This window comes from Triturus cristatus, chromosome 8 (assembly GCF_964204655.1).
Source record: "Triturus cristatus chromosome 8, aTriCri1.1, whole genome shotgun sequence".
In the NCBI taxonomy this organism is placed as follows: Eukaryota; Metazoa; Chordata; class Amphibia; order Caudata; family Salamandridae; genus Triturus; species Triturus cristatus.
In genome coordinates, this window is record NC_140591.1 from 315943037 (window position 1) to 317096469 (window position 1153433).

At 45.6% G+C, this 1153433-nt stretch overlaps 2 protein-coding genes, 1 long non-coding RNA gene and 1 pseudogene across 3 annotated transcripts; 1 reads left to right on the forward strand and 3 right to left on the reverse strand.

The window, feature by feature from the left end:
- Nucleotides 1-225, reverse strand: part of LOC146802038 (uncharacterized) — a 23015-nt pseudogene extending 22790 nt beyond the window's left edge.
- A 132303-nt stretch (nucleotides 226-132528) lies between these two features.
- On the reverse strand, nucleotides 132529-729327 carry MIPEP (mitochondrial intermediate peptidase). The gene is made up of 19 exons (XM_085621596.1): nucleotides 729052-729327; nucleotides 704122-704295; nucleotides 682594-682682; nucleotides 671851-671937; nucleotides 649666-649729; nucleotides 632058-632240; nucleotides 596532-596688; nucleotides 577717-577765; nucleotides 561154-561214; nucleotides 537862-537914; nucleotides 526916-527069; nucleotides 515869-515946; nucleotides 496484-496688; nucleotides 449649-449758; nucleotides 415212-415286; nucleotides 389057-389176; nucleotides 300848-300969; nucleotides 281975-282048; nucleotides 132529-132748 (listed from the first exon to the last, which is right to left on the reverse strand). Exons 1-19 carry the CDS (start codon nucleotides 729196-729198, stop codon nucleotides 132651-132653), a joined length of 2100 nt encoding a protein of 699 aa, XP_085477722.1. The 5' UTR covers nucleotides 729199-729327; the 3' UTR covers nucleotides 132529-132650.
- On the reverse strand, nucleotides 643471-644031 carry LOC146802040 (uncharacterized). Its single transcript, XR_014967354.1, has 4 exons — nucleotides 643989-644031; nucleotides 643845-643904; nucleotides 643676-643722; nucleotides 643471-643583 (listed from the first exon to the last, which is right to left on the reverse strand). It is a non-coding gene; the product is annotated as an uncharacterized LOC146802040 (long non-coding RNA).
- A 233600-nt stretch (nucleotides 729328-962927) lies between the features above and the next one.
- LOC146802041 (protein HP-25 homolog 1-like) lies at nucleotides 962928-1109500 on the forward strand. Its single transcript, XM_085621597.1, has 3 exons — nucleotides 962928-962971; nucleotides 1037845-1038052; nucleotides 1106637-1109500. The coding sequence occupies exons 2-3, from the start codon at nucleotides 1037845-1037847 to the stop codon at nucleotides 1107185-1107187; spliced, it is 759 nt and encodes a 252-aa protein (XP_085477723.1). The 5' UTR covers nucleotides 962928-962971; the 3' UTR covers nucleotides 1107188-1109500.
- Nucleotides 1109501-1153433: the final 43933 nt, after the last annotated feature.

A 1153433-nucleotide genomic window follows, 5' to 3' on the forward strand; every position in this document is an offset into this window, starting at 1 on the left:
ACACTTGCACCTTTGCTAAAGAGGTCCTGGCTGGGTGTGAGTGCTCGCGTTTTGGGATTTCCTTTAACGCCAACTATACTCTGTCTGGGCTATTGGTTTACCATCCACCGGGGCCATCTGAAGAGTTCCAGGGAAGCACTCATCGCTGTAGCTAGCTCCTTGGCTATGAGATCTGCCAATTTTAGTATTATTGGTGACCTGAACCTGCATCTGGAGAGTCCACATGACACAGATATGGGCAGTTTTCTAGCAGATCTTGCTGCTTGTCAGCTTGTTCAACTGGTTTTTGGCCACACCCACTCTGCAGGCCACCTGCTAGATCCAGTCTTTTCTAATCTCTCTGCCCTTACAGTTAAAACCCTAATCCCGATGAGTTGGTCTGATCATTATTTGATATCTATGACACTCTCGCGGGTTGAGCCCTCTCAGAGGGTGGAACAGGAGTCATCTTTCAAACGTCCGTGGCACAAATTGGACATGGATCAATTCCACGCCTTTCTTTCCACGCATACTCTTAGCTTACCCGATGATCTTGATGCAGCCGAAAAGGCTTTATCCGACTGGATTCGATGACCTATGGACGCACTTATCCCGGCTAAGTGGTCTAAGAGTCGCAACAGCAAACCCAGTCCTTAGTACAACAGCAAGCTTGTTACTATGCGGAAAGCCTGTAAAAGGTTGAAACGAGTGTGGAGACGGGATTATGACCCGGTTTTGAAGGGGCACTATCTGGCAGCTATCAAGGACTATCATAGGGCTATTCAGAAGGACAGGGCGGCCTTTTATGCGGATGAAATTAGGAGTAGCAGCAACCCCGCTAAAAGTATTATTTCTATACCTAAAGATCTTAAAGCGGCTGGGGCATCAACAGCATCTCTAAACTCTTCTGACCAACAGTGTGAGGACCTTGCCACCTTCTTTATTAAGAAAGTAGAAAACATCTACAGGACCTTCCCTCCCACTTTGAGGATATCAGGTCCTGTTCAGAGACCCCCCACCACGGGCACTCTCGCTGTCTTCCCTTCAATCACCCAGGAAGAGATGCGTAGGTTGTGTAGTAGGATTAAATCTGGCTCTCCAACAGATCCGCTTAAGCCTGAACAATTTCTTAAATACCTGCCTCTGCTCCTTACACCTTTTTGTCAGTTGATCAATCTGTCCCTGTCGAGGGCAGTCGTCCCTAAGGCCTGGAAACAAGCCAGGGTGGTCCCTCTGCTGAAAAAACCCACTCTGGACACCACCAAACTGGAGAATTTCTGCCCCATCTCTCTCCTGCCGTGAGTAGCTAAGATCACTGAGGCCTATATCAATTCCATTCTGACATGATTTCTGGAAAACAACAGTGTGCTTGATGCCTCTCAGAATGGTTTCCGCCCTGGTCCCAGCACAGAGTCTGCTCTCCTTGCTGTGACCGAACATCTGAGGGCAGCCTTAGATGCCGGACGCACTTCCACACTGATTTTATTAGATCTCGTTCGACACGGTATCACATCAGATCCTGCTACAATGGTTGGAGGAAGCTGGCATTGAGGGTTCAGCCCTGGGTTGGTTCGCTTCTTTTCTTATCCTGTAAAGAACGAGGAGAGCGTTGATCAGGGACTTGAAATCTATCAGGAGTCTTAATTTTCGCACGGTCGCGCAAGTCATAAGCACGCTCTGAAGACTCAGGTGTCGGTGAACCAGCACGCAAACCTTGCTTCTGCTGTTGCTGCCCCTGTTTTTTGTTCTTCAAGTTCTTTTAAGGAAAGAACGGACGCCCATCTTTATCAGTCTGGCCTTTTTGTTGAGTTTGAGATTGAGTTTGCGTTTGAGTAAAAGGCTTAACTCCCAGACTATTGCGGCCTATGGTCTTATAAGCTTTTGCAATAATCTTTGGTCATTTTCATGGTTTGTCTGCATCTAGGACAGCCGCCAAGCTGTTTGCCACTTGAAAGCTCCCCGCATCGCCCTTGTAATTGGCACGGATCATATCAGCAACCACGTCGAACACCCCCACCAGTCTCATCCCCAACTCAACAGCCACTTTGGCCCCGTGTTCATCTTGAACACACTTAATCACAGAGGGGAGCACGGTCATGGAGGGAGTGTGAAACACTTTGAATATACCGCTGCAAACACCTTGCCCCAGGTGTTACAATCAGCTAACTCGGAAAGTAAGTCTTTAGGCAATCTAATAGTAAATATCCTGAGTTTCTCCACAGGACTGGTATTTGGAAAAACAGCCTCTAATAAGCCAATAAGGTAACTCATCCTTATTCTGTGGACGCTTGCCTATCATTGAATTAACCTTAAGGGGACTGATAGTTACACCACCAGTTCCAGCAGGTTGCGCAGCACCTCCAGGTGGTCCCACCTGGAAGTTGCGCGTGATGAACTGTATAACAGCTCTATGTACACGTATCAAAGGCGTATGTAATACGTGAAGGTCTGCAATTGCAACAGTTAAATAACGGGGTGTGGGGTGTACCCAGCCAAAACGGGCCAAGTGGCCCCATCTATAGATAAAGGACCTAATCGTACAGGTGATACTGGGTGAGGAAGGGCGCCATTAAACCAAATTTTGTGTTGCCAAGTTGTAAGTGGAACTTCAAGAGCCCTATATGGCTGATAAGCGTGAGGAAGGGCAGTGGCAGTATATTTTCATGAAACAAATAATCTGTTCCATCCACTGCAAGAAAATTAACCTAAGAATAAAACCCCTCGAAGTGGTAAGCTGGATTCGCTTCCACAACAAATATAAGCTCGGCACCCGCATCAGGCACTCCATATTAAGACAAATACGCCTTGAGCGATGCGCGGCTATGGGGTGGAACATCAACCGCCATCACGAAAAACAAAGAACATCTACCTAGAGCGCAGCAGCACAATAACGGGTCAAGAATAAAGAGAAAAAACCTTTTAAAACTTCAAGCTTGAAAGAACCTATAAAACATCAATATTGGAGGTTACACCGTCACAGCTGTCTCCGGAAACAGAAGTGAGGGTTTTTGTGGACAAGCACAAGCACTACTCAAGAGTCTTGCAGATAAGAACCAGACCAAACGTTGGCGGCGCCTTGTTGCAGGGATTCTGCACATACACAGAACTATGCGCAGGAAACCGGATCTCAGTGTATAGGGGTGTACCAACCTACCACATTAGTATCCAAATTCCCAAAACCGACTAGCTATAGTGTCTCATTCGTTCTCCACCAAATATCACAAAGCTACAAATGATTAGACAACCCAGAACACAACACTCCCGACTCTCTCAGGTTTCGCGGGAGCAAGACATACTCTTTCACCCACTCACTCGTATTTGTCCACAATACCAATATGCAGAGTCACCGAAAATAGTTAAAAATGTTTATTTTAACTATTGTGCTCTACAATACAGTATGCGAGCCACTACCAGCAGCAAAATGCATAAACTCAGCAGTTAGCATGGTTACAATTTCATAGACTACAAAGGGAGAAGTCATTATATAAAGACTGTGGAAGAAGGGCATTTAGGCCTAATCACCCTCCCTTTGACTAGAAGACGTTTATTTTATATAAAGGAAGATCTCTGGGCTTTGACAGCAGACCCCATACCTTAAAGCCTAGATGTAAGGTTTACATCATAGAAACAGCGGAGCTCTTCTCCATGGAACGGCTTTCTCCAAGTGTGTTAAAACAACTTGCCACCCCGTAATATCAAAGCACGAGTCTTCAGTATTGCAGCTGTGTGTAGCATGTTATGTCTAGGTGCTAGGGACTGACCAGAACAGAATAACAAGGGGTATTGTTTATCGACCTTGCACATTGTGTTCAGACTAAACTCCAGGAAAATCAGAGAACGCGAAAAGCAACCTGTTCTCATGTGAAAGGCACTAACAGATTCTTGCAAAAACAAAGTCATGTAGTAACGTGCACAAAAGCAATATCATGGCAGCAAAAGCTCATGCCAACTTAGCAATGTCGAGAATGTCCCTAACGGCCATGTAACACTATAATGTAGCACAATAACTATGATGACTGCAAGAATTGATATGATTTGACCTGGCACCTTTTCTGTTCTTAACCATTCAGGGAAAAACGATTCGATATCTTGGAACTAAAAATTATCTTGGCATACAACAAAGGCTGTTGATATAGAGGAAAGCATGCCTCTTACGTGTTTTCCCGCTCTTCACTTTTTTAATGGAAGTCTGTCTCTTTCTGATTTTCAGAGTAATCCTGAGATTAATAAATCAATGTGTAGGTAAAATCATTAGGCATCCTAACTGGGAACATACAAACATACTCAAGAGATCATTCACATTTGGTTTGACTATAATTATATAGCCTTGATTTTAACCCAGTATGAGGTGTATTTAGGAAACCAGTTTTCCAGGAGAGTTGAGATTTTATTAGCCATTTAATTTGGCTGACTCTGATATATTGTCATTTAACCAAAAACCTAAAAAAATTCAGGAAATTTGAATGCAGTAGAATACTATTGTTTACTAACTCATCCAGGCTACACATAAAGTTCATAAAGTTCAGTGGCTGAAGTTCAGATTTCTCTTTATTAAACGTGCACCCCAGAAGTACAAAAGTAACATTTAAAAAATTGCACGTGAAACGGAAGGTTGTGTGCAAAACCTAGAGCCATGGTGGGGAGCAGGGTGCCTACGTATAAGGAAATCTAGCTAGAAAGACAGAATCTTCAAGGTTGAGGCACAGACTTCAATATGGATAAAGTAAAATTTAAATTAGCACTTTTTCCAGTAGGAGCTATTAACAAAAACATGTATGGGGAAATGGAATTTATGTCAGTGGTACATGCCTTGTCAATGTCATTATGTAAGGTTTTGTCAGTAATGTACAGAACACTATAACCAAAATATTGTCTGGCAGAAACATTGTGTTCTAAATATAATTTACAAAAACATCGCCCCATCGGAGCTATGAATAGAAAATCCACACTCAGTGGGCCGATATTTTTTAAAATTATAATTAGGACATGTTATTTATGTCAGGCAATATTCTTGATAACAACATTTTGAGATGTAATCAGTGCAATATCATTTACCTATAATGATTCATGTTTGTATAGGATATGACAATTTTTTCGATTTTCAGTGTAACTAAGGGCATCGTCCCGATGCCGGTGGGACTGCCACCGACAGGCCATCGGTGGTGGTCCTGCCGACAGACAGCTCTTCAGGCCGACCGCCACATTACGGTACAGGCGGTCAGACCCTTGATTCTCGGGGGACAGACCGGTGCCTCAAAGAGGATTTACTGATCCTGTCGGGACAGCTGTCGGAATAGTGATCCTGAATGGAGGCGGTGTTTGCTCAGGCCTCGCCGTCTGGATCACAAAGTCCCTTTCTGAATGCTTTTTCATGGCGGTCTCACCGCCATGAAAAGGTAGACAGAAACCGACTTTGGGGGCCCCAAGCAGGACCCTGTAGGCCACTGCTAAGTGCCCAGGGGGGCACATGTGGTGCCCCCTCCACACATCCATGCACCATGTGCCAGGGACATGGTGCATGGATATTTGTAAATTGGCCTTTTCTACTGTGGCTTGTATTGCAGTCCTTTTCCGGGCCACAGCAGAAGCCGCAGTAGAAAAAGGCATTTTACGACTCCCTGCACGGTGGTATTATCGTAATAGGGTGGGCAGGACCTGCCAGCAGCCCAATGGCAGTTGGATGCTCATCTGACCGCCATCGTAATGTGCCTCTACGTTTGTTATGACTTACTGTTGATACATTTTGAACTCCAAGTGAACACATCAAACCTTGTGCTTGCTCCGGCGGGGTTTCTGCTGCCAGGTAAAAGATCGCTGGCCTAGTCTAGTCACACTAGGGTGGATTGGTTGGGGACCGTGTTAAACCTCAATTTCATTAGGCAATGTGTCCTGAGACAAGACACAGCACATCATATTAAAATACAGTTAATTTAGTAAGGACAGACTCAGTAAGTGCATTCTAGAGCAGAATTAGAAAATGTAAAACAATTTATTACAAAAATTCAAAAGGTACACCACAGAATTTGCAAAGAGGAGATGCATAAGTCATTGCCATGAAGGCTCTCTGTAATAGGGCAATACAGAATAGCAAGCAAAATCCGAAAAATTCCAAGGCCCAAATTAGCAGAAAAATCAATAACTAAATCGGACATCATCCCTAGTAGCATTGGAAAGTCTCCAGGAAAGTTCTGCCTCACATCCAAAATTGAAGGATTATATAGAGAATCTTCTCATAGAGCATAATTACAACTGAAAATTCAACACGGTGTGAGCAAAAGAGTTATAATTTCAGCAAATCAGAGCACTGGTATATTAAACATCACATTTTCTTACCATCTAAGCACTATCAAATTGCTTGAAGATTGATTTAACCCTTCTCTGCTAATGTCATCTGGAGATGGCAGGACAAACTAGTTACAAAACAAAAGTGTGCTATTGTGAATGAATACAGTACAGTACAGTGAGCTAGCGGCAGCGCCCTTGAATAATGGGAACATTATTGAGCCCATGTTGGAAAAAAGTATTTCAGAATAGCAAAAATAAAGGAAATACCCAAACATGACTTTTCTTAACTGTGTGCTGCAGAAATAATAAACAGTGAAAGTAATAGGTGAGACATCCATTTTGAAAAAGATGGCGTTGAGGCCTAACTGAGGAAAATGCATTTTAACATGGCAGAGTGAATTAGTAACAAAGGTAATGGAATCAAAGAAGTATACACATATAAATTCAAGTGTAAATCCACAATTTGTACAATTTTAATAATGTGCAGTTTTATAAATGCACAATAACTCCCAGAAATTCCCGCCTCTGATTATTCTATAATCACTTAATCGAACAATCAGTTATAAAAATGTCTGCATCACTTTGTACTTCTTGCTATTTGATTCCTCTAACAGCTTCAGTTGATTATACATTTAATTTCTGGCTTCATCCAGTTCAGTCTCATCCCACTTCCTCTTAGATGATCTCCAGTTTTTATTATTACTCCAACAAGTTTGAGATTTAAGTTTAGAAAATGTGATCAAGAGAAACAGAACAATTGCACAAATCTACACCATAATTACAGGGAGTAGTATAGTTCTAAATATACACCCTTCTAAGCAATCAATCCACTCACAATCTTTACTAAATCACTTTCCTGTCTCACTCACCCAAGAACCTACCATTTTCTAAAAGCCATACTCTTCTAAAGCTTTGACTCCATGAGGAATATTAGTAATATTTAAAACATAGGCATTAAGAACCCCACTGTAATCTGGTATTGAAGATGCAAAACCTTCTCACTTTCAATTCCCTGCAAAAACCGCCTTCCTTCTAGTAATTTTGCATGATCATGGCATGCAAAGCAACTAGTTCTGTAGTAATCTGTGTTGATGCACCAGCTGTGTTAGAAGGGAGCCTATCCACAAGCGTAGATAATCTTATAGTTTTCAATTATTCATAGCTACTCAAATAAATGGAATCATAACTCCTAATACATCCAGAACTATGTGCCCAAAATCACGTTTAACTCTCTTTGAACCAACAGCATCATTCAACTCATTCACTTGATAGGAAACACTAAAGCCAAATTGCAGGAACCCACCCAATTACATGGCATGTTGAAATACGCAGTCTTACCACACACATAACAGATTCCTCTAAGTATGGGTTTTTCACCAATCACCATTGACCAAATAAGTCCTTTTGAACTTACTCTTTCCCACAAATTCACTTTCTTTAGAATCGTGATGAACTATACACAGTTCAATCTTTCTCTCATGCTCCATTCCTTGGATGTGAATTTGAAACCCTAAATTCCTCTTCAGCCTTAACCGGTTGTCTAATTTTCTTTTCATCCTTACAGTTTCTCAAAATTTTCACTTTCTTCTAATATTCTTTAACAAATTCACACTCTTCTTTACTCAGCTATGCGCATCCCTACTTTCAGTCTGTTTAGTCTTAAGGTTAGTGTGTGTAAATGTATTCCAATATTTACTCTAAGTTACCCTGTTCCCAGCATCTTTGGAAAAAGGAAGATCTTCAAATGAAACGTTAAAATTTGGCAAGACTGGCGAAAGAAACTTCTGCTCATTACATACACTAACAAAACATTGCAGGACAAACTATAGAAAATATTTAGCCGTTCACTGGCAGAAAAAGGGGCTATAATGCACACCATACAATTTTTAACCCTGATAAAATTTACCTATTCACCCAACATTTTTGTATAGATATTATCTAGGGGTGGGCGGAACTCATAGAGTGTAACTCCGCGGAATTCCGTGGAGTTATATGAAAACTCCACGAGATTCCGCTGAGTTCCGTGAACGGGAGGAAATCAGCACGTTGTGCTGCTTGCGCTGATTATTAGCTCTGGGAGCTAGTTTTGCACTGCAAAATCAGCATAAACTGCACCACGCTGCATGTCAGAGGGAGCTGCTTCTTTGCTGCAGCACACGTAGATTTTATAGTCGAGCGGCAGCTTTCTCACAGTGAATGGTCGCGTTGAGAAAATCTCACCAGGTGCCTTCATAGCGCCCGAAAATCATGCAAGGGGATGCCAATTCTCACTCATGCTCGGCAACTTACTGTTGGCGAGCCGTTCAGGAGAAAAAACACCACACGCCGGTTGGCGGAATTTGGCCGGAACTCCTTGTTACAAGCGAATACAGAGTGGCCAAAACTCAGCAAACTCCACCAGCAGAGCGGAATTTATCGCCCACCCCTAATATTATCATACTAACTAATCTTTCCCAGTATGTTAGTGTATTAGCCTCAATTTCATTATGTATGGTAGTTAGTTCAACCTTTGTGGAGACATATCCAACTGGAAAATTGAGGCACAACAGTTGACCAACTGAGACCATTAATGTCACTACCAGTAAAATCATGCAAACAATTTTAGAGCATCTGCTATATGCCATTTATACTGAGAAAAAAAAACAAGAATTAAAAGAATGTGGAACTTCAAATCTCAGTCATCCAGAAAACTATTTTCCTTTTTTTAAGCAATAAATCTTCTTCTCTTTTTTTTAAATAATAATCAAAATCAAACTTCAAATTCCCTTGATTTACTCAGTTCATAATCTCAAGACTTTATTTCTTCATATTGACTCTTTGAAAAGAGTCATGATTTAATTTCTGAAATTATTTCATCACTATCGGGATTCGCAAAGGTTCAAGGTGGCTCTTCTTCAAGATTTAATAGATTAATTAGACTGTAAATCTCAGTATCTGGCTTTTCTTCTTCATTTCCATATGGAGATGCCAGATATGTCTTTCAGATGAAGCCTACTTTTGGTTTGGAATTCTCTTGCTTGTTGTCTTTTAGCAACAGGTGATTCACTCTCACTATTATCTAAATCAATGTCAACCACTTCTGGTTCTTCTCTGTTCGATTCTAGTCTTTAATTATCCGAATGACTTTCCTTAAAATTTCTCTTGACTGTCTTAGGAGAGATGACTCTGACTCTTGTATCTTCACTTGTGACTACTGCTGAATCGTATTCGCTCACAGACAAACTTGTACTTAGATCAGCATCAGCAACTCAACTCACTGTGAACTGCTTTCTTCCCCTGGAGTTCTTGAGACCCACATTTTCATCTGTAGCTTTTAATTAGTTGGATCAAAGACTATCTCTTCTTTCTGCTGCCCATCATTTTGCATCAGTTCCTCACTCTGATCTCCAAATTGAAACTAGCCACTGGTACCTCCTCAGGTTGTTCACTTTCACTTTAAACAGAAACTTCACAGGTTTCAAAATGTTCTTCACCCCCCTCTTGAGCCACCCTGTGAACTTGAGCTTAACCCTGTGAATTAGTGTTTGTTGTCTCTGTCTCTTCACCAGCCATCTTCACTCTTCTCGTGTGAGTGGTGTGGGTTCAATGTGGAATTCCAGAACACTTCACAGAGGTGTTAGTCACAAGCAAAGCTTGATATGGTCCTTTCTATCATTCCGCAAGGTAGCTCTTGCAATAATGCTTCTTTCCCAAGATCCAATCTCCTGGTTGTAGGGGATGGCACTGAATGTTCTATATCAGTGCTGTTGCCAAGTTCACCTGATGAGAGACAGATTTCACCACATCAGCCAGACCTTTACAGTAGTCCAATACAATGTCATCAATTATTGACACAAGTGTTGCTACCATGGCTCTGTCTATTAACCATTCATAGGGCAAGAGTCCAGTTTTTTGTCTGGGGTAATTCTAATGCTTGTGAGAACACAAGGAAGAACATCAGACTATTTCAAATTGGTGAATGCACACACTTTAGCCAGTGGGTTTTTGATGGCCATGTTCATCTTCTAGAAAATGAAAGATAATTGAGGATGATAAGTATAATGGAATATCTGGCTAATTTGGAGAGTTGTACAAATCCATTTAAGAATCTCATTTTTAAAATGGGTACCACAGTCTGTCGCAATAGGAGTTGCTAGGCCAAACGATGTAATCAATTCCCTTAACAAAAGTTTGCAAAATGTCCCACTGTCTAGGCCTGGGCGGAAATCATGGAATTCCACTCCATGGAACCCCACAGAGTTACAAACAAAACTGCGAGATTCTGTGGAATTCCACGAACAGGCAGAAATAGTCACACTGCTTGCGCTGTGATTTAGCGCCGGGAGCTCATTCCGCGCTGAAAACTCAGCATGAATGGCACCACACCATGCACCAGAGGGCACAGCTTCTTGAGTTGATTTTGCGCCAGCTCAAGTAGATATTCTGCTCGAGCGTCAGCGAACTGACTGCGAATGGTGGCAACTGCCGCTGACAGCCCGCGTTGGGGAAATCTCAATGGGTGTCATTCTAGCGACTAAAAATCACTCTGTGGACTCCAAATTTCGCTTGCCAACTTACCATGTGAAAGCCATGTGGGAGAAAAACCTAGCCATGTGGCTGTTGGAATATTTTGACCAGAACTCTGCTTTCCAAGTGTAATACGGAGTGGCCAAAATTCCACCAATTCCACCGGCGGAGCGGAATATATCGCCCACTCCTAATACTGTCACCTCTCAGAGTAGGATAGTCCTCAACCTATTTAGAAAATAAGCAGACAATCACAAGAACATATTTAAGGCCATACTAAACCGGCATCTCAATGAAGTCTGCTTGAAGTCTTGGAAATGGGCCCTTTGATTTGCCAATATGTTTCACAATGACAATAGTTCTACTTCCCTGTTTATTTTTCTGACAGATGACACACTTTTTGACACACATTTTCTGCAATACTTCTGAATTTGGTATTAAACCAGCACCTTTTAAAAGTCCTGGTCATCGAGTCCCTCGCTGCATCTATTTGGCCATATAACTAACGAGCCACAGAATGTAGCATAATGTCAGGAAGTATCCAAATGTCATTATGATTCTTTTTATAAATCAACATTTCACATTTCTATCTCCCATCTTCAGGTACTTCCTCTTGCAGATCCCTCAATTCACTTAATGAGGTCTGTTTTGGGTTCAATAGGAGACAATTTATTATTATTCTTACTTTTAATAGAACTTTCCCTTGATTCATTTTGCTCTGATTCCTGCACTGTTATTTGCTCATTTCATTTTACAGTTACATTTTCAAGTGGGCATTACCTTGTAACTTGTCAGCATATTTATTTCCTAATGTCACCATGTCAGCCTTACGGATCGCACACTTAACCACCCCAATTTCTTTTGACTGTTCTATTGCTTCCAGAAAATCACGAATATAGCAAACATTCCTGATGGGAGTACCAGAAAATGTCATAAAACCCCTTTGTGACCTTAACCCCCAAAATCATGTATCACTCTAAATCTATACTGCCTGTCTGTATACATTGCGATACCAAAGGGGATGATGGGCGGAGCATTTGAGCAAATCAAACACTCACCCACAGTCAACTGATCTGGGTTTAATCCATCATCATTCTTTAGCTCACTCCACCACCTCACCCTGGTCTGGCAGTTCGGGCTGGACTGTTCCCATTGGGCACAGGGTCAAGACTGATTTGCATATGGCTGGGTCCAAGCTGGAATGGCATGGTGAGCAAAAAACGATGGATTTAGGCCCAGATATCTGTACTGGGGTGAATGTATGACATTGTTCTGCATTCTGTCCATCAATAGTTCTTTTTGCATTTGTCACCCCGAGTGGGACGGGTATGCTCATACGTGAGTCCCGTGCTCTTCATGCCACTGTAATCAAGCTATACTGGCTGAAGAGGGGTGAAACCCCGAAACCGGTCGTAGGATGCTTGTTTCCAGTCCAGGGAGGAACTGGCCTGGCAGTTCGGGCTGGACTGTTCCCATTGGGCACAGGGTCAAGACGGATTTGCATATGGCTGGGTCCAAGCTGGAATGGCATGGTGAGCAAAAAAATGATGGATTTAGGCCCAGATCTCTGTACTGGGGTGAATGTATGACATTGTTCTGCATTCTGTCCATCAATAGTTCTTTTTGCATTTGTCTGTATACATTGTCACATTAAATTAATCTGCAAGACAGAAAGCCCTTGTCAGTGCAAACAACTCTGCCACTTGTGTTGAAGTTAAATCAGGCGGATATGATGCTTGAATAATTTCAATAATGGAATAACTGCATAAGAGTATCAGTGTTCCATGATGGTCTCTCAGACAAGAATTGTTTACAAACAAAATCAGATCAGCAATTTCAAGAGGAACATCTTTTAAGTCTGGTCTTGGCTTGGGACGTAGTTCTGGTTCACCAGCAGAATTGCAGGATTCAAATAATTACACCTTCTGATTGAGATGTTTTCATTTGCCAGAATAATTTGATCATATCTCATGAAGCAACTATTGGTCTTAAGCTGAGTTCTGGTGCAAGTCAACAAAATCTCAACTGAATGTGGAAGAAACACATTGAGAGCATGTCCCACTACAAACCGTTCACTTTGTTCAATTGCGATGCTAACAGACGCAACTACTTTCAGACAGCCAGGAAGAGCCATAGCCACTGGATCTAACACTGCAGAAAGGTATGCAACAGGTCTCATAACCCCTTCCTGTTTTTGGGTGAGGATAGGCAATGAGCACCACTCTTCTCATGGCAAAAAGGAAGAACTCCTTTTCATAATCAGACATTCCAAGGGCAGGTGCACTACACACATTTTCTTCTGATTCCTGAAAGGCCTTCATACATTCATCATCAAATGTCACTGTGAGTTTGTCTAATTAAAGGCTTTGCAGTCACAGAAAAGTTTGAAATCCACTCATGACCTTTCGGTCACAGATGTGATCCCCTTAGCATGGTCAGATCATGCGGCCATTATGTTCGAGCTGACCATCCAGGAAGGTCAGGGTAGGGATTTTTCCTCCAGAAAAAATAAGGAAATCAGAGCCTGGAATAAGGTAGGAGGGAAAGAACTAACAGAGCTGCTACTCTCAACGCAGGGAACTTTGCCCCCGAAGGTGGAGGAAGCTTCCTCCGTGTACACAGCATGGGTAGTGGACGCCTGCTACATTCTAGCTCCTAAGAAAGTAATCGCTCCCAAAAGGACACAGCTCACGGCGCCTAGGTATTCTCAGGAACTAAGGGCACAAAAACTGAAATGCAAACAGTTAGAATGGTCTTGGAGGAAGGAGTATCGTCCAGCTGAAAGAGCAATATATAAACAAGGCCTCCCATGTTATAAACAGATGCTATTCGAAACTAAGCGTGAGTTCTTTGCTGGACAGATTAATCTAGCCAGTAACTCTCCAAAGGAACTATTTAAAGTAGTTACCAGGCTGGCACATCCACAGCCTGCAAATATTATAACCAGTCAGGAATTTTGCGAAGAAATTTATACTTTTTTTCAGGCTAAAGTGGAAGCTATTTTTAGCACCTTTAAGGACCCTGTTGGCAGCGGATCAGGAGATTTAATACATGGCCATAAATCAGGGCCAGTGTTAAAGCTTAGTATGGATAGATTTCCATCAATATCCTACTTAGACACACTCAAGCTTCTCTTATCTGCCAAATCAGGTTCACCCTATGACCCTTGTCCAGTAGCAATAGCGAAATTGGCCTCTGAACCTATAGCCTTGACACTTTCGCCTCTATTCAACGCTGTTTTACGAAGGGCTTTTTCCTAAATTGTGGAAAACTGCATCGGTCATGCCGCTTTTAAAAAAGCCTAGTTTGGATATTAAAGACCCAAGCAGTTTCCGCCTCCCTTTGCCTTCCAAACTGGTTTCGAAATAAATGAACATTAAATTGAGCTCTTATTTATGTGAAGCCAAGGTCTTAGACCCCACCCAATTTGGGTTTAGGGAAGGGCACAGTACCGAAACAGCCCTTCTTAAATCCATGGAAGAGATTAGGAGAGTGTTGGATCAGGGAGGAAAGGCTCTACTGATCCTGCTTGATCTCTCCGCAGCTTCCGAGACGGTCCACCATGGAGTACTGATGGACCGTTTGTTGGCTTGCGGAGTGAAGGATAAAGCCTGGACTCTCATTAAATCCTTCCTCTTGGACAGACGCCAGACAGTCTCGTTGGGTGAGTTTGTCTCCAAGCCTTTTTATCTTCCATGTGGGGTCCCCCAGGGGTCTTCCCTGAGCCCTACGCTCTTTAATGTTTATGTATCCTCTCTGGCTTCTTTAATTGAGTCTTTCGGCTTTTGCTTAACATCCTATGCCGATGATACTCAAATTGTGGTTTCCATCCAACCAGGGCAAGAGAAGGCATCTGGTGAGAGGCTTCATGATTGTATGGGAGCAGTGGGAGGCTGGATGAAGCAAAACTGTTTAAAGCTGAATGCTAGTAAAACAGAAGTAATCCTGTTTGGGAATAATGTCAATTTCTGGACCCCTAGCTGGTGGCCAAAGTCTATGGGGACTCTCCCAAAACCCTCCAGGAAAGTTAAGAACCTGGGTGTGGTATTGGATGAACATCTTGACATGCGTGATCAAGTGAATGCCGTGGTCTCCGCCACTTCTTATATTCTCAGGACCACAAGGAAAATTCTGCCTCTTCTACCGGCAGATTGTAAGCGCGCAGTGGTAACGACCTTGATTATGTCAAGATTAGACTATTGTAACAGTCTTTATTTAAATATGCAGGAGCGCAGCTTACCAAAACTTCAGATGCTCCAGAATTCAGCAGCTAGGCTGCTTACTGGAACCTCGAAATTTGCGTCAATCTAGAGCTCAATCAAAAAATTTCACTGGTTGCCTGTAAAAAAGCGAATCCTTTTTAAAACTCTTTGCTTAGTCTTCCAAGCTCTCCAGGACACAGGCCCATTTCATCTGAAACAACAATTCCAGTGGTATGTGCCCGGAAGATATTTACGCTCGTCAGGAGAAAAATTAAGAGTAGTACCAACCATAAGGAGAGCCAGATGGGGAGGCAGAAGCTTTTCCTCTGGGGCAGCTAAGGCCTGGAATGAGCTCCCTTTTGGTTTGAGAAATTCTAAGGATTTACTTGCATTCAGGAAAGCGCTGAAAACATGGCTGTTTTAAACTTTCCTGGACGGAACCGTGAGTTAGGAGGACTGCAGCAAGCGCCAGGACACCTTAGCGTAACTGTGCGCTATACAAGTTTTACTAACAAAACATAACATGACAGTAGCCAACTATTAACAGGAACATCCTCACCTCCCTCTGGGTGGCTGGAAGATTTATCTTCAGACTTGCAAAAGCCTGTTATTTTGAGACTTTCCTTGCTCCTTTTTCAATATGATTACTAGGATAAATTTGTTCTTTTTTTACAATACTGCATCTTTGCAGGTGAAACCTCATGACCATTGTCAGTCAGTTGATTCAGACCTGCAACAGTCTTCTTTTGTCCTTGATGCTACAAGCAAGTCATCAATGTACTGGAATAAGATTGAGTTACAGGGCAACTGTAAATTCTCCAAATCTTTCTTTGGGACCTGACTACAAATCAAGGGGCTTTCAGTATACCCCTGTGGGATTAAACAGCAAATGAGGACTTTATTTCGGAACTGAAATGCAAAAAGATATTGACTATCCTCATTCAGAAGAATTGAGAAGAACGCTTGGAATAAGTCAATGTCTGTATACCATTCTACATCTGCAGGAATGTGGAACAAAACTACAGCAGGATTCGATACCACCACACAACATAAGATTACAATCTGGTTCATTTTTCTATGGTCCTGCACTATTCTTCACTTAGCACTCGGTTTTTATAATGGCAATCACTACCAAGTGCATCTCATGGAATACCTTATCCTATAATTTTTCCTAATGCAGTCTTGAATCTTTCTTCTGCCTCTTTTGTAAAGCTGTATTGCCTAATTTTAAGAAAAACAGCATTGATTTTAACTTGAGTTCTAATTGGTGTGGCACTTTTTAACAACCATATCTCTTTACCTTTGCAATCCAATACCTCTTCTTTGGCAGTATATCTTAAATCCAAAGGGAGGTCATCTTTAGTAAGAACTGGAACCAATTGTGTGACTTGATTTTAAACACTGAGGGCCTAATTTAGATCTTGGTGGATCGAGTCCCGACGTGGCATTTTTGGTGGTCTTCCAGCCCGACGGCTTGGCAGTCTGCACGCCCTACTTAGATGCTAGCGGGTCCATAGACATAAGACACTGCCACTCCCTATACCTCCCAAACCCAACTCCCTGCTGAACACCTTACTCATTTTCCCATAGAAGATGTCCTTTTTACTCTTGCCCTAACCCCTTCCCAACCCCAACCCACCCATAGCAAACGCCAATCTACAATTTCTACAACCCAACCCATCTATTCCACATCCCCAACCCACCCCTACTAATTGCATGAGCACTCCTCCCAAAACCACCACTCCAAACCCAAGGGCACCCCTCCAAAACCCAAACCCTCCTCCCTTGTAAGATCTTTGAGGTGCCTGCTCTGCCCACTCTATGCCCCTTCCTGAGTAGGTTCCCCTTGGCAGTGTGTTATGAGGCAAACATTGTGCCACTGAACTGCCGTTTGGCTTGATTATTATTTTGTAGAATAAATACATACTTTTGATTTGACCAAGCTAGTCCTGGCATTAATTTTCCTTAGCACTTGTTTGATACCTAGCAATGTTTCTGACTAAAATACAAACGACTTTTTTTTCTTTACCATGATGGCAGGTAATACAATTCATGTTTTAAATGTCCACTTTAAGTACATACACTGGTTAACATAGTATGTGATGGCCATTTGAATTTAGGTGTAGGCAGGGGGTGAGGAGCCTAGAGCGAATTAGACACCATCCCTTCTAGGGGGAAGAGGTTGACCAATGGGTGGGGAAGCAAGAGGGAGGGTGGAGATGGTTATCTGGGTGGCGAACAATTATGCAGGTGTAACAGGAGCAGTAGGTTCTGACACCACTAGAGACTGATCGCTCTGACTCTGGCTTATTCTTCCTTAAGTTTGTTGGCTGATTGAACACAAGTGTTGTATGCGATATCACTCCTTCATGCAGAATTTCCATTCATATCTTAATACTTTTTGGCACATTTCCTTCTTTTCAAAATTATCTGTAATTTGTCACTGCCACATGACTGTAACAGAGCATAATGACATAGTTACACATCTAGAATGTCCTGCATGGATTCTTTGTGAATTCCTATTTCTGTGGAATTTACTCAAAGGCAAGCAAGGCTAATCCATGAGAACATTTGGCCAGTACCCTCTCCTTATATGTACCTCTCACTCTGAGGATATAAGTTGTCCAGCGCCACTTCTGACGTAAAGGTCCTAAGAGAGACAAGGGATAAAAGATTGGGGTGTTTGATATGCCAGAGGTCTATGCTGCAGCCATCACACATGCGCACATTGCATTGTCAAGCACCGAAGCACAAGTGATGGGGCCTAAGATCACAGCCCAAATTTCGCCAGAAAAGTGCTGTACATCAGGGCTCCAAAACGGATGGCAAACCTGAGTCACACAAACAGTGTAATTGGCAGTTCAGGGCTTGTAACAAAGTTAATCATAATGTGGCTAGAACCATGTGGTGATTGGTTGTTTTACAGGCTCTATGCAGTCAATCACGCTGTTAGAGTGAGTACAGGGTTGCTACGAAGCAGTAATTGAAATCTCAAGCTGAGCACGGAATTGCAAGGGCGAGGAGCACAGAATTGCAAGGGCGAGGTGCAGAAAGCATCCAGGGTAATGTGTGTTATAGCTTTGCATTGTAAGTTAGAAATATTAAATGCTGCTATGTTTGCATGACTACATAGGCCTGTGTATTGACTGTGACAAAATGGTAGTAATTTGTGGAATGTTGGCCATCCATAATAAGATTGTGCTCATTCCAGGTATAATACTGGCCTTGTCGTATGGTGCCATTTGATGGAGTATAGAAGGCATCTATGGCATGATGACACCCACTTCTGGTACATTGCTGATCAAGGCATAATACTGTAATAGTTGCCATATTAGAGGCATCTATAAGATGATGGTATCCACCCAGCTATAATTGATGGTTCTACCATATCAGCAACAACTCCTGGAATATTATGATTGCCAGGGCATTGTGGTGCCCACTTTTAGTGTAATGGTTGCCTTGGAATAATCGTGATAGCACGGAGGTCCAGGGCATGGAGATTTCCACCTTTGGTGTAGTGCTGCTCTGGGATAATCATGTTAAATGTTGGTGTGTTGTGGGAATCCATGCATGATGGTGCCCACCACTTATAAAATGGCTTTTATAAAGCTGACAAAATACTGGTAATTTCTTGCATAGTTTGAGCCTCCATGAAGCACTTGTACCTATCTCTGATATAACATTTGTCCAGGCATGATGATGTATGTTCCTGGCATAGTATTTGCATCCATGCATGATGTCAACACCTTATAATGCTGCTCAAGGTCTATTTGTGCAAATGCTTGGTATTATGGGGGCATTAATGACATGATGGTGCCCATCTATGCCACAAAGTTCAAGCTGCAAAATGGTGGCAATTATTGGCACATTTCTAGCACTAATTGCAGGATATGTGTCATATGGCGTAAAGGCAGCATATATCATGTGTGGCATTAGTACATGTAAATCAGTTATAACATAACAAACTGATGGCATGGTATCATTCAACATGTGCAATAGCATTGGTGTGTGACCCTGTAAAATCCACCCGCTCTGTTGTGCATCACCTGAAGTTGTGAGATACGTATTTTTTTTAGGTCACCCATATCCCTTGAAACACATGACTAGGAATCTCCATGGAAGGGCATGATGGAAACATAAAATGAAGTGTAATGCATAAGTGAAGGAAGGTGCTATGAAACATCACAGGATATATGAAATTGAATTGTCTGAACTGCCTTTGTCACCAGGCCTGGAGGAGGCACTTTGCAGAGAAAATCTCTTCCGGTCATTCCATCAATGACAATCACTCTGGAGGAATTTCGTTCACCAAATATGGGTACCGGGAATGTACCGCCAAAATGGGGGTCCATTGTCAAAATCCACACTCCTGGTCTCTGTTCTGGGAAGAGGTGTTCCAGCATCCCTGAGATAAAGCACTTACCTTTTACTATGCCGCGCGCCCTCCACCTACAGATGTGGACAGGCAATCCGCAGTTTTTTCCCCACTGATTCCCCATTAGAGTTCTTCACAAGACCAGCGACACCTTTGCTTCGACCTAAACTTCTCCACGGCCACCACTATACTTCGATCTAGGCTCCTCATTGTGGGGTTGACGGGTAGCAGGCGGCCCGGTAGGTCTATAGCCCCCCCCCCCCACACACACACACACAAACAATAACAACACTTACACCTTGTTACAGTTACGGGCCTGAACCACGAGGCCGTCCCCGGGGTCCCTTTTAGTACCTCCTACGCCTCCCACTCCTGGCATCCACCACTTTCTCCAATTAGTAGGGTCCATGAGGTGTCACACCCCTCAGACCCCTACCACAGGTGGAACAGTCCACCAACATAACACTCATGGCACGCGGCAGACCCCTGGGTCGGCTTTGATCTTCTGTTGGAGGCGCTATGCCTCACCTATGGCAGACAGAGTCAGAACGCCGCTTATATTCGAGAACTTTCAATAAATTCCTAAAACGGGGACTAACAACACTGTAGCCGCAGCTCTCGCTGCTGCTGCTGATAACACCACTGACAGAAGGCTCCGGGCCTTTGCTGCGCCCTGGAAGTCTGCCCAAGCTCCTACCAACAGACACACAAGGTCAATAATCCGATACCAGTCATCTTGGTGTGAGAGTTCAGGTTGGAAGAATTTCCCCTTTGTTGTGGGCTTCGCCGGGGCCTTGGCTCCGCATTCCTGTGAAGTCCCTCCAAGCAACAACCCCCGTGCGTTAAATTAATCCTCGCCCTTCCGCTCTCCGCAGCCCCCGCCCACATCCTACTCTGGCAAACGAAGCTAAGGTTACTTACTACCTGCAGCGCATTCCTCTCCCGACACTGCTTGGTTTTCAGTCAAAACAAAGAGCGCAGTGTGCGCTGCTGTTCGGAGGGCAGCCGGCAGGGCTGTGTACCGCATAATTAAACAGTACAATGCGTGGTCTGTGCCGGCAGCCAGCGATTTAATCCATATTTAGTTAGGGCACGAGTTTTGGCAAATCCCACTTTGCCTGCATGGTGCCCAAAATTCATTTTACACGCGCGCCTGGAGCAGAGCTCTCAATGGGCTGGGGACTTGGGTGTATTTAAAGGGCAGGTGCTGGGTACCTTCCTTAAAATTAAAGGGCGAGTACTTGCACGTCTCAGCAGTGGTGCAGTCCCCACATTGGGATAGCACCGACACTTCTCAATAGCAAACAGCTCCTCTGGGACATTGGATACCTGCACGTCTATATTTTCATTTCAAGAACTGAAACCAATAATGGCGGGTGGGTTTTCTTGTGATCCTGCGGTTTTTCAGACAAGTGGTAAAAAACGGGAGTCAGGGGTTGCTTGATGCCAGTGTGGATTAACAGAGAAGGAAGGGTATGCGATTGAGGGCACCCGAAAACCAAGGCAAAGGCCGCCACTCTCCAGACGAGGACTTTTGTTTGTGTACAAAAAAAAAAAAGAATCCATGAGATTTAGGCTTTCCCTTCATTTGTTTGAAGGATAATTCCTCTATTTTGCTTTTTCAGTGCTAATCCTACAAAGGGAGATTTCAATTGATTGGTAAGATGCTCAATTATGTTCTTAAATTGTGCTCACTGAAGGCAAAGTCAGTCATTTGTCAAGCCCCAAGGCAAGCTGTTGCTTATCTGAGCTTTTTAAGCTCTCTAAAGGAGAGGGAGGGGGAACAGATCTGAAGCATTTTAGTTTTGCAAAGATAGTTACAGGCTGGATTCGGTTTGGCTTAATTAGAAAAAGGAATGTTTTCGACTTTTTCCAGTTGAAATAAACTTTTGTCTCGAGGCAAACAAATGGTAAACATTAAAATGGTCTCCCTTTCATCACTTCACACATCTCCAACGTTGGAGGGTCCTCATGCAAGGTTTTCAAGTTTTCCAGGGCCTCGTGTGAGTAGTCCATCTAGTTCAAGGCTTTAGTTAGCATTCTGGGATTTGTAGTTCTATGTTTCCCATTATAACTCCGGACTATAAATCAATGGATGCCAAGCAAAAACCTCGAATAGATGAATTACTCATGCATGAGCTTCTCGTGTATGGACCTGGGCAACTTGAGTTTGCTCCACATGTTCCTGTCGATGCTATTAGCTCATACGCTACATGGTAAATTCAATAATCACCACACAGTGTAGAATAACCGCTTAATTCCAAGGGTAAACCCAGCCCCCCTGGTTTCAGTACTGTGCGAGTGACTAAACCTGGATTGTGAAAAATCTAGTCATATCTTCTAAATAAGTAGAGCGCTGAAAGCTTTTTCTGCGAAGGGTGGGAAGCAGTGATACGAGATGATAGCTTCCAAGAACATATGGGTCAGTCGATGATTTTCTGATGAAGTGAGTGACCGGGGCATCTTTCCAGTTACCTGGGACAGTAGCCTTGGCTATGGAGAGATCACAGATGTCAGTGATGATGGGGATCACCGTCTCAGGGGTTACGGCAAGTAGATGGGGGAGACATGGTTGAGAAGCTGAACTGGACGTAATGGATGTAAGAATGGTGTGAACTTCTGTGTGGGATAATGCCTGGAAATTGGCAAAGGACCGATGGCTTCTGGGGACTTCGTCTCAGCAGTTGCAAAAACCAAATCCGTGGGGGGATTGTGGAGGGAAGTGTCCATGGTAGCGTAGTCGTGGGAAAGCCAAATAAATATTCCTACATAGAGCTCAATTGTTTGTGGCTCATACTGGAGGTAAGGGATGCAATGTTCCAGTTCTGGGTTTTTATTTAACAACGAAATGCATTCTGGGGATTATCATCCTGGTTCACATCTGTTGCACCAATTGAACTAAAGACCTGAAAATAATGATTTGTAAAAGAAAAGTCCAAGACTGGGATATTGTGTTCCTAGTGACACTGAGTCATCTGATAATCTAGTCGGAGATGCATTTTATTAAGGATTGCCTGTTAAAGAGCAACTTGCATCCAAAGATGTCTATAGAGACCAGCGGCGGCTCCTCCGCAATGGCGGAGGAGCATCACCCCACTGGCTCTATTACCGTTTTATTTTTCAGCTTCTGGCTGAGCCAGTGTATGTGGGGAGGGGCGGGCCAGGTCACAGCAGTTGAGGCGGAGTGATGTGCACTGCTCACTCTGCATGTCTGTTGGGCCGGCCGTCTTAAGCAGTGAAAGTATGCATTCATGTCTACCTCTGTAGTCTGTCGGCTGCAGTGTAAAACCTGCAGGGCGACCTGTTAAAATAAAACTTTTTAACAGGTAAAAACCATTAAAAAAAATTAGTAAGTTAACCTCATGTAAGTTTAGTAGCACACAAGGTAGAGTGCATGGTATTTACAAGTGGGGCATGTAGAACATTAATGGTACCATGTAGCTATGGTGACAAAACCCTAAAAGTTGTTTTCCCTGTAGTGGGCCTAGTTGTCCTATGTAGAAAACCAGACTACTGATTAACGTACTAATACTGTATCTCACAAATGGGACAAAGCTAGAAAGTTACTTAAACCATTATCAATTCAATGTTGAAGTCTGATTTTTAATAAATATTAAGGAAAAGTAAAGCTCTGTCAGCTCTCCACCTGTGCGCAACCTTGAATAGGTGCCAAGGAGATGTGAAATGCCTCCCAGCAGCAATCAAAAGGCTGACCTGAGTAGCTAGAAATGACTCCCCTTAGCTTTCCAGAATATTCAGAGTGGGGTCAATGGGCATGCTGTGACACTACATTGTCCAATCCTGCTTGATAGGTCTGTGGAGCAGCATGTAAGACTAGGAACACACTTGAAAGGGAGAGAACAGGATGTAAATACAGTTCTTGTGTATTCTCTGCATGGTTACTGAAGGACCCTGCTTTTGTCCTAGCAGACATCTGTGTCTGGGTTGTTGTAAGTGCAGTGCCTGCTTCCAACTCGTTTTAGAGTTATATGTGGGTTGACACTAGCATTAAGATAGTACAATCCCCACACATACCCAGCCCTCAGAGCCCATGTTTAGTGTGGTCGAAGACTTTTACCATCTTGAAAATGCCCTGCTACATGGCATTTTGCGCCTGTTTGCTGTAAGATAGACATGAAATACTGAAAAAGTTAGTAGGGTTGGTCTTGCGTACTTTTTCCCTATTGGTAAAGGAAAAAACCAGGAGTCACTCCACGCACTAGCTGGTGCCAGACATAAATGTGGCACCCCTAGTCACCTTTTTCAGAACAATTTCTAGGTCTGTCGGAAGATCAGAAGAGGACTTGATCTGCTGTCTGCAATCTGGGAGAAGCCCAGAAGGACAATGCAGTGGGCTACAAGGGTCGGTTGGCTGACCTCGTGTGCGGCTACAAGGAAACAACAAGCTGCAAGAGGTTTCTTCCCTGGGGTGCCCAGTTGGCTAGTGTCAAATAGACTTGCAGTGGACTTTTACTGCTGGTCTCTGTCTGATACCCTGAGAGTCTTTAAGTGCCTGCCTTGGGCTGCTGGGGGCCTTTGAAGTGTACTGCTGTGGTTGATGGGGACTTAAAAGACTAAGGGCCAGATGTACATAGGTTTAATTTAGGTCTCAGATGGCCCGATTCGCATTTGCGACCACAAAAAAGCTTTTTTTGAATGTACAAAGCCCTATTTTGTGATACTGTAACCTATTACAGAAATGCAAAAACTGGTTCGTGATTTGGTATTAGGAAGGGGCTTGTTAAGGGTGTCCCTTTGTAATAGCGACTCGTAGTGGTATGTGTGAAGGTTTTGTGGATGAAATGCGATAGCAAAACATTCTCATTTTACCGCCTACTTCAAGTAGGGGGTAACCAATTTGCAAACAGGAAGTGGTCCCCAAGGGACCCCTTCCTCTTCGTGAATGGTTGTAAAAAATGTTTTCATTTTTCTTTTTGAAACGCATCCCATTTTCCTTTTAAGGAAAATGGGATGCATTTTTAAAAAAAACATTGCTTTGTTTAAAAGCAATCACAGACATCGTGGTCTGCTGACCCCAGCAGTCCAAAATCCATGTGATTTTAGTAATTCCCAATGGGTCGCAAATTGCGACCTACATGGTGAATATTAATGAGGTCGGTCTATTTGCGACCCACTGGGAATCGCTAAATGTGTAAAACACACATTTGTACGTAGCTGTTTGCGATTACCAAATAGTGAATCACTAGAAATCGCAATTAGGTAACTGCAAACCTGAAGCTATATACATCTGGCCCTCAGTCAAAGTGTAAAATCTTTGACCAGGATGAGCAAGGTTGGTGTATCCGACTCTCGCTCCATCGCGGTTGGCCTCAAATCACGCCTAGGTCCCCGTCTAGCGTGACCATTGCCTATCATTGGCACATTCACTTAAAACATTTTTAATTCATATCTACGTTTCCCCTTATTGAATGTTTGACATTTTAGTGTTCTTCTCTTGATTAAGTTTTGCTGTATTTTTCTTATTCACTTTGGGATTTTTATTGTTTGGTGTTTTGCCTTTATTACTTTTTGGGTACTGCATAAATACTTTACAACTTCACACATTGCCCTTTGTGACTCCTTTCTGCTATGTGCCAAAGCTACCATGGGCTTGAGCTCAGGGTATTTAAGTGATTTAGAAGGTTCAACCTGATAAGGGGTGTGGTTATTTCTTGAAGTGGACTGTGGCCCACCCCAAATATTAATCGAATATTTTACATTGCTGACAGCAGTGAGTTCAAGAGGTTTGTAGTACCATGCAGTGTTTTACGTTGATATTAAAAGTCCATCTCTAAATTGACAGCAACAATTGACTTTTTTGGATTTTTAATTGCCTTTTTGTTTTTAATTGGGTCATATCTGATTTTTGCCATCTTCATTCTTGCACTCAATTTTTGCACCTTAAGTTTTTGGGAACATGGAGGTGGATCTGGGTAATACGGAGATCCATAGCAAGGCAGAGCTGAGGACCATGTGCAAGCAACAAGAGCTGAAGCTGTACAAGCAGTCCAAGGAGAAGGATTACCAAATTGTCCTCAGAGTATGGAGGACGTCTGCCTGATACAGTGCACCTCAAAAGAGAATGGCGATCAACTTGAGGAGGGGAATGAGGATAACACTGAGAAAGACCCACTACCAGGGGAGTGTGTTCTCCAAGAAGCAGCATCACTGACATTGTCAAGGTCAGGGAGCTGTGCGCCCTCCCACAGTTTGTACCCATCGGTGCTGTAGGAGCAATAATTCTATAGGGCCTTGAGATTGCAGCTGCCGACCATTTCCCTTGAAGAGAAAAGGCTGGCCTTGGTTGCAGAGGAGAAAAAGTTGACCGTGGCCTTAGAAGAAAAGAAGGTCCTGCTTTACCATGGGAGGAGCCAGCAATAGATGGAGTGGAAGTCCTGAAGGCGCCTCTGAGGCTAGTGATGATGGTGGCAGTGATTTAGAGGTGTGTAGGAGAGGTGAACAACGAGACCACAATCCAAAAGACCTGGCACCTAGTTATGTGGCGGTGTGTACTCAAAACAATGGTTCACCTGGAATGAATTGACACAAACTTTGTAGATAAGCAAATAAATATATTCTAAGCATACAAGTAATGTAGTAAAAACACGAATACACTAGACTTATGGGTGATTAAACCACAAAAGTATAGCAACTAGATGTATAGTGTAGTAATTTGTAGACGACATAGAAATTGCACAGATGTCACATACACAGTGCAATAAGCAGACAAATCAACAAATATGCACTGTGTCTCATGGTGGGAAAACAAAGTGAACAGGTGGCAATTTTATCTACAGGCAACGACTTTCAATATGTGTTGATAAAAGCACTCGTGTGCCGTGGTAAGTCTGTTTGTTTTCTTCGAGCCAGGTCAGCTTCTTCCTTTACAGTTAATCGATTTGGCTCATAAACAGAGCTTGCCACATCACAGCTATTGCTTAATCCGGTTCCTTTATTTCACAAAATTACACCAAGTGCATCACAACATTAAAAGCCTACGGGTTTTGTCTGTAGCCTTCCACAGGGCCATTGCAATTAGCAGACAAACCAACAAATATGCACTGTGTCTCAGGGTGGAAGTGAACAGGTGGCAATTTTATGTACAGAGAACGACTTTCAATATGTGTTTATAAATGCAAACATATGTGAATAAATTAAAACGGTAAATTGTTTAAAGCCAGTGATAATTAGTATGCTTTGGTGTCGATGGTATTTTTAACTCTTTAGAAATGTCGAGTTCTCTTTAGGACAAAGAGACAACAGGGACATCTATGTGGGGAACTAATGAAATGATGGCTAATGAAGGAAGGATATTCCTATTTTTGGTATGCTAGGGTAATAACAGGAATATTGCCTGCAGATGTAATTAGCAACTGATCATAATAGCAATGTTGCCAGTTCGTAATTATTATGATCAACATTCCCGTTTCAAGATGGTCGCTGCGTTCACTTTCTCCCGGTGTCACAAAACCACATTTCAGCGTCAATTGGGATACCAGAGCTATAGCAGTGCTTATGGCTAGAGATGTCTTCTGATAGGTTAGGGTTTCTGCACCGCCTTCAAAATCTATACCAATAATTTCATCTTTTACAACCATAGAACAGAGGTTTCTAAGCAGAGGTCAGGGTAAGGGGATGATGCAGGAATGGATGCAGGCGTCCAGTGTTTGTTGCTGCATGAGCGTGGCAGCTTGCCTCATAGCTCCAACAATACTAGTAATTAGGCACACTATTTTGATGTTACCCTCCCAAAGCAAACTCATGTAAACAAGTCAGACCTAAAAGTGAATCACACATTGGGCCACCAGCCCAAGCATGGAAGGGAACTATTTTAAGGTGGATGTACTTGATTCCAGTGACCAGCACCTGCAGCTCTTTATTTATTTTAGTCTGTCTGATGTGGCAGCTTCCCTTGTTCCTTTCATTTTCTTAACCTGTCTTTAGATTCTCTTATACACCAAAGCAAAGCCAGATTCAAGCAAAATACTTTTTTTTTTTTAAATTAAAATGTGCCTATCACTAAAGTCAATAACTTAAAACCTTAGGATCTACATGAAATGCCAGTAACATAATACAAGCATAATGTGTGTCACCCATCCCTTTTAAAACATCCCATTACTAATAATTATTTTTAAAGAGTTAAAACCCTATGAGGTGATCATCATCGTAATTAGCGCTCCCGGTTTTATGGTATTTATTTTTTGCCATTTCCGGCTTTATTTATTCATATTTATTTTTGGGGCATTTTATCTGTATTTATCCACATGTATTTTTTTCACAAACAAAAGAAGACTCTGCAGCTAGTATTTTTCCACATTTAGCTGAAAACGTTGCCATTCGCAGAATGTCCCAAATTAAAAGTGCTATCACAAGCCATTTTTCTCAGAACCTTGCTGGTTCTATCATCAGCACAGAGTGCCACATTCTCTCCCCCACTGAACACCCTACTGCCCAGGGGCGTAGCTAGAGCTTCTGGCGCACGGGGCTATCCCTCAGATTGCCGCCCATGGCAGGTAGCGGGAGTTAGGGGGTGCTGGGTAAAAAGAACGGCGAGCACTTGAAAGAGGTCCTAGAGACACGTGATATCGCCGCTAATAGTTACCTCGATCATGCAAGTTACATGCACATACATGACTCACGCCAAGGCTACACAGTTGAATACACCGGCAGTACAAAGACATACAATTGATGGACGGAATGCAGAACAAATCAAAAAATTCACCCCCAGTCAAGAGATCAGGGTTAAATCCATCATTCTTTTGCTCACCATGCAACCCCTGTTTAGACTTGGTCATATGCAAATCAAGACTGATTTGCATATGGCTGGGTTCAAACTGGAATGGCATAGGGAGCAAAAAAACTAAGGCTTTAGGCCCAGATCTCTGTACTGAGATGAATGTGTGACATTGTTCTGCATTCTGTCCATCAATTGTTCTACAGTTCTACAAGTACAGAGGTATCAAGGTTGACTTGTTTGCAACCTCCAGCATATTTAACCAAAAATATGACCAGATTCCTATATGCAGTGGCAATGTGTTGGTCTGAATAGATGTTATTACACCTTCCTAAATTGAGGCTATTAATAACTCATCACAATTTCTTTCTGCTTTTGAGCACTCCTCAGGACTTTAAAAAGTTCATGATTGTGTTGTATGACTGTCAGATGCTTGCTAACCAAAATGATTTCAGATCTGTGCTGTGTTTATTCTCAATTGTGGCTGCGACTCTCTCGGTGATGGCTCACAAATATGACTGGACACTTTCAGTTTCATGCACACTGCGTCCCCTGTCCAACTTGAGTACCTGATTTCCCACAGCTTGGTGTTGGCTTTTTGTTCTTGGGAGATTATTGATGCAGGAGTTGCTCGCTGTAGAGCCATTGTCTCCAGCCTGGGTCAGGCTTGCCCTCACAGCAGCTCACTTGTAGTCAGTGTCCAAGGACAGTCAAAACCTTGTCTTGTTGCAAACCATTGCAAACCTGTAAGAGGAACATGTCCAGGAATCAGATGTCACTTTAAAGTTTTAAGGTCCCACCTTCGTGTGTAAGTGGCCCTAACATCCAGTGTCACACTGAGAAAGCATGAGTGGTTCTTGCTGGCCTTTGGTGAGAGAAAGTAAGAAACCTTTGTAAAGGCAGCTGGTTTCCTTTCCTTTCTTTTGCACCCTGCATTCTGAGGAGTGACTATGGCTACTCTAGAGCCATGCATGTAAAACGTGACTTGCATTAACGTAGAACACATGCTTGTACATGCTGATCTCTTGTGATGAGCCTACACACATACTAGACCCAAAACTTCACTTATAAGGTGGTGGCTATGGAAGATCAAAATAAGGAGAAAAGATACCTATTAGCATGTATTTGATAACACAAGTAAGAAGAGTAATGGTTTCATTCTCAGGAATGTTCTAAGATGAAATTGTTCCTATCACTTGTCGACAACACCAAAGACCGCAATCGCGAATTTCGACGTGAAGCAAACTTCAGTTTCTTTATCTCCTGCTGTTCGGTGCTCAGAAGCATGGCAGGCTGTCTCCTAAACCAAGGCTAGCTTGAAACCTATGGTAATTAATTCTGTATCTGGGACCCCATGCTTCTTTACCCCTTTCAGTTCTGAGTTTTTACTTGGAGATCCATAGATAAATTTAACCATACATAATAAATAAAGCTTCTTAGGGAGTGCCAGTTTTCCTGTTAGAGTGGGAGTCAAAAGCAAACCAGCCGAATCCTGGAATGGCTTAGGTTCCTCTCACAAATTAAGTTACTGAGGGAAAGAATGAAATTTTAAATGTGGCCGACAAATAAGCAAGAAATAATCTTTGTGAGATTTTTAAAAACCGATGGAAACTTCATAGCTTTACTTGATCATCCATAGGGGATAAAGGATGTAACGCACATTTTATAAACCCCTAAAAAACACCAAATAGCTTGTTTTAAGATTCAGAGGTCTTCACAAATAGGGTTAAACCTAATAGTGAAACATAGAATCCTAACAAAACCAGGTGTGAGAACAATTGAGAGCTCCTTTAGGCATACATGACAGTAGACTCACATAGCCCCAACATCAGACTACAAGTGTCCTCTGCAATACCGGTTGTTTTGTGTTCAGAAAGTTACAGCCGGTAACTGTATGCACACAAATAACAGAAGGGAGTAGTCCTTTAAAATCTAAAATATATTGATATATGCAGAAGTCGATCAGTGAGTCAAAGTTGATACAAGCATGAGTGTACATCAGTAAAAGTTGCAAGGATCAGGTGCCTTTAAGCACACTGTTGGGTTCAAAACAGAGATATTAGGATTACATGCATTAAGAAAACGATGAGCCATAGGCGCAAAAATCTGGTCACAAAGTACTTGCTGCATATTGCGAACAGTTAAGATTTTTAAGAAGTGCTGTAGGATTAATCTTAAAAATCTAAATCGTTGTGGGTCAGAATCTGACCATCCTTATGAAAATTAAGGTAGATCACAAATTGCAACACAGTACTACTGGAGAAAATTACAGGGATGGTGGCCTGCTGGGGTCAGCAGACCACCATGTCTGTAATTACTTTTTAGTCAATTACATTTTTTGTGCTAAGTGGTGTAATATGCCAGTGGTCAAACGTTTTGATTTACGATTGCAAATGCAATAGGTCTCGCAATTGTTTGATTTAGAGCTATTGACATTGCAAATGTTATTGTATATCTGTAATAAAAAAAAGGTAAATGAAGCCTTTAAAGCATGCAGTTTAAATACATGTAACAAACAGTTTCCATTAAAATGATTGTGAGGGCCCCTGAGCAGCTGTACTGTACAACTTCCTCCTCCCCCGTCACTAGCAATCACCTCAGCGGCCTGCTCCAAATATAATTACCACTCTCCTCACAGTCAGATTTTGTGCACAAACATTTCTCACATCATGTATAATCACCTGGTTAATTATCAATAGTAGCCCTTTTTCCCTTCTTGGGCCTCTGTCTTCGGGGGGGCTGGTGCTTGTCCGCGCTTCATAAAGATTGTCTGTGCTTCGCCACGTCTTTGTGCTCAGGCGCCACTGCCTCCTCATGCGCCGCTGCCTCCTCATGCTACTATCTCTTACAGTGAGCCCTAGTTCTTAGGCCTCGCAGCAGTGGCTGCACGATGTAACTAACTTGTGTGGTGTGCGGAGCAGGCCCTTTTCTTTTCCTGCTGTTTGGCCCGGGCTCTGATACGATGCTCCCAACCTGCCTTTCAGTTCCATGATTCATGTGGCCACATCCCGACATGGAAGGCGTAATCATCATTGGCACGGAGAGCAGTGGTGTAGCGAAAGTTGAGGGGGCCCCCATGCACAGTACACGGAGGGACCCCGCTCCGGATGTAACATAGTTGCCAAGGTTTCAGATTGCTATGTGTGACATTTTCATAATTTCAGTGTAATTATGAGTGACATTTCAACGACTATGAGTGAGATACTTTCTCGCAAGCAAATCAAGTAATGAAGATAAGGGAAACCTATTAATATCAGAAATTACACCCATTAAAGCACATCTGCTAATGTTTCAGATTGCTTATGTGTGACATTTTCATAGATTCAGTGGATTTATGAGACATTCAGTGACTACATTTGTGACATTTAAAGTGACACTTTCTTGCAACCAAAATCCCACAATGAAGTCCATGGAAACAGACAAATATCAGAAAACACACTCATTTGTGCAACATGAAAGTCACACTCTACAGCAGGTGCTTTTAAAGCTATTTGTTAATTTCTAATTAATTAGCATCCTCCGCCCCAACCGCAGCTCCAGGTGAGGCTGAACCACAAGTAACAAAGGGAACTCTGTGACAAAAGCGGCAACCCACTGAGCTATCCACATACAACACAGGTCTGTAACATGCTGGTAGACTTTCTTTATAGCAGGCATATTAACTGTCTGCGCTACTTTATGGTGAGAGTGAAAACTATCAGTAGAAAACAGTATGACCTCTGTCCAGTGGGATCTTTAATCACCCGATTTATATGTGACTTTCACTTAGCAAGTCTCTTAGTGTTGCGAAAATAAAACCTGCGGCTTCGTACTGTCAAGCAAAGATATTAAACTCTTTGAACTAATAAATCAGTAAATCAACTGCTAGTTTAATTAGACAAAACTACCACCTTAGATGGCTCTGTATTTACAGCACAGACAACTTTAGTGTGGATTTGCACGGCGCTGTGCTGTGCTGGGGCCCCCTCCCCATTCTCGTAACAAATATTTTAAAAGGCAGGAATAAATTATATTAAAATGTGCCTTACTTAGTCTCTTGATAGAATGATGCTGCTGGCGGACCCTGGAGATTGCTTGCCTGTCTCTTCTTCAGTCAGGGCGAGCAGCCTGCGCCGCCTGCTCCCTATGGGACTCATCCTGTGAGTGGTGAGTCCAGGGCACAAGTTAGGCTCTGCCTGGGCACAGCAACAGCCTATGGCGAGTTCAGGAGGAGGTGGTCGGTTCTCGACTCGAACACCGGCTTCCTTCTTTTCTCGGCCTGGCCATGCAGCAGAACAGCAAGTAATTTCCTGGGTGCTTGGGGCCCAGCTGGCGGGCAGGAAATTGAACATCCTGCTACAGGTTGGGCCCACCGGACACGGCTCCTGCCCAACCAACAGTGCGTCCACGTGGGACCTGACAGACTCCGGCTCCTTTGTGCCTCCGCCCGTCTTATTGGGGGCCGCAATTCTCCTTCTCTCAGGCGATGGGCAGCGTGGGTAACGTAACCTCTCTAGTCTTGCCAGGTCCGTCATGTCAGCGCGTGGCGGTGGCTCGCGTTACTGCTGCATTTTAGAGGCACTGCGCAGGGGCTGTCCAAAACATGACGCCCAGGGTCGTCATTCGTAGCGCTTTCGTGCGCTGCGTGATTGACGGCCCTGGGAGCCACATACAAGGTTATGCCGCGCACCGCACCACCGCCACTATGCTAGGTGGTGCGTGCGTGCACTGCAGGAAGCCAGTGCGCTTGCAGGCAGTTATTGCAGTCACATGTGCAGACAGCGTTCCTTCGCGACAGACTCACAGTCGCGTGTGTGGGGTGGGTGCTGGCCGGGTCGGTGACGTGTATGTCAGAGTGTGACAATAAATGCTGCCGCCGTGTGCCACCAGGGTCGCGCAACCCTTGGCCGCCACCGCCCCCAAAATAGTGCCGCCTGGGGCGGACCGCCCCCACCGCCCCCCCCTAGCTACGCCACTGCTACTGCCCCACTGAGAGAAACTCGCACTGCCTTCACCTACAAGCCAATTGTGCCCCGCTATAAACACCTGGAAGCTTTAAGTTGTATTCATAGGGAATACAACTTAAAGCTTTTACACTCGTTATTCAGAAATCAATTCATGTTTTTGCTTGATAAGCTAAGGACATGAAAAGAAAAGTAGAGCTTCCCTGGCAAATTCTGTAAGGTGGCGCTAATGTGTTTTGGTGTGAATAAAACCAATCTGTCCACTTTGTGACTATCTGTCTTGTTTTATTTAGTTATGTATTTATTGTTTGTATTTTAACACCTTTTATCTCTCCTCCTGAGGCTGCATTTTGGAATAGAAACATGTCAGAAAAGGACATTTGCAGCAAAACTATTTCCTCTTTTTTTTAAATCCATTTCTCAGGGAAACGAACGATGGAAAGGAGAGGAAAGAATAGCTACGGTTTTCTGCAAGTGAGAAGGAGCGCGACAGAAAGAGAGGGAATAAGAGGAAGAAAGGGGGGGCAGCAGAAGTGGACAATGTCCTTGTCTTCTCTGGACAAGGAGGAAGAGACAGCAATGGTTATGGGCTATGCAGTTCGGCAACAAACTCTGTGAACACTCCAGTCAGTGGCGTAGCAAGGCTTTGCCGAGTTTGTGGCCGGATTGTTCTTGCAGCCACACCTACACAGTTTACTGCTCTGCAGTCCGGTCACAAACTCGGCAAACACTCCACTGCTTTAGCCGCCCCCAAAACTGCATACGCCACTGACTCCAGCCCCCCTACCCATGGGCACTTACCTTTGAAATGGCTGCCGCAGAGCTCACTCGAGGGGTGGAGCGGAGTCACAGAGATGGCTGGGGCAGCAACAAAAACAGCAACAGGAGCTCAAAAAAGACTCCTCATTGTAAGAAATTTCCAGCAAATCAGGAGGTGGTGATTCTTGTTACTGTAGGCAGGCATAGCCCTAGAATCAGGAAGAGGGCATGGTGAGGCAACTCTCTCCTCCTTGAGCACGGCAGCGCAGCAAAATGTGCTAGTATTTTCCCATTATTAAATATAAATACAGACAAAGGAAAACTTGTTTTCCATCTGTAGTTATATGTAAAAATCAATTTAAACGGAAAACTGGGAGCCCTAATCGAAATCAATATGGGTGTGTGGTTTTGGTGCCAAACAAAAAGGCTCTGCGTTTCGCTTGAGTTTTTGTTGGATTTATATATCAAATTCTGCATAATTTCTACGGTGCAAGCTAAACTTTAGCTTCTTCACTATACCTGTACAGCAAATGGGGGTACTGTTATATAGTTGTTTACTTGAGTGCTCGCAGAGATGAGAACAGCGTGATCTTGTCTGCAATTGTATATACAGTGGGGCAGATTTACAAGCCTCTTGCGCTGCCGGTGCATCACGTTGCCTGACGCACTGGTGGCGCAGCCTGCTAAGTGATATTTACATGAACAGGTAAAGTCACCCTGCGTGACTTAACCTGTGTTTGTAAATATCGCCACTGTTCATGCAACACTTTGCGAGTAAGAGGTGTGACATGGGTGTTGCTGTGGGTGTTCCCACGCAACACCCATGTCCACTGATGCATTTCCAGATTTTGTAAATCTGGAAATGCGTCAGAATGCTGCGCTACCCTAGGGGTGGCGTAGCAAGGTGCCACGAGGAGAAATGTTATCATTTCTCCTCGTTTTTTTCCTCTTTCAATGCGTGCTGCATTCTACAGCACACATCAATTGATTGTTTTTGTGCATGAAGGTGCCCCTTCCTGCACAAAAACAACCTCCACATGATGCAGGCATCCTTGCACCATGGTGCAAGGGTGCCTGTGCCGGCGCATGGCAGCAGTTTGTGCGCCAGCACAGGGGGAAGCACAGAGATGCAACATATTGTTGTAAAAATATCGCATCCCTGTGCTTCGAAACTAACGCAGCGCGGCGCAGCAAAATGACTTGCAGCACCGCGCTGCGTTAGTTTCTTGTAGATCTGCCCCAGTATGTCTTTTGAGGTCCCTGCAACTAACTGAAAACATGCATAAGGTTTGATTTATAACCATACAGGTGCCACCTCCATTTATACTAAATATTTCTCATCACATGATTGCATTTTTAAGAAAGAGTATGTCTGCAATAGCAGTTTTAAATTATTTGGACATAAGTAAGCAGTACTTTTTATGAATACTAAACAACAAAGCGCTCTTCAAGGAATTAATGGATGTTATGACTGATACTGTGTTTTTCTCTGCCATGGCTTGAACATTTATTAAAAGCAGGCAAGATTAATAATCCACACATTGGGGCCATTCACAAGGGCAAACTTACATACGAGTAAATCCACACTTTGTAGTAAATTTACTACTTTTAGCAATTCACTATTTTCAAGTGTTAACTATAAAGTGTAGACTTACATCACTCCAACCCTTGAAACCAGGGGTTGGAGCCTAACTTATGAGTGCAAAGCTACTACTTGTAACTTTCACATGTAGGCAGAGGTCTCACCATTGGGGTGGAGATCTCACTACGGTAAGTATAGAGAAAGGTCAAAAAGTTAACTAAACTTTAATTTAAAAAAGGTACAAATAATTTCATTTTAAATATTGATACATTTAATATATTTATTTTAAATGCAGAAGAAAATATAAAATGCTACATCACAATTTTTTTTACAGCCTTTAATTTTTTTCAGTTTTGTATAACAATGCAAAGAAAACAATCAGCAAGCAGTGGTGAATACGGTAGAAAACAAAGTACACATAGATCAATTATGGCTTACAGTTTACATTACCGGGTATACTAGGCACACCTCACATAAGAACAACTAGACTCACCCTGCTCCCCTCCCGCCTTCAGCTTGTTGCTACATAACTATTAACTTTATTTTAAATTAAATATTAAGTTAGTTAAAATTAAAATTATTTTTAATATATTTTTTAAAAAGCTGACCTGAAGTAAAAATTTTATATTATTTATTAAGCATGAAATATTCATAACATTTATATGTATAATTACTTCAAAATGTAATAATTTTTTTTTTTTAAGGAAAGTTTTTTTTAATTACAAAAAGATGATTACATTATTTTAAATGCAATCTTAATTTTTATATACAGGTAATTTGTTAGCATTGATTTTGTATTTTAAGTTGAAATAAATTAATTTATTTTAACACTATTTCCTGTGGAATTCTATTTTAAGACCCTAGCTTCAATATTTTCTATGAAAATGCGTTGGAGTACCAGTATTTGGCCATATGTGGTGCTAGATTTACTCCAGGTCTGAGCTGGAGTACCTGCATTAACTACCGAAGTGCAGTCTGTGAATAAGAGTGGCTTTACTCTTTTGTGAATGGGTGCATGTCCTTGCTCAAACCCCTCACCAACTCTCCCTTCACCCCTCGTTACTCCTTCCTAAATCTCTACCATTTAGAAGTAAATATTTCCTATTTTCCTGCCACTCCATCTCATCCCTTTCGCATTTACTACAAAAACTATACCCACAAATGTGCAGATCTCTGTAGTTGGGTGGAGCTCTCCGCACAGAAAGCAGAGACAGAGACCTCCATATGTAGGTTTTTAGTACTATTGTAGTACAACTAAATATACTACTAAATACAGTTTGTGAATAGGCACATTGTTTTCTCTCAACTATTCTATCCTAGTCTATCAACTCCTTCATATAAACTCTGACGAGCATGATGTTACTCTAAAGGGAATAATTATTTTTCATCATCCAATTGTTCGACCTTGTGCTCTCTGCAGTCACCCCCAAACGTTTTGCCTTTTACCCTCTACTTTTTGCTGAGTTTGTTTTTGTTGGCCTTAGGACTCTGTGCCATTTACCACTGCTAACCAGTGCTAAAGTACTTGTGCTCTGTCCCCTAAATATGGTTTGGTTGGCTTATACCTAATTGGCTATTTAATTTTAAGCCCCTTGTAGAGTGGTATACCATAAACCCAAGGCCTGTAAATTCAATTCTACTAGTAGGCCTGCAGCATTGATTGTGGCACCCACTTAAGCAGCTCTTTAACCATGTCTCAGGCCTGCCATTGCAGAGCCTGTTTGTTCAGTTTTAAATTGCCCTTTCGACCCGGCAGGCCCAAACCTTCCTTTTTAATACCTAAAAGTCACCCATAGGGTAGGCCATGGACAGCACAGATGGAAGGGTGCAATGTATTTAAAAAGTTGGACATGTACCTTTAAGTTTTACATGTACTGGTAGTGGAAAAACTCTTAGATTATCTCTCCCATAGGATAACATTTGACTTGCCTTATTACATTTTATAAGTGTAATTTTCAAATGGGAAGAGATCATCAATTCATTTTTGGTGTCTTTGAAATTGGGGTGAAATACCCTATTTAGTGGTGAGGTCCGTTTTTTTAATCCCAATTTTTAATATGTCACTTTTAGAAAGTTGGTATTTACCTACCCTTAGCTCTTTAGACTTTGTGAATTCCCCCAGAAGGTAACCCAATAGAGGGATTAGGCGTGCCTGAATTGGCCACCTGCTGGCAGGAGGGGGGCAGACCAGAGCTGAGCACAGTCCCACTTACAACTGAATAGCCTGTGTTCTACATTCACACCAAGGGCCTAAAGACCCTGCATTGTCACTTCAGCCAGCTTGGAGCCAGGGCAGGGGAGGAATGGAATTTCGCACACTTCAAAGCCACTGTCTAAAAGCTTCTCCCATTTCCAGAACAAGGGCACCAGGGTATGAAAGTAGGACTTCAGACACCAACTCTTCAGTAAACTTATGGACCTATGGATACTCTGACAGGAAGAAGGACTGCTGTGCTGCTGAAAGGAATGCCTCTCTGCTGGACTGCTACTCTAAAGTTGCTATGCCCTTCTGCATTGACCTGCTGCCTACTGCCCTCTTGCCTGGGGAAGAACTGGACCTGCAACTTCATCTTGAACCCAGGACCCCAGAGCGACTCAAAGGGCTAGTCTGCTGGACTACTGATCCGCACATCAGGGACAAAAAAGGCTCCCCAATAGCTCTTGGACCCGTGTTCAGCAAGTTCCTGACCCCCAAGTGGTGCCTCTCAGGTCCTGAATCCATGGTGTGGTTCCCGAGCTCTTGAATTCAAGATTTTGGGCTCTTTGTGACAGCAAATTGGCCAATGCATACTGGAACCACGCCGCTCGCAATGAAAATCAACTCTAGCCTGTCTCTTCGCACAACAGCATGGACAGCCAATAAGAGATCGTCAACGTGAATCTCCAGCCCTCCCGACCTGCTCTTTGCACTACACTGAATGCAGGCTGTGGCGCAACCCTTGCTCCTTGCAGCCCTCTCCAACACAAATAGGACTCTTGGCACAAAACTTTAGAAGGTAAAACTTCAGTGGGACAAATATGGGACTGTATCCGACCCATGCTTCATCACAGTCAGCTTGAACTTTTGACTTTGACCTGGACCTGACCAGAGCAACCAGATAGGCGTGGTTGGTGGAGCTACATTGCAGTTTATTATCTAAAAATGTATAACTCCGGTTCTATTGATTGAATGTTTGCTGTTTTGGTGTCAAATAATTGATTACTCTATTTCTCTAAATTGGTTTGTGTTTTTTCGTGCTTGTGTTTTCACTTTATTACTGTTTGTGTGCTGCATACATACTTTACACATTGTCTCTAAGTTAAGCCTGACTGCTTTTTGTGCCAAGCTAACCATGGTTAAGTCCAGGTTAATTTAGTTACTTTTTGTGGCTCAGCCTGCAAGGGATTGTGGCTGTTGCTTGTGCAGGGCTCACACCCCAGTCAACCAACAACCCAATTTCTTACACCCAAATAGAAAAATTACTTTTGACTCTCAATGTGCTGCTCTGTAGGAGTCAGAGAAAATGTGGGGCATATGTACTACGAAGTGGCAGAGCATGGTGTTTGGCTTCTTAGCTCAACGCCATGCTCCGCCACTTCTGAAACGCAGGGCTGCACCATATTTACAACAATATGGTGCAGCCCTTCATTTCCTCCTGCGCTGGCCCTACATTTAGCAGCCTAGCACCAATGCAGGCACCTTTGCACCATAGTGCAAGGGTGTCAGCATTGAGGGAAAGACTGTTTATGTTCAGGAAGGTCTTCCTTCCTGCACACAACCAATCTTTAAATGGGCATTTTGTAACTCCTATGTGTGCTGCTTAATGCACACATAGAAGTAGCAAAATGTAATGTTTTTATTAATTGTTGATGTGCAGGAAGGGTCACCTTCCTGCACATAAACAATCAATGGCCTATTGCTGTTTCTATTTGCGCTGCGCAATGCAGCACACAGAGAAACAGCAAAAACGAGGAGAAATGAAACATTTCTCCACATTGCACCTGTTTAAGACCAGGTTTTCCCTGGTATTAATTTTGGCATTGCCCCATATTTACACTGTCCTTGAAAATATGGGGCAGCACCAAAATCAATGGGTGTTGCGGTGGAACGGCCACCGCAATACCCATTGCCCACCCCTTTCATGCTAAGTATAGCGTGAAAGAGGGCTTTATTCATAAGGCAGCGTTAAGCTGCTTTGTGAATAAGGTGAAGCCCCTATCGCCACTACAACATCCTGAAAAGTGACGTTGTAGTGGCGATAGGGGCTTGTAAATCTGCCCCTGTATTTGGTCACATGCTCAAATTGCTCCCATTTGTATCAAGCTTTTCCTTTCACGGTCCGTTTTATGGCATACCCGTGTTTAAATCAACAGCATAAATGTACGATTATTGTATTTGGATATCACTGATAAACCATATTTATTGTGTACATATGTATGATTATATCATGAACTATAAAATATGTTTTTCTTGACAAAAGTTTAGATGAAATAAAAGCTCTCAACAGTTGATGATCATCACTAGTAGAAGGTTACAGTCTGTAGAAAACAGACTGCTGGCTATGGAAAGCAGATTAATCGAGATGAGCAACAGTTCAGTGACGTACAATATGTTACTAATACATTTTATGGCTTGCAGCGTGACATTTATGTTCTGTAATGTCCTGCTGCAAATTTAGAAAATCGAAATAGATGCAACAAATTTGAGACTTTATGATCTGTCCGAAGGAGCAGAGGGTAATGATAAATTTCCTTAACAAGATTCTTCCTGCGATTGTAGGCTTGCTTATTTCTCAAAACCGAAACATACAAAGAGCTCATACGCTAGTTCCGTCTACATTATCAACTACGCCCTGAGTATCACCATGATCTTTTTGGAATACATAGACCTCCTTAACATTATTAAAGGTGTTAAAGATAAAATGAAACATATCTGGTCTGACCATCAACTGTTTATCTCTGAAGACCCCTCTAATGCCACAACTGCAAGAAACAAGTATGCCTCACTATGAGGACAATGCTCAACAACTCAGTATTCACTCAGGTGCCATACATCCTTGTAGTCTCAAGATTGCGGACAATGGAATCTGTAGATCCTTTGAGCAACTAAATCAGAAACGAAAATATATTAATAAAAACTGTTGCATTACTATTTCATCCCTATGGATATTTCTACTGTGAAACCTATTTAACCACTTTTCTTTATATTTCTTGTTGGTGCATTAACGCTTTTATATCTAATTATCTCTGCGGGTTCCCTTTTGCTTGGTTGCTATGTTCAAATTATGTCTCAAGGGTTTATTGTTTTATGTGTTTTCTAGTTCTGGGTTCTATGCCTCGTACTGCTGGCTCTCTTTTAACAATGGTCTATTTCTCTTTGCTTTTTTACTCATTTCTCGTCACTCTTTTTATCTTGTTTAAATTTTTGAAAGGGCCTTTGTTACATCCCTTATGCTTTCTCCACTTTATTGTAATAGTTCGTATTGTCACATTTATTTGACTCTATTTTTGTTTTGTTTACTACAGGTTTTCATTGGTGTCTATATTCAGCTTTTTTCATTGTTCATGGTTAGTGTTGTCTCAGAGAATGTCTGTGATCTTAGCAACTCCGTCAAAAGATAAAAGGGACTATGTCATTTTTTAAACAGAATGCTAAAATTGCCTTTTTACCAATTGCAACAAATTAGAATCTTTAAAAGACCACGGAAGAAAAATATAGTTTTTTTTCTCTTGCAGCAGACATTGAAGAAGCACTGTCCTTTTTCACAAATCTCTTTATGTAGAAACATTGTCTCAGGAGTGACATTCTGAGGAAAGAGGGGTACCCCTTGATTCATTGATAAAATATGAATTATGGCCCTGTGAAAACTGACCATTCTTTTTGGAATTATACTAATACCAAAATCGCTAGTATTTCTGATGACAATATTGTTACAGGTGGTAACTTCAATGATATCCTTGATCCTTTTATAAATATAATGGTTGCAAATTTGTCCCTAATAAATCTCGTAAAGCTTTTGAGTCTGCACTCTGTTGTAGACATTTAACAGCTGCTTGGAGACTCTTCATGCTTATTTCTTCAGAATTTTCATTTTTTTCCTTAGGTACCTTATCCTGTATTGCATATTTGATAGTAGGTAAATCCCTTTCTAAATGTTTACACCTTGCAAAAATGGGTTCCAGTTTTCTGTCAGACCACATCCTTGTTTTACTACCTTTGATACGCCATATGTTGGGAAGAGGAAGGTTTAATAATCACCTTTTCTCCTACCCAAACTTCCAAATATAGTTTGGTGCTTTTGGAACTGAATTATTTGAATTTGACAAAGCCACAAACACTTATTTTGCAAATAATCGAGATGCTCCTAAAGCTGCTTCCTGTTTTTTTACTATTTTATTTGTAGCCAATAAGAAAAAGAATCGAACTCTCTATGTAATACTTTACTTCAACAAGTTAAATCGATGGGACACGTGAAGTTTACAACCAAGTCCTCAATGGTGCATCTGCTCGTTCTGTTTATGTATCAGCAGCAGCACATGGAGGCAGGTAAAGGTGTGGAAGCCTGGCACACAGCCGTGGTCCATGCAGGTAACAGCGGTGGGGCCAGATAAAAGGGGATTCTGAGGGATGATGCTGAGAAAAAATGAATTATTTAATTTCCCCCCTGCTTCATCCCTCGAAATCTCCCCTTACCCGGCCCACGGCCCCACCGCTGTTAACTGCATGGACTGCGGCTGTTGGCACCCCCCCCCCCTCCCCCAGCATACCCACACCCCCACTCAGTAAGTCTCTCTGCAGTAGCCATCCTGTAGGACACTGTTTAAACTGGAAAGGTCCCCAGTTACACTTTACACAATGGAAATGTCTGTCTTTTGCTGGTGCCAGGCCTAGTCATAGTTCAAGCTGGAATCAGCCATACTTGCTTGTACTGAACACAGACATGGACACATCCCTATAGCCTCATGCTTCTTAATTGGCCGTGGAACTCTGCTGTCACGTGCAATATTAGTATAATGTACTGTAGGGGGGCACTTTACATGAAATATTTTTGCAAAGTTCATGTTTATGCTTATGCAGTGTCAGATGTATGTAGATTACAACTAACCAGTACTCGCTTTTAGATTTAAAAAAAACTGTGCATAATGTTTGAAGTAAAAGGCAGAAGTGTGAAAGCTAGTACTACCTTTCCATCAAGCACGAGGACGAGAAGTGAAGCATGAAACGTGTGAATTCATGAGCACTGCGAAGAAAGATGAGTATCTGGCAAAAAAATAAATAAAGTATAGGATTTTTTGAGCCTGGAAGTCACTTTTGCTCACAGTAAAAGAAAATAGATGGTTAACTTTGGAAATGGTGATTGGAGACCAACGAGTGCCCTATAAGCTCCCACAGGGAAAGATGTTGCCTTGGCTTTCTATCTTTAGATAGCTCCTAACATGCCTCACTGGCTGTGTTCCCTAATTGTTTGTGTCTCAGTTAAAGGTGGGCAGTAAGGGGAAAGCCACTAACAATGGGCTACTTCGGTGTCCTTCCACTGCTCATTTCCAAGTGCGTATTCATTCATTCATTCATTTCCCTGATGCCAGCTCTGCTGTTGGACATCTTTGGGCCGAACTCAACCCTTGGCAGTGTCATGGCAGGGGTCACCCCGCTTAGCCCATCCAACACCATCCCCATTGGCTGTTTTCTTGCCTGGGGCTTCCAATCCCCCACCCTCCAAACAGGAGCACTGTAAATGAATGAAATGAAATGAAAAAGAGATTCATAAAGCGCAGTAGAACTACCGAAGCTTTCAATGCCGACAGAAACATTCGTTTTTCCAAGACAAACCCTTACTTCGGCTGTTAGTAGCCCAAAAATAAAAATAAAAAGTGTGCCAACAGATCCACCATGGCTTTGTGAAACTGCTCTTAATGTTTATTTCAATGAAGCAACTTTCACTAAGGAGACAAAAGGCGCTTATGAGGAAAAAAGAACTGCTGGCCCAGGGTAATACTCTCGACTTGGCAGGCCAGTCCAATTCCAAAGGAAGCCTTCAGGCTTTTGTTAATTGAGATAACACAGTGCCGCATCCAGACAGAAGAATTTGGACTGAATTAAGGTTTTAACTCATGGGAATACATACTCTGTAGCCTCACTGCAGTATTAGAAATGAGCAGGCCAGCCATGATGCCCATCGTTTCTCCAGCGGTCAGAATGCGCTATACCTGGTCGGTTGGCTGCACAGTTTAGGGGCTGGTCACCTGGTGATTTAAGGCTGATTCACAGGTCATTACATGCCTCTTTGCTAGCATCACCAAAGGGAAACATGTTTCTAAAGCTATGTTGTGCATTTGCCTTACACCTGTTCTGCAGTTTCTTCCCCCAGTTCCCACACAGAGAATTCTCTCTTACCTCAGTTCTCATGCCTGGGTTGTGGGAAGAATGCTGCCAGTTCCAGAAGCAACTGCAACCAAGAGCAAACCGAAGATCACAGCACCAAGATTGTGGAAGAAAAATGACTCCATACTCCGCAAATTAGGAAAGAATATGAATGCGTCCTTTTATTAGTGATCACAGAATGTAGGACCCCACAAACAGAGGTTCACAGGCAACTGCCAAAATGTAGAGCTTCCAGAGTCCCGAACTGTCCCACAATTATACAATGCATATAGAGGAAAGAAAACATTTAGGTTAGAGAAATGTGGTAGTAACTTCTGTTCTAAAAGAGTCTATGTTACTGTTACTAATGGCCTTCAAAGCTTTTTCTCTTGCTTTCTCACAACCTTCTTTCCACCAGTTGGCCACTTTTTCTGTCAACCTGCTTCCATATACCAAATTTAGTCCTTTCTCTCTTTTGTCCACAGACTCCTTTTGGGGCAGCCGTGATGGGGCTAGTTGTTTTCTCTGACACGGCTCTCCCTCGTAAATAAATGTTGGCAGCTCACAAGCACTTCTACACAATACATTGATTGTGTGAGGTGCTGCACGAGAGGCTTCTTGCCTGAGTCGCTTGAGGCGTCCAACCTAGGTCACATGAGACATGCCACTACGCACCTGTTAGCGGCAGAGGAGATGCAGACATCTGTGTTAGGGAGGATGCTGAAATCAGTTGTGATTTAGGATGGTGTTAAATGGGAGCCAAGACCATGTGATTTGGTACTACCAATCATACTGCTCAGTCCAATAGTCTATACAAATATTCTTTGTTGTCGAAATCGCGGGTATTCTACAACTGGGACTATGATACAAGGCACTGACCCTAGTGATCATAGTACTTACAACCCTTCCTCCCCATCCTCCAGACTCCTGCGACATCACTTCCAATATGGTTAGAGACTGGAGCACTTTGGTGCCAGGCACAGGGATGTTTTAAGAAATTCAAGCACTGGCAATGCCAATAGGGCTGACTCTGTCAAGCCAGGCCTAAAAATCCATGGGGCAGATTTACAAGAAACTGATGCATGTGTAGAGATGCGTCAGGTCCCCTGCACCAGCATGTGATACCCTTGCACCACCATAGATGCGCCGTATTTGCAATACGGTACAACATGGCTCAAGGATTGACAGATGCATCAGAAATTCTGATGCATCTGTTGGCCCAAAAGTCATGCATTGCTGGAGTCATGTCGCAAGCACGACGCAACTCCAGCAATGTACATTGAGGCCTATACTTATTGTACTGTGTCACTCCTTATGCCTGCTTCAAGCAGGCGTAAGGTTTTGACGCAGTGGCATCCTAGAAGTGGCGCAGTGAAATCTTGTAGATTTCACTGCGTTACTTTTACAAGGCTTTCCTGCGTGGAACGCCACCGTGCATACATTATGCCTGATGCAGGTATAATGTGACGCAGGGCTTTACAACATGGCGCATCTCCCTAGATGGGTCACGTTGTAAATTGGCTGCATTGTTTATGCCACCGCTGCATCACAAAAGTGACGCAAGGGGCTTGTAAATCTGCCCCATGTATGTTGACTGCCCTCCTTCCATTTGTGCTGTTGCCTGAGAGACATACCATAAATTATCTACTTACTTTAATAGCATTGCAATGGCATGAGTGTGCCCCTAAACGTTCAAGCTCAGGTAGCTGGATACATAAACAAAATGATCACAGCAGTGTGAAGGGCAAGCTCTTTTTTGTGGAAACACAAACCATGTACCCAATCAAATCAGGTACTCCTCGCCCCCAACATGCGGGTGAGCCAAAACCTCTCTCCTGGTGATTCTCACATAATTGGATGGCTCCATGCTTTTTCCTTAATTACCTGGAGAACACAGAGGGGCATATTTACAATAAACTGGTGGAGCGCAGTGTAGCTCCAAAATCGCTAATGCTGCACTCTGTCAGATTAAAAATGCAGGGATGTGGAGTATTCACAAGAGTGCGGTGCACCCCTGCATTTCTCCTAGCGCTGGCGCTAAGTCTAACTGCCTTGTAAAAAAGGCGAAGGGCTTATCACCACCAGAATGCCATAAAAAGTGATGTTCTGGTGGCGCCCCTGTAAATATGCCCCATAGTGTTGCTAAAGTTGATATACTGATCTTGGCCTCAGCATCCACTGTTACATCAAGACAATTAGGTCTTCTCTGACCTTGAATTGCCGGGTGACCTTGAACTCTGGCTAGCTGGCAATCTTAAAGACAATTCTGCCAATGGATCCGTTTCCATGGTGATGTATGCTTTTATTGCATCCATTTGCTTAAAGGCTTCGCTTTGACTGAATTGAAACTTGAATTCGAGAAATCTAGTGCTGAAACATTTTTATTATTCCTAAAAGGGATGTAGGTTTTGCAGGTTAGCTTTAGTGAAATATTTATCTAACTTTTTGTTAGTTGACATGCCTAGTTGGCGCAACATCTGAAAGGACTAGAAAATGGCAAGATTCAATGTTCAGCTAAAAACGGGAGTACATTTAAAAAATATATTTTTCCCGAAATAAAAGAATATTTACAGAAAATAAGATAATTATGGGTATCTGTTGCCAATAAGAATTCGATCTAAGCTGTGAGTGGGAGCATGCTTTAACACATACTTAAAAAATACCCAGAGTGACCCTGCCAGTGGGAGCTCTGAGGCAGATCCGGACCCAACAAAAAAAAAGACTGTATTTTTGGAAGAGATCTAAATCGTAATATAAACATTTATTGGAATACTGACAATATCAATGCCTATTACACTATAGTTGCAAAGGATGATCCATGGAGAATAAGCGAAAGGAGGCAGAACAGAAAGGAAAAACAAAAGACATGTATTGATTAATTAATGTATTTATTTACGCGCAACCAGAGGACCAGAGGACCCTACCTGGATCTTTATTATCTTGCCAAACGCTGCCGCCAAGAGGGGAACGGCTTTTGTGGGGGTGCACACGAGCTTGCCAGCAAACACCAAAACGCCGTGAGGGAAACGGCTTGAGAACTACCTCACCCAGCAGCCTCGGCGCTGGACGCTCGCCTGTGACCTCATCAGCCCGCGCCCAGCCTAGATAAAAATCACGCAGGAACAACGCGGCGCGGGACGCGCAACCAGAGGACCAGAGGACCCTACCTGGATCTTTATTATCTTGCCAAACGCTGCCGCCAAGAGGGGAACAGCTTTTGTGGGGGTGCACACGAGCTTGCCAGCAAACACCAAAACGCCGTGAGGGAAACGGCTTGAGAACTACCTCACCCAGCAGCCTCGGCGCTGGACGCTCGCCTGTGACCTCATCAGCCCGCGCCCAGCCTAGATAAAAATCACGCAGGCACAACGCGGCGCGGGACGCGCAACCAGAGGACCAGAGGACCCTACCTGGATCTTTATTATCTTGCCAAACGCTGCCGCCAAGAGGGGAACGGCTTTTGTGGGGGTGCACACGAGCTTGCCAGCAAACACCAAAACGCCGCGAGGGAAACGGCTTGAGAACTACCTCACCCAGCAGCCTCGGCGCTGGACGCTCGCCTGTGACCTCATAAGCCCGCGCCCAGCCTAGATAAAAATCACGCAGGCACAACGCGGCGCGGGACGCGCAACCAGAGGACCAGAGGACCCTACCTGGATCTTTATTATCTTGCCAAACGCTGCCGCCAAGAGGGGAACGGCTTTTGTGGGGGTGCACACGAGCTTGCCAGCAAACACCAAAACGCTGTGAGGGAAACGGCTTGAGAACTACCTCACCCAGCAGCCTCGGCGCTGGACGCTCGCCTGTGACCTCATCAGCCCGCGCCCAGCCTAGATAAAAATCACGCAGGCACATCGCGGCGCGGGACGTGCAACCAGAGGACCAGAGGACCCTACCTGGATCTTTATTATCTTGCCAAACGCTGCCGCCAAGAGGGGAACGGCTTTTGTGGGGGTGCACACGAGCTTGCCAGCAAACACCAAAACGCCGTGAGGGAAACAGCTTGAGAACTACCTCACCCAGCAGCCTCGGCGCTGGACGCTCGCCTGTGACCTCATCAGCCCGCGCCCAGCCTAGATAAAAATCACGCAGGCACAACGCGGCGCGGGACGCGCAACCAGAGGACCAGAGGACCCTACCTGGATCTTTATTATCTTGCCAAACGCTGACGCCAAGAAGGGAACGGCTTTTGTGGGGGTGCACACGAGCTTGCCAGCAAACACCAAAACGCCGTGAGGGAAACGGCTTGAGAACTACCTCACCCAGCAGCCTCGGCGCTGGACGCTCGCCTGTGACCTCATCAGCCCGCGCCCAGCCTAGATAAAAATCACGCAGGCACAACGCGGCGCGGGACGCGCAACCAGAGGACCAGAGGACCCTACCTGGATCTTTATTATCTTGCCAAACGCTGCCACCAAGAGGGGAACGGCTTTTGTGGGGGTGCACACGAGCTTGCCAGCAAACACCAAAACGCCGTGAGGGAAACGGCTTGAGAACTACCTCACCCAGTAGCCTCGGCGCTGGACGCTCGCCTGTGACCTCATCAGCCCGCGCCCAGCCTAGATAAAAATCACGCAGGCACAACGCGGCGCGGGACACGCAACCGGAGGACCAGAGGACCCTACCTGGATCTTTATTATCTTGCCAAACGCTGCCGCCAAGAGGGGAACGGCTTTTGTGGGAGTGCACACGAGCTTGCCAGCAAACACCAAAACGCCGTGAGGGAAACGGCTTGAGAACTACCTCGCCCAGCAGCCTCGGCGCTGGACGCTCGCCTGTGACCTCATCAGCCCGCGCCCAGCCTAGATAAAAATCACGCAGGCACAACGCGGCGCGGGACGCGCAACCAGAGGACCAGAGGACCCTACCTGGATCTTTATTATCTTGCCAAACGCTGCTGCCAAGAGGGGAACAGCTTTTGTGGGGGTGCACACGAGCTTGCCAGCAAACACCAAAACGCCGTGAGGGAAACGGCTTGAGAACTACCTCACCCAGCAGCCTCGGCGCTGGACGCTCGCCTGTGACCTCATCAGCCCGCGCCCAGCCTAGATAAAAATCACGTAGGCACAACGCGGCGCGGAACGCGCGCGGGCGAAGCCCGGGACAAGGGCGGGACCGTCTGTGGCCGTCAGAGGCCGAAGGAGGTCGGGTCGGGCCACCCCCCTTGGATCAGCAATTGGTGACAAAGGACATGTAACGTATTGAGTAACATTTGGGTACTAGTTCAAAATTGTTTATTGTGGTAATTGGTGAAAAAAAAGCATCCTTCCATCCCCATCAATCATGGTTAAGCGGGGAGCTAAAGTATCAGCTGATTCAGCTTGCAACACCATTGATACTTATTTAGTAAAAGCAGTTAGTGCTCTTACCGAAGAGATGGATCGGACAGAAAAAAGACTATCCATGAGTGCAAGTACACTACTGCCAACTAATTTAGGCAATCTCTGTGATAACTCCCTACATCATACCGAAACACCTACTGCTTCAATTACTTTAGAAAGGGAGGACCTAAATGCTAGCAGTCAATCGAAACTTTCGAATACCCCCAGATTGTCTGTCACAGTAGATAGCCCTGCCCCGTTAATATCGCCACTGGTTAATCATAAAGGAGGACGGAACAAAACCACAGGACAGAGCACCATACCAAAGAAAAAGGTTAAAAAACTACCTAACATTGAGCATAAGATTATAACACGCATGAGGGCTAAACAAACTTTAATGGAAACCCCTAGTATGGAAGTAATTCTTGATAAATTAGTTGAACTCATCAGGCCACTACATGAAAAAGTGGACAATTTAGCCAGAGAGATCCACAAATTGCAAGGATCTATTGATAAAATCGGGAAGCGAGACCTACAAACAATAGGCGCAGAAATTCACACTACATCAGAGGGTACCGCTGTTGGGAATACCGTTGTAACTAATGTGCCCACAATTAAACCTCCCATTAGTCAACCTCGGGGTATCTTAACCACAAGTCCGCAGTCACCTTCAGAAAGGAATTTACCAGCAAACACGAAACAGAGAGGGCAGCCTAATATAACAACCTTACCAACAGAACAAACTCGCAAGGTTAAGGAAGCAAATATGTTTTCATCAAATACTAATAATCCCTCTCCCTGTATTAATCTGCCCCCAGAATGCAGCGCGTATGTAGTAGTGCTGGCTAACGTCCCCAAATTAAAAAATGGTCAAGTGGAGAATCATGATCAATTGAAGAATAAAATCCTCCACTGGTTGTCTACTAATTGTAACTTCCCTATGGAAGGGGCCAGCCAGATTAATCTAGTTCAGAGAGTGGGATGGATAGGCCCCCTTAGAAAGAAAAAATTTCGAGGGAGATTGCGTTATAATTAATTTTAAAACGTGTCAGTGGGCCAAAAATACATTTTTAAACGCGTCTCCACCATCAACTCAGGAACTTAGCATCACATTATTACCACTAGGCTATTTTTATAGGCATTTATTGGAACCTATCCACTCATGTAATATTGACCCCGTAAATTCCTTGAGACCTTGTCAGAATTTCCGTATCCCTACGTATAATAGATTTCAGGTTTTTGACTCCTTGGAGGATATCGATTGACATACTCTGCCAAAAACCTCATTACAGGTTAATCATCCATCACACTCTAGATTGTGTATTGGTTCTAATATACGGAAAGGAGTAAGGAGGAACGATGAACAAGTTACTTGCCATTCACCTAGTAAAGCTGTGGCTGTTCAATTGTCCCTCTTACCTGAATTTAACACAGTGGAAGTAGATAGTGTGATTGCTGGGGCACAACGGATTTTGACCACAATTAAGCCTTCTATGGTAGATCCCCTTTTAAATCCAGAATTCTCTCCTGAAGATACACCAAACGATTGTATAGCTGTTAACTGTGACTTAAATACAGGTTACAGTGTCGTCACATGGAATGTCGCAGGTTTGAATAGAAAACTGGGCTCCCCCTTTTGGAGGGATTTTATTAATATAGGGTATGACATAATATGTCTTCAGGAAACCTGGTGCGAAGAGCCTATTTTTATCGAGGGCTATTTAGCACACAGTCTGAACGCGGTGTGCTCAACCGCTGGCAGAGCTAAAGGAGGCCTTTTGCTTCTAATATCCACTAAACTAAACTCTTGTAGAATTAAAAGTTGCGTTTCAGTGGATGTTTATTCTCAGGTATTATGTCTAGAGTTTGACAAAGGCAAAGATTTGCTATTGATTAATTTTTACAATAATGTATTCACTGCTGATAGAGGTAAAATTTTGATTCAGTTAGAAAAGGAAATTGAGAGGACCCAGGCATTATCAGGTTACCAGTCGATTATCCTTTGGTTGGGAGATTTTAATATAAGCTCCTGCCCATTTGCCATGAGTGATTTATGTGGATTAAGAAGGGAATGTGGAAACTCGGAGGATACCGACTGTCTACACTTCCCACATTGCGCTTATGGCACGGCCTTAAATACGATGTTAGCCAAGTTTGATTTGGATATGTTAAGTTGCACGAAAAATAGTGCAAATATTAACTGCCCAACTTTCACTGGAAGAGGTGCTAATTCCTACATTGACCACATTTTACTTTCTAATAATATTGCTTATTCTAATTTGTGTGTTAATGAGCAAACTTTAAGTGATCATAATAGCATTTCTTTATCATTGCATTGTTGGGGCAACAAACATACGGATGTCAATAATCGTATTAATCATGTTAAGGCTGTAAGACCTAATGGGTCAAGGATCAAATGGACAAAGATTGTTCCTCACAAATTGTTGGAGGAGGTATTAAAAAAATGTAACAAGGAGATTAATTATTGTCTTGGTGATGAGGTGCATTTGCATATTGTACTCAATCACTTACTTAACATCAATGATACAATAGATAACCTACTCACGAAAACATATAAAGGGAAAAAAGAAATCAATACGGGCTGGTTTGATAAAAGTTGTACTCAGGCTCTTCATGTCTTAAAACAAGCTTTGAGCTCTAAACCCCGAAACCCTACAAATATTAAAAACTGTCGTGTTGATTACAAAACATCACTTATTAAGAGGAAAAGAGCCCTACAAGAGGAGACCTGGAATAACCTCAACCTTGCGGCAGACACAAACGATAGTAAACTTTATTGGGATACTATAAATAGCCCTTTTTTGAAAAACGATACAGTGCCTGAAATAACCTCTCATGTAGACTGTAATTCATGGATGCATCATTTTTTAAATATTTTTAATCCGGATAGGTTAGTTTTAGATTCCCCCCTGGAAAATGATTATACTTGGCCAAGATTACCCTTGGTTATAAGTCTGGACGAGGTCTACGAGGGTCTAAGTAATAGTAAAGGTGGTAAAGCACCTGGCCCGGATGGGGTCCCGCTGGATTTATATAAATCCGAGTTACATCTGTGGGCCCCCATTCTAACCAGATTTTTTAATGCAACAGTGGAAGGCCAGATACCGATTTCTTGGGGCCAGTCTATAATTATTCCCCTTATTAAGAAAGGCTCCAAGTCTGAGGCATGCAATTATCGCCCCATTTCACTATTGGATGCGTCCATAAAAATCATGAGCAGAATAATTTTAAAAAGACTTGAGACTTGGGCCAAGGATAACTCGATTTTATCAAAGGCACAATATGGATTCAGAAAAGGTCTGGGGACGCTGGAGCAGTGTGTTAATCTTGACCTTCTTATACATAAATATACTGTTGCAAAGGATGGCAATCTGTTCCTTTGTTTCGCAGACCTGAGTAGTGCCTTTGATCTTGTAGATCACAATATTCTATGGGATATCCTGTTAGAACTTGGTGCCCCTAAAGAGTGCATATATTTTTTGGCACGGCTCTATTCCGGACTATCATGTAAAGTTCGTTATGGTGCTTTGGGGGAATGCACACCCTTTTTTAAAGTTGCTAGAGGGATTCGTCAGGGTTGCGTCTTGGCACCGTTTTTATTCTCACTATTTAATAATCAAATTGACTCGATTTTAAGCAAATTGCCCTCAGATGCCCCCAGGATTGACGGAAGTGTCACCCCAATTTTACTATACGCAGACGACGCTGTTCTTTTATCACGAACACAGATTGGTTTACAGCGTCTCATAGATAGATTTCTGCTATTTATTAAAGACAGGAAACTGGTAGTTAACAAAGCCAAGACCTTTGCTATGATTTGTGGAAAGAAGGCGAAATCAAAATCCACCTTCTATATTGACAAAGACAAGATACAATTGGTCAACAGTTTCTGTTATCTGGGGATATCATTCTCAGGAGACGGGAAATGGACTAATGAGGACGAGAACGTGAGATTGAAGATGAACAGAAACACCAGTAGCATTTTTAGATTCGCAGCTAAACTAGGGCAAAAGAGAATAAAAGAAATGTTGGCTATTTATAAAGCTAGGTGCATTTCATCAGCATTGTATGGGGCAGGTGTATGGGGCCACCATCCTGTTAATCTTTTACAGAATGACGAAAATAAGTTTCTGAAAAAATTGTTATGTGCCCCCCCCCAGCTCCAAATCTGCTAACTCATATGGAAGTGGGTATCGACTTCATTATGGACCTAGCTGCATTACGTCCATTACTACTCTGGCGCTCTATCTGGTCTAAAACGGAGACAATATTTACACAAACAATCATTAAAGATTGTTTGAATCTCGATAATTCATCACGCATACCATGGCTGAGCTATATCTACTACTGGTTCAATCTTCTATTTGATTGCAATATCCGTCTGAACCCAGAAGCAGCCGCACTGATACCAAAGAAAGATATAAAAATAAGGTTTCTAGCATATAAGAATGCGGCTAGAGAGAGTCAGTCCAGTAATTTACTAACTGTAGCTTCTTATCTTGGACTGAACTTAAGGAGAGGTTTTCAGACATATCTTACAACTGTGACTTATAACTCTCACCGATTTGTCCTAACCCGCTTAAGGCTGGGGATTGTTCATCACTTAGTCTCATTCCCGCACATGAAGATTAAATCCAATATACTGTGTCCTTGTGATAACATTTCAAAACAAAGCTGCTGTCACTTTTTATTGTTCTGCAAATTTTATTGTCATTTTAGGAAGTTTTATCTTAAACCTATCTTTTTAAAACACAAGGTTCGGTCCACTAAATCAGCAATGAAGCTTTTAACAACTTTGGAAAGCCCTGATACCTGTTTTTTTGTGGCATCATATGTGCTAAAATGTATAAATATAAGGAAGTCTATAGTTTGCTCTGTTTAGTTAACTGCTTTGCGTACTTTGCACATTTATGTACTGCTCGGTCCTTTTATGTCCCCTTAAAGTTCGAGATGTTCCTGGACGCATATTGCATTTTGTTATTGCCCCTTTACTTAGCACTTTTTGCATACTTGTAAACGCACTAGACACTTTATGCGGAATCTACACTTTGTTAAATAATACTGAAGATGTATTGTTAGTTTTTTAATTTTGAGCTGTTTAGGGAAGCACATTGCACTTTAATAATGACCTTTGCACACAGTATTACAATATGTATGTCATTTCGTGTAGATTCTGTATTTGCCAAAATAACTCTAATGGACTTCTAGTTGATGGCATTGGCTGAACAGAATACACAACTGTATAAATGCTCCGCGTACTAGACAATTTAGCGTGCTATGTATTTTATGTGTTTTATGTTGTGTTCTGCTTATATGGTTGTATTTTACATACCGAATAAAGCTTTTGAACTTGAACTTGTATTTATTTACTTATGTATTTATTTATTTTGAGCGCTTCAACCATAGTAGAGGCTTCATTGGAGCTAACAAACCAACAGAAATGAAAACCCCGAAGCAGGCAGCAGAGACGCATAACCACTGTGAAGCCAACCTACAGCCCAGCCCCATTTAGAGTGACTGCGGTTTTACTGTTACCACAGTATTTTATTAAAAAGCTGTGATAAAACCTCCTAGCCCAATTCTGAGTGATTGGGCGGCTTTGGCGCTTGAGATTTAACCACACATGGTATTAGCTTAGGTGGTTAAACTGATTGTGCCCAAACAGCATGCAATGTTTCCCTGGGGATTAAAAGAAGCAATTATAGTTTGCAGGACCAATAACTAGCTGTACGTGAATAAATAAAGGTCTCCACCACCCGGAAGCAGACGTATATTCAACACAAGCACAAAACAAGCCCCAAATAACTTTGTTTAAAAATAGAAGTTAAATTTAAATAAAATAATACACAATAAAAACATCAGTCCAGGGCAGTGCAAAACTGAACAACAAGGACAACTGAATTACACAAGTGTACAAAGCCCACACACAGGTGAGGAAAGTCAAATGTAATTCACAGAAGCACACGCAAACACGAGCCACTGCTAATATAGGCACAGCTGGTATAGGGCATTTTCTCATACTTTGCCAGCTATCAGCCCTTCTACAACATGCCATGCTAATGGAGGAAAATTAGCAGGATGTACAGTATCCAAGAGCAATGCCAGTGATGGAAGGGGGATACTTGAATCTGAATCTCTGATTAAAATCGTCATACAGAATCCCCCACTGGTCACATGGACCTTTGATTGTCCATCTAAAATGCGTAAAAGGAACTGACATTGCCAATACAGTTCAATTAATTGTGAAACCTGTAAGTCTCCACAAAAATGACAAAGGAGATGGACGTCCAAACTATGAAGGTTTATTAACAGATTAGTCAAATCACAAATCAAATTAGTTGACAAAACGTAGGAAATATATCATTACAACATTTATATTGAAATGGTCAAGGAGTCTGAATTTGAGTATTATGAAGAACAAAAGGTTAATCACAACCACAAAGAGAAGGCAAGATTCACTAAATTAAGTGCTTCATAAAGAAAAACCACTCTTCTAAATAAAGAACTGAGAGTAACAGGGGATTTTCTATAGACAGGAGGGAGAAGAGGTCAGGATCACGGCAACTTCATTAAGGTTCAAGGGAAGTGAAAGAGTGATCCGGCATAGAGCCTTTCCACTCTGAGCAAGGAGTCGAGAGAAGGGGTCTTCTCTTTTCGAAGGCAGGACAGGATCTAACTAAACTTACCTATGGAACATGAATTAAAACAACAGGAAGTTTCTAGAAACCTTCCATTATCAGTTCATTCATTTGGGCTCCCTGGTACATGAGATTCTTCTCACCATCCCATCTCCACATTCGCCACCAAGTCTTCTTTACTGCACCTCACTATCAGTCTAATACAAAACAAAGAACCTTTCTCTCGCTAATGAGGAGTCTGATAGCACACCTGCAGGAAAGAGAGAAAACCAACCACTGGGAAGCATTTGGAGAAGTGCAATGCTGGCACCTCGGGCCTTGTCCCAAGCCAGGCTAATATTATGTTCAAAATTGGCTGCTACCAATCATAAAGAAGGGGGCCCCAGATCGGATATGTAGGCAGGGGAAACAGGGGGAAAACAAGGTAATACCAACAAGGAAAACCCCACTGCCTAACAAGTATACTCAAAGTGCCAATCGTCACTGATATGTATACACACTCTGCAAGTACACAACCTCCACGGAGCAGGACATGGGAATATGAAATCAATTACATTAAATTTATTATATTAGATCACAACAACCATGAATATATCAAAATAAATACAAAGTAACAAGTATACAAATTGCCCAGGCACAACTAACACACAACTACACACCCATTCAATCAAATCAAAACGTACTCATTCATTCACATGTATCCTCAAAAACAAACAAATCACAACAAACTTTCAAAATGAACATTCAAATAGTGGTCCCCCACACGTATCCCATTGATGGGATAGTAGTATCAACACAGTGTTACTTCATAAGTTGAACACAACAGTTTGAGTAATTCATTTATACAAAATAGTTTTTTCATGAATGAACAAACTCGGGGGGAGGCAAAAGAAGACAAGAACCCAGCGCCGCTGCATGTTTCGGTGTGTGACCCTCATGATTGGTCTCACCTACTTCAGGGAGCAGAAACTTGAGAAGACAAAGGAAGAGGTGCCTGGGAAGCATAGAAATAATAATTCATATATACATTCCAATTATGATCATAGGATAAGCCTATATGGTACAAAATACACAGAAGTGGAGGTTCTTGGATAAAATGTAAAGAAGACAGGGATAAAAAGTGGAAGATGTGCACAAAGTCAGTGAAGAAACGGTGAATACCAAATCCCAGATTCAGAAACACCTGTGAGGAAAAATGGACACTAAGAGTATCTACATCTTAGACCCATGATAGAATGAAAAAAAGAAAGAGAAAAAGCGGAGAGTGAAGATGCTACTAAGATACGCCACCCTATCACCAATGTGGGAAACGGTCCAAAGGTGGGCAAGACCCTAAACTATACCTGGACTGAACAAGCACAGCTCACATCCACATCGAAGGAAAACAATGGTAGAAATCCAGATGAAGGCCAGGGGGCTGATCTTAAATGGCAAACAGGGTGGGACAGACAAGGATACAAAAAATACATATATGTCAGTCCAAGATATTATTCATTGTCTAAAAAGCCTGATCCTAAAGTCCCAAGTGGGATGAACTTCCACTGCGAATGATTATCTCTTACCCTGGCTAAGAACGAGGACAGAAGGCAGGTCCCAACACAATCACAGATAAATCAGAGAGGATAGAGGTCGCCGACCGGCTGGGGGTCGATGAGGTGGGGGACCAGAGCCTGGGCTGGTGCCCACCCATGGTCCGGAATCGTAACCCAAAACTTCTGTTAAGATGCTTCACAATAAGTAGAGCTTGAAAGACAAGTTCAAGAAGGCTCTAAGGTAGTCAAAGTGGGAGAGAACTGTGGTCCACGCTGAATTATCGGGCTGGAAGCTAAATTGAAAAACTGGGGTAAAAGATGAACGCAGGGGAAATATGAAGCAGGGCAGGAAAGGGAGCTCCCCCTAAACCCGATATTCCCGCAAACCCTGGGAAAAGGAGAAAAACACCATGGGAAGCAAATACAACCAATAATGACAAAATCGTGAGGGTCCCCAATGCTTACCAGAAAAGTGCGCCATGCACATAGTTTGCATCCTCCTAGTTCAGAAAATCTGGGGTCGATAGGAAAAAATTGCGTTTCCTTTGGCAAAGGATGTAACACCGTAGATACCATGGGCCCTAATTAGCACTGCGCCAGGAAGGACACAAGCGGAACCCACAGAATTGCGGCGCATATGGTGAGCGTCATGTTGTTCACGTAGCAGCCGCAAATGATGACTACGGCAGCCCCAACATGGGTGCCATGCTAAAATAGACTAACAATCGCAATGAGAATTGGGGACTTGAAAAAAAGGGGAGAACGGGTCACTACCCCGTACCGATGGAAACATATGACGCCAAAACGTGGGCGCCAGATTGGAATCGATTAAGGGTCTAATAAGGCAACAATGTGAAAGCGCCTTACGGATCATATACTCAGTACCAAAAATAAATAAATATATATATATATATATATATATATATATATATATATATATATATATTTATTTATTTTACTGAAAAACCATATGTTTTACAGACGTTATAGTTAGGAATTAGCGTTTTAAAAAACCTTTGAAATTCACTAAAAAACCATAGGTTTCAGGGACGTTATAGTTAGGTGGACATTTGACTCATATAAAACCAGAGAAATTCGCCCGTTATAGTTAGTTGAGCTAACTATAACTCGCGCGCCCGCAATGCACTGGTGATGACGTCACATATTACATCACTCATGACATGGTCAGTGACATCACCATAAGGTCTAGTGCACTCAGATAGCCACATCAAAAGCATTCAGCATGTGCACAGCCAGCCTTGATGCGTGCTGCGGGCGGGCCGTACTAGGAGCAATGTCTGTTGCCTACAGGACTGCATCATCTGCAATAGCGACTCGATCTGAATTGTAAACACTGATGTCTGCAGTGTAGGCCAGAGAGCGGTCAGCAAGGGCCCACAGCCACGTGGCGTTGACTTGAGCTGCCCAGTTTGTCATACAAGAAGCAACAAAAACCGTGTGCGGACCCTGCGATGATGCGTATGCGTGGTGCGGACAGAGCGCACTGGAGCAATGTCTTTTGCCTACAGGACTGCGACATCTACAATAGCGACTCGATCTGAATTGTGAACACTGCTGTCTGCAGTGTAAATTGAAGGCAGTAGTCAGCGCAGTCATCCATGAATACTTTTTCTCACTTCCTCTTCACAAAATACAACAACATAAATTACAAAAAACTCTGCAATAAATAAATCAAAACAATTCTAATTGCGATCTCTGCTGTCCACAGTGTAGACTGTTATTCACTGTTCTTTTCCACTACCAAGAAGAATTTGGTCATTGTACTAAACCTATAACTCATCTACAAAAAGTTCTTCAAGTAAGTATACTAAAAGGATATTGTGTATATTTCAATAGACGTTGTAGTTAGTTGCCTACTGGATTCTGTAATTAAACAATCACCACTCGATCTAAATTGTGAGCCCTGCTGACCGCAGTGTAGGCCAGAGGCAGTGGTCATAACCGCCTCACAGCCACGTGCCGTTGGATTCGAAAGCACGGATTTGCTTGCACCTGATTGGAGGGGGTGCACACAAATCATCACAGACTTTAACTTCTGAAATCCTCAATCACAGAATCAAGACCCCGTTTCACTGTTCGGACCTGCTGTACCGCGGCGTACTCCAGCGACTGCAGTCAGCCAAGCCTAATGATCATGTGCAGCAATTAGCTACGAAAGCACAGAGTGTGATGCACCTCAACGGAGGGAGTTCTGTAAAAAAACAACAAGCAGTAGGTAATATCGGACATCGTCCATTGTGGGATCAAGACACCATTCCACTGTTGGGACCTAGAGTTGGTTGCACCTGGTCGAAGGGAGTATCTTCAACTCCACTCTCAGTTGCAGTTCTAACACCGTCCATTGTGGGATCAAGACACCGTTCCACTGTTGGTACCTGTTGGACTACTGTGTTAGTAGTATACAGAGCACTCCACGGTGCTGGGCCTCAGGCTGGGCGCTGTGTGCCTGTGTCGCAGTAGTCAGTGTTGATCTCAGGAGCCTTCCGAGCTCGCAGACCTCGCCCCAAAAGCTTTCACATACGGCAGTGTCGAAAGGTGAACTGTGGGGCATATCTCTGTCGTAGCGGCCATGACGGTTTCTGGGTACCAGCAGGCTGAGAGCATTATTCACGCAGCCACCTTCGCTCACGGCGTCAGCCTCATGGCGGTGTAAGCTGCGCAGACCTGGCAGACATGTTCGTCATTCCGGAAGAGAACCACACCCAGAGAAACGTGCCTTTTATTCATACCCCTACGCTAGCTTTGAGTACGTCAAGCCAGCCCACTACGCTAAAGATTTGGGAGGTGGCACGTACATGCTATGTTTTCGTTATCTTCCCTACTGACTGTACTATCATGGTTGCGTCCACTGCCCACTTCACTCAATAGACCATCAGTGTATCTTCACATCTACATGTCTGTGTTTTGAATACTCAAGTCTGTCCGGCACATCTCCTATACACTTTGCATTGTATACTTTTATAATCGAGAATCACTTGCCACCTTCGCACATACTATGCTCCCATCTCTCCCCGCATTTTGCATTGTGTGACAGAGGTGCTATGCCATGTTTGGCTAGCCACGGTTCCCACAGTACGTAGTGTTGTTGTGTCTGCTAGGTGTACATGTTGTTTGTCATGTTGTATGTGATTATATAAGGTAGCGCGTTTATTTACAAACAGTGGTTTCTCCCATTTACATATCGCTGTCTTAAAGAGGATACAGAAGTTTTTCTCACAGGTGAATAGTGCAACCACAATGGCAGTCATTCATTACTATGTCCAACTGCACGACGCTTCTAAGCTTACAGCCTCCAATCCTGCGTGCTTTCTTAAAAGTACGCCAACTCCCACAATCAGCACCTCACCTCAGCACCATCTCACTCTGGGCAAAACAGCACTTTCACACCGCTAGGGGTGAATACTTCGCTTCACACTCCCTGTATGGCACACCCTAACCACCCCACAGACCTCACAGCGCTATAGTCTAAACCCATAGTAACACCACTTGCACAGCTATGCTACAGCGGCCAGTATGCAGGGCACATCAGTTTACAGCAATCAGCTCACAGTTTCGTCCTCATGTGTACCGGCACCTCACCTCAGCATCATCTCACTCTGGGCAAAACAGCACTTTCACACCACTAGGGGTGAATACTTCGCTTCACACTCCCTGTATGGCACACCCTAACCACCCCACAGACCTCACAGCGCTATAGTCTAAACCCATAGTAACACCACTTGCACAGCTATGCTACAGCGGCCAGTATGCAGGGCACATCAGTTTACAGCAACCAGCTCACAGTTTCGTCCTCATGTGTACCGGCACCTCACCTCAGCACCATCTCATTCTGGGCAAAACAGCACTTTCACACCGGTAAGGGTGAATACTTCGCTTCACACTCCCTGTATAGCACACCCTAACCACCCCACAGAGCTCACAGCGCTCCTACCCTCCTCTTTCCTACTTTTTTCACCCTTTTTTCCCTTTACTGGCTTCAACAGAATCACAAAATGGCTGCCAATACTTCCTAGTTGCAACCGTTCGCAGCCAATAACCAGTAAGCTCGTTCTCGTAACGCCTCAGCCAATCAGATGGCAGAATTCCCAAATATCGATATCTCACGCCGCTGAAGAACTTCCGGACTGCAATCTCTAAGACTTGTAAGAAATTCACTTTATTCTTGGATTTATTTTTTCCAACTTTTTTACTTTTTCCTATTTATTTTTTTGATACACTTCAATTAAACTATTTTCATATAATAACTTTCTAAGTATGCTTACGCATTTGAACTCTGTTTTCATTATTGCCCCTCACGTCTCCAGCCTAACCAGCGATGGGTGATCTATGGCGTATGCAAATACGCTGTTTACTTGCTAAATTAGCCTAAACCCGACATCCATTTTCAAACCATGTCTATTCTTTGTGCACACGTCTCTCTGCCTGCCTGTTATCCACGAAGCCCTTTCACACAAATTAGCTCATACTCAGCCTCTGCTCACGAGCTCGCGATCAAGATCAAAAAACACGGCATTGTTTAGGAACTGGTTGGTACAGACATTTCGATATTTCTCCAAAACTACTGAACAGATTCACACCAAATAAACAAAAGCGTGCTTTCTAGACCAAGACCCTTCTCCCTACCAAATATGGGGGTATTTCCGTTCGACCTGTAGCCTTGTCTAAAGCTTCCTATGGAAATTGCATGGAGAAAACACGTTTTGGGACCCCCCTTTTTCCTCACCCCCCTTGACGAATCACCCCCAAGCTTTTAACATAGGAGCTGATATGAACAAAGAATTAGTTTGGAAAATTTCATGAAGATTCATCAAGCGACGCCAAAGTTATAAGCAAAACAAAAAATGCTCTTCCTATGGAAACTTGGTATGTTTAAAAACAAATACAAAAAGTGGGTGAGTACAACTATTTTAACAATGGCAGTTTGGCCAGCCATGGAGAGATGGAACCGATTCCAACGCTCTATTTGGACCGTAAGCCTATCTATGGCGGGCTGTAGTTAAGGTGGATCACTTGTTCTTTGTCCCTATGTAAAATTATGCCCAAATATTTGGTCGGGTCATCATACCATTTACAAGGATATTCACAGGGTGAGGGTTTGGTGGCATCCGTGATGGGGAAATGTTCTGATTTTGCCCAGTTTTTGGCCACCCAATCAAATAATTTGCCGTACCAAGGGGGCCAAATTGTCTGAGAGATGTCGAATAAATAGCAATATGTCATCTACGTACATAGAAAGAAGCAACGGGCCTGGTTTAAAATGGAGACCACGATGTATGTGGTTTGTTTGAAGGTGGCAGACCAAAGGGTCTATGGCTATAATGAATAATAGCGGCGACAGGGGGCACCCCTGCCTAGTGCCTCTTGAGATGACAAAGGATTCAAAAATAGAGCCATTCACTCATATGCAGGCTACGGGGTCAAAGTACAGAAGGGTGATGAGGAAAATGAACACACTAGGGAACCCCAGTCTCTACAACGTTGCATGAAGAAAAGGCCACGACAAAGAATCAAAGGCATTCCCTGCATCGAGAAGGGCGATGGCTGCAGGTACATCTGGAGAAACCCTGGTGACAGTTGAGAATACCGCGTGCAGATTAAGAGAGGTGGACCTTTAAGGGACAAATCCGGTTTGGATGGGAGAGATGATCTGGTCTAACAATAATGACAATCTGTTGGCAACTGCTTTGGCTAGGATCTTATTGTCGAAATTAAGCAAGGAAAGTGACCTATAAGAGGCAGAGTTATGTGGATCTTTATCAGACTTGAGCAAAAGGGTAATTACTGCTTCACACAGTGAGGGAGGGAGGGTCCCAGAGTAAAGGGCCCCGGTGTACATATTTAACAGGCGGGGGACAAGGATGCCCTTTTATGCTTTGTAAAAGGCTCCCGTAAGACCACCAAGGGCAAGGGCCTTAGAGCCATCCAGAGAGTCAATTTCCTGGTTAACCTCCTCATTGGTGAAAGGTTCACTCAAAAATTGCAGTTGCGGAGGAGCCTAGCGCGCAACCAAGATGGCCGCGTAGGTGCGAGGCTCCCGAGGACCTCCGCAACCTCCTACGATTATCCTGAAATTATCCTGCCCTGGATGAGGGGACTATGTTGGTGAACCTGAGCTGAGGTGGCACCCGTTTCCCGCTTCCGAATCGGACCTCGGACACCGGAGTGAGCACCGATTGAGGTTTGCGGCCTTCCCCTCGCCGGACCCCGGATTTGCGCTGTGGGGTGGTCCAGTGACAAAGTGAACAACAGCGGCAGGCAGGGCCTGGCGACTCGCGTACCCCGCACTTTCACTTTCGCATTCACACCCCCCTTGTCGTCTCTGCGAGGTTGGGTCGCGGAGCCCTTGGTGTTGGTGTGGCCTTGCTGGGAGACCCTGCCTGCCTGCAGGCTGTGATCCAACCCGCTGCTCTGAGGGGGCCCCCCCCGGAGCTCGTGGCCCTGCTTTCCTGCCCTACACGACGTGGCTGGTGCGACTGGGAGACTGGTGGCCATGGCCACGAAACAAGATGGAGACCGGGCAAAGACCAAATCGACCCGGCGTGGCGCCGTCCATCAGGCCAACAGTATGGACCGCTATACCCTCCAGAAGGGATCTCCCGATGGACCGCGCAAGTCCCCTGAGAGCCCTCCTGATGCCCCAGACCTGCCCGCAGATCTGACTCTGCGTGATGTCATGGGCGCCATTGCCGAGATGAAGGCCTCGGTGGGCCATCGGTTTGATACACTGGCGCAGAAGATCGACTCGGTCCTCGTGGATGTTGGCCTGGTGAGGGCCGATCTTTCCAAAACCAACGACCGAGTAGATTCTTTGGCCCACACCGCATCGGGCCTAACGACAGATGTGGCGGCCTTGCAAACAGAGGTGCGCCGGCTTAGTCAGGCGAGTGCGCTTATGGATCGACGCCTGGAGGACTCCGAGAGTCGGGCACGGAGGAACAACATCCGCATTATCGGGGTGCCCGAGGGACGCGAGGAGGCGGCGGCGGATCTCTTTGTGGAGGACCTGATTGCTACCCATCTCCAGCCACGGGGGCTGAGCAAACTCTTCGCTGTGGAGAGGGCCCACAGGGTTCCCGGGGGAAGGCCGAAGGTCGGAGCCCCTCCGAGACCTCTCATCGCCCGGATTTTCAATTTTCGGGACAGAGACGCTATCCTGCAAACCTCCAGACTGCATGGACCGGTCAAGCTTGACAATATGGAGGTTAATTTTTATCCTGATTTCACCCCAGCGGTCCAGAAGCAGAGACTGAGCTTCCTAGGCGTCAAACGCCGTCTTCGGGACCTAAACCTCAAATACGCCATGCTCTTCCCAGCCAAGCTGCGAGTGGAGGTGGATGGTCGCACTCACTTCTTTGATCGTCCCGAAGCGGCCGGGGACTGGCTGGATACTCTGCCCGGGGATCGTGATCGGGGGGGCGAGGGGGGGGGCGGCGGGGGGAGACGGCACGCTGGATCGGGACTGAGGGTCTAATATTGGGCCTCACTCTGGACGAAAATGATGCCACTTTCGATTCTGCGTCAATTTTTGTAAGTTCCCCTCCTATGGAGGTTGTGTTGGGTCTATTGGGGGTTCTCCCTCCTCCTCTAGGGGGTCTAGTTAGTCTAACTATATATGGGGCGACAGGCACACTGCACGTTGGGGGGGCTGTTCGGGCTCATGCAGTGGGTGCAGGGAGGGGGGAGTTCTGTTGGGGTGGGTGGGTAGGGATGGGGTGTTGTTCGTTTTTATCACAAGGCAAACGTATTTTTGTGTTAGTTCTAAAGTGCTCTCCGGGGGACGAATGATGGCTTCCGTATATGATGGGGGGTAGGGAATTAACTTTGTTGTCTTGGAATGTGAATGGACTGGGGGACAGGATCAAACGAGGTGTGGTCCTGCAGTTTTTGAAGCGAATCTCGCCCGATGTAGTCTTTCTGCAGGAGACACACCTCATTGGCAACTCCTTCTGCGCCATGAATCGGCGTGGCTATCGCCTAGTGGCTCACTCGGGCTTCACGTCTGGCTCAAGGGGTGTGGGCATCATGGTGAAGAACTCGCTCCCGTTGGAGATTGATGAGGTGCTCCACGATGACAGGGGACGTTACACGGTCTTGGTGGGAAGACTGGAGGGCAAAGTGGTTGTCTTTGTGTCAGTATACATCCCACCGGGGCTGCAGTCGACCACCTTTGCGGACCTTGGGTGCCTTCTCCTTGGCCTTCCGGGGGGGCTTTTAGTTGTGGGGGGGGATTTTAATGCGGTGGTATCTGGGACTGTGGATCGTCACCCCCCTAGGGACCTCCCCCGGGCACAGGCGTGGCTACCCGGCCTCTTGGATACATTTGGATTAGTGGACTGCTGGCGTTTAAAACACCCCACGCAGCTGCAGTACACCTTCCACTCGGGAGCCCATGGTAGTCTCTCATGACTAGACTATGTCCTTGTCCCGGCGGCCTATGTTGGGAGGGTGGGAGAGGTGCGCCATTTGCCACGGGGTATTTCGGACCACTCCCCGCTCCTACTGCACTTTGATGTCTTTCCGAGGGGTGAGGGTAGGGTGGTCCCAATCAATCCTTGGTACCTGCGCGACCCCACCATTCGCGCTGCATTGATTAAATCCCTTCAGCGATATTTTGATGAGAATGTGGGGTCCGTGCCTTCGGCTGTACCGCTATGGGAGGCCTTCAAGACAGTACTCCGAGGGGAGGCCCTATCCCTTATTTCCCACGCCCGGAGGCGCGAGCGGGAGGAGGTGACCCGGATGGAGGCTGAAATAGCCGAGTTGGAGGGTAATTTAGAAGGTGGGGTGACGGATGCCGCATTACATGTCCTCCAACTCAAGCAAGCGGCCTATAGGGCCCTCGTCACGGAGGCGGCCAGGGGCCTCAGTAGAGAGCAACAGGGGCGACTGTATGATGTGGGTGATAAGGCTGGTAAACTTATAGCGTGGTTGGACAAAAAAGAGAGAGTGAATCGTGTGGTCCCGCTGATTGAGAAAACGGATGGTGTGTGTGTAACTGAGCCAGAAGAAATCGTCTCCTGTTTCGCGGATTATTTCCGTGGGGTGTATTCCCCGGTGTCTCCCTGCTCGGAAGAGGATTCCCGTGCCCTGCTCAGTGATATCGCGCTGCCGTCCCTTTCCGGGGATGACAGGGTGTCGTTGGACGCCGCTCCCACCTCCGACGAGATCGCCCTCGCCATACGCTCGGTCGCTTCCGGCAAGGCCATGGGTCCGAATGGTCTCCCTATCGAGTTGTACAAGTTGCGACCGGATACGCTGGCACCCCACCTCCGGGCTATGTTCCTGGCGGCACACTCGGTGGGCTCCCTCCCGCTGGACCAGCGTCTGGCTACAATCGTGGTCATCCACAAGGAGGGGAGACCTCGGGACCGGGTTACATCCTATCGGCCCATTTCGCTACTGAATGCGGAGCCCAAGATTCTCGCCAAGGTACTGGCCAATCGGCTGGTCGGCGTGGTGGGCGATTTGGTTCATCAGGACCAGTCTGGCTTTATTCCCCATCGCAACACAGCCCTTAATCTGCGGCGTTTGCACGGTGTGCTCGCACGTGCCCCGTTCATACGGGAGCCAGCCATTTTGGCGTCCTTAGACGCCACCATGGCGTTTGACACGCTTGAATGGCCATATATCTGGGCGATGCTTGCGAAGTTTGGATTTGGCCCAGGGTTCATCAGTTGGGTCAAATTGCTGTATTCGGGCCCATTGGCGCAGGTGGTGGTGAACGGAAGAGTATCGGCTCCGTTCGAGCTGGGCCGGGGCACACGGCAGAGCTACCCCTTATCGCCGCTCCTCTTTGCACTTGCCTTGGAGCCCCTGGCGGAGTGGCTGCGGTGGGAGCCTTCCATCCGTGGTCTCCGCTGGACCCCTGAGTATGAGGACCGCGTATCCCTATACGCTGATGACATCCTCTTGTACCTAGCTTCCCCACGTAAATCACTCATAGTACTGGTTGATGTTTTGCATTCATTCGGTCGTAACTCCGGTCTGGTCATCAACTGGGCTAAATCGTGTGTGTATGTTCTCTCCGGGGAGGCTCCTATCCTCCCGCGGGGCTGTCCGATCCAGGTCGCCCCGCAGGGATTTAGGTACCTGGGTGTCTTCATTACTCTGGACCCGGAGGCTCGGTATGATCGGAACTTGCTTCCCCCCCTCCAGCGTCTGAAAGAGGATGTCGCGCGCTGGCGGCGTTTGCCGCTTTCGCCGCTTGGCCGGGCGGCATTTTTTAAAATGATGTCGCTGCCGCGTTTCCTGTACGCGTTGCAGAACACTATGGACCTCGTCCCAGCGCGCTACTTCCGCGAAGTGGAGAGTTTGCAGCGTCTCCTGTTCTGGGACGGGAGGCCACGTATTGCCCTGGCTAAGCTTACGCTCCCATGGTATGACGGGGGGATTGCCCTCCCGGATATCAAGCGGTACTATTGGGCCTCCCAGCTAGCTGCGATTAATCAGGGCCTATATGGGCCCGCCTTAAACCCGGCGTTTGAAATGGATAGGATGCTACTTCCAGGTGGTGACCATAATCGAGCGCTCTACTCTAGCGCGCCCGACGCTCGCCTAACGGGCCCCACGCGTGTCATGGTGCGAGTGTGGCACGCGGCCAATGCAGCTATGGGGTGGAAGGACCGTTTGACCCGGGCGTCACCACTATACGCGTCCGAGCGGTTGGGCTCCTTGTGGACCTCGAAGGGCTTTGAGAAGTGGGACTTAATAGGCATTAGCAAAGTGGGGGATCTCTGGACGAGGGGAGGCTTTAAAACGTTCGAGATGCTGCAGACGGAATTTCAGTTGCAGGGCAGCGAGTACTTTCGGTATTTGCAGGTCCGGCATGCGCTGGGCTCCGTCTTTCCGGACGTTGCCTCCATCCCGGAGTGTTCCCCCCTGGAGGATAGAGTGCTGGATGGACACGTCCCTGACAGCACGATCTCACTGATCTACAAAAAACTGATCAACGACCGCTCGGACTTGTTGACGGCCCTTCGTGAGGCTTGGGTAGCCGATGGGCTGGAGCTGGACGACGAGGACTGGATCGCCGCGGTGGCCTCCCCGAAAGAGGTGGCCATACCGGCTCGCCTTCGTTTCGTCCAGCTCAAGATACTCCACAGGGTCTACATGACGGGGCCAAAGCTCCTGCGTATGGGCTATGCTGAGGACGGTTTGTGTAAGCGTGGGTGTGGTGCGCTGGGGACTTTTCTGCATATCTTGTGGGAGTGCCCGGAGGTGGAGGGGTTCTGGCGTGGTGTGCATGAGGTGCTGCGAGTGGTCACGCATGTGGCGCTGTTGCCCGAGGCGAGGAGATGCCTGTTGAATGTGTGGGAGCCTACCGATTACTCGGTGCCGCAGACGTGGTGGGTGACTCTGGGGTATATGGTTGCCAAGCGTGATATTGCCCAGCTGTGGGGATCCCAGAGGCCCCCGACTGTCTCGGCCTGGAAGGAACATATGGATTGGTGCATGTTTCGGGAAAAGGTGGTGTATGTGGCGAGAGGTAAGCCTGCGACATGGGTGAAAGTGTGGGGCCCCTGGAACGCCTACCGCAGGGGAATCTGTGCTCCACCGTTATTGCCTGATCCGTCGCCGGCCCCGTCCCCTTAGCCAACTCATCCCCCCGGTACCTGGGCATTAGGTGTACCCAGCCCTAGTTCTGATCTCTCCCCCCTCTTGAGATTCCTATGGATGGCTAGGATCCCCCCTCTAGGGGAGCACGTGTTGCTATTTCCGATTGAGGATTGCCTTGTGGGTTTGTTTGTATTTGTTGTTCTTTAAGTTTAAAATGGAACCGTATAGTGGGGTCTGGATAGTGTGGCTCGCAACGATGTTACCTCCTGTGCATGCTCAGCCGCAGCACCATGTGTTTTATAAATGTATATCGTATGCTCCTTTCATTGCTAGCGGCCGGCCGGAAGGTTGTAGGCCCATATTTGTATATTTTTGAGTCTTGTAATAAACGGTTTCGAAAAAAAAAAAAAAAAAAAAAAAAAATTGCAGTTGGATGAGCCAGACACAATAATTTCTTCAAAGTATGCCCGTCGTGAAGTTTCGTCAGAGTCCAACTGCGACGTGTAGAGTTGTGTATAGTATGCCAATAATTCACGGATAATATCCTTATTAGCGGTTACTCCAGTTCAGGTGGAGTTCAGTGATGCTCATGGGGTTACAGGTGGGGCGCTGAAGGTGGGCCAGAGTGCTACCAGGGTTTTCCCCCTTCCCATATCTGTGAGCCGCTGAGTATTTACCAAGATTGGTGGTATACCTTTCAGGAAGGTCCTGGAACTCAACGATGATAGTGGAGCATTGGTGGAGGGAAGTAGAGTCAGGACGTTGGGAGTTGGCCCTATCGATATAAGTAAGTTCTGCCTCCACTTGCGCCAGGCTGTTGCGGATATCCTGCAGAACCCCTGCGTGTTTTGAGATACAGATTCCATGGATGTATGCCTTAAATGCATCCCAGAACGTGGCTTGGCTGCGAACGGAACCAGAGTTACGCTCAAAATACTCAAGAATGGAGTTGTGGAGTTCAAAACTGAAAACTGCATCCAGAAGTGCTGTACTGGGGAAGCACCTTCACCACTCCCACCCCCCTCCTTAGCACTATCTTGACTGGGGCATGGTCAGAAAATGTACGTGGTAGAAGCTGTACATCTTTAAGCAACGGACCAACGCTCTCGGATATGTACCAGTACTCTATCTACGTCTGGCCAGACAAAGCACAGTATCCAGGTCCCTGTAATTAAGTAAACAAGCTACAATGGGGCGTGGTGGGGTTCCCGGAGAGGGAGGGGGATGGAGACCTAGCGATGTGTGGGCCCTTTACACCACAAACATAGAAGTGAAGGGTGGCAAACAGGTCGTCAGAGAGCAGTCTCTCCACAAAATAGTCGGGCGCCCCATGTCCGTGGACTCCGCAAGTCCAACTATATGAATATTGTTCCTGTGCAAGTGCTTCAAGGTCTTCATTTTTAATAGCCACCCCCTTCAAGAGTGTCTTTTCAAGTCATCGGTTCAGGGAGATCGCACCATCTTCTAAACCAGAAACAAGTTCCTCCACTGCATCACGGCTGGTTCAATGGCATTCCAAGCGTTCCCCCATGCAGTCCAATTGCGCAGCCAGGGTGTCAAAACGGCATCAATGGCACGGAATCCAACTCGGAGCCCCGCCATTATAGCAGCAGAAACCCCCTGTGGATGAGCAAGCTGGGACGTGCCATGCCCATCCTCCACATCAGAGAGGGAGTCAGACCTCCAGGTCTCCTTAGCGCAGTCAAAGATGAACTTTCACTGTTTGGGGTCCCCACGACCCACGACGAACAATCCATTAGGCGCACAGCGAGGCAGAAGTAGAAGGTGTCATATGCACCACACACGTGGATGAAGTGGTCCTGGCAGAGGATGTAGCAGCCGTCCCAGTAGTCAAAGTAAGGCCCAAACTGATTTCACGTGTCAGCAGGGGGTGTGTATAGGGCTGCTAGCAAAATACAATGGCAGTAGAGTCGTCCGATGTCGAGGAGATCAGGCACAATCCAGCCCCACAAACACAGAGGCAACGCAAACTGGGGAGAGGCCGGTGGACAGTGAGTATGACCTCGGAGAGCAGCAAAGTAACTGGATTGCAGGTTAGGGATCCCACCACATGGGGCTGGCTACCAGTGGAGGACACGAGGCATGGGGCTCAGCTGGATGGTGCAGGAAGGCTCCCTAGCAGCCTGGCAGTAGCACAGAAACAGGTACAGTGGGCCCACGGGCTGAAGGAAGGCCGCGAAGGGCGAGGGGGGATCAGTGTATTTACAGACAGGCTCCTGCTCACGGTAATCACCCATGCAGATAGGCAGGGTTGCCAGCCGCCACGCAGAGCCAAGCATGTCCGGCTCCAAACCAACGAGTTGAAAAGGGCCACAGGGAACTCCGATGGCACCCTAGCGCCGGTCCCAGGAGCATGAGGTGAACACACCGCCTCAATTATGCCCTCAGCACTGCAGCTAGGCAGGAGTGGAAGGGGCCATGGCAACTCCCAGGCGTCAGGCCACGAGGGCTCACATGTGGGCCAAACGAGGTGGTGAACGGGCCAGCACTACTCAGGTCCGAAAGGCACTGTCAGGAGCCATGGCCTACATCCGCAAGGCCCAAGGCATGCTGCAGGATCCCAAGCGGGTGCGGTCGGCAGGATGCAAAGCCAGGAGGCGGAGGTGGCCAACACAGACCCCAGAAGGAGGCAAGAGGAGGGAGGGGTCACGGATGGAGGGCCCCAGCGAGGCTCGGTAGCCTCTTGCCTCAGGTTCACCCACGGCCCCTGTTGCTGGGGGGCCTCCGAGGCATGGCTAGGCCTTCCTCATCCGTCCTTAAACTCTGGCACTATGGCGAGTTGGTGGGCTGCAGCCAGAATAATTCAGCTCCGCTGGTGCGAGGGGATCATCCTCTCAACCCTCTGATGTGAAAGGATCGCATTGGATAGTAGCAACCCGAAGGATGAGGGATATTGGCGCCGGAGGAGCTTCACTGCTCTGCGGCCATTATGGTCAACGGCGTAGCCACGCCCCCAGATTAATATATTTAACACGTTTAATTATAAATTTACATATATGTGATACCTTAATGGTGGTGCTCTAAATTTCACTACTCCACCAGTCAACAGATGAAGGAGAATGCAGAGGGCAACAGGGCAACAATAAACAGGCACTCAGCAACTATTGCTTTGACATGGAGAACTTGCTGCACTTTATGCTTGCCACTAGAGAAGAGCTAGAGCCAAGCATGGTGACTCATACTGACACAGACTCACTCATTAAATTGCTAGCAGTCCTCATTCCATCATAGAGTGAGCCAGGGGCACAGGTTAGCCCAGCCCACATTTTCACAATAAGGCACATATCATGAATGCATTGCTGAACATAATTATCGTTCACATTATCTTTCCTACGAACTCACACAAAGTCAGTGTAGGGAAGGTAAAATGTTATGCCAGTAGTCGGTGTTTCAAATGTGCTATGGGCCATAGACTGTTCGCAGTTTTCACTGACTCCTCGAAGGTCCAGGAAGTAAGTTTTCCGACAGTGAAAATGGAGCACACCATTAATTCCCAGATGCTCTCTGACGTGAAATCTGTTCACAAGTGCTGTGCAGAATCTCTGAGTCCCAGTTGTGACTTAGTGATTTCAGAACAGATGCATATTTTAATTAATCGAATTAATGTTCTCATATATATAGTAAACATCTTTAATGTCTTGATGATGAAATGGAAAAGGCCATGTATCCTCAATGCAGTAACATGTAATTATCAAAGGTAGAGTCTACAATGGTATGAGGGGCTTTTTCGTTGTATAAAGCAATCATTTAGAAGTCCAACAATAAATTTTGTTTTTAAGTATATAACACAACGTGAAGAAATAGTAACATTTAATTAATGTCATACACTTAGCTACTGCAAAACTTGCTATTATCTTGAAACCTCTTCCTTTCCATCATAATTTTAAACAAGGAGAGAGTAAGTGCTATTTGTAGCAGTGTCATGGCATCCTCTCCAACATCATGGCCATTACACTTTTAGTGGTGGTGGTGTCTGGCTCGGATGACAATGTGGCCCACTCCCCAGAATGTTGGACTGCCCGTACCAAAGAGGAAGTTCCAGGCAAAACTAAATACTGGAGCGAAAAGGGGAAAGGGAAGGGGAAGAGGGGAGGGGAGAGGAAGAGAGAGGGAGAGGGAGAGGGGGGGAGAGGGAGAGAGAGAGAGAGAGAGAGAGAGAGAGAGAGAGAGAGAGAGAGACAGGGGGAAAAGAAACCACAAATACCATACAAAGTTCTTCTGTGGCACCACTCTCTCTCTTGTGTCATGTATTGGGCCTCAGCAATGATATAGATCAATATACTCTGGTAAAGGACTGTCTCTATATGCAAGGAAAGAGCATACACACCTTAAGTAACAATAGTTAACATCAGGATCTCGCTGTTTTGATAGAATGCCACAGTCACTCATCGGCTTCAAGTTGGTGGGCCACGGTGTACCTAAGCAGAAATGGAGGAAGCGATAAGACAGCCGGTGGCAAGCCAAGCAATCACTGCAAAGGAAAGAGAACAGGACAAAGGAAAACAAAGCAAAACAACAAAGCCAATCTGTTAGAAATGGGGTCTCTAGTTGGCAGAGGTAGGTACCTCTGATCAAATGGGGACCCTTGCTTCTAGTCAGGGTAAGGGAGAAACACACTGTAGATAACCCCTGCTCACCCCCTTGGTAGCTTGGCACGAGCAGACAGGCGTATCCCCAAGGCAATGTGTAAAGTATTTGCACCAACACTCACAGTAACACAGTGAAACACCACAAATGGACACCACACAGGTTATTTTAAAAATATATTTCTCTTTATCTAAATTTAGGCAAGACCAAAACAACAAAAATTCCAACATAAGCAGGGACTCTTCTCTTAGAATGTTCTTGATAAACCCAAAGTGGTAGATTTGGTATGGGTGCAAGAATGGTTCCAGACGTGTGGAAAGTTACTGTAATAAATGTGTTTTCATCAATATTGGTCACTTGTCCCTGGTGGGTGGGGCCCTTTTCACCCTTCGATCGGATTCAGGCCAATTACTACGTTTGAGGCCAAAAATGCTGCCACCTCTTTGTTGGATTTGAAAGTAATATGCCCCCGCTCCTCTTTGTTGGATTCAATAGTAATATGCCCCGCTGTGTTTACAGCCGAAATGCTGCCCCCGAAATGGTGGAGAAGCGACCAGCTCCTCGGAGTGGGCCCTGGTACCGCAGCACGTCAGCTGTGCCGGTACAGGCCATCAGGGAAGTACCGGTCATGGAGGCACCACTTGGGGAGGCCGACCGGGACACTGCCTCTCTCCCACCCTGTCCAGGTAATGGCACACAGCAGTGCTGGACCGGAGTCTGAGCGGTTACCCGGGGGGTTGCCTCGTCGTTGCTCCTCCCGCCGGATGTCTCACGAGGCGGCTTCGACACCAACAGCTGTTCTCTTGTTGAAGGGAAACTCCTGTTGCTAGGTGATGCGCTGGGGCTGAACGGGTCACAGCTCTCTTTCCCTTCAGGCGCGCAACTCGGGTCCAGAGGCGGTAAGAACCCAGTGCTCTCACAGATCCCGGGCCGGCAGCAGTGACAACAGGCACAGCGATCTCACAGATCCCTGGCTGGCAGCAGTGAAAGCAGGCACGGCGTTCTCGCAGATCCTGGCCCGGCGGTGGTGAAAACAGGCACAGCACTCTTGCAGATCCCGGACCGGCGGCGGTGAAGGCAAGCACGGTGCTTCTTGGATTCCTCACGAGCAGAGGAGATCACGAAGAAGGCTCCTGTCAGCAACACAGGCTCTTTTGCAGGATTCAAGCACACGCACACAGCGATGATAAGACATTCTTTTAGAAACTTTTGTATCCCTGAGTTTCTGAAACAGGAGGCCAGCTCTTCTCGGGCCCTTGGAGACGTTTTCACTTCAGGACACAGCACACAGCATAGGCCTTGGTTGCAAGCAGGGGGACACAGCACACAGCAAAGTCCCTTGTCCTCTCCTCAGTTAAATCAGCAAACTGCAGTCTAGCCCCAGAGCACACAGAAAGGGCAGAAGTTCTCCTCAGTCTCTTCAGCTGATCTTCTTTGACAGAGATTCGTCTCGATCACGAAGTAGTCTAATTTTACAGGGGTTTCAGCTCTTACTTTTATACCCCAAAAGTCTTTGTTCTCTATGTGTTAGGGGTCCTGGACCCAGTTAAAACCAGTTCTGGGTGCACTCAGCCTGTGCACAACTTCTTCCTTTGTGAATGTGGGCCAGGGTCTTCAGACGCACCGCAGGAGGTGGAGCCAGCATTGTGGAAGGCAGGCACAGCCCTATTCAGGCCCATGTGCTACTCCTCCCACCACTCCAAATGCAGATAGGTCTATTCAGCCTAGTGCTGACTCACCCAGACTCCTGGAGCCACCCCAGCCCCTGTCACTCTCAAGCCAGACAGTCAATCCACAAACAGGCAGAGGCATACAGAAAGGTTGAACAAGAAAATAGCCACTTTCTTTATATTTTTTTTTTTTGTGTTCAAAATATTTTATTGAATTTTGTTCAAATACAACTAAAAAAAAATAGACAGGACATAAAATATTATGATTAAGCAATAATACCTAAATAACATTGTATATCATCATAATCAACCTCATAAAGAGAAATAAATAAATAAATAAATTATCTTAGGTAATGAGAAAGTACATAATCAAAAAATACCAAAAGGGAGGGTAGGAGGAGGGGGAGGGAAAGAACAAATATAACAATTGACGTAGAAAATGCAAACAGAGCTACTATAAGCCATAATAACACTAATCATAGTAAGTTCAAATTTGAAATAAAATTAATCATACAACATTAAATGGATAAATATGCATCAACAGGTAACCAAAAAGATTGATAAGAGAAAATATTATGAGTGATCCCCTTCACAGATAATTGAGCACCTCTTCTAGAAAGAATAACCCATGACCACCAAGCATTAACAGATAATACAGAGACATCTTTCCAACAAAAAGTAATGGATTTTAAAGCAGCCGAAATAAGAAAATTAAAAAGCTTACTCTCTAAATCATGTAAATTTTGTAGAAGAATAGCAGATTTACAGATTATTAACTGATAGGAAAGATCAATTTGAAATTTAAAAATCTTCTTAATGACATCCCAAACTTCAGACCAAAATTTAAAAACCAATGGGCAATCAAAAAGCATGTGTTGTAATGAGCCAGGGTGTGATTTACAATGCCAACAATCAGGAGAGGGGAGAAGTTTAGCTTGGAACAAACGTGATGGAGTCCATAAACGATTATAAAGAATATAAGAATTAGTTTGGTAGATCGAAACAGGCAACCACCCAGATATACTATTAAGCCAAATATCTTTCCATGTGTCAGCGGACAAGGAAAGAGAAAGTTCATTATTCCAAAAAGTGGAAATCATCTCTATATTGCTACCTAAAGTATCAGATAATTTTTTATATAAAATAGAAACCTCATGAGATGATTTTGAAACTGTTTGAATATAAATTGCTAAGTCAGCTGTAACATTAGCAGGAATGGCATTAGGAAAGGAGTCTAAAATTGAATTGCACAAATATTGATACTTAACAAGATCAGATTTAAATAAACCAAAACTTGTTTGCAATGTTTCAAAAGAAATAAACGTATTATTGGAATAGACATCTTTAAGGTAAAAAATGCCAGCCTTAATCCATGAGAACCAGAAATTAACTTTCCTGTTCAATTTAATAACATTACTATACCATAATGATAATTCAACAGTGTTATTCATGGGAAAAAGAAAAATTAAATCAAGATCATTAAATAACATTTTAGTGGATTTAATAATAACTGACTTTTGAATAAATGGAGCATTATTATGCATGGATACCAAAGTAGGTAAAGGAAATGGATTCACAATTGATTTCTCAATGCGAAGCCACGTAGGAGAATTATTCAAAAAGGAGCAATTAAACCATAATGAACTTTGTTTTAAAATAAAAGCTTTATGATAAAGAAAAAAGTCTGGGATACCAAATCCAGCATTACGTTTAGGAACTTTTAGTTTTTTATAAGAAATACGAGGAGGTTTGTTGTTCCATAAAAATTTTGACAAAAGTTTATCAACATCTTTATAAAACTTTAATGGAAATTGAGTAGGAACCATGGCAAGGGTATAGAATATTTTAGGGGCTATAGTCATTTTAAGAGAATCCATCCTACCCCACCATGAAAGATGTAATGCAGACCATTTAGACGTTTTGTCCTTAATATAGTTTAGGATAAAATCACAATTTAAATTAATTGTCGATTTGATGGAAGAGGAAAATAAAATTCCAAGATATTTTAACTTATTCTTTTGCCAAATAATTTCCTGCATGGGAAGCATATCAGGAGTGCAATAAACATTTAAGGGAAAGAATTCAGTTTTGTTAGTATTTAAAGTGTATCCAGAAACTGCAGAATACTTTGTTATAATATCCATTAATGAGGGAAAAGAAGATATAGGATCACTAACAAATAAAAGCACATCATCCGCATAGGCAAGGGTCTTAACAGTAACATCCTTAATAGTGATTCCTTTAATATGGTCACAATTTCTGATTAGGTTAAGAAAAGGTTCAATGCCAATTAAAAATAAGAGCGGAGAAAGAGGACAGCCTTGTCTTGTACCTCTAAAAAGCGAAAATTGAGTTGAAATTTGGCCATTAATAAATAGACGAGCAGTAGGGGCAAAATATAAAGCTGAAATCATACGAATAAAGGAATCTCCAAAATTAAATGAGGACAACGTATGGAATAAAAATTGCCAATGGAGTTTATCGAATGCTTTTTCAGCATCTAAGGCTAAAATTCCAGATGGCATTGATAAAGTGGGACTTTGTTCAATAATGTGTAGCAAAGTTCTCGTATTATTAGCAGAGTATCTATTCTTCATAAAACCAGATTGGTCAGGGTGTATAATAGAATCTAATATGGGGCCCAATCTAGTAGCAAGTATTTTAGCATATAATTTACAGTCTTGGTTAATTAAAGATATGGGACGGTAATTAGACACTCTGGTGGGATCTTTATCTGGTTTTGGGAGTACAATAATTAAAGCTTCTGTAAAAGAACCAGAAGTAGTTCCAGTGGATCCAAAAAACGTAAAAAGTTGGTGCAAAAATGGTAAAAGATGTGACTGAAATTCTTTGTAGAATTCCGCAGGGATCCCATCAGGACCCGGAGATTTGTTCTTTTTAAGAGATTTTATAGCTGATAGGATTTCATCTTTGGTAATAGGAGCATCAAGTCTAATTTGATTAGATTGTGAAATCTTGGGTAATTTACATGATTTTAAAAAGGAGTCCAATAAGGAAACTTCCAGAAAATCTGGTTTATTATATAATGCCGAGTAGAAATTCATAAATTCATTAACAATTTCATTGTGAGAGAGAGCAATATTACCATGAGGACCAAGAATTGAGTTGATTTGAGTTTTATCTTTTTTTATGTGCAAATAATTAGCTAATAGTTTACCGGATCTATTGGCATTAAAACTAAATCTAGCTTTAGCATTAGAAATTTGAATACCTGCCCTTTTGCTAAGGATTGAATTAAATTCATAACGTAATTTTTGTAGTTTAAATTTATATTGAGGATTGTTGGAAGTAATAAAAAGTCGTTCAAATTTCGCAATTTGCTTTTGTAAGTTTTTCACAGTAGCATGAAAGGTTTTATTTTCATGAGCCATAATAGATATTGTTACGCCCCTAATATAAGCTTTGAAAGCATCCCATCTATTTATCATAGAAGTAGACCCTTCTGGATTAAGTATGAAATATTCTTGAATAGCAGTTAAAAGTTTGGGCTTGTTATACTCATTCAGAATTATACCAGTGTTCATTCGCCATCTAGATTGTTTAGTATAAGTTGACTCCAAGTTCAAAACCAAAGAAATCATCGCATGGTCTGAGATATCAATGTTACCAATATTAGGAGCAGTTATTGAACCAATTAGGTGCCTGGAAACCAATAAGCAATCAATTCTAGAATGGGAATTATGAGGGTTAGAAAAAAATGTGTAACATTTTTCTGTAGGAAAATGTAACCTCCAAATGTCAACTAATTTAGTAGTTTGAATAAATGATTTGAAAGCAAAATATACCTTAGAAGGGCGAAACTTGGTAAGAGATGATCTATCTAATAAGGGGTCAAAAATGACATTAAAATCACCTCCGACAATTAAAGGAACATTACCAATCTTTAGAACCTCTGTTGTAAGATTAGACCAAAAAATATGATCATCTGCGGTAGGACCATAAACATTTAATAAAAATAGAACTGAGTCGTGAACTTTAATTTTAACGAGTATATATCTACCATCCTTATCAGAAGATTTACTCAAAATTTGACAGTGAAGCTTTTTTGCAAAGAGAATAGCTGCACCGTTTTTTTTACCATTGGCCTGAGAAGAGACAATAGTATCTACCCATTTCTTCTGCATATAATCTAAAATTTTATCATCTATATGAGTCTCTTGTATAAAACAAACATCAGCTTTGCAACTACCAAGGTAATCTAAAATTTTTGTACGTTTAACTGGATGGCACAAACCTTTAACATTTAATGAAATTACTTTAATATCATGGATATTAGCCATAACAGAAGAAAGGAAAAAAGAGTATAAGAAATGAAAGATAAAAGAGGATCAAGAAAATGAGAAACAGGTAGCTCCATAAAAAGAAGAAGGAAAGGAGAAAATAAAAAAACATGGAAAAAAGACAAACAGGAGACATAAATGTGAAATGTGAAACGCACACACGCTGTACAAGCATGACCGAAACCGCTGGAGCCCAATAAAGAGAAATTTCATAACAGTGTCAGAAAGAAAAACACAACCGGCAAAAATCAAGTAGCAGAGTCATTGGTATCCATAGAGTGCAGAGACTGTTGATCCAAAAAATGCTTCAAATCTTCTGGACGTTGAAAAGATTTCGAAAAATTATCCTTCCAAATGCGCATCGTCGATGGATCAAAAAGACCATATTTATAGCCTAAACTGCGAAGTTGCGGGCGAAGAGCAGAGAATTCTTTGCGAATTGAAACAGTTTCTTTGGCATAGTCTTGATGAATAAATATTTTATTCCCATTGACCATCAAAGAAGGGATTTCTCTAGCTGCTTTTCTGATTAGAACCAAATGGTGGTGTCGAAGAACTTTAAAAATCATTTGTCGCGGTTTTGTGTGTTGAGGGTTCCTGTGTGAGGGAGTCCTGTGGGCTTTATCAATTTCAAACCTTTCTGAGAATTTAATTTGTAGAAGACCAGGTAATAAATTCTCCAAATATAATCTGCAGTTATCCCCCTCAACATTTTCAGGAAGATTAAATATGCGTAAATTATATTGTCTGTTACGATTCTCCAAATCCAATAATGTTGAGCACATAGGAGAAATTTTTGCCACCAGTGGAGTAAATGAGTCAAGTTTAACCTTATTATCGTTTATTTTGATGGAATTATCTGATATTTTCATTGAAAGGCTGGCCATATCTTTACGCACATTTTTTACTTCAGAGGCAATGGTATCTGTATTGACTCGAAGCGCCTGAATTTCCTCCAATATTAAAGACAGTGAAGGTTCAGAAGACTCCACTACTTTTGATTTAGCAGGAGGAGGAGAAACTTGCTGCTTCCTTTTATTAACAGAACTCTTATTTTCCATTTTGAAGTAAAAAGAGTCAAAAATATAATTGCAGACACAAAATAATGAAGGAGGAAATGAAAGCTGTGTAAAACACCAAGGAATGACTGGTGCAGCAGCTAAAATGGGCTGGGGGAGTGGTTAGGCCCAAGCCAGGCCCTTTCCTACAAGCTTGCTCCGCCCCCTTGACTGAAAGTCTGGCTGTACCTGAATGCTGAGCAGGGAGCAGGAACCAGGCAGCGAAAAAACCCACTTCCGCCGTGCAGAGATGCTTGAAATTGCTCCACAGTGCAGGTGAGAGCTTTATAATGACAGCGACCTCCTCCAGGACATTTTTCTGACAGGAATCGTCGTTTAAAATGTCAAAAACGGGCCGAAAACGCGCGTAGACTCTTACGCGGCGGCCATCTTGGATCGCGCGTCTCTCCAAAAATAGCCACTTTCTAAAAGAGCTACTTTCAAACACAGAATTTAAAAAAACATCTTTAATAAAAGATATGTTATTAAATTCTGAGCTCAGGGATACCAGACTCCAATTTTCCATCTCACTCCTATGGGAAGATATGCAGGTAAAAATGTTACACAGCATCCCCTATTCTGTCCTATGCGCAAGTTAGCCTTTCAATAGTGAAAAACGAAATTGGCAGTATTTCACTATCAGGACAAGGTACACACACTAGTACATGTCCTACCTTTCACATACACTGTACCCTACCCAGGAGGGTACCTTGTGCCTACCATAGGGGTGTCCTATGTGTAAGAAAAGGGAAGGGCAGGGCTTTAAGTGGGCCGGGTCTCACCGGGTCTGAGCACCGGCAGTTTTTTGAAGGGGGCCTCGAAACGGGTCTCTATCGGGCTCCGTTTTGGGGTCTGACACAGGCGGTCCATTTATTTTTTCCGGACTGCAGTGACAGCAGGCACATGATGTGCGTGTGGTGAGCGTTGTAGAGGAAGGGAAATCCTTTAAAGAGAGTCACTTTCTCTCTGGATTTCCCTTCTCTTTTTGAAACTCAGGAGCAGCAAATTGTCGTGCTGTCACCAGGGATGTAAGTGAAGTTTTTTCAATATTATATAGTTGCTGCTTATTTATGTTACGCAACTAGCAACCATTGACAAAGCCAATAGTCCTGACTTGTAGGTATGATGTGCCTTGTTATATCATATATCTGGACGCAATGACAGGAACAGCAAAATACAAGTCAGGCGGCACACTGTGCTAAACACAAATTTTTAGCTTCCGTGTTTTTAAGCCACGCCCTTAATTACATTGACCACGCCCCTTTGAGAGACCCCCTAGTTGGATCCCACTTAAAGCCCTGGGGAAGGGTAAGGACTGGCAAGTGGGTACACTGGCCAGGTCAAAATGGTAGTTTGCAACTGCGTGCAGGCACTGCGGTGGCAGGCCTGAAGCATCTCTTTGGAGCTACTCATGTGGGTGGCACAATCCTTGCTGCAGGTCCACTAGTAGCATTTGACTTACCAGCTCTTGCACACTTAGTGCACTTTACTAGGGACCTACTGGTAAGACAAATGTGCCAATCAGGGATAACCAATCACCATAACAATTTATACAGGGAGCACTTGCACTTTGACACTGATCAGCAGTGGCAAAGTGCACAAAGCATCTAAACCAGCAAAAACAAAATCCAACATAGCATCAAAAACATCTGAGGTAGAGGCAAAAAGTCAGGGAAAACCATGCCAAGGATGCCAGGTCTAACACAATCGAAGTGCAAGAGCCAAGTCAGAAAAGCAGGCAAAAGTCAGGAATACTGGGGGAACTAATTAGGAGGTGAGGGACGAGATAATGAACAGATTCTACAGCAAGCGGAGAGCCAATGGAACACAGGATATTGCCAGGCAGCTTCCATTTGCCTACATGGTCTTTAATTAGTGCCGCTGCCTGCCTTGACCTGGAAGTTCCACCCCATAACCTTTAGTGTCTTTGTCATTCACTGCACCCCTAGCCTTCAAAAGGCTGGCTCACCAGAGTCTGAAAGAAGAATGCCTCCATGGTCTTCTCATAAAGGTCTCAAACTCCCCATCCTCAGCTGATTCCTGACAGGTGGCAGGGTAGGATGACTTGGTGTACTGTCAGCAGGTGCAGATGGCTGAGCACCAGATTGTCTCTCATGTGCATGTGTGCCCTTTGGAGTTGATGTGCCTGGTGCCAACTTCAGGAGGTATGGTGATTGGCATGTGGTTAATTTACACTTGCCACTCTCCCCTTAGTCCAGTAGGATAGTCACTAATTGAAAATGCTTATTGGAAATGCAGTTAAGCATGAAGGGGATGTTAACTCAGACAGTTTTACATCCCAATTCCGATTGTTATCTGACATTGTGCAGTTTAGGTCTTCCTGACTGACAAACCACCATTATCCTATTTTCCTTACCATTAAGACTACAGCTGTTCATCCTGTTGACACCTGGCAGCCACTTGTTACTAGCAGTTCCACGATGGTGCAGTGCGAACATGATCCTCACATCCAAGAGCAGCAAGTTCAGTTTGGGTGAAGGGCCTCCATCTGTAGTAGGACTGCCCCAGTGATGCTTTCCCTCGATTACTCACATTCGTCGTTTCAGGTCATTCCATCTTTTTTTAGTGTCCTTCACTTTTTAAGGGTCATCTTTGTGACTGACCGCCACAGTCTGGACTGACCTTAGTGAACTTCTTAGACATCCTGCGGCCTAGTCTCCTCCATCAAAGAGCGAGTAAAGATGTTCTAGTTGCATTCATGACTTAAGAGGATGTCATTAGATAGTGATCTTCATTTCTGTTGCAACCCGTGGCTGCTGCCGACGCAGACTTGGCATGACAACACTGCCACACTGTTCTCATACCGATCTCATCTGTTGGATATGTTAAGATGCTTTGCCATTTCTAGATAGTCCTCTCAATTCGCCTTCTCCCTGCCTGATATCTACTCACCCAGAACATGACCTTTGCTTGGTTCCAAGATTTCAACACGTCCATGCTCTATACTAATGTTGTCTGTAGCGTTTTGCATCCTTCTCCTAAATGTGGCCTTCTTGCTCTAGGTCATAGGACAGTAGAAGGTTTTGTTCTTCCCAAACTTACATGGCAGACTATGCACTCTGTCAATGGTCTTTTCCTACACAATAATGGATGTAGTATTTCCTGTATGTCACTTCTTGCTTCTACCTTTCAACTGCCAGTTCTTTGCTATTTAAGGAGACTCAATCTGCCTTTCCTAGTATCCCAAACGCTTCAGTAAGTGTGACAGCGAGATTCTTCCTCCTGGTTACCTTGTGGTAAATAATTTAATTACCGGGACTTAATTTGATGCGGAAAATCTATAACAATAGCTCAGTAAAATAAGAGGCAGAATCCGTGGTATTAGAGGTTCGGAACGGGCTTTATTCCATAATCAATTTAAATCGATGAGCTCCATGTTCCATCACCACGAAGGTTCAGGAAGTGAAGACCCTACTTTATTGATAGGTAATCATTTTTATACAATAGGCATTACAGTGAAACAAATGGAGGAGGCGTAACAATTGATAGTACAGATAAAACATACATGCGTAGCAAAAGTGGGTGTAACTGGGCGTAACTGAAGAACGTCATCAGGTATGATGTCATAATAGGGTGGTTCCATGAAGGAATTTCGCAATGTCAGCAGAAATACTTGGCAGAAATGCGCGCGCAGCAGCATGACGTGTGATTGACGTGCAACTAGGGGGTGAAGGGGACTTGACATTTAGCTCTACATGTGGCGACAGAAGTCTGGAGGGTCAAGTCAACCTAATCCCAAATCATATCTAACATCCTATGTTTAAAGAACTATGTTATCCAAAAGAGAGGTCTCTTAGAGTAGAATCTTATTCTATACTGACTATACTGACTATTAGTGCGTGTACAAGCGTCTAAGTGTCTACACTAGATGCGAGGGCAGGAATCTTCCATAGCAGCAGGGCTATGAATTACTTGCATAAAGACAGAGAAGCCGGGCCCTTTGCTCGGTAGCTGGAAGAATGTTTACTTAAACTACTAGACAGGAATGCATTGGGTAGGGAGCGGAGCAGATAATTTCGAAGGTGAAATACAGTTTTTGGCAGGCAACAGGCTGATGTCAGGCACCGTTAGCTGCGCAGAGAATGAGGACAAAGTTCATGGATACAGATGCGAGCTCAAACTGGAGCTTTCAGAGGCAGAAGGCAGGAAAAGCTTGATGGCAGAATCAGGGCCTACTTGCCTGGACTGTAAAATGGCATAAGTGAACCATATAAAGGCGGTGGCCTTTCATACTTAGGAATGGAGTATCCAGCCCATTCATGGCGGATCTGAAAGAGGACATGTTGGCGGTGGACGCACATGTGTTTGCGTCTTCATAACTGGAACTGGAGGGAACATACATGTACTTGTGATTTATACATGAAACCGTTGGGGTCCAAGATAGGGGACATAACTGACCAGAAAAATCCATATTTCCACATTCCCTCCTTGTCCCCTACTTGCCCGTCAAGAGATATCAATCTTCATTAATCCATCGATCTGTTCATATAGCATCATTTGTTCTTCTTTCTTCTTCCGTGATGAATGAAATCTTGGTGGTGGAATACACGATGTGGCACACAGACCACAGATCGCTGGTCCACATTGTAGACATAGACAGCAACTGAATAATATGAGGAAGCCAATACCTAGGAAGGATAGGACCTTCCATCCAAAGGTAGATAATACACTCCAAAACCAACCGGACCAAGTCCAGGTGCCTGGATTCTGGTGTATCTGGCTTACAATCTTATGAAGGCGAGTTATGGCTTTATATACAGATGGCGAATTTTCTGGTATGAAAATGCAACAACTTGATCCGATGACCCTACAAGCTCCGCCCCTATCGGCCAGGATGACGTCAAGGACAAGACGATTTTGAAGCACAACAATCCGCATAGCAGACTGCTCTTCTGTTAAATTGCCTAAGGCGGAAATAGTTTCGTTCACTACTGCTTCAAGGGTTCTGGTTAATCTACGTATCAGCTTACTATTGGTAACTGTACCTATATAGGGAAAGAGACCTTTATTGAAATCTGTGTATTTTTCCCATGCTGTCTCAGTGTAATCGACTATTGGGAGATCTCTCCTTTCTCTATTGTGTACTAAATGAGTATTTCTGTGATAATCAGGAGGAGCTAGGAAAACAGGTGGCAAAAGGAATCCGATGTAGCAGGTACCATCCCAATCTAGTGGCAAACGTATGTATGCCGTCTGACCACATATGAAGTAGGAATGGCGGGAAGCTCTAAATGTAGACTTGCCTTGATCACTAAATTCTATTACAGTGGTGCATCTACTATGGCCCATATGTATGGAACCATTCTTTCTTACACATAATTCACCTTTTACTGGAAATACTGACATGGCGGGCAAAATTGGAGTAGCTTCGGATTCGACATTTAAGATCATGAGATTAAGCGTAAAATTACCTAATCCATACACTTCATTTTCTAGATCAGTTCCTGTTCTTTTGGGAAGTCCCTCCTTGTTGGGGTGGCAGGCTTTGAGTAAAACTAAGTTCAGATTTCCCCATACCCAGTTATTCTGGTAAACTGCAGAATTCGAATCTAGGGAATTAATTAAACTAAACCATGCTCCACAGGAGCCGTTGTGTGTAAACGGGTATGGAAAGAGAGGTAGAATTCCTTTATAGTTCTGATAGGGAGGGAGTCGGCCACATATCCAACAATTTGTAGCATTGCTAACCTGATGGGAATGATGTAACATACTAATAAAAGTGTTATTGCGCAGCGCAAATCTATAAGACAATTCATGCGGAGGTAATTCACTAAAAGAATGTTCAGCAGTAACATTATAAACATGTCTAGAAATAGGATAATATATGTGCAACAATATACTTGCAGTAATTATTAAAAGACTTAAGGAAAACAGAATTAATAACGTCACTGTGCAATGACTACGCAGTGATTTACAGTACGCATGTCGTTTCAGCTTTATCCTTTTGTTTCTTTCTCTATACAGGTCTAAGGGGTACATGTCAGAGACAAATTCGACCGATTCACCTTGGAGAGGACTTAAACAATCAAATTGCCTGACTGGTTAGACCTAAGTTTTAGTTTATATAGTTCATGGCTATTCAGTTCAACCAAAGGAAGTTTTGAGTCAATCGGGGAAGACACGCAAGGTGTGTCGTTTACGTCTGACGGTAGTCCATGAAATTTCTTGATATGACTTGAATGTATCCAGCCTTTTCGACCTTCGATCTTTACGGCTGTCCTCGTTGTTAGCAGTACGAGCTGAGGCGATCTCCACCTAGGATCCAGCTGGGACTTCCGATCAAAGTTCCTCACTAGAACTAAATCCCCTGGAATTACGTCATGGGGTTTCACCTCGGTGTTGTCGGGAAAGGCTGCAGCTACCTGTGAACGACAAGATTGTAGTGCAGACATCAAGGAAGCCAAGTAATCTGTCAGCATATTACAGTCAATATCAGTTATTTTGCGTGGTATAGGCGTCCCCCACATATTTGGTGGTCTACCGAAGATCACCTCATAAGGGGATAGCCCTGTTCGAGAGTGTGCTACCATTCTCATGTAAAAAAGTGCAACGGGTAAGGCTACTACCCAGTCGACACCTTTCTCTCTGCATATTTTGGACAATCTAATTTTCAGGGTCTGGTTATGTCTTTCCACGAGACCTGCTGCCTCGGGGTGTCGGACACAGTGAAACTTCCACTGATAGCCTAACAAAAGTGAAACGTGTTTCATTAGTTCGGATGAGAACGGCTGGCCGTTATCTGAGTAGACAACACGTGGTAAACCGTACCGTGGGAAGAATTCTCGAACTAACTGTTTGGCAGTAGTCGGGGCAGTGTAATCTGAAACCGGGTATGCCTCTGTCCAACGGGAAAGAGCACAGACAACTACGAGAACATATTTGAATCCTCGACATCGTTCCATCTGGATATAATCCATCTGGAGGACTTCAAAAGGGTGATCAGGAGGCTGAAATCCACCCTGTTCTACGGGAATGCTTTTACCTGGGTTAAACTGACAACAGATCATACAGGTACGAACTTTTTGTTTAGCTGCTGCTCGTAAATGTTTGTTGAACCAAATGTGTTGGATGCTGTCTAGCATAGCTTTTTCTCCTAGATGTGCTGGACTATGTACAGTGTTAATAACGACTTGGACCATTGAATCAGGAAGGAACCACACAGATTTTTCCTTCGTCATCCATCCTTGATCCGTTTGGATCCCTCCTAATTCAGTCCATTTCTTTATTTCGTCTGGTGTAGCATGTGTCTGTATGTCGATTACGTCAAGAGCGGGATCCTTAACCATCATGCAATGTGTTGGTGTCGGGACTATTGTCTTTGTCATGTCGGATGTTTGAGTTTGAGCAGTCTGTTTAGCTGTTCTGTCAGCTAGATCATTGCCTTGAGAAATGATATCAGTAACTTTCGTATGAGCTTTACATTTCATAATTGATATTGCAGTGGGTAGATGTATTGCATCTAATAAGGCATGAATAAGGGGTCCGTGCTGAATGTGGGCACCGTGAGAAGTTAAATAACCTCTCTCTCGCCACAGCACGCCGAAGTCATGTACAACTCCGAATGCATAACGTGAATCAGTGTATATGTTGACTTTTTTATTTACGGCTTGAATACAGGCTTGTGTCAGAGCGATGAGCTCTGCTGCTTGAGCGGACAAGGTATTTATGCAATTTGTTTCAATGATTTCAGTGTCTGTTGTGACTGCGTAAGCGGCCACTAGCTCTCCTGTACCTGTTCTCATACATGAACCATCTACATACAACGTCAGGTCTGGGTCTGACAATGGGACGTCTGTCAAATCTTGTCTGGGTTTCGTCGTGATAGTGATAACTTCAATACAATCATGTGCAAGTGGGTCTGTTCCATTTATAGGTAACAGTGTGGCAGGATTCAATGTACTACAACGTCTGATTTCTATATGTGGCTGAAACAATGTTAATTCGTAACCAGTAAGTCGTGCTATAGTCAAATGTTGTGTTTGTGTGCGGTTCAAGAGAACCTCTACTGCATGTGGTACTTGTACTGTCAATGGATGTCCTAATACTATGGCATCGCTTTGTCTGATTGCTAAAGCTGTTGCTGCCACTGATTTCAGGCACGCAGGCAAAGCCTGAGCTACGGGATCTAATGCACTAGAAAAATAAGCACATGGTTTGTGTGATCCTGCTTGTTCCTGTGTGAGTACTGACAAGGCAGTACCTTCGCGTTCTGTAACGAAGAGTGTAAACTGTTTATTGTAACATGGTGTTGCTAAAACAGGTGCTTGGCATAAGGCTTTCTTTAGGCTTTCAAAAGCTTGTGTATGTTCCTGAGTCCAAGGGAGAACAGTCGATGTGGCTGCCTCCTGTGTTGTCAATTGAATGAGTGGTTTTGCTAGAAATGCATACTGAGGGATCCACTGCCTACAATATGAAGTGAGGCCTATGAAAGCCCGCACCTCCTTTTGTGTCTTGGGTATCGGCATATTTGCAATTAGCTGGATGCGATCTGGTGTAAGCTGCCTTCCCTCCTTGGACAGCGAGTGACCAAGGTAAACAACTCGCTGGACACAGAATTGCAGCTTAGAAGGGGACACCTTGTGCCCTTTTTCGGCCAAAAATTGTAATACCGTCAGTGAGGCTTTCTCACATTCAGGTTCGCTCCTAGCGGTGATCAGCAGATCATCGACATATTGAAGCAGGGCAGTGTTGACTGGCATGTGGATACTGTCGAGTTCTCGTTTCAGTGCTTGGCTATAAATGCTGGGGCTTTCTGTAAATCCTTGAGGTGCGCGTGTGAATTTAAAGCTACGTCCATTTAAACTAAATCCGAACAAGTATTGGCTTTCCGGATCTATTGGGACGCTGAAGAAGGCATTCTTGAGATCAATTACAGTAAAGAATGTTGCTTCGGAATCAATGGCTGTCAGTAATGAAGAAATGTCTGGGACTACGGGGTATTGTGGTACTATGCATTTATTTAATTCGCGCAGATCAATAACCAATCGATATACTGGCGGGGCTGTTGGATCGGTTCGTTTAAGAATCGGAATTATCGGTGAATTACATACATTGGAGTCAGTTTCCACAACCACTCCCTGGGTAATAAGCTCGTCAATTATTTGTAGTAAAGCCACTACAGCATCTGGGGGTAACTTGTATTGTCGCATTCGTGGAAGTACCACTCCTGCCTTTAGTGTGACTCGATATGGTGTAATGTTCATGCAACCAACATCTGTAGGGCCTTGTGCCCATAAATGTGTCGGTAAAGTCTGTAGTCGGTGATCCATGTCTCGGGACACGTAGTGCCCTTTGAAATCACGTAAAAATAATCTTACTCCTTCCGGAGAACAACATATTATAGCTCCTAGAGCTTTCAAAGTTTTTATGCCTAACAAGTTTTCTGGACATGATTTAGTAAGTAATAAATCTGTAGTTCGTGTCAAGGGACCGATCGTAAGTGGAAGAGGCTGTGTTACTTCATTAATGATAGGTTTTCCTGAAAAACCAAGGGAAATGTTCTGTGAGCCTGAGAGGGGTGCCCCTGGAACTTCACTACGTTTTATTGTTGTTCGGCTTGCCCCTGTATCGAGTAAGAATTTTCTATCTTGACCTAACAGTTCACTGTGTACATAAGGTCCTTCTTGATCTACAGGAACCTCAATAAGGGGTAAGCCAACTTCCCTCTCTAGGCTGTTTCATGAGTATCGTTGGTAATCAGGATAGTCATACTGTGCGGTCTGATACATCTGTCGGGTCGTTGTTTGTGTGGCAGCAATAGGCTGCGGTGGTGGAGCTGGCATAGACTGTTGCGGAGCTGGCATGGACTGTGCATGCTGCGGAGTTCCTTGTTGATTCTGATCCTGTCTAGGTGGCCGTGGTCTTTCTTTTGCGTTACCTATGGCAATATTATGTTTTAAAACTGGACAATCGTGTACATAATGACCTGGCTGTTTACAATAGTTGCACGTCCCTTTAACAGGACCTGTTGAAACACCGGACTGTGTTATACCCTTCTTATGACCGTCAACTGGTACTGTCTGGGAAACTAGCATTTTCATTTTTGTGTCTTTCATGCGTCTATGTTCATGTTCTTGTTCTTCTCTAATTCTATTGTGATGATACTGTAGCATTTGTAACATTTGTGACGGAGTGTTACCTTGCCAGGTACTCTCGAACTTTAATACTCTATTCTTAACTTGGGGCAAGGCATTTTCAACTAACTTTGTCACAAACAGATGTGGATACGACTCGCTACTTGCTTTTATGCCACTATTTATACCAAAACATTTCTCAAATCGGGAATAGAAATCACTAGTGTCTTCATCTGATTTTTGTTTACAGGCTGAGATTGCACCCCAGTCTTCCTTTTTCGTAGTTAATAAACGTGGCAGTACCTGTACTAGTAGACCTGGTAGTGCTTTGATCTTGTCCCCGAGCCCTGAACCTGGACCTCGAGCTTTTTCTTCGTTTTCTAATGCTGTCCAATCTATCTTCTGGTCTCCCACCTCCCAATCCTTTTCCTTGAGTTTTTCGTAAATGCCCGCAGGCATTAATACCTTCAATATTGTCATAATGTCGGGGTAGGTATATTCTCCCATGAGTAACATATCTTTAATTTCACGGTGGAAACCCGCTGGGTCTTTGTCATGACTGGGTACCACCTTCTTCATTTCCAATAGTTCTATTTTAGATATGGGTGTGTATACAAACACACGTTTAAACTCATTGTCATCACCCTTTATCGGGTGCACTTCGCGTAAGGGATTCTGTCTATCCATGTAATACGTCGTTCTTTCCTTGATGGGTAGTGAGACATGTTCAGGACATACAAAAAGGATGTACTGCTTTCTGAATTTTAGTATTTCTCTAATTAACTTAGTACCGGAACCTCTCCATTTATTCGTGAGTAATTCAGTCAATATATCAGGTAAGGGACCAGGATCGGAGTGTTGGCTTTTATACAATATAAGGAGTTGTTGAATCATATAGATACCAGCTAAACGCTGTTCATCTGGGGCGAGGTTTAAAAACGTATGTACTAGTGTATCATCACCATATTTTCCAGGACTATCAACCCAGTTAACGGCTGACCTGGCTAATTCTTGTTCGTCCATAGAATCGAGTATATGATAACCCCTTCGTTCTCGGAGTAATTTGTCAGCGGCTTGGAATGAATGTTCGGGGGACCTTATATTTATTATAGGAGTTTGGAATTTTCTGTTATTATCTGGACGTATCGGATCAGTAAAGCATCTAGTATTATTGCAAGATCTTCCTCTACCTACATAGGCCATAGTTTCTAACTGTCCTGTGGGCAGTTCTAATTCTTCCTCGTCCTCGGTTTGTTCTGGTTCGTCTACTGCTAATCTTTCCTCGTGTATTCGTTCTATTTCTTTGCGGATCTTTCGGCTCATAGCTACTATACATGATCGTTTATCGTGTCTCCCCTCTGATATATTCTTACCCCATGTGGTAAGAATTTGCATTTCTTCCGTATTTACCCCTGGTTGATCTTGATTTCTGATCACACAGTTTATGAGGAAACGTAACAGTTCCCCCTGTATTTCCACCTTCTGATACTCCATGGCTCTGTTAATACTCTCAGGGTCTCGCCCTGACTGAACAAAATGATATATATTTTCTAAATGTGCAGTCATTCCTGGTAGCTTCCCTAAATATATTGCAGCTCGTCGGATACGTAATGATGCCAGCATCATTTCGTCCCCTTTTCCGGGCACAGGGTCATATCTACAGTCTATTAGAAGTTCCTTGAGCGTGTTGGGAGTTACTAGTTTGGGCGTACGTTGGTGGGCTATTTCTTGAAAGGAAAGTTTATTTGTTCTGGGTGGCGTAGAAAAAATGCTTGATGTACCTCCGGTAGCACCACCTGGGGTGCTGGATGTGAAAGGATTCGTTGAACGGGATATAGCAACCATAGGTGTGGATGCAGATGTAGAAACAGATGTGCTTGCCGGAACTTGTGTCGGGGTTTGCTGTTGCAGAGGAGGAGGGTCTTGGCGTTGAACCCCCTCGGCAGGCGGTCTATGTGGCGCAGCATTAGCATACTCGGGAGCTGCGTCGTCTAAATAAGAGGAAAGAAAAACATCTTCTGCGGTTCTGGGATGCCCTTTGGGATGTGCTTTTATCGGAAACAATGGGGGTGGCAAGTCTCTTGGTATCTCCGGAGTAGCCTTAGGTAGTCCTTCGGCCAGAAGAGGATACATACCATTCACAAGGGCATTTCTTTGTCTGTCTGTTTGTTCTGACTTTACTCGAGTACCTTCTTCAATTAATACACTTTCTCGAACTTTATTTGAATTCTCTTTACTCTTCTCTTCCTGTCTACGTGCTTTTTCTGTACGTCTATATGATTCTTTACGCCATAATTCAATGGCATCTTTCTGTGACTGTCTAGCTTTCTTTTTCCATAATTCTTCTTCTACTTTCACAATGCAATCTGCATCCCAGGTCCCAGCTGCGGGCCACCTCTGACTTTCTGGTAATTCCTTGGTGTAGTCTACCCATAGATCAAGAAATAATATGGCGTCTAGGCCATGTTTATGATACATGAAGTACCCTGGAGTGTCCCTAGGAGGAATGGGAACAGCTTCTTCGAGTACCCCTTTTCTGGTTGTGATCTGTCTTAATTTCGAAAAGAGCGGCATATTGAGAACTGATCTGATACCTAATTTTGAACACGTTTAATACCATAAAACACAATAATGAACAGTCATTCACACCACAATATACAGAACGTATTTAAAACATTTTAACATTTAACATTTAATGAATAAACAATGATGGTCATTTAGGGAACTAGTCACTAAGCATAATATTCGATACTAACTAGATAAATTCTGAATTATATACTAGACATACTTGATATACTGCTAAACAATACAGATACACTGCTGAAACAGTGCAGACCGGATTTGTGTACCCAAACCCGTCTTGACCGGCACAACCTATGTGCACGTCAGAACGCCTCCCCGATAATGGTACTCACCGGGTAGCTCGGAACGGAAGGCCTCGGAACGGAACTGAACTTGAACCGGACTGGACTCGACTCGGAACTTTGGAAACTTCGGAAACTGGTGGGCCTCTATATACCTCGGATCTTGCTCTCTCAGCTAGGCTCTGGTCGGGATACTTCGCACTTCTCACCGCCTCGTCTGGGTGTTGATCGCAGCCTCAGTTACCCCCGCTCGGCAGGAGGGAGATACAGGAAATCCTGTGGGTACGCGTTGTTGTCCGTCCAGCTGTGACAGGAGACCGGGCCTGCAACGCACCGCCGGCGCGTGAGATGAGAAAGTGTCCCTGTTCGGGCGCCATTCATGTGGTAAATAATTTAATTACCGGGACTTAATTTGATGCGGAAAATCTATAACAATAGCTCAGTAAAATAAGAGGCAGAATCCGTGGTATTAGAGGTTCGGAACGGGCTTTATTCCATAATCAATTTAAATCGATGAGCTCCATGTTCCATCACCACGAAGGTTCAGGAAGTGAAGACCCTACTTTATTGATAGGTAATCATTTTTATACAATAGGCATTACAGTGAAACAAATGGAGGAGGCGTAACAATTGATAGTACAGATAAAACATACATGCGTAGCAAAAGTGGGTGTAACTGGGCGTAACTGAAGAACGTCATCAGGTATGATGTCATAATAGGGTGGTTCCATGAAGGAATTTCGCAATGTCAGCAGAAATACTTGGCAGAAATGCGCGCGCAGCAGCATGACGTGTGATTGACGTGCAACTAGGGGGTGAAGGGGACTTGACATTTAGCTCTACATGTGGCGACAGAAGTCTGGAGGGTCAAGTCAACCTAATCCCAAATCATATCTAACATCCTATGTTTAAAGAACTATGTTATCCAAAAGAGAGGTCTCTTAGAGTAGAATCTTATTCTATACTGACTATACTGACTATTAGTGCGTGTACAAGCGTCTAAGTGTCTACACTAGATGCGAGGGCAGGAATCTTCCATAGCAGCAGGGCTATGAATTACTTGCATAAAGACAGAGAAGCCGGGCCCTTTGCTCGGTAGCTGGAAGAATGTTTACTTAAACTACTAGACAGGAATGCATTGGGTAGGGAGCGGAGCAGATAATTTCGAAGGTGAAATACAGTTTTTGGCAGGCAACAGGCTGATGTCAGGCACCGTTAGCTGCGCAGAGAATGAGGACAAAGTTCATGGATACAGATGCGAGCTCAAACTGGAGCTTTCAGAGGCAGAAGGCAGGAAAAGCTTGATGGCAGAATCAGGGCCTACTTGCCTGGACTGTAAAATGGCATAAGTGAACCATATAAAGGCGGTGGCCTTTCATACTTAGGAATGGAGTATCCAGCCCATTCATGGCGGATCTGAAAGAGGACATGTTGGCGGTGGACGCACATGTGTTTGCGTCTTCATAACTGGAACTGGAGGGAACATACATGTACTTGTGATTTATACATGAAACCGTTGGGGTCCAAGATAGGGGACATAACTGACCAGAAAAATCCATATTTCCACAACCTGCTTCCAGCTTCCTGTGTTTTCCTGCCTGCAGGATTCTGGCTTCATCTCCTGGAATCCCTGCACCATCACCTGTAATCTTTTCCCCATCTCCTGGAATCCTGTTGCATCTCATTCAATCCTGCTGCAGTTGGATCTGGTCTTCATCTATACTCTGGCCCCAGGTTTGTGCGTGCCAGGTTCCTCTACTACTGTCTATCTTGGATTACAAAAAACGGCAATTTTGGCTTCTTCCCCCATATAGTATTCAGTGAGACACCTGTGGCTTCCACGTAACATTCGGAAGTTTTAAGCAACACAGAGGCTACAGGAGGGAGTCGCCCTTACATCTGGCAGCTCGACATGAGAAGAAGGCGAGACCACAGAGTCCAGCACTTCACATATTTGACCAAATGCGGTGCTCTACAATGGCTGTTTGGAAGTATATCCTGATTTGGGGCCCTATCCACAGCGCAGTAGTACCATGAGGTGTCTCATGTCGGCATCCGTTTGTTAAGGAAGCATCCTGTGTGTGCCTGGATACATTTCCATCGCATGGCCATTTTAAAATCGCAATTTCAGGATTTCTCATGCTCAACTAGTGTTATTCTCTGTATTAATTCTGTCCAATTTTACCATGCGGTAAAACGGCACATGGAAGTTTCGCATGAAGCAATCCCGAGACTACGAAACACGTTTCCACATAATTGCACATTTCACATGCATTACTACTGCGCTGAATCGCTATTTGCAGGTGCAGTTATTTAGTGCAGTCTCGATGCTGACCTGGAATACTTTCTTTTCAATCTAGTGACCGATCACAAACTGAACGGTGAAAGGCAAAAACGTCCACAATTAATCTTCCTGGGTAGTAAAAGTACGACGCCCGTACGCACAAGCTTTCAGGTACACAGGAGCATTCGGGATGATTTCGAAGGCAGATAGAAGTGTCCGTATCTATCTAAAATAGAGTATTCAAGAGGGTCGGGTCACACGGGGACAAATGCAGAAAATACTGTAGGGTTTTGTACTTATGGAAGCAGCTATCAGTATCAACAGATGAGAAATGCAGTCTAGCAAAACACCCGGTTTAGATTATCCACTGCAGTGCAAGCTACGAGAGACCCACAAATCTGCCCCAGGCCTCTGGCTCAACCACCAGAAAGTGAGCCCAATTTGCCACGGTGCTTACGGATTTAGTTAGATACCTGCCCTCCAGTGAGGTGTGATGAAACTGCCCGCTAATTGAACCCATGCCATTGGCCAAAACCTGCAACAAGCATGGACCAGATGTGAACTCCTGACCTAGACATAAAAAGCCTACAAACTACGCAAAATATTAGTGTGTTAAGCGTTCCTGAATGACGGACCCCTGTGGTGTCGAACTAATCCACGCCGGATGCCATTGGCATCAAAGATGTAGAGAGATAGGGAATGGTCTTTAAGTGGCCTGCTCAAACAAACCAGGCTGCGCGCAAACATAAAAAAAACATTTCGTAAAATTGAATTTCTTGCCACTCACTTCACCAATACTGAGAAACCCTTTGAATATGGAAGACATTTTAATTAATTGTGAGGTCATTTAGACCCAAGAGGTAACATCAGGTGCTAAATTCGGTTGTATCCCCCTGTTTTGCCGCGTTACTAAATGTCTGCGCCAAAAACAATATAAAGTGCAATTTGCACTCGGCTCCCTGTGAAAGCATTCACAAGGCCAGCAGGTTTGACTTTTATGTTGCGGTTATACATAGAGGTACGAGATAAACATGCAGCGCATCAACACACACACATTTTTTCAGAGTTCAAGAGACGTCCAGGCACCCATCCACACTGACAGAGACATGAGTCCACGCAGACCAAGGGGATCAATTTTCTAACATTTTGCACGTGTGCTCACATGGCGCAAAGCATTACATTGATTTAATGACCATTAGGACGGCATGCGGGTACAGCACATAATTGAGCAGCACCAAGCAAGTGCCCACGCAGATCATAGTAAATCTAGGTCCAATAGTCATATATAACTCTGTGCATCATTTGGGATAAAGTCAAGTACATCATCTGACGATATGGAAAGCAGGGGCGGCTCCTCCATTAGGGCGGAGGAGCATCGCCCACTGCTTTCTCGTAGTGCGGGAAGCAGAAACATAAAATGGTAAAACTACCATTTTATGTTTCTGCTTCTCGCGCTGCGAAAAAGCAGAAGGGTATTGTGGTGTAGCGGTCTAGCGTTCGCAACCCACGTCACCGGCCGTCCGGCGGCGGCCATTTCCCGGCGCATTAGAAGCGCCGAATTCAAGGGAGAGAGAGCCCCGATCCGGCGCTCCCGCATGTATATAATAAACGCAGTGCACCACTGATACAGCGTCAGCGTGGTTCTTGCAGCCGGTACAGACGCAGGCACATCATTACAATGGCGACGAGGTGGTGAAGGGGTGCCACACATGCACATTGGACCCGAGCCACGGTAGTAGCGAGATAACCCAGCAGAGGTCACCACTTGCACGACGCGGGAGCGCGGCAGAGACGCGGAGAAGGCGCCAACTGCCACGGGCGAGAAATTTTGCGTGCCAGGCGCACCAGGCTCCTGCAACAGGCGGGGAGGGCCCGTAGCAACAGTTACCATGCCCCAGGAGGGGGGAAGAAGGTACGGGGTGATCACCAGGCAGGGAAGTGGCCAGCACCCTGGAGAAAGTCAGCGGCAGTCCCATGGCGATTGGAGAATACAGCCAGGAGGAGGACGAGAGGGGCAGAGACGTCCAAGAAGAGGGGACACCGGACAACTCCACACCGAGAGGAAGGCGCGCCGGCGGAAGGGAGAAAATGTCCTCTCAGACATTCTCTTTAACTAATCCAGTGCCCTTCTTGGCTAAAACAGGGGAGCCCGAGATGCCGTGGGAGGACTGGAAAAGGTATTTCTTAAACTACCTCGCAGCCCTGGAAGAAGAGGGCGAAGCCCAGTTCATGAGCTCGCGGCGGAAGAAAATTCTCCTTTATCATCTGGGCCCAGCAGGGCAAAGAGTGTACCAAGACCTAGTGAAGGAAGATAGAACAGCAGCAGGCGATGACGTGTTTCAACATGCGATAGAAGACCTGGACGCCCATTACCGCCCGGTGGTGTGCACAGCAATAGATCGGTATAACTTCTACCATAGGAAACAAAATAAAGGGGAATCCGTCGATGAATACGTGGCGGCCTTACAGAAACTGGCCCTAACGTGTAAGTTTGGTACCCTGCAAGAAGACTTAATAAGGGATCAGATCATCATGCACACGGTGAATACCGCAATCCAAGAAAAGCTGTGGACGAACGGCGACGCACCGCTGAAGACCGTCGTGGCTTTAGTAAAGAAAGCAGAACTGACCAGGAGGTGCGCAGAAGCAGCCAAACGCGAAAGCCACCCGGAGCAAGCGGTATGTAAGGTGGAAGACCGGAAAACACCAGACAGCAAACAACCGGCATGGCAGCAGGGCACACGGACCTATAAAAAGTTCAATGCCAGGACGACAAGACCACAAGGGCAAAGGCAGTGGAGCAGGACGGCCTGCTACAGGTGCGGCAGCGGCACCCACGCCACCAGCGACAAGGGATGCCCGGCATTTGGCGCCAAATGCTCTTATTGTGGACTCATAGGCCACTACGAAAAGGTGTGCAGAAGGAAGACCCCGAGGCAAGAGGTGAAGTACGTAGCGCAAGGGGCACACGAAGAAGATGAAGAAGTGGACAAAGAAGAGGACGACGAGATCCTGATAGTAGAGGAACAAGTACTGGGTATAGAGAGCTCGGCGGACAAAAAGCCAAAGTGCGAAATAACGATAGGCGGCATAAGAGTCACCATGGTAGTGGACTCTGGATCGCCCTACACAATCATACAACAGAAGATATGGGAGGAAGATTTCGCAGCAAGCACGGCGTACCACTTGAGACCCACGGACATTCATCCGGTAACGTTCACGGGTGGACCTATACCCATGGTGGGATATTGTCGGCTGTCCTTTGAGTTCAGAGGCCGAACATGTGAGGGAAAACTGTATGTGGCAGAGAAGGGACCATCGGTATTGGGCTGGAGAGACCAGGGAGCTTTGGGAATGAAGCTTAACCCGGAAGGGCACATGCAAGTCCTCATGACCGAAGACGGACCCGATCTTGACGCCCAGCGATGGAAGGAAGACTACCCGGAGGTGTTCAAAGACTCCATTGGGCGCATGGTGAAGTTTACGCATAAGATACAGCTCAGAGCGGGAGCTCAACCGGTGTCCCACAAAGTGCGCAACATTCCGTTCCGAACAAGGGCTGCAGTGCAAGAAGAGCTACAGAGGTTGGAAGACAACGGCGTGATAGAGGCGATCGACAACGCGGAATGGTTGGCCCCCTTAGTGGTAGCGCAGAAACCCAACGGGAAGGTGAGGCTATGGGTCGATCTAAGGGAACTGAACAAGAACATCGTGGTGGACAAGTTCCCACTTCCCAGGATCAACGAATTGTTAGCAAAAACCCAAGGGGCGCAGTGGTTCTCCACTATAGACTTGACGTCCGCCTATCACCAGATCTCCCTAAACCGATCGTGCAACCACCTGACGTCGTTCATTATGCCGTTCGGGTGCTACAAGTTCCTAAGAATGCCGTTCGGACTTGCCTCGGCGGCAGCAGTCTTTCAGAAGTTGATGCACAGGTTGTTCCACAAGAAAACAGGCATCCAGTACTTCCAGGACGACATCTTGGTGATGGGAACCTCCAGAGCGGATCATAACAGGAAACTAGTGGAAGTCTTGACGGTGCTGAGGCAGAACGGGCTGACCGCCCAATGGGACAAATGCAAGTTCGGTATGAACACAGTCATGTACTTAGGGCACGAGATAAGTCGGCACGGCATAGAGCCCAAAGCGTCCAACGTCGCAGCAATTAAGGAAGCCCCGACCCCATCGAACAAAGAAGATGTCCGAACCTTCCTGGGGATGGCGGAGTTTTATAGCAAGTTTGTACCATACTTCGCTTCCAAGACCCATCAATTGAGATTGCTCCTCAAAGACAAATCCACGTTCCTATGGACGGGGGAGCACCAACGAGAATTCGAGGAGGTGAAAAGAAACATCAGCGAGGCAGTGCCCATTCACGGATTCGACCCAAACGCTCCAACCATGTTAACCACGGACGCCAGCGACCGAGGACTAGGGGCAGTGCTAACGCAAAGGACCTCAGATGGGGCGATAGCCCGATTAGTTTTGCGTCCCGAGCGCTAGCCCCGAACGAGAGTAAGTTCAGCGTCATTGAAAAGGAAATGCTGGCGGCAGTGTGGGCGATGGAAAGATTCCGGCAATTCCTATGGGGCGGACGGTTCCTGCTACGCACAGACCACAAGCCGTTGGTGAAAGTCCTCACGTCATGCGGGCATGAGCATGCCACTCCACGAATTGCGAAGATGACGCTCAGGTTACTGGACTACGTCTACGACGTAGAGTACCTACCAGGGCATAAGAACAAAGTGGCGGACTTCCTGAGTAGAGCAGCATCCAAGGAAGTCTCGCAAGTTCAAGACGAAGGCGGATGGGAAGACTATGCGGTAGCATTCACCGGTGATCATGAAAGAGCAATAAGCGCCCAAGAATGGGAGATGGAATACGGAAAGGACGAGAAGTTGAGCGCCATAAAAGCGTACGTAACGAACGGATGGCCGGAAAAGAGATTGCTGGAAGAAGAGTTGAAACAGTATTGGGAAGTAAGGGAAGAACTGTCCGTAGGAGACAAGCCATGGTTCCTGCTACGCGGCAACAAAGTGGTCCCTCCGTCCTCGTTGAGACAACGCATTAGAGCCATCACACATGAGGGCCATCTAGGTATAGTGAAGACCAAATGGAGGGCTAAGGAGGACTACTGGTGGCCGGGGATGGACATGGCAGTAGAACGCCACGTAAGAGAATGCGAGCAATGTAGCAACGCGGACAAGACTCAGAAAGTGTTGAGGCCGCCCCTGGGCCGATATGAATGTCCGGAAAACCCATGGGAAGAGATTTCCATTGATGTCCTGGGACCCATAACGGACACAAATGACATCCAGAAATATATCACAGTAGTTGTAGATCGCTACTCCAAGTGGCCGGAAGTCCACGTAGCGGACAACGCGGAATCAGAGACAATCCTAGAATTCCTTACGGAAGTCTTTATAAGGGAAGGAATTCCCAAAGGGATCCTGAGTGACAATGGCCCACAATTTACATCTAGCAAGTGGGAAACCTTCATGGACAGGAATGGCATCACAGTTCGGCACACCCCAATATACCAACCCGCCGGGAATGGTGCAGCGGAAAGATTTAACCGAGTGATAATGGGGTCGGTGCAAGCAGCGATCAGCCAAGGAAGCAATTGGGAAAAGGAGTTGAAGCGGCTGATGTGGGCCTATCGGATAACGCCCACTACAACGGGGTACAGTCCGTTCCGAGTGCTGAGAGGAAGAGAGCCCTTCACGAAGGATACCGTGGCCTGGAAACGCCTCACGGTCCAAAGCCATTGGTCCCCAGCCGTAGTGCACAAGAATCTGGAGAAAGCACAGTCAGTAGACACGGAACACTATGATAGGAAGCACAACACTAAAGAAGTCGCACTGGAGAAGGGGGAATGGGAAAGAGTCAAGCTACCTATCCAGAGGAAGAAAGGAGACAGCAAGTTCACCCCCCCTTTCCAAGTGTTGGAACCGTATTCAAGATCAGCCTTTCTCAGTGATGGGAAGATATGGTCGCAAGATCGCATGGCGAGATGCATGCCCACGGATGGGAGGAAGACACAGGAAGTGTCGAACCACACAGGGACACCCAACGTAAGGAGGAGCCTGGTGGCAGATCGGGAGAGCCTCCAGGGAGGAGAAGAAAGAAGTCCCCAGGTGGGAATAGGACACGGAATCTGTGAGGAAAGGAGTGGTCAGGAGGCAGACACCCAAGAGGGGACTGAGAGAGATGAGTGGGAAGAAGCAGGACTGGAGAGCAGTGAAGGGGCACCCAGCCCAGGAGGCGTTGTCACCACTCCGAAAGTTGGGGAAGGCAGTAAGTGGACACGGCGAGGAAGAAGAATCATACTGCCCCGGAGGTTCGGGGAATTCAGCATGGACAACAAGTAAGACTGTATATGTTCCAAGGGGTTGTTAGGTTTTGTGTTGTTATAAGAGGGGGAGATGTGGTGTAGCGGTCTAGCGTTCGCAACGCGCGCTGCGTGACGTCACCGGACATCCGGCGGCGGCCATTTCCCGGCGCATTAGAAGCGCCGAATTCAAGGGAGAGAGAGCTCCGATCCGGCGCTCCCGCATGTATATAATAAACGCAGTGCACCACTGATACAGCGTCAGCGTGGTTCTTGCAGCCGGTACAGACGCAGGCACATCATTACATGTATGCCTGGTTGGGGGCGGGCGGGTGGGCGGGTTGGGGAGGAGTGGCTTGACTAATGTTGCAGGCCTTGACTGTTTGGTAGGCCCTCTGGGGCCGACCAAACCAGTCATACGGTCTCCCCATTGGCGCCCGGCTGGGTGCCGTCCCCACCAATCATAACACTGCCCTTGCAGCATTGTGATTGGCTGGGGGGAGGGGAGGGGAGGGAGGCTGCGTGCTTCCTGTTCAGCAGGAGAGCAGAAAAATGGGACCTGGCCAGGAGCCGCGACGTCGCAGGACATGGGAAGGTAAGTTTCTTTAAAAAAATATATTGTTAAACCCCCACCCCGCGCCATCCCTCCCCCCGCCCCCCACAGGCGAGTCATGCCAGCTGCGATTGAGTATGGGTTTTGAATATCGATTCAAAAATATTATTCAACTATAATATCGTGTCAAAATATCATACTACAAACATATCAAAAGTACTGAGTATCTTTTTACACTAATATTAATACTTAAAAATTGTTAACAAAATATTGGGGTATAGAGCAGTGGCGGTCGGCACAGGTAGGAGTGGTGAACCGGTGCTGGAAGTCGACAGATGGTGGGTTAGTTAAAATATATATATTTTTAAAACACTTACCTTGTGCTCACCACATTGCTGATGCGGCGAGGGCAAGGTAAGTGGTTTTATTTATTTTTGTTTTTAATTTTAACTAACCCGTCATCTGTCGACTCACAAACCCACCGCCACCCCCGCCCCTTCACTCTTACCTTTGCCAGCTGCCACTGTGTGTAGCAAATATCAAAATGGTATATTCTTTCTACCTCCTCTTACTCTTCTATGTGGTTTGCTCTGGAGTATACTGAAATGGAAATGTGGAAAGTTGTGCTTTGAATTGAGAAGCTTGGGATTGTTGGAGAGATCTTGGTGGAGACCTATGCTGTGGTTGGAGTTTTTCTTCTGTGCAATAAACTTCCTTTTTAGGTCTCGCTGAGCCAGCGCATGCGCTGCACTGTGAGAAATTTAGTGTGTGGGTTTTTCAAAGGGCTGCCACAGGCTTTTGGTGGCCTAGCGCTTGCGTTCACGCGAGCGTGCACGCGCGCAGCCGCCATCTGTCTTTGATCGCGATCACTTTGGCCGCGCGCCGTGTCACTTTCACGGCCACGCGGCCAATGCTTATTTAAGGTAGGGGGAGGGGCAGTGGGTGCTAAGCACATTATGACTGACTCAAGAAGCAAGCTATAGATGCATACATTGCTGCGTCGTAATTTAAAATAAAAGCGAGCCCTGAAAAACTGGGGGCCCGACATAATTAAGTGGGTCAAAAACATTCACTTAAAAAACACAATAACCCCAGCCCCATTAACTTGTACAAGGCAGAATGACTTTTGCAACTCCCTGTGAATGGCTAAGAATGCAGCAATGGAGGACGGGGGACAGGGGAGGGGGGAAGCAGACTCCCAACCGTGCACTTGCACCCACCGAAAGCACACTTTTTTGTATTCCTTACACGGATACGAGCTGCTTGTTCAAGTAGAAGCGTCATTCAGTGAATGACATCGGGGAGAGCATGCGGTGACCCACAGGAGCACTGGCTGCTTCCCTGATGGCCGCAGCTCGCTTAACTAAGTTCTTTGCGCACATATTTTAGTTTGAGAATGGCTTCCACCTGCTTTGGCAGCTCCGTATTCACTCAATGGTTTGTGCCTATAATTGAGTTTGCAAATTATTGATACATACCACTTCACTCCAGGAGGAGGGGGACGCCAATTTAAGCCTTCTCTTCAATTCTGATCAGCAATCAGTGGCAAATGGCATTTTGTGAGTCAGTCATCTCGTACTTACAATGTATTCTTTGTAAATTGTTATTTGCCTTTTTTGCGGTTCCAATGGTTTGTAATATCAGGTCACAGATATAAGATCTTGTGTAGACATCCTTTTTCCATTTTAAAATAAATGACATGCTTTAATAAATGACATACTTTAATTCAAATCTGTGCAATGTGTCCAACTTATCTCACCTACAGTTAGTCATTTTCTCTTGCTACCCACCGTTCCATCATTAATATCACATTTAAACCATGAAACAACTTGAGAATAGGCCATTCATCACGTGGTGCAGCTTTTGCCCAACTCATTCTTTGAGTGAATGTGCCACCTCAGATTTTATTTATAACCAGCAAGAGGTCCATTCATGAAGGGCTTTGCATGCAAATGTTCCTGTTGCTCAGGGTGAGAAATCATATCTAAGATACTCCTGGATAAGAATCAACGCTGTGGCGTGTTCTTTTCTTGGGAATACCACCACATTTATTCTTCAAAGCAGTTTGGTCTTAAATCTTGCTATATTAAAACAAATGCATATAAAAACAGAATTGTATCTTGAAATAATCACCCTTCACCCTCTCTCAGGGTCTTATCGGCTGCATAGTTTATCAGTTTTCACTCTGATTCACAAAGTTGCCTTATCCACATTTTCATTGCCCTGCACTCTTCTTTATCCTCTCTCATGTCTAATCATTTTTGCCCTTCATTTACGAAGTAATGCCTCCCTCAATGCTGTTTTCATGCTGTTTTCTTTTCAACTTCAATTAATCTGCTATTGATTTTCCTGTCCTTTCACTATATGTTACACCCCTTTTAATGTTTCTTAGACGTATAACAGGAGAGTATGACTCCTATATGTTCAAAAGAGATGCTCCTTTTAATTAATTTTTTTTACCTTTGGGGGAAAACAAACAAAATGTGCTCTGTTTAAAAAAAAAAATCACAGTCTTCATTTCACAATTGTTTTTGTTTTGGTTATAGCTCTGTGTAGGTGTAACCTCATCCCATGGTACAGTAATTGTTCTGTTTGAAAGTGAAAATTATGGTTGGATTTTGATATATTTGGACATGGAGATAGTATTCACACCTATATTTCCCATATATTTCCGAATTTACCTGCCACGTAGAATGCTTTGAGTTATTTTGAAGTACCTAATTTCTACAGCGATAATAATGACCAAGTACACAGAGTGCAGCCCTTTCCCATACAATAGTAAGTATTCCCATTGTGAAAAAGGACTTTCCTTAATGTTGTAAAAAGGACTAGAAAACAATGGTAGATGGCTACCTCAATGATATACACACAATGTGGATCTTTTGGGCTAAATGAGGGGGTTAACAGGTACCTGCACAGGAGGCAGCTAAAACAACCCTCTCACTTTAATCGATGAGATCGGATGTCCACAGATATCATGCATCTTACTACTAAGCCATCAAGAAATACATATGACGTCTAAAGGTGTCAAAGGTGTGCAATGGTAAAGCCAACAAAAACAAGCATTGGCATAGCCAATAGGTCTCGCCTTTGGGACCTTATAAGTGTTTAGTTATCCAGCACAATATCCTTGGTGCAACAACATCAAGTGTTGCATGGCTAAACACTTATAAGGTCCCACAGGCGAGACCTATTGGCTATGCCAATGCTTGTTCTGGATTGTCATCCCTGCCTATGAGTCTACTTTCACAGATACATAATATTCTTTTCATGTATTTTCTTTTGCATAGTTTTTTGTTATTAATTTATAGAGAAGTATGTGTTAAATTATTATCTAATAATACATTTTTATAGATATTATTTTTATTGGATTGTGGGATTTATTTGGGATTGTGTGTGGATACTTTTTAATTTTGTTTGATTATGATAATATTAATTGTTCATATTTTCTTTTTTGCTTAGTTACTGTTTTATAATGTTATACATTAGTTTTAAAATGTTCTTTTTCCAGGTTGGGCAGATTATTTAGGAACTGAGTGGGTAGTAGTTTATTTAAAAGATATTAATTAATGTCACATTACTAATTGACCAAGCAGAAGGGGGACACCCCATCATTCCTGTAAATATCTCCTCCCCTCCCACTATCCCAAAAAAGGCTGACAGAGGACCATCTCTTGTTTCGTCAGGAAGTGCAGGCTTTTTTTGCCAAAGGAGCGGAAGGTGACTGCACCAGAGGTAGGATGTGGTTGTTATTTCTGCTACTTCTTGGTGCCAAAGAAGCACAAAGCCCTCAGTCCTATACTAGACTTGCAAGACGCTCCCATTGGCTCAGGTCCTGTCTGCCCTGGATCCTGGACACTGGCACTGGACCTACAAAATGCATATTTCCACACCCCTGCCCTGCCGGACCACATGTATTACCGGTGGTCCACAACGCGCCACAGGCTTTTTGAGTTTTGCTGTGCTCCTCTTTGGTCTCACCAGTGTCCCTCATTGTTAATTGACATGGGTTGTGGCATGGCCGCATGGGTGCTGTTTATTATATACACAGAACCACTTCTTAATTTATGGGAGAGGAGCACTTAGCTGACACTGAGGTCACTGCATGCCGGAAGTCCATATCTGCTGATTTCTGTTTACCAACATGAGTGATGTCCAGCTCTACACCAAGACGGACAGTCTGATAAACCTTACCTGCAAATAATGGAGAGTTGGACCACCTGGCAGGGATTTGGCAGATCACTTACCCTAGGAAAGATTAGGTTAGGGAGTGCTAGATAGGAGTTCACTATACACAGTACTAATATGCCTGCATTTATTCATTGTTATAGCACAATGGTGGTATTGTTCATCCTTTTCACTGCTTTCATAATGCTAATTATGCTATTCTGTTCCATTCTAATGATTATCGCAGCACACGTATTTTATACAATATCACAATGCTTAAAAAAATATTGAAACACCTTGCTAAGTATTTCTTGTGTATTTTTTGGGGTAAATCTAAACAACAAAAGAAGGAGTAATTCCAAATTACTGCATTGAACGAAACAAAGGAGTAAACCTTAGTTTTTAAAAGAACCCTTACTCACCAACCTAGTTGGTGACATGCTTCATCATAGGGTCCCCACCCGAGCGGCTGAATGCCTCTCAGGTGTGCTACGACGCCTGATTACAGCCGAGTGGGTTTTGTAGCGCAGGGTGAGTGCTCAGTGACAAGGTGGTTTAAAGTTGCCTTTATTAGTCCCTGAAACTTTATGCTGGAATAATAAGGCAAGATTAAAACCACGGAGGATGTCCCGTCTGGTTTAATTGGCAATTGACATCCATAAGTGTTTTAAGTGACAAGGGCAGGTCTACATGTTTCAGCGTGCAGAATTGCAAGGCTTTCTTCAGGACCAGTGGTGACACAAGGGTGAGCACTCGCTAAGATGCACCCATCCCTGTGTCAAATTAATCGCACACTTAAGGTTAAACTCTCAGCATTATCTGAAAGCAAACACATTTTTATTCTAGAAGAGAAAACAACATATGAAAACATCCAGGTTATTCTTGCAGTTCAAACTAGTGCTCAGCATAGTCGGTGTAACAATCCGAACCTCATGCTCTCATACGTGACGTTCAATGTGTGTGTTAGACTTAACATTTACTGATGCGGAGGTGAATGCCAATTTGGCAGGACCCTCCCTTTTTGCTGACCCTAATATAGCCCAAACTATTTCCCAGTTGACTGACTGGAAAAAGCTGACAGAAGAGAAATAGGATTAGAACAATCCTGCATGGCACGATCCTAACAGAATATTTACGCAACAACACAGCACCAAAAGGCTTAATAGAAAATAATGCACCTCGAATTCTTTTAGAGGATGCAACCTTTATTAAAGATTGGGCCCAGATTGCGTGGCATTGCACACGTGAATGGATAGTCCTAATTATAAAGACAGTCTTAAGACTTTCTGAAGCCATGCTCAAAGAGATACAATTAACGGAGAACCATTTCAAAACTACTATTACAGCATATAAGAAAAAGCTGGATGAATTAAATAAAGAGATTCATGAATACAAAGATAATTTGACCCATGTCAAATATTCAAAAGTTTCAGAAAGATTTGAAACGTTTCTCCTGCACCAAGATTGACCCTGAATTTGTCCCCCCTACTAAAAATGATAAATATTCTGATCTCAATTACCCTACACCAGGGGTGGGAGGATTCCCGGGCCACTTTAATCCACATCAACAATACCAGATCTTTGGATGGAACCCAGCCTTAACACAACCACAATCCCCCTACCTATTAAACACCTACAGGCCACCTTATTTAGGGAGAGGCAGAAGGGGAAGAGGAAGGAGAAATGGAACAAACCAAGTACACTGGGAGGAGGACGACCCAGTAGGGAACAACACTAGGAGCAAGTCACGAGAACCACAAGCAGGGACGAGCAACCACAGAGTTTGATCACTAACCTGTCCTCTCTCACCCTGATGTCCATTGGAGAAAAGGTACTGAATAGAGGTTTAGGTTTCGTACCTACTGCACGACTAGATAAGTTCAACCTACATCGCGAACTTTCAGAGCTCTTCTGAAAGCTCAGACTTAAAGCTGTCTTTGAAAAACAGGGGCCTAGAGAGGATACCCACACCACGTGTGAAACGGGGTTACGTTTAAAATCTACGTTCTGTCCACCGCCCCACACCACACCAGTACAAATTCTGACATTTGAACAGGCTGTGTTCAACAACATTGAAAATATGGAGGAAAGCGGTAATTTCAAAAACATGAGTAAAGAAGAAACTAAGGCCCTTATACAATTACAGAGCAAAGACACTATCATGATCAAACAGGCAGACAAGGGTGCAGGGGTGGTTATACAGGACAAATCAGACTACCAAAAGTAATGGAGATGCCTATTGGATGACAAAACTAACGATATCCTCTTAAGAACTAATCCTACCCAGGAGCTGAAAAACTAAATCAGAGCCCTGATAGATTGTGCTGAGATGAATGGCCATATCTCAAAACAAGAGGCAGGTTTTTTGGAAACGGGGGACGAAAGGATCCCGTACTTCCATACGTTACCAAAAATACATAAAAACAGAACTCCTCCCCCCGGGACGCCCAATAGTTTCGGGTACCTATTGGAACCTCTGTCACGTTTCTGTGATTTCTTTTTAAAACCTCTAGTACAGAACACACAGACATATCTAAAAGATAGCAAGAGTCTTCTGCACCTCTTGAAAGGAATCAATGTGCACAATGACTCCACCACTTTCATGAGTCTCGTCAAAGAGAGCTTATATATGAGCCTCCCACGAGATGACACTATTGAAGTGATCAGTAGAGCACTAGCCAAGGCTGGCTAGGATTTTCGAGCGCCCAAACAATTTATCATTGAGTGTGCCAAACTAGCGCTCAAAGAGAACTGTTTTGAATTTGAAGGGGATTTGTTTCTCCAAACCAACGGTACATCCATAGGCAGCACTTGTGCCCCTAGTGTGGCAGGATTGTATGTCCACAGTTTCAAATAGAAATACATCCTCAATGAAAGCAATCCCTACGGCACCCATATCTCCTTTTGGAGGAGATACATAAATGATGTCCTTGAGGACCTGATGAAATACTTTCTGACTTTCTCATATGGATTAATGGGTGTGATAGGAACCTACAATTCACACATTTCATTGACAAGAAAGAAATGGGTTTCTTGGACATAACCATTATAAAACAACAGGGCAGACTGGAAATGAGAACATTCTATAAACCCACTGCCAGAAATAACATTCTACAATTTGACAGCTTTCACCCTAGGGCACTGAGGGAAATCCTGCCCTATGGACAATACCTCAGCTTGAGGAGCACTTGCAGTAAGCTAGAGTACTACCAGATCCAAGTGGTAGATCTATTAAAAAAATTGATGACCAGTGACAGAATTCTGAAAAAAAATCGAGAAACGGGCCAGGAATCAGCCTCGTGAAGCCCTCCTAGAGGACAATCCCAAATCCATCAATGAAATCCCACTTACCTGTGTGACCACCTACAGCTCGATCTCAAATTTAGTGTGGCCTCCCCGGGGGAAGGGGAGTGCTCTGGGCCTTGGGGGCCTCCCGCCCCCCTCCCCGGAGATTACCTGCGTCTTCGGCCTTCTCTCTCCACGGCGGGGACCTCGCGGCGATCTCCGGCCTCCCGGCGGTATTCGGGACGAAGGCCTCCACCGAGGACCTCTGGAGACCTCCTCGCTGCTTCAGGGGCCGGCGCCCGCAGCCGCCAACGGCAGTGCGGACTGCGGGGCGTGGCCCAATCGACCAATGGGGCTACGGCGGGGGCGGCGTTTGGCAGTCCGCCCCGTCAGGTGACTAGAGTTCCTGGCTTCAGGCCTACGCGGCCGCGGCAAGCTCTCTCGGCCCGATGAGGCTCTCCCCACGTTCCGGCGGCCTCCTCCGCCCTGGGGCTCACGATGCCTTAGCTGCGACGTCAGCGACAGGGGCCTGGAGACGGCAGTGGGGGCAGGCAACACGGCGGTGAGTGGTTCTCGGGGGCCACCCCGACGGGGGTGGCGGCAATTACGGGATGATGGGGATTGCGGCGCCCAGCGCCCGGGACAGGACTGGCTAGGGGGGATCCAGGCAAGGTCGGGGAGCGCAGGGGTCACAGCGCTAGTACCTGGTTGATCCCCCAGCAGTCCAGCAGGAAGTTTCAGCATGAAGTTTCAGCATTAAGTTTCAGCATTCAGTTTCAGCATTAAGTTTCAGCATTCAGTTTCAGCAGTCTTATTGGCACCGTTGGCTCTGGCGCCCTTAGGGGTTCTGTTCCTTGGGAGCGGGGGGTAGGTTGAGTTGGTGACTAGTTCACTCCTACTCAGGCTTGGCAGGTTGCTCCTGGGCTCTCCTCCCGCTCGGCCAGATCAGTGGGCTAGTACAGGATCCCTCACTCACTTAACAGGCAGCACCTAAGCCCTGTCACTTTCAGAGGCATAGGTCCCTGACTAGGCCCTACCGCCTAAAACTCCTGCGTGGGTTCTCCAGGTCTGCGTTACTCCAACTGACTAGAAAATTTTCCCTCCCTCTGTTAAGTAGCCCTAGGTCAGGTGACCACTCTCTAAGGCGGCAAAAGAAAAACCCCACCTCCCTTCTAGAAGGTTCCAGCACATTCCAGGAGCTTCCCCATTCTAACTATAGGACAAAAAAGGCGGGCTGGTGTCGCAACATTGTTGTGGGGTTCCAGCCAGCTCCTGGCAGCTAGGCTGCTACTAGAAAGGTCACTCTGCAGTAGCAGGGGCCTGTGGCAGCCATCTTGGGAGAAGGGAACACCTGCACCTTAACACTGGTTATTTGCATCTAACATGCATTAAAAAACGAAAAAATTCAGGGAAAAGGGCCAAGTCCAACACCATACAACAGCGTATCACATTGTATGCAGAGGATCTCCTAGTGTTCCTTGCAGGTCCCAAGCCTTGTGCCTGAGATGCCTGGAAATCCTACCAGATTTATAGAGAGGCATCAGGTGTACGGGTAATGAAGTAAAATCCCAGCTGGCCACCATTGCTGGCGATGCAAGTACGTGCTTGTGGAAGTACACAATCCCTCTGCACCACTTGTCCTTCAAGTTCCTTGGTATTCACATTTTGCGCCTTCCAGACATTGGCCTGGAGTCTCAATTTGACCCCATTGGTTATCAAAATAAAGCAGGACTTGCAGAGGTGGGTTTGTCTGCGGTTGCACGTCCTAGGGAGAGTAGACCTCTTTAAAATGATGGTCCTGCCCAGGTTTTCAAATGCCTTTTTGAACTTTCCATTTCCAATCTTTCGGTGCTGATTCCCAGTCCTTTGCTGCAACAATTCTTACCTTCTCATGGGTGGGTGGCCACCCCTGTGACCTTTGTGAGCTTTGAAGGTGGGATGGGCATGGCAGATCTCTACTGCTACTACATGGCTTCACAGCTGGTTGTGATTAATGACTGGCTTACCGGTGGGTGGTATGACCTGACTTATCGAGTGGAGTTAGCCTCACTAGGCTTGGATAAGCTGCTGGGCCTGTTGTATGATGCACAATCCCATGCTCTCTCCCTGATTGCACACATGTGACCCTGTTATGCTGGAGAGTAGTGCTTAGTTTTGTGGGTTGGAACTGTCAGCTTACTGGGCTGATCCCCCCCCCATGGACGCAGATGCACCACACTGTGGGGTTAGATGGCTTTGTGCAGTGGGACTGGATTGGAACGACCCACCTTAGGGATGTCTGGGTGGGTGCACATGTGCTGCCATTTCGGGAGCTGCAAGAACATTATCAACTTTCCATCACCCAATTTGACAAGTATCTGCTGCTGTGTCATGCCATCTTGGCCAATGTTCCCCCGGATATGCTACTACCGGAATTCAGTCCCCTTGAAGCTAAACTATCGAAGGAGAGGCTACAATCTGGGGCTGACTTCACGATATACCGCTCTTTGGTTACCAGCACCCTGATCACTTCCGTAGACTGTGTCAGTGGTGGGATGCCTGGGTGGGAGATCTTGAGGATGGGGCCTGGTACAAGACTCAGCTAGCACCTCGAGAACTGGCTATTTCCACAGGCATCCGATTGGTCCAACTGAATTACCTGCATGTGGCCTACATGACCTTATTGAAGCTTCACCAGGAAGGTAGGACCTCCCAAGCCCAGTGTGCAAGATGTTCCTTGCTGGCTGCAGACTTTTATCATGTAGTACGGTCCTGCCCAGGCATTGTTCCCTTCTAGGAGGAAGATTTCAGTCATTTTGGGTTGCAGACTTGTTCTTACTCCCAGAATGGCGCTGTTGGGACTGCTGAAGGATGTGGGTGGCCCTAAGATGGAGCACATCTTTATTGGGGTGGTGATGCTGGTGGCTAAGCAGGACACTGCTCATAAATGAAGGCCCCCAATCCCCTCCACTTGGACGGCGTGGACAGGTGTGTGCAACAAGAGCAGCCCATCTATGAAACCCTGAGCTGTCCCCATAAGCATGAGAAGATTTGGGGTAGATGGTGGTCTCATCACAGGCTTGATGCTGACACTGGCTGATTATCATTGTTATTGTGCATGGCTGACTACTTATTATGTCTTTTTTAATTCATCTGGATTCGTTGCACAACTGTACAAATAAATACAAATTTGGTTATTAAAAAAAATCTGAACCAATGACAAAGTAAGATTTTAAATTGCAATTCTGAAAATGCTACTTTTATAAAGTTGGCATTTTCTTGCCTTAACCATTTGGTGCCTACAGCCTGTCTCTGGTCACTTGACTGGGAGTAGATGGCAGATGGGATTTGTGTATTCCTCCTAGACAGCCACACACAATGGGAGCTTAGGTATAACAGGATGGGCCAACACTGGCAAGTTAGGAGGTAGGAGGTGGACACAGACTCACACCTGAATAGGCTGTGCCCTGTCCCCACACAAAGGATCTAAGAACACTGCATTTTAATTTCAGCCAGCTTGGATCCAGGACAGGGGAGGTAGGGAAATCCTTGAACTTCAAAGTCACTGTCTAGAAGCTTCAGCCACCTTCCAGAACCAGAGCAACAGGGTATAAAAGATAGACCTCAGAAACCAGCACTTCATTACACTTCTGGAACAGTGGACACTCTGCAAGGAAGAAGGACTGCTGTACAGCTCAGGGACTGCAACTCTGCTGGACTGCTAGTTTGCTGTGCTGGCCTGCTGCCCTCTAGCCTGGGTGAGACGGACTGGACCTGCATCTCTTGAACCCAGAGTGACTCCAAGGGATAGTTGGCTGGTCTTCTGATCTGAAGCCTCAAGGACATAACAGACTTCCAACAACCTTGCATCTGCAACTGGACCCTGCCATCTGTGGGTCTACCCTGTCAAGTGGTGCCACCCCAGTCCTGGACACTTGGAAGGGGGCAAAGGTGTTCTGCCAGCCTGTGGATCCTACAGAACTGGCGCATCTCCTCTGGTGCATGGTGCAAACCTGAGCAGAACCTATGCATCGCCGCTGCTGCGTGGAGTGGACCAGTTACAAAGACTTTCATCGCAGCCTGCATCGTCTTCTGAACCGCCTCTGCATGATGCATCCTAGGTGCAGGCCCTCACATCTCATGTCGACGGCAGCTTTGAAGACAACGCCGGACTCCTCATCGCAACCTTGCAGCTCTTCATCGCCCAACTGCGCGCCGTATCACCGATTCCGGACTTCGCATCGCAAGCCCCGTCAACAGGATCCTCTATGTCAATGCAACAGTACCTCTCACCACATCTCGGAACCAACGCATCACCTTGGCTGTGTGATGCATCTTCGATGCAATGCTCCGCAACCCAGGGTTTAAGGTACCATGTTCAACGGGCCTAACTGGGTCCCTGTAGTCGATCCATGCTCTATCGCAGTCAGCCTGAACTGGTGACTTTGACTTGGTCGGGCGCAACCAGATACCCACAGTTGACGCTTTACACCTTTCGGCACTATTTTCTCCCAAAAATGTAAAATTCAATATTGCTGGTTCTAGTATTTGGATTTTTGTCATTTTGTTCTTGTTTTATTTTAAAAAATGTACTCTACTTTTCTAATACTGTTGTAGGATCCTTTTGTGGAGTGTTTTCACAGTTTTACTGTTTGAAGTGTTATACAAATACTTTACACATTGCCTCTAAGTTAAGCCTGACTGCTCTGTGCCAAGCTACCAGGGGGTTGAGTACATGTTATTTTGGGGTTTGCTTGTGTCTTACCCTGTCAAGGATTGTGATTGCTGCTTGACCAAAGCTCATAATCCACTCAACCAACAACTCAATTTCTTACACTGGTGTTAACCGTCTGTGCAAACATATCACACAAAGGGAGTCTGCGAACAGCAGCTGATGGATGCAAGTTCAAAAATACTATTTGCCACTCTTTTACCAGATACAGATCTAAACAACCATGTCTGTATGATGTCCATCCAATCTATTCTGAAGGATTCCAGATGCCCATATTTTTTTGTAAACTTGGCGTTATTAGCCATTACTTCATGACAATAAAACACTTTTATAAAAAGGGTCATTCAAAGCCATACATATTCTGTGCATACAACCTGGGGAGATGTGATAACACTCACTGTGGCTGAGGGTGGACTGCAGAGACAATCAAAAGTAAGGAGAAAAGCAGCCTCAGTCCCAAAGGAACCACAAGCAAAGATTTGCAAGGGAGGGAGAAAGAACCAGCCTGTAATTGTGGTCACATACCGCTATGATGAATCCACTTAAGAGGAAACCATCCTAGCCCTGTAATTAACCAGCATGAAAATGACTGCATGCTCCTTTGGAAACTGTGCCGTCAAAGGCTGGCAGAGAGATCTAAAGGAAGGCTATATGTAAGAGGAGATTCGTCAGAGCACTGCTCACTAAGTTACAAATGCCGAAAACAATCTTGTGCCAATAACACAGCCAGTCGAAGGTGAAACGCACTGTTCTTACTGCTGGAGCTGTGCAGTTGGATGTCAGGAAATTAAAACTAATAACACTCCCCAGAACACACTGCCTGCAGCACTATAGGGACATTTATACAAGATCTCTTTCAACTACCTCCTGCACGCCCTGGTCTGAAATACCGGAATAACTAGAATACATATGATGCGTATGACATACATAATATTTAAGTGGTTATTGTTGGAAAACGAGGCAGCATCTGTGAGGCCTGCACAAATAACATGACTACATTTGTAGTTCACTGGGAACCAAACACCCAATTGTAGCGCCTGACTCTCAGAGGGTAGCGTTGCAGAGCAGTCTGAGGCTTACTCAAGGGAGGCGGTGTGGGCCTGCCATTTGCAGGTGCAGAAAAATAACACTCAATAATTGATTGTCCAGTCTGTACTTTGCTTTATAAAAGTAAGAGTACATTTATTAAACACACACACCACTCAATACTATGCACCAATTTACAAATATACATAAGCTGTTGGAATTACTTTGTGACATTGCATAACATCTCCACCCCTCCCGCAGGGGGGGGGGGGTCTAGTACCACCACTCCCATGTATGCACATCAACATGCCCCCAATGCAGTTAGTTGAACATAACCTGGAGCGAGGGCCCAGTGCACTGGCACCATCCCAGTGGCGACCCACCCCATTACCTCAACAAGCATTAAAAAGGGGTAAACCTGCCTTGGTGACACATGACCCTGACTGAGCATCTCCTACTAACCATAAAGTATGCACCTCTATATCTTAAGGGCTAGCAGTCTGGGGTCTTCACCTAAGCGCAGCAGCAAGAATCCATGTTTACGCACACTTTAGAATGACAGTACTTATCACCTTGGTTGATCATTTGAATGCATTGCAATTACAGCCCCTAAGGGCATCACAGATGAAATCACAGGATTGCGCATATACAGCCAGACACCCTAGCAGGACTGTCTGGCAACATAGCCCCACTTGGCTTATGACATCTCCTTACACATGTGACTTACAGTCCCTTCAAAAGAAGTACTCCTGGCAAATACACTTCTCCTGCAGTGCGCCTCTTCACTTTAAAAGGAATCACAGGTAAAAGCATGGGATTACGTAAATACAGCCAGCCCCCCTAGCAGGAAGGTCCAGCAACATAACTCCATTTAGCTTAACATCACCTTACACAGGTACTTCACTTTACACATGTGACTTTCAGTCCACCTAAAAAGAAATAACCAATAGTAAATGCATTTCGGTGCAATTACACCACTTCACCACCAGGGGATGCCCTTCTCCAGACATCCCCAACTCAGCCCCTCACTCGATGATGCACTTAACAGTACACCCTCAGCTGTAGAACATAAGTTCCAGCCTAGAAGGTGTTAAAGGCTGGCTGAGCCCTTGAGGGGTTATACTTTCAGATGCCCCGTGAAACTTAGGGGTGGACTGTTCTTCTTTATGCTGGGGGAGACTGCGGTGCTCCTGCAGCCCCCCGCACCCCTTTTCACACATGAGGGGGACCCCCTCCTCTGGGGGCCACAAAGCACCAAAACAGCAGATTTCCAAATGCCTGGCGAGGCATTATGGGGCGCTTAATGCTCCTCTTTACCAGCCCCAGCCACTGGGAACACTCTCCTCTGCCCTCTGGGTCTCTGAGAGGGTAGATTCAGCAGTATGCTGTCTTCACTGGCTCCCTGCGCCAGCCTTTCGTTAGACTTTCCTTCTGGGCGTCTCTCCCTGCGCAGAGGCCCCTGCTTCTGTGCACCAGTCCTGGGTTCTTCTTCTGGTGCTGATAGGGTCCTGGGGGCAGTCAGGGGGTCTCTCCTTCCAACTGCCCATGGCGCCAGGCTCCAGCACCTTCACCCTCAGCAGACCACACCCCAGAGAGACCTTCTCTTCCTGTGCAAGCACTTTTTTAAAAGTTGAGTAGGGGGCTGGAAGGAAGTCTCTGTTGGTCCTATCAAACAGCGACACATCACGTCCCTGCCCCTGCTCCCTCCTTCTTGTCCAGCCTCTGAGCTTGTTCAAAATGGCGTCGTCCAGGGTTTCTGCCACATGTCTCGGAAGCACCTTCCCCCCAAGCTGCCTTCCCTCCTTGGTGCAGCCTGGTGCCTGGCACCCAGCGACAGCATCTGATGGATTGGCCTGTAGCCCCACCCATCTTCTCTTCGTGGAGAGGAGGCCCTCGCTTGTGGAAGAAAGGTTATCAATCCATCCAGCTGAGGTCAGCCCTCAGCCTGGGTCTGGTCATGGCTGGCTCAGAGAAATATGACAGTTCTGAATGACCCAAAAGCAGTACAAATATGACTTTGGACTCTGCAGAATACTTATTTTCACATTCGCTACATTGGACTTAAGTGCGTGTCTGGAATCTGTAGGCCTACCGGAAATTAATCTAGCCATGGGCTCCACATTCCCTTAGGGGAATAATAAAGTGAAAACACAGTAAAACACACTGACTTTCCCTGGCATGTTTCTTTCCAGCCGATAAAGCCTATTCCATGTACACACGTGTCTGCATGTAACCAGCCCGGTGTCCCTTACTCCAGCTGCTGCGCAGTGGCCTGGTCAAGCCAGGGGAACACCAGTAAAATCCCCATGCAGTCTCTTACATCCTGAGTTCACTGTGGGTGAGACCCAACTTATGAGGCTCCCCCACAGTAAAAGCTCAACAATTAGGTGCTCAAAAAGCGAAAAATCCGGGCGGCCCATTGTGTCAGAACCACCTTCTAACAGTTATGTTTTCTATGTGACATACAAATGAGAGTACTGTCTTATCAGTCATGTATGCTTTTTTGATTAATGTCCTAGTAGCTAAGGGTCGGTTTTACAGTCTAGTGACATGAGAGCCTGCAGCAATTTTGAGTGGCCTGGATGGCAAGGAGTGCTGATCACCAAATAAAAAAGTTATTTATATCCAGAAATACTATTTCTGGTGGATATTATATCTTACATCAGTTTCCTCATCTTATATGTACTCCCTGTTGCTAGACTAGCTCTGGAAACTTTTTGTCCTCTAGCTATAGCGCTCCAGCGCAGCTAGGTGGCGCCACACACTCAAGCCACGGGTCTGCCGGCTCAGCAGCTTTGCCACTGTCCTCTATACTGCCCTGCCTGATGCGCCAGTGTCAGTTCCTTATATTTTTCTGTGATCAACTGAGGCATATGGGCAAGAAACAAAAGAACTTAATGTCAGCAGACGATACAAAACACAAGTGTAACAGGTTTTGGAATGTTATTATGGACGGCATTATCTCAGAAAATAAGGAGGGGCAGCAGTGAGGAATCTGCATTTAGTATCCACCTAAAAATATTGTTACTAAATGTATGTAACCTTTTCTTCACCAATGCCAATTGGGTGGGGGGGGGGGGGATTTTTTAGGCAGGGTGTAGCCGATCTTAACACAAGCGGTGCAATAGAATGCTTGGTCACCATATTACCTTTCTCGGTGGCTCCAGTGAAGCCCATGAAAAGTTCCTTGTCCCTTGCCCTGATCTCACCCAATCACTGTTGTATGAGACAGCTTGCTTCGGGCAGCAATTGCAGCCACCCCTCCTCCAGGGAGGAGGAGAGGTGGGGCAGAAAGATGGAGAACAGATGGACTGGCTCATGTGGAAGGCAGACATCTTTGGTGGGAAAAAGTTGGAAATAATAAGCAGATAAGATACACTGATTTTATTACGATCTCCTTCGTTTTGTAAAACAAGGAAACTGCTATCGGGTCACAATGTCAGGGTTTGCTCCTGGGGTAGGGTTTTGAATAGAGGCAATATATTAAGTGTGGCAGAAGGCACATAACTATGATTAAACTGAATAGATTGTTTTAATACTATTGACAAACTGATTGCAAAACAGATGTGTTCCACACACTGTACATTTTTACTGCCTATTCCTGTATTATCGTTATAAAACTGGGGCAGATTGCTGTGTTGTCAAACAAAGGGAAAGAGGTCTACATATAAAGCCTGTGTTATAAACTTTGGGTCATATTTATGAAATAGGGGCGCAGCACAGCGAGTCACCTTGCTGAGTTGCATTGCGTCTCTGGGAAAGGGCAGGAATGCACCATATTTAAGACTCTATGGCACATTTCGATCCTTTCCCCTGCACTGGCGTACAATGGGATGCCTAGTGCCAATGCAGGCACCCTTGCACCAAAACAATCCATGGAGGCGTTTTCCTCTTTCTACGTGTGCTGCAGAATGCAGCACACATAGAAAGAGGATAAAAACGAGGAGAAATAAAGATAATACTTCTAATTACACTTCTTCTGGGAGGCCTATCTTTTTGGCGCATTCCCAGGTTTACAAGTTCTAGTAAATCTGGGAATGCATCAATAACCAAACGAGTTGCTTGGGAACTCCCACGCAATGCCCATGGAAAGCCTTCCTGGCAAAGAGTAAGGGAACGCTGCGGTTTTTGCTGCTTTGCTTTACTCAAGATTTATGAAGCCACTCGGGGCCACGCAAGGTGGTGTGCCATGCTTAATAAATCTCGTTTTTTAGTTGCGTCGCTCTCTGGCACCACATTGTGTGGTGCAAGAACACCTCTACGAGGCTCGTAAATATGCCACTTAGTATGCACTACGATCTCCCTAGATCGGTTAGCGTCAAAATGTCCTGCCAAGACAAATGCCATTAGTAAATTAGCAAAGTTCAAATGGAGCACGTGAATAAATGATGGGGAAACAGGAAGATGCGTGAATGTGTTTCTTGGTAGTGATCATTCAGGAGGCTATGCCAGCCTCTGGGAAACAGACAAATAAGATTTCACCAGAACCTAGCAGAGGTGAGGCCAGTCAGAACTAGAGGCATCCATGCTTGTGGCGCACCGTCCACTTGGTCCCCTACATTACAAATTGTGGCTTGCAATAGAATTGAGAAGTTTTGATCCACTTTAGAAGCAATACTTGTGCACCAAATTAAGTTGGTGTTGGGACGGGAAGTCTCCTGCATGTCTCCGGAGAGAGTGCTTCCCCTGCCTTATGCTAATCTCCAGGCAAGTCACTCAAAAGCTACTGTATGGTTTCTAGATCCCAACCTCAGTGAGCATGACAATCATACATGTCCACTGAGGGTCTCCCTCTTTACATGGATTGAGACCCTAGAGCTTGCCTCTGAGGTTGAGGGGGCATACCTAGTGCACCCCTATTTAGTGCCTTTGTCTACCTGACATGTGTTTGAGAGCCAGTTGGTGTACTGGGGAAGAATGGTGAGGTGAGCCAGTGTCCTTGGAGAGGCCTGGTGGGCTGGGGTAGACACTCAGCTCTTGTCTGGGTCAGTGCCTCCTGGTCTAGAGTTAATTAAAATTCCTCTTTAGGGAATTGCACAGGCTGGACCCAGGGAAGACTGTAGGCCATCTGTGCATGCTTTAGCCATGCTTTGAACATGCCATGAATGTTTTGTGATTTGAGGTGTATTGAGGATGCAAAAGTGGCAGACCCTCTGATTGGATGAGCCTATCAATCAGAGGTGATAAAAGTCTGACCTGAGTGGTCAGCTGTTATTCAATGACTGAAGAGGCGGTCACACCAGGTCTGTCCGAAGGTAACCAGCCGCAACCCGCATTGTGAAGGCAAGAGATTAGACATTTGCTCTCTGCGTCTGGAACTTAAGGAAGTTTTCTCTATGACGGATGGAGTCTGCTGCCAAGAGTTCAATGAGAATCCAGGGCATCAGCAGTATGGGAGAAGACCAGCTGTTTCAGTGAGACTTGTGGAGCATGCGCTTTTGTACTTGGAAATTGCAGACAGCTGCCCAAGGTGTCGAAAGGAAGCTTACAGCACATCAAGGGAGTTGGTGCGGAAAGGAAGCTTGCAGCACATCAAGGAAGCTTGCAACACATCAAGGGAGCCAGAGAGGGGGAAGCTTGATTCTAGTCCTTGAAGGTGAGATCAAGTCCCCTCTAAGCTCCTCCTCTGCGCTGGGGGAGCCTGTACAAGCAGTAGCTGGGAATATAGGCTAGTGAAACAGGGCCTCACCTTTCTTTTTGTGATCTCTGGGGTATCAGGGTGAACTGGCACTCTATCCAGCCACTACCCTCCTACAGCTAGCCAGTTGCGACTGGACTAGTGGGACTCCAGTAAACTTTGCCAAGACATCAGGCACCTGTGGTCAGATCCCTGACACCACTGTCAGTGGTTATGGGGCTGATCAAGAACATATGACTTCACATCACATGCTGAAACTATATCCTTTCAATCGAAAGATTGGTATCAAGACTGTAGCGAATGAGAGCAGCCCTGTGAAACATGGTCTGTAATATGCAATGCTAATTGTGTGTTTTCATGTTAACTGTGTTTTTATAGTGCTTGGCGTCTAGGCCCTCTAATACTGTTTGGGGTCAGAACTCTAGCCCAGAGGGTTGTAGAGACATCTGTTTTTCACTGTTTATCCTAGTTTTATGTGCAGTATAATTATCTTGTGTGAACTAAAGTACTTTTCTGTTATAAAAAGTAAAGCACTGCCTGGACATTGAGTTTATCAGCTGGTAGTACGGTGTGCACTGTACTCTGAATGTCAAACCCCACCTCACCTCCTTGAGTAAGCCTTGGACTGCTCTGTCTCGCTACCCTGAGAGAGTCAAGTGCTGGAGAGGAGTACTTTGGTACATAGATCATGCATTCGATATCGGCACATGACTCAGTTACTTACGCTTGTCAGCCAAGTTTACAATAATCTTCAAAATAACTTTTGTAACCTACTCGGAGGTCCTGAGTTGCTAAAAGCCCAGCATTGGTATTGGACCACCATCGACATTAAAAACTGTTCTGTAAAGTTCTTGAGAATCAAACATATTTCTGTTCAACATACCTTATCACCAGGGAATGTACCTGCGATGAAAATTCGTTTTCATGACAGAGAATGTGATGAAAAAAGAACATTCACAACTGGAAGCTCTGAAGGGGATCAGAGGAAGTCCCCATTAGCAAAGTCAGAACCAGGTTTAGATTCCACTAGGGCACAACAATAGGAGTTGGCAGAAACAGAGTAGTCAACCCACTTTAAACAAAACATCAGAAATGGGGATTTGAATAGGGGATGCTTCCTGAGAGGTCAGCCGTCTATGCAGCCAAATCCCCTTTAAGAGTTCTGATTGCACACCCATTTTGTGCTAGGGAAAGTGCAAAATGCAATATCTGGGACAACTTAGCCTGCAAGGGGTCTATGATGCTGTTCACACACCATGCAACAAAGTTGTTCTATCTCCCAGAATAAGCCAATTTAGTGGAGGTGTGACAAGTTGACAAGATGACATTATCACCTCTGGTAGCATCTAGAAGGAGATCAAATGTTACTGCTCAATCTCCAGGCATGAAGGTGGAGTCCTAAGAGATTGAGATGGAGCACCATCCCCTTCGACTGGGAGAGGAGGTGCTGTCTGAATGGCCGCTGAAGCAGGGGACATGGGGAAAAGAGCCAAAGGTCTGCATCCCACACCCTCCTCAGCCAATCCAGGGCAATGAGAATGACTGGGCTTGGGCTTGGTGAATCTGCCTAAAAACGTAATGAACCAAGGGTATGGGAGGCGCAACACGTAATGCTCTTGAAACTTCCTCTTCAACGGAAACACATCCCCTACAGCTACCCTCAAATGATGCTGCACATCACCAAACTGCTGGCATTGAGCATTTTTCAAGGAAGGGAACAAGTCCACTTGAGGAGTGCTCCACTGAGCAAAGATATCCTGGACTATTTTGAGTAGAATTTGCCACTTGTGATGGGCAAGAAAACACTGGCTAAGACTATTGGTTCAGACATTCAGAGACCCTACTAGGTGAATGGCAGTCAACACCCAAGACCACAGTCTCAAAGCTTCCAGGCAAAAGAGTCAAGACTCTACACCGCCTTGCTTATTGATGTTTCACATCGCTGTTGTGTTGACCATCAAGATTTGAATGGACTGACCTTAAACGGAGGGAAGACCTTGCATGTAAGCCAAGCTGCATACAGTTCCAGCTTGTTCCTGTGAAGCACTTGCTCTTCTGCAGACCAGATGCCTCTGATCCCTAGATCTTCCAGATGAGCTAGCTATCCCAAAGTGGAGGTCTCCGTCACTACTATAGCCATGGTCGGAGGGGGAGTGAAGGTCATCCCCCCACTCAGGTTTGCCTCGTCTCCCCTTTCACTGCATTGTGAGGGGGGATTACGATGGAGTCCAACAGATCTCCCGTATTAGAGCAACTACCTGCAGAGGCACAACAAAAGGATCCTCATGTGCCAACGTGCATGCGTGACTTGGAGAATGTGGGAAGCAAGCAGACCTAGCAGTCAGAGGACCTTCAGGACTGGGACTCTCACAACCTCCTGGAAGGAAGAGACCATTTCCTGGATGTCTGTAATCCTCTGATGTGTGGAAAAAGTGCAGAGAAGGGTGGTGTCAAAAACTGACCTCATGAATAGGAGTCGTGGGTGCCCTCGGGTGAGAGGTGGGATCGTTGATTGGTGCAACACCACCACAGTGATCCAGCTTTGATCAGCCAGTCACCCAAGAATCGGAAGATTGGTCTGCCGGACTTTCTAACATGACCTGCGACTACTGCCATCACATTTGTGAAGACTTGAGGTTCCGATGTCAAGCCAAATGGTAGTACCAGAAACTGGTAGTGTGTAGAATCCACCACAAAGTGAAGATACTTCTGATGAGACTGCAGGACTGGGATGTGGACCTCATCCAGTCTCCAGCTTCGAACAGCAGTAACACAAGAGTTAGGGTCAGCATTTTGAACTTCTCCTTTCTGAGGAAGAAATTCAAATCCATAAGGTACAGAATCAGACCCACACCCTCATCCTTCTTGGAAAGAATAAACTAGCTCCATAGCTCTTTCTGTAGGAGTGCTCCCACTTCTTGTTGCAGGAAGGAGAGGTGGTCTGGAGCAGTAAAAGGCCCCACTTGTTTGAAGTAATGGTCTTCCAGGCTGGTAGAAAGGAGGACTCTTGCCTTCCCACAGGTTCCGTGTGGGTTTGGGGGAGGGAACTAGGCCTGCTTACCTGGTGGTGCAACGGGGGAGGAGAAAAAGGGTTTCTGTGTGGACCCACAGACTTTACCTCTAACCCTGCCTCTGTATTGTCTGACCGGCGGATTGTGCTGCTGCTTGGCCTGTTTGCACTAGCAAAAGAAAAATCCCCCTGAGAAGCCACAAAAACACCAAAATGGACAGTAAATCCAAGTTGGAAGCAGAAATTGTGATCCCAAGAAGAGGGCAGTTGCTTTGCTGGTCCTGACCCTTCCCAGGGCTGAATCTGCTTTATCCCCATAAAGGTGTGCTCCATCAAACAGAAGGTGCATGAGATTGGCCTTGATATCTGTGGAAAGGTTGTATTGTGGAGCCAGTTATCTTTAAATGGAGATGGTGGCCCGAGCCACTGAATCAGCAACACCCAGTCCCGATTTTATGATATGGTGTGAGGCGTTCTGGCCATCCCGGACCAACTCTTGGAAGTCTCCTCTCATATCCTTTAGAACGTGCTGCATAGCCATCTGGGCCATGTCCAATAAAGCATGAGACAATCAATCAATCAGGGGTTGGTAAAGCGTAACTACTCACGCGTGAGGGTCTCAAGGTGCTGGGAGGGAAAAGGGGCGGCTTTGTTGAGTGCTGGCGGTCATCCCAAAAGCCAGGTCTTGAGGTCCTTCCTGAACTGGGAGTGTGGGAGATTGCCGGATGTAAATGGGGAAGGTGTTCCAGGCTATGGCTGCGAGGTAGGAGAAGGACTTTTCTCCCATTCTAGAAAAAAAGGGATCTGCCGTTGTTGTGCTGGGGTGAGTGCTATATGGCTTCAGTGACATCCTCTGACATCACCTAGTGTGTTGCGGCTAAACCAGCGCCTGTACTTCTGCACGTGAGAGCTTTGAAGTTTCCAGATTCATCTTGAAACCTGATATTTATCGAACAGGAGAGGAATCTGCAGATAGAAGCATCCATTAGAAATAATTGATTTAGTTTTTCTATTTTTATAAACCAAGAGGTTCTTGTTTTCTCAAGTTTTTTTTATTTAAAACAAAATGTCGAAGTTCAATATCCTGGATGATTTTGATTGGCCCAGGCTCATGTGCCAGTAACAGAACCTTCTTTAGACGTTTTGATTCAATGTCATTCAGTTCAATGAATGACAGAATAACAACTAAATAGGTTGTTCCTGCTGAGGTAGGACCCATTGCCTGGAGTGTAGACTGTAATGTATATGTCTGGAAAGAGAAATCTGGGCTCCACCACCTCCACGGTAAACCCAGCACCCTATCACAAAAGCAATAATCGAATAATACTGTATCAGTCTTTGAATGCTCCCTGAATTTTCTCTTCTCCTTCAGAAAGTGAAAGAAAAATCCTGGGTAACCAGTAATAAAGTAATTACAAGGTTGCGTACCTAATGGCATGCATTATAAGGATGAAAAAAATAACTGGAACCTACAGTGGCAAATTCAGTGAGTAACTTGCTGCCTACTTCCCACAATGCAAAATGTGACACCCCTGGAGGAAATGGCAGATCCTGCTTCGTACAGCATGGCTATGTGCCAGAAAGGATACACTAAAGTGGCTTTAAAGGTCTGGCTGCTGGAGGGGCAGGGGTCTGAGCTGTGCAATTGTCCCTGATGTCCTTAGTGTTGTTTCTGGGAGCCAAAGCCTTGAAAGGGCAGGGTAGTTGACAGTCAGATCTTATATTGATGGTATGCCAAGCCCCTGGCGTAACGCGAAATGGGCACAGTGTGGAGTGACCCAAGGAATGACCTGAGGCACAACTCTCCTTTAATTGTCTTGGACAGAATCTGCGTTCTCACCAAAGAGGCGAGAGCTATCAAATTGCATATTTATTTCCTGAGGAGCCCATAGACCGAATCAAAGTGTGGTACCAAAGAACCACACTGGTACCAATTGCCGGATCCAGACAATTATCTATGTACAGGCCAAATTGGATAACCAATTTTGCTGCATCCCTGTTATACTGATGGGTTTGTGTTAAAGGCCGTAGGTTATCTGGGACTAGCAGTAAGATCTGGCCGACCATATCCCATAGTACATGGAAAAGCGACCAAGGAGACAGCTGGCATTTAATTAAATTGGGGCAAGGCTGGCAGAAGAAAACATGCTTGCCAAAGGATTCTATACGCCTGAAACACCAAGCTTTCTGGAGTTAGATGCTGCATGAGACTCTCCAGGTTGCATGGAGTTGGACTGTAGCTACAAGCGACCTGCCTCTTAACAGGAGGACTAGAACATGGTTTTGTCCACGTGCCTAAGAGTGAATCTGGAAGAGACTCATTAAATGGCAGGTGAGGTTTGGCAGGAGCCTGGCCAGGCTGAAATATCTCTGTTAGAACTTTGGATTTAACCTTCTTAGCGAGGAGTTGCAAGTCAAGGACCTCTGCAGCACTTCTAATCACAACAAAAGGCACACTCTCCTCAGTTGCAGGAGCAGAGGCAAATCCAGTGTCTGGGAATGTGTCTAAACCATTGGCATCCTGTCCAACTGTCCTCACCAAATTGTGAGACAAATTAGTCCTCATCAACACAGTAATTCATGCTTTGATTGGAGTCGGAGTCAAAAGGTTGATGTAGTGTATGTGTGGTAAAGGCAGTGTGTAGGAATAAAGAGGATTGCCAAATTAGTGTGCTCCGGTTGGTTTAGCCGAAATGAGATTGGCTAGGAATTGGAGACCACTATAGGGTGTGGAATCTCCTCCGGAGATGTTGGCATCGATGTCAAAGGAACTGAGCATAGTGTGGCACTGAGACCAAAGTTGGCAAAGAAGTCGATGCAGAACCCAAGGCAGGTCTGAGAGGCACGGATGGTGCCAAGGGTGAACTCACCAGTAGAAGTTCAACTGAAGGCCTCTGTGGATCCTTGGGCTCCAACAGTGCACAAAAGGGAGCCAGAAGGGTGCTATAAATGTGCAGCATGGACTCCTAAATGCCTCGTCTTTCTTCAGTGTCGCTGGTGGACCTGGAAAGTCAAGGTGCTTCAGGACCATACTCGGAATTGGCTCCTCAGGAGTTCAAGAGAGCAGCCAGGTGGCACATTAACACTCTAGCGCCTTCTCTGGAGATCGAAAATAGCTGGAAAGGGCGGATTCCTGATGGGATTTCTTGTGTGTCTTCTTTGACTTACACAAGGACTTCAACTGTAACGAAGATCTACTGCAGGAATGACTTCGGGAGCGGCAACTGGGCCTTCTTTTCGACTTTACGATCCCATATGGCCTTGGTCGGGTAGAGTCGTCACAGGTCCTGGATTCGTGTTCGGACCTAAAGAACAAGAGGCATACCTGGTAGAGACATCTGTCTGCAACAGTCCCTGCAAGGTTCAAACCCTTTTGTTTTAGGAAAGGACATTTTCCTTGCACACTGGTATAATTCGGAGAGATAATTTGAGCAAACCTTGCATAGATGAAAGAGTAGAGCTCCTGATCCACGTCTGAAAGAGCAGAAAGAAAGGAACTAATGTCAACGCGTATTAAGTGGTGCTTAAATGTGACTCTGTTCATCACTTTCAGAGCGGAACGTCATTGAGGCAGAGCCACACAACACCATGTAGTACGGGGAACAGCCACTACAACGCGGTCGTTTCCACGCATACACTTAACCACGCATGCTTTACAACGCATGCGTGGTTACCACGAATAGCCTTTACCATGCATTCCTTTATTCCTTTACTACGAGATACGTAGTAAAGGCATGTGTGTTGAAGGTAAAATCAAAAAAGGGGGCTTGGGGGTCTCCACCCCCAAAAAAAAGCGTGGGTTAAAAAAAGGGGGCTGGGGAGAGGGGGGGGGTCTCCCCCCTAAAAAAAACGCACCTGTTTCCGTCGTTTTAGGATTCTGAAGAAAAAAAATTTGGAGGCAATCGGCGTCGTTAGAGGAAACGGAAAGACATTTCCGCTTCCTCATTACGACGTGCAAATCGGAAGTGTTTGGAGTGGAGAGAGCATGTAGAGGTAAGGAGGATCTTAGTTAAAAAAAAAAAATAATAATAAAGGAATGAGGGGGTAGTGTCGCGCAGGGGTAAATATTTAGGGTTCAGGGGAGGGGTATTTGATAGAAGGGTTTGTGGGTGGGGGAATCGCGCAGGGCAAGATTTTTAGTGTTACGGGCAGGGGTAATTCATAGAAGGAATGGGGGCGGAGGGTCGCACAGGGGTACAGGGAAGGGGTATTATAAAAAAGGAGGGCACAAGGGAACATGTAAGGAATTGGGGCAGGGATCGGAGAAAACCTTTACCATGAAAATGCCATGATCATGCATTGTTTTACAATGAAAATCGTTGTAAAGGTATGCGTGGTAAAGGCATTTTCGTGGTAAAGGATATGCATGGTAATGGCATTCGCGTTGTAACGCATGCTTGGAAAAGGCATGCGTTGCAACGGAATGCGTTGCAACATCATACAACCTGTAGTACTGCTTTTGAGTTTTCCGGATTCAGTCTGACACCTGAGGAACAAGGTGAGGAAACTGCAGTTAGAAGAATCCATCAGAACTGGAGGATTCAAAAGCATGCTTGAACATCTGAGACAAGAAGGGGTTGGAGGCATGAATGTTGAAATCGTTCAATGAACCATTGGATGGTGCTGGGGAATGAAGCTAGCATGGCTTAAATGGAGAAAAGAAGCTGTGAATATGAACGCTGATGACTGTTACCATAGTGAGGCGATTAAATACATACAGCAGAACAGTCTTGGAAACTGCCAGAGGGGGACTGTTGGGACTGAAAAGTCCTCCGTGTGGTACTGGACATGCATCCCTGCCACAACTGTACTGATGTCCGGATCCCTAATGCTGATTTTTGTTGTCATAAGCAAACAAAAACCATGGCTAAGGCCTGTCTCATGGATTGTGGTGTTTATGGAAAGAGCTACCCTCATAGTGGTGAAAAGCTACTTTCTTTACTAGGAGTTAAGCAGCACGAGTACAGTGGTGGCAGCATTCCGTGCAGTGATCAGTAGGAGTGAACAGGTCCTTTTTGCCTGTGTTCCTAGAGTGCCTGCTACATGCTCACTCATTTAAAGTTCTGCTACTGTTTGCTTAATTCATTCTTGGCCTACATCGGTTTGATATGCAGTACTGTGAAGTGCATGTGTGGTGTACATGAGCCGGCTGTATGTGTGCCTCTGAATGGTACAATACAAGGATAATGAGGTACTGTGCAATGTGTGTATGTAACATGCATGTGCTAGGTGTTTATGTTCCTGTGAGTGGTACAGTACATGAAGGATTTAGTGCTGTGCAGTGCATGAATGTTATGTACATATGCTGGGTTTATATGTGCCTGTCACTTCTACAACGATAATACAATGCTGTGTAGTGCGTGCATGTTGTATGCATGTGCGCCTGCGAGTGGCACAATATATGATGGATATAGTGCTGCACAGTGCGTGTGATGGGTGTATATGTGCCTACGAATGGTACAATACATGCAGCATGGTGAAACATGAGGAGAGGAAGTAGAAGAATCCCCACAGACAGATTTGCAAATTGCTGTATTCCTATAAGCTGGGTGGGACACACGGGAGAGAGGGAGAGACGGGCTCCCCCAGAACACTTCAAAGGGTGCTCTTTGATTCAGAGAGAGGTCACAAGGAAGGGGCCTGGGCACATGTCCAGAAGAAGATGGGGCTGATAAGAGAATCATAAAGAGTAGGAATGAGGTCTTGGGGTATCACTGACAGTGACATCCAGGTGTGAACTCCTATTCACTCAAATGGCCTGCGTTATGGGGCTATCAGCTTTGGAGTCGCTCCTGCTGTGACAGACTGCTTTCTGGAGGAAGAGAGGGCAGAGGAGTGGCCACTTCAAAACGAAGCAGGCCCCCAAAATAAACTTCAAAGACTCAGACTCTAAATCACATTTGATATCTGGAAATGGAGTATTAGAAAGGGAGCTTAACAACACAAAAATGTCAACTGACAAGCAGCCATTCGGGCTGTGTGATTAGGAGCAGCTATGCAAGACTTCTGCTTGTGACCAGGACAGGGGGCTAATCCTGCTAGTCTCCCAGCTGGGTGAGGGGATATCACCCACGGAATCCAAGACCACATGCCCCAGAGCATCAGCGACTGTCTGCTTGTCAAGACCAGTGTGCTCTGTGAGGAAATGGAGAGCATTGGAGGGATTGAGGTCCAGTGGTGAATCCTGTCAGGTGGATTCCCTTAGTCTAGTGTGAGTAGACAGCTGCTGCATCGATCAGGTCCTTTCCCATGTGGAAGGGAAAGTCAGCGACCTTTGTTTAGCAGAGGTGGGCCGCCATGAAGTGAGCCGTGATCGTTGCTGGATCTATCGGATTATCATCCATATGCAGTGAGGAACTGGCGGACCCATATGGCTGGAGGGGCTGCCTTGAGTAGATTGCCAGACCGAGTTGGCCTGAGCCCATGTGCGGTGGAAAGTCGGTGACTGCATCTGCCGGGAGGGACTTTCGTGAAGAGACCGATGTGCTGAATGGGCCGTAGCACATGTACAAGGTGAGCTGGTGACCCCATATGCCGCTGAGAAGAAATCAGCTGTTCCTAATGATCCAGAGACCATGTGCAGTGGAGAGAAAGTGATCCTGCATGCCAGAGAGGGCCACTGGAACTAAGCAAGAAGCATGACTTGGTTGGTAATCATCACAGTTGAAGAGACTATGTCATGGTGACCACTGCGGGCCAGCATCGTGACTGAGGATCAGCGCAGGTCTTTTGCATTCCTTAACCATGGGTAGGACCAAATAACTTACCCAACATGAAGGAGCCACAAAGAACCTCCATTTGCTGCGACTGTATGACTGCGTGTGAGGATCCTGAAGTGTGCTGAGCACAGCCAGCCTGGGTTGTGTGCAAAGAACTTACTGTAGATAGCTGCTGCAGCGCCTGCGGATAGGGCGTGCTCAGGGAATCCAGTCACTCCAATCCTCAAGGTGCAGGTAAGACTGATTTTGACCCCGGGGGAACTTGCTTGCCAGATAGCCCTTCGACGCTAGAACACTTAACTTTTATACAGAGTCGGTGTGGGACTCATGAGACTTAGACTAGTGAGGCTTTAACTGAATGTTGCCTTTAGTGAATGAGGAATAACCACTATGGCTAAAGCTAGGAGGGACTGGGACTCAGAGAACCACCTGAGAAACATAGAGCCCTGACCTCAGGGGACTGTGGAAATTGCTTGTGAATGTCATATTTCCCTTTGTGTCAGCAGCTGTAAATGAATACTTTTTTCATAAAAGTAAGTATTTGACTGGAAAATCATTTGCTGCTGCTGTATGTATATTGAGTTGTGAACCTGTGTTCACCGACCTGTATCTATCCCCACCCTCAGAAGCCTTGAGCTACTCGACCCATGCAACTATTAAGAGTCAAGTGCAGAAGGGGTACTTGGACCAGTTGCTCAGGACCCATAGCAGGCCAGGCCCATGACGTCTGCAGTAAAAGGCCTCAGCCCCCACGGCTGAACCCAGTAGCTCCTCCTTGCTCCGTCGCCCTCTGAACAGAGTCTGACTGGGGCAATTATGATAAATTGCTACTAGTGAAGGTAATTCTGGCATGGCAGAAGACAGGGAATCTTCCTGATTTCTGTGTGCTTTTGAAGCCCGTGTATGTGCATCTGGAAAGGATTGCAGGACCTAGAGAGATAGTGAGAGTGGTCCTCATTTGGTACACCACCTCAGATGAAAATGCTGCTGAGCTGGGCACCTCGAAGTACTTATTTTTTGGCACACAAGCAATGCTGAACCTCTCTACTTCTGTGTTTGTCATAGAAACATATCAATGCGACATTTTTAAGCAACCTAACAACAATAATGGAAACCCAAGAGGTTTTTTTTGTCAATCATTTTTTGTCAATCATAGAGTCCTAAAATGTTAACCAAATCGGATCAACCAAAAATAGCTTCAACCAAGCACTGCTGGGAACATGTGGATTTAAGCTTGGCAATGTTTTCACTGGATTCACTTATTGCGACCCCAGCTCAGGGACACTTTTAATGCTCCCGTTTAGGCTTGAGTTTTAACAGTAACACAGTTTCTTCAGTGAATACAATACTGCAGTCACAAACAGTATTTAGCAAATTCGAAATAAGTAATTATTTTACAAATGACACACGATCAAAACTAAAAGAAAAAGTTTATTTAATAAACATAAATTAAAACCTATATTTGTTTTACAATATGAATACAACGAGTTACGAAAAAGCATCACTGCAGAAACAGGCCAGCTAGCTATGTTATCACTCTGAGTCCATAAGGAATGTTTCAAAGTCAAGGTCTAAGTCTGAAACAAGGGCATCCACGAAGTCTTCAATGGAAGGATGCTTCTGCAGCATGCCTAAAAATGGAGAATAAAGCAGAAATGTTAGAAATGCTACATTACTCAAAACTATATGAAACATTTTTCTGCAAGCAATACACCTACATACAACCCCCCCTTCCCCCAAAATAGTATTGATTCTTCTTTAAAATGCCTCCCTTCTCTGCTAACGTAGATGTGTCGTGTTCAGGTTTCGGTTCTGCCCTTTTTCCACAAACATTCATCATTAGAAAATATTCACTATGTACTTTTCAGAGAACATACTAATATTGGCATGGTCTTGGCACAATTCTCAATGAAATATTCACAAACATTCCATATGGACATTCTTACTATTTGCTTTCCCAGGACTGACATTTAGAATCTTTCTATTTGACAAATCCACATAAGGTTGAAGTAAATCAAAGTCCTTCAGCCTTGTATACTTCACTGCTGGAGGCCAGGGCCGGCTTTAGCGCTGGTGGCGCCCGGTGCAACAATCATTTTTGGCGCCCCCACACCCTCGACCGCATCCTCAGATTCTCTCACTACCACCGGGAAAAAGCGAGCTCATCTCTTTAATCATGTTATTGCTAAACACAGCACCCCCCCCTCCCCCTAGGTCAGCGCACCCTCTACAGGTGAGTGCCCAGTGCGGCTGCACCAGTCGCACTACCCTAAAGCCAGCCCTGCTGGAGGCTTTCCACGTTAACTTACATTTATTGAAGCATATCACCTCACTCACACAATGAATTTGATTAGGAGTGCTTTAATGCTTCCATTCCCCTGCTACTTCCCTTTTCAACTGCTGGGTCATTTTGATTTACATGTTCAGATGGAAGTCAGGTGACCAAGCAGGATTCCGAAGCCATATTGGTGTCAGTCCTGCGCGAGTGACCCATAAGAACCTCAGAGTAAATCTAGTAAATGAACCCAGCAGAGGGATTAGGTTAGTGAGGATAGTATATAAAAAGCCCTACACTGGGTGGAAAGGAATAGGAGCCTGTGAGGGGATCATGAGTGGGCTGGATAAAAAGAACTTGAATAAGATCAATCATTTTTAATGCACCATTTTAATTTGTAATTATGTGTAATGGTTTTTACTGACTGTGCACTTTATAAATAATACTGAAGATTAGTAATGGACACACAAGGATTCTAAACAGCACACAGTGCCATTCTATGTACTAGTCTCCTGCCCGGAGGCTCGGTTCTAGTCAAGACCACTTGATCCACCAAGCGGTAAAAAGGAGTGAAATAACACACGGATTAGAAAATGGTTTTCAGAAACCAGGCAAAACAAAATTACAAACGCTGTTGTTGCAGCTACAACCACCATATGGCTGGAGAAAATAATATACAGTTTGGTATGACCCTCTTTGGCTTGAATACAAAAATAACCACATTTGAGAAGAGGGTATTACGCTGAGCTCTGTTCTTAAGAGTTACTAGTGTAGCTCTATGAATCTGAGATCCCACAGTCTAGCATCTCAAAAATATTTTTTGTGTGTTTTATTATATGGAATGTATAAAAATAGGGAATAGAGATATTTAGGCGTAAATCTCAAAACTCGTCTACGCCCACTTATACAAAGAGAAAAGCAGTTTAAGATACTGAGCCCCGTTTATTAGTAGGTTTTCATCTTCAAAAGCGCGGCTCTAAGTAACCTTCTTTGAGAGGATGAAAAAACAAAATGCAATGAATCAAAATAACATTGTGACAAGACATTTGTAACTCGTATTGTCAACATTGTGAGCCCTTGTGATTTGGAATAAAATGGAAGCAGCCAACGACCGCCATATCCCTTGGATTGGTCAGGGAATGTAACAATGCTCTGCACCCCACACTTTTAAAGGTTTGAAAGGTCCCGACTGACCATCCCTGCGTGTCAGTAACTGCTCTTAAAGTGAAAGATACAATTTCAAGTCTTTATTGCGATTTTCATCATTAAAGACAACAATTACAATATAACAATTAATGGGGAAAAAAAGAAAATTAGAAATAAACAATAATAAACAATAATAAGGGACCAGATTTGCAGAGATGACATGCACAGCAGTGGTGATACAATAAATATTGAATTAAAATAGCCATTAATCAATAAAATAACAACATAATAAATAAATATTTCATATTTAAAAATTCATCAGTAATAAAATAGCCATATTATCAAATGAGGCGTAATTTGTATGCACGTATAATCCAAAACCAGTGGAGAAATTTTGCTACAGCAATAATCACAGATTGTGAGGTGTTAGTTTTGAGACACCGCAAAGCCTCAACACCAGTCTTAAGACCTAAAAGTAAATAGATTGGTTTCAACCAGACCCGTCTAGGAGTTCTATACTCCGGGCAGATAAATAGGACATGAGCAATACTTTCCCTTTGAGCAGTACAAAAAGGGCAGTCAGGTTTAAGGCCTAGTCGCCATTTGGCTACAAAGCAGTTGATAGGAAGAGATCCACCCTAAATTGATGATATCGCTTCCCATCTTCTGGAACAGTAATGCAGTCCCAGTAGTTCTCAAAAGAGGGACTATCCTTTTGGTCCAGAAAGTCCGAGGTGAAAGACGGACCAATACTTGAGCCAAATCTACTTTCCGTAACTACTCGCCAATAAGATTCTTTTAGAATTTTCTTGGGGGGATAAATATGTAATGTAGGTTCATCCCATAAGCTTGCTAAGCCCATAGCTCGATATAGTAACCTGACTTCACTCATCCAGGCAATCTTATGCGCCTTATCAACCCCCCTAACATCCAATAATGCACGGCCATATTCACAAAGTTCGGGAGTCACCCAGAGCCGCCTCCAATATGCCACTGGACGATAACGCGCAATATCCTCTAAAAACAAGACCCCCAGATCATAATAAAGGGGTATAAGGGGGGTGGAAGCTGGGAGGCCAGTAATAATACGCAGAAACTTGCTTTGGGCCCGAGTTAATTGGGTAAGATTACTATGACCCCACAGTTCTGCCCCATAAAGAATTGCCGAGCTTATCTTTGCATCACATATTTTGAGGGCTGGTAGGATAGGTCTGGTGTGAGACAGGTGGAGCTCTTTAGTTAAAGCGCCCGTTAGTTGGGCATGCTTAGTTAGTACTTGATCTAAATGCGATTTCCAATTTAGCTTAGACTCTAGAGTGATACCCAGATATGAGAAAACCTCTGTCTGATATAATTTAACTTTGTTCATAGACACGGTCCCTCTGATGTGTTTAGATTTGTGCAGGACCATGAATTTGGTTTTAGATACATTTACAATAAGCCCATGATCCTTGCAGAAAACTTCAAACACATCAATGGCTTTTTGAAGGCCCTGTTGAGTTTTAGAAATTAACAAAGTATCATCTGCAAACATCAACAGGGGGATCAACTTGCCATCCAACTTGGGGGCATCAGTAGGAGTATCCTTAAAATTGTTGATCACCCCGTTGATGTATGGGGAAAATAGGGTTGGGGCTAAAACGCACCCTTGGCGAACACCCCTAGCAATTGGAAAATTATCTGTGACATTACCCGATTCATTCCACCTGACTTGGGCAAAATTGTCCTCATGTAATTTCATTAAAAAGTTTAAAATATCTAGAGGCATGCCTTGATCTATAAAAACTGACCACATTTTTGCTCGGGGGACTAAATCAAAAGCTGATTTAAGATCAACAAAGGCTGCAAAAAGCAAACCATCACCCAATAAGACCACCCGCCAGTAACTTAACAAAAACCTAAGTACCTGGTCTATGGTACTAGTGTGACTGCGAAAACCGGCCTGGAGAGGTGAAAGGACTTCCTCCTCTTCGATCCAACCTTGGATCCTTAGTAAAACAAGCCTAGCTATCACCTTCTGTATGCAGTCAATCAGGCTTATAGGTCTGTAGTTACCTGGATCAGAATGTTCACCCTTCTTAAAGATCGGAATGATCTGAGCTCCCTTCCAGGTATAAGGTATGGGTGTGCCTTTGGATATGCAATTTGTTAGGCACAAGATGTACGGTGCCCATAATTCCTTGTCATGCATAAACAGGTCGGCCGGGACCGGGTCTAAACCAGGCGCTCTGCCTTTGGGGAGGGATTTCAAGACATTATTCACCTCATTTAAAGTAAAAACCAGAGGAACTACATCCTTAGTTAAGACAGTAATTGATGGACAGCAGTCCTCCGGTACTTCATGAGACGCAAACTGAGATGCGTAATGTGAAACCCACAAATTGGGTGGCACAAAGTTAGTGGGTTCTTCTCTCTTTGAACCCCTTCCCCACCTAATCAGGTCCCAGAAGGAACACATGGAACGTTCTTTGCTGGCAGAGTGGAGGTCCCTCCATGATTCCTCATCCCATGCTCGTTTGGCTTCGTATTGTGCTTTTTTATAAAATGCACGAGCATTCCTGATTAAGACAATATCTTTAGTATTTACAGTATCTGACAAGGACCGATATGCACTCCTACAGGATTTCCCATACCACTGGTTCTCCTTTCTGGTTTGTCTGTTGGGTTTAACATGAGTCTGCTTTATAAAGAAGACACTGAGTTGATTAAAGAATTAGGTATGGATAATATTTATATTACCCAAATCTTCCTCCTGAGCGATAGAATTTTGTAGGGCATAAGTAGCCTCGATAGTTAATTTCTTAATAGTTAAAATCAGCTTCTCATTCCCCAAACAATGTACCCATTTAACACGCCTTGAGTCGTTGGTTATAGCTACTTCAACCTTCTTAGAAGGAGGCTCCTGGCATTTGGTTTTGGATAATTGGAAGGAAAGTAGTAGAGGGTCATGATCGCTCTCTACACTTGCCACCACTTCCATATCCTTGATTCTAGACCAATGTTCTTTGTTAGTCAGTATATAGTCAATACGACTTTTACGAAGGCCATTGTTAAATGTAAAGGCCCCTTGCTTATCGGAAACTGATCTGCCATTTATAGCGCGGAGCCCATGGCCAATACAAAGAACCTTAAGCTGTAATGCAGCCTCTGTCCACTTCTTAATTGGCGATAATGTCAAGTGGGGAATAATCCAGGCATTATCCTCATCATGCGTGAGGTCAATGTCATTGGTGTCCAGGGGCTCGAAGAAGCAATTAAAATCATCTCGCTACTATGACATAACCATCTCTGCAATACAAGTCCAGGAGCTGGTCCAACTCCTCCACAACCCTTGATGATTTACCGCCGGGTAGCCCTCTGGCATAAACGTTAAAAACATAAAGATCTTTTTGACCAGGGCACTGGACAAGTACAAGCAAAATGTCATTACTTTTGGAATCCAGCTGGGTCAAATTGTATCCGCTGTCCTGTTTAATCCACATTAAAAGACCCCCCTTAGCCCTTCCATGTAGACTAGGAACAGCAGGGACATGGAAACTAAGATAACCGGGTCTATAATCCAAGTTGGTCGACCATGTTTCCTGCAATAGTATAAAATCCCTATTGTTAAGAAAGTTGGACCAATCAGTGGATGCTACCTTATTCCTGAGCCCTGCCACATTCCAAGAAATTAGGGATGAGAGGCCCTTGGACACATCATAACCTTGAATGGAACTTGGCAAAACTTCCTGTATAGCTCCAATGACTTGAACCCCAGATTGGAGTGTACAAGAATCACAATGTGGGTCAGCTCGCGGCGAGACAATCTCACCGGGAGGATCAACAATATGTGTTCCTCGTGGATCTGAGGCTGGGCTGTGACCAAGTCAATCATTACAGTCTAGTGAGCTCAATACCTCAAATCTATTGCTAATTGGGGTAGGTCTAACATAATTGTCAGGACAAGCGGCTAAATCTCTCCTAGTTATTGGAACCTTGGGACAGGGAGGATAGAAATATCCTAGGGGAAGGATATTAACACAATCATGATGCATAATCAGAGAGCCTGCCTGTCTTAAGATGTGTTCAATCAATATAGGGGATGCAAAATTGACTACTACACAGTCTCCCTCCAGACTCTTTTTGGTATCTCCTATCCATTCCACCCTACGGACCATCTTAAAATGTGTATACAAAGCACCACCCAGCACTGTTCTGGTCTTTAAATGATGTAATGCTTTGTTTTTTAGTGAAGACCAGTGTTCCTCCTTCCCATCTGGTATTTTGGGGACATTGGCGAGAATTATAGAATACGGGCACGCCTCTGGGGGGAGATGAAATTTGGGGTGTTTCATAGTGATACAATTAGTATCTTTTGTAATGGTCCTGGGGATCTCTCTAGCAGAGATAGAATCTCTTTGCTGGGTAGGGTTTGTAGGGAAAATAGTTGTCTGAAGTACAGCCTGTGCTCCAGATGCATGTACACCAATATCCAAACGATTTACTAAAGGCAGTTGCACTGGCACACTATCAAGACATGATGTTGTTTCTTTAGACCCTAGGAGGGAACCCTGTTGGGTTAATATTTGTTTCTCCAAATCTAGTATTCTAGAATCAATTATCTCAAGTTTGGCCCAAACCGGAGTGATCAAACCTTAACCCGCTCCTCCAAGACTACCGCTAATCTAGACATGAAGTCACCCTCACTAGATATATCAACGGAGGGGATAATCTGAAGGCTTTCTGATAGGTTGGTGGTAGGATTATCCTGAGGCAAGTGGCTTCTTATTGGTGGACCTTGAACAGTGGTTGTAGGACTTTTCCTAGCTTGCTTAGCTTTAGGTTTGTTACTCTTGCTAGCACTAACAGCCTTTCGCTTCCTTTGGGGCTGTTTAGCTCTAGTAGCTGGCTCACCACGTGCCTGCCTAGTACGTGTATTAGGAGGGGAAGGTGACTGGCTTATAGTAGGTGGGCATGAAGTGTGAGTGGAAGTAGCTCTCCTAGGGAGAACCTCATTTGACAGGACAGCTGAACCATAAGACAAGTCTGGCAAAGCATTAGGACTACTCATGGAGGAAGTTGGAGGGGCACTATGCAAAGTGGTTGAAATGTTGCACATAGGGTCAAGGAAGAGTCTCCTCTCGACCAGTTCAATCTCTTTGGCCACTGCCGTTTCAGCCCGTTTAAGGAAAGCGTCTAAAGTACCATGACCTCCTTTCGTATTCCTTGTGACTTTAGCCATGTTGCAATAGTAATGCACAAAATGCAAAGAGTCTCAGTGTCCAGATAGACAAAACACAAAATCAGGACAGATAAATCCCACTGTATCACACGTTCACATACACGTCAGGGAGAAATCAAAGGATGACTTATCTGAACACAACCGGAGAGTTAAAGCGTCCAGTGGCACGAGAGTAGTTGTTAATAAGGGGGCCCAGCCCAGCCTCAATCGGCCTCGGACGGCCACAGACGGTCCCGCCCTTGTCCCGGGCTTAACCCGGCACCACCCGCGCGCGGTCCCGCAACGCGGGGGCTCTCCTCAAATTTAAGCTCCTCCTGGCACGAAATGTGCGGTGGCGGCTTCCTGCCGCGAAGGCTCGTGGGACTTGTGGTCCCTCGCTCACTGCGGCCGCGCTGAGGTGAGAAGCTGCGGCGGCGGGGAGAGACCAACGGCTACACCTGGACCAACGGTAAGAAATCCTTGCCAAAAGTGACCCCAAGAGTCAATTCTACACACGAGGGACAGCATCCACTGGAAAAAGAACCACGTGCCAGCTGTTGGCATTGGTACCCGCAGGCTGCAGTCAAAAATGATTTATTCTGTTAAAACTTTCAACCATAAAAGAGACAAACACACACATTTATAAAACACAATTCAAATGTTCAGCATCCTGATAAAAACAAAACATATACTAAGAACCACATTAATTCACGGATGCAAATAATATGGTCCACCTAACCACGGCAGCATCAAGCGTATATCACATAATTCAAGGGCAGGTAATTCTAGATCTCATATCCACCATGCCCATTACAGCCTTTCATCCCTCAGATGTTGGAAAAAAAATGGCTACCAATGAGTTGGATAGCTGATAGTTTACAGGGCCATGAAACACCAATTTTTGGTTATCCAATAGCGAAATAATTAGCAAGTTAAAATACTACTTAAGTTTCACTAAAAAGCACACGGCGTCCAGGCCATTTGCAAATGCATGAAAAATGGAATATTGCAATACAGTGATTTTCAACAGAAATAAAGCACAACAGAATGATACATACCCATATATTTATGCCACTAAATATACAAGCAGTTCCTTGGGGGAAGACGTCCAAGTCTCTAAGTTAAGGTGTCCTATTTCAATAGCTGACAGGTTGACTGTGTTTTTACCTGATTATAATTTCCCTAAAATAAATCATTACTTGAAGCCAACTCATTTTCACTGATGTAACAGCACAATGGGGCTCAAACTGTAGTATTTCCCACTGCTCTGCATTTTCCATAAAAGCCTTCGAAGGAAAGACGTCAACACCCTGCAACATTGCCTTTCTTTCCTGACTAGTTTGCACCTGAATTAGAAGAACACATCCCATGTAAACTTAAAGTTATTTTAAAGCCCGGTGGCGTTTGCACCATTATGACAGGTGATATTAAAAATGTCTGAACTGGGGTGGCAGAGTGAGCTAAAGAATGATGATGGATTAAACCTAGATCATTTGCAATGTTCAACACTACGTCCATCATCCCCTATGGTTTTGCAATATTAAGAATGCCAACAGTTTTCCAAGGAATTCCGTGGTCGGAATTTAAAAACCACAAAATAGACGTCATTAAATCCTGACCCGTTTGAAGCATTCTTGCTGGCCCGGTGTGCAATGACATGCACCAGTTGATAATATATTCCCTGTAGCAAGATGGGACTTGCGCACAATGTTTTTGACCAGGGGCCCATCAAAGATTGTGACAAAACTACTAGGCTTCTTTTCTTTTTAGCCGGGGTGAACCTGCAGGCAGGCGCGCAACACCCATTAGACTCACAGGGCTTCAGCGCCCCCCGTCGTGTGTGGCAGCACGGGATGAGACCGCTTCCCGGCGCACACACAGCCGCACCCGAGCACTTCACAGGTCTTTAAAAGACCATTTGCATGTTAATGAGGCCTCGCTGTTGTTTCACCCCTTCTAAGAGCCCCTGCAGCTCCACTCTGCCTAAGGCTTAAAAGATTCAGCCCCCCCCCGAAATTTTTTCTTAGCCCCCCCCGAAATTTGGCTCTAGTTGGGCGTCTGCCTGCAGGACAGAGCAAACGATGTCTGTTGAAAGACATACTGTGGCTTGCCAACAACAAACAGGGCTTGGAGCCCACTGCTTATCACTGGTTGGGTTTCCTGTCACTCTAATCGGCTGCTTCTTATTCGCGTCCCAGCTCGGTAATCTTGTGCTTGTCAATCCTGTGGAGCAGTGCAGTGAAAACATGAACCTGGTAGCACTGAAAGCCCCTTCTTAAAAAGAGAAATACCGGAGACATCATTTGTCACCTCCTATTGTTAGAAACAAGGATATACAGGGTAATTTTGACCATGGTGGGCTGTCAATGGACGCTATGCTCTCAGCTGCTCTGGTGGAGGAACACTCATTCTGCTGTGAGATTGTTGCAGCCCAATTGGAAACTTTGCTAGAAAAGGGGTTGCTCTGAAGGCATCAAGATTCTCTAAGTAGGAGGCATATTGTTTTGGCTCCGCTTGGTCATTTTTTCTTTTTTCAAATACTCTCAAAGTAGGAGTTTCTGAAAAACAAACTGTTAGATTTGGGGGATCTCTAGTTGGCATAGGTAGGTACCTGTGACAAATAGGGACCCTTGCGTCTAGTCAGGGTAAGGGGGTACACTCCTAAAATAACCCCTGCTCACCCCCATGGTAGCTTGGCACGAGCAGGCAGGCTTATCTCAGAGGCAGTGTGTAAAGCATTTGTGAACACATACAGTAATCAAGTGACAACACTACAGATGGACACCACAAAAGTTTTATATAAAAAAGAAGTATTCTTTATATAGATTTATCACAAGACCATAAACGACCAAAATCCACAAAACTGTTAATTTAAAATGGTAGAATTTAGCTTAGTTCTCTTAAGATGGTAAATGCCACACTCAGAGTCCAATGTACCTTAGATGCGACATGCAGGGCAACGAAAGTGTTGCAAAGACGGTGATGCGTTGAAGATCCGGTGCAAATAAACAAAGATGGCGCTTTCTTCTTGATGCGACACGCTTCTTGGAGATGCGGCGGCACCTGATGCGACATCGATCTTCTTCTCCCGTGATGCGAGATGTTTCCTCACAATGCGAGCCGCAACAGGCCATGCGACACGCTTCCCAGTGATGCGGCGGCATCTGCGGCGACGTCGATCCTCTCCCCAGGCGATGCGAGTTGCTTCCACAAGGATGTGAGTCACGACAGGCCCTGCGACACTCTTCCCGGTGATGCGGCGGCGTCTGCGGTGATGTCGATCCTCTTTTCTGGCGATGAGCCGTGACAGGCCCTGCGACACGCTTCTCGGATATGCGGCGGCATCTGCGGTGACGTCGATCCTCGTCTCCTGCGATGAGCCGCGACAGGCCCTGCTACCCAGTGATGCGGCGGCGTCTGCGGCGATGTCGATCCTCTTCTCCTGGCGATGCGAGACGCTTTGGTGGACCTGCGTTGACTCAATGATTCTTCTGCGACACGCTTCCCGGAGATGCGGCGGCGTCTGCTGCGATGTCGATCCTCTTCTCCGGCGATGCGAGGCGCTTCGCGTTTTGAAGCAGCAGCGGCAGTTCGGCGACACGCTTCTTGTTCTTGAGTCGCGCTTCCAGCCCCTTGCAAGTCCTCAAAAAGTCCAGCCTAGCTGCAGGCACTTCAAGAGAACTCTTGGGGAGCTGGTGGGTGAAGTCTGTTGTCCCTGAGACTTCAGCAGGAGGCAAGCTCTTATCTAAGCCCTTGGAGATCCTTCACAAGTTGAATGAAAATGCACACAAAGTCCTTTCTCCTTTCTTTGGCAGTCAGGCAACTACTGCAGGCCAATCCCCCAAGCAGCACTTCAGCTTAGGGATAGTCTCTCCTCAGTTTCTTCTGGTTCCACTCCTCAGCAAAGGTCTCTTCTTGTTTCCCAAAGTGATCTAAAGTTCTGGGGTCTGGGTCCCCTTTTTAAACCCTGTTTCTCTTTATTCTCTGAAGGCAGAGAGGCCTTTGCCTAGTCCAAACCAGTTCTGGTCAGTCCTGGAGAACCTTGTTGACATGACTCCTTCTTTCCTTTCACAGTGCAGGGCACAGACATGAGACGCACCGCAGGAGGTGGAGCCAGCATTGTGGAGGGAAAGCTCAGCCCTATTCAGGTCCCATGTGCAACTCCTCCCACTCATCTACATGGAGATCTCTCTATTCAGCCCTGTGCTGACTCACCCTGTCTCCGGGAATTCCACAGCCCCCTGGAATTCCCCAGCCCCTGTCACTCAAACTCCAGACAAAGAATACACAGTCTAGCAGAGGCAGGTTTGGATGGTTAGACAAGAAAATACCTACTTTCTAAAAGTGGTATTTTCAAATACAGAATGTTAAAACCAACTAAAAGATGTATTTTATCATTCTGAGTTCAGGCATACTAAATTCGAATTTCCACCATATTCCCTGAGTCAGTTAGGATTATAAGATGTAATAATCAAACTGCCCATTCTGGCCTATGGAGAAAAGGTAGCCTTGTAATAGTGAAAAACGAAAATGGCTGTAATTCACTATTAGAACATGCCACACACACCAGGGCATGTCCTACCTCAGTGATTCCCAAACTTTTGACTCCTGAGGACCCCCATTGACTCACCACTGGAAGCCGGGGACCCCCAGCAATTTGCATGATTTAAATTTCAAACATTAAAAGAGTAATTAAAAAAAAAAAAACACGTGCACACAAAAGAAATACTCAAATTACTAAGGATTTTAGTATTTTATATTGAAAGAGTTTGCAAAAAATGGAAAACTTTAATGGGAAAGTTGGTGCTGCATCTCCGTGATTAACTTAACTTTTCAATGGTAAGTTTTATTTCGCAGTACAAGGCTCCTGCCAGGGTCAGAGTGGAAATCCAAAGCAGCCCTGGCAAATGTTTTAAGACCAGTCCCAATACAGTGCACACCAAGTGCAGTGAGTGAGCCTGACCACTACAAAGGGGGCTTTGGGAGGCTCTGCCCCCCCACAGAAAATTTAGGATACAATGGTGCATTCTACAACACATTTATCATTATATATTAAAATGTATTAGCTTATAAAGAATAGTAAATGATGACCTTACTATGCACCAGGATACAACAATCTGTGTTGGGGTTCTTCAATGGTTCCCTTATTATCACCCTTCAACAGTGCCTCTCATTTCTCCATAGCACATCCGTCACATGTATTTCATTTGTTTTATAGCAACTCTCATACCATTGTAGGATGTCAGAGCACTTTACATCACACACATATAGAGACAATGAATCATACTTGTAAATCAGTGTAGAGAAAATGTTACATAAGGTAAAGGGGACTACAAGGTGTAGGATTCACATGTCTTTCATACTGGTAGGCATTTGTAAAGAGTGCTTGCTCTCGAAAAGCACACAATTAGGATTCAGAGTATAACACAGTGGTTGGCATTGTCTAACAATAAAAACAAATTCCCACCCAAATAAACCCCTTTAGCAGCATCAAGATAATGAGAGACTGGGAAAAAAGATACATTACTAACTTGTACCATGCAGTGTGTAAGCAGCTCCTTAGACAGTTTATAGGTCACTGTGCTAGATTATGATTGTCACTTATGAACTGCAGAGTGACAAAAGAATCGGTGACAAAAGCAGTAACCCACTGACCTATGCACATAAAATACTGTTTTTTAAAATGCATGGCACACGTTCTTTGCAGCAGGCATATTAAGCCTCTGTTCTAAATTAGATAACTCAAAGCTGCCACAGGACAAAACGCTCATCTCTCTCCAGCAGGTACATTAATAACTGGTGTTATCTTGACACTTTTATTGTTGCTGGAAAACTGCTAATTCTACAAGGAACTTTGCAGTGCTTTTAAAACTGCTGACTGTGGACCCCCTGGGAATGTGTCACGGACCCCTGGGGGTCCAGGGACCCCAGTTTGGGAAACACTGTCCTACCTTATACTTGCAATGCACCCTGCCCTTGGGCCTACCATAGGGGTGTCTGATATGAAGAAAAGGGAAGGTTTAGGGACTGCAAGTGGGTGTACTTGCCCAGTCAGCATGACAGTACCAGACTGCACACAGGCTCTGCAATGGCAGGCCTTAGACACACTTTTACAGGCTGCTTCTGTGGGTGGCATAACCAGTAATGCAAGCTCACCAGCAGCATTTAGATTACCAGCCCTGGGCACTCCTGGTGCACTGTACTAGGGTATGACAGGTAAACCAAATCAGGCAATCATGGAATCACTAATCCATACATCAATTTACAATAGGGAGAGCATATGCACTTTAGCACTGGTCAGCAGTGGTAAAGTGCCCAGAGTCATAACACAGCCAACAACAGGTCAGAAAAAATATAGGAGAAAGGCAAAAAGTTCAGGGATGACCCTGCAAAAAGGGCCAAGTCCAACACAAACAAAGGCCCAGATGTGCAGGGAGTGTTCTCGTGGAGAAGTGTGGCTCAATGATTAGAGCGGCAGACCCTGATGCAGAGGGAAATTCCACGGACCTGATAATTCTCGCCTCGGTGCCTATTCCAATCATGGAGTCCCACTCTGCAACTCTCGGCAATAGCTTGCTTAATCTCCACAACGGCTCCCACAACGCTAAGGATGCCTGGCCTCCACCTTGGGGGTGCCGAGGAGTGGACGCCTCACAGGGAAAGCCAGGATGGGTTCCACAGCGGTATTCGTACAAGCGCCTTGAGACCCTTGCGGGTGAGTAGTGCGCTATACAAGTGTCAAATTTACATTTACATTTCTTGTGTGTCTGGGTCATTGTTTGATCTCCTTATTAGGGATTGCCATGTGTTTCATGGAGGTCGCCGGCAGGAAAATCTAGTAATGGTCAGTGTCCAAAATGGATGGCCACTGTCTAAAACAGATGGCGCAGCACCAATAGAAACACTGCGCTTCCTTCACCTCTAAATGAGACAGATGAACCATGAGTTTGGTCAAGTATGTGAGCTGCAAAATTATGGCAACACTAAATGATTCCAGTAATCACTGAAACTAGCTGACAAAGGCGTCACCATCGTGTTGCAGGACTATGGCCATGAAACTTTGAGGCAGCTAAGTAATATGAACCATTAGAAGATATAATTAAAAACCCTCACAGAGTCCTTTCAAACAAAACATCGTTTTTGCAAACTATGGTTGTGGTTCAATATTACAACCCTTAAAATATTAAACTGACTTGTTTCTGAGGTATTTGGTTCTTCTTCTTATTATTATTATTAGGAAGAGGTGTGGCGCAGCGGCCAGGGCGGCTGACTACGAAACACGGGGCTCACAGGTTCGATCTCCATAACAAAATTCCTCAGGAATGTTTTTGAGGATAAAGAGAAACTGTTCAAGGAAAGACCATATTGAATAAAAATGAAACCTAATTTCCAAACTTACACATAAAGTAACACTACAAGGCTCCCGAAAAAGGGTTTAGTTTGCTAAGCGGAGGCACTTTGCTGCTAAAGAGAAGCTGCCCCCACTCAATGGCACAAAATAGTAAGCCTGGGCTAGGAACTCCGCTCCGCTCGCAGAGTTTGAGGAGTTTTCCGTACTCCGCGTTATGCGGAGCTTGAAGAGTTCCGAAAAAAGTCAGCGCAGCAGAGTTTTTTTCCTCGCTCGCCAAAAGCAAGTTGGCGAGTGCGAGGGTGGAAAATAAACCTCCCGGCGAGATTTCTCAACGCGGGCGATCGGATTTTTTAATGCAAGTGGTCACGTATGCTTGCGCTGAGTAACCGTCCGTTCCCGTTGAGAAACCGTCTGTTAGCGTTAAGAAAGCTGCAGCTCGAGTTAAAATATCTATTCGGGCAGCAGAAATGAAGCAGCGCCCGCTTATGCTGTGCATGGTGCCGTTTGCGTTGATTGCACAGTGCGGACAAACACGTGGCGCTGAAAATCACAGTCAATGGCATTTATCTAACGCATGCTGCCTCTTGAGGAGCTCTGCATAGCGCGGATGAGTTTTTTTTTTGCACTTTACAAAATAGTGTCTAACCACATTTGGCAATTCTAGCACTCAAGTTCCAAAATCACAATTGGCACACTCACCGCTGAGGTGGCTTTATGATTGAGCGACCCATTTTTGCTTTAGAAATAATTGAACGGAGAACAACAATACAGCCTACCATAAGTGAGGTTGCTGCACGTTCTTTTAGAAAGTCTAGTGCAGCATTTACATTTTAACATACACTGAAAATTAAGTTCTTTGGATGGTATTATTATTGTGTAAAACTAAGACTAGAGGTATGGAAATAAACAAGATGCTGTTACACAAAGAAACAAAATGGATCCTTAACAGTGAAGCGGCTGAAACTAGGCTCAATGAGTAGCAAAAACACCCCACACTAAGAGCCTGATTTAGAGTTTGGCAGACGGGCACTCTGTCACAATGGAGCAGATATCCAGTAGCCTTATTAGAAGGGCTTTGGGATATAATGCACTTGTAATAAGGTGGACCGGGTATCCATCACATTTGTGATAGAGTAAACCATCTGCCAAACTCTAAATCAGGCCCTATGTTTGTTCTCCGTTAGGCAGATGCCACCACCTGGACAGCATTATTTTGCATGTGGATAATACACTTCATCATCTTGAAGTGCAGTAAGACTACAAACCACTGTTTACCTTATGGACACAGTAAACTACTGGTATCGTTTGCTATTTCACATGAGTTGTTTCTTCCATGTCATCCATTATTGGGCATAAACATTACACCTAGCCAAGCCAACTTCCTCAATTTCAATTACTTTTTCAAACTTTGAAACCCACCGCATGTTTTGCTGCAGTATTCCCTTGGACCACAAAAGACAGTCTACACTTTTCTAATTAGAGGCCTCTCTGTAAGCCCTAGCTGGTAAATCAAGACAACTGGCCTTACAGTAATCTAAACATGCAGCAATATAAGTATTTAGAATCTGAATATAGTGGGAGAATAAGCTTAGGTACATAATCCGTTTGAGCGTAGCGAGTTGAAACAAGTAAGTACTTACTACAGAATTAATTTGCTTAAAAAAGAATTAGAAAAGGTTAACTGAGAATCAAGTACAACTCCCAAATTTTTAACACAATGTACTAGGAGAGGTCTCTCATCCATATAAGACAGTCAGAAAGAGAGTTACCACACTGCTGATGGTCTAAAGGAGAGAAGGATCTCAGTTACACCCCCCCCCCCCCGATGTAACTGAGTAGGTTCATACACATATATGGGTCTACGGTCTAAAAGCAATTGTACAGCTTACTATCACTCTGATTTAGGTCTCCAGAAATCTTAAAAGTAATCTGGGTGCCATTTGGGCACTTAGAGAAGAACCGAAAGTGTGAATAAGCTATACCAAAGGAACCATCTATATGTTAAAGAGCAGTGGTAACAGCACAACGCCACAAACTAAAGATCTAGCTTCTGATAAAACATGTGTAAAAGAAACCTCTACTAAATTTTTGGATAGGAAATTCTGAACCCAGCAAACGACAGTGTCCTCAACTCGAAGAGTTGCGAAGTGGCTAAAAAGAAGCAGATGATCAACAGTATCAAACACTGCAGAAATCCAACAGCATTAATGCACCAGGGATATCTTGATCTGCATACTGACAAAGCTCATCAAAGGCTGCCATCATCACAGTTTCAGTACTGCTGACACGAAAGCCGGACTCTAAAAGATGTGCAAGATTGTGACAAGCCTGAAGAGTTCATTAAAGGCAGCATGTTCTAGGTATAAGCGCAAGTATTACTCAATATGGCAGCTTCAAGATGCATCCACAATTATGTAGATTTTCAGCATCCAATGATGATGTTTCAGAAGCGGTATAAGGTGCACTCTCTCTAATTCAACCTGAATAATACTAAAGGATTAGGAAACATTTATGATGGTCTTTGCAAGTCTCTTTCAATAACAGATCTTTAAAAAGCTCGGCTAGAAGGATATCAGTTGTGGAGTCTTAAGGATTTGTATTCTTTATCAATGTATGGAAATAATCATCATCCAAAAGAGAAAAGTGGGACAGCAATTAGGTGACTGAAGGAAGCAGTGAAACATTAACAGCCAACAAAGAGGAGGATTTACACTTCTCAAGATGCACTCTAATAGACTTAGGGGCTGATTTAGAGTTTGGGACACAGGTTACTCCACCCCAAACGTGACAGATATCCCATCCACTGTATTACAAGATCCACTGGATATAATGCACTTGTAGTATGACCAACGGGATATATGTAACGTTTGTGGCCGAGTAACCCCTTTGCTGAACTCTTAATCCGGCCCTTAATTTGAAACTCAAAATGATATTTGCACTTTATGGCTGAATTTCAACAGCAGGGCCTTTCAGATCTCATTTGGAAGTATTGATTGTGCCTAAAACGTTGCTGAAAACATTTTGTGGGAAAATATACAGCCTTGCATTCTTAATTGTCCTTTTATAGTTATTTACAGCGGTTAAAGTGACGCTATAGTTAATCCTCTTTCACAATGGCAACTGTTAGAATCATTGGCTGATCTTATTAGTAATTTCAACAATATTATTTAAATATAATCAGTGATGTCATCGATGATGTCGTTTAAAATGTCATGAGTGATGTAATATGTGAGGTCATATGCTGTACACGATGGGGGAGCAAGTTATAGTTAGTTCACTAAACTATAACTGGTGTATTTGGGTTTTTTAAAGTTCGCTTACATCTCATTCCAACATGTCATTGAATTTCATTTTAACATCAGTTAAAGTCTTAGCACCTGATCTAGCTATAATGTTTCTCTAACCGGTCTATAAAAATGTTAACATTTCAAAATTAGGGAGCTATTAAGTGACTGAGAAAAAAGATAGGTTGATTAAACATATGTGGAAAGGGGAAGATGTACTTATTCAGATGACTCTTATCTATCTTGAGCCCCTTAAGAATACATAATTCTTCAAATTACTAGAACTCATACCTACACTCGCATTTTTAACCGACTGGTGTCATACCTGCATTAACCTCTAAATGCTCATTTACTTCAGCCTGCACTGCAGAAAAGGCTTTAACTTCAACACCTATCCCCAAAACACGTAAGTCTTGAGACAAAATGTTAGTGCTCTAGTTGTTCATTAGAACTCTGTGGTGACACTGCAGTTGATTACTGGAGTGAATTGACAGACTGCTGCTCATATCGGAAGTACAAGTTTCACTCTACATGTCAGACTGTTTTATGGAAATGCACAAGGAAGTTTTATGACAACCCACAGAAAATGTTTCCACATTTTAGCTTTCGAGAACACTAACCATAATTTCTGTGACAAAAACAAACCCCTCATCTTGTTCATTCACTGCACTATCCCTTGCAGGAAATTGCTTTCATTTTGAAAGATTTGATTCCATCAAGATCGAGTTCAGGTGTGCTAACGAACAAGTTACTTACCTTCGGTAACAATATTTCTGTAAGAAACATTAGTAGTGATAGATTCCTTACCTTAGAATTACCCCCAGGCGTCAGACTGGATCCGGAAAGTGTTCGTCAGCAGTATCCCAGCGCGTCGGTAGGTGTCGTTGTGCGGCTCCGCGTGCGTCGTTAGCGTCGTCGGCATCACGTTGCTGGAGCCACATGCACGGACGTCAGTTCTGTACACGATTTTCCGCGCCAGGAACGCAGAGCCATGCAAGAAACTGACCACTGGTGCCATGAAACAAGGGCCCAGAGAGGGATGACCTTAACCCTAGAAATCAGTTCGCAGAACGGGGAGGATGGAAGGGGCGGTAAGGAATCTATCACTACTAATGTTTCTTACAGATATATCGTTACCGAAGGTAAGTAACTTGTGCATCTGAAAGAAACACGTAGTGATAGATTCCTTACCTTAGAATAGATACCCCAGCAATACCAACCCCGGTGGTGGGTCTGCGAACCAAGATCACACCAGAAAGTCCTGGAGAACAGAACGGCCAAAGAAGCCGTCTCTCCAGACTTGGCTGTCCAGGCAGTAGTGCTTGGTAAACGTGTGCAGCGAGGCCCACGTAGCTGCCTGAAAGATGTCATGCAAGGGAACTCCCCGTCCCAAAGAAGTAGTGGCTGCCGTCCCCCTGGTAGAATGGGCGCGCAGCCCCACCGGAGGCTCCTTTTTAGCCAAAGAATAACAAGCCTTTATGCACAGAACGACCCACTGAGAGATGGTCCGCTTGTGCACGGCCAGACCTTTCTTAGCACCCACGTAGCCAACAAAGAGCTGGTCATCCACCCGGAACTGTTGTGTGCGGTTTAGGTAGAATGAGAGCGCACGTTTTTGGTCCAGACGGTGGAGCCTCTCTTCCTCTTTTGAGGGATGCGGAGGCGGAAAGAAGGTGGGCAAAGTGATGGTTTGCCCGATGTGAAAGGCAGTGACAACCTTCGGCAGAAAAGATGGACGAGTCCTTAGAACCACTTTGTCTGGAAGGACAGAGAGAAAAGGAGGTTTCGAAGAAAGAGCCTGGAGCTCACTCACTCTTCTGGCAGAGATGATGGCCACCAGGAAAGCTGTCTTTAAAGTGAGAAGACAAAGAGGACAGTTATGAAGTGGCTCAAAGGGAGCACACATCAGATATGTCAGAACCAGATTCAAGTCTCACTGAGGCATTATGAAAGGAACAGGAGGGAAAAGATGAGTAATGCCGTTTTAAGATTCTATTTACAACAGGGGACTTGAAAAGGGAAGGCTGATCTGGAAGCCGTAAAAAGGCTGAAATGGCCGAGAGATAGCCCTTGATAGTGCCCAGAGCAGAGCCCTGCTGGGCCAAAGAAAGTAGGAATAAAAGGACCTCTGAAAGAGGGGCAGAAAGGGGATCCACAGCCTTTGCTGTGCACCATGCCACAAACTTATTCCACCTGCAGGCGTATACCGTCTTAGTGGAGGGATGCCTGGCTGCCAAGATTACATCACAAACTTCAGGAGGCAGGTCAAAAGACGTCAACTGCCGCCGCTCAATCTCCACACAAGGAGGTGGAGGCTGGACAGGTTCGGGTGCAAGACAGTCCCTTGTTGCTGCGAAAGAAGATCCTCCCGAACAGGCATTCGGATGGGGGGGATCGATAGCCATGCTGAGTAGCTCGGGATACCATACTCTTCAAGCCTAGTCCGGAGCCACACAAATGACTTGGGCCCGGTCACGCTTGATCTTCATCAGCACTCTGGGTAGAAGTGGTATAGGTGGAAAGGCGTATAATAGACCGCAACTCCACTCGCGACAAAAAGCGTTGCCTAGCGAGTGCCGCCTTGGAAATTCCAACGCGCAGAACTGATGACATTGCGCGTTCTCTTCGGTGCTGTATAGATCTAACCAAGGCTCTCCCCACTGCTGAAAGAGACCTTGCGCCACATCCGAGTGTAAACGCCATTCATGATCCATCATGCACCGGTGGCTGAGTTTGTCTGCCCTGGCATTCAGATAACCTGCCAGGTGTTGAACCACCAGGAAAATGCCCTGATGTTCCAGCCATGTCCAGAGATGCAGAGCCTCCTGACATAGGGTCCACGACCCCACCCCGCCCTGTTTGTTGCAGTACCACATGGCGGTGGTGTTGTCTGTAAACACATGCACTACTCTCCCCTTGACAGAGGGAAGGAATGCTTTCAGTGCAAGCCGGCTCGCCCGAAGCTCCAGAAGGTTGATATGGAGCCGGGACTCCGCCAGAGACCAGAGTGTTCTGATCTCCGCCTCTCCCATGTGGCCACCCCATCCCAGAAGGGAAGCGTCCGTCACCACTGTGTGCTCCGGTTGGGGAAGGGAGAGGGATCTGCCATTGACCCAATCGCGATTCATGAGCCACCACTGCAATTGTTGTGCAGTGCCCTCCGAAATCTGGACGTGATCGGACAGGTTGCCCTGATGCTGTGCTCACTGGAACTTCAGGTCCCACTGCAGAGCCCGCATATGCCATCTGGCATGATCCACCAACAGGATGCAGGAGGCCATCAGGCCCAGTAGTTGGGAGGGTCATCCTGACCGAAACCCGGGATAAAGGCTGAAAGATCGGAATCATAGCCTGAATATCCCAGACTCGCTGCTCAGGAGGATAAACCAGAAACTGCGCCGAATCTAGAACCGCACCGATGAAGACGAGCTTCTGAAAGGGAATCAGGTGCGACTTCGGCACGTTGGTGGAGAAGCCCAGCAAATACAGGAGGTCGGCCGTAGTCTGAAGGTGGGTGACGACAGCCTGGGGCGAGCCCGCCTCCAACAACCAGTCGTCGAGATAGGGGAAGGCTGGGACCCCTGATCTGCGCAGATGAGCTGCGACCACCGCCATCACGTTTGTGAACACCCGCAGGCGCTGGTAAGGCCAAAAGGGAGCACAGTGAACTGACAGTGCTCGTGGCCTACTGTGAACCGCAGGTAAGGCCGGTGGGCCGGCAGGACGGGAATATGAAAGTAAGCGTCCTGCAGGTCCAACGCTACCATCCAATCTTTCGGGTCCAGGGCAGACAAGACCTGAGCAAGTGTGAGCATCTTGAACTTCTCCATCCGGAGGAAGCGATTGGCATTCCGAAGGTCTAAGATAGGACGCAGACCCATTGTCCTTCTTGGGTACCAGAGAGTAGTGGGAAAAACAACCAGGACCTACTTCTGGCCCAGGAACGCGCTCGATGGCCCCCTTGGCCAAGCTGGCCGTGACTTCCTGCTGAAGAAGCACAAGATGGTCCCCCGACATGCAGTGGTATGGAGGTGGCATAGCTGGAGGGGGTGTCTCGAAGGGGAGGAAGTAGTCCCTTCAGACAATTTGCAGCACCTACTTGTCCAATGTGATGTTGCGTCAGTGGGGGAGTAGATGGTGAATTCTGCTACCCACTGTCGTTTGATGGGCCTGAAAGGTCAGACTAGGAGGGCTTTGCAGTGGCTGCTGTGGGGGTGGAGGAGGACTGACCCGCCCGCTGTCCCCCAGAACCACCTCGACGGTTTCCACGTCCACGGCCGCGCTGAGCATGTTGCTGCGTAGGCCTGTGGCTCTGGAACAAACGTGTTGGGGCACCTCTTCCGTGGCCACGAAAGGAGCAAAAAGCGGAAGGCAGAGGAGGGCGAGTGGCCGACAGGCCCAAGGACTTGGCCGTAGCCTGTGAGTCCTTAAACCGCTCCAACGCATGATCCGCCTCATTGCCAAAAAGGCGAATGCCATCAAAGGGCATGTCCATCAAAGTGTTCTGGACATCCCCTGAGAAGCCAGTTGTTCTCAGCCAGGCGTGGCGCCGAAGCGCCACCGTCATGGAAATCGCCCTACCCAGCGAGTCGGCGGTATCAAGCCCACAACGAATAGTGAACCTTGCTGCATCTCTGCCAGCTGCTATAGCTTGGGAGAGTACTGTCCATGCCTCCTCCGGACAGCTGGGCAGCACCTGCACAACCGCATCCCACAGAGAGTGGGAATAACGACCTAAGAGGCATGCAGTGTTCACCGACCGCAGCCCTAAGCTGGTAGATGAAAACAGCTTCTTGCCAAGCTGCTCCAGCTTCTTGGATTCCCTATCCGGAGGTGCGGAAGGTAACGCGCTCTGGGAAGCAGAGGTTTGGACAACCAAGCTCTCGTGAGTAGGGTGTTGGGAGAGGAAGAGGGGGTAGCCCGGACCCGGGCTATGTAGGTGGGCCACGTTCCTGTCCACAGGAGCCCCTGTGTTGGGCCTGGACCGAGTGACCAAAAGGATGTCAGAAAGTGCGTCATTAAAAGGGAGCAAGGGCACCGAAGAGGTTGACGCCGGCTGAAGCACTTCTGTCAGGAGATAAGTCCTGATGGCCACCGTAAGGAGTTCGAGGCGGAGGGCCTCAGCTGCCCTACGTACTACCACTGCGTAACTGGCTCCCTCCTCCGTAGCCACGGTAGGAGGAGACAGCATGCCAAGGTCAGGTGAGGTGTCAAGACCACTGGCATCCCCCAAATCCTCTGCCCAGTCCGGATCATAATCACACTGCTGTGTGAGAGGGTCCTCAGACCCCTCCCAGTCCTCCCCTTCCTCCGAAGTCTGTGAAACAGGCTGAAAATAAGGAGGACGGACATAGGGGAAAAATGGCCCCATCGGCGTCGGGATCGGTCGATCCGGCACCGTGTCGGTTCAGGGCTGAAACTGGGGGCGACGTCTCCCAGAGGATTGGGCGACGTCCGAGGTGGTGCCGGTGGGGTCGACGTCGGTGGAGGTGTTACAAGGTCAACCAGCGTCGACCGGAGTCCGATCCCGGGGGGTCCTGTGGCGCTGCCGGCGATGGACCGACAGGACCCCCAGTCGGCCCCACGGGGCCCGTAGGCACACCGACAGGGCCAGACGGCCCAAAGCGTCGGGCCATGGCAGCAAGAAACTCTTGCATCTGAGCAGGCGTCGCCAACGGACCCGGAAAAGGTGGGTAGGCCGGTGGCGACGTCGCAGGCTCCGCCACAGCCACGGGGGAGGCACCACCCGCACCCTCAGCCGCGTCGGGCGAAGGGAAGTCGAGGAGCGACGACGCTTCTTCGACTTCTTTTTGGAATGCTTTGACTTACCTGACCCCGAGTGCAAAGGCTTAGGGCCTCATGTAGGTAGCCAAATACCGGTCGGTAACGGCCGATTTTCGGTAATTATACCGCTACCGACCGGTATTTTGGCTTTTGAGATGTAGGGGGAGAATTTCTGTATTCGGAATTTACCGAATCGGTAAAATTACCGATTCGGTAAAATTACCGATTCGGTAATTTTACCGATTCGGTAAATTCCGAATACAGAAATGAGATGTAGGGGGACTGTGTGGTGTGTGTGGGGATTCGTTATTTACCACCAACTAATAGTTGGTGGTAAATGACGAATATGTGTGTAAATGCAATATTTTGCCCGTAGATGTGTGCAATGTGGCAGACACACATGCCCTCAGGGCATGTATGTGTGCCACATGTGCACACATGGCAGAATCAGGGGTGCAACAGGGTGTCAATGTGACACCCTGCCACCCTTGCATGTGCTCCCCCATTACCGAATCGGTATTTACCGATTCGGTAATGAGGCATACCTTCCCATCAATGGGAAGGTATGCCTCATTACCGAATCGGTAAATACCGATTCGGTAAATTCCGAATTTTTCCGAATCGGTAATATTTACCGACCAATTACCTACATAGCATTTACCACTTCATAAATACCGAATCGGTATGATTCGGTATTTATGAAGTGGTAAATGTCAGCCCACCTACATAAGGCCCTTAGTGTTAGAAGGGCCAGCCTCAGGGAAGGACAGACTATGTACCTGACCGCCCTGCGACCCACCTTTCCCGGGAGAAGTAACTGAGCACTGGCGGGAGACCCCCTCAGGGCTGGGTCTCGTATCTAGGATCGTACACGCTGATTTAGCACCACGCAACACAGAGACACCACACCGTAGATTCTGAAGCACGTATTCTTTATCTAGAAATATCAGGACCTTTATGATCCGCAGAATCGTCTGTACAATTAGAGCAAGGGCTCACAGAGTCTCGGTTGGGGTAGGGGGAGCGGGACAGTCTTAGGATCAGGGTCAATGCAGGTGCGTATCCGGCGCACGGCTCTCAATCCTCGAGCCGGGGGATATGAGACGATCTTTGGGGTCCAGCCGGACCAGAATGGCTCTTTAGTTGCGACCAAGTCTGCAGGGCTCGAGTAAGGATGTTGGAGGCCTGACAATCTTCAAGGAGCCGCGAGTCGGTCAGCAGGGCTCAGAGTTCTCAAGGTTGCGAGGGGAGCCGCGACCGCGTCAGCAGGGCTCAGACGATTTAGGCAGAAGTCCGTCTCGGCCAGGTGGACCCGCGACGCTGTCTACAGGGCTCACCGAGGTTCCAAGAGTTCCGTCTGACCATGGGAGGATGTTATTTCAGCCGCGACCACGTCAGCAGGGCTTTCTTCGTTCCAGGATTCAATCTCCTGATGGCCCTAGAGCGCCCCTTGTTATAGGTCGACTCCTCTTTGATGTCCGGAGTCCTCACGGGCAGGGGTCTTAGCGCCTGGGGGTCGTTTGTTGGGGGTTCCTGCCACGCGGCCCTTTGATCCTTTCAAGGCGGGGTCGGGAGGGATCCCAGACACGCAGCAGGCGTGGAGCCAGCCCTCAGGGTTGCCGGAGGGGCGATCGAAACCATCTCTTGAGAGGAGGCCAGAGGTGTGAGTGAAACTACTCCTCCCTCTCCTGCTCACCGGGAGCTCTCTCCCCCCCCAGCCGGCATGGCACGACTAGGCCTGGGTTGCACTTGGGTCGAGGGCGGCCATCTGGGGTGCAGGGCCTGGTCACTGGAGGCCGCGAGGCCGGTGGAGTTGGGAGGGTGCCCGGTGTCGGGAAGATGGAGGGAAGGACGGGGGTAGCCCCGGGTTCTGTGGGGGATCAGGTGTGGACTGGGTCGGGTCGGCTGCGTTAGTCAGGGCCGGGTGGGGTGTAGGGGTCAGTATGGTGTTGCTACGGGTCTGGATGGGCCACGCCACGAGGCCGGGTCCAACATGCGTCCCCCCCAGCTGAAGGCCAAAGAGAACTACCCATCTTCTTGGGGGTTCTCTTCGCTGAGGCGGAAGAATCTGGAGAGGCCGTCAGCGTTGGCGTGGTCGGCGCCAGGGCGATGCTCTACTGTGAAGTCCATCCCCTGAAGGGAGATTGACCATCGAAGCAGTTTGGGGTTCTCCCCCCTCATCTGCATGAGCCACCGTAAAGGTCGATGATCTGTCTGGACTCGGAAGTGGGTTCCGAAGAGGTAGGGCCGCAGTTTCTTTAGGGCCCAGACTACAGCGAACGCCTCGCGTTCAATGGTGCTCCATCGTTGCTCTCGGGGCAGTAACCTTCGGCTAATGAAGGCCACAGGCTGATCCAGGCCTTTCTCATTGAGCTGGGATAGGACGGCTCCAATGCCATGCTCGGAAGCATCAGTTTGCACCACAAACTCTTTGGAGTAGTCGGGGGCTTGGAGCACAGGGGCTGTACACATGGCGAGTTTCAGCGCGACGAACGCCTCCTGGCAGGCAGGGGTCCACTGCACCTTCTTAGGCTGTCTTTTGGACGTGAGCTCAGTGAGGGGTCCTACGAGGCTGCCGTAACTTTGGATGAACCTCCGGTAGTAACCAGTGAGGCCCAGAAAGGCGCGGACCTCGGTTTGGGTGGTTGGTGGTTCCCAGGCCAGGATGGCGTCAATCTTAGGTTGGAGGGAGGCGACCTGCCCGCTTCCGACCTGGTGCCCCAGGTAGACCACCGATTCTTGCCCAATCTGGCATTTGCTGGCTTTCACTGTGAGGCCGGCTTAGCGCAGGGCCCTCAAGACCCTCCGGAGGTGCTCACCCCATTCGGAACTGAATACCTCGATATCGTCCAGATAGGCGGCGCTGAACTCTTCCAGCCCGGCCAGGACTCTATTCACCAGTCTCTGAAAGGTGGCTGGGGCATTTTTCATCCCGAAGGGCATCACTCTGAAGCGATAGTGCCCATCCGGGGTGGAGAAGGCGGACCGCTCTTTGGCTCCTTCTGTGAGCGCAATTTGCCAGTATCCGCAGGTCATATCGAAGGTGCTGAGAAAATGAGCAGACCCAAGGCGGTCAATGAGCTCATCTGCGCGGGGGATAGGGTGAGCGTCGGCTTGGGTGACCGCATTGAACCCCCGGTAGTCCACGCAGAACCGTAGTTCGGGGGCAACACCAGGGGCAGCTGCTTTCGGGACTAGTACCACCGGGCTGGCCCAGGGACTGTCTGTGGGTTCGATCACCCCTAGAGATAACATCTTCGAGACCTCAGCCTGGATGCAGGCCCGGACTCGGCCGGGGACGCGGTAGGCTCGGTGCCGTACCGGTGGGCTGTCTCCGGTGTCCACGTCGTGGACACACCAGTCGGTGACCTTGGGGACGAGAAAGAACAGGTTGGAGAACTGCCCCAATAGCTGGCGGCAGTCCTCGTGTTGTTGGGGTGTGAGGGAGGGGGAGAGGTTCACTCCCTCCACGGAGCCATCCTTTTCTTTGGCCCGCAGGAGGTCAGGGAGAGGCTCTGTTTCCTCTTCCGCCCCGTCGTCTGTGGCCAGGAGTAAACTCAACTCTGTCTGCACGAAGTGAGGCTTGAGGCGGTTCACGTGGAGGGCCCGAAGGGGGTACCAAGGGGACTGGACGTCCACCACGTATGTAACCTGACTTTTTCGTTCTACTACTTTGAAGGGCCCGGTCCATTTGTCTTGGAGGGCGCAAGGCTTCACTGGGGCCATCACCCAGACCTGCTGGCTGGGCTGGAACTCGACCAGAGTGGCATTCTGGTCGTACCAGCGCTTCATTTCTTCCTGGCTCGCCTCGAGGTTGGCCTTGGCCAGCTCTCGGAACTTCTGAGTCTGGTTTCGGAGAGTCAAAAGGTACCGGAACACATCCTGAGGTGGGTCCCGGGGTGCCGTCTCCCATCCCTCTTTGACCAAGCTCAGGGGACCTCTGACGGGGTGCCCACACAGTAATTCAAACGGGCTGAATCCCAAGGACTTCTGGGGGACTTCCCGGTAGGCGAACAGGAGGCAGGGGAGAAGGACATCCCACTTGCGCCGCAGGGGCTCCTCGAGACCCATGATCATCCCCTTCAGAGTCTGGTTAAACCGTTCCACTAGGCCATTGCCTTGGGGATGGTAAGGGGTAGTGAATTTATATGATACTCCACATTGTTGCTACAGGGATCTCATATATTTTGAGATAAAATTGGTGCCTCGGTCGCTCACGACCTCTCGGGGGAACCCTACCCGGGAGAAGATCCCCATTAATGCCTGGCCCACCACGGGGGCCGTGACGGTGCGGAGGGGGATGGCCTCTGGGTATCGTGTGGCATGGTCCACTAGGACGAGGATAAACCGGTGACCCTGGGCGGTCCTGGGGTCCAGGGGCCCCACGATGTCAATTCCGACCCGCTCGAAGGGAGTACTGACGACTGGGAAAGGTTGGAGCGGAGCCTTGCGCTTCCCCCCACTTTTACCACTGGCCTGGCATGTGGGGCGGGACTTGCAGTGGGCCTCTACGTGGGCTCGCATTTTTTGCCATTAAAAGTGCGTTACTAAGCGGTGGTAGGTCTTGTCCTGGCCCAAGTGGCCTGCCAGGGGTACATCATGGGCCAAGCCCAGGAGGAAGTCCCGAAAGCGTAGGGGTACCACCAGCACCCGGGCTGACCCTAGCTCGACAGACCGCTGTTCGCTGTACAGGAGGTCATTCTCCCAATATAGTAAGTGGGTTCCCGATTGGTCGCCCGCGGCTTGGGTTTCGGCCAGCTGCTGGGGTCCGACCAGAGAAGGACAGGTCGCTTGTTCCTGGCAGAACTCCTCTCGGGAGGGGCCCCCTTCGTGGCGCCACTGGGCCAACTCGGGCAGATCACCTAACTCCGTGATCTGCGCGGGGTCGGGATGGACGGGTCCGTCGTCGGCGAGGGGCTCTCCTCCTGGGGATAGGTCGTGGAGTTCAACGGGGTCGTCTCCGGCTTTATCAACGGAGGCGGTGCTGGGGGCTTCGTCCTCGACTCCCCCGCGGGGGGTAGTCGGGCCGCCATGGATCGGGTGGCTGCGCACACCCATTCTGGTAGACCCATCATCCTGAGGTGGGTCTTGCGCTCGACCTGTCTCCAGGGGGAACTTTACAGGTAGTTTCCCAGGAGGCAGTCTACAGGTTGTGCGGTTCGAACAGCCGCCCGCAATGTTCCGGTTACTCTCCCCCATTCGAATGGTACCAAGGCCACCTTACACAAACTCTCAGTGTTGTCGGAAGCTATCACAGGGCAAAAGACATTGGGGATGATCTGGTCTGCCTGGACTAAGTGGCTGAGGACACCAGTGATGCTCACCCCGGTGTCACCAAGGGCCTCCACCGGGTGGCCGTTAACCGTTACGAGCTGGCGGTACTTCTTGGTGTTTGCGGGAAGGGGTGCTCCGGGAATCATATCTTGATCTCCTAGAGAGACTAGGGCCATGGCTGCAGGTTCCCATCCCTCGGGGTCCTCAAACTCCTCCCCTAGGGTTACAGTGGCCATGTGTCGGGCTGGGGGAGCTGTCGTGGGGGGTTTCTGGGCCATGGGGCAATGAGGGTCACTGGCGTAATGCCCGAGCCGTTGACAGCGGAAACATGTGAAATTCACCCGGGGCCCTTGTCTACCTGGGGGGCCAGTACTGCCTGGCGGAGGAGCTGGGAAGCCCGGGGGTGGGTTTCTCGGGGGCTACGCGGGGGCCCGGATGGGAACTCCCTCTGTTTCCCTTGATTCCCCCCCCCCCCTCTCTGACGGGGAGGTCCTTGATGGCTGCGGGGGTAGTCTCCTACGGGGCTCCGGGGGACCCGGGGGTTAACCCAGCGATCTGCTTCGACGGCCAGCTTCCCCGGGTCTGCGAGCTTGCTGTCGAGCAGGTGCTGGCGTAGTTCTACAAAACAATTTGTGGACAAGTGTTCCCAGGCAATGAGGTCGGTCAGTTCTTCGAAGGTGGTTACCTTGCTGCCCTTGATCCACCCTTCCAGCGCTTGGCTGTAAAAGTTTACGTATTCCACCCAGGTGGTGCCTGGGATCTTTCGGCAGTCCCGGAACCGCTGGCGATACATTTCGGGGGTGAGGCCGTATTTCGCGAGGAGGGCCTCCTTCATGTGGCTGTAGGAGGTTTGCACAGAGGTCGGTAGGTCGAGGAGGGTGTCCCGTCCTTCGCTCAGGAATCGACCCCACAACCCGTCCCCCCAGTCCTTCTGTAGGACGCGGTGGGAGGTCATGGCTACCTCGTAGGCTTTGAACCACTGCTGGATGTCATCATTTCGATAGTACTCTTTGACCACATCCTTGGGGATGTGGATTTTCGGCTCTACCAGGGGGGCTGGTTCTTGGCCCCCCGGGGGTCGAGCTCCTACGCTCCTTGATCGGAGTTCTATTTCTTTCAAGCTGCGCTCGTGCTCCAGCTGAAGTTTTTTTTCCTCGTGCTCCCGTTGCAGCTTCTTTTCTTCTAGCTCTCCTTGTACTCGGAGTTGTTCCACCGCTAGCTTCTTTTCGGCTAGCCTTATCTCGCCTTCTATTTTCAGTTTGGCCATTTCTAGTTCATGACTTCGGTCCCTTTCCCTGTCTGTGACGTCTTCCGGGGACCGGACCCCATCCGCTGCGTTGCTTTGTGCCTGGGGGTTATTGCTTGTTCTCGGGAAGTTCCTGGGTTCGTCCGGCTGCTCTGTCTCTTCACCGACTTTGTCCAGTCGGGGAAGGGAGGCTCCGGACTCCACCCAGGCTTCCAGGGCTTGTTGCATGTCTTCCTTGGTGTTCAGACCAGTGGTAGCGATCTTCCGTTGTCTGCAAAATTGTTTCAGCTCCTTGTGTGTGTATTCTCCTAACCGCTTTACACAAAACGTAGCACACGCATCGGTTTCAGTGGTGCTCATGGTGGTTTCTTCTCCTGTCTTTGTTCGGTAGTGCGTCAGCCGTTCACTGTACGATCTCTAGATTGCGGGCTCGGATCCCACCGCTGCCACCAATGTTAGAAGGGCCAGCCTCAGGGAAGGACAGACTATGTACCTGACCGCCCTGCGCCCCACCTTTCCCGGGAGAAGTAGCCGAGCACTGGCGGGAGACCCCCTCAGGGCTGGGTCTTGTATCTAGGATCGTACACGCTGATTTAGCACCACGCAACACAGAGACACCACACCGTAAATTCTGAAGCACATATTCTTTACCTAGAAATATCAGGACCTTTATGATCCGCAGAATCGTCTGTACAATTAGAGCAAGGGCTCACAGAGTCTCGGTTGGGGTAGGGGGAGCGGGACAGTCTTAGGATCAGGGTCAATGCAGGTGCGTATCCGGCGCACGGCTCTCAATCCTCGAGCCGGGGGATATGAGACGATCTTTGGGGTCCAGCCGGACCAGAATGGCTCTTTAGTTGCGACCAAGTCTGCAGGGCTCGAGTAAGGATGTTGGAGGCCTGACAATCTTCAAGGACTTTCTTCGTTCCAGGATTCAATCTCTTGATGGCCCCAGAGCGCCCCTTGTCATAGGTCAACTCCTCTTTGATGTCCGGAGTCTTCACGGGCAGGGGTCTTAGCGCCTGGGGGTCATTTGTTGGGGGTTCCTGCCACGCGGCCCTTTGATCCTATCAAGGCGGGGTCGGGAGGGATCCCAGACACGCAGCAGGCGTGGAGCCAGCACTCAGGGTGGCCGGAGGGGCGATCGAAACCATCTCTTGAGAGGAGGCCAGAGGTGTGAGTGAAACTACTCCTCCCTCTCCTGCTCACCGGGAGCTCTCTCCCCCCCCAGCCGGCATGGCGCGACTAGGCCTAGGTTGCGCTTGGGTCGAGGGCGGCCATCTGGGGTGCAGGGCCTGGTCACTGGAGGCCGCAAGGCCGGTGGAATTGGGAGGGTGCCCGGTGTCGGGAAGATGGAGGGAAGGACGGGGGTAGCCCCGGGTTCTGTGGGGGATCAGGTGTGGACTGGGAAAGGGTCAGCTGCATTAGTCAGGGCCGGGTGGGGTGTAGGGGTCAGTATGGTGTCGCTACGGGTCTGGATGGGCCACGCCACGAGTCCGGGTCCAACACTTAGATCCAGAGGAACAATGGTGACGGCTCCGCGACCGGTCCCTCAACCTCCCATGGGACAGGGACCTTGAGCGGCACGGAGTCGACTGCAGGACTTCCAGCAACTTTCGGGACCGCTCCCGCAAAGTCTTCGGCGCCATGGCCCAGCAGTCGGGGCACGACTTGGAGTCGTGGTCGCGCCCCACGCAGTAGAGACACACGCAGTGCGGATCAGTCACTGACATCATGCGGTGACAGTCCCCACAGTTCTTAAAGCCGGGCATCCCTACAACACCAGGAGTCAATCAACTCGAAGAAAATGAGACAAAAGGCCTCGAAAAAGCTCAATCAGAAAGTGACTGGGGTACTTGAGCTTCCCGGATATCCACGTGCTGGCGCAGAAAAAGAAAGAACTGACATCAGCGCGCGTGGGCGCCTCTAAGTAGCTCCAGCGACGTCATCTCGGCGCCGACGACGCCAAAGAGGCACGCGGAGCCGCACGACGACACCTACCGACGCACAGGGGTACTGCTGACGTAAACTTTCCGGATCCAGTCTGACGCCTGGGGTAATTCTAAGGTAAGGAATCTATCACTACGTGTTTCTTTCAGATTTTTGTCATAAATCCAGAATGTTATTGCTGCAGGTGTTCGCTAGAATGCTATGGTGAAGCTTTAGTTGATCTCTAGGGGGCTAGCCAACCAAGTAGTGGGGGCTCCTTTGTGACTTCCACATGCCTCTAGGGGTTAAGGCATGCTTGCACAACCCCCTTACTTGTTTTTTAATTAATTTTCAGGACACAGGGACCCTGAGACACGTAATGGCTGCCACAACATATAGTTCATGTTGTGGCCAACCAATGAGGACTATTCCCCTTTGAATTGGCCAATCAGAGCATATATCGGGACACCAATATTTAAGCTATACCTACATTGTAACTGCCTCATGCCTAACCTGAATCCCTCCTTAAATGCGTTTTGTTTTTTTACAAAAACAGCTGAACGGATTTACACCAAATCACAAAAAGCATGCATTCTGAGCAATGTTCTAACATTTCCCCAAATTTTGTATAATTCCATTCAGCCGTTGTTTCTGCACCTTAGAGGTTCCACCTGAAAACCTACCAGCTACTGGTGTGCAGACTGACTGGTTTCAGCCAGTCTGCCACCAGAGACAAGTTGTTTCTGACCCCCAAGGGCCTTTGCTCGGACGAGGCCAGAATCGAAGCCTGCTCAGGCAGAGGGTGCTTACACCCCCTCCAACTGGATGACTTCCCGATTAGCATTCCAAGGCAGGGGAGCTTCAGAGAGCCCACTGCCTTTTGTATGTGAAGAAACTCCACCTCAACCTGGCATGTGGCTCAAAAAGACTCACCGTCCTCAGGGCGTATGGTGGGTGCCTGTATTGCCCGGTCTTCACTTCACTGGAGATATTTTAATCTATGGTCGGTTTCTATTTTTTTCTCTCTTTCAACCATAACAAGGTGCCATTGCTCGTACAGAGTTGAACCTTGCCTCTTGTGCGTGGACTGGTTTTACTGTTTTAAGTTTGCATTATATGGTTTTTCAGTATATGATGCCTACTAAAGTATAGAGTGTTTCTTATAACAACCTATGATTTACAGGACGGTGAGTCGTCCTGAGCCACTTGCCAGGTTGAGGTGGGGTTTCTTCACCGACATTAGCGTGTAAGCCCTTTTTCTTTAAACCTTTACACCACAATTCGACTTTAACTTTTTATCTAATACACAATTGTTAGAAAGGATTTTGTGTGCACAGCCATGGTATTGCTGTCCTTGATAAGCAGGTTTCATAATGAAGCCACCATTAACGTCTTATGTTTGACCTAGCTTTGCCCAATTTGTCATTAACATCTTTCTTCATGTAAATTCTTCTAGGAACCACCAGTGAATCCACCAAACTTAGACAACTTTACAGTTTCACTGGATGGTTTTGTATATTTGATATATATGTTTTATACACTAAAAACCATACTGATTTATACACATTGAGCAGTAGCACTAAATAAGTTGGGCCTGAAGAAAGCCACTACACCTATACGTGAGGGTAACTAGATTGAAACATGTCGATCATTTTCAGACACTAACTGTGAGTAGAGGTCTTTCCCACTAGTGCCCTGTTTTTAATTCTAAATCAGTGGTCCTAGACCTTCCTTTTCACACAATTATCTACTTTTGAACAATTGTCATTCAATTGAGATTATGAGCATGCGTAAAATCAGCTCACGATTACATAGATCCAGAAACAGTTAGAGTATTCAGATGTGCAACAACCAAGAGATTTCAAAACAGCATGTATTTATTAATCAAAGACAGATCAACAAACAGTAGATATCTTACTTAATCATAACTAATAGAAGAAGAAAGAAGGGTTGCTCCAAAGGAACGTGCGAAAAAGGGGGTGCTCTAATAGAGAGAGAAAAATAAGGAAGGGGAAGAATTCCCAAATGCGGTCATAAAGCAATTAATGTTATAAATCAGGTGGGACTGATAACTAATATCAATCTAAAATGGCCTGGCCAGTGATCATTGGTTAAACAATAATTATGTTCAGAATGTTTCATTCAACAGTAAGAGATGTATCATCTTTTGCACGATAGAGGAAGGGGCTTATGGTCCAGGCCTGCTGAGGGTAGGCGTCTACGTTTTGACCCAACTTGGGGCACAGAGGGAAACTGGGGCATCGGTCTACGGGTCTTTTTCAGGACAGGGGGAAGCAACCTAGTGGGATGAAGGGAGTTTGGGGTGGGGGAGTTGTGGGATAACTATATCTTGCGCCCCCACCCCCTCCATGCACTGCTTATGACATTACTGATGACATCGCAAATGACAATTGTCTTTGGCCTTCAGCCGTGCACAAAAGGGGGTTGGCTACAGCTCCTGCCCTGTGGTCAAACCCTGGGGCCAATCCACCCTGAGGCAGCCAACCCCCGACAGGCAGCCAATTCCATCCTGTGCACGGCACATTTGCGGCTCCAGGGACCCCATCCCCTGGAGCCCAATTTACTTTTTGGGAGGGGAGACTCAGTCCCCCCTCCCCAAGCAATATTTGGACTGGGGGCCCCATCCTTCATGGCACAATTTACTTATTTAGAAGAGGGGGCGTGCGGCACCTCTCTACAAATTTGATGCTGAGGACCCCATCCACCTGGCACAATGTATTTATAAGGGAGTGTGGACCCCTTCCCGAGCCATATTTGTCCCCAGCGACCCCATATCCCAGGGCCCAAAGTATTTCTTAAGGGGAGCAGCATGGCCACCCTAAGGAGCCTTGAAAAGGCCCTGGGACCCCATCCCCCAGGCCCCCTACCTCTATAAAATGGGAGGGGGGGCATGGCCACCCTACCAGAGCCTTGAAAAGGCCCTGGGTACCCCATCCTCAGGGCCCCTACCTCTGCAAAATGGGTGGGGGACCGCATTGCCCTCATTCCCTAGCCATTAATGGTCCCGGAGACCCTCATCTGCTGGGGCTGGCTCACTTGCTGTGTCCCGGGGAGGCCACCTCGGGACACAGCAGTTTCTCTGCCCGCACATACATGGCAGGGAAACTTGCTTTGCTCCCACCTGGCGGAAGCATTTTCAAAACTCTTACCAAACTGGAGCAAAAAGTGAGTCTGCTCCCAGCGGGCAGAAGCTTTGAAAATGCTCCTGCAGCTGGGAACAGACTTTTGATCTGTTTCCTTGCCTGCACTGACGCAAGTAGGGAAACAGATCAACAGATTGCTCCCACCCGGAGGAAGCAGAATAGCTGGTCCCTCTGGGCAGGAACAATGTGTGTTCTCTTTTGGGCAGGGAAAGAGAATACAAGTCTGTCTCCAGCTGACAGGAGTATTTTCAAAGCTCCTACCTGCTGGGAGCAGACTTTGTGTTTGCTCCCGCGTGGCAGGAGTTTTGAAAATGCTCCCACGAGGCGGGAGCAAAGGCAGGTTTCCCTGCCCATGTCGGTGTGGGCAAGAAAACTGCTATGTCCTGGGAATGGGCTCCCAGGACAAAGCAAGTGAGCCTTTCCTGGGGGATGGGTTCCACGGGTCCATTAATGGCTCAGGGAGGGTGGCCATGCGCCCCCTACCTTTTTAAAACCCTGGGTGAGCGGTCCTCTCCCCTTTTGATGATATTTCTTCCCCGGGGTAGGCTCTACAGAGCCTGTAAAGGCTAGGGGAGAGGGGGGCGAGTGCCCCCCCCCTTGCTTTTTTGGGGGTAAATTATGGCCTTGGGGGTGTGCTCCCCAGGGTCTATGATGGCTCAGGAAGGGGGATTGTGTTTACCCTTCGCTAAATTAATGAAACCAGCAACCCCTCGCCCTCAATCTTGCAGGATTGCGGCAGAAACTGACAATTCTTTTTGGGCTGGAGAGGGAGTCCCGCTGGGTCTCTCACCCCCATGGGGCATAGAGGGGCATGGTATCCCTACCCTGCCTCCTTATATTTTTTTCATTTACTATATTAGGACAGGGGGACCAAGTCCCCGAGTCCTGTAATGGCTGCCAGTAACATTTTTCTGATGTTGCTGAGATCCAATCAGATCACTCTCTCCCGCAGGAGTCTGACTCCTGCAGGAGCAAATTGGCTCGTGGGGAAAAAAACTCCCTGGGCCAATCAGAACGCTCCATTTTTAAATTGGCGCTTCTGCAAGTCTCTTGAGCCTCTTGCAGACCCAACCAACCAGATATAAAAATATTTTTCACCCTTAATATATTTTTAAAAACTACGGATTTACACCAAATCACAAAAAGCACAATACGAAGCTCAAGATGTAGCTTCTTGCCAAATTTGCTCAGTGCACACTGAGTTTACATGGGTCTCCCCGGTGGTGGCGAAGAGCTGATATCGCACGTGACTGTGCTTAAAATATTTCAAATTGGACGCCGCAGACGCCCAACCTATTATGAGTGGAGAGGTGTGGCTCACTGGTTAGAGGCGGCAGACCCATAAGCAGAGAATCAGCCAGGGACCAGGGTTCAATTCCCGACGCGGCAGGGTCGTGGACCAGGGTCAAAACGGACTCGATAATTCTCGCCTCGGTACCTACTCTAACCAGGAACACACTCGGCAACTCTGGGCATTAAGCTTGCCTCATCTCTATAACGGCCCCCCACAGACGCCGGGGATGCCTGGTTTCACCTTGGAGATACCCAGAAAGGGACCATCTCACAGGGATAGCCAGGACGGGTTCCCCAGCGGTCTACAGCGCCGGGACGCCCCGTTGCTGGGGCAGCTGTGCGCTTTACAAGTCTACAACATTTACACACACATTACATTTGAGACACACACACTGCTAGAAACTGGCACCTGGGTCCCTGCCTCAGCTTACCGGTCACTACAATCAATCACAGTGGTGCTACCAATGACACCTGGAAAATATGTTATTAGTCCGGCCCCATCGCTCCGTGTCAAATCATCAAGTGCAGGTCCAGAGTTGGACCAATGATCACTGTTTTCGCCCGCAGCCTGCCCCAGTATACTGCGCAGCCTCAGCACGAATCGGCCGCCGAAGACAGAAGATGGAAGCAGCGTGTTGAGCAGCAGGCCTCAGGTAAATTCAAACTGAAAGGCAGTCTCAGTAATGTGCAGTCTGCGATTCTGGTGTCTCGATTCGGTTTGCTAATATGGGGCAGCCCAGTCCCTGCTGCAGTCAGGCAGAAGCCATACTGGTAAGATGCGTGTCGGGGACAGTAACTCCTTCTGCAAAATGTAAGGAATAACCTATTTTCTTAGTATAGTACTTAGCGACTTCGTTGTGGGACTTCATAGTACTTTAGATGCTAACTCGGTGGCGCTCATTTGACTTCAAATTAAGACGTACAACGAAAGAATCTCATGTTGTATTCAAATCTTTGCTACTGGGCACTAACCCACTGAGCTATATTACGGGTAGTCTAGCTTGAAATTTAAGCAGTGTAGAAGTGCAAGCGTCTTAATTATTTCTGGTAGCAGCATTTTACTGTTGTCATTTTTATACTGTGATTGCCATGCGGTAGATAGCATTGTCACGGTCACTATTATGTAAGAATCTGCTTGGAATGTAATTTATTTTCAAAAAAGGGAGAGGAGAGGACTGTGCTTGAAGAAGCATATTTAATGAAAGAAATGATTCCTCTTGAATTGGGAGGAACAGGCTGGTGTTGTGGATGGTGTTGTGTTGTTGTGGATGGAAGTTCGCGGGGCACTCCAGAGGAATGGAGGGACATTCCTGTCACAGGAATGTTAAAGGAAGGGATATAGGCTGCCATCTTTGTACAGCCATGCAAGATGGCAGACCTGAACACTTATACAGACCAACCAACCAACCTTAGGAAAACAATCAAAATATAATGGAAGCTCGCCATCTTTGCTCTCTCTTGCAAGATGGCTGCGTGCTAACACGTAGTGAACCAAACAACGCTACAAAAACAAAGTAATGCAAGCACTACATTTTGATAAGCTCATTAAAACGTTTATGTTCCAAACAGGGGAAATAAGCTGAGTAGTTTTAGGTTGTAACACAGCACATGGAAGGCCCTTCCCCGCCATACCTTATAGTTAATGATAAGTGCATAAAAGTTTACTTTATGTGCACACACAAACTTTTGCATTCCTGAGGGCTTTGAAGGACAAGACTATTACAGCCTAGTTACAAGTGATCCGTAAAACTGTGATCCTGAAATTGCACTGGTAATTACCAGGTGTGTCAAAGATTGAGCCCATCAATAAATGTCTGCAAATCAACCCTGCTAGAATTTAACAAGGGGAAAAGACTGGTATTTACCATGACATGCAGATTTTGGGTCAATTAGCATTACAATCCGGCTGCATTCCCCAACAGTGATAACTATTGCATCAAATAGATTTCAAACACCCCAAAGTAGGATTTTTACTGGATGCAATAATTATCGGCCTATTAGTAATCAAGTCAATGATGTTATCCCCAAAAGGTGAGGGTGGAAGTTTACTGGAAAACTCATGTATGTCTCCTGTATGTCTGACATCCTGAGCAAAGGCATCAGAGGTAATGATGCACTGCCCTCAGCATGTGAGCTGCATTCAGTGCTTCATTTGAGTCGGTGGTTTCCGGTCCCGGGCCCCGGCACCTAACTGCCAGCACCAGGCCTTTTGACAGTCTGCCACTTGGTGGCGCTCCCTGTCTTATTAAGGCATGAGCACAACAACAGCTGTTTATTAGTTTAGTTTACATTTACAATTACTATTACCTGCCTCTCACGCCATTCTTATAGCTTTGGGGGCCCGGAACAGTATGAACTGTCGCCCTTGTAAGAGCGTGATGGTTAGCAGTTGTGTTGTTAATGTCATTGGCAGCACAGCAGGGGCAATGTGTGGTGCAAGCTGCAGTGGCCACCGGACGAGAGCCCCGGCATTTACTATTTTACAAATTAAGCACTGGCTGTACTGCAACCCTACACCATGAACTGCTTCTAGATATCTTCTGGAACAACAGGTTGGCTGCAGCAGCAAATACTTAAAGCGATGAGCCTTGTCCCGAGGGATAGCTGTTGGGGATGCCGCAGGGCAAAAAGAGGAAGCATTCAAATTGGATAGAAGGAGTGGAGGATCAATCCAAGGGATTGGTAGGCTTTTTTTGTTGTTCACAAGATATCTGCGTTGGACCTTTAAAAGGCTCCGGCACTGGCTGGCGTTTGTAAAGACATTATTTATTTATTTATTTATTTCTGTCGCTAGCCACCAATTCAGCAAGCGCTAGAAAGCCAAACTTCCACAAGCGGATAGGGAAGCTATTTCTTCGCCCTTCCTCCAAGAATGTCTTCTTCAACAGCCCGCTGAACAAAACATTTCAAAAGCCCGGGTCAATAAATGACCCAAAAAGCACATATGTTAGATAGTGTTCAGAATGGAAGGATAGACTTTGGGGGTTGTTCCACACGACCTGTTGGTAAAAGTAGTGCCCAAAGGGCATTGTCGGGGCTTTAAGTGGGCCGGGTCTCACCGGTGCTGAGCACCGGCAGTTTTTTAAAGGGGGCCTCGAAACGGGTCTCTATCGGGCTCTGTTTTGTGTCCTGGCACAGACGGTCCGTTTTTTCCAGACTGCAGTGACAGCAGTCACATCGACGCGCACGTGCTCACACTGCTCACTTCTCACTAGTGGAGAAGGTACGGCATGACGTCATGTCAGGTGAGCGTTGATGGGGAAGGGAAATCCTTTAAAGAGAGTCATTTTCGCTCTGGATTTCCCGTCTCTTTTTGAAACTCAGGAGCAGCAACATTGTCGTTGTGTCACCGGGCTTTAAGTGGAAGCTTTTTCAATATTACATACAAGCCATAGTTGCTGCTTATCTATCGTATGAAACCAACAACCATTGCCAAAGCCTATAGTCCTGACTTGTTGCAGGTATGATGTTACCTGTTGTATCATATATCTGGATGCAATGAGAGAAACAGCAAAATACAAGTCGGGCGGCACACTATGCTAAGTACAGATTTGTAGCTTACCTGTTTTTAAGCCACGCCCTTAATTACATTGGCCACGCCCTTTTGAGAGGCCCCTCCCACTCAAAGCCCTGGGCATTGTAAAGATCAAAACACACAAGATGATGGACGGAATGTTGCACAATGGCAAAACATTCACCCCCAGTCACAGATCTGGGTTATATCCATCGTTATTTTGCTCACCACGCCACCCCAGTTCAGACATGGCCATATGCAAATCAGTCTTGACCCTGGGCCTCATGGGAACAGTCCAGTCCGAACTGCCAAGCCATGTCTTCCCTGGACCGGAATCAAGCATCCTAGGACCGGTTTCTGGCTATCAGCCGTCATCAGCCCTTCCCACATAGGGTGAACAGCAAAACACACAAGATGATGGACAGAATGTTGCACAATGGCAAAACATTCACCCCCATTGTAAAGAGCGCCATAGCATTGTTTAGAGGTCACTGGCAAATACCACTTCCAGACAGAGCGGTGCTCGTTATATGGAAAGTGCAATTCAACAACTGATTAAGTGGTAATGTCCCCAACAGGATCTATGACAGAGACCATAACCTGAAAGAGCCTAATGATGCCAGAAGCACACACGAGTGACCTGAGCTCAGTCACTTAAAAATCCTCCCTCCATCACTGATCAAGTTTGTTCGCTAAGCCTTATGGAAACACATTAGCTCCACAAATGATCCTACATTACCGACACAAGACTTTTTTTTTTTTTACAAGCATAAGCCAGTTCTACCAGTAAGCGATAAGCCCGTGTGCTATTTTTTAAGTGGTTTATTTTCACTTGCAGATTTGCCAATGTAAATATGACCCAGGCGTGCCCTGTCCTGCTGACACGCCTAATGCGCCTCGAGGCCTTTAGTGCCTCCTCCCTGCTCCAGATACCGAGGGAATGGCTGGAGTACAAGAACCCTTTGGCGTGTATGTGTATTGTAAATCCTAACTTTCTGAACTCGACTCCCCAGACCAGATTTGCTGAGGCCCTCTGCGTCACAAACTGTCTGTGAATGCGCTCGCTTGATTGGCAATTTAATCAGCAGGAAGACAGAGAACAGGACCTTGGGCGCAGGCCTGGAGTTCTGCCTGACTGTATCCATTCGAACACAAATTAATTTCTGTTCCTCCTGCAAGTGTCAGCACGAAGCCTGACTGACGCACCTGGAAACAATTCTATTTTTGAACGCATATACTCCGTGAAGCATCAGTGGACGCAGGTCAAATAAAGGTTTGTGAACATTTAACAACTTGAAACGGCTTTTAAAAGACAAAAGCATCTGGTTTGATAAAGAAACTCTGTTCGCAGTTTTGTTTGTCTGACTTTAGGCCTCTTCTTGGCTCAAGGCGTGGACGGTCCTAGCGCTTCGGAGGGAACACTGCAGCGCTTTGTTGGTCAGGCTGGAGTGAGCAGGTTCAAGTGCACACATCAAATAAAGGAAGAAGGAAAGGGCCCACTCTGCCCACACAGCTCTTGATAACATGCTCGCAGCTGGAATGCACACAGAGCTTTAGCCTGTAAAATATGAATGGCCACAATTTGTTCTCTGAACGCTTTCTTACCTCATAGGTGAGACAATGTATGGCATAGGAGCGTCTTTCTGCGCCCGTTCCAGTCTCACCCTCGACAAAGAGACCTTTACTTGCAACTGTGAGCCAAAGTAAAACAATCTTAATGTAAAAACAAACACCCAACCCTTAGGTGCTTCGTTACTAGAGAGCTCTACAGTACTGTAAGTACACTTACGTTGAGCTCGTTCCCAAACACTACATAATTATGCCATTATTGATATGATTTATGACTATTGCCCAAAGCGTTCCTTGAGCGGTGCTCGAAAAATGAAAGAAAGTTGTTCAGAACGGTTCTGGGGGTATGTGGGGGAGGGGGGGGGGGCTGCAAAGGGTCAAACTGAGGGCAGAAGAAAGAGAGACACAAATTAGGGATTAATGTTATGTTAAAAGGTATTTGTAAAGCAAATCCTTAGAAAAATGCACCAAATTGCATTTTTCCAAGTGCCACGTGGTGCTGGCATGTGTGTGCACTTACATTTTTGGGGGTGCATCAGGGTGGCCTTCAGGCCCCCTTGCACCCTTGAAGTGCATTCACAATTTGCGATTACCAATTTGGTAATCGTAAATTGCAAATGCCTTCTCATTCATTCCTATGGGCCTCTAGGCCCATAGGAATGAATAGGAAGGCATTATTTAATAGCGAATCGCATATTGCGATTTGCTATTAAGGAACATGTAGGAATCACTATTTATTTTGCAAGACATACATGCATTGCATTTTGCGATTCTATAATAGTGAATCGGTAAAATTTGCTATTATAAAATCGCAAAATGCAATGTTGATACATCTGGCCCTAAGACACTTTAGTCCACTGTATGCTACGCCACTCCACGGCACTCTCCTCTACTGTACAACACTCCTCTCAAAGACCCTGCACTCTATGATTTGAAACACAATTTGCATTAAAAATAAAAAAAAAACATTAAAAGTCACTGGAAAAAACAAAGGTTAAACCTTTTTTTATAGTTAGAAACAATTTATTTATTATTTCTATACAAACCACGATTAAACTACACAAACATTAGAAATCATTAAGTTATAGTTATACCTTAAATGTATAATTTACGCATCACCTTTAAATTACCATAACTTTATTTATTCTTTCTATACAAACCAAAATTAAACAACACAAAATGTAGAAATTCTAAAGTTATACTTCTACAATTAATTTAATTTACGTAACACATTCAAATTATTATAACGTGCACCTCCATACACAGTGTATTCAACTCGGTAGCCAAAATAGATTAACTATAACTCGCCTCTCCACCATGCACAAATAATGTAATTTGCTATGTAACTGGTGTTGTTGTAAAGTATAATTTTAGATGGCATAAACGATATAATATGTAAGGGTATGAGCAGTGCATAGAGAAGGCGTGAGTTAGAGTTAATGTATTTGCATCTAGGCACTTAGAAAAGGTTAGTGTGAGGAATATGCACCCGTCAATGGTGCCAGAGTGACAACAGATTAAGAGCACGTAGGTCTGAAGCTCAGTGGAAACAGTAACACAGTCATGATAGCGGGGTAAAGGAAGTGATCAGAGAGAAGCATTGCAAGACCTATTGGCAATATTTGAAAACATAGACACAATCTCACTTAAGCATTACAGTAATACCTAGATACTAAAAATGTATGATATAGGGTATTCTCATTGACATGTTGAGGTGAGGTTAGGGTACTGTCTTTCTAGAGTGCACATGCACTCAAACTCACACATACACTTTGATAGCAAATAATTATTTCAAGAATATAGAAACTGGGCAAAAAGCCTTTCCTTGTGTGGCTACAAATAGGCCTATAAGTGCTGTGTTCAATAACCACCACAGCCATGAGGAATATGGTTTATGTTGGCTACTGCCAGATCCTGTTCAGGGATCACAGGGAGGACAGAGACTACTGGGCGACTAACATGGTGGTCGAGGTTGTTTGTCCCTGGTGGTCTTCTGTCCTACTATGGCTCTGCAGATTCAGCCAAGTACCCCCTTTCAACACTTGACACTCAGAGTGTCCAGTTGGAGCTGTCAAAGGCTTTTCATGGAGGTAGTGTGGGGAACAGAATCCAACAGTCACACAGCAGACACAACAATGTATTGGTCTGCCCAGAGCCTATCTCAGTAAAAAGAAAGTACTTTAATCTCACAGTAAAACAAAATACTATGTAGTACAATTAGGATACAGTTAGAGGGTTGCTAAGCCCTCGATGATTCTTAGTGAAGTGCTACACCACTTTACAGTGCTCTGCCCCTGTTTTAAGAGTTCTACAGATGTCTATACAGGTTTGCATTAAATACTGGCATAGCCATTTATTAGGCACAGGTACGTTTCACTCTGGGTTACTCTACTGGCTAATCTGTAGATCATTTCAACAGTTCTTGCCACAAAGAAGAAGTCACCCGGGCAAAAGTCTAGGGTTCTTATGACAAATGTATTTCTGTGCATTTAGTCTTTAAATCTTCTCATAGCTAAGGCTGGCTTTACTTCCTCAATGGAGAGATGGTTCTTGCAGCACTGGTGGGGTGTTCGGCTAAACCACACCTGCAGCAGCAGCTTCAATGAGGAGGGACTGCAGTGGTGAATTAACTTGGGATACTGGCCAATGCATGGGGATCAGCGTGGGATATGTATGGCAGGTGCTCATCTTTGAGAATTGCCTCCTCCCATGTCAGATGCAGATTGGTGCTTGACTTTGGAGTTGCAGCCTCTTAGCTGGATTTTCAGCAGGTGTTCGTCTTTGGCATCCGAGACCTCCAGGCCGCAGCAGAGCTTCTGCATCTGCAACGACCACTGCTTTTTTTGGGTGCCATCATCAAAGTTAGGCAATGACAGTAGCAGTCTTCTGGGCACATGGGTGGTGTGCTCCTTTTAGTTGAATGTGCTGGTGCAGTTTGCAACAGAAACTGCTTGGGAAGATCTCTCACAACATGTGTGGGCTTCTGGCTTTGCACCCACATGTAGTCAATTTCTTCTGGGCGTTTCTCGTGCAGGGAACTTGCTGGCCTTCTTGACAATCCCTCCTATTGGAGGGCAAGTCACTCTCTGAAAAGACAGGTGGGTTCTAGGCAGACCCCCGACCACTCCAGCAAGTTGCAGACTTTAGGTGATGTCCTCTCACCTCTGGAAGATTGGCTGTCAGCCCTGGTCACACAGGAGCTATTCACCCACTCTGAAGAGCTATTCATTTCCTGGTCAAGAAGAACTTGGAACTTGAACAAAGTAGAGACGTTCTGGTCTTACTTTTATACTCATTTTCCAGATGGGGATGTGGCCCACTGTCTAAGGCTTTGGAAATGTTTGGGGTGGATCCCTTACAAATGTTATTTTCTGCCTGTCTTGCAGGCATAACCTTTGTGCAAGGTAATGGCTTCCATGGTATGTAGCATTGAATCTGGCTTCAAGCAGGAATATCCAAAACAAGGGCCCAATGAAGTGTGAGATCTGTACACCTTGCTGTCATCAGCCTTCATGAAGCAGTAAATCAGGTGCAGCTACAAGGGCAGTACGTGCCAAGAAACGTATATATTCTTAATAACAGAAACTGCTCACCCATTCCTTAACCCTTCCATCTACCCAATGACAGTACTCAGGAAGAAATAACACCTGCCCTTTGCCCCTCAACGGACATGGGTCGCTTTTAGAAATTATAGCTGGCATTCTTTGAATGACATCAAGGGCCGCATCAGTCTGCTCTCCCCGATTCCCGCAGCTGTCATTCACAAAGAGGAAGCTATCTTTAAGGGACAGTTTACACTCAGTGAAAGCCTAGCTGCTATCTGCTTTTACAAGTCTGTATTCCATCAAGGGCTTGCAACCACAATTGAGGGTACAAGCCATTGTGACTCAGAGGGGTTGGTGGCAGTCCTTTCAAGCCACCTCCTCCTTAAATTTGCAACCAGTCGCAAAGGCATTTCCGATTTCTAATGTACCTTTGTACATTGGGACTTGCCTTTTTGCAGTCACAAGTCTGCTAATTTGTGAATCAAATGCTGTGCGACTGCAAAAAGGCTTGGCACATCGAAGCCATACGTTGTGTGGGACATACACCCTAAAATAACGACATTTGCAAGAGGTACATCTTACTAACCACTAGGACATGTCTGAAGGGAAACTTAGCAAGCCTGAACATTTCTTAAGAACATTTTTATAAAGAACAGTTTGGTTAGCAGAGGATGTTATGTGAAGGTTCACAACAGTATGAAAGATCTTATACCGTTTCAAAAACCAACACATTCAGTTAGAACACCATAATCAACTACCAGATAGTGGAAGAAACCTGGCCTTGAAAATACATTGTAGAAGGCACTGCAAATCATATCTGTGGCCGGCTTGAGATTTAGCTGTTGTGATCTGCAAAGTTGGAGAACAGAATGACGGAACGACAACTTAACAAACAGACACAGGCTGGATAATTGGCGGCATACTTCAAACGCCTGAAGAAATTACTCACCATTAACAATTTTCTGTGGTTGGTGCTACTGAGAAAAACACAAACACTTCACTGCAATTTTTCCCCCATACTTTTTTAATTTTTTTTACATTGAGGGATGAAACTGTTCCTATAAATATTGTTTAAGCTAAGCACCAATGGGGCATCAAGCGTTCTTTCTTGGCCTCAAGCACCTGGAGTCTACAATGTCCTTCCAGCTGCAGTATGTCAGTAGCCCTTATCCCTCAATGGATATATTGCGGCAAAGCACCTGTGTTGCCACAGGCAAAAAACACAGTTGTAGTGTGTGCACTTACAGAAGCTCTGATAAATCATTACAGACCTCCCCAAGATTCAAAACCATGCCGCCATTGGTTCCAAAACAGTACTTTCCTGAATGATCAAACAGAACTACAAAGAATGGTGGCCGTTTCTCAAATGTCGACGGTGTATATTATGAAGTCAGAGTCCATGTCTGATCACAGATCAGTCGCTCCCATGCCTAGGGCAGCTGCGAGGCTCTCCTACTGCTCTTTGAAGTTTCTGCCCTGCTGAAAGGCAACAATTTGGTTTAATTATGTCCTTGACAGTGGCTGGTGGCAACTTCATTTGCGCAGTAAACAGCTGGTGGTTGCTGAAAATTAAAGGGGCAACCGGCCGACCTGACATTTCAAGTGAGAAGCTGTTTGAAAACATTGCCACAAAGTGAATATCATGTAATGACGGAGCAAAATACTGCTGCAACTGCTGAAATTAAAAAGTGTTTAAGAGCGTAAGCTTATGCAGCCTCCCTTACAACACAAAGGCAAGCGACAGGTCACAAAAGTGCCAGTCAGGATCTGCAGACCAAGGACCCACTTCAAGACCCGTAAAAAAAGATTAGCAACCACCGTCTAGAATATCCACAAACGCCCAATGACTGTCTAGAAAATCTACAAACACAGACGCCGAACCACTGTCTATGATATCCACAAACACAGATGCCCAACCACCGCCTAGAATATCCACAAACACAGATGCCAAACCACCACCTAGAATATCCACAGACACCCAACCCCCATCTAGAATATCCACAGACACAGACACCCAACCACCGTCTATAATATTCACAAACACAGACGACCAACCACTGTATAGAAGATCCATAAACACAGGCTACCAACCACTGTCTAGTTCCAGAAGCAACACTGAAAGATGCCGAACGAGCCTATGGCCTGGGACACCATTATGGTGATGCATGGCACATCAACCGGAGTACCAGCCATCAGCAATATGCTGCTTGGCACGTGCCAGTAAATGCACATCATGGTGGCATGGAGTCAGAAATAAAGGAGTGATTGTGCAAACAATGGATCGCAAGCTACTGAAGAACCCACCAAGAGCAAATTTAGGTGGTGTGGATTATGTTCATGACCTAGATGTTGATGGCAATGTTGTGCAAAAATCGAAGAATTTAAAAATATTACAACTAAAATGAAAAATAGGGCAGACTGGCAGGAAAGAATAAGAGAATTTACGCCTTGAATATAGCCCTACATTTTGCATGTGGCCGTTTCTAAGCACTGTCAAATACAGGCAATACAGTTACCAATGAGTTGGAAGTATGGAAAGCGGAGTCAATCTTGCTGTAATTCTGAGGTTTTCAGTCACAGAAAGACCCTGCACCAAGAACGTCCTCAAAACCCGACTTCACCCCAAGTTCCTAGTGAGATTCCTCAGTGAAGCAGGATAAAGTGCTATGAATGTTCCTGATTAACCATGGACCATTCCCTTGTGGGAAATCTGTAACAATGTCCACTGAGTGACAGAGTAACACTACTAAACATTATGTACAGTTGAATTCCACATTCTTCATATCATAAGTCATAGCACTTCTTTCTAATAAAAAGCATTGTTCTCTGATGCCATTTTCTCTTTGGGCATTATAATGTAATCCAGGCACATTACATCCCCCCTTGTTCCTAAATATAAGGAAGCAAATAAGTCTTTTGCAGCCGCAATTCAAAGAAACGGCTGGAAACTTGTATTAAGTATAGCTGACTGTTCCACTGCAGGTACTGATCTGCCGCAAACACAACACATGAACTGCAGAACATGTTTTTCAGCTTTCGCTCTTTCTCACAGGCGGGCCTGGGCTATATGTTCCCACCATCACTGATCTTCCGGTAAGAGCACCAATCACAAGCAAAGCGTTGGAGCCGTCACTCTTTTCACACTCCGCCCCCCCAACACCTTCAGGTTCTCTCGAGTTTAGTTTCCCAGCGATTAGTTAAGACATAGTCACTGTCATATCTACACTAGTATCACTCTGTCCCCATTTCTATGGTTATACGGAGCAGTGATGATTCTGGGTCAAAAAGATCACAAAGGTTTGTGCATCAACTTCCCAAATCCTAACAGTAAATGTCTGAAACGAAAAACAAGTTACAATAGTGGCATTCTCGGATGCCTGCATTGGAAGAAGGGACATACCTGGGGCTAGGTCACTATGGATTTGAAGAAAGACCTCCTCTTAAAAACAGAAGTATCACTCGACTTGAGAACTCTCATGCCATCCTCAGGGCCTATTTTCAGTGTTTGTAACTTCCAAAGATAAGATGTTTACCATACAACTTGGTAGTGATCAACGGAACTCGCTGCGATATTCTATTTTGACCTTCTCTGAAGAACTTTCCAAGAGTATAACCTGGTATCCTACAGATATAATCCAATGCTTGGAGCCTGCGCATGCTGCAGAGAGCACCCCCACTCCAGTGATTAGAGTGGGTGTCGCAGAAGAAAATGGATGCTCATCACTAAAGAGGACAGCATAAGGCTACGGAGAAGAGCAAGGGCGTTTGCTGACAACTTCTCTCTAGGACCTTAAATACTGAAAAAAAAATTCAAAGGAGAGGTGGCTAGTAAGGGTGCATGGAAAGTTTAACAAATCTTGGATTGTTTTTTTGTCTACGTTAAGATCAAGAAAACAAGCGACACGGCGGATGTGGCAGACATCATGCAGAATGAAACTGGCAAAATGCAACCTGCCAGTCAGTGACAATTGATTACCAGACAACTAAATAGCCGGGTACAATATATCTGCATCAGACACTCAAATTGAGCATCAACTTCTGCCTCCTTTTATAACGACAATGGCAAATTTCACAAGTAAAAATTTATGAAAAAATAATGCATGAACATTGACTTCTCTGGCACATCCTATGTCTAAAAGGCCAGCGTATGTGCAAGACGTAAACCACAGTTTTGTGAGCTTCCTTTAAAAGTATGTTATGTGATTATTTGTAAATGCTTAGTTTGAATTGCAGCAGCTCACGTGAATCACATGGTTATAATACTAATGGAAAAATCTTCTTCACTGTTCAAATTTCTCATAACTAAATAGTACTGGCCCCATCCCGATAGCACCCCTTTTTATTCTCCTCTTCCCCTCCTGCCCATTTCTTGTTCCCTCTATAAATTTACGAAGTACGCCCACCTTTTTGCTATCTCCTTTTTTTGACGTCTTGCGATGGGGTGCACCATGATTAACCCCTTATTACCCATTTCTGCTCTTTTTATTACCCCACAACATATCCTCCCCAACCCACCTCTTCCGTACCCTAACCCCCCTTTCTGCTTACCTTTTTGTATTACTGTTTCGTATTTCTTGGAGTATTTTGCTTTCTCACTTTTCATAGACGCTAATTGTGCTTTCTTTTTTTTTTTCCTCATCTCAACAATAAGCGCCTGCAATTCTTGGAAAGGAGCCGCCCATCCGAACTGTGCACCCTGCGGCTACTGCATTCGCTTAGGTCCATTCCAGACCTGCCCCTTTGTTGGAAGCATGGCGCAATCATAGGACTCAGAAGAGCTACACCAATCTCAGACCTCTACCCCACAAAAGTAAGGCCTGCCAGATGTTCACACCATTCTCATTTTCTCCACCCTGGTCCAAGCGGGCCATAGCAAATGCAGTTTTAAGCCAACCTTCAAGCTTTGGGGGCAACAGATCCTTCCAGTTCTTGCAGATTTCCCTCTGAGCAATTTAAGCCAGATATAGCTAATTGTGCTTTCAACCACTTTGCTTTAGCTACTTGTACTTTGAACCAAATAATGCAAACCTAGCTACTGGGTACCCCTGAAAACACCTTTTGGAGGAATCCTGGGCTATAAAGACCAGAACGTTTATAAACCCTCAATGTGCATGTGCATGTGCATAACTTCCCTTCCTCCACTACGGCAGAAGCCCAAAAATAGCAATCTTGGTGACATTTCAACAGAAAGTGGATAACAAGTGAAACAAGATCTTTGCTTACACTAGTATGTAGGGCTTGGAAATTCGTGTTATTCTAGTTTCTGCTTTACTAATTGACAGGCGACTGTTGAGTGGTTAAGACAAAATTGGACACAGTTTTTGTCTGGAATGTCTAGCTCGAGGGTAAACTCGGTTCTGAAAAAACAGTAACTATACCTTTAAAAAACATTTGTTTGCAGAATTCCATAGGCCATTATTATTAAGGCAAGAAGATGTACTCTTTTTTGTCTCCAAGATTACAGACTTGCTTCAAATGATAAGGTCTGAAAATACGTGGAAAAAATATTCATCATGATTATGGTAATTACACTGCAGTTATATAGCGCTTCGTATACCTGACAAAGTGCCGAAGCACATTTGTGGACGATTAGCAAGCAACATCATGGATGTTGTATTGTAGAGTTGCCTACGTGGGAATCGTTTTGGTGTCGTGTGTGACTGACCACTGTGGTGGTCTTATTATGACCTGTGTATATATTGAAAAGGGTTCCCCAAGGTATTGATTATACCTAGAAATATGGCAATCCTGTATTGTATACGTCCTTACTGGGTGACGTAACGCAAGTGTTGGTGAAGGGATGCTTTAGTATTTCTTTTTCAGACCATGGAGAGATTTGAAACTGGTACCAGTATGGAAACGTATGTTGCGTCTCACGGAAGAATCATCACGTGATTTATTATAAAGTACATCTTAATTCATTCTGTAGATCACATATATCTTTCAACATACACAAAACAATCTAAAAGTGCATAACGTATTACACAGTCCTTGTAGTCATTGGCATTAAGGTGTTTACGAACAATTCAAGTGTCCATTTTGCACACTGAGCTAGTTCATTGGAGCCAAGGGCTTGATTTAGATGTTGGCGGGACCGCGACAGAGCGCCCTTTTTTGGCGGTCTTCCCGCTCGACAACCTGGTGGTTCGCCCGTCATATTTAGATGTTGGCTGGCAATGGGAGAGAAGACCACCTCGGTCCCGCCGACTCTGCCGGGAATTTGTTCCCCGCCCACACAGAGGGATGGGCGGCAGAGGGACGGCAGCTAGGATTTCCGCTCTCCAGATTTGGATCTGGGTTGCTTATAGAGGAATTCGGGTGGGAATCTCTCCTACTTCGAGTTGGTGGAAAGGTAAGAAAAGTGGTGAATACTCACCTTTTGTGGGGGAACGGGATGCAGTTTCCTCCTCTTCGCCATTGTCCTGGTCCCTCCTATCCTGCTGCACCCTGACAGCGACAGACCGGCACCCCGTTTTAATGGAATCTAAGGTAGGTGTACGTGGTGTGTGGGTATGGTGTATGTTGGTTGTGTGCACAGCAGTAAGTACATTTTCACATTACTACATATATCCTACACACAAGCATATGTACACATACACTACATATATATGTTTTATGTAAATAATTGTGACCTCCCTGTCTCCCCACCACTTCTGTTGCCCCGTCTGGACTCTGCCAGTAACACACCGCCAGCCCAAAGGTAACGTCTAAATCGGCGGGATCCTGCCATCACAACAGCACTGGAGGCTTGGCAGTCTTCTGAGTATCGCGTGCACATCTCAATACGGCAGTCGGGATGCAGCCACCTTGATGGAGTACTCGGGCCCCATCGCAATGGCAGGCCAGTGGGAAGACCGCCAACAACTAAATCAGGCCCTAAGTCTTCATTTCTCTTTGGTCAGCCTTTGTGTTTTGTAGTAGAAATCAATCCATTCACTTGTCATTGTCCTCAGAGTGACCTCCTCGAAAATATCTTTGATGCCTACATGGTGCCTACAAAGGTAAGGCCTCCTCACGTGCATATATCCGTCAACAGAATAGGCGTGAGCTGTGCATGTCCACTGTGTAAGGCAAGATGCCCTCTAACTGATCGCACTTAGTCTGAGTGATGGTGCTGTAGTTCCCTCATCCCATTCATTTAATTGTATTTATTTATTGAAAGATGGTGGTTAAACATAGCGTTCTGCAGACGGGTCTAATGTCAGCTATAGAGGGCCCACCAAGCACAATCATTTATGTGAGACACTCCATATAATAAAGAGGCGGAACTTGAGACGCTGCGTGCAGTGATAATTAGGATTTAAAGAAACAAAGTACATAAACACAGAAAAGCATACTACGTAGTAGACATAGTACACATACTGTCACACTCTCAAAGCACAAGCAAAAATGTCAAAATGTTTGCAGTTAATCATATCAAAGAAACGATAAACCGGAAATAGATAAAGTTGATATTCAATCAAAATTTTTATATTAATGTCCAGAATATGTGTGGCACATGTTCTGATATAATCCATGGAGCTCCAATGGCACATGCAATGCAAGATATAATCCGAGTATTGCTCTGCTCACGTTTATTTAATACAAGACAACAGTGTTGGAAAAAGAGTGTATCAAATATAAATAGCTGCATTATAAATAAAATTAATATGAGTAAACGTCCTTGGGGGGGGGGGGGGGGTGTCACTGGGACTATTTTTGACTGTGACAAAAATGGCTTGCTGGTTGCTTTACCACTGTTCAATCCCCTAAAATACATCAACAAATTTTCATCCACCTTAAAGGCTTCCATTCAGTATAAATCTTGGCTAGGAGCCCTTCTGGGATTAAGCCTCTTTAATATTTCCTCCTCTTTGGAAGGATGAGAAGGTGGGAAGAAGGAAAGCAAACAATTTTTCGTTGATGTAAGGAATTCTATTGCTTCTTTTGGGAGCTAGTATGGTTTTTTGCCAGAGGACCGCTACCGTTATAAGCGCAGGTAAATGGAAGAAAAGCAATCTATGCTTGGATCTTTTTTTACTCTCCTGGAAGCTGTGATGGCCACCTTCCATGTAAAGCATTTTAGAGGGTAGGAAGTTGAAGGTTCAACTGGATGTCCCAGTAGAAAGGTCAGAAGCACGTTCAGGCCCCAAGAAAAAATGTGAAAAGGTGTTGAGGTATCTTATGGATCACAAGACTAAATGTATGAAATTACTCTTATACACTCCACAAATAATTAGAGGTGGGCCAGCCAACAAAGACGGATTCTTGGCTGAAGCTACTAAAGATAGAAGAAGATGGATTGGTCAATGGCTCTTGGGGCTGGTCAGCTGGGCAGTTGCAGCTAGACCTCTAGAGGCTTGTTGTGTCCCTGAAGCTCACACAGGAAGGTCAGTTAACTGACCCTTGATGTCACTCTAGGTAGCCTGAAATCAAAGCAAGCAGATCCAATCTTCCCTCCTTCAGCAAGCCAGTCCTCCCAGGAGCAGGGCAGTCCTTCTGAATCTTCCACAGGTTCAGGAGTGTTCTGAGTTCAGGTTCTGAGAGTGTCACCTTTACCTTTACACCCCCCCCCCCCTAGTGACTAGCAGTGAGTGGGTGAAACGTTTCAGCACTGTGTCCATCATCTTGTTGTGTTTGCTAGGTTCAACAAAAGACAGACAGGCCTAGAAGTGAGCTGCATTGTCAGTAGTTGGGCAGGAAGCCCCTAGAACCTCCAGAACACCCTGGGAAGAACACCCTGACTCTCACCCATGTCCCTTTTATGACTGTGTCTAGGATGAATACACAAAGCACCACAGGTGAGCCATTCAGTGTCATGTGACACAGAACACTGGCAAAAAGACACAATTGGGTTAGGCAGAAAAATGCCAACTTTCTAAAAGTGGCATTTTCAGAATAGTAACTTAAAATCCGACCGTACCATTAAAGATGATTTAAAATTACAATTCATTTGTGTGTATCCAGAACATCTCTACCTGCTCCCAATGTGAAGTTAGCACTTATTAAATGTAATAAGGTAACCCAGTGTTTGGCCTTCTGACAGTGAAAACGACTTTTGGAGTTTTTCTCAGCTAGGACATGTAAAACATAACCACACACGTCCATGTCCTACTTCTTAAATACTATGCACCGTGCCATAGGGATGGTTAGGGGCTACCTTAGGGGTGACTTATACATTTTAAAAAGGAAGGTTTAGGCCTGGCAAAAGGGTTATTTTGCCAGGTGGGAATGGCAGTTTAAAACTGCACTAAAGGCTGCAGTGGCATTCCTAAGATATGTTTAAAAGGCTACTTCATTGGGTGGCACAATGAGTGCTGTTGGCCCACTAGTAGCAACTAATTTACAGGCCCTGGGTACAGGCAGGACCATTAACTGGGTACTAACAAGTAAATTAAATGTGGCAATTATGGGTAGGTACATTTTATCATGTTTCATGGAGAGAGGACAAGCACTTTAGCAATGGTTAGCAGGGGTAAAGTCCACAGAGTCCTAATGTCAACAAAAACAAATTCAGGAACAGAAGACAAAAAACTGGGGATGACCCCACAAAAAGGGCCAGGTCCAATGAGATCTATCCACAAAGGATCTCCCCACATGTAACTTGACAGCTCATATTAGGTCCAACCAAGATAACCTATATTCTACCTTTAAAGGATGCACAAGTTAAAAATGCTGACAATGTACTTTTTGATAGACATGGAACAGTGGAACACACCGAAGTAGAAACTTGGATCTAACACTCAATACCACTTTGATAAGGTATAAAACGGCTGCCTTAAAGTCATAACCAGCAGACAATATATCTGCTATAGTGCTCAAAGACCGTAACAAGAGCGAATTATAGACTAAAGAGAGCCCCCAAATGAAACATCAGCATTATATTTACATCTCAAATAAGATCCACAAATGGGGTAGTGAGAAATAAATTCTCCACTCCCTTGAGAAATATGAACACAATAGGTCTCGCATTACTGAAAGTTTGAGCTATTCGCGCTGCATTATTATTAGCAACGGCAATAGCTCAAACGTTCAGTAATGCCAGACCTATTGCATTGCAAATGTTTGTTTTAAATTACTAGCTCAATTTGATGTGTGGGCTGTTCACTTATTTGTGAGCAATACTACTGTTAATCAAGCCGACATCAAACATCCACTGTAGGGTAGAGAATAGAAGAAAAGAAACTTTCTGCAGTAAAGGACTGTAAAATACTGTACATCCATCTGCACGTAACTGAAACTCAAAGAACCCCAATAGAATTTTATTGAGCATCAAATGCTCAGTGTAAATACACGGCTTAGAAGAGAGCGAGATCTGTTTATCTAAGAAGTGTTTGGCATTTTTTCAGCTATGGAGAAGCGAGTCTCACGATCCCCCCTGTTAATATCACAATCGACAGTCTGCGTTCCCGCCTGCAGTCTTTTAGGCAGGGCAGCGCCTTTACACCTCCCACCATTTAACACTGCACATCTCTGCCCTTCCAGTAGGCAGCTCAACAAGCAATTGCAAACCACGATATTGGTCCCACGGGCCATCAAGACAGTGCAACTATTGCACTTACATTTACACTTTCAAACCAAAAGATGATCTTGAGGCACCAGTAGGTGTCAAGAATATTTAGTACTAAGGAGGTGTTGGACAGTGTTTAGCAAACAAACATTAATTCTGTTTTTGAGCTACAGAGAACTTTACATGTCTCACAACCATATTTCCGAACAATTAATAATAAAAATCAATACATATACATACAAGCTGTTCTGGTGAGTCCTCATCAGCCAGTGCAGTTTGCCTCTGTACTCTGCTACCCTCGCAGCCCCAACTCCAGTCCCCACGTCTCCCTGCCCCAGAGTGAAGGAGACCATCTTATCCCGCAAAGTTAGGACTCAGGTCTTTGGGACACTTTGTACATTCACACTCACGCAGGCAAGCTGCAGCTGTCCAACCCGCATCCCACTGCAGGAGAGAATTCGAAACAGAGCACGTGCGCACAATATATTCTTATCGAGGACAGAGGTATCCTTGGACAAGGCATGGGGTGCAAACAGTGGGGGGACAGCCAAGGCAGTCTGGGCATTGAAGGATAGGACGGCTGCACTGCTTGCAGTGGGATGGTTCCACAATCTAGGGGTTTGCCATCTTACTCCCACCACAACCAGGGCATGCAGTATGGCAAATGTAAACACGGTAATGTGTGGAAACGAACAAAGGGATGACTCTACTAGAATAAACCTTAATTAATCTCTATCACTCTGTGCCACTATACTGACCAACATTACTTTATAAGTCTGGAATCACAAGCAAGTACCAGTTCAAAGCACTGGAAGTGTTTTATCTGCAAACAAACAATAACTACATTCACAAAACAAAACATTTTATTACACAAATCTTACAGGAAAATAGTATGACATATCAAAAACACATGGCTGTACTTCATTTCTCTTCCAACGGACATATTTTCAATATAGCTGCAAAAGTTGCACAGTGAGTGCAGTCCATAGAAGAGATAGTCCAATGTAGATCCACACAGAAGGGAGCAACGAGCCCCTCATACAACAGCAGTGTGTATTCTCAATATATGTAAGTTATTATGTTTTATTCAGACTCCTCCAATCCAGAAAGTTAACGCATTTCAGCCCATCCATTCGGGCCTCTTCAGAACAGGGGGAGAAGAGGAGATGGGGCCACCGAACGGTAGAGCTCCTGTAGCTTGTCCGGCTTATTGTGCTAACAAAGTCGCCGTAAGGAAGCAGGCACCTGTAATGAGGAGTACGCCGGTAGGTGCGTGTATGCTCTATTGATCACTGGTCTGTCTCTGGAAGAGGGCTCCGGCCATCCACTGAAGTCTGTCAGTTGGCCCTCGACCGCAAATCGGTGTACGACGGCAATTAGTCTCTTTGTCGGCCTGTGATCCTACCTGTCCTAAGATCGGGTAAGGGGAAGCCTGTGGAAGAAGCCTCTCCTCAGATCCACAGATGAGTCGAGGGGGCAGAAGTGCCAGCGAGGTCACATGCACTGGGATGGTGGTAACACTTTTCTCACCTTTTGTGATCTACGTCTGTCTTGCGCCTTGTGGTGTAAATGGGGCATGCTAAGTGAATCATGTCATATTAGGCACCCTTAACTGAATGATACTACAGAAGGCGCCACCCTGTTAATGTGCCTGTAAGCCCGGCACCTGCCCCAAACACAATGAGATGATGCGGAGAGAGATGGCTTGGGAGAAGTTGCTACGGCACTTTTTGTTTTTGAAGTTAGACTATGCCAGAAAAATTCATGCTCACATGGTGAAACCACCCACTGCCGTGACCAATTGCCCCCATCCTTCCTCATGAACAGCCCATAAAAGATACAGCAAATGAAAAGCGGGATGGGCTGGGAGAAGCAGATACGGCACTTATTGTTTTTCGAGTTAGACTATGTCAGAAAAATTCAAGCTCACACAGTGAAACTACTCGCTGCAGTGACCCATTTCCCCTTCTTTTCCCCATGCAGAGCCAATAAAATATAAAGCAAATGAAAAGCAGGACGGGCTAATAAAAGCAAGACAGGCGGAAAACAGCAACTAAAAAAAAAACCATAGGAAGCTGCGAGTGGTGCGCGCGTACTCGCGCCACATCGAGCCATATGGTTTTAATTATCGCACCCATGTCTGGGCACGATAATTGAAACCATATGGCAGCAATGCGCGTAATAGACACCAATAGGCCATGGGCGGAGCAATGCGCCTGCCTTCGGCCTATTGAGTGCTATCTTAAAAACAAACAGGCAGGCAAAGGCCAATAGCAGGACACAAAAGTAAAAATACATGCACGAGCATGTACAATTCCAGGCTCCGTTTCGGAACCCTGGTCAAAAGGACTCTCGCTGCGCGAGTGGAGCTGCGCACTGCATCGCAAGACGCGAGACCTAAAAAACAGGGTTGTCAGATATGCATTTTGTAGTCCATTGAGAAATATGGTCACAATGCAAGCCAGAAGAGAGAACAATGCTTTCAAGAGTGAGAAGGCACATAATTGCACCAGATATTCTTCTCAGCTGCTTATATTAAGGTACTCACTAGTAATGGATACGGTGAATTACAACACAGTGAGCAGGGCAACCACAACAGGATTCTGCTTCTGCAAAACAGAGCAAGCTGGGAAACCCATTCAGTTGTTTGAGGGCACCATTTACAGGTGACTGTCTAGCAGCCATCACCTCCTCTGGCCATGCTAAGCACTCAAGGCCAGCCTTCGAACTGATGTCTGAACGTTCAGATGCAATACCTGTTTGTGAGACAGGATTCTCCCTGAATGGCAGTCTCTGCTTAAGAGTGTTGGCATATCGGATGCTTCTTGCCCAATCTAGAACAATCAGAATCCCGACTGTCCAAATCCTATTTGCTGCCATCATGTTTCTTGGCAGAAAACAAAAAAATGGATAAGAGTGCATATTGGAGACCTACGTTCCAGCTGAGGCACACTGCAGCGTTGAGGGAATGCCCTAGTAGATACTACAGGGTGCAGAAAATGTTCACATCCTGTTTTGTCGAATATGAGGTTCAGTCACAGACAAAGACCGCTTACATGCCTCAGTGTTTAAATCCCAAAGGAGTGAGAAGTAACATTTTTCAAGATGATTGCAAATAACAGACAAAACAATGCAGAAACACTCCAGAAGCCGTGTATCCTGGTATCTGTGGAACACAGAACAAACTCTCTAATAGTTAACATGTTATAGTCACTACACTGCTTCTAGTAGTGGTGTTGCTAACTTAGCAGCCCAAGCCATTCTAACATATCCTTGCTATGGCGAAGAACAAGAATGGAAAAAATTCAAATCCTTCCTCACCCATGGGAACATTTCTCAGTAAAAAAATTATGGGAAAGTGTATTACTTAGAATTGATAGTGCTTAAAAATGAGCAATAGTATCACTGAGATGGAAGAAAGGATGTAGCAAAGGCTATTGTACATAATCTAACATTGAAAGAAAGTCAGTGAAATAAATGACTGAATGACTTAAATCTGCAATTGCCAATCCTGTAACCATAGTTTAATTTTCGTTTAAATTAACTGGAAAGGGTCACATCAGTAATTAAAACAATGAATACTTAAAAACGAAAGACGCAACAATGTTATGTGAAAACCTCGGGTTGTTAAAAGATTTTGAATTTTTATTTAATACATTTATAAAGATGACTGACTGGGGGCAAATCAACACTTCAGAAGTATTAGTGATGAAATCCTCCCTCCACCTGAAACATCGAAAGTAGCCATGAGAAAGTCTCCATTTCATAGCATCAAGGCAAAATGGACCGCTTTCAAGAAATAGTAACGGCACAGGACAAGAATGGAAAATAATGTAATCAATTACGGATTAGTTCTGCAAAAGGAAACATGTTACAGACTCTCATACCCATTCCATCCAGTGTCCTCGGTAACAGATGTGCAGATGCATCGAAGGCTTAAGAAAATGCATATCCATTCCGGAAAGAACTGGGAATATGACCATCAAGAAAACTCACAAACAATACAAGGGAGATAAGACTACTTCACATCTAGAGGGATTAATGCCCAGGTGTTATATATTGTTCTCACTTTCTCATGTTCTGTCATGACATGCACAGACTATATTGGCGAGCATATGGATGATGAAAGACACAAAGTCTTTGATAAAATTAATTACAGACTCAGATCGCTTTAGTAATAACTGATCTTTGTTCGAGATTAGGAGTACATTTCTAGTGTGACCCACTTAACAAAGAACATGCTAAAACGCAAATGGGAGATCAGCTCGTATTTATAGTGGCAAGAACAAGAGTAGGAGGTGGCGAGCTCAAAGTGGTCCTTCAAGGGAAATGAGTCATCATTGCCTTAGCTAAAACTGAGCCTTTTTGAAAACCCAAGCAAGGCAAACGTATTAAGTCAGTCAAAACAGCAACATTAAAATCCTAGATTTCATACAATTATTTGGTACCTTCTCTTGGGAAAGGCTTAAGTAACACTGACGGTCCGTGACTGGAGTCCGTTAATGTTGCATTTAAAATTGGCTGTTGTCACTCCATTTGCAATTTGAAAATCAGAGGTGCATGCAAGAAGAGGATGGTGGTGGATGGCTTTAGAGGACATGTGACTTAGGATACCTGAGCACAGTACCTCAGTGAACAGTAGCACTCTTGCAGTGTTATAGCTGTCAGACACACTTGTCATCCACCCCAATAGCTTCAGCTTCTCCGCCCTCATCTGCATGAGCCATCTGAGAGGCCTGTGGGCAAGAGACTGCAGCAAAGGTTGACTGGGGGGAGAAACAGCCCTAACTATAGGCGGCAAGAGTTCACCCTTTCCTTCCAACCCTAAACTCCTGTCACTATGGACTAGCAGTAGCACGACTACTTTAGTCTAAGAAGTAAAACTGTATTCACATTTCTGAATAAAAATAGCACATAAGAAAAGTATCAGTAATAAAACAGAAACCGTGAAACAGTACAATGAATACACAGATTTAAACAGTTATAATAGGTAACAAAAATAAAGACCCACTAGTTAGTTTAGAAGCTGAGTAAACATGCTCGAGTAGTAAGATTAAAAGTTAAAATAATTGTCCTGGGCAGTAAAATGTGCTGCCGGGTAATAAATAATCATTTCTTAAACCTCTGTAGTTTTGCAGTCTCATATACTATACTGAAGACCATAAACATAGGTGGCCGGTCAAAAGCAACAGAACTGCTACTCAGACGGTAGAACCGCTTCCAGGAATGTAGTTATTTCAGCTCAAAATGCCCAGTCTCTCCAAGCATCTTCGACATCCCTGAAAGCAGTTTTAGTTAACATTTCATAGCGTGATTCCTTTAGACAACATTTTGCCGAGAATACGGTCATAAGACCCGCATACTTTTTGTTCCATGTTATTTTGGCTCAGATAAGCACAGCTAGGGAGTTCATGCATGGCTGTTCGCAGTCCCAGATGTAGTTAAAAAGAGCTTCATCTGCTAATCTAGTGACAGAAGTTTGGCTCAGTTCCAGCCTGAGAAGGCCTTTCTTGTGCAGTCACTGCGCCTATACCAAATAATGCCATATGAATTTAATTTCTGAAGTGTCTACTGCTTTTAAAAATGAATTACCATGAGCTGAATAACCGTAAATGGTGCTCTGTATATAGCATAAAAAACTTTGTTTCAGTAGAAAACGCTTTCAATCGAGGGGCAATTGCATAACCTCCATGGCTAACATGGAAATGACAGTTTTAAGCAAGCTCTACAACATATACAGGCACATGCATCAACGGTTTTTGAGAGCGCAAACGGTGCAATTCACACAAATTGTCCATTTGCGCCAGCAAAAAGGCCTTTTGCGATGCACCAGAGTTAGGCACTTGCAATTTAAGAAATCGCAATTTATTGAATTGCGATTGCATTTAAGGAATCGCAATTTGCAATTCCTTAAATGCAATGCATGTACCCCTTAGAAATAGCGAATTCGCTATTTGGGGCCGCAAGATACCAGAGAAATTACTCTGGTCTGTATTTTGCAAAAACCTTGAAAAATGCACTAAAGTTTCAGGTTAAACACACACATGCCTTTGGGTCATGTGTGTGCGCAACATGGATACACATCACAATTTCAGGGGTGCAACTGGGTGTCATTTTGACACCTTTGCACCCTTGACATTGCAAGCGTAATTTGCAAGTACCTATTGGTACTCGCAAATTGCGCATGCAATTTCCCATCCATTCCTATGGGTCTGTAGGCCCATGGGAATGAATGGGAAGCCATTCCTTAATTGCGTCTTGCAATTTGCGAGTCGTAATTAAGGAATGTTTAGAAATCGCTATTTTAATAGCGATTTCTACATGCATAGGCTTTGGAGAGTCCCTAATTGTGTTTCCTTAATAATCCCAATTAAAGACTCGCAAAAGCATTTCTTGATGCATGTACCCCATAGTTTCAAGAGAAGCTAGGTAATACCACCAGAACATGAAAAACCTAAATGTAAGTTCAAGGTACACGTAATGTGATACCTCTTATTTTTGATCCATGAACGTATCAAGTAAATTTGAGTCCTGCAGACAGAACACTATGGTCCTGAAATAATCATTATTAAGTGATTGGACTCACTGTATTCTACAAGAGAGCCCAGGGGGCGCCGTAGTCCAGTGGCTATCTAGTGAAATAAAAATGAGTTTAGGTTTAGGGATTTGTAAAGTGCATGGCTACCCTTGGGCAGCTCAGCGCTGATGTGAAACAGGACAGGCAGATGTTAGCGCATAAATTTAGGGGAACAGCCATGTTTTAAGTCTCTTTTTGAAGGACAATTTGTTTTCGATCAGTCTGAGCTCTGGATCCATACTGTTCCACAGTTTAGGTACCAGGTGTGTGAATGAGCTTCTACCCCACCTAGATCTCTTGATTCTGGTAGTATTCATCAGATAGTTAGATCCTGACCTGAGATGGCGACGGGGTGAATAGTGTGAGACCAACTTTTGTACCAGAATGGGGCCTCTCCCATACATGCCTCTATGAGCCAGGCAGACGGACTTAAATTTGATCCTGGCCTGGACCGGGAGCCAGTGAAGCTCCCTCAGAGAGGATCTGGCGGATTGGTGACTGGGTATGTTCAGAAGCAGTAGTGCAGCTGCATTCTGTACCACTTGCAGTCTGTCCATGACGTATTTGGGGGAACCCAGATAAAGATCGTTGCCGTAGTCAAGCCTTGATACCACCAAGGCCTACACTACCGTCTTCCTGGACTTTCTGGGAGCAGGGACATTATTTTTCTAATCATACGAAGTATCCCAAAACAGGTACTTGACAGTTTTTTGGCCTGGACCTCCATTGTCGGATTCTGGTCCAGCCACATTCCTAAGTTTTTTATAGATGTTTTAGGAGGGGGGGTGGTGGCCCCCATTTAGCTGGCCACGGTGTCTCCGAGCGTGGACTAAAGTTGCTGCCCAGAATCATTAGCTCGGTTTTGTCCCCATTCAGCTTGAGGCTACAGTCAGCCATCCAAGAACCGATTTTTTCCAGGCAAGGGGCTAGTTGCCTATGGTCCAAGTTAAGGGAATCTGAGATTGAGACCACTAGTTGTGTGTCATTGTCATATGACACAATGGAGAGGCCAAACTCCTGTATTATGTGGGCCAGGGGGCTAAGGTATATGTTAAAGAGTGTCGGGCTTAGGGACTCCCCGAAGTGCTGAGAAGGAGTTTGACATGATTCTGGCCTCCATGCATTGAAAGGATCTCCCACTTAGGAATGATGCCACCCATTGGTTAGCTGTGCCTCTAATTCCAATTTCCTCAAGCCTTTGGATCAATACTGTGTGATCTACCGTATCGAAAGCCGCGCTTAAATCCAATAATACTAGCGCTGCGGCTCTCCCTTGGTCTAGGATGTTTTTTTAGTTTTTCAGTGACCACAAGCAGTGCTGACTCCGTGCTGTGTTTTGGTCGGATTCCCATCTGGGTCTGGTGTATGATGCTGTTGTCTTCCAGGAAGTGTGAGATTGTGCTGTTCACGTGTTTCTCTGCAATCTTGCCTGGGATGGGCAACAGTGAGATTGGGTGATAGTTAGCCAATTGTTTTTTTTTAAGTAGGGGTTTAATGATGGCGTGCTTCCACTCTTTGGGTACCTTGCCATTTTCGAAGGAAAGAGTGATGAGATGAGATAGTTGGTTTAAGACAGCTCTCCCGTCATGGGCAAGAATATGGGGTGGAGCCGGGTCTAGAGGAGAACCGGATTTGATATTCTGTAACAAGGAGCCCACCTGTTCCTCACTCAGTTTGGGAAAGGATAAAAGGGTGGGGAGTAGAGAGTCCTGCTTGTTCTACCTTACTTGGGGATTTCGGGGTACTGTTGAAGTCCTCCGGGGTTGCTAATATCTTGGTGGTGTTAGGGTGGAGGGAATTATAAATATTTTCCACCTTGCTCTTGAAGAATGAGGCTAGCCCATTGCATCTCTCTTTTGAGTGTTGGGAGATGCTCGTTCCTGACTCAATTGTAGTGAGGGACTTGACTATTTTAAACAGCTCCTTTGAGGAGTTGGCAACTTTGCTATTTTTTCATCAAAGAAGGCCGCTTGCGCTTTCCTGATGTTCTTGTGGTAGTGCTGTATAGCTAATTTATAGGCTATTTTGAGCTCTGGATCGTACGTTTTCCTCCAGTTTCGTTCTAGCTTTTTACAGCTCTTCTTTTGAGCGACCAGCGTTGGGCAGAACCAGGACGATCTGTTAGAGTTTTTTAGCATTAGCGGACCCGGCTTCTTGAAGTTCCGGTCTATGGATCCATTTATCCAGGTTAGCCAGTTGTTATGGGCCTCATCTAGATCTTTAGTGTCTGGTGGTGCGGAGGACTCAAGATCTATGATCCAAGCTTCGGGGCTCTTCTGGGCCATTTACGCCCCACGACCGGACATTCATTTTTATGCTCAACTGTGGGAGGTTTAAGGAGGAGCAATGGGATAAGGGAGTGGTCTGTCCAAGGCATCCACATGGGTACTAGCACCTCCAATCTAGGGTAATTTGAGAAGATGGGGTCTAAGATATGGCCTTTTTCGTGAGTGGCGGAATGTACCAGTTGTGTGAGTTGTAGAGTGTCCAGGTCAGCTAGGTATCTCCTTGAGGACGGGTCATTGTGATCGTCCAGATGGATATTGAAGTCACCTAGAACGGTGAGGGCGCTTTTCCCTATTAGCATGCTGCCCAGAGTGTCAGGGGCTGCTTCTAAAAACTGCGTACAGGAGCCTAGGGGCCTGTAGATAAGTCCGCCTGAAAAGGAGCATGACGGGGTGAGGGACAATCTGAAGCCCAAGGCCTCACATTTGGCGAAATTAAGAGGGGTGATGGTACAGGCTAAGTGTGTTTTGCAGATGCTGGCAATGCCCCCTCCAATAGTTCCAGCTCTATCCAGGGGATATTTTTCAAAGCTCTGGGGAAGGGCATCTATGATCTCTAGAATTTAGCTTTCTCTGAGCCAGGTTTCTGTCAGAAACAGGACCTCCAGTTCTTCCTCCTCTATTAGAAGCCTTATCTCTATTGCATGTTTTGGGAGGGATCTGCAGTTAATTAGTCCCATCTTCCAGTATTTGAGGTGATCCGTCTTACCTTCCGATACCTTTCCATATGGCACCATGGTCTCTGCTGTGAACCCACAGACTGAGCAGCTCAAGGGCTGATCTGCTCTCAGGGAGTGCTGGCAGGGCGGGTGGACTACTGTGTTCGGAGCCAAGAGATCTGTGTTAGTGAATTTTATGGGTTTTATAGGGTAAAAGGTGGTTTGTGCAGGGTTCCTGGCCCCTGGTCCCGGATGGGCGCAGACAAGCTTGCCTTACGCGCCTTCGGTGCGCCCGCTGCACACGTTCGCTGCGAGTCAGCACCATCCCGAACTTAAATCTAGCCGCTGGCAGTGCTTCGCGTAAAGACTGCCGACTTCCAGGATGGCCGCCGTCTGGTGGCCCCCCGGAAGTGAGGATGTTCGGCGTGAGTTTCTCCCTCCACACAAACAGCTATAGAAGCTGCGGTGGACCGGGGAGGCTCAAGTGCTGAACAGTGTTGCAGGAGTTACAGGTATTTAATCCAGTTCCTGTTTTTAAAACATTAAAATACAGATTTTAAAAAGTACTCAAAGGTCGCAATGTGCAAAGTGCGCTAGTAGCAGATTTAACTAAATCAGTGACAGTTTAAAACAAATTACGAACAAGGTGGGTCAATTTTGCTAAACCCAGCGCGTGCTTGTGACTGCCTGATCATCTGCGCGTCGGCGCCATCCCGAACTTAAATATAGCCTTGGGCAGTGCTTCGCGTAAAGACTAGACTGCCAACTTCCAAGATGGCCTCCGTCTAGTGGCCCCCCCAGAAGTGAGGATGTTCGGCGTGAGTTTCTTCCTCCACACAAACAGCTATTGAAGCTGCGGTGGACCGGGAGGCTCAAGTGCTGAAAAGTGTTGCAGGAGTTACAGGCATTTACATCCAGTTCCTGTTTTTAAAACATTAAAGAACAAGTTACTTACCTTCGGTAACGATGTATCTGTAGGAAACATTAGTTAGTTAGATTCCTCACCTTAGAATATCCCCAGGCGTCAGGCTGGATCCGGAAAGATTTTTGTAGCAATACACCTTGCGCGTCGCCAGGCGTCGTCTGCGGCTCCGCGTCCGTCGTTGGCGTCGTGCGCCGGAATGACGTCGTCGGAGTACTTAGACGCCGCCCTCGCGCGCTGACGACAGTTCTTGTACATAGCTTTCCGCGCCAGGGACGCTGAGCCATGCAAGAGACCGACACTGGTGCCAAAAAATCTAGGGCCCTGAAAGGGAGAACCTTAACCCTAGATGTCGGTTCGCAGAACGGGGAGGCTGGGTGGGTCGGTGAGGAATCTAACTAACTAATGTTTCCTACAGATACATCGTTACCGAAGGTAAGTAACTTGTTCATCTGAAAGAAACACGTTAGTTAGATTCCTCACCTTAGAATAGATACCCCAGCAATACCAACCCCGGTGGTGGGTCTGCGAACCAAGATCACACCAGAAAGTCCTGGAGAACAGAACGGCCAAAGTGGCCATCCCTCCGGACTTGGCTGTCCAGGCAGTAATGTCTCGCAAACGTGTGCAGCGAAGCCCACGTCGCCGCCTGACAGATGTTTTGCAAGGGGACTCCCCGTCCCAGTGTAGTCGTGGCCGCCGTGGCCCGAGTAGAATGGGCCCGTAGCCCAACAGGAGGAACCTTTTTCGCCAAAGAATAGCAGGTCTTAATACACAACACGACCCACCGAGAGATGGTCCGCTTGTGTACAGCTTTACCCTTCTTAGCTCCAACGTACCCAACAAAAAGTTGGTTGTTCACCCGGAACTGTCTTGTGCGGTCCAAATAAAAGGATAGCGCACGTTTTGGGTCCAGACGGTGGAGCCTCTCTTCATCTTTTGAAGGATGCGGAGGCGGAAAGAAGGTGGGCAGCGTGACAGATTGCCCGATGTGAAAGAGAGTCACGACTTTAGGCAGGAAAGAAGGACGTGTCCGGAGGGCAACTTTGTCCGGATGAACTGAAAGGAAGGGAGGCTTGGATGACAAAGCCTGGAGCTCACCCACCCGCCTAGAGGAGGTGATTGCTACCAAGAAAGCAGCTTACAAAGTCAAAAGATGGATGGGATAGTTCTGAAGGGGCTCAAAGGGAGCGCACATCAGAAAAGTGAGAACAAGGTTCAAGTCCCACTGAGGCATTACGAAAGGAACAGGAGGGTACATATGAGTAATGCCCTTGAGAAAGCGTGAAACAACAGGGGACTTGAAAAGAGAAGGCTGATCAGGAAACCGAAGGAAGGCAGAGATAGCAGCAAGATAACCTTTCAAGGTGCCTAGAGCAGAGCCCTGCTGGGCCAAAGAAAGAAGAAAGAGGAGAACCTCAGAAAGAGGGGCAGAAAGGGGATCCACAGCCTTTGCTGTGCACCATGCCACAAATTTGTTCCACCGGCAGGCGTATACCGTCTTTGTGGAGGGACGCCTGGCTGCCAGAATGACATCACAGACTTCAGGAGGCAAGTCAAATGGCATCGACTGCCGCCGCTCAATCTCCACGCATGTAGGTGGAGGCTGGACAGGTTCGGGTGGAGGACCCTCCCCTGCTGCTGCGACAGAAGATCCTCCTGAAGAGGCAGTCGTATCGGGGGATCGATGGACATACTGAGTAGCTCGGGATACCAGTACCTTTGTGCCCAATCCGGAGCCACCAAGATGACTTGGGCCCGGTCGCGCCTGATCTTTTTCAGCACTCTGGGCAGAAGTGGTAAAGGCGGAAAGGCGTACAACAGACCGCAACTCCACTCGCGACGAAAAGCGTCGCCGAGCGAGTGCCGCCTTGGAAACTCCAACGCGCAGAACTGCTGACATTGCGCGTTCTCTTCGGTGGCGAATAGATCTAACCAAGGCTCTCCCCACTGCAGAAAGAGACCATGCGCCACGTCCAAGTTCAGATGCCATTCGTGATCCATCATGCACCGGCGGCTGAGTTCGTCCGCTCTGGCGTTCAGAGAGCCCGCCAGATGTTGAACCACTAGGGTGATGCCCTGGTGTTCCAGCCATGTCCAGAGGCGCAGGGCGTCCTGACAAAGGGTCCACGACCCCACCCCGCCCTATTTGTTGCAATACCACATGGCGGTGGTGTTGTCTGTGAACACCTGCACGACACTTCCCCGGACAGAGGGAAGGAAGGCTTTCAGTGCAAGTCGGATCGCCCTCAGCGCCAAAAGATTGATATGGAGCCGAGTCTCCGCCGGAGACCAGAGTCCTCTGATCTCCGCCTCTCCCATATGGCCCCCCATCCCAGGAGGGACGCATCCGTCACTACCACGTGCTCCGGTTGGGGAAGGGAGAGGGATCTGCTGCTGACCCAATCGCGATTCGTGAGCCACCACTGCAGCTGTTTCGCAGTGCCCTCCGAGACCAAGATGTGGTCAGACAGGTTGCCTCGATGCTGGGCCCACTGAAACTTCAGGTCCCACTGCAGAGCCCGCATCCGCCAACTGGCGTGAGGTACTAACAGGATGCAGGAGGCCATCAGCCCCAGAAGTCGCAGCACCAACCTGACCGAAATCCAGGACAGAGGCCGGAAGATGGGAATCAGGGCTAGAATGTCCAGGACCCGCTGTTCCGGCGGATAGACCCGGAACTGCGCCGAATCGAGAACCGCCCCTATGAAAAGGAGCTTTTGGGAGGGACTCAGGTGCGACTTCGGCACATTGATGGAGAACCCCAGCGAATGCAGGCGGTCTGCCGTAGTCTGGAGGTGGGAGACGACTTGCTGGGGCGAGCCCGCCTTCAACATCCTGTCGTCGAGATAGGGGAAGACTGGAACCCCTGATCTGCGCAGATGAGCTGCGACCACCGCCATCACTTTCGTGAACACCCGAGGGGCACTGGTGAGGCCGAAGGGGAGCACGGTGAACTGAAAGTGCTCCTGGCCCACCGTGAACCGCAGGTAACGCCGGTGGGCCGGCAGGACGGGGATGTGGAAATAAGCGTCCTGCAAGTCCAACGCTACCATCCAGTCTCCAGGGTCTAGGGCAGCAAGAACCTGAGCATCTTGAACCGTTCCTTCCGGAGGAAGGCGTTCACGCTTCTGAGATCCAAGAACAGGCGTAGGTCCCCTTTGCCCTTCTTGCGAACCAGAAAGTAGTGGGAATAGCAACCACGACCTACTTCTGGACCAGGAACGCGCTCGACGGCCTCTTTGGCCAAGAGGGCCGAAACTTCCTCCCGGAGAAGATGCAAATGATCCCCCGACATACGGTGGTTCTGCGGTGGCATGGCTGGAGGGGTCGTCTCGAAGGGGAGGGAGTAGCCCCTTTGGACGAGTTGCAGCACCCACCTGTCCGAAGTGATGGAGCGCCAGTGGAGCAGGTGATGGCGAACTCTGCCCCCCACTGGCGTTGAAAGCTCAGACTAGGAGGGCTTTGAGGCGGATGCTGCTGGGGTGAATGTGGACTGACCGGCACGTTGTCCTCCAGAACCGCCTCGGCGGAAACCACGTCCGCGTGCAGGTTGGTTCTGCGGCCGGTGGCTGGGCGGACGTGAGGAGGCACCCCTTCCTTGGCCACGAAAGGGGCGAAAGGCGGAAGTTTGCGGCCGCGGGGCCGAAAGACCCAAGGACTTGGCCGTGGCCCGGGAGTCCTTGAACCAGGCCAGCGCACTGTCCGCCTTCTCTCCAAAAAGGCGAGTGCCATCGAAGGGCATGTCCATGAGGGAGGTTTGGACATCCCCTGAAAACGACGTGGACCTCAGCCAGGCGTGACGCCGAAGCGCCACCGTGGTGGAAATTTGCCCGACCCAGCGATGGTGTCTAGTCCACATATAATGGCGTGCCGCGCTGCATCTCGCCCGTTAGCAAGTGCTTGGGTGAGTCTCTCCTGACCTCCGGGACCCTGAAATGGCAGAAACCCAGATTTGCCAATAAAAGGACGAGAAACATAAAAGATATACTAGTACATACACGACCCCCAGTCCCTTCAAAACCAATCAATACCCTGTGGGATACACAACCAGTCACAGGACACTACCCCTGTGGACAATGTTCAGTATGTCACCTGACGTCATCAACCAAAACTATCCAACTTACACCAAATCTAATGTGGACCATCAGACAACATACAAACTGTAATACATCTCATGTTGTCTACATGATTACGTGCCCCTGCAATCTAAGATACATCGGAATGACGTGCAGGAAAGTCAAACTAAGGATCTGCGAGCACAGAAGCAACGTGAAATGCAAACGAGAAACCACAAAAATGAGCAGACATTACATTGAACAAAAACATTCTGTTGACGACCTTAAGTGGATCATAATAGTAGGAACAAAAAACAACGCAGAGAAAATCCTCTTCGAAAGAGAACAAAGATGGGTACACCGTCTCAGTACAGACACCATGGGCCTGAACGATAATATACCCTGGCTTAGTTTTAAGTAATGATGGACACAACCAACATATCTACAACTAGCTATGTTCCTAGCATCTGACATGCTCTTTTTTGACAAACGTGGCCCAATTGCCACATGAGACTCTATACATCCCCCCCCTTTTTTCCCCCGTTCCCCTCCCTTCCCCCCTTCACCCACTTTTTCAACCCCCTTCCTTCCCCCCCCCCCCCCCTGCCCCCCTCTCCCAAAACGGGATGTCAAAGCCCCCGTTATACTTTTCATTAACATATTCCACAGATCGGTATGAAAAACTATCCCATCTCGTTTACCAACTGCTAGTCCTACAACCTTTTCCATTGAATTCCAGGGGAACACTACCCCTTATAGTCCTTCCTCAGTTTTTACTCTCTTTGTATAAATCACCTGACACGAGATCTCGCTCTACACGAGCCCTGGAGATCAGCGTCAGCACAAGTCGTGTTCAGCCCACAAAGGAGGTACGAGCAACGAGGAGCTACTCTTTCTCACGGCAAGAAGTATCAACGGAACAGCTCTACTAACGGTACCTCTACCTTGCCACTTCCTTTCCCCCCGCTTCCCTTTCTTCCGCCCCCCGCCCTTCTCCCGTTCCCTCTTCTCCAACTAGGCGACACGCTCACGGTGGCAACGCAGCAGCCTGAACCAGGAACTGCATTAAGGTAATCCGCTCTTGTTCCTTCTGTATACATCGGCCAGTCAAGATGTTCAGCATGGTATTAAGACAAATGACCACTTATGACAATAGCGGTGCTGAGAGACATCACCTTATTTAGCGCTATACCCCACGTTATGTTTACAATTACCACTAGGGTTTAAACAGAGTGACCTTCTATCTTCAAGCATAAAAGAAATAATTACACACTCCAATATATGTATGATTGAATATCACACATAACTCTCCCCCCTTTTCTCCCCCTTCCCCCTTGACCTAACCTCAGCAGTACAAAAAAGATTTGCCATTTTAAGAGTTCGCTTTACAGTATGATAAAGAATTGCCATTTTTTCTCAAATCTGCTTGAACCAGTACTTAGAAATAGTACTCGTATCTTTGTTTGTCTCTTTTTATACTATATGTCTTTTCGTTCTTAGGTAACACTAACCTTGAGGTACTTTTAGACCTCTTGTTTACGAAGCTAATCGATAAACTCTCCTTAGAACTGGGCATCACCGGTTCTCACAACCACTAGGTCCTGAAGAACGCCCTACGACCCCCTCCTGGGGCACTGGATGGGCAGAAACATGTCGACCTTCTTTTGATTTGGACACTAACAAGTGCATTGGCCACATTATCTGACCTATTGCAAGCACATTTTTTATATTTTTAAAAACAAGTCTCCTCACACACCGGACAGAATAAATATGAACTTTGGGGCAGTGTGAGAAAGACATTTTAACGTAACAATTTCACTTTTTTGCACAACCATTCCTGATCACTACTGAAAAATTAGTGGTTCCCTCCAGGTGGAGGAAGCATAGTACAAAAGAGACCCAATGAAAATGCTGACACGTATAAATAAGGCGGAGAATCAAGATAAACCGCCACACCATCAATGATACGTGATTGAGGGTTCTCATAATACCTTCATTAGGTATTGACGGATAGAAACGGTTTAAGAACCCCCCTTTTTTCAGTTACAAGTGATCCATTCCCTTTGATTTTGAAGACAGGAGGAATGATCGGAGCCGGACGGTGGATGAAGCGGTCACCCATCGGCGCCGGTAACTGCGTCGGACGGCGCCGTATCGGCGCCCGGTCCGAAATAGGGCTAAACTGAGGGTCGACGCCGTGCGGGGACGGCGTCGGGGGCCGAACCGGTGTCGGCGCCAGGCGGAGGAGGCGTTGTGAGGTCGACCGGCACCGGCAGAGATCCAGGCCTGGAACCCTCGGGGACCTGCGGCGTCGGATCGGAGCCCTCGACAGCGCCGGGGCCGCCGGCACGCGAGGTCGCCCAGTCAACCCTGCGGGGTCCAAAGGCGTGCCGGCAGGCGGCGACGGCGGAGCCAGATTCCTCATGGCCGAGAGGAAGGCACTGACCTCCGCCGGAGTCGCGTTAGTCCCAGGGACCGGAGGGTATGGGGACGAGCGCGGCTCCTGCGGCTCCGATGGAGCCGCGAGGGTGGAACCACCCGGACCCTCGGCCGAGGGGAGTCCGAAGAGCGAGGACGCCGCTTGGACTTCTTAGAATGTTTGGAGTGACGGGACTTACCCGAAGATCCCGACGAGCAATGTCGATGGCTGCGGCTCCGCAAACAGTCCTTGGACCTCCTCCTGGACCGGGACCGAGAGCGACGTGGAGCCGAGTGTCGAAACTCGAGTAGCTTACGGGACTGCTCCCGCCTAGTCTTCAACGTCAAGGCCTGACAGTCGGGGCACGACTCCGCGTCATGGTCGGCCCCCAGGCAGTACAGGCACCGGCGATGGTGATCCGTTACTGACATCAGTCGGTGACAGGCATAACAATGCTTGAATCCAGGCATCCTACCGGCACCAGATGTCGAGTCGAGTAACCAAAAGAGGTCAAAAAGTTAGTCAAAAAGTGACTAGGGGTAAGCTCTTCCCGGATAGGCACTTACTGGCGTGGAAAAAAGAAGAACTGACGTCAGCGCGCGAGGGCGCGGTCTAAGTACTCCGACGACGTCATTCCGGCGCACGACGCCAACGACGGACGCGGAGCCGCAGACGACGCCTAGCGACGCGCAAGGGGTATTGCTACAAAAATCTTTCCGGATCCGGCCTGACGCCTGGGGATATTCTAAGGTAAGGAATCTAACTAACGTGTTTCTTTCAAATATGTAGATTTTAAAAGTACCCAAAGGTCGCGATGTGCAAAGTGCGCTAGCAGCAGATTCAACTAAATCAGTGACAGTTTAAAACAAGTTAATAACAACGTGGGTCAATTTCGCTAAACCCAGTGCGTGCTTGTGCTCGTGACAGCCTGTGCCTGATCATCTGCCTGTCGGCGCCATCCCGAACTTAAATTTAGCCTCGGGCAGTGCTTCGCATAAAGACTAGACTGCCGATTTACAAGATAGCCGCCGTCTAGTGGCCCCCCCGGAAGTGAGGATGTTCAGCGCGAGTTTCTCCCTCCACACAAACAGCTATAGAAGCTGCGGTGGACCGGGGAGGCTCAAGTGCTAAAAAGAGTTGCAGGAATTACAGGTATTTACATCAAATTCCTGTTTTTAAAACATTAAAATACAGATTTTAAAAGTACCCAAAGGTTGCGATGTGCAAAGTGCGCAAGCAGCAGAATCAACTAAATCAGTGACAGTTTAAAACAAATTAAGAACAACGTGGGTCAATTTCGCTAAACCCTGCGCGTGCTTGTGCTCGTGACTGCATGTGAAATTACCATGCTTTGTATAAACAAGAGAGTTTGGTAGCGATTCAGCCACGCCTCCCATGTAAAAGTTAACAAGGGCCCCCGCCAGATTGCGTCCTTGCTTGAGACTGTTGCTTCTAGGAATTCTTCCATAAAAAGATCTGCATGGATTAGTAGGCCCCTAGGCCTGTATGAATCTATGTAACGCTTAAATTCCTGTAAACAGCATTAGGTAAGCGACCACCAGTGGTGTAACATAGGGCCTGCAACACGGGTGCCCTGAGCTCCAGGGGGCCACTGAGCATAAAACCCTGGCCTGTGAGCTCCTGACTGACTCCGTAAGGGGGGGGGGGCCTCCATGTACTTTGCAGGGGGGCCCCCTCAAGTTTCGTCACGCCACTGGTGACTATTGGAGCCAACTTCAGGCATAGACGAGCCTTGTCTAAACAGTCAAAGTCTGCAATGGCTATAGACCCCTATGTAGTCCAACTGATTATGCGCTGACTTTACCCTTTTTAAAAACATGGCATGTTCTGAAAGTAACCTGCATGCCTGCTTTGTTGATAGTAATGAAGCATTTGATGTGACAACAAAGAGGCGTCGTTTGTTGTGGAAGCAATGCATGCAGGGCTCTCTGACCTCCCAGGTAAATATGGCAAACTGTAGCCTGAACACAACAGCGACAAATACACTTCTGCTGATGTGCCTACTGCTGAAAAAATCTATTCATATTATAAAACTACCGTCTTCCCAAATGAGCATGTCCAACTGGAGTGTGAATCCTAAGGCAATAAATACATTTTTCTGATGCGCCTATTGCTACAAAATCTACACATATTATAAAACTGTCAAGTAATGACTGGCTCCTTGACCAGAATGTCTATTAAGGCATAGTTTACATTTTTGCGACTTCTTCCCAGATGCCCCTGTAGGTGAAACTTAAACTCTAGGAAGCATAGCAGAGCTATTAAAAGACGAAAGATGGTTACCATGGAGTCCAAGAATGTTGTTTCATGATCGTTTAATGCTGTTGCTCTTGACAGCTTTTAAGCCTGATCTTTGCTTGAAAAGTTTGCACAGTATGGACTTTTAATGCGGATTTCACATGGCCAATAGTGTTACAGAGTCCCACACGACTATTTACGTAACTTAAATCCATACATTTAATGACGAGGAAATGCATTACAGAGCATGAGATTTTTTTTTTCAAGCAGTAACAAGCCGGTCGGGGAACCTCCACGTGGAAACACAGATCGCACATAATCATGACTGGAATCTGAAAAACCCAATATTGGGTCAGTTTACCGAAGAATATGAGAGGTAACTGGATTTACCATCATCCCTTTATCTGGCTTAGGAGACCTACACTCTAGAAAAGAAATTCGAAATTAGGCAGAAATTCGAAATTAGGCAGAAACTCGGTCTAAGAAAACAATCTTTCCCAAAAAACTATTACATGCTGTTGACTCAGCACATTCACCTAGAACCAACAAAATAATACCTTTCGAATCTGAATTGCAGATAATTATTATTCTGAACACAAGTGCACATTCTTCGCCTGGAGAAATCGTTTTCTGAAAAGTGGTCTGTTAGACCTGTCAGCCTTAGGGTGGCCTTCCCCAAAACTTTTTTGCCAGTTTGCATCACATTTTGCTGATCGGTTTTGTTGGCCATAGAAGTGTGGGCACTTTATCACTCCTAACCAGTGCTAAAGTGCATGTGTTCACTCCCCTAAAACATGGTAACATTGATGTATCCACCATTGGCTTATTTAATTTACATACAAGTCCCTAGTAAAGTGCACTATATGTGCCCAGGGCATGTAAATTAAATGCTACCAGTGGCTCTGCAGCACTGATTGTGCCACCCCATTAGGTAGCCTTTTAAACATGTCTCAGGCCATATCAACTTGCCAAGCCTTATGCTCCCCTTTTATTACACACAAGTCACCCCTAAGGTAGGCCCTAGGCAGCCCACAAGGTAGGGTGCTGTGTAAGTAAATGGCGGGACATATACATTTTAGTTTTCCATGTCCTGGTAGATAAAAACTCCCAAATTCGTTTTCACTACTGTGAGCCCTACCCCTCTTATATGACAACATTGGAGATTCCTTAATACATTTATTATGTGTAATTCCTGATTGAGAAGGAGTGGAACTTTCATGTTTGGTACCCATGGCGTGTAATAATAATTCCTCTTTAATGGTAAGGTTGGATTAATGATTACAACTTAAAAAATGCCAGTTTGAGAAAGTTTATGAAAAAATAGAATACCTGCCCACCAATTTTCAAGGCTGCTATTTATTTCAGCAGACTAAGGAACAATGCATTTAGTCACTGTACCTTGCTCCACTACTTTGTAATGTTTAAAACATTTTATACAACCATTTCACTATTCAATGGAGCATTTAAAAGATATATTCTTCATTTTTCAGATGAAATTAAAACATACAAGTGAACAATAATGTGAAGGTTGAACAAAAAATGTAAAAATTGTGTACATAACATTGCAAACAATTACACCCGTCTGTATTGGTTAAACATAAGCTTTCTCTAAACAAGGGGCTTTATACTTTGCTTCTATTTAGAGACAAGCTGCCTATGGGGAAAAGGGGAGATCAGAGTCTCTACGGGGACATATTTCTACTGGGAAACCCTCTCTAGAGTCCTGTATAATTACTGTCCCTCATAGGAAAAAGGAAAATGCTGACGCGTCCCCCTAAAGTTATATGGGGATTGGAAACGTGTCGGCATTTTCCTTTTTCCTATGAGGGACAGTAATTATACAGGACTCTAGAGAGGGTTTGCCAGTACAAATATATCCCCGTAGAGACTCCTATCTCCCCTTTTCCCCATAGGCAGCTCTTCTCTAAATAGAAGCAGAAGAGCCCCTTGTTTTCAGACAGCTTATGTTTAACCAATACAGACTGGTGTCATTGTTTGCAATGTTATGTACACAATTTTTAAAATGAAACATACATATTAAAAAAAATATATATGCATTAACTTAATATTAATAATTATTTTATTTAATTATAAAATGTTAGAAACATAATAAAAATTATATATATATATAAACCTGTCATATAAATATAAAACTAAAATATATATATATAATAAATACAAATATTTAAATTAATAATTATTTGATTTGTAAAAAAAATATTTTACACTACATTAACTATAATAGTAAAGAAAATGTTGGATAGCGTAGGGGATAAAAGTACTATTCCCACTCCAGCAATTGCAACAGTAGGGAAAGTGTTCGATAGCGGAGGGGAATAATTTATTATTCGCAATCCAGAGAGTGCAACAGTAGGGAAATTGTTGGATAGCAAAGGGGTAAAAATTACTATTCCCACACCAGTAATTGAAACAGTAGGGCAAGTGTTGGATAGCGGGTGGGTAAAAATTACTATTCCCACTCCACTGAGTGCACCAGTATGAAAAGTGTTAGATAGCAGAGGGGTAAAAACTACTATTCCCACTCCAGTGAGTGCAACAGTAGGGAAAGTGTTGGATAGCAGAGGGGTAAAAATTACTATTCCCACTCCGGTAATTGCAACAGTAGGGAAAGTGTTGGATAGCAGGTAGGTAAAAATTACTATTCCCACTCCAGCAAGTGCAACAGTAGGGAAAGTGTTGGATAGCGGGTAGGTAAAAATTACTATTCCCACTCCACAGAGTGCAACAGTAGGGAAAGTGTTGGGTAGCGGATGGGTAAAAATTAATATTCTCACTCCAGCGAATGCATCAGTAGGGAAAGTGTTGAATAGCGGGGAGGGGGGGGGGGGAAGAGGTGGATATAAATTACTATTCCCACTACAGTGAGTGCAACAGTAGGGAACGTGTTGGATAGCGGGTGGATACAAATTACTATTCCCACTCCAGTGAGTGTGACAGTAGGAAAAGTGTTGGATAGTGGGTGGGTAAAAATTATAACTCCCACTCCAGTGAGTGCAACAGTAGGGAAAGTCTAGGATAGCGGGTGGGAATAATTTACTATTCCCACTCCAGCAAATACAACAGTAGGGAAAGAGGTGAATAGCGGAGGGGAGTAATATATTAATACCACTCCTGCAAAATAATTGATATAAATTACCAAATAATTTTTTTTTTAAAGTACGTCCCACCATATTCCCCTATAAACGACACCACCAATATTGTTAAATATTACACCAATAACATAATTAATTAACAATTAATTAACTAATAATAATTAACAAGCTATTTAAAAACCATCAAAAATAAATTCGTTCACACAATTAACACTATAAAATAACTTTAAATAAATATTATATTAAAAAAGTATTAAAATGTTATTAAAATTAAATAACTTCCCACCCTACTCCCCTATAAACCCACAACCCGCTCCTAAAAAAATTACACAATTAACATATTACCAATTAATAATTAATAATTAATATCTACTTAACTAATGAATAACATTTTTAAACACAATTAATATAAAATATTAATTACATAAATATGAAATAATAAAAATATTAATTAATTAATTATAATTAAATTACTTCCCACCCTAGTCCCCTATCAACCCACAACCCGCTCCTAAAACAATTACACAATTAACGTATTTACCAATGAATTATTAATAACCAATTAATAATTATTTAACACATTTAACAATATAAATTATTAAATACAAAAATAGTAACAATGTCGTCCGGTGGCACGGGCGACATTGGAGGTGGTGCCGGTGGAGTCGACGTTGGTGGAGGTTTCACAAGGTCAACCGGCGTCGACCAGGATCCAGGCCTGGATCCTTGGGGCCCTGCGGCGCCGGGCTGGAGCCAACAGCGATGCCGGAGCCGTCGACAGTAAAGCCCGACGGCCCAAAGAGGCGAGCCATGGCTGACAGAAATTCCTGCAGCTGGCAGGAGTCGCTGACGGACCCGGGAAGGGCAGATAGGCCGATGGCGACTCCGTAGGCTCCGCCGGGGTCGCGGGGGAAGCACCACTCGCAGCCTCAACCGCGTCGCACAACCGGAAGTCGGAGAGCGATGGCGCTTCTTTGACTTCTTGTGATGCTACGCCTTACCTGACCCCGAGTGCAAAGACTTCGATCCCGACGAACGATGGTGATGGCTCCCGACCGGTCCCTCGACCTCCCACGGGAACGGGACCTTGAACAGCGTGGAGCCGACTGCCAGACTTCAAGCAACTGTCGGGACCGCTCCCGCAAAGTCTTCAGCGCCAAGGCCTGGTAGTCAGGGCATGAATTGGGGTCGTGGTCGCACCCCAGGCAGTAGAGAGCACACGCAGTGCGGGTCCGTCATCGTCATCATGTGATGACAGTCCCCGCAAGACTTGAAGCCGGGCATCCCTACGGCACCAGTAGTCGATCGACTCGAAAAAGAGACAAAAAGGCCTTGAAAAACTCAGTAAAAAAATGACTGGGGGTACCGCTCTCTTCGGATCTGCGCTTGCTGGTGCGGAAAAAGAAAGAACTGACGTCAGCGCATGAGGGCGACGTCTAAGTAGCTGCCGCGACGTCATCTCGGCGACCACGATGCCAACGACGGACGCGGAGCCACACGACGCCACCTTCCGACGCACAGTGTTACTGCTGACGAAACGTTTCCGGATCCAGTCTGACGCCTGGGGGTAATTCTAAGGTAAGGAATCTATCACTACCTGTTTCTTTCAGATTTACTTCCCACTCTATTTCCCTATAAACCCACAACCCGCTACAGAACTAAAATACGTAAAAATTAATTAACATAAAATAAATTATTTCAACAAAATTCAAGCATACATTAAAAAATAAGCTATACTTTTAACACATATACTAACATACAAAACACTAAAAAAAAAAACTATATTTGTACTAACGATATTACTAACTTCGATATTTAGTAAAACAATATTTCTTACCTGAATGTCGATATTTCTGCTGACGATATTCTTGCAGGTCGATATTCTGTCATATCGAGATTTAAACATCGATATTTTGGTATATCGATATTCAAAACTCGATATCATGACTGCATACCATGCTGTGTATTTGACTTACCCGGACTAGGATTGTGGTCCCTACTTGGACAGAGTGCATACCTCTGCAAACTAGATACCCAATTTCTAACACGGTCACACAATATGATTACAGTAATACACGTCTGAAGCTATAGCTGATTTTAAAGAACATTTTGAAAGGTTGCTTTTCATGCTACAATTAAATGGACGCCCTCAGGTGAATAAGGGCAACCACATTTTCAAAACCGAAAACTGATGCACCCCATGGAGAGTGAAGAAAGACTGTAATTGAGCAAAGTTAACTAACAGTCTAAAGACGACAATAGCAAAAAATAAATAAAAGTACTAAAACATCAAATATGCATGAGTGGATCTTTAGGTGAGGTGTCAAACAAACTTAGTAGATACCTTCTGGGGGTGTTGGGGTCTCTGTGTGAGAGAGTGTTTGTGTCACAATTCATCTGGGTTCAATAGTCCTAACGACACCATGGGGAAGAAGAGTAAGATGAGTGATTATGCTATAGGGCCGAGTGGGTAAGTAACAATCTGATACACAGAAAATGTAATCTTAAAATTGTTCTTCTTGAATATCATCTACTGAGAGAAGGCATTTCCACATGTTTACTTTATGATTGGCTACTTGAAGGCTTACAGACACGCAATGTTTAAATATATTTGCTTTAAAGGGGTAAGGCAAAGTGAAATAAAAATTATCCTCTGTTTGGCTGAATCGGTTATGGGAAGGCCTGGGAAGAGTTCTTTTTAAATCCTTGTGTATCACATTGAGAGCAGTACATTGGACCCAGGTTTCTTCAACATAAACTGGGTTGGTATCTGCCTCAAAGAACCCTATGTTTGCCAACTCACTCTTGATTCCCAAGTTCAAGAAATCTAGAGCAGGAGGCTGTGCCTTATCGGTGCTGGCAGCAACGCACTGCAATAGTTTGTCTTGCTGACTGAGAGCTGCTTCAATTTGTTTTTAAAAAGGTCTTGAAGACATGGCATTTCAATGCACAGGGGTCCATCTTCTGGAGTGGAGTTGATCTGTCTTACTGCTGTAAGCGCCAGAATACCTTCAAGATCACAGAGCACTCTACAAATCTGAAAATAAATAAATGTCCATGCAGATGATAGCTAGAAAAAAAAAATATTGAGAAGTACACAGAAGATAGAGAGAAGAGGTTCTAGGAAAGGAGAGGAGGTGAAGGGAAAGAAAGGAGAGTAAAAAGAAAAAACAAGAGAGCGGGAAGGAGAAGATAGATGCCATGGCAAACAGGAAGGCGTAGTGGGGAAAAGGGTGAGATAGGCAGTGGAGACAGAGATTAGGAGATGCAGAGAGAAAGTAAAACAGAGCCTCAAGGAGCAAAATGAGAGCTAGATAAACATGGAGAAAAGGTGATTTAGATTTTAAGTGACATTTTTACTTATCATGTTTTTCCCAATGTGATTACAATGCACAATGCTGCAATTTAATTTTTTTAAAGCGATCTTAGTGTGAGATCCAAAAATTACCTCGAATAATGGTCTTTGAAGTCCTAATACGGTCTAACCATTATTACTTGATCCACATTTCTTTTTACAAACTGCTTAACATTGGTGTTATTTACTATTATATGCTCTTGGTGAGAAGTGCTGATGCCTTGACTTTTAATGCCTATTAGTTATGTCTGAATATGCTGGTATAGTCGTTGGAAAGTACAACATACTTGCTGAGAAGTTCTATTTTGGAAGTGCCTTGGCTTTCCATTGTGTATTTAAATATGACTCTCCTCACTGTTTCATTACATGAAGCTTGACTTTTATATAAGTCTGTAGTAATACTGAGCAATTCATCTGAAAGTAAATACTTTCTATTTCTCATACTCATGACAGGCCAACATGCTTTCTAGATTCGCTACTCAGAAAAGTGTATGCTCGTCCAAGCAATGTTGGGCACATAGAGGATGCCACCTTGAAGATACTATGCAATGAGTGCGAGGAGAATGTCCATATATTTGATGTGGAGGACTCAGTAGAATGCAAATGGAAGGCACCATTCAAGCAGCATCAAAGTGGTATGTTACCACAGAGCAGGATCCTAGATGCAAACAGTGAAACCCCCACTCAAACCCTTAGAGGCTGTGCCGCTGACTGCCCATCCATATCTCCTCTAACTGGAGATGGAACTAGTGTCCTAAGCCAGGCCACAGGCCTCACATGGACCCATTACAGACTCACACAATCACCTATTCTTTACAGTGCCTACCTGTTTAATTTGTCACTGTCTGAGAGAGGTCTCCTTTTGTGTAGCACCTTTTGAATAACCTGCCTATAACTATAAGGTGTGTATGCCAATGTCGGAGCCTGCTTCAAGTCCATCCAGCTTTGACTAGTGCTATTAATCAAATGTAATTAGTGCTATTAATCAAATGTAATTGAACTATCCAGTTTGTCACACATGTATAGAGAAATTGATTCTGGGCCCTACACAACTTACCCTGTAAAATTATATTTAAATTCTGTCTAGTTTTGCTATTGTTGCAGCACTAACATTTTTAGAACACACTGTTTGCCACTAAGTTCCCAAAATGTCCATGATGGCTAAGTCGCACGCTCTCTGTAAAGTTATTTTAAATTAGTGGCAAGTTAAATTAAATCTTCACATGAAGTTGAGCGGAGTTAGGAAACTCCACACCTAACGAAGCAGATGAAGTTTCATAACTTTAGCTGACGTAAGATTTATCTCTTCAGAACTTCCAGGTTTTATGATTTCCTGATGCAGAATGTCCCAAGTAGCAAATACATGTTGAGTTTGGAGGTTGGACATCCACCACCTCGTGTAAAAGGTATGGGAGAGTGGGCTTTGAACTGAGGCCAGATTATTACAGCTTTAAAACAAAAACTTAAGCTTTGCATTTCACAAAGCTTGAACAGTATAGAAAACACTTAGGGGCCCATTAGGATGGTGGGCGGACTTCAGTCCGCCCGCCATCCTCGCGGTGCTGAGACCGGCCGCCAGACGTGCGGCGGTGCCGCACTGCTGATTAGGATGCGACTGCCAACCTGGCAGCGCATTCTGCATATTTGACATTACAGCAGCACCTGCCGCAATGCCAAATTGACATGTTGTGAATTCCCATGCACACCGTGGCAGGTGCCTGCCACCTTGTGCATCGGAATGCAGGGGGGTACCATGGGTACCCCCCGAGAGTACCCTCCACCCCTTCACGCCCCCTAGGGGCCCGCAACGGGCCCCCAAAGCACATCCCTGCCAGCCTTTCCATGGCAGCATCGCCACCATGGAAAGGCCAATTACCCCACCCATCCTAATATGGATGGCAGTGCATGGTAGGTACCGCCACCATATTAGTGGCCAAGTCCGCCTGGCTGGCAATCGTAACGATTACCGACCGGCGGAAAAGCGGCAGATGGACTTTCCATCCGCTGCGATACCCCCCGCCATAATAATATGGTGGGGGGTAAATCAAGGTGGGATGGCGACCGGATCGCCACCGCCGAGCCGGGGTGGCGATCCGACCGCCATTATAATGACCCCAAAAGTTGCTAGCCAACCGACTTTACAACTTTACATCCCTCTACTTTAAATCCCATCTAATTGATAAGACTTAACATTGGGTTGAGGAAAGTTGACTGAGTGTGCTTTAATAGGTACCTAAAAAATCCACATATTCTTTTACATAGAATCACACATTGTGCACCCTGAATATTGATGGCACAGAATATCAAATCCAAAATATCGACAAGTAAGTATGGATACTTTATATCTTACTTCACATATATGTACATACCCGTACCGTGAAGCTATAAATAGATACATATATCTATATATATCTTCAAGGTATCTATATATATTTAAAGTACGTAGATGTGGAATTAGGTATAGTAAATCTATACCCCGCTATATTAAATTACCTTTTGATATTCTGTCCTTGATATTCTTGCACCACAATATTCTGGGGCTGATATTTAGTATTACAACCAATCATGCCAACAATAAAAAAAATCACCAAAAAGCATTGATGACTTTAAAACTTTGCATACCATACCTTTTTCCCCAGAGGTATTTGGGAGTCGAGGGCCATGCCCTCCCTAAAAATATACTTCTCTCAATGGGCCTGAAGGCAATCCAGACTTTCAGAGCAATAGTTGTCTAACCTGAATACATTTGACTTCCTTTTACAAATCCATTTGTGAATTAGGAAAGCACTTTTTTGTTGTTAGAGTGAAGCAGTGAATGGGTGGAGTGTTAACTGACCACAAGGTCTTGCTTCCAAACTCTAAATTTGAGAAAGAGATCTTATTATCATCCTATTTAAATATATTCATGTGATAAAAATCGTATTACTGCGGGAAAATCGTTGCATTTCCCAGCATTCTGAAGTTGCACCATGTGGGTAATGTAAAAATGCATCATGCAAAAATGAGCTGCACAATATGGTACGCCCCATAACATGTTGCTAACCAAAAACTCATCACCTTCTATTATGACAATATGGTATTCATGGGAGCTCAGCACACAAACAGTCGTATAATAAATGAGGGTCCGCAACCATGCCATAAAAATAGTTTCTTTTTACTTTATAAATAGTTATTAAATGTAAAATATAGAGCTATACACTAATACCAACAATAAAACAATGTTTATATATATATATATATACACATAACTAACAACTTAAATGGGCGAAATCACTAGATGCAACTACTGTGCTGTAATATAAATGCATAGGACCTTCATACTCAATATGCATAAAACAAATTCCATACATTTTTTACATTGTGTTTTCATTTTAACCACATTAAAAAAAGAAGTATGAAAGAAGAGGGCTAAATGTAATTGAAAAGTAAACTAAGACATGCTGAACTACACTATTGAAGTCTTAAATAAAACATAATAATATGTATGAATTGTAAATTAAAGTTATTCAGTAAAGAAGAAAAAAGTAAATCATTTACAGCGATTTATGATCTTCCATAGAAATAATATTCTAAGAAATTTAACCTTTAGCTAAGTATGACATCAAGAGGGGACCATAAACAATCTCTTTAAATGGATAAACTAAAGGGAAAAAACATGAACTTTAATCTATAATTGTAACATGCTGTAGAATATCATTTTGTATCATCCTTCAAATTGTAGGAAATACTTTGCAAATGTATTATTAATAAATCAAGTATTTTCCCAGTCTCAACAGACACATTACAATCTTGCAATAAAACTCCCAAGAAAATATTAAAGAAGGTTAGAGGTAAGTGAATAAAAAGAATGTTATTAATGTTACCAAATACCTTCTCCCAAAATGTATATACTGATGGGCATTCAAAAAGCAAACAAACAAATGATGCATTAATAGCTGAACAAGGCAAACAACTGGTAGTATTTAACAATTTTGATTTGAACAACTGCTGAGTTAAAAAGAATCTATAATATGTAAAAATAAATGTTTATGTAGTATTAGCTGATATTGATGTGGATTTTGTTGACCAAATCCTATTCCGTTCTGTAATGCATTTTTACATTTTTTTACCTACATGTTTGTTAAAAGCGGTTTTCCGTTTCCTTACAAATAGTCCAAGGCCATGCTTGATTTCAACAAAATGCTAATTATAAAAATCTGGAAAATTAACTTCTCTTTTAGAATGACTATTTTTAAGTCTGGCCACAGAAATTCTAGACCATTCATTATTCCAGAAGAAATTGAGGAAAATGCTTTTGATTGATTTAGACAATGATTTAGAAATACTGATGTGAAGCACAGGCGGAGCAAAATAAAAAATTGCTACTAACATCATCTTAACAGACTCCAACCTTCCTCGCCACTGTAGTCCTAAAGGAGCTCACTTTTCAATTAGACAGTATATCTTAGATCTGATATAGTCTAGATTAAAAGCTATGCTATACTTAAAGAAAATAGACAGCCATATGCCTGTACTTAATGTTATTTCTTTTAAAATTAAGACCAAACAACTCCCAAAAACGTTTAAGACACCATTTAAGTGAGTGGTAAAAATTCATATTCAATTAGTGGCCTGAAACCCACGAAGAACTGAGACACAGATACTTCAGGATGCAATATGTATAACAAAAAAATAATTTACATATGCGGAAAATTGGATTTCTTTATTTCCCACTTCACATCCCAAGAAAGGATTATTACCTCTAACAAAGAAAAGGTTAAAGTGCCAACACAAAAAGCAAAGAAGACAAAGAATGTCCTTGCTAAGTACTCCTTTTTAAAGTAGAACAAAACAGTGGAATCCTCCCAATAATTATAAAAACTTATTTGTAAAAATGATTACAGTTCAGATGTGACATTGCGGTTGCGATGTCAGATGCGGAGCTGACGTTGGACCAGGTATCTGTGAGGAAGGCGACGTCAGGGGTGTGGTTGTTGAGGAGGTCCCATATTTCTACAGCGAGTCTATGTAGGAAGCATACGTTGAGGAGGATGCAGTCCAGTGGTTTGTGTGCGCTGGCGTCCAGTGGGCTGGAGGCTACTTCTGTGGTGAGGATGTGGGTGAAGGTTCAGTGGCAGTGTCGGCAGGAGATCAGGCCTTGGGTGTTGCTTGGCATTGAGAGCTGGCAGTTGGTGTTGCGTACGGGGTTAAGTGTGTGGAGAGTGCTAGGGTCGTAGCGGAGGGGGCCAGAGTTCCTGGAGCTGGTCGTAGTCGGGTCACAGACGGATGCAGACAGGCTTGTCTAGACCACCGAGGATGAGGTGTAGGCAGGAGCCTGTGGGTGGAGAAGGGCCTCGAACACCTACCTGGAAGGCTCAAGCTGGCGCTAAGGGCAGAGCCTTAAAGGTGGAGCTGTGCGAGGGGAGAGCAGTGACTCAGACCAGGGGTCAGAGGTCTTGCTCTCCTTGCCGTGCAGCGGCGCCATTAGTATGGGTTGGAGGGAGGGCGTCAGCTGGGAGGCGGCAACGGCACACTAGGGGTGGAGAGGCCGCGGGGGCAGCAGTGGCGGGAAAAGGGAGGGAAAGAGAGGCAAAGGGACAGAAATGGAAAGAAGGCGATAGAAAGATATGGAATATGAAAGAGGCAAATCGAAAGAAATGAAACAAGAGGCAAGAGACAAAAGGCACAGAACAGGCAAAGAGACAAAAAGGCACTGAACAGGCAGAGACAAAACGGCACAGAACCGAGCGGGATAGCAGAAGAGCAGAGTGCTCTTCCACTAGACCACCAGGGATGAAGCGCAGGCCGGAGCCTGCAGGTGGAGGAGGGCCTCGAACACCTACCTGGAGGGCTCAAGCTGTCACTAAGGGCAGAGCCTTAACGGTGGAGCTGTGAGAGGGAGAGCAGAGACTCCGACCAGGGGTCAGTGGTCTTGCCGTGCAGCGGACACCATTAGGTAGGGGTCGGGTTGAGTGTGGTCAGCTGGGAGGCGTGAACGGCATGCTGGTGGGGGGCCGCGGGGGCAGCAGCGGCAGGGAGCACTGGAAGCGAGAGCGGGGAGGGAAAGAGAGGCAAAGGGACAGATATGGAAAAGAGGCAATAAAAAGAAATGGAATATGAAAGAGGCAAATCCAAAGAAATGAAACAAGAGGCAAGAGACAAAAGGCACAGAACAGGCAAAGAGACAAAAAAGCACAGAACAGGCAAAGAGATAAAAGGCACAGAACCGAGTGGAATAGCAGAAGAGCAGGGTCCTCTTCAACTAGACCACCACGGATGAGGCGCAGGCAGGAGCCTGCGGGAGGAGGTGGGCCAGGAACACCTGGAGGACTCAATCTGACATTAAGGGCAGCGCCTTAACGGTGGAGCTGTGTGGGAGGAGAGCTGTGACTCCGACCAGGGGTCCGAGGTCTTGCACCATTCTAGCCATTCTAGACAACATGCTTATTTTTTGCAAGGCTATTTTCATAACATGAAACTGGAATCGTTCTGTGTTACCACGCATTATGAACTACAGCAATGTCTTAACATTAAGATGCTTAAAATGTGTTTTTGCAACAATCAGTTGCATACTGATTTGTGTAATTTTGCATGAAAGATTCTGTTTATTTTACAAATTTGCAATTGTACTCGTTCATATGAAAGAGACCAAAAATGTAGGCTTTTCATTATGTATGTTTAAAATCATAACTACAATTTAACTGAGGTTTATTCCAGTGAATTTCTGAAGTGTTTTTGATCATTTACCACATCTAACTGTTTCTTGCACCTAACTTCAGCAGTGCACAGTCTTTGGCCGCACACAATGGGAGTTGGTCACAAGGCCTGGCCTTTGACTAGGCCCTATGCCCAACCAGTTGTGGGTGGCCAAGCCTTGCTGTGTATGGCTTCCAGCAGTGCGCAGTAAGGGTTGGCTGCAGGGCCTTCAGCCAAGTCTTGTGCCCAACCTGCCTTAGGTGGCCAAACTCCACTGTGAATGGCATTTGGGTGTGTACGAAGGAGACTGATTGGCAGCAGTGTCTGGTCTTTGGCCAGTTCCTGTGCCTAGTCATTCTAAGGGTGCCAATCACCTATACACACAGCTGAGGTCCAAACGCAGCAGGGCTTTGCTTTGCACAGCGGTTCTGAGCCAATCTGTTTATATGTCCAGGGTTTAAGAATCCTACGCAGGATTCTCGAATTCACAATAAAAATATTTTTCTTCAATATTACTTTTAAAGTCAGCAGGCCACCTTTTGGGCTCTTCCCACAGGACCTGAAGGTCAGGGTAGGCTCACTCTTCCCCATAATGCCCATTTTTAGGTCTCGCAGACCTGTGTTGCAGGGCGTGCGCGCTGCTCGCTCTGCGAGACCTCTTGGGATGAAGGACATTTCAGAATGGAAGGCGTCATCGTTTATGGTAAACGGTGGCCTTCCATTGAAAATGAGGCTCCTTTGTGGCCTCCCTTTAGCCTTTTGGTCTAGTCCATCCGGACTGGATCGCCTGCTTCACGGCTGTCGTGAAGCAGTATCTTATCTCAAGGAGGCGTGTTGTATAAACAAGCCTGTTGATATCCAGTCCAGATCGGCCGACCCAAAAGGAGACAGGGCGCCGCGTGTTTATTTTTGCATCGCGCTTTCACTTTAAAGTGAAAGCGTGATGCAAAAATAAACAGCGGCTGCCTTCCCGCAATGGCAAGCGCTTGTTTCCTTTCTGTTTCTAGGTCAGCAGCAAAGATGAGGACTTCCTGGACCTTTCGGCTGATGTGGTGCAAAACACTTCCATAACACATTGCCTAAGGTGAACAAACACTTTCTTTTTTTAAGTAGAGGGAGTTTTCTTATTGCCTTTTAATGGAGGCTGGGAATGTCTTCTTTGCATTTGAAGCTGTGATGTTCTGGGCGTCTGCGAGATGTGTGCCTAGCGACCACCACGGCTGCACTCATGGGGGCAATGAAATACAAATGAGAACATAAAAGTGGAAAGACGGAGCATGTGGCTCGGCACGCCGGGATAATGCTCGTAAATTATAGTGTGTTCCACTGAGTACTGACATCATATAATTATCTGCTTAATTCGGAGCTGCGTGCGGGCTTCGTGTGTTTACCTTTTTTCTGGGCTGTAGACTGAAAATCTCCATCTACATTTCACCCAAAGGTAGTGAAGCGCTTTACGTGAGCACAGGTTACATTACACAAGGACACATTCATTTTTGGTAGGCACGGGGGAGATGAAGTGATTGGCCCAGCCCACGCTGAGACTCGAACCTGCTTCTCCAGTTCCAAAGCGCATTATTTGAAGATACTCTGTAATATTGTAGTGTGCTTTGCATGTAAGTGTTTCTTATGCATTAGACGTGCAGACTCTACTTTCCAATGAATATATGAGCGAGAAATGCACAGCCCGCCCACTGTCTCCCCCTCCCTTGGAAGCAAACGTGTGCCGATTTATATAGCGCGAATTCGACCCGAAGGTAGTGGAGCGCTTTACGTGAGCACCGGTTACATTAAACAAGGACACATTCATTTTTGGTAGGCACGGGGAGATAAAGTGATTGACCCAGCCCACGCCGAGACTCGAACCAGCTTCTCCAGTTCCAAAGCCGGCAGTTCTGGCCGTTAGTTTGTTGGCCTGTTATGGCTACCCCTGGCACAGGGCATTCAGCAGCGGCGGTTTATGAATGTGTGCAGACAACACTCTGAAGCCCCTACAGTTGGAGACGGGTCTGAAGACTCAGCCCTGATGCCTTGAACTCATTTCCCGGGGTGAGAGTTTCCTATGTGAAAAAGTACCCCAAACAGAGGCTCTTGAGGCTAGGTAGATCAGTGCTTAATTTGTAACAAAAATCAATGCATGGGTGCAGATTTTTCGCAGGAAGCCAACGTTCCCTTCCCCTCTCTGGCACCAGCCTGTTCTGAGTGATAATGGCTCCTTCCTGAATATAGGAAGCCAAAGCTAGGCTCCAGCGAGCAGCCAAAGCAACCAAGCCAGTTTTCATTTTCCAGTTTCCATTTGCGAGAGTTTGAGTTATTGGCATTGTAAATGACAGTGCTTTTTATTTATTTTGAAAACCTGCAAGCAGTGCCTAAACGCACACTTTTTACTTATAGTTGTTGCTTACAAAAAGCAAGGCTGGCAGTAACTGTGCCTCTTTTACTGCCAGCCTTCTTGTGAGCAACGATTACAAGTACAAAGTGTGTGTTTAGGCACAAAACATATATGAAAGGCACTGTAATTTACAGTGCCAATAGTTCAAACTCTCGCAAATGCGAGACCTATTGCATGGCAAATGCTTGTTTCAAACTGTGTTCCGAGTGTGATGTGCTGGGTAATGACAGCCGCTACAGAAATGTTTCTGCTACGGCCAGCCAATCACAGTGCTGGGTATCTGCAAATCCACAGCCATATCTACGAATCCGCAATGAATGATGGCCAAAAATGCTCCCTACTCCAAAGATGTGCCTTTAATTTTCTTAATTAGGTACACAAACCTGAGGATTAATGGTCTACAAGAACAAGTTATTCACCTTCATTAACCCCTATTTATGGTTGATGCTCTACCTAACAGTAGATTCCTGCGTTCACGTGTGTACCACAGGTGCCAGACTGGATCCCGAGAATTTACTCAGCAATGTGGCTCCGTGTTGACTCCATTCTGACATAGAAGTGACCAAGCGGAGCTGCATACAAGCGTAAACTTTGCATGCCGACTTCAGTTTCCTAATCTTTCTCCTTCTGCATCCTTAGATGCAGAACACTATGAAAAAAACTGCATGTGGCAGTGTACCAAAACCTAACTTGGAACCTTATTATTATGTCCAGAAGTCCACTCCACAGAACGGGAAAGCGGAAAGACAGTGAGGAATCTGAAGTTAGATAGAGTAGTCACAGAAGGTAAGTAGTTTGTTTTAAATGGATACTTCTAATTACATATTCCTCACATTAGGAATAGCTACCATCAATGAGTAAGCCACTATACCTATTGTGTGATGTTCACCAAAAACAATTGTTTGGTGCACAGGAGTGTATAATATCTTATTGAGAAGGTACATTATTAGTTGGAAAAGGAAAGCTATTATTGTTAGGCTGTCTGATACAAATTAGAGAAAGTTTGCTTATGAAGGGCAACAGAGAGTACCTCCCAAAGGTGGAGGATCTGGAAGTGCACCCAGGCCAGGTCTTAAAGGTTTGATCATAAAAATAGCCCTCCCGTTAAACCTGGCTCTAAAGGTAGTAGTGTTTAGTAAGAATGTGTAGAGATGCCAAGGTCACAGCCTGGCAGATGTTCTAATCTGGCACCCTGTTGCCAATTCTATTGCAGCGGCTTTAGCCCTGGTGGAATGAGGTTATAGGCTTTCAGAGGGTACTTCATGGCTAGCACATAACAGACTTTAATGTAGAATACTATCCACCATAACAAGGTCCTTTTCTGCACTGCCTTGCCCTTATTTGCTCCAGAAAATCATACAAAGAAATGGTCATTCACACAATGGTCTCTGGTGTGGTAAAAGTAAAAGCTCAACATCAGTTTAGAGTCAAGGCGGAGGAACAAAGAATGTTGTCAAAGTGAGTTACTAGCCAATGTGGAAAGGGTCACAAATTTGGACAAGCAGCCCGCCTGTATCCCAGGCACTAACTTGTCTCGAAAGAAGGTGGTGTAGTGCGGTTGCACCGAGAATGTCTGCAGTTCACTGATTTGGCATGCACAGGTGATAACAATTAGGAAGACTGTTTTGAGCTTCAGTAGACACAGTGAGCAGCAGTATATTGGCTCAAAACACATGAAGATTGAAAAGACAAAACTACGTTCAAGTCCACTGCGGCATAATGAATGCTACGGAGTAAACAAGTTATGTTAATATGTTATGTTAATAAGAGCTTATAAAGCGCACGGTCACCAAAAGGTTTCATGGCGCTAATTGTTGAAAGTGTCACAGCGGGGAGAGCTATGCGTAGGTTTGCGCAAACAAACAGGTTTTGAGAGCCTTTCTAAACCCCTTCAAGTTTCCTGCATCCTGATGTCCAACGGCAGAGAGTTCCAGAAACTCGGGGCAAGGTAGGAGAACCTGCACCCTCCCTGGCGTTTGAGTTTGATGGCTGGGATGGTTAGTAACCTGAGATGGGCAGACCGTAGGTTATGGCGTGGGACATGTTTTTCAATCAGACAGCTGATAAATTTTGGACTCCTGCAGTGCAAGGCCTTGAAAAGTAAGCATCCGGTCTTGAAAGCTGCATGTTGGGCGATGGGTAACAAGTGAGTCAGACCTTTGGTAAATCATATATCAAATTATGATTTAAATATAGATTGTCGCATAGGTAGCCAAAGAAGGCCAAAAGGCCTGAGATATAGCCTTAACTGTTTCCACTGGTCTTGCTTGTATGATGAGCATCAGACAAGGCAACAAATTCTCCCAGAACCCAGTGTACCTGGACTTTATTGAAGTGGGTTGGGCTGCAAGAATATATCGACTAGTGCAGCAAGGACATTCAATGCATTTAACTGCAACCACTCATTCTCCACATTTGGAGGTGTATGTGGTAGACACTTGGCTACAGGACATTCCCTTGTTGCAGAGTAAGGTGATCCTCTCGAAGTGGTTGTCAGATCACAGGGCAAATGCTCATAGCCAGGAGCTATAGGTACCATACTCTCCTTGACCAGTCTGTGGCTACTGCGATGACTTGGGTCTGGTCTGTACTATTTTGCTCAGAAGTCGAGGAAGAAGAGGCAGTGGTGGGAATGCATACAGAACACCTGTGTTCATCACAGTGGGATGAATCTACTAGTGGCCTTAATGGAGGAACTCCAGTGAGCTGACTCTGTGTGCTTTTGCTGGTGGTGAACAGATCTATGCATTAACACAAGGAGAGGGGAGACCCAGCTATTTGTGACAGTGTCTGTCTTGCCTGTATCCGAGAAAAGTGAGCGTAATGCACCTAGGTAAATCGGTGCTTGCGTCACGATTTCTCAGACAGTAAATATGTATATATATATATATATATATATATATATATATATATATATATATATATATATATATATATATATATTCACTGAAAAAACCATAGGTTTCACACACGTTATAGTTAGGAATTAGCATTTAAAAAACCTTGCAAATTCACTTAAACAACCATAGGTTTCACACAAGTTATAGTTAGCTGTACATTTCACTCGTAAAAAACCAATGAAATTCCACGTTATAGTTAGATCAGGTAACTATAACTTGCGCGCCCACAACAAACTGCTGATGACGTCACATATTACATCACTTATGACATGGTCAGTGACATCACTCATGACATCAATGATGACATCTGAAATGACACATTGTGCATTGCGGTCGCGCAAGTTATAGTTACCTGATCTAACTATAACGTCGAATTTCATTGGTTTTTTACGAGTGAAATGTACAGCTAACTATAACTTGTGTGAAACCTATGGTTTTTTAAGTGAATTTGCAAGGTTTTTTAAATGCTAATTCCTAACTATAACATGTGTGAAACCTATGGTTTTTTCAGTGAATTTGTACGGTTTTTTAAATGCTAAGTTATGTATTTATTTTTAATTTTTGCGCGCACGGTGCCCTTCGCGAGCCGTGCGCGCGCTGTGGGCGCTCGGTGCGCTTCGCGCACCGAGCGCCCACGTTGCGCATTTCGTACCGTGCACGCCTCGCCATTTTTTACAAAATATCAATTGTTTTTTTCTCCCTTGGGGGTCCTTAGATTTATATATTAAATGTGATTGTTAATTCTTTTTTTTTTTTTTTTTTTTACCGTACGCGCACTCCGCGATTTTTTTTAAAAATTATTAAATTTATTTTTCATACTTTTTGGTCCTTCGTGAACCCCCTGACGAACGCTAGGGGGTCTGCAACTCTCTTCGTTGCCCCCTTTTCATGTTATCAACCTTTGTTTTTCAGTGCGAGAGACAGAAAATGGCAGCCGATACTTTCTGATTTCGACCGATTCGAATGTTTACAGTCATGTAACCACCAATCAGAATTGAGCTCGTACGCGTACGGTAAGCTTACCGTAAGCGCACGGAGCGCGCTTACAGATATATATATTGATTTAAATGCTATTTTCTCAGGACCTACTGAACAGATTTACACCAGACCTGCAAAAGGCACATCCCTGACCTGAGGACTACCTCTCTGCCCAATTTCAAGTAATTCTGTTCAGCCGTTCGGGCTGTAGCTCGGACTAAAGGTCCTATGGGAAAATGCATGGGGAAAACGCGTTTTGGGACCCCCCTTTTTTCTCAGCCCCCGCTTGACGAATCCCCCCGAGACTTTCAGGGTAGGAGCGGAGCGTAGCGCCCCATTAGTTTTGAAAAATTCGCGAGGATTCGTCAACCGGCGCCAAAGTTATTCCAAATAGAATGTTGCGGATTTCCTATGGAAACACGGTCCTAACTATAACTATCTACTGGCGACCGCCAGTAGATAATATATATATATATATATATATTACCTACTGGCGGTCGCCAGTAGGTAGTTATAGTTAGGACCACGTTTCCATAGGAAAACCTCAACATTCTATTTTGAATAACTTTGGCGCCGGTCGACGAATCCTCGCGAATTTCTCAAAATAGGTGGGGCGCTACGCTCCGCTCCTACTCTGAAAGTCTCGGGGGGATTCGTCAAGCGGGGGCTGAGATAAAAGGGGGGTCCCAAAAAGCGTTTTTCCCATGCATTTTTCCATAGGACCTTTAGAACGAGCTACAGCCCGAACGGCTGAACAGAATTACTAGAAATTTGGCAGAGAGGTAGTCCCTAGGTCAAGGAAGTGCCTTTTGTAGGTTTGGTGTAAATCTGTTCAGTAGATTCTGAGAAAATAGCCTTTAAATCAATATATATATCTGAGCCCGCTTACGGTACGCTTACCGTACGCTTACCGTACGCTTACCGTAAGCTTACGGTGGCGTGCGCGAGCGCGATTCTGATTGGCTCTTAGATCTTAGTAAACATTCGAATCGGCCGAAACCAGGAAGCGGCGTCCGCCATTTTGTCTCTCGCACTGAGTGTTGTTTATCAAACATGATGGCCAAAAACATGTTACGGGGCTGTTTTGACAACTCCCTCCCACATAGTCATGTTGAGGGAGTCCCCAAACATCCCCCAAGAGCAAAAACGGTTTTATTTTTTTTTCGGCAATTTCGCGGGGTACGCTTACCGTACGCTTACCGTACGCTTACCGTAAGCTTACCGTACGCTTACGGTAAAAAAATAAAAATAAAAAAAACACTATCCACACTTACCCCACCCCCTGTGCTTTTGGTGGCCGCAGGCCACCAAATGTGCAGGGCTTATTAATAGAGAAAAAAAACGTAATTTTGGCAACATGAAATTATAAAATCGAAATAAAAAAAATACTATCCACATTGACCTCACCCCCTGTGCTTTTGGTGGCCGAAGGCCACCAAATGTACAGGGCTTATTAAAGTTGATAAAAACCGTGCACGGAACGAACTGCGTTAAGTGGGCGCGCACGCCACAAATGGCGTAAAGTAACTTAGCATTTAAAAAACCGTACAAATTCACTGAAAAAACCATAGGTTTCACACACGTTATAGTTAGGAAATAGCATTTAAAAAACCTTGCTAATTCACTGAAAAAACCATAGGTTTCACACATGTTATAGTTAGCTGGACATTTTACTGATAAAAAACCAATGAAATTCCCCCGTTATAGTTACTGTAGGCAACTATAACTCACGCGACCGTAATCCTCTGCTGATGACATATGTGTCTTTATGAAAAAAAAATATTTGTAATATATGTATAGCTAAAATTTAATGGAAGAAGATATGGGCAAATAAGTGTCTAAATACAGTATTGGCATCAGCAGAGGATTGCGGTCGCGTGAGTTATAGTTGCCTACAGTAACTATAACGGGGGAATTTCATTGGTTTTTTATCAGTAAAATGTCCAGCTAACTATAACATGTGTGAAACCTATGGTTTTTTCAGTGAATATATATATATATATATATATATACACACATATATATATATATATATATATATATATATATATATATATTCCGCAACTCGGCAGCCTTTCCGCAACCAAAAACGGAGAGCACACGCAGATTGATTCTTTGTTGGTGTTTTATTGTGCAGACTCCCCCTGACAGACGTGTTTCACCTTTCGGTTTCCTCAATGTCAGTTTCTGTAGTTTTCGCGCTAGTATTTAAAATTCTCATACATCACGTGATTTCTTCTAGACATAAAAATAGGACTTACGCAACATTTGTTCTAAAATGCATGGCGGCCATCTTAAAACGTGTTATATACATAAAGTGCTCTCAACCAAAGTGCTTAGTGCTGTGCTTAAAAACATTTTTGTAACAACAAAGACACATTATTTTACTATTTACACATGAAGACCAAAGTTTAGCATTTCTAAAATCACGAAACAATTCTAAACCACCTTGTATCTACGGTTATATCCATGTGCATAATTGGCAAATAAGTTAATATTTATAAATTTATAAATCATTTTCCAATTCTTAAAAAAAACTATACATTTCATAATTTAAGAATGATATCCTAAAAACCAATTAGTAAAATTGTTAATATGCACAAAATTGTGTCATTTTGTTGCTACCACAATTGTGCCCTGAATGGGCTATTCAAAGAATGTTAAGTCTTACTGAGGATGGGATGTATTCAGCTATATCCAGAGTTCAAAGTTTAGATGGAAACAAATTGTTAATTATCTTTCTTTATCTTTTTTACTCTAGATGCACCCACATCTCTTCGTCATTGTTAAATCCTATCGGAGCTTTGGTTTGAAGGTCCATGATGTATTTAGACTCTAAAGCCTGAAGCTTGCGCACCCTATCCCCTCCTCTTTCTTGTTTCTCCATCTGGTCTATGTAGTAGAATTGGAGGAGATCCCTGTTGCTCTGATGGAATTTCTCAAAATGGCGAGCAACAGGGTAAGTCGCATCCTTGTTTGCAATTGCACGCATGTGCTCAAGGATGCGCTTCTTTGTCAGATGTATGGTGCTACCGATATAGCTTTTTTGGCATGGGCATATCAGAGAATACACAGTATATTCTGAATTGCAATTCAAGAATCTTTTAATCGTACGTACAGGCCTAGGATCCCCTGGTCTGCCCTGATAGGTGGTTACTTTACCGCTAGATTTACAGGCTTTGCAGCGTTTGCACGGAAAAAATCCAGCAATATTCAAACGATTTTGAATTCTCAGGGTTACACTGAAATGACTGTGGATGAGATGATCCCCCACTGAGTGACATTGTTTGTATGTTATTAGCGGGCGCTCTGGAAGTTTTGTTTTCAAGATGTTATCCGTTTGCAGAATATGCCAATTATTTCTGAAAATCTGTACAATACTGCTTGATCTCTCATTGTAGCTAGTTATCATTCTTACCGGGCCATTTTCTACTGATTGTTTTGGGCCTTTTGCTACCAGTAGGTCTAATCTATAGAAAATATCTATCTATCTATCTATCTATCTATCTATCTATCTATCTATCTATCTATCTATCTATATATATATCTCACCCACAGGTACCACCTGTGGTATTCTTCATCATTGGACCCAGACACTGAACGTGAATGGGTGGGCTCGACACGTTTGTAAGTGGAGCTCTTTGAGTGGTAGGAGTGAGTGAAGGCAGGGTTGAGTGAGTGTGTTAAAATAGCCTTTAAATCCTTTGTAACAAATGTATTATTCTGGGATCTAGAGCTAGGTTAAAATAGATCAGCGTGATGCTTTTAGGAATTAATATTCCCAGGCATCTGAAAGGTCAACATGTTTCAACCTTGAGGTTTTCCTCAGGACCGCGTTTTTACCCTGCTTTTTGCAAATGCTAATTTTCTGTGCAATTAACAGCCATCCTAGGGTACCAGGGGAGGGCGGACTTTGTAGTCACACATTCATCAAGTGTACGCGTCCGCTTGCACTCGTAGCATCTCCCTGTGTACCTGGTACCCCTATGATGTCTGTTGAAAAAACAAGTCATTTACAACCATAAAAGGAAAAGGTTCTATAAATATGGTCTGTATGGTAATGTGAATGTTTATTACTATTTAATTACACAGAGAATTAGCAATCGCAAAAAGCAGGTTAAAAACGAGGTCCTGAGGAAAGCCTGCTGACACTTCACAGGCTATATAAAGGCTGAAACATGTCGACCTATCAGATGCCTGGGAACATTAATTCCTAAAAGCATCACACTGATCTATTTTAACCTAGCCCTAGAATAATACATTTGTTAAACAGGATTTAAAGGCTATTTTAACACATCCACTCAACCCTGCCTTGACTCACTGCTACCACTCAAAGAGCTCCACTTACAAACTTGTTGAGCCCATCCATTCATGTTTAGTGTCTGGGTGAGGGTCCAATGATGAAGCATACCACAGGTGATACCTGTGGGTGTATGTATGTGTGTGTGTATATATATATATATATATATATATATATATATATATATATATATATATATATATGAATGTAAACTCGTCTGTGATGCTGCCTTTATCAAAAAGACGAAGAACGGACCCAAGGATCAGTGCCAATCACGTTAGTTTATTTAAATATTTTCGAGCCAGTCCAACATGACGCGTTTCAGCCCCCACTCGGGCCTTGATCGCATGACGCGTTGCAAAGGGAAATAGCAGCATTGAAAGGGGAAATACATCCGGATATGACCTAATCATGGACAGTGAAGAGTTACTTGAAATCATACAATTTTCTCTCATCATTGCGGTACGAATACCTGAGGTAATTTGCACAATATAAATATAACATGGTTCGTACAAATATCTATAAACAAATAAATATATAAATATAATATATAAATAAATATTCGTATCAAAAATAAATATTTGAAATTTATAAAAATACCACATATAAACAGCAATATCCATAAAATACCAAAGCTGTAAAAATCAAACCAAACACATCTATCTATGGATAATTAATAGATAATTCATTGTGCAATGTGATGATTTCCGAACAAATTAACCTCCATGTAATAACAGGAGTTAAAGTGCATGCTGTCCTACTGTTCAATAATGAATGCCCAAGTGGGCCAATGCACATTAAAAAAATGGTTATAAAATCACTTTCCAATGTAATCCCAAATTTTCCCGCTAAAACTCACTGGGTGTTAATAAAACAGATTTTGATTGTATATATTAAAAAAACAACCCAGTAACAAATAAGGCAAGGAATGTCTACCCTGTCTCATTGCAAATCCCACACCAAGAATAAATCTAAAAATTATTTCTTAAAACTATACATAAGTTGTTGCATTCGAGATTGGAGTTCTTATTGTTATTTTTCAGTTTTTTGTTATATTTTTTCTCTTTAAATGTTTGTTGATATTCTTCTATTCATAATCTATTGATTTATGGGTTTCATTCAAACGTAGTTATGCCTACTTAAGTTTATGCTGTATCTCTTCTCAATGTTTAACCCAAAAGCAAGCTGAATAAATTCATGCTTGCTTCCTCTAATAACTATAGGAAAAGATGGAAAAAACTCCTATAAAGAAATCTCCAAATTCTTTACGGGATGACAATATGAGCCCACATTGTATCACCTCCAAAGAATGGGTTTAGGTAAAAAGAGCTATAAACATGTGAAAAAATCCACACTTGAGTTCAGGCCAATCGGATTCTTCGTGTCTAGTTCTAAGATATATCTAGTTTCTAATAACCGAAGATTAGCCTCCCGATTGCCACCCCGTTTCATCATGTGTATATATATATATATATATATATATATATATATATATATATATATATATATATATATATATATATTACCTACTGGCGGTCGCCAGTAGGTAGTTATAGTTAGGACCCCTTTTCCATAGGAAATCCGCAACATTCTATTTTGATTAACTTTGGCGCCGGTTGACGAATCCTCGCGAATTTCTCAAAATAGGTGGGGCGCTACGCTCCGCTCCTACCCTGAAAGTCTCGGGGGGATTCGTCAAGCGGGGGCTGAGATAAAAGGGGGTCCCAAAACGCGTTTTCCCCATGCATTTTTCCATAGGACCTTTAGAACGAGCTACAGCCCGAACGGCTGAACAGAATTACTAGAAATTTGGCAGAGAGGTAGTCCTCAGGTCAAGGAAGTGCCTTTTGTAGGTTTGGTGTAAATCTGTTCAGTAGATTCTGAGAAAATAGCCTTTAAATCAATATATATATCTGAGCCCGCTTACGGTACGCTTACGGTAAGCTTACCGTACGCGTACGGTAGCGTGCGCGAGCGCGATTCTGATTGGCTCTTAGATCTTAGTAAACATTCGAATCGGCCGAAACCAGGAAGCGGCGGCCGCCATTTTGTGTATTTCACTCTGAAAAAAAAGAGTGAAAACAAGAAAAGGGGGCAATGAGGAGAGTTACAGACCCCCTAACATTTGTAAGGGGGTCAAAGAAGGACAGAAAAGTACAAAAAAAACATTTATTGATTTTTTTAAAAATCACGGGGTACGCGTACGGTAAGCGTACGGTAAAAAAAATAAAAAAAAAATAAATGAAATGCAGATTTAAGAGTTTAGATATTAGGGAGCTCTAAAAAGAGCTGTTGTGTTTATGAAGTCATTTTTTTAAGTGGTACTTACAAGTAAGTACCGATGCAGAGTCTAAGGTTCAAAAGGAAGACTCTGTTCCCTTCATCATTGAAGTGCACACCATCTCCTCTATAAATGTCTTGCATGTCATAACGCAAGTTGTTGTGGTAAATGGCACCCATACCATAGTCACGGAGGAAAGCAGAAACAGATTTGTTGACGTGCTTTCTTGCTTTGTCAATCTGCGGACAGAAATGATTGGACCAGTTCCATTTTTGCCTTTGGCATATGTTGGAAAACACAAAGGCAGTTTTAGGGAAAAGTGAAAACAGTTGTGCAAAGGTGTCCTTCATAAGCATTTCCAGACCTACCCCAGTCAAAGTGCCTAGGTCATTGCCACCACAGTGCACTATTATGAGGTCAGGGTGTTGGATTTGCATGAAGGATTTCACCAATGGCATCAACTGGTGCCACTTTAACCCTCTCTGACCAATCCATTTAATGTCTACATTTGGCAAAGCAAGGTCTCTCACCATATCTGTTTTCTCTGCAAACTTTTCACTCCAGAAGACATAGCTGTGCCCTACAATCCACACTGTGAACATCTTCAAAGGAGAACTGGATGCACTCAGGAGGTGTCTTTCAGTAGAATGGCAATATGAAAAGAAAGACAGTTTGGAAATGGAGGCATACATATTTTTTTCAAAACAAAAAGAACTGATTGGCTGTTTCATACCATTCTAGAATAAAAACTAGGCTGTATGTGTAAATTAATAGAAGCATGTTTTGTATTGGTACAGAAAAATGTGTTACCAAAGAACAGTACTATGGATTTGCTGTTAGGTTTGAAAAGTCAAGCACTCTTGCTCTGTGGAATTGAAACATTGTGTGGCGAACTTCTGACCTAACTCCACACAGCAGTGTTCCATGAGCTGTTGCTATGGTAGCATGCAGAAGTCAAGTTGGGGGAAGGGTACTAGGCAGAAGTCAAGTTGGGGGCAGGGTACTTTTGGAAAAGGGTTGGTTTTCAACCAATAGAAATGTGTGATTACATTTGAAAAAAAGGGGGAAGCACTGAGATTTGAAACTTACATGTATATGTGTGGAAAAATAGAGGGAAAGTTTGCCATTATCTGGTTCTGCTGAGAGGAGAGAGGTGAACACAACAGAGATCCTGGCTCTGATAATCTGCTGTTTGAGTGCCACATTTCTTTCACAACTAACTAATTTTAAAGGTGAGGATAGAGTTTGAGAGGAGATGTATATGGTAAATTAAGAAATGAATAATAGAAATGGAAATTCTTTTTGTTGAAGTTGCGTTTATCATTTTCTGTTTTGGGAGAAATTTAAATGTGAGGAACATGTAAAATAATATGGACTATGTTTTCACAATAAATTAAGGTGTACTGGAAAAAAAAGAATAGTTTAAGGGTTTGAGGTTGGACTCAGTAATGCAAATACATTCAGCATCACTAAGGCTGGTTGCCCTTGCTGGAATGTAGGCAGCCACCCAGGTTACACATGGTGGTGGTCTGAAAAAGCAGTTTGGACATGTGCATTTAAGAAAATCAAAAAAGTGGTTTCATAATGTGTCAGTCTGTAAAAGTGATTTTCACTTGCCCAAAAAAAAAGAGCAGTAAGTGTGCTTTCAAATTGGCAAAGAAATTTCGTTTTGGGACTAATGTGAAAACATGACTCTGTGTGCAAAGAGGAATTATAGGCAGAGATTTATTGCGTTTTTTTCTGGTGATTTCACAGTTGCATTAGTAGGAAAAAGGGGGAGCGATTTTTTGGGGGAAGAAGCAGACTCTTAGCACACACCCATGTGCTTGCCATGTATAATCATGCACAGTATTTACAAGCGAGTGGGGTTTTCAGGTTTCAGTCTGTAATGCAAATACATTCAGCATCACTAAGGCTGGTTGCCCTTGCTGGAGTGTAGGCAGCCACCCAGGTTACACATGGTGGTAGTCTGAAAAAGAAGTTTGGACATGTGCATTTAAGAAAATCAAAAAAGTGGTTTCATAATGTGTCAGTCTGTAAAAGTGATTTTCACTTGCCAAAAAAAAAGGGCAGTAAGTGTGCTATCAAATTGGCAAAGAAATTTCGTTTTGGGACTAATGTGAAAACATGACTCTGTGCAAAGAGGAATTATAGGCAGAGATTTATTGCGTTTTTATTTGGTGATTTCACAGTTGCATTAGATGGAAAGGGGGAGCGATTTTTTGGGGGAAGAAGCAGACTCTTAGCACACACCCATGTGCTTGCCATGTATAATCATGCACAGTATTTACAAGCGAGTGGGGTTTTCAGGTTTCAGTCTGTAATGCAAATACATTCAGCATCACTAAGGCTGGTTGCCCTTGCTGGAGTGTAGGCAGCCACCCAGGTTACACATGGTGGTAGTCTGAAAAAGAAGTTTGGACATGTGCATTTAAGAAAATCAAAAAAGTGGTTTCATAATGTGTCAGTCTGTAAAAGTGATTTTCACTTGCCAAAAAAAAAGGGCAGTAAGTGTGCTATCAAATTGGCAAAGAAATTTTGTTTTGTGCCTAATGTGAAAACATGACTCTGTGTGCAAAGAGGAATTATAGGCAGAGATTTATTGCGTTTTGCTCTGGTGATTTCACAGTTGCATTAGATGGAAAGGGGGAGCGATTTTTGGGGGGAAGAAGCAGACTCTTAGCACACACCCATGTGCTTGCCATGTATAATCATGCACAGTATTTACAAGCGAGTGGGGTTTTCAGGTTTCAGTCTGTAATGCAAATACATTCAGCATCACTAAGGCTGGTTGCCCTTGCTGGAGTGTAGGCAGCCACCCAGGTTACACATGGTGGTGGTCTGAAAAAGCAGTTTGGACATGTGCATTTAAGAAAATCCAAAAAGTGGTTTCATAATGTGTCAGTCTGTAAAAGTGATTTTCACTTGCCAAAAAAAAAGAGCAGTAAGTGTGCTTTCAAATTGGCAAAGAAATTTCGTTTTGGGACTAATGTGAAAACATGACTCTGTGTGCAAAGAGGAATTATAGGCAGAGATTTATTGCGTTTTGCTCTGGTGATTTCACAGTTGCATTAGATGGAAAGGGGGAGCGATTTTTGGGGGGAAGAAGTAGACTCTTAGCACACACCCATGTGCTTGCCATGTATAATCATGCACAGTATTTACAAGCGAGTGGGGTTTTCAGGTTTCAGTCTGTAATGCAAATACATTCAGCATCACTAAGGCTGGTTGCCCTTGCTGGAGTGTAGGCAGCCACCCAGGTTACACATGGTGGTGGTCTGAAAAAGAAGTTTGGACATGTGCATTTAAGAAAATCAAAAAAGTGGTTTCATAATGTGTCAGTCTGTAAAAGTGATTTTCACTTGCCCAAAAAAAAAGAGCAGTAAGTGTGCTTTCAAATTGGCAAAGAAATTTCGTTTTGGGACTAATGTGAAAACATGACTCTGTGTGCAAAGAGGAATTATAGGCAGAGATTTATTGCGTTTTTTTCTGGTGATTTCACAGTTGCATTAGTAGGAAAAAGGGGGAGCGATTTTTTGGGGGAAGAAGCAGACTCTTAGCACACACCCATGTGCTTGCCATGTATAATCATGCACAGTATTTACAAGCGAGTGGGGTTTTCAGGTTTCAGTCTGTAATGCAAATACATTCAGCATCACTAAGGCTGGTTGCCCTTGCTGGAGTGTAGGCAGCCACCCAGGTTACACATGGTGGTGGTCTGAAAAAGAAGTTTGGGCATGTGCATTTAAGAAAATCAAAAAAGTGGTTTCATAATGTGTCAGTCTGTAAAAGTGATTTTCACTTGCCAAAAAAAAAAGAGCAGTAAGTGTGCATTCAAATTGGCAAAGAAATTTCGTTTTGGGACTAATGTGAAAACATGACTCTGTGTGCAAAGAGGAATTATAGGCAGAGATTTATTGCGTTTTTTTCTGGTGATTTCACAGTTGCATTAGATGGAAAGGGGGAGCGATTTTTTGGGGGAAGAAGCAGACTCTTAGCACACACCCATCTGCTTGCCATGTATAATCATGCACAGTATTTACAAGCGAGTGGGGTTTTCAGGTTTCAGTCTGTAATGCAAAAACATTCAGCATCACTAAGGCTGGTTGCCCTTGCTGGAGTGTAGCAGTCTGGACATGGGCTTTTTAAAAAATCTGAAAAGTGGTTTCATAATGTGTCAGTTTGTAAAAGTGATTTTCACTTGCCCAAAAAAAAGAGCAGTAAGTGTGCATTCAAATTGGCAAAGAAATTTCGTTTTGTGAGTATTGTGAAAAGAAATGTAGTAATATATTTAAATAAAATAAAGGAATTTTTTTTTTAGTTTTTTTCAGGTATTGCTGAAGAGCAGTGAACAAAATTTAAGATGCCTACAAAATCCAGAGTTCAAAAAACGCTAAAAAAAAACTATATTTGAAGACAACTAGAGGATCAAAGTTAGTAGAAGATGCTGATGTTGGGAGGAAGAAAAAATCTTCTGGTAAGCAAAAAAAAGATTTTCGAAGGAATATATTCAAAAAAAGGAAAAATGTACAAAATGTCTGTACAGGAAAGAAGGATTTCAAACAAAAAGGACAAGAAAAAATTGAGCATTTAGTTAATGCAAATATACCTTCTGCAACTAAAAAGTTAAACTTAAACAGAAAAACAGCGTTTAAAGAGATACGTAGAAAAATGTTTCAGAGAAGAGTTATGTCCAATTTGATAAAGGATGTGAAGAAATATAAGCAAAAGGCAAAGTTTTATAAGAGAAAAAAAGAAATTGAAGCCATTGCAGCAAAGGCATTAGAATTAAAAAGGAAACTATTCATATTAATTTTGAATAGGATGCGTACATTAGACAAAATGGTTAATGTACTGAAATCACATAGCAAAAGGAAAAGAGTAGTGAACAGAACAAACTTTTGTAAAGTGTTTTTAGGAAAGTGGATGCATAGTTCAAGTAGTGAACCTTTTTTTAATGAAGAGAGCTATTTTCAAAGTAATAGTTTGCTGCATGCAGTTGACACCAGAGGTCGTTCATACGAAGTAAAAAATGGTTGCATAATGGAGAAGGAGATAATGGTTCCAAGAGATGAGGTACAAGTGATGGCAGATGAGGCAATGGGGAGACGTCCTAAAGCCCCAGTGTACACTTGGAATTGTAGTAGTATTTGCACTGTGCGTCAGGAATCTATTGACAAATTTCGAGAGTTTCTAAGAGAATATAGTAAAAAAAGTATAAAACAGAAGATTAAGGTGCTTCAAAGTCTGGATCCATGCAGAGTGAGAGAGAATACTGGTTTGCAGGGTCATTCTCTGGCTTGTCTATCTAGAAAAGTGTGCAATAGTGTTTTCCATCATTTTAGGATGCTGGCTGTTCATCATACTGAAATGAGAAAGTTTGTGAGACGGTTGTATTTTGCCAAAAGTCCAGCAATAAAGTTAAATGAATTGAATAGGGCTCTGTTCCGAGGAACGGTATCAGATGTAGAGAAGGTTGTTGATGAAATTCAGTTTTGTTACTTTGGTCCTGAACAAAACAGTGCAGAGAAGGACACAGTAAATGAGGAAGAAGTGGAAGAGAATGTAGAACCCTCTGTAAGTAACACATTTAATGATCACATAACAAAATTTGCAATAGTCTCTAATGAAAGACCAAATTTTACTTGTATTTGTTGCCGCAGAACTCATTATAGAAAACAAACTAGGAATGTTGATCTCTACAGAAAGAGTGAAAATGAAGATAATTATAAGTGGAAGGATTTTGCCACATATATATTTCTAGAAAATTGTTTTGAATTGGGTGAAGATCAGCGTATTTGTAAATACTGTTACAACAAGTTAGAGGAAAATAGAATGCCGACCAGAGCTGTACATAATAATTTAGAATTGGATGCTATTCCTGCTGAACTTTCTGAATTAAATACATATGAGTCTATACTCATTCAATGTGTTCATCCGTTCCAGACCATAGTACGTATGGAGCCCAAAACTGGTAAATTACCTCCTTCAGATTTACTGAGAGGTTTAAAAGGTAGAGTGGTGTATTTGCCCTTGGATTTGAAAAAAAATATGGAAACTATTGATGCGGATACTTTGGAAACTGAACCATTAATTATTCTGGTTAATGGTGTACCTACAAAGAATAAGAAGATTTGGCAGGAGCTGGTAGATGTACGGAAAGTACAAAAAGCAAATTTGTATTTGAAAAGGAATAACAAATGGTATGAATCAATTTATATAGAAGAAGAAGAAGAAGAAGAAGATTTACAAGAAGACACAGAAACACCAACTGGACAAATTGAAAAAGTGGACAAGTCAAAGGAAGAAGAAATTTATGAACATTTTAGCATACATCCTCTTCATTCAAAAGAAGTTATGGGAGACAATATTGATCTCTTTCAGATGAAGAAAGCAAAAGGAACTCCCGTGAGTGTATGGGAGGAGAGCTTGGAAGCTCGATGTTTTCCCCAGCTGTTTCCTAAAGGAAAAGGAGGACGATACGATGAACGTCCAGAACAGATTCCAGCTTCTGAGTATCGGACTACAAGACTATATGCTGAAGATCCCAGATTTCGACAAAGTATTCCTTATTTGTTCCATCTTTTATTTGAAAGCGACTTGTCTGCACTGTCTTATGCAGTAAATCACATTTTAAAAAGTGGAGTACATTTACAAAATGTGTCTGCTAAGGATTTTATGGAGAAAGTGCAGCACCGAGATGATCATTTGGAAACACAACTGATCAATCTGATGGCTTGTCAGCGTGGGACAAATGAATATTGGTACCGACGCCATGGTGAACTAAAATGCATGTTACGGAATTTAGGAACACCAACATGGTTCCTTACCCTAAGCTGTGCCGAGTACGCTTGGGATGATTTACTGGATTTTCTACGAGAGGCCAATTCAAACATTAAAAACATCGAATACAAGACAGCAGGAGAACTGTGCTCATTGGATCCGGTTAATGTTTGCAGATATTTCAATCATAGATTTGAGGCTATGATGTCCTTCATCTGCAATAAAAAAAATCCACCTCTTGGAGAAGTAGTGGATTTCTTTTGGAGAAAAGAGTACCAGGCAAGAGGTGCTCCTCATATTCATATGCTGTTGTGGATCAAGGATGCCCCAAAGTTTGGAACAGATACTGATGAAGCAGTGTTATCTTACATTGAAGAATATGCAACATGTGCTATACCAAAAAGCACAGAAGAGAAAAAGTTAAAGGAGCAAGTTTTACGTTTCCAAAGTCATCGGTGTGGAAAATACTGTCGACGGAAATACAAGAGCAAAGAAAAATACTACACTAAATGTCGATTTGGATTTCCTAGACCTGTTCTTTCAAATGGAAGAGTAAACAGTTTTATGTCAGCTGTGAGACATACTATCACAAGAAAATCACCAAAGAATACCTACAACCTTAAAAGAAAAGAAGAATCAAAAAATATAAATGACTACAACCCAGTCATTTTATCCATGTGGAACGCTAACATGGATATACAGTATGTTGCTGACAATTCCATTGCTGTTGCTCGATATGTAACGTCTTACATTACGAAATCAGAAAAAACAGAATTGAAGGAAATGTGGGAAGAGATTTCTCACGAGAAGACTGTCAGTAAGAAGCTGTACAGTTTCAGTTTGAAGATGTTATCGCATCGAGAAATTGGATCCTACGAATGTTCAGATAGGTTATCTTCTGCAAGTCTCTACTCGAAGTCAAGAAGAAGAATTTGGGCAAGTTTAGGCCTTGCAGCAATGAGAAATCGGGTACTGAAATCTGTAGGAGAAATTGAATATTTGGCCGAGAATGACCCAGAAAGTACAGATATTTTGAAATCAAACATGTTGGACACTTATTATCCCAAGAGAAGTCATCATCTGGAGAACATGTGTCTCTATGAAGTGTTGCAGAACTACATTTATTCACGGAAAGCTGCAGAAGACATCAACAATGGAAAATATAAAGTCGTTGGTGAAGAAGGATGTTTGGTGAAGCAAACAAAAGGAAGTTTGATAAATCACCGGAAGCTGAGTTGTGACACTACTGACAAGAAGGAATTTTACTACTTGGCTCTTTTACAGTTGTTTAAACCATGGCGTACAGAGGATGAACTACTGGGAGAATTTCAAAGCTATGAAGATTCTTTTAATGCTTGCAAAGACAGCATACAATGCAGTACATTCTCAACTTATCTGCAAATGTTAAATGAAGAAATTGAACAGGAAACTACAATTGCAGCAGAAATAGCTAGAGACAGTTCTCAGGACAGCCAAAGTTCAGGAACACTCAGTCAAGATCCCCTAGGACAACCAATCGTTGAAAATGAAGCATCAATAGCCATGAATGAAGTGGAAACGGCTATGAATCAAGCTCAAGAAGAATTTATAGACTTAGAAAATTTGGAAAGACAACTGAATCAAGAGCAGCAACAAATTTATGAAGAGATCAAAAACAAAATTGATCACGGATTTCTACATGAAATAAAAGAGTGCTCATGCACATCATTTCATCCAATCAGGATGTATGTAAGCGGACTAGCTGGAACTGGAAAAAGTTTCCTAATAAAAGTCATCAGAAGCTACCTAAAGCAAAAAACGGATTCTACTTTGTCTTGTGTGGTTACTGCTCCAACTGGGTTAGCAGCATATAACATAAAAGGAATCACTTTACATCGTTTGCTAATGTTACCAGTGGAGCATGAGAACAAAATACAATTCAACAAGCTAACTGGAGAAGCATCCTTGGAAGTTTCAAGAGTATTGAAGAAGATGCAAGTTCTCATTATTGATGAGGTGAGCATGGTATCAAACTTAATGCTTGCCTTTGTGCATTTAAGAATGCAGCAAATTTTGAAGACAGACTATGACATGTTATTTGGTGGAAAACACGTCATAGTTTTTGGAGATCTTTTGCAACTTACTCCAGTTAAAGGACAACCAGTGTTTAGTACTGTCACACATGAAGACACAAAGAAGTCATTGGGAAGCATCGGAAATACAAATATTTGGTCCTTCTTTGAGTACAAGGAACTTACTACTAATATGAGGCAAGCAAGCGATGAAGAATATGGAAGTATTCTGAAGGATATCAGAATTGGACTACTCACAGAAGTTGGCAAAAAAGCATTACAGAGTCGGCTGCTACATAATTTATTTCCAAAGGAAGAAATAGTTGCAGAGAAGATATACAAGAACATTGCAGAAAACAAAAGTGTCATCTGCTTAATGCCAACTCTACGTGAATGCTCAATATTCAATGAGGAGCTTTTGAAATTGGAAAAGGAAGAGATCAGGAAATTGGAAGCAGTGGACAAAATTGAGGATGGAAGAATTACTGTCACAGTAACAGGCAAAATGAAAAATAAATTGGACTCACTAGAGAAGAACATCTCCAAAACAGCTGGATTAGAAAAAAATCTATATGTTTGCATGAACTGTAGAGTATTTTTAAGAAGAAATTTGGATGTTGAAAAAGGTTTAGTTAATGGAGCTATGGGAAGAGTTGTGGGTTTTATTAATTATCAGAAAAAAGAAGGAATTGAATGTTTAAAAATAAAATTTGATCAGATAGAAGAAGTTAAAGATATTTGTCGTTGTACAGTTCGTTTCATGCTTGTGAAAGACTTATATGTACGTAGGAAGCAGTTTCCGTTTTCTCTAGCATATGCTGTAACTATTCACAAGTCTCAAGGATTGACTGTAGATTGTGCATTTGTGAACATTGGTTCAACTGTGTTCAAAGAAGGTATGGCATATGTTGCTTTGTCACGAGTGAAAACATTATCAGGTTTATTCATGATAGACTTTGATGACTCAAAAGTTAGTGCTGATACAAACTGTGTAAAGGAGTATAATAGATTAAGAAGAAGCTATGCTCCTCATTTAGGTCAGTATCCTGTGTTAGAGAAACGTGTAGTTTCTCGTAAAAGAAAAAATGACAATATCTGTAATGAAGATGTAGAGAAGAGGAAAAAAAAGAGGAGTGATGTAATTGCAAGCAAAAAGAAAAAGGAAAATGAAGAACAGGTTGTAGGATGTCATTTTGAAAATAGCTCTGGTGTCAACTGCTACGCAAATGTAGTGCTGAATGTTGCATTTTATCTGGAAAGTTTGCAAGAGCAGATAATAGTAAATCAGGGAAAAAGATTCTGTTCAGAGCTGAGTCTCCTTTTTCAAAAGCTGAGTAAAGATAAAACTCAAATAGAAAGTGCTACTGAAATTAGAAAACTTTTAGATGTATGTTCAGGACGAACACAGTTTTCTCAAAATGTACAGCAAGACGTACAGGAATTTTTGATGTATTTTCTTCAGGTAGTGGAAGAAGAAGGAGTTCCCATTGACATTTTTTTTGGTCTCTCTTATAAATGGGAACATAGTTGTGATAATTGTTATAATATATGTGGTTCTAATGTTGATAATGAAAGGTTTATTTATTTGACATTGCCAGAAAGTAAAACAGTTACTTTTGCAAAATTAGTTAAAGATGCTAATCATAGCATGAAATGTGGTGAGTGTAAATCTGACATGTTTTCAACATTAATTTTAAAGGAATACGGACAGTATGTAATTTTAATGATGCAACGATGTAGAGCTGATGGTTCAAAATTGGATACTTTAATAAAGAAGTTTACAGGACAGCAATTATCAATTTCAGGAAAAACTTTTGTAACTGTTGCAATAATTTTCCATGATGGACCTACTGTTACTTCTGGACATTACACAGTTTATCTTAAATGTGAAAAAGGTTGGACACTGTGTAATGATTCCCAATTGATTTTCAAACAACGTTTGCCTTTTGATTTAGCAAATTCCTATCTAATCTTCCTGAAACCTAAATTTTAGACAGATTTGGCAAGATCTGGACAAAATAATTTTACCATTTTACTGCATTACCATTACAATTTTGTAGAAAAATGATTTTTTAAATTATCATTTGGCCTAATGGAAAGATAACCAATTGTAATGTGGACTTTTTTAATTTTTAATGAAACTTTGAAAAACCAATAATTTAGAGATAATCGGTAACATCTGCACAATTTAAATTTTGGAATGTTATTGGACTGCCATTGGAATTTTTTTCAAAAATGATTTAAAAAATTACTATTTGGCCATGCGGAAAAGTAACCAATTCTATTGTGGACTTAATAAATTATTCCAAAAATTTTCGTGAACCAAAATGTAACAGAGAATCAGTGAGATCTGGACAAATTAAACTTTAGAATTTTATTTGATTACTGTTGGAAATTTATTCCAAACAAAATTTTAAAATTACTATTTGCCCTAAAGGAAATGGAATCAGATGTATTGTGGAGTTATTTGAGATATAATATTGTGATTATACTTCTGAAACAAACATATCAGACGGTATTTTAAAGAAATAACTATTGGTATTAGATGATATTTTTTTAGAATATTATGCATTTCTATAATGTTAAGTTTAAGTAAAAAGAGATTCTGGGCTTTTTTATTACAATCTTTGTGATTGTTATTTTTTTTGCCCGCTGTAAAATGATGAATGCAATTGCTTTCACAATTTATAGTGAAATGCAATATATTCTGAAAACAGCAAAAATAAGGCAAAAATATTTTTGGGAAAAAAATTTAAATATGTGTACTGTATTATAAAATGTTTTAAAAATATTAATACTTTTTTCTTTTTTTTCAGATTCATATAGAAAATTTTTGAAAACTAGAACCATTTTTAAAGCTATTTTTAAAAAAAACAAATGAATAAATATTTTTTTGAGTGAGTATGGTAAGTCAATAATAATAATTGTAGTCTCTCAAGGACCTTGTAATGTGATAATTGATTTTTAGTGTTTTTAAAAAAAAAAAAAAAAAATTACGCGTACCGTACGCGTACGGTAAAAAAAAAAAAACAAAGTTTTTAAAAACATATATAAAAAATAGATGAAAGGTAAGGTTGGCTCTTAAAAGAGCCGTTGTGTTCATGCAGGGACAGAGGAAAGAAAGATTGGGAATATTAGACGGTACGACAAGTGTGCTGATCTATTTTACTGTTCACTAGGGAAACACTGGTCTCCCTATAAGTAATTAGATCGTGACAAGTGGCGCACCGTACTTCAACCCTCGCAAACCGAGGGTTAATTTCCAGAGGGCCAGCAAAAGGAGATGCTCCCCCCACAGATGAAGGGCTCACCTGACCTGCAGAAGAAGGAGTCAGCTCTGCAGATGATGGTCCAGGCTGAGCTGCTGTGGATGTACTTGCTTGTCTTTCTGAAGAGTTACCTCCAAAAAGATGACCATGTGTCCTTTTGTGTACATCCTTGCGGTGTCTCTTCATGGTGTGATTCCCAAATGAATACTTCCTGTCAGGATTACCTCTAGAAAGTACACGCTGACACAGCCTGCAAGTTACTAAGGGTGCATTCACCTTTTGCTGGCCTTCAGGAAAAGTAAAATAATCCCATACATAAGAGGGCTTTTGTTTCCTCGATCTCTGCCTCAAGACAGTGCTGCTAGTGCTAGCCTCACTCTCAGAAGAGCTCTGCTGTTCTGCCATCGTATCCCAAAGACAAACCAGCTCCTTCTCCTAAGGGATCACAAGCAGAAATGAGGGGAATGGGTGTGGTGTAGGAGAGTTCTAGAACTGAAAGTAGTTTCAACCAATCAAAAGTTGTGTTTCATGATCACATGACCTACCGTACGCTTACGGTACGCTTACGGTACGCTTACGGCAAAAGTGCGCATGCGCGTAAAAAAGACACGCGCTTGCGCGCATGCGCATAACAGACACTACCCGACACTTCCGCGTAACGTGCGCGTGTAGCGCACACGCGTACGCGTCCCACGCGGAGTACGCGCGGCTACGCAAATTGCGTAACTATACGCAAGCAGCGTGGATAAATTACGGACGTAGCGTAAACCGTACGCTTACCGTGAGCTTACGGTACGCGTACTAAAAAAATAGAAAAAAAGTACTGCAAATAAATTTTACATGTTTATTTTAAAAAAAATATTTAAAAAAAACATATTAAAGAATTTTAAAAATTTAACCATAGTCTTTATAAAAGGTAAGAAAAATACAATAAAAATATGTTAAAAAAAATAGAAGAAAAAAAAAACAATTAGCATTTAAAAAACCTTGCAAATTCACTGAAAAAACCATGGGTTTCACACACGTTATAGTTAGGACTTAGCATTTAAAAAACCATAGAAATTCAGTGAAAAAACCATAGGTTTCACACACGTTATAGTTAGGAATTAGCATTTAAAAAACCTTAGAAATTCAGTGAAAAAACCATAGGTTTCACACATGTTATAGTTAGCTGGACATTTTACTCGTAAAAAACCAATGAAATTCCCCCGTTATAGTTAGTTCAGCTAACTATAACTCGCGCGCCCGCAATGCACTGCTGATGACGTCACATATTACATCACTCATGACATGGTCAGTGACATCACTCATGACATCACTGATGACATCTCAAATGACATCACTGATGACCTCACTGATGACATCATCCTTGTGATAGAGTGGCAGACCTACTCTTCCCCTAATAAAACCTTTGATACACACAATCAAAAATAGAGACTAAAATTTACAAAACAATGGACATACCAATAACAGTTACAACAACCTCTTCAGTAATTCTAAGATCCACATACACATCCACTCATTCACCAACAGTCCAATACAGTCACTCATACATGTACTCACTTATCATATGTACTCATACACCTATACATCCTATTACACAACGCCACTCATCCATAGAGCTACTCACACACATAGTCACTCATGCCAATAAAGAATCAAACATCCATTTACTTGCATATACAGTTAAACACACACCACCACACTTACTTCTACGGAAACTTACACATACTTAGTCTTTTTAACAATCACTTTTAGAAACACATACTTATTCATACAGGAACTCTTTCAATCTCTCACTCTCACATATACTCACATATATAAACCAATAGTCACATATACTAGCTTTAAACATATGTAGTTACTCATAAAGACACTATTGAGACAGTCATTCACTCACTAACACACCCATACACACACTCATCCACCCATGCAGTCCTGCACACATGCTCTGTTCAACACATACAAACAGTGAGTCACTCATTCATGCACCTATGCACTACGTCATACCCCCCACCGAACCATGCAGACACTCATACTGATACTCAAAAAACCAACTAATAACCTATATAGACACCCATGTAGCTACTCTCCAACCCATGCAGCCACTTATACACAAAGTGAGAGACTGATACAGATATTTATATATTTAAACATTACTCACTAAGCCATGTATTCACTATGATACACTTAATCAGTCAGTTACACAATCAATTTTTCAAAAAGAAATCATCCATTTAGACAGTAATATACCCATTTATTCTTCCATCGACCTTGAGATATACATATATAAAACATATTTAATTTTCAGAAAAACACACATTCACTGGATGATGTCATCAGTGAGGTCATCAGTGATGTCATTTGAGATGTCATCAGTGATGTCATGAGTGATGTCACTGACCATGTCATGAGTGATGTAATATGTGACGTCATCAGCAGTGCATTGCGGGCGCGCGAGTTATAGTTAGCTGAACTAACTATAACGGGGGAATTTCATTGGTTTTTTACGAGTAAAATGTCCAGCTAACTATAACATGTGTGAAACCTATGGTTTTTTCACTGAATTTCTAAGGTTTTTTAAATGCTAATTCCTAACTATAACGTGTGTGAAACCTATGGTTTTTTCACTGATATATATATATATATATATATATATATATTTTTTTTTGTCCACCAAATTGCCCCAGCATTGAAAGGGCACTCAACAGCGCCCCTTACCAGAAGGTAGTTAGTGCCTCGCTGCAGCTCGCCTCAAATGCCAATTATTCTCCTCTTGCCGACGCGTTTCGAGGCTTACACGCCTCTTCTTCCTGGGCTTTAAAAACAGGCATTGACGATTCACTTCGTGCAGGTGTGCTTTTATTCACAATACGCCCTTAGTGGGTGCGGCAAAGTGCCGTCATCATTCTCAATGCATTATGGGATTTACAGTCCCTTCGGAGTGACATACATTATATCCTTGGTAGGTTCAATGTCCTGTTCCAAATTGAAAGCATTAGTCCTCCTTGGTAGGTTAGGCAGATTTGAGACGGGCTCTGTATGCATTAGGGACGCTGTGCCACATGGAGAAAAATCGTTTCCCTCCACAGCCTTTCACTTGTTTTGGAAATGGTGCTCCCTTCCACGGCGGGCCGCCGTGCAGAAATTTTGTCCACCAAATTGCCCCAGCATTGAAAGGGCACTCAACAGCGCCCCTTACCAGAAGGTAGTTAGTGCCTCGCTGCAGCTCGCCTCAAATGCCAATTATTCTCCTCTTGCCGACGCGTTTCGAGGCTTACATGCCTCTTCTTCCTGGGCTTTAAAAACAGGCATTGACGATTCACTTCGTGCAGGTGTGCTTTTATTCACAATACGCCCTTAGTGGGTGCGGCAAAGTGCCGTCATCATTCTCAATGCATTATGGGATTTACAGTCCCTTCGGAGTGACATACATTATATCCTTGGTAGGTTCAATGTCCTGATCCAAATTGAAAGCATTAGTCCTCCTTGGTAGGTTAGGCAGATTTGAGACGGGCTCTGTATGCATTAGGGACGCTGTGCCACATGGAGAAAAATCGTTTCCCTCCACAGCCTTTCACTTGTTTTGGAAATGGTGCTCCCTTCCACGGCGGGCCGCCGTGCAGAAATTTTGTCCACCAAATTGCCCCAGCATTGAAAGGGCACTCAACAGCGCCGCTTACCAGAAGGTAGTTAGTGCCTCGCTGCAGCTCGCCTCAAATGCCAATTATTCTCCTCTTGCCGACGCGTTTCGAGGCTTACACGCCTCTTCTTCCTGGGCTTTAAAAACAGGCATTGACGATTCACTTCGTGCAGGTGTGCTTTTATTCACAATACGCCCTTAGTGGGTGCGGCAAAGTGCCGTCATCATTTTCAATGCATTATGGGATTTACAGTCCCTTCGGAGTGACATACATTATATCCTTGGTAGGTTCAATGTCCTGTTCCAAATTGAAAGCATTAGTCCTCCTTGGTAGGTTAGGCAGATTTGAGACGGGCTCTGTATGCATTAGGGACGCTGTGCCACATGGAGAAAAATCGTTTCCCTCCACAGTCTTTCACTTGTTTTGGAAATGGTGCTCCCTTCCACGGCGGGCCGCCGTGCAGAAATTTTGTCCACCAAATTGCCCCAGCATTGAAAGGGCACTCAACAGCGCCCCTTACCAGAAGGTAGTTAGTCCCTCGCTGCAGCTCGCCTCAAATGCCAATTATTCTCCTCTTGCCGACGCGTTTCGAGGCTTACACGCCTCTTCTTCCTGGGCTTTAAAAACAGGCATTGACGATTCACTTCGTGCAGGTGTGCTTTTATTCACAATACGCCCTTAGTGGGTGCAGCAAAGTGCCGTCATCATTCTCAATGCATTATGGGATTTACAGTCCCTTCGGAGTGACATACATTATATCCTTGGTAGGTTCAATGTCCTGTTCCAAATTGAAAGCATTAGTCCTCCTTGGTAGGTTAGGCAGATTTGAGACGGGCTCTGTATGCATTAGGGACGCTGTGCCACATGGAGAAAAATCGTTTCCCTCCACAGCCTTTCACTTGTTTTGGAAATGGTGCTCCCTTCCACGGCGGGCCGCCGTGCAGAAATTTTGTCCACCAAATTGCCCCAGCATTGAAAGGGCACTCAACAGCGCCCCTTACCAGAAGGTAGTTAGTGTGAATAAAAGCACACCTGCACGAAGTGAATCGTCAATGCCTGTTTTTAAAGCCCAGGAAGAAGAGGCGTGTAAGCCTCGAAACGCGTCGGCAAGAGGAGAATAATTGGCATTTGAGGCGAGCTGCAGCGAGGCACTAACTACCTTCTGGTAAGGGGCGCTGGTGAGTGCCCTTTCAATGCTGGGGCAATTTGGTGGACAAAAATATATATATATATATATATATATATATTATTTTTTTCATTTGTCACACCATCTCAGAGAAAATGTACTGTCTGAGAAATTGTGAAGCAGGCACCGATTTACCTGGGTGCATTACTCTCACTTGTCTCGGATACAGGCAAGACAGACAATGTCACAAATAACGGGGTCTCCCCTCTCCTTGTGTTAATGCATAGTAAAATAGGGAAGCCAAGGGTATACCCTTGTCATATACTTCTCACTCCTCTTTGGTGTATAAAAAGGTGAACAGATCTATCCAGAGCATACACCACTGGTCAAAGATGCCACTTGGGGTAGACATGCTCTTTGTGATCCCCTACCCAATGTCTGCTCAGCATATCTGCTCTGGTATCTCTAGACCCTGCAAGATGACTGGCTACCATGAAGATGTTCTGGTGGTCCAGCCACTTTGACAGGAGTAGGTTGCGTGGCAGGGACCCAGGGCTCCAGTATGAAATGCTTATTACAATAAAAAATGGCAGTATGTTGTCCATGTATAACTGCACTAGTCCCCCTTGCCTGAAGTTCCAAAAGGTTGATGTGGAATGGACTCACCATTTGAGACAAGAGGTCGCTGATCCCCCACCTCCCCCAAAAAACCCTCCCATCAAGTAGTGATGCATCTGTCGCAATCCTTTAGTCTGTGTGGAAAATGAAGAGTGACCTGCTGCAGGCCAGGTTGGTGTTTATCTGCCCACCACAGATCATGAGCTGTCTCTGATAAGATCTGGATGGAGCCAGAAAGGCTGCTTTGATGCCGGGCCTAACTGAAACCTGAGGTTCTACTGCAGGGCAGCATATGCCACATGGCATTCAGAACGAGCAAGATGCACAAGACTAAGAGTCTAAGAAGCCTCAGAGCTATCCTTACCACAACCCAGGAATTAGCCTGAATCATCTGGCTCATAACCTGAATGTCCAAGACTCACTGTAGCAGTCAAAAGTCTGTGAAATGCACCATGACTAGGCTAGCCACAATGAAAATAATCCTCTGCTTCGAGCCCAGATTGGACTTTGGCTCGTTGATGGAAAACGCCAAAGGTGCTATGACTATGGCCATAGTCAGGAGATGGTCTATGACAGATTGTGGTAAGTTCTTCTTGAGCAGCCAGTCATTGAGGTACAGGAACACAGCTATCCCAATCTCCATGAACCGCAGATAACGCATGCGGGACTGCAGCATAGGTATAATTAAAATACATGCCCTCAAACTCCAGAGACACTATCCAGTTACCTGGGTCCAGTGCAGGCAGAATCTGAGACAGTATGAACATTTTAAATCTGTCTTTCTGCAGTAAGGCATTCAGTGGGTGGAGGTCCAGCATGGGCCTGAGACCTATTTCGGTTCAATGAAGCAGTGAAAATAGCACCCTGCTCTTCACTTTAAAGCTGGCACTCTTGGCCAGCATTAGGTTGACCTGCAACAAGAAGACGGAATGGTCAACTGACAGTCGCTCTGACAACAGGGTGGGGAGGAAATAAAAGGCAGGGAGCAGAGGTTCTGAAGAATATGCAAAACCATCTGTCCGATAGGACTCTTCTCCAGCCAGGGAGGAAATGTTGTACACCGCCACCTACCAGCTGAGTTTGCGACTGTACAGTTAAGATAAGGTGGTTTTCTGACTGACTTGCAAAGTCTAGCTTGCCATGTTCCATACAACATGGGGCTGCACGCCCAGAAGGCACACTGCATTCTAGGATCTTAAGACTAAACTAGCCATAGAAAACATTCTCTTTCTGAAGGCATCAATAAGTTTTCACTCTCTATCCAGAGGATTGGTCGGAACGGCATTCCCAATGACTTTAGTTGTTGAACCCTAAACACCAGTATTTTAGGCGAAGGATACCTTTTCAGAAGATCGTGATCACCGGAGGCCGGTCTATGGTGCCTGGCCAAGGGTCGACTGATTGGAGGCCCTGTGCACAGCTTGGACCAAGTGGCCATGAGAGTATCTGCAGGATCATTGATGGCCTAGGGAACTTGGTGTGCCGTGACCAATTGCGGGAAAGGGTCTGAGTCAGAAGGCGCTTGTGGGGTGTCATCTTTAGTTTCACAACCTAGCACCTTCTCTCTTGATTTCAAGTGGTGGAATGCGGTATGATCCTACTTGGCTTCCTTGTGCTTCTGACATGTTGTTAACTTATTGGTAGAGTTCGAGCGGGACCAGTACTCAAACGGGATTGTGAGCAGTCCCGATATTTAGAGTGGAAGTTATTTTTCAACTGGGACCTCTTCTTACGTTCAGCTATGTAGAGGTTGCTGCTCCTAGATTGCCTTCAGGTGGATGAGGGCACATTAGTCGCAGCACTTCGAATTATGACTGGCTTTGTCAGTGTGACACCACATTAGTAAAACAGCCATATGTCATAGCGTAATATTGCAATTCCAATTAAACTAATACAGTTTTAATAGTCATAGGCGTTCATTAAAATGGTTAAACATTACACTGTCAGTATCAATGTTGCCAATAAAGTATTTAAATACAAAACATGTGCTCCATTCATGTGGAGTGGACATCTCATGGCCACCGATTTAAGCTACTATGGGTTTCTCCTCAACTCCTGCACGACCTCCTAAAACAGGGTCACCGCCCCAAAATTGGTACACCTAGAGTGCACCCAGCAGCAGTCTACCAGGTAAAGTAATCTGCAGGTTGGCTTTCTGACAGCGACAGTCCCTGAGTGAAGTGGCAAATGAACATTGTCCCCTTCCTTGTGGTTATGCAACTGCAAGCTCATCCACCTCCTACACCACAAGCTGAGGCCCACCTCTACCAGCAAAAACCAATGCCTGGCAAGCCAGGACTTCTCAAGGAGCCTCTGGGCCGCACCCAAAGGCTGATAAACCTAAAGTGAACACGGCAGGATTCTTCCAATGGAAAGTCCTCTGCAGCCTGTCCTTTCGAAAGCTCAGAGCGACAATCCCTAGCAGACGTAGTTTCCTTCCCTTAGACTGATGCTGCAGGTCCCCTTAATCTGCCGTTGGCAACATCTTGCCATCGCGATGGGTCACAGTGGGCTCATTCACCTCCTGCATACCCTCCGTCTACAGGTCCTCAGCCCCTTTTCCATAGGGTCTGACCCCACAGGACCTATCTGTCTGGACACCAGAGAGGAAACTGCCACAGCTGCCACCTGAGGAACTAGGCAACAGTCTCCAATTCAAATCAAATCAAATTTATTGGTTCAGCTTTACATAAAAGCCATACAAAAAAATATACAATACAGAATGCAGATAAACCCCAGGCTTGTGGAATCACTGATTAATTTCCCTGATAATACAAGAGGTTATAAGTAAAAGAACACTGCTGGGCTCAGAACATAGATATGTTAAAACAGGGATGCGAATCTCACACAGGGAGATATGGACATAAGAAATACTATTAAGTGCTTTCATCAGTGTAATACGTGGTATAAAGACTAAATAACAAGCCAATAAAAAATAAATTGAAAGTCATTATAACCACATCAAGTCAGGTTTAAAAAACAGGAGTGAAGGGCCTTGGGAAACTAAAAGCACAAAAAACAATAAAATGCAACCGTACATAAGAAACAGCTGGGGAAGGAGCACCAGATTATACAGTTTGCAAAGTAAAGTGCAGGATAGAATTGCCAAAGTAAAACTTAAGGCTGTTAGCCTTATAGGCTTGAAAGTGCAACTCCCGCAAAAAGTACAACTAAGCAAAAACAGGGTTATTTAAAAAGATCTTATGAATCCGTGCAACAGATGAAATAAAATGCTGAGTGCCGCTGCCAGCATTATATGGGTGTAAGGTTACTACTAATAAGCTCTTCCTAAGAGTAACATGAATGAAGATGGAGACTAGGTAATAGGCTGATAAAAAGTCAATAAAAAGAAGAAAATCTCTTTGGAGCCTAGTAAGACAGCTTAGGTGGGCAGCAGCCAGAGTAGAATAAAATAGGATAAGAAAGTATTTCTTTTTGTGCAACTTGCAAGCTAGAGTGCAACATTCGATTTCTGGCATAAAGAGTTAACTGGCTATTACTATTGTTTGTACGTAAAAAGTGCAATCGTGCAAAAACGAAAATAGTTGGTAGGTCTTACGTATCTGTGCAACAAATTAAGTAAAATAGAACATACAATTGCTGCAAGACATTCCCATCCAGTACAGATAGAATTTAAGTCAATAGCAGCAGTTTATAAACATTAATTCAAACGTCTGACTAGTGCTCCAGATAGTGAAAAAAAGTATATGGGCGCCATGATCACTCTCTTAAGAAGTAGGGTTCTCCATTGCCTGTGTTGTAACCGGTCGTCTTCTTTTCCAGACAATGTATATATATGAGACTACGGTCTGGTAGATCTGCGGATGGACAACTCTATAGCACAATAGGAGAGCATCCTTACAACTCCTCGTATTATATTTTAAAAACAAGGGACAAAGGTAAGTTCTATGAGAGGCTAGAGAGTATCGCAGGGTAACAAAAAGTGCTTCAAAGTTTCTGGGCCACCGAGGGAGCAGCCACATGTCCCATCTCTGCTGCCATAGCCCTTAGACCAGGACTTAGCATCAGAGTGGACCAGCAATGTGCCTAGCCTGTAGCTGAGACAGAGAGCCCTTTTTTGGGATGGAAAAATCAAGTCAATGTAAAGTTCCCATCCAGGTTAGGCCTTTAGGACCAGATATTTACTGAACAAAGCACTGCTTGTATCTTCAAACGTTTGTCACATAAAATCCCAGTATATCCTTTTTACCAGTGGTAGTGTGGGTAATTGTCTCTAGGATGACATTCTTTCTATTTATTTATTTTTTATAGAGTTTTATATCTCGCAAACTCGACCCGAATGGTATCATAGCGCTTTACATGAGCACCAGTTACGTTACAGACGGACACATTCATTTTGGGTAGGCATGGGGAGATTGAAGTGATTTGCCCAGAATAACAGGATGTTGATCATCTCTGCTGAGACTAGGACCCAGTTCCCCATCTTCGAGGTCGAAGCTCTAGCCATTATGCTACACCCTCTCCTCCACTGTACTCGGCCCTCTCCTACCCTACCCTGACTGCCCAGGGTCCAAAACTTACTCATCCACCCCCTCTCAAATCTCCTCAGGGTCAGTAACTAACCAACCGAGGAAGTAGGGAACCCACAAGAATCCTCTACCTCCTCATAGGCTACCACTGTACCTTCTTCCTCGGGAATTATCCCCTTACTGAGTCAACTACTACCATAAGCCACCCTTGGCCTCTTCTCCTTAACAGACAGCCTATGGGGACCTCGGAAACCACAACTTTGTTCTTGTTCCCCCTACTGTGGGAACATTTCTCAGGGACCACTCCACACGGCTGCCTGGCATCTCTACGGGTACCACTAACTTCTGGATACTCTCCTGTCTGAGCCTTTCAGTGATGTTTGCATGCTCCAAGTACGGCAATATCTCTGCAAAAGTAATGATTTCAGGTGGGCTTCCTCAAATGAAATCTGCTTTGCCCAAGGTAACATTTTTCTGGCGTCATTAATGCTGCATCCTTTTTATGGGGATCAAATGCCACCCAATCAACATCCGGCAAACTGTCACACATGCCCTGTTCACTAGCAAGCTGGACTACATGAACTCCCTCTATGCCAGGATGAACAAAAAACTCCCACGAAGGCTGCAAATTATTCAGAAATTAACAGCCAGATTCACTCTCAACCTCCAGTGCTACACTCACATCACACCACACCTGAAGGAGCTCCACTGGCTCCCCATTCACAAACAAGTGCAATTCAAACTCCTCACCCACACTTTCAAGGCACTACATCTCACTGACCTTGCATGCCTCAACAATCGCATCTGCTTTCACAAAACCTTCCAGATACCTAAACTTGTCCGGATTTCTACTAGGGCACATCCACGCATACGGAAAACCAGATTGGAAGTCAAGCCTTCTCTTACATTGTTCCTAAAGCGCGGAATCACTTGCTGCTACACATAAGAGTCCCCTCCTCACTCCTTGAATTCCGCAAGCAGCTGAAGACCTGGCTTTTTCAATAGTGCCACTAGGCCCTAGGTGTGGCTAGACTAACACCTGCTCAGTTCCAGGATACCCTCCCAGGTGACAGTGCGCTCTACAAATCTGCATACCTTAACATACCAGAAAGACCTAGAGGCTGGAACATAGTCAGTCCCATAGGACCTTTCCTAGGGGCAAGTGGGGTGGTAAAGGGTCAGCCATACAGGCCTATCGCCCATTTACACACACAAAAGCATAGCAATTCAGCAGTTATAGTTCGAGTTATCTCAAGAGACTACAACTCGTGCTCTAAGGTAACTATAACTCGCACCCTCGTCATGCACTGCTAATTACCCCACATATTACATCACTGACGACATCTACTTTGAAATAATTAATAATATCACTGCAACATTTGCAGTAAAATTATTGATGAGAAAACTGGTAATGGCTGGGGCGCCAGACATGAACTGAAGTCAGCGACTGCAATTCATGACTATTTCTACGCCAGAAACACTGAGCCATGTCAGAAGGTTTTTGACTCGTGGGCAGATTCTATGGGCCTACAAGGACCTTGTTGGGTGGAAAAGTCCAGTTTGCAGAATGGAGAAGCTGGGGGTGTATGGTATCTGTAGCTAAATAGAGGCATGGGTTCAGAGAACCAGCTTATTTGAAGCTGGTTTATGGTATGGTGAACAGAAGGAGTCTGTAAGTCGCTGGCCCTCCTGACCGATGTGATGGCCACCATGAACACTGTATTGCTCTTTAGAGGTTTTAGAGGGCAGCGACACATAGGTTCAAAAAGGGACCACATCAAATAGGTTCAAACTAAACTAAGATCCTATTGGGACATAATAAACGGTTTGGGTGGAAACGTGCAGGAGGCCTTTCAGAAAACGGGTCACAAGAGGTGACTTAAACAGGGATGGTTGGTCTGGCAACTGCAAAAGACTAGGATGCCCGAAAGATACCCCTTAACTGTGCCCAAGTAAGGTTAAAGAAAAAACAAAACACTTCGAACATGGGTGCACAAAGTGGGTCAATGCGTTGCTCAGCGCACCAGGGCACAAATTTGCCCCAAGAGCAGACATATACTGTTTATGTTGATGGACGCCTGGCTGCCAAGATGACTTCACAGATTTCTGGAGGAAGATCAAAAACCTTTGACTGTTGCCACTCAATCTCCATGAAAAAATGTGGAGAGTGCACAGGTTCGAGTTCAAGACCCTGTCCTGTTGCTGCGATCCTCCCGAGGGAGCAGCCTGATCGGAGGACTGATGCTCATGCTCAAGATGCTAAAGACACACAATTGATGGACAGAATGCAGAACAAATCAAAACATTCACCCCCAGTCAAGAAATCTGGGTTAAATCCATCATTCTTTTGCTCACCATGCCACCCCAGTTTAGACCTGGCCACATGCAAATCAATCTTGACACTGTGCCTCATGGGAACAGTCCAGCCCGAACTGCCAAGCCAGGTCTTCCCTGGACCGGAAACAAGCATCCTAGGACCGGTTTCAGGGTTTCACCCCTCTATAGCCAGGATAGCTTGATTCCAGTGGCAAAGAGAGCCCAGGATCCACGTCTGGGCATACCTGGCGCACTTAGAGCGAGAAAGCAAAAGACACACAATTGATGGACGGGGTCCCGGGCTCACTGTGCCACTGGAATCAAGCTATCCTGGCTGAAGAGGAGTGAAACCCCGAAACTGGTCCCAGGATGCTTGTTTCCGGTCCAGGGAGGACCTGGCTTAGCAGTTTGGGCTGGACAGTTCCCATGAGGCACAGGGTCAAGTGTGATTTGCATATGGCCAGGTCTAAACTGGGGTGGAATGGTGAGCAAAAGAATGATGGATTTAACCCAGATCTCTTGACTGGGGGTGAATGTTATGATTTGTTCTGCATTCCGTCCATCAATTGTGTGTCTTTTGCTTCCTCGCCCTAAGTGCGCCGGGTATGCACAGACGTGGGTCCCGGGCTTACTGTGCCACTGGAATCAAGCTATCCTGGCTGAAGAGGGGTGAATCCCCGAAACTGGTCCTAGGATGCTTGTTTCCGGTCCAGGGAGGACCTGGCTTGACAGCTTGGGCTGGACTGTTCCCATGAGGCACAGGGTCAAGACGGATTTGCATATGGCCAGGTCTAAACTGGGGTGGCATGGTGAGCAAAAGAATGATGGATTTATCCCAGATCTCTTGACTGGGGGTGAATGTTATGATTTGTTCTGCATTCCGTCCATCAATTGTATGTCTTTTGCATGCTCAAGATGCTGGAATATCATCCTCTCCTTACCCAATCCAGAGTCACCAGTAAGACTAGGACCCTGTCGGTCCTGATCATTTTCCGAACTCAGATGAGGACAGGTATCGGTGGGAAGGTGAATATGAGTCTCATACTCCCATCTAGTCAAAATGCATCTCTAAGCGAGAGATGCTTTTTAAACTCCAGCACGCACAAGTGTTGACATTGCGTGTCCTCAGCAGTGGCAAATTAATCTAGTCAAGGTTCTCCAATGTCTTGAAAAAGAACTTGAGCCACCTCTGGGTGCAGACGCCCTTTGTGATCTGTGAAGCATCGATAGCCGAGTTAGTCTGTCCTGGCATTCATAGATCCCGCCAGTTGCTGCATGACAAGGAAAACACCTAGATGTTCCAGCCGTGTGCAAAGGTGCAGAGCCTCCTGACACAGGCTCTAGGACCCCAATCTGCCCTGTTTGCTGCTCTACCACATGGAGGTAATGTTGTCCATGAACACCTGGACCAGCTTCCCTTTGATTGAGGGCAGCAAAGTTTTCAATGCTAAGCGAATTACCCTAAGCTCCAGAAGATTGATTTGGAGCTGAGACTCTGCCGGAAAACAGAGGACTCTGATCTTCACCTCCCACAGATGGCTACCCCAGCCCAGAAGCGATGCATGGATCACTACTCACTTTCAGCTCAGGCTGGGGAAGGGAGAGGGGTCTGAACCAAACACAGTCTGTTAGTCACCACTGTAGGTATTTTTCAGTCTCCTTAGAAATCTGGACCAGGTCAGAGAGATCGACTCGGTGCTGCGCCCCCTGGAAATTCAGATCCTACTGTAGAGCCCAAAAATTACATTGAGCATGTTTCACCAGCAGGATGCAAGAGGTCATCAGACCCAGCAGTCCTCCCAAAATCCAAGACTGAGGTTGAAATATCGGGATCATAGCCCGAATGTCCTGGATTCTCTGCTTTGGAGGATGGGCATAGTATGGCACCATGTCCCGAATGGCTCTGATGGAAAGGAGCATCTGAGAAGGAGTCAGGTGTGATTTTGGCATGTTGTTAGTGAACCCAAGCTAATGCAGGAGGTCCGCTGTAGTCTGAATGTGGGTAATGACTGTGGCGAGTCCGCCTTCAGCAGCCCGTCATCGAGGTAGGGAAAGACTGCCACCATTGACATCCGTAGCAACCACCATCACCTTTGTGACCACCCGAGGGGCACTGGTGAGATCAAAGGGGAGCACAGTGAACTGAAAATTCTCCATCCCACCATGAACAGCAGGTAGCGCTGATTGGCTTGCAGGACAGGAATATGAAAATAGGTCCTGCAGGTCCAAAGCAACCATTTAGTCTCAAGGGTCTAATGCAAACAGGATCTGAGCAAGTATTAGCATTTTTGATTTTTCCTTCCTGAGGAAGGCATTAAAAGCACGCAGATATAGATACTGCGGAGGCATCCGTTCTTCTTTGGCACTATAAATTAGTGAGAATAGCAACCACAACCTACTTCCAACACTGGCACCCCCTCGATGGCTCCTTTGGCTACAAGATCCTGCACTTCCTGGCACAACAAGGAGAGGCTGTCCTCCATCAGCTGATCTCTGGACGGTGGCAGGATTTCTAGGAGTGGAAGGGTGCAAACCTGCAGGACAATTTGCAGCACCCTCCTGTCCAAAATTATAGCTTGTCATTGGGACAGGTGGTGCCTGAACTAGCCTCCAACAGGGTGGCCGTGTTGTTGCAAGGGCATACTAAAGGAGTTTGGATGCTGCAGCTGCCAGAGAGTGGCACATTGGGCAAATCTCCGGTCCTTGGTACTCAGAGGATTTGTGGGAGCTGCTGCCATGAAAAGGCTGGGAAGTCTGTTGACTGTAGTGGCTCTGTTAGAAACCACACAGCTGGTAGACCTAACCATAGCCACTGAAGTAGCGAAAGGAAGAATATGGCTGGTGTGGGATCATGATAAGTTTCAATGACTGGGTGGTGGCTTTACTCTCCTTGAGGCAACTCAGGTGCTGAATCAGCTTTGTCACTGAACAGGGGAGTGCCATTGAAGGGCATGTCAAAAGGGAGTCTGGACATTCCCTGAAAAGCCAGCTGACCTCAGCAAGGCATGGCGCCTGAGTGCCACCAATGAAGCAATGGCCACCTCTGAGACCACAGGTAGCATTTGAGCAACTGACTTTCACACAGTGTGGCTATATTGTCCCAAGAGGCATGCAGCATTCACCAACTGCAGTGCTAGGCAGGCAGAAGAGAAAATCTTCTACCCCAAGGTATCCAACCTCTTGGACTTCCTGTCCAGTGGGATGGTAGGGAACGTGCCAGGATTCACTCTGGATCTTGAATCCTGCACCACCTGGCATAGAGACCAGGCCAGAGTCTGGTGAAGTGTTCATGCCACAGGCATTCGCCAGCCTCTCATACCAGTTTCTGTTACCTGATTGGGCCAAAGAGACTTCATGGGGATCCTAAGATTTAACCCAGACAGTCACTGGGGTCCAGTTGATGCCAGTGTTGACGTTGAAGGATGCTGTTCCAGTTCCATGTTGGGGTTGGGAATGACTATGGGCACCGAACCGTAGAGAAGCAGGAATAGACCATGGGGCCGAACCCTGCCTAAGTTAGTGGACTCATGACCGGAGTCGGTTTGGATCCGGGAACTGATCCAGAGGGCCCCACCGGCTCGGAGGGCAAACCCACTGGCGGAGGTCCAGTCGGGGCACATTCCAGTCACATGGGGCCCGAAGGCACTTCAGAGGGGTCAGACTAACCAAATGTGAGGTGCATAGCCATATAAATCTTTTTGAGTTGGCTGTGGGTTGCTCCAACTACAAGAAACTCAGGGAGACATGGAGTGAACCCAGGCTCAGGCTTTGCGGGAGGGGAGCAGAAGCAGGGCTATAACTTGTGGCATTGTTCAAAAACCTCGTCCGATGACTTGGACCAGCAAAGTGAGATCGAAGAGTGATTCGACTTCTTACACTACTTGCACTTACCAGACAACAACTTCGGCCGGGGCGACGAACAACAAGAAGGACAGTGACAGCAGTCCTGGGTCTTTTCACGCGACCAGGACCTGGAGCGATGTGGAGTCTTCTGATGTTGGGTCACCAGGAGCTTCATCTCCCACACCTAAATCACTTTTGAATTCATGGTGTGGTTGTCAGGGCAGCTCCTGGGGTCGTGGTCTAGCTTTAGGCACCACAGACAAACCAGATAGGTGTCTGTAACAGACAGTTGCCTGTGACAAGCCTCAAATCGTCTAAATGCTACTGGCTTCTCAGAGGACATCCCTAGCATACTGGGAGCAGGATGCTCATAAACACAGACAAAAATGTTGAAAAAGTGGTCAACAATTGACCAGGGTAGCTCTTACAGATCCATACTGTTGGTGCGGAAAGAAAGGAACTGAAGTCAGCGCGCTGGGGTGAAGCCTATGTATAGACACTTCATGTTTAGACGCCACAGAGCCATTCAGTGCCACTCACTGGCACGCAGGGGTACTGCTCAAGACTTTCCGGATCCAGTCTGATGCTTGGGGAATATTGTAAGGTGAGAAATCCGCAGCTAGAAGAAACTAGAGAGTCACAACCCCTGAACCTCACTGACTACTACGCAACTGAAGCCATTATAGATGGGCTTGAGAACACCAAAGCACAACAGACAAGTGTAAGCCAGTGGGTCTGTGCAGCAACTAGACTGTGTGTGTGCGAGAGAGAGAGAGAGAGAGAGAGAGAGAGAGAGAGATACCAAAGCTGATGAACATCCCTCTTGGCCAATGCCTAAAACCAGTTAAACCACAGTAGCCTATGGATGAAAATAGCTGTAAAAAAACCTCTGTAAGTATATGCATGTGTATGTTGTTTGTGCACTTTATCCGTGTTCAATATATTTTGCTATGTTACACCAGCAGTACTTTGCCCACCCACCAGTAAATTTTCACAGCTGGCAGAATTAACTTGACGGAGGGAAATTGAGAGCAATTTTTATCAGAGTACAGTTTTTAGGTCGAGCATAGAGTCAGCGTGTAAGCGCTGCTCTGGGAGACTTGTAGTGGAGTATGGAATAAAAGCCCCTCCCACTCTCCGCCCCTATTTGTCATTGGCTTGTGTCATTTTCCTTTGTTTAAATGCTGGCTTCTGATTCAGTAATAGGCTTGTTAGCCCCTTCTTAGTACCGCTTTGTCTTCATTTGTAACCTCCCATGGCGATTGTCCCCTTTACTTCGGTTGTTACACGGTACATGTTATTTAGTCTTGTAAGCACTATTTTCTTTATTTCGTGTCTCCTACTTCAGGCACGACGACGTGCTTTGCTTACATTCAGCGCGGGACAATTGCAGCCACTTGTTTGCAATGCAATGCGAGACCTATTGCATTGCTATTTTTTTTTTGTAGGAGCAGAAATGGGAGCGAGCGCGCCTGAGGCACGTAGGTAACGCTTCTCCGAATGTTTATGTTTCAAGTGTGAATGGCAGCATTGAGCCAGCTCAGCTGCTTATTTTAAACCCAGTGGCTTCAGTTGAAAGAACTGTCACCGGGTTCCAGAATCCGAGAAGGCGTCACTGGCCATGGCTTAGTTTGGTTGCCTGTCTGTCTCTGCACGCGAGTGCCAGGCCTGAGGCAGAGCCGGGGACCTTGTCCCACGCCTGGACCAACTTACTTTGCAGATTGGAGATAGCCGGTGGTGGTGCCGCCCAGGGATGAGCACTTTCCTTCCTACCTGACTTCCCGCAAAGGGGCACATGCTCCTTGAAGCGGAGTCTTACCCAGGCTCTCGGGGGTCTGATGAGATCCTCATCTCCGTGGGTAGATGCATGCTGCAGACATTGGACAGGTTCCAGTTGTGAAGAGTTGAAGATGGGGGAACTACCAGCAGACGTTGGGGCGTCGTTCGGACCCTACTGTCTATGATAACTGGACAGCGAGGAAGATCGCGGATTGGGCAGAGTTCGGAGGTCTTGCTTTTGCTCTCGGGCAAAGTCTTCCATTTGTTTCACTAAAACATGTTGTAATACAAACATTTGTGAGATAGTTCCTTGTTTGAAGTGGCGTGGGGGGAGGACATCCGCATGTCCGAAAGGGAAAGCAACGTAGGGGCTGAAGACTGCAAGGACAAGTGTGCACCCCAGCACAGCATGGATGGTAAGGAGGAGGACGAGCACTGTAACACGTCCATTGTGCCAAGGGGTAAGCTCCATTCCACAAACTGCGTCTAAAACCTTTGTCTCTAGTCGTAGTTTTGATAAGTAGGATGTAACCTGCCCTGCTCGCCTAGCGCAACATGATAAAAACGTTGATCGCTTACACCCATACCAGTTTTTGGCATCTGACTAGGACAGACTGCCTGTGTAGGGGCATATTGTATGCAGTGACGTATGCTTTGCTCTCAGGTACCCAGGGACCTTGATATTACTGAACACGATTGCGTGGAAGGATGGCTTACCACAGCTGATCTCTCACTCCGTTTTTTGTAACACGGAGAGCAAGTGAGGGAAGGTGGACAGAGGACGGCCCAGTCCATTCTGGAGAGAGGGGGATAGAGTTATCAGAGCAGTGGGGGTTCCATTGTATCTACGTACTTTCCTGCCTAAGTCTTGCACCTACCCCTTAAAACCTTGCTTGATGTTACATTAAAAATGTAAGGTCTGCAAGCCACAGAAAGACTTCAGAGCATACCGTAGTGACTGTCTTTCTGTGCCTGCAATATTTTATTTAAAGTAGTTTAATATATGACTTTTCTGACAGAAATAACTTGGTGTCCATTTAGTGAATGAGGAGTCTTGTAACTGGGACCGTTTTTTGCCTTTAAATCAGTAGGGCGTGTGTATTTGATGTACTAAGGCATCTTAAATCTGCCTATGTCTGCAGGGTGTTTGTTTATGGCATTGACTATGTGCTTTCTTTTCACGGAATAACTTGGTTAACCTAAAGAGCACAAGAGGCCGTGCTCAGTCTCAGGTTTCAATAATGTTTAGGAGTTTTGCTAGAACACAGTAAATCATTTAAGTATCTGGCGTTCCCACTGGTAGTATAATATAAAACTGTATGTGTTTTTTCTAGACTTGACCTCCCATACCCCACACCTATACATAAACGTTTGTCCAAATCGTAGCCCGTTGCATTTAAGGTGAAGAGTGCTTCTCTCCCCGCCTCCCCAGTATATGATGTTGTCCTTTTGGTACAGTGGTATTTTTTTTCACTCAGCAGTCCCAGCTCCCTCAACCTGGAATGAACAGGTGAGAGCCCTAAAATCCCGATACACGCAATCCAAGTGGTCTATCATAAAGAGATCACTCTGCTGGTGCCTTTGAACTGATATCCGGCGTGACATCGTTTTACACCATGAAAGACATCACTAGTAAGTCTGGGTGGTGAACTTCCCTCCGCTCGCGCAGTTTGCAGAGTTTTCCGCACTCTGCATTACGCGGAGCTCGCAGAGTATTTATCCTCGCTTGCGTTCGTCAACGTCAAGTTGGCAAGCGAGGAAAATCCACCTCCTGTTGAGATTTTTCCTCATTCGTGATCGTCAACATCAAGTTGGCTAGCGCGAGCATGGCAAATCAACCTCTCAGCGAGATTTCTCAACACGGGGGGAGGGGGCAGATTTCTCATTGCGAGTGGTCACATAAGCTCGCGACCGCTCGCGTTGAGAAACTGTCCGTTCGCGTTGAGAAAGCGGCCACTCAAGTAAAAATCTACTCGATCGGCAGAAAGGAAGCAGCACCCGCTTGCGCTGTGCATTGTGTTGTACGCGATGATTGCACAGTGCGGACAGGCATCTGATACTGAAAATCACTGCAAACAGCATTTATTTAACACACTCCGCCGCTTGCGGAGCTCTGCGTAGAACGGCGGGGTTCGCGGAACTCCTTGAACTCCGCCAAAATGATTACAGGCAGGTCAAGTACACTGATATGGAGTTTAAGGGCATCGTTCCCCACAAGTAACATCACTTGCTGTGTCTACGAGCTAATATCCAGTGTTACAACATCTTACAACGTTAGAGATATGACAGGTTCCGTAGAATAGTGATCTAGGTGGGGCTGAAAACTCTCTCAAGCTGGCGTGGACATCAGTTTGTGGGTCCGCTGAATGTGTTGCCTGATGCTGTACGTTTGCCAGTCGAGAGTCGTATGATTATGCCTGTACAGCTATGGGAATTGTTCCCTGTCAGAGGGTTAAATAATGGACTGGAAAAGCAGAGTATTTTTTTTAGGGATTGAAAGTGGTGCACAATTCATGGAAATAATGTCCGAATGTAGCCGGGAAACACTCAGAAAAATTCCTTCCTGACCCCCCCATCCCCCACCACGCAAGCCTAACTGATTTGTGCACAGACTTAGAAAATTCATCTAAATTTCCAAATCAGTCTTATGGATGTCAAGACCCTGACCTATCTCTGGGTTTCATTTCAAGGCACTGTACATGTTTGATCCCAGGTGCTCCTATAGAACTGGACAAAATTACTAAAACTGCTGTGATAATTACCTTTTGGCAAGGCTTCACCACCCTATTTCATCATTTGGAGATCAAAATAAAGTATAACATGCAGTCATTTTAAAAGGTGTGGTTTTGCACATATTTAGGTTGAGCATACCAGGCAGTGCAGCTGTCTGGTTTCAAATAACCTACTGTGGACTTACTGAGAGCTAACCTGGAGGCAGAACAAGCCAATTGCTTACCACTGTTTGGTTTTGTCACACTCATTTGTTTACTCCTTATCTAATGTCTTTCTGTGTTGCAGCTTGTCAATCTTGTGTTTGTCCCTCCTCTCGAAAATAGCCTCTTTATTATCTCTCTAATGGGCTGCCTTTATACCTTTCAGTGCTGACTTTCAGCACGCAAATTTTATTTTAATGTGAGCTCTCCGTGTTAATGCATGTGCTTTCTAGCAGTCGCTCCTGTGTGCTTCTCTTCACCAGTCTGTGCTCCATATTGCTCTTTGTTGCCCATATGCTTCTTTACACTGGACTCCATGTTACTTTTGGTTGCCCGCGTGCTTTCTCCCCCAGCCCTTCTACTGTTCAAGGGTAGCTAAGACTCCTATGATAGAGAAGGAAAAGTTATTTTCCTCTAATTCTAATTCTTCATTCGCGGTCTCCCTGAATCCATAAACCTCCTGCCTGCCTCCATATTGCCAAAAAGCACAAAAGGAGATGCTTATCGATCCTAACCTGTATTGCATCAATGGAAGGCTAGAAGCATCTGGAATTCTTAATGGTGTAGTGTAAGTTTGACTTGCTATGTATTTGTTTTCTTATATCCCGTATAAAGTACCCATTTTTTATCCATTTCTCAATCTAAAACCCATGAGAAACCTTCATGTTTTAACCCAAACCTGCCAATACCTGATGGGTTTATTTTTCAAAAAGAAAAAAGGAACGTAAAATGTTTTGTAATGTATCGGAAAAAGTGTCTGGAATCCGCACATGCACAGAAGAAATAATATTCAGTTTCTTTAAAAAAAAATTATTATGTTTTACATTAAAGCACAAGTTACTACTTGTGTAACGATATATCTGTAAGAGACATTAGTTAGTGATAGATTCCTTACCTTAGAATATCCCCTGGATCCGGAAAGTTTTGGTAGCAGTACCCCTGCGCGTCGGTAGGTGGTGCGACTCCGCGTCTGTCGCTGGCGTCGTAAGCGCCCAGATGACGTCACAGAGACTACTTAGGCACCACCCATGCGCGCTGACGTCAGTTCTGTACACGACTTTCCGTGCCAGGAACGCAGAGCCATGCAAGAAATTGACCACTGGTGCAAAGAAACTAGGGTCCTGAAAGGGAAAGGGATGACCTAGAATCAGTTTGCAGAACGGGGAGGATGGGTGGGGCGGTAAGGAATCTATCACTAACTAATGTCTCTTATAGATATATCGTTACACAAGTAGTAACTTGTGCATCTGAAAGAGACACGTTAGTGGTAGATTCCTTACCTTAGAATAGATACCCCAGCAATACCAACCCCGTGGTGGGTCTGCGAATAGATTACACCAGAAAGTCACGGAGAACAGAACTGCCAAAGAAGCTGTCCCTCCGGACCCGACTGTCAAGGCAGTAATGCTTGGTAAATGTGTGCAGCGAGGCCCACGTAGCTGCCTGACAAATGTCCTGCAAGGGGATGCCGCGTCCCAAGGCAGTAGTGGCTGCCGTCGCCCTGGTAGAATGGGCACGCAGCCCCACAGGAGGCTCCTTCTTAGCCAACGAGTAACAGGCCTTGATGCAGAGAACGACCCACCGAGAGATGGTCCGCTTGTGCACAGCCCGACCTTTTTTGGCGCCCACGTAGCCAACACAGAGCTGGTCATCCACCCAGAACTGTTGTGTGCGCTGCAGGTAGAACGAGAGCGCACGTTTTGGGTCCAGACGGTGGAGCCTCTCTTCCTCTGTCGAAGGATGCGGAGGCGGAAAGAAGGTGGGCAAAGTGATGGTCTGCCCGATGTTGCAAGGCGTGACAGCCTTTGGCAAAAAAAGAAAGACGGGTCCTTAAAACCACCTTGTCCGGATGAACAGAAAGGAAGGGAGGTTTGGAAGAAAGAGTCTGGAGCTCATTCACTCTTCTGGCAGAGGTGATAGCTACCAGGAAAGCTGTCTTGAGAGTGAGAAGAAGCAATGGACAGGTATGAAGGGGCACGAAGGGAGCGCTCATCAGATATGTCAAGACAAGATTTAAATCCCATTGAGGCATTATGAACGGCACGGGAGGAAACGTGTGCGTAATGCCTTTTAGGAAACGGTTAACAATCGGGGACTTTAAAAGAGAAGGCTGATCAGGAAGCCGTAAAAAGGCGGAGATGGCCGAAATAATCTTTGATAGTGCCCAGAGCAGAGGGACAGAAAGGGGATCCACAGCCCTAGCTGTGCACCATGCCACAAACTTGTTCCACCTGCAGGTGTATACCGTTTTAGTGGAGGGACGCCTGGATCCCAAGATGACATCACAGACTTCGGGAGGGAGATCAAAAGCTGTCAAGTGTCGCCGCTCAATCTCCACGCATGGAGGTGGATGGTGGACAGGTTCGGGTGGAGGACCGTCCCCGCTGCTCCGACAGAAGATCCTCCCGAAGAGGCAGACGGATCGAGGGATCGATCGCCATGCGGAGTAGCTCGGGATACCAGTATCTTCGTGCCCAATCCGGAGCCACAAGGATGACTTGGGCCCGGTCGCGCCGAATCTTCTTCAGCACTCTGGGCAGATGTGGTATAGGTGGAAAGGCGTACAACAGACCGCAACTCCACTCGCGACGAAAAGCGTCGCCGAGCGAGTGCCGCCTTGGAAATTCCAACACGCAGAACTGATAACAGTGCGCGTTCTCTTCGGTGGCGAATAGATCTAACCAAGGCTCTCCCCACTGCAGAAAGAGACCTTGCGCCACGTCCGAGTGCAGACGCCATTCGTGATCCATCAAGCACCGGCAGCTGAGTTTATCTGCCCTGGCGTTCAGGGAACCTGTCAGGTGTTGAACCACCAAGGTGATGCCTTGATGTTCTAGCCATGTCCAGTGGCTCTGAGCCTCCTGACATAGGATCCAGGACCCCACCCCGCCCTGTTTGTTGCAATACCACATGGCGGTAGTGTTGTCTGTGAACACCTGCACCACACTTCCCCGGACAGAGGGAAGGAATGTCTTCAGTGCAAGTAGGATCGCCCGAAGCTCCAAAAGGTTGATATGGAGTCAGGACTCCGCCGGAGACCAGAGGCCTCTGATCTCCGCCTCTCCCATGTGGCCACCCCCTCCCAGGAGGGACGCATCCATCACCACTGAGTGCTCAGGTTGGGGAAGGGAGAGGGATCTGCAATTGACCCAATCGCGATTCATGAGCCACCACTGCAATTGTCGTGCAGTGCCCTCTGAGATCTGGACATGATCGGACAGGTTGCCATAATGCCGCACCCACTGGAACTTCAGGTCCCACTGCAGAGCCCGCATATGCCATCTGGCATGTGGCACCAGCAGGATGCAGGAGGCCAGCAGGCCCAGGAGCCGGAGGGTCAACCTGACTGAAACCCGGGATAGAGGCTGAAAAATCGGAATCATAGCCTGAATATCCCGGACTCGCTGCTCGGGAGGATAAACCCGAAACAGCGTCGAATCCAGACCGCTCCGATGAAGGAGAGCTTCTGAGAGGAACTCAGGTGCGACTTCGGCATGTTGATGGAGAACCACAGCAAATGCAGGAGGTCGGCTGTAGTCTGAAGGTGGTTGACCACTGCCTGGGGCGAGTCCGCCTTCAGCAACCAGTCGTCGAGGTAAGGGAAGATTGACACCCCTGACCTGCGCAAGTGAGCCGCGACCACCGCCATCACCTTCGTGAACACCTGAGGGGCGCTGGTAAGGCCGAAGGGCAGCACGGCAAACTGAAAATGCTCCTGGCCTACCGTGAACCCCAGGAAACGCCGGTGAGCCGGCAAGACGGGGATGTGAAAATATGCGTCTTGCAAGTCCAACCCTACCATCCAGTCTCCAGGGTCGAGGGCAGCCAAGACCTAAGCCAGAGTCAGCATTTTGAACTTCTCCTTCCGGAGGAAGCGGTTGACGTTGTGGAGATCCAAGATGGGACGCAGACCCCGTTTGTCCTTCTTGGGGACCAGAAAGTAGTGGGAATAACAACCACTCCCTACTTCCGGACCAGGAACGCACTCGATGGCCCCCTTGGCCAAGAGGGACGTAACTTCCTGCTGGAGAGTTGCCAAGTGTTCCCCCGACATGCGGTGGTACCGAGGAGGCATGGCTGGAGGGGTGGACTGAAAGGGAAGGGAGTAACCCTTGCGGATGATTCGCAACACCCACTGCCCCGATGTGATAGCGTGCCAGTGGGGGAGGTGATGGCGGATCCTGCCACCCACTGGTGTGAGGTGCTCCACAAAGCTCGGATTAGGAAGGTTTGGAGGTAGAAGCAGCGGGGGCGGAGGTGGACTGACCCCCATGCTGATTCCCAGACCTGCCCCTGCGGAAGCCGCGTCGGCGCTGAGGCTGGTTCTGCACAGGCTTGCTGAAGGAACGTGCCTGGACGACTCTGCCGTTGCCACAAAAGGAACAAAACCCAGGAGTGGCTGGGCTTTTCATGGAAAGACCCAAGGACTTGGCCGTAGCCCGCGAGTCCTTAAAACGCTCCAGTGCACTCTCTGCCTTATCGCCAAACAGGCGAGTGCCATCAAAGGGCATGTCCATAAGTGAGCTTTGGACATCTGTCGAGAACCCGGTAGATCGCAACCAGGGGTGGCGACGAAGCGCCACAGTCGTAGAAATCGCTCTACCCAGTGAGTCTGCGGTGTCCAAACTACACCGAATGGTGAAATTAGCCGCATCCTTACCCTCGGCAACAGTTTGGGACAGCACAGCTTGGGTCTCTTCAGGACACTGAGGCAACATCTGTGCAACAGTATCCCACACCTCGTGGGAATAGCGGCCCAAAAGGCATGCGGTGTTCACCGACCACAGCCCCAAGCTGGCCGAAGAGAACAACCGCTTACCGAACTGCTCCTGCTTCTTAGAGTCCTTTTCCGGCGAAGCCGTGGGAAAGGTACTCTGTGTCGTCGAGGTTTGGATGACCAGGCTCTCAGGCGTAGGGTGAGTGGTCAGGAAAGCGGAGTCACCAGACGCCGGGCGATGACGCCTGGCGACATTCTTATCCACAAGGACCCTGTGGCTGGCCGCGACCAAGTGCCCAGCAAGACGTCAGTGAGGGCGTTGTTAAATGGTAGCAGGGGCTCCGACGAAGTGCACGCCGTCTGGAGCACTTCAGTGAGGAGATTAGTTTTGAGGGCCACCGTAGGGAGATCAAGGTTGAGGACCTTAGCTGCCCGACGGAGTACCATCGTGTAGGAGGCGCCCTCCTCCATGGTAGGCAGGGGAGAGGCAAACCCCGGGTCAGAGGAGATGTCGAGGTCGCCAGCATCCTCCAAGTTGTCCGCCCAGTCCCGCTCGGAGTCACACTGACGGGCAAGAGGGTCTGAGGACCCCTGCCTGTCATCCTCCGCCTCTGCCGCAGGTGGTATAGACCGCGACGGCAGCGCAAGAGCCGGAGAAGGAACAAACGGCGTCAGAAACAGGGCCAAGAACGGCGCTGGCCGGGGCCGAGTCGGCGCCGTGTCCCAATGCGGATCCCAGGTAGGAACAAAATTGTCCTGGAACCTGGGCAAAGGCGGGACAAATGGCACCCACTGCGACGCACGGGCGGAGTCGATGGGTGGTGCTGGGACCGGAGCCGGCAGCGATGGAACTTGTGGCGCCAGGCCGGAGCCAACGGCGCAGGATCCTGTGGCGGCTTAGCTGGATCCGGAGGCGGCGGTCCACCAAGATCCTGACACGGAATCGCGGGGCCTGAGGGCGCGCCGGTGGGAGCCCGAGGCCTAAAAAGGCGGTCCATGGTAGCAAGAAATTCTTGCACCTGTGCAGGAGTCGCCGACGGACCCAAGTAAGGTGGGTAGGCTGCGGGACTCTCGAGCTCCGAAGGATCTTCGCCCCCTCGTCCACATCCGGGGACCGACGGGGGGACGTCGGAGAGCAAACACGCTTCTTCGACTTCTTTTTGTGTCGTCTCTTACCCAAATCCGAGGGTGAAGACTTGGAGCTGGAGGAGCGACGACTGTGACCCCGCGAGTGTTCCCTGGAATGGCCCCGGGAACGGCATTGGGACGAGCGCCGGACCTTCCTCAAGGCCTTCGGGGCCATGGCCTGACAGGACCGGGAGTCGTGGTCGGTCTCCAGGCAGTAGAGGCAGACATCGTGGGGGTCCGCCACCGACATATTGCGACGGCAAGCCCCACAAGACTTAAATCCAGGCATCCCTACGTGCACCAAGGAAACCAAAATTGTACAGGAGACAAAAGTCTCAAAAAGGGTAGTCAAAAAGTGACTAAGGTACGTGCTCTAACCAGATCTGCGCTTTCCGGCGCGGAAAAAGAAAGAACTGACGTCAGCGCGCATGGGTGGCGGCTAAGTAGTCTCCGTGACGTCATCTCGGCGCTTACGACGCCAGCGACAGACGCGGAGTCGCACAACGCCACCTACCGACTAGCAGGGGTACTGCTAGCAAAACTTTTCGGATCCAGTCTGACGCCTGGGGATATTGTAAGGTAAGGAATTTATCACTAACGTGTCTCTTTCAGATATTCTTTTTAATCACACATCAAAACAGATCAGTAATCCAATTTCACGAATATTACATAGCCTGTAGAACTTCTATACATGGTACTAAGGGCAATGCTTTAACATAATATTTATAATCCCTGAGGTAACCCTTTTCTTTGTTTTTTCCATTCAACCTCACAGCATTTGACTTGTTCATTTGTATACCTGAATTTGTCCTTTAATAGTCACTTTTTCCTCTCTTAAACTATAATAATTTCCACCTGCCCCATATCTTCTTAAATGTTTGCAAGAAACCCCTTCTCTAAAGACCAACTTTTCAGCTCCTGTACCTACTTGCAACTTCCTCTGTGGAGGTAATTTCTGGGAGCCCTACTACATGCAATGTTTTTCTACCTGCAAAAAGACACAGTACACAAAATACAAGTTTACTTCTTGGCAGGTCTACCTCAGTGGGGATGCATAATATTACAAAATGGAGTACTGGCGGAATTCCATATTCCCAAGTTACTTAGAATTTACCTCCATCATTCCTGTAATTTGTTACCTTCCCAAACAGTTTTTCCCACTTTATACAGGTAGGTACATTTTATATGACTGTTAATAATATGCCCTATTTGAAGTTTTCAGCTGAATCAGTCTCAGTCTTTTTATTAGCCACCTCTCTCAGGTGCATTAACGCAGCCTCCCGATCAGTATCTTATATTTCACAGAGATCTTCCCACCTTTTTTAGGCCGAGCCAGGGCAGAGCAAGTGCTGCTCTGCGACGCATGCTATATTGAGGTATGGCATAGAAGCTCCGCCCCATCTTTTCAATTGGTACTTGTTACTGTCCTTTCAAAATTGTTGCTTTTCATTCATAAATAGGCTTAGTAGTCCCTCCTTGTTACCGCCTTGTCTGCATTTGTAACCTCCCATAACGACTGGACTTTTAACTTGTGTTGTTACACAGTTTGCTGTATCTAGTCAGTGAGCACTGTTTTCTTTAATGATCTTCCCCATTCCACCCGCGAACTCGCAGCACGCCGTCACTTTTAATACTGTTATTAGTCATGTATTTTTTCCTTTCCAGCGCGGTCCGCTTTAACAATAGCAGCAGCGCTTATTTAATTTACGGCGCGGTCTGCTTTCACTTTAGCGGCTGCGCTTATTTATTTAATTTACAGTGCGGGCCGCTTTCACTTTAGCGGCCGCGATTATTTATTTAATTTACAGCACGACTGCTCTCACTTTAGCGGCCGCACTACAAAAGCTTTATTTTTTTTTACACTTTGTGTAAAAGCGCCCCCCTAGCTCTTTCACTTAAATGTTGGCCGCGCCCCTTTCTTTAGATGCTGCTAAAAGTGTAACCTGAAGAACAAGTTACTTACCTTCGGTAACGCTTTTTCTGGTGGATACAGTATCTGCCTGTGGATTCCTCACCTTGTGAATATCCCCTGCGCCAGCATTCCACTGAACTTTTTTTCCCCAGCTATCTACACCGACGTGGACGACGTCATAATGCATCGGCCCCGCTCGCGACTCCGTATGACGTCACCGGAGCCATAAGAGAGCCACGTCGGCGTGATGACGTCAGTTCCACCCATTTTTTCCGTGCCCCCGAGGCGCACAGGTGGACCAACGACAGATTCAAAGTATACACAGTATACAATATACCATCAAATATACATAGAACATATACAAAAGGAAAGCTAAATAAAACAAGCATTTCCTATCAATGTACCAGAAAGTATAACAACATCTCAAACAAGACAACTTTTAAGGCATACAAAGGTGGACAACGGGGAGGCGGGTGGGCCAGTGAGGAATCCACAGGCAGATACTGTATCCACCAGAAAAAGCGTTACCGAAGGCAAGTAACTTGTTCTTCTGATGGATACATCTGCCAGTGGATTTCTCACCTTGTGAATAGATTCCCACAGCAGTCCCCACTACCGGAGGAGGGTGTCCACCTTCCTATACCAAAAAATCTTGCAAGACAGAGCGCGCAAAGTGGCCTTCCCTCCTCATCTCAGAGTCCAAGCAATAATGCTTTGCGAAAGTATGGAGGGAGGCCCAGGTCGCGGCTTTACAAAAATCTGCCACAGGAACACCCCTGGCCAAAGCAGATGTAGATGATTTAGCTCTAGTTGAATGAGCCCCAATACCCTCAGGAGGAATCTTACCAGCCAGGGCATAGCAGATCTTGATGGCAAGGATGATCCATCTCGATAAAGTGCGCTTGTGCACCGCTCTTCCTTTAGAATGTCCAACATAACCCACGAAGAGCTGATCGTCCAGACTAAAGTCTTTCGTTCTATCCAAGTAAAAGCTGACAGCTCTCTTTGGGTCCAGGCGATGAAGTCTTTCCTCCTCTTTGGAGGGATGAGGAGGTGGATAAAAAACAGGGAGAGTAATAGACTGCCCCCAAATGAAACGGAGTAACTACTTTAGGCAAGAAAGCAGCCCTGGTCCTGAGAACCATCCTTTCAGCATGTAATGTTAAAAAAGGGGGTTTAGAACTAAGAGCTTGAAGCTCACTCACCCTCCTTGTCGAGGTTATGGCTACAAGAAAGACCGTCTTAAAGGACAACAGCCTCAAAGGACAACTATGAAGAGGCTCAAACGGAGACCCCATCAGAAAAGTTAAGACAAGATTAAGGTCCCACTGTGGCATTACAAAAGGAGTAGGTGAAAACCTGTTTGTAAGGCCTTTGATAAACCTTAGTACAATCGGAGATTTAAATAATGACGGTTGATCAGGAAGACATAGAAAAGCCGATAAGGTCGATAGATAGCCCTTGACCGTGGCCACAGCTCAGCCCTGCTGAGCCAAGGAAAGAGCAAACTGAAGCACATCAGAAAGGTGGGCTTTTAAAGAGTCAATGGATCTCTCTCCAAACCACTTAACAAACTTAGACCACCTATATGAGTAAATGGACTTGGTGGAGTGTCGCCTGGCCGATAAAATAACGTCCACCACATCAGGCGGGAGAGAGAAACAACTCAGGTTGCCCCGTTCAATCTCCAGGCATGAAGGTGTAAGCTCTGGAGGTGGGGGTGTAGAACCTGCCCCTCCGACTGCGAGAGGAGGTCTGCCCTCAGAGGGAGACGGAGCGGAGGGCACGAGGAGAGGTGGAGAAGATCTGTATACCACACCCTTCTTGGCCAATCCGGGGCGAACAATATAACTTGGGCCCGGTCTTGGCGAATCTTCCTCAGAACCCGAGGAATCAAGGGTATGGGAGGAAACGCATAAAGGAGTTGCGAGCCCCAACTCAACTGAAACACGTCCCCCAACGCTCCCCGCATCGGATACTGGAGACTGCAAAATGACGGGCAGTGCGCCTTCTTGCGGGTGGCGAATAGGTCCACCCGAGGTGTCCCCCACGTCCGAAAGACGTGATGAACCACCTCCGGATGGAGCCTCCACTCGTGGTCGGCGGAGAACTGCCGACTGAGATTGTCTGCACGCACGTTCAGAACTCCGGCCAGATGATTTGCCATCAGACAAATCTGATGGTCCTTAGCCCAGGACCATAGACGAAGGGCCTCTCTGCAGAGACAATGCAATCCCACCCCTCCCTGCTTGTTGACATACCCCATCGCGGTAGTGTTGTCCGTCAGGACTTGAACAGACTGACCGCGAAGGGAAGGGAGGAAGGCCTTGAGTGCCAAACGAATCGCCCGCAATTCCAGAAGGTTGATGTGAAGCAACCTTTCCTCTGGAGACCAAAGACCCTTGATCTCCAGATCCCCCAGATGAGCTCCCCACCCTAAGGTGGAGGCATCCGTTATCACTGTGGCCACCGATGGAGGTAGATGGAAGGGCTTTCCTTGAGACAGATTGCCCCCCACGCTCCACCAAGATAGATAGCTGCAGCTTCTCTGGAGATCCTGATCGACTCCCTGAGATCTCCATTGTGCTGATACCACTGCCTGCGGAGGCACCACTGGAGTGCCCTCATGTGCCAGCGTGCATGGTTGACCAACAGAATGCAGGAAGCGAACAGATCGAGCAGACGAAGGACCTTCAGAACTGGAACAACCGCTCCATTGTGGAATAAAGGCCCCATCTCCTGAATGTCGAGAATTCTTTGAGGTGGAGGAAATGCTCGACACACAGTAGTGTCCAGTACCGCCCCTATGAACAGGTTGCGTTGAGAGGGCACCAGGTGAGATTTGGGCACATTGATCGAAAAACCCAAGTCGAATAACAGCTGAGATGTTACCTGCAGATGATGCTGCACCATCTCTGGGGACTCTGCCTTCAGAAGCCAGTCGTCCAGGTAGGGGAAAACCGGAATCCCCGACCTCCTGAGATGAGCAGCCACCACCGCCATCACCTTCGTGAAGACTCGAGGTGCGGTAGTAAGACCAAACGGGAGGACCGCAAACTGGTAGTGCTGCGACCCAACCGTAAAACGGAGATACTTCCTGTGCGACTTCAGGATTGGGACATGGAAGTACGCGTCCTGCAAGTCGATCGACACCATCCAGTCTCCTTGCTGCAACGCTTGAAGAACCTGCGCAAGGGTCAGCATCTTGAATTTCTCCTGTTTCAGGTAAAAGGTCAAGACTCTGAGGTCCAGTATCGGACGCAATCTGCCGTCCTTCTTGGGAATCAGGAAATACCGGGAGTAGCTTCCCTGACCCCTTTCCTGCTCTGGAACCACCTCTATCACACCCTTTTGAAGCAAAGCTAGCACCTCCTTCTGCAGAAGAAGTAGATTGTCTTCTGAGCAGTAACCCTGGCAAGGAGGGTAAGGGGGAGGAAACTCCCGAAAGGGAAGGGCGTACCCAGTCTCCACGAGGTTTAAAACCCAAAGGTCGGTTGTAACAGATTTCCAACCTCGCAGAAAGTGTAACACCCGACCCCCCACAGGTCTTACATGATCTAGGATGGGGGATCTAGGACTGCTTCCCTGAAGCTTCATTGGGAGCAGAGAGGCAGAAGATGAATATGGGTTGCGGCCAGAACCTCTCCGTCCTCTTTGTCTTCCTCTATAGGACCTATAGAGGGGATTCTGCAGCTGCTGTTGCTGCTGCTGCTGAGGCTGCCGGAAGGAGCGAAATGAAGATCTCCCAAAGCCTCTGAACGTCCTAAGACCAAATCCTTTAGCAGGAGCTTGCAAACCTAAAGATTTCGCCGTCACCCTGCACTCTTTAAATCTCTGCAAGGCGGAATCAGCCTTTTCACCAAAAGGTTTCTGTCCGTCAAAGGGCAAATCCACCAAGGTGGCCTGAACATCCGTAGAGAAGCCAGATGAACGAAGCCATGCTTGCCTCCTAGTGGCTATAGATTACCCCATTATCCTTGCCACAGAATCAGCCGTATCAAGCCCCGACTGAATTACCTGCCTTGCAGCAGCCTGAGTGTCAGTGACCACTTCCATAAAAGACGCCTTATCACCTTCTGGCAACTTAGGGGCTAAAGATTTCATTGAGTCCATAAGAGCATGAACGTAGCGCCCTAGTAAGCAGGTGGCATTAGTGGATTTAAGCGCCATGCTCCCTGAAGAAAAGGTCTTTTTAGCCGCCTGATCCGCCTTCTTAAGACTCCCTATCCGCAGGAGTCTGAGGAAAAGCTCCTGCAGCATGCTTCGAGCAGGATGCCTGTACCACCAGACTTTCTGGAGAAGGGTGGGTAGAAAGAAAACCTGGATCTCCAGGAGCCACCCTATATCTTCTTGCCACCTGTCTGGAGCCTGCCGGCGAAGAGAGTGGCTTACGCCAGACGTCCATAACTGGCTCCAAAATAGCCTCATTAAAAGGCAACAAAGGCTCGCTGGTCGAGGTAGGCGAATGTAGCACCTCCGTCAGAAGGTTAGGTTTATACTCAGCAGAGGGCAACTGCAAGTCCAGCAACTCTGCGGCCTTCTTTATTGCAAGATGGTAAGGAGCCAGTTCCTGCGGTGGAGAGGATCTAGTGGAAGAATGCTCCCACTCCGGAGTTTTATCGAGACTGCTAGCCTCTTGAATCCCCTCAAAGTCGTCAGAAGAAGTATCCCCCTCACCTTCTTCCACCTCTTCCCTATAACGCTCCTCTTCCAAGACTCTCAGGGCCTCTCTCCTTGAGCGGATCCGTGGAGCCGGCGCCGGCGGCGCCGTACGCGGAGTCGGTGGAACCGAACGTGGAGCCGGAGGTGTCGGAGTCGGAGGCGCCAGACACGGAGCCGAGGGAGTCGGCAACGGTGTCGAGGAAGGCTCCGAAGAAGGTCGATCCAATCGAAGTCGAGATGGATCCCCAGACGGCGCCGGAAACTGCCACAAAGGCGCCATCGGCAGAAAGGGCATAAACGGGGCCTGAGCATAATGCTGCGTCACTCCCAGGGTGTATGCCATAGGACAATTTGCAAAGTAAGCAGCTCGGTTAAACACGTATGCACTGCCTGGACAAGTCACTTTTCAGTAGTGAGAGTATTGCCCACCTCAAATGGCCAGCTGCTTAAAAGACCATAGACAATAAAGGTAATTACAAAGGTATGAGAGGCAACACAAGAACAAATTAACTAATACAATGTAGTACTGAACAGATTGTGTAATCCACACAGGACTTGTAAGGTTTCAAGTTTTCTTTATTCCATAGTTTGATGCTGTCACATTCACAGCCAACGCGTTTCGCCCAAGCATGGGCTTCTTCAAGGCAAGATACCGGACTGAATGGCGCATAAAAAATGGTCACAACAACGCAGGAGCTCCTACACGACGGTGCTCGTACCTGTGCAGACTACTTTACTACAGGAATTGGATGTACGCTTTTGTCAAAATAACATAGATTGAACTGATCAGGAAATTATTTTCTTTGGAATATTCATCACTTTTCACGATTATATACTGGCCTCTCGCTACTAGTCGATAAGACAACTCTGGCAAGGATTTCTTAAGACAGGAATTTCTTTATGACTACTATGGTAACGCTCGTATATAGATGACACGCTAGCTTTTAACCAGACTTCATCCGTCAAGGACACGCTGCGTTGTTGTGACCATTTTTTATGCGCCATTCAGTCCGGTATCTTGCCTTGAAGAAGCCCATGCTTGGGCGAAACGCGTTGGCTGTGAATGTGACAGCATCAAACTATGGAATAAAGAAAACTTGAAACCTTACAAGTCCTGTGTGGATTACACAATCTGTTCAGTACTACATTGTATTAGTTAATTCGTTCTTGTGTTGCCTCTCATACCTTTGTAATTACCTGTATGCCATAGGACCCACGGGACCAGTAGGTGCGCTGAATGGGAAGGCAGCCCATTGGAAAATCCCATACATAGCATTTAAAAAATGCGTCGAATCCGCACCCGGAGTCGGGAACTGCGGATAAGGGATTGATCCCGGATCCGGCTGAGGCGTACATGGAACCGGAGCCGTAGTGTCCTCAACAGGCGCCGCAGGATCATCCGGCTCTGGAGAAGGCTCTTTTTCCTGTTCTTGCTCGGCCTCAGAAGCAGAAGACTCCACTGGAACCGGTGACTGCTCCGGTGACTGCGCCGGTGACTGCGCCGGTGACTGCGCCGGTGACTGCGCCGGTGACCGCGCCGGGGACCGCGCCGGAGTCCGCTTCGGCGAAGGAGATCTCTCTGGAGACTTAGATGGAGAAGGAGACACATCCTTACTTCGACGTCGAGGCGAAGTCGATCTCGACGCCTTGCTCTTCGAAGACCGGCGCCGAGAGGAATGCTTCCTTTTCTTATGGTGTTTCTTCGACTTCGAAGAATGCGAAGTCGACGACTCCGGTCTCGATCTCTCCTTCTTCCTACCTCTCTTCTCCTTCTTAGCCTTCGCCATGAAGAGCTTTGCCTCTCTCTCCTTCAAGGCCTTGGGATTCATCCTTCTGCAGCTGGAACAATCCTCCACGTCGTGGTCAGAAGAAAGGCACCACAAACAATCTTCATGGGGGTCTGTCATCGACATGTGGCCCCGACATTCCCTACAAGGTTTGAAACCCGACTTCCTAGTCGAAACAGTAACTCACTACACGACTACAAAGTAGCAGGAGAGTGCTGGAAAACCGTTGCGCGTCGACGGCGCGGAAAAAAAGGGAACTGACGTCATCACGCCGACGTGGCTCTCTTATGGCTCCGGTGATGTCATACGGAGTCGCGAGCGGAGCCGATGCATTATGACGTTGTCCACGTCGGCGTAGAGAGCTGGGGAAAAAAAGTTCAGTGGAATGCTGGCGCAGGGGATATTCACAAGGTGAGGAATCCACAGGCAGATGTATCCATCAGAATACGGCAAGCAGCATCTAAAGCAAGGGGCGTGGCCACCTTTAAAGTGGTCTTGCATCTGCGAGAGTTTGAGCTATTGGCATTAGAAATGACAAAGCCTTTTATATATGTGTTTCTTTGAAAAACACATAAATAAAAGGCATTATCATTTACAATGGCAATAGCTTACAATGTCGCAATTGCGAGACTTATTGCATTGAAAATGATTGTTATTATTGTTTGTAGTCTTTACTATTGGCAGGGCAATCCGTAATTCCTGTCATGGCCACCAGCTGTCGGAGAAATAGCTTCAGTGGAGCAGTAATATTCAGCCAGCAGAAATTAAACAATGGCGAGCGGCCATCGTTGCAGCAATAATTTCGTGCACATGAAACCAGTGGACGACACAGTGGTGAACTCGGCTACATTCTTCAACGTGCGCCACACTTGAAGTGGAACATTGTGAAGAAAGAATGGCACAACTACCTAAATACGCATTACTGCCTGAAGATAATCTTAAAGTCTCTTCCAGCCCATGCAAGCAGTTAGCAACTCCAGCACCTTGAAACCCTTACGGGCAAAATATAAGTGCCGGGACACCAGAGTACCTGCTTGTTTCTGAGAAGTGCCAGTACTCTCCAATTAAAAGTATTACATCAATCTTGAGAAGGGCCGGTACTCTCCCTCTCAAAAAAAAAAAGTGCCGGTACTCAGTACCGGCCCATTTAACGCACTGCTTACGGGTGATTAGCCGCGCTTTACAAACCCTTAATTGATTGCTAATTATAATAAAGTGGTACTGCAGACTAAAATCATCATCCTTTTTTACACGCTATCAAACTTGGCCTGGAGAGCCGTCAGGGATACGAAGGGGATATAGGTCACAGATGGCTCATTCAGTAAATCAGGAAAACAAACTGTAACCCTTTTGCATACAGCTTACGAACTTAAGTCAGTTTTATGTGTTGGAAACTATGAGCATAACTCCAAATAGGCAAGGATGCAGAAGTAAACAAAGGGTTAACACACAGACGTGAAAACGCGGGGTTTGTGGAGCGGGGAACTGCGAATGTTTAGAACAAGACATAACACAGATCAAAAAAAAAAGAGAAAAAAAAGAGAAGTCTTTCGTTCTCGTTACCTTGAACCATGAGGATGGGCTCCTTCCCGCCCCCGTGCGCCAGCATCTCCTGGCGGTAGCGCTCTCCCATGGCCCTGCGGGAAGAGACGGATACCGTTACAGCCACCTGCATGCTGGACACGCTCGGCTTTCAGCGCCAGCTGCCGCAGCTGTCTCTGGTTTCTGCGCGAGGCAGATAGCGCTACATGTCTCGTGAACTCCAGGCATCTGCAAACAATGGCGGCCTTCATCGCAGGCCGACTCCCAATCCCAAAAACATACTTGTGATTCTAAATTACAGCACGCTGAAGGACACGAGATGTGCTTGATATCAGAACACCCGCTGCTGCCTTCACTGGAGGGCTCGTCTTACTCTGACCCCCTCTCTCTGCCCTTCAAACAATCAATTGAAAACACTACACACACAGCATTTTTAGCAAAACAAAAACAGGCGGGCTAACAGGATTTGCAAAGAGGGAAACAAGCTGATGCGGTCATTGGGAATACAGCTGCTGATCTTAAATGCTCATCTAAGTTCACAGGCGCAAAATGTACATCACAGACATGAAAGCAAGACTGACCACAAATATGGGCCCAAAATGAGCAAAAGGGTCATATTTTCAGCAATCAGTGACATACTTGCGGGAAAACGTCGCTTAAGTTTGGTATATATTTTTCGGGTCAATGCTCCATCCGTCTGCAGGTTCCCCACTGTTAGAACCGCTTTCAGAAGGCCACGGGGCAAACAGGTATTACTGGGCCCCTCCGAGGGGGCTGGGGCCTTTTACTCCTGATATCCCAGGCCCCGACTTACTATGGATTCCGAGTAACAGAGCCAAGTGCCCCTTCTGCACATGACTCTCAGGGGACTCCAATGCTACCTCGGGTGGGGCTGGGGAGGTGTGGATCAAGGATATTGAACACAGGCTCACATTTCAAAATGCACACAGCAGCAGGAATGAATCACTGTCCAGCTAAATACTCACTTTTATAAAATAATGATAATAAAAAAATAAGTATTTTATTTTCTACTGCTATCAGCATAAAGGAAAAATACAACATTCACAAATAATCACACAGCCTCCTCTGAGGTCGGGGCTCCAGTGTTTCCTTGGTGATTACCTGTGCAACTCCCTCACCTTAGTGATGATGGTTATTCTCCATTCAATATTGGTACCATCCAGGGTATGCCCCACTGGCAGGCAGAGTTTGAAGAGTGAACTTTGACTCTAACTTAAAGTCAATAGTGTTCCAGAGCTGATAGGTCCGAAATCAGTCTTACCAGCACGGCAAGGAGGGGGCAGAGCAAGGATTGACACTTTGCCCGACTGCTGCTCTGAAGGAGCTGCTTTCTGATTTGCTGAGCTGCTGTGCTGGCTGCTGCTCCCTGCCATGCCGAGGACAAGGACTGGAGCCACCTAACTTGAACCTAGAGTGACACCAAGGACTTCCTGGCTTGCCCCCTGTTGTGAAGTCTCAGGGGAATCAAAGACTTCCTGCAACCCTGCTGCTGGTCTCTGCCATCTATGAGTCCTCTCTTGTCTGAGGTGTCAATCCAGTCCTGAGCCTCAGAAGTGGGTTCTGCAGCCGTTTTTGTTTCAGAATCGACGCAGTGACAACTTTGAGCTGACTGGAACCATTGTATTGCCCTTTGAAACCAACGCAGAAGCCGATCGACGACATCACCTCAACGGACTATGCGGCTCAACTCCGACGGACAGCGTGGCTCCACATCGATGTAACACCTGGATCGTAAAGGGGTTCAATGCTACAGCCTTCATCGACTGATCAGATTGGTGCCGACTTGACAATTCCTTGACTCCTCGCATCGAGTCTTCGACGATGACGCTTGCTCCATCCAAGGTACTTTGTCAGCGGAACCTGTCTGAGTCCTGTAGCCGGACTGCCCTCCATCACGGTGGGCCTGAAGAACAAGTTACTTACCTTCGGTAACGATGTATCTGTAAGAGACATACATTACATATAGATTCCTTACCTTAGAATTACCCCCAGGCGTCAGATTGGATCCGGAGAACTTTCCTCTTAGCAGTACCCATGGGCATAGGAAGGTGGCATCCGTCGAATCTGCGTCCATTGTCAGCGTCGTGGTCGCCGGGATGACGTTGCGGTGTCTACTTAGACACCGCCCCTGCGCGCTGACATCAGTTATGACATGACTTTCCACGCCAGAAGCGCAGAGCCATCCAAGACACTGACCACTGGTGCACATAACTAGGGCACTGAAAGTGAGTCCCTATCCCTAAAAGTCAGTTCGCAGAACAGGGAGGATGGGTGGGGCGATAAGGAATCCATAACAAATGTATGTCTCTTACAGATACATCGTTACCGAAGGTAACAAACTTGTTCCTCTGAAAGACACCATTAGTCATAGATTCCTTACCTTAGAATAGATACCCTAGCAATGCCAACCCCAGAGGTGGGTCTGCGAACTAAGTTCACACCAGAAAGTCCTGCAGAACAGAACGGCTGAAGTAGCCATCTCTCCGGACTTGGCTGTCCAGGAAATAATGTTTGGTATACGTGTGCAAAGAGGCTCACGTGGCTGCCTGACAGATGTCAAGGAGTGGAAAGCAGTAGTAGCTGCTGTTGCCCTGGTGGAGTGGGCACGCAGGCCCAATGGGGATTCCTTCTTTGCCAAGGTGTAGCAGATTTTAATGCATAGGGCAACCCATCGAGAGATGGTGCGTTTTTGTACAGCCCGAACTTTCTTAACCCCCACATATCCAACAAAGAGTTGGATACCCAGAAATCTTTAGTGCGGTCTAGCTAGAAAGAGAGCACACGTTTTGCGTCCAGAAAGTAGAGTCTCTCCTCATCCTTGGAAGGGTGCGGAGGGGGGAAGAAGGTGGGCAAAATGATGGTCTGTCCTATATGGAAAGAGGTAACCACTTTGGGAAGAAAAGCGGGCCTTGTGCAAAGAACTACTTTGTCCCGATGAACAGCAAGAAAAGGAGGTTTGGAAGACAGAGCCTGAAGCTCACGCAAAGAGCAGAGGTGATGGCGACAGGGAAAGCGGTTTTCAGAGTAAGGAGTCTGATAGGACAGTTATGTAGCGGCTCAAAGGGAGCACACATAAGTAATGTCAAGACAATATTCAAGTCCCACTGGGACATTATGAAAGGAGGAGGGAAGAGATGAGTAATACCCTTTAGAAATCTATTTACAATAGGGGACTTGAAAAGAGAAGGCTGATCAGGAAGGCAAAGAAAGGCTTATATGGCTGAAAGGTAGCCTTTAAGAGTGCCCAGGGCACAGCCCTGCTGGGCCTAAGAAAGTATATACAAGAGAACCTCCGAAAGAGGGGCAGAAAGGGGATCCACAGCCTTAGCTGTGCACCATGCCACAAACTTGTTCCAACTGCAGGCGTATACCGTCTTAGTGGAGGGACGCCTGGATGCCAAGATGACATTACAGACTTCAGGTGGAAGGTTAAAAGCTGTCAACTGTCGCCGCTCAATCTCCACACAAGGAGGTGGAGGCTGGACAGGTTCGGGTAGAGGGCACTCCCCAGCTGCTGCGACAGAAAATCCTCCCGAAGAGGCAGTCTGATCGGAGGATCGATGGCCATGTTCTAGAGCTCTGGGTACCAGACTCTTCGTGCCCAGTCCAGAGCCATAAGAATGACTTGGGCCCGGTTGTGCTTGATATTCTTCCGCACTCTGGGTAGAAGTGGTACAGGCGGAAAGGTGTACAGGAGGCCGCAGTTCCAATCGCGACAAAAAGAGTCGCAGAGCGAGTGCCGCCTTGCAAATTCCAAAGTGCAGAATGGCTGACATTGCGCGTTCTCTGCTGTGGCGAAAATATCTAACCAAGGCTCTCCCCACTGCTGAAAGAGACCTTGTCCCACCTCCGAGTGAAGACGCCATTCGTGATCCATCATACACCGGCGGCTGAGTTCGTCCACCCTGGCGTTCAGAGAACCGACCAGGTGTTGAACCACCAGGGATGTTCCATCCATGTCCAAAGGCGAAGAGCCTCTTGACATAATGTCCACTACCCCACCCGCCCTGTTTGTTGCAGTACCACATGGCGGTGGTGTCAGAAAGATTACCCTGAAGCTGTGCCCACTGGAACATCAGGTCCCATCTGCAAAGGTTGCAAAGGTTGCATATGCCACCTGGCATGATCCACCAGCAGGATCCACCAGCAGGATGCAGGAAGCCATGAGGCCCAGCAGCCTCAGAGTCAATCTCACTAAAATCCAGGATAGAGGCTGAAACATTGGTATCATAGCCCGAAAATCCGGGACTCGCTGCTCGGGAGGATAAGCCGGAAACTGCGCTGTATCCAAAACTGCTACGATGAAAAGGAGCTTCTGAGAGGGAATCAGGTGTGAATTCGGCATGTTGATAGTGAACTCCAGTGAGTGCAGGAGGTCCGCCGTAGTCTGGAGGTGGAAGACGACAGCCTGGGGCTAGCCCGCCTTTAACAGCCAGTCGTCGAGATAGGGGAAGACTGGAACCCCTGATCTGTGCAGATGAGTTGCAGCCACCGTCATCACTTTCGTGAACACCCAAGGGGCGCTGGTAAGGCCAAAGGAGAGCATGGTAAAATGCTCGTGGCCTACCGTGAACCGTAGGTAACGCCTGTGGGCTGGCAGGATGGGGATATGGAAATATGCGTCCTGCAAGTCCAACGTTATCACTAAGGCACCAGGGTCGAGGGCAGACAGGACCTGAGCCAACGTGAGCATCTTAAACTTCTCCTTCCGGAGGAAGCGGTTGAGGGCCCTGAGGTCTTTCTTGGGGACCAGAAAGTAGTGGGAATAACAACCAAGACCGATTTCTGACACAGGGACCTTTTTGATAGCTCCATTGGCCAAGAGAGCTACAAGTTCCTGGCGGAGATGGGCCAAATGATCCTCCAACATGCCACGAAAGGATGGTGGCATGGAGGGAGGTGTAGTCTCGAAGGGGAGGGAGTAGCCCCTTCGGACTATCAGCAAAACCCACCTGTCCGACATGATGTTTTGCCAGTATCCCACACAGTAAGGGTATAACAGCTTCCCAAGGTAGTCCAGCTTCTTGGATTCCCTATCTGGGGGAGCAGTAGGGAATGCGCCCTTAGAGGACGAGGCTTGGACCACCAATCTCTCGGGGACGGTTGTTGGGAGAGGAAAAGTGAGTCGCCCAAGGCCGGGCGGTGGTGTCAGGCAATCATCCTGTCCACAAGAGCTCCTGTGCTGGGCTTGGACCAAGTGTCCAGAAGGACGTCAGTGAGGGCTTCATTAAAAGGCAGAAGGGGCTCCGAAGTAGCCGCTGCCAGTTGAAGTACCTCCGTTAGGAGGTTAGTCCTTACAGCCACCGTGGGAAGCTCAAGGCCCGAGGCCTCTGCCGCCCTATGCAACACCACTGCATAAGAAGCTCCCTTCTCCGTAGCCACGGTAGGCGGGGGAGCATGCCAAGGTCTGGGGAGGTATCCAAACCACTGGCATCACCCAGGTCTTCTCGCCAGTCCGGCTCTTCAAGCTGTTCAGCCAAAGGTTCCACAGTCCTCCTCACCCTCCCCTGATTGCCACTCAGGGAGGAAAGGAACACCAGGAATGAACATGGTTACAAGAGTACCCTTCGGTGCCAGTACCAACGTCGGTCCTGCGCCCTGTCCAAGTTGGGGTTGAGGCTGGGATCGATGCCGGTCAGCAACATGACTGACGTTGGGGGCGTTGTCACTGGAATCGGTACCGGGGAAGGCACCGTGAGGTAGACCGGCGTCGATCTGAATCCAGGCCTGGGTCCTCTGGGGAACTCTGGCACTGGGACCGGAGCCACTGGCATCGAAGGCCCAGGGCCCGTCACTGAGCCCATGGGGTCCGAAGGCACGCCAGCAGAGTCAGGCTGCCAAAGATGCAAGTGTGGAGCTGTCCCAGAAGCAGGCTCCGAAGATGGAGCCGGAGAGCAACGACGCTCCGGGTCCCGTCGGCTGACAGACGGGGCGAAGCAAAGAGTGACGGTGCTATTTCCCCTTATTGCGGTGCTTCGACTTACCCGAGGAGTGGAAGACGAATGGTGGTGGTGGCTTCGCAATCGGTCCCGAGACCTTCCTCTCGACCGGGACCTTGAGCGACGAGGAGCCGACTGCTGGGCCTCAAAAAGCTTTCAGGACCGCTCCTGCAAAGACTTCGGGTTCATGGCCCGACAGTCAGAGCAAGACTTTGGGTCGTGGTCGTGCTCCAGGCACCAGAGGCACACGAGGTGCGGATCCGTGACGGACACCACTTGTGACAAAAGTCACAAGGCTTGAAGCCAGTCCGACTATGAGATATCCCTTGTGCTACCAGGAGTCAAAGACTCAAAAAAGGCGTCGACAAAAGTCGAAAAAGGTTAGTCAAAAAGTGACTACGGGGCAAGCTCTCAATGGATCTGCGCTAGGCTGGTGTGGAAAAGAAAGAACGGATGTCTGCGCGCAGGGGCGGCGTCTAAGTAGACATAGCGACGTCCTCCCGGCGACCACGACGCCGACGACAGAGTCGATTGACACAACTTACCGACGCGCAGGAGTACTGATAAGAGAAACATTCTCCAGATCCAGCCTGACACCTGGAGGTAATTCTAAGGTAAGGAATCTATAACTAATGGTCTCTTTTAGATCTTTGGATTTGCCACGGTTTAGCGCGATCTTAAGAAACCTTTTAGCGCTATTGACTTCTAAGCACAGTTTTTGGTTTATTCTTTAAAAATTCATATGTCCGGTTCTACTTATAGGATTTTTGTCTTGATTATCTCATAAAATATTCTCTGTTATTCTAAACCTGTATGGAGTATTTTTGTGGTGTTTTCATTGTGCTACTGTAAGTGTGTTGCACAAATACTTTACACATTGCCTCTTTAGGTAAGCCTGACTGTTCTGTGACAAACTACCAGTGGGTGAGCACAAGTTATCTTTTAGTGTGTATCTAGCTTCCTCTGACTAGGACTGGGATCCCTACTTGAACAAGGTGCATATCTCTACCAACTAAAGACCCAATTTCTAACAGCCATCCAGCCAATTATGTTGGTCTAGTTCCCCCACCAAGACACTCGCCCTCCAGTGTTGGGGGAGATCACAACGGAATCCCACAGTGTTTCCACATGCTGGAAACACTGCCTGCGGAGGCACCATTGCAGGGCCGTTAAGTGCAGCCTGTGTGTGACTTGGAAGATGCAGGAAGCCAGCAGACCTAGGAATCTCAGGACTGGAACTTTGGAAGGATGAAACCATCTCCTGAATGTTCTATATCGTCTGTGACAGAGGAAAAGGGTGGTGTCTGGTACTAACTTTATAAACTTGAGTCGTTGGGAGGGCCACAGGTGAGATTTAAGCTAGTTGATCAAAAAAGCCCAGGTAGAATAGCAGAGATTCCAAACAATGCAAGATGCATGACACCATGTCTGGTGAGCTGGCTTTGAGGAGCCACTCGTCCAGGTACGGTAAAACAGGGAACCGTCTAAGATGGGCCAGATCAGCTGCTATTACCCTCATGAATCCTTGAGGTGCTAATGGGGCCATACTGCAATTTGGTAGTGCGTAGAACCCCTCACAAATCATAAATTACGTCCAATGCAACTGCAAGGTCAAGATGTGAAAGCATGTATCCACCAGTTCGAGTAACACCACTCATTCTCCAAGCTCCAACACTAGTTAAACTTGAGCTAGGGTCAACATGTTGAACTTTTTCTTTTTGGAGAAGAAGTTTAGCCTCTTGAGATCCAGAATCGGATACAGACCGCTGTCCTACTTGGGCACCAGGAAGTAACATGCATTACAATCTTAGCCCTTTTCAATCTCTGGCACTAACTCCACTGCTTTTTTTGTAGAGGAGGGCTGCCACCTCCTGCTGAAGAATAGCTAAATGTTCGGAAGAAGTAGGAGAATAGGGAGGAGGTGGGATGAAGGGTGAACCGGAAGGAAGGGAATGGTGTAGCCACTTTCTACAATTTGAAGAACCTACTGGTCCGAAGTAATGGCCTTCCATGCCGGGAAAAAGAGGGAAATTCGTCCTACGACAGGCACTGTGTGGGTTGGGGAAGGAAGGCCTGGTGCTGCAGGAGAAGAGAAAGAGGAGGAGGTTTTCAAGGTGGATCTGTGTTCCTTTCCTCGTTGCCATTCCATGTATGGTCTGATGAACAGGTTAGGCTACTGCTTGAGGGCTAGTTGGTATTGTCGGCAACAAAAGGCAGGTAGTCTACCAAAGACTTGAAAGTGATTAAAAGGCCGATAGTCTGTGTTCAGAGGCAGGAGCTGTAGTCCTAGGGAGTGTGCAGTGGCTCTGCAGCTCTTAAATAGCTCATGCTCCGATTCAGCTTTTATGCCAAACAAGTGTACTCCGTCAAAGGGGATCTCCATTAGATTGGACTGTCTAAGGAAAAGTTGGATGTCCACAACCAAGCATAATGTTGCACTGTGACTGAGGACCCACAGTTTGAGCGATGGGGTCTGCTGTGTCCAACTCAGATCTAATGATATGTTGAGATGCATTCTGGGTGTTGGCTAGGAGTTCCTGGGATTGGTCCTCCATGTCTGCTGGAACATGTGGTAGCATCATCTGGGCCATGTGCCATAACGCATGGTTATAACGTGCAAGGAGACAGTTCGCATGAAGAAACATGAGTGCCTTACTCACAGTAAAAAACTGCCTACTTGCCCCAGGCCTCCAGATTCACAGTCAGTAGGGTTGTAGGGAAGCCACCACCAGACTAGGCTCTTGAACAAGAAGCCCGGATGACTAAATTCTCTGGTGATAGGTATATGGAGAGAAAAGCTGCATTTTAAGGAGTAGGGCAAGAGCAGCAGGCCACGAGCCAGATGACCGCAGGTGTAGAGCAGGGCTTCTCCCAAGCTTCCACGATGGGTTCCAGCAATAAATCATTGAAGGGGCGGAGAGGTTCCGATGAGGCTGAAGAAGGCAGAAGAACTCAGTGAAAATGTTAGTATTCGCTTCAGTGGTAGGTATTTGTAAATCCAAAACCCTTGCAGCCTTAAGCATGATTTTGTGAAGATAGACAACTTCCGGTGTCGGTGGACGTGCAGTAAATTCCATGGCCAGCTCAGGGGAGGTATCTAAGCCCCTGGCTGACGAGAGATTTGAAAATCAAGATATTCCTGATCCTGACTAGTGCAAGGATCATAATATAGAGGATCCTAATCAGTTCCAAAAATCTTGTGGAGATGAGATCTGTAAGCCTCCTCTTTCATCAATCGCTGGGCAAGAGTGGATCTGGGACTCGATGTCGGGTTGTGGAACCAGCAGAGTTGCATCTGGCATCGAGGGAGGCAACGGCGAAGGAGGCGGACGAGGCACCGTCCAAGGCATCTGAGAAGCGAAGTGCAGGATCCAAAAGTGCGGTTCTGAAAGGCGTCACCTGGAATGGCAAGAACAGTAGTGTACGTGTAGAGGTTGCTGGACCCAATGGAAAACCGGATAGCGTTGGTGCCGCCAGATTCGATCCTGAAGAACACCTCAATCCTGGGGAGTCGAAGGGCATGAATTGAAGTTCATCTTCCTGCTTGAAGCCTGAACAACCAGACTCTCTAGAGTAGGATGTTTAGAGAGGAAATTAGGGTCTCCAGGCACTGGTCTGTGATGTCTTGCCAACCGTATATTCACCACTGGACAAGAACAGGGCTTTGACCAGTTGCCCATTAAGATGTCCTCGAGTGCTTCAGTGAACAGGAGGAGGGGCTCAGATGTGGTTGGGCCAGGCTGTAAGATTGCACTAAGAATATTTTTCTTAACCTCAATAGAGGGCAATTGTAAGCTCAGTACCTAGGCTGATTGCCAAATCATCTCAGCAATTTTACACTCTCTTCTGTAAGAGGTCCAAATGGCAAGTTCAGCCGTGTATCAGGTTAAGTATCAAGCCCACTGATCTCTTGTAAGTCCATGTAAAAAGTGTCAATCATAATAAGGGGTAAATCAGCCCCCATCCCCTTCATCATCATCATCTCTGAGTGGTGGCAGGCCCTGGTCAGAATCAGAGTAAGAAATATAATGGAGTCTCTAATCGCATGTACGCTCTAGTAGGGGCACAGGACTAGAATCAAGCTGCGGTGACCAGTTATGTTTTAGTAATTTCATAGCGCGATATCAGATGAGACAGTGCTGAAGTCAGTTCGGGATCATAAATTGGAATTAGCATCAGATCCTTCTCCGGCGACTTAAGTACTGGCACTGACAACGGAGGGACTGATTCAGGTTGTGGAGCCGAAGCCAGTACGGAATCTATAATGAGTCCAAGGGAGCCACAAGGCGCAGAGGAGGGATTCGCCAGCAATAATCGGACTGAGGGCCCAAATCATTGGAGCCCAAAAACCTTCGATCTGCTGCAGCATCGGCAATTGCTGAAGAAATTTGAGGTGCACTGGAGTACCTGCAGAATCGGCTCCACAACTGGACATCTGGAGGGAGACCAATTGATACGGTGACACCTTTGCGCCTTCTATTTAGATAATGTAGTGAGAGGGTGTCAAATCTAATTTATATCTGATCTTTGGCTTACTGGAGGACTTCGACCGTGAAGGAGTGAGCCCATGCCGACCATTTGGCAAGGAAGCAGGGCTTACGCAAGGCCAACAACTTCTTGTGTTCAGCAAAGCACAGCTGCACTTCATGGTCCCTGATCAACATCTGGTGCATGAGGACACTTGTAGCACAACTAAGAGCCGTGCCCCAAACACAAAAGACACCTTATGCAAGTCTGTGACAAACATCTGTTTTCTACAGTTGCAGCATGATTTGAAATCTGTAGTCTTAGGAGGGGACATTGTTCCCTAGCACACTGGATTTTTTCACTTTTAGGAGTCATAAGAAGGCCAATGAATTTGGAAGCAGAGCTCTAGATCCACGTCAGAATGCGCAGAAAGGAAATGTCAGCTAGCAGGTGTGGTTCGTATATGCGCCACCTGGAGCTACGCAGGAGCATTCCTAGAAAAAGCTTGCATAATCCAGTCTTTTATCTGGAGAGCATTCTAAGGTGAGGAATCTGCAGTTAGAAGTATCCATCACAATGTTAAAATACTGTATTAAAAGGAAATATAAACAATCCTAAAGGGGAACTGATTTTTAGTCCACTGGATATTTGGAACCCTAGGAGTGCTGATTGGAGGGCAATAGATCAGGTAGCACAATACATTAAGGAATGGATGAGGAGACCACTTGATAAAGATGAACTGAATACGATTTCCGAGTCAAAGAAAAAAAGTACGTACAACTCCCAACCTAGACCCAGAAATTATTACATTTCTCTTCAAGATGGGAAGATATACAAGAAAATAGTTGAAGCACTCACTGACATAGTGCCACAACAGGTTCTTGGTTATATTGAGTAACTTAGTTCGAATATTTGATAGGGCTTAGGATGCTCATGTTAAAGGAGTAGGAGTGGATTTTGTTTTTTGAAAGGTGAGAAGCAGTATTTATTTTGTATAAGTAGTGGTAATGCAGGACTCATCGTTGTATGCAAGAAAGCGACACTCATGAAAATAAGTCTTGTATGGGAGATTTAGCCAACAAAGATAGAAACCATGGAGCCTAAGTGTTCTTTATTTGGAGAAGTTATGGGGGAGAATATTAGAAAATCTGGATCAATCTTCACAGCCTTTGATCAGATTTGGAGACCTTAAAGAAGAGTTTTTGGAAGGGGCTGTGCTTTTGGATGGGCTGGAAGAAGAGGACTGTCTTCCATCCACGGCTCTTGAAGGCCCCAATTCAGTTATCAACAAAGAGGTAGCTACTGGAGTTTCCAACTGACACCAGGGTTTTCACTTAGAGGGGTAAACGTGGTAGAGGCAGGAGTTGAAGGGGAAGGTTGCAATCATTTACAAACACCCAGGGTGAGTAAGTGACGTTCACTTGTTTTTCCCATGGAAAGGTGGAAGGAAAGTTGAACAATTGGGAGGAAGCAACCCATGAGATTTTGAATTGGTAAGAGGGTCCAGAATAGAGTTTACAGAATGCCTTTGTGTGGTCAGAGGAATAGATACATGTAGTTGATTCAGAGTTGAAGCACATGTTGCAAAAGGGTGCAACTGTAGAGATAGGAGCAGGAAGGAAGGTATTTGTCAATAGTTTATTCCTGGTAAAGTAAAAGACAAAGGCCGGAGGGCGATGATAAATTTAAGGAGTCTAGGTTTGTTTCCTTCCATTAGTTTTCTCCCCAGTTCCGTAGTGTTTCATCAAAGTTTTACGTCCAGTAGTTGCCTTTCTAATGGATGAGAATTTATCTGGGCAAAATTTTGCTTATGTCTCAAAACTCGCAGGAGATTTAAAAGCATTTAGTTTTGGTGGGGGAACTTCTGGAGGATTTAGGTTTTATTGTGAATGTAGAGAAATAACATATGGTTCCGACAAGAGAGTTAGATTTCTTAGGTTTTCAGGTGGACACAGTTGAGGTTTGTTGAGGCTGCCAGCCAAGTAAGTAAAGATGGTGCAGAAAGAATTTCTAGGGACAATAAAGAAGAGACGTTTCATTAGCATCCATAGCTCAGATAACAGACCTCTTATCTTTCTCTGTCCAGGCAATATTCCTTGGATTACCACATTGCAGGGCCTTGCAAAGAGTAAACACAGAGAGTTTGAAGAAAGGCTTATGTAATACGGGCAAGGTAGAGTTCACAGAGGAAGCAAATTTGGAATTATGTTGGCGGTTAGAGATCTTGGATGCCTGACATGGTAGGACAATTTTGGAGTGCCTCTAGATTTTGTTCTAGGGTCAGATCGAGCACATCAGGCTGAAGCGCAAGATTTGGGGACCTGGAGGCACAATGATGATGAAGGCAGGTTGGCTTGCGTTGAGCATTTTCAAGGAAATGTCAAAGAGTCTGTCTGTGTTGCTAAGAACAGACAATGTAACAGCCATGAGTTACGTAAATAGGTCGGAGGGAACTCTTTCAAAGAGGTTAGTGGATCTGGCTTTAGAGCTCTAGGATTGTTGTTTGGAGCACAATATTGTACTAAAAGCAGAGACTCTACCAGGTTTAGAGAACTAGGTGGCATATTGGAATTCAAGCCTTGTGAAGGATTGCAGCAACTGGAAGCTGAAGCCATTAGTTGAAGCCCGTATCAGGGCGTGCTAGCAGTAGATGCATTCTGCAGGACTGAAGAGGGAACACAGGTTCTCGATGATTCAGAGTGTTCTAGTAATAGTCAGGAGACAGAAATGTCATTTAGTTTTGGTGACACTGTTCTGGGTGTCACAGCTATGGCTCCCAGGTGTCTTGGAGTTGATGGTGGAGGAATCACTTATTATTATTAAGATTTTCTAGAAGGTTGAGAAGGAGAAGGGCATCAGCTGGTTTTGTGGGATGCTCAACCTTTGTGACTGGAGAATAGAAAGTAATCTGGAGCATTCAGAGGGGCTTTGTACAGTCTGCAAAACTACTATGGAAATCTTGGATTTCAGGGACAAAGCGCAGATACAGAAATGCATGGAATGCCTGGGTTTACTGGTGCAAGGAGAGGGCTTTGAATCCCATGGAGGCATCTGTGGTAGAGGCAGCAAATTATTTGGCAGATTTATATGAAAATGGTTTGTGATACAGGATGATAAATGGTTACAGATCTGCGATGGAGGCAGGTCACAGGTTGGTGAATGATAAAGTGGGTTTGACGGGAGGCGTTCATTTGCACAATAATGAAAGATATTTATTAAAGAAGCCCGCCACGGTTCACATATATTAGTATGTGAGATTTAATTTTAGACTTTATGAAATGTGTCCTTCAAATAGGTTTATAGGATTAAAAGAGTTGACTCGAAAGTTGGTCATGCTTCTATGTTTGGTGTCTTTTAAGAGGGTTTCAAATGTGAAGGCGCTAGTGAGTCCTAACAGGTATTACATGACTTGAGGTGTACATTTCAAGATTTGGAAAAGGACGAAGACTACTATAGACTCAGTGCTTTATACTAGATGATGAGTATCCAAATTTCTGGTGCATGAGAGAAATTGAGAGTCGTACACAGCAAAAAAGGAATGATTGAGAGCAGCAGCTTCTGATTTATTATTTCAGACCATTTAAAGGGGTGGCTGCGGCTACCAACCCAAAACATTTAAAGGCAGTGATACAGGAGGAAGGCACTGGCTTAGCTAGGTTGAAAGAAAATTCAAGATTTGGCAGTCTAGTCTAAAAGTAGTCGGAAGACGTTTTTAAAGGCAGACAGTTAGTCAAATGAAAGTGTTTTTCAAGATTCAATTTGAAACTGTGGAGCATGTGCCTGAACCCAGGTTGTAGGGCTTTGAACATGCATATTGGTAGCCTCCATGGTTATAATAAACGTGCGATTCTTATAATGTAAAGTCTAGTGAATTTCGATGTTATTAAAGACATGGAAGCTGGAGGACACTATCCCTTCCTCTCATCCTAGTTGTTTGAAAAATAAACGGAAATAAGGAGGGTTGTGTTACAATGTCTTAGTTTGTATCGATTCAAAATTGTGGTTAATCTGATCCATAAATAGAGATTAAGTTGTTTCTGTTAGTTTTGAAATATTTTGAGGGAAATATTGCGCTGATGGTCAACATGCCCGAAAGTGCTGTCAGGCAGTGGAGTTAAAGGTGGTTCATAGTAGTATGAAGTTTGGTTTAAAACGTTCAGCATCATACAAAGCAGAGGATCCTGGAATGTCTGGAGTTTATATAGTGTACTGTCAGCATTCTAAGTTCTGTTTGAATTGCTATATTCAGTAGTGTTCTTTTAAGTGCTGCAAGAGAATGCATAATGTTAGCCTACGTGTCTTTAATAAAAACCTACATTCTCAAGGTATTACATTATGACAATCACAATTTGATCCTATAGAACATGAACCTCAGAATGAATACTCATAAAATATTCGCTAGTCTCCCACTATCAAACCTAACAAACAAACATGTTACTTACCTTAGGCAATGCTGTTTTTGGTGGATACTCTGTCTAACCACAGATTCCTCACCTTGTTAATACCTCCAAAAGTCATACTGGATCTGAAGATTTATCTCAGCGCTGCTCCAGTGCAATTGCAGGTGGAGTTAAGTGGGTGAGCGTCATCATTGTCCCACGCTAGAAGTGACAGTGGAGGGACAACATGCGTGGACTTCAGATTCTTTCATGACTTTGTCTGTGTCATTGGACGTGGACCTTAATAGCTCATCAGACATGACAGTGTGCAGATCTTTAAATTGGGATCTTTTTATGGATGGAAAAAACAGTCCATTGCACAGAGCGGGCAGGTGGGAGGGCAGGAGGAATCTGCAGTTAGGTAGAGTATCCCCCAGAAAGAGTGCTACCAAAGGAAAGTACTTTTTTCTTCTTCTGGATACATCAAACCACAGATTCCTCACCTTGTCAATAGATACTAAAGCAATATGTACCAAAGTGGAGGGTCTGTGGAATATCTCAACCCAGAAAGGCATACAGGATTGAACAGACAAAGTACCCTACCCTCCCAAACCATGGCTATCAAGGTAGTAGTGCTACATGAATGTGTGAATTGACACCTACGACACGGCCTAGCAGATATTCAGAAGAGGCACTCTGCATGCCATTGCAGTAGTAGCTCTTACACTCTCCTCGAGATGCTTCTTAGCCAATGCATAGCAGATTTTTTATAGAGGACTATCTACCTGGATATGGTCTTTTTTCACACAGCCTACCTCTTCTTCATCCCAGCAAACCCCACAAAGAGCTGATCGTCCACCCAATGGTCCTTAGTACGACTGATGTAAAAGCACAGAGTTCTTTTGGGGTGCAATCGATGAAGCTTCTCCTCCGCTTTTAAAGGGTGAGGTAAAGAAAGCTGGAAGGCTGATGGATTGTCTGACATAAAAAGACAGTGCAACCTAAAACAAGAATGCCGCCCTAGTCCACAACACCAGATTGTCTGGGAAAAAGGAAGCTTGCGATGAGATGAGGTTCTCGCTGTGAGGTAGACTGTTTTGAGAGTCAGCGGCAAAGTGAGGACCAAATAAATTAAGGTCCCCTGCAGCATCATAAAAAGCCTGAGTGAAAACATACAGGCCAGTGTTTTAACAAAATGCATCACACAACAGGTGATTTAAAGGACTGTTGGTCTGGTAATGCAAAAAGGCCTTCAGTGCTAACAAATAATATTTCACAGTGCCCACTGCAAGGCCTTGCTGGGCTAAAGGAAACACAAAAAATAAACATCTGGAAACTTTGCCAGTAATGGGCCAGTATGGTGGGAATTACACCAGGCCACAAACTTATCCCAGTGTCTGGCGTAAACTGTTTTGGTAGATGGACACTTCTAGAATGATGTTGACTACTTTGAAAGGGAGGTTGAGAGGAATTAATTGTCGCCGTTCAGTCTCCACACACCCATATAAATGTAGATTGCACATATATGCACAGGTATATGTGCAAGACCCTGCATGGGAGCTGCTACACAAGAGCCTCCAGAAGCAGCAGCCCGAGCGAAGGACAGTTCCTCATGCATAGAATTTCGGGGCACCACACTCTCCTGGCCCAATCTGAATTCACTAAGATGACTTGGGCCGGTCATTCCTAATCGTCTTTAGAAATCTAGGAGAGCAGGCAGAGGAAGCTCTGATATTATAGTTCTTGCCAGCTCTTCTCCTATCAGGTGCTCTTTCTCCGCAAAAGCGCCAAGATACTCCTTGGAGTGAACGTTGCGCTATAAGGAAGGAAGGCAGGCCTACAAAAATCCTGAACTCCACTCTCAGAGAGCGGGTTTTTGGGAACTCCTGCATGCAAAAGTGTTGACAATGCACGACCTCGGGGGTGGCAAAGAGATCGAGCCAGGTTCTCTCCACTCCTGGCAGACACCCTTTGCCACCTTCTGTTGTAGGTGCCATTTGTGATCCGCAAGGTGTTGTTAGCTTGTTGCAATTACACATGGCTGTGGTGTTGTTCCAGAGGTCCTGGGCCAGCTTCCCTTTAATGGATGGCTGGAAAGCCTTCGATGCCTGCAGGCCATTTAACTGGCCCTAGAAACAGTTAAGGGCACTAGCTTCCACCCAGTGTCCAAATGCACTGGAAGAAAGGAACTGAAGTCAGAGTGCAGGGGTGACACATATATGTGGCTGCGGTGTCACATCCGGGGCAGAACAAAGCTGACTGGGAGTCGCCCAATGCCATCTGCTGGGAAGTTGGGGCAATGTTCAGAAAACACGTTGGTTCCACTCTGGCATCTTTGGGTATTCACAAGGTGAAGACTTTGCGGTTAAAAGTATCCATCAGAGAATGGAAATATACAAAGCAAAAGGAAAAATAACACAAACTAAAGGAATTAAAACAATCCGCCACACTCAAACTTACCTTCCACACCAAGAAAATGAATAGTGTACGGGGCACATTATAAAGGATGGTCATTTTATGTAATATGTACATCAATGAACTTTATACAATAATTAATGTACACCCAAGCCAGCTTTTACAGATAGTCATAATAATCACATTTGTATTTTTAAAAGAAGAAGAATAGGCCTGTATGGTTGTAAGGGGGTAAATGAGACACTTAGTGTAACATATTGCTGTGGTTTGCAAGCCAACAGGGTAAACATTTCATCATAGTTTTTGTTTCATGTCTTGCCCAGCAGAATTGAAACCATCACCCTGGGTTATTTACAACCAATACCATCTGTAGGTAATCAGAGTGGACCAAGTTGACCAAGACTACCTGTATATCATCACTAACCACCTAATAACCATTCCTCGTAAACAAGAGGTTTGGATAAAGAGCCAAATATCTTAGTAGTTAAGTTGCTTTATGAAGGCCATGGATTGGACTGAAGGGCACTGCATTAAGCACACAATCAATCGGAATGTGGCAGTGAGCATTAAGTATGCTGTCTTCCCAACATGAGTACCTCCACTATGGAAATTCCAACATAAGTACCTGCACTATGGAAATTCCAACATGAGTATCTGCACTATGGACATTTTAAGTGGGTAGTTATCGAATCCAACCTAGTAACTATTTGGAGGTCTAATAAATATGCACGAGGCAGCAGACATGGCTCCTTCCACAAAGTGCAAAGTGCTCAGTGTAATAGGTCAAGGGTTTAACTGTAAAGTAAAGATAGGGGGCATAGAGGTATCCTATTTATTGTCGTGAGGCCATACCCGTGCACAGAACTCAACTGGAACAGGAGGATGCAGGTGGGGGCCCACAGCACTAATTTTGAGGACTGGCACTTATTTTTCCTCATCAGACTTATTCCTAGAGCAATCAAGGGAAAAACACACAAGAGGGCGGAAAAACGTGACAAACGGAGAAAGCAGGAACCTGCATGAGTGAGATAAAGGGGCATGGAGTGTTTGGTAGTGGATTAAAGGTGCATGAGGCAAAATCAAGACTAAACAGCCTTGAGATTTGGCACCCCAACACTCATTAGTACTGATTGTGGGATTTTAAATCAAACTTTGGGCCCCAGGCCTTCTTTTACAAATTAAGCAAAGCCCATGCCCCTGCTTTTCATAAATCCGAGCAATTAGAGCAACTGCACATGTGTAAATACCACAAACCTCTTCACAACAGCTTTGTGATTTTTATACACATGGGGAAAATGCACTCTACTCACCCCTCAATGTCATGGTCATTTCACAAAAGTAGTGCACAGGAGCACTCATGCACAGGCCCACTTATAGCATGCAACCTTATAAATGAAACCAGCTATTTCCAACTATTTCCACACAGTTATTATTTAAGATGCTACTGATAAATGTTTACGAGTAACAGGAACCAGGGCATGTTTACATAATATAAAAAAAGAATCATATTTAGGAAATAGAAATATTTGTCAAACTCAAATTGGCCTGTTGGGATAAAGTCAGCCAGCAAACCAATTTTCATTTATAAAGGGAGCTGCAGAGAGCCTCCTAATTTTAAAAGAAGAGAAATACAAACAAACCATACACTTGCCATTATTATTTGAATTTTGTACCTGTCAAATGGGTTTTTCACAAAACACTGCTTCCAAACCATGGACGCCACTGCCCTGGACATGAGGTAAGAATAGTATTTAGCACCATAGCCTACAAGATGGCTGAATCGCAGCTGCCAAGCCTAGAAAAGACAAACAGAAAACATATTTTAGCAAAAGAATCTTTGAAAAGTAACTCCTAGGGACATTAGAGAAGAGAAGTGTGATTAGGGGCCATAGCTCAGATAATAGAAATCTTAACTTCGACTGTCCAAGCAATATTCCCTGGAGTGTTACATTACAGAGGTTTACAAAGAGTAAAAGCAAACGGTTTGAAGAAAGGCTTATGGTATAGGGACATGGTAGTGTGACAGAGGAGGCAAATCTGGAATTAGGGTGGTGGTTGGAGATTTTGAAAGCCTGAAATGGTAGGGCAATTTTGGAGTGCCTCTGGATTTTGTCCTAGAGTTAGATGTGAGCATGTCAGGTTGGGACCTGGGGACAGGTGGATGTTGGACTTTGAGGAGAGGCATCAACATATTATTTTTTCCCGATGACCAGGAGGAGTAATATGCTGCAATAAGTTTGATAGCAGGACGAGACCTTTGATGAATGTGTGACTTCAAGGCTCTCCGTCGTTAACACCTCCATATAGTCCACCTGACCTATGGTAAGTATATAGCTCATAGTAGTAAATATGGTTATACTACCACAGACCATCATTTGGACCCTGAAACTTGGAGTAGGCATTTCACTAACTTGTATTCGGAGGTATCGAAGCTTTTGCAAGAATCACTTGGGCTGATCTATGTTATTTTGAATCAACATATACCCTCCACTTTAATCTACACGAGACCAGGAAAGCTATTGTTGCAAATAAAACAGGGAAGGCACTGGTCCCCCACAAAATACCAGGGGACCTTTTGAAACATGATACAGCAGAGTAGGTGCCATATGTAAATCTACTGTGTAATGCAACGGTCACAGTAGCACCAGTTCAGACACATGGAAAAGGGCTGAAATAGAGCCCTTTATAAAAAAAAGGAAAAAGCAAGAACTAGCCAACTATTGGCCAATCAGCCAAATTGACACCGTGCAAAAAGTATATGCAAAACTGATTTTAAATAAGCTTAGCCACTGGATAGACTACAACAATATCCTTTCCCCGTGGCAAGCGGGTTTTAGATAGAGAGTTATTACGATCGATCAGGTTTTTAGGCTCCTTTGCATAGCATGGGATTATACCAAACTGAAGGGGGCGCATTTGCACATAGGTTTCGTTGATCTGAAAGCTGCTTTTGATCTGACACATGCTAACCCAAGCTCCTCATAATGTTTGTCCATCAAGGGCTCCAAAGCTTTCCAATGTGTAACATGGGGACAGGATGTGGCTTTGCGGTCACTTTGGAACTATGAAACCAGGTTAGAGCCTTGCGTCGAATATCATATGACTCCTAGGAAACCACTTAATCTGTATTTGACTAAAGCAAAGAAAACAAGCACTAGCAAACCCAATAGGTCTGGTCTATAAGAGTTTTTGGCTTAGGTAATGATTTGTAGCCATGCTGTACATCAGCATGGATGCTTTGCATTTTGGCTAACACCAATTTAAACAAGCACTGGCAAATCCAATAGGTTTCGACAATGCCCGCGCTACTGATCCTGTCAATGTGAATGTCAATGTTTTTTAGTCATGTTGTCTAGCAGCACATCCGTTGTTCAGCATGGCTGAAAGTTCTAAAAGCCCAGAATCCCAGGGTTGAGCCAATGCCAAGTCTCTTTGTCCACCAAGTTGAGTTTATTGTCCTGCTCCTCTGAAAACAGAAAAGCACTATGATGTGGTCTATCCTGGCCGCATCATAGCAAAAGTGACTTGCAGCCATGCTGAACAGCAGACGTGCTGCTAGACTACATGGCTAAAAGAAATTCACTTTGACAGGGTCAATAACTTGGGCATTGCTGAGATCTATTGATTTTTTTTCAGTGCTTGTTGGGTGTTGATGGGGTCTTGCTGAACAAATGCGGAAATGATAGTGAGAAACAGTTAAGAGGTTTTGAACTGAGGCGAGAATGTGGCATTAAGGCCCGAGCTGCCGACAGGGGGACTAGTTTTGAATCTCAGGGTTGGCTGAACAATTTGTGATTTGAGGCAAATCACTTGTACTTCCTCCTGCCTACTACAATGAATGTGTCATTGTGTAATGTAACTGGTGAGCACTTAAAGCGCTCCACAACATCGGCTAGTGTTAGCACTATGGCAAGATGGAGGACAGAACAAGCGCTCCAATACCATCGGATTATGCAAAAAAAACAAGATGATCAAAAAACGGGAGGGTATAAAACAGTGAGTGGTTAAGTGACTTAAAAATTAATAGATAAAAGATGGATAGATAGATAAATAATAGACAGACGGATAAAAGAGTGATCAAAGTGAAAATTCTCAAAAACAATGACACATGAAACACCCGGTTGCTGTTCAACTATGAAGATAGCAGTTGCCTGTTTAGAACGTATTCAAACTAATGTGTCCTGTGTGTGTTTATTTTTTGGGGAGATTCGAGAACAAACAGTTTCCCTACAGGAGAAAAACTGCAGCGTGAGTAACAGCAGAATGAAAGGCACTTGAAGACCCCTGTGAAAACTAGGTCTGCACTGCTCATTGTCCAACTGCTGGAGAGAGGATGTGGTCTAACGCCCAGAGCTGCTGACTTTGGGACTGGGGAACCAGGTTTGAATCTCAGCATTGGCTCAACATCCTGTGATTCTGGGCAAATTACTTAATCTACCGGGGGCTACCAAGAAATGAATGCATCCTTGTGTAAAGTAACTGGTGCTCATGTAAAGTGCTCCAATCCGTTTGGATTGAGTTAGCGCTATAAAAAACTGCACAACAAAAAAAAAACTAGTGGGAGACAGAGAGAGGATGCTACAACAGACAGTGAAAAAACAGGGAGTGAGAGAGCAACATAAAGAGATTGTGTTAGAAATGCGGTCTCTAGTTGGCAGTGTTTTGTACCCTATCCAAATTGGGACCCTCATTCTAGTCAGGGTGCACAAGTTACTACTTGTTTAACAATATATCTGTAAGAGACATTGGATAGTGATAGATTCCTTACCTTAGAATATTCCCAGGCATCAGACTGGATCCGGAAAGTTTTGTTAGCAGTACCCCTGCGCGTCAGTAGGTGGCGTTGTGTGGCTCCGCGTCTGTCACTGGCATCGTAAGCGCCGAGATGACATCACGGACACTACTTAGGCGCCACCCATGCGTGCTGACGTCAGTTCTGTACACGACTTTCCGCGCCACGAACGCAGAGCCATGCAAGAAACTGACCACTGGTGCCATGAAACTAGGGCCCTGAAAGGGATGACCTTAACCCTAGGAATCAGTTCGCAGAACGGGGAGGATGGGTGGGGCGGTAAGGAATCTATCACTAACTATGCATCTGAAAGAGACACGTTAGTGATAGATTCCTTACCTTAGAATAGATACCTCAGCAATACCAACCCCGGTGGTGGGTCTGCGAATAGATTACACCAGAAAGTCACGGAAAACAGAACGGCCAAAGAAGCCGTCTTTCCGGACCTGACTGTCAAGGCAGTAATGCTTGGTAAACGTGTGCAGCGAGGCCCACGTAGCTGCCTGACAAATGTCCTGCAAGGGGACGCCGCGTCCCTAAGCAGTAGTGGCTGCCATCGCCCTGGTAGAACGGGCACGCAGCCCCGCAGGAGGCTCCTTCTTAGCCAACGAGTAACAGGCCTTGATGCAGAGAACGACCCACCGAGAGATGGTCCGTTTGTGCACAGCCCGACCTCTTTTGGCACCCACGTAGCCAACAAAGAGCTGGTCATCCACCCGGAACTGTTGTGTGCACTTCAGGAAGAACGAGAGTGCACGTTTTGGGTCCAGACGGTAGAGCTTCTCTTCCTCTTTGGAAGGAAGCGGAGGCGGAAAGAAGGTAGGCAAAGTGATGGTCTGCCCGATGTGGAAGGGCGAGACAACCTTTGGCAAGAAAGAAGGATGGGTCCTTAAAACCACCTTGTCCGGATGAACAGAAAGGAAAGGAGGTTTAGAAGAAAGAGCCTGGAGCTCACTCACTCTCCTGGCAGAGGGGATAGCTACCAGGAAAGCCGTCTTGAGAGTGAGAAGACGCAAAGGACAGGTATGAAGGGGCTCAAAGGGGGCGCACATCAGATATGTCAAGACAAGGTTTAAGTCCCATTGAGGCATTATGAACGGCACGGGAGGAAACGTGTGCATAATACCTTTTAGGAAACGGTTAACAACCGGGGACTTAAAGAGAGAAGGCTGATCTGGAATCCGTCAAAGGCGTAGATGGCCGAAAGATAACCTTTGATAGTGCCCAGAGCAGAGCCCTGCTGGACCAAAGAAAGAAGGTAACAGAAAGACTTCGGAAAGAGGGGGAGAAAGGGGATCCACGGCCTTAGCTGTGCACCATGCCACAAACTTGTTCCATCTGCAGGCGTATACCGTTTTAGTGGAGGGACGCCTGGCTGGCAGAATGACATCACAGACTTTGGGAGGAAGATCAAAAGCCGTCAACTGTCGCCGCTCAATCTCCACGCATGGAGGTGGAGGCTGGACAGGTTTGGGTGGAGGACCGTTCCCTGCTGATGCGACAGAAGATCCTCCCAAAGAGGCAGTCGGATCGGGGGAGTAGCTCGGGTTACTAGTATCTTCGTGCCCAATCTGGAGCCACAAGGATGACTTGGGCCCGGTCGCGCCGAATTTTCTTCAGCACTCTGGGCAGATGTGGTATAGGCGGAAAGGCGAACAACAGACCGCAACTCCACTCGCGACGAAAAGCGTCACCTAGCGAGTGTCGCCTTGGAAATTCCAACACGCAGAACTGATGATATTGCGCGTTCTCTTCGGTGGCGAATAGATCTAACGAAGGCTCTCCCCACTGCTGAAAGAGACCTTGCGCCACGTCCGAGTTCAGATGCCATTCGTGATCCATCAAGCCCCGGTGGCTGAGTTCGTCTGCCCTGGCGTTCAGGGAACCTGCCAGGTGTTGAACCACCAAGGTAATGCCTTGATGTTCCAGCAATGTCCAGAGGCGCAGAGCCTCCTGACATAGGGTCCAGGACCCCACCCTGCCCTGTTTGTTGCAATACCACATGGCGGTGGTGTTGTCCGTGAACACCTGCACCACACTTCCCTGGACAGAGGGAAGAAATGCCTACAGTGCAAGTCGGATCACCCGAAGCTCCAAAAGGCTGATATGGAGCCGGGACTCCGCCGGAGACCAGAGGCCTCTGATCTCCGCTTCTCCCAAGTGGCCTCCACATCCCAGGAGGGATGCATCTGTCACAACTGTGTGCTCCGGTTGGGGAAGGGAGAGGGATCTGCCACTGACCCAATTGCGATTCGTGAGCCACCACTGCAAATGTCGTGTAGTGCCCTCCGAGATCTGGACATGATCGGACAGATTGCCCTGATGCTGCGCCCACTGGAACTTCAGATTCCACTGCAGAGCCCGCATATGCACTAGCAGGATGCAGGAGACCAACAGGCCCAGGAGCCAGAGGGTCATCCTGAATGAAACCCGGGACAGAGGCTGAAAGATCGGAATCATAGCCTAAATATCCCGGACTCGCTGCTCGGGAGGATAAACCCGAAACAGCGTTGAATCCAGAACCGCTCCGATGAAGGGGAGCTTCTGAGAGGGACTGAGTTGCGACTTCGGCACGTTGATGGAGAACCCCAGCAAATGCAGGAGGTCGGCCGTAGTCTGAAGGTGGTTGACGATTGCCTGGGGCGAGCCCGCCTTCAACAACCAGTCGTCGAGGTAAGGGAAGACTGACACCGTCGACCTAAGCAGGTGAGCTGCGACCACCGCCATCACCTTCGTGAACACCCGAGGGGCGCCGGTAAGGACGAAGGGGAGCACGGCAAACTGAAAATGCTCCTGGCCTACCGTGAACCACAGGTAACGTCGGTGGGCCGGCAGGACGGGGGATGTGAAAATATGCGTACTGCAAGTCCAACGCTACTTATCCAGTCTCCAGGGTCGAGGGCAGCCAGGACCTGAGCCAGAGTCAGCATTTTGAACTTCTTCTTCTGGAGGAAGCGATTGACGCCCCAGAGGTCCAAGATGGGGCGCAGGCCCCCTTTGTCCTTCTTGGGGACCAGAAAGTAGTGGGAATAACAACCACTCCCTACTTCCAGGAACGCACTCGATGGCCCCCTTGGCCAAGAGGGCCGTGACTTCCTGCTGGAGAAGTACCAAGTGATCCCTCGACATGCGGTGGCACCGAGGTGGCATGGCTGGAGGGGAGGACTGAAAGGGAAGAGAGTAGCCTCTGCGGATGATCTGCAACACCCACATGTCAGATGTGATATTGCGTCACTGGGGGAGGTGGTGGCGGATCCTGCCACCCACCAGCGTGGGGTGCTCCACAAAGCTCGGATTCAGAAGGTTTGGAAGTAGAAGCAGCGGGGGCAGAGGTGGACTGACCCCAACGCTGATTCCCAGACCCACCCCTGCGGAAGCCACGTCCGCGGCCACGCTGAGGCTGGTTCTGCACAGGCTTGCTGAAGGAATGTGCCTGGGCGCCTCTGCCGTGACCACGAAAGGAACAAAACCCTGGAGTGGCCGGGCTTTTTGCGGAAAGACCCAAGAACTTGGCCGTGGCTCGCGAGTCCTTGAAACGCTCCAGTGCACTGTCGCCTTATCGCCAAACAGACGAGTGCCATCAAAGGGCATGTCCATGAGAGAGCTCTGGACATCAGGCGAGAACCCGGTAGATTTCAACCAGGCGTGGCGACAAAGCACCACAGTCGTAGAAATCGCCCTACCCAGTGAGTCAGCGGTGTCCAAACCACACCGGATGGCGAACTTAGCCGCATCCTTACCCTCGGCAATAGCTTGGGACAGCACAGCGTGGGTCTCCTCAGGACACTGAGGCAATACCTGTGCAACTGTATCCCACACCGCGTGGGAATAGCGGCACAATAAGCAGGCGGTGTTCACTGACAGCAGCCCTAAGCTGGCCGAAGAAAACAACCGCTTACTGAACTGTTCCAGCTTCTTAGAGTCTTTATCCGGCGGAGCCGTGGGAAAGGCACTCTGGGATGTTGAGGCCTGGATAACCAGGCTCTCAAGCGTAGGATGAGTGGTCAGAAAAGCGGGGTCGCCGGGCGGTGACGCCTGGCGACATTCTTATCCACAGGGGCCCCTGTGGCTGGCCGCGACCAAGTGCCCAACAAGACATCAGTGAGGGAGGGGGATCCGACGAAGTGGACGCCGTCTGGAGCACCTCAGTGAGGAGATTAGTTTTAAGGGCCACCGTAGGGAGATCAAGATTTAGAACCTCAGCTGCCCGACGGAGCACCATCGTGTAGGAGGCGCCCTCCTCCATGGTAGGCGGGGGAGCCAAGTCGTCCACCCAGTCCTGCTCGGAGTCACACTGACGGGCAAGAGGGTCCTCGGACCCCTTCCAGTCGTCCTCCACCTCTGTCGCATGGGGAACAGACAGCGGCGGCAGAGCTGGGGCCGGAGAAGGAACAAACGGCATCAGAAACGGTGCTGGGAACGGCGCCAGGCGGGGCCGAGCCGGTGCCGCGTCCCAATGCGGATCCCAGGCTGGAACAAAATGGTCCCGGAACCTGGGCAAGGGCGGGACGAATTGCACCCACTGCGGCGCCGGGGGCGAAGCCGAGGGTGGTGCTGGGGCCGGAGTCGGAAGCGCTGGACCTTGTGGCGCCGGGGCCGGAGCCTATGGCGCCGGATCCTGTGGCGCCGAAGCTGGATCCACCGGCGGCGCCCAACAGGATCCGGACATGGGACCGCGGGGCCCGAAGGCGCCCTGGCGCGAGCCCGAGGCCTAAAAAGGTGGTCCATGGTAGCAAGAAATTCTTGTACCTGTTCGGGAGTCGCCGACGGACCTGGGTAAGGTGGGTAGGCCGCGGGACTCCGAGGCTCCAGAGGAGCCACGGGATCAGAAGCCCTGTCCCCCTCGTCCGCATCCGAGGACCAACGGGGGGACGTCGGAGAGCGAATTCGCTTCTTCGACTTCTTTTTGTGTCGTCTCTTACCCAAATCCGAGGGTGAAGACTTGGAGCCCGAGGAGCGACGACTGTGGCCCCGCGAGAGATCCTGGGAAAGGTCCCTGGACCTGGAACGGCGCTGGGACGAGTGCCGGACCTCCAGCAGCTTCTGGCACCGCTCCCTCAAGGCCTTCGGGGCCATGGCTGACAGTCCCGGCAGGACCGGGAGTCGTGGTCGGTCTCCAGGCAGTAGAGGCAGACATCGTGGGGGTCCGCCACCGACATATTGCGACGGCAGGCCCCACAAGACTTCAATCCAGGCATCCCTACGTGCACCAAGGAGTACAGGAGACAAAAGTCTCAAAAAGGGTAGTCAAAAAGTGACCAAGGTACGTGCTCTAACCGGATCTGCGCTCGCTGGTGCGGAAAAAAGAAAAAAGAAAGAACTGATGTCAGCGCGCATGGGTGGTGCCTAAGTAGTCTCCGTGACATCATATCGGCGCTTACGACGCCAGCGGCGGAGGCGCACGACGCCACCTACTGACACGCAGGGGTACTGCTAGCAAAACTTTCAGGATCCAGTCTGACGCCTGGGGATATTCTAAGGTAAGGAATCTATCACTAATGTGTCTCTTTCAGATAAGGGGATTACACAGCTAAGATAACCCTTGCTCACCCCCTTGGTAGCTTGCCACAAGCAGTCAGCCTATCTCAGAGGCAATGTGTAAAGCATTTGTACATAGATACACAATAACAGTGAAAACACTATAAAAGGACATCATACCAGTTTAGAAAAATAGCCAATATTTGTCTGAATAAAACAAGACCAAAATTACAAAACTTCAACACACACAAGTCAAATTATCACTTAAAGGAGTTAAGCAAGTTTAGTCCGTAGAACTCAACGGATGCGTTAGTTTACAACAAAGTTCATTAGATGCGTCAAAAATCAAATACGAGACCAGGCGCAGGTGAGGCGCCGGAAAAAGCACAAGACGCCTCAGTACCTTACAGACAGGGGAGGTGAGGCGTTGGTTCCTTGCTCCTCGGCAGAGGAGGTGATGCGTCATTTCCTTACTGGTAGAAGAGGCGACGCTTTGGCTCCTTACTGCAGGGGAGGTGATGTAGCGAATTCCAGACACGCAGACTTGATTCCTTCCTGCAGTGCCGTGTCATGAAGAGATTGGTGCCCAGGGACAATGTGTCAAAATTCCAGATGCGCTGTGTTGATTCCACAGGGGCGAGGCAGGCGCTGCGTCAATTCCCCAATGATTTAGCAGTCAATGCATCGGAGCTGGAGCAGAACACTTCAGTGGCGCAGTGGTCAAACTCACGCTGCAGCGATTCTTCTGACGTGCTGTGATGCGGGAACCACGCTTCCGTGCAGGCAGCGGTGATACATCAATCTTTTACAGCTGGTATCGAATAAAAGGACGCTGGGAGTCGATGCATGGATTTACTCCTTAAAATTACCAGTTCTCACATGCAAGGGCCCAGGAACTGGATTTGGCACCACTTGGCAAATCAGGACTCTCAGCAGAAGAGCCCAGGCACTAGTACGTTAAGTCTTTGATGGCCTGGAGACTTCTTAACAAGGGACAAGCATGTACAAGCCCTTGGAGAACCTTGGAAGTAGGATGTAGAAAACAAAGCCAAGTCCTTTCACTCCCAGGACAGAAGCAGCAGGCCAGCAGAACAAAGCAACAGGCAGCGTGGCAGTCCCTACTACAGCATCCAGCTTTTCTTCCTGGCAAAATGTCCTCAGTCCAGAAGTGTTCTGATTTTAGACTTCAAAGGAAAATCTTTGTAGTGCACAAGACCCTGCCTTTTCCTGACCTGGCTGCAGTCACAGTACAGTGGGGTGGAACAGCTTTTGAGAGGACAGGCACAGCCCTATTCAGGTGTCAGCAACAACTCCTCCCACCACTCTAGCTCAGAAGGACCCATCAGACTGGTGATGGGCCATCAGGATATGCAGGAAACACCTCAGCTTCCTTCGTGTGACTGTCTAGAGTGAATGCACAAGAGCCCAACTGTCAGCCAACCTGACGTGTACTGTGCAGACAGGCAGAGGCACAGAATGGTTAAGCAAGAAAATGCCCACTTTTTAATGGTGGCATTTTTAGACAAGCAATTTTAAAACCAACTTCACCAAAAGATGTATTTTTAAATTGTGAGTCTACAGACCCCAAACTGCACATCTCCCGCTATTCCCAATTGGAAGAAACACTTCAGGGGTGTGGAATTTAATAAAATATATACTTGTCCATGGGGCAGGTTGCTTCATAAATCTACTTCTCCTGTAACAAAATCCACTTGTCCCTTTGGTGCCATATAGTGCGGCGACAAATTATGGCAGCAATCTTATTATATAAGAACTCTGATATAGCCACTCTGATTATGCCAGGGCTTATACCATAGTAGTGTTTGAATACTTGCAATCCCCTTATGTTGCCACGTTTCCGCAGATCTACATACTGGGGCTGAAGGTAAGTAATAGTTCCAGGGTTAGAATGCCCTTTTGAGTCTGTGCAAACCTACTAACTTGCATGTTTTAAGGGTTTTTAACAACTCTCCTCTAATATTTTCCCATACTGAGAAATGTTGGAAATTTACCCCTGACAATGGCAGATGTAAACCTTCTTCCAGAGTTGGGAAAAAAGGGGTTGGGGGGAAAGTGAACTTGCAAACACTCAGATTTCCCATGAGCAAATCTACACATGCATATTTGCTGAAGCTAAAATGCAGTTCACAAATATTTTCTAGTATTATTTATTGTCCTACTTCTGTAAATTGTTGGGAATTCATGAAAGCCGTATATCTGCACTTAATGCAAGGACATATACCATGGGTGCAATTCTGAGACTTTCTTTAACAATTAGGTCCCTAAATTAGTCTGACATTGACCATGACCTTTTGTGTTTATTAAAATTCTGTCTCCCTCTCTCTCTATCGGCTGGCTTCACTGTGAGGGACAGCATTTTACTCTTTCACAAGAAGCATATCAGCACACAAAGTAGTTTTGTTCAGTGCCAGTAACTACTGAGGCAGTGTGTGCTTTTTGAGACCAAAAAACAATGTTAGCTTTTGCCAATGTTTGTTATAATGATGAGGCCTCAGACGTTCTGACACCAGTAAGTGTTTTACAATAACCCATGCCAAAACAATTCACACATTGCCAAAACTAAAAACCTGACTACCAATTTCAGACCTACTGGCTTTGCCAATGCTTGTTTATTTTTGTTTCTCATAATCTTATTAAAACTTGTTACATCGATTTTCAATTATGAATATTTTTGGGAAATACTGGCATGCATCAACACGTTACTAAATGATGCTGCAAAGAAATAGTACCTAAAATGTTATAGTAGTCATCAATCTTGCTTTCAAGCTTCTGCATCAAATCGGAGAGCATTCTGGGACCATTATACATAACCTCATATTGCAAAACTTTAAAAACGTGTGTACACATTTTTTTTACTGGAACAAATATCAGTAATGCAGTCAGAGCTTACATTTATACTTAGAGCGCTCACCCTAATAATAAAGGCTTTCCTTTAATGAACAATAAATACAAGTTTGAACAGCATTAACATACCGACAAAATTATTACCTTAATTGCAGACAGTGCCCTTCTCTGATCCATAATGTGTTACTGCAAACTAGCAGCCAAAGTGTTTGTGCTGCAGGGGGTTGGGCCTACTTGTCCCATGGACTAAAAACACATGAAAACTTGTTGTCCTTGACCCAAAAAATATGTCCGGGTGTCGAGCTATAGGAATTCTACATCCCTGCACTTGTAAGATATTACAAGGCAGCTTTATTGATAACCTATTAGAGAGTTAGGCCTTGCTGTAGTGAAAAACCAAATTAGCAGTATTTCAATATCACGACATGTAAAACACAACAATACACGTCCTATCTTTTAAATATAGTGCACCCTTCCCAAGGGGCTACCTTGGGCCTACCTTAGAGGTGCCTTACATGTAGTAAAAAGGGAAGGTTTGGGACTGGTAGGTGGGTGCACTTGCTAGGTGGACATGCCAATTTAAAACTGCACACACAGACTCTGCAGTGGGAAGTCTGAGACATGTTTGAAGGGCTAATCATGTTGGTGAACAATCAGTGCTGCAGGACCACTAGTAGCATTTGATTGACAGGCCCCCGGCACACCAAGTGCACTTTCTAGGGACTTACTGGTAAATCAAATATGCCATAATGGATAAACCAATCACCAAAAAATGTAGACAGGGAGCACATGTGCTTTAGCACTGATTAGCAGTGGTAAAGTGGCCAGAGTCCTATAGCCAACAAAAACAGGTCAAAAATACAGGAGGAAGGCAAAACATTTGGGGATAACCCTGCAAAAAGGACCAGGTCCAACAGATTGTGCGAGGCAAAGAGAAATAATGAGGCAGCAGGAGCAGGAAACAATAAACGTTGCGCATAAAATAGCACTTGCGAAAAGCACCCTTAAAGTAATAAAAAAGTAGTCCATAAACAATGCCTTAAACTTACCCCTGTGTATATTTATCAGTAATTGGTTGCCGCTCTTGTGGAGGACTAAAGGTGGGAAGAGGCATGAAGAATGCATGCCATGGGCCAATGGGGAGAACGAATATTGGAGCATCTAGGGAGCCAGCAAATAGCAAGACTATGGGCAGACTGAAGCCCACAGAGTACATACAACAGACCTAAAAAGTGATTTGACGCAGCCAGGGTTAATGCGCTTTTATTTTTACAGTGTATTAACTCTTGATGCATCAGTGTCCTTTATTATTATTTTTGCCATGCCAAAGAGTAGCCGTACTGCCCTACTGCACGGTTACAAATTATTGCTAAAGTCAGCAATGCCCATTCTGTACAGAAGTAACAAAAGGCAATGGCAGAGCCAACAGTCTCAAAGGCAAGACCTATTAGGTTTGCCAATGCTTGTTAGGTCTCGCAAAATAGCTCTGTGATTCTGAACAAATCCGTTAATTGCCCATGTGTGAAAAAGAAAAGAAAAAGGACATTTGGTAAAAGATCCTATGGCATACAGGAAAAGGAAGCAATTGCGCACATGTCTTTGTGAAAATACATTTGAAAATTGATAACACATGTCAGAATAAAAGCAGATTACATTTGTTGTCACAATAAACATTCATTTCAAAAGAGAAAAGGGCTTCTTTGTAGTGTGTGTGGCACAGTAAAATAGAGCTCCAAATGGCAAGATATTTAACAAGGATGACAGGGAGGAAGAAAAAATAAAAGTAGGACCTCAATCACAGCACGATAAGCGGAAGGACAGCAATCAGTACTTGGTCAATACTCCAGCTCAAAAAGAGGAAGTGAAGCCAGCACGTGCTAGCCAATCAGAAGGCAAAAAAAAGAGTATTAATGAAGCCAATCAATGTTGAGCAATGGGCAGGCTGCATGTCCCTTGCTGTATACAAGATATCTTGCAAGAGGGAGTGCATGTGCGCTGTCTCAGGCGAGACCTGCAAATGAACCTGGCCTGGTGTCATGTAACTAGTGCTCATGTAAACCGCTCCAATACCATATAAATCTGCCAATAAATAAATCAATGAATGTAGCATGTAACAAAAACATCCCTAACATAACCGAACTGTGGCCGGGTACCATCTATACCGCTAGGTGGAGAAAGAATAGCTCCCATTTATTTTTCCACTTTAGAATATATATCTGTTTTATAATCGACGTACATTTCTTGTGGCACCAGAAATGTTTTCAAGCATTACTTCCTACCTTTTCCCTTGATTTCCTGGGCAAAATTGTGTCACACTATTTTACAACCTGTCTTTCAAGAACTGAGCTTCTTGGAGCTGGCTTGCCACCAGCGCTATGTGTGCTAAAAATCAAAAAATGGTCAGGCTGTAGATTGCTGTTCGTCAAGTGTCTCTAATTGGCTGCTCTAGTTCTCCAAGTTCAGAAGAATACATTATTTCAATTCTATACGTAATTTCGCTGAAAATAACTGTGTAGACAGACAATCTCACTGTAACTATTACTGGATGCCATTTTTAGGTCGAGCCTAGTGCAGCTCTGCGAGGCTTCTTGTATCTACTTTATCTACTTTGTGTGGGTCTGACTCCTCCCACACATTGGATAGGCTTTTGCGTGTGTCTTTTTATAATCAAAGCCTGCAAATGGCTAAATGTGGGTGCCTGTCCCGCCTCTTCTGAAAGGTTCACTCCCACGGCGTTTGCCTACGGGAGTGAGCAGTGGGGCGACAGCTGCAGTGCCTCCTTGTTTAAATTGCTTTATTGCCAGCCTACCAGCCAAATAGGTTCAAGAATGTGTAATAGAACAGCCTATTTAGTGCTACAGTCCCAACTTTTCCTCTGGCCCGGGGGTCATCCCACTTCAGTTCATTTTTTGGGGTCTCGTCATCTCATTTTTTAGACAATTGCTCTGCGTCCTCTTGGCATTTATATTTTGGGAATGGGTTTTCGGTCTCATTAGAAATGACCCTTAAAACAATGTTGGGCTGAATCAGCTAAAATACAGCAGGCAGCCTGTGAGTGCCTAGAAGCAGGGGCTGTCCAGCTACCTTTTACAGGCTTGGAACTTGAAACCTCCGCTTCGTGTGCATGAACCCACTGGGCAATCCTCAGTGTGAAATAAAGTACTTTCAAGCACATTTACATTTAAACAATGAGCGATGCTGAACATGCTCCTAATGTACAGGTCACTCCGGTTCCAGGGCTTTCCTCCATCCCCAGGTCAGGGCTCTTAGCCAGGGTGCGGCGTGCACACGTGGGCACCCAGTGAACGTGCACGTATGTCAGTACTGCAGGTGACGTAAGGGGGCGGCACTGCATTACAGACAGAGCTGCGGGCTCTGTCACAACTGTGGGGTCGTCTTGGCATGGCCTTCCAGGCGCTGGGTGGCTACATTCTATGGACTGCAGGAGCGCGGTATAGCGCTCCGGTGCCCACATCTGGCTTCTGAGTGTATGAGACAGAAATACAAAAGCAGAGTCAGCCTCATCCTTTTTATTTGTTTTGGATTTTTATCGTTTAAACGTGTTTTGTGGTCAATGTTGTTATTTTCTGGTGGTGTTTCAGTTTAGTTCCGCATCTAGAAACCGTTTTAATTACATTGTTTGTCCTTGATAAGCATCAAACCAATCAATATTCACGATTCCCGTTATTAACAATTCATTCACCAATTAGACGATAGGAGCTGTCTGGAATGCACCAGTACGTTTTCTTAGACGATCTATGTTTAATTCTTTCCTCCCGCCCTCACTGTGCAGCTCTTCGCTCTCACCCTTGTATTTGCCGTTCCCTCCACTCTCTCCCTCACTTCTCTCCTCCTCTTTCTTTTCCAAGCTGTTTCTCCTCAGATGCCTTCAGGGTTACAATATCGAACCTAATGACGAGACCGCAGACTTTGCGACTCTTCCGTCATTCTAGTATACAAATTCTTGTTCTTGACAACTTTTCTCACGGGGACAGGCTTATGGAATGCAACAACTTTCACCATTTTAACTGTTGTATCTTAGTATGCATAAAAATACATTAATAAACAAAAAAAACATAACTCCAGACATCGCCTAAATTGATTCTGATCCCTTTATGTTAAATTGCATCTCTTTCCAAACTTCCAAACACCTCCCATGAGTTAGTCCCGACCACCCCCCCACGAGTTAGGTCTCACCACCTCCCATGAGGTTGTGTGCCATGGCAGAATTCCTCTTTCCCCTCCCCTTCTCCTCCACCCTTTCACCAGACTCAGCACTAGCACAACAACACCTCAAAATATTCACCCACAGCACCAGCGCAGCACCACCTAACTACCAACGCAGCACTAGCTCTGCATCAGTGCAGCACCACCACCTCAGCACTAGTACACCATAACTCAGCGCCACCACAGCATCACTCAGCGCCACCACAGCACCACCTCAGCATCACTCAGCAAACCTGAGCACATCACAGTATCACCTGCGTACCATCAGAACATCACTCAGCCCCACCTCAGCATCACTGAACAACACCTCAGTATTGCTCAGCACCACCTGAGCACCACCTTCGTACAAGCACACTATCACCTGAGCACTACGTTAGTTTAACTCCACATAACCTGAGCATCAGTTCAGCACCAGTGCAGCACCACCTCAGCAATACTTCAGCACCACATCAGTACCAGCACAGCACAACCTCACTACCTCAGCATCAATGCAGCACCATCACTTCAGCACAGCACCATCACTTCAGCGCAGCACCACCACCTCAGCATTATTTAGCACCACCATAGCATCACTCAACACCACCTCAGCACCAGTGCAGAATCTCCTCAGCATCACTCAACATCATCACTGCAACACCTTCGCATCAGTGCACCACCACCAGCCAAGCACCAACTCAGCACCAGCACAGCCCCACCACAGCATCAGCACAGCAGCAACTAAGCATCACTTCAGCATTAGTGCAACACCAGTGCAGCATCACCTTTGCACCAGCACAGCACCACCAATGCATCACTCAGAACCACCTCAGCATCACTGAGCACCACCTCCACCCAAACACACTACAACCTAAGCGCCATGTCAGTATAACTCAGCATCACCTGAGCATCAGCACAGCATTACCTCAGCACTAACACAGACAAACTAGAAGACATTCTATATGTTAATCTTGTTTTTTTTAGGGTCGTTCAGTTGTACATAATGTCTACTTTGTTATATATAAGGTAACACAAATGTTTATAACAATTATAACTTTTCAACATGCTGCACAGCAGCCACACTGCTCTACAACATATCTTAAACACATTGGCAAAGCCAATAGCTCTGGCTAAACACTTTTAAGGTGCCAGAGGCGAGACCTATTGGCTATGTCAATGCTTGTTTTCAATTACAATGCTGCCACACTTCACAAACCAACTGTCCAAAAGCGGTTTTAAAATAGGTAGCATGTTTTACTTAATCCAATGCTAAGCATCTTATCTAACCTCGGAAGAATTAAAGACTAAATCAGACATACTAAAATGTAAATCCATTATCTGCAGTTCTCTGGGTAGGCGCCCACCCACAATGAGATATCTAAACCATTTTGTTTTGCAATGGCGTGCGGTGACCTGGCTTTGCTAATCCTGATGTTCGATATCCCACCAGGTGAATTTAAAATAAACATAAAAGCTAAATTATAAGAAAATCCAATTCTTAAAATCACCAGGAATTACATTAGTAGTAGTGCCACTTATATGGTACTTACTGAGAAAGTTATTTTCCTATGATAAATCTCCAAATGTAGGTTTATTCTCTCATGTAGTTGAGGCTCTTCCCAAAGTTTAATGTCATTCGCGTTGACCCCCTGTATACAGCAGGTTTAATTGCACAATAATCTGTCTGTGAGTCTATCATTTTACAAGTGTTAAAAGACATTTTGGGAATTGCAAAAGTGGTAAGGAAGTCCATTTCCGAGTGCAAGTTCAATTAGAACAGCATACCCAGCATGTGAGCAGCGCTGGGACTGGTCTGAGCGCCTCGGTTCGGCGGTCTGAGCGCCTCGGTTCGGCAGTCTGAGTGCCTCGGTTCGGCGCTCAGACTTGGACTCGGAGCCTGTGGTGGTTTCTCCACCTAGCTGTACAATACAGCAGGTGGAGAAAGGCTAAGTGCGCATGACGGTTTGGTTGGCCCGCTGGGACCGTCCCAACTATCATGCGTATTTAGCAGTGCCCACCACTCCCCCTCCTCCCTGGTGCCGTAGCTGCAGCGTCCCTTGGTTGTGCCTGCCCCTCCCTTGGCTCAGCTGGCAGGACGCAAAATAAAATGACAATAAAACGTTTTATTATCATTTTATTTGTCCTTGCATCTGCAGGCTTCCAGCCGGGGAGACGCTCCTCCGCCATAAGGCAGGAGCCGCCCCTGGACAGAACTCTGCTTTTATATACAACCCCACAAGAACATATCACATTGATGTACAATAATGTGCTGAGGGACAAGGTACTTTATTTCGGTAACACTTTTTCTGGTAGAGACCCTTAACCGCACAGTCCTCAAATCAAAATACTCCTCAGGCATCAGACAGGATTGGCAAACTCTTGAGCAGTACCTCTGCGTGCTGGTTGGTGGTGTCTTTAGGCTCTGAGCCGTGCATGGTGCCTATATAAGAGCCATGCCATATTCATGAAAGAAACCCCCAGTTTCTTTAGTGACTATTTCTGTGCACAAAACGCTGAGTCACGTAAGACTGAGTGCTTGTCCACAGTGCAGAATCTAATAGGATGTTAGGGTGAAGAGCCTGGGCCGCAGAATGGGGAGGATCAGTGAAGAATCTGCGATTAGATAAAGTCTCGAGCAGGAAGAGAATTACAGAAGGTAAGTAACTTGTTCTTCTACTAGAGATTTTTAATCGCAGATTCCTACCTTTAATCGCAGATTCCTTACCACAGAATAGATATCCAAGCAATACCTCCCCAGAGGTGGGTCTGCTAACTAGCTCAAACCTGATAATAATAGATGATGAATGGGCAAAATGCCTGACTAGACGGAACTGACTGCCAAGCAGTAGTGTTTTGTGAATGTGTGGAGGGACGCCCTTGTTACAGCTTGGCAGATGTCCAGGACAGGTACCCCATGTGCTAACGCAGTAGTACTTGCCTTGGACCTAGTGCAATGGGTCCTTAAGCCTCAGGAGGCTGCTTCTTAGCTAGTGAGTAGCAGATCTTAATACAAAGTACAATCCCTCAAGAAATGGTTCTTTTCTGCACTGCCTTGCCTCTTTTTTGCTCCTATGAATTTAAAAGAGTTGATCGTCCGCCCGGTGTTCTTTTGTGTGACGGAGCTCTTTTTGGATCCAAGCGGTGGTCTCTCCTCTTCCTTAGAGGGATGAAGTGGTGTGAAAAATATGGGCAACACAATGTTTTGGCTCAAGTGGAAGGGGTCACCAACTTCAGTAGGTAGGACGCATGGGTCTGAAGACCCAGTTTGTATGGGCAGAAGCTGGTATGGAGCGAGTAAACTGAAAGAGCTTGAAGCTAACTGGCCCTCCTGGCCAATGTAACGCCACCAAGAAGGTACTCTTTAAAAATAGGAGTCTGAGCGGACAGCTATGCAGGGGCTCAAATGGGGAGCCAAAGAGTAACCTTAGGACTAAATTAAGGTCCCACTTTGGCATGATGAAAGGAGTAGGAAGGAACAAATATCTCAAGCCCTTAAGAAAGAATTCTGCTATGGGGGACTTAAACAAAAAAAGGCAGATATGGCAAAGAGATAACTTTTAACGGTGCCCAGGGCAAGGCCTTACTCTGCTAAAGACAGAACAAATATTAACACCTGCTACAAGGCGGCCAAAACTGGGTCAACACGATGGGGAGGAACACTAAGCCGTACATCTGTCTCAACGGCAGGTGTATACAGTCTTTGTTGAGGGACGCCTGGCTGCAAAGGTGGCATCACAAATCTCTGGAGGAAGATCAAAGGTACTCAACAGTTGCCACTCAATCTCAAAGCATGAAGGTGGAGTGTGCGTAGGCTTAGGTGCAGAACCCTGCCCTGCAGCTGAAACAGGAGGTCCTCCCGAAGAGGCAGCCTGATCAGAGGACAGATGCTCAGGAGTTCAGGATACCAAAGCCTCCTTGCCCTGTCCAGGGCCACTAAACTGACTTCGGTCCAGTCTGTTCTCATCTTCTTGAGAACTCGGGGCAGGAGTGCTATCACTAAAAAGGCTTACGGGAGTCCTCAGTTCCACTTTGAACGGAACAAGTCTCAGAGCGAGAGACACCTTGGAAACTCCAACGTGCAGAAGAGATGACATTGCACGCTCTCATTGGTGGCAAATAGATCAAGCCAAGGTTCTCCCCATTCTCAGAAGAGACATTGCACCACTTCCCAGTGTAGATGCTAGTGCTATTCGTGATTCATAAGGCACTGGCAACTGAATTTGTCTGCCCTGGCATTTAGAGATCCCGCCAGATGCTACATTACCAGGAAAATGTCTTGTTGCTCCAGCCAGGTCCAGAAGAGCAGGGCCGCCTAGTACAGATTTCACTACCCCAATCCGCTCTGTTTGTTGAAATACCAAATGGCTGTATTGTTGTCCGTGAACACTTGGGTCATCCTTCCTTTGTGATGTGGATGGATTGAAGGCTTTTAGAGACAAGCGAATGGCCCTCAGCTCCAGAAGATTGAGGTGGAGGTGGGACTCTGCCGGAGACAATAGTACTATGATCTCCACCACTCCCAGGTGGCCCCCCAACCTGTAAGCAATGCACTGGTACCCTTGTCAGGTCTGGGTGGGAAAGGAGAGGGCTCTGCTGCTGGTCCAAATTGCAGTTTGTTAGACACAACTGCAGATATTTTGTACCCTCCTTCGGAATCTGGACAAGGTCAGAGAAGTCCCCTGATACTGAGCGCACAGGGACTTCAGTTCCCACTGCAGAGCCCGCATGTACCATTGGGCGTGCTTCACCAGCAGGATGCAGGTTGCAATCAGATCCAGCAATCTCAGAATCAATCTCAACAAAATCCAGGACAGAGGTTAAAACATTGGGATTATAGCCTGAATGTCCTGACTCTCCACTCCGGAAGGCAGGCACACAACTGCACGATGTCCAGAATAGCCCGATTGAAAGGGAGCATCTGAGACGGAAGCAGGTGTGTCTTTGGCGTGTTGACATTGAACCCCAGCGAAAGCAGATTTGCTGTAGTCTGGAGGTGGATGACGGCTGCCTGGAGCAAGTCCTCCTTCAGCAGACAGTCATAAAGGTAGCTTAAGACTGGGACCCATGACCTCCGAAGGTGGACTGAAATCACCGCCATCACTTTCGTGAACACCCAGGGCCACTGATGAGGCCGAAGGGAGCAAAATGAACTGGAAATGTTTGCGGCCTACTGTGAAGCGCAGATAATGCCTGTAGGTTTGAGGGATGGGGATGTGAAAATAAGCATCCTGCAAGTCCAATGCTAACATCCATTCTCCAAGGCAGACAGAACCTGAACCAATGTGAATTTCTTGAATTTCTATTTTTCAGGAAGACGTTGAGGAGGTGCAGATCTAGTATGGGGTAGACGGCTCCCTCCTTTTTCGACACCAGAAAGTAGCGGGAGTAACAACCATGTTCTACTTCCGGCACGGGCACCCTCTCTATTGCTCCTTTGGCCAACAGAGCCTGCACTTCCTGACAGAGCAAGGGCAGATGGTCTTCTGTTAACCGTTCTAGGGACAGTGGCAAAGGTGGAGGGGCTTCCACAAAGGGATTAGGAATAACCCCTCTGCACAATTTGTTGCACCCACTTGTCATAAGTGATTTTGGTCCATTGGAGCAAGTGGTGCCTGATCCTGCTACCAAGGGGATGGTCATGCTAAGCGGAGGGCTCACTGAAGTGGCTTGGAGACTTAGGCAGCTAGAGGGATGGAGGACTGGACAGTGTGCTGGGACTGTCTCCTGTGCACTCTGAGGTAACTACAACCCTGGACACGAAAAAGCTGGAAAGCCTGCAGGGTGGATGGGTAAGGAGGGTATTGCAGATGACCATAGGAGGTCCCCCGGCCAAACTGCAGAAGGTCCAAAAGAACTGTTGCTGTGGTTGGGAAGCCAGAGAGAGGCCCAGGGATCTGGCAGTGACCGCTTGAGTGCTGCACCATCTTTGTCACCTTATAGGTGGCAACCATCGGCGGGCATGTTGATCAAGGATGCTTGAACAACTCTGAGAACGCAACCAGGTGTGGCATCAAAGGTCCACTATAGAGGCCATGGCCCTGTCTATGAAGTTCGTAGTGTCCAGTCCACACCTGATAGTTAATTTAGCTGCGTCCTAATCATCTACCAATGATTGGTTCAGGATGGCTCGGCCCTCTTTAGGGAGCATGAGCGGCAGGGGTACAACCGAGTCCCAGAAAGCATGAGAATATTGGTCCAAGAGGCATGCGGTGTTCACTGACCTCAAGGCCAAGCTGGTGGAAGAGAAGATTTTCTTCCCAAAAGTGTTCAGCATCTTGGATTCCCTATCTGGTGGGGTGGAAGGGAATGTGTTTGTGTTGACCTTGGCTGTTGAGGCCAGCACTACCAGTCTCTCAGGGAAGGGATGCTTGGAGAGGAATGCTGGGGATCTTGTATGGATACAAGCAAGAAAAGTGGAAATGTGCACAGCAGACCCAGAGACCAGCTGAACCTGAAGGGATTCCCTCAGGGAACTAAGTGATGGGAAGAAGTGTATAGCAAAAAAATGAGTACAATGACTGCTTTGTGTTGTGGCGATGAAATCCATCAATAGAAACCTCAATCTAGAGAAGATAGTCTTCATCTTGGAAAGTAGATCCACTCGTAATCCTCCAGAGAGAGACAACTGAGAGCATCCCTGCTCACATTGAGGGAGCCTGTGAGGTGAGACACCAATGGGAATAATGCCACTCATTGCGACCATTTGCATGAGAAAACCCTGTCCTCAACACAGGGTACAAGACCTAACCCTCCCCTGTCTTAGGGACAAGGGTGGTGCTGTCCAACACAATTTTGACATTGTACCCGGAGATAAAAGGGATGAAGGTCTTCAGGGCCAAACGAACCACAAACAGCTCAAGCACATTTATGTGCAGACGCTGCTTTGACACAGACCAAAGACACCATGTTATTCTTCCATTGAGGTTAGCACCTCAGCTTAGCAAAGAGACATCCATGACCAAGCAATCCTCAACTTGTGGGGATAGAAAGGGGGACCCCCACAGAAGGTTGGATAGGTCCATCACCAGGGCAGATATTGGTGCATGCACTGGAACATCTGTGTTTGAGAAGAGAGCCTTCCTTGATGTTGCAGCCACTTCCTCCTCAAACACCACTGAAGGCCCTCTTCCACTATCTGGTATGAGGCACCAACAGGATGCAAGAGTTCACAAGGCCTAGCAGGCACAAAACCAGCAGGGCCAGTTTGAACTCGAGTCGGACACATCATAATCATCAGCTAAATACCCGCAATACTCTGTGGAAGAAGACATGCACTCATAAGGGCTGTGTCACAGTGCCTGAAATAAAAGTCAACCTTTGTGTGTGAATGAGGTGGGATTGCCTGATGTTGATGGTAAAGCCTGTGTCACTGAGAAGAATCTTCATCTGCTGGAGATGTACCTGAACCAGCACTGAGGATAAACCTTTCACAAGCTAGTCATCCAAGTACGAAAATACATGGATGATTTCCTTTTTTTTTTTTTTTGCATAGTTGTGCTTTGATTCCATCCAACTTTCAGTGAATATATTTAAACATGTTGGCTCCTATGCATGTTCACTTGCATGGAAAGTTAAAACTGACTTACTGAAGACAATTCTTTGAATTGTTTTTCAGGAACCAGGGATCATTCTGGCCTCTTTACTTATACAGATGCAACATCTGCTAAGCAGTTGGCCGCACTCTAAAATACTTTACTTAAGTTATAATATATTTTTTATCCTACTGATGCCCGACTGCACCATCAACGTTATATGCAATTAGACCAGCAAAACTCCTTGCAATACACAGACCAGTTGGATATTCATAATGTCCTCTGTAACAACAGTTCCACATGCTCTATATTCGTCTTTTGCCTTATTTTGTATTTGCACCTTTTATGCACTTTCATCTACACTGCGTAAACACTAGATCACTAAGCACATTTTGGCAAATCATGTTTTACAGCTACGCAAAAACTTTTATTTAACTGCAGGGAATTGTTTTTGTATGGCTCTGTAAAATAGTACCGTTACTATGTGGTTGTAATTTTCACACAACATGAACCTACAATGTTAAATAAGAAAATACAGCAGTTGTCCTTTGTTCTCTTTTTGTATTGACTGCTCCAGGTTCCTGCTGGTTTACAGGGCAGCCACTGTTGGAGGATATACAGCTCTTTTGGCGGCATCGCTTCTATAGTGCAGTTGCCAGTAAGGCAAGGACCTCTGCCTGGAAGATCAAGACATGAGTCTGCAAGAACGCTGTGAAGGGGTGTGGGAGGCATGGAAGGCAGGGTTGTTGAGCCGAAAGGATAACAAAGAAAGGGCTTAGCCCCTGCACATAAGCTGGATGATCCAACGGTTGGTCATGATTGGCTACCAATTGGTGCCAAAATGGGAGACATTCCCCCACCAAAGACAGTAGCCTGAGTGAGGCAGCAAGAGTAGGGTAGAGGCAGCACACCCCACATGGGAACATGGGGACTCAATATGCCGCCGACCCCATCCATCTACATCCAACCCGTCCATATTCACAGACACAGCGTGGACATCCTCGGATATCCAGTGGAATAGATGGGCGCACATCAAAATAGCAGGGCAGCAGCACCCATACACTGGGCCACAAAGTCTGCAAAATCTAAACCACATTTCAGTATATGTTTAGACGCATCCAGTCCATCAATCACCAGGTCTGAGAATGGATTCTTCATGTGCTGTGGCAAAGTTATCACTGAGTTTTGCCAGTTATCGTGAAGTACTGGACAAAAGACTCTAAAATGTGGGTGCCATTAGCCATGTGTGGAGCCAAGTTACTTTAGGCAAAACCTTTAAGATCGAAAGAGACACTTTTCTTGAACTCTGAAGAAAGGGGCCACAGGTATGGCATTTGGAATGTGCTTTGATGAAGCCTTCTGAACCAACAGGCTCTCTGGTGATAGGTTGAAGGACACAAAGTGTGGATCACCAGGTGGCAACCTATGGCACTTGGTGTTCTGCCCAAGTACTGCTGGGTCAAAAATGTTTTCTCCTACTCAACTAGTATACGGTAGGAGAGTCTTGTTAAAAGGAAACTGAGGAGATTTTCAAAATTCCCATCACAATGTTTGACCTCACTTCTGCCTCTTGTACCCTGTGACGCTGAGTCTGGAAATGGAATGGCGGTTGAAACTGCACATGTCACCTGACGTCACTGGAGTCTTGTTACTGGGAGAATAGGTTTTCCTGACCAGTATGGAATAATTATTCATAAGGTGAGGAACATGCTGGATATATATCCATCATGAACCCCAGGAAACAAGTACCACAAAAAACACAAAGGACTTCCGGGAGAATAACTATAGGAAAATGTATTAGGACTTTTGAAAAGCGGTGTTGGCATTTCAGACCTCGGTGGACCCATCAGTGGTATCTGGATATACTTAATAGAGATAGATTTGCCTCTATGAAGCGGACAGGGGGATATAATTCCTCAATAATTCGTAGGAGCTTCCACCTCACAGCCCCGGGTGGACCTGACAGTGCTTGTGAGACCTAGGCAATTCTCAGCTACCATAACATCTTAAATATGGTTGATCGGTCCACACCACAAAAATACATGCTCTACCCTGCCACAAGCGCCAGTCCTCCTTTACTAGCCTCCTTGAGTACTACCTTCCCTTGACTTAATCCAGTAGGAAGCCAAACAGGGCATGAAGGAGTCAAATTCCAGCAGGTCACAGTCATCACTACTAAAAGGACTTATGCATGCGAGGGTATGAATAATGTGTGCAGCCTATAACAGTACCCATCTTTGTGACACATTCAGCAAGTCTGCTGCAACTCCATTAGAGAAAAGCTCCAGCACTTATGCACCAGAGTCCGCCCACATAGGACTTGGTCTACACATGACCTTTCTAACCAAACATGCAGGCTCTAGTTTGCAATCGCTCCCAGGACTGAGGAAAGCAGATGCAGGATATAAAAATATCAAGTAATGAAACATTTTGCGAAATATGCCTAGCTGTTTTTTTTTTAAACGCCAGATAAAAAGTAGGGATGTGCGAAACACGCATAATTTTTTTGTGTGTATGAAAACTATGCGAAATTTCATATTATTACGCACGTTACAAATCATTGATTTTAGAGCAAAACAAAAGGAAAAGGAAATTTCCGAAATGATGCAAATTACACCGTTTAATTGCCCCCTTAATCTGAGCAGGCCCCAACACAACATTTATGCTACAGCAGACATTTTGAGGACTGTAAACCAGGTCCCAGATCTTCATTGAAAGTAATATTTACAAGGATAATGTGGGGGGAAGGGCTGACGTACACTACGCCCGAGAGAAACAAGGGGACATTATTGAAGGGGTGGAAAAGCTTCTCTATTGCGAATAAAGTAAGATTTTAGTGGCGTGGTTCGCAAAGGAAATATGTAGATTTTTCAAAACGATAAAACACAAAATTTATATAATTAAATACAAATTAATTTCATCAACTCTCCTCTTCACAGTCAATCTCTGCATTACTTCTGATGCAAGAAACCCTTTATCCTTACAAACCTGTGACCCAAAAGCAACATTATTAGTCCCACCACTGTCGCCCCAAAGTGATTTTAAAGAAATGAAAAAGTGTGAAATCTCAAGTTTGAAAATCCTGCATGGTAAAAAATGACACAGCAGAAGTCAGTCAAAAAAACACACATCAAAATACTCATTAAAAAAGTCACATTGTTTGAACAGGGTTCATTTTCGTGTCAGGCAAGCAATAATAACATTCATCCTGGTGAATGATGTCTACATTTTAACAAAATATCTGGCACTCCAAATTTACCCTTCAGTGAAAAAACGGCTTGCTGGTTCAAAAGGCGCCCTTCCAAAACATGCCTTCTGGCTAGACGTTTGTGCGTCTGTTAGGGCTCACCGGCTCAGGAGTGTTGATGGAAAGTGGACAAATGTGCGCGACCTTTAGAGCACACATTAAACCAGTCATATTTCAAGACCGCATTCCACGGGTTTATGAAATTAGTGTATTTTGCAGCACAGCCCTGAGGTTACGATTATGTGCCATCTTCAAGTCATGCTGGTGCCTGCTTTGCGTAGACTAATTGGCAGAAACTAAGGCGCGTGACTGATCCTGCTGAAAGTATTAGTTAAAGATGGCTGCCTGCCATCAGCGCGCCATCAATCCTACCTGATTATCTTGTCTGAAAGACGTCCCACATTCCGTCCGCAGCAGCTTTCTTAAATCCTACTGAGATGAAATCAAGACTGCGTCCCCTTGGTATTTAGCAGTCGCGACACTCGTCCGCGCTGGCAAATTAAGCCCTGAAGTGAAATTCTGAGACCTAGGGCCAGATGTACGACCTGCACAATAGCGCCTCGTAAATTGGGTTTTCGCAATTTGCGAGGCACTATTTGGCATGTACAACAGTGGGCCAGATGTATGACCCTAAATTGCATGCGGAAACGGGTTTACGACCCGTTTGCACATGCAAAATGGCCCAGGACCATGTACAATTCCTAAATAGCGAGTCGCAATATAGTTACGTTTCACTAATTAGGAATTGGGAGTCGCTATTAGGAAGGGGCGTTTCCTTCCTAATTGCGTCCGCAGAGCAATGTATGAATGTTTTGTGACCGCAATTGCGGTCGCAAAACACTCGCAAATTACCACCCTCTCCAAGAGGGTTGTAATACAGTTGCAATTTGGAAGGGGACCCCTTCCACTTTGTGATTGTCTCTAAAAATATTTTTTAAGGGCAGGCAGTGGTCCCAGGGACCACTCTGCCTGCCTTAAAAAATGAAACCTAAACGTTTCATTTTTTTTTTTTTTAGATGCATCCATCCCGTTTTCCCGTTAGCAATTCCCAATGGGGTCGCAAATTGCGAGGCTCATGAATATTAATGAGCCTCTCGCAATTTGCCACCCCATTGGGAATGACAGAACCTCCCGGGGATGGTAGCCTGCTGGGCTCAGCAGACCACCATGTCTGGGACAGCTTTTAAATAAAGCAATTTTTTTTTTGAAATGCAGCCCGTTTTCCTTAAAGGAAAACTGGATGCATTTAAAAAAAAAAAAAAATGAAACGTTTTTGTTTAATTTTTTAAGGGCAGGTAGTGGTCCCTGGAACCACTGCCTGCCCTTAAAAAATATTTTTAGAGGTAGTCACAAAATGCGACTGCATTACCACCCACTTGAAGAGGGTGGTAATCTGTGAGTGTTCTGCGACCGCAATTGCGGTCACAAAGCATTCATAGATTGGATTAGAGACGCTATTAGGAAGGGAACGTCCCTTCATAATAGCGACTCGCAATTCCTAAATAGAGAGTAGCAGATAAATTGCGACTCACTATTTAGGAATCGTACATGGCCCTGGGCCATTTTGCATGCGCAAACGGGTCGCAAACCCATTTGCGCATGCAATTTAGGGTCGTAAATCTGGCCCCAAAGGAAGTGTTATGCTATGTTAGGTGCATGTATAGAGCCTTATGCTGCTGCTCAAAGGTCAGGCGTGGCAGGGAAGTAATACAGAGGGAGCAAGAGAGAGGGAATGAGGAAGGACTATGGTGAATTGGAGTGGTAGTTGGTAGATGGTTTTAAACACCTGATTTACAAAGGGGAAGGATAATACGATGCATGAAGGAGAAGGAAAGAGAAAGAGGGAGTTGACAGTGTAAATCAAGGGGTTGGGAAAAGGTAAACAATGTAAAAAGTTGTGGCTTATTCGAGAATAATGAATGGTAGACTGTTAGGAAGGTACCACAGTAAGACAGTAAGAGTCAGTTACCAATGTCTAAACAGAACACACATTTGCAATGCAATAGGTCTCGCATTTACGTGAGTTTGAGCTATTAGCATTGTAAATGACAATTCCTTTTATTTATGTGTTGTTTTTAAAACAGATAAATAGAAGGCATTGTCATTTACAATGTCAATAGCTTAAACTCTCGCAAATGCGAGATCTATTGCATTGTAAATGCGTCGGCGCCCGTGGTATAAATGTTTTTTAAAAAGCATTAGGAGAGAGCATGTCTTGCCTACAACAGTAGGCAGGACAAAGCTATTTGAGAAAATAGTGCTCGGAGGCTGTAATTAAACCCTACAGAGTAACAACACATGTAACAGGAGGTGTCGGCATGGGAGGTTACAAAATGAGACAAGGTGGTACTAAGGAGAGACTACTAAGCCTAGTGACCAATGAACAGCCACAGTTTACAGTGGATAATGACGCAAGCCAATGAAAAATATGGGCGGACAGTGGGCAGAGCTACAAGTCCCTATCTGAATACAGCATGCCTCAGAGCAACGCATGCGCTGCTCAGGTTCAACGTAAAACAAGCATTGGCATAGCCAATAGGTCTCACCTTTGGGACCTTATAAGTGTTTAGCCATGCAACAGTTGCATAAGGGTCATCAAGTACCAGTCCAGTCTTACTAACCTCCACATTTCCCATTTTTTGGGTACTAGTCCACCATTACCAACCTTCATGCATCCCTACCTCACCCAGTACCTGGCATCTTCTATCACGTTTTCTTTTTAGGCTCCATCCTTCAGCACTTTTCTCAACTGTAATTCTCCATTACCACCCTACATATTTCTCTGGCCTACCCCAATAAGGGTGTGTGAAATGCACAGAATTTGCTTTCACATAATTACACAATATTTTGCCAGAATTACTCGAAAGGCAAATCTGCCTTGCCATGCTATTTTTTTGTGCGAAATGAGTCCTCACGTCAATTTTTTGTGCAAGGATGCATTTAAGAAAACACTACGAACCACAGCTGCTTGTGTTGTTGTTCACGTGTGTTCGCAGTGATTTGTTTACCACAAATATCATGTTTAGCTGTAAATTTTTTCAGTGAATGGCCCTTAATTATATGAAGTGGCGTAATTTGGGTAATTTCATGTAACAAGTGTAATGCGAAATATCTCAAATTGCGCAATTTTTGCCTGCATAATTTAAATTTCACCCAATCTACTCACTAACTCCCTGTGTACCAACTTTCATTACCAATCGTTATGCAGCCCCACTTGTCCCAGTAGCAGCTCTGAATTTGCATCTCTATGCAACCCAACTTACTGTGCGATTGATCTTTCTTGCCACTTCTATCTGTCCTTTGCCTAGATCACAATGCCATATAACATGAAATGTCTCTTCTTGAGACATCATTCCAGAAACGCTCCTATGTCCTGTCCACTCCCCTCCTCCGTGAATTTCTCATAGCCAGAGCAACCCCTGCCCAACTTGAGAAATTTTATGAGGCTATGCACCTCAAATTTGGGCGGTCTGACCCGTCTGGTTTGGTTTAGTATTTGGGTCTGGGGACCCCAAGTCGGATCTGCTATGTCTGTGTTTTTTTTCTTCTCGTTCTTATTTCTCTAAGAGGTTTTAACATGTTTATTTTTTGGATCAGGATCTTTAAAAAAAAATGTTTATAAAAATCGTTCAGGGTAGTATTTCAACCCATTGTTTCTTGCCCACTGTGCAACTCTAAACAGAAGCTCCCTAGTACTGATTCTGCTTGTCATTGAAACAGTTCACTAATACATTGGTCGTCTCACCCTCCACCCGGCAGCCCTCTGTTTTTTAGGTCTCGCATAGGCAGCGCTTGCGCTGTCTCTTTGAGATGAATTGTATTCAGAATATGGGCTTGGAGGACCGCCCATATTTTCAATTGGTTCCTCTTTCTGTCCTTTGGAAATGCCAGCTTTTGTTTGGTGGATACGCTTAGAAGTCCCTCTTTTTGGACTTTGTATCCTCACATGAGGACTGCCCCGGTTACTTGTGTTCTAACTCATGATTCTATGAAGAAAGCTTCAAGAGCAGTCTTTTTTCTTTGTTGGCCTGCCTTTGCTGTTAAGTGTTCTGTTTACTTAGCTTGTGGACAGCTTTATATGCTCTGTGTTTACGTAATCTCCCTGTGCCGTCCCCTCCATCCTCTGACCCCTCCCACAACACTGCTTGTTCGCCCCACCGCTCCTCCAACATCGCTTTTTTTGATGTTGTTTAAATTACAATTCTTATACTTTCATCTCCCTGTGCCCTCTCCTCACCCTCTAATCCCTCCCACAACACTACTTGCCTGCTCCCACCACCCCTACAAGATTGCTGCTTTTTTCCCCATATATATTTGTACATTTATATAGCGCGGGCAGGGGAGAGAATAAGTGATTTACCAAACTTTACAAAATATTGGGCCGACGCTGAGGCTCGAACACGGATCACCAGCTCCGGGGTCAGCAGCTGGAAGGGAGGTTACAGTGCCTAAGGCCTCACTGATTGGCTGTGCCTTCTCTCCTCACCCCTTCATCCCTCACACAACACTACTTGCCCGCCCCCACCACCCCATCTAGATTGCTGCGATTGCTGCTTTTTTTCCCATGTAAATTTGTACATTTATATAGCACAGGTAGGGGGCAGAATAAGTGATTTGCCTAAATTTTCAAAATGTAAAAACATATCCATTTCAGCGCCAATAGCTCTAACTCAAAAAACAACAAAAAACGTGAGACCGATTGCATTGAAAAGGCTTGTTTTAGTTGGGAATAACAAGTTACTTACCTTCAGTAACGTCTTATTTGGTAGAGACTCTATCTAGCCACAGATTCCTTACCTTAGAATATTCCCCAAGCGTCGGACTGGAGACAGAAATTATTGAGTAGTACCCCTGTGCAGCAGTAGATGGTTAACGGCTCTGCGTCTGCATCTTTTACACCGGATGTGACGTGCACAGTGCCTATATATGCTCTACACCAGGAAGCACACTGCCTTCAGTTTGTGACTATTTCTGCATCAGAAACACTGAGCCATGTCAAAAGGTTTTTGACCAGTGCGCAGATTCTAACAACCTACCTTGTAGATAGAAAACTCCAGTTCGCAGAACAAAGGGTGGGACTGGGGTGGGTATTGAATCTGCAGCTAGATCGCATCTGTATCAGATAAGGCATTACCGAGGGTAAACAACTTTTTCATCTAATAGAGACTTCTAGCTGCAGATTATTTACCTTGGAATAGATACCAAAGCAATACCTCCTTGGGGGTGAGCCAGCGAACAGGCTTAGACAAAAAAGTCCTGGCGGACCGAATGGGCAAAGTGCCTTGACATGACGAAACAGACTGTCAAGGCAGTAGTGTACGGTAAACATGTGCAAGGATGCCCACGTAGCAGTCCAACAGATGTCCAGGACAGGAACTCCACATGCTCACGCAGTAGACACAGCTTCTGCTCTGGTGGAACAAGGCCGCAATCCCTCAAGGGGTTTCTTCCTGGCTAATGTGTAGCAAATTGTGGTGCAGAGTACAATCCATCTGGAGATGGTCCGTTTCTGTATTGCTTTTTTCTTCTTCATTCAAGGGAACCTTGCATAAAGCTGATGGTCCATTCAGTGTGTTTTTTGGTGCCACCGATGTAGAAGGACAGTGCCCTTTTAGGGTCGAACGGTGGAGTCTGTCTTCCTCCTTAGAGGGGTGAGGCAGAGCAAAGAAAATGGGGAGCGTGATGTTTTGGCCAACTTGGAAAGGTGTCACCAACTTCGTCAGAAAAGAGGCATGTGTTCAGAGAACCAGTTTATCTGGTAAGAAGCTGGAGTATAGAGGGTTAACAAAGTCTGGTGCTCGCTGACCCTCCTGACTGATGCGATGGCCACCAAGAAGACTGTCTTGATTGTCAGAAGTCGAAGAGGGACGCTGTGCATAGATTCAAAGGGGGAAAACATCAAATAGGTTAAAATTATATTAAAATCCCATTGGGGCATAACAAAAGTTTAAGGAGGAAATATGTGCTACAGACCTTTCAGAAACCTTGTCACAATGGGTGACAGTTGGTCCGGCAACCATAAAAAAGCCAAGATGGACGAAAACTACCCCGTAGCTGTCCCCAGAGAAAAGCCCTGCCGGGCTGAAGGATGATCAAGTTACTTACCTTCAATAACGTCTTATCTGGTAGAGACTTTATCTAGCTGCAGAGTCCTTACTTTAGAATTATCCCCAGGCGTCAGACTAGATCCGGAAATTATTTCATGAGCAGTACCCCAGCGCGTAGGTGGCGTTGTTAAGCTCAATGTGGCATAGCCCATGACGGAAGTAACGTGCCTGGTGCCTACATAGGCGCCACCCCAGCACGTTGTCAGTTTCTTTTTGTGACTTTCCAAGCCAGAAGCGCAGAGCCATGAAGAGTACTGACCACTGGTGTGTAACAACTTGGAACCTGAAAGGGGAAATAGCTCTAAGTCTATGAATCCGTTCACAGAGCGAGGCGTATGGGTGGTTCGGTAAGGAATCTGCAGCTAAACAGGGTCTCCACCAGATAAGGTGTAACTTGATCATTTGATAGAGACCTCTAGCGGCAGATTCCTTACCTTAGAATAGATTCCCAAACAATACCTCCCCAGAGGAGGGCCTACAAAAATATTTCATACTATAAAGTCCTGCAGGACCTGACTGCCCAGGTAGTAGTGCTGGGTAAACCAGTGCAGAGATGCCCAAGATGCTGCCAGACAGATGTCCAGGAAGAGGACTCAGTGTGCTAACACAGTGGTCGCAGTCTTGGCTCTGGTGGAATGAGCACGCAAACCCTCAGGGGGTTGTTTCTTGGTCAAATGCATAGCACATTTTGATATGGTGCACGATTCACCGGGAGATGGTCTGTTTATGTACTGCCTTCCCTTTCTGGGCCCCAACATACCCCATAAAGAGTTGGTCGTCCACCCAGAACTCTTTTGGGTGGTCACGGTGGATTGACAATGCTCTTTTTGGTACCAGTCGGTGGAGTCCCACCTCTTCCTTAGAGGGATGAGGTGGAGTGTAAAAGGTAAGCAGGGTGATGGACTGGCCTACATGAAAGGGAGTGACCATCTTCGGTAGCAAAGAAGCTCTAGTGCGAAGGACCAGCTTGTGTTGGTAGATGTTGTGGTACCGAGGCTAAGATGACAAAGTGTCAAGAACGTATTAGCCAGTGTGCAATTAAAGAACTATAGACTACATTCACACAGTAAAAATGAGAATTTTTAAATACCCGCGGTGGAGACATCGTTGTCCTTTTCTGAATCTACTTCTCCATTCACTGGTTAAGTTATTGCAAAGCCCAAAAAATGGGAATTCCAAGATGGCGGCTTCTGAAATTTGAAAACTGAGGTTGCGGTCTAGATCTCGGTTGAACAATAATGCGGATGTGCAGAGAGCGCAATACACACTTCAACTGAATTCCTGATGAAATAAGTGGCGTCTTCTTTTTGCGTTGAAGTTGTTATGATAAAATGAATTGAAAGATAAGAAGTGTCTCGGCAATGCACTTTGCCAAGGCGCGTATGTGTGTTCTTTGGAGAAGAGAGACTATTTTTACCAGTTTGTTAGACGGCGACCTCAGAGGAGCCTGGAAGGGGTCCTGACTACCCTGAGACCCACCCTCAAAGTATCGTAGCCGGGCACTGGCGGGAGACTCCCCAGGGGGGGGAATCTCGTATCTAGGATCGTACTTCTGGCACCACACGACACAGAGTGACCACACCGGGTATTCTGAGAAAACAATCTTTATCAAGTAGGTTATCACGGCAAATATGTACAAGGTGAGCACGGGCTCAAGAGTCTCGGAAGGGGTAGGGGGTAGCGGGACAGTCTCTGGTAAAGGTTCAAAGCAGGGACGTATCCGGCGCACAGCTCACAATCCTTGAGCTGGGGGATACGATGTTGTAGTCGGGGTCCGGCGGGACCGTGAGAGTCTGTTGGAGCCGCGAGTCACTCAGCGGGCTAAGGTACAGGTTCGGAGGTCTTACGAGTTTCAAGGAGCCGCGAGTCACTCAGCAGGCTCAGGTACAAGTTCGGAGGTCTTACGAGTTTCAAGGAGCCGCGAGTCACTCAGCAGGGCTCAGGTACAAGTTCGGAGGTCTTACGAGGTTCAAGGAGCCGCGAGTCACTCAGCAGGGCTCAGGTACAAGTTCGGAGGTCTTACGATCTTCAGGGAGCCGCGAGTCACTCAGCAGGGCTCAGGAGGGTCCAAGTTCCAGGAGCCGCGACCACGTCGGCAGGCTCTCGTTGTTCCAGCGTCGAATCTGCCGGACAGACCCAGAGCACCCCTTGTTATAGGTCGACCCCTCTTTGATGTCCGGAGTCTGTGCAGGCAGGGGTCTTGTCACCTGGGGGTCGCTTGTCGGGATTTCCTGCTATTGTCTTTTGATCCTTTCAGGGCCGGGTCGGGAGGAGTCCCAGACACCCAGCAGGCATGGAGCCAGCCCTCAGGGGGGCTGGAGGGCCGATCAAAACCCATCGTCCCGGGGGAGTTCAGAGGTGCGATAGAAACTGCTCCTCCCTCTCTCATCCCCTGGAAGCGTGATGTCCTCCAGCCGGAGTGGCGCCTCTAGGCCCGGGTCGCGCTGGGGCCGGGCGGCCATCTTGGTGCATGAAGTGGGCACGCGGGCCCGGGGTGGCCGAAAGGAGAGAGGCCAGGGACGGGGATGTCCGGGTCGGTGCGTGTGTCCTGGTGGGGAGGTTCGGCTGGGCCGTGTGCTTGGGCTGCAGGTACCAGGGTTCGGTGGTGCGGGGGCACGGAGGGCCATTCTACGAGGCCGGGTCCAACACGCGTCCCCCCCAGCTGAAAGCCGGAGAGAACTGCCCATCAGCTTGGGGGGTTCTCTTCGCTGAGGCGGAAGAACCGGGAGAGGCCGTCAGCATTGGCGTGGTCCGTACCAGGGCGGTGTTCCACGGTGAAATCCATCCCCTGGAGGGAGATTGACCACCGCAGTAGCTTGGGGTTTTCTCCTCGCATCTGCATGAGCCATCGCAAGGGCCGATGGTCAGTTTGGACTCTGAAATGGGTGCCGAACAGGTAGGGTCGTAGCTTTTTGAGTGCCCAGACCACGGCAAAGGCTTCGCGCTCTATGGTGCTCCATCTCTGTTCTCGGGGCAACAGCCGCCGACCGAGGAAGGCGACGGGCTGGTCTAGGCCTTGGTCATTTACTTGGGACAGAACGGCCCCAATGCCATGCTCGGAGGCATCGGTCTGGACTATGAACTCCTTGGCGTAGTCTGGAGCCTGGAGGACGGGGGCAGTACACATGGCCTTTTTTAGGGCTTCGAAAGCTTCCTGGCAGGCAGCCGTCCACTGCACTTTCTTTGGCTGTCTTTTAGACGTGAGTTCTGTGAGAGGGCCGACAAGGCTGCCATACCCCCGAATGAATCTTCGGTAGTAGCCCGTGAGTTCCAGAAAGGCTCGGACCTCCGTCTGGGTGATGGGTGGTTCCCAGGCCAGGATGGCGTCGATCTTTGGCTGTAGAGGGGCGACCTGGCCACTCCCGACCTGGTGCCCCAAGTAGACCACGGATCCTTGCCCGATCTGGCACTTGCTGGCTTTTACTGTGAGGCCTGCCTGGCGCAGGGCGGTTAGCACCCTCCGGAGGTGCTGGAGGTGCTCACTCCACTCTGAACTGAAGACAGCGATGTCGTCCAGATATGCCGCGCTGAACTGTTCTAGCCCGGCCAGGACCCTATTCACCAGTCGCTGGAAAGTGGCCGGGGCATTTTTCATCCCGAAGGGCATTACGCGGAAGCGGTAGTGCCCATCGGGGGTGGAGAAGGCGGACCGCTCCTTGGCCCCTTCGGTGAGCGCAATCTGCCAGTATCCGCAGGTGAGGTCGAATGTGCTGAGGAACCGGGCTGCCCCTAGTCGGTCAATGAGTTCGTCGGCTCGTGGAATGGGGTGGGCATCGGCTCGGGTAACGTCATTGAGCCCCCGGTAGTCCACGCAGAATCGGAGCTCGGGGGCGACACCGGGGGCCGCTGCCTTCGGGACCAGGACCACGGGGCTGGCCCAGGGACTGTCAGAGGGCTCGATCACCCCCAGGGTCAACATCTTTGAGACTTCCGCTTGAATGCAGGACCGGACCCGGTCAGGAACCCGGTAGGCTCGGTGTCTCACCGGCGGGCTGTCCCCGGTGTCCACGTCATGAACACACCAGTTGGTGACCCGGGGGGTCAGGGAGAAGAGGTCGGAAAATTGTCTTAGGAGCTGGCGGCAGTCCGCTTGTTGCTGGGCAGTGAGGGCTGGGGAGAGGTTCACTCCTTCCACGGAGCCATCCTGCTCCTTGACACACAGGAGGTCCGGGAGGGGATCCGACTCATCTTCGGCCCCGTCATCGGTGGCCAGCAGGAGGCTCAGTTCTGTCCGCTGGAAGTGAGGCTTGAGGCGGTTCACGTGCAGGACCCGGAGGGGATCCCGAGGTGACTGGACGTCCACCAAGTATGTGACTTCGCTCTTCCGCTCAACCACTTTGTAGGGCCCAGTCCATCGGTCCTGGAGGGCGCCAGGCTTCACGGGGGCCATGACCCACACCTGCTGGCCCGGTTGGAACTCGACCAGAGTGGCATTCTGGTCGTACCAGCGCTTCATCTCCTCTTGACTTGCCTCCAGGTTGGCCTCGGCCAGTTCTCGGAACTTCCTGGTCTGGTTCCGGAGGGCCAGGACGTATTGGAACACATCTCGGGGGGTGGTCTGGGGTGCTGCCTCCCACCCTTCCTTAACCAAACTGAGGGGACCTCGGACGGGGTGTCCATAGAGTAATTCAAACGGGCTGAACCCTAAGGACTTCTGGGGGACCTCCCGGTAAGCGAACAAGAGGCAGGGGAGCAGGACGTCCCACTTACGCCGGAGGGGCTCTTCTAGGCCAGCGATCATCCCTTTCAAAGTCCTATTAAACCTTTCTACTAGGCCGTTCCCTTGGGGATGGTACGGGGTGGTGAACTTATAGGACACCCCACATTGTTGCCACAGGGACGTCATATACTTCGAGATGAAATTAGTGCCGCGATCGCTCACGACCTCGCGGGGAAAACCCACCCTGGAAAAGATCCCCATCAGGGCCCGGCCCACCACGGAGGCCGTAATGGTGCGTAGGGGAATAGCCTCAGGATAGCGGGTGGCGTGGTCCACTAGGACCAAGATGAAACGGTGGCCTTGGGAGGTGGGGGGGTCCAGTGGTCCCACGATGTCGATTCCGACTCGTTCAAAAGGGGTACTGACGACCGGGAAGGGTTGGAGGGGAGCCTTGCACTTCCCCCCACTCTTCCCACTAGCCTGGCACGTGGGGCAGGACTTGCAGTGGGCTTCTACCGCTGCTCTCATTCTAGGCCAGTAAAAATGGGTCACGAGACGGCTGTAGGTCTTGTCCTGACCCAGGTGGCCGGCGAGGGGGACGTCGTGGGCTAAGCCCAGGAGGAAATCTCGGAAGCGGAGGGGTACCACCAGTACCCGTCCGGATCCCAGCTCCACCGCCTTCTGCTCACTGTACAAAATGTTATTTTCCCAATAGATTCGGTGTGTCACGGTCTGGTCACCTGCGGCTTGGCCCTCGGCCTGGCGCCGCAGCCCGACCAGGGAAGGACAAGTGGCTTGCTCCCGGCAAAATTCTTCCCGAGTGGGCCCGCCCTCGTGGCGCCAATGGGCCAACTCGGGTAGATCTCCCAACTCGGGGACCGGGGCGGGGTCGGATGGTACGGGTTCGTCGCGGGCGACGGACCCTTCTGATGGGGGGACGGGAGGACCCTCGGCGGGGACTGTACTGGTCTCTTCGATCGGGGTGCTCTCGACTTCTCTCCGGGGAGTGAGTCGGGCTGACATGGATCGGGTGGTGGCGCACACCCACTCGGGGAGTCCCATCATTCCTAGGTGGGCCTTGCGCTCGACGTGCTTCCAGGGAGAACTCTCCAGGTCGTTCCCTAAGAGGCAGTCGACTGGCTGGGAGGTTCTTACGGCCACCTTGAGTTTACCTATCACCCCTCCCCACTCAAACGGCACCAGGGCTACCGGACACATACTTTCTCTATTGTCTGCGGATATTACGGGGCAAAAGACGTTGGGGAGGATCTGCTCCTCGGGGACTAGGTGCCTGAGGAAACCGGTGATACTGGCCCCGGTGTCCCGCAGGGCCTCTACCTGGTGGCCATTGATCTTGACGAGCTGCCCGTATTTCTGTGTGTTGGAGGGTAGGAGGCTACCAGGGATCATCTCCCTATCTCCCAGGGATACTAGGGCCATCGCTGCGGGTTCCCACTCCTCGGCTTCCTCAACCTCCTCCCCCAGGGCTACGTTGGCTATCTGTCTCGCAGGGGTGGCAGGGGAGACTTGGGTGGCCATGGGGCACTCTGGGTCATTGGCGTAGTGCCCGGGTTTCTGGCAACGGAAACATGTGACGGCCACCCGGTGTCCCCGTCTCCCAGGGGGCCCTGTCACCGGTGGGGGGGGCGCCGGGAAAGGTGGAGGTTGTGTCTTCGGGGGGCTAGGCTGGGACTCTCTCGGCCCTCCCTGGTTCCCTCCCCCTCTCTGGCGGGGTGGTCCCTGACTGGCTCGGGGGTACTCTCCTACCATGCCCCGGGAGACCCGGGTGTTGGTCCAGCGGTCGGCCTCCACAGCCAGCTTCCGGGGATCTGTGAGCTTGCTGTCAAGCAGATGCTGCCGTAGTTCTATGAAGCAGTTCGCAGCCAGATGTTCCCACAACATGAGGTCAGTGAGTTCGGCAAGGGTGGTGACTTTGCTGCCCTTGATCCACCCAACGAAGGCCCGACTGAAAAAGTTTACATACTCCACCCAGGTGGTGCCCGGGATCTTCCTGCAGTCCCGGAATCGCTGACGGTACATTTCTGGGGTGAGGGCGTATCTTGTGAGTAGAGCCTCTTTCATGTGGCTGTAGGAGGTCTGCAGGGAGAGGGGTAGGTCGAGCAGGGTGTCCCTTCCTTCGCTCAGAAACCGCCCCCACAACCCCGCCCCCCAGTCCTTCTGCGGGATCCGATGGGAGGTCATGGCGACCTCGTAGGCCCTGAACCATTGCTGAATGTCATCGTTTTTATAATATTCCTTGACCACATCCTTGGGGATGTGGACCTTCTGTTCCGCTGGGGAGGCCGTCTCTCGGTTTCCCGGGGGCCTTCCTTCCTCGCTCCTGGCCTTGAGCTCGATTTCTTTCAAGCTGCGTTCGTGCTCTAGTTGGAGCTTCCTTCCTTCGTGCTCCCGTTGGAGCTTCTTTTCTTCCAGTTCGCATTGTACACGCATTTGCTCTACTGCTAGCTTTTTTTCCGCTAACTTCAATCCGCCCTCGATTTTGAGTTTGGCTAACTCGAGTTCATGATTGCGGCTTCTCTCTCTGTCCGCGAGCTCTTCCGGGGATAGGCCCCCGTCTGGTACGATGCCTCGCACCTGATTGCTACTGCTTTCACTTTGGGGGGGTTCGGCTTCGTCGGGGCGCTCCCCCGTGCCTTCCGGGCGGGAGGCCCCGGTCTCCACCCAAGTTTTCAGTGCTTTCTGCAAATCCTCTTTAGTGTTGAGACCAGTGGTAGCGATTTTAATTCTTTGCAAAATTGCTTTACCTCTTTGTGTGTGTATTCTTCTAGCTGCTCCACCTGGAACACCCTGTTGGCGTTGGTTTCTGCGGGGCTCGCGGCGCTTCCTTCTGCCATCTTTGTCGGTAGTGCTTCCGTTGTTCACGGTACGATCTCTAGGTGATGGGCCCGAATCCCGTCGCTTGCCACCAATGTTAGACGGCGACCTCAGAGGAGCCTGGAAGGGGTCCTGACTACCCTGAGACCCACCCTCAAAGTATCGTAGACGGGCACTGGCGGGAGACTCCCCAGGGGGGGGAATCTCGTATCTAGGATCGTACTTCTGGCACCACACGACACAGAGTGACCACACCGGGTATTCTGAGAAAACAATCTTTATCAAGTAGGTTATCACGGCAAATATGTACAAGGTGAGCACGGGCTCAAGAGTCTCGGAAGGGGTAGGGGGTAGCGGGACAGTCTCTGGTAAAGGTTCAAAGCAGGGACGTATCCGGCGCACAGCTCACAATCCTCGAGCTGGGGGATACGATGTTGTAGTCGGGGTCCGGCGGGACCGTGAGAGTCTGTTGGAGCCGCGAGTCACTCAGCGGGCTCAGGTACAGGTTCGGAGGTCTTACGAGTTTCAAGGAGCCGCGAGTCACTCAGCAGGGCTCAGGTACAAGTTCGGAGGTCTTACGAGGTTCAAGGAGCCGCGAGTCACTCAGCAGGGCTCAGGTACAAGTTCGGAGGTCTTACGATCTTCAGGGAGCCGCGAGTCACTCAGCAGGGCTCAGGAGGGTCCAAGTTCCAGGAGCCGCGACCACGTCGGCAGGCTCTCGTTGTTCCAGCGTCGAATCTGCCGGACAGACCCAGAGCACCCCTTGTTATAGGTCGACCCCTCTTTGATGTCCGGAGTCTGTGCAGGCAGGGGTCTTGTCACCTGGGGGTCGCTTGTCGGGATTTCCTGCTATTGTCTTTTGATCCTTTCAGGGCCGGGTCGGGAGGAGTCCCAGACACCCAGCAGGCATGGAGCCAGCCCTCAGGGGGGCTGGAGGGCCGATCGAAACCCATCGTCCCGGGGGAGTTCAGAGGTGCGATAGAAACTGCTCCTCCCTCTCTCATCCCCTGGAAGCGTGATGTCCTCCAGCCGGAGTGGCGCCTCTAGGCCCGGGTCGCGCTGGGGCCGGGCGGCCATCTTGGTGCATGAAGTGGGCACGCGGGCCCGGGGTGGCCGAAAGGAGAGAGGCCAGGGACGGGGATGTTCGGGTCGGTGCGTGTGTCCTGGTGGGGAGGTTCGGCTGGGCCGTGTGCTTGGGCTGCAGGTACCAGGGTTCGGTGGTGCGGGGGCACGGAGGGCCATTCTACGAGGCCGGGTCCAACACAGTTGAACAGTAACTGAGGTAATTTCAGCTTACAAGATAATTACGAGGAGTGTAAAATAAGAGAGAGAATATTATCATTGGATTTTGGCGAGTTTATTTAGACATTACGGAAAGACTTTGAGAAATAAGAATAATTTAAGAATATTTTTACAGAAAGTTGTCAGTCACCGGTGCATGTCTTCTGCTCCCATGGAAATCAGTGGCACCGGTACGTCTTGACACTAAACCTCGAGCTCACTGACCCTCCAGGGAGATGTTATTGCCACTAGAAAGGCCATCTTGCTAGTAAGGAGCCTAATAGAACAGTTGTATAGGGGCTCGAAGGGAGTGCACAGCAGAAAGGTTAAGACTAAATTTAGGTCCCACTGAGGCATGATGAAGGGTGAAGGTGGGAACAAATGTTGGAGGCCTTTCAGAAACCCATGCAACATAGGGGGCCTGAAAAGGGATGGCTGATCTGGCAACCACAGAAATGCTGAGACGGCAGAAAAAAAAAGTCTTTTATGGTGTCCAAGGCAGAGCCTTGTTGGGCAAGAGATAGAATAAACAAGAGAACACGAGAAAGGGGAGCAGAAAGGGGTACTTATTTTTCTGCACACCATGCCATACACTTGCCCAAACTGCAGGTGTATACCATCTTGGTGGAGGGACGCCCGTCTGCCAAGATGACATTATATACTTTGTGCAGAAGGATAAAAGCTGTCAACTGTCGCCGCTCAATCTCCACGCATGAAGGCGGAGCGTTGACAGGCTCAGGTGAAGAACACCTCCCTGCTGCTGCAACAGAAGATCCTCCCAAAGGGGCAGCATGATCGGAGGACCAATGGCCATGCTCAACAGCTTGAGACACAAGACTCTCTGAGCCCAGTCCAGAGCAACAAGAATGACTTGGACCCAATCATTCATTACCTTCTTGAGAACTCTGGGCAGGAGAGGAATGGGAGGAAAGGTGTACAGGAGGCCTGAGCTTCACTCGAGATGAAAAGTGCCTCTGAGTGAGAGCCATCTTGGAAACCTCAGCGCACAGAGCTGATGACATTGCACGTTCTTGGCAGTGGCGAACAGTTCTAACCAAGGTTCTTCCTACTGCTCAAAGAGACCTTCCACCACCTCCTGATGGAGACACCATTTGTGGTCCACTCTGGTGTTCAGAAATCCCGCCAGGTGTAGATCCACCAGGAAAATGTTCTGACGTTCCAGCCATGTTCAGAGAAGTACAGCCTCTTGACAACAGGCCCAGGGTCCCACACTCGCCTTGTTTGTTGCAGTACCACATGGATGTGGTGTTGCCCCAGAACACCTGCAGTAGCCTTCCCTTGATGGAGGGTAGAAAAGCTTTCAGTGCCAGTCGGATCGCTCAGAGCTCCAATAGGTTGATGTGGATGCAGGATTCCGCTGGAGACCAGAGGCCTCTGATCTCCTCCTCTCCCAGATGGCCACCCCAGTTCAGGAATGACTCAGCTGTCACTACTATCAGATCTAGTTGGGGAAGGGAGAGGAGTCTGCCGCTGACCCAATTGTGCCTTCCGAGATCTGGACCATGTCGGAGAGATTCCCCTGATGCTACGCGCACTGAAACTTCAGGTCCCGTTGCAAAGCCCGCATATGCCAGCAGGCATGTGTCTCAAGCAGGATGCAGTAGGCCATGAGGCCCAGCAGCCTCAGTCAGTCTCACCAAACTCCAGCATAGAGTCTGAAACATCAGTATCATATCCCAAATATCCTGGACTTGCAGCTCGGGGGGAACGGCCTGAAACTGCACCATGTCCAGAACAGCTCAGATGAAAAGGAGCGTCTGAGAAGGGGTCAGGAGTGACTTTGGTACGTTTATAGTGAACTTCGATTGAGAACAGGAGATCTGCCATAGTCGAGAGGTGGGAGACGACCACCTGGGGTGAGCCTGCCTCCAACAGGCAGTTGTCAAAATAGGGGAAGGGTGGCACCCCTAATCTCAGCAGAGGCCAAAGGGGAGCACAATGAACTGAAAGTGCTTGAGGCCTACCGTGAACCACAGGTAATATCTATGGGCAGGCAGGACAGGGATGTGGAAATATGCATCCGGCAAGTCCAACGTTACCATCCAGTCGCCAGGGTCCAGAGCAGACAGGACTTGATCAAGCGTGAGCATTTTGAATATCTCCTTTTTTAGGAAGTAATTGAGAGGGTGCAAGCCTAGGATAGGACAAAGTCCTTCTTGGGCATCAGAAAGTTGCAGAAATAACCATCCTGACCTACTTCTGATGCCGGCACCATCTCTATGACTCGTTGAGCCAAGAGAGCCATCACTTCCTGGCAGAGTAAGGAAATATTTTCCTTTGTCAGCCTGTCACAAGTGGGTGGCTTAGGAGGAGGGGTAGTCATGAAGGGGAGGTAGTAGTCCCTTTGGACAATCTAGAGAGCCCAGCAGTAAGATGTTATCGACTTCTAGTGGTGCAGGTGTATCTTGCCTCCCACTGGGTGCCTGTGATGGTCAGAGGACAAACTAAAGAGGCTAGGAGTCCTGCTGCTGCCAGGTGTGGTGGCTGGCCTGCACTATGGCCCACGAGGTCTGTGGGTACCACGTCCTCGGCCATGCGGGGGCTGGGAAGCTTGCGTGCCGTGGTGGTTGGTCAGGTGGAGATGCAGCTGGAAACCCCTTCAGTGGCCATGAAAGGAGAGAAAGGCAGACTGGGGTTGGTGAAGGGCCATGGAAAGGCTCAAGGACCTGGTCGTAGCTCTACTGTCCTTGAAGCGTTCTAGTGTGGAGTCTGCTTTGTCTCCTTAGAGACGGGAGCCAACAAAGGGCATGTCCATGAGCGAGACCTGGACATCCCCCGAAAAGTCAGGGGTTCTCAACTAGGCGTGGCATCTAAGGGCCACTGACGATGAAACAGTCGCCAAGTGAGTGTCATATCCAGCCTACATCGTATGGCAAACTTGGCTGTGCCCCTCCTGTCAGCAATAGCTTGGGAGAGTATGGCTGCATGGGCAGCACCTGCGCTACCAAATCCCAGAGCAAATGGGAGTATCGGCCCAAAGGCATGCGGTATTCACCAACTACAGTGCCAGGCTGTTGGAAGAAAACATCTTGTCCAAGGTATCCAGCCTTTTGGTTTCCCTGTCCGGTGGATTGGTAGGGAATGTACCAGGATTAACTCTTGAAATGTAGGCTTGGGCCACCAAGCTCTTTGGGGTGGGATGTTGGATGAGGTAGTTGAGGGGTCTCCTGGAGCGAGGCAATGGCGGCAGTCAACTGTCATAGGAGTCCCTGTGAAGGGCTTGGACCAGGCCAGAGTATGGCGTCTGTGACGGCTTCATTAAATGTGAGAAGCGGTTTAGTAGTGGTGACCCTGGCTGAAGCACCTCCTTCAGGACGTTTGTTTTGACAGCCACAGAGGGCAGCTGAAGGTAAATGTAAATGTGTTGTACTTGTATAGCGCACTGCTACCCTAGGGTGTCCTGGCGCTGTACTCATACCGCTGTGGAACCCTTCCTGGCTTTTCCCTGTGAAATATCCACTCCTGGGCACCCCCAAGGTAAAGCAAGGCATCCCAGCGCTGTTGGGGCCGTTGTGGTCCAGATCCCTTGCAGCCCTCCTCACCACCATAGCACATGAGGCTCCCTCCTCCATAGCCATGGCATCGGTGTTGACGTCGAACGATGATGGTCTGGCTCAGAGACGGAGTCAGGAATGACTATGTGCTCGGCGCCACAGGACTGAACCCCATCGAAAGTAGCAGGTTCGCGACCAGAGTAGATCCAGATCTGGGACTGGATCCAGAGGGCCAAGTGGCACCGAGGGGGGTCCTGCCAGCATAAGTTTAATCGGGGCACCTCCCAGACTCATGAAGCCTCAAGCCACTCCAGAGGGATCTACACGCCCAAATATAGGGTGCTTAGCCTTATAAATCTCCCTGAGTTGGGCAGAGGTCACACTAGCTACAAGAAATTTAGGGAGGCGCAGAGAAGAACTAGGCTCAGGCTCGGTGGGTGCAATGCAGGAGCAGGCCCTCAACTTGTGGAGTCGTTCCCGCACCTCGTCCAATGGCTTGGACCAGTGAGGGGAGGTCGAAGAGAGCTTTGACTTCTTAGACTTTTTGTGCTTATGGGACTTACCTGATGATAACTTTGACTGCGACAACGACCAACAGGAAGAACTCAGAGAACGGGCCCAGGACTTTCCACAGGAATAGGACCTGGAGCAGTGCAGAGCCTTCCAATGTTGGGTCCCCAGGAGCTTCGTCTTCCGCCCCCAAATCGCCTTCAGATTCATGAAGCAGCAGTCAGGACAGTTCCTGGAGTTGTAGTCCCGCTCCAGGCACCAAAGACAAACCAGATGGGGGTCTGTGACAGACGTTTGCCTGTGACAGGCCCCACAGGGTTTAAAACCCACTAGCTTATTAGGGGAGATCCTAAGCACACTGGGAGCATCTGAAAGTGGTCAAAAAGTGACCGGGTAGCTCTTCTGGATCCCCCACTGCTGTCATGGAAAGAAAGGAACTGATGTCAGTGCACTGGGTTGGGGCATATATAGGCACACTGATGTCACATCTCGGGTGGATATTGCGAACACAGAACCATTTGATACCACCTACCGGCACGCAGGGGTACTCATTAAGATTTCCCAGATCCAGTTTGAGGCTTGGGGAATATTCTAAGGTAAGGAATCTACAGCTAAAAGTCTTTATCAGATATTGCCTGCAGCAAGCTCAAATCCATTTAGTCTTCCATACCACACAAAACACAGTGTGTGTTTACAAGTTCAAAACTGTCCAAGGTTACAAACATTGGACACATTTTTAGCTTTCCAATTCACTCATAAGCACCACTTTTATTATGGCGCCCCAAGCCTATATTCTCTCCCAGTCTGACCCTGCTAAAGAGGTAAATGATTCACTTTAAAATATGTCATAATTTCAGATGCCAATGGAAAGATGACTATACTTCACAGGCTTTTCTGGTAAAGAAATAATAATTACTTATCTTCTGTAATAATATTTCTGGTGAATGCTATATCTCTTGTAGATGTTTCACTTTAGAAATACCACCCCAGCCACCAGATTTTTATCAGAAACTTCTTCCTTCAGTAATAGTTTTTCAGCACTGCCAGGGGGCCCCAAGCAGCTTTAGTCACAGCATTAACGGCCCTGGATGAGACATCATCATGGTATGTGTGGCGGCATCTGGCACACAGGGTCAGTTCCTAAAACAAGCATTGGCATAGCCAATAGGTCTCGCCTTTGGGACCTTATAAGTGTTTAGTTATCCAGCACAATATCCTTGGTGCAACAACATCAAGTGTTGCATGGCTAAACACTTATAAGGTCCCAAATGCGAGACCTATTGGCTATGCCAATGCTTGTTTTGAGTGAGTGACCCGTGCAGGTATGCCACTGTGAGGTAGAGATGCTGCGAGTGCTTTTACAGGAGCCCCTATGACATTGCGCCTCTTCAAAATGTATCTCGGGTCTGGTGTAATACTTCTAGCCCCTATTCCCGTCTTCTCACACCCAATGCATCCTTAAATGTCCCATGTACAGCCCGGGTTGACACTCCTATTACCCCTGCCCTCCAGTGACACTTTTCCTGTCCCGGGTGGTGGTGGTGGTAGTGGACGTGGTGGTGGACGTGGTGGTGGATGTGGTGGTGGTGGATGTGGTGATGGTGGATGTGGTTGTGGATGTGGTGGTGGACATGGTGGTGGACGTGGTGGTGGACGTGGTGGTGGTGGTGGACGTGGACATGGTGGAGGATGTGGTGGTGTACGTGGTGATGGACGTGGTGGTGGTGGACATGGTGGACGTAGTGGAAGTGCAAGTGGTGGAGGACATGGTGGTGGTGGACGTGGTGGTGGACATGGTGGTGGTGGTGGTGGATGTGGTGGTGGACGTGGTGGTGGTGGATGTGGTGGTGGACATGGTGGTGGACGACATGGTGGTGGTGGACGTGGTGGTGGTGGACGTGGTGTGGGACGTGGTGGTGGACGTGGTGGTGGTGGACGTAGTGGTGGTGGATGTGGACATGGTGGTGGTGGACATGGTGGTGGTGGACATGGTGGTGGTGGACTAGGTGGTGGTGGACATGGTGGTGGTGCTGGTGGTGGACGTGGTGGTGGATGTGGTGGTGGTGGTGGACATGGTGGTGGTGGACGTGGTAGTGGTGGACGTGATGGTGGTGGTGGACGTAGTGGTGGAGGTGGACATGGTGGTGGTGGATGTGGTGGTGGTGGACGTGGTGATGGTGGTGGATGTGGTGGTGGACGTGGTGGTGGACATGGTGGTGGTGGACGTGGTGGTGGTGGATGTGGTGGTGGATGTGGTGGTGGTGGTGGACGTGGCGGTAGACAGGGTGGTGGTGGACGTGGTAGACATGGTGGTTGTGGACGCGATGGACGTGGTGGTGGTGGACGTGGTGGAGGTGGACGTAGTGGTGGACGTGGCGGTAGACAGGGTGGTGGTGGATGTGGTGAACGTGGTGGTGGTGGACGTGGTGGTGGACGTGGTGTGGTGTTGGACGCTGTGGTGGTGTTGGACATGGTGGTGGTGTTGGACATGGTGGTGGTGTTGGACGTGGTGGTGGTGGATGTGGTGGTGGTTGACGTAGTGGTGGTGGACGTGGTGGTGGATGTGGCGGTAGACAGGGTGGTGGTGGACATGGTGGTGGTGGACGTGGTGGTGGACGTGGTGGTGGTGGACGTGGTGGTGGTGGACGTGGTGATAGTGGACGTGGTGGTGGAAGTGGTGGTGGTGTTGGACGTGGTGGTGGTGTTGGACGTGGTGGTGGTGTTGGAGGTGGTGTTGGACGTGGTGGTGGTGGACGTGGTGGTTGTGGACGTGGTGGTTGTGGACGTGGTGGTGGACGTGGTGGTGGACGCGGTGGTGGTGGACATGGTGGTGGTGGAAATGGTGGTGGTGGACATGGTGGTGGACGTGGTGGTGGATTTGGTGGTGGTGGTGGACATGGTGGTTGTGGACGTGGTGGTGGACGTGGTGGTGGTGCGAGTGCAAGCAATAGAGAGTAAGTGAGGGGGGAATAAAAAAAAAGCGCGGCACACGCCAGATAAAGTACTGACACTGCTAGAGTTATTCAATGCACTTTATGCCCCGCAGCTGGTAGTAGGAAAGTAACATGCAAACATAATGCAATGAATGTGATGGGACACATTGGAGAGAGAGCCGTGCCCGAGGGAAAACTTATAATGTGATATTTTAGGGCTCAGTAGTGTCTGTCTGCCTTACATTGAGGCTATTGTTAATTTTCGTTACAAAGAAAATTGTAAGACGAATTGCTGTCTCTGTGAGACCTGCGACAAAAAAGAGAGAGAGCGAGAGACCAAGTGCGAGCAAAAGAGAGAGACTGAAGGGGGAATGATAAAAATAAACACGCACTTTGTTTAATGACTGTGAATGACTAATGTTGAAACTCAAACAAGCAGCAGCTGTTTTCAAGCACACTCGTGATTGTGGTGGCATCCGCCTTGCGCAGCGGCCAATTAGCATGCACGCGCTGCTCGCTCCAGCAAGGTGGATGCCAGCACAAGCGTGCTTGAAAAGGAGCAGACCGATGTCTAAAGGCCCTCCCAGAGCAGCGCCAGCACAAGCACGAGTGTGCTTGAAAAGGAGCAGACCGATGGCTAAAGGCCCTCCTAGTGCAGCGCATGCGCGCTGCCTGGGCGAGACCTAAAAAATGTCAATGCCCTAGGAAGGCTTTTGGAAAGGTACCAACAAAGCACTATAGACCATTATAATCACAGCAGTACATAAATGTTTGCAAACTTTGAGATAATATTAATCATGACACAAATTCCTCATGGGAGGATAGCAAGTGGTGAGGAACCTGTGGATATATGCAGTATCTCACAGAAAAATAATACTGAAGGAAATTTCTTGATACTTCTTCCGACGGTTTCCTTGCCGTATGAAGGAGTACCAAGCAATAACCTAAAGGATTTGGGACTGAGTAGCCCTGGTTAACCAAGGAAGCTGCATTTCAGCCTTTGTAGCAGGAGGTATCTCCCCTCCTGTTCCTGCCTGCTCCCGCGCGCAGAGCACCCGAAGACACCCTCCCACCACCAGAATTTGCAGGCCGGGCAGACCAGACCGGTCCGGACTGCATTAACCAGCAGCCCCGGAGGCAGGGCCAGCTGGCAGGTCCATTTTGCGCCTCCAAGCGAAGGTTGAAGGTTGCTTGAGGCTCCTGCATCACAGGAAGCAGCCTTTGAGCGTTCGTAGCAGGAGGTGTCTCCCCTCTTGTTCCAGCCTGCTCCAGCACATGGAGCACCCAAAGACCCCTACCACCAGACTTTGCCAGTCGGTCGGACCGACTGGTCCGGACTACATTGCCCAGCAGCCCCGGAGACAGGCTAGCTGGCAGTTCCACTTTTGTGCCTCCTGGCGCAGGTTAAGGGTCGCCTGCGGCTCCCCCATCGTTGGACGCACATGGGCGCCGCCCGGGCAAAGCCCGGCCAAGGGCAGGCCCCGTGCCCGTCAGAGCCCGGAGAAGGCTCGGCTGAGCCACCACTCTTTCTCCTGTCCCGCAGCTGAAGGTACTGTAACCCCCTTACCCTGAGCTGCCTTCTGCTCCTGCACTGCCTGCTGTCCCTGCCCGACTGCTGCCCATGCCACGACTGCTGCCCCTGGGCTCCCTGCTGTCCCTGCACCGCCTGTTGTCCCTGCACCGCTTGCTGTCCCTGTGCCATCTGCTGCCCCTGTGCTGTCGGCTGCCCCTGTGCTGCCTGTTGTCCATGCCATTGCGCTGCCTGCTAGCCCTATGCCTCCTACTGTCCCTGCGCTGCTTGCTGTCCTTGCGTGATCTTCACTTGGACCACCTACCTTGGCCACTAATGGAGGCTGCTGCAAGACCAAGCAGTGGACTCATGCAATTGGCACGCCGGTTGGACAACGCCCAGCACCAGGACCCCTGGCCCTCTCACCACCCGAGGCTACAACGGCAAGGAACTCCTGAACTTGGATACAGAAACAGCTGCATCTCCTCCACCCCACGATCCACCAAAGTACCTTTCACCTGCCGACACTGTCACTTCTCCTGCGACACAACCTACGAAAGATCCCACTCCTGCCCACAAGACTAAGAATACCTCGCAACCACTCCATTGTATCCTGCTCAATGCCTGCTCACTCTACAAACATGCCACGGAAATCTGTAACCATCACCACCCTCTCCACGGACGCTGCCTTCATCAACAAAATGTGGCTCAAACCCTCCTCCAACCCCAACATTACCACCACCACTCCAGAAAAGTACAAGATGATACACCGCGACTGCACAAACAAGGCGGAGGCATTGCCATCATCTTCAAGGAAACCATCAGATGCATCATGACCAACGACGACCCCACACCTCTCATGGAACACTTCAACTTCCTACTACAAACTGACAGGAAGACCACGATAAGAGGCACCCACGCCTACAGACTCCCGGGACCCTGGGCAACATTCTGCGACGCCATCCCCAACTTAATTGCACCCCTAGCAATCGATTCTCACCACTACGTCCTACTTGGCGACCTCAACATCCACATCCAATTCCCCAACAAGGCCAACTCCATCAACCTCCTAGGGAACATGAGCAACATCAGCCTCACACAACTGGTTACCGAATCCACGCACAAAGGCAGATACACATTCGGACCCATTTTCCCCTCCAGTGACAGAATCAAATTCAGCCACATCACAGAACTCACCTGGACTGACCACACCATTGTACACTTCTCCATCACCAACACCCAGCGAGCCATCACCAGGCGTCAGACCTCCTACTACCGCAGCTGAAGCAAGGTCACCAAAACTCAGTGGTCACAGGCCCTCACCTCCTCCCAACCCGAGGCCTCAACAGACCTAAACCAGGCCGTCCAGAACTTTGCGGCCTGGATCAACAAAACAGTCGACAGATTTGCCCCACTGAAACCTACAAAATCCAACAAGATCTCCAAACATGCCAACCGGTACACCCCAGAACTCAGGACCACCAAGAGCAACTGCCACCAACTGGAGAAATGATGGCCCACCATGAAAAACCGCGCCCACAGAGCAGCTCACAAAACAGCCCTCAGCATCTATTACCGGCACATCAAAGAAGCCAAGAAAACAGCCATCACCACCAGCATCGAATCCGCAGCCAACCACACAAAGGAACTTTTCAAAATAGTCAAGGAATTTTCCAACCCAAAAGCCATAGAGAACACCATCCACCCCTCCCAAGAACTCTGAGACACCCTCTCAGACTACTTCCACAGCAAGATCATAAACATCTACAACAATTTTAATATCCAATCCACCACCCTCGACCCTGACGACCTCAATCAACCAGCGAACATCAGCCAACAAATCACCACCTGGTCGCCGCTCACAGCCCTGACCACCTCTGGCATCATGTCTTCTATTCACTCCGGGGCGCCCACTGACCCCTGTCCTCATCAAGTCTACAACCTTGCAACAAACCCAATCACCACAAAACTCACCAGCATCCTTAACACCTCAATCTCCACAGCAACCTTCCCGGACAGATGGAAACACGCAGACGTCAGACCCCTCCTAAAGAAAGCCTCCGCTGACCCCAATGATCTCAGAAATTACCGTCCAATCTCCCTGCTTCCCTACCCAGCCACAGTTCTTGAGAAACCCATCAACCAGCAGCTCACCGAAATCCTGGTCCAAAACCACCTACCACCTCTCAATCATGATTACGTGCCAACCACAGAAATCAGACCGCGCTGATTACTGCAACAGATTACATCAGACCACACCTTGACCATGGAGAAACCGTGGCCCTGATCCTCCTCGAACTCTCTACGGCATTCGAACCAGTCTCCCACAACACCCTCATCAACAGACTCCACAACACAGGCATACAGCAAGACGCCCTCAGTGGATCGCCTCTTTCCTCACAGGACGCACACAGAGCATCCAACTGCCTCGCTTCACCTCCGCACCCGAAGACATTATATGCGGCGTACCACAAGGATCATCCCTCAGCCCCATCCTGTTCAACATCTACATGAAATCCCCTCGCAGACGTTGTCAGATCCCATGGACTCAACATAATCTCCTACACAGATGACACAACTGATTCTCTCGATTACCGAGTACTCGTCCTACGCCAAAACCAACTTCTGCAACGCCTTTAACAACGTATCCTAATGGATGAGTGATAACTGCCTCCAACTCAACTTCGACAAAACTGAAGTCCTTATCTTTGGGAAAAACACATCTGCATGGGACCACAGCTGGTGGCCTGCAGAACTCAGACTCACACCCTCAGCGACCGAACACGCATGCAACCTTGGCATCATCCTCGACACACAACTGACCATGAAACGATAATTCAACACAGTAGCCTCCTCCTGCTTCCACACACTTCGCATGCTCAGCAGAATCTTCAGATGGATTCCAACTGTTAGTAATGGGGGTCTCTAGTTGGCAGAGGTAGGTACCTTTGACAAAATAGGGACCCTTGCTTCTAGTCAAGGTGAGGGGGATACACACTTTAGATAACCCCTGCTCCCCCCTTGGTAGCTTGGCATGAGCAGACAGGCTTATCCCAAAGGCAATCTGTAAAGTATTTGTACCAACACTCACAGTAACACACTGAAAACACCACAAATGGGCACCACATCAGTGTAGAAAAATCAAATATCTATAGCTAAACTACACAAGACAAAAATCCAACATACAGATACTCAGTAGAATGTCTTTAAAAAGGTTGCTGCAAAAAAATAAGCTTGTGGATGGTAAATGCGACACTTTACTCTCAAAGTACCTTGGGTGCGTAACGCAGAACAAACAAAAGGGTAGCAGAGAAGGCGATGCGTAGATTCTTCCTGCGCTCTGGTTACGATGCGACAAGATGGCGCCTCGATGCGTTGCGACGATCCGGTGCGATAAAATGGCGTCTTTGATGCAATGCAACAACGTGGAGGTGATGGGTGCACGCCCGACGGCCGTGCGGCAAAATCGGTGGTTTCCTGAGCCACGACAGGCCCTGCGACAAGCTTCACCAGTGTTGCGAGGGCACCCTTTGTGGTGGCGGCACACTTCCTAAGCGATGTGACAGGCCCTGCAACACGCTTCTCCAGTGATGTGACGGCACCCTCTGTGGCGGCGGCACGCTTTCCAGTGATGCGGCGGCGAACAGCAGCGGTACACTTCCTCGGCGATGCGACGGCAGCTGCTGCGGCGGTGACACGCTTCTTCCCCGTTGCGTCGCACTTCCAGCTCCTAACAGCAAAGGCCTCACACACAGTTACAGGCACCTCCTGGCAGGTCAGAACTCCCAGCTAGGAAGTGCAGGGAAGCTGGGGGTGAAGTCCTTTTGTTCCTGGGACTTCAAAAACAGGAGGCCAGCTCTTCTCAGGCCCCTGGAGACTTTTCTTCAGATGGACACAGCACACAGCAAAGTCCTTCTTTAAGGAGGGGACACAGCACACAGCAAAATCCCTTGGTCTTCTCCTCAGTAGAAACAGCAAACTGCAGGCCAACCCCAGACACACAGCAAGGGCAGTACTTCTCCTCAGTCTCTTCAGCTGTCCTATTTGGCAACAGGTTCCTCTTGATCACGAAGTAGTCTGACTTACAGGGGTTTCAGCTCTCATATTTATACCCCAAAATTCTTTGTTCTCTATGTGTGAGGGTCCGGGACCCAGTCCACACCAGTTCTGGGTGCACTCTGCCAGTGCACAACTTCTTCCTTTATCAGTGTGGGCCAGGGTCTTCAGACACACCGCAGGATGTGGAGCCAGCATTGTGGAAGGCAGGCACAGCCCTATTCAGGCCAAGGTGCTACTCCTCCCACCACTCCAAATGCAGATCGGCCTATTCAGCCTAGTGCCGACTCACCCAGACTCCTGGAGCCACCCCAACCCCTGTCACTCTCAAACCAGACAGTCAATCCACAAACAGGCAGAGGAACACAGAAAGGTTGTACAAGAAAATATCCACTTTCTTGAAGGGCTATTTTCAAACAGAATATAAAAACCATCCTTCCTAAAAGATGTGTTATTAAATTCTGAGTTCAGGGATACCACACTCCAAGTTTCCATCTCACTTCTATGGGAATATATGGTGGTAATATGTTACACAGCATTCCCCATTCTGTCCTATGGGCAAGATAGCCTTTGAATAGTGAAAAACGAAATTGGCAGTATTTCACTATCAGGACATGTTACACACACTAGTACATACATGTCCTACCTTTCACATTCACTGCACCCTGCCCAGGGGGGTACCTTGGGCCTACCATAGGGGTGTCCTATGTGTAAGAAAAGGGAAGGGTAAGGACTGGCAAGTGGGTACACTGGCCAGGTCGACATGGCAGTTAACAAACTGCTCACAGGCACTGCAGTGGCAGGCCTGAGACCTCTTTTCAGCGCTACTCATGTGGGTGGCACAATCAGTGTTGCAAGCCTACTGGTAAAACAAATATGCCAATCGTGGATAACCAATCACGATAACAATTTACACGGAGAGCATATGCACTTCAGCACTGATCAGCAGTGGCAAAGTGCCCAGAGTCCTCCAGCCAACAACCACAGGTCAGGAAAAACAAAGGAGGAAGAAGCAAAACATTTGGGGATAACCCTGCAAAAAGGGCCGTTTCCAACACCAACCAACACCAGAAAGACCGTCACTCAGGCCCTCGTCACCAGCCGCCTCGACTACGGCAACTCCCTCTATGTCGGCATCTCCACCCATCATCTCAGAAGACTCAAGACCATACAGAATGCTACAGCCAGATTCATCCTGGACCTCACCAAATGAACCCACATCAACCCCCACCTGAGAGACCTCCACTGGCTTCCCATCCAGGAAAGATGCCAGGTCAAGCTCCTTACGCACCCCTACAAAGCCCCCCATGATCTAGGGCCTACCTGAACCATTGACTGTACTTTCACCAACCCACCAGACACCTGCACTCCTCTTCACTCACCCTCTCACACACCTCTCGCAGCAGTGGCCGCTCCTTTTCCTACAATCGCTGCCAAGACATGGAACAACCGTCCCCTCCAGCTCCGCACAGCCCTATTGCTGGCTGACTTCCGAAAGATACTCAAGACCTGGATCTTCGACGGAGACACAGCACCCAGATACTCCTTGGGGTAACAATGCTGTGCTCTACAAATGCTGTTTGCTTGACTGATTGTAGGAAGAGATGCACACAGCACTAGCAACTCATCTCTTCATAATCATGGTCTGTCACTGCATACCCGAGAGCTAATCACCCACTTAGTCTGTTTTGCATAGTAGATGTAGTAAGTGAGAGAGCACCTCGGGTACAGTGTATACAATATCTCCTTTTCCTTGAAGAGATGGGAAGTGGGAAAGAAGGCTGGAAGAGTGATGGAGTCATGCAGGAGGAGAGCGGCCTGGGCCATACAAGCTGGGCAAGAACAATATAGCAGCTTGTTTGGATAGAAATAGTGAGAGGAAGCTGAAATGACAGGGTTTGCAAGTCATCAATCCTACGGGCCTAAGTGAATACCACCAAGATTACAATCTTTGAGGTAAGCAGACAAACTGTATAACTGTGCATCAGTTTTAAAAGTGAAGCTATAAAAAACGTTAAAACCATGAGTAAATCATACTGAAGAAAAATAAAGAGTGAGGAAGAAAATGAGTATGATAAGACTTTTACAAAATATGCCATGATGAGTCACTTAAACAAGGAAGGTTGATAGGGGAAGCCATAAAGGTATTCAGAGCAGCCAAATATCCTTTCACCGTGAAAATTGCCAAGTCTTGTTGGGTAAGGTAGAGCGTAAAGAGCAGAACATCAAAATGATGAGACTTAAAAGGATTTAAGCCTCCAGACTTGCACGAACCAATGCATTTGGACCAACAGCAGGCTTTCGGAAAGTCAGGATGGCATGCTCTACGTCCGGTGGTAAATAAAAGGACTCTAGGTAATACTGCTCAGCATATGAAGATTGTGTTGAAGAACCTGACCAATCTGCTGCAAAAGCAGATCTATCCTATTTGGAAGACGGGCCTAATGTGTAGTATCAATGATCCGCATATCAAATACTCCTCACGCAGTTTGGGATGATAAAGATCAGTTGTGCTCATTCCTCTAGCACCTTCTGCAGGACCCTGAAAAGGAGAGGGATCAGCGCGAACATTCAGAGAAGACACTGCGAACCTGAAAGTATCTCCTAGAGAACTATTTGTTGCAAAGTGCACAGCACAGAACAGAGCATATTTCATACTCTGAGAAATGGTGAACAGCTCCACATAGGGACATCCCAATCAGAAGAAGATCGTGCCTGTCATGTCAGAATGAAGCTCTCCCTAGTGGTCCTCTACAGAGAGTCGACTCAAGTCATCTACCCTTACATTGAGGGTACCTGCCGGGTGGGCAACCACTGGGAAAATGCCACACTACAGGGCCCACCAGATTAGCTGTAAAGTCTCACAGGACACAGTACAATTCTAGAACCCACACCAAAATGTCTGTTGATAATGGGGGTTGTTGTGTCCTTAGAAAGGATTTGAATCATGCTAACTTAGATGGAAGCCTTCAGGGCAAGGCGGACCACCCACAATTCTAGCATACTGATGTGTATCTGCTTTTCTGGTGTTAATTCAAGGTCTTGCACCATGTCCTCCCCAAATGAATACCCTAGCCCAATGAGGAGGCTTCCACAACACTGGTGGTCTTGGACTGCAGAAGACTGAAAGAACTATCAACTGTCATATGGAGGGGGGGGGGGGGGGGGGGGGACATCAACCAAAGTAAGTCGAGGAGGACAGAATATAAGATTTCCATGCAAGCGAAGAGACCCCCCTGTTGCTGGAGCCATTTTTGTCCCAATCTTCACAGAAGGGCCCTAATGTATCATCTCACATGTGGCACCAAAAAGATGCATGAAGCCATCAAGCTGTGGACATGTGCAGTTGGGGCCAGAGTAACCAGAGTTTACAAACCAGCAGGAACATGTGCACCATTCGAGAGGGGCCCAGAGGGACGTGTGGCTATCCAAAAAAAGTCCAGCATGGCCTCAACTTGGAAATGGTCGACAGAAAAGTCAGAAATCCATGTTTCACATATCTGAGATCATGGATCAAAGTGCAAGTATGAAGAGTGAAACTGCTTCCTCAAAGAAGATGATGATGTCTCCTTCCTGTGGTAGGTTTTATGTTTTTTTGGTGGGGTTTTATGTTTTTTTGGTGGAAGATCCCCTGGGGTTGAAGAGCATGAAAAAATGGGAACTGAAGTCAATGCACTGGGGTGGGCTCTATTTAGCTCCTGTGACGTCACTAAGGCATTGCTTCTGGAGCCAATATGGAACCAGCATCACCTCCTGGCGCAGGAGAGCTTAGGAAAGTTTCCAGATCCAGTTTCCCAATCCAGTTTCACAACTGGAGTTGATCAACAGGTAAGGTTGCCCCCAAATGTTTGCCTGGTATTTGGATGGTTTTTGACTAGTCTGGCTGGGATCCTGCTATCCAGGACCCCAGCCTATCTGCTTCCTCCCTAAAACTGATGTGATTACCCTAGGTACATTCCAATTGGATACTGAGGACACCCTACCAGACCCTTGTAGATGGTACCCTAGGTACCCAGGGCATGGGTCCCTCAGAGGCCTACCAGGGGCTGCAGCACTTATTGTGCCACCCCTGGGACAGCCATGCCAAATGACACCACCAGACCACTACTGTAGTCTGGGTAAGGTGGTGCTTGCACCCCCTTACAGGGATACAGGTACCCTGTATCCCACCTATGTACAACACATGTATTCTCATTGGTCACCCCTCAAGCAGGCCTTGCTAATCCTACAAGGCAGGGTGCTGGGATATGTGTGAGGGGGGACCCCTACCTGAGTAGGGCTCCTCTGCAACCCTCGTGAAAATCATTGCTGGGTTGTTTGTAGTGTAGCCATACCATATACTCTTAACCGCATTATAAGTATATCGCGATAGCGTGATAACTTGAGAATGGCTACACAGAACCATATCGTGTTTGGTATCAAACATGTAGGAATCATACTCCCAGTCCAACCATGGGCATGATTCCCCCCTGCTAGAGGGGCAATATGGGAAAAGCGGCAGAATTTAGACACCAATTTAAAAGTGCATCCGTATCACAAAATGGATGCTACTCGCCACCCACACGACTCTGGCTGCCTGTTGCTGGGCAAAACCCCAGCCTCGGCAGCTGGACAATAGGGATCCTGTTGCAGGGAGGTGCCAGCACCTTCCCAGACTGGCTATGTGGATTGGAACTGGGTGGGTGCACCATAGGATGCCTTTCAGAGTTGCACGTAGGCTGCTATAGCTCCTACATTCTGCATACATCGCCTGAAACCGGTTCAGGGGCATCCTACCCCTCACCCAGGCGGCAAACACACAAAGGCGAGAGGGTGTAGCCACCCTTTCCCGCCTCAACTCCCATTGGTGGACACTGATCTGGACACTCCCCTAATCTTGTGGATAAAGGTGAATAACGTGTCCCCAGAGGATCAGATTAATCTTGGACTTCACAGACTTGACCTTCGACGAGCTGCTGCCCAGCTGACTGAAGAAATCTCCCTTGGGGTAAAGGAGTTACCCCCCTGCTTGGCAGGCACCTGAAACACTGCAAGTGACCCGGTTGGAACTTCGCTGCTCCTTCGGACATCGAGGACTCCTCTCAACCTTGAGGTGGGTTTCCTAGCATCCCAGAGGCCAGTGAGCGTGCCCAGCAAGTCTGAGCACCGTGGACCGCGTGGGTGCCGAGATCCCCGATACCCCAGGACACCGGCCACCTCTTGCGTAGCACACGACCCTGACCAGTGGGGAAGTTGTGCTTTGGCCCAATATTGAGCCAACCTCTAAGCAGCAACTGTGCCAAAGATCAGCGCCCTAGCTCACTCCGGTGGCCCGTGGGCAACCTTTTACGCACTCCAAATTGCTGCCTTCCGCGGTCCCTTGTCTCTCGACTTGTGGGCCCTGGCGGAGGACAATCCTTACTTTTAAGAGTTCCCCTGGTTGCTCCAGGCCAGCTCTATAGTCTCCTCGAAGGAGACCTCTCACAGACCTCGTGGGTCTGCACCAGTAGCTGATTTGTTCATCTTGCGTGGGTTGCAGTTGCCAAGGCTTAGTGGATCCAATCCGGACACTAACACCGCCGCGGCCCTCATCCTTTGTGGGACAGTCGCCCTCCAGAAGCTGGCCTTCCTTGAAGCCTCCCGGAGCCCGTGGCTGCAGATCCAAGCTACGCCTTTTCTACTTGAAGCACCCGACATTGAAGGGCTCTTTTCCCTGAGCTCCCTGGTCACTGTGCCGTGACCCAGACTCTGTCCCCTCTGCTTTCAGGTTCTTCTCTACAAGATCTACAACTTCATCCTTCACGGCATCATCGACGCTTTTGGCTAGCAGCAGTTTTGTACATGTTCCCATTGAAAATCAGCCCGCGACCCGACATCGAAAACGACCTATGCACCCGGCTTCCCTGGGGCAGGTAACAGTGGTACCTCGGTACTCTCGTGGTAGTGGGCTCCTCAAAAGCATAACTCTAAGTTTTTAACTTTGAACTCCTGCTAGAAGTGTCTTTAAACTGTTTAAATCAAACCGCGACATTCTCCATAGGCTTTAATAGAGATCCCGATAGCAGCTATTTCCACTGCACGCGCCTCCCGTGGGTCCCTTTCCTCATCACCTGGGGTGGATTCTCAAGGGGCCAGCGATCCTAAATGCCCTAGGCATTGTCTGTAGAATTGTCGTGGTTCTTATACCATTTTTTTAATATATGGTTTGGTCCCCCCCTGGGGCCCTGTGATTCCAGTGCTATTTATTGTATCTATAAATGCTTGTTTGAATTGTAACTTTAGCTCTAGCCTCATAAAGAGACTTGTGGGATTCTGCTTAGAATAAATACATATATTTTATATATATACCTGTGTGGACTACTCTTTCATTTGGTCATTCAAGAGGTTATCTATGGTAAAACAATAAGCTTAACACTCCTTCAAGACTTAGCCTGAAGGCTGCTCTCCACAGCTACCACTAGGATAGCTTTCTTTAAAGGTTGTCTTTTAAACCTATCACCTTAAGAGTCGAATTGGACTGGTGCAAGGTGGCCACTATAACTAGTTACCAGCATATGCCAGGCCAACTTCTCACAGAGAGATTTCTCAGTGCTAGCCAATTTCCCCTTGTTTCTGATGTAGTGAACCCTCTTGTATACCATTTGTCTCTCTAGGACATTTTTTTAAAATACCAACTGTTTAAAAGTAAGGCAGTCAGGTAGAGATAAACCATACACACATACTAGTCATTGTTTTATGACAATTTAACAACACAGATGGGGACCTATCAAAAAGAGAGGGAATAGTAACTGAGAGAAAGTATGAGGACAGAAGCCGCACCAGAGGGGCATTACCAGTGACTCATATATGGATCACTGGTGGGAATTATAGTGAACACCAAATGGTACTCTAGGTGGCCACCAGTGTATACGTTCAACGCTTAAACACGATAATGAATAGTATTCTCAATATGTACATTTACATAGCACCCCATATGTCAGACCCCCTTTCAGAGGGGCACACCGGGTCCACCGGGCCCAACTGTGGTGTTTGAGGCCTTTTACTCCTGATATCCTGGGCCCCACCTTACTATGAACCCTGCGTAACTGAGCCAAGTATCCCATCTTTGATTTCCGACGCATCCAAGGTACTGCAAGGAGATCTGTGTGATTCCTTTATCCGGCCCACGCTCCATCGCAGTCGGACTGAACTTTTGGATTTGTCCTGGTCAAGTGCAACCACATAACCCCAGCAGGAGCTATAGACTTCTAAACGCTGCATTTGTATTTACTCTTTAAGAATTAATATCTTGACTTGTTTATACTGGAATTTTGTCATTTTGATCTTCTTTAACTCAGATAAATATTGGCTATTTTTCTAAACTGTTTTGGAGTACTTTTGTGTTGTTTTCACTGTGTGTGTGTGTGCATGCACATAAATACTTTCACATCGCTTCTGGGGATAAGCCTGACTCCTCTGAGCCAAGCTACCAAGGGGGTGTGAGCACAGGTTATCTTTAGTGTGTAACTTACTCACCCTGACTAGGATTGTTGGTCCCTACTTGGACAACTGCCAACTAGAGACTCCATTTCTAACATGTACCATTGCAGGCACACTTTCACTCACTGTATTTTCACAGCACACACAATCTCCAGTACTATCACCTCCATGCATTGTGCCACTACAGACACACACACATACATTCAGCACTCACATTCAATCTATACACACTGTTTAGTACTGTAGCCTTTTTGTATTGTACCAGATTGTGTTATTTGCAAACACAATCACTGCAAGCAAGCACACATTCACCATGTGTGCAATGTACAACAATTCACCCTTCATGTATTGTACTTCACGCTAGCACACATGCACCCAGCACAAGCTTCCATTGCGCATGCACTGCACAGCACTACATCGCTCATGTAATGTATTCCCCACAGGCATACATACACTCAGTACATGGCATAAGTACACCATATACTGCACAGTACTGCTCTAACCCTGTACTGTACCCTTTCCAGTGACACATACATTCAGCGCAGTCACAACTACTGCACTGCACAGCACTCCACATCCACCTGATGTAGGCTAAGGGTGAGTTAAGCACATAGCAGTAGAACATTTAAATGAGGCGATGAGTGACACAGTAAAAAGGACTGGTTCACTACTATTGATCACTACACATTATGTTGCCACCTACGCACTCGTGCAGCTTATCTCCTGGTGAAGGTGGTACTCTTCTACCACTATGAGGGTATCGCATTGGGCGCCCTTTCTAGACCAACAATACTGCAATCCATGAGACAGGCCAATGTCATGGCGCACACGCATGACCCATGTTTACCTATGACACAAAATCAGCATTAGGGATCCAGAAAGCAGTACAGTTAGGCACTCGGGGCAGGAGTACACGTCGTTAACCATGCAGAGGATTGTATCTTCCCAACACCATACCATCAGCACTTTTCTGTTGCTAGAGGCATGCTGCCACTAAAATGTTTTTACAGTACGATGCTGCCTTAGGTTGCATGCCATATGCAATCTGAGGGGCAATCAGTCAATACTTCCCTGCCACAATTCCTTACAACTTTGCTTGTGGGATAAACAGCCATGTTAGGTAAATCTTCCCTTTACCAGGGAAAGTGTCAGTCACACTTAGGGCTCTCTCCTTAGCTGGTGCGTCATTAGACCCTCCTCCTTAGGGCTACCGTACCACCTTCAGCGTGGGCTGGAACTGCCCAGGGAAGATCGCCAGCAGGAGGGTGAAATCGCTGCTCCCCGGGCCAGGCTGCAAGGTTTCTCCACTGCTGTGTCTAGTCCAGGTCTGGGCATGTCAGTATTGAATGGGAAGGGGCTCTACTTCTACGGGACACCTGAGATTCTGGCGATGGCATAAGCGCAGAGAGGCTTAAGTGGCAGTTTAGTGAGGCAATCAGGAGTCTGGCGTTAAACGAATGCCTATCTCTGCAACACCCAGCCCCCCATCCCCAAAATCAAGGGCTGCAATGCTTCAGAATTATGCAAATGGAGAGAGCATGCAAACGTTACGTACAAAATCTACAAATTCCCCTGTAAATGGAGCAGTCAAACCGCAAGATGGAAGGAATAGATCAGGGATGTGGTCCTATTTTACAAACATACGTCTTGTAGCTTTTGCTTGACGTAGGAGTTCTAATGTAACGAGTGCTGAAGGAGGCATCAGAAAGACACTGTCATGGGGGCAGGACGAAAGGTTACTCGGTGATGCAAATGTTAGGCGCACTAACAAATAATCTTAGGTGAAACAGACCAGCACACAACTACCACAAGCCGCCAATAAACATTTGGACTTGTTTTATTTAGAATTTGTGGCATCAGATGAGAACAGTGTATTGCCAATGCAGCTTCAGTCGTCTACCCTATGTAAACACATGCTGATGTCAACATTTCCATGGAGTCTTGGAGTCCATTTCATTGATCTTAAAATCCCATAAATTTTCAAGTGTTTCAGCCCTGTCTTGAAAATGTAAACTCCCGGCAGCAATAAACACAGTTTCATTTCCAAAGAACTCTGCATATGTTTTAGAAAAGCTCTCGAGCCTGCGCTCGGTAAGACAGAAAATCTGGCATCGTAACTTGATGCACTTTGTATAGACCAATACAAGCTAGAACCTGTTCTTGATGTCATACAGCCCCCCCTTGCAAAAAAACTGTACCTACAATTTAGGCACGGCGTATTACCACTGCGCGCATTTACAAGTAAATGGGGAAATACTTTGACCCAGGGCTGTCCAGTCTGTGCAAATAGTCTGGAGACGGACCAACATGTCCTATTTGTCTGCCCGGCATACAAGAAGGTTAGATACCGATGGTTACAACAGGTGTGCCGGAATCTTGGCACAAAGTATTGCGCGGAGGCCTATAGGATCCTAAAATATGATACTAGTCTGCCCATAGTGTACTCAGTTACTCGTTATTTATTTTCTATGTGGTGTGTATGTGGTATGGTCATCTATATTAAAAGCTGTGTCTATTGGATAATTTTAGTATTTTTACGCAATCAAAATGTATCCATACTTTTTTATTACCTTTTTTAATGTTTTAAAAATATCAATTCCGAATCAGCACCTTTTAAATTTATATTCAGAACTCCTTTTTTAAATATTGCAATGCGCGCACACTTTATGTCTGCAAGAATCATATGTACATTTTTTTCTTTGTGCTTTTATGGCCATAATGACCGAAATAAATAATTTTTTTAATTGAATTGAACTTTGTATTCGGGACGGGATGCCTAACATTAAGGCCACCATCAGAGCCTCCACAGAACTGATGTGGCAATACCGCACAAGGAAATTCCAGTAAATTCCGGATGCTTTATCGCACCACTACGAGATGTCCTATATGGAAAATGGAATTAGCACAGAAATGGGCGTTACCGCACATTTTTTGCTGGTTACTCTAAACGTGAGGGCATTTTCTCTAGACATATTCGACCAGGTGTTCACACCTGGTACAGCAGATTGTGAAATTTTTATTCAGGCAGATTCTCTAGTTTCCACACAAATTTTAAATTCCGAGATATTTGGAATCTGGTGGACATTTTTTAAGGACATGCATACAGGGAAATGTAATATACTCAAATAAGGTCTCCTGTGAGCGAAACCATGCATGCATAAATAAACTATTAGCGAGACCATGCACGCATCGATAAACTATGAGCGAGACCATGAACGCATCGATAAAATATGAGCGAGACCATGCGCACATCGATAAAATATGAGTAAGACCATGCATTCATCGACAAATTATGAGCGAGACCATTTTCGCATCGATAAACTATGAGCGAGACCATGCATGCATCGACAAACTATGAGCGAGACCATGCAAGCATCGATAAACTATGAGTGAGACCATGCAAGCATCGATAAACTATGAGCGAGACCATGCACGCATCAATAAACTATGAGCGAGACCATGCATGCATCGACAAACTATGAGCAAGACCATGCACACATCGATAAACTATGAGCGAGACCATGCATGCATCGACAAACTATGAGCGAGACCATGCACGAATCGATAAACTATGAGTGAGACCATGCACGAATCGACAAACTATGAGCGAGACCATGCACGCATCGACAAACTATGAGCGAGACCATGCACGATTCGACAAACTATGAGCGAGACCATGCCCGCATCGATAAACTATGAGTGAGACCATGCAAGCATCGATAAACTATGAGCGAGACCATGTACGCATTAATAAACTATGAGCGAGACCATGCACATATCGACAAACTATGAGCGAGACCATGCACGCATCGACAAACTATGAGCGAGACCATGCACAAATCGACAAACTATGAGTGAGACCATGCACGCTTCGATAAACTATGAGCGAGACCATGCACGCATCAATAAACTATGAGCAAGACCATGCACACATCAATAAACTATGAGCGCGACCATGCACGCATCGATAAACAATGAGTGAGACCATGCATGCATCAATAATCTATGAGTGAGACCATGCACGCCATCGATAAACTATGAGCGAGACCATGCACGCATCAATAAACTATGAGCAAGACCATGCACACATCAATAAACTATGAGCGCGACCATGCACGCATCGATAAACAATGAGTGAGACCATGCACGCATCTATAAACTATGAGTGAGACCATGCACGCCATCGATAAACTATGAGCGAGACCATGCACGCATCAATAAACTATGAGCAAGACCATGCACACATCAATAAACTATGAGCGCGACCATGCACGCATCGATAAACAATGAGTGAGACCATGCACGCATCTATAAACTATGAGAGAGACCATGCATGCATCGATAAACTATGCAGTTATCCCTAGTTGTGGAAATCAGGTCTACCACACCTAGTGAGTGAAGCGGGAACCCACTGCAGTCTCCTCTGCAGTATCTCAAGACCACATCTTGCTTTGTTCACAGTGCCTGGGGCTGCTCTGCCGCAGAAAGGCATAGGATCCTAACATGTTGGCTTCTGAACTTGGAGCCCCACAATTAGAGACTTCTATTCAGGTAGTCCCTACAATACCGAAGTCTACCTTCTGAGGAATTAATGAGCGCCGAGAGCTCTTCTCAGATCCGACATGTGCAATGTCTCTTCTATTTTCAAGAGACGAGTAGGTGAAAAATATGTTTATACTATGGAAGATAAGGAATTCTGAGCCTATTTTAGATAGAAACAAGGTCAATACTTATCTTGTAGGAGAAGAGGGTGCTGGGAGGTTTACAGGACAGCGACTGCAATCCTGCCACCATTAGGGTTGATGTAATCACAACCGCATTTTCAATATCCAGAACTCTAACATGACCTAAGGAGCCACAAGTGGAGCTTCATTAGAAATGTGACTACCAAAACCAGAACCCCATATACAAAAGAATGAATGGTGTCAAGAGAGAGGCTTGGGATGACGAAGAGAGACATTCTGTAAGCCTTATACAAATCTGGTAAACACCAAAAATTGGAAAAAGAACCCTGTATGTGTGGAAGAGACACTGACAGAGCCACCCGTTTCTCTGTTTAGGTCTATCCTTGGGTAGTAACAGGTCAGACTGCAAAACAGGAAGCACATCCACCAATTGTGTATATTGCACCAATCTGCAAACTGTTTCCACCCCCCAGGGTATATTGGTTTAATGGATCATCCATCGGTTGCCAAGACGACGTCCATTGTTTATTAGGACTTTGCATCTGCCGCTTAACTTTCAAACTATGAGAATCACAGTCTGTAAATTGAGGTCCAGAGCTTAACCCGCTTCCTGACTCGGAAAATCCTCTATGAGAAGGAGTTTCTAGGAACATAGGGGATCAGCTTGTGGAGATGAGGTAATTCATCATGTCTGGTGCTGTCAAAATGAAAATGAACTCAGCTCCAGGTCTCACTAGCTTTCTAATAATCTTGGGAATCAAGAGAATTAGAGAAAAAACAATGAAGGTTAAAGTTCTAGGGAAAACTAAATGTGGCACCTAGAAAACATTATGCAGGAAATTCTAATGAGTAAGACTTTGCTCTTTGTCTTCTGTGACGCTGCAGTAATTCTACTGGTAGAACACACACCGCACATTAAAGACATCTCAAAAGAGCCTCTGCATTCAGCTCCAATTGGAAACTGAAGTCAATCTCCTCAGGTTATCTACTCTGGTGAAGGCTCTGTCCCTTTGATGAGTTTATGGGAACTGTCACCACTCCCTCTAGGATGCCAAACCACATATTAGACACTTTGCAGGAGAGAACCTTTAACTCTCTTCTCCCCGGCCCTCGCAGTGCAGGCATGCTATCCATGAAGATTTGCAGGTAGATGTCTTGATATGAGGGGAAGATGGTAAGAGCTCTAATTTCAAATCAGTGATGTGGAAACTACAGAATTAATAAGAGTAATACGTGCCTCTATTGCACAATAGCGGCATATGTCGTATCTGTCACTTGGGGCTAATCCAACCTGGCTCAAGGCTCTCCTGCCAGGTTACTGCAACTCTGGGCCTTTGGCAGAGAATCCACTGAGAGTTGCTGAGGTTTCAATGAGAAAGTGAGACTGTGATGCATGCGGATGGTCTGCTGTGCATCCAGAGGATTCGTCTAGACAAGCCAGTCGTTGAGGTATTTACCTGTGATGTGTTCACTGGCTCAGGGTAAGACTTTGGTGAAGACTCGGGACTGGTGCAAGCCTGAAGGGGAACGTCATAACCTGGAGAGCTGTTCTTGCACCACAGAACTCACATGCTTCCAGTGTCAACAGTTTAGTGATATATGCCAAGAATTATCCTAGTTGCTTAACAAATTTAGCAGTTCACGACTTGCATAACTATTATAAATTCGAACTTTTGCTTCTGTAAATAACTGATGAGAAAATAGAAATCTAAGATAGGATGAAGATGTCCACCTTTGGACGGAACCAGAAAATATCTCATGTTAACGCTCTCTGTCCAATCGATGGCACACTGCTCTCTCTGCAGCCTCCCTTTTGCTACAAGGTAAGAACTCATCATGATGTTTGTATGAGCAGAAGGGGTGGATAGCAAAGGTCGGAGGGGCAGGCTAGGGTTTACATGGAAATGAGATGGAGTGTCCCAATCGTATCTGCAAGAGCCATTGATCTGATCAGATGTGATCATTACTCCACTATCTGCAGATACCCTAACTCCCCCCCCCCCCCCAACACCCTCCACTCCCACAGGGTTGCTATGCAGCCGCAACATCAATGGTTTTGTGAGTTGTGACTGGGAGTCAAACACAACAAGCTTTGGTGCTGTCACCCTCTGCCAGATTCTCTCCTCTCGGCTGGCCAGAGGTAGTTAGGCAGATGCTGTTGAGGAAAAGGAAGGAGAGGTCTGCAGTACATGCGGATTCCATGCAAGACTCTTCCAGAGCCCACAGCACATGGACACGGAGGATTTAGAGGTGACAGCATCAATGAGTAAACGAGTCCAAAAAAAAAGTTAAAACAAGAAAAAATTGCGGTCTGTGGTGCAAGGAAAAAGCATCTGACATCAACTAGGGTGGTGGCTATTATGGACCTTTCATCACTTTCGGTGACGCTGGTATCTCATTGGCAGAGCGGCTGGGAAGCCAGGTCAGAACGGTGCTGAAAATCCTCCAGATCCAGTTTGACGACTGTGGAAATACGCATGATGTGGACTCTGCAGGAAGACATATCCATTAGAGGACTGTGCTCACTTTTTAGGACTGGAAATAGGCAGCTTTAGCTTTTTGCTAGAGCTGTCATGAAGAAAAAACTGGAGACCCAGGCTGACTTCTGCTCTTCTCAGAGCCAAGTAGAAGAAAAGATGGGCTGTCTGCCATCTTTGTGTGGAGCATCTCCCTATAGAGGTTTCTTTCCCAGCTGGTGGAGAGCAGAAGGTCAGGGAGGTGGCACTTACGCAGACGCTTTGGAACATGGTTAAAGAGGTGAAGCACGGTCATGGAGGTGAAGCACGGTCATGGAGGTGAAGCACGGTCAAGGAGGTGAAGCACGGTCAAGGAGGTGAAGCACGGTCATGGAGGTGAAACATGGTTAAGGAGGAGGAGAAGCAGGGACAGGAGCAGAAGGGGGTTCTGCATCAGGGGTGACAGGCACTACGACTGGAGCACATGGCATGCCATCATTTTGTGGCCCAACTCCAGCACCAGAAACACCGCCCTTCAAACTGTGCAAGGTGATGCTGGCCATGCACTCGCACTCTCCAATAGCTTCAGAGTGTGGATGTGACAGGATAATTTTCATTTTCAAAAGAAAAGGTCTGAAATATGTGCTAAGAAAACATAGCACAAAAAAAATGTACTCAATTTCCTGCACCTCGAACCATAGAAAGTGCTTTGAATTTTACCTCAGTTGCAGCAAAGCGATTTTCTTCATTCTGACATGCAGATAGAAAGTTGAAACTTGTAATTACAGTGTTTGGTTTCACAAGTACAGTGAGCGTGTAACTGCTTTTCCACACTTTTCCTTCAATTAAATGCCCTCAGTTTGGATCATGGGCCCACGGTGGCAGGCCCGTCGCAAGGCTTCATGCGAGCTCCACCTGAAAGTTGGCAAAGTGGGGCATAAAAAGGCGCAGTCTAGGAAAAGTGGGCTGCTATGTTGGTGCTGAAAGCAAGACTGTGCACACGTTAAATTCACAGTGTCTGAGGCATATTACCATTTGTATCTAAAACAAAACCATACAACAAAACAATTGAGTAATGAGGGACCACAGGACGACCAGGTGAATTCAGTTTTCAGTTTTTATGATGTATTTCAGAATAATCCAGCCAGCCAACACGTGTTTCGTCATGGGGTACACACACCCCCGACTTCTTCAGGGCTTCTCGTAGTACGGCCAATATATCGGACCTTAAACCTGGTGATAATTCCGACCCAGGAGGTCTTATAATTCTGACGGAACCAGTGTGATTCAGCGTTATCAGTATGCAATCACAGTGAAGTCCAAAACAGTCCGTAAGTTTGTGACACCGTTTTTTGACACTCAGGCTCAGAAGACGAGTACATCCATCCGTTAGCGCCCGGTGCTCTCCGCGTGTGTTTGCGAGTTTTCACATCACCCCATGACGAAACACGTGTTGGCTGGCTGGATTATTCTGAAATACATCATAAAAACCGAAAACTGAATTCACCTGGTCGTCCTGTGGTCCCTCATTACTCAATTGTTTTGTTGTATGGTTTTGTTTTAGATACAAATGGTAATATGCCTCAGACACTGTGAATTTAACGTGTGCACAGTCTTGCTTTCTGTTCATATAGTGGGCCGTGGCCCACTTGTAGAGGGTTTAGGGGTTGTTTCTCCCTCTTCTGTGGCACCGTTACTGATATATTCGGATTGTGACAAGAACGTATAAAAGAGAGCGCTCGTAAATAACCTGACATTTTGAAATAATACCCCCATTTTGCTAATGCTATGTTGGTGCTGGCAAAGTTTGTGGAAATAGCGGCTTTCTATGTCACTGACTCCTTGCATATGCTGTAGAGCAGGCAGGGATCTAGTGATCCCAGGGGGGGCGCCAGGCTCTGGCCAAAAGAAGCATCATGCTGATAACAGTGCTATGTTTTCAGCAGAAAAAAAAATGAGTGGCAGTAAACTGCTCTTGAATGGGCCACCACTAACCACTTTTGTCATTTATTTTCTGGCTGGGAGAAGGTGTCAAAAGGAAAGGGACTCCAAATGTTCTTCAAAACCCGCACCCCATTTCTAATAATCACAGTGACTGTGGATACTTTTACATGTTTAAAAGGCCTGTCTGGCCAGAATGGTATGCTTGGCAATCATGTATTTGATTGTACTTGTAAAAACGCAACAGAATTTAACTTAAATGTTCAAATAAGTCTGTGCATATTTAAACATTGCCTGTTTAATAGAATAATTGTGAAAAATTGAGTGGGGGCTAGATTATTTTTTTTGCCACTGAAGGGGCGTGGCATTAAAAAGTTTCAAGACCACTGCTGTAGAGCAATCAGGTCGGGCATTGGCACCAGAGCTGTGGTGCATGTTCTATTTAAAATATAGACATCCAGGGGGTAGATATAAATTGTTTTATGAAAGCCAGACCTACGGGTTTTGACAAGGTTTGCTTTCTATTTCAGTAACATCAGCAAGATGTCCATTCTAAAACGGAAACGCAAACGTTCAGAGAGAAATGTCACAGGCCCCATCCCATAGGAATAACATGCAAAACATCTACGTAGAATGGCTGCTAACGGCGATTGGTGGTCGGAACCAAAACTTCAGGGACCCCCAAGCCTAGGTGGGGAGGGTCAGCCAGCACAAAGCAAATAAATATCTGTGATATATGGGAAATCAGGTGCCCCCTGACATTCTGAGGGGGGGGGGGGTTATCATTTTGCGCCACGCCACTGAACCTCAGAACAGCCAATAACAAAACACAGAATCAAAGCCAGACGGTCACTGAGCATTGAAAAGTTTCCCCCATCGGCAACGTTCACGAACAGTTTCCCTTCCCTGCTGAGTAATCACGCATCACATCTCTAAAATGTCTAGGTCGGAAGATGAAAGTCTCCGTCAGCGCCGCGCCGACCGCACGTTTCGCCAAGTTTGGAGCGCGCGCTGCGCAACGTAAACTGTCAGGGCGAGGGCGCCCTTTTGTACAGTCAGTCAAACAAGAGATTAAAGATCCACTTTACAACACTTCTGTGTTGTTATAACGCAGTCATAAATAAATCCAGCATGACAGCGGAATGTAAACTGTTTCCCAAATGTTTAAACTGGGAAAGAGGGAAGGAATTTAACACGCAATTAACCACTTACATGTCTGCAGACATGCAACACGTGAGCTCTCGGCTGCTTAAATTACCATGCTGGAAAGATGATGAAAGCATGTTTGTTTTTCGGTATTGACGAGGGTAGGGCGTCAGACTCTGTTCGGAGGAATTGGGGACGGGTGGGGGGTCTGCAGGTAGGTGCTATAGGGCCTAAACTGCGGGGCAGTGGGCTGCAAACTTTTTAATGCCGCCCTATTACACTGGCAATGTTTAAATGGGTCTAGACTTATTTAAACATTGTAGTTATTTTCTATTCCCGTTTTAAAAATGCAATTAAATACATGATTTTGAAAGATGCTATTCTGGTCAGGCAGGCCTTACTAAGGTGTACAAGTATCCACAGTGTGGTCATTAGAAATGGGGGTGGAGTTGTTGAAGGATATTTGTAGAATTTTTGGTGTCCCTTTCCTTTTCACAACCTTATTCATGCAGAAGACTGAAGAACAGGAACAGATATTGGCAAACAAGCATAATTAAACCCAGTCAAATTCACCAAATGACCAACATTAAACATTACTACCGCAGTTTCAATTTATATGTGTGTACTAATACAGGTGAAGAAGTGGGGCAAAGGTAGGTTCTAAGACATGGATGTGAAGTAAAGAACACAGCGGGCACTTCTCTTTATATGCTATGAGTCGGTGTACTGCTACAGTGAGGACATACTGTGAGGTAGGAATCAGAAGCGCAACTAGAGCTAAATTTCGGGAGGGGGGGGGGCTGAGCAAAAATTTAGGGGGGGCTGAACTTTAAGCAATAGGCAGAGTGGGGCTCTTAGAAGGGGTCATTAACATGCAAATGGTCTTTTAAAGACCTGTGAAGTGCTTGGGTGCGGCTGCTTTTTTGCCCAGGAAGGTGTCTCATCCCGGGCTGCCACACACGACGGGGGGGGGGGGGGGCTGAAGCCCTTTGAGTCCAATGGGTGTTGCGCGCCTGGTAGGAATAGCTGATGGAGCCATTATTGGCGAGTATAAAGCTATGGTAGGGTGTGGAGCGTGGTCATTCTATCTACTAATTAATAATAGGCAACTGGTTCAGGAGGTTATGGTATCCGGATCTGTTTGCTCTAAAAACAGGGACTAGTTTTCATCCATTTGATTATTCAGTCTATAAATGGTTCTCTCAAACTTTACAATCTGGCACATGTCTGTGCCCTATTCCATATGCGATGGTGTAATACTTTGAAATAGCCAAACTTGAGCCTGGCTCCGTGCAAATGTTTATCATGGTGATCTAACAAGGCGGTTCAGCTTCCTTTGTGTAATCGGCATCGCATGACCAAGTGTGCTGCCAGAAATATCAAAAGTCTTGTTCTAGTAAGCCAGAAAAGAGATGATGGATGATGGCCTGGTAGAGGCCCGACAATACCCCCTTGAGCTGGCCCAATGCCTGGATGCAGTTTAAGATAGGTAATGGGTAAAAATTATACGGACAGGCCAAGAGCATACTGCAAACAATTTTGTGGTTCCGTACATTTCCAGCCTTAATTAATGTAGACGTCATAATCAGTTTGCAGTTCGTGAAATGTTATGAGATATCCGTCAACTATCATAGGGTCTAATGTATGGATGGTTGCTTGTGTCCGGGCACTCTCAGACATTAAGCTATCTGAAGGCCAGCATCATTTCATAGTGGTGCTGATGTATGATGGAGGTGGTTCATTTTAAGGTTTTTGTGAATCATCTTCCGTACAGCTATCGTGGAACAGTAAATTGGGATTGACGATATGGCCTTTTCTGTAGAAGATTGGTAAAGTATGCCTAGATTTGCCAGGAGCCATAGGTAGTGTCTTTCAAGCTGTGTCCAGAAACAAGTGGAATCCGGGTTTGATTTAGTGTTGGTAGGATTTAATCTGCCAGGGCGACAGCGTAAAATACCCCATCAATATGAAAGAATACTCTCCTCCAAATTTAGAGTTGTCCACCAGTTCGAGTTACTGCCATCACAATAGTTCCCATCAATGAGTTAAAAGTTTGATAGAAAGTTCTGTTAAACAAAACGGCCACCTGTCAAACTTTTAAAGTGGGATTTTGTTTTTTGTGAAAAACAAAAACGAATGGCCTTCACACCATGGGAGGTTTCTCAAATGTTGAGAGAGTCATTTATATTTTCAGACTGTCCCGTACCACCAGGTTTTTCACTGCAGTAAGGGACCGTAAAAACTGGCCATTCCATTGTTCAATCTAATTCGGGGGCAGTGGAGTGGTCAAACCTCTGACGGACCTTACTCCATTGGGTCATCAGAAAAGTATGGCAGTGACTGAGACAGAGTAGGCTCTGTCGCTAACATACTTAAGGCCCACCCAAATGTAAATCACACAGGCGGACCTTCAGTTTGTTGCTTCATCCCTGTTGTGACTCAAACTCTAAACCAGCCCCTTTGTGAGTCTTGGTTGAAATAGGGCACTTGCAAAAGATGGTGAGCCAGATAACTGAACTCCAGATATGGTTTTCTCAGACCTCTAGCTTGATTGCCGCCCAACACAAAAGAGAAGATCTCCTTGCCAATTTGGGGGAGTATACACATAGGAATAATAGGAGTGAATATGCTGAATAAATATTTGGGGCAGCTATCATTTTAATGATTTATAACTCTTCCAAGTAGCAGATCTGAAGATGTGACCATCTTTCAAACTCAAGGGCAGATTTCGCGATGAGAGGGTTCAGATTGTCCTCCACCATACTCCTACGTCCTTTGATAATAAAATATATAGTAATTTTTGAGACCCGGTGAAATTTTGCTCCAATTACAGCCCTGGTTGCAACTGTGGACAATGACAGAACCCCACTCTCATCACAATTTACATTACAGCCTGAAATTAAAATTTGGAGAACTCAGTTATCAGTGAAAGTAGCTTGGAGATGGAGGTTGGGGTAATAATGATGAGAAGTATATCATCAGCATCAATTATGGCTTTAGACTCTCCTACTGGGCGCTTATATCCTTAACATACAGAGCCAGGAGGAACAAGAGAGGGGGAGTGGCAGCCCGTATAGTGCCCATTTCAATAGGAAATGGGTCATAAAAAACCCATAGTTCAGTATTAAATGCGCATTCTGGTACACCAAGCGCACTTTCCTGTTAAACTCTTCTCTCTCCAGAAACTGCCCTCTCCAGAGTACTGAACAGGCAGCCCAAACTGACTCAACCAACAGTTTTGTCAACGTCTAATGACCGAGCAATGAATTCTCCAAGTCTTTCAACACAATAGATGGGAAAGTGACAAAGTGATTCCTTGGAGATCTACCCAGGATAAATTCTACCTAGATTTCTGGAGGAAGCTAGGAATAACCGTTCTCATCCTATTGGCCAGGATCTTCGGCAAGACCTTTATCTTCATATTTATCAAGGAAATAGGTGTATAGCTTGCACAGCACAATGTGTCTTTACCTGGTTTCGGGATCAAGGTGATTATGGCTGGTGATGTGCATGTCGTCTCGTTCACTAGAAGTGGCATAAAGCATCTTAGTCAGGCAGGCTTTGTCTAGCTTGTGCAATTCTACTGGGTATCCATCTTCACCCAGTGACTTTGTGTAGGGTACGTCTTTAATGATAGTCACAATTTTCTCCATTGCGCTTTCACCCTCCAGGAGTAGCTAACCTTTGTCTGAGTGCAGGGGGATTTTTATACAAGATAGAAGATGTCATTCCTCGTCTGAGGCTTCTGACTGTTTGGCATTATACAGAGCTTTAAAGTAGATGGAAAAGACTTTGACTATGTTAAGTGTGCACATAGTTCCTTGCTCACTATATACTGCAGTTAAGGTAGATTGGGGCTCTGGCTGTCTAAGTTGGGATGCATGGAACATCTAAGCTTTCTCTCTCTTCTTGAAATGATGCTACTGTAGGAATAAGCGCGCACATTAGGCTTTTGATGATACAAAAAGGCACTAAGGGTATACTTTTCCTTTTCAATGTCGCAGTGTAATTGGGCTGACAGTCAACTGGTGTATTGTTGCTCTGTTAGGTCTCTGATGGCAGTTCCAAACGTGGCCTCTTCAAATTTAGCCTTTCGTTTAAGCAGTGCTGAATCTTGCATCATCATTACTCTTCATATGGCCTTTCCTTCAGCCCTGAGAATTTGCGACAGTGGTAGAGATTATTTATCATCTTCCAAGTAAGTGTAAATGTGAGATTTGAGATTCCTATTCTCAGCAGGTATCTTGTATATGGAGGTGTTCATAAGCTAAAGTTGTGGCAGACACATAATCTGACCTAGGTGCAGATGATAGGGGTCTCAAAATGCATCTTCTTGTATGGAGCAGGCAGAGAGGGATTAGAAAAAAGTCAATTCTAAAGATCGAGTAATGAACACAATATATGAACGTGAACTGCTGGTTTCTGAAGTGCAAGAGTCTCGATATAGCTGTAAGGTTGTAGTCATCAGTGGTAACTTTGAAAAGTGCCCTGTTATTCTCATGGTGTTTATCATAGGAGGCTGTTATGTCTAGGAAGGGGTTGATGGCTAAGTTCCAGCCTCTACCCTGTATAATGAGAGATCTGCTAGAGGAGAAATTTGGAAGCAGATGAAAGAACCTGAAGAAGTTTGGTGTGTATGTTAGACCAAACTACCACCGTTTTACCTGGTACGGAGTTTTTAGCAAAAACATAGCAACCGTTTGGGTTGGTCCATGTTTAGTATGTGCAAGACAAGGATTTCTTCATTAGTATTGCTACACCATATTTCTTAAAAGTAGATAAGGAGGGGGCACCATTTGACGTATCTGAAATGGTGCAGCCACTGCATATAGCTTTGCTTACCCAGTCCCTCCTTAACCTATATGAGTCAGCTGAAGACAAGTTTCTTGCATAAAGGCTATATATATAGTAGGAGAAACCACTAATGCTCATGGACAGAATGTTACATTTTCCTCCGCAGATCAGGAGGGCTAACTGGAAGAATGGAGAGAGGAAGAACTCGAGGATGGACAATGAGACGTAGGGTGTCAGGGGCAGGCTCGTATGTATGTGATGTGTAGCTCAAAAGCTGTATCTACAAGTTTTAGGGCAGGAGGTCCCCAGTGTAGCAGTGGGTGAGAGCATGGTGGGTAATCAGTACTACGGGACGTCAAATCTTGTGGATGTGGGTCACTAATTATGTAGGTAGACACCTACTTTGTGCAACGGGGAAATATGGATCCTAGTTATCAGTCAGCACACAGAGCTGTAAGTGATGGTGTTATGAAGGGGCATCCCCGGGTCATTTAACCGGAAAATTAAGAATCAGATCAAGGTGTCATGTAGCAGCGAGGAAGGAGGAGGAGGGTATAATAGCAGTACGCAGCAAGACTAAGGGTCCTTCAGAGGAAGTCACTTAGACCATGTATTGTCTTCTGAGGACTGCCGACCTAGAATTATTTCGGTCTCTATGTAGAGTGCAAATGACTTGTGCCAGACCGTCATGGTCTGAACTATAATATTGGGTGCCCTGAGTGCAGGGCCGATGAGATCCGGTTCTGTTCTTTGTGATACGACAGCTAACTGGTTGTGGTGGTGACCTGTCCAAGTCCACTTGGTCCAGTGTCTCTAGGAAGTGGTCGAGGTCTTTAGGTTCTGAGTAATCGGTTGTCCTACCATCTATGGTGATGAATACTGTGGCAGGTTTCAACAGTCCGTATTTAATGTTCCTTTTTTGCATTCCAGACTTTGCACCAGTGGTTCATTTCCATTGTGAAGTATGCAAAGATGTGGAGGGTATGACCATCATAGGTAAAGGGGCTATGTTTCTTGGCTAGTCATAATACTGGTCTTCCTGGGTGGCGTCCAAGAAAGCACCCAATGATAGCCCTTCATTTGGATAAATTGGTTGGGATCTGCGGTCTTATTCTGTGGGCCCTATGAAACTGTAGGAGTCCTGTGAAATCTAGTAATTTTGGTAAAAATTACTTAGGGGGCTGGTTACCATGTTGCCTCCCTTACATTTCTCTGGGATTCCATAAAATCTTGAAGTGTCACACCATAAGCGGTCTTCTAAATCAGTTTTCTCTGTACCTGCCAGATAGCCTGACCCCAATCAGGAGTCTAGTTCAGAGAGTCTTCCAGGTCAGTGATGCAATGACTGCGGAATCCATCCGTTGGTGTAATATCAGTGATTTAACCTCTGAATTAAGTTCTGTGATTTTAACTTCAATCATGCCCATGAAGGACCCTAACGTCAATCTCATCTTCAGGATTCTCTCTAAACTAATGTCCGAGTCTGGAACTTTGAGTTTGGTGTTGCTTGTTTCTCCTGGCTGTGTCTCTGAAAAAGAGAGCTTTCCAGTGGCTCAGTGGACAAAATCATGCCTTAGTGGTTTAAAAGTTTGCGTTTTGCTAGTATGACAGTCTATGATGTGAGTAGTATTTGGAGGGTGCAACGCAGAGGATAATGTGTAGAGCTGTTTTGAGATAGTCAATGCTTCTTACTCAGGGATATTGCCAGCATGCAAGGAAGAATTCAGAGCCAATGGAGGTGGGTGAGAGAGCACTGTAGGGTGAGAGGCAGATATAGAGATAATTCCCATGGAGAAAATACACAGGTGTGCCTCACTGCCAGGGCCAAGGGGTCTAAAAGTCACCTATCTTCATTGCACACAGTGCAGAAGTATTGGGTTGTGTTCACTAAAGTCAGACAATTATAAAGGCACCAGCAGTTTATAAACTTTGGGGCAGAAAGGACACAGTATAAGGCATTGCAAGCATGACAGGCCCATGTCAACCTCTGGATGTAAGAGTGGGAGCTTATCGGCACCAGCATCAGGAAACAAACATGCCAGACTGCAGTATCTCTCAGGGGCGACTCCAGAGCCTGGGAGATTGAGAGGGGTTGGGGGTAGAGCAGGGCGGTCACATCCGATTCTGGTTGGTATGTTCTTTGGACAGGATGGTGCTAATGAGGTTGTCTGGCTTCATGCAGTTTGACACATCTCTTGCACTGAGGCAAGCTGGAGTTCACTACAGTAGAGGCATTTCCTGCAGCCACTCTATGAACAGTGGTAGCAGGAAAAGGAACTCTATGGTGGGCCCACTATGCTTGATGCAGTACAGTTCCCAAGTTCCACAGCAAGAACTCTTAGACGCACTTCCCACAATTCAGATGCTTTCAGGCGGGTCCGCCCATATTAGAGGATCAACATTGGGACCTGTGTAATCGTGGTTACATAGAGGACATTAGAAATTGGTTTCACATCAGATTTTGCTACTTCCACAATCAGGGCCGAAAGCGCTCTATTGTCATTGTGCTCCTCTCCACCTCTGAAAGTTACAAGTGGGTCATCAAGGACACTAGGTTCCCGGTGGTAAAGATATGGCTGAATACACAGAGCTCTGCTCACAAGTGGTCATGACATTTGCAGCCAAGCACCACATCCCAAATGGCCACCTCTTGACAGAGGTGCATAATGCCAAAGAAAAAAAGCATTCAAGGTAAGGACATGTTACCAGGAAGACTGAACATCAGATGCTAACCCTGATTCTTTTTTTTAGCACTCTTGGAACGGAAAGAGATGGGGGAGAAAGAAGGTATGAGGCATTGCAGCATTTCCTGCTCAGTCGTACGGCAAAGACATTCAGGTCTCGGTGCTATACCATTTCTTCATGGTTCAGGCATATATGCTGGGTGAGTGGAGATGTGGTTAAAGCTGCCTACTCTGAAGTTGATCATCACTGCAACCATGATGACAGGAATGTGCATGTCATTGGAAGGGTCTAGTATGACTCTGTACATTTGTGGTGACTGGGTACCCCCCAATTATTTGGTACCAACTATCACCACCTTGGATCTAACGAATGGAGGCGAAGGCGTTTAAGTCTAGGAGGATCTATTTCAACAAATGTATATTTAGAGAGGATTCTGACCTGGATGAGAAATCACTTATGGACAGGTTCCTGCATTAGATCCTTATCAGTAATTTTAATAAGCAAGTTTAGGCTTAAAATTTAGGATAATGAAGGCAGCAGCAATACACCAAGTTGTTTAAAACACTAGCCAAAATCATTATTCATGACACCAGGGATAGATGAACCGGTACGGGCCAGGCATGAAGGTCCATCAACAGACAAGAGTATCATACCAGGTGAAGCTGCAAAGATTTCATATGCAGTTGCACATAAGGTTTGCAATTGCAGATTGACCACTAACGAGGCTAGTGTTTTTGTGAATACTCTCACTACTGCATCATTTACTATGAGATTAGTACAGTAAACCACTGGAGCTTTCTGTGACACTGCCAGAAAGACACATGGTCAACTTACCAACAGCAGGCACTGTTCTGAGCTGGCACCTGAAATCGAGTCAGCACTTAGAAGCTTAAAAGTTGGAGGAACTGGTTCAGGTGGCATACGCTTTAAATTTGGCATACCATACCTAATGTCCGTTTTTGAGTGATATGTAATCGTGCGAGTGTTAGGCCTGCCTTTCATACACAGGTTTAATGACCCCTAAGAGGAAGAACCTCACTAGCTCCATCAAAAACATCTCTGAACACGGACACACAGTTGGCCTTCGTGACAGAAGCTGAGAAAGTTGTAGTCACAGCTATTCTTGAAAACCAATAACACCCAGGAGGTGCTTGTGACCTAGATATAATGACGGTAGTGGTAGAGAAAGTGTCTTCAAACAGGGATGTCAAGCCCATCCTTCCCCACTGTCATACTACAAGGGAGTAGAGGAAGTTCTCGAGCCCTGAAAATGTAACTGGGCCTTCTTCAAGGAGAATTTTGGCTGGGTAGTATACAGGATACAGTAGTCCTTCTACCACTTTTATTTTTGGGCCATGAATTCATCCAATTCATAGACTATAGTACATCTCAATTATAACGTACTTTAGTAAAAATAATATGGCTCATGCATTTTAGACATATGGTATAGAAATTAGCCTCTGACAATGTAGAAAGGCCCTGCTAATATTACCAATGTTATAATGAATGAGATTAAGGAGAAATACTAAAATCAAATCATTACACTATCATAGTTTGACAACCAGGTATAATTATATTCAGAGTAGGGAGTGGTTTGTTAACGTAAGTTGACATAAGGAATTTAAGGCAAGCTGTACAAAGTAATTCTTTGGTCGATCGCAAGTCCAGCAATTCGCAAAATCACAAGGTTTGCAATTGCAAAATTGCTTTAAGAGATGTTTTTAACCCAGTTTGTGAGTTGGAAAAGCGACACTGACTCACAAAATAGGTTTAGTAACCCATCTAGGATAACAATTAGGAAGGGGCAGTCCCTTATGATTGTTATTTGACATGGGATGTATCAATGGTTTGCGGTCGCAAACCACAGCTAATCAGTTACCCACACCCCAAAGGAGGCTGTAACAAATTTTTGTTTCTGAATGGGGTCGGGTCCTCCCGAGAACCACTGCCTGCTTCCCCCAATGTTTTCACAAGCAGTAAGGAAAATGCTACTTACCAGTAAGCAACTGTTCTTGGCATGTAGAGCTGCAGAGATTTATACTACTGCATAGATCGCCATCTAGTGTTGGGCTCGGATGCTTGCACCTTGTTGTTGTCTTGGAAGAAGTCTTTTGAAGTCACGAGATAGGAGACTCCTCCCTTGGACGATAGTGCGCATGGGCATCGACTCCATCTTCTGATTGTTTTTCGCCATGAAGGGAAATGATGGAGTCAGTAAGAAATATGAGAGATGTCCATGTGAATGTATCTAATTAAGATAATACTGGAACAGATACTGGTCCCGGGGAGGCGGGTGGGCGAATGAATCTCTGCAGCTCTACATGCCAAGAACAGATGCATACTGGTAAGTAGCATTTTCCGTTCAAGGCATATGTGCTGCCGAATTCAAACTACTGCATAGCTTGTACAGCAGTGTCTCCCCTAGTGGTGGTCACCTGTATCTGTTGCAGTGGTTTGAAAGAGTGTCTTTAGAACAGCCTAGCCTACAGAAGCCTGTTGCTTCGCCTGCACGTCAACACAATAGTGTTTGGTGAAGGTATGTGTTTGCAGACCATGTTGCTGCCTTACAGATGTCATCTAAGGGAATGTTCCCTAAGAATGCCATGGAAGTCCCTAGTTTGCGTTTTGAGTGCACCCTAGGGGGAATTGTTAATGTGCATTTAGCCTTTTGGTAGCATATCTGAATGCATTTGACTATCCACCTAGCAATTCCAGCTTTGGAGATGGGGTTTCCTTTATGAGGTGGTGAGAAAGCTACAAACAGTTGTTTTGTCTTTCTAAAGGGCTTAGTCCTGTGAATATAATAAAGTAGGGCTCTTTTGACATCAAGTGTATGAAGAGCTCTCTCTGCTATAGAGTCTGGGTTTTGGAAAAACACTGGTAACTCTATTGATTGTTTAAGATGAAAGGCAGAGACTACTTTGGGAAGGAATTTTGGATCTGTTCTCAGAACCACCTTGTTACGATGTAGTTGTAAGAATGGTTCTTGTATGGTTAAAGCCTGGATCTTACTCACTCTCCTGAGAGAGGTGATTGCAACTAGGAAAGCTACTTTCCATGTAAGGAACTGCAGTTCACATTCGTGTAGAGGTTCAAATGGGGGACCCATGAGCCTGGTAAGAACAATGTTTAGATTCCACACTGGAGAATGTGGCAGTGTGGGAGGAATTACCCCTTTAAGGCCTTCCATAAAAGCTTTGATTGCAGGTACTCTAAACAGTGACAAGTGTTGTCTGTTTTGTTATCCAGCAAGAGCCGCTAGATGCAATCTTATGGATGAATATGCTAGATTACATCTTTGTAAATGCAGCAAATAGTTCTGCGTTAGTAGCTTTGGGGAGAGACGCAGTTTTTTGGTGTGGAACCACTGAGAGTTAGAGAAGTGTGGTGAACCACGGTTGCCGTGCCCATGTTGGAGAAACCAGGATAATCTTGAGAGACTGTTGCCTGAGCTTGCGTATTACTAGCGGAATGAGTGGGAGAGGCAGAAAAGCGTACGCAAATCTGCCAGACCAGTTCATCCATATCGCATTGCCCTTGGACAATGGGTGTGGAAACCTGACGGCAAAGGTTGGGCCTTTTGCGTTTTCTTGTGTGGCAAACAGATCTATGTCTGGGTGGCCCCACATTTGGAAAAATGGTTGAAGAACCTGTGGATGAAGTTCCCATTCGTGGATCTGCTGTATCTGACGAATGAACAGATCCGCAATCTGATTGTGTACTCCTGGAAGATGTTCTGCTAGGAGATATATGTTTTGCGGAATGGCCCATCTCCATATGTTTTGCACTAGTTGAGAAAGCTGCAACAAGTGTGTTCCTCCTTGTTTTTGTATGTAATACATTGCTGTTATGTTGTCCTTCTGGACCAGGACAGTCTTGTTCAGGAGATGTGGTTGGAATGATTTTTGCGCTAGAAATATTGCTAGTAATTCTAGGTGATTGATGTGGAGCACTTTTTGTTGAGTGGTCCATTTGCCCTGGACTGTGTGATTCAGGAGATGGGCTCCCCAGCCAGTGAGGGATGCGTCTGATGTTAGCACAATCTGTGGAACTGGCTCTAGGAACGGCCGCCCTCTGGATAGGTTTTGTGTGTTCTACCACTGCAGAGAGCGATGTGTGCGGCTGTCCACCAACACTAGATCTGTAAGTTGACCTTGAGCTTGGTTCCACTGACGTGCTAAGCACTCTTGTAAAGGGCGCATCTGGAGTCTTGCATGAGGGACAATGAAAATGCAAGAAGCCATCATTCCTGCTAGCTGCATAAACACTTGAGCTGGAAGGGAGTGTTGGGGTTGAAACCTCTTGACAAGGGTTTGTATACTGGCTATCCTGGCTGGATTGAGGTATGCCAGAGCTGTGTAAGTGTTTATTGTGGCCCCTAGATACTGATGTATGTGGGAGGGCTGTAGGTGGGATTTGGTGTGGTTTATTGTGAACCCCAAATCGTGTAGCAGCTGAATTGTTTGGTATGTGTGCTGTACACACTGCCTGTGTGATTTGGCTTTTGTTAACCAGTCATCCAGGTATGGAAACACATGAATGTGTTGTCTTCTCAAGTGCGCAGCTACTACCGTCAGACACTTTGTGAAGACCCTGGGTGCTGTTGTTACTCCAAATGGCAGGACCTTGAACTGATAGTGTTGGCCGTCCACTGTGAACCGTAGATATTTCCTGTGAGCAGGGTGTATGGGAATATGGAAGTAGGTGTCCTTGAGATCTAATGTTGCAAGGAAGTCGCCTTGTTGAAGCAGGGAAAGGACTTGCTGAAGAGTGATCATGTAAAAATGATCTGACTGAAATGTAAAAGTTTAGGGGTCTGAGGTCCAGGATTGGTCTGATAGAACCGTCCTTTTTGGGGATTAGAAAGTACAGTGAGTACACCCCTGTCCCCTGATGCTCTAGGGAAACTGGTTCTATTGTGTGCTTTTGAAGCATGGAGAGAACCTCTTGTTTGAGAAGCGTTAGATGTTCTATGGACAAGGGACGCATTCTGGGTGGTATGTTGGGTGGAGTAGCGATAAGGTCCAGGCAGTAACCATACTGGATAATTTGTCTTATCCACCTGTCCGTGGTAATGGAATTCCACATAGGTAGGAATTGTGATAGTCTTCCCCCGAGTGGAGTGGTCTGGGGGTAGTGGAAGGAAGTCACTGTTTTGTGGTGGGGGTGTTGCGGGTATTAGACCCGCGTCCTCTCCCTTTGTTGTTATTGCCTCTGTAATTCCCTCTAACGTAACCTCTGTAAGGGGAGGTTTGGGTGGGATTTTTATAAGTGGAAGAGGTGTTGTCTGTGCCAATGGTCTTGGAGGCGCCCCTATAAAAGGAGAGACGAAAAGAACCTCTACTAGTTGTTGCTTGTAGAGCCCCCATTGATTTGGCTGTCTCTGTGTCCTTTTTCATCCTTTCTAAAGATGTATCCACAGTGGGTCCAAACAAGTGTTCCTGATTTAAGGGTTGATTGAGGATGGTAGACTGCACCTCTTGCTTAAAACCAGATATGCGTAACCACGCATGTCTACGCAGTAACACACTTGTGTTTATTGTGCGGGATGCTGTATCTGCTGCATCAAGGGCACACTTTATGGAGGTATTGGTGATTAGCTTTCCCTCTTGCCTGGGAGGTGTTGAATGAGCTTTTCAAACTCATCAAAGTGAGCCCTGTCGTACCTTGCTAGTAAGGCTTGTGAATTGGCGATGCGCCAAAAATTTGCTGCTTGAGACGCAACTCTTTTGCCTGATGCGTCGAGTAACTTAGACTCTTTGTCTGGTGGAAGGGCTCTCCTGTGGTTTGGGAATTTGCCCGTTTGCGGGCATTTGCTACAACCAAAGAATCCAGAGGGAGCTAACCTTTAATTTAAGCTGGATCACTTGGAGCTGGCTTATACTTTTTCTCTAGTCTAGGATTAAGAACCCTAGCCCTAACAGGGTCTTTAAAAACCTCAGGGGCATGTTTAATCATCCCTTTGAGCTTAGGGAGAGTGTCTGTTGTTTTTGAGGCTGAGCAAATGTCTCTAGTAAAAAGTCCTCCTCCTGAGGGTCTGAATGTAGTTGGACCCCATGGTTTTGTGCCGCTCTATTTATTAGTTGCGGAAACCCTATACTATGATCTGGAGGGGTATGAATCTGGCTCGGTTATATCTGGGACATTATAATCGTCCCAAGGGTCCTAAGGTGGGATACTGTGGGTGTCATCATCAGTATCTGTATTATGAGGTGAAAGTATGTCGTCATCATCATTCCCCATATCATCATCATCCTCATCTTGTGGTGAAAAAGCAGGCACTGGAGAGTGTTTGAAGGCTGTGGAAGTGGAGAGAAAGGCCTCATAGGTGAGATGGATGAGTCTTTCTTCTTGAGGTGTCCAGCTTCCTCTTTTTAGGTAGTATAGATGTGACATCTCCAGTAATGGGGTCAATTTAGAGAGTTTTTTGCCTAGGATCCAGGTGATCTGGATGGGAAAGTTCTTTAGATCCACTGTCTTTTGTCGGCGCCGAGGACTTCGGCTCCGAGTGGTGTTTCGGCTTGTCTTTAGGAGGTGTTTTTGTCTCCTTTTGCCGTGGTAGCATTTTCAACCCCGAAGGCTTAGCCTGTTTTTTCGGATCCAAAGGTTTTGCCTGAGTTTGCTTCGGTCGGTTGACTTTGGGTTTCGGTGCCAAAGATTCCGGTGTCGGCGGGACCTTGGGCTTATGCTTCGGTGCCGAGGATTGTTTCTCAGTACCATGATGTGGCTGGCTCGATCCTGAGCTGGTTGAAGGTTTTTGATGCTTCAGAGCTGGGCCCGGAGGTGGGGCTTCTGAAATCTTATCTCGGTGCCGACCCAGACCCGAAGGTGAAGGTGTGACCGGAGCCTTTTGTTTTTTCGGGGCAGGGGGGTCGACGTACGCACTCACGCTCCATTGACCTGGAGTAATCATCCGGTCGTCTGATTCCGATTCCTCTGCTTCGGAGATGTTGGGTTGCTCGTCTCCTGTGTCTGGTTCATCTGAGCCTGCCTCGAAGATGTTCTCCGGTGCTAGAACGGTTGACCTGGACATTTTGTGTCATTTGGCCCGGCGATCACTTATAGTCTTTTTGGACCTGAAAGAGTCACAGGCCTGGCAATGTCGACTCTCGTGTTCTGGCGAGAGACAAAGGTTGCAGACATCGTGGAGATCTGTGTGTGGGAATTTAGCCCCACACTTGCATTTTTTGAATGGAGTCCTTTCCATATGCTGGTTGATGGCGCCGATTGGCCCAACGGCCCACATCGACGACCGGACTCGAGAATGTCTTCGAAACTGGAGAGAGATTCGCTAACGAGACAATACCGTTGAGCGGTGAGAGTTTTTTGCGTGTCAAAGGGGAATCGACCGACGTCGACCCGGAGCGCAGCAAATTACATCCGAACCTGATGGCGGAAAAAAACAATCTGAAGATGGAGTCGATGCCCATGTACACTATCGTCCAAGGGAGGAGTCACCTATCTCGTGACTACAAAAGACTTCTTCCAAGACAACAACAAGGTGCAAGCATCCGCGCCCAACACAAGATGGCGATCTATGCAGTAGTATGAATTCTGCAGCTCATATGCCCCAAACACTTATTTTTGTAATGCAGCATTCGATACATTTAGGAACCCACGCTGCTTTACAAAAAAAGTATCTCATTTTGTAATGCAAAAACATGGATGGTGGTCTTCCGTTCCTTGCAGGTCAGCCTCCCTGTGTTTGCTGCAAATTACACCGAAAACATTCATTCTGACCCACTGCGAATAGACCTTTTGTGATGCAACCTATGGGTCCTATACCAAATCATAGACGGGACACAAAACATTGGTTTACAATTTGCAACCAGTCGCTTAGTACATCTGATTCTTAGGACTCTAAGTTAAGGTGGAATTAGGAATACTGCTTTTAGGTTCATTTGTTAAGAACAATACATCAAAGGCTGACTGCAGTACGTTTCTGATTATATGATAGTCTACTGAAACTGCATGTACAATTATTTTAACCTTCATGATTTGTTCCAAAATATTGCTCATAAATATGTAAGTGATTTTGTATACGGAATCTTCTATTTTCTACACACCACTCTACCCTTTATGCAATACTTTATAAAAAACTTTATTTTAAGATAAAAAGCAAGAAAACACATGAACATTTATAGCCGATTCTGGACCAAGGATTAACTGAGAGCTCTGTCACTCTCTGGAGCAGAGTGTCCCATTCAGGACCAGAACATGTTTCCATCCAACAAAGTAAAAAGCATGGAAGTGTTTAAAGATTCCCCTTGGAAGGGGTAAGATGGCTATTGTCTTAACTGGAAGGCAGAGTGATGTCAGTGTTCATAAAAGCATGCCTTGATCAGGGAGTGTTGTGTCTGGATTCCCTCTGGTCTCCCTATCGCTTTAGGTCTTGTCAGACCTCCTGCATAAGAGAATCTAATGACATGTATCCCGGTGTATCAGCTAAACACAATCCAGAGTTCATGGAACATGCCACAGAAGCAACAGTATCTATCATTTCTAGAGGATGTGCTTGAAAGCTTTCGAAACCAGGGAATGTTTGTTACATAAGACTAGTCAAACATTCTACAGCCGCTGCCTTCTCCTCCGGTCCCACAAATTATTCCTGTATCACGGTCGTAGGAAATCTTGTAGTTGTGCATCTAAGAGCCACACTGCCAAAGTTAAAACCCCCCATCCCAACGAGTATAACTTATGAGCATGCAATTTAGATGCTAATTCTGAAAGGAATTTGTTTACAATTTGGAAGAAGATTCCTGGCCAGTAAGTGAGGAACCACTACAATGGAGCATGGCTTGAGTCATATTCTACCAGACCAGACAAAGTTCACAATATTTATGGACTTAGAAAACTAGAGGATGCTTCGACAGTGTTTCAAATAACTAACGGAACAGATAGCATAAGGTCCAATACCTACATTTAAAATGGAAGAGAGAATCTAGAAAAACGGACCTTTGTAATAATCACAGGCAAAACGTCAAAAGACAAAAAAAGTAGTCATGGTCACTTTAAAACAGGAGCCAAAACAGAAGATCCACTCAGAGCAGGTAAAGAAAGATCGCAGATAAAGTGGTTCAATTGTGCCTAATGCTGTCAAATCCTTTGTTTCATAAACCTATTTGACAGTCTAATGTCATAAAATATTCATATCTTTTTTGTCAAGGGACACACATGTATTTTATATACTTACAGTGTTAGGCACATACGGCAGACCGTAGAATGCCTCTTGTGTTTCCTTCAAAATGTCTGTAGTAGATTTCTTTAAAGGATGTTTCCCATGGTAGATTTGATCCAAAACGGAATAAAAAACCTTAACATAAAAAGAGAAATCTAGCTTACTTTCAAACACAAAGATCTAAGCATGTGGTAAACAAAAAAGGTTAAGGTATAAAAGCAAGTACAAACTCAAAACGTTACTGTATAGCCAAGTATATCGTTACAAGACTTACAGTATGGCTACATTTTATGACAGCTCAATTGTACAATACTATAAAAATATAAAAACAAATCAGTTTTCACAATTTAACTGGTTTTATTTGAAAAAACAAACCGTACTATTTCCATTTCAAAGGGTTTGTAGAGTTGGGGAGGTAAGGGGGAGGGGTATTGGACAGCCACAATAAAGATAGTCCTTGTGATGTATACAAACAATCATGAATCAAACGAATCAGATGGGTATATATCTAAATCAGATGGGTATATAGCTAAATGACATACGTGTGCTCATTGATCGTATGAATGTAAAGAAAACTCCCAGGGGAACAGGGTATGCGATAGGGGATAAGAAAAGGGCAAGATAGTGATAGAAAAAAGGGGGGGGGGGAGGGAGGGGAGAGAAGAGAGATGTTCCTGATGGAAAACTGGCAACAATGTCAGAATGGGTATTTGTATTAAGACATTTAGCAGCATTCAAAGGGTTGGTTTAGACCTTCCTTTGGGGCAAGGGAATGTTATATTTCAAAGAGGTTTGATTTTTTGCGGGTATGAATCTGCGTTGCCCCCCCTGCCAGCAACGTAAAAAAAAGAAAACTATACTAAACTTGGGTTTATCATTTTATTTTGTTTCCCAGCTGAGTCTTCGGTGTGGGGCTAGTGGGATGACAGGCACAGACGGTGAGTGGTGCACACTGCTATCAGTGCGGCTGACTGTTTTGCCAGCGGTCTCAGACTGGCTAAACCATCAGGGGAACTGAAGCTGTCTCCAACTCGAGCTGCGTTGCCGGGTTGGAGACAGAAAGCACAGGCTCCCAGTCTCGCTGGGAGCACAAATCGAGGGCGCTCAGGCCAATCCTGTAGCTGCTCTCATGCATTAGAGCAGCCTCAGGATTAGCCGCTGGGGAGTCTGGGAGCCTGTGCCTGCAGTGGAGCCATGAGAGGAGCAGAAGACTGGGGATGCAATGGGCTGCAGGAAAGTTATTTTTTCCCCCTTCTTTCGTTGTCGTCTCCCACTTCCCCCAATCCCGCCTCCCCACTCTGCTCTGACACCAGCCGCTACTTTTATGAGTCTAGTTTATTGCATAATTTCTGGGAAGTCTGACAGTTGTAGTTGTTGTTAGAAAGTATGTTGACTGCACTTCTCGTAAAGCAATCCCATGGCCACCAGGTATGGTATGAGAGATTGCAATATGATTTCCATTTGTATAACATGTTTTTTATTCACAATGTTAGAAGCAGCTCAATGAGACACATGTCTGAGTGATTTAGTTTCAGGATGCAAAAATGGGGCTAGGGCCTACGGTAACTGTGTAGAAATTCAGGGATAGCTCAATGTTGAATGGTTTTCTGGATCTTGCTACATAAATGGTGGCTTTCGACATTGAAAAAACATGTGAGATGGTGCCTGGGGAGTATTTGCAGTTCCAGCACACGTCTGAGTCTATAAGCCCTAATTTCAAACGTTTTTTAGGCGCCCAGTACACTCTATGTTGTATCCAGTACTTACATTGTGAGAGAGGGGGGATATTTTGTTTTGAGGGTATATGTCTATGTCTTTTTCCATGATTTATCATCTAGGGCAGAGACTGAGAAGCTAGGAGTAGGTTCGGACCATTTAATTTCAATTTCGGAAGTGATTCTTTTGATGGTGTTGGAAGAATTCAGGGATTTATAGATTTTCGAGGGAGCATGAGGTATTTTATATCGTTTATATAGAGAGGGGGAATCAGGTTGGAGTTGTGTGAGGTGGGGATCTTTCTTATTGCGACCTTTAGTTTGAGGAAGTTCTAGAATTCAATGTTCCCACGGTTCTGTGAGATCTGATATTCTGCAAACATTTTAGTATGTGATGGTGGGCCAATGTCTTTGAGGAATAAGATATTATTTGATGACCATGATGTCCATGACGGAGGCTCAATGTCAATTTTTATTTTTGCACTGTTCCACAGGAGCGCAAAATTAGAGTTTTAGATTTTGTGTGGAAACAATTTCTAGTGTCCTTGAGTATAGACTAGGAGTGCTGTGATGGGACAGATTTCAATGTTAACGACGAGATTAGAGCATATAATTTTGATAGGGAGTCTTTGATATGCACCCATTGTGGTGTAGCTAGTGTTTTAGGTTGGAACCACCCAATGGCTTGTTTGATTAGAAAAGCAAGTTGGTATTTGAAGAAATTTGGGATATTAAAGCTTCCAGAACCTTTGTTTAGTTTAAGTTTCTTGACGGCTATTTCAGCCTTCTTCCCTTTCAAGAGGAATTTGGAAATTACAAAGACTATATACTTGAAGAAGCTATTCGATAGTTGTACAGGAAGCATGGAAGTAATAAAAGTTATTTGTGGAGCAATCATCATTTAAATACATTCCACGCGACCCCACCAGGTCATAAATGTTAGCGACCAGGCAGATCTTGCTCTATAAATGGTGGCTTTAGACATTGAAAAAACATGTGAGATTGTGCCTGGGGAGTATTGGCAGTTCCAGCTCACGTCTGAGTCTATAAGCCCTAATTTCGAAAGTTTTTTAGGCACCCGGTACACTCTATGAAGTATCCAGTACTTACATTGTGAGAGAGTGGGGTATATTTTGTTTTTGAGGGTATATGTCCATGTCTTTTTCCATGACGTATCATCTAGGGCAGAGACTGAGAAGCTAGGAGTAGGTTCGGACCATTTAATTTCAATTTCGGAAGTGATTCTTTTGCTTGTGTTTGGGATATTAAAGCTTCCAGAACCTTTGTTTAGTTTTAGTTTCTTGACAGCTATTTCAGCCTTCTTCCCTTTCAAGAGGAATTTGGAAATTACAAAGTCTGTCTACTTGAAGAAACTATTCAATAGCTGTACAGGAAGCATGGAAGTGATAAAAGTTATTTGTGGAGCAATCATCATTTAAATACATTCCACGCGACCCAACCATGTCATGAATTTTAGCGCCCAGGCAGATAAGGTTTTTTTTGATTTTCTTAAGGAGAATCTCCTCATTTAATTTCTTTGTGTCTTCTAGGTTATGTTTAAAGTGTATACCAAAATATTTGACCTGTGAGGATTGCCAACGTAGTTGAGTGTTGTTTACGCATGACTGAAGAGTTAGATTATTTAGGGGGAAGACTTCTGTCTTTTCAAGGTTAATGATGTAACCTGAAACCTGCGTGTAGGAGTTTATTACTGAGAAGACTGCAGAATGGTGTTTTCGGTCTCTTGTGAGAATATGAGAACGTCGTCTGCGTAGGTGGCAACTTTGTAGGGGGTGTTTTTGATATGTATGCCTTTTGAAAGTGTGTTAGTTCTGATGGAGGTGTGAAGAGGCTCAATGGCTAAGAGGCAGGGAAGAGAGGAGACATGCTTGTCTAGTACCTAGGCTAAATTTAGTTTATTGGATAAGAACCCATTAACTCTGACACAGGCCAAAGGTTGGGCATATAGCATGAATGTTTGACGGATAAAGGATTATCCAAGATTAAATCTATGCATGACCGCATAAAGAAAAGACAAAGAGACCTTATCGAAGGCCTTTTCCTTTTCCGAGTCCAAGGCCATAGCTATTGTGCATAATGTTAACGATCTAGCTTGCTCAATAACGTGGCAGAAAAGTCAGACATTGTCCGAGTCATGTCTACCTTTGACGAAGCCAGTCAAAGAATTCTCTCTATTCTGGATGCCGGGATTTTTGCATATATTTTACAGTCCACATTTAGAAGTAAATGAGTCTATATTTGTTGACTTCTAGGGGGTCCCTACCCTCTTTATGGATCACGGTAATAGTGGCTTCAGACATTGCACATGGGAAGGGAGCAATTCGCTTTTGTAATTTCAGAGTTCTTGAAGCCAGATCTCGCAATTACTGTTGTTGTTCTGAAAATAAAAGTGACAATGTGCTGTCCATGACTGAACCAGACACTTTCAGCTCTCCCTCGAGCCTTGGTCACAGGTGTTGGTGATAGCTAGAATACACAACCATCCAATTTAAATGCCGGCCAATGTGTGCCTCCGCAGTCCATGCAAACTGCAACATCCAGCATGCACTGCTCCCGAACATGGAGGATTCGTATGAGTCCAGTGGACATTTATCAGGGTGCAGTGCATGCTGGATGTTGCAGTTTGAATGGGCTACGGAGGCACACACTGGCAGGCATTGAAATTGGGTGGTTGTGTATTCTAGCAATCATCAACGCCTGCGACCAAGGCTCGAGGGAGGCTCCCAAAACTGGAGGGAGGATGGATATATATATATATATATATATATATATATATACACACACACACACACACACACACACACACACACACACATATATATATATTATCTATTGGCGGTCGCCAGTAGATAGTTATAGTTAGGACCTATTTTCCATAGGAAATCCGCAACATTCTATTCCCAATAAGTCTGGCGCCGGTTGATGAATCCTCGCGAAATTTTCCAAACTTTTGGCCAGGTCCGCTCCGCTCCTACCCGGAAAATTTTGCGGTGATCCGTCAAGCGGGGTCCGAGAAAAAAGGGGGGTCCCAAAACGCGTTTTCCCCATGCAATTTTCCATAGGATCTGTTGTCGCAGCTACAACCCGAACCGCTGAACGGAATGACACCAAATTTGGCAAAGAGGTAGTCCTCAGTTCAGACTCGTACCTTTTGCATAAATGGTGTGAATCCGTTCAGTAGTTCCTGAGAAAATTAGAGTTAAAAGTACACATATATCTATGGCCGGGGAGGATCCGCGCACCCTACCCGCACCGTAAGCGCACCCTCCTCGAACCGAGCGCGCACCCTCCCGATCGCGCGCTGAATGCTAATTGGCTGTCGAGTGTCTGTCTACATTCGAAACCAGGAACTGTTGGCTGCCATTTTCTGCCTCGGTAGAAGCGAGGCTGAAGAAGCAAGGGGAATAAGTGTGTAAAACATATAAAGGGGGCAGATTGGAAATACTCTGACCCTCTAGAGGTGCTTAGGGGGTCCCAGAAGGACCCCCTGGGGCCCCCCTATTTAAAAAAAAACAAAAAAAAAAACGTCAAAATGCGCGCACGGTGCGCGCATTCTATCGCGTTGGGTGCATGGATTCTCTCGCGTTAGGTGCGCGGATCCAAGGGAAAATTTTTTGAAAAAAGACAAGAAATCATTGGTTGTATGACAACTTTCTACACTGAAAGGTAGGGTGTATATTTCTGTTTTTTAAAGGCATGATTCTTATTGGTTAACAAAAACTGATTGTACGGAACATTATATATGATAAGCTGATATGTTGAAAAGTTAAGCACACTTGCTGTCTTGTTTAGCAACATTGTGTGCTGAACTTGTGACCTGTGTGCTCAGTGCAGTGTTCCATGACCTGTTTCTATGGTAACAGGCAGAAGGAAGATTGGGGGAAGGGTTGAAATGTATTACATTTGGAAAGGGTTGAAATGTTCAACCAATAGAAATGTGTGTTTGCTTTTGAATATATGTGTGAAGGATTGTGATTTGATGTTTACATGTATATGTGTGGAAAATGAAAGGGAAACTTTTCCATTCTTTGTTTTTGCTGAGAGGTGCACAGTGCAGAGATTCTGTAAAAGAAAATCTGGTGTGTGACTGATATACTTCTTAATCTACAAAACAACTTGAAAGGTGAGTTATTTAATTGTGAGGGGATGTATGTAGTCTATTTTAATTTTAATCAGACTAATGTATTTCTCCTGCTAAAGTATAGGGAGTACTTTTATTCTCTACAATCTTATTGACAGTGTGTGTGCATGTAGAAACCATTCTGTGATAAACATTTGTGTTTTTCATGTGTTTGCAGACAGATAACTGTGCTGTTTTTATATTTTGGTAGAATTAGAAACCAGTCATTGTTTATGAATTTGTGAAATGAGTTATGTTTCTATACTAAAATGTAGTACTCCTTGTAGATGAAGAAATATGTTTTGGTAAGCTGCTAGGGATAGTGTTGCTTGTCTAGAATCACACTGTGAGTCTGTGTGCATTTGGGAACCACTGTGAGAGAAGCATTAGGTAACATTGTGTATTTGCTGACAGATAACTGTTTTAAAACCTGTCTTGTTGTCAAGTTTTACTAGCATTAGAAGGCAGTTTTTGCTTATGCTTTGATTAAATGAGTCAGGCTTTGACACAAAAGAGCAGTCCTGAAATATGTAGATTGTATGCAGTTTCCTTACCACTTCCACAGTAGTGAATATTTTTTTGTAAACTCCTAGGTATAGTGGTTGTTGCCTAGAATCACACTGTGAGTCTGTGTGCATTTGGGAACCAGTGTGAGAGAAGCATTTGGTAACATTGTGTATTTGGTGACAGATATCTGTTTTAAAACCTGTCATGTCAAATTGTAGTAGCATTAGAAGCCAGTCTTTGCTTATGCATTGATAAAATGAATCATGCTTTGACACTAATGTGCTGTACTTTAATATGTAGATTGTGTGCAGTACCCTAACCTCTTCTAGACTAGTGAATGAGTTTTGGTAAACTCCTAGGATAGTGTTGCTTGTCTAAAATCACACCGTGAGTCTGTGTGCATTTGGGTAAGGATTGTGATAGAAGCATTTGGTAACATCGTGTATTTGCTGACAGATAAATGTTTTAAAACCGGTCATGTTGTCAAGTTTTAGTAGCTTTAGAAGCTATTCTTTGCTTATGCATTGATAAAATGAGTCAGGGTTTGACACTAAAGTGCAGTACCATGTACTATTCTCTTCACTGTGCCAGAACTGAACATTTAAAAGTTTTACCCAGGCACTGTCCTAGCAGTAGTCTGATGATTTAGTCAGTTTCCAAGTACTCATGTTGTGAACCATACATTACTATATAGACTGCTTCAAATGTCTATGCAGTATGCATGTAGTCTTCTAACATACTATACACTTGCCTTTCACATCTTCCATTCCCTAGTCAGTATCCATACAGTCCAGCAAACATCCTGTCACTCCCTTTGCACTCCTCTAGTGACCCATTCAGTACCAAGTACTAATCCATTCACTGTGTCAAAAGCCAACCACTTATAAATTCACCCAGGCACTCTCTTTGCTGTACTCTAATCATTCCGTCAGTTCCCAAGTACTCATGCAGTGAGCCAGGCCTTAGCACATAGACTGCTTCAAATGCCTATTCACTATGCATGCAGGCCTCTAACCACCTATACAGTTGTCTTTCACACCTTCAATTCCCCAGTCAGTATTCATACACTTCTAGCAAACACCCTGTTACTCACCCAGTGTGTCTCCTTATAGTAGTGTAATTATTCAGTCATTTAGCATGTAGTCTTTTAGTGAGGTAGGCTTTAGGGCATGAACTGCTTCAAAGTAGTATGCACTATGCATGCAGTGTTTTAACCATCATCACACTTGTGGTTCAGGGTTATAGTTTCTTAGTCAGTTTTTATATAAAATGTGTTTGTACAGTAATGGAATAGTATAAATTTGAAAGTTATTAAAATACATTTATTTGTGATTCTTTTTTACAGATACAGAATAGGAGTGTTTCTCATCCGTTTGCACTCTTCTTGTGCAAGATTGTTTGGATGAAGGGTCCTTCGGTGTTTCATCATACTTGCCGTGCCGTACGAGTATTTCTTGTTAGGATCCCCTCGCAACAGAACTCTTTTGCAAATCTTGCACGTGACCAAGGTGGCATTGGTCTTTTTTTGCTCCTCGGGAAAAGTAAAACATTTCCACAGCACTGACGAAAAACGTGGGCGTGGTGCCTCCTCCAAAACTTCATCCTCAGATGTATGAGGAGATGCAGGTGATGCCTGCTGCCCTGAAGCCATTTTTAGTTGAAAAAAGTTAGAGCTAAGTGTAAACTTAGTCTAAAAAATCTTCTTCTCTGCAAAGAGATGCTCAAATGAAGGTCAAAGAAGAATGATTGAATTGGGTGGGGTATTTCAATAGTTAGAACAGGAAGTGTGATGAACCAATCAAATCTCTTTTTTTGCAGGTCACATGGGATCCGCGCACCCTGCGCTTGCGCAGCACACACTCAGCGCGCATCCGCGAAATTGAATTTAAAAGAATTATAGGATTAGATGTAAAAATATATTAGTTTTAAGACTAGTTTAGAGTTTGTCTTCAATTAATATTCACATGAAATACATATATATATGTTTTTTTAAATGTTAAATATTTTGCGGGATCCGCACACCAACCGCGTCATAGACGCAGATGACGCATCGCGGAAGCGCGTAAACGTCGCGTTACGTACATCGAACGTGTCGCCTATAGGCTGGGAGTTGCGTACCTGTTGTATTGCGATCGCGCACTAAACACGTACCCAACGCATACCGTGCGCGGATGCTTCCGCGTAGGGATCGAGAACAGTGTGCATAGGGTGCGCGGATCCAAAACCATTGAAAAAAAATATGTAAAATAAAGTTTTGAACATATAGTTAAAGAAATATTTTTAAAAATATAAAAAATATGTTTGAAAAACCCAATAAAAACAAATAATACTTTTTATTTTTTAAAGAATTAATTAAATAAATAAATTTAAAAAATGGTGATAAAAAAGAATTTCAAAAAAACATAATTAATGAAATTGACACACTGAAATTGAAAAATATAGGAATCCAATGAAAATCATTAAACATGATATCTTTAGAGATAAGGTATAGGTAGGAATTAGCATTTAAAAAACCTTTGAAATTCACTGAAAAAACCATAGGTTTCATGCACGTTATAGTTAAGAATTGGCATTTTAAAAACCTTTGAAATTCACTGAAAAAAACCAAAGGTTTCAGGGGCGTTATAGTTAGGAATTGGCATTTAAAAAACCTTAGAAATTCACTAAAAAAAAATATAGGTTTCAGGGGCGTTATAGTTAGCTTGACATTTCCCTCGTACAAAACCCTTGAAATTCCCCTGTTATAGTTAGTTCAGCTAACTATAACTCGCGCCCCCGCAATGCACTGCTGATGATGTCACATATTACATCACTCATGACATGGTCAGTGACATCACTGATAACGTCATCCATGTGATAAATTAGTGCATCTTGTCACACCTAAATATAACCTTTGATACACCGACTCAAAATTTCAGACGGCCATTTTGAAAACCATAGATACTCCAATACCAATAACTACATACCCACTCATTGACTCTTAGATCTACTTACACCTCCACTCACTCACCTGTACAGTCACTCATACTTACAGTCACTCAGTACAGGACAATCATATGCATTTATACACCTATATAGACACTCACACACCGCCAATCATCCATTGAGGTACTGACACACCTAGTCAGTCATGCAAATAATTAATTACAGTCCAATTTACTCACCTATAAAGTTAAATACACTCAAGTTTACTTACTCATAAAAATACTAACAAATTCTGACGCTCTTATACTATTACTGATACAATCACACACTCATCCATACAGCCACTCCCAAAATCACACACTCTCACATATAAATAGTTATATACTCTTACACACATATACACTGTGTTTCACATATGTAGTTACTGACACATGCACAACTGAGATATACATTCAATCACTAACACACCCTTACATACAGTCACCCAACCATACAGTCCATCACACATGCACTCTTAAAACCATGCACCCACTGAATCACCCACTCAGACATCTATGCACAGAGTCACACACACCCTACCCACACAAACACTCAGGCACCCATACAGATACTCAGACAACCAATCAATAACCCTATATAGACACTCATATAGCTATTCACAAAACCATGCAGCCACTTATAAACCAACACACAGACACAAAGACATTCACACAGTTTAGTCACTAGTCTGCAGTAAGATACATTTAATGACTCACTTATAGAGTCAGTTACGCACCTAAAAAATCACCCATTCACACACTTATACACCCACTCATTCTTCCATAGTTCTTTCACTATAAATAAATAAAACGTATTTAAACTTTTCAGAAAAACACACATTCACTGGATGATGTCATCAGTGATGTCATCAGTGATGTCATCAGTGATGTCATCAGTGATGTCATGAGTGATGTAATATGTGACGTCATCAGCAGTGCATTGCGGGGGCATGAGTTATAGTTAGCTGAACTAACTATAACAGGGGAATTTCTAGGGTTTTGTACGAGGGAAATGTCCAGCTAACTATAACGCTCCTGAAACCTATGTTTTTTTTAGTGAATTTCTAAGGTTTTTTAAATGCCAATTCCTAACTATAACGCCCCTGAAACCTTTGTTTTTTTCAGTGAATATATATATATATATACACACCTTGATCACGCATATGTGTTTACTACGAAATTCCTTTGTAAAGGCATGCGTTGTAAAAGTTTGCATTGTAATGGTAATGTATTGTAATGGCATATGCATTGTGAAAAACGTGTTGTAATGGCATGCGTTGTAACATCATGCAATCTGCGGAAGCGGGCCCGGCAGGGCCTTACTGCAACTGGCAGTCGCATTCTGGGGGGCCCAGACACACGTGCCAGCTGCTGCTTTGCTGGGGACAGCCCCCCAAGGCTAAGAAGTGTGCACCGGCTCAGGGCCCCTACATTGAGGATTGGAGGCCACGGTTTCGATTTTGGCACTCAGGAGGCCTTCTCTAGAGAGACTGTAGCAGGTGCAGAGGGGCCCTTGGACGCTGGTGCTCGCTGGGGCTCGGCTGGCGCTCCCCTCCCCCTGAGAGACAGCGCAAGTACAGAAGCAGAAGGAAGCAACTCCGCCTGTCTTGCCCTAAGCCCGTGGCTCTGGCGGTTGTCACAAAGAAGTGTCATCGCTGGGCTCAGTGTGACCCCTTAACTATCAACCGGTGTATCCCAGGGGTCCTAAGACCAAGCAATGGCCACAGTGATTCCGGGGAGGGCCTCTCGAATTGACAAGGCACACAGTGCCGAAGGGCAGTGAGAAGCGGATTGGGGATCCTGGGCAACCTCTTGCTTTCCCTGCTGGATGGCCTTCTTCTCAGTGGTCGTCGCTGGCCTGGAGGGAGGCCTCAGTGCTGCAAGTCTGCAAGCCTAACCTGAAACCTGGCGCACCCTTCATTGTGGCAACGACCAAAGATGAGCAGGAGGCATCTATGATCTGCCCAGTGGGGGCCGTAAAAGAGAGTTGAGGGGGACTGTACAACATTTTAAGCACAGGCGGCCCACTCTGGCAGCGACATGGTGCTGAAGCTGGCGCAGTGAGGTGAGTGTGCCTGGAGACCTGGGGGAACCCGCCCCAAATCCTGTCCAAGCGCCCTAGAGGCCCTGCAGAGAAACTGATTTAACCTGACCACATCACGGCGTTTCCCAGGCCTCTCCATGGCCGGTGCCTCAGGACACAAGGCTGCTATCCTCCGAGCTCATTCCCACTCGGGTCCCCTCCCCACATGATCTACAGCATCTCAGGGTGGTCGGTAGTGGCCTACGCACTTCCAACGCAGAATTCAAGGCTAGCATCAGCGCCCTCCTCCCTTGCTATGCTCAGAGGCAAAAGTACCAGGGACAGTTTGGTTGCCTCCCTCTGGGTCAAAACTTCCTCCGCGCACGTAAGTGGCAAAGGCGACTCCTACTCAAAGTCCCCTGGGATTCCCGCTACTCTCCCTATCAGGCAATACTATATTGAGAAATTCTTCAATGACATCCAGCTGGAAATTAGCTCCCTCAAATTGGATTTTAAAAGCTCTATTCAAGACCTTTGCACAAACATCACCTCTGTGGGCGCGAGAGTGGACGATCTATAGCTGGGATCCATAGAGACTCGCACTGTCACTAGGCTGCGACACCAACCTCCGGTAGACCAATGTTAAGCTTTTGTCCCTAAAGGTCAGAGGGCTCAATTCCTTCAGCAAGCAGTAACAAATTTGGCACCACCTCCTCCAGCAGGTCTCTGATATTTTTCTACAAGAAACGCACCTGCTTAGAGAAGACTGTCACTGCATACCCACCCCTTATAGCCTTGCCAACAGTGGGCTTACGCCGATTCTAAAACAGCGGCGGTTGCTATCTCTTTAAGAAATGTTTCTACTCCAAGCTGCTGAGGCTTCCAGGCACCCAGGAGGGCATTCTTAACCCTGATGGTTGAGAGGGGGAAATCTGTCTTGATCCTCCTCAATTTATATGCCCGAATCACGCACAACACACATTCCTATGTGGGGTACTCAAAGACCAACTGGGCTCTGCTAGACGGGACATCATAGTGGGAGGGGACTTTAATCTAGTCTGGGACCCCGAAATATACATGAACCCGTCACACTTTCAGAGCACGGGTGCCATGTCTGGACAGCTATGAAGGGAGCTTGCAGACGCAAGATTGGCGACGCATGGCGATATTCACATCCGGATGTGAGGCATTACTTCTTTTATTCGCATGTACACCTATCCTACTCCTGCATCGACTACATATGCCTCATACACTCCTTCCTAAGGGGCCTTGAGCCGGCTCAGAATTCAGACATTTCTTCCTCAGACCACGCCCACGTCAAGCTCGCATGGACTCCATGTGAGGCTTTCATGTGGGGTCCCCTCCTCCCCACCCCCATTCCCCCTGCTGGCGCTGGCACCCACAGCTCTCCTGCGCGACCCGGTAGATACTGCCTCCATTAAGGAGGCAATAACCGAATACTTTGAGCTCCAGGCCCTCACAGACACTCCCCCCCCCCCCCCCCCATATGCCCCGGGATGGTTTTAATACGACTATCAGGGGTGTCATCTTCTCAATATCGATAGCTATAACGCGGAAGGCTTGGCTGTTTGAAGCCAACCTCACTAAGGAAATCCGTACTTTCGGAGCACTCGAACAAACAGCACCCCGTGGTGCGCGCTAAACGTCAGATGGTGGTGCTGAGAGGCCAGCTGCGGGCACACCGGGTTAACAAGGCTGAATGGTCCCCATTGGCTCTAAAGCAAAAATATTACGAGGTGGGCGACAAGATGGGCACCCTCTTGACCCACAGGCTACGAATGCAATACACCTGTTTCCACATCTCTAAACTGCAGGCGAGTAACTCCACTATGGCCATCAGGGAACCAGAAAAACAGCAGGTATTTTGAGCTTTTCATCAGAGTCTCTATTCCAGCGAAGTGGATGATCCAGTTGCATTGAATCCTACCTTCGCGACTGCCCCAGGCCCCCCTTGGTACCCAGGATTGCTTAAGATCTTGAAGCCCCTTTACAGCGGTGGAGCTGATTTCTGCCCTTAAGGAGCTGCCAGTGGGAAGACTCTGGGCCCGGTCTCATTTTACAATCTTGTTCTCCCCCACTTGAAACAGCACCTGACTGAGCTATACAATTCCTTTACACGTCACTGGCCGCTGAGATAATGCTTATTCCTAAGCAGGGTAAGGACGCCACTCTTTGTGCTTCTTATTGGCCAATCGCATTGCTGAACACAGATGCCAAGATCTACACCAAAATGCTGGCTAACTGTCTGGAGAGCCTGCTGCTGGGGGTGATAGACACCGACCAGGTCGGCTTTTTTAAACATAAACAGGCGCCAACAACATCGAGCGTCTTGCTCACCTGGTTGAGATCGGGCTGGGCCCTAATAGGATTGTTAAAATCATGGCCCCTTATATTGCGCCCACGGCTACCATCTGAGTAAATGGTCAGATCACTCAATTTTTCACTCTCCACGGGTGCAACCGGCTGGTGTGTCCCCTCTACTTTTTGGCCTTTTGGTGGAACCCCAGGCCATCTACCTAAGGCAAAACCAGTCTATAGCCAGCATTCCCTTTAGAGGAAAGCTGCATAAGGCCCTGCTATTTGCTGATGATTCATTGCTGGCGCTGACATAGCCAGAAAATTCCCTCCATGCAGTGGTCCAGAGCCTGTGCACTTTTGAAATGGTCTTTGGCTTTAAGATTAACATGACTGAATCCTGCATACTTAACTTGACCCTCCCACCCCAGCAGGTTCCATGCCTGCCAGAACTCGTTCCCCTCCAGTGGGTGACCTGCTCCATACAATACCTTGGCCTCACTTCTTCCCTGAAGACTTGGATCCGCGTGAACTGGCTGCCGTTTCACAGGGCTATCCTGGAGGACCTTCAGAGATGGAAACCCCTCCATATTTCCTCATTGGGTCGTATAAACGTGGTGAAGATGAATATCCTCCAGCAACTGTTGTATCTCTTCCAGCCCTCCCAACATCTATCCAAGTCGACGACATTGAGTCCATGCAAAGGGAGCTCCAATCCTTTATCTGGAAGGGGGAGGAACCCCGCATTTCGAACAATTTACTGATGCTGCATCGGAACCGCGGAGGCCTCACATGCCCTGATCTACTAGACTACTATTGGGCTGCTCATCAGCGCTACATCTCCAAGTGGGTGGTCAGGGAAAGTGAAAAGCTTTGGCTGCATATGGACTGGGCGGTGGCCTGTAGACCTGGCCTGGCTTCCGAGACAACATCATCCCGCAGTGCATACCTGGCAACACTGACCTGCACAGTCCTTGAGATATGGGACAGATTAGGAGACACCTCACCTCCTTTCCCTTCCTGAACTCCCAGATAGTGCACAGCTCTATTAATCCCCTCCCTCCCCCACCCAATGCAGGAGCCCCTCATCCCCTTACCCAATTCGAAATATTAGTGCAAGGCTTTCTTTGAGGGCTCTAGGGGGCTCATTTCCAAAACATAAAGTTTTCTACAACAGTCTGTACAACTAAATGGGATCATGATAGTACTCTGGGCATTTCCCAGAAACAGTGAAAACGTCAGTGCCGTGAGATTCCCAAGACCCATAGCAGCATCTCCCAGCCAAAATCAGCATATAAACTAATGCTACAATAGTACTACACCCCTGCAAACTTACACACCATGTTCCCTGCGGTAGCAGCTACTTGTTGGCAGTGTGGCACGCAGGTTGGTGATTTCCAGCATATATGGTGGTTGTGTCCTCCACCACTATATTTTAGAAATAAATCCTGGGGCATATTAAGAGCACATTGGGGTTTCCCATACCAGCGGATTACTGCATAATCATCACAGGTGTTTGCCCGGTTGCACTAGAGGCAGCAACTCACGCAGACTGGTACCCAGGCCTCCACATGACTGGAGCAGCAAAGCCACTTATAGCTCTTGCCTAGAAGACCACGTCTGCCCTCTCAGTGGCGGCCTGGTTCACTTGGCTATAGCATACCTTGGCTATGGAGCAAATGTCACACCAGATAACGTTATTTGAAAAGAAATCTACTCGCCTCTTTTCGATTATATGTCTTGAAAGGAATACCTGTGCTTCTGGGCACCTAGGCTTCGAGCCCTTCACTTTTTTGACTAACGGCCTCACTTGGCAATATGGTGGCACCCTGAACACTGATGGGCATTAGTGGGAGAGAGGGCTCTCCTCCCCGTGTGGGCCCCCTCCCCCACTTGCTTCTTCCCCTACAGATTTCTTCAATGCTTACTGGCGCTGCATAGCTGGAGGTTCCCCTTTCCTCTTCTCCTTGGGTTTAGTTAACCCTTCTTTTTTTTCTTCATGGTTGGGCCCATTGGCCCCCTGGTCCCCTTGTCTGAGCATGGTCAGGTAGGGCCTGATCGTTCTTCCTTAGGCGCCGCCTCACAGCTACCAACCATTAGTTGTCTCAGGGAGGGGATGTACTGTCTAGCTGGCCTGGCCCTCCAACTCATAATTTAGCAGACACCGGGGCCAATCCTCATACCTTTATGTACGCTTCATGGTGTTGTCTGGCTTTTCTCCTAGCTGAGTCTCCACCCCATTTGGCCTCCTGGGCCTACACTTGCTTAGGTTGTTACATTTCTGCCCTGGGTAGAGGCTGAAATTACTGTTATGCGCATATATGTTTCGAGCTTGTCTATGCACTCACACCACTACCATCCAATGTTATGCCAAGTTATTGTGCTGTACTGTTTGTCGAAAATCTAATAAACTGATTCTGAGTAAAAAAAAGAGTATGTCTCGCTTACTCTTGGAATTAAGGAGTATTAAGAATAGTAGGAGAATCACACCTACTTGTAGAAAAATCATTGTGAATCAGGTCTCATATAACTGTCGCTCATTCCAGTCTTTACACCAAAAACATTTGTTTTACAAGGAAAACAAGCACTGGCAAAGCACGGTCTCGCCTGAGCCAGCCAGTACGATCCTTTATTTTGTTTATGTATTATGACACGCATGCGCCTCAAATATAAGTATAAAAAAGACAATCTAAGCACGATTGCAATCACAATGTTAAAATTAAAAAGCATTTACTAATGTGCCCGAGTTACTAGAAGATTTTTTTTTAAATAACAAGATTTTCAGTTATGCCATGCACTTTATCAAAGCCCGTCAATTGCAGTCAACTTCAATGTTACAATGTCACTTACATTTAAAAAAGAGGCTTTAAAAAAAGAGATGGCAAACAAATCACCATTGAACAAGGCACTCGCGTACAAGCGAATTTAGGTGGTATTTAAAATTGTCACTGAAGAGAAAGGAACTATTTTAAGATGGAAGTGAACAATGTGCAAGTGTCTTGTGCAGTCGCCCACAGAGGAAGAAGCTAATGGCTGCAGTGAACTGAGCTACTGCCCTGAGCAGTGTACTCAAGATGTGAACAAAACAACAACGAAAAAATGGATGAGGAGGCTGATTAAAACAAATCCCCTCTATCTATGTGTAACAAAAAGGTCTTGGCTAAGGCGAGGTCTAAAAACGAGCCAACCACTAATTTAGTGAGGACAGCTTAGTCGATCACATGGTTACCTGGTCACCAATGTCTCCTTGTCTCAATATATTGATTAGGAAAAGCACCCTTTCCAGTTGTCCATGTTGCCTTTCCCCTACCCTCCTTCCATTTGTGCATGTTGCCTTGCTGCCACCCTCCCTCCTTCCGTTGTTCGTGGTGCCTTGCCCCCACCCTCCCTCTTGTTGTCCATGTTGACTTGCTAGTTCATTCCCTCCCTCCGTCCATGTGGTCTTGCTCCCACCCGTTGTCTGTGTTGTCTTGCTCCCACCCTGCCTACTGTTGTCCATAGTGGATTATTCACACTAGCCCTCCCTCCTTCTGCTTTCCATGATGCCCCCTGCCATAACAAGACAAGCATTGGCATAGCCAATAGGCCTCGCCTTTGGGACCTTATAAGTGTTTAGCCATGCAACAGTTGATGTTGTTGCACCAAGGATATTGTGCTGCATAACTAAATACTTATAAGGTCCCAAAGGCGAGACCTATTGGCTGTGCAAATGCTTGTGTTTGTTGCTGTAGAGTAGAAATGCAGTTTGGAGTATGGCAATCTGGAGACCAGTTTACAAAATGTACTTGTACAATCATGAAGCTGTCTGCCTCTAACCATTTCCTTTTCAATAAAAAATAGTTTCCCACCTTCTCACAAAGCACGGTGGAACAAGCCAGATTAACAACTCAAATAAAATCATGCATCTTAAGGAATGTTTCGGTCGATTAACTTAACCCTATTAAAATATGTATGCACCAGATCCACCAGACCACAGCTATAGATATTTCAGATCTGTAGCCAAGCCACTGCTCTGTGAAGCCAAAAAGTAAATGTTCCGGTGCAATCTGCACATATATTAATGTCAGTGGATCCGTTGTCCTGCCCCAGAGCCAAGAACAGCAGTAGTTCTAGTGGAACACCCAGTGGTAATCCTGCACATCTATCTGGTTTAGGACTTTCCAATAAGTTTGTTATGCGAAATATAGGCAAAAGGACTGTAAAGATACTCTTTGAGGCCAAAGCGCCCATAATTTTCCAGATGATTTAAAGGTTTCAGACACACATTAGAATACATGTACATTTTATGCTGTTGAAAACGTTTAAAAAAAAACACATCTTATTTAGTATACATATGCAGTGCTTAATTTGTGCCTGGGGTTTCCGGTGCTTGAGACAGTCAGCCACATGGTGGCACTGTCTAATTTAGAGATGAGCATCACAATAGTTGTTTATTAATACAATAGACATGAAAAAGGGCTATTATCTGTCGCCCAAGCCATTTTTATAGCTTATGTGGCTTGGTATAGTCAGAACTGTCATTGAGTGATAGTTAGTAGTTGTATTGGTATCATCACTGGCAGAGCTGGCAAGGGGAATGTGTTGTGCAAGCTGCAGTGGCCTCCTGACGAGGGCCATGGCACTTATTATTATATATATATTTTTATAAATTAAGCACTGCATATAAGCACAATGAATACATAATAGAAATGGGCTCAAACCATGCTATGAATAGAGATATTAAAAATTATTTGGCTTTTTTTTTTTTAAGTCAGAAAAAGGAAACACAAATTTTCACCCCAACGGCCAAACCTTTGTGGGTCGAGTTTCCTATTAAGCAATAGCTGTATTTTCCAAAGTTCTATTTGTCACCTTTGTAGTGGCTTCATTGGTCAGTAGAGTAGGCAGGCTGGGGCCTGGGTGAGATAGGGAGAAGGTGCCAGTGACACACAAAAATTCCTAGCTGTCTGCCCATGCCAAGACGGCCGGCCGAGCAGACATGCACACTTGGAGTGTGCAAACCACTCCCCCCTCTGTGCCTCTAGCCCCGCCCTGCCCTAACCCAGCCCCGAACCTTCGAAAAATAAAATAAGAAATACTTTATTATCGTTTTATTTTTCCTGCTCAAAGAGCAGCGGGGCGACGCTCCGAACCGCCCCTTCCTCGCCACTGACCTACTTCAACATTACTTTTTGCGATTAATCTTTAGCTCTTTGGACATCCGTTATTGGCCTTTACGTCAAAAACATAGTAAAGTTTTAAAATCTGTTACCAACTGTTTTTGGGTGTGGGAAACAGCCCAGCACACAGCTCCCATCCGGGTGGTCTTGGCAAAGTAGTTTGTTGCTGCCCTCCAGGCACCAACCAATGCGCGGCCACTCCACTTTCATGCTCTATGAGAAAGAAAACCCAGACTCCGCATCTGCACACCTGGGCCGTGTTAACAAGGCAGACGCATACACCTTTTCATTTTTTGAGGGCTTCAGTAAGTCCTATATAAATAATTAAATTGGGTACATTTAGAGTGGGCATGTCTTGATACCGCAGCTGTGCATTCAAGGGCTCTCTTCCAGCTCCTTCCACAAAACCACCTCCCACCTGTCCCTTCATATGAGCAAGCCAGTTTCAGTCGCGCTTATGAGTGCTTTAGAAATCCAAGACCTCATGTGTTTGGGGTTCGTGATCCCTGCATCCCCATTCAGAATGAAAGGGTTTTCCGTAGGGCCTCATTTCAGTAAGTGGCCCACCAGAGGTCCCTCTTCCTCGATCAATGCATGCAGGGATCTCAAGGTGACCAAGGAGTAGGTAGGCATCACCCACTGTCAGCACCCCTGCTTTGCCCACGGTTCCATTTTGTTAGCCATGAAATACAGATTTTGGTAAACCTATTAGTGGTGGAGCTGAGGCATACACTGGCTTGAGGCATACACTGGCTTGAGGCATACACTGGCTTGAGGCATACACTGGCTTGAGGCATACACTGGCTTGAGGCATACACTGGCTTGAGGCGGGTTTTCTGCAGCAATCTCTTCCAGCCTGACAGGGCAGCCCACAACAACTAGATGATTTTTGCTGATGGGCACTTGGCTCGAGAACAAATTGTTCAAAGTGCTCTCCTGTATCTCAAACCTAGAAATTCCAGTGTTGTTCAAGTTTGTCCAATCAAAGCACCTTTTAACTTATTCAGAGTGACCCTGGTTGGTACATGTCTCTAAAGAAATATCCAGCTATCTGCAGAGGTAAGTTGACCAAAAATGATGTAATAAACATGGGAGCACAACCATTTAGCCCGTGAATTATGGCCCAAGGCTAATTGTGGCAGGGTTTTACAAAACCCTACACATGTACTGAGGCCTACCAGTGTCACACCCACACTTTACGGGGACCTATCCATGAGATTACAGTGGGATTCAGGGAGATATGTTATTAACTCTTCTTTAGACGTCGCTGGAAGACGTGCTACATCCAGGGCCATGTAACAGAGTCCTGCTAATTTGCCTGCCAAGGTTTAGCACCATAGGGTATGTCTTTCAGTGCCTCCCTCACTTCAATTACCATTGCTGATAGATGCAGTGCATCCTGGTGTTCCCACAGTAGGTGGGTTAGGAGAGGTCTGTCCAAATAAGACTCTACCTCAGGGTCACTAAGTGTCACATCTTTATACAAATTTTCCACTGTCATGTTAATCTGAATCCGCATTGTAGGCGGAAACCAGTTGAGATATCCTACCAGCATTGCAGGAAGGAAATAATGGAGCATTTGTGATGTAAGATGATAGAGCCTACACATGACAGTGCAGAACATTTACTTAGATTCATCAAGCTAAACTCATGCTAATTTGTGTGCTTTAAGCTCTGCACTGAACAACTTCAATACATATGCGTGCATTCCAATGCTTGGTGTATATGTGCTAGGTCGTGTTACATACATTTAGGATACAAATGTAGATTAATCACCTAAAAGAGGGAAGATAAACCAGAGAACACCTTTTAGGCACTCCACCTCCTATTAGAGACTCCACCAAAAAGAACAATAGCAAAGTTATGTGACTTGTTCTTCTGATGGATACTTCTAACAACAAAAGTCCCACTAAGTGGAGAGTCAGTGGAGTGGACTTCAGGCCAAAATGTCCTACAGGAACAAACAAGTGCAATGTCCTTCCTGTCGGACCTGGTTTTCAAGGCAGTAAGCTTGGTGAACATTTGCACTGATGCCCACAGCTTTACAGATACGAAGAACAGGTGCATACCAATGCAGCAGTAGCAGCCTTGGCTATGGAGGTATGAGCTCACAGCTATCCCGGAGGCAGCTTCATGGCCAGTGTGTAGCAGATCTTAATGAAGAGGACTGTCTACCTCAATAGCGTCTTCTACTGCACTATCTTCCCCTTCCTCACCCCAGAGAACCGCACCAAAAGCTTATTGTTCACCAACGGTCCTTGGTACGATCAATGTAAAATCTTAAAGCCCTTTTGAGGTATAGCCAATGAAGCCTTTCCTCCCTTTTCATGGGTAAGGAGGGAAAAGAAGAATGGTGGGGTGATGGATTGCCCAACATGGAAGGGAGTCACGACTTTAGGCAAGAAGACACCCAGAGTCCTCAGCACCAATTTGTCAGGGAAAATGTGGTGTAGTGTGGATACTCCGAAGGTGCCTGAAGATCAATCATGCGACAAGTTGATGTGATAGCAATGAGGACGACAGTCTTTACAGCCAGTTGAAGAAACAAGTGGCTGTGCATTGGCACAAAGGGCATACACATGAGACACATTAGGACCAAGTTAATGTCCCACTACGGCATGGCAAGCAGAAGGCCTCATTCTTCTTCAACACAAAGTAATAGCGAGAGTAGCGACCCTCCCCTGGTTCCAGGTCTGGAACCCCTTTGATGGCGCCTTTAGAAAATAAAACTTACATCTCTTTCAACAGAAAGGAGAGGTGCTCCTCTCAGATTAGCTGTGATGTTGGGAGAATATTTAGCAGAGAAGAAATAAAGGGTAAGGCACAGCCATGCTGAACAATTTGAAGGAGCCATCTGTTAGATGTGATGGATTGCCACCCTGGGAGAAAGTGCTAAATCCTGTCTCCCACAGGATTACTGTAAGCCTCTAATGGCAAGCTAAGGCAGCTTGGTGGCTATTGCCACAGGAGAAAAGGACTGGTGCCCTTTGTGGCCTGCACAAAGCCTGCCAGATCACGTCCTTGGGCTAAAAAAACAGACAGACATGATTGCAGCAGAGGCTGGGGAGACTGAAGTTGCCTATACTCCAGCCCCCAAGAGCGGAGATTCGGATCCATGTTGGAAGGCGCAGAAAGAAAGGAACTGATGTCAGCGCACAGGGGTCTCGCTTATATACAGCTCCGCCCTGTCACTTCTGGGTTCTTGGTGATTGGTATTCAGTTAATGAAGGGCTGCATGGTTCCACCTAGTGACATCTTGAATCATTGCTGGAGAAAGCTTTCTGGATCCAGATTGTCACCTGGCGAGTATTTTAAGGCAAGGAATCTGTAGCTAGAAGTGTCCATCAAAAACACTGTGCAGCAGGTCATCGGGCAACACTCAAGATTTTCATGGGAAAGGTTCCCCAGCAAGCTCTTTTAAGCAGGCAGGCTCTTCTCAACTCCTAAGTATCCAGGCCTTTTGGAACAAGTTTCTCTGGTGGACAGCCTTTTCTGAAGAAAAGATTCAATTTTCTTGTGTACCCAAGACAGGAAACCACTTCTACTTCTAGAGATAGGTGCTGGAGGTGGATGATCAAGACAAGAATTCTTCAGGAAAGAAGGGAAGGCTTCGGTCTTCTTCGGAGCCAAGAAATGTCTCTGATTGCATTGGCTCAAAATTGATTTTAAATGGTATATCCAATTTATCATTGTTGGTCTTAATAAAATAGAAAATGTCCACACTTCCTAATCCTACTGTGTGAAATATGTCAGCCTCTGGAAAGGTGCCTTGGTCAAAAATATTTCACAAGGCTGCATTTCACTGGTTCTCCCGGACTCTCATTTCCAGCCATATTCTTAACCAGTTCCGCTTCTTCAACTACAACGAAAACCCCCTCCCACTGCTAAAACGTGGGCCAGCCACACAAAAGGCAGACTCACAGCAGAACCTTTCTTGGCTCGTTGAAAGGAAGAGGGAGTTACGCATACTCTTCAGATACAAAGGCAACAACTATTCAGGTTGGGGAAGAGTTTCCTCACCCAAAAATGGTGCTCTGGAGAGTAGGCCTTACCCTGGTCCCAGTAAGCATTGGGGTTTGTGCCTATGTCACCCCAAGCATGTGCATTCTTCAAGGGTCGGCTCTAGAACAACAACTGAAATATTCCTTTGAGAAAAAACTGGAGACAAGAAGCAGAGAAGGGAAGATGATGCGGGAGATGACGAGTGAAAGTCAACTCTAAAGAAAGGTGAAACAAAGGGGATCATGAGTAGTCTTCAGTCTACCCTCATTCTAACTTTCCCGATCATGAACAGAAGTGCAATCTAGACGCTCTTTAGAAACATTCACATTCATTATATCAAACTGAAAGGGGTGGGTTTAACCAAGAACACAGGAGATAATGAACATAGCAAAGCTAGCAGACTTCCCCCTTGGCTGTAGCTACTGGAACCAACAAAATAAACAATGCTTCACCCAGTGAGGACTTGGGCAAAGGGGTTAGTAGTGGGAGAGGAAACCCCTCAAGACTACACAGCGGGGAGACCATTTTAGAGTCTCCACAGTCTTAGAAAACAACAATGCGGTCACTAAAAAGACCACCAGATCTGCAATTTGAGAGGTCCATCGGGATAAGGGGCCCTTGAAATGAACTAAATATGCAGAGGCACTTTAAGGACAAATACAATAATGGTGGCAATAGAACAGCTGCAGTCCGGGACTGTAGCCAATCACAGGGGCTCACAAATTGTGACCGGGCCTAATAAATATTAATAAGGCAGTTCATTCTGCAGCCCATTGTGAATGGTTATTTTGTGAACTGACCTAACAGTACATAGACCAGCTCGCAAAATCAACTTCCAGACACACAAAAAATCAGTGCACAATTTGCTACCACTTTTCTTTTAAATAGAATCTTAGTACAGCTGGCCCTTGGCCTTGATTACATTTATTTAGATTACGTTTTGGTGCTGGTCTATTTAAAAAGTCTCTCCTACAACACGCTCTAGACTCTGTCAAATGCAAGAAACAGACCACACAAAATCAATCCAGCTGCCTTCCCTTTATCTCAAAATTCCAGCACCTGTTTTCCATAAACAAATAGCAGACATTACATTTAACCTATATCAAAAAGGACGCAGTGTCATCACTGTGCTCATCACATCCAGAAAGGATACCAAATCAAACACAGAGAGAATGGTAGCTGTATGTATTGGTTTATTGAATGCCTCCTGCTCCACTGAACTAATCTCTAGTTTAATATTCTTTTGTATACCATTTTTTTATTGGAACAGTTCTTGAGTAATCACAAGAGTATTGAGAAATTGCCTGCAGGACTTGCAGCATTGTCTTTCACTGAGAAGATTTACCAGGCCAGTTTGTTTGATTCTTATTATGCAGAACCTTAGGTGCATTAATGGCATGCTATACTCAATACATGGTGAGCTGTACAACTGTTAGTTAATACTTCTGCCATTTCCATTTGAGGAGTGAGCCAGAAAACGAATCTAGGAAAGATACAATCCCAAATGTGGTCACTTTTAAACCAGAGGGGTGTTTCTAGGAGCTGAGCTGTATCCAATCAGTGCACCGGATACATGTTTGGTGCGGGAAGAGGAAGGCTTAATGCTAATGTCAGGGCTGTGACCGAGCTGTCTTCACAGCCTCCTTTTCAGTTTCGACGCATCATGGGCCGCAAATGAGCGAGTCAGGTTACACACAGGAGAGCATCTAGGGAAGCAGTCTTTTTCATTCAAACGACTCTGGTCAACACTCATAGAACAATACCTAAAGGTAATACTTGTAAAGGCTCTTGGGAAAATGAGCAGATCTAATGTGGATAGGGTTTCCAACAAGTGGTACTTGCTGCATTTGAACATATTAAAATACACTTCTCAGTGTCAGTGGACAAAGGTATGTACTCAGGAAAACCAGGAACAGGGCAAATGCAGGTGACACAAGTATAATGGATACAATGTATTGGCAAATGATTATTCAAAAAATATTTTTTATAATTATAGTTTGGAGACTTAAGACCACTGAGGTTATGAACGTTAAAGGTCCCCATGTTGGCCTTGTGCCCCATGCTGGGCTATGTAGCCCCCTAAACAGTCATATACATTACTATTGTATGGCGCCACCGATGATAGTTTGGATTTAGGTAAAAACTCCATTTCTCCATTCCTCAGATAGGATAAGAACCCTCTATTCCCGAAAAATGGTCTGTGAATGAGCTATTCAAACCTGAATCTAAATACCCTGGGTGACCGTAATGATACAGTCCATTGGAAAATGGCTGCTAACTGACTATATGAAGAGAAAAGGAATTTGTACGTCTGGGGGAGGAGTAACACTCATGGTCTCTGCTAGCCCAATATATACAACATAGACCCTTAACTCATGGTTAGAGGCCGAGTCAGTGGAGGCTGCCCCTGGGGCTTAGGGGAACTCACTACAAGCCTACAGAGTCTTTGGAAGGATTGAGAGCTCACCCAATAAAAGTGCTTCTTCTGGTACCATTTTGGAGCGGGTTCATGGGACACCAGTCTGTTTTCTCTGCACCACTCTGAACTCTCATCCATTGTGGTTGCTATACTTGGGTTATGTGGTGGCCTTCATGCTGATTGTGGTTTGCAAGTTTAAGCACACTGGATTAAGCTCTTCAGTTGTTTTGAGTTTCTCTTTATATTTGTGCCTTCCCTACTGGCATGGGAGTTTGTCACCTCTGTCACTGTTGTGCAACGGCATGCATGGGTGTACATTTTCCTGGTGTGCTCCTGTGTGCAGCTGCCATTGGTTTGATCCAACTCGTGAGGTGGTGTAAAGCGACTCACTTTGTGATGTTGTAATTGTTTTCTGGTGAGGTACTTGCCCAAGGAGAGGCACGTTCATTTAGTAGGGATTCAGTGCATTGTTGTTTAGTTATGAAAACAGTGAGTGTTGTGTAGTTTATGGTTTCTGTAATTATGCAGAACATCAACCTAACAAACCTACTTACAATATTTCTACAGAGTGATCCCCATCACTAAACAATGATACAGTCATAGATGCATATTTCCTACATTTATCAAATTAGATAAGAGTGGCTTTTTACTCTTTAAAATCAACCTACTCCGCCTCGATTTCTTGATCATTGTCAATTCACTCATTAAGACATTGATGCCAACCATATTATGACACTTCAAATTCACATTTCAACAACCAGGACTACTGTTCATTGCCTTTAGATTGCATTGCAATGTTAGGGTTATGAAAGATGGAAATAACTAAAGAATGGAGGTCTGTGACTCAATGAACCAGCAGGACAGCATCAATTTCAATTCTCCATCAGAACTTCATATAAATGATTACAAAAAACAGTGGACATACCTGAAGTTGTAAATCTGCAGCTGCACAAACCTTTTTAGACTCACAGAGACGAGAGACCATGCTTTTGGGCAGTGCCTATAAGAAAAGGAAATAAAAAAACATAACATATCTGGTCTTAATGGGCTCACTGTCAAGCAAAAATAATGTACAGTTGCAGACTTCTATATTCAATACGAGACTTAACCTTTCTACTGAATTAGCCAGGGTGTGCAGGAATAGCATAGCTTTTTCTGGGAAGGAAGTCCTCTCGCAACTGGGTGACTACTAGAAAGAGATGTTGATCATGCATTTTAGAAATTGGCAAAGAAAGTAGGTCTGGGCTCACTGCAATGGTTATTTTTTTTATTGCAAGCACATGGCACAAAAATAAAACATAGAAGAAAAATGAAAATGGAGAAAAATATAAAACATGCCTAGGTCTATACGTAGCAGTCATATGTTTGCAATAAACATTCCTTTATATTAGTGATATGGGTATGAGACCAGAACCCCAAAATCGTGTAAGTCATTGGCTCAAACCATCCACTAGCCCAAATTGTTCTGACTGTGCACTCTATAGTTGTCCTGCACTTCTGCAACAGTGTGGAGGGCTCTGGAGGAATTCATGTCTCCTAAAGTTTTAACAGCAAAGCGCCTCCATAAGCCCATGTCGGTGGACCGTATGATTCCTGCCAACTATTCAAACATCTCAATGATACGATAAGAAAGCGACTTGAAACGCGTGCAACTACTCCGAGTGGTGTCCTGGCGCCTAGCACAGGTCAAGTGATGGTACGCTCTGAAGTGATGGTACGTCTTGAAAGTTTGAAGATAAATTCTGAAGTTTTAATCCTGCACAAAAAAGTCAGGCTTTCAGCTTTTTTTTTTAAACATTGCCTAAGGCGCGGAGCACGAGAGCAAGTTTATTGCAGACAATTGGTCCAGGATGGGCAAGAGACCTACGTCTCGCTCTGACACGCCGAATTCTGGGAGTCGCTGCTAGCAGTTTATTGGCCGACCTTAGGTGTTTTGATGCGGCATAGAAAATAAACCTTGTTCTGAGGTAGACCGTATCTGTCTGGTAAATTGCCCCATGGACTAGCAGAAGTGCCTTGAACAGGTTTCTTTTCCTGATAGGAAGGCAGTGAAGAGCGTGTAGATGAGGGAACATATGCGCTCTAACTGGCAAATTCAAAAGAAAACGAACAGCTAAATTTTGGACCACCTGTAGGCTCTCCAACACCCCAGCAGACCAAAATAGAGGGCATTACCGTAGTCCAACCTCGAGGTTATCAGGGCCTGGAAAACATTTTTTTTGCAGTGAAGGACAGATAGTGTAGGAGCTTTTTAAGAAAGCGTAGTATACCAAAGCAAGTGCCAACCACTCACATAATTTGTGGCTTAAAAGACAGGTTATCATCAAATTTGACCCCTAGGTTCTTGACTATGCCTCCCTGAGGACTTGGAGGGAGAGGGCATTTTCAGGCCAGAAGGTCTGCCAAATTTCTGAATAAGTATTTCCCCAAAAAGACCTTCTGTTTTGTCAGCATTGCACTTCATCTGGTGTACGGCCATCCAATAGAAGACTGCAGTCCGGCCAGTTTTAATCAGCATCCCATAAAACACTTCTCCCTTGCCGCATGAGAACAGCAGCTGAATATCATCAGCAAAAGATGCAACTTTTGCCCCCAGGGTTTCTGCTATTTGAGCAAGAGGGATGAGATGTATATTAAATAGTGTTTGGGTCAGAGCAGATGCCTGGTTGGACTCCCACTGTCAACTTGCGCAGTTTCGAGGAGAAAGGAGGAATCCAAACCTGTTGAGTTCTGCTTCCAAAAAGGAGGCGAGCCAGTCCAAGGCTTGACCCACTATACTGAAGGCGTGCCAGGAGTCTAGAGTGGGGGACCGTATCGAAGGATGCTGATCAGCACAGCCTTTCCCCGACATCTAAAGTGCCTTTGATGTTATCGGGTCCATTCACTCCTGAGGCTTGAGCCGGGAGTAGAGGATAATCTAGACGCTAGGTATTTGGAGCTCTCTTCGCGCTGACGTGATTGTGAACTCGCTGCTACTAATTTATTCTTTTAACTCGCTACTTGCCAATTTTGCACACTGTTTTTTAGCCTGCACTTGATTTGTTACATTTAGCTGTGGATTGCTGGTTCTCCCACTTACCTGGCGCCAGCCCGGACCCGAGCAGGCGTTGCCTGTGAAGCAGGGTCCCCCGGGCAGTGGCGGCCATCTTGGAGGGGCGGACTGGTTAGCAGTCTAGTTGGGCGGTAGCCTGCCTACTTTAGAAGCGCTGGCGCGATCGCACCGCTGGCGCGCCGAAGGCGCGCCTAAGGCAAGCCCGTCTGCGCCCGGGTCGCGCTCAGCGCCCCAAATCCCTGGCCAATCGCTTTTAGGATCGCATAGACAATACTATTGCTCTAGAGAAGCTTTGATGGAGCTAAATGGGGGGGAAGTCATGCCAATTGTGAGCGCCTGAGGGCTGAGGCTAGTAATAGTCTGCCCCCTGGTTCATGCCCCAATTGTAGAACGCCGTTTCCTACATTATGTTTAGAACCCATCAAAGCTTTGAAGGAGGTTGTACTCCTGGTCAGAGGCTCTTCTGAGAATTTTAGCTGCATTCTTATAAATGCTAGATCGCTGGTGAAACATAGCACGGAATGTGCTAATTTACTGATTGACCAAGGCATTAAAATGGCTTTCATAACAGAAACCTGGACGGACGAGGCGTCCGGGCCTGACCTAGTTAAAGCGACCCCCCCTGGTTTTCAGTGTGAGGTGCTTAATAGACCAGACAAGAGGGGAGGCGGTTTGGCCATTCTCTATCACAGCTCCATTCAGGGAACATGCAAAGCGCTTAACCTGCCCGCTTGCGAGGCACTCGCGTTCAACCTGAGGTTAACTAACCATTTTTCATTTAAGGGCAGCCTAATATATAGACCTCCCGGCGCTAGATCCTCTTTTTCTCCTGCGCTGGGAACCCTCTTAAGAGGGCGCCTTGCTGGGTAATTCCCATACTATACTAGGCGATTTCAATTTCTATTTGGAGCGGGTTGACGACCCGGAAACAGCGCGCCTAATAGACCTTATGGAAGCCGCAGAGCTCTCCCAGCAAGTAACGGGTCCCTCGCATTTGGCGGGACATACCCTCGATGGGGTTTTTTCAAACATTCCTGAGTTATCTTTCTCGGGCCTTCTGCCACTGGCTTGGTCAGACCATGCTGGAGTACTGTTCAATCTTACTGTTAAACCCCACATACCCAATGGGAGGTACCAACGTGAACAGAAGAAAGTTAGAGCATGGAATAGGGTGGAAGCTGAGACCCTATCTATGGTACTAACAGCGTCTCTCACACCCACTTCCAGCGATATGGAGGAGGCTGCCTCTTCGTACACGAGATGGCTTACGCAGGCTTGCAAAGACCTTGCACCTCTCAAATTGGCCGTATTTAAAAGAATGGTTCCCTCAGCCCCCTGGTACTCGAAGGAACTAAAATCGCAAAAATGCATATGCAAGAGACTTGAGCGGAATTGGAGGAAGGGTTATTCGGATAAGGAAAAGGCAATTTATCTGGCAAGCATGGTTACATATAAACATATGTTACGTGCTGCAAAACAAAAGTTTTATGCCGCTCAAATAGAGGCGGCTAAAAACTCGGCAAAAGAGCTTTCTCTCACAATTACCAATCTGTCCTCTGTCAAGTCAGCCCCCGTCCAGTCAAGCACAGAGCTCTGTGAACAAATTGCGTTATTTTTTCAAACCAAAGTCAACAACATCTTCACTAGCCTCTGTGATTTAATTAGGCTTGGTCGCGAGACTGAGTTGGAAGTAGAAGACTTGGTTACACCGGCAGAAACCCTGGAGGCTTTCAGGCCACTAACCCTGCAGGACACATTGGAATTACTTGCCAAAGCAAACTCCTGGTCTCCACTGGATCCCTGCCCAATGAAGATTATTAAATTAGCCCCTGTCCCCATAGCCTCCTATCTTACTCCCATTTTTAAAGGAATGTTCGAAGGAGGGCAATTCCCAAAAATCTGGAAGGAGGCCTCCATTCTTCCGCTATTAAAAAAACCTAGTCTGGACCCTTCGGATTCAAACAATTTCCGGCCCATTTCCCGTCTGCCTCTTCCAGCGAAACTAGTTGAAAAGGCTATGAATAAACAACTTACTGTCTTTATGAAGAATACCCTTCTGCTTGACGCTTCCCAATACGGATTCAGGGAAGGACATAGTACCGAATCCGCTCTGGTCAAAGCCACGGAGGAAATCAGGTCGGCAGTGGATCAGGGAGGCAGAGCGGCTCTGATCCTTCTGGACCCATCGGCCGCGTTCGATACGGTCCATCACGGTTTGTTGATGGATCGTCTAAGGAAAGGAGGGATTCGGCGTAAAGCATGGGATCTGCTAAACTCTTTCCTCTCGGACCGTAGCCAAACAGTGTCCCTGGGAAATATTTCTTCTCAACCCTTCTCCTTACCGTGTGGGGTTCCGCAGGGTCTTCATTAAGCCCCACCTTGTTCAACATTTATGTTACCTCCCTTGCCTCCATCCTCAGACGCTACGGGTTTAGTGTCACATCGAATGCGGATGACACGCAAATCGTAGTGTCTTTACTTCCAGGTCTAGAAAAGGGGATGGATCTCAATTTTCAGTCCTGTATGTCGGAAGTGGGGCACTGGATGGCTAGTAACTGTCTTAGGTTGAATCCTAATAAGACCGATGTCCTGTTGTTTGGGAATAACCCCAATTTCTGGACGCCCTTATGGTGGCCGCCGGAATTGGGGGTCCTTCCCATCCCGGTTGATAAGGTAAAAAATCTCGGTATGGTGGTGGATGCAAAACTTTCTATGACCGCACAGGTTAAAGCAGTAGCCTCGAAAATAGGGTACATTCTGAGAATTGTGAAAAAAATCCTGATTCTGCTCCCCCCTGAATGCCGTAAAACTGTGGTAACGGCCCTTGTAACATCTAGATTGGATTATTGCAACAGTTTGTACCTTAACATACAGGAAAATCTGTTGCACAGATTGCAGTTATTGCAGAATGCTGCTGCTAGATTATTAACTGGCATCCCCAAATTTGCTCCCATTTCAAAGGCCGTCCGAGATCTGCACTGGCTCCCTGTTAAAAGCAGAGTCCAGTTAAAAGCATTGTGCCTGGTTTTTAAGGCTTTACATGAGGTAGGCTCCGATTTTTTAATAAAACAATTCAAATGGTACGCCCCTTCGTGGCGGCTCTGATCATCCGATGCTAATCTGACTACTGTCCCCGTTATAAAAAAGGCCCGCTGGGCTGGACGTAGCTTTTCCTTTGGTGCAGCTAAGTTGTGGAACGGGCTGCCTCTCCACCTTCGTCGTATGGATAGCCTACTCTGTTTTAGAAAATCGCTGAAGACCTGGCTGTTTGCGAATTAGTTGTTGCCTGTCTGGGTTTATGGAGGAGTGGATAGCGCCAGGACACCTTTTTGGTAATCGCACGCTCTATAAATCTCTTAAAATAAATGAATAAATAAATCAGTTACCTCCATAAGTGCGGTCTCAGTGCTAAAGGTGGGTCTAAAGCCGGACTGGCCAGGATGGAGCAGGTTGTTGGATTCCAGATATCCAGAGAGCTGCTGATTCACGTGCTTCTCCAATTTCTTGGATAGTGCTGGTAGCAAGGAGATAGGCCTGTAATTAGACTGCACCTCTGGGTCCGCAGATGGTTTCTTCAACAGGGGGAGAATTTTGGCTAGTTTCCAAGAGCTTGGTTTCATGGCTGTCGCTAATGACGAATTAAGCGCCTTGTTCGCCAGAGGGTTAATTACACAGGCCCATAAAGCTAACAAATTGGGTGGGTGGATGATGGAGAGCTTGATTTAAGGTTATTTAAAACTATCAGGGAACTCTTCAGCGAAATAGGTTCAAAGTTGAATAGAGTCGCATTGTTTGGGGAAGCAGTACTGGCCTGTATATTGCCCATCTCAAGAGCAGGTGCTCTATATATTCCACACAGTGAGATATCTACTCTAGGAGTACTTAGCTGTGGAAATCAATTTGGGAACAGGTTGTCAAACAATAATCCCCACAGCTCCCCTGGGTGTGCCTCTGTAGATAAAAAGTTTTACAGATTCAGGAATGCATTTCGCCACATTTTGAAGTGCATCAAAATAATAGTACTCATAGTATGGAGTGCCCAGCCCACCCTTTGAAACTGGGAGGCGCAACTTCTAGTGCAAACTTCTTTCTTATCTAAGTAAATATCAACAGCGGCAATATTGAATCTAGAGCCCGATGTTCAAAGCCATTTTGAGGTTGCAAAGCCTGCGATTTGAAAAATCACACAGTTTGCGACAGCAAAATGTCTTTTTTAAATCGACTACATCCATTTTGCGACTCGGTAACGTTACTGAATGGCAAAATGGGTTTAGAAAGGCATAACGAATCGCTATTTGTCAGGGAAGTATTTAAGTCGTCTTTTTCAAATAGCAATTCATTATAGTATATAACACTGTTTTGTGAACGTAATCCAGGTGCAAAACATTGAAAAGTTACTGAATCTGGAGTTTCTTTTTAAATGCAGCCCTATTTCATTTAAGGACACGGCCTGCATTTTAAAACTAAAAGTTTATTTTATTTAAATTTGCTCACAGACTGATGGTGGTCTTCTGACACCAAAAGGCCACCATACGTGTGATGGCATCCAATAGTAATGAGTCGCAAGTTGCAACCTACCTCATTATTATTGATGAGGTCGGTCGGATTACGACCCACTATGATTTGGAACTTTGTGAACCCAGGTGCCAGTACATAAGTTGGTTTACACAATTCTCCATTTGTAAAAGGTTGGTGCGCAGTTTGCAACCACTTTTTGCGAATGTAAATTGTGTACATCAAGCCCATAGTTCTTGAAATAGGGAACGGGGGCATGGTTACTGGTGTCAAAGAATAGTAAGGTAAACTGCTGCAGCAGGAGAGGAAGTGTCATTTTGGACAGTACAATCCTATCCATCGTTGACAATGGTGGCTTCTTCCAAAATTGCACATAATATCTAAAGTTTGTGCTATGAAAAGGGGCTAGACTGTAATGGGGATCAGAAGCAGCCCAATGGGGCAAAAACAAGCTGGATTTATGCCAGATGGCATTTAGGCCTGAAAGTGTTCTAAATGTATTTCGCACAAACTTCTAAGAGTTCCATATCTTGAACACAATAAAAGCACCTGGTGTGTGGTCATCACACACGAAATGAAAACACCTTCAACATAGGATCAAAACAAAGATAACTCTATTCATATCACACACCCATGCTACCCATGTAGGAAAGCACTTCACAGCCCCACGGAGGGGTAAGTAAGCACTATATAAATGATAAAATAGAACAGTTCCATTCTACTTCATAGTTGTGCTGATGGGCCTTAAATGTACAGAAGTATGGTAGCTGCATACAAAGATATTGCGTGGTGGATACCCAATGTTTGCAAAGCATTCTGGAGTCCATATCTCCTCAAGTGGCATGCCAAGGGGTTGACCTACTTATGCCTAGGGCAAATAATATAGTGGATATGGGGCAACTTTTTCAACTGCCTCAGTTCAATGTTCCATTCAGGGGAAACATTTTTAGCCAAATTTCACTATAGCTGTAGGGTTTGAATATAGTAACTTAATCCAGTTCAGCATCATAGTAGGATCTAACCCCATATCCTCTGGTGCTTCATACAGATAAGGCCAACCCAAGGAGTCGATGGGTAATGTTAAAAGCAGAAGATGAACTGGTAATACACATGACTGAAGGTTAGTTTGAAACCAGGAGAGTAGGTGACAAGACACAAAAGGTGGTGCAATCAGAGGTTGACATGACCAGAGTTTGGGGAGTGTGTGTTGGATACACACTGTAAAGGTCAGAGATTAATAGGATTTACCGTCGTCTGCACATACACTGAAATAAAGTCTGATGACTAAGAATATAAGAATAAATCAACTTAGATGAGTGCCAATGTGGGGGTTTGCCAACAATACAAAACAAACATTAGAACATCAGACAGATTGTCCTGAAGAAGGTCAACCTGAAACTCTCTGCGCCAGGCCTAAAACGTCATCCAATAACCAGAATAAATAGATTTGATAGACAAGTACCGAGCTGCAAGAATATCTTCCACTACTTCTGCAGGGAGATCAAATCCATCCAGTTGGTGCCGATCAATCTCCACACATTCAGGTGTAAGATCTAGAGATTGGAGTGCAGGACTTTGCCCTGCTGCTGAAGGACAAGGTTCTCCAGAATAGGTAGACGGACCAGAAAATAAATGCTCAGGCTCAGCATGTCAGAGTACCACACTCTTCTGACCCAAACCAAGCTATCAGGATTAGTTAAACTCTGTTCTTCCTGACCTTTTTCAGCATTAAGGGCAGAAGTAGTGGAGGTGAGAAGGCATACAGAAAACCAGAGTCCCACTGTCGGCACAATGTGTCTTCCCAGGGAACCATGAAGCAGAAACTCCAGCGAGTAGTACTGGGGACACTGTGTGTTCATGGGCATGGTGAAATGATCTATCCAAGGCTCAACCCACCAGGCAAAGACTCCTTGTACCACCTCTGGATGCAGAAGCCATTTATTTGTGGTTCGCATATTGTGAGCCAGTCCTAGGATTGGCCATGAAAGAACCTTTGGAGGTCAAGACATCTCCAGGGTCGTTGTGCTTCCTGGAACAGGACTCTCAACTCCACACCAGCTGGCTTATTGCAGTACTACACAATGGTTATGTTATCCATCAAGACCTGAACCAACTTTCCCTTGATGGACAGAAAGAAGGCCTTCGAAGCCAACTACCTGGCATGAAGTTCCTGAAGATTGAGGTGGCCTCACCAAAAATACCCTGATCACCACCTCTAACAAGCCCAGAAAAGATACAAAATTGTGATCTCTGGAGAGCCCGTGAGAACAGACTGCCACTGGTCAGGATGATGTCCAACTTCCATCACTGAAATCCCCAGACTGACTTTTCTGAAATCGAGATGCTGTCCGAGAGGTAACTCCAGCCCTATGCCCACTGCAGGTGGAGGCTCCACTGTACATCCTGCATGTGCCAATGGGCAATGTGCCAATGGGCCAATGGGCACAAGGGACCAGCAGGATACACAGGACAAGATCCATCCAAGCCACAACCCAGGAATGAGTCTGAAACAACAGATTCATAAACTGAATGTCCCGGTCTCATTATGGGTGTGGAAAGGGCTGGACACTAATGTGTCAAGGAGAGCCCCTGTTCTTTTTGTAGGTTGCAGGTGGGATTTGGGTTTGTTGAAGGCACATCCCAGGGATTACAGAGGAAGACAGCTGTCTCCAGGTTGTCCGTGATTGATTGCAGTGAGCCTGCTTTCAACAGACAGCCGCTAAAGTATAGAAATAAGTCTATTCCTGGCATTCAAAGATGGGTGGCAATCATCACCTTTGTACAAACCTGGGGAAGGTGTAAGGCTAAAGAACAGGATGGTAAACTGAAAGTGTTCTGACCCCACCATGAACTGAAGAAAGCATCTGTGGGATTGCAGAATGGACACATCAAAGTATGTACTGTTCAAACCCATGGGCACCATCCAGGGCAGAAAGAACCTGGGCCAAAGTCAACATCTTGAACTTGTCCTTCCAAATTATGGTGTCCATTGGCCTGAGTAATCAGACTTTTTGAGCATATACAAAGTACAGAGGGTAAGACTCTCTGCCTTTCTCCACCTCAGGGACTCTCTATGGCCACTTTGGCCACCAGTGACTGACCTTACTGAGTGAGACAGGTAGGACAGGAAAGGGAGGGTAGAAATGCTGAGAAACCTGCACCAGAGGTCTGAGGTAACTGCATAGCTGCCAGGCAGGTAAAAACACATACAATACAGGAAGCCCCAGAAGAGGGGAGGGGAAATCAAAACAGCTTGGCTCCAGTCACAGTAGGTGAGGAGAAGGAATTCTGTCTGTGTTGGTGGCCACAGCTTCTGCCACCACCACAAACTCTTGAGCCACAAAAGGGTAGTATAGGCTCCTACATGGGTTGCGGGTGTTCGCTCTGGCGAAATGCAAGACCCTAAAAACGTTTGCCATTGTTTATGAAATTGACAGGCCAGAGCTAGCTAAATTAATTCCTGAATTCATCTGGAATGGCCTGCAAGATCTCACTAGCCATATCTCAAAGGGCATGTATGCAGCGTCATAGGTGGACAAAGGCTTTGTGTGGGTCGATGTTGTCTCCAGATATAAAGAAGCATAAGGGTCGCAAAGCCTGCAATTATGAAAAAACACAACGGTTACTGACCTTCGCATTGCAGAGTAACAAATTCGCAAAGTGGACGCTTTACCTGTGAAACAGATTCCTCTTAGGGAAACAAGATGTTAGATGGTTGAGGGCAGGAGATAGCAGGCAGTAGTTCCCTGGCTTGTCAGTAAGTTCCCTGGCTTGTCTCCACAAGTGTTCCCAAACAGGAATCCTTTTTTTTTTGTTTTTTAGCAGCACCTGTCCCTTTAATGGACCCAGTCTGCATAAAAAAAGTTAACCATTTCAGAATGCAAATGCAGGGAATGAGCTCTGCTTTGCCTTGCACGCCCCCATCCCTGCATTACCAGCCAGTCACAGGGAGACGCAAACTGTGACCGGCCTTAATAATATTCATTATGCAGGTAATTTTTGCAAACCCATGGGAAAGGAACATTTGTGATGCAACCTAATAATAGATAAGCCACATAGCAAAATGCAGATCCATTTGCAAACTAGTTGGTGTGCAAACTGCACATCCTTGGTTTCCGAATGGGAAAAGTACATCAGGCACCTTAGCTCCAAACAGGTTAATTTCTTTATCTATCATGATGGATATTGGGATCATTTGAACTGTTATTTGCAGCTCACTGAACATGAGGGCCTGTGCATTAATCACTACATTATTGTTAGATATAGATGCACATAAAAACTTTTAGGCTATAACATCAATACATGCAATGCCAAAGGAGGAAAGTGCAAGCAGCAGAAGCTAAATGTAGACTTGAAATATCAAGGCTCACTGACTTGAGACAAATTATTGTTTGCACAGTTAGCTCTGATATAAGCTTGTATAGGTCAAATTGACTAAATGTGTGGACAGGCTTTCCTCCTTAATGTGTAACTTGGTAGTCCCACTTTTGGATTAAATGCATATGTAGCACATGAGACTGGCGAAACAAACTTTTGTGATGTCCCAGTGCATTGGATTTTTAGAGATGCACTACATCTCTTGCCATATTGGTTATAGTTATTTGCAGTGTATTCAGAAGCAGACGACTATGAACTGCAGTGCAAATGACGGCCTTTAGCTTGCGTATCTGTAACAGATCAACAATTGTGTCTGAAATCAGTATATGCCCCCCACCTACCCACTGGTGGTCGCCAACAGGCAATTATAGGTAGGAACTAGTTTCCATAGGAAAATAATTTTTTGACTTGCCTATATCTTTGGCGCATTTTGAAAACTCTTCACAAAATTCTACCAAAAAAAGTCATGTTTGGTCTTGTTGTGCATGCAAAGTTTCAGGGTGATCTGTCAAGCGGGGGACCAAGAAAAAGGGGGGTGGGAGCGGGGGGTCAAAAAATGTGCATTTCCCAAGTTAGTTCCCATTGGAATTTAAGACATGACCACAGACCGAACCGCTGAATGGAATTACACCAAATGTGGCGCACTACTCACTGGGGGATGAAGTCTTCTTGGATGCTGAGGGTCGTGGGGGGCCAAGAACCCCTCCTTTTACCACCAGTAAGTCCTATACAGTGGGATTGCTGAGAGCTTGTCGGAGGCCCACCCCCTTTGTCCAGCAGTCTGCAAACATGCCTCCTGGCGCACTACTGGTTGGTCCCCTTGGATGCTGAGGATTGTTGGGGGCCAGAACCCCTCCTGTTACCACCATTACTGTGGGATTGCCGAGAGCTCATCGGAGGGCCTGCCCCCTTTCTCCACCCACTGTACAGACCCATACAGTCACTCACACATCCACTCACAGACCCATACAGCCACTCACAAACCCACTCACACAGCTACTGACACACCCACTCACAGACCCATAAAGCCACTCATACCCCCTCACAAACCCATACAGCAACTCACAAACCCACTCACACACCCACACAGCTACTCACACACCCACATAATGACTCACACACCCAGTCACAGACCCATACAGCCACTCGTACACCCACTCACCGACCTATACAGCCACTCAAAGACCCACTCTGAAAGGTTACAGGTTACAGTTAGGAAACAGAATTGAAAAAACCATAGAAATGCACTAAGCAAACAAAGTTTACAGGGACGTTATAGTTATGAAATAGAATTTTTAAAAACTTAGAAATTCGCTGAAAAAAACAAAGGTTAAAGGGACGTTATAGTTAGGCTCACATTTCCCTCGTACAAAACCACTGAAATTCAGCAGTTATAGTTACCTGTGTTTACTATAACTTATGCCCCTGCAATGCACTGTTTATGACCTCACATATTACATCACTCATGACATAGTCAGTGACATCACTTCTGACATCATAGATGACATCTAAAATGACATCACTGGTGATATCATTCACAGAAATACTCACACACCCACTCACATATTCATACAACCTAGCATACGCCCCCTCACACAACTACTCACAAACCCATTCACAGACCCATACAACTACTGCTACACTACCACTTGCTCACTCATAAAGCTACTAACAGAGCTACTCACTCACCCATACAGCCACTCATATATACATTCACTCTTTCACAAAACAACTTACAAACTCATTTACACATCGAAATAAGCACTAACATGCTAAGTCACTCACTTATACAGCCACTGATACAGCCAATGACTGATCAATGCAGCTACTCACTTACCCATACACTCACCAAAACAACCACTCACTCACCCATACACCCACTTACATGCACACTCACCCATAGAGCTACTCACACACACACCCACCCACTCTCCCACCCATACAGCCACTCACACACCCACTCACTCACCAATAACAGCCATTCACATAATCCCTCCCTCAACCATACAGCTACTCACACACCCACTCTCACCCATATGGCCACTCACTCACACAGCCACTCACACACGCACACTCACACAGGCACTCACGAACCAATACAGCCACTTACTCGCACACCCATACACTCACTCATATAGCCACTCCCACACTGATACAGTCAAACACACATCCACTCAGCTGACACGTATTAGAAACAGTATTACTCATTAGTAGTACAAAAAGAATATGAATTTAACTTATGCAGTAGCTTAGTATATAGCTTTAAGTCTCAGAAATGTTTTTGAAACACGCTCAATGGATGATGTCATCAGTAATGTCACTTGAGGTGTCATCAGTGATGTCACTGACCATGTCATGAGTGATGTATTATGTGAGATCATAAGCAGTACATTGGGGGTGTAAGTAAGTTAGTTCAAGTAACTATAACTGCTGAATTTCAATGGTTGTGTACAAGTGAAATCCAAGCCTAAATATAGTAGTACTGTAAATTTAGTTTTTTTCAGTAAATATATACATTCTCACTGAAAAAAAACAAAGGTTAAAGGGATGTTATAGGTAGGTGAAAATGTCAGTTATAACATTCTGTTTTAAATTAACAAAACCACTGAAATGCACCAGTTCTAGTTATCTCAAGAAACTATAACTCGCGCCCGCACCATGCATGGTGGTGATATCAATGATGTCATTTCAGATGTCACAGTGATGTTATCAATGATGTCATAGAATAGGTCATGAGTGATAAAATACGTGAGGAAATTAGCAATGCATGGTGAGGGTGCGAATTATAGTTACTTAGGGCACAGGCCCTGCTCCCAACCCCCGAACGGGTGATAAATGGTGTAATTTTAAGTAAGGCAGACAACTGGCTTTGTCAAAGGGTCAAAACACTAAAATATAAAAAGCAGGAGGCCTATGGGTTTATTCAGTGGTCAGCAGATCAACATTCTTAGAGCAGACCTATTGGCAACTATAATCAAATGTATATTTTACACATTCACACATTACAATGTTTAAAAATAATGATTGTCATATGTTTTCAATAAAGCATTTTTTAAATAAAAAATGTAACATTTGAGTTTTTTTCTTTAGTTTTTTTTTACATTTTTCAGGCCATAAAGTGCAGCCATAGAATCAATCACAAGGAAGCCCTGCACTCCGGCTGAAGACCCTACAGCTCCAGGTTAGAGTGCCTAAAAAAATATGGTAAGCACTCCTGGGGTAATGAATTTAATGAACCAGCAGACTTACTATTTTTTTGTTTTAATGTTGCTGGGAGGAGGGAAGGAGGCTGATGCACTCCCAGCAGCCCTTGAGAACATAAAAAAAAAAACCTTGGTTATGCCTCTGTCCCTTCTAGGGTCACCACAGGGATCTTGAAAATATAACTAAAAAGCCCTTGCATGGCATTATGGGATGCTCCATGCTGAAACAATAAATAATAAATGTGCGGCTATTTATTATTCTTATTTCAGGTTTATTTTGTTTACTTTTTAGGTGTCCCGGTACCCATTCAGTGCACACACACCTTTAACATTTCAAAGTTGGGGGCCACAGGGGGAGCCCCTAGGACCCCACTATCCATGCTGGCTCTCCACTCACCATACATTCTAGGTGATGCTGGGAGCCAAAAATTATATATTTAAAGTGGTTGCCCAGGTGCCCACCTGGGGCACCCACACTTTTTTGTATGCTGGGAACTATGGGGGATCCCTAATGTGCCCATAGCTGGCTCTCCAACTAGCACACATTGTGATGCTGACGGAAGCCAGCTCAATTTGTTTGCTCTCGCCTGGGCGGAAGCAGCTCTATTCTATGCTCCAACCCGGGTGAGAGCAAAGATGCGTTTCCTGCCTGGGAGAATGTAGGCAGGGTATGACCGCACTATCCTGAGCAGTAAACAGTTGTGGTCTGGGGGATGGGGTCTGTGGGACACAGCTGGGGTCCCCAGGGCCAATGAGTGGCTTGGGAGGGGGGCTCCATGCCCTCCCCACCCAAAACTTCACTGTTGACACCAGGGAATGGGGTACCCGGGGCCTTAATTAGACATGCACAGGGAAGCTGCACAACCCTCTCCCCTATATGTTTATATTCGTAATGAGGCATGGGGCTCTCAATGAGACACAGGGAGGGGCACTGCAAGCACCCTCCTCTAAATGTTTATACTCGATCCTGGAGGATGGGCTCCCCAAGGACTCAATGAGGCACAGGGGATGCACACACCCCTCCCTTAAAGTTTATACCCGGCTCGGGGGAACTGGTCCCTAGGGCCTCAGTGAGGCACAGGGGGAACACATGCTCACCCTCGCCTATAAAATATATAAAAACCTTCCCTCCAGGCCCCTGGCTCACTTCAGTGTGCTCAAATTAAAAAAGTGGGGAATTGCAATTTGTTTTGTTTTCTACACCACCGATATGATAAAAGAAATATTTTTTTGGCCCCACTAGGCCTAAGGTGGCGGGGTATCCCAAACCCATTTCTTTGTTTGGTTTTTATTCAGGACAGGGGACTGAGTTTCCAAACCCTAAAATGTCTGCTGCCACATCTTTGTTGATGTAGTAGCAGCCAACCCTCTCTCGTGTGATATTTACAATCATTTTTTTACCTTAATTTCTCCTAAACTTGAGAACGGATTTACACAAAATCACAATTATATATATATATATATATATATATATATATATATATATATATATATATATATATATATATATATATATATATATATATATATATATATATATATATATATATATATATATATATATATATATATATATATATATATATAACGATTCTCCTTTCTCATCTCATCCCGCCATCTGGATGCAAGCACGGACCACGGTATTTGCGCTGAATAATTATTTTATTTTTGTTCCACTAAAAAACAACCATTATATATAAAAACAAAGGCTAAAGTGTCGTTATTGCTAGGCAAAAATGTCATTTTACATTACACAACTTAACATTTGAAACTCATAAAACCACTGAAATTCAGCAGTTATAGTAAATGTAGAAACTATATCTGGCGCCCCACCCATGCACCCATGTTGTCTTTAATTAACAGCGATGTTATTAATGAGACAGAGCACTTCATGCGTGATGTAGTATGTGAGGTCATAGGAAATGCATGGCGAGGAGATGAGTTATAGATTCTTCAGTTAACTATAACTGCTGAATTTCAGTGGTTTTGTTTAGTTTCAAATGTTTACGTTTTAACTGACATTTTCACCTAACAATAACATTACGAACAACTTTGCTGTTTTCAGTGAATGTTTATGTTTTTTTAAACATAAAGTAAGATTTTATTTCCATCTGTAACAATGCGAACCCCCCACTGTGCATATCATTTGGCCATGTGCAGCGTCGCGTTGGCAGCAGAGAGCGGCTTCCGGCCAGGTCCTGCGCCCAACTCCGTGCAGGTGGGCAACACCCTGCTGCACACAGCATTTAGCCTTGCCTGTGCCCAACCCCCCATGAGCAGCTGAACTCCCTACGTGCAGTCTTTTTTATTTTAAATAAAAAACGAATTTCTTGATCAGCTGGACTCTCGCGAAAGTGTCTCTGAAACCAGTGCGTCTACCCGTTTTCTCACAAAACTCTCTTGGGAGCACAGGGGGCTCAACAGGCTCCAGAGAGACTCCAAATGGATCTCAGCGCCTTAAAAAAACATGTCATCAGTGATGTTATCAATGCTGTTATTGAACATGTCATGAGTGATGTAATATATGAGGGTATAAGTAGTGCATGGCAAGGGCACAAGTTATAGTTACTTCAGGTAGCGAGTTATACTTACTTCAGTTAACTATAACTGATGAATGTCTGTGTTTTTATTTTTTTAGTTTAAAATGTTATGTCGAAAGTGACATTTTCACCCAACAATAACGTTACTTTAACCTGTATTTTTTCAGAGGATTTCTATGGGTTCTTTTTTAATATAAGTCACTGTCAATATACCAAAGTCAGACCTATTGGTTTTGACAAGGGGATGACTACATCAATATAGAGAAAAATAGCCCATTGGCTTGCTATGTTATGTTACTATCATTTGTGGAGTGCACGTACACCAAACAGGTTCTTGGCTTTGTCAATTAGTCAGGACATCACTGCAATGTCTGTCAATAAGCATATATAAATGTGGAGAAAGTTGGTTCTGTCGGGTACCAGAAATTATTCTTGGTGTACTCAATAATAACCAATGCATAACAACAGTACTCTAACTTTTCAGTAATAATCAATGAAAAAGGAGACAAAACAAGTAACATGAATCACCGACACACCAAATTTGAATCAATCACAGTCTGTATTTAAGGAAAAATCCATATATTCGTTTACAGTTCATGGTGTCAAACTGACATTACACGGCTGTCAGAGTTCATAAACATACACTTTGTTCAGACGGCGCAAGTGCTATGGTGAAAAAGTGTGAACAAAGGTGCTAAATGTGAACAGGATACATATACAGTGCTGTACGAATTGTTGAAAATGATCATTCAGAGGAAATACATCCCTAGGTACATGAAACTCCGAACCGCTTGGGTTTTAAATTTCCATTTCAAGTGCGGCAGAGAGAATAGGGTCAGGATTATCGCAAGCATGTCGGCGTTTCGACCCCGAAAGGTGGAGGATTTACTAATAAGCACGGCGGGTCTTCCTCAGCACAAGGTGATACAAGGGACTGCCTGTACAATTAAAAAGGTGGATTTTAGCATGGTGTGTCTGGAATATGAAAGGAAGTAATTTAATGTAATCAGTGTGGACCTACCAGAGTTAATGGAGGAAAGGTCTTCAGGGATTGGTCCACCTTTGGTTGGACTCAGAGGCATTGAATGAAGTAAGTTCCTCGATGGTGATAAATCACATCAAAATGGCAGCATGGTTCAGTCGCTGATGGGAAAGGTGACTAGAGGTCAGTGAATAATCGTTTATTCAAAGCAACTGAAATCACCCCCCAAGTGGTGCGCCAACAGTGTAAAAACTGTTGTGCCTGTAGCGCATGCGAGACGTGAAGAATTTACATGCGTGGCCAGTTACGAATGCTTGTGACGGCGTACGATTGAGACTGAGCCAGTGCGGGTCGGTGATCTTAAAGTGCAGACAATGTCAAAGTGTCAGTGAATAATAAATAAGTGGCTCCGGTTGCTCATTTATTATTCTTTCCTGTTCCTTTGTTTTGTATTATTTTGGTGGGTGTCCTGGTCCTACCTAGGATGACAATGGCTTGTTTTATTTGGGTGGGGTGGGTGGGGGGGGGGGGGAGGACAATGGAGGCAGCCCCATGTACCACGCCGGCTTCCTGCTAGCATCCCTACTCTGTGGGGTCGTGCAGAAGCCAACTATACTTTTTTGGTCTTTTTTTTAAAAGTGAGTGCCTTGGTCCCACCCAGGGCACCCAACATTTTTAATGCTGGAGGGTGTGAGGGACCAAAGACCTCCGCGGCCCACCAGCTTACCTGCAAGCACCCATCTTGTGTGCAGGTGGAAGCCAGCTTTGCTCTTGCCCGGCTGGGACTAGCTTTTCTTTATGCTCACACCGGGCAGGAACAATGCTCGGTTTCCTGCTCGACATAGCGTGGGCAGTGATAGACATTTGTACTCCCACCCGGTATATGCCTTTATGATCTTGTCAGGTGGGAGCATTGTAGTCTTCCTTGCTCATGCTCTTGCAGGCAGAGAACAGTGTCTCAGGGGATTGGGATCCAGAGGCACCACATTTTATCAGTCCGAGAGGATTGTGTCCCCTGGGCGAAACCATGGGTTGGGGAAGGGGCTCCCTGCCTTCCTCTCCAAAATATAATATGGCAACTGCGAGGATGAGGTCCCGATGTTGTCCCAAGGCTCAAGGAGGGGGGCCCACACCATTGGCAGCTGCTGCAAATAAAAAGTGGTGTGGCAGAACAGGGGGATATTTAAAAAAAAGATCTTACCTGCCGCTGACACAGTCGGCAACCTTGGTGCTCCTCTGCACCCAGCCGTCCATGGGCCACAAAGCACAGGCTCCTAGAATGCCCACCCAATCTAGACACTGCTCTCATGCCATTATCAAGCATGAGAGAAGCATCAGGATTGGCCTGAGCGGTCTGGTTTGATGCCCGCTCATGGACAGAGGTCTTGTGCCTTTTATCCACCCAGTTGTGCAATACAGCTGGGTTGGAGAAATACAAGTGTGCATGTCAGTTTGGCTGGCCTAAGACACCCGGCCAAATTGACTTGACATGTGCACTTACAAGTGTCCACCACTCCTCCTCCCTGCCACTGTCCAAGAGGATGGCCCAGCCCCGCCCCACCCTAGACTCGCATCGGCTCCGTCAACGAAAATAATAAAATTGTTTCCTTTTTTTTTTTTTTTTTAAACAGGAACGCCAATTTCGGCCCTGGGGACCCCATCCCCCGGGGCATGGCCACATTTTTTTATTTTTGTAAATTATTTTTAAAGGAAGGGGGCTGCGGGGAGCTGCTAACATGCAGCTCCCCTTGTGGAAAAGCAATCTGGTTTGGATTTTGTAAGCGAGTGCAGGAAACCTGCTCTCGCTTACAAAACCCAAACCAATGTTTGCTATGACAGGGCCCAAAAGAGGGAGCACTGCACCTCCTTGTTCAATCGCCAGTTCTCTCAACAGTGAAATCAGCAACAATCAGTGTAACTCCCAGGCAGAAGGGGACACTCAGAATAGAAAGCCGGAACACAGAAGCCTCAATCAAATAACATAGAAAATAGCACAGCCCACCAAAACAAAATGGACACAATACAGAGGGGGTGGTACAGAGAGTCTTTGTTGTAAATTACCCCTGAAAGTCGAGACATGATTCACACAGTATTTTCTGTGAGCAGCTGGATGTTACTCCAGGCTGATCTGAGATTTATTCATGTATTCCATGAAGTAAGCCATGATTATTAACAAAGTAACGCTCTGTGTATTACCAAATGTTGTTTCCATGAGTATGTATTTCCTATCCTAGGATCTGGAAATTCATGAGTAAGACATACTTGGCCTTACCATTCACCATTCTTGCTGTACATTAATATGTCATATACCGGCTCTTCTGCCACTCTTCACACTCTCACCAGGTTACACAGTTTTGGTCAAGCTCGTGGAGGCTGGAGTAGGGTAGGGAAGAAGCACCATGGCATTAGCACAAAAACCTGTGTGCCGCTGGGGACAGTGGAACATCTGTAGATCACGCTCTTACCTAGGGGGAGAATGTGTATGCAGCATTACGGAGTGCGGGTTACACCTGGAGAAATTGAGAGCTGTGAAGAGCCAATTTAAAGCTTTTCTGAAGGCTAGCAAAGGCCCCTCCCAATGCACGGCCAAATGCAGTTTCTTCCATAGTTTGAGTTCACACATTGAAAATCTTTAGTCACTATAGGATTTACATCTCGATTGTGGGACCGTAAGAAGATGGTTGCCTTTCAAAAGCAACACCCTCCCAGGGTGGTAAAAATACATTTTGTGTGTAAGATATGATGGCGCCAATCCATGTAAACACATGAATACTAATATCAGTATTTGAAAGCGGCCTCTGGCCTTCTCTGGAAGCCTTGGAATGAGTTCTGCAGATGGGAGACACTATCCGCCTTAGGGAGTTCAAATATCAGGAAATTTGTATCATTGTGTCCTTGCAAATTAATGAGTAATCCCCCACCCCACTTAAGAGTATGGATCCCTCCTGAGGAAAGAAGGCAAAGGAAGAAGTCTTTCTACTAGACCTTGAAAAGACACAAGGCACATAGACCTTTCAAGGGCCCTGTCAGATCTCTTGCTTCAGTAAGAGCCGTAGATCATTCGATCCCCAGAAGACAGAGGGGGTTTGCCCCATTCTTTCTAAGATGTCACTTTGAAGCACCTTAAACAAAGAGCATGATGATCACTGTCGTAAAGGTTGAAATAGGATATATGGCTCTTGTGAAATGCTTTTAATGGCTGACAGTAAGTAGAAATCCTGGGTAAGAAAATTTGATGTGATGATGTAACAGGAAGAGCTGCTGCCCAAGGGTTCAGTGACGAACAGTGAAGATAGGCGGAGCCCCTTGTACCCAGGCGGGTACTACTTTGAACAGTGGTGCCACCGAAGCAAGGGTATCTGTCAAGCTTAATTGAAACAGTTTCCAAAAGGAATATCATGATATTAGATTTGCCCTGAGACCACATTCTAAGGAGATGCCCAATATAAAAGCTTTGGTACCTGTACATGCCAACGTTTCGTTGGCTCATGTGAACAAGCATAAGGGTTGTGACGAAGTCCATCGTCGCTGACTGCATGTGCAGTTAAGAGGTATTTCATAACTGATGTATGTAGTAGGGATTTTCTTATGACACATGAAAGTTACATCCAAATCAGGCTTAACTGTATGGAAAATAAGAATACTGACTATTTACAGTGTGCATGTGAGAGACTTTTATTGTGTATTGTACATAATGAATAACTTAGAATTATTATAACGCCAACAGCTGCATGTGTCTACAGCTATCAGGAGTCACAGAGTGGGTCCACACATACAGATAACCCTGCAGAGGAAAGCTTCCCTGGCAGGACTGTCGAGATGAACCTAACTCTTTATAGAGAAAGGTAAGAGACGCCTACCCATGAAGGGGGAGGGGCAATGTAAGCAAGATCCCATTGGGACTAATGAAAGGCTTTCAGGTGTGCCCTCGAATGGGGGGGTCGGGGTGGAAGATGTCATGACAGAATATTATTATTACCTCTTCATTGATTTTCTACAGCACACAAGGCCTAACAAAAGGCTGGATTCCACATACTGGGGTGTATCACAATTTAGCACCACAAACGGAAAACTGTCCTGGAGTACCGGGGACTGGCTGGGGAACCATGATGGGCTCAGGGCTCTGAGACATGCTCGCCTTACAGCCCGGCAGACATTAGCTGTGCAAAGCTGCCCAGAGCTGCAGTACAGAAGCTGCTCTATAAAATGTAGCTTTAGAAACACGTTTTGACATTCAGAGGTTATAATAAGGTGAAAGGTGAACATTTACAGTAATGAACCAGCAGAGAAGCATCCTTTAAAAGAAAAGGGGGCAAAGGCGTGTCCCAAAACCCTTCATGCGGCCGGACCCATCCAGTCCATCCTTCTGTCCCTGCTTTACCACCGTACTCCACAATACAACTCTAAAAGCTGGCTCAACAATGCTTATTCATAGCACTGAGATGCATAGTCGAAAAATGCTAGAGTTTATTCAGCTCTGGTGCAGAAACAGAGTTAAATGTAATAAGTCAGAGAAATGCGACTCTCAAAATGCTTTGCCATCAAAAACATTCTGTGGGCAAAACAGCAGTCCCTGTATTCAATTATATGAGAAACTATGTGAAGCAGATCTACCTAGTCAGCAAAGAAGCACTGGCTTTACATTTGCCTGGGAACAGACCAAAATGAGCAGGAAAGCGTCACCTTTCCACTGTAGGCATCAATTACGCAGTCTTTATGGAGCCCAGGAATCCAGAAAATATTCTGCTGTAGCAAAAACATCAATGACAAACGATACCACTGTGGTTTAGAAGCCTCTCTGGAGTAAAATGCAAACAACATGACTGCTGCCCCTGCTAGGTCCCGCCAGCTTATGTGAAATCCATTATCTCTGGTAGCGCTTAATGGCTTCGCTCCCTATCATGTAAAACAGCACACTGCTCCCATACACTCAGCAGTAAGCAGAGTTCAATAAGGCAGGCCAATGGAGTTAAGACCCACAATGGCCATTACATATTTTCTTTGCTGTACAAGACCTTCGCGCTTGGTTTCCCACAAGGACAGAACCTAAGGAATGTTGACATACCAACCTAATACCCAGTCACTTAAACCAATGGTGGCATAACAACCTAATACCCAGTCACTTAAACCAATGCTGGCATATCAACCTAATACCCACTCATTTTATCCCACAGCATACCCTGCAATATGAAACTTGGTCAGGCTGTTCTGACTTTTCAACTTGAAACCTTGCCAAAGGGGGGCTTATAACTGCAAAATTAACTATGTGTATAAGAATGTAATCGCAGAAGGCTGTGACGCCACCGTAGCCCATACAATGTGCATACCATTCACTGCTCTATGAAGGCATGGGACCAGAATATCCTTGTCAGAATGTGGTCTGACCTAATATTGTGTCCGAAATATCGATTACAATAATATTGCCCATTGAAGATAATAATGGAAAATCTACACACAATCGGGCAACATTTTTGTAATTGACACTTAGGACTCGAAATTCATGTCAGAAAATATTTCTCCCACCAATATTCTGACCTAAGGACCTTTATGTACACAGCACAAACTCGATAAAACAGCCACTGAGGAAAATGGCGTTATGACTGTATTTATTCTTACATTTATGAATATAAATCAAATGGACATCCTAGTAATCATGTGTGATTTTCTGTACTGGCCCATATACAGAAGAGTAATACCCTCATTACAAGATGGCCGGCAATTTGTGGGATACTTATCACACCGAAAGAAATTGATGTCCACTGAGTCAGCATTTAACAGGTGGGATTATTACCCCCTCGCCCCAAGCCTTAATTGTGACTTTTTGCAGATAATGGGGAATAACATGCATATTTTGTTGCTTACAGCACCAACATTGCATGCCCTACTATTTACCAGGCACTTTTCAAATGATTAATAGTGGCAGGGTTGACTGCCAAAATTTATCCAGGGGATGCAATATTTATCAAGTGGAAAACTCCTAAGAAATGTGGATGCAGAGGAACATACAATCAAAATTGAAATACATTCATTAACAAAACGATTCAGGAAACTAGACAGCCTAAAAGGTTTGCCCATGTGATGGATTTAAATTGGACATCGAATTAAGCGTAGCAGTGAACTAAGGGACAATCAGGAAATAGAATCCGTGATTTCAAGAAAAAATCCAATCTTCAAATAAAACAAATATTCTAGGCCTTTGAGAACAAAAGTAACATGTACCTGTATCTCCCCAGCTGAGCTGGAATGTGGAACGATGATGAAAAATAATCATGGCTAAGGGAAATTGCGCAATGTAAGTAATGTCTAAAACTGCTTATCACTCATAGTAAGTGAAACAAAACAACAGTTTCTTCCTGGGCCACTTCTAATTCTAACCTACTACCAGACAGTGCAAGCTGCCTGGTTGAAAAAGACCTCCTGTGGGCTTTCCAAGAATTGACAGTGGGCTTTTAGCCCCTCCACTGTTTACTATTGGTTGCCATTATTGCCACTCATATGCTGTTTTCTTATTTGATGCCTTTCCTTTTTAGGTCGAGCCTGCAAGAGCACATGCGGTGCATGTGCTCTTGCTTGTGAGACAGTATTGGTTACGATAAAGGGCTTGGAGTCTGCCCATTGCACAACAGGTCTTAAAAACACACACAAAGCCAACAGATCTCGAATAGGCGGGAAGTAATGGTGTTGCCAATGCTTGTTCATCTCGTTTGTTCATCTGCGGGGGCATGGCCTCTTTGTCATTCTCTCGATTTGGCTGACTTGTGTTCTTCCATTACTGTATTTGGGTTGTGCGTTTTTCTTTTTGATTAAGTCCTTTGTGAGAGTGCAGGTATTATTTTCAGCCGTCTACTGCCCTCATCTCATGTGCTCCTAAAAAATAATCACCATTGAGCACCCCATGCTTCTCGAGTACTTTTTCTCCATCCCCACGCTCTGTCGTAGTTTCTCCCTCGTGTGCGTCTTCCCTGGCTCCCATTGTTGCTGCTACCCTTGTGTGTTGCTTGCCCTTGCATGCTTCCCATGAGTCTACTTTTTCTTCACTTCATCGCATGCTTCTCTTCCTGCCCACATATTGCTTCTCTCTTCCATGTTGCTGAATCTCCCCTTCTCCACGTGTTGCATCCTCCCTCATTTTTTTTTTTTGCACTTTCATACTAAAACTTCTAAAACATTTTTATACTCACTTATCTAAGTGGTGTCCGCCATTTTAGATTATTAAATAAAACACAAAGCAAATACAGCCTGCACAATTCTGCTGGAACACGCGTTCATTTTGACATGTCTGCATGCGAAAGGCATCACACAACGCCACACCAGCAGAATGATGCAATCACCAGCAGCATTTTAATTTATTTTTTACTGATGCTACACAGCCTCGAGAAAAAGCATTTTGCTCCCACTTGTAGTTGCAATCAGTGGATTTTGGTGTTGGAATACTGTCTGGAATTGGAAATTTCGCTCTCTGGTATCCCCCTACCAAATCCGCCAAACTAGTAATGAGAGCCTTAGAAGGCATTTTTAAGAAACGCATGCAGAATGACGCATCCTGTTGTATTTCAATTCCTCCGATCTCACTCATGGTCACTTCTCGGTACTCTTATTGCCCACTTCCTGCTTGTGTTGTTCTCCCTTGTGACCTCTTCTTTGACTCCTTTGATCTCCTCCTTGCTCCTCCACCAATGCTTTCCAAGCATGTTTATTTATGGCCTTCACAGTTTGCCGAGGTCTTGCTAGCAAATGTTCTAAGACTTAACACATTATATTGGTACCGAGATCCAGATTAGTTTTCTCTTAAATAGGAAGTAGAATGATTTGGGTTCTTCTCGAATTTCAGACATATATTATATTCCTGAGCATCCATTTAAGATGTGCACCTTATTATTTACTTTTGCTAAAGTCCTGCTTGTTGAGGAGATTAAATATTTCCCCAGCACAGTAACTTAAAATAGTGCCAAATGTATAGGACACAGTATAAATTAATGGAAACATTAAGCAGCGCATGCATTATCCAGATGCAGCGATGCTGAATGAGCTAGGGTGCATTATCCAGATGCAGCAATGCTGAATGAGCTAGGGTGCATTATCCAGATGCAGCGATGCTGAATGATCTAGGGGGCATTATCCAGATGCAGCAATGCTGAATGAGCTAGGGTCTAATATCCAGATGCAGCGATGCTGAATGAGCTAGGGTGCATTATCCAGATGCAGCGATGCTGAATGATCTAGGGGGCATTATCCAGATGCAGCAATGCTGAATGAGCTAGGGTGCATTATCCAGATGCAGCGATGCTGAATGAGCTAGGGTGCATTATCCAGATGTAGCGATGCTGAATGAGCTAGGGTGCATTATCCAGATGCAGCGATGCCGTATAAGCTAGGGTGCATTATCTAGATGCAGCGATGCTGAATGTGCTAGGGGCATTATCCAGATGCAGCGATGCTGAATGATCTAGGGGGCATTATCCAGATGCAGCAATGCTGAATGAGCTAGGGTGCATTATCCAGATGCAGCGATGCTGAATGAGCTAGGGTGCATTATCCAGATGCAGCGATGCTGAATGATCTAGGTGGCATTATCCAGATGCAGCGATGCTGAATGATCTAGGGGGCATTATCCAGATGCAGCAATGCTGAATGAGCTAGGGTGCATTATCCAGATGCAGCGATGCTGAATGAGCTAGGGTGCATTATCCAGATGTAGCGATGCTGAATGAGCTAGGGTGCATTATCCAGATGCAGCGATGCTGAATGAGCTAGGGTGCATTATCCAGATGCAGCGACGCTGAATAAGCTAGGGTGCATCATCCAGATGCAGCGATGCCGTATAAGCTAGGGTGCATTATCTAGATGCAGCGATGCTGAATGATCTAGGGGGCATTATCCAGATGCAGCGATGCTGAATGTGCTAGGGGCATTATCCAGATGCAGCGATGCTGAATGATCTAGGGGGCATTATCCAGATGCAGCAATGCTGAATGAGCTAGGGTCTATTATCCAGATGCAGCGATGCTGAATGAGCTAGGGTGCATTATCCAGATGTAGCGATGCTGAATGAGCTAGGGTGCATTATCCAGAGGTAGCGATGCTGAATGAGCTAGGGTGCATTATCCAGATGCAGCGATGCTGAATGAGCTAGGGTGCATTATCCAGATGCAGCGATGCTGAATGATCTAGGTGGCATTATCCAGATGCAGCGATGCTGAATGATCTAGGGGGCATTATCCAGATGCAGCAATGCTGAATGAGCTAGGGTGCATTATCCAGATGCAGCGATGCTGAATGAGCTAGGGTGCATTATCCAGATGTAGCGATGCTGAATGAGCTAGGGTGCATTATCCAGATGCAGCGATGCTGAATGAGCTAGGGTGCATTATCCAGATGCAGCGACGCTGAATAAGCTAGGGTGCATCATCCAGATGCAGCGATGCCGTATAAGCTAGGGTGCATTATCTAGATGCAGCGATGCTGAATGTGCTAGGGGCATTATCCAGATGCAGCGATGCTGAATGATCTAGGGGGCATTATCCAGATGCAGCAATGCTGAATGAGCTAGGGTGCATTATCCAGATGCAGCGATGCTGAATGAGCTAGGGTGCATTATCCAGATGTAGCGATGCTGAATGAGCTAGGGTGCATTATCCAGATGTAGCGATGCTGAATGAGCTAGGGTGCATTATCCAGATGCAGTGATGCTGAATGAGCTAGGGTGCATTATCCAGATGCAGCGACGCTGAATAAGCTAGGGTGCATCATCCAGATGCAGCGATGCCGAATGAGCTAGGGTGCATTATCCAGATGGATGAAGATGGCCACCTTTGAGAAGGTAGAAACGGTGAAGTGATGGGGCTGACAATAGAATCCAACTGTCTCCAAAAACATAGACTTTTACAATCGATCATGCTTTCAGATAATTATTTTATTAATAGTGTTATGGGGAATAATTCAACGCACACCAATGAAAAAGAAATAGATATTGTATTCTCTCCAAAAGAGGACAATAAAAGGAGGTTTTAAAAAAATAAGTCAGTTCTCGAGGGCTTCAAAGCTACATAGACAACTGAGACATAACTCGAAACCGGTTGATATCAGAAGTTTCTAGTCAGTGGTTCATCGGCAAAGAAAGAGTAACAAGATTCACCTGACATAAAGCAGCTGCTTTGGACAGAAATTATAAAGTCATATCTCAGTTGTCTCAGTGCAGACTCGGCTTCCCCTATGGAAAACCAACGGATGTAGGCAAAAGTGCCACTTGAGGATACGTGGTTGTGTGTCAAATCAAAGGCAAGGAGGCAAACTAACCAGGGTCCTACTGAAAAGTACAGCACTTCAAGATGCTTGATAACATGACACATTAGGAATACAACTCTCCTATAGTCCTGCCCTCTGTGGAACATTTTATATTTTTTTACATTTTTGTCACAGTTCAGATTCAATAAACTATAGACTCAACAGGTTCAGTAAATCCCAATTATTCAGCAATGACTCATAGCTAGGAGGGCATCAGTTATGGCTTGCTTTCAAACTGCGTTCTGACAGATGACACAAATTCAACAACTTGTCGAACAGGTTATCTACCTTCGGTGCCACCTTATCTTTTAGGGACTCTATCTAGCTGAAGATTCCCAACCTAAGACTATCCCCATGTGTCATACTGGACTGCGTCGATCAGCTCTGCGTCAGCCGCGTTGGAAGTGACATGTGAGGTGCCTATATAAACGCCTTCCCAGCCCTCTGACATCAGTTACTTTGTGCAACATTTCTTCAACAGAAGCACAGAGCCATGAAAGATGCTGATGTACTAGTGTGCAGATACTATGGACCTCATAAAAGTTATCCTATATGGAGACAACAATTCACAGAGCAGGGACGATGAGAGCATCAGTAATGAATCTGCAGCTAGATAGAGTCTCTACCAGATAAGGCGTTACCGAAGGTAAGTAACTTGTTCACCTGATAGAGACTTCTAGTCACAGATTCCTTACCTTAGAATAGATTCCCAAGCAATACCTCTCCGAAGGTGGGTCTAGGAACAGATTTAGACCAGGAAGTCCTGGAGGACCGAACGGGCAAAGAGCCTGTCAGGCATTAGTGCTTTGTGAACGTGTGCAATGATGCCTACGTTGCAATCTGGCAAATGTCCAGGACAGGGACTCGGCTAGCTACTGAAGTGGTCGCAGCCTTGGCTCTGGTGAATGAGCACACAAGATCTCAGGGGGTTGCTTTTTTGGCAGTGAGCAGCAGATTTTAATGCAAAGCATAATCCATGTAGAGTTGGGGATGGTGTGCCAGTGTGCACTGTAGCTTTTGTTCCTGGGGGCCGATATTGCAGCACCACAGCCAAACAGGCTCCCCGTAACAAGACCAACCCCACCACTGAAAAACCAGTTCCCACTCTTCCAGCCTCTTGGGGAAATGCCCGAAGCCCGCTACAGCCCGTCCGGCTCTGGTCAATAGGCATATAAGGCAACTGAGCAAAGGCTCAAAGGGCGAGCACACAATGAGGGTCAAAACCAGGTTCAGGACGCATTGGGGCATGAGGAAGGGTTTTGGAGAGAACATATAGTGTAACTCTATGAGAAAATAAGTCACAAAGGGTGGGTGTCTTGAACAGGGAGGACTGATCCAGCAACCACAAGAATGCAGATATGGTCAGATAGTACCTTTTACTATGTCCAAAGCAAAGCCTTGCCGGGCTAACAAGAGAACAAACAACAAGACCTCAGATAAAGCGGCAGAAAGGGGATCAACATTTTTGGAAGTACCCCAAACCACAAATTTCTCCCAATGGCAGGTGTATACTGTCTTGGTTGAGGGACACCTCACTGGCAGAATGACATCACAGACTTCAGCAGGGAAGTCAAAGACTGTCAACTTCCATTGCTCAATTTCCATGGATGAAGACGGAGTGTGCACTGGTTCAGGGGCAGGGCCCTGCCCTGCCCTGTTGCTGAGACAGAAGATCCTTCCAAAGGGGCCGGCTGATTGGAGGACCAATGCTCATGCTCTGGAGATCTGGATAACATACTCTCAGTGCCCAATCCAGAGTAACAAGAAAGACTTGATGTCCTGATTTTTTGAGAACTCTTGACAAAAGTGGTATTGGCTGAAAGGCATACAGGAGGCCTGAGCTCCACTTGAGGCGAAATGCATTTCAGAGGGAGAGTTGCTTCAGAAACTAACGACGCAGATGTTACAGCCATCTCTAGAATGCTGGACCTCTTGGCACTAGGTCCATGACCCCAACCCAACCTGCTTGTTCCAAAACCACATGGCAGTGATGTTCTCCGTGAAAACCTTAACTAGCCTACCCTTGATGGAAGGAAGAAAGGCAATCAATGTGACTCAATTTGCTCTAAGCTCCAGCAGGTTGATGTGGAGCAGAGACTACAGCGGAGACCACAGGCCTCTGATCACCACCACACCCAGATGGCTAATATTGCCCCCGAGTGTCACTACATGCAGCTTTGGATGGGAAAGAGAAATGGGGTTGGCTGCTGACTCAAGTGCGGTTTGTCAGCCACCACTGCAGATCTTTTGCAGTTCCCTCCAATATGTGAGCCAGGTAAGAGAAATTCCCCTGATGCTGCGTCCACTGGAACGGGAAAGGAAAAAAGAATCAATCTAATAATAATCGAAAACAAAACAAAAACACTGATGTGGGTACGTTCTTCCTCAAAAAACACAGCTCGCCTGTCAAAATAAATTCTCACCATGAACCAACTCGGGAGAGGGTACCCTAAGTGCAGTGATATTGTTTTAGTTTACTATTAGGTTGATTCTTTTCTCCTTTCATCACATTTTTAGTTTTAACGTTGTTTTTTTAATGATTTATGAAACAATGTCGTGAGGTTACCCCAGTGGGGTGCTAGAGGACTGGACTAAGCCACTTGGCAGAACTCCCTCATTTTTATGCAATGTCACATCACATGTATGTGTATGCCTTTTGTGTATGAACATGAATAAATAGGGTGGTTTATTAACTGAGGTGTATCCCCCATAGTGATCTTACATGAATAAGGTACTGGCTGATGTTTATACACTGCACTAGCATTTGATTGAGTGTTGTGTTTTGAACGCAATTGGAAAATATATAAAACATACACATTTTTACAACATTAACTGTAAATAGAATAGCAATCATGTTGAATGTGTTTATACCACCATGAAATATATACTGTTTTTCATCTTTTCATATGTATGAACCAGTCTGTTTTCCCTTGGATTACACCTTCGGCAGAAGGAGCACCCACGGGTCTGTTTTACATGTTTATGTAGGTTTTTCATTTCTGATTTTAGAAAATAGAGCACTTTCATAGTGGGAGCTATGGCTTTGACAAAGATCGGAAAGGTTGAAACACGTCAGCCAGCCAAATAAAATTGGTTCTCAAGATTCCTGGAGTGCGGGCTCTTTCTTCCGCTGCAGAGCAAGTATTGGATATATCTATATCTTTCTATCTATCCATCTATCTATCTATCTAGATCTATTTATATATCTGTATATATCCACTCTAATCCTGCTCCACACTTGTTCCCAAAGCATCCATTCTCTTGTTGGAGCCTTCAAACTTTTAATGGTTATCCATGACAGGGCATTATCAGATACTGTGACCGGGCCAATCTCTGCCTCCCTAATCCTGTGTGCAATTAGACTGGACAGAAGAACTAGGTCTATTCTGGAATATATATGGTGAGCCTTTGAGGAGGAGCAAAAATACCATTTCCTCTGGAATTTTACTCTGCATATATCCACCAATCCCAGCTCATTTAACTTATCCTTAACTTCTATTTAAATGCCCCTAGCAGAGTATCTCTATGTAGTTAATTCTTCCACTTCCCCATTCATCACCAGGTTAAACATTCTAGCCATCAACAGTGTCAGCATAACTTTGGTTAAGCCTATACATTTACATAGAATGTTTTTGAGGAATCTGTTTGAATCCTGGTTGTGGGCATAAAGAGCAACTTCAGTACGGTTTTCAGCCCCAGCTTTACCTTCACCATGGCATTTCGGCCTTCTCTAGCAATTAAAATTCTTAATATCTCGTACTGAAGGAACATGAAATCAGAATGGCCATTCCGCCGATGTTGATGACAAACTGGAGTTGCTTATAAATGGATTTCTTGTATTATAACTATATATGCTTTCTCAGATATTAAATAAATATCAATCCTTGCCCTTTCAGAAGGGAAATTCACCATCTTCACATTAGGAGACAAGGTGGTAAATGTTAATATTTAATCATATGAGCACTTCAGCAATATCCCACAAATCTGAACTTGTCAGTGTCATTCTGTCATCATGATCTTTACTCCCTTCCAAACCCACACCCTAACTCAAACACTATAACAAATAATGCAAAATGAATAAAACATATAAAGTTAAAGATAACAGTTTCAAACCAGCCTGCCATTGGGCTCAATTTCCACAGATTGGGCTCAATTTTCACAGATATGCCTGTGGAGCACTCCAGACTCAAAACACTGAATCCAGCTTGGGACCATCCAGCATCATCGCAACACTGAGTGAGGATCCCCCTCCATCCCTATAACATGCAGAAACTGTGGATAATTAACAGAGAGGATGGGAGGCAAACTTTGGCAGCGCCTCCCATTCAGGCTTAACTATTGATTCTTTTTTCCAGCATATACCCCATGACTTCAGCAAGCATTTACACTTGTCGTCTTTGGCAACTCGTGGGTAGAAAGCAGAAATTGTAATCAATCTTTCACAAGGTAGCATGTAGAAAAAAACCTGGTAAGAGAGGCACTCAATTTGTTTCTCTGTCTCTGGATCATGTAAAGTGATGCATTAGATATTTTGGAAGAAAAAACATGTTCTGTTCTGAGAATCTTTGAACCCTAGTTGTCCAACTGTCTAAAAGGGGCATTTCCAGTCCTTTCCAAAAAGCAAAAAATGTTTGTATATGGTGATCCTTCTGCAAGTAAGACAATGTCTCTGGGGTGCACAGAGAGTCCCCTCTTTTAAGGATCTGCTCTATGCACTCTCTGAATGCCCTTGTCTTCGGATTCATTCCATATTCTGACACTGTCTCTTCGTATCTCGGTCTTGACACTTCTGCTTGAGATCGTGCACTTAAACATATAAGGCACTGAACTGATTGTCTGTTTCAGACATTTTGGTGGAGGTTGCTTACACGGTTTCTTCTGCTTTCACCACTCTTGAGCCCCACCCAGCAGGTCTATGTCTTGTTGTAGTGAGGTCATCACTTTAGTCAGACTTTTCTTAATGTCTTCCATCGCCTGGGGCAAATCTGCATTTCACTCCTTTGCAATTCCTACAGCCAGGACTTAAGATCATCTTTTGTAATACCTAAATCCTTTTTTCTAGGTGCATGCCTCTTCCTCACATAATGACCTGTTCTCTGAAGGCTTGCTTGGTTTACCAGTAAGATTGTATTCCTTTGCCACTTTTCATAGAAGACGCACATTTCTTTCAGTCTATCAGCCACCCATACCATCCTAGGTGTCAGCTAGTGATGTTGAGTGTTGACCGGGCTTCTTGGACCATTCAGCGTAGGTGACTCAACTTTTTTCGTCAGTTGTGCTTTCCACAATGTAGCATATGTTCCATATCTTGTCCCAATGTTAAGGATGTTGGTTGGTAGAAGTATTCTCCCAACCACTCCTAGACGTGTTGGGGGCCCCAAATAGACATATTATGTTCATTGAAACTCCATATCATTGAAGGGCAAACACCTTCCTACGGCACCACTAGCACCGAACACCTCATTTTTTAGTGAGGAGATTTGTGAGACATGAAGAGTGGTGAGCTGCACCCTATCCAAATAGCACCAGTGAACACCCATCAACCACTCATGCCAGTCAGTGGATCATGGCCACCATCATTCCTCAAAGTCTCTCTCTTTTCATGCATGCAGCAAACTGCAGTACAGAAATGAGTGGTGTTTTTGGTGATTATTGTTAAATGGTGAGCAATTCAATGAAACCTTCCAGATCTTTGGCCTCTCTAGGAGTCTTCCTGCCTTGAAAATCACAGTTGACCATAATGCTGATCAGGGATAAGGCCTTTTGTGTTCGCCATAAGTGCAGACCATCCATCAAGCCTTCGGGGTATGGTATGAGATTATCTTTGGCAACGGCTACTTCGTGGCAACAGCTACACCAGCCTGCCGACTTTCAGTGCCTGCCACCATCATTCCAAGGTCATATGTGTGGCAGGAATCGGTGGACAGTCCTCACCAGCTCCCTCCGCTCTGCTGTGAGCAGCTGTGGCCCTAACATCTATTGTACAGAAAAAGGTCTCAGGGCCACAAAAACACTTTCTGTATCCAACTCGGGTAAAGTACGCTCCCCTGATGTTCGCTTTCATCATGCAGTGGGTGCCATCTAGGAAAATGCAGGTTGCCGTCACCTTCGAGCAGGACTGTGGGTATTTATCAGTGGCCGATCTCCTCTTGGAGTTGTCCAATGGTATTTATATTTTCAGGTGCCAAATCAGATTCCCCCAGCCGTAACTATTACTCCCAGAGTTCCAGACAGGCTTGGCCCACATTCAGCTCCCCGGGGCTAATACTGCACCCATATAAGGGTTCGAGACCGCCATATTAGGGGTCCCGCAGCATCCCTCTTTTAAAGGTAACAAGCAGCCTTTGAAGTGGTAAACGCATAGAACAAAATTATAATTTCACACACACTTAAAGCAATTGATCCATACCTGACCAGTTTCATAATGCCTTGCAAACTGGTTAACTACTCGGTAGTCACTGGCAAAGTACTCCATTAATATAGAAGGAACTTCAGCGAAATCTGTAGCACATCTGGTCCCTAAGAAAGAAATACGTACAAAATTAGTTGGACAACTTCAACATATTTTCAATTCAAAGGACGTGTGGTTTTCAAAGAATCTGAATGCTCTGCACTCTAAAATACAATCACATTTTGTTTCGCAACGTACAATCGGGCAAGAAAGTGCTCCCAGAACTGTGGCCGGCTGTTTCACAATAAATCACCATCAAAAAGTATAGAATAATATTTGCACAGCTGGATCAGGCAGCTCATAAAACAGTGTGAAACACCCTTTATAAACAAAGCCAGCTTACCCGCGAAGCAGGAAACAAAATCATTTCATTAAATAACATTCAAATCAATTTGCCTTCATAGCCTTAATTTAGTTAGACATTGTAGGTTTCTGGCATTGTTCCGCTCATTTTTCTTTCAAAAAAGCCAGTTTAATATGAGTTCCACATCCAGCCGGTTTGTAAGTACAGGTGAATCCACCTCACTTCTTTTATCACACTATGCAACTACACACCTGCTGCACCCCAACACTACTTTAGGTATTACACAATTCTGCCATACAGCCCATAGGATGAAATTAAGCAGACTGGGCGTTTGATTTGCTGCTTAATGCCTTCAGTATTGCTTTGAAGTTTATATTAAATTAATGATTGGTTCTAGTCTGAGATTGATGTCGAACCTGCTACAAAGCAACACTAGACATCATGAGACAATATGAAAGGGTATTTTTGAATCTCATACATGTTTAATGAATGGGTGGAGAATTAATCTCTTAATCTATATGCAAAACCAAACCTGCGATATGTGTGAAACTAGCAAAATTGTGACGTTTGTTCAGAACTTGGAATATGTTAAAGACAAATGTGAACTGGTTGAGCAGCGAACAGGGCGCCTCCCGACTCCAGGAATGACAGACACTAGCTCTGCAGACTTCTGGGAGTTGGCAGAAAGCCACACATGTCCCCACATTCAAACGCCACCTGCCTTAAATGGGAGCTCCTACCTCCTCAATCACTCTTAAGGTTTATTATGTCTCGTTCCAATCTTTCAATTCACAGCTGAATGGGCAAAGTTTCCTGCATGGCCGGGGAAGTTGTGCCAATCCCGTCCTTGTTGGCATTTGCCTGTCCTGCGTTACCTCCCAGCCGCAGGCACTCAACAGTCCGAGTACAATGGAACGGATTCACAATATTTCATGAAGTTTGCCAGTAGAGCACCATGCTCTGCTGAGTAAGAGTTGCACCAAATATTTAAGCTCCCACCTACATCCAATGGGTTGCATAATACCTGTTCCTTTTAAAAAACGCCGTGTGGAGACGGCCAGTTGGTAGGCGCCAACTATATGTCCTCGTGCACAGGCATTTTTACTTAAACCCCGGGTTTGGTGGTGGCTCCTGTTCTTTGCACAACTTGGGGTCCTTACGTCCCACCAATGATGGCTATACAGTGTTCTGTGCTGGTGGTATGTCCTCTTAGTTGTGTTTGACCATAAGGAAGGTAGGAGTGTGGTATGGAGGACTCAGGGAGCATTTGCACAGAATGCTGGTTCCACTTCAGGTTAAATCTACTTGGTAGATGTGACAAACTGCATCCTGCTTGTACTGGGACATGAATTCGGGGGGCCCACAGATATTTGGTGGAATGAGGTAATACACATCTGCATCCTGCTAGCATCTCCTCCTCTACATGACCCGATTATTCTCCCCGCCCCATGAGAGTAGAGCTGATAATTCTCTACAAACATGAGATTTATGACAAAAGTATGTAATTTTGGGATAGGAAGCAAACTTTGCTGCTGAGAAGAAGTTGTGTTGCCTGCTGCGGTGTGAACCTGTGCTCCAATGCAAGAAGAAACAAAAGTAAGCCCCAACTCTGCGGTGTTTATCTCAAAAGAAATAACCACACAGACGCCATGAGCTTAAACAGCCAGAATTATCCAAGTACTTTCAGACCACAAAGAGGAAGAGGATTTGCAAAAAACATTTTACGACTGAATGTTAAAAACCTGAACTATTGCTGTCCCACACAATGATTGCCTCCAGCCCAAGAGGAATTAGGAGGATTTACTTCATCCACTAGTGTCCAGGTGAAGGAGGCTGGTCAACCTAAATTCTGCAGTCATTGAAATTTTCCTAAAAGTTCTTGTGGTTGAAAAGTTAATGCAAACTGAAGTCAAGGGTACTCCTTAAATCTTATCCTGTGTTACCCAGTCCGGTACAGTGCATCCCCACTCCTGTGGCTGCCGTGAAAAACTGAAAGTCTTGAGTGAGGACCTAGTTTCCCGATATGCACTGTGAAGTTCTTGTATTGCTAGGAAATTCACTTTGAGTGCTAGCCCAGCTCTAGCCCTAGTGGTCGCCCTGCATTCAATTGAGATTTTGAGACTATATCAAACCACAACGGGTCCACCCTGAACTGTATACCATTTCTGGGCACATTCATTAAACAGCTGATGCTGAATTACACATTTGGCACACTGTTTCGATTTGCACTTTGGACCACCCTGGACTCGTTGCAGGGATTCTGTATAGGAACAGAAATATGCCTGGGATCACAGAATGCGAGTAAGTAGGGGACTGTCACTATACCACATCAGTACTTATGGGCCCAAATCTGACTTTGCTCATAGCGGCTTACCTGCCCTCCTAATCTTCCAAGAGTAACAGGCAAGTTTGCACCTCAGAACACAACACTCTAGCCCCCTCAGGGAACCGTTACTGGATCATCACCTTACGTTCTTTCACTCATGCCCACAATAAACAGAAAAAAGAAATGAGAACAGTTTGCAATATTTATTGGAACTATCTTTGGGATTGGTACTGGGCCCCATAACCTGGCATTTGACGTTAGCTGGTCTGCATCTCATATTGCGCAGAGCTGGTGAGCTCGTCCCGGGACCTTTCCTCTGCTAGAAATTCTCCTCTCCATTTACAAAACAGCAAGTCTCGGCTTATACGTTAAGAAATGCTATGCTCGGGGGCGTGGCCAACTACAGAAGGGAATGGCCACACGGTAGCCGAGTTCCGCTGCGCCACTTCCGATTAATCCGATATAAAACATTGTGCCCCGGCCGGACTTGCCGGTGAGTGTGCCTACCTGGTCCTGACGTTGTGCCCTGCAGCTGGGCGAGAGGCGACCTAGATCGAAGGCGCCCCACAAAGAAATCGCTTCCTGGGTGTTCTGGCTGCTCTGGCGGCTCTGGGAGTGCTCTGCTGATCCCTGGGGAGTGTGCTCAACTCTACGCCGCAGCTGCAGCCTTATTGAAGAGCCAGCCCTTACGCCGAAGTAGCCGTGCCGCAATACCAGCATCAGCGGTGCTGACGGTGAATGCGCCGCCCCCACAACTGCTCTCCTGTGTGGGGGCCAGATTGCTCCAGAGTTGCGGACATTGCTGCTTCCCACGGAGACTTTGCGGCCTACGTGCCCAAGCGCTGTGAGCCCCGGACTGGCGAGGGGCCGGATTGACCTGCGCTTGAGTCGGCGCCTTACACTGCACCAGCTGTGAACCGGGTGGGGCACACAAACTGTTCCTCGGCGGCCCTGGTGGCACGGGAGGCACCCCGCCGGACCCCCAGGCAAAAGCGCTAATCAACGCCGCGGCTGTGGCCTACTGGTGGATGGGACGGCGCCTGAGGTAGGGGAGCCGAGCTGAGGGCTCGGTGTCGACGGCGTTGGTTGTGTGTGCGCCGCCCCGCATCTTGTCTTCTTGCTACCCGCTAGACTGCCTGGGGGCCGGGAGAGTAGCCGTCCGCGCCATGCCCTTTGTCCTCCTTGGGCCTCCCGGAGGATGCTGCGGTGTCTTGGTGAAACTGTGTATCCAGCAGTGAGGCCCCGGGTGTACTTTGGCCCAGCGACGGCACAACAGATCTTGCGGGTGCGGCACCCTATGCATGAACTCTGCGCCTTGGACTGCAGGGGTGGTCTATGACCTGAGCTTGCGGGCCCTTGGCTGCCCCAGTGCTGAGAACGATATGCGGGCCCAGACCGCTCCTGGGCTCCGGTGGTGGTGACAGGGCTTAGCCTGCCCCTTGCGGACCGCGGTTGCATCCTTTCTATCCCTGAAGGTTACACAGGGCCACTGCACTACTTGTGAGGTGCTAGTAGGACATCCTTGTGCTCTGAGGTCTGGGCGCTGCTGGTAAAAGCCGACAAGCTGGTGTGGGCGAGACCCACTGCAGGCGGTGGTGAGTAGCTGGCGTGGCTCAACTTCCTTTGTACACCTCACACCCACCTGCGACATCATGGAAACCGGCCGCAGTGGCTGCAACGCGGTGCAGGCGAAGCTGGACAAATTTGCGTGGCAAAAGGGCCAGGATGGGGAACACACTAACTCCAAATCGCATGGCGAGCAACCGGATCCCACTTTGCAGGACATTTTAACTGCCATAAACTCTGTGTGTACTTCACTTGAAACCTGCATTGATACTGTCGCTATGGAGGTTTCTTTGATCAGGGCGGATATGCGGAAGATGTCTGATCGCGTCAGCGCCGTTGAAAATACAACCAGGGAACAGATGAGTGATATGGATCTTCTGAAGCGTCAAATGACTGCACTTCAAACTACACAGGAGGCACTCGCACTACAGCTGGACGATTACGAAGGCCGCATGAGATGCAATAACATACGAATCTTAGGGGTTCCGGAACAGGCTGAGGGTCAAGCTTCTGACCTCTTTGTCGAGGAATTGGTCCTCCAACAGCTTCAGCCAAGGGGCCTCTCCAAATGCTTCTCAATTGAACGAGCGCATCGTGTACCAGGGAGCAGCCCAAAATCAGGAGCGCCACCCCGACTTCTTCTCGCAAGGGTTTTTAATTTTCGAGATAGAGATGCCATTCTCCAGATGGTGAGGGCGGCCCCTCTGTTGATGATCGACAACAGTAAAGTCACTTTTTTCCCTGACTTCACCCTGAGGGTCCAGAAACAGCAGCGCAGCTTCTAGAACATGAAGCGTGCGCTAAGGGACCAAGTAATCAAATACGTATGCTGTTCCCAGCAAAGCTGCGGATCGAGTCAGAGGGTAAACTATGGTTCTTCACAAGGCCCGAGGACGCTTGGGACTGGCTTGATGGCTGGCGAACAGTTGGTAAGCATCCCCACAAACCTGCGGGCGACGCTGGCAATTCTAGCAACCGACACCAGCGGCAGGGGTCCCCACCCAACAGGGACTTAGTGGCACAGAGCCCGAAGGGATGAACATTGAAGATCGGCAAGTATAAGTGACTAAGTGATTGTCCCCTGAGTCATTGACTTCCTGAGCATGCATCTGGTAACGGCTTTCATATTTAGGGTGCCTCACCTTTTGCATGGATTCCAATGGATCAGGGCTCATGCTGATTCAATTCCGTCTTGTTCTTGGTTTTCAGTGTACTAGATAATGCTATCTCTTAGCTACTGCAACAAGTTATTCATTGTGTTCACATACTAGGTTATGGGATTATCTGCCGGGGCTGATCCTGTCTTCATGAACCGTTGCCCCAGGGAGTGGGGTTGTTCACGTACCAGACACTGTTGAGGGAGCGCAACAGGCACTCTGCAAGTTGGGGGTGGCGGGTGGTTTTTTACCCATTGTGCAGGGAGGCAGGGTGGGGGGTGGATGTTGAGTTTCAGGGGGAGGGGGGATTTGGTTGTCTTTGGTGTTTCGTTTACTGTACTTGTGCAAAGCTATTCTTTGTTTTCCTTTTCATCAATGGGTCCAATTGTCCTATGCACCTATTCACTTTGACTGCGACAAATTATGCTCACCGCCAGAATACCGAGGCATTACAATGGGGAGTGTTGGGGATACTTAGAGATCAGTACATGTGTCCACTCGTTGAAGCGACTGGACCCCGATCCGTCTTATTGACGTACGGCAGGTTCCCCCACCTCAGCTGCGCCGGTGCCACAATCCTGACCTCACCCTCTGAGTTCCGACAATTTGTCATCCAAACATATCACCCATATGGCTCCACACTCAGTTCTTAAACTCCTGACGTGGAATGTTAATGGCCTGGGTGACAAGATTAAGCGGGGAATAGTACTGCAATACCTAAAGCGACAGGCGCCGGATATCGTCCTACTCCAAGAGACGCACTTGGTTGGGAACTCCTGTGGGGCACAGAATAGGTCGGTTCGCGGGGGGCGGTTGGAGGGAGCGGGAGTACCCCTCCGCAGGGGCTGTCCATACATGATCCACAAGACTTGGACGGATGCGCAGGGTAGATATGTAGCATTATCTGGCACCTGGGAGGGACAGATTCTCAATGTCATATCCATGTGTCTCTCCTGGATTACAGCGTCCTGTGTTGCGAGACATAGAAACGCTCATACTTGACTTGCCGTTGGATATACTAGTGCTGGGGGGTGACTCCAATTTGACATTTGATGGCGCTAGGGATCACCTCCCACCCCGCAGGGACCCTTCCCCAGGGATACCAACTGAATGAGTTTTCGCCCGCCATGGGCTTGGTGGATATCTGGAGATGGCTTAACCCGACCACCATACAATTCACATTTCAATCTGGGGTCCACAATAGTCAATCCCGTATTGACCACATGTTCACACGCGCCCAAGATATTCATGTTTTTTCTGAGTCCCGGTGCCTTGCGCGGGAAATCTCTGACCACTCCCCCATTCTCACGACTTTAACCTTGGGGCAGACCAGGTGCTGTACTACCCTCTCTATCAATCCTTGGGCGCTTAAAGTCCCCCACATTAGTAAAACATTGCTTATAGACACTGACTACTATTTCACAAAAAATGTGGGGTCGGTCACTTCCGCCTGTGTATTGTGGGGGGTGTTTGGCACGGTCATTAAGGGTCGAGCCTCATCATTGATGATGGGGCATAGGAGAAAACTCTCCAAACGAGTAGTGGAGTTGGAAGAGGAAATCCTGGTCAAGGAAAAAGCCCTTGCGTGTGCTCCTGATTCGGGCGCACAGCACGCACTAAATATGGTCTGGACTACCGGCAGCTACTGACGGAGGCTGCCAAGACGCGCTATCTTGCTACCTGTCACAAGATTTAAGAGCATGGCGAGCGCACGGGTAAACTCCTGGCCTGGCTAGAAATAAGGGAGCTGGCATCCGTGTGGGTCCACTCAATATCTGGGGCTGACGGTGTGCTTCTCACTGACCCTCAGCAGATTGCCGAAACATTCACCTCTTACTTCCATCAGTATATACTACTGCAGAGACGTCCCAGGCCCTTATGGCTGCAGACCTCCTGTCTACTATCAAAGTTGCTCGCATATACACGCAGGACAGTGACTCCCTAGAGAATGACATTACAGAGACTGAAATTCAAAAAGCTATTCAGGACGTATGATCAGGTAAAGCTATGGGACCCAACGAGCTCTCAATTGAACTCTTTAAACCAATGGCTTCTAAGCTCTCTCCCCACTTATTGCGCATGTACACCGAAAGTTTTGATCTAGGTATCCTTCTAACTGATGTTAGGACAGCCTCAATTGTGGTAATACATAAACCAGGCAAGCCAGCGGATGACTGTAAATCCTATCGCCCTATATCCCTCATGTCCCCAGAAGCGAAAATTATTGGCCAACAGACTTATCCCCCATATCACTGAGTTGGTGCATCCGGATCAATCCGGGTTTATGCCAGGAAGGAACACATCCTTGAACCTGCGGCGGTTGAATGGGGTCCTCGGCAGACTAGGCACTATCAGGGAAGATGCGATCCTGCTGTCATTGGAGGCCACCATGGCGTTTGACACCATTGAGTGGGATTTTCTCTTTGCAGTTCTGGCTCGGATGGGCTTTGGACCCAATTTTATCAGATGGATTCAGCTACTTTACACCCAACCGACTGCGCATGTAACTGTTAATAACCATGTCTCCAGTAGTTTCCCTTTTCAGAGGGGCACGAGACAGGGGTGCCCTCTGTCGCCCCTACTCTTTGCCCTTGTATTGGAGCCGCTGGCTGTCTGGATCAGGGGTGACCCGGAGATAAGCGGACTTAAGTGGACTGAGGATCACGAAGATCGCATTTCGCTCTACACGGATGACATCCTCCTCTACTTGGCCTCGCCCTCACGGTCCCTACATAGAGTGCTCCATATATTCCATATATTTGGTGCCCACTCGGGTATACGATCAATTGGGATAAGTCCCAGTTATATGTGTTGTGGGGGAACCGCCACTCAGCCTCAGTGGCTACAACTTACCTGTGGCATCTCAGGGCTTTAAGTACCTCGGCATCTTCATTACCCTGCACCCGACTTTATTCTATGAATCCAATATGCTGGGGCCCCTGACCCATCTGAAATCGGACCCTAGACATTGGCGATCTCTCCCTCTGACTCTTCTGGGGCGGGCGGGCGGAACTCTTTAAGGTGCTTGCACTACCGCGCTTACTATATGCACTGCAAAATACCCCCAATGTGATCCCGACGCCTATTTTGCCAGTATTGACAGCATAGTATGAGGACTGCTATGGGAGAAACAGGCACCGCTCATAGCCATGAACAAACTTACCATGGGAGGGTATGATGGAGGTATTGCATTGCCTGATATCCGGCTCTATTACCAAGCATCGCAACTAGTTGCGGTTAATAGATGGGTACATGGGGAGTACTACGATCCAAACTTTCGCACAGACCGCTGGCTTTTGGGACGGGGAGGATACTATAGAGCACTCTACACAAACCCCCATAAGCTTCGCCTCACGGGGCCCACCTCACGCACAGTGGAGGTCTGGCACGGAATCACTAAGAAATGGGGATGGCACAACCGACTTACTCAAGCTATGCACTCTGGGAACCAGATATGTTGGGTCAGCTTAGTAAATGCCCTGGCTTTGACAGGTGGGATATGATAGGCATCTCAACGGTGGGGGACATGTGGGTGAAGAGGAAATTGGCCACTTTTGCCAACCTACAGGCCAGGTATCAAATAGTGCCCACCGAGACCTTCAGGTACCACCAGATCAGCCATGCTATCTGAGCTGCCATGCCCAAGGAGCTCCCCCGCCTGCGTCTTCTCCACTGGAGGACAGATCGATACTTGACCCTATGCCCACAAAAGCCGCATCCCTTACCTATAAAAAACTGTTGAATAATCAGCCTGATTCTATGCAACGCCTGCGGCAGGGCTGGGAGTCGGACCTGGGGAGCATGGATGATGAGGACTAGCATGACGCACTGGCTTCTCCTAGAGAAGTGCCTATCCCTATGAGACTGCGCTTAGTCCAACTAAAAATCCTCCATTGTGTGTATTTTGATGCAAAGCTTCTATTTAAGCTGGGTAGGAGGCCCGATTCCTTATGCTTACGAAATTGCAACCAGACAGGCACCTTCTTCCATATCCTATGGGACTGTCCAATAATGGGGCAATACTGGGATAAGGTCACAAAATAGATGGAGAGGGCGTGCAGCAAGACCTTGAAGGCCTCCCCCCAGCTGTGCCTCCTTAATGTGTGGGAGGCCACTGACCTCTCGCAGATTGAGCAAACATGGGCCTCAATGGGATAGGCCATCACAAAACGCAACATTGCGCAGAAATGGGGGGTAGGGACGGCCCCGTGTTTGCGAGATTGGGGTATTGATATGGATAGGGCAATGATTGCCGAAAAGGATGTGTTTAAACATAGAGGGTGCCCCAAGAAATGGGACCATAAGTGGGGAAAGCGGAACAAATACAGAGGTAATATATGTGTATCCCCTTCAATTGAACTGCAATGTGGATGAGCTTGTGAGTGATGTGACGACTATGCCCTAACTCATGTAGTTACTGACCCAATTACAAGAAGCAACCTGATATACTTGCTGTTTGTATGCTTCTATCCCTTAGTACTAGATGCCTACTGAACAGGCAAGACACTGTCACCCTGGTTCATCTTTGGGAAGTATATGGTGCTTACCGATTTATCTCTGTACTGTAATATGTGTCATTGTATTGCAGACCCGACTATTGTTTTATCATTGCCTTGTACCTTTTCTTTTTTTTTCTAATAAAAATTGTTAACAAAAAAAAAAAAGAAATGCTATGCTCGGAAATAGCAGCTGGGTCTCTCTATTATGTCTGGGTGTTAGTGTCCGACCACAGAGAAAAACAAGGCACAATGTTGTTTGGCCTTGTACGAAATGTTCAAACTAAATCCCAGCAGAAGAGCTGAATACAAGACAAGTGCAGCCTATTTCTAAAATAATAGTGTGACAAATACAAACGTGTTACTTCGTATCGTGTGCAAAGTAAAAGCAGCCTACAATATGTGCAGTTAGGCTAACATAGGGGAAAACTACAGTCGGTTCTATAGGGGACTCACGACAAACTGGGTACATCTGAAACAGACAGCTAGCGCGAGTAAAATTACAGTGAAAAGGTGCTTTCGCCAGAGCAGGCTCAAACTCCCATGATTCATGCCTGTATGGGAGAGTGCATCAGTGGCAGAGGGATCGTTTTAAGCTGGAGGGGGACCCAGCCTCATTGGTAAGAAATGGCAGCAAGCCTCCGGACGTGTGTACAGTGAGTGACTGAACCAGTCTGAACGGGATGCCACCGTGGGCCCTGCAACCTTGGTGCCCCCATTTCAGAGTCATTATTAGGTGTGACTGACTTTATGCCACCTACTATGTGATACCCAATCAGTGCGCTTCTCGACAGTTTCTTTGCCACTATGCCTCTGTCTGTAATATAGTGCAGGTGAAAACACATTTTGCGCCCGGGGCACTTTGTGTAATACAGCCCATAACAGCCATGTTTTATGGATGTAGATGATTACTGCTATGCAGGCACAATAAACCATCACCATTGACTTGGCGGGGGAATCTATTGTCATTTTGAGAAGTGAGAATTTTGGTTTTTGGACTACTTTGTTGAACTCCCAGTCATTTTTGATCAACTCACGTAGTCACACAGAATAGAAGCAATGGCTGCTGTACAAGTGGGGCAGCATGCAGAAGTATCATCGCATGTTTCATGAATGATGGAATCCTATCTGCCACATCGACCTACAGATTGACTAGACTGAACATATCCCAAGGCAACTCAACAGTTCATGAACAATTCTAAGGAACCCTGAATCTTTCTCCAACGAGATGAGACTCGCCATGGGGTCTATGTTATATGTTCTAGTGCACTTTCCTGCATATAACAGCCTCAAATATGCTTGATCCTTATTTCTTTGCTTACATGTTTTAACCACCTATTTTCAAACACATGAATAAAAACTATGTATTTTACATATTTCACTCTTGCTGCTATTAGTAAGATTGCATTCACTTGTGTCCGACAGTTTCTGAACTCCAACATTCCTGAAGTAAGTCTTGTCCGCTCGCCCACGCTATCCTTACAGAGTCAAAAATAGAGAGGGAGCAACTTCCTTATCCAAATGGAGTGCAATAATAGCCTAAGAACAAGAAGGTGTTTGCTGGCTGTCGTATGATGGGTCAGATGGATTTATTGAGGAGGAGAAGCGGTTTTTGTCACCTAATGAGCGATGGAGCATGGGTATGTGGCTGATGGTCATTGGTCTCACTATCCGTCCACGGCACCTGTTTCTGGAAACCAAGGGTGTGTTGCAGTGACCGAATGCGATGTCTTTGGCAGCTTCCTAGCACTACTCTGGATTTTAGCTGAGCCCCGGCACCATCTTCAGATGGGAATCTCTCCTGTGCTCCCAAACCTGCAGCTGAAGTATTGCACTGTGTCCACAGTTCCTGCAGAGTGAGTCTATGCAATCAGGTGCAGTTTAGAATTTTCGTTGTGTTGCTCTCCTTAGATGCCTATTTTTGGCAGGGGTTTCTTGGATTTGTGGTGTTTGCTGGTGTGTGTTTCTTCCCTGTGCGTGGTGGGGAGTTTGGAGGAGTCACTTCTGCAGTAACTACTGTTTCCAGCTGTGCGCCTGATTTCCTGTGCTTGTAAAGTTTTTAAATACAACACCATCCCAAGTTGACTATTGCTACCTTCTACACTTTTACTGTGTATTTCCATCTAGACTTCTCCTTCAATTTCCATCTTCTGGCCTAAGTTTCCTGTTTACCTAAACTATTTAGAAATCTGTTATAATTCATTTGAAAGGTATCAGTGCTTTGTGCTTTCTGCTTGCAACAATGATTTTCCCTCTTCATCGTGGGTGTATTTTCTTAATCTAATTTTGATATATATATATATATATATACATACACCTGAGGCACTGGAGCATTAGGATCCACCATGAACAATGTACACTAACCAAAGACTGCCTCTGAAATCGGAGAAAAGGCAGGAGTTCCATATCTTCGCATATTCTAGTAGCAGGAGTACAATTTTCTGCAACATTCCTTAAAACTCATTTAAACAATAATGACAAATATACAAGTACACGTGGGAATCCAAAGGGTCACCCTATTTTGCTCAAGAGAAAATTTGATTCTGTGGCAAGACCAGAGTTTCACATTATGCTTTTTCTTTAGGACAAGTTAGCAGAAAAGTAAAACTTTCACAAAAAATAGATGACAACTTCCATCAAGGCAGGAAAAGGTCCCTTAACACAACATACAAGATAATCTTTACACAATTCGTTCTTGAAGTACAAAATCTTGTTATTCTACTACATCTTTCTTTGCTGCTCTGCTAACATTTAAGTCCATTCTATGTCTGGCAAAACATTTTATCATGAACAAGACGATTACCGAAAGGGGCTTGGGGCGAGACCTGTTCTGCCACTGATTGAATAAATCTCTATTCACAGTTCTGATGAGCCCAATACAGTATTTCTTTCTCCACAGTATTTCACTGATGGATTGGGAGTTATTCGTCCTTCTACCGGGTGGCACTTTTCAGCGCCTCTTTTGTAAACGTCTTGACACCGAATCATTTTTATTTCAAACATTAAAAAGCTTAGTGTCTACACCCTGTAGTTCATACTAAATACTTTTTCTAACTGTGTTTCTCTGTAACCTATTTTTATTATTTTTTTTTAACAATGTCTCTTCTAGCTTTGTCCTTCTTTCCAACAGGTGGTGTGCTCGTTTTGAACTTCTGGTTCGACAAAACTGGAGAGGATCTGCCGGAGAAATGAGTCCACTCAGATACTACAAATCTTGGCTTGGAGCCTGATAGTATTTAAAGAAAGCTTTCAGTATTCCATACAGTGAGCCCTGTAGCTAGAAGGTCACCTAGTTTCCTTTTCTTCTGGACCTCACCCCTGCCTTCTCCCTTCCCCACTCAGGATACTAGTCTAAGTGGGCATCTTTAATGGGTGTGCTTGGATTCCACAAGTGCAGTGGTCGCTCTTTCGTCAGCGTTACTGCTCTTATGACCCCAACATTGTCCAATTAATGGTCAGAATGTGAATTTCATTAGTGAACCATAGGTTACACTATAAAAAGACTCATTGAGATTTCTTCTCAGAGAACATAGGGTTATAATATGGGGAGGTACAAAGAGTCAAGAGTTGTTTCTGCCGTCTTTAAGACTCTGGTATGGCCAAGAAGAGAACACGGGTAAGTAGGTCTGTAACTGGGCACAAGCTTGCAGCATGTCCACGGTTCGAGGCTGTACTTTGGGATGTGCAGCTTCACTGTGGCACATGATGTGCCTATTTCTTCTAACTCCTGTCCTCATAGTTGGTGCCGGAGCCAGCCTTGTTTTTAGGTCTGGTCATAGCAAAGACGTTTTACCATGAGCAAAGATAAAGGTCAGGTAGTGATTTTCTATACTGCTTGCGTAGATCAACAACACTATCAGTGGATATATTTACCCTGATAGAATGCACATGGGCATCACATAAACTAGATGATTTGGTAGGCAGAGAGACAAGTTTTGGTGAAAGATTTTTCTCAGGGAACCAGACCCACCGTTCTAGGTCAAATGGGCAGTTGCAAGCACGTATCATGAACCCAGAGATAGAGGGATGTCCAGAAGCGTCAGTCCGTCGACCATAGCTGGCCACAAATGCAGCAGACGTGATCATGTATAAATGAGAGCGTGATAAACCGATTAAATGCAGTAACTCAAGAGGTAGGCATTATACAATTAGAGACGCACATCTTCAGTGTACCCGACATCAATGCTTATGGGGATAGGTGTCCTGGTGTACTGGGATCATTTAAGCTCTGCTAAGGCTGTATGAAGCAGGAAAATGAATTCCACAAATCTAGTGATTGTTGCTCGTGAATTAGCATTCACTACATTATAAAGCACTGCAGCCTGTACTGACTGTGCGGCTCCAAGAGTTTATAGATGTTGGTAAAGGATTTGTCTAACCCTCCTGCCACCCACCCCCATTTCAAGAGAGGAAGGACAGAGTTAACTGCACTACAACAGAGTATTGGCCTAGAGTGTTAAGAGGGTTCCAGGTCTGTTAGTGGGTGTAATGAGTCAACAAGGAGTTTCAATGGCACATTAAGAGCAGAGTAGAAAGATGTATAGGTGGTACTCAGATTCACAGTGTCCTCGTCCACATACAAAATGCATCGGAGGAAGTGGTAAAGGGATTTGCTGTATTTGTTCCTGAGGTGATCTTGCATTTTTACTTATAAGTAAGGGATTCACTTAAACAGAATAAAGCAATACTTTGCAAACTTAATTAATCCACTCTTCGACTGGGAGATCTTGTAACCATTCAAAACAGAATGTTCTAGGACCAACATATGTGGGGAAAGTAACATCACCCTAGAGATAAATGACTGTATGACTACATTTATGTTCAAATACTCAAAACTGATGTTGGAAATTGGGTTACTGGTTGAGGGGGGTGAAACCCTACTCAAGTAGAAACCACAATCCGTCAGGATGAAACAGAAGCAAACTCCAAATTAATCTGTGCTTAACCCTCTGGTTGCTTGGCACAAAGCAGCAAGGCTTAACTTAGAGGCAATGAGTAAAGTATGTATACAGCACTTCAAAAAGTAATGAAGCAAAAAGAACATTCACCCCAATACAGAGATCTGGGCCTAAATTCATCGTTTTTTATGCTCACCATGCCATTCCAGTTTGAACCCTGCCATATGCAAATCAGTCTTGACTCTGTGCCCAATGGGAACAGTCCAGCCCAAACTGCCAAGCCAGGTCCTCCCTGGACTGGAAACAAGCATCCTAGGACCAGTTTGGGGGTTTCACCCCACATCAGCCAGGATAGCTTGACTCCAGTGGCATGGAGACCACGGGACCCATGTCTGTGCGTACCTGTCCCACAAGGGTGACAAATGTAAAAATAATAATTGATGGACAGAATGCAGAACAATGTCATACATTCACCCCAGTACAGAGATCTGAGCCTAAATCCATTGTTTTTGCTCACCATGCCATTCCAGTTTGAACCCAGCCATATGCAAATCAGTCTTGACCCTGTGCCCAATGGGAACAGTTCAGCCCGAACTGCCAAGCCAGGTCCTCCCTGGACTGAGAAAAAGCATCCTAGGACCGTTTTCAGGGTTTCACCCCTCATCAGCCAGGATAGCTTGACTCCAGTGGAATGGAGAGAATGGGACCCACGTCCGGGCATACCCGTCCCACTCGGGGTGACAAATGCAAAAAGAACAATTGATGGACAGAATGCAGTGAAAACACAACACAAGAAAAATCCCACACCAATTTAGAAAAATAGAGTTAGATTTGGTAAATAATTTGAGAACAAAACAACATAAATCCAATTAGTAGAAGCGGCGATATGCAATGTGAAAGATTTAAGTGAAAACAGTGCCTAGAAGCACAAAGCGGCAACTGTGATTGCCTGGTCGTGCGGGACCGGGACAAAGTCATAAGTTCAGGCCCACTGGGGATGGGGAGAGGAGTTGGCCTAACGGCTAGGGCGGTCGACCTCGAATCTGGGGAGCTGGTTTCGGCAGTGACGCTGAACATCCTGTGATTCTGGGCAAGTCATTTAATCTCCCCGTGCCTAACAAAAATGAATGTGTGTCCTAATGTAACGTAACTGGTGCTATGTAAAGCGCTATGATACCCGTTACGGTTCAAGTTCGCGCTATATAAAACTAGGCTAGATACAGGGACCACGTTAGGCCCGCTGAACACAGTACTATAAATCCCGATTTGAGGAGCGTTGCGAGGCACTGCGTTGGTGATGTGTCACATAATTGGGGTTTTGAGGAACCTACGAAGCTGCAATGCGGATTCCTGTATTGTCTTCAACGATGCCGTTGACGAGGGGCTTGCGAGGACAAGGCCTGCGTCAGAGATGCGTAATGCAGCGGCGGTTCGGAAGCGACTGCGAGGAGATGTGTCACGCTGCATCAGTTCTGCTCATAGGACCAGAGCAAGGCTGGCAGAGCAACTTAAGTACCACTTCCAAGGGTCCAGGACTGGGGTGGCACCACTCACAGGACTCACAGCAAGTAAAGTCCTGGTGCTGGGCTCAAGGTGGTTGGAACCTTTTCATTCTCTGTGGCTTTGATCAAGAGGCCAGCCAACTAGCCTTTGAAGTCAATCTGGTGGTTGTGGGTTCAAGATGCAGGTTCAGGCCTTCTTACTCAGGTAGCAGGTCCACAGAGTATCAGTCCTTCTTGCGCAGCAGCACAGAAATCCTTCTGAGTCTCCTACAGGCCCAGAGGTGTACTGAAGAGTTGAGTCTGAGGCCCCTTTATTAATAACTGGTGCCCACTTTGAAGTAGGAGAAGGTTCTGGAGGTTTCCACCCACAGAGGTGTTTAGAATTTCCTGACTCCCTGCCCTGGCCCCAGCTTTCCTGTGGTCACAAAAGACTAGTGTCAATACCATTGTGAGCCTGGTCAGGCAGAGTCTTTGTGATGTGAAAGTGTGGTAGGTGACAGCTCCTCCCCCTCATCAAGTCGGAGATGGCCCATCCTGCCAACACCTATTCTCCTTTGTCTCACTGTCTGGGAGCAATTAACAAAGATCAACTGCCAGCTGCACCTAGTCATGTGACCCTGGAGCAGGCTGCAGGCACCAAATGGTTAGGACAAGAAAACTCAAATTTTCTAAAAGTGCAGTTTTCAGACCTGTAGTTTAAAATCCAACTTTACAATTGAAGAGGGTTTTAAATTAGAATTCTTTAGACACCACACTCGATATTCCTATCTGCTACCCATTGAAAGTTACCACTTATTACATGTAATAAGGTAACCCAATGTTATCCTATGGGAGAGGTAGGGCTTGCAGTAATGAAGAATGAATGTAATTGTTTTTCACAACCAGGACATGTAAAACATAAAAGTACATGTCCAACTTTCTAAATACACTGCAGCTTGCCCTATGGCCTATTTAGGGCCTCCCTTAGGGGCAACTTATTTGTATTAAAAAGGAAGGTTTAGGTCTGGCAAAAGGTTTATTTTGAAAGGTCTAAATGGCAGTTTGAACTGACTGCACACACAGCCTGCAATGGCATGCCGGAAGCTTGTTTAAAATAGCTACTTAAGTGGATGGCACAATAAGTGCTGCAGGCCCACTAGTAGTATTTAATTTACAGGCCCGAGGTACATGTAGTACCACTTTACTAGGGACTTACAAGTAAATTAAATGTGTCAATTGGGTTTAAGCCAATTTTACCAAGTTTAAAGTAGGGAGCACAAGCACGTAAGCACTAGTTAGAGGTGGCAAAGTGCACAGAGACCTAAAAGCCAATAAAAACTGATGCAGGAAACAGAAGGGTGAAGGCAAAAAGTTTGGGGATGAACCTGTAGAAATGGCCAAGTTCAACAGCAGCCGAAAAACATAAGACTGAAGGGCATGGTAAGCATGCCAGTAGAGACTTCAGGCTAAGACCCTTTGACAGGAGTTTGGATATGCAAGGGGACGATGGAGTGACAGGCAAAACAGTAACAGAGGTGTTAGCTGATTGGGCGCAGGGCAATCTGCTTCGGGGAAAAAAACAACAGCGAATCACAGCAGAAAGCCAGAACTTAAAAGAGAATCAAAATTAGCAGAACTGGCTGTGTCCAAATCAAGACTTGCTGCACTAGAATTCCCCCTTGAGATCAGTTTGTTAAAGAGATGGGTACAGTTGTAGGGTGCTACGTGGCCCTTGCCAAGGCAGGTTCATCTAGAAAAGAAGGCATTCTCTGATGAGACTTTCACCAAAGCCAGCCTAAATGGCAGACCAACCTGTATCAGCACATACTGAAATCCTACTCCTGGAACATGAGCAAAAACCCCTCACCCACATTCGCTGTGGTTAAAGTAACAACCCTTGCGTTGAAACATGCCAACTAATGTGGATGAGGGGTTTGTGAACTTGTTTTTTAAAGCTCACAATAAATATATAACTGTAGAATCCAATTGCTCCCTTTGTCCCAAAACACAGGAATCCTACATTTCAGTAGTTAAGACTTTAGCATTTTTCTGTTGATGTAAATGAGGGTAATACTGGACCTACAGTGGGTCTCATCTTCTTTGATAAAAAATAGAAAAAAACTTTCAGGCCACTTTGCAACACAAACTGACGTGATCTTTGAGTATTCTGCTCAGGTACCCCCTTATTGGTTTTCATATATTCTTGCGTGCACATTTTTCATTTATAAATATGTGCATTTAGCATTAATTCTACATGTACAACATATGTTTACTTTATTATAGTTGGATAGCGACTGCATGAATTATACATACATATGCATTAATGTGATTTATAATGTGTGATAGATTTTAGTAAGTGTGCAACAGAATGCATATGTTAATTCTTACATTTTACATCAATCATCACAAGGTTTGGTCTTTTGACACCAACCAGAAAAATGCATGTACTAAGCAGAGAGCCATCTTCTATTTCCTGGAAGTTAAGAAATGAAAGCATCTCCAGTGGAGGTCATCGGCTCTTTAGAGCCAGTAGGCCCTTATCTGCTCGGCAACACAATAACTGAGACTGGGAGCGACCTTCCCCAAGTACAGAAGCTAATCACAACAAGGTTATGGTTCAGCTACAGTAAGTGGGTAAGCTGCCATCTAGGAAACTGAGAAAGACCCATCTGGTGACTAGAACGTTTCCCTGGGGCTGGAAGGGAAGGGTTGGTTACCAACAACTGATTCTATCATTCAATGCAATGAGTTATTGAAACGCCATCAGAATGTTGCAATTCTTTATAATAGTTTATTTAGGAATCACTTACATTGCCACTGTTGTTTTTTTGAGGTCAAAATTGTCTTTATTATTTTTTAGGTATACAAATAGCAGGACAGATCATGTAGTACAGTTTCTTCACCAAAGTACACAGCTAATGGCACATTCAGGTCTCACCATACAGAACTAGCCAGTTTCAAATATTATGCAAATTGCCCGCATCAGGCAGCACAAAAAACATAACAATTCTTCAATCCCCCACACCTTCTCCCCCCCCTCCCACCAGACCTAACCCCAAACTAACTACGGTACATAGGGACTCTCACAATTATACAAGTGGGATCATCGACTCCAAATTGGGATACAGCTAGCGAGCACCAGGGCGGCATAATCCGCGTCCCTGGCTCCTCTCACACATATTGCAACCCCCCTTCAGAACTGAAAAAGATGTACGCTTCTCGTCCCGGTAGGGCAGGTACATACCGGCAGACCCACAGGGAGATATTGTACAAGAGGACCCCAGATATATTCAACATTTTATAAGTATCTGAGAGTATATCTGTCAAGTGCTCCATAGTAACCGTTTGCCACTGTTTTTTTAATAGTTGAAACTATGCATATAAATTAGACTAGGTTAGGACATTAGTTTCAATAATGTCTTAAACATATACAGTGTGGCTTTCTTCTAGCCATGGTGAAAAGAGTTTCAGAACTCACCAAGCCTGTAGTCTCACGGGTTGTCAGAAATGAACAATCCTCAAATAATGCGTCTGTGAGTTATAGTGCACCAGATCCCCTAGCTCCGATTGGTAAGTAGGCAGGTGCCAATAACAGAGTCAGCATATGGTTCAAGAAACCGGTCTACAGTTCTGTTTGGAGGCCATAGGATGATACCCCACCCTTTCCGATGTGGATCCTACCAGAAGAAGCAAGACTTGTGGAAGAGGAAGTAACCTACTTTACCCCAAAAGGGACGATCCAGAAAGCAAATCCCCACAGGGAGATAAGGTACTTATTGCCTGTAAAGGGCTAAGAAGCGTATATATAAATGTGACCAGCAATAAATCTCAGGCAGTTTGAAGCATGAACGCGGATAGATTAATCTCCTGAGATACATCATATTGCCAGAGGAGTACGTGGCTCATCTGAACTCATACAAAATGGTACTCTATATTGCAAATTCATTCAATCTCTCCTGGCAGGACAGGCAGGGGAATTATACAGGCTGCTATTCCTTTGCCAATGGGTGTTTTGGCAAAGTGTTAAAACTAGTGGATGTGGCTTTGTAAGCTAAGGGAGTCCAGTCAATCAAGTATCTAGCAGATATAATTTACATATATCATAACAAAGATACTACAAAGCTAGGCTTTTTAATAAATTTGTTGATAAAGTGTTATGCCCAGCCTAACCAGTACATCGTCTGAGTGTTACCAGGACACACTCCAAGTGGCTCTTAAGGTTCCAAATTAGAAGGTCCACTCCACCAAGAGAGCAGACCAAGGTTGGCAAAGGATAACATTTTTCTTCAGTAACTGGCCAGTATTGAAGCGATTCACCCATTGTCCACTAAAACAATTTTTGTGGGGCCCCTCAATTGCACAGCATGCAGTGGCTCAAAATTAAGGCCTGCACATAGGTGTCCAAGATAGGCAAAGAAGACCAAAATCCCAGAAAAGGCTTGGAGTAGACATATGGATGTCCTGAAAAAAGTGTGCTATTTCTGAATTGTTCCCAGATATGGAACTAAAGTTGGATGTCAACAGGATGAGTTGCGGGGCTTAGTTTGGGAAAATCACAATTGGAGTTAAGCGATCCTAGAGTAAATTCAACTGCACATAGATTATCAAGAGCTACTTTGCAGTGAAATGCTTGGCTAAGCACACAGTACAATGGTACATCTTGTTTAGGATGTATTCGCTGTCCAGAACGTCATTCATATAACACTAAATCCAGACTCATTGAAGAACAACCACAGGATTTCTGGAACTACTGTTTCGTTCATCAGATCCCCATAAAGAATGAGTATTTACTGGGGCTCAAGAACCTGGGAGCTGATTGACATTGGTATCGCTTAACAGGTTACAGTAACTGACAGCTGGTTCTTGGGTATTCCATACATTAACAGGGATTTGGGGGTTTTGCCATATCTCTTTGATCCCTCAGGCTGACTGTGATATGCAGATGGAGGCCTGATCCGAGGACAGTGGGAATGGACACGTTTTTGCAGGATCGGGCCTGAAGTTGATTTATAGGTTTCATCCTTTTAAGATGAGTCCAATAATATTGATGAAGACCCAGAAAGAGGTAGAAAGTCTTATTTGGATAATCCATTTGGAATGTGAAAGCTTTGCTACCTGGTCTTCTGGAGCTTTCTACAAAAGTTAGAATCCATCTTCCCAAGATGGGAGTCTTCCAAAGAGTCTGAAGAGTTCTCCTCGTCAGCTTATGGTGAAGACAGTGATACTGGCTTGGATGGATTAAAGTCTTATTGTGGAATCTCTGGTCTTTCAAAGAAGGCTTAAGTTTCATCGGCATCTCGTTGGCAGAAGGTCAATCAAAGCAAGTCAGCGTGGATTCCATTATCTGGCTGGTAAACAGGACAACATCTAATTCTTCTTTAGCAGCTGTAGTACATATTTTTTATTTATTTGATTGGCATTCAGGACAGCCATTATTTGGGACACACTTTCTTCTAGTTATGAATGGAAAGCTGCAGTTGGGAATCCATTTATGTGTATGTTATTGTCATACAATTAATTCCTCCAAAGTTCAAATACTTGAGTTTGTCGAAGGAGTATTTCTTGGCTTTACGAAAGGCGATTTGTTACAGAAAGCCTTAACCAGGGAGATGATCATGTGGTTGATGTTCATTCAACACAAAAGAGTGTCAAACGGCCCAGCGTGCATTCATCTCAAAAATTATTTTCTTTAGAAGTGGCCTCTTTTAATAGTTCTTGCAGGATGAAAGCTATCAGTACGTTGCTACATACCCAATGAAATCAAACTCTAACTTTTGAAATTATATTTCAGGACAACAGAAGCTGCTGTGGTATTGCAGGGAGAAGCTATATTGGATTGACTGGGGGGTGATTAGCAAAACGGATGATGGAATGAGCAGGCTTGGACCTATTGAATTTTGGATCCCATTCAGATAAATAGGTGATAGTCTGAAAGACTTTGAGTCAGAAGCTAGACTGGAAGACGTTTTGAATGCTGCAGAGTTGTAAGATGCATGAATTTAGAGAAGATTTAAGTCAACCCGACTGAACAGACAGCATAGGAGATACTGGATGAACTTTAAACCAGTACAGCAAGAGCACCTGGGTCTTTCAATCAAATCTTCATTAACGTATACTACGGTTGTGGCTCATACACTATTGTACACGTTTGTGTATGAACAAAATGCAATGGCAAGTGCTCTGTAAGTTCTGCTGATAGTCTGAAACACAGGCTGCCATGCATTTGGATAAAAAGTGATCTCCAAAGGTAAATTCTGATTGTTGTCACTTGTCTGGGTTCATCTGGAATTTTGATGAAAAGCTGAATTACTTCTGTCATCACATAGCAGGGGGGCGGCTGCACTTGAGCAACTCTGGAATGCGTTTAGTTATTGACACGAAGCGAGGCCTAAATGGCTAAATCCTTCGCTGTTATGGTTTTCCCAACCACATTGCATCAAAAGCCCGTGATACCGCCCAGTGTCACAGCTTCCTCGTCATAAGATCCTGGCGATCAGGGCCACTGATCTGATGATTGTTGAGCATTCTTCACCATATCAGAATTCACTGAAACTGGTGCCACCATCAAACAGGAACCAGTCTGCAAGTATGTCTCGTGGCAATAAGATGGCACTGCTGGGCGCACACACTGTATGGATCCACTAGCATTCATGTTCTTATCTAATATTTCATTTGTCCAAAGGATGGATGCCACGCATGCTGAAAACAGTAAATAAATTCACATTGCAAAAACCGGTCGCAGAAGTGAAGGAAGGGAGCACTGTGGGGCCCTGTTGCACTGACCCCACTGGAGCCCTCCATTACTGAAAGGCTCTACCGAGGAAGCGGACCCAACCAGGGCTCACAAAAGCACCGAGAAAGCACTTCCGGGTGAGGCTCACACGTTTGGGCTCTGCAACACACTTCAAGTCACACTTCAAAAATTCTCTTTCACAGGGAATGCGCAGCTGGAAAACAGTTCGAAGCTGACGTGCCTGGCGCTCTCTAGGACTGTGAATGAAGGAGCCGACACCACAGCTCTGTTCTACAGCACCCAGAGGTATCATACAACCCGCCCACCTTCTTGCGTCAGCAAAGCCTCCCTTCACCCCTGCCAGACAACAGTTGGGGCTTACCACCCATAAAATGAGCCCTTGCAGTATTCCGCACTTTTGTTCCTTCGTACAGTTTCTTGCACCTGGTGGGCGAAGTCGTTTTTGTCTAGTGGACATTGTCTCCTAGCTGCAATCTATTTTCAAACATTTTCAACGGGTTGTGGTTTTATTAACATTAAGGGAATTACGGAAACAAGGTCAGAAATGCAATTCAACTAAATAGTAGTTAGACTTTAATGGACAGTCTTCTGATGCTGTGCTGTAAACAATGGTTTATTTGTTGTAATGAAATACAAAACATTAAACACGACAGCCAATCCTGTGTCCATTTCACGCACAATTCCGGACGGGGTAAGGTCGGGGGTAAGGCGGACGAGGATAACCCCCCCACGTCTACTCCGGGTAGCCCTTGCGCTTTCTTTGCTTCAGACGGCGTGAGGTTTTCAGCAAACTAAAGTAAAGCCAAAGTTCATTAACTGTCCAATTAATCGGCTGCATGGCAATACTGCCACCTTGTGGTGGCTACAAGAAACTTAGTCGGAAAAAAAAGGGACCAATGTTCTGTACTGCTAGCAAGTCAGTCATTAGTTGGCTGGTAAACAGAACATCATCTAATCCTGCTTTAGCAGCTGTAGTATATATTTTTAATTTCTTTGATTGGCATTCAGGACAACCATTATTTGGGACACACTTTCTTCTAGATATGAATAGAAAGAGAGAAGAGCTGCAGTTGGGAATCCATTTATGTGGAAGTTATTGATTGATGTAAAATTAATTCCTCCAAAGTTCAAATACTTGAGTTTGTCGAAGAAGAATTTCTTGGCTTTTACATAAAGCCTTTCCCAGGAAGATGATCATGTGGTTGATGTTCATTCAATACAAAAGAGTGTCAAACGGCCCAGTGTGCATTCATCTAAAAAATTATTTTCTTTAGAAGTGGCCTCTTTTAATAGTTCTTGCAGGATGAAGGCTATCAGTACATTGCTACATACCCAATGAGTACACATGTAAAAACAACACCCAAACAAATCAAATGTCCTCTCGTTTGCCACTGGGAGGGGAATACTGTTGAGGCTTTAGGGGTGAGCGTGAGGTCTTATGTTAGGATGGGCCAGACCCACTTCATTATTTTTTATAAAATAATATATATTCAGGTATTCCTGCCATACAAAGGGCTTTCTGCCCCCCAGTGGCAAATTGGGGATACTGATTTGTCCTTTTAGGGTGGGGTTTGGCCAATGCCAGAGTGCAACACCCGCAGCCCTTTCTTTTGGCCGAAAGTCTAAATCCCTTGTGTCTGGTAGATTTTCTGTCCCCCGCGGGCAAGTTTGGGGCAACCTCTCCAGTTGGGACAATCCTTCTATCTGCCCCCAGCGGGGCAGAAAAACACCATTGAAAACACTATGGCAGGGTATGGCTCGATGCCAGGGTAGGCTGCCCCATCCTTTTGGTTGTTTTGGTGCCAATTCGAAATCCCTGGTGTCTAGTGGGTTTTCTACAACTTTAGATAGGGAATGAATACTTATCCAGAGGAGGGCCAGAAATTCAATTTGGCTCCGGGGTTGAAACAGCATGGGCCCACACCTGAGCCCCCACCTCCCAAAAATAATAAATGCAGTCCCTAGTGTCTAGTGGGCTTTTTGCCCCGGGGAAGGGGGGATAATCGCGCCATCTGCCCCCAGGGGCATGCACAAAGGGTGCTTGCATAGTTTTTGGGGTGACGGCATGGCTATGCCCATGGTGGGCAGCCTCCATCCCTATATTTAAAAAATGAATCCCAGTGTCTAGTGTACTATCTGCCCAACGAGGAACAGATTGGAGGTAATCACCTCCAACTGTCCCCGAGGGGTGGCAGGAAGACTGTCTGTACATTTATTTGGCATTGGAGCATGGCCATGCCAAATGTGGGCTATATAAAAAAAAATGCCCTAGTGACTAGTGGGTTTTCTGCCCCCAGGGAGAAAATTGTGGGTAATCACCCCCTTCTGCCCCACCGGGAGGGGAGAAAGACTGTCTGCTCTGGTTTGGGGGCATGGACATGACCATGGTGGGCAGCCTCAACACCTATATTTCTTTTTGTTTTAAATATAAATTCCTTGATGTGTAGTGGGCTTTCACCCCCGCCCCCCCCCCTCCCCAGCTCCACCATATATTTTTTGAAAAAAAAAAAAAGAACTTTCCCTGTCAACTAGTTGCTTTCTGACCCGCTTACCCCCAACCGGCCCTCCGAGGGAGGGGGGGCAGAAAAACTGATACCCTATTTAGTTGCGGTGGGGACTTGGACTTGCCCATGGTGGGTAGCCCCCACCCATATCTTTTTAAAAAAAAGAAAAAGGCTTTTACTGGCATCTAGTGGGCTTCCTGCCCTCCCCCCTCCCGGGGCAGGGGAAGACCGAAATAATTGCCTCAATCTGCCCCCCCGGAAGGGCGGAACGAGTGATGCCCCATTTAGTTGAGGTGGGGGCATGGTCATGTTCATGGTGGGCAGCCCCCACCCCTATATATAAAAAAAAATCCCTTGTGTCGAATTGGCTTTCTGTTGCCCCTCTGTGGGAGGGTTTAGCAAGCAATGGGGTAACCCAGTATCCCTCAGAACCTGGGCAGTCTTATATTAAAGAAACAATGGTTCTGTTGGGTGAAAAAGAAACCTTTCTGTACACATTGCATGAATCATGCGTTATTCAAAAATTATTTCAATGAGTCATAGGCAACACACACAACAAAGCAAATTATAGGGTAGTTTGAGATTTTTATATAAATTACGTCATTCATATATATACCCAAAAGTCATTTAGAGAGGCCAACAAGATACACAGTGATAACAATTAGTGACAAGGTGACAAGTGGTGCTCAGTGATAAAGTGCGTAATATATACAGTATGGTTTAAAAAGCTAGAAAGTTTATGGTGGCCAGAAAACAAGTATTCGTGGTAGATCCGCGAACTAAATCAATTTGTTTTGCGCAGATTCTAATTGCTGGTCCAGGGGATAGTGTCGACGTTTCAACCCAGGTACTGCACTACTGTGATGTCAGTGCGGGTCTTCATCAGGACAGGGACAAAGGGGTGACGGCCTAATTATGATAGCGGGGTTGAGTGTGGTAGGTTCACACATAAACCCTTTTACTAATAATGGGATCTGGACATCCGATTCAAATTTCAAATTGTGTCTTGGTGGTTATATGTGGAGGCGGCTAGCTCTGCACGTCCTTCTGCACACGGAGGAATCAAAGCATCCGATGTGTGTATCAGGATTGCGACTGTATACAAAGTAATCCAATCTTTATGAAATAAATGCTGAGGCGGCTGGCCGTCATTAATACGGGCGCTTCGTGCGTTCTATCTTAATCAGAAAATTCTGTGCGGGCGGCAGGCAAACGCCCTAGCTCGTCTGCAGCGGTATGACTCATTGAAATAATTTTTGAATAACGCATGATTCGTGCAATGTGTACAGAAAGGTTTCTTTTTCACCCAACAGAACCTCTGTGGGAGGGGGAGGTCAGGGGTAATACCCCATCTGCCACCCCAGGGGGGGGGCAGAGAGACCGAAATTATGCTGGTGGGAGCACAAGCCCTTGCCTAAGGGATGGCCCCCCATCCCTGGTGCGTAGTGTGTGGATACTTGCTTGGGGATCACTCTCCTGCTGCGATCCACAAGCCATAATCCACTGACTGGGTAGAGGTAGCACTGGAAAGGGGAGATTCGCCTCTTTCCAAAGATACCCCTCCCAAAGCCATCAGTGCAAGGGATCTGAGATATGTCCCCCCTGAGCACTGATACAGTGAAACAAAAACAAGCCCTTCGGCTCGTTTTAGTTTCACTTTACTGTAAAGACGTCAGAGCAACCTGCGCGCTGAACGTCTTTAAGGTTAAAAAATAAACGTTAAAAAAAAAAACAATCAGGCTGCTTGGGAAGGAAAAGCAAAATAATGGACCTCCTCCGCTGCCGAGCACCTGAGGGGCGTTTAATGACCTCCCCAGTTTCGGGGAATGGCTGACACGCACTGGAAAGGTCTGACACCCGTACTTAAGTGTTTAACTCCACATATAAGCACCGTGAAGATAAATATAGTCAAGGTACATATATGCAGAATTAGGTATAGAAAATCTATACCTATTTACCTTTTGATATTTTGTCTGACATTGTGTCCACGATGTTTGGTGACATTCCTAATTCAATATTCCAGGGGCACACCCTGCAGTAGACAACAATTCCCATGGTGTGTGCAGCCACATCTCCACCACCCCCGACCAAGAGGGTGCTTTGCTTTGTTGTGACAATAGGTGATGCAGACTGAGTTCCACATTGCTTTTCGTTGCTTTGTGGTATTCTTCCCTTTACTCTGCATCAAAAGACAAACAGCTGATTTGAGGTTCTTATGTCTTTGTTTAAATGAGTGCATCATTTTAGACACTTGAGAACATCGAGGGAAGGCAGTTTCCTTTCAACATTGGAAGTTTGATAAGAGAAGCAGGAACAGAGCACTGCTGCATTGTTTAGAAAGACAGCTGACACACCGTCCGCATGAGGTAACATTAATTTTCAATGTAACAATGTCTTTGATACATTGCAGGAATTGATTTGTATTGGCTAAATCTGGTCTATAGCACGCCAAACCTTGGAGAAGTGAATATTACCAAAGAAGGTACTCCAAGTCTGTCAAATAATTGGTTCAATGGGGCTGACATGAGTTGGCTCAGCATCATGTTCAACTCCCTTGGTACAGGGGGACAAGGCAAAGAGTTTCAAATTTGTACCATAAGTTATGGTGTTCGATAAAGCGCAGGCCCATGCTAAGATTTGTCTGCATTCCCGACAAATGACTATATGTTAGAATTCTGCATGATATGGAGCCGGGCCATGAGGTTCAAGGGCTGGGGATGGTGGTGTGGAACTTGCCCCTGTTGCTCAATGGCTGGGGTGGATGGATCATGAGTGCGACTAAAGGGCAGTAAGACAGCTACAGCAGATAGGTGAACCAACACTGTCCCCAACACACTGGTGCTCTAAGGGGTACACAGTACCAAACTACCCTAGTTGAGGATCTTGTGGGTTTTGAGAAACAGAGAATAATTGTGCCAAGTTATTAAAAATGCTTCCGCATGTTTAATGATTACCAGCTCTGTTGACATAGAACTGGCCTTCCCTGTTCAGTCATGAAGCGAAGAGGTCTAGCTGAGGCCGTTTGCTGCACTTAAAGATCATCTGGATCTCTTCTTGATACAGATCAAACTTGTGGCAGGATGACTAGGAGCGGCTTAGAGGATCTGCTGGATCCTTACTGAAAGCATGGAGATGTTCTACCGAGAGATGCATGTTATTGGCGTGTGCCCAGTCCCACAGCTCCTGTGCGTCTTCTTGACAGAATGCAAGAGCTTGTTCCTCTATGTCAGATCATATAATACAAAGAGATCATGTTCTACATTCTTATGAGCATTGACTGCTTTCTCAATATTGACAGGAAATAATGAATTCCAAGCCCGACTGGCTGCAACTCTTGGAGACTGATGTGAAGCTTTTTGTCCTCTTCTGTCCACAATCATTTTGTGGCCATATCATGCATGTAAGCTCCCAAACCTTCTATCGAATCAACAGGTATCATAATCAGGCAGCGGCACATGTGCTGAAATGGTAGCCCAATTGAAAGATTCTTGGGAATCCTCCAACACAGTAGCAGCCCCCTGAAGTGATGTGCAATTTTCACAAGTCTTCCCACATGCCTGAGGCTTGCTGCCACGGCTTTTATATTTCTTGCTCAATGGAACAAATTCATAACCTGCAGAAATGGATCAGCAGAATGCGGGAGGACACAAGGGCCAAGAATGTCCTAAGCAGGGCTGTGTTGCGCCTGCATACGTCTAAGGCCACTAAAACCAATTTCGTGATTCGGTTCTGTAAGTGATACACTTTATCCCAAATAAGTGCAAACAGTGGCTCATAGGAAGAAGAAGCTTATGGATGAAAATGAATTGACATGTTCTTGTCCAGGGTAAAAGTGATAGGCATGCTTTAGACATGTTTGATTCCTGTGCAGATGCAGCTTTCAGAAGCCAGACGTCTTTCTGTTAGAGACTCTATCTAGTCGCAGATTTCTAATTTTTTAAATATTCCCCAGGCATCTGACTGGATCTGGAAACTTTTCAGTAGTACCTCTGCGCACCTCTAGTTTGTGCTGTGCGGCTTCACACTGACACCATTCTGCTCCGGAAAGTATGTCCGGGACTATATAGGAGCCACTCCGGAACGCTTACGTTAGTGGCTTTCAAGTGTGTCCTTTCCCCCAGATGCAGAGCCACAAAAACAAATTGACATGACCAGTGTGCAGATTCCTAGAATTTGAATCTTACTAAAGAGTGGCATCTTCTCAAAGAATGGTGAGGATAGTAAGGTCTGTGAGGAAACTGCATTAGATAAGAGTCTTTACTAGAATGAGTGTTACCAAAGGCAAGTAACTTGTTCTTCTGATAGACTTCTTGCTGCAAATTCCTCACCTTCTGAAAAGACCAAAGCAGAAAGTAACTACAGTAGGGTCTGTGAATGGACTAAAACCAGAGTCCTGTAGAACCAAGCAGACAAAATGCATTTCTCGGTGGACCTGACTTTCTAGACAACAGCACTTCATATACATATGGAGGGACATCCATATAGCTGCCTGGCAGATGTCTAGAATAGGGACTCTGCACGCTTTGGCCCTGGTAGAATGAGCATGCAGTCCTTCAGAAGACTTATTTTTAGCCAATGTGTAGCAGATCTTAATTCTTCTGTACAGTCTTGCCTTTTATTTGCTCCAGCAAACCCGACAAAGAGCTGATCATCCACCTGGTGTTCATTGTTACAATCTATGTAAAAGCTTAGCGCTCTCTTGGGGTCCAAGCGATGGATTCTCTCCTCCTCCTCTCCAGAGGGGTGAGGTGGAGCACAGAAGACTGGCAGGGCAATGGTTTGTCCGATGTGGAACTGTGTCACAACTTTTGGTAAGAAGGATTCTTGTGTCCGCAGGACCAGGTTGTCTGGGAAAAAGGTGGTGTATGGCAGGTGAGCACAGAGAGCTTGAACCTCACTTATCCGCTGCGCCGATATAATGGGAGCGAGGAACTCTGTCTTGAGGGGGAGGAGCCGCAAGGGGCAGCGGTAAAGCAGCTTAAAGGGAGTACACATCCGGAATGTAAGGACCACATTAATGTCCTGCTGTAGCATGACAGAGGGAGGAAACAGATGGTGTAACAGTTTTAAAAACGCACAACTGAAGACTTAAACAACAAAGGCTGATTCAGCAACCGCAGAAAAGCCGAAAGAGACCCTTTAACAAGGCCCATGGCAAAGGCTTGCCGGGCATAGGCCAAAACAAATAACAAAATGTCAGATAACTTTGCCTGGAGACAGCCTATCTGGAGATTGCCGCACCAAGCTACAAATCTGTCCCAACAACAGGCGTATACAGTTTTCACTGTGGGACACCTGGCTTCCAAGATTACATCAACCACCTCCTGGGGAAAGACAAAGGTATTCGGCTGTAGCTGCCCAATCTCCAAGCATGAAGGTGAAGATTTCAAAGCCCCTGGTGCAGAACCCCGCCCTCCTACTGGGACAGCAGATCATTCCAGAGGGGCAGCCTGACTGGAAGACAGATACTCAAGCCCAGAAGTTCTGGATACCATACTCTCAGTGCCTGCCCAATCTGAAGCCACTAGGATGACTTGGCCTTGGTTGGTTCTGATCTTCTTGAAGACCCAAGGCAAGAGTCGTATCGACAAATAGCCATACAGGAGTTCAAAGTTCCACTCGAGGTGTAACGCTTCTCGAAGTGAGGGAAGCCTTGAAAACTCCAAAGTGCAGAAGTGCTGAGATTGAGAGGTTCATGGAAACAGCGAAGAGATTGAGTCAAGGTTCTCTCCATGCATGGAAGCAACCTTGTGTACACTTACGAATGCAATTGCCCCTCATGATCTAATAGGAATCTAGGCTCAGTTAGTCTCCCTGACATTCAAAGATCCAAAATGTCTTGGTGGTCCAGCCATTTCCACAAGCACAGGGCCTGCCATCACAGGGTCCGTGAACCCACCAGCCCTGTTTGTTGCAGTAAAAACTAGTGGTGGTGTTGTCTGTAAGCACCTGTACCAACCTCCCCTTGATGGATGGGAGAAAGGTTTTGAACGTCAAGCGTATGACCCTCAGCTCTAGAAGGTTGATATGGAACCGGGACTCCATAGAAGACCAGAGGCCTCAGATTTCCACATCTTGCAGATCGCTGCCCCAACACAGAAGCAATGCATCAGTCACAACTGTCGGCTCTGAGTGGGGAAGGGAAAGGGATCTGCGACTGTTCCATTTGCGGTCCAGTAACCACCACTGCATGTCTTTTGCAGTCTCCTCCTAAATCTGAAGGTGATCGGAGAGGTCCCGTTGATGTTGGGCCCACTGAGACTTCAGGTCCCACTACAGTGCCTACATATGCCACCTGCTGTGCTCGACCAGCAGGATGCAGGATGTGATTTGTCCCAGCCATAATGTCCAGGACTCACTATCCTGAGGGAAGGCTCGATACTGAAATGTGTCCAGAACGACTCCAATAAAGAGGAGCATCTACGGAGGAGTTAGGTCTGACTTAAGCGCATTGATAGTGAACCCCAAAATTGACAGAAGGCTTGCTAAAGTCTGGAGATGGTTGATGACTGCCTAGAGCAAGCCTGCCTTCATTAGCCAGTCGTCGAGGTAGGTTAAGACTGACACCCCTGACCTCCAATGGTGTGCTGCAGCCACCGCCATCACTTTCGTGAATACCGAAGGCAAAATGGGAGCACCGCAAATAAAACATGTTCCTGTCCCACCATAAAAATCAAGTAACGCTGCTGGCAGAATGTGTATATGGAAGTAAGTATCCTGCAGATCGAAAGCCATCCAGTCTCCAAGGGCAAACAAGACCTGGGCCAGGGTGAGCATCTTGAATTTCTCCTTCCGAAGGAAGGCGTTGAGAGGGCACAGGTCTAGAATGGGCACCAAAAAGTAGCAGGAGTAAGAACCACGTCCTACGTTTAGCACTGGCACCCTCTGAACAGCCTCTTTAGGGCTTGGACTTCGTGCCGCAAAATGGAGAGATGGTCCTTGTGAAAAATTGTGTTGTTCGTGGGGTGCTATCCTTGCTCAAGCAACAGCCACAATTCCTGTCAGAGGGGACCACAAAAGTCATTAAACAAATTTGTGCTTAACCCTCTAGCAGCCTGCCACAAAAGCAGTCATGCTTAACTAAGAGGCAATGTCTAAACTATATATGCAGCACACAAACAGTATAATAGTGAAAACACAATACAAGAAAAATCCCACACCAATTTAGAAAAATAGAGTACATTTTAATACATTATTTGACACCAAAACAACGAAACTCCAATCAGTAGAACTGGAGTTATAAAGTTATAAAGTTTAAAGTGAAATCAAACACATAAAATATCAAAGCGCCAACTGTGGGCATCATGCCGCCCAAGACCAGGGCAAAGTTGAATCTTATGGTCAACCGCGATGAAGCACTGTTCGGATACAAGAAGTGGATTGGGCTCAGTCTGCGCTTGCTTTCGAACTGAGAATAAATTTAAACAACAAAATGTCAGAAAAGGTAAAGTTCAGCCGAGCAAGGATGCAGGCGGTGTCCGAAGAGGTGGCATCATCATCGGGCAGGCACTGGATGAAGTTATGGTGAAGATTTCTATAATCTGCTATCCAGTGGAACGAAGCTTCAGGCTGTAGCTGACGAGGGCTCCACAAGGCCAAATGCCCCTTCACAGTGGAGCTACTGAACAGGAATTGCTGCTGCAGAGAAGAACATAGCGGGATCTGCAACAAAGTATGGCTTACCACGGATGCACCTTGGGCAGATGGATGGGTAGTTAGGTCCTGCTCGCTTCTTGGTTTTCAAAGCAGTTGTGAGCAAACATGTTCCAAGTCCCAAGTTTGGATTTTGCTATCTGTGCACCATTAGCACCACTTCCATGGGTCCAAGACTGGATGGGCACCACTTGGAGGGTCAAGATTCCCTCAGGCTGGGTTCAAGTGTGTGTTCAAATGGTCAGAGCCTTTTCTGTCCCTGAAGCTCTGATCAGAAGGCTAGCCAACTAGTCCTTGCAGTCATTCTGGTAGTTATGGATTCAAGCAGTGGAACAGGACTCAAGACAGGCCTATAAGGGTTCAAGGTAGGTTTCCAGCAGCAAATCAGTCCTGCCAAGTGCAACAACGCAGTCCCATGAAGTACACAGCTAGCCACAGCAGCAGGCAGTCATCTGAAAGCCCTTATGCAGGTCCAGAAAGTGAGCTGAAGAGAGGGGCTGAGGGTCATATTTTTATACCTGGTTCCCCTTTTAGAAGTAGGGGAAGTTTTGAGAGATTCTCTGTGAAAAGTGCTTGGAATTTCTGGCCTCCCTTCCCTGTGTGAAGTCAGGGCACAGCCTATTGATTTTCAATTGGGGCTGTGCCCAGTATCGACCCTCCCCCCCCCCCATCCTGCTAGTGATGGGCCATCCAGGCACACCTAATCCCACACCAATTTAGAAAAATAGAGTACATTTTAATACATTATTTGACACCAAAACAACGAAACTCCAATCAGTAGAACTGGAGTTATAAAGTTATAAAGTTTAAAGTGAAATCAAACACATAAAATATCAAAGCGCCAACTGTGGGCATCATGCCGCACAAGACCAGGGCAAAGTTGAATCTTATGGTCAACCGCGATGAAGCACTGTTCGGATACAAGAAGTGGATTGGGCTCAGTCTGCGCTTGCTTTCGAACTGAGAATAAATTTAAACAACAAAATGTCAGAAAAGGTAAAGTTCAGCCGAGCAAGGATGCAGGCGGTGTCCGAAGAGGTGGCATCATCATCGGGCAGGCACTGGATGAAGTTATGGTGAAGATTTCTATAATCTGCTATCCAGTGGAACGAAGCTTCAGGCTGTAGCTGACGAGGGCTCCACAAGGCCAAATGTCCCTTCACAGTGGAGCTACTGAACAGGAATTGCTGCTGCAGAGAAGAACATAGCGGGATCTGCAACAAAGTATGGCTTACCACGGATGCACCTTGGGCAGATGGATGGGTAGTTAGGTCCTGCTCGCCTCTTGGTTTTCAAAGCAGTTGTGAGCAAACATGTTCCAAGTCCCAAGTTTGGATTTTGCTATCTGTGCACCATTAGCACCACTTCCATGGGTCCAAGACTGGATGGGCACCACTTGGAGGGTCAAGATTCCCTCAGGCTGGGTTCAAGTGTGTGTTCAAATGGTCAGAGCCTTTTCTGTCCCTGAAGCTCTGATCAGAAGGCTAGCCAACTAGTCCTTGCAGTCATTCTGGTAGTTATGGATTCAAGCAGTGGAACAGGACTCAAGACAGGCCTATAAGGGTTCAAGGTAGGTTTCCAGCAGCAAATCAGTCCTGCCAAGTGCAACAAAGCAGTCCCATGAAGTACACAGCTAGCCACAGCAGCAGGCAGTCATCTGAAAGCCCTTCTGCAGGTCCAGAAAGTGAGCTGAAGAGAGGGGCTGAGGGTCATATTTTTATACCTGGTTCCCCTTTTAGAAGTAGGGGAAGTTTTGAGAGATTCTCTGTGAAAAGTGCTTGGAATTTCTGGCCTCCCTTCCCTGTGTGAAGTCAGGGCACAGCCTATTGATTTTCAATTGGGGCTGTGCCCAGTTTCGACCCTCTCCCCCCCCCCATCCTGCTAGTGATGGGCCATCCAGGCACACCTAATCCCTCTACTGTGTGGCTGTCTGGGAGGGATATACAAAATCCATCTACCAACCACACCCAGTCACGTTACCCAGGAACATGCTGCAGGCACCAAATAGCTAGGGCAGGAAAATGGCACTTTTCTAAAAGTGGCATTTTGAAAATTTTGACTTAAAAGACAACTTTACCATTAAAGAAGATTTTACATTACAATTTCTCAACCATCAAACATTACTTTTCTATCTGACCCCAAACAAAGGGTAGCACTTATTAAATGTAATAAGCTAATGTTATCCTATGGGAGAAGTAGGCCTCACAGAAAAGGAGTTTTTCAATTCCAGGACGTGTAAAACTTAAAAGTACATGTCCATCCTTTTAATTACAAATGCCTTCTGCCCTATGAGCTGCCTAGGGCCTACCTTAGAGGTAACTTATATATAATATAAGGGAAGTTTAAGGCTTCTCAAGCGGGTTATTCTGCCAAATCGAATTGGCAGACTAAAGCTGCCAGCAGGCTGCAATACGTATGGACAGTGGTCCCAGAAAATAACAATACAATTTAAGAAATCAAAACAAGTATTCACAACAAAACATAAACCACAAGGTATTGGTTATACTCAGTGTTTTAATTCACACTGGGCATCACTCTCTTAATGCACAAATTTGTGTTATTACAAATATCAATGTCCCTAGACAGGAACATGGTGAGGGGGAAGAAGGGAAGGTGGGTATTGGTGTTTCGTGAGGATAGGGAAGTGATTGGAAAAGGCAGTGTCAATCAAAAACAGTACATTAATTCGGACATATGAGCCTCTACCATCGAGCCTATAAATCTCAATCTTAACAGAAATAACAATCAGCCATGGTCACAACAGTAACACAACATGAAATATCTTTTGGCTATGCTGGCTTTGCGGTAAAGTGTTGACGTTTCGACCCCTAAAAACTGTAGGCAGTTTAATCCCTTACGTCAATGGCAGGCCTGAGATATATTTTAAGGGCCTACTTAAATGGGTGACACAATAAGTTTTACAGGCCCACTAGTAGAATTTAATTTACCAGCCCTGGGTATAGGTTATACCACTTTACTAGGGACTTATAATTAAATTAAATAAGCCAATCAGTGGTAAGCCAATGTTACAATGTTTTACGGAGGGAGCAGAAGCACTTTAGCACTGGTTAGCAGTGGTAAAGTGCACAGAGTCCTAAGATCAACAAAAGACAAATTCAGCAATAAACAGGAGGGGTGAAGGCAAACACTTGGGGGTGACCCTGCAGAGAGGGCCAAGTCCAACAGTCCTCCATCAGTCACTGGGTGGGGAGGGGAGAAGGTGCGGCGGAGAAGAGATGAAGGGCGAAGCATGACCTCTGCAGGGAATCTGCAGGACTCACCTGTCTGCTATTGCAGGTAGCCAACCTGGATGAATCGTTGTATCTTGCCTCCCACCGGGTGTCTGTGCGCCCCAAAGGGCACGCTAAATTAGCAGGTGGGGGCTGCCTGCTCTCTTCAAATCACTCTAAAGCGGAATCAGCCATGTCCAAATAGGTGAGTCCCGTCATAAGGCATGTCCATAGGGAGGACTAAACTTTGCCAGAAAATCCAGCTGATTGCAGCCATGCACTGCGGCGACTGGCGACACTGGTGCCAATGACACACCTGATGGAATCTGTGGTGTCCAAGCCACAACGAATTGTAAAATTTGCCTCATCACGGCCATCTTGGATGGCCTGGGCTAGGACAGGTCAGAGATAGTCAGGGACACCAGGAAGGACTTGAGCCACCAGGTTCCAAAAGGGCTGGGAATAGTGTCTTAGGACAGCTGCCATTTAGTGAACAGAGAACTAGGCAGGTGGAAGAGAAAACTTGCTTCTCAAACATCTCCACCTGTTTACACTCCCTATCGGGGGTAGTCAGAAAAGTGTTGGAATTAGATCTGCTCAAGGATGCCTGCACCACTAAATTTTTCAGGGGAAAGTTGCTGAGAGAGGAAAGCAGGAAGGCCTCAAAAAATCATGAAAAAGTTATTAGAACTGCAGGTCTAGTAACTTAAATGATCTTCTCGACATAACTAATGTACTTGACCTGTAAACTGGTCATAAATGTGTTATCTTAGGCAAATATTTTATTTTACACAGCCACCTTTTTCTTCATGATCACATATGAGCGCACCTTCCAATTTGTGAGTTCAACATTCCAGCTGTAAAAAAAAACCTATTTGGTTTCATTTAACAGACTAAATGTTTGCTCCATGTATAGTAAGAATCTAGGCCACATATAAGACACACATGATCCCTGACTCACCTCTTACTTCACTAATAGCATTGCCATCAAGGCGGAGGCAGGAATGTTTCTCAGTTCATCTTTAAAACCCACTTTTTATAAATAATTACTAAAGCAAGAGGTGGTAGTGTACTGTCATTTACAGGCAGCATATTTTCCATTGAAATGGCCAAAAACATTACCACTAACATGCAGTTTTACTTATAAAAGTATAAAGAGTATAAACGACAATCTGTGGAAAATGGGTTTCAGCACACATATTTATCATTTACACGTCACCAAGAAAGTGTTCTGATTTGTTTTCATCCTATTAAACTATTTTTTTCATCACACAGAATTACAAATCAAGGGCTTGAATAACTACTGAAATATATTTTAAAATGTTTGTACAGATCACTTTTTAGCTATTTAAATGGGTGTTAGAATAGAACATGACATCCTACAGCCTTTCATTTGACACTTTTTTTACAGCACATTTTACAAAATCCTCGAACCTTGCAGTCAGAGAAAGAAAAGTAATTATAGATGTAAACTGACTTTTGATCTCTGGACATCCCTCTTGCACCAGGAGTCGAAGACTCAAAAAGATGTAGACAAAAGTCAAAAAAGGGTTAGTCAAAAAGTGACTAAGGGGCACGCTCTCTCCTGGTCCGTGCTGGATGGCGCAGAAAAATAAAGAACTGATGTCAGCGCGCAGGGGCGGTGTCTAAGTAGACACCGCAACGTCATCCCCGCGACCTCAACGCCGACGACGGACGTGGAGTCGACCGACGCCACCTACTGACGCGCAGGGGTACGGCTTGTCTCCAGATCCAGTCTGACGCCTGGGGGTAATTCTAAGGTAAGTGTGACTCACATTTCCTCTCCCAACACCCTACTCCTGAGAGCTTGGTGGTCCAAGCCTCCTCCACAAACAGCGCATTCCCTACTGCTCCCCCGGATAGGGAATCCAACAAGCTGAACCATCTTGGGAAGAAGAGATTTTCTTCCGCCAGAATGGGACTGCAGTTGGTTAACACCACATGTCTCTTGGGCCGTTATACACAACCGGTGTGTGATACTGTTGCGCAAGTGCTATCACAGTGCCCGGAGAAGGCCCGGGCCGTGCTCACCCGCGCTGTTGCTGAGGGTCGAGATGCAGCTAAGTTCACCATCCGGTGTTTGCTGGATACCGCCAACTCGCTGGGTAGAACAGTTTCCACGTCGGTAGCCCTGAAGCGCTACGCCTGGCTGAGAACATCTGGCTTCTCTGTTGATGTCTAATCCACACTTTTGGACATGCCTTTTGATGGCTGTCGCCTGTTTGGTGACAAGGCGGACAACACACTCGAGCGCTTCAAGGACTCTAGGGACAAGGGCAGATCCCTGGGACTCGCAGCAACTTCTCGCCCCATGGAGTCTGCCTTTCGCCCCTTTTGTGGCTACTGAAGGGGTGCCCCACCACGTTCCACCAAGAGCCACAGGGCTGCGCAAGCTACCCAACCTACGCGTGGCTGGGGACGTGGGACGCAGCGTCGCAGTTTTGGGGGCCAGCGGGCGGGCCAGTCCACCAATGCCCCCTCTGCAGCAGCCTCCAAACCTTCCTAGTCCGACCTTTCAGGGCCACCAGTTGCCAGTCTCTCCTCCTCTTTGGAAGGGTGCACAGGCGGGAAGAAGGTGGGCAATGTGATGGTCTGACCTATGTGGAAAGAGGTAACCACTTTGGGCAGAAAAGAGGGCCTAGAGCGAAGAATCACTTTGTCCGGATGGATAGCAAGAAATGGAGGTTTGGAAGATAAAGCCTGAAGCTCACTCACCCTGCGAACAGAGGTGATGGCAAGCAAGAAAGTAGTCTTCAAGGTAAGGAGACAAAGAGGGCAATTATGCAGTGGCTCAAAGGGAGCACACATAAGATAAGTGAGGACAAGATTCAAGTCCCACAGGGGCATTATGAAAGGAGGAAAGAGATGAGTAATGTCCTTTAGAATTCTGTTAACAATAGGGGACTTGAAAAGACAAAGCAAATCAAGACGGCGAAGAATAGCCGAAATGTCCGAAAGATAGCTTTTAAGAGTGCCAGAGCAGAGCCCGGCTGGGCCAAAGAAAGAATGAAGAGGAGAACCTCTGAACGAGGGGAAGAAAGGGAATCCACAGCCTTTGCTGTGCACCATGCCATAATTTTGTTCCATCTACAGACGTATATCGTTTTAGTGGAGGGATGCCTGGCTGACATTACAGACTTCGGGAGGAAGGTCAAAAGCTGTCAACTGTTGCCGCTCAATCTCCACGCAAGGAGGTGGAGGCTGGACAGGTTCGGGTGGAGGATCGCCCCCTGCCTCCGCGACAGAATATCCTCTCGAAGAGGCAGTCTGATCGGAGGATTGATGGCCATGCTCAAGAGCTCGGGGTACCAGACGCTTCGTGCCCAGTCTGGGGCTGCAAGAATTACTTGGGCCCTGTCACGCTTGATCTTCTTCAGCACTCTGGGTAGAAGTGGTACAGGCGGAAAGACATACAGAAAGCCACAATTCCACTTGCGACGTAAGGAGTCTCCGAGCGAGTGCCGCCTTGGAAACTCCAACGTGCATAACTACTGATATTGTGCTTTCTCTTCACTGGCGAAAAGATCTAACCAAGGCTCTCCCTACTGCTGAAAGAGACCTTGCACCACCTCCGGGTGAAGACTCCATTCGGTGATCCATCATGCACTGGCGGCTGAGTACGTCCGCCCTGGCGTTCAGGGAACCTGCCAGGCGTTGTGCCACCAGGGACATGCCCTGATGTTCCAGCCATGTCGAAAGGCGAAGAGCCTCTTGACATAGGGTCTACGACCCCACCCGCACTGTTTGTTGCAGTACCACATGGCGGTGGTGTTGTCCATGAACACCTGCACTACTCTCCCTTTGACAGATGGAAGGAATGTCTTCAGTGCAAGACGAATCGCCGGAGCTCCTGAAGGCTGATGTGGAACCCAGATTATGCCGGACACCAGAGGCCTCTGATCGCCACCTCTCCCATGTGGCCACCCCATCCCAGGAGTGACGCATCCTTCACTACTGTGAACTCTGGTTGGGGAAGGGAGAGGGATCTGCCGTTGACCCAATACTGGTTCGTGAGCCACCACCCCAGCTGACTTGCAGTCCCCTCTGAGATCTGGATGACATCGGAAAGAATTCCCTGATGCTGTGCCCACTGGAACTTCAGGTCCCACTGCAGAGCCCGTATATATGCCATCTGGCATGATCCACCAGCAGGATGCAGGAGGTCATGAGGCCCAACAGTCTCAGGGTCATTCTGACTGAAATCTGGGATAGAGGCTGAAACTTCGGTATCATAGCCTGAATATCCCAGACTCGCTGCTCAGGAGGATAGGTCCGATACTGCGCTGTATCCAGAACTGCTCTGATAAAAAGGAGCTTCTGAGAGGGAATCAGGTGCGACTTCTGCACGTTGACTGTGAATCTCAGCGAATACAGGAGGTCCGCCGTAGTCTGGAGGTGGGAGACAACAGCCTGGGGCGAGCCCGCCTTCAACAGCCAGTTGTCGAGATAGGGGAAGACTGGAATCCCTGATCTGCGCAGATGGGCTGCGACCACCGCCATCACGTTCATAAACACCCCAGGGGCACTGGTAAGTCCAAAGGGGAGCATGGTAAACTGAAAATGCTCATGGTCTACCGTGAACCGTAGGTAATGCCGATGGGCAGGCAAGACAGGGATGTGAAAATAAGCATCTTGCAAGTCCAAAGTTACCATCCAGTCTCCAGGGTCGAGGGCAGACAAGACCTGAGCTAAGGTTAACATTTTGAACTTCTCCTCCTGGAGGAAGCGTTTGAAGTACCTGAGGTCTAAAATAGGATGCAGGCCTTTGCCCATCTTGGGTACCAGAAAGTAGTGGGAGTAGCAACCACAACCTACTTCTGGCACAGGGACTCATTCAATAGCTCCCTTGGCAAAGAGAGCCATAACTTCCTGGTGGAGAAGGGTCAAATGATCCTCTGACATGCTTTGGAATGGTGGTGGCATGGAGGGAGTGGTAGTCTCGAAGGGGAGAGCGTAGCCCCTTCAGACTATCTGCAATACCCACCTGTCCGAAGTGATGTTGTGCCAGTGGGGGAGGTTATTCTATAATAGACCCTGATAAGGTACCAATGGGAAGTCCTATTGTGAAGAGACCCACTAGCGAGTGGGGAAGGAAACAATTCCTTTTGTTTTAATTATCCCCACACACCCTAGTGGTGTCATGCTTCATCATTGGGTCACCCTGACGCCTAAAAGTCAGGGTGGGCTCGACCGTATTTCAGGGAGCTCTTGGTTATATGACCAGAGGGAATTAAAGATTAAAAAATGCAGGCAGATCCCGGTATTCCTTTATTCTAGGATCTGCTAGGGTTATTAAAAGGGGGGTCAATGGGAGTAATTATGGTCCTACGACGCTAATGTCAACATGTTTCAGTCCTATATGGTCCTGGACTTTTTTCAGGGCAACAAACCACCCTCCCTGGAAAATGCAGAAGGAGATTCCCTATACTACTGTTTATATAAGGGCAGATAGCTGCTCCTTACTGTTTATTAAAAGATCATTTATGTTTTTTAATTCATCTTTTCACTCCATCTGTGAATACAAACACAAAAAAGAAAGAAAATCATAGTGTATCATTCATTGAATACATATAGATGCTTCCCAAGTGTGATGTGCTTACCGATGCACCTGTGTTGTCAACCCGATGTGAAAAACACATCCTCAATCATCCCTACTTGGTATGTGATTATGACACTTGTTTAGTTTTACCACACTCACATAGGTGGCAAAATATGGTGTTGTGGCGATCATTGTCGCATACTGTCATTATCCACATTCTTGTGTGTGCATAACCAAAGTGAAGTCAACCCGTGTCACTCACACTCAACAGCACAATGCTGCTATCAGTCGCCGTGTTTAGCCATTCTTCCTACTCATTAACCCTGTACCCCTTACCCCGCTGTGGCAGAGGAAGCTCATCTCCGGGCACCTCACGGCTTCAAAGGGTAGCCCTGTAGTCACACACTGCGTGGCGATAACAGATGCCCAACAAGAAAAAACATAAAACAAAAACAAAACAAATACAAGGGTTTTATAGACACCAGCAATGCACATGTCATGGCGGACGCGCACGTACCTGTGTTAAAGTAAGTCGTGGACAATGGCCACTGCTACTTACAATATCAAGGGTCCTGCCCCGTTCTACAACCTACTCGGTGCGGGTCCCCGGGATTTTGCTCGGAACAAACAGAGGAAGAAGCTTAAATGTACCTCCCGAGCGCAGGAAAGCTGATCACTCCGCATACTGGGTGCGGTCAAAATCGCGCGTAGTAAGTGGGACGCATGCAAATAGCGTCATACGTATCGGATGGATGCTGGGAACTGTGGTTCCTACCACCGGCTATCGTCCCGATCGCGAGTGCCACAATTGTCAAAAGTAAATGTAAAAATAAAATTGAAATTAAAAGAGGCACATAAATACATTCTCTGCCACACGCCATAGGATGGGATTCTAAGTTATTGTTATCGCCTGCAGACCGAAAGTCATATTTTGTTCCGTTATTCTTGTGAACCGGCAAGGTATTCAACCCATGGATAACGTTATTGAGATGCATGGTCACTGTGGGTCAGTGATGCCCTGGTAAAAGGGCAAACAATCTATAGCGCTATATCCTGTAATTTTTATGGCCCAGTACTCATCGTGAATGCCTGTAGAAATATAAGGTTGCACGTTTAAATTAGGGCAAGGACAGTAATTCTGCTCTTACACTCAAAAATAATAATGACGTGTATGCGCTGTGCTGTTTTGTTACTAATTAAACCTTACACAGGGTGCGAGCTGGATCAGTGGTATGTGTACTGCATTACACTACTCATACTGATGAACTGCGAATCGTAGTGTGTTTTAAGATGTGAAGTACTGGAATCATCTTTTATTAAGTAGGTTCCAAGGGATGGAATCATTAAGTCCAGTTATATGGGTCTTCAATCGGTAGACCCATTGTTGTTCTCGCTCTAACAGTCTATTAGTAAGGTTACTAGTGCCAATGACCGTCCATTTGAAGCCTGTGTCACTGTGCTTTTTTTCTAGATAGTGGGCAGTAAGTTTGGTTGCCGCGATTGCCCGCCTAATTGTGCTTCTGTGCTCGCTTATCCGTATTTTTATTTTCCTGCTGGTCATGCCCACATACATCAACTGACATTGGCACTTGATAACATACACCACGCTGTACAATTAGTATGTGAACTTTGTTCCCACAGATATGTCATACCAAGATCGATTTGTTTGGTGTGTTCTGTCAGGGGACACACCACACATGACCCACATGTATAGTGACCTGTAACTGGTGGGTTGTTCCAAAGTGTGAGTTGGTTAGGAGTCTTTGGTCTATGTGTGTTAGTGTGTATAAGTGTGTCTCTTAGAACCTTATTTCTCCTAAACAAAAACATCGGTTTCTCAGACGTGAGTTTCTTTAATGTTAAAACCGACCATTTTTTGTCGATGATTTTCTTAATGTCATTAGACCAGGAATTATAAGTTGTGACGCACATCAAACTGTCCTTTTCTGGTTACTTGTGGGATTCAAATAAGGCCTCCTGGGGGGTGTTACGTGATCTTTTATTGGCTCTTTCAATGATTTTTTTTGGCTAGGCCTTCTGTTGTAACTTCGTGGTTAATATTTCTGCTTCTTTTTTGTAGTCTTAAGTTAGTACAAGTTCTGCGGAATCGGAGGAACTGGCCGACTGGTAAGTTCTCCCTCAGGGCATGTCAAAATGTAACAGACTATTTCTGTCTGTGGGCTTGGTGTAAAGTGAACTGACCAGGGTGCCTCCCCTGGCGATGAACTTAACATCCAGGAATGAGACCATTTCACTGTTTGTGGTCATGGTAAAGTGTAAGTGTGGGTTTAGTTGGTTCATCCAACTGAGAAAATTATTCAGAATTGACTTGTCCCCCTTCCAGATGACCAAGATGTCGTCGATGTATCTAAACCACTTACAGATGTTATCAGAGTAAGGGTTTGTGGGCCAGATGTGTTGATCTTCAAACTGGCCCATGTACAGACACGCTATGCTAGGCGCAAAGGTGCTGCCCATAGATGTACCATGGACCATCAAGAAGAAAAAGCCCTTGCTAATTGGTTCATACTAGTCCATGCAATTGATATACTGAGTGAGCAAGAGAAACCACGACCCGAGGGACTCTGGGAAACTTGACTTGACTTAGAATGGTTCTCTCCTTCTGCCACCTTATTACTTCTATTTCGCCCCTTCTTTCTCTGTCTCTTTTTCCTTGCACCCCTCACTATCTTCCCTCGTAGAATAGAAACACTATTACAAATTACAAATATTTGAGATCTTCTTTATACAAATGAGACTTAATACACTTGTGTGTAGAAAGTAGCTGTAGCCATACAGCACTGTATTCTTCCAAGTATCCGCTTTAACCACCAGTTGTTAGCGTATAAACAAACAAGACAAAAGTACAGTGTCCTATAAGTAAAAGAAAAGCACAAGCATGTTTGTGTGACTGGATTGGCTCTCTGTCTGAGTACTCCAAAATGGTAATTAATGCAGCCACACATCTTTATGACAAATGTATGTGTACGGAACAATCATCCCAGACGACCAATCTACAGAGGGGTTCACAATGTAAACATAGCCTACTAGGAACATCTCACACATACACTGCTAAATGGAGCATACAGGCATTTAGCTAAGCTTAACTTGATTGGGCCGTTATTGGGGCACACTACATGGAGGGGGTGTCAGTTGGCTGACTGAATAGTTAAGATCCAATGCAACATGTGACTGAATAGTACTGATCAAGCATCCACTAACCAAACACCTGCCTGACATTACCCTAATACTACCTGTATGATTATCACCTTACAATAGTGGTTGGGGTGAACCCTGAGGGACAGGTATGCTATCAAGGGAGACCCAGAAAACCTGAGATGCATTACATAAAGAATACTACTATCCTTTGTAATAGGTTTTTGTGGGGCAAAAACAACAGTACATATACTGTTTGCCTGGAGCACGCTTGGACTACAACAACAGTGTCTAGGCTAGAGCTAGAAAATCAGGAAGTGAAATGAATTTGTGCAACAGCCCATATTAGCGCATGCCGGAAATCCACACTGTTGTGCCTCAAACAACATGCTGTAGCTTTAGAAGTACATAGTCTGATGGGAAGCATCAATAGTAGGGGTCTCCAAGCATTTCTGCAATAGGAGCTACTTATGATCAATAAAAAACATCCCGAGCTCTCATTAGTGATGTAATAGTGACCACATCAGACAATATTACATCACTCTACTATGTAAAATTATCCATCGTGATCACCTCAGTGTATCACGCAGGATTGCCTTACTAAAGTATACAAAAAGGGATGGATGGAATGCTTGCACTCATCTAAGCCACCAGTAATTACTCAGGACCGTATCCCAATCTGTCTTGGACGTTTAGGTTGGACTGGAGCTGGCTCAAGGCTGATTGGCATACGACGGAGTCCAAACTGAGGTGGCATGGTGGGCGAAAAACAACTGCTTGGGATGTGGCCCGGAGCAATTGCCAGTGGCTGAGATTAATTCAAGCATTCCATCCACTGCCTTGTTGCTGTTTCAGACAAGATTGCCAGCAGTAATGTAAAACTTTGGAATGCCTTACGTGGGTAATACAGAACGGCCAAAGCTTAAATGCCCCAGGCACAAAGGTAGTAATATTGGCAATAAACCTCCTCAACACCACATGATTTATCACTCAAATATCAGCTTTAAATTAGTTCTGGAAATTCAGAAATTAGCTTATCAGTTCTGAATATTCACACATTTTAATCTCCAATGCATACCTTTTTGTTTCGGACATATATCCAGCCAAGCAAAAGCTTTTAATTTAGTAGGGTGGACTAGACACAGGAGAGCTACTAACAGGAAGCTAGAGAGCTACACACAGCTTGTGAGATACTTGTTGAAGCCTGAGAGTACTTGTGGGAGTCTCTAATGTCACCTACAATAGGAAACAGAATAAAAGTTGAGAAATGGCAGTGAGCAGTGACGTCACACAGAACTTCCACAATGGTGCCACGCGGATCTCAAGGTTAAACCTTCTGTGCTAATTTTGTACATTGTCTAAGGCCACACATGTTCACTGCCTGAGGCTCGTTGGGTGTGATATTGGCTTTACAGGTAGTCATTTGAAGAGTGCAAGTAGAAGGACCAGTGCCAGCCTTGACTGGCAGGAGTGTGGCACGGAGAGATCAATGCAGTGGATGGTGGGCCTTAAAAAATACAGCATGCAGACCACCAGCCCACTGGGAAATGACATGTAGCCAACACTGGCTAGCCCAGCACAGTATGCATGCGTTAGTCCAATAGGTTCTTTAAAAAAAAAAAAAGTCATGCAACCCCAAAAAATATAGGCTTCTCCCACTCCACCCCACATAATTTCCCAATAATGCCCCACAGTCATTAATCCTTACCAGTTACGTGCTGGTAGCGCGTGCGCCCAAGCATGGAATGCATGGCATGGCCCATTTCATGGAAGAGGTTCTCCATCATTCCAGGAGTCAATAATGTTGGCGTGTTTCGAGTGGAACTGGGCAGACTCAGCATAAGGACGACCACAGGAAGCTGGTATTCCCCATTCTCTTTTAACCTCCCTCCGCGAATTGTAAAGTGGCAATCCTGCAGAAAGAAAAACGAGCGGGAGAGAATGATCACAAGTTAAACATTTTAGTGTTGTGCTACGATTTGCAAAATGACAGTAGACTAGTAATAGGGACGACAGTGGCAGAATAAGTGCAGACTGCCTTTCAGTGACCTCGCGTCTGGCAACACAGGTTCAAATCCTGAGCTCGGACAAACAAAGTGAAAAGACACTAGTGTCTCCGCCCAACTCTTGATGAATGCCTTTTACTGCATTCTTACAGCAACCACAAATTAACAACTAAGAACTGGGAGGAAGTATTAAAAACACCAAAAAAAAACTACAGCCATTACCCATATTTACACATAAAAACGTCCCTTTGAACATGGTACGTCTTTATAATGTACCTAGCACATAAATAAACTTGCAGTTTGGCTATGGGTAAGCTGGGGCCATCATTTCATAAAAAAACTAAAAACCTTTACAGTTTCCTAAATTTAACGCCAATGCTTTTCAGAGGAAGTAGTGGGGAAGAGAAGGCCAAGGACCAACGTGGGTACCCCAGGAGGCTTTCCTTTCAGAATCCCAAAGGTCAACTGGAGTGACTGGTGACGTTTCCAAAATTCCCTCTCCTTTTCTAATTCTATGATAAGCCCCACATGAATAGGAGAGAACCAAAAAATGACCTTTGCGATGATTTAAGACAACATCAACAGAATTAGAAGCACTGCCACAGGCAGAAAATATATCTAACGAACAAGCATAGTTCCAGACCAGAAACCACTTTTCTAAAAACGCAACCTGATCTCCCATAATTTAGAAACATATCGAAAGTCTGAAGGCACCGCTATGATCCCAAATCACTAGAAATATTAGTGATTTTTTTTTCCAACTGGGATGTTTGAGAAGCCCCAGTCAAGAGATGAAAATTGCATCTAACTCTATCTTTCCATGGAACTAAATAGTTCTTATGAGAGTGCATAATGTACTTTCAAATGTACCGATTTCCTGTCCGTATGCCTATTTTCATAAACCAATACACATCCTTAGGTTTCCTCCATGACGTATGTCGATATTGACTTTTTCTATAGCATTGCCACCTTCTTTAAAGGAAGATCAATCTCTTGGTGCTATGTACAGTAGCCACGTTCTCCCTCTGAGGAATGCAAATTGGCTAAACATATACAGCGTGGACCTTCACCCTTCCAAGGAAGAGCTCTTGGCAAAATGTATGGACTGAGTGAGCTTCCTTGAAGGTGTATATACCCAATTTCAAATCATAACTTTTTGCTACTAACTGCAGTGTGCGTACGTGTGTGCCAAGGGATGGAAATGTAGGAAAAAAAGTATTTTGTATGCACTCCTCAGCAATGTAGAAGCAAATATTTAAGGCAGGAAGAGACAAGCGGGAATTTGTGCCAAAGTAGCCATACTAGGGGCCGTCTTACCCTAAGTGCCCAGGGGTGCAACAAGAGTATGCACCCACTTTCTAAGCACCTCTCTACCCCCCAGACACTTTGGTATTACAGAAGTGGTCGCAGGCGCAGTTGACGCCCTTTCTGTAACACAGATCAAACACGCATTTCAAGTGCACTGGCGTGATGTCAAGAGGGCATTCCCTCATTGGCAAAGGAAGGCGGTGTCTGCTCCCCTTTCAAACGCAAGCTGTGCGGACACCTGCAGTGAAAGACAGACCAGCACTTCCTCTTTCATTAATGCACTGTTCCCAGTGCACGTGCAAGTTTGCACCTGTACTAGGAAAAGTGCAATTGTTGTAATACAGCATACTGTCCCACTCTGCACACAGACTTAAGTGTGCACCAAAGGGCTGAGTGGGTCAATGCGCCATATCGATAAAATGGCTCAAGGTACCCTCAACTGAGCGGCTCTACTACCAGCACCGCTCACCTGCTCGTCACGTCACCGGGCGCGGGGGGGGGGGGTTGTGGGGGGAAGGAGGAAAGCACGGATGGCTAGTTGTCCGGTTTTAATCCTGGCCAAAAACCCTGCTCTTTTGCACTGCGGCACAGCCCACCCCAAAACCGTTGGGCTTGGAAGTTTCCAGGTAGTTAACATGGAGAAACAAGAAAATTGTCAGCAGCAATACATGGCTAAATCAATTATGGCATCTCGTTCACATACATGATTAAAAGTGCTGCTCACAAATGCAACAAAACATTGCGTTGGCAAATTTGATGGAGCGCCCTTGCGCTGTGTAATATGAAAAAGTTCTCTGCCTGCCATGAATGATGGGCATGCTCTGCCATAGGAACTACAGTGAGATATCAGTGTATATGAGGACTCCTTGCTGAGAACTTTAAATAATCCTATTATGTCTGGTAAAGGGTCGATGAGGAAAGCTTTTTTGCGTGGCACAATGATTCAGGTTGCACTCCCTCACGTGAGGTCTGGCTCTTTGAGCCAGCTTTAAAAGTCTCACCAGAGGTGTCTTTCTCCCAAAAAATCATACATAATACATCCACTTACATGGGATTTCGGACAAAGAGCATCATCCTTTGGTCTGTAAAATTGTCCCTTTCCGGGTTGGGGGGAGGGGGAAATGGGGTGGAAAAACTCAGAGAGGTAATTAGCAAGACTTTACAGCAAAATAGTAAAACTATTAAGGACAGTGACCTAAATTGGAATAAATCGTTACCTCCAGGGTCGGAGGGGGAAGAGGTTTGGTATGAAAACTAAGAAGGATCACTCATTCAGACCAAATGGGTAAGATTACTATCTGCTCCGTTAACATAGGGGGCTTAGTGGATAGGAATAAGCGGTCTAGGACTATGGAGTTGATAACATCTATCAATACGGATATTATCGGTCTCCAAGAGACACACATACCATGGGATGAGAGGGGGTTAATCACGGTAAAGGGGTACTCCCTAATGGCCTGTTCTTCTCAAACCTCCAACATCAGAGGGGTGGCCATTTTAGCCAAGAATAAAATAGGATCAGCTAAACAGAGACTGGGTGACGCTGGTGGCAGATGGGCTCTGGCAGAACTAGAGTCGGGAATAACAATAAGAACGGTTTATGGCTCAAATCAGGATGAGCCAAAGATATTAGAAGATCTGGAATTTGAGCTGCCATCCTGGCCTACCCCCTTGATTATGTGTGGAGATTTTAATATCCATTTAGGTGTAGGCAGTTCGGTGTCAAGCAGTTATCAAGGACGGGAGCCTAAAGTATACAGAGACTTGGCATCATTAATGAAAAGTCAGGGATTAACGGATGTATGGGACTCTAGGTTTCCTTCTGACCCTGGATACACCTATTTTTCTTACCCACATAGAAAATATGTCAGGTTGGATTATTGTTTTATTTCAAAGCAGATTCTGGGTGGGGCAGGGATAGAAATATTACCGAAATTAATGTCAGATCATAATCCCTTGACTTTGGCGGTAAAAATGCAGCAAATACAAATGCAGTCGTACCAATGGACGTATGATCGGAAGTTGTTGGTAGATCAGGAATTTGTCGGTCATTTAAAAAAGTGGATAATAGATTTCTTTAACATGAATAGATATAGTGCATCGCGCAATATGGTGTGGGATGCGTTCAAGGCAGGACTAAGGGGAGAGACGGTTAGCTTTGTTTCATACAAAAAACAACAACAAGACCTGAAGAGTAAGCAATTGCGAACCAAGCTACGGGACTTAGAAAGAGAACATCTGGGTAAGATAATGTGGGGGTGGATGTGGCCACAACTCAGTTAGATATTGCCGTGACCAAAGCAGAGATAGGCTCGTACTACTCCCAAAAGGCAGCAGCAAGGTATCAGACCCATAGGGCTGAGAGGTATGAGTATGGGGAAACAGTTGGGAGACTTCTCGCTCTAAAGACGAGACAGAAATCGATGAAGAGCCAGATATCTTTAATAACAAGTGGAGGGGTCTCATATACAGACTTGGCGGATATAGTTACTGTGTTCCATACATTCTATCAAGACCTTGATACGGAGGAGGTACAGGGCCCTCAGGGAAGCTCACAAGTGAGGTTGCAAAACGAAGAGTACAGAAGGCTGGGGGGGTATGAGAGGGATAGGCTGGAATCCGAACTGGCATTGGATGAGGTACAAATAGCAATACAGCAACTGGCCTCGGGAAAGGCAGCAGGTCCTGATAAGTTACCATCAGAATTCAACAAAAAATTTCAAGTAGAGCTACCCCCCCTGCTTCTGGATCTGTTTTTAGGGGTACAATATTCTGGAAACCGGCCAGTTTCTTTGAGAGGTACCAATATTGTTATCTTCCCAAAGAAAGACAAGCTACCTGATAAGCCTACTTCATATAGGCCCATCTCTCTAATTAATGCGGATTCCAAAATGTATTCAAACATTTTGGCAAATCGCTTTCGGGGGGTGTCATAGCCAGTTTCGTATCGCCTTGGCAACGTGGCTTTGTACCTGGCAGAGACACTACAGCTCACGTAAGGTGAGTAGTGGCATTGTTTGATATCACCAAGGATCCTCCTGGATGCAGAAAAGGTTTTCGATCGAGTGGCATGGGAGTTTTGGCAGCTAAGGGAATTGGCCCTTGGGTCATTACTGCAATCAAAGCAATGTATAGGGCACCACATGTGAAGCTCCAGTTGATAGGCAAAGAATCTGATATTGTAAGAGTGGCAATGGGAACAAGGCAGGGGTGCCCCTGCCCCCCAATCTTATTTGTCCAATACATTGATCCGTTCATCTAACAGATTATTGAAAATCAGGCCATTATTCCGGCGGTAACTCAAGGGTTCGAAACTAAAGTACTAGCCTTTGAAGATGACATTGCGGTATTAACATCTAACCCAAAGAAGGCAATTAAGGAAATAGAAGCCATGGCTATCACATTTGGAAAGGAGTCGGGGTATCTACTAAACAAGTCTAAGACTCAAATAATATGTACTGAAAATATTATTTTTCAGGATAGTGGTTGAGCACCTATGGCCATCTACCTTGGGGTTAGGATTAGCTCGGATATAGGTCAGATCACACAAATTAATTTTGATCCAATGATGAATAAAACAGCCTCGGACCTTAGGCGGATGAACTCATTGCATTTGACCATCATAGGGAGCATTAATGTTCTCAAGATGGTAATGCTTCCCAAGATATTGTATCTATTCAGGGCACTTCCAGTAAAAATCGAAGGGTCAATAATAAAAAAACTAGATTCTGTATTTAGTAATTTCATCTGGCAATATGGTAAGGTTAGGAGATCCCTGAAATGTCTTACTTTACGGAAATAACGAGTCGGCTGGGCTGCTCCTAATCTTACTTTTTATCATTGGACAGCATCACTTCAGTATATGAATATATTCTTCTTTGAAAACGATGGTAGAGATAGAGTCGCAGGGGTTGAGGGTCTCCCAACAATTTATGAGCTGGCACTTGGGGAAGGGGCTAGAGCGTTGTTGCTCTACTTCAAAAAGGTACGATTTAAAATCATTAGGAACGCATGGAAAATATGGGGAAAAATTCTAAAACACATGATTATAGAGAAAGTTACAAGGTATACACCTATTTGAAGATCATCCTTATGTCCCCCAGCGTTCTATGATGCTATTGGGAATCAATGGGAACAACTCAGCCTAAGGATAGTGGGAGATATTCAGCCAATAGATCAACTATATCTCTTTCCCAAGTTGCAGAGAAAGTATGGAATCCCTGATAGGCATTAATTTAAATATCTACAAATTAAGGGATTCTTTGGTAAACGAAGGCAGGCGATCTCAAGTGCCAAAATCCTACTGTTTGAGACTATGGGGAGATCTGTCTGTAAAATAAAACACCTATATGGTATTATGAAGGAGGAAGCCCCTGATGTTATGGAGAAAATGGAGATGAAATGGGCCAGCAGATTAGAGAATGAAGATGTAGACATAGATATGTCATTGTTGCTGGCAAAGAAAGCGCTTTTATCAGCGAATCTAAAGGCGCAACATTACAAAACTATTTTTAACCTATATTTTACCCCTGCTAAACTATTTAATTGGGGCAAACGGGAGGATGACAAATGCCCTAGGTGTGGGATTGGACCAGCAGAGGAGATACATATGTTCTATGGCTGTCTAAAGTTAGACCAGCTAAAAATGGAATTGGCAACATTTTGGGAGAAGATTTTGGGCAAAAGTGTGGTCATAACCCCCTCGCTCATGATGGTAGGGTATGATAACAATGTAAGGTTGGATCAAGGCCAGACCAGTATCGTATTTATCTTAGTCACTGTTATCAGGTTATTAATAGCGACTAGATGGAGGGATCCAGAGCCCCCTAGGTTCCACGAGTGTCTGGCCCGTTTAATTGCCATATATAAACTGGAACAGGCACTATATGAATGTAAGGGTCATCAGGCCAAAAAGTGGGGAATGAAACTCTGGTCCCCAATAACAAAGTGGCTGTCCAGTGTACGGTAACGTGTTTAGATTATGGTGATAACGAACTTCGCATTAATGTCTGATCTGTATTTTTTTTTTCTTTATTCTAAATGCATTCGGACTATGAGTTATCGGTGTAAAATTAATTCTATATGTATTTTGGATCTGTCATTTTCTGAATCTATATTTGTAACAAGTATTTATTTTGATGGCAATGATAGTAATTGATATTGTATAATGAATGAATAAGTCATGGATGTAAATATACATGCAATACCTCTCTGAATAATAATAAAAAAAAAAAAGGTCTGTAAAATTGTCAATTACCTTTTGTTTCCGCCCACCATAGCATACAGCATGAGGCAATGGATAAGCCCACCTTACCCCCTGGGTCCCTTCACTTTTAATAACTGCCCAAACCCAGTACATCTTGTTTATTTCCGTATAAAAAACAGTTCCTTTGACTTCAATGACAAATCTGGTTTTAGGTGTGCTCCGTATTTTATTTATTTTCTATATTATTTTTAACCACCATCTTTTTATTTTACCAACACTTTTGGTTCTCATTGAATGGCGATTTATTTTCTGTCTCAGTTTAAAGTTATGAAGTGTTTAGGTAAAATTGTAACTTCAAGCGATGTGAGCACTTGGTTATATATTGATTTATTCTGGTCTCCCTTAGAAATATCATTTTGATAAAATGCATGGCACAAGGAGTCTTGATATTTTTTTTAAAACATCACTAATAAATGGCCACCCAAGTGAACGTTTTTAAATTTAAAAAAAGTTAGTGCAGAGTTTAACAACCATGTCTAGTTTTTTCAATTTATTTATCTTTTTCTTTTTCTGGCATTTGCCTGCAATTTAAAAAAAAAAAATAAGCATCGTACAACGTTCAAGGCTACATCTACTGGCTTTGAAATGTTTATTCTCTTTTGAAGTGAGTGTTTTAACGAGGCACGCTATTTCTGATGGTTAATATTATACTAAAATATGAAAAATAAATTTTTGCCCAGTGAACAAGCTGCTTTAGAGTCCATTTTAGAAACCTCGGTTGCTTCAAGGTATCGGGTCTAGGACTCAGACACTATTTGGAACCCGAAAAGGTTTCTTTGTCAAGTTTCAATTATTGCAAGATGTGGAATGAACTACGGTCCGGCTTAGTTAATGGCAAAACCTAGACGTTCAACAATGAACTATAGGTAATGCACTAATTACCGCATTGGGAATTTTCAAAAGTTGAGTTTTTACTGCTAATCCCACAATAACCCCCTGACAAATTTCAGCAAAAGAAACCTGCTGAAATTTATGTGGGCAAAATGTATAGAAAAGATGCAAAACAGGCGGAATTTGGAGAATGAAATACCACATCTGCTCGGTATGTTCATCTCTGGCGCAATAACTTGGAATATGAAGTTTTTACTGCTCCCCAGGGTAGCGGTATTTAACTGGTGCAGGGGCTGTATAGCCTTATTAAACCGCTTTGGTATAGTATCTGGGCTACATATTAATTGGCAAAAACTCACTTGTTTCTACTTTGCCGAGATGCCGCACAGCCCCTAAATTTACATGGGCTCAATTGGAGCCCGACCTGCATTAAATATTTAGCTGTAAAAATATATCACAGCCAGCAAGATTTATTAGAAGGGAATATTGGAGCCGCTGTTAGAACATTTAGAACTAGTATTAATTTTTGGACGAGCTTAACATTATATGTGTCTGGAAGAATAGCGGTAGCTAAGAAGGTGGCGCTACCAAGATTGCCCTATTTCTTTAACTCGTTGCCATTGGTGGTGCCTCGCCAATTATTTAGGGAATTCAAATCCCTACTTCAGAAATTATTTTGGGGAACAAGTAGGCGTAGAGTAGCACTAATAAAATGACAGCGCCCTGTAATGGATGGAGGGTTGGCAGCTTTTAATCTTGAATCTTATTATCTGGCGGCTCAACTGCAATGGTTAAAAAGGTGGGTTTGCTGTCAAATGAACCCTGGGGAGGGTGTTATTGGCTCACTGCCTGCCTGATTTGCAGAACTTATTGAAAGTCTTCTTGCTTCATCGGCGGAGACTGCCAGCAATTTCTGAAGAGCTGCTAGTGAGAAAGTAGTGCTGGCAACGTTGCCTGCAGCAAACCAGAGTCCAGGTACCCTACTCACGTGATATACCATTAAAATGGATGAAGATAATGGCCCATTAGCAGGGATTGAAAGATGAACTACCTTTGGGGTTAACCGTGTGGGAGACCTATATCGGGATGGAGTATTGCTTACGTTTGAAGATTTGGCTTAAGAATTTAATATCCCTAGAGGACAATTTTTAGCACATAGGGCATTGGTTGTAACAATAAGGAATTATTGGAGAAATGGAGATGCTGAATCTGCCACACATCAGGTGTGTAAACAGCTCTGTACAACAACAGGGTGTGTATGAGCAGTCTCATATCTATATTGTGCGATTCATGCAAATATTCTTTCTCCTCTTGCTGAGTTGAAAATAAAATGGGAGAGAGACGTAGAGCTCCAAATCTATGATTTGGACTGGGATAGCATTGTAGCGCACATACCAACTGTTTCTAGAAATGCTAGGTTCAAATTAATTATTTTCTATATCCTGCATAGAGCTTTTCTTACACCTGGCAGGATTAAAAATGCCATAGATGTGGGGAGTTGGGGGCAGAAATGTTCCACATGGTATGGTCCTGCCCTTCATTAGTAGTGTTCTGGGAGGAAGTGATAGAATATATTAATGGAATAACCTTGAGTGGTATCCCTTGCACACCCTTGGTCTGCCTTCTAGGGGGGTACCCTCATCCTAAAAATGATAAAACTGCAACTAGATTTACTGACCTAAGTTTGTTTTTGGCAAAACGAGAATTGACTATGCACTGGAAATCAGCACATGGTCCTTAAATTACTAGAAAATGTTAAATGGGTAAGCTTGGAAAGTGCTTTGTTGTTTTGTGAGATAAAAAGAGGGTGAGGGAAAGTTGAAAGGGTTAAAGTGTGGGAAAACCTGGCGGATAGTTTGTTGGTCTCAGAAGCAAACACAGATTCATCGAATAGCTCCCTGAATCACTGCAGGTAAGGGAAGGGAAATCTAGTTTAATTCTGATAAATTGGGTGATAATGGGTACTACTGTGACATAATTTTCCATGTGGAATATTTTGACACTTATTTAGGACTGCTTTGCTTGATTATGGACAACTATGGATGGGGGATTGATGTTTTATTGCACTAATTTTAGTAGACCTAAGATATGTATGAAATATACAGTAGTTGGAATACGATTGAATGCTTGTGTACGCAGGTCATATGAGATATATTGATAGAACTTTTAAACTGTAAATTATAGTTATCCGGGTATTTCTCCTTTTTAACCTAAATTTTCAATCTATTTATTACAATTATCTGAGTACCTTTTTAAAGCAAATTGCTGTATATGTAGTGTACATCATTTATGATCTGTATTATATGCCTGCCCCTTTTGCACTAAGGTCTATTTAATGAAACAAACAAAAATTATTTAAACTAATTAACACCAACAGGTGCAGTAAACACCTCACCTCATTCTCACCCATCCATAACAAGGATCAAAGGCACTAAATAAAACTGTTGGGAATTTCAAGAGATTATAAAATATCAGGCTAATCCCTGGTGGGCAGGGTAGAACCCCGATTACACATCTTCCCAAAACCATTAGCTTATCACTCCCCAGAGAAAATTCTCTTCACAAAACAGACAAAAGAAACTTTTTCTGAGGGTTCCAATCAGTGTAAATCTGACGCTGGTGAGTGTAAACAGGAGTGTGGTTCAGGAGCAAGTTTGCACTTAACAAGCATTCACAAAGAGTAGAGATCTGGCTTTATTATAAATAACATGTGTATTTGTAAGACCCACGTTCACCCTGGGTCTCTTTGTAGTAAAGTAAGAGATGTACATATTAGCCAAATGAATGGTACAGCATACAAATAGACAACAAACAGGCATAATTACAAGCAGATATGCTCACCCATAAAACACGAGGCAGACTTGCCCAGAAGCTAACATCACTCAAATGCCATTTTATTTAGTTGTGCACACTTAACACATAAATTACAGGAACTTAAGTAAATAAAATCATAGATAGATATATTTATTTGCGTTAATAATTAAATTCATTACAACCAGAAAATTGAAATCATAAGAGAAAACCTTAAAAAGCACTGCCCCCAGCGCCTTGAGACCCTCACGGCTGAGTAGCTGCGCTATACAAACTCTGATTGATTGATTGAGGAGAAGTGTGAGGCAGGGGAATGGAGGAGCAAGGAGATCGACGAGGTGGGACGTTTTGTATTCTGCAAGCTACGTGTTCCGATAATGTTGCAGAGAATCGTTAGTAGTTGGTGATTTCAAGCTGTATATGCACAGCAGACATTTTGTTTTCTTCTAGTCTCCTTTGGAAATCGTGACAAAAATTGTGAAACAAAGAGGTGGAAGAGAGGTAGATGGGAAGGAAGGGACACTGATACTGGGTGGACAGACAAGACAAGAGAAAAAAAACCTGTATGGGTTTACACTCCGGAGAAAGCCTGCAGCACATAACAAACTCGTGGCACCCTCGAAAACAGTGCCTGACGTTTGACCTCAGTCTGGGAATGCTCTGCATATGTGACTAAATGAGAAAAAGAATTCCAGCCCTGTTTACAGAAACACATCCGAAGCGCCTGCTCCTGTTAAGCGATGTTAAAAAAATATAAAAAGTAGTTAGCAGAACAGATGATAAAATGGGACAAGTGTAAGGCTACAAGTAATTGGGTGGTGCTTCGTGGACGAAGACAAAAGACGAAACGGAGGGACAAATAGGAAAGATTAACCACTAGCAAGCAAGCCTTTTTAAAGGACAATTGAAGTAACACATGAAAAGGCAATGGGCTGTAAGACCACAAAGTGTATACAACATATCTTGAAGAGATAGCACAAGTGGTGCCTACGCTCGGTCTAAAAAATAAAGATAACTGTGACTCACATGAATCTCTAAAACAGGGTCCGCTAGACGGGAACAAATATATTTGTGACCATAGCGTGCCTTCTTAGAAAATGAGAAAAAAATGCTACAAATTAAATACTATTTTTTTTTTTTAAATGACTTCACAATAGTTGCGTTTTCAGGACAGTTATGTCAGGACGGTTCTCATGGGTCTCTAGTACACAAGGGACATTAGGCCATCCTTGTGATTAGCATTATCAAGGAACTACGGATTGCCAAGTACCTCCCCTTTAGGCTTTTACATTAAGATGTAGTGAAGTGGAGGGTGGTGTGGAGCAGACCTTCTAGCCCAACACAGAGTAAAAATTGACAGATAGCATTATGTACACTAAACTCAGGCACAAATAGATCAAAGAGCAGCAGTGAAAACAAAATAGCGCACGGCGACAGACTCTACTCAATGGTGGAAACCGCTGTACTGCTTGCTAAGGGAGCCCCAGACAATCATCAACAAAAGGCCACACTTATGGCAGACTGTGGGCTCATAAAATACCAGCCATCAGGATATACAATAATTTGACCATAAGCCTTAGAGCAGTAAAAAATTTCCATACGCCAGTAAGAACAGTTAGAATTAACCAGCTGCTGATGAATGTGTTGAAAGAGACAATAAAAGATGGCGGAGGGAAAATAGTACAGCCCCTTCTCCAAATAGATTGCATATGCTCTGGGACTTTGTGTGTGTGAATGACATAAAACAAGCATTTGCAATGCAATAGGTCTCGCATTTACGTGAGTTTGAGCTATTGACATTGCAAATAACAATGCCTTTTATTTTTGTTTTCGTTTTCAAAACATAAATAAAAGGCATTGTCATTTACAATGCCAATAGCTTTAACTCGTGTAACTGCGAGACCTATTGCATTGCAAATGCTTGTTGTTTTGAGAATCTGGTCACCCTATTACAAGGCCAAATATTTTAAAGACTCGGCTTGTGCACTGACTCTCGGAGCCAGAACCGATCCGTGCCTCTGCTACCCCTGTTTATTTGTTAGCTCGTCCAACTCTAAAGATTTATTTTATTCTCCTTAACGTTCCCAACATCTGCAGGCAGTGGGCGGGGCCTGATGAGCTCGCAGGCAGCACTCGCAGTGTGCGCCGGAAGCTGTAGACCCAAGGTACGCCAGGAGCTGTAGTTCGTTCGTTCCCGGAAGCCGGAAGTGGGGGCGGGACACCTACGAGGCTGGGCCAGCCAGGCAGCTGCTATGGATTGGGAGTGAAGGGGAGCGGCTGGTGCAGCAGTGACCGGCTGCGGCGATGGAGGTGTGCAGTGGCCGTCTGCAGGAGCCGCCGCTGCAGGGTGACAGCAGGTGAGGAGAGACAGAGACTGTCATGGTGGGAGTGGCGTGGCTGTGTGTCTTAGGGGCGGCGTGATGAGTGTGGGGGGTCATCGCTGGGAGTGGTCTTCAGTGGAGCAGCTGCAGTCATATGGGACAGTTGTGTGTAATCCTGTTTTGTGGCCAGAATATTCTCTCCGTCCTGCAGCCTCTTTCCAAAATCTCAGTTGTTTCTGTAGCGAGGTGACATGGTTTTGTTTACTCCAAGCAAGTTCCATGCGTGTTGCAAGAGCCTGCCATCGCATCATGATTTTGCCTCCTCAGCTGGAAGAATAAGCATCGATGCATTTCTTTTGTGCATTTTGAACTATTATTTTTAAGATGAACATATAGTACCAGCATACATAATATAGGTTATGCGCATGTCTATTCGTACATGAAAATAAAGGGTGTGCAGTGTAGTTTCACCATAATAATAAGAGGGTGTGCACATGCAATCCTACTGTACGTAACACTAATTTTAAAGGGTGTGTACCCATAGCCATCCTATACCCACACCATCGTTATATAATTTACTAATCTCCATTGTGCACCACATAGTGCAGAGCCTAATCCCCCCTCGCCATACCCTATCGTTCAACCGCAAGCTGCCATTTGCTGACAATGCCAATATAATCTGTAAATTTCTAACAGTGCGGCTTCGGTCTGTCTCCCTTGAGAGGCATCTCGGTGGCGAGGTGTGTGCGCGCACGTTAGGTAGCCGCAGATGCGATGAGGGGGGGTCGGCAGCAGCGGGGTGTGTGCGCGCGCGCGTGTGCCTGTGTGTGTGCGTCTGCGCAAGCGCGTCTCAGAAGCGCGTCCACAGACCCCGATCGCTGCACGTGCCCCGGTCTGTTCCATGCGTGTTGCAAGAGCCTGCCGTCGCATCATGATTTTGCCTCCTCAGCTGGAAGAATAAGCATCGGTGCATTTCTTTTGTGCATTTTGAATTATTATTTTTAAGATGAACATATAGTACCAGCATACATAATATAGGTTGTGCGCATGTCTATTCGTACATGAAAATAAAGGGTGTGCAGTGTAGTTTCACCATAATAATAAGAGGGTGTGCACATGCAATCGTACTGTACGTAACACTAATTTTAAAGGGTGTGTACCCATAGCCATCCTATACCCACACCATCGTTATATAATTTACTAATCTCCATTGTGCACCACATAGTGCAGAGACTAATCCCCCCACCATACCCTATCGTTCAAACGCAAGCTGCCATTTGCTGACAATGCCAATATAATCTGTAAATTTCGAACAGTGCGGCTTCGGTCTGTCTCCCTTGAGAGCCACCTCGGTGGCGAGGTGTGTGCGCGCGCGTTAGGTAGCCGCGGATGCGATGAGGGGGTCGGCAGCGGCGGGGTGTGTGCGCGCGCGTGTGCCTGTGTATGTGTGTGCGTCTGCGCAAGCGCGTCTCAGAAGCGCGTCCACAGACCCCGATCGCTACGCGTGCCCCGGTCTGTTCCATGCGTGTTGCAAGAGCCTGCCGTTGCATCATGATTTTGCCTCCTCAGCTGGAAGAATAAGCATCAGTGCATTTCTTTTGTGCATTTTGAACTATTATTTTTAAGATGAACATATAGTACCAGCATACATAATATAGGTTGTGCGCATGTCTATTCGTACATGAAAATAAAGGGTGTGCAGTGTAGTTTCACCATAATAATAAGAGGGTGTGCACATGCAATCGTACTGTACGTAACACTAATTTTAAAGGGTGTGTACCCATAGCCATCCTATACCCACACCATCGTTATATAATTTACTAATCTCCATTGTGCACCACATAGTGCAGAGACTAATCCCCCCACCATACCCTATCGTTCACCCGCAAGCTGCCATTTGCTGACAATGCCAATATAATCTGTAAATTTCGAACAGTGCGGCTTCAGTCTGTCTCCCTTGAGAGCCACCTCGGTGGCGAGGTGTGTGCGCGCGCGTTAGGTAGCCGCGGATGCGATGAGGGGGTCGGCAGCGGCGGGGTGTGTGCGCGCGCGTGTGCCTGTGTGTGTGTGTGCGTCTGCGCAAGCGCGTCTCAGAAGCGCGTCCACAGACCCCGATCGCTACGCGTGCCCCGGTCTGTTCCATGCGTGTTGCAAGAGCCTGCCGTTGCATCATGATTTTGCCTCCTCAGCTGGAAGAATAAGCATCAGTGCATTTCTTTTGTGCATTTTGAACTATTATTTTTAAGATGAACATATAGTACCAGCATACATAATATAGGTTGTGCGCATGTCTATTCGTACATGAAAATAAAGGGTGTGCAGTGTAGTTTCACCATAATAATAAGAGGGTGTGCACATGGAATCGTACTGTACGTAACACTAATTTTAAAGGGTGTGTACCCATAGCCATCCTATACCCACACCATCGTTATATAATTTACTAATCTCCATTGTGCACCACATAGTGCAGGGACTAATCCCCCCACCATACCCTATCATTCACCCGCAAGCTGCGATTTGCTGACAATGCCAATATAATCTGTAAATTTTGAAGAGTGCGGCTTCGGTCTGTCTCCCTTGAGAGCCATCTCGGTGGTGAGGTGTGTGCGCGCACGTTAGGTAGCTGCGGATGCGATGAGGGGGTCGGCAGCGGCGGGGTGTGTGCGCGCGCGCATGTGTCTGTGTGTGTGCGTGTGCGTCTGCGCAAGCGCGTCTCAGAAGCGCGTCCACAGACCCCGATCGCTGCGCGTGCCCCGGTCTGTCTCCCTTGAGAGGCATCACGGCAACAATAGCTCTCGTTGGCGAGCGCTTCGGCTGCAACGCAAGCGAGACCTAAAAAACGATACCCTGTTGGACATTACACACATTCACAATGGTGAAACCAGACAGGGTCTCCCTTACTCTCTGGGGGCAAAGCCAGGGAGATGGGTCAGTATTAAGACTGCTTCAGGCGTCTTGCAGGGTTATTTGTAAGGTGCACCCCGACCTTAAAGAATGAAAAGTTAAGAAATACAACAATCATAAAGTTAAACATTTTTTACGACACACTAGCAAAATGATAGAAAATGATGGCCAATTTTGATAGCAATAAAGTTAGCACAGGTGCCTATTAAGGACTGAATATGCCTACAATTTTAAGAGAGGCCTGTAGCAGCCTATGTTTAATTCTCTACCGTGATCTAGATATGCATCCCAATTCCCAACCCCCAATACATTTTCTCAGACTAGCCAGGGAGACCACAGGCCATGTGTTCACAAGGCTAAAAGCAGAGGGTTTTATACACTGTCACAGTGTGTGAAACACGTCCGGCCTGACTCTCACTTTTCCAACGTTATGTATGGGAATAGATAATGTGAAATATACATACATCAGTTAATGAGAAAACAACATGCAAATTGCACAAGGTCTAAACAAAGAGTTGACCGACATACACCAATGCCAAGTAAAAGGATTAGTCACATATATATAAAATCTGTGCAAGCACTCAGTCAACATCATCAGTATATTGAAATTATCAGTCGTAAGGCTTTCATAACCTAAACAACCACAACAAAAACACATGTGTTACCCCACTCTGGATTAGGAGTCTAGGGTCACATGTCATAACGAGATTTGTGACAGTAGGAGTCCTGCCGGAGCAGGAAGTCGTACTTTTCCTCCCTCAATCCTCTCTCAACAAGAGCATTCACTGCAGCTTTTCTGCTTCTCACCTCGCAGGGGTTTTAAGATGGGTGACATTTCCTGGCCAAACCAGCATGGGTCAAATTGTGATCGCTTCCGTCACATGAAAACATCTTAGCTTTCCACTGAAAAGTGGAATCCCACTGTTTTTCCCCCCAAGAGATTTTTAAGCAACAATCAGCATGTCTTCTGTCTGCATAATAATAACTGTTTCGCTATAAGTATAAATTAGTCCTAAAACCATACATACATTTTAGAACATGTGCCAACTGTTGTTCTTATGCATTGAAAGTAAGAAAAGGTGAGCAAGAGGTGTTGGAAAATGTAAGATTATTAGCTGAAAAGTTATAAACAACTAAATATGTGGAAAATACTGATCAAAAAGGAATTTTTTTTTATGTTTGAAAAGCTTTATTCAAGAAGAAATAAATACATAGACATCAGCTGTAATATAAGAGACAAGTAAATGGAATGAAATGGCATTGAACAAGCTAATATCATTAAAAAACAGACAAAAGCATTTTATACAGTTTTAAGGAAAAATGGGAAGGGAGGAAGGGGAAAGGGGAACAAGAAAATAAAAAGGGAGAAAGGGAAACGGCAATAACATATTATATAATAAAAGACCCTAAATCCTTGCTGTAAGGAATGAAAGCTGTAGGCAAAACAACAATCAAAATGTTACATAGCAAATCCAATAGAATCATAAACAAATCAGATATTATTAAAGTAGGAGAAGAAGGAGTAATTCCCTCAAGGTGGTTTGAAGTTTTCCGAAGTGATGGCGGAAACCTTCCTCGGGACCATCCGATCTAAGTATGTGGTAAGAGGTAGCCAAAAAAGATCCCTATTATGTGTAGGATTATAGGAGGAAGCAAAAGCAGTATCTAGTCTGTGAAAATGACACAAGGAATTCCACCAGTGACGGGTGGAAAGGTTTGCCAGGGTTTTCCAGTTAGAGGAAATGTGCTGAAAGGCGAGAGCAAGCATGAGGTCAAAAAGACCTCGAGAACATAGAGGAAGACTTAAAGACTCAGATAAGCTGCCTAAAAAAAAGGGTAGAAATTGAGTATGGAGAAGGGAGAGTGAAAGTACGAGAGATATAGAGCCAAACAGAGTTCCAGAATTGAGAGACAGAGGGACATAAGAATAAGAGATGAAAGAGATTAGCCTTAGGGGCAGAACAAGTCCAACAATTAGAATCAGAAGAGGAGGAAAAACGGGCTAGAGAGAGTGGAGAGAGATATAATCTATGGTATAAGTAGAATAAAGATTGAGTAAGGGAGGCCGAACGAGAAATTTTCAAAGATCTAGACCAAAGCTTATCCCACAAGGCGACGGACCAAGCACAACCCAAGTCCTCCTCCCAAGCAAGTTCTAGTTTAGATTTAAGGCGCTCTGGATTAGGGGATGAAAAGAATTTATAAATGAGAGAGGCCTTGGGAAGGGTTAAAAGAATTTTAAGAAGAGGTGCTTGGGAGAGCGAAGAAGGGGAGGGGGGAAGAGAGTAAAAAATATCAAGGATAAGCGTCATCAAGATAACAAACTTCTGCAGAAAGGAACGAGGACAGTGAAAGGACATCTGAAACTGGGGAAAAGAACACGGAGATGTTCCTTCAAAAAACTGGTTCACCCAGATGATGCCCAGTGATCTCCAAGATTTCCAGAAGATGGGTCTATTCTTTATAAGAATAAGGGAATTATGCCAAACAGTGGAATTCAAGAAAGACTCCCGAGTAATAGGCGTAGGATTGAAAAGTGGTTTTAGAAGAGAAGAAGTATGCTTAAATAAGGGAAGTGCCAAGTGCGGGACCCTGGCAGAGAAGCGTATAACCTCCCCAAAAGAAAAGGGTAACAATAATATATGTTCGATGCGAAGCCAAAGGGGAGCAAAAGCAGAAGGGACAGAAGCAAGCCATCTAGATGCCTGGCGAAGGGAAAAAGATTTATGGTAAAGACGAAAGTCTGGGAAGTTGACCCCACCATTGGCCTTCGATTTACGGAGCGATGCCAAAGAGATTCTAGATCTTTTCTTGTTCCAAAGGAAACTAGACAAACAAGAATCGATACGCTTAAAATAAATTGCGGGGATATGAACAGGTAGCATAGACAGAACGTAGATTAAAATGGGGGCTATCATCATTTTGATGGAGTCTAATCTCCCCCACCAAGAAAGGAAAAGGGGATTCCAAGAAGAGAATAATCGTTCAATGCGGGACAAAACCGCTGACATATTAAGAGCAATTGAAGAAGAAATAGAGTTAGAAAACCATACTCCTAAATATTTAATTTTAGAGCCATTCCAAGCAAAGCCAGTAGGGGAAAAGGCGTGAGGAGTGCAAAATTTCGTAAGGGGAAGAATTTCAGTTTTATCCGAATTGATTTTATAACCAGAAACCTGTGAGAAAGACTCGAATTCGGACAGTAGTGGGGGAATGGATGTTTCTGGAGTGGAAATGAAAAGAAGAATATCATCTGCGTATGCAGAGAGTTTCAATTGATTGTCGCCATAGGGAAAACCAGTGATGGCATTATTGTTACGGATAGAAGACAGAAAGGGCTCAAGGGCAAGAACAAAAAGCAAGGGAGATAAAGGGCAACCTTGACGAACCCCTCGCTGAAGAGGGAAATACGAAGAAACTTGACCATTAACCAGTACTGAAGCCTTAGGGGCAGAGTATAACAAGGAAATAAGAGAGATGAAGCGAGGACCGAAGCCATGCCAGCGTAGTGAAGCAAATAAGAAAGACCAGTCAACTCTATCAAAGGCTTTCTCTGCGATCAAAAAGGAATTTTAATTTGTAAAATAATTATACTGTGGAATAGTTTTTATTTAAGTTCATAAAGTGCAGAAAATACAATTCTTACCTGATTAGGTTTTCCTGCTCGATGAAAGAAATCACAGTAGATGTATCCTAGTAATCCTTCTGTTTCATGCACCACAGCCTTGGAAAGAAAACAAACTATAATCAAATGGAGAGTACTAGACAGGCAGGTTCTGCAATGGGTAAACCCCTTGCAAGCAACATTTCCAACTTTGACACATTTAAATCATTCATAATACACAGGGATTGCATACTTACAAACCTTTGCCATTTAGGAGGTGAGCTACCGATTTCGCAGCACTACTATTGCCTACCGGTCCAACAGTGTTACCTCAGGGCTTCTTATAGGGCCAGCAAAAGACACACAATTGATTGACAGAATGCAAAACAAATCAAAATATTCACCCCCAGTCAAGAGATCTGGGTTCAATCCATCATTCTTTTGCTCACCATGCCACCCCAGTTTAGACCTAGCCATATGCAAATCAGTCTTGACCCTGTGCCTCATGGGAACAGTCCAGCCCGAACTGCCAAGCCAGGTTCTCCCCTGGCGAGGTTATTGATCAGGGTCGAGTTGCTGTCGTCGTTGTTCTCCAGGTGAAAGTTCAGGTCTCCGAGGAGGATGTAGTTGGTGGAGGTCAGGGTGTGCGTGCTGATGAAGTCGGCGATGGAGTCGCTGAACTGGGGTCAGGGGGTCTGTAGATGAGGGTGCCTCTGAGGGTGGAGTTGGGGTCTGTGTGGATCTGGAAATGCATGTGTTCGGCGGTGCTGAGCGTGTCGTCGGTTCTGGACGAGACCCTGATGCTGTTCTTGTGGACAATGGCGATTCCTCCTCCGGCTCCGTTGGTGCGGTCTCTGCGGGTGATCTTGTAGCCGTCTGGGATGGCTATGGCGATGTCGGGTGCGGAGGAGTCGTTCATCCAGGTCTCTGTTAGGAAGGCGATGTACGGGGATGATGTGTCTAGCATGTCCCAGAGCTCAACGGCGTGTTTGCGTGCAGAGCGGATGTTCAGTAGGATGCAACGGAGGTGGTTGAGGTCTTTCTTGGCAAATTGTTCGGCGGCTCTGAGGCTGGTGTAGCTGCAGTTCCGGCAGGTGATGGGACCGTGTGTGCGTTTCGGGGCGGCCTTGAAGCAGGTGTGGGTCCGTCCGGGGTTGAGAGCGTGGAGTGTGCTGGCATCGTAGCAGTGGTGGTCGTTGTGGCGGGTGCGGGGACCAGGGGTTCTGGCGCTGGGCACATTCCAGGCGCGGACGGGCTCAGACGGGCTTGCCTTCGGCGCGCACGCAGCGCGCGACCGCATGACAGCCGCCTTATATGGGGATGTGGGAGGGAGGAGCAGCTGGGAGGCAGGGGCAGTGAATAGGCAGTGAGGGGGGCGGGGCCGCAGGGGACGCAGCGGCGGGAACGGGAGCAGCGAGGACACCTGAAGGCAACCGGGCACAATCAGGGGCAGCGAGGGAGAAACAGAAGGCAAAAACAGGCACAATCAGGGGCAGCGAGGGGGAAACAGAAGGCAACACGGGCACAATCAGGGGCAGCGAGGGGGAAACAGAAGGCAAAACGGGCACAAATCCGGGGCAGCGAGGGGAAAACAGAAGGCAAAAACGGGCACAATCAGGGGCAGCGAGGGGGAAACAGAAGGTAAGAGGGCACAGAATGAAGGGGCAACGAGGGGAGCAGTGGCAAGCAAAACGGGCACAGATAAAAATGCAGGCAGTACAGGGGAGACAGACAGCGGCAGAGATACAAACCGAAGGCCTACCACTGGCCAACAGGGATGAGGCACAGGTGGTAGCCTGTGGGTGGAAGAGGGCCTCAACTTCTACAGCAGCGGCAGCGTCAGGACACACAGGCGGAGCTGTGTAGTGGGGGAGCGACCTGACAGCAAGGTCAAGGGTCGCTCTCCTCACCGCGCAGCGACCGCCATATATGGGGATGTTGGAGGGAGGGGCAGCTGGGAGGCGGGAGGCAGGGGCAGAGAATGGGAAGTGAGGGGGGCGGGGGCCGCAGGGGACAGCGGCGGGAGCGGCGAGGACACCTTAAGGCAACCGGGCACAATCAGGGGCAGCGAGGGGGAAACAGAAGGCAAAAACAGGCACAAATCAGGGGCAGTGAGGGGGAAACAGAAGGCAACACGGGCACAATCAGAGGCAGCGAGGGGGAAACAGAAGGCAAAAACTGGCACAAATCAGGGGCAGCAAGGGGGAAACAGAAGGTAAGAGGGCATGGAATGAATGGGCAACGAGGGGAGCAGAGGCAAGCAAAACGGGCACAGATAAAAATGCAGGCAGTACAGGGGAGACAGACAGCGACAGAGATACAAACCTAAGGCCTACCACTGGCCACCAGGGATGAGGCGCAGGTGGTAGCCTGCGGGTGGAGGAGGGCCTCAACTTCTACAGCAGCGGCAGGACACACAGGCCGAGCTGTGTGGTGGGGGAGCGACCTACCAGCTAGGTCACGGGTCATATGACTAGTTGTATCTGTTGCCTAGCAAATATGACACTAACAGAGGTGTTCCGTATGTCCCTTCCCGTAACATCATGTGCATCCCACTCAAGCCTATGGACACGTGTGCAGTATGAAATGGATGTGTATTAGGTCACACAAAGAACCTTCAAAAGCTGGCAGTTCATACAAGGCCTAGTGGCTTAACAGGGTAGCACACCGAAAAATGATCAAAGCATTCATTCACATTGGTTTCAGGACTACAAAAATGATTGGTGGTTATTATTTTAAAAGTTCCATACAATGGTGCCAACAAACAGCCCTATTTTTCGAACATTGATCCCAGAAGATTACCAACACGTTGCGCTCCATTACACAAACTTTTTCAAGGCTTAATGGGTCTGATCCACATGGTCTTGCCCATGTACTGGCAACAGTTCAGTAATATGGCAATTAATGGCAATGAAAGCTTTACGGTACACATGATGATGGTTTAGTAGAACCTCAGTGACTAGTGAATCGACAGCGTGTCTCCCTCTTATAACAGAATGTCAGCATAGTTAACATCCTGTAGTGTCTTGTTGCTTTTTACTTACACATAATTTAAACTAGTGCGGAGTGGGTGTTTACTTGTATAGCAGTTGCAGTAGAGTGTGTTTGGTGTTTACTTGAACTGATTTTGAAGTACTGTCTGGCTGGTGTTTACTTGCAGAAGAGGTGCTGCCTCCAATTCTCAATCTATGCTCACATCCAAAGTTGCTGTAAAGTACCAACATTAATGTAAATATTTAATTTGTGGTGAAAAATGTTACTTCGTCTTTTGCTTCCAGATTTCCGATGAAAAAGATATTCCCAGCCCTACAGTTAGTGAAGACTGCTGTTCTCAGCCAACATAACAGACTGCTAATACATTCCGCTTTCAGTTCAATGCCAATTAAAGGAACAGGCAAAGAGGACCTGAATTTTCACATGAAATGGAAATGTTTGGAATGGTTAAAGACACAGGTGACAGTCACATGTAATGATGGCTTTTCCAATATCGCTACGGGGGAATGCTTGTGAAAAATACTGATCCGAATCATTAGGCCACTGTCTAAAGAATTGTAGTAAGTGTCTCCATTGAACTTTTTGTTCCAGGACATTTCATAAGTCCTGCTCTTTTAGTGCCAGGATGCTTCAACGGGTGTTCATTTTGGGAGTCAGGATGCTCAAGCATCCCTCCCTTTCCACGAGAGTCTGTTTAAAATTATCCTAACGATCTGTAATGCGATTGCACCAAAGGATGCTTACTTTGTCTTGTGATATTCGTCAAGCGACAGACACATTCTGTGCCAGATGCTTCAATGACCTTCCTTACATGTATTTCACATGACCCTAACTTTCCCAGCAGGGTGTTTCAAGCAACCCTTACATTTCATGCCTTTACGTGAACCTCCCTTTCCATATCAGTATCCTTCAAGTAAGCATGGCTTTCCATGGGTGCTGCAAGTGCCCATGGATTTCCTTGCTAGGCTGTTTAAGTGACACTCACATTCTGTGCCGGGGAGCTGCAAGTGTCACGTTCCGTGCCTGGGAGCTTCAAGCCTCACATTCTGTGCCTTGGAGGGGGAGCTTCAAGCCTCACATTCTGTGCCTGGGAGCTTCAAGCCTCACATTCTGTGCCAGTGAGCTTCAAGCCTCGCATTCTGTGCCATGGAGCTTCAAGCCTCACATTCTGTGCCGAGGAGCTTCAAGCCTCACATTCTGTGCCAGGGAGCTACAAGCCTCACATTCTGTGCCAGGGAGCTACAAGCCTCACATTCTGTTTCAGGGAGCTACAAGCCTCACATTCTGTGCGGGGGAGCTTCAAGCCTCACATTCTGTGCGGTGGAGGGGGAGCTTCAAGCATCACATTCTGTGCCAAAGAGCTTCAAGCCTCACATTCTGTGTCACAGAGCTTCAAGCCTCACATTCTGTGTGAAAGAGCTTCAAGCCTCACATTCTGTGCGAAAGAGCTTAAAGCCTCACAATCTGTGTGAAAGAGCTTCAAGCCTCACATTCTGTGTCGGGGAGCTTCAAGCTTCACATTCTGTGTAGTGGAGTGGGAGTTTCAAGCCTCACATTCCGTGCGGGGGAGCTGCAAGGCTCACATTCTGTGCCGTGGAGGGGGAGCTTCAAGCGCCACATTCTGTGCCAAAGAGCTTCAAGCCTCACATTCTGTGCAAAAGAGATTCAAGCCTCACATTCTGTGCCGGGGAGCTTCAAGCCTCACATTCTGTGCCGTGGAGTGGAAGCTTCAAGCCTCACATTCTGTGTCTGGGAGCTTAGAGCCTCACATTCTGTGCCATGGAGGGGAAGCTTCAAGCCTCACATTCTGTGCAGTGGAGCTGCAAGCCTCACATTTTGTGCCGTGGAGGAGGAGCTTCAAGCCTCACATTCTGTGCCTGGGAGCTTCAAGCCTCACATTCTGTGCAGCGGAGGGGGAGCTTCAAGCCTCACATTCTGTGCTGAGGAGCTCCAAGCTTCTTATTCTGAGCCGTGGGGGGAGCTTCAAGCCTCACATTCTGTGCCTGAGAGCTTCAAGCCTCACATTCTGTGCTGTGGAGGGGGAGCTTCAAGCCTCACATTCTGCACCTGGGAGCTTCAAGCCTCGCATTCTGTGCCTGGGAGCTTCAAGCCTCACATTCTGTGCCTGGGAGCTTCAAGCATCACATTCTGTGGCGGGGTAGGTTCAAGCCTCACATTCTGTGCCGTGGAGCTTCAAGCCTCACATTCTGTGCCACGGAGTTTCAAGCCTCACATTCTGTGCCACGGAGATTCAAGCCTCACATTCTGTGCTGTGGAGGGGGAGCTTCAAGCCTCACATTCTGCACCTGGGAGCTTCAAGCCTCGCATTCTGTGCCTGGGAGCTTCAAGCCTCACATTCTGTGCCTGGGAGCTTCAAGCATCACATTCTGTGCCGTGGAGCTTCAAGCCTCACATTCTGTGCCACAGAGTTTCAAGCCTCACATTCTGTGCCACGGAGATTCAAGCCTCACATTCTATGGCGGGGGAGCTTCAAGCCTCACATTCTGTGCCACGGAGATTCAAGCCTCACATTCTGTGCCACGGAGTTTCAAGCCTCACATTCTGTGCCACGGAGATTCAAGCCTCACATTCTGTGCTGGGGAGCTTCAATCCTCACATTCTATGGCGGGGGAGCTTCAAGCCTCACATTCTGTGCTACGGAGCTTCAAGCCTAACATTCTGTGCCGGGGATCTTCAAGCCTCACATTCTGTGCAGCGGAGCTTCAAGCCTCAAACAGAGGGGAATTTTTTTGATTATGAAAGAGCACATTTTAACACAAGGAAAGTCGGTTGAGCCCCCAGCAACAGAAAGAGTGGGGCCAAGGAAAACTGGAATAAATTACATAAATGGCTCTAAAATACAGAAAAGTCTCGGGGATGTCGTCCAATGTGGACAGAGGTTACTTTAGTTTCCAAGGGTGAGAAGGGAGATAAACCCTTGGTATACTAAGGAAGAGGCCGAGAAAAAGCAGTTTTATTAGGGAGTGTGTGGAGGGGGCAAGGGATTAGTCTGACTTAGTATTCACATAAGTGTCAAATGTGTTCTGTGTATTGCAAGGCTCGGTGAAGAATACCAAAAGGCCAGAGTCATAGGATGTAGACTTGCGGATATGAGAGTGAGAGGAAGGGAGAGTTTTAGAGGGCCAACAGTTCCTCATGACTGATGCTGAAAAGAAAGAGTTTGCAATCCAGGTGATGTTCTGAGCATTGCAAGAATACAAAACAGAAGGTTTTGAAGTGCCAATAGAAAGGAGAATGGGCCTTAAGGATACACAAATTAAGAGCTTCCCTGGCCTTCCCCCTGGTGCTGAAGGAACCCAGAAAGAAATCTGAAACAAAGATGGGTATTTATTGCCTGTGGCAATCAAGGACAACAGTGATGCTTCCTCCATGGAATCAAGCCTTCAGGGAGGGGATACAGGGGAAGGGGGTTCTTTAATCAATGGTGTTTTGAAAACATCATTAGAAACGACTAGATGCTGCTGCAGTTCAAAGAGACGCTATAGATCAGGGACTCCACAGGGAAACAGAAGGGAGTCTGGAGTGTGATGGCCTGCTCAGGCAGGCAAGAATGCACCCACTGGAAGAGCTAGGTTTAGTTCCCCTGAGCATCCCCATGGAATAACCAGAGCGGGCTGAGACTAAATATACTGCCTCAAGCCAATAAAAAGTGGCAAGTTTACACTTTCTGATTATCTGGTTAGACGTATTCATTGTCTAATGTTTGCTCTGGACCGAAGTGCCAAGACGAGACGAATGGCCAAACCGCACAGGTCAACAGAGTTTCTCAAGTGGATGAGGGCTTGGACCCACGTTGGGGCCTGGTATACCTTTTCCACAACCACAACAGCTGGATCAAGCTGAAATCATCTTTCATACCCCAAGTGAGAAATCGGTAGACAGCCAGGTAACTTCCATGGGATTACAAGCACCTTTCGCTTATGACCGGTGAGGGTCAGTGAACAGTATGTCCTCTCGCATCACAAACAGAAAGTGAACTCATTTCCAAACCTTAAAAATGTAACTTTTATAAACAGTTCTTTACTATGAAATCAAGTGTCTCATCTAGAATACGTTTACCCTTGCTCAGCACGAATGCCAAAAGGTTCCCGAAAGGATACTATGCCAATTAGTGGCCTTAAATACAGAGGAACATCCTGGATTACAATTCACAGATGGAAGACAAAGAGGGTCTGCTGGGGCAAACTATCAGTGACCCAGACATGCAAGGCTTACACCCAGAGCCCTACAGCAAAATATACCAAAACTGACAAGAGAGGAGGGCAGGGGCAATCCACATGGTGACAGTGGGTGAAGAAAGCCATGGCACGGGGAACTGCAGATTTTTCTAACTGATCTCAATCAATAATAGAACCGTACTAGAGCCATTAAATGGACTGTCCAGCAATGTATATGCCTTCTTTAATATTAAACATATATATTTTGTGTGTGACAGCAAAACATATGATGCCTTAAACTGATACATTATGTATTTGAAGCAAATATAAGTGAAAATGTGTCCGCATATTTTTAGACAGTCTACGACAATTGCATTTTTTTTGGTCTGCTACAAAAAAAATATACCTTTCCATTTTTTTTTTATAAAACCGTTTTTATTGCAGAACAGTATTATCAGCAGCGTACATTCTTACTTTTCCTGCATCGCTTTTACCAGCGCCCTATTTCTCGTGGGCATTTAGACAGCCGTACACAGCTCATGAGCCCACATCCCGGAGGCCGGGCAGCGACATTCAGGGTACCATAATACTGAACTATATTGTGAACTGTACTTTTGCCGCTAACATGGTAGGGTGTCTGCGTTCCGCTTTAGAGTTTTCCTCCCCCCCGTCCCCCACTTCAACACTGCCCCTCCCCCATCCCTATCCCCTATCCCCCTCCCTCCCTCCCCGCCACCCGTGCCCCCGCCCGCGACTGCGACTGCTCCCGGCCTTAGTATTTAGTCTGGGGTACATTTCGGAAGTACTTAACCATTCACTGTGTTTGTGTGGGTGGAATGCTCCGGGGGGACCCCCTCGGGCTCAGATGGCGTCTCGTCCTCCTCCATCACGTTATTGCGCAGGGCCTGCACCAACCCCTCCCATGCTGTGGCCGCCGCAAGCGCCCTGTCATCGGCCCTGCGAGTCGCTAGTTGGTATCTAAGCGTGCTTTCACTCGCCGCCCATTTCTGTAGCTCCTTGGCCCACCTCTCGTGTGTGGGACCCGCCTTCGACTTCCAGAGTCTCGTCACCTCCCTTTTGGCCAGAAGGAGGCCCATGTCGATAAATTTACTGGTATTCTTGTTTTTGGGTGTGTGAGGAAACCAGTGTAGGACACAAACCGCCTTGGTGTATTGCAAGTCCCTGTCCGTCACCTCAGCCAGTGTTTCGCCTACCGCCCTCCAGTATTCTCGCAGGTGAGGGCAGTCCCACAACATATGCCCGAGCTCCGCTCCCACCGTTCCACACCTAGGGCACGCCGCATCTGCCACCCCGAAATACTTCCCAAGTTTACTCGGTGTAAGGTAGGCCCTGTGGAGGATATAAAAATGTATCAGCTGAAAGCGCGCGTTCCTGGTGCTTTTCCTAGCCCTCCGCACTAGTCCCGCCCACGTAGTGTCAGGGATCTCAGTTTGTATTTCCAGCTCCCATTTTGCCTTTAGCGCCGCCAGCGGCCGCAGGGTTTCGCGCGACATCCTGGAGTACAAACACGTCACCGCCTTATAAGTGCCAGCAGACATCATGGTGTACTGGCAGGCTGCGGATGTAGCGGGTTCCAAGAGCCCCTCTCCCCAATGCGCCTGCATCGCCCTCGTCACCGCCGCATGCATCAGGTAGTCTCCTCTCGGGAGATCGAATCGCTCCTGCAGCGTTTGGTAAGGGATCAGCGCTCCCTCTTCATATAAGTCACCCAACATTTGGAGGCCCGCCTCCTCCCATACCTGCAATCCCGACCAGTCTCCGCCGTGCGGAAGTGCCGTTACCATTCCCAGCGGGATCTCCGCCGCATACGGTCACCGCACCCCAGCCCGATGCTGCGACCGATTCCAGCATTGCCGGAACATCTGCTCCTCCAGGGATAAGTCTCTGATAACCAGCCTCTGCTGTAGCGTGATATACGCCAGTACATGTCTGGGGGTGCCCCCCTCCCTGTCCTGCTCCGGCCCCCGGTACACCCGTGCCACTTCTTGCGTAAAGATCTGCAACTGCGCTGCCAGATAATAAAGCTCAAAGTCAGGCACCGCCAGGCCCCCCTCGTCTTTTGGCCGGGTCAGAGTCGCCATCGCAACTCTGCGCCGTCCTGTGCTCCATAAGATAGAGACTAATAATGATCGCAGCTGACGAAAAACAGAGCCCGGTATCCACACTGGTAGCGTGCGGAAATAATACAGAAGGCGCGGCAATGCAATCATTTTCAGCAGCGAGATACGCCCCGTTACCGAGAGCGGGAGTGTGGACCAGAAGGACATGCTGCCCTTCAGTGCTCGGATACAGCGCCCCACGTTGCCTTCCAGCATATCCGCGGCAGTGTGGTATATATGTACTCCGAGGTATTTGAGGCAATCAGGTTCCCAATGAAGCAATGGCCGGACCGCCGGCCGCGGCTCGCCTTGTCGCAACGGGAACAAACAGGTCTTGGCCCAGTTCACCCGCAGTCCAGATAGCCTGCCAAATCGCGCAGGAAGCCGCTCCGCTCTGTCCAGTGCCTCCGCCGCATTCTCCAAGAACAGGAGCAAATCGTCCGCGTATAATGAGATGAGTTGCGGGGCCCCTCTATAGTCCAACCCCCTGTAGTAACAGCCTGTTCTGGCCTCCGCTGCGAGGGGCTCCACTGCCAGTGCAAATAGAAGTGGGGAAAGCGAGCATCCCTGCCTGGTGCCCCGACCCACGCAGTACTGGCGCGATACCAGGGGTCCCACCCGCACCCTCGCCACCGCCGAGGCGTATAGGACCTTCGTCCAACCGATGTATCCCTCCCCGAGGCCGAAACACCGCATGGCTTTGTACAGGTAACCCCACTCCAGGCTATCGAAAGCCTTCTCTATATGTACGGATAAGACGAGTGGCGTTCGTGCGTTCTCCTGCGGGTCCCCCATCAGACGGACAAGGCGTCGGATGTTAGCAGTGGTGCTCCTCGCGGGGATGAACCCCGACTGGTCCCTGTGAACCAGTCTCGGCATGTGCCTCAGCAACCTGGTCGCCAGAATGGTGCTCAGTATTTTATAGTCCGTCGTCAGCATCGACAGCGGCCTATAAGAAGCGGGGTCCTTTCCTTCCCTTCCCGGCTTCAGTAGTGGGATCATCAGGGCCTCACACATAGAGTGGGGCAGCCTACCCCTCGTCTTGGCCTCCCTATACACCTCCTGAAGCCGCGGGGCCAGTTGAAATATACCTTTCCATAGACTATTATCACCTTCACGGTAACTTCAACCCTCACAGAGGCAATTATCGTTCCCTAGGATTAGCGAGGGGTGAGTGGTTGACTTTGGGAAAAAAACACAACGTATGCTCAGATATTCTTACTCTTGTAGCGCAGGTCTGCCAACCATTGCATAGTTATATTTGGAATTTGTGGTTCAGATACGTTTCTTTGCATCTGGTGTACTTGCATTGTGCCTTCTGATTTATTGTCTACATACAATTAACTTTTTTTCCATATCTGCTACTGTCATAATGTGGATCCACAAGATTGTATTTGTTTCGTAACATGCGCCTATACCACGTTAGCCCACTTTACTGGAGGAATGAAGTCAATTCCCTGTAACAGACTGGTAGAAACCACATTTAAAAGCCATCACAGATGTGTTCTTTGCTTATGAATTCTGTTGCCAGTGTATTTATAGGGACTAATTAATTACAAAAACTTCACAAGGAGAACTAATGTTGCTGGCATTGTTCTATTGGGTTACTTTGTTGTCAAATCAATTATTGGCAAAAAAATATCATGAGGACAATACATCACCGTTACAAGCCTCTGTTTTTTGGTGAATGGTTCTATTTCCTGTCCAATCATATAAGCAATTGCTTACAGATGAACACATCTGGTCGCTTTGTTAGTAGGGTATGCACATACACAGTGGCATTAATATGCTACTCACCAACTTGCGAACATCCTCAGACCAGACCTCTCCATTCTCAGGTTGTTCAGCATACAAGGCGACACCTAACAACTGGCTGAACAGCAAATTGAGTCCTTCCATACAAGCTCCAAGTGAGAAAAATGGAGAGTACAAGCTGGGCTCTATGTTATACCTGAAAGGGAAAAGAAAGCATTATTTTGATCAAGAACGGGGCAGTAAATGCAATGTAGGGTGAAATGCAATGCACACTGCATTACATGAGACAAATGTCAGAGATAATATCAAGTGAAACACCAAAATCTAAAAAAAGACAAATGCAGCTAATTTTCCCATTATTACAAACTGTGCTTTCATTATCAATAACTGGTTTGATCATTCTGGGTAGAATATGTTTGCTGGGTTTACCCGCCTTGTGGAACCTAACAACGAACAATAAAGCAACTACATGTATATTGAAAAATATATTTCATTTTCAATACAATTGAATACCCGAACTAGGTGCTTACTTTTTGTGGAAATTAAATCAGTATGTTCACAATATAAAGTAAATATCCAAGCTCTGGAGAAAGGGAGCTCTAAAGTGGAGATCTCATAGGTCCTAAAAGGCATCCTAATATGCAAAACCCTCAAGAAAGGAAATGCCAATGTCGCATTTAAAATGTGTGATAACAATGACCCTGGAGCTTCTGGGCGCTAGAGAGCACACGGCAAGATGGCTGCGCTGTAGGTGAAGAAGAGTGATAACCACAGAACCTTGAATATGGATGTGTCAGCTGTGCACCAAGACTGTGCAGGGGGATGTTTCTGGTTTCCTATTACGCGTTTGTTTTTTCAGGCTAGATGAATGGGGGATTTGAAATGTGGCACTCCTGTATATTATTCAGACTGGCTGTTCAGCTTATTGCTTCCCAAATATGATATAATGCTACTGCCCAAAAAGAATGCTAGCCTCTACCCTTCTCTAGCTCGAAAATCAATAATTTTGGGAAACCTATCTCTATTGTTTGGCCCCCTCCCTTCTCATCTGGGAGGTTAAATGTGCTCCAGCGTTCCCGCATGGGTGTCCGCCACAGTTACCTACAGATATGATTTGCATCTGGGATTTGTTTTCGAACTTTTGGGATGGCTTTACCAAGTTGGGGGTGCTGAAGTGGGCGGGGGGTGGTACTGGGAGATCGGGATTTATGGGACTGTTTTACGTGGCTAAATGCAATTCACAATTAAAACTAACTATCTATGTTTTGCCTCAATCCTCAGATGCAACACATATGTCGATCAATAAGGCTACATGACAGTACAAGATACTAAAACAATCACATGCATGACGTGGAATGTTCGTGGGCTAAATTCCCCTAAAAAAATAAGACTAGTATTAGCCTATTTAGATGGGATGATAGGCATGATATAAAGATCGCCCTCATTCGGGAGGCACACCTGACGAAACAATCGAAGACCAGGGTAGGTATGCAATGGGCCGGATATAGACTGGCATCCTCATACTCCTCATATGCAAGGGGGGGGATTACACTAATAATGCACACCAATTTGTCCAATTTTGTGCAAAAAAATTCTCTGCTGATTTAATCCATTTGATTGCAGTCCAGATAATTAAGGTTTTGCCCTACAACCACTTAAGTAACGAATATCAAGGTGGAGCGATCTCACGCTCCTTATCGGACGCACAGCTGCCTTTTGTGCGAAGGACCATTTGTACTGTAGGGAAAATCTATAACTGTATGCAGAGGAATTGCCGGCCCCCTCGAGACCCAAAGACATTTGGGAGCCCTTATTGCAATATTTGCGGTCCACTGAAAAAGAAACGTCATCTGGAAATGCAGAAAAGTAGTACTGTACGTATATAATGATTGTGCAGCAATTTACCAAAATGAAGAAGACTGTAACTGAGGGCAAATGATTAATTGTAATATATAGCCACGGGTTGTCTGTTCTACCATGTTTTCGTAATGTATGTGAATTTGACCTTGTATACAATGTATGAATAAAATTAATTTAAAAAAAATAAAAAACAATGGCCCTGGAGCTCTTGCACATTAGGAAAGAATATGCTATCCTTAAATGTGTTTGTTAGTCTTAAGTTACTCCAACCAAAACAGTTCACCATGGAGCAACCAGTATAATTACCTGAGCTACAACACTGGACAGCATAGGTTCTTTCCTGCTAAGCCGGATTGACTTACCAAGGATGCACTGATAATTTAAAATCTCTCTTGTGTCCTACACAGACCCACAACTTGGCCAACCATCTTACCTCAAAGATAAACTCAACTAATGGTGGATTCTTCAACACCAGTAAATCTCATCTCACACTAGAAATTCTCCTCACACCCCCAAAATCCTGATGATGTCCACCTCTCTACTAACCAGAAGGCCTTTCGTATGGCTCTTGAAACAAACTTTTTTCAGATCATTTAATGATTTACTTCTTCAAACAGGGCTCGTTATCACCTGACTGACATTATGTATTTCCTCCGTTTTTTTAATGCACTCTGTTCATCAAGCAGTTAGATTCATACTCTAAAAATGGCAAAAACAAAATAATAAATCACCTTTAGTTATAACGGCCATATATTAAATTCACTTTGTCTTGACTGAAGATTATTCGAACCTCCAATGACTAAGTGCCTTCAAGAGTCCACAAGTTTCATCAAATCTCCACTATAATAAGGGTGCTATAACTGCTTCCCTTTTCTAGAGATATTGGGTCCTCATATGGCTACATGCATATTTTCACTCTAAGGGGAACAATCGTCTTGAATTCTTACTTCAGATCTCTGAAATCCTTAATCACAGGACATGATCCACCCATCAAGGGCTTTGAAAGAATCTTATCATGAGGTTGCTTTCCTTAGTAAAGAAGACGGACCCTATTTTCAGAAGGGGAAAGTCAGGTTGGCTTCATTTTACTAGATCTCAACCTCACCTTATTTTGCTTCTCCAATCTATAAACGGCAACAAATACTACAGGTAGCTATTACATCTAGAAATGATGAATGAATACACACATAGATCCATGCTCAATAAAATTAAATCGATACATGCTCTTAGGCTAATTATATCAGCGCTGCTGCTGTTTACACACTACTCTTCTATAGAGATACATTATGTTATAATTCATGATATCAACAATGAACGACACCCGAGAAAACTTCCCCAACTAACTTGTACCATACATTACCAGTCAACTTCATGAGTGTACATAAGTGGCATGATTTTAAGTTAAGTGACTGCTGTACACACATCAAAACAAAATTCTAAAACTCTTGTTGTTATAAGGTATACAACATAATAATGTCGTATAGCAGAACTAAAGTATATCACTCTTCTGAGGTGTAAGGCTTGCAAACTAAACAACCAGTGATTCACAACGGTATGAGCCAACGTTCAATGGCTAAAACAAGACAATATTTTGTGCTGCATGTTATGAGAAGTCAATGCACGAGTCTTATAATAGAAATATAATCTAACACTTTCACAGCTGAAATATTCAAAGTAATTGCTTGAAAATATAAAAATAAGATCTAAACAACTGAGGATAAAATGCTTTCAGAACAAGCTAATCTATGTGCAACTTTGATTTTTTACTTTTTTTGTTGTTTAGAAAGATGAAATGACTGCTGAGTTAGACAGTTTGTTCCCACTAAAGTCCATAAAATGCTACTTTTCTTTGCCACACAAAGTGTGTGGAATTCACAAGCAAAATGGCAGAATCTGCTCTCACAACACCCTCTATCATGCAGTCACTAACAATGGCATGAATGCCAATAACCTTCTTGTAGTTCCTTAGTTTCAGCTTATGTAGTGAAGGTCAAGCTCAAAGCTTGACTTTTATCAATGATACTGAAGATGCGGCAACGGACAATCAGAAGACAAAGCATTCAGATATAAAAACAAAAAGAAAAAACTGAAGTTGATAAAAAATATATTAGCAAGATTTTAAGAAAATCCACTAAAACTCATTATGATGCTTATCACAGTTGAACTAGTCTAGGAAAGAGCGCCTCTTCAGGTTGTTGTAGTAGGTCCATCACCGAGAACGAGTGGACAATATCAGCCTAATGACGCAAGGATGGAGATTTGACATAGTGAAAAAATAAGTTACCAGAGGACTTGGGGTACAGTTAACATCAGTGATAGCAGGTTGCAGTTAATATATGTTAGAATTGGGGGTCTCTAGTTGGCAGAGGTAGGTACCTTTGTCCAAATAGGGACCCTTGCTTCTAGTCAGGGTAAGGGGGCTACACTCCTAAATAACCCCTGCCCACCCCCTTGGTAGCTTGTCACAAGCAGGCAGGCTTATCTCAGAGACAGTGTGTAAAGCATTTGTGAACACATACTGTAATACAGTGAAAACACTACAAATGGACACCACACCAGTTAAGAAAAATAAGTAATCTTTACTGGACTTAACACAAGACCAAACAACAAAAATCCACAATACTGTAATCAAAAACAAGTCTTTAAAATGGTAGAAAATAGCTTAGTTCAATGTAGATGGTAAATGCAACACTTTTCTCTCAAAGTACCTTAGATGCATCACGCAATGCAAACAAAAGGGTCGCAGGGAAGTTGATGTTCCGTTCCTTACACTCAGGGGAGTGGATGCGTCGGTTCCTTACTGTGTGGGGAGTTGATGCGTCGTTTCTTACTGTGGCCCGGTGACGATGCGACAAGATGGCGCCTCGATGCGATGCGACGATCCGGTGCGATGCGACAAAATGGCATCCTTGATGCGATGCGACAACGTTGGATGCGATGCGGGCACGCCCGACGGCCGTGCGGCAAACACGGTAACTTCTGAGCTGCAACAGGCCCTGCGAGACGCTTCTCTGGTGATGCGACGGCGACCTCTGTGGCGACGACACGCATCTCCGGTGATGAGACACGCTTCTTCGGCGATGCAACGGCAACTGCTGCGGCGGCGACACGCTTCTCCTCGTTGCGTCGCGCTTCCAGCGACACGCAGTCTTCTCAGAGGGCCTAAACAACAGTAGGTACCTTTCTGCAGGTAGAATTCCCAGCAAGGGAATTCAGGGGAGCTGGTGGTGTAGTCTTGTATCCCTGGGAATTCAGGCAGGAGGTAAGCACACTTCAAGCCCTTGGAGATTCTTCTTCAAGATGATGAAAAGTTCACAAAAGTAATCTTCTCCTTTCCTTGGCAAATAAAGTAACCACTGCAGGCCAACCCCAGAAATAGCACAGCACAGGGGTAGTCCCCTCCTTCAGCTTTCCTGGTTCTTCTCCTTGGCAAAGGTTTGTCTTGATTCCCAGAAGTGATCTAAAGTTCTAGGGTCTGGGCCCCAATATTTACACTGCAAAATCCTTTGTCCTCTGAAGGCAGATGGTGTCTGTGCCCAGCAAAAAACAGTTCTGTGGAGCTTCCTGGCAGGAGGTGGAAACAGCATTGTTGAAAGCAGACCTGGCCCAGGTAGCTGAAAGGAAATCTCTGCCCCCCACTCTCTATTCAATGCAGGTCCTATTCATCCCAGCCCTGACCCATCAGACTGCTGGAGCCAAAGCCCTCTCCAGCCCCCTGTCACTCACAAACCAGACGTGGAATACACAAACCTAGCAGAGGCATGCTGGATGGTTAGGCAAGAAAATACCTACTTTCTAAAAGTAGCATTTTCAAACACAGAATGTAAAAATCACCCACACTAAAATATGTATTTTAACATGCTGAGTTCAGGCATACTAAACTTTATTTTCCTATCTTGTTCCTAGGGTCAGTTATGATTATCGGATGTTATAATCAAACTGCCCATTCTGGCCTATGGGAACAGATAGCCTTGCTATAGTGATAAAATAAATTGGCTGTAATTCACTATCAGGACAGGCAACACACATCAGGGCATGTCCTACCTTTCACATACAATGCACCCTGCCCATTGGGGTATCCTGGGCCTACCTTAGAGGTGACCAACATGTAGAAAATGGAAGGTTTAGGGACTGGCAGGTGTGTGCACTTGCCAAGTCAACATGGCAGTACCAGACTGCACACAGGCTCTGCAATGGCAGGTCTGAGCCATACTTTACAAGCTGCTTCTGTGGGTGGCACAATCAGTGCTGCAAGCCCACCAGCAGCATTTGATTTACAGGCCCTGGGCACACATGGCGCACTGTACTAGGGTCTGACAAGTAAATCAAATAAGCAAATCATAGAGTCACTATTCCAATACAACACTTTACAATAGGGAGCACTTGCACTTTGGCACTGAATAGCAGTGGCAAAGTGCCCAAAGCATCTAGACCAGCAAAAACATAGCCAAAACACAGGAGGCAACAGTGAACAAAAACGGAAGGGAGACCCACGCCAATGGTGCCAGGTCTAACAATATAAAAATCAAATTTCTCAACCTGAGGTCAGCCTGACAGGAGCAACTACTGAAGCAGTGGAGAGATGGAGAAAAATCCAATCAAGAGAAGCCATCTCCAGAGGGCGCAGCAGAGTATGCAACCACCAGATCTACTATGTGGGTTTCTGGGAGAGCAGTACTCCCCTACAAACACAAATCAAAGGTGAAGCTTGGAGATGGCTTGACAGCCTCAAATTAGCTTAGTGTAAGTTCATAGGAAAAATTATTTACAAGATGAACATTTTCTAAGCAGTAGCACGCACTGCTGAAGCCTGAGAAGAGTAATCACTGCTGTCTTTCAGGGCAGTGCCCGCAGGGACAAATTATGATATTTAGATTTCTGCAGGGACTTTTTCACAAAATTCAGACTTTGGGAGCTTTTTATTCATGCAGTCCTTGATACTAAAGGGGAAGATCATATGAATTGGACTTCACACTCTGCAACCAAAAAAAATTCCAATCCACATAGTTGAGCAGCATAGGTCACAGTGCTTCAAGACCACAGCTATCGGCTTCAATGCCCTCTTTCGTTGGTCTCTTTAAGAGGCCCACTGGGTTGAGACTGAGACTCGTCAATTTCCTAACGACTTGGACAGCTTGCACTACTGCTACAATGCTCTTATTTTGCAGGATTTCAGAGGTCTCAAATCAAGAAGCCACATGGCTACCCTAACAAGAAAAATGTCAGGTTTGTTCTTTGGCACTCGTCAGGTAACTGCAAGACCAGTCCTGGAAGCAACTGTCAGTTGAGCAGGGATGCTAGCAGCCATTAATGCTCTTGAGATGGGCAGAGAGTAGTATCTCAAACAGGCTTCAGAGAAAAACTTGTGCTATTAGATGAAAAAAACAAGCAGTATGCAAATCATGTATATCTACAGCCACACATGCCTCGAACAAAGTGTTGCATTAAGTGCAGCCTTTGGTACCCAAGGCACAAGAATCGTCTACCTTAAACAGCTTCACAAAAGGTGGTAGATGTCCTTTAATTCCCTAGTATGTTAAGACTATTTAATTAGGCTATTCCTGGGCATAAAAATCCACCCACATCTATCTTTCTGGCTTCCATAAGAAGCACCAATTACACATGTTTAATAACTTGTCATTGAGCAGAAGGAATCGCCATGGCAATGTGATATATTATTGTAGTAAAGAGGTTCCAATAAGAAATATCACATTTGGTGCCTCATGACCAAGTATTAAACAAGCATTGAGAAAGTAATAGGCCTGGCATTGTCATGCTTCTGCTATGGTTATTTATTAATTATTATTTTTAACATTGTTTTTATTACAAGTATATACACAATATAAATAAAAAGAAAAAACGGCTGCCGACTATACGCGGCCACCGAATGCATGTAATAAAAATGTCAAACTTAAAAAAAAATCATAAATGTGGCTATGACAATGTTAAAAATAAGCCTTCCAGAAAAGGCATGCAGTTTTTTATTGTTTTTTGTGAAAGCAACAAGAATAAATCATCATTCAACCATGGACTCAAACTGCAGCCAGCTACAATGTCACTTAAACACGTTACAACAGCAACTCTGAAAAGGAGACAGGAAATAAATTCCTATCGAACTGAACAGCTGAAACGCAGGCATGATAGACATTTAAAAAACATATTATATAAAAAATAAAATTAAAAAAGCACACTTTGAAAGAACTTTGTCACAGAAGAGATGAGAACTATTTTCAAGTGGATTTGAATAATGTACACAAGCTTTGTGCACTCACTCAAAGGGATGGGAGCCAATGGCTAAAGTGGGCAGAATCCACAGGCCTATGATGTATGGTGTAGTGGGTGGAAGCAAAAGACCAAAATGCGAATAACAATTCAATAGAACAATGGATGTTGCCTCTTGACGACAATAATCTGGTGAAACAGCAAAAGCTGCCTCAAAGACCAGACCTAAAAGTAAAATAGTTAAAGGCTTTTTTTATGTTCAAGACGTTTTGGTCACACAGTGTTGGTGTCACCAAAGATGTCACTTTGCAGCAAAAATGCATATTGTTAACATTAGAACAGCATTTAGTGCCACAAGTGGTTTGGCTGAACCAGAAACAATGTTCCAGGATTCCCTTAAAGCATGTCTAACAACAGGACAGAAGCATTTACTTAGCCATGAAAACGTAGCTACTATCAAACCACTATTTAAAAAAAACACAACCAGTATCTTATGCGGCTAAACATTCCAATGCCTGATAAAGCTTAATAAAATGGTGCAACACTTGCAAATAATAGCATCTTTTAGCAAAGCAATTAGCAGAGTGCTACTGAATGACTACAAATGAACTCAAGTGATGTTTGAAGTATGGAGTGGCTTTTCTAACCACTATCAGGATGAGGGGAAGCAGTGGGAAGGCGTAAACAAAGGTGTTTTACACTGAGATCGAAAATGTGTCTTCCATCCACAATGAATTTCCACTGCCTGCTGGTGAAGTACTGGTACTTCCTGTTTTAACGGTGTTGCAAACAGGTCTCAAACTGCTTTACCTCAACGACGAAGAGTATAACTTCATGATGTAATTCCCACTTGGGGATCGAGTCAGGCCCCTGTACCCGAGGCTTGGTATAGGGCGCTACAGCACTGGGGGTGGGGTGAGGGGAGTCCCTGTGCTCTGAGGAGGTCCGTCATCTACACAAACGACCCATTTCCCTTGCTTGGGACACCCTCCTGGACCACTTTCTCCAATTAATACGAAATGATGACCTACTCCTGTGAACCCCAGCTTGCTGTCTCCTCGGGCCCATTGCCTTAGCTGCTACCCTTCTGTTTCCTTTCACCCTTTGCTCATTCCAGACAATATTCGACTTGCTGCCTCCCTGTCGCACCAGGGGACCCCTCCTGCCATTATGCCAACTTTGACGAAATTGCCTCTTTCTGCAAATCGCACCCTTTGTACTTATTCGCAATCTCTGCAAAGCCGTGCCCTGGTCCTGCCTCGCCCCCTCCTTCTCCCTCTTTTTTTCTTTCTCTCCCCCAGTTTATGAACACGCCCCCACTATTATTAGTCTGGGCGCATTATCCGAGCTGCTCTCCTTGACATGTCTCTCATGTTATTCTCTTGCTCATCATATGCCACATGTCCTTCATTAACCTGCTGTCGCCAATGCATTTTGATGCATACTTGCATGTTACATGGGCTGTTCATGCCACTGTTATTGTTTAATGTAAAATCCTAATAAAAGCACTATAAAAAATGATGTAATTACTGCTCGTGGGACTTGTTTTCTCATCTGCTGGGAGCATATGTCCACATGTTTTTTGCCTCTGGAATGGAAACCGCCTGGTAGTAGGGAAGGAGACATCGACCCTGGTGTGCCGTAAGATGATCCACATCCTCCTGCATGACTACTCTGCACTGGACGGATCAGATGAAGACAACAACACCGATTGAGGACCCAAAGGGGTCCCCTTGTACGCTACCATAGGGGGGGGGGGGGGGGGGGGGACCCCGGAGGGCAACTAACCTGTTTTTTTCCTTTTTTTCTTTAATCCAGGAACCGGTTGGTGATATGGGAGAAGAGAAGGCGGATGAAGACAGGTGGGGTAAATATAGTTATTTACTGTATGTATTTGACTAACGTGACTTTTCCCTTCACAGGTAAAAGGCCAATGGGATAGCTTGTTACCAACGACTGACGAATAAATTGGGTGTTGTGGAAGGTGGCGATTGATGTATCTGAACCAGAAACGATGCCCTGACAAGAGGAAAAAGAATGTGTTGCGCTGCAACAGAAATTCTGTGGCGACTCATCGACCCCATAGAAGGTGTGTTTCTGCCGCTAACAGGTGAGACCTTATGCCTCCTTGCTTGCTGATGTGTATTGGCTGTACTTACTCAGACTGCAGATTTTGTAACCTGGAAGAAAGAATTGTAATCATTTCAGGACAGCTCCAAGTTCTAGAAAATTTAAATTAAGGCCCTCCTCCTGGGTCGACCAATGGCCTACAGCCTTCAATTTGTGAAGAGGGCACCCCAACTTTCCAGAGAGGTATCTGTGGTCATCACAAAATGGGCTGCTTGTGGCTGGAAAGCAGACCTATTTGGAAGTTGGCTCTTGTCCTCCAACACTGTACGTCATCCTTGATGTTGTTTTGTTACCTTATTAAAATTGTCAAAGGATCTGGAAACTTGCTGCCAGTAAGAGTCCAACTACTCCTGTACAGGACACATCTACAACCTGATATACCGTAGTAGTGGAATACATGTGGAATTTCCAGAAGACATTTAAAGAGTCGAACAGAAATGCTTATTTTTTGCACTTGAGTGAGGACTTGTAAGTGGAAGAAACCTCTTTTGAGATGAAAAGTCTTGCCTGTTTTTGTATTAAAGATGGCGCCCAGGTATTGAATGGAAGTGGTCGGCTGCAGATGAGACCTATTTGCAGTGATGGAGGGGCCTAAATTGTTGAATAGTTCTGTACATGCCCTTGTTGATCGCTCAGCTTTGGACAAAGTATTCCCTTTGTGTAAGCAATCATTCATCTAGGAGACATCACTGCACCAGCATATCCACACTTTGGAAAAAAAAACATATCTATTGCCTTTGGCAATGCTTGTTAAAATATATGTTTGAGCTACTCACCGCTCTGCACGGAGCACTCCGCTGTAGTACGGATGATCCCATGGCATAAATTTCTGCAGCAAAACAAAGTATTTTTATTCAAATTTTGCCAAACAGTATAGTGTAGTTAACAGCCCTTGATCATACACCCTATCACTTTAATGGCTTTAAAGGATCTGCTTATTTGAGTGTTCAATTCTACAGTCATCTACATATGTGCTTCAGTTCAAACCTTGAGAATGAACTATAAAAACATCTGGTGTAAATGTTAAAATGCTTGGGGCATCTAATTTGCAACAGATTACATCTGTGTAAATTGGCACCTAAAGTCTATGTTTTTTTCTTATTCTCTCCAACGATGTTACAGCTAGTCACAAATGTTTACTTTAGGTTCAAACTAATCACCAGAAAAATGTACTCTTTTGGTTCTAGTTCTTTTTCGAAGTTAAAAAACACTGGGTGTTTAATTATTTGTCTCGAATAAACCTAAAATTGAATTCAAGTGTTTAATAAAGTTTAACTGGCTTGTTAAAGAACTTTAGCATGTATCTAAATGTTTCACACAAGTAAGAATTAAATAGTTTAACTTGTTTAGAAGGCGATGAAAGTATGCTTAACATAATATTTGACTTCTTTAAAACTCCACATTTAATGTTTACCTTTGAAACATTCCAGCTTTTTACAACTAATGAAACTATAAACATACAGGCACATGCATCAAGCTAGAATTTTGCGAGTCCTTAATTGCGAATATTAAGGATTCGCAATTAAGGACTCGCAAAATCCTATGCATGTAGGAATCGCTATAATAATAGCGATTCCTACACATTCCTTATTTGCGAATCGCAAATTGCGAGTCGCAAATAAGGAATAACTTCCCGTTCATTCCTATTGGGCCTACAGGCCCATAGGAATAAATGGGAAATTGCAAGAGCAATTTGCGAGTACCAATAGGTCCTCGCAAATTGCGCATGCAATTTCAGGGTGCAAGGGTGTCAAAAGGACACCCTGTTGCACCACTGAAGTTGATCTGTGCACATATGTTGCGCACACACATGCCCAAAGGGCATATGTGTGCGCAAAATGAAACTTTGAATATTGCACATAAGTGCATTTTTCAAAGGTTTTGCAAATTACCATGAAGTTCAACTTCATGGTAATTTGCGCCCCCTATTAGCGAAATCGCTAATTTTTTTTACTTTAATGCATTGCATTTAAGGGATCTCAATTTGTGATTGCTTAAATGCAATCGCAATTTAAGTAATCGCAATTTAGAGATTACTTAAATTGCGATCTTTGCATTTGGGATGATGCATTCCAAATGCAAAAATACCGGTCGCAAAGGGGCAGATTCTGAGAATCTGCCCGTTTGCGACCGGTTTTTCTTTTGATGCATGTGCCAGTTAGTGATTAACTAAGTGAAACCTTTTAAAAATAACATATTAACTAATTTTAACTATTTATAAGGCTTCACAGGCTTAGAAAGTTTTGACTAATTACAACTTTAAGAAAAATTCCAAGAAATGTTTTTTATGAAATTCAAAGAATTCGGAAAGCATACGAAATGTTGAAAACTTACTAGGAATGTATCACACATTTCTAAAACCCTCAGGCGTTTCACATTAAAATAATTCCTACAATATTTAAACCGTTTAAGTAAAGATTTCAACTTAAAATACGTTATAATAAAAATATCAATGTCTAAAGGCAATTAATAGTTTGAAAAACCTATAAGAGAATTTGTTTGTATTAGGGGCGCACTTTCTTGAAACACCGCTAGGTGCCACAGGTATACTTTCTTTTGGACCTGGCGCTCTCTGCAGGGTCACTCCTGTTTAAAACATGTCCCAAGCCTGCCACTGCAGCCTGTGTGTGCAGTTTAGAACTGCCAAATCGACCTCCAACCCCCATTTCGGTACTTACTGAATGGAGGCAGCTGCGCATCCGCACAGTGGGAACACGCAGCAGCAGGCATGCCGAAGGCAAGCCCATCTGCACCAGTTCACGCCTGATCTCTGCCCAGCACCACAAACCCTGGTCCACAAACCCTGGTCCAGCTGCCTCTCTCCCCCACAGCCACACGGCCAATGCCCTCCGCACTCGATCCAAGACACCACCATGACTGCTGCTACCACGCCGAGCATCACACGAAGGTAAGACCTTTTACCTGCATGCACTGCCACTCCACCTGTGACAAAACACCCACAATCACTCCCCCCCCCAACAGGCCCCAACATGCACCACCGCCCCACCACCACTACATCAACTTGCATGCATGCTTCTCAACACACCCACTCTGCAGACATGCCAATGAGATCTGGGACCTCATCGACCAGCTCCACCTGCAAAGAGCTATTCGCAATCGTCAAAGAATTCTCCAACCCCACAGCCAACACCATCACCACTTCGCAATGACTCTTCAGTGGCCTCTCTAACTTCTTCCACAACAACATATCAAAGATCTACAGCAATTTCAATGCCGAGCCCAACCCTGAAGACTTAATCAGCCAGCTGTCCACCATTGCATACGAAGACAAACACCTAACTGGAACCCTCTCATCAGCTAAGACACCACCACAATCATGAAGTCAATCCACTCAGGAGCCCCTACGGCACCTTGCCCCCACTACATCTACAACCGAAGAGGAACTACGATCCGCCCGTGCTGATCTATCAGCAACACCTCCATCGAAACCTGACATTCACGGATAGTTGAAAGCACAAAAAAATTAATTGCCACCTTTAAGAAACCATGAGTAGACCCAAGGAGACTCAGCAACTACCGACCCCACTCACATCTACCATTCATAGCCAAAGTCCTGGAGAAGGTGATCAACAAGCAACTCTCCAGCCACCTAGACAACTACTGTACAGCACTCAATTGGGCTTCCGCAGCAACCACAGCACCTAAACAGCCGTCATTGAGGCCACAGATGACATCTGGAGACATCGCAGCTCTTATCGTGCAAGGCCTCTCCACGGGCTTCGACACTGTCTTTCACCACACACTCGTCTCAAGACTATATCACACAGCACCAGCAGTAAAATGGATAACCTCATTCCTCATAGGCAGAACCCAGAGAGTAAGGCTCCAATCATACACTTAGGAATCCCAAAAACTCATCTGCGAACTCCCACAAGCATCGTCACTCATCCCAATCCTAGTTAACATATGCATGAGACTGCTCGAAAACATCATCACAACCCGCAGGATCAAGGTAATCTCCTACGCCGACGAAACGCAACTCATCCTTTCCTTGACGGACAACTCCAACACCACCAAAAACAACTTCTCGAACTGCATGACCAGCGTGGCAAGAAGAGAACTGCCTGAAGCTCAAAACCGACAAGGTGGAAGTACTGATCATCAGGAACAAGAGCTCACCCTGGGATTCCTCCTGGTGGCCCGCTGAACTAGAAACAAGGACCCACGCCTATCCCATTGAATCACGCCAGAAACTTAGGACTCACCCTAGACAACAAACTTACCATGGTATCGCAGATCAGCGCTGTCACCTACTAATGTTTTCTCATACTGCAAATGCTGCGCAAGATCTTCAAGTGGCTCCCTCAGACATGCCATCACACAAGCCCTCATTACGAGCAGACTAGAGTACGGCAGCGCGCTCTATGCCAGGTTCTCAATCCACCTTATACACAAATTCCAGACCGCTCAGAACGCCACCGCCAGACTCACCCTCGACCTCCCTCGCTTCTCTCGCACCTTGCCTCGTCTCAGGGAGCTCCATATGCTCCACATCCAAAAACGCAGTCAGTTAAAGCTTCTCACTCACAATTTCAAAGGTATTCACAATATAGGACCCGCCTACCTCAACCACCGCCTACACTTCTACCAATCAACGAGACAACTGCGCTCAGCATCACTCTCCGTCACATACATTGCTGCCAATGCCTAGAACGACCTACCACAACACATATGGAACTCAAATTTGCTTCTCAAATTCCGCAAGAAGCTAAAAACCTGGCTTTTCAACTAACCCCGCAGTACATCAAAGATACAGCCAGTTATAGGTTTGTCCTATTTACCTACTCAGCGCCTCAATACCCTCGCTGGCGACAAGTGTGCTTAACAAATCAACATAACATAACAAAACATACATTTATTTTCCACTACTGCAGAGCCTACCTCTCCCATAGGATAACATTGGGTTTCCTTATTACATTTAATAAGTGATGACTTTCAATTGGGAGCAGGTAGGTAGGTAGAGTTTGAGGTCTAAAGAATTTCTTTTTTTTTGATAATCAAATTTATTGGCATTTGAAAAACAAATTCACACAAGGACAGCATACAATTGCATAGAGAGTCAGAGATTATTTCTAACAGCCAACAAAATCCAAAGTCATGATTGAGGTATTCGAACAAGCCATACCTTTGGAGAGGCAATAGAACACTGTATAAGAAAATCAGAATAAATGATTCAGAAGAATAAATTCAGCCATTTGCCCCACACCTTAAGGAACTTCCCAGGACAAGCCCGGGCCTCGAAGAGAGGTTCCTCTTGGGTCGCGCACCAGTCCACCCCCGGCGCCATTTCCGCTGAATAGGAGGTTTGGCCTGAGCCCAGGCCGCCGCAATGTCTCGGTTGGCTACCGCCACTGCCGTGCCCTGAAAGTGTTTGTCGGCCCTAGAGCCGTCTAGACCATCAAATACCCTCAAAAAAAGGCGTAGGGGATCGTGAGGAACGTGCCAGCCCAGGGTATGCGTAAGCTCATATTCCATACCCGACCACAACTGGCCAAGACCAGACCATGTGGAAGAAATCGGCCGGGGCATGGCCACATCGTGTGCAGTCTGGGGAGGGGCGCAGTCCCGCCCTATGTAGGCGCACAGGGGTAAGGTAGGCCATGTGGAGATAATAAAGTTGGATGAGACGGAGTTTAGAAGAGGTCATAAGAGTTTTGGGAGCCATAATGGCATTGCGCCAGTCCGCTTCTTCCAGGGGGCCCAACCATCCCTCCCAACAGGCCCTCAGCGAGTCCAGGGTAGTGGGGCCATTATGCACAAGGGAGCGGTATATCAGCGATACTCCTTCCCTGCCCAAATTGCCAATCGTTACCTGGGCCTCCAACGGGCTGAACTCGGGGATCAACGTGCCCGGTGGAATGTGTGCGGTGAGGGCGTGGCGGAGCTGCAGATACCTGTAAAATTGGGAAGTGTGGAGGGAGTGATGTAAGTCGGGGAATGCCCTAAAGTAATCCCCCACCCAGACATCTCCAAGGAGCGAGATCCCGATGTGGTCCCATTGCCGAAAGCCTGCGAGATTTGATACTTCCCGCAGCCACAATCCATGTCACAAAGGAGTGTGTTGAGTGAGTCGTTTGTCCCATCGCGTGTATCGCAGAGCGCCAGGCCACCAGGACCGCTCTGGTAATAGGTTGAATCGCCTGTGGGATGGGAGCCTCGTACAAGTAGGCTTGGATTCACGGAAAGTCCATGGTTCTAAGCTTGGTCCTATAGGTCGGGTTGGCCCACCTTCCAGTAAACCAGTCATGGACGACAAGGTGCCTGGTAGCCAAATAGTAAAGGTGAAGATTTGTCATTCCCATGCCTCCATCATAGGTCGGGATCCGGTAGCGGGCCAGGGCAATTCGCAGCCTCCCACCCCCCCCCACAGGAACCTAGCAATCACTCCGTCAAAGTCTCGGAACCAACTACCCTGGAGATGGGAGGTGGTGTTCTGAATGATGTATAGGAAGCAGGGGAGGATCATCATTTCAAAAAAAGCCCATCTTCCAAGGGGGTTAAGTGGGAGGGTTTGCCAGCGCTTAAGGTCGACTTTAGCTTTCGTGACCAGGGGTGCGATGTTGAGCGCCCATTCTAGCTCTGAGAGTAGAGTCACCCAGATCCCAAGATATTTGAATCCTGATGGGTATGTTGGACTGCCAATCAAAGCAAGCCCTGGAGAGGGATCAGGGGGGACTTCACTGGGTTGAGCCGTAGGCCCGAGACATTCTCGAAAGCCCGAAGCACCTCCAAGCAGCGTGGGCCAGAACATTCCGGGTCCGCCAAGAAGAGCAGGACATCGTCTGCATATAGGGCGATTTTATCCACCTGGTACGAATCCCAGGACCACCCTTGGGTTTGGGAATCGTTACGTATGAGGCAGGCCAGGGGCTCCATTGCCAGAGCAAATAAGAGTTGTGAGAGAGGGCATCCCTGACGCGTGCCTCTGCGGATTGGATATGTTTCCGAGAAGGCACCGTTGGTAAGGACCTTAGCTTTTGGGGTGGAAATACAGGACCCGGATGAGGCGTTGGAAGTGGGGGCCGAATCCCATCGTCACGAGGACGTCTTCTAGGTAGTTCCAGTCGACCGTGTCGAAGACCTTTTCAAAGTCTTTAAGTAGGAGGGCCAGGTATGGTGTGAGGTTGTTTGTGGCGGTGAGCTAGGGCGAGGTGGAGGCGTCGTATGCAGTGCCGAGTGCAGGCATGAAGCCACATTGGTCCGGATGGACCAGTTTGTGCAACAGAGGGCAAAGGCGTTGGCCAGAGCGGTGGCAAAAATTTTCATTTCAGTGCTGATTAAAGAGAACGGACGATAGTCCGCACAGGAGAGAGAAGGGGGCTGGGTCTTCGGGATTACCACTACAGTGGCCACGTCAGTCTCGGGGGGAAAGGAGCACTCGTCGGCCACGTACTGGAAGAGGTCCACCAAATGGGGCATCAACAAGTCCTTATAAGCTGCATAATACTCCTGCAGGGATCTGTCCGGGCCTGGTGTCTTCCCAGAGTGCAGCAGAGAGATGGCTCCATGTATCTCCTCCGGGGTAAAGGGGAGATCGAGGTCCATTGACTCTTCCTGGGCAAGGCATGGGAGTCGGACAGCCGCCTGTCCCAATAAGTCGACCAGAGAGGCCCCAGGGGTGTGGGCCAAATACAGCTGGGCATAATAGCCCGCAAAAGCCTGGGCGATAGCCTGTGAGGTGCAGTGGCGGGTTCCGAATGCGTCTCGCATCTCGGGGATAATTCTATTGGCCTTGGGGTAGGAGACTAAGTTGAGGAGCAACTTTCCTTTTTTGTCACCCCATCCGTAGGCACGGGCCACGGAGGAGCACCACAGCATCTTGGCAGAATCAAGAGATATCTGGCGGATCTCGTCTCGGATCGCCGCAATCTGTCTGGCGGGCTGAGCTTCAGCTTTAGTCGGGACAGTCAGTTACAGCCGCTTGGCTTGTGCCTCAAGCAGGGTCAGGCGAACAGTCTGCACCGCCCGTTTCGTGTGTACTAGGCCCCTGGCTACGCCACGCAAAGTGGCCTTACCGGCCTGTGCCCGGGGAGGGGACCGATCCCTGGTTGATGAGAAAACAGTGTTGTAGCTCTAGTGCAAGAGCATCTTTAAAGTCTGCGTCCTGCAGAAACTAGGCGTTCAGTCGCCAGAGCGTCCGCGTCGCATCAGCAGGCGCAGTGAAATGGTCGAATGGTCTGAGATTCCATGGGGGAGGATAGAGATAGTAGAGATATATTGGCAATCGGTGGCAGGCAGAAGGAGCAAGTCGATGTGAGAGTGAGTGTGATGGGCTGCTGAAGTGTGGGTATATTGTTTTCCCTGGGGGTTCCAAATCCTCCAGACGTTACAGAGACCAAGGGTAGCTGACCAGTCTGACAGTCTCTTGGAGTGAGAAAGGCGTGACGAGGACGGTTCTCCAGTTGTGTCAAGCGACGGTTGCATAACTGCATTGAAGTCGCTCCCAATTACAGTCTGAACGAGGGGCAAGGCGGAGATTACATCTGTAAGGTGACGGAGAGTGGAGGGGAGTGTGGCCGGCGGAATGTATGTTGAGATTAGGTTCAGGACATGGCCCTCAAGTCTACCAGAAATGGTCATGTAACGGCCTTGTGTGTCGGTCGTTACCTGCACCGGGGTGAAGGGAAGGCCCTTTCGGATTAGTACGGGGAACCTCGCGTGAAACCGGAATGCCACACCCTATCAAACCTATAACTTGTTAAAAAAGGGCAGTGGGATCCCATGAGGTGAGTTTCTAGAAGGAGGAGTACATCGGGAGCGTGCCGTTGGGTGTATTTGAGGACCGCTGTACGTTTGATACGATCCAGCTGGCCATTCACGTTCCAAGACAGGACATGGAGTGGTCTACCACTGGAGGCATCGGGGTAGTGTGATAAGTGAGGGCAGAGAGGACCAGAGGGGTCCGGGTCCCAAGGGGGGCGGTGCATCTCAGCCAGGATAGAAAGGTGTGGCATGGTCAAGGTGATATGTTGTCTGTCGATGGCAGTGTCATGTGCAATTGGTAGGCTGTCGTGAAAAACATAAAACAAAGGCTCAAACGGACAACAGGACAAAAACAATTCAGAGGACAACGGCCCTCTCCCCCTCCCAACACCCCGCACCACCCCGAAACTCTATACTTCCATAACTGAAGCATTTGTAGCCCTAAAGAAAGTCAATTAACAATAACAGATAGCTAAGCTAAAACGTTTAGCAGGGCAGTTTGTGGCAATAATTGACCCCTCCATACTGACGGATATCACAGTGTCATCAGCTGCTGAGTGACTTAAGACGTCGCAAGAGTTTGCCCGAGTTCCGGCCTTGTGGGCCTCTACAGATCAAATCCCTGCATCCTCGCCAGACCCCTGGAACGCGGGGCTTCTAAACAAATCGTAGTCTGACAGGAAGGGGCGCAACGACCCAGGTGGGTCCCTGCCACGACCCAGGTCGCTCAGTGAACTAGCTCGGCTATTGTTGTTGAGAGCTGGAGGGGCTTTGGAAGAGATCAATAACTGAGACTCGAGACCCGGTGATCGCGAGTTGATCCCCCTTCTTGCGGGACCCGGTGCATCTCCGCTGTGGCTTGGGAGGAGAGGGACATGTCTGTGGTGGTTCAGACAGGGTGGGAGTTGAAGCGGATTGGATTCGCAGAGGTCATTCCTCAGTGAGCCAAGCCCAGGCAGCCTGTGGGGTGTCAAAAAATAGTGTCTTGCCCTGAAAGACGACCCTGAGATGGGCCGGAAAGAGGAGACCGTAGTGCAATCCCAGAGTTCTGAGTTTTTGTTTGACATCTGCATACGTGCGACGCTGGGCCTGCACCTCTCTTGCGTAGTCTGGGAAGAGCGTGATTGTGTTGTTCCGGTATTTCAGGGGACCCTGTGCCCGTGCCTCCCTGAGGATTGTGTCTCTGTCCCGGAAGTTAAGAATCCGAATGATGATGGGACGGGATAGAACTCCGGGAGGAGGTTTAGGCGCCAGGGAGCGATGAGCGCGCTCAATTGCAAACCACACAGAGAGAGCGTCTTTGGGTATCCAGGACCTCATCCAAGCCTCCACAAAGGCGTCCGCTCGCCCCTGCTCGACCCCTTTGGGAAAAGCGACTAGGCGTAGGTTGTTTCGTCGTGAGCGGTTTTCTGCATCCTCCGCTTGAGTGTGTAGTTCTGAGGTTTGATTCTGCAGGCACGTCACTTGGGTCTTCAACTGCCCTAGTTCGTCCTCGTCCACGGAGAGACGCGACTCCGCCTCTGAAATTCTCACCGTGGTGTTACAGAGGTAGTGATGGATAAGCGCCATGTCCACCTGAACCTCGCCGATCTTGCTCTCCACCGAGGCCTGGGAGGAGCCGATAGCTTGCAGGATGGTCAAAAGGTCACCACCGGCAAGGGGGGAGCCTCCGGCGGCCCCCTCTGTGGAGCTCCACTCGGCGGTGGTGTACTGGTCCATTTTAGTTTGAGTCTGTGGAGCAGGTGTCTTTGGGGCGCGGTATCTACCCATCTCGGTCGCAGGTGTGTAGTCCTGATATGTCAGCCGGTAGAGGGGTATGGGGTCCCGGGGCAGATGGTCCCTGGTGGGGGGCCCGACACCCAAGCCATCGATGCTCAGGCACGGGCACTGGATCCACCCCCGCTCAAGCTCACCAACGCCAGACAAAAGGAGGTCCGGACACCTCGTCTCTCGCCGCCCAAAGCGGTGGCCGATCCAAAAAGGAACAAGGGCCCACCCGGCACGGAGATGGCGTACAAGGCCAAAAGGGGGGGTGCGGAGGGACAGCGGATGGGGTTCAGTTCAGATGTTGGGCCCTGTTAGACCTGGCACCTTGGCGTGAGTCTCCCTTCCACTTTTTGTCGCTGTGCCTCATGTGTTTTGCTGGTGTTAGCTGCTCAGAGCACTGTGCCACTGCCAACCAGTGCCACAGTGCATGTGCTCCCTATTTAAAATGTATATGTTGGTTGGATTCCATGATTGGCTTATTTGGTTTACTGTCAGACCCCAGTAGAGTGCACCAGGAGTGCCCAGGGCTTGTAAATACAAATGCTGCTGGTGGGCTTGCAGCACTGGTTGTGCCACCCACAGGAGCGGCCTGGTAAAATGTGTCTAAGGTCTGCCATTGCAGAACCTGCGTGCAGTCTGGTACTGTCATGCTGACTGGGCAAGTGCACCCACTTGCCAGTCCCTAAACCTTCCCTTAACTTCATATTAGTCACCCCTATGGTAGGCCTAAGGGCAGGGTGCATTGTAAGCATAAGGTAGGGCAAGCCCTGATGTGTGTGGCATGTCCTAATAGTGAATTACAGCCATTTTCGTTTTTCACTATTGTAAAGCTACCTGTTCTCCATAGGCCAGAATGGGCTGTTAGAATTGTTACATTCTATGATCCTAACAGACCCAGGGAACATGGTAGAAATTTGAGTTTAGTATGCCTGAACTCAGAATAATAAATTACATCTTTTAGTAAAGTTTATTTTAATATTCTGTGTTTGCAAATACCACTTTTAGAAAGTTGGTATTTGCTTGCCTAACCCTTTCAGCCCCTGCCTCTGCTATGATGTGGATCTGCCTGTCTGGTTTGTGTGAGTGACAGGGCTGGGGAACCCCAGAGGGGCAGGGCTAGGTAGCCTGGTGGTGAATAGAGAGATTGACATCCAGATGGGTGGGAGGAGTGCACCTGGACTCTGAATAGGGCTGTGCTCTGCCACCACAATGCTGGCTCCACCTCCTGTGGAGCGGCTGATGTCTCTGCCCTGCACCCTGAATAGAAAGTCAAGAGTCATGTCAACAAAGTGCTCAGGAACTGGTTTGGACTGGACAAAGGCCCCTCTACCCCAGAGGAACAAAGGAAATAGGGGTATAAGTATTGGGACCCTGCTCCCAAGAAATTAGATCCTGCTTGACAAGAAGAACCTCTGCATGAGGAGAAGGAACTGGGAAAGCTGTAAGGAGTACTGTCCCTGACCAGGGGGATTGGCCTGCAGTGGTTACCTTGCTGCTGAAGGAGAGGAGAAAGACTACAAAAGACTTTATTTCAACTTGTGCTTAAAAAGATCTCCAAGGGCTTGGAATAGAGCTTGCCTCCTGCTGAAGTCTCAGGAACAACAGACTTCACACCCCCCAGCTCCCCAGAGTTCTTTGGAAGTGCCTGCTGCTGTTGTTTGGCCTTCTGAGGGACTGCGTGTCGCAAGGAGCTGGAAGCGCGACTCAAGGAGGAGAAGCGTGCCGCCGTCGGAGCTGCTGTCGTCGCATCTCGTAAAGTGTGTCGCCGCTGCAGCATCGCATCGAGCGGAAGCGTCTCGCATCATCCAAGAAGTGTCTCGCAACGCCGAAGAAGCGTGTCGCCATCGCAGCCATCGTAGCAGTCGCATCGCACTGCGTCAAGCAAAGCGCCTCGCATCCACGGAGAAGCGTGCTGCCGTCGGAGCTGCTGTCGTCGCATCGCGTAAAGGGGTGTCGCCGTTGCAACATCGCATCGAGCAGAAGCGTCTTGCAAACGTCGGAGAAGAGTGCCGCTGCCAAGGCCGCTGTCGTCGCATCGCGTAAAGGGTGACGCCGCTGCAGCTGACGCATTGAGTCGAGTCTTCTCGCAACATCGGAGAAGCGTAACGCATCTGGAAGATCTTCACGTCTTTATTTCTTTGCACCAAAAACTTCATCGCATCAACATCGTTGCAACACTTTCGTTGCCCTGCGTGTCGCACCTAAAAGGTACATTGACTTAAGTGTCGCATTTAAGAACTTAAGAGAACTAAGCAACCTTCTACCATCTAAAGTAACAGTATTGTGTATTTTTGTCGTTTAATGGTCTTGTGGTAACTCTATATAAAGAATCCTTATTTTTTAATATAAAACCTGTGTGGTGTCCATTTGTAGTGTTGTCACTTGGTTACTGTACGTGTTCACAAATGCTTTACACACTACCTCTGAGATAAGCCTGTCTGCTCGTGCCAAGCTACCAAGGGGGTGAGCAGGGGTTATTTTAGGAGTGTACCACCTTACCCTGACTAGAGGAAAGGTTCCATGCTTGACACAAGTACCCACCTGTGCCAACCAGAGAACCCGGATTCTAACAGGCCCCATGACGCTCAATAAAAGCGGCCGGTTCCGCCTCCCCCCGCAGGACCCAGCGAGGTGTGGTCGTTGCCTAGGTCTGGCAGAACGGGTCAAGGCGGCTGGGGCAAGCAGGGCCTGGTCCGGGCCCCACGGGAGGAGCAACAGAGCGATGAGCCAGCGGGGGGGGGGGGGCCTCCGGTGTTGCCGACCCCAAGCCGCTCAATGTGTGCGGCCGAAACTGCCCCCTCAGCCCACGATGACGAGAGCGCTATTGGGGTAGGAGCCACAGAGCCAGCCGCATGGGCCCCACCGATGGAGGTCCACCCTGATGTCAGGGGCACCGTGGGGTCGGAGTCAGGGATAAGGAGCGATGGAGGGGGCCCACCCCCAGGGCCCTACGCCGCCCGAAAAATGCGGCCGAATCCACCCTCCGGTCGCTGAGATGCTCCAGAACCAAGGCACAGGATAGAAGCCACGGAGGGGACCCACACTCAGGGCCCCACGCCACCCGATATATGTGGCCGATTCCACTTCCTAGCAATTGGGTCACTACACCCGGCGCGTCACCCCAGTCTGGTCATCAAGGCCAAGTCCCGTGAAGCCCCAGGAAGCAGAGGGCCCAGCATTATGCTCGTTAATGCAGTGAGCCACCCAGGCACGCAGAGGACCAGGAGGGAGCAGATGCGTGGTGCGCTGATGCCGCAGTTCGGGACGAGTCAGGGCGGGCCGGGCCCCATAGGAAGATCAACACAGGAGCTGGGGGTGAGGCAAGGCGTGGCAACTCGAGTTCAAGTTGGCGGGGCCGAGGCCAGAACCCCCCCCACACGGCCCCATTCTGTGTCTTTTTCTCCCTGCCGCAGATGAAGCGCACTCATCGACCTCCACGTCGCAGGGTCCCACCTCCGGGCATGAAGCAGGAGACCAGTCCAATCCAGTGCAGCGCAGGCCGCCCCCGCAGCGCCGGCAAAGGGTGAGAGATCCTGGGGCCGTGGCAGTGAGGGCGGGGATCAGGAACACAGACCTGACGGCCGCCAATAGCCAGGAAGAGATCCCACACCTCCAGACCCCAGGAGCTTCGGGGACAGCACGGGCGGGTCTCACTCCCCAGGGCCCAAGCATGGCCGAGTCCAGCCCCACCTCCGGGAAATGCCGGGCAGCGCCTCCCCCTCAAGACAGTAGGTGGAGGACCGGACCGGAGGCAAACCCAGGCCCAGAGCGGGAGGATGGAAGGTAGGTCCTGGGGCCCCCGCCGCTCTGTATAGCGGCCGATCGATGCTCCGTACACAGCGCAGTCCCCCACAGTTTCTCGGAGCTCCGCAGGCCGGGGCAAGGAAGGCGGAGACGTGGTGCAGCAGGGGAGGGGGGCCGGCTCCATGATCAGTGCGCCGTATGTCCCAGCCCCCCTCGTGACCAGGGCAGGCAGCGCTCAATCCAGCAGCGGACTACACAGCGGGTAGCCTCGTGAGTTGTTGCTCCCCGCAGGGCAGTCCCCACTGCAATAGGCACGGCAGGGGACCAGTGGGGGCTGCGATGGGGGCACTGATGGCGGCGGATGTCAACGCGGATGACGGAGGGGTCCGGAGTACTCTTAAAGTGCGACCGTCATCTTGACGAGTCGCATAAACATGCAATAATTATAATTAAAAGCCCCCTTTAATGGATTTTAAGTCAGAATTCTGAAAATGCTACTTTTCTTGTCCTAACCATTTGGTGCCTGCAGCCTGTGCCTGGGTCACATGACAAGGTGTAGCTGGCAGTGTAGCTAGGTGTAGCTGGCAGTTGGTCCTGGAGTGTTGCTCCCAGACAGTGAGACAAAAGAGTGATAAGTGTTGGCAGGATGGGTCACTCTGACTTAACGAGGGGGCGTAGCTGTCACCTGCCACACTTGCACATCACAAGGGCTCTGCCTGAACACAATCACAAAGAGTTTGTCGGGAGTCTTTTGTGTCCCCAGACAAGAAGGGGCAATGGCAGGTAGTAAGTAGATGCCCAACAGCTCAGGGGGGTGGAAACCTCCAGAACCTACTCCTACTTCAAAGTGGGCACCAGGTATAAATAATGGACCTCAGACAACAACTCTTCACCGCACATCTGGACCTGTGGAAAACTCAGAAGGACTGTCGTGCTGATTTGCTGCAAGGACGACTGCCACTCTGCTGCCTACTGTGCTGTCCTGCTGACACGGACTGAACCTGCATTTGGAACCAAGGACCACCAGAGTGACTCCAAGAACTAGTTGGCTGACCTCCTGCTCAGAAGCCACAGGGACAAAACAGGCTTCCTCCAACTTTAACTCAGTACCTGGACTCTGCCAGCTATGAGTTCTTCCCTCCCAAGTGGTGCCACCAGAGTCCTGGGTCCCTAGAAGTGGGCCTGAAGGTGCCCTGCCAGTCCAGCTGTGGTTCCACTCGTGTTCAGCAGACCTAACTAGGTCCCTTTAGCTGGCCCGCGCTCCATCGCGATCGGTCTCAACGTGTGACTTTGTCCTTGTCCTGTGCAACCAGATAACCACAGTTGACGCTTTGTGCTTAGTAAGTTATTTGCCCCCTTGGACGAGGGAGTCTCAGTACCCCGGACTTTGAGCTCTATTATGCTGCGCCTCAGATGCAGTGCCCTATGCGATGGTTGGTTGGTTGGTTGGTGCACCGCCACTCGAATGTTGTGGAATTCTGGATGAACTAGCAGGACAACCCCTCATGAACAGGCTATTGGACACTCTTCCCCTTGGGACACGGACAGTGTATTCCTGCGAACAGCTCTATATGTCTGGAGATGGTATGCCTGCGACAATATGTGAAATACATAATACACGCACCTAGGCTACCAATCTGGGCAATAACGGAATGGGCAGGTCTAAAGGTAACCTATAGCGTTAGGGACTTGGAACATGTGGGGATTGACTCCTGGGCAGATACGGTGTCTGAGGAGGGATTCTGTGCTTTTGATATCTTAGCACAAGAACACAGGCTGGGTCCTGAAGAGTTCTTACTATACTTTGCCCTTCGGGGTCTGATGCGGAGGATGTAGGGAGATGACCAGAAGTGGTCCCCTATAGGGGGGCCATAAGAGATGGCACTGACAGGGGAAAATCTAACACGGCCATCACACGCCTATACTCCACGCTGCAGTGGCGGCCCACTGGAGAGTGAAAAGCTGCATGATTGGTGGAAACTAGCACATGGAACTGCTATCTCGCACAAACTGTGGGACCGGTGCTTCCAGTCGGTTCAGCAGGTGACGAGCAATAGCGATTTCGCCTTATTCAGTTCCAGTATGTACACCATGCACATATCAGCCCACAGAAGTTTGGTAGTATGTTCACAGAGGCAACTAGCAAATGCCCCAGGTGCAGGGTGGAGGACGCAGATTTTCCCCACATGGTGTGGCTGTGTGTGGTGATACACCCCTTTTGGGTGAAAATTACGCAAAAGTTGTCGGAGGTGACAGGATGTCTGTTTCCGCCGGATCCTGTTCAGTGCTGACTTGATGTAGGGCATGTTACTAAGAAAACCAAGGGTTTGCTGCGGTTCCAAAATCTAGCACTGATTTTGGCCAAACGTTGCATTACAATGGCCTGGAAGTCAGCCTTGGCACCCCCACTGAAGCATCCGTGGACTGATAAACGTAAATGGGCGATGGCCATACCAACGGTCCATAGACGGTTACTCACGAGGGGGGATTGAACAGACCATCTGGTGTGCACTTATCTGGAGAAATGAGAATAGAATAGGGATGATCGGCCTCTTTGAGGTCATTATCGCTGGCCTGTGCAGGCACTGATATGGGGGACCAGACAGGTCACTATGCTACTAACCGTTTACGCTGATCAAGGGATTGGGTGGTTGTTTGCACTGACTAGACCTGTGGAGATATTTTTGAGGTTGCAGTACACTGTATTAGAAGGTATTATAAATAAATATGATTGGAATGTGTCTGAATACCTTCCTCCCACATGGAGTGTTGTTACTCTGTGCCAGATGTGGTTCTGTTACACCTGTAAATAAAGTAAAAATGCAATAAAGATATTTACAAAGAAAAAAAGAATACATCTTTCAGAGAGTTGCTCTGTCCAGCCAGACCTAAAAGGATTGGTCAAGGAAGAAGCTGCTGGCCCTATCTTTGAAGACAAAGGGTGGGGTTCTCTAAATACTTCCATGGAGTCTACATCAACAACTTTTCATTCTGCATTAATATAAACAAAAGTCTTGCCCTCATCAGCCATACTTAATACTGCTGGAGAAAATATAAACAAGATATATTATTAGTTACAGCCTGTTGATACATACAGACCCTTTACAGGCTCAAAGAACTCTATTTACCATGATTTAAACTTAAAAGGTCAATATACATTTTACTTTTTTTCTGTGCCCCGCATCATTTCTAGACTAGACTCTAGGTCATCTTATTTTTAATGCGTCTATAACAAGGATCATAAGCCCTCTTTTATAGCCTCCTTGGCATCTCGGATCAAGCACTATTGGGCTGAAGACTTCAAATCGAAATGCCATTTATTGAACATCATCTTGGAAGAAAAGGTTACCAGAAAAGCTTTAACTCAGTTCACCTCTCAGGGCCCCAATGAAAAATGGTGCGGAGAAATATCGGAAAAATAAACCTATAAGCCAATGCCTACCTGGAATAAACGCTCACCTTTTAAGGATTCTCAAAGAATTCTAGGAGTACTCCCGGCATTTTGCGATTGTTGCAGATTCCCAGATGTACTCGTGTGCTTTAATATTAAAATATACAAAAATGTTTCCCTTTAAGAAATGCAAAAATGCATTTCCACTTTGAAACATTTTTTTGTTTGTCCGTTTCGTGTGGAGAACCTACTGCGACTATAGCCCATACATTTTCGGCATATAACCCTGAATACGCATTTACTCCTCTCCTTGACATAAGTAAATCTAAGCGCATGGTTAGTGTGAGAAATTCTCTACAAAACATTCCTTAATTTAGCTTTTCAAAAAATGCTTCCTGCAGGGCTTGCACCATTTCCAAGCTCTGAATGTTTCAGGTTTTACTATCACCCAATGTAATGGTACTCAATTCATCAAATTTAAGATGACGGCGCGCATAGAGGGTTGGGGTAGTCAAGGTTCATAGTCATGGCCTGCAGATCACAGCAGATTGCATTCAACTCACTAAAGTGCAGTCATCACTTTTCAACACTCCTGAATTAATTAACAGAATTGTGAGACTATGTAGTACTCCTTTAAGGACGAGTTGACCTCAACAGCTTCCACTCAAGTTTATATAATGGATATCACACCAAAGGAACCACCTTTCTTGCAATTGTAATATATATGTATATAGATAGAATATTATTGGCATTATTTGATCCAAAAAAGCGGCTGTCCGATGTTTTCGGCTGTGCTACGCAAACAAATGATGGACGGAATGCTGAATAAATCATACATGCACCCTCAGTCACAGATCTGGGTTGAATGCATCATCCTTCTTTAGCTCACTTAGCCACCCCAGTTTAGACCCAGCCCAGCCATATGCAAATCAGTCTTGACCCTGTTCCTCATTGGAACAGTCCAGCCCGAACTGCCAAGCAAGATCCTCCCTGGACTGGAAACGGGCATCCTGAGACCGGTTTTGGGGTATTAACCCTCATCAGCCAGGCTAGTTTGCATTCAGTGGCACAGTGTGCAAGGGACCCACGTCTGGGCATAACCATCCCACTTAGGGCGAAAAGTGCTACGCAAACCAATGATGGGCTGAATAAATCATACATTCACCCCCAGTCAAGAGATCTGGGTTACATCCATCAATCTTTTGCTCACCATGCCACCCCAGTTTAGACCCAGCCATATGCAAATGAGTCTTGACCCTGTACCTCATGGATTTTGGGCTTAGCATCACAATTTTCATGCAGATCTGTCAAGCAAGGATCAGAAAAAGGGGTGAAGTCGAAATATTAACATTATATGTGCTCAAAAACAACTGAATGGATTTACACCAAACCAAGCAAAGGCACTTCCAAGTGTGAGGTTCTACTTTCATTCCAAATCTGGTGTGATTCCATTGAGCAGTTTTTCACGTAGCACCATCAGGACATAAAATGGAAAATATCACTTTTATGACCAACTTAGTCTTTTTTTGCCCACTGCTACCTCTGCTTCACGGATCTGCACAAAAAGTACCATGCCAAACCCAAATTGGTCGAAGTTGTTCGCAAAATAAACAAGCAATGGCAAAGCCAATAGGTTTGGTGTTGGTCATCAGCCTTTTGGCATGGTAGCAGCTTGTTTTGTCATGACTTTTGCAAAATGTTATTGGTGGGGAACCTTCTGAGCTCTCTTAAATACAAAAAATGGCTAAAAGCAAAATTATTTTTTTGGTCTCAAAATGTAAACATTGCCATTGTAGTCCTTAAGGAACAATGTTGTACATGGATGTGCTCGTTGAGAAAGGGCAAAATGCCAGGCCACTGTAACAGCCAGTGGTTGAAGTAGGCCCATGCTGTTTGCAGCAGGGAACAGAAGAGAAAAGTCTGAATTACAGATTAAGTGGCCAAAGGATGAAGCGGGCTAGATGAAAGGCCCGTAAGTATATTATACATCTATTTGGTATAGTTAAAATGCTAGACCTACGAACAGATTTTCAAAGGAAAATTAGACCCAACTATAACTACAGACGTACTGTGGCAGGTGGCAGGCCATGAGACCCACCCCACTGGCAAAGGCCGAAGGTTGAGAACAGTGTGGGTTAACAAACCTCCGAGTGTTATGCACAGAGTTTGGACAGAGACGAGACCCTTTGGTCAACCCCGCCGGGCACAGCCAAAGGCCTTGGACAGCTTGTGTTGGCCACCCCTGAGTTTTGAGCAAAGGACCAAGCCATGCAGTCAACTCCCGCTGTAAACAGCAGATGGCTGCGTACAGATGGGGTTGGATGCCCACAGATGGTTGGGGGTTCAGTCTAGCCTCAGGGGCAGAGCCGGACTGGCCATAGCGGGCACCGGGCAATCCCCCGGTGGGCCGCACAAGTGGAGGCCTGGTTTGGGCCCCTGGGGGCCATTTTTGTTACAGGGCCGGTTTTGCAGCATACGTGCAAAATCGGCCCTGTAACAAAATCGGCCGAAAACCGGCCCTGGCAAAGAGCTCGGCGGCACCCCCATACCCCCGGGGGGGCCGAGCACTTTGCCAGGGCCGGTATTGGATCCCAGTCCGGCACTGCTCAGGGCAGGCCCTGCGGCTCTCCAACAGGAACATTATTCACCAGAGTTATCTTGACATTTTTATTGTTGCCTGAAAACTGCTGAGCAAACAAGGTGCTCTGCAGCAGGTGCTTTGAACCCCATAGGCTATTTCAAAACACAGCACCCCCTGAACACAACGCCAAGTGCGGCTGCACCAGTCGCACTGTCCTAAAGCCAGCCTTGCATACATGAATAACAACCATTGATTGTTTTGAAAGGAAGCCTTGTTTCAGACAGACAGGAATATTTTCCTACCCCCATCATGCATTGGCCAGCTGTGGCTCTCTGTGGACTCAATGCCACAGATCTGTATAAGACTGGTGTTGAACAAATATTTGGGGAAACGTTACATTGATATTAGACTACTAGGCTATGAAACTGTATACTGGAGACTAATTCAAACTACATTAGGCCAGAAGTGAGACAACTGAGAAAATATCTACGATCAAACCCGGGAGAGTTAGCTGCTGCCAGTCAAGGTCAATAACCAAATGATTCAATAGTAAAATTAATTATGGATATTTTTTTAAAAAGCAAAGGGAAAAGGTTATCAAGGTAGATATAGGGAGGAAGAGCATCCTAAATTTCTGCAAAAATCTAAGTAGGCCTTTCTGAGGGGAGATCACATCAAAGATTTGCTAGGGTAGTATATTCCTTTTCTAATAGCAGAGGCGCATAACATCAATCTTAGCTTGATACGCATATGTTTTTTTTTTTTATTTTGGATACAAAATTATTTTGGGTGCATTGTTGTGGGTTACATCATTTAACTGTGTGTTTGTCCAGCAGCCGGGTGAGCTTTAAGGTGAATCATGTTTATTTTTTATTAGTTCGTTTTAGAAAGGGTGCAATGATATGTAGGGGCATCCTGGCACTGATAATGCTGCAAAATGAAGACATACACAAGGGTCTAGCAACAAAACAGACCAGTTTTAAGGCTTTTCCCAGCTTTTAGTTGATTAAGCAACAGATGCATTTCGAGAGGAAGAAAGTTCCAAGATTTAGCAGCCACAAAGGGGAGGGCACACCCTACTTAGCGAAGTCTCTTGATCTTGATCTTAGGAGTAACAAGCTGCATGGAAGAGGCTAAACGAAGGACGTTTAAGTGAAGATATGGCTTAAAAAGCTTCCTAATGAACTGAAAGGCCTGGCCATTAATGGCATTGTGGAAGCCATATGAGTTATCGAATTGTACATGCTTGGCTACTGGCTACTAGGACCCAAGTGCAGCAAGGGTTTTGCCACCTTTTGTCTTATACCTGGAAGAAGGGGGTTTGAGCAAGTTTGCTGAAGAGGATCTAAGCAAGCGGGCAGAAACATAGGGCGTAAACCTGGAGGTTAGATATTTGGGCCCTAGTGATCTGAAAGATCTAAATGTGATTAGCAAAATCTTAAATAATACTCTTTTGTGAATAGGTAACCAATGTAGAGTCTTTAGGGCTGTTGAAGCCGAGGAGCAGCGAGGCGGTTTCAGTACCAGACGTGCTGCTGCATATTGTACCGTCAGCAATTTCCACAGCACTTGTTTATTAGCGCCTGCATACAAGCTGTTGCAATAGTCTAATCTTGCCGTGATTAGAGCCACAGTCACTGTTTTACTCGCAGAGCAGGGAATAAAGTCAAATAATTTTTGGGGAGATTTTATCAAATTGAAACACATCTCTGCCACGGCAAGTGCTTGTGGGGAGAAGGATAAAGAGGCGTCAAGTTTTACACTAAGAATTTTTTATCAACTCTACAGTATAGGGTGGAGGGGGGGGCATCTTTGGGCCACCATAAGATCAGGTCAAAGGGGTTTGATTCCCCTACTAGTATAATCTCAGTTTTATCGGTGTTGCACCCGAGGTGGTTGAGTTGCATCCACCAAATGATTTGTGTTAGGCATAGCTTGAAGTTGTGCTCCAAGTCTGTAGAATCTTTATCTAGGACTAAAATCAACTGGGTGTCATCGGCATAAGAAGTGGTTTCAATATTAAAGGATTATTTCAACAAGCTATGGAAGCCTGAAAACCAGATAGAGATGGATCAAGGAGATCATTGTCCTTGGTAAATGAGAATAGTTGGGTATTGACTGCTTTCTTAGTAACCTTGGCTGAGAATGGCAGTTGTGAAATGGTGCAAAAATCACTTGGTACAATAGGGTTAGTTTTAGGCTTTTTCACAAGTAGAAAAACCACTGCACACTTCCACTGACTGGGGACAGAAGCGGATTCCAAGGAGATATTAATAGCTGCAAAAACACAAGCAAAAAGCTTGCATTTAAGATGATAATGGGAGGAAGGAGTAGGTTAAAGCAGTTTGTTGGTAAAGATCAAAGCAAATGTCTGACTTAAGTGAAGAGGAGCGACATCATACAGGATAGAGTCCTTAAAATATTCACAAGGCTCGAGAGAAATCTCTAGGGGAGGATGGTGGCAGAGATGTAGGACTGAATAGGTAGGATTTCAGGAATGAAGTATGAGGAGAGAGATTCACATATATCTTATGAAGACATTATGATAACTAAAGACAGGATGGTTAGCTATACAATTGCATACTTTAAAGACTTCTCTGGTGGAGTTATTAACTTATTCAGTCTTGTGTGTATAGTATGTGGTGCGACGCAGACAATTTCAACTTTGTTTTTTATAAGAATTTAGGATGTGCTATAGCTGGCCTTAGATATAGGGGAGTAATCCCTACACCAAAGTCTATCCAGTGCTTTTGCATGACCTTAGTTTCCTTCAGAAATTCCATAAACCATTGACTGAGTGAGTCACCCTGTAAGATTAGATGGATTTATTTGGGTGAGTGAGTTTATAGCATTATCAATCCACGTATGGACTGAGTCCACTGAAATCTCCAGACTAAAGGCAAGAGGGACTGGATGTATATCTAGGCAGTAAGCCAGCTTTGCCTTTATGATTTATCGAGGATGGCCGGGACATTCAAAAGATGAGGACTTAGTGGCCATGCCAGCTCGTAGGGAGAGGAGCTGGGAAATCAAGCTGGGACAGGAAAAAGTAGTTCAATTCAGTAAGTGGCGCGATGAGTGGGGGTGGTGACTAGCTGCACATGACTCAGAACTAGAGAAACCCTGATTAAACAGAATTACATCAAGCTTGGCAGGAAAGCAGAACTCTACTCTAAGTACCTTTTCTCGGAAAGTGTAAAGCAGCTCAGTAGCAGCCAAGATATTAAATGGGAAAAGGCGTTTTTTTATAGATCTGAATGTGAGCTCATCTGTCAACCAAGCTTGAGCACGGTGGACAGTTAGTCCAGCTGAAATTAGGTTCATGCCCCATCTGCGACCCAAATAAAAAAAGTTAAATACTCAAATAATATTGTACAATGGAGCTTTTTCTCTCGTAGTCCATTTTGGGTCTGTGGTTTCAAAATTGAGACAGTGGATCTGACAACCAGATTGGCTGGCCAAAAGAGAAAACCATCTCTTGAGCAACCCCAGCCGTCACCTTTCATAGTTCAGGATCTCAATAAGAAAACCCTTGACTGACTGTACTACTGACATTTGGGATCCATAAGCAGGTTAAAAAAGACCTTTCAACACACAACATAACCTAAGGTTACATCGACCCTGGCACTAAATTAAATTTTTACAGGGTTATTCTCATTGAACTCAAGTTTTTTTGAAGGTGTTGAGTAGCAGTCTTACTCACAAGACCACTGACCCATGACTGGCAATACCACCACGTTTTGCTCTTAGTAGACAATTTTTTATTGTGCGTTTTGGCAAAGGAGTGTTTTTCCGTTTTTTGTTCACAAAACATAACTTTAACTGTATTTTTCCAGTGACATAAGTATACATTTTACTTACTGAACTTGTCGGATTAAGTTTCATTTTCATCTTTCCCATCATTTCAAAATCATTTCCAGTTCTGGAAAACAGATTAAATTGTTATTTTCTCTGCCAATTTAATGTATGTTTTGTAATAAATGAATGTCCTATGAAATCATTAAACTGTTCTAAACACACCGAGTCATTGAGCTTTTGATCTAATAAGTACTGTCCAACTCATAGGGGCAGAAGTAGGATTGTGAAAACAAGAAACGTAGAAGATTACTAAATTCAGAAATAAGGTTGTTTAAATTTATCGTTTTTCAGTAGGATACTAGGTCTCTTTCCTGCAAAGCCTGAATTTTAATGCTTGCAAATATGGTAGGAGGGTTAAAAACTATATGGATGCATGAATGAAGCCTGAGGGAAACCGGAGTGCTTTTTCACCCTGGACTTTTCATCATTTTCTCCACCCTATTTTTACTGGTATTAGGACTCTGGGCAGTGTGACACCAAAATTAGGTGTCATAGTATGTGAGATTTAGCACTACAATAGTACTATTTTTTTTGATAATCAACTTTATTGGTTTTTAAACAGGGAAGACCAGCAATAAACAGGTGAAGCATGGTACAGCAATTGTAAAAAGTCATCGCGTTGCCCATACAGACAAGGCACCTGGAGTACATAATTACGAAGGGAAAACAACGTATGATATTGCATTTGGCACACAGTCCCTCAAGGACAATAGTACTTTTAAAATGAGTTTTACCAAATTGGCTCAGTAAGTCACTCCTAAAGTGTGCCATCTAAGTCCACAATACTAGGTGCTTAATATGAAATAAATAAAAAAGTGGCACAAGCTTATTCTTCCCACACAGGGACAAATGTCCAATAGCTATTTTCACTGTGCAAATTTAAGCACCATTCTCCTGGAACAGGCATTGGTCTATGAAAGAAAAGTGGTTATTGGCTGTGTGGGTAGAAGCATCACTCAGGCTACAACCACAATCCTGGTCAGGGTAAATAAAAAAAAAATCACTAAATTAACCGGTACTTAACCCACTGGTAGCGTGGTACAAAAGCAGTGAGGCTTAACTTGGGGGCAATGAGTAAAATTATTTATGCATAACACAAACAGTAATCAAGTGAAAACACAACAAAATAAAAATCGTAAGCCAATTTAGAAAAATTGAGTACATTTTATTAAATAAAATAATACCCGAGATATTGAATTTTAAAGTTTTAGGTAAAAAGAGCGTCTAAAAGCACAATGCACCACCTGCAGTTATCTGCTCGCACTAGACTGGAGTGAAGTCACAAGTTGAGGCCAATCGCAATGGAGCACAGGTATGATATAGTGACCAGGTTAGTTCCTCTGAAGAACTGCCATCTTAAGTCCAGCACAAGGATTTCCATTTGCACTGGAGGAGGCCTTGAGGAGGAGGCTTTTGTCTCAAAGAGCAGGTTGAGCTTCGCAGGCGGTTGTCGATGTAGTTCAGAGATCCGGTCATCGGGGGCGTGGCTTGCAGCCAACGAAGATGGCCGCAGCCTAGGAGAGCTCTGCGATCGACTGCGGTTCTCCCAATTAATCCTGACATAAATCCGATGGCCTGCCGCAATCCAAGCACAGGCAGTGACGCCGGACCATCCGGCACACCCTCGGTGAAAGTTTGGGCCACATATCGCCGACCGCCACCGAATTAGACCATGTGGGACAGCTGCCGCCTAGAAGCAGCCGGGGCCTCGAGTGACCTGATCCCTGTCCGGGGTACCGACGAAACTGGCCTGACTCCCCGGCACCGAGAGCTACAACGCAGACAATCAATAATACCACGCCGACGGAGAGAGTCCGGTGGAAACCCGGTGATGGGCGAAGCACAGCAGCACACAACACGTTAGTGAATCCATCCGGGCCAGGTACCGGCTCCTGGGCACCGCTTCAGCTGGGGGAATCCAAAGGGACCGGCATGGTGAAGACCGGCGGTGGGCGCTCATACCTGGAGGAGGCGTGCGGTTCCGAAGCATGAGGATGGGGACCTCCTCTGGCGGGGACAGAATCCTGCAAGGACCGGAGCGCTCAGCGCGAAGAGGTGGGTATAATCAACCTGGCGCGGGTCTATACTCCTGGGCCTGGCGCTCTCCTCCTTCTGCGGCGCTGCAGGAACCGGCACCGCTGACGCACTTTCCATGAGGGGGTGCCCCAACACACTTGCGCTTTGGGTCTGAGACCTTGCTGAAAGTACGGGCGACACGGAAGGTGCCAACTTGGCATAGGTGCCGCAGCACGACACCCGGTTGATCCCGGGCGGCACACCATGTGCAACTGAGCTGGGACCTGACTTGGAATGCAAGGCTTCACTGGTGGGCACATGGCGAGGAGGGAAGCAGAAAACCCAAAAGGCCGTGCGCGGATACTGTTCCCGCAGGCAGGCAGCAGCGATTACAGCTCCCAAACCACATCTTAACAGGGGCGTTAGACACTATGAGTGGACGAGGTCAGCGAGGGGCACAAAGTAATAAACTGGACAAATATGCCTACCACAAAGACCAACCGGCCACGACAGAGGCGGCCCAAAACAGTGGAGGTAGCCCACAGTACACAAAGCCGGGGGAGGTCACCCTGCAGGACATAATGGCCACCCTCCAACAAATGCAAATGTCCATTGGGACCATATCCACAGACATCACGCTGCTGCGTGCGGATGTCTCAAAAATGAGCATCAGAGTAACGGACGTTGAAAATACTACAGTGGCACTCACGGTGGATACAATGACCCTGCAAAGGACCAGGTGGGACGCTCGAGGAGTAATAATATACGCCTGGTGGGGGTGCCGGAGAGCATCTGGGGACAGGCACTGGACCTTATTGTGGAGGCCCTCGTCCAGACACAGCTGCAGCCCCGCGGACTGTCGAACTTCTTCTCTGTGGAAAGGGCCCACAGAGTGCCTGGTAAGAGACCTAGACCGGGCGCCCCACCTAGGCCCATACTGGCACGCATATTCAGTTTCCGAGATCGGGACACGATCCTTCAGGTGGCGCACACTGCCCCACCTATACAGGTTGAAAATAGCACTGTGACAATCTACCCAGAATACACGGCGGCGGTGACCAGGAGACGGCGCAGCTTCCTGGAAGTCAAGAAAGAACTGCGTAACCGGGAACTGAAATACGCAATGTTATTTCGAGCGAAGCTCAGAGTAGAAGTGGAGGGTAAAACCTGTTTTTTTACAACACCGGAAGAAGCCGATGAATGGCTTGAGGGATGGCGCCCGGCCGGAGGGCCCAGACGCCAGGGTCAGCAAAACAAGCTTCACACCATGTCGTCAGGATCACTGAACTTGAAGGATACGGCGACCTCTGAAGGTATGTCGCAAAATGCTGATGACACCTCTGAGTGTGGTCCTGACTGACTTAATGCGCGATGAATCGGATGGAGGGGATAACTCCCCTAGAGACGATGGCACACAGACCCGACAATGCTCCTCTCTGTGGTGAGAACTCTTTTAGGTGCCAGAACAAGTATACTAGCATCCCCCGGTGGCACTTGGGATGGCTGCCATAGAACTGAGCAGGCCGAGGTACACTACAGGTTTGATGGGAGTGGCCTCAAGAGATCGTTGAAGGGTTCTGCCCCCTTACGCAAGTTAAAAGTTCTGGGGACCAAGCACTCTGCTAAGTTGGGGTGGCGAGTAGTTCAGAGCCCGCGGTGCAGGGAGGCAGGGAGGGGGGTGGGGGGAAGGGGACAGTTACATGGGTTACTATTTGGATTGTTACGGATGCATATTCACAGACTTGACGATCTAGATGACGGAAATATGTCACGGGTATTGCAGGACGTTCTCAGCACGGTCATAGCTGCTAACACATACGAAACTGACAGATATGAACACGGGCACACTCAGTACTCCGCCTTTGCTCTTTAGGACGGCCCTACCTCCCTCCTCTGTGCTATCCTGGAATGTAAATGGACTGGGCGACAAGATCAAGAGGGGGCTGGTTGTCCAATACATTAAACGCAAGGGCCCGGCGGTAGCGCTGCTTCAAGAAACACATTTGACAGGTTCGGCATATATGGCTCTAAACCGGTGGGGTTACACAATGGCAGCTCACTCTGACTTCACTTCGGGCTCCCGGGGCGTAGGAATCCTGGTTAATAAACGTTTCCCGCTGATCATAACAGGGTCCCAGGCAGATGACCAGGAAAGATTTGCTGTGGTATCATGCTCATGAGAAGGACGTCCATACAATCTGGTAACTGTTTACGCCCCCCCCTACTGCACCAATCAACCTTCCCGGCCCTGGGAAGCTTCTTGTTATCACTCCCACAGGGGAAACTTACTATAGGGGGGAGACTTTAACGCTAGAATTGACGCAGCCATAGACAGACAGCCCCCTAGAAGTCCCAGCAATGTTAATCTCACACTAGTAGACTTTGTTAATGCAGTCGGCCTCATCGATGTCTGTAGAACCAGGTACCCTCAGGAGCGACAATACACCTTTCATTCGGGGGTGCACAATAGTCTCTCAAGGATAGATTACATATTTATACTGGCAGCTGGGCTCGAGAGGGTGTCAGATATAATACATTTACCTAGAGGCATTTCAGATCATTCGCCTGTGCTCCTTACTTACACATCCGGCGCCCTAGGTCGACGCCGATTGCTTCCACTTTACCCAGGGTACCTAAAAAACAGCACGATCTGTAAAGGCCTACTCAAAGCCACGGAGCAGTATTTTAGGGAAAATTAACACTATGTAGCCTCCCCGACGGTGCTATGGGAGGCATACAAAACCGTACTGCGGGCACAGGCAATTTCACTAGTTACACAGCATAAAAGGACTCAAAAACAACAGATAGAGACACTGGAACTAGGAGTTGCACAGGCGACAGCCGCCCACACCACAGACACCAATGAAGACACGACACATAAGTTGCAACTGGCACAACAGGAATATAGGGCCTACGCATGGGAGGAGGCCAAAGCCAAATTCACTAGCACACAACACACTATTTACGAACTGGGGGATAAAGCCGGTAAACTTCTTGCGTGGTTGGACAGAAAGGAAAGAGCCAGCCGATGGATGGCCCAACTTAGATTGGAAAATGGAACCACGACCTCAGACCCCAATGTATTGTTGACACACTAGCGGCCCACTACGAGACAATATACACACCTACAGCCACAAACACCGTAGCGGACAATCTAGCCTTTCTCAAGGACATACAAATGCCCAAACTGTCCGACGATGCTATTCAGACACTAGAATCAGATTTGACTCAAGACAAAATTGAGCTGGCAATAGGGGCCTTACACACGGGGAAGGCCCTCGGACCTAATGATATCCCAATGGCATTCTACAAAAGGGCCGCCAGTCGGCTTGTACCTCACCTGCTTACTATGTACATTGACAGTTTGACTCGGGGGGGAACTTCCTAGAGACCAGCACCTCACCACAATAGTCACAATACATAAACAGGGCAAACCGCCACAAGAATGCATGTCCTACCGGCCTATCTCATTAATAAAGGCAGAAGCTAAAATACTCGCATAAGCACTGGCCATGAGACTGCAGCCACATCTCGCAACAGTGATTCATCCGGACCAATCTGGATTCATGCCAAACCGCAACACAGCGCTGAACCTCAGACGCTTACACAGTGTCATGGCGCGCAAGTCCACGATTGCAGAAGATGCAGTCATATTATCCCTGGATGCGCGTATGGCATTCAACATGGTTGAATGCCCTTTTCTCTTTGCGGTTCTCCGGCACATGGGTTTTGGCCCAAAGTTCTGCCAATGGGTGCAGTTGCTCAACACAAAACCTCTGGCGCAGGTGGTGGCAAACGGACGCATCTCAGCAGACTTACACCTAGGCAGGGGGACGAGGCAGGGTTGTCCCCTGTCACCTCTCCTCTTTGCTATGGTCCTGGAGCTGCTGGCGGCATGGGTACGGCAGGACCCGGTCATCAGAGGGCTAAAATGGGGCAGGAGATGGGAGGACCGCATATCATTATATGCAGACGACATCTTATTATACCTGGCTTCCCGCGCACGCTCTATCAACTGCCTGTTGGATATATGGGCAGCCTATGGACGAGCCTCGGGATACACTATAAACTGGGCAAAATCGCTCTTATACATACTCCAAGGTCCTCCACCATGGCTCCCGTGCGACTGTGAACTTCAGGTAGCGGACAGGGGATTCAAATATCTGAGGAAATACATCACGCATCAAACGTCCTACTTCATCGAGGAAAACCTCACACAACCCCTAGTACGTTTCCGCCAGGATGTCAAGCACTGGAGAACGCTTCCGCTCACGATATTGGGTAGAGCGGCGCTCTTTAAAATGATGGCTCTTCCCAGATTTCTATACACCCTGCAGAATACACCATTCCCCGCCCCCCCCACATACTCCACAGCGATTAATGCTGAAGTGACAAATCTGCTATGGGACGGGAAGCCGGCCCGCATAGCCATGCACAAGCTCTTAAAGAGTTGGTACAACGGGGGTATTGCCCTCCCCAATATAAAAGCGTACTATTGGGCATCGCAGCTCATTGTAATAAACCAATGGCTTCATGCACTGCAGGAAGAGCCATCTTTCCGTATGGATAGACACCTCCTTGAGGCGGAGGGAATTAGGGGGGCATTGTACAACACTAACAGGAAGACGACACTGACGGGCCCAACGGCACATGCTACTCATGTATGGCATGAGGCACAGCGAGCACTTGGCTGGGAGGGTGTCATAACGCAGGCTACACCACTATGGGACACCCGGAAACTTGGTAGACTGAGAAACACTAAGGGGTTTAGACAATAGGACCTGATTGGGATATCAACGGTGGGAGATATCTGGAAGAAGGGAGAGGTTCTCCCTTTTGCCCAACTGAAAACCACCTATGGCTTGGCACAGGCAGAAACTTTGAGATATATGCAGATTAGACATGCATTGCTAGCTGCCATTCCACCGGGTACGCAATTACCGGAGTCCTCGCCCCTGGAAGATAGGCTCCTTACAGATCACTTCACTAAAAAGCCATTTCCCTGACATACTGGAAAATAATAAATAATCAACCTGATCCCACGGTGGCCCTGAAGGGGAGGTGGGAGGCGGATGTGGGCGACCTAGACGAAACAGACTGGCAAGAAGCGCTGGCGTCCCCAAAAGAAGTGGCGATCCCCTCCAAGTTGAAGCTGATAGAATTGAAAATCCTACACCGCACATATTATACACAGACGTTTTTACACAAAATCACCCGTGCGGACACACAACTTTGTCAGAGAAAATGCGGGGCACCGGGCACATTTTTGCACACTCTATGGCAGTGCCCAGCAATAGTATCTTATTGGGAAGCAATTATGCACACGATTTCCCAAGTGACAGGAGTAGAGGTCCAGTCAGAACCAAAAAGATGTCTGCTCAACATATGGGAACCCACAGACCTCAACCAGGCGGCGCAGGACTGGGTGGCACTAGGTATGGCGCTGGCGAACCGCAACATAGCGCAGAGTTGGGGATCTAGACTGGCCCCTAGGCACCAACAATGGTGTAATGATATGGATGGTACAATGGTAATAGAAAAATCAGTCTATCTACACAGGCGGTGCCCCAAAAAATGGAGCCGGATATGGGGGAGGTGGAACGCCTATCAGGGCAATCCGTGTGAACCTCCACAGGAGGCTTCATGGTCTGACGACTGTGACTAACAGCGGAGACGATGCAAATTTTGTGTTATGATGTGATTCATTGTATTTATGTTATTGCTGAGAATGAGATGTAACCTACTTATCAGACTGAACGATAATCTGACCACTGTGATTGTTGCTTCCGCACCACCTGTATGTAATCAAGATTTCAGTATTGCATCAAGGTTTATGTTATGTAAAAATATCAACAGCAAAAATGTTTTTTTAAAAAGATCCGGTCATCACTGGAGCTTGGCGTTGGATGATCGCCACAGATGGTCACGGTCAATGTGAAGTGAAGAGATCACATTGGCAGTCGTCTAAGGGGAAGAGTTTTGGAACGGACGGACATATTCGGTGTTTGCCAGATACCCAAACTAAAAGAGTTTTGCCTTTTCTTCCTGCACGAGCTTCCACTGCTGCCAGCAAAGGATCCAGGATCTTGAGGCCATGTTTTGGGGATTAGACTCACTGCAGCAGAGGCCAGCAGCAGGGTCCAGTTGCAGGTGGTCAGTTGCAGGGAGGCCTTTGAAGCTTATTGTATCCAGGTAGCTCACACAGGAGGTCATCCAGCTGACCCTACAAGCCACTCTGGGTAGCCTGGGATTAGAGAAAGCATGCCCAATCCTCTTTCTGAAGACAGAAAGGCAGTCCTTCAAGAACCAGGGCAGTTCTTCTTCTGAATCTTCACTGATCCAGAAGTGTTCTGATGAGTGGCTCTGGATGTCTAATATTTATGCCTGCGCCAGCCTTTGTATGGGGGGCACCCTAAACTACCCACAAAAGTGGTTCTGGAAAGCTCTTGCCCTGGTTAAGGCTCCTAACTATGTGTGAAAAAAAAATACAGGGCAGGCCTAGATTCAGGTTCCTTTGTGTGTGCTGAAGTCTAAGCCCTTTGAAGTTTAAGTGGGGCTGAATACAGCTCCTTTCCAGCCTCCTTGCCAAGATGGCCCATCCTGTCCACACATAAGTCAACTTTGTCTCACTGTGTGGATGCAATACACAAATCCCAACAGCACATTAATTTATTGTCATGTGACTCAGGGCACTGTCAGAAAGGCAAAGCTGGTTGGAACAAGAAAATTCCAAGTTTCTAAAAATTACACTAATGTATAACAAAAAATGATGGATGGAATTCTTGAATTAATCTCAGCTACTGGTAATCACTCAGGGCTGCATCCTAGTCAATCTTAATTTTGCATTCATGCCACTTCAGTTTGGACCCAGCCATATGCAAATCAGTCTTGACCCTGCTCCAAGGGAACAGTCCAGCCGGAACTGCCAGGCCAGGTCCTTCCTGAACCAGAACACAAGCAACCTACAACTATTAACACACAATTGCCAATACTAAAAAAGTTTGTGGACTCTTTGCCAGATTTTCTGTGCAGCACAGCTTGTGTCTCAGAATGCCGAGCAATAAAGTTCATGCTACAATAATAACACAGCATACATAAATGTACTATTCTTAACATCCAAGTACATTGAAGATATACAAATTGTCAACATACATATGTGCCTTTCTCTCTCTTGATCTGGCCAAAGGCTGATGATGAAAAATAAGTGCCATTACCCACCACTACAACTAACAACAAAAATTAGGCATTTCCTCCAACATCAACTCTCAGGAAGGTCAAAAATAGATATCATATCTATGTTAAGAGCCTTCAAATGGCTCACTTTTAGAGTGGTTCACTGGTGTGGAAAGGGTTAAGAAAAGACAGTGTTACGCCTAAAATTACAGGACATAAAATAATATGCACAATCCCAAAGAAATGTATCATTGCGGGGGGCGTGGTTTGGACGCTGAGAGAGATGGCGGCTCGGTGATTCTCTCTGCCCGTGCGAACATCGATTAAGGATAGAGGAACGGGTCTTGCCGCTCCAACACCACTACACGGCGTGGAGTCGTTGACCGGAATGTGAGGGGAGCATTCGAGGAGCAATCTGGAGGTTTTTTGATGCGGGGAAGCGGTTCTCCTGGCACTTCGAATGCTCCGCCCGATGGCTGCGGGGAGTGAGGCAGGCAAGGAGACCGCGTGACTGCCGGTGTGTTGGCGGTCGGATTGAAAGTCACCCGACGGAGTCTGAGGGAATCGGTGATGACTGCTGGGAGATGCGGTGACAAGCCGGTACTTGGAGGGGATCGCGAATGAGCAGGTGTGGATAGACAGCTTAGAACAGAGAGGAGTCATTGGCGCCTATCGCGCACACAAGATGGCGGCACACGCTCCCTAGACGGGGAACCTCCACGGTAATATAACGGCGCCTGAGGGATGAGCTGTGCTGAATTGGGACTCTGCTTCACTGGCGCGGTGGCTGCTACCCGGGTCATGCTCTGGAAGGTATGGATGCCAGAAAAAGAGCCGCGTCTTACTCTAATCAGTGCGGCTGACGCTACGCTTCACTCGTAATGGTGGCAATGTCGGTGTGAAGGCGAGAATGTGAAGAAGTCTGTTCTTACCCATGTATATCCAAGTTAGTCTCGGCCGGGTCTGATATAACACTTGCAGCAGGGTCTGCCTTCCTGGATTGGTGATTTCGGAGCCTCTGTTTGGGGATGTGGAGCTGCGAGTGAGTCCGGCACTACGCTACAAGGTCTTAGACTTGCCAACCTGACACCCTGTGATATCACCTGAATCACCCTGCGCTTTAATACACGGTTATATCATGTGACTGCGCAGTCCAGCCTTGCACACATATGCGGTCTTCCACAATGTTGACGCACGCCTCTGACCTTATATGAAAGTGCGTGCTCCCTCACGGCGATCCACCAACCGCACAGGTAGCGGTCAGGAAAGGGCCAGGTAATGCGATCATACTACCACGTGTGGTGGATTTATTGGATCATTGTGCATCTCACTAAATTGGCTAATAGAAGACAACGGAGGGGCCGGCGATCGTAAGACACTCTATAAGAGACGGTTGGAACACAAGGAGGCAGTTGAGACCGGCCACGGAATCTGCGCGACTAGCAACCATGGCTGATAGTAAGGACTCAGTGAAAAGCATGAAGAGGCTCAAATCTGACCAGTCGAATCCTAGTTCACCCAGCAAGGGAGGGAAAAGCAATCCGGACCCGATGGAGCTGATACTTAATAAACTAGATGAAGTAAGGGAGCTGGCAAAAGCGACCAAAGAAGAGGTAGCGGTGATTAGGCAAGATAACCGCGAAACCAATGCAAAATTGATAGAAGCAGAATCGAGGATTAGCAGACTCGAGGACATGGAAGTCAAATCGTGTAATGCCATCAAGCGCCTATGCATAACCACGGATCAAACAACACGGAAACTGGCGGAGTTGGAGGACAGGAACAGACGGGGAAATCTACGTATTTTTGGTCTTCCGGAAGGATCGGAGGATCAGCATGGGAGCTGTATGGCCTTTTTGGAGTCTTGGTTCACCCAGGCTACTAACATGTCCTTTCATCACCCACTGGAGTTTGATAGGGCCCATAGAGTGCCGGGCAGAATAAATAAGAATCAAAAAGGTCCTAGAGCTATTGTGTGTAAGCCACTACGCTACCAGCATGTAGAGCAAATTCTTGGCTTCATGCGGAAAAACAACCATATTCTGTGGAAATCGGTCAAAATCTACATCTCACAGGATTACAGTAAAGAGACGGTGGAAGTCAGGAAGGCGTTCTTGGCACTCCGACCGCTGCTAAAGAACAGGGGCTTCCAATATGGGTTTGTGGGCCCTGCAAAATATCGGGTGATGATCCACGGATCTCCGCACCTTTTTTCAGATCCCCTGAAACTGAAACGTATGCTTGATGGGCCGGAAGACCTTGACATGGAAACAAGTAACTCCGAGGGTGCAGTTGTTCAGGCCTCGGCCTCAAGCTACAAGTGAACGATCCCTGTACACATATGCCATCCACATCTCTATATGTGCTTCATTTACACACTGTGGAGGGTTATCGATAGCACGACTCTCTGCTTCAAGGCACTTTCCAATGAGTGATCTGTTGGTTGAATGCAGTTGTTTCTGATACCTGGATACGTAGTATGTTTTCATTAATACCTATCAATAAGATGTGTGTCAGGTCCCTAGGCTCTGACTACTAATGGTCATGCTTCACATATGGTGTTAAGAAGAGCACGTTGGTGGCTTAATGTTAGTTTGGTTACTGGCCCTAGACCAGCAGAAGAGGTCCCTGAAGGTTGATCTCTTGATGTAGGTTGCTTGATATTACAGTGGTTAGGAGCATACCTCAGATCGACTGTGTTAGTTCCTCTGTTCCATGTTTTTTTTTATTCTGCAATGGTCAAGCACGGGGAGGATGCGACGCAATCTCTTTCCAGTCACCATGCCTACTACGTACAGTTGGGGTGGGGAGGGTGGGGGGTTGAGGGTTTTTTTCTGGGAAGGGGTGTGTGTTCAATGTTCTTTGCTTTTGTTTCCTCTTGCTTGCATAGTCTTCATCTCCTTAATGCTCGGGGTGAGGGTGGTGATGGGCTCTACTACTGCTCTAACTGTACTTACCATGTGAAATATATAATTACCGATATGATGGCGTGACCTTTTGATGTCAAATAGCTCAATTAGTTCTCCGTTGGGAGTATGTAATATGGACAGATTGAAGATATTATCTCTTAACGTTAAAGGCCTGAACCAGCCTGTCAAGAGACAAAAGATTTTAGATTATGTTAAGAGAATGAGGGGTGACATTGTTTTACTTCAGGAGACGAAGCTTGAGGCTAAGCAGTTTTATCACCTGAGGAATACATTTTATAATGAGGTTGTGGGCGCTGAGGCTGTGAACAAAAAGAATGGTGTTCTGATACTTGTTGCGAGGAAATCTAAGGTAGAGATCTTGTCCTCCGAAGCGAGTGTAGACGGAAGGTGGGTCACGGCCAAACTGAGTAGGGATAATACAGAGTTTTATGTTACTAACATATATGCTCCTAACGCTAGTGAACTGAATTTTTGGAACGATCTGAATAAGCACCTTGAAACTATCCCGGATAATGCGGTACACGTCTTAGCTGGGGATTTCAATCTTTCAATGGATGCAACTTTAGATAGAGACTCACGCTGTCCCTTCAAATCAAATAAATCACATAAAGCTTTTCTCAATTTGTGTCAACGCTTCCACTTGGTGGATACATGGAGGCTCCAAAATCCCACTGGGAGAGATTATACTTTTTACTCCTCTCCACATGACTCGTATTCCCGAATTGATTATATCCTCATAACACAGAACGGCGTCCCTAGAATAGAGTCTACTACCATAGAACCCCGTGTAATGTCTGATCACTCTTGCATCTCCTTATCAATTGCTAATGTTAAACCCTCCTCTCGTCAGACGTCTTGGCGTCTGAATGATGAAATCCTAAATAGTGATAAGCACCGGTCCACAATACATGATGCGATCTCTTCTTACCTGCAGATTAAGAAAGAGGGGGACACGTCCGATCTCATTAGGTGGGATGCCTTGAAAAGTACCATAAGGGGAGTGTGTATCAAAATCAGGTCAGCAATGAACAAAAATTATAATGCGAAGTTGGAGGCCTTGGAGACCGAAATTCTGAACCTAGAGATTAGACACTTAAAGGATAGGGATGGTATGTCTCTTGCTGCGTTGGCGAATAAGAAATATGAATATAATAAAACAGTTAGCGAGAGAGCGGGAGTCTGGCTTGATAAGGGTAGGAGGTTTAAGCTCTGTGAGTCTAATAAGGCAGGCAAGTGCCTAGCCTCGTACTTGAAGTTTAAGGTTCAGAAGAATTCTATTAGTGTCATTAAAGATGCATCAGGATCCTCGCATTCAGACCCAGACAAAATAACAGAGGTGTTCAGAGTATTCTACGAAGACCTTTATGCAAAGAATAGGGCGGTGGAGGAAACCAGGATTAAGGAGTACTTAGACGAGTGTGATCTTCCACAGCTTTCTGCTGAGGACCAGGTCAGTCTCAATGGTCCAATTAATGCTCTAGAGATAGAGACTGCAATTAAAAATCTAAAGATAGGGAAAGCACCAGGCCCTGATGGCTTTACGGCAAAATTTTATAAAACCTTTCCCTCCCTTTTAGTCGAACCCCTCCTACATCTATTTCAAGACATAAATAAATCTGGCGATGTCAGAGGTACACTGGCAGAAGCAATAATTGCAGTACTTCCTAAGGATGGGAAAGATCCGTCGCTACCGAAAAATTATAGGCCAATTTCACTGATTAACATAGACTGCAAGCTTTTGGCTATGATACTTTCCGCTCGCCTCCAGAGGGTCCTTCCCCAGTTGATCCACCCATCTCAAGCAGGCTTCCTTAAAAACCGGCTGTCCAGTGACAATACAAGGATTTTGGCGCATGTCTTAGAAAAAGCGAAACTCCTAGGTACGCCCGCGGCAGCAATAACACTAGATGCTGAAAAAGCATTTGATAAGGTTGATTGGTCCTTCCTTAAAGCAGTCCTATGTAAATTCAACTTAGGGGAATCATTCACAAGACTGGTAATGTCCCTATATTGCTGTCCTTCGGCAAGAGTTAGGGCAGGTGGATCTTTCTCCTCCCCCTTTTGTTTAAAGCAAGGCACGCGGCAGGGATGTCCCCTGTCTCCTTCATTGTTCTTGTTGGCAATTGAGCCGTTCTTATATCATATAAGGAATGACCCCAAGATAGCTGGTATACCGTTTGGAGACTGCACTGTTAAATTAACGGCATATGCAGACGATGTACTTATTATGTCAGAAAGAGCGGATGAGGCCATACCTGCACTCATGACTGATATTGAGGAATTTTCCAGAGTCTCTGGGTATAAACTCAATAAAGACAAAACGGAGGTCAAACTCCTGAACAATGTTGGGGATAAAGGGATCATTGGGGACTCCGGTCTTACATGGCAGCCTCGGTGCTTTAGATATCTGGGGCTAGACTTTGATAAAGATTTGATCTCTACGCTGAGAGTAAATGAAGAATTGACCCTTAAAAAGATATCTACATTGCTGGAGGGTTGGTCTCCAAAGTTCCTCTCCTGGTGGGGTAGAGCGGAGACGCTCAAAATGATGTCAACTCCGTTGGTCAACTATCTGGCCAGCATGCTCCCTATGACGTTCTCGAATAATTTTATCACCAAGGTGGATCAGCTGTTTGGTAGTTTTCTGTGGCAGGGCAAGAAAGCCTGAGTCTCACTGAAGAAGCTGCAATTAGCAAAAGATAAAGGCGGCCTGGGTCTCCCCTCGTTCAGGAACTATCAGACAGCGTATCTTTGCAAACAGGGTGCTCAGTGGTTGATAAAATCCCCAGCTTATACACCAGTATGGGTTAATATTGAGGAGTCGCTAGTAGATCACGCGCCTCTGGAAGCCCTTCTTACTATGGACCTGTCACATCTACCACACTCCAAATATATCATGCTAAATACTAGACGGGCTTTGCTCAGACTCGACCAAACACATAAAACAAAGTTGACATTCACTAGGTCATCGTTTATGTCCTTGTGGAGAAATTCCCATCTCAAATATAATGGTAGTGGACTATTCTGGGAGTCTTGGTCCGAGAAGGGCATTAACTTGGTGAAGGACCTGTATGATGATAAGACTCCACTGCCGTTCTCGATCTTGCAACAGAGGTATGATCTTACCCCGATGGATTTTTATGATTTCTTGAAAATCAAAGCGATGCTAACCGCTCGTAATTTCTCTCCATATACACCATGGTTAATAATTCATCTCCCACGTCTTATGTACGCGGGCCACTTCGTTTCGAGGGTGTATAAACTATTATTGCCTTTACCCACGACAAAACACAAAATGGTGGAATCAAATTGGGAGGCTGAGCCAAATCTAACAGGCATAACTTTTGACTGGGATGTGATCCATAAGTTGGCCCTTAAACACAAAGTCTCACCCATCCTATTCCAAACGAAATATATGCTACTCAACAGGGCATTCTGGACGCCGGATAAGCTTTTCAAATGTAAATTAAGGGAATCTCCTATGTGTTGGAACTGTCAATCAGGCTCTGGTGATCTTGCACACATGCTATTTAACTGTCCTTCGTTAGGGGATTACTGGGGGAAAATATTTGACTGCATTTATCACGTGTTCAAGATACGGCCTGTACAGGACTTTGTATATGTCATTTTAGGGGCGCTGGACCCACAAATATCAACTGTTCAAGATCGTCAGCTTTTGGACTTAATGCTAACAATGGCATGTAAAGTGGTACTTTGCAAATGGAAAAATGCGAGTGAGGTGAGCTTCAAAATCTGGCAGGAGTGGTTATCTTTCCTGAGAGGTTCTAATAATCCGGCTCTACAAGCTTCTACTTGGAGCCCTTCCAATAGAAAGCTTTGGAAATCATTGGACGCATCCTCCTTTCATTATGAGCCACCTTGAGATATTATATTGCGGATTGGTCCCGTTGACCGGGGTTGTTTGAGAGTACAGCCGTGATTACCCTCTTGAGCCCAGAGGCGCCGCACCCACACATTGTATATATATATATGTACCTGTATATTGATGATGCAAGCAGGAGTTGATTTACTTTATATTATTTGTTATTTGTTATTAGTTTTTTGTTATTTGTAATTGTTTGCAATTGGCTGACTCGAACCTTTTTGTACGGAAGAGTTACTGTATTGTCATTGTTATTTCAATAAAAACGATTTGAAATAAAAAAAAAGAAATGTATCATTGCATATAAACAATTTCACAGAATTTGAATCTTAGTCATGCCATTATTTCGGAGAACAGTTCTAATAAAGATAAACACTCTGCAAGACGGCACGATGTACAATCAAAAATATCTACTTCAAAAGACTTTTCTGAAACACATTGCATTTCAATACAATAGAGAAAGTGGCCGGTTCTTACGAACTGGTGATATTCCTAATGCCTTCCAACAGGTGGATGCACTTTTTATATAATGAAAACAATTACAAAAGATTAACAGGATCTCACCTTTCAGTTAGTTTTTCAGACAATGTCTCAAGAAATGTCATCACGTTCTCTAGAATAGAGCAGTAGACAAGAAAATCAGAAAATGTAATTACAGGTCAGATGGGACGTAAATTTTAGTCACATTACTTTACATTATAAGCAGTCAGCAAAAAATATATGAACTACCCCAAATGATTTATTTGCCATTTATAACAGAACATGTCCATTTAGGTTTTTCTCACACAGCAACAAAAAAGTATCACCAGTGTCACGTGGCCCATCGGGACATTGTCGTCTTCACTAAGTTAGCATGAGCACGTTGCAGCCTGCCTGCTGCTTTGCGCACGTTACTACATGTCATTATTTTTTTGCAATATTTTCTACGGCTGCTTTCACATGAGAACTCGTCGCTGTGTTTGCTCTCTGCCTGTTCCTGGGATTTTGACTGAACATTATGTGCAAGGCCCCTTGTTATTTTGATCTGGCCAGACCTTAACCATTAGACAAAACATACCGATGCAGCTGTTGTTTGGACAAATGTACTTGGGTTTTAATAGACTACATGAATAGGTAGCACACATTTGGAGAGGGACCTTTCCAGGGAGAAGGGCAAGACAGCACCTATGATGTAGATCTACCATCTATAGGCTAAGGTATGGGGTCTGCTGACAAAGCCCAGAGATCTTCTAATATATAATAATACTTCTTCTTAACAAGGGGAGGGAGAGATTAGGCTCCATTGTCTTTTTATGACGACATGTCCCTTTATGATTTATGGACTAGCTGCTGTGCTGACTGTATTTGTACTATGCATTTTTCTGCTTGGTGTGGCACGTATACTGCATGTTAGGGCACATTAGTTAAAATACATATTTTAAACCATTTTGTGTCTCTGTCAGATCTTATTGTGAAAAAGTACAAGAGTGTCAGCGAAAGGGTGTGTCTTGTTACCGCGATTCCTGAGAGATCTGGGAGTGTTGTGTTCTGGAGTGTCTAATCATTTGTTTCTCTGTGAGCAAGTAGGAGAGCAAGTGAGACGCTATAGCTAGTCGGTCCTGGGTTCGTGGCTACTAAGGTGGTAGGAAGACTCAGTCCCTATACACCAAGGTCCTGTAATCCTGCGCATAGTTCTATGTTTGTGCAGAATCTCTGCAACATGGCGCCACTATGGTTTGGTCTGGTACTTATTCACGGGACACCTGAGTAGCACTTGTGCTTGTCCGCAATAGCCTCTCACCGGTTTCTGGTGACGTCCGTGGTGAGTGGGCTTAGCCTCCTATATTTTATATATTTTATAGGTTTTTCAAGCTTGAATTTTAAAAGGTTTTGTTTTTCTCTCTGAACCTGGTTTTGCGCTACCGTTCTCTTGGCTTACCTTTTTCCATTTTTATTATGGCAATCCCTATTGCAGCGCCTAACCGCGCGGCGGTTACGGTATTGTTGACTCAACGTGGAGTCGCCAATGCGGGGGTGTCCTTTATCTTTGTTGTCGAGGCGGACACGACTCACCGCTTCGAGGTCTTTTACTCTTGAGTTACATTTCCGGCTGTAGATGGAAATGATAATTTGTTTCATGAATATACAGTAGCCGCAGTGCCGCAGGCTTATCGCCCTTATGCATTACTTGAAGTTCCGTTGAAATCCTGGGAGTATACCATCTGGTTTAATGGCACCCTTCTTCACCCTGTTTCTGTGGTTCATTTAGGCCCCTTATCGGTAGATGGGGGCACTTGGCCTGTTTTGGCTGGTTTTACACCACATCCAAATTATCTTACTGTTACACTCGCAGAGCTACGTCAGCTACATACATCATTAATTCACATACACAGAAGTGCCATACAGTTTATGTCGCATGCGATTCAAGTGGTTCCGGCTGGAGCTGTGCTTCCTCTGCCTGGACACGGCGGTGGCCTTGTCATAAGCCCAGTCATTGTTAATACTGTGATGGGCAAACGTCCTCAGAATAGAGATGATTTACCTTATTGGCTTGCAGAAACATTTAAGCAACTCTTAGCTGTTTTTCTGCAAACTACTCCTGTAGAAAAACACAGGATCCTAACAATGAGTTTACCGAGTGGTATTATTCCCGCTTTAGCGGACTGCCCCACCTGGTGGATGGTGTTTGCTTCAGTGTATACACTGTCCTTTGGCACCCCCACCATGAGCGTTCTACCATGCGTTCTAAAGAAGGTTCAGGATGAACACGGGGCTGTTCCAGTCTTGGAATTGAGAATGATTAGTGGGAATGTACCCTATAGTCGCTAATATGATTCTGGCCAACATCAAAAGTGAGGCAGTTTGCTTACAAGTGCGCCAACGTCTATCGGCTGTGGCGGACGTGGACTGGCAGCGGCAGTTGCCGATTATTATTGCGGAGGTGTATACCTCATCGGGACGCAATAGTTTGGGAGTAAGACCTTTTACTTAGGTACAGAACAAGCTCCCTCCTGAAAAGGAGGGACGCCCAGTCTTTCCTAAAAAGGCTTGGAATAAAAATCAGCGGCAGCAACAGCAGAAGCCTCGTTCTTGTGCAGATTCGCCTCCACCTGCCGCTTCTGAACGTAGATATGATTTGCATGACCGCACTAAAGAGGTTCCAGGTTCCTGATCCTCATCCTCCTCGTTCCTTTCAGGAATCGTCGGATCATTATTTCCGCAGAGGAGGGAGTCAGGATCGCAGAGAAAGCGAGTCTGCGCAAGCAAGACGTGACCCGCTGCGCCAGTTTGATGTGAAAGTCAAGCAGGGGGAACCACCTCAATATCGTGCCCCATTTCAGAAGAAAAAAGTTGCTGCTTTGTCTGCAAAGTATGCCTCAGACGGTGAGAACCCTGCTCCTCGACAGGAGTTGGGCTGTAACTCTGCTGGACAGCGTGGCGGAGGTTACCATAGTGCGGCAGAAACTCCACCAGCGTCTGGAGGCGAAAGCAACTGACACTTTTATTACAGTGGAAACAGCTAATACTCGAGTTGCTCCTCCAGACAGATTTCACGTAGTAAGACTCCAAATTGAAGGTGATATTAAACAAACAATTAAAGCAGTGTTTTGGAAAAACCTCACTTCTTCTTATGATATTTTGTTGGTGGAGGTTGATTGGCCTACCCCTTTTGTTCTGGCTTCCTCTAGAGGGGAAGATGTTATTATTCCTAGTTTTTCGCAATATGTTCCTGACGATGATAAAATGGCTTATGCCTCGAAGTGGGCGTTAGCCTGATCTCCGGCGTTATATCGCAATCAGGCAGGTTGGGACGAGGGTTCCCCAGTTCATGTGATTCCTTTGCATTCCACACCACAGCCCCAACCACGGTATCCAATAAAACGAGACGCAGTTGGAATACCAGGGTGGGATTGAACCCTGTGTTTCATCAATGAATAATCCTCTTTTTTCGATATTGAAACCGGACAGTTCATATCGCATAGTTCTAGATTACAGACATTTAAACAGTCACGTCGTACCTTTGCGGTTCAGAACACACATAGCTCTGCGTTAGTGAATAACATTGTTTGCAAAAAATAAAAAACAACCTTGGATATTTCCAATGGATTTTTCAGTCATTCTCTGGCTCCTGAGAGCCGCGATTTGACTGCATTCAGTGCGTTGGGCAATCAGCGCCGATATGCGAGATAGCCTATGGGATATAAGCATAGCCCTGGTGTGTTTGCAGCACGCATAGTTTCCTTTTGCATGAGATCGACCCTGATGCCTTCTCGTTCGCAATGACATAAACTTGACAGATGATGAATTACACATGCATCTCTTGTGTGAGGACCGCATTATCACACGTTTTGCAAACTTTGGTTACAAATTCAACTTTGCTAAATCTGATATCGCCTTCTTGGCGGTTCTTTTTCTTGGTTGTGAACTAAATAATGAAGGTAGAGTGCTGTCCCCCCCACTTTCTGAAGAAATGTGTGCAACTACAGCCTCCATCAACACTTAAAAAATTGCAATCCTTGCTGTTTTTTTTAAAATTTCGGGAGTACATACATTCCTGATTATTCCCAGCGTATCAAACATCTTTACTCATTGATATAACCTGCTTTCTCGGCTTCCAAAACATACTGCGATTCTCTGGTCTCTGCAGTCTGATCTGCTTGTGACCAACTTTTTGTTAACACAAGACAATTCTACTTATTTGGTCATAAGGATTGTACCAGGCGCATTGGGTTTTACCTACTTTACGTTCAATGAAGGGGACACGGTCCCCATTGCTTATAAGTCGCATTCGTACACTTAAGCTGAGATGCGTTTCTCTTCTATAGAATTTCTTTTGACAGCCGTACAGATGGCGATTCTGAAAGAACGCTCTCTGGCTCAGGGTAAACACATTTTTATGGTTTCGCCGGTACCTGCTTTAGAAGCAGTTATGAAGGCTAGTGTTCCAAATTCCCAAGCCTTGCATACACATTGGATACAATGGGCTAGCTCTTTGATGTCTGCTGATGTCAATTTTATCTTTGACCCTTCTTAACAGACGCAGAAGTTTCTACAATATGAACATGTTCATCCACCTTCTTTATCATTACTCCCACTTGATCAGTACAAATGCATTATATACACTGATGGATCTGCGCAGCCGGCCATTGGTTGTAAACATGCTTATTCAGCAGCCTGCGCAATTGTGGCAGGGAAGATTGTTGATGGGGATTTTAAATCCTCCTTGGTACACACACAGTCTCTTGGTGATTGCACGGCCCAATTGGCAGAGCTACGTGTTCTTCTGGACACAAAATGATTTTCGTGATTCAAAAGGTAGAGCAATTAAGCTTAAAACGCTTTGGGTTAAAGTGGCCGCTCTTAAGGAATTTTTGCCACTGACACAGGTTATCCATACTTTGCGCCATCAGCATTTGGGAACACACGTGGTGGGTAATACGCTGGCTGATGAGGCAGCCAAATCTGCAGTAGCCACTTGTTCAGTAGCGGCAGTCACTAGGTCTATGACTAAAATTGATGATGATATTTTGGCGCCTGTTGCTGCGAAGAAAGAGGGAAACCTTGGGGAACGGAGTTTCCCCAAGGTTTCCCTTCACGTTATTCATATCACTTGTCTTCTGATCAAGTTCCATTTGCAACTATCTCGTCCATTGGGGATCGGTTGATTCCCAACGAGGACTGCAAACTTTCTGTGATAATTGCTGCTCACGAGGGCATGGCTTCTGCACATGCTGGAGTAACTGCGACAATTTCTCTTTTACAGCAATGTTTTTGGTGGCTTGGGTTATATCAACAGGCACGTAAATATGTGCTTTCTTGTGACATTTGTCAACAAATTAAGCCTTCTACTGTTACCCGTCCCCCACACACTCAACTTTACATTTCAAATCAACCCTTTGGTTGTATTTACCTTGATCACAGCGATCCTTTGACATCTGACACTGCTTTTAAACCTATCTTGGTTGCAGTGGATCTGTGCACTAGATTCCTTTGGGTTTGGCCACAACGTAGTGCTGACGCTCGAACTGTCAAAGGATTTGTGTATCTTTGTCAGAAAGTTTGCCTGTGGCACCTTCCGTTCTGACCAAGGTCCTACATTTACCTCTAAGGCTTACCGGGATGCAATGAAGTCTCTGGGGGTGAAGGTGCAATTTTCATCTCCATACCGGCCTGAGGGCAATTCTATTGTGGAGTGGATGAACCGTGACGTAAAACAATCTTTGACAGCTAGAGTCTTAGGTACTGGCAGGGGTTGGCTGACTCATCTCAATGGAGTCCAAAGTGCACTAAATAATCTCCCTAGAAGATCTCTTGGTGGGCGGACCCCATGCGAAATGCTCTTTGGCATTAAAATGTTTGTGCCAGACCTTGATGGTCTAGACGTTGGGGCGGCTGCCGCATCCTTTGACATAGATAATCATTGTGCTATGTTACAGAATATACAAACAGCTTGTGAATCACAACCAAAAGCCCAGTTGCTCTCTTCCACGCATCCAGCGGTGCAGATTCCGGTTTCTGGCTGGCTTGGAGGTCCGGGAAAAAGTGGAGAACAAAAAACAATTTGGTCCATCATACCGTGCTCCAGTCAGAGTCCTTGGTTTGAAAGGCACCCGTACTGTAATCCTGCCTCCATCACCTGGTCGTAAGGAGAATCGTTACATTTCAATAGAAAATGTCAAGCTACACCATATGGCCGATACTGAATAGTAATCTTCCGAGCATTCCACGCCGAGATGTTTCACTGAATCCGATGGCTTCGGTTTCTTCAACTGCTCCCCAGCTAATGGAAGGGGAGATGGATACTTCAATTGATTTATTGCCTGTTTTACTTTCTACTTCCACCACTGCAGATATTGAGTATGCTTCTCCTCCAGTTGAGGTCATAATTAACATTCCTGGGAGTACCATACCTGAACCATCAAATACAGCGCAAACCCCATTGTTTCAGCAGGGGGCCAGTGGTTATATATGGACCATACTAGCTTTTCATCGGACACATCTTCCTCGTCATCATCTGTGGCAGAGTCCCCAACCGTACCAGTCTTTTCATCTCCTGGTTCAAAAAGACTTACCTAGTCCCGCCCTGGACATACATCTGGATGGTGCTTACAATGATATTCCTCTTCATGTGGATTGGGTTTGTGACTGTGTTTTTTTTGCTGATTAATGGCCATTATTTACCTGAACGCTCTGCTGTGAACTTTGTTGACGGAGTTCTGGCCCCTCATATGTCGTCCCATAAAATGAGAAGAGACCAAGCCCTTGTCAATATATCAGCGTTCCCTGTTGCTGATGGCATTGTTTGGGATAAAGTATCATACCATATCCATGGCTCGACCGAAACTTTAAACATTCCATACGTGTTCCGCGTTTCCTTAGGAGATGTGGTTTTGCCTGACATACATTCTGATGACTGGGATGTTCATGCAGTTCATTCATTGTTCTCCAATCTAAAATATCATGCTGCTTATGACGCTGAAGATTTGTATTTGAATTCGGCAAATTATGCAGATTTATTCTGTTATCAACATTATAGCCATCATTTTTTACACAAGACCAACACTCTGAGACCGTTTTATTATTTTACACAGTGGGATCATTGCCCAACACCTTTATAGGGGAGTTCAAAGACCCAACAGAGTAAATGTAATCTTTCGGAAACCCAGTCCTATTTTTATAAACTAAAGATGCCGTCCCAAACTAAATTCATGTTGACACACACTAAGTTAGTTTACTCCCTGTCCTTCAGGAATGATTTGTCCCTGAAGGTTAGGAGCACTGGAAGGACACAATAGATTTAAAATCCATTTGGGGTACTAAAGATTGGCAAGTGCAGGGCACGGAAGATTTGCATCATGCATGACAGATACCGTCTCAAATTTTATTTTTAAATGACACGGTACAACAGACTACTTGTTTTGGTTCAGCCAGGGCCAAAAATCCAAATATTCCCTCCATTCCATTATAGGCTTCATATGATACATGGCAAACACACACCAATTAAACAATTGTGGACTTAGCTATCATGTTTCAAAATGGCATACTTAACTCAAATATTGATCACTTGGGATGGTTACTGTGGCCAACGAGCTCCAATGCACGGCATTTGCATTTTTTGAATACCACAAGAGGGTTTACACAAAGTAGACCTGATCCACGTTTCCCACATTCCCATAGTTATAACATATTCAGTGGGTAAATTGTGTCAGCAATGGTTAGAACATTCCACATTGTCGTCTGTGAAACACTTTTCTCTTTTGTCAGGTGACATCTATCTGGCTGATTTAGGTCCAAAATCCCCTCGAACTAAACGTTTTATTTATTCAGCATATAATGAATTTTGGAAAGTGTCGCAAATGGAAGCTGCGGAGCGTCTACGCCAAACTGACCGAGTTAATTTAGAAAAAGTCCTTGCAGTGGTCGATAACAGGATTAATACACTGTCTTCCCATATATATATATATACTTTAGATAATATTGTATCATTTGTCATTGACATTGTTCAACATGAAGTGTCTGTTTTGTATCATTGTCAAAATCAGTTACGTTCTGTAATGCAGTTTGCATGGACCTTACAAACACTCAAAAATGGAAAAGTGCCAAGGGATTATTTGAAAGCTTCTGCACTGTTTTTGGAATTTAATTAAACTGATAAATAGATATGAATGTCCATGAAACATGCGACGTACATGCTGTTACATATTGAACAATCAGAACAGTTACCATTTTCTGTAGCAGAGACTGATTCAGCTGTATGGTTAATTCATGGGGTTATTTCACTGCCCATCTTATTTTTTCAGTTCACGGTGTGCATGAAACACTATCCGGTTGGTAGGTTTGAGCTCCTCGGCGGTAAATATATTCATGAATTATGGTTGTTACCTTTCACCTACATATGTCAGCGCGTGGATAAGGAAGTTCCTTACAGGGGAGGACTGTGATTCCACAGTAGGACATTCCCTAGTCTTTAAACAAGTTAAGTTGCACAGAGCCTGCAACGTTTCAGCACCTAATTTGGCTTGTTTTTTATAAGGTACCCCTGTCCCAGCTATTATTCCCGCACTAACTTTGATTGCTGCGGCTTACGGGCTGGCATCCTGTATATAGTAACGGTTTCCCAACGTGTAAAATGTTGCAGCAATGTCCTGTTTCCACCCACGCATGAGATAGTAGATAGTTCGCTTAGGCCTTTCATTCCAACTTTGAAAACGGATTTCAACAAGCTAAGCTGACTCAAAGCGCTATTGTTTCAACAAGAAGTCGCTCACACATAGGCTCAAGAGACCTTCGAATTGCAGGTGGCGAGAACCGCAAATGAGATACACTCGCTGCTAAACTCGAATCTCCCACTCCATTTTGGAGAATTAATACACCAAATATTTAACGCGTCGGATACAGAGGGACTTGCCCACTTTTTTAAACTCGTGGGATCCGGCTTTGTTTCTTCTTTTCAGACAATTTTTGGAGAAATACCGGCCTTTTTCTGTTCTATTTTTTCCAGCGCCTTCAGGTGTTTCCCCTGGTGCTCCTGTTGATTTGTGGCGTGCTGGTTCTCCTACTATTGCTTCACAATGGATGCTCGATCTGTGGAGCTGCCAAACCTGCTCCAGTTGCAGCTGTACCGTGATCGAATGTGGCAGCTTTTTGGTTCTATGCCAGTGACGACCTTTTCCATCGACTATTGGCTGAACTTCAATTATGACTACTTCACCTGCGTGCAACCTGTGTTTCACTGCCTCCGGTGCCCTTTTCAATGGGCCCTGGATGTCTGCCTCTTCAATACCAGACACACTGCCTAGGATTATGATCTGTTATTGCGTCCGTTGAAGGCCCATGACCAGGAATGTGCCATGTGTAGGAGTCTGTTGTGCGATCCTCTACTTGGACCAACGGCAGACTTGAATACCTGTGCCCATGCGCAGTGTCTTACAGCTCGGAGTTTCATCGAAGTTAATGCAGGTTGCCCTGAACGCTCCTAAAAGCCTCTGGATAAGAGGAGCATGTGTGTTCGTTCAATCTACTCAACTGGATGGCATACCTTTTCACAGTGGAAGGTACAGACAACATTCTGGAATTCATGGCATTCTGATTTCCCCGCAACATTTTTGTCTCTGACAACTAACTGAGAATGAATGGCTTTTTGAGTACCCAATTGGCAAAAGGTTTAGGGAAAAATAACTTGCAATAAAGATTTTTTGTGTTTGGCTTCATGAACATCATAATTGGAATACAACTGAGATGCTTTGCCTCTGCTTACCTTTACTTTTTTGTCTTAGAATACAGCTACTGATGTGGCCAAGGGGAGGGTGTCACGTGGCCCATAGGGACATTGTCGTCTTCACTAAGTTAGCAGGAGCACGTTTTCATCCTGCCTGTTGCTTTGTGCAGGTTACTACATGTCTTTATTTTTTGCAATATTTTCTATGGCTGCTTTCACATTAGAACTCATCACTGTGTTTGCTCTCTGCATGTTTCTGGGATTTGGACTGAACATTATGTGCAAGGTCGAACAACAATGCCCCTTGTTTTTTTGTTCTGGCCAGACCTTAGCCCTTAGACAAAACATACTGATGCAGCTGTTGTTTGGATAAATGTACTTGGGTTTTATTAAAATATACGAATAGGACCTTTCCAGGGAGAAGAGTGAGACCACACCTATGATGTAGATCTACCATCTATAGGCTAAGGTATGGGGTCTACTGACAAAGCCCAGAGATATTCTAATATATAATAATACTTCTTCTTAGCAAGTGAAGGGAGGTTAGGCTCCATTGTCTTTTTATGATGACATCTCCCTTTTTGATTTATAGACTAGATGCTATGCTGACTGTATTTGTACTATGCATTTTCCTGCTTGTTGTGGCACGTATACTGCATGTTAGGGCACGTTAGTTACAATAAATATTTTAAACTGTTTTGTGTCTCTGTCAGATCTTATTGAGGACAAGTACAAGAGTGCGAGCGAAAGGGTGTGACTTGTTACCGCGATTCCTGAGAGATCTGGGAGTGTTCCATTGTGGGGTGTCTAATCATTTGTTTCTCTGTGAGTGAGTAGGAGAGCAAGTGAGACACTAAAGCTAGTCAGTCCTGGACTCGTGGGTACTAAAGTGGTAGGAAGACTCAGTTCCTATACACCAAGGTCCTATAATCCTGCGCATAGTTCTGTGTATGTGCAGAATCCCTGCAACACCAGTATGAAGCAAATCAACCATGAAATGTGATATCCCTTGAAACACCATGGAAAGCAGGTTAATCACCCTAAGAATCCCTTGTAAATTAATTTACTTCAAAGTACTGTTCTTTCAAAAACAGTGTGCAAAGTGTGAATAATGTAGTTATTGCCCAACATTCTAGTTTTCTCTAGAATCCCTTATTGGTGGGACACTCTGCTAAAAAAAAAAAAAAACAGTGCCTTCCTTGGCAGTTGACAAACATAGAAGAGGAGTGTAAGTTTCGGGCTTCTAATGTAGTGTTTTGCTATGATCGTGTCAAGGCATCATTACGCCAATGTACTCTACTTGGGGCTGCTGCCAAGATCACCACTCAACCTCAGAAAGAGCAAAACCATGCATCTTGGAAGATGGCAGCTGCAGCTTTGCTCACCTCCGAGCCGCCTACCCGTCACCCTTCAGCTCCTGGCTGGTGTGCCACTGCCCTAGAGGGGTGCATCGGGGCTCCCCCCTCTGGGGCGCTCACAGCCCCAAAATTGCCCAGAGGAGAAGGCTTGGAGTGGCCTTCTGGTACCCATGGCTGGCTTTCTGTTCCCAGGTGAAGCGACTGGGAGGGTGCCGCCCCGGGGACAGGGTGAGTGGAGACACCATCGCAGGATGGTTGCGACACTTGGACCTCCTTGGGTGTGGTGTGAGGCCCTGGGCCTGACGGATTGCCGCAACTCGGCCCGCACAGCCTAGATTGGTGCACAGCCTCGGGACGTAGCTGATCGATTGCCCTTGTTGGCAGAGCCGCAGCGCCTCTGGCCCTGCTTTGGGATAGCCCCGCAAGGAGGTGAGTGGTGAAGGCCCCAGGGTGTCACTGAAAGGCCGTACTGCATTTGAGTATCTTGGTTGTGCCCCCCCCCCCCCCCCGGAACTGTGATGGATGGGGGCATTACAGGGGATGGGGGGGGACTCGCCGTGTGGCTGGTGGATCCAGCCATGGAGCGCCGGTTGTTGCTGTCATTCTTGGTAGAGGGGCACTGGTGGTTTGGGGAGGGGGGGGGACTGTTCATGCTCATTCCTGGGGCTGTCGTATCTTGCTGATCCATGCCATTTGCTGTCCCCGGCTGATGATCACCTGTGATTTAGATACGCTAAGGACAAAAATCCCCTGCCGGGCAAGTTGGGGGCACTGGATAAATGTTCCAAATTGGTGTGGGCACCGGGACCAGGGGCTGAAGCGCACAGAGGTGGGACTGATAGTATTGCAATCCTCACCGCCATTGCTCAGTCGCAGGATTCCCTGGAGACCAAAGAGTGGGGGGCTCAGATGTCAAGCTACTCCGTCAGGACCTCCATCGAGCTGTGGACAGGATAACGGACACCGAAAACAGAGTGACTGGTGTCAAGACTACCATTGCTATGCTGTAGCAGTCTCTCTCCAAGCTCACCACTGTCACCAAAGAACTTACAACACAGGTCAAGGATGCAGAGGGGAGAGCCATGCAGAACAATATCTGCCTTATCGGCTTCCCAGAGGGGTGCGAGGGCCCAAGCCCAGAGGCCTTCATGGATGGCTGGTTGCGTTCCACTGTGCCTCCTGAAGCTCTGTCCCCTTGCTTTGCGGTTGAGGGAGAGCACCGGGCTCTGGCCGCATGCTTCTGGAAGGCCCATCATTATTCGCACCCTGAATTATCATGATAGGGACACCCACAGCCAAACCACCATACAGTACTAGTCCCACAAAATACTGCTCTTTCTGGGCTACACCAATCTTGTGCAACAGCAGCGTAAATCCTTCCTGGAGGCCAAGAGGAGGCTATGTGACCTTAATCTCTGTTACATGCACCTTTACCCGGCTAGACTCAAAGTGATGATTTAAGATAGACTTTGTTCTTTGAGTCACCGGAGATGGTGTTTCAATGGACAGACTAAACCATCGACGTCCAGCCCCGCATGTCGCCTCCATTTGGGATGCCAGGGGATTCAGAGCGGCACACTCCCCCGAGGTGCCTTTGCAGCCGTGGCGGAGCCAGGAACCGCTCCTGCTCCTCCTGGAGACAAAGAAAGAGGAATCTGGATGACCCACAGGGACAGAACCACACAGTTCCCGACACTCAGTATTCGCCATCAGTTTTTTTGGGGGTGGTGCAGGGTCAGTGCACGATTGGCGCTAGCCGCTGTGCTACACAGCAAAAGATGCTTCATGTTCTGGAAGTATACAGCGGGGGCAAGGGGGTCTGGTAAGCATTAAGGTATGGTACACGTTGATGGCTCACAAGGGAACAGTGCTCATCGCCCTGGCGTGGTTCCACCACACAACACCCTTATGCCTGTTTATACAGATGCAGACAGTACAGCCCAGCTTTGCATACTCACCTGGAATGTGAATGGCCTTCTTGAGAAACTTAAGTAGATGGTGGTCTTGAAGACTGCAAAAAGGGGGTATGCAGACGTACAGAAAGTACTCTTCCTTCAAGAGACGCAACTCCTTGGCAATAAAACCCCTTTTCTGGCCCTCTATGGCTTTGCCTGCATATACCACGCTGGTTTCACAAGAGGGTCTCGAGGGGTGGCCTTCCTGCTCTAGAAGGGAGCTCATTTTGTCCCCCACAAAGACTGGGTGGACCCACAGGTTAGGTACATCGCAGTCTCTGGCCTCCTGGACGAGGACTCTCTGACACTGGTGAATGTCTGTGCCCCACCGCCCCTCCCTGCTTCCTGTTTAGAGGTTGGCATAAGACTAGTGGGGACCCTCCTTAAGGGACCGGTCATTTTGCGGGGTGGCTGGAATGGGGTGGAACACAGCAACATCGATAGACATAGGTTTGAAGCCCGGCATGCCACAGGCGCAGACTGAGGAGATTCTTCATGAAGGCTCTGGGTCTGGTGGACATATGACAACAGTACCACCTGAGAGAGAAAAGGTACACATTCTACTCCGGGGTGCACAACACATTTTCATGCCTTGACTACTTCTTAATTCCGAAATCCATGGTGCACAGAGCCATAGCCTCGCAAATTGTGCCACAGGGCATTTCGGATCACTCCCTAGTGGAGTTGAGCCTGTCGGCGGGCCTCTGGAGGTCCCTGCTGCTCAGGAGGTTTGTCCCCTGCTCCCTGCAGGAGAGCGCTTTCGTTGCATGGTTCGGTGATGTCATCCATACCACTTTACCCAGAATGGCATCTCTGTGACTTCCTCAGTTATCCTCCGAGAGGCCTTTGAGGTGTTGATTAGGGGCATTATCATCAGTCACACGATGGGACAGAAGCACAGTAAACAGCAGGCTGTGTGAGAGCTGGGGTCTCAGATCACAGAACTTAAGGCCCGCGGTTTGGGTGACCCTGATCAAGAGATGTGTAGACAACTGACCCCCACCCAGATGCTGCTTTATCACACATTCTTAGAAGAATCAAGGACTATACGGCTTGCCTCGCAATCCCGTATATACCAATGGGGAGACCGAGCAAGTGCCCTCCTGCATCGCCTGTGTTTTAATCTGCGCCACCATAACCCGATCCTGTATCTCACAGACTCCAATGCATTAAAATGGCAGGTGACGTTGCGGTGGCCTGGGAGTTAGCGTGCTTTTATACTGACCATAATGCCCGCTGGGATGTGCACCCCAAATCACTGATAGCTAACTTAGTTTATCATCATTACCTCCAGACCCTCACAGAGTCAGTCCGTAGAGGGCAGGTTGATCAGTTGGTGAGGGCTCAGGGAAGGAACCAGGGCCCAGCGGTTTTCCGACTGGTTATTTCAAACCCCTGGAGGTGGCCTTCAATGAAGCCCTGGAGAGCGAGCGACTGGCACCGGATCTCCAGAGGAGCACCAAAATTGCGTTGATACACAAACCGGGAAGGCGTCTCGACAGTTGCTCCTCATATTGACCTATCTCCCTTCTGAAAACCAGAGGTGAAAATCATCGGCAAGGCGCTCACTGACCACTTACTCCCTGTCATCACGTCCTTGGTTTCATGCTCAAATGGGCAAGCAGGCATAACATTAGACAGCTTTTCAATGCCCTGGCCTGGTCAGACAGCCTGTGGAATATTAGCCAGGGTTCTTTTAGAGAACATAGAAAATGCATTTGACGCGGTGGTTTGGTCGTACCACTTCGCTCTCCTGCATTGACTCTAATTCGAGCAGCACTTTCTGAGTTACCAGAGATTACTTTACACAGACTTTACTGCGTGTATCCGATTGGGCACAGCAACATCGGCTCTGTTCCCTATCCGAAGAGGCAAACGTCAGGGATGCCCACTGTCGCCACTCCTCTTCGCCATCGCCATGGAACCGCTGGCTCAGTGGTTCCAGATTGACGTACAGTTAAGTGGGTTTGAATGGGCTCAGGGGACCTCAGACAGGATAGCCCTCTACGCTGACGACGTCTTTATTTTCCTCACCAAACCAGAAACCTCAGGCCCTGGGGCACTGCACATGTTCCACACCGTTGGGGAAACGGCAGGCCTCTTTATTAATCTTACCAGATCGCCACCCTCATCCCCCGACTCCTGACCCCCCTCAGGACCTTCTTGAGCCTCTGACCTCCACATAGAGACACGGCTCCTGTTAGCTGGGGGTGTATATTAAATTACAAGCACACATGGCATGGAACCACAACATCCAAAAACTAATGAGTACGCTGGATTCAGACTTGCGGATATGGTCCACATTTCCACCATCCTTCTAGGGCTGTTCTGCTATTTTTCAGATGGTCTTCCTCTCATGTTTCCTCTATCAGTTGCAGAACTACCCGTATGACTTACCCTGATCATTTATTCACCCTTATTCCAAACTCTACAGCTTTCTGTGGAACCACGGTACTCCTCACGCGGCCCTTGCAAAATGCTTCAAATCTTCTTATGATGGGGAGACTGTGGGCGTGGATTGTGAGGCGTATTATGTGGCCTCCCACCTACTTGTCATTAATGAGTGGAGGTATGACCTGTAGAATGATCCTGCCTACACCGCAGAGAAATGGGTGCTCCAGGGTACTCCTATTTACCATTTGAGGGAGCAGCTCTCCCCGGCAACGAGGACAGTCCTCAGACTTTGGAGAACGACCCTTAAGCGCTGGGGATGGGAGTCTAGACTGACAGAACAGACAAAGCTGTGGGAGGGCTCCTTGATGCCGAAAGTGGTGGCGCTATAGGGCTTCCGCAAGTGGAACTTGATTGGTATCTCCATTCTGGGAGACCTAATGGAAGGCACGACCCTAAAATCTTATCAAACATTACAAACGGATACAATCTCCGTTACTACCTCCAGCTCCGCTAAGCCCTGCCCCTCTATGTCAGAAATCTTGATAACCTCCCAGAATACAACCGCCTAATGGCCAAACTACTACTTGGCGACCTGGGAGATCACATAGTGAGACAGCTTTATAGAACTCTGGTCCACCATGCGCCCCACGAGTCCAGGGGCCCCAACTGGCATGGGAGTGGGTTCTGGGCAACCTGGGGATGGGGACTGGGCCTAGGCTCTGATCTCCCCAAGACATGCGGCGATTACGACTTGATTACGACTCATTCAGTTGCATTATCTCCACCAGACCTACCTTACGAGGCACAAAATCTGGAAGATGTGGGCTACCGATTCCCCGCCTGCCTCGGTTGCACCACTCGGGAGGGGGATTTAATACATACCACGTGGCTGTGCGAGACAGTGGAACCATTCTTGAGGCAAGTGATTGCTAGCTTGAGCACAGTACTTGGGGAAGGCCATCCCCTTTGATCCAAATCTGGCTCTCCAACATATCACAGCTGACCTAGATCAGTATCAGCATGGCCAACCACTATTGCGCTTGGGCCTGACCAGAGCCACAAGGGACATAACTCATAGATGGAAAGATTGGGATCCACCCTCAGTGGAGTCCTGGCGGGAGGATTTTGACTGGGGCATGGGCAGGGAGATCCCTGTGTGAATAGCCTGGGGTTGCCCTCAAAAGCATATCAAAATTTGCAGGTCATGGGCAAATTACAAGAGTATCATTCTTGACCCTGGACCACGGACGGCTGTGGCTATAGACTCAGAATTTTGCGTTGTCAAGGGCTGATATACAGTTGCTCCTCTAACAGATTTGTGGGCATATTGGTGGGGAGGGAGCACTAGGTGAGAGACAAGAGTGCTGTATGCTGTGATTAGTTTGTTCCTGTTGTGTTCCTTGCAATGTTGAAAGTATTAAAAGCAATCAAATGTGTTTAAAAAAGGATCATAACACATTACCCCTATCATGACTGCATTGGTTCTCAATCGGTATGATTAAACTTCAAAGCACACTGCTTCATGTAGAAGCTAATACAAGGCCATACTCTGGTTACTTGATCACACTGTTCTGAATAAAACAAATTGATCCAAAACCCAAGGTCAGCATCTCAAAACACACTGCACCTGCATCCTCTGTAAGTGGAATGTTTTTGGAGAAATAATCCCACCGCAGAAATAAATGCACCTAGCTTGATCCTCTGAAATTCCCTCCTGACACACCTCTATATAGGCTTTTATACTCATGTTCACTCCACCTATAGCATGTTAATGTACTTCAAGTTGCCTAAATCCACAGAACAACAATAATGGTCAGGATGGAGTGGTCGTTTTGTCTGCCCACAAATTGACTTGAAAACGAAGGTTCTGACTTTTCCACACTTAGATACCTACAGCTATCTTCCTGTAGTGTATATGCTGGGCTTGTTACCAGTATTCTGGAACTCTGTGACCTGAGCATTGAGAGTTCTATGATAAGGCTGTTTTGGCAGCTGCAGTAAGCAGCTCAGGTGATTAAACCTATACTCGCCGTTTCATGTGTGTTCCTCCTCACTTCACCCACCTTTCAAACGACGGGCTGATGAGTCAGGAGGATTTCACTTCAACATGACTGATCTCATCATAAGCTGTATTTGATGGGGATCCATTAACATAGGGCTCTGGTTGCTAATTGCAGAGGACAATCAGCGTGACTCAGAGATACTTCGTGGAGATCTCTTCAATGCAAATTCCTGTTGGATCAGTGATTACCAGCGTGAAGTCGAGCTACTCGCTAAGTACAAGTGAGTAGAGAAAAATTACTGGGTCCATGCCGGCATCATATTATTGGAAAACACATAGTGCCAGGTTCGAAAAACAACGCATGCATCTCATGGAAGGGGCGGCATGGACTGATGTTGTGATTGCAGTACAGTTCTGTCAAGAAGCGTCAGAAGTGTTGACGTGTGCGCCAAATAAAAATATCACACGCAGCAACAATGAGGATGTCTTGACCATGTTGGTTGTTTGAGGAGCCTCACAGGGTGCGCACCGGCTAAAGCGGATTCATGCAGTATTGAAGTTTGAGTGTCTTGGGGAGGGTATACATGCATTCTGGAATTGGCTCAATGCGGTTTGTGCATTTGACCTTAGTAGGTGCAGTGTGTTTAGACCGCACAGCAACGGTTCAGTGGTGAGTGTCTACTGCTTATTTTGTGGTTTTCTTATATGCTCTGTCGGGAAGGAAGTGCCCGTAACTGAATCTCAGCATTTGTGTACGGTTCGATACGTCATTTTTGGAAAACAGTTTTTTATGGTTTGTTCCCTCCTTCTAATCAACAGATTTGCAACATCACTGTAGGGCTAGTTCTACAAGTATCGCCAGTACCAGCTTTCTTGGTTTTACCTGACATTCAACATGCAAAATGTTACTCCGACACCGTTTTTCTTACCTCATCCTGGTGAACCTGGATTAAGTTAGGGCAAACAGAAAAAAGAATTCGAACTATGCTCGTGTTTGAGGCACTATTCTTGGTGGTGAGAGGAAGTTGGCACTTTTAGGAGCAGAAGTCTAGGATATGTTGAAAACAACTTCATGGCTGGAGATGCTCAGGGACTGGGATTTGGCATTACAGTGCTATAATGCAGAATTTAAAAAAAATGGATTTGGGAAATGCGGTGAAGGTCTTTTCAAAGTATAACCACCCACCGAATGAGGTGCCACAATTACTTTTGCTGATACATGTGCATGCTCTTCTCTTATGGGGTTGAGTTAACATAGTATTTTTTTGCTAATATTTAAGCTGGCAATTGGAATAGCTGTTGGGTCAAGGTGAATGTTTCTGCAAATATTTTCTTTACAGTGAAGCACCTATCTTTTGAGTGGAAATATCATGGTGAGCTGGAATCAAACAATATGGGGCGTCCAAGTATATTTATGAGATCATTATCATCTCATCAATGCTTACAAGTCTTGTTGTGCTCGACCATTTTACCTGGGGTTTTAGCCATTGTCCCTTGCAAGGCCCTGTGCCCAAAGGTGGGATAGCCAACCAGCTGAGCCAAAAGATGCCGGCTGCCGAGCAGTTCCTCCAGGCACTTCAGCTGGTTGGCATTAGGGTAAAGGAAAATCTTGTATGCTGCTTCTCGCACCTGAGGACATAAAACAAAACAAAGTCAACCTCGCTCAAGGCTGCGCATTTTACGTTAAGTTTCTTTAGAAACAGTGATCCAGATTCACAAACATTCGCACAAATGGGATGTACCTCTAGGCCCGGAACAGCACTTAATTGCATCCAGTCCAGTGCTTTACACCGGGGTCGGGCATTTACTGGTTTCATTGATAAGTTCTTTACACCAGGGTCGGGCATTTACTGGTTCCATTGATAAGTTCTTTATTCCGAGTTTTCGTGGGAGGGAGGATGAGGCAGAACATGCAGACTCGATGTTTACAGCACCAAATTGCTTTTTCACCCAAAAATAAATTTCGCTAGCTTTTTGCTAGCAAGATCTGGCAAGGAACACCTCTGGGGGTGTAATCATTACCAATAAACTGCTAATTAAAATAATGACCAAACTGCCATGTGTAAATGAACCAAAATTTCAAGCAGCACAATTCCAGGGGAAACTGAAGAAAATCTGGTAAACACCGGATCTGATAGCAGCTGGGTAAAAGCTGCATCATATAAATCATTTTCATAATGCTCTCTGGCGATCCAGTGTCCTTTTAACCGCCCCTAATATTAAAATTTTATTATCTTTCTGCTCCTTCCATTTACGCTTTCACTAGTTTATGTTGCAGCCCCCATTCTAAACAAGCATTGCCAATGCCAGTAAGTCTGACTTATAAATGCACATTCAAGCTAGACCCGAAAATCCATGTACATTGCTCACTGTCCACTCCCATATGTGCTTCTGCAAGACAAAAACACCATAAATTATCTAATTATATAAGAAACTTTAATAGTATTTGTAAGACCTGGGGTCTCCAGGCCCTAAGGGCGGTAACGTGACACGAGCGGCTGGGCACCCAAAGGCCTATGTGTAAAGCAACCATACAACACGCACCTCTCATGGAACGGGGAACACACACAATAAGGGACGCCACACTGTATATTTTATGCAAATACTCAAGTTTATCCAACAGTTCAAGATCAATGCAGTTCAGGATTTATACATGCAGCTCATGGGGTTCAAATGCAGTTTACGAAATGTACATGCAGTTTACGAGACATATGCAGTTTAGGAATTGTACATGCAGCTCATGAGACATAGCGCTACTCGTGGTAAGGGCGTAGGGAACTCCGGTGAGCGGAGCCTATCACCATAGCGGTACTCGTAATAGGGAAGCCTGTAACAATTCCACTCAGCGCCTGCAAGCAAAGCGTTCCTCGTAATCACCCACAGCATATATCGTTCGGAGCAGAACCTGCAATTATGGCCTTACTCGTAATCAGCAAAGCGTATAACATTTAGAGCAGAACCTGCAAGTATGGCATTACTCGTAATCGGCAAAGCATATAACATTCAGAGCAGAACCTGCAAATGCGGCATTACTCGTAATCAGCAACGCGTATAACATTCAGAGCAGAACCGGCAAATGTGGCATTACTCGTAATTAGCACAGCGTATAGCATTCAAAGCAGAAACTGTTTCAGTGCGGTTCGAGGGGGCCACGCTACTCGGAGCGAGCAAGCTTCCAGTGTTCCTTCGGTGCAGTTCGTGGCGCACCAAGCTTCCGAACAGTCTGGGGAAAGGGGGGCAAATCCCTCGGAGGGGTGTCCACGTCGTGGTGAACGGAGGACTCCCACGGAGAGGGAACCCGGGCCTAGGGTGCGGTGTGGCTCCCAGCCTGCAGGGGGCGCACCAGGGGCAATCCCAGCCTCCGGGCTTACCTTGCTCTCGACGTCGGAAGGCGTCCGCTCCGGTGGCGACGGGGGAAATCGTCCACGGCCTCGCGCACCTTCTCCAGCAGCTGCGACAGCAGCGGCGGGGCCCCGGGCTTCTCCGCGGGCCTCGCCACGATGAGGGGGCACTCTTCCGGCTTCCGGGCCGCCGCGGTGAGCGCGCTCTGGTCTCCGCGCCACAGGGGGGCTCAAGTTAAGCAGGGGAGTTCCGCGCTCAACGGAGCACGCTGCCGGGGGTCCCGGGCCAGGTCAGGGAGCGCAGGGGTCACAGCGCTAATACCTGGTCGATCCCCGGCGATTCAACAATCTGCTTGGCATAGGGTTTCAGGGTTCAGTCTGGACACGCAGTCTCAGCGCTTGGCATATGGTTTCAGGGTTCAGTCTAGACACGCAGTCTCAGCATTCAGTTCTTGCAATCAGTTGCACTAGCGAATCTTGATGGCGCAGATGGATCTGGCGCCCTTAAGGGGTTCTGTTACAGAGGGGTAGGGAGTGAGTTGGCGACTAGGTCCTTCCTAGTCAGGCTGGGCAGAGGTGTCCTGGGTCCTCCTACTGCTGGGCAAGATCAGTGGGTTTCACAGGGTCCCTCACTCACTTAAGAGGCAGCACCTAAATCCTGTCACTCTCAGAGGCATAAGTCCCTGGCTAGGCCCTACCGCCTACACTCCTGCGTGGATTCTCCAACTCTGCTTTACCCCACTGGCCAACTAACTGGAAAAAGTTCCCTCCCTCACTTATGTATCCCTAGGTCAGGTGACCTCTAGCCAAGGCGGCAAAAGTAAAAACCACCCCTCCCTTCTAGAAGGTTCCAGCACATTCCAGGAGCTTCCCCATTCTACCTATGGGACAAAAAAGGCGGGCTGGTGTCACAACATTGTTGTGGGGTTCCAGCCAGCTCCTGGCAGCTAGGGTGCTACTATGAAAGACCGCTCTGCAGTAGCAGGGGTCTGTGGCAGCCATCTTGGGAGAAGGGAGCACCTGCACCTTAACACAGGTTGGCAATGAAAAGGCGCACGGAGACCTAAGTCCAACATCAAAAATGAGGGTGGAAAAAATGAGGCACGATCAAAAATAGATGGGGAGACTACCCTAAGGCTGACAGGTCCAACACGCGTCCCTCCCAGCCGAAAGAGGGGAGAGCTACCCAACCTCTAGGGAGTTCTCATCGCTAAGGCGGAAAAACCTGGAGAGACCGTCAGCATTGGCGTGGTCAAATCCGGGCCGATGTTCCACCCGAAAGTCCATCCCCTGTAGGGAAATGGACCACCTCAACAACTTGGGGTTTTCGCCTCTCATCTGCATGAGCCAGCGAAGGGGGCGGTGGTCGGTCTGGATAAGGAAGTGAGTTCCAAAGAGGTATGGCCTCAACTTCTTCAGAGCCCAGACCACCGCGAAGGCTTCTCTCTCAATGGTGCTCCATCGCCGTTCCCGAGGGAGGAGTCTTCTGGATATGAAGGCCACTGGTTGATCTTGGCCCTCGGTGTTGAGTTGCGAGAGCACCGCACCTATGCCGTGCTCTGAGGCGTCGGTCTGCACAATAAATTCCTTGCTGAAATCTGGTAGTACTGGAGCGGTACACATCGCATGTTTCAGCGTGTCAAAGGCTTCTTGGCATGCCGCTGTCCATATGACCTTGCGAGGTTGCTTCTTCGAGGTCAATTCCGTCAAGGAGGTTACGATGGTATCATATCCCTTGACGAACCGGCGGTAATACCCAGTGAGGCCGAGGAAAGCTCGGACCTCTGTTTGGGTCTTGGGGGGCTCCCAAGCCAAGATGGTCTCTATTTTGGCCTGGAGGGGTTGCACCTTACCTCCGCCCACTAGGTGTCCCAGGTACACGACAGATCCCTGTCCAATCTGGCACTTGCTGGATTTAATTGTTAGGCCAGCACGTTGCAGCGCCTGCAATACCTCCTGGAGGTGTTGCAGATGGTCCTCCCAGGTGCCACTGAAGACAGCTATGTCATCCAGGTAGGCCGCTGAGAAGGACTCCAGGCCAGATAGTACCTGATTCACTAACCGCTGGAATGTGGCCGGAGCATTTATGAGCCCAAAGGGCATCACTCGGAACTGGTAGTGGCCCTCGGGGGTGGAGAATGCTGTTTTCTCCCTTGCTCCATCGGTCATGGCAATCTGCCAATATCCGGATGTCAGATCAATGGTGCTGAGGTACCGGGCTGCTCCCAGCCGGTCCACCAGCTCGTCTGCACGTGGGATGGGGTGAGCATCTGTCTTCGTGACAGAGTTCAACCCCCGGTAGTCCACACAGAACCGAAGCTCCGGTATCGTACCCGGTGGGGCCGCTTTCGGCACCAACACCACTGGACTAGCCCACGGGCTGCTGGAAGGTTCTATCACCCCCAGCTCCAGCATCTTTGCCACCTCACGCTGGATGCTATCTTTCACTCGGTCAGAGAGCCGGTAAGACTTGTTCTTCACAGGGGGGCTGTCCCCTGTGTCCACATCATGGGTACACAGATGAGTGATTCCAGGCGTGAGGGAGAACAACGAGGCGAACTGTCCCAGGACATGGCGGCAGTCCCTCTGTTGCTCTGGGGTCAAGGATGGGAAGAGGATTACAACTTCCACTGAACCATCCTTCTCTTGTACCGCTAGAAGGTCAGGAAGAGCTTCACTCTCTTCCTCTTGGCTCCCATCCGTCACCATCAGGAGAGCAAGCTCTGATCGCTCATGGTGCGGCTTCAGGCGGTTGACATGGAGCACCCTGAGGGGCTGACGGGGGGTCTTCAAGTCTACTACGTATGTGGTCTGACCTCGTCGCTCCACAATGTCGTACGGACCAGTCCACCGGTCCTGGAGGGCGCAAAGCTCCCCAGGCTCCATGACCCACACCTTCTGTCCAACGTCCAACTCGACCGTCCGAGCGTTGCGGTCATACCATTCCTTCATCACGGTCTGGCTAGCCTCCAGGTTATCTGAGGCCGCCTTCCACAGCTTGGCCATCTGGCTGCGGAACGCCAGCATGTAGCTGACAATGTCACGGGGAAGCTTCTGTGAAGTCTTCTCCCACCCCTCTTTCACTAAACTGAGGGGACCCCGAACGGGATGGCCATAGAGCAACTCAAACGGGCTGAACCCGACTCCCTTCTGCGGTACCTCCCGGTAGGAGAATAACAAGCAGGGGAGGAGGACGTCCCATTTACGCCTCAAGCCCTCTGGCAGGCTCCGGATCAAACCCTTCAATGTCTTATTGAAGCGCTCTACAAGTCCCTTAGTCTGGAGGTAGTAAGGAGTGGAGAACCGGTAGGTCACCCCACACTCCTTCCACATGGCCTGCATGTAGGCCGACATGAAATTGGTGCCCCTGTCCGACACCACGACCTTGGGGAATCCCACTCGGGTAAAAATCCCCAATAGTGCCCGCGCCACCACCGGTGCAGTGATGGTCCTCAGAGGAATAGCCTCTGGGTACCTTGTGGCGTGGTCCACCAAAACCAGAATGAACCGGTGTCCTGCTGTGGTCGGAGGGTCCAATGGACCAACAATATCAATACCGACCCTCTCAAAAGGGGTCCCGACCACGGGGAGCGGTTCCAAAGGGACCTTCAATTTAGTCCCAGTCTTGCCACTTGCCTGACAAGACTTACAGGTCTTACAATAGGTGTCTGAGGCAATCCTCATCCTGGGCCAATAAAAATGAGGGACCAACCGTGCAAAGGTTTTGTCCTGGCCCAGGTGTCCGGCTAAGGGAATCTCGTGCGCTAACTCCAGCAGGAAGGCCCGGTAACATTGGGGGTCCACTATGGCCCTCGAAGATCCATGTACCGGCACCCTGGGCTCACTGTATAGGAGACCATCCTCCCAATACACATGATATCCTCCCATCTCCTGACTGGCCACTTGGGCTTCGGCCTGTCGCCGCATGCCTTCAAGCGTGGGGCACGCCCTTTGTGCCTGACAAAATTCCTCCCGGGTAGGGCCTCCTCCCACATGCCAGTCAGCAAGGGTCGGCAAGTCCTCCACGGGAACGACATCCACCTCCACGGACTCCGGGGGCACCTCTGCGGCCTCCCCATCCATCTCACGAGGCGTGTCCTCTACCACCTTCTTCTTTCCTCTTCTGGTGGTGGGTTGGGCCATGATTCCAGGCTCCAACCCCGGGTGAGTTTCATGCTGGGCAGCCATGGACCGCGTCACTACGCAAGTCCACCCTGGTAATCCCAGCATCTCGGTGTGAGCTCGAAACTCGACATCTTTCCACTTTGTGTGCTCCAGGTCGTTCCCTAGCAAGCACCCCACAGGCAAGGCAGGGCTCACAGCAACTCTCAGTAGGCCTTTGACTCCTCACCACTCAAATGGAACACGAGCCACTGGATAGTGACTCAGACTGCCGTCAGCCAATACGGCGGGATGGAACTCCTCGGGGACTACTTGGTCTGGGGACACCAGCCGCCGCACGACAGTGGTCATGCTGGCCCCTGTGTCCCTCAGAGCATCCACCTCCTCCCCGTTAACTCTCACCCTCTGCTGATATTTAGCAGTGTTCGGGGGCAGGGACACTACGGGAACCACCTCTCTATCCCCGAGTGAAACCAGCGTCAGGCCTGTCCACTCCCCTTCCCTATCTAAGGGCAGCTCCGCCCCAAGCGCAATACTACTCACCCCGGGACTTTTCCCGCCCGTTGGGGCTGGGGGTCGCTTGCAACACTTGGGATCTCCCTTGTGTGTCCAATCTCCCCACATTCATAGCACCGCACAATCATTGGCTGCTGACTCCTGTCAGGGTAAGTGGGTCTTGTGGAATGGGACGGGGGTGGGGTTCCTACTCCCTTCCCAAACTTATTTTGGGGGCCTTTAGAGAACTCCACCTTTTTATCTCCCTCCTCCTTTTTCTGGGGGAAACCCTGTCCGCCTTTCGAGCCATCTCCCCCGGGGCCCTTGTGAGACAACCGGGTGCTCACCCAAATATCTGCCTCTTCCGCAAGTTCACGGGGATCCATCAACTTGCGGTCCACCAGATGTTGGCGCAGCTCCGGAAAGCACTTATCCAAGAGGTGCCCCCGTAAAAAAAGATTGTACACCCCTTGGTAGTCCTGCACCTCGCTGCCACGCACCCAACCATCTAGTGCCTTTTTTCGCATAATCAAAAAAATCCACCCATGTCTGTGTGGACAGCTTATGGCTGCCACGGAACTTCTGCCTCTCGGGGTTAAGACCAAACTTTTTCAGTAAAGCCTCTTTCATGGGGGCATACCTGACCTGATCCGCCTTGGCCAAATATAGCAGGGTGTCCCTGACATTGGGAGGTATATACCGATATAAACCACCTCCCCAATTACTCTCGGGTACCCCATGGGCAGTCAAGGCTACCTCGTATGCCTCCAACCATTTAGCAATGTCGTCCCCCACTGTGTAATTGGCAATGACTTCCTTAGGTAGGTAGAATTTTGACTCGTGAGACTCCTTAGGTATGCTGCCACCATTGTCCTTATTGGACGCATTCAATTGGAGGGCGCGCCGCTCCAACTCTTTTAGCTGAAGCTCGTGCGCCAGCTTCTTTTCCTCCATTGACCATTTCTTGTTCTCTCTCTCTCTTTCTCTTTCATGTTCCAATTTGGCCAGTTCCCATTTTCTTTCCTGTTCCAACTTGGCCAGCTCCCACTTTAATTGCCTCTCTTCCCTCCTGTCCTCGTACTCCTCTGGAGACGCGCTCCTCCTAGACCCTGTCCTACTACTGGCCCCAGAACGTCTCCCTGGGGGCACATTTTCAGACATATCCACATTAAGTATGTCTAGTACTTCTTGGGCGCTCTCCTCCTGAGGTGCATCTGGCGCCTCCTGTCCCTCATCCTCTCTCCCTTCTGGGTGGGCCTCTACCCATGCCCTTATGGCGGTACGGAGTTCCGGTCCTTTGGCCTTCCGCACCCCAGGCACCCCCATCCCCTGCCCGAACTCTCTCAGTAGCTTTACAGTGTACCCCTCGAGGTCAGCTAACCGGAATTCCATCGTGACAGGTGGGGACCTAGATACTAAGGAGAAAATTCCTAGGATATGGGTGACAGATACCAGCTAACCAGGATTCTTGCACTCTCAGCCTGGACAGTGGAATCAATAAACACAGCAATCAATGGTTTCAGAGCTCTTTGAAAAAACAATAGGCGTTTAATTGTGGCGCCCTCCGCTTCACGGAAGGGTGCTGTATGGTCACAGGTCCTAAAATCCCACCGCTCGCCAACAATGTAAGACCTGGGGTCTCCAGGCACTAAGGGCGGTAACGTGACACGAGCGGCTGGGCACCCAAATGCCTGTGTGTAAAGCAACCATACAACACGCACCTCTCATGGAACGGGGAACACGCACAATAAGGGACACCACACTGTATATTTTATGCAAATACTCAAGTTTATCCAACAGTTCAAGATCAATGCAGTTCAGGATTTATACATGCAGCTCATGGGGTTCAAATGCAGTTTACGAATTGTACATGCAGTTTACGAGACATATGCAGTTTAGGAATTGTACATGCAGCTCATGAGACATAGCGCTACTCGTGGTAAGGGCGTAGGGAACTCCGGTGAGCGGAGCCTATCACCATAGCGGAACTCGTAATAGGGAAGCCTGTAACAATTCCACTCAGCGCCTGCAAGCAAAGCGTTCCTCGTAATCACCCACAGCATATATCGTTCGGAGCAGAACCTGCAATTATGGCCTTACTCGTAATCAGCAAAGCATATAACATTTAGAGCAGAACCTGCAAGTATGGCATTACTCGTAATCGGCAAAGCATATAACATTCAGAGCAGAACCTGCAAATGCGGCATTACTCGTAATCAGCAACGCGTATAACATTCAGAGCAGAACCGGCAAATGTGGCATTACTCGTAATTAGCACAGCGTATAGCATTCAAAGCAGAAACTGTTTCAGTGCGGTTCGAGGGGGCCACGCTACTCGGAGCGAGCAAGCTTCCAGTGTTCCTTCGGTGCAGTTCGTGGCGCACCAAGCTTCCGAACAGTCTGGGGAAAGGGGGGCAAATCCCTCGGAGGGGTGTCCACGTCGTGGTGAACGGGGGACTCCCACGGAGAGGGAACCCGGGCCCAGGGTGCGGTGTGGCTCCCAGCCTGCAGGGGGCGCACCAGGGGCAATCCCAGCCTCCGGGCTTACCTTGCTCTCGACGTCGGAAGGCGTCCGTTCCGGCGGCGATGGGGGAAATCGTCCACGGCCTCGCGCACCTTCTCCAGCAGCTGCGACGGCAGCGGCGGGGCCCCAGGCTTCTCCGCGGGCCTCGCCACGATGAGGGGGCACTCTTCCGGCTTCCGGGCCGCCGCGGTGAGCGCGCTCTGGTCTCCGCGCCACGGGGGGGGCTCAAGTTAAGCAGGGGAGCTCCGCGCTCAACGGAGCACGCTGCCGGGGGTCCCGGGCCAGGTCAGGGAGCGCAGGGGTCACAGCGCTAATATCTGGTCGATCCCCGGCGATTCAACAATCTGCTTGGCATAGGGTTTCAGGGTTCAGTCTGGACACGCAGTCTCAGCGCTTGGCATATGGTTTCAGGGTTCAGTCTGGACACGCAGTCTCAGCATTCAGTTCTTGCAATCAGTTGCACTAGCGAATCTTGATGGCGCAGATGGATCTGGCACCCTTAAGGGGTTCTGTTACAGGGGGGTAGGGAGTGAGTTGGCGACTAGGTCCTTCCTAGTCAGGCTGGGCAGAGGTGTCCTGGGTCCTCCTACTGCTGGGCAAGATCAGTGGGTTTCACAGGGTCCCTCACTCACTTAAGAGGCAGCACCTAAATCCTGTCACTCTCAGAGGCATAAGTCCCTGGCTAGGCCCTACCGCCTACACTCCTGCGTGGTTTCTCCAACTCTGCTTTACCCCACTGGCCAACTAACTGTAAAAAGTTCCCTCCCTCACTTATGCATCCCTAGGTCAGGTGACCTCTAGCCAAGGCAGCAAAAGTAAAAACCACCCCTCCCTTCTAGAAGGTTCCAGCACATTCCAGGAGCTTCCCCATTCTACCTATGGGACAAAAAAGGCGGGCTGGTGTCGCAACATTGTTGTGGGGTTCCAGCCAGCTCCTGGCAGCTAGGGTGTGTTAGACCTGTCAGCCCTTTGGGTGGTCCCTCCTCATCATTATTTATTTTGTCCCACTTTTGCCTCAAACCCTGTTGGTATTTTTCCTTTTTGGGAACCACCAGACTTTTTAGTGTTGATGCAGATTCAGGGAGCCATTTTATCTACCCCTGAAACTTCTGTCTGAGGGCCTGGAGCACAAAATGGTGGCCACCTGTGACATCACCAGCACCCACTGGAACCTACTAGAACCTTCTACAACATTCTGGAACCCTGTGACAGTTGGAGGCGGTTTAGAATGTTGGGAAGCTAAGACAGAGAGTTGGCAGTTGGAGCTGGCAGTTGGCACCTGACTGGTGAAGAGAGAGGAGCAGAAACTTGAAGGAGGAAGGAGTGAAGCAGCCGGGGTGGAAACTTGTGCCTGGAGTGGGGTCCATAAACCCACCCGTGATACTAGTCCCTACTGACTGAGCCCAGCCTGGAGCCCTGTGTGGGAAGAAGTAGGAAAAACCATCTTAAGGACCTGGACAGCAGGAACAGGCCTTAGAAACCCAGAACAGCAAGATCCTGACCTGGATACTGGTTTCCCTGGAGCCGGACGACGAGTAGCCTGGATACCTGGAGCCTGAGGAGGAGAAGCGGCGCTGACTGGAAAAGCAGACGTCGTGCCTAGAGCCGCCAGAGATCGTGAGGGGGCGCCGACGGAGGACGTGAGGTGTACCAGAGGTCGAGGAGGAAGTTAACCAAGGTCGAGAGAGCGGCGTCAACGGGGGAGTGAAGTCCGCCCTCCGGAGTCGCCGGAGACCGAGGTGAAGTGTGCCGGAGGTCGGGAGTGGAGATCGCACTCCGGAGTCGCCGGAACCTGAGAGAAGTGTGCCGGAGGTCGGGAGTGGAGGTCGCACTCCGGAGTCGCCGGGAACCTGAGGAGAGGAGCACCGGAGGTCGGGAGTGGAGATCGCACTCCGGAGCCGCCGGAAGTCGACATCGAGGCAAGGCCGGGCGACGTCATCGAAGCTGAGGTCGCCATCGGACCGGAGCCGCCCGAAGTCGACATCGAGTCAAGACTGCCCGACGCCATCGAATCGGAGGTCGAGATCGAGCCGAGGCCGCCGACATCGAACCGGAACCGCCTACCGGCGTCGTCAGGAACTGACATTGTGCCGAGGCCGCCGACATCGAACCGGATCTGCCTCACGGCGTCGACACGACTCCAGCGGCGTCGGAACTTCAGAAAAAGGGCAGTAAGTGGAATAGAGGGCGCCACAGGCCCTGTGGAATCCTAAGAGACTACTCTAGGGGTTAGAGAGGTGCTGGAACCAGCTGGACTGTGCCAGGGGTGAGCTGAGACTACTTTAGAGGGGTTGTGTAGAGTGAGAGAGCCAGGTCTCTGGTATTCCTCCCCCTTGATCTACCTCAGTTTAGGCCTCAGCCTTGTCCAAGCCAGGGAGTAGACACCCTCAAGCCTTCCACATCCCCACAAGCTGTGCCTGGGCCAATTCAGCCCATAAGAATCTCAAATGTGATCTGATTATAAGAGTGTCACTGTCAGCTTTTAATTATTTATTGGGGCACTGTATTTATTGTATTTAACCTATTTATTGCTTCACTGTATTTATTGGTCCACAGTATTTATTGAAGCACAATATTTATTGGTTTACAGTATTTATTGCCTCAGAATATTTAATTGCCTGTATTAACTGCACTTATATTTATGTCTTTAATATTTATGATCACCCCTATTTATTGAATCATTAAGCCAGTATTTAGTTGACCTGCACTATTTAAAAAGTTTGTATATTGTGATTGTGTAATTATTTATCTAATCAGCAACTAAGAGAAAAAGAAGATAAAGAGAGATATTTTCATAATTTTTACGGTGTAGAGTCGTTTTTGGAACGGATGCACGCATGGTTATTGTATGGGTATAACGTATGCTTAGCACGGTGCCTGATTCCTGACCACTCGAGCCAAGCTACCACAGAGCGTGTTGGGAGTCCACCATCGCCCCTTCAGTGTGGGAGTGGGGATTTCTAACATGAATTGGTGTTCAGCGGTGGGATAGAGCTGTGCCTACGTATACTCAACAATAACTGTGGGTAGTCCATAGGCCTACACCGGGAGTTTTCTCAAAGCGGCCTTCCTAATTGTGGGTTTTTGTGTTTTTCCAAATTTACTCTGGTGGTGGGAGGAGGTATTATATAAGGTACCCCCCTGCATTGTTACTGCAAATAACTGTCCTCTGACCTGAGTGGGCAAGATGGAGTTTGTACTGGAAGATTTAGAAACGTACACTGTGGCCCAACTCAGGGAGTTTTGTCAGCGGGAGGGGGTGTATTGTCCCCCAGGAGCAAAGAAGGGTGCACTTCAAACCAGCTTAAGGGCTTGGGGGGAGGCACGACGGGAAAGCAAGGCTGAGGAGGAGGACAGGGACAGAGAGCCCGACAGTGAGGGAGCTGGTTTGTACCAACCTGAGGTGGGGAACCTGTCAGTGGGGCGGAGAACCATTTCCAGGAAGGGCAGCAGTGCCTCTAGCGGTGGCTTGTCTGAAGTGGAGTTAACAGACCGGAGGGAGAAAAGACAGCTCACATGGGACTTAGCAAGGCTGGAGAAGGAGAAGGAGGAGCAGAGGATGGCCCATGAATTAAGGCTGAAAGAAATAGATCTTCAGATCCTGAGAATCGGGGCACAACCTGTTCCTAATGGTGGCAGCCAAAACCAAGAAATCACCAGGGAACCCAAACCCTACCTGCCAAAGGACATAGTAGCTAGCTATGGGGTGGGCGACGATATCGCCAAGTGGCTAGCGGCCTATGAGGTCTCGTTAAGGGCCCATGGGGTTCCAGAGAAGTACTGGGGAGGGGGATTGTATAAGTACATGCCTCCAGCTGGTAGGGATGCATTATTGGCCGTCGAGGAGGATGAGCAGACCCACTACCCCACCATGAAACTGGCGCTCATAAGAAAGTTTGGACTAACACCTGAAAAGTACAGACAGAAGTTCAGGGGTAGTCACAAACTGGGCACACAGAATTGGGTGGACTTCCTGGATTATGCAAAGAAGGCACTAGAGGGTTGGATTCAGGGCAGTGAAGTGAGGAACTACGAGGGGTTGTTTGATCTAGTACTGAAGGAACACCTGCTCGAGAAATGTTTCCCTGAACTGCGTCAACACCTGGTGGATAGCAAGCTGACCAGTCCCCGGAAGCTTGCTGAGGAGGCGGACATTTGGGCTAGTACCCGGGTGTCCACAAGGGGGACTGGAGGGGATACTCAAAAGGCCGGACAGGGCGCCCCCCAGAAGAAAGAGGGAGGGGAAAAGAAAAAGGAGTTCTCCAAAGGCCCCCAAAATAATTTCCAAGGAAAGGGAACAGGATTCACCCCTAGGGCTAACCCACCCAGAAACCCTAATCCTGGCCAGAGTCAGCAGCCAAGGGTTGTCCATTGCTACGAGTGCGGTGGCGTTGGACACTATAAAGGAGACCCGAAGTGCCAGAAACGACCACCCCCTCCCATTGGAGGAAAGACCCCCGGAGTAGCTAGTGTAGTGCTCGGGGAGGAGATGCCCTTAACTAAGGGAAGGGAGTGGGCGGGTGTCACTTTAGTGTCCCTGGGAGAACGGGAGATGGTTCCTAAGATCCAGGTGCCCGCAAATACCGCAAAGTATGGGCAGTGGGTCACCATCAACGGCCAAAGAGGGGAGGCTCTGAGAGACACAGGAGCCAGTATGACTATGGTGCGTAGCCAACTGGTATCTCCAGAGCAGGTAATTCCCGATGTACTCCACCCAGCCGCGATGGCTGACGGCAGAACAGGCCACTATCCAGTGGCCGAGGTTCCCTTTGAATGGGGGGGGGTTGCAGGTTCACTTCGAGTTGCCGTAAGCCCTGCCGTGCCAGTTGATTGTCTGCTGGGGAATGACATGGAGCACAATGCTTGGAAGGAGGTGGAATACCGGACTCATACTGAGATGCTGGGTACACCTGACTGGGCCTGTGTGAGCACAAGGTCCGCGACTACCCGGAGAGGGAGTTCGTTTCGGCTGGAGCCTGGAACAACGGCCCAGCCAGCTGCCAGTCAAGGGAAGAACCGAGGACAGGAGGAGCCTGCCTCGGCGTCCCCACCCCGTAGGACGGATAGGCCACCGGAGGGGGTGGACCAGGAGTCTGCGGAGGGGGACGTTACCAAACTGGAGGACCTACCCATCCCGGCCGAGTGGCACGTGGAGGGAGGCCCGTCCAGGGAGGAATTCTGCCAGGGCCAGAGGGAGTGCCCTACCCTTGAGGGGCTGAGGCGACAGGCCGAAGCCCAGGCAGCAGGGAACGTTGAAGGGAACTACAGTGTTTACTGGGAGGATGGCCTCCTCTACAGTGAACCCAAGGCACCCCTACATGGATCGTCACGAGCCTTGGTAGTCCCCCAACGTTACCGAGCCTTCCTGCTGGAGTTGGCTCACGAGATTCCATTGGCAGGACACCTGGGGCAAGACAAGACCTTCGCCCGTCTTGTCCCACACTTTTATTGGCCTCAAATGAAAGTGTCGTCCGATACCTACTGCCGGACATGTGTGTCTTGCCAAGCCAGTGGGAAAACAGGGGTGAAGCTGAAAGCTCCCCTGGAACCACTTCCTGTCGTTAGCACCCCCTTTGAAAGGGTGGGCATCGACATTGTGGGTCCATTAGATCCGCCAACTACAGCTGGTCACAGGTTTATCCTGGTTCTGGTGGATCATGCCACACGGTACCCAGAGGCAATACCTCTGAGGACCATAACAGCACCTGTTGTGGCAAGGGCCCTGATGGGAATCTTTACCCGAGTGGGTTTTCCCAAGGAAGTTGTGTCCGACAGGGGGACCAACTTCATGTCAGCGTACATGCGGGCGATGTGGAAGGAGTGTGGAGTGACCTACCGGTTCACAACTCCTTACCACCCCCAGACCAATGGTCTGGTGGAGAGGTTTAACAAAACCTTGAAAGGCATGATCAGAAGTCTGCCTGAAAGCCTGCGGAGGAAATGGGACGTCCTCCTACCCTGTCTACTCTTTTCTTACAGGGAAGTGCCACAGAAGGGAGTGGGCTTCAGCCCCTTCGAGCTTCTGTATGGGCACCCTGTACGTGGACCTCTCAACCTGGTGAGAGACGGATGGGAAAGAACTCCCAGAAAGCTTCCCCAGGATGTGGTGAGCTACATGCTGGCCTTCCGGAGCCAAATGGCTAAGTTGTGGAAGCAAGCTTCTGACAACTTGGAAGCCAGCCAAGCAGTAATGAAGGCGTGGTATGACCACAACGCTCACCCGGTGGAGTTGGAGCCTGGCCAGAAGGTGTGGGTGATCGAACCCGGACAGCTTAGCGCCCTCCAGGATCGCTGGTCAGGACCCTTTGAGGTGTTGGAGAAGAAGGGTAAGGCTACCTACTTGGTGGACCTGAAGACCCCTCGTCAGCCCCTACGGGTGCTGCACGCCAACCGCCTCAAACCCCACCACGAGAGGCCCGAAGTCATCTTGATGATGGTGACTGACGGAGGAGAGGACGTGGAAAGCGAGCCACTCCCCGATTTGTTTGCGTCTCAAGAAAAGGATGGGTCGGTGGAGGGAGTGATTCTCTCCCCATCTCTAACTCCTGAACAGCGGGAGGACTGCCGCCAGGTCCTGGGACAGTACTCTTCGTTGTTCTCCCTTGTCCCGGGTAGGACTCACCTGTGCGTCCACGACGTGGACACAGGAGACAGCCCACCTGTGAAGTCCAAGATCTACCGGATGTCAGACAAGGTGAAGGCCAGCATTCACAGTGAAGTCACTAAGATGCTGGAGCTAGGAGTGATCGAACCTTCTAGCAGCCCCTGGTCCAGTCCGGTGGTACTAGTACCAAAAGCTGCACCACCGGGTGGCCAACCGGAACTGAGGTTCTGTGTGGACTACCGGGGACTGAACTCAGTGACCAAAACTGATGCTCATCCGATCCCTAGGGCGGATGAATTGATTGACCGGCTGGGAGCTGCCCAATATCTAAGTACCTTTGACCTTACTTCTGGGTACTGGCAGATCTCTTTGACTGATGGAGCAAGGGAAAGGTCAGCCTTCTCCACGCCCAATGGCCACTACCAGTTCTGTGTGATGCCCTTTGGGCTCAAGAACGCACCTGCCACGTTTCAGCGCCTGGTAAACCAGATCCTCACCGGGATGGAGAGTTTCTCTGCTGCTTATCTGGATGACATAGCCGTCTTCAGTAACAGCTGGGAGGATCACTTGCGTCACCTGCAAGCTGTTCTCCAGGCCCTAAGACAAGCTGGATTGACGATCAAGGCCAGCAAGTGCCAGATCGGGCAGGGGTCGGTAGTGTACCTTGGACACTTGGTGGGTAGGGGAGCGGTGCAACCCCTCCAGGCGAAGATCGAGGCCATCATGGCCTGGGAACCCCCCAAGACACAGACTGAGGTCCGAGCTTTTCTGGGCCTCACGGGATATTACCGCCGCTTCGTGAAGGGATACGGTACCATCGTAGCCCCCCTCACGGAGCTCACGTCCAAGAAACAACCTCGACGGGTAGTCTGGACGGAGGCTTGTCAGCAGGCCTTTGTGAGATTGAAGAAAGCCATGTGCGAGGCCCCGGTCTTAAGGGCCCCAGACTTTTCCAAGGAGTTCATTGTCCAGACGGATGCATCAGAACATGGCATTGGGGCAGTGTTATCGCAACTCAACGAAGAGGGTCTGGATCAACCCGTGGTCTTCCTGTCCCGGAGACTACTTCCCAGGGAACAGAAGTGGAGTGCAATAGAGCGTGAAGCCTTTGCAGTGGTATGGGCTCTGAAGAAGTTGCGGCCATACCTGTTTGGCTCGCACTTCCTAGTTCAGACCGACCACAGACCCCTTCGTTGGCTGATGCAGATGAAGGGGGAGAATCCCAAGTTGTTGAGGTGGTCTATTTCCCTACAGGGAATGGACTTTCAGGTGGAACATCGGCCTGGAGTGGACCACGCCAATGCAGACGGTCTCTCAAGGTATTTCCGCCTTAGTGATGAGAACTCCCAAGGGGTTGGGTAGCTCTCCCCACTTTCAGCTGGGGGGGACGCATGTTAGACCTGTCAGCCCTTTGGGTGGTCCCTCCTCATCATTATTTATTTTGTCCCACTTTTGCCTCAAACCCTGTTGGTATTTTTCCTTTTTGGGAACCACCAGACTTTTTAGTGTTGATGCAGATTCAGGGAGCCATTTTATCTACCCCTGAAACTTCTGTCTGAGGGCCTGGAGCACAAAATGGTGGCCACCTGTGACATCACCAGCACCCACTGGAACCTACTAGAACCTTCTACAACATTCTGGAACCCTGTGACAGTTGGAGGTCGGTTTAGAATGTTGGGAAGCTAAGACAGAGAGTTGGCAGTTGGAGCTGGCAGTTGGCACCTGACTGGTGAAGAGAGAGGAGCAGAAACTTGAAGGAGGAAGGAGTGAAGCAGCCGGGGTGGAAACTTGTGCCTGGAGTGGGGTCCATAAACCCACCCGTGATACTAGTCCCTACTGACTGAGCCCAGCCTGGAGCCCTGTGTGGGAAGAAGTAGGAAAAACCATCTTAAGGACCTGGACAGCAGGAACAGGCCTTAGAAACCCAGAACAGCAAGATCCTGACCTGGATACTGGTTTCCCTGGAGCCGGACGTCGAGTAGCCTGGATACCTGGAGCCTGAGGTGGAGAAGCGGCGCTGACTGGAAAAGCAGACGTCGTGCCTAGAGCCGCCAGAGATCGTGAGGGGGTGCCGACGGAGGACGTGAGGTGTACCAGAGGTCGAGGAGGAAGTTAACCAAGGTCGAGAGAGCGGCGTCAACGGGGGAGTGAAGTCCGCCCTCCGGAGTCGCCGGAGACCGAGGTGAAGTGTGCCGGAGGTCGGGAGTGGAGATCGCACTCCGGAGTCGCCGGAACCTGAGAGAAGTGTGCCGGAGGTCGGGAGTGGAGGTCGCACTCCGGAGTCGCCGGGAACCTGAGGAGAGGAGCACCGGAGGTCGGGAGTGGAGATCGCACTCCGGAGCCGCCGGAAGTCGACATCGAGGCAAGGCCGGTCGACGTCATCGAAGCTGAGGTCGCCATCGGACCGGAGCCGCCCGAAGTCGACATCGAGTCAAGACTGCCCGACGCCATCGAATCGGAGGTCGAGATCGAGCCGAGGCCGCCGACATCGAACCGGAACCGCCTACCGGCGTCGTCAGGAACTGACATTGTGCCGAGGCCGCCGACATCGAACCGGATCCGCCTCACGGCGTCGACACGACTCCAGCGGCGTCGGAACTTCAGAAAAAGGGCAGTAAGTGGAATAGAGGGCGCCACAGGCCCTGTGGAATCCTAAGAGACTACTCTAGGGGTTAGAGAGGTGCTGGAACCAGCTGGACTGTGCCAGGGGTGAGCTGAGACTACTTTAGAGGGGTTGTGTAGAGTGAGAGAGCCAGGTCTCTGGTATTCCCCCCCCTTGATCTACCTCAGTTTAGGCCTCAGCCTTGTCCAAGCCAGGGAGTAGACACCCTCAAGCCTTCCACATCCCCACAAGCTGTGCCTGGGCCAATTCAGCCCATAAGAATCTCAAATGTGATCTGATTATAAGAGTGTCACTGTCAGCTTTTAATTATTTATTGGGGCACTGTATTTATTGTATTTAACCTATTTATTGCTTCACTGTATTTATTGGTCCACAGTATTTATTGAAGCACAATATTTATTGGTTTACAGTATTTATTGCCTCAGAATATTTAATTGCCTGTATTAACTGCACTTATATTTATGTCTTTAATATTTATGATCACCCCTATTTATTGAATCATTAAGCCAGTATTTAGTTGACCTGCACTATTTAAAAAGTTTGTATATTGTGATTGTGTAATTATTTATCTAATCAGCAACTAAGAGAAAAAGAAGATAAAGAGAGATATTTTCATAATTTTTACGGTGTAGAGTCGTTTTTGGAACGGATGCACGCATGGTTATTGTATGGGTATAACGTATGCTTAGCACGGTGCCTGATTCCTGACCACTCGAGCCAAGCTACCACAGAGCGTGTTGGGAGTCCACCATCGCCCCTTCAGTGTGGGAGTGGGGATTTCTAACAGGGTGCTACTATGAAAGACCGCTCTGCAGTAGCAGGGGTCTGTGGCAGCCATCTTGGGAGAAGGGAGCACCTGCACCTTAACACTGGTTGGCAATGAAAAGGCGCCCGGAGACCTAAGTCCAACATCAAAAATGAGGGTGGAAAAAATGAGGCACAATCAAAAATAGATGGGGAGACTACCCTAAGGCTGACAGGTCCAACAGTATTACAATGTCATGTGTGTACCTCTGAAAGCTCAAACTCATGCAGCTGGATAGATAAACAGAATGATCACAGCTGTGTGGAGGGCAAGCACTTTTTGTGGGAGAACACAACTTCTGTCCAATGAAAACATGTACTCCTGGCTCCCAAGATGTGGGTGGAGCCAAATACCCTCTACTGGTGCTGCTCACATAATTGTCTGGAAACAACTGTGCTGTGCAGACAGACCATAAGAAACCCCAGGCTGCTTCCATTTTCAATATCAAGGGTGTGTTTTTAACGATGTCTCCAAGATGAAAGGCACAAAAACAGCACATCAAACCCTAACAGAGCCATTTAGAAAGCAGGCATAAGGAACCGGGTTATATTGATTCCACTAGAAGGGGGACCCCTGTAAGTGGGATGGGTAAGCAGAGGGGACAGGGGACAACTGGAACCAAATATTAATAGAAAAACCGACTGCCTACACTATAATGATATAAGTACGCCCAAGACTGGGTCTAGGTTATATGAAAAGCCACAGGCCAAGACTGACTCAAAGAGGAAAAGGGACGAGAGGAGGAAATTTATCAAAAATAGGTTTATTTAGACATAAGGAATCAGGATAGTATTCTTTACAAAAAAGATAAGTAGAAAATAACAAATTCCAGGATACGAATATGTGTAGGTCCCACACACTACAGTCATACGCACATTCATTCACACAGCATACTCATTTATTCAACAGAGGGCATACTTACACAAAACCAAATCATTTTACAATTTAGGTTAAAAATAATTAACATCAGAAAATGAATGATTTGACATAATGGAAATTTAGAGGGACTCGTGCTCTCCCAGTTCTTAAGGGCAGGCGGAGTCTTCAGGTAGGCATGAAGTAATAGGAGCTTATCTTTTTTGTAAAGATTACTATCCTGATTCCTTATGTCTAAATAAACCTATTTTTGATAAATTTCCTCCTCTCGTCCCTTTGCCTCTTTGAGTCAGTCTTGGCCTGTGGCTTTTCATTTAACCTAGACCCAGTCTTGGGCGTACTTATATCATTATAGTGTAGGCAGTCGGTTTTTCTATTAATATTTGGTATATTGATTCCACACCTGTAATGAAATCAATCACTGTTCTAACTAAGTCCACTTGAACTACAAATTAAAGCTTTTGTCAAAAATGTAAAAATACTGCAGTTTTTAGCTGAACCTATAAAAGATAACATTGCTGATCCCAGTTCTAGAATCAGTAGGAGCATAATAAAATGAGAATGAAAAGGCAGGCACCATGAATCGAGTTATACATGCATATGCAGCAGTGAGCCTTGTAAAATGCCTTTATTATTTTAATCATCGGTCACCCAAATAAAGCTGACTGACTGGAGCTGCTTTCAACTGTATGTCCTATGGCCTCAATTATGAATACCCTGGTGTCCTGCGCAATAATTATCGCAGTCGATAAAATCCAGCAGCGAGGTGTTATCAGATGTGGCAATTATTGCTGATTATGAGTTTTACCCTTGTAAACAGGGCATCAAATGCAGATTTTGGTGCTTACTGCACCAAACATCTGCGTGCCTCAGTATTTACCGGGCCTTTTTCCCCAAATAAATATTGAGAAGTTGGCCTGACGAAATGTACCTAGGGACAATGATGGAAATGCGGTGTTTATTGCAGGACACAGAATTCAGATTTGTGCTGAAACAGAAATTACTGCACATATCAAAATTATCCGAGGCATTGACAGGCAAACACACTTAATATAGGGTCAGAGGTTTAAAGACCTGTAAAGTATGGTTTCTGCAAAATGATAGCATATATTTCTGGAGAGTAAGATTATACAAGGAATACGGGCACACAGCATTGCTTAGCAAGCCACCAGTGGCCAAGGATAAGGTTGTCATCTATAAAATTCTGTGGTAGCCCACGACGAGGGAAGAAACACTTCTTTTAAATAAATAAAAAAAAGTGTCTTCAGATGCAATTACAGCGCCTGACTACACTGATAAAGGAAATATGGAAGGTATAAAGGCAATACGCAGAAGCAGGATGTTCGTCCTTTAGGAAAACCTACCTATATATACTATGAAAAATGTTTGCCTTCATTTCATCATCATCGTTAGCAAAACTATTATAAGGACATTCGGGGGTGTCATGCTCTGGCCTTTTTGGAGGATTGCAGGTTTATCGTTGGAAATCCCAAAATATAGGGAGTTGCCATAGTTCAAACTTGGATTACCGCTGACCAGATCAAAATCCCTAAGTAATTTAGGTGTTGTATACGGTCTGATCAGTGCTAAATTTATAAAAGAATAAATGCTGGTGCCCAGAGTTTTGGGCAGAAGTTCATGACCAGCACTAGGGATGTTAAACATCAAGGCCGATCCGCATAGTGGGGATTCCACCTCATGCCTGTTCATCCACCACATGACACTTCCTACCACCTTTTCTCCCTCTTTCAGGTTTCTTTTCACCCTTGCTTTCCTTCTTTGTTATGGTTATTCAGTCTCTCTTTTCAACCTCTCCTCCTTTTGTGTTTTTCTTTTTATTTATCTGGGTCTAAGTCTGAACTGAAAACTTAATTGACGGTCTCCAAACAAGAGAGCCGGTAAGCACCACCTGCAAACACCTAGAATGTTAAATCTTTTTGTAGTGTATTCAGCCTAGAGTTTTCAAATAATCAACAGCCAAAGCTTTTTCTTTATTTCATTTTAGTTAGATTAATTGTCCTAACAACTGAAGAAAGGAAATAGAGGTGGGAAGACAGTGTGCCCATATTTGAAATTCTGAATTTCTGACGAACAAGACCTCAGTTTCGATCTACTTGGGTTGCATGGCGTTCCACTTCATCCAAAAATTGGTTAATTTTGAACACCAGGGACAGCATTTCTAGTTTGGTTTTTCTACAAGCCTGTCCAGGATTTCTGCACTACATTTGGCATTCCAATCTGCATTTCTTGAAAAAATTCGTTAAGGGTTTCAGATAGACATAAACTAGCATAGTGATAGTAGTGAACACGGAGGGACCCCAGGTGAAATGACAGAAGCAGAAGATTTAAAAGATCGGATTGTACGATCTGCCCTGTCCCTTGAAGGACAGACTAATCCAATTTGTGGCATGGGTGCCCACAACTGCGACTTTTGTCAACTGCTGGACCAAGATCTCATGGTTCCACCGGTCAAAAGTCACTGAAAGTTCCAGCAATATAAACAAGCCAAAGTCTTTTTGACCAGTGATTTTTTAGCAAATTGTAAACTACATCTATCAACACAGTCTGTTCCATATTTACCCCTAAACCTATATAGATCCCAATACAGTTTTAAATGTGATTAAAGGAGTTTTGTGAACGTTTTGTTAATTATTTTACTTTGAATGAGCTGCCGGTCTGCGCTAGGGTCTCTTAGATACAAGGTAGTTTTTTTTTCCAACCAGAGCCTAAAGATGGCTTGCGTCAATGTATCCAGATCAATGCATTATGATGGACATTAACCCGGGAGCAAATAATTCAGGATTCTGGAGCGAGATCTATTGGCAAGTATTTTTCCTTTTATTTTCTTCATTACCATATCAATATATTCCAAGAAAAAAGTTGGAAATCAAAAATTCTTACTTTTATAGTATCTTGGGCCTCCTTCTGGCTCATCAGTCAACTGAGGCTTGTGTCATATGCATGACGTTGCTTGACTTTCTCCTCAAAGTGATGGTTGATCGGGTCACAGAGCACCTGCAAGGTAGCTCTAGTGTGAGTAGGTGCTTGGGAGTTCAGGACATACTTTTACTAATTGGTACAATCGTGTTCTGGAATCGTCTCTTTCCAGTATTTTTCTCACAAGGAGGTCTGTTTCGTAGAGGTGATTACATCACAATATATTCGAAATTTGATCTTATAAGTGGCTTTGTTGTGTTAGAAATAATGTCTCTTCCGTTTTATTTCTAGGGTCCATGTCTTGTTTTAATTGCTCCAGCTCTCAGGAGAACCAACTGTTTTGATGCAATTGCAGCTTAATAACGTAACCAGCAGACAGCCCGGCTAAATTTTTCTTGTGTATTTGAGAAATTTCACTAAATTGAGGATCACAGCATAGTGATAGTGATTTAGTTTGAGGATAGCGGTGGAGTGAAGACCTGCAAGCTGGTACCCTCTCCCTCCATTCTATTGGGACCCTAAGTGGCCTGAGAAAAACTGGAGGGATGAAACATATCAGGGCAAGTTGATCTGACCATGTACGTAAGCGACTAGGCCTTGAGATTGTAGATGGCAGCACTTTTTTTCAATGAAAATGTTCTCCAAAGTATGTCCTCAATACGTGTAGGTCCTTCGGCCATTTGTTGAAACTCCAACAGGGAGGCATGCAGCTTAGTCTGTTTCGCATTGTTGGGATCAGTGTGGAAATTAAAGCTGCCTGCTGTGATGGTTAGTTCTTCATCAGCTGATGATAACATAAGGAAATCAAAAAGGTTTTCTTGCAGTGAAGCACTACGTCTCAGGGATCGGTGTATCACTATTGTTAGAAATGGGGGGGTCTCTAGTTGGCAATGGTTTGCACCTTTGTCCAAATAGAGACCCTTCGTTCTAGTCAAGATAAGGGGGGATACACTTATAAAATAACTCCTGCTCACCCACTTGGTAGCTAGGGACAAGCAGTCAGGCTTATCTCAGAGGCAATGTGTAAAGCATTTGCACATAACACACAGTAATACTGAGAAATCAGAACAAAAGGACACCGCACCAGTTTTAGAAAAATAAACAATATTTATCTCTGCAAACAAGACCAAAATCATAAAAGACCAAATCATAAAAGACCAACATACAGTAATCAAAAATATGCACTTGGCAAGAATGATTTTAAAATGCAGTTCCTTACAGCCGGTGCTGAAAACAGAATCCAGCAGTTCCGGCCTAACGCGGCAGTGCAGGCCGGTCACGGCAACCGCCGCGGAGCGGTGTGCGTGCCCTCAAGTCGCGGTGCAGGCAGCAGATCGGTGACGGACGTCCAGCGGCATCGCTGAGACCAGGGCTGCAGTGCGAAGCGGGCAGAGCTTGTTGCAGTGTTGACAGGTCACGGTGCAAGCGGCACTGCCGGTTGATGGGAGCTGACATCTGTTGGCCCAGACTCTGTGTGGGACAGAGCGGCGCGTCTTGTGACTTACAAGTGGTGCCCCCAAACCACGATGCAGTAACGGATGTCAAAGTCAGCGAGCAGCGACATCGTTGGTGAATCCAGGGCAGCGGAGTGAAGCAAAGGCTCGGTGGCAGCAGTGGTTGCCGTTGTCGGTGAGACCAGGGTTGCGGTGCGAAGTGTGGCGGTGCCTTCTGCGGTGCATTCAGGACACGAAGCCAGCAGCGGTGTCGGCTGCTTTCCCCCTCTGTGGCAACTGAAACCCACGGTTTCAGAGGCAGTAACCAGAGGTAAGTGAAGTCTTTGCTGTCCCTGAGACTTTGTGAACGGGAGGCAAGCTCTATTTCGAGGCCTTGTAGATACTCAGCGGCAAGTGAAGAAAGTTCAGTCCAGGCCCTTCACTGCCCAAGGCAGAAGCAGTGACTGCAGGCCAACCCAGCAAAACAACAACACAGCAAAGGGGCAGTACTCCTCCTAGTAGTTCTTCCAGCTCTTCTTCTTGGCAGGTTCCTTAATCCAAGTGAGTTCTTAAGTTCTGAGGTCTGGTCCCTAATATTTATACTCAATTTATCTTTCTCTCTTGGGCAGAGTGTGCCTGGGCTCAGTCCAAACCAGTATGGTCCTCTGTGGCCCAGCTTCCTGGAAGGAGGTGGAGACACCATTGTCCAAGGCAGACCAGGCCCATTCAGGTGAAAGGAACCCCCCCCCCCCCCCAAGACTCTAAATGCAGCCCAGGTCTATTCAGCTCAGCCCCTGACTCATCCAGGAAAGGCAGGACACACCTTGACACCCCCCCCAGTGGCTGTCTGAAGAGAATGCACATCCCCAGCCCCTGTCACTCTAAAGCCAGACAGTCAATCCACATCCCAGAAGAGGCACACAGGATGGCTAATCAAGAAAATACCTACTTTCTAAAAAGTGGTATTTTCAAACGCAGAACATAAAAATCATCTTTACTAAAAGATGCATTTCTACATTCTGAGTTCAGGCCTACCCTTTCTCTATCTTGTCCCAATGGGAAGATATACTTGTAAAATGTCACCCAGTACTTCCCATTCTATCCTATGGGACAGAAAGCCTTTCAATAATGAAAAACAAAATATATTGCCTTTCACTATCAAGACATGTCACACACACCAGTACATGTCCTACCTTTCAAATACACCACACCCTGCCCACAGGGGAACCTTGGGCCTACCTTAGAGGTGACTCACATGTAATAAAAGGGACGGTTAGGGCTTGGCAAGTGGGTGCACTTACCAAGTCAACATGGCAGTAAAAACGGCACGCAGACACTGCAGTGGCAGGTCTGAGAACCCTTTGAAAGGCTGCTTGTGTGAGTGGCACCATCAGTGCTGCAGGCCCACTAGCAGCATTTGATTTACAGGCCCTTGCACTCTCTGTGCACTTTACTAGGGACTTACCAGTAAATCAAATATGCCAATCATGGAAACACCAATCCATAATGCAATTTATAATAGGAGCACTTGAACTTTAACACTGGACACTAAACCGGCAAAAACAGTGTCAAAACCAGGAGGTCAGAAAGAAAAAAGACAGGGGAAACAAGCCAAAAGATGCCAGGTCTAACAACTATGCATTACATGTTGATAAGTGGTGCCAACTGACAAACAAGAGGTGTTCCACTCCCTCAAAATGCCAGTTGTCTTTAAGACTGTTTATGGCAAACATCAAACATAGAGGTGATACTCCTTCCTCCTAATGAATATCATATCCATCCGGATTATCACAACAAATCCATCAGAAACTATAGTGTTCAAACTATGATTTCAAGTATCTGAATGTTCGCTTTCAGTGTCCTCAGTAAACCTACTGTGAAAACCAGAATATCCCTGTGAACTGAGTAAATCTGGCATTATGAGCTGAGTTTTCCTCCATTCCAAGATATGAAATATCCATATCCCCAATTCAGTGATAAGCTTTAATGTGCAGAATAGCAGCAAGAAGCATCCACATATTTCAATTCTGTCAGTACATTTAGTCAAAAAAATGGCATAACAAATAGGTCAGTATGAGTCTTAATAGGATAAAATCCCCCCACTTACGACTACTAGGACCTACTAAGGAATTATGTATTTTTTGGGACCTGTGTTTGCTCAAAGGCCGTTTTTCATTCTTATCAGGATTATTTTCTGTTGTGGGTAGAATAATGGCTGACCCTTGCCAGTCCAATTAAGCTTGCCATAGGCATTGTGTGTTACATGCTCCCTCTTTGGCCTGGTACTTCCTAATGGCATCAAATGATAACTATTGGAGAGTGACAGCAGGAAGAGTATGCAAAAACTACAGTTTTCTATGTGTTTTGGATCCAACTACTACAATAGAGCTCAATGAGAAATGTGTTTTAAAAACAGTATGTAGAATGGATGAAGAAAAAAAGTCATACTCTTTACACAAACAAGCACACTAGCGAATTTCTAATGCAATTCTCAAACAGCAGTCTGTTTAACAAAAGTACATGCTTCAAAATATCTTCTTATACACTGGCAATGAAGTCAAGTTACTTAACCTCTTTACTGGACCGAGATGTTAAGTAAATTAACATTCCTGCTTTGGAAGAGGAACTGGTGGCCAGGGCGAGAGATTCACCGAAAATCAACAACAAGCAGATTGTCTCCCTTCTTTACGCGGACGACACGGTGTTAATGGCCAGAACCCAGCTCGGTCTACAGAGGGCCCTTACTACCTACATTGATTTTATGGATACCAGGGGATTGAAACTTAATTTAACGAAAACATTTGTGATGTCATGTGGGAAGGGGAAGAATAAATGTAGAAATTTAGCAGCTGGGAACGGCAAAATTGAATCAACCAAAACGTTCTCTTATCTTGGCATTTTATTGGAGGATACAGGTTCCTGGGGACCAGCAGTCAAGAGTAGGACACTTTTGTTTAAGAGGTCGACCGCGGCAGTGATGATTTTTTCTAAAAAAAAATGGGCAAAAGGCCCCCGGGAATATTACTTAAAATATATCAAGCTAAATGCACAAGTATTGCTACATATGGGGCGGGGGTCTGGGGATTTTATGATGTTTCCTCAATACAGGTGGTAGAAAATGCTTTAAGGTTTATATTAGCTTTTCCTCAGAGCTCATCTGTTTTTAATTGCCACAGTGAATTGGGGATTCCACACATCTCCGATGTGATCCAAATGCAACTAATTTTACTCTGGCACAGAGTCTGGACCTCTTCCAGCCTAGCTTTGAACCGTGAGATTATTAAGGATTCAATGGGATTGGATCAGGTTAAAAAAATCCCCGGGCTGAATTGCATAAGAAAATTGTCAAACGACCTGAGTAGGCCAGATTTTTATGTTAAACCAGATACCAAGTGCACAATATCTAGAAAAGAGCTTTAAAGCCCTATGTTTGAATCATTTTGAGACCCTCAGATTGGCTGTGGAATCAAATAAAAACTCTGTGATCCAGCATCAACTGACCTTGGCCAGTAACTCCATTCAACCCTACCTAGTGTGGTGTATAGGGGAATACGATAGATATATACTGACTAGGTTTAGGTTTGATTGTTTTCATCGTCTGGTTTCATTTCCAGCTATAAATGACTGGTCCAGGAATCTTTGCCACTGTCCGTGCGATAATCTAGCACCACAAACAACAATGCATGTGATCCTTTTTTGTAAATTTTATGCTAATGAACGTACCAGATGGATTATGCCTTTTTTAAAGCAGGAAGCGTGGCAGCAATGTCGTCTGGCCTTCCTATTTTTACAATTACTGGATAATGTGTACTGTACTGGAATCATGACTGGGCCTTTGAAAAGTATACTGAGGAAAAGGAGAAGTATAATTTGTTAGCTTTTAAACTGTAAAATCGTATCACTGGGCTAGCTGTATATGCAAATGTACCTTTTAATGTGTATTTTAAATTAATTGTCTTTTGTATCTTCTGCTTTTATGATTTTACCAAGTATTTAAAATCGAATAAAGCATTTTCTGAATCTGAACATTCCTGTCAGTGCATCCATGAACTTGCAGAACCACTGCAGGCCTGGACCTTTAAAAGGCACTTGTCATTGACATGGTTCTGACCTCCTACATATGCTGAGAAGGAGTTAAATCAGTCCTCGGATCAAAGCATGGAATTGCCATTTTTCAAAGTTCCAATTTACAGACAGCAGATACACAGGGAGTGAGACAACTCAGGAGGACTATTGGTGTGGCTGCTTGGAGTCACTCTGGGATTCCTAGGTTCAAGTGCAGATCCATATCCCTCTGACACAGGCAGAAGGGCAGCAGGGCAGCAATCCAGCAAGACAGCAGTCCTGCAAGGCAGTAGTCCAGCAGTATAGCCTTCCAGCAGAGTGGACGTCCTTTCAGCAGCACACCAGTCCTTCTTCCTGGTAGAGACTCCAAAGGTCCAGAAGTGTACTAAAGAGTTGGTGTCTCAGGACCAATATTTGTACCTGGGCCTTCCTTTGAAATGGGAGAAGCGTCTAGTGGTTTCCCTTTGAAGTCCTTCCTGCCTTCCCTGCCCTGGCTCCAGACTAACTACAGGGGATATGCAGCCCTTTGTGTGGAGGTAGGACACAGGTGCAAGTGGGGCTGTGCCCAGTTCTTCCCTCTCATCTTGCCAATGTTGGCCTATCCAGGCACACCTAAGCTCTCTATTGTGTGTGGCTGTCTAGAAGGAATACACAAAGCTCAACTGTCAGCTACACCCAGTCATGTGACAAAAGACCGGCTACGGGCACTTACTGGCTAAGGCAGGAAATTGCAAACTTTCTAAAAGTGGGGGGTAGAGTCTAACCAGACAGCAAGATGGCCGATCTGCAAAGAGACTCTGCCGGCCGAAATACATATCCGGCAACTATCCTTCACCTAAGGTGTCATCGAGTTACTGCGCTCCCCATCTGGCTGGCTTAGACTGTGGAGGGCCCTTACGCGCTGTTTGTGGGCTCCTTGGTGCTGGAAGCGGCTGTGAGGCGACTGGCCTCATTGTGCCCTGTGCTGCACTTGAGGCAACTGGCTCGCTGTGGCTGCCTGGCCGTACCTTCTTGCGGCTGTGCTGCGGGTTAACTCCTGCTGGGGCCCACCCTCATTGGCGAGAGGAGCTGGGAAAGAAGAGTCTGCGGCCAATACCTCAGGGGGCGGCAGACTTCTGAGAAGGGCCACAGTGGGTGCTTGCCGTGGCGTGGGAGAGGCTGCCCCTGCCGACACCTGTGGAAAAGGCCAAAGGGCAGGATTGCCTAGAGGGGTTGAACCGGGCACTGAGTCATTGCCCTTGTTATTATCGGCAGAGGTACGGGCTGGACTGACGGCTTGCTGCTCGTGGGGGCCGAGACCGCTGGAAACGCGGTCCGAGCCCGCCTGTTACCGCGGCCAGAGTGCACTCGGCGGCAGCACTGCCGCAACAATGCTGCATGTTACAAGGGGACATTGCACTACGCTGAGCTGCCTGAACTGCTTGTCACAGGTACCCTCAGCCTTATTGCTGGAAGTAGGACTTGACCTGGCTTCTATAGCCACAGAGTGAAGCACCTTGGCACTGAAGTGGATTTCTCTTGCCACCAACAGGGGACCTCCCTACTCCGGTGTCTGCTCTAGCTGCTGCCTACTGGTGTGCTCCCGCTATTGAGTGTGCCTACTTTCTGGCTCATTCTGTCATCCCATGAGGTGTGGCGAGGTGCTGCGTGGCCTGCTTGTGGCCCCTGGATCCCAATTACCGGCCCGGGGAGTGGAGGACCATTTAAAAGAACTGCAATATCATGCCCCTCACTGGCTATCTGGCCTGACCCACTGCATGGGTTTAGTCTTCCTTGGGGCCCATGTGCAAGGAGCGCCACTGGTCTGGGGGTGCTCGCTGGCCTGGGCGCGAGTGCCGGGCAGGGAGCCCTTGAACAGTATGTTCGGAGTGGCCTTCGGCCCTGCTGATGGCCTGTGCATCGACTGGGCCCCACGGGATTGAACCTCTGCAGTGCATCATCTTCACCACGAGTCTGCTCGTGCCCACTGTGGCGGGACCCAGGTGAACGAGACTCCTGCTAAAAGCCCTCAGACCCAATTTGGCCCCCACTGTATTGCATGCCCTTAAAGCTCCCTGACCAGCTAAAACTGAACTCCAGCCTTTACTGTTTCTAACAACGAGAAACCGGTGCCCTGCCTGACATCGTAATGGACAACCAAGACACAAGCTAATCAAAGCTCTCGTTTGAAAGCAAACGGCATACCCGTCAAGTTCATCAGGAACATTTACAAGAGGAACAATCTGACACACCCAGAGGGGCCGCTAGGCATGATGAAGACCTTAAAGAAATCCTAGTGCACGCCAAGACTAGCCTACGAGCGATAGAAGCTAAGCTAGATCTTAGGCATCACATTAGATGCAAAATTGCCCGGGGTGTCCCTGCGGAACAAGAGAGAAAATGTCATGGACGACAACAATTTACTACACGGACTCGTTGGCTCTCTGCCTGGGTGCAGAATTCCCCACTTATAAAGAGACAATGAACAAGTGTCCCAAAGAATCGACAATACAACCAAGTATTGCTATCTTATCAGTTGATACACCCAGTACCATCGCCAGCCAGGAATGGGTTTGGGGTGGTCAGTGGGCATTTACTTTCAGCCATGTTTGAGGGTGAAGTGGGTGGGAAGTTACTACACTGTTTTTGTTTGTTGTTTTCGTCTCTCCCAGTGGCAGGCCTTACACACAACACATGACGATACACTAGTTTCCAAACTGACCTCTTGTTGCATTCTTATTATATTCCTCTATTCTTCATACATACAGACAAACTTTGCATTGGCGCTCTCCGGGGTTTCTCTACAGTGGGCCAACGCGGGCCAGTCTATCCAGTCTTATCTTAAACTCCCCTGACGACATGATGACCACAATTAGATGTCTAACCTGGAATGTGAGGGGTCTCAATGACCGGCGCAAGGCCAGGTTAGCAAATGCCTTTATAGTCAGACATCGCATCAATATATGTTTCATTCAGGAACTTCACCTCACCCCATCGACATCCTCCCGACTCAGAGCGGGATGGTGTGCGGAAACGCACATGGCTCTCTACTCCAATTAAGCACACAGGACGGGCATACTCATACGTAAGGGCTTACCATGGTCCCCAAACCAGATGGGGGGGGGGGCGTGGGGGTATTTAATGTGATACTAAACCCGGCGGTGGATCACTTGGGTGCCCCGGACGACCCCAACCCGGGACGGCCACACAGCTTCAGCCTATAATAAATGACTACTGTCTCGCTGAAATCTGGAGAAGCTTCCATGGGCAGAGTGAGGAGGGTACATGTGTTACATTGACACACGGCACATGGTCACGTACAGACTACTGGCTTAGTACCCGAGATGTCCTCACGTGGAACACGGACGTCTCCCACCTACCTCGAACACTCTCAAATCATGCACCAGTGCTCCTGGAGTTCTCCCCACCACTGGCCACTCTACAAGCATTTACAAGGCGACTGCCATCTAGCGCCCTTCAGGACTCTGTCTTTCGAGGCGAGGTTAGACGTAATAGAATATTTTTACCTTAATCAAGGCTCGGTCTCCTCTCCATCAATAATATGGGAAGCCTTTAAAGCTGTGATCAGTGGAGTGTTCATTGCAAAACAGGCTGGCATCCTTAATGGCAATAAGTGAGATCCTAGCATGCCCTAGAACGCCATCTTTTGGCGTTGGAGCTAGAGTATAATGCCACAAAGTCTCCTACCACCATGGTGACATTTAGGGAAACACTCACCCAATATAATGAGGAGGCAGAACGAGAGCGGAGCTTTCTCACTTGTGGCCCGCCGATATTGAGAGGGCAACCGACCCGGCAAAACGCTGGCTACATGCTCAGCAGGCCTTGGGCCTCGGATTATGTTGCAGAACTAGTTGATGACCAACTAATACAGTAATCCATCCTTACTGATCTGTTACACAAAATGACCCCTTCTACCCCTGTACCTCACACCTTACCTGGACACGATACAGGTACTCTGGCTTGACAATTCTCATCGATCATTTCTAGACTCCCCCCTTCGCGGAAAAGGAAATACAACAAGTAATAAAAAGCCTCCAGTGTGATAAAGCACCGGGTCGCGATGGGCTTACGACCTCTTTCTATAAAGAATATGCCACCTTACTGATTCCGCATTTACAATGCATGTTCAAGGCCTCTGTCCTCTGAGGAACTACCCCCATCGCTTCGAGAGGCGTTCATTGTAACCATACTCAAACCAGACAAACCAGTGAACCAATGCGAGTCGTACCGGTCGCTCTCAATGATAAATATCGATAACAAAATACGCGCCAAACTTATTGCTAACTGCCTTCTCGCACTCCTACCTATTGTATACCCAGACCAGTCGGGATTCTTCCTGGGAAGGTCCACTGCCCACAATCTACGCATGGTTTTTGCTGTGTTTCATAGCACGACCCCCAACTTGGTCGTCAGTGGTGTTTTATTAAATGCCACGAAAGCATTTGACACACTCTAATGGCCTTACTTATTCTTCCTTCTCCCTCACCTGGATCTTAGCCCAAAGTTTGTGTGCCTTATCCAACTGCTTCATACCTTTCCACTGGCCCGACTTCTATTAAACGGGATATCAGAACCATTCCCAATAACGTGTGCCACTCACCAGGGATGTGCACTGTCCCCTCACCTTTTTACAATTGAAATTTCACCGATGGCAGCCCGACAGAGATAACACCATGCCCAGCGCACCCTCAATTTTATGCAGAGCTAAATCTTAATCTCGATATACACAGATGATATCGTACTCTATGTTCAAGACCCACAAGAGAACCTTGATCCAGTTATCCAAGATGCCATACAATTCGGCGGCCACTCTGGCATCCATATAAACTAGGCCAAATCTATTATTTTCCCACTCACTGACAGCACGACTCAAGTTGAGTCAGAGTTTCCACAGGGATGGGCAATGGCGCCGGTGCGCTATCTCAGTATATGGCTAAGTCGAGATGTAGAGGATTTATGGCGAGATAACTATGGGAGGACCTTATCCTGGCTTTAGGAGAAAATCCCAACATGGATCAGACTTCCTTGGTCATTGACGGGACGACTGCCCAAGTTTCTCTATCTCTTCATCAATCTCCTCATCCCGCTTACAACTCACTTTCTTCAGCGCCTGTAGTGCAACTTGATATTCCTAGCATGGGCTGGCAAACACCTGCGAATTGTGTGGGAAATACACTTCCTTTGAGAAAGGGAGACCTTAATGCACCTAGTCACTATATGCACTCTGCGTGCAAACTCAATACTCCACTATCAGTTATACCATGTACGATTCCAGCCACACACAGCAATGGAGGCAGATATAGCATCTCCCTGGCCACTAACTGACGCGCTCTATCAAGCATATAAACCCCAGTGCAAAGATATCAATACTGTTGAGTGTGTTAGATGGCCGTGGGATTGAATACTTGGGTAAGAAAACCTACGTCCAAGGTTAAAGCATGGCTACAAGATGCAGCATACTGTCAGGAACAACTGGCAAATTATTGGAAACAAATGCCACTGACGTCTCGCCCCAAAGATATTTGGGAACCATTACTATCGTACCTGCACTTACAGGACTCCGCTCCCCGACCGACTGTGGACGACCGCATCCCGGAGTCCACAGCAGCGCTAACCCTCTTCAAAGAACGTGCTACCCTTTGGTCTTCCTGACTTCCCCTACTGAGTAGGCCTGAGCCCATAGCCTGAGGTTAAGCCCAACACCTGGAACTAGACGGAGAGCACTGAGTCTATCTTTGCTCTATGGACCTAAAGCCCTTATCATGTTTGTTTTCAATTTATTGTCAGTATGGGAGATCATACAGCTCCAATGGTCCTGCCATGTCAACCTTTCCACCCGCCGTCCTCCCCTGTTTTCCCCGCCTCCCCCCATTGACTGTTGTTGCAATTCATATGCGCATTGCTATTAGGCCATGCCTTTGTAATGTCAATAACTTTAAATGCCAATAAATACAATTTAAATATTTTAAAAAGTTTCTAAAATGCCATTTTCAGAATTGTAACTTAAAACCCGACTTTACCATAAATTTGGATTTTTCATTACAATTCCAAAAATACAAAAACTTGAACTGGTAACCTGTTCCCATTTGGAAATTAGAGCTTATTAAATGGTATAAGGTAACCCCAAAGTTATCCTTTGGGAGAGGCAGGCCTTGCAGTAGTGAAAATACCAATACATGTAAAACTGAAAGGTACCTGTTCGCCATTTTAAATACACTGCACCTTGCCCTCTGGGCAGTCCAGGGCTTACCTTAGGGTTGACTTATATGTTTCAAAAAGGAAGGTTTGGGCCTGGTCCAGGTCAAAATGGCAGTTTAAAACTGCCCACACAGGCTGCAGTGGCAGGCCTGAGACATGTTTAAAGGGCTACTTAAATGGGTGACACGATATCAGCACTGCAGGCCCAAAAGTAGCATTTAATTTGCAGGTCCTGGGTACACATAGTACCACTTTACTAAGGACTTATAAGTATCTTACATATGCTAATCAGGGATAAGCAAATGTTACCATGTTTTACGGAGTGAGCCCATGAAACTTTAGCACTGGTAAAGCGCAGAGAGTCCTTAGGCCAGCGAAAACGAGGTCATCAAAAATGGAGGAAGAAGGCAAAAAGTGTGTTTGAAGACCACCCTAAGGCTGACAGGTCTAACATCACCCATCTCATTGGTACTCATTTGATCAACCTCGGAAATATAAAAGCTGTGTGGACCCATCAGTATTTCAACTGTGACCAAGATCACACCAGTCAAAACATTAATCTAGTAAGATAAATTCTCAGCCTAATGCACTATGTTTACCAAATTAAAAATCTGTATATAAAATACATATATTTCAATCCTACATTAATGAAAATAAGGTCTAACAGAGTCATTGAGGGTCTAATAACTTTATTAGGTTATTCGACCTCTAGGTCTAGTAGCAAGTCATTGATTTCAGATGTCTAAGGTATCTCTAATGTGAATTAAAGTTTAAATATTGTATTTAGCGAAGTGAAAAGCCAATATTTAAATAAAGATACGTAACAGGATCACTTACTACTAGCAACAACTCCACTTTAGCAAGGTGCATTGATGACAACTGGTCGCTTACTTTACGTATTAACACTTACTCCCATCTGCATAAGTCAAGAGGCGTATTTAAAATTCATACTTTTTTCTACTGTACACATACCAGATCATCTGGAGAGTCTGCATATAAACCTCCAATCTGTATATATTTCCCATCCAAAGCAAAGTTATGCTGGATGTGAGGTGGCAACACTTTCTTCTCAATCTTGTTGGGAAGCTGTGCTCCTGTGATGAATTCACTGCTCAAGTCCAAAATGTTGACATTGAGGTTAACCGCCTTTTTACGCTAAAATGGAATAAAACAAAAAGAAAGATAAGAGTTTCTCGGTAGCTACAACATAGAGGGTGTTCAATTTATTATTAAAATTAAAGGCATAAAAGTAACAATATATGATTGAACATCAAAATAATATGTATTACACTTTTCTGCTGTAAATAGTAAAAGCAACAGCTCTCAGAACGTGCACTGAGAAAAAAGATTGCTTCACAAAAATGTGACATGTATAAAATTTACACAATACCCCATAAAATGGCAATTCTGATCAAGGTTAAACACAGTTTATATGCGCACCAGTAGCCTGATATTTAGCAGATTAAAGGGAATAAGGTAACTGTTTTGGTAAGACATACGAGAAGTACCACAAAAAGTATATGTTTTTATTTGATATTCCTGGTTTCATTTACACATAGAATATATGCATTTTACTAGCACTCCATCATAAAATAAACTATTTTCACAAAGAAACATTTATTTATTTTTTAGCATAAATTATATTTTGGAATCTTTTACCACCTCTCTACGACTGCATAATTAAGTGTCTATATATAATCCTCTCAGCACAATTAACACTTCATGGAAGTATCATTGGGGTTTCAATTTCAGTTTACTGAGTCAAAAAATGTACATAAACTATACATATATACAAAAGACAGGAAAAGAAAGAAGCCTAAAAACAGTTAGCTAGACAAAAGTAATACACGTTTAAACAATCACTGGCAAATCCAACTGGCCTGGCTTTATTTTGCGGTCATCAAAAGGAGGTATGCACAAATGCCATCTGTGTCTAAGCATTTGAGTCAGACCAATTGACTTTGTCAATGTTATATGTCCCAACAGTTACAAGGATTTTCAGAGTCTTAAAATAAATCACATTTTGCCATGTGGTCACCATTTTCACTAGCAAGAAGGCATATATAGGCATTTTACTACAGCTTGGCATCAACCATTTGTGGTGGCACCTATCTACAATAGCTTTAATATAACAACACATGGATATGCACAGATGAAATGCAGTACAGACACAGTCCTCCCTAAATGAAAAACTCTACATGTATCTTAATTTGCAGGTGTCTGTGGTCACTACACCTTTTGTGGAGGGCCACTGTCTGAGGTCAGGGGTCACAGGTAAGCACTCACGCTTTGGCCTCCAAAGGTCCTGAGCTGGCTGCACAGTCAGCGACACCCATGTCTGATGCTCTACATGATAGTGTAACAAACTTCCACAAATGGGTTAGCGGATGACTGTGTGGGAAGAGCTTACACTCCTGCTGCATGTGCTGTATGTGCTGCATGTGCTGTACTGTCTGCTAAATAGAAATATAACAAAATAAATGATTGCTTTCAGTACACAATTATTGCAAACAAAATAATGTAATGTGTGAAGATTCACAGTGTGCTTTGAGCATTCTATGGCACCGGGGACTCCATCCCCCGGCTAACTTTGTCTCAGGGAGCCCACTCCAGGGACACAGCAGTTTCGCTGTCTGCACCGGCAAATGGGAGTAAACACAAAGTGCCTGATTACGATCTTGGAAGAAAGGGTTACTCCGTCACAAACGTGGTGGATATCCCGTAAGTCAAATTACAATTCCATTATTTGCTATGGAACTTGTAATAAGGTGGATGGTATAGCTGTCACGTTTGTGATGGAGTATCCCATCCGCCAAGATCATGATAAGGCCCAAAGTCTGCTTCCAGCAAGCAGGAGATTTGAAAATGCTTCCGCCAGCTGGGAGCAGACTTTTGATCTGTTCCCTGCCCGCACTGATGCAGACAGGGAAACAGATCAACGGATCAACAGATTGCTCCCACCTGGACGGAGCAGCAGAAATAGCTGCTCCCTGCAAGCTGGAGTTATGATGGCTCCCGTAGCATGTGGGGAGTCAGCTGGGGCCATGATGGGCCTTGGCCTCCCTCCGCGACCCCCAGTGAGTGAATAGTGAGTGTCTTGGTTGGGCACTGGGGTACCCACCTTTAAATAATGTGGGCCACAGGGATGGGGTCCGCGGGGCTTGAGAAGGCTCAGGTAGAGGGGGCAAACCGCCCGTCTCCCCTTTAAAACAAAAAAAACCAGGTCCCTGAGGGATGGGGTCCCAAGGGTTGCATGCCACCCCCCTCCCTTTAATTATCACATTGGGCCCTTGAGTTCCCAGGGCCAAAATAGGCTCAGGGAGGGGAAAAAAATCTGTCAGCGGATGCAGTCCCAAGAGGCCTAATAGGGCTCAGGAAGGTGGGCCACTGGGCCCCATACCTTTGAAAATACATAGGGCCCTAGGGGAATCGGGTCCCCATGGACTAATGAGGCTCGGGGAGGGGGCATGCAGCCTCCTCCCTTAAAAAAAAAACACATGCCTGGGGGGCGGGGCTGGGGTAAAATAGCACTTTATGTAAAAAAAAAAAAGCTACAAATTAACAGAATAAACCAAAAAAAACTAAAAGGTTATATTTAGGTTTGATAAGATTTTTTTTTTTTAAATAGCGTAGGAATTCACTGAAAAAAACTAAGATTAAAGTAACGTTATGTTACATGATACATGTCAGTGACAACATTCAAGTTTTGAACTAAAAAAATACACAGAAATTCACCAGTTATAGTTACCACAGCTAACTGCAACTTGCCACCCCACCGTGCACTGCTTATGACCTCACAAATTTCATCACTTACGGCATGTTCTATAACATTATTTATGACATTACTGATAACATCTCAAATTACACCATTGATGACATCACTGATGACATCATCCAATGAGTGTGCTAGTTCTTTTTTTTATTTTGTATTATTGTCAGTGGCAGGGAGCTACCATACAATTTTGTATAATATGTGTTCAACTAGTGGGCTTTAATGCTTACAAAACGCATGTGCTCCTAATGCATCTTAGAAGTGTAGAGGCATTGAACAAGTTATGAATCTTTGAACTGAAGACGTCCCAGCACGTCCCACATGAGATTTCTTGCTCAAAATAAAAAGTCTCCACCAGGCCAAAGATTCTACATAAAACATATTAACTGTTTTAAGCCACCTTGAGTTATTAGCCAGAATCATCTCAGCATGACAATTTCTACATAACGTAAAAGACTGTGCACCAGCTACCAACCTATGTACATGCACTTCTTTAGCTTCAAAAGATGAGATATCTGTAAAGTTTTCACCACAGTATGAAGGCTGCAAGTAGTATGATCTTTAGCACCTTCTGCCCTTGGGTATTTTAAGTGAATAGTGTCTTTTTTGACAAGCGTTCTATAGAGTGTACACGATTTTTGGTAGATACTTTTTAATACTCTGTGGCGTATTTCTCATGAGAGTTTCACTGTCTGCAAGGGGAGGTTGGAGCGCAGGTCCAGGATGTTCAAGGAGATCCGTCGAAGAGCCAGGTCTTGAGGTCCTTCGTGAACTTGAAGAGTGTTGGTGTTTGTCTGAGGTGGAGCGGGAGGGTGTTCCATGCCTTGGCCGCAAGGAAGCAGAAGGACTGTTCTGGTCTTCTTGATATATTTTATTATTAGTTAGTTAGGACCTTGTTACTATTCAAAAAGCGTTTTTTCTTTTGCCAATATCTGTGGCGCTGTTTGACGAATCTTCGCGAAATTTTCAAAACTAAAGGTTCACTCAGGTCAGCTCCTGTCTTGAAAGTTTCGGGGTGAATCGTCAAGTGGGGGCAGAGAAAAAAGGGGAGTCCCAAAACGCATTCTCCCCATGGTAATTTCCATAGGAACTTTAGACACGGCTACAACCCGACCTGCTGAACAGAATTACACCAAATTTGGCAAAAAGGTAGCTCTTGGTCCAGAAAGCGCCTTTTTAAAAAAAAATGGTGTCAATCCGTTCCTCCCCAGGGCTTCAATATATTTGAGGTGGGGGGGCCTCGCGGGCCTCCCGGGCCTCCCAAGCCCTGTGGACCGCCACCTCCGCGGGCCATTTTAATTAATGGGGGGCCTTGCGGGGCCCCCAAAGCCCCGGGGACTGCCACCTCCGCTGGGCTTTTTAATTAAGGGGGGGCCTCACGGGCCCCCAAAGCTCCGGGGACCACCACCTCCCTAGGGCTTTGATAATTAAACGCGGGGGCACGCGCCTCACCAGCCCCGGGAACCGCCACCTTTTTTTAATGTGTGGGTGGGGCTCGAGCTCCCCCACACGTCCCGGGGACCACCACCTACCCAGGGCATATGAACACCACCTCCCCGGGGCTTTAAAGAGGTGGGAGGGGCCCACGTGCCTCCCCTCCTGAAGCCCTCCTTGGCCCTGGGGACCGCCAGCCCCCAAAGCTGGCTCCTGCAATGTCTTGGGGTGTCCACCCCCGGGACATTGCTGTTTGCTATGGCAGGCTCGTGCCCTGTCATAGCAAACACTGCTTTGCTTCGTGGAAGCGAGAGCAGAATTGCTTTTGGGCAAGGGGAGCTACGTTAACAGCTCCCCTTGTCCGAAAGCAATGCCGGTTCCCGCAGGAGAGCTGGCAGGGACCGTGGGGCATTGAGACTCTCCCCACGGTCCCCAACTTGAGGGCCGGCCCCGGGGGATGGGTTCCCCGGGGCTATAATTGGCCTTAGGAGGAGGGCCTTGCGGCCCCCTCCCCAAAAAGAAATCCAGGCTGGGCAGGCCCCTGGGATGGGTTCCCCGGTGCCAGAATTGGCCAAGGGGAGGGGGGCCACACGGCCCCCCTCCTGGCACAAAAAAAAAACAAGGCCAGGCCCCAGGGCCAGAAGTGGCCCATGGGAGGGGGGTCACACAGCCCCCCTCCAAGCAAAAATAAAAAATAAAAAGAGGCCAGGCCCCTGGATGGAGTCCCCGGGACAATAGTGGCCTAGGGAAGGGGGCCACGCGGCCCTGTTTCTTTTTGTGTCTTTTTTTTATTTAAAAAAAAAAAAATGCTCAGGCCCTGGGGGATGAGGTCCCTTGGGCCAAAAAATGTTAAGAGAAGGGGGGTGGGCACACAGCCCCCCTTCTAACAAAAGGAAAAAAAACAGATGCCGGCATCTCGCAGGAGGCCCCGCCCCCTCCCTGCACCACTCTGAAAACGCTCCTCCTGGCGCGTTTTGAGTTGGGGGAGGAAGTCCCCTTGAATCTTATGGGTCCTTAGGGGACAACTAGGCCACCAGGTACCTCCAGTAAGCCGCACACAGTGGGATTGCAGAGAGGTGGTCTGAGGCCACGCCTCTTTTTACACCACTCTGCAAACGCGCATCTTGGCGCACTGCTGATGGGGCAATGAGGTGCTCTTGTGTCCTGAGGACCTCAGGACTAAAGTGGACCTCATCCCCCAGGCAGCAGTGTGTCAGGAGTCGGGTTTGCAGAGTGGTGTAAAAAGGGGGCGTGGCCTTGGACCACTCTCAGCAATCCAGCTATGTGGGGCTTACTGGAGGTACCTTGTGGGCTAGGTGGCCCCCAGGGACCCTCATGAGGAAAGGGAACTTCATCCCCTCAAACAAGAGCGCGCTATAGGCGCATTTGCAGAGTGGCGGTCAAAGGAGGGGTGGCTTGTTGTGAAAATTTAGCAATCCTGCTGTGTGGTACTTACTGAAGGTAATAGGAGGGGTAGTTGGCCCCAAAGGGTGTCCTTGGGGGCCAACTACCCCTCTTGTTACCTCCAGTAAGTCCCACACAGTAGGATTGCGAAGACGTCTTCAGAGGCCACGCCCCCTTTCTCCACCACTCAGCAAACACGCCTCCTGGCAGACTACAGGATGGGGGATGAAGTCCACTTTACTCCTCAGGGACTTGGGGGCTAAGAAGCCTTTTTTCAGTGAATTTCCAAGTTTTTTTAAATGCTAATTTCTAACTATAACATCCCAGAAACCTATGTTTTATTCAGTGAATTTCAAAGGTTTTTTAAATGCTAATTTCCAACTATAACGTCCCTGAAACCTATGTTTTTTCCAGTGAATATATATGTATATATATTACCTACTGGCGTTCGCCAGTAGGTAGTTATAGTTAGGACCTAGTTACTATAGGAAAATGGCAACATTCTATTCCCAATAACTTCGGCGCCGATTGACGAATCTTCGCGAAAGTTTCAAAACTAATTCTTTTCTTGAGATCAGCTCCTATGTTGAAAGTTTGGGGGTGATTTGTGAAGGGGGGGCCGAGAAAAAAGGGGGGTCCCAAAACGTGTTTTTTCAATGTTTATTTCTAAAGGAAACTTTAGACAAGGCTACAGGTCGAACGGGTGAACTGAATTACCTCAAATTTGGAAGGGAGGAGGGTCTTGGTCTAGAAAGCATGCTTTTGTTTATTTGGTGTAAATCCGTTCAGTAGTTTTTGAGAAATATCGAAATTTACAGATATCGATGTTTGGGAATTCTGCCATCTGATTGGCTGAGGCGTTACGAGCACGTGCTTGCTGGTGATTCGGTGCGAGCGGTTGAAACTAGGAAGTGTTGGCCGCCATTTTGTGATTCCGTTGAAGCGAGTAAGGGGAAAAAAGGGAGAAAAAAGTGGGAAAGAGGAGGGTAGGAGCGCTGTGAGGTTTGTAGGATGGGTATGGTGTGCTATAGAGGGAGTGTGGAGCGAATTATTTATTCCTACTGGTGTGAAAGTGCTGTTTTGCCCACTGTGAGATAGTGCTGAGGTGAGGTGCCGGTAAACTCTGGGATGAAACCGTGCGTCTAAACTGTGAGCTTAGTGCTGTAATGTGATGTGCTCTGGGCGCTGTAGCATAGTGGGCGCTGTAGCATATCTGTGCAGGTTGTGTTAGTATGCGTTTAGAGTATAGCGGGAGTGGGAAGCAAAGTACTTAGTGGTATTGGTATGAAGACTCGAGGATGTAACTGTGAGAGTAAGTCGTGAGTTTATTGCTGCGAAGTGATGTGCTGTGGGCAGTGTAGGATACTGGCCGCTGTAGCATACTTGTGTAAGTAGTGTTAGTGTGCGTTTATTCTATACAGGGAGTGTGAAACGAACTACTCATCCCTATTGGTCTGAAGAGTCAAATGTAGTGTTTTAGGAAGCAGGAATAAGGGAATAATCATGAAGAATATAATGCAGAATGTTGCAATGCCAGAGAAGGAAAATGGTAAAATGAGTTGTATCTAATAAAGTGGTTGTGTGTAATCAAGGGATGGAGTTTGAAAATTATATAGAAAGTGTCTTTATTTCAGTGCCATAATTGGATCCACTGGTGCAAGAGCTAGGGTATCCAGCTGATGCAAAGTTAAACCACTTCTGCTGTATTCAAGCGTAAGCTCCGGCATCGGTGAATTGTATATTACATGTTACAGTTGCATGTGAAATAAACAATAGCTATTACACTTGAATGACTCTACATTCTATAAAGAAAATAAAAGGTAGGATACGATTACCACATTTATCGTTTAAGAAAAGAAAGAAATAAAAAAGAAATTGCAAAATGTAATCATCAAACTTTTTATGTACCTTGGCAGTGCTTTTTTGTAACAGAAAATTAACATCAGTAGAATACTTAGCAATCTGTTGTACAGTAGATTCAATGTGGTGCATGTCAGAATTGGCACTAGTTCTACCCACATTGGAACTTTGAGGATGAATACAAACATTTCGCTTCTGAGAAGCACATTCGGTACCTTTGTAGTCAAACCGTACATTATTGTCTTCAGCTGTTTCGAAAAAACATTCTTGTGTAGAGAGCTAAGGCATCGAGCTTAGACAAACTCCAATTGCTTCTGCTGTAGTCAAATCGAAGCTCCTGCATCAGTGAATTGCACATTATATGTTACAGTTCTATGTGACCTACAGAATAGCTATTAGACATGAATAAATACATTGTATAATGAAAATAAAGGTAGGTTACGATTACCACACTGTGCCAACCAGTTCCTAAACAAAGTCGTCTTTTTACATTTTTTATCGTGAGGTTCTGAGCAGAGGCTGACTTTGAGTAAAATTGTGTGAAAGGGCTTTGTGAATAACAGGCAGGCAGAGAGGTGTGTGCACAAAGAATAGACGTGGTTTCTAAATGGGTGTCGGGTTTAGGTTAATTTTGGAAGTAAATAGCGTATTTGCATAGGGCATACATCACCGATTCTTGGTTAGACTGGAGACGTAAGGGGGAATAATGTGGATAGAGTTCAAATGTCTGAGTATACTTAGAAAGTTATTATATCAAAGTAGTAGGATTGAAGTGTATTATAAAAAATTTAAAGGCAAAAAAGTCAAAAAAGAGGCGCCTTTACGCCATTTTGGCATTATGCCTATGTTATATGGCTGTAATAAAGAGAAAAATGAGTCCTGCACTATCCTCCTCTAAACTGTGAGATACTCGCATCTTATAACGCCGCCGTACCCCCGGGTTGACGGCACAGGGCTGTGTGCTTTACGACGAAATGCTTGTGTACATCCTCCGCAGCCGGCCCGAGGGGTTGTAGGCTGAAAGCTGTGTAATGTGGAATTCTGTAATAAAGGTCTTCAAAAAAAAAAGAAAAGATGGGGAAAAAATCCATTCAAGAATAATGTGAGTTTCTTACAAGTCTTGCAGATTCCAGTCCAGAGGTTCTTCAGCTGCTTGAGATGAGTAATGTTCCAAGGTGCTATTGTTGCCATCGTGTGAGAAAAGCGAAGCGATCCAATTCATATCCTCAAAGGGACAGTAATGTTCTTCGAATGTTGGAGCGGTAATTTGAATGGGCAGGCAATCTGTGATGTTGTGAAAGGTCGCACGTTGCAGGAGATCTTTCGCTGCTGTGCAGGAATCCCACTGCGCTGCGATTCCTTTTTGCATTGCATTCGCCATTGCTCTGCTGCCAGAACAATCACGTTCATGGTTTTCAAGATACTCCATTACCTGCTGGATATCTGGAGCGATTGTTGAGATGTTGGCAAGGCATACATCCATTCGCCAGTCGAATGGGCAAGTTTTGCAATCAAACGATGGTTGTACGCATATTGCATAAGTGTAGATAAATGTTATGTTGTAGCTAGCTCCGATAATAGATAGAGGCAGTATTCATGTAGCTTGGCGTGGAGGCGTATTCTGTCGGACATAGTTGTTACCATAGAGAGCATAGCCATTTCTAGAAGTAGAATTAGTAGTAGGATGGCCGCAAAGAGGGTGAGAATTATGGGCACTGTTCCTGTTATTCCAGAGAGGATCGAAAGAATGTCTGAATATAGTCTGGTATTAAAAGAAGAACAGTTTGAAAGCGTGTTAGAAGGCTGTAGGAGACCGTGTGCCAGACCTTGAGCGTGACATGCGTTGAAAATTGTGTAACAATTCACAAAGTGCAATTGGCGATTCGTATTTAAAAGGGAGTGTATTTTATCTGAAGTTCGTGGTATCTGCAGTCGATACATTTCCTTTGCAGAAGTGAGGGAGACTTCTGTTCTCAACAAAGGTGCTTTTAGTTTGGTTTGTTTCTTGAAATGTGTTTTTAAACTAGGAATTGAAGGCCAAGTTGAAGTTTGGGAGTTAGTTTGTGTGGGTGGGAATAGATATTGCCACAGGAAGTTACTGTGTTTGAAACAGTAAGGACATGCGGTATGCCAGCTCATATTCCGTAGGAGGGTATGTTATTGAGAAGCAGATAACTGTTGTTAGAAAGCTGTGTGAATGTTGGTGTGATTATGGGAGTTGGAGTCCTTTTAAGAAAGGGCGCAAGATTGGTGGCTGTAAGCTTAGAAGCGTCGTGCAGTTGGACATTCTTGGATAGTAATGAATGACTGCCATTGTGGTCGCACTATTCACCTCTGAAAAAAACTTTTGTATGCTCTTTAAGACAGCGATATGTAAATGGAATAAGCCACTGCTCGTGAATAAACGAGCTACCTTATATAATGACATTCAACATGTCAAACAACATGTGCACGTAGCAGACTCAATGACACTACGTACTGTGGCTAGCCATGTACACAAACCATACTTGGCATGGCACCTCTGCCTCACTATGCAGAATAAGGGAGAGATGAGAGCAAAGTATGTGCGAAGGTGGCAAGTAATTCTCAATTATAAAAGTATACAATGCAAAGTCTTGAGGGAATGTGCCGGACGGACTTGAGTATGCAGAGCACAGATATGTTCATGTCAACATACACTGATGGTCTATTGAGTGAAGTGGACAGTGGGTGCAACCATGATAGTACAGTCAGTAGGGAAGATTACGGAATGGTAGCGCGTACGTGCCTCCTCTCCCCCCCCAAAAAATGTTTAGGCAAGTGGGCTAGCTAGCCGTACGCAAGGCTAGCGTAGGGGTATGAATAAAAGGCATGTTTCTTTGGGTGTGGTTCTATTCCGGATAGGCGAACGTGTATGCCAGGTCTGCGCAGCTTACACCACCACGAGGCTGACGCTGTGAGCGAAGGTGGGTGCGTGAATGATGCTCTCAGCCTGCTGGTACTCAGAAACCGTCATGGCCGCTGTGACGCATATATGCCCCACAGTTCACCTTTCGACACCGCTGTATGTGAAAGAGGGCCGACCACGTGCCGGCGGAAGGTCCTGGGCAGAGGTCTGCGAGCTCGGAAGGCTCCTGAGATTAACGCTGGCTACCGCGACACAGGCACACAGAGCCCAGCCTGAGGCCCAGGAGCGTGGAGTGTTCTGTATAATAGTAACACAGTAGTCCGACAGGTATCGACAGCGGAATGGTGTTTTGATACCATAGTGAACGATGTTAGAACTGTATCTGAGAGTGGAGATGAAGGTACTCCGTGCGACCAGGTGCAACCAACTCTAGGTCCCAACAGTGGAACGGTGTCTTGATCCCATAATGGATGCGGTGTCTTGATCCCATAATGGACGATGTCAGATATTACCTGCTGCTGAGTTTTCAGAGAACTCTCTCCGTTGAGGTGCATCACACTCTGTGCTTCCGTAGCTAACTGCTCTACAGGATTATTGTCATCAAATAACAAAGGAACGCCAATGCTGCTCCTGTCTTAAAGTTTAAATTATAGTGCACTGAACCGAAATCAATGTCACAACAACCTTTATTTCCGTTGGATTTAATAAAAAATCATTTCACAATTTACATTAGAATTTTACACAATATATTACAAAACAATTTTTTTGTTTTTCATCACCATTTTTTGAAAAAGAACACCTCACTCTCTACAATAAAGGTGCTTCTCTCACCATCTCAATTAGCTTGTGCACACTCCCAAATACACAATTCACTCACTCAACAATCTCTCTGTTGTCACACATACATTACTCACCACTCGTACTGCTTCTCATGCACAAACATGCATCTATACCACAAGACAAAATATGACAAACAAGTTTTTTCTTATACTTGATAGAAAGCCAAGAACAAGCCATCAACAAAATAGGTTAAACTGAGTTGCCGACATGAACATAATTTCTGATTGTTCGGCCTAAACTTCCATGGTCTACGCGTATCGAATCCCTCCAGATATGGGGATTCTCATCAGGACCAGTATAGCTGAAAAACATAAAATGAAAAATACTTGTCTTAATACATGACCTCTAATGGAAACCTGACTCGTGCTGCCTCTTCAGCACAACAGTCCTTACCTTCACAACTGAACAACAATCACTCATTCAACTTCAGCTGTTAAACCCTACAAAATAAAATAAATGAAAGAATAGTCGTCATGAATCTATGGTAGTCCTGTGACTTAGTAAACCCCTTGGGGTTAAACTATCGTTAGGTGTCTCAAAAGATTAAAAGTCAGATGCTTACTTTAAGGTAGGTAGGAACCGGCGTCAAGCCAATGGTAAATACATGCTGTTATTTGTATATCTGTGGAAAGAAACTGCCCATAATTAGGTTGTCCTTAAAAATCAATGCGACCTACATGCGGGGTAAGCTTGTAATACGATGTACCTGTTGGAATTCTAGGTCTTCACCTAACTCGGATGGAGCGGCACAGGTCAGGAGGAAGCAATTTACAAAAGTCTGTGAAGGACAAAAAAGCACTATTTAAAGTTGATCATTATCCGACTTCATAGGACGCTCGAAATCGCGTGACTCGTAGCTGCGATGTCCTTAAAACGCTCGTCTTACCTCTTACTTTGTCTCATGTGATCAAGCGGGGAAGACTCGCTGTTTCTTCTGCCTAGAATACATTTTGCCGGTACGCGATGTTGCTCGACTCTAAAACCGGCAAAGAAAGTAACGTCACTCTGCCCAGAATTCTGGGAAACGTAGTAGACTGGTGATCTTGTGATAAATCAAAACAATTCAGCCTTTATTAAAAACATGGAAAATGTTTTAGCGTCTATCTATGACTGTAACAGATCTCGTGATGAGAAGGATTATAATTTCAACACATTTTTTACAGAATAGTAATATTAAAAAATCCGGGACACTTCGTGCAACATTGTGACGTAGATCCTTAAAACGTAATATAATTGTTGGTACCAAAGTTTTTAGTTGAAATTTCGAAGCAGTTGGATGTTGCATGTTTCTGCCCATTTGTGGCACTGATCAGCGAATTGCTACTTTTGAAAAACATCAAGTATGAGCCTTCTAGTAAAAGATAAAATGAACGGATTTGTGCCCGAGTTTCGTAGATATTCCAATGCATGTGTTCTTTGAACAGGACATCTAATATAATCCACTTGTTCCATGCCATTTCATCTTGCTCTATGTGCCAGATCGAACAATGGCAAGGGCCAGCTACGTGTAATGCTTTTATAAATGGCCCCTTGTAGACTTGAAACATGATAGAAATCACCCAAAATTAGTTAAAGCATAATCAGGAAAATCATAGTTTATAAATCTCTGAAAGTTCATTGAGCCTATCTACTGCTGTGTTGAATCTGATAATCAACATTGCTTCTCTTTTTGTCAATTTCGCATCTAGATCTCCTCCTCTATCATCTTGCTCAACCTTGGAAATAACTGTCCATCTTAGGTCCTTTTCTGTATGTGTTTTTCCATGCCAGTGATTAACTAGGGGTGCTGTTTGCACATTCTTCCTAATTCTGGATTTGTGTTGCGAAATCCTATGGCGAATTTCTTGATTGGTCTTGCCTATATAGAGTTTTTTGCATGGGCATATAATCCCAAATACCACATACTTGGTCTTGCAATTGGAAAACGTCTCATGTTTCCAATGTATGGAATTGTGTGAGAACAATTCTCCTTCAATTGTGGATTCGCAACAAGTGCAAGTACCACATTTGTGATGTCCTTTCAATGGTGGCAGCCCAACATATTCTCAGAGGGTTACTTTTTTCAATTTTGGGAGTGCTGCTCGCACTATTTGATATGCTATGCTTCGATTTTTTTTTTAACGCGAATAGTGGAACATCTGTCAGTTTTTTGTCAAGATTTTTTACTAAATGCCAATTCTGATAGATTACTTTTTTTAGCCAATTAGATGTGGGACAATAAGTTGAAACACAAACAAGCCTCTCAATTGTTGTTTTTTCTTTTCTCTCAAGCAGTGTTTCCCTTGGAGTCCACCATGCTCTCTTCATTGCTCTTTTTAAGAGCTTTTTGGGATATCCACGAATTTGGAGCTTCTCTTTCAGATTTTTCGCATGAAGTATATATTCCTCTTTGAAAGAACAATTTCTTCTAATCCGTAAAAATTGTCCATAGGGCAAATTTTCTTTCAAACTGCGTGGATGGTTACTTGTAAAATGCAATGCTTTATTTCTATCTGTTTTTTTCTTGTACAGTGTTGTGACCAGTCGTCCTTCTGTCGCATATACCTCAACATCCAGAAAGGGCATTTTATGGTTTGAATAGTTAATGCTAAACTTTATATCGGCTGTTCTATTATTCAGCCAATCATGGAAAGCGTTTAGCTCTTGTTCTTCTCCTGTCCATACCATAAAAATATCATCTATATAACGGACCCAGCTTCCAATCCACTTGGAAAAAGGATTGTTATTATAGATAAATGTGTCTTCGTATTTTGACATGAACAGAACCGCTAGCTCTGGGGCGAATGGACACCCCATCGCTACTCCTTTTATCTGGTAATAGAACTCATCTCTGAATTTGAAATAGTTTTTTTTAAGGGCAAAACTTGCCAGTTCAATGATGAATTCTGTTGGAATTTTCACTAGTTTCATCCTACTTTCTAGGAATAATGTTAGCACTGCTAGTCCTTCATCTTGTGGTATCTGAGTATATAAAGAGACCACATCTAAGCTCACAAGAAAATGTTTGTTTTCTTCAAAGGCCATTGTCTCTAGTTTATTGATAAAATCCGTGGTGTCTTGTAAAAAAAAAGATTTTACTTCCACCATAAATGGTTTCAAGTTTGTGTCGGAGAGAGGAGCGGCATAGTGCGGAGTATAGCACAGGGGTGTACGGTGTGATAAAGTGTAGTACGGTGGAGTATAGTGGAGTGGAGTACACTGGAGCGGGATATGAGTGGAGCAAAGTGTCAAAGTGGAGTGGAATGTCAAAATGCGAAGTGGGTCGCACACCGCTCGTCATACTAGCAAATAGCCCGATAGGATTCTGGAGGATGTAGTGACAGCGGCGGGTACACCTATGCCACGAGTAAAAAGTTTAAAATGCCATCCCTGGACACGTGTTTCGAGGTAATTGCCTCTCGTCAGCAGGGAGCAGGTACGTATGCGGGGTGCTGTAGACTGCCAAAAATTATCAGGTATAGTACCTCTCACGGCACGCGGGTGCGGGATCCGGGCTCGTCAACCCATAGCTCAGGGAGCTCCCTGCTGACGAGAGGCAATTACCTCGAAACACGTGTCCAGGGATGGACATAGGTGTACCCGCCGCTGTCACTACATCCTCCAGAATCCTATGGGGCTATTTGCTAGTATGACGAGCGGTGTGCGACCCACTTCGCATGGAGTGGAATGTCGTAGACTATAGTGGCGTGCAGTGCAGTAGAGTAGAGTGGAGTAGCACACAATCAAGTAAAGTGTCCTAAATTGGAGTACCATGTTGTACAGCAGAGTGTAGGGGTGTTGTACAGCATTGGAGAGTGATGTAGAGTACAGTTGAGAAGAGTGGCATACATTCTAGTTGATTTTTGTAGAGTGGAGTGTTGTACAGTACGGAGTTGTATAGTGTGGTAGAGTGGATTGGCATACAATGTTATAGAGTACGATGGCATTGAGTGGCGTAGAGAGGCATGGCGTACAGTGGAGTATTGTGACAGAGTAAAGTGAATTAAAATGGGGTGCAGTGGCATAGAAAAAGCTGCATACAGTGTTGTATAGTACACTAGAGTATCGTAGAGTGGAGTAGAGTGTTGTACAGTGGCATACAATATAGTACAGTGGAGCAACGGGTATTGACAGGAGTACAGTGTCAGAGAGTGGCATACAGTGTAGTAGAGTGTTGTAGGGTTGAGTTGCATAGAGTACAGTAGTGTGTGAAACAGTGGAGCTGCGTAAAGTGGATTGTTGTATAGTAGCAAAGAGTGAGGTAAAGTCTCGTACAGTGGAGTAGAGTCGGGTGGAGTGGAGTAACGTAGTGTGAAGTAAGGTACAATAGAGTGTATTGGTGTGTCGTAGAGTAGAGTGGCATGGAGTGGAGTGTACTGGAGTACCGTAGGTAGTAAACTGTGATAAACTGAAGTGGGGTATTGTACAGTTGAGTGGAGTACTGTGTCGCTTGGAAAAATGGCATATAGTGGAGTTGAGTGTTGTACATTAGAGTGTGCAGGCATACAGTGGAGTATAAAGTTGGACAGTAGATTGTTTGGGGATAGAGTGGAGTAGAATGTTGTAGAGTGCCGCGAAGTGTAGTAGACTTTTATTGAGTAGAGTTATTTAGCGTGGAGGAAAGTATCATACAATGGATCAATGTAGAGCGGAGTGGCATAAACTGTAGTGGCGTAGAGTGAATTACCATAATGTGGAGTAGCATTCAGTAGAAGAGCACACAGTGGAATACAGTACAGTGGAGTGTAGAAGAGTGGAGTGGCATGGAGTGGAATAGCGAACAGTGGAGTGGCATAGAATGGAATTGGGTACAGTGGATTAGCGTAGAGTGGGGTGGCATACACTGAAGTAGTGTAGAATAGAGCTGAGGTAACGGTTATAAATAGGAGTGGCGCCTTATACAGCTGAGTGGAATGATGTGCCGTACAGTGCGGACGGGAGCAATTTTTTTATCTGTTTCACTGCCTGCTTCAGTGCGGGCAGGAAAACAGATGAAAAGCCTGCTCCCTGCTAGCAGGAGCATTTTTCATGCCCCCGCCAGCTGGGAGTGGACTTAGTGTTTGCTCTCGTGTGGCGGGAGCTTTAAAATTGTCCTGCCTAGCAAGAGCAAACACAGGTTTCCCTTCCCAAGCCAGTGTGGGCAGGGATACTGCTAAGTCCCAGGGGTGGGAACCCTGGGACATAGTTGGTGCCAGCCCTGGGGGATGTGGTCCCCAGGGCCATTTATGGCTCTAGGAGGCGGGCCACGTGGCCCCCCTCCAATGTCTGCCCCTGAGGTTGGGGTCACCGGGGAGGAAAACAGCCCGGAGAGGGGGGTGTGTGCCCTCCTACCCTTTTTTGGCATGGCCGGGCCCTGGGGGTTGGGGTCCCCGGGGCCGAAATGAGCCCAGTAAGGGGGGGCCGCGCCCCTCTCCCCCTCACTTTTCACAGCCAGGCCCTTGGTCCCAGGGGCTGAAATCAGCCCTGGAGGGGGGACCCCAGAGGGTGGGGTCACCAGGGCCAAAGTTGGTCCAGCGAGGGGGGCCATGAAATATTTGATAAATATTTTAAATATTTAATAATTAATTCCCCTGGGAGCTGGCCCACCCGGAGGATTAGTAAAAAGAAGTTCAGTAAAGCCGAGTCTTTTAAAAAAAATATATACATTTGCTCGATCTTCCTTGGATTCACAGAGAAACAAAGAAAAGAACATTTTTGGGCCCCTGGCGGAGTACCTGTGGGGCCGGTGTCCGAGGATAGCTTCCAACACGTACTGGTTGAAGTGTTGGCATTCTAATCAGATCTCACCATGAGATCTGTTAATTCCGCAGAGGATTTGCGTCCCTAGATACACATAAATATTTTTCTTTAATAGCCTCAAAACTACAGCACAGATTCACAACAAATTACAAAAAGAGATCTATCTTTCTGGACCAAGATCTAGCTTTCTGCAAGTTTTGAATAATTCCGTTCAACGCATTGTGCTTTAGTCATTTTTTAAATCCCAATGGGAAATTGAAAGGGGAAAGTACGTTTATGGAACCCACCCCCTTACCCCTTTTTCTAGGCCTTCGCTAGACGAATCACCCCAACACTTTCCATACAGCAGTTGAAGTGACTGGCGTACTAGTTTTGAAAATGTTGTGAAGATTTGTCAACCAGTGCCAAAGTTATTAGCAAAATGACAAACGCTGTTCCTATTGTAAGCAGGTACTAATGGTAAGCAGGTCCTTACTATAATATATATACATATATACATACATACCACAAGTCCTGAACACTATCATTTTCCCAAAAAATCCCAAGCTTTGCTCATATCAAATGCCATAGTGGATGATGCCATGTTAAAAACTGTATGGTTTATGCCCATCCCAAATCCCCAACTATTTTAGTGATCTCACTTCAAGACCAAAGTAAACATTTACCTTTTCTTCATCCAAGTGAATTCCACTGATTTCAAAGTCAAACATGAAGAGCTCTGCCACTCGTCTAGTATTGAAAAAATAAAATGTAAAATGTTTTAAGGTGTCTTTTCTGCACAGGTACAACCCACCCCTTCTTCACAAACATTACATTCACTCGGTGGGAAAAAAAGAAATTCTGCAACCATTTCAAAAGTAATTCTTTTCAGAAAGGATTCTTAATAGAGGCAATAGTTTTTTTTCTAACTCCTTTGGTTGAATTTTCTAGGTTGTACACAAATCTGTAAATCTTTCAAAAGCATTTCAAAAGTTTTTCGGAACAAACCACACTTCAAGAAATGTGGAAGTAGTCTTCAACACATTATGCCACATTTTAACAGATGGCACAGTGATTAGGTACAGTGTTTAGAACAACATAGAGATCGCAATCATCTTACAATTGATTTCTGTAGGAACTGCAATCGCTTACAATTCTGATTGTCAAGTCTGGAGGTGTACCTTTGCTATTGACAAAGCCGCCATATTGTGTGCAATCTTCAGCTTTTATGATGAATAAACTATAGAAATATTCTATCTAAAAGGCGCAGTACCTTATTGTGTCATCCCCACTTCTAGTCTCTCCCAACTGGGCTTGTGGTTCTGCATTTTCCATAAGTTCTACATATGGCAAACTGATAATTAGCCTCTTAGGCACATTTTCAGAAGGTAATGCCTGCAATGGTATGCAGAATGTGATAATCGCTCAAGTACAGAAAGTATCTTAGATAACAGCTGGTGTACCTCTGTTGATATGCCAACATGCAAAAGTGTGAATGTCTCCAAGGTGTCCACCAGCTGATCAGTCGTATCATCCTGGGAAATCATTTTACTTCAAGTAACAGAATTCGCCAGGTACAAATGTTAACTTAGCCCAAAAAGGTGTTAACCCTGATCATCATAATAAATACGATGAGGCCAAAGTTGACAAGCCAGACAAGCGGGCTTCATTTCCAAACATCCATCTCCAAAGGAAGTAACACTATTACAATTCTAGGCATGTATGTCTACAAGTAGTGACAACACTTCCTCCCTTGTCACCAATTCAAATCACTGCCCAGGTCATCCTACCCCTCGAGATTCCACAGCAAACGGCAGACAAAGACATGTGAATTTCCTTTTTAGGCCTGTTAGGATCAGGATGGGTCTTGGGCAAGACCCCTGCTCTAATGCACGCTACAAGGTAAGAAATATTCATGTGTCTCGCCCAACACACCTCACTACCATTACCAAAATTCAAACCCAGACCTAGACCTAAATCTCAAACTGTATACTCACAACACAGACCAAGCCTTATTCACATCCCACAAACCACCACACACCCTCTAACGACCAAATGCACACTCCCATCTCCTGCTCATCAATGCACGCTCCAATGTACTCCATGATCCAGACAATGCCAACCTCATCACCTATCAAAACGTTGATACATACTTCACAATAGACACAGGGCTTACCCCACATACTAGACCATGGGTAGTCACAAATATTTTCCCAGGGGCCATAAAGTTTGGTTTGTGATGTGACTGAGGGCCACACTGATACCAGCAGGGTGGCGGTGGGGAAGGAGAGGAGTGGGGGTGCAGGGTGAGGGGCTAGGCAGTAAGGTGGGTGTAGGGGAAGCAAAGCATATACATATACACATCTAGTGGTAATTGAACAGGAGTGGGGGTGCAGGGTGAGGGGCTTGGCAGTAAGGTGGGTGCAGGGGAAGCAAAGCATATACATATACAAATCTAGTGATAATTGAACAATATGGAACCAGAAAACCTGGGATTTATCCTGGCTTTCCAGATTTACCAAATTGTGCGATCTTAGGCAATTGCTTTATTTCACTTTCCCTCCTTTTTCTTTATTATCACATTGGTGGACCTGGAAATACATGACTCCTGGGTTTTGTTTAGTAAACTATAATGTTGTTCATGTATAATAGGAGCCCAGGCCACTAAAAGAACACACAACAACTGACTTGCATCTTAGTTCACTATTGCCATTGTTGTCAGCGTGGGTGGTAATAATATTTCTAAATTAATGTTTGATAACTATCACTTTCAAATAATATTTCTCATTGCTCTAATGTAATCTGATGTACTAAGGTGAAACAGTTCTGAATGTTGATGAAATACACTTTGAATTGTGAAGAGACCATCATATTTTTACTCTTTTGCTGAAAGATGTCTTTAAAAATGAAGGTTTTCCTAAAGTTTAGGTGCCAGACTTCCTTGTTACTGTCTTTCCTTAACTTCAATGAACTGTAAAAAACAAGCACTTACCTTTACATTGTGGTTCTACTGTGTTGATATCTTTTATAGATTCACATGCTTGAATCTTCCCCGTCACAGAAATAATAACAGTAATAAAACATCACCTTAGACCTCCATAGAACAGAAAACTTACTTAAGAAATATTTCAGCTTTATTTTAGAACATCCAGATTCCAGCCAATGACAGTAGCGACCTCAGAGTTCCTTTCTCCTACTCAGCCACCATACCTCAGATTTCAAGCACAAGTGTATAGGTATACAAAACTCTGAGGTAACCGGTGAGCCTAAAAAGGGAGGAGGGAGAGTTGCATGTGACTCTATAAAAGATTTCAATACTGGAGAACCACAGTGTACAGGTACGTAACTTGTTTTTTCTTCAGTATTGTATCTTTTATAGATTCACATGCTTGAATCCGTCTAGTAAGCAGTATAAGCACAATAAGAAAGGTGGTGGGTAGGCGAACCATGACTTAAACTTGTAGCATCAGAAACCAAGAAGAAGAGAAAGAATATGCATACAAATTTACAACAGTATGAAAAGAAGAAAGGAGGCTAAACGCCGCCTACCTTAGGCAAAGAGACATCGAAATGCAGCTTGTCCAACAGTAATATCTGCCTTCGTCCAACCATCAAGGCAGTAATGCTTCGTGAATGTGTGAGCGTTCGCCCACGTTGCTGCCCTGAATATGTAAGAAAGGGATGCTCCTGCCAACAGGGCAGAGGAAGTCGCCACTTTCCTGGTTGAGTGAGCTTGCAATTTCGCAGGAAGCGGGCAGCCAGCCTTTTTAAACAATGTTTAATGTCCAGTGAATGCAACGTCCTTTCTGCTGCTGAGTATTGATTAGGAAAGAATGCTGGTAAGACAATCGGTACATTGAAGTGGTAAGCTGAAGGCACCTTAGGCATAAAAGAAGGGTTAGTGCATTAAATGACCCTGTCCGGCAAACATTGAAGATACTTTTTTTGTTATAGTGAAAGCTTGGATTTCACTGATGCGTCTCGCTGACGTAATGGCAATGAGAAAGCCACTTTCCAAAAAAGGAACTTTAATTCGTATTTGTGTTCTGGCTCAAAGGAAGGACGCATTAGTTGTGACAGGACAGTATTTAATTGCCACAGAACTAGAGGAGGTTTACGAGGCGCAAAAACTCTAAAAAGTCCCTTCATAAATTCCTTGATGAGTAGATTAGACCACAGGGAAGTTTGATCTGAGTGTCTTCTATACCTAGAAATTGAAGCAAGTTAAACTCTTATGGAAGAGAGAGAAAGTCCTGATTTTTCTAAGTGCAAGAGATAAGGCAGCACCTGCTCTGTAGATGATGGGAACGGATGGAATGCTTGCGAAATACACCAAGCACAGAATCTCTTCCATTTGGCTGTGTAACATTTCAATGTGGAAGGAGCTTGAGACTTCTGTAGTATTGTAGAACACTCCTTGGGCAGCCTCAAATCCCCAAACTCAGCGTGGTGAGGAGCCAAACCTACAAATGAAGAGAGGGAATTTGTGGATGAACCACTTGGCCCTGGTTCATGCAGAGAAGATACTCTCTTAGAGGGAAGAGAATCAGAGCACACTTTGATAGTCGATGCAGCTCGGTGTACCAGAATTGTGTCGCCCAACCTGGAGCAATAAGAATGAGCCGACTTGGCTCTTGCTACATTTTCTGAAGTACCCGAGGAAGGAGTGGAAACGGGGAAAATGCATAGCCGAACATCCCCATCCCAGGAAACTGGAAGGCATTTCCCCATAATTTTGGATGATGATTCCTGCTTGCAAAAAGAGGACACTTTTTGTTGAGGAACGTAGCGAACAGATCTAAAGTGGGTAACCCCAGGATTGAAAAAACAACTTCAAGTGCTGATCGTTGAGCTCCCATTCGTGACACTGTTTGGATACCCTGCTGAGGGAAATAGCCTTCTCGTTGTGAACACCCTGCACATGCTTCACTTGCAAGGAGATGTGGTTGACAAGGACCCCTTCCCATATCTGTTGAGCAAGAAGGGAAAGCGCTCGAGATGTTGTGCTGCTTTGCTTTCGGAGGTAAAACATTGTTGTAGTATTATCCGTCCTGATGAGCACTGACGCACCCTTGACCCGATGCAGGAAGGCTTTCAGACGCAGGAATACAGCCTTGAGTTCCAGAATGTTTATGTGGCGCTCCGAGTCCTGTTTGGACCACTTGCCATGAACCTGCAATTCTTGAAGGTGACCCTCCCCCATCCGTCCATTGGCACATCCGAGGTCATCACCAGCTGCAGCACAGTGTGAATGAAAGAGAGGCCTTGCAAAAGGTTTTCTTTGACCATCCACCAGGCCATTGCGGCTCACATTGCAGCTGAAATGTGAACCTTGTCGTTGAATGAGCCTTGAGACTGAAGCCACTGCACATCGAGCAACTCCTGCAGCAGTCGAATGCAGAGACGGCAATTGGGGATGAGCGGGATGCAGGAGGACATCATCCCTAGCATGGACTTGTACTTTTTTTTTTTTAAAAGCTTTCTTGTACCCAGAATACGCAATATCCTTTCTTGAGTGGGAACGACCTTGCCGAGATCTGTGTTGAATGTGCACCCGGAAAGATCAACAATTTGGCTGGAATAATGGACAATTTTTCCAGGTTGATGTGAAAACCTAGAGACTGAAAGAGAACTCAACAGGCTCTTGTAGAAATCTCTGCCGCTTGAAAAGATGGAGCCTTTATGAGCCAATCGTCCTGGTATGGGAACACCTGGTGACCCGAACGTCTTTAAAAGGCTGCTATCGGTGCTGTTATATGGCCGATAGGGTCACTGTCGACATTGCAAAGTTTGCATGAGCTTTGCTGCCATGATACTGCTTTTGCGTACGTTACTACATGACCTTATTTTGTAAGACTCTGTTTATGCCTTTCACATGAGAACTGTCTGCTTTCCGTGTTCTCTGCTAAGTTCCTGGCGTTTAGTCTGAACACGATGTGCAAGGTTGATAAACAATGCCCCTTGTTATTCCGTTCTGGTCAGTCCCTAGCACCTAGACAAAACATGCTAAACACAGCTGCACTGCTGGAGACTCGTGCTTGGATATTACGGGGATTCATGTTGTTTTAACACACACTTGGAGAGAGCCTTTCCATGGAGAAGAGCTATGCTGTTCCAATGATGTAAACCTTCCATCTAGGCTTTAAGGTATGGAGTCTGCTGACAAAGCCCAGAGATGATCTTTTATATTATAAACTTCTTCCAGCCAAGGGGAGGGTGGTTAGGCCTTATAGTCCTTTTTCCACTGTCTGTATATAATGACACACCCCTTCATATTCTATGGAATTGTAACAATGCTAATTGTTCTGAGTTTATGCATTTTGCTGCTGGTAGTGGCTCGTATACTGCATTATAGAGCACAATAGTTAAAATAAATATTTTAAACTATTACAGTGACTCTGCCAACTCTTATTGTGGACAAGTACGAGTGAGTGAGCAAAAGGGTATGTCTTGCTATCGCATTTCCAGAGAGAGGCGGGAGTGTTGTGTTCTGGGTTGTCTAATCATTTGTAGCTTCGTGATTTTGGAGGAGAACGAATGAGACACGTTAGCTAGTCAGTTTTGGGACTTTGGGTACTAAGGTGGTAGGTTGGTACACCCCTATACACCAAGGTCCTGTTTTCCTGCGCATAGCTCTGTGTAGGTGCAGAATCCCCGCAACAGTGCCATGCAGTTAGTGAACACCCTGGGAGCGGATTTCAAAGCGAATGAAAGCACTTTGAATTGGTAATGGCACCCTTTCACTTCGAACCTTAGAAACTTTCGATGCCGAGGGTGAATGGGAATATGAAAATAGGCGTTAAGGAGATCGAGATAAGCCAGATAATCCCTTTTTTCCATGAGAAGAAGAATCTCCAGAAGAGACAGCATCTTTAAATATTGTTTCTTGATGAACTTGTTCAGCATTCTGAGGTCCATGACCTGCCTCCATTTTCCTTTTTTTTTTTTGCAGAGTTTTATATAGCGCAAACTTGACCTGAATCCAATCAGGTATGAGAGTGCTTTACATAGCACCAGTTACGATATATGAGGACACACATTCATTTTTTGTTAGGCACGGGGAGATTAAGTGATTTGCCCAGAATCACAGGATGTTCAGCGTCATTACCGAGACTCGAACCGAGTTCCCCAGGTCCGAGGTCGAGCGCCCTAGCCGTTGGGCCAACTCCTCTCCATCTTTTGATAAGGAAGAAGTGAGAATAAAACCCCTGATTTAGCTGGCTGAGGGGCACTTCCTCTATGACCTGCTTGAGAAGCGACTGTGTCTTGTTTTTGAGATCCGGAAGGTGACGAAGCAGAACCTTCCGCGGTGGAACATTTGGAGAATGCTGAATTAATTCCAGAGTGTGGCCGTGCTGGAAGATGTCTAGAACCCATTTGTCTGTAGTTCCATTTCAGAAAGGATGCGGAAAAGACAGAAATGTGGCATGAGACTAAGGTGGCAGGGGCCTGATGAACTTCATTGCCTCCTATTGGAGTATTAGGACTTTCCAGCAGATTGTTGCCTCTTGCGTCCTGCAGGTCTCGAGTAAGACCGAGCAGTTCTGGACTGAAAAGCCCTGTTGTATGGTTGGTAGGTACTCTGAGGATGTGGCTGGTGCCGCTGTTGAAATTGCGGACGGGATAAGAATTGCCACCGCACTCTACCTCGAAAGGACTGGAAGCAGCGTTGCTGGAGACTGCCTAAGGCTTTGGCTGTGTACGTGCCTGTCTTTATGGATCGAAATGCCTCGTCCAAGTGCTTACCAAACAAGCACTCTCAATCGGAAGGCATGTCTAAAACTTTGACTTGGACCTCTGGACTAAAGGTGGTTGCCTGTGGCCAACCCTGGCGATGCGGCACCACCGCTCCTGCCATCTGGCGAAATGCAGTGGATGGAACGTCATGGCTTTCAATGAGCCCCGAAGACCCTCTTTTTCCCTCCAATAGAATGTCCTTAGCCTCTTTCTTTTTATCTTCCGGGAGATACTCCAGCAGAGCAGAGATGTCTAACCACATCTGCCCGTCATATTTCCCAAGAATGGCCATTGCATTAGAGGCTCGAATAGAGGTGGCCTCCAATGCCGAGAACCTCTTTCCAATATTGTTGAGGCAACACCCCTCCTTGTCCGGTGGGGCTGTACACGGAGACGCTGGATTCATGGCTCTACTATGTGCTGCTTGCATGATGACAGAGTCCGGCCTCGGGTGACCAATGAGGCATGCAGGCAATTTGTCAGGAGCCTTGTATTTTTTATCTGACTTTGGAATGACAGCTGGAACGGAGGTAGGTGTTTTCATTAGCTTCAGTCCATCTTGCCATAGAAAGTCAAATATAGGGATTGACCTTACTGAAAGTTGAGTGCCTGGTTTAAAGTCATATAGAAAACATTCAGTTTATTTAGCTGGCATAGGCAAGTCAAAACGCATGGAGGCACGCTCCAGAAGATCATGAAATCCGCCAATATCTGCAGGAGGGGAATCCGCAGCATGAGGGATGGGAGATGGTGGCATAGGGGCTATGTAGTCATCTCATTCATCAATGGCGTCTATGTCCGTTTGTATCCCTCCTTCCTCTGTCTGAGCATCCTGAGTATCCTCTGTGATGACTATAGGAGGAGGGATGGTCTTTTCCCTGGTGAATTTGTGAGTGCTTTGTCCTGGAAGAATAGTGGGAAGTTCTTGAGGAGGCGAAGGCCTCTGAGGAGCATTTTCGTCCAGAAAACGCCTGTAATAATCATCAATCATATGACAGAAATCAGAGACACTAGAACGTTTATTGACGGTTCCCTAAAATGATGACGCTTATCCTCCCTATCATCATAAGGGTAACATTCCTAGAAGGAATCTGGCCACTGCATAGCAGACGGGTCTCTCTCCGCAAAAGAAAATTCACCTGCCAGGAAAGAAGATGGCTCATTGTCCTCAATGCCCCCATCATCAGAATCTTGGCACCTGAATCTGTCTGGGGTGAGGAAGAGTGATTTTTTCCTCCGTCGACGGGCTCTATGACGGTGCAATCGCCGATGCGATTGTCTGCGACACTGTAAATGGTGCGTGGATGGTTGTTGGAGTCGTCGACGGACCGGTGGTCGACGGTGAAATTCTAGTCGACGGGGAAGGCCTCGACGACGACGTTACCTTCATCAATGCTACCGCCGCCGTTGCTGCCATCGTCATCGTTGTTGTCGCCGATGAAGCCGCTGACGGTGCCAGAACCTCAGATTTTCTTGAGGAGAGTGGAATCTTCGACGGCGAGGCGGTCGACGGTTGAGAGGTCTGGTCTCTGAGAGGAGTTAGAGAAGCAGAAGCTGGAGCTGAAGATGGCTTTGAAGCCTCTGTCTGAGGTTTTTGTGGTGTTTCTCTTCAAATTTGTCCTGGGACTTGGATCCCTTAGAGTCCCCATGATGGGAGGAGGGACTGTCACCCTTCCTTTTCCTTGAGGAAGAATGGGGCTTTTCCTCAGGTTCAGACTCTGAGTCTGAAGCAGTCTACCTCTTCTGAACTCAGAGTAGCAGCCTACCCTCCCTGTCTTTGAGGGTTTTAGCTGAAAAAGTGTGGCACTATTTGCATTCCCTGGGTTTGTGGTCAGGGTAGAGGCAATATAGGCATTTTTTGTGGGGGTCTTCAGAGAATAGTCTACACTGTCCACAGGTCTTACAGGGCCTAAACAGTCAATTTTAGGCTCTGGCATCTCAACAATAAGGAAGTATATAGTCCAAAATAGCTGGAGAGTAGCAGAAGCTGAAACCGGAGGTCAAAAGTGGAAGATGAAATACTAAAACTGAGCAGAGCTCAGGGAGACTCCCTATCACAGCCATCGGTTGCGGACCGACCTGCATCGTAATTAGGCCCTTTGTGTTAAATGCCAATAATAAGCTGTTTGAAAAATCAACCTTCATAATAAACACAAAGAGACATCAAATCATACGTCTCTCACTTCACTTTGAGCTAACCTCAAAATTGCATTTTCATGTCCATTTCAATTCAACAATTCCTCAAGTTCAAATTCAGGTTCAGCCCCTCGTTTACTCGTCAGAAGCTCAAAAGATTGGACTCATCAAATGTGCCCTTTTTGATTATCTAAAGGTTAAGCAGTGTCCAAGACCAAATACATCCTAATATAAACAAACAAGATTACAACTAATCAGCATTTCTTATCGCTAAACTGAGTTTTTCTTAGCCTGTGCAAATTTTGAATTATCCTACCACTTCTCTGCACATTCTTCATAGTACACTCTAGCTGTGATCAATTTGTGCAACTGTGAACATTCAAACTTTCCTCCCACTGTGTTCTGCCAGTTAATGTACTAGAGGTGAGTGGTACCAGCCTACAGTGAGAGAGAAAAAGCTTAATATGAAACACAAAAAAGTCTTAACTCACATCACAAGATATACAGTTTTTTGCATCACCCAAAAAAAATATGTATTATTAAAAGTTGTAAAGAAGACCTAAAGGAATAGAACACCACTCTTAAGTATTAGGAGTAAATGTGACAAAAGAACAGCCCCTGGTGATGTGATCCTGAGAAACAGTAGTTCAAACGCATTCCCATGCACTTTCATAAAGTGCAGGCATATAACACAGATTTCCTAATGAAACATTTCATTTTTTATGTTTGAAATGATAATCTTTTTACTGGTATTCCCTCAGATTTTTGCCACCTTCTGCTGAACTCGCTTTTGTTGGCCATAGGACTCTGTGCACTTTACCCCTGCTAACCAGTAGTAAAGTGCTTGTGCTCTCCTTTTTAAACCTGGTAAAATTTGCATACACCAAATTCACCCATTTAATTTACCTATGAGTCCCTAGTGTATGGTGCTACATGTACAACAGGCCTGGAAATTAAGTGCTACTAGCCTATACCTTCCTATTTAATATCTATAAGTCACCCCTAAGGAAGTCTTAATTGGCCAATAAGGCAGAGTGCATGGTATGTAGAAATTAACGTTTTACATGTCCTGGTAGTAAACCGCCCTCCCCCAAAGTTGTTTTTCTCTTCGGCAGGGCTGATTCTTCCATAGGAAACATAGGGTACATTAAAACAACCTATAATGCTTAGGGGAGCAGCTAGGAAAATTATTTAAGTACTAATTTTAAATGCAAATTAAAATCCATCTTAGTCTGATTTTATATAACTAGTAAGGAAAATACACTTTTAGAAAGATATCTCTTTTACGCCTAACTCCAAAAAGGTGTTTCTGTCAGATTTCAACTGTTACCGGACTACTGATGACTGCCATGTGGTGAGATGTGTATTGCTCCTAGACAGTGGACAAAGGGCCCTGGGTGTGGGGAGCGAGCTTCCCCCCTTGACAGTATGGCCTTGGGGCAGTGCCCAGTCCATTCCTGAGTTTCAAAGGATGCTTGTCTTGTCACTGGCAGATGAAGCTCTCACCTAGTCCTGTCTCTTCTTTTTCCTTGTAGTCGGTCTGGCCTCAAAACCAGTGCGGGGGGTGTCATGGGAGCTGCCCAGAACTGGTTTAGAGGGTGGACAAAGGATTGCCCACCTCCCACCTTCATGGTGGCACTGGGCATAAAAGCGACACACCAGAGCTCTCCTCAAAACACTCCTGGGCCTGTGACGAATCAGAAGGATGACTGCCTCACTGTCTGAAGAACCTGAAGTAACACTGGACTTGCTTGCCTGGACACCAGGATCCCAAACGTGACCACAAGGGTCAGTTAGCTGACCTCTCATTTGGGCTACAGGAAACAACAAGTTTCCGGTCAAATCTTTACTGCAACTGCCAAGCTGCCCAGTTCTAACTGGACCAGCCCCGTACTCTGTTATAGTGATTCCTACCCCCCAAATTGTGCCTTCCTGAGGTCCTGGACCCTTGGCTTGTGTTAGGGTGTACTTCTCCTGCCCCTCACAGTGCAAAGCACTGGGATTTATAAACTTTTTGCCAACTTTTACCTGGAGAGGGGGCAAAAGAACAGGCTCACTGTCAAAGCTGAATCCATCAACTTGCCGGTTGGCTTTAACTTGCTAGTATGCACCTCTGCAGGAAATATGACTTCCACAACATTTTCAAAGTCTGAACATAAGGGGTTAATTGGGACAGACATCGAGCAGCATGCAACTGATGTTGAAGCCTTCCTTGGCACAGACACAGAGTTTTAACTTTGCCTGCTTGTAGCTTTACTGTCTTAGTTGACAACACCGGGACCCTGCTCTTCAGCACCTGGTCATTGTCAAGCCGCATTCGGATCCAGCTTGCCCCATTCGGATCCAGCTTGCCCCATTCGGATCCAGCTTGCCACGCCGACAACTTTTGGGCGACCTCTTTTCCTCCATAAAAGTTGCTAAGTCTGAAGGCAAACTTTCCACCAGGGCAATCCTGGTCCCTGTATCTGACTGGCGATGTATTACAGCCGGCCTTACCTTTTGACTTTAACCTGGTTTAGATGGCATCAAAAAGCACAAAGCATCAACTAAGGTTATTTTTAAATTTAAACTGTCAAAAATTTATATCCCCAGTTCTACGTATTGGATTTTTGTCATTTTGGTGTCAATTTATTCATTAAAATATTCTCTATTTTGTAAATCAGTTTGTGCTTTTTCTTGTGTTGTTTCATTTTATCACTGTTTGAGTATTGTATTAATACTTTACACATTCCCTCCAAGTTAAGCCTGACTGCGTTGTGCTAAGCTACCAGAGGGTTGAGCATGGGCTTATTAAGTGACTTTAGTAGCTCACCCAAACAAGGATTATGATTACCTGAAGGGGGCTCTTCTCTTCCTCAACTAATACTCCAATTTCTTACATATACCCATCCACATGAAATCATTCTTCCGCTCTTTTCTTCGCATGTATCTTGAATTATGTTTATATTTGCATGCATTTATAGTAGAATGCCTATTGAGCTGCAAAGTTTTCATTATGCATGAATAAAATATTTTTACGCATAGGTGCATTACGGACTTATTTGAGCACTAAGAATAGGCATTTACCCATGCAGGCTTTATTAGCATTAAGAGTTGCATGCATTTAGGAATTCAATTTAAGATGTGAATTGTCGAATAGTTTGAATTTTTATAGTTCTCACTGGAAACAAAAACAAATTGTCATCAATATCCTAACAGTCAAAATCTCTGATACAGAGACCTTTTCGTCAAACGTTTATGAGATACTGTTATAGAATTTAGTTGCAGCTTCAGTATTCCAAAAATTACCGAATATGCTTGTTAGAGTCGGGGATCTCTGGTTGGCGCAAGGTTGCCCTTGTGTCAAGCAGGAACCCTCTCCTCCACGTCAGGGCGCAGGATAACCCCTTGCGAATGACCCTTGCTCACCCTCTAGGTGCGTGGCGTGAGCAGCCAAGGCGATTCCTCAGGCGTTGTTGGTTAAGCACTTACAATCATACACACAGTAAATACATCAATCCCCCCAGAAACGGACACCAGACTTGGATATATATAAAAATACGCTTCTTTATGTAAAAATAGGTATATATATCTCAGCAGACTTATCACAAGACCAATAACGTTTTCGCTATGCCACCAGGTTGTAAAGCAGGCAAATGTTCTTTGTTCGTAGTTCCAAATGGACACTTCGTAGTCTTTTACTTGTGATTCCAGTACTCACAGAGATCGGCTCCTGCGAACGGGGAAATAAGGCGTTGCGGGCCCCGAGCCCGGTACTGGAACTTCTTTCGTGATGTGGAGAGTCGGCACCGGTCGGGGCGACTCTCAGCTTGGGAAGTGTTCTTGGGTCCTCAATCAGCAGGTGTGGGCAAGTAGGCAGGCGCGGCCCGCGACCCTTTAGCACGGCGGTGCAGGGGGGTCTCCACAGCGGGGGCGGCGCGGCCTGAGATGTCCGGGGATAGCGAAGCGGGGTCACAGGGCACGGTCAGTGCAGCTGGATGACCCGGCGTAGATCACAGTCGTCGGACGGCTTCCGGCGGGAGGGGTGATAGCGCGTTCAGCGCGCTCCAATGGCAGGCGGTGACAGGGGTGCAGGCGGCCTAGCCCGGGGACAGAGAGCGGCTCCGGGCGGAGCGGGGCTCTCACGGGGTTGCGGCAGGCGAGCTCCTGAGTGTCACGGCCCTAGGAGGGGCGATGAGGGGCGCAGTCTCTTTTCCAGCGGGATGCACACACGGCTCGAATTGGAGGACGAGCAAGAAGCACAGAGAACCCACTGGTCCTGGGGTTCAGTTCAGGGGGCAAGCTCAGATCAAGCCCTTGGAGAATGTTCAAGCACAAAGTAGCAAAGTCTTGTTCAGTAGTCTCTTCCTCTCCTTTCTCAGCAAGGCAAGCAGCAGGCCAGCTCCTCCAGCGTCTCCTTTTCCTTCTAGTCGGGCAGAGGTTCTTTGTGGTAAACAGGATTCTGATTTCTTAGGAGCCAGGCTCCTACTTTTATACCATGATTCTTTTGTTCTTTAGCGCCAGGGGGCCTAGGCCTGGCTCAGTCCAGTTCTGGAGCACTTTGTTATGGTGACTCTGCTCTTTCCTTTCAGCAGCAGGGCAGAGACATCAGCCGCTCCACAGGGGGCGGCGCCGGCTTTGTGGTGGCAGAGCACAGGTCTATTCAAGAGTCAAGGTGTACTCCTCCCACCCATCCTGGTGTCATCTCTCTACCCACCACCTGGCAGCCAACCTGTCTCTGGGGAATCCCCAACCCTGCTCCTTACTGTTGCTAGGCAGAACACACACACACACACACAGCAGAGGCGGACTGAGATGGTCAGGTCAGTAAATACTAACTTTCTAAAAGTAGTATTTACAAACCCAGGATATTAAAATAAACTTGACTACAAGAAGTATTTTATTATCCTGAGTTCAGGCATACCAAACTTGACACTCTACCATGCTCTCTGAGTCCACTGGGGTCACAGCGTTGGCGTGATCCCAGCAGCCCATTCTGGCCTATGGAGAGCAGGTAGCCTTCAATAGTGAAAAACGAAAAGGGCTGTAATTCACTACTAAGACATGCCACACACATCAGGGCATGTCCTACCTTATGCCTACAATGCACCCTGCCCTTGGGCCTACCAGAGGGGTGGCTAATATGTAGGTAAGGGAAGGTTTAGGGACTGGCAAGTGGGGGCACTTGCGCAGTCAGCGCGACGGTCCCAGACCGCGCGCAGGGTCTGCGGTGGCAGACCCTAGCCACATTTTACAAGGCCGCTTTCTGTGGGTGGCGCAACCAGCGCTGCAAGCCCACCAGCGGCATTGGCATTCACAAGCCCTGGCACCCCTGGTGCACTTTACTGGGGACTGACAGCGAATCCAATAAACCAATCGTGAACATCAATTACAGGTACACTTTACCTAGGGAGCACTTGCACTGCGGCACGGATTAGCCGTGGCGCAGTGCCCTGAGCGGACAACACCAGCAAAACAATCGAGGCACACCATCAAAAAGTGGAAGGGAAACTCACGCCAAGGTGCCAGGTCTAACACGTGTCCCCTCCAGCTGAAATGTGGGGAGAACTACCCTTGCCCAGGGGGTTCCTCGTCACTAAGGCGGAAATACCTGGACAGACCGTCAGCGTTGGCGTGATCTGTACCAGGACGGTGTTCCACCGTAAAGTCCATACCCTGTAGGGAGATGGACCACCTCAACAGCTTCGGGTTCTCACCCCTCATTTGCATCAACCATCTGAGGGGCCTGTGGTCCGTCTGAGCCCGGAAGTGAGACCCAAACAAGTAGGGTCTTAGCTTCTTCAGCGCCCAGACCACAGCAAATGCTTCTCGCTCGATTGCACTCCACCTACTTTCCCGTGGAAGTAACCTCCTACTGATGAAGGCTACGGGTTGGTCCCAGCCCTCCTCAGTCATCTGTGAGAGAACAGCCCCTACACCATGCTCTGAAGCGTCTGTCTGCACTAGGAATTCCTTGGAGAAGTCAGGGGCCAAGAGCACGGGCGCCGTGCACATGGCAGTCTTCAGGGTGTCGAAAGCTTTCTGACATGTGTCAGTCCAAATCACGTTCCTGGGCTGCTTCTTGGAAGTCAGCTCTGTCAAGGGGGCAACGATCGTTCCATAGCCCTTGACAAACCTCCTGTAGTACCCAGTGAGCCCCAGGAAGGCCCTCACTGCGGTCTGCGTCTTGGGGGGTTCCCAAGCCAGGATGGTCTCAATTTTGGGTTGCAAGGGTGCCACCTTGCCACTCCCCACTTGGTGTCCCAAGTCCAGACGTTAAATCAAACGTGCTGAGGAACCGGGCAGCCCCCAGCCGATCAATGAGCTCATCAGCTCTGGGGATGGGGTGCGCGTCAGTCTTCGTCACTGAATTGAGTCCTCTGTAGTCCACACAGAACCGGAGTTCAGGTGTGGCTCCCGGCGCAGCAGCTTTGGGGACCAAGACCACGGGGCTGGACCAAGGACTGCTGGAGGACTCAACCACCCCTAGCGCAAGCATTTTGGAGACCTCCTCCTTGATGCAAGCTCTGACCCTGTCAGTTACCCTGTAAGCCTTGTGCTTCACAGGTAAGCTGTCTCCTGTGTCCACATCATGGACGCACCAATCTGTGACACCAGGAACCAGGGAGAATCTGTCGGAAAACTGCCCCAGCAAGTGGCGGCAATCCTCCTGTTGTTCGGGCGTCAGGGTGGGTGAGAGGTTAACTCCATCCACTGACCCATCTTTCTCAGAGGCCACTAAGAGGTCAGGAAGAGGCTCGGTCTCCTCTTCCATTCCATCATCAGTGGCCAGCAGCATGCCCACTTCGGTCCTCTCTAAGTGGGGCTTAAGGCGGTTAACATGTAGGACCCTCAAAGGGTTCCTGGGAGTCTGCATGTCCACCAAGTAGGTGATAGGACTTTTGCGCTCCACAACCTCAAATGGACCTGTCCACTTATCCTGAAGTGCACAAGGCTCCACTGGGGCCAAGACCCACACCTTTTGTCCAGGTTGAAGCTCTACCAGAGTGGCATTCCGGTCGTACCACCGCTTCATCTCCTCCTGGCTGGCTTCCAGATTTGCCTCAGCAAGTTGCCTGAAACGCCGAGTCTGGTTTCGGAAGGCCAGCATGTAACTGTATACATTCTGGGGAGGTTTCCTGGGAGATTGCTCCCAGCCTTCCTTCATCAAACTCAGAGGTCCTCTTACCGGGTGACCATACAGAAGCTCAAAGGGGCTGAATCCTAGAGACTTCTGTGGCACCTCTCGGTAAGCGAAGAGCAGGCAGGGCAAGAGGACGTCCCACTTACGCCTCATTGGACCGTCCAGGCCCATGATCATGCCTTTGAGGGTTCGGTTGAATCTCTCAACCAACCCATTTCCTTGGGGGTGGTAAGGAGTGGTGAACTTGTAAGTTACCCCACACTCCTTCCACAGGGATTTCATATATGTGGATATGAAATTGGTCCCCCTGTCGCTCACCACCTCTAGAGGGAATCCCACTCGGGAGAAAATTCCCATCAGTGCTCGTCCCACCACGGGGGCCGTCACTGTCCTCAGAGGGATGGCTTCAGGGTACCGGGTGGCATGGTCCACCAAGACCAGGATGAACCTGTTGCCCAGGGCTGTCTTGGGGTCCAGAGGCCCCACAATATCAATACCCACTCGTTGGAATGGCGTACCGACCACAGGGAAAGGTTGCAGAGGAGCCTTGTGCTTCCCTCCGCTCTTACCACTTGCCTGGCAAGTCTGACAGGTTCTGCAGTAGGAATCTGAATTCTTGTGCATTTGGGGCCAGTAAAAGTGGGTGACAAGCCTGTCATAGGTCTTGTCCATCCCCAAATGTCCGGCTAACGGCACATCATGAGCCAGCCCCAGTAGGAAGGTTCTGAACTTCTGGGGTACCACCAGCACACGGGCTGACCCAGGTTCAGCAGCCTTAGGCTCGGAATACAGGAGGTCACTCTCCCAGTACACGTAGTGTGTTTTGGCCTGAACACCATTGGCCTGGTCTGCAGCCTGTTGCCGCATACCCACGAGAGAAGGGCATTCTTTCTGCTCCCTGCAGAATTCCTCCCTGGAGGGACCTCCTTCTTGCTGCCAATGGGTCAGCTCAGGCAAGTCTCCCAGTTCGGCAATCTGTTCCCCGGTAGGCTCCAGGGCATCCCCCTCAGGGTCTGCTTCCTCCTGGGCCGTGGGAACTTCGGGGGCCGGTTTCCCGCGCCTCCTGCGCCTTCTCCCTAAGGCCGGTTCCTGGACCTCTCCCTCAGGCTCCAGGACCCTCTCAACACCCCTACTGGCTGCCATGGACCGGGTGGTCACGCATGCCCAGTCGGGTAGACCCACCATCCTCAGATGCGTGGTCTTCTCCACCTTTTCCCAAGGGGAGCTCTCCAGGTCGTTCCCTAGCAGACAGTCTACAGGCATGTCAGTTCTCACAGCGACTTGTAGAGTACCAGAGACCTCCCCCCACTCAAAGGGAATTTGAGCCATTGGACAACGACTCTCTATGTTGTCAGCATTGACAACCCTACAGTAGGCATTGGGTACAATCTGCTCTTGAGACACCAGGTGTTGCCTCACCGAGGTCACGCTGGCTCCTGTATCTCTAAGAGCCTCAACCTTCTTTCCATTGATGGTCACTACTTGCCCATATTTCTTAGTGTTAGAGGGCAAGTAAGTTACAGGGACCATCTCACTGTCTCCTAGCGAGACTAGGGTCATCTGCCCGGGACCCCCACCCTCCTGGACTGCTACCTCCTCCCCAAAATTAACATTAGCTACTTGCCGGGGTGGAGCACCAGTGGGTGCGGTCTTACCAAACAGGGGACACTTAGGATCAGAGGCAATGTGACCCGGGTCACCACACTTATAACAATTGAAGGGCCCCTTTGGAACAGGTCTACCTGTCGGGGCCCCGCTCTGCTGCGGGGGTGGGGGAGGCTGAGAACCCTTCTGCTGGTTCCCTTGGGAATTACTTTGGGGGCCTTTTTGGAACCCCTTCTGTTTACCCTTGTCCCCCCCACTCTTCTGCTGGGGACCCTGCCCACCTTTGGCGGAGTCTCCCACTTGACCCTTGTGGACCCTGGTGCTGAGCCAGCGGTCCGCCTCCTCAGCAAGCTTCCTCGGGTTGGACAGCTTGCTATCTATCAGGTGCTGGCGTAGCTCAGGAAAACATTGACTGGACAAGTGCTCCCATGCAATTAAATCAAGCAGCCCTTGATAATCATTCACTTTGCTACCCTTCACCCAACCATCCAGTGCTCTGCAGAAAAAGGTCACATACTCCACATACGTACTCTCAGGGATCTTCTTGGTCTCCCTGAACCTCTGTCTATATAGCTCAGGAGTTAACCCATACCTGGTCATTAAAGCTTCCTTCATATGGGGGTAGGAGACTTGGAGATCTAAGGGTAAATCTAACAGTGTGTCACGTCCTTCAGCAAGGAACCTTCCCCACAACCCCGCTCCCCAGTCTTTCTCAGGGACCCGGTGTGAAGACATGGCCACCTCATAGGCTCTAAACCACTGCCCTATGTCATCCTTCCTAAAATACTCCTTTACTACATCTTTGGGGATGTACACCTTGGACTCTACCTGCACCGGTGGAGTGCTGCCACCAGAAGGAGCGGTGTCCAAACTTTTCGCCTTCAGCTCCAACTCCTTCAATCTTATATCATGATCCATTTGGCGTTGTTGTGCCTCCAGGGCCAACTTCTGCTTTTCCATTTCCATTTGTCCTGCCAACTTTGCCATCTCCATTGCATGCGCCCTGTCGGCTGCCCTGTCCGCCAGCTCCTCTGGCGACCGGACTCTGCTGGGCTCCTCAAGGTTGTCGGGTGGAACGATGTCCCCCGCATTCCGTGGGTCTCGTGACTCCTTCCAGGCTCTCAGTGCCGTGGCGTACTGGGTTCTCCTCTTGAATCCAGCATGGGGGACTCTGAATTTTACACTGTAGCCTTTCAATTGCTCTATCGTGTAGCCTTCCAGTCTCTCCCAATCCACCTCATCTATTCCAGAAATCACAGAGAGTGCTCTTCCAGCGGAGTGTGAGCCAGGCATGGTTGCAGTAATGGCAGATGTCTCAACAAAGTTCAACAAATGAAAACCTGTGGCTGCGTTATTTGGTCTGCTCTCACTATCTGGCGATTAATAATTCACTGTATGCAAATTACAAGTGCAAATCCGAAATCCCACCACTGCCACCAATGTTAGAGTCGGGGATCTCTGGTTGGCGCAAGGTTGCCCTTGTGTCAAGCAGGAACCCTCTCCTCCACGTCAGGGCGCAGGATAACCCCTTGCGAATGACCCTTGCTCACCCTCTAGGTGCGTGGCGTGAGCAGCCAAGGCGATTCCTCAGGCGTTGTTGGTTAAGCACTTACAATCATACACACAGTAAATACATCAATCCCCCCAGAAACGGACACCAGACTTGGATATATATAAAAATACGCTTCTTTATGTAAAAATAGGTATATATATCTCAGCAGACTTATCACAAGACCAATAACGTTTTCGCTATGCCACCAGGTTGTAAAGCAGGCAAATGTTCTTTGTTCGTAGTTCCAAATGGACACTTCGTAGTCTTTTACTTGTGAGTCCAGTACTCACAGAGATCGGCTCCTGCGAACGGGGAAATAAGGCGTTGCGGGCCCCGAGCCCGGTACTGGAACTTCTTTCGTGATGTGGAGAGTCGGCACCGGTCGGGGCGACTCTCAGCTTGGGAAGTGTTCTTGGGTCCTCAATCAGCAGGTGTGGGCAAGTAGGCAGGCGCGGCCCGCGACCCTTTAGCACGGCGGTGCAGGGGGGTCTCCACAGCGGGGATGGCGCGGCCTGAGATGTCCGGGGATAGCGAAGCGGGGTCACAGGGCACGGTCAGTGCAGCTGGATGACCCGGCGTAGATCACAGTCGTCGGACGGCTTCCGGCGGGAGGGGTGATAGCGCGTTCAGCGCGCTCCAATGGCAGGCGGTGACAGGGGTGCAGGCGGCCTAGCCCGGGGACAGAGAGCGGCTCCGGGCGGAGCGGGGCTCTCACGGGGTTGCGGCAGGCGAGCTCCTGAGTGTCACGGCCCTAGGAGGGGCGATGAGGGGCGCAGTCTCTTTTCCAGCGGGATGCACACACGGCTCGAATTGGAGGACGAGCAAGAAGCACAGAGAACCCACTGGTCCTGGGGTTCAGTTCAGGGGGCAAGCTCAGATCAATCCCTTGGAGAATGTTCAAGCACAAAGTAGCAAAGTCTTGTTCAGTAGTCTCTTCCTCTCCTTTCTCAGCAAGGCAAGCAGCAGGCCAGCTCCTCCAGCGTCTCCTTTTCCTTCTAGTCGGGCAGAGGTTCTTTGTGGTAAACAGGATTCTGATTTCTTAGGAGCCAGGCTCCTACTTTTATACCATGATTCTTTTGTTCTTTAGCGCCAGGGGGCCTAGGCCTGGCTCAGTCCAGTTCTGGAGCACTTTGTTATGGTGACTCTGCTCTTTCCTTTCAGCAGCAGGGCAGAGACATCAGCCGCTCCACAGGGGGCGGCGCCGGCTTTGTGGTGGCAGAGCACAGGTCTATTCAAGAGTCAAGGTGTACTCCTCCCACCCATCCTGGTGTCATCTCTCTACCCACCACCTGGCAGCCAACCTGTCTCTGGGGAATCCCCAACCCTGCTCCTTACTGTTGCTAGGCAGAACACACACACACACACACAGCAGAGGCGGACTGAGATGGTCAGGTCAGTAAATACTAACTTTCTAAAAGTAGTATTTACAAACCCAGGATATTAAAATAAACTTGACTACAAGAAGTATTTTATTATCCTGAGTTCAGGCATACCAAACTTGACACTCTACCATGCTCTCTGAGTCCACTGGGGTCACAGCGTTGGCGTGATCCCAGCAGCCCATTCTGGCCTATGGAGAGCAGGTAGCCTTCAATAGTGAAAAACGAAAAGGGCTGTAATTCACTACTAAGACATGCCACACACATCAGGGCATGTCCTACCTTATGCCTACAATGCACCCTGCCCTTGGGCCTACCAGAGGGGTGGCTAATATGTAGGTAAGGGAAGGTTTAGGGACTGGCAAGTGGGGGCACTTGCGCAGTCAGCGCGACGGTCCCAGACCGCGCGCAGGGTCTGCGGTGGCAGACCCTAGCCACATTTTACAAGGCCGCTTTCTGTGGGTGGCGCAACCAGCGCTGCAAGCCCACCAGCGGCATTGGCATTCACAAGCCCTGGCACCCCTGGTGCACTTTACTGGGGACTGACAGCGAATCCAATAAACCAATCGTGAACATCAATTACAGGTACACTTTACCTAGGGAGCACTTGCACTGCGGCACGGATTAGCCGTGGCGCAGTGCCCTGAGCGGACAACACCAGCAAAACAATCGAGGCACACCATCAAAAAGTGGAAGGGAAACTCACGCCAAGGTGCCAGGTCTAACAATGCTCATTCAAGCTTTTGATTAAAACTGTCTTTGCAAGGAATTAGGTCAGAACTCCACTACTGAACGTATTTTTCTTCTCCAGTGGTCATTCATCCCATACTATATCAACTGGTCGTCTTGTGATTGCTCCTAGCATTCAGACTCAAAATACTATAGCAACAAATGCCTCCCTGTAACACGTAATCTTGTGTAACATCAATTTGCAGAATTTAGCCTGTCAAATTAAAATAATTTTCTATTTACCAATTTAATTCCGGAGATAAATCATACCACAATGCCAGCAAAAGGAGCAGTGTATATATTGCTATACATTCAAATAAGTTTGGACACATCCACTATAGCTTCCTTCAAACTATAGTTTCTATAAAGCAAAACCAAAGGGGATGATGGATGGAGTGTTGAACATTAAAAGCACTCACCCCCAGTCAAAAGAGGGAGGGGGGTGAAGGTTTTTTTTCAGAGCACTCTGGTCAGATTAACATATTTTTATCAGTGAAAATGTCGGTAAACACATTAATATTTATCTCTGTAGGCCATATAAAAGCAGTTAAACTAGTAGCACTGAAGAAACCAGAAGCCTAGGATGAATCAAAAAAAATAAATTACATACCTGGTTTCTGGGTCTAATGAATCCATAATTCTTTTATCTGCCAATAACCTTTTTAAACTTTGGCATAGTTCCACATTTGTGTTTAACCTAAAACACAAAACAACAAAATTAAAAAGATGATCAATACAATTAGATAGAATTACAATTTAACAGGCTAGTTACATACTAAATATAGATAAGAAGAGATCAAGAAACATAAAATAGTTGGTACTGGTAGAGCAGAAGTAGTGAGAATGTGATCATAATAATATTAAATACAGCACCTTATCCACAGAGAGGGGTCTGTGGTGGAAACCTTTCTATGGCACACAAGCGTTTTTAACTCTAAATGCTAATGGCCCCTAAATGCTGGAAAAAAGAAGCCTATCATTTTTAACAACTACAGTGAGCTTACATGAGTGGGATGGGTTCCACACAGGTGGAAACCGTATTTTCTTTTTCAAGCCCTCTTGAAACTAATGAAAAACAGGGACTTTAAAAAACAATTGCCGTTTGAGAAACTTTCTGTACACAGTAAATGCATTTGAATCAAACACTAATGGACGTTCAGTCTAACTAAATGTAATAAGTAAGGAACCAACACCTTCTGTGGACTTGGTAGAGGATTGTAACAATGCACAAAGCAATAGAAACATAATATTTTACATGTGTTCAAGCAGCAGGAACTGGTGGCAGGGAAGACTTGCTTACTTTGAAATCTGCATTCATTTCTCTGAAAGATCTAGTTGTCCATATTTAAAGGCTCCATGTGCTAATCTGTGAAATAGAGAGCTCAGGTCAAGTTTAAAAATCCTGGGATTGCTCTTGGACAACAGGTAGAGTTTGCAGAGTGGTCTTATGAGAAATATGACTAATAGTCATAGCAAATCTACGAACTGCATTTGCTTTGTCAATGGAAGCAACTGGGATTGTTGAGGATCCTGAAGTTATAAATTGCGGAGGGCTCGAAGGTTTGAAACAAAAAACTCCTATAGTTTAGACTATTGTTACAGACTACTCAATATAGGTGCTGCTGTGTTCAGAACATCAAATGGATCTGTGGGACATTTGCAAGCAAGATGACCAGGTCAGTGGGGGCGTGGCTTGCGCGCCGCGGCGATATGGCGGCTTGCGCTTGAGCTCCGTGCTGAGCTGGAGCCGACGGAGGAATAGCGGTTGTTTTCGGCTGCCCCGGTCATCGCGGATAACGGCCGCATGGATAGGAACATGTCACGGATGTCTGGGAGGAGGTTTCCTGCTTACTGAGGCTGCCGGTACTCGCACTTTGGTTCCCTTTTGACGGAGCTCGGTGGTTTCGCGAGCGGCCGCCATTTTGTCTCCTCAGGAGCGGTGAGAGCTTTCTCCTCAGCGCGAAGTCGACAATGCCACAGAAGGGACAGGAATGAAGTTAAACAAATACTGGTGACGTTTCTTTTATTTCCTCAACTCATATTGTTTTTTCTTTTCTGCCTGCTGACTTATTTTTTTTTTTTTTTCTTTTTTGTTTGCTGATATATCGCTCGTCAGGAACTCCGTCAAGGCCATTTAGTGGGGCTTCTTTGATTAATGCTTACCTGCCTTTGGGTCATTTCTGACTGTTAGGACCCCTTTTGATACCTGCAAGGTGGGATATTTTTGTGAGGTGGTTCCCTTCCCTGGAATCTGCCTTCATTATTTTTCTGTTCTCTTGCTAAGAGTGCGCTATCCATTTTTGCTCGTTCCCTTTTGATATTTTGAGGGTTCCTTCCTCACTTGGCACTCCCTTCTCGTAATTTGTCTGGAGTGGTGTTCTGTACTTCTGCTGAGGTGGTGTGCTCTATGGCTGCGAATATGGGCCCGTCTTCAAATGCTAAAGACGCAAAGGAATCTAAAGCGTCTCTTAAAAGGGCCAAACAGTTATCTCCTACACCTGAATCTCCGCAAAAGGACCCCAGTCCCACTCTTGAGACTATCCTGACGCGCCTTAATGAGGTCTATGAAATTGCGCAGTCTACCAAGACGAATACAGATTTATTGCAAGTGGAAGTGTTAGCTATCAGGAATGATTTCAAGGCCTTGTCTCTTCGTGTTTCGGACACGGAAGCACGTATTAGTGGCGCAGAGGATTCCATGCAAAAGCAGTCCAGATTTCTTTCACAACTTGAGCGATCAATGGTTGCTTTGCGGAAGGACCTCACTGAGCAAGAAGATCGTAACCGCAGGTCTAACCTGCGCATTTTTGGGCTTCCTGAGGATGTTGAGAAAGATGCGTCTTCTATGATTGATTTCCTCTATCAATGGATTCCTTCTACATTGCAAATTTCCTTCCAAAGAGATTTTGAGCTGGAACGTGCACATCGTGTTCCCACTTTTCGTTCTAAGTCTGCTACGCAACCTAGGGCGATAATTTTTAAGCCACTGCGTCATTAGCATACAGAACAAATTCTAGCTCATATGCGGAAGGTTAGAGTTGTTTCGTGGAATGGTCATCGCATTTCAATCTCTCAAGATTTTGCCAGAGACACGGTCATAAGAAGGAAGGGTTTTCTTAATTTGCGGAAGCGTCTAACTGAGATGAATATCCCCTTTTCTTTTGCTGGCCCCTCAAGATTCCGCATTACTTTCAAAGGTCGCTCTAGAATCTTCGATGAACCTACTGACTTGGTCTCGTTTTTGGATAATCAGATGGAGCTACAGATGGAACTTCAAATGGAGGCCTCGCTTGATCCTGGTTCTGCTGGCACCTGATGCGGTTATTCATACTGCTATGTGTTTTTTTTTGCCAGAATTATTGAGTTTAGTCTCTCTTAGTCCTGCACGGTGGTCTTAGTGTCCATTGTTTTTGTTGTGCTTTGGTCGTCTGTTGGTGTTTCCTCCTTGTCGGTATGGTGTAATGGTCTTTTTTGTTGTTAGTTCTATTGTATGAACCTTTCAAGATTTTGTGGTAATGTTTCGTGTTGGTTTAACGTCACTTTTGCGTGATTGCCATCCTTTTTATTCTTTTCCTTCCCAAATTGTCTTTCCGCATATTAGGTCCCGGTCCGTTTCTTATCCCATTGTATGATTTCTTATTTTCTATTGTTCTGGTTATGTGTATGATTTTCATCGTCTTTGGCTGTTTCATATTTGTGGAGTACGTTGGTGTTTATTAATGTATTGATTACATATTTGCTTCATTGTTGAGTATTTGTTGCTTATTAATGGCTATAGTTAGAGTTTGTGTTTAGCTCTATGTCACGGTTTTAGCATTGATTGGTTTGTATCGTTATTATTATTAAGTGTCTTTTTCGAATAGTTCGGAATTTTATAGCTGTTTTGTAATTGATAGGTTTATGTTTCTTCTCTTCCATGTTCATATATTTAAGATATTCTCACCTCTCTCAGTTATATAGAGTGTAACGAGAAATATGTTTTTGTGGACAGTTATCTATTAGCTTATCTATAGATTTTACACTTTTATGTATAATCTCATTTATATTATGTATTTATCATAAGACTTTACTGTTTGATACATTAGTCTGTTACTATATGCCGCTCTCCCCTTTATTTCATTTACTTTCTTCTGACTGTATTATATAGTGCTCTTTGGAAGTTTTTTTTTTTTTTCTTCTTCTTTATTATTGCTCTTACTCTTCTTGGTGGCTGCTTTGGTTTTGCTCGATATAATAGTGACGACAGCTTTTAGCTCTTTTTCTTTTTTTATCAGCTATTATTGTTTACATCTGTTTTTTCTCTCTTTCTGTTTTTTACACTTTTTATGATCCTGCTTAGGTGTTTCCTTTTTCTCAAATTTGATTAACATGTCGTCTGTATAGATTTAGATGGTGTACTGTTCCTAGAACGATATTTGATTCTTGTTCATATCCTTTAGATAGTTCTTCTTTTTATAATAACGCATAATCTGTTATGTTCTGTTTTGGGGCTACTTATGCTGATGGTTTCTATTCCTCATGTTGGGCTCTTTGCTCATTTCCCATGTCCCCCCTTGTATGAATTCGGTCTTTTTCAGACCTTCCTTGTTGGCCCTTCTCTCCCTTTTTCTGTCTATTCTCTTCCTTTCTTCTTTCTCTCTTTTTTCCTTTTCTCTTCGGATTTCCTCCTGGGATTCTCCCGGTTTTGTGTTGATGCTTAGTGTTTGGAGGCGAGGTCTCTTGGAGGCTGTAGTTCATATATCATTTGTGCAATATCTTTTTCTCCTGCTAATAGGTCTATGTCTGGATTGAATGTTCTCTCCCTTAATGTCAAAGGGCTAAATCACCCAGTTAAAAGGTCGAAGATTCTAGATTATTGCAAATCTCTTTCTTCGGATCTCGTCCTTTTTCAGGAGACAAAGGTCTCTGTTAGAGAGGCGTTATTTCTGAAGAAAGAGTGGGTTTCTGATGTTGCTTGTTCAGATGCTAGTGGCAAAAGAAATGGGGTAATCACTTTAGTCTCTAAACATTCTGGTCTGTCTATCGTTTCCTCTGAACAGGATACAGAGGGACGCTGGTTACTATCTAAGGTGTCCGATAGTAATGCTGTTCTCTTTGTCATGAATATCTATGCCCCTAACAAGGATGATCCGGCTTTTTGGAAAACGATCACCAAAAAGCTAAATGACACACCCCATTCTGGCAATCTTATTGTTGGTGATGACTTTAATTTACCAATGGATCCTATTTTGGATAGGAATTCTGCCTTTAATTTTCGTCCCCCTCAGGCACATAAACAAATGATTAATATGTGTTCGTTGCCCCATCTTCAGGATGTTTGGCGTCTTCACAATCCCACTGGCAGTGACTTCTCCTTTTTTTCTTCCCCTCATTCGTCCTTCTCGCGTATTGACTACCTTCTGGTTCACTCTTCTCTTGTTCAAGCTTCCTCATCTCCGCTTATTCACCCCATTTTAGTTTCAGATCATGCCGCGGTAACTTTCACACTTATGTCTTTTGCCCCTCGGGCAAGGTCTCGATCTTGGAGACTAAACACGGAAATTTTACATGATGTTTCCCAAGTTCGAGAGTTTTCTAATGATATTGAGACGTTTTTCCGTGAGAATGTTGGTTCAGTAAGCTCCCCTGTTGTTCTCTGGGACTCTTTTAAATGCACTTTTCGTGGTCAGATCATTAAGTGTATGTCCAGGAGAAACGCTGCCATTAAAAAAGAGCTCACGGATTTAGCGGATGAGATTAAACGTCAGGAAGCTCTTTTTCGACAATCTAAGGATAAGTCATGCTTACAATCTATTAAGAATTTAAAATATGCATATAATACTATTGTCACTAAGAGAGCGCATATTGGTTTTCAGGCTCAGAAATCTAAGAGACTGCTGTTAAAAAATCGTGCAGGCAAGACTCTTGCAGCTACATTAAAGTTCCAGGAATCTTCTAATAAATCTTCCCAAATCTCTTCTATTACTGACCATCTTGGTAAGAGAAAATTTCAGACTGAAGAAATTCTTGAGGTCTTTCGCGATTTCTATAATAATTTATATACCCCCTCTACGCAGACGTCTTTTGAACAGTGCCAGGAGTTTTTAAAGACAGTGCCGTTGAAAGCTATACCGGAGGATGATAATAATTCATTAAATGCCCCGATTACCTCTGATGAAATTACTTCCGCGATTAAAGCCACTCGTTCCGGTAAGGCTCCGGGCCCTGATGGGTACCCTATTTTGTTTTATAAGACCTTCCTATCTGTGATTGTTCCGAAACTTCAATCGGTCTTTGATGCTTTTGTCAAAGATGGTTCTGTGTCTGGCTCTGCTGCTGATGCTACTATTGTAGTAATCCCCAAAGAAGGAAAGGATCATTCAGACCCCAAGAATTTTCGTCCCATTTCCCTGCTTAACATGGAGGCTAAGATTTTTGCTAAAATCTTAGCTAAACGATTAGAATCCTTTATCCCTCAATTGGTTCATCCTTCCCAAACAGGTTTTGTAAAGGGTCGTCTTGCGCGTGATAATATCCGTACTTTTTGTCATATTCTAGGTGCCGCTAAGCGATCCAATCTTCCGGCGGCGGCCTTGGCCCCTGATGCTGAAAAGGCCTTTGATAAGGTTTCCTGGCCTTTTTTACGAGCTGTTTTATGTGCACATAACCTTGGTGATTCCTTTATCCGTATGGTTATGTCTCTTTACTCCCGACCTAGAGCTAATATAAGAGTGAATGGGGCTACCTCGTCCTTTTTTAACCTTTGTCAGGGTACTAGACAAGGGTGTCCTTTGTCTCCTCTTTTATTTTTGTTGTCCATTGATCCTCTTCTCAGACTGATTGACGTACATCCAGACATTATGGGCTTTTCTTTTGGTTCCCATCAGTTAAAAGTAGCTGCCTATGCCGATGACGTTCTCATTTTTTCAGATGATGTTGCACGTGCCATCCCGGCTATTTCTGAGATCATTTCCACCTTCTCAAAGGTTTCAGGTTATACACTGAACAGAGATAAGACAGAAATGTTCCCCTTAAATGCTTACTGCTTCTCCTCTCATATGGGTTCGGCGGGTTTTAAGTGGCAATCTAAGCAACTAAAGTATTTGGGTATTTATTTTTGTTCCACCCTTTACGCTACGGTTACTTATAATGAATCTCAAACTATTCTTAAAGTGCGGCATCTTTTAGAAAATTGGTCTCCGAAGCATATCTCCTGGTGGGGTCGGCTCCAAACTCTTAAAATGATGATAACACCTATTATTAATTTTGTCTCTTCTATGCTTCCAGTTAAGCTCTCGGATGCCTTCTTTCATGATCTTGATTTAATTACCTCCAAATTCCTATGGAATAATAAAAGGGCTAGAATTGCTTATAAATTTTTGAGGAAACCCTATGAGTTGGGGGGATGTAATCTTCCTGATTGGGGGAAGTATAAATCTGCTTTTCTAGCCTCTCAAGGTGCGCTCTGGTTTTCCCCTCCCTTTATGCATGTTCCAGCTTGGTTGCTAATAGAACAGGAATTGGCCTCTCCGCTTCCAACTGCCTCTTTCTTAACTACAAATACTCTTTTCATTCCATTTTCTAGATCTATTATTTTGGATACTGTTGCTGCGATTCGTAAAATTGATATGAGAGTGGCGATTCCGTTGCATAAAACTAGATGGTCATCCATTTGGCGCAATTCCAAAATTAAGATTAATATTGATCCAGTCTTGATGTCTTATTGATCGGGGAAAGGTATCTCGCTTGTTAAACATTTGTATGATTCCAATAATGACCCTCTTCCTTTCTCTACCCTGGCCCAGCAATTTTCATTATCTAATATAGATTTTTATACTTTTCTTAAGATAAAGGTAGCACTTGCTAGAATACAGCTTCAGCCTTCTTCCCCTATGATTATGCTTTTTCACTTATGGATTAAGTCTGGTCATGTTGCATCTAGGATTTATAAATTTTTGTCGTCCTCGACACTTCCTACCCAAACGGTTGCACAGCAAAAATGGCTACGACATTTCGAGCATGAGGTCACCGATCATATTTCTTCAGACACTTGGCAAGATATTGGTAGGCTCTCTCTTCGTAATAAAATCGCCCCCTCACTAATGCAATCTAAGTTTTTCTCTATTAATCTTCTTCACTGGACTCCCATTCGTTTACACGCGCTAAATCTCAAGGACGATGATCGATGTTGGAGTTGTGGGCTTGCACCTGGTGATTTCCAACATATGTTTTTTGACTGCTCTCTTCTCCAACCCTTTTGGGGTTTAGTTCACAAACACCTCATGCTTATCTTCGATATTCAGTTTCAACTCTCTTTTCCACTAATTCTTCTAGGTCCGCTGGCTGCCTCGGTCCCGTTGCCCTTAGATGCCATGGAATTACAACTATTGGATCTTTTACTATCTATTGCAGTTAAGGTAATTCTCATGGAGTGGAAATCTTTTTCTTCAGTCTCTTATCATACTTGGTGGGCATGGGTTTCTTTTCTGCGTAGTGCTCATACGTCAGTTGATCATGCTCACCTTTCTCCGTCTATATCTAATTATGTGTGGCTGGCTCTAGATACGTACATGCAAAGAGCCTCAGAGGGTTTGGTGGCTCAATACCCCTTTTGATGTGGCTGATTAATGATGGTGTTGTTGTTGGGTGAATCCTTTGGATATCCTCTTCTCTTTTCTCATCTTGTCTTGTCTTTTTTCTTCTTTTCTTCTATCTTTTTCTGTCTTTGCTTTCTTTCCTTTCTTTCCCTTCATCCCCAAGTTAATATATGATGATGATACTTTTGATAAACACGACTCCTGATTATTCATTGATTCTTCCTTATTCAATGCATTCCTCTGATACTTCCAGATTAATGAACTTTGTAAGGTGTTTTTTAGTGTTAACTCTCATTTTACCAGATTGAATGTTGTTTAGCTGATATCATTTGTATCATTCTTGATTGTATTCTATGCTTGTTTTTACTCCCTTAAAATAATAAATTCTTTTGAAATCAAAAAAAGAACATCAAATGGATCATCATGAGTCGTCTTCAGTCGGATAGGATACATCTAAAAATCTTGTCAATTGTCCTTTGGATCTACAATCCTGTCAGTCAGTGGAGCATTCCAATAGTCATCATCATCATTATTATTAACCGGGTCAGTATTATCGAAGAGGCGATGATCCTCCAGCAGAGGAAATGCCACATATTGCTCATATGTGAGAGGCGATACAACTCTCTTAGCCTTAAATAGCTTCATGTGGGCTGAATTTTGCATCATCAAACTGCTTGGTGCATAATGCTCTCTCAGTCTTGATGGGTCACTTGCAGTGCTTACTTTGTAAAAGAATAAGTGCCTAGATATTTATAGTTCGAGAACTAATCATTCTCTCCTCAGAATTGATGGAGTAACTGAGTTCTAGAAAAACTTCCTGAAAAGTTATGAAAAACTAGCACTACAAGAAGTACAAACACCAGCACCCTAAGGGTTTATGGGCCATCTCAATTTCACTAAATAAATTAAGTAAGCATTCTGGAAGTGCCCAAGGTTTCTGAAGTGCAGAGCCCAACAAAACATTGAGAAAGCAACTATGAACAAATTTAGAAAGTCAACTTTATTAAAAGAGAAATACACAGTACTCTGCTAAGACGAGGATGGTGGTAGAGTTCCAGTACATGCAGTACACAAAGTAACATAGCAACCAGTCACACAGAAAACAGTCCTTGGTATTTTGTGCTTAATGTGAAGCCACAATGAGGAAATGGATGAGCAAATCAGATTGATGAGAAAGTATCTCAGAGATGGGGAAAACAAAAGAGTCCTTGTAATTGCAAATTTAACCTACCTATCAGAGGATAGTGTCTAAAAATGAATGCATCAGAGTCCTACATTTACAGCTTACACATTTGAAAGTTGGAATAAAGAAATACCAGTACACAATGCCACATACACAAATAGTGCAAATGATTACTTTTTGATGGAAAAGTGTGTCAATTGAGCTAACAAAATTCCTTGCATACTGAAGCGAAGGTTAAACGGGAGGACAATCTCACTCCCATTCCCAACCTACACAGAGACTGGAAAATCTTTGATGTATTAAGATCTACTGGTGCGATGGGCTGCCTAAATAGAGGGAAATTAATAAGAAAACTAGTAAAATGAACACAGGATTAATGGAATTACACACCAGACGAAACCAATATCAGTCATCGCTGTAGGTGTTAAGCAATTCCCCTTCCCAGGAGTTAGCTACAAGCTGGGAACTTGGCAAAAGAAACTGAAGACAGCAGGTTGATAAAAAGAAATATATCTAATTGTCTTGTTTAATGAAAACTGTGAAACAAAGCATGTGATTAAAAGTTAGGATTGACAATCTAAAGCATGAACCCTAATCCAAAGGGCCACAGGACAAAAAAGACAACATTAGAATATGCTGCAAACTGTATAAATGTAGAGCAATTCTCGAACTGCAAGAGAAAGATTTTGAGGAGTCAAAGTCAATTTAGGGCACTCATGAGCTTACTGGGTCCATATATTTTTGTAACCATGCCTCATTGATCCTTGCACCCATCGATAGGTGTTGATTAGGCCACTTGTGAATAATGAAAATCTGGCATTTCATGAAGAATATGGTGACTTGATGTTTAAACCCTTTCCTTTTGTCAAAACAAGTGCAGGACACTAACAGTATTCAGTTTCCAGGAATTACTATATTAATATCACACTTCCTAGTCAATGTTACGGTCAACCTTTCAAAATAAAAAAAGACAACATATCAAGCAAAATAAGTGGGCTAATGAGCCAGAGAGACAATGCTCGGTTGCTAGTTGATACTCATATATATCGAAGACTACTGAGAGGGCAGTAGATCCTTGGCTTACTCCAGGTGAAATTTAGTACAGATCAATCAACCATATTCCAGATCTTTGAGTTATCTGCCATCATCCATGAATATACTTGGGTAAAGCACCTGCCACAGTATGTGGACTTCTTAGACTTCTATGCTCTTCTCAAACTGCTCTTTCAAGAAAGCTTATTGCCAAAATGTGCTTTTGAGAATAAATGGAAAGTTCGACACACCAACTATTGTATTAGAAGAGAGTTTTGCATTTTTTGAAAAACAGACACTTGACTTCTCAAGTACAAACTGCTCACATCTGTACCTATACCATAAAATGCTTCACAAAGAAATGGATAGTTTAATTTCAGTTCAATGATGATCGATAGAACCAAGAAAAGCAGGTCAACTGTCAACAGAATCAACTCTGCTACTTTGCAAAATACATACAGACAATCAAGTTTTTCCCCTCCATTTGAGGAGCTGGCACAAAAAAATGCAGTCACGTTTTAACAATGATATCCACTAATAGTAAAAAAATATATAAACATACTTCTCAACCATAGTGCCTATGCTTCTACACGCATCTTCAGCTGCTTCTCTGAAAGCAGGGTCTGGGTGTGCTGCTTTTACAAAATCAGCCTAGGAAAAGGACAGAAAAAGACTATTGATTTCTTTTCGTTAAAGACAAAAAATGAATGTGTCCGTCTGTAATGCAACTGGTGCTCATCTAAAGCATTCCGATATCTTTGGGTCAAGTTTGCGTTATATAAAACTCCCCCCACCCCTCTAAAAAATTTAAAATTAAAATTTTCCAATAGGTTAAGTTAGCAATTCGATTCTCTCTCTCAGTGGGGGCGGGGGAAGGAGGAGGGCTGGAATTCAGAAAAGAACTGAAGTGACTCACACTTTCCAAGGAACCCATATGAAGTTTAAAATGACAAAAAACGGGTCAGAGATACCAAGCTACGAATTTATGCCTTTCTAACCAAGCAACTTGTAAAGAGTTGTGTCAATGTGGTGGATAGATTGAGGTCATTTGGGAGCCTGTTTAAAAGGTACATATATACAAAAAAAGGGAATAGATTAAAAGTAGGTCACAATTGGTTGAGCCGTAAATTAAAAAGTACCTTATAAATTTGCATATCTATGGTTAGGTCCACCAGCAGTGATAACTGGTATATTAGGGCACCGGGGTGTAGCACCAACACATTTCAGTGACAATAAGTGCGCTTTATCAGATGCACACTTAGGCCATCAACTTAGTTACAGGCTGGTAAACACATACTGCATAAGTAACGTGTGGATGGAAATAATAAAACATGGTCTTCCCTGGAATGGTTCATAAGCAGTACTTATGGAAGACTGCACAGCATCATATCCAATAGTAGACATGGTCAACACAAAATTCAAAATGCCTTCAAACAGGGATGTGGAATTCCTATCGACCGACGCCCAAGACATATTGTTTGGGGTCAAGGGCAACAAGTTTTCTTGTGTTTTTTTGTCCTTGGGACAAGTAGGCCCAACCCCCTACAGCACAAACCCTTTGGCTGCCAGTTTGCAGTGCTACATTATGGACCAGGAAAGGGCACTGTCTGCAGTTAAGGTTATATTTTTGTCCACGTTAAAGCTGTTCAAACTTGTATTTATGGTTCATTAATTGAAAGCCGTTATTATTAGGGTGAGCGTTTTAAGTAAATGTTGTAAGCTCTGACTGCACTACTGACAGTGGTTCCAGTATAAAAATGTGTATACACGTTTTCAAAGTTTAGCCATGAGGCTATGTATAATACTTCCTGAATGCTCTCCAGTTTGATGCAAATATTTGCAAAAGCTTGAAAGCAAGACTGATGATTCTTTGCGTTCAAAATAAAAAGTTGATAAAAATATGATAGCTGGAAAAAAAACATTTTGCTCAACTACTGTAAAATTTCAGGTACCATTTCTTTGCAGCATCATTTTGTAACATGTGTTGATGCATGCTAGTACTTCCCAAAAATATTCCTAATGGAAAATCAATGTTACCAGTTGCAATAAGATTATGGGAAACAAAAATAAACAAGCAGTGGCAAAGCCAGTAGGTCTGAAATTGGTGGTCAGCTTTTTAGCTTTGTCAATGTGTGACTTGTTTTGGCACGGTTTTCGTAAAACCTTATTAGTTTGGAAGCTGCCAGGCCCTCACCATTATAACAAACAATGGCAAAATCAAAACTTGTTTTTGGTCACAAAAAGCACACACTGCCACAGTAGTTACTGGCACTGAACAGAACTATTTTGTGTGCTGATATGGTCCTTCTGAAAGAGCAGAATGCTGTCATTCACAGTGAAGCCAGCCAACACAGAGAGAGAGAGACAGCATTTTAATAAACGCAAAAGGTCATGGTCAACGCCAGACCAAATTAGGGGCCCAATTATAGAAGAAAGTCTCAAAAGTGCACCTATGGTATATGACCTTGTATTAAGTGCAGTTATACAGCTTTCGTGAATGCCCAAGAATTTACAGAAGTAGGACAAGAAATATTACTCCTACAAAATATTTGTGAACTGCATTTTAGCATGAGCAAATATGCATGTGTAGAGTTGCTCATGCGAAAATCTGAGTGTTTGCAAGTTTACTTTCCCTCCAACCACCTTTTTCACAACTCTGGAAGAAGGTTTACGTCTGCCATTATCAGGTGTAAATTTCCAACATTTCTCAGTATGGGAAAAGATTTGAGAAGAGCTGTTGAAAACCCTTAAAACATGCGAGTTAGTAGGTTTGCACAGACTCAAAAGGGTATTCTAATCCTGGAACTATTGCTTACCACTATCTTCAGCCCCAGTATGTAGATCTGCAGAAACGTGGCAACATAAGGGGATTGCAAGTATTCAAACACTACTATGGTATGAGCCCTGGCATAATCAGAGAGGCTATATCAGAGCTCTTATATAATGAGATTGCTGCCATAATTTGTCGCCACACTACATGGCACCAAAGGGACAAGTGGATTTTGTTACAGGACAAGTAGATTTATGAAGCACCCTGCCCCATGGACAAGTAGATATTTCATTAAATTCCACACCCCTAACAATGGTCCGACCACTTTGGCCTCGCTCCGGGCCCGCTGGGAGGGATGGCTAGGTCCCCTGGAAGAGGCGGATTGGTGCGACGCCCTTATGGCTCCCAAAAACCTTACGACCTCCTCTAAACTCCGCCTCATTCAACTCTATTACCTACATACTGCATATCTCACCTCAGTGCATCTACATACAGCGTAGCTGCGCCCCTCCCCGGACTGCACACGTTGTGGCCAAGCGCCGGCAGACTTCTATCATATGGTATGGTCGTGCCCTAATCTCACCCCGTTCTGGTCTGGGGTGGAATCTGAACTTACACAGACCTTGGGCTGGCGGGTCCCCCATGATCCCCTATGTCTCCTCCTTGGAGTGTTAGACGGCTTGGATGGTTCTAGGGCAGATAAGCAATTTCTTGGGACGGCTCTCACGGTGGCCAAACGTGATATTGCGGCGGCCTGGGCACAGGTCAATCCCCCTAGCTTACGAAAATGGCGTTGAGTCGTAGATTGGTGCACTGCTCAGGAGAAACCCCTATTCGAGGCACGTGGATGCCCAGCGAAATTTCACAGGGTCTGGGGCAAATGGTTAAATGGATTGTATTAAACCTATTCCACGTACATTCTCAGTATCCATATATTGCTCTTCAGTTTCGAGGGCTCGCCTGAATATTATTACTACGGCTGTGGTTTATAATGCCTCTTGTAGGCGGACTTCGCATTACTTCGTAATGTATGTGCTGTCACTTTATTTGCTTTTCAAAATAATAAAATTGATTATCAAAAAAAAAATCCACACCCCTGTTCAAATAGGAAAAATGGTTTCAGATGTAGACTGCAAGTACATAGTTTAGTTAGGCAATAAATACAATAAATGTACATGGTTTAACATACTCCTAACTACTGATACTCAACCAGTTGGGACAGTCTTGAACATGAAATTGCACAATTTTCAGTAGTATCTGGCACTAAACTTGTTAGTGACGTTTCAACCCCAGCAGCTGAATCCCTGGAGCCTTCCTCGGGGCAGCAAACATTCATAGACTGGAGACAACCAATCAAAGCAAGCTAACATAAGAAATCAGGGAAGCGGGTGAATAGATCTCATTTGGGCAGTCTGAGTGATCCAAGGCCAAACAATGAGCAGAGCCAAAATCACAACTTGCCGCTCGTGCCAAGTTGGACATGGAATTTAGACAAAGGAGTTTGCAACCCACCTTTCACATAAACGTTGTGCATGAAGTTCAAGAACAGTAGGAGTATCTACATGGCGGGTATTTGGTGTGTTTGCCAGAGTAGGAAAACCTGTGTGAGGTGTTCATCTTCACAGCAATTGGATGGCTGTTGCCTGAGAGACAGCAGTAGTTATCCAAGGACAATGAAAGTTAGGCGCAAATGTGGGTGTGACATAGTGGGACTGTCGATCAGCTTCTGACTGTTCACTACTTCCTACCATATTTGCGTTACTTCTTTAAGTCCTGCTCAATGTAGTTTGCTAGTGGACCCTGGCAATTCTCTTGGTCTCGGTTCTTAAAATCTGTTAACCATTCCAAATCAGTAGGATCCACAAAAAACAGGAAAGTTTCCTGTTCTCCAGTGTAAAAGAATTCTCCAGCTTTGCCATTCATAGTAATATTCATCATGGAAGATTTGAAAAGGCCTAAATTTAGGACCCATTCTGTAAGGTAAGGGTATGCAGCTAGAAACTTGACAGATTTGTGGATTGCCTGCCTTTTAGACTTGAAAAGACCTTTTTATTGATCTCCACTGCTGGTGTCTCAGGAAATAAAGGGCTTTGGTGAGGTCTTGTTTGCAATACAAGACAGATCCTGTGGGCGCTTTGACATTCTAACAGGGAAGAGAGTGTCATCACTAGCAGGCATGAAACTATGTCTAACAGAAAGCCCAGCATGTCTTTCTGCTCAGCAGTCTCAAGAATTCCCAAAAGTCTGATATTCTTGTGCCTACATGTTTCCTCTAACTCTACATTAGGCTTAGTAAAATGCAATAGATCTAGGCTCTAGTCTGGCATTGTGTGTAAATGATCTCGAACTTCATCCAATCGGTTTTCAGAGGAATGCAGATACAACATGTCAGTGCAGCTAAACCTCATCTCCAGTCAGGCTGTTGAAGTCATGCTGTTTCCAGAGTCGCCATGATTTTCTTTGTGATGGTGCCAAGTGTAACTCCAGCCACTTGGGCACTGGAATGCAATCAGTGGGCACTGTCACTGGAAGTATGGCAATTGTGGACGCTCTGTAAGAGAGCTCTGCCATACCACGCAAATGATCTGACCTTAACCCCCAATCCCCGGGGAGATCCATCCCAGGTCGATCCGTTGTCTACGGCATTAAAGAGGCAACTGCCGGTTACTGCTTAGACCTGGCGCGGACCACGAATGGAGGTGGCAGGAGGCGCCGACTGATGGCCGGGTGGGCTGCTAGGTGTGCAGCAAGATGAGCCGCACTCGCCGAAGCCGCTACCAGAGAAGATTGCCTTGCTGGCTAGAGGTTGGGACTACGCCGCTACACCACTGTCAGTGGTGCCATCATCTGGGGCGATGAGGTTCCCCTGGGAGCGGAGGCGGTAGGCCCGATACTGCACCTGGTCCTATGCTGCTGGATGCCAGGCCCTCTTCACCACGGCCTGCGGCCCCGAAGGCTGTAACCGTGATGCAGACCCACACTGGAGTGGGCCCCACGAACCCTGGCCCGATGCTTGCCCTGATACCATGAGGCAGGGGCGCATCCGGAGGTGAGTGGCTGGGCCCTGAGGAGCACCGGCCGGCCCCCAGGCATAGGCGTCCTCCTCAGGAGATAGGCAAAGGGCTCTGCTTTGACCATTGTCTGCCGCTTCCATCAGCGCCACCACGGAAGAGGTGGCAGTGATCCCTGGATGCCCTTGCGAGCAACTCTGACAGGCCCATACCCCGGTGCTCCTTGCCCCCAAACGTCTTGGAGGACAAGTTGCCCCACAAAGCTAGCCACGTTTGGTGGCACTACTGAGCTGCATGGCGCCCATGGTCCGACCCCTGAGGAGATCAAACCCAGTGGCGCAAGCCAGGAGGGGGATGAAGGTGCCATTGTTGTCCACCTGGGTACATCCTGAGGAGGTTGCGATCTGTGGCAGGCTCCACACAGCTGTCCCTGCTGCGATCCTGGTGGTGAAGGGGAGGTCCGGAGTGGACGTGGGCTGGTGAGGAGATGGGCGTGTAGAGAGGGGTGCCGGGTGGTTCACTGGTAGCCCCTGCTGGGGAAATAACATCCTGGCAGTGCGGGGTGTGGACTGCAATTCTTGCCCCCCGGTGCTGGACTATCATCCCCCCACAGTCTTTCTGGCTCCCCCATCATGGCGTGAAACAAGCCCTCCATCCCCACAGTGCAACAGAAAATTGACAAGTACTCTAAACAGGCAGTGCTGGCGGAGGATGCTGGTGCAGCGGGTGGAGGAGACACATGCTCAGTGGGGATGCAGAAGTCCTTTATTCTGCAGGCGATCCAAGACCTCAAGGAAAAATTGGGGAATTGAATGTAGACCTGTCCCGATCCAACAAGACCTCTGGAATACAGTGGACAGGGTCATGGAGGTGGAGGGCACAGTCTCTCAAACTGAGGATACAATCAAGTCGTATTAATTCTGACTCTCCTCCCTACCACACTTAGTCAGCATTCTGGAGGCCCAGGTGGGGGATAACGAAGGACGATCGTGACGCAATAACTTGCGGATTGTGGGCATCCTAGAGGGTGTGGAAGGAACCACGCCGACCTCGCTCATCTCGGACTGGCTTAGGAGGTGGGTGCCGCTCTCAGAGGTCTCAGCCTGCTTTATCATAGAGAGGGCACACAGAACTCTAATTGCAAAACATTTGGTGGGCGCCCCGCCTCTTCATAGCCCGGATACTTAATTAAGCAAAATCGAGACATCGTCCTCTGGGCGGCACGTAGGACTCGGTCCTTGGTGTTCCAGTCCTTCCTGGTAATGATCTTCCCGGAATACACTCTGAAGGTTTAACAACAGAAAAGGTCCTTCTAGGAAGTGAAACAAAAACTTAGAGCCATGAACATTCAATACATTCTCCTATTCCCGGCCCACTTGAAAGTTAGTCTCCAAGATAAGACCTTGTTTTTCAATACGCCGGAAGTGGCCTGGGACTAGATGGAGGAGCAACCCAACCTACATAGTGGTGGCCCCATCTTGCTGAGGGAAGGGAGAGGGGGTTGGAAGAGTGGGAGAAGAGGGGAACCCTTCGGTTGACTGACACGCAGCTCCTTGGCGCAGGACTCGCCGTCACGAGCGCCGGGCTTGCTCTCTGGAGTTGGAGGTGTCTACTGCGAGGGTAGTGCCCAGAGCAGCAGATATGACACTTTTGCAGAAGGCGGCGGACTCTGGCTTGCTACTGCCCTCACAGGAACTCTCATCGTAAGTGGTTTTGCATAGACTTGGCAAGTGCATGTACATGTTGTTGGGAAGGTGTGGTGTGGCTCGGGATAGCTGGTAATCCAAGCCCTGAACAGTTTTATTTTATGGTTTTGTGTTATTTTGGGTTGGTGAAGGGGTGTTGCAGGGTGATTTGGACGGGGGTTTGCACGCCAGGAAAGATACACATCTCAGGTTAGCCCAGTTGGCTACTGCTCCTGGATGCAGCACAACAGGTACTTCTAGTTGGCAAAGTATGGGGTGGGAGTTGGGCAAGTGGAGGGGTAGGTGGTGAGGAAGGGTTCTGTTTCGACCCAGCATTGGTACGCCTAGACACATTCACTCAGAAGTCACACAGTTGACACGCACTAAGAACACACGCATCGTCACTTGAGCTGCTCTTACCTCGGGCAAATGACTGAAATGACTCACAGAAACATACTCTTTTGAAGAAGCTTAGCGTCCTCTCGTGGAATGTTTATGGCATGTTAGACAAGTTTAAGAGAGGGGCCCCTCTTGAAGATAGCCCACAAATTTAACCTCGATATCTCAATGCTCCAAGAGACGCATCTTATGGGAAATCACTCTGCCCCTTTTTAGCTCACAGGGGGTACTCGCAGGTGTTCCACTCGGGGTTCCACTGGTGCTCCAGGGGGGTTGCCATCCTGATCCGTAGCCGTAGTCTTCTCTTGGTGTCCAAGGTGTGGCATGCCACCCTGGGATGCTTTGCGGCAGCAACTGGCACCCTACAGAGTTCTCCAATTTCTCGTTTGTGCTTATGCTCCCCAGTCTCTCACCTCCAGGTTCGTGGGGACACTGGGCCGCCTCATTACGGAGAGCCCAGAGGCCCGTGGATGCGGGGGCTTAATGAGATTAGTAACGCTGGTCCGTACCACTCTTCCGCCTCAAACATGGTGGGGGCTGGCCCGAAACTCCTCTCCACTTTCCTACAGAACGTGTCCTTTTCAACGTGTAGAGGGCGCTCCACCCCGAGGAACACTTCTACACCTTTTATTCTGGAGCACATAGGTCCTTCTCCCATCTTGACTACATTCTCTTTCCCAGGTGGGACAGCCACTGTGTACTCACTGTCCAAATATTGGCGAGAGGACTGCCGGACCACTTGCAGATACTGCTGGACTTTGCCTGGGGGCCGAGACGGCCTGTGGCGGGGTGGCGCACGAAGCGCTGGAGCCTCCAAAGCGAGGGGTTTCGTGAGGCCTGCTGACATATGAGTTAGCAATTCCTGAAAGAAAACTGCGGGTCAGTAGACTCCCCGGGTGTTCGCTGAGAAGCCCTCAAGGTCACCCAGTGTGGTGAAATTATCAGCTATAATACAGGGAAACGGGTCGATCACAGCAAACGGTGGGGCACCTCGAGTCTGGGGTCTTCGAGCTTGAACAGCGCCACATAGCTATGGCGGAGGACACAATCTTGCCGGACTCCCTACACGCTCAAACACTGCTTTGGCAGGAACTTATGCAAGAGGCCTGGATGCTTACGTGCAGCTGCGTCTACTAATGGGGGACAAGGCAAGCAAAACGCTGTACTGGTTTTGCACCGCTGACACCACTAGTGCTCCTAAAGCCTACATCGAGTCAGACGACAGTTCACACGAAACGGGCAGCAAGGCCATTCCGGAGGTCTTTACTGGGTACTAGCAGAGGCTCTATGGTCCTGATACTTTAGCCCCTCAGGCAGACCTGCACCGATTTGTGGAGGATATGCAGGCCTACCTTTGAGGGCGGTTTAGAAATCCCAGATCTACTGTTATACTACACAGCAGCCGACCTCTTGGCGATTAATGACTGGTAGTTCGGGGGTGGTTTAGAGAATCGGCGTACGCAGTAGAGTGATGGGTTATGGACCAAAGCAATCTCTCACCCTTACTAAAGGGTGGAGGAGCCCCGCGTTCCCTGCCCCTCCTGCACGCAGGTGGTACTGTCTATCAGGGTGGCGGTGCTGGAGCAGGGTTTTTACTTTTAAACCAAATACCTGTTTCATTTTCGTATATCATTATTAAAAGTACTACTGATTAATTAGTAATTACTAAAGGTTTGTCGAGTCTTGTCTAACCAACCTTATTAACAGAAGAATTACACGTGGGACTGCAATTGCATGGCTAAAATAATAAGTGAACTAAGTTGGTGAGCAAATTGACAGTAATAGATGTTGCATATGTGATGTTATTGTGTTTTGCGCTTATAACAAACATGTATTAATGGCTTTTGATGTCTCAAATGGCTAGATAAATACATACACATAAGGGTATTAGCAGGGGAATAACACTGTATAATCATTTCCATGTAGTAATTATGATTTTGTGTTTTCTTCGCTTAAGTTGACCATTGTGGCCTGCTGTAAAATGGCCACCACCCGCAGCCTGCATTCGAGTAGATGAAAATATGAAAAGAGGCTTTGCGCTGACTGCGACCCTGTCCTCTGATTGAACTGAAAAGCCATGAACATGACGACAAATCTGGGAGTGTTGCCAGATGCCCCTGAACGTGAAGAATTGTTGCAACTTTAAATCAGACCTGATGAACTTATAATGGTCCCATGGATGAGATACATTTTATCCTAAAGAGACATCCGTAGAAGTAACAAATTAGCTATGGACTTCTAATTTCTATTCAGAATTTGAAACTATCAATACATGAGAAAATCTAATGGTGTAGCTTAATGTACCAAGACGACATAATTTCCGCCAATCGACTGTTTTGAAAGTTATGTTTGCAACATTTGGAATGTAAATTTTGGTATAAATATTAGTAGACTAGAGAGGTCTAGCGCCACTTCTTCTCGAACCAATGATCAGAGGTCCCGACGCTGACGGAGAGGACGGTGACTCTACATGACGGCTAGAAATCTTTAACTATTTGCTGAGGACCAGTTCTGACTTAGAAAACGACTTTAGCCAGAATAGGTAAATATGGGAAAAAATGATCTTGAATTTAATTGGCTTTTCTTACAATTTTTAGATAAACAATATTCTGTTTGAATTACTGTGACGGGTGGATATTTTATTGTCATGTTTATTGAATATTTAGAGTGTTAAGTTGTATCACCAAATCTATAGCAACTAGTTGATCTCATTGACCTCAGGGTACATGCAGATTGGTTAGGTATAGAAAAGTGTTTCCCTTATACATGGCACGGATAGAGTGGTAGGATGTATGTTGGTGTTATGGGCCCCACCAGCGTGTGGTGTGTGTGTGTGTGCGTGTGACTGTGAAATCACTCCGTCCGTGGAAGTAGAGGAGATTCAGAAGCTCCGATCTGCACCAGCGGCAGTGAAGGCCATGGGATGGGTGGGCAGGTTCACGTTGGAAACTCCGCTATGTAGAGGGGACTAGACTCCTGCAGGTCGCGGCACTCCATGGTTTCACTCAGTGGGTCACTATCGCTATATCGCCCCTGGGAGACGTGCTCCATAATGGGTCCCTCAAGTCGTTTGAGGTACGGCAGATGGAGTATCACATGCACTGCACCCAGTTATTTTTTACCTTCAGCTCTGACACGCACTCACGCCATACTTGTTGAAAAAAGTGGTCATTGCCGAATACTCTTCCCTAGAGGCAAAAGTCCTGCTCACTGACATCAAAGACCACAAATTATCTGTCATCTACCAGATGTTGTTGCGCAATCAACTGGATTTCATGGTTGGGGTGAGGGAGGCGTGGATACAGGGCTTGGGGCCCCTGGAGGACGAGCACTGGACTGAAGCGGTGGCTGCACCTAGAGGGGCGGCAATAGCCCCTCAGTTCCATTTGATTCAACTCAAACTAAAGCATCGCACATACCTCATGAGTGCATGGCTGTTCAGAAAATGGGGCTGATTGATTTGAGAAGTTGCCTGTGCTGTGGTTACGCTGCAGGAGACCTGTTACACAAATTCTGGCGCTGTCAGGCCTTATCACACTTTTGGGAGGGGATATTGGAGACCCTGGAAAACTTATTGGGCTGGAAAATCCCTAGGGACCCAAAATGTATCCTTCTACACATCACAGAAGACATAGGGGGAGACAGCTGCAAGAGGGTGCTTCTCTGGTTGGGCCTGCTGATAGCCAAGCGTGACATTGCAAAGGCCTGGAAAGATACCGTAGCCCCACACATAGCTGGGTGGGCCAGAGGCATGGATTAATGCATGGGCTTGGAACATCCAGGATACCCAGCCAGGGGTTGTCCACAGAAACATCATAAAGTCTGGAAAGATTGGGCCGAGCATAGAGGGATACATCTCAAACCATGTCCAGCCTTTGAGGGCTGCCTTTGACTGACTTTATGGGGCGATGCTTGATGTTTTGACTTGAGTGAGGTGAACCTAAGAGGCTCATTCTGAGGCACTGCAATGTGAACTGTGGATATTTAGTTTTACTTTACTGCTGGCTTTGTACCAAACTGTGGTGTGTTATAACTCAATAGAAAGTTTTTCAAAAAAACAAAAAAAACAATGTGGAGCACAGATTTCGAACTGAGTGCTTATTCACAAGCAACGACAGCCAAAAAAAGAGGAGAGAATAAGTTAGCGAGTCCAGGAGTATGAAATGTTGGGCAAAATAGCAACCCTATGTGCTGAACAACACACAAACTCTGGAGAGGGGTCCCGCCCCTTTTCGGGCATCGGCAAGGGGTTCGCTGGGTCCCCGTCTCATGCTGAACTTCCTGTGTCCCTCCTGCCCTGTCGCGTGGACAGCGGTGAGCTGCTGATGTCCCTGGCCCTGTCTCGCTCTCTCCAACAAACACAGCCCTGGGAAGCACCGCCAACATTTGCCGTATAATATCCTGCATAGCGCGGCGTCCGCCTGAACTTTGGAGAGGGGTCCCGCTCCTTTTCGGGCGTCAGCGAGGGGTTCGCTGGGTGTTGGATAGGGTTGTGTCTGTGAGGCTTATGTTGTTGTTGGGTGTGTGCGGGGGAGAGAATTGGTGTTAAGGAAGTGTGTCAGTGACGAGGGTTGACAGGCTGTGCGTGAGGGGATTTGGAAAGAGTAGCGAGATTTTGGTTGGTGATTAGGTGCTGCTGGAAAAGGGATGGATACTAATGAGCATGTTTGTGTTGCTGCTAGTGATGGAGTGGTGGTACTGGGTGAGCGCAGGCCGAAGGAAAAAAAGCTGTACCTGGACCACGCGTGCTCTTTTTGTGTAAGCACAGTTGTGCGTGGGTCATTGTAATGGAGGCTCAGTTTATGGAGGGGAAGTGTGTGGGTGGCGGAGGCGTGCTTAATGTGATTGGTCTGTGTGTTCGCTTGTTTTTTTGTTATTTGCATTGATAAAACCATCGCTTAAATCCGTAGACATCGCTTTGGATGTTTTTCTGACTCATTTCTATGGGTGTGCCGTGGCAATCTGCCTGGCACTGTCTTTCTGGAGGGCAGTCGGGTGCCAGTGGCAGGGTGGCAGCATTACTCTCGGTGAGTGGTATATCAAGTGTCAGCTGTCATACAGGTGCGCATCGTTTTTTACTGTGTTTGGCTATCAGCAGGCTGCTCTGTGGCATCTCACTGTCCTCCGCGCTACAAACTGCTCTGTGGAGGTCTCACTGTCCTACGCACTACAAGGTACTCTGTGGCAGTCTCAGTGTCCTCCGCGTGCTCGGCGGTCAGGAGGCTGCTCTGTTGCAGTCTCAGTGTCCTCCGGGTGCTCGGTGGTCAGGAGGCTGCTCTGTGGCAGTCCGCCTGTCCGCTGCATGCTCGGCTGTCAGCAGACATATGTGGTCATTTGTGCACGGGATGAATTTTGCCCGTAGACTAGTCTCTTTGTTGACAGCTGTGTACAGGTGGCCCGGTGACAGTACGTCACTCTCCGAGACAGCTGTGTGCAGGCTGCTGTGTGACAGCATGCGGCCCCCAAGGCTAACTGTTTGCAGCCTCATTGCCCTTTCGTTGTGTGCCAGATTTAATGCCGCTTAATGGCAGTCGCATTTAACTTTCTGTGGGCTGCGGACTGGGGTATGTTTTGTTGCGGTCTCACTGTCCTCCGTGAAGGGAGGTGTCAGAAGGTTTGGCAGGTGAAGCCTCGCTGCCCTCCTTGTGGGTGCTGTTAGTGGGCTGGGCTGTTAAAGTCAGTCCCACTGTCCTCGCTGTGGACAGCTCCTGAAGGGTGCGCTTGGCAGTCTCTCAGAATCTTTGGGTAGCATGTCTGCCGCATGCTTTTTGGCAGCCTCGCTGCACTTCCGGTGGGGACATGTTACTGCACTATAAACTGTTTTTTTAGCAATATTTATTTTCAGTATTCTGGCTCTGAGCTGTTGACGCACTAGGAACTAAAGCGGGCAGTAAATATGCATTAATGCTGTATGTGGGTATTAAACTGGTACTTATAAAGGGAAATATGCCAGGACAGTGTTAACAAGTGTAACAAGCATTGAAAATGCAATAGTTCTCGCCTTAGATTAAGTTATAGCCATTGGCTTTGCTAATGGTATTGCATAGCAAAGCAAATGGCTTTAACATAATAAAAGGCGAGACCTATTGCATTTTCAATGCTTGTTCCAGAAGCAACTGAAATCCAATGTACAGTTATGCAGCCTGCAATCATAGGCTAAATACAGTAGTAGTGCTGTAGGACTACAAATTAACTCACAGTTGAGCAACATTTTGCACAATTTAGAGTCATAAAACAGTAAAACAATAGATGAGAGGGAGAATGCCAGGATTCCGGTCAGTTGGTTATATTATCGAACTACCACGTCATTGGAAGGCAAGTATATAACTGCAATTTTTAATTCTACCAACATTTATCTCCCCCAGTAAGTATGAGAGGAGTTAGGAATAGTACATATATACTTAGCTTGAAATGAAAGTGGCTTTTCAATGTCGTGCATGGAGTATTATTGTAGGTCGATGTTAAAGCTTCCATATAGTGAGGAGAAAAAAAGTTATATTTACCCTGTCATGCGTCAATAACAATCTTCAACAATGAGCAATTTACAATTTTCTTTGTTTAAAGACGTCTACTTTTGACCTGGGCGACATTTTAATTGCGTAAGAATAATTGCATAATTTCTGGAATTTCGCATTATGTGAAATTCGGGAAAATGCACCATTATGCTATGTCGTGTTGATTATGCACCGATCAAAGTAAAAAATGTCCTAGAAAACACTGGAACAACAGACCGCGAGCAGCTGTTTACGTTGATTCTGTTTTTTCACTCTTTTTTAGTGCAAAATGTGTCCTTGATGTGAGAACGCATTTCACTGTAAAATATAGCATCAAAGGATGGATTTGCATTTCACATAATTACACGAATGCAAATTACACAAATTTCGCACACCCCTCGGCTGCTTGAGTTTTGAGAACTACTATGATATCATTCAAGTGGTGGCCAATTGTGATGACCACAACATCGTGTCATAAAACCCTTCTGTCGCCCCATCTCACTATCAGCAGGATTTACTTTGCCATATTCTTGTCCCAGCACGGCACAAACATGGGCAGACTCTTCTAGTGATAGCAGTCAGTCTTATATCTTCATGTTGCTTTAACTTGACTCCTTGCACAATGAGGGCTCCTGGGGGTGGCAATCGCAGATTGTCCACCCCCGGGCAGCTTTCTTGCACTTAGTATGGCCCAGGGACAGGTCAGCAATTCTTATTGGCTAGCGCTTGTCAGCGCGAGCCTCAGGTTCGAGAATTCTCCATGGCGCACTGGCTGCTGTGTGAGGAGAGGTAGGACATAAAAATTTGGGGTGGGGGGCAGGCAGCGCTATGCACAGGGCCTTTTCTACCAAAAATAAGAAAGTAAACAAGAAAAGAGGCTTTCCTGTAGAAAGAGAACTGTTAACTCCAAAAACTGAAGAAAATACCCCATCTAGTGGCCAAACACAGCAAATACGAAGCCCTATTTTTCAAGAGCCACTGTTTGTGGTGGGGAAGAAAGACCTTTTTATATTTAATAAAAAAGAAATAAATAAAAAAAAATTAAAAAAGCAGTTTAAAAATATCGAATTGTCAGGTGAAGTGTCATATGATAGATGCCGGTCTCCTCTAATTTCACATTAAAAAGGCGACTCTTACCGGCAAAGGAATCAACAACTGCCTGCAAGGGTATTTGTGTATATCTTCAGAAAATCATGCATGATAGGTATAATTTTCCCATGAATACAGATGTAGATAAGAACAGTGACTCATTGTTGGACATTCCTGACAAGAATGTTGTTAGTCAGGCTGAACATTCCAGTGTACACGAACCGGATGGACAATGGGTGTGGATACCGATGGCGATAAATAATGAAAGCAGGCTATTAAACTTGAAAGAAAATAGAGATAGTACGGTTGCAAATTCAAGCGTTTTGCAACGCAACGTGGGCGAAATACCACCAGGCACAAGAAGGGGCGGTAATGATTTTCCGGTCAGGTGTCTTGCGTCCTGCAACATAAGAGGCTGCGTGGAGGGCGATTTTCAAGCGAAATTCCCCACGCCGTTGGATACACAAAAAACCTCTAAATACAAAAAAGATATAAACTGGAAAGCATATGATGGGGGTATAGAAGATTGGGAACAGCCAAGTGGTAGTATGAGGGGTGGTAGCGCAGTGAATAGCGGGGTGGTAGGCATGCATTTACTAGATGATGAGAATGAATCATTGGAAAAGGGAGAAATTGTGGATGAATGCGTGATATTGAAAGGTTTTCAAGAATCTATAAGGGTAAAGGGGGGGATGTACTAAAATTGTCTCCAGACTTTATTTTCACAGGACAGAGAAAGCTAAAACAATCAGGGCAGTTTAAGACATCAAAACAAGGGGTTGAAGAAAAGAGTTTATACTGAAGACCGCATATCTACAAACCCAGGTGAGACTCGCACACAGTTTGTTAAAAAACATTTGAGGTTGGATAAATGCGTTGGTACAGATAGCATACACTCTAAGGTCACAAGTCAGGGTAAAGGCAGTCAGGTAAGAAAAGAAGTTGAGATAGCAGATGACAGGGTTAAAGTTTCGATAAGTTCTTACAGCAACACTAAAACAGAGGCTAAAGCTCAGAGTACATCAGCTATGAAACGTTTACCTTACATGGGGTTGTCCATGACACTGGGCGCCCATTTAAATACAGCTACGAAAGAGAAAATATGGAAAGGGGAGTTTATTGATGTATTTAAACTATTACACAGAGAAATACAGGCAAAAGAAGGTTCAAAAGAAAAGGCGTGGGAGTTGGCAAGGAGGCCAAAGGTGCCAATCGATATAGACACATGGACATCAGACTTTCTTATTTTCGCCAGTGTATACTGCGAAAACTTTCCTGACAGGTCGGTGTCAATTTTTAAGTATCTGGATACGATTCAGAAGGCTGCCACAGAATTCAGGTGTTATACATGGTTACACTATGACGAGAAGTTTAGAGTCAAATTAGTGCTAATACCTGAAAAACCGTGGGGGGGGGGGGGGGATAATGAACTCTGGGTTCAGTGGATGGACACTCAAAGTCCTCCCATCCATGCATACGGCTAGCGGCTTAGCGGTTCCTTATCGGCCCTTTCAGAGCAGACCCACCCTGGGGGGCGTGGGCACTTGGAACAGAGCACAAATTATGGTATCCGGCGCATGCTGGAATTTCAATAAAGGTTACTGCGCAAAAAACCCTTGCAAATATAAGCATGAATGCCCAAAGTGTGGAGGAAAACATGCAGTTATGCAATCTTTTGGGGAGCAATCAAATTGGGGTGGCAGTTTCCCAAATAGGGGAAGAGGTCTTGCCTTTCAGCCTGGGTACAAGGTCTTTTTACTCCAGTCAAGGTGGACAAACTATGTAAATGGTTAAAATTCTATCCAGACACACAAGAAGCGACAGTTTTAGAATGGGGCTTCAAGGAAGGATTCGAATTGGGTTACCAAGGGCCCAGATGTCGTAGATCTGCACAAAACTTAAAATCTGCAACTTAATTTCCACACATAGTTAAAACAAAAACTGCTAACAGTGGTGAAAGAGGGGAGGATGGCAGGCCCGTTCGCTGTTTGGCCACTAGATAATCTCATTGTCTCCCCCTTGGGCGTAGTTCCTAAGAAAGTAGAAGTGGAATACAGGATGATCCAACATCTAGCATGGCCTCAAGGTTTTTTCGTCAACGACTTCATTGCAAGGGAAGACTCCATGGTCCAATTTGCTTCTATAGATTCAGCATTGGCAATAATAAGAGACATAGAAAAGAATTCTGAATTGGCTAAATGTGACATCAAGTCAGCCTTCAGGCTTTTGCCGGTACATCCCTCTGATTTTTCGTACTTGGCATATTTTTTGAAGGAAAACTCTTTGTGGATAAATCCCTCCCTATGGGCTGTGCGATATCATGCAGGCTGTTTGAATCTTTCAGCTCATTCCTACAGTGGTGTTTCTCTTTTCGCACAGGGCATAATGGAGTTACACATTATCTGGACGATTTTTTGTTCATGGGTCGGGCTGGTCATAGAATTGTGAAAAAGCTCTGAGGAATTTTAAGGAATTTACTCAAGACATGGGCGTTTCCTTTGGCAGAGGACAAAACAGAGGGCCCCAGTTGACTTACCTGGGTATCAAAATAGACACTTACAGAATGCAAGCTAGACTCTCTGAGAAGAAAATATTTGAAATATCCAGATTATTGGAATATGCAAGCAAAGCAGACAAACTGACATTGTTTGAAGTTCAAGGTTTGTTAGGACATCTCAATTTCGCTTGCAAAGTCATAAGGGCTGGCAGAACCTTTTGCAGGCGTCTGGGTTTTTCCATGTCTGGTATTAAGCTACCACACCATAGATTCAGAATAATTGCCAGCATGCAGGCAGATTTTGAAGTATGGTTATGGTTCCTAAAAGTATTTAACGGTGTTACACTCTGGTCTCTAGACGAGGATTTCGTCTGGCACATGCAATTGTTTTCAGATGCTTCTGGCGCCAATGGTTTTGGAATTTTTTGGGAAGGGAAGTGGTGCGCAGAAAAATGGCCTGCCAGGTGGGTTACTGGGGAGAAGAGCATAGCTTTCCTGGAATTTTTTCCATTGATAGTGGCTTTAGCTGTTTGGGGAACGAAGCTGGCAAATAGAACAATGCGTTTTAATGTAGATAACAGGAAGGTAGTAGACTTAGTGAACGGTCCAAAAGCCAATGACAAACAGCTTTTAAAATTACTGCAAATATTCAGGCTAGACTGTTTAAAGTTGAACATAATATTCAAAGTTAAGCATATTGCAGGAGTTGAGAATAACATCGCAGATGCCCTATCTCGTTTTCAGTGGAAGAGATTCCGTGGTTTGGCGCCCGGAGCGGTTTTTACGGAAGACTCAGGTACCCAGCGAGATATGGGATTTGGTGTAATGAATGGTCGTCAACTCATCGAAAACTCATTAGCAAAGAGTACCAAACTAGCATACAGAAGAGGTTGGCCGGAGTTCTTAGATTCAGGTGCAGCGTATGGAGATCATAACGGAGGGTTGCATCAGCGCAGAGAAGACATAGTTAAGTTTATTATGCTTAATATAGACAGGAACATTTCTTCTACGACTATAGCTGGGAAGCTAGCTGGAATATCTTTCTACGGCAAGTTCTTTTGGGGATACGAGCCATCAGCGGGGGAAATGGGCACGAGGATCCTGCAGGGTTATGCGAAATCAAAAATAGAGAGAGCTATACAAAAGAGAGCCTATATCTTTAAAATTACTGTATAAGATAACAACCAGTTTATATGATATTTGTTTTTCCATGTTCAAATGCCAATTGTTCAAATCATGCATGATTTGGCTCTTTTTTGGTGCTTACAGGATATCTGAATTGCTAGACGCTGCCATGGATGAGGATCTCAAAACACAAAACGTATCTCTGGTTAATTCAGACATAGAAATTTTTCTCGAACGATCAAAAAACAGACCACACAGGGAAAGGTTCAAGAGTGATTCTACAAGGCATTGGTGGCCCTTTAGGTCCCAAACAAGCATGGTTAGATTTTCTAGCAATTGGGGGTGCAGCTTCAAAATTTGTCTTTTGTCAATTGTACGGATCTCAGTTAAAAGCCACCCAGTTCTTAGCAGTCTTGTGGAAATTTTTAAAAAAGCTTGGGAAGAAGCCTGTCAATTTTGATACACATTCATTTCGCATTGGGGCAGCTTCAGAAGCTGCCAGATGGGGATTTTACATTAGTGACGTTATGAAATTGGGTCGCTGGACCTCAGATTGTTGTTTGCGTTATATTAGAGATTTAGAATACGAAGTTTAGGAGCAGAGATATTAATTGTTTTCTCTTTGCAGGTCTGTTGGCAAGTTTATCAATGTCTCAGCGGCAAGTGTGGATAATTGGACACTCATTCGTCAAATGGGCAGCAAAGCAGGCGGGACAAAAAGGCATTTTGGGAGGAATTTAGGTTTGAGTTTCAAAGATGTGTCTGTGTCTTGGTGGGGTAAAAGTGGTATGAAGTGGGGCCAATTTCTGCCCCTTATGAGCGAGCTGTCTCTTAAGAACAAACCCGACATTGTTTTGATCCACATGGGTGAGAATGATCTAGTTCAGTTATCGGGGCTTGGGGTTCTGATATAGAGGAAAACAGATTTGGAACTTTTTTCAAAGACCTGGTCTAATACACAGCTTGTACTAACAGCACTGATGCCACGCAGAATTTGGAGGAGGGCAGAGAGATTTACAGCAGTCGAAAGAGCGAGAAGGAAAGTAAATAGAGAACGACAGCGTTTTTGTTCTAATAACAGAATGTATTGGCTAGTTCGCAATGAAATTACAAAAGAAAGATTATCAGTTTTTCAGACATGATGGGGTTTCATTTGTCCTTTATTGGCAATGAGATTTATATTCAAAACATAAAAGAGATGATTTCTAAAATCCTTGAAATACAAACATGGTGTTGAGATATAGCTGTTTAAGCGACAGCATTACCTTTTTGTTTCAATTGCAACATAAATAGTATTCAAGATACACAATTCTCATTAAAGAAACTCTTGCCCCCCCCTGCCTTTTATATTAGATTATGGTGGTAGTTCCCTTGTTTTATATAATGGTGCCTAGGTTATCACCTGTTTGGCGACAGTGTGCATTTGTGCTTACAGTTTTAACACCGGTTAACAAATGAATAAGGTTTTTTCACCTGTTTGGCGACAGAGGTGCCATGTTTTTACTTGAACTGAGGACGAAGTCCAGTGCTTATAGTGAAGTTTTGGCATAACAAGGGGGGGTGGGAGGGGGGACAGGAAAAACTCCTGAGTTAGGGTTTTTCCTGGTGGCAGAGTTGGAGGAGATCAAGACAGGCAGGAAGGGTTGGGGGCATTAGGAATAGCTTCGGACAGGGGGAAACAAGGGAGCGAGGTTGGAGGCAAGAGGTAGGCAGGATATGTAGATAGGGGTTTGGGTAGGAGGATTAGGCAGAACAATGTTGGGTAATAGTTGTTTTGGGGTATATTGATTAGGGGCGGGGGATATGTGAAAAGTATGATCTGTATATTGAGATATGTGTAGAATTGCCTACCTGGGCAATAAAGCGGCCTTTTACCCCAAATTTGTGTCTTGGACGTGCTTATTGCCCGATGAGGGCTCCTGGGGGTGGCAATCGCAGATTGTCCACCCCCGGGCAGCTTCGGGCACTTAGTATGGCCCAGGGACAGGTCAGCAATTCTTATTGGCTAGCGCTTGTCAGCGCAAGCCTCAGGTTCGAGAATTCTCCATGGCGCACTGGCTGCTGTGTGAGGAGAGGCAGGACATAAAAATGTGGCCGTCCCTCCCACCCCTTAAAATGTGTTGTTTATTGTTTTCCTTCTTCTTGTTAAGCATTTTCACGTAAACTTTTTTCACTTGGTGGTTGTCGCTTGGACAGGTGGCAGAGTTTGAGGAGATCAAGACAGGCAGGAAGGGTTGGGGGCATTAGGAATAGCTTCGGACAGGGGGAAGCAAGGGAGCGAGGTTGGAGGCAAGAGGTAGGCAGGATAAGTAGATAGGGGTTTGGGTAGGAGGATTAGGCCGAACAATGTTGTTTTGGGGTATATTGATTAGGGGCGGGGGGTGTTAGTGGGGGATATGTGAAAAGTATGATCTGTATATTGAGATGTGTAGAATTGCCTACCTGTCCAATAAAGCGGCCTTTTACCCCAGACTGATTCTGGGGGCGATATCAGTACTTTGGTGAATGAGTTGCAGGCAGACAGACTCTTACAATAGGTTGCGGAGTTCTGGATGAGTCTCAAACCTTTATAGATCCTGACAGTTTCCTGCTTTGAAGTCTCTCTGCCGAGCCTTTTCAACCTACCCCCTTCACTGCAGTGCAACTACTCGGTCCAGTGCGTCTCCACTCCTGCACCCTTCAGTGAGGCACTTACCAACAACACCGAAATCATTCACACACTAAGGTAGAAGGGTAAATTCAACAGTAAATATGTCCTGAGTCCTACCATAACAAGTGTCGTGTAGAAGTACTAAAATATGGGACTGCATGTAACACAGCATGTTTGGTTTTGAGCTGGCCGAATGAGAATAAGAACTGCTATTTGCCTTAAATTCTTTGAATCGAAGTATATGCTGCAAGTGGAAAAACAAAAACGTTAGTATAAGCACTGGAGTGATTTGCAAAAAAAACGACATGGAAAGTAAGCACCCTGGTAGCAAAAAAATAGTTCTCGTGAAATATAAAAGTGATTTTTTTACCAAGTCTGCCACTCTGCATAACGCATCGGAAAGTTGGTCAAATATGCCAACTGTTTGTGGTCCTGGTGGCGTTGTGCACGCCCTTTCAACAAGGAATTCGGTTTCTTTGAGGGCTTTTTCTTGAGCTAGGTGAAATCCTTCAGGGGAGCTTAATTCAGGAACCCCAAACAGACCCTGCAATACAAGAAAAAGAAGCAAATTACAGAAAACGAGTAAAGAAGCAGAAGGACACACAAAGTTGTTCATAAGCATATACACAAAAGATGTAGCATACAGTGGATTGTGAAATAAGCAGACATGCATATTTTTCAGTCGGGGGTGGAGGCAGCCAAAGCTCACAAGGGAAGCCTTCAGTGAGTCATCAGCGTCAATCCCTCCCTTACTATTGACATAACACCATATATTACACCAGTGATCCATGCATATACATACAGTTGGTGCCAGGAACTGAAACGTTTAATTTGGCCCAAGTTATCAAATATTAGTCACCTATATTCACTAAATGAATCAGGTGAAATTAGCTTCAGCCCTTTTTAGTGTAGCTTGCTGACCAGTCTAATTTACTTACTTAAATAAATATATAATTTTTATATTTCTAAGGCTTCTATAAAAAATTAACTGTTGCACGAGGGGGGTTATACTACATCGTTTTGAACAAAGAGGTAAAGTGCAAAATGCAGACACTTCACTGTAATATGTGGGCAGGGTAGCTGAACCTTTACTCTTCGCCAGGAGATCTCTGCAGTCCAATACCACTGTCACAGAAATCTGCAATTGAGTCGTTGACATGCTACTAAACCACCTGGATATGGTCATACACTTAAAGACATGATTCGACAAATTCAACCACACCTCTGAAAGAACTCTCACCAGAAACCTGAAAGTACTCATGCACCAGCTTGTAACGTGACCAGCTAACTCTGTGAGACACACCCTAGATACACGTTGCCCTGCACTTGTGTAACTACCCTTACAGCACAGTCCCCTTCCCTAACACCACCATCTGGATTCAGACTAGGTCCTTGAACATCAACCTCCCTACCATAGATAAGACATCGAGCTGCACCTTTGCCACCAGAAATCTTTACCGTCCTGCCCACATAATTATTTGCCTTCAATAAACTGCCACTGTGAAGTTCCTTACTACCAGGCCCCACCATACAACACTACTCTTCAAAGGTTATAAAGAGCAGTTTGATGGTTGGTCAAGTTCCTCATTACATTCAAAGTATTTAGAAGGATCCTAAAACGAAAATCAAGTAAACAACAAACCGGGCGACATGCTCCAACTCACACACAATCCAAAAGACCAAGAGCACTACTCTCTTGCTGTCCTTCAATAGAACTCTCCAAGATCACAGAATTCAAGAAGCAGATTGCTACCTCTGGTGTTCTGTTACAATAACAGGAAATCAGAAAACCCCAGGCAACCACATCAAAGAGAAGGTAACAAATCTCAACAAGATCTTTACAGACCAATTATTACACATGCCCCAAAACCAATCAACCCATGTCACCAAGAGAGCCATCTTGCACTCTGTATAAATTAGCTCGGAGGTTTCTTGAAGAAATATGCAAACACCAGCCAACAAAATTTCTGCTACTATAAGACAATTATTTGTTTTACCTTTCCTGACACCTCGGAAAGCGCAATCATTAACCCATCTTTAGAATAAGCACTATTTGCAAGACATCCAAAGAGTGTGTTCTTTAAGACATTATTGAAGTAGCCGAGACTGTACCCAAGAGACCTTGCGATCACCAACAATCATCTTCCTGATGGAGTGAGCAGCAGGCCAAGATCTACCCAAATTCACAGAAGTAAACAGGTAACATCCAGACAGACATGCACTTCAGAGATGCATAGAAGTAACCTTATTTGCCACTCGGGACACTTTAAAAACCAATGGAGCACCTGCTCCTTTTCTGTTGGAACTCATTGATCACCTTTGACAGTGTGCATCACTTTACCATCATCCGCCAACTCACTGAGCTGGAAGTATCATGCAGCATAAAAGGGCATCTTGTTGTTTCTCACAAAAGAAGACCTTATCTTCCACCACCCATCTCTGGTCTCCTCATCTTACTAGGCCACCTTCTAAGTGACACAGGGCTCTCCTGGCTCCTCTTCAATCTATACCTCAGTCCACATTCTCCTGAGATACAGCCCTAAGGCCCAACCTTCTAAACTTAGGTAGAGAATACCCAAATGCTCCTGTCCTAAAGCGGATATGGCATGCATTCTCAAAAGCTGCAAATCTGGAAACAAGTCTACAAACAAGCATCAGAACCCAAAGACCTGATCTGCGGAGTACCACAGGGACCATCATTCAAACCTACTTTTCAACATATACATGACTCCTCTGGTTCATCATTGGATCCCAAGGAATCAACATCTCCTATGCTGATAACACCCAGCTAATTTTTTCCCTATCAGACAACACCATCACCACCAAGACAAACTTCAAACAATGCATGACCAGCATGTCCAATTGGATGAAAGAAAACTGCTCAAGCTCTACATCGACAAAACTGAAGAGTTGATCTTCGGGAATAAGAGCTCACCTTTGGACTACACTTTGTGGCCTATCATACTTGAACACACACACACACCCCAACTGACCTCGCTAGAAACGTGCGACTCATCTTGGATACCAACCTCACCATGAAGTCTGAGGTCAACACTGTTATCTCCTCATGCTTCCACATACTCCGTATTTTACGTAAAATCTTCAAGTGACTCCCACTGAACACCAGGCATACCATCACGCAGACTCTAATCAACGGCAACGCACTCTACGAAGGCATTCCAACCCATCTTCTTCACAGACTTCAAACCATCGGAAGCGCTGCTGCCAGACTCGTACTTTATCTCCCACGCCAAGCCCACAGCACACCACTACTTGAAGAGCTCCACTGGCTCCCAATCCAGAAGCGCTGTCAGTTCAAACTTCTTACACATGTATTCAAGTCATTACATAAGGGACCCCCACAGCTCAATCAACGGCTTGACTTCCACCAACCCACCAGAAAGCTTCGCTCAGCATCACTCTCACTCACACACACACACCCACATCCACAGAGCCATAACAGGAGATCGATCCTCCTCCTACCAAGCAGCCAAATCCTGGGACGACCTCTCCAGCACATCAGAGCTGCCTCTTCACTTCTTGAATTCTGCAAGAAGCTGAAGACCTATTTTTTTAATTAGTGTTGTTGCTGGACCAGCGAGACTGTCTGTACTCAGACCTAGCCAACACTCACCTACTCAGGGCCTGGGTACTCTCACAGATGACAAGCAGCGCTCTATAAATCTACCTTGCATTACATTACACATGAGGATCTGACACCCTTGCACATCCAAGCTACATTCACACAGATAAGATGATGTCGGAGATGAGATTCATTTTGTATTTAACCCAGGAGTAACTTGAACCGGACAAGTTGTGAAGTTTTAAATATACACTCTAGAAAAGTGAGGCCAGTTCAGCGCCACTCAACCTGCATTTGTTGCAAATGTTCCTTAAATCTATACCAGAAGAATAGATCAGTAAACAACTTTTCCTTGCTCTTCTAATAGTACAACATCACATAGCACCGCTTTTAATTAGAAAGGAAGGTCCTACCCATGGAATATTGTTCCAGGACATTGCTAACAATATCATAAGAATGAAGAGTCACAGACTCCAGCCACCTGTTTGAGGGAACCTGCATTGTTGCATGGATTTCTATATTTGGTAAGATATTTGGAGAGGTAGAAATGATTGAAAGGAACCTGTGACTGAAAGCGCAGAAATGTCTAATACAGAGATAATTACTAAAACATGCTGAACCTATTGTCACAGAAACATTCACTGTGATAGTAGTTACAATGGCTTAGAGAACACCCAAACAACATACTGCACTACAATTTCATACTAATGGCACACTGAGCTACAGAAATACCAACAACATATTTCACAAAACAATTTGCACAGGGAAGCGCATAGGAACTTCTGAGTTTGCATTAGGGCCTTTGGCAGCCCAGATACCTCACTAAATCACAACATTAAAAAACAGAGACTAGAGGAGGCATTTCCCAGCAATCAGAAAAGCCCTAACAACACAACCCAAAACATAATTTACTAACGGATAGCACTGTTGTGTGTCGATTTAGATACCGTATATAAGTTTCCCGATTTATGTCCTTATATAGGCACAATTCGTATTGCCCATATTTAGGCATAGAAATCCTACCCTTATTTAGGCATTATCCATGCTAACCAAATACAGGCATGGCCACCTACATCCGTTCATCTACGTCACAACGAGTACTTGGAAAACTAGACTCTTAAGCCTTTAGGACTTACCCTTGCTTGGATATTGATTTCTCCAAGAACTCATTTATTATGCATGAACATCTATTCCTTAGGGGTTCATTCATGACGTTCTTCTGCCCGGCTTTTACGTCAATACTGGCATTCCTAAACACCTTCAAGGTATACATATACCTTCACTTGCCATGGTAAACCACGGTTCGGCTGTCTGCTTGCACGACACAGCTCGCCACGGCAAGCTCGGAAGGAAGTCAAGTTCCTGCCTGACGCACTGACCAGACTCTGTCATCCTCCTCACAGAGAATCCAGCTCCAGTGTTTCTGACACCCCTTGCGGGGTTTTAGAGATCGAGACTCGGAAAGAGATTCCAACCTCACTCATTCTAAGGTATGGAGCGGACTAGAACCTAGAGAGACTTTTGGCAAATCTTGGCAACTATAGCTAAACTAGACTATAGACAAACAGCACCTACTTCTTACCTTTTACTACACTTAGGTTAGGTACACTGGGGTAGAACTAGCTAGAAGCATCAGATGAGTATTAACATTTTAGCCTGTGTTATTTATGTATGTATTTTTATGAATATCTGTCATAGCTATAAACCATGCTATTGCAGTATTATTTTATCTTACTGTTAAAGCTGTACATATTTTACTTTGCATTCTGTCTTACGATTGTAGCAGTTCATATCTCTTGCACGAGAAATAAGACTGTTCAATAAACCCTTTTTATTGAAACACACGTCTATCTATTTCTGTGTAACTCTGTAGAAACGAAGCATGCACGATTGACTGAGTGAAACTGTTATCTATTGTTTCCACGATTCTGAGATTGTTCTGATTCTAAGGGAAACAAAGTTGTCATGTTTATGCGGTTGTTAGAAACTAATTCCTTCTTGTTTATTAGAGAAGTTTCTAGTGACCTCTGAGTTAGCTGGCACACACAAGTAATTAAGTTTAATGTATTCGATAGAGACATACTGACCTCAGTCCTATGTCAAAACTATAGTGTATATTATTCCAATACGCAGGGCCTATCGGGAATATAGGAACTACACTCAGGGGTGTGGAATTTAATAAAATATCTACTTGTCCATGGGGCAGGTTGCCTTGTATATCTACTTGTCCTGTAACAAAATCCACTTGTCCCTTTTGTGGCATTCAATGCAGTGGCAAATTACGGCAGCAATCTCATTATAAAAGAGTTCTGAAATAGCCTCTCTGATTCTGACAAGGCTCGTACCATAGTAGGGTTTGAATACTAGCAATTCCCTTATGTTGCCATGTTTCTGCAGTTCTACATACTAGGGCTGAATTTAGTGGTAAGCAATAGTTCCAGGGTTGGAAGGCTCTTTTGAGTCCGTGCAAATCTACCAACTCACATGTCATGTTTTAAGGGTTTTCACCAACTCTTCTCTAATATTTTCCCATAATGAGAGAGGTTGGAAATTTACTCCTGACACTGGCAGATGTAAAACTTCTTCCAGGGTTAGGAAAAAAGTGGTTGGAGGAAAAGTGAACTTGGAAACATTCTGATTTTCACATTAGCAAATCTACACATTAATATTTGCTCATGGTAAAATGCAGTTCACAAATATTTTCTAGGAGTGCTTTTTCTTGGCCTACTTCTGAGAATTCTTGTGAATTCACGGAATCCGTATTTATGCACTGAATGCAAGGATATATACACCATGAATGCACTTTTGAGACTTTCTTTAATAATTGGGCCTCTAATTAGGCCAGGCCTTAACTATGACCTTTTGTGTTTATTAAAATTTGGTCTCTCTCTCTCGATCAGGTGGCTTCACTGTGAGTGACAGTCTTCTGCTCTTTCACGTGGAGCATATTCGCACACAAAGTAGTTTTGTTCAGTGCCTGGAACTGCTGTGGCAATGTGTACTTTTTGAGACCAAATCTTTTTTTGCTTTTGCCAATGTTTGTTAAAATGGTGAGGGCCCAGCAGTTCCCACACCGATAAGGTTTTACAAAAACCATGGCTATAGAAGTCACGCATTGACAAAACCAAAAGACTGACCTCCAATTTCAGACCTACTGGCTTTGCCAATGCTCGTTTATTTTTGTTTTCCATAATTGTATTTAAACTGGTTACACTGATTTTCCATTATGAATATTTTTGGGAAATACTAGCACACATCAACATGTTACTAAATGATGCGGCAAAGATATGGTGCCTAAAATCTTACAGTAGTTTATCGAAATGTTTTTTTCCTACTTGCATTTTTTTGTGAACATTTTATTTTGAAAGCAAAGAATCATCACTCTTGCTTTCACGCTTCTGCAAATTTTTGCATATAATCAGAGAGCATTCTGGGAGCATTATATATAGCCTCATATTACTAAACTTTGAAAACGTGTGTTTCAATTTTATACTGGAACCACTGTCAGTAGTGCAGTCCGAGCTTACATTTACTTGGAGCGCTCACCCTAATAATAAAGGCATTCAATTAATGAACCATAAATACAAGTTTGAACAGCATTAACACATGGACACACATTACTTAAACTGTAGACAATGCCCTTCCCTGATCTAAAATGTGGGACTGCGAACTGGCAGCTAAAGGGTTTGTGCTGCAGGGGGTTGGGCCTACTTGTCCCAAGGACAAAATACACATTACAACTTGTTGCCCTTGACCCCAAACAATATGTCCTGGGCGTCGGGCTATAGGAATTCCACATCCCTGAACACTACATGGCGCTTTTCTCAGAGACCCCTACTCATAATACTCCATAAGACGTCTGGAGTGGGTAGGGATAATATCCGCCATAGCTGAGTAGGACAAAAATCCTATGTATTAGCCGTTTGGTTTGTTCAACGTTGAAGGGTACAGTGTTCCAAAATATTGTGCACCTTATCTTTGTTCCCTTGAAACTTGCTCTGCAATTTTCATTAAACAATGTCCCAAAACGAGGATAATAACACCGGAACCGCTGGAGCTGTACCGGACGATGTTGCAACAGCTTTTTGATTTCACACGTTTTGATGAAACCGGTGAAAATGCAAAAATCAATCGCTCCAAATTTAAGGAGACCCCATCACTCTAAAAATTATAAAACATGGCCGAACACCAAGAGGTGGTAGAGTAGGTTTTGTGATACAGGCACATGAATCTCACCAGACAGAGGTATTCTATTCATGGATAGTATTCCCAGAATCAAATCCAATAACTAAAACGTTTCACTTCTACAAAGATGATGAACCACCAGAGGAATATATTCCTTTCGAGGATATTGAAATTCCACTCACATACTAGGAGCATGATCTCTGGTTTAAAGGTGCCCTAAAACATTACAATCACATTACCAGGCTCGGTCCACTAGGTAGACCAGTAGTAACATGGCCGATTTTAGCCGGCTACACACCTCATCCGGACATTGAGGAAATGTCAGACGTAGGGGGGGCGCTAGGTGGCGCCTGTACAGAATGGCTGCCTTTTAGAGGAGCTCCCGTAAGCTGATGCTGCTATCCGTCCATTTATCCTGTTCCCTGCACCTAATGCCCGGCTGTGACCGCTTGTAACAACGACTGAGAACCGGGGACCCTAGCGGAGCTTGTTTGGGTCCGCGGGAGGCTCGGTGACAGCGGCGACCGATCCCTGTCTCTGGCGGCGGGGTGCGGCGGGGCGCGGTGGTGCTGGCCCTGGAAATGGTGGCCGGCGCAGTCCCGAACGCGAGCGGCCGGCGCCCCACGCGGCGGGCGGGCCGCACGCTACAATCTGGAAGGTCGCCGTAGAAATGGTGAGAGGCGCCTGAGGCTGGCTGGGTCGGCGGTGCGCGTCCCCTGCGCTGGGAGACTTTGATCCTCGCTGGGACGGAGATTGCGACTGGAACTACGCCGCGGGAAGCCACAACGACGACGGTAGCAGGGGTGAGCTGCACTCCGTCCTAGGGGAAGCGCTGGTGGTGGCCTGCTCGGCGGCCGGGCTGAGTGCACCGGGAGAGGCTGTGGTGATTGCTGGCTTGGTGAGCCCTCGGCGTGGAGAAGTGCATAAAGACCGAGGCCCCCGGTTAGTGGAGTGTGACTTTGCGTGCTCTGGCCACCTGGAAGACGTAGGAGACTAGCCTTGCAGGATCGGTAGGTCGCTGGTGGCGAGAGATAGGTGAGGAACGACAGGAGCTCCAGCAGGTGTGCACCCAGTTGTGCTTAGAGAGAAATACCGCTGCCCGCTAAGCGCTATAGGTGGCACTGGGGTGTGCGAAGTGGTGTGACGGCACCAGCGGATTCTGGCTGTAATCCTGAAGGGAAGTCCTGCGGCCACCCGCTGTTGAGGAGCAGAGGAGGGAGAGTGGAGCATGCTTGGCATCGCTGTCGGCTAGGCGGAGCCGTGAAGGGTGCGCTGGCCTGTGGGTCGTCGTGCTGCTGCCGGTGTGGGGCGAGCGGAGATACTGCGACGTGAGGCTGATTTGGGACATCCCCGAAATTCTCTCTACTTGTGGCAGAGTTACTGGCCGCGCGATGGGCAAGTCAGAGGCTCGGCAGCAAAAACTTACCTTTGACGCTCGTAAGACGGCGAAGCAGCCGCAGCGGGAGACAGGTGTGGGAGGCACAGACATGCAGGAGGAGAGAGGGATGACCTCGGAGAGTGATCTGCAAATCGTGCTGTCCGAGATGCGGCAGGGCTTTGCCACCATCACCGATAAAATGGACACCTTGGCCACCCGCATGGATACGATAGCGCGAAAAATTGAAGGGCATGAGACCCGTCTGGCCGAGGTGGAACAGCGGATTTCCACGGTAGAGGATACTACAACGCAGGTGCAAACGGCAACAGAGCAACTTGACAAGCTCCTCAAGGTCATAGCTGCTAAGAATGAAGATATCGAGGCGCGTAGTCGGTGCAATAACGTTCGCGTTTTGGGGATTCCGGAAAGTACCAACACGGGCAGGATGGAAGACTATATAGAGAAGCTGCTCCTGGATGTGGTAGGAAAGGACTCCCTGTCCTCGCAATTTGTGGTAGAACGTGCGCAACGCTCCCTGGGGCCCCGTCCGCCGCCTGGAGGCACCCCCCCGGCCAATTATCGCTCGCCTGCTTAATTATAGAGACAGAGACGTGGCCCTGAAAGTGGCCAGGGAAAATAAACAGTTGTCCTACAACGGTGTGACTTTCACCATGTACCCGGACTTCACAATGCACGTGCAGGAGGAGCGTCGACGCTTCTTGTCGGTGAAGCAGAAACTGCGGCAAGCTGGCATAGATTATGCCCTGTTATATCCGGCGCGACTCCGGGTGACCCATCAGGGCACACAGAAGTTTTTCACCAACCCGCACCAGGTGGAGGAGTTTTTGAAACAGGTCCGAAGAAATGCCGGACTGCCGTCGGCACAGCTGGAGTTGGGATATCCCCCCACGCAGGAGAAGGACTGCTGATAGGCGCGGAGGGAACAGTTAGAAGAAGCGAACTACCAAAGGGTTTTGTATTCGTGCAGTTAACTGCAGAGTTGAGATGGGGGGATGTATAGGATGCTGATGGCGCCCTTGATCTACAGGGTGTGGGAACTCGTATATTGTTCTTTAAGCTGGACATGGCGGTAGGGAATAGAACATTCAGACATCATCAGCTACCCTCTGGTTGAAGGCCGGGCCTGGTGGCTAATGCGGCTAGGACCCGAACTGACTGGAGGTTACAGTGCGCCACCTGGACATAAGGCCTCTCAGGGAAGTACCCTATGTTTGTTATTAACAGTTTATTGCTTTGGTTAACGCCTGCCCCGTATGGGGAAGGGATAGTGTTCGGGATACTGAATGAAGTTGAGGAACTGTTGGGTGTAGGGGTGGAGGGGGGGGGGGGGGGGGGGGGGGGTTCTCCATGCTGGCATGATTGGGATGCTTCAGTGGTCGGGGGTGGGATGGGCTGGGGGGTTTCAAAAATATTGTTGGATGCAGTTGCAGGACGCAGTGGGTATGCAGATTCAGTTCGCAAAGTGCTGGTGGGGGTATACAAGACAGCAGTGTACAAGGCTAGCTTGTTTTAATGATGTCAATGGCTCTGGAGGGTAACAGTGCGATTAAAATACTGTCGTGGAATGTGAGAGGCCTGGGCGACCCTAGGAAACGTAGGAAGCTCTTGGCATACCTGGATAGGCAACAGATTCAAGTGGCATTACTGCAGGAGACACACTTGGACCCCAGGGCTAATAACACTTTTGCATGCAAGTGGGCGGGGCATCGACTGTTCTCCTCATACTCTTCCTATGCCCGGGGGACGGCGATCCTTATTAAGAAACAATTACATTATGAACCGGTAGGATCGATTTCTGAGGCGCAAGGTCGCTATGTGATCGCATGGGGACGGCTGGGAGGAGACTTTCTGACAATAGCTAACTGTTATGGCCCAAACACTGATAGCCCGGAATTCTTTAATGACGTCTGGGGTAAAATACTGACAATAGGATCTACTCACATAGTATGGGGGGGGAGACTTCAATGTTGCTTTGCAGCCGGGTCAGGACAGATCCCATCCCATGTCGCACCATTATACCAGATCTAGGGAGACGTTATCTGGTATACTTGAGGAGGGGGGTCTGCTTGACAGTTTGCGATATTTACATCCCCAGGTTAGGGAGGGCTCCCACTTCACGCCTCACATAGATAGCTGGGCAAGAATTGACTATTGTCTAGTGTCTCGGGGGTTGGGACCAGGTATACAGGCAGTGGTGCACTTGCCCAGAACGTACTCGGACCACTGTCCTGTGAGTCTGTCGCTTGTTTTGCAGGGCTATATAGCTACTAGTCCTCGCTGGCGGTTGCAGCCCACGGCACTGTTGGATGCTGTGTTCCAGGGAGAACTCGAGGAGGAAATCCGCGAATTCTTCGTGAGGAATAAGGGCTCGGTTGGGAGTGTGGAAATGATCTGGGAGGCCTTTAAGGTGACGATTAAGGGATACTGTCTCTCTAAGAGTTGTGGGGTACTAAAAGACATACAATGCACGCTCCGGAGCCTGGAGAAGGAATTGAAGGGGCTGGAGAGACAGATGGGACAGGGACAGACAGGGGCAGTGCATGGTGCATTTCGAGAAACCCTAACCAGATACGTAGGTGAGGCACAACGCGAGCTGCAATTCCGGGGGAAATATTGGGTGGCTCGCAGATATGGTGAAGGAGAGTGGCCTGGGAAAGCTCTTGCTGAGGTGACGCGCCCTCCTCGTTTTAGCACCTACATATTGGAGGTACGTGGTCCTGACCAAGCAATTCATCGTGACTCGACAGCCATACTAGAAACATTCGTCGAGCACTACAGTACGCTTTACACATCCCAGAGGGAGGGGGCGCTCGAGATGGATGACTTTCTGGGAGAGGTAGCATTGGGTTAGCTTGGGGATAAGCAACGTGAATTTTTATGTCACCCGTTTGAGCTCGACGTAGTGCGGGAGGCGATTATGCAGTTAAAAAATGGGAAGGCGCCGGGCTCGGATGGGTTGCCGGCCGAATTTTATAAAAGCTACATTGATATTATGGCACCCGTCCTCAGGGAGATGTTTGAGGAGTCCCTCGAAGTGGGTATATTGCCACCCTCAATGAAAGAGGCGGTTGTCACGTCGCTGTTGAAGCCCGGGAAACCTCCTGACTCATGTGACTCATACAGGCCACTCTCATTAATAAATTGTGATGCCAAGATATTGGCTAAGGTACTGGCCAACCGTCTGGCGCTGCTGATGGACAAGCTTGTCCTACCGGATCAGTCAGGGTTTGTACCCGGGAGGTCGACTTCGCACAACCTTCAAACTCTGTTTTCCCTGGTACAGATGGTTGATCAGGAGCTCCCACTTGCTGCGGTATTTCTTGATGCTACTAAGGCATTTGATTCGGTGGAGTGGGACTATCTCTTCGGCGTCCTTAGGCGGATGGGGTTCCCCCAGCTATACATTTCCTGGCTTCAGCTGTTATATAACCAACCGACGGCCCGAATATTGATAAATGGTCATATGTCTTCCCCGATAACTGTGTCGAGGGGTACTCGACAGGGCTGCCCGTTGTCACCCCTGTTGTTTGCGCTAGCTGTAGAGCCGCTGGCGGATCGACTGCGACAGGTACACAATGACAAAGCGTTTCGCTGCTGCTTGCGGCAGATACTGATATCGCTCTACGCAGATGACATGACGCTATATATAAGAGACCCGCAAAATAATATTAACCCCATATTGCGGGAATTTATACGATTTGGGAGGCTCTCGGGAGTGGGTATTAACTGGGGAAAGTCCATGGTATTCCCACTCACGTCGGCCGTGACTCCCTTCCCGCTTGACTTTCCATTAGAATGGTGTCATGAGGACTTTCGATATCTTGGGATCCAGGTGGCCCGCAGCAGGGAGGAGATTATCAGGGCGAATTATGGCACTGCGGTGGAGCGGCTCAAAAACAATGTAACGCGGTGGGTGGCACTGCCCCTGTCCATGGCGGGTCGCGTGTCACTCATAAAAATGAAGATATTACCGCAGTTTTTGTACTTATTCCTGAATATTCCCTATTATCCGGGGCGGGTATTCTTTGCCATGCTTCGCTCGGAGCTCATCCGTTTGGTGTGGGGGGGCAAGCAGCCGCGGTTGAAGTGGTCTATGCTAACCAGACCGTATGACCAAGGGGGGTTTGATGTTCCGGACCTAGAGATGTACTACTTTTGTGCTCAGGCACACTATGCCTACTATTGGATACACCCGCCACGATACATGCCGCAAGTAGCGGTGGAGGCCTGGCTTGCTGACCCAATACCCCTCACTGGTCTCATCTATGGTCCACAGGACATGCCGGTTGTGGCGCCCACCACGATCACTAGCTCGGTGGAGGCATGGCGCCGAATGGCGACCCTCCTGGGAGTCTCATTTCTATATTCCCCCAGATTGCCACTCACATATCACCCGAGTCTTACGTTGCTACAAGAGAAGGGATTTCAAGATCTATGCAACCGCGTGGGGGTCAAAACCTGGGGGGGATCTCTTTCACGAGGGAACCTTTCGCACAACTACGCAGTTCTTGCGAGACACAGCACACACGCCACTTGATGTATTTCTGTATGTGCGATTGCGACAGGGCATGAGGTCATTGTTGCCTGATTTCCCCCGAGAACCGGAGTGCTTTGAGCCGCTACACCGGATGTTGCGCTCGGCGGATGGAGGGCATTTGGTGTCCAGGTTGTATGCCTCCATAAGGGAGTGTGGTGTGGGAGAAGACAGCCCGGCCCGGAACCGATGGGAGAGGGAGTTGGGAAGCGAGGTCACTGAGGAACAATGGCGATATTGCTGTCGTCAGATGGCACAGATATCGGCTAATAGTAGGTTCCGGGTCATACACTTTAAGTTTTTGCATCAGATATACTACACACCGGTTAAGAAACTGCGTTTCCATCTGGCTGATAATGATCCATGTGGGAGATGCGGGCATCCGGGTGCGGGGTTTTTGCATCTTGCTTGGGACTGTACCTCGGTGCGTGACTACTGGGAGAAGGTGTTCGCGGCGCTCGGAGATATGGTTGGTGTTCAGCTGGAGAGGGACCCGTTACTAGCGCTCTTGGGGCACATGGCACATATACCTCCGAAACACAAAAAATATGTTGCCATCGCATTGTTACTGGCGAAGAGGAGGGTAGCCTGCCGATGGGGTAGAGGTCGGGCCCCGAAATTCAAAGAATGGCTGGCCGATATGACGTTTTGCCAAGAACAGAGTACTACATATGCAGAGTTATTGCCACGGGCGTCACGGCCCCAAGATATATGGGGACCATTGGTGGGGTACCTTCTGACGCACGATTCCGCAGGGGTTGCTGCTGCGCCGAATGCAGCCGGGGAAGCGGGGGAGGAGTGATCGATGTTACTACAATATCACGCTGCATGACCGAGTGTACTTGTGCTATGGGGATCGCATGTGTATTGCATGATCTAAAGAGTGGGGTGGGGTATATGTGTAGACTCGGACTGGCTGCGCCACACGTCTGAGGTCTTTGCTATACTGCAGGACTGCTTATGCCTAGGATGTTGTCCAGACTCTGTAATTGTAACAGTGAAGCTAATTACATGTTTTGTGCTCTAGATTGTATACCTCTCATAATGACTGACTTTTATGCACCTGCTGACGAAATGACAATACCTTGTTAAGTAATGCTTAAAATTACAAATAAAGTTTAAAAAAAAAAAAAAAAAAATGTCAGACGTAGAATTACTTGCTCAACTCAAGGAATTAATCAAAATATATAGACAATTTGTTCAATATGTCATGCGGACTTTCACAGTCCAACCAACCATAGCCCTTCCAAGACAAACCTCTCACCAGAGGAATGCACTAAAAATCACACCACATCTGGAAGACTGCACCACGTGGGGCACAGTCTTTGCTGCTATCTGCACTAAAACACATGGTGTTCCGTCTATGGCCGTAATACCTGATGTCCTGAAACAAATTCAAAACGAATACGGGGCAGAGCCTGCTCTGAATTTAGGTATGAAGTTACTGAAAAATTTCAACCAGGTCTCAACTATAATATTATCTAATATTAAAGGAGAAGCAGCATCAGTGGCAACCCGCCAGAAATTAAGGGAATTTGATGTAACAGAACAACCACGAGAACTAGCCAAAATAATAGAAAAATCCTATGAAGAATTAGGCCGAGACAGTTTGGGAGAGAAACAAGTTAAACCACAACTGTCTGAAAGTCCTGAAAAGGACTTTACTAAAAACAATCCTACCTCTTCTAAAAAGAAGTGGGAAAATAATAAACAACATTCAAACGAGAAAGATTCTCAATCCCGAGGTAGGTCTCCTCAAAAGGAGCCCTCTGAAAGGAGGTATATCCTCAGGAATAGAGAAAATTTGAGAAAACCTGACAGGTATCCAGATACTGATAAACGTGCCTCTCGTAAATTTCAGATATCGTCACAGACATCCGAAAGAAGAGGACGGTCAGATCACAAAGAAGAACGCTTGAAGTCCAAAGACGATCAACACGTTCAGAAAAACAAACCAAAACCTCAATTCTCCAAGAAGAAAGTAGCAGGTCTGAAGATAAGACATGCCGAGGATCCTGAGAACACAACTCAAGAACGGAGAATGGGCTCAAACAATGTTGGACAGCGCAGCAGAAGTAACAATAGCTCGCCAGAACCTGAAGGGACTTCTGGAGACAGTGGACCTGAATGAAGACATTCGAGTAGAGACCGTAGACACCAGGGTTAGCTCCCCACATAGGTTATATGAAATAACACTCCGGATGGAAGGAGACATACCAAGAAAAGTGAAAGCACTCTTTTGGGAGCATCTTTCAAGGGGTTATGACATACATCTAGCAGAACGGGACTGGCCACCAGAATTTGTCAGAGAGTGCCAACATGGCAAAGACATCATTATGCCAGCCTTCTCTAACCATGTTCCAGTACATTTAAAATATACTTATGCCAGGAAATGGGCAGTGGCCCAAGCCCCAGCATTATACAATAATCATAGAGGATGGGATGAGGACTCACCTCACCATAAGACCCAGTTAAAAAATGAACCAACTGCACAAAGGCAGTATCCAATTAAGCAAGAAGCTAAAAAACAGGTCAGGGAGATCTTAGATCAACATGAATACCAAGGGGTGATTGAAACATGCACCTCATCAATGAACAATCCTTTGTTTCCTGTTTCCAAACCAGACAATACATATTGTCTAGTTTTGGATTACAGACACCTAAACTCGTTGTAAAACATTTGCAGTGCAAAATGCATATAGTACAGCATTAATGAATATCATTGTGCGGAAAAAATATAAAATCACATAAGATATTTCTAACAGTTTCTTTAGTCAAAACATAGCACCTGAAAGTAGGTATTTGACAGCTTTCTCAATAATGGGGACCCAGCGTCAATTCTGTCATCTCCCTCAGGGATTCAAGAATAGTCCAGGGTTATTCTCAGCAAGGGTAACAGAGCTACTACAAATTTATGATGACAAGGCATTGTCATGTGTCGATGATATCTATCTGACAGACGATGACCTGAACAAGCACTTGAACAGGGTAAATACCATTATACTGGGCTTCACCTCTGGAGGTTATAAATTCAATTTCAAAAAATCGAGAATTGCCCATCTCAACGTCCTTTTCCAAGGATATGAACTATCAAGTGAAGGCAAAAGCCTGGCAGCCAACTTTTTAGAAAAGTGTGCGCTGCTCCAACCTCCAAAAACAATGAAAAACTTACAATCGATTCTAGGTTTCCTACATTTTGGAAGAACATACATTCTAAACTATGCACAAAGGGTTAAACCTCTCTACGAATTAATCAAACCTGATTTTAAAATCACACATTGGACACGGGAACACACAGATATCCTGCGTTCACTTCAAGCTGACAGGTTAGCAACAAAACACTTACAAACACGCGTAAGCATACGCAACTTAGTGATCCGAATCATTCCGGATCAATGCGGATTCACCTGCTTAACTTTTAACGAAGGTGAAAAAGTACCAATTGCATACAAATCACATTTGTATACACAAGCAGAAATGAAATTCACATCGACAGAAGAAATTCTGACAGCAGTTCAAACCGCTGTAGCAAAAGAGAGAGCCCCAGCACAGGGGAAACGCATTATGGTCGTAACACCTGTTCCAGCCTTAGAGGCAGTCACAAAAGCGAGTATTCCAAATGCAAAAGCTTTACATCCTAGATGGATACAATGGGTTAATTCTCTTGCTGCAACTGATGTTGAATATGTTTTTGATCCTTATTTGAAAACACAAGCATTCCTGCAATACGAACACGAAATTCCTCTGCCTACTGAAATTCTCCCTCTTGACCAGTACGAATTTATAATTTATACTGACGGATCTGCACAACCCGCTACGGGGGGGTAAGCAAGCTTATAGTGCAGCATGCGCGATCGTTAAAGGTCGTATGCGCGATGGCAAATTTTGACCAATGATCACAAAAACGCAATCTCTAGGAAATTGTACAGCTCAGCGAGCTGAACTACAAGCATTTAAAATGGCACTTGAAAATACGGATCGCGAATTTCCCACACTCATAGTGTGCGATTCTTTTTATTGTGTTCAATCATACAATGAATATTTACAGAATTGGCTTCAAAATGGTTTCAAAGATGCAAAAGGTGGCACAATCAAGTATAAAACGCTTTGGGAACAAGTAGTTCAGTTGCGAAACTGACTACCAAACACTCACGTGATACATACGCTGAGTCATCAACGTGATGGCGTTCACGTTGAAGGGAATTCATTGGCTGATTAAGCCGCGAAAGGGCCTGTGCAAATGGCTTCTGTAGCTGCAATCACTCGTTCAAAAACGAAAATAGACAGTGAAATAATACTGGCTGTCAATGCTTCGAGCAAAGGCAGCGGTGCAGCATTACCTAAAAGGTTTCCACTTAAATACTCATATATAATTGATGCAAACAATGTTCTGTTTGCTCGAATCCCTGGAGTGGGGGATAGGGTAATACCAAACATGGAACATAGATTAGGACTAATCCTAGCAGCACATGAAGGGATCGCCTCTGCACATGCAAGTGTTTCTGCCACAGTATTGTTATTAAAACAGAGATACAGGTGGCCAGGCATTAGGAAACAGACCAGGAATTATGTTTTGGACTGCGAAATATGCCAGAAGATGAAAGTCTCTACTGTGAAACGTCCTGCGCAGACGCCCCTGTTAATTTCAGATAAAACATTAGCATGTGTTTACCTGGACAACTGCGGTCCCTTACAAAGGGATGGTAACTATAAATATATCATGGTCGCAGTGGATTCGTGTTAAAGGTTCCTTTGGATGTGGCCTCAGCGCTCAGCTGACGCTCGAACTGTTATAAAAGATTTGCGAGTCTTTATCGTCACATACGCAATTGGCACACTACATTGTGACCAGGATCCTGCGTTTAGCTCTCGAGCTTACAAAGAAGCCATGGCCAGTTTGGGCGTAGCATTGCGGTATTCTTCTCCATTCCATCCCGAGAGAAATTCTGTTGCGGAAAGAAAAAAACGGGATATAAAGCAGTCTATAACAGCTAGGGTATTAGGTTCGGGTGATGGGTGGGTCAAACATCTTTTTGGTTCCAACGCTCATTGAACAATTAGCCAAGAAGTTCTCTAGGGGGTGTCATTCCATATGAAATCCTATTTGGAACTAGAATGTTGATTCCGGACCTTGACATGAAAGGCACAGTGGTGGAAAATAAAAAGTTTGATATCAAAGATCGTTTGGCTGTTTTACAGGACTTAAATGAACTAAGATCAAAACAAAGCAACGTGTTCCTGAAGCCAACCACCGCTGGGGAAAAACCAACCATCCCAGCAAGAACTGTCTGGATCCCAAAGCTTGGTGATCTAGTCAGAGAAAAGATCGCGGACAAGAAGGAATTTGGGCCTTCTTACAGACAACCAGTACCTGTCCTAGCAATCCACGGATCAAGAACAGTACTACTGCCGCCCCTTGTGGTAAAAAGGAGGAAAGATTTGTGTTCATCGACCTGATCAAACCACGCTATGTGGCCGATACTAAGCAGTAGGCCAAGTGGACTCCGACAATGTAGCAGGCGCACTCCACTAGCTACAATCCAAGAGCTTCAAACTGAGAGACTCATCACCTTTGAAGATTCTACAGTGAGAAATAAAGGACTAAGCAACAAAGCTATGGAACTCGTCCCTCTTGAGACACAAATAACAGTTCGTCCTGATACACATGTCTACAATGAAGTAACAAGTGATCAACTGGTTCCAGCGATTTCAATGAATCCTGATGCAATTCCAACCATTGACAGAACTGCCTCTGGCTATTTCATGAACTTTGATACGTTTTCTGAGGATCCCAGCGAACCTGAAACGACGCCAGCACAAAGAACTTTCAAAGAACAAGCAACAGACTTTTTTCATCTCCTGAAAAAGACTTATCTGGTTTCACCATGGATTGAACTATGGATTGTTTTGGGAATATTGTTCTTTCTACTTTGGTTAGCTCTGGTAATAACTTTGGGTATGCTGATAAATGGAAGATATATTCAAATGGACACAGCAAGTAAAAAAGGGAACTTACTTCTCCAACCACACAAATCAACCCATTGTGAAGCAAGAGACTCGTCAGCAGTGAACATCACAGCCGTTCCTATACCAGAGGGTATAGTTTGGGACAGAACTGAATATGACATTTTTGCCCCGTCGGAACATTTGAAGATTCCACACTTATTTAAAATTTCATTAAGTGACTTTATTACCTCTAGTACCTTTTCTGATGATTGGGACTTCGAGACTGTTAATAACATGATGTCTGATCTAGAGATGTCCGCAGTATTCACAAATCATGAATATTTAGAGGGTTCATCGGACTATGAACAAATGTATTGTTATAACCACTATGGTCATAATTTCTTGCATAAAACTGCATCACCAAGAAATGTATTTATGTATAACCAATGGGGACATTGTCCTACACCTCCAAAGGGTAGCTCAAAAACTTTTGCAATGAAATTTACAAATTTTCCAGGGTTCAACTTATTAAATCCAGAAACGTTTTATTTTACGAATGTAAATAAGACAGAAACGAAAAATATGTTAACCAATACGAAACAGATTTATTCTGCAGCCTTTATTGCCCAACTGTCTAGACAGGGTTTCAACTTTTGGAAAGACAACATTGAGACAAAATCTGTCTGGGGTACCAAAGATTGGCAAGTGCAGGGGGTAGAAGCTTTGTTTAGAGCCTGTGTTTAGAGCCTGTATCATCACAGAGCAAATTATGTTTTTGAATGACACCGTCCAACAAACATCTTGCCTTGGATTAGCCAAGATCAAAGACATGAACACACCGACCATACCTATACCTACAAGTAATAGCACTACACGGGGGAAGGTCGACGTACATAATATTTTGCATCACAACAGATCAGATCCAGAATGGAAAAAATGGTTGCTCTGGCCCACAGACACAAACATCTGTCAAGATCGATTCCTGAAAAAAACACAGGGTTTCACTATCAATCGGCCAGATCCACGCTATGTTCAAAGACAGCATCCAGGGGTGGTAACAACACACAGTGTAGGGAAACTCTGCCTTGATTGGCTACAGAAAGCTACACTGCAGGATGTAAAACAACACTTATCTTTACTTAAAGAAGGCGCAGACCTAAGGGAATTCTTGCTAGGACCAAGAAAACCGCGTCAAAAACGTTTCATATATGCTGTTATCTACGCTGCTCATAATGAAATATGGAAGATTACCCAAGCAGAGACTGCAGAACGAATACGAGAAATTTATCGTATTAATTTAGAGAAATTTCTCTCTGTAGTAGACAATGGGTTAACGACTGTCATCCAGGATATATTCATTGGACAACATTGTGTCTTCTGCCATAACCATCATGGAACAAGACTTGGTCATGTTGCAACATGGTCAGTCTCAATTACGTTCTATAATGCCATTAGGCTGGATGCTCCAAAACTTGCTTTCAGGCTATGTGCCTTGGCGTTTAGTCAACACTACGTCACTGTTTTCAGAATTCAATCTTACTGATAAACAGATCAGACTGGCACAAAGGGGAGCAGACTATACAGTGCTGAGCATTGACAAACTGGAGAAATTACCATTCACGGTGGCAGAAAAACCATCTACTGAGTGGATCATACATTGTAAAATTACTCTGCCTGTTACAACTTTCCATTTTCAGTATTGCCTAAAACATATACCAGCAGGCAAATATGAAAGGTTGGGTAAGGAATACATCAAAACATCTTGGGATTTACCTTACACACATAGATGTTGGAGTGGGGGGCGTGAAGTGTTTCTTAGCGGTACAAACTGTGAAAACGCACTAAGCGGTTCTCTCCTTTGTCAGGGTATTAATTTACACGGGGCCTGCGATAGTTCCACTTCGAACTTATCCTGTCACCTGCAAGGCTCACCAGCTGCAGTGATTAATCCAATTTTTGGATTACTTTCAAATAGAAGTTACCTCATGTTGAATGATCACAGCTGCTGTGGCATGTTGCCAGGTATCCCATATCTAGTAACTGTTACATCCAGAGTCACTTGCTGTATGCAAGTCTTGTTTCCACAAATACAGACAGTCAAGGAGTCGCCTCTATGGCCTTGACTGAACATCTCTTCTATACAAATTGATACTCTAAGCAGAATGTAAGCCATTCTTTTACAACAAACTGTGCCACTGACCTCGGCCAAAGATACCTATGATCTACAAGTCTCAAGGACTTCTGCCGAGACACATGCCTTTTTGAATACAAACTGCCCTATACATTTCTCAGAAATGCTGGAACGTATCTTAAACATGTCTGATACGAGCGGTATTGTACATGTATTTAAGACTGTGTATTCAGGACTGTTAGCACCTTTTCAAGCAGTACTCGGAATAATTCCCAACTTCGTGCACTCTGTGTTTGGCTGACTGCCACTACTTTTTGGACTTGTTGCAGGGTTCCTATTTTTGCTCCTACTGCTCCGATATGGCAAGCCAAATCACTGACGTCACTCCGGGCAGCATAGAGTGAGCTCTATTGGAGATAAGGTGTCGGGAGCGCATAGTCCAAATTTTGGGTTTACCTCGTCTACGAGAATCAAATACCACATGGTTACTGTCATTCAGACCTATCTGGCAAGATTGCATCTTACCTGTTCTACGCTGCCTGCTTTGCGGTGAAGAATGCGTGCTAGACATCTGTCTAACACTCTCATCAGTCATGCCTACGGATATCGATACTCTGCTGGACCTGGTAACGGCCCATGCTGTGTGTTGTCCCCAGCGGCTACCAATCCTGATGACGACATTCATGGAGATCTCACAGATGCAAATTGCTACTGCTGAGGTACAAGAGGAAATAACAGGCACGCAGGTGACATCCGATACGAACAATGCTGATGCGACCCATGCTGAAGGAGATGCTTCTCATCTATGTGCGGTTAGTCTTCTAAACGAGGTAATCCAACTTTCACCTACAGCGGTAGACGACCTTTTGTCTACAGGATTAGACGATTTCCTGTTTTCTCCATCCTCATACACTGACTTTTGATTCGGCACACTGTGTACCGCGATGACTCTGAAATTGGCCTTCATTTTTCAAAACAAAGACTAAACTTGGAACTTTTTCCTATGATTAATAGTTTTTTCCAAATTTGAATTTTTCTTTTTATGGCACAGTAATCTGCTTCTAGTAGAACTATTCATAGAGAACAGACTTCTTTCATACACTTTCAGAGACAATATGTCACCTTGATTTATGTTCCTTGACATGAAATGGTTTCAGTTTTTTTCTCTTCTGTATTTACGAGCCATTTCATAATGTATATATATATGTTCATTCATTTAGCATCCCATATAACTATATGCTTAGGATGAAACATTGCTTTGATATGTACAGCACCAGTGCATTTTATGCATGGCAATGTTTTTTGTGCGTTTGATAAATGTATTTTTAGACATGTTCTTAGCCATCCATATGTAGCTACGTTTTAGATATATTTAGCATATTTAGAAATTAGTAATGTCGTTCATAAGAAAGTGGAGTGGGTGTTGTGTGTCTGTGACTAGAGGAGGCATTTCCCAATGATCAGAAAAGCCCTAACAAACCAAAACATAATTTACTACCGGATAGCACTGTTGTGTGTCGATTTAGATACCGTATATAGGTTTCCCGATTTATGTCCTTATATAGGCACAATTCGTATTGCCCATATTTAGGCATAGAAATCCTACCCTTATTTAGGCATTATCCATGCTAACCAATTTCAGGCATGGCCACTTACATCCGTTCATCTATGTCACAACGAGTTCTTGGAAAACCAGGCTCTTAAGCCTTTAGGACTTCCCCTTGCTTGGATATTGATTTCTCCAAGAACTCATTTATTATGCATGAACATCTATACCTTAGGGGTTCATTCATGATGTTCTTCTGCCCGACTTTTACGTCAATACTGGCATTTGTAAACACATTCAAGGTATAAATATACCTTCACTTACCATGGCAAACCACGGTTTGGCTGTCTACTGGCACAACGCTGCTCGCCAAGGTAAGTTCGGAAGGAAGTCAAGTCCCCGCTTGACGCACTGACCAAACGCTGTCATCCTCCTCGCAGAGAATCCAGCTCCAGTGTTTCTGACTCCCCTTGCCGGGGTGTTAGAGATCGAGACTCGGAAAGAGATTCCAACCCCACTCATTCTAAGGTATGGAGCGGACTAGAATCTAGAGAGACTTTTGGCAAATCTTGGCAACTATAGCTAAACTAGACTATAGACAAACAGCACCTACTTCTTACCTCGTACTACACTTAGGTTAGGTGCACTGGGGTAGAACTAGCTAGAAGCATCTTAACCTGTGTTATTTATGTATGCATTTTTATGAATATCTGTCATAGCTATAAACCATTTTATTGAAGAATTATTTTATCGCTGTACATATTTTACTTCGCATTCTGTCTTACGATAGTAGCAGTTCATATCTCTTGCACGAGAAATAAGACTTTTCAATAAACCCTTTTTATTGAAACGCCCGTCTATCTATTTCTGTGTAACTCTGTAGAAACGAAGCATGCACGATTGACTGAGTGAAACTGTTATCTATTGTTTCCACGATTCTGAGATTGTTCAGATTCTAAGGGAAACAAAGTTGTCAAGTTTATGCGGTTGTCAGAAACGAAGTCCTTCTTGTTTATTCAAGAAGGTTCTAGTGCCCTCTGAGTTAGCTGGCACACACAAGTAATTAAGTTTAACGTACTCGATAGAGACCTACTGACCTTAGTCCTATGTCAAAACTATAGTGTATATTATTCCAATGCGCAGGGCCTATCAGGAATATAGGAACTACACTACAGCACTACTAGAACACAATGTAAAACGCTACATATCGCAAGACAGACATAAACCCAGTATATACTGACTGAGTGCCCACTACATGGACAGATCAACTGTGGTCTATCCAAAACACAAAGTGCATTAATGGGGGCATCCAGTGAAAGACGTCACACTATATATTAAACCCCAATCAGATGTCATTAAACAAAGCAACATTCTAGAATGCTTATCGTTGGCGACTGTTAAAAGACTCAGAGCTGGGCAAATTAAACTGTTCTTTTTCTCCACAATGGATGGCCACTTTAAATTAAACAGACCTGAATATATTAGTCTGAAAATTGAAAACATTCTTCAGAGATAAACTGATGTATTTTTATTTATATTTATCCCCTTATATACTATAACATACATATCAAATCAGCAATAGGTTGTATTGTTGTAATGGACATGTAAGAACCTTAGCGAAATGACAATGCCACCTATTCTGAAAAACAATTATCATCTGTGTGCATGTATGTACACGTGAGTGTTGAACTGAACGGGTGTAGGGCATAATCTAGCATTCGTATGACATCGATGCGATTTCTGGAAATATGGGGAATGACTTTCTAAACGTATATATATGGGTGCCAATAAGTCCATAAACCGACCCTCCCCCCCCCCCAAAAAAAAACAGACTGATACACAGAACTTGCTGTGAGCCCACACTGATGCACACGATTTGCTGTCTGAATTTCACTGACATCTTGGCCCGGGCAGCCAATCATTAGGCACGCATGCAGAACCTTATTTTCAACCAGGCTACACGGCGATGTGCTCACCGTGCTCTTGCCCGATAGCTCAAATAGCCGCTGCTGCCTGACATTGAAGGCTGCCCCCACAGGAGACCAACTGGTGCTGACCCCCCTGCGCAGCCTGGTGTGCCTGATCGCCCCTCGCAACAGACTCCTGGCGCCCAGCAGCATCATGGCTCTGCCCTAATGTGGACCACTGCACCTCAGTGGAGAAGGGCACGGGCTGTAAACTTAAGGAATCTTTCTGGGTTTCAATGCTCCCGGTTCCTGCATGCCATCGCCAAGAGCTGTCGTAAAATCAGGCCGTCGCATCCAAACTAGTCTACGTCGCAAAATGACAGACTAAGGCCGCCATCTTGGGTGAGGCGCCGATTTTAAACTTTCAATTACAATAAATACAAGTATTTCTTATCATTCTCGACCCGCCTTCCTCTTAATTGGCTACAGCGCAGCACGAGAAGATGGGTCATGGACAATACCTTCAACCAAAGTAAGACTTTTTGCTGCCGGTATTTGATAATGGTCAATCTTTGAATGGGAGACATCCACATCCACATTTATTGTGGAGAGAGCAAAGAAATCTAGTGGGTTTATTGTGACCGAGAAATCTAGTGGGTTTATTGTGACCTCCGTGGAAGCAGGATCATCTCATTTTTCAGAAGATAAAATTTGGGGGGATGTGCAATAGACACAGAAGTACGGCTGTACTTTTGCAACCACCATGCCTGTAGCAGCAGTACAATGACAGTTCTCCGTCGAACATGAAGACTAATCTTACACGGAGCGCAGAAGGCATTAATTATTATACACCCATTACTTTTAAAACAACAAGTACCCAAGCCGTAAGTGTGAAAACAATTAGCAGTTTGCAATAATCACATAGGAGAAATGATGAGCACCATTTGTGATCGTTTTTAAGTTTCATATTTCAACACAGAACACATACCAAAGATCAGACCTGACAGTCAACTTTTCAAGACATAAATAAACAAAACGATCACAACTGTGCAAAGGACAAGCCTTTTTTCGTAGAAGTACACAACGTCTGCCCAATCACCCATGTGGGCAGAGCAAAAGTTGTTCTCTACTAATGATGGTCACATAATTGAAGTTGTTTTCTAAGTTTCCAAGGTTTTAGAAATCGAGGTTGCGCCAAGATAACCGAACAAGCATTAAAAATGCAATAGGTCTCGCCTTTCATTAAGTCAAAGCCATTTGCTTTGCTATACAATACCATTAGCAAAGCAAATGGCTTTAACTTAATCAAAGGCGAGACCTATTGCATTTTCAATGCTTGTTTTTCCTTCGTTCTAATAGAAATCCTTGTGACTACTTCAAGGCTGAGTCAGACATCCTAGGACCCTTCAGTAACAGGAACATCAAGAACAAGTAGCCCAATGTATACACAAAAACACACACATTGTATTTGATATTTAACTTGCACCATGTATACTGGTTACATTATTGGTGAACGCTTGACTATGTCCTTTCAGGTGAGGCCGAACAGCTTCCTGCTTATTCTGGAAGCTAAAAGCTTGGGAAGTTAATAGGACAAAACAAACACTGATATGCTAGTGTGCTGAGGATTTGCAGGTGGAAGTCGTTGGCCATCCAAAACAAGCATTGAAAATGCAATATGTCTCACCTTTGGTTCAGTTAAAGCCATTCGCTTTGCTAAGGTATTGTATAGCAAAGCAAATGGCTTTAACTTAATAAAAGGAGAGACCTATTGCTTTTTCAATGCTTGTTTTATTTAAAGCGAATCTTTGTTCAGGAGGGCCCCTGCAGTAGAGAGAACAAAGTTGCAGAAGGGGGTGGTAAGGATGGACACCAGCTTGCTCCACCACCATGGAAGGGGATTGGTGTTGAGCAAGACGGTCGTGGAGGCAGTGGCTCCTGGAGAGAAGCTACGGAGAAGGGGACTATTGAGGTACAGGAGGTGCTGAGAACAGAGCAGAGTAACCCACCAATCATGAAGATCCAGGAATGACATCCCAGGAGCTCCCTACCATCTAGGGTATCAGATGCAGTCCTAGAAGTACCCTGAGGCGGAAGAGAACTGGACAGGACTTTAAAGAGCAGCGCAGACCAGCAACCACTGTCCTACTGAACGCAGCCACTGAGGAGAACGAAAGCCCAACGCATCCACTGTAAAAGCATAACAAGCCACCTCCCACAAAGACCAACACATCCACTGTAAAAGCATAACAAGGCACCTCCCACAAAGACCAGCTCTTGCCACACCGTCTGTGCAGGAGAATCTGGAGCTGGCAAACCAAAAATCAAAGCACCCGCTGAGGCCTATAAGGTATGCACTCACTCGAAAACACCTGGGGGGCATGCACTCACTTCAGAACACCTGTGGGCATGCACTTACTTCAGAAAACCTGGGGGCATGCTCTCACTTCAGAACATCTGTGAGCATTCTTTCACTCGAGAACACCTGTGGGCATGCACTCCCTTCAGAACATCTGTGGGCATGTACTCACTTCAGAACATCTGTGGGCATGCACTCACTTCAGAACACCTAGGGGCATGCACTCACGTCAGAACATCTGTGAGCATTCTTTCAATCAAGAACACCTGTGGGCATGCACTCACTTCAGAACATCTGTGGGCATGTACCCACTTCAGAACATCTGTGGACATGCACTTACTTGAGAACACCTGTGGGCATTCCCTCACTTGAGAACACCTGGAGGCATGCACTCACTTCAGAACATCTGTGGCATTCTCGGACTCGAAAACACCTGGAGGCATGCACTCACTTCAGAACATCTGTGGCATTCTCGGACTCGAGAAAACCTGGGGGCATGCACTCAGTTCGGGACATCTGTGAGCATTCTCTCACTACAGAACACCTGTGGGCATGCACCCACTTCAGAACATCTGTGGGCATGCACCCACTTCAGAACATATGTGGGCATGCACTCACTTAAGAATGTCTGTGGGCATGCACTCACCTCAGAACATCTGTGAGAATGCACTTACTTGAGAACACCAACAGTGTAGGCCACAGTAGTACCAAACAGCGGCGTCACTATGGGGGTGCGGGGGGTGCGGACCGCACCGGGAGACACCCTCACATGGGGTGACACCAACAGCGCCGGTGTGCGCAGAGCAACCTAACCTTTTAGGGGGAGGAGGAGGTGCCTGTGCGCAGTCCGCACTGTCTCCTCTCCTTTCTTTTATTTGCTTCCCTGTGAAATGGATCCAAAAAAGAAAATCACTTTTGCTGGAAATCAATGTCGTATTTTTCTGACATTTAATTCCAAATTGCAGCTTTGGGAATAAAAGTTTAAAAATATGAAAAATAAATAACTAAATAAAGTAAGACAGAGTGGTAGCAAACTGTCTAGATTGATTTTATTCACACCCAAACACATTAGTGCCACTTTTACAGAGTTTGCCAGTGAAGCGCTATTTTTATTGTCTTAGCTTTGTTTTCCCTGGGCTTGGAACTAGTGCACCAATCCTGGAGGTACTGCAATGTGAGGATTGAAAAACAAAATATGTACTGCTGCTCTGTATCTAGGGATGTTGTCTTTTTTTTACCATACTGCTTATGTTTTGTAAGGATATAAGCAATGGCCATTGAAATGGGTCCATTCAGGGCCCTGTTGTCATGTCCTTAACTTTTCAGGCAAAAGCACTCACTGATTTCTGAACAGTGCGTGTAAAAGCGTTAAGGTAACCATGTTGTTCCTGCTTACATTTCACATGGTTTGCAAAATGTTGCATTCCCTATGATTGTTTGCTTTTTCCAGGATGCTGTCACTTTTTTTTGTAGGCCACATATTGCTCTTGCCCAGTGCGTAATTTAAATTGAGCCGCATCCAGGTGTTTATAGCTGGCAACAATTGGGTTGTAGTTGAAGGCAGTCTGAGTTTTTCTCAGTGGGGCAGTATGGTGTTCAGTGGGGGAGAGGATGTGGCACTATGGCCAGAGCTGCTGAATTTGGAACTGGGGAACCAGGTTCAGCCTTAATAACCAGTCCGCCAGACCACTCTCCTGAGAGAGCACTATCTCATGCTAGACCTTAGAAGGCTTCGCAAGACATTAGAAGCCCCGGTGTCGTAGCACCAGCAGGTGGACCCTAGCATGACAAGTGTAGGTTAACCTTCAAGGCTTGTCACCACTATTCATACTGAAGTTCACCTCCAGTCTTGCGGGCAGGCCTATGAAGCAGTACACCCTAGAACAGTGACATTGTCACTGAGTTCACAGGACCCTTGAGAAGGGCCAGCTCGAGGGCGGCGCAACCGGTGTGACCGCACCAGGTGCTCACTTTAAGTGTAGGCATCATTTTTGCAAGTATATTATGGTTTTTTAAGCGCTTGCTGCCTCCTTCCTGGCCTCCAGTAATTTTCGGTAACAATAAAAATGTCATGATGACTCTGGTGATTAATGTTCTTCCTAGAGAGAGATCGGAATTTTGTCTAATGGAAGATTTGACTCATGGAAAGGTAGCTCAGAGGGTTAATGTACCTGCTGCAAAGAACATGTACCATTCAGATCACAAAGTGCACATAATGTAAATAGGCCAGTGGGCTACTGCTTTTGTCAGAGAGATCCTTTTGTTACTTGCAGTTTATAAGTTAAAATCCTAACATAGAACAGTGAGCTATTAACTATCATCTACTCCGCAGCAACACAAGTCACATTTTTTATTAACTTTTGATACGTTTGGCTGCAAACAATTTATTAGTTTAAATGGTCAGCTCATGCTGCAGATCTTGCATTATGAGGCAAATATGGCAGAGCCATTATTATTTAGAAAACATTTGCAAACTAGGATTTTTAGCCATTCATGTTTGAACTGATGTTTTGGAAAAGGGAGAAGTGCTGATGACAGAAACTCCATGGCACGGAGACAAATGGCTTGTGCTTCCACATTTTATCGTATTTGGGGACATTCTGTGATTAGAAGCATATCCCACTTTGTGAACACATTTTACTGTCAATAACTCATTATAACCTTAAATAATCATGTGTATCCATTGGTTGATAAAACTGGGCAGTGAAACCAAACAAATACAAAAAATTGGGATGTTTGCGCATTCTGGCCACGCCTCTGGCTCTGCCCACTGATCCAATCCTTGGGTTATTCCTGCCCTCTGATTCTCCGCCCACAGTTCCCCTACTTTTTTCCCCCCACTTCGACCACTGATATATCGTGTTGCTGGATAGTGGGAACACCACACCAGTAAAAAGTACCATACCTATGATATTATAAATTCCAATAAACTGTTGACTAGCAGGTAGCCCACTGTACAACCCGATTAATGAGTCATTATCACACTGTTGTTAACAGGCACATTTTGTAAATATAGGACCTACATTTACAAACGTTACTAAGGATTCTGTATGGTCCCGTTATTTGCCAACTGTGTCCACTGGCGGACTCGGGGCGGAGGAGGTCCATGCAGTAAGTCGTGAGGGGGTGACACCATGAGTTACCCGCACCGGGTGACACCAACCCTAGTGACGCCACTGGTACCAAACAAGTTCAGAATGAGTTCACTATCTAAACGCAGCGACACTTCAACGTTACACTGATTTCTCATTTGCTTTCAGTAACTTTGAAAAGGTTGAAGTAAGGGGCAAAAAGATGTTGCAAATGGTGCATGGGAAGTGCAGTGAGATGCACATAGAGCAAGAACAGGGCAGTGGCATTGCCAGGAAAAGTTGTGAGGAGCAGTAGCATATCATAGCATTTTTAATACAATAATGCATTTTATTTGAGTTTGGTATCGGTTTACACAAACCATAGAGACAAAGCAGAACACATGAAAGCTTACACACATGAAGCTGCTGCTGTTAGAGGTGATCTAATGCTTCTCTTAATTTGTTGCATTTGTTTCTTGAAGGTTTGCATTTTTGTATCTTATAAATGTGGTATTTATATATCGATTTCATATGGAATGTATCTGTGTGGTTTATGTAATAAACCGTTAGCAAACAAATGCAGCCCATTATCAAGCTGCATACTTGTCATCATCTGACAAATTTGAACAATGGATGATTCTGAAGGAGGATGACAAAGGCCTTGCTTCCGGTATAGACAAGATGCTCACAGAGATGAGAGTGAGGGTTAATCACCCATTCAGACTCCATGGGAAAGGAAGCCTGGCTGTACCAGGGTATGTGAAGAATGGAAGCAGCTACACACTAGAACCCTTCATGAATTACCACAGCCAGCGAAGAGTTGCTCAAAACATTCAATTTTTGGTACCATAACCAAATACATTTCACAAGTGAAATGTTAATAGAGACAAATGATGGAGGGGATGTGGCGACAGTGGAACCCTACTGTATTTAATTTAGGAGTGTCCAAGGCTTCATACATACTGGAAAGAAAGTCTTGGGGGCGATAGACTTGATGTTCCATATAGATACTCCTCGACTCCTGCCCCATAGGATACGTGGACCTACTAATAAATTCTCATTGCAAAAATATAGCTTAGTAGGTGACGCAGTGCAAAACCTTCAGGTCAAGTTGGAACATACAGGTGCATGCATTCTTGTTTTGCATATTTATATAGCGCGAACTCGATCGGAAGATTGGAGTGCATTACATGAGCACCGGAAACGTTACACATTCAGGGACCGAGAGATTAAGTGATTTCCCAGAATCACAGCATGTGAACTCGACCACAAGGCTCGAACCTTGGTATCCCAGCTCCAAAGTCGGCAGCTCCAAAGTCGGCAGCTCTAGCCGTAAGACCAGATCCTCTCCCCCAAATGATGGTACCACAAGAAATGGCGCAGCCCACCCCAAAAGAACGAAATACACTTATCGAAAGATCATGTGCGTTTGCAGACGCATTAGTAAACGTTCAGCTGATTATACGACAGTTCACCACACCAGTAAGCCCTACACTTTAGACTCATCCCTGCTACATTTGCCTGCACACACATTTACATAGGCAGGCGGAATGCACGCCTGCTTCCAGTTTTAACATTGCCAGTCTCGGCCGCGTATTGCAAGCGCTAATAATTGGTTTCTGGAGCTGCGTGCCTTTGGACGGGCATTGAAATGTGTGTTTGCGGTGTGCCGAAGACAAGCGCAGGCTCCTCCGTGGACTGCATAAACATATACCCATGCAAGGCTCCAAAGGAAAAATCTATCTCACGACAGACGGCGGAATCGGCGCTTCCCAGTCAGAGCCACAGAGCCATTAAAGCACACACATGAAACAAGGAGGACGTGTCACACCGATACGTGAACATGCTGCCCGGGGCACTATGGACCGACTGCATTTGTTTGGGCAATATTTTGCAGCTCGAATATAAACCATTAGTTATCTGTCGGAAGGGGGGGGTTGCAGAATGATAATGCCCCGGTTACCTACCGGTAATCTTCATTACTCCGAGTCCTTGTCTTCCTCTCCACAGTATAAACTAATGAGCCTTCGGCTCCCACAGAAACTCCAAATGCAATTTAACATACTAGTCTCCCTCTCCCTCCAATATGGCCCCCAGTGACGACAGCCAATCCCATAAAGGGATACAGAGAGCCTCAAAACGACCTGAGAAACCAAGCCGCAGACATGAAGCCAAGAAGAGGGCCGGGAGGGAAAGGGACACTATACTGTGGCGAGGAAGACAAGGACTCAGAGTAATGAAGATTACCGGTAAGTAATCGGGGCATTACCTCCTCGTCCGTCTTCCTCGCCACAGTATGAACTAATGAGCCGATACCAAAGCATATCAGCTTTCATGTAAGAACAGAGTCCACCAGTAAAGTCAGCAGTATAGCAAAACTTTATTACAACAACAGGAAAGAGACACAGAGAACCTCCAACCTATGGGACCCCAGAACCCAGCACAGAAGAGGCAAAAGCAACCGAAGCACCACCACCAACCTGAAGACGGTAGTGCGACATGAAGGTATGAGGGGAAGACCAACTGGCAGCACGGCAAATATCCTCCATGGACACCCCTTTGAAAGTGGCCCAGGAGACAGCAACCGAACGAGTGGAACGCCCCTGAACAGGAAGAGATGGAACCAAGGAAGAAGAACCGTAAGCCAACAGAATAACGTCCTTAATCCAGCGACTGAGAGTGGATAGGGAAGGACGCAAACCCCTACGGGACAAACCAAAATTCACAAACAAATTGTCCACCTTGCAAAAAGAAGAAGTCCGATCCAGGTAAATCAACAAAGCTCGCCGAATATCCAGAAGATGCAGCAGCGACTCATCCCCAGAGGAAGGATCAGGACAAAGAACCGGAAGAATCACCTCAGCAGAACAATGAAAAAAGGAATTCACCTTTGGAACAAAAGTGGGATGAGGGCGCAGCACAACACAATCATCCAGAATACACAAAAAAGGAGCAGACCGCAGGAAAGCCCCCAACTCCCCAATCCTTCTGGCGGAAGCAATAGCCACAAGAAAGACGACCTTAAGAGTCAAGAATTTCAGGTCAACCGACTCCAAAGGCTCAAAAGGAACCAACTGCAGCGCACGCAAAATCAGCGGAAGATCCCAAGGAGGAGAAGACAGAACAGAACGGGGACGCTGAAAAGCTAGAGACTTTAAAAGCCTGGACACCAAGGACGTCACAGAAACCAAAGGAAGCGCATGAAAGGCCCGAATGGCAGCCCACTGTGCACGAAGAGTAGAAATGGCAAAACCCAAATCAAAACCCTCATGCAAAAAATCAAGAATGCTCGCAGGATTTAAGTCAGACACAGACAAACCGTGCCGAACGCACCAAGCAGCAAAGTTGTCCCAGTGTTTCGCATAGGAACACAAAGTAGATGGATGCCTGGATCGCTGAATAACATCAGCAACCACCATAGAACACCCACCCCGAATCAGGGAGTCCCTCTCAAGAGCCAGGCCCGCAGACCCAATGACCGGAACACCGGAAGAGGAAGCGGAGGCCCCATCAGAGGAAAAGGATCGAAGGGCAACAACCATCCCGTGCCCACCGCCAACTCCAACAATAGAGGAAACCAGGGGCGGCGACGCCAACCTGGCACAATCAGAAGAACAAACGCCCCCTCCCTCTTGATCTTCTGCAACACAGCGGGGATCAGGGGAACAGGAGGGAATGCATACAACAGGCCCTTCGGCCACAGGAAGGACAGAGCATCTTTCCGCCATGCCTCCGGACATGGCATAATCGTGCAAAAGCAACGGATCTTCGCATTGGACCTGGAAGCAAAGAGGTCCACAATCGGAGACCCAAACCTCCTCTGCAAAGCCCGGAACATCAGGCGCGTCAGGGACAAGGACCCCATGGACGGAAAGACCATGCTCAGGCAGTCCGCAACCACGTTCTCCCGACCAGGAAGGTAAACAGCCGATAGGGACTCCAGGCGCAACTCCGCCCATGAACAAATCTGGTAACTGAGGGAACTGAGGAAAGGAACCCGGCAGCCCCCCTGATGATTGAGATACACCATGACCACCTGATTGTCCGTCCGGACCTGAACATGATGACCCAAGAGAAGGTCCGAGAAGGCCAACAGACCCAACTGGACAGCCTTCAGCTCTCTGTAATTCGACGAACAAGACATCACAGTCGGATCCCAAACACCCTGAGTCGAAGAGTCCCCCAGAGTAACACCCCAGCCCAAGAGGCTGGCATCGGTAGTGAGGACCCGAGAAGGAACCACCAAAAAAGGACAACCCCGGGAGAGATGAACCATGTCCAACCACCACCCCAGGGCCGCCCGAACCTCCACAGAAACAGGAATCAAGAGACTGAGATCCTGAAAACAGGGGTCCCAATGCAACAAAATGTGGGACACCATGGGATACATGTGCAGGCGAGCCCAAGGAACCACGGACAAGGAAGCTGACATGAGACCCTGAACCCTCAACCAAAGTCTCGCAGGGTGGGAAGGACCCGACAGCAGGGACCGAACAGCAGACTGCAGGGTTTCCATCCGAGCGGGAGGCAGGAACACCGACCCCAACAGAGTCCTGAAACGAGCACCAATGAAAGTCAGATCCTGCGAAGGAACCAGGGAGGACTTCCCCACATTCACCAGGAAGCCGTGCAATTCCAGGACCCGGCAAACCCTCTGGACATGGATCACCGCCTTAGAAAGAGAAGAAGCAGAAATCAATAAATCGTCCAGGTACGGAAACACCGATTGCCCTCCCCATGTAAATGACCAGTGACAGGTGCCAGAACCTTTGTAACCACCCAGGGTGCAGAGCAGAGACCAAAAGGCAATACCTGAAACTGGTAGTGCCGACCCAGGACACAGAACCTCAGAAAACGCTGACTGGCGGGGTGCACAGGCACATGGAGATAGGCGTCCTGCAGATCGACTGACGCCAGAAAGTCTCCCCGAGAAATCAGAGGGAGGATCAGCTTCAGAGACACCATCTTGAAAGTCTGAGGAGGAATGAAGAGGTGTGGCGCTGCGGCCAGGGCGACTGACTCCGGAATCTGGGGATCACAGTTCGATCCCCAGTGCCGGCGGCAGATTAGCCCAGCACCATGCAACTCTGGGCAATAGCTTGCTTAATCTTCCCGACGGCCCCCAGCGTCTAAAGACCCTTACGGGTGATTGTTCGCGCTTTACAAATGTGTATATTATTATTATTATTATATTATTATTACTATAGCGGTATTTTATTTAGCAGGTGAGACTAATTGGGTTGGAAAGTAAGAAAGAGCGCGGGCTGACATTAAAAAGTGCCCATGCAGGATGAGAGGCGCATCCTGCCTAGAGTCTTCGGTGCCTGCGCTCACTTTGCACCGATGGCCCCTCATTCTCTCAGCTCCTAGAACCGGGGCACGCACCACAAGGGGGGCATGAGAGAAGAAAGCCGTCGTGGTCAAGCACTGCAGGCTGTTCTGAGAGGGCGAGAGGTGTACAGAAGCAAAGAGAAGAGAGCGGACAGAACAAGCACTTGAAAAAAAGTTTAAATAAATAAATAAACGGAGCGCGGTGACCCTAAATCGGGTGCCGCGCTCCAAAATAAAGTGAACCAGCACTGAAAACAAGGGAGGTCGTCCGGGCTGGCGTGCAGTGTACGCGCGTGCGCATGGCGGCGTGCTTTCACTGTAAACTGTGTTTAAAGTGAAAGCACGTGTGTTTATCAAGATGGCGGCGGGCTGTCCACTGTCCTTACATGCACGCGCATGCTATTAGGTTTGGACAATTGGCGAGAGCAGCCATCTTTGTCCATCCCTGCGCGTGCATGTAAGGCTTTGGCAGAATCGATTGCAAAAGGTCCTCTCTGTCGAGGTCAGCGCATGCGCTGCTTTCGACAGACGAGACCTAAAAAAGTGCTTTTGCATGAACTGTCTAAAACCAGCTGAGCAGGAGGTTCCTATTTAACTACGAAGCAACCATCTTTGCATAAATTCAGCTCACTGAAGGGAAGCTCTCTTATCTGCGGTTTCAGGCTGGTGACAAAGACAAGACAGTCCAGAAACTAATATATCAACTGCGAAGCAGCTGCTACATGGGGAAGTAATTTGGCACAAAACAAATCTGTACTTCTGAGACTTTTAAAGACAAGTCAAAGAAACTTAGCAAGCAAAACACTGTTCTGTATGGGGACACAAGGAATTTCCTTTTTTTACTCCACTCTGATTTCACGTATTCAAGATTAATTCTTTTGCTTTTGTCACTACATTAGGTGACGCAACAACCGGAGATGAACTGAGGTAATGAAGGTTACCTCCTCCCCATTAGGGAATGAAATCAGTGAGCAGCAGTGTTAAAACACTGGAACTAGAAGCTTTATAGATAAAGTCAAAGCAACATTACTGGCACTCAAACTCCTGCATAGGCAAACGGTGGTTTGAGCGCAGCAGACATGTTCAATACCATGCAATGAAGCCGGGTACCATCCATGCATGGGACATTAATTTCACATTTTCAATAAGAGAGCTAGTCAGAACAAAGCCGGAAGTCAGAAGATTTGCTTTATTTTAAGCAGGGTAAGAGGAGCACACTATATTACATCATTAAAACAGGCAGCAGTGTGGCATTCCAGTTCACCTTATATCGAGACAATTGGTTTCTACACCCTGCAGTGGCCAACTCCCCCAAGGGGAATGAATCACTAGACTCCCATGAAAAGAATTACAGCGCAACAATGATGCATCCCTGGATCCTGAGGGACAATTCGCTTGGCAACAGCTCTGCTTTCAGTAGTGCCCAAAGACATAGCAAACAGCACCCAAGAGTTTACACAGGTTTCGTTCTACGTTCCATCCACAAACAAGCATGTTGTACATTGACTCCAAGTCGCGTTGTTGGGATCGACGACACCCTATAGAGGTTCTGTAATGTCATGCTGTCCCTTTACATCAGTCTACATCCTATCCGCATGCAACCGATCGGGGGTGTATTTTTATTTTGGGAAAGGACATGGAGAAGAAGGTAAAACGAGATTGTAATTAAAGGTGTGTCACAGAAAAGCAGCATTTTGAGAAGGGGAAGTGGAGGTGAGCAGGGAGGTACAGAGGGGAGGGAGGGGCGTGAATGACATTGAAAGAGAAGAGCTACAGTAAAGGAAGGAGGTGAAGAAAGGGGGGGCGTAAATCAGTGAGAAGAAATTGCGTCAGAAGAGGAGAGAATGGAAAAGAAAGTACTGGAGATTATAGGTGGGGGGTGGAGGGGACATAGCACGCAGCAGGAATTGAGAGAAACGGAGCGGGTAGGGAGGCTGGAGCAGGCCAATGCAGAGGAGAGCAAGGGAGGGCGGCAGGGCTGGCGCGCAGTGCATGTCTCGGCATTGCGCTAGCGGCGGTGAAAGTGAAACCAAACGCGCTGACACGATAATTAAAAACAAGATGGCGTGAGACTGCCCACAGTCCCACGGACCCGCGCATGCTGTTTGCAATGGATAAATGGCGAGAGCAGCCATCTTTGTCCATTGCAGAGGCGTGCATGAGAGCCCTCGTGGAATTGATTCCAAAAGGTCCTCTCTGGCGAAAGCAGCGCATGCGCTGCTTTCGCCAGGCGAGACCTAAAAATGTACTGTCTTCTGTTTTGAAATGGTGCCGTACTACACCACATGATCATTGTTGTTATTGCTTTTGCTCTAATAAAGAATTGTGCCCTTTCCAAGGCTTTAAGAATAAGATGTACCCTACCAAGGGCAATCTTGCTGTGCTGAACCGCCCGTATACAATGTTATAATTCTTGTCACCTTAATAGACTATGGGAACCTCTGAACTCTGTACAGAGTTTCCACTTTGCCGGTTTTCTATCAGCACCACTGGTATTTTAATGTCTCAGTCGGTATAAAAAGCAGCTAAATAACCTAAAGTCTGTATTTTTACCATACAATTATATAATCACTTTAGCTCAATTCATAACATTACAATAAATTCTATGCAATTTTATATCCACATATGTTCGCTGTTAATGTCCAATCAAATTCCTCAGGAGTCTTGAATGTCAGTTTTAATCCACTTTATTGAAGTTATATTGAAGTTTAGTCATTATCACAATTACACTTCAGCCCAGCTAACGCATTTCGTTCATGCGGACTTAATCAAGATAAGTATTTCGTATAATCGCAAAGTTGCACTGAATGAAGTAGAAATCCAGTAAAAATTCAAGGTAATAAGATGGGCAGTGTACAACCCCCTGGTCAATCTCCTTCGTCTGCGTCCCAGTTCCAAGTCACAAGCAAAACGGTCTGCAAACATTTATGTTTGTGAGCATTTGATTGTTTGGTGACTGCAGGACAGTGGGGTTACGAAAAGTTGAGCATAGATAGAATATACTGCAATGCAATTTTAAACTAGTGTGACGTTTTATGGCCCACACTGCTATTGCATTATATTTACAGATCTGTATTTTTAGCCCTTATCTGTACATGCTTAAAACAGCAAATATAAATAAGAGGTGCTTTTTAACATTATCTGGAGCTGCAATAACAATCCCTGACTAATAATTAAAGCAAACAAAGACAGAAATTCATCTTACAAATGGATACATACAATTTGGTTTAAAGTCCTATTTAGTATCATGTTCGGGCCTTTACAGGCTCTTAAAACAACATCAAACAGGCGGTATTTTTTTCTTGGAAAGGTGGCAACTCTAATTCTGTAGTAAAAAGTTCTTGTTGCTTGTACCTCATTGGTGCATATCCTAGGACTGCGTATTTGTGTAATAATGTGTGAATCCTTTTTCAAAAGTCCTATAAATTGCCCCTTGTTTCCCACGCTGACGGAACCCCCATTCTCCAACTCTTAGAAGGCAAATCTTTGCAGGATTTATTATTGAGCTTTACTGAGTTCTTTGTACTTATGTTCTGTACTTTGCTGCTAATATAAACTATGCTGTTTTTTGTAACTTACCTAATTATGCTTTATATAAAGCCTTGAAACTTTGACCAGTCTTTCATTCTTATTGAGAATGTTATAGCTCTGATTAAATGCTGAAGCTTAAATGTATTAGAGATGGGTCGAATCTGGGAGCACCAAAGTCCATATAAGTCTTGTGGGGAACTGGTAGTTGACAGCGCTTGCACTTTAGCTGGATCGGGTGTCATGCCCCTATCAAAAAAGATATGGCCAAAGAATTAAAATGTTGTCTTATGGAACTCACATTTCTCGCTTTCAAATTTAAACCAGCATCAGCGAGTAACTGACACACTTGCGTGAGAAATTTGTGGTGCTCCTTCTGTGTAGCTCCGAAATCCAATATGTCATCACTATAATTGAAACATTCATGACAGGCTGTATGATACGTCGAATGACATCTTGGAATAGCTCCGCATCTGATGACACACCAAAACTTAGGGCCTGATTTAGATCCACCTGCCTGCTAGGTGGTCCACTAACCCAATTAAGATATTGTCTGGCAATGGGAGAGGTCATGTCGACTCCTCCATCATTTCTGTACCCACCCCGGCAGAGGATGGCGGGAGTCCAGCCAGGATTCCCACCCTCCAGAGTTGTATGTGCCTTCTTTCCATAAGAAATCCAGCAAGAAACTCTCCTACTTCAAGGCGGCGGAATGGTAGGGAAAGGGGGTTTTCTGCAGCTATTCCGACTCCAACGCCATTGTCCAGGTCCCCCCTGTCCTGCTGCAACTTGACACGCTGCTCGACCACCTTGTGGTCGGCAAAATAGAAGGTAGGTGTTTGTGGTGTGAGCAGGTGTACATTACATGGTGTGTGTATGTGTGCGTATGTTGTTGCTGTGCAAAGCAGTAGTATAAGAAATATGGTCAGTATACATTACATACACATATGTACGAATCCACAACATATATGTTTTCAAATGTGAAAAACAATTAGTACTTACCTGTCTTCGCACCCCCTTTGCCTCCCTCCGTGAACACACCGCTGCTTGGATACGACCAGCACAACAGGAACATCTAAATCTGCTCGGGGCAAGACCGACAGCCTGGCGGCAGCGGAGTGCTGTGAGCCAGCCAAAAGACCGCCGCAGCGGCAGTCTCCTGTCTGTAGCCGTACCATCTAAATACAGCTGGCGGTCTGCCGTCAGCTTGATGGAGTACTTGGCATTACTGCCGTGGTGGGACGGCGGTAAGATCGCCATGATCAAAATCAGGCCTTTAGTCTTTTGTAATGGAACATACCAACATGTGTAGAAAAGGTTGTACTGGACCTGCAGTTCTCCTCGAGTTCCAACTGATCATATCTTTTATTCAGATCAAGGCGAGAGAATAGCTTTGCGCCATTTAATTGTGTTACCATGTCAGCAATGTGCGGACATGGGTGTCATTCTCTTTCAATTGCCTTGTTCACTTGATGCATATCCACGCAGATACGTACAGCTCCTTCACTGTCCTTTTTGGGCACTACCACTATGGGAAAAACCCATAGAGCTAGACCAGTGGAACGCTCAATGATATTGTGTTTGAGTAAGGATTCAAGTTCTTTTTTAACAGCTTACTGTAAGTAAAAGGCAATCTGAGTGTTTGAGCAATAGGATGGGTGTCCTCATTAATGTGTAATAGGACTTTCATAGGTCTGAGTTTTCCCAACCCATGAAACAACAAAGGGAATTGACTTACTATTTTGTGATGAGCATTTATGTTATAGTTCACGGATATCATTCCCATATCAGCAGCTGTGCTGAAGCCGAGTAAACGGATGCTTGACGCCGTACCATGAAGAACATGAACAGGTTCTGGTACTTCTCTTTTCTTATGCTTCATCGTTGCTAAAAATGAACCTTGACTTTTTAGTGGCGTCGATGCAGCCCACGTACACACTTTAGTTTTTGGTGGCGTAAGTCGGAGTAATGGAGACAGTTAATTATATTTCTCCTCAGGCATAATATTTATTGACACACCACTATCGATAATGAAAGGTATTGAACTACCATTGATGTTTAGTGTGATTTTCAGATGTTGTTTCATTGACTTTGGTGCTTTGTCATGTCAGCTTCTCTTGGACTGGTATTTTTCCTCACAGGCAGCCAGTCCAACATGCACACGTTTCTCTGAGGTAAACATCAACATGGCACAACCAACTTCTTCACTTTCACTTGACATTTGTATGGAAGAATTGCTTGTCAAAGATTTAGATTTCGATCGACTTTGTTTCGTGTCAATTTGCCTCAGCTGATGTGGCCGCATGCCCTTAAGGGCGTGCTTTGAATATCGCTTCTGGAATGTTCGTGCGGCCATTTTGTCTTTGCGCCGTGACATACTTACTTTTTCCTTCACCTTGCAAACCGTTACCATATGCCTTTGCAGGTTTGCCTAATGGAAGGGTCATTTACCTTCGTGTAGAAACAAAAATCTACACCTGAAGCACAACTTCTTTTTCTGTGGAGAATTCACTCTGCGTCCCTCAGCCTTATGCTTTGGCTTACTTTTTACATTCATGCCTGACTCACTCTGAGCACCTCTGGACTCTATGTCAGCAGCTTGTCGATCAGCATGCTCTTCAGCACTGGTAGCCATGAGGACTCATTCCAGACTAAGAGTTCCTCTCAGCATTTGTCGTCTGAACAAATGTGACAAGCATATGTCAATCACTCTGAGGCGTATAGCTTCCTCATCATTAAATTTATTGAACCTCCAGCGTATGATGACTGTATCCAGTCTCTCAACAAATTTGTAAGTGGTCTCATGGGCTTTCTGTCATTGTTGACTGAAGATGTACCTTTCGTATTCTACATTTAGTGTTGGATAGAACTTGAGAATCAAGCCTGCTTTGATTTGACTGTATGTAATTTTGGTCAGCTCACAGCATTTTCTTTAGGACTTCTTTTACACCTTCACCAGCAAGATTCTTAAGGTACTTGATAATGATGTTATCTGCTTCTTCAATCACATCAATGAAGTCATCAAATGTTTCTGTCCAGGTAGTCCATCTTTCACCAAAATTCAGCTTTTTGATGGTATCGAATGGCGGTGGTGGTTTCAAGAAAGCAGCAGCATTGTAACCATTAGTGGAACTTACTGATGTAGAGAGTGGAGTTACCACCAATGCTGCTCGATGATCATGTTTATGTAAACCATCTCTGAGGCCCTGCAATGTGCTGGTCTCTGGATCATCTTTGATACTGACAGGAAACGTGACCCCTTTCTTGGTCTCCATTGGAAAATCAAACTTTCATGATTCCAATCAGCACTCTCTGCTTTCTGAACTTCAGAGACCTTTGAAGTTGTTCTAAGCCGCACTCTGCAGCTTCGGTTGGGTGCCGCTTCTGGTATGGGTGGCTCTGCAACCACAACCCCAGATGCTTCCTGTGGGGTCCCTCCCTCCAGTGCTGTGGCATGATGACTCTCTTTAATCAGTACTGGTAAGCAGATGACCGTTTCTTGCATCACTTTGCCTTTAGGGGACTCTTTGTGCTGTCTGACACCTGGTTGATCTTGGCCTCGCAGTGCTTCTATTTGCAGTGTTATCTTGCAATTTTCTGCTCTTTCAAAACCTAGTTGCATCTGCCTATAATGTTATCACTCTGCATGAATGTTCGACTTTGAGTTGGGTAGTAGCGCAGTACCTCTCTTTGTGACCTTCCCAGCAGGGTCTCGCCCACCGATATGTAGACGTCCCAGTGAAGCTGTCATTAACTTCAAATGCTTTACATGGGACTGGGGCTGCACTTTGACTACACATACGCCAAACGTTGATTCCGTACTTCGACGGAGGCACACGTGGCACTCATGAGCAGTTTGCTGGACCACGGCAAACTCTCTGGGAGAGTACTGCAGATCTTTGGGTTACTTATCTCCTATCTTGTGGCCATTTGTAGCATCCTACCCAGCCCGGGTACTCGCCAATGACTATGCCATACACGGAGCTTAGTATAACATGTCTTTATTCTTCTGTATTTAACTGCGAACTCAACATTCTAAACCTGCACTCACTTCACTACGCTTATGCTTATGTTACAGTTCTACAGAGTCCATCAGAAGCCACAAGGGTCCCGTCATTGCAAACTCACACGATACTACAGTGACCATGAGCCATATAGGAACATCTAATGGTTACTTCAACTGTCGCCAGATTGATTTTGTGGAGATGCTTAGGTGCATCCTTGTGATTGTATGCTTATTTTCCCACTTTGTGGAGGCATATCTCACCAGGAAATGTGACAGTCTGACAGTCACTAAACTGCTATTCCAAGATAATCCCATGCCTCGAGATGAAAGTTTATTTTGAATTAGGCCAAGGAAGACACTTTAAAAATGAACTGATGCAGTTGCCATGCAAAGCTTTTGGGATATATCAGAGATTCCACTGCAATTACAGACCAGAGGCTTGAGCATCGTAGAGAGACAGAAATAGACTATCAACCAAAGCCTGTGCATCCACATTTCTTAAATGATTCTAATATTGATGAGCATTTGAAGCATGTTCTGTAGATGGATATGATTGCCTCCTCATGAGGAGTTAATGGGAAGAGCTCTGTAAATCCCTTCCATGCCAGCTGCTGCCCTTGTGAATATCACAGATCATCTAGTACTTGAATAAAGCAAGGTATTCGCTGGTGTGGTGCATTCCATCTCTCATCAGGTTGACGTTGCTACTCCAGCTGGGTGAAAGTCTCCAGGCCATGATGTCGTACCCGGTAATTCTGTTCACTTGAAGAAGCACGTTCGCAAATCTTCCCAGGAGGAGTGTTGGAAATGCCTGAATCAGGTAATCCTGGTCACCAACACTGCTGTGAAGTGTAAAATGAAAATGTAGACCTCGGCACTCTAATTTAATTATTGCATTGATTCATATAGTTATTTAGCACAGGTCAATTCAAAGTACCAGCAGGACATCAATTTCGTTCTTGCTGCATAAATTTAATACAAACATTTCACAAAGAATCTTGACTCATAAAATTCAAATTTAAAACACAATAACAGTGTGATTGGAGATAGACAGCTTGGTGTGGCAATCTTCCTTTTGAGCGTTGAACCGGCAGCCTGCTGTGAAGTGTGGTGGTCTGCCAAACTGGATCCATGCATCCTATACCAAAAGGGTGAAACTAGAAGAAAAAGAAGCAGAGCCAACATCCACTAATTCCTCGACTCTACCCAGGACATAAAGTTTCCGAAGAAGACGAAGACCAGTCTGCGAGCTCATAGTCTTGCACAGCAGACTATCAACAAGAGTGAGAGCAAGGCAACAGTGCTGCCACCCCAGTGATGACTGTGACACCAAGTACCAGATTAAGAATATGCATTCAGATAGATCGAGAAAACTCATGGAGAGCTGCATCAAGTCTGCCTGAGCCAGGTTTGCAGTGGTTAGACAACATAATCGTCTGAGAAAGTCCCACACCTGAAGGGGAATCAGTTTCATATGAACCAGAGAACACAAGCACCTCCAAGTATCATGAATCAAATAAGGAAGGTTGGCCATAGACCAAGACTAGCTGAAACAGACTGTTACCAGTGACAAAACCACCAGAACCCATATGAGACATTAGTGAGTTAGAGGAGATGGAACTTCCAGACCTTGAGGGTGAGTTTGCAGACCTAACGGCTTCAAAGCGACTCAAAAGGGAGAGTGTCCGACCTGGCATCCTTGGTGTGATTTTTCCCCTAACTTTTTGTCTTCAACCCTCCTGTTTGCTGACTTCATTTTTGCTAGATTTACGACTCTGCACACTTTACCACTGCTAACCAGTGATGAAAGTGCTTGTGCCCTCTGATTAAAACATGGCAAGATTGGCTTATAGCCAATTGGCACATTTAAGTTACCTGTAAGTCCCTGTAAAATAGCACTACCTGTGCCCAGGGCCTGTAAATTAAATGCTACTATTGGGCCTGCGCAAAACAACAGTTGATGGACAGAATGCAGAACAATGTCATACATTCACCCCAGTACAGAGATCTGGGCCTAAATCCATAGTTTTTTTGCTCACCATGCCATTCCAGTTTGAACACATCATATGCAAATCAGTCTTGACCCTGTGCCTCATGGGAACAGTCCAGCCCGAACTGCCAAGCCAGGTCCTCCCTTGACTGGAAACAAGCACCCTAGGACCAGTTTTGGGCTGTCAGCCCTCATCAGCCAGGATAGCTTGACTGCAGTGGCATGGAGAGCACGGGACCCACGTCTGGGCCTGCAGCACTGAATGCGCCACCCACTTAAGTAGCACTTTAAACATGCCTCAGACCTGCAATAGGAGCCTGTACGTACAGTTTTGAACTGCCATTTTGACCTGGTAAATAAACCTTTTGGTGTGAACTAATTTGTGAAATCCTTTGTCTAAAGTCCTATAAAAGGACCTGCGTTTCACACTCCAACGGAACCCCTATTCTCCCACTCTTAGAAGGCAAATCTATGATGTAGTTAACATTGAACTTCACTGCGTTCTTTGTACTCATTATCTGTATGTTGCTGCTAACCTGATCTAAGATGTTTCTTGTAATTTGCCTAATCATTCTTTAAAAAAAGCCTTGAAACTTTGACCAGTGTCTGTCATGCTTATTCAGGATGCTATAGTACTGTTTACATGTGAAGCTTAAATACATTAGAGACAGGTTTAATCAGGGAGCACTAAAGTCCATTCTCAGTCCGAGCCACTGGCAAGCATAGAGTAGGTCAAGGAGATACAGATTTGCGCGACAACACTGGCAACAGCCGCACAGTCAAGCCAGACCATAACTAGGGCAGTATTGGAGGGATGATCTCAGTGGTTAATTTGTAAAAAAAAAAATAAGTGCCGGGGCACCCTTGTCTGGAGGTAGCTTGCACAGCCCATTTCTCCTGTTAGCGCCGCCTAAAACAAATCCATCTACTAATCATGAAAGTGGGGTAAGGATGTGGCATAATGACCAGAGCTGCCGACTTCGGAGCAGGGGAACCAGGTTCGAGTCTCAGCGTTGACATAACGTTCTGTGATTCTGGGCAAATCACTTAATCTCCCCGTACCTACCATAAATGAACTGGTGTTCATGAAAAGCGCAGGTGTTCATGATTAAGTGCCAGCGCTAGGCACCGGAAACTATCGGCTCAAATAAAGCACTGGGCCATCTGATAGTGCACAAAACCCATCACATCTTTTCAAAGGCAAGCCTTAATGGATAGGGAGCTGTGTAGTCCTAAAAGGGACTTTTGGTGCTCCCAACTGGACATTATTTTAAGAAGTTAAAGGAAGCAGTATCAGATGACAGAAATGCATAGCACATTTTGTTCTATGAGAATGACAGCCAATGCAGTCTTAAACGTTAAGGTTTTACTTTAAGAACTTCAGTCATATAGGAATAAATTGAATGTAGTTAAAATCAGTTAGTAAATAAATCAGAGCACAAAGCCCAGCTAAAGTACAGAGTTACTCATGAACTCAGTAAGTCTCAGATGAGCAAAATACAGAGTATAAAATGGGGAAGAGTTCCAGCATAGATTGTCTTTTCAAAGTAGGAGGAAAGGGTCTGTCTCACATCAAGAAATCATGCTCTTATATATGGTTCTGAACAAAAGATTGCATACGTTCACTACAGTAGTACATGGTTTAAAAATTCTTGACCAATCATATATGAGCAAAAGAGAAACTACTTCTTTCCAAGCACCAGTTTTTCAGGCTCTTTGAGTTCATGCATATGGGTGGCTAATCTATCTATCTATCATGGTTGACAACTTTCTAATCTTTAAATTTTTTAAACCTACTCCTACTGAAGGTATTTATTTGTCAAATATATCACCCAAAATGTGTGAAAAACAATGTCTGCTTCTTCTCAGGTATGTGTCATTCCTCGCTCCTAGATTGTTAGTATCATATATCCTTGGAAATACCAAGGCAGCATAACAGCTTTCCACCCAATTATGTGGCAACTGGAAATAAGCAGATTTGCCACACATAATATATTCCCCTTATACTTACTTCACTTCCTCTCAATACATTATCCTTCACTAAATATTTCTGGATAGATTCGCTTCAAACTATCATTTCTATTGTCTTGTTTCCCTCTTGTTCGCGAAAAATGCAAAGTCTCCCTCTCTTAACCAAATCCAGATTTAACTTTGAATGTAAATATTTCTTTCCACCTTTCTCCTTTTCTTCCTGTGATTCTTCCTTGACTCCCTCTACTGCTAGTTCTTTTTATATTCTTATCATTTTGTTATACTCATCTACAAAAGTTCTGTCAACTCGATTTATTTTGCATGAAAGCTCATGTGCACCTGGGTTAGTTAACTTAGAATGTACAAGAGGCAAGACATTTTTCCCCATATGTTCTGGTTTACTCGCTTAGGGAAGTTCGAAAATTGGGAAATGGGACTTCTCATCCATACGTACATACTCAAAGGAATGTATAATCAGAATAATACAGTTTATTTGAGTCTTGACGATAAAACAGATTCAAGAACACACTGAAAGAAAAGTCATAAGACAAAGGAAGATGATAATAGCTCGAAACTTGAGCATTTCTTGGTTATTCACTATCATTTGATTCACTCTACTATGATTAGGTGAAGCATCTTCCCCAAATAGACAGAAATCCAACAAGCCAATTACGGAAACTACTATGGCAGTAACCAAAACAACTAGGGCAATCTTGCAGCATGTCTGCACCATGTTAATCTCATTTCAGATCACCGCAGAAAAGAATATCAGTCTTTTGCATCAGTTTAGCTCTTGTTAGTTATCTCCTTCCTATCCTACTGTATCTACCCTATCTCAAAATCTGCAGTTATAGTCAACTACGTCAATTGGATACCTATGGGCTCTGTGGTCCTCTAACCGTCAGTCCAAGGTATATTGTTTCAAATATTTCTTCACCAGTGTTCTATCACTGGGTTCATGGAGGCTTATCAACTTCAGTCACAAAATCACTAGAGTCAGCGTCACTCTTTAAGAAAAGTCCAGCCAGAGTACTTTTGGTTTGGTTTCCTCAGTATCTTTGATCTCTTGGCTCTAGGTTGATCCAAGTCATTGTTGCTATGCTCTCCTTGTTCTTTGTCTTCTTGTTGTTCTATCTCTCTATCCTCTCTAATAGTCTTTAGCTTCTTTGACTTTGCTTGATTTCAGTTCTTGTCCATTTGTCTCCATGATGCACTCTTTTCTTTGAGGTACTTGTCAACTCAGGCTTGTGAGACACCAAATTGTGCTCAGATGTAAAGCCGGCTCCTACTGCTTCTGCTGCATCATGGTTGGGCAGTGGTGTAGTTGTACCTTCTTGATCTGTCTCAGTTCTTGAGGACTCAGCGGAATCTCAAGAGATGCAGAGTCTCAATCTTGATTCTTGATTTGTAATTTGTGCTGGATACTCTGTAATTCCACTCAAGTCCTGTTCTGGCTGGGGTTCCGTTTAGTTGTGCTACAAACCTTCAGGTCTTCCTATTCTGATGCTTTGGAAACTTTGAATGAAGCTGGACTGAAAAAAACTATTAGATGTTGGCTCCACATCTTCCTCTGCTCATCTCACTCTTTTTGTGTGTGTAGCATGGATCCAGTTGGGCAGGCCCGCACATTTCACAGCGGTGTTGGTAAAGTGTCATGCCTGCCGGTCGCGGCAGGAGCCGAGCACGTCACAGGAGCCGAGCATGCTGCAGATGCCGATAGGTCACTGGAGCCGAGCAGGCCGCAGGAGCAAAGCACGCCACATAAAGACGGGTGCCAGCAGACAGGAAGCTGCTTGGCATTCCAGTCGTTCTGGCATGCAGCTTCCTGCCATTGGGTTTACTCAACTTTGCTTCTGGGTTCCATCATGCTGTTTTGCCATCATCGGCTTCTTCCCTCCAGGTCTTCTCGCATTTAGAATCCTCTTGTGTGTTTTTCGTCGGAGTCTTCCATGGCTACCCTCGTTTCTGCATTCTTTGGACATCTGTAAAAGAGGAAGAGGAGAAACACCATTAAATTATCGACGCTCAGTAAAAAAACAGCTGGGGGTAACGCCCCATGCGCAATATCTTATTTTAAAAGTGACATTGTTATGTACTTATCTGAAAGTGGATTCCATATGATGAACTATAGCTTCTAATGACTGAACATGTGGACAAAAAGCATAATTAATGGATTTGCTTGTTTCTAAGGGATAGAAATAAGTTTAACACTGTTTTCTGTGCACTATTTTTAAGGCTATATCTTTTTGGTATTTTTGACTATGGTTTTCTGACTAGAAAAGAAATACATGTAGGAATGTATGCATTTTCCTTTTTTTCTTTTTTCTAAATTTCTAGTCAGTAGTATGAGCCTTCTTATGACCAGACAGTATTATCTGATGTATGCCTTTCTATATAAAGTACATGTTCTAATCACATCTGTTCCTCCTTTTATATCTATATATATAAATGTACTCTATCTCTTTCTTTAGATATACAAAACATAATTTAGCTGCCACTTACTTTTCTACTGATATTCAGAAGAGGGAAATCATACAGGTATATAGCTACACCCAAAGAACCATAGGTATATTGACACTCAAACACTCTAGCGATGTTACTGACTTCCTTTTTCTCTTCTATTGTTTCGTATTGGGAGGAGTCTTGAATAAGCCCTGGGTAGACATTCGCACCACAGCAATGTCTTCGGGGGACACTTGTGTTTTCTCTTTCCTTCCCCACCTCCCCATTGATCAGGGCTAGGTTTGACTAATGTTGGGCTGCCTTGGTCGAGGGTGAAGTTGGGAGCTAGCATCGTGTCTTCTTATCGCTCCTGCGGAAAATAAGGGGAGATTCTGACATTATGAGAATTACCTGATATGGGCCTCTCCATCCCTCCGCTCCTCCAAGCATGACTTGTGAACGTGCTTTTTCATGTGAATCCAGTCCTCGGGGTTCAAGTCATTGCATGAGCCAGATCTCACAACTGGTGTCCCCAGATGAACCTGGTGAGATGGAATGCACCACTCCCTTGCAGTACTTAAGAACCAAATCATCTGTAATATTCACAAATGCAGCTGCAGGAACAGAAGGAATTCTCATAGCTCTCCCCATCAATATCTTGTGGGGGGAGGCTCCTGTTCTCCTGGATGAAGTGCTTTGAATGCTCATGAGTACAAGTGTTTTGATTATTATGGGCATGTATGTAGGACCTTCAAAAGCCCACTTGTACCCTCTTTTTGTTAAAGTAATATGCACGGGCAACCCCCGTGGGACTTCATCAGGTTACCAAAAGATGCAAATTGCCTCTTTTGGCCCATTGTTTTTAATCAATATGTATAAAATGTATATATATTTTTAATTACTCTTTGATGTAGCATTCACCTCCGTCTGCTTACACATTCAGTGGCATTCTTTCTTAGTCGTGGTTTTAGTGGCCTGTGGATTTCTTGAATGCCTGGTACAGCATATAGTTTTGTTCCTTTTTCTCCTGTCACCTATACCACTTTAGCGAGCAGCAGTGTACACCCCCTACAGTGTATTCACCTTATACTGTTAATTAATACCTTTTTCATTGGGTACTATGCAACCGCTAATTCCTTTAGTTGACCTCCTACCATTCCAATTTTTGGGGAGTATCTTTTTTCCTTACATAGCGCCAGATCAAGGACACTGCAGGATTAGTTTAATTTGATGCCCCGAATGAGTGTTACACCATTTAAAGATGGCCGACATGGTTACCCCCGTGTTTGAGCCGATGGTGCAGTGATCCGTAGGCGAGATTACGTGCAGTTTCCTACTGGAGGCCGGCCCCGCCCACATTCTAGAGCCGGTGGTTTTATAGGCACACACCTAAGCTGACTGTAGCCACCCGGTTCCACCGGCGGAGGGGTAGGTCTTTCAGGTGGAGTCCTCGCTGACCAGGTGAGCGTTAGTTCATGCACGAGCGGCCCCGTCCGCCGGTTGCCATGTCACTGAGGTTCCTAATGGGTGAGAGGCGGCTAATATGGCAGTACACTAGGATTTAACCACCACGAGTACGAGCCGTTTAAACAAGGTGAAGATGCTCCCACAACCCCCCCCACACTTTGGTGTTCCTGCACGAGTCCTCCATGGGGACCGTGATGGTTCTCCGGGTTCCGATTAGGTTGGGGGACGTGCTTGACTCTTCCCAGATACTGGTGTTTTACTTGCATTAAGCTGCCCTCCCCTCCACCCTCTCACATTTGTTTTTCCACCACAGGTATTTTCCTAATATTTTTGTGTCCGCTACCAATTGGTGAATTTTTCATCTACTTTGTCCCTATAGGACACTACATGATAGGTGTCCTTTGATCCGCCGGCAACTGCTGAGGTATGATCCCTACTATTGTAGGTGAGTCCACTTACCACTATCCTCATGACTAGTTTGAGTCCTGTTTTTAAGCTTTGCACTAATAATTCTCTGTAAGCCTTTTAAGAAACATTGGCACTTGAGTTTTGCAATAATGTGAAGCATGAATGTTCTTCCCATGGGTCATCATTATTAACACCAAATAATTGCAGTGCTGAGAGAGTCATGTCTGTTACTATGTCTACACCGACCAAGACCAATTTGTTTTTGAGTATGCATTGTTACTATTCTATAGGTCGCCCTCATTCGCTGTGGTCACGTCCCCCACAGTCTGATTATTTGAGAGGTAGGTGTACCCACCTCGCTACGATGTGCAGATGTATGTCACTTGGTCCTGAAGAATTGCCAGTCGATCCTCCTGACGAGCAAGGAAAGAAACATGTTGACCTGCATAGTTACGAGTAGAGCGTATATATCCTTATTTATCACAATCACACATCCGCCACTCGACCTTCATTTTAATGAGGCAGGGAACCTATCTGAATAAAGATCTCTTATTTGATTCCCTTACCTGTTTTAATCACTGCACACACTTATTCACCACATCTACTCACACTGTGCCCCTCACCCCCACTACACCATACGGCGTGGAACAAAAGATCTCTGCCAAAGAGCCCCATATTGGGTGCCCGTCGGGTATTGCAGCGCCGACCCGACGAGGAGCAGGCCCAATGATGAAGCACGACACCTAGCTGGCTGGGTGTGTGAGGGCCCTAGTTCCAAATAAGGGAATTTCCGTATCCCCTCGTAATAACATAGGACGACGTCCATAGTAATAGTTATCCTGGCTCCCTTCCTGCTTAAGACTCTTATAAGGAACTACATACTCTTGTTTGTTTTGAATACAAGTGGAACTGTGTCTGGCCATTTGAAAGGTGTAGAGGCACATTAGTTTGCTAGCTTTGCTTTGATAATCCCATTAAGCCTCTCTACCACTCCTGATGCTTCTAGTCTGTAACTGCAGTACAATCTCTGGTCAATTCTTAAAGCTGTGCACAGTAGCTGCATCATCTCATTCTTGAAGTGACTCCCTTTATCTGATTCAAGACAAACCGGCATCCCAAACCTAGGGACCAACTTCTGAAAAAGTAGTTTGGCCACTGTTAGACTGTCTTGGTCACAGCAACCTTTCTGCCAACATTTATTTTTGACAAACAATGCACCTCTGGCACATACTCTTTGCCAGGACTTGGAAATGAGGGTTGTGCCAATAATGTTTTACGGTCTGCACCATCTCGACCAACCAGGATGGTCCAGGCATTTGTCAGATCATAGCCAGCAGAACTGGCATTCCCTAATATGATGCCCAGATGTCACTGGAATTCTTCACAAATCCTGTTACCTCCTATTTTGCCTTTTCACTTTTGGGAGCCTTGTGCTATAATTCTCCTAGTCCATTGAAGGTCTGTGCAGTGTTCAACAATGTATTTGAGACTATCACCTCTTCCTCATTGCATGCTTTGTTTAAGTGAACTGTGAGGGACAGATGAGCGCAGTATCTGGCAATCTCGTCTGCGTATCTGTTGCCTGCAGTAACACAATCATTGCCACTCCTGTGGACTCCACACTTCACCACAGCTATCTCCTTTGGCAACATAAGTGCATGCAACAAATTCATAGTGTAGAGACTGTTGTGAATAGGGGAACCAGAAGAGGTCAGAAACCCTCTATGTGACCACAATTCAGTCCGAAGTCCTGGCAATCCCCAATCCATACTGGCGGTCAGTGTAAATGGTGACTCTCAACCCATCAGATACACAGCTAGCTCTTTTCAGAGCTATCACTTCGGCCACTTGTGCAGTGGTTAAATGGCACATTTAGGATGCCTCCACAACCCCATTTATCGACATAAACTGCTTTCTTAGAACACTGCATCTGTCTCTCAAGCAAGAACCAGCAACAAAAAATATGTGACCAGATTCCAAAAGATTCCCATATGGGTACATCCAGAATGACTGCTCTCTGTTTTGTGCATAAATCTTTTACATCAATACAATTGTGGGCAAACTCATACTCCTCACCTTCTTCAAGAGTAGGCAAAAGAGTTGAGGGGTTCAATTTATTGCATCTCCACAGTGAGACATTCCAGCAGCCAAAATGATTCTTATGTACATGTGAGATAACTATTTGACAGATGTTGTGTTTGAGTACGAGTCATCAGAATCTTAACTGAACAGGGAACCATTTAATGAGCGGGTGGCCCATAACAACGCTCTCATGCTGTTGTATACTCAAACTGACTTCTGCAACCGATTTGAGACAACCACGAAGTGCAACACTACAAGATCAAGTGTGGCTGAAAAATAAGCTACTGGTCTGTTCACCTGTTTCAACACAAACTGCGCACACCCATCACGTTCATGACAAAATAGCACAAATTCTTTGTTGTAGTCTAGAATTCCAAAAGCGGGTTCATTGCAGAGTACATTTTGGAGCTCATGGAAGGCTTTCATGCTTTCTTTATCCATTGGTACTGGGTAATTGGCATCATTATTATGTGTAAGCCTCAGTATGTGCTTTGCCACGAGGGAAAAGTTGGGTGCCCACTGACAACAGTAGCCCACGATTCCAAAGAACATTCTCATTTCTCTTCTGTGGTAGGGTATTTCATTTTCAGGACTGTTGAGATGCGCTCATGTGAGACTTCTTGATTGTAGGAGAGTAGGGTCTGCTATCCTATGGTCACCCCAAATTTTTGCTTTTTGCTTCACTGGTTTTTGACATATTGAGGCTGTGGGCCTGCTAATCAGATCCCCAGCCTGCTTTTCTCTCTACTAAATTGACACTATGCACCCTAGGTGCATAACCAATTGGGATTGGATCACCCTGTGAGCCCCTGTACCAGTGTACACTAGGTACCCAGGGCATTGGTGTATCTAAGGCCTACCAGGGGCTGAAGCATGTATTATGCCACCCCTGGCCTGGCCTAACAATTTGACACAACTGGCTGATCACTCAGCTGGGGTAAGTTGGTGTAACCACCTCTTACTTAGGTGTAGTATACCTATACCTAACCTTAAATGGGACACATGTTAACCTATAAGTCACTCCTATGGCAGGCCTTAACAATCCTGAAGGCAGAGTGCTTGGTTCCATGTGAGATGGTGCTCTGGCATGAGCTGAGCCTGTCTGCAGTGGTCGGAACAACTTCCTTCTACCGTTTCCAGGTATCGTCATACCATATACTCTTAAGTGCATTATGAACCTCGCGGTTAAATGCTAACTTTGGTTTGGCTTTACCAAAACATGTCGAGTAAGGTGTCATACGAATTGGAATACTAACCCCTCGCCAATTCTGGCGACGGGGTTAGCATTCCACCCTTCTAGAGGGACCCGACATGTACAGCACCTGAAACCCGGGTAAAATCAGACATAGCCTCAGCTCCACAAAATGGACGCTGCCACCACCGACACAAGTCTGCCCTCCTGCTGCTGGGAGTCCTTCCAGCTTGGGAGACGTGGACAAAGGGTTTCCTGCCAGGGGAGGTGCGAGCACCACCCCAGACAGGATTTTGTGTATTGGTCAGGTAGGGCTTGAATAGAATCAGACATGCCTGAGGCTCACAAGGAGCCTCGGTGCATATGCCAGTTCAAACCAGTCCTGGGGCACACCAGCCCCGGACCTGGGGCGAGCTGGACAAAGGATTGGGGGTGTAACCACCCCCCTTCCTGGTCCCACCCTTAGGGAGGGACCTAGCAGGTAGTCCGGCCCCTAGAATCCGCTTAAAGGTAGGAGCTGTGTCCTAAGACTTCAGACATCCTGGAATCAACTTACTACAAAGAAGAAGACGGGAACTTCGACGCTCTGCTGCACAGAGGACTGAAGGAAATCTCCCCTATGGTCGGGGAGTGACCATCTTGCTAACGCAAGCACCAACCAGCTACTCGACGTCTGCTTTACCGCCGCCTCCTGCCGGAGCCCGAGCCCAGAGCCTGGCAAGACCTGGACCACCAGACCTCTCACCGCCCGATCCACAGTCCCTGCGAAGAAGGAACCCGTGGAGGCACCGAGACACGTGGAGCCAGCCATCTTGAAAGACCCACGACAAGCTGCAAGCGCAACAACAGAGGCTCCCTCCAAGTTGTGCTTTGGGACCTGAGAAGCCCAACATCCGAGCAGCATCTGCACTAAAGATGAGCCCTCCAGCATCTCCACGATCTGCGTGGGGCCCCTCTGCACTTTGCATCTCGACGCGCCTAACCGGACCCTGGCCCGTTGGCTAGTGGCCATCTTGGCGACCTACTTTGAAAACTACGATGCTGGTCTGGTTGCTCCAGACTGGCCCCTGCTTCCCTCCAAAGGAGCAGCCCCTCTGACCTTGCTGGTCAGAGTAATCAGCTTTCTTCAATTCCTACGACTCCTGCTTTTGCCAAGGCTTGTTTGCTTCCTTTGAGTCGCCGACACCGCAGACAGCGAGAGCCTGCGTGGGACAGCTCGTGAACTGACTCCTGGACGTCGTCGACCTTCAGGGACCACGTGGCTGCGGAGACAAGCTACACCTCATCACCTGTTTGCACCCGACATCGCCTGGTACCTACCTGGTGCCACGCCGGTCACTGGCTAGTGACTGTGAACATTGTTCCCTCTGCTTTCAGGTCTTCTACAGCTCTGATCCACCCTTGGATCCACCGCATCTCTTCTGGACCGGCCGCCTGCAGCATCTTTGTCATCAGGCTCCATTGAACAGATAGACGAAACCCGACGCACTTCGAGACCTATGCACCCGCTTCCTGTGGGTGAGGTAAAGCTGGCACTCCGGTGCCCAAGTGTAGAGAAACATCTCTAGTGTCTGTGTTTTAAGTCTTAAGTTCGTAGTCCATCCAGAAGACCCTTCTAGCAGTAACTTTTGAACTTTTACGCACCCATTGAAAACCTATGGGAGCTCGCGTGTAACTTTCCTCACTGCACACGTGACCCGTGGACCTCCTGGTCACTAACTGAAGTTAGCTCCTTGTAGGCCCAGCGATTCTAGAGGCCCTAGGCCTTTTCCCTTTCCTATTCGTGGTACTTATACCACTATTTTAGTATATGGTTTGATCGGCCAGCAGGGCCTATCCATATAAAGTGCAACTTCTGTATAGTGTAATACTTTCTTGTTTAACGATTTGTGCTCCTGTGCTCATAAAGAGTCTAGGGGATACTTTGAGTAATAAATACATATATATTTTGAATATATATCTGTGTGGTGTCCTTTCATTGGTATAAAGGGGGGTTACATATGGTAAAACAGCTTGCTTTACATGCCAAAATGAGTTTAGCCTGAAAGACTGCTTAGCCTACGCTACCACTAGGGCAGCTGGTCCGAAAAGGTTGACTTACAACAACACCATAAGGGTTGTTTGGCATGGTACAAGGTGGTCACTTAAACTAGTGAACAGCATATACCAGGCCAACTTCTCACATTGGTGAGCAGCGGTTGGGATTTGAGCTTGCTGTGTTTTACCGTTGTAATCTCTTTGTTACCAATTGAAAGATCACATAGGTACCTGTAGGTACATATAAAACAAGATTAGTTATATACTTAAGTTCTACTGAACTTAGTTGTTGTAGAGCAAAGGGAGTAGCACACCCTGACTACAACTACTAGATAGGTTTAGTAGGAAAACCCAAGTGTAGGTAGTTGCAACACATCCACCCACACTTAGGAGCAATGGCTGGGGCAGAGGGGTCCAATGTACCCATCTCTGTCGAGAGTGACCCCCAGAGGGCACCATCCATCTTTGCTACCCTAAACCAAAATGAGCTCAGGCAGTTGGCAAATATCAGGGGCCTTAAACAGCCCAGGAACCCTACCTCTGCTGAACTCAGAGAACTCTTACAAGCTGATGAAGATCAGAGAGCTCTCAAGAAAACCTCCCAGTTAGGCCCCTCAGGGACTGGAACAGGAGGCCCCCCTTCTGAAGATGCTACTGAAGTACCCCTTTCCAATAGTCACCCCTTAGATGAGAATCACACTACAGAGGATGAAAGTGATAAGGGTACTGATACTGATGGTAGTGGGGATGAAGGGAGAACTAGCCCAGTGCCAAGTGTTATACTTGGCCCAGCTAACTTAAGGCTATATGGGAAAAACAATGGGGTCCCCCCATTGGATCTCCCCAGTGGACTTAACCAGGGGTTTGGGAGACAGAGGAATCACTCAGGTGACTCTAATGCTTCTCATGCCTCTAGAGGCTCTCAAGGTCACTCCAGAAGAAGGATGACCAGCCCCCAGAGAAGGGAGCATGAGGCCAGAATGAAGGAAGCTCAGCTGAGGATCAGGAGACAGGAGCTAGAAGTAGCCCTGATGGAAGAGAAACTGAACAAGGCTAGGCAACCTAGAGAGGGTGGGTCTATACCCACTGGTGGCAGCAATGTCCCTAGGGACAAAGATAGGGTCTTCTTTGATAATAGGAACCTGTCCAAGGTTGTGCCCCCCTACAAAAGTGGGGATGATATCCACAAGTGGATGACTGCTCTTGAGAGAGCCTGCAAAGTGCAGCAGGTTCCTGAAGACCAGTGGGCAGCAATCTTATGGCTCTCCTTTGAAGGTAGAGGCAGAGATAGACTCCTCACTGTTAGAGAGGAGGATGTCAGAAACTACAGAACCCTGAAGAGTGTCCTGGTTGATGGGTTAGGCTTAACCACTGAACAGTACAGGTTAATGTTCAGAGATACCCAGAAGACACAGACTCAGGACTGGTCTGAATACATTGAATGTGCCACTAAGGCTTTGGAGGGTTGGTTGCTGGGAAGTAAGGTGTCTGATTATACAGGATTGTACAATTTGATGATGAGAGAACCGATTTTAAATAACTGTCAAAACCAGCAACTGCATCAACACTTGGTTGACTCAGATCTGACCTCTCCCCAAGAATTAGGAAAGAAGGCAGACAAATGGGTCAGAACCAGGGTTAAGCAAAAGAACCAGAGCCAGGGCCAAGGGGGTGATCAGAAGAAAACAGACCAAAAGGGTGGAGATCAGAAATCCAAAGACCAGAAGTCTTCAACAGGGCCCCAAACTAGTACTAACGAGGGTGGCTACCAACAACCTAAAGGGAAGAAGAAAGAAGGTCCAAAGAAACCCTGGTGCAAATCTTGCAAGAATACAACTCACTGGACTAGTGATTGTAAGAAGGGTGGAGCCCCCAACACTGTTGCCCCTAAGGCACCTGCTCCCAGTACTACTGTTAGCAGTGTTGGTCCCCAGACAAAGGGTGTAGTGGGAATCACTATGGGAACTGAAGGAGATTCTGACTTAGACAGAACCCTGACACAGGCAGTCTTGATCTGTGATGGGGACATGGATTTGTCCCTGACTGTGAGCCCCAGTAACCTGGGCAAGCACAGACAGACTCCTTTAATAAATGAAAAAGTGGCTCAAGCCTACAGGGACACATGTGCCAGTGTCACTATGGTGACACCAGGCTTTGTGGATCCTGGACAGTACATACCAGGTGAGAATTACCTGGTGACCAATGCCAGCAATGCCACTACTTCACATAGTGTGGCTGTTGTTAACTTCTCATGGGGAGGGGTAACTGGCCTCAAAAGGGTTGTGGTTAGTGCAGACCTCCCAGTAGAATGTTTGTTGGGCAATGACCTAGAGAGTTCTCTATGGTCAGAAGTGGAGTACAGGACACATGCAGAGATGTTAGGTATATCACCACATGTCCTTGCTGTGACCAGGTCACAGGCCAAAAAGTGCCTTACTGAACCTCAGGTCTTGGATCCTGGAACAATGGACCAAGCACCTACCAAGAAGAAGAACAGGAGGGTTAAGGCTGTGCCTTCCCCCCTGCCCCCAAGTGATGATCAGCCTTCCCAGGAAGATGATCTTGAGAACCCTGAAGGAACTGTTCCTGAAGAGCTTGAACCTGACCAGGTTGAGTTTCTGGGGACAGGGGGACCTTCCAGGGCTGACTTGGGGCAGGCTCAGTTATCCTGTCCATCTCTTGATCCCCTCAGACAGCTGGCTGCTGCTGAGGCTGCTGGGAATGCTCAAGGTACCCATAAAGTGTATTGGGATGATGGGCTCCTTTATTCAGAGGCTAGAGACCCAAAACCTGGTGCAACCAGGAGGTTGGTTATACCTCTGCAATTTAGGGGCTTCCTTCTTACCTTGGCCCATGATATTCCTCTAGCAGGACACTTAGGCCAGAACAAGACTTGGGACAGGCTTGTCCCTCACTTTCACTGGCCTCACATGAATGAAGATACCAAGGAGTTTTGTCGCTCCTGTGTGACCTGCCAAGCCAGTGGCAAATCAGGTGGCACAACAAAGGCCCCCCTAATACCACTACCTGTGGTGGGGGTCCCCTGTGAAAGAGTGGGAATAGATATAGTGGGTCCCATTTATCCCCCACTGCATCTGGGCACAGATTTATACTGGTGGTAGTGGATCATGCCACCAGGTATCCAGAGGCAATTCCCCTTAGGACCACAACAGCTCCTGTTGTGGCCAGGGCCCTACTGGGAGTATTCTCCAGAGTGGGGTTTCCTAAGGAGGTGGTTTCTGACAGAGGTACCAACTTCATGTCAGGATACTTGACAGCTATGTGGAAGGAATGTGGTGTCAACTACAAGTTCACCACTCCTTATCACCCACAATGCAATGGGCTTGTTGAGAGATTCAACAAGACCCTAAAGGGTATGATCAAAGGATTACCTGAAAAGCTCAGGCGAAGATGGGACATCCTTCTACCCTGCCTTCTGTTTGCTTACAGAGAGGTCCCACAAAAAGGAGTTGGCTACAGCCCCTTTGAATTGTTGTTTGGGCACCCTGTAAGAGGCCCACTGTGTTTAGTGAGGGAAGGATGGGAGTTACCTCTCAAAAAGCCTAAACAAGACATAGTGGACTATGTACTTGGTCTCCGCTCCAGGATGGCTGAGTACATGGAGAAGGCATCCAAAAACCTTGAGGCAAGCCAGGCCTTACAGAAAGCTTGGCATGACCAAAAGGCTGTCTTGGTTGAGTTTCAGCCAGGACAGAAGGTATGGGTGTTGGAGCCAGTGGCCCCAGCAGCACTCCAAGACAAATGGTCTGGACCCCATACAATCCTGGAAAAGAAGGGAGAGGTTACCTACTTGGTGGACCTAGGCACTCCCAGGAGTCCCCACAGGGTACTCCATGTTAACAGGTTAAAAGCATATGTTGACAGGGCAGACATGGGCTTGCTCATGGCTACAGATGAGGGACAGGAGGAAGAGAGTGACCCTCTCCCAGACCTGTTGTCTCAGAGCCCTGAAGATGGTTCAGTTGAAGGAGTGACCCTTGGAGGCAACCTCACTGAGCATCAGCAGACTGAATGTAGACAGGTTCTACAATCATTTCAGCATATGTTCTCACTGATACCTAGTCAAACTGACTGGTGTACCCATGTGGTGGACACTGGTGACAGTCTTCCTGTAAAGAACAAACTTTACAGACAACCTGACCATGTCAGGGACTGTATAAAGGCTGAGGTACACAAAATGCTGGAACTGGGTGTCATTGAACCCTCAGAGAGCCCCTGGGCTAGCCCAGTGGTTCTGGTCCCCAAACCTCACACCAAAGATGGCAAGAGAGAGATGAGGTTCTGTGTGGATTACAGAGGACTCAATGCTGTCACTAGGACAGATGCACATCCTATTCCAAGGGCAGATGAGCTCATAGATAAACTGGCTTCTGCTAAGTTTTTGAGCACATTTGATTTGACAGCTGGCTATTGGCAAATCAGGTTAGCTGAGGAGTCCAAGGCCAAAACAGCATTCTCAACCCCAGGTGGGCATTATCAATTTTTGGTGATGCCCTTTGGTCTGAAGAATGCACCTGCCACCTTCCAAAGGTTTTTGAATCAAGTCCTTACTGGGTTGGATGACTTTTGTGCAGCATATCTTGATGACATTGCTGTCTTTAGCTCCACCTGGGAGGATCACCTGATCCACCTGAAGAAGGTACTTGAGGCTCTGCAAAAGGCAGGCCTCACTATCAAGGCTACTAAGTGCCAGATAGGGCAGAGTAAGGTTGTGTACTTGGGCCACCTTGTAGGTGGAGGCCAAGTTCAACCACTGGAGAGTAAGATACAATCCATCAAGGACTGGTCTCCTCCAACCACCCAGACTCAAGTTCGAGCTTTCTTGGGCTTGACTGGGTACTACAGGAAGTTTGTTAAGAACTATGGGTCCATTGTGACTCCTCTTAATGATCTGACATCCAAGAAGATGCCCAAAAAGGCTCAGTGGACAGTAAGCTGTCAAAAGGCATTTGATGACCTGAAGAAGGCCATGTGCTCTGCACCTATCCTGAAAAGTCCTGACTACTCCAAAGAGTTTATTGTCCAAACAGATGCTTCTGAGTTGGGTGTGGGAGCTGTGCTGTCACAACTTAATGTAGATGGTCAAGACCAACTCATTGCTTTTATTAGCAGAAGGTTGACCCCCAGAGAGAAGAATTGGTCAGCTATTGAGAGGGAGGCCTTTGCTGTGGTGTGGGCCCTGAAGAAGCTGAGGCCATACTTGTTTGGCACTCACTTCAAGATTCAGACCGACCATAAGCCCCTCTTGTGGCTAAATCAGATGAAGGGTGAAAACCCCAAACTGCTTAGGTGGTCCATTTCCCTACAGGGGATGGACTTTACAGTGGAGCACCGGCCAGGTACAGACCATGGGAATGCAGATGGTCTCTCCAGGTACTTCCACTTAGGACATGAAGACGAGACTGGTCAAGGCTAGTTTAATGTCCCTGCGTTTGGGGGGGGGGTTGTGTAGGAGAGTAGGGTCTGCTATCCTATGGTCACCCCAAATCTTTGCTTTTTGCTTCACTGGTTTTTGACATATTGAGGCTGTGGGCCTGCTAATCAGACCCCCAGCCTGCTGTTCTCTCTACTAAATTGACACTATGCACCCTAGGTGCATAACCAATTGGGATTGGATCACCCTGTGAGCCCCTGTACCAGTGTACACTAGGTACCCAGGGCATTGGTGTATCTAAGGCCTACCAGGGGCTGAAGCATGTATTATGCCACCCCTGGCCTGGCCTAACAATTTGACACAACTGGCTGATCACTCAGCTGGGGTAAGTTGGTGTAACCACCTCTTACTTAGGTGTAGTATACCTATACCTAACCTTAAATGGGACACATGTTAACCTATAAGTCACTCCTATGGCAGGCCTTAACAATCCTGAAGGCAGAGTGCTTGGTTCCATGTGAGATGGTGCTCTGGCATGAGCTGAGCCTGTCTGCAGTGGTCGGAACAACTTCCTTCTACCGTTTCCAGGTATCGTCATACCATATACTCTTAAGTGCATTATGAACATCGCGGTTAAATGCTAACTTTGGTTTGGCTTTACCAAAACATGTCGAGTAAGGTGTCATACGAATTGGAATACTAACACCTCGCCAATTCTGGCGACGGGGTTAGCATTCCACCCTTCTAGAGGGACCCGACATGTACAGCACCTGAAACCCGGGTAAAATCAGACATAGCCTCAGCTCCACAAAATGGACGCTGCCACCACCGACACAAGTCTGCCCTCCTGCTGCTGGGAGTCCTTCCAGCTTGGGAGACGTGGACAAAGGGTTTCCTGCCAGGGGAGGTGCGAGCACCACCCCAGACAGGATTTTGTGTATTGGTCAGGTAGGGCTTGAATAGAATCAGACATGCCTGAGGCTCACAAGGAGCCTCGGTGCATATGCCAGTTCAAACCGGTCCTGGGGCACACCAGCCCCGGACCTGGGGCGAGCTGGACAAAGGATTGGGGGTGTAACCACCCCCCTTCCTGGTCCCACCCTTAGGGAGGGACCTAGCAGGTAGTCCGGCCCCTAGAATCCGCTTAAAGGTAGGAGCTGTGTCCTAAGACTTCAGACATCCTGGAATCAACTTACTACAAAGAAGAAGACGGGAACTTCGACGCTCTGCTGCACAGAGGACTGAAGGAAATCTCCCCTATGGTCAGGGAGTGACCATCTTGCTAACGCAAGCACCAACCAGCTACTCGACGTCTGCTTTGCCGCCGCCTCCTGCCGGAGCCCGAGCCCAGAGCCCGACAAGACCGGGACCTCCAGACCTCTCACCGCCCGATCCACATTCCCTGCGAAGAAGGAACCCGTGGAGGCACCGAGACACGTGGAGCCAGCCATCTTGAAAGACCCATGACAAGCTGCAAGCGCTACAACAGAGGCTCCCTCCAAGTTGTGCTTTGGGACCTGAGAAGCCCAACATCCGAGCAGCATCTGCACTAAGGTGAGCCCTCCAGCATCTCCACGATCTGCGTGGGGCCCCTCTGCACTTTGCATCTCGACGCGCCTAACCGGACCCTGGCCCGTTGGCTAGTGGCGATCTTGGCGACCTACTTTGAAAACTACGATGCTGGTCTGGTTGCTCCAGACTGGCCCCTGCTTCCCTCCAAAGGAGCAGCCCCTCTGACCTTGCTGGTCAGAGTAATCTGCTTTCTTCAATTCCTACGACTCCTGCTTTTGCCAAGGCTTGTTTGCCTTCTTTGAGTCGCCGACACCGCAGACAGCGAGAGCCTGCGTGTGACAGCTCGTGAACCGACTCCTGGACGTCGTCTACCTTCAGGGACCACGTGGCTGCAGAGACAAGCTACACCTCATCACCTGTTTGCACCCGACATCGCCTGGTACCTACCTGGTGCCACGCCGGTCACTGGCTAGTGACTGTGAACATTGTCCCCTCTGCTTTCAGGTCTTCTACAGCTCCGATCCACCCTTGGATCCACCGCATCTCTTCTGGACCGGCCGCCTGCAGCATCTTTGTCATCAGGCTCCATTGAACAGATAGACAAAACCCGACGCACTTCAAGACCTATGCACCCGCTTCCTGTGGGTGAGGTAAAGATGGCACTCCGGTGCCCAAGTGTAGAGAAACATCTCTAGTGTCTGTGTTTTAAGTCTTAAGTTCGTAGTCCATCCAGAAGACCCTTCTAGCAGTAACTTTTGAACTTTTACGCACCCATTGAAAACCTATGGGAGCTCGCGTGTAACTTTCCTCACTGAACACGCGACCCGTGGACCTCCTGGTCACTAAGTGAAGTTAGCTCCTTGTAGGCCCAGCGATTCTAGAGGCCCTAGGCCTTTTCCCTTTCCTATTCGTGGTACTTATACCACTATTTTAGTATATGGTTTGATCGGCCACCAGGGCCTATCCATATAAAGTGCAACTTCTGTATATTGTAATACTTTCTTGTTTAACGATTTGTGCTCCTGTGCTCATAAAGAGTCTAGGGGATACTTTGAGTAATAAATACATATATATTTTGAATATATATCTGTGTGGTGTCCTTTCATTGGTATAAAGGGGGGTTACATATGGTAAAACAGCTTGCTTTACATGCCAAAACGAGTTTAGCCTGAAAGACTGCTTAGCCTACGCTACCACTAGGGCAGCTGGTCCGAAAAGGTTGACTTACAACCACACCATAAGGGTTGCTTGGCATGGTACAAGGTGGTCACTTTAACTAGTGAACAGCATATACCAGGCCAACTTCTCACATTGATCTTTTCTCAATTTGACGTCCTAGATACCCAATTTCTCTTTGGCAATACTTCAGTTTGTCAGGGCAGACCTTGTGCCAATTCTCAGCAAGGTGGTTGAGCAGGGCAATTGTGTTCTATCTACATGACTCTTTTGTCACTGATGCTACTAACAGATCATTGATGTATTCCACTAATGTCAAATTGCAAGGCAACTGTAGGGTCTCTAAATGTTTCCTCAGAATCTGATTCAAGTTTGAGGGGCTCTCTGTGTACCCTTGAGGAGTTTGACACCACATGAGAGTCTTATCTTGGAATTTGAACCCAAAGAAATACTTGCTTTCTTCTTGGAGGTGAATGGAAAAGAATGGCTGACACAAGTCAATGATGGTAAAACATTCAGCCTCTGGGAGGAATTGGAAAAGGATTACACCATGGTTTGGTAGCTCTGGATATCATGGAACAACTATTTTATTAATTTTTCTAAGGTCTTGCATGATCTGCCACTTTTTATTCTTATTCATTTTCTGCAAAGTCATGATCAGCGAGTTACATGGACCCCCCCCACCCCCCCCCCATAACGTTTTCCAGAATACCCTGTTCTAGCATGCTTTCAATGATTGGGTTATATCAACTATTGCTTTTGGGATGAGCTTGTATTGAAGTGTCTGAGGGAAAACTACATCTGTTCCTAGGGTAATCCTGAGGGATTTGGCATCGATCAGGCCAATTTATTTCCCTGTATAATACCCACACTTCCTCTCTCACTTTTACCTTTAAATCAGGATGTAGATCTTCTTTGGTGAGGACAGGATACACCCTAGTTATAGAATTGTTTGGATTTTAATTTGAATTCTGCCTCCACCTTCTATGTCTCAATCTCTACACCATCTGGCGTGCAGTAAATCACACAGTTGTGTTTGCAAAGCAGGCCCCTTCCCAGTAGGTCTATGGGACTCGAATCAAAATTTACAAACTGATAATTGTTTCTGATTGAGTCTATTTTTACTGGAACTGGAGCTGAATTATATTTGTTCACTGCTGATTTGTGATGTCTACAACCTGGATTTCTCTTCCAAAGAGGGGCAGGTTCGGGACCTCAACTGTCCTGTCAGTGGAATGACTGGCCCTTCACCTCAACGAACGAATTACCTCATTCACTTCACCTTCAACATATGGATCGCTGAGCGCCACTTCCGGAATTGCAACATGAATGCAATTCTTCTCCCCCTCAGGCACCATCATTGTGACGACAGAGTCCATTGGGACTCTCGAATGTCACAGGGACCTTACGATTGTGTCAAGGTTTTCATACAGGCGAGACTCATAGTTGCTTATGTTGTTATAAACCTTGGACATGTGACCTATAAATGGGCTCTAGATTGGAGCTGGAAGATAGAACCTCTATTCTGCATTTGTGGCTGTATCATGCGAGACTCAGACACATTCAGTCTTATGTTTTTCTGGTTAATCTTACGAGGTTGAGGCATCAGTATTACTCCCTCCCGTGTCATAGCATTCTGTACTTGAGCATCGACTTGCACTCTTTCAGGGTTGCATCTACATTCTCTCTTCGAGTGACCAATCTTGTTGCAAATGTGGCAAGGAGTAATTGTCTTCAAAGCACCAATGTTTTCTGCCACCTAAATTTCTCCTCTACCTCTGCCTTGAAGACCTACATTCCTTCCTTGCACATACTACATACTGTCTCCCTGCATGTTTAAACTTGCACCACCAGCATGGTCCAAACCTGTCTCCACCATGACCGGACCATTCTGTGCCAACTTGGTCTGTGCAATCATGAATTTCTCTTTCAATCTCTTCTCCTGCGCTTCTAAAGTATCACTGCAGTAATTTGTGTTTTGCAAACTCTCGTCAAGATGCTTTGTCTGCTAGTAATCACATTCTGCTATATTTGAGAGCAAATCTCCGGAAGTAACCCAAAGACGAAATAAAACCTCCCATATTTTCAACCAGCATGTCATTCATTCCACGGTGTTCTCGATACACATGCCCCAACCGCTCAAAGAAAGCATGTTCCTATGTCGTCTTGAAAATCTTGGGCTTGTTAACTTCCTTCTGCTGGATCTTTGTCTTTAGATATGCAATGGCTACATCATTTTTGGCTTTTACCAGAGGAGAAGGGACAATAATGTTTGTACTCGTTGGGGCCTCTTGTTTCGGCCAGTCTACAACTCGCTTACACTCAGCCCACAGATCTTTCAGAACCACCACCGAAAAGAACATTTGTTGATCGTCCCATAAAATCTTTGAATTGGTCACAATTTGGTCTGCCTGAGTGTCTGGGCTCTCTTTCAGCTTTGGGAGACTGTGAAGTGCACATATCCTCCTCCCTGCACTTCTCTCAAGGGTTATTCTCGTGCTGATGTCTCAGTGTTTTCCGCCTTCTCACCATCTAACATCTCCTTTTTCTTTTTAACCTTTGTCCGTTCTTTCTTTGACCACTTCTCTCTAAACGTTTTCAAGTCACTACATTCTCGGATACACTCTATCAATTCCTTAACATGGGTTTTCAGTCCTCACAACTTCAATGCCTTGAAATCCTTGTTGCTTATGGTCATATTGAAATTCTTTCATAACTGTTTCCTTTGAGACAAACTGAATCGGCACTTGTCTGCCAACCTTTCCATCTTAGGATGTGCCTCACACGCTACTCTCACAGCGCTCTCACAGCGCCCTTGCTCATGTACACCAATTTGTTCCCACCATAGTGCTTCAGAAATTCTAATCCCAAGTTTACCTTCGCGATCTCCTCAAACTCATTTTTCAAATGTAATTTCTGAGGAACGTTTCTGCTTGGTGGGGATGAAGATTTGGAAGCTACAACTGCTGGAGCCCCTTCGGTTGTAGGTGGGACAGTAGACCCTCCTTCTAGACCCCTGGGTGCTCTGGAGATACTAGTGACAACTGAGACCTGGCAGATACTTGAAGTTGCCTGAACTTGGGGAGAGCTCATAACCATGGGTGTCAGGGGAAAGCTCATGTTTGTCAAAGTTAGTGACCAATTGAGGCAGCTGGGTTCTGTGGGATGCTGGATGCTTTGGTCCAATGCAATCTGGGAAATATATATATATATATATATATATATATATATATATATATATATATATATATATATATATATATATTTATTTAAACTGTATTTTATTGAATTTTGCCTTAACAATGAACATGGAGTGCATATTGTCAATTTTGTACTGGATTCATTATCTGACAAAAAAGTAAAGACATATACAATCAAGTGAGACATGAAATGCACATGTGAAAATATTCGTAGGTCCGAAGATATTCTAAGACATAACGCCAAGACATGGAGCCATATATCACACAATCACATAGTAATGCTCACTTGGTCGGCAAACAATAAGAAAGACAATTTTTCAAGTACCCTTTAGAACCCCATTTCTGACTCGTCCTCCGTGGGTTAGTCCCCATCACTGTGAAACATACCCAACAATTGTGCCCATTGCATTATAGCCTCAGACGCCCTCTCATCATTGTGTGATTGGCGCATATGTTGTTCTTCCGCAGCTCCCCACTCCATCAGGTCTCTCAGCCAATTAGTCATCACCAGGGCCTACAACCCCATCCATCAACAGCCACCCGACTTTTCACCAACAGTAAAGCCAGCTGAGCTAGCCTATAGGGGGTAATACAACCCCTTGGAGACACTACTTCTCCCAGGATTCAAGCGAGCAGGGTCAATGGAACATTAATCCCTGTGGCCGCTTCTGTGCACGGTATCACAAGTGTCCAGGAGGACTGAACGGGACCACACTCCCAGGCCAAGTGTAGAAAGGTAGCCCGACCACCCCACAACGCGCACAGGCAGCATTCCTTGCGGCGTCTGTTTTATTGATGTTATACGGGGTGACGTATGTATGGTGTAGGAAATGGAAATGCAGAGTGTAAACCGGTTGTTACAGGATACATTATGAACAAGGTTCAAAGCAGTCTCCCAGTTCGTATCAGAGATGGGAGATCCCATGTCCCATTCCCAGGCCCTCTGCACAGAGTACTCTCGGGTTGCATATCACTCCTAAGGGCTTTGTAGAAATGGGTAATGAGATGGCACCCCTCTCCCCATCCAATAAGGCCATCAAGGACCCCCGATGGTCGAGGGGCCACTGGGAAATCCACCCAGAGATCTTTTGCCACGCTCTCTAGCTTGGCATTATTTTGAAACTGAGCTGGTCCCACCCCAAAAGAGTCCTGTGCCTCTTGAAATTATATTAAAGTGTCTCCCAGGTAAAGGTCGCCCACATCCAGACATCCCCCCTTCCGAAACTGTTCCATGGACATGGTGGAGTTAATACGTGCGAACAGCGCCATATCCCACAGCTTCAGTTCCCTACTGAAGGAAGCCCTACAAAGTACTCTCTGGACCACTTTTTCTCAGATCCCACGGTGTGGGTAATCAGGTATGGCATCGGAAGCCCTGACCTCCCCCCGAGCATCAGCAGATGGAGCAGGGAGTCCACCCCAAACTCACTCCCCAGGGGCCGCCTCTCCCAAATTATCCGACTCCAAAAGCCAACAGGCCCATGCTGTAGATGGGCAGCCTAATACTAAAGTTGTACATGCGGGACAGCCAAGGCTCCTTCCTCCATGTCTCGTTTCAGTGTTGCAAACGCCACTCTGCTGTGTTTCCCCCCGCCCACAGGAGTGTCACCAACAGGCTATCCAGCTGACGGAACAAAACAATCTGTCAGTGGGAACACAGAATTCTGCACAAGATAAAGGCATCTCAGAAGGTAGACCATTTTTGCTATCGCTGCCCTGCCCATTACAGACAGAGGGAGCCAGTTCCAAAAGGCAATGGAGCTCTCCAGACCGGTCAACACCCTTTCCACATTCTGACATTGGTGTAGCGCATCCATGTGGGTAATCCAGATCCCCAAATACCGGAACATCCAATTCCCACCTGAGTCCCACATCTGGTAACTGGTATAGTTGTCTCCCGAACAGCTCTCCCAAGGGGAACACCAATGATTTGTGGATGTTGGTATAGAGTTTGCATGGTTGTTATTCCCCACCCCTGGGAAATATTGGTGTCTGCATTGCTTGGGGGTGCACTCACCTCCTTAGAGGAGCATGCCGTTATAACTCCTTCTTGGGAATTCTGGAGTGTTTGCACTGTGAGGGAATCTAAGTTGTATGGGGATGGTCTTGAGGTCATGTAGAAAATTATCACCATCATCGCTTTCGGCTCCTGTCTCATTCTTGTGTTTCTTTTTGTTGGGGTATTTCTCCTTTTTTGTGGCTTCACTGATTATTGCAGGGTAAGCGCCCACTGCCTCAAATAGTCATCATGTGAGATTTTTTGTCTTTCATCATCCTCAATATCTAAATATGTGCAGATCTTGTTTTGATTCTGAATCTTATATTTTTAATTGTCCATCTTGCTCGCTACCTGTTCCCAGAGGTTCAATTCCTTAAACTATGTGGGTCTGGGTTGGAGTTTCATGTCATACATCCTTTGCTTGGATTCGCTATGTGGATAATATCACATAATGGGAATGGTAAATGCCCATCTTTCTTGGTATACTGATACCATTGTTTGAGCAATACACAGGTGTATAGCTATTTCCCTAACAGGAATTCCCTCTGGAAGTAATTTCTGTTCCTTTGTCTAGGATTTTGGAGATTTCATAGAGAGATTCCTCATGTTTCCTCAATCATCAACAGGCACTCAAATCATTCACATAGTCACAATGCAGATTTTCCAACCTCTCCACCAATCCTAGCATGAGCAGGACAAAGATCAAACTATCACAGTGTGGCTTTTGACACCAACCAACCTATCCCAGCTCAGCACCTTGTGCTGCAACCAGCACAGCGTACAGCACAGTTTTCAATGAACATAACTCAATAAGTTCTCTAAACTACTATTGTATGCTTCTCATAAATGGAAAGGAAAAATACAGTTTGAAGATACATATCGTGCTTCTCATGGCACTCATAATCACACAGCAGCAAACTCTTGACCTGACTGAGCTCACTTTGAACCGATATGTTCACTCATGTGCACCAAAGAATGAACAAGGACCGATCCCAGTTCATACATTCACACACAGTGATATTATGTCCCTATCTTGATGTGACTGATAGTGATTCACAGAACACAGCTCAACCCTAGCAGACTATTCAGCAAAACAACTAAATCTTGAGATCACAGACTTCAATGAGTTCTACCAACTCAAACCACAACTTTATTCTCACCACTATGTTACCCGCCTCAAATCACAAAGCGCAAACCCTCAAAACTCAAAGAAAACCATTAACAAGACAATTATCACAGTCCATACAAGTCCACAAATCAAAGCCACATAATACCTAAATACGAACTCTGACCACTTCATGAAACTGCACTCTTTCCCAAACTACAAAACCCAACATTTACCACTTTGGTTTGTGCTCATTCACACTTTTACGCATGCAAAAAAGCTTTTCCGTACTGATACTCACAAAGCTGCTTCAGGAATCTGAGGGCAGCTGCAACATCTCCTAACGGTCGTCAAGTTTTGGGAATGCAGATTGGATCAGGGCAATTTTAATCTCTTGGCAAAACCATCTGACCCATGAAGGTACAGTTCTTTTTTAAAAGCCAATTTATTTGTACTCATCCAATCTGTACCAAATGTGTCCAGTCAGAACCATCAACTCTGCTACCAGATCTGTCGGCATGCAAAACCCATTAAATATTTCCCCAAAGGCATGCCTCGATAGACCATGAGCGGTGAGGTCCTGAGATGGACTTTGGTGCTCCCCGCTGAACCTGTCTCAATTCAAGAAATTCAGGCATATAGGAATTTATTCAATTTAGTCAAAATCAATTTGTCAGTGAACCAGAGTACAGAGGCCAGTTAAATTACAGACTTGTTAGACCTGGCACCATTAGCATGGGTCTCCCTTCCATTTTTTGCTGTTGCCTGATGTTTTTGCTAGTTTTAGATGCTTTGGGCACTGTGCCACTGCTATTTAGTGCCACAGTGCAAGTGCTCCCTATGTTAAATTAATGTATGGATTAGTGACTCCATGATTGGCTTATTTGGTTTACTTGTCAGACCCTAGTACTGCGTGTGCCCAGGGCTTGTAAATCAAATGCTGCTGGTGGCCTTGTAGCACTGATTGTGCCACCCACCGGAGCAGCTTGTAAAGTGTGTCTCAGGCCTGCCACTGCTGAGCCTGCGGGCAGTCTGGTACTGCCCTGTTGACTTGGCAAGTGCACCCACTTGCCAGTCCCAATACCTTCCCTTTTCTGCATATTATACACCCCTAAGGTAGGCCCAAGGGAATGGTGCATTGTAGGTAAAAGGTAGGACATGCCCTGATGTGTGTGGCATGTCCTGATAGTGAATTACAGCCATTTACGTTTTTCACCATTGCAAGGCTACCTGTCCCCATAGGCCAGAATGGGCAGTTTGATTGTAACATCTTATAATCCTAACTGACCCAAGGAGAAACGAATTTAGTATGCCTGAACTCAGATTGATAAAATACATATTTTAGTGAAGTTGGTTTTAACAGTCTGTGTTTGAATACACCACTTTTAGAAGGTAGGTCGTTTCTTGCCTAACTATCCAAGCCTGCCTCTGCTTGGTTGTGTATTCCATGTCCGGTTTCTGAGTGACAGGGGCTGGGGTGCTCCAGGAGACAGGGTGAGTCAGCACAAGGCTGAATAGATCTATCTGCATGAGGAGTGGTGGGAGAAGTAGCACCTGGGCCTGAATAGGGCTGTGCCTGCTTTCCACAATGCTGGCTCCACCTCCTGTGGTGTGTCTGAGGACCCTGGCCCACACTGACAAAGGAAGAAGGTGTACACTGGCAGAATGCACGCAGAACTGGTTTGGACTAGGTGCAGACACTCTCTGCCTTCAGAGACAAAGGATTTTGGTGTATAAAAAGGGGGACCCAGACCCCAGAACTTTAGATCACTTCTGGGAATCAAGACAAACCTTTGCTGAGGAGAAGAACCAGGAAGCTGAAGGAGGAGACTACCCCCGTGCTGTGTGTTTGGGGGTTGGCCTGCAATGGTTGCTTCATTGCCAAAGAAAGGAGAAGAGGACTGAGTGTGCTTTTCATTAACTTGAAGAAGAATCTCCAAGGGCTTGAACTTTGAGCTTGCCTCCTGCCTGAAGTCTCAGCGATACAAGACTTAACCAACCAGCTCCCCCTTGAATTCCCTTGCTGGGAACTGAAGTACCTGCTGTTGTGCTGGGCCTTCTGAGAGATTGTGTGTCGTTGGGAGCTGGAAGCGGGACTCAACGACTAGAAGCGTGTCGCCGCCACAGCAGTTGCCATTGCATTGCCGAGGAAGCGTGCCGCCGCTGTCGCCATCACATCACTGAAGCGCGTCGCTTCACCGGAGAAGCGTGCTGCCGCCGCAGTGGTCACCAACACATCCCTCGAGAAGCGTGTCGCAGGGCCTGTCACGGCTCAGAAGATCACCGAGTCACCGCACGGCCGTCGGCCGTGCAAGCATCGCATCAACATTGTCGCATCGTAACCAAGACGCCATTTTGTCGCATCGCACCGGAGAGAAGTATCGCATTGAGGCGCCATCTTGTCGCATCGTATCGTAGAGCAGTAAGAAACCGACGCATCACCTCCCCACACAGTAAGGAAGCGAGCATCATCTCCCCTGCGCAGCAGTAAGGAAACGACTCATCCACTCCCCTGAGTGTAAGGAACCGACGCATCACCTTCCCTGTGACCCTTTTGTTTGCTTTGCGTTACGCATCCAAGGTACTTTGAGAGTAAAGTGTTGCATTTACAACCTTAAGAGAACTGAGCTATTTCCTACCATTTTAAAGTCTATTTTTGAATATAGTATTGTGGATTTTTTTCGTTTAGTCTTGTTTTAAGTCTATATAAAAATACTTCTTTTTATAATACAACCTGTGTGTTGTCCATCTGTAGTGTTATCACTGTATTACTGTATGTGTTCACAAATGCTTTACACACTGCCTCTGAGATAAGCCTGCCTGCTTGTGCCAAGCTACCAAGAGGGGTGCGCAGGGGTTATTTTGGGAGTGTAGCCCCTTACCCTGACTAGTCGCAAGGGTCCCTATTTGGTCAAAGGTACCTACCTCTGCCAACTAGAGACCCCTAAATCTAACAAGACTCAAGAAAGAATCCAGTAGAGCTCAGATCAGCAAAATACAAGATATAAAATAGGAAAGAATTCCAGCATGAATTCACCTTTTAAATTAAGTTGAAAGGGGTCTGTCTCGCATCAAGAAATCATGCTCTTAACAAAAGATTTCATATATTCACTGCAGTAGTACAAGGTTCACATGCTCTTAACCAATCATAAATAAGCAAAAGAGAAACATTTACAACTGAATACATTCCACAAGATTCTCATTTTACTACATTGAGCTTGAGCAACATCTGCACTTGGAATGGTAAAGATACATAGTGTGTGATTCTCTCTGGGACAGCTCAATTTAACCTTGAATGTGTATACAACAGTCTGCGAAAGTCTTCGTCCTTCTCTGTGGGGCTGTTGGACTGGCCATTTTTCAGGATCAGCCCAGGCCTTTTGTTTTCTGAACCTATTTATGTTGGCATTAGGACTCAGTGCACCTTTTTCCTGCTAACCAGTAGCAAATTGCTTGTGCTCTATCCTTAAAACATGGTAAAATTGGTGTACACCTGATTGGTATATTAAATGTACTTATAAGTCCCTGATATATAGTACTACATGTACCTAAAGGCTGTAAATTAAATCCTACTGGTGGGCTACAGTACTCGTTGTGTCATCCACTAAAGTAGGCATTTAAACCATCTCTCAGGCCTGCCACTGCAGCCCGCAGTACAGTTTTGAACTGCCATTCTGACCTGGCAAAATAAACCTTTTGCAAGGCCTTAACTTTCCTTTTTAATACTTATAAGTCACCCCTAAGGTAGGCCTTAAAGACTCATGGCGCAGGGTGCACTGTATTTAAAACGTAGGACAAGGATACTTAAGTTTTACATGCCCTGGCAGCGAAAAAAAAAGTCCTAAAGTTGTTTCACTGCTATAAGGCCTATCTCTCCCATTGACTAACACTGGGTTACCTTATTACATTTAATAAGTGATAACTTTAGATTGGGGGTAGATGGAGATATGGTGTTTACACTCAAATTAATTTTAATTTAAAATCCTCTTTAATGGTAAAGTCAAATTTTAACAAACACAACAAAGTGATGGCCGGAGTGCTGAAACCTTTTAACCACTCACCCCAATCAAGAGATATCGGTTGAATCCATCGTTCTTTTGCTCACTATGCAACCTCAGTTTGGACCAAGCTAACAGTCTTGACCCTGCTCCTCATGGTAACAGTCCAGCCCGAACTGCCAGGCCAGGTCCTCCCTGGACAGTAAACAAGCATTCTGAGATTGGTTTTGGGATTAAATTGAGCTGTCCCAGAGAGAAGTCGGTTTTTAAGTCACAATTCTGAAAATTCCACTTTTAGAAACAGTGCCATTTTCTTGTCCTAAACATTTGTGCCTTCTGCCAGCGTCCTGGCTCACATGACATTAAATGGTTGTGCCTTGGGGTTGGTGTATTGCTTCCAGACAGTGATGCAAAGGGGCCTTAGGTGTGGACAGGAGGGGCCATTCGAACAGGATGGCTGGGGGCGGAACTGTACACAGCCTCACTAACACTTCAAAGGGCTTTGCCTCCTGCACACACAACGGAATCTGACACCAGGCCTGCCTGTTTTTTGCCACCCCTAGACAGTATGGAGCCTGGACAGGGGAAGGTGAAGAACTTTTCGGTGGGACTAACCTGGTCCCATTATCCGATCCGCCCTCCATCACGGTCGGCCTGACCTTATGACTTTCTCCCGGCCTAACATGACCAGATGACAGCAAGTGGCTCTTTGTGCTTTTAGGCAGTATTTTACCTCAAAACATTAAAATGTAATATTGGCGGTTCTACCAATTGGATTTTTGTTGTTCTGGGATCATTTTCTACTCTAGTTTTATAAATTAGTTTGGGGGGTTTCTTGTGTTGTGTTTTCACTTTATTACTGTTTGTGTGCTGCATAAATACTTAACACTTTGCTTCTAAGTTAAGTCTGACTTATTTGTGCCAAACTACCAGAGGGTTAAGCACAGGTTAATTTAGTGACGTTTGTGGTTCATTCTGACAAGGGTTGTGGGCTTTTGCCCGATTGGGGCATCCATCCCCCAACCAATAACCCAGTTTCTTACATTTGGTGTTTAGTGGTTGGGTCCAGTACTTGTGTTTGAGCAGTGCCACTCTGTGATTTGTAAATCCCGTATAGATAATATACATCGGATTCAACCTCTTTTTAAATTCTCCTTGATTGGCTATTTTTTCTCCTCTTTCCAAATGTAATAACTGCCTCTCATCTGTGCACCTGTAACTTTTGCCTGCAAGCGTGGAGATGGATCTCAGCAACCTGGAGAACTACACTGTGGTTTAGCTGAAAGGATTTTGCAGGGAGAGAGGCTACCAGTAACCAGGAGCTCAAAGAAGCAGGAGCTCCAGAAAGCCCTGGGGATCTGGGAGGAGGCCCTCCAGTTACAGTCTACAGCACAGGAGCAAGAGGAGACTGAGGATACGGAAGAGCAGAAGGAGGAAGTAATAGAGGAGGAGGATGAGAGCCCTTGACCATAGCCTCAGAGGAGAATGGGGGGGGGGACTCACAGGAGTGAGGTACCCTGCTGGGTCTAAAGAAAAAATCAGTGTATCATCCTGCAACCTGCCCCCGAGGAACTGGAGGACCGACCAGCTGAAGGGGAGTTCAGGCTGTAGCTGGCCAGACTCAAAATGGAGAAGGCAGCCGCGAAAAGAGAGGCTGCCAAGAAGGAGGCAGCTACCCAGAGGGCCTTGGAAGAACTGAATTTTCTGTTTGCTCTTGAAGTGAGTCTGAAAGCAAAAACAAGTCTTGGGGACCAGCAGCAATGGTGGCAGCGAAAACAGTGTACAGTGGAGACAGGAAAGTCCACATCCTCAAAGAAATTATGCCTAACTTTGTTGTTGGGGATGATGGAGACAAATGGTTTGAGGCATATGAAACTGCTCTGGAGATGCATACGGTCCCCAATAATATGACTGGGGAGATAGTCTCTGAAGGGCATATACCCAACGAGGGGAGGGATTTACTGCTGGCCCTAGGGCAGGGCGACAGGATGAAGTACCCACTCATGAAGGAAGCCCCGGTCAGGAAGTATGACCTCACCCCTGAGAAGTAGAGGTTACAATTCAGGGACAGCCAGAAGCTGCCCTACTAGTCTTAGGTAGATTATGTGAATTACTTTTGCAAGGCACTGGATAGTTTGGTGAAGGACAGCGATGTGAGTGATTACTATGAGCTGTACAATTTGTTTGCAAGAGAGCATATGTTCTGTAGTATTTTTTAGAGCTGCACCAAACCTGATGCATAACAAGCTCGCTGACCCCAAGGGGCTTGACAAAGAAGGATGACCTCTAGCTCAGCACCAGGATCAAAAAGAAGGTACCTGGAAGTGACTCCAAGAAGGTTGGGTCAAATTCACTCCAGCAGAGTGAGCGGCGGTCCAAAGTGACACAGACAAATCTTAGAATATAGGAGGGGGAGTGTTTCCATGACCCCTCTGAGAAACCGGGGCTGTGGCCCAGGGCGCCCCATTTCTACCCCCTGGTGCTTTGATTGTTCCTAGTTAGAACACAAGCAAAGGGAACCTATTTGTCCCAAGAAACTACCCACTGGTGGAAACTCTACAGGGATAGCCAGAATGGCCTTAGAAAGAGAAAGTCTTTAGGAGCAGAGGGTAGAACATGGCCTGGTGACCCTTTGCTGGGAGGTGGATTCCAAGGGTAAACTTATGATCCCCGAGGGTGGGAGTCACCATTTCCATCAGGCCACAGCTAATGGGATACCTGTCACTGCCCCAAGGGATACCTGTACCAGTCAGGCCATTGTGGTGGGAAGACTGGTAATCCAGAGCAGTACACTGCAAAGGTTTAAAGGGTAAATCAGGCCCATGGGCAGGACTTTTTCCCCCATATGGCTCTGGTGTCGCTGGAATGGGGTGAGGAGGTGACCCAGAGGAAGGTCATAGTTACTCCCAATTTTATTAGGATGACATCCCAAATCATTGTGCTATGTTTCAAATACTGAGTTTATGGATTGAATTTACTAACACTTTGCATATGTTTTGCATCACAAAAGTGATGAAAATCTGGTGCAAGATTTTGTTCTGGGGTTTACTTTCCTGAATTGTGTTGGACAGTAGCCCCAAAGTAACACAAAGTAGCACTATGCACTATTTTACACCAAGGAGGTAGACCATGGGTGTTACATGCACCTATCAAGGGATTTTGAAGATAATCCCTATTTACTAACTTTGGTACAAAGGGATTTGGATGAAAAGATTACACATCCTAGAGGAAGGTTTGAAGTTGGAGAAAAGATTATTTTCTCCAAACCCTTCCAACTTTGTAAAATCATAGAATTTTATGCAGGTGCGTAGCTTCAGGGGGGTGTATGGGATGCATTAACCCCCAATAATGTTCACAGTTGGAGCAACACTACTGTCATCGACCTGGTCAAGGTCAGGTCCTTTTCTTAACCATGATAGTAGTAAGCTTTGTAGGTGTTTGCTCAAACGAGTATTAGGTTGCAGGCGGGGCCCAAGACGGATAGGCACAAGTCGGATTTTGTTTCAAAATAGGTGTGTACCGGTATAAAAGGTCCCTGCCTGACTCTTGCAGTGGATGGATTACCTCCTTGTGACCAGGGCGGACTGGCCTTAGTTGGCACCAGGCATTTTCCCGGTGGGCTGGAAGGGTGGGGGCTGGTTTTCAACCTGTGGGGGTTGGTTTTGTTACTGGGGGCCGGTTTGCAGCAGTGCTGCAATATTGGCCCCCTGTAACAAAAGCGGGAGGGGTGCTTTTCACTAGCATATATGTATGGTTATTACCAGTGAATTAACCCATATAAACCTTGGGGCCGATTCACAGAACTAATTTGAGATAAAATCCTAAACTTACTACTTTTGGTATTCACAGAAGGCATTTAGTTGTAGTAAAGTTAGGATTTTATCTCGGATTAGTTTTGTGAATTGGCCCTATAGAGGCATGTTTCAGTTTGTACCATTACGCCAGGTTAATTGCCTGGCTTGCCGCCGCCATTTCCATGGTTTTGTCTGTCCTGTCCACATAAGGAGGTAAAGGTGAGTCAGATCTTGCTACTATGGGGTTAGGGAAAAACCTCACCCTTTGTTAACTGTTCTTTGCATACCGGTTCAAGTAGCAGGGTGTGGGTCGTTGTTCTGGTTCATAACTGACATCCTGTCGAAGAGGGTGTGAGGGCGTTTCTTCCACCATGCAGCGCTGTTTGAATTGGAACCCAGGTCCATAGGTCTGACCTCTGCTTCCACTTGGCCAATCCTCTTCATCTATGTAAGGGTCCCAATGTGTTGAACAGGGGGATATGAGGTTGCTGTGAGATTCTTGGTTTGAACTCAGTATTTACAATCATCTTGCCTCAGCCATGGGCTCATCTCCCTTCAAGTCATGCTCTTATTACCATATCAGGGCATCCGGTCAATGCTGAAATGGGACAGATGAGCTCCAGGAACCCACAAATTGGGTGGGGAAAGGGTGGTGGTAGAAAGAAGAGGGCTTATGAGGGAGTGGCATTGTAAGAAGCAGATTCAATGACAGTCAGCCTATGGTCTGTCAGGGCAAACACATTGATATACACTTGTTGCCCTTAAATAAATGGACAAGAAAAATGTGATAAAACTGTTGAGGTTTACTTAATTTGTTACAAATGCCATTTTAAGGTAGTTCACTTCAGAAACTAATATGTATTCAACAAATATCAACTTATAATACTGGTAAGATAGCTCAGATGCTTAATGCAAACAACAGAGAGATCTGCATATTAGCCATGACCACAGCTAGTAATCTCAAAATAGCTTAGACCATTAATGTGCCTACTGTAGAGCATTATGTGCAAATTCAGTTTCACACATGGTATGACAGCTTAGTGGGTTAATGTAGTTGTTTCTAAATCAGCTCACAGAGTTTTGCACCCTCTGCAAACAAATGCATATACCATTAAAGTAACTAAAGGTTTCATATTTCTAAATTTGGTAAAGTTTGTTTTCTTGCATGGTATTAACCTTTATTGTTAAGTGCCTTAATACAGTTTGTTTGCAAAGTGACATTGTGTTTCAGCCAGCTGAACACCTACTGCAGATACATTCAATGATCTGCAGGTCAGAACTTTAAAGTGACTCTGAGATGAAGTGTATGTTGCTGTTAGCACAAAAAAAAAGGATGTCAGTGGCACTTCTTGTTCACAGCACTTCAAAACGCAGCAAGAGGGTTTTATATAAAAAGAACCTTTCAAATCTGTTTGCCTTCTGGTAATGTATGTCTTGCCACAGCTTGTCTTAGTTCCCTGATGGGCTGGTCAACATGGAGGAGATGTGAGATCCCAGGTGTTCTCTCACTTTGATCTCTTACACATGCGGCCTGCCCAAGAATGCATAGGACAAACATATGGTGTTTGTCCATAATGTTGGTCTTTTGCAACTGGGCCACGCTTGAGAGGGAAATAATGACCCCATCTACCCCTGCAAGCTACTCCTCCACACAGCCCATACATGGAATTCAATAGTACTGCTGCATGTATCCTTGTGTCAGTACTCCCCACTGGGATATAGGTGGGATAATTTGCTGGAGCTGGACTGAATCCAGCGTATGAATAGCTGCACAGTCAGCATAAACAAGGTGAGGAAAGGAATGCTTGAAATAATCTCAGCCACTCGCAGGGCCACCGGTAACAGACCATCGTTTCTCACCCACTATGCCACTCTAAACAGAAAACTGCAATATGCGTGCCAGTCTTGGTCCTACTCTAATTGGGACAGTCCAGCCCAAACTGCTATGCTGCATCCCCTTCAGACAGAATAAATCATAGTCTGGAACTCAGCCCAAGTGATCGTCTGTGGATGAGATTTATTCAATAATTTTTTCCATTACCTTGTTGTTTCTTGCAGTAGACTTCCTCAATGCAATGGGTATGTCTAGCCATGGATCCTGTGCCTCATGCCTAACGGTATACCTCATTAACGAGGCCTAAATAGGCTGAAGCCTGGCATAGGTTGCTCATATATATTCCCATTAGACGATGGTCCTAGCTTGGCAGTTCGGCTAAACTGCTCTTTGAGCAGGACCAAGACTGATTTACATGTCACAGGTCTCTGTTTAGAGTGACATAGTGGACGAAAAACAAAGTACTGAAATGTGCTCTGAGCAAATGCCAGTGGCTTAGATTCAATCAATCAATCAATCACTTGTAAAGCGCACTACTTACCCGTGAGGGTCTCAAGGCACTGGGGGTGGGGGGCGGGTGCTGCTACTGCTCGAAGAGCCAGACCTTGAGGAGTCTTCTGAAGGTCAGTAGGTCTTGGGTCTGCCGTAGGTGGGTGGGGAGGGTGTTTCAGGTCTTGGCGGCGGGGTGGGAGAAAGACCTGCCGCCGGCAGTCGTTCTTTTGATGTGGGGGATGGTGGCGAGGGCGCGGTCTGCGGAGCGGAGCTGGCGGGTGGGGGTGTAGAGGCTGAGTCGGCTGTTGAGGTACGTTGGTCCGGTGTTGTGGAGTGCCTTGTGTGCGTGGGTGAGGAGTTTGAAGGTCATCCTCTTGTTGACGGGGAGCCAGTGCAGGTCTCTCAGGTGGGGTGTGATGTGGCTGCGGCGGGGGATGTCGAGGATCAGACGTGCAGAGGCGTTCTGGATGCGTTGCAGCCGTCTCAGGAGTTTGGCTGAAGTTCCTGCATAGAGGGCGTTTCCGTAGTCCAATCTGCTGCTGACGAGGGCCTGGGTGACCGTTCTTCTCGTTTCGGTGGGGATCCACTTGTAGATCCTGCGGAGCAGGAGGAGGACACGGCGATGACCTGCTTAGTCATGGAGAGGGTGGAGTCGAGGATGACCCCTAGGTTGCGTGCGTGGTCAGTGGGTGTTGGAGCTGTTCCCAGTGTGGTCGGCCACCAGGAGTCGTCCCAGGCTGAAGGGGTGAAACCAAGGATGAGGACCTCTGTCTTGTCCGAATTCAGCTTCAGTCGGCTGTTCCTCATCCATTCGGCGACGGCAACATTCCTTTTATCACCTTCTTGACTGTTGCAACAGTAATACAGCTGGTACCCACTTGTGAGGAGACGCTCCATGACCCCTCCCTGATCCCCCCAAATTACTGTACATTCCTCCGATGTCCCCCACAACTTCTTCCAATCTCCCGCGCTTGTCCTGTAAAAATAAGGAAGTGACCAAGAAGTGACCATGAGAGCAAAATGTGCACCAACACTGAAAAGGGACTATCGTTGTCTCCAACAGAGGGAAGGGGACCGTAGGCAAACCGACCAGCCCAGAGTCTGAAGGAGGGAGAAAAGGAAGTTGCAGCTGGGAGAGGACGGAACATCAGTAGAAGGACGAGTGGGCAAGGAGAGACGACGGATCAAGATGCAGAGAACCACCACCGGAGGCAGATCCTTCTCCCACCGCGCCGCCAAGATCTGGAACACCCTTCCCCTCAACCTACGACAGACTCAAGACCTGCTGACCTTCAGGAGATGACTCAAGACCTGGCTATTCGACCAGTAGCGGCAACCCCCCCTCTCCCTCCTCTTCCTCAGTGCCTTGAGACCCTCGCGGGTAAGTAGTGCGCTTTACAAATCTTGTGATTGAATGATTGAGTGTGTGAAGCATTTGTGCACACATACAGTAATACAGTGAAAACCCTACAAATGAACACCACACCAGTTTAGAAAAATAAGTAATCCTTATCTAAACCAAACAAGACCAAAATGGCAAAAATCCAACATGCAGTGATCAAGATATGACTTTTAAAAGGTAAAAACAGTTCTGTCTATAGCAAAGTATAGATGTAACACTTTCAACACAAAGTGCCTTGGATGCGTCAGAATCATAAGCAAAAACAGCCAAAGGGAAGGTGATGCGTTGGTTCCTTACGCACATGGAAAGTGATGCATCCGTTCCTTGCTCCAGGGGAGGTAATGTGTTGGTTCCTTACTGCCATGCAGGGGAGGTGATGCATCAGTTCCTTACTGAAGAGGAGGTGATGCGCTCATTTATTTCTGTGCAGGGTGGTGATGTGACTGTTTCTCACTGCGGCCCCGTTATTGCTGGAGTCTTGGTGCCCCGGTGCGATGCATGGGGATTCGGGAGGCGTTGGTTCTTGATGCAGCGGTGGCAACTGCATTGCTGCGGAGAGGCGCTGCATCAGTTCCTTCAGTGGCACGGCAGCGATGTTTGGAAATTCTCCCCGCACAGTGATGTTGCTTCGGCAACGGGTGCAGATGCGTCACGGTTCTTTAGTTGCTTCTCTTTTCTCAGCTCCCAGCAGCAGGAACAACCTCCAGAGGCCCAACACAGGAACATTCACCTATGGGAAGGTTGGAACTCCCAGCAAGTGCGTTCATGGAAGCTGGTGATGAAGTCTTTGTGTCCCTGAGACTTCAGAACAGGAGGCAAGCTCTACTTCAAGCCCTTGGAGATCTTCAAGCAGAATACACAGCACACAGCAAAGTCTTTGTCCTCTCTTTGGCAGAAACAGCCACTTCAGGCCAACCCCAGACAGCAGACAGGAAAGGGTCAATACTTCTCCTTCAGCTGTCCCAGCTCTTCTCCTTGGCAGAGATTCCTTTTGATCCAAACGTATTCTAAAGTTCTGGGGTCTGGGCCCAAATGTTTATACTCAATTTCTCTTTGTTCTCTTGTGGCAGAGAGGTTCTGTTCTCAGTCCAAACCAGTTCTGTCCTCCCTGGTCCAGCTTCCCGGCAGGAGGTGGAGACAGCATTGTGTAAGGCAGACCAGGCCCATTCAGGTGCAAGGAAATCTCCTCCCACTACTCTAAATGCGGCCCAGGTCTATCCAGCCCAGCCCTGACTCATCCAGGAAAGACAGGACACACCTCAACCCCTAAGTGGCTGTCTGCAGTGAATGCTCATCCCCAGCCCCTGTCACTCCAGAGCCAGACAGTCAATCCACAAACCAGCAGAGGCACACAGGATGGCTAAGCAAGAAAATACCCACTTTCTAAAGGGTGGTATTTTCAAACACACAATATAAAAATCATCTTTACTAAAAGATGCAGTTTTATATTCTGAGATTAGGCATACTAAACCCTATCTATCTATCAAAGATTCTCCTGGGGACTCCGACCCGGCAGTCGGCAAAACCTACCATGAAATCTCTTCATTGGCTCCCGGTCCAGGAGAGAGTTTACTTCAAGGCCCTGTGCATTTCCCATAAGATAATAGGAGGAAATGGTCCTGCTATTATTTAATCGATGGCCCAGCCCTATCAAGCGAATAGGACGTTGCGCTCTGATGGGCTACACCTAGCCGTCGTCCCTAGAATTAAAAGGGCCAGAAGTGGCGGCCGGCTATTTTCGTACAACGCTGCCAAATTATGGAACTCCCTCCCTCTTTATCTATGCCATCTCCCTACCCCCCCCCCCCACCCCCGACTGGGGCCCTGCACCCTCCCACCTGGAACGGTGCCCCCAGAAGACAAACTGGTAGGGGCACTGTTAGCAGGTCAGTGGGGACACACTGGCCCTCCAACGCAGGGTCTGCAACCTTAGGCTGGACCTGTGCCTGGCAACCCAGGACTTCCGGGGGAGTACACTAAAGCCCCTCAGGAGTTGTGCAAGAGTCTGCCTGGCGCAGGTCTCCAGCCTCCTGTCCACCTGACAGAGCATGAAAGCACAGTCCTGGGCACACGTAATAGGGTTATGACACTGGTTGAAATGTTTCGTATTATACGTATGTCTATGGTCCACACCAGAATGTTATTCACAAGTCTTTAATATTGCAACAAAGAAAAAAACAACCAGCCGACATGTGTTTCGTCACACTAGGGCAGTAACCCGTGACTCTTCAGGGCTGGGGAGGATACAAAACATAAAATAAACAAATGCAAAATCATAAAGAAGGTTGTTGCCAAACCCAGATCACGACAAAAGAAGGGGGGAAAAAAGCAGTAGGTCAAAATCACCATATGTGGAAACCCTATGTGGAACAATGAGCAGACAAATAAAGAAAGCAACTAAGTATGGAGACAGGTCCCGTGTTATGAAGATCGTGACTACGCAAGGGACACAAAAAAAAAAACAACATTTGTGAAACAATATAAGCACATGGTGAGTGTTGGTGGTAAGGTGACATGAAAAGGTAAAAAATGTACTCAAGTGAAATACATGTTCAATTTAAACTCAAACACAATTTGAAGCGCACAATGGTATCAGTTGAAAAAATGAGAGGAAAAATAGGGGTTGTTACACATGCTCAATGGTGAGCTAGGTGGGAGGAAAGATAGCGCTGGAACAGGCATAATGGGGGAGAAACAAGTATATGCACAGTGGCTCAAAGGGGCGATTAGAGTACACGAACCCAGAAAGGGGAGTCTGCCATATGATCAATTAAGTTGACATGTGCGTGGCGAGCATAAGCATTAGAAAATGAACGGTAAAAAGGTGGAAGATAATACCTGTGTGGCGGTTCAAAAGAATATTGCAGTGTCTATAGAAAGGGAGAATGGAAATAGGCACGGATGAGGAGAGTGAGCAGGATGGGCAGAAAAAGAGATATGTACTGCGTGGAGAAATAACCAAGTAAAAGGGCTCACCGCGAGGCCGGTGATAATTCCAACCCGGCAGGGGAAGTTCGATGAGGACCAAAACAACGGGGTCCACTTCAGAGTTCTTGGTTTGTAGATGGAGGAGACCCGGTATGGCGATCAACTCCGGAGTATATGTGTAAAAAGGGTGGGTGGGCCACCAATTACGTGCAGTCCTAAAAGAAGAGATTCGAAGAGAGTAGAATGAAGTGGTGACCCGTGGAGTATGGGGGAAGTGTACTCACAGTGAGTAGTTCGCTTACCTCAAAAGTAGTGAAACTTGGCCTTTAGCGACGTGTAGAGGCAGTGGTTGGGGATACGAGGATAATGTGACTGTGGAGAATAGGCGGAGGGGTCAAAATTAAAATTAAAGGGAGGGAGTATCAATGAAGTACTAACTCAGAGGGGTGAGGTGCATTCTTACCCGTAGGGACTGTGCACAAGTCAATCCAGTATCTCTGGGGGAGTGTTCGGCGGGTGCGCCGTTCTAGCGAGGTAATCTGGTGAAAGAAAGCGGTCCGATGTAGTGGGACTGAAACTAATGATACAGATCGGCAATCGAGCGACAAAGCAGGTGAGGCTTACCTCAATAGTATCTGGTGGTCTGGGAGGAGATACTGGTTCTGTCTGGTATTCCGGATGCAGAAGACGGCGGAAGCCATAACGTGGTATTTGAGCAGGCGCAGTGCGAAAAAAACTAGACCGTGACTAGCCTGGTTCAATTTGGCCGGAGATGACGTAACGGACAAAGTGGAAGTGTACTAACCGTAGTTTAAGAATGTGGGAGATTGGAAGATAGGAGAGGATACTTAAAACCACAGTAGGAGATGCTGGGCATTATATTTATGATAAAGGTGAGATGGCAGTCTCGGGGAGGAGTGGGTGAAAAGCACCAATGAGGAAAAGTACTCAAAGTGTGCAAGAGGAATAGAAAGTGTGAGGGAGTATGGAAGCTGGTGAATAGCTGGGAACAAGGAGGAGGATGCTGATATGAGTAAGGTATGTTAGCAGTCTTGAGGACAATTGGGAGGAGAGCACCCAAGACACTGAGCCTTAACAAAATAACCTGGAGGTCAACCATTGAGAACATGTGTGGAAACATAGTAGATGACCAATACGAAATGTATATGCACTAGTTACCCGATGGAAGCCGCTGTGACAAATTGTACTGTAATCAAACAGAAACATAAAAGATGACAAATGAGAAATGTATATGCATTAGTTAACCGATGCAAGCCGCTATGACGAAATATACTAAAATCAAACAGAGACAGAGTGACATAAAATTACAAGTATAGTAACATTGTATACATAAAAGTGTGAATGGAAAACCATCATGGTGACAGAGTTGATTAGTATGCAATGTACTGATGTTGGAGCATAGACTATTAGCTCCCATGCACCTACTGTATCTTGTGACAAAGGAGAAGCGATTCGTATTCTTTGTGGCAAGAGCAGGTAAAAGATAGTTCAGTGTCCATAGTTCATTCACCCAGAAGGTAATGAAGTTCGTGGCTCATGGATTGTTCAGTGACCAGAGTTCATTCGCCTCGAAAGTAATGAAGCTCGTGGTCAGTGTTTAGTCCGTGTTGTACCGTCTGGAGGCGCATGATCCATGTGGCTTCCAGATGTCTAAGTCTCAATTCTCTGTTGCCAACTCTGGCGTTGGCAGCAGCAACATCAAATCCGAAGAAGGAAAAGCGTCTTTGTGAGCCTTGCATGGGACAAGTGGCTGCATGTACTGCCATGGGGTATCGGGTGTCTTGACATTAGAGTGCTCTGATATGTTACCCAATCCGTTCTTTCAGTGGTCTGATGGTGCTCTCGATGTACCATTGTTTGCAAGTGCATTCTAGAATGTATATAACACATTTTGTGTTACAATTGATGTTGCAATTGATCAGGTATTTTTTCTTATTGATCTCTGTGAAGTTTTTGATGCCATTCTGGGCAAACATGCAGACTCCACAACACCCACATTTGAAAAATCCCAAAGTATGCGTTGTGAGCCATGGGTGACTGGTGTAGGGGCGTGGTACACTAGGACTAGGTCTCGTTCTGAGAATTCTGCCCCATCTGTAGGTGATCTGAGGTCTCTTGGTAATGACATCTCTAAGAGTAGTGTCAGCCAGCAGGACACCCCAGTGTTTGTTGAGGCTTCTCCTCATGGCTAGACCCATGTCACTGTAATCGGTAAGCTGTCTCACAGGTTGCTCTTGTTTAATGACTGTGTTCTTATCACATAATGTTTCATGCCTCTCTATATTCTTTTCTCTGCTTTGTGTATGGTGCATGCATTGTAACCTCTAGCCTTGAACCTGTTCTTCATGTTAGAAACGCACTTTTGAAATTCTGGTTCTTCGCTGCAGTTCCTCCTAGCTCTGACGAATTCCCAAAAGGGGATTGCCTGAATCTGATGGAACGGGTGAGACCATAGACATTCGTATAATATGAAACATTTCAACCATGAGACCATAGACATTCGTATAATATGAAACATTTCAACCAGTGTCATAACCCTATTACGTGTGCCCAGGACTGTGCTTTCATTATTAGTGTGGGTTTTTCAACTCACACAGTCACCGGGGTTACAGGGTATTTCCTCCGACTTGGCAGCACCGTGCACACTAGGATCATAATAGACACAACGCGAACTAGCCTGAGCGCTTGTTACAGCAACCCCTCTCAGCTCACCTGACACATTGGGATCCTCCTCGGAGTATGGCCTCCATTATAGACCAGGCCCCGTTCCTGGTGTTCCCTCATGGAACCAATCAGGCTTTGAGACTGGGTTTTGGGCACCTCGGGATACAGCCCAGCCCCACTCCTTCTCATCTGAGACAGGACATGGAACCCTACACCCCTCCCACTACTCTGGGACCTATCTGGGCTACCACAACCCTCCCCATCTCACTTAGTTGGGGAAAACTTCAGCCACCTCCTTCAGGATCACCCCCAGATGCTTCTTCAGACCCTGTGGAATCCACCAAAAGGTCTGCCTCTGGTGTGAGCCCCTGGGGTGGAGAACTCACACTCCACCAGGTGTTGGCATAGCTCTGGAAAGCAGGGACTTAAAATATGCTCTCCAACAAATGAATCACACAGCCCCACACAGGCATTAACCAAGCTACTCTTTGCCTCACCATCCAGTGCCTCGCACAAGTACCCCACATCCCTTTCCTGAGACTGGCAAGACAGTGTCTGAATGTCTCTCTTACTCAACCCACACTCTTCTGGGCGGTCTCCACATTCACATACCAGGGCTTCTACCATGGGGGACCCCTCTCCCTGCACCTCTCTCCTAGAGTCAGTAGAGTATCCCTCCCCCAACTAGGAATATGATCCCCTGTGCCAGTTCCCCAATTTACCTCAGGGACACTGTGCACCACTGGAGCCACCTCATAAACCTGAACGCCCTGGTGTATGTTAACCCCCCTCCTTCAAGTCAGGCGCCACATCTCTGGGTGTGTGTACTTCTCCCTCAGCACTAGATAACACCTTTTTGCTGCCACCATCTGAGCTGTACTCCACCTCTAACCCAGCCAATTTCACTTCCTGAGCTACACAGATTTAGTTTTCAGCTAAGGCTCACTGTATCTCCTCGCACTCCCAGTCTAGCTGCCTCAGCCTCCAGTCACAAGCGCAAATCCAAATCCTTTCCTCACAAGCCAATCTTTCCCATAATGTTACCTTCTGAGGGCCACGGCCCTCTTGGTATTCTGGCTGGGGATCACCCCTCAGATTCCACCTCAGAGTCATCTGATACTGTTGCTTCCCAGCGTAGTATCTCATAGCTATGCAGGGCTGCCTCGTGGATCTCCTCTTCACAGGTAGCCCCCTCTCCTTGCAAAATAATTTTAGTTTCCTCATTTTGTAGATGTGCAGTTATCAAAAGTTGATTTCCATTTTGACAAGGCCCCACAGGGGCAACAACTAACCAGAGTTCCAACAACCAAATTCCAAAGGGAAAGCAGGGAAAAATAGTATGGGGCCGATTCACAAAACTAATCTGAGACAAAATCCCAAACTTACTACTTCTGATATTCACAGAAGGCACTTACAATTTTTGGTATTCACAGAAATCACTTACGACTCCTAACTTTACGTCCGCAGTCAGGCCAGAATCTCCGTCCCCGGACCGTACTCTCCGCACTCAGACCGTACTCTCTGGCTAGGGCTGTACTCTCCAGCTTGAGCCGTAATCTCCGGCTCGGGCCGGATAAAGTGTAACCAATGGGCTGGAATGCAATTTTTACAAAAAGGAACATTAGGAATGTGTGATAAATGGTAGAGGAGGTCATGAAAAATAGTCTGGGCAGGGAAAAGGGTATGGCCACTACATCCTAACCCAGAAAAGTTTGCTCCTTTGTATCATGGTACACTTTGCTCTCCCCTCTGTGTTGACTGTAGTGTCAACACCACAGTCAACACTAAGGGCATTCCCCTTAGTGTTGACTGTAGAGCTGACACCGCAGTAAACACTGAGAGGAGTGCAAATTGTGCACTGCATGTACCATGATGCAAAGGAGCAAACATTTCTGGGTTATGATGTAGTGAATGGCCAATACTGCAGCAACAACATTGTGGCGATTTCTCCAACCGCGGGCAGACGCTGCGTCAGTTCCTTCAGCGGCACAGCGGCGATGCGTGGACATTCTCCTCGCACTGCGGTGTTGCATCAGAAACAGGTACGGATGCGTCCCGCTTCTTCAGTTGCTTCTCTTTTCTCATCTCCCAGCAGCAGGTAACAACCTCCAGAGGCCCAACACAGGAACAGGCACCTCTAGGCAGGTCAGAACTCCAAGCAAGGGAGTTCAAGGGAGCTGGTGGTGAAGTCTTTGTGTCTCTGAGACTTCAGAACAGGAGGTAAGCTCGACTTCAAGCCCTTGGAGATCTTCTTCATGCAGGATGCACAGCACACAGCAATGTCTTTGTCCTCTCCTTGGCAAAAACAGCCACTGCAGGCCAACCCCAGACAGCACACATAAAAGGGACAGCTCTTCTCCTTGGCAGAGGTTCCTCTTGAGTCCAGAAGTATTCTAAAATTCTGGGGTCTGGCTCCCAATATTTATACTCAATATATCTTTGTTCTCTTGTGGCAGAGAGGCTCTGTACTCAGTCAAAACCATGTGTGTCCTGTCCTCCCTGGTCCAGTTTCCCGGCCGAAGGTGGAGACAGCATTGTGTAAGGCAGACCAGGCCCCTTTAGGTGCAAGGAAATCTCCTCCCACTATTTTAAATGCAGCTCAGGTCTATTCAGCCTGCCCTGACTCAACCAGGAAAGGCAGGACACACCTCATCCTCCCCACTGGTTGTCTACAGTGAATGCACATCCCCAGCCCCTGTCACTCCAAAGCCATACAGTCAATCCACAAACCAGCAAAGGCACACAGGATGGCTAAGCAAAAAAATACCAACTTTCTAAAAGGTGGTATTTTCAAACACACAATTTAAAAATCATCTTTACTAAAAGATGCAGTTTTGTATTCTGAGTTCAGGCATACTAAACTCCATCTTTCTATCTTGTCCCAATAGGAAGTAATATGCATAAGATAAATAAACTCCCATTTGATCCTATGGGACAGATAGCCTTTCCATAGTGAAAAACAAAATACATTGTATTTCACTATCAGGACATGTCACACACACCAATACATGTCCTACTTTTCATATACACTGTACCTTGCCCACAGGAGTACCTTGGGCCTACCTAAGAGGTGGCTCACATGTAATAAAAGGGAAGTTCAAAAGTATAATAGAAAGGAGCGGAGTAATGTTACATGTTATAAACAAATAAATGTTGTAGTACAAAATGAATTTGAGTTATTTGTTTTTATTCCTTATTCTTTATAATTATTTGTGTATTTCCTTCCTAATTGTTTCAATTATTCAAAAGTATTCCAATAAACCTATACATTGGTTTCCATCTTAACCATCACATGTAGAACTGATGCATTGATTCATTTATACCAGCAATATTCAAAATTATACACTTTGTAATAAATCAATTCAAATAAATGATGCTTAGTATATACAGTTGTACAGCTTAATGCTCAATACAATGCTCAATATGTACAATTATACAGCCAACACGTTTCGTCCTATCTAGGACATCATCAGGGCTCAATGTTACTTGAAACTATCCTTGCAAATCTATGCTCTCTTTTCCTTCCGTACTCTTTCCAATTCTTCGTTTCCTAGCACTTGCCAATAATTTCAGTATCTCATTCCATACCTCTGTAAACGTGTTTCGTCCTATCTAGGACATCATCAGGGCTGTAAAAAAAAGAAAAGAAAAACATCATATCAATATACATTGTTCGATATATAAATCCTATCACGATACCTATATAAGGAAGAAATATATCCACAATATACAGAATATACCTATTTGACAGTACAAACTTGTTGATCATAATCAAAAATATCCATGTATAGAACAGTGTTAACAGCTGCTTGCAATACTGAAAACAATATAATAGTTGCTTCATTCCTTAATTATCGAAATTATGTCCATAATCCCATCCAAGGCCTGTCACCCATTCAGTATATTTTTATTCAGGAGGATAACCCATAGTCCCCTTTATATTTCAAACATGAAAGTATAATCTTTAAATTAAATTAGTATTTCCTAATAGTCCATCCCTACTGCTTGTTTCTCACCTCAATGTTACTTGAAACAATCCTTGCAAATCTATGCTCTCTTTTCCTTCCGTACTCTTTCCAATTCTTCGTTTCCTAGCACTTGCCAATAATTTCAGTATCTCATTCCATACCTCTGTATATCAGTTAGTTAATCTAAAGACAAAAGACAAGTCAATGATACCAATCCTACATTCTTTACCATTAATGGGCTAACGCATCCTACTAACATGACGTACCTTGGAATAATATATCCCCATATATTCCACAACAGATCCGATAATCCAGCTCAATAGCTAGAAACCACCATCTTTTTTCCAGACACTTCCACATCCATTATTATTCCCATAATTTCAGTTTGTTGATTAACCTCCTCTTAGCTAATAATTAATCTGAAAATAAAACTAAATGGCACCCAATTAGTATCGCTCTCACTGGTCCCCCAAAAATAAATTAAACTCCCTTATTCTAAACGCATACCTTGCTTCAGCATATCCTCGTTCCACACAGCCGGTCCGATAGCCCTGCTCTGTAGCATAAGCCCGCTGAAGTCCCCTTTTAAAGGATTCAAACACCAATCATAAACTCCGATTTCAAGGCCTCATTGCCATAACACTAAAACTGTTTCCTATCTGGTCCACCTATTTAAGCCTCCAATTATTACACTAGATTATACTCTCTGGTGCACACATAGCAGCAACCCTCATCGTTGTTTCTATAAGTACTATAATAAAAGGGAAGGATAGGACCTGGCAAGTGGGTGCACTTGCCAGGTCGACATGGCAGTAGAAACTGCGTGCAGACACTGCAGTGGCAGGTCGGAGAACCCTTTGAAAGGCTGCATGTGTGGGTGGCACAATCAGTGCTGCAGGCCCACTAGCAGCATTTGATTTACAGGCCCTGGGCACACACCGTGCAATGTACTAGGGACTTACTAGTAAACCAAATAAACCAATCATGGAAACATCAATCCATAAACACAGTTTACAAGGAGAGTATATGCACTTTAGTACTGATCAGCAGTGGTAAAGTGCCCAGAATCATAAAGCCAACAAAAACAGGTCAGAAATTGGAGGCCAAAAAGCAAAACGTTTGGGGATAAACACACTGAAAAAGCCACCTCTAGCAGTGGTGGAGCCATCAAGATCCTCTGTCCCCCACAGAGTTGAAACCAGAAATAACCCCAAGTGAGGAAAGCACTAAGACCCCTCACAGGAGGGAATAGACTGAATGCACCTTATTCACTTAAAGTGACAGCAGTTCTGACTATTGGACACCAAACTGTTGGGTGTGGTGACGGTTTCTGATTAAGAAGTAGTGACGGAACTCCTACTTGCTGCTGCTCTCTTTTCTTTTGAGCCTCCGGGTGGCCCCATCTTGGTGAACAGATGAGCTGGAAAAGAAGGAAAGAAAAAGAATCCTCAGAAAGCCACACCGGAATAACTACTGACAAAGAAAAGGCGCTGTTATGTTTTCCATGCTATAAGAACCATAAAAATACTTCATCATTAAGAAGTACATACAGCCCTCTCATCTAATCTTCTGTCCAGCCTTCCCACACCACTCTTTTCCAGCCGTGGTTTCTGTCGCATGTCTGCTCCTGTCCTTCTGAATTGGGCATGCTACGATGCCTATTGAGCAATCTTCGGCTCACAACCCCCTAACGAAATTGACTAAGTTACACCTCTGATTTTATGTTGGAAGGGTACCTTTTCAGTATAAAACCTATGCTTGACATCACCTACATACATTGTGCATTGGCAGGAGGCAGCCTAATGTTCATCATCACTAGAGGTGAGACCAACAGCATCATAAGTTAATAAATGTGGTGGTGTTATGCTCTCTCCTTTTCATGCGACGCAGGGCAGCAACTTTGGTTACTGCACATCGTAATAACTTAGTCAACCTACCCCTTCTTTCCTCCAGACCAAGCATTCTTAACATATAATGCCTACCAGTATGGGTGACGCAACACCTACACTGTGTCGTCCTCATTGTCTCAAGTAAAATTTCCTATACATTGATTTACACACTTGAATGAGTCATTGTCTCTTTATAATATGTTATGTAAAGCTCGCTGATTGTCTACATTGGGATGAGTAGAGATATAAAAACTATAAAATAAGTAAATGTGGGAGAGGGGCTAGGGAGAGACGAGGAGCAGCATTGAAAGGTGGTAGAAAGGTAACCCATGAAGAAGGAGTTTGTGGCGGCCAACAAAGATTGTCACACAGGGCACCATCAGCGCTAAAGCCAGCACAGAGCTAACTCATGGCAAGGTATTGCTAGTACCACTTTTCACATGGAAACAAATAGAGGCAGCATCACTGGCCTGAAGTTGCATCCATGCAAAGCTTGATTTTGAAGCATCTGGCTGTGGTCCTGCAGGCAGGTAGCCCAGCCACCTACCTTCTCGTGACAGCAGAACTAAGGGAAAAAATGGTCCCAAGTCATGAGAGTGAAGGACTAGTAGTCCCTTCGTCTGGTCTGACGTAGGTCATCTAGTCCAAAATTACTAAATACAGAAGGGTGGGATAATGGGACTGCAAATCTCTCATTACCTATACTCTGCAGCAGGAATTGTTTACATCTTCTTTAACCATGGTGGGGTACAGAACAAGCCCAGTCTGAGCTCAGGTTGTCGCTCTTTTAGAGACAAGAGTGAACTACACTGGGAATGTAGAGAGAGAAAGGGGATAGAACAAGAGTCGTAAGAAGAGAAACTGGGGATACAGAGGTCATTTGTGGCTGCAGAGAAGATAGGAAAGAGGTGACCTGGAAGTGCAAAGGAGAAGAATGGAAGAAAGAGACGCCAAAGAGTGAGTGACTGTGTGTGTGTGCGTGCGTGTGTGCGTGAGATAGAGAGTGAATGATGTGACAGACGTACATTGAGAATGAGAATGCAGAGACTGATGGCAGATTGAGAATGGTAGAATAGCGAAAGAGAGCACACGCGACTAGACTTAAAATGCAGAGAATGTGAGGCTAGAGGTAGACTCCAAATGCAGCTAAAAATGACTGAGCTAGAAGGTGGGTTTGCCTCGTTTCCTCAGCAGCCCATCCCGGCATACCTATAGTCCATCCACTAAGCTTTGGTGGTCTCGGGCTCAGCCAGTGTATCGATATCCCTCTTTCAGCGAATATTGTCCCAAAATGTGCATTCTATTTTCCATGCCTTTTTATAAGGAGTAACCATAACAGGCGCTGCTTATGTGTCGACTCAGGCAGCGTCCTGGTACTCAGCTGCAGCTTCCACACCACCTCCGACCAGTAGGTTTGCACAAGGGGGCACGACCACATCATGTCTAGGACGTTTGCTATGTCTTCCCGACCGTTGCTGCCAGGGATTTTAAATGTCTGCATTTCCTGTATGGTTGTAACCAGTTCTGCTCCAGACAGCGGGCCATCTAGTGCTTCTCGTTATTCTACCTTGAGACATGTTAATGGAACACCATTCAAGTACTCCTGTACATTTCTGTCATCCGCTTGCTCAGGCTGCACATATAGGGCCTTATTTACAAAGAATTAACGCAGCGCGTTGAGGCAAGCCATTTGGCAGTGCCGCGTTAATTCCGAAGCACAGGGATGCGTCCTATTTACAAGATATGAAGGATCTCTTTGCTCTCCCTTGCGCTGGTGCATAATTAGCTGCCATATGCCGAAGCAGGCACCCTTACACCATGGTGTAAGGATGCCTGCCTCACGGCGATGATTACCGAGACGCTGCAAGCTGCTCTGTGCGTACATTCGTATTACCTGAATATTTTAAAATTTCACTTTGCTGCTACCAGTCCTTGCACAGGTTTTTAAACCCATATGTTATAAATATGCGAGATTGCCAATTTGCACTGTTGGCATAACATGGGAATATCTCACCTGGCCCCGGTCCGACGCGGCAAGTGCCGTTGCGCGGAGGGCCATTGGGAGTAGATTCCACCTCACTTCCTGTGGGTTAGCGCTCTAGCTGTTCGGGCGCCCAGCACCACTTAAGGCAAGCCCGTCTGCGCCCGTCCGCGCCTGGACCGGGCCCAGGGCCACTTCCCCTGGTCCTGAGTACATTGACCCCAAGACTCTTAGTTACTCTTCTTTGGATCTATTTACTTTACGTCCTGCACCTATTATGGGCTGTAGGCGCATGATCCTAGACAGCAAGAGCGGGCCACCGAAGGCTTGCCCTCATTGCAACTACACACTTACCCCACGACTTAACCAATGTATTAGTACAACACACTCCACGAACCCCTTCGAGTAGAAACATCAGCGCAGCGCTTATCAATGCGCGTTCTCTTGTTAAACATAAACACGATATAGCAGATCTTATTACTGATTATAAGCTCGATATTCTCTTTGTAACTGAAACCTGGACAGATCCTTCATCGGGACCGGATCTTGTAGATGCCACCCCAGAGGGCTACACAGCCCTAAGGCACGATAGAGTAAATAAAAAAGGCGGTGGACTCGCCATGATTTTCCGTAACAGTTTTACTGTGAAAATTGAACCCATCCCCCTACCTACCTGTGAGGCCCTATACTTTTCCATTCAGCTAACCGCATCCTATACTTTCAAAGGCATTCTACTTTATCGCCCACCAGGACCTAGGACAGAGTTTCTTTCTACGCTAAGTACTCTGCTAGAACCCTCAGTAGTTGAATCCACCTTCACAGTCCTAGGTGATTTTAACTTTCATTTAGAGAATCATCTGGATGTCAACACTAATAATTTACTTACTGACATGGAAGCGACAGGCCTATCCCAGCGAGTCCCGAATGCCACGCATCAAGCTGGCCATATTTTGGATGGCCTTTTTTCAAACTCTCAGGCCATCCACTTTCAGAGTACTCTCCCTTTAGTATGGTCTGATCACCACGCAATCTTTTTTGAGATCCAGATTAGTGTCAAGTACCTACCTAGCACTTTATCTATCAAATCGGGCCCTCAACTCTTAAAAATACAACTATCTTCAACTGAACCCATAGTCTCCTCCGACCCCAACGCAGTGTCAGTAACTTACACCAACTGGCTTAATGATGCGTTTGACCGGTTGGTGCCCTCCAAAAATATTTCAAAAAATCGGAGTGCACCATCAGCCCCCTGGTTCTCCGAACTCCTTAGAGGAGAGAAAAAACTGTGTAGGAACTATGAAAGAAAATGGCACAGATCCTACAATCTCCAGGATAAACTCGTTTATAAAACTGAACTTACCAAATATAAACAGCTGATCATGCAGGAAAAGAGGAGATATTACACAGCCCAGATCAAAGCCGCACATGATTCTAATAAACACTTATTCCAAGTAGTTGCCAAATTATCTGGGCAAACACCGGCTAGTAATGTAACCCCCACTCAGCCACTCTGTGACTCTTTAGCGAATTTCTTTGTCGATAAAGTAAATAATATCTATGCAAAATTCGCATTGGTAACTAACACTAAGGCTCAACCTACAATAAAGGACCCCCCCGAACACTCCTTAATGGAATTTGAAAAGACAACCTCTGATCAGATTGCTGGTATAATCCCATCCATTAAATCTGGCTCCGCCAATGATCCTTGTCCCCCGGCTGTACTTATGCCAGAATTAGACCAAGTAGCCCCTGTCCTGTCCATTATCTGCAACTCTATGTTCGCTTCAGGTATATACTCCACGATATGGAAGAAAACTATAATAAAACCCCATTTAAAAAAAGCAAATCTCGATTCCAGTGAAACCAAGAACTATAGACCAATAGTCAGCCTGCCTTTTCTGGCAAAAATCATTGAAAAGGTAATGAATATCCAACTTTCTAATTATATTGAAGAACATCAGCTCCTGGATGCCACTCAGTTTGGTTTCCGTAAAGGCCACGGAACGGAGACCGCACTTATTAAGGCAACCGAGGACATCAGAGTTATCCTGGATCAGGGAGGCACAGCAGTTCTTGTGCTGTTAGATCTCTCAGCAGCCTTTGACACGGTCGATCATACCATACTTATCGACCGAGTCGCAGAATTGGGCATTGGGGATAAAGCACAAGACCTGCTGGCTTCTTTCCTTGCTAACCGTACCCAGACGGTTAACTTTGGTACCTTTCAGTCAACCCAACTGAGTCTCCCGTGTGGTGTCCCACAGGGCTCATCCCTGAGCCCGACCCTTTTTAATATTTATGTGGCGGACCTGGCCAGAGTCATTAGGAGTCATGGGTTGGGCCTCACATCATATGCTGACGACACTCAGTTGGTGTTGACTATACATAACGATGGAAAGGAAGTAGCCAAAAAATTTCAAGGAGGCCTATTGGCCATCAGTGACTGGATGACCAGCAACTGTCTAAACCGTGGCAGGTACAAGGAACAGAAGCTTTGCATCGTGCCTGTCTTATCCCTAACCATATTTTATTTTTAAATTCATCTATTTTTCAGACCACCTGTTTTGGATTGGCTATATCTAAAAAATTAATTTCCCCCTCGATCCCTGATTTGGGTGCTTATCCTGGTTGGGAAAATCACTCAGATCTGTCCCTTACTAGGTTGCAGTCGCTTGTTTCCAATGGCACCTTCAATATTTCAACATTGAATCCTGAGGGTTGGTTGGTATGGCAAACAAGCTCAGATTCCTGTCAACGCCGATTTCTGGATTTGACTCCGGGGTATACACAACTTAGGGTTGACCCTCGTTTCACATCTTCACACACGGTGACTACCTACTCTGTAGGTAAGTTATGTCAGTCATGGCTGCAACATTCCACCTTAACTTCAGTTAAACTTCATTTGTCACGTTTAAATGAAAAAATAGATTTGAATGATTTCATTAAGGGTCCTGTTAATGGTAGATCTAAACGATGGGCTTATGCTATTTATAATGAAGTTTGGAAGTTGTCGCAAATTGAGGCTGCTTCTAGACTACGTGCTATTGACCAGGCCAATATGGAAAAAGTATTGGCTGTGATAGATAATAGTATTAATACGTTGTCTTCTAGAATTTATACATTAGGTAATATTGTTTCTTCTGTCGTAGACATTGTGCAAGATGATGTATCTGTGTTGTATCATGGTCAAAATCAGTTGCGTTCAATTATGCAGTTTGCATGGACATTGCAAACGTTAAAGGCAGGGAAAGTCCCTTGGGATTACATGAATATTTCATCGTTGTTCCTTCCGTTTAATTTGACTGAAAAACAGCAGTTCATGTCCATGAAAGATGCTACTTATGCATTGCTGCACATTGAAAAATTAGAACCTTTACCTTTTTCTGTAGCTGAGTTAAATTCAGCCGTGTGGTTAGTTCACGGATTAGTAACTTTACCGTTCAGTTTGTTCAAGTTTAGTTTGTGCATGAAACACTATGCTATCGGCAGATACGAACAACTTGGTGATGCGTTTCTGCATGAAGTTTGGTCACTTCCGTTCACTTACAGATGCGTGAGGGATGGCAAGGAAGTTTACTTAAAAGGTGAAGAATGCAATTCCGCTCCTGATCACTCTGTTGTTTGCAGACATATACAATTACATGGCGCTTGCAATATACACACTCCTAATTTAGCTTGTGTCCTAAAGGGGATTCCAATGCCAGTTATAACGTCTTCTTTTAAGCTGCTTGCCAACGGTAGTTATTTGCTTTTAAATAGTGAAGCTTGCTGTGGGATGCTAGTGGGTATTCCTTACATAGTGACTGTTTCACAAAAAGTAGTTTGCTGTAATAACGTCCTTTTCCCACCCCCGCAAGGCCGACTCGATATATCCATCTGGCCAGAGATTCCAACCTTGAACGCAGAGTTCAATAGGATGAGCAGAATAAGGGCTCTTTTGTCTAAAAAAGAGGTTGCGTTAACTTCATCCCGTGAAACATTTCTTCTTAATGTTGCAAACACACGCACTGAGGTACAAGCTCTTTTAAATACCAACCTCCCCCTCCATTTTGGAACCTTGATTCAAACTATCTTTAATGCTTCGTCTACGACTGGCCTTGTTCATTTTTTTAAAATTGTGGGCTCCGGCCTCGTGACATCTTTCCAGACTGTTTTTGGTGTGATCCCCGCATTTTTACATTCTATTTTTTCAAGTGTCTTCGGAGGGTTCCCCTTGCTCCTCGCTTTGGTGGCTGGGATCCTCTTGTTGATTTGCGCTATGCATGATAAAAAAAATTCTTCCATTTCTTCCCTTGACATCAGGAAAAACTCTTGTTAGCACTTTAATCATGTCAACAATTGACTACTGCAATGGGCTTCTTCTGAATGCCCAAAACAAGGTTATTCGCAAGCTGCAAACCATTCAGAACGCAGCGGCCAGGATGCTCCCGGGAACTCCTAAATATAAGCCAATATCTCATGTTATTCATAAATATCACTGTCTTCCTGTGAAGAGCCGTATCATGTTTAAGGCCTATAAAACATTGCGCAAAACAGGGCCTCAATTTCTGATCAAAGACTTAGCAACCTGTATTCCATCTCGGGCGCTTCGCTCATCCACGGCATCCCTGTTCATAGTGCCTCGTACTAAAACAGTCTCCTGGGGCGACAAACGTTTTATTGTCGCAGCTGCTAGACTTTGGAACTCGCTCCCACCACAGATCAGATCTTCCCAATGACTACTAACGTTCAGAAGAATGACGAAAACATGGCTGTTCACACAATAAGTCTCCTGGTACAAGTTTCACGCTGCTGTCCTTAGCGCCGAGACACCCACGGGTATTTGAGCGCTCTATAAATCTCATAAAAATAAACATTTATGTGCAGGAAGGTGGCCCTTCCTGCACATAGACAATCTGAAATCGGCGTTTTTTAACTTCTGTGTGTGCTGCATTAGTACACATAGAAGTTGCAAAACATAATTTTTTTAAATGATTGTGTATGTGCAGGAAGGGACACTTTCCTGCACATAAACAATCACAAGAGGTGAATTCCTCATTCTATGTGAATGCAGCATGCATAGAAAGAGGAAAAAAACCGAGGAGAAATTAATACATTTCTCCTCGTTGCTGCTCCCTACGCCTCCCCTGGCAGGCGTAGCATTCAGACACATTTGCAGGTTTACGATTTCTTGTAAATCTGGAAATGTCAGGTTCCATGGGTGTTGTGTGGGAACACCCACAGCAACACCCATGGAACGCCCCTACCACGCAAAGTGCTGCGTGTAAAGGAGCCGTATTTCCAAGGAAAGGAAAAGCCAAGCAGAGTGGTTTTTCCTGTCCTTGTAAATGTGGGGCAGCAAAGTGCGCCACCCTTGTGACGCACTGGCGTGCAAGGGGCATGTAAATAAGCCCCATAGTTCCTCCAGGTGACAGCAGAAAGCAGCATTGATGCCTACTTGTCTCTCGCCCTACTGTCACTCATGTGCATGACAGGGGTTATAGTTTTTCCCTCTTTAGTAACCAGGCCAGCAGCCTTCCACTTTTAACTCCCCCCCCCCCCCCCCCCTTTTAGGTCTCTGTCTCTGTCTATAGGCAATAGTGGTAAATCTGACCAATGTGTCCCATGTATCTGTTATGATTCTTTTCTGCATTACAATTCCCGACATTCTGTCAGGTTTAGGGGCAGCTCTCTTTCCAAGGCCATCATAAATCTTTGTTGATCTTTTATTTTTTGCTCAAGTTGTAATTTGGTACCATATATCTGCATTTCCCCCTGAGCGCCACTTTAAATGATTCCCATTCTGGTTCCTTGCTATTGGTGTAGCACCAATTGTTTTTAGAAAAATGTATAATAACGGGCTGCAGCCAGCTCTGAAAGCTCTATCTCACAGAGTTCTACCCTGAGTTGTTAGGTTGGGATCCTAGTTCAACATCATACATTGTCACTAATGGAAGGTGGTCTGTCAGAAACCTCACTTGCTATTCAGCTCCAGTCTGCTTATAATTTCACTCTTTTATTAAAGCAATGAAACCAATAAGACCAATGTAGTATGCGTGTCAGAAGTTCGGTGATTAATACTAGTAGACTTAATCTGTTGTGCTCTCCGTATGTCAATCAGATCAGTCCCTTCCATTGCTTCTACTACTGAAATCACAGTGCCATGTTTTGGTGGAAGTTCAGGCTGGCCATTGAATACACACTTTGGATCGCCAGTCCACACCCGTTCAATATGTATGTAGGGCAGTGATGCCTCCTGCATGCACCCATAAAACCTCTATTCATCTACATTCAATGAATATATGTTAAATAATCATATGTCCTTTGGGTCCCATGTACTGCACATGAGGAGGTATCTATCCTTGGGATCTGTTTTGATCTCTTTCATCACAAACAGGACACCCAGGTAAACAACTCCTTTGTATAACAGGAATACGTTACAGTCTGCTCTCTCCATTTTTTACAAATGTTCCCTTTTTAGGTATGGCCTGCGCTCTAGCTTGTCAGGGGTATTGTTTACAATAAAGGGCTTGAAGTCACCCATTGCTTACCGTTTGTTGGCTTCACTGTCACTCTTCTTTGCTGCCTCCTAGTAGGCCGTCGCCCGCCGGACGTCACTTCCTTTTCTTTCTGTGGACCATGGACCGAGCACAGATTGATTCAAATCTGAACTACATCCCCGTGACGGAGTACGAGAAAATGAAACCTCGTCCTCGACTGAGTCCAGCACATGTCCGGGTCTACACCTGGATGTCCAGGAAGCCACTTCCTTGTCTCGGGAAGTTTTCAACCATGCTGAGACACCAAACAATATCAGTTCCTGCCGTGATACATGTCATAGAAGGGCTGGAGGCTGACTGTCTCCTTAGTTTGCCGACGGCCGAACGACTGCGGTTGGTGGAAATCCTGTATCGTGTCAGCAATGACAGTAACATTGTCCACAAGTTCCCAAAGCTGTTCAAGGGACTTGGCAAAATGAACAGGGGCCAGATCCGTCTACACATTAATGACCAAGTTCAGCCGGTTGCCCAGCATCCTCGGAAGGTGCATTTCAGGACACTTCCTCTGTTTCCAGTTCTTGTGCTGCTGTCTCCATTCGTTCTGTTTTCAAACACATTTCTGGACATTGTTTATCTATGCCTGCATCCTTTTGCTTACTCGTACAACTAAAATTAAATTTTACATGGATTGGATTAAATCTTAATAATAAATAAATGCCACACTAACAGCACATTTACACTGTCATGCCCCTTGCCTCTGCACAACTGTTTTAGTTGCCTTTCAGCCATTCATCCCATTTATGCCTCATAACTTTAAATTGATTTTAAGTTTTGTTTCTTGTTTAAGTTACATACACCCACAACTGTACGCCACTCTACTTTGCTATTCCACTCTACACCACTCCACTCCATGCACTCCACTCTATGCCACTCCAATCCACTCCACGTCACTCGACTCCATACCATGCAACTCTAAGCCACTTTATGACACTCAGCGCTACGCCACTCCACTCTATGTCACTCTACTCTATGGCACTTCACTCTACTCTATGCCACTCTACTCCACTCTACACCACTCTACACCACTCTATGCCACGCCATGCCACTCTACTCTACTCTATGTCAATCCACTCTACTCTACACCACTCTACTCTTCTCTGCATCACTCCACTCTACTCCACTTCACTCTATGCCCCTCTACTCTTAGCCATTCCACTCTACACCACTCTTCTCTAAGCCAATCTATGCCACTCTGCACCACTTCATACCACTCTATGCCACTCCATGTCAATTTACTCTAAACCTCTCCAAACCACTATATTCTAAACCACTTCACTCTAAATAACTCCTCTATACGCCACTCCACTCTATTCTATGCCACTGTACGCACTCTCCACCACTCCATGTCGCTCTAATCTAAGCCGCTCTACTCTCTGCCACTCCACTCCACACCACTTCACTCTATTCGATGCCACTTCACTCTACTGTAAGCCATTCTACTCTAAGCCAATCTACACTGCGACAATCCACTCTACGCTACTCTACTCCACGCCACTCTAAACTACTCTCCTCTATGTCACTCTCCTTTACACCACTCTACTCCTCACCACTCTACTCTACGCCACTCTATGCCATGCCACTAATCTTTAGCCATGCTGAACCACAGTCACGCTGCTGTACAACATGAATAAAAGATATTGGATAAGCCTAAAGCCCTCCCATAGGTGAGACCAATTGGCTTTGCCAATGCTGTTCTTCATGGGTCATCTGTGTTTCCTGCAGCATCACAATTGCTATGCCATGTAATGGTAAATAGGAGGATATTCTGTACAATTCATTATAATCCTTCATGTCTTTAATGTTCCATGTTACAAGTCTCGATTTACCTCCCATCTCAGCACAGGGTTATTCATTAGGCCACACCTCATCGCATGCAGAAGTAAAGCATCTCAGAATGTATCATCTCTTTTCCTATCCCTGCGGGCAAAGTTATACAGTTGGTCCCTGGTATACCAATACGCCCACATTAAAAACTGTAACATGTAACCTTTGAGTATTCCCTTCATTCTCCCATCTTGAGGCATAACCCTAAGGATAACAACTCAGGATAACCCTCAGCTGCAGAAACTTGGGTATCTTCCGCCGTCAAACTTATAGTCCATCTCTAATGAAATAAAACCATGACTGCCCAACCTCATGCAGCCCAGATCTAGAAACAAAGGAAGGCACTCACAAGGTCATGGTGACAGGCCACTCACATGTGCCCTACTCTCGTCTCCCCTTTTCAGTGCTACTCAATCTTTGCTGTTACCACTGTGTTTGAGCACTCAGCGTTACCACAGTAACAAGAGAATGTGGATAGGGTGGAGATAAAGCCCCACCTCGATGTTTACAATTTCTAATGCATTACACAGTATACCTGGTGTCTCCTGTCTGATGTCATCAATAACGTTGAGTCATTCCAATCTACAGGTGTGGGAGCCATCAAATGAACAGGGATAGCCGAGGCAGAGCCGAGCCAAGGGTCTGTCTCAGATCTTAAAGCCAGGGCAAAAGCCGAGCCCTGAAAATATGGTTTATGTAAATCATACATCAAATCACTAAAATATGTTGAAGTCTCTTCAAAGTTCAATAAAGTGTAATTCTTTAACATGTATAAGCTTTAACATTAATAAGGCACATCATAGCATGGCACTGAGAAGTACTTATTAAAAGCAGGGCTCACATCGAGTTGAGGGTAGACGTGGGTAGACAAATCCTACCCACTATTTTAAGTGGGGTAGATGCCATCTACCCTGCCAAGAGGTTGGGCCTCACAGAAGTTTGCTGACCTCGTCCTGGTGTGATTTTCTGACACCGGTACACTTTCAGCAGTGCCTGCACGTTGTCTGCTTTTGTTCCGAGCAGCAACTTGAAGGCAGGGAAGGGACTTATCAGATTCCAGCTTCACCCATAACAAAAGCCGAAGTTTATTCTTTTTTTTAAATTTAACTTTATTGGCATTTGTGTTATCAAATAACATCCAATGGTTACTAACACATATGTACGTGGTGGTGGCGTGATCTATATTGTTCTCTCACGTTGGTTAACCATTGGTTTCTTTTACATACATGACCTGCCATCTTTCACATTCTGTCCTCGTCGACCTTAAATCTACCCGAGTTGGTTTCAGCCCACACGCGTGTATTTATTATCTGGCTTCCCCACCTCAGATCATCAAGCGATAATTGAACTGTCACTTTAGAACTACATCTCTTTAAATCACGTGTCAGGTCAGATCCGTTTGCCCATTATCTTCATATACCATCACTCTATCCCCATATTCTCCGGATCGTTTATAATTTTACATTTAATATAGATTTCAGTAAGTAGAGGTATTCGCAAGCACCACACTTGTTCAGTTATCTATTCCATCAGTTTAGGTAATATCACATACCAAGAATCCTCCTTTTCACAGTTTTCCCATTATTTTTTTATATTGCATTTACACGCATATATCTGGCTATTAGCTTATCCGATTATACTTGGCTATTAGCCCATCCTATTATAGACATCTCACATGGCTTACTATGCCTCATGTAGATATCTTGCCAGTTATGCATAATATCCTTCAGCCCTGTTGCAACATGGCGACCACGTTGAATTACGGCAGTCCTATCTTTACGTTCACATTTGCAATTATATACATTCAACTTTCCGGGTAAACTTCTTTGACATGGCATCAGCAGCTGTTTTTTGAAGTTACGGTTCCCCTATTTTATCACCGGTAAGAGAGTCACCGCCTCCCACAATCGCCATATAATTATTGTTTCCGCCTTTACATATTACAGTATTGCTTAACGCTACACTTTGTCGCATTTTTCTCTTGGTGTTAGGATATTCTGGGTATCCGCTACGTAGAAATAGATGCCTTCTCGATATTTTAGCCTTGCCAAGAGGTTGAGTAACATCGCGCAATAAGACAGACCACACCAAATTTTGACTTAGCAAAAAAGGTCACTTTATTAGGACAGGTAACTAAGAACCACTTATTGATACAATGTAAATATTATCAAATTGCTTCCCAAACATTTTTGCCACAAACAATTCCAAAAATACCCCAACCAAAATTTACCATAAATTACCCCATGTACTGCCCCAATGGCATCATTTCCTTTTTGACCATTTTGGTTTACCTGTCCAGCTTTTCCTCCACCCTCCCCCCGCCCCAGAGGGAAGGATAAGCCCGCTCCAGACTATCCAAACCCTCAAAAAACCGCATGAAAGAAAAACACATGAACAGAAACAAAATGTCACCTGTCCTAAACGTGACTTAAGATCAAAAAATTCATCAATATATATTATATATATATATATATATATTTTTTTTTTTATTTTTATTTTTTTATATATATATTTTTTTTTTATATATATATATATATATATATATATTTTTTTTTTTTATTACATTTTTTTTTTTTTTTTTATACAGAAAAAAGAGGGTGGGAGGGAGGGTCACAAAAAACGACCGTCTCCCTGCCTCAGCGATCGTTTCCCGCCTAAACGCCTTCCCAACGGTGAAAAACCTAAGCCCCGCCCCCTACCTAACACGTGATTCGCTGCGTGGTCTGTACCATCGCGCGAACCTTCCCAGGGGGACACCCGGCTCGCGCCGCGGTCCCCCCGGGTCCCATCGCGCAATAAGACAGACCACACCAAATTTTGACTTAGCAAAAAAGGTCACTTTATTAGGACAGGTAACTAAGAACCACTTATTGATACAATGTAAATATTATCAAATTGCTTCCCAAACATTTTTGCCACAAACAATTCCAAAAATACCCCAACCAAAATTTACCATAAATTACCCCATGTACTGCCCCAATGGCATCATTTCCTTTTTGACCATTTTGGTTTACCTGTCCAGCTTTTCCTCCACCCTCCCCCCGCCCCAGAGGGAAGGATAAGCCCGCTCCAGACTATCCAAACCCTCAAAAAACCGCCACCCAGGAAATCCCAAAGAGTTTTCCTGGCCCACCCCCAAAAACAAATATGCTCAAAAAAAAAACAACATACTCTACTTTAAAAGATGATCACACCAAAGATTCTCATTCCAAAAACCCGCCAGCAAGTCCCGTAATTCCATCATATAGTAGGCTTGACCTAACTGGGATAAATGAACCCCATCCTCCTGAAAAAGATGATACTCGACACTGGTAATGTTATCATGAGACAACACCTGAATACCCATTGCATTGCAAAAAATCTTCATCGCACGGTTTAATTTTTTGCGAGCTTTTTCCATGGCTGAATGATTGCGGGCCCCCCTCCACTGTTGTCTATAAATAAATTCGGTCCACACCAGAGACGTACCCACCCAATTGTTCTTGATGACTGCTAGATCCAATTGCATTTGTTTCAAGAGCGATAACCCAGATAAAGGTACAAGATCATTCTCACCTAAATGTATGATTAACAAGTCTGGAAAACCTCTATCAGTTGATAATTCAGATAGCGTAGAAAACAACTTGCTCCACCTCATCCCACCGTTACCCTTCCATAGAACTTCGTGGCCTTTGCTAGGAAGTCCGAGCGACCTGCCGTAGATCTGACGTTCTGCAAAAACAGCAGACCACTTGACGAAGGAATGACCTATGATCCAAGTACGCATTTTTGAGAAAAAAGAATTGATGGCACGACCTAGGTAGAAAAGTAAAAATTAGCCTGTATCAAAGCAAACGGATAAGCCATCATAGTCTGACATAACGAGAACAACATGCAGACTTCCACCTACCAATCCTCTTAATGTCCTCCCAGTCCCAGCCCAATTTAGCCGCTTCCGTAGCTGCCCCGATCCTAAATGAGTGAGTCCCAAAAAGTAAGGGGTCCCTCCCAATCTTCTTCAAGGATTTGCGTAAAACAGCCAATAAATGAGCATCAGTAATTTTTGACCCATCTTGATGCAAAAATATGGGCCCATGTATGAACTCAGGGGAACCTACAAATGAATCCCATTCCCCAATCGGACAACATCCTTGAACCCCACTCCCACTCAACTTAACCCAAACACCTTTACCCAACTGGTCAGTTTTAGACTTTTTCAAAAATAACTTGATTGACACCCCACGTTGAAAATCAATTTCACTGGACCGAATCCCCATTTGTCCTCGCAGCCCCAATAATTCTGAAACCCGAAAGGCACCAAAAAACAACCAAATCATACATAGACGAAAGCGCGACACTTCCCAATGGTCATAACAACAAAAAGGCAATTGAACTAGTAACTGCTGTAACAATCCAAAAGTAATAGGTTCTCGTAAAGGCCCGGACTGTGTCCGCTCCCTGCTCAAACCTTTGAGCATCCGCCGCAACACAACATCCCCAACTAAATCTTGACCCCACCATAGCTGACCATAAAAAGAAATCCCAGCCAATTTGCCAGAAATGGTTGTGTGTGATAAACCTTTATTGACTAAAGATAAAACAAACTGTAACATACAAAACTTGGAATCCAATAAAGGACCTTCAAAACAATGTGATCTCATAAAAGTTAAAAATTCAGACCAAGCCTGCAGATAAGTGCGTCTAGTAGCAGGGGCTATCGATTTCTTGACCAAATCGATGATTCTCATTCCCCCAGCACCCAGATGTCTTGCGGGATTGGAGTTTTGTAGGTGTCTGCACCAGGCGCCAAGTTGCGGAATTTCTGCCAATTAGAACGAGACAAGGCGTCTGCAATTGAATTATTGACACCTGGAATGTGCTTTGCACGAAAAACAATATTGCATTTTAAGCTGAGCAACATGAAAAAACGCAAAAGCCTCAACACCCTTAGATCTTTGGCCTTCTGATTATTTATGAGCTGAACCACAGCCATGTTATCAATGTGGAACATTACACATCTGTTACTGAATTCCACACCCCAAACCATCAGGGCCACAATTAATGGAAACAACTCAAGGAAAGCAATACTGCGCCCTTGTGATAACCAATGGCGTGGCCATGCCTCCGCACACCAACGACCCTCCCAAAAAAGACCAAAACCGTGTGCTCCAGAGGCATCCGAAAAAATCTGTATCTGCCAAATAGTATTGTCACCAAGAAAATATAAAGAAACTCCATTGAAATCTGACAAAAAGGTTAACCACACCCGAAGATCTTCCTTGATGGCTTTGGTAAGACGAATTCTGTGGTGAGGAAGGTAGGCTCCGGACATCGCAAAACCCAACCTTCTGCAAAAAGTCCTGCCTGCCCTAACAACTCGACAAGCAAAATTCAAATAGCCCAACAGCCGTTGGACTTGCCGAAGCTCAATCTTATCCTTACCCAGCACCTCCAAAAGAAAAGACCTGATCTCTTCTACCTTTGCAGTTGGCAAACTAGCCATCATAGCTACTGTGTCTATCTCTATGCCCAAAAATACGAGCTTAGTGCAAGGACCTTCCGTTTTTTCAGGAGCCAGCGGAACACCAAACTCCTCAGCCAAGTCCTGAAAGAATTCGAGACCTTTAAGACATTGTTTTAGTTGTGCATCGCCAATGAACATAAAAATCGTCCAAGTAATGACAGACATGTGTGTGGCCACTCCTCACCGAAAAACACCATTGTAGGAACGTGCTAAACGTTTCAAACAAGGCACAAGACACTGAGCACCCCATAGGAAGTACTTTGTCAACGTAAAAAGCTCCATTAAAAAACATACCTAGCAATTCAAAATCCGATGGATGGATAGGAAGTAAACGGAAGGCCGATTGAATATCACATTTTGCTAATTCTGCACCAACCCCTATCTCCCGTACCAATCTCAAAGCGTCATCCACGGACGCATAAGAGACATTGGAATCCTCAGGGGAAATGAAATCGTTAATAGATTGGCCTTCCGGCCATGACAGGTGTAAAATCATTCTGAACTCACCAACCCGTTTTTTAGGGACTACCCCCAACGGAGATATTATCAAATTCTCCAAGGGGCATTGAATAAAAGGCCCAGCTACACGACCAGCTTTAATTTCAGCCTCCAATTTCCGTTGCACCACTTGAGGCAGTTCCTTAGCAGATTTTAGATTGTCAGCCCAACGGTGATCACGAGGCCCTTGGTAGCCAATGCGAAAACCTTCTTTAAAACCCCAAAACAGTTTGGACGCAGCTTCATAATCAGGATAAGCTTCCAACCAAGGCAGCAAACGCATCAGATTAATTGGGGTATGAGCCCTTTGACATAAGTTGAGGGAATCCCCCTCCACCCCTTGGAAAACTCCCTGAACCCCCTTGAGGCTGTTTAGCGAAGCATTGGGTGATGGCATGTCTACCGCCACATTGGGAGCACTCGTGTTTGAACCTACAGAATTGCCTAGTGCATGAGCCCCGGTTAAAATTCCAGCAGGCCCCTGGCATCGGCAATTGACCCCTTCCTGTAACCCCCGCCCCGACTGGAGCGGGGCGAGGCAGAAAGGGCCGATATATAATCGGCAGACCACTTGCAGTGTGCGTTGACGCAACCGGCTGAGCAGAGGACATCCACTGCAGCCAAAGCTCTTGATCTACTTCACCCCACGGTTTATCTTTAAACATACTGATCCTCGCTCTAAATTCTTCATCATAATTAAGCCATGCATAGCCCCCAAACTGCAAATGTGCCTTACGAATGGTGTCCATGTATTTAAACAATGAAATAGCCCTGTCCGGATACCTCTCACAATACACGCTAGCATATATCAAAAAAGCTGCAGTCCAATTTTCTATAGACTTTGGGACCCTGGGCCGCCTAGAAAGTTCCCACTCCTCCTCCTTGAACCCCTCTCTGGCTTGAATATCCCTATGAAGGAGTTTAAAAATATCGACAAATTCATGAAGCCAAATCTTATTCTTGGTGTTAACTGACAGATGTATGCCTAATGGCATGGCAAGACCCATATAAGGAAGCTTCTGCCGAGTCCCAGCAGTAGCCTTCACCTGACTTGAACCAGCAGGACCAACCTCAGCAACCCCACTACCCAACGAAGACCTTTTGCTGGATCTATCCGCATTACCTGAAATAGATATTCGAAAAGCCTTGTCCCTTGTATCCCCACCAAAACCAACCCCCAACACCTTAGATGTATTTAACTCGTCCACCCCCACTGAGCCTGGCAAAATTTTGCCTACCCAAGGTTGAGACCAAGCAGCCCACCAATGAGGCTTACCTGACGTTAGTTGTGCAGCACGCTTCTGAAATTCCCGAGGATCATCACGACGCTGACAATCGCGATGCCGCTCTTGGTCCGCCGTGAAATCCGCACTTGACTTCTGTAAGACACTAGCAGAATTGGTTGCCCCCGCACCCGTTGAAGGCACGAAAGGAACATGTTCGGAACAACAATCATTACCCCCACGATCCTTTTCTGAAAAAACATCTTCAGTACCATCAAAATAACCCAGACCTTGAATACCCTGCACCTCTGGGGCTTCACAAACATCCTTGCTTGTACTTGGCATTTCGCCATCTCCCACCCCACCATCGTAAAACTCCCAATTGGTCACAGGCCTCCGAATAGAGAGCCCGGCCGCTATATTAAGATCCGCACCTGATCCGCTTGACGAAAATGGCACGTTACCAAAAGGCGAAACCTGTTTCTGAATTGCTTTGAGGAAAAACTTGAGCTGTCTGCTGGACTGAATAACCTACCGCCTCCTCGCCGCTCGTGCCAGAATGCGATAACTTACCATTACCAGAGACATGATTATAAGCATCCGCCTCCGAAGAGTCAGGAACAGCATGCTCAACCCAAATCCATTGACCACGTTGAGGACCAAAAGGAGAATCAAAATCCACCTGCGGGTGACAAGGAGGGGGGCGAGAAGCCGGGAAAATGGAGACAATGTCTGAAGAATTAATAACAGTATCTTCCTGTAAAGGCCCAGCATCTTCCGATGACCTCTGTATCACCGTAGCCACATTCTCTGACACATCTTCACCCAAAGGGAGACAAGAAGGAGTAACTTGCTCCAAGCCAACTGCTGATGTGAGAGCATACACACCTTTGGACCCAGGGGGGCCCCTAGGTAAAGGGGACACCCCAGAAACTGAAAAACGCTTACCGCAATAGTTTCCCTTCTCTAGGCGTCCCCCACAAGCCTCAGAAGGGATAGAAAAAGATGACCTGTCTAGACAAACCTCCTCCTCCCCACCACTATCGCTGGGATAGTCCACCAAAGCTGCAGAGCGTCCCAATGACAAAACAGGAGGAGCAATGTCAATATTATGCCCAGAAAAGTAACCGGGTCTGTTCAAAAAATACTCTGCGCCCTTCAAAGACGCCCGTTTTGCAGGAGAAGGGGACTCAATAAACATAATGTCAGCACCCTCACTAGACATTCCCCTCCCCTTCCCACCTGTACCTCTACGTGATGATGCAGGCAGGCTTCTAGAAACCGCGCCTCCCCTGGCGCTGACTCGACGACGGGCTCGTCCCACCCGAGTCACAGAGACCTCCCCAGACTCCCTCACCGTGACTGTTGGTGCAGAGGCGCAGCGCGCTGTCAGGAGCCGGGAATGGGAGCTCAAACGAGCAGGCCTGCCGCGTGGATCCTTAGCTGAAAAAGGGGCGAGTTCACCTCTGGTGGCCATCTCCTGCACACGTCCTTTGGCAGGAAGACAAGCTGCCACTGCGTCGCTCACACCTTTCGCCGCCAATCTCTTCGGGCGCCTCACAGCTGAAGACATTAAGTCAGGAACACCAGGGGCCAGTAAGTCAACCCGGCCTGCCTCATACAGAACACGGAGCGCATTCTGAACAGCTGGGTCGTCAGCCATGACCAGCTACTTTAGTTAAAAACCAATTAAATAAATAATGAGGCAAAAAACGGCACAAAAAACGACCGTCTCCCTGCCTCAGCGATCGTTTCCCGCCTAAACGCCTTCCCAACGGTGAAAAACCTAAGCCCCGCCCCCTACCTAACACGTGATTCGCTGCGTGGTCTGTACCATCGCGCGAACCTTCCCAGGGGGACACCCGGCTCGCGCCGCGGTCCCCCCGGGTCCCATTTTCCGTGGGTTTTAATTTCTCATTTCAGTCACATGCTCATTCACGTTATTGATACCAAGTTCGGTTACCTTTTAACTGTTTACTCATGCCATGAGGATTAACTGTAAGAGTGGTGAAGAACGCAAACCAGGATATATAGGTGAGCTATTTATTCAGGTCTACATATGATCCTGAGGTGACTCTGGTACATCGGTTTAGGTTTTAGCAACATTACCGTTATCGTTTTTTTCTCGTTTTTTTACATGTTTTTACACAGGAGAAACCGGATATCTATTTGTGGTTTATTCTTTTCTTGAAGGTAGGGTTCTTTATTTGGAAGGCACGCTATGATGAGCATGTCTGTTCACGATTGAAATTAAACACGGACAGTTCGGATTCATCTCTCACATCCTATGAGCATGCATATATTGTGGATCACGCTATGGGTATTGATATGAATTAGATGGTCTACTGAACTTGAGCTCGGCAATATGGGAAAATACCTTTCACTTTCTGTTTTACTAACCATACGTGTGTGGAGCACTCACATTCAAACACCTAGCTGACTGAGCACATAGTTTGCAGTTAGAGGACAATTTGGGTAATGTAACCCACCAGATGTCTGTAAAGTAATATATTTATCTGTTGTATCAACATACATTGTAAAATTTCATTTTTATCCACAGGTTGCCCCTGACGAAAGGACGATTCAGTCCCGAAATGCATCAGGCTCTTTGAGAATGTTTATGGAGAAATATTGTTAATCATGATGTTAATGATGTAACAATTGAATGTTATGTTATGATTCGACATTACATGTATTGACATGGATGATTTATGTTCACCATATTGACTCAGGTTTTCTGTGAAAAAATATACAGTTTATATGATTGTCAAAGAAATACATGAATGATTTGACTCAATTTTTGACTTGAGTTTCTCACTTAAGTTTGCATATATGGAATAAGGAGTTTTAGGGTTTGCTTAGAACCCAATGTGAACAGTGCACGGTGTATACAAACCTCCCGATTTGCATAATTGTAATATTTGACCAGACGCTTGATACAGACAGCAAGCGTAACACTGTAGCACCATTAATCCAACTATATTAACCATAGTTAGAAGTAGAGATAATAGGTGTGCGCCTCCATTCACTACCTTCAAATCAAATAACATCCGACTTATTCAAATATTCTGTAACTTTGGTCATTCCACTGCTGGGAGGGCCGGACCACAAATTGAGAGAAAAGATTGACAGTGGGAGCACATCCCTTTTTTTTTTTTTTTTTTTTTTTTCCTGTTTCGTTAACTTATTCAACCATATGTCGTAAACATATTATGCATTTTGTGCTATCTATATAAGTCATGCCAATCCCAACTTTACCCTCTGCCCCCACCCCTCCCACCCTCTTCCCATCTCCTGTATATACCATGAAATCAAGTTTTAATGTATCTTTTCGTTGCACCTCAACAACCAGAGTTGATCTCTGCTATATGTCCTCTATCCATCCAGGTGTTGTCGCCCTGTGCCTTTCCCCATTTCAGTTTCCATAACCTGAGTGCTATCGTCTTGCTTTTCATAGAGGTCCGCCAATATCTGGGACCATGCCATTAGGCCCTCCTCCACTTTTACGTTTGTACGCACTGCTTTCATTCGCACTTTTTCGGCGGTAGCCCATTCACTCATATCTCTCATCCAGTCCTCTACCTTTGGTGGCCGAGGTCTGAGCCAGCTGATTGCTATGTGTCGTTTCGCTATCACTAATCCCAGTGTGACAAACCATCTGCTTAGTTTTTTGTTTTTGGGGGTAGAGAGTAGACCCAACAGTACCTGTCGGGCATTTTTGGGAATCGTCCAACCAGTCGCCCTCTGTACACTTGTGATTATAGCGTCCCTGTATGTGCTCAACTGCTCACACGCCCAAACCATATGTAGGAAATCTGCTGCTTGTGCTTTACATCTCGGGCACTCGCTGCTACGCGCTGGGTAAATTGTATGTAGAGTGGCCGGATTTATGATATTATATTGTAGGAGCTTGAAACGGGCATTGGAACTGACTGTGCGCACCCCTTCCTGTACGTTTTCCCATTCCTTATCCGATATTGGTTCTTCCAGTACGGCATCCCATCTACTCTTTACCGGTAGTGTCGTGTGCGGTAGGTCGTCTCGTAGAGCTCTGTATAAGTCTGATATTCATCTTTTGCCTTGCGCCATATAGAGCATTACTGACAATATATTGGTGGTGGGTGGTTCCGCCAGAAACCCCTGCCATATTTCACGGGTCACGCTTGATATTTTCCCCTATTGTAGAAATTGCCCTGTTTCTAGCCCGAAGGTCTCGAATGCATGCCTCCTCTTTGGGTAATGAATCTTCCATCCGCATACAGGTCTCCCAGCATTTGACACCCACCCTCTCTCCACCGTCGCATGGACATAGAGTCCGCAATTCGGGTAAATAGACGTATTGCCCAGATTGGCATGTCAGGGGCGTAGGGGGCATGCAATACTACTCTCCTGACTACCCCTTCCCACACATGAGCGACATGTCGGATAACATATGGGGTCAGGGGCGGAGGTCGCCTCCCAAACATTAAGATTTGTGGCAGGGTGTGATCGCCATATGTACCTGCCAACAGATCAGTCTCCCAATTACTTTCAGCATCTATCCAATGTACTGCATGTTGCAGCTGGGACGCCATGTAATAGAGCTCCAAACATGGGACCTCAAGCCCCCCCTCCCCCTTCCCCAAGTTCTCTGTAGAGTTGTCAGGCTCACTCTCTACGTTTATTGCCCCATAAAAAATCCATCAGGAGTTGGTCTGGGGTCCTAAAATAATGTTTTGGGATGATAAACAAGGTATGTTGCATCGCATACAAACATCATGGTAGAGTTATCATTTTTATTATTGCTATTTTCCCCATATAGGAGAAGGGTAGGCCCCGCCAGAAACATACGGATCCCCTTATCCCTTCCACTATCCTCCCTATATTTAGGTCATGGTAGACGGCCGCTGCATTTGCCAATTAGATTCCCAGATATCTCTTTCCCTCACCTGCCCATTGTAACTCGCTTTGGTGCAACTCCGCTCGGGGTATCCCTGCTAGTCTACCAATGGGAATTTGCTTAGATTTCCCTTTATTTAGCTTAAAGCCAGATACCCTACCAAATTCCAGTAGGGTTGTCAGCAAGCGCGGCAACGAAGTTGAGGGCTGCTGTAAATAAACCAAGGTGTAATAAGGGTATAGTGAGACCACGTGTTTGAGTCTGCCCAATTGAACACCCCACCCCCCAGTCTGTCTCTTAGGGCAGCCCCCAATGGCTCCATGCTCAGTGCGAACAAGAGTGGGCACCCCTGTCGGGTGCCCCTGCCAAACGCCACAGGTCTAGACACCACATTTTTTACCTTTATCCGTGCCGTGGGGGCTGTGTAGAGTACCCTAGTCCATTTAACAAGACCTTCCCCCACCCCAATCTTCTGCAGAATCTGCCATCGATATGTCCATTCCACAGAGTCGAAAGCTTGCTCTATGTCTAATAGGGCTAATGCATGATCATCACCCATTAAGCAGGGGGCATGCCAGATATGTGCCAGTCTCCTCAGGTTGTGTATTGTGCACCGCTTAGGTATAAATCGTGCCTGGTCCGTTTGAACTATGCGGGATAGCCACTGAAGAAGGCGTGTTGCCATGATATTACTTAGTATTTTTACATCAATTTTTAAAAAGAGATTGGTCTATACGAGTTAGGTAGTAGAGGGTCTCTGTCCGGTTTAGGTATTATGGCCACCAGGGCCTCACTCATTGACTGCGGAAGCACACCTGTTTCATATGCTTCGTTGTACACCTCTAGCAGATAGTCAGCCAACAGTGGAGCCATCCGCTCCGGGACTTTTGACTGTTTTAAGATGCTTGATGGCTGCCAGGAGCGCTTCTCTTTGAATTGGAGCCCTTAGCGTCTCCATCTCTTCGGCCGCTAACCGGGGAAGCTCAACTATACTTCAGAATTCACGGATCTTATCCTGCAATGGAGGGGATCGTTGTGTACACACCTCCTCCAGATGGTCTGCAAAGGCTTCGACAATTGCTGTCTGTGAAAATTCACCATACTCTGTTTGTCTTGAATCTGTACAATAGCATTTTCATTAACCTCTTGTTGGATCAGGTGTGCCAGTAGTGCCCCTACTTACGGTGTGTATGTGCTTTTCGAGTCTGCTTAAATCTAACAGTGTTGCTTCTTGCACTTCCTGCCATTCTTTTAATTTATGTGGGGCCTCTGGGAGCTCCTTCTTTAACTCCCCCAGTCGCTTTTCCTGTGTGGCTATATCGTTTTCTAGCTGTCGTTTCACCCCATATGATGTTTTAATACATACGCCTTGTATTACCACTTTCATGGCTTCCCATTCATTTGCTCTGTTTGATACCGATCCCCAATTCTCCCTAAAATAATCTGTTAATGCTTCCGAGATCACCGCTGTAAATGGGGAATCTGACAACGCCTCTGCGGCAAGTCTCCAGAGAGGAATGGCTGACTGGGGTTGTGAACCATTTAGATCAAGCAATACAGGTGAGTGGTCAGAGAGATACCTAGGGAGATAGGTTATATCCTGGACATCGGACCCAATTGTTGCTGAGAGGAGCCAATAATCTAATCTACTAAAAGTACCCTTGGCTGGGGTGTTGCAGGAGAATTGTCGTGTTGTTGGATGTTGCTGTCGCCATACGTCCAGTAGCTGCATTCCTCCCACACAGTTACGTAGGGTGTCTGTCATTTGTGGTTTAGTATGGGGCTTCGGAGGTACCCGATGCATAGTACCATCGAGGACACAATTAACATCTTCAGTCTGCAGCGTATAGTTCCCCAGATATGGGGCTGCCACCTTTAATGCATCAGGGAAAAAAGTAGAAGACTCAGCATTGGGGGCATATACGTTAATAATGCATAACTCTTTCAGGTCCTGCCTCCTGTGTAGGATAACATACCTTCCCTCGGGGTCTATCACATGGTGTACATGCTGAAAAGGGACCCCCGGTGCCACCCATGTGAGGACCCCCCTGGCAAACCCAGAATATGAGGTGGCATACAGTTGCCCTCTCCATCGTTTTTTGAGGCAGGGTAGTGAATCCTCCCAGACATGCGTCTCCTGTAGGCATGCAACAGCGATACCATATCTTTTCAAACACTCATGTACCCTTCTACGTTTATCCAAAGCTGCAAGACCATGGACATTCCATATATTCAGCTTCTTCATGGGGGTGCCGTACCATGTACATTCCGCTGTCTGCCATCCCAACTATCTAACTGTCTCTTCTCTGGTTGTGAGGTATCAAAACATGTAGCATCAGACTGTGTCTAGTGGTGACCTTATCACGTGGGAGAAAATCCCCTCCTCAACCCTTTTGAAACAAAACGCCCCCCTCCCCTCGGGCAGTTCGGGATCCCTTCCCAACCCAGGTGCAGGTACAGAAAGGGCCTGCTCGTTACGCCCCATTCACCCCCCAAACAACAACTGTAAAACAACAATACAACGACAGTGTTCAAATATCACTTCAAGGTTTCAGTTTTGTATAGTCTATTGATGCTCGATTCAACAGCGTAACAGTTTCTTACCATGCAAGAGATGGACCCGCCTGGGTGGTGCGAGAACTAGCCTCCAGCTCCCGTCTGGGTGTCAACCTCTGTGTGGGAGTGTGCCCCCCACCGATTAAAGCGGTCCTGGCCCCTGGAACCCCAGGCCGCACAATTATATATGTGACACTACTTTGGTCCAAATTGTTGCATACAAAAACCAACTCATCTCCTCCCTCCCCTCTCCAGCTTAAAAGTACCTATCCACTCCAGGCTGATCCTTTCACGTCTGCTGGACCAAGAGAGTCCCTCAGCTGTCGTCTTCTTTACTTGTATTGTTCACCAGCATATGGGGCATTTCGGATTCTCCTGACTCAGGTACCGTGTATGATGCTTGTAGTGTGCCATCTGGACACACCCGTATTCTACCAGTGCTTCTCGTGTGGTTGACACTGTTTTGCGGGTTGCGCTCCTGTATTCTGTGGTGGTCTGTTTGTGCTACTGCCCTTCAGTGTGGCCGCGGACAAAGACCTTTCTCCCTGGGCAGGGCCCTGGGTGTCCAGCCAGCTGAGAAGAACAGCACCTTTCCTTTGTGCTTGACCCTCAGCTTGGCGGGAAAGTGGAGACTGTATCTGAGATTTAGGTCCCTGAGGCGTCGCTTCACTGCTAAAAAGGTTTGTCTTTGATCCTGGACACGTTGTGTGTAATCTGGGTATATAGAGATCCGGTGTCCTTCAAACATAAATGGCCCTCGAGTACGGGTGATTTGTAGAATTGCATCCTGGTCCCAGAAGTTAAAGAGCTTGGCTATCATTGCCCGTGGCGGGGCTCCCGGTTTAGGCGGAGGCACTAATGCTTTATGGGCTCTTTTAATATTGAGGAACTTGGACAGCTTCGTGGGGGCTATTGTGGCTGTGAGCCAGTCCTCCAAAAAGAGTTCAGCAGACGGGCCCTCCATTTTCTCAGGAAAGCAGAGATATTGTAGATGATTCCTACGCAATCCTTCTTGCTCGTCTTCTTCCCGCTCATCCAGTCATATCGCCTTATGCTTAAGATATGTCACCGTACCTCGGAGAGTTTGAACCTCCTCCTGCAGCGTGTGTACTGTTTGCTCAGTTATGGTCACTCTTTTTGATACTTTGCGAAGATCGCAGTGCAGCAGATTGACCTCAATGGCTACCGTATCAATTTTATGCCCCATTTCAACCCGCGTTGTGTGGATTGCTGCCAGTACATCAGCTATAGATGGGACCTGGTCCGCTGCCGTTTGCGGTTCCTCCGCTTGGTCTGTCCGAGGTATTGTCTGTACCTCATTTTCTGCAGGAATGGGCTGTGCATAATTGGAGATTTTTGTTGGTCTGAGCTACTTGGTTACCTTTGTCCTTCACCATGATGCCATATGGCGTAACAGTGGAGGTTGATCTCCATTATTTCCCCACTATAATTTTTATCGACCATGTTTTTATTAGGGATGGACGTTGCGATTCCTTTAGTTCCAACCGTCTTATTCGTACTGCTGTATTATGCTTCTGTAGGCCTACGCGCTTCTTGCGTGCCTTGCCGCCCACACCAATTGCCTCTTCGTTGTGTATCTGCAGAGTTATTATCCAGATCTCCTCTGAGGTAGGGTTTCTGTGCTCTGATTAGTGTCTTCTTCCCGATCCCCCAGCCGCACCTTTCCAGCTTGTCTCCTCAGTAATCTAGGGATATGGCGCTTCCTTTCTTCTAGGCTTGGGGTTTGTGCTTGATTCCCCCGCCACCGGGCCCTGTTCAATGTGTAATATTGTGACCCAGGGCCTAGAAATGAATGGCTACACCACACGTGCGTTATCGTAGTGGCCAGTGTACTCCTTGCCACGGCCAGCACTCCGGGCTATTTATTACTTTTAACCACGTGCCTTCCGTGTGGACGTCGGGCACGTCCACAGCGCGCACGCTCAGGGGGGGAGCTCTTTTATCCTTGCCAGGGACCCCCGTAACAGTGCTCGGGTCCACTTGGCAAACACTACATTTCTCCTTTACCCACAAAATAAAAAACTAAACAGACATAAGGCCTAACGACAAAGCATCTTTAAAGTCTCAAACTCAGTCTCTGCAGGTTTCCTGAACAAACAATAGAACAGTCTTACTTGGTCTTGGCAGAGGTACAGCTCACTTCCACCTCGGGAGTTGACAGCGGGCCACAAAGTCTCGGTACCTCTGGGATGGCTGCGGACATGGGCGTAGATGGTACCTGCTCTGGCTGCGCCCTTCTGGAGGGGTTAGAAACAGGTCTTCAGAACAGTCTGTACCCGCCACGCCGGGGCGGTTCTGCGTCCTCTGCGACTCCAGATCTCCTTGGGCTGGTGTTCTCCGCGTTTTCGGTTCTGCGTGGAGTCTCTCCTTCCGCGGCTGTCTCTTCTTCTGAGGAAATATGAATTTTGTGATCAGTTATGTCCCCTATCGTAGACCCCAACGGCTCCATGTACATGCTATACGTACATGTATGTTCCCTCTTGCTCCAGTTTTGAAGACGCAAATATATGTGCGTCCACCGTCAACATGTCCTCTTTCAGATCCACTATGAATGGGTCAGATATTCCTTTTCTAAGTATGAAAGGCCACCGACTTTATGTGGTTCACTTTCCACCTTTTACAGATTCAGGCGAGTAGGCCCGAATTCTGTCATCAAGCCTTTTCCTGCCTTCTGCCTCTGCAAGCTCCAGTCTGAGCCTGCATCTGTGACCATGAACTTTGTCTCACTCCCTGCGCGGCTAACGGTGCCTGATCCAGCCCGTCGCCTGCCAAGAACTGTATTTCACCTTCAAGATTATCTCCTCCGCCCCTCATCTGATGCATTCCTGTCTAGCAGTTTAGGTAAACATTCCTCCAGCTACCGTGAAAAGGGGCCAGGCCTCGCTGTCCTCATGCAAGTAATTCATAACCCTGTTACCATGGAATATTCCTACCCCCTCGCATCTAGTGTAGACACTTAGACGCTTGTACACGCACTAGTCAGTATAGTCAGTATAGAATAAGATTCTATCCTAAGAGACCTCTCTTTTTGGATAACACAGTTCTTTAAACATAGGATATTAGATATGATTTGGGATTAGGTTGACATAACCCCAGACTTTTGTCTCCACATGTAGAGCTAAATGTCAAGTCCCTTTCTCCCTCTAGTTGCACGTCAATCACACGTCATGCGGCTGCGCACGCATCTCTGCCAAATATTTCTGCTGACATTGCAGGATTCTCTTATGGATCCACCCATTTATGACACCATGTATGATGACGTTGTCTAGTTACGCCTATTCTAGTTACGCATGCATAGTTTATTTTTCTTATCAGTTGATACGCCTACTGCATCTGTTTTACTGTAATGCCTTTTCTATAAAAATGATTACCTGTCAATAATATATGCCCTTCCTTCCTGAACTTTCGTGGTGATGGAATAGAACGCCAACAATTCGAATTGTGTTCCTTTGTATAGGAATAAAGCCTTTTTAAACCTCTAATACCACGGATTCTGCCTCTCATTTTACTGAGTTATTCTTAATAGACTTTACCGCATAAAAAATAGTACCGGTAACGAAATATTTACCACACTTCCGTGGCTTCTCGAGAACCCGGGGATGCCGCTGGGCGGTAGCCTCCTGGCTCGGGAAACTCTTACTCTCCTTCATCTGGGACTTTCTTAAAGAAAGACACATTTCTTGTGACCTCTTCTCCATTCCTGACTGCTGTGATCAGCGTTCCGTTGACCCTTGTGACCGTCCAGGGGTCTAGCTCGAAGGGCAGGCTACTCTTCCCCTGGGTGGCGGTCTTTCACAAGCACTCGGTCTCCTGCTTGGATGGGGCTGTCGGCAGCTCTCCTCTTCCGGGATGCTTCGCGATTGGTCTTTGTTCTGTGTTCCATGGACCGGTTAGGCGAGGTCGGTGCTGACGCCCACATGGGGTGGTGTGGGATGGTGTCGGTGACTGTTCTGCCAAAACAGAGGCGGCTTGGAGGAACCCCCGTGGTGCAGTGGGGCGTCAGCCTGTATTCGCGTAGAAACTGATAGAGGGCTAGCTCTATGCCTTGGCCGTCCGCCAGTTCAATCTGAATGGTTTTGTTTAGGGTTCTCATTAGCCTCTCGACTTCCCCGTTAGCTTGAGGCCACCTCGGGGTTATGCGTCGGTGCTTGATACGGTGGGACTGCAGGTAATCTGCTAGCTCGGCGCCATTGAAAGGGGGACCATTGTCCGTGCGCAGCTCCCCAATGAGGCCATGGGTGGCGATTTATCTTTTCCAGCTTGGGAACTACCTCAGAGGCGGCTGTCGAGGACAGAAACTCCACTTCGGGGTACCGTGAGAAGTCATCCACCACCACCAGCATGTACTTTCCCTTGGGGAGACTGCCGAAGTCTGCGCTGGCTCGCACCCATGGAGACGTTGGTCCTTCCTCTGTGACTACTGGCGCTGGAGGGTTGGGTAGACTGGTCGCCAAACATACTGGACATCGCTGGACGACTGTTTCCACAATTTTATAGAGGCCGGGGAACCATAGCTTACTCCGAAGGCGGCTCTTTGACTTTACAATGCCTTGGTGCGCGCCATGCGCCAGGAGGGCTGCCTGTTGGGTGAGACAGTCAGGTAGCACCAGGCGAGGGCCTCTTAGGAGGCATCCTTCCAGAGATACGGACAGTTCGTTCCGGACTTGATGGAGCGCCTTAAGCGTCGCTTGGGCACCAGGGGTGCGGAAAGACGATGGGCTTTGGAGCGGCTTCCAGTTGCTTGACGTGACGGCCTGGATGACAATATGTAGGCAGTCATCCTCTTTGGTGGCTCGCGCCACCTCCTCCAATGAGATCGGTAGCGGCCGTGACCTTTCCACGATCATCCTGACATACTCCTCCGTGGCCGCGGCTTCTGCAGCTTCTGAGTCAGTGGCTGGGCGTGCGTGCCTCGACAAGAAGTCGGCTGGGTTCTGGGTGCCCGGCCGATACTCCACAGTGAGCTGGAATTCCTGGAGCTGGAGCACCCATTTTTCGATCCGCGGAGGAGGACGTGTGGAGGAACCTTGGAACAGCGGGACTAGAGGTTTGTGATCTGTGATGACCACAAAAGGGTGCCCGTACAGGTAGATGTGGAAGTGCCGGCACCCTCACAGGATGGCGATGGCCTCTCGTTCGATCTGCGAGTACCGCTGTTCCGTTGGCGTGAGGGTTCTGCTCGCATATGCGATGGGGGCCCATTCTCCGCATGCCTGTTGTTGAGTTAGCACGGCCCCCAGGCCTGTCGGGCTGGCATCCACCACGAGTTGTGATTTGTTTCGGGGATCGAAGTAGGCCAAGGTTGTGTCAGCTGAGAGCACCGCTTTGGTCTTTTGGAATGACTCTTGCTGTGCCGGACCCCACTCACAAATGGCAGCGGCTTTTGTGAGGTCCCGAAGGGGGCCGGTGAGGTCAGACAGATCCTTGATGAACCTCCCGCAGTAGGTGACCATCCCGAGGAAACTGCGGACTGCTGTCACCGACGTGGGGGCGGGGGCCGCGTGAATATCCTTGACCTTTTCTGGGTCCGGGCCAATTCCTTGGTCAGAAAACCTGTAGCCAAAGAAACTAATGTCCTTGCGTAGGAAGTCGCATTTTTCTCGGTGGAGGGTCAACCCTTGCTCTTGAAGCCGGGTGAACACTGCCTGGAGGCGTTGGATGTGTTCGTCCAAAGTTGGTGCGTGGACCAAAATGTCGTCGCTGACATTTAAAACTCCGTCGAGCCCTTGCAGGACGTTCTGGATGATATTTTGAAACACCTCCGCTGCACTCGATATTCCAAAATTGAGCCGGGTGTAACGCCAGAGGCCCGCGTGCGTGGAGAAAGTGGTAATCGGGCGCGAATCAGGGTGTAGGGGAATCTGGTGGTATCCAGACGACAGGTCCATCTTTGAGAACCACTTTGAGCCAGACAGCTTTCCGACTATTTCGTCTATAGTTGGTGTCAGGTGGCGCTCGTGCTTGATAGCGAGGTTGGGGATGCGCATGTCCACGCAGATCCGCACGGTGTCCGGCTGTTTCGGCTTCTTGGCCACCACGATGGGTGACACCCACGGGGTGGGCTCGCTTACCCTTTCAATGATTCCCGCTCGCTCGAGTACCCTCAACTCTGCTTCAACCTTGGGTCGTAGGTGGAATGCAATGCGTCGGTGACGGAGGGCTACCCGGGCGACCGACTTGTCTATGTGGAGGTGGATGGCGGGTCCCTTCAAACAGCCGATCCCTTCGAATAGAGACGTGTGTTTTAGAACTAAATGGTCGAGGCTGCGGGCTTGGACTGTGCGAAATGGATCAGCCCGAGGTCTTGGGCTGTTCGGCAACCAAGCAAGAACCCCGATCCTTCTTGTGACACATAGACCTTGGTTTGCTGGCGAGTGGTGTCGTGGGACAGATCCGTCCGAAACACCCCACACAGGCGGAGTGGGAGACTGGTGCCTTAGGCGTATACTTGAACCCTCGTGGGATGGAGTGCCGGGGCATTTTCTAGCGTCTGGTACACGCTGGCGGCCATCAGGTTGATTGATGCGCCTGTGTCGATCAAGGCCGCCACTGCTTGGTCTCGCAGGTTGACCGTGCACATGGGTTCTGAGGATGGTGTAGCTGCCAAGGTGTGAAGCACTCTCACGACATGGACGGAGGCTGCATCCGCTTCATCATCATCCATGTCGCTGCTAGTAGCCGTGCTGGGTAGCGGCTCTACCTGTCTTACCCTCCTGGGTGGGCCACTCTGTTTCTTCTTGGGTGCCGATAGACATACACTTGCGAAGTCATTGGCTTTTCCACACGCGCTGCACACTTTGCCTTGTGCCGGGCATGCTCCTCTGTGGGGTGTCGCGCCTCCGCACCACACGCAGGCACGGCCGGGGGGGGCCAGAGTCAGTCTTGGGTTTCTCCGCCGGGGTCGCCTTGTGTAGTTCTCGGCGGCGTCGGTCTTTAGGGCGCACACTGGTTCTGTCTTGATTGCGACCGCCGGCTTTGGCTCCATGTGTGCGGCTCTAGCCTTAGATAACTCCTTTGACCGCCCTAGTACGAGGATGTCGCGCATGGGCATGTTGTCCGCTTCCAACACTCTCTCGCGCAGCTTCTAAGACGCACAGCCCTGGATGAATTGGGCGTGGATTTCGTTGTCCACGTCGGGGAGGGTGCACGTGCTGGCTAGCTTCTTCAACCTTGCGTAAAAGACGTCTACTGACTCCTCCGGGAGTTGGCAGGCTTGGCGGAGTAGGAATCTCTCATAGTCGGCGCTAGCGAAAGGTTCAAAGTACGCTGTGATGGCGTTGCGCAGCGTGGCATACGTTCTGGGCGGGCCAACCTCGGTTACGTCCTTCGAAATGTCGTGGATAGCCTCTCCTCGTAGGTGTAAAAGCATGGCACGCTGCCGCTCGGCCGCGATTTCTGCCGCCACAAAGTAGTTCTCGAGCCGTTCCACCCACTTCTTCCACCATGCGGCCTGCGATGGGGGGGTGCCGGTGACAGCAAACGGCTCCAAAGGGGGTACGTTGGCCATGTCCGTTGGGGATGGGCGCTGTAGCAGGGATGGGCTCACCTTCACACCTCCGGGGGCGGTGCACCAGTCTTCCAGGCGTCGTGCGCTGGTCCCTAGGGCCGCTTCGGCATCCAAAGGCATCCAGGGAAGCAGGAAAGGTGACCCGGGGCCTCAAAACGGTCAAATTCGCATCTCACGCGAGATGCGTGAGAAACAGCAGGTCCGGACCTCGCGTTGCACGCGAGATGCGTGAGGAATGGCAGGCGGGTCGCGTCATTCCGCGGGGGCAGGCTCAGCAGGGACTGAGGCTTCCCGGGCAGGTAGGAGGCGGTCGCTGGGGGCTGGGGGGGCTGCAGTGGGCCCGGCCAGGTGGGGGACGCAGGCAGCACATCCGGGCAAGGAGTCGACAGCCTGGAGACGGCTGGGGCCACAGGGGTCGGTGCACGGCCTCAGGAGGAGGGGAATCGATCCGCTCCTCTGGCAAGAGCGGGAGGCAGCAGAGCACGCAATGGGGTGGATAGACCACCTCGTCGCCAGTGTAATATTGTGACCCAGGGCCTAGAAATGAATGGCTACACCACACGTGCGTTATCGTAGTGGCCAGTGTACTCCTTGCCACGCCCAGCACTCCGGGCTATTTATTACTTTTAACCACGTGCCTCCCGTGTGGACGTCGGGCACGTCCACAGCGCGCACGCTCAGGGGGGGAGCACTTTTATCCTTGCCAGGGACCCCTGTAACAGTGCTCGGGTCCACTTGGCAAACACTACACGATGTCGCACCATGTTTCCAGTAGGCCTTAGGCTGGTACTTCACACAGAGTTCAGTGCGGAGGAGTGAGGCTCAATGGTTAGAGCGGCAGACCCTGATGCAGAGTTCTGGCTAGGGACCAGGGTTCGATTCCCGCCTCGGGCTCAATTTCCTCAGACCTGTCTATTCTCGCCTCTGTGCCTATTCTAATCACGGGCCCCACGCTGCAACTCTGGGCAATAGCTTGCTTAGCCTCCACACCGGCCCCAACAGCGCTAAGGATGCCTGGCTTCACCCTGGGGGTGCCCAGGAGTGGACACTTCACAGGGAAAGCCAGGAGGGGTTCCACAGCGGTATGAGTATCAGCGCCAGGAAACCGATAGGCGACACCGCATGGTGGCTGTCTGGTGACAGTGCGCTCTATAAGTACCATGACATTTACATTTACATTTTACATTTACATTTATGCCCTTGGGGGTAAGGGACAGCGCAGACCGATCAGCCCGCTGTGCGCGCCTGACACGTCCAGCTTCAAATATTGTCGGCTCAAGCCGGCAAGTCGTTTTCCTCCACCGACCCTCCCGGCGTCTCCCAGCCGATGGGGGCTGTATCAACGGGGCCGCCAACGCAGCCTGCAAGGATTGCCTCGCTGTTTCTGCTCGTAGTGCTCCCCCGGCCCGGCCGACCGCCCGTCTGCGTTCTATCTGCCACTTCCCGTACTCCTCCTGTGTCTCACTTACATGCAGGGGGTCAGTGCCGGGTGGGGCCCCCACCTCGTCTAGGCCACAGCCGGGCTAGGCCCCGAAGCCTGCATTCTGCTTCAGCGTCTGTCCCAGTCAGAGACGAGTCAAGATGGCAGCTGGCACCCGATACTTCACGGCTTCAGTTCTCTGTTTCTAGCCGTCACTGTTCTGACCTGTTCAGAGCTGCCGAGATTGGGTGAGCTGTGTATATGTGACCCGGGGAGTAATTGCTTCCAGAGGCCCTGGATTATGTTGGATCGGGATGAGATCGGCAGGAGCGATCGCAGATGCGTCTACCCCGCCATGTCGTTAAGCCACGCCCCACAACAAAAGCCAAAGTTAAGCAGCCATCAGCCCTCTTTTTGTTAGAGTACCCTGGAAGGGAGCTATCGGGATAGGGTGACCAGACGTCCCCGTTTTCCCAGGACGGTCCCCGTTTTTGGAGAAGTGTCCCCATGTCCCGACACTTTTCTCCAAGTGACTCAAATGTCCCTGTTTTCAAACAGTGTCCAGGTTAAACACAGAAATGTCCCTGTTTTTCATTGTTCCGGTTGAGCATGCTCTCTTTGCACTGTTTGCGGCATGTGTCGTCACTGAGGTGAGCGCTGTGGCAAGAAGGGAAATCCTTTGAAGAGAGACATTTTACACGCAGCGCCACCTACGTCATCGTGCCAGCCAAAGTTTCTACTTTGGATAAAACAATATTTCTTCGTCCTGTAGCTTGTATTCATAGCCATACAAACTTTTCAGTAGCCCTTATGCATACCGTGCAAGGATTAATGCATTGCTCATTGCATGTTTTATTCATAACCAATTGATGCATACTCTGTGTTCTTCATATCAAAGCTATGACTTGACCTTTTGACTGACCTTTCAGATCACGGCAAACTGTTTAGCTGGAAAGGACTTAAAGGAGCAGTATTAACACCTGTGGAAGAGGCGAGCAGCGCTGCTCGAGCTTTTTGCTCAGGTCTTCACACTATTGCACTATGAGATGATACCAATGGCTAGAGTGCACTATACATACCCCAGTAAGGTAACATGACATCCCAGCAGTGACCATGCAAATGTGGGAGGACTGTGTGGTCGGCCAGCCTTTGCCACCCTTAAGACCCTAAGGCAGTAACACCTGGAGAGAAGGTTTTTTTTACATTGGTCCCTGGCTGCAATTTACCTCCCATGCTTTTCTGTCATGAGCAACTAAGCAACATTGGTGAGTTGTACTTTACGTGGTGCTGACACTCAGATATAGAAACGAACATTGATAAAGCTAGTGAATCTGGCGTTTGCTAGCCTGTGACGTTTTATTGATTTTTGGCAAATATATGCTATAGTCCTTAAAAGTGTAAATGTAATAAAAAGTACTAATGCTGCTGTGTAAAGGAGAGGGGTGCCAATAAAAGACAGCGGATCTGTTGTCTGTCATGCTTCATCTCGGTCTGTGGAGGGAGCTGTCATTGTAGTCCTTTTTCTATGTCTATGACAGCTGTCAAATAGTCCTACTTTTATGTCGATGGTTACTGCACACCGAAGTCCTACTTCTATGTCTATGACCTGTCCCCGTTTTTTGTTTTGAGAATCTGGTCACCCTATATCGGGAGCCTCGCACTTGAATGCACTGGAGGGAAACAAAGGCTTGCATCTTATTACTTCACAGGTACTTAAGAGATAAATGCTTTTGACTTTGTTCAGTCCCTGTATATAAGAGATATGCATCCACTGTAAGAATGTCAGATGTGTTGGTCACCCCAGTATTTACACAAATATCAATTTAAATACCACTATTTTGTTTTCTTTATTTTATAGCACTGTTCATCCCGAGTGTTTATGTCTGCATCAGACATAAGCATTATATATTGACAATAGATCATATATATGTGTACATCAATATAATGGATGTGTTGTATAAGACAGTGAGGGTTACAAGCTGTAGGAGCCACATGTCCTTCAGAGCTCACTGTGCTATAATAAGAGGATTACATTTTATGAACTGCAAGTAACAAAAGGTTCTCTGTCTTAAAAGCTGTAACCCACTTGCCCGTTTACATAAAATAAAAATCTGTCATCTGTGGGTTCAATACTGTGCTTTGCAGGAGACATAGTAACCCTCTATGTTACTTTGATTCAAAACTAGGTGTAGGCAAAACACAGATTTCTTCAGAAAATATGTTATCCTCCAGAGTTATTTTACCATTTTTATTATGCCCTGAGATTTAGCTGGATCACAAAGATCTCTGCAGCAGTTGCCTTAACCCCATAATATATTTTAAATTAGAGACATTGCAACCAATTAAGAAGAACAGATTTACTGCCACGTTTTTCTTTGTGGTAGGGTTTAAAAACTAAATAAATGTATAAGTTGAGGGCGAGATTTTGTGTCAGCGTTACGTCAATATTTTGGCACAACCCAACGCAAAATCTTGTTTGTTAAATACTGCAATGCACTCAAATGTACTCATGATAGACCTGCTAAACATACGTGAGGTCTTAAGATCTGATGTCACTCCTGTGAGGTCATGGGTTGTGATGTCACATGCAATGTCATGCACCATGATGTCACGCACTGGGATGTCACGTGCAATGATGTCACTTGAATATTGCCGAACTTGGTTAGTCCCCCACTTCTTTTTTTTTTAGGACTTGGAGGAAACGTTGATTTGTGTGGGCTGCCAAATACTGGGATATTTTTAAAATGACTTTGTGCTATTTTCAGGGCATTAAGCTAGAAATTGCTGTTGGTAACATTCTCATACAGCACAGAGCCACCCTGTAAAAAGTGTGACTGAAGCACTTCAAAGAGCAGCTTTGTCACTCACATTTCCATACTAACCTGCCTCCATTATTCCCCTGCATTTGCAGAAGCTTCTATGCACGATTCTCATTTTAATGATACACTGTTCACGCAGAGCGATAGCATGTCGCAATGACCCATTTTATAATCCTCTACTTTGTTGGCACTGGAATCCGTGGTATGTCATGCATGAAAGTGTTGCTGGTTTAACACACTGGGCTAGTCATCCATCAGTTTATTAAATTCCATTCACGTTTATCCAGTGTCTTTCTTCGTTAATGTTTATAAATCTAGTGGCATATATTAACAGGTGGCTGACTGCCCATCACCATGCAGATGACACTCGGTCTAGGAAGCTGGATCCTGCTGCCAAACACAATAAAAGTAACGCAGATGCATTGGATTTTTTTAAAGTGATTTGTTAACCACTTGGTATGGATTCAATGATGTAAGAGGTCATTTCTTATCGTTATCATCATGTGGCAATACAGCATGGCCCATGATGTCTGTAATAATTTGTCTAGAATATCGTTCACCATGTGCCGCATATCAAATACAGTGTGCAACTTACATTTTGTTTCATAGACTGATCAGAGTGTTTGTAATTGTTGGTGTATACAGTGCTATCTTGGGTAGATTGATAAATTTAATAGTTCATAAGTGCAGTTTCTAGCATCTTTATTGCAATGTGTTAACTGCTTTGTTCTTGGTGCCAAGTTTAGTATTCCATAGGTTTAAGTACTAATCAGCATATTACTTGTTAAATCTCTAAATATTTTCAAGTGTATGCATGATAGACCAATTGAACATGCATGTCACTTCGTGTGATGTCACACGTGGTGATGTCATGCATGATGATGTCACACGCGGTGATGTCACGCCCATTCAACCTATCTTGGTGAGTCCCCCACTTCTTTTTTTAGGACCTGTGCCCCGATTAAAAGTGATAGTTTTGTACAACTGGTAGTCCGAGCTCACTTATTCAAAAGTGCTTTGATATGCGATACTGAAGAAAAAAGAGTTTGGGAGAAATAAAACATTTGCCTAAGATCACATAATTTGAGCAGGGAAGCAGCGATGTATCCAGGTTTTCAGGTTTCACTCTGTACAAATCAGCCAGTACATGGGTATCTGTCTTTGCTTTTGTTAAGGCTTTGTTTTTAACTCTTAGTCTATTCTTCTGCAGTTTTTAAAACATAGCGCAAACTTGACCGGAATGAATTGGAGTGATTTACCCGAGTACTCATTACATTACACAAGGCCACATGCATTGTTAATAGGCATAGGGAGATTAAGTGATTTGGCCAGAATCAGTCGATGTTGAACCTATACCGAGACTTGTACCTGGTGCCCTAGTTCCACGGTGAGCAGCTCTGACCCTAATGCCACTTCTGAGGTAGAGGAAGGAAGGCAGATAGAAGCCACATGAAAGCTCTGCTTAAGGTTCTAACAGGACCTCGAGGTGAGCCAGAGCCAAGCTGCAGGCTCGAGTGTGGTTCGAGCTGTCAGTGGCTCACCCACCTCTATTCCAATCATACCAAATCTGAATGCCATCTTGCAGAGCTCACAATTACCTGCGGGCAGGCTTTAGGTCAGTGTGACCGGTGCGGCCGCACTGGGTGCTGCCCCTGAAGAGGGGCACCGACCTTGGGGGGAGGGGGTGCTGTGTTTAGAAATACCTTACCATTTAAAGCACTTACTGCAGAGTTCCTTGTGTATCGAGCTTTCAGGCAGCAATAAAAATGTCAAGATAACTCTTTCAATTAGTGTTTCTGCTAGAGAGAGAGAGATCAGAGTTTTGTCTAGTGGCAGTCTTACACCTTATACTTCCTGGAGAAGGAGCATGTTGCAAAAATAAAAGTTACATAAAGTAGCGCAGATTGTTAATATGCCTGCTGCAACAAACAAATCTGTATTTTATGTGGATAGCCAGCCTTTACCAGTGCTTTAAAACAAATGAAATGCCTGTGAGAGAGGAGCTATGGAGAGATATGAGGCACTTTAGCAGGCTGTGTCTTGGGGACTTCCCTCTTCCCTTATTTCCAGCCATTCACTCATCTCCGTAGTCGTGAAGAAATGTGATTTTCCATCCTGGAGAACATGGAGTCTCGCAAGGTATGGTGGACTGTATTTCATGACCTTGTCTGTCAATTATTTTTTACTGCTGTGAAGGATTTGCACATCTCCTGGACTTTTTGGGTGTAACCAGGGAGGCTCCGTATAGGTGTCTCCTTTTTGTGTACATGTTGCAGGATCACAGGCGGCCATGGTGATTGAGCTGCCGTGCTATTTTCACCCTGGTTGCCGCTATTGGTGGAGGGCGATTGGGATTATTAATTTGGCAGATGGTACCCCACCAACTTAATAGTACAATATCTTGCCCTGTTTTTATGAGAAAACGTGGGGTTACCCCTAGGAGGTAAGGTGTATATCAACAGGGCTTTCCCTAGAGAAACGTGCGTTGACTATTAAAGCATCAGCAAAACATTATTATTGTCAGAATACCAAACAATATAATTCCCGAATATAGTTGGTAAAAAGGAGAACGATTTAACAAAACAAATCAGTAAAAATATAGTTATAATCAAATGAAAGAAAGCACATATATGAATTCTGAACGTTTTAGGTAAAAAGAAAGCGGCTATTGATGGCCACTCTAGCACCTAAAGGAAAAATCAGATACTACCACTCTTCTATCACAGAGTTTGGGGGGTTGGTGTAGAGTCAGTTATTTTCAAGACTGGAACACTCAAATGCTTCCAAATGTCTAGGGCACTTCTATGGGGGGACATTGCTATGGATACATGGGGAGACAGACCTTTTGGTTTACTATCCATCCATTGAAATCTTTTAGATTTAAAACTAGCCTGGATCCACCCCCTTCTTCTCTACTAGGAAGATGCTGTTGATAAAGCTGCAGGGATGAGGGTCAGTAATAACTATCGCCTCTTTCTTTAGGAGAGAATCTACCTCCTCGGAGACAGTCTTGATCTTGTTGGGAAAAAAACATTTGCGTGGGAAGGGGACACTGACTTTGGGAGCAGTAAATATCAATCTGGAACCCCTGCACTGTCTCTAGGATCCATGCATCTTGCGAGATTGTTTGCCAAATGTGCAGAAAAAACTGTATCCTGCCCCCCAGCATTACCTGATTTCCTCCGTATCTGTCGTTCCGGAATCTGTTTTTGGCACACTGGGTCCGGTAGAAGGAGGAGTTATTGTAATTGGGGTCCTGGAAGCCCCCTTGTTGCTGGTGGTACTGACAATGCGGGGCGCCTTGATTATACCCTTGGCCAAACGACCGCCCTTGGTATCGTCCGACCCTGCCGAAAACTGTCCGTAAAGCTCGTTTGAGAGAACCTTGAGCCTTATCCACCCCACTAAAGGTGGCGACAAACTTCGTAAGTTCTTTGAGGAAGGGCTGTCCGAAGAGCAGGCCCTGAGCTGGGGACTTGATTCAGAGGAGGAGAGTTCCGGCAATTTGGGATCCAGTTTTGCTAACATTGAGCGACGTCGCTCGCTGGACATTGCGCAGTTCGCATTACCTAGTTGACAGACAGCCCTCTGCGCCCAACCAATACATTTCTCTGGATCTATAGCCATTGCGGACTCTTTGGCTCGAAAGCCTAACTCTAGTATCATCGTGAGTGGTCCTGTCATGTCTAAAAACTTGTCCTGGCATGATCTCCATGCCCTGTCTATGCCCTTTTTAGGGTCCTTGGAGTACTCCTTAAGGTACGTGAGCATAGAAGGATCTACCTCCGGCGTCTCCGCCACTGTACCTGCCAGGTCAGGCCTTGGACACTCTGATCTTAGATGTGCCCTCACGTCTTTGTCAAAAGCATGCTGAAGGTGAGATTAGACGTAGTCGGCCACTTCTTGAGTCGGAAGCCAGGCCGTGGAATTGGGGTGCACTATCCCCGCCGGCTCAAAAGTAAAGAGCTTAGGTTGGGAAGGTGTCTGTACGTGACATTCCTTCAATTTCTTGGAGGGTCTAGGAGCCTCCTCCTGGTCAGACGCCTGGTACAAGGAGGTATCATCGTCGTCCTCCTGAGGTATCTCAGTGATAGATGCCTCTTTATTGGTGGTAGAATAACAGTTTGCAGCTACACTGTGCTGCAAGCCCAATCGCACAGCTTTAACCCCTTCAGTGCCCATGACGAGCTGGACTCGTCATGGGCTGCGGTGGCGCTGTGCCCATGACGAGTCCAGCTCGTCATGAACTCCGCCCGCTAATGCAAGGCGCGGCACTGGGCGGGGAAAGGGGCGGGCATGCAAGGGGTTAAAGAGTCAATTTACAACTTTTTCATTTTCATCATGTTTATTCCATATTTTTCCAATTTATCCAATTTAGCTTTCTCAATCACGATGACACTGTCCAAAGGCCCATTTGCTTCACATGAGGTAGTTGTGCCAATCCAGGCCACTTACCACATCACGTAGGGACTTTAATTCATATTTACAGCTTAAAATCTCATTCCCAATCCATTTCGGGCTATTTTTATGCCCTTCGTCAGGGGAAGCTGTTTGAATATGAAAATAACATAAAACCCATGTTAATCTTCTGTATTTCAACGCTATCATGATTTTACATGAATACATTCAACCATGGTACAATCGATACGTTGAACATAACACTACCCAATTCCCACTAAATGGTTTAAAAAATGAAAAGACAAAATAGTTTCAAAGATGTAAAAACAAAAAATCCCTTAATCTTTACATAATATTCTAACATCGCAAGAGTTTACCGCAAGCGGAGACCTTCCCTACTCCATCCTCGAAGCTCAACCTTCCATTCTACCCGCATTGCTAAATAAATGCTCGACTTGCCTGGTGTTCTCAACATTAACCTTGTGCTGAAATAAACTCTAACCCCTGCTGCAAACTGAAATTAATTACAAATTAACATCGTGACCTCTCTCAATTCCGTTAGTGGTTAAAAAAGGGGTTACCTGCTTGTAATTCAAAAGTCGTTCTAACTGCTCGGTGCTCTCCTTTTTTACTATCTGCCATTAAACCCAGACTTCTCCTAAATGCGCAGTTTAAACATTGCCTCGATGCTAATTCAACCAATAGCGGTGGTTCAATCTAATTGGATTACTCCCAACTGAACATTGCGAGATCTGATTCGCCCTAGACATCAAAACCAGGTTTCTCCCTCATAACCTCCATGACTACATCTCCCACAAGTCTTTACAACGGAAACAACCATATCATAAAACCATACAGTAAAAACCAAATAGTGAAACCAAAATCATGTCGCCAACCCTTCTATCTTTTATAATGATGTGTCAGCACATTGTATAACACACCCAATCTTAAAGTGCAGTCATTTGTACCAATGCAACAAATGAAAACATTATGCATCTTTGTTTGGCTCAATTTTACGAATGTTCATGTAATATCTCCGTTGGACTCGATGCTTATTAAAACTCAAGAAAACAGTCCATAGATCCATATTTTTATCTCCATTTCCATGAATTGAGGCAGCGTTATTCGTGAAGGTGTTACGTAATACGTTGATCTTGATCCTATTTGTCAATTGTTAGTGTTGGGTGCTACACTGCTGTTGAGGCAAGAAATTCCTTGACAATACACAAAAGAGTAGCAGTTGCACACCATAATTTGTCCGTTTTTCATATTTCTCAATTTGTTCCTGTTTGCGTGCAGACTGGGTTAAACGTGCCTCGCCTCCTTGCACGTGCGTAAACTAGAATAACAGTTTGCAGCTACACTGTGCTGCAAGCCCAATCGCACAGCTTTAAAGAGTCAACTTACAACTTTTTTCATTTTCATCATGTTTATTCCATATTTTTCCAATTTATCCAATTTAACTTTCTTAATCACGATGACACTGTCCAAAGGCTCATTTGCTTCACATGAGGCAGTTGTGCCAATCCAGGCCTCTTACCACATCACATAGGGACTTTAATTCATATTTACAGCTTAAAATCTCATTCCCAATGCATTTCGGGCTATTTTTATGCCCTTCGTCAGGGGAAGCTGTTTGAATATGAAAATAACATAAAACCCATGTTAATCTTCTGTATTTCAACGCTATCATGATTTTACATGAATACATTCAACCATGGTACAATCGATACGTTGAACATAACACTACCCAATTCCCACTAAATGGTTTAAAAAATGAAAAGACAAAATAGTTTTAAAGATGTAAAAACAAAAAATCCCTCAATGTTTACATAATATTCTAACATCGCAAGAGTTTACCGCAAGCGGAGATCTCCCCCACTCCATCCTCGAAGCTCAACCTCCCATTCTACCCGCATTGCTAAATAAACCCTCAAAGTATTCCTCCTCATAATAGAATTCTGACATCATGGCATACAATAGTGTGGTAATGTACCCACTGGAGGACTGCCTGTCTCCCACACAAGGGGTTAAATCTCACAGCTGAGGTTTACGATCAGTGTAAGATTACCAAAGTTCAGGGGGAGTGGAACAACCCCAGGTAAGCCAAGTAAAGTATTACTAGTAATAATCAATTTTGAAAGTAGATGGAGCGCTTGCCAGAACCACTCTAGGCAGAGCTCATGCTTTATTCTACAGCCCCACACACATCGTCAATATGGGCCGTCACCGGGAGCTAGGAGCGAGCCAAATGGGATTAAGAGTAGTAAAACGCTGCTCATGTTCGTTGAAGCCCGAAGGATGTGCTCAAAGGGGCTAAATGGCCACCATACATGCGTGATGCAGGCCGCTTGTCTCCACTGAAAGAAGACTGTGCATCAGTCTGACGCGCGTCCTCGCTCACTTTCCTCCCACTCTACTGAAATTCAACGTGGGTGCCAGACGCCCAGTCGGGGAGGCAGAGCGCTCCCAACACGCGCACTCTGTAAGGCTCAGCGATCGGGCAACAAACATAGTGCCAATATCGGCAACAGTTATCACAACACACATAAGTACATAAATAAAAACACACGACACTGAATGTAAGTGGAGAAATATTGCTGCAGGTTTATTAGCATAAGCAATATGCAAACATGGTGGGTTATCTTACGGGCGATCCCAGGGCAGGCCAGCCCCTATGCCGCCTGCCCGTCTGATAAGCCTAGAGTCACCATGGCAACGCCAATTGGTGTATACCTAATGTTGGGAGGGTCCCCCCCTCCCACCTGTGGACCACCAGTCCACTTGCTACACACGCCCCCCCGTGATGGGTGGGCGGAGCATACATGGCAGCCCCCGGTTGCTCAGACCCACAACCGCCTGTCGGATAGCGGGGCGCCGTCGGTCTTCCAGTGGACACGCTAAACATCCCTGGGTATCCTGGCTTAGCACCACACGGTGCTGCTGCATGCTATACCCCTTGGTATGTGCAGACCCTGGATCGCCCTGTAACTCCTCCTGCAACACAAAGTGAGAATTGTTATCAAACCTGGCCCCCCCTTTGTCCCTCCGGACGCCGGGTAAGCGGATGGGCGGGCAAGGCGAACGAGCGGACAAGAGGGCGAGGAGGGGGCGGAGGCAGGATATGTACCCCCCTGGCTCCTCCCCGCCGGAAGCAGCTATCTGCTGGGGTCTCCCTTGGGCCATCCCAGGGACACGACCTCCCACCCCTGTGCCTTCCTGTGGCACTAAGGCGGCTGCCCTCAAAGGGGCGGGCCGCTGCGCAACCCCCCCCCCGGGCAGCCTTACATAGTGCCAATATCGGCAACAGTTATCACAACACACATAAGTACATAAATAAAAACACACGACACTGAATGTAAGTGGAGAAATATTGCTGCAGGTTTATTAGCATAAGCAATATGCAAACATGGTGGGTTATCTTACGGGCGATCCCAGGGCAGGCCAGCCCCTATGCCGCCTGCCCGTCTGATAAGCCTAGAGTCACCATGGCAACGCCAATTGGTGTATACCTAATGTTGGGAGGGTCCCCCCCTCCCACCTGTGGACCACCAGTCCACTTGCTACACACGCCCCCCCGTGATGGGTGGGCGGAGCATACATGGCAGCCCCCGGTTGCTCAGACCCACAACCGCCTGTCGGATAGCGGGGCGCCGTCGGTCTTCCAGTGGACACGCTAAACATCCCTGGGTATCCTGGCTTAGCACCACACGGTGCTGCTGCATGCTATACCCCTTGGTATGTGCAGACCCTGGATCGCCCTGTAACTCCTCCACAGCCTTGGGAGTGGCCACCGTCACTACCAGGGCCCCCCACCAAGGTAGACCTATTTCCTTACAACCTGCTGCAGCCAAAGCTTCCCCTAGGTCCAGTAGGAAAAGAACCGTGCCTAAACTAGAGGTGCACCCCATCTCCCTCCCGGCACCTTGTGGACTTGGCGTGTATAAGACCATGCCTGATGAAGCCCAAAACCTCTTTGCTCTGCGCAACTGCGCATGGCTCCAGGTAGACCTTTTTACCTACAGCAATTGATACCGGGCTTCTCCCAGGTCCAGCCAAGACAATCTACGCCCAGCTGGACCGGCGGGCGGCCTGCCCCTCAGGACAGGTGCCCTCATCCTTTCTAACTCCCCCGTGGATTTTGACTGAAATGACCGTAAACCTATAACTAGGCGTTGGACCAATGTAGCCTTTGAATGGCTGACGAACAATCCCCTTGACAAGACACTCCTGCCTGGCAGTGCCAATGCGGGAGGGGTAAGAGTTGACAAGCCCGCCTTACCTCCTCCTTCACTCAGTTGGAGTACGTCCATCGCATTCCATCAGTCACCACCAAATGAGAAGCCTTGCCATCCCAAACTTTTGCTAGTATACCAGGGAGAGACAGGACTGAGTGACCACAGAGGAGGACCAACGTGTGAAGTTCTTCACTATCTTGGATACTGAGTAAGCCAATTGTTCTCCTGCTAATTGGTAGCCCAAAAGCATTACCCCGGGGTTTCCCTCAATCATGTGGACCATATCGCCCCCGAGGAAGGCCACTTCCACAACCTGCATAGCTGCCAGCCAGTGCTGAAGGGCAGGATACGTTACCCGGTACCGATCTCGCATCCATGGTACCTGTTTCGTCGAACTCAAGGACGGGCTACTAAGTGAGCAACCAGGCTCCGCCCACTCCTGCCTGGCAGTGCCCGTGCGGGAGGAGGTAAGGGTTGACAAGCCTGCCTTCCTTCCTCTTTCACTCCGTTGGAGTACGCCCATCGTATTCCATCAGTCACCACCCAATGTGAAGCCTTGCCCTCCCAAAATTCTGCTATTATACCAGGGAGAGACAGGACAGAGTGACCACAGAGGAGAACAACGTGTAAAATGCTTCTCTATTTGAATACTGGGAAAGCCAAATTGTTCTCCTGCAGGTTTGTAGCCCAAAGTGTTACCCCGGTGCTTCCCTTAATCATATGGACCATGGCCCTGTTGGAAGGCCACCTGCATAGCTGCCAGCCAGTGCTGGAGGTCGGGAGAAGTTACCCGGTACTGATGCTCGCATCAAAGGTACCTGTTTCGTCTAACTCAAGGGCGTGCTACTAAGTGAACAACCAGGCTCCGCCCTAGTACCCCGAGGCCAAACCCAAGCCCCTCCAAGTTCTGCTGCCTCACCTGCCTGTTAACACGAATCCCAGGGCAGACCACCGGCCTATAATCCATGCTTGGCCATGCCTGAGCTAAAATACCTCTGAACAGCCTGACAACAAGCTAACCACCAGCATTGAGTTCTGAATGTTTCTGACGCTGCCAAGAAACATGCGCATAACTAAAGCAACTGGCACAATGCCATAAAAGTAACAATTCAACCTTCTATGAAACAAACGTGCCCTTGTGGCGATCCGAGTAGTGCTCCCTCCAAGCCAGCAGCCCTACTCAGGCAACCCGCACCCTCTTGGCACTGGCACACCCCCGCCACAACTGCCCTCGAGTGCCTGGTCGTGTGTAGCCACAACCTAGGTTTCATCACTGCGTCATACCGGGGTATGATGACCCATCTAACTCGACTGCTGAGTGCCCATTGCACCATCGCAAGTATGCCTTTGCCTGCTCAGAGTCTGGGCGTAAAGTTGGAAGGCATTGACCCCCCAGCCCAGGGTGAAGATGGCAGCATTACAGTACCTGGTGCTATACATTGCTCACCATGCTTTAATACCTTCCTGCTGCTAATCATTTCCTAGCTGAATGTTGACAAATCCATGTTCTGTAATGGCACTACTTCGCAGCCTGCACCATTCTGCCAGTGCCGAAAAGACCTTTGTCATGCTGCCTGGCCTCATCAATCTTGCCCTGTTCTAGCAGCGCCCGCTTCAGCCGTGGAGCAAACAACTCGCCGGTACCCCCCAAACTGGCCCTGATGCGAGACAAACCGGGCCAAGGCACAACAGAGAGTGTACTAACTAATAGCAGGTCTAACAGCGTCAACAGGCATCCTCAGCTTACAATAGGCGTGATGGAGTGAGGGTATCCAGTGAGAATCAAGATGACAACTTCCCATCTGACCGACCGTGGTGGGAACCACTCCTGTATATTCTAGTACACATGGTCCCAGTTCACCTGTCACTGCCTGATGTACGTGACCTAGGTACATGGTCCCCTAGCATGGCGGCATGCCATTGAGACCAACATCCCGTCCCCGATAAGTACCACTATCTGCCTATGCTACAATCTTGCCTGGCGTTCCTTCATGCCCAGCTATACCAGGCGATGAATGCTCTCCTCCGTCACTTGACCCGACCACACCTAGAAATACAAAACAGCGAGAGGAGGCAGCCTGTGACCTGCCCCAAAAAACCACCATCCCGCATCAAACCGACCCGATGGAAAGACAAGCACCTAATGCTCTACACCCCTGGAAGACCCAGGAAATAACCCATCGTACAAAAGCGAGTAAATAACAACGGACATCCTTTCAGCATCTGGAGGCCTAGCCCTTCCGAAGTAACCTGGGAGCCCAACGCCAGGCCTCAGCACCTGTGGCGTGAGTGATCTTTGCCCACTACCGTGCGAGCCAGGGCCCCCGGTGCATTTTTTTTTTTTTTTTTTTTTGGATCACTGAAGCACACGAAAACCCCTAGCTGTTCCTTGCTGCTAGGTCTTCCTACCCTCAGGAGGCCAAGAACGACCAGGTAACAATAACACTCACTCAACACTAGGCGTTCCAAGTCCACTCGGCCTAATTTGCCATTGCAACAAAGCATTGCAACCAGGCCCCCCCCCAGAACCGCTGAGGCAGGAATACTCCCAATCAACCTCCCATCTCACATCAATACTGGCTAGACTAAGCCTCTATAGTGCATAGGATAATGCGACATCATTGTGGCTAACAGGCATAGCCTCTTGATAAATGCCTCTGTTCAGGCATGGTAAGGCCGGGTCACCAACACTGCTAGCCAAACTTACTAAAGTTTACACTCCCAAGCCCTTTCAGTGTGAATATTTTTTTTTTTTTTTTTTTTTTATTCAGAGGGCACCCGGGATACCTACGGGCCCCGAGACCATCCTGAGGAAGGGTGTGCATTACCCACAGTGACAGCCGTGGTCAATATCGGTGAGGGTGAGCCCAGGCAAAGTCAGGCAGATCATTGCTTCCCCAGGTCTGTTTACAACATCTAATGAGTTACCAAATACTTTAAGGACATCTGCATGCATAACCACCAGAGTACGATGTTGGGCCGGTAGCGATGAACGACGTACACAAAAGGCTGGTAAAGCAGTGGCCACCAAGAAATCACACAACAGGTCAACCTGCCTGGCCCACTGCAGGCAATAGCCGGGAAATCACATCTCCTTCCGGGTCAAGGGACGTTGACGGACACAACAAAACGGGCCCCTCATCCTATGCCATTGACAGACTCGGGCCCACGAGGTAATCTACTGTGGCGGAGGACACCTACCCCTTGGTGGATGCTGTATACACCTTAGCCCTTCAGGAGCATGCCTCCAAGGTGGCCGACTCACCACGTGTACTTCGACAGTCCCAGCCCGGTAGAACTCAAGCAACGTCACCCAATTTCTAAGACAAGCGACAAGCCGTTGTCATGCTCAACCCCCAGTCCTAGTAGCCCGGTGCTAGCAAGTGCTTACATAATTATCTGATGCTACAGGCCCTCTGCTACCCCTGGAGGATGTGGCTGTGAGGAACAATAATGCAGCTGGGTCGAGTAAAACCGCACCCAGAAGAGGCAAACGATGTGGCACAATACGGCTATCTAGTAATGGTATACTTCATTATTTTCACATATTATTAAAAACTTGGTATACTTTCTGGGCATAGGTTGCACTTAATAAGTACCAGCATAATCCTAAAAACCGCAAAATTCTATAGAAAGGTGACCAGGTGCTGGCCTGACCCGGACCCCCGGGCCGCCGTTCCTGGTCGCGGGGGGCCCCCGCCCGCGTGGACAGCGAGCCGCGGCCGCCCCAGCATGCCTCCCTCAGGGCCACGCCCTGCACCACGAAGGAACACAACGTTGCGTGTGGGGTGGGGAATTGTGGGTAGCTCACCGGATGCACGCACAGCCGCCCCGACCAGGTGGGGACAGGGCAGACCGTGCCCCACCCAGTGCCTCTACCTGCCTGCTGGACCCCCAGTGGAGCCGTCCTCGAGGCCCAGCAGTCCCGCTCAGGCCCGCCGCGGTGGGACAAACGTACGCGTGTGAATCAGCGTGCAGGGAATGTTACAAAGCAAACGAACTCAAAATGTAGGAACCCCAAGACATCCCTACTAGTGGGCAGCATAGCCCAAGATTGCTTGGTGTGGAGAAACACAAGCTCAGAGTCTATTACTAGCTATATAAACCCTTTTTACAATGTCAATCAATGTTCTAACACTGTATGCCTTGCGGTGTGTTTGCAGTTCTGGGATGAACGTCTGAGCTCACTGTCGAATACCATGACTTCATTGTTACAAAATGCAAGCAACAGAGGGGTGCCTCTCCTGAAAACAGACACCTGCTGATCCATTTACGGCACACACACTCTGTAATCTACTTGGCACACGTTCTTTGCAGCAGGCACATTAACCCTCTGGCCCACCGCGCAAGGCAAAGGCGGCTGTAGGGAACACCGACCAGACAAGCACATGGTGCTGCAGCGAACTGCTTGTAAACATGCCTGTCTCAAGAAAAGCAGATGCAGCCCTTACGATAGAACACAGATTCCAATCACTGCAAAAGCCGAAAACCACAACACTAAATAATTCACAGCGTACAGACACTTTGTGTAACTGTGCAACACCAATCAATGTTTTAATAATGAATGCATTGCGGTGTGTATGCAGCTCTAGATGAACGCCCGTAGCACACTTTTGAATAATAGGAGCTCAAGCCATCAATTGCAAGTACAAAAGCCTGCCTCTCAAAAAGCGGAATCAATCATGTGCGCACAAATATGCTGGCCCTAGTGAGATCCCAGTCCGAGGCCCCGTCTTCCACAATGCTCCACCGAGTGAGGAGGGCGCCCCGCCATGCACCATAGGCACAGGAATGTCACTATCTTGCTTCATATCACCTGCTGAGTAGCCTGGCTGTCCTGCCAACGGTACCCACAAGATTGGATAAACAGTCCGATACTCCAAAAGGCCTATTTTGAGTAAAGAAAGCCTGGCGTGCGGTGGAGTGACCTCCTGCAATGCAAACCGAGTGGAAGATGTGGGCGTCGATAGACAGCGTCAATGAGCCCAGAAGCATGAAATTTGATGCGGAATTGGAGGAGCTACCCTGGGAGACGTACTTTGGCGGCCTTGCAGCGGGGAGCGTTGTCCCGGCACTGATCTGCGTTGTGACCCATACTGAGAGTGGGGCACTGGACGACGTCCTACTGAAGTCTGGGGGCCTGACGATCGATGTGGGCGGAGCGGCCGGAGAGACCCCTGCAACACACAGGTACCGCCTAATCAAGCTGCCCGGGACGCAAGTGGGATTGTAGTCAGAACGGCCCGGAACCAAGGACCTGCCTGCGGGCGTCTGCGTGTGTCTGCGGCCGTCCGTTCTCGCTGCGAGCTCCACGCTCATCGATACGTTTTTCCTCCGTGAGACGGCACCCACCAAATAGCATTCACACATCAAAGCCCAGACTGCTGATTGGAAGCGATGAGCCGGGCCCTGTGACGAGTGCCGCTGTACTGCCTCCACTGGCTGGTGGTCCCTCACGGTGTGACCGATCCCTGGGAGACCTCTCCTGGAATCACCACGGCGCACGTGTGCCCTCTGAGAAGTGCGCACTTAATCCCTGGGGTTCCAGATCACCGGGCTCAAGATAACGTGGCTGCCTGAGGACAGATCAACTCAAGATACACTCAGGTGATCAGGCCCCACCTGATTCTGGACAGCGCTGCACTTACACTATCCAAACTAAGGGGGTGTCACCCTGGATTTGCTAGCACTGGCAGTGTGGGGGAAAGGACTATATCTCATTGTTGTGGCAGAGGTATCTCTTGTGATCCACCGCTGCACTGCAGCCTCAAGGAAATAAGTGCATTCCGGCGTCACTATGCTTTACGCCAGACAATCTACTCTACGAAACACACTCAGCAAGACAGATAAGGTTCAGCCCAAGTTACAGTTTGACCTGCGTAAAACCCCAATGTCAAAGGACACTGCACCCGCTGAGCAGGATAATGCTCCCGACGACGGCCCGCCGTAGGAAAAGCAGCAGAGTGGGGCACCACGTGACACCCACAGCCCCCTCCACTCACGCACTCAACATCTGGCCCCCACGGGCCGAGGCCCCCGAGCTAGCTCGACAACAAGGGGAGGGGCCGTAACCCAAGAGGAGGGGGGAGGGCTGCGGAAACAAGACACTCCGGCCCGATGTGAGCTGCCTCTCGCCCCCAGATCGCCGACCGCTGCCCTGGCCTGAGGAGAGGTGCCGCTGCCCTCTGCACCCCAGGAGCTGTCCACCCCCCCCCCTCCAAGGCAGGCCGCAGCCACGGCAATGGCCGCCTTTCCTAGGAGTAAGGGGGGCGGTCAAAACAGTCACCGGAGAACAGCCTCCGACGTGGTACTGCGAGCTATGCATTGCAAGCAACAAAGGATGCCTCTCTTGACTAAATAAAAGAAGTAACCAGCTGACCCATTTACGTCATACGCACTCTGTAATGTATTTGGCACTCGTTCTTTGCGGCCGGCATATTAACCCTCTGCACGAACTTGACCGATGTCAAAACCACAACTATACAGAGACACAGCATAGCATAATAAGCTACAAACCCGGCGCCCCCAAGCAGCCAGCACATGGTGCGATGGCCCCGGTCGCATCGCCCTAAATCCGGCCCAGCCGGGGCCTCCCACACGCAATCCAAGAGCTCTATGCTCCACCAAGGCTCTCGCTCTCATCCCAACAACACTCACCGGGATAACAGAGATGACGAACGACCCGGACAAAACCCGCCGCAAGACCCCGAGGGCGAAAGCGGCGTCAAGGCGAACGAGCGGACAAGAGGGCGAGGAGGGGGCGGAGGCAGGATATGTACCCCCCTGGCTCCTCCCCGCCGGAAGCAGCTATCTGCTGGGGTCTCCCTTGGGCCATCCCAGGGACACGACCTCCCACCCCTGTGCCTTCCTGTGGCACTAAGGCGGCCGCCCTCAAAGGGGCGGGCCGCTGCGCAACCCCCCCCCCCGGCAGCCTTACACAGTAGCAAATATCAAGGAAGTTAGCCTGAAAGATGTATAAGCTCTCAATCCCAATGCTGGAGAGGAAAATACAGTCACAATGATATAAAGACAATACCAGTAGCGATAATCTCTTAATCACACTGCTATAATGAGATAACAACACACAAACCGAAGTCAGTGATAATCACACACAATAGCAGAAATAATGGGCAAGCACTCAACTGGCTGTGGAGCAACAAAGAAAGAGGACACTGTCACCTTGGGCAGAGCTTATATAGGAGTATACTCTGTGGTTGGTCATGTGACATTAAGGTGTTCATGGGTATTGTAGTGTTGTGTTACTTTTCTCTTATTGGCTGCTGTGAAATACAGTAAAGAAATGAGAAGCATAATCGGACCTCTGGTCCTGACATACAATCCTGTGATATCCTCCCCATAGGGACTTCTAAGCTAGCATCTGCCAACAGCTGGGGCTCCGTGTATAGCAGCCCTACACCTGTTTCACCTTTGTTGGGGGCTCTGCTGCCTGGAGACGGAGCACCACGCTCCGGTGGCATGGCTCTCCCCTGCCTTAGGTGGCCGTGGGATGGAAGCGTCTGCTGGGGCAGGGCTGACCGAGAGAGGAGGGGGAGCCATGTGGTAGGGACTTTGAGTGCTGGCTGGGTGCCTGCCGGGGGCCCCATGGGTAGAGAGAGGCGAGGTGTGCTGCCTGGGGGCCTCACGGCGCTTAGAGATCCGTTTGTATCTGTAACGTGTAAGTTTGTAAATCTCCTCATGTAACATACTTGGTTCTATTATAAAGCGCTTTGACACCTTTGGGGAAAGTCTGCGCTATATAAAATTGCATAAATAAATAATTGTCGAGTGTGCAGAGCCGGAGAGCTGTACCTGTGCGGCTGCCAGGAGATGGACTGAGCGACCTTGCCGAGGGAGGCTTCCGCCCGCGCGAGTGCGGCTTTGGGACCTGCTGCGAGACGACCGGGCGCTGGGTGGATCCTGCAGGAAAGCCTAAAAATGGCAATGCTCAAGAAGAAGTAAGGGCTAACACTGAGAGGGGGATGTTGAAGCTGTGCTGTGAGTGCGGCCTGCGCCACATCGACCTGAGCCCTCTCTCTGGTGGGTTAGGGGCCAGCCAGAGCAAAATAGACTGCCCCCCCCCCCTGCAGAACAGTATTTGCTTGCTGTGATGTCGTAGGGGCACTGGAGACTTGGAGGACCGTGAGACCGGTTGCTACGGGCCCCTCCCTTGAACATTGGGGTGCAGCAGAAGGGGGCCTCCCCCAGTCATCAACATGAGAGGTGTGGGTCCTCGCAGATGGGGATGGTGGTGTGGATTCTCCAGGTCCCGTAGGTGGCTGTCTCGCTAGGCGCAGGCTTGAACTGGACTGGCTGGTGTCATGGAGGTCAAGGAGTGAGAGGGTGACACAGCGGAGATCGAGGGAGTGGCAGACGGAGTTGAGAACTGGGCCCCCTACAGGAGGAGGGAGGCTCAGGTGTGAGGAGACTGCCTGAGAACTCCTGCCTTGAGTAGAAAATTTGGAAGGCGGGCTCTGCTGGAGTGTGGGGTGTGGCCTGAGGCAGGGAGTGTGACAAGAGCAGGGGGCGGTGAGTGGGAGCGAGTAGGAGTAGGAAACTACCCAGACTTGGAGTAGGCATTGCACAGCTCAAGGCCCCGGGGTCACTGCTCACTGGGTCAACCATGGGGAAAGATAAAGTGCCCAAGGGACAGCAGAGTAATACTATCACCCAGTACTGCCTCTGGCAGGGTCTGCTGCAGCGCAGCACACGACAGACGTGGCCTCCTGTGGTGGGCCCGGAAGACGAGGAACCGTCGGGGGCAGCATTGCTGGAGGCGATTTAGGTATCCTGCACTTCTCTGGAGGGTAAGATTGACACTGTTGCAATTGAAGTAATCCTGCTCTGCACAGAACTTCGTAAATCTCGGAAAGGTTGATGGTTGCGGAACTGTCAATTGGTGGCTTGGGACAAAAGGTTGCCACTCTCAAGGAACAGGTTTCTAAACTCCCGGCCACTGCTAAGATGCTGGAAGACCGGGCGGAGGGCACCGAAGGCATGTCCCGTAGTAATAATCTGCGCCTGTTGGAATTTCCTGAACGTGCGGAAGGGGGGTCGACACAGAGTTTGTGGAGGAGTGGATTCTTCACACCCTTAAACCTGAGGGCCTGTCTCGAATGTTTGCAATTAAAGAGCTCATAGTGCCCTGCTGATGCGCCCCCTCCCGGGGGCACCTCTGGGGGCCCTCGTAGCACAAATGTTTAATTATTACGATAGAGACTGCATCCTCAAAGCAGCCCGCAAGGCAGATCCTCTAAAATATGAGAACCACACCATTGCTGTCTTACCAGACTATACCTGAAAAGTGCAAACCCAACATAAATCATTTTTGGAAGTCAGACAAAAACTCAAGAACATGGGGCTGGCCTACATGCTGTTCTTTTCAGCTAAGTTATGAGTGGTAGCCCACAGTAAAACACACTTCAATGAACGGCCTAAGGATGTCAGGACATGGCTGGAACAATGGGATAAGGGGCCACGTGGAAAACGAGGTATGGTTAGAAGGAACAGTGGGAAACTAATGAGTGCCCCAAGGGATACTCACCGCAGTAAATCCCTGGGCTCGGATTCAGCTGCCAGTGTCATGGTGTCCCAAATTGTCATGCAGTACGATGGTATATTGGCGACTGAGCAGACAGATGATGCCAACCTGCCCTGCCGCTCGAGTAGTGAGGTGGGGGACCTGTTCCGACTTTGTCGGAGACTGCCCGCTCCCAGTCTGAGTGAGACTTTCAGCTGACAATTGTGGGTGTCCTTGGCTGTTGTATTGTTGCGTAAGTATACCATGGGTTTCGGCAGAGAGCAAAGCTGTAGGCCTCCGCAGGCATTGCATCCATGCAGGAGCAGGTTGGCATATGCTGGGCATGCAAAGTACAGATTCAGTGGCATTTGACAGGGTGGCGGGGCGGGGGAGTGTGTGGGTGAGGGTAAATGAAAAATAAATAAAAACACTTACCTGCAAGCAGGCCGCCGTCTCTCGGTCCTCTTCGGTCGACTCGAGGAATCCAAGAGCAGGAACCAGGAAGCACACAGGCTCACAGACTCCCCTAGCCAATCATGATGCTGTGTTACAGCAGCGTTGTGATTGGTCTGACTGCGTTCGGCGCTGAGAGAGGGACTGGGAGGCTGTGAAAGTTCTCAACCAAGGCTGTGCAATACAGCTGGTGGAAAACATGCAAATTGCACATGACTGTTTTGCCGGCCCAAGACAGTCATGCACACTTAAGAAAGTGCCCACCACTCCTCCCCCTGTTCCTGTGACGGCCCGGCCCCGCCTCGCCTCATACCAGCTGAGCCATGAGGGAAAAATAAAATGATAATAACCTTGAGTTATTATCATTTTATTTTTCCTTTTTGAGCTGCTCACAGAACAGTGGGCTGACACTCCTCCGCCTTAGCGGAGGAGCCGCTGCTGTACGGATTTATTCAACATTTCTTCCATCATTTGTTGCCACAGCATTTTTCGCCATAAGTGGGATTGGTATCCCTTGCTCGCTGTGCTACTGGAATGAAGCTAGCCTGGCTGATGAGGGGTGAAACCCCGAAACCGGACCTAGGATGCTTGTTTCCAGTCCAGGGAGGACCTGGCTTGGCAGTTCGGGCTGGACTGTTCCCATGAGGAGCAGGATAAAGACCGATATGCATATGGCTGGGTCCAAACTGGGGTGACGTAGAGAGCAAAAGAACAATGGATTGAACCCAGATCCCTTGACTGGGGGTAAATGTTTGATTTTTTCAGCATTCCGTCCATCATTTGTTGCCGCAATATTGCTGTTTGTTATCATTGAACCCTAAGGGCTTGCTAAGACAGCTGGAGTGAGAACTGGTGTGGACTTTGGCCCTCTGTTGGGTGGGGATAGCACAGGCCTGACTCGCCCCTGCACAAGGGGAGGTTTAGTGTAATGTTGTCTATGTGCGGGTTGCGCTCTTTTTTTATTTTTTACGCACAGAGCCAGCCAGTTTGATTAAAGTCGGTGAGAATAGGGAAGCAGTGTTTCTGGCACAGGATGGTGGGGAACCACATGTTGTTTGTATTTCACTGTTTAGTGATTTCCCGGTGTGGGATGGGGGTTCTGATTGGAGGGAGATTTGAGTTTCGTCATGCTACACAATATGATGTGGGTAATACCACTGGTGCATACATTGTCATACTGTAGGTCGGGTGAAGTGCCGAACCGGCGGGGTGGGGTAGATTCGAGGCAGAGGTATCAGTCAGGTATAGCTACATTGCAGGATGAACCCATATAAATAGTCACACACATCAGGGGCTTGGAAACCTATATGAAAAGACACAGGGTGTCCTCTTACTTGAGGCACATGGGAGTGAGTATCACCTGCCTGCAGAAAGCGCATTTCATGGAAGGGGAGGCAGAAAAATTAAAGGAGAGGTGGAGGGGTCAGTTGCTGTCCTCCACATATTCCTCCTATGAATGAGTGGTGCTGATTCGGGTGGCCCCCGGAGTCCGCTTCAGGATTATCTACTCTGAGGCAGATCCAAATGGGCGATTTGTACTGGTGCAGTTGGTGCTGGATGGTGTGGATCTGACAATCTTCAATGTGTACGCCCCTAACGTGGACAATAGGGAGTTTTCTCATGTGCGCAGTCCCTACTGATGAATAACATGACCAAACGTTTCCTGTTGGTCGGGACTTCAACTGCATGCCTGATCCAGATGCGGACAGAAGGCCCCCTGAGCCAAATGAAACCTGGTACGGCGGAAACGTTGGAGATGGTCGGAATATTTGTAGAGAACTGTACCCATCTAAAAGGGAGTTTTCCTGCCACTTTGCCACTCATGGCACTTATAGTCGGCTGGATCGGCCTTTGGGGACTGCTGATGTCAGGGCTGATATAGAAACGGCTACCTATCTGGGCAGGTACTTATCTGCTCTTTCTCCTTTGTTATTAGAATGGGGAGGCACAGGGCACAGAGGGGGGCGGAGGCATTGATGGCGGTTGCAGATGGATGTCCTCCAGCATATGCTGCTTTGACAGAAACTGAGTGAAAAGATTACAGAATGTTTTTTGGGTAATTGAGGCTCTACAGGTGATAGGGATAATGAATGGGAGGCAATTAAAGCTGCACTCAGGGGGGAGAGTCTTGTCAAGATCTGTGTAGGCAACTGTGAGGGGAACTTGGCGATATATAGGTAGACTAACAGATGACCAATGAGGGAAGACAGACGAGTCCAACGCAGGGCAGACTGTTACCACCCTTCGATGATGTTTGGGGGACACATGGGATATGCTTGACAAATTAACATGCCAGGAATATAGGCAGCGTCTACACAGAGAGGGGGATAAACCAAGTAAGCTCCTAGCTCGGTTGCTCAGGTGTGAGGAGGAGAGACAGGATGGGTCACTAACCACAGGCCAACATGTCATCATTGACACCCTGAGGGAGCACCTACGAGAACTGTATGGGGGAGGGGTTGAGGCAGATGTTGCAGTGATAGATATTTGGATACTCTCGAATTGCCTGGGCTGCCTCCTGATGTACTGGAGGAGCTTGAGGCGGACATCACCTTGGAGGAAATAAAGGAGGCAATGGGTAAATTAAATTGCGTGAAAGCACCGGGAGGTGATGGATTCCCGGTGGAATTCTATCAAGTGTATGGCACACAGCTGGTGGAGCCATCGCTAGAGGTCTTCAGGGAATCACGGTGTAAGGGGATACTACCCCCCACCCTCTGGGAAGGTGTAATCTGTATGTTCCCGAATCTGGTAGGTGACGTGATGAGTCCAGTCTCTTATAGGCCCCTCACCATGCTCAATGTAGACATGAACGTGCTGTGTAAGGTTCTTGCGGAGCGATTGTGTGGTGTAGTGGGTGGGTTGGTGCATGAAGATCAGTTTGGCTTCATGCCATGGCGCAGGACAGCCCTTTTACCTGTGTCGGCTTGCGCATGTGATACACTCAGTAGACCAGAGTGGGGAGGGCCTCGCAATAGGGTCCCCAAAGCGTTTGATACGCGGGAGTTGAACTACTTGCAGTGGGTGCTTCGGAGGATGGGTTTTGGCCCCCAGTTCTGCTACTGGGTGAGCCTACTATACATAGCTCCTCAAGCCACGATGCGGGTGGGTGGTCTGGTGTTGGATGAGTGGGAGGGGAGGTAGAGCACGAGGCAGGGTTGCCCACTCTTGACTCTCCTCTTCGCGATTGAGCCCTTAGCGTCTAAACTCCGTAATGAAATGGGGGGCCTTGGTATAGTAGTGGGGGATTCCACACACCTTATCTATTTGTTTGCTGACGATGTACTGTTCTACCTTTGGCATCCTGTTGAGGCAGTGTTAACATTTCTGGCACACCTGGAAGTATTCAGAGGGATGGCGGGACTGCTCATCAATAAGAGAAAATCATTGTTATTCCCATTAGGGGCACTGAGTGAGATCCCGGAAGGGAATTTGGCCCAGCTGGGACTGCGCTGAGAGACTCGGGTCTTCTGTTACCTTGGCATTATTGTTGGACACTCTCCGCATAGTCAGCAACAATACAGCATTGCGCTGCTAGTGAGCGGGTTGACAAAATCTGCAATTTTTAAATACATTTCCACTGTCTATGTCAGGAAGAATAGCGGTGGCGAAGATATTGTTCCTTCCCCGGAGTCTCTACATAGTACGGAGCGTGCTTTGTACACTGCTGGGTAGTTTATTTCAGACCCTTGATAGCCTCATGTTCTCATTGGTGTGGGCCTGGGAGAAGAGCCGAGTGGCATTGCCTACTCTTACGCAGGACCTCCTGGAGGTAGGCATAGGCCTCCCTGACTTGGAGCTTTACTATTATGCCTCTAAATGGCAGCTTGCAACGCTATGGGCATTTGGGGAGGACAACTGGGAGAAAAGGCTACTGCAAGGCACTTATGGCACGCATTCACTGATGGCACTGCTGATGCGCAGCTCATGTACACCGCGGGATGTGCCCTACCTGATCCGACAAGTGGCAGAACTGTGGGAATGAATGGTCAGTAGAGTCTTGAAGAGGCCGCTTTTTGCGAGGGATCTTGTCCTTTGGACGTTGTTGCCCTTTAGCCTCGTTAGCGAATCTATGTCATTGGCTCGGTGGAAAGAGTTGGGTTTGAGATGGTTGGGGATCTCTACCCGGTTTAGCAGTTCCTTACATTCAGGGAAGCATGGGACGCATTTGTGGTGGGAGGTGGACAATTTTGTATTTCGCCAAATTATCAAGCATGGCATTGGAGATCTGGATAGATTTCCATCACACGCCCCAGTAGGCAGGTACAATACAATTATTAGGCATATTCACGGGCCCCTTGCGCGGCCAGATTGTCACTTTTTGGGAGATTTCGGCGGCGCAAATTACTAAATCGTATCTATGAAGCTACGCAAAGCCACTAACTCAGGCTTTTCCTGGTGTTGAAAAAAAATGCACTCTCCGCCCTAATTAAGGCGGCGACATAACGTCCTTCCCATGATGGCTCCTAATCTGGCAGACCTCCAGTTTGGCGAACAGTACAGTGTCCACCAAACTCCAAGTTAGGCCTTTTGTCACCAAGAACTGACACTAATAGGGCCTGAATAACACTTTATAAATTAACTAGGGACATTGGAGCCAACAGGCTTAAATGCAAGTGAAGAGCTTTTATCTTATTTGGGTGATTGATTACAGTACATGGTTATACTCCTTTCACAAAATATTAAACCATTATTTTCCATTTAGGTGGTGATGTTTTGGGCAGGATTGAATGAAGGATGAAATATGACCAGGCTACACGTATACAATGATGATGTATAATTTGTGGCTCAAGAATGAACATTCATAGTATCATTATTTTCCAGACAATAATGGTTACTGGTGAAAATAATTATCTGAGAGCTTGCATATATAAATATATTGATTGCGAGGCCCATTTTGTTTGACACCGTTTTGCACATATTTGTATTAAAAGACATGTCTTGCAAAAAAAGTTGAGGAATGCATATAAGTTAGATGACAGAATTAGTATGAATTGTACTGGAGTAGATTTTACTAATAGTGCAATAAACAGTTCCCCATTATAGTGAATCAGTACTGTTTATACATCTGTGATTGAGTTGGGAGATAAGATAGTTTAAACATGGTGATTTTATGGTCCATTCTACTTTATATTATTGTGTATACGTTTAACAACTGCAGAATGGAGACAATCAAATGGACAGCATTATCATGTAATGAAATTCGATAAAGCTTGTCTTATGAATGTTATTTAAAGTTCCCAGCAACATCAAGTCAGTACTGTTTTTATGTCTACGATTCAGTTGGATTAGTCTGTCTTCTTTGTTTGTCATTACATGTAATAAGAAGGATTTCCTGTGTCACTTGATACTTGATATAACAAGCGAGATAGTAATAAAGGCAATCCCTAAATCTCCCGCCTGGGGTTCAACTCACAAGTTTCTATTCAGACAAGGATGCTAATAAAGACAACAGCTATGTGAAAATGGGGATGAGGGAACAGAGAGAGGGGGAAAGTGAGAGAGAGAGAGAATAAGAGAGAAAGCGAGAGAGAGAGAGACACTCATGTAGGTTAGTAGTTGGGAGATACAGGTTAGATTTCTAGGTACAGCATATCAAGTAAGACAGTAAGGGCCTGATTTAGATCTTGACGGCACTACCGCCGTCCTGCAGTGGCAGTAGTCCCGAGTACTGCATCAAATTGACGGCAGACGGTCAGCCGTATTTTGATGTATGCAGGCTGACTCGCACACGCTGTTCATAGAGTGGTTCCTAACGCGTCCGTGGTTCACCGCAGCTGATGCGAATAGCACTCCATCTCCATCAGGGTTGCGCAGAGCCTATTTAGATTACCCAGTTGTACTGGCAATCTCCTGCCGGTTGTCTACTGGCAGAGTGAGTCCGTCTCGGGAGGCGGTTAACATTGGACTGCTCCTTTGGCATGGATATATTGTTGATGCTACCATCACACACCTGATGTGAATTGCACAATTGTGAAAACCTGCCTACCACACTATAAAACGCACCCCGTTTCAGACCATGACCCTTTGCCATTCCACAGCACCGCAACATTTTGAAGCAGCAATTGAGGAAGGAAACCAGTTTTTTTTCGTGTTTTCCCAGTTTCTTGTCCCTTTTATCCTATTTCATTTGTTCCCATGTGTTTAGATTATTTGATTTAAGTATAGTCTTTTTTGATAATGCCAGGAACTAAAAATCTTCATTTTACAGAGGTAGAATTGTCAGTCATGATAGATGAAATCATTGGAGTCAAACCACAATTGTTTGCAGCCCAAGTCCAAAATACACCGCAATCTCAGAAAAGGATAAAGTGGGTCAGAATAGTTGACATAGTGGATGCTGTAGCTAACAATCCGCGCAACCAGGATGAAAATAGGAAGCAATGGAACGAACTGCGGGAGAGAGTGTATTCCCTGGCCTGCAAGCAGCACCTGCAGGCCTGAGGACTGGTGGGTCTTCTCCCAGCTCCCCATTACATCTTATGCCCTGAGAGGAGAAGGTTTTGTAGATCCTACACTTCGAAGGCTTGACAGGAATCCTGGTGGAGTGGAGACTGGTAAGCTGAACGTTTCAATGTGTCAGTAAACACAAATCTCCTTCTTGCTTTGAAGTTAGCTGTTACTAATGTGTCATGCACAATTTATTTTACATACAAACCTACATGTATCATTAACATCTTCTTTGACTTCTTTGTTTGAATGTATAGAATTTTGTTTAAGATAACAGTTTTCAGTAGCCATCACATTGCCCACAATGTTACGGTGCTTGTAGGTGTTCATACTCTGAAAACCATATATGTTTACTCCATAGGAAATGTCTGTTCTTTTACTACTGCGGATTTATACAAGGTATGTTCAAGTAACAATTTTGCAAGTACTGTGAATGTTTCATTGAAATAACTACAACTATCATGATGCCTTGTTTCTGTGTAGGGAAAATAATATTGCCATTTAATTTTGCTCATTCTCCCTTTTTTATCAAATGTTCACATATGCTAAAGTGTCATTCATTCATCAATCTCTATTTAATACTTTCTTGAAAATTGTTTGTGGTGAAGTTTAGATCTTGTCCTTGTCTTGCCACGTAATTGAATTGATGTAATTAGTTCCACAAATCAATGTTTGTTGACCTTCAGAATTTAAGCCATGTAAAATTGTATGCAGAATAAAAGTGGCATATCTGAAAACTGAACTCGGCACTGTTTATATGAGGACTCATGCTAAACATCTCTCTAAGTTCTGTAAATGTCTGTTTTTTAGCCTACGAGGCCTTCGAATGCTGCATTTTACATTTGTCCTCTCTGCTGTGTTGAATGGTTGCCACATTTCAGTAAACTTACTAAAGCTTTTTTTCATTTCAGGACATCTTACCTATTTATTTGAAGTAGTTTTGTATGAAACATAAACTGTTTGTGTGCTAAAGAAAATTTCCACTGAAAGGTTAACATGCTATGCAATTTCTTTTCCCTTTTAGGTTTCTACATTATAGTTGCTCAAAACTAATTTGATGTGTGATCCACACTTATACATAAACATTTTCTCTTCCATTCGTGATAGGTCCAACTGACACAACACGTGGACGGACATCTGCTATCCCCCACTCCAGCCAATGATCAAGCCTCCATGGATTACTCCGCTCTCAAAAGTCCGGATGAACGGGGCAGGCCTGGTCCATCTGGTCAGTCTGGGCAGACCGCTCCAGTGAGTCACTCTCAGCCCACACCTACACCTCCTACCCCAGATGTTACAACATTACAGCAGACAGATCCCTCCACTTCCTGTGAACAAAGGTCCAGAAGCACCATCTTGTGCCCCCCAGTCCTGGTTGGTGGTGAGACACCACCTTCAGTCCAGCCAGTACCCAGTGGGATGGGGCACACTGGCTCAAGGCAACATGTTAGTAAGGGGCGGGATCGTGGGAAGGAATCTGCAGGCCACCGTAGTGAGGCCACTGGCTTCTGTGTCTCCCAGGCCACCATAAACCAATTCTTGGGATCACTACAACAGTCCCAAGACATGAAGGGCCAGGTCATTTCAGGGCTTCAGGAGATGACGCAGTTGCACAGAGTGCGGCAACAACAAATGATGGACGAAATGCTGAATGAATCAAACATTCACCCCCAGTCAAGAAATCTGGGGTAAATCCATCGTTCTTTTGCTCACTGCACCACCCCAGTTGCAGAGAGAGCACAATGTTAAGATGGAAAATCTGAACTCCAGTGTGGGTTTCCTGACTGGGATTCTGCAGGACTTTTACAACCATATGTGCAGGGCTTTTCCTGCACCATCTTCCCCTTTCTGTGGGCCAACTGCATCTGGCACAACTCCATCTGCCTCAGCCACAGAACGGGAGGTCTTGCAGCAAGAGGAAACACCTGCACCTACCTCAGTCCCTGCAACTGCTGATCCAGCAGCCCCATGCAGGAGCGCAAGTTCATCCAGACCAGCAGGAGAGGACGGCAAAACCTCCACCACCACCAAGAGACTACAAACCTAATTTCCTCCAGTGTGTGGCTACCATTCACTCTGTGCACTATGTTTTGGTGACATCTACTTTCCTGAGTCCAGGTGCATTGCGGACATTGGACTACAAATAATTTTGGCTCAACAATTATGGCTTCATTCAACATGACTGAATGCTTATTATTTTGTTTGCTATACACCCATTTTTCGTTAATTTCCTTGTGCGTAATAAAAGAAACAAAACAAAATCAAAGACTGGTGTTGTAGTTATTTTCTCTATTCCTGCTATTGTTTTTCATTCTATCATACTTTTGCAAGTAGGTAATGTTTCCCAACATCTTCTAGCATGACAATGTAATACAAATAGCAAACACTCATTAACTACTGTTTAACTAAATTTGCAACTGATTGTTCTGTGAAATTTGTATGAAACATTAAGAAAAACATAACACAAATATTCTGTGTCATTTTGACATTTCCAGTTCCACGCCTGTCCACTATGGAAGGACATATAATCAAAAGTTTCAGATTCAATAGGCTACATAATATTTAATAATGTTATCAGCTGGAGCTACATCCTCTGCCTGACAATAGGAATTTCACAACAATAACACCTATAGTCCTACATTCTGGCAGTACTCAATTTTGTGAACACAGAATGAGTCCAATACGCTATTGCAGTATCTGAGGGGATGTCACAACCTATTTTAAGTGGTACGGCCATTGATTCAGACACGCAAATACACGCGGAGAACACCGAGCACCTACGGATGGATGTACTCGTCATCTGAGCCTGAGTGTCGAAGTTGAACAGTGTGACAAACTCACAGACTTGGTTGGACCTTTGGGTAAACAACTGCTGATAACGCTGAATTACACCGGTTGTTTTTTGAAATATAAGACCTCCTGGGTCAGAATTATCACCAGGTGGAAGGTCTGAATCAATGGCCGCACTACGATAAGCCCTGAAGAAGTCGGGGGTGTGTGTACCCCATGACGAAACACGTGTTGGCTGGCTGGATTTTTCTGAATTACACCATAAAACCGAAAACTGAATCTACTTGATCGTCCTGTGATCCCTCATTATTCAATTATTGTATTGCATGAATCTTGTTTAGATACAAATGGTAACATACCTTAAATACTGTGAAATTAACGTGTGCACAGTCTTGCTTTCTGTTCGTATAGTGGGCTTAGGCCCACTTGTAGAGGGTTTAGGGGTTGTTTTCCCTCTTCTGTTGCACCGTTACTGATTTATTCAACTTGTGACAAGTACGTATAAAAGAGAGCGCTCGTTAATAACCTGGCAGTCTGAAATAATACCCCCATTTTGCTAATTATAAAATAAACGTTGTGTTTGTCATTTTAATATCAAAATTTTTTCTGGGCTTTCAATATTGATAAAAAAAGAGAATGTGTAAATAATACATTCTTTTTTTAATGATTGTTTTTCCAAAATACAGTCAACGGAGGTGTTATCAACACCACAAACTCTTGCATGTTACAACACTAACTCACTACACGTAAATCTTAATTTTTAAACAAATGCGAGTGTCCTTCAATTTTTAAATCTGTAAACAAAGTAGCCACCATTTTGAGTGGTGGTGATGCACTTAACAGTCACCAACACACTATTGGAGCTCCTAAAATGGCGGCTGCCTGACCTTGCCTTCACGACATGTGTAAACACACGTCCACGGCAGAACTTGACCTCCTATTGGGTGTTCTACTGCATGATGGACACAGTCATTGGCTAACGTGTGTGTGAAAGCAAGGTACCAGGAACAATGGCTGTGTCTGTTGCAGCTAACAATCCCGTCCGTTGCGTACATGTACTCGGTGGGTTGGAAAAAGCTCACCTGCCTCCTAACACTGCATCCCTCAAGATTTACTCCACTTTTGCTGTTGTTTGTGACCTCTGGCAGCTACGATGGCACGTCGAGCAGGTGACACGGCCCCTGCCCTTATACCGCTGGAGCTGCTAGCAGGGGAGGTCCTGTCCCTGTATGGGCAGCTTTATAGCTCACCAGAGGAACAGGTACATGCTTTAAATGTATATATGAATCTGTCTAAGGGGCTGATTTAGATTTCAGTGGACAGGTTACTCTGTCACAAAGGAAATATAAATCCCATTATATTCTATCGTATTTATATTTATATTTTTGCGGACGGGATATCCATCTCTGCTGTGATGGAGTAGCCTGTCTGCCGAAATAAAAATCAGGCCCTGGTTTTCTGGTGTGGTCATTGATGTGAAGTGTCATATCTTTTGTTCCGTACATAAGACAATGATGCTGGGGATTTGTAAGCACTTGACAAAAAAACAACAACATTAATATGTGTTGTGTGTTTAAAGCCCAAGACTATTTTTGCTGTGTTTGTAGAGATATATCCATGTATAGGTTTGAAATACATGTTAAATACATAAATCTCACATCATGAACATTTGAGAAAATATTCTAATGTCTTTATGACTGTACATGTATATGTTTTCCATAGCTATCAAATGAAAATTATGTGTACCATCCATCTGTATAGTGCCACAATTCACTCAGCCGTGACCAGGGTTGTATGAGAACTACCAGTAGCTCCCAGAGCCATCAAGACTAGCACACATCCTTGAGATCAGTCTTTAAATGGCAACGTCAGTTTTGTGTATGAAAATTAAGGGAAGGCTGTGTACATGTGACATCATGATCAGCAGGCTGCAGATATGAAGGCCTGACAATGAGCAGCGCTCAGTCAGAATCATGGGCCAGGCCGGTGCTGAGTCACAACTACAAACAATTGAAGCACTGAGGTATGTCTGTCAGTAAAACTGGTTCCTTGACAGTTCAAGTTTGGAGGTGTGTGCAAAAATATGCCCCTGAATACTTAGAAATGGAGGACATTTGAAACGGTGAGTTACCTAACTTCTTGAGGAAACACTTAATTTAATTTTACTTCCATTCAGAAGTGTTTCCTATCCAAACTGCAGGCCCCTTAACCCCTGTGGCCAGTATCCATATCCCATAGGTAAAAATGCAAGACACAGCCCTTTTTCAGATGGGAGATTTTTAAGGTGCAGAGAAATATTCAACCAAACACTTCTTATCATGGAACATTTTTCTACACTTTACAAATGTCACGTCTAAAAAAGGGATGTGTCTTGAATTAGTACTGATGGTGATGGAGCAAGGCCTCGTGGAAAAGAGACTTGCTTGGAGGCAATCCTTTCTTTAACACGCTAATCGGTTATTAACAGTGTTTTGTGTAAAACTAATGCGCACCACATGAATACGCAGGTTAGTGAAGTTTGCTTATGTGTTTGCTAACGTGAATAACATGAACGAAGTACTAAAACCACTTTGAATGGTAAATCTTTACTGCGCATGCGTCAACAGCATCTACATAGTATGACGAGCTATCGCTTGGAGGGAAATTCTTGCGCATGAGCAGAAGAAACTAAAATGGAGTCTTGAAGACTTGCGTGCATGGCATCTGCTTATCTGTAACGAAATTGAGTTATTATACTAACGTTATTGCAGGAAAAGTATTAATAAGTAAAGGGGAATAGAGTAGAAGTGGGTGGCAAACAGTGTGACCATTTATTTTGTGAAATTATTATTTGTCTTTCTGACTTTGTTACTAGTGCGCATTTGGGCCTCTCATGTAAAACTGAATTGAGCTGAGGGATGCATGAACTGCAGATGTCTGCTGAAAGTCAACCCAGAGTGACGAGTGCGGTACTGAATGGAACCCAAGGATACAAGTGGTACACCCTGGGAACGGAAGGTGAAGAAATTCAACAATGAGAATTCGCATTCAAAAGTTAAGATAAAATAATGTATCGAATGGAAGCGCCTGGGAACTGTAAACCTGAATAAAAATTAAGGGGATGGGTTTGTGAACAAAAGTGAATTGAGTAAAATGACATGTAAGCATAGTGTGATGAAGCTTCCCCCTTGCCCGACCAATAATTTTTCGAATTTTCCCGATGTGGAAACTTTAATGGGTGGGACAGGAAGAACCAACCTTATAATTAGACAGTTTCAGTTAGTTGGTTAGACATTTTTATGACAGAGAGACTTTGGGGTGCCAGAGACGCTGTGAGCCAGAGATGCTGAACGAGAGGGGAGAGAAGATTGTCGTGTTTGCAGAGGTGCAGATCTGAAGAGGCACAGAAGATAGGGAAGGGGAGCTGAAGAGTTGAAGACTGCGGAAGAATCTCGAGGAGGAAGAGAGTGTCAGAGAGGGGTGCAGCACGAATAGAGAGGTCCACTATCCTGTCCTGAAGCCTTTGTCTCCTGATCTATCCCAGGGGACCCTCACCAGCCCATTGGCCAGGGGGTTGGTATTCACACCATTCTTGGTAATGATAAATTCTCGTAATTTAGTTATATGTCCTTTTCTCGCTATCCTCTTCTTTTCTTAGACATTGTGCATTGATTAAGTCCGTAATATATATATGTGTTGATGATTGAATTGCTTTCTCTCTACTGAATGATGGTGATTGCACTGTGTATTTGAAGTGGTTCACATGCGTTTGAAATTTAGATAAAGCATTGAAATGTTCCCCAGAGTCTGTGGTTATTTTGTTTTAAGGTTTATTAAGATAGTTTAGTCTTTAACTCCATCAACTAAGTAAACTAATAGGTCCATCGACCAGAGGAAAGAACTTATTGATTAGCAAGGGGTTAGTTGAACTGTGAAATATTGAGATAATATAACTGTGTTTTAAACCCTCAAAACCCCCAAAACAGAATCCAGCGGTTCTCTCTTGAGTGTGTGTTTGTTGGGCCCAAGTGAGTATATGGTAGTAGAGTATCTGTTGCTGGTACACCGCTGGATCAATGGCACTGTGAATACTGGCCTCTGGGACTCAATGCAGACAGTGAGTCTGTGTGGCCAAATCTTGTGGAACAGGACCCACTTTTTCCCATATGTGGTAGTGTTACATGGATGAGATAAACATAAACATATATGTCCATTTGAATTGAGGGAAATTGAAGGTACAGAGAAAAATTAAATCAAACACTGAATGGAACATTTATCTGCACCTTCAAATTCCCCCAAAATGGACATACAATTGTATGTTTGTATCATCCATATATCAGTACCACATATGGAAAAAAGTGTGTCCTGTGCTACAAGACTTTACCACAGACTCTGTCATCTGTACAATGTTATCCCACCCATAGGTACAAATGTTCATACATCCTCAAAGAGCAAGCTCTCACTGACACTTATGGCAGCCCTTTCATTGTGCCCTTAGTCATAGTATGTAGTTCAAACCAGAGAATGTGACTCTCTGAACTTCAGGCATCAAGCCAATGATGCTCGCTATGAGGGTGTCTGTTACAATGTTCAAGTTGTTTGGCTCTCAGTAGGTCGCACTGATTTGTAGTGATCTGAAGTAGCTCACATCACAGAAAATGCAGGAGACCCCTGGGCTAGATGATGACACTGGCCTGGATTTGTTAGTGTAGAAAATGACAAGGGATGAGGGTAGTCAACAGGTTACTACAATGTGTGTATTTAGATATTTGCATTGGTCAGCATGTGAAAACGCACATGTTCATGCTTGTGATAGATGTAGTAAATTTGTGGCACATCACAAGAGACAAACACAAAATAACCATTCTTTTTGTCCTTCATTTTTTGTATTGATACAGGTCAACGCCCATCAGTAGAGGGACATTTGGAAGGCCATTTTATAGAAAATGTGGACCTTGGGGGTTTACAAGCGGCTTAGCCTTCATTGTTGAAAGAGGTGGGAGGACCTACGACGCCGGACCCAAAAGTCAGTTGAAGTCGAGCTCAGGCAATCCTCCCTATGTGGGAAGCATTTGCCCGGCACCCTGACCCCCCTAATAGCCCACATTATTGCGGTGGCCTATCTGGCGCTTGATGGGCAGTTGAGAGCCCGACAGCTGCCGCAAGGGTGTAAGTTCTTGTTTGAGTTGAACATGATAACTAATCTTTGTTACAGTAACTAATTTTGCCATCAACATTAAGGTTGGCACATGTCCAACGCAGAAGAAGAGTTATTGAAGGTCCACGTTTTGAACAAGTGTATGACATGATTTTGTGGAAAAGGATACCACCTGGTTTCTGTTCACTACCAAAGGACGGGATTTTGAAGACAAATGCCCACCTAAACAATATATACACGTTTGTTTTTAGAGGTAAGAGGGGCAGTTGCACCAAACAGGCCTATTGTGAACAATCTAGGCTTGCCCTAAGACAGGTGACATAGCATACAATGCAATCATGATACAGTGGATGTTCCAGACATCACATTCGTAAGTTGGTTTCATACACCTAGAGTGAGCAAGTGAGCCATCTTTTCTAGGGCCATCAGATTAAATGGCTAGATTTTAGATTCTAAACATATCTCAAATGTGCTGGGATTTCTAAATACATTTTTATTCCTGTTAAAAATGACAAATGTGCATGATGTCTCACTCCTTCAAAAGTGTGGATGTAAGCCAGTCTGGTTTCTAGAAAATATCTGTGAGAGGCGTACAATTTAAGGAACAACACAGGCAGGAATGTATACACATTGGTGACAGTGTAACACGTACACAAAACCATTTATCAATGTCCAGTGTTGTGTCAAGATGCTAAATAAATGATGTAGAATTAGGGAATCCTTATAGGGACTTTTGCAGATGGAATATTCCATCAAATATATATTGTGATATCCCATCTTAGAAACTCAAAATCAGGCCCAAATCATCACTCAGTAATCAAAAGTAGAAATGCATTAAGGTGTAAAATGAATGAATTACATTTGAGTCTTAGAAGTCATCATTTTATATGATTTAGTGTATATGACATTTACTGTGATGTTGTAACAAATTTTCCCGAAAGTGAAAGCCACCATATTTTGTCACACATATTTACAATAGCAGAACTTACTTCAAATTACTAGAGACGTTTTTGAGTCAAATGTGATTTTTTTTGTCAAAAGTGAAGTGGTTTCTAAGTGTATCAAGGTCTATGGGCCCGATTCACAGAACTAACTTAAGACAAAATCCTAAACTTACTACCATTTTGGTATTCACAGAAGGCACTTACTCATTTTGGTATTCACAGAAGGCACTTACTCATTTCGGTATTCACAGAAGTTAGGAGTCCTAACTTTAGGACTCCTAAATGCCTTCCGTGAATACCGAAAGTCTTAAAATTAGGATTTTTCGCAGTTCGCAGGTGCCATGGAGGTTCAAGGGAGTGCAGTGGAGGTCTCCAGCTCGACTTCATCTTCTTCGGAGGCCTCCACAAATGAGCATTCCCTAGTGGTGGTGGAGCCCACAGGAAGTGTACCACCTGCATCTTTGTCTGCCACGCAGAGTCCCATATCCACCCACAATCTTGCTTCCACCAGTTGGCTAAACCTGTACCTCTAAAAAGTGTGCAGTCTCCGTTGCCTCAGGGACCTCAACCCCCTGCCCCTGTCTAACTGGCTGCGATCAGTGAGTAGGTTGTTGGTTTCCACTGCATGATTGCTGTAGGCCAGACTGCCCTGCTGAATGCCATTCAGGGGCTTAGTTGCTAGATGCAACAAATAGCAGCTTACCTGGAAGGCATTCAGATAAGTATGTCTTCCCTACAGCTATCCTTTCAAGGGTGGGCCTCCTCGCTGACAGCAGCCTTCCACCAGCCTGCCCCACCTACCACCCCTTCCCCATCCAAATTCCATATCATCAGCCCTGTCCCAAGAACACTTACACCTTTGCATGCACACACTCCAACAGACACAAGCAGCATGCACACACACTGCGGCACACAGACAAATATGCATCCACCAAGCACAAATCCCCTACCACAAGCACACCCACAGACACCTCACCCATCACCACAGACACCTTCATCACCGCCTCCACTAGCTAACTCACAGACACCGCACCCACCACCACAGCCACATTTACCACCCCCTCAACCAGTGCACTCAAAAGACACCGCACCCACCACCACAGACACATCTCTCCCCACTACCACCAGCACACTCATAGATGCACCACCCCCTCCACATGCCCACACCCTATGCCTTCACAGCACACACATCTCCACACACATTAGAGAGCCCACCTAGGAAACAGAAACTCTCACAGTCACCCACTCAACAGATATCTAGTAAGACACACACCACAAAAGTGGCACAACATACACCAGACCCAACAGACAGCACATACTGTCACTCCCTTCACCTCCCAAAACCCCAACCCCTCCCGAACACCCAAACTATTTTTGCTAGGAGGATGTCATATTTGCCCTTGCCCTAAACACTTGCACATCTCAGCCTCCCTCCCAAAGCTAAAAAGCACCCTCCCACAATATAACTTATTATAGTTGCAAGATATTGTACAGTTAATTTGCAAGTTACTACAACTCACGCAGACCAGTCTCCAATGTTTACACGCAACATTGTAAGTTTGTATAACCCGCAGCACCTCTCAGTATGCACCGTGAAATCCTACTGTACTAGATGCATCTGTTATATTATTTTAAATGCTAATAAAATTGTTTAAAAAAAAGAAAAAACACCCTCCCTCTACCCCTCCCCAAACTACTCTTAAAAAAAAAAAAAAACAACCCTCGCAAAACAAAAACCACCCATTTCACTCCCAAAACCCAAACTACCCTTCCTAAGGTGTTACTACAGGTTTGTTTGTTTGACCTTGATCACTGCTCAGTAAAAATATACATTACACCGGATCACGAATTGTGAGTATTGAATTTAGATATAGGACAGGACTTGCACTAGGGAAATGTTACAAGGATGTATATTTTGGATACTTCAAAATTAGAAATGACATTGAATTTAGCTCTAATTAATAAGGTAAAGGTTACAGCTTGTGTACTGTAATGTGTATATCATGTTAAATTGCACTATGTGCTTTGCACATGTTTTGAATGTGACAGTTTCTTACTGTATTACAACGCACCTGTATGATGAGTTTTTGTTTTTTGGTTTGGGATCCTGTTTTGTGCAAGTGTCCATTTTCTTTACGGCAGCGGGCACCAACATTTTATATCAAATGTGATAATTTAGGTGTGCTTCTTTACATGTCTTAACTGTCAACATTTGAGACATATGCATTGCACATTGGTATGCTATTGCTTGTAAGTACGATTTGAAAATGCACGAGTGCAGCGCAAATGCTGTATGCAAAATAAAAAGTAACAAGTGGAAGTGTAGCTTACCATCGACTTCCACCACGGCGGTGTTGTTTTTCTTCGTCATCAAGCAACAACAGCATGGGCAACATTTGGAAGATCGGGTTCATGGCTGCAAAGGAAGCGTGAAAAATAGAAAAGGGGAGTTTGTGCCTTATATCCGTTCCATTTGAGCAACCCAGGTGGGGAGGTTTGACTGCCACAGTCATGTTGGTGGTAAAGCACATTGTGATTGGCCGGGCACAGAAAGTGGCGGTCCGCCCTCCGTAGCCAGTTTAACCTTTTGTGGAGTAGATGCGGTGAACATCCCTGGCGGAGTTGGCAGCACTCTGATGGACCTTTGGCTATCAAACCACCAGCATTGTAATAAATCTGGCGGACCACCTAGTAGCGGATGGGAAGACCGTCAAAAAGTCGCAGAAGGACCCGGTCTGCCAGCATCTAAATCAGGTCCTAGGTCTAAGTTAAGTCTCCACATACAGCTGAGAGAAGACATTACTAAAAGGTATATATACAGAAGGGAAGTATGAGATGCAAAAAAAAAAAGATTGTGATTTACCCTGTGCAAGCAGATGTGTCACTGTAAATAGCCCCAGTGTACCACCATACTCGCACAGGAGCAGACAATGAAAATCACATCAGCAGCAGGAAGGCAGGAAGCTAGATGGGAAATACGTACTTGACAAAAGGTTTAGGGTGAGGATATTATGTTATGTGAATTTGTAAACTGCACTATTTCCCCCAAGGGTATCCTGGTGCTAACAAGAATAGCAGGAGAGGAAACAATGGAACCAAGGGATCTGCGCAGGGAAAAAACAAACGTGAAAGAACAATTAAAGCTGAGTGCAAACTAATGCGAGTAGCAAGGAGTCACAACAGAATTGTTCACTGCCAGCCAGTCTATCTTCAGCAGCTATTTACTTATTATACCATCATGACATCAAGGAGTCATTCTGGGACCTGTGGTCAAAAGCATAAAGTGACAAGTGTATAATTGAAGTGAATTATAATAATTAAATTACGATTGCTTTTCATTCACTTCGGCCTTCATATTTAGCACAATCCTACTAAAAGTAGAAAGGTGTAGTGTGTTCCCCAACCAGATAGCATACAAATGAACACCCACACATAGAGCTTTGTAGCTTTCTCAGCATACCACCACACACTGTCATAACGGTTATAAACACATTGTAACACCTCCCAGCAGGTTATGTAATCCCTGTATAGAGTTCACCCAGAATCGCGAGGGTCCTAGCGCATCGAATATTAAAGACACTACATCTACCTCTTTGGTCAATAGATAGTACAAACAGCATTAACATTAACATCATATTCCTCAATGAGTCGCTGAGACTCTCGCACTGGTCTGCCAGATCGTGTGGTATGAAGTAGTTGAGATGCACCTTGATTCTGCACCAATGACATAGGCTCAGATGTTTGATCTGGACATTCAGATGGGGGTCGCCTTGCTCGTGATCTCAGGAGCTGACAAACACTGAGGTAGATGTTTAAAGTACAACCCTCAATAGGTCAACACCAATTGGAGTGTCCATTTTCTGCTTTTGTTTCTGTTTGACTAGTAGTACCCAGTCCAGTTTATCAAAGACTGTTTCCTGGGTGCTTTGGCACAGATCGACATATTTTTTCATTTTGCACTTTCGAGAAATGTCTGGGACACAAACCTTATCAGCAGCCATTGATCGGTTCGATGTCCATTGTGATAGGTGGGTTCTTATGGCTCTCCCAAATAGCAAGGTGGTAGGACTCTCACCAGTTATAGAGTGAGGAGCTGATAAATAGGCACAAGGGCTTGACACATGGATTGGTTTAGATTGATTCCTTCCATCGATGCTCACTGAATTTCCCTCTTGAGGGTGCCCATAAATCATTCAACAACACCATTGACTTGGGACCAGAAAAGTGAGCTCTTTTGATGCTTGACATTGAATCCAACAGGAAACTCCTTGAGTTATTTTGCTATTTAAAGGCGGGCCTTTATCAGATTTGAGAACAGTGGGGATACCCCACGTTGCAAAGATGTCATGAAGCCACTCGATGACTTTGTCAGAGGCTGTCGATGATAAGTCTTCCACTGAAGGAATACGCGAATATTCATTAATGATTAACTTGAGATGATGTCCATTTCCTAGTGGCCCAAAGAAAGCAACTGCAACTCTCTCCCAGGCATGCACAGGAAGGTCAGACATTGTCGAAGGATGCTGCATCACCTTGGGGGATAAACAATTACAAAGGTGGCACATTTTCAGCTCTTCCTCAACTTGTTCATCTAGGCGAGGGAACCACACTAGGTCTCTTAGGGCTGTTTTGGTGGCTACCATGCCATGATATCCCTCATGGGCCCACTCAATGACCTGCTGTTTCAAGCTTGCAGGTATAATGATTCTCGAGCCTCTCAATATGATATCCTTTTGGGTGATGGATAGCTTCATCATGTACATTTTTTACTTTTTGCAATTCAACATCATCAGCAATAGGTTGAATACTTTTCTACCACAATTGCGTTGTAATGAGGTCTTTGAGGATGAGCATGTCTTTATCTGCTGTGAGAGCAACAACAATCTGTTCAATGGATAGAGCTGCTGACATGCTGGACCTCACAATGAAGTTGAAATACTCTTCAGCTGCTTTTGATGTTGAACTGTGGTTTTGTAGCGGCACTCGTGAAAAGTAATCTGCGGGGTTTTGATCTTTCCATGGCTTGTGTACAATCGCATAGTCGTATTCTTGCAGTCCCAACCTCCACCTTTCAATGTAAGGGGGCATTGTAGCTTTCGGGTGTCCAAAGACAGTGAGCAACGCCTGGTGGTCCTTGATGATGGTGAAGTGGTTTCCATACAGAGACACATGAAAATGTTTGCAGGCCCACACTACAGCCAGTCTCTCCTTTTCGGCTGAGAATAGGGACGTTCTGTTTCAGACAAGCTTCTACTGGCACACGCCACAATTTGTCTCTGAGCATTCGGATGGAAACTGTGTTGAACAAGAATCACCCCTAGTTCCACCGGCTCGCATCTACTGTGATCTCAGTAAGTAACTTGATATAGGCCATTTCGGTTGTATTCCCAGTCATATGTTTTATGTCCTTGAAATATTCAGGAGACCAATGGAATGGGACATTCCACTTTGTTAAGCCTCTCAATGGGCCACTCACTGTAGCAAAGTCACTAATGTATCTTGAGCAATAACTGGTCATGCCTAAAAAGGATTGAAGCATGGTTGCATCTTGTGGCGGGCAAGTAAATGACAGTGCTAGCACCGTATCCAGGCCAGTAGTCATTTCCCCATCAGAAAATATGTGCCCAAGGAATTTTTCTTTTTTTTAAAAACTTTATTTTGTATTTTACAATTAAAACAAAACATCATGAGTGCCCAAGGAATTTAAGTTTGCTTGTGTGAAACTCTCATTTTGCTGCATTTGGAGTGAGACCTGCCTCAGCAAGTAATTGGTACAGTTGTGTAAGAGCCTTGTCATGTTTCTTTTGTGTTGTTCCAAATACCAGTATGTCATCACTGTAATTTAAAGCATGTGTAACAGGTTGAATTATTCAGTGAATACTATCCTGAAATATCTCCGCAGCCAAAGACACTCCAAAACTAATTTTTTGCATCTGAACAAACCAACATGAGACCAAAAAGTGGTAATGTACCTACTGTTCTCTTCCAGCTCGCGTTGCTGATACCCTTTGTTCAGGTCAAAACGGGAGAAGTCTTTGGCTCTGTTCAGTTGCATGAACATGTCCGCTATGTGGGACCCATGATGTATTTCTCTCTTTATTGCTTTGTTGGCCTGGCTCATATCAACACAGATATGCACTACAACTCCACTGTCCATGCCCACAATCTCGGTATCATACTCAAATCCTCTCTCACCATGAACAGACAGATCAACGCCGTATCCTCCACATGTTTCAACACCCTCCGCATAATCCGCAAGACCTTCAAATGGATCCCCCCGAATCCAGGAAGGCCGTCACCCACGCACTCATCACCAGCAGGCTGGACTACGGGAATGCTCTCTACGCTGAAATCAACAAATCTCTCCTTCACAAACTGCAGACTATCAAGAACGCCGCAGCCAGACTCGTCCTCAGCATCCCACAACACAACCACATCACCCAGCACCTCCGAGACCACCACTGGCACCCCGTCAAAAAAAGAGTGACCTTCAAGCTGCTCCCACATGCCTACAAAGCCCTCCACAACTCTGGACCCCAATACCTCAAAGAAAGAATCTCCTTCCACGACCCCAAGAGAAACTCCACTCCGCTGACCTAGCCTTGGCCGAAATCCCACACATCCGCAGAGCCAGAACAGGCGTCTGATACTTCTACGTGGCCAAGACCTGGAATGAACCCCCCCTCAGCATCAGACGAAGGCTGACACTGCAAACCTTCAGAAAGGACCTCAAGACCTGGCTCTTCGGATAACCGCTGAGCTGCCCTCACCCCCTCACCCCAGAACCTTGAGACCCTCATGGATGAATAGTGCACTTTAAAAACAACTTATTGATTGACTGATTGATTGATTGATTGATCTTCTGGACGTTCAGCTCAGTGATTGGCACACTCGTCTTCATTGTTTTTTTGTCTTCTTAAAGGATGCCACCTGATGGTCTCAGTGATCAGAACACGGTATTGGAGCTAATTTATGGCAACGCACGCCACCTACTGGTTTCAGTGTTCAGCACACTTTACCATCTGCTAGTCTCAGTGATAAGCACACTTTATTGGTTTATTTTTATGAAAATGCATGCTTCCTGTTGGTTTCAGTGATCAGCACACTTTATTTTTACAATTGAAAGCATAGTTTTTTTAAGTATGCTTGATTGTGTTCTTATTTATCAAATCCACTATGCAATCTGTCACACCACCTAGTCCTTTCTTGAAAGATCCTGGTGAACCTCCTTTGAGACGGAGGTTGTAGTTCAGGTCTTTCAAGGCCTATCTTGGAGCCATTGATGGTTTGAAATTTATAAAGAACAATTGATGGACAGAATGCAGAACAATGCCATATATTCACCCCATTACACGGATCTGGGCCTAAATCCATCGTTTTTTTACCCACCATGCCATTCCAGTTTGGACTCAGCCATATGCAAATCAGTCTTGACCCTGCACCCAATGGGAACAGTCCAGCCCGAATTGCCAGGCCAGATCCTCCCTGGACTGGAAACAAGCATCCTAGGACCAGTTTCCGGCTTTCAGCTCTCATCAGCCAGGATAGCTTGAATCCAGTGGCATGGAGAGCACCGGACCCACGTCTGGGCATACCCGTCCCACTCGAGGCGACAAATACAAAAAGAACAATTGATGGACAGAATGCAGAACAATGTCATACATTCATCCCAGTACAGAGATCTGGGCCTAAATCCATTGTTTTTTTGCTCACCATGCCAGTCCAGTTTGGACTCAGCCATATGCAAATCAGTCTTGACCCTACACCCAATGGGCATAGTCCAACCTGAACTGCCAGGCCAGGTCCTCCCTGGACTGGAAACAAGCATACTAGGACCGGTTTCGGGCTTTCAGCTCCCATCAGCCAGGATAGCTTGAATCCAGTGGCCTTTCAGGCTGGACTGTTCCCATGAGGCACAGGGTCAAGACTGATTTGCATATAGCTGGGTCTGAACTGAGGTGGTGAAGTGAGCTAAAGAATGATGATGGATTCAACCCAGATCTGTGACTGGGGGTGAGTGTCTGATAGGTTTCAGCGCTCCGTCCATCATCTCTTTTTGTTTGGTTTGAAATTTAAACCTGATTGTAAACACAATCTCCTGTATTATTATCTAGGTTTTGAGGGACATAACATTTTTGATAATTTTCCAAAGTTGGTTGGTGATGGTAGTGAAGATTATGATGAATTTGAAGCTGCTGTAAAGCAACTAGAAGCACATTTTGAAGGCAAAGTGAATTTGGTGGTGCAGCATCATACATTTTTTACTCGAGTGCAAGCTCCTAACAAAATAAGTGGACTCTTATGCTTCAGCTTTAAAATAGCTTGCAACATACAGCGAGTTTGAGGGTTTTTGCTTCTCAGTTAATACTCGATCAAATTGTGTCAAGATGTTATTTCAAGAAAATTCAACAAAGATTCCTTGCTTGTAAAAATCCCTCACTTGATGAAACAATGGACATCGTCAAGAGCATAGAGACTTCTCTTGAAGATTCTAAACAGTTGGGAAACTGTAACTTGCAAACTTCGGCAGTAAAGATCAACATGCAAGGGCAAGATGTTGTTCACAGCAAACTATCTTTGATACAAAGTTCTTCAATCAATGTTAAAAGAGGTAGAGGGTATGTTCGTGGTACTACCAAACAAATGTGTTTCAGGTGTGGGTCATCTTTACATTTATCTAGTTTTAAAAATTGTACTGCCATTACACAGGAATGTTGGAGATGCAAGAAAATCGTCCGTTTTGGTAAAGTGTGTTAGGGGCAGATGTGTTGGTGTGAGGAGCGTACAAGAACAAAACTTGGTCGATGTTGAGAGCATGGATAAAAAAGTGGAGAAGTTGGTTTTATCTGTAGATTGTGTAGAGAGTGGGTGTGTCCACAGTGGTAAGAAATATAGTGATCCACATATTCCGCTGTTCATTGATGGGTACACACTCCTCTGCTTTTAGATCAGGTGCCAAGATTACAATTATTTCATGTGAAAAATATAAAGAACATTGGAGTGACAAAGATTTAATACCAGCGGATGTAATTACCACTGCATTTAATGGCAGCAAAATAGATTTGGATGGCTATTTTTGGGCAAACATCACGTCTGAAACTAATTCCATTAAAGGAAAAGTGTATGTTGCTTCTAAGGGCATCAATGTTTTGGGGTGGTGGCACCAAGCTGATTTTAATCTTATGATTAGACTGGCCATGTTCATCCTGTCACAATTGCCAATGCTATTTCAGTTCAGAAGCCTTGGAAAGAGTTTTCCAAAAAATTGTTTGGGGATAAAGTGGGCAAAATTAATATCTTTGTTCATACCATCAAAGTCAAAGTTAACAGTGTACTCGTGGAAAAGTGTGGCTCATGATTAGAGTGGCAATCAATCAATCAATCAATCAGTGACACTTATAAAGCGCGCTACCTACCCGTAGGGTCTCAAGGCGCTGGGGGGGGGGGGGGGTGCCGCTACTGCTCGAACAGCCAGGTCTTCAGCTTCTTCCTGAAGGAGAGGTGGTCTTGGGTCAGGCGCAGGTCGGTCGGGAGGGAGTTCCAGGTCTTGGCGGCCAGGTAGGAGAAGGACCTTCCTCCTGTAGTCGCTCTTCGGATGCGGGGGACGGCGGCGAGGGCGTGGTTGGCTGATCGGAGGTGGCGTTTGGGAGCGTAGAAGTTGACTCGGCTGTTGAGGTAGCTCGGGCCTTGGTCGTGTAAGGCTTTGTGTGCGTGGGTGAGGAGGCGGAAGGTGATTCTTTTGTTGACGGGGAGCCAGTGAAGGTCTCTCAGATGTCCGGAGATGTGGCTGGTTCGTGGGATGTCGAGGATGAGTCTGGCTGAGGCGTTCTGGATCCGCTGGAGTCTCTTCTGGAGCTTGGCGGTGGTACCGGCGTAGAGGGCGTTGCCGTAGTCCAGTCGGCTGGTGACGAGGGCCTGGGTGACGGTCTTCCTGGTCTCGGTGGGGATCCACCAGAAGATCTTCCGTAGCATGCGTAGGATGTTGAAGCACGCCGAGGAGACGTTGTTGACTTGCCTGGTCATGGAGAGGGAGGAGTCCAGGATGAAGCCCAGGTTGCGTGCATGGTCTGTCGGTTTGGGTGCGGTGCCCAGGGCGGGAGGCCACCAGGAGTCGTCCCAGGCGGAGGGTGAGGAGCCGAGGATGAGGACCTCCGTCTTGTCCGAGTTCAGTTTCAAGCGGCTGGTCGTCATCCACTCGGCTACCTCTTTCATCCCTTCGTGCAGGTTGGCTCTGGCGGCGGCGGGGTCGTTGGTCAGGGAGAGGATCAGCTGGGTGTCGTCGGCGTAGGAGATTATGCTGAGGTTGTGTTTGCGTACGATGGCCGCGAGGGGGCTCATGTAGACGTTGAAGAGGGTGGGGCTCAGAGATGATCCTTGAGGGACGCCGCAGATGACTTCGGAGGCCTCTGACTTGTACGGTGGTAGGCGGACTCTCTGTGTTCTTCCGTCGAGGAAGGAGATGATCCATTCCAGCGCCTTGTCCTGGATTCCGATGTTGCTGAGGCGCCGTACTAGGGTGCGGTGGCAGACCGTGTCGAATGCCGCGGAGAGGTCTAGGAGGATGAGGGCCGCTGTTTCTCCATTGTCCATCAGGGCTCGGATGTCATCGGTGGCGGCGATGAGGGCGGTCTCGGTGCTGTGATTGGCTCGGAAGCCGGACTGTGAGGGGTCGAGGGATCCGTTCGTCTCGAGGAAGGCGGCCATCTGCTTGTTGACAGTCTTCTCGATGACTTTGGCTGGAAACGGGAGGAGCGAGATGGGGCGGTAGTTCTTGAGGTCGGTGGGGTCCGCTGTTGGTTTCTTGAGTAGAGCGCTGAGTTCGGCGTGTTTCCAGCTCTCAGGGAAGATGGTGGTGTCGAAGGATGTGTTGATGATGTCTCGCAAGTGGGGTGCGATGACAGCGTCGGCCTTGTTGAAGACGTGGTGAGGGCAGGGGTCGGTCGGTGATCCGGAGTGGATGGAGTTCATCGTGCGGATGGTGTCTTCGGTGCTGATCGGGGTCCAGGCGTGGAGGGTGGTGGTGGGGGGTAGTTGTTCGGTCATGGTGTGCGTTGGTTGGTTGTTGAAGCTGTTGTGTATGTCCGCGATCTTGTTGTGGAAGTATGAAGCGAGGGAGTTGCAGAGGTCTTGCGATGGGGTGATGTCGTTGTTTCCTGCGCTGGGGTTGGAAAGCTCTTTCACGATGTTGAAGAGTTCCTTGCAGTTGTGTGCGCTGTTGTCCAACCGGTCCTTGAATGCTGTTTTCTTGGCGGCGCGGATCAGCTGGTGGTGTTTCCGGGTGGCAAGTTTGAAGGAGGTCCTGTTGTCCGGTGTCGGTTCCCTTCTCCAGACTTTCTCGAGGGCTCGGCAGTTCTTCTTGGAGCTCTTGAGTTCGTCGGTGAACCATGGGGCCTTCTTGCTGCCGGGTCTGCTAGGCGGGGTCCTCAGTGGGGCGAGTTCGTCCGCGCAGGTGCTGATCCACTTCGTGAGGTTGTCGGCGGCCTGGCTGGGGTTCGCTGAGCTGGCGGGAGGGTGCTGGCTCAGGGAGGTGGCGAGCTGGTCTGCTGTGATCTTGTTCCAGCTTCTGCGGGCGGCCTGTTGCTGGTGTTGGTGGGTCGTCGTTCTCTTGAAGGTGAAGTGGACGCAGCTGTGGTCCGTCCATTGAAGCTCTGTGGCGTGGCTGAAGTCGATGTCTGTGCAGGAAGAGAAGACTGCGTCGAGTGTGTGTCCGGCGAGGTGGGTGGGGGTGGACACCAGTTGCTTGAGTCCAAGGTTGGCGAGGTTGTCGAGCAGGGTGCTGGTGTTGCGGTCGTTGTTGTTCTCCAGATGGAAGTTGAGGTCTCCCAGGAGGATGTAGTCAGCGGAGGGGAGGGCATGCGGGCTGACGAAGTCGGCGATGTCCTCGCTGAATTGTGTGCGTGGTCCAGGGGGTCGGTAGATCAGGGTGCCTCTGAGGGTGGTGTTCGGGTTGGTGTGGATCTGGAAATGCAGGTGTTCGGCGCTGGTCAGGGTGTTGTCGGTGCTGGTCGTCGTGAGACGGATGGTGTTCCTGTGGATGATGGCGATGCCTCCTCCCATCTGGTTGGCGTTTCGGTCCCTCCGGACGATCTTGTAGCCCTCTGGGATAGCGATGGCGATGTCGGGAGCTGAAGAGGCGTTCATCCAGGTCTCCGTGAGGAAGGCAACGTCAGGGGCTGTGGCGTCTAGAAGGTTCCAGAGTTCGATGGCGTGTCTGTGGACGGAGCGGGTGTTGAGCAGGATGCACTTGAGGTGGGTGCTGCTGGTGTTCGACTTGGCGGGTGCTGGTGCGAGGCTGGTCCGGATGCAGGAGAACTTGCAGGCGTGGCAGCTGAAAGGTCCGTGGGTACGTCGTGGAGTGGCTTGATGGCATTCTGGGAGTCGGCCGGTGTTGAGTGCGGTGAGGGTGGCGGCGGAGTACGTCAGGCGGGTCGGTCGGGGTCCTCGTGGGCCAGGGGTCCTGGCACTGGGCGCGGTCCAGGCGCGGACGGGCGCAGACGGGCTTACCTTTGGCGCGCCATCGGCGCACAATCGGCGCGCCCGCTGCGCGTGGCCGCTGCGCGTTCGCACGGTCGCCATTTAAGGCGAAGTGCGCGGGTGGGCGGAGCAGCTGGGAGGCGGGAGCGGGGAGGGTACAGAATAGAAAAAGGGGCGGGGAAAAGCGGCGGTGGCGGGAAGGGAGAGCGGAGGGCGGCGAGGTAGGCGGACAACAAGGAAGGAAAGCCAAAACACAGGCACAACGAAATAAATAAAAACAGGCACAAATTACAGTGAAAACAAGGCAAAAGCAACAACAACGGAGGCAGCCGGCAGCCGGCAACGAGGCAGGCAGCGAGGCAGAGGGCAGGCAAGGGGCACACGCAGCAGCTGGTGGCCGTGCGGCGCGGGGGTGTCCCGGGCAGACCCTTATGCAGAGGTCTAGCCCGGGACCAGGGTTCAATTCCCCGCCTCGGCGGGTCTTGGGCTCAAAAATTCCACGGACTTGATAATTCTCACCTCGGTGCCTATTCCAATCATGGAGTCCCACTCTGCAACCCTGGGCAATAGCTTGCTTAATCTCCACAACAGCCCCCACAACGTTAAGGATGCCGGGCCTCCACCTTGGGGGTGCCCAGGAGTGGAAGCCTCTCAGGGAAAGCCAGGATGGGCTCCACAGCGGTATTCGTACAAGCGCCTTGAGACCCTTGCGGGTGAGTAGTGTGCTATACAAGTATCAAATTTACATTTACATTTTTACTGGTGAAACACAGATTACACAATGTACCTTACAGTGTTAGGAATGAATTATATGTAATTTTAAAGAAAATGCAAGATGATGGTGTCATTGATAGAGTGGACACCAGCTTGTGGCTTTCTCCTGTTGTACTTGCTAAAAAGAAGTCTGAAGAAATTTGCCTTGTTGTTGATTTAAAGTCTCTTAATGAGTCCATCTGGGTAAGAAAATGTTCCCCGTCCACGCATTGAAGATTTGATCAACACTATTGGACAGGCTAAATGTTTTTCTAACTTGGACCTTAGAGCAGCATACCATCAGGTTGCGTTGGATGATCAGTCTCATCATCTGACTGTATTTATCACTCCTGATGGTGTGTTTCAATTTTGCTGTTTGGACTGACTTCGGCTGCATCAGTGTTTTTAAAAGTAATGGCTAGGATGTTGGACAAGATCTCAAATGTGGTTGTATTTCAGGACGATATTATGACTTATGCTGATTCAAAATCAGAGCATGATATTTCTATGAAAAAAGTGTTGTGAAGTAGAATATCTGGGTCATGTTTTGACATCTGAAGGCATAAAACCTAAGCCCAGTATTGTTGAGGGCATAGTAAATGCTCCACATCAAACAGATAGAAACCAACTCAGATTAGTTTTAGGTCTTTGCACATTTTTTATGCCAAATATACACAAAAGTTTGCTGAAATGACCGCTTGTTTCAAAGACCTCCTTCATAAAATTCTAAATTCATTTGGTCTGATGTATATCAAAAGAGTTTTGATTGTATCAAGCAGAGTATTTTGTCAGCACCTGCTTTAAAACCTTATGTAGAAGGTTGTGATATTTGTGTAACTGTGGATGCTAGTGCTTACGGTATGGGGGCTGTGTTGTCACAGATGTGTAAGGGCACCAAAGTCAGTATGGGATTTGCCTTCAGAAGACTACGAGTTGTGGAATTCAGATATTCTGTTATAGAAAAAGAGATGCTAGCCTGTTTGTGGGGTGTTGAAAAGTTTAAGCCTTATTTGTGGGGTAGAACTTTTGAGCTTATAACTGATCACAAACCATTACTTGACATTTTTTATGGTTCTAAGATTTTAAAAAACTACAGTTGGATTGGCCAGACTTTCAGCAAAGTTGTTGGAATTTAACTTCAGGGTGAGTTATATTGCTGGTGGCAAAAATGTCAGAGCAGATTTTTTATCTCGTTTACCCATGGAAAGTGATTGTATGGAAAATGTAAGTGATGAAACGGAGGAATGCATTATTGCAAAAGCGGAAGACCGGGCGATTTGTGCTGATATGAGTGAATGGTGCAAAAGTATAAATGAGGATGAGGATTTAAGGTAGTAGTTTTTGTGAAGTCTGGATGGCAGAGAGAAAAATCCCTGGATGTTGCATTATAACCATACAGCAAAATAGCAGAAGAATTGTCTCTGGAAGATGACCTGTTAGTAAGAGGAGATAAATTGATTCCACCTTTATGTTTTCGCCAAAAGATTCTGGAGTCTGTGCATTTTGGACATTTAGGAATGATGGCCACTATACGTAGGATAAGGAATGATTTTTGGTGGCCAGGTGTGGACACAGAAAGTTGCCAGATTGATAAGAAATTGAACTCAATGTTGTTTAAGTGATAAGCACTTGATCACTATGGTACCAACACCTTTTCCTCCCAGTAAGGTATGGAAAAGACTTGCTGTTGATTTTATGGGACCCTTTCATGTTCTGCCTCCCAGAATGAGATTTTTAATTGTGTTAGTGGATCAACTTTCAAGGTGAGTGGAAGTGCGAGGTGTGTTTGTACCTGACAACAAAGCAGTCATTCATCTTTTTTGTGATGTTTTTACTGGGGAGGGAACTCCAGAGGTACTACTCACAGATAATGGGGTTGAGTTCACTTCTGCAGCCATGAAGGAATTTTTGGATAAATGTGGAGTGAAGCATTTACGCACTCCTCTCTATTATCCGCAGGCTAATGGAAAAGTTGAGAGCTTCAACACAGTGTTGGTTGAATGTATTCAAAGTGCGTTAAGGGCTAAGATGGATTGTGAAACTGCATTAAGGGAATTGATTTGGGTGCATAGATCGGCACCTCATTCAGCTACGGGTGAAATACTATTTGAACTTATGGGAGGGAGGAATGTGGTTTCATCTATGTGTCCTTTTTGGAAGGTTGAAATGATAGGCCAAAGTTATGATATTGATCAAGGTTGTGAGAAAGCAACATTTCTAAGTGACAAACACAGTTTTTTGCAATGCCAGAGTGAAACAAAAATTAGAGACAAAGTAAGTAAGAATACTGTGGTCAAGGTTGGTGATATCAATCAATCAATCAATCAATCAATCAGGGGTTTATATAGCTCACTACTCACCCGCGAGGGTCTCAAGGCGCTGTGAGGGAGGCGGGGCAGCTCCGGATCAGTCGGAGTGCCAGGTCTAGAGGTCCTTCCTGAAGGTGTGCAGGGTTGGCAAGCATCTGATGTTCACGGGGAGCTCGTTCCAGGTCTTGGCTGTGATGTAGGAGAAAGCTCTCCCGCCCGTTCTGTTTCTGCGGATGCGGGGGACCTCTGCCAGGGCGAGGTCGGCGGAGCAGATGTTCCTCTTGGGTACATGGAAGGATACTCTCTCATTGAGGTATTTGGGTCTGATTTTGTAGAGGGATTCGTAGGCGTAGGCGTGGGTGAGGAGTTTGAAGGTGACCCTTTTCTCGACGGGGAGCCAGTGGAGGTCTCGCAGGTGTTGGGTCATGTGTTCGTGACGCGGAGTTCCGAGGACAAGTCTGGCAGCGGCGTGTTGGATGGTCTAAAGTCTGTGTAGTAGGGTTTTGTTGATTCTGGCATACAGGGCGTTGCGTTAGTACAGTCTGCTGGTTATGAGTGCGTGGGTGACGATCTTTCTGCAGTCGGGGGGGATCCACTTGAACGTTTTGCGGAGGATGCGCAGGCAGTTGAAGCTGGTGGAGGTGACGGCGTTGATCTGGTGGTTCATGGAGAGGAAGGAGTCAAGGATGATGCCAAGGTTGAGTGCGTGGTCAGTAGGAGTGGGTGGATTCCCGAGGGCAGAGGGCCACCAGGTGTTGTCCCAGGCAGAGTTGCAGGATCCGAGGATGAGGACCTCGGTCTTCTCTGAGTTGAGCTTCAAGCAGCTGTCTTTCATCCAGGCTGCCTCGTTCTTCATTCCTTCCTGGAAGCAGAGTCTGGTGTCTTCGGGATTCTTCATGAGTGAGAGGATGAGCTGGGTGTCGTCGGCGTTGGATACAATGCCGAGCCCATGTTGTCTGATGATGGCGGTGAGGGGGCCATGTAGACGTTGAAGAGCGTGGGGCTGAGAGATGAGCCTTGGCGTACTCCGCAGTTGGTATCGATGGGTTCAGAGAGGAAGGTAGGGAGTCTGATCCTCTAGGTTCTGCCAGAGAGAAAGGATTGGATCCAGTCGAGGGTGGTTCCTTGTATCCCTGCATCGCAAGGGTGCGATGAGAAACGGTGTCGAAGGGTGAGGAGAGGTCTAGGAGGATGAGGGCTGCGGTGTGTACATGGTCGAGCAGCAAGCGGATGTCGTCAGTGGCGGCGAGGAGAGTGGTCTTGGTGCTGTGCTTGCTGCGGAATCCAGACTGGGAGGTGTCTAGTTCTTTTCGATGAAGGTGGTCAGCTGGGCGTTCACGAGTCGCTCGGTGACTTTCGCTGCGAAAGGGAGGAGAGAGATGGGCCGGTAGTTTTTCAGGTCGTTGGGTTGGCCGTGGGTTTCTTGAGGAGGGGTTTTACCTCAGCCCGTTTCCAGTCGTCTGGGAAGATGCCGGACATGAACGAGGTGTTGATGGTCCGTACCAGTTTGGGTGTGATGGCGGCAGCGGCCCTGTGAAATATGTGCAGTGGGCAGGGGTCCGTGGGGGCTCCTGAGTGGGCTTTTTGCATGGTGGTTGTGGTATGTTCGACAGTAGCGAGATTCCAGGTCATTATGGTTGGCCTGTTGGCAGTATTGGGGGGGGAGGTGTTGTCAGACGTAGGTTCGTTGAAGTTGTCATAGAGGGCCTTGATCTTCAGGTGGAAGTATGAGCTGAGCTTGTCGCAGAGTTGCTGGGAAGGTGTGACATCCATGGCTTCGCTGGGGGGTTTTGTGAACTGCTGTATGATGTTGAACCTCCCCAGAAGTAAAGATACTACTCATAAGTCACTTTTTGAATACCAAAAAGTAGTAAAGTTGGACTTATGGTCTAAACTTAGAATTTTAGTCTAACTTTACCTTTGTGAATCCAGCCCTGATTGTGAACTTGTGTACTGACATTTCTGAAGTGGATAAAGGATTTAGGTAGAAGTATCTATGCAAACAGTGGCCTGGTATTAACACAGTTTAACAATCCATTTTTTTTTCAGTTTCAGGGGAGAGCAGCTCCTTTTCTTATAAGTGCGTATAGGCTAAATGCCTTTTTTTAAATCACAATATAGCCTCTCTGTTGACACACCTCTTCACAGTGAAGGATGTTTGTGAAAGGCTTTACTGAGAAAGCCATCCCTCTGTAAACATGTTTTGTCTGAGTGAATAAGCTGCTCAGTTTAGTTTAGCACAGTAAGACCATCCTCTAAAAATGTCAGGGAGCAGAATAGGTAGGCCCTGTGATACCACATTTCAGCATGCTATACATTCTGCGTGGTACATTTTGATCAAACAGTGATCCTATCTCATACTACCCTGTAAAAGCAGCCCCTCTAAGTGAGAACTCTACAGAGAGCTAATGTTTTGTGCAAAAAAAACTTGAGAGCTCCTACCTCCTGTGTTACATGGCTTTAGAAACAGCAAGTTGAATACTGATGTTCGTGAGTAAACTGTCTGTAAAAGGCCTTAGACAAACACTAGCTCCTACACTAAAACATTTTACCAGAGGGATAGTGAATTTTAATTTAAAAATGAGAGCTTTGTAATAGACTTGTATATAGAGTGAATTGCTCAGTTTTTTCTGAGAACAATCCCTCTCTACTAATAGATATGCTGAGGTTATATTTGTAATGTAAAAGGGTCTCCGCTGATACCTGTGAAGACAGTAAAGGGTTAGTGTAGAAGGTTTTAGACAAGAACTTGGCAGTCTCCTACCTAATTTAAACAGGGTAGAGTTTGGCTGTGGTAGTGTTTATGAAAGACTTACTCCTTCTTATACACGTCCATACAGAGTGAATGATTCACTCTTATAACTGGACACCATGTCTCCCGACACCCCAGTACATGTTGAACAGTGGGTGTGAAGGGTTTAGTAATGAAGCCATCTATTTCTAGAGTCTGTGTAGAAACATTGACAGAACAAGTAGACCCTTAGCAACCATATTTCAGCATGCTATACATTCTGCACAGTACAGTTGCATCAAACAGTGAACCTATCTCATACTACTATTTAACAGCAGTCTCTCTAAATGACAGCTTCACAGAGAGGTAATGTTTTGTATAGAAGACCTTTCAGAGTTAGTACCACCTATGTTACATGGGGTTATAAGAAGCATACTCTCTACCGATATCTGTCAACAGAGTAAAGGCTGTGTGTAAAAGGCCTCAGAAAAACACTAGCCCATGTGCTAATACATTTTACCAGAGGGTAGATGAGAGACAGTAAAGTTTGATTTAAAATGAAATGAGATGTTTTTAAAAGACTTCTATATGGAGTGATTGGCTCACTCCTCTCAGAACATTCCCTCTGTACTAATAGAGGATATAGGTTGGGTGTCAGAGGGTTTAGTAAGTAATTCACCCCTCCACAAAGGCATGTTCTCTGAGAGAAAATCATGTATATATGGGTTTACAGACAGCGAGTACTCTACTGATACCTCTGACGAGAGTAAAGGGTCAATATAGAAGGTTTTAGAGAAGCAGTAGGCTCTTTCCTACCAGATTTAAACATGGTACACTTTATTTGTGGACCTGTTTTTGGAAAAAGAAACTCCCTCTTCTACAAGCCACTTCAGAGTGGATGGCTAAGATTTAAGACAGCACACCCTCTCTCCTGACAGCCCTGTACAGGCAATACACTGGCTGGGAAGGGATTTAGTAATAGACCCATGTTTCTCAACAGATGTTCTCTCAGCGTGAACAGGGCGGTTGGTTAAGATCAGAAAGGGTTATCTCTGTACCGACACTTCTGAAGAGGATAAGGGATGTATGTAGAACACTATGCCCTCTATTATCACACCTTAGCAAGCCTCAGATCATATAATGTTCAGTTTCAGGAGAGAGGGGCTCCTTTTTTATAAGTGTAAACAGTCTAAGCGCTTTTGTTTTTAATGACAACATTGCCTCATACCAGTAAAATACACTACTAACAAAATTACCTCTCTGCTTAGAACGCAGCACATGTTAAATGCTGGTTGTTAAACTGTTTTATTGGAAAGCTATGCCTCTACAAAGACTTTTTCTGTCAGAGAAACACATGTATAATTGCTTTATGAAACAGAAACATCTACAATTACAGTACAGAATACAATACATTTTAACAGTCTACAGATTAAATAAAGTGACATTTGATAAAAACCTGCAATGTACACTATACAACTTTATAGAATATGAATTCTTCAGTTTAATGTCAACATGCACTCTGTACAAAACAACTTTGTACAGAGTGAAATCTCAATGTTAAATAGTTCAGAAACCAGTTAATTCATTATCCAAACATATTTTCTCCGAGTGACCTCAATCTTTGCCTCACTGCACCTAGTGCACACTCTTTAGTTCAAAAACACTCTATAACTGTATTTAGGATATTCCCTGTCCAAAAATATATATAGTAAGTTCAGAAGGTAGAGTATACATTAACCATGCTTGAGAAAAATCTCATCTAGATCTTAAATTCAAACTATCTCCATAAACAGCTATGAACACAAGAATATATATATATATATATATATATATATATATATATATATATATATATATATATATATTATCTACTGTAATAGATAGTTATAGTTAGGACCGTGTTTCCATAGGAAATCTCAAAATTCTATTTTGAATAACTTTGGTGCCGGTTGACGAATCCTCGCGAAATTTTAAAAACTAATGGGGCGCTCCGCTCAGCTCCTACCCTGAAAGTCTCGGGGGGATTTGTCAAGCGGGGGCCGAGAAAAATGGGGGGGTCCCAAAACGCATTTTCCCCATGCATTTTCCCATAGGGACTTTAGTCGAAGGTACAGCCCGAACGGCTGAACAGAATTACTTGAAATTTGGCAGAGAGGTAGTCCTCAGGTCAGGGATGTGCCTTTTGCATATATGGAGTCAATATGTTCAGTAGTTCCTGAGAAAATTGCATTTAAAAGCACATACATATCTATAGCCGCGCACCGTGCGTGCATCCTAACGTGCGCAAGCGTAATTCTGATTGGTGGTTACATGTCAGTCAACGTTCGAATCGGTCGAAATCAGGAAGTGTCGGCCGCCATTTTGTTTGTTTTCAGTGCGAGAGTGAAAAAGGAAGGTGGCGAACGTGAAAAGGGGGCAGGGTAGAGAGTTCCTGACCCCCTAGCCTTTGTCAGGGGGTCCCTGAAGGACCCCGAAGGCAGAAAAAAACATTTTTTTTTTTTAAATCGCGGGGGTGCGCCCACCGTGCGCGCACGGTGAAAAACAAAAAAAAAAAAATTTAATACGTAGTTTATTGTTAAATAAATATATATAAAAAATAATAATACAAACATAACTTAGCATTTAAAAAAACGTACAAATTCACTGAAAAAACCATAGGTTTCACACACGTTATAGTTAGGAATTAGCATTTAAAAAACCTTGCAAATTCACCTAAAAAACCATAGGTTTCACACATGTTATAGTTAGGTGGATATTTCACTCATAAAAAACCGATGAAATTCCCCCGTTATAGTTAGTTCAGATAACTATAACTCGCGCGACCGCCACTCTATCACAAGGATGATGTCATCAGTGATGTCATGAGTGATGCCACTGACCTTGTCATGAGTGATGTAATATGTGACGTCATGAGCAGGATTGCGGGCGCGCGAGGTATAGTTATCTGAACTAACTATAACGGGGTAATTTCATTGTTTTTTTACGAGTGAAATATCCACCTAACTATAACATGTGTGAAACCTATGGTTTTTTTAAGTGAATATATATATATATATATACATGTGTGAAATCTATGGTCTTTTAAGTGAATTTGCAAGGTTTTTAAATGCTTATTCCTAACTATCACGTGTGTGAAACCTATGGTTTTTTCAGTGAATTTGTACGGTTTTTTAAATGCTAATTTATTTATGTATTATTATTTTTTTTTATTTTCCAATAAACTACGTATTAAAATTTTTGGGGGGTTTTTCACCGTGCGCGCACGGTGCGCGCACCCCCGCGATTTAAAAAAAATTTTTTTTTTTACAAAAATTCTGCCTTCGGGGTCCTTCAGGGACCCCCTGACAAAGGCTAGGGGGTCAGGAACTCTCTACCCTGCCCCCTTTTCATGTTCGCCACCTTCCTTTTTCACTCTCGCACTGAAAACAAACGAAATGGCGGCCGACACTTCCTGATTTCGACCGATTCGAACGTTGACTAACATGTAACCACCAATCAGAATTACGCTCGCGCACGTTAGGGTGCTCGCACGGTGCGCGCACGGTGCGCGCACGGTGCGCAGTTATAGATATTTATATGCTTTTAAATGGTATTTTCTCAGGAACTACTGAACAGATTGACACCAGACCTGCAAAAGGCACTTCCCTGACCTGAGGACTACCTCCCTGCCAAATGTCAAGTAATTCTGTTCAGCCGTTCGGGCTGTACCTTCGACTAAAGGTCCTATGGAAAAATGCATGGGGAAAACGTGTTTTGGGACCCCCCTTTTTTCTCTGCCCCCGCTTGACGAATCACCCCGAGACTTTCAGGGTGGGAGCTGAACGGAGCGCCCCATTAGTTTTGAAAATTTCGCGAGGATTCGTCATCCGGCGCCAAAGTTATTCAAAATAGAATTTTGAGATTTCCTATGGAAACTCGGTCCTAACTATAACTATCTACTGGCGACCGCCAGTAGATAATATATTACCTACTGGCGGTCGCCAGTAGGTAGTTATAGTTAGGACCACGTTTCCATAGGAAAACCTCAACATTCTATTTTGAATAACTTTGGCGCCGGTTGACGAATCCTCGCGAATTTCTCAAAATAGGTGGGGCGCTACGCTCCGCTCCTACCCTGAAAGTCTCGGGGGGATCCGTCAAGCGGGGGCTGAGATAAAAGGGGGGTCCCAAAACGCGTTTTTCCCATGCATTTTTCCATAGGACCTTTAGAACGAGCTACAGCCCGAACGGCTGAACAGAATTACTCAAAATTTGGCAGAGAGGTAGTCCCTAGGTCAAGGAAGTGCCTTTTGTAGGTTTGGTGTAAATCTGTTCAGTAGATTCTGAGAAAATAGCCTTTAAATCAATATATATATCTGAGCCCGCTTACGGTACGCTTACCGTACGCTTACGGTAAGCGTACGGTGGCGTGCGCGAGCGCGATTCTGATTGGCTCTTAGATCTTAGTAAACATTCGAATCCGTCGAAACCAGGAAGCGGCGGCCGCCATTTTGTGTATTTCACTCTGAAAAAAAAAGAGTGAAAACAAGGAAAGGGGGCAATGAGGAGAGTTACAGACCCCCAAACATTTGTAAGGGGGTCAAAGAAGGACAGAAAAGTACAAAAAAAACATTTATTGATTTTAAAAAAAATCACGGGGTACGCGTACGGTAAGCTTACGGTAAGCGTACGGTAAAAAAATAAATAAATAAATAAATGAAAAGCAGATTTAAGAGTTTAGATATTAGGGAGCTCTAAAAAGAGCTGTTGTGTTTATGAAGTCATTTTTTAAGTGGTACCTACAAGTAAGTACCGATGCAGAGTCTAAGGTTCAAGAGGAAGACTCTGTTCCCTTCATCATTGAAGTGCACACCATCTCCTCTATAAATGTCTTGCATGTCATAACGCAAGTTGTTGTGGAAAATGGCACCCATACCATAGTCACGGAGGAAAGCAGAAACAGATTTGTTGACGTGCTTTCTTGCTTTGTCAATCTGTGGACAGAAATGATTGGACCAGTTCCATTTTTGCCTTTGGCATATGTTGGAAAACACAAAGGCAGTTTTAGGGAAAAGTGTAAACAGTTGTGCAAAGGTGTCCTTCATAAGCATTTCCAGACCTACCCCAGTCAAAGTGCCTAGGTCATTGCCACCACAGTGCACTATTATGAGGTCAGGGTGTTGGATTTGAATGAAGGATTTCACCAATGGCATCAATTGGTGCCACTTTAACCCTCTCTGACCAATCCATTTAATGTCTACATTTGGCAAAGCAAGGTCTCTCACCATACCTGTTTTCTCTGCAAACTTTTCACTCCAGAAGACATAGCTGTGCCCTACAATCCACACTGTGAACATCTTCTTTTTTTTTTCTTTTTTTTTTTTTGAAACCGTTTATTACATGTTAAAAAAGTTACAAGTATGGGCCTACAACCATCCGGCCGGCCGCTAGAGTGGCAGAAGCACATGACATACCTACAGTAAGAGTCTCTTGGCGGTGCAGATCGGTAAATCAGGAGATATCAATAGCGCAGGCCACACAACTCCAAGCCCACAATACGGTTTCCTTTTTTCAAAACAGAACAACACAAAAAACCACACCCGCAAGGCAACCCGCCATCCAAAGTGACGGCACGTGCTCCTTAAGTGGGGGATCCCAACCAGCAGCCAAACTCTGAAGAGGGGAATGGGAATAGATCAGGGACAGGGGAACCACACGGCCGTGGCTGGGGGAGGGGGTCGGCTAGGGGGACGGAGCTGGTGAGGCGGCCGGTAGCAGTGGCGGCTCACAAATACCCCCGCGATAGGCGTTCCAGGGGCCCCAGATTTTCACCCACGCCCCAGGCTTACCCCTCGCCACATACACTACCTTTTCACGAAACATACACCAATCCATATGTTCTTTCCAGGCCAACACCGCTGGGGGCCACTGGGATCCCCACAATTGAGCAATGTCGCGCTTAGCTATCATGTATCCCAGAGTCACCCACCGCGTCTGCGGGACCGAATAGTCATTTGGTTCCCACACATTCAGCAAGCATCTCCTCGCTTCAGGCAACAGCGCAACACGCGTCACCACACGCAGGACCTCATGCACACCACGCCAGAATCGCTCCACCTGTGGGCATTCCCACAGAATATGCATGAAAGTTGCCAAGGCACCACAGCCACGCTTACACAATCCGTCACCAACAAAGCCCATACGTAGAAGCCTTGGCCCCGTCACGTAAACCCGGTGGAGGATCTTAAGCTGGACGAAGCGAAGGCGAGCCGGGATGGCCACCTCCTTCGGAGAGGCCACCGCGGAAATCCAGTCCTCGTCGTCCAGTTCCAGCCCGTCGGCAACCCAGGCCTCGCGGAGACTAGTCAGCAGGCACGATCTGTCGTTGATCAGTTTTTTATATATAAGGGAGATCGTGCTGTCTGGGACATGGCCATCCAGCACTCTGTCCTCCAGGGGGGAAGACTCCGGAATGGACGCGACATCAGGGAAGACGGAGCCCAGCGCGTGGCGGACTTGTAAGTACCGAAAGTACTCACTGCCTTGCAGCTGAAATTCCGTCCGCAGCGTCTCAAAAGTTTTGAATCCACCCCTTGTCCAGAGGTCTCCCACTGTGCTGATTCCGATCGTGTCCCACTTCTCGAAGCCCTTCGATGTCCACAGGGAGCCCAACCTCTCAGACGCATATAGCGGTGTCGCCCGGGTCAAACGGTCCTTCCACCCCATCGCTGCATTAGCCGCGTGCCAGACACGCACCATGACACGCGTCGGTCCCGTCAGACGGGAGTCGGGCGCGCCAGAGTAGAGCGCTCGATTGTAGTCGCCACCGGGCAGGAGCATCTTGTCCATTTCAAATGCCGGGTTCAGGGCGGGCCCGTAAAGGCCATGATTAATCGCAGCGAGCTGGGAGGCCCAGTAATACCGTTTAATGTCCGGGAGGGCAACCCCCCCATCGTACCACGGGAGCGTCAATTTAGCCAGAGCAATACGCGGCCTCCCATCCCAGAACAGGCGCCGCTGCAGGCTCTCCACCTCACGGAAGTAGCGCGCCGGAACCAAGTCCATAGTGTTCTGAAGCGCATACAGAAAGCGCGGCAAGGACATCATCTTAAACAAGGCCGCTCGGCCAAGCGGCGAAAGCGGAAGACGCCGCCAGCGCGCAACGTCCTCCCGCAAGCGCTGGAGGGGGGGTAGCAAGTTCCGCTCGTAGCGGGCCTCCGGGTCTAGAGTAATATATATACCCAGGTACCGGAACCCCTGGGAGGCAATCTGGATCGGGCAGTCCCGTGGTAGGGCCGGAGCCTCCCCGGAGAGCACATACACGCAGGATTTCGCCCAGTTGATGACAAGGCCTGAGTTACGACCGAAGGAGCGCAAAACATCAACCAGGACAATCAGCGAGTTACGCGGGGAGGCGAGATACAAAAGGATATCATCGGCGTAGAGGGACACGCGGTCCTCATGCTCGGGGGTCCAGCGGAGACCACGGATAGAGGGGTGCCACCGCAGCCACTCCGCCAAGGGCTCCAAGGCCAATGCAAACAGGAGCGGTGACAAGGGGCAACCCTGACGCGTGCCCCGCCCCAGCGCGAAGGGGGCCGAAACTCGCCCATTCACCACCACCTGCGCCAATGGGCCCGAATACAACAATTTGACCCAGCTAATGAATCCCGGTCCAAATCCAAATTTCGCCAGCATCGCCCAGATGTATGGCCATTCAAGCGTGTCAAACGCCATGGTGGCGTCTAAGGACGCCAAGATGGCCGGCTCCCGCACAAACGGGACACGCGCGAGCACCCCATGCAAGCGTCGCAGATTAAGAGCCGTGTTGCGATGGGGTATAAAGCCAGATTGGTCTTGGTGGACCAAATCGCCCACCACGCCAACCAGCCGGTTGGCCAGTACCTTGGCGAGGATTTTGGGCTCCGCGTTCAAGAGCGAGATAGGCCTATAGGATGTAACCCGCTCACGGGGTCTCCCCTCCTTGTGGATCACCACGATTGTGGCCAGACGCTGGTCCGGCGGGAGGGAACCCTGCGAGTGGGCCGCCAGGAACATGGCGCGCAGGTGGGGCACCAGTACATCCGGTCGCAGCTTGTAAAGCTCGATGGGGATACCATTGGGGCCCATGGCCTTGCCGGATGCGACCGAGCGAATAGCCAGGGCAATTTCGTCCGAGGTGGGAGGAGCGTCCAGCAAATCCCTGTCCTCCACCGTAAGGGAGGGCAGCGCGATGTCCCGAAGCAGGGCATGGGAATCTTCCTCCGAGCAGGGAGAAACCGGGGAGTACACCTCGCGGAAGTAATCCGCGAAGCAGGAGACAATGGCTTCCGGCTCGGTGACAGGCACACCATCCATCCCCTCAATCAAAGGAACCACACGACTCGCTCTCTCCCTCTTGTCCAACCACGCAATCAATTTACCAGCCTTATCACCCACATCATACAGTCGCCCCTGTTGCTCTCTACTGAGGCCCCTGGCCGCCTCCGTGACGAGGGCCCTATAGGCCGCCTGCTTGAGGTGCAGAACATGCAACTTGGCGTCTGTTACCCCGCTCCCCAGGTCACCCTCTAGTTCCGCAATTTCGGCCTCCACCCGGGTTACCTCCTCCCGCTCGCGCCTCCGGGCATGGGAGATAAAGGAGAGGGCCTCCCCTCTGAGAACTACCTTAAAAGCCTCCCACAGGGAGATGGCCGAAGGGACAGACCCCACATTCTCATCAAAGTATCTCTGTAAGGATTTGATCAAGTCGGCACGAATAGTGGGGTCACGCAAGTACCAAGCATTGATTGGAGCCACCCTGCCCTCCCCCCTAGGGAAGACATCGAAATGTAACAGTACTGGGGAGTGATCTGAAATGCCCCGCGCCAGATGGCACACCTCTCCCACCCTCCCAGCATAGGCCGCCGGGACAAGGATGTAATCAAGCCGCGATAGGCTACCATGGGCACCAGAGTGGAAGGTGTATTGCCGCTGTGCGGGATGCTTTAGTCGCCAGCAATCCACCAGGCCCAGAGTATCTAAAAGGCCGGACAGCCAGGCCTGTGCCCGGGGGAGGTCCCTAGGGGGATGGCGATCCATAGACCCAGAAACTACCGCATTAAAGTCCCCCCCAACCACCAGCAGGCCACCCGGGAGGTCCAGGAGGAGGCGCCCCAAGTCCGCAAATGTAGTAGATTGTAACCCAGGCGGGACGTACACTGATATAAAAACAAACACTCTACCCTCCATTCTACCCACCAGAACAGTGTAGCGTCCCCTCTCATCATGGCGCACCTCATCAATCTCCAACGGGAGCGAGTTCTTAATCATGATACCCACCCCCCGCGAGCCCGAGGTGAAGCCCGAATGGGCCACCAAACGATAGCCTCGCCGATTCATGGCATGAAAGGAGTTACCTATAAGGTGTGTCTCCTGCAGGAAGACAACATCTGGTGAGATACGTTTCAGGTACTGCAGGACCACACCACGCTTAATCCTGTCCCCCAGGCCGTTAACATTCCATGACAACACAGTCAAATCCCTACCCCCCATCATACGTAGAAGCAATCAGTCGTCCCCCACAGAGCATCTCGAGAGCAACAATACAGTAAAGGGCTTGCCTTGCGGTGCAAACAAACAACACACCCCCCCCACCCCCCCATCCCAACAGAACTCCCCCCTCCCTGCACCCCTGCATGAGCCCGAACAGCCCCCCCAAAGTGCAGTGTGCCTGTCGCCCCATAGATGAAAAACTAACTAGTCCCCCAGAGGAGGAGGGAAGCCCCCAACAGACCCCACACGACCTCCATCGGAGGGGAACATAAACGATCAGTAAATGGTAAAGGAATGTTGTCCAGAGCAAGGCCTATTCTTCACCCCTCAGTTCTGATCCGGCGGGCCCTCCCCGCCAACCGCACCCCCCCCCACCCCCTCGGCCCCGATCTCCAGGCAGAGTGTCCAACCAGTCCCCAGCCGCCTCGGGTCGGTCAAAAAAGTGCGTGCGCCCATCCACCTCCACCCTCAGCTTAGCTGGAAAAAGCATTGAGTACTTAAGGTTCAGGTCCCGTAGGCGACGTTTAACTCCGAGAAAACTCAATCTCTGTTTTTGGACCGCCGGAGTAAAGTCTGGGTAGAAATGCACATCCATGTTATCAAGCTTGACCGGTCCCTGTTGCCTGGAGGTCTGCAGGATAGCGTCTCTGTCCCGAAAATTAAAAATCCGGGCAATGAGAGGCCGCGGCGGGGCACCGGCCTTAGGTCTGCCCCCAGGGACCCGGTGAGCACGTTCCACCGCAAAAAGCTTACTCAGCCCCCGGGGCTGGAGATGGGTAAGGATCAATTCTTCCACAAAAAGATCTGCCGCCTCCGCCTCTCGTCCCTCCGGCACTCCCACAATGCGAACGTTATTCCTCCGGGCCCGACCCTCGGAATCCTCCAGTCGCCGGTCCATCAGGGCGCTCGCCTGGCCAAGCCGGCGCACCTCCTTTTGGAGGGCCACCACGTCCGTCGTGAGGCTCGTTGTGGTGTGGGCCAGGGAATCGACCCGGTCGTTGGTTTTGGACAAGTCAGCCCTCACAAGGCTAACATCCACCAGGACCGAGTCTATCTTTTGCGCTAGGGTGTCGAAGCGCTGGTCCACCGAGGCCTTCATCTCTGCGATGGCGCCCATGACGTCCCGGAGGGTCAGATCCACCGGTTGAGCAGATGCCTCCGTCGGGCCCGCCGGGGATGTGCGCGATGTCTCCGGAGATCCCTTCTGGAGGGTGTAGCGGTCCATACTGTTGGATTGAGGCGCCGGGCCGCGGCGGGTCGTCTTCACCTTCGCCCGGTCGCCATCTTGTTTGGTGGACATGCCTGCTCTCCCACCGTCGTGCCAATCTCCTCGAAAGGGCCGATAAACCAGTTCACGGGTTCCGGGGGGGGGGAGGGCAACCACTGGGCCGCAGGACGACTCACGGCCGGCGGGTCAGCCGGGCACCTGGACAAGGCCACACCACCGCACCCCGCTCCGCAACCCTACCTCGCTTGAGGGCAAGGAGAGCGCAAAAGCGAAAGTGAAAGCACGGGATACGCGAGTCGCCCAGCCCTGCCCGCCGCTGTTGTTCGCTTTGTCCCCGGATCGCCCTACTACTCCAATCCGGGGGGCCAGCGCGGAGAAGGCCGCAACCTTCAATCGGTGCTCCCACCGGTGTCCGGGGTCCGATTCGAAAAGGAAAAACGGATGGCGCCTCAGCTCGGGTTCACCGATGCAGTCCCCTCAACAAGGACAGGATATAGCCAGGATTAATTCAGGAGGTCGTGGTGGTCCTCGGGAGCCTCGCACCTACGCGGCCATCTTGGTTGCGCGCTAGGCTCCTCCTCACTGTGAACATCTTCAAAGGAGAACTGGATGCACTCAGGAGGTGTCTTTCAGTAGAATGGCAATATGAAAAGAAAGACAGTTTGGAAAAGGAGGCATACATATTTTTTTCAAAACAAAAAGAACTGATTGGCTGTTTCATACCATTCTAGAATAAAAACTAGGCTGTATGTGTAAATTAATAGAAGCATGTTTTGTATTGGTAAAAAAAAATGTGTAACCAAAGAACAGTACTATGGATTTGCTGTTAGGTTTGAAAAGTCAAGCACTCTTGCTCTGTGGAATTGAAACATTGTTTGGCGAACTTCTGACCTAACTCAACACAGCAGTGTTCCATGAGCTGTTGCTATGGTAGCAGGCAGAAGTCAAGTTGGGGGAAGGGTACTAGGCAGAAGTCAAGTTGGGGGAAGGGTACTTTTGGAAAAGGGTTGGTTTTCAACCAATAGAAATGTGTGATTTCATTTGAAAAAAAGGGGGAAGCACTGAGATTTGAAACTTACAAGTATATGTGTGGAAAAATAGAGGGAAAGTTTGCCATTATCTGGTTCTGCTGAGAGGAGAGAGGTGAACACAACAGAGATCCTGGCTCTGATAATCTGCTGTTTGAGTGTCACATTTCTTTCACAACTAACTAATTTTAAAGGTGAGTTTACAGTTTGAGAGGGGATGTATGTGGTAACTTAAGAAAAGAATAATAGAAATGGAAATTGTTTTTGTTGTAGTTACACATGGTGGTTTCATAATGTGTCAGTCTGTAAAAGTGATTTTCACTTGCCCCGAAAAAAAAAAGAGCAGTAAGTGTGCTTTCAAATTGGCAAAGAAATTTCGTTTTGGGACTAATGTGAAAACATGACTCTGTGTGCAGAGAGGAATTATAGGCAGAGATTTATTGCGTATTGCTCTGGTGATTTCACAGTTGCATTAGATGGAAAGGGTGAGCAAAGAAGGCAAAAATATTTTTTGGAAAAAAATGTAAATATGTGTACTGTATTATAAAATGTTTTAAAAATATTAATACTTTTTTCTTTTTTTCCAGATAGATATAGAAAATTTTCGAAAACTACAAACATTTTTAAAACTATTTTTAAAAAAAACAAATGAATAAATATTTTTTCAGTGAGTATGGTAAGTCAATAATAATAATTGTAGTCTCTCAAGGACAATGTAATGTGATAAATGATTTTTAGTTTTTAAAAAAAAAAAAAAAAAAAAAAGTACGCGCACCGTACGCGTACGGTAAAAAAAAATAAAAAAAAGTTTTTCAAAACATATGTAAAAAAAAGATGAAAGATAAGGTTGGCTCTTAAAAGAACCGTTGTGTTCATGCAGGGACAGAGGAAAGGAAGCATGGGAAAATTATTCAAAGCGACAAATGTGCTGATCTATTTTGTTGTTCACTAGGGAAACACTGGTCTCCCTATGGCAAATTAGATCTTTACAAAATGTGCAATGAATATCAACCTTCCGAAATCGTGGGTTCATTTCCAGAGGGCCAGCAAAAGGAGATTCTCCCCCCACAGATGAAGGGCTCACCTGACCTGCAGAAGAAGGAGTCAGCCCTGCAGATGATGGTTCAGGCTGAGCTACTGTGGATGTACTGGCTCGTCTTTCTGAAGAGTTACCTCCAAAAAGATGACCATGTGTCCTTCTGTGTACATCCTGGAGGTGTCTCTTCATGGTGTGATTCCCAAAGGAATACTTCCTGTTAGGATTACCTCTAGAAAGTACACGCTTACACAGCTTACAAGTCACTAAGGGTGCATTTACCTTTTGCTGGCCTTCAGGAAAAGTAAAATAATCCCATACATAAGAGGGCTTTTGTTTCCTCGATCTCTGCCTCAAGACAGTGCTGCTAGTGCTAGCCTCACTCTCAGAAGAGCTCTGCTGTTCTGCCATCGTATCCCAAAGACAAACCAGCTCCTTCTCCCAAGGGATCACAAGCAGAAATGAGGGGAATGGGTGTGGTGTAGGAGAGTTCTAGAACTGAAAGTAGTTTCAACCAATCAAAAGTTGTGTTTCATGATCACATGACCTACCGTACGCTTACGGTACGCTTACGGTACGCTTACGGCAAAAGTGCGCATGCGCGTAAAAAAGACACGCGCTTGCGCGCATGCGCATAACAGTCACTCCCGGCACTTCCGCGTAACGTGCGCGTGTAGCGTACACGCGTACGCGTCCCACGCGGAGTACGCGCGGCTACGCAAATTGCGTAACTATACGCAAGCAGCGTAGGAAAATTACGGACGTTGCGTAAACCGTACGCTTACCGTGAGCTTACGGTACGCGTACTAAAAAAAATTAAAAAAAAAAAAAAAAAAAAATTAGCATTTAAAAAACCTTGCAAATTCACTGAAAAAACCATGGGTTTCACACACGTTATAGTTAGGAATTAGCATTTAAAAAACCTTAGAAATTCAGTGAAAAAACCATAGGTTTCACACATGTTATAGTTAGCTGGACATTTTACTCGTAAAAAACCAATGAAATTGCCCCGTTATAGTTAGTTCAGCTAACTATAACTCGCGCGCCCGCAATGCACTGCTGATGACGTCACATATTACATCACTCATGACATGGTCAGTGACATCACTCATGACATCACTGATGACATCTCAAATGACATCACTGATGACATCACTGATGACATCATCCTTGTGATAGAGTGGTAGACCTCCTCTCACCCTAATATAACCTTTGACACACACATTCAAAAATAGAGACTAAAATTTTCAAAACAATGGACATACCAATACCAGTTACAACAACCTCTTCAGTAATTCTAAGATCCACATACACATCCACTCATTCACCAACAGTCCAATACAGTCACTCATACATGTACTCACTCATCATATGTACTCATACACCTATACATCCTGTTACACAATGCCACTCATGCATAGAGTTACTCACACACATAGTCACTCGTGCTAATAAAGAATCAAACATACATTTACTTGCATATACAGTTATACACACACCACCATACTTACTTCTACGGAAACTTACACATACTTAGTCTTTTAAACAATCACTTATAGAAACACATACTTATTCATACAGGAACTCTTCCAATCTCTCACCCTTGCATATACTCACATATATACACCAATAGTCACATATACTAGTTTTAAACATATGTAGTTACTCATAAAGACACTATTGAGACAGTCATTCACTCACTAACACACCCATACACACACTCATCCACCCATGCAGTCCTGCACACATGCTGTCTTCAACACACACAAACAGTGAGTCACTCATTCATGCACCTATGCACTACGTAATACCCCCCACCGAACCATGCAGACACTCAGACTGATACTCAAAAAACCAACTAATAACCTATATAGTCACCCATGTAGCTACTCACCAACCCATGCAGCCACTTATACACGAAGTGAGAGACTGATACAGATATATACATATTTAAACATTACTCACTAAGCCATGTATTCACTAAGATACACTTAATCAGTCAGTTAAACAATCAATTTTTCAAAAACAAATCATCCATTTAGACACTTATATACCCATTTATTCTTCCATCGACCTTGAGATATACATATATAAAACATATTTAATTTTCAGAAAAACACACATTCACTGGATGATGTCATCAGTGATGTCATCAGTGATGTCATTTGAGATGTCATCAGTGATGTCATGAGTGATGTCACTGACCATGTCATGAGTGATGTCATATGTGACGTCATCAGCAGTGCATTGCGGGCGCGCGAGTTATAGTTAGCTGAACTAACTATAACGGGGCAATTTCATTGGTTTTTTACGAGTAAAATGTCCAGCTAACTATAACATGTGTGAAACCTATGGTTTTTTCACTGAATTTCTAAGGTTTTTTAAATGCTAATTCCTAACTATAACGTGTGTGAAACCCATGGTTTTTTCAGTGAATATATATATATATATATATATATATATATGTGATAGCACCAACTACTTTTGAATAGGAGGCACTTTTGATTTCTATTTTGCTTTTTAAACATCCAAATTACTGGTACTGGCATAATAAACACATGTATTAAAAGTTGTTTATAAATGCATTCTTTTATCTTTATATTTAGCCAAAGACTTCATAATTAAATTACGCTAGGGTCCTTATTTATGACGCCTTGCGTCACTTTTACTCCGTCGGTGCGTCACTTTTTGTGACTCACCAGCAGTGTAAAAAATGAGCCATGTTGCGTCATATTTACAAAGTGATGCATCTCGGTAGATGCGTCGCTTTGTAAACCCCTGCGCCACATTATACTTGCGCCAGGTATAATGTATGCAGGGGGGCATTCCGACACAAGAAAGGGTCGTAGAAGTGACGCAGTGAAATCTATGAGATTTCACTGCGCCACTTCTAGATGCAAATGTGTCAATATCTTACGCCTGGCAGGCGTAAGACTGACGCAGGCACATTTAACATGGGAGTTGCCCATGTGTAATGACCTATTGCTGGAGTTGCGTCAGTTTTGTGACACAGTTCAGCAATGCGTAATTTTTGTGCCTACAGATACGTCCGAAATACTGACTTATCTATAACTCCTTGTGCCATGATGCGTCATACTGTAAATATGACTCATCATTGGTATCCCAAGGAGGGCGCAATGAAAAGTGACGCATCGCTGTTTTCTCGGAGCAATGCACCACTTTTCATAAATGAAGCCTTATATTTTTAATTACCCGAAAAATAAGCTGTGTCTTGAAGGTAGCTGAATACATCAATCACTTTTAGTCACAAGTCAAATGATCTCTGCTGAGTGCAACTTAAACAGATTGCACTTGCTTCACCTCAAAACCATCAAGGGCAATCTCAGGTGTCTGAGATTATGCTCCGGACATTAGTATCTGAACCCTTGCAGCCAATGACATTGCAGCTTTTTTTTTTATTTTGTAGAGGGAACGTCAACTATTGCTTGACTCTAATATAACCTCAGTCTTGCATTCTACAAAGAAGAAATGTATCTCACAGTACATATATTACATGAACCATAATCCTCTTTAATGGTTTTTGTAACCTTTTATTTTAGCTTAATAATTAACATTCGGTACCTATGCTTTACTTGTATCAGTTAATGCTTGTTTTAACCAGTTAATGACACTTGTACTGGGATAATACATAATCTCTTCTCTCTCTGTACAATCCGACTCACAAGACCCCTTGTGAGACTAAAGAAACCTTTTGTGCCAGGGTCACACGGACAAGTTCCATGTGGCTCTCATGAGAGTCTCGTGGGATCGTCCGAGGACCCCCTCATCCAGCTTTGCGGGATTGTTGAAAATAACTTACAAAAACATTCGACTTCCATAACTAATTAAAATGACAATCTGCCTTGGACTTTTAAAAATGACACGCAGACATTTGGTGCACAAAATGAAAACACAAGGCTTTAAAGGCCTTTAATCAGATGCTTTCTCCTATGATAAATCATGCTCTTTAAAAATGTTACTAATTTAACGCTGACCTCGCGTAGTGAGTGGCGTCTCCCAGTCGCACTCGTACAAAAGTAATTAACTGTAGATGAACTTGTATTTCTTCTTCAGAAAATTGTTTTTATTGAACTATTCTTAATCTTCTTTTTTTGAGTTTTATTTCGATTCCTCTGTTGTGGTGTCTAATACTATGTCCTTTAATTATGGAATTTCAGCTCCCACAATTCAAACAGAGTATAGTCCCTTTGTAATTTTTTTCTTTCGTACCTTCCTTTGGGTACATGGGACGATTCAATATTTGTTTGAAATTTTTCGTTCTTTGGTAAACAAACCATGGTGGCAAGTTAAAAATATCTTTGAAATCGGGTTCCGTGCTGAGCATAGGCCAATATTTCAATAGCACCTTTTTTTATTTGATAACTGTGAGTTGAAAACTTAGATACAAATACGCTTCTGTTAGTATCTTCCTTAAGGGTAACATTTTTCAACAAGCCGTCACGTGTTTTTTGATCCACTTTAATAATGGATTCCTGTAGTATGTGGTCTGGGTAACCCCGATCTTTAAACTTCTCAACACATGTCATCATGCTTTCCCTGTATGCATCCTGACGGGATGAAATTTGTTTCAACTGGAGTCATTCTGAGTATGGAAGATGTTTCTTTAAAGAGGGTTGATGAAAGCTGTGAAAGTACAAAAAGTTGTTTCGATCAGTTGGTTTGGTGTACACCTTGGTGGATAATTGCCCATTGTTGTTGCTGATACAGGTATCCAAAAAGGTTATTTGCTCTGTACTGATTGATGACGTGAATTCATAGGACAAATATATCATCGATGTATCTTTTATACAAAATTAGATGTTTCAACCATATATCTTGGTTCAAGATGTGATCAAGTTCGAATCTGTGCATAAACAGGTATGCATAAGTTGGATCTACGCAATTGCCCATGGAAGTCCCGGAACACTGGACATAAAACTCGTCTTGCCATTTAAAACAGAGATGAAAAAGCGTGAAGTGTAACAGTTCCATAATGAATAGTTCTAGCCCTTCCTCCTTATCACTGTGAACCAAAAACGATTCCACCACTTCAATCCCTAGGTTGTGTGGTATTGATGTATAGAGTGATTTAACATCAATTGTACATAAGATGGTATCCGATGTAACCTCAGTTTTTATGGATTCCAGAATGTTAAAAAAAATCCCTAGTGTCTTTTATGTAGGTGGTCATATTTTGTACCAAGTGTTGAAGGTGTCTATCCAAGTATTTGCCCACTGGTTCGTGTATAGAATTAACCGTTGATAAATTTGGTCTGAAAGGAGGCTTTGTTGCACTTTTGTGTATCTTTGGGATCATATATATATATATATATATATATATACGGAACAGATGGATTACTTTTGAGAAGATATTCTTTGTCTTCTTTAGTGATAGTACCCATTTCCATGGCTCTTCCAATGATAGTTGACAGAACTCTCAAGAACTCATTAGTTGGGTCATATGACAACTTCATATAGGTATTGGTATCTTGAACATGTTCTCCCACGTTATCGGTGTAGAATTGCGTGTCCATTATGACCATGGCTCCTCCTTTATCGGCCTGTCGAATGGTGATTTCTGGCATGGATGCAATTTGTGCCAAGGTCTGTCGTTCCTTTTGAGTGATGTTGGAACTCCAGGATTGTGTTTGCTTAAAAACTCCCGGTATCTCTTTTTGCACAACTATTTCAAAAGCGTCCAGTACCTTGTGGCTCACTGGTGCCATAAATGTGCTTTTGTTCCGTAGCCCTAGTACGGTATTCATTCGTGGATGTTGATTCTCTTCCACAACGTTGTTAAAGAAGTGTTTCAATTTCAGTGACCACATGAATTTGAATAGATTCATTTCGGTTTCCAATAGATTAGACCGGTAAGTTGGTACAAATGAAGATCCTTTCTGTAAAGTGTTTGTCTGAAGATGGGTGAGTCTATATTTAGAAATGTTGATTAGCAAACTTTCTGGCTTTGTGTGCCTTTCGCCACAGGTTGTGGTTTGTTTTTTTGGGGACCTCCCCCTGCCTCATCTGGTGGTCTTTGTCCTTTGTCTAAAAAAGGTTGATTCCCATTGGTATCCATTGATGTGGACGGTGTTTCATTCTTGAATCCCTGATTCCCCGGGGTCTTGTGTGGGTGACCTCTGTGCATCCCATCGTCCGAAGGTGAGGCGTCCGTATCTGAAGATCTTCCCAGATTCTGTCGTTGTTGTCTCCGCTGTGCATAGATGTCTGCCAAATTGTAAACCTCCCCTAGCTTGTAATCAATGGTGCCCCTTTTGAACTTCCCTATTTTCCTCTCGTTGATTTCTTTGGTATATATATCAAGTTGTCTGTTCAGATCTGCCAGAGTTTTATCCCAGTCTTCTTTTGTCATATTATCCGTTAATTCTTGTTTCAATTGATGTATTTCCCTGTTCAGGTCTTCCAAGAGTTTGGACAGTTCCTCAACTATTAGTAGTATGAGATCGAGCGAACATTTATTGAGGATTGCCTGCCATTTTTCAGTCAAACAACTGTTATATTTACACAGCGTGGATTTCAATGAGATTCTTAACCCACCAAGGTTTGCTTACCAAAGAACGAAAAATTTCAAACAAATATTGAATCATCCCGTGGACCAAAAGAGAGGTACAAAAGAACAAAATTACAAAGGGACTATTCCCTGTTTGAATTGTGGGAGCTGCAATTCCATAATTAAAGGAAATAGTATTAGACACCCCAACAGAGGAACCAAAATAAAACTCAGAGCGACAGCCACTTGCAACAGCAAGAACGTAATATACATGTTGAAGTGCCCATGTGGTCTGGCTTATGTATGGAAGACCGAGCGGAAAAAGAGAATACGGTTAAATGAGCATAAAAGTAATATAAGCATGCAAAATATGAAATCTACAGTGGCAGAGCACTTCTTGAATTTGCATCATAATGTTAGTCAACTCCGATTCACCATCCTTCAACAGGTTCAAAGACTACAAATAGGAAACAATACTCAATTTTGCCTACAGGTAGAAACACACTGGATCAATCTCATGGACACTATTAACGACAGGGGGTTAAATTAACGGCTGGACTTTAGTTGTTTCCATTAAATACCAAAATGTAATGATGGATATGTTTTGATTGTTGTGAAATGCAACAACGTGTTTATCATAATTTAATATATTCATGTTTATTTTGTAATGACACAAACATTTACATTAGTACAGTAGGTGTAGACTCGTACTAGAGGTAGACCATTTCCACAGGAGTTACATGTCACTCCGCTATTTTTATACACCACTGGGTTATTATAGATTACCGTCTAGTCTTGTGCACATTTTTGTTTTCTATTAATCGATGTAGAAGTCACAGGTTCGTTGTTAAATCGCGGCACCGATGCTCTCAGTCTTTCTTTACCTCCATCACACTTCTCTACTCGAACTATCGTCCGTTTTCCATTTTTTTCACTCCCGCCACGAGAAGGCGCCCCCCGTCACTTTTGCTTCATAATTGGAGCGTGAAGACTCCTGACACACACACGGCTCTGGCAGGAAGACAGTTGCCGGACGGGTAAGCTTTTTGTTGCACCGAGCGTGAATGGAGTTCTCTTAGTCATGTCGGCACATTGTTAATATTGATGCACTGTTTTGTCCTCAGGCCGTTTTTTTCACCAAGTCCTATGACAACGCCTTGACTTTGGATCACGCCGTATAAATTGTATGACCATGTTGAGTGATTTAGTTAGTTAAGTGAGTGAATCTGACATTTACAGGCACTGGCATTTAATTATATGCATTTAATTTCACCCGCTCTTTCCTGGACGGGTAACACTAACTGTACCGCGTTCCTTTTTTCAGAGACTTCATCACTCAGTTTGTCGACTCTGTGGGTCACGTTATTAAACACAATATTTTAAGGTCGTGTAACATCCCCATGAACCTGTAATCCGACTTTGGAGTAAGTGAGTCTAGCAATTGTCAGTACAGTCATTTACTAGCCGTATCACTTTGTTCAAAGGGACATCACACTTTTCGTTGCACTTTGTGTCTATTGAGCCAGATCACTCATGCACTTTCTATTTTGTTATGCACGATTTTCGGTAGATACACGGTTTTGTGTTTCAGCACCAGACGGATTAATTTTGCAATCCGCTTAGTTTGTTTTTCACCGTACACCATTCATCCAATTTCGTTGTTCGAAATTTTTGGAGCACTCTGTTTTTCTATTAATTTTCCGCTGCACCAGGTTTGTTATAAATATTACAAGTGGAAATGTTTTGTTTGTACTGAAACCCCACTGCCTCCTCTTATTTCAGATATAAGCTCCTGACGAAGGGCACCATTGCCCGAAATGCAGTGGGCACATGTCAATGTGATATGATTTAAAACTTCATGAATACTGTTAAGAAATAATAACGGTTGAAAAATTGAGAAGATTAAGAATACTTCAGTAAAAACAATTTTCTGAAGAAGAAATACAAGTTTATCTACAGTTAATTATTCTTGCACTAGTGCGACTGGGAGACGCCCCTCACTACGTGAGGTCAGCGCTAAATTAGTGACAGTTTATCCCCACACTCAGGGGGATTCACCCACTCGCACTACCCACAAAGATCAACTAGGTGGTTACCATCAGGAGCACCGACGGAGTGCGTCTGTCTACCCACATCATGGTCTTTAAAAATGTTAAAACGTGCAAGTATAATTCGTAGTTAATGTGACTAGTTTAGATTTTGTTTTAAATACAGAATGTGTTTTCTTAACTTTCAATATTTACTAAACGTGTGCAGTGGTAGTGTATAGTATGTATTAAATTAACTCAACATTTATAAAAATTGCACAAGAGCTGTGACAGCTAAAGAGACTCAATGGCTTGTAGCTCACTCGGAAGTAGCTTCATTTGACCTTGTAGATAACAACAGAAATGTGCTGTGAAATAGAGATGCTCAGAATGATCTCAGAAGCCTTACAGATATGGTGTTAGTTGCTGGTAGAATGTTATTTAAAACAAGAGCTCCATTCATGAACTGACTTACTGCCTCATTTATTTACTGTAGGATAATAACGCACATGCATTTCAATATGCATTGCCACAATATGTTCTTATGTTTCCTGTTTAAGTATTAATTTTCTCTTGCAGCAAATGTAATGTCAGAGTAACACGGTTGGGAAATGAAGTAATTTTAAATAAGTTTCAAATGTGCTGTGAGGACAAAGCACAAAGCGATGATGAACTATGTTTGGAGAGAAAGAAGGAGGAAATGTGCTTACCAGAGAAGGCAGGATTTCAATTGGAGAAGACAAGAACAAACCACATGTTTTGCAACATTTACTGATTTATAAACATGTTCCTAGTTTAGCAGTTTCAGAACAGAACTAAACAGGACCAGAACTAGAGTAGAGAACAATGCCTTAGATGGGAACAGAAGAAGAGGGCAGACTTTAATTCAGCAGCTGGAGAGGGGGGAGGCAAGGCTGCAGAGAAGAACAATAGGCTCTATGACCCTGTGACTTTTAATAAAACCCTAAGCTTCATGCTTTGACTATTTGGCGTTACCAAAGCTTATATGCTCTTTGATTTATTTTCTCATAATGGGAAACATTGCAATTATTCATTATTGATTGGTGTTAGTGGAACCTGATTGTAAAACAGGGTGAAGCTGCATCGGTTATGGTGATTTCATGCTGGTCGAGATTTCGCTTGCGGTTGTGCAAAAATACTCTTGTATGATTGTTATACTTAATTTATTAGGAAATGAAGAATTAAAGCAAACATGATTGGTCAGAAAAGTTGTTTGAAATAATGAAGAAATTGCAAAGGAGGGTGACTGCTGCGAGGAGGGAGTTTATGTGTCATAGTGTTTCGTGCTGAGATTGGTTGATAGGTGTATTGTCAAGCTGTGATTGGTTGATGGTGTCATGTGGTACTGTGCTATTATAGGTCCTTTTGTGTGATCACCATATTGAGATTGGTTGAAAGTCTTCAAGAATTTAAACTATAGCTGGATTGGAGGAAATAAATCTGATGTTTACAGAATTGAATCAAAACATTGCATTGAATTATTGGGAAAATGAAATGTTTTTGGAGGTGATGTGGCAACTTTGATTTGGGACGGTGACGAGTCACTACCTGAGGGAACGCCTGCTCTTTTTGTGTTGACAAATTTGAGACTAAATTCATGTTTGTGGATTCTCCAATGGTGCAAGATTGCTGAGAAAGAGGGTCCTTTGAATTTTCCAAAATGTTGTACTTTTGAATTGCAAATTTTTGACAGATTAAGGGGATTTTTGTGTGAAATAAAGTCACCATCTAGACCTACACAATTTGAAGTCTTTAGAATGTGGGAAAAGACAGCAAGCAACAAGGAAAGAGAGAAAGTTGAAAACAAGATTAGCAGAGCGTAATTGTGCATATGCTCATTGGAATGGAGCGCTACAGAGATGGAGGAAAGTTATAGTTGAGTGAACCAGATTATACCGAGCCATTACTACTGGAAAACCTAAGAAACAGGAATAGGATCAGATACAGGACGTGGGAATTAAGGATGACAAAAAGCTTCAAACCAATAGTGTTTTAGCAGATGAAATATTGGGTGCTTTGTTAACTGAGTATCCACCACCTTATGTGGTCCACACTGCAAATACTGATAATAGTGTACAAGCAAATGCTACAGTGGCTACTGCTTCTGTTGAACCAAGAGAAATATAGATTTTGAGACCTTTATAGAAATTTAAAATTGCTGCATCACCTGTTGATTCGACATCGACAGTGATACCTCCAGGTGTTACTACTTCAATTGTGACTGCTCCGGTACAAATACTACAAACTGTAGCTGCCCAAACAGTTCCTAGACAAATTGTGACTGTGATAATGAATATGGTCTGATCTCAAAAAGTTCAAAGGGCTGTAAAAGGATTAATTACATGAGGGTTTATCCCGACATTTCAGAATTCACAGATTATTGAAGGGAAAATGCCTCAGACATTTCAAGCATTGAGTGATGGGGGGAGAATTGTCTTTACTACACCAATAGCTTAGGGGGAAACAGGTTTGTTTGGAGATGGGATTTGTCGACCATGACTTGGGGACGCAGCAAGGATTAGGAAGATAGAGAGCAAGTTGACACAGAATACGAAAAAGAGAGACCACTTAATGTTTCCAAATTAAAAACAGAACTTGACGAAATTATGAGGGGATGTTTAAATCTTGAGCATTTGAACAAGTATCAGGAAAAATAATTAATTTACCTGAGTAAGGAAATTACAAGACTTGCAGCAACTACACATGATAAAGAAAATCAGTGTTTCAAAAAGTCTTCCATTTCAGGAAAATTTCAGGGTACAGATGGATGATGAAGCAATTGAGACAATGTGTTCTTCATGACTATGATTACACATTATAGAATTTGTGAAATTCATTCGTAAATTGGATGGTTTGAGAAATTAGGAAGCAAGTGGGTAAGAAAACATGAGATGAAAAGAAACCACCAAACCTAGAAGGGGAAAATAATACACAGGAGGAGGGAGAAGATTTGGTTTATGCATTGAGAGAAATAGGGCGAGAAGTGTATGTTCATATACCATGGAACAGAGTTGAACTTGCAGCATTTGTGAACAAATTAAAAAAATTGAGGGACAAGCCTACATAGTGGCACCAAAATGGAGAGGCAAGCCTATGCAGTGGTACCCACAAATTGAAACCTAGAATTATGGGACTTCACAGAGAAAGCTATCAAATTAATAAAAAGTGTGAAACCAGTCCAAGTCACATTAGAACCAGAAGCTATGTTTGCAAGAACACCATCATAAAATTTGACACCAGAGACAGTTGCAGGAATTACACCCGTAATTGAAGATAAACTAAGCAAAGGATTTTTGAGGGACATAGATTGGAAGTTTATGCAACTCTCTGATCATGGGTTTACAGAAACCAAATGTGTATTTATATAAATAACTGGACTTTAGAATAATTGTTCCATGTTGTCCTATGGTACCGAATCCAGCCAACGTACTTTTTCAAATTCTGTGTGCTGAAGAATGGCTTATTGTAATTGCTTTTTGTCATATTAATTTCTCAGTGCCATTACATGAGAATAGTAAGGAGTACTTGTGAGAGGCAAACATCATTTACCACGAATCCTTCTCCCCGCAGTTGCACAGACTGGAGTTGGAATAGTAAATTGTACTATTTCATCATCCAGTGCCCCCCCTAGATCAAGTCGTTGTTATGACTTGCGGGGTAATGGTATGTGTTGTTACAACGCGGTTGTTATTACAACTGCGTTGTAATAGCCTGCGGGAAAAAGGCATGCACTGTAAGGAGGCATATTCCTTGTGAGAAAGGGTCCTCTTTTTGCATGGTTGCCCCCACTTTTTGCCAAACTGATGATGTACTTTGACTGAGTGTGCCCAGGGTTCCTGCCAAACAGGTACCCACAACCTATGTTCTTTCCCTAAACTGCATTAAAAACAAACCCCAATTGGCACTCTTTGGCCACAGCAGGTCAGTCATGTGTAAATAGTACCACAGGAACGTATGACGTTACAATTCATACATTTACAAAGCATGCCTTTACAACACAGTTTTTACATCGCAACATCCTTTACAACGCATTCTTTAACATCACATGCCATTACATCGCATTTTAAAAAACTACTTTTACAACGCATTCCATTACATCGCATCATACCTTTGCAACGCATACCATTACAATGCATACCATTACATCTATTTATTTATTTATTTACGTGTTTTATAGAGCGCAAACTTGACCCGTTAGGGTATCAGAGCGCTTTACAGAGAAACATAAGCATGTACAGAGTAGGCATGTCATCATCCAGTTACGGATCGAGTGGAAGAGGGCAGGGTGCAGGATACATAAGGGAGCTAGAGCACGTATTTACAGATTAAATATCCAAGTACTCAAAATGAGATAACATAATTATAAATTGCGTTAATCAATGTTCGTGACAGGTCCCACATTTCTGCGGGGGTGGGGTAGATAATCCAAAAGGAGGGAGTAGCTTGCCGTAGATCAAGGCTGTAGTGGTGGTAGAGGCCAGTTTAAGCGAGAGATTTGCCCATAAGGAATGTTTTGGCTTCCTTTTTGAAGTGCGACAGAGAGGGAATTCTCCTGATGTCAGGAGGGAGAGAGTTCCATATTCAAGGAGCAGCCCCGGAGAAAGGTTGGTTGTAAGTTTTTTTTTCCGCAAGCGTGCGGTTTGGAGCAGGACGTCTCTGGTGGATCGGGAGCTTCCGATTCCTCCGGAGATCACAAGTTTCTGCCTCAGATATGCAGGGGAGTTAGAGTATAAGGCTTTGTGCGTGATGCATGCTAATCTGAGCTGTATTCTTGCCTTCACAGGGAGCCAGTTGAGAGCTTTCAAGTGCGGGGAAATATGGTCGAATTTTCTTGTGCCGGTGAGTAGTCTGGCGGCCGCATTGAGGCAGGATTTTAGAGGTGCCAGGGAGACCTTGGGTAGACCCGAGAGGGTAGAACAGCCATACTCCAGTCTACGTATGACAAGTGCTTGGACAGCCATTTTTAGGTCGGGTGCGTCGAGGAAGGGTTTCAATTTCCTAAGGTAGCTCAGGTGGAATCTGGCTGATTTGGCCATTGAGTTGATGTGGTCACGCATGTTCAGGTTGCTGTCGAGAGTGATTCCCAGGGATTTGGCCGAGTCCACGATGGTCGGTGGGCAATTCCAAGGCTGTGATAGCCTTAACCCATGATTTGATCTCAAGGTTGGTATTGGGCAGGGCGATCAAGAGAAATTCAGTTTTCTTTGCGTTGAGTTTGAGTTGATTGGATGCGAGCCATTGGGTGGTGTGTTCCAAAGCATCGTTCAGGGAAAGGATCTCTTCGAGAGATGAGGTTTTGATGTAGATCTTAGTGTCATCGGCGTACATATGATAGGAGATATTAGCAGTGCGTAGAACTACAGTAAGCGGTTCCAGGTAAAGGTTGAAGAGGGTGGGGAACAGTGTTGAACCTTGCGGGACTCCAACCGTGACTGGGGATGGTACCGATAGGATGCCGTTGACAAGGAATCTCTGGGACCGGTTTTGGAGGAAGGATCTGAACCATTCTAGAACAGTGCCATCCAAGCCCATCCTGAGTTTGAGGCGTTCGAGTAGTTTTACATGGTTGACCGTGTCGAAGGCCGAGGATAGGTCCAGGAGGATGAGGAGACAAGTTTTGCCTTGGTCGAGAGCTTGGAGAGCGTCATCCACGATGTGGAGCATAGTGGTTTCAGTACTGTGCCCTGGTCTGAATCCGAATTGGAAGTCATCGAGTAGGTGGACGTTGTTGATGTGTTGACTTAGCTGCTGCTGCACACATTTCTCCATCACTTTGGCTAAGAGGGGGATGTTGGAGATGGATCTGAAGTTGTCAGGGGAGGCAGGATCCAACAACGGCTTTTTCAGAATGGGAAGGACTTGACCAGCTTTTAGAGGGTCTGGCAATGTTCCCTGCCGGAGAGAGGCATTAATTATCGTAGTCCAGCTAGGAATAATGGATTTGGCGAAATCGCATTTAAGGTAAGTGTTGGATAGTGTAGGTGTAACAATTACTATTGTAACTCCAGTGAGTGCAACAGGATAGAGTAGGCATAAAAATTACTATTCTAACTCTAGTGAGTTCAACAGTAGGGTAAGTGTTGGATAGTGTAGGGGTAAAAATTAATATTCTAACTCCAGTGAGTGCAACAGTAGGGTAAGTGTTGGATAGTGTAGGGGTAAAAATTACTATTCTAACTCCAGTGAGTGCAATAGTAGGGTAAGTTTAGGATAGAGTAGGGTTAAAAATTACTATACTAACTCCAGTGAGTGCAACAGTAGGGTAAGTGTTGGATAGTGTAGGGGTAAAAATTACTATTCTAACTCCAGTGAGTGCAAATGTAGGGTAAGTGTCGGATAGTGTAAGGGTACTATGTGTTGTAATGGTATGCATTGTAATGACATGCAATGTAATGCCTGCGTTGTAGTGACATGCGTTGTAATGACATGCGTTGTAGTGGCATGCGATGTAATGGCTGCGTTGTAATGGCATGGGATGTAAAGGATGTTGCGATGTAATTACTGCGTTGTAAAGGTAGTGCAATGTAATGACTGCATTGTAAAGGTTGTTTCCGTACCACAGGTACCAAAGGCACCAAAGGCACTGTGGCCAGGGAAGGCCTCTAAGGGCTGCGGCACTTGTTGTGCCACCCTTAGAGGCCCTGTACCTTTACACACACACACTGCCCTTGCAGGCTGCATGTCTTGGTGCAGAACAAAGTGAAGAGTCGACATGGTACACATCCCTGTGTGCCATGCCTACAACCCACAGCCCTGGCATAGATCAGATACCCCTTTAGCTGGGTGCACAATACCAGTGGTGAGGGTACAGGTGCATGAGCCCTGTACCCCTACAGTGTCTAATTCAATTCTTAGACATTGTAAGTGCAGTATTGCCATTAAGAGTATATGGTGCTGGGAGTTTGTCATTATGAAATTCCCAGCGCCATGAACTGAGAAGTTTGGTATCAAGCTACTCAGCACATTAAACCCACACTGATGCCAGTGTGGGATTTAATGGAAAATGCACTCAGAGGGCATATTAGAGATGCCCTCTGAAAGCATGTCCTATCACAGGTGCCCTGGCTGAGTGGCTGCTCACCAGCTGCCACCACCAGCCTTTCTTCTGGACCCCTGGGTCGAGAACCTGCCGCTCTCGGGGATCTGGAACAATGCACAACCTGGGACGATGTGCCAAGCCTCCTCTCCCAGGATGGGCAGGGTCCACGAAGGGGAAACTTCAAAGGCATGCTGCCTTTGTGAGCTACCCCAGCCATTTGCTGCTTCCAGCAACTGGCCCCCACCGGTTCTGACCCCCACTTTGGACGGGAGAATCGGTGAGTAAACCAAGTGAGGAACGGAGGTGTGCCCACCTTTGCCAACCCCACCCCTCAGGTGGGGGAGGCGAGGTGAAGCAAAACTCTCAGTAACCGCCATCTTGCAGATGGGGGGACCCAGCTAACCAGAGAGAGGCATATGCCCCCTCCCACTAGAGGATGTACCCACCCCAAGGAAGGGACCCATTGGTCCCAACCGTTACTTACCTGTAAAACCCCTAAATCTAGTCTTTAGGGGCAACCCTGAACCTTGCCTCCTCAGACAAGAACCGACCAGAAGAAGAGAAGAAGAAGGACCAAAGTAGCTGTGCTGAAACTAAGAAGAGGAGGACGCCCACTGACTTGCCCCAGCCCTACTGGCCTGTCCATAACTCGCACCTGCTCCAGCGAAATCCCGGTGTGTCATGCAGCCAGCATCCTCAAGAACCCAAAGGACCTGCCCTGCCTTCCAAAAACAAGACTTTGTCTCCTGTGAGCACCAGATTTGCTCACCCACAGACTCTGGCTAAGGCCAAATCCGCGAGTCTGCACCACTCTGCACCTGACACCCACAGCCCGGGTTTGAGTTACCCAACACCATGAGGAGGTCTCCCCAGTGATCCTGACCTGAGATCTGGTGATCTCTGAGCTGCCTCGACTCTCCCAACGATGCCTGCAGTCTCTTTCGGGACGATTCCCCTGACCGTGATCGGAGCTGGTCAGAAAACCTGATGCCTAAAGACACCCCTGCACCGACGCCCCACGGCCTTGGGTAGCCCAACCAATGGTGTCCCAGCATCCCCAGGCATCCCAACTTACCACTCCAATCGGTAGTCACCTACAGAGGATCTTCGTCCCCGAGCATGCAATCTTTGTTGCAACCGGAGAATCCCTATTGAAACCAATGGGGCACCCGACGCCAAAACTGCACCCTGCACCCAACCCCCCCTGCGTCGCTGCGGGTGTACTTTGGGTGCTAACTCGGATCCCCCTTTGCACCGAGCCTAACACCAGGAGCTTTGCTCCCACAACCCTGTGGCCTGCTCGTTGAGCAGCCACTAACCGGAGGCCCCCTGTCCCTCGTGGATAACATTGGGCCTCAGCACTCAACACCTGGCCGCCCTAGTGCCGCTGAGGGTGTTCTGAGAGTGCATCCTCAACCCTGGGGGAACCCTGATTCTAACCCTAGAATACAAACTTCCACAAATAAGTACTTACCTGCAAACCGTTAACTTCATTTTCCACTGTTGGAATACATTGACTGTTTTCCCTGGAAAATTGTTTGAAGTGTGGAGTTGTATGGAAAATTGAAAAACTGCAAAAGTACTAAAAGTTAATTACTTACCTTTTGTCTAGGAAATGTCACAGTGTGATATCTAGGCATATTACACTGATTAGCAAAAGTAACTTAAAAAGTAATCCAAGAAGTGACGAGTATTGTATCTACAAAGTAACTGAAAAGTAATTCTGATTATTGACTTACCTGTAAATCAACCAACTGCATTTGAACCTGCATTCAACTGTAATTAATTGCATAAGATTTTGCAAAGTATTTATTTCCCTTACCTGCACCAGGCTTGGTTCTAAGAAATAAAATAACTCAATAATATTTTTATATAAACAAATAGGACTGAATTCAGTCTTTGAGTGTGTGACATCATTTGATGCCTGAGTGTGTACAACAAATGCTTAACACTACCCTCTGATAAAGCCTTACTGCTCGCCCACACTACCATAAATAGAGAGTAAGGTGTTACCTCTGCCTACCTTTGGGTCTCCACTGGACTTTGTAAAAACTATACCTCATTTTTGTACAGTATATACAGAGCCAGCTTCCTACAGTACTGCCAAAAAGATGTTCAATATCTGGGACATATAATTGAAAAAGGAGCTAGAAAGGTGTCACCAGAGAGAGTAGAAGCCATTCACCAGATAAATCCACCTTGAACTCGAAGAGAAGTCAGGATGCTTTTGGGAATGGTTGGCTACAGTAGACAGTGGATACCAAACCTTTCCCTCGTGGCTAAGCCTTTCCTGAAGCTGACACACAAGGATGTGTCTGATCAACTTCCATTGGACAATGATCGCACAAAGGTGTTCCTAGAATCAAAAGAATTGTGTTGTGCCCCGGCACTAGGGATGCCAGATTATTCTCCCAGATAATTTTCACAGATTTGCAGTGAGAGGGAGGGCTACGCTCTCTCAGTGCCGATTCAAAAAAGTGCAGATGTTCAAAAGTCTGTAGCATATGTCCCATCAACCCTTGACCCAATTGCCACAGAAATGCTCTGCTGCTTTAAATTAGTAGCTGCGGTTGATGTCAGTCACACAAAGATTGAGAAAATAATGATGGAATGTCCAATAATTAAAATGGTCCCTTACTTTGTAGAGTTGCTGCTGAAAAATGTTGTGATCAAAAGATGTCCAATTTCAAATGTTATAAGTCTACTGCCAGTAAATGAAAATGTTTGTGATGAAGCTGAACATGAACGTCTAGGTGTCATGAATCAATGCATAAAGCCAAGGTTAGACACTAATGATGAACCCCTGATTGAGCCCGACCAAGCCCATTTGTAGATGACTCATGTTTAAGAGGTAACAATGGCCATTAGAAGCAGCATATGCCGTGTGCACTATAAATTATGTTGTCGAAGCTTCATGGCTTCAAGAGGTTACCTCAGCACAAAATGCAAAATCGATTGCCCTTTCCATAGCATGGAGTCTAACTGTTCACATGAGAATCGCTATTGGCATTGGAAATGGAGATGCTAATTCAGTTGCCCATTATAATGTCCTGTTATCCTATACATTTCATGGAATTTTCACATGTGAATTTGAAAAAGACACTTTATTTGATGTTGATGTCAATAACTTACACTTGGGAAGACCTTTTCTCAATTGATGTCTCACTTTTCTAAAACTGCCTTTGTATATTCCAATATATGCCAAACGCAGAAAGAAATCTTAGGACAAAAGAGTTTCGTCCTTAGATTGAAAAGTACCGGAAACATGTAAAAAAAACAGTTTCTTCATTTCTTCGTAACCATGGCATGGACTCCATATATCACAACAACATCCGGTTTGATTTGCCAGGTGTCTATAGGAGAGATGGAGTGCACTTCACTGCATAAGGGAACAGGAACTTCCTCAATAGCATCAAGGAATGCATCCAGTTCTATGTATAGCTCAACAGTCCACACTATAAATACAACGGCTCTTGTCAGAGCCACCCAAATCTTAGATAATGTGATACTTTCATTTTACAACTACATCTTCTTTTGACATACTGACATCTGCAAGACTCTCGCGAGAGCAGGAGCACCCAAATGCCTTCTTCCAATCATGTATTTGCCTGACTCTCACGACAGGCTTGCGAACTCAAACATTCAACATACATTTCATGGATAATATCTGCACATAATAGAGTGTCAGTACTACAGTCTGCACACACACAACATCCTGCACTGAAACTGATTTTCTGTGACCCACTACTTTTTTTATATATGATCCTGTGAGACTCAAGCAAGTGTAGGATCACCCAAATGAAATTCCGACCATTTATTTCTTCGTATCCTGTGGGAGTCTTACCGAATCACAACAACATTTTTGGGAAATAATAGTATGTGGGATGGAGTATCCTCTCCACTGAGACCTATCTCTTACATAACAGGTGTGTGTCGTAGGGTGTGGTGAGAGACTCGCCTCTCTGCTGAAAGCTCTCTCTCTAATGATAGGTGTGCATACTGGGGGGGAAGGACTGGTTTCTCTTTTCAGAACTCTCTTTCAGGTGATGGGTGTGCGTAGTAGGGTGTGAGGAGGGTCTGCTTCTCCTTTAAGACCTCTCTCTCAGAGGATGGGTGTGCATAGAATGGTGTGGGGAGGAACTGGCCATTCCTTTCAGACCTCTCTCTCTCATATGACAGGAGTATGTAGTAGGGGGTGTGGATGGATTGGCCTCTCCTTTCAGACCCCTCTCTCGGATGACAAGTGTGTAGTAGGGTGTGGGGAGGGTCTGCTTCTCCTTTAAGACCTCTCTCTCAGAGGATGGGTGTGCATAGAATGGTGTGGGGAGGAACTGGCCATTCCTTTCAGACCTCTCTCTCTCATATGACAGGAGTGTGTAGTAGGGGGTGTGGATGGATTGGCCTCTCCTTTCAGACCTCTCGCTCAGATGACAAGTGTGTGTAGTAGAGTGTTGGCCTCTCCTTTGAGACCTCTCTCTCTCAGATAACGGATGTCCATAGTAGGGTGCAGGGAGGGACTGCCCTCTACTTTTAGACCCCTCTTTCAGATGATGAGTGTGTGTAGTGGGTGTGTAGAGGGACTGGCCTCTCTGCTGAGACCTCTCTCTGTAATGATAGATGTGCATAGTGGGGTATGGGGATGGACTGTGCTCTCCTTTCAGACCTCTCTCCCAAATGATGAGTGTGTGGAGGGACTGGCCTCCCTGCTAAGATCTCTCTCTGTAATTATAAGGGTATGTAGTAGGACGTGGGTAAGAACTGGCCTCTTCATTCAGACCTCTCTCTCAGATAACACCCCTCTTTCTGATAATGGGTGTGCATAGTAGGGTGTGGGAAGAGACTATACTCTATTCACAACTCTTACAAAGCAGATGGGCGTAAATAGTAGACTCTGATAAACACCATATCCAGTAAGACTCCTTCCTACAGTAACAAGTGTATATAGTAGAGTGTATTCAAGGATCACCTACTCTTTCCTACTTTTCCTGACCCCGCGAGAGTCTCGCGAGATTGTAATTTAAAAAAAATATGTATTAACCATTGACTCATCACAGTACTTATCTGTTACACACTTCCTCTCAAAAACAATGTCCCAATATGCATTCCTACTAATGGAGTGTATGCAGAACTCATTTACTCCATTTTACTATTCTCCATCCCGCGACAGTCCAGCAGGATCGTAAAAACTATTTAATAACAATATACATTTAGTTTCTTCACAGTACTTATCCCTTAGACACCTCCTCTCTAAACTTAGGTGGACAGCATGCCTTTCTGTTGCCCCTGATATGTCTTTTTTATTTTATTTCCACAACACCTCCAATTTTTCACAGTAAACAATAATTGCGGGCATTTGATTTCTAACATTCCATTAGCCAGCAAATCAGAGCACTCGCTCTCGCAAGACTTGCGGGAGCCTCTTGCTCCCGCAAGAGTGTGAAAGCTAATGGGAAAATCGGGCCTCTCCACCAATCCCAAGGCTCCATTTTTGATTTTGCTTTCTCGCGGGACACCCACAGGTCTCTTGCGAGCCCTACTGCCAAAATATACAATTACATTTTGCCCTTAATTTCTAAAAAACTACTGAACAGATTTACACCAAATCACAAAAAGCACAATCGGGGGACCGAGAGCTAGCTTTCTACTGAATTTGGTGTAATTCCGTTCAGCAGTGTTAGTGGTAACTGTATCTAAAGAAGTCTATAGAAAACGCATGGAGATTTTATGGGTTTGGGGCCTCCCTTCTCGGCCCCCGCTAGGCAGATCTCCGTGACACTTTCCAGGAAGGAGCTGAATTGGATGAACTTTGAATTTGGACAGTTTCAAGCCAGTTTGTCAAATGGAGCCAAAGTTATTAGCAAGCCAAAAAACGCTCCATCTATGGAAAAGCAGATCTAACTATAACTACCTACTGGCAACTGCCAATAGGTAATATTACCTATTGACGGTCACCAGTAGGTAGTTATAGTTAGGACCTACTTTTCATAGGGAAACCATTTCTTGTTTTGCTAATAACTTTGGCTCCATTTGATTAATTTTCACAACATCTTCATAACTAGCTTGTCACCCACTTCAGCTGCTATCTGGAAAGTTTCAGGGTGATCAGTCAATCTGGGGGGGGCTGAGAAAAAAGAGGGGGGTCTCAAAAAATATTGCCCTATGGGGACCAAAGCAGTTTTCCAGAGTTTTGGAACTACACCCTCCACCAATGACCGATTTAATAGTTGGATAATCTGCTCCACAACTGGGTGGGAAAGCATCCCAAGTAAATCAGGGGTACAGTGATGCAATGGGGACTCAGATTTAATAGGCGCAAGGATGGGGCTAAAGGATGGCGCATCCAAGAGCTGGTATCCCTGCTGTACGCTGTCTATCTTATTTGAGTATTAGTCTTATCTGTGTTGTAGAAGGTGGCCTGAATATCTGCCACTTTTTTTATTAAAAATTTGGCAATTTCTTTATACTGTATTTGAGAAAGAAGAGTAACTGGTATAGTAACTGTCGGGTCAGAAAGGGCTCTCACTACCTGAAAGAGAATCTTAGGGCAGTTTTGGGTTGCAGTAATTTTGCTCATAAATAAACTCTGCTTTGGCCTCACAACAGGTTTTACAGTAAAACTTTAAGGTGTTTTTATAGTTTACTTTATCTTCATTGTTATAAGTTTTACACCATACTCTCGCTAGATCTTTGCATAACTTTTTCTCTTCATATAGAGAGTCATTATACCATGGGGCCGGGGGAATAGTTCTGTAGTGTTTTTTAATGGTAATTGGTATTAAGGTGTCCAATGGAGATCTAAGCCAATTATCAATTTGTCGGTGTATCTAGCTCCACTGAGTTACATAGCAGAGGGGTATTAGCCTCAAGAGTAGCATTCCACAAGGGGACTTCCAATTTTGCCCAACTCCTACTAGAGGAGGCAGAATGCGTTTCCCAACTCCGCATCTTTGAGTCTATTAAAAATGAGCAGGGGTCTGCGAAATGGTCAGACCATATCAACGGTAGAGGCAGATCTGTCTGTGTGTTTCTACCAATTTGTAAGTACTGAATCCAGCAGATGTCCAACTTTGTGAGGGGGGAATTATTCATCAGCTGGATGTCTAAAGCCAGAAAATTATCTAGCAAAGACATAACAAAATTACAAGTTTTGTCATCCAGATATATATTGAGTTGTCTGAGAACAGTGAAATTAGCATATTTAAGAATAACTGGAGCAGGCCATTCAATAATACTAGTACACCAATACCCAACAGTACCATGAACATGATAGATTACAGCTCCAAACATCGTAAACGTTTTTGATAGAAATATGGAGAAAAGAAGTGCCTCGCAATCTGGGATGTTAAGCTTCTCACTTACATGCAAATTTGTCTTTAAAAATGATTGCAATGCTGCCTCCCTTTCTATCCGAACGATCTACATGAGAAATTCGATAGCCAGCCGTAAGGTAGCAATAATGTCTGGTCCAGGCCAGAGGTATCGTTCAACCAGTTTTCCGTTAGGAACATGGTATTGGGGTTATGACCAATTAAAAAATTGAAAATTGCCACATACACTCACACACCCACTTACAAACCCACACAACCACTCACCCACCAACTCACACACCCATATGGCCACTCACACACCCATTGTTTTAAATGTGCTGTTGTTTTGTATTGAATGTGTGCTTTTGGTTGGGACTGGATCCACAGATCCATTGCGGATACAGCTGCAACATAGTTGGCAGACCCCTTTTTTGCCCGAGGATCCACGGCGGATCTGCAGATCAAAGTGAGAAATTTGTAAAAGGATTTGAAAATAAAAAGAACCAGTGTTTGGGAAAAGGGTGGCTCTGAAAAGAGCCTTTGTGTTCATGGTGTGTAAATGATAACTACACATAGAACAGGATGCAGTCTTTTGAGTTGTTGAGGAACACTCTGTTTCCTGTGTCCATGAAATGGACTCTGTCTCTTCGATCCATTCCATCTATGTCGAAGCGAAAGTTGTTATGGTATATAGAACCCATGTTGTGATCTCAGAAAAATGCAGAAACAGATTTATAGACATGTTTCCTGGTTTTCTCTATCTGCAGACAAACTTGGGTTGACCACTGCCCCTTTTGTCTTTGGCAAATGTTGGAGAACACCAAGTCAGTATGTGGGAAAGGTGTAATTAATTTACCAAAGGTATCTTTCAATAGGATTTCCAGTCCTTCTCCAGTAATTGTGCCTAGGTCATTACCTCCACAGCGCACAATGATGAGATCTAGATATTGGCAATCCACAATGCTTTCTACCAAAGGCAGCAATTGATGCCACTTTAACCCTCTCTGGGCAACCCAAGGAATGCCTACATTAGATTAATCTAGGTCCCTGTTGATGCCACTCTTTCTAGCACAATCTCTGGCCCCAAAACACAAAACTATGGCCCACAATCCAGACTCTGACCAGTTTGGAGACAAGGAGGAGTAGTACACAGGAAAAGGCAGCAGCACAATGAGGCAGTTTTGAAGATGAAAGGCAGTTAAAATGGAGGACAGCAAGTAAAATATAAAAGAACATATTTGATTGGATAGTGGAGATGTGCAGGGAACTAAACTTAGGTAGTGACATTACCAAAAAATGTAACTACCTCTGTGATTGGCTTTGGAAAATAAAAAACTGTTATGTTGTTTGGCATATGCTTGTAATTGCTAACAGTCAACCACACTTGCTACAATTAGGTGCCGATTACGATCCAGGTAAAAACATTTGCGTACGACTCGTATCCGTATATTTTCACGTACGAATCGTACAAGTACCATACAAACTGCGAAGTACGATTCATACGTGAAAAATACATACGAATTGCGTCGGGAAAATGGTCCGAGAGGGAGCCGTAAATTTTTACGTCCGAATAGCGTCGGGAAAAGTGTCCGATAGGGAGCCGGACATTTTTACGTGCAAATCGTAAAACAGAAGTCCAAGCGCGCAAGTACGATCCGTACCGCCTGTCCGAATACACAACCGCATGTAAAAGCCCCCGTACGGAGCGAACGCTGTAGCACACATGTACACGGGTAAACTTGTGCCCGGATACGAGTCGTACAGCCCCAACACCGTAGCACAGCCCCGCACCTGTACGCACCGTACCCCAACACCGTAGCACAGCCCCGCACCTGTACGCACCATACCCCAACACCGTAGCACAGCCCCGCACCTGTACGCACCGTACCCCAACACCGTAGCACAGCCCCGCACCTGTACGCGCCGTACCCCCACCCCATATGTACGCGCCGTACCCCCAGCCCTCCCCGCATGTACGTGCCGTACCCCCAGCCCCCCCGCATGTACGCACCGTACCCCCACCCCGTATGTACGCGCCGAACCCCAGCGCTATGCGCTGGGGTACGGCGCGTACATGCGGGGGGGCTGGCTGTACGGCACGTACATATGGGGTGGGGGTACGGCGCGTACATGCGGGGGGGCTGGGGGTACAGCGCGTACATGCGGGGGGGCTGGGGGTACGGCACGTACATATGGGGTGGGGGTGCGGCACGTACCGGGCCCCCTTTTCCTCGTGCATCGCGGCGTACTTAGCTTTTCCCACACTTTTTGGCTCCCGTAAAAATATAGCCATGCGGAGTGCTGTGGGTACGAATCGTACTTGCTGGTCCGTAAAACGCTGTCTGACTCCGTGCGGACGTCGCGTACGCGCTGTCCAGGATCGGAATTGTATGTATTTTTTAGCCGCACAGTGTTTTTTACGATTTGTACGGAAATGGTATTTCTGTACGAATCGTACTTGCTGGTTTGTACTGTGGAATTCCCGGGTACGAGTCATACGGAGAAAACGCTCCGTACGACCATTTGTACCCGGGTTTTACAGGATCGGAATCAGCACCTCAATGTGAAGCAAGTATGCTGTTTAGATAAAGTCTTATGAACTTTTCACCCACTGGTAGGCAGAGACAATTAAAAACATGGTTACTTTGGCAACGGAGGTAAAAGTGTGTGGGGGGAAGGGAACAAAAGAGACTGCAGTGTGAAACTGAAAAGCAGACTGGTGTTCATACATTTCTCAGTAGGGAGTGTATGTCTTGTAATTGGCAATATTTTACAAAATGAAACATAAATGAAAAACATTGACAGCAGAGTGTTGAATGCTTTTAAAGGCTTCTGTGCAGATCCATGGATCAATGTAGATTCACACGGAGGGCCGCACCGCAGGTAATCTGCTGAGCGGCCAACAAACTACCTAATTGGGCTTCTTTACAGGAAACATGGAAAGGGTGGAATAATCGTGACCATTTAGGAGTGACCTAAAAAAATAAAAGATGAAAGGAAGTCTGTGATTTGCACATGGGCAAGGGTAGCAATTTTAGGTATTTTTCTTAGAGTGGAGGAGGATTGCCATAGTTCTGACTTGAGATTTGCAGTGGAAAACAGATGTTAATAGATATTACAATAAATGTTGGACAATAGCAAAGAGATTTAACAGGTATGTTAATTAGGTAACTATAAAAAGTATATTAAAAAAACTGTGTGTATATAAGCTGAAAGAAAATGTTTAGCTTCTAGACCCTACAGTAAAAGGCAAAATAGAAGGGAGCTTAGATGAGAACATTAACTAAAAATTTAGTGAGCAGCAGAGAATGAAAAAGAGTTGCTATTCTGAAAATATAGTTATTGCATTAAGCCAGTATAATGAATGTGTTAGAAATTTGATTTGGGTGCTTGCTTATAGTATGTAATTTAATAGTTTGTAATTTGCACCCACTCACACAGTCAGGCAGGCACTTGCACACCCAGTAACACTCCCACAAAAGCACTTATGTACCAACCACAAATATAGGCACACAGTGACTGACACCCTCAGTCATACACCAATAAAACCATTCACAAACCCATTTACTCACCTATACATCCACTTACATAGTCATTCACACATCCATATAGGCACTGTCCCACCCACTCACATATCTAATCAGCCATTCATGCACCCAGCACACAGACAGTCAGGTACACAAACACTTAGACACCTATACACCAAGCTATACACCCAGTCACCCACCCATGCAGCCACTTACCTATTTGCAAATCCATATAGCCACTCACACACCCAGTCAGAAGGCGACAGAGGCATTTACACATACATTCACACACCCACACAGCACTTATGTATCCACCGCTAATAGACCCTCTTGCACACACGGTTACACACCCAACCACTCTCTAACACAACCAGTTACCAGTTCATGTAGCCACATACATACCGATTTAGACGTGCACACAGTCACTAACACACCCAGTCACACACCAACACAGCTACTTACATATCCAGTGACACACCCACAGCGGCACTGATACACTCACTCACATATCCACTCAACCACTCACACACCCGGTCACACACCCATACAGCCAGTCATATACCCATTTATACACCGATACTCAGACACTTACACAGACTCTTACACACTGACATAACCACTTATGTAGCTACTCACTTGCTTATAGTATGTAATCTAATTGTATGTAATCTCAGGTTGAATGTATTCTGTATTTGCTTTTTAGATATCTACTTGTATTTCAAGAGTAATGGAAAATTATGCTTTTTGACAGCATCCAGAAACTGGGCATCAGATGACATGTTTAGTTTAACTGGCATGTGCTACAGCGAGTGACCATGTCTCGCAGTTTTGGTGAAACAGCAGGGATGGTAATTATCTGGTCAGGTGGTTAGGGTTCCACAGATGGTCCAACTGCTGAAGATGATGCACCACCTTCCCTCTTTCTTATCATATTCTGATACGTTACATCCTTGTATGTATGTTTTTTAGGTGTTTCGAAACAGAGGATGTGCCATGTGAATACTTCTTCACAGCCCTCTTGACTGTTTTTTACTGCATAGATTGCAATGGATACATTTTGCACAAACTTTCTTTTCTCCTCAAGGGTTAGAGAAATATTTCGAAATGTTGGAAGAATTCTTTGGAGGTGTTAAGCCTTCTTCTTCTTTGTCCGGCTCTTTCCGTTCTCTTCTATATTCAGCAGAAGAGATCTTAATTTTGAAACTCTTGTCTTTTGAAGGAAAAGAGAACGCACGACGAAGGAGCTGTGCATCCCAAACTGTCTCCAGAGAGATGTGAAGCCGAAGTAACTGATTTAGGGTTTAGTTTTCAATGTGGATGGGTGGACAGATTTGTGGTGGCAGGGCAGCAGATCAGTGGATCTATACAATGAATAGAAGACAGAGAAAGATTTTGGGCCTGATTTAGATCTTGCCAGGAGGAATACTCAGTCACAAATGTGACGGATATCCCATCCACCGTAATATGATCTCCATAGGCTATTATGGGATTGTAATACGGCGGACGGGATATCCGTCATGTTTGTGATGGAGTACTCCCCTCTGCCAAGTTAAATCAGGCCCTTTGCATTTGGTATTTGTAATACATTTGCTAAGTTATGTTATGTTTATTTGTTAATTGTTTTAAAATGTATAATAATAAATGTGTCAAAAAAATTATTTATAAACTTGTAAAAATGTATTTTACTAAATTGAACTGATAGGTGAAATTGTAGTACAATTTTATTTTTAAAAAACATTGAAATTCACTAAAAAACCAAAAGTTACAGGGATGTTACAGTTAGGAAATAGCATTAATAAACTGTAATTCACTGAAAATACCAAAGGTTACAGGGACATTCTAGTTAGGAAATAGAGATAAAAAACCTTAGAAATTCACTGAAAAAACAAAGGTTACAGGGACGTTATAGTTAGGTTCACGTTTTACCCACGCAAAACCATAGAAATTCAGCAGTTATAGTTATACTGATAGTTATTCCTCTGTTAAGAAACTATAAGTTGTGGCCTAAAGTACTTTATTGGCACGAGTCATTGTTTGTTTAGATAAGTATAACTATAAACATACCTATAACTGTTGAATTTATATGGTTTTGTGTGGGTAAAATGTGAATATATAGCATATATAATTACCATACTTTAATGCAGCCATCGTCCCACATGGCTCTGTGCAGCAAACTCCCTCACATGCACCCAATTCTATGGCCATGCATGGTGGGGGTATGGTGTGTGAGTGGGTGAAGTTTTTTTTCCATTGGACATTGGGTCTGTGGGTTTCCGGGGGTACACGCAGATCCACAGCATATACCCTGGGGCCCACGAAGGATTCGCGTCCCAAGATATATAAAATTTGTTTCCTTTAATAACTCCGAAACTTATGAACAGATTTACACCAAATTAGAAAAAGGGGTCTTCTTAGACCAACATCTAGCTTTATTCCAAATTTGGTGTAATTCCGTTCAGCAGTTTGGGCAGTAGCCATGTCTAAAAATTGCAAAGTCCCTGTAGACATTGCGTGGGGAAAAAATTGTTTTGGCACCTCCCCTTTTTCTCAGCCCCTGCTTCACAAATTACTCGTGTTGGCTTGCCTCGTGTTGCTTGAGACTCAGAGATATCAAAGTCTCTATCCTTGCTCCTATGCCTGGTTCACTGGAAGTGGACCAAAATACTTGCATAATGGAAACTGACGCATCTCCTGCCTGCATTTAGCCAAACCGGTGCATCAACTTGGTTGCGGGAGTAGAATCAGCTCATTGCTCTCAGAATCAACTCATCACCTTGAGAACCCCAGCGCATTGGAACTGCGTATCGCGGCTGCATCAGCTTGGAGAGATTGACGTATCCCCTCAACTGCATGGAGAATCCCAGTGCTCGCAACTAGGAGCAAACACATCTCAGCGCCTCTTCTGTGGAACCAACGCATTACCATCACTGCGGGATGACATTGACGCTTTGCTTGACTGAGTCCAACATCTCACTGTTGCGACCAGGAAAAGGTACTTTATTCACTGTAGCCAGCCAGCACTCCATTGCAGTGGGCCTGAACTATTGACTTTGCCCCTTTCCAGCGTGACCTAAAGTAACCCCTAAAGCGCTATTGCTTTTAAGCACTATTTCTACAAATATTATTCAAAAATTCGGATCTTGACTTCTACTTATTGGATTTTTAGTTGTTTTGGTTTTGTTTTGTTAAAAATATCATTGATTGTTTTGAACCTGTGTGGAGTCTTTTTGTGGTGCATTCATTGTGTTACTCTGTGTGTGTGTGTGGCAAAAATACTTTGCACATTGACATTTTAGATAAGCTGACTGCGCTGTGTGAAGCTGCCAGATGGTGAGCACAGGCTATATTTTACCTATCTTACCCTGACTAGGAGTGTGGTTCCTGCTTGTGAAGGATACATACTCTAACAGACAGAAAGTGATCATTGGCGAGGAAAGGACTTGTGTTTGTGCAATATCATATAGTAACTCATTGTTCACTACAACTCTACACTAAGGCCAATTCAAACCTGTTTCAATTCTCCCTAAAATGACATCTTTGATTCTTCCAAAAGTCTTTTGCCCAATACCCATTTTTTCTGCAATGGCTGTGTCCTTATCTGGGGAGATGAAATTAGAGCTGGTCCAGCTCAAGGGTTTCTGCCAGGAAATGGGGGTGTTCACAAAGGAAAGTGCCAAAAAGGCATAGCTTCAAAAAGCCTCATGGGCATGGGCAGCAGCCCACCAGCCCAACACAGATAATTAGGAGGAAGAGTCTGAGAAGGAATTGGAGCTGGGCCTGTCGGGAGGTCTTGATTTGCAGCATGCTGAGGTGTGGTTTAGCATCCTCCCAGGACTGGAAGTCCACTCCAAAGCAGGCAGCAGTGTGTCTTCTAGGAACCTGTCCCCACAGCAGCTGGAGGACAGGAGAGAGGAGAGAAAGCTAAACGCTAGAGCTTGAAAATTTGAAGTTAAACAATGAGAAGGCCCTTGCCAAATTATAAATAGAAAAGGTGCAAGCCCTTGATAAATTGGAGAAGGAGTAGGCTCTTGAGGAGTGATTGCTGGTCATGGAATAGAGGAAGATGGCCAATGAGCTCAGCTTGAGAGAGCTGGAGATAAGAGCCCCACAAGTGGGGTCCAGAAATAGTAATGATGGCCACATACTTTCAGTGTCAACTGGTGAGTCCAGAATCAGGATACCCAAGGATTTGATGCTCAGCTATGGAATGGGTGATGACATAGATAAGTGATTTGCAGCCTATGATGTGGCCCTGAGAGTACACAAGGTCCCAGAAGAGCTCTGGGGTGGTAGGGTATGGAGGTATATGCCCACAGTAGAGAGAAACACACTCCCTACATTAGAGGTTGAGGACCAGACATGCTACACTGCTTTGAAGGCCATTCTAGTCAGCAGGTTTGGGCTGACCTCTGAAAAGTATAGACAGTGGTTCAGGGCCAGCCACAAACTCTCCACACAGACCTGGGTGGATTTCTTGGATTATGCTAGCAAGGCACTGAAGGGCTGGGCGAGGGGCAGCAAAGTAGATGATTATTCAGGGCTGTACAATTTGTTTTCCACAGCTGTGCCACATACCTGAAGGATAGAACGCCTACTGACCCTAGGAAGCTTGCTGAGTAGGTGGACACTCGGGTCAGCACCAGAGTGTCCAAGGAAGCAGCTGGGGGGACTCCCAAAAAGGTGGTCAGGTTCCCTATCAGAAGGAAGAGGGGGCAGATAAAAAGAAGGACCTCTCGCAAGGCCCATAAACCAACTCACAGGGGAAAGGACCTAGTTCTCATTCCCAATCTGGCCACCAGAAAAAAAACTACCCTAACCAATGTTAGCATTCCAGAACTCCCAAGTGCTGAGTGCGGCGAGTATGGACACTACAAGGCAGATCTCGAGTGTCCAAAAAGAGCATACCTTCCCACTGGAGGAAAGATTCCAGGGGTCACTAGTGCAGTGCTGGGGTAGGAGTTTGTCCCAGTTAATGGGGGGAGATAAGTGAGGATACCCTAGTGTCCCTGGGTGACAGTGAGGTGGTTCCTAAGATCCATGTGCCCTAAAATACTACAAAGTATAGGCAATGGGTCACCATAAATGGGCATGGTGTTGAGGCTATGAGGGATACAGGTACCAGCATGACTATAGTAATGAGTCAGCTAGTATCCCCAGAGCAAGTAATTCCCAGTCTATTCCACTAGGTTGTGGTGGCTGGCAACAGAGACGGTCACTATCCAGTGGCCCTTCATTTGAGTGGGGGGTAGGATTCTGAAAGTTGGAGTGAGCTCTGCCATGCCTGTGGACTTTTTTTTTTTTTTTTTTTTTTTTTTTATAAAACCTTTATTTAGCACTGTGTACAAGACAAATACGGGCCTACAACCATCCGGCCGGCCTCGACACTTCTGATGCTTGATAGCAAAGTATACGTCCACTCGGTGGCACGGCAGCACATAAAAGCATACGACCTATGGTGCAAAATCCACGTGCACTGAGTGGCAGGAGACAGTAAGGTTAATTTTAAAAAGTTTTAAATTTAAGGAGATACAGAGCTAGAACGGATCAGTGCACAGAACAGACGAACATACGATAAATGGGTAACATCCAACAGGAGAGTCAACTAACAGTGAACATATCTAAAATGGCGGCACGAAACTATAATACCAGGATATAGATACGCAGCGAAATGTGCCTCCCAGCCGCTACCCTCCTAACACCATTCCCCCCCACTGACCCTAGAAAAATACGTAGGAAAAGGACGGAAGAAAGAAAAAGAAGGCCCATAGTAACAAAAAACGTATCGAAGAAGACCCCCCACCCTACACGCATGCCGAGGCTATGGCCTACCCCCCCCCTAGCTACGTGTCTGTCGCCCCATAGGAACCCGAAATATAGAATTAAGGAAAGAAGAAAGGAAAAAAGACCATAAAGCGGGGAGGAGCCCACCACACTGCCGAACTCCCGGACTCCCGCGCCGCCCATACATCCTGCGCCATGTACAGCACAGTATCAAAAGACCCACTTAAACCCGGTGGTCCCGATTCAATAACACCCAGCACTTCAGCACTTCACAAGTCCTCCCCCCGGCAGAAGAAGGAAACAGGAGGCGAAATCACAGCGACATGTAACAAAAACTGGTCATTAAAGACTACTCATCCAAAATTACAAAACGTGTATCAGTCCAGGGCCCCGTATGCCGATCCAACCAAAGCGACAACCGGCATGCCATCACCCCTGTCCGGACCGGCAGATATGATTCAGGCCCGTCCATTGCTGCGAGTCACCTTCAGCCAGGACAAAGAGACAAGATGGCCGCTCTCGAGGAAAGGGGACAATGAAGACGTATCGTACCGCAGGGTCCCAAACGCAGCAGTAACATGCCACAGAGGCTCGAGCGATAGGTGCATTCAGGGTAACAACTGGCAAGGGAAGTGAAAGGCTAGGTCTCAGCAGGTAGTTCGTAGGCAGAGTCACGACGTTCAAAGTGAAGGGTGTCCCTGCAACTGTAGCCGTGTCGATGGGTTGACGCGTTACATTGTAGCCAGGAGGACTCCGCGCCACCGTCCCCTCACTCTGCGACATTGTTTCACCTCCAGGAGAAAACAGGGGCGGCGGGGGATCCTCCAGCCGGGGACGTCCCGTTGCAAACAGTGCCTCATCGATTCTCCGGGTCAGCGCCCGGCAAGTACTCTGCATTGCCACTTTTAACGCCACGAGGGCGGCCAATACATCCCCACAGGTCGGGTCCCTCTGTACCAAGCATCGGTCCGCACTATCCCGCTGTTCCTCCGATGCGGCAATCAGCTCCGGGGCACATGGGCGCGCAGACACTGCGAGTCCAGGGTCAGCCAGCGTCTCAGCAAGAAGAGCAGACGCCATTGTCATCTCCACTGCGGGCAATTAGTGACGGGACAAAAATGACTATGATCCGAGGATGTAGACACCGGAAAAGCGTCGTGCTCCACTCGGGAACTGCACCGGGCGAGAGCGCCCCACGGCCACCGCGAGAACCGGCCGCTCGCCGCAGGAAGACACTACAAAATGGAGTCCGCTCGCTTGTCTTCAGGGTGGCGGAGGAGAGCTAGTATTAGGGGGCTCCGACGTCGTCCACACCACTGCCGGCGCTCGGGGGAGTCCGACCCGGACGTAAGGGTCTGACTCCAGTCGCACGGCCAGCGTTTCCTCCCCCGCAATCACCCGCAGTACTCCAGCTCAGCACCCCGTCCACATCCCTCGGCGTCCAGCGGCGGCCATCTACGCAGGGACCCGTGGGAGCGCCGGAGGTCGTAGTAGACACCGAGTCAGCTACCAAACCCGCCGACAAAGGTGTCAGGAAAACGCCAGTCACTTCAGTGCCGGTACTCCGCGGCGGTTGGGCGGCGCAGGTCAGGAGAATTAATCAGGATTAACAAAAGAAGCCAGACGGTCCACGGAGCCGAGAGCTCAGGCGTCCGTCCCGTCGGCCATCTTGGCTCCTCCCTCGCCTGTGGACTTTTTGCTGGTTAATGTCCTTGAGCACACTACCTGGAAGAAAGTGGACCTGCAGGGAAGAGAACCATGCTCCATACTGTGAAAACACAGTTCACTAGAAGCTAAAATCAAAATCAAAAATGTGGACACCCTGCACGCCCCAGAGTGAGGGTAACAGTATAATTCAGCAATAATCACCAAATGGGGGGTGAGCTGCCATTAAAAAATGCCTGGGCTGGGGCTAAGTTTAAGACCGTTGTGGAAATATGGATTTTTCTGGTCAGTTATGTCCCCTATCTTGGACCCCAACGGTTCTATGTGCATGTTACAAGTACATGTATGTTCCCTCCAGTTCCAGTTATGAAGACGCAAACACATGTGCGTCCATCGTTAACATGTCCTCTTTCAGATCCGCCATGAATAGGCCGGATATTCCATTCCTAAGTATGAAAGGCCACCGGTTTTATATGGTTCACTTATGCCATTTTACAGTCCAGGCAAGTAGGCCCTGATTCTGTCATCAAGCTTTTCTTGCTTTCTGCCTCTGAAGCTCCAGTCTGAGCCTGCATCTGTGACCATGAACTTTGTCTCATTCCCTGCGCGGCTCACGAAGCCTGACATCAGCCTGTTGCCTGCCAAGAAACTGTATTTCACCTTCGAAATTATCTGCTCCATTCCCTGCCCAATACATTCCTATCTAGTAGTTTCAGTAAACATTCTTCCAGCTACCGAGCAAAGGCCCGGCTTCTCTGTCTTCATGCAAGTAATTCATAGCCCTGTTACTATGGAAGATTCCTGCCCTCGCATCTAGTGTAGACACTTAGACGCTTGTACACGCACTAACAGTCAGTATAGTCAGTATAGAATAAGATTCTACTCTAAGAGACCTCTCTTTTGGATAACATGGTTCTTTAAACATAGGATGTTAGATATGATTTGGGGATTAGGTTGACTTGACCCTCCAGACTTCTGTCGCCACATGTAGAGCTAAATGTCAAGTCCCCTTCACCCCCTAGTTGCACGTCAATCACACGTCATACTGCTGCGCGCGCATCTCTGCCAAGTATTTCTGCTGATATTGCGAAATTATTTCATAGGTCCACCCATATGTGACATCATAACCAATGACGTTTTCCTTGTTACACCCAATTACGCCTCTTTCAGCTACGCATGTGAAATGTTATCTTTGCTATCAATTGTTACGCCTCTTGCATTTACTTCACTGTAATGCCTATTGTATAAAAGTGAATAATTATCAATAATGTATGTACTTCACTTCCTGAACCTCCGTGGTGATGGAACTTGGAGGCCACGATTTCGAAATCGTCCATTAGAATAAAGCCCATTCCGAACCTCTAATACCACGGATTCTGCCTCTTATTTACTGAGCTATTTTTATTATGTTTCTGTATCAAATTAAGTCCCGGTAATTAAATTATTTACCACATGAATGGCGCCCGAACAGGGACACTTTCTCATCTCACGCGCCGGCGGTGCGTTGCAGGCCCGGTCTCCTGCCACAGCTGGACGGACAACAACGCGTACCAGCAGGATTTCCTGTATCTCCCTCCGGTCAAGCGGGGGCGACTGAGGCTGCGATCAACACCCAGACGAGGCGGTGAGAAGTGCGAAGTATCCCGACCAGAGCCTAGCTGAGAGAGCAAGATCCGAGGTATACAGAGGCCCACCAGGTTTCCGAAGCTCAGAAGTGTCCGAAGTTGTCGAGTCGAGTCCAGTCCGGTCCAGTTCAGTTCAGTTCCGTTCCGAGGCCTTCCGTTCCGAGCTACCCGGTGAGTACCATTACTGGGGAGGCGTTCTGGCGTGCACTTAAGTTGTGCCGGTCCAGACGGGTTTGGGTACACAAATCCGGTCTGCACTGTTTTAGCAGTGTATCTGTACTGTTTAGCAGTATATCTAGTATATCAAGTATATAAATTCAGAATAATTTCCGTTAATGTCGAGAATTATGTTTTATGATTAAGTTTCCTTAGATCGTTAACATCATTGTTTGCTCATTTAAATGTTAAATGTTAAATGTGTTAATACGTTCTGCATATTGTGGTATGAATGACTGTTCATTATCGTGTTTATTGTATTAAGTTTATTCAAAATCAAGTATCAGATCAGTTCTCAAAATGCCGCTCTTTTCGAAATTAAGACAGATCACAACTAGAAAAGGGGTACTCGAAGAAGCTGTTCCTATTCCTCCTAGGGACACTCCAGGGTACTTCATGTATCATAAACACGGCTTAGACGCTATATTATTTCTTGATTTATGGGTAGACTACACTAAGGAATTACCAGAAAGTCAGAGGTGGCCCGCGGCTGGGACCTGGGATGCAGAGTGCATCATGAAAGTAGAGGAAGAATTATGGAAAAAGAAAGCTAGACAATCACAGAAAGACGCCATTGAATTATGGCGTAAAGAATCGTATAGACGTACAGAAAAAGCACGTAGACAGGAAGAGAAGAGTAAAGAGAATTCAAATGAAGTCCGAGAAAATCTATTAATTGAAGAAGGTGCACGAGTGAAATCAGAACAAGTAGACAGACAAAGACATGCCCTTATGAAGGGTATGTATCCCCTTCTGGCCGAGGGATTACCTAAGGCTACTGCGGGGATACCAAAAGACTTGCCACCCCCATTATTTCCAATAAAGGTACATCCCAAGGGGCATCCTAGAACCGCAGAAGATGTTTTTCTTTCTTCATATTTAGATGACGCAGCTCCCGAGTATGCTAACCCCGCCCCACATAGACCGTCGGCCGGGGAGGTTCAACGCCAAGATCCTGTATCTGTATCTCTACAACAACAAATCCTGACGCAAGTTACGGCAAGCACATCTGTTTCCACATCTGTTCCTACAGCTACTTCTATAGCTGTGCCCACACCTATAGTTGCTGTATCGCGTTCAACGAATCCTTTCACGCCCGATACCCCAGACGGGGCCACGGGAGGTGCTACCAACATTTTTTCTACGCCACCCAGAATAAATAAACTTACTTTTCAAGAGTCAGCACATCCACGTACCCCCAAACTCATAAATGCACGCACGCTTAAGGAACTTCTTATAGATTGTAGATATGACCCTGTGCCCGGCAAAGAGGACGAAATGATCATGGCATCATTACGTATCAGACGAGCCGCGGTGTATTTAGGGAAGTTACCAGGAATGACTATGCATCTAGATAATATATACCATTTTGTCCAAACAGGGCGAGATTCTGAATGTATTAACAGAGCTATGGAATACCAGAAAGTGGAGATACAAGGGGAACTGTTACGTTTCCTTATAAATTGTGTGATCAGAAATCAAGACCGACCGGGGGTAGACCCGGAAGCAATGCAAATTCTTACCAGATGGAGCCAGAATATATCAGAAGGGAGACATGATAAGCAAAACTGTATAATAGCCATGTGCCGAAAGATCCGTAAAGAAATAGAACGCCTACACGAAGAGAGATTAGCGGTAGACCAGTTCGAACAAAGCGAGGAGGAAGGATCAGGACTGCCCACAGGACAGTCAGACACCATAGCCTATGTAGGTAGAGGAAGATCTTGTAATAGTACTAGATGTCTTACTGACCCGATACGTCCGATATGTCTAGAAAATAACAGGAATTTTCAAACACCTATAATAAATATAAGGTCCCCCGAGCATTCGTTCCAAGCCGCTGACAAATTACTGCGAGAACGAAGGGGTTATCATTTTCTTGATTCTATGGATGAACAAGAATTAGCCAGGTCAGCCGTTCATTGGGTTGACAGTCCCGGAAAGTATGATGATGATACAGTAGCACACACATTTTTGAATCTCACCCCAGATGAACAGCGTTTAGCTGGGATTTATATGATTCAACAACTTCTTATACTATATAAAAGCCAACATTCAGATCCTGGTCCCTTACCTGATATATTGACTGAATTACTCACGAATAGATGGAAAGGTTCAGGTACTAAGTTAATTAAGGAAATACTAGAATCCAGAAAGCAGTACATTCTTTTTGTATGTCCAGAACATGATTCACTGGCCATCAAGGAAAGACCGATGTATTACATGGACAGACAGAATCCCTTACGAGAAGTGCACCCAATAAAGGGCGAGGACAATCAGTTTAAACGTGTATATGTATATACGCCCATATCAAAAATAGAATTGTTGGAAATGAAGAAAGTGGTACCCAGTCATGACAAAGACCCAGCGGGTTTCCACCGAGAAATTAAAGACATGTTACTCATGGGAGAGTATACCTATCCCGACATTATGACAATATTAAAGGTATTGATGCCTGCTGGCATTTATGAAAAACTCAAGGAAAAAGAGTGGGAGGTGGGAGACCAAAAGATAGACTGGACAGCATTAGAAAATGAAGAAAAGGCCCGAGGTCCAGGTTCGGGGCTTGGGGACAAAACTAAGGCACTACCAGGTTTACTAGTACAGGTACTGCCACGTTTATTAACCACGAAAAAGGAAGACTGGGGTGCAATCTCAGCCTGTAAACAAAAGCAAGATGAAGATACTAGTGATTTCTATGCCCGATTCGAAAAATGTTTTGGTATAAATAGTGGTATAAAAGCAAGTAGCGAGTCATACCCACATCTGTTTGTGACAAAATTAGTTGAAAATTCCTTGCCCCAAGTGAAGAATAGAGTATTAAAATTCGAGAGTACCTGGCAAGGTAATACCCCATCACAAATGTTACAAATGTTACAGTATCATCACAATAGAATTAGAGAGGAACAAGATCATGAACAAAGACGCATGAAAGACACGAAAATGAAAATGCTAGTTTCCCAGACAGTTCCAGCTGAAGGACATAAAAAGGGTACGACACATTCCGGTGAATCAGCAGGACCTGTAAAAGGGACATGCAACTATTGTAAACAACCAGGTCATTATATACACGATTGTCCAGTCCTGAAGCGTAATATCGCCACAGGTATTACAAAAGAAAGACCACGGCCACTTAGACAGGATCAGAATGAACAAGGAGCCCCGCAGCATGCACAGTCCATGCCAGCTCCACAACAGTCTATACAGTTTGTGCCAGCTGCACCAGCGCTGCCTGTTGCTGCCACACAAACCACGACACGACAGCTGTACCAGACCGCACAGTATGACTATCCTGATTACCAACGATATGCATGAAACAGCCTAGAGAGGGAAGTTGACTTACCCCTTATCGAGGTCCCTGTAGACCAAGAAGGACCTTATGTACATAGTGAATTATTAGGCCAAGATAGAAAATTCCTACTAGATACAGGGGCAAGTCGAACAACTATAAAACGTAGTGAAGTTCCAGGGGCACCCCTCTCAGGCTCACAGAATATTTCCCTTGGTTTTTCAGGAAAACCTATTGTTAACGAAGTATCACAGCCTCTTCCACTGACGATAGGACCCTTGACCAGAACTACAGATTTGTTGCTTACTAAATCATGTCCAGAAAACTTGTTAGGTATAAAAACACTGAAAGCTCTAGGAGCTATAATATGTTGTTCTCCGGAAGGAGTAAGATTGTTTTTACGTGATTTCAAAGGTCATTATGTGTCTCGAGACATGGATCCCCGACTGCAGACTTTACCTACACATCTATGGGCACAAGGCCCTACTGACGTTGGTTGCATGAATATTACACCATATCGAGTTACACTAAAGGCAGGAGTGGTACTACCACGAATGCGACAATACAAGTTACCACCAGATGCTGTAGTGGCTTTACTACAAATCATTGACGAGCTCATTGCCCAAGGAGTGGTTGTAGAAACAGACTCCAATGTATGTAATTCACCGATAATTCCGATTCTTAAACGAACAGATCCGAAGGCCCCGCCAGTATATCGATTGGTTATTGATCTGCGCGAATTGAACAAATGCATTGTGCCACAATTCCCTGTGGTCCCAGATATCTCGTCATTACTGACAGCTATTGATTCTGAAGCAACATTCTTTACTGTAATGTAATTGATCTCAAAAATGCCTTTTTCAGCGTCCCTATAGATCCGGAAAGCCAATACTTGTTCGGATTTAGTTTAAATGGACGTAGCTTTAAATTCTCACGCGCACCTCAAGGATTTACAGAAAGCCCCAGCATCTATAGCCAAGCACTGAAACGAGAACTCGACAGTATCCACATGCCAGTTAACACTGCCTTGCTTCAATATGTCGATGATCTGCTGATCACCGCTAGAAGCGAACCTGAATGTGAGAAAGCATCACTGACAGTTTTACAATTTCTAGCCGAAAAGGGGCACAAGGTGTCCCCTTCTAAGCTGCAATTCTGTGTCCAGCGAGTTGTTTATCTTGGACACTCGCTGTCCAAGGAGGGAAGGCAGCTTACACCCGACCGCATTCAGTTAATAGCTAACATGCCTATACCCAAGACACAAAAGGAGGTACGGGCTTTTATAGGCCTCACTTCATATTGTAGGCAGTGGATCCCTCAGTATGCATTTCTAGCAAAACCACTCATTCAGTTGACAACACAGGAGGCAGCCACATCGACTGTTCTCCCTTGGACTCAGGAACATACACAAGCTTTTGAAAGCTTAAAGAAAGCTTTATGTCAAGCACCGGTTTTAGCAACACCATGTTACAATAAACAGTTTATACTTTTTGTTACAGAACGCGAAGGTACTGCCTTGTCAGTACTCACACAGGAACAAGCAGGATCACACAAACCGTGTGCTTATTTTTCTAGTACATTAGATCCCGTAGCTCAGGCTCTGCCTGCGTGCCTAAAATCAGTGGCAGCGACAGCTTTAGCAATCAGACAAAGCGATGCCATAGTGTTAGGACATCCATTGACAGTACAAGTACCACATGCAGTAGAGGTTCTTTTGAATCGAACGCAAACACAACATTTAACTATAGCGCGACTTACAGGGTATGAATTAACATTGTTCCAACCACATATAGAAATCAGACGTTGTAACACATTGAATCCTGCCACACTTTTACCTGTAATTGGAACGGACCCACTAGCGCATGACTGTATTGACGTTATTACAATCACGACGAAACCCAGACAAGACTTGACAGATGTCCCATTGTCAGACCCAGACCTGACGTTGTATGTAGATGGCTCATGTATGAGAACAAGTACAGGAGAGTTAGTGGCCGCTTACGCAGTCACAACAGACACTGAAATCATTGAAACAAATTGCATAAATACCTTGTCCGCTCAAGCAGCAGAGCTCGTCGCTCTGACGCAAGCCTGTATTCAAGCCACAAATAAAAGAGTCAACATATACACTGATTCACGTTATGCATTCGGAGTTGTACATGACTTCGGCGTGCTGTGGCGAGAGAGAGGTTATTTAACTTCTCACGGTGCCCACATTCAGCACGGACCCCTCATTCATGCCTTATTAGATGCAATACATCTACCCACTGCAATATCAATTATGAAATGTAAAGCTCATACGAAGGTTACTGATATCATTTCTCAAGGCAATGATCTAGCTGACAGAACAGCTAAACAGACTGCTCAAACTCAAACATCCGACATGACAAAGACAATAGTCCCGACACCAACACATTGTATGACGATTAAAGATCCCGCTCTTGACGTAATTGACATACAGACACATGCTACACCAGAGGAAATAAAGAAATGGACTGAATTAGGAGGGATTCAAACGGACCAAGGATGGATGACGAAGGAAAAATCTGTGTGGTTCCTTCCTGATTCAATGGTCCAAGTTATTATTAACACTATACATAGTCCAGCACATCTAGGAGAAAAAGCTATGCTAGACAGCATCCAACACATTTGGTTCAATAAACATTTACGAGCAGCAGCTAAACAAAAAGTTCGTACCTGTATGATCTGTTGCCAGTTCAACCCAGGAAAAAGCGTTCCCGTAGAACAGGGTGGATTTCAGCCTCCTGATCACCCTTTTGAAATCCTCCAGATGGATTATATCCAGATGGAACGATGTCGAGGATTCAAATATGTTCTCGTAGTTGTCTGTGCTCTTTCCCGTTGGACAGAGGCATACCCGGTTTCAGATTACACTGCCCCGACTACTGCCAAACAGTTAGTTCGAGAATTCTTCCCACGATACGGTTTACCACGTGTTGTCTACTCAGATAACGGCCAGCCGTTCTCATCCGAACTAATGAAACACGTTTCACTTTTGTTAGGCTATCAGTGGAAATTCCACTGTGTCCGACACCCCGAGGCAGCAGGTCTCGTAGAAAGACATAATCAGATCCTGAAAATCAGATTGTCCAAAATATGCAGAGAGAAAGGTGTCGACTGGGTAGTAGCCTTACCAGTTGCACTCTTTTACATGAGAATGGTAGCACACTCTCGAACAGGGCTATCCCCGTATGAGGTGATTTTTGGCAGACCACCAAATATGTGGGGGACGCCTATACCACGTAAAATAACTGATATTGACTGTAATATGCTGACAGATTATTTGGCTTCCTTGATGTCTGCACTACAATCTTGTCGTTCACAGGTAGCTGCAGCCTTTCCTGACAACACTGAGGTGAAACCCCATGACGTAATTCCAGGGGATCTCGTTTTAGTGAGGAACTTTGATCGAAAGACTCAGCTGGATCCTAGGTGGAGGTCGCCGAAATTGGTCCTGCTCACCACAAGGACAGCCGTGAAGATCGAGGGCAGAAAAGGCTGGGTACATTCAAGTCATATCAAGAAATTTCATGGACTACCATCGGACGTAAACACCACACCTTGTGTATCTTCACCCATTGACTCAAAACTTCCTTTTGTTGAAACCAGTAGTCACGAACATTATAAACTAAAACTCAGATCTAACCCGTCGGGAAATTTGATTGTTTAAGTCCTCTCCAAGGTGAAGCGGTTGAATTTGTCCCTGACATGTATCCCTTAGATCTGAATAGAGAAAAAACCCGAAAAATGTTGAAACGACATGCATACTGTAAATCACTGCGTAGTCATTGCACAGTGACGTTATTAATTTTGTTTTTCTTAAGTCTTTTAATAATTATTGCAAGTATATTGTTGCACACATATTATCCTATTTCTAGACATGTTTATAATGTTACTGCTGAACATTCTTTTAGTGAATTACCTCCGCTTGAGTTGTCTTATAGATTTGCGCTGCGCAATAACACGTTTATTAGTATGTTACATCATTCCCATCAGGTTAGCAATGCTACAAATTGTTGGATATGTGGCCGACTCCCTCCCTATCAGAATTATAAAGGAATTCTACCTCTCTTTCCATACCCGTTCACACACAACGGCTCCTGTGGAGCATGGTTTAGCTTAATCAATTCCCTAGATTCGAATTCTGCAGTTTATCAAGATAACTGGGTATGGGGAAATTTGAATTTAGTTTTACTTAAGGTCTGCTATCCTAACAAGGAGGGATTTCCCCAGAGAACAGGAACTGATCTAGAAAATGAAGTGTATGGATTAGGTAATTTTACGCTTAATCTTATGATCCTAAATGTCGAATCCGACGCTACTCCAATTTTGCCCGCTATGTCAATATTTCCAGTAAAAGGTGAATTATGTGTAAGAAAGAATGGTTCCATACATATGGGCCATAGTAGATGCACCACTGTAGTAGAATTTAGTGATCAAGGCAAGTCTACATTTAGAGCTTCCCGCCATTCCTATTTTATATGTGGTCAGACGGCATATGTACGTTTGCCTCTAGATTGGGATGGTACCTGCTACATTGGATTCCTTTTGCCACCTGTTTTCCTAGCTCCTCCTGATTATCATAGAAATACTCATTTAGTACACAATAGACAGCAGAGAGATCTCCCAATTGTCGATCACACTGAAACAGCATGAGAAAAATACACAGATTTCAATAAAGGTTTCTTTCCCTATATAGGTACAGTTACCAATAGTAAGCTGATACGTAGATTAACCAGAACCCTTGAAGCAGTAGTGAACGAAACTATTTCCGCCTTAGGCAATTTAACAGAAGAGCAGTCTGCTATGCGGATTGTTGTGCTTCAAAATCGTCTTGTCCTTGACGTCATCCTGGCCGATAGGGGCGGAGCTTGTAGGGTCATCGGATCAAGCTGCTGCGTATTCATACCAGAAAATTCGCCATCTGTATATAAAGCTATAACCCGCCTTCATAAGATTGTGAGCCAGATACACCAGAATCCAGGCACTTGGACTTGGTCCGGGTGGTTTTGGAGCGTGTTATCAGCCTGGGGATGGAGAGTTCTATCCTTCCTAGGTATTGGCCTTCTCATACTATTCAGTTGCTGTCTATGCCTGCAATGTGGACCAGCGATTTGTGGTCTGTGTGCCACATCGTGTATTCCACATCAAGATTTTCGTTCAAGATCCCGGAATAAGAAAGAAGAACAAATGATGCTATATGAACAGATCAATGGATTAATGAAGATTGATATCTCTTGACGGGCAAGTAGGCGACAAGGAGGGAATGTGGAAATATGGATTTTTCTGGTCAGTTATGTCCCCTATCTTGGACCCCAACGGTTCTATGTGCATGTTACAAGTACATGTATGTTCCCTCCAGTTCCAGTTATGAAGACGCAAACACATGTGCGTCCATCATTAACATGTCCTCTTTCAGATCCGCCATGAATAGGCCGGATATTCCATTCCTAAGTATGAAAGGCCACCGGTTTTATATGGTTCACTTATGCCATTTTACAGTCCAGGCAAGTAGGCCCTGATTCTGTCATCAAGCTTTTCTTGCTTTCTGCCTCTGAAGCTCCAGTCTGAGCCTGCATCTGTGACCATGAACTTTGTCTCATTCCCTGCGCGGCTCACGAAGCCTGACATCAGCCTGTTGCCTGCCAAGAAACTGTATTTCACCTTCGAAATGATCTGCTCCGTTCCCTGCCCAATACATTCCTATCTAGTAGTTTCAGTAAACATTCTTCCAGCTACCGAGCAAAGGCCCGGCTTCTCTGTCTTCATGCAAGTAATTCATAGCCCTGTTACTATGGAAGATTCCTGCCCTCGCATCTAGTGTAGACACTTAGACGCTTGTACACGCACTAACAGTCAGTATAGTCAGTATAGAATAAGATTCTACTCTAAGAGACCTCTCTTTTGGATAACATGGTTCTTTAAACATAGGATGTTAGATATGATTTGGGGATTAGGTTGACTTGACCCTCCAGACTTCTGTCGCCACATGTAGAGCTAAATGTCAAGTCCCCTTCACCCCCTAGTTGCACGTCAATCACACGTCATACTGCTGCGCGCGCATCTCTGCCAAGTATTTCTGCTGATATTGCGAAATTATTTCATAGGTCCACCCATATGTGACATCATAACCAATGACGTTTTCCTTGTTACACCCAATTACGCCTCTTTCAGCTACGCATGTGAAATGTTATCTTTGCTATCAATTGTTACGCCTCTTGCATTTACTTCACTGTAATGCCTATTGTATAAAAGTGAATAATTATCAATAATGTATGTACTTCACTTCCTGAACCTCCGTGGTGATGGAACTTGGAGGCCACGATTTCGAAATCGTCCATTAGAATAAAGCCCATTCCGAACCTCTAATACCACGGATTCTGCCTCTTATTTACTGAGCTATTTTTATTATGTTTCTGTATCAAATTAAGTCCCGGTAATTAAATTATTTACCACACCGTGACACTGCAGAAGGCGTTCTCTTTTCTAAGGACGTTATGGACCGGTATTGCCCCCCCCCCCCCCCAACCTAGTGGTGATCACTGCCATTAAAAAACAGCAATTTTTAGAGAGAGGATATGGTGTAACACCCAAAGCTGCAGATTTTAGAACTGCGAAACCGGGGTCGAGTCTCAGAGTCCCTGCCTCGATACAATAAATTAAATACATGATGTTCAAATTAAAAAAAGCTAATTAGAAAATTTCTGCCCATTATCTCTTTTCGTCTTCCTTTAATTTATTCACGTTTACATTTTGGGTGTTGATAGAACACAATCCTTTGGCATTTTACTATTGTTTACTGTCTCCTGACCAGCTGATGAAATCCAACCAAGGAAGTGGATGGTGTTGGTGATTATTAAACGTCTTTGAGAGATGGCTGTCTTAGGCTGACAACAACATAGTAAATTAAAAAAAGTATTATATTTTGCATCATTTTGAGCAACTGATGCATGATAAATAACACTTTTAATTGTTACTTTCTTAACTATAGCAAAAAGAGAGCAATGAATGTATGAGTGCTTTACAAATCTAACTTAACATAGGCTGACATGGTCTGCAGTTTAGGATCTGGATTCTCTTTCTTGACCTCTGAGAGTAATGAACTCAGTAGCACTGAAGTGAGAGACGGATTCGCCATTACTTACAGCACTTAGAAATGGTAAACCTGCTGTCTGAATTAATATATAACCATCAACATTCATATTAATCAAGACACTTCTCTTCACACAAGCGAATTGCCTGCACTTAGGCAGAACTGAAGAATGCACTACAGCAGAGACAGAACCGGCACTTCGTGATAGGCCAGTGCTGGGGGTTACTAGGGGAATGATCTCTCATGGACTAGTTCAGTAGAGGCTTGTCTGCGCAACAGCACCGGAAGAGGTGCAGACATCACTTTAATTATCAGTTGGGGTCATTATGGCAGTGGTAGAACACATTTTAAAGCGTTTTCCCCTTACATTTGCTGTTCTCAGTCTGTAGCAACAGAGGGAAAAATATTGGCATGAGTGGCTCTCTTAATTGTTGCACCCGCAGGGTATGAGTGAAGCAAAAGAATCCTTCAGCCTTAGGTCGGGCTGACAGGCCGAGCATGCACATCTTTTTATCTAGAAAAACACCTCAAGCACAGCTTCCAGTCATCCGACTTAACCACATATGGAGTGAATTTAACCCCACCTCTCACCAAACACAAGCCTTTATTAGGGGCTCTTAATTTTGGGCCCTCTCTTAGGAGACTGCTGTGGACGTTCTCACCCTGCTGGAACATCTGTTGTGCACACGAGCACTTCTTTTCAGGGTATACAACTGTCAGTTTTTTAGGTCTCGCCTAGGCAGCGCATGCGCTGTCTCTCCGAAACTTCAAGTAATCTACATATTGGGTGAAACTCCTCATATTGCCGGGTAATATCTCCTGCCGCTCGCCATTTGTTTAACGTTGGCATACCTCTTGTTAGCTGGGTTTTTACTGGCTGTTGATCTGATACTGACTTCCGTGTAGTCCGGAAGCAGCAGCGCCTATCTACTGTTTTCGGACGCTTTTGTGTTTGAGGGGAACTTTATTTTACGCGTCCTTAATTCTTTTCCCCCTAGGCGGAGCCCTCTCACTCCCGCAGCGCAGCGTTAGCTTTAAAAGTTTTCACTTTAAAAATGCTTAGTTCATCAGCCTTTCGGCCACAGTGCGAGCGGGGTGCTGTAGGGTCATTTCCGCATATGCTCCTTGCGACACTACTTGCAATAATGTATAGTTCCATTTCCCTGTGCAAAGCACAGTAGATAGTGCAGCAGTAAATATCCCGAACGCCATTTTACATGGGAAAGCCTTCACAGCACCGCACCGAGACTGCCCTCATCGCCGCCACCGACGACATCAGGACCCTGCTGGACAACGGTGAGACCGCAGCACTCATCCTCCTAGACCTCTCCGCCACCTTCGACACCGTCTGCCACCGCACACTACGCGCACACCTCCACACCGCAGGGATCTGAGACAAGGCTCTGGAATGGACCACCTCCTTCCTCTCCGGCAGAACCGAGAGCGTCCGCCTCCGTTCCAAAGCCTCCGAGATCATCTGCTGCGTACCCCAGGGATCCTCCCTCAGCCCGACTCTGTTCAACATTTACATGGCCCCACTCGCACACATCGCCTGACAGCACGACCTCAACATAATCTCCTACGCCGACGACACTCAACTGATCCTCTCCCTCACCAAGGACCCCATCACCACATCACCTCCAAAGCCAACCTCCATGAAGGAATGAAGGCCATCGCCGACTGAATGAAGATCAGCTGTCTGAAGCTGAACTCATACAAGACAGAGGTCCTCATCCTCAGCTCCAACCTTTCAGCCTGGGACGACTCCTGGTGGCCGACGGCATTGGGGGCAGCCCCGACACCCACCGACCACGCACGCAACCTGGGAATCATCCTCGACTCAACGCTCTCAATGACCAAGCAAGTCAACGCCGTCTCCTCCTCCTGCTTCAACACCCTCCGCATGCTCCGCAAGATCTACAGATGTATCCCGACAGATACAAGAAAGACAGTCACCCAGGCCCTCGTCAGCAGTAGACTCGACTACGGAAACGCCCTCTACTCGGGAGCCCTGACCAAGCTCATCAAACAACTACAACGCATCCAAAACGCCTCGACACGACTGATCCTCGACGTACCACAAAACGGCCACATCACCCCCCACTTGAGAAACCTGCACTGGCTCCCCTTCAACAAGAGGATATCCTTCAAGCTCCTCATCCATGCACACAAAGCACTCCACAAGACTGGCCCAACCTACCTCAACAGACGGCTCTCCTTCTACATCCCTAACCGCCAGCTACGCTCTGCCGACCTCTCACTCGTCACCGTCCCACGCATCCGAAGAACAACCACCGGCGAGAGATCCTTCTCCCACCTCGCTGCCAAGACATGGAACACCCTCCCACTGAGCCTACGACAGACCCAAGACCTGCTGACCTTCAGGAGGATACTCAAGACCTGGCTGTTCGATCATTAGTGGCCACCCAGCGCCTTGAGACCCTCGCGGGTATGTAGTGCGCTTTACAAATGATTGATTGATTGATTGACAGTGCAGACAGAGTTATCCACTGCTCCGTGGTTTATAACCAGAATGCGGTTTACACATGACTATGTCTGTACCATATCTGCCATCATTTATAGAGAGACCCCCGAACATACGGAACAGTATGGCCTTGTTGCATTCAGGAAGTGTGCAGAAATTTGCAGTTCTTAAATGTATGTTTACTTTGCAAAGCAACACGATATGCACCCTTTGAAAATGTTTAACAACTAGAAAGTTAAGACCACCGACGTTTTTATATCTGTGAATAAACCTAGATTCGTATTTGGAACCAATTGGAGGCACATTAGGAGAGAGGCGGCTTCCGTTCCAGCTGTCTGCGTGAGCAGTATCCGCTAGTGTCTCTGGCCGGCCGGCTTTGATCCCAGGCTCCTGGTCAGGTGGTGGGTGGGTGTCTCATTCTAGCCCTGGGCTGTTTTCCCACCACAGAGCGGCCTAATTTATAGAATCTCTTTGAGGCTCTGAGGGGTCTTTTTCTACAAAGAAAGCTGGCATGTGGATGTGGCTAGACGTCAGGTTATCTAAGTTTTACTGCAAAGGTTACTGGCCCCCATAAATCCTGTTAAGTACATAGATGAAACATGAACATTATGAATGGGCAAGATGTACCACCTTCCCCGATGACAGGCTACACTTAAGTCTACTTGCCACATATAAATCTGCATGGAAACACCTATAAAATAAGTGGGTATTCTGGTTAAATGCACAAAACTGAACTCTGCCAGTGAAATGCTGCAAAAAGATGAGCGCAGCTACGTATGTCACAAAAAAGTCCGGGCACCACGCTTTGCAATGTATTTTTTTGTTTTTTAATACGTGCTGTAGAACAAAGTAAAGAATATCTGCATCCTTTGTCTGGTAAGATATATAAACTGTCCAGTACAATAAATCAACAAGAGCACACAATCACACACTGATTAAAAGAGACCACCCTCTAGTGGATTATGAAGACACAGTCTCCTTACAGTTAACAAGGGAGAGTCAGTCGGACCTACCAGCAGAAAACATATTTAGCGCGCAGCGGAAGAGGTGTTAGTGTGCTACAGAGGCCTCTATGGGAGGTACCCTTCAGCCGAGTATAGCTGTAAGTACCAATTCTGGTCTGCTATTTATTTTAGTTTTATATGTGTTAGGTATGTGCTGGGCCATGGAGATTGCCCTTGTGCTCAGTTTGAAGGGTGTGCGTTTTGTTCTTTATCTTAACTTTTCTCTGTATTTATGTCTAGATTTCACCATTTGTCCATTTTCATCAAATCATTTCATTAGGAAATATAAACACACATAAAAATAACCAATAATTCAAATTTCAAGATAGTTCATCACAATCCTATTAAAAGTGGGGTTTGTTGGCACGGCAGCCAGGCGCAGGTTGGTGCGCAACTTGTCCCCGGTTTTCCATGGCCAAAAGCTAGGGTGAATACATTGTCCTCTGATAAAACAAGGAACGTGGGCTGCGTCGTCATGGGGGCTGACGTCACGGCCTAACACCAGCATCAAGCACTTTATGTTGGTGACTAGAAAGAGGTCACACATACTGTTAGATGCGATATAATGAACAATGAGAAGCCACTATAAGGTCTTCTCTCCTAGCCACATGCGCCAGTCTGTTGCAACCATATGAAGCTTTAAACTTTGACTGCGCATGTCACATTTAACCATTCTATTCGCACAGAGAGAACCATAAGCTGCTCATTCACCTCTTAACACCCCCACAGCTCTCTGCAACTCATCAAACCACTCTGTCATCTGTGTTGGAACACCACTTACTTCTACACAAAGAAGATCAAAACTTCTAAAATTAATTTCTTTTGAACAGAAAATAAATGAAATGCCAAAAATTGGAAGTTAAAAATTATGTTAATATGCATGGGAGGGAACACATAGTGTTATCTAATATCCCTGGATTACTGAGTTACTTCATTGTAGGAAGAGCTCCAGATTATCAGAGGTTGCAGGTTGACAAGCTCAGGATGAAGTGGAGTTTGGTTCACTGAGAAAAGTTTCTTGAGATCTTGGTATGTTTTTCAAAGCTCATTTCCCACAAGCAGGAGCAGATCGCAGATGATTTTCAAATCATGAGCCATTTCCACACATCGACTTGGGTATTGTTTATACTGAAGTCGAAGTTAGGTGACAAACATGTTGTAGACAAGATTTTTGGTTTAGCACATCTTTGACTGTGGCATTGCTTCTTGGTGCTCCTAAATGGCGCAGTGTGTGAACTTGTGCATGTTTTCTATGGTGTAGTGTCCGAAGAGTTTCTGCAAGCTCCACCCTCCCAACCAACTAGCCATATGGCATTGGGTGAGTTGCTAGGTGTTGTGTTCGAGATGGTGTGTTCAGTGAATGAGGTTGGTAATCAAAGTCTTTGCTGGATTGGTTACTGTCTGATACTAGCACCTAAAAGGTTTGTATATAGCGCATTGTTACTTCCAAGGTGCCCACACTTTTCTATTTTAAGGATAACAGTTACCCTACTTTCTGTAAAAAGATAACTGTCACAGGATGGTTATGCGTACTTGCCCTGCCCCTATAGTGCACAGCATCATAGTTTCCTTACTTTTTTAATATGCTGCTTCTCTGGTCCTAGTGGTAGTTCCTCATTCTTAATCCTCTATGCAGCACTGAATTCCTCATTCTTGCACTAGACAATGCGGCAGCTGTTTCTCTAGTCCTGCCGGTAATTCCTCATTCTATATCCTCTAAACAGTGCTGCTAGCTGCTACTGTGGTGCCATCTGTAATTCCTCATTCTAAGTCCATTAGACAGTGCAGCAGCTGTTTCTCTTGTCCCAGAGGTAATTCCTCATATTAAGTCCTCTAGGCAGTGCTGCAGCTGTGTCTCTGTTCACAGTGGTAATTCCTCATTCTTAGTCCTCTAGGCAGTGCTGCAGCTGCTTCTCTGGTCCCATTGGTAATTCCCATTCTAAGACGTCTAGGCAGTGCTGCAGCAGTTTTTCCGTTCTTACACCCACTACACTCCAAACCAAAACACATAGATAAGAAAAATAGTAATTTATAATGCCAGTAGCTCTAGCTCTGACAAATGCGAGACCTATTGCATTGCAAATGCTTGTTTTTTTTTGCTACCAGAATGTAGAAGCTCATGATTTATGGCTGAAACGACTTGATTTTTCTTCGAACTGTCTAAAAGAAGATTCACACACGGCCACTCAGTGTTTTTACTCGCACTTTCATTAACAATGTAACGCCACAAAACCTAGAAATAACCCAACGCTACCCGACTATAATTTCCTTCTGTATAAATAGTTGTATTAATTCAACAGGGGTTATTTGTTTGAGAAATTCTGTATCAACAATTCCTCAGCAAGCTCCGTGGACGGCAGAAGAGGCTGCTAAATCCACCCCCACTAGTGCCAAAGAGGAACGGCGGGGCTTCCCACAGGCAGCGAGGTGAGGGAGAGGAAGGAAGAGGGAGGAGGGTGGGAAGAGGCAGAGCAAGGAGCCAGACTGACTGGCTACAGTGGGTGCAGTGTTGCCGGCAACCGAATGCCGCCGGCCTGTGCTTTAATAAGGCCCTAGGCATCGCTTTCTGAAATTACAGCTCCCTGGTTCGTTTCCACGGTGTAATGATGATGATTTAAAGGAGCACACCTATTTTTTTGAAGAATAACTTTTAAAGAAAATCTAAGGGTGACGTGCTGCAGGGTTGGACACGCTGTCTGGACGTGTCTTAAAACATGAACTCCACAAATCAAGTTATACAACCTGACCCCTGTGCATTAGTGCCTAACAGCTGTTGCTATACAAACTTTCCAACTTACAAAATCAATAATTCCAATAAACCCACAATATGTGATATGGCAAAATTCCAGAAAGATTTAGAACATGAAACCAATGTCCTTAACGCATGTGCACATTTAATCTGTTACAATCACAAATTGATATCTTGCAGGAAGTTCTGTTCTTTGCATCCACAGAATTATTCTTTCAAGAATACTGCCCAATGCATTTCAGGCCCACATTGGCCCTTCTTCAGAGGATAATCTGTAAACAATTTAAATAATACATATAATCTAAGAAAACAATATAATGTGCAGGGTGTGCTTACATAAATGTATACTAGCATTGTACAACTGTATTTACAAGAAAATATGGAAGATTAGCAAGACTGGATAGAAAAAAGTTAAAGGCACTGATGTATGAAGAAAACCAGAGAAAAAATGAAAAAATAGTACCAAGAGTGATGGAAACTGAAAGCCTTCACCCGACTGCAATGAAGTGCACGTGACTCGAATGTACCAGACTACCACGAAACCGCGTTGTGAACAAAGGTGCCCGGGGGGTGATTGAAAAAACATTACAAAACCAAGACAAAAATGGAAATGTGTTTGTGACTGGTAGTAGCTGACCTTAAACGTTCTCCACGTTGATGCCAAAAATGAAGAGACGTGAAATCTGTGAAATACATAAACCATGCGTTGATTTCACAAAGAATTATTAACGTAGTATTTACTGAAACTTCTACCAGAGTGACGGGTAATGAACGCGTCATACACGCTAAAAAAACTGACCTGCATAGTTGATCACGGTTTTCCTAATGAAATCTCCACTGCGCGCTGGCCTCAAAACTGGAAATAAGCATTTACAATGCAATGGTCTCGGCATTGTTAAAGTTAGAGCTATTGGCATTGCTCATGTCATTATTTTTGTTTATGTTTTTTTTAAAACATTTAAAGAAACTGCATTGTTATTTGCTATGTCAATAGCTTAATCACTCTCAAATGCGAGACCTATTGCATTTGCACCCACAGAGAGCCACACACAAAGCCACCCACACACACAGAGCCACACACAAAGCCACCCACACACACAGAGCCACCCACAGAGCCACTCACAGAGCACCCCACACACACACACACGCAGTCACCCACTGACCTATTTACATTATGTGGTTTTCCGCATTTCTAAAGACATACCCGCCTGCCCTTCATTCTAATTATTTCTCAACAATGGCGCACCTGGAGAAGAAAGGATACAGTCTCTCTATGGTGTTGCTTCCCAGGATTCCTCCGGGCACCTGCTGAAGTGTACAGATTCAGGGCTTGTGGATTGTATAGAGGAGATTTGGTTGCTGTGGGGCGGAGAGGGTGATAACTGCTGCGTGCGGCGCTGGGTGGAGGCAGGTTGGGATCGGAGGTTCAGAACTGACAGCGTATATGGGCCAAGAATGAGCCCAAGGTAAGATGGCTCAGGGAGCGCAGTTGACATCTGCTATAATGTGCAAGGCAAAGGTTCAAATTTCTGCAGGCTGCTCTGCCTGCCGCTCTTTTGAGGCCAGTAATAGGAGTGCCAAAAAAATTGGGTAATAGCAACACCTGCCTTTTACAGTGCTGAGAAGCAGTGGAACTGTGGTATGGAGGGCTGTACATAGCATGTAAAATGTATATTTTTTAATGACCATGCTTCTAGACCAGGATCAAACAATTCAGGTCTTCAAACACCCCCTTTCAAAGAAGTCCAAAAAATTCTGCCAACAGAGATGGCCTGGTCAAATCTCTTCCAGGATTATGGAACTCCTTACCAGCAGCCCTTCGAGGTGAGCTCGCCCTGCTTACATTTATAATTGAACCTCAAGCTCCCTTCATTTCAGTGTGCTGCCCATCCTTCCACCTTCACGGAGGGGAGGGGATGTGGTCCGTCGGCTGCGCTGCCGCCTCTGGTGGAGGAAACCAGAGTTCGAGCCTCGAGTTCGCGTCCACATTCTGTGATTCTGGGCAAATCACTCAAGTCTCCCCGTGCCTGAATGTGTAATGTAAATACGGTGCTATGTAAAGCGCTCCAATACCTTCGGGTCGAGTTCGCGCTATATGAATATGCACAAAAAAAAATCCCTATGGCTTACAGGTTGCACCGCCCATTTAATCATCCATCCCCCAATCAGGGTGTGCCCCCTGAATATCAAATCAACAGTATTGGTGGTACAAAATATCATACCTGCCAACAAAAATCTTACCATGTGAGGAGGGGAGGGGCATCCTGTCAAAAAGTACCTAAGAGGCACTTTTGAACCCCACCCTGCCCCCAAACCCCTTCCTTTAATAAAAAAAAATTGTGTTGATGTCCTGAGGGGTTTACACACCCCTCAATGAATGTCAACTGTTCAAAGCCTCAGAAACCGAGCTGGAAAACCACAATTTACAGCTTTTCCTGGCCAGCGTGTGGCATCGGGTCCTCACTAGGTGGCCGTGTCATGGGAGCCGATATCATGCGGCACCGTGTGAGTTGGCACGCATGAAATATAGAGGACAGAATATCGAAAAAGAATATCGACAGATAATCTAGATTTTTTTATACCTATCGCAACATATGCACGCATGCAGTATGTATATCTTCAAGGTACGCAGATCTGGAGTAAGGGATAGTAAATTTGTACTTCCCCCATATGCACTTTCCTCCGATTTTGTGCCCCTCGACATTAGAATGCCACCATAGTGTTAGTGTCCATATTCAGTAGTACAATCTCCGATCACGTGCTTAGAAGCTGCCGTTTCTAACTGAAGGAGCACGCTACAAATGCCCAACAGAGAGCTACTTTCTACACATTTTAACTCGGACCCTGGCATGAATCACGTAACATTTCTCCGGCCTACACTCACCCATCGGTGATCCAGCCATGTCAAGCTTTGAGCCGTCTCCATACTCGAGGCGCTAGATTCAGAACCGGCAGTGGGCAGTTTCTCTCCTTATGACGCATGTCATTTGGAAGTGGGGTTCACGTACATCTCACTTCTTACAGCTGAGGCAGAAGGCGCCTTCCTGCCTTGTCTGCGCTGATATCTTCCTAGCCACGTGCAACCTTTGCCCGTTCCCCACCCTGAACAAAGTGCACCGCCACATGGGCATCGAACGTGTGACGCAACGCTGCGTAGCGCGGGCAGTCATGCCAGGCCTGCAGCGCTATTGATAGAGTCCAGGCCCTCACATCTTTACAAACGCGGTGCGACTGAGAGTTAACGGGGGCGGAGAGGGGAGGGTGGGGAGGGGGGGGTTGGGGGCGGTTTTCACGGCTGACCGAACCGCTTCCAGGCGCAGACATCTCTGGGAGCTCCTCTGTCAGGTCATCAGCCGGACAGACATCTTTGGACGGCTCGTCCACACGTTCACTGGGGTGAACGTGCGAAGAGGCTGGTCTCTGGGGCTGCCACGGTCCGACTGCAGTACAGCTGCAAACAGTTTCAGCTGCAGAGTAATCTGTATAGCGCACCACACAAACGCTGGCAAAATATAGCGCCCGAATATCCTTCAAAAAAATATGGCCCCATGTGGATAATAATAAAAAAATCTACACCCAACGAGATAATGTTTGTCAGAGGATATTTCTCCTATATGTGATAGTCTGACATACAGCCAAAGAAGCCACGTCACTCTCATGGACGCAGTTTCACCAAAATGCCACAGATGCATACATTAAGGGACTTTACCAGACAGGTTTTTTTCCCACTGTTTTCCCACTGGCATTTCGCTGGTGGGATGGAGGCCGGTTTGGAAAGGCCTGGATAAACAGAAGGAGTGGGGGCAAAGATAGAGAAAAAGCGAAGAGAGGCGAGAGAGGATGGTTTCAACGAGATATTGGGCCGGGGGAGGGGTAGAGAATGTGGTGTTCGGGCCCGAGCTGTACCTTTGGAACTGGGGAACGCAGGTACAAGTTTCGCTATCTTCTCAAAATCCTGCGATTGTGGATAAACACCCCCCCCCCCCCCTCCAAATACAAAACCAGTTTCGAATCCGATCCAGGGCTTGCTCAGTTTCTTGTCGATCTTAAAAAAAATAACAAGGCAGAGCAAAAGGCACACCACTGCCTTTATCCGAGGCGAAGCAGAAATGCCTCGGAGAAAGGCAGCGCCATTTTCGGATTCGGGGGCGTGTTTGTCTTTTCTCTCCTCCAGCCATTGGCTGGAGGAGAGAATGAGACTTTCTGAAAAAAACACGCCCCTTGATCCGAAAAGGACGGGGCCTAAAGGGAATGACGGACCTCTTCTCCAATGGCTGGCCAGCATTCAAGAGGCCAGCCAATGGAGAACAGGGGAGAAGAGGGGCGGGTTCAAGCCCCTCTTCTCCAAGTCATTAAATCTCGGATCGAGACTGCGCAAGCGCAGCCTTCGAGCCGAGACCTAAAAACAGATGAGCTAGTGCCTCAAGGAGCTCTGAAGTGACGTACATAAGACGGAAAAAGACGACGGACTACTGTCAGGCAAAAAAGTTTAAGCGCCTTCTTGAAAAGGTAAAAAGACGCGACTATATCGAACGTGGTTAAAATGTGAGATCTAGAACTCGTTACTAAAAAGGGGAAAATAGACCGAATGCATACGAAACATGTTTCCACGGTGCCCACGCACACAGTATCCCAGCCCTACCTCTGGAAAGGGAAAGCAGCAGGGAGAAAGAACAAGCACACTCATGGTGTTAGAGAGAAAACAGATGCATTTAAAATGCACAAAATGCATTTTATATTATTGACAGGTCGATGGCAGTCTACATGCTTGCATGCTGCAGAGGGGGTTCAACCCTGCTGTTCACCCCTGCTGTCAGGCATTTCTGTTCTGCACTGCCGTAGGGCAACAGTGCCAAATTCAGAGGAGGGACATGGATGTTTCCGAGGGCCAGGGCTGCCGAGTAGCTCATGCTTGGCTGCCCACTGTTCTGCTGGAGGGTGTTTTCCTGCAGCAAACAAGCACACAGCAACACCTAGCACAAACGCTAGTGTTCAGTCTAAAAAAACATGTTAAAAAAGAGTGCGCTGGAAGTATCAAATGGCCTGGAGCCAAATGACCCAAGTAAGGGGGCGAGTCGCCATGGGTGTGACAATAACACACAAAGGAGGGACAAATGGCACCATTCACCAACAAAAAGAAAAGCATTTGGACAAGCACAGGGAGGCACCAATTAAAACTGGTGGGCTTGGCCAAACTTCACATACGAACACTGCATGACTCGCAGAGCAGCGCATGCCCGCTGACTCTAAGCTCGACCTAAAAAAAAATGCTCAGCCCATTCCCCAGGCTGATGAGCTGATTGACAGGTTAGGGGCAGCCCAATACTTAAGTACCTTTAATCTTACATCAGGGTAATGGCAGCTCACCCCTAACAGAGGGAGCAAAGGAGAAGTCTGCCTTCACCACTCCAGAGGCCCACTATCAGTTTAGAGTTATGCCCTTTGGCCTCAAAAATGCCACTGACACCTTCCAGATGTTGATGAAAAGGATCCTTGCTGGCTTGGAGGCATTCTCAGTTGCCTATCTGGATGACAAAGCTGTCTACAGTAGCAACTGGAAGGACCACCTCTTTCACCTCCAGGAAGTGCTTCAGGCTCTGCAACAGATATCCCTGACCATCAAGGCAAGTAAGTGCCAGACAGGGCAGGGTCAGTGATGTACTTGGGATACCTGGTGGGATGGGGTAAGGTGCAGTCCCTCCAGGCCTAGATAGAAACTATCATGGCCTGAGAGCCCCCAAAACCCAGACAGAGGCCAAAGCAATCTTGAGCCTCACAGGAGGTTTGTCAAGGGATATGGCACCATTATTGCTCCCTTGACAGAGCTGACTTCTAAGAAGCAACCCAGAAATGTGATTTGGACTGAGGCATGCCAAAGTGCATTTGACTCCCTTAAGCAGGCCATGTGCGCAGCTCCTGTGCTCAAGGCCCCTGGCTTCTTCCAGAAGTTTATAGTTCAAACAGATACTTCAGAGCATGGTGTGGGGGCATTACTGTCACAACTTAATAAGGAGGGCCTAAACCAACTTGTAGCCTTCATCTCCAGGAGGTTACTCCCCAGGGAACAAAGGTGGAGTGCTATCAAAAGGGAAGCTTTTGCTGCGGTCTGGGCACTGAAGAAGTTGAGGCCATACCTATTTGGCACTCACTTCGTGATTCAGACTGACCACAGGCCCCTCAGGCGGCTCATGTAAATGAGGGGTGAGAATCCAACACTGTTGAGGTGGTCCATTTCCCTACAAGGTATGGACTTCAGAGTGGAACACAGACCTGGGGTAGACCACACCAATGCTGATAGTTTATCTAGCTTTTTCCACCTTAAGGATGAGAACTAGAGGTTTCAGCTGGGGGGGAAACATGTTAAACCTGGCATCCTTAGGGTAGTCTCTCCCCAGACTTCTTGCCTTTCATCTCCACTTTTTGCTGATTCTTTTTGTTGGCCTTAGGACTCTAAGAACTTCAGCTTTGCTGACCAGTGTTAAAGTGCATGTGCGTCTCCCCTAAACATGGTGACATTGGTGTGTACATGATTGGCATATTTAGCTTACTTGTATGTACCTTGTAAAGTGGTATACCATATACTCAAGGTCTGTGATCCAAGCTGCACCACTGATGGGCCATCCACATAAGTAGCCTTTCAAACCTGTCTCAGGCCTGACATTGCAGTACCTGTGTGTGCAGTTTACTGCCACTTTGACTTGCCATTTAAAACTACCTGCCATGTCTTAAACTCTCCTTTTATTACAGATATGTCAACCCTAAGGAAGGCCCTAGGTAGCCCTGAGGGTAGGATGTTTAATAAGTAAAAGGCAGGGCTTGTAATTGTATGTTTTACATGTCCTTGTAGTGACAAACAGCTAAATATGTTTTTCACTACTGTGAGGCCTGCTTCTCTCATAGGTTAACATTGGGAATTTGTGATACACTTTTAAGTTGTAATTCCTGATTAGAAAGGAACAGCTGGTTAATGTTTTATATCTTTGGAATTGTATTGATAAATCCCCCTTACTGTTGTAGTTGGATTTCACAATACTGTTTTAGAAATTCCACTTTTAGAAGGTATACATTTCTCTGGATGTACAGCTCTGTGTGCCTTGCAGCCTGTCTCCAATACATGTCTGGGGTAGGTGACAGCTACACCTTGTGGATTCCCTCTAGACACCCAAAAAACATAGAAAGGCTAGATGTGCCTGAGTACTCACCTACATACATTTGCATTCTGACAGGTGTGCCTAGGCAGGCGGGAAGGGAGGATCTAACACTTACACTTCAATAGGTAGTGTCCTGTCACCACACAAAGCACTGATTTACCCCCATAGCAAGTCTGGAGACAGGGCTGGGTTGAAAGGATACTTGTGCACTTCAAAGACCACTCTTTGAAGTCACCCCCACTTCAAAGGCATATTTGGGTATAAGTACTGGGTCTCTGACCCCTAAAAACAGACACTGCTGGAACTACAACTGCACCTTGACAGAAGGACTGCTGTCCTGCCTCAAGGACTCATCTGGAATGCCTGCTCTTCTCTTTTGCCGCCCTGCTGCCTGCTGTCCGCAGACTTTGCTAAGGGAGAGCTGGACTCTGCCATTTCCTCCTATTTTGCTCCAAGTGCTTGTTAGCTTGCCTCCTGTTAGTTGAAACTCAGGGATATCAAAGTCCCCAGCCCTGCTCCTGTGCCTGGTTCCTGGAAGTGGACCCAGATACTTGCATCAGGGAAATTGATGCATCTTGTGTCTGTGTGTAGCTGAAAAGGCATGTTGACCCGGTTGTTGAGTAGAATCAGTGCATCGCTCTCTGATCCAATTCATCGCATTGAGAGACACATCGGAACCATGTATCGCCGCTGAAGCAGCTTGGAGAGATCGATGCATCTCATCGAATGCGTGGAGAAACTCGGCACATTGCACCTCGGATCCAGCGCACCAAGGCTCAGCGTCTTGTCAGCAGAACCGAAACATCGCCATCACTGCAGGATTGACATCGACACATCGCTCTACTGTGCACCACATCTCGCTGTTGCGACCAGGATAAGGTACTTTGTTTACCGGGGCCTGCATGGGTCCTGTAGCCAACCAGTGCTCCATTGCGTTCAGCCTGAACTATTGACTTTGCCGCGGTCCAGTGTGACCTAAGTGCTATTTTTACTCGTATTCTTCTAAAATTCATATCTCAGCTTATACTCATTGGCTATTTGTTGTTTTGGTCTTGTTTTGTTCAGAAAATAATAATCTACTTTTCTGAACCGGTGTGGAATCTTTTTGTGGTGTATTCATTGTGTTACTGTGTGTATGTTGCACAAATACATTGCCTCTTTAGATAAGCCTTACTTCAGTATGTAGATGGTGGAGACAACTCCGTCTGTGCTGCCTATATACACCTCTGACAGCCCGGCAGAGTAAGGCCTGTTGGAGGTTTGGGCATGTGTTTGCCCACCCTATATAGAGTGGGCAAACACATGGCCAGTTTTCACTGTCAGGTACGGGCAGTGAAAACTGCAAAATGACTTCCATGCCACAGAAGAAATTTTTAGTTTTCAAAATTAAAATCTCACTTTGGGACTTACATTTTGAAAATATTTCTTTTTTAACTTTGACATCCAGATCTGTCATGTTGACGGAGCCAGACGTAAAACTTTTAAAGCATTTACAGGAGCCTCTGTGATGGTGGTTCCTGTAAATGCAAGAGATGTCCACTGGGCCAGCGGACATTTCTAACTTTGGCGGGTGGGTACTTCCTCGGGGTGATGGAGTAATTTACTCCATTCTCATCTGCCTATAAATCAGGCCCTATATTCTTAACTCTTTTCCAATAATCTCTCTCAATGGTATATCTCTCAAAAGGCCTTTCTCTGAACCCCTCTCACTCCTGCTAGAAATCTGTACAATGTACTTTATGTAGTATACTCTTGTATAAATGCCAGAATACTGTGACAAAATCTGTCAAGGTTCCATTACAGGTCCTCATGAAGGATACAACTTTCTGGTAATTCATACTGATTGGGCAGACCCATGACTTTGCATGCTGCTTAAAAACATTAAGATTCAAGCTCTTTTGCTAAAATTGTACTTCTTTTCTTGGACTAAGCGGTAGACTGAATGTTTGATAGTGTTCGAAAAGGGTGATTGCATAAAAGGAGTATCAGTCCAACTGAGATATAGACAAATTCATTAGAATTCCAGTAATTATTTTTTCTCTAACAACTACAATTTCCATGCCCTCTCATTCCCAACATGTCTCTCAATTTTAGTTTACTACAGAGTGCCATATTTTTAAAGAAAGGGCTGGACCATCAGTAATAATAAAATACCCTTGACTAAGAATGGCTCATATAACTAAACTGTGTTCATGGAAACATTACTGTTAGAAATGTGGTTTCTGGTTGGCAGAGTATACACCCTGTCCAAGCAGGAACCACAATCCTAGTCAGGGTAAGTCAGTAACACACTCTAAATTAACCTGTGCTCATCCTTTGGTAGCTTGGCACAAAGCAGTTAAGCTTAACTGAGAGACAATGTGTAAAGTATTTGTGCACAACACACAAAGTAACACAGTGAAAACACCACAAAAGGGCACCACACCAGTTTAGAAAAATAGCAAATATTTTTATGAGTAAAACAAGACCAAACAACAGAAATCCAATAAATAGAACCGGAGTTAGGATTTTTTAAAGATTAAATTAAATTATAGTGTTTTGAGCCATTAAGCACCAACTGGGGCCATTTGGTCACACTAGACCAAATCTGAATTTCCCATCTTTCCCAATTGGAAAACGTCATAAGGCAGTCCCAATGTTATCCTGTGGGAGAGATAGGCCTTGCAGTACTGGAACACAAATTTAAGAGTATTTCACTACCAGGACAAAACTTAAAAATACATGTCCTACTTTTTAAATACACTGCACTCTGCCCATGGGCTGTCTGCGGGCCTACTAAGGGGTGGCGTGAATGTAATAAAAGGAAAGGTTTGGGCCTGGTAAGTAGGCTAACTTGGCAGGTCGAAATGGCAGTTTAAAATTGCACATACAGGCTCGGCAGTGAGCCATGTTTAAAGTGCTTCTTAAGTGGGTTGTACATTCAGTGCTGCAGGCACATTAGCAGTATTTGATTTCTAGTCACTGGGCACTTGTAGTGCACTTTACTAGAGACAAATAAGTAAATAAAATATGACAATTGTGGATAAACCAACTGTTATCATGTTTTAGATAAAGAGTATATGCACTTTAGCACTGGTTAGGAGTGGTAAATTGCCCGGACTCCTAAAGCCAGCAAATACAACGTCAGCAAAACAGTAAAAAACAGGAGAACAGACGGCAAACTGTTAGGGGAAACCACCAAGGATGACCGGTCTAACAATTAGTAATGTTGAATACACTGGCGTCAGCAAAGAAAGAGTGTGACATATGTTGTAATGTGCCTGGTTTATAATAAACTGAAAATAAACAAGAAATAGATCATCTTAATCCAGGTTTGCGTAGGCAATGTTTTAGAGATGGTTAATGTTTCCTTATGAAAACTGTATAAAATGCTTGCAAATCGGTAACGCCACACTAGGTATCATTTTCAAAGAATATCAGGTTTAGGTTGCAGAGTATCCTGAAGCAAAAGGTAAGTTAGGATCATATATGAAAATAATTGCTTTCACTGGGAGGTAAAAAAAATTTAACACTGAATTGTGAAAAAGACTAGCCTTTCTCTCAGCTTAATTATCAAAGTCTAAAAGTCTTGAACTTAAGTAAATGAAAGGAACCTGTCAACTGGTGTTCCTGTCAAAATCTACTCGCCATAGATATAGACTGTGTCTCTGGTCAATAAAGTTAAAATTTCAATCAATCTGAAACAAATACTTTCTTTTTAGTACAGTACATCTTTGGACTAATTGTATGGGCCGCATTTGTTTAGATTTGCCTTTCTTGGTTGATGCACCTTGCTTTTTTCATTGACTCAAACTACAAACAGTGACATATTTCTTGATTTGAATGAATTGTACGGCTTCTCTATAAAAGAAAATACATTTAATACTTCCAAGAGAACTTACAGTTCTTCTATTACTGTTGTTATCATTCATAAATGGCAGCTAAGATGACTATACAGGCACCTTCTCTTGAATGTCCACCGAATCCCCAGTTTAGTGGAAATGGGGCGGATTCTGAAAGACTTGTTAAAACTCTTTAAATCTACTCATAGTAGGTTTCCTCTCACAATATACATGGATTTTACTATTCATAAAAGATCCCCAGGAGTATGCATTGAAATCGTCCAAAATCAAGGGGCTACATGCTTATAGTTATGGTGTCAAAACAACTCCTAAGGATTGTGCACAGAGATTCAATATGCAAAAGAAAGCATGCCCAAACTGAGCATTTACAGAAGTTGCTTTTTATTCTTTTGACCTCATCTGGATAATATTCTTTCAGGTGGAGAATTCCCTTTGCCTAAATCACCAATACATTTTTGATTATTGAGCAATTTTTGATATCCACTTTATAACTTACTCCAACTTTTGAATGTAGGTATGCAAATTTGTGAGAAAATCTTTAGGCTCATTCGTAAACACCCACAGGCATTTGACATTGTGGGCATTCAATATCTTAGCAATGGTCACCTCCTTTTTGCTTGAGAAGACCCAGGTTCCCATCCCCATGAATCTCTCTCCTTCTGACAGACACCTCTTCCATATCTTTCTTTTCTCAGTATTGGTGTGCAAAGTATGACTCTGTACATCTATTCTTTTATTAAATCACTTTTATGGGGGGAATTTGGTATTAAGAACAGCAGATATTATTTCAAGCCTGTGTTACAAAATGCTGGTATAGGCATGCTTTCATATAGAGCATCATCGCTATTTTGACAATAATTTGTCCTATCATAACATTCCTTCTTTGCAAATCAATATGTAGGTTAGACATCCTTCTCAATGTTTTACTTTTGCCCAAAGATTGTTTTTGTGCTTTCTTATTTGCCCTTCATAAATAAATTCCATTTCATTACTGATGTCTAAATAGAAAGTGAATAGATTCTTTCACCAGAATAATCGTACCACCAGAAAAATGCTGGATACTATAGACAGACGCTAAGACCATTTAGCAAAAACATTCCTTTCAAAATGATGTGAGACTCTTGAGAACCTTGAATAAAGGAGAAGCACCAAACTCTGCTGCTCAGCACAGTCACAGACTTCTAACTCTTGTACGCTTTCATCTCTTTATATTCCACTGCGAAGTTGCATTCCCAAGGAAAGCATGGAGGGATGCTAGTACTCAGAAATTCCCCTGTGATAACTGGTCGGAGCAATCAACCCAGCTTGTTGTTCTTGTTTGTATGTTTTATTTAACTCCAATGAAACTATATCTTAAACCCCCTTCTTTACAGGAAAGGATTATCCATCACCAAGAGTCTTTTAAGCTCCTGTATGATTTAAGTAACTTTAGAGTTTGTTATAGGGTCGCTAAGTTCCTTTCCATAGTGGTCCAGATCAGAAACTCACTGTCCGACTTGAGGAACCTATTGCATTAGTCTAAGTGCCTGAGGTTCTAACCCTGTGATTCAGAGCCAGTCCCTATCAGAGCACAAAGATAGGTGTTTTAGTAGGTTTTAATAATGTTAACGTTTTGATATTACACTGAGGTTTATTCTCTGAAGTTGTTTTATGTAATGGATGTTTTATTGAATTTTAACTTGTGTTGTTGTGATACAGTTATGGTTTGTTTTATATGAACCGAATAATGTGGAATCGAATCGCACTCACACCAAAACAATGAATCCCCAGTAACCTCAGTTATTTTTTTTAAATGCACACTTTACTAAATGTCAGCAGGTAAACAAAAGAACTAGAAATAGGTGTTGTGTGACAAGAAACAGCAAAAAAACTTGTGTGAAAATTCTCTAGCAAAAATGTTTTTGCAGGCAACATTGCCTAAAGGCGAAGTTGTGGGAAATTTTGAAATGTAGAATCGTCAAGAACTTCAGAGGTTGTGAATTTCGCAAGTAAAATGTTATTCTTAATCTGATGATGAGAGGAACAGTAGTTCAGTTTTCACTTATAGCAAAGCTAATAGTAGCCATACTTGAAGAAGTAAAGATGGCCTTCATGTTTTCAACAAAGGGATTATAAAAAGGGTTTGCTCGTCAAGAGAATCCCAAAGTTCAGAGCTGGTGGTGTTATTAGACGATGGAACAACTTCATTGGAGACTCTGCACATCAGCTAGCAGCCAATATTCCCAAAGTTACTGGCTCCTACTATGGTAGAGCCATTGGTAGTCTTTAATAAGGTAATTTGGTTTTCATTTAGCTATGATTTCACGATTTTATCTTCAAGTAGCTGATATGGTGACCTAGGGCCTCATGTAGGTAGCCATATACCGGTCGGTAACGGCCGATTTTCGGTAATTATACCGTTACCGACCGGTATATTGGCTATTGGTATGTAGGGGGTCAATTTCTGAAATCGGAATTTACCGAATCGGTAAAACTACCGAATCGGTAAAATTACCGATTCGGTAACGTTACCGATGTGGTAATTTTACCGATTCGGTAATTTTACCGAATCGGTAAATTCCGATTTCAGAAATGACATGTAGGGGGAGTGTGTGTGTGTGTTTATGAGTCGGTATTTACCACCAACTTTTAGTTGGTGGTAAATAATTAATGTATGTGTGTATGCATTTGGAAGCACGTAGCAGTGTGCAATGTGGCATACATACATGCCCTTAGGGCATGTATGTGTGCCACATGTGCACACATGGCCGAATCAGGGGTGCAACAGGGTGTCAATGTGACACCCTGCCACCCTTGCATTTTCTCCACCATTACCGAATCGGTATTTACCGATTCGGTAATGAGGCATACCTTCCCCTCAATGGGAAGGTATGCCTCATTACCGAATCGGTAAATACCGATTCGGTAATTACCGAATTGTAACGAATCGGTAAAAAATACCGACTCATTACCTACATACGAGTTACCACTTCTAAAATACCGATTTGGTATCGTTCGGTATTTTAGAAGTGGTAACTGGTATGCTACCTACATGAGGCCCCTAGTGAGTGAAGCTCTCTCTGTCCTTGCCTGGCATGGCGGTCAGGACACGTGTCTCAATTCCGGCAATCACAACTTCCCTATATACCAAGGTCAGTGATTTAGGCACCAGAAAACTGTGTAATAGTAACACGTATTAATGCTAATGCTTAGTAATGGCAAAAGTGCGTTATGAAGGGCTACATAGAAAACATATTATTATCTTTAACATTTTAACCGAGGGGTTGTAGCCAGATCACCTGCCCTTCAGGGGTCCTCTCGTTAAGGTGCTCAGACCTCTATTGCTACTCGTGTTGTGAATGCTCTGAGTATGAAGGAAGCTTGTCCATCTGCCTCCTGTCTTATGTCTCTTCTGTGTTATGCGTGCCGATACCCTAAGGCAGATGTCGTCAAACGTTTTTGCGCTCAGCCCCCTCAGTGCACAATGTTTGAAGTTGTGCCCCCCTCCAAAACTTTAGGGCAAGGATCGGGGCAGCAGAGGGGCTGGGCTGTATGCAGGAAGTGGGTTTTAGGAGATTAGTTCAGGGATACCTTTTCTATAGCTCATAATTCCCAATAAGTGTGAGATTTGCAAAAAACGTAAATTAATTTAACAAAAACAGAAACTGACCAAAAACCTCTGCTCCCCATAATTTGGGTGTTGAGAGCCACCTCCATTCCCGAGCCCCAATGCAGCTGTACTTGTTGCACTAAAGACAGCTGCAGCCCTAAGTAGCAGGCTTTTCAGCCTCTTTCGTCACTTTCCCCCCATGCCTGATCATCACTCCATTCTTGAAACAAGCTCATTGCCCCTGTTTTGTTTTTGGTTTGAGAGTTTTATAGAGCCTGTACTCGGCCAGTGCTTTACATGAGAACCAGTTACAGTCAGTCAGTCAACAGTCATAAGCTTTTATTCGATATGCAAGATATCTTGTAAGCACATAAAAAATACAATTATTACAATAGATACATAAAAACACAAGCTACAAGAAGCCAGTAGGAAGTTCGTAAAAAGATAAAAAGGACATAAATTGCCCGTTGATAAATTAACTAAAAAGAGAATTAAACAGCTACTGACAATCTCTTACAACGAATAAGCCAAGACCACTTTAAAAAGTTTGCAATTCCACACACTAAAGGGGGGGAAGTGTCCGTAGTTAGGATACGAAGGGCTTCAAGGTAGCTGCGTGTGCCCATATTGCGACAAAGGGGTTTCAACCAAACACTCCTAGGCCTTGCATAATCCGGGCAAACAAACAAGACATGTATAATGGTCTCGGCCTTGCTTCGGCAACACGCACAGTTGGGAGAAATACGGGCCAGAGGTGACCAACTTGATACCACTGCGCCTAGGGGGAGGCATCCAACTCTAAATTTGAAGTAAAGGGCTCGATCAAAAGGGAGAGTTATCAAGTCCAGGTAGGGTTCAAAAGCCACAGTGTCTTTGATTTGCAAAAAGGCGACAGTCGACTTGCAGTGATTAGAGATTGTAATTAAACGCTCCGCACACCAGTTCCAATAAAGCGCCTTGACAACTTCTTTTGGAGGGGCTGAACGTGATGACCAACAGCCTCCTAGACCGATATTCTCCAAAAGCTTTTTAGTATCTCTTAGCCACTTTATCTTAGCCCAACCCCCCAAGCTCATTATTTCCCCCAGGGCATCAGCGTAAGTTTTTAGTTCTACACCCCTCCAGATTCGTGTCCATAACAAAAGGGGGCGAAGCTGGGCCTGGTCTTTAATATTTTTACAGCCCATATCCAACCGGACAGGTACGGATGGAGTACTCAGGGGCACAGAGATGAAGGATTTCAATAGCTTGTTCTCCGCTGACTCTAGGGCGTTCAAACAACAGTGGCCCCACAATTCTGCCCCATACAAGGCTGATGACACTACTTTAGCCTTGTAGATATCAACTACTGGGGTGAGTGATCTCCTTGGAGAGGCCCTGAACTCCCTCATTACAGCACCTCCCACTCTCTTGTGGCTGAGGACCATTTTATCAATATGACTAGCCCAAGACATCCTATCCGTAATCCGAATACCGAGGTAATCGAATTCGGCTACTTTCTCTAGGGGGATCGAGTTTAGTGTCGGTGGGCGGCCCAGTTTCTTAGGAGGATTTAGGACTAGATATTTTGTTTTATCCACATTTATTGTTAATCCTCTTGCACCACAGAACTCCTGAAATCGCGTCAATAATTTCTGGAGGCCTTGAGGGGTCTTCGAAATCAGGAGCGTGTCGTCCGCAAAAAGCAGGGTGGGGATACGGACTCCTCCGAGACAGGGGGCGTCGGCTGGCTCTTGTTGAAGATGTTTTACCACCCCATTCACATAAAGTGAAAATAGGGTGGGTGCCAAGACACAGCCCTGTCTTACGCCCCTAGAGACTGGAATCTTCTCAGTAAGTTCACCGTTTTTACCCCAACGGACCTGAGCAAAGGTATGGGCGTGAAGGCAGATGAGAAGTGACAAGATGTAAGGGGGTAAACCCAGCTCATAGAGTACCCTCCAGAGGTCTTCCCGGGGGACTAGGTCAAAGGCAGTCTTCAGGTCTATAAAGGCCAAATAGAGACTGCCCTTGCCCAGTTCCACCACCTTCCACCCCAATAATACCAACCTAAACACCTGCTCTATTGTCCCCATTCCAACCCGAAAACCTGCCTGAAAGTCTGAGAGAATTTTGTTCTCCTCCACCCAATGGAGAATCCTTCCAAGGATAGCTTTACCAGCTATCTTTTGGGTGGAGTCGATCAGGCTTATGGGTCGGTAGTTCCCCGGTGTTTCCCTGCACCCTTTTTTATATATCGGGACCACCACCGCCCCTTTCCAGGATTCTGGTACTGCCCCTCCCATCATGATATCATTAAGTAGTGCTGATATGACCCGTGCCTATTCCGCTGGATATGCCCTCATAAGGTCCCCCGGGAGGCCATCGGGGCCCGCAGCCTTACGTGGGGCTACCCACCCTATAACCCCCTCAATCTCTAGCGGAGTAAAGAGATCATAGGCATGAGGTTCAGTTATTCGAGTGAGGTCCAACCCCACATTGCAATCCCCATCTGGAGGGAGGTATAGGGACCCGAAATGCTTTACCCAGCTTTGAGGCGGGATGTTACAGGGTCTCACAAGTGCATCGGGGTTTTTCCGTGCACTTATAAGATGCCAAAATGCCCTTGAGTCCCTAATTTTACTGGCCTGGAGCAGGTCATCCCAATATTTATCTTCCCACTCCCTCCTGGCTAGTTTAAGGGACTTGTTGTAGGCCTTCCTTGCTTCCTGTATCACAGGACGGGACTTAGCTTTAATCGCCTCAACTAGCTTAGCCTTATAAACCCTACAAGATTGGGTATACCAGCCATCGACGGGTTTTTTAGAGTGTTTGTTACCCAATTTGTTATGGTGTAAAGTAAAGACATTAGTTAAGGCTTCTGTCAGGGAGACAAAGAGCCCACTCACTCTACCCACACCTTCCGTGGATGTTCCAAGGTTTAGTACCGTGTGGTTTAGGTGAAATTGTATTTCTTCTAGCTTCCCCTCTGATAAAACCAATTTGGCCCATTTAATTCGCCTACCACAAGGGGAGACTTCCGAGACCTCCGATGGTGCTGCTACCCGATTTATAGTATCCTTGCTTGAATGTCGCCACCACTGGGCCATACTTAAAGAAAGCAGGTTGTGGTCACTTTCAGACGAGGGGACCACCTGCATGTCCTTTACATGAGGCCACAGACATACGTCTACTAAAAAATAATCTAACCTAGAGGTATGTCCTGGCCTATTGTACGTGTGGACGCCCAACCTATCCGAGGGTGTCCTCCCATTAGCAGCCCTTAGATTGAATTCAAGGCTCAGGGAATATAACTGAAGCGCCACTTCTGACCACCTTCTAATCGGTGGGATTTCCAGAGTCGGAATCCCCCACCTGGTATCCTCCTCTTCTTGGTCGAGGGAGACGTCCGAGTCCAAGGGCTCGAACGTACAGTTCATATCACCAGCAACCAATATACGAGACTTTTATGGGGTATTACTTAACAAAGTCTCGAGGAGAGATACTACAGGAGACTTTCTCCCGCCCACAGTTCCCCGGGCATAAACATTATAAACATTTACAACAACTCTCCCCCTTTGGTCTATTAGGGTGATGTTTTGAATGTCAGGAGAACCTGTGGGGAATTCCATAATTCTGCAATCTAGAGATGCCGCAACCCAAATAAGGAGGCCACCCGCTGGGCGCCCCCTCCCTGAAGACGAAACCTGCGCAGGGGAAAAATAAGACGAAAAACCCACCCTATGGACCGGCACACAACTCCATGTCTCTTGGAAGAGGCACAGAGAGTGCTCGTCGACCGGAGCAATAAAGTCAGGCAGAGCCAGTTTTCCTGCGATCCCTGCGACATTCCAGCTGAAAACCTTAAAGACAGGGTCCGCCACAGCTGGAGTCTCGCAGGGCGCCGGAATGCCCCCACCTGTAGAGCTCCTCGGGGAAACATGAGGGGAGCGAGGGTCATACAAGGTGAGTATAGGGTCATCTATCCCACTTGTAGGATTACTTTTACTAAATGATAATGGTTCCGCTGAATCTGCTCTATGCCCAACTTCCAGTCAAATAGGTTCTGCTGGCCACAAATGTTTCTCCCTAGTATCCCCTGAAGCCTCATCCCAATTCAGGCCAAGGACAGGGGGACTTAAGCTTCCACCGGTAAAATCAACGATTTGCCTGGGGTAAAAGAAGGAAAGATCTACCACTTTAACCCCCGGAGCCCCCATGTTGGGAATAGGGGTGCAAATCGATGGTACCACTCTTGGATCTCGGAAATTTATAATTATACAGTCCCCCTCCTGCGTTTTTTTCCCCTTTCCAACCCAGTCCACTCTACGGACACTTAGTATAATTCCATCCACACCTAGCGGGATTGGCTTATTTGCCTTTAGCCAGTGGATACACTTATTCTTAAGTGATTGATGATTTTCCAACTGGCCGTCCTTTAAAGGGGGCACATTAACCATGACTGCCACAAAGGGTTGACAGTCTGGTGGAAGGTTTACTGGAGGGATCCGTCGAACTTGCTTACTAGAGACCAGTGAGGGGGTAGATGTAATGGTAGGATGGGGGACGGGCCTAGGGGCTTTCTCGAGAGGTAACCTGTTAAAATTGGTGCATGCCCCTAGTTTTTTGGGGACTTCCTTTATGCCGCTAGCTTCCCGTAGCTGCTTTTGTTGGAAAGACTTAAGCTTATTTTTATCGGGCTCTATGTGGGTTAAGGAACCCTTTTGCTGGGGTCCTGCTTTGGGACTTGGGGGAGATGTGGAAGCTGAAATTGATGGACTATTGGAAACTCCCTTATCAAAACATATTGGGTGCTTAGGGACTCGCTGAGATAAAGGCACGTTCCCATTTGCAACCAAGTCCGTAGCTTTGGTCACTCTACTTATTTGTTTAACTACTGCTTTGAGTGAATGAAAGCCGTCAAGGGTTGATTGCTCGAGTTTGTCTATCCTTTCCCCAAGGCCTTTAACTTGAATTAGCAACGGGTTCAAGAGGCTATAAACCTTCTCAAAAATATTTTCTGCCGTTGCTAAATCAGGAAGCTTTAGAGGCTTCACACTATTTACACCAGGGTATAACTCCTCGGGAGGGTTCAAAACATCCCCAGCTATGTCCAGTTTATTCACTGTAGCTTTACCCCTTGTAGTTCTCATTCCTACTCCAAAAGGCTTTCTTAAGCTTTGGTAAAGAGCGGCCTGTCTAACTGGGCAGCCCTTTTTACGTTTTCGAGCCTTTTTACTTAAGGGCCTAATCTCCTGTCTCATGATTGGAGTTTGGGGGTTTTTGGGGGACCTAACTATCTCCCCTTCTGGTAGAGCCAAGGGCGAAGTGGACGATGTTAAGGGCTCCAGATCATTAATGACTTCACTTGGGGTATTAATGGATGATGGCGTAGTCATTTTACCAAGGCCATCGGCCTCCACGATGACTGCTGGAAAGAGAGCAGCCAAACTTTCTAACCTGCCTATATTTTGTTCAATGCCAACCAGCTGGGGTGGGTCTATAGAAGTACTAGACACACTAGGCGAAGTAGAGGCCTGAACCTGGGTACTGGCCATTATGGACGATGATTGAGCGTCGACCCCCAGGGATGAACGTCTTGAGGGGAGGTAAACCTCAGACAGACGCCGCTCAGACATGGCAATCTCCTTTTCAATCACCGCCGCCACCCTGGTAATAAAGCGGTCCATGGTTCCAATGATGGGGCTTGCCGCATTTGGCCCCCTTTCGCCTTCATTCCTTAACAACTTGCCAGAACGGGTAGACATGGTTTTCTGGGTACAAAGCCGGGATATGTACTCACAGTTCTTGCAGGGGAAAAGGACGTGGCCCAGCCCAGCCTCCTGCAGCCCCTGACGGCCACAGACGGCCCGCCCTTTGTCCGGGCTTCGTCCGGCGCGTCCCGCTCGCGTCCCGCGTAGCGGAAGGCGCCTCCTCCTTTATGGGGGGTGGGAGGGCTAGATCGGGTGGGCGGGAAGCGAGCACAGGTGTTGGAGAGCACGGGATCCTGGGACACAGAGTCCCGCGTCGTGCTACAGCCCTCCTCGGCTCCTCGTAGACAGTAGCGGTAACAGGCAGCCCCTTCTTGGATGACACCGAGGGAAAGCACCTCCTCAGCAGCAAGTGACACACCAGGCGATGCGGGACCCGCGCCAGCGGGTTCCGCGAGGTTTTAAGTACAGTCCAGGTCGGGTGGGCGGGAAGCGAGCACAGGTGTTGGAGAGCACGGGATCCTGGGACACAGAGTCCCGCGTCGTGCTACAGCCCTCCTCGGCTCCTCGTAGACAGTAGCGGTAACAGGCAGCCCCTTCTTGGATGACACCGAGGGAAAGCACCTCCTCAGCAGCAAGTGACACACCAGGCGATGCGGGAACCAGTTACAATATACAAAGTCATGCCATTGTTTTTAGACATTTGAAGATTGAGTGATCTGTCCAGAATCACAGGTTCCTAAGTACAAAAGTCGGCAGCTCTCACCTGTAGCAACTTCTTCTCCCTTTCAGAAACAAATGAGCTCCAACGTGTTGCCCACCTTTTGCAGCAAAGGTGCCCTCAACTCCAATGATAGCAAAAAACTGAGGCCCGATACTTAAAAAAAAAAAGAAAGATAGTCATAATTGTCATGCAGTGGACCTTGAGACCCCTGGACCACTATGCAGCTGCACATGCTTCACTATTGGTAGCTACTGCCTTAGGAAGTGTGCTGTCTTCTCTGTCATTTATTAAAAACGTAGGCTTTCATCTTGCCTAGTTCTTCTGCCTGCCATCTTTCTGACACCCAAACTAAGGTATGTCTTTTGCTTCAATTTCCACTCCCTGGGCCATTGCTCCGAGGAATGCAACACTAGTGCAAAAAATGTGGACTGGGCCCTAATGCAAACAAGAATCGATAGTAAACAGTCACAATTGGGGTTCAGTTGGCCCCTCATCAAGGCTACCTGTTCCCCCGGTGCCTGCCACATGGTGCAGGGATATGTAGGGGACACCATAGGTGCCCCCCAGCTCCCATATCTGAGGGCCAGGGATGAACCGCCCTGAAACGGCCAGCGGGGAGGGACATCCTAATCCCTCCCACAGTGCCTGGCAGGCACCGACACCATTGTAGGGATTTTGGCTCCCTCCGATGCACCGGCAGCATCAGGGAACCCGTCGGATGAGTGGCGGTCAGTCTTTCCGACCTCCAACAATCTGCCCACCATTTTAATATGGCGGGCCGTAAACATGGTTCTGATGGCGATGTGATCGCCACCGACAGGCTGTCGGTGGCGGTCCCACCGTCATCCTAATCAGCCCCTTAGTGTAAAGCATTTAACAGCACCAAACAATGAAATAAGGAAGTCACACAACAAGAAAGAGACAAGACAACAATTTATAAACATAGAGGTGCCAATTACGATCCTGGAAAAATGTTTCCCGTATGACTCGTATCCGGTCTTTTTACCGTACGGATCGTACAAGTAGCGTACAAACTGCCAAGTACGATTCGGATGGGAAAAAGACCATACAAATCGCATTCGGAAAATTTCCCCACACGTCCTCGGGTCGGAAAAAGTGTCCGACACATCCCCGGACGATTTTACGTACAAATGTGAAAAGTGAAGTCCGAGCGCGCAAGTACGATCCATCCCGTGCGTCCGATGTCACAACCGTATGGAAAATGCACCGTATGGACCGAACTCCCATAGCAACCATGGAGACATGTGCCCACATACGCGCCGAACCCCCCCCCAGCCCCCGTGAGTACGCACCGAACCCCCCGTGTATGTACACCCGTGTACGAGTCGAACCCCCCGTGTATGTACACCCGTGTACGAGTCGAACCCCCCCCCGTGTATGTACACCCGTGTCCGTACGAGTCGAACCCCCACCCGTGTATGTACGGTGCATACCCCCAGCGCGTAGCACTGGGGGTACGCACCGTACATATACGGGTGGGGGTTCGACTCGTACGTACACGGGTATACATACACGGGGGGTTCAGCGCGTACTCACGGGGGCTGGGGGGGTACGGCGCGTACCGGGCCCCCTAATCTGGTCGTTTCGCGGCGTACTTCGCTTTTCCGGCACTTTTTGGGTGCCGTGAAAATATTGCCGTCCGGACTGCTGTCGGTTCGAATCGTACTTCCTGGGTCGTGAAACGCTGCCTGAAAGCGTCCCGACGTCACGTCGGAGCATTCCCGGATCACATTCGTATGTATATTTTCGTCGGTCGGTGTTTTTTACGATTCGTACGGAAATGGTGTTTCCGTGCGAATCGTACTTCCATGTTTGTAAAGTTTTACAACCGGGTACAAGTCGGACGGAGAAAACGCTCCGACCGACGGTTCGTACCCGGTTTTTCCAGGATCGTAATTGGCACCAGAGTGTATTTTTATGAATTTATAGAGATGTGTCGATCAGGGTGCATATGTATCCCAGGAAAGTGCCCTGAGGGGACCATGTGGTCACTAGCCAATGGCTACTGGGTCCCATTTCTTGAAGTGGCATGTTTCCTGTAATGTTTTGCATCTGGCAGTCCCAGAGTGCACTATTCTAGGCACTCTCAAAATGTCTGGACCCTTCCTTGGTTGTCAGGAGTTTGGTAACCCCCACTAGAGGTGTGGCTTCCTGTGGGCTACCACACCCATGGAAAAACCAGTTTAGGCACGGGTTTTCTCTCTCTGTCCCTGTCTCCAACATCTCTGCAGGAGCAAAAGGCATCCTGCTCAGGTGCGTTGTCACAGGCGATTCTTCAAAGGCGACTTCCCCTTTGAAGCTTATCTTTTGGGCTAACACTTCGAGTGGTCTTCCTGGCAGATGAGGTCACACCTCACTCTGCGGCAACTGCCTTTTTTACTAAGCCTGGGAGTCATTCACATGTCTCCCCAGGCAGACAGAAAGCTGAAGCCTTTGTGAGTCCACTGGACTAGGTGGGTCACAGAGTGGCAACATTCTAAAAGTTGCTCAATTTTAACAGTGCCTTTAAATTCGACTTGGGGATCAAGTTGGATTTATTGCCATGAATAATTTGCTACGTTACAGTACCTAGGCAGGTAATCCCATTCAAAAGTCAGCCAGGCTGGGATGCCAACGGGTAACCCTGTGTTAGCCAATGGGGCTACTTTTTCCCCAGTATAAAAACAGCTTGAGGAGTTTTGCTGTTAAAACATATCAAACTTATTTGTCCTACTTAACAATATGTAGCTCCCTGCCATACGGCTCAATAGGCCTACCTTAGGGGAGACTTACATATAGGGTGAAAGGAGTGGTGGCTTTGCCATCGGTTTTAATGGCAAAGTCGAACTAGCAGTGCACACATTGCTCTTCCAGTCTGCAGTTGCAGTCTGGGATCCATTTTGTCTTTTGTCACCTACAGGGTGGCACAAACAGTGCTACAGTCCTGGGTGGGCACTCTGTCTTACATGCTTAGGTAACCTGGGTACCATATACTAGGGTCTTATAAGTATGTCTTGCTGGGAAAGACTTCACCATCCAGCACTCCACAGGACCCCAGAAGATGGTCCCTGCATCGTTGTCCAGTTGTGTCTTGTTGGCACTATATAGTGTGTCCTCTCCTCCCACAGAGCGGCATGCTGTAGTGTTGCTGCAGTCTCGCTGAGAAGGACTTCACCATCCAGCATTCAAAAGGGCCCCAGGAGGTGGTCCCTGCGTCGTTGTCCAGCTGTATCTTGTTGGTGCTATATAGCGTGTCCTTTCCTCCCGCAGCGTGGGATGCTGTAGTGTTGCTACAGTCTCGCTGGGAAGGACTTCACCATCTAGCATTCCACAGGGTCCCAGGAGGCGGTTCCTGCATTGTTGTCCAGCTATATCTTGTTGGTGCTATATAGCGTGTCCTTTCCTCCCGCAGAGTGGGCAGCGCATGGGCTGCGCGCGGGCAAAGCCCAGGCCAAGGACAGGCCCATCAGAGCCCTGCACCCATCAGAGCCCGGAGGAGGCTGGGCCACCCCTCTAATGATCACCACAATTAAAAAGGTACTTTTTTGTTTAGAATGTAACCGTCTGTACAAGTACACACGCGGTGCTACATAAAATAATTTTTGGATTCGCCTGAACAATCTACTCACCAGCCTTAGCTGAGCCTGTGTTGTATTGGTGACTGTCATCAACACTAGCAGATTGTTAAAAGAGGAGTGACTTTGAAAATTTTGATTGGGAATACTTCAAACCTTGGGGTCTATTAGCATGGCGGTCGGAAAATCACTCCGACCGCCATGGTAGCAGGAAAACACCGCCCGCCAGGACCGCGGGAAAACTGCCGGTCCAATTATTATGCTCCGCAGTGGAAATCCGAGCCCGGTGGTCGGATAGCGGCGGTTAACATTGTGGCGGGCGGTGCTGCCAGCAGCACCACCGCGATGTCCAAACAAGCATGTCCTGCATGTCCCTGCACTGTGTTGCAGGCACTGCACAGTGCCTGCCACCTGGTACAGGGACCTGTAGGGGGTACCATGGGTACCCCCCAGTGCACCCACACCCCCCCCAACACATTGGGGGTCCGCAATGGACCCCCGGAGACATTTTCCGCATGCCTTTCCATGGCGGTTCCAATGCCGCGGAAAGCTGGCTACCGCCGGCATCATAATCGTGCCGACGGTGCTTGGCCCTGATCCGCCACAATTGTAGAGGTCCAGCTCTGCATGCCAGGCAAACGGGCGGACTGCAACCGTGGAAAAGTGGCGGGCGGAAAATCACACCGCTGCGGTCACAACCGCAATGCTAATCGGACAGGCGGTGTTCAGGGCTTCGATGGTGGGTGGATGTCCGCCGCCGTTCCGGCGGTTGCTACCGCCCGCCCTGCGGAGGACATCCGCCCTCCATCCTAATGGACCCCCTTGTGCGACTCACCGGTAAAAATTACTATCCCCACTCCAGTGAATGCAACAGTAGGGAAAGTGTTGGATTACAGAGGGGGAACATTTACTATTCCCACTCCAGTGAGTGCAACAGTAGGGAAAATGTTGGATAGCTGAGGGGTATAAATTAGTATTCCCACTCCAGTGAGTGCAACAGTAGGGAAATTGTTGGATATCGACGGGGTAAAAATTACTATTACCAGTGTGTGCAAAAAATAGGGAAAGTATTGGATAGCGATGATGTAAAAATTATTATACCCCCTCCAGCGAGTGCAACAGTAGTGAAAGTGTTGGATAGCGTAGGGGTAACAATTACTATTCACATTCAAATTACTGCAACATTAGGGAAAGTGTTGGATAGCGGAGGGGTACAAATTACTATTCCCACTCCAGTGAGTGCAACAGTAGGAGAAAGGGTTGGATAGTGGAGAGGTAAAAATTACTATTCCCACTCCAGTGAGTGCAACAGTAGGGAAATTGTTGGATATCGGAGGGTACAAATTACTATTCCCACACCAGTGAGTGCAAAAAGTAGGGAAAGTGTTGGGTAGTGAAGATGTAAACATTACTATTACCACTCCAGTGAGTGTAACAGTAGGGAAAGTGTTGGATAGTGGAGGGTAAAAATTACTGTTCCCACTGAAGTCAATACAAAATTAAAAACAAACAAAATATCAACTACCCTAAAAAAATATTAAAAACAGGAAAAGAAAATATATATAAGAATAATCAAAATTACAAAAGTTAGAAACATGTTATAATGTTAAAAAAATCTAAAAAACTACCTACAAACATTATTTTATAAAAATGTACAAAATAATTTTCAAACAAATAACTATATTTAATAGAAAAAACATTAATTATTACATAAAATGTATATTTTGTATTTCCAACCCTATAACACCACACAATTCACAACACACATCTAATTTTTTTAAAAAAATTACCCCCATAACTAACATAATTAATTTTCAAATAAACAAATATTATTAATTACATTTTTTTTAAAACAATTACAAATTTATTTACTCACCAAACATTACCCCTATATAACCAAAATCCACACACAAAATAAAAGTAAACAATCACCATAAATATTAATCAATGAATGAATGAATAATAATGAGCAACTAAGTATTAATTAATAAAACCTAAAATACTTTCCACCCTTTACCACAGTAAATACCACAACACACACCTAAAAATAATTACACAATTTCCATAACTAATTTTACATTATTAAATTATTATCAATTAACAACAACTTATTAAATATTTGAAAATAATTTACTTCCCACCCTTTACCACTATAAACCCCACAAATCACATCTCAAATGTATTACCCAATTGCCATATTTAATTTTTAAATAATTAATTACCATTATTTAACAATTAATTATTAATTAATTTTAAATAAATTACTTCCCACCCTATTCCTCTATAAACCCCACCACACATTCCTAAAAAATGACATAATTGATATAATTAATTACCAATTAAATAAATAATTGATATTAATTACCAAATTGATAAATAATTATTAATACATTAATTCCCACCATTAACACTATAAATTATAAATTCAATAAATATTAATGTATAAAAATAATAATTAAATGTATTAAAATTAAATAACTTTCCACCCTATTCCCCTATAAACCCACAACCTGCTCCTACAAAAATGATACGATTAACATAATTATCAATTAATTAATAATAATTAACAACCAATTAATAATAAACTAAGTCTCACCGTTAATACTATAAAATCTAAATTAAATAAATACTAATAAATAAAAAATATTAAATAATTATTATAATTACATTACTTCCCACCCTATTCCCCTATAAACCCACAACCCTCTCCTAAAAAAAATAACACAATTAACGTAATTGCCAATTAATTAATTAATAAAATCAACAACCAATTATTAATTAATTAATAATAAATTAATTCCCACAATTGACTCAGTTCAGTTCAGTTCATAAACTTTATTCGACAGTTGAAAAACGTCATAAAAGTACATAGATAAAAACATACATGTGACATTACACAGGAAAAATACATATCATCATGGTTGTTTACAGGGCATACAGAAGTCAGCAGTAAAAAACCAGAGAAAATAGCTAAAAAACCATACTTTTTCTTGCAGCAACAGATTTCAGAATAAAAGTTGCTATATAAAAACACAAATCCGGGCTAGCAAGTGAAAATAACAATTTCATGGCATTTGAGGTAGAAGACACAGAATGTTTTTTAAATAACGGTTTCAAGTAAACAATACGTAGGGCTTTGTAAAGGGGGCAGATTAACATAAAATGAAGAGTACTTTGCTTGGTTAATTCATCACATGGACAGACAGATGTTGTATAGTGTTTCATTATAGGAAAGGCCACAAGATTGTGGACAATACCAAGCCTAAGTCTGGATAGGACGAATTGGTGAGATTGCCTGTAGATTATTTGGAGATAGAGAGGCAAACCAGGACCCTCGTTTGCATTGGAGGAATAGAAAGCATGAGTTGAGTAATTACTTGTGTCTGCTTTCCGTTTAACGAATTTTACCCTCAAAAATTCCTCTTTCACTTCCTTTTTGGATAAAGTGGTTACAATCTCGGGATCTTTGCGTACATCCAAATCAAAGATGTCTCTAAAAGTAGTGAACACATACTTTATCCAAGGTATATTCTTGAAATTATCCAAAGACAGACAATCTTGGATAATACTCTTTGTGAAGCCTGTTTCGTCCTTCAGCCAAATAGACCTCCATACCAGGAGGGGTCTCAATTCAATCAGATCGGCTATATGGTCCAACCTTAATTCCTCGTGGACCAGGTAATTAGATGCCGATGAGGGTAAACAAAGTAGCCGTTTCAAAAATAAATTTTCCAGAATTTGTAAGTCTTTGTTACACCCGTGCCCCCATACCCCTGAACCATAAAGTGCTATTGATGAACATCTGTGTCTATAAATATTTAGCATTGCTGGGATCCGTCGGCTTCCCAATTTGTTGGCAAATCGGAAGACACCTAGTGTAGCCTTCTCCAACCTGGCTTTTATATTAATGTGTTCAGGTGTCCATGAGCCCCGACTGTTAAAAGTAATGCCCAGATAACAGAAGTTATCTACAACCTCAATTCTGTTATCTTTAAAATAGAAAGACTTATGGTGATTCACCTTTTTGCCACAGACCATGATGAATGTTTTAGAATTGTTAATTTTAAGTTTCTTACCCTGGATAAAGTCATAAAAACAGTTCATTAGCCGCTGTAGGCCGATTGGGGTTCTAGATAATAAAACGGTGTCGTCCGCATATAACAACACTGGGATTGGAAGGCCACCTGCTTGTGGTGCGTCAGCTTGGACCTGTTTTAGTTCTTGTTCCATAGAATTAATAAAAAGGGAGAAAAGCAAGGGGGCCAATACGCACCCCTGCCTAATGCCTGATTTTACCATAATCTTTCTCGTACACTCTCCTGCTGGTCCATATCGTATCTGAGTAGTGAGGTTGGAATACAACCTAGCTAAGAAATGGATAATGGCTGAGGGAGCTCCCATATCGAGAAGGGTTGTCCACAACAGGGAGTGGTTCACCAGGTCGAAGGCACTAGAGAGGTCCGCAAAGCAAAGAAATAAGGAACCCGATTTGGCCTTAGTATATTTTCCTATTAAAAGGTTGAGGTTAATGCACTGGTCAATGGTCCCCAAACCCTTTCTAAAGCCATATTGTGATTGTGCCAGGATATTATTATTAGTCACCCACTCCTCCAGGCGTAATAGTAGTACGCGGCTCATAATTTTAAGGGAGGAGTCTAAAAGGGAGATGGGACGGTAATTTTTGGCCTCTCCTCTATCTCCCTTCTTATAAATCGGGATAATAACGGATTCACTCCAGGTTGCCGGGGTAAAGAGATCATTGGCAGCATTAAAGACCTGGGTCAATAGGGGGCTCCAAAGGGCCAGATCGTGTTTGTAAAGATCTATAGGGACTCCGTCAGGTCCCGGGGCTTTACCTCCTTTACTAGAATTAATCGCTGTGACTACTTCTCGGATGGTGATTCCCAAAGTCTGCGGGGTCAGCTGGGGATTCATACAAATTTTATCATAAGACTCCTCGGGGGGGTCAAATATTCCTGAAAAATATCGGACCCAGCTATCTTCGCTTACTAATGCGGTAAGTACTGGGAAATCTTCTTTCTGGAGGAATGGGGCATTAATCGTACTCCAGAACAATTTACAATCCCGGAGAGCTGCTGCACAATCCAGATTGTCCCAGGCTTGTTCCCGGAGTTCGTTTTTCCTGCGTTTAAGTTCAGTGTTATAGTTGGACCGCAAGGATTTAATCGCTTCCCTGTCTCTAGGATGGTTGGATAGTGCTTGCTTCAGGGTTTTTAGCGCTGACGTACAGGCTTGGTCGAACCAGCCAACCTTATCCCGTCTAGAAATCAACTTATTATTAGTAAAAATTCTATTAATAATAGCGCCTAAATCCTCAAAATCCGCTATAATACCCTTAGAGAGGGCATTGACTTCCAGACAGCGAAATATCTGCCTGGAACCACCTGCCACAACTGCACTATGTAGTTTTTCTGATTTTTCTGTGCACCACTTTATCCGGGTTCCATTAGGCCTATTTGGGACAATATTGTCGACAACCCTGCCTGTAGGCGTAATTCTGGGGCCCCAGATAAGAGTATACATAGTTAGGGCATTATGATCACTCAGGCAATAGTCCTTAATTATTGGCACAGTGCAAAATGGCATCAAAAGGGTTGAAATCAATACATGGTCAATAACCGACTCGTTATCCCTCCCTTTAAACGTGGGAACAATGTTGCCCTCTTTATCAAGAGCTGGTTGGTGGATAACTAGATCAAGTTTTAACAGAAGACCATTAAGGGAAGTCCCATATGGGGTGTGTTGAAAATGTGCTAAATACTCCCCCGAATCCCCATCGAACCCACAAACTGAGGTTTGAAAGTGCGGGCACGTTCTGATATTGAAATCCCCTCCCCAAATGATGTCGTAAACTGTGTGGGAATTATTACAGATTCTGTTTAGGGAGGCTTCCAGTTCGTCCACAACCAGGGTGCTGGTCGGATCAAATGTGTTATTGTAATGATTGATCAGTAAAGTGTTCCTACCCTTTTTAGATTGTAATTCCAGGATTTGTGAATGTGTGCCAACAGTAGAATATGAGCCTACAGTTATCGGGAAATCGACTGATATGAGGACAAGCAGACCCCCTTTAGCCCTCCCCATAGCAGATTCCTTGGCAACACAGTTATAGGAAACAAAACCATCAAAATGAATGTCTAAAGTGGACCATGTTTCCTGTAAACATAGAATATCAAACCCAAGGATAAGTTCCCTCCACCCTAGAGCCGAAGCTCTCTGTCGCCAGCCAGCTATATTCCATTGACTCTATAAAATCTAAATTAAATAAATATTAATAAATAATAACATCTTATTCATTTATTATAATTAAATTACTTCCCACCCTATTCCCCTATAAACCCACAACCCGCTGCAGAACTAAATGCAAAATGTAATTAACATAAAATTAATCACTACTAAAAATTTAACACATATATTAAAAAACAAAAGCACTAATGATACAAAAAAATAGATCACATACTTTCAAAATACATACTAAAATACATAATACTAATTTAAATATCGATATTTTAAGCCAATATTTTTGCAAATGATATTACTAACTTCGATATTTTCAAAAATTATATTTCTTACCTTAAAGTCGATATTCTTGACCATGATATTCTTGCTGTCGATATTCCTGTATCATGATATTTCCAACATGATTTTTGTGTATGTCAATATTTAAAACTCGATATTCTGTCTGTGCACCAAGACACAGCCATCCCCATTGAAATATATCTCAGGAGCCATGGGGGCAATAAATAGACAAATATTTTGCGTAGAAGAAACTGCTAAATTGTGGAGAGCGATTAGCCGTTTCTATGCCGCCCCCCCTCCATCAAATGACCTTTTCATTCCTCCAAGTAGTGGTGAAGTTACAGGTGTAGACACTGAGAATGGGGTTAATGGTTGTATGCAGCACACTTCAGATTCTATTTCCATGTCTAAATCTGACTCCCCACCCCCACCCAAGCATATTAAAACCCAGGTTATACCCCACAACTACTGATTCGATCAAAGAGGCAAACTGGATTAAGACGATAAACCTTACAACCAAAGCTTCTATTAGACCAACACATTCTAAGGCTGTAATTAAAAATTCCACAATGATTCCTCTGAAATTAATATTCAAAAATTCGAATCACTATGCAATATGAATAAATCCCTCGAACAGTTTGTAAAATTAACACTGGGCTCGCTATCTGCTCGATTAAAGCAAGTAGAAAGTAATTCTACTACTTGCCTTGATTTATTAAACACTTTATCAACAGGGCTTACTACCAGTAACACACTGCTCCCATCTATTTTCCCACCTCCACATGAGCCTCTGATTAAGGCAGCATCCAACAATACCTCCACAGAAACAACACAGGGACTATTCACACATAGTCAACTACCCAGAGAGAATATCGTCTCGGGTCCGTCCAACAGAGAGAGGCCTCCTTGTAAAGCTATAACCATCCCTGTCCCCGATGACTCACCTGCAGGTCCCCCGCTTCTGATAACTGATTTCTTGGCTCTTCCCCCGCTTATGTAATTGTCCTGGCCAATGGTCTTACCCTACTACCACAAAGCAAGGAAACATGGACCTCACTGAGAAATAAGGGAGTGATTAGGATGGCGATCCTCGCGGTACTGGGACCAGCCGCCAGACGTGCGGCGGTCCTGCATCGCTAATTAGGATGCGACCGCCACCCTGGCGATCGTATTCCACATATTTGACATTGCTGCGGGTACTGTTTACAGCAGCACCCGCCGCAATGCCAAATTGCCATGTTGTGCATGCCTACTATCTTGTGCATGGGAATGGAGGGGGTACCATGGGTACCCCACAAGTGCAACCCCCACCCCTGAGGCCATGCAATGGGCCCCCATTGCTAATCCCTGTCAGCCATTCCATGGCTGCGAAGCCGCTAGGGAAAGGCCTTTAAAACCCAGCATCCTAATATGGATGGCAGTGCCTGCTAGGCACCGCCACCATATTGAGGCCGAAGTTATGTTATGTTATGTTATTGGATTTATATAACGCGCACAGCTACTCCTAGGAGTGTCCCGGTGCGAGCCTGCAAGGTCCAAATAGAAAAAGAAATTAGAACAAGAAAGTTTTGAGCTGTTTCTTAACCTGACCCAGCTCTTGGATAGCGCGCAGAGAAAGAGGCAGCGAATTCCAAGCCGTAGCTGCCCTCACGGCCAGTGATCTGCCCCCCATTCTTTGAAGACGCACACGGGGAATTAGCGCAAGCAGATGAGACGACGATTTCAGATGCCTAGTAGGCAAGTTGAAAGCAAAACGCTTTCTAAGATAAGGAGGACCTCCATCATACAAAGCGCGATGCACTATGACCAAGGCCTTAAACTCCACACGCTTCCTAACCGGGAGCCAATGCAACATGCGCAAATGATGCTCAATAATCTTCCTGGTAGGAATGTCCAGCACCAGCCGAGCTGCCGCATTCTGGACAACCTGCAGTTTTTTAAGAATATAGTCAGGAAGGGCTAGATACAGCCCATTAGCATAATCTACCCGAGATAGGATCAGTGCCCGGACCACTGTTTCCTTCGCTGGTCTTGGCAATAGTGGCAGGAATTTCTTGAGAGACTTTAGTATCCCAAAGCAACTCCCCGCCAGTTTTTTGATCTGAGTTGAAAAGGACAGCTGCTCGTCAAACCAGACCCCCACATTTTTGACTGGGAGGCCTGTACAAGATGGCAAGGGATAATCAGGTGGCCAAAGAGATTCCCTAAAATGATGAGGAAATTTACCATAAAGGAGAATTTCAGTCTTATCCTCGTTGCATTTCAATTGAGCGGCAGAGAGCCATTGGAAAACGGCTTTCAGACACTCCTGCACCCTTGCGTTGGAAAATTCCGATTTACCCCAGGTGAACAAAAGCTGGGTGTCATCGGCGTAAGCAACGATCTTGGCACCTCATTCCTCTGCCAATTGGACCAATGGAGTGACATATATGTTAAAGAGCAGGGGGCTCAAAGAAGACCCCTGCGGGACTCCCGTGGTTACAAATTGAAGAGGAGACGAGAAAGGCGAGAGCCAGACCTGTTGCGAACGTCCCACAAGAAAGGATTCCAGCCACTTCCAGGCTTGTCCAGTGATGCCAATGTCCGCTAGCCGAGCCAAAAGCAGTGCATGGCGAACAGTGTCGAACGCAGCCGACAAATCCAGCATTATAAGAGCTGCTCTTCCGCCCGAGTCCAAACATTCTCGAATAGCTTCAGAGACCTCGACCAAGGCGGACTCAGTTCTATAGGCGGCTCTAAATCGGATTGATTGCCGACCAGAGGGAAAGCAGCGAACGCACTTTGCGTCTTCCGCGAAACCCCTCGCCATTATAATATGGTGGGGGGGTAAATCGGTTTGCGATGGCGGGTGGATCGCCACCGCCGGGCCGGCGGTAGCGATCCGCCCGCCATCCTAATCACCCCCTAAGTCTTTAAACTGGCTCTGCACTAGTATGGGTATAACAGGGCACCTCTTTGAAGACATAAAGAATGTCAGGACAGTTAAATGGGTGGGTAGGAGCTGGAAAACCTTAACAGGTGACTGTGTTGTATTGTCCTTTAAAACCCCACCGTTGGTTGAATCTGTACTGTACAGAACTGGGCCCATAAATGTGTCTCCCCATACTATTAATTCCCTTCCACTAGGTTATTTTTATCAACTAGTTCACGCACCTGACGTGTTCAGCCCCCAGAAACAAGTTAATATGAGGCCATTGACTAGCCTTACCTATGTCATTCCAACAAATAACTGCTTTCAGAGCCTATCAAACTTAGACAGCTTAGATTGACTTAATGGAAAGTACCTTGGGCTCTGTGAGAGAGAGGCAAAAAGGCCCCATACTCCTGAAAGGAATGATCTGGAATTCCTAACAAAGCTGGTAGAGAAACCATTAAATATCAGCTCTGCCACAGCTGCTTTATTTAACACCAAATCAGGTTGTTTTCCTGCAGAACCTACAGGTTTCCTGTTTTGGAATGTGGCAGGCCTCCGGAACAAAACCAACAACACAAAATGGTCAGAGTTTGTAACGGGTTTTCACTTGGATTATGAACCCTATACATGTGAATGGCTTCAGAACATATCATGTTCCCGCAGTTGCTTCAAATCATGGAAGACCAAAGGGCGGGCTATGTACCTATGTCTCTAATAACCTTCCATTTTCTAAAATAACTATGGCAACATATAATTCTATTTATCGAATTATTATATGTGATATCCTGGGATTTGATCGGTTAGTAGTGATTAATTATTTTAATAATACTGTCATGCTACATATAATTTCTATCTTACGACAACTGGATAACGATCTGGAGTCCCTCTGTACAAGAAACAATAAAGAACTTGGTTGTCTTATGGGGGGGGGGAGTGATTCCAATATATATCTCTGTAAAATGCCATCCGAAAAAATATGTGGTTTAACTAATACAGAAAATGCCTGTCAATCCTTCTTTACCTATAACCAATATGAGGATAAATTGAATGAACTATTATATAAATACGATCTGGCTTTCTCCAATGAAATTCCTCCCCTTGTGCTCCATTGTTATGTAATGGTAATTAATTTTATAAGGCGCAACAGCTACCCCAAGGGTTTCCTGCCGCCAGCCTGAGAGGAATAGAAAGAGAGCAGAGAATTATTGATTGAACATCCAGGTTTTCAGTCTCTTGCGAAAGTTCCCATAGACAGTTTCATTATGAAGCGACATGGGAAGAGAATTCCACAGGAAGGGGCCCAAGTAAGCAAAGGAACGGCCGCCTATTAGAGACAATCTGACTCTAGGGACCACGAATGTAGCCAGAGTAGAGGAACGAAGAAGGCGTGAAGGTAAGTAAGGTTGAACTAAAGCTTGCAGGTATTGAGGGGCAGTGCAGAATTTGATCTTGAACATATAGCTCAAGGCTTTGAATTTGATACAATTCTCTACCCTGATTCAATGAAGATCGCGGAGAGAACCTGAGACAGAGGCAGTTCTAGGAATCTGGCAGAGCAGCCTAGTGGCTACATTCTGCACCACCTGCTATTTGTGTGTCACATCTTTATTTATCCCCAGATATAGAATGCTACTGTAGTCCAGTCTAGAAGTAACAAGAGCCTGGACTACTGTTCTCAGGGCAACATCCAGAGGATTTTCTTTAGCCATTTGAGGATGGTAAAGCAAGTCAAGGCCACCTTCATGACTTCTTGTTTCATTGAAAATCAATGATGAAGCCAAGATGGCGGACTTGGTGGGAGGGCTGGGGTAGAGCACCCATTTCAGAGGGCCAGTGCTGGGGACCCCAGAGACCTTTATTTGTCCCCAGAATCAAAACCTCAGTTTTTTCTCCATCAAGCTTGAGTCAATTTACTTGCATCCAAGATGCGATTGTTCTCAACCCAGACTGGAGAGCAGATGACTTAGACACCCTCTGAGCCGAAAGAGGGAAGATTATCTGGGTGTCAACTGCGTAGGAGAATAAAACCAACCCAGCCTCTTCGGCAATCGTCGCCAGAGGTCTAATATAAACAATGAACAGTAGAGGACTAAGGATCAAGCCCTGGGGTACACCATAAGGAGATGAGTGAATTTTAGAGCTTGCCGTAGAGGACAAAAACCTGAAACGTACGGTCCGCCAGGAAGGAGATGAGCCAGTTCAGTGCCAGACCATCAACGCCCAGAGATTGCAAGGCTTTCAATAACACGGTGTGATACACTGTGTCGAAAGCGACACTCAAGTCAAGTAGTATGAGGGCCACTGTGTTCTCAGTATCCAGGCGGTGCCGCAGCATTTCAGTGACTCCGAGAAGAGTAGTTTTGGTAGAGAATCCTGCTCTGAAGCCTGATTGTGAGGAGTGCAGGAAGTTGTGAGTTTCAACAAAGTGGGAGAGCTGTAAATTAATGTGTTTTTCCAAACGTTTGGAAAAGGCCGGAAGTAGCAAGATTGGCCAAAAGTTAGAAAGCTGGGCCGGATCAGCATTAGTCTTCTTTAACAGTGGGAGAACCATAGCGTGCTTCCACTCAGGCGGGACTATAGCTTCCTGTAAGGAGGCATTCAAAAGCTCCATGATTAACGTGAGTAAAGGCAGTTCAAGCTGCTGCAGCACAGAAATGGGGAGGTGATCACAGGGAGAACCAGATTTAAGACTGCCTAGGAGCTGCTTAAAGAAATTCATGTCTAAGAGAGACCACGTTTCCAATTTATTGGTGGATTCAATAATTTTGCAGTCCTCATATCCAAGGCTGTTGGCTTGCTGTACGGTGTTAACTGACATCACCATTCAGCGTAGGGTGTATTTTTTCAACATTACTAAGAAAAAAAATTGGCTAGGTTTTTGCATTGCGATTCATTGAGAATAGGGGGAGGGCAGACTTTCAGAACCCGACAGTTCTTTGACCACCTTGAACAAAGTCCTAGAGCAGTTCTGTGCATTGGCAATAGCAGAGCAAACAAATTCGGCACAAGCTGTTTTACAGAGGGAGTGGTAATCTCTTTTGTCCTTTTATGTGCAAGTTTGGTGTCTGACGCATAATTCTTCCTCCAACGTCTTTCTAAGACTTTACATTTAGATTTCTCAATTTTAACCTCTCGGGAAAAACCAAGGGGTAGGGGGCGGTGGTTGTTCACCCTCTTAGTTGAAGGCGGGAGACAGACGTCAATTGTTTTTAAAAGCCAGTTTTGGATAGCACTCATGTCATCAGTAGTCATATGTTTGATGATAGGAGCATTATTAGATAGAAGTTTATTTAAACCTCCAACGTCCAGTTTTCCCCAATTTCTAGTTTTGGACTTTGTGCCAACTTCGGCTACAGACGAGCCCAGAATAGTTTTAAAATGAAAGCTGACCGCAAAGTGATCAGACCAGCACAGTGGAAGGGCAGGGGGGCAATGGATAATAGGTAAAATAGAAAAAATAGGATCCAGTAAATGCCAGCCTCATGAGTAGAACCCGAGTTGCAAAGCAAAACATTCATTGCTGCCAGATCAGAAATAAATGTAGCGCTTTTTGCACATGCTGGATCATCCAAATGGAGGTTAAGATCGCCCAGAATGGTAAAGTTGGCGGCATTAAGCAGGAAAGGGGTGACTTGATTGGGGAATGTTGAGGCCCATTGGCTGGATGGCCCAGAGGGGCAATAGACCAGTATGCCCGAGAAGGTAAACTGGGGGGTCAAGAGAAGTTTAGATAAAGCAGCCTCGCAGCCCGTCGAGGGCAAGTTTTCAAATTTGCACGTACAGATCTTATTATAAATTACAGCAATGCCTCCCCCAGACTTGGATTCCCTGTCTTTCCTAACGATGGCATATTTAGAAGGCAAAGCTGTAGCTACATCAGGGCCAGAGCTCTTGTGCAGCCATGTTTCAGTAAGAAAAATAGCATCTGGCTGCTCACTGATCAAAAGATCAAAGATGTCCCCCTTATGCTTGGGAAGTGAGCAGCAATTGATATTAAAAAAGGTGAATTCCTTATTGAGTAAGGTGCTGCATTTTAGTTGGGGATTTTCCCGTGAATAGATAAAAGTAGTTGTCTTTAAGTTGCTTTGTTCCTTATGTGTCCCTACTATAAATGCAAAATTGCAGTGTGGGCAATTAGTGCCAGTTTCCTCAGGATTGAGCAAGGCGCATTCAAGGGGCGGCTTTCTACATAGCTCCAGAAGCTATTTAGAAGAAGAACTCACACTATTGTTCCTAATAGGACCAGGGGTCATGGCCCCTGGTCCCGGTCGGGCACGAATGGGCTCAGACAAGCTTGCCTTTGGCGTGCCTTCGGCGCGCCGTCAGCGCACCCACTGCGCGCATCTGCTGCGCGTCCGTTTTGGGGCCATTAAGAAGGGTTGGAGGCAGGACGGCATGCAGTGAGTAGAGCGCTAGCCGGAGGGAGTGCGTGGCAAAACAAAATAGCCAGCTGGGGACGAACAAGCCCCGTAAAGTGCAAAATAGCAAGGAACTGAGCTTGAACACACTCAGAGCATATAAAGTTATAAAATAGCACACAAAAATAATGGAACGTGATCAGTTAATAAAAACACAATGCGGGTCACAAATAGGCTAAGACAGTACAGCGAGAGTTTTAGAGAGCCTTTCAAAAGCACTTTTAATGGAAAGGGACATTCACAGTGTAACCGATTGTGTTTTATTGTCTAATAAATACGCAGCATGCTCATATAACTTTGTTACTCATAACATCTCACCAAGCGATCATTTCCCCCTGAGCATTCAACTCTTCCTTGCGACACCTTCTAGCCAGCCCTGTATCCAAAGTACCAATTTTTGCGAAAGATATTGAGCTGGACACTCTAAATGATTATACTATGCGTTACTCACAAGTAGTGTCGAGAGTTTTTTAAAATAGTTAATTTACATCAATAGAGATGCTTTTGAGTTTTGCCTAGATGATACTCCCGACCCACGTGCCATCATTGAGGCCTCCATGCCGATTACACAAGGTATAAAAGAGAGCCTCTTTGTGGCCAGAGAGCACCTGAGACATATGAGACAAGAGTGGTTTGGCTCTGAATGTTTCAAGGCTCACAAGAGATTAAAGGAGGATTTACATACATCTCACAGATGTAAATCTGAGATACAGGCATGTAGAACAAATTATAAAAGGGCTGTGAAGCGAAGGAAAATATGCCTGAAGTTTGAAGTCTGGGAATCCTTGCACGAGGCAAGTACTAGTAATCACAATTATGCTTTCTGGTGGGAAATTAACTCTCCACCATTGAGAGCAGATGAATGCCCTAGGATGGAGATTGGAATTTTGGAAGCAGAGTGGATAAAACACTTCTCTGGTATCTATTCAAATCCCCTTAGTACACTGGAGAGAGCCAGAATACTAGTAAAACTCTTACTGACACCACACTTCAAGGTTCCATCAGTCCGCCTTTTAGCTTGGAGGAAGTTATTAGGGCAATAAATGGAAGCAAGGGTGGGAAATCCCTGGCTCTGATGCCATACCAGTGGATTTGTTTAAAGCTAATATTTCTTTGTAGGGCCCTTTATTGATTCTGGCATCGGGGGCATGCTGTAACACCATTTTTTTACCAACATGGGTAGAATCAATCATTGTCCCAATTTATAAAAAGGGAGATCGTCGTCTTAATCCTGCATGCTATAGACCAATCTCCCTTCTTAATTCCTTAGCAAAGATAGCTGGCTATATTATTTTAAATAGACTGCAGGACTGGGCGGAATCTCACAACATTTTGTCAGATCTGAAATATGGATTTCGCCCTGGTATTGGGACCATTGAGCAGGGATTGAATTTCAGTATGCTAGTTGGAAAGGATTCTAAGATTAAAGAGGGGAACATCTATTTGGTCTTTGTCGATTTGTCAACGGGGTTTGACTGTGTTATACATTCTAAATTATGGAGTATTTGGCAGACCTGGGGGTGGAGGAATCTCATCCATTTTTTTAGGGAACTATATTCTGGTTTAAGAGCCAGGGTTCATTATGGCACCAGGGGAGAATGTACACAACTATTTAGCATAGAGAGAAGGGTAAGACAGAGCTGCGTTTTACACCCTTTTTTTGTCATTATACATAAACAGCTTAGGCTAGCCAGCCAATGTAAGGATCTTCCACAAATTAGACATCGCTCCATGCCGTCCATTCTCTATGCGGATGATGCCGTTCTTATGGCTCAAACTCCCCTGAGCCTACAGAGCCTCTTCACAAATTTTGTCTACTACATGCAGGACCTAGGACTTCTAGTTAATCAATCCAAAACATTTATTATGAAATGTGGGAGAAGAACAATAAAGTGTCGAGACATGAAAATTAATGGCACAAATATTGGTGTTACTTCGTCTTTCTCATATTTGGGCATATCATTTGATAAAGAGGGCGCATGGACCCGCACATATTACCACCAGGAAGCTACAGTTTAAAAAATCAACTATGGCCATGTAGAACTTTGCTAGGAGATTGGGCATGAATCCTCCGAATTAAATAATAAAGATCTATAAAGCTAAGTGTGTGACTGTTGCCTTATATTGGGTGGGTGTGTGGGAACACACCAACTGTAGGGGACTGCAGACAGGGGAAAACACATTTCTAAAGTATCTTCTTGTTATCTCAAAGAGCACTTTGTCCTTTGTCAGTCATGCGGAACTGGGAATGCCATTTCTTACAGATTTAATAAGGCTGCAGCCCATTTTACTATGGCATAAAATCTAGGCATTAGAGTATACTAGCTTAAACCGTGTCATTATCAGGTACTGTCTCAATGTGAGTTTACCACCACGCTTACTTTGATTAATATATATTCAACTATTTTCTGCAATATGGGATATTCCTACTACTATAAGAAGCCTGAATCTTTGGAACCCATTACCGAAAAGATTTGAAAACATACGTATGGAGCACCTTGAGAATCTCAGGAAGTCCAGTGAAATATTAAAGCCCAGTGTAATAAAAAATTAAACTATGCTAATTACGCATGGAATGCAGCACTGTCTTAGGCTTGTTTTAAATTCCAGACATAGATTTGTTTTTACCGGGAAACAACCTTTACAACGCAGTCACTGCATCGCACTACATTTACAACGCAGTCATTACATCGCAACATCCTTTACATCGCATGTCATTACAACACAGCCATTACATCGCATGTCACTACTACGCTTGTCATTACAACGCATGTCACTACTACGCAGGCATTACATCGCAAGTCATTACAAAGCATACCATTACAACGCATAGTACCCTTACACTATTCGACACTTACCCTACTGTTGCACTCACTGGAGTTAGAATAGTAATTTTTAGCCCTACACTATCCAACACTTACCATACTGTTGCACTTAATGGAGTTAGAATAGTAATTATTACCCCTACACTATCCAACACTTACCTTAATGCAATGTAATGGTATGCGTCGTAATGGTATGCTTTGTAATGGTATAATGCAATGTAATGGAATGCGTTGTAAAGGTAGTTTCTAAAAATGCGATGTAATGGCATGCGATCTAAAAGAATGCGTTGTAAAGGCTGTTGCAATGTAAAAACCGCGTTGTAAATGCATGCGTTGTAAATGTATGCGTTGTAATGTCATACATTTGTTTTTACCTGCTTAAGAATGAATACTTTCCACCGTTTAATCAGCTTCCCTACAATGAATGATTCGTCTGTAACATTAGAAAATTGCCCCTTGTGATGCATTGACGGCACATAGTACTATGTATGCAGTCCTCGTTTGTAAATTTTATACTAACATGAGAAAACGTTATATTGTACCTGTTTTAAAGCCCCTTAAGTTCTCACAATGTCACCTTGCTTATCTTTACTTACAATCTCTGCCAACCTTGGAAATATATTTAATATGACAAGTTTTTTGTTTGGCTGTATTTTATGCTATGAAAATAATTCTCTAATTTTAAACTGCCCTGACTAGGTTTAGGCAGTGTTTTAACATGGATAAGAAACCATCTGTTTTTTATTCTATGAATTGTGCTGTTATTGAGCATTTGTGCATTAAGATTCTATAATTCACTGACCCACTCTTTCATGATTTTATAATGAAATAAAAAATCTACCCAAATACTGAATAAATGTGCAGTATTTTTTATGGTTTCAATTCTTATTTGTATAATTAAAAATTTTAAGAGACAGACTGGCTCAGCACACAACTATGATCAAGTACAGTATAGAAGTGTACAGTGATGTATAACAGTCAATAATTGAAAGTCAACACAGTGGGGCCGATTCCGATCTGGGTCGGAAGGGCACCGAACGAGATCCGGCCAGAAAAACTACGACCCAAACGCGTGTTTTCTGCCCGACTCGTACAGCTGTACGAGCGAGCAAGTACGATGCGAGCTACGTGAAATTCACCGACTGAGTCGTTTCCGGGTCCGAACCGCTCTGTACGTCTCGTTCGGAAGCTAACCGTGGCGTGCAATGGGTGTGATTTACGACCGAGCCAGTACGATGCACGCGTCAGACAGCCTGTGCGAGCCGGAGTGTCCGGCTCGAAAATGTCTGGGTGATTGCCTTTGGGGGTCCGCGTCGGACCCCCTGTCAGCTGCAGCCCTACGACTCGGACACAGGGGGAGACCCAAGGGTCCCCCCAACACAGGCATGTATGGTGCCGATGCCACCGACGCATACCTGCTGTAGGGGGTGCCCTTGCGCGAGACGTACCCATTCAGTCATTGGGAGCCCATGTACGCGTCGTACGACCGGCACCCATTGACTTCTATGGGAGTCCGACCGAACTGAGTCTGGCAGCATATGGCCGCATCGTACTCGCTCGTTCGGACTGCAGGACTCCGGCTCGGTCGGAAAACACTCTGGATCCGGCTCGGTTGAAGTGCTTTCCGACCCGCATCGGAATCGGCACCAGTGTCTCCCAAGTGAATCAACTAAGACTTCAGATTACTAGAAATATATCCTTCTTTTATTCTTTTATTCCTTTGTTCAGATTTCTTTTGTTAAAAACACAACACAGAATTCATTGCCGACGCGGCGCGTTTTGTCCCAACGGAACTTCTTCAAGGCTATAAAAATACATACGGGACAAACATTAATATTTACATTTAAAATAGGTACAAAACACAAACTTTAGACCAGTCTGTCAATCTGATCATCAAGAAATTAATGAAATTACATAAATAGAGATCAAAGCATATTCGACTTGCTCATGGGGAGACATCACTAAAGAAAATGTAGCACAGGGGGAATATTACAACGAAAGGATATAATTCAAAGCAATTGCTACAAAATGTATAGCATAGTTATAAATAATAACATAGATCAATATAGAGGAGAGACAAACCTATACACCCAATAGAATAACCATCAGTGTGGTCTGTAAATAGATACATAATTTGTGATTTTCTTATCTTATTGCAAATGTCATTGTCTCAAATGCATATCATTCGATATGTAGTTATTCAATGTAACTCATTGCCCTGTGTTTTAAAAAGAGAAAACAACATACAAAAGTTCTTATCTGCAAAAATTATAATTGATCTAGCATACCTAGTATGTTTTTAAGTGGTCTGCACGAGAGGTAAACAACATTTCATGTCAAAAGGAAGTATCTTAGCAAAGAATTTCTGAAAGAGAGTTTATATATATATATATATATTCACTGAAAAAACCATAGGTTTCACACATGTTATAGTTAGCGGAAATTTTACTGATAAAAAACCAATGAAATTCCCCCGTTATAGTTAGTGCAGGCAACTATAACTCACGCGACCGCAATCCTCTGCTGATGCTAATACTGTATTTAGACACTTATTTGCCCATGTCTTCTTCCATACATTTTTAGCTATACATATATTACAAATATTTTTTTTTCATAAAGACACATATGTCATCAGCAGAAGATTGCGGTCGCGTGAGTTATAGTTGCCTGCACTAACTATAACGGGGGAATTTCATTGGTTTTTTATCAGTAAAATTTCCGCTAACTATAACATGTGTGAAACCTATGGTTTTTTCAGTGAATTTGCAAGGTTTTTTAAATGCTAATTCCTAACTATAACATGTGTGAAACCTATGGTTTTTTCAGTGAATTTGTACGGTTTTTTAAATGCTAAGTTACTTTACGCCATTCGTGGCGTGCGCGCCCACTTAACGCAGTTCGTTCCGTGCGCGCACCGTGCGTGCACAGTGAGCACGCGGTGCGCTTCGCGCACCGCGCGCCCACTTTACGCAGTTAGTGCCGTGCACGCACGGTGGGCACACGGTGCGCTACGCGCACTGCGTGCCCACATTACGCTAGATGGGCCATGTACGCACGATGCGCTTCGCGCACCGTGCGCACATTGAGGACATATGATGCACTTCGTTTTGAAAGGTAATATTAAAATTTTTCACACCTCTTATAAGCGATGCACAAATGGTGCCCTTCGGGCACCATTTGCACACGGGGTGGGGAGAGTGTGGATAATTTTTTTTTTTAAATATTTTTTTACCGTACGCGTACGGTAAGCGTAATCGGCGAAATTAGCGAAAAAATAAAAATTTGGTTTTTGGCCTTGGGGGATCATTGGGGACTCCCACAATAAGGCTATGTGTTTTGGAGCTGTCCAAACAGCCCCTTTACATGTTTTTCTGCTTTGTATTTTATTCCACACTCTCAGTGCGAGAGAGAAAATGGCGGCCGCCGCTTCCTGGTTTCGGCCGATTCGAATGTTTACTAAGATCTAAGAGCCAATCAGAATCGCGCTCGTGCACGCCACCGTACGCGTACGGTAAGCGTACCGTAAGCGCACCGTAAGCTGGCTCAGATATATATATTGATTTAAAGGCTATTTTCTCAGAATCTACTGAACAGATTTACACCAAACCTACAAAAGGCACTTCCTTGACCTGAGGACTACCTCTCTGCCAAATTTCTAGTAATTCTGTTCAGCCGTTCGGGCTGTAGCTGTGTCTAAAGGTCCTATGGAAAAATGCATGGGAAAAACGCGTTTTGGGACCCCCCTTTTATCTCAGCCCCCGCTTGACGAATCCCCCCGAGACTTTCAGGGTAGGAGCGTAGCGTAGCGCCCCACCTATTTTGAAAAATTCGCGAGGATTCGTCGACCGGCGCCAAAGTTATTCAAAATAGAATGTTGCGGATTTCCTATGGAAACGTGGTCCTAACTATAACTACCTACTGGCGACCGCCAGTAGGTAATATATATATTCACTGAAAAAACCATAGGTTTCACACATGTTATAGTTAGTGGAAATTTTACTGATAAAAAACCAGTGAAATTCCCCCGTTATAGTTAGTGCAGGCAACTATAACTCACGCGACCGCAATCTTCTGCTGATGCTAATACTGTATTTAGACACTTATTTGCCCATGTCTTCTTCCATACATTTTTAGCTATACATATATTACAAATATTTTTTTTTCATAAAGACACATATGTCATCAGCAGAAGATTGCGGTCGCGTGAGTTATAGTTGCCTGCACTAACTATAACGGGGGAATTTCACTGGTTTTTTATCAGTAAAATTTCCGCTAACTATAACATGTGTGAAACCTATGGTTTTTTCAGTGAATTTGCAAGGTTTTTTAAATGCTAATTCCTAACTATAACGTGTGTGAAACCTATGGTTTTTTCTGTGAATTTTTACGGTTTTTTAAATGCTAAGTTACTTTACGCCATTCGTGGCGTGCGCGCCCACTTAACGCAGTTCGTTCCGTGCGCGCACGGTGCGCTTTGCGCACCGTGCGTGCACAGTAAGCACGCGGTGCTTACTGTGCTTACGGTGCTTATAAGCCATGCACAAATGGTGCGCTTCGGGCACCATTTGCACACGGGGTGGAGAGAGTGTGGATAATTTTTTCTTTGATTATTTTTGTTGAAAATATTGTGGTTTTTTACACCTCTGATAAGCACTGCACATTTGGTGGCCTGCGGCCACCAAAAGCACAGGGGGTGGGGAGAGTGTGGATAGTGTTTTTTTTTTTATATTTTTTACCGTACGCGTACGGTAAGCGTAATCGGCGAAATTAGCGAAAAAATAAAAATGGCTTTTTTGGCCTTGGGGGGTCTTGGGGGACTCCCTCATCATGGCTATGTGTGTGTGAGCTGTCAAAACAGCTCCTTTACATGTGTATTGGTTTTAATTAAACAACCTAACTCTCAGTGCGAGAGAGAAAATGGCGGCCGCCGCTTCCTGGTTTCGGCCGATTCGAATGTTTACTAAGATCTAAGAGCCAATCAGAATCGCGCTCGCGCACGCCACCGTACGCGTACGGTAAGCTTACGGTAAGCGTACCGTAAGCTGGCTCAGATATATATATTGATTTAAAGGCTATTTTCTCAGAATCTACTGAACAGATTTACACCAAACCTACAAAAGGCACTTCCTTGACCTAGGGACTACCTCTCTGCCAAATTTCTAGTAATTCTGTTCAGCCTTTCGGGCTGTAGCCCTGTCTAAAGGTCCTATGGAAAAATGCATGGGAAAAACGCGTTTTGGGACCCCCCTTTTATCTCAGCCCCCGCTTGACGAATCCCCCCGAGACTTTCAGGGTAGGAGCGGAGCGTAGCGCCCCACCTATTTTAAGAAATTCGCGAGGATTCGTCGACCGGTGCCAAAGTTATTCAAAATAGAATGTTGCGGATTTCCTATGGAAAAGGGGTCCTAACTATAACTACCTACTGGCGACCGCCAGTATGTAATATATATATATATATATATATATGTGTATGTGTATGCACTCTTTCTTATTGAGAGGGAGTATTGGTTTGATGTTTTACCAGGGTGCAGGTTGCTGGTGTAACGGGACGCCCTCTCGTTCAGGAGCTACGCGTAGTGCCTGCAACTTTGTTGTCGCATGAAACTGCAACGCGCCGCCCCCCCTGGTATAGCAGATTTCCATTTGGAGGTTATTGTTACCTGGGGAGAGAGGAGGAGAGATTGAACTGCCCGATAAGGGGTGCAAAAAATTGGCTTGAGCTTTCCGGACAACTGCGGTGGTGTGAGGTTCATCAGCCACACAGTGGGACATCACTTGGTGTTGTGCTATACCCCATCACTGTATGGGATTGCTCTGAGGACTCTATCTACCAGCATGCAGTGGACTGGGAGGAGCTGCGCGAGGTGCCGCCGTGTCTTTGAGGCGGAAGGAGGGGCAAGTGATCAGCTGACTGGATGTGGTCGCCACTTAAAGATCGTAAGAGCTGACCCCCAGAGATGGAATGAGAACATGAAAACGGGCACTGAGGAAAGCTATTGAGGGCTGAAACGCGTCTGCCAGCGTTTCATGGACTCGTAATGCCAGCGCTTTTATACTAATAAAGCTACTTTGCTGCACTCCGGAGCTGTCCCGCACTCTTTCTTATTGAGAGGGAGTATTGGTTTGATATATATATATATATATATATATATATATATATATATATATATATATATATATATATATATATTAGTTTTTTCATTTTTAATAGAGAGAAGCTAATTTAATGTTTAGAGATTAGTTTGACTCATTCTTTTGACATGAAATGTTGTTGTGTACCTCTCGTGCAGACCACTTAAAAACATAACAGGTATGCTAGACCAATTATAATTTTTGCAGATAAGAACTTTTGTATGTTTGCTCTTTTTAACCTCTTCTATGCCCATGACGAGATAGTCTCGTCATGGAGCGCGGTTGCGCTGTGCCCATGACGAGACTATCTCGTCATGGACCCCGCCCGCTAATGAAAGGCCCGGCACAGGAGGGGGAAAGGGCCAGGCACTCAAGGGGTTAAAACACAGGGCAATCAGTGCCATTAGAACAATATCTTCAGCATTGTTTCGCTCTCTCCTGTGTGAGTCACAAAGTCATTTGTCCATAAGAGTATACCATTTCATCAGGGGAATAGCTTAGTCAGTGAGATGCGGTGGTGTGAATCTCCAATTAACAAACTGAAAAAGCAGTGGGCCATAGGTTGAATGTGTGAGGTGACCGCAGGAGGTTCTTCATAAAGGAGCAGGATTAGGACTGATTTGCATTAGGTGGGCCTCTGGGGCTGATTTAGAGTTTGGAGGACAGGTGGTCTGTTCCAATGGTGATGGAGTATTGTGTCCACCAAACTCAAGGTTCACCTGACTGAATTTAAGTTGACGGACAGGAAGTTTTACATCGGTGTAAAACTTCCTTCGACTGCCCGACCAAGTAGGTGTAATTGGAAATAAGCCATCTAATCTTCCCTATTTAGAGTGGATGATCAAGTCAAGTCACACACCTTTATTCAATCTTTATAAAAATAGACCATAAAAGCGCATAATATCATCATGAAAGCTACATGTCAAATATATAAATCTATGTACAGTGTTAAAAAAGAATTAAACAGTTTTGCCATGATCAAAATAATCCATTCAGATAAACTTTTAAATTAAGCTCAATCATTATTGTTAAGGAATCGTCCTACCAATTTCCTCTTTCTGAAACATGCCCACAGGAATGAGTCAAAGCATAAAAATGGGTCCGATAGGGCCTTTAGGAAATACATAGCCACCCAATACTGTTTAAAATTATGATTCCTCAGGATTGGGAGGATGAAGGTTTTTCTTTCGTCAGAATAGTTTTTGAAAAACAGTAATATGTGTGGGTCTGACTGCAGGGCAAAGTTATTACAAGGGCAAGGTGACAGGTCTGCCAGTTTGTATCTCTTTACCGGATACCCCAGGAGTAACGGGATCATGTTCAATCGGAAGCGCAATAGAATAAATCTATGCTGAGCATTATTAATGCGAGATAGGTAATAGAAACCCTCCTCAGGTCTTGGAGGAACCAGATCGTAGGCAATGGAAGAGTAAGTAAAACATTTCTTTCCCCTTCTCTCATAGTTTGCTCTCCGATTGAATAAGTCCGTTATCCTTTTCTTTGTGATCCTTTTACAGGAATCAGGGTCTTTAAATAGTTCTCCCAACCCTAGAGCATTCAGTTGGACCTCCACATAGTTTAGACACCTAATACAACTTGCAGCAATCCCTGATAATAGTTTGTGTCAGGTCATCCGTAGACCTCTGCCATATTGAAAGCCACAGCAGGACTAGTGGCAATCTTATACAATCACTGAGGTAAGGAAGACCCAGTTTGAGATGCAAAATATGATTTGGAGCTGATTGCGATAAGGACACCCTGTTTTTAAAGAAGCTGTCTTCTACTTGCTGTAACTGATCGACATTAGCCATCCCCCAGACTCCTGCTCCATAAGTTGCAGCAGACTTTGTTTATGCGAGGTAAGTATTTTTTATTGTCTCCAAAGGGCTACCTCCCAGCTTTTTTGCAAATCTTTTGACAGCATTGAGGCTTCTTTGCATGCCCTGAACTCTTGCCGCCACTAAGTTTGACCATGTATGATCCTCATCAGAAAGGACTCCCAAATATGAGAAGGAATCAACAACCTCAATTTTCTTTCCTGCCAGCTGCAAGTGGGGGTGTTTCTCTCCTCTGGCAGCTCCTGCCACAATTGTGAAAGATTTGGATTAATTTACTCTTAGGTCGAGGGAGGCCATAAAAGTGGAGTAAGCCGAGATTAACGATTGCAGGGCTAACCGTGATCTGGCTATCAATACAGCGTCATCCACGTACACCAAGATTAATAGTGGGCCATGATCGAATTTAGGCACGTCCACGGGTAAAGCAGACAGGTAGGACTCTACCCCATTTGTGTAGATGGAAAAAAGAAACGGGGCGAGAACACACCCCTCTCTTACTCCCTTTTCGATTTTGAAGTGGTGTGTACACTCCTCCCTCCTGCCATACCGAACACAAGCGTTGGCGTTGGCGTACAGCTGACGTATAAAGGCGATTATCGGCGGATCAATGCCCATCCCCTCCATCATGGACCACAGCCTCGAATGGGAAACACAATCTAAGGCTGCGGTCAGGTCCATGAAGACCATATAGATCTTCCCACCTTTTGCCTTTGTATATTTCCCTACGGTTAAGGAGAGGTTTAGGCGTTGATCCACCGTGCCCCTTCTCCTACAGAATCCATATTGTGCCTTCATAAAAATATTATGGGTTTCAGCCCACGCCTCCAATCTGGCCAAGAGGACTTGTCCCATAAGTTTGGCAGTAGTGTCGAGGAGTAATATAAGTCGATAGTTCTTTGGTGACCCCCTCTCCCCTTTTTTGAAAATAGTTACGATTATGCTCTGATTCCAAGATGAAGGGGGACCTGCTCTCTGAATACTGTTAAAAATATTTGTTAAAAGGGGGACCCACGAGTCGTAATTGTCCTTGAAGAAATCAATAGGGATCTCATCGGGGCCTGGCGCCTTGCTGGGAGTGCAGGCTTCAAGTGCCTTTCTTACCTCTGAAGGGGAGAAGGTTAGCCCTCACTGGGGTGGAGGTGCTGAGCTAGGCAGCAATTGGTTAGAGGAAGTTGATACACCAAATATATTTTCAAAATAACTCACCCATACTTCTTCATCTACATGTACATCTAACGTAGGATCACTAGGCTCTTTGAAATGCGGGGCGTTCCCTATTTTCCAAAAATCTCTGCAGATGCCTGAAATTGCTGTTTGCTCAAGGTCTTCCCAAGCCTGAGCCCTAGGATTCTTGTCTCTGACCCAACCTAGCTGATTTATAATCGTTGCATAATTCACAAATCTTGTTGGGGTCTCTAGGATTCGTTTTTAGGGCATTTATGAGGGCTTTTTTAGCTTTAGAGCAGGCTGTATCGAATCACCCAATATTGGGAGTAGCATTCGGTGACTTAAACCGGGTTAGTGCAATTTTTATTTTTGCCAGAAGTGCGTAGAACTAGGTAACCAGGAATGAAGGGGAAGTGTTCTCTCCCAGACAGAATAATATATCCTCCTTAACTTGGGCTAAAATGTCCACCACAACCTTCATATTTCTCCCAGTTTCATTGTTATAAAAATTGGCTATAGTCCAGATGTCCTGATTCCTGTGACCCAACTGGAAGATCTGGGAGTGGCTGTGTATGGGGACAACCTGCCAAACTTGAAGAAGTATGGTGTTTGAAATTAAGGTTAGTAGACCCCCCTTTGCCCTCCCCGAGGATGATGGGATTGCCGGAGAGTGGAAGGTACGAAACTCATGGAAGAAGACTGGGTCTTTAGCCCAAGTCTCCTGAAAGAACACTGACTCTATAGTTTGCCACTTATTTAGCCACTGATGGTTTCCTAACTTGGAGGCTATGCCTGCCACATTCCATGTTAACATGTTAGGCTTGAGTCCTTCGCTATCAATCATAGGGGGTAGGGGAAGCAGCACATGCTCCAGATTAATAGGTATAGGAGTTAGATCTGCAGGAATATTCTCAGGGGGTGGTATAATGAGTTGAGACCCCACTAGACTATTCTCTGCTAGGGCCGGGATGGTTGCCTTGGGTGTTAAAAGAGAGGGTAAAGGAGTTAGTCAATCACAGTCCTCCAGGTTCGACAGGGCTTCGAATCTGTTGTGTAATCTGAGCCCACGATTTGCGGGGGGATCCTCTTTCCCTCTCTCCTCGGGGAATGATAACGTTTTTCTCCCCCTATAGTACCTTTCCACTGTTGGTCCATGGCCGGTGTAGGAATACTCTAGTGATAAAGGTATTATCTGTGTATTCCTTAGGGGAAGGGTATGCAAGTTAGCTAGGAGATTAGGGACCGTGTCAACATTATTAAAATGTATAACCACACAGTCCCCGGCGAAGCCTTTTCATAACCTGCCCACCCATCTTACTCTCCTGGCCATGATGATTTCGTTGGCCAATTGCTTCCTTCCCCTCTCTGTTACTTTGGCATTATTTGATAACCAGTGAAGACATTTGTCCATTAAGTGTCCTGTAGATTCAGTTTGGTCTTCTCGGAAGGGAGGGACGTTTGCCAGAACCAGGACCATGGGACAGCAGCAGGGGGAAGATGAAGAGTTTGCTGCGGAAGACTCTCACACTGCCTCGTAGAGTTCTCAGATAAACCTGCCGGCTGGATAGCCCCTCTTATTTCCTTCTGGGCTATTGAGGGCTGAGGCGATGGACCCCCTTTACTCAACCCTTGAGAAGTCTGGTTGCCACTTATTGGGTTAGTGTTGGTGGTCACATTTAGGGGCTGTGCTGAGACATTAACAGGGTCGACCGGAGGTATTGGTATTATTGATGTCGTTAACAGAGTGGCAGGTGGGCCTCTTGTTTCCACTGATTGTACTGGGTCCATGCTTGTAGATGTTACCAAGAAAGGTGCGTTTAACTGGGACACTTGAACAAGTAATGAGCGATTCTGGGACTCTAAATCTACCAGCCGAAGTTCAATTTGAGACAATTTTGCTAAAACAGGATATAGGAGCCATTATTTTATTTAACCTTGTCGTAACTTCTGACCAAGTGATGTCATCTTGCAGAGCGTGGAGAGATGGAATATTAGGGGTTGCAGAAGGTACCGGTAATTTGCGGTTCGTTGTAAGTAACTTGTTTTGGGTGCCTTTAGATTTAGTGGCACAATACTTTTTTTTAGAATTTTTGGTTTAGTACCACTAATAACACCCCCTGCTCTAGTGCGCTTAGCCGGAGGTATTTACGAAGTGTCCAATAATTATATCTTTATGGGTGCAAAAGTTATACACCTCCTTGGTGAAGTCTCTGTATTCATGTTGGGGTGGGAGGGACTGCCCTGGTCTTGAACAGAGTCTAGAAGAATTACAGGTAATGATGACTGCGTAACCAGAGGAGGATCAATAGCAGACCCTGTAGATAATCTCGATGTTGAAGAGCCCGGCTCCAGAGATAGGTGTCTTTCAGTTAGCTCGATCTCGTGCGAAAGAACACTGGCCGCTTTTACCTGGAATGAGTCTAGGTTGGCTCCCATCCCTCCACCAACCTTCTCTTTTGGGCCCCTACTTCTTGCCATGTTTACTGCTAATAAAACAGTACCTTAGTCAGATGCAGATGAAAGAGGGTAGGCCAAGCCCAGCCTCCTCCGGGCATGGATGGCATGGACAGGCCCGCCCTTGGCCCGGGCTTTGCCCTGGCGTCCCTCTTTAATAGCGCATCCGCGCGCTAAGGGTGGTGGAATTTGTGGTCCTCCTGGACCCGGTGGAAGGAGGCAGTGGCCGGAGCAATGGCAGGAGCCCCAGGCAGCAACCATGGGTGGATGATCAAATGTTTTGTTGTTTTACTGTCTATTACCGCTAGGTATACAAAACAGTAAAAAAAAAAAAAGAACAAAGACCACAACACCATGGTAGAAAACGTGTGTAGGGGGTCATTACTAGTTTTTGTTTTCATTTTCAAAGATAAGGTCCGGCTTTTATGAGTTTGTTTTTGAAGAATAAAACATTTGGAAAAGTTTGTCGGCCAACTTTCATGTTTGATGTAGCTGTCCGTTAAACTTTTCCTACATTGACAGGGACCACCATAATGGCAGTTCCTGTCAATGTATATACATGTCTGCTGGGCTGGTAGACATCTCTAAATTTGGTGGGTAGAGTAAAGGTAGTAAAGCCCTCCACCACCCTGTCTCAATTTTCTTCGTCTGCTAAATCCTAAATCAGGCCCTCTCTCTACAGTGTCACAGTGGGTGAAAAACAGCTTTGGGATTTCTATAGTGAGGGATTGCCAGTGGGTAGATTATTTGCAAGCATTCTTCACATTACGTTTTATGTGTTTGATTGCCAGTAGTATGTCTGGAGATCTGAGACTGGTGTGGATTTCCTAGACTACTACTGCTAATGTTTGTGAATTTTAAAAAGTAACACATTTGTATTCATTTAAAAAGTACATTTTATGATGTGCTACTTTTTTGGTAAACCAGTCACTAATGGGCATCTTTGGAAAGAAGTGGTGCAATGGAGTACAGCACAGCAACCAAAGTTGCTGTGTAATGTTGAGTCACCTGAAGAGAGCAGAACTGTGCCATATTTTCACAAAAATATGGTTCTGCTCTCTCCATGCACTGGCACACTTTGGGCTGCCTAGTGCCAACACAGGCCCTTAGTGCAAGGGGGTCTGCGGTAAGGTCAGGATATTTTTTATGTAGGATGGACTTTGTATCTTTGTATGACTGCTGCATTCAGCAGCACACATGAAAAGAGGAAATAACAAGGATAAATAAAGATATTTCTCCTTTTTACTCCAGTGTCAGGCAGGTGCACTATTTTGGAGCAAAACCATGTCTACAACTCTTTGTATAAATGAATTTGCATCAAAATCTGTGGGTCGATGCACATAAATGCTCCTACACTACCTATGGAAAGCCTACCTGATGCAAAGTAATGTAAGAAAGTGCAATGTGCTGCATTGTGTTACTTTTTCTTACAACGCCACACAAATTGACATTTGCGTGACTTTGAAAATATCAAAAAGGATTTTACGTAGGGCCTGCGTCAAAAAAGTGACTCTTCCTCAACGCAAATTCTTGGTAAATCTGGGCCTAAATATATTTATGTTCCTGCTCCAAAAAATGAACAAGGTAAAACATCATATAGAAATCAGGGTGACAAGACAAATCGACACAGACTTAGCAGATATGACTCAGTGCCCTAGATCCAACTACCAAGCCAGTAATGTATTTATTTGGGGGACGTCACAACCCAAACACCCTCTCTTAAAGTATGCCCATACATTTCATTGTTTTCTGTTCAGTGTGATGTGCAATTCTTTCTCCCATGCTTTCAGAAAGAGGAACGTCTTCCCTATTGATGTTCAATTCAGTTTATATAAATGCAGAGGTTGAGTGTTTCTCGCTTATGAGGAGATATAATTCAAAGGGGGTGAGTTCTCTTGCTGCTCCCTGGGTTTCTGAAGCCAATGCTTTAGTTTTAAATACTAGAGAATGTCTGCCTCCTGCAAGTCAAATTTTGCCTTTTGTTGTTTGAAGGACTTCACTTCCCCAATGTGCACTATGTCTTGTAATGTCTCTCGCCATTGCAGGAAAGTACGTCTACCTAGATGGGGTGTAAACTAGCTATTTTACCAAAGGTTAGATGAATGGGGATGGGAATTGGTGTACCACAAAAGTCACTAAATTAACCTGTGCTTATTCCTCTGGTAGCTTGCAACTTAACTTAGTGTGTTAAGTATTTATGCAGCACACAAACAGAAATAACATAAAAACTCAACATAAGAGAAATCTCAAACCAATGTAGGAAAATAGAAAAAATATAAATAAATTAAATGCCAACCAAATGAGAAAAATCCAATCCGTAGAACCAGAGTTGTGAATTCTTAAAGTTTAAAGTAAAAAATAGCATTCAGTTCTTGTCCACTTGATGACTCTCTGCCTTTAAAATAACTTTGTTATGTTTAAAAGCCATTTACAAATAAAAGGAGTGACCATGGGCTGTAGCTTTGCTTCAGAATTAGTGAATTTATACATGTACTATTTTGAGAGTAAATGGATTTATAGTGAAAATAATCCACATGAGTCACAAATCCGCTCCAGGCATCGATATTTCAATTACACATTCGTAATTTGGATAAGAATAAAAGACACTTGGAAGACTTTATAGTTTGGTTGAATAATCGGTCTGTAGACTTAAAATTTACAATGCATTCTAAACAAGTGAAAATTAATTTCCTCGATATATGGGTTTATAGAGATAATGGGCATTATCCTTGAGTCTGTTCACAAAACTCGTGGATAGGAACACACTATTACGTTTCCCACAGTTCCCACCCACAAACACTGAATGAAAATGTACTGTATGCCCAGTTCCTGCTCAAGAGAAGCACTTTTCATATGCTGAGAATTTATGGAAAAAACTTCTCAATCATGGTCTCCTCAAAAAACGTGATAGGAGCTCAATGAAAATGTCTTGGTTTAAGCTTAGAGAGTGTCTTAAAAGAGTTGAAATCTAGAAACACTGCTATTCCGTCACAGGTCTGATCACGCATGACAAATCGAATTAAAACGATTATCCAAAAAACTGGAAAATGTCTGAGTGGCCAGAACTACTAAAACAAGCATTGGCATAGCCAATAGGTTTGGTGTTTGTTGCCAGCCTTTTGGCAATTCTTATATTCTTTTGTCATGGTTTTTATAAGACTTTATAGTTCAAGAAGCTGCCAGGCCCTCATCGAGCAGCTAAAAAAAGAAAAATCCCCCAACAATCATTAACTCAAGGCAAAAAAAAAATTTGATCACAGAAAGCAGACATTACCATAGACCTCCCTGACACTCAAGGGAACTAATTTGTGGGTGGATGTGCTCCTTCTGGAAGGGCAGCATGCCATAAGTCATAGTTAAGTCAGCCAGTGGCTGACGTGGGCTGGCTCATTGTACTTTAAAGCATGCTGGAGTGGGTGGACGAAAAGTTTGAATGACATAACCAGAGACCAATGGATAAAGTCTGACTGAAGCCGTCTTTAAGTAAGTATGTTATACACAAACCTTTTGTAAAATCAAAAGGTCTTGACTAACACAAACCTAACAAGACCAATTGGGCTGGAATTGGCTGTGGGCCTCTTGCTTTTGATGGCAGAAAGAAGGCAAGAAAAATGAGGGAAAGATGGAAAAAAAGAAAACAATAGAGAAGGCAGGCAAGCAAGAAGGGAGAGAGGGTGGAAATAAGGAAGGATGGAAAGAAAGACGGTAAGAAAGAAAAAAGGAAAGAAAGAAGGTAAGAAAGAAAAAAGGTAGGTAAGAAAGAAAAAAGGTAGGAAAGAAAGAAAAAAGGTAGGAAAGAAAGAATGAAAGGGAGTAAGGAAAGAAAGAAAGAAAGAGAGAAAGAAACAGTATGCAAGAAAGAAAGAAAGAAAGAAAGAAAGAAAGAAAGAAAGAAAGAAAGAAAGAAAGAAAGAAAGAAAGAAAGAAAGAAAGAAAGAAAGAGAAGAAGGGAAGAAAAAATACTGGGTTGGCAAGATTGAGTGAGCACACAGATTAGCTAATATTCAGAGTTCATGTGAGCCGAAATAGCAGCAGTCCGATAAACAAGGCCACTTGGAAAGGAATTTTCAACTGCATTAGCAAGAGAGATCTGATAAAGCACACTAAACAAAACGCTCAAAATTGGTGTTGACCAAGGCAAGGACATTGAATGCTGTTTGCATCGGTCATGAGGGTATACCGAAACAGAGCTCACAGCATTACAACATAGGTGCCGATTCCGATCCGGGTCGGAAAGCACCTTGAACGAGCCGGATCCGGAGTGTTTTCTGACCGAGCCGGAGTCCTGCAGTCCGACCGAGCGAGTACGATGCAGCCGTATGCTGCCAGACTCGGTTTGGTCGAACTCCCACAGAAGTCAATGGGAGCCAGTCGTACGACGCGTACATGGGCTCCCATTGACTGAATGGGTACGTCTCGCACAAGGGAGCCCCCTACAGTGGGTACGCGTCGGTGCCATCCACACCGTACATGCCTGTGTTGGGGGGACCCTTGGGTCTCCCCCTGTGTCCAAGTCGTAGGGCTGCGGGTGACAGGGGGTCCGACGTGGACCCCCAAAGGCAACCACCCGGACATTTTGCGAGCCGGACACTCCGGCTCACACAGGCTGTTCGACGCGTGCATCGTTCTGGCTCGGTCATAAATCGCATCCATTGCACGCCACGATTAGCTTCCGACCGAGACGTACGGAGCGGGTCGGACCCGGAAACGACTCGGTCGGTGAATTTCACGTAGCTCGCATCGTACTTGCTTGCTCGTACATCTGTACGAGTCGGATGGAAAACACGCGTACGGCTCGTAGTTTTTTCCGTCCGGATCGCGTTCGGTGCCCTTACGATCCGGATCGAATTGGCCCCATAGTGGACATGCACTGACAAGCTTGGTGAAATGCTGAAAACAGTCAGTAAAAGTGTAGTTTGTTTTCTTTTTATACCACCAGTACAAACATTATGTACATTTTTTAAAACTACGTCAGCTGAGGCTGCTTTGGCATAGTCCAATGTAACATTGTCCTGATGAGGCCTTAAAGTGTCAGGCTGAAACCCTTCATTCTTCGAGGAAATAATCTAGAAAGATATAACTGGATGTGATGGACTCACTTGACTCACAAAATAAGATTCAGGGTTTTAAATAACTGAGACCCTAGGACTATACGTATTGAACTACCTCAGGCTGTGTGTCTCTGAATGTTTAAAATGGATTGTGTCATCATAGATTTTGTGTGATCACTAAACCTTATGCAATTGCACTTTTTGTAAAAACTAGGATTATTATGCCTGTAAAATAGAGTGAACATTGAGATTTCTGAAAAATAAACCATGCATTAAATTCAAAACCTACTTGATGTGGTCAATAATATATCTGGCTACGGTGCCAGATTACGTTTTTCATAACAAGCTACATGTACATTGAGGACACACATTAGAAAAGGTTATAAATCGTTAATACAAGGGAATGTTCTAAATATTTTTGCCAATAATGATTTATGATTTATTATGGTAATTGCCAACAGGCTAAAGCAATTCAGAAGTGAACCATTTTCATATACAGATTAGTTAGCCCAGGTTCCAGAGGGTTCTCAGGTTGCCCCATACTTTCTGCAGCGTTTCTAGGGTCAATGTAACCAGGAGGGGTAACATTGGGCACCCCTGCCTCTTGACACACTAGTTTACCCTGTCCAAAACCTGTCCAGTGTCCAGGAAGCACAGGACTGCTCTTCTCTCTTTTAATAATTGTCCAATCCAATGGGTTATGGGCTTTCTATGTGGTGTTGCTAGCTTGTCTCCCTGGGCCAAGCCCGGCTGGTTGAGGGGGGGGGGGGCAAGGTCTTCGATTTCTGATTGTAAGTGGTGCACTTAAATTTTTGTAAATACACTTGCATCCATGTTCAGTAACAGTATGCACATGATTCACAATCATAACGCTTCCTGCCAGGTTTGAGGATAAGCGATACGATTGACTATGACATTGTTGGGTGTCTCTCTCTCCTTTTGGATAATTTTTCTGTACATCTTATGGAGGAATAATATTGATGGAGTCTTAAAGATCTTGAAACTCATCCCGGGCTAGTGTTTTTTCATAGTTCAATTCTTTTTATTATAACTATATAGTCACACATACAGCTAAGTATAATCAATGGCCGTTGGGGAAATCAACTCATAACAACCCTCCCCCACCACCTTCCCCACCACGTAGTGCAGTCATGACTTACCACCCATCAATTAAGGTGAAAGTGAGAGGTAAGTAGCAAACATTTCTCACATACCCTTTGTATTCTGTTTCTGCTACAACATTGTCTCTAGCAATATCTGCCGTCCCCTTTCTCTGATCTCTGCCTGAGTTCCCTATTGGTCTCCACCTGTGCCTCCATTTTCCTAAGTACTCCAAGATGTTTGGGACATGTTAGTTCTTAAAATATTTCAGCTAAGAATGTTATGCAGGAAGCCCACACTTCCCCAAACTGTACCTCCTTCTAGTTTTTCCACATTCAGCAGCTCTCATATCTTATAAAGCCAGTCCCGATGCTTCCGAAACATCCTCTGTACATCACAGGGTTCTAACCACCTCATGGCCGTGCACAGTGTAAGTGTGATCGCCTTCCCCGTGGGAGATCGCAGTGGATATGTTTGCTTGTTTGGGAATCCTAGTATTGTATAGGCAGGGAACTGTGGGCTCTCAGTCAAACACCTTGGGCCTGATTCACAAAGGTAAACAATACATTTTAGCGTAAGTTTACAATTTTTTGCAATTCACAAAGAAATTTTACGAGTAGTATCTTTTCCAATAGTATCTTTATGAGTGCGGAGTCCCCGCACCCGTGGTGGAGGCTCAGCACATAAAAAGATAGGCAGTCGTAAAGCTACTACTCGTAAAAATGTTTTGTGAATTGCAAAAAATTGTCAACTTACTCTAAAGTGGAAGTTTACCTTTGTGAACCAACCCTGAATTTGTCAGCTAACACTTCCTGCTAATACCTTTTTAACTTACGGCGATGTCGATGTAGGTGCAGCAACATACCTGACCTGCCACACCCTCTCCAGCAATCCCCCGACTTTGAAGGGTTCCAAGCATGTACATGAGGCAGTGTCTAGTACCAATCTAGTCTGATTAGCTGGCTGACTATCCCTTGTGCTCTATAATATATATATATATATATATATATATATATATATATATATAATTGCCAAACAAGTTCCTGCTTTACAAAGAACTGGAGGGACACAGCGGGGATTCCAAGTAAGCAGCTTTAATTTCAAAACAGCAATGTCATGGCGCGTTTCGACTTAATGCCTTCCTCATGTGCCTGCTGCCACGGCATTTGCCTGCCAGAAGTCTTGAAATACTCCCCCTCGTTTCGTCTTGAATGACGCGTCCAGGTGGGCTGGGTCAGAGGCACTGCACTACGGTAGTTGCGTCAGCAAACTACAGTACCCAGAATGCTCCTCTCACAGGCCACTGGGTTATTGTCTCTTATGCGGCTCCCTTTATCCCACATGGGTCCTGGATAAAAATCAAAACGGGGTATCTGTGCTCTGGTAAAACGCTGTGGCTGAAACCAAACTTCTCTCCTGGGCCCCCAAGACGCCTCAACCGTAATAGTCCCAATTCAGCCAGGCCTGAAATTGCAGATACAATGTCCCGAAATTCCTCCGTGCAGTCACGGACTGCAAATTACAGCGGCACTGCTTCTGAAAGGGGATACGGTGGGTTAGAGCACTCCAAATACCTTTGGACGAAGAGAAAATGCCGAAGCTGCCCGTGTGACTCTTTCCACTTGACGTGGCAGGTCACCTCCTAGCGCGCCCAGGACACAGTGCGCAAAATATGCCAAACAAATTCCTGCTTTAAAAAGAACTGGAGGGACACAGCGGGGATTCCAGGTAAGCAGCTTTAATTTCAAAACAGCAATGGCATGATGCGTTTCGACTTAATGTCTTCCTCAGATGCCTTCTGCCATGGCACTTGCCTGCCAGAACGCTTGAAATACTCCCCCTTGTTTCGTCTTGAATGACGCGTCCAGGTGGGTCGGGTCAGAGGCACTGCACTACTGTAGTTGCGTCAGCAAACTACAGTACCCAGAATGCTCCTCTCACAGGCCACTTGGTTAATGTTTCTTATGCGGCTCCCTTTATCCCACATGGATCCTGGATAAAAATCAAAACAGGGTATCTGTGCTCTGGCAAAACGCTGTGGCTGAAACCAAACTTCCCACCTGGGCCCCCAAGACGCCTCAACCGTAATAGTCCTAATACAGCCAGGCCTGAAATTGCGGATACAATGTCCAAAAATTCCTCAGTGCAGCGGCACTGCTTCTGAAAGGGGATACGGTGGGTTAGAGCACTCTAAATACCTTTGGACGAAGAGAAAATGCCGAAGCTGCCCGTGTGACTCTTTCCACTTGACGAGGCGGGTCACTTCCTAGCGCGCCCAGGACACAGCATGCAAAATATGCCAAACACGTTCCTGCTTTACAAAGAACTGGAGGGACACAGCGGGGATTCCAGGTAAGCAGCTTTAATTTCAAAACAGCAATGGCATGGCGCGTTTTGACTTAATGTCTTCCTCAGATGCCTGCTGCCATGGCGCTTGCCTGCCAGAAAGCTTGAAATACTCCCCCTTGTTTCGTCTTGAATGACGCGTCCAGGTGGGCCGGGTCAGAGGCACTGCACTACTGTAGTTGCGTTGGCAAACTACAGTAGCCAGAATGCTCCTCTCACAGGCCACTGAATTATAAATATATATAATTCGAGAAGAAACTAATTAAAATCTGGTGTAGCGGCAGGAGCGTGGAGCTTCGTTCTGTGCCTATGATTAAGGAAAAATGTTTACGAAACGCGTCAGGCTGAATCAACTATCATTTAGCATTTGCTGTTTCAGAGAATAAAGACTGTCAAAACTTCAGTTCAAGTGCGTCCCAAAGCTCCAAAGCAACAATCTTATTCCCGACGGCTCGGCCGTGGGGGACTGCACCACCCTAGGATCCCAAAGGGGCTACAGGAGTGGAATTATGCCGGATCCGATATGTGGAACTGTTGCTCTATGGATTTTTAACAGCGATGCATTTTGAGGCACATTGAAGGGCTTTGGATATTTTACAGTGCGAGACAACACAGCGCCCATTTGGAAGAGATTGTGGCCACACTGCAAGTCCCAGTGAACAACGGGGGACCAGCATAGGAGTATCCCATTGGAGGGAAAACCAATTAAAATCTAGTGTGATGGCAGGAGCTTGGAGCTTCGCTCTGTGCCTATGATTAAGGAAAAATGCTTCCGAAAAACGTCAGGCTGTATCAACTATCATTTTGCATTTGCTGTTTCAGAGAATAAAGACTTTGTCAAAGCTTCAGTTCAAGTGCGTCCCCAAGCTCCAGAGCAACTGTTAACGATATACATATATATATATATATATATATATATATATATATATATTATCTACTGGCGGTCCCCAGTAGATAGTTATAGTTAGGACCGTGTTTCCATAGGAAATCTGAAAATTCTTTTTTGAATAACTTTGGCGCCGGTTGACGGATCCTCGCGAAATTTTAAAAACTAATGGGGTGCTCTGCTCAGCTCCTACCCTGGAAGTCTCGGGGTGATTCGTCAAGCGGGGGCTGAGAAAAAAGGGGATCCCAAAACACGTTTTCCCCATGCATTTTCCCATAGGACCTTTAGTCGAAGGTACAGCCCGAACGGCTGAACAGAATTACTTGAAATTTGGCAAAGAGGTAGTCCTCAGGTCAGGGATGTGCCTTTTGCATATATGGTGTCAATCTGTTCAGCAGTTCCTGAGAAAATTGCAGTTAAAAGTACATAAATATCTATAGCTGCCAGTCAGTCAACATTCGAATCGGTCGAAATTAGGAAGTGTTGTCCGCCATTTTGTGTGTGACAGTGAAAAAGAAAGGTGGAGAACGTGAAAAGGGGCCAGGGTACAGAGTTCCTGACCCCCTAGCTTTTGTCAGGGGGTCCCTGAAGGACCATGAAGCGTGAAAAAAACATTTTTTTTTTTTTTTAAATTGCGGGGTGCGCACACAGTGCGCGCACGGCGGGAAAAAAATCATAAAATAAATAGAATTAAAAATCAAATGTAAGTGTTTAGATGTTAGGTGGCTCTAAAAAGAGCCGTTGTGTTAATTGAGGGACAGAGGAACAAAAAAATTGCAAAAATTATAGGGTGCCGCACGTGTGCTGCTGTATCTTGCTCTCTATTAGGGGAATGCTGGTGTCCCCATAAGAGAGAAGAGCATTGCACGCATTGCACTATATATGCACCCTCTTAAACAGAGGGTGTATATCCAGAGGAACAGAAGCAGGTGAAGCTGCCGCTGCAGATGAAGTGCTCGGCTGAGCTGCCGATGATGTGCTCGGCTGAGCTGCTGCGGATGTGCTCGGCTGAGCTGCTGGAGGGTTTTCTCTAGCAGCTCGAGCATAAGCCACAGGATGTACATCTCTAACGTGCCTGATCATAGTGAAGATACTAAAAGAGTATTTCTTTTTAGGATCTCCTCTTGATAAGACACGATCACAAAGAGTGCAGGTGACTTTTGGAGCATTCACCTTCTTCTGCCCCTCTGGAAAAGTGAAAAATTGCCATATAAAAGAGTTTTTCTGTTTCCTCTGTCTCTCTGGCACAAGGGTCTCCTGCTCACTCCCAGAAGATGACTGCTGCTCTGCCATTCTCAAGAACTGGAGTACTGGAAAAGCTGCTCAGCTCCTTCTCCCAGGGAATCAGAAGTAATAATGAGGGGAGTGGGTGTGGTGTTGGAAGTTTCTGGAACTGAAACTACTATAAACCAATGAAAAGTGTTGTTTCTTAATCACATGACCTGAAACTACTATAAACCAATGAAAAGTGTTGTTTCTAAATCACATGACTTGCCGTGCGCGCGCACAGAGCACGCACGTATGCGTGTACGCGCACGGAGCACGCACGCATGCGCGTACGGATCACGCACGCACGCGCGTACGGAGCACGCGCATACGGAGCACGCACAACGTACGTCATGCGCACGTGGAGCACGTACGCAAGCGCACACGGAGCACGTACCATGTCATGAGTGATGTAATATCTGACGTCATCAGCAGTGGATTGCGGGCGCGCGAGTTATAGTTAGCTGAACTAACTATAACGGGGAAATTTCATTGGTTTTTTACGAGTGAAATGTCCAGCTAACTATAACATGTGTGAAACCTATGGTTTTTTCAGTGAATATATATATATATATGAAGAAGCAGTTGCCCCCCCAGGCGAAGTGCGCTCTTCAACAAACTTTATTCCATAAAGAGCAGCTCCAGGCGAAATGCACAACACAGCAAACAGATGCCGGATGCATTTCGGAAGCAGACTTCCTTTCTCAAAGGCCGCATGCATAAAAAGTCTGTGCACAAAAGTCCACCATTATATATCGTGTGACTCTCATTGTCCTCAGGTGAGTATTCAAGCAAGTGCACGGCATCCTGGGAGTGGTGGTTTTTACATAATACCCTTGTGGACTGCCAGTCTCTCGCATGTTCAAAAAGTCTTACTTTTGCCAATGCATCTCAGCTCAAAGCACTCTATTTCAAGAGGTCTGTCGATCTGCGATTGCTGCCCAAATTGGCAGACCATGGCCCGCTGGGATAGCGCGGTGGTGCACTTCATGGCCGGGCCAGCCGTATTATTTGAAAGAAGAAGGAATTGCCCCCCCAGGCGAAGTGCGCTCTTCAACACACTTTATTCCATAAAGAGCAACTCGAGGTGAGAAGCTCAACACAGCAAACAGATGCATGACGCATTTCGGAAGGAGACATCCTTTCTCAAAGGCCGCATGTATAAAAAGTCTGTGCACAAATTCCACCATTATATATCATGTGACTCTCATTGTCCTCAGGTGAGTATTCAAGCAAGTGCAAAGCATCCTGGGAGTGGTGGTTTTTACATAATATCCTTGTGGGCTGCCAGTCTCTCGCATGTTCAAAAAGTCAATCAATCAATCAATCAGATATTTGTAAAGCGTGCTACTCACCCGTGAGGGTCTCAAGGCGCTGAGGGGGGAAGCAGCTACTGATCAAATAGCCAGGTCTTGAGGAGTCTCCTGAAGGTCAGCAGGTCCTGGGTCTGTCGCAGGTGGATGGGGAGGGTGTTCCATGTCTTGGCGGCAAGGTAGGAGAAGGATCTGCCGCCGGTGGTTGTTCGGTGGAAGCGTGGGATGGTGGCGAGGGCGAGGTTGGCGGAGCAGAGCTGGCGGTTGGGGGTGTAGAAGATGAGTCGCATTTTGAGGTATTCTGGTCCGGCATCGTGGAGTGCTTTGTGAGCGTGGGTGAGGAGATTGAAGGTGATCCTCTTGTTGACAGGAAGCCAGTGCAGGTCCTTCAGGTGGGCGGCGATGTGGCTGTGGCGGGGTGTGTCGAGTATGAGGCCTGCGGAGGCGTTCTGTATGCGTTAGAGACTTTTCTGAACTTTGGCCGTGGTTCCTGCATAGAGGGCATTGCCATAGCCCATCCTGCTGGTGACGAGGGCCTGCGTGACCGTGCTTCTGGTTTTGGAGGGGATCCATCTATAGATCTTGCGAAGCAAACGGAGGGTGTTGAAGCAGGAGGAGGAGACAGCGTTGACTTGTTGGGTCATTGACAGAGAGGAGTCCAAGATGAAACCCAGGCTGTGCTGCAAAGGCCTGGAACGGCCTCCCTTTGCAGCTTAGAGCAGCAACTGGGCTCCTAGAATTTAGGAGGGGCCTAAAAACCTGGCTTTTTTCTTAACTGAATTTAATTTAACTTACGTAATTTAACCTTTAACTGACCAGTAGGCAATGCATTCAGCGCCAGGACACCTAACGGTAACAGTGCGCTTTACAAGTTCTATTAACATAACATAACAGGCTGCGTGCGTGGTTGGTGGGTGTCGGTGCAGTTCCCAGCGAGGCTGGCCACCAGGAGTCGTCCCAGGCGGAAGGGGTGGAGCCGAGGATGAGGACCTCCGTCTTGTCTGAGTTCAGTTTCCGATGACTGCTCTTCATCCATTCGGCGACGGCCTTTATCCCTGCGTGGAAGTTGGTTTTGGTGGTGGCAGGGTCTTTGGTGAGGGAGAGGATCAGCTGGGTGTCGTCGGCGTATGAGACTATGTTGAGGTTGTGAGATCGGACGATGGTGGCGAGCGGTGTCATGTAGACGTTGAAGAGTGTCGGGCTGAGGGATGATCCTTGGGGAACACCACAGGTGACCTTGGTGGCTTCGGATCGGAATCGAGGGAGGCGGTCTCTCTGGGTTCTGTCGGTGAGGAAGGAGGTGATCCAGTCCAGGACTTTGTTGCAGATCCCCGTGTTGTAGAGGCGTGTGCGTAGGGTGTGGTGGCAGACGGTGTCGAAGGTGGCCGAGAGGTCCAGGAGGATGAGGGCCGCGGTTTCACCATTGTCCAGCAGGGCCCTGATGTCGTTGGTGGTGGCGATGAGTGCGGTTTCTGTGCTGTGGTTGCTGCGGAATTGGGATTGGAATGAGTTCTAGGAATTGGGTCAGTTGTCTGTTGACGATCTTCTTGATGACTTTTGCTGGGAACAGGAGCAGGGAGATGGGCCGGAAGTTCTTGAGGTCCTTTGGGTCTGCCTTAGGTTTCTTGAGTAGGGCGTTGATCTCTGCATGTTTCAAGCTTCCGGGAAGGTGGCGGTCTTGAATGAGCTGTTGAAGATCTTACGGAGTTGAGGTGCGATGACGGAGCTCGCTTTGTTGAAGATGTGGTGGGGGCAGGGGTCTGATGGTGAGCCAGAGTGGATGGTGTTCATGGTCTTGATGGTGTCTTCGTCGTTGACGTGGTGCCAGGAGATCAGGCGGCCGGTGTGACTGGGGGCGGTGAGTCTGTGACATCGGCGGATGTCGGAGAAGTCTAAGTGCTGAAGCTGTCATGGATGTTTGCAATCTTGCGGTGGAAGAAGGTTGCTAGAAAGTCGCAGAGGTCCTGGGACGGTGGGATGTTGTTGGAGCTGGAGCTGGGGTTGGCGAGTTCCTTCACGATGTTGAAGAGCTCTTTGCTATTGTGTGCGTTGTTGTCGATGTGTTCCTTGAGGGATGTCCTTTTGGCCGGTCGGATGAGTTGGTGGTGTCTGCGGCTGGCGTTCTTGAAGGCTGCCTGGTTGTCCGGTGTTTGCTCGCGGCGCCATTTCTTCTCTAGCATCCGACAGGTCTGCTTGGATGTCTGGAGGTCGGCTGTGAACCAGATGGCTCTCTGTCGGTGCGTCTGTTTGTGGGTTTCTTGAACAGGGTGAGAGTGTTGGCGCAGTTGTCGATCCATTGTTTTAGGTTGCGGGCGGCTGTGTTGGTGTCGGTGTGGTCGATGGGTCTCGGGCGAGGGTAGTGATTAGCTGGTCTTCGTTGACCTTGTTCCAGCTGCGGTGGGGGATTCTTTGCTGGCGGTTGTGTGCGGTGGTTTTCTTGAGGTCAAGTGGATACAGTGGTGGTCGGTCCAGTGGAGTTCGGTGGTGTGGCTGATGGAGACGTGGCTGCTGGCGGAAAAGATGGGGCCGAGCGTGTGTCCGGCGGAGTGGGTGGGAGTTGTGACGAGTTGTTTGAGGCCGTGGTTGGCGAGATTGTCCAGCATTGTGGGGGAGTTGCTGTCATTGGTGTTCTCGAGGTGGAAGTTCTGGTCCCCGAGGAGGATGTAGTCTGTGGAGGCCAGGGCATGTGCACTGACGGCGTCTGTGATGGAGTCGATGAACTATGGCCAGGGTCCGAGGGGTCTGTACACGAGAGTTCCTCTGAGGGTGGTGTTGGGATTGATGTGAATCTGGAAGTGCAGATGTTTGGTGGTGCTGAGGGTGCCTTCGGTGTTGGTCGAGATTCTGAGGGTATTCCTGTGGACGATGGCGATTCCTCCTCCCGGTCTGTTGGTGCGGTCCCTGCGGGTGATCTTGTAGCCATCCGGGATGGCTATGGCACCGTCGGGTGCTGATGAGGAGTTCATCCAGGTCTCTGTCAGGAATGCGACGTCCGGGGAAGATGAGTCGAGCAGGTCCCAGAGTTCCACGGTGTGCCTGTGGACAGAGCGGGTGTTGAGCAGTATGCATCTGAGGTGGCTGTTGTCTGCCTTGGTGGGGGGCAGGGCATGCTGGTGTACGCTGGCTGGTGAAGCTGCAGTTTCTGCAGGTGAAGGGTCCGTGGGTGTGCTTTGGGGTGGCCTGGAAGCAGGCGGTGGGTCGGCCGGCGTTGAGTGCGTGGAGGAAGGTGGCGTCGTAGCGGCATCTGGAGTCCTGGTGCTCACGGGGGCCAGAGGGTCTGGCCCTGGGCGAGGTCCAGGTACGGACAGGCGCAGACGGGCTTCCCTTAGGCGTGCCAGCGGCGAGCCCGCTGCGCGCGTCCGCTGCGCAACCGCACAGCGGTCGAAATTTAAGTAGGGGAGGGGCGAGCGGCTGGGTGGCGGGAGCGGGGCAGGTAGAGGCGGGAAGGCGAACGGTAAGGCAGCGTTATGGCTGAGAGGGAAGCAGGGGGACAAGCCACTGAAAACAAGAAGTGGGTAGAGGGCAAAGCAAGACACAGTGAATTAGAGCAGTAAATTAAAACAGGAGAGTACACAGTAAATTAAGAAACAGGCAGAGGGCAAAGCAAGACACAGTAAATTAAAACTGGAAGTACTGAAGTAAGAAAACGGAGCGTGGCACACAGCAGGTAGGGGTTATGAACACTGCCTGTGAGGTACTGTAGCTGTGGGTCAGTCAGGCAGAGCTGCGGGGGAAGAGCTGATTCCTGACGGCGGTCAGGGGTCTAGTCTTACTTTTGCAATGCATCTCACCTCAAAGCACTCTATTTCAAGGGGTCTGTCGATCCGCGAATGCTGCCCAAATAGACAGACCGCGGCCCGCTGGGATAGCGCGGTGGTGCACTTCACGGCCGGGCCAGCCGTATTATTTGAAAGAAGAAGGAGTTGACCCCCAGGCGAAGTGCACTCTTCAACAAACTTTATTCCATAAAAAGCAGCTCCAGGTGAGATGCACAACACAGCAAACAGATGCCTGACGTGTTTCGGAAGGAGACTTCTTTTCTCAAAGGCCGCATGCATAAAAAGTCTGTGCACACAAGTCCACCATTATATATCATGTGACTCTCATTGTCCTCAGGTGAGTATTCAAGCAAATGCAAAGCATCCTGGGAGTGGTGGTTTTTGCATAATACCCTTGTGGGCTGCCAGTCTCTCGCATGATCAAAAAGTCTTACTTTTGCCAATGCATCTCACTTCAAAGCACTCTATTTCAAGGGGTTGGTCGATCCGCGATTGCTGCCCAAATAGGCAGACTGCGGCCCGCTGGGATAGCGCGGTGGTGCACTTCAAGGCCGGGCCAGCCGTATTATTTGAAAGAAGAAGGAGTTGCCCCCCAGGCAGAGTGTGCTCTTCAACAAACTTTATTCCATAAAGGGAAGCTCCAGGTGAGATGCACAACACAACAAACAGATTCCTTTCTCAAACGCCGCATGCATAAAAAGCCTGTGCACAAAAGTCCACCATTATATATCATGTGACTCTCACTGTCCTCAGGTGAGTATTGAGGTTTACATGATTTTGTTAATCTGCGTTAGCATCAAATTTCATGGGTGTTGCATGGGAAAACATACCACAATGCCCATAGAACGCCTCCTGGGCGCAGAGTAAGGCGACACAGCTATTTGCTCTGCATTGCCTTACTCATGATGTATAAGGCCATTCAAAGCCACGCAGGTTGGCTTTGAGTGGCTTCATAAATATGATTGAGATCCCTGGTGCAAAAGTGATGCAGGGCTCTCATAAATAAGCCTCTTTAAGGTTTCAATATATCTGCAAGCATTGTGCATGTTGGGGCAAGGGCAGAGGAAAAGCTCCATGGTTGCATTGAGGGAAGTGCGGCCAGGACAATGTTCTGACTCAAGAAGCAAGGAAAAAATCAAGAGAAAGTCACAACACCCTAAACAAGCATTGGTAAATGCATTAGGTTTAGAGTTTGGGGTTCATAATACGTTAAGAGGTGTGGGAGCAGTGTATGAGTGCAGGGAGAATGTTGTGAGTGCTCTCTGTGCAGGGTGAGTGGTGCATGAATGACAGTTGATAAATGTTTGAGTGCAGTGTGAAAGTGCCTCAATGCATGGTGATTGATTTCTTATGGTGACTTTTCTAGTTTTAAATTGAATAATTCAAATATGTTATCAGGAAAATAAACACTTCTACATTTACTACCCTATGACCAGGGCTACTGGAACTATGTGGCAGAGGAACACCAAATTATTTTGGCAGGTTGGCAGGATTATTTGAGGGAGCTGGTCCTGCTCAACATGAAGGGATTTTAACATGTGTGTGGTTCGTCTTCACAAGGACCTAAGATTGATGTTTGTGGCTTCATGGAAACGAATGTGCCTGTTAGAAATGTACTGTTTAATAAACAGTAAACAGGGACTTGAGTGTGTTTTTATCAACAGAGCACAGCCATGCCTTTTTGGGTGCGATGGGGCAATCATTTTAATAATGAGAGAGAACACACGATCTAGTTTGATTAACCTTTTCATTTGTTAATTGGTTGCTACTACGGCATTATGTAATGGTGTGGTCGCTACAGAATGAAGTTAATAGCTACTACTACTGCCACAGGTTACTGAGAAGTTGTGCTCATGTAATTAAAAATGTAGGGGCTTATTAACAAGGGCTTTATCTCCGCTTTTTTGGCTTTAAAAGCCAAAGAAGCGGAGATAAAAATATCGCCCTATCAAAAACAGGGTGCTAACATGTAAAATCGCATGTTAGCAGCCTTTTTCACTACGCTTCCCTTTGCGTCTCTAATGAGATGCAAAGTGGGCGTTCCAGAGCAAAATAATAGGAGAAATGTCGCTAAGCGACATTTCTCCTATTATCAAGCTTCACGCTAACCCTGCTAGAGACAAAAAAAAGCAGCGCTAACCACGGTTAACGTTGCTTTTTTACGTCTGCTAATTTTCAGATTTAGCCATGTAATCCAATGGGAGGTGGATTACATGGCTAAGTCCACCATGCGCTATCAACAAGGATATCCCTATCCTTGTAGTTTTATCGCTGCATTACCAGCGATAACCTCCCAAAATGCCGCTATCGCTGGATTTTTTATCGCCTAGGCGGTTAGTGTTGTTAATAACGCGATAACCAGGCGATGTTATCCAGCGATAGCGGGCATTAAAAAAATTAACGCTAAGCGCCCTTAGCGTTAATTTTCCCTAATATGCCCCTAAATCAGTTATTGTCATATACACAACATATATATTTATATGTAAAATGTTTAGGACGTACGTGTACAGGTGATTACGTTTTCTACCTTTGCCTCCCTATATGGATTTGTTTTGTAGACAGGCTAAGCATGTGGGTGTGTGATGGATGTGACAATATTGAAATACCTTTGAAAGGAAACTGAGTTATGTTTAATTTATTAACGTTATGTAACCTCTTCATGACAGGTTGCAAAGTGATGATTTTTATTCAAGGTTCAGATGTTGCCGCAAAAATGGGTGGGCATTGCAACCTTGTTTTCCATATCCAGTGTAACATTGCCTTGTCAATTGTACAATGTGAAATTATTACTAATGTCTGATGTCAGCAAATCTGTTCTGCTCATCAATAAAAATGTTCACAAAAAAAAAAAAAGTTCAGATGTACACTACACAGAACGTGAAGCGCTGCCTCACATTCTTCATAAAATGACACTTGGGGGCATATAGCAACGAGGCGACATAACATTATCGCCGCTTTTGCGTCCGTTTTCGGGCGAAAAGCGGCGATAATTTTATCGCCTAATTAGCAAGGTCACGCTATCGCGTGAAACCTTGCATTAGTGCCCAGATTCTTAACACCCAGCTTTGCATCTCTAATGAGACGCAAAGTGGGCGTTCCTGACCTGACATGACTGGAGAAATGTCACTAAGTGACATTTTCCTATCATCAAGCCCCACGCTATGAAGCATAGAGGCAAGAAAAGTAGCAATAACCCCTGTTATCGCTACTTTCCTTACGCCTGCTTCAGGACTGTCTTAGCCATGATATCCTATGGAAGGTGGATATCATGGCTAAGTATGTGAGGATCTATCATCAAGCTAATGCCAAACTTCGTGAGATTATCACTGGGTTTCCAGCGATAATCTCACGTTTGGCAGTTAGCGCTAGGATTTTTATCGCTTTTGAGATAAGCATTGCTAATAGCACGCTATCTCAGCGATAAAAATCCACGTTAGCCGGCGATAATTATCCTAGCGCTAAGTGCGCTTAGCGATAATTATCGCCGGTTGTTGCTGATATGCCCCTTGATTCCCTTAAAATGAAAGTTGAAAATAAATGGCAAATGTGTGTCTTTTCTATATCCAAGCAATTCAAAACACCCATCTCTTTAAGACATAGATTCACTTAACTAATCCATTTACAATGTACATGCTGGAATGGTAGCTAAGCAAACATACAAAATTTTAGCCAGAATTAAATTCCCGACTGTAGTATGGAAAATCGACATGCTGTCAAATCTGCCCCAAAAATAAAAGAAAAGCACACACCTTGCTTCATAATGATTTAATATAAAGCCCCTTTGTAATGGATTTCTCTAGTGTGGGGGTGCAGTACAGAGGGACGCTGACAGAACGCCACACTAAAATGTTCAACCTGGAGATTTACCTGCTTTGCATTTTAAGTGCCCGATGGGAGCCCGAGGGTGCCACATTCAGTGGCAGCATCAGATGTAACGAGCGCTGCCTCTATCAGCTCGGTGCTAAGCTATTGCCCAAAGAAGAACAAGTAGGAAGTATAAACAAGCACAGCGCAAGCGCTCCGCAGCCAAACATTTAAAGAAAACCGTTTAAGATAGTCCAAATGGAGCCGACAAGCATGCTTGAAATGTGTGCAGCCAGGTGGAGAATGATTAAGTGAACAAGCACACACAGCGCAAACGCTATGCAGGGCAGGACGTTTTACAAAAAAAATACACGGAGTCAATAAAGACAATTGAAATGCGAGCAGCCAAGGGGAGAATGATTAAGTAAACAAGCACAGTGCAAACGTTGTGCAGGGGAGGTTAGGTAAACAAGCACAGTGCAAGCGCTGTGCAGGCAAAACATTACAAAAAAAGTTCCCCAAAAGTTGATGGAAGCTGTACTTCGGCGTCGGGAAGCTGATAAGAGAAGCCACTTTTAAGATGTTTATTGAGTACAATAGATTTCACAAGCGATGTGCAGGTAAGACCTAAAAATTAGCACTACTCTAAAGCTAACAGCCACGTTTTCAGTAATTTCTGAAATTACATTAGTTCAGAGGTTAGGCACAGTTTAAAAAGGAGAGCATTCTAATGGGTGGCTGCCATGTAAGAGCTCTACAGGATTTCTCGAAACAAATTCTATTTATAATGGCCACAGGACCAGTAGACTAGACTGCCCAATGCCTAACCCCTCTCTTGCGCACAGGCAGCCAATGAAGAGAATTCAAACTAGCTGATGCAGAGGTTCTAGATGCAAGGTTGAAGATCATGCAGGCAGCCATATTTTAGATGCTTTGTAGGCAAGTAAAAAGATAGTCAGTCATCCCTACATACACATCATTACCAAAGTCAAACCAAATAGTGATGAGTGCCTATACTATAGTTTTGTGCCAGTGAGTTGGGATCCAATTAAAAATTCTGAAGACTTAGCGCAAAATGCCGAAACAACTTCTAAACACAGCAGTGACGTGCCCTTCATGGACAGGGAATCATCAGTCAGTAAACTCAGGTTCTTTGCTTCTTTGTTGGGCTTTGGGACAGGGCCCAAGGAAACTGGCCACCAGGAATTATTACAAATACTGTTGGTCTTTTCAAATAGTGGGTTATCATGTTTTCTCCCCATTGGCCTTTAGACAACGAGACTGCATCCAGTCTGCTACAACAGTAAGACATCCCATGAGATTTCCTTTAGTACCATGGTTCTTAACCTTTTGACTTCTGTGGATTGCCACTCAACCATTAATGGAACCTGGACCACCACTGAGTTCTTAATGGAAGCCAGAGACCCCAGCCTAATCATTTTCGATTTTTTAATCTGCAAAACAATGCGGAAATAATCATTTTTTTTAGTTTAAACATAGATTTTATTTTTGAAAAAATGCAACCAAGTACAAGCAATTAAACAGCTAACAAATGATAAGTAAAAACATTAAGTAAATTAGAACTTATGCAATATGGAGACAAGAAATAACGATTTAAAAATAGTTGCATATAGAACTTTCGTTATAAAAACATATGTGAAATAAGAGAAGAAAGAAGGGTGGGAAAATGGGAGGGAGAGACAAGAGCAAAGGAAATATTAATACTGTAATTAAATAAATACATATGAAAGGTAAAAAAAAAAAAAAGCTTCATATATTTTAAAGGTACCAAACAGTATAAGGAAACGACTGCTGTTTAACAAAGTAAGGGGCATATTAACAAGGGCTTTATCTCTGCTTTTTTGGCTTTAAAAGCCCAAAAAGCGTAGATAAAACTATCGCCCTATTTACAAGAGGGTGCTAACATGCATAACCGCATGTTGGCACCCTTTTTCCCGACGCCTCCCTTTGCATCTCTAATGAAATGCAAAGTGGGCGTCACTGGGCAGTACAGCCTTGCAAATATCGCTGATGTGCACATCGCGATGTTAACAATGCTGCCCCAGCATTTTAGCAGACGTTAGTTTTTGGAGAAAACCGCTGTTTTCTCCCAAAACGAACGTCTGCTAAAATCCTGATTTACCCATCCCTAACATAGGGGGTGGATTATGCTGCTACGACCACAGGGTCGTATCAGCAAGGTTATCGCCCTTTTGCAGGGAACATTGCTGGAAAACCATTCCCTGCAAAACGGCTTCTTTTTAGCAAAATAGTAAATAATAAAGTCCCTGGCAGATGTTTCAAAAGAGTCCCAAACAATAGAAAAGGACAAAACAGAAAATAAATTATGTTTAAAAAATTCACTAATGAAATCTTCATAGGAGGAGGTGAAAGATTGGTCAGCTAATAACAAAATATTAAAACGCCATCTCCTTTTAGAGGTAGTAATGGGGAGTAGTTCTAGGTCTAATATTACAGGGGCGTGATCAGAGATCAGAATGGATCCAATGTCTGCATGTAAAATAGATTGAGTTAGTGTTTTTGAGACAAATAAATAATCTATGCGTGACTGTGAAAGGTGCGTGGGAGAGAAGAAAGTATATTCACGGAGTTGTGGGTGGCAGAATCTCCACAAATCAATGAGGGATCTGTGAGCACTGAGATTGGTGAATTGTTGGTGCATTGATGCAGAAATAAAAGGTGTTTTAGATGTGCGGTCAATGTAAGGGTCGACAGTTAGATTACAATCTCCACTGAAAATAACATATGGTGTATCAATAGACATCAAAAGTGAAGAAATGTGTGGCCAGAAAGTGTTGTCCGGCTTAGTAGGTGCATATATGTTAAATAGGGTAATAGGTACACCATTCATTTTAAGGTGAACAATTAACCATCGACCATCGTCATCTAAGTCCTGAGAAATAAAAGAAACTTTGAGTTTTGTATGAATAAGAATTACAGTACCATTTCGTACTAGTGCCTGGGGAGGAAAAAACATGTCCTACCCATTGTCTCTTAAGTTTAAGAACTTCTGAAACTACTAAATGAGATTCTTGTAGGAAAACAATATCTGACTTAAGGTTAGATAAATGGGAGAGTACCCTTTTTCTTTTCATAGGTGTACCCAAACCTTAAAGTTCCAAGAGATAACACGTAAAGTCATTAATCAACCATATAAAATAGAAAACGTACAAAATAACAGCATGAATTCTAATGCAATAAACAATTCGTAATAAGTAAAGAGAAAAGAATGGTAAACAATTTTTGAGTTGGAGAAAAAAAGAAGAGAAAATGATGATGAGATATAGATTGAAATGGGAGTTGAGAAAAAAAGAGAGCTTGATGTCGAAAGAGAGCCAAAAGAGGGAAAGAGAAAAGTGGGAGAAGGAGGAAAGAAAAGAAGGGGAGAGTATAAGATATTAATAAAATAAGAACATCAAAACATACCAGAAACTCAAACATGGGTGGAGGGTGTTGAGGCAACAGGACGAGAAGACTAAACCAACTGAAATACCTCCGGGGGAGACCACGAGGAAGGACATATTCTAGACAATAATAAACAATGGAGGATAAAAAATCGGAGGGAGATAATACCTAAAAGGGAGGATATGGGAAAAAAGGGAAAATTAGTTCATTTGACATGAACATGGAAAGCACAAAATAAAGACATGACTACAAGTATAACATGAAAATGATAAGAAACGTTCTTTTTAACAATGAACAACAATGAAGGATAAGAACTGAAGGAAAACGACACCTGCAATGAAAGACATGGGAAAAAAGGAGAAAATGAATTCAATTATCATGGACAAGGAGGATATAAAATAAATACATGGCTACAACTTAAAGATTGAGAAAATGACAGAGTTCTCAGGAAGAAGATGATCCTGCAAAATCCATGGATTCCTCTCTGCAGTTTTCAAGGAAACGCTGAAGTAAAGCTGGGTCTTCATATGTGGTGGTTTATTTGTATGTGTTACTTTGAAGAGGCAAGGATGTATCAAGCCGAATCTAGCATTCAAATCTCGTAGAAGATTGCAAGAAAGCTTTTCCTTTAATCTGCAGTGGTTTTGGCGTAATCCTGTGAAATAAACAGTGGTGAACCTTGCCAGGAGATGCGACGTTTGATTTTGACTGCCTTCAAAACTTTCAACCAGTCAGTATATTCCAGAAAATAGAGTATGACACCTCTTGGTTTAAGTTGAGAAGAAGAAGCAGAGGGAGGACGACCCAATCTGTGAGCCCTTTGTATGTTCAGAAGAGGAGAATCCGGAATATCCAGCAATTGTGGGATAAAAGATTGGAAGAAGGCCAAAGGATTGGACCCCTCCAATCCCTCGGCTAGGCCATAAATACATAGATTGTTACGTCTACTGCATTTTTCGAGGTTTTCAACCTGTTTCTGAAGTTGTAAAATTTCAGCTTTCATAGGGAAGATTTGTCGTGAAGAAGCCTGTAACGATTCGATTTGATCTTCCACAGAAGTACGTTTATTTTGAAGTGAGAACCAATTATCCTCCATGCTTTGTAGACGAGTATTCGTTTCTGTCATATATGGCTTAAGAGCACGTATTCGTCCAGAAGCAGTTCGATGGAGAGAGGTGGAGGAGAAACAGTAGGTGTAGGAGGATCCTTTTTGACTCGTTTAATGGAGGATAGTGATGATGAAGCATTTGGCTTAGGTGTAGCTTTAATATTGACTTGAGAGGAAGGAAGTTCGGAAACAGGTATAGGAGAGGGTATGGTAGACGAAGCGTCGGTGAGAAGAGGCATACTTGCTTGCGCAGGATCTTCTATGTCGTCTTGTAGAACAGAAAAGGGGTTAGAGGTAGGCAGGATGTTTGGTTTTGAGCGGGAGGTAGACAAGTTAGGTGAAATGTTGCCTCGTCCCCCTCTGGTCCTCTCCATAGGTATGAGAGAAACAAGTAGGTAAATATTTATGGAGGCAAAAAATTAAATTGAATGTTCCCAATGGGAAAGTGCTGATATTTTCAAAATGACCGCAGCAGAAGCAACAATACTGTTTAAGAACTAGCGATCACATTTTTAGCATAACTTCCAGCAATTGAGAGAACAGTAACTGTAGACCATAAGGTGGATGGAATAACGCAGAGATGAATTTGTCATTATATAATCAGCAGAAATAAGAAAAGACCCACCTTCAATAGATAAAAAAAGAAAAAAAAGTATTTCCATGAAAATGACATTTATGTGAAGTGAATCTGTAGCAAAAAACGTTAGAAAGAACAACAGAATAACAGTCACTTTCTTGCAAGATATCCAAAATAAACTATGCCCATGGAAAATAACATTTATGTGATGAGAAATGCTGCAGCAAAATAGATACCTGAAAGAACCACCAGCTGGCAGTCATAGATCAGCCAGAAAAAGTCATTGCATGTTAGAGCAAGTGACTACAAGCGAAAAAGAACAATTGCTGCACTTTTAAAGGCGTTATTCCATGAAGTACACATTCCTGGTTCATTAGCACAATATAAGGAGAAAACCATTATGTGAGGAGTACTGAAGTATATCGGTTGCGGTCCCTTCACGGAGTATGTTGTACAAGGTAAAGTGGAACATAGAGAAAAAGTGGTTTTAACGCTTTGAAATGAAAGGGAACCTTTGGTAATTGAAGCGTTAGGAAGAAGTGAAATGCTTTGAGAGCAGCGGCATTCTCATGAGAAAGGTGACTGCCACTTGAGGTAAAAGTCACATAGGGCACAAAATGGCGGTCGCAGGTTCCTCACTCAGCGCGCCGCATATCAGGAACAGAGTTCAACCGCAGCATAACGAAGGTCACTTCAGATGCGGTAGAGGTTCCGACGCTCAATTCTTAAAATAGAATATCTTTTAGAGCTCCTCCATCAACGGACTGTAGCAGCTTCCTCGATATCGGTCCGGAGCAGAATCAGCTGGTCATCGGCGCTCAAGCCACGCCCCCCGGAAATAATCATTTATCAAACAATGCACAAATGATGAAATATGTCATTTAATTCACAAACAAATATACAAAATTTACTTTTACTATGAAGGTTTGAGCTTTTCTAAATTCAATTGAGGCCAGTCCTCTTCCATACTATATTCTGTTGGATGCACTTACTGTGCTCCCACTAATCTGCCTGAGGAAATTACCTTAATTTTTATGCTCAAATTTCAGATTCCTTCTCAATTTTACATTGTGCTTCTTTATTTATATGCACTTTACAAATCGGTTAATATTATTGAATTTTTTAAGAAGCCGCAGACTCCTTGAGTAGGCTTCCCAGGCACCCAGGGGTCCCCGGACAACAAGTTAAGAATGACTGCTCTAGTAGGTTCAAGGCTCTCATCAATGGAAACAATTAACTATCATTCACATACAAAGTAACACCAAATCCTCATGCTCTAACAATGCCAGCCAGGGGAGTTATATAGACATTGAAGAGCGTAGGACTCAGAGGTGGACCCTCGGGATGCCGCATTTTATCGCCACAGGTTTCGACTAAAAGGAGGTAGCTGGGAACGATTACTCAAAAAAGAACAAAACTATTTAAAAGTAGTATAATGCAGTCCAATCTTATGTAGTGTTTGTAACAGTAAATGATGTGAGACTGTATCAAAAGCATCAGACAGGTCCAGGAGGATGAGGGCAGCAGATTTGCCCTCATCCACCAGGAGCCTGATGTTTGTCTCCTAAAAGGGAGTGATTCTGTTAAGGACTGGGGAGGGTGGAATCAAAATAACGTCTCTGCAATGAAGTACCTCCTAGACCATAAATTACCATAGGTTGTAGAGCAGGGATCTACACAAGTATCCCTACTCAGGTTCTATCACTGAACTCTTTTTACTTTGGTGCAGTTTTTCACAAAATGTATAGATCCCTGTATCCAAATGTTGAAGTACAACCCAACGTATTCAATAAATACTCTTACACTAGGTCTTTGTGTGATTTATTATCTTTCTTATTGTTTTTTTTAAAGAATCTATATCATCATTTCACATAGGCATGTAAACAAATAGGGGAACAACCTTTACAACGCAACTTTTACAACGCACTACCATTACAACAAAACTGTTACAACGCGAGTGCATTGACAACGCAGGACATTACAACGCAAGTCTTTACATCGACTTGCACTAGATGGCGTGCTAACATTACAAATAGTGTAGTTTACTATCCCAACACCTTTCCTACTGTTACGTGGACTGGAGTTGGAATAGTAAATTACACGTTTCTAATGTTAGCACGCCATCTAGTGCAAGTCGAGGTAAAGACTTGCGTTGTAATGTCCTGCGTTGTCAATGCACTCGCGTTGTAAAACTTTAGTTGTAACAGCATGCGTTGTGACAGCATGTGTTGTAACGTCATACATCCAAACAAATACCATATTTTACAGTGACATAGATGTGTAACATACTTCACTGTGACGATGTACACATACTTATGACAGATTCCCAATTCGAACGATAACTGACAGTATATGGTGACATAACTTACACATAAACAGTCCATAAGCAAAGAGACATGTCTTTTTACGTTACACATATATAACATATATTTACAAGTGCTTTGTTTCTCTAACAAATTGCACAAGCGGCAATCTTTCTTTGCAGAAAAAACAAACACAGCAGAAAGGAATTACTCAGTTCTCAAAGAACAGTCCACGTTCTTCCCACCAACATCGAGTACCCCAATGGTACTTCTAATATAAAAAATGTCAGGAGAGGTCTGGAGATCCTAGACAACAAGAGAAAATTTACCAAGTGGAACATGACTAAAAAAGAAAAAGAGGCCTTGTAAAAATCTGATGAATAACCAAGACATCATAATCAAGCTCACAGACAAAGGCGGTGCAAACGTCATCATGGAGCGAATAGAATATGAGGCAGACATTACATGTCAATAGCTAAACCAGGACCACTACAGAAAAATCGAACAATCCAAGTACAGTAGTTCAACAAAAACCAAATTTAACTAACACAAAAAGGAGAAGTGTAAGGATGGCTATCCAAAAAAGAAGCTCAGTACCTCAATAATGACAATCCAAGAACACCTTTGATGTAAGTCCTCCCAAAAATGCACAAGGATCCAATCAACCCACATGGAAGACCTATAATTTGAGGTGTAAATTTGATTCCTGAGTAGGGATACTGTAGATCCCTGCTCTACAACCTATGGTAATTTATGGTCTGGGAGGTACTTCATTGCTGAGATTTTTGTTAGCCAACACAGCCAACAACGACTCAGTGTTGTTGTTTACTCTAAATTTCATGTCAGAGAAATCTAACAAGTCATTTCTCCAAATAATGAATAAGTTGGGAATTGATCCAATTTTTCAGAACCTTAGCAGGGTAAGGAAGAAGGGAAGTAAAATGATGGTTCACCATGTTTGCTGGATTAGCACGTTTTCTTTTTTTAACAAAGGTAATACAAAGGCCTGATTCCAATGAGAGGGGTACTCAGCTTCCCCAAGAGATATATTGAAAAGCCCAGTTAAATGTGGGCTTAGAGTAGAGGTAGACGTAAAAAAATAAAATGCAGAGAGGGGTCTGATGGCCAGTGTGATTACACCTTTGTAAATTTCTCTTCTACCACCGAAGTGGACAATAGTTCAAATGGGACCCAGGTGAATGTGGATGAGAAATGATGGGCTTCCATATTAGGGAGCCACCCCAGCACATGACTGGGGTGCAAACCCAGAGTAAATTTTCAAAATGTTATCATTACAAAATGATGCCAGATCCTCATAAAGTGATACATACGACGAGATTCCTTGGTCAGCCATGGCAGGGTGTGCAAGTTCTTTAACAATTTTAAATAGTTCTCTAAAGGAGTGAATGGTTTCCTCAATTTTCCTTGCAGAAAAAATATTCAAGGCTACACCATTGGTCGTAAATTAATCTTGAAGTTTTTAAAACGTTTTTGGGTTTCACGCTCCTGATGGGCATTATACCGATGCCAACAGTCTCTTCATATTGGCCTTGTGACACATTACTTGCATACCAGAGATCTCTGATATGAACTTGCTTTTTGTCAGAACTTCTTGAATTTTAATGACACTGCCGAGAGGTCACCCTGATTGTGATCGTTTGTGTTAGACCTGGCACCTTGGAGTGGGTCTCCCTTCCATTTGTTTGCTGTTGCATCATGTGTTTTTAATGTTATAGATGCTTTGGGCACTGTGCCACTGCTGTTCAGTGCCACAGTGCAAGTGCTCCCTATGTTAAACTGATGTATGGATTAGTGATTCCATGATTGGCTGATTTGGTTTACTTGTCAGACCCTAGTACAGTGCACTGAGTGTGCCCAGGGCTTGTAAACCAAATGCTGCTGGTGGACTTGCAGCACTGGTTGTGCCACCCACATAAGCAGCCTGTAAAGTGTGTCTCAGGTCTGCCATTGCAGAGCCTGTGTGCAGTCTGGTACTGCCATGCTGACTGGGCAAGTAAACACCCTTGCCAGTCCCTAAACCTTCCCTTTTCTTCATATCAGACACCCCTAAGGTAGGCCCAAGGGCAGGGTGCATTGTAAGTATAAGGTAGGGCATACCCTGGTGTGTGTGGCATGTCCTAATAGTGAATTACAGCCATTTTCGTTTTTCTCTATTGCAAGGCTACCAGTCCCCATAGGCCAGAAATGGCAGTTTGATTATAACACCTTATAATCCTAACTGACCCAGTGAACATGGTAGAAATTCGAGTTTAGTATGCCTGAACTCAGAATGATAAAATACATATTTTAGTAAAGTTGGTTTTAACATTCTGTGTTTAAAAATACCACTTTTAGAAAGTAGGTATTTTCTTGCCTAACCATCCAAGCCTGCTTCTGCTAGGTTGTGTATTCCATGTCAGGTTTGTGAGCACAGGGCTGAATAGACCCATCGGCATGTGGAGTGGTGGGAAGAGTAACACCGGGGCCTGAATAGGGCTGTGCCTGCCTTCCACAATGCTGGCTCCACCTCCTGTGGTGTGTCTGAGGACTAGGGGTGGGCGGAATTTGCGGAATTAACCTTCGCAAATTATCGCGAGAATGTTTAAAATTATCGCAAACAAGCAGAAATATCGCGAAGATGCGGAAGTTTTTTTCCGGCATGTTCGCGAGATTTTCTGCATGGTTGCGGGTCGCCAACTTACCCATGTGGTTGCTTGCGGGCGCGGCCATCTTGTTTTGAGTTGTTCTCGCGGTGCATGATCGCGAGAAGAAAGACGTGATCGCGCGACGCATGACGTCACTGCGGGCACGAACTGTCGCGAGACAGCGCAAATGGCTAAAAACAATACAACATCTCATGGAGAACGCGACCGGATCAAGAAAACTTGTCGGCGAACGCAGGGATTCAGGTAAGGCGATCGCGCGCGCGCGAGAATGTATTATTTTACAGCGCGAGCAAGAAACAAATTATCGCCAAGCTGCGGAAACCGGAATTTTTGACATTTTCGCGCTCTCCGCGGAACGCAAAAATGTCAAATTATCGCAATTTCCGCGAACGGAACGAAATTTTTGCCCAGGCCTACTGAGGACCCTGGCCCACTCCGACAAAGAAGAGAAGGAGTCTTGTAAACAAAGTGCTCCAGGACTGAACAGAACTAGTTTGGACTAGGTACAGACACTCTCTCCCTTCAGAGACAAAGGATTTTGGTGTATAAAAAGGGGACCCAGACCCCAGAACTTTAGATCACTTCTGGGAATCAAGATGACCCTTTGCCAAGGAGAAGAACCAAGGAAGCTGAACGAGGGGACTGCCCCTGTGCTGTGCTGTTTGGGTTGGCCTGCAGTGGTTACTTTATTTGCCAAGGAACATTGTGTGTACTTTGGCATTCTTGAAGAAGAATCTCCAAGGGCTTGAACTGAGCTTGCCTCCTGCCTGAAGTCTCAGGGATACAAGACTTCACCACCAGCTCCCCAGAATTCCCTTGCTGTGGAATTCTGCCTTCAGAGAGGTGCCTACTGTCGTTTGGGCCCTCTGAGAAGACTGCAAGTCGCTGGGAGCTGGAAGCGTGACACAGTGAGGAGAAGCGTGTCATCGCCCCAGCCGTTGCCGTCGCATCGCTGAAGAAGCGTGCCGCCACTGCTCGCCGTCGCATCATCAACGAAGCACGTCGCATCAACGGAGAAGCGTGTCGCCGCAGCAGAGGTTGCCGTCGCATCACCGGAGAAGCGTGTCGCAGGGCCTGTCGAGGCTCAGAAGTTACCGAGTTTGCCGCACGGCCGTCGGGCATGCACGCATCGCAACCAACGTTGTCGCATCGCATCGAGACGCCATTTTCTCGCATTGCATCAGATTGTCGCATTGCGGCGCCATCTTGTCGCATCCCACCAGATCACAGTAAGAAACCAACGCATCACCTCCTCTCTGGTAAGGAACTGACGTATCACCTCTCCTGTGCTGCAGTAAGGAACCGACGCATCACCTCCCCCGAAGCAAGGAACGGAGGCATCACCTTCCCTGCGACCATTTTGTTTGTATTGCGTGACGCAGCCAATGTACTTTGAGAGTAAAGTGTCGCATTTACCATCTACATTGAGCTAAGCTATTTTCTACCATTTTAGAGAATATTTTTTATTACAGTATTGTGGATTTTGTTGTTTGGTCTTGTGTTAAGTCTAGTAAAGATTACTTATTTTTCTTTACTGGTGTGGTGTCTATTTGTAGTGGTTTCACTGTATTACTGTATGTGTTCACAAATGCTTTACACACTGCCTCTGAGATAAGCCTGTCTGCCCGTGCCAAGCTACCAAGGGGGTGAGCAGGGGTTATTTTAGGAGTGTACCTCCTTATCCTGACTAGAAGCAAGGGTCCAACTAGTCGAACAGAAGTTTTCACTAATAGTGTGAAAGGAACTTGCAACAGGACTATATGCTGCTTTACTTTTCTAGGAACTGCTGGCACTCAGGTCCCATGAAGCGGCAAGCATCTTCTTACCACCCTACCTGGTGAGAGCACATAACCAGTGTAAATTTACACTTAGATTGCTAATTGCCTTTTGGGCTACAACAAGTACATGGGGTGGGTGACCATAGAAGGCAGATGCTTCAGTCTTACAACGCTTCAGCGCATAAAACCTATATTTGGCATAAAAAGTTGGATGCATATGTGATGATATTGATTACATGCAATCAACGTCTGAAAGAAAGATGCTTTTTGTTGATTTTGAGAAGATTATTATCAGCAATCCCGTTGCACTTATGGTAGGAGCCTCAAACACTGGTTGACTGAGTCACAGCCAACATATAACGTGATGTTTTTGTAGCATGTGAAACCCCACTGCTGGAACCAGCAGAAGCATGTAATAAAACTGCTTTATTATCATTTTCTTTTACTCCAGAGCCACTGCCTAGTCTTGAGGGTGGGGCCATCAGGAGCAGAAGGAGTGGTGGGCTCAAGCCACTGCCAGTGCGCATGTAGGTTTGGCTGGCTGTCTTAGGACGGCCAAACCGACATGCGCACATGGATGGTCAAGGCTATTAGTTGTAGAAATCAGCAGGGCTCAGGAGCACAGGCTCTCAGTCCCTGCTGGAGAGTGAAACCAGCCCGTTCCCCCCAATCCCTACGCTTCTCTTATACTGGGTAATGCCAGCAGAAGAGTAGCGTCTGGATTGGCACTGGGGACTCTGGGAGCCTGTGTAAGCATCATCTGAAGAAGCAGCGTGGCGGCGGACGTCAGGCTGCAGGTACATTTATTTGTTTTTATTCTCCCTGTGCTGCCCACCGATTTCCCCAGCTAGCAGCTGCCACTGTCTAGCACCAAGGGAATACTACAAACTAAGGAATTTCTGAGGACTAGACGCCCAAGGGAATCAAGGAAGCTGCGCATGGACTTTACAACATTTTCTTAACCTGAATGACCTGCAAATGTTGAACTATTTTTAAAAAACTCAATGACCTCTTTTTCTACATGTAATAGTTTGATGGAAGCAAGATCGTTGTTTGCCACCTTATTTAAATATTTTTTTAACTATGTAAATTAACGTGCTCCATATTTCCCCAATTTAATATTTTCTGTAATGAGTCCTAATGCTTGTATATGTGATTTAATTCTAACTTTAAATACATGCAAATTTTTGTTGTGACTACTTTTTTTTGTAGATGGCTATTTTCACCATTCTGTTGTTCACCTGCCTACTAAGTGGCAGCATGCAGAGTCCTGATTCACATTCTCCAGAAGATAAACAACCCACTGTTTGTCACGCTGTAACAGGAGGAGGGATTCCAGGCATACCAGGCTTTCCAGGCAATCCTGGATCTACAGGGAGGGATGGGAGAGATGGAGCACCTGGAGAGAAAGGAGAAAGAGGTATGTAAGATTTTTCGAAAGTGATCACTTTTATATTGTGAGACAAGTGAACACTCTTCTTCACGCCAAACAGTAACAACTCAGGCTGAAGTAAATAAGTCTTTAACCATTCAACATACAGTGGTTTGCTAAGGCATACATTATTCACAGTAATTCCCTTTAATGTTACTTTTGTGCCTATCAAGACAACTTATCCATACTTCTACACCTCCGTCTTAACTTAGTTAAAATTGGTGTCTTCATCCATGATTAGTTTGGTGGAATGGGGTCGTTTTTGATGAGTGCTGGTGTACTGTTTCCTTTGTGGTTATCTATCTATCTATCTATCTATCTATCTATCTATCTATCTATCTATCTATCTATCTATCTATCTATCTATCTATCTATCTATCTATCTATCTATCTATCTATCTATCTATCTATCTATCTATCTATCTATCTATCTATCTATCTATCTATCTATCTATCTATCTATCTATCTATCTATCTATCTATCTATCTATCTATCTATCTATCTATCTATCTATCCACACACACGTATATAGTAGCGGCTATTTAGCTAGCCGAAGGGTAAATAGTGAATTTTCCCCTGCTATTTATGTGGCCTGTGGCTAAATAGTAGAAATTATTTACTATGTGACTGGTGGCCTTGAAAAGAGCTGCAAAACGTCACTGTTTAACAGGCCGCTGGATAAATAGTAGGAGTTCTGCACTCTTTGGCCAGCTTTGCAAATATCAGAAAAACGTAACCATTTATCTGGCTAACTAGTAAGTGTTCTGTACTATTTAGCCAGCAGCCTTGCAAATAGCAGTAAAACTTCACTATTTACCTATTTACCGGGCTGCTGTCTAAATGGTTGAGATTTTGCACTGTTTGGTTGACGAGCGTGCAAATAGCAGCAAAACTTCAGCTGCTCTGCAAATTGCAAATAAGCCTAACTATTTACCTGTTCTGTGGCTAACTAAGAGACATAATGTACTCCTAGGCCAATGGTCAAGCAAACAGCAAAGAAATATTACTCATTAACTGAATGCTGACAGGGAGAAGTGGCAGCGTATAATTCATTCATATTCTAGACATGGTTGCAGGGCCGACTTTATCGGTGGTGGCGCCTGGTGCGGCAATCTTTGTTGGCGCTCACCCCACTCCATGACCTCCTCCACGGATTACCTCACTAACACCCTTCAACAATGCCCCCCATCTCTCCATAGCCCCTCTCTCACAAATATTTTGTTTGTTTTATAGTGCTACTCATATCAGTGTATGGTGTCAAAGCACATTACAACACACAAGCAGTATAAAAAGGCAATGCATAATACGTGCATAAATCTGCTATAGGAAATGTTACATGAGTCAATGAGTACTACATGGTGTAGGAGTCACATGTCAACCATATGGCTAAGCAGTGTATTTTAAGAGTGCTTGGTCTGGGAAACACAAACTCAGGATTTAAAATGTAACACAGTGGTTGGGGGATGGCTTTACTAATAAAAATGTATTTGTACACTAATGAACCCTTTTTACCAACATTAAGATAATGAAAAATGGGGGAAAATATAACATTCTAACCTATACCATGCAGGCTGCATGCAACTCTTTGATGACAGTGCATAGGTCACTGTGCTGCATTAGGACTAACTTATGAACTGCAATTAACATAAAGATTTCTCTGACAAAAGCAGTAACCAATTGAGTTATCCTCATAAAATACAACTCTATGATCTGCATGGTACACATGCTTTGCAGCAGGCACTTTAACCCTCAGGACTACTTTATGATGAATTAAAACTGCCACTGGACAAAACTCCAGTCTCTCTATTATTCACCATAGTTTATATTGATATTTTTACTATTGCTTAAAAATTGCTGCATACATAGGAATCTCTACAGCAGGTGCTTTTGACCTCATACCATATTTCAAAATATGGCAAGCCCCGAGCTCAGCTCACCGACCAAGTACAGTTTCCTTACGCTTGCTTTATTTTTCAGTTGCTTAGAGAGAACTCTTTTAGTTGTTACGAGCCACACCGAGACTTAAACCTTCAAGTCCTACGCTATTTGTCACCCTCCCCCCCCCACCTACCCCATATTGCATATGCTAGCGGTCACAGCAGCGGGCGGTTTTGTCATGCATGGGGGCTTCCATAAAGCCACCATGCTGCCTGAGTGATTTACCCAGGTTCACAGGATGTTGAGCCACGCCGGGACTCAAACCTTCATGTCTGCTACAGCACTTTGTTTTTTTTCCACCCACCTAACCCACGTTGCACTGTCTGTTTACTTAACATATTAGAAGTCTTGCAAGCACTTCCCATAAGTGCGCTCGGTTCATCTTTGAGCCTGGCGGCCGTTTTGGGTTGAATAATTAACGTATTACAAGGTTCAAAAGATTTATTTGCCCACCTTTTATTGCACAGATCTTAACCAATTTAGCGCTTGTGTTTTCAGCTGATCCTCGTTATTTGCTTGCAAGCTAAGGAGGATTAGCTGAAAACACAAGCACTTGCAAACTAAACGAGGATCGGCTGGAAATACTATAGCTTCTCCTGGTTTAGTTTTTAGGTCTCGCGCCTAGCGATGCAGTGCGCAACACTGCTCGCGCAGTGAGAGTCCTTTTGTCAGGAGTTTTAAAACGGAGGCTGGAATCGCACACGCTCATGCGTGTGCTTTTCCTTCTGGCCTCCGCTATTGGGCTTTCATTGCGTGTTTTTTTTTCAAACAGAGCACGCAATAGGCCAAAGGCGGGCGCATTGCTCCGCCCATGGCCTATTGGTCTTTGTTACGCGCACCGCCGGCCATGTGGTTTCAATTATCGTGTCCAGACACGGGCGCGATAATGGAAACCAGATGGCTCGCTGAGCCACGCGCGTGCGCACCACTCGCAGGCGTGGTTTTTTTTTTTACAATAGCGATCGCTTTCGCGATCGCTTTCACTGCCGCTTGTTCTTACTGTTACAGGTAATTTACACTTCGGGTTAAAGTATGCGCTATATAAAAACGCACAAATAAATAAGACAGTTCCTATGGCGATGATCACACGACTGTGGGCAGAACCACACACGTTCGCTAAAAACGCGGAACTGTGACGTCATTTCTAAACAAATGTCTTCTTGCTTAAAGCACGCTATTGTTATAAGCGAGGAGAGCGCTACCACTTGCGTACTAATATGTATTTGTTGATGCTTCCCTCGTACGCAGTGCTGGTGTTGTGCTCAGTCTGGAGTAAACACTGAAGTCGAACAGTCATGTGACTTAGTGACCGCAAGGTTAGTGCGTAAGCATCATACAAGCGGACGCTGACGGTACCAGAATGCACCGCTACACTGCAGAAATCCGTCAATACTTCACATCTCAGGTGCCAGCCGACCTCAGGCAGCAGCGGCTTTGACTGAATACCGACAGCCACCCTACATACTTAACACACTCCCCAGCGATGGGCCGGACCATAGACCATGGCTAGCCAATCAGCAAACAGCCAGTCCATCTCTGTTTGCACGCGCCCAAAATTCCTAAAAACAAGCATTTGCAATGCAATAGGTCTCGCATTATTAAAGTTTGAGCTATTGGCATTGCTAAATAATGCAACACCAATAGCTCAAACTTTAATAGTGCGAGGCCTATTGCATTGCAAATGCTTGTTCAGCAAGCGCTCATGTTTTCAGCCGATCCTCGCCCCCTCCGGCCCCTCTCTCCTGGTGATAAGCATCCCTGCAGATACATGTACTTAAGACCTAAGGACACCACGGTTGTCTGCTGTCTGCAGATACACTCAGTTCAGAGCCGAGGACACTACTGGCTGCCTGCACCCCAGACTCCTGCAACTGACCCATGGCAGGTGTGAGCAATTGACTAGACCATACTCATATTCTGTGTTTTGTAGCTTTTATTCCTGACTTAAATCCCGGAATGCAAGTCCTGGAATGCAAATAGACATTGAAGACTGTGCACTCTGCTGGCACCGCATAACGTGTGGTGAAACTAAGAGATATGCTCTATTCGGTCTAAGGTACACTACGTTTGACTTCCACTTAAGCTGCCTTTGTAGGTTCCAGAGGTTCTTGTGTTTGCCATTAATTAACACACCTAATGAACCTCTGCGATTACAAAAGGTCTGTTCGGTTAGCGGATGCTAATAGTTAGAAGTCTTGTCCTTTCTATGCTCCATTATGGGTACTCACTGTGGCCTGGGAACTAAGGGTAGAACATCGGCTCTATCCAGCCTCAGCCTCTCTACCTTAGCAGCATGTATTACTGCATTGGGAACAACTGTGACCAGACTGACAACGCAAAGGTAGGTGACTGTGGTTATCTCTGTTTTAACACTCCATGCGAGAGCTGTGTGTTTTTACAAGTCAAGCAGTGGTCCATGGTTCACAAAAGCCCAAGCCTTTTTAAATAATGCTACTTTCACGAGGCATGTTTATGTTGTTTATTAACTTTCTGAAGGTCTCTGCAGTCCCTAATTCAGTCCTGCCATTGCTGCTTCGTCGCTTGTTTTGGTTACCTTCCTCTCCCACCCCCGGCCTCCTCCCAGCTGTTTCTGCTTGCTATCCCACCCCCTGCCACACCACCCCACCATCTGTCCTGCTTTAATTGCTACCAACATCCCACCCTCCTCCCTTGTGTTGCTTGTTTACTTTTTTGTCAAGGCTGGTCGAAAATGAGTGCCTGTATGGCCTCACATAAAAGAAGCTTATACATTCAAATTCATCATTCTTCTCTTTCTGTTTACCTTCTTTTTTGTGACCAATTAAGACAGCTAGTGACGCCTCACGTGTGGAAATATGGATTTTTATGGTCGGTTATGTCCCCTATCTTGGACCCCAACGGTTTCATGTATAAGTCACAAGTACATGTATGTTCCCTCCAGTTCCAGTTATGAAGACGCAAATACATGTGCGTCCACCGTCAACATGTCCTCTTTCAGATCCGCCATGAATGGGCCGGATATTCTATTCCTAAGTATGAAAGGCCACCGGCTTTATATGGTTCATTTATCCCATTTTACAGTCCAGGCGAGTAGGCCCTGATTCTGCCATTAAGCCTTTTCCTGCCTTCTGCCTCTGAAAGCTCCAGTCTGAGCCTGCATCTGTGACCATGAACTTTGTCTTACTCCCTGCGCGGCTAACGGTGCCTGATCCAGCCCGTAGCCTGCCAGAAAACTGTATTTCACCTTCAAGATTATCTCCTCCGCCCCTCATCCGATGCATTCCTGTCTAGCAGTTTAGGTAAACATTCCTCCAGCTACCGCGCAAAGGGCCAGGCCTCGCTGCCCTCATACAAGTAATTCATAGCCCTGTTACCATGGAATATTCCTACCCCCTCGCATCTAGTGTAGACACTTAGACGCTTGTACACGCACTAACAGTCAGTATAGTCAGTATAGAATAAGATTCTATCCTAAGAGACCTCTCTTTTTGGATAACACAGTTCTTTAAACATAGGATATTAGATATGATTTGGGATTAGGTTGACATAACCCCAGACTTCTGTCTCCACATGTAGAGCTAAATATCAAGTCCCTTTCTCCCCCTAGTTGCACGTCAAAACACACGTCATGCTGCTGCGCGCACATCTCTGCCAAGTATTTTTGCTGACATTGCGAAATTCTTTCATGGAACCACCCATTTGTGACATCATACCTAATGACGTTCTTTAGTTACGCCTAGTTACACCCATTTTAGTTACGCATGTATGTCTTTATCTCTGTTATCAACTGTTACGCCTCCTGCATCTGTTTCACTGTAATGCCTCTTCTATAAAAATGATTACCTGTCAATAATGTATTGTCCCTTCCTTCCTGAACTTTCGTGGTGATGGAATAGAAGGCCCATAATTCGAATTATGTTCCTTTGTATAGGAATAAAGCCCGTTCCGAATCTCTAATACCACGGATTCTGCCTCTTATTTTATTGAGCTATTCTTATTAATTTTCCGCATCAAATTAAGTACCGGTAATTAAATTATTTACCACATATATGGCGCCCGAACAGGGACACTTTCTCATCTCACGCGCCGGAGGTGCGTTGCAGGCCCGGTCTCCTGCCACAGCTGGACGGACAACAACGCGTACCCACAGGATTTCCTGTATCTCCCTCCTGCCGAGCGGGGGTAACTGAGGCTGCGATCAACACCCAGACGAGGCGGTGAGAAGTGCGAAGTATCCCGACCAGAGCCTAGCTGAGAGAGCAAGATCCGAGGTATACAGAGGCCCACCAAGTTCCGAAGTTTCGAAGTATCGAGTCGAGTCCAGTCCGGTCCAAGTCCAGTTCAAGTTCAGTTCCGAGGCCTTCCGTTCCGAGCTACCCGGTGAGTACCATTGCCGGGGAGGCGTTCTGACGTGCACATAGGTTGTGCCGGTCAAGACGGGTTTGGGTACACAAATCCGGTCTGCACTGTTTCAGCAGTGTATCTGTACTGTTTAGCAGTATATCTAGTATGTCTAGTATATAATTCAGAATTACCTAGTTAGTGCCGAGTATTATGCTTAGTGACTAGTTCCCTAAATGGCCATCATTGTTGTTCATTAAATGTTAAATGTTAAATGTTTTAAATACGTTCTGCATATTGTGGTGTGAATGACTGTTCATTATTGTGTTTTGTTGTATTAAACGTGTTCAAAATTAGGTCTCAGATCAGTTCTCAATATGCCGCTCTTTTCGAAATTAAGACAGATCAAAACTAGAAAAGGGGTACTCGAAGAAGCTGTTCCCATTCCTCCTAGGGACACTCCAGGGTACTTCATGTATCATAAACATGGCCTAGACGCCATATTATTTCTTGATTTATGGGTAGACTACACCAAGGAATTACCAGAAAGTCAGAGGTGGCCCGCAGCTGGGACCTGGGACGCAGATTGCATCATGAAAGTAGAGGAAGAATTATGGAAAAGGAAAGCTAGACAATCACAGAAAGATGCCATTGAATTATGGCGTAAAGAATCGTATAGACGTACAGAAAAAGCACTCAGACAGGAAGAGAAGAGTAAGGAGAATTCAAATAAAGTCCGAGAAAATCTATTAATTGAAGAAGGTACCCGAGCAAAAGCAGAACAAGTAGACAGACAAAGAAATGCCCTTATGAATGGTATGTATCCTCTTCTGGCCGAAGGGTTACCTAAGGCTACTCTGGAGATACCCAAAGACTTGCCACCTCCGTTGTTTCCGATAAAATCACACCCCAAAGGGCATCCCAGAACCGCAGAAGATGTTTTTCTTTCCTCTTATTTAGACGACGCAGCTCCCGAGTATGCTAATACTGCACCACATAGACCGCCTGCCGAGGGGGTTCAACGCCAAGACCCTCCGTCTGTACCTCCGCAACAACAAACTCCGACACAAGTTCCGGCAAGCACATCTGTTTCTACAGCTGTACCCACACCTATGGTTGCTATATCACGTTCAACGAATCCTTTCACATCCAGCACCCCAGGCGGTGCTACAGGAGGTACAACAAACATTTTTTCCACGCCACCCAGAGTAAATAAACTTTCCTTTCAAGAATTAGCCCACCAACGTACGCCCAAACTTGTAACTCCCGACATGCTTAAGGAACTTCTAGTAGATTGTAGATATGACCCTGTGCCCGGCAAAGAGGATGAAATGCTGCTGGCATCATTACGTATCCGACGAGCTGCAATATATTTAGGGAGGCTACCAGGAATGACTACACATTTAGAAAATATATATCACTTTGTCCAGTCAGGGCGAGATTCTGAAAGTATTAATAGAGCTATGGAGTACCAGAAAGTGGAGATACAGGGGGAACTGTTACGTTTCCTCATAAATTGTGTGATCAGAAATCAAGACCGACCAGGGGTAAATCCGGAAGAAATGCGAATTCTTACCACATGGAGTCGGAATATATCAGAGGGGAGACATGATAAACTACTAAGTATAGTAGCTATGTGCCGAAAGATCCGCAAAGAAGTAGAACGAATACACGAAGAAAGATTAGCGGTAGACCAGCCTGAACAAAACGAGGAGGAGGAAGAATTAGAACTGCCCACAGGACAGTTAGAAACCATGGCCTATGTAGGTAGAGGAAGATCTTGTAATAATACTAGATGCTTTACTGATCCGATACGTCCGATACGTCCAGTTAATAACAGAGATTTCCAAACCCCTATAATAAATATAAGGTCCCCCGAACATTCGTTCCAAGCCGCTGACAAATTACTTCGAGAACGAAGGGGTTATCATATACTAGATTCTATGGACGAACAAGAATTAGCCAGGTCAGCCGTTCACTGGGTTGACAGTCCCGGAAAATATAGTGATGATACACTAGCGCACACGTTTTTGAACCTCACCCCAGATGAACAGCGTTTAGCTGGTATCTACATGATTCAACAACTCCTTATATTATATAAAAGCCAACACTCCGATCCTGGTCCCTTACCTGATATATTGACTGAATTACTCACGAATAAATGGAGAGGTTCAGGTACTGAGTTAATTAGAGAAATACTAGAATCCAGAAAGCAGTACATTCTTTTTGTATGCCCCGAACATGTCTCGCTGCCCATCAAGGAAAGAACGACGTATTATATGGATAGACAGAATCCCTTACGCGAAGTCCACCCGATAAAAGGTGATGACAATCAGTTTAAACGTGTGTTTGTATACACACCCATATCTAAAATGGAACTGTTAGAAATGAAGAAAGTGGTACCCAGTCATGACAAAGACCCAGCGGGTTTCCACCGTGAAATTAAAGACATGTTGCTCATGGGAGAGTATACCTATCCCGACATTATGAAAATATTAAAGGTATTAATGCCTGCGGGCATTTATGAAAAACTCAAAGAAAAGGATTGGGAGGTGGGAGACCAAAAGATAGATTGGACAGCATTAGAAAACGAAGAAACAGCTCGAGGTCCAGGTTTAGGGCTTGGGGAAAAGACCAAAATACTACCAGGTTTATTAGTACAGGTACTGCCACGTTTATTAACTACGAAAAAGGAAGACTGGGGTGCAATCTGAGCCTGTAAACAAAAGCAAGATGAAGACACTAGTGATTTTTATGCCCGATTCGAAAAATGTTTTGGTATAAATAGTGGAATAAAAGCAAGTAGCGAATCGTATCCACATCTGTTTGTGACAAAATTAGTTGAAAATGCCCTGCCCCAAGTTAAGAATAGAGTATTGAAATTCGAGAGTACCTGGCAAGGTAACACTCCGTCACAAATGTTACAAATGCTACAGTACCATCACAATAGAATTAGAGAGGAACAAGAACATGAACAAAGACGCATGAAAGACACGAAAATGAAAATGCTAGTTTCCCAGACAGTTCCAGCTGACGGTCATAAAAAGGGTATGACACAGTCCAGTGTTTCAGCAGGTTCTGTAAAAGGGACATGCAACTATTGTAAACAGCCAGGTCATTATGTACATGATTGTCCAGTTTTAAAACATAATATCGCCATAGGTAATACAAAAGAAAGACCACGGCCACTTAGACAGGATCAGAACCAACAAGGAGCCCCGCAGCATGCACAGGCCATGCCAGCTCCGCAACAGTCTATGCCAGCTCCACCACCGCAGCCTATTGCTGCCACACCAACAACGACACGACAGATGTACCAGACCGCACAGTATGACTACCCTGATTATCAACGATACTCATGAAACAGCCTAGAGAGGGAAGTTGGTTTACCCCTTATCGAGGTCCCTGTAGATCAAGAAGGACCTTATGTACACAGTGAACTATTAGGCCAAGATAGAAAATTTTTACTTGATACAGGGGCAAGCCGAACAACCATAAAACGTAGTGAAGTTCCAGGGGCACCCCTCTCAGGCTCACAGAATATTTCCCTTGGTTTTTCAGGAAAACCTATCATTAACGAAGTGTCACAGCCTCTTCCACTTACGATTGGTCCCTTGACACGAACTACAGATTTATTGCTTACTAAATCATGTCCAGAAAACCTGTTAGGTATAAAAACATTGAAAGCTCTAGGAGCTATAATATGTTGTTCTCCGGAAGGAGTAAGACTGTTTTTACGTGATTTCAAAGGGCACTATGTGTCCCGAGACATGGATCACCGACTGCAGACTTTACCCACACATTTATGGGCACAAGGCCCTACAGATGTTGGTTGCATGAACATTACACCATATCGAGTCACACTAAAGACAGGAGTGGTACTACCACGAATGCGACAATACAAGTTACCCCCAGATGCTGTAGTGGCTTTACTGCAAATCATTGACGAGCTTATTACCCAAGGAGTGGTTGTGGAAACCGACTCCAATGTATGTAATTCCCCGATAATTCCGATTCTTAAACGAACTGATCCAAAAGCCCCGCCAGTATATCGATTGGTTATTGATCTGCGCGAATTAAATAAATGTATTGTACCACAATACCCCGTAGTTCCAGACATTTCTTCATTACTGACAGCCATTGATTCCGAAGCAACATTCTTTACTGTAATTGATCTCAAGAATGCCTTTTTCAGCGTCCCAATAGATCCGGAAAGCCAATACTTGTTCGGATTTAGTTTAAATGGACGAAGCTTTAAATTCACACGCGCACCTCAAGGATTCACAGAAAGCCCCAGCATCTATAGCCAAGCACTGAAACGAGAACTTGACAGTATCCACATGCCAGTCAACACTGCCCTGCTTCAATATGTCGATGATCTGCTGATCACCGCTAGAAGCGAACCTGAATGTGAAAAAGCTTCACTGACGGTTTTACAATTTTTGGCCGAAAAGGGGCACAAGGTGTCCCCTTCTAAGCTGCAATTCTGTGTCCAGCGAGTTGTTTACCTTGGGCACTCGCTGTCCAAGGAGGGAAGGCAGCTTACACCAGATCGCATCCAGTTAATTGCTAACATGCCAATACCCAAGACACAAAAGGAGGTACGGGCTTTTATAGGCCTCACTTCATATTGTAGGCAGTGGATCCCTCAGTATGCATTTCTAGCAAAACCACTCATTCAGTTGACAACACAGGAGGCGGCCACATCGACTGTCCTCCCTTGGACTCAGGAACATACACAAGCTTTTGAAAGCCTAAAGAAAGCTTTATGTCAAGCACCTGTCCTAGCAACACCATGTTACAGTAAACAGTTTACGCTCTTTGTTACAGAACGCGAAGGTACTGCCTTGTCAGTACTCACACAGGAACAAGCAGGATCACACAAACCATGTGCTTATTTCTCTAGTACATTAGATCCAGTAGCTCAGGCTCTGCCTGCGTGCCTGAAATCAGTGGCAGCGACAGCTTTAGCAATCAGACAAAGCGATGCTATAGTGTTAGGACATCCATTGACAGTACAAGTACCACACGCAGTAGAGGTTCTTGTGAACCGAACGCAAACACAACACTTGACTATAGCAAGACTCACCGGTTACGAATTAACATTGTTTCAGCCACACATAGAAATCAGACGTTGTAGTACATTGAATCCTGCCACACTTTTGCCAGTAAACGGAACAGACCCACTAGCACATGATTGTATTGAAGTTATTACTATCACGACGAAACCCAGACAAGACTTGACAGACGTCCCATTGTCAGATCCAGACCTGACGTTGTATGTAGATGGTTCATGTATGAGAACAAGTACAGGAGAGCTAGTGGCCGCGTATGCAGTCACAACAGACACTGAAGTCATTGAAACAAATTGCATAAACACCTTGTCAGCTCAAGCAGCAGAGCTCATCGCTCTGACACAAGCCTGTATTCAAGCCACAAATAAGAAAGTCAACATACACACTGATTCACGTTATGCATTCGGAGTTGTACATGACTTCGGCGTGCTGTGGCGAGAGAGAGGTTATTTAACTTCTCACGGTGCCCACATTCAGCACGGACCCCTCATTCATGCCTTATTAGATGCAATACATCTACCCGCTGCAATATCAATTATGAAATGTAAAGCTCATACGAAAGTTACTGATATCATTTCCCAAGGCAATGACCTAGCTGACAGAACAGCTAAACAGACTGCTCAGAATGAAACTCACACATCTGACATGACAAAGACAATAGTTCTGACACCAACACATTGCATGACGGTTAAGGATCCCGCTCTTGACATAATTGACATACAGACACAAGCTACACCAGACGAAATAAAGAAATGGACTGAATTAGGAGGGATCCAAACGAATCAAGGATGGATGACGAAGGAGAAATCTGTATGGTTTCTTCCCGACTCAATGGTCCAAGTCATCATTAATACAATACATAGTCCAGCGCACCTAGGAGAAAAAGCTATGCTAGACAGCATTCAACACATTTGGTTCAACAAACATTTACGAGCAGCAGCTAAACAAAAAGTTCGTACCTGTATGATCTGTTGTCAGTTTAACCCAGGTAAAAGCATTCCCGTAGAACAGGGTGGATTTCAGCCTCCTGATCACCCTTTTGAAGTCCTCCAGATGGATTATATCCAGATGGAACGATGTCGAGGATTCAAATATGTTCTCGTAGTTGTCTGTGCTCTTTCCCGTTGGACAGAAGCATACCCGGTTTCAGATTACACTGCCCCGACTACTGCCAAACAGTTAGTTCGAGAATTCTTCCCACGGTACGGTTTACCACGTGTTGTCTACTCAGATAACGGCCAGCCGTTCTCATCCGAACTAATGAAACATGTTTCACTTTTGTTAGGCTATCAATGGAGATTTCACTGTGTCCGACACCCCGAGGCAGCAGGTCTCGTGGAACGACATAATCAAACTCTGAAAATTAGATTGTCCAAAATATGTAGAGAGAAAGGTGTCGACTGGGTAGTAGCGTTACCAGTTGCACTCTTTTACATGAGAATGGTAGCGCACTCTCGAACAGGGCTATCCCCGTATGAGGTGATCTTCGGTAGACCACCAAATATGTGGGGGACGCCTATACCACGCAAAATAACTGATGTTGACTGTAATATGCTGACAGATTACCTGGCTTCCTTGATGTCTGCACTACAATCTTGTCGTTCACAGGTAGCTGCAGCCTTTCCCGACAACACCGAGGTGAAACCCCATGACGTAGTTCCCGGGGACCTGGTGTTAGTGCGGAATTTTGACCGGAAGACTCAGCTGGATCCTAGGTGGAAATCGCCTCAACTTGTACTGCTCACCACGAGGACAGCCGTGAAGATCGAAGGTCGCAAAGGTTGGATACATTCAAGTCATATCAAGAAATTTTATGGACTACCATCCGATATAGAGACTAAACCCTGTATTTCCTCAAAGACAGACTCAAAGCTCCCTTTGGTTGAGCAATCGAACTCAGAACTATATAGACTAAAATTGAGGTCCAGTCAGTCAGACAATTTGATTGTTTAAGTCCTCCCCAAGGTGAATCGGTTGAATTTGTCTCTGACATGTATCCTCTGGACCGGAATAGAGAAAGAAATAATCAAATGCAGTTGAAAAAACATGCGTACTGTAAATCACTGCGTAGTCATTGCACAGTGACGTTATTAATTTTGTTCTTCTTATGTCTTTTAATAATCGCTGCAAGTATATTGTTGCACATATATTATCCTATTTCTAAACATGTTTACAATGTTACGGCTGAACATTCTTTTAGTGAATTACCCCCGCATGAGTTGTCCTATAGATTTGCGCTGCGCAACAACACCTTTATTAGTATGTTACATCATTCCCATCAGACTAGCAATGCTACAAATTGTTGGATATGTGGCCGACTCCCTCCCTATCAGAACTATAAGGGAGTTTTGCCCCTCTTTCCATATCCGTTCACACACAATGGCTCCTGTGGAGCATGGTTTAGTTTGATCAATTCCCTAGATTCGGATTCCGCAGTTTATCAAGACAACTGGGTATGGGGAAACCTGAACTTAGTTTTGCTTAAAGTCTGCTACCCTAACAAGGAGGGACTCCCCAAAAGAACAGGAACTGATCTAGAAAATGAAGTATACGGATTAGGTAATTTTACACTTAACCTCATGATCCTGAACGTTGAATCTGAAGCTACACCAATCTTGTCCGCCATGTCCGTGTTCCCAGTAAAAGGGGAACTATGTATAAGAAAGAATGGCTCCATACACATGGGCCATAGTAAATGCACCACTGTGATAAAATTCAGTGATCAAGGCAAGTCTACATTTAGAGCTTCTCGTCATTCCTACTTTATATGTGGCCAGACCGCATATATACGCCTACCTCTAGATTGGGATGGTACCTGTTACATAGCATTCCGTCTACCACCTGTTTTCCTAGCTCCTCCTGATTATCATAGAAATACTCATTTAGTACACAATAGACAGCAGAGAGATCTCCCAATCGTCGATTACACTGAAACAGCATGGGAAAAATACACAGATTTCAATAAAGGTTTCTTTCCCTATATAGGTACAGTCACTAATAGTAAGTTGATACGTAGATTAACCAGAACCCTTGAAGCAGTAGTGAACGAAACTATTTCCGCCTTAGGCAATTTAACAGAAGAACAGTCTGCTATGCGGATTGTTGTACTTCAAAATCGTCTTGTCCTTGACGTCATCCTGGCCGATAGGGGCGGAGCTTGTAGGGTCATCGGATCAAGTTGTTGCATTTTCATACCAGAAAATTCGCCGTCAGTATATAAAGCCATAACCCGCCTCCATAAGATTGTAAGCCAGATACACCAGAGTCCAGGCACCTGGACTTGGTCCGGTTGGTTCTGGGGCGTGTTGTCAGCCTGGGGATGGAGAATGCTCTCCTTCCTAGGTATTGGCTTTCTCATCCTATTCAGTTGCTGCTTATGTCTACAATGTTGGCCAGCGATTTGTGGTCTGTGTGCCACCTCGTGTATCCCACATCCAAGTTTTCGTTCAAGATCCCGGAAGAAGAAAGAAGAGCAAATGATGTTATATGAACAGATCGATGGATTGATGAAGATTGATATCTCCTAAGGGCAAGTAGGGGACAAGGAGGGAATGTGGAAATATGGATTTTTATGGTCGGTTATGTCCCCTATCTTGGACCCCAACGGTTTCATGTATAAGTCACAAGTACATGTATGTTCCCTCCAGTTCCAGTTATGAAGACGCAAATACATGTGCGTCCACCGTCAACATGTCCTCTTTCAGATCCGCCATGAATGGGCCGGATATTCTATTCCTAAGTATGAAAGGCCACCGGCTTTATATGGTTCATTTATCCCATTTTACAGTCCAGGCGAGTAGGCCCTGATTCTGCCATTAAGCCTTTTCCTGCCTTCTGCCTCTGAAAGCTCCAGTCTGAGCCTGCATCTGTGACCATGAACTTTGTCTTACTCCCTGCGCGGCTAACGGTGCCTGATCCAGCCCGTAGCCTGCCAGAAAACTGTATTTCACCTTCAAGATTATCTCCTCCGCCCCTCATCCGATGCATTCCTGTCTAGCAGTTTAGGTAAACATTCCTCCAGCTACCGCGCAAAGGGCCAGGCCTCGCTGCCCTCATACAAGTAATTCATAGCCCTGTTACCATGGAATATTCCTACCCCCTCGCATCTAGTGTAGACACTTAGATGCTTGTACACGCACTAACAGTCAGTATAGTCAGTATAGAATAAGATTCTATCCTAAGAGACCTCTCTTTTTGGATAACACAGTTCTTTAAACATAGGATATTAGATATGATTTGGGATTAGGTTGACATAACCCCAGACTTCTGTCTCCACATGTAGAGCTAAATATCAAGTCCCTTTCTCCCCCTAGTTGCACGTCAAAACACACGTCATGCTGCTGCGTGCACATCTCTGCCAAGTATTTTTGCTGACATTGCGAAATTCTTTCATGGAACCACCCATTTGTGACATCATACCTAATGACGTTCTTTAGTTACGCCTAGTTACACCCATTTTAGTTACGCATGTATGTCTTTATCTCTGTTATCAACTGTTACGCCTCCTGCATCTGTTTCACTGTAATGCCTCTTCTATAAAAATGATTACCTGTCAATAATGTATTGTCCCTTCCTTCCTGAACTTTCGTGGTGATGGAATAGAAGGCCCATAATTCGAATTATGTTCCTTTGTATAGGAATAAAGCCCGTTCCGAATCTCTAATACCACGGATTCTGCCTCTTATTTTATTGAGCTATTCTTATTAATTTACCGCATCAAATTAAGTACCGGTAATTAAATTATTTACCACACACGGTCGGAGCCTAGCTTAAGAAAGCAGATGTGAACAGTACAGTATGGCTCCCCATAACCAGAGCCACATAAAAACAGCCCCAGTTTAACACCTCCCTGTGAGGCTCCCGGTATCTGCAAGGAGCCACATTGTCTGCTATGTGCTGTTTGTTATTTTTATGTGCTCTTAGTCTCCATCTGGAATGCTTTCATAAAAATAATTTTTGTCATAAAAGCATCCACTCATCCACTTCACAACACACAATTCCACCTCACACAATTCCATAACTAACAATACCAATTGAACCCACTTAATTCCACTCCACTCCAAACTAAAATACGTAGGTACAGGAAATTGTCATTTACAATGCCAATAGATCTGACTCTCACAAATACAAAACCTATTGCATTGCAAATGCCTGTTTACACACTGTTTTACATTTAAAAGGCACAAATGCAGAGAAAGACAATTGGTAATAATACATGTTGTACCATTCTGTGTTCCCTTAAGTCTCCCATTAAAATCGGTACCTCACCTGTGTGGGTAGGCCTAGTGCCTGCGACAGGACATGGCCCAAAAGGCAACTTGGACAAATCACATTTTTCCACTGAAAACTGACCCTTTTTTTTAAATGTGTCTAGCTGTGGATTTTGGGTCCTAGCTCAGCCGGCTTCTAGAGAAACCTAGAAAACTTGTACATTTTTTAAACCTAGACACCCAGAGGAATCTAGGATGGAGTGGCATCTGTGGCTCTCACCTGGTTCTGTTACCCAGAATCCTTTGTAAACTTCTAACTTTGTCTAAAAATCAAATTTTCCTCAATTTTCGGTGATGGAAAGTTCTGGAATCCAAGGGGATGTCGCGACGTACCTGGAAGTATCACGATGGAGGAGGACGGTGATGATGTATTCCCCCCTTACATCTCTCCTCTTCTCTATTTCCAGCCTCCACAGGACCCGAGTGTTCAGGATCAGGATGACGCCTTTAAGAGCAAGGATTTCCTGGATTCCCAGATGTCCCATGTGACCTGGTCACAGGAACCAATCAGGGAATCGACTGATGCCGAGACCAGCTTGATAGGCGGCTTCCAGAAGACAGCTGGAGTTGGAGGAAGGACTTCGAGACCGACGCCCAGAGGAGCCACGAAAGCGAACCAGGAAGTAGAGGGATACCGGCATCCAGGGGAGAAGAACAACCGCAGCAGGATCCCGGCAGTAGAACTCCGGCGGAAGAAACAAGAAGGGAGCCAGACCCTATCCAGTCCTACATGTTGTCCAGCCGCGCCCCATGAGGAGCGTGGCTCTCGGAGGTATGTGCTCGCTTCCGTAACACATTTAGGAGGGGTTCTGGGGGGAACGATTACCCTCCAGTACAGAAGGGAGGGGGTCAATAGTTGGCTGCTTGTGTAAAACGGCATGTTGCATGATAATAGCAGCGTAAGAGTTATGAGAAACAGAATGACACTCGTGGTGGAACAGGCAGGCGACTGTTGAGCTTTCCCCTCACACCTTATCCCTACACCGCTATTAAATTGAGGACAAATTCGCTCACAAAGCCCTCTTTTCTTTTCCCTAAGGGACGCCCTGAGAGGCAGACATCCGGAAAGAACATCACAAATGCTCCCGTAACCAAAGGAAGAATAGAAGGAATTGTGCTTACACCTGGATAAGAGAATAAAGCAGTGTAAAAAGCCCTAAAGTCTCTGCTGTTGTTTCTCAAGTGCCACAGGTGGTGAAGAATGCGGGCACTTGCTCCATAGAAACAGTATGGAGAATCGAATTCAACACCTAGTCCGGGGACAAGAGGAATTAGAATGGGCACTAGAGAGCCAGATGACATCCGCTCAGGCTGATAAGGAACTCTTTAAAGACTCAATTTTTTTTTTTGCTCCAACTCATAGAGAGGTTTCTCTGACCCATTTTTAGAACATTTAAAGGCAAGTTTTTACCGGTCTGGTCTGGTCATGCCCCAAGGGGAGGAAAGGATGCCTTATAACTCCAGATCCGTACCTTCAAATACTCATATGGGCCTCAACCTTTGTCTTGAGAGTTTGACAGAGCCACAATTCCCTCCTCAGGGAGAAAAAAGTTTTTCCCTCCCTAGGGTTTTTTGTGGGGCATATTTTTAATCATTGGACCCAAAGATCAAAACCAAGAACAGATATCATGAAAATACAATAAAATTACAATAAAGTAAAAAAAAGAAACTTTATATATAGCTAACTCCTGTCTCCAACCCTTTATGACAGATTTCCCAATATTTTGTTTTTTTTGTACTTTTACCAGCTTGATCTAAGGAAGATACCCTCTGATTGGCATGAATCCATTCTTCCTTCGTGGGAGGGCAGGACAGAATCCATTTAATACAAAGCTCCCTTCGAGCTAGTAGAATCAAAGTAAAAAACAAAGCTTTGTGACTTTTTGTTAATACCCCTCCAACTGCTTCCCTTGGGAATAGCCCAAAAATTACCGACATAGTTGTTAATTTTATATCCGAACCCATAATATCTGAAATGGTCTTACCCACATTATTCCAAAAGACGTGTATTACCGGGCAGCTTCTCCACACTTAGGGCATTTCTTGATTTCACGGCTTCCCATTTTCGATAAGCTCTGAGGAGTCCAATAAGCCTTATGGACTGTGAAGAGATGATTCTTTTTTAAGGGGGCAGCATTTATACAAGACCATAAAGAAGACATAGGTACTTGCCCTATATTTTCGAGATCTTCGTCCGGTAGGTCTTTCCTCCATGTCTCCATGAATAAGACCTGCTCCTCTTCCCCATTTTGGGCAAGTAGCCAGTACCATTCTGCCACTTCTTTTACTTGTGTTTGTCGAGAGGATATCTTTAAAGCCAAGTTCGAATTTCCTTCCAATTCTTTTCTAGAAGATTTTGTCCAGCTTAACAGTTGATAGTATTTAAACTTTGATACCTGATCTTCGCAGATAATAATAATAATAATAATACAGAATTTTGTAGAGCGCGAACAGCTACCTCACACGGAGGTGTCCCGGCGCTAAACACAGGCAGAGATACATATACCGGAATTCAAGACGTTAGCGAGGTTGGGTGAAGAGCCAAGTCTTCAACAATTGTTTAAAGCGGGTTTCTGAAGGGGCCTGCTGAAGCTCAGGGGGGAGTGAATTCCAGAGCATCGCTACATTGGCCGAGAACGTTCTACCTCCCAGCCGTGCCTTTTTTATTCGAGGAACTGCTAGCTGGATCCGGCAGTTGGAGCGAAGAGAGCGGGACTGTGTGTATCTTGGCAACCGATCTCTCAAGTATTTTGGACACTAGCCAAACAAGGATCTAAAGGCCAACGTAAGTGCCTTAAATTTGATCCTGTTGGCTACTGGTAGCCAATGAAGTGATAGAAGATGCGGAGAGACAGAATGCTTGAATGGAATATGCATTAACAGCCTCGCAACCGCATTCTGGACCAGTTGTAAGCGTTGAATTAAGTATTTAGGCAGACCCAGGAACAAACCATTCGCGTAATCCAGTCTAGATGTTACTGTCGCATGGATTACAGTTTTCCTGCAATTCACCGGAAGAAGTTGCAGGATTTTACGAAGATTCCTAAGCTTACCTAAACAGCCCCCCATCAGCTGTTGTGTATGCGAGACAAAAGACAGATTGTTGTCCCAGCGCACCCCCAGGTTTTTTACCGAAGGGCTAGGGGAAGGGGCTGGACCCATTGCCATCGGCCACCAGAACTCGGGGGGGGGGGGGGCGCCTTTGCCAAAAAAGAGCACCTCCGTTTTGTCTGCATTGAGTTTTTGAGTTTAAAGAAAAGTTTATTGGAAGTAAACATAAGATAGAACAATAATACAATACAGTATATGTCAATAGTAAAAAATAGAAAATATATTGTGTACAATAAGGAAAGAAAAAGTAAGAAGGGGAGAGAAGAAAAGAGAGATAGGAAAGAGAAAGAAGGGGGGAGGAGGGAGAGTAAACAGATAGAAATATCATATAATTATATCACTGAAAACATTGGTCTAATATATAACATGTATATCATATTGATCTCACTACTACAAACTTAATTATATATTGAGAATAAAGCACAAAGTATAACAATATTTAACTTAACTATAATCTAAGGAGGTTTGGAAACTTCTTCTATGGCTGGAGTATGAGACGGCAGCGATTGAGCAGACACATTTAGAAAGTTAGTCACAGGTAGCCATAATAAGTCACGTTTAATGGCTAGTGTAATCGGGTGAACATAAGCTCTATCCAATCGGTGATTATAACAAACTCCATACCACCAGGCCTGAAAAGAAACATTGGAGGCATTTTTCCATGATTTAGTAATTTGTTGAAAAGCAACAGCAATAAGTAAATCAATGATGAGGATATTAAGGGAGGTGGAGGAGGACCAAACCTCTGCGACACTACCCAGAAAAACATGGGAAAAAGAAAATGGGATTTGCGTATGAAATATTTTATTAATTTGTTGCCAAACCCTAGACCAAAATTGATGAATAATTGGGCAAGTGAATAGCATGTGCATAAGATCTGCAACAGGGGCTGGACACGACCAACAGGTAGAGGGAAATAGATGATTAATTTGATGTAGTTTGTCAGGGGTGAATAAAAGTCTGTTATATATAAAGAACAATGTTTGTGTAGTATTTGCTGCCCTAGAAGATTTCCGTAATTTAGTCCAAATTTTATCCCAGGTTGAAGTGGAGAAAGAAGTATTTAAATCAGATTCCCAGCTAGATTCAACTGCAGATTTATTACGGGGCTGACCAATGACTCTTAATTTGTTATAAATTTGAGAAGCTGAAATGTTCACTGTTAAGAATGAAATTGGAACTGGAGAGGGAGTAATCTGCACGGAAGAGGTCATAAGTTTATCGTAAGAACTTTGAGCAGCTAGGGTCAGTAATATATATTTAGGGTGATATGAAAGGGGGAGGGAATAACGCGATTGTAATATAGAGAAGGGTATGCAGGTATCACCTAGAAAGAGCTGATGTGTCCACTTGAGACCAAGATTGAACCAATCCTTCCAAAAAATAGTCCGGTTTTTAATCTTAATATGATTATTATACCAAATCGGAGAATGCAAGAACCTGTTTCGGTCATCTAAACCATCTAACATAAGAGGATGAAAAAGTTTACGAGTGTGCATAAGAATGGGGAGAGAAAATTTTTGGGGGGTATTAGGTAAAGACAGAAATTCATCAAATGAAAAAGGGTAAATGAAATGAGATTCAATTTCTACCCACAAAGGCAAAGATAGTAAATCCGTTGCATTCTGAGATAGTAATGCAGAAGAATTCTTAAGAAAGAAGGAAGTATGATAAGATGCAAAGTCGGGGAAGTTAACACCACCCAAGTGTTTAGCTTGTTTGAGTTTGGAAAAAGACATCCTAGACTTTTTCTTTTGCCACAGAAATTGCGAAAGAATAATATATATTTTTTTGTACCAGGATTTAGGAATGTTAACAGGAAGATTAGATCAGAAGAATAAAATTATAGGGACCAACATCATTTTTACAGAATCCAGTCTACCCCACCAGGATAAAAACAAGGGGTGCCATCGCGCTGTAGAGTCGGATAATGTTGACAGAAGATTTTTAAGATTGAGTGATACAGTATCTTTAATAGAAGGAGTGAACCATAGGCCTAAATATTTAATCTTAGTAGGATTCCAATGAAAGGAAGAAGATACAAAATCAGCATGGAAACAATACTTATTTAACGGAAGAATTTCGCATTTATCTACATTGAGTTTGTACCCTGAAACCGAGGAAAAAGTAGAGACTTCTGAAAGAAAAGCCGGTAGAGAGGATTGAGGATTAGATATAAATAGAAGAATATCATCGGCATATGCCGAGATTTTCAATTGCTTATCACCATAAGGAAAACCAGTAATATTCTTGTTCATCCGGATTTTAGATAAGAAGGGTTCTAGGGTCAAGATAAATAAAAGCGGAGAAAGAGGACAACCCTGTCTAACACCTCTGAGCAGTGGGAAAGAAGAAGAAACCAATCCATTAGCCAGAATAAATGATTTTGGAAAAGAATAAAGCAATGAAACGTAGGATAGAAACTTAGGACCGAAACCAAACCAAGTAAGAGTCGAAAAGATAAACTGCCAGTTAACCCTGTCAAAAGCTTTCTCAGCATCCAAAGCCACGGCTGCTAGTGAGGAATGATGGGAATGAGATTTACTAAGTACATTGAAAAAGAGACGAGTATTATCCGAGAGGTGGCGACCTTTAATAAAACCACATTGTTCTTTACCTATTAAGTGAGGTAAAATATTGTCCAGACGAAGTGCAAGAATCTTCGCAAAAATTTTATAATCTAGATTAATTAAAGAAATAGGTCTATAATTTTTACATAGGGAATGGTCTTTACCTTCTTTAGGGAGAAGGCAAATTAGAGCCTCTTGAAATGAACCTTCAGAACTCCGGGAAGTAATGAAAAATAGGAATAGTTTAAGTAATTTGGGAATAAGTAAATTAGAAAAATGTGTGTAAAATTCTATCGTAAAGCCGTCCGGACCCGGAGCTTTCCCCTTTTTAAGTGACTGAATAGCAGTGAGAATATCTTTAGCGCATATATCGGATTCTAGAGAAGAGAAATCAACATTCAAAGAAGAAGGAGGAGGAGGAATGGAGGCTAAATACTGATCAATATCAGATAGAAGAGGTGGAAACTCTGGAGTGTATAATGATTTGTAAAAATTGGAAAATTCCAAGAGAATGTCTTCGTCTCTATGGACAAAACCACAGGAGTGTAACCCGTAGACCCAACTGAGATCAGGGTGATAACAATGTAATTGCAACAGTATCTCAGTAGGAGTTATTGAATTATTTGTAGTCGTATGTACAAGACATTACAAACACACAGAGAGAAAAAAGAGGCTGCAAAATTTTTTGATTAATGCGCCCGTAGGCGTCATATATTAAGGGAAGATTAACAAATTATAACAGCACTATACGGTCCAATTACCAAAACAACCCTAAGGGAAAAAGTGTACAATGTGCTCGTGACATAAGTGTGACGGCGCAAGTGACAATGTGTATAAAACCATAGCAAGGGGCGCAACACAGTAAATACAAAATATATACAAATTCAAGGTTCCAAGCAACAATTTCAATTATTCATTTGAAAGTTCTCAAGGAGTAATTTTCGGGAACCAAAAAGATCAAAGAGCGCCAAAAGGATTTGGAGCTGATGGGAACAGGTCGACGACGTTTCGATCCTTAATAATTCCGGATCATCCTCAGGACCAGGGTCGTTAATTTCAGGGAGTGCTGTGTAAAATAAAGGTCAGTATCAGAGCGGAGATGAACCGGACGTAGGGAAAAAAGAAGGAAAGAGGGGAGTCTCGACTAAAGCCTACCTGTGGCCCAGGTTAGGGGGACTCAGTTAGGGAGGGTTCCGGGTAAGTTGATACAAGGTCACGGTGTGTCCAGGAGAGACATCAAAGGACTCGGGGTTATACACGTTGTCACTTGCGCCGTCACACTTATGTCACGAGCACATTGTACACTTTTTCCCTTAGGGTTGTTTTGGTAATTGGACCGTATAGTGCTGTTATAATTTGTTAATCTTCCCTTAATATATGACGCCTACGGGCGCATTAATCAAAAAATTTTGCAGCCTCTTTTTTCTCTCTGTGTGTTTGTAATGTCTTGTACATACGACTACAAATAATTCAATAACTCCTACTGAGATACTGTTGCAATTACTTCGTCTCTATGGAGCACAGTATTAGATGAAGATGTGATAGATTCAATTTTGGTACGTTCTTTTTTAACCTTGAGATAATTAGCAAGGAGATTACCAGATTTATTTTGTGCAGTGTAGTATTTAGCGCTAGATTTAAGCAGATACAGATTTGCAGAATCAGTAGAAACTTTATTAAAAGAAAGTTTAGCGTTAATGAGTTCTTTTAAGATAGATTGGCTATTTGACATGTAATAAAGGTGTTCTAACTTTTTAATTTGTAAATTGAGTGTTTGAGATGAGAGAGAGGCTGCACGTCGTTTTCGTGCAACAAAGGATATGATAAAGTCCCTAGAGGCAGCTTTAAAGGAATCCCATATAAGTTGAGGAGATAGTTGAGGAGATTCATTCTCTTCAAAAAATAAGGAGGCAAACTCGAGAAAGGCTGGTGTAAACTTAGGATCCAACAAAAGGGAATTATTAAATCTCCAGCGTCTGGTCCCTTTAATGGGAGGGAGTAAGTCCAAACTCAAGGAAACCGGGGCATGATCAGAAATTAATATAGAGCCTATATCCGCCCGGGAAATATGATTAAGTAGAGCCTTGGAAATAAAGAGGTAGTCTATTCGGGATTGCGAGGAATGAGCAGGTGAGTAATAAGTATATTCTTGAAGTGTGGGATGGCAGAGTCTCCAAGAATCTACAAGAGCTCTTTGAGAAATAGTGGAAGTGAATTGGGAGTGTGCAGAGGAGGGGACAAATTTGGATTTGGAATGCCTGTCAATAAAGGGGTCTACAACCATATTCCAATCCCCACCAAAAATCAAATACTCGTCAGTACATTGCATTAAAAGTGAAAGAATTTGGGGCCAGAACGCTTTATCATGTGTAGTGGGAGCATAAACGTTAAAAATAGTGAGAAAAACCTTATTAATCAGCAAAGAGGTCATAACCCATCTACCATCGGAATCATTATCCTGCCTTATGAGGTGGACATCCAAGCGTTTATGATAGAGAATAGAAACACCATTGCGTTTTCCTGAGCCCGGTGATGCAAAAACGTGGCCTACCCAATTCCGCCGTAATTTAGTTATCTCAGTATCCTGTATATGGATTTCCTGCAGAAGAGCAATATCTCCTTTTAAATTTGCAACATGTGACAAAACTCGCTGACGTTTGATAAGAGAACCCAAACCTTTAACATTCCAAGATATAATATTTAACGACATTTAAATCTTTATAAACTTAGCCAAAACAATTCGGAAAAGAATTTGCCATGCATGCAAGCAAAAAACATGTGAAGAATGCAACAAAATATGTAAAAAAGGCCTTATTGTAGCGAGATAGCAGTGAGACATATAGACGATCATAAGATAGCAAAGAAAGAAATGAATTAAATAAGAAGCATAAAAGATAAGCCGAAAATAGAAATGGAATAGAGGAAAAAAGAGAAAAAGAGGGAGAGAGTGAAGATAGTAGGAAGGAAAGAGACACAACAAAACTAAGAACAATAAAGATGACATACAAATAATAGAAAAAACATACCACAAAAGAACAGTCATGGTGGGGTAGGTGGAGCCACACGAAGGAGGCCAGGCCGGATGAGCAATCGCAGGACGAGGGGCACGCAAAACATCATCCAGGAAGAGCGAAAAAACGAAGAAAGGTAAGGGAACACAGAGACCGCAACCTGTTAAAAGGGAATATAAGAACAATAATTAACATGGGAAGTAACATAACTCCAACGTATACACATATGAGTAACATAAAGGAGAGTCAGAATTGAGGGCAAACAAGAAACAAACAATGAGCATTTGGAGTTAAAGTCTTCATGTCAAATCATGGCTTAGAAGTGTCCATAGAGACTCCTCTACACGAGTTCAAAAATTTTTGAAGCACATCAGGATCTTCATAGTTGGTTGTTTTGTTGTTATAAGTTACTTTAAAAAGACAAGGATGGAATAAGCCATAACGTGCATTCATGCTGCGAAGTGCTGGTCTCATATCCAAAAATTTCTTGCGTCGATCAGCAGTAACCTTGGCATAATCTTGGGCAAAAAAGAGGTTAGAGCCATTCCAAGTGATCTTTCCTTTCTGTTTAGCGGCATGTAAAACCTTAAGGAGATCAGTATATTCTAAGAAGTACAAAATAACTCCTCTAGGTTTTGTTGAGGAAGATGAAGAATGGGGACTCTGACCAAATCGGTGCGCACGTTGAATATTTAATGGCGGAGATGCTGGAAAACCAAGAAGAGTTGGAAGAAAAGACTGAAAATGAGATATCGGATCAGAACCTTCAAGTCCCTCAGCCAGACCATAAATGCGCAAATTATTGCGCCTATTGCGATTTTCTAACTGCTCAACCTGCTTCTTGAGGTGGTCGACTTCCTTGTGAATATGAGGAACTTGAGCAGCGAGATCCTGAACAGTATCAACACGGTTCTCCAGAACATCGACCCTTTGTACAGTATGGGACCAGTTATCTTCCAAACTCAAAAGACGGGTGTTAGTTTCCTCCATATATGGTTTGAGGGCACGAATCTCCCCGGATTTGCTTTTCCTCTTTTCCTAGGCGTGAAGGAAGCCGAAGACGGTATTTTGGATCCTTGTTTGGTACCTAACCGAGTCATAGAGGAAGAAGAGCCTTTCGTAGTAACAGAGTCGCCAGGATTATCATCCGCTCCCTCTTGCAGGATGTTAAAAGGGTTAAAGTCCTCCAAAGGTGTATCATTGGGTTGCAAAGTATCCTTACGGGCAGTCCGGGATGTTGCCATGACTGAGCTGAGCAAAAGTACCCCCAAGGCAAAAATTTTGTGAGAGAGGTACAATAGTAGAGAGTCACTGAAAACAGAGTAACACCCAATGCTCCTGTATGGTTTAAGTATAAAGAAGCGCCAAAAATAATTCCAAGTTCTTTTTCAGGAAGTATTAGTATTCAAAAGGAGCGGACAGCAGCAAAGAGCGGAGGAATCGTAGGACTGATCAATTCATACTGTTTTCCAGAGGAGACCAGTCATTCTCCAGCAACAAGCATGAGAGGACAAAAAGCCAGTCAAGGCAGGTAAAAAGATGTGCTCCAATAACTGTGTGGCAGTGTTCCAATAAATTGCCCCAAACTCTTCATTATAGAGACTTTTCACTGAAGGTCTGCATTATTTGTGAAGAAATGACGGCAAATGTGAGGAGATTATTACATGAAGAAAAAACAAAATGGCGGCCGCGAGTAAATCGCAGCCGTCATGGAGCCGAAAAAGTATCTTCTCGCTCACCATATGCCAGGAATTTGAGCTTGACGACTGGAGCAGTACTTCCAATGAAGTCGGAAGCAATTTCCGCGCTCCGACAGCGGGAGGAAATATCCTGGAACAGCTGCGTCGCCTCACATCGTTGCGGAGCCCATCGTAGCGGCGGCCATCTTCTAAGGCGCCGAAACCACGCCCCCGTCTGCATTGAGTTTTAATTTGTTGGTATTCATCCAGCACGCAACATCATGAAGACAGCCCTTGAAACTTGACAGGGCCGCCTCTGACACCTCTGCATATGGAAACACAAGCTGGGTGTCATCGGCATAAGATACTGCCTTGACCCCCCAGTTAGCAATTAGCGTAAAAAGCGGGGCCAGGTAGATATTAAATAATAATGGGCTAAGCGCCGAGCCCTGAGGGACACCACAGCTTAAAGGCTTGGGTGTAGAGGAAACAGTCCCCAGGGCCACCTTCTGGGTTCTCTGGGACAGATACGAGTGTATCCAGTCCAGCGCTTGATCCTATAGACCCACATCTGCCAATCGCATCATCAGCCTTGTGTGGTCGACAGTGTCAAAAGCTGCCGAAAGATCCAGGAGCACCAGCAAAGCTGAGTCTCCCGAATCCAACGACCATCTTATTGACTCTGCCACCTCGATCAGTGCTGTCTCGGTGCTAAAGCCAGGTGTAAAGCCTGACTGTGTCTCATGCAGAATCTTGTTGTCCTCTATATATTTACTAAGCTGCCGCTGGATAACCTTCTCAAGCATTTTGCCCGGGGCAGCCAGCAGAGAGATAGGACGAAGGTTGCTGAGATCCGTAGGATCCCCTTTGGGTTTTTTCTTTAGTGGGAGGAGGGTAGCATGTTTCCATATCTCCGGGAACACCCCGGAGGAAATAGACGTATTCCAGATGTACTGTAAGGAAGGAGCCACAAAATCCGCCATTGTGCTCCTCAACTTGGGGGGGCAAGGGTCATCCGGCGATCCAGACTTGCAGCAACTTAATTCCTTCATGACCGCGGTCAGAGTTATCGGTTGAAAATAAGCCATCGGACCACCTGTCAACTCTTTGACAGTCTGATCTGTTTTCACCGTTCTTTCCTCAGGGCCGAATGAGTGACACGTTTAATTTTTTGGTCAAAGTAGTCCGAGATTTTATTACAGAAAATGACCGATGGCGGTATCTCCCTTTCAATACATCTAGGTTTGAAAAAGGACTGAGCCACCTTAAAGACTTCTTTGCTAGAGTGTTCTGCCTGTTGAATAGAAGCTGCAAAAAACTGTTTTTTTGCCTTTCTGATAGCCCTCTGAAATTTATGGGAGGCAGCCTTGTATTGAGCTCTTTCCAAGGCCCCATAATTTACCCTCCACAGCCTCTCTAACCGTTTACATTTTGCCTTCCCAGTTCTAAGGTCCTGTGAGAACCACGGAGCAGAGGGGGAGTCCCTCTTGGACATAGCGCGTTTTGCTGGAGCAATGGATGATACCATGTTCCCAATCCAGTGATGAAACCGCTGCGCGTCAGTGTTGGCATTCAGGGTTAAAGTAGGTTTGTTCTGAGCCAACACTGGGCCCATAACGGTAGGGACTAGCTTCCTCCATTGTCTTCTCATAAAAACTCGCTTGCTTGGCGCTGGTCTGTCAACCGCCAAATTTATTGTAAAAGGCATAAGCAAGTGGTCTGGCCAAAGTAAAGGCAGAGTCACTTCCATCGTCACCTTTTCAATATTGGAAAGGATGAGATCGAGTGTGTGACCCGCTCTATGTGTGGGGCCCTCATTGATTAATCTCACATTGGCAGCATTCAGAGTGGCCCTTAATATCTCTGCTTGGGCACATTCCGTTCTATCCATATGGATATTGAAGTCCCCCACTACAAGAAAATAAGGATGGAGGAGGGAGCTCTGCACTATCACGTCCAACAGAGCTGTAAGATTAGAATCATTCCCACCAGGGGGGCGGTAAATAAATAGCCCCGCTAAGGAGATCTGTGGGCCCACCTGAATGCAAAAATGTAATCCCTCCAGTCCCGCGATCAGAGTAGGGGCAGAGGATGTTAATGTGAACTGTTCTTTAAATATAGCAGCCACCCCCCCTCCTCTTTTACCACCCACTCGGTTAGCGAGACACATTGTGTAACCTAGGGGTACTGCCAGCGCTATTGCAGTCACATTGTCCTCACTAAGCCAAGTTTCAGTTAAGAATAGGGCATCCCACTCATGACCATCCAGTAGCAGCCAGATATCGTTGGCATGCTTTGAGAGGGATCTGCAATTCAACAGCCCGACTCTTAGGCTTCTGTTACTGAGCGGTCTGGATTTACAGTGCCCCTTCTCCTCTCCATTACCCCACACACCCAGCGATTTCCCACATGTCTCGCATATGTGAGCGAGGAGATCAGAACTTAGGTCGAACCTGTGAGTGCAACACGCAGCATCTGTGTTAAGCCTCCACAATTCATCTCGTGACCACACGATCCTCTCCTCATATGCGCCACCACGAACAGCATGCCTGGCCCCGGCCGCAGTCTGGTCGAGGACGGGCGCAGACGGGCTTGCCTTTGGCGCGCCTTTGGCGCGCCGCTTGCGCGCCCGCTGCACGCGTCCGCTGCGCGTTAGCCAGGGCATCCGTTTTATGCGTGTGAAAGGTGCAGCGACTAGAGCGTCAGCTCCCGAGCACCGGAAGTAGCAGCCTCCCTCCACAACAATCGGGACTGCACCCGCGGTGGAACGGGGAGGAGCAACCGGTCACGGCAAGTACTCTTGTGCAAATAACAGTTTTAAAAATATTCTTGTGCAAATAACAATTTTAAAAATACATTTGTGTGCAAATAGCGATGTAAAAGAGAACGGCGATTTGAAAATGCAGGAAGTGGAGTGTTGGTTTTAAAATACGGTCTACAAACAGACAAATTAAAGTGGAGAACTAAATCACTGCCTCAATCAGCAAAAGTTAGCTAACAAGTCTTAGCAGTTCTGTCTCTCTGCGCGCGTCAGATGACAGATATATGGGACCAGGATATAAGTTCCGCCTCAAATAAAAGATGACCCCAGGTATTAATTCCACATCTCCTCAAAGGTGTTGCAAGAGCATCCTCCAGACACAAGGGCGTCCCCGGAGAGTCCCAAACTGGTGTAATATCATTATAATAAGGACTTTTTAAAAGGCGGCTCACCTGGGACCAAAGCTTTACTGCAGATAGCAGAATCCTCAATGTAACTTTTTTGAAAAATTTTGGATGACCAAATTTTAGAAGGAAACAACCAGCTTGTTGGGAAAGATCAAACGTAAGCGCCTTATAGAGAGGCGAGAAAATAGAACTTTCAATCATCAATTGTTGGAAATTTTTTAACTGGAACGCACACAAATATAGATATAAATCAGGGGTTGCAATACCTCCATATTCTTTTTTTTTCTCAGTTTTTTCAGGGCTATTCTCGGGCTTTTATTTCCCCATATGAAACTTGAAAAAAGCCCTTGTAGCTTCCTAAACCAGGCTCTTGGTAACTCTAAGGGAATGGTATTAAATAGGAATGTATATTGAGGAAGGATAGACATTTTTAATAAATTAGATTTGCCCAGAAAGGAGAAAGGCAACGCTCCCCAAGTTTGTAATTGGGAGCTTACTTTTTTTGTCACTTTTTCGAAGTTTATCTGTGCAATTTTATCAATATTTTGAGCTATCTGTATCCCCAGATACCTTATTTCTTTTTTTGTGTAGATCCTTTTGAAATTTGTGTTCCATTTCATTAATTCTGTCTTTTGTTGATAAGTAAATATCCTGAAACCCTACCAAAATTTTCTAATCAGACCAAATTCCTGTGTATGATGTCTCTAGGTCACCTGAAAAGATGATAAGGTCATCCGCATATAAACCGATTTTTTTCTCCCATCCATTACATCTAAATGGAATAATATTCTGGCTAGTTCTCAGCTTATATGCCAGTGGTTCCATATACATATTAAAAAGTAACGGGGAAAGAGGGCAGCCTTGTCTAGTCCCTCTTCCAATCTGTATGGATCTAGTTAATTTCCCATTCACCAAAATTTTTGCTGAGGGGTTTTTATAGATGGCTTTGATTGCTGTCATACATGTTTCACCCAGATCAAAACGTTGTATCACTTTAAACAAAAATGTCCAATTGACCCGATCGAAAGCTTTGGCAGCGTCAAAAGTCATTACTGCCAAAGAGGTCTTGTATGTTTGGGCCATATCTGTAGCTCCTATAAGGTCCTGTACTAATTCACTGAGCTGTCTCCCTTTCATGAAGCCCTTTTGATCTGGGTGTATGATCGAACCCATCACTTTATCTAAGCGTTTGGTGATAATCTGTGTGTAGATCTTATGGTCACAATTTAGGAGGGAGATAGGCCTATATGACTTGCATATTCGTGGGTTTTTGTTTGGTTTTAACAGGATCGTGATAGTCGCCTCTTCCCATGACGCGGGGGGGGGGGTATTACCCTTTAAGAAGCAAGAGTTGAATAGTTGAGAAAGAATAGGTGTTAGTTCTTCTTTTAATAGACTGTATATCTCATTCGGAATGGAGTCCGGGCCTGCTGCTTTACCCTTTTTTAAAAACCTAATGGCTTGAGTTATTTCTTCCACAACTATGGGGCAATTTATTTGTTCTTTTTCATTTTGTTGAAGTGAGGGAAGAGTCAACTCCGATAAAAATTCATTAATACTCCTTTCCTCAATTATTTTTTCCTCCGTATATAAATTTTCAAAAAATTGGGCGAAGGCCTCCTCAATTTCAGTATCATTTGTTATTATGTTGCCAGTATCTACATTTCGGAGGTCCTTTATCCAATTTCTCGTTTGGTCAGTTTTTGTCTTCCAGGCGAGAAGTTTGCTACACCCCTCTCCATATTCGTGGTGAGCTAGTTTACTAGCATCCCACTTTTTTTTAAATTATGGTCTCTAGGTAATCAGCGAGCTTATGTTTTGCATTCATTAAATTTTTTAAGATATTTGGATTTCCCTGTTCCTTTTCAAGGTTTTCTTGACATCCATGTATCTCATTCTCTAATTTCTTAATATCTTCTTTTGTTTTCTTGGCCTGTGAGCAAGATATAGCTATTAATAAACCCCTCAAGAAAGCCTTGTATGTATCCCAAACTGTTTGCATTGGGGCAGAATTAAGATTTATATCAAAGAACTCTTTAGTCTCTGCTTTTAGCTTTTCGATTATAGTGCTTTCTAATAGTAGTGTCCTATTAATAGTCCACCTCCGTGTTAATTGAGCATTATGTGTAGCTATTTTTAGAATAACTGCCGAATGGTCTGACATATGCTCAGGAGCATGACTAATTTGAATAACATTCCTACTCACTGCAGTACCCACTAAGAAAAAATTAATTTTTGACCGATGTCCACATTTTTTATTATGAAATGTAAATTTCCCTCCATTTATTTTAGATCTATTAGCCATCTCCCTCTAAATGTCCACCAATCCTATATCAGCCATTAGTTGTCTTATAGCTGTTCTCATTTTCTGTGTGTTGGAGGCTACTCTACGTGAGGTGGAGTCTTGACCTGGATCTAGAACCAAATTAAAATCACCCCCTAATACTATAGAATCACTGACTTCAGTTAAATGTAGAAGTAAAGTATATAAGGGGGCTGGATCATCCACATTTGGTCCGTAATAACTTACAAAAGTTATCCACACCTCATTAATTTTTAATTTGGCAATAGCCCACCTCCCCTGCGTATCAACTATACATTCCCCCAATATTGCTGATGCTGTTTTTTTAACTAGGATGGCTACAACTTTCACTGTACAGGATTGTGTTGTGCAAATACAGTATTCAATCCATTTCTGTTGTTTTAACATCATAGTCCATTCCTCTTGCAATAAGTGGGATTCTTGAACAAGGAAAATCTTACAATCTGATAGCTTTATATATTCTAATATTCTTTTCCTTCTCGAGGGAACCCTCAATCCATTTACATTCCAAGACATGACCCCCAGGTCTTTAGCTTCATCTTTTTTAGGCATAGATTTTTATATAATTGCCTTTATTAAGAAATTGTATATATAAAAGAAAAAAGGTTAGAAATTTTTTAATCTACCTTGTCAAATGAGGACGTTTTTTTTTTCTCCCACATGCTCCCCCACGCAGTGTTCTAATAAAAACCTTGTTTTATTACATTTTAAGTGCACACCCCTCCCCCCACCCCTTGGGGGAACCCCCCTTTCTACTATTAGAGGAGCTCCTCTAGAGTTTAGGCTCTATCTCTTTCCCAGCTTTTTGATTCAAAGTCTCTTATTCGAATGAATTCTTTATCTTATTTATAAGGGCATTGGCTTCTTCTGGATCTTTAAAGTTAAACATCTTATTGTTCCACATAACTTTAAGGGAAGCAGGGAAACGGAGGTTTGCTGTAGCACCCAATTTCTTCAATTCTTGCATTGATTTTCCCAGTTCCCATTGTTTTTCTTGAGTGATGTGGGATATATCAGATCTGATACGAAATGTCCATCCAGCCTTTTTATAGACCCCTCCTTTAAACCTCCTGCTAGGATTTTTTCTTTTAGCATATATGATTTAAAGTTAACCAGAATTTTCCTGGGATTTTTCTTTCCAGGTTTTTTGATAAAAGGGTCCCGGTGGACTCTTTGTATATCAGCTTCAAGAGTCATTTTATCAATATCCACATGAAGCTCTACTAGAAGATTGATTACAAATGACCTTATATCTCCACCTTCTTCATCTTCTGGAACATTTAGCAGTCTAATATTATTCCTCCTAGAAACATTTTCTAGACTTTCCAGTTTATCCTTTATCATCTTATCCTCACCCTTTAATTTCTGGATATCTTGGGTGTTTTTGTTGACTTGTTTTACTAAATCTTCAACAACTAGTTCCATTGTCCCCACCCTTTCGGAAATAGCGTTCATCTTGGATTCGAGGGTCTCACAGACTGTCTGTATTCTCAGTTGATTACTTTCTGAGATTGCAAACTTGTCTCTTATTTCTGTAAGTAATGTATTTAATAACCCCTCAGTATGGGAGGTAACTCCCATAACCCCCTCTACATTTGAACAATCAGCTACCTCTATCTCTTCTGAAAACCCCTTCTTTTCCTGTATGGCAACTTTTTCTAGAGCGGTTCTTCCGGGTTTGGGCAAGGGGAACAGATGGTGACTCATCAATCAGTTCATTAATTTCTTGTGACAAAGATTCATACCTATTTTCCAGGGATATTGGATTCATGTCCTTTCTTCCCCCTTTCTCGTTCATATTCAGGGGTTGTCGTGAAGATTGGTAAGAGTTTACCGGCTTTTGATCCCCAACTAATAAGCTTTGATTAGGTGTTGGTAAATGGTTTAGATCTTTTGGGGGGGAATGTAGGGCCTGTACCTTAAAATATGATCTCAGGGATGGAGTTATTCGAGTGTTTCCTGGTTTGTTTTTAAGTATTTTCTTTCATTCTTTTCTAGTAGAATTTTTAATTAGGAGGTTTGGAGAGTTTTTTATATTTAAGGTAGTGTTAGCTGGCTTTAATTCTCCGGGCTTAGACTGCTCTGTCGGAAGACCTGGGGAGGTCAGGTTTTTATTGGCTATAGCGCCCTGTGATTTATTTAAGCCCCAAATGTCCCTACTTCTTAATGTATATCTATTGATTCTACTAGATTCCGCGGGGAGTCCCTCGTTTTTTTTCTCTTGTTTTTCCACCCCACGTTCAAGATTTAATTCAGAATCCCAGTCTGTCCCCCTTCTCCTTACCGTGCTCATCGAGGTTGACCATACATTTAATTCCACTTCTTTGTGGTTCTCCAGAGTGTTTATTTCTACTCCTTCCAATTCTCTGCTTCCTGGTTTAGCAGCTTGAAAGAATTTAGAACCCCGCTTCAAAACCAGACAAGGAAAGGAAAGTGCCGATGCCGAGCTCCTTTTCAAACCGGCTCCTGCCGCATAACCTCTCCTCTGTGCCAGATTCAATGCGGCCTCAGACCAGCGTCCCCCACGGGTCGCCACCCCCTCTCTCACCGTCACCTCTGTGTCAAAACCCCAACACAGTATTGGAGTAGGAGTTTCAAACACGCCAGAACCAGCGGGGGACACAACAGACAATCCGCCAGGCATTGACTATAACCCGCTCATGTTTTGCAGCTAAATCCGGAGATCACAGAAAAAAGCACGAGTCAGGGCATACAAACCAAATAGAAAACAAAAGGAGGAGAGAGCAGTGCAAACGAGCCTAGCCCAGCCCGAGACGGCCGCAGTCTGTCAGTGCAACCGCTCCAGCGCCGTCCTTAAAGACTCCATGACAAGACAGGTGGACTGCATCCAGAAAGTGGCCGTAGACCAGCTTCAAATGACAGCATAGTTACAAAATCGGCCAGGAACCCAGTCCGGAACTTTGAATGTCGTCCTACAAAAATACGCCCCCGACGAAGACCCAGATGCTTTCTTTTTAAATTTCAAAAGAGCAGTCAGGGCCCCTGGATGGCCGGATCAGAAATGGCCTTTCTTTCTGGCACCACTGTTGACGGGGAAGGCCCAGGCCGCCTATCAGGTTGCCAATGCCACAGGCAACGCCCCCTATTACGAAACAAAAGACGTCATCTTGGATCACCTCGGTATGGACCAAGAGGTCTATAGGGTGAGGTTCAGGAGGAAAAGAGACGCTCCTAGCGACAATCCAAAGACTTTATTTTTCAAGCTCAAAATTGCTGCTGATAAGTGGCTTAAACCACAAGAAAACTCTAAGGAAGATATAATGTCGCTTACATATCTGGAACAATACTTAGAGGCCCTTCCCTTTTCCACCCAATGCTGGTTAAGACAGCATACACACCTCACTGTGTAACAAGCCGTGGATATGGCTACCACGTTCTCCAGAGCACAACCTTGATCTCTCCCCTGGAATCCTGAAAAACCCTCTCGCTCCAGAGCAGGATCTGTTAAACCCAAAAAGAAAATCCCTAAATCTTTACCGGAGCCTCCGAGGGCACGAGGAATGAGACCTGAGGCCCTTCCTTCAAAAAGGGACTGCGGTGAATGGGGTCATATAGCCAGGTTTTGCCCCCATAAGAAAACTAGCGAGGAAGCAATGGACGTCAGTTACCTGTCTAGGTCCATCCTCTACACCGAAGAGCTTGGCTCCTGTTTTTATGTAAGTCTACAAGTAAATAGGAACTCTGTTAAGACCTTGTTAGACTTGGGCTGTCGCCAATCGGTTGTCCAGACATCCCTAGTAGAACAGAATCAGGTTATAAGAGGAGAACACATACCCGTACGCTGTGTGCATGACGACATAAGAACCAACCCTGTTGCTGAGATACCCATACAGATACCAGGAGTGGATATCATACAGGCAAACTAGGGGTGCTACCCAACCTTCCAGAAAAACTGATTCTAGGCCTAGATAATACAATGTTCTTCCATCTTCTGAAAGGAAAGGTACTCCTGTACAGCGAACAAAATCAGGGCATACCTGCCCTTATTACCCAAGCCCCTTGGCTCTCTGACAAAAGTTTTAGATACGCCTAGGCACCTGATCCCACACTCCAAGCAGCTTGGACCCAAGCTAGGAACCCTCCTCTCTGCCCACAATCCTACTTACCCTTTCTTCCACCTCGAAAACAGTCTTTTGTATAGAACAGGGAAATCCGCTGATTCCCCTCAATTGGTAGTACCTCAGGGGTTCAGAGACCAAGTGTTATTCTTTACTCATTCCCACTTGCTTGTAGGACACAGAGGTACCCAGAAGACCACTGAAATTATTTTGCAGCATTTCTATTGGCCAGACATATTTGCCCATATAACGAAATACTGCCAAGAATGTGAGGTCTGTCAAAGAAGAAATCCCTATAGACCTCTCCTTGACCCTCTACAACCCCTTCCAATAATAGGGAAACCATTTGAGTGGGAATGGACATTACATGCCCACTACCAAATTCAACAAAAGGTAATCTATAAGCCTTAGTTGTTGTGGACTTTGCTACCCGATATCCAGAAGGCTTTCCCCTCAGGGCTCCTACTACCAAGAACATCAGCGATAAGCTAGTAGAATTGTTCTCTCGAGTAGGCTTCCCATGAGAAATCTTGACAGACCATGGGACTCCCTTTGTTTCTCGTTTAATGAACCAAATCTGCAAATCCCTGAGTATTTCAACATATAAAGACCTCAGTGTATCATCCACAAACGGACGGTTTATGTGAAAAGTACAATGCCACCTTCAAATTGACTCTGAAAAACATGCTAGGTGTGGAAGGGAAAAATTGGGATATGCTTCCTCCCCTAGCACTCTTTGTTATCAGAAGTCAAGTACAGAGTAGTCTTGGGTGTTCTCCTTTTGAACTCCTCTCTGGGAGACAGCCCCGGACACTTTTGGACATGACAAAAGAGGCCTGGGAACAAGAAAAACCTGATGAGACCAAATCCCTCCTTGACTACACTCAGAGTTTATGTACTCGAATCCACAAGCTGTGAGAATTTGCAGAAGCCAACCTCGAAAAATCACAAGTCAGACAGCAAACCTTCGATGATAAGGGAAAGAAGTGGCGACATCTAAATGTACATGACGGGTGTTGGTGATATTACCCTCCTACCTGCCCAAAGCCAGATCTGAATGAAAAGGTCCTTATGAGTTCATTAAAAAAATTGGTCTGACTACTTACCAACTACAGATCACCCCAAAAAAACACAGATGTACCTCATCAACCTCCTTAAAAATGGTTAGGACCCCTTCCTAGCACTAACCAACTCACGATTCCAACACAGACAATAGATACTTCCACTCTCAGTAAGTTAGTCGTTAACAAGAGCCTGTCGGATTACCAGAGGGAGACCCTACAAAAAGTACTAGCACACTTTTCCTCTTTGTTTTCAGATCTTCCAGGGAAGACTACCTTCGTAGAACACTCTATTGTCACTTCCCCTGGAAAAATTGTAAAACAACGACCATATCGTATCCCCGCAGCCAGAAGGGAAATCATAAAAGCGGAAATAGAAAAGATGTTGGAAATAGGGGTCTTCCAACCCCCCCAAAGCAATTGGTCCTCCCTGATAGTCCTTGTACCAAAACCGGACGGGTCAATCCGGTTTTGTATCAATTTTAGGGCTGTCAATGGCATATCCAAGTTTGAACCATACCCTCCCCCTCAAGTGGACGAACTCATCGAGAAAATGGGAGAAGCCTAATACATCACCACAATTGATCTGACGAAGGGCTACTGCCAGGTTCCCCTTCGGACACTAGTCCAAGAGAAAAGCACCTTTTCCACCCCAATGGGGTTAAATGAATTCACTGTGTTGCCCTTTGGCTTGCACAGGGCCCCGGCCGCGTTCCAAAGGCTCATGAACTGGGTACTCCATGAACATCAATCCTATTCGTCCGCTTATCTGGATGACAAATTAATTTACAGCCCCACTTGGGAACAAAATCTGCCCCATTGCCAGAAGGTCCTTCAAGCCCTTAAGGAAGCCAGCATGCACGGGAATGCAAAGAAGTCTAGGGTGGGTTTTCAGAAGGTCAAGTATCTGGGTTACCTCCTAGGGAATGGATTCATAGAACCCCAACAGGAAAAAGTGAAAGCTATCATTAATACCCCTTTTCCCACTACCAAAAGAGAGGTCAGGGCTTTCTTGGGTTTGCTAGGCTATTATCGACGATTCATTCCCCGATATTCCGAAATAGCAATGCCCTTTACAGACCTCTTGAAGAAACAGGTGAAATCAAAGGACCTCCTCTCTCCCACATCTCAAGCCGTTCAAGCATTTCAGGACTTAAAAACTGCTATCACCTCCAGTCCCATACTGGTGTCGCCCAATTTCCCTACAGACAGATGCGTCAGAGCACGGTTTAGGTGCCGTTCTCTCACAAATCTCTGCAGACTGTACTGAGTACCCCATATTGTTAATCAGCTGCAAACTCTTTCCCCGTGAGCAGAAGTACCCTATAATCGAAAAGGAATGCCTGGCCATCAGGTGGGCTGTGGACAAACTGTGTTACTATCTGGAAGGCTCCCACTTTGTCTTATACACGGACCATACACGTTTACAGTGGAGGAGTCGCAACAAAGGTAATAACCCTCCTGTTTTGCGTTGGTTTCTGTCCTTGTAGCCCTTCTCATTTGAAGTGAGGCATTGCAAGGGGGTTGATAATAGGAATGCAGACTTCCTTTCCCGTATTCCACTGCTCCCCGAGTGGGAACAATCTGGGGAAGGGGGGTGTCATGATGTACCTGGAAGTATCATGATGGAGGAGGACGGCGAAGATGTATTCCCCCCTTACATCTCTCCTCTATTTCCAGCCTCCACAGGACCAGAGTGTTCTGGATCAGGATGGTGCCTGTAGGAGCAATGATTTCCTGGATTCCCAGATGTCCCACGTGACCTGGTCACAGGAAGCAATCAGGGAATCGACTGAAGCTGAGGCCGGCTTGATAGGTGGCTTCCAGGCGACAGAGGATGGCATCGGCTGAAGTTGGAGGAAGGACTTTAAGACCGACGCACAGAAGAGCCACAAGAGCGAACCAGGAAGTAGAGAGATACCAGCGTCCAGGGGAGAAGAACAACTGCAGAAGAATCTCGTCAGGAGGACTCCGGCAGAAGAGACAAGAAGGGAGCCGCGCCCCAGGAGGAGCGTGGCTCTCAGAGGTAAGTGCTCGCTTCTGTAACTAGCTTCGGAGGCGTTCCGGGGGCACTGATAGCCCTCCAGTGCAGAAGGGAGGGGGTCAATAGTTGGCTGCTTGAGTAAAACAGCATATTGCGTGAAACTAGCAGCGTAAGAGTGTTAAGAAACAGAGCAACACTGGTGGTGGAACAGGCGGGTGACTGTTGAGCTTTCCCCTCACTCCTTATCCCTACACCGCTATTAAATTGAGGACAAAACTGCTTACAAAGCCCTCTTTTCTTCTCCCTGAAAGACGCCCTTAGACGCAGACATCCGGAAAGAACATCACAAACGCTCCCGTAACCACAGGAAGAATAGAAGGAATTGTGCTTACACCTGGATAAGAGAATAAAGCAGTGTAAAAAGCCCTAAAGTCTCTGCTGTTGTTTCTCAAGTGCCACAGGGGAGACACAAAGTTATTTCCACCCAGCAATCCTCCAAGTCTCCCGATAAAAAAGGTACCTCACTTGTGTGGGTAGGTGTAGTGCCCGCGACAGGAAATGGCCCAAAACACAATGTAGACACATCACATTGTTCCCTGAAAACCAACTGTTTTTTTGCAATGTGCCTAGCTGTGGATTTTGGGCCCTAGCTCAGCCCGCATCAAGGGAAACCTAGCAAACCTGTACATTTTTTAAAACTAGATACCTAGAGGAATCTAAGATGGGCTGACTTTCATGGCTCTCTCCACGTTTTCGTACCCAGAATCCCTTGCAAACCTCATGTCTAAAAAAACACTTTTTCCTCAAATTTTTGTGATGGCAAGTTTTGGAATCTGCAGGAAGCCACAAATGTTCACCCACCCAGCATTCTCCCAAGTCTTGCCATAAAAATGGTACCTTACTTGTGTCCTGCGACAGGAAACGGGCCAAAATGCAAAGTGAACACATCACATTTATCCACTGAAAACTGACCCTTTTTTTGCAATGTGCCAAGCTGTGGATTTTGGGTCACACCTCTACTGGCAACTAGGGAAACCTAGCAAACCTGTACATTTTAAAAACAAAAAATCCAGATGAATCCTGAATGGGGTGACTTGTGTGGCTCCCGCCAGGTTCTGTTAGCCAGAATCACTTGCAAACCTCATAATTTGTCTAAAAAACATATTTTCCTTACATTTCTGTGATGGAAAGTTCCGGAATCTGTGGGAGATAAAAATTCTACCTCACTTGTGTGGGTGGGCCAATTGCCCGCGACAGGGAAAGGCCCAAAACATTTGACCCACGCATTCAATTGCGGTAGCATTTTTATCGGAAGACCTGGGGGAACGGTGGGTGATAGGAAATTTGTGCCGGCCTGCTGATCCCACAACTTTTCCACACAGAAATGTGAGGAAAACGTGATTTTTTTAGCTAAATTTGAGGTTTTCAGGGGATTCTGGCTAAGAAAGCATTCGGGGATCTATGAAAATCACACCTCCCTGGACTTCCCCGGGTGTCTAGTTTTCAGAAATGTCTGGGTTTGGTAGGTTTCCCTAGATGTCCGCCGAGTCTGGGACCAAATACACAGGTGACCTGCTTGCAAAACCAGGTTGTTTTACGAACAATAATTTTGATGCCTCCACAATAAGTTTTGGGCCCTTCTCTGTGGTAGTGGTGGTAGGAAATTTGTGCTGACCCATTGATCCCAAACTTTCCCACACAGATATGTGAGGAAAAACAGTTTTTATTGTGTTAACTTTGAGGTTTGTAAAGGATTCTGGGTAAGAAAATGTTGGGGGATCCATGCAAGACACACCTCCCTGGACTGCCCTGGGTGTCTAGTTTTCAGAAATGCCTGGATTTGGTAGGTTTCCCTTGGTGGCCGCCGAGTCCGGGACCAAAAACGCAGGTGACCCCTTTGCAAAACCAGGTGGTTTCGTGATCGATAATTTTGATGCCTCCACAATACATTTTGGGCCCTTCCCTGTAGCGGGCACCTGGCCCACTCACACAAGTGAGGTAGCATGTTTATCAGGTGACCTGGTGAAGCGCTGGGTGGTAGGAAATTAGTGGCTGCCTGGTGATCCTACAACTTTCCCAAACAAATGTGAGGAAAGCCTGATCCTTTTAGCTAAATTTGAGGTTTTCAGGGGATTAGTGTCTAGTTCTGAAAAATATCTGGGTTTGGTAGGTTTTCGTAGATGGCTGTCGAACCCGGGATCAAAATCGCAGGTGACCCCCCTTACAAATCCAGGTCGTTTTGTGATTGATAATTTTGATGTCTCCAGAATATGTTTTGGGCCCACTCACACAAGTGAGTTTGTATTTTTATCAGGAGACCTGTTGAAACGCTGGGTGGTAGGAAATTTGTGCCAGCCCATTTTTAGCTAAATTTGAGGTTTATAAGGGATTCTGGGTAAGAAAACGTTGGGGGATCCATGCAAGCCACAAAACCCTGGACTTCCCCGGGTTTCTATTTTTGAGAAATGCCTGGATTTGGTAGGTTTCCCTACATAGCTGCCGAGCCCGGGACCAAAAACGCAGGTGACCCCCTTGCAAAACCAGGCGGTTTTGTGATTGATAATTTTGATGCCTACACAATACGTCTTGGGCCCTTCCCTGTCGCGGGGACCTGGCCCACTCACACAATTGAGGTAGCATGTTTATCAGGTGACCTGGTGAAGCGCTGGGTGGTAGGAAATTAGTGGCTGCCTGGTGATCCTACAACTTTCCCAAACAAATGTGAGAAAACCCTGATCCTTTTAGCTAAATTTGAGGTTTTCAGGGGATTAGTGTCTTGTTCTCCAAAATTTGTGGGTTTGGTAGGTTTTCCTAGATGGGTGTCGAACCCAGGATCAAAATCGCAGGTGACCCCCTCTTGCAAATCAAGGTCATTTTGTGATTGATAATTTTGATATCTCCAGAATATGTTTTGGGCCCACTCACACAAGTGAGGTAGCATTTTTATCAGGAGACCTGGCGAAATGCTGGGTAGTAGGAAATTTGTCCAGCCGGGTGATCCCACAAATTTCTCCCACAAATGTGAGGAAAACCTGATCTTTTTAGCTAAATTTGAGGTTTGTAGGGGATTCTGGGTAAGAACATGTTGTGGGATCCATGCAAGCCACACCTCCCTGGACTTTCACAGGTGTCTAGGTCTCAGAAATTTCTGTGTTTGGTAGGTTTCCCTAGTCGGCTGCCGAGCCCGGGAGCAAAATCGCAGGTGACCCCCTTGGAAAACCAGGTCATTTTGTGATCGATAATTTGGATGTCTCCACAATAGGTTTTGAGTCATTTCCTGTTGCTGGCACTAAGTCTACCCACACAAGTGAGGGAGTATTTTTATCTGGCGACCTGGAGAAATGCTGGGTGGTAGGAAATTTTTGCCGGCCCGATGATCCCACAACTTTCCCACACAGAAATGGGAGTAAACAATATGTTTTTGTTAATTAATCAAATTCACACGGGCTTCTGGGTAAGTAAATCTTGGGGGATCCACACAAAACATACCACGTATTATTCCGTTGGTGACCAGATTCCAAAAGATGTGAGTTCAGAAGGTGTTCACTACAGAGAGAGTATACACAGACAGTAAAATGCAAAAAGCTACACCAAAATATTACTGCACACCCCGCCACTAGTCAATCACAGGCCTTCTGGTTGTATTTGGCGCGAGAGTAAGTAAATGGTTCATAAAAAAAAACTTTACTCACCACTTTACAATCCACAAAAGTCATTGTTAATAATTTCAACGTTAGATCAAAGAACCACTGACTTACAGCTCATAAGCTGTAAAGCCCGTCAAGGCATCAATCGCTTTACAGTTCATTCACATGCCTTTCATGCTTCAGACACAGAAAACCATTCACACTGTCAGCTGCGGGCCCAACACAATACAAAACGTACATTTACAAACCGTCCCATTCAAGGGCCCATCACTCTCATACGCCAACAGCACTAACACACCTATCTCACCACCAAACACCCACACATCAGACAACTGACAAACGCGCCTCAAGCAAGAAAATGCACTTACTGGTTACTAGCCACCAATACACCGTAAGCCCACGCACACCGCCAGCCAAGCGCCCCTCTACACACACCACCCGCCAAGCAAGTGCCAGCCTACACACAACACCAGCCAAGAGCCAGTCTGCACACACTGCCAGCCAGATGCCAGTCCACACGCACTGCCAGCCAAGTGCGAGTCTTACACACCACCAGCCAAGTGCCAGTACACGCAAACCGTCAGCCGAACTCCACTTCACCCACCCACACATAATTTTTCCTAGTCTCTAGTGTTTTTTTGACACCCTTGGAGCAGATGGCTCAAAAATATTGCTGATCTGTCTGGGGCCGGGGGGACAGAAAACGGCCACAAGATTGTACCCATATTGGGAAGTGACTCTTGCCCAGGGGTTCTGTTGGACTTGTCAGCCGCGTTCAATACTGTCTCTCATGACATCTTGAGAGACAGGCTCGCATATAGCGGAATTACGAACAAGGCACTGGCCTGGATCACATCCTTTTTGGAAAACAGGCATCAGATAGTAACATTGGGAAGTTACAAATCTGAAGAAAAACAGGTGTCATCGGCGGTACCCCAGGGTTCATCCCTGAGCCCAACTCTTTTTAATCTCCTATATGTCACCACTCCTCACTTTATTTTCCACATTTGATGTTGAATCCATAGCGTATGCAGATGAAACACAGCTGATTCTTACTCTCGACAAAAACTCTGCAGTAGCGGAAGAGAAGTTTTACCATTGCCTAACGGCAGTGATGGATTGGATGAAATTGAATCATCTTAAATGCAAGAGTTCAAAAACAGAAATTATGTTATTTGGAAAATCCCACGTATTCACGTCGAACCAGTGGTGGCCCTCAAATTCGGCCCCACCCCCTAACACAGTGGACACGGTGAGAAATTTAGGGATCAAATTTGTTACATATTATCCTGCCATAAGCAAGCCCTTGCTGTGGCTAGTACCTGCTTCCAAATGATAAAAAGTCTCCAGAATTTTTTTTTACCTTCTCCCGGTACCTGCTAGGAATATGGTTGCAGCTGCCTTCATTTTATCATGACTGGACTATTGTAATAGTCTGTACGCAAAGAAGACGGTCCTGAAAAGATTGCAGATTGTCCAAAATGCTGCAACAAGGTTGGTACTTAAATGGCCAAAAGGCTCCTCTTTAGCAGCAGCACTTAGAACCCTTCACTGGATGCCTATTCACAAGAGGATTCTCTTTAAAATGCTGACCATCATCTACAGAGCCACAAGGGCTACAGGACCAGGATACCTAAGATCTAGAATCACACTGTACACCACCCATCGTGTCCTGCAGTCGTCCTCGGAGAACCTGTTAGTACCCCCCTCTTTCAAACTAAAATCTAGAGGGGGCAAGGCAATTGCGGCCTTAGGACCCAAAGCATGGAATTCCCTGCCCACTCAGCTTAGAAAAACACCAATGGAACTCACTTTCAAGAAGCTCCTAAAGACCTGTATTTTTACCACACCAGACCATACTGTTCTATCTCTCATCTAATCTCTTGCTTCTATTGCCTCAACTTAGCTTTCTTCCCCACTGCAGGTCATTAAATGCGTTCCGTAAGCACCAGGATGCTCCTTGGAGTGAACGTTGCGCTTTATAAATACCCTCATTTATTCATTCACTCCCTGATATATAAATAAATAAATCCCTGGAATCAAGTGGAATTCTGGGGCCTAAATAAAGGCCAATCTGCCCCCAGGGGGGTCAGAAGATGGGCAAAATATTGCCCCGATAATGAAGAGCGACCCTTGCTTAAGGGGCAGCTCCCTAACATATTAATAAGTTGAATTCCCTGGTGTCTAGTGGCATTCTGTCCCCTTGGGGGTCAGATGGGCCTAAAAATAAGGCCGATCTGCCCCAGGTGGGGGGGGGGGGGTTAGAAAATAGCCAAACTATGTCCCAATAATAATCAGCGACCCTTGCCCGGGGATCCTCTCCCCAACATATCAATAACTTGAATCTCTGATGTCTAGTGGCATTCTGCCCCCTTTGGGATCAGATGAGCCCATAAATATGGCTGATGTTCCTCCGGAGAGGCAGAATGGCCAAAATAGTGCCCACATTTATGGGGAGCGGCCCTTGCCCAAGGGGCCACTCCCCTACAAAAAAATATGCCCAAAAATTCCCTGGTGGCCTATTGGGAGCACCTGCTGCGTGATCGCGGCCCACCTGAGATCACACAGCAGGAATACACTGCAAAGAGACACCGGGGGGAAGGAAAAACTCCATCCTTTGCCTCTTTGCCATTTCTGTTTTCCCCCAGGAGAAAAAATGTACCCTTTTCTCCTACTTACTGGAAGCCATTGCTTCCAGCGCATCCCCGGCCTGATGTGATGATGCTGCCGCACCATCAGCACGCCAGTGTCATCAGATCGCCGAGGGTGGGGTTGCTGGTGGCAGCAGAAGCGCTTCCATTGCAATCACAGGTGGGGGCACGAAATGGCGGCACACAGGGGGAGCGCAAACGCTTCGCCCGTTTGTGGGTGCCAGAACGGAACAGTTCTGTCCTCAGCACATGAGTGCCATGGCTGAGTACGCAACCATTCCATCCATGGCACCCGAGGAGTTAATGACAATACCTGTTCCTATTATTACCAAAGCTGAGCCAATTGTAGGTCATACTGGAAATGTTTTTTTAAGTTTGAATTTATTACAAATACTTAACAGCAACTGCTAAAGATAGAAGAAATAATAACAAATTCAACAAAATCTGAAAGAATAAAATATGGCATGGTATAGACTATGACTAAAAAAATCACCAGGGTAGGAGTGAAATCTATATCATGTGCTGTAAATACAAAAAAATAAATAATAACATTAAGGAATCTGGGGAGTTGAAAGGAATTAGGGTGGAACTGAAGGAATATTTTATCAGAGAATTATACAATATATACATATATATATATTAAACAAAGGATTATCTTTCTGCCCAGAGAACCACTTTGACCACACACAAGTGAGAATAGATCTATACAAATATACTCGCAAACTTAAACTTGCTAAAGTCCATGCCAATCAAACCTCCAAAAAAACAACGAATGCGCTTGCACAAAATAATGGGTCTACAGCAAACTCGGAACCAATGCTTAACATTGATCAAGCAACTGACTTAAAAACTATTTTTGATCTCCTATACGATCTAAAGGATGATGACATGACAGAAGATCAAGTTCTGGAACATCTGTCAATAGAAACTGACAAGAGAACAGACAGTGGGCTAAAGAAAAAATCTAAGTATTGCCCTGTTTTACCCCCTGGGAATCGCTTTGATCAATTCAGCGAGGCAGTAATTGATGAATTAAATAAAATCAAAAATACCAGAAATGGAATACATAGAGAAAATCTAAGTAAAAAAGCACGGGAAGCAATCAAAAATCTGATGCAAGACAAAACTTTGACGATAAAACCTGCAGATAAGGGTGGCAACACTGTACTTCTTAACACTACAGATTACCTAGATGAAGCTTACAGACAATTGGACGACAACGTGAATTACAGTAGGGTTACTACTAACCCGATGAACAAAATGATATTTGAATTGGGTAATAAATTAACAAAATGGAACAATGAAAATTTGATCAGTGAAGAAGAACTTAAATTCCCGACAAATGAATTTCCGGTCATACGACCATATATTTTTTACCCAAAATTCATAAAACCTTGAATCACCCACCGGGAAGACCGATTGTCTCTTCGTGTGAGTCACTGTATGAAAACATCTCGGAATATGTGGATCTCTTCCTTGCTCCCATAGCGCAAAGTATGAGCTCTTATATCAGAGACACTGGCGACTTTTTACGGATTCTGGATGGTATCTCTTGGAATAACCAATTCCTTTTAATTACTATAGACGTGGTGTCACTCTATACGTCAATACGACATGAGGTGGGCCTGCAAGCATGCACTTACTTTCTGAAACAAAGGAAAATCACTGAAATGAAACACACACAAATGTTACTAAGTATGATTGAGATATGCCTTACTAACAACATCTTTTGCTTCAACAAAGAACTCTTTAAACAAATGTGTGGAACAGCAATGGGCATTTCCTTTTCTGTGAATTACGCCAACATCACCATGGGGTGGTGGGAAAAGACCATAGTCTGGAACTCAGATAACCAAGATGAGTTGGATAAGATCATACTATGGGTCCGCTATATTGATGACCTGTTCCTCATTTGGAATGGAACAGATGAGGATTTTCAAAGATACTTCCATAAATTGAACAACAACGAGATTGGTCTATCTTTTACATACGATATGAGCAGATCAGAAATTCCATTCCTTGACACACTGATTTATATTGAAAATAATCAGATCTATTCAACACTCTACAGGAAGAAAACAGCTACTAATAGCATCCTACATGGAACTAGTTTTCACCTCAAACCACTGTTGGACAGTATCCCCTTTGGAGAATTCATACGACTCAAACGCAACTGTTCAAAACCAGAAGATGCTGAAGAAAAAATACTTGAATCCATGGAAAGACTCAAACAAAGAGGATATACGGAGTCCACCTTAAAGCGGAATAAAAAGAGAATTGACATTAAAACTCGAGCTGAGACTCTAATGCCCAAAACTAAATCTACATCTGAAGATGAGAAACAAGTCCCAAGGTTCATTACTACCTACAGCAAAGAGAGTGGGCTTATTATGAGCAAAATTAGGAAACACTGGCATCTGATCACCAAAGACCCTGACATAGGTAAATTGGTTGGGACAAGACCAACAGTAACATATAAAAAAACAACATCTCAGAAGGACATGCTTGTCAAGAGCCACTTCGTACAAGAAGAAAAAACGACTTGGTTAACTGAACAACGTAATGGATTTACGAAATGTAATTCATGCAAGGCCTTCAAAATTGGTAAAAATGTGAGAAACTTCATTGAGCCTAATGGAAATGTAATAACAATGAAAAAAAGAATAACTTGCAATACGAACTTCGCCGTTTACGTCATCGAGTGCACCTGTGGACACAAATACGTAGGTAGCACTATTTGCCCACTCAAAAAGCGGATCCTAGAACACATCCGAGCAGTCAAGAACAAAGACACTGCATATGCAACCGCCAAACATATGATATTGTGCCAAAATGGAAATTGGCGAGCAATGTGCTATTATGGGATTGATACCATCATGCCCAATGAACGTGGTGGTAATAGAACCATGAAACTACGGCAATTGGAATCCCGCTATATTATTAGACTGCAAACCAAGACACCGAGAGGAATGAACAACGATGAAGAACTTTATGTACACTTGGAATGACGAACTGAACTGAACTCTGATAATCTCATTGCTTCCATAAGCCTCTAATGATGATTTGACGCAGTAGTATCTCTTCTCTTTTCTTCTCTCTCCTCCTTGTTTCTTTCCTCTTTTATAAATTTTAAATATTGGAACTTTTGATCTGATATTGATCTCTGCCTTCTTTACCTCTTCTCCCTTTCTACCTTTTTTACCACCTGTTCTTTCGCTGTTTTATCAATATTGTACTATACAGATATACTCAGTTAAGACCAGTACTTGAATGCCCTTACAAATGAATGATTTGGAAATTATTTTTGTACTAGACCAATGACTAAATAATGATATGACATTATGTGGATCTCGGGTACTATACCCTGACCTGCCAATTCCATGATTTTCCTGTTAATAACAGCACAAATTTTGAATCCTTTTTTGTTTCAAAAAAACAATTTTGTTTCCATCGCACTACAACTCCCAAAATGCCACATTGAGGTCAGTTGGGCGTATATATAGTGCCATAGAAGAAGGACTCACTGACCGTGAGCAAAGCCGTGCAGGCTGAATCGCGTTGGTTGAGCTGTGTTACCAATAAACACATTTTTGAAAATATCTCCTTTCCGAGTGCCGCATCATTGGAATATTATAGTGGTTTTCGTGGCCAGGATCCGGCCCGTATGCAGAGCACCCGCTGCCAGTGTGCCCCGGAATTTGGATCCCTTTGTTTGGATATATATATATATATATTACCTACTGGCGGTCGCCAGTAGGTAGTTATAGTTAGGACCACTTTTCCATAGGAAATCCGCAACATTCTATTTTGAATAACTTTGGCGCCGGTCGACGAATCCTCGCGAAGTTTTCAAAATAGGTGGGGCGCTACGCTCCGCTCCTACCCTGAAAGTCTCGGGGGGATTCGTCAAGCGGGGGCTGAGATAAAAGGGGGGTCCCAAAACGCGTTTTTCCCATGCATTTTTCCATAGGACCTTTAGACAGGGCTACAGCCCGAACGGCTGAACAGAATTACTAGAAATTTGGCAGAGAGGTAGTCCTCAGGTCAAGGAAGTGCCTTTTGTAGGTTTGGTGTAAATCTGTTCAGTAGATTCTGAGAAAATAGCCTTTAAATCAATATATATATCTGAGCCAGCTTACGGTGCGCTTACGGTACGCTTACCGTACGCGTACGGTGGCGTGCGCGAGCGCGATTCTGATTGGCTCTTAGATCTTAGTAAAAATTCGAATCGGCCAAAACCAGGAAGCGGCGGCCGCCATTTTCTCTCTCGCACTGAGAGTGATTTTTAAAATTTAAAGCCCAAAAACATGTAAAGGGGCTGTTTAGACAGCTCCCACACACATAGGCATGTTGAGGGAGTCCCCAAAGATCCCCCAAGGCCAAAAACGGAATTTTTATTTTTTCGGTAATTTCGCCGATTACGCTTACCGTACGCGTACGGTAAAAAATTATTTAAAAAAAAAAATCATCCACACTCTCTCCACCCCGTGTGCAATTGGTGTCCGAAGGCCACCAATTGTGCATGGCTTATCCAACGTGAGATAAACTAAAATATTTAAAAAAAAAAAAAATAATTAAAAATTATCCACACTCTCTCCACCCCGTGTGCAAATGATGCCCGAAGGGCACCATTTGTGCATGGCTTATAAAATATACGAAAAATTAAAATATTACCTTTCAAAACGAAGTGTATCATATGTCCTCCATGTGCGCACGGTGCGCGAAGCGCATCGTGCGTACATGGCCCATCTAGCGTAACGTGGGCACGCGGTGCGCGTAGCGCACCGCGTGCCCACCGTGCGTGCATGGCACTAACTGCGTAAAGTAGGCGCGCGGTGCGCGAAGCGCACCGTGCGCGCACAGAACGAACTGCGTTAAGTGGGCGCGCACGCCACGAATGGCGTAAAGTAACTTAGCATTTAAAAAAACCGTACAAATTCACTGAAAAAACCATAGGTTTCACACACGTTATAGTTAGGAATTAGCATTTAAAAAACCTTGCAAATTCACTGAAAAAACCATAGGTTTCACACATGTTATAGTTAGCGGAAATTTTACTGATAAAAAACCAATGAAATTCCCCCGTTATAGTTACTGCAGGCAACTATAACTCACGTGACCGCAATCTTCTGCTGATGACATATGTGTCTTTATGAAAAAAAAATATTTGTAATATATGTATAGCTAAAAATTTATGGAAGAAGACATGGGCAAATAAGTGTCTAAATACAGTATTAGCATCAGCAGAGGATTGCGGTCGCGTGAGTTATAGTTGCCTGCAGTAACTATAACGGGGGAATTTCATTGGTTTTTTATCAGTAAAATTTCCGCTAACTATAACATGTGTGAAACCTATGGTTTTTTCAGTGAATTTGCAAGGTTTTTTAAATGCTAATTCCTAACTATAACGTGTGTGAAACCTATGGTTTTTTCAGTGAATATATATATATATGTGACTCCTAATTTTATGGCATTTATCTTTTTCACATTTCCATCTATATTTATCCAGATTTGTTTTTGGGCCATCTTATTGGCATTTATCAATATTTATTTTGAGTTTTGAGAATAAATGAATTTGCTAAATGTTATATTTCCACATGTATTTAACTAGTAGACATGCACTCATACTTTGATGCATGTCACATTTTAGCAAATTAAACTGCCAAATATGACAAAACCCATAGGTAAATATTATCATAATATACAAATATATCTTAACATATGCCTGTATTTAGTGAAATCTCATTCTTTTTTTTAAACTGCTCATGATGTCTATATGCCCATCTGTTGACCTGGAACTCATGAATGACAGCTTGGAGAGTCAGTCGCTTAATGGACAATTTTTTGTATTTTTCCACTTTTAACAATAAATACAGACAGCAAATACTTTGTTTTCTATCTTTATTTATCTGTATTTATTTATCTGTGTGTATTTATCTGTACAAATCAGTAAAAACTGGGAGCCTTAAATATATATTAAACTGTAGACATATTATGAAGAAAAAGGACATTATATAATAAATACAATGATTGGGCTATGCATATAGACATAGAAATACTGTACATATTTACTTAGGGTGGTTTTTGTACTTCAGCAGAAATAGTAACCGCTTTATTTACTAGTAATAGACTGAGTCAGAAAATTAGTAACTGAAAGCCAGAAAAGATTCCTTTTTATACCTAAGGAAATAGGAGAAACATAATTGGCATCTAGTCTATAATTGAAACATACAGCGTACCACCAGGATTTGAATGGAAACTTGAGGCATGATTATAACTAGATGTTTTTAGGTGAAAAGCAACAGGAATATTGAACCTCAAAATCATAAAAGAGTAGAACATGCAAATAACATATGCTTTAAATCAGCATCTGGACGGTTACAAGACCAACAAGAAGAGTTTAAGCCTTTAGAGAATGTTTCCAAGTTCATAGGAGTAAATAATAGGTGGTGATGCACAAAGTAAAGAGCTTGTAAAGTGTTTTCAACCCTACTAGATTTATGGATGTTAGAACAAAGCGACAGGCCAATATTCCATCAAATATCTTTCCCATGCTAACGCAGATTTTGATTTAAGCCTATCATTAGTAGAGTGTATTTATCTCTAAATAAAAGAGCCCTGGGGATTAGTGGACAGCATTTGGAACAAAATGTCAGTTTCAGGGGAAGAATGCACCATATGAGGTAATTTCAGTATTGCGTAAGTCATTGATGTGTATGAGACTGTATTTTTTTTCAAAGATGTAAGGTAATGAAAATTTACGTTGGCTATCTGGAAAGGATCAAATCTGATCATTATCAAAGAGTTGAGGGATCCAACGTATTTCCCTGACTCTCCATGTTTTCTAGTATATAGAACAATTTTTGATTTGAATAAGACAATTATGCCAAATAGCTTGTTGTTGAAAATTGCTGGTTGATAGAGGAGAAGAGGGAAGTAAAGGTGTCAATATGCTACGAGAGTGGGTAATACAGAAGTACGTTATTAGGAAACGTTTGCCGTAAAGGATAATATTTTTATGAAGCCAATGATAACCATAAAGGGGCATGAGTAAGTTGAGTCTAATTACTCCAATAAGCTGATTGTATCAAGGAAGAAGCATAGTGGTATTGCCTAAAATTTGGTAAATTAAGCCGACCTTTCAGATTTACTTGTATTTGTTAGGGTTGATATAGCTATTCGGGAAGGTTTTTCCTTCCATAAAAATTTAGAAAGAAGTGAATTTATTCTTTTAAAATAATGGTTTGGTATGTGAACTGGAATTATAGAAATCATATACAATATCATAGGTGTCAACATCCTTTTAATAGAGTCCAGCCTACTTTACCAAGAGAGAAACAACATGTTCCATCATAAAGGTGTATCAATTAAATTCTTATGAATGTGTTCAAAGTTTCATTTGATTGTGTGTTAAGCGTTTTTGTGAATCATAAGCCAAAATATTTCATTTTTGCAGGTTGCTAAGTAAAATCTACATGAGTGGAAAGCACTTTAGCACATAAAACATTGAGAGGTAGTATTTCTGATTAGTCAGTGTTCAACCGATAACCAGAAAATTGGGGACAAACGGAAGAGTGTTCTAAAAATAGATATTTGGTAGGAAGAGAACAGTATTAAAGAATGTTGTCAGGGTAAACTGATAGTTTTATATGTTGATCTCCAATAGGTTAACCTGAGATGTTTGTTCCTTGTCTAAATTTGTTTAGGAAGGGTTCCAAAGCAATAATACATTAAAGAAGAAATAAAGGACATCCTTGAGGTACTCCTTGAGGTACTCCTCTTGATAAGGGTAAGTAATCTGGGGGGATACCATTAACAAATATAGCAGCTTTAGGGCCTGTATATAGTAAAGAAATTAGGTTAATTAATTTGGGTAGAAAACCAATCCATTTTAGTATTTGAAACATGAAATCCCAGCCAATCCTGTCAAAAGGCTTTTTCAGCATCTAAAACAGCTAGAGGATGATCTAATGCAGAAGCTTTACTTAAGATGTTGAAAAAGATATGAGCATTGTTGGATGCTAGTCGACCCTTGACAAAGCCTGACTGTTCTGGGCCAATGAGATTTGGTAAGATACAATCAATGTGTTGCTCGGATATGAATTTACCATGAAAGAATGAAAAGACAAGAGGCGTTTGGCAGAACAGGAGCAAGTTGGTTTAATTTAACACAGCAGCCGGAAGAGTATCGACAGAGTCGCGTCTGACGAAAGACTCTCAATTTTCAGAAGTTTTGGCCGACCATATATACAGTTCGTGAGGTACAATAAACTGATCTTGCATTCTTGGAAAAGCATACTAGTCATAAACAACAAGTACAACCATCTGATAAGGGAGACACAGGTGGCTCTCGACCTCAAGGAGAGCTAGTGTTGCCAGTGTATATGTGTCCAGCTGTCCGGCATGGGGGGGCGCATGATTACTATGTGTGATGTGCATGCTGTGTCCTGATTGCCTGAGTGTTCCTAACTTTATGTGGTATTTTGGGAACACGGGCCTTGGCCAAATGTGTTTTACTGTGGCCAATTTCCTCGGACCCATTTTTGGTGTAACTGCCTATCTGTGGGATCGATCAGGGTTTTCCCTGGGTGCTCGTTTGTCTTTGGGCTAAGTGTAACCTCACCTGTGACCTGTCAATCGGTAGGCCTGTGTTTGGGTTGCAGGGCTTGTCTGACCACGTATCTCTGACTCGGGGTTGGTGGGGAGGTCACCTCGGGTGAATCCGACAGCAATGATACATGTTTGTTATAACGTGTACAAATAACATGGCAGTCATTATTATAATTTTTACCGCCATCCTCAGTATTGTGTGTACTGTTGTCATAGCGTACATCCTACGTCGATATTGTCTTTACTGATATTGACATTGTTATGTGTGCATAGTTTAAGGCATACATTGTCAATGTTTCTACTGGTATCAACATTGTTATATGTGCACAGTTTATGGCATTCATTGACATTGTATCTACTGGCATCAACATTGTTATGCGGGCACAGTTCATGAGGTACATCGACATTGCATTTATTGGTATTTCCGTTGTCGGGCCTGCATATATCATGGTGTGTAATGACATTATATTCACGAATGTTAACAAATGCACATTGCCAATATTTTTGCAAAAAATATTAGCTAAGGATCTGGGAATATAGTTTTTGCATTGTTTAAGGTCTCAATTTTATTTGGGAATTAATATAATCATTGCTACTAGAAGGATGCCCTCAGTTGCTTTATTCTCAATCAAAACAAAGGGTAAAAGTAAATGGTTAAAAATACAATTTTTGAACATATACTAAAAATTCATTGGTGAAACCATCAAACATGGGTTATCCCCTCTTTTTTGGAATAGAGACTGCTTTCGTGATTTCTGTTAATGAAATGTCTTTTTCCAACAAGACAATGTCAATATTCTGTGTTTGGGGGGAACTCATTAGATTGGAAATAGTTGGATATATCTGAATGAGAGGGGTGTGTCTCTGGTGTATATAATATTTTATAAAAATTAACAAACTCATTTAAAATGTTGTTGTCTTTGAAAAGGACTTGCCCTGCATTAGTAATTAAAGATTCTACTTTTGTTCTAGCATTCCTGATGTTTAAATTATTTGCAAGTAATTTACCCATCCTATTTTGACCAACATATTATCTTGTGCTACTTTTTAATAAATATGTGGAAGTAGCTTTCATAGTTCAGCGATTGAAAGTTAATTTAGCACCTACTAATTCTTGCAGTGAAACATCATTTTTTTGAATGATAATATGCATATTCAAGTTTTTTATTATTTTATCAAAAAGGTGGTTTGATTGATTTTCCAAATGTTTCTTCTTACGAAAAACACATTTAATGATAAAATCTCGAGCTGCATCTTTTAAAGGAATCCCACATGAATGCAAAAGTTGACTCAGTTATGTTATTAAGAACAAAAACTTTGTGGGCAAATTCCTCAAATTGAGAAAACAAATTAGCGTCTAACAATAGGAAATGTAAAATGCCATCTAACTGAATGGGGCAAAAACGGTACAAAATCAAGATCTGCATATACTGGTGCATGGTCTGATATTAAAATTGACCCTATATCTGCATTGTTGAATTAAGCCTTCACTGAAAAAAAGATAGTCTATTCGAGACTGGGAGCGATGAGGTGAGGAATAAAAGGAGTATTCGCTGAGATCGGGGTGACATAATCGCCATATATCAATTAAGGATCTCTTCTTAATGGCAGAACAAAATTGTGCATGAATTATACTGTGAACACATTTGACATTAGAACTCCTGTCTAATATAGGGTCAATAACCTGATTACAATCACCACCAAGTTTTAAATAATCATCATCAAATTGAAGACATATAAAGGGTCCAAAGTTATCTAATATGGACTTCCAATAGTTTCTTTAGACAAATGAAATTATACGTCCATATTGATACTAGTTGAAGTAGGATCCCCTATTGATCCCGGTCTACACGTTTCAAACCCACACTCTTTGGGGGTTCTTTTCAGGGCAAGGGTTTGGTGAATTCTTAGGGGGCACAACAAAAAGTTTTGATTCCGACTTATCAGTTGTCGAAGTTATTAGGGATTTGTACTCGTGCACCAAATCAAAGGAGCAGGACAGGCTTTTCTGGATTGCTCATGTTATTCTGTGAGTCTCTGTAATTTTTATTTGTTTAGAAGTGGATTCTTCAGCCCAGTGTGATCCCTTTACAAAAGCCCGTTAGGGCTCCCTCTGGATCACATCGTCCTCCTGCCACATGGATCCCAATGATGGCATTCAATCGAACTTAGTTGAAGTTTGCGACCTACCTCATGAATATTGATGAGGTAGATTGAGTTGAGACAGTTGGACCTGGCCCTTTTTGCATGGTCATCTGAAGTTTTTTGCCTTCTGTTGCTGAACGCGGTTTTTGTTGGCATCAGGACTCTACATGCTTTTTCTCTACTAACCAATACTAAGGAGCTTGTGCTCTCTCCTTCAAACATGGTAAAAAGTGGACTACACCTAATTGGAAAATGTTATTTACTTGTAAGTCCCTGGTATATGGTATTACCTGCACCCAGGACCTGTAAATGAAATGCTACTAGTGGGCAGCAGCAATCTTTGTGCCATCCACTAAAGGTAGCACTATAAAGCATGTCTCAGGCCTGCCACTTAAGCCTGAGTGTGCAGATTTAAACTGCCATTTTCACCTGGCAAAAAAAAGCTTTTGCTAGGCCTAAACCTTCCTTTTTAAAACTTACAAGTCACCCCTATGGTATGCCCTAAAGGCTTATAGGGCTGGGTGCCGTGTATTTAAAAAGTAGGACATGTTAATGAATGAATGAATGAAAAGATTTAAAGAGCACACAGCTACTACTAGAGTGTCCCGGGTCTTGAGGTAGGCGGCTATCAGAGGAGGTCGACAAACATTTTAGACTTCAAACAAATGGGTTTTTAGTTGCTTGCGGATTAGGGTTTTTGTCCAGTATGCATCTGAGGGGGAGGAGGAGATCGTTCCAATGTTTGGCAGCTAGCACCGAACAGGTGGAGCCTCCACACGTCTTCTTTTTGGTGGAGGGAATAGACAGCAGACAGGCCGATTGTGAACGCAGGGATCTTTGCGGGCAGTAGCTGGTTAGTCTTTCATGCAGCTATGGCAGGCCAGTTTTGTATAAGGTTGAGTGTGCTATAGTTAGAGCTTTAAAATGACCCGCTTTTTTACTGGTAGACAGTGCAACTGATTACAGTATTGAATGATTGCAGTGTATTTGGGGAGATTAAATAACAAGCAGACTTTCGTGTTCTGGATTTTTTGCAGTCTGTGATTGAGATAATCTGGGGGGCCAATGTATAAGACATTGGTTTAGTCCAACCTCGATAGGACCACAGGCTGTACCACCAACTTCTGAGCTTCCTATTGAAGAAGATTAAGGAATTTCCTCAGCATCCTTAATATCGAGCATGCAGTTTTGACCACAGTAGCAATCTGGGATGTGAGGGATAGGTGTGTGTCAACTAGGACCCCTAGATTTCTGGTCAAGTCAGAGGGTGGGGGGGTGCAGAACAGCTGGAAGGCCAGGCTTCTGACCATCCAGGGAGGGGGTCAGTTCCAAATAGTAGTACCTCCATTTTATCAGGGTTCAATTGTAAGGAATTCATTTTGAGCCAGCTCACTGATGCCATGCAAGCGGCAAATTTGATTTTAGCTTCACAGTCCTTATTGTGGTAGGTCAACAGGAGTTGGGTATCATCTGCATAGGAGACCACCTGAATACCAAAGATTCAATACAATAGACCAATTGGGTCATATTGATGTTAAAAAGCATAGGGCTCAGAGCTGAGATCTGTGGTACTAAATGCTTGATGGCTCTGGCTTCGGAGAAGAATGGTTTAAGCAAGACTGTTTGTTCCCCATGCTCTAAGAAGGAACCTAGCCGGGCTAACACCCGACCCTCTACCCCTATGCAGGCGAGTTGTTGAAGTAGGACCTCATGTGAAATTGTGTTGAAAGCCGCTAAGAGGTTTAACAAGATTAGTGAGGCATTTTGACCAGCATCCTACGTAAATTTAATGGCATCAGTAATCTCCATGAGTGCAGTCTCCATACTATGGAGGGCTCTAAAGCCGGATTGAGATAGGTGGAGGAGGCTAGAGTGTTCCAGAAATGGCATTAGCTGGGTGTTAACTGCTTTTTCTAATATTTAGAGACCCCCAGATAGCAGAGATATGGGTCTAAAGTTAGGAAGATTTTGGGGTCGGCATTAGGTTTCTTTAATAGGGGGATGACGCTCACCTTTTTCCATGTGGGGGGCACTTTCCCTGAGTAAAAGGAAGTGGCAAAAAGCTCATGGTAGATGGGGCCCAGGCAAGACCCCAACATGCGCACGACTTGGAGGGGGGCTAAGCGGGGAATCAGATTTACTCCTAGAAAAGGAGTGCTCCAGTTTGTTATTCATCGGGGGGATAAATTGCAGCAGTTTATCCTGGAATCTTTGAATTTTGTCCTAAAAAAAGTGCTTAGCTGAGAATACAGGAGTTTACTTGTCTCAAGTGGGCGGGCGTTTTTTTCGGATCTGTTAAATTTGAGACAATTTTTTTTATTTTCTTCGCGTTATTATATTTTTGGTTGATTGTGCTGGCATAGAAGGTACGGTGTGCTACTTTTAAGTTAGTATGATATGTGTTCAGATAAATTGTAATTTAAAATCCTTTTTAATGGTAAAGTCAGATTTTAAGTTACAAAACTGAAAATGCCACTATTAGAAAGTTGGCATTTTATTTTCCAAATCAACTGCACCTTTCTGCCAGTTTCTTGGGTCACATGGCTGTTAATAGTTCTGTTGTTAGGGTTTTTGTATTACTACCAGACAGTGGCACAAAGAGGGCTTGGGCATGGACAGTATGGGCCATCCTGGGAGGTTGGCTGGGGAGGGCCTATACCCAGCCCTATTTACACTTCAATGGACTTTTCCTACAGCACATACAAAGGACTCTGACACTAGACCTGCCCTGCCTATAGTCACCCCACCAAACAGTCTAAAGCCTTGACCATGGGAAGGAGAAGAACTTTCCAGAGCCAGTATTGCGTCAGGGCTGGGAGTCCCCACCACACAAAGGCTGGCACCAGGTATAAATATTTGACCTTTAAAGCCACTCAACAAAACACTCCAGGCAATGTGGAAGATACAGAAGAACAACTGCCCTGCTGCAAGAGGACTGTCCTGCTGTTTGAAGGACTGCCTTGCTGTCTGATAAGGAAGATTGGACCTGATTGCCTTCATATAAGGCTACCCAAAGTGACTCCAGGGGTCAGTTAGTTGACCTCCTGTGTGTGCTACAGGGGCACAACAAGCTTTAGAGGCCTCCTTAGAACTACCCAGCTGACCAGCTGCAACTGGACCTGCAACTCAACCTGCCTGAGGCCTGCTGCTAGCCGATGCTGGAGTGAGCTCTGATCCCCAAGAGATGCTCTCAGGTCCTGGACCCTTGGCTGGCACCAGTGGAAGCTCCACCTGCAAAAAATGATGAAAATCCTTGGCCTCTTTGTGAAAAGGCCCTTTCGTGGCAAGACTCTGCCACATGCAACAACCGCTAACGTTTAAGCACTAGTTAAACCTACTGTTCGCACCAACATCTCTCCATGGCAACTGGCAATGCACTTTGCGCTGCACCAATGACAGCCTGCGATGACTGCCAATGCGAAGCTACAGCAACAACTGTACGCAATGCCCGACTGGCTGTTCGCACTACAGCGACCACCATCCGTGGCGCCTGACCTGCTCTTCACGCTACAGCAACAAACATCCACAATGCTCAGCCTCCTCCTCTTGGCCTCCTCCACCATGAACAGACCTCATTGCGCCGGAATTCAGAAGGTAACTTTTTAGCTGGACTAATCTGGTCCCTGCATCAAATCCATGCTCCATCGCAGTCGGCCTGAACTTATGACTTTCCCACAGTCTAGTGTGACCAGATTACTGCAACTGGCGCTTAAAGTTTCTGTTCACACAATAGAGTAGATAATGCGTGTGCTGTGAAACTTTACCCTAATTGGGCCGTGTTAGTTCTGAGCATGGTGCACAATCTTGTATTTTTCACCCAACCTCACTGCGCTATCTCTCCAATGTCTTCCATTACTTTAGTACCATATGCTTCACAGTTCAGTAAGATCAATGAAATCATAAAACGATGCCCAGCCTCTGTAAGCACCAGAATTCGGTGATCCTTTGATACAAAGTATATCAAATTCTTCTGTATTCCCAATGAAGCTTAGACTTCGATCCGGGGTGAGACTTTCATCATTCTGATTTTGAGGACGGAAAGGTTCTCCACATGGAAGTGCACTCCTGCCCTTAGTGCCCCAACTATACTGATGTCTGGATCCCTAATGCGGATTTTTGTTGTCATAGGCAAACACGGATCATATATGTATACCATGAAATAGGCCTGTCTCATGGATTGCGGTCTTGATGGACCAGGAGGGGCACCCAAAGCGCTACCCTCATAGTGGTACCTTTACCAGGAGTTAAGTAACACAAGCGTGGTGGTGGCAGCATACCATGGAGAAATCAGTAGTAGTGAACAGGTCCTTTTTAACCTGTGCCACTGAAGTGAGGCCTATAGGCTCACTCATTTTAAAGTTCTTACTGCTGTGTGCTTATCTCACCCTTGGCCTAGCTTGTTTTGGAGTGGAGTGCTGTGCAGCTCATAAGTGGTGTACCTGCGCTGAGTGTATGTGCACCTAGAAAGGGTAAAATAGAGGGATAATGCAGTACTGGTCACTGCATGCATGTTGAATGCATTTGCTGGATGTATGTGTACCTGTAAATGATACAGTACATGGAGGATATAGTGCTGTGCACTGCATGCATGTTAAACGCATGTACCGCGTGCATGTGGGCCTATGAGCGGTACAGTACATGAAGGATACAATGCTGTGCAGTGTGTGTACATTAAAAGCATATACTGGGTGCATGTGTGTCTGTGGATGGTACAATACATGGCAGACTATGGCTTCCATTTTGGCATAGTGAAACACGAGGAGTGGAGGTAGAGGAATCCTCCAGATAGATTTGTTAATTGCTGCAGGGCTACTGCTCAAAAGTTTCATAATCCAGTTTGACACCTAGGGAATAGCCACAAGGTGAGGAATCTGCATTTAGATAGAATATCCACCAGAAAGAGCTTTACCAATAATTTGTTATTTAGGTCTGTTCTGTATAATTGGGGGTCTGAAGTATGTGAATTTTCTTTCCCATCACTTAGTGCTGCCTTTGACAAATTGTCTTAAGTGAACAGTTCCAGTCACACCACACATTGATAGCCCCATTTTAACTACAACTTTGCAACATGATAGAAACCTGTATTACTCTTTCTATCGGTCGAAATAAAAAATGCAGCATGAAGGCTGCATACTAACTCCTGCATACTAACTGCTCCTGATCCGAGCTGCCTTCAATTTTTAGCATCTGACACTTTCATCAGGATTGCGATATGAGCAGCCTGATTGTTACCTGGACACACTAAATGTCACAGAGAAACAAAAGCTAGATGTCCAGCTATAACCTCATGGCACCTCATTGGCTGCACCCAGAGTAATGAACCAGCTATTTGGTTGCTAAGCTTGCACCTACTTGTTTGGGAGCTTAAACTTTATTCTTCCACTAAGCATGAGCAGCAATTACTGCCTATTGTCCAGCATTGAAGAAATCTGTAGGAAGCAAGTACAAAATCAGTGGGTGGTACGGATGCTACAAAAGCAGCAACCATCCACATAAATTGGTCTGGTTGGCAAGTACGCTTTATTGATAGTATGTCACGTTTTGCACAGATCCTTCAAAGAGGGTCAAGTTAAATGGGAGGAGGGCCAAAAATGTTACTAAAAATTTACTTTGGCACTTTTGGAAAATCTTCATGAAATTTGGCATGTAAAGCCATGTGGAGCCATTTGAAGCTTTGTGCCGATCCAACAAGAGGGACAAACTTTAAGGCAGGAGAGTAGGTAAAACATTATTGATGTGTTAATTACTAAGGAATTTGATGGATCCATAAAGCAAGTTGGGATACCAGACTGGGCTTAACTCGCTATGTCTGGAGCAGGTGGTTGACTACACATAAGGATTGATTCAAAGCAGGCATTGTTAGGAAGCCCCAGTGTACCCAGTCAAAGGCCATGCACATCAGGATATGGCCACATTCTTATATTTTGTGCAGATCAATGTCACAGCCCAGGCCATGCTGGCAAGCCCCTCTGTCCATGGACGAAGGCTGCATTCAGAATGGTTTTGCTGGTTTTGCTGTTTACTGGATTTTGTGGAGGCAATGTCTGGAGCCCAGATCCCAAGGGCATTCCCCACTGCATATCCAAAGGTCATGTGAAGTTGGGGGTTGGCCATACAGCAACTTTGACCAGGGCCCAGCTACAGGCCAGACCTTTCAAACAACATCAATTTGTTCAAACCTCTGTGGTGCATGGCTGTAAGCAGTGGGCAGCTGGAGTCGGCTGCATGAAGACTTGGTAGCACGCGACCAGGCCCTGCAGCCAATTTCAAAGTAATCGAAGAAAAGAGACAATCAAGTAAGAGGAACAGGCTTATTCTTCATTCACCAACAACCAGGTCCCGGCAGCAACTGCCAAGCCAAGCACCTGAGAGTTATGACACTCTCCCCGTAACTAGGCAATATCAATATTCACCATACCCAACACACCCCCTTCCCTTACAGATCAAATATAAAGTTGACAAGAAGAACAAACATAACTATGTACAATCTTATAATGCACATTTGCAAACCAAACAAAAATATCCACAAAGAAGCTAATGTGTAACTATGGAACATACCGGCCGAATCAACCAAGCACTGTTTACCTGAACTTTAACAGCAATAACATAATGTAATCCTCAAATTTTGCAGGACATGTCCTCCCTCCGTGAGATAATGTCCGTTGACTCTGATCACATGCCTTTACTCTCTGTTCCCTCATGTTTGCTCCCAATTTTTAACACACAAATGAGGACATGTAGGTAGGTGCAATCAATACTATGCTTTTATTCCATACCTTCCCATTCTCAAGAACAATAACATTTACTCTAACTCATTCATCACAGCTAACTTGATATTTGATGAAACGATTTATCCTTTCAACCAGTCCATTACTGCATGGATGATACAACAATGTCCGTGTGTGCTTAATGCCAGTGCATTCCAAATACTCTCTCATCTCCTTAAATACCACTGGGTACCATTATCAGTCACTATTTCTTCAGCATTCCACTTCCTCAAGAACACCTCCTTGAAGATATTAATAACTGCATTAGAAGTCACACTCTCAGTGAATTTAATTTCAAACCATTTTGTAAAATAATCAATCAAAACAAAATCATACTTTGGCACACTATCCAAACCTCCATAATGTCCCGATAGATCAAAAGCTTATTTACACCATGTGCAGCTGTGACAACAGGAATGACAGGAGTGTACCAAGTTACTTGTGTTTTAACAGTAACAACCATTCACAACAATTCTGGCCAAACAGTTCCACAGCCATATCAACTGCAGGCCTCCAAAAATCCCCCTTATTTTGTGCTTCACTTCCACGAATCTCAATGTGGCCTTCAGGAACAAGGGTTAACAATTTACCACAGAGCTTTGAAGGAACAACCAACAAACCACATCTGCGTAAAACATCACCCGCCACTGATACTTCATCAGAAACTCATTGGTAAGGAACAAGATTTACATCAATCTCTTTCGTAGCGGGCCACCAGCAGGAGACAAATTTCATAACTCCCTGCAATTCTTTGTCATGTGCTAATGCTTTCATCTATTCACCTTCAGAGAGTGCCCCAGCCATAGCAACCTCAATGGAATACACTGCACACATCATTTCAAACTCACCATTCATCTCTCCCCGAGTGTCAACATCACTCAATGGCAACATTGACATACAATCTGCAACAAAATCGTTTGCACCAACCAGATACTCCAGCTTGTAATGACATTCCTGTTGTCTGCAATGCCAGTTAGCAATATGAGATTTTGCCCCTTCACCACCGCTTGTAATGGTTAATTCTACCCATTGTTTGCTGTCTGTCCTTAAAATTAACTCCTTTCCCCAAACAAAATTTCAGAAGTATTGCACACCCCACCACAAACTATGAGCCTCATTCTCTATGGTGGAATAAGTGGCCTCCGCACCCCTCAAGGCCCTTGAAGCAAAAACAATAATCTCCTCGCACCCATTGTCTCAACGATGCATGACTTTGCCACCAAGACCCAAATTGCTGGCATCAGTAGAAATGATACTAACATCTTTTGTATCAAAAGGTCTGAAGGGGTGAGCAGCAACAATTTCCTGTTTAATTGACTCAAAGCCTTTGTCAAACTCACTATCCCACATATATTTAACGTTTTTCATGGCAGACCTTGTAAACATGCAGTTTTGCTTGCAATTTATTGTGATCTCTTAAATTTTGAATGCATTTAAGGAATCGCAATTTGTGATTCCTTGAATGCAATGCTAGAAGCACTTAGAAATAGCGAATTCGCTATTTGGGGCCACAAAATACAGAGAAATTACTCTGGTCTGTATTTTGCAAAAACCTTGAAAAATGCACTAAAGTGCGTTTTTCAAGGTTTCAGTTTACACACATACATGCCCTTGGGGCATGTGTGTGCGCAACATGGGTGCACATCACAATTTCAGGGGTGCAACAGGGTGTCATTTTGACACCTCTGCACCCTTGAAATTGCATTCGCAATTTGCGAGTACCTATTGGTACTCGCAAATTGCACATGCAATTTCTTATTCATTCCTATGAGCCTGTAGGCACATAGGAATGAATAGGAAGCCATTCCTTAATTGCGACTCGCAATTTGCGACTCGCAATTAAGGAATGTTTGGGAATTGCAATTTTAATAGCGATTCCTACATGCATAAGCTTTTGAGAGTCCTTAATTGCGATTCCTTAATAATAGCAATTAAGGACTCGCAAAAGCTTTTCTTGATACATGTGCCTGTTAGCATTTTTAATTCTGTCTGAGTAGAATCTTTTTTTAGCTTTTTTGATAGCTAACTTGTATAATCTGCTAAGTTTCTGTAGGCAAAGTTTTTCTTGATTGGTGGTTGTTTTGAGCCAGGTACATTCCAGCTTTCTAATTTGTTGTATTATCTCTTTTATCTCTGTATTTCTCCAAGGTGCCTGTTTTCTTTTGTTCTGTTTTGCTATTTTTAGTGGTATTAGGATATCAAAAGCTTCCTGTAGCCACTCATATTTTGAACGGAATTTATTGTGTCTAGATCTGTACTGGATGTTACCTTTGATTCTAAGTGTTCCAAATTGAGTTTGTTCCACGGTCGTTACGTGGATGCATGTAAAGTGGTTTTAGGTATGTTGCTTTGTGTTGTATTATGTTGGAAAGCTAGCAAGTGGTGGTCTGACCATGTGAGTGGAGTTATTGTTTGAAAGGTAACTAGTTCTGTATTTGCAAAAATGATTGCCATGCCCTGGTGCTCATAAAGTACATCATCAGTGCGAGATCAGTGCAAGAGAAGCGTGCCAAGCTCATTGCTGCTATGTCCTTAGGCCGAAGGCCAAAACATTCAGTTCAATTTTCTCAGCAAACTTTAGCCAAAAAAATGTAAACCAGCTAAGGACAGCAAGGTGAGTTTGATGATGACCAAACAACACATAAACAAACAAAGAAATCATACTTTATCCATAGTTGTTTCATTAGAAATGTTAATGATAACATCATATGACATGTCTGCTGTGAGATCATTTATGCCATTTATTGTGTGGCCTTTCACAAATATGGGATGGACCTCAACCAATGGGTAACTATAAATTCTTCAAGTACAATATTTATACTTACGTGGACATGTATTTTAATTCAAATAGTTCAATTTATTCAGATTGCTTATTTATATATGATATTTGGTAAATCCACAAGCTTTTTTTATTAGAGAAAGATATTTGTTCAGGTTGTGAGAGCTTATATGAGAAGGCCTGGGACCTGTAATAATACTTTTAGGCGGAGCGGCAAAAATACATGCCTCACTAGAACCTCATTCTTTCCAAATAATTATGTTATTGGTGGCCATTTGATGATTTTGCACCTGAAAAGTGTGGATGAAGAAATAAGGTCAAGTGTGGGTAGGGTGTAATCGTGACAATGACTGCCCATGTAGATGACAGAATGAAGGGGATTGGCTAAAGCGGCAAACTACCACATAAGAATTTAGAGGGGCATGTTATTTTTTGGTGTGCGCGGAGCAAGAGGAATCATTGCAAAATAAAAGTCTTTGCATGCAAAATGCTTAGTTCTAACTAGGTGAGCTCAAGCTACTATAAATTTAAATGAGACAAGTTGGGGCTCTAAGCTGCCACAGGTGAATTTTAGAAACCACATTGATAATAGGTTTTTGCACTGAAAGGATCAGTTTGATTTGGGCATTGCACAATTAAATAAGAGGCACTGTTCCAGGGTTGGTGTATGCAAGGAGTCAACACGTAGTCCTCATAAATGGGAGGACATATGAGAAAAAAGAGGGAGGGAAACAGGGGAAAAAAGAGAGAGGTGCCAGGTCAAGGGGTGGGGAGAGACACAAATTGTCTCTTGTTGCCCTCACACATCCCAAGGGATGTCATGCTTCATCATCGGGCAGTTGCTCCTCGTCGGGACGGCGGTGCAATGCCATACGGGTCCCCCGAAGGGTCTCTTTGACGGAGATCTTTTAGAGAGCTGCCTATGGGTGCATGCGGGTGTGTGGGTAACAGGTTGGGTGTGAGGGACAGTGCGTGCGTGCAGTGCGAATTAAAAATGCCTAAGGGTGGCCAAAAAGTTTTTATTGAAGAGGTACCCTTGGCAGAGTAAAAAAAAACGTAGGTTAGAGGTTACCAGCATGGGCGCAATGTGCCCGGGTAACTATGCTAAGGTCGAAATGTTTCACGCCTGAAACGGTCTGAACGATCCTTGGCGTTTCTTCAGGACCAAATGTGTGAGTGGAGCGTGGTGAGTGCACGAGCGTGTGTGTTATGAGTGGGGTAACATTAGCCCACATGAAACTTAAAAAGGGGGGAGGGAGGAAGCCTATGAGCTACTAGTCAGTGACTTTCATCGATCCTAAGTAGATCTGTGCCCCCTAAAATAATGACCTAAATACAGAGATATTGTTTCTCCATGAGCTAGTGGCGTGGGATGCCTGCACCTTCTTGGGGGTTTTACTCGGCTGTCGGCGTAGATAGCCTACCCTACGAGCAGGCGTCCGGGCAGGGTAGGCTATCTACCTCTTCATTAAAACCTTTTTGGCAACCCTTATATTATATTTAGCCTTATTAAATATTCATGTTGCAAGCACATTAAAGTGGAACGTAGTGTGTATGAATTTGACTGATAAGGAGTGTGGAAGCAGGTTGTGCCATCATCTAAATGGTGTGCATCACACAACAAATGGCAATATGGTCCTAATGATGGGTTCACATAATCTGTCTTCAGCAAAGGAACGAAAAATATCAGGGTTCCTCACCTTTGGCAGCAGATGTATTTAAAGACCCCTCCTGCTTCTTATATAACTATAATATCAGTTTTATGCTACCCTGTTTTCCCTCGAGTACATCTGTACTAAAACAATCACAGCAAGAGTGTATTTTGGCAGATACCTCTGAACTCGCATCGACTGCACAATATGTACTTCCTTAGGCTTTAGGCAGCCTTCTTAAAATAATCTTAAAGTACAAATACATCAATAAGCAAGAAGACAAAAACACATGCCTGAAAACTGGCTACTCTGGGCCAGATGTGCAAGTCAGTCCAACCCACTACAATTCACATTTTCAAGACCCAACCTTTTAGTACACAGGGCGAGTATTAAAAATCTTTACTGGTGACAAAAATATTGGTTGCTAATTGTGACTAGTTTGTCAAAGGTACTTCTTTATCCCTAGTATATGTTGTGTTCAAACTATGATGGTACCATTTAACTGTTGAAATTGCAGGTGTAAATGTTGTATTTTGTTGTGGGTAGTAAACTTGACCCAACGGTAAGTACTTACGTCTATGCTCTTGAGCAAAATCAGTTAAAAACCAACTTGCACCTGCCATCATTTATCTAGTTATTAGATTATCTTCGAAGGCCAGGTTACACAGTGTTATTCCATAGTTTTGAATATTTGTGCAATAGTTTTGATTGCTTTCCTTTCCTTTTTCTAGGCCTGACTGGAGAAAATGGCTCCCCTGGGATTCAGGGAAAAGCAGGTCCCTCGGGACTTCCAGGCCTTCCAGGACCTCCGGGAATAGCTGGGCCTCCAGGACTTCCAGGGAACAAAGGAACGCCTGGCTTACCGGGTCAGCTAGTGGAACACGGGCCCAAACTCTATGCCTTCCACGTTGCACTGACGACAAAGGCTCCACCCCCAAATAAGCCCATTCAGTTTGAAAAAATACTTTACAATGATCAACATGTTTATAACACAAAAACGGGAACATTTGTCGCGCCTGTAAAAGGGATTTTCTTTTTCACCTACCAGTTGACTACATATGATACTGCAACGCGTATAACATTGAATAAAAATGGTGTCATTGTGCAGTATACATATAGTAGTTCACAGGGTGGTGTAACATCCCAGTCCTCTGGTGCGGCCGTTTTAAAACTTGAGAAAGATGACAGCATTTGGTTAGAAGAAAAGGCAAGCCCGAGCGGCCTTTATACTGATAGTGATGACGACACAACTTTTTCAGGGTTCCTATTGCACCTGCTTTGACATCTCTGTATTTTGATTGGTTCTGCAAGCGCATACAAGCTGTGCATCACACACTTTATGTAAGGCATGAGTTCAAAATCTGCCCTCATGCTCCAGTGCTTCTAAACAGCTTTACTATCTTTTCCAAGCAATACTTTCCTGGGAGTGAGTACATAGCTGCCAGTGACCCCCTTCTTGCCAGATAAAGTATCCTTAGAGAGCCTCTGAAAGTGCATACACTCAATTTTAGGTTTCGCCCGCACAGCTCTTGCGCTGTGCGTGGGAAATCTCTTGTTTTTAATATAAGCTTAAAAGGGGCTTACATCCCAACTTTTCTTTCCTGAGAAGTCATTGTTTCCTTTGTATGACACTTACCTTTGCTCCATTTCTTTTGGCTGTAGCATATTTTCCTGCAGTTACCAATGCTTGTTCCTCCTCTGCTTCTCTTATCAGTTTCCTGCTTTCGAAATACTGTTGGTGGAATTATATATTCATAAAGTTTTGCCTTTTACTATTGCAGCATATTTATATAACAATTTATCACCCGGAGAGATTAAGTGATTTGCATAGAATCACAGGTTGTTGCGTGGTGCCCCCAAGACTCTAACCCCACCCAAGCTCTCGAGTCAGCAGCTCCGGCAGTTGCCCCATGTCTTCTCCAGCCAGTGTTATCTGTCACTGAGTTCTTTCCTTCTTCCAGACGATGATTGATGAAAACGGCTCTTATTCATTTCATATGGGAAACCCATGCATCACCAATGCTTGTTGTTAAATTTGCTACCACATATTTTCATAAACATTGAGTTGCAGTCACATGGTGAAATTTTGTACAAGGGTAAAATTGAGAAGTACATCAGCAATATGCTTCAAGCACCACCTAAACTATTCATTGCTTTTCACTACTCCAATTAAATTATGACGCCTAAATAATATTGCTTTTTAAAATTAATTTTCCTACATAGCAAATTCACGATGCATTGTGCAGATCAAATGTATCCAAATACATTGCTCTATCATTCAGATAACCATTATGTTTACATTAAATTAAGTTGCATTCTTTTATTCTAAGACCTGTTACAATTCAGAAAATGCTGTAGTAGAGCATATTGAATAAAACTTGTTCTTCCATCCTTTATAAGCCTACATTACCATCTCGTTGGTCTGCATTTTGCAAACCTTCTCAACAAAACCTTAAAAATTAGGTAAATGTCACCAAAGCCTAGATATCTAGAAGTACATCAGTTTTCTGTTTCCCTGTAATATGTTTCTTTTACTAAAGTTGTGTAAATGTGGACAGGAATTTTCAGAAATGACTGAATAGACAGATATTTCAGTTTTCACATGTTTTAGTTCTTCATTTATCATGGTCTCTCTGAGTATATATTTTAATAAAGGCCTGCCAGGGTTCACCATTTGGATGTGTAAAAGACCTCTACCCTCTTGTCTGGTTGGAGTCTAGGGTTCGTGATCAGAGGCTATAGCTCTCCCAATCACGCTCTTCCCGTGCAGATATCCTACTGATTGGTTCATTTTGACTGGCAGAGATGACACACCAGCGTATTATAGATAGTGAAACTCCAGGCACCAAACATGGTCATACCCAGAGTCCCAGCCCATGGAAGACCCAGTTAGAGGTATTAGTCCATGTGGTGTGCACCCTGAATATTCACCCCAGAATATCGATGAGACAAGATATCGAGGACAAAATGTTAAACAAAAATAGGTAAGTCTAGATTTTCTGTACCTAACCCCACATATGTGTACTTGTGCCGTACAAGTATCTTCAAGGTACATAGATGTAGGGTTAGGAATATTACATCCATAGTTCCCCCCATGCATCTACCTTTTGATATTTTGGCCCTCGATATTCTGTCCTCAATATTCTTGTACCATGATATTCTGGGAGTCGTAATTCAATAGTACAATTAATCCACTTTCCTTGAGAACCATCAAATACTCTTTTACAAAGGTTAAGGATGGAAGGACCTTCAGAAATCCGTCGCTCCTATTTAGATGTACGCTTGCATGCAGTCGGATCTCTTCAGATGGGCACCACAGAGGTTCCCCACAAAAGAGAAATGTAACAGTAGATAACACTGAAATTATATTTGTATGTCATCCTGTAATAATTACTTTTAGAAAAGGTTATGTCAGAAATTTACAGTGATAAGTGGTTTATGCACTTTATAATATGCTGTGTGTCGACAGTTAGGACTTTGTCTGAAGAAAGGTAGGTCAACCTATCTGTCTGTCTTTCTATCTATTCAAGCAACACAAATATATACAGATTGCACTGGATTGATTGACTTTTAATAAACTAAATTGTTCACTGATCGTGCTGTTCGTTTCTGATGATACAGGCACTAACTTTGTTACTGTACTGAAGATAGAAAACACTGCTACAATTATATTCAACTCATTTGCCTCTCCCTTGTTGCTTAACTAGGGCTCTGGCCTCATTCTACATGGTTGGGACTCCTAACTGATGGGTTCAGGGAGTTCAGTGCACCAACAAAGAGTAGTGCGGCCCCTACAGAACCCACTGAGCATACCTGACGATGTTGGTATGTGCTTTCTGGGTTACTAACAAGGACTCAGTGGTAATTCAAATAATCGTTCATTAATGATATACGCACTCAAGGATCACTAGAATTGGAAAATGCATTTCAACGTTGTTGAACTTGGTCCTCAGGGAAATCCCCAAAAGTTTTGCCTTCTCCTTCCTGTTTGCTTAACCTTTTTTGATTGGCTTTTAGAACTCTGTGCACTTTACCACTGCTAACCAATGCTAAAATGTGTGTGCTCTATCCCTTAAACATAGTAGAGTTGGTTTTCACACAATTGGCAGATTTAATTTACTTGTACGTCCCCTGTACAATTTACAGGCCCTGTACTGCATATGCCCAGGGCCTGTAAACTAAATGTTACTAGTAGGCCTGCTGCGCTTATTGTGCCACCCACTTAAGTAGCTCTTTTAAACATGTCTCAGGCCTGCCATTGCAGCCTGTGTGTGTGCAGTTGTAAAATGTAGATTCGACTTGGCAAAATGAGCCTTTTGCCAAGCCTAATCCTTCTTTTTTTATACATGTGTCGCCTCTAATGTAGGGGACCTAAACTGCCTTTATAGTAGGGTGCAATGTATTAAAAAGGTTGTACATGTATTTTGAATTTTTACATGTCCTGGTAGTGAAAAACTCCTAAATTAGTTTTTCGCTACTACAAGGCCTAGCTCTGCCATATGTTAACATTAGCTTACCTTATTACATTTACTAACTGCTAACGTTTGATTGGGAACAGGTAGAAAAGTCACGTTTGGTCTCTAAAGAATTGTAATTTAAAATCCTCTTTAATGATAAAGTCAGTTTTTAATTCACAGTTCTGAAAATGATACTTTTAGAAAGTTTGCATGTTTTTGTCCTAACCAGTTGGTGTCTGCAGCCACTGTCCTGGCTGACATGACTGTGCTTAGAGTGGCAGTTGACCTTTGAGTATTCTTAAATAGTAACACAAAGGAGCACTAAGTGTTGGCAGGATGGAAGGGGCAGAGCTCTTCACTGTCCCACTTACATACAAAGGGTTGCCTCCAGCACACTCAGAAAGAACTTGACACCACCTTTTGTGACCCTAGACTTTTTGGAGCCTATGCAGGGAAAAGGAGAAGCTTCCAGAAACAGATGTAAGGAAGAGCCTAGAAATTTCTCCCACTTCAAAGGCTGGCGCCAGCTATAAATATTGGACCGTCAGACCAACTCTTCAATTCACTCCTCGACCTGCGGAGGACACTCAGAAGGCATGCCTTGTATTTCAGGCGACTGCACTGCTGATTGAGGCCTGCCCAGTACCCCAGAGGACTACCCTACTGCTTCCAGAGGACTGTCCTGCTGCCTGAAGCCTGCCTTATACCCTCAGGGTAAAACCCTGCTGGTTGACGCCTGCCTTGCTGGTTGAGCCCAGAACTATCAGAGTGACTCCAGGGGCTAGTTAGTTTTCCTCCTGTTCTAGGCTACAGGAACACACCAAGCTCCAACAACATTGAACCAGGATCTGGGCCCTGGCTCCTTTACATACTGACACCCCAAGTGGTCTACAACCATTCTTGGTACCCTGGGAGTGGTGCTAAATGTGCTAAACATCCCACCCCTAAAACCTGGGACTTTGAATTTATTTTACTAACAATGTCCTGAGAACTGATTGGAGACCGGGACCTATATGCCCGCCGATCCCCCAAAGCTGTTTTGCCGATTAGCCTGACATGGCAGTAGGTCCTGCTATGTTCTTTTCTGCAGCAGCAGCAAAGCCTGTTCCAGTAGCACTCCCAGAGGACATATCTGGCCTCATGGAGGCCCCATCAGCTACATCCTTCAGCTTTGTCCCAAATGAGATTTTCAACTTCTAAAAAAGTGACGAAGTCCAAATGTTAGAAATGGGGGTCTCTACTTGGCAGTGGTATGCACCCTGTCCAAGTAGTGACCCTTCCTTCTAATCAGGATAAGGGGGATTACACACACAAGATAACCCCTGCTCACCCCCTTGGTAGCTTGCTACGAGCAGTCAGGCCTATCTCAGCTGCAATGTGTAAAGCATTTGTGCAGAACACATACAGTAACTCAGTGAAAACACTACAAATGGGCACAACACCTATTTAGAAAAATAAAGCATCTTTATCTAAACCAAACAAGACCAAAATGACAAAAACAAAACATACACAATTCGAAATATCACTTTTAGAAGGTTTTAGCAATTTTGCCCATAGAACTCTATGAATGCGGTGATTTTACACAAAGTACCTTACATGCATCAAAATCCACAAAGAAAAACAGCTGCAGAGGATGTAAGCATCAGAAAACACAGCGATGCATGGGTCCAGGCAATTTATCAGTTCTGCTGCACGCAGGAGCAGTGTTGCATCGAATCAGGACTGTAAGGGGTAGCGAGGCATTGCAATGCAAGATGGTTCTGGTCTGCAGGTGATGTGTCGGAAAACTTGCCGCACAGGTGTGCAGCGTGGAAATCCGGGGGCTCTGAAGGTCGATACGGTGGTGGCAAAAAGGCACTGCGTTGATTCCTTCAGCCACGGTTCAACAATGTGTCTTTTCTTTCAGCCGCACAGCAGGGCGTGCATTGGAGTCAGTGCGGTGGTCTCAGACTTCGGAGACAGGGTCTGCTGAACTTGGGTTGAAGCCGTTTCTCTGGTCGCGGGCAGGCGTGCACAATTTCTTTCGCCTCACAGGAGCAGTGCATGGAAATTTCTCCGGCATGGCGGTGCTTCGTCTGGAAAACAGGCGCTGAAAGAGCAATGCGTCGATTTTGATAGTTTCAAGCAGCAAAACGACCTCCAAGGACCTAGAACTGGAATTGGCACCACAAGGCAGGTCAGAACTCCCAGCAGTGGAGTTCAAGAATGCTGCAGATGAAGTCTTTGATGACCCTGAGACTTATTAACAGGAGGCAAGCACACACAAGCCCTTGGAGAAACTTCACAGGCAGGATGCAGAGTAAAGTTCCTGTTCCTCTCCAAAGCAGAAGCAGCAACTACAGGTCAACCCAGCAAAGCAATACACAGCAAAGGGGCAGTACTACTCCTTACAGCTCTTCAGCTGGTTCTTCTTGATCCTGAGGTGTTCTAAAAGTTTGGGTTTAGGTCCAATACCTATATCCTTTTTTGCCTTTGAAGTAGGCATACTTCAAAGGGCAGTCTTTGTTGTTTACAAGTTTCTACTTTGCCCTGCCTTGGCTCCAGACACACTCCAGGGGGGTGGAGACAGCATTGTGAGATAACCGGCACAGTCCTATTCAGGTGTCAGTGACAACTCCTCCCACCACTCTAGCTCAGGAAGACCCATCAGCCTGGCGATGGGCCATCAGGATATGCAGGACACATCTCAGCTCCTGTCTAGAGTGAATGCACAAACAGGCCCCTTTGAGTCCAAACCAGACATTGATTCCACACGCAGGCAGCGGCACAAGATGGTTAAACAAAAAAAGGCCCACTTTCTAAAAGTGTCATTTTCAAACATACAATTTAAAAATTAACTTTATTAAAAGATGCAGGAGCATCTGCGTGCCTACGAGTAGAGATAAGGTAATTCCAGATTCATAACAGAGTGCAGGAACAGCTGCCTTTCTATTAGGGACAATACGATAATCCCTCTCTCTCTTTGCAAGCACGAAGCTGGTGCTTCTACTGAGAACTCCTCCAATTCTTGTAATCAGCTACCTTGCCCCCCCAGGTATGTGCAGACACGATGAAGGGGGGCACCCACACATTAAATGGTAGTGGGGAGACCTCCATGGGTCTCCAGCAGTTAGAGGCAAATAGAAAAATGCAGCAGCCTGCAAACCCACAGTGCAGCAGCCAGCAGCACAGTGCAGCCTCCATCCAGAACCCAGAGCTGCCCAGCTTCAAGGACCGCTCAGGTCCGATGTCAAGGATGCCCCAGGCCGAAGTAATGGAGAATCTCCTAATGGGGCGGGCCGATTCCAAGTGGCACAGTTCCTCCTTGAAATAGACGGGCTAAGGCAGCCTGCAGCGCGATCTCCCATCAGGGTCAGGGCCCCACCTACCGCTGACATTGATGGAGGTCCCTGGTCGGCTGAATGGCCTTCTCGCCTTCCCCGGAGACTGTAGCACCCCTCGCTCACTTAAGAGAGCATGGCACCAGGGAAATACTGTTGAATTCCCCACACGCACAGCAAAGATGCCAGGGCGCTTATCACGCGATGCCGGGCCACATGTTAGGGTGTCAGTGAATACAGAGTTGATGCACACGCCTCTTACAATGGGCCCAAGTGCAGCAGGAGAGCGCTCCCCCACGCCTCTCCTGCTGCCAAGAATAAATGGAATAAATTGCTCACCAGATGCTAGGGTTGCAGAGACAAGGGCCTGGAACAGCACTCCTTGGAGAGTACTGGGGGCATCAAAGCAGGAGTGCAGGCCGTGGTCCAGCACACAGGGTCCTTTTGGAAAGGTCAGCACAACAACCAAAGTCCCATGGTGGTTCTTCCTGGCAGCATAATAGTTCCTCCTGGCAATGGGCAGTCTGTAGAGCTAGCAGCATCTGGTTACAAGTCCACACAATGTCTGCCATCTTGGGGTCACAGCTCCTGTACTTATACTCACAAAGTCTTTGTTCTGGGTTACTCCAAACAAACTTTAGAATTGCACAACACCCCCATTCAATCCTCAGCCCTGGCTCCAGGCACACTACAGGGGGTGTATTTTCACTATGCATGTTCCCTCATGTAAATGCTGTATTCCATCATGCATTTGTATATTTGTATGTGTTATAAAAGGGGGGAAATGTGTTATATCTTAAGTGCTTATCTGTGCATCTTCCCTGGTGTATTGGCCCGTTCTGTTCGAATATATGAATGTAAAATGGAATACAGCATTTACATGAGGGAACATGCATAGTGAAAATAAACCAGATGTAACACACCTACACAGCACATTCACATTGGCTGAACAGCAAGGGCCAAAGCACCAGAGAAGATGCATAGGCAAGTACACAAGATATAACACCTTCACCACGCCTTTAAGGCCACACTCTGTGGACTCTATTACTAATTATGCACACAATCTGCAAGCCAAAGCTTATGACACCAGACGATTCTGTGCATTTGATCAGGCCATTGACCATTAGGCTGTTCCTAATGTGCTGGTTCTCATGATCCATGCAGTTGACTATGACTATTATCTCTGGTTCCCTTCCATCGTGAAGAAATCCTGGATAGAATTCTCCTTGTCATCTATTTCCTGGCCCAGATTTATGATCTCATGCAGGATTTCCTTTGCAGTGCAAACTCAGACCTGATCATATGCTCAGTGCTCTTTGTGAGAGACTAGAGCTGCAGTGAATTAAATTCTCCTTTGGGACAGAGGTCAAGGGGGAAGCCAGGAATGCCATTCTGCTAGCAAGATGGCCTAAAGCTGAGCACTTATTGAGCACAACGATGCACTGTTAATTGAATAAATAACTCCCATGGTGAGGGGAGCACTTTTTTATTATCTAAAAGAAAATCCCAATTGTGGATTTTCTTTTTGAAAATAAAAGAAATAATTTTGATGGACAGCTCCTTTATGTTGGCAGGGCTGTGCTGCAAACTTTAAAAAGCATTCACCAGAACCACCATGACGGCGGTTCCTGCCAAGGCTTTAGAAATGACTGCCGGCTTGGTGGTCATTTCTAATTTTAGCAGGCAGTGTAGTCGGGGGTGGAGGGAGGTGTGGGGTTCTACACCCTTCTAAAATACGTATTCTGTAGTAAATTGTTGGGTACAAGTTTTTTCAGTCGGGTAATGTGAACTGTCTGTTGGGTTTCACTTGGGATTTTTGCATGCACACACTGATAAAAACACACACACTTTCTCCTCTATGCTTTGAAGGCCTTAAAAAATGTTGATAAGTTTGAAAATGTTTGAGTTTTAAGTCCCCCTAACATCCTCCCACCTCTGTCTTTCCACTGCCCCTTACGCCCCCTCCATGTCCTGCTTCTCATATAATGTGTTTTGGCAAGATGTCCCAGCGTGATTGTTAAGAAATCTCAAGCTCACACCCCCCTCCAACCCTACTGACCAGGCTACGTCAAGTCGTCCACCAGGCCAACAGAGCTTACTCTTTCCGCCAAAACATAAATCGAGCCCTAAATCTGCAGAGGACTTATGCCGTCATCAAGACTTGTCACACCCGTCAGAGCTCAAACTGTTGGCCATTCACCTGCCTGTGAAAATGAGCTCTCACGCTGTCTCTGCTTCTCATTCAAGTGCGGATAGCAACTCTTGTTTGCCAATATAGAAATAACTCAGGATGGAATGACATCAACCTTTCCCAAAAAATAGCACTTTTCCCAAGGAAGCTTTTTGTTTTTTTGATTTTGTGTAAATCCATTTAGTAGTAGCGAAGGAAAGTAAATCATTGAAATTACAGATGCATTGATGTGCGTATGTACGAAGCACAGGTATCCAGAGGCCACCATAGCAGGGCCGGACTGGCCGTAGCGGGCACCGGGCAATCCCCCGGTGCGCCGCACGGGTGGGGGCCGGGTTTGGGCCCCTGGGGGCCGTTTTTGTTACAGGGCCGTTTTTCGGGGGGGCCGGCCGAGCACTTTGCCAGGGCCGGTTTTGGTCCCTGCACCAGAGCACCTTACAGTCAAAAATATTCAGTATTTCCAAGACAGGGTGCAGACAGGCGGCAAAGTTGGAGCTGAATCGAACTTTTTATGGCACTAAAATTTGATGCATAGATGAAGGAGGCCTTTTCCCTGTTTTTACATTTTTTGCATTCATTCATCAGTCTGGCAGTGTCCTGGCTGCGTGTGCATTTAGAACCACTGGAGGAGGTAAGCTTTCCAAAACAAGCATTTGCAATGCAATAGGTCTCGCATTTTAGAAACTTAGACCTATTGGTATTGCAAATGACAATGCCTTTTATTATTGCAAGTTTTTTTAAACACATAAATAAAAGGCACAATGCCAATAGCTCAAAATCTCGCAATTGCGAGACCTATTACATTGCAAATGCTTGTTTAACAGGGAATTGGGGGCAGCGCCAGCCACAGAGGAGCCCAGGACCAGTCCATTGAGGGGTGTCTCGTGTTTCTTTCAAACATCTCCAGACTCAATCCAGACTAAGCAACCAACAGCATAATTGATCAGGACTACAAGCCTCTAGGGCGATTCAACTACAAATTATAACAGTGCGGCCTAGATTTGGGGACTATTTAGAGTTTGGAGGACATGGTGCTCTGCCGTAAAGAAGGAGGAGTATCACGTCCGCCAAACCGATACTCCGTCTGCTCTATTTAGAGTAGGACGGACCATCATTTTCGCTGGTGGTGTCTCACTGCTTCCTCTGGCTGAAACCTCATATCTAAATGAGTATAAATGAGTGTAAATGCATCAGGCTGTTTGCGCTATTTAGAGCGGATGGTCTGATGTACTTTTTTTCTGTTTGGGAGCGCCAGGGAAAGGCTGGCAGTCAGGTAGAGGAAAACCAAAAGAAAAATCACCCCATCCTGGAAGAAAACTCCCAGGGTGTCAGAGTCATTAATATTCTGTTTTACAAAACCAAACTCCCGTTTTGTGACGTTATGGAATACTATAAGCTAGCTGAGCATCCACGAGAAACATGGGGGCCGCTCAGAAAACATTTGTATCTTCAGAGGAGTCTCTATAGCGGTGAGATCTTTGAAAGTATAGAGATCTCCGCCAGGGCGGTAGAGAACGCTCAATATGGTGGGTGGTAGTCTGCCAGGGTGGCGGAGATAATAAACCTGCCACACTGGCAGATGACAGCACACCCGCCAAACTCTAAATGAGGGCTTAAGTTCCTCCAGAAATGGAATCACATTTATGCGTCTGTACAAGCTGTGCAATAGCAGAGATCCATCAAGAATTCCTCCCACTTAATTTTCAGGAACCATGTTTCCTAGGCTTACTTTTAGAGGTGAGCTCAGGCCCAACTGCCACCACCCCACACAAACCCCACAAGCCATAGCTGCAGACAGTAACTGCTGTTCTTTGCACGGGTGGCCGCTCTGCAGAGGGGAAAGTGTGGCAGAAAGGCTCCTGAAGCCCAAGGCACCACTATATTAGCATTCAAATTATTCAGATTCGTCGCATTTGATGCTCCCACACATGGAGAAGCAGTGCACCAGACACTGTTGCCAGCCAGCTGCGATTCAAAGTGTGTAATAAGCCTGACATTTTCAGTGCCTGAAGGGATACGACATTATTTTTGGGGGGAATGAGTCGGGCAGGAAAGGATGGTCCACTGTCAAAGATTTCTCAGGATGTGGCCATGTCCTAGATATTGACTCTGCTGAAAATCGTTAACGAAGGAGCGCATCACTGCGAGAAATTTTAAGATTTTCAAAACTATCACACTGGTGCAAAGGTAAAATTTGTATCTGAAATATTTTACGAAACTGAAGATTCAAAGGGAAAATCTGGACGATAAAAATAATGCATGTAAGAGGGAAGTCTAGTAAATTAATGTTTGGGAACCTTAAAAGGATTCGGCAAAAATTAAACAGGTAACGATTCTAAAGCGCCAGATGACTTTTTTGTGTATCATTTGTATCAGTAACAATCATTCACAGAATCGGCATGTTTTCCTTTCTTTTTGCAGATACTATGAAACCACACATCAGTAACAATAATGCCGCACATAAACGATGACAACCATTACATTTTTATAAATAGGCAATTGAAGACACATGAAATCACAGATTACATCTCATATCCGAAGGGCAGAGGTCGAAAGCTCATCAAAAAGCTTTGCTGTTTTAATTCAAGAATACATTTCTCCACATTGAGGCAGCATCTTACTGTAAAATGGAGTGGCCACAGCAAAAAATATTTGCAGGAAGTGACAGGCGGCAGAAAGATGACAGGACACGCGATAAACTTGAGGACGAGTAAAATAATCACAGATCAATCGACTCCTTCGGATAGCAAGTACTTTAACTTATGAAGCAGACAAAAGGAATACACACCGAAAAGAAAAAAAACAAGCTGAGAGCTGGAGAAGTGGGAGACGTGGGAGGTGGTGGGGGATGGCATGGGAAGATGAGGTGATTTACCACAAACGTGTGTTTGGCGGCCGGTATACTATTGGCCCATGCGTATAATGTAAGGTAGCGCGCGCATGTTAATGCGCACTATTTTTTTTTTAAAAAAACAATTACGCTGTGTAAGCGTAACGAGAATGAAGTTAGGTGGTGCTGCTTCCAAAATGAACGGAAGTTACGTATCGGATGAAGAGGCAATAATATGCCCGCTAACAAAAAAAATGGCAACGTTAACTAATGTCAAGCGGCCAGAAATTACCCAGCAATAGGCGGAGTTTCACCACGCATATAGATTACTAGATGGCTCGGAGAGACAGAGCATGCGCGCTGCCTAGGCGAGACCTAAAAAGATGGGTGGGCTTGCTGACTATGACTGCTTTATAGGCAATGTAGCTGGTCATGAAGGTTGGGCCAGTCGGTATGGGGAGCCGGATGAGTTCCATGGGATGGGAGAGGTGAGAGAGTGGGGTCATGTGGTCTGGGAGGTCGTGGAGCGCAGTGCAAGGGTAAGAAGGCTTGGACAGCCACACTGGAGTTGATTTCTTGGAGGAAACGGTTCATGTTCTCATGAGAAAATTTCATGTGGGGTATGCATCATGTAAAAATGGCATGTAAAATACCATCATTACTGATTCAAGCAGAAAATATTATGCAACAGCAATATTACAGCTCCCAGAAGACACACTCTACTCAAACCAGTTTCCTGTGCCACTAGATTACAAATTATTGATGGGAATTTCACATAGCACTGAAATGTCCCAGTTACGGTTACGCAATCATGAAACTTCAAATGCCTTGATTATGACCCCCGTACATGAAGTCTTAAATAACCTATTGGTGAAATCATTCATGAAAGTATGTATAGCATTATTGCTGCTAGTTCGTAGATGCCCTTTAAAAGAAGTTGTATTCATGATGATCCGATGTTTGTGTAGTTAATTCACGATAAAAGAATGTTTGTTTTTCCTACATGCTCTGTATACTTTCAGTTTTCTGGAATAAGTCATACATACTGATCTCTGTGAGGTTAAAGAGAGGCTACTGCATTTACAATAATAGCCAATTGCCACCGATACTGTTATCTGTGTACCTGTAGGTCTGGCTGTAGACTACATTATCTATGTACGAGAGCAATTTCCCCTACCTTTCTAACAGTGGTCTTTAGATATATGTTAATTTCTCACTGCATGATATTGCCTATTATGTGTATGTTTCTGCTTGGAGTGTTTCCCTTGCAATGCATGAGGCATAGGCGGGGACTATTTTATATGTCAAAGCGACAATGAATCCTCACACTTTTTGTCACATTTAGTAAACTATACCATCACTGCACATCACATGATTGCAAACCCAACTTGTCATGATCAGCTTAGCACTGCATTGCCACCCATACCTGGACCTAATGCCATCACACTGCTACCCCATATTACCACATCACCAGACAATCAGAACCATACTATCACATCTCCCCATGTCCTGATGAAGACCCCGGTTTAAGGACTTAATCCACCTCCGTTTGTCTATGGGGTCGAAACGTCGACTGTGATTTTGTACCTGTACTGATTGTGATTCACAACATTGATAACAGCAATTTTGTTACTGTATCTATTGCATGACTGTGTATTTCAAATTGTTCTCAGCCGATCAGGCAGTCAAACAGGTCTTCTTTTAACCCTTTCCGTGCTCATGACGGAGCGGTTCCGTCATGAGGCACGGTCGGCATGTGCTCATGATGGAACCGCTCCATCATGGCACCCACCCGCGGTGTACGCGCTGGCGCTCCCCCCATAGGCCGCCGATCTAGCCCCCACAGAGAGGGATGGCAGCAGAGGAGTTTCCGCTGCCACCTGCGATCCCCTCATGTAATCCCATGACATCAGCGCGAAGAGCGCGCGCCGACGTCATCAGGAAGCGCTGGAAACCATTTGTTTCTAGCGCGTCCAGGAGGAGCCAGTGAGTTTGTGTGCTCCGGTGGCGGGGGGGGGGAATTAAAATGTATTGAGGAAATACTCTTTCCTCTCCCCTGATGTCTCAATACAGAGCATTCCTGCAGCACGATCGCGCACAGCGTCACAGTAGTGCTGCAGGAATGCCCCCACTAGGCACCAGGAATTCCTAATTTAGTGAAAGGAAGTGACCTCTTGGGCAAGGGTCGCTTCCTTATGGGGGCAAATATTTTTAAGACTTTTCTGCCCCCCCCGGGCCAGATCACCTGGGTTTTTGGCGTTTCTGGCCCGGGGGGGGGGGGGGGCAGAAAAGACCACTAGAGCCAGGGATCCTTTTCTTAAAAAAATGGAAGCGACCTCTTGGGGAAGGGTCGCTTCCAGGGGCCTCATTTTATAAAATGTGTATTCTGCCCCCCTGGGGGCAGATCGGCCTCTGTAGTTGGCCTTTCTGCCCCCAGGGGGGAAAGAATACCCCACTAGACACGAGGGAGTCCTTTAATTATGTAAAGGAAGCTACCCCTTGGCCAAGAGTCGCTTCCTTAGGGGGCACATATTTTTCTTTTATTTTTTTATTTTTTTTTTATAAGAAACCTTTATTACACATTAAAAAGATACAAACAAGGGCCTACAACCACAAGGGCCGGCCGCTAGAAAGCTCGGGAGCCAGCAAGGCAACGCCATACATTCAAATGAGCCAGAAGCAAAAGCTCCCGAAAGTTCGTAAGCACATATAACATGCCGCGGCCATAGTCCAAGGGCGATCAAAAAGGACGGTTTCATATTTTCTTATTAAAAAACAAACAATAACACACAAACAAGGCAATGAGAGTCCGAAATAGCAGCGTGCGCTCCCCAGGACGGGGGAAGATCCACATTATCTGGAATAACTCTTGACAGGAGGCGGTAGTGGGGGGCGGCGGAGAAGAGGACAAAGCACACACAATCACGTAGAATGCGCGGCTAGGGGGACAAAGCGACGTCGACCTCTCGCGGCAGAGGCGGAGTCCAGATATTTCCACGATAGGAATTCCATGGACCCCACACCTTAGTCCACCTCCCCGGCTTGCCTCTCGCCACATACACCGTCTTCTCCCTGAACATACACCAATCCATATTCTCCTTTCATACCGAAATCGTAGGCGGCCTCGGGGAACCCCACAACTGTGCGATATTGCGCTTAGCCACCATGTACCCCAAAGTCACCAACTGCGTCTGCGCCGCATTATAGTCATTTGGTTCCCAGACATTCAACAAACACCTCCTGGCCTCTGGTAACAAAGCGACATGCGTGACCTCCTCCATCACAGCATGTACCCCGTTCCAAAAGCGTACGACCTCCGAACATTCCCATAAGATATGAAGAAAGGTACCCAACAAGCCACAGCCACGCTTACACATTCCATCCCTCGAATAACCCATACGTATCAAACCAGGCCCTGTGACATACACTCTATGGAGTATCTTCAGCTGCACAAATCTAAGGCGGGCCGGGATCGCCACCTCTTTCGGGGAGGCCACCGCCGATACCCAATCCTCATCGTCCAGTTCCAATCCGTCGGCCGTCCACGCCTCCCGCAGATGGGTCAGCAAGTCCGTACGATCATTAATAAGTTTTTTATAGATCAGAGAAATAGTGCTGTCGGGCACATAGCCATCTAACACTCTATCTTCCAACGGGGAATATTCTGGGATAGCAGCAACATCCGAAAAAACCGAACACAGCGCATGGTAGACCTGCGCATATCGGAAGTACTCCCTATCATTTAATTTGTATTCAGTTTTGAGCATTGCAAACGTTTTAAAGGACCCTTTCGCCCAGAGGTCACCCACCTTACTTATACCAATCATATCCCATTTCTCAAAGCCTTTCGTTTTCCACAGACAACCCAAGCGCTGGGAGGCATACAACGGCGTCGCTCGAGTCAAGCGATCCCTCCACCCCATCGCAGCATTCGCCGCATGCCACACGCATACCAGACAACTACAGAGCTTTTTGCACGAGGATAGTATCCACCATGGACTCTATTGCTCCACTAAAAAGATGCAAACCTAAAAGCAGAGCACCAGCCCCATGGTATAACGACTCCCTGAAAACCCTCAAATCAGCCTGTAAACAGGCCGAGAGGAAGTGGAGACAAGGCTACTGCGAATCAAACAAAATTAGCTGGAAAAACAAGCTCCTTGAATACAAATCAGCCATCGCAGAGAGCAAATCCACCAATTACTGCTCCACTATAGTCAACGCAGCAAATAGCTCCAAAAGCATCTTCCAGATCCTTGATAACCTTATCCACCCCGACTGTGCCAAGAAAACTATCCCCCCTTCTCAGACCCTCTGCGATAATCTCGCACAGTTCTTCACGGACAAAATTGAGACAATCATTCAGAATCTTGCAATTCCCCCTTTTCAAGATAATTTAAACTCCCCCGGAGCCGCCATTACCAACCTTGAGCCGCCGAGCCCAGGACACCTACCAAGGGAATACCTACAGGCTCTCCCCCCTATCCCCGAAGCAGATTTCGAGAGACTGGCACACGGAATCACTTCTGGGTCCCCCCTCGACCCATTGCCCCCTAAAACCTGGAAAGCGTGCGGAACTGAACTATTCCACACCCTCCGCAGGATCTGTAACCAATCTCTGGGCTGTGGATTTGTCCCCACCCCCTGGAAGCAAGCACTCATCACCCCGCTGCTAAAAAAACCCTCCTTGAACCCCGAGTGTCTATCCAATTTTCGACCTATATCGCTCCTACCCTTTCCAGCGAAAGTGGTGGAACGCTGGGTTAGCTCCTGTCTTTCGACTCATCTTGAGCCGAATCACATCTTGGACGACCTCCAATTCGGTTTTCGCCCAGCCCACGGCACCGAAACGGCGGTGCTTATAGCCATGGAAGAACTTCGGATGCGTGCAGACAGGGGCCACGCAGTAGCCTTGATCTTATTGGACCTGTCTGCCGCATTTGATACGGTTAACCATATGATTCTGCTGAAGAGGCTCAGAGAGGCAGGGGTCGACGGCACCGCCCTGCTATGGTTCCACTCATACTTGAGAGATAGGAAACAGGCTGTGTCCCTCCCCCCTTTTCAATCCGCTTTTTCCCCAGTACCTCACGGTGTACCCCAGGGCTCGTCCATTAGCCCGATCCTTTTTAACGTTTATCTAAAACCACTGATCACGTTAATCAAATCCCACAGATTGAAAACAGTAAACTACGCGGACGACACCCAGCTCATCCTCTCCTGGGAGGGGGAGGATTCAATCCCCATGGAATCGTTCCATGATTGCTTAAGAGACACAGCCGGCTGGCTGCACATGAATTCCCTGCAATTCAATTCCTCCAAGACCGAGGTCCTGTTCTGCTCTGGGAGCCGGATTCCTCGCCTATTTCCTACAGAATTCTGGTCCCCGGAAAACCCAGAAAAACCACAGCCGGTCACTAGTGTCCGCAATCTGGGTGTTATGCTAAACAACAACCTCAGCATGGAAACGCAGGTAACTAAAACAGTCTCTACTTGCTCGGCCCTACTGCGTTCTTTACGTAAAATCATGCCACTACTCCCCGCCCAGGCTCGAGCACTAATAGTCAGGTGTACTATCCTTAGTCGCCTTGACTATTGTAATGCTCTTTTGCTCGAGTCCCCAGCTGTTCTACTGGACAGACTCCAAAGAGTCCAGTCGGCTGCAGCCAAACTGGCCCTTGGTTGGACCAGAAGATCCTCGGCCACAGCAGCCTTAGCCGAACTACATTGGCTCCCTCTGAAGCAGCGAATTGCTTTTAAAGCACTCTGCCTTGTCTTCAAGGCACTACACGGAACGGGCCCCAGATCCCTACAAAAATTGTTTTCCTGGTACACCCCCACCAGAACTCTCCGATCCACCTCAGCCTGCCTTGTGTTGGTACCCAGATTTAACAAAGTAAGGACCGGGGGAAGATCCTTCAAAGTGGCCGCCGCCAAACTTTGGAACAGTTTGCCGGTCGACATTCGCCAAATTCCAAAACTCCTGCCTTTCAGAAAGCGAATCAAAACCTGGCTCTTCCCCAATCCCATTCACTGCTAACTCCCTAATTTAGCCTCCCGTCTCTTTCCTTCCTAAGGAGTGAGTTTCAGCGCCAGGATACCTGTCAGGTGACAGTTGCGCTCTACAAGTGTTTTAAATAAATAAAAATAATAAATAAATAAAATACCGCAACTTGCGTTGGTCCTGTCAACCGTGCATCCGGAGTCGCCGAATACAGTGCCCTATTGTAATCCCCGCCCGGAAGTAATAACTTATCCATCTCGAAGGCCGGATTCAAAGCAGGACCGTATATCCCGTGGTTAACAGCCGCCAACTGAGACGCCCAATAGTATCTTTTAATATCGGGGAGGGCAACACCCCCATCATACCAAGGGAGTGTCAACTTGGTGAGAGCGACCCTCGGTCGCCCGTCCCAAAACAGTTGGCGCTGAAGACCCTCCACCTCACGGAAGTAACGGGCCGGCACGACATCTAGTGTATTTTGTAAAGCATACAAGAAGCGAGGCAGCGACATCATTTTAAACAATGCCGCCCGTCCGAGCGGCGCGAGCGGAAGCCATCGCCACCTCGCGACGTCGGCCTTCAATCGCTGGAGTGGAGGGAGAAGGTTTCGCTCATAGCGGACCGCGGGGTCCAGTGATATGAAGATTCCCAAATATTTGAACCCCAATGTAGCAATCTGAATAGGGCATCCCCGCGGCAGGAGGGGGGCCTCGCCCGAGAGGATGTAAACACATGACTTGGCCCAGTTGATAACCAGGCCAGAATTACGACCGAAGGAATTCAATACGTCCACCAATACAATTAGCGACTGTCGAGGAGAGGTGAGATACAAAAGGATGTCATCCGCATAAAGGGAGACACGGTCCTCAAATTCCGGCGTCCATCTAATGCCCCGCAACGACGGCTCCCAACGCAACCAGGCAGCGAGAGGTTCTAAAGAAAGTGCAAAGAGGAGGGGCGACAATGGACAGCCCTGTCGCGTACCTCTCCCCAGCGCGAAGGGAGCCGACACCCTACCATTCACCACCACCTGCGCCAATGGGTCAGCGTATAGTAATTTTACCCACCCAATGAATTCAGGGCCAAACCCGAATTTCGCTAACGCAGCCCAAATATACGGCCACTCTAAAGTATCGAACGCCATGGTAGCGTCCAAAGACGCCAAGATGGCCGGCTCACGCATAAACTCCACTCTAGCAAGCACGCCATGCAACCGCCTCAGGTTCAGGGCGGTATTACGATGAGGTATAAAACCGGACTGGTCCTGATGAATCAAGTCGCCCACGACCCGAACCAGACGATTGGCCAATACCTTAGCCAGAATTTTGGGTTCCGCGTTCAACAACGAGATAGGCCTGTAGGAGGCACAGCGGTCTCGCGGCTTCCCCTCTTTATGTATCACAACTATGGTGGCTAGACGTTGGTCAAGGGGGAGGGAGCCCGCCGCCCATGCAGCGAGGAACATGTCACGGAGATACGGTGCTATCTTATCTGGACGCAACTTATATAGTTCAATGGGGAGACCATTGGGACCCATGGCCTTACCAGAAGCGATCGAGCGAATGGCCAGAGCAATCTCATCCGGCGACAACTTCGCCTCCATCAATATGCTATCAGCCTCCGAGAGGGACGGCAATGCAATGTCTCTAAGCAACAGATGAGAGTCCTCCTCCGAGCGCACAGAGACCGGAGAGTATACCCCACGGAAGTAATCCGCGAAGCAGTCAACAATTTCTACCGGGTCAGTCACACACACGCCATCCACTCTCTCCACAACCGGCACCACTCTACTCGCTCTCTCCTTCTTGTCCAACCAAGCAATCAACTTTCCGGCCTTATCTCCCACATCATACAGGCGTCCCTGTTGCTCTCTACTCATCCTTTTAGCAGCATCCGTGACCAGCGCTCTATAATCTGACTGTTTAAGGCTGAGAACGTGCAATTTCTCATCCGTAACACCCCGCTCCAAATCCCCCTCCATCTCAGCTATGTCAGTTTCCAGGCGAACCACCTCTTCCCTCCCGCACCTCCTAGCATGGGAAATAAGAGACAAGGCATGCCCCCGGATCACCGTTTTATAACCTTCCCATAGGGAGACAGCAGACGACACTGACCCTACATTATCGTTGAAGTAGTGATCAATGGACTTAACCAGTTCCGCGCGAATATTAGGGTTACGTAAATACCAGGGGTTAATTGGCGCTACTCTTCCCTCTGCCCTAGGAACAACCTCCATCTGCAACAATAGAGGGGAATGGTCAGAAATACCTCGGGCCAAATGACGCACCTCCCCGATCATTCCAGCCTGGAACGCCGGCATAAGTATATAATCAAGTCTCGAGAGACTCCCGTGGGCCCCCGAGTGGAAGGTGTATTGTGCCTGCCCCGGGTGCATCAGTCTCCAGCAATCTATAAGTCCTAGAGTATCTAGAAAGCCACCCAGCCAGGCCTGGGCTCTAGGGAGATCCCTGGGGGGGTGACGGTCCTCTATACCGGATACAACAGCGTTAAAATCACCCCCTAACACCAGAACCCCCCCAGGGAGTCCCAGGACCAAACGCCCCAAATCAGCAAATGTAGCAGTCTGCAATCCCGGTGGCACATAAACAGCAACGAGCGAAACAGTTCTACCCTACCATCTCCCCACCAATGCTGCATATCGCCCTCTATCATCGTGGAGCACCTCGTCCACCTCCAACGGGAGAGATGCCCTGACCAAGATACCCACTCCCCTAGAGCCAGAAGTGAAACCAGAGTGAACAGCAAGGCGATAGCCCCGCCTATTCAGGGCATGGAAGGAGTTCCCAATCAAATGTGTCTCCTGCAGGAAAACAATGTCGGGCGAGATCCGTTTCAAAAACTGCAACACCACCCCGCGCTTGATCCTATCCCCCAGTCCGTTCACATTCCACGAAAGTATTCTCAATCCCCTACCCCCCACCCCGCTCCCGTACATGATGCCCACATTCCGGAGAACACAACCAGGACAAATCAGCAGCTAACCTCACATTGCCTTGTGAAACAAACAAACAGTCCCCAACACCCCCCCTCCCCCACAATATCCCAACCACAACTCCCCCCTCCCTGCACCCCTGCTTGAGCCCAAACAGCCCCCCCAACTTGCAGTGTGCCTGTCGCCCTAACATATACTGAACCACCAAAAGAACCCCTGAAGGAGGAAAGGGCCCCAATACGCTCCCCACAACCTCCGAGCATTTGAAGGGCATATTGCACCAAACTTGAGTCCCATAGAGCTAAGGTACAAAACGTCCCCAGCCTAGTCCATCACCGGGAACCAAAGTTCTAGTCCTGTTCCGCCGAACCCTCGCCACTCTCCGCCGTCTGACCATCCCGACCTCGACTCCGAGGCAGGGTATCCAACCAGTCTCCAACCGCCTCCGGCCAGTCGAAGAAGTGCGAGCGATCCTCGAACTCAACCCGCAACCTGGCCGGAAATAGCATCGCGTACTTCAGCTCCATGTCCCTCAAGCGCCGTTTGACGCCCAAGAATCCCAGTCGTTGTTTTTGGACCGCTTGCGTAAAGTCTGGATAAAAGCTGACGTTAGAGTTGTCAAACTTCAGCGGCCCATTCACCCTCGACACCTGAAGGATAGCATCTCTGTCCCGAAAGTTAAAAAGTCGGGCAATTATAGGCCGCGGGGGAGCACCCACTTTCGGCGCACCACCCGGAATTCTGTGAGCCCGCTCCACCGCAAATAATTTACTCAGCCCCTTGGGTGCGAGATGGTTGACCACCAGATCCTCCACAAAAAGGTCCGATCGTTCCGGTACCCCAATTATACGAACATTGTTCCGCCTGGCCCTGCTTTCGGAATCCTCAAGTCGACGGTCAGTTAGGTCACTGTCCAGCCGTAACCTATGAACCTCCGTCTGCAGGGCGGCCACGTCCACAGTTAGGCTTGACGCAGTTTGGTTCAAAGCAGTGACCCGCTCATTCGTTTTAGACAGATCCGCCCTGACCAGATTTACATCGATCAGGACAGCATCCAATTTATGAGCCAGGGTATCAAACTGCTGACCCACTGCAGCCTTCATCTCCTCAATGGCGCCCATGACGTCTATCAAAGTCAAGCCCGCAGATAGGCCCGAGACAGCCTTGGACCTTTCCGGCGATTCATCGGATGATGAAGCTACTCTCAGTGCGGATGAAGCTACTCTTAGTGTGGATGAAGTGCCTGTTTTAGAGGAGGACATTGATGTGCCGATGGTGCAGCAAGAGGCATCTGGGCTGCAGCCTGGGGCTGCAAGGCTTCAGGTTGGAAGTGATGACCTCTGGGTTGCCCCAGGCATGGTGCAGCCGGCATTGCCAGACTTAACTGGTGTTCCAGGGTGTAGAGTGAATACAGTATTTTTTTTACCGATACAATTTTTCAGTTGTTTATGGGCGATGTGTTTTTGGCAGAGATTGTTGAGCAGACTAATTTGTATGCCGAATAGTTTTTGAGGGACAACAGTGCCAGCCTTAATCCTCACTTTAGAGCTACCCGGTGGACTCCCACAAATCTGGAAGAGATGAAGAAGTTCTTGGGTTTCACTTTTTTGATGGGCTTGCTAAGGAAGCCATCAATGTCCTCATATTGGTCTACTAGTCCCTTGATGGCAACGGCTATATTTCCGGCAGTCATGAGTCGTGATAGGTATTTGCTTCTGCTTCAGATGCTGCATTTTGTCGATAATGGTTTAGCGTTGCCATGAGATCACCCTGAGTGTGACCATCTTTTTAAGATTCGGCCTGTCATTGATCACCTTGTTGAGCGATTTTCTGAGATCTATGCTCCAGGGAAAGAAATAGCAGTGGATGAGTCTTTGGTCTTGTTCAAGAGCCGCTTGGTTTTTAGGCAATACATTCCTAGTAAGAGGGCACGCTATGGAATTAAGCTGTATATGCTGTGTGACAGTAGGACTGGATATGTCTCTAATTTCAGGGTGTACACCGGTAAGGAATCCAGGATTAACCCCCCTGGTTGTCCGTCCACTTTTAGAGAGACTGAGAAAATTGTGTGGGAACTTGGTAGAGGACTTTTTAATAAAGGTCACCATTTATATGTAGATAACTTCTACACTGGTGTGCGGTTGTTCAGGGAATTGGCCAAAGCGGACACTGTTGCTTGTGGCACAATCCGCTCTAACCGTAAAGGTTTCTCAAAAGAACTTGTTTGCCAAAAGCTTGTGCGGGGACAGTGCAGTGCGTTGCTTTGCGAGGAACTTCTAGCTGTGAAGTTTTCAGACAGGAGAGATGTCTACATGCTGACTACCATCCATGATGAAAGCACTTCACCTGTGACTGTTTGGGGTCAGGTTTCTGAAGCGCGCAAACCAGTGTGCATTTTAGACTATAATAGGCACATGGGTGGTGTTGATAGAGTAGATCAGAGGTTGGAACCTTACGCTGCTCTTCGTAAGGCTTAAATTTGGTATAAGATGTTGGCTATCCATCTTTTCCACTTGGCAACCTTTAATGCTTTTGTTGTATTCAAGGATTCTTGTCCTGAGTCAAAGATGCCTTTTGCTAAATTTCAGGAGTCTGTAATAGGCAGCCTTGTTCTAGTGGAACAGGCAAGTGTTCCTAGAGTTGGAGTGGTGGAGGATGTTGCTAGATTGAAAGATCGCCACTTTCCTGATCACATTCCTCCCACACCCTCAAAAGACTTTCCCAGTAGGAGATGTAGAGTCTGTTGGCGAAGAGGTATGTGGAAGGAGACTCATATGTACTGCCCCGAGTGTCCTTCTAACCCTGGGCTGTGTGCCTGCTTGTTTTAGAATGTACCACATGCAAAATAATTTTTGGGAGCATCCTTGAGTGGAAAAGTGAACTGCCTTTTCTCTATTGTTTTATATTTTTTGTTCAGTTTCAAGGTTGGCATTTGTGCAATGTATTTAGTTTCAGATTTTGTGTTAGTAGATTTGTATCTATTTGCAATTTGTTTGTGTTTTCTTTTTTGTATAAAAAAATCCTAAATGTGATGGCGGTGTGTGTAGGCTAGCACTTGGCTGGTGGTGTGCGTGGACTGGTGCTTGGCTGGCGGTGTGTGTGGGCTGGTGCTTGGCTTGGCGGTGTGCGTGGACTGGTGCTTGGCTGGTGGGGTGCCTGGATTGGCGCTTGGCTGGCAGTGTGTTTGGGCTGGCGCTTGGCTGATAATGTGTGTGGGCTGGCGATTGGCTGGCGGTGTGCCTGGACTGGCGCTTGGCTGGTGGTGTGTGTGGACTCGGGCTTGGCTGGCGGTGTGCGTGGACTGGCACTTGGCTGGTGGTGTGCCTGGACTGGCACTTGGCTGGCGGTGTGAGCGGACTGGCATTTGGCTGGCGGTGTGCGTAAACTTGCGCTTGATTGGCAGTGTGCATGGCCTGGCGCTTGGCTGGCGGTGTGGGTGGACTGGTGCTTGGTTGGCGGTGTGTGACTAGTGACTTGCTGCTGGTCACTTCACACACTGCTAGCCAAACACCACTCCACGCAATCCATGAGCTGGTGTGGTTGCTGTTTCAGGAATGTGGGCGTGTGAAAGTGATGGGCCCTTGAATGGCGCTGTCTGCTGGTGTGAGTGTTGTAATGTGCTGGGCCCGCGGCTGCTGGTTTGAATGGTTTTGTATGTGTCACACGTATGAAAGGTGTATGAATGGCCTGTAAAGAGGTTGGTGCCTTGTCATGGCTTTACAGCTCTCAAGCTGTGAGTCAATGGCTCAGTTTCTCGTCCTTTCAATTATTAAGAGTGCATTTCATTTTTGTGAAATCTCTGGTTAATACAACTGTATATACTGAACCATCACTCACCCTTGTGCCAAATCCAACCAGTATGTATGTGTGCTTGAGGAATAGGTGGTTGTGCAGAAATATTTGTCTTTTCTGTTTTTGTCAAGCAGGGTGTACCTTGTTCCTTTTTGTGAATGTTTTAATATGTTGGTTTCGTGTCTGGTGGTGTGAATGGTCTTGTGTGTATCATGTATGAAAGGTGTGTGAATGGCCTATAAAGCGGTTGGTGCCTTGTCGTGGCTTTACAGCTCACGAGCTGTGAGTCAATGGTTTAGTTTCTCGTCCTTTCAATTATTAACAGTGCATTTCATTTTTGTGAAATCTCTGGTTAATTCAACTGTATATACTGAACCATCACTCACTCTCGTGCCAAATCTAACCAGTATGTATGTGTGCTTGAGGAATAGGTGGTTGTGCAGAAATATTTGTCTTTTCTGTTTTTGTCAAGCAGGGTGTACCTTGTTCCTTTTTGTGGATGTTGTAATGTGTTGGTTTCGTGCATGGTGGTGTGAATGGTCTTTTGTATATCATGTATGAAAGGTGTGTGAATGGCCTGTAAAGCGTTTGGTGCCTTGTCGTGGCTTTACAGCTCACGAGCTGTGAGTCAATGGTTCAGTTTCTCGTCCTTTCAATTGTTAACAGTGCATTTCATTTTTGTGAAATCTCTTGTTAATAACATTTTATATACTGAACCATCACTCGCCAAATCCAACCAGTATGTGTGTGTGCTTGAGGAATAGATGGCTGTGCAGTAATCTTTGTCTTTTTTGTCTCTCTGCCAAGGTGTACATTTCATCTAAGAAAAACCTACCAACTGTAGATATTGTCATAAACAAAACACCCATGGGAGTACATGGTGATGTCTCTCTTGTGGATCCCAACAAGTTATCTTACCCACAATGTCCTGCAAACCTCAAAATGTGACTGTCACATTTTCCTTGCATTATTGTGCTCAGATTTTCACGCTGCAGAAAGTAACAACACATTTCCAACCCCCCAGCATTTCTCCAAGTATCCCAATATCATCAGTATTATTTTACTCGGGACACTAAAGAGAACGCTGTGGGGTAGGACATTTGTGCCGGCATTTGTGATTCCACACAAAAATATGTGGAAAAATAGGTTTTTTCAGCTGAATTTGAGGTTTGCATGGCATTCTGGGTAGGAAAACGTTGGGGGATACACGCAAGCCATACCTCATGGACTCCCCCGGGTGTCTCGTTTTCAGAAATGTTTGGGTTTGGTACTTTCCCAAGATGGCCGCCGAGCCCGGGGCCAAAATCTTAGGTGCCCCCCCAAACCAGGTAGTTTTGTTATAGGTAATTTTGAAGTCTCCACAGTACGATTTGGGCCATTTCCTGTTGCAGCCACTATGCCTACCCACACAAATGAGGTACAATTTTTATTGGGAGACCTGGAGGAACGCTGGGTGAGAGGAAATTTGTGGATCCACGCAGATTCCAGACCTTTCCCACACAAACATTTGAGGAAAAAGTAATTTTTTCAGTGAAATTTGCGGTTTGCAGGGGATTCTGGGTAGGAGAATGTTGGGGGATCCACACAAGTAATACCTCGCTGGACTCCTCCGGGTGTTTAGTTTACATAAATGTTTGGGTTTGGTAGGTTTCCCTCAATGGCCGCCGAGCCCCGGGCCAAAAACTCATGGGACCCCCCTTGCAAAACCAGGTTGGTTTGTGATAGGTAATTTTGATGTCGCCTCAATAGGTTTTGGGCCCTTGCCTGTTGCGGGTCGTTGACCCACCCACACAAGTGAGGTACCATTTTTATCGGGAGACCTGGGGGAAAGACGGGTGGGAGGAAACTTGTGGATCCACGCAGATTCCACAACTTTCCACCACAGAAATTTGAGGAAAATGTGTTTTTTAATTTTTTTTTTTAGGTTTGCAAGGGATTCTGGGTAACAGAACCTGGTGAGAGCCAGTCAAGTCACCCCATCCTGGAGTCCCCTGGGTGTCTAGGTTTCAAAAATGTATAGGTTTGCTAAGGTTTCCTAGGTGCCAGCAGAGCTAGGGTTCAAAAACTACAGCTAGGCAGTTTGCAAAAAAAGGGTCATTTTAAACTGTGAAATTGTGGTGTGTCCATGTTGCGTTTTGCGCCGTTTCCTGTCGCGGGCAGTAGGCCTACCCACACAAGTGAGGTAACATTTTTCTCAGGACACTTTGGGGAACACAGGGTGGGTGAAAATGTGTGGATCCACTCAGATTCCAGAACTTTCCACCACAGAAATATGAGGAAAATGTGTTTTTGGACAATTTTTTAGGTTTGCAAAGGATTCTGGGTAACAGAACCTGGTTAGAGCCAGTCAAGTTACCCCATCCTGGATTTCCCTGGGTGTCTAGTTTTCAAAAATGTATAAGTTTGCTAGGTTTCCCTAGGTGTGGGCAGAGCTAGGGTTCAAAAACTACAGCTAGGCACTTTGCAAAAAAAGGGTCATTTTTCACTGTGAAATTGTGGTGAGTCCACGTTGCATTTTGCGCTGTTTCCTGTCGCGGGCACTAGGCCTACCCACACAAGTGAGGTACCATTTTTATTGGAAGACTCTGGGTAATTCAGATTTGTAGAGCAACTGTTATTACCTATTGACGTTCAAGACAATGTGTAAAAAAGAAGTCATTGTGAAAAATGACCGATAATTCGCATGCTAGTATGAGTATTCCCAATTTCGGAAATGTGCAAATATCTACTGTTTCTAAACTCTATATTTTGTTCCCATTTCAGAAATACATAGGTGTCTTTCATGCCGATTTTTCTATGTATACATTTTCCCAGAATAATTGCTATATACCTGGTACATAATAAAAAACCATTGCAAATCGCTGCTCAGTTTTTGGCTCTGGGTTCGTCTGGTTCTTGGTGAACCTAGAAGTCCTATATATACCCACAACCAGTAAGGTCCAGCGGATGTAACGGTATATTGCTTTCAAAGAGCTGTCATAATTAGAAGAAGTTACAGGTGAAAACGTTGAGACAAAGGGCTGTTTTTTTCAACTAATTTTCAATTTTTCCTATATGTAACTGTAGGTTTTTATAAAGAAACCTTGAAGGATCTACACAAATGACCCCTTGCTGAATTCAGAATTTCGTCTTCTTTTCTAAAATGTATAGCTTTCCAGGATCCATTATTGCTTTCATACCCATTTCTACCATTAACTGGAAGGAGGTTGAAAGCACACAAAATAGCAAAAATAGGCTATGTCCCAGAAAAATGCCAAAACTGTGTAAACATTTTTGGTTTTCTGACAAAAGTCTGTCATTCCCTAAAAGCTGGGAAAATGGTGATTTCAGCTCCACAAACCCTTTTTTGATACCATTTGCAGGGAAAAAAACAGACGCTTTCATTTGCAGCACTTTTTTCCCATTTTCCCCCCAAAAAACAAAATTTTGCTGTATTTTGGCTAATTTCTGGGTCCCCTCCAGGGGAATCCACAAACCCTGGATACCTTTAGAATCCCCATGATGTTTGAAGAAAAGGACGCAAATTTGGTGTGGATACCTTATGTGGTCAAAAGTTACAAGGGCCTAAGCGCAAACATCCCCAAATAGCCCAAAAAAAAAGGATTAGCACAGGAGGGGAAAAGGCCTTGCAGCGAAGGGGTTAAGACACATTGTTAATATTGTATAAACACCCCCATTCCACACTTTCAAACCCTCACATGAGCACTTCCTTGAGCACGATTCCCCCTCGGAGCAACTGTATATAAATGTACAGTTTATATGCATGACTACAATGCTGATATAAAAACACTTGAATTTGCGAAATTGTTTGTTTAGTTTTTTTATATGGGTGTTGTGATTGTTCTACTAGGCTATCCACTGTGACCGCCTTGTTTTTTGTACTGTCATACTATAACATCAACAGAACTTCATGACTATCCTAAAGAACCAAAACAAAAACACCCCACCACTGCACTAACATCTTCCATCACTACCAAAATACCTGAGACCTGCACACATTTACCCAGCAGCATGATTCTGGCACACACCACTACTGTACTAATCTCCCCATGCTTACACTATCATCTGGAAGTTCCTAACTACCACCCACCACGATCACCTTATCATGACCAAGAAAATACACTACAAATTCACAGCATTGTACTTCCACAAAAGCACTGCTTTAGCTCTACAGTAAAGCACTATCACCTCATACAACTGAACTACTACAGTGTACATCCACACTACTAATAACTTGGGGGGCATATTTACTATTATTTCACCCAGGGCAGTACAGCTAGGGATCTAGCTCTAAAAAGAGAGAATAGAAATATTCCATATTTACAAAGATATGAAGCATTTATGTTCTCTCCTTGCGCTAGCACCAACGCAGGCACCCTTCTACGGTAGTGCAGGTGGACTGCATTACAGACAGGATTGTTTTTCTTTCCTGCACAAACACAATCCAAAGAGACATTTTACTTTTTTTCTGCATGATGCAGAATGCATCATGCTCTTAGAAAGAGGAAATACCAAGGAGAAATAAACATATTTGTCCTTGTTACAACTCTCTGTGGTAGACATACCGATTTCACGCAATTCCAGCTTTACAAACCTTAGTAAATCTGAAATTGCTGGAAATGTATAGGTGGATGCACAGGAAAGCCCATACTACACCCATGGAATGACTCCTAAGAAATGTTATGCAACGCATCACAAGTTGCTGAGTTGTGTTACATTTCTTTATAAAACTAGGAAAATCTGTGCATTGCTTTGTAAATCCCAAATAAGCCTTTGCATTGCAAGGGCAACGAAAAGGCTTAGTAAATCTGAGTCCTAGTGTCCGCTTCACAAAGGTAAAAGTACACTTGCAAGTACATATTTACTTCTACTCCTAGATGAACCTCTCGACTGTTTTTGCTATCCACCATTTCTAAATGGAGATTTAAAACTTAGTGTAAACATACATGTCTCAAATTAGAGGATAGAGCTTCCTTCAACAGTGTTTATGAGTGTATATTTACTACTAGTAACTCTCCTAATAACTTTTCATCTGTTGGTGGAGATCTCCTTATGGTAAAGTATTGGGAAATGTATTAAAATTGTATTTTGTTTAAATAAAAATATTTTAATGCATAAGAACAAATACAATGTAATGTAAATTATTTATCATTAACAAGGAAATAATAAAATATAATGTTACAGCACTTAAACTTGTTAACCTTTCAAATTAAATATGTATTACATAATAAAGTAATTTAAATACATTATAAAAAGACTGACCCTCACTAACATTAAAAAAAAACTAAAAGTTTAATTTCTTAATTAAGTTTATTATTTACTTTTAAGATCATATGTGGTGTTCTTTTTAATTCCATGTCTCCACTATTTTCTATGGGACTGTGTTGCAGTTGGCCATATGTGGTGCTTGTCTTAATCCATGCTATCCCAAGTACATTTGAGTCCGTTTTGACATTTTAGAGCTGTAGTAACTTTGGAAGTGTTTTTTGTGAAATTAATTTGTTTTACTCCTTTGGGGGTGTGTGTTTTGTATTACTAAGACCCTTTCAACCCTTCTTTAAAATTCTCTTAACTTCACGAATTACTTATTTCCCACTTCCCCAGCAGTGACCCTGGTCTTTCAAACATTAACTAATACTTAGTTTACCAATGTGTATGAAGGGCTCCACCACTGCAAATAAAAGATAGGAAAGGCAGAGTTATCTGATGATAAGTTGGTGAATTGCATTTTGCATTAAGTGAGTAGTATTGCTACGTTGTGTACTACAAAATACCGTTGGGGAATCAGAGCAATGATGAGTGTACTACCTTCCCCTAAACTAACCAACATCACAGCAGTACCACACTCCTAAGCACCACTCTCCACACAGTGCCGTACAACCATCCAAGAGGAATACAATGCCAACCCTAGCACACAATGACCATATCCAATGCAAAAGTATGGCTTCATGAGTTCACCCATCACCACCACACTACCACAGTTCATTACTGCAGTGTGACTGCTCTAAAGCACTACCAACTAACAGAACCAAAAAACCACCCTCCATCACCAAACTGCCAAACCAGCTACAAACCAGCTACTGTGCTTCCTTCTCCCAAGTCCACACCCCCTCCAAAGCATTATCACCTAAGTGTGCCAAATTACCAATCCTCACCAAAAAACTGCATCCAATGCCATACCTGCCCTTTCGACGGCTTTTGAAGACGCATTTTTTTCCTAAGGTATAATTTAATCTGCCCCTTGCCGTCTGGTTCTCAGCGCTGGGAGGCCCTAGGGTAGCCATGCGCTCTATAAATGCCTCTTTCATTTCATTTCATTTCAATACCCCCTTTACAACTTTACACCATGATACAGCATCAAATTACCCCTGCTATTACCTCACAACAAAACACAACAACACACAGCAGGATAACACAACAATAACTACATAGTACGCCAACACAATAACATAACAACACCACACAAAACCTAACCACAAAAACTGAGCACAAAAACCCAGCAAATCTAACAACAAAACACAATGATCACTGCAGAAAAAGACATCACAGTAAACCCACAGCAAGAACACTAAATCACAATAAGAGTATGGCACACCAATAAAGTAAACTTGACTGCAGAAAACAAAACAGAACACATTATAGAACAACACATTGCTGAACTAACACAACAATAACCCAGCATACAACTACTTTAACAACAATAAAACAATAATAAGGCAATAACGTGAAAAAATAAAAAGTATGAAACACCAAAAACGATACAGTAACACATAACTATAGTGTCTTGTGAGTTAGCAATGACGGAATCCTTTTGGCTCCTGATAGAGTCTGTAGAGAAGTGACGTAAGTGTTAGAGTGGAATACAATGAAGGCTGGTTTAGAATGTTGAGTTCATAGTTGCACGCAGACGAATAAAGACGTGTAATACTAAGCTCCGTGTGTGGCGCAGTCATTGGTGGGTATCCAGGCTGGGGTAGATGCCACAACTGGTAATGAGATAGGGGATAAGTAACCGAAGATCGACATTGCTCTCCCAGAGAGTTTGCCTTGGTCCAAGCAAACTGCTCGTGCATGCCACTGTGCCATCGTGGAAGTACGGAGTCAACACTTAATGCATGTGGAGTCAAAGTGCAGCTCCAGTCGCTGTGAAGAAGTTGAAGACAACAAAGACATTGCAGAGAAATCTACATATTGGAGGCAAAGACTCTGTAGGTCAGGCAGTACATTAAGGTACCGAGCTGCTACGCAATATAAAGTCATACATTATACGGAGCATTACTGCCGAAGGCGGATACGTCCAGATACAGAAAAGACTATAGCAGTCAAATAAGAATAAAAGATATAAAAGCACTAATTGACAGAATAATCAACAAGAAAATGTACTGTCATTGCACTTACCAGAGCCTCGATAAGCAGAGCTCTACAACCTCAGCAGCAGGCTAAGAGACCTGATGGAGCCAGGTTCCATGTTCTAGATCTGCTCTGGAACCTCAGGTCGATGGTACTTAATATCAGTGTGACAGCGTGGAGGGGAGAGAAATTCGTTAACAATGTACTCATTTCAGTTCCAATTTACTATGACTCTTAAAGATCACGGACTCGCAGTTACATTTAGTTAGTTTATTACAAAGCCAAGAATAACTGGACATACATGCACCTCAAGATGTGGGTGTAGAAATACATTGGAACTAATACAAAGCCAAATCTACGGACGAGGTTAAGGCGGTGCAACATACACAAGAAAATTAGTTTGCGGATCAGTATACAAAAGATTACTGCATAGACGTCTTCATCAAAAGTTCATGGGTATAAAGCATTAAACTGTCCCTACTCTACCACTAGAGTGACATCCATACATAGCATTTTCCACAGCAAGAGAATGTAAGTTGTCAGCGTGTGAAGCCTTCCTAAGAAGTCTCTTTACTTCAGTTGGGTCATGTAACATGAAGCTACAGAGCTCGTTCTTAGAAGCTCTTTCTCTCTAAAGGCAAGGCAGAATCCCCTGGGATACTTTCCCTAGTTACGATACATTAATACCACAGTAGTATCCCAAGATGCTTTGTGGAATCATGCCATCCAGCCAGGCTACCTCCTCGCAGGTGCATTTCCATTAGGCAGCGACGCTCCCAAGCTTTGCGAGATGACCTTGATTCCCAGGCTCACTCCTATGAGAAAGTACAACAGTTCTTCACTATCAATATCCGCATTAAATGTATTGTCTACTCTCTAAGCCTAACTCCTGAAACAAATACATCATTCTATCTAGCAAGGATGATTCTTCCACCTGCAACAGAAAACATGAGGAAAAACAAATTCAATGTGCACATGAAGTTCAACTTTTAAATCTAAAGCGAGAGCTTCTAGGGAAAATGCATTACATACCTACAGAAATTAGCCAATATAAGAAAATGGCACACAGGCCTTATGGGATTACACTATAAGAATAAGATGAACATTATTTACTGAGCACAACTATGTTATCACATTACAAAAGTACATCAAATATGTAAATAATTGTCAGAGGCATGTACGAATTCTGCACGGTAATTTTTTCAACTAAATGTGTATGTTTCAATGTTAATCTCTTCACATTTACATCAAAATAGTCCTAATACACCACTCTTCACATGACTTCAGTTCACGTTCTACTGTCTTATGTTAATACGACAAAAGAATTTATGCAGGTGCAAACTACTTGTGATTATGATGCACCCCTACACAGGGATGTGCTTACTGAGCGGTGAAATACCTAAAGCGGCACACCACCAAAACTGCCAGCTGAGGCTCAGAACAACTCCAGAGTTCTCCAGAAAGTGAAAGGGCTCTGGCGGAGATGAAGAAGGAGGTCACAGTTCACAGACTGTTCAGGACCCCGAGGCCAATCCACCGCAGGGCCTTAGAGATGGTGCAGATGACGCAGGTCCTAGTGGACAGCAGACAGTATCTGAAAGAGTTCCACCCTCAATGTCAGCCACTCCCATAAAGGGCTGCAATGCTGCCGCCTTCATGAAACCACGACCACCTTTCGATACCACTAAAAAGCAAAGTATTGGCACTAGATTGAGTGCTTGGATAGTGGCATTTGATGATTTCAGTGATGCACTTGAAACGACTGATAAAAAGATAATCAAGTATCTTACAAATCTTGTTGGTGATGGCGTAAAAGAAGTCATAGAGAATATTACCCGAACTGACGAAGAAGTCACATGTCGTCAGATCAAAGAAGATTTGACTCTCACGTTTAATTCAATACCAAATGTTGATTGCCAAAGATACATTTTCAACCAAGAATGCCAGAAAGATGCATCAAACACTGTAGTTCAACAAATATAATGATGAAGAAGCTATGTGCTTAGAGTTATTTATGGATGCTTCTCAGTTTTATTCAGATGATGAATGCTGATAGAAACTCGTAGTCTGGAGCTAGTGTTAATGGCTGCCAAAGCTGAAGAGCATGCTGATAGACAAGCTGCTGACATGGAGGCCAGAGGTGCCCCAAATGAATCTACCATGTGTGAAAAATAAGCCAAAACAAAAGACGGAAGAACACATAGTGATGTCTACACATAAAAAGAAGTTGTGTTTCAGGTGTGGATTTTCGTTTCCATCTGAAGGTAAATGTCCAGCGATTGGACAGATATGCAAAGGCTGTGGGAAGGAGAACCATGTTGTTATGGTTTGCAGAGAGAAGGAAAAAGTAAGTGTGTCAGAGTGCAAAGACAAAATGGCTGCCTGAACATTCCAGAAGCAATGTTCGACAAACGCCCACAAGGCCTAAGTGTCGACATTAGTTGAAGCAAATGGACACTAAACAAAGTCAATCATCATTTAAACTATTGTCAAACAGTTATTCCGTATCAGTATCAAGTGAAAGTGAAGAAGATGGTTGTTTCAAGTCGATGTTTACCTCAGAAAAGTGTGCGTATGTTGGACTGGTCTCATGTGGAGAAAAATGTCAGTCAAAGAAAAGACAACATGCCAGAGCACCAAAGTCATTCAAACATTGTCCGAAGATTACACTGAAAGTAAATGTTTGTTTGATAACTTTCATTATCAACAATGGTGCATCAATAAACATCATGTCTGATGAGAAATACAATGAATTGTCTCCATTACTGTAACTTACGCCATTGAAAACTAAAGTGTATACATGGGCTGCATTGACGCCATTAAAACATCAAGGTTCATTTGTAGCGACAATGAAACATAAGAAAATGAACGTGCAAGCACCCATCCATGTGCTTCAAGGTACAGTGTCAAGTGCCTGTTTACTTAGCTTCAGCTGCTGATATGGGGCTAATTTCCATGAAATTGTAAATCAGTTCCCTTTGTTGTTTCATGGTTTGCGAAAGCTTAAGACTATGAAAGTAAAGTTGCATATAAATGAGGATGTACATCCTGCCGTTCAAAGATACAGGTAAATTGCTTTTAATTTACAAGAAGCTGTTGAAAAAGAACTTGAATCGTTACTAACGCATCATATCTACTTGTTCAACACAATGGGCTTCTCCCATAGTGATATTGCCCAAAAAGGACAGTGAAGGAGCTGTACTCATATGTGTTGACATGTGTCAGAAGAACAAGGCAATCAAATGAGAACGACATCCAGGTCTGCACATTTTTTACATGATAACTCAATTAAATGGTGCAAAAGTCTTCTCTCGCCTTAATTTAAATAAAAACTATCATCTGCTGGAACTTGAAGAAAATTGCAGGCACATTACAACCTTTTTTATACACATGTTGGTCAATTTCAAAACAAAAGACTACATTTTGGTGTTTCATCAGCTGCAGTACTTTTTCAAGATGTCATTCGACATATTATACAGCCTGTCATAAATGTGTTCAATTATAGCGATGACATATTGATTTTTGGAGCTACACAAAAGTAGCATGATAAAGCTCTCACACATGTACGTCGTTTACTTGCTGATGCAGGTTTGACTTTGAATGCAATAATTGTGAGTTCCACAAAACAAAGCTAAAATTCTTTGGCCATGTCTTTTCTGATGGGGGTATGACACCTGATCCTGCCACAGTACAAGCGCTGTAAAAATGCTGATTCTCCACTAGATGTTTCCATGTTATGTTCATTTCTTGGCGTGGACAGTTACTGTTCAGATACATATGAGACTTTGCCACTGTGAGTGCTCCGTTGAGAGACTAGACAAAAAAGAATTTTCATTTCATTGGTCACATAAATGTGAGAAAAGTTTTGAGAAAATCAAATAAGCCACTAAGAATGCTACTGAAATGGCATATTTCAATCAAAAGAGGTTGTTGATGATGCTACCCCAGTCAGGTTAGACTCTATCCTTGCGCATCACTGCAGACACTCGAATGCTCGAAGGCATATTATGGCATATGCAAGTAGAAGTTTGTCCCAAACAGCACCTGCTTATTCACAACCTGGAATAGAAAGTCTAGCTGTGGTGTGGGCTTGTGAACATTTCTATGTATTCTTGTATGGTACGCCTTTTATGCTGGTAACTGATCATCAAGCTTTACTGACTATATTTGGCAATCCCAAGATGCCATCTCACATTGAAAGATGGGGACTACGATTACAAGTGTACAATTATACCATTGTGCATCATCCAGGAAAGGATCAGAACCCTGCTGACTACTTTTCCAGAGTGCCTATACAAGGTCATGGTACTCCATCCAAGACGGCTGAAGCCTAAATGTAACTTCGTAGTAAAATCAAACACACCAGCTGCCATTTCGTTAGCCCAGATTATCACTGCCACAAGCCATGATAGTGACATGCTAAAGTTGAAAGATATAATTACACATAAGTCATGGAATTAACACACTCGGCCTCTCACCAGTAAGGTGAATATCAAAAATACAAAAATGTAAAAGATGAACTATCCATAACTCATGAAAGAGAGTCTGCAACAGAAAATAATTGAAGTGGCCCAAGAAGGACATTGTGAAATTTTTACCACAAAACGAGCTTCTCGATGAGAGGCTTGAAAGAGAATTAAAAGCATCTATGCAACTGCCTTCCTACAAAAAGTAGTCACCACACCTTAAACATGTCAGAACTTCCCAAGCACGCATGGGAGAGAGTAGCTATTGACTTTTTCGGTCCACTCAACAATGGACATCAACTGATGGTGATTGAGGACCAATACTCACGATTTCCATTTATTGAAGATCTCTCATCTACTGAGTTATTGAGAAATTAGATGGCATTTTTGTGGCATGACGTTTTCCAGCCTAGTGAAATCTGACAGTGGCCTGCCTTTTAACAGTCGAGAGTTCAGACACCTTTGAGTGAACCTGAATGTAAAGAAGCAGAAGACCACACCTCTGTGGCCACAGGCCAATGGACTAGTTGAACGCTTTATGAGTAAACTAAAGAAAGCAATGCAGCGGGCTACTCTTGAGAAGCTCGATTTAAAAACTGTGTGAAACTCTACGCTAAGAGCTTATCGTTCAACATCTCAATTGACCAAAGGTGAAAGTCCTGCGAGATGGATCATCAGGAGAGGAATGAAAACAAAGTTATCTCAATGGGCCAACCAGCGAGAGAAGCTAGAACGTAGCCCGTGAGAAGGACTTGGTTCACAAACATAAGATGAGAGTGTACACTGACAAAGGACAACATGCGAAGAATCTCATCTTTTTTTTTTCTTTTTGGCCCTCAAATCACCGAAACTGCTGCAATCTCAAGCTTAAAGTGTAAAAGGAACTGACCACAAGCCTGATGCATATGCTTGACCCCACCAACTAGTACAGACTGCAGGGCCAAAAGGCGTTGGTGTAATAATTGGACTGCTTGTTCTTACAGAACTGACATGCAAATCCTCTCAAAAATCCGGCCCAGATCATATCAGCCCAACCTGGAGTGCTCTCTAGGTCTAACCTACAAGTTGATGGGAAGCCGTGAGCCATGCCTCTGGCGAGGGGGTAGTTGGGTTTAGGCAATTTCTGCAGCTCTCCCTTCTAGCGAGGAGCAATAGTTAAAATAGCAAACACTGCTGAGATATGTCCAGGAGATTGTATGTTATAGTGTTTACACCAAACAAGACAAGCGGGAGGCTTACCTCAATTGTGACTTCCAAGATAAAAGCAATGATATTACTCAATATCTCCCAGTAGTTGGAAATCGAGGGACAAGAAAAGAATATGTGCTCATCGTTCGCTTCAGGAAGACCACATCTTCTGCATTCTGGTAACTGATGTTTTTACAAATTTTGCTATAATTTGAGGGGTTCAAAATATCCTGTTGAGGGTGAAAAAAGTATTTCTTTTCAAATTTGCAGGCTACATGCAACAGATATGATGAGTTGACTATGGCAACATCTCTTCCCAAACAAAGTAAGGGGCCTTCAGATTTCCATCGTCTGCATCCAGAAGCTTCCAATACCATATGAAGACCTCTTTTTTCTTAAGGCTCACATCCTGCAATCCTGTCTCAACTTCCCGAGTGCACTCGGTCTCCTGTTTCCCGCTCGCGTACCAAGTTTTAATAAAATCAAACAAGCCATTGAGAATGATACTGAAATGGCATACTTTAATCTGAAGCTTCATACAGAGGTTGTCCTGACGCTAGCCTAGTCAGGTTAGGCACTTTCCTTGTATATAACAACAAAGTCCTGAATGCTCAAAGGCATATTGTGGCATATGCAAGTGGAAGTTTGTCCCAAACAGAATGTGCTTATTCACAACCTGAAAAAGAAAGTTTAGCTGTGGGATGGGCCTGTGAGCATTTCAATGCATTCTGTATGGAAAGCCTTTTAAGCTGGTAACTATCATCAAGTATCAGGAGGAGACAAGCAGATATTTAAATCTGGATAGAGACTCACCAGTCCAGTTCTTGAGTGTCTCCAAGGGTAATAACCCCTCATACTGTTAGTATTTGCCCCCAAGTTGTTTTTCCGACGTTCCTTAAGGGGTAGCTCAGGCTGTCTAAGAGACACTCTGGAGTCCCTAGGGAGTCCCAGATGGGTGAAAAGTCAGAGTAATAATCAATACCCAGGGTCTTCCTGACTATGTACTAAAGACTGAGGGCAAGATTTACTAACATTTTGCGCCGTGTTTGCGTCACAAAAGAGATGCAAAATGGCGCAAAATCTTTCTATCTTAATTTACTTTCCAGCGCTAAACTTCTTTAGCGCTGAGAATAATGTAAAATGAATACGAAGCTGCGCATAGCGCTGCTTCGCATTACTTTGCTGGGAAACAGCGTTTACAACGCTGTCAATACCACGCAGGAAGGTAACAACGCAGTCGTTACAATGACGGCGTTGTTACAACGTGTGGCATTACATCGCAAGACGTTTCAGCGAATTGCGCTAGGTAGCTTGCAACACCAGGTAATGTGTTGGATTTTAAATCCAACACCTTCCCTGCTGTTGTGCTAACTGGAGTAGGAATAGTAATTTATACCATTGCTAAGTCCAGTGCGCCACCTTGCGCAAGTCGTTGAAACGACTTGCGATGTAATGCCACGCGTGGTAACAACGGGGTTGTTGTAACGACCGCGTTGTTACCTACCGCGTGGTAAAAGCACACGTTGTAATGTGCTACATTCTACTTTGCGCCATTGGGGCGTGCCAAAGGTGGTGCATTGGCGTTCCCATGCAACCACTCAAGGTTTCTCATGCTAAACCCAATTTATCACATACAGTAGATTGTGTTTATCATGAGAAAACTGCACCCTTTTAAACCAGGCGCAAGGAAAGAGAAACGCTTTGAGAAAGGCTCCCTTTTCCCAATCTTTGCCTCAATTTTTTCCAAGAACGCCTAACTGCACCAGAGACCCAGATAAAAATTGTCCTTTTTCCCTGTATTTTAGTTATGACAGTTTTAGGGAACGGGATTGGGATGCAGTTAAAGAGGTATGTCAATTTGTGGGGAATTGACATTTAAATTAAATTGACCAGGCCGTAGATTGTCAATGGGAGATTTCTCCACTTGGTGTGTAGCAGGTCTATCTCCTTTGCCACCTTCCCCAGATTATATGCTGCAACTGCCTTTAATGAGCGAACTATGGTGATGCCCAGGTATTTGATCTCAGCCTTTACCTCCCTATCCCAATCAGTTATACTCCAGCACATAATCTCAGATTTAGCAGTGTTTACCGAATATCCTGATATAGACCTAACTCCTCAGCTAGCTCTTCAACACTGGGGATAGTCTCAGCAAGGTCTGACGTGTAGATTATGAGGTCGTCTGCTTAAAGTGCTACCTTATTTCTGTAGCCCTGCAAAGTAAACAGGATTACCTGTTGATCCCTCAAGATTAAGAACTGTGTCTGAGAAGTGATATGAAGAAATTATTCCTATCCCCGTTCTCCTCGCCCTCTGGTACATTAAGGATTCAGAGATTATTCCTCTGGAAGTGGTTCTCCATCCTTTCCAGATCCTCTCTTAGGCCTTTATTTTGCTTAGCCAGCATATTGATGCCAATGCATTTTATTGTATGTCCTGCTTAACTTGAGAAAATCCTTCTTTAAACAGTCACCTCGTCCAACTTCTGTCTCAAGTCCTGACAGGAGGCTTGGATCCTGAACTGGTTGGCCTCGGAGATCTCATTCTGTTCTTCATGTCAGTCTTAAAGCCCAACAAAATTGATTCCATTGTCTCCTCTCGCTGTGCTCCACCCGACTCAGACCCATTCAGTACTTTGATATATGATGGGTAGGCTGCCTTCTCCTGCTGATCCTCCTGGAAGGATTCCCTCCCCTCTTCACTCCTCTCTGGGGCACAAGGGCCTCAAATCTGTTGCTGTCAATTATCTGTGGGATGCACTGAGTACAGCCGGTCATCTATAGGGCAGCTGATAGACTTGATGTATCGATGCTATTGGCTCATAAGAAGCTTTGTTGGGGTTCAATGTCCTGGCTCTGTTCTTTCCCGTCCCCTCTGGTGGGCCCCCCACTGTACTCTGTGAATGTGCAGCTAAAGACATGACTTTAAAAAATAAGTTTAAGGATGGGGTCACTTTAATCTGGGTAGCGGGGTTTTTCTACCCCTACCCTGAGCTCCTGCTGATTTATTGGGCTATGTTGACTTCTTAAACTTAAGGCTCGAGGCCCTAGCACCCCTCCCAGCACCGACGCCTGTGGGTTTTGTGCTAATTACGGGAATGGGTTGCAGGCAATTTAATGCAGGATAATCTCCGGACCTTACCTCGAGAGGGGCTGCCGGGAGGGGTCAGGGTGGCTGAGTGCTGAGCGAATATCTTGAGCAATGCCCCAAAATATTCTGACGATTTTCTTCTATAGCAGCAGCTCCTAGGATTCTCCTCAACCCTTTTTTGTCTCTGTTCTGCTGCTGACGAGCGGCCCCTGAAAGGATGTTCTCCCAGGCTGTTACTCTTGTTGTCTTTCTCTCAGCCTGGGTCTGTTCTTTCAGACTTGTGCTGGTGCTGCCAAGTGGGACCCGGGCGAGAGTTGTCCTGCCGCACTGGATGTCCCACGCTGCTTCCTTCCAGCGAGGGATCTCAGCAGCAGCTGCCGGTGTGGGAGAGAGTGCTCCAAGCATCAAGCAATCTCTGTGCTGAGTAAGAGAAAGAGTGCCTTTCCTAATCTCCTCTGCAGGGAAACCAGTCCTACGAAGGTTGATACGACGGACCACAGTGATGTGGGCATTAGCGTGGCAAGGCGCAGAGGAGCGGGTGCACGGGTTACGGTGAGAGAACACCCCCCTCCATTGGATGCTCATAGCTGCCCAGTGTGCGGCGCCATGTTTCTCCCATCGGGCTATAGAATCTCGTCTTTAAGAAAGAAGATTGAGTGTTTAACGCTCCATTTGATGCAGAACCCTTTCGAGTAGTGTCTACAAACGGACACATGGTGATTGCCGGCCGCCTGCGAAGTCTATCACCAGATACTCTTATCATTTTCAGCATTTGACTCATTGTTCATCAGATCTAGATGTTGAAGGAGAGACGGGTTCTGGTGTCTCTGTGACTGCTGTTGCCCCTACACCGTCAACGCAGATCCTGGACTTTAACAGTGACAGTTCCCAGTTTCCATTGACAATATCAGTTCAAACAATTCGAACGCCAAGAAGATTGATTGAGGAGCTTCAATTGTATATACATGTACTTTTTTACATGGGGAGCAGGACCCGCTCACCCAAGGTGATATTATGGATTTTCCAAGAACACTCGCTTTGAAGGTGAGAGAGGGAGAGAGAGGAGAATTTTTTTGTCTCTTCTTATCGATTCTGAGGCCTTCGAGTGTTACCAACATGGGGTTTGAAGTGGCACCAAGTAGTACGAGCAAAGTGAAATGTAAAATAAATGCCCATTGGAGTTTGAGAAACACACTTTACTTTTTAATATTGGAATATTTGTACCTGATAAAAATATACTTACTGTGTGTAGTGTTTTACGCTATTTCAGCAAGATTTTATACACTACTGGTTTTGGCAACTTTACAAGTGCATCCTGGGAACTGTAGCATTACCTAAAAATCATGAGTCTAATTATGCATATTAGCATTTTGCTCACATGTGAACAAGGCTGCATGGGAACAGCCGAAATGCATCAGAAAATGCTGCCAGAAAAAAATGTAAGTTTTTTATTTAACAGAGGGAGAGATGTAGTGTCTCGTGAGTGAGTAATGACGGCACCATTTGGCTCCTGGTGGACTCTGTAGAGCTGTGACGTAAAGTGTTAGAGCGGAATGCAATGAAGGCTGGTTTAGAATGTTGAGTTTGAAGTTGCACACAGATTAATAAATATATGAAATACTAATCTCCGTGTGTGGCATAGTCATTGATGGGTACCCAGGCTGGGGAAGACGCTACAGTGACTACACAACAACATAACAGCAATTCAGCATACCAACAAAACATCTTAAATAACAACACACCCACTACTACAAAAACACCAAGGCAAACAACGACACAACACAGGAGCCGCACAATAGCACAATAATACTAGCACAACACAACAGACAACACAGCATAAGACAACACAATAATGAAACTGTGTTGAGCATATGTGCCATGTTTTTTAATGCGTGTTTTGTATTCTTATAGTGTTGTGGTTGTGATTCGTCATGCCATTGTGGAGGATTGATATTGTTATGTGCAGTTGTGTTGGTTGTGTGCTAATTTGGTGTTATATGTTGGAAGTGTGTAGGGCTTCAGGTGGGATATTTTGGGGGGATTTTTTTGAGAGGCTTAATAAATCAGGATGTCTTTTTGGTGTTTTGGAAGGAAGAACGTCGGCAATGTTTATGGATGTGTTTCGTCAAGAAGGTTCCATTAAGGATGGATTACGCATAAAGTGTGTTCTATATTGGCTATGCATAAATCCTTTGTTCCGTATGCAGTTGAATGTGACAGGTAAGAGGGGTATAATCAGGCCCGTAGCCAGGACTATTTGTTTTGGGGGGTGTGGCCCTTGTAATGACAACATCATGAGAAAGTTCCAGACAGGTTATATTGCCTTAAAGGTTTGGCAAAAAATCTGCTATAATAATGTTACTTCAAAGCAGATGACCTATTTTCAATTACATTTTTTGATTATAGTATGCACTTCCCTGAGGATTTTTGGTGAAAATGTGCAACAAATTATGTATGTTAAAGCAGGCTAAATAAAAATTAAGATACTTTACATTACAGTATTACAGGGTGAGACAGGATGGTCAGGTTTTCCACAAGAGTTTTTGGGAACATGAATGTGCAGTGAGGTTAGCAGTCGTGGTCAGAACGTTTTAAGGCAACTTTGGGAATGCAGATGAAACATCACACAGATAATTGGAACATTTACCATATTTAACACTGGATGTAATTAAAATGCAGCTGCATAGGGGATTTGGGAGCTTTCCTCAAAAGCAAAAATAAAAATGAAAGCATATTGTCAATAACATTATTGAACAACCGACAGAATAAAGACAGGTTCTAGGTAGTGTCAGAAACTCCCCTAGTGCCTCCAAGAATGTAGGACAAATTATATATTTTACAGATTCCATGTTATTATTATAGGGAGTGAGCTTGCATAAACGTTCTAAAAATGTGTGTAAATGTTTCACAACAGTGCCTGATTCCTACTATACCAACATATCTGTGGGAGCACTATGCTAACCATATATTTCCGGTTTTCTGTTAATTTTTCTCAAAGTTTTTGCACTTTAACTATGGAATCAGGGCCGACCTTAGCGTTGGTGGCGCCCGGTGCAACAATGTTTGCTGGCGACCCCAAAGTACCTCCTCCATCTTGGATTCCTTCTCCACCACATTTTAACCGTGCCCAAGTCTCCATAACCACTCTCTCTCAGATGCATTTAATAAGTTATAACACCACTCATACCATTGTAGGGTATCAGAGTACTTTGTATCACACTCATATTACACAGAGACAATCAATCATACATGTATAAATCAGTGTATAGGACATGTTACATAAGTCAGAGGCTTACAAGGTGTAGGAGTGACATGTCATCCATACTGTAAGAAGTATAGTTTAGAGCGCTTGGTCTAGAGAAGCAGAAACTCAGAATTTAAAAAGGAACACCATAGCCAGGGGTTCTCTTCAATAATAAGAATCGATTTCTACTCAAAGTAGACATTTTTGCAACATTAATCTATGCTCTCTATACTTTGCAGTGTGCATGCAGTTCTTTGATGACATTTTAAAGCTCAATGTTCTATATTTGGATTTTAACTTCTAAACTGCAAGTAACAAAAGGATGCCTCTTTTAAAAGCAGTAACCCACTGACCTATTTATATAATATGCTCTTTGTAATCTGATTGGCACACGTTCTTTGCAGCAGGCATTTAACCCTCTGCGCTACTTTACAGTGAGTCAACACCTAAATTAGACAAAACTGATCTCATTCAAGGAAGAAAATTCATCACAGGAGTTAACTTATCTTGACATTTATTTGTTGCCTGGAAATTTCTGGAGGAAAGTAACGCGGCAGCAGGTGCTTGAAAACTATAGAAAAAACCTGCGAACACAGCGCCTCCAGAACACAATATAGACAGCAGCAAGAAGGATCATCACAGCTCGCCCAGAATCCGTCTGACTGTTTGGGATTCCTTTTGTGTGGATAAACCATCAGGGAGAATTTGAAATCAAAGCAGATGGGCATACTACAATCTGCATGCATGCACCATAACATTACACAGCCCTGACACCAGCCACTACCTGGGGCTCCAGAAAAATTCAATGAAGACTGGCTTCTGCATGGGAACAAAGGCCCCAGCAGTGAGGCTTTCTGTTCATCTTCTCGGTTCAGACTCATTGTGGGGCATATTATCAAGACAGGCGATACAATTATCGCCGCTTTAGCGGCAGAAAAACGCCACTAAAACGGCGATAATGGGCTTGATAATATGCTCTATGGAATTCCAATTGAAGCTCAGGTTAGACGTCCTTCACATTTAACATGGGCTTCAATTGGAATTCCATAGAGCATATTATCAAGCCCATTATCGCCGTTTTGGCAGCAGTTTTCTGCCGCTGAAGGGGCGATAATTTTATCGCCTGTCTTGATAATATGCCCCTGAGTTTCTTCTGCGTCTGCTACACAGTTTAACCACAGGAGGTTGGGGTTACATTTGATGCTGTAATATTGGGCCCATACCCTGTGGCGACTCCCATTCTAGTAGGCAATAGAGTTTTTAGCAAGCTTTGTTCTGTTTAGAGGAGTGTGAATGTTTTCCCACTAGTGCTAGAGTTCTAACATCTGCTGCACATGAAATGCAGTTTCTGTACTCTCACCACCTCACTGATTAACTTGTAATTCCTTCCAAGAATAAATGCTGACAATCACAATTTTTTTTCTTCCAGTACATGAGCACTAGTTACATTACACAAGGACACGTACATTCTTTTGGTAGGCACGGGGAGATTACGGATTTGCCCAGAATCACCGGATGTGGAGTCGACCCCGAGTCTCGAACCTTGGTTTCCCAGCTCCAAAGTCGGCAGTCTAGCCGTGAGACCACAACTTGATGTTTTAAACTTTTTGTAGAGTTGCAAAGTAATCAATTGTCCTGGGTGACATCTTCAGTCAGTCCTGGCTTTTTTAGGCACAATAATTCCGGAATTTGTAGTTTTTATAACATAAGTAGTGGCTGAAATCACAAAATGTAATTGTTGTTGGGTAAAAAGCCAGAATTGCCTGAAGCAGTTATGCATAACATTTGGACTCTATGGGGCCGATTAGGATGTCCGCCCACCACCCTAACGGTGCTGGGACCGTCCACCAGTGGTGCGGCGGTCCCACTCCTGCAATTAGGATACCACCGCCACCGTGGCATCCTCTATTCCCAGCATTGTGGCAGGTGGTGCTCACAGCACCGCCCGCCACAATGCTGGGAATGCACTGTGTGCATTGTCATGCACAAGGTGACAGGCATCGCGCGGTGCCTGCCACCTTGTCCATGACAATGTAGGAGGGTACCATAGGTACCCCCCATGTGCACCCCCACACCCCCAATACCCTGGGGGCCCGCAAGGGGCTCCCAACAGCAAATTCCGCATGCCTTGATGCCGCCACGGAAAGGCTGCTTCCCGCACCCATGCTAATATGGACGGCGGTGTCAAGCAGACACCGCCACCATATCTAGCTCCTTTTCCGCCCGGTCGACTGGTCGACCAGGCGGAAAACCGGTGGATGGTCTTTCCATCCGCCGGGGTCCCCCTGCCATACTAAAATGGCGGGGGGAAAATGGGTGGCGGGTGGAGGGAAATGTAGGGCGGATCGCCACCGCCATGCAGGCGGTGGCGATCCACACTACATCGTAATCAGCCCCTATGTTTTAAGTTTACAGGAACAGCAGCACTGCAAGGTTTTCTAACAAAATATAAGTGAATCAGAAAAATGTGACTGTCAGTGAGAGAGTGTGCGAGAAAGTGAGATTGTGTGAGAATGTGTTAGAGTGAGTGTATGTGAGAGTCAGAGTATGAGAGTGCAGGAGTAAGCGTGAGAGTGTGACTGAGAGTGAGAGAGTATGTGAAAGAGTGAGTGAGTTTATGTGAGTGTGCATGTGTGTGAGTGT

Coding starts and splice junctions, on each gene's coding strand:
- LOC146802041 (XM_085621597.1), top strand. CDS start 1,037,845: ATGGCTATTTTCACCATTCTGTTGTTCACCTGCCTACTAAGTGGCAGC. Junction 1,038,053..1,106,636: donor TGGAGAGAAAGGAGAAAGAG/GTATGTAAGATT, acceptor TCCTTTTTCTAG/GCCTGACTGGAGAAAATGGC.
- MIPEP (XM_085621596.1), bottom strand. CDS start 729,198: ATGATGCTGCTGGGCGCCAGGAGTCTGTTGCGAGGGGCGATCAGGCAC. Junction 704,296..729,051: donor AGCTATCGGGCAAGAGCACG/GTGAGCACATCG, acceptor CTTGTATTGCAG/GGTCTGTTTGGGGTTCCTGA. Junction 649,730..671,850: donor TCATTAGACCCAGAAACCAG/GTATGTAATTTA, acceptor TTTCAATACTAG/ACGAGTGGCAGAGCTCTTCA.